General features: G+C 46.9%; 2 protein-coding genes across 8 annotated transcripts in view; both read right to left on the bottom strand.

The window, feature by feature from the left end:
* METAP1D (methionyl aminopeptidase type 1D, mitochondrial) overlaps nt 1-64017 on the bottom strand; it is a 1748106-nt gene extending 1684089 nt beyond the window's left edge. For 3 of the 4 annotated variants that reach the window (XM_069616212.1, XM_069616213.1, XM_069616214.1), the window contains exon 1: nt 63731-63999. In XM_069616212.1, coding sequence (XP_069472313.1) covers nt 63731-63817 — 87 coding nt within the window. In that variant the 5' untranslated portion in view covers nt 63818-63999. Of the gene's footprint in view, nt 1-63730 lie in introns of all 4 variants that reach the window. The other variant, XM_069616211.1, reaches the window with a different exon arrangement.
* Nucleotides 64018-180286: 116269 nt separating this feature from the next.
* Nucleotides 180287-1007598, bottom strand: HAT1 (histone acetyltransferase 1). Of its 4 annotated transcripts, none has more exons than XM_069616207.1 (12): nt 1007366-1007411; nt 850626-850695; nt 794280-794351; nt 731444-731516; nt 645114-645234; nt 498329-498508; nt 497914-498035; nt 497307-497411; nt 496832-496938; nt 337910-338061; nt 259332-259448; nt 180287-180563 (listed from the first exon to the last, which is right to left on the bottom strand). In XM_069616207.1, the coding sequence occupies exons 2-12, from the start codon at nt 850660-850662 to the stop codon at nt 180396-180398; spliced, it is 1254 nt and encodes a 417-aa protein (XP_069472308.1). In that variant the 5' UTR covers nt 850663-850695; nt 1007366-1007411; the 3' UTR covers nt 180287-180395. The 4 variants fall into 4 exon arrangements, with proteins under 4 accessions (XP_069472308.1, XP_069472309.1, XP_069472310.1 ...); XM_069616208.1 differs by lacking the exon at nt 1007366-1007411 and adding an exon at nt 1007302-1007363; XM_069616209.1 differs by lacking the exon at nt 850626-850695 and having other exon boundaries at nt 1007366-1007598.
* Nucleotides 1007599-1153433: the final 145835 nt, after the last annotated feature.

Below are 1153433 nucleotides of genomic sequence, written 5' to 3'. Positions count from 1 at the left end.
GAGCTCTGTCTCAACGGTGGTAAAACTGAAATACTCATCATCGGCAGCCAATCTAAACTGAATAAATTACATCAACCATATAAATCCTTCAATATAGATGGAAACATCATCACGGTAGATAAGGAGGTAAAAACCTTAGGTGTATACATTGACTCCTCACTCGCCCTAACCAGGCAAGTCAATGCCATAGCCTCCTCAGCAGCCTACACTTCCAAACTGATCAGTGCTAGCAGACCCTTTGTCCATGGACAACTGCATCACCCTTGCCAGAGCACTTATCGTATGAAGGGTCGATTACTGCAGCACCCTCTTTGCTGGATCCAGCGCTCGAAACATTAACAAATTACAAATAGTACAAAACAATGCTAGCAGAGCAGACCTCAACATCCCCAAACATGAGCACATCTCCATAGCCAGATGCAACATCCACTGGCTTCCCGTCTGAGATCGGATTAAATTCAAAACCCTCTCACTTACGCAAAAATGCCTCACTAACAGCGCACCAGCTTACCTTGCAAGCAAAGTCTCGAAAATTCAATCCATCAGACCCACCCGCTCAACTAACGCTCCCCATATCACCATCCCTAGGTTCAAATGAAAAAAAGCGGGCGGCTCTAGCTTCCCAGTGATTGCGGGCAAACATTGGAACTCCATGCCTGTGGCCTTGAGGACAGACCCATCAGTATGGTCTTTTTCGGAGAGGCCTCAAACCTGGCTCTTCACCTAAGACCTCAACTAACTCTTGGCCGGTTGTAACACTGACAGCTAACAACTATTACCCTTGCAAGTCTGACCGCATTCTCTGCAACCTACTACTTACGCTATGTGTGGAAGTTATTACAGAGGCTAATGACTTGTAACCCATGTAAGATAATGCTGTATCCTGTAACTGTTACCCCTGTGACCCAAACATATTATATATGTAACTTATGCAAGTAACGACTGTAACCAATATCTTAGGCAAAAGCGCCTAGATGCCTCTGTGTTATCTGCGCTATAAAATTGACAAAATAAATACAAGTAGTAGCACAGAGTGCAGGAAGTTACCCGGAGGTAACGGGATAGCTAAAGGCCAAGAACTCTGATTGCTAATCAGAATCGCATGAGGAAACAGACTAGAGGCAAGAAAGAAAAAACATAGACCAAGCCAATAGCGTTGGCTGATGTATAGGCATGGGTATTGTATGCTCAGGTACCCACACAATCTCCAGGTGTCATCAAAAGAAATTTAGAATAATGCATGTGAACCATGATGCTTCCATGAAAATGAATATTAACGATAACCTGAATATTGGGGAAATTGACTTGGCTTAGTCATCATGAAGAAAGAGTAATTATTTTGATTTATAAATGCGTTTAATATTTGTTATCAGAAGCCGTGATACTCGCGCCATTGCAATCTAATGTCCATGTAGGTTCACATTCTTTTTAAAGATATGCTCAGTTGGCCTAGTAGTGCCGGGTTGCACATCCTCAATTAGGACAGCAGTGCCATTTCTATTATGCCCATCTACCACAGTACATTCAGAACCTTTTATGGCAGTTTATTATAAACCCCAGGCAGTACAGGCACACAAGATTCCATTACCCAAATAAAACAGTATCAATCTCCATTACTCTAACCTAGCACAGTAAGGACAGATACAATTTTTCCAAGTTAGCACACGAGTTCCAGATACCATACTGCCTACTCAGTTAAGGAAGGAACATTACTATTATGGCTAGTTAGCACAACTTGTCTAGATTCTATCATGCCTAATGCCTGCAGTGTTAGATACCATTATGACCTGTTTACACACACACAAAATGTCCAGATTCCATATGGCCCACAACAGGGCAAATGTCATAGTGCCAGCCGAGCACAGTTTGCTAGTTATATTATGCCAAATTAGCACATAATGTCCATGTTTTTCAAAGGTGAATAACTAAGAAGAAACACAGGTGTGGAAAAAAGAAGAGCAATACTGAGTGAAGCAAGCAAGCTGTTTGCACACTTGCAGAAAGTCATCATTGAACCTTTTAGGCTGTACATATACACCACATCATGGTACAACTCTTGGGTCTTATTTGCAAACAGGCAGTCATTTCTAATTCCAGATATTTTGAGAGTGCACACACAAAGGTATTGCCTTGTTGCACATGTTTGCTGTTGCTGCACAAAGTCAGGGAACCCCCACCCATTCTCAATCGCCATCTGCTGGACAAGGCATTATCATTGGCACCCTCCACTCCCCTTTGATACATTGCCATAATTCGGATCATATTTTATGACAAGACAGGAGGCTCGCATTATGCTTTACTTTCTTTATTTGCTGCCACACCAGCACTTTAAAACTTAACTTCAATACTGTACATTTATGTTCTTACAAAACCACAGTTATGGAAAACGAAAATGGACCAGTTTAAACGTTTGTTTCACATCTGCATGTGATCACTGTAATCACACGGGAACTACTAGTCCCATGATACTCAGTCTCTGGTAGTCCAATCCTCCCAGCTCTGCACCTATCAGAGGGCAGCCTCCTGTATAAGAACCCTTGTGCCCAGGTCCTTTCCTCTTTCTTTTTGCTGCCATAAGATAAGTGACATTTTTCTCTATCTTTGCTTATAGAAGGATTGTTAGTCACGTATATATTTCTATAATGTATGTAATATGTGTATATCAGTATGGCATTACATCGTAGCGCGCATGGAATTAGTTTCCTTCTCCTCAAAAGAGTTTACCTGAACGCGTAGCGCGAGCATTGCGCAGCGTATTACATTCAGTAAGCGCGCATTATACTTCTTTCACGAAAGTTCGAGTGTTGTGAAGAGGGAGCGCGGGCCGGAGCCGCGAGCAATTCCACTCGCTTCAGGCTGCCGAGCCCCGCGCTCTGTAATAATCGGCGCCGGCGACCAATAGGACCTGTGAGAGCAGAAACCCCCTCAGGTTTTTCCCAGCTTCCCCAGGGATTCTAGCTTCCGCTCACATTGCGCTTGCAGTCGTGTACGAGGGAAGTAGTAAACCAGAGCTCCAGATTTATTTCGAAAAAAAAATACATAATATATATATTTATATCTTTTGATTACGTTATAAAACGCAAGAAGCGGTTTACAGGCACACACTACATTACTCCTCAGAAACGTGTGTAGAGCCTGAAGAGCCTTCATCTGCTGACTTCCACGCAGTTGGCCCTGCCAACACCTCGATTATGGCTCAGTTTGTCACCCCCACAAACACCCCTTCCACTTCTCCGGAGTGGAGTCAAGAAGAGTGGGAAGAGGATCCTTCCCAGCAAGAATCAGACTTGACACAGAGTTTTATGAAGGTACTCGGAGACTCCTTGCAGCAGGCGGTCTCTGAAGGGGTGCAGCCCATTACGAAGCGATTGGAGAATCTGGAAATGATAATGGCTGAACAACAGAAAGAGATCACAGCCAGGAAAAGACGGGCTAGTAGCCCTGATGAAGGAACGTCAGCAGGACCCCCCCAAAAAGGGGTTGAGAAGAAGGGGTGTAAAGTAGCCCGGAAGAGCAAGCACTCTTTGACCCCCCCCGGACATCACTGAAAGGGTTAACACTGTTCCCCAATTGACAGGCGACCCTGTCGCCAGGCTTAAAGAAGCCTTCCTGGAAAAGAACAGAGATGGCCAGGATAGACCCTCTACCCCAGGGGTGTACAATTTAGGGGACGATGACGAGGGCTATTCGCCCGATGATGAAGGGGGCGAGGAAGAAGAAGATATCAGTAAAGGTGTGGAAGAGCCCCAAACCATAGAAGATACGGCAGATATGTTCGACCCCGAAGCCATCCGACACCCTAAGTCCTCAGAATGGGTACCTTCCCCTAGAGTGGCACTGTACATGGCTCAGCATATCAGAAAACCTCTAGAAAGAGAGATAAGATCGAGAATGAGATCTGAGTGTCCTCGACCAGAGCTGCCGAATAAACTAACAGAAACCCCTAACTTAGACCCTAAGATGGTTACGTTTGTGACCAAAACAGCTAGAGACGTCAGGAAAGGCGTGGACCAAGCCTGGAAAGGATGTCAGGATAAGCTCCTGGACATTTCGGGTCCATTAGCAAAAATGATGGACCTCGCTGAGAAGTGAAAAGATACAGGTACGCCAATAGACGCAACCGTCCTGGACAACTGGGCGCAAAGAGCAGTATGCCTATTGGGCAACGCCAATTGTGCCTTATCTTCGGAAAGAAGAAGAGGAATATTATTGAAGATTGACAACAAGTTGAGCGACCTGGCCACCTATGAAGAGGGCGAAGGCGCCAAAGGTCTGTTGTTCGGCGAGGCGTTCGCCAAAGAAATGGCGCAGTTCGTAGGAACTTATTCCGCTTTAGAGAAGGCCCAGACTTCAATCCGAAAAATCTTTCCAGGGCGGATTTTTGCCGGGACCGGACGACATAGGGGTCGCTATAACTCCCAACAAAGGCCCTACTATCAGCGCGCCCAGTACTGGGACTCCAGACAACAAGACTCCTTCTTCCCGGCTAGATCGAGGTTCCCTAGAGGCCGCAGGGGAAGAGGATCTTACAGACAACCAGGGGCAGCAGCCTCCACTTCCTGCGTGAATGGCAAGCATTATCAAGCGATGCATGGGTGCTACAGGCAGTAATAGGCCTACAGATAGAGTTTATAGGTATGCCAGTGCAGAGAACAGAACCCCACCCCGTAGTTATGGCGCAAGAGGAAGCAGCGCTCCTGCACAGCAAGCTCAGAAAACTAGAATGCAAAAATGCGATAGAGCGCGAACTCCAGAGACATCCCGGTTTCCTCAGCAACATGTTCCTAGTTCACAGAGGGGACAAAATAAGACCAGTAATCAATCTGAAAGATTTGAACGAATGGGTGTTATACAACCATTTCAAGATGGAGGGGATTCATCTTCTCCGAGACCTTATGCGCTCCGGAGACTGGCTAGCTCGTCTAGATCTCAAAGATGCATACCTAACGATTTCGATAGCAACTTCTTATCGGAAATATTTGCGCTTCCGATGGAAGGGAGAAGTATGGCGATTCACGTGTCTCCTGTTCGGTCTGTCCTCCGCTCCTTGGGCCTTCACCAAGCTCATGAAACCGGTGGCAGCAGCCATCAGAGAGAGAGAGGCATACGCATCATCATCTATCTAGATGACATTCTCGTCTGCGGATCAGAGAAAGCTACTCTAGCAAAGAACGTTCAATGGGTATTCTCTCTCCTCACCTCGCTAGGATTCCTAGTGAACCTAGATAAATCCCAACTACGTCCGGTCCAGAGGATAGACTTTCTAGGCTTCACAAAAGACTCAGTGAAAGCCTCCCTCGAGCTCCCGGGTCACAACGTGAGAGCGATCAAGAAAGAACTCAGAGCAGTTCTAGCGAAAGGGACTATTTCCCTTCGCAAACTAGCCAGAGTAGTAGGTCTTCTAGCAGCCTCCATTCAGGCGATATTTGCAAAGGCTCAAAATAAAACATCTCCAAGGAGGTCTGCGATATCATCAATTAGTGACTTTGGACCGCGAAGCCCTCACAGAGCTCAACTGGTGGCTAGAAAATATGGAGGCCTGGAACGGCTGCGCAAATGGCGACGCCCCAGAACTAGTAATAGAATCAGATGCAAGCAGCTCAGGCTGGGGAGCCAGATGTGAACATGTGCAGACAGGAGGGAAGTGGTCAGAGGAAGAGCTACAACTCCATATAAATTGTCTCGAGTTATTAGCGGGCTCTTTCGCAGTGCGCGCTTTTACGAAAGACAAGGTGAAATGTTGCGTACTGCTCAAGATGGACAACATCTCCGCAGTGCGATACATAAACAAATTGGGAGGCACAAAATCTAAAATGCTAGCCGAGTTAGCGAAGAATTTCTGGCATTACTGTCTTCAAAACAGAATCTCCTTATCAGCGGAAAACTTACCAGGCAAGCAGAACGAAGTAGCAGACTAGAATTCACGTTATCTTATGGACTCAAGCGATTGGAAACCACACCCCCCCCCAAGTCTTCCAGCGATTGCAGAATCTATGGGGGCCCCTACAAATAGATCTGTTCGCGTCCAGACTGAACGCCCAGACATCAAGGTACTCCAGCTGGAGGATAGACCCGGATGCGCCGGGCACAGATGCCTTCCTGCAACCCTGGACAGGGGCAGTAAATTATGCCTTCCCGCCATTCATTATGATCACGAGAGCTCTAGCGAAAGTTCGCAGAGACGAAGCAGAATAGTGATGTTGCTCCCCCTATGGAAGGCACAACCTTGGTTTCCAGTAGCGATGGAACTTTCTACGGATTGTCCGAGGATAGTGCCTCAGCTGCCGGACCTTCTTCTCGACCCATCCGGCCATCCTCACCCGCTAGTGATCACGGGCTCGCTACATTTGATAGCATGCAGGGTTTCAGGAAAAGATGGGACCTGCCAGGAATTTCACAACTCGTTGCAGATTGTATCAGAGACTCCTGGGCGCCTTCCACCCTTCGGAGCTATAGTGCAGCATGGAATGGGTGGTCCAGGTGGTGCTCGGAGTACGAGTTGGATCCCATTTCAGCCCCTTTAGTACAAGTCCTCAACTTCCTAGCTTTCAAATTTCAAGAAGGCGGCGCCTTCAGAACGGTGGGAGTGTATAGGTCAGCCATTTCAGCAGGCCACCATGAGATTGACGGTACCGCGGTAGGTGAGCACCCAGCAGTTGTACGTCTACTCAGGGGAATGAATCTCAAAAGACCACCTATGCCCAAGTACGCCTCTTTCTTAAATGGCCAGATAACGAGAACTTGTCCCCATCTCAGTCATCGGGAAAGCTAGCCATGCTGCTTTGCCTTACAGCCTGTAGGCGAGTTTCTGATGTCAAAGCTCTGGAAATCGATAGGAAAATATTCTATCCGGACGGCATATCTTTTACCATTACTAAAAGGACTAAGACAGATTCGAGAGTGATTGACTACCCGTACTTCACTAGTAATAAAAAGCTTTGCGTAGCGCAATGTATCAAAGATTATGAGAAGGCAACAGCGCATATTAGGCCACAGGGAGTGACCCAGCTACTCATTGCGTGCAGGAAGCCCTATCATGCAGTAGCATCAGCGACCATTGCTAGATGGGTGAGAGAAATAATGCACGGGGCAGGGATTGACTCGTCTCTTTTTGGCGTGCATTCAGCCAGGGGGGGCGATGGCTTCAAAAGCTTTTACTACAGGGGTGTCGCTGCAAGACATTATGAAATCAGCAGATTGGTCCTCTGAGTCGACCTTCAAGACATTCTATTTTAAGCCTGTATCGGAAATACCTAATAGGGTGGTGAACAGCGTTGAACAAGCATAATGCGAGCCTCCTGTCTTGTCATAGAATTAAGATTGTCCACGCTATCAGCTCAGGAAGTCTTCATTCTATTAAAGACAAGGAGGCGAGCATTATTTCCCACCCAGAATAGTAACATATCAGTTGCATTGGCATGTGGTTAGCTTTGTATCACTGTTGCTCATTCCCACCCTCATAATGACTCTCCATTCCTTTTAGGAGATGACCAGAAAACTACAGGATGAAGAAACTCGCGAAATTGAGTAATGTTTCTTTCAAGTTGGTCGCGTTTGACCTTAAAGCCTTCAGTTCCGAGGATTGTTAACAGTTCATCCCGAGAGGATCGCTCCGTTGGCGAAGAGACTATTGAGTTTGAGGGCCAGACACAAAGAAAGAGGAAAGGACCTGGGCACAAGGGTTCTTTTACAGGAGGCTGCCCTCTGATAGGTGCAGAGCTGGGAGGATTGGACTACCAGAGACTATGAGTATCATGGGACTAGTAGTTCCCGGGTGATTACAGTGATCAAATGCAGATGTGAAACAAACGTTTAAACTGGTCCATTTTCGTTTTCCATAACTGTGGTTTTTTAAGAACATAAATGTACAGTATTGAAGTTAAGTTTTAAAGTGCTGGTGTGGCAGCAAATAAAGAAAGTAAAGCATAATGCTCGCCTCCTTGTCTTTAATAGAATGAAGACTTCCTGGGCTGATAGCGTGGGCAATCTTTATTAAATCTGAAACTTTCTGGCATAGATGCTTAGTTGGAGCACATTTGTCTTTGACTATTGCATGGAGTAGAATTTGGGATATTGTTAGTAAGAGGATTGGAATGGCCTGTAATTGGAAATATGAAGTCATAATGGTGAGCCAATAGTAATGAAATGTGTGTAATATAATGATCTATTGCACGTATATACGATTTTAATTAGTGATTATGAAGATCTTGAAATACGTTTGAATGTATTAGATGTATAAATGGTTTGAAATATGTTTGAAATAGTATAGTATGTGTACTTCAATCAGATATTCATTTTTTCCCTTTTAAATAGAACATATGTGCATTACTATTTTAACCCTTTAAGTGCCATGGGTATTTCCCCCCAGTGCCAGGGCCTTTTTTGGTGAGTTCGGTATGTGGCCATTCAATGTCTTGTAACTTTTGTGTTACATGAGATATCTCAGCCAAATTTGGCTCCTTTTTTTCCCACATGTAGGCGGTCGTAACGCCATCCAGGAATCCTAGGTTGCTGTAGGGGGGTGAGAGACAATAAGCAAAAAGGGTGAAAAATTTTGGTTTTTCAAAAAATGGCAATAAAATGATGTACAAAGAAGCCTGTGGTTTTTTCTTGTAAGAGCTAGATACAAATGATTTGCTGTGCTGAGTTCCCCAATTTGCTGGCTTTCAAGAACAGGTTGAGTGGAAACGAAAATAAAATATTTTGATGTGGTTATCAACTGTTTTGTGAGAGGTAGGCCATTTTGGCCATTTTTGCCAATTGGACATGCATGGACGGAATGAAAGAAAAGGGTAGGAAAGCCGAATTGGAGGACAGAAGGGCATATATTTCTGAGAAGTAGACAGAATTCCAAGTTTAGGAAGGGGTGATTTGCATAGGTCAGGCAACAACTAGGTAGGGGAAAATGCCATAGATTGGGGGGAAAAGCGGGAAAATGACGGAAAAAAAGGTATGTGTTGGACATGGTTGGCTTGGTACAGCAACGGCTTCTATGAATTTTGAGAAAAGCAATGCTCCGCTACATTCCCCCGACTCTTGCAGTTAGGAAAGCACACATTTTTTGTAGTGTTTTACAAAACAAGCATTACCACAAGCCAAACACTGAGCCATGGTACACAGGAGTTTTATGCTCATGGCCTGAACAGACTCACTTAGCGTGTGTAAATAGGGAAAACCAATGTGGTGAGGAACGGCAAGCATCCATTTTTGAAAGAGCACAGGCAGACCTTTTCAAGGGTAGGTGACTTGTGCAGGTTACAAAAGTGTAAGGTGCTTAAAGCAGCGACTAAATGTAGGTCACATTTGGGAAATGAAAGGGTTGTGGGACAAAGGGCACCAGCAAATGGATCAAAACGTTATGGAAACCACACAAACACAACAAATGTTATACCTTCCTGCATTCCCACAGGTGTCACGATGTAAAAGGTACCTCACATGTGTGGGTGCACCTACCTGGGCGCCAAGGGGAAAGCCTAAAACACAGGTAACCCCAAGTCGGTTTCGACACCTGAATTTGACACTTTCTCCAGACAAGCACAACATACAGATATGGGCCTCAGGTGTCCAAGCCCCCAACGAAAACAGGGAACCCCATGCATTTCTAAAAGAGGACACCCGTGGGCATCTGCAGAGGTATGATTTGCGCAAATCGGCCCAGAATTTATTACCCAGACACCCCCGCAAAGTCCGAAATGTGGGGAAAAAACACATTTACCGCACATTTCACTCTGCTCACCCATCGAAACACGCCGCCAACAACACATGGCCTTCTGTCCCGCGTTCCGACAGGTTTCCCTATGAAAATGGTACCTCACATGTGTGGGTTCACCTACCTGGGCGCCAAGGGGAAAGCCTAAAACACAGGTAACCCCCAAGTCTGTTTCGACACCTGAATTTAACACTTTCTCCAGACAAGCACAACATACAGATATGGGCCTCGGGTGTCCAAGCCACGAAGGATAACAGGGAACCCCATGCATTTCCGAAAAGAGGACACCCGTGGGAATGCGCAGAGGTATGATTTGCGCAAATCGGCCCATAATTTATTACCCAGAAGCCCCGGCAAAGTCCTTAATGTGCCAAAAAAAAACACATTTTTCACTTTGTCGAGGGTTCTGGGTAAAACATTCTAGTCCGCTTTGCGCAAGTTGGACCTCTGTGGATTCCTACTGGTGCCCTTTTTTCAGAAATGCATTTGGTTCCCAGTTTTCCTTGATGGCTTGGATACCCTATGCCCAAATCTGTAGGTTATCCCCCAAACCCTTTTGTGGTTACCAGTGGGTTAGCCGTTTCCCTTTGCAGCTAGATTGGTGAGCCCACACATGTGAGGTACCGTTTTCGTTGGGACACCTGTGGGAACGCGGGAAGGTATGACATCTGTTGTTGGCGGTGTGTTTCGGTGGTTGAGCAGAGTGAAATGTCTGGAAATTGTGTTTTTTACCCCCGAATTTGGAATTTGCCGGAGATTCTGGATAGTAGATACTGGGCCGATTTGCACAAGGCAGACCTCTGTGGATTCCCACGGGTGTCCTCTTTTGGGAAATGCATGGCATTCCCTGTTTTCCTTGCTGGCTTCGACACCCTAGGCACAAATCTGTGGGTTGCCCACATGAACAAAATGGGCTGTGGCGAAAGGCTTGGGGTTACCAGCGGATTACCCTTTTCCTTTTGCGCCCCCGGTAGGTGCACCCACACATGTGAGGTACCTCTCAGGGTACGCTTAAGAAGTGAGTGTCTACGCAGAAGGGGGTAGATAAGACCCGGAAGAGCCCTCCCTCTTCTACCCCCCCCCGGTCAAGCATTAGGGGTGCAGATGAAGCCCCGGGAGGTTGCCGATCCATTTGACAAGCTGAAAGCAGCTTTCTTGGAGAAGACGGCAATGCCGAAGTTCAGACCCCCGAACCCAGGGGTGCTAAATACAGGGGCAGCCGATGAAGGCGGTGATTCCTCACAGGAGGAAGAGGAAGAGACTGAAGAAGGTCTCGGAGTGCAGGACAGAGTGGACAGTGAGGGCAGAGTACCGCAAGACACGGAAGATGTCGAGGACATGTTCAACCCGGACAATATAATACATCCTAGGTCCGCAAAGTGGCTCCCCTGCCCCAGAGTAGGCCAATATATGGCCAACAGGATTCGTAAACCCCTGAAGAGGGAAGTGCGATTCCGCATGAGGGCCAAGTGTCCGAGGCCGGATCTTCCAAGTAAGATTACAGAGACGCCTGAGTTGGATGCGAAGATGGTTACATCACAAAGGCTACAAAAGATGTCAGGAGCGGAGGTGCTGTCAGGACAAGGTATTGGATATGGCAGGTCCTTTGGCAAAGATTATGAACTTGGCCGAAATGGCCAGAGACACCAGAGTTCCGGTGGACCCCTTTACGCTTGCCAGATGGGTGCAGAGGGCAGTCTGTTTCCTAGGAAATGCCAGCTGTGCTCTTTCAGCAGAGAGACAACGGAGTCTGCTTTTGAAAATTGACATCAAGCTAGGAGACCTCACCAACTACGAGGCAGGTCAAGCAGCTAAAGGGTTATTGTTTGGCGAAGCATTTGTCAAAGAGATGTCCCGCTTCATAGGAACATACACAGCGCAATCCTCGATCCGCAAGAACTTTCCGTGGGCTAGTTTTTGCTGCGACTGGTCACCACAGGGGCCGCGCAGCCGGTCGTGCCTTCTCAACACGGCCTCAAGGACCCAGGACACAGTACTGGGAGAGCAGGTAACATGACGCTTTCTTCCCGGTTAGAGAGAGAGGGTTTCGCGGAAGAAGAGGCACAGGAGGTTTCCGACAGCAGAGCCCTGCCGGAGGTGAGTGCGCAAAGCAAAAGCTATCCCAGAGTAGGGGGGCGCACAGCGTTATGTATAGACAATCGGCGCGCAATATCAGGCGATGCTTGGGTTTTGCAAGCCGTAGTAGGGCTGCGATTAGAGTTTATGAGTACTCCATATCAGACCCGAGTCCCTCGCAGTATGAAGATGTCGAGGGAAGAGGAGTTGCTTCTAGAGAGGGAACTGCTTGTGCTAGCGGAAAAAAGGAGTGATAGAAAGGTGCGCCGACGAGAGCTTTGGTTTTTACAGCAATATGTTCCTAGTTCACAGGAAGGAGAAGGCGAGGCCGGTGATCATTCTGAAGGAGTTGAACGCGTGGTTGGTTTACAGGCATTTCAAGATGGAGGGTATCCATCTTTTGACAGATCTGCTCTGCAAGAGAGATTGGCTGGCAAGATTAGATTTGAAGGACACATATCTCACCTTTCCAGTGGAGCAAGGATTCAGAGATTATCTCAGGTTCTTCTGGAAGAAGCGCAGCTGGCGCTTTGCGTGCCTTCCTTTCGGACTGGCCTCGGCCCCATGGGCTTTCACAAAGGTGATGAGACCAGTAGCGGAGGCCATCAGGAGCAGAGGGATCAGTATTATTATCTACTTAGATGATATCCTGATACTAGCTGAGAGCAAGGGAGTTCTGATGGAGCAAGTTCGTTGGGTCAGCACTCTATTGTCTTCCCTGGGATTCCTGATCAATCGGGAGAAATCAGAGCTGAATCCGAAGCAGAGGATGGAGTTCCTGTGATTCGTAGTGGACACCAGGAAGGCCACGTTAGCGTTACCTCAGCAGAAGATGAGGAGTATAAAGAAGGAGTTAAGAGTAGCACTAGGGAAGACAGTTATTTCCTTACGGAGTTTAGCTCGCATAGTGGGACTCCTAGCGGCCTCCATACAGCCAATTTTCCCGGGGCCTCTACACTACAGAGTGCTTCAGAGGTTGAAGATCAAGCACCTCAGAGAGGGGGTGAGGTATCACCAGTTGGTCCCGTTGGACGAGGAAGGGAGAATGGAGTTGCAGTGGTGGCTTCAGAATATGGAGGCCTGAAATGGCAGAGCCATATTTGGGGATGTGCCCGAGATAGTCATAGAATCAGATGCGAACAGAGGTGGTTGGGGCGCCACGTGTGGTCAGCTGCAGACAGGAAGAAGCTGGTCAGAAGAAGAGTTGAGACTACATATAAATTGTCTAGAGTTGTTAGCAGGTTCATTCGCTGTGCAGGTGTTTGCAAAAGTCAAAGAAAATTGTTGCATTCTCTTAAGGATAGACACTATATCAGCGGTACGCTATATAAACAAGTTGGGAGGTACAAAGTCAAAGATGTTGGCAGAGATAGCGAAGGACTTCTGGCATTATTGCCTAAAGAAAAGATTAGTGATAACGGCAGAGTATCTCCCAGGGGCTTGGATATGGTAGCGGACTGGAATTCCAGATATCTGCTGGACTCCAGCGATTGGATGTTGCACAGGAAGGTGTTCGAGCGGTTACAGAGTCTGTGGGGACCGCTGGTGATAGATCCTTACACCTCCAGATTGAACGCACAGGTGAAGAAGTTCTACAGCTGGAGGATAGATCCCAGGGCTTTAGGGACATATGCATTCCTTCACAATCGGGGGGGGGGGGTCTAGGGGCTCTGTTTTATGCGTTTCCCCCATTCATAATGATAATGAGGACCCTGGCGAAGGTAGGTCGAGAGCGTGCGGAGGTAGTGATAGTGACACCGCTGTGGAGGTCTCAGGCTTGGTTTTCGACTCTGATGGAACTTTCTACGGATTTTCCGAGACTGATCCATGGGAGGCGGACCTGCTTTGTGACCCGGTGGGGCAGAGGCACCCATTGATTCGAGCGGGAACTCTGCAATTGTTAGCCTGCAGGATTTCAGGAGACAGTTGGATTTGCCAGGCCTTTTGAGAGAGGCTGCAGATTGTATCAGGGATTCATGGGCCCCCTCTACTCTTAGGAGCTATGACGCCACTTGGGAGAAGTGGGCAGGATGGTGTAGTCAAAAATGTGTTCATCCCGTTTCAGCATCTGTAGTACATGTGCTAAATTTTCTGGCAGAAATGTCAGCGAGCAGGAGAGCTTTTCGTACTCTAGGAGTATATAGATCAGCGATATCGGCTGGTCACGAAAGGTGTGATGGCCGGCCTATTGGGGAACATCCGGCAGTAGTTTTAAGAGGTGTGAAATTGCAGAAACCGCCAATTCCTAAATATTCAGTGATACGGGATGTTGAGAAGGTTTTCCGTCTCTTTAAGCAGTGGCCAGATAACGATAATTTGTCTCCTCAGCATTTGTCAGGCAAATTAGCGATGTTGTTGTACTTAGTGTTGAGTAAAAGGGTTTCGGATGTGAAAGCCTTGGAAGTGGACAGGAACATCTATCCAGAGGGAGCAGCTGTTCAGATTGCTTTTCAGATTGCGCAGAGAACTAAGAGCGCGTCCACAGTTATTTTATATCCGTACTTTCCAGACGAACCCAAGCTGTGTGTGGTGCGCTGCATTAAAGAGTATGAGAAGGTGACCGAGAGTGTGAGACCGTCAGGTGTACAACAACTGCTCATTGCGCGCAGGAAGCCCTTTCACGCCGTGGCTACAGCCACCATTTCTAGAAGGTTATGTGCTGGGCAGGTATTGACTTAGGTATGTTTGGAGCGCATTCTGTGAGAGGAGCTATGGCTTCTAAGGTATTTGCTACAGGGGTCTCTTTATCTTTACATGATATTTTAAAAGCAGCAGATTGGTCTCAGAATCTACTTTTAAGACTTTCTATTTCAAACCAGTGGATTCTTTGGCTAAGATGGTGCTGGAAAGATTTGAACAAGCATAATGCTCGCCTTCGGTCTTGTCATAGAATGAATATTACCTAGGCAGTTAGCGCAGGTAGTCTTGATTCTATTACAGACACAGAGGCAAGCATTATTTCCACCCTCGTACACGGGGGGGCGGAGAATGGATGATGATGCGAGATGGTCATTTAGATGATAAATGTTAATGGTACATATGGAAGGAGACATGTATTATGTGCATATATATATATGGGTTGAGAGTTCCCTGTATAATTTTTCTCGTTAGGTTTGTGTTTTTGGGGAATGCGTACTCCCGTCCTAATATTGTAATTTTGATTTGGTTTCTAGGGGAAGAGATCAAGAACAGTTGAAGAAGGCGCATCACTTGGAAGTGTCAGGAAGTTACATCTGGTTGTACTCGGTTCCAGTTTAAGTTGAAGACGTTCTCGGTTATGGTTGTCGAATCATCAAAGAAAGAGGAAGGAGTTTGGCCAGGAAGGAATGTATGGACTGGGCTCGACGTGGATTGGTGTAGTAGTGGAGGTGAAGACTACAAGGACCTTGAGAATTTCTGGGGATTTGTAGTCCCAGTTGGAGAGTCTGGTTGACTGTTTTCTTTCTATGTTTGTCTCTTTGATGGAAAAAGAAAAGAAGTTTGATTTTGTTTGAGGTTTTAAAAACGGCTGCTATGGGAAGTAGCAATAAAAGAGAGAAGCATAATGCTCGCCTCTGTGTCTTTAATAGAATCAAGACTACCTGCGCTAACCGCCTTGGTAATCTTCATTGTATAGTTATATTTATAGGATCAATGTGCTAAAAGTTCAATTGAACTGTAATGCCCTAATAATAAATACAAAATAAATGTTGCCAAGCAATCTGCTGAACGAATATGAGGGGCGTATGTTGATAGTATCATGTTACACCGATTATGCCATATTGGAAAGATGAAAGAGAAAGTAAAAGCATAAAAGGGAGAAGCGTGCATGGACAGGGAGGCTGCCTTAAAATGAGTATAAAAAATGAAAAAAATAGAAGCAGACACTTGAGAATGTAAGGGAAGTGAGCAAACACCTCCAACAGTTTGAGGTTATACACAAACAGCTGTGTCAGGAATACTTCAACCTAAGCAGGGATTCGCAGGTTGCACGAATTCGGGGATCATAACAAGCATAGCTGCCAAGTGGTCTCAGGTCATGCGTGTTGCCTTCAGCGAGTCCTAGTTTAACACATTCCATGCTGGGACTTTGAGTCTCACATATATGCAATGGAAACATTTAATAAAATCCTGGCATACAATGTGCAAAACCAGAATTGGCATAAGGCATTGTATGAGACCATTTGGCAACTATGAGCACAGCACAAAAGGTTGTGTGTAGCATTAGTGGGAACAATCAGTGCAGCCTCTGATATCACAGACAAAAACATCCTTTTGGAATGTCAAACCTCCCAAATAAAGAAAACAAAGTTTCTCTGTAGAGTAGCCTCTAAATAAAGCAAAAACTGTGTGGAAGGTGCACTTTGTTCCAGAAGGCAAGCCCGATTCATGCTGGACTTCCAATGTTGTGGTGTCCTATTACTTGCGCAATTCACAATTAAATGTTTAACAGAAAAGGTACCTTCTTTCGTGCTTTTTGACATGCCCTTCTAATATGTCTGTTATGAATTTTACTTCCAGCCCCAGTACACGTTACAATTCATAGAAACTTGAGAATAAGAAACCAGCACAGTGCACAAGCCACCGGCTGGCTGGAGCTGGCAAAGAAGGAGAGTCGCAATTCAAAAGAATGAAACATTGTGTGCATCAGAGGGGAAGGGAGGCGGACAGCGAGAGAGAGGAGGGTGACAGAGGTTGAGAGGAGCCGAGAAGCAGATTACTTTGTAGGAATTCGGACTTTCCGTCATTGGTTTGGTAGGTAAAGGAGGGACAAGAAGTGGGGGGTAGAAATTAAATGACTGAAGTATTTATTCAATCAGTATAGTCCTGAAGCTGCCATGTTAAGGTCAGACATATCCTGCTTGCATTGATGTTCTACAGAAAGAAAGCAGACAGCACAGGTCTATATCCATACATTAATCCTAAATCTCACATTGCATCAATATTTGGCCCACAAACGGCTCTGCCACCCTTCCATCCAAAACTAAAAAGACTTCAAGGAGCACTAGACATGGCTGCTATTATTTGAGAGTACCCCTAACGTTCATGTGCACAGGCCTGAAATTGAATTTCAACCACTAACGGAAGTCCACTGGTCACCATCTTGATATGTCACTGGGGTCAGAACTAAAACCATGGGCTGGCAGCCTATGTGACAAAACTGTGCCACAAACGCACACTCTGGAGGCATGCCACCGGACACACCCTATGTTAAACGGTACACTGGTGGATTCCCCTGACCGTGAAAACCACACCACCACTAAGTGCACCTCCGAATATACTGTCGCCAATAAGCTGCTAAAGAACACGCTGCAGCGTATTGATGGTAACCAGAAAGTGCGATCTGCCGCTGCTGTATTTCTCTTCTTCTGCTCTTAAATCTTTTTAGTCCAACTGCAGGGGGTAAACAGAGATACCAGAGAGTTGGAAAAAATCTATCTTAATTCCCATCTACAAAAAAGGAATGCACTCTCGTCCCTCTAACTACAGATTGCTATGTCCGACACGTGCTGTGAGATCTTTAGCACGTTATCATTGAGAACTATTAATACATGAATAAGGGAGAATAATATTACCCCTTACCAACAAACTGGATTTAAGTCAGGCTATAGCACACCTACCCCTATCTTGGTATACCTATTGTGAATCACCCCTCGATTTTGCTGTACGAGAACACATTATCGCGCAAAATGACGAATCGATGGAATGGCATTAGAAGATATATTGCAAGGAAAGGTGGATATTTCATTGAGTGGTTTATTGAAATATATTAATATAGTATTATGCCAGGTGCTCTCTATGCATTGGAGACCTTGGAGGAGCAATATGTTAATTGGCTCGACACATTGAAGGTAGGCTGCAGAGACCTGTTCTGAAGCTTCCTACTGCTGTCCCAGTTCAAGCCATCAGATGCGAGTTGGGTCTTGTTTCGGTATCCATTATTTGAGGAAAATACGTTGTACTAAGCTGTATAATAATATAATGCGAGCAGCAGACCAAGAGAGTCGTTTTGGAATTATAGCTAACACCACACGCCTGGGATGTAAGAATGCTTTGATGGGGAAACTGCAATGTACTGTCAATTCTTTTCTTCAGATCATCAATCTATATGCTCCTGTTCATAATAATATGGATCCTAAACATACAAATGGCAAAGAAAGCTTCTGAATGCGATATGATTACCTCATTGGAATACCCCAGTACTAAAAAAAGATATGCACTTTACATTATGCAAAGTTTTAACACAGGTAAACCGAGTATTTATTGAAATATAGGAATTATGATTTTAAAAGGTTCATGATGTTTCTTTGTTTTAATATTTTACCTTGTACTGAGTATATTGGGGGATGGAGAAACATTCTGTATGAAAGTAGGACATGTTGCTACGGTGAGCACGAGGTTGAAACAGCAAGACATTTACTTACCATGTTCCCTAATTTAATTGTTTTTTTAATAGTGGCTACAATCAATTGGTTAGCAACCTAGATATGATTGTTGCAGATAATTTTGGGCAGCAATTTTTGCGGCACACCCCCGGTTTACATTGGTGCTGCTTATTACATATGGAAAATCATTCTTAAATGATTTTTTATGATTATGAATGGATATATGATTTTAATTGCATTGCATTGTAAAATAGCTTGAATTGTTAAAGGATATTTATACCGTGCACTATCACCACCGGACTGGTCCCCTGGCACTCTTGTAGTTTGTTTAGTTTTCTTTTCTACGTGTTTTAAATGCTGTAATAATACTGTGCATAAGGTTTTAACTGTAACATTTAAAATTGTATATCTTGGAGGCTATGGCCCCTGCTATTGCAGCCATCGCAGGTGTAATGTGTGCGCATGATTTCAAATGCGCTTGTGGCATGCTCGCGGCAGACATGGGATGTGCTTGATGTGCAGCAACCTCTACCATCTCTTTGTGAGCGTGAAACCTGAGACACCGGAGCAAAACATTTTGGAGAGGATATGAGGTCCTGTAGTACACAGCAGCATGAAAAACACAGCAAAATGGGTGCAACTTTACACAAAGGCCCACCAGCCATTACAAATTGGATAAGAATACATTTCAAGCTCTTGTTTAGGATATGTGGTGTACCCGTCCAGAAAACCACTATTTAAAGTGCTTAGCTCTGCCTCTTTGCATCACAGCATTTCTTCCTACGTTCCATGTTGAGCCATTTAGTTCATTGCACTTTTGTCACTTTCTACTTTTGTCACTTTCTCATTGTCAATTTTATTTCCTGTACTGCTCCTGACTGATGGCAGATCCTGCTCTATGGTAACATGAAGAGAAAAGAAGGGTGGGCAGACAAACCCTAACGTCAGTGCACCATCGAGCATATAGAATGTTCTTTGATTAGACCTATGTGTCTCAAAAGCGAGAGGAAGGGTGGGGACAACTCTTACCTGTCACGCTGTGGAATACTGCTTTTAGGCTTGTTATGTTTTCTAGAGATAACAACAAAATGTGCATGTCGTCAAGCAGTTAAAAAGTAGGTCATAATAAAGGACAGAGGAAGTTCTAACTGTTCCTACCTCTATGAGGTCCTATCCCTAGTCGGTGCTGGTGGGCCGACTGTCTAATAGTGGATAATAGAATACGTAAGTAATTTGCTCAAACTTTTAAACTCGTTTTTTCTTTCGTTCAACAATGGCTTGATAGACTCACTGCCCAGACATTGTTGTATTCAGAACTATACATGTTGTGGGAAAGACAGGTAGCGTTGGTCAATCAAACAATTGCGTATCGTTGGTCAATCGAACCATTCCTACAGTTGAAAGTTAAAAATTAGGGGGTACAAACAGTTACCAAACGGTATTAGGGCAAAATAGTAATTATATTGGCCATTACTGAAGGTAACTGAACCCTGGTTAAAAACTTTTGTCACTGAGTACAGGACTAAAAATAGATTATCTAATTGTGAAGACTTTGCCTGGGGAGTTGGTGCTAGAGGTTCTTCCTCTCCCACTGGTTTGGGCGTGCCTTGCGGCAGCACTCTTACTGCCATCTCCAAATTTGATAATCTATTTTTAGTCCTATACTCAGTGACAAAAGCTTTTAACCAGGGTTCATTTACCTTCCGTAATGGCCAACAAAATTACCATTTTGCTCTAATACTCTTTGGTAACTGTTTGTACCCCCTAATTTTTAACATTCAACTAAAGCTATGGCTCGATTGACCAATGCTTCCTGTCTTTTTCCACACCATGTATACCATGCCTGCCCACCCTTCTTTTCTCTTCGTGTTACCAGATAACGCTTAGGCATAACCCTTTCACTTGTTGCTAAGCATACCAAAAAATTGAGATCCTGCTCTATGCCAATTGCCACAGACCGCACAGAAATTACACCAAACCCCTCTCCCATCATGTCATGACCCTTCTCCCTAACTCTCCCTACAATAAAGATTAGTGTCCTCATGGGAATAACTATAGTGCCTTGCACTTACTGTATTGCATTCAGGCTAGTTCAATCCCGTCCACTCTCACCTTTTCTACTCTTCCTACCATCCCTCTCCACTTACTCCTCGCGCCAACCTTCAGTCCCTCCGATGTTTCACTCCTATTCCTCGCTCCCACCTTTTGATGGTACTTCTTCCCCCACTCTTTTTTTACTACTACTCCTCTCCGCTTCTGCTCTCCTCCTACACCACTAATCAGACACCCTCTTAACCCATCTTCACAATCTAGTCTCACTAATCATTTGCCACACAAACACGCACACTCACTCTGCAGAACCACTTTCCCTCCTAAACTAATACCTCACCTGTTACGCAAAATCTCCTCCATAAACCACTGCTACCTCCTGCTGATCTCTTGAATCTCTTCAACCTCCATGTCTAACCTAAACCGAAAAACCTGCACTTCCCGTTTCCTGTCCCGGCTTAAATCTCCCCCCACCCCCGTGAAAATTGGACAGCTTTCCCAGGCAAATCTGGCCCTGTCCTTTCCACCTGGGGGGTGTATGTACAAGGTAATGTCCTGAAGAAGGGGGCTAAACCCTGCTTACTTTCTCCATGTGGACCTGCCTTGTACCAGTGATGGCAGAAAAAGCAGCCTAGTGTTCCAGTTGGTGTTCCAGCTCCCCATGTGGTGGAGGTCGCTGGTAATTCTTACTAGGGATGGTGGATTTAGCCCTCTTTCTGTGCCCAGGTTGTCCAAGGAGCTTTTGTGCTGGCCCGCTACGGCAACTCCACAAGACCTCTCATATGGCTGCAAATGTCTCTGGGCTCTCTCTCTCTCTCTCTCTATTGCACACTACCAGTGCTTCCAGCGTTCTTATGGGTTCACGTTTTGCTTCTGGTCTGTGGATCTCTCTCGCTCCTGGACACATGCTGTCCAATTGATGGCACAAACTTGTCTTCTGTTGGGGCTGTTGGTGGGTTTTCTACACATAATAGAAATACACTGGCGAGTATCTATTCCTCTAGACAAGGCTAGAGATAAGGGTCTGCAAGCAGGCATGTTGGCACAAGGGGGTGGTCTTTTCAACCGGCTTTTCCCAATGGGAAAGACTGGTTCCAGATTTCACCTTACATCTTTCACCACCCGCAGAGAGGGGTTTCCAACACTTTCTGACAAGGTCTGGGACTTGACCTTGTCACACAATCGTGTTGTTCCTTGTCCTTCCTAGTCATTAGAACAAACACCCTCCTGAAATTTGGCTGCACAATTTTTCTGCTATCAAGTTTTGCTTTTATAGCTGGTGTTCTTGCTTCTTGTTACCATTTCACCTTCAGCCTATTGATCTGTGAGTGGTTGCGGATGGGAAAGTTTGCCCTTTCCCTCTAAGGATTGGTTTCAAAGATAAGGTAAGTTATGCTGGCAGTCTCTGGGAATCCCTTTTACTTGTGATGTGTGTACCCACTCACTCCATGGCATCCGAGAGTTCTGAACTACTAACCTATTTTCCTGCTGCATATGTGCACAGCCCTCCAATGCGGTCCCTTAGAGTGCCAGAGTTTATGCCAGGTAGATGGACCTTTAAGTAAATTTTATGGGTGGGAATTCTGATGTCCCACTGTTCTTTGTACAGATTAAAATATGGCGCATTCACCTGTGTCAAAATCATCCATACCCATTAACCTCTGCCATAATCTGTATGAGTGACTGCCTTATTTTGCTCTGCATTTATATAAACTGACAAACCTACATGCTTAACACTCCACAACGCAAAATCTGTGTGGTGCTATAGTCTTGTTTCGCTTTCTGTTTATTGGTATTCATGGGCCGATATGTTTTTAAATCTGCTTTGTATGCTCCTGCAGAAGAGCTTTGACTGCTTCTTTGGCTTCACTTCAGCATAACTCCTGGAATGCTTTGTTACTGTGATTGGCCATTGCTGTTTGGTTGTGTTCTCAAAAAGGAGGGCGTTAGAGCCTTTTGCATCCTCTTGCCACTAGCTCAAGGACTGCTGTACCTTTGTGCCAGCAGGATATCCTCTTCACCAGCACTGTGTGCCATTTCTTCTGGATCTTTGTACGCTTCCCTGTGGTTCCATAAACCTCTCTGGGTTAGTTTAGTTTCTTTCTTCCTTCTTAGTTGTAATATAGATGTTATAATGGACTCATAAGTAGTAATGTGATGATTGTGATCGCTCTCCATCTTAATACTGTTTTATATGATTCCTCCCATAATGTACAATGGCTGTTTACCAAACCATTCCTTAATCTTTAATAGTCTATGGTTTCAGAGTCTAATTCGACTCAGATTTCTGGATCCCCCCACCCCCAAGTAATATGCATTGTGCCTCCATATTCCCTTGCTTTTCCCAGTTGTCCTGTGCATCGTGATAGGCAGGGGGGCCGGGGGGAGAGAGGGTGATATGAAATCTCCTTTTACAAATAGGCTGCTTCTTTAATTCAGTGGGTTATTGTGCAGGGATGTATTAAGTAATACAGTCTTGAAAGTGAGGCATGTACACCAGAATAAAATGAAAAGCCCTTTTTGTTGGGCGCAGGTCTTACCAGATATCTCTCAGACCATATGCATGGGCGAATATAGATAGGATCGTGTGATGGTTTCCTGCATGGCTTGATAGTATAGACCTATCTTTTCTAAGGTCCATGACCTCATTTAAGTCTTGATCTATCACTGTCAGTTTTGAGATGGTCTTGCAAGTAGTGTTTGTAATGTTTGTAGGGGTTCCTTATTTGCATAAACACTTAATAGAGTTCTCTTTTCCTCTCTTAGAGAATAGGTAATCATGATGAATCTCCCTTTGTCATCTCTAAGCACTTGGGATACCTGTAGGGGCAGTGTACATTTTACCAGAATTGCTAACCCGCGCCCGTAACTCTTTATAAAAACCGGCGTGTTCCACTATGTTGTATTGGCCTCTACAATGACTTTACAAAGGGACGCTATCGGGTCGGTTTCTTGGCATAGGACTGTGTGAAGTTTGTGTTTGTCCAGGAATTTCATCACATGCCCATGTTTGATTTTGACATTCAGACCAGTCACATTCCAGATTATGCAATTAAGTGGGGATCTGGTATTACTTTGTTTTAAGGCCATTACTGTTATTTCTGGAATGTAACGTTTCCTCCATCTCATCTCTCATTGGGCATCTGCAGTGGTTTGCTCCATCTACGAGGGATTGCTGGACCTGAATAACACCCAAAAATTCCCCCAACCTATACTTCTCCCAATTTAGAAACATCTGTCGACCCATTAACCTTAGTAACTTAATTCATCTCTCTGGTGTAGAAAGCTCAAGGGGATTGGGGGGAGGGGAGGAGGGGTACGGCCTGATCCCTTCCACTCTTTACTTGTGTATGCATCCCAAATGCCAGTGTATGCCCTTGCTCAATATTTCAATTGGTTTATATTTAGTATATTCTGTTTTTGTGATTATTCCCAGCTTCACAAAAAGTGTTCAGCGTGGACCATCTACTCGTCACAGTTCTGCTAGTGAAGATCCTTTTCTTTCGCTGTTTCCTCGTTAAGTCTAATGTTTCTTTCATTTTGCTTCTTTTTTTGGTACAAGAACCTCAAGTTCAGTCCCATGTTTCCTGTGGGTTTTTAAAAAATTGTCCGCTATTCTCTTTCATTATTTTGGAGGACAGCTGGGCACATCATAGTATGTTTCATGTCTAAGGAGCACAGTTCTTTCTTAAAGTCAAAAGATTGGCAAACGTTCTGGGCTGTTTGCGTGAAGTCTGGGAAGATTCTCCTCTTTCTCACTGCAGTATTGTGCCCAAATTACAAAAACCAAGCATCCATGATATGGCCGGTCTAGGTTTTCCCCGGGTTGGGGTTTCTTTGCAGGCATTCTGTGGCCTCTCTCAACTGAAAAGAAAATATATACACCTACCAGGCACGCCATCAGGTCCTCAGTTCAATGGAGGTTCACTCTTGCTTCTTAGGGAGGCTGATAGAGCGCAAGTTATAGTGTCTATCCCCTTCCCTCAGCGTCTTCTATCCTTTCTTCTAAGTGCTGTTTTTTTCAGCCAGTGCCTGTATTGTTTGTTGCATGGGTTTAATGCTCCTTTCATGCAAGAGATTTGAGTTTCAGCTTCCCCTATTCTTGTTGATAATTTGAGTAAATCATGTCGCAGCAGTCCTCCATCTAGGCTCACGGCGTCAATCTTCTTCTCAAGTGTACTTTTCTGAGTCTTTTATGGCTTGGAGGATTTCTTGCATTGATGGTGTAGTCATTACATCTGGGTTACTCTGTGTGTTATGTGTGTCTAAATTGTCCACTGTTATGTTAGACATAAAATGGTAGGTAGCATACGAATATATTTTGGCATATTGACCGGCTTTTTAATGTTTTCCTTTGGACATTTGTGGCCTATCTTGTTCGAGGATCCAAAGAGATCTTGTTGCCTACGTGGAGAGCTGTATTGCAGGCTAGTTGTTCTAAGCGCTTCGTTGAGAGTTTGTATCAGTAATGTGTTTTTGTATGGGTATCACCGTTTCGGCCTGTAAAGGATGTTTCTGTCTTTAATCCCCCATCCAGGAAATTATGAGAAGTGGCTTCTTTATGGAATATCTTTTGCTTCCAGTTTAATGCAGGGAGTGTGTCAGATCCAGCGATCCTTCCGTGCTTTACCGGCCTCACCGACCATTTCCTGAGTGTGTCCCATGGGAAGCGCCCTGTTGTGGCCGTATGTTAGTGGTAAGCCAGGGGGGTAAGAGAAGAGAGGCGTCCCTGGTTCAGGCGTGAGGGGGAGAGGGTTGTCTCTCAGTTTGTCCAACCCGCATGTCCCTTCCCCATCCAGTGTTGCCTATTTTATGTTTCCACTGCAAGTTGCTTCCTATCAATCTTACCGGGTTTCGATGATTTCTTCGCCAGAGGTGCACCAGCTGGGAAGAGCTTCTCCGGCTTTGACGATGCATTGGCCGGTGCTCTCTGTCTGGTTCTGCCATGGGATTGTGTGTGCGTGCTACACACCTCTGCTCCCAGGTCTCAATCCCCCGAGCTCTATTGAGCACTCCTCGTTTTGATCAGGAAATAAATGGTGAATGATGATATTGAGCAGAAAAGGGCAGAAAGTACAACTATGATGAGCATGTTTGTGTCCCACTTGGAGTATACCAATAGTCACAGGGTTCCCCACAATGTCAGGGGAGCTGAGCAGGTTGCGATTTCTTTTATTGTATATTGTTAAACAAATATTAACCTTTAACAATAGAACTCACAATATTCATTACATTTAAAATGAAAAGAAGAAAGTCCAAAAGAGAAAAGAAAAAGGAAAAAGAACAAGATTAGAACAATTCCATATAAATCCAACATTCACAATTTAGATCAAATTCATTCAGCATTTAAAAATGTAAGATTCACAAGAAAGCAAGTACAGATATGGTAGTTGATACCCGTTTAACAATATGCGTTGCCATTAATTTTCCACATCCAATACTAGTTGTTTAAAAGTGCAAGTCTTGCTGCATAATCTATAAGGCAGTCGCCCTCAAGTCACCCAGCTACCTCGCAGAGAAACTCAGCATCTCCGTCAGACAGCACACCACCAGAAGTCAGGACACGTGCAGACTTGAAATTCACCACTGCAAAGAGGATAGGACCAGAAAACATACCTTCTCTGCCTAGGTCCCAAGACTATGCAACCTCCTCCCCGTCAGCATCAGACTCTCCCCATCGTTCCTACAATTCAGAAAAGAACAAGACCCACCTCTTCAAGGAGTCTCTCCCCAACGCCTAGGCCATCATGTCGCCCGTCGCGGCACACGACTCACTAGATGCCGCACATCCTTATCCTCGCCGGCACCCAGTACAGCTGTATCCCTCCTCTGTGCCTCTGTGTATCCTACCCCCCGCTGTATATCTGTTCTGTTGTCACCTCTGAAAAGCACTCTGTTATACATCTGTACTGTTGTACACCTCTGTAAAGTGCTCCATTGCTTCTCAAAGCTAGGTCCATGCTCATTAAATACCAGAATAATAATAAAAGATTCATAATGAAAGTAGAGCTGGGCATTTCATAACCAGATGTTTGAGATTCTCTATCTCAGTCTCGTTATTACAGAAACGGCAATAGGACAGCTCCTTAGGCAGCTGGCTACTGACATATGATATTTGGTAGGCAATTAGTTCAATCTGAACCTCATGATGTTTCCACGCCATTGGGCTTTAGGAAACTTCCTACAGTAAGGCGCCAGAACTCCAAACTTTTTATGTCATGTTATTAGGACGCTTATGTGAGCAGCTCGGCCGGTTTGTCATGGGATATAGCTGCATATTATTAGAAAGATGAGGTGTTCATGGGGTAATGTTCGTATGTGAGCAGCTAGGCTGAAATTGATTGAGGGGTGTAGCTGTACTCTAACTGTGTGTTGGTGTAGAGTAGAGAGTAAGCATAGTGATATGGGAGGTGAGTGTTTGGGTGGAGTTATGATCTAAGGAGTTCGCTATTTCGGATTTCGAGGGTGTGTTTGCTTGATAGTGACTTATAAGTGTATTCAGAGGTGCATTGCTTGGGATCTCATTGAGCATTTGTCATTGGTTGCAAAGACTCAGTCGCCTCAGATGGTTGTGGTCAGCCTTACGGAAAGAGCCATGTTTTTTTAGAGCTTTGCAGAAGGTCATATGGTCCTGGGTATGTCGAATATATGGAGGGAGTGAGTTCCACAGAGTTGCAAGGTTGAGAAGGCAGATCCTCCGACCCTGACAGAGTTAGAGGTTGGAATCACTAGAAGCAGGGCAGTGCTTGATCTTAGGGTGCGGGATAAGAGGTAGGGTTTTATCTTTTCTTGTAGGTACATTGGGCCAGTCTTGTGCACTGCTCGGTGGGTGATGCATAGGGTCTTGAAGGTGGCCCTTCATCCGACTGGGAGCCAGTGAAGGATTCAGAGAGCTGGCGAGATGTGGTTTCTGTGGCCCAGGGCAAAGAGTAGTTTTGCAGCAGAGTTTTGGGTTCTTTGTAGTTTGAGTTGGTATGCCAGAGCTCCTAGGTATAAGGAATTGGCATAGTCCAGTCTCAACATCACAATAGACATAACTGCTGCAAGTCTGTTCAGGTAGGAGAGGTAGGGAAAATGTGTCTGAGAAGTTTAAGGTGGTAGTGACAGCACTTAGACACTTTGTTCATCTGATGGGAGAGGGTCAGGCCTGAGTCCATAGTGCAGCCTAGGTTCTTCACTATATCAGGGGGGTGGGGAAGAGGGACGGGGGCCATGGGAGAGTATGTGGCAGAAGGGCAGTATTGCCACACACCACGACTTCAGTTTTATCAGGGTTCAAAAGGAGGTGGTTTGTTGTCATCCATCGATCAATATCGCAGAGACAAGCTTCAAGGTTTGGAATGGGGTTGGTGCCTGTTAGGCAGAAACCTGTGCAGTTCCCTCTGGGACCACTGCAAAAGATTTAAGACTACAGGTGTTTGGAAGTAAACCCACTTGGTAGTAGTCTGTACCACACAGATTCACTTGGTAGCTGTGGCTGAGCAGTCGGACTTCCCTCAAGAAGAGTTAGGCAGTATACAGAGTATTCACAATAGGTCAAATGAACATAGTAGAACAAGCAAACACTGACCAGAGCTTCGTGTAAAAGAGATATAATTATTTATTTAAAACCATATCAAATAAAACACACAGGCACTAATAATTAAGCAGTTCAAAAACACGGTCACTAAAAGATATACACTCCCTTAAAAGAATATTAGGCAAGTCTTAAGTAAAGCCCCACTTATTTTCAGACAGCGGTGAGCGCTTAACGCAGATGGCACTCTAATAATTCGTTTTAAAAGGGAGAGAAAAGCAGAGTATAAATTGAAACAGATCCCAACACTTTCACAAGAACACAACAAGAGAGGAAGGCAGAGTCAAACCGTGAAGTTAGAGTTCAGAAGGCCGGATCCACTTTAAGAGGATCAGAACGAAATGTGTCCAAGGTCACACCGTTGAAAAGTGCACAAAAGTCTCGGAAAGGTTCAGAAAGAGTTGGACCAAAAGAAAGGGACCAGTTAGATGGTCAAGGCGGCCAGCCCAGTCCAGAAGGTTAAGGGATTATTATTACCTTGTAGCAATCTTTAGAAAAGGAGACCTGGTGGACACGGTACCTTAAAGTGGTGAGAATACTCCAGCGGGGGCAGTTGTTCCTGGCAGCGGATGCAAGTCGGTGCTTCGTCCGGGGGAAGAGAGGATCTCGTCGGGGAGGAAGACAGGAGTCCGTTGCACTGCCAGGGAAGAAACCAGCCACGGAGTTCCCAGTTAAAAGGAGCGGTCCTTTAGTTTGTGGTCCAGTGTTAAGTGGCTATCCGGTTGCCAGGGTGCTTGGCACGGGCAATTCGACCACAAGACGTCCTGGGATGCGAGAAAAAGAAGGTAAACTGGTTATGCCCACCAGTCAGGGGAAGAAGACTCTCCAGCAGGGAGATCTTCTCTGTCGTCGGGAAGCGGTGAGTCGGTTCCGCAGGGCTCCACCAGTGGTGTCGTCGTAGCAGGTCGGCACAGCTTCTCCCTCGTCGGATTCTCAGGTCCTGTGGCGACTTCTGAAGTTCCAGTCCCCAAAGCCCTGCTTTTATGCAGCACACCCCCATTCACTCAGCCTAGCTGTCAATCAAACATGCTAAGTGGTGAGCCGGCCGGCTCACCACTTGGGCCAATCACACCAGAGTGCGACTTGAGTTACTAAGGTAACTCAGTCCAGGGTGCCTAAACCCCCTCCCACACCCTCTGTGGTACCCAGACAAAGTGGCACCACTTTTGGAGGCTTCTGTGGAGAAGCCCCCCAAAAGTGGAACAAAGGGCTCGACTTGGGTTGGAGTCGAGTCACAGAAGAGAACACAAACGCCATTTTAGAATCGAGTCCTGGCAAAAAATACCAACCGACGAATTAATATTAAATAAATAAACCGGCGGTATGTTCGAGGCTATGAGAATTAAATAATTAAAGTTGGTAGCCTCGAACAATGGGAAAATCCCATAGGGATATATTTGCGGTCGAATATAAAAAGTAGTATCCACTGCCACCAGCCAAAACTCGATCAGGGGGGACGGAGACGTGCCCCGTCGACTAACAGACCCCGGGGCAATCGAATTGCCCCGACCAGTACGTCCACAATATGATGGTTTGTACTGGTTTCTGTTCATAATTTGGGACTAGTAAAGCCAATGGTGACTTTACATGCCCTGGGAGACAGTAGTCAGTGCCAGGGTATGGAGTCTATGGTGGGGTGTCACTATGACATACATAGTAAAAACACATGAGACCCTATGGAGTAAAGGACCCCATAGCCCATAAAACACATTAGCTGTCAAAGGAACACCATAAATCATGTCCATGAGTGGGAGAAAAAGAGTCTCACTCTTGGCAGGAGAAAAAAACAATCTCCAGAAATCCAGCAAAGCTGCTGGGGGACTCACTAGGTTAGGAAATTCAGCCTAAACAGAGAATTCTCCCTAACAGTGCCTGACTTCGGAATTCTTAGGATAAATTGGGTATGGTCAGCGTAGTTGTAATAGGAGATGTTTTGCGTGTGGATGATTCCTGGTAGAGTGGTCATATAGAGGTTGAACAGGAGAGCAGATAGGCAAGCGCCTTGGGATTCTCCATTTTTCACTGAGACAAAAGTTGAGACAAAAGGGGAGAGGAGGGTTGTTTCCTGTTGCTGAGGAAGGAGGCAATCTATTTGATAGCAGTGCCACAGATTCCTATGGAGTGAAGGCGGTCAAGGAGGATTGAGTGGTTAACCGTGTCAAAGGCTGCAGAGAGATCGAGAAGAATCAGAGCTGCGCAACCTTCAGAGTCTACATGACCTTGAGATCATCCCAGATCGAGATCAGAGTGGTTTTTGTTCCATGTCGTAGGTTTAAGCCTGATTGTGAGGGGTCGAGGAGACAGTTGGATTCTACGAAGGAGTTGAGCTGCGAGTATGCTGTCCGGTCAATTAGTTTCACAAGAAATCTGGTGTTGGAGATCGGTCTGTAATTTTTTGGGTCAAGGGATGCCTTTTTTTAGAAGTGGTTTGACGTGCGCTATTTTGAAGGCATCAGGAAAGATGCCAGTGTTATGCTCACCTGGCTCCCACAGAGGCGTCGATCTGAACTGGACAGCTGCGGACTCCACCAATGTGACTCGTAGGTTGAGAGGACGGACTGGACTGGCCCACCTAGCTTCGTTTGCTTGGCCCGTAGGAATATTCTTCTGCAAATGGAGAAAGGGGATTAACCACCCGTGGAGTGGAGCGTAAATTCCCCCACCCCCGTTGTTCTCTCCACAGATCACCTTTGATGTCCCCTCTTATAGTCTCGCCTGAAGGTTTGAAAAGATGAGCTCTCCATCCTGCATTGAGCGCAGGGGCGTGTTGATAACCAGTTGCTTCACTGGCTCGAAGGAATTGGTGAGTTCCAGAACAATATTGACTCCGAGAAGTTTGTAGTTCGTAAGAGTTCACATGTCTGACTTTCACTCTTGTCCGATTCCTTGCAGTTTGCAGCTTAACCCCATCGAAGAGTTCCTCGTGGTAGCTGACGAAGTTCAGGTAAGGATTTGGTTTATCCTACACAGTTCAATAAAATAAGGCCAGAATGTAACCAGTTTCTTGCTCCCTTATTCAGATGTGGAGAGAAAATATGAAGTTCGGGGAATAATGCCTCCGGCGGTAAAATTAGGTAAGTCTATTGTGGTGAGAAGAGTCCCCCTTGTTTGTCCCTTTGTCTCACCTTGTTGTCCTTTTGTTCCCCTTAGGGGCTGGGTTACGGCGAGGATGCAATGGAGACTGCGCCGACCCGTGAAGAGGAATAGTACCCCCGGCGGTAATCAGGTAAGTCTATAGGGGTAGTTACTATTGCCTCTGTTTATTCCCTTGGCTCACCTTTGCTGTTCTTGTGTTCCCCTTTGGTGCCAGAGTGCGGCGGGAACGTGCAGAAGGATGCAGTGGATCGGGAGGATGCTGCGAAGGCCGGTGAGTTCAGCATGGCGCTGCAGCAGGCGAGGCGGCGCGCGTAAAATGCTTCTTTCTTCCAGCTCGAAGGCACGGTGGATCCGGAATTCAGGTAAGGATCGAAGGTTTTGCTCTTATTCAAACCTCTTCTCCTTCAGTTCCTCCCCGTTTTCTAGGAGCTGCAGACTCGAGGCGGGCGTGGCAGAAGACTGGAGGCAGGCTTGCAGACACGGTGAGCGTTACGCTGCTGGATGCAGAATAACGCGAAGCGTGTGCTGCTCTTCGGGCGTGGTTTAAATAGCCTCCAAAGTAGTCCCAGGTAAGTATTCCTCCCCAGCCCCACCGCAGTAAAAAAAATAGTCCCAAGGTAAAATAGTCCCTTCCAAGCCTCATTTGGCTTGGAGCTCTGCAGCATAGTCTGCATCAGGTAAGCTTGCAGCATGGTCTGCATCAGTTAAGTTCTACTCTATGAGCCTGGCTCCTATGGCGCCAGGACTGACACTCCATATGAGCCTGGCGCCATAGCCATAGGTGCCAGGACCGCACCCAAACAGCCCCTAGCAGGGGTTTTTGGGCTTGCTCAAAATAACTTGATGCCTGCTTCCGGGGTTGCTGGACCTGGTCTGGTGCCCCGGGGGTAGGCATCATGACAGCCAGGGTTCTCGCATACTCTTCTGCGCGGGTAGATGAGAATACTTTTTTCAGGACAGAGGCGGGGCAGGGGTCGAGAGATGACCCGGAGGTTTTGCTGGCTGATAGTAGGTCAAGGAACCCGTCTTGGAGATGGGTCTTAAGGCGTCGAATGTAGGGGAGTTGTGCGTCGGGGCAATGGGATCAGGAGGGGTCGGTGATGGGAAGGGAGAGAGGAGTGACAGTTTGGTGTTCAGGGTTGCCGTCCTGTCAAGTGCAGTGTTGAAGAAATGTAGAGACGGAGTCGCAGAGTGATTGTGTGGTGGTGGATTGGGTCTTGGTGCACGTGGGTTTCACAAATTCTGATATGATCATGTGGGGTTCTTTGCTGTGGTTGCCACAGTTGAGAATTCGTTTATTGGAATAGGCTTTTTGAATTTCGGATTTGTAGTTCCTGTGGTGCAGGGCGAACTTGGATCTGCCGAGATTGGTTTTAGATGCTTGCCATATGCGTTCAAGAGAGTTATCTTGTTTTTTCCCATTCCTCCGGTGGGGCGTAAACCATTTGGGGGAACGGTCCATTGCGTGAGGTTGCGAGGCACGAGGGGGTGCAAGGAATTAGTGAGTCATTAAGCCAGGAGTCGATGGTTAAGGGTCGATCAGAGGGCAGCGTTGCAGGGGGACGAAGACGCAGTGCTTCGGCAAGGTCGGGAAGGATCTTGACATTGTTCCAGCATTTGAGATCAGGGGTGGAGGCCGGGGGTGCTGTAGAAGGAGGGGCAGGTGTGTGGATAGAGAAAGGGATTGCAAAGTGGTCAGTCCAGATGAGTGGTGTGGAATGGGGTAAATAAACCAGGTCATGGGAGCTGAAAATGTCATCAAGGGTGTGCCCACCTGATTGGGTTGGACCAGTGGTATGAATGGAGAGGTTGAGCGCATCGAGACTGTCAACCAGCGGATGAGTCATGGGGTTGTTGGCAATATCAAACCAGATATTGAAGTCTCCCAAGAGTGTAAGAGAAGGATGATTTACTTGAATGGTAGCTATTGAGTCACAGATGTTATTTGCGAAATGTCTGTCGTATCCCAGGGGTCTGTAGATGAGTAGGAAGCTGTGGGAGAAGGTTGGTGGTAGCGAGAGTGCATGTCTGGGATTCGACGACTGAGACAGAGAAAAGGGGATTGAAGAGGACTGCCACCCTGCCACCTCTGGAGGGTCTGTTGTGGGTGATGAGCGAGTAGCTAGTGGGGAAGGCTTCATGTGCTACTGGGGCACAGTCATCGGAAAACCAGGTTTCGGTGATAAAAACGAGGTTGGGCTTGTCAGAGGATAGGAGGTCAAAGATGCTGTGCCTGTTTCTTGCTACGAGGCGACCATTGAAAAGGATGCATGTGTCTTCTTTTTTTGTGATGTTCATCGCAGTGGGAGCTTGGCAGTCATGGGTGTCCGGGGGGGGGGTGGTGGGTGTGGTAGGAACATTGAGGGCAGATGAGACCGGATAATGTGGGGTGCGGCAGGGGCTGGGTGCCTGTGGACTTTGAGTGTCATTGAGAGGGTTATGTCGCTCGGGGGGCGGGAAGAGGCAGGTATGTGAGAGACAAGGGGTAGGTCAAGGGGGTTGGGAGGGTTGTGAATGGATCGTTTTTGGTGCACGGGTTTAGGTGGGTTGATTTTGTAATGAGTCTGGAGGGTGGTTAGGGGTTTAGGTGAATGCGGTGAGAAGTCAAGAGAAAGGAGGAGGAAATTGGGAGAGGGGAGAGAAAGGGTGTAGGGGAGGGAGAGGATGGGCTGAAGTAGAAGTGGTGAGAAGAGGAGGGTCGAGGGAGAGGACCAGTCACATTTTCTACATTTTGTGAGTTTTGGTGTCATAGGGGTGTGACAGAGGGTGGGGGTGTCAGAGGGGGGAAATGAGGCTACCGTTCTAACAAAGGCGAGACGAGCCACTTTCAGAGAGGGGAAGGGAGATGAAGGGGGAGGTCTGTTGGCGGGGGGGTCGCATAAGGGTTAAGGGGGGAGGACGGGAAGGGAGGTAGTTCGAGAGGGTGGCGAGTTCCGTGGTGGGCTAAGGGGGAGGGTGGTATGGGAGGTCGGATGAGAGAGAGGGGAGTTCCTCAGAGGGCACAAGTATGGTGTGGAAGAGGAGGAGGATTTGCACTGTTTGGAGCGTCAGAGTGCTCCCCTGGTTTGGAGTTCGATAATGGGCGTGGTGTATCAGGAAGTTATCAATAGATGTCAGAGGAGGGGGTGGAGTCGATGTGTTAGGGTGGGATGGGGAAATGGGGATGAGCGCTTGAGGCAGTAGGTGTTTGGCGCGCCAGAGTGCTCTTCTGATCTTAGAGTTGGACATGGAATGATGGAAGGAGAGTGGGCGGGGGTCGTCCGGGTGTATTGATGTACAGGGGTGGGGTCATGGTTTGCGATCGGGTGTGGGAGGAGAAGGGGGGGTTCGTGAAGTTGGGTGCTAGAGCACCGGCCCTGCGCCTCAAGGGGTGAGCCATGTGAGAGGGGTATGGTATGGTGCAGGGAGGCACCTGGAGATTGAAGTCTACTACTAACAGTAGATGTAGTGGCTCTAGATGTACAACCTGCGTCTAGATTCAGGACACCAGGGCAGTGGGAGAGCGCCAAGGAGGGTAACAATAGGGCGGAAGTCTAGATGTAGTAGCAGCGCCTAAGACATAGGCTAGTAATTCACAATACTATCTCAAATGGCATTTTCCAGTCATGAATCAAACCAGCAAGAGCAATTCTAATTGTGCAGCACAGGCAAGTAAATCACAGTGCCATCTCAGAGGGTAGTTCAAGATGTGAATCGATGTAGCTTTCTAGGTGTGAATCTATCCAACAAGAATAACTTCTAAGAGTGTGGGACAGGCAAATAAATCACAGTACCATCACAGCGGGCACCTTCCAGGTTTTAGTCTATATAACGAGACAAATTCTAAGTAAGCGGCACAGGCAGGTAAATGACAGTACTAACACAGTGTGTACCCTCTAGATGTGAAACAATCTAACAAGAGCAATTTCACAGTGTGCGGCACAGGTAAACAAATCACTGTGTGATCTCGGTGGGCAAATTATAATTAATTGGTACAGGCAGGTAAATCACAGTACTATCACAGTGGGCTTAGCCAAGTAAATTACAGTACTATCTCAGTGTGTACTTTCTAGGTGAAAATCAATGCAACTTTCTAGGTGTGACTCAGTCCAACACAGACAATTTCTAAGCCACAATGGGCGCCTTCTAGATGTGAATTAAGTTAACTAGAAAGGTTTCTATGTGTGTGGGCTCTGTTAATAAATTACAGTATTACCACAGTGGGTTCCTTCTAGATGTGAATCAGTGCAACAATGCAACAGCTTGTAAGTGTGACTGGCGCAGATAGGTAAATCACAGAAATGGTGCAGCGCCTTCAAGATGTCAATCAGGTTAACTAGAAGGTTTCTACGTGTGTGGCGTAGGTAAATAGATTTCAGTATTACCGCAGTGGGCACCTTCTAGAGGTGAGTCAATGGAACAAGAAAAATGTTCTAAGTGTGCAACTCAAAGTAGAGCACAGTGTTATTACAGTGGGCACCTCTAGATGTGAATCAGGCTAGCAAAAGTAAATTCTAAGTGACCAGGAGGCAAAGTAAATTACAGCAATGACACAAAGGACACTTGCTCGATGTGAATAAAGCTAACAAGAGCAAGTTCTAAGTGAGCGATACAAGATATAAATTACGGGGCTAACTCAGAGGGCACTTTCTAGATGCGAGTCATTGCAGCAAGAACAATTTTCTAAGTGTGTGGCACAGATAAATCACAGTATTATCACAGTAGGAACTTTCTAGGTGAGAGTCAGTCAAACAACAGTTCTAAATCACAGTGGGCACTTCTAGATGAGAATCAATGTAACAAGAATAATTCTCTATGTGTGCAGCACAAATAAATCACAGTAATATCTTAGTGGGCACTTTCTAGATGTGAATCAAGCTAGTAGGAACATGTCTAGGTCACAGTGGGCACTTTGTATATGTGAATCAAGCTAGTAGGAACAATTCTAGGTCACAGTGGTTATTTTCTAGATGCTCTTTCTTCCTGTATCAATCTAGTCTTTACAATTAACTGTTACTTTCACACCACTGGGATTCTGTAGCAACAGGTCACAAGAGACTTCCACATCCCGAAGTAGGTTGCTATTACAGTGCTTCACTCTGAATTCTCATGGAAATGAGCAAGAGTCCAGCAGATGCTGAACAGTGGCTGCCTCCTGAAACAGGAACCAGTATACAGCTAAATATGCCACAAGGCACAATGCTGGCACAAAACAAAGGAAAGGGACAGACATTGCCAGCTAGAGAACTCAGCAGTCAAACTATGGACAAAAGAAATACAATAGCACAAGTGAGGACAGGAACAGTAATGGAAACCTACACAGAAATATTCTGGGAAGTCGAAGTAAACCAGGTTCAAGACAGAGAACAGGGAGTGGGAGCATAAGGAACAAGGAAACTCTGGACTACAATAACAAGAGTTAATTGTATACTGGTAACAAGGAAACTAGGAACTGAAACTCTGGACTGGAATAAAAAGGACGGAACTGCAGACTGGCAACTTGGACTTTCTAGACTGGAAAAAAGGACACTACCGGCAGATAATAAGGACTAGTGGCACAGAGCAAGGAACTGCAGGCAGGAAGCAAGAGAACTGGTGGCAGAGAGCAAGAGGCTGCAAGCAGAGAACAGAGGACGGCAGGCATGGGAGTGAATATAAGAGCACTTGTATTTGCTTAAATGACAGGTGTGAACTTTCAGATCCGATTGGTTCTAATAGCGGTTTAAAGCAAGGGGTGTGTTCTGGCACCCCTGCTTCTTAACCTCTACATGGCAGATTTATAGAGCGCTCTCAGGGATGCTCTAAGATTTCCCCGGAAAGTTAAAAAACATGCATATTCACCGGCTTGGATAGGTGGATGATATTGTCATCTTGAACCACACTGGTATTGGCCTACAAAAGGTCATTAAAAGCTTGATCTGATTTTTCTACATTTAATCAACTTCAGATCAACCAGACAAAAACCAAAGTCATGTGAGTAGAAACAGCAACAGAAATATCTGGAGGATCAAGGAATTAGACCAGACATTATTGAGAGCATGGTCTACATTGTAGTTTTAATCACCCGTGATAATAACTGTAGGGAACTAAAAAAATGATATATCAACTACAGTGAAAAATACATTTCATAGTATCAAGTGTTTTATGCTAAAAGCAGGCAGCCTTTCGATATTGGGCATCACAAAGTTAAACGAAACTTGATTCATTCCAAGTGTATTATTTGGAATCGAAATTTACACAGCAAAATATATTGGCTGTCTTAAGGTATTTGAAAGTAAATTATGGCATGCTACCCTCGGTTTACGGAAGGGTACTTTCATCCAGGCAATCCGCTTAGAACTTGGACTTATCTCCTTAATGGCCTTATACAAGATCAAGCGCAGCCACATCTTGTTAATCAAAATGCTGACTGACAGCGAGTATACCATTAACTATTTTTGGAAATGATATCAAAGACAATACGTTTCAAGACTTTTGGCTTATGCATGAATATGTCAACCCAAGACAAAACTTTCATAAAGAGATTGATTGGATTGACGGGATGGAAGTCAACTATTGGTGTGCCAAAATGAGATCACTGATGAGACCTATAAATGGGATTGCATTGCAAACATCAAATATTTATCTCAATTTAGTAATTAAAGAGAATACTCTCAACGTTTTCCTTATTTTAAGCTGGCCAATTACTTAACTGTCACCATTAATAGACAACTACGAAGAGTCATTCTCCTATTGCGGCTTAATGTGTTGCCTTCCCTGATGATCACGGGAGCTTGGAGAAAAATTGCCAAGAATGCGAGAAAATGGCTTTTAGTTCACAATGAATTAAAGTACACACGACATCTACTGACTCAATGCCCTATGTTTGCTAGATTCTATCATGAATTTTATCGGAAAGAAGGTGATGGTATGAATATTATTGATTCTGGTGAATTTTGACCCTGCTTAATCTCTGGTAGATCATTTTCTCCAATATAGTTTATGAACTATGGATGTTGATTTTAACTATGTTACCTCCAGGTTAATTTAACATGTGACAGTTAAGACCATCACTGCTGCAATTTGTTCATACTATAGGTACTGCAATGAAACTTGCTTTTTGTAATTGTTATGCAACACATTTTATTATCTTTTGAATGTTAGGCTTAACTGTAATCAGTGTACCATTTTTGTATATGTATTCATTTAAATGATTATGCTTTTATTTTTATTTACGTTTTTTAAGGCCAAATTGCTTTAGGTATATAACATCAGATAAAAAAACAAATGTAAAAAGACAGTCAATGGAACCACAGACAGAGTACACAGGTTTGCAATGGAGAGGGCACTATGCTGCAGACAGAGAACACAGGGCTACAGGCAGATAACTGCCGATTACAGGACGATAAGCAGGACAGTGTGCACAGGGCCGCAGACAGAGAAGTAGGGTTGTAGGTTAGAGAGCACAGGCCACTGGAACAGAAGTGGGTTCTCGAAACAGCAGCAACAGAAAAACAAAGTTCAAAGCGAAAGGGTCTGGACACAACTCAAAGCAAGAACTAAGTGCTCCTGTGCGCAGCTACATAACCACTGACACAACCTGGGTGGAAGCAGGCTTGTTAGCAGCACCTGGAGACAGCCCTCCTGATAAGGGGTCTATCAGCCACCTTTACTCCCTAATAATTGGCAAATACACCGCAAAAATAGAAATAGAGAGTAGAAAATACTCCCAATAAAAAAAATGGGATAAAGACATGTAGAATCTTCGCCCCTGCTTTCACCGTTACAGCTCCGTGGATTTGTTTGGAGCAGCAGTATACGTAGTACCACAGGAAGAAACGACTATTTTAACTGCCTGATCGGAAGAAGTAAACATGTATCTTTAAATGTGCATGAATAACTAGGTGCAAATAAATAATTACAAAAACACTGCTGCTTTTCCGTCAAAACATATTTTTACTTGCTTATAAACTACTCTCTTTGGGAATTGGCCTCACATTTTTACTGCCTAAAAAATCATTTTACTCCCCACTTTAAAAAATAGGGAGTAAAATACTCCCAAATCTTATCTGGAGCACTGCCTGGAGATAATAGGTCTCCTCCCTATCGGGACCTGGGAAAGTGTAAGCAGAGCATGCCTATTGGGCTTCTTGGGATTGCAGTTCTCAGACTCACAATGAAATAGCCAGACTCCACAAACTGCCAAAAGGTGCATTATGTGACATGTAGTTAGTGCATGCAATGCAAAAGGAAGTGCCAATGCCTTCCAAAGGCAATGTTAAGCCAAATGTATGAATGAAAGTAAGTCAGGATGGATAATGACAATGAATTGCAAGCCTCAGACAGTCCAATGAGGGCTCTGCCAATTGTTCAAGTGGAGGGAATGTGACAGTGTTGGTGATACATCCACTCCAGGTCATAACCAATAAAGGTGAGGTGTGGGAGAATCTCGACACGACTCTGCATAGCTAACAAGACGGGAGCATAATCTTCTTCATTTTGTGCACTGTGCAGGTTCTGAAAGGCATTATGGGAATGTGGTTGAGCGAGATATAATTGTTATTACTGTTGATGACATTGAGTGTGTTATTAACAAACTTAAACCCTCCAAGGCCCAAGGCCTGATGGCCTCGCAATTATTTTAAGAATACTCTCAAGCTGGGCTTTTATTCTGTACAAGGTTTTCTCCTGTATTTTGGCGACTGGGAACATTCCATCTAGTTGGAGGACATCCATATTAATTCCAATTTTCTTTTTTTTTTCCAACATTGTTTTTTTATTATTTTGGCATAACAGGTCATGCAGATTCTTTGATTGTTACATACTTTGCAAACTTTTTAAAACATTTAATGGAAGATAACAAAGACTGTTAAATCATAACTGAAGAGGGGGGGGGGGAAGTGGAATGGGGGACAAGGAGCTGTGCACACGTTAGGGGTGTCTGTTTTCAACAAAGGAATAGTTTCAAGGGTTTGGTGCGTCTCTATGGCTGGATTTAGGGTGAATTCCTCGACACAGGCCCCTCAAGGTTGAGGAGCCTGAATTGATGGTTCATGGCGGCACAGGATTGTAGAGGAGCTCAGTCGCGTTTCTGGCCTGGTTTCTGCTTAGTTCATTTCAGTCTTGAGTTTCCATCCAGCGTAGGGATGGGGGCTGTCTCGCCACTCTGGGGAATTGCTGCACATAGTCCAAAAAGGGGGCCCATATGCGATCGAATTGGGTTTATTGCCTAGTCTGAGGGCTGTGACTTTCTCGGCTGCAACAATTTCCCAGCATTTGGACCACCACATCTGCGTGGACGGACCCTCCGGATTTTTCCAGAGTCTGGCGATAGTGATTTTGGCCGCTGTAAGAAGATGGGAGCAGATGTCCGCCAGACAGCCTGTTAAGGGGAATTGGCCGTCTCCTGTCGCCCCTAGCAGCACAATTCCTGGGTCCCAGGGGATGGTGAGTCATTAATTCCAATTTTCAAAAAAGGATCTCGAAAGTTCCAGGGAGCTATCGACTTCTCATCATGCTACATTGCACTGCCAATAAATGTTGTACTTTTTTGTTAGAAAATGGTGAATACGAGGATGACTTTAAGATACTCCATAACCAACAAACTGGTTTTAGAAAAGGTGTTGGTACTCTTGTTAATTTATGCATCTTAACGTATCTTATTTGAGACACTTTACTGACTAAAGCTGCATCTTTATAAATTTGTTTCGTGGACTATGCTGGCGTATTTGACACTGTTAAATGTCTAGCAATTTGGGCAAAATTGGAGCGCTTGGGTTTTCTTCCATTGATTTTATATTTTATTAGATCATTATATTCTGACACCACAGTGCAGCTAAGATTAAATCTGGAAGAATTACTCAGCACAGTTATTGAAACTAATTATGGTTTGAAACAAGGCTGTACCCTTGCTCCAGTTTTATTTAATTTAGATGTTGCTGACCTGGAAGAAGATTTAAGTAAATATATTAATTTCCCTCCTCGTGTGGGTTCACAACCGACTGCATGGTTGTCCTATGCAGACGATACCATTATTTTAGACCGCACGCCAATTGGGCTTCAGCAGAGTCTATCTGCACTACATCAACATGAAGTCAGGGGCAATCTTACAATTAATGTTAAGAAAACAAAAAAAAAAATGACGATTGGTAAGGCCGGTAATAATTAGTGTGCAAATTTTGTATGGCAGATAAACAATGAATTGATTGACGTTGTTGAGAAATACACTTATTTCTTGAGTTCTCATCACAGATTCTCTTAACAAAGTAATGGGAAAGGTGCAAAGGACATTTAATGCCTTAAATGGACTTAAAAACCACTGTGGTGGTTATTCGACTCAAGGCTTGCTGCAAATTTATAAATCGAATATTGTACCTTGTGCCCTTTATGGAATGGAAATATTTACCAAGAAACTCTATGGCTCAGGGAGTTGCAGGATAAATTGTAGCATCCCACATTGGATCTATCTAATTCCACCCCAATTGAGGCTATTCGCAGCAAATTAGAATTAACCTTGCAGCTTACTTCGAAAAAAGTGGAATTCTATTTCTAGAAATCCTTTCAGAGAAAACCAAGGCCATATCTATCTATGTATTCCAACTTTTTTGGGATGTTGAATTTTGGGTTGTCGCACAAACCATACAGAGGCCGATTCATGGAATTAATGTGCACTGAAAATTCCAGCGCAAGCGTGCGAAAGCGTGCGAATCGCAGCGCAAGTGCGAAAATCGCAGCGAAACCCGCGCACAGCGATTCATGGAAGTCCGTGCGCGTGTAAGTCCATGGATGTGCGCTAAAATCCTGTGTGGTGCACGCTGGCGCACACGTCTTCAAGCAGCGTGCGGTATGCGCACAGCGAAAGCGCACATAGCGAAGCGCACACAACAAAAGTAGGAATAACACGGGGCGTAACACACGGAATATGGAACGTGTGTCAAGCTGATTGGCCCGAGAGGACCGCGTACCTGTAGTCTTGGTGGTTGGTCTCGCAGAGGTCGCCAGTCTGGAGTCCAGGAACTGATGAGATAGCGGCACGAGGAATCAGCCTCTCCACCACCCAAATGAGGAACTGGGTGAAGGATGGACCAACCCCCAATGTCACAAAGGCACTCTCCCAGGTAAGCGTGACAAGAGGATGTAGGCTCAGATGGAGGGAACCATAGTCCAGGTAGAGCTTGTTGTCCGAATCTTCCAAGAACCTCAGTGCAGCGACAGTTGATAGATAGACCAGTGTAGCAGAAAGGTATTCGTAGTAGGCAAAGGAGCTTGGCTGGTGCAGATAGTTCCAATGGTACACAGGATGAGATTCGGAGTCAGGCAAGACAGGAAAGAGTGAGGACAGTTGGAACTAGTTGTCTGGCCAATTAGAGAACTGTAGGAACGTGCCCAAGATGGAACAGGGGGAATGCAGGCTAGTGTGGGATAAGTCCCCTCTACACAATGATGACTCAGGACAGAACTCCGGAATGGGCTGAGGGAAGACTGACCCAGGGCAAAACCTAGGTAGTAGCTAGAGGCTGGCTGGCCCAGGACAGGACCCGGATAAGAACTGGAGTCAGGCTGGCCCAGGGCAGGCCACAGGTAAGGACTGGAGGCAGGCAGGCCCAGGACAGGCCACAGGTAAGGCTGGAGGCAGGCAGGCCCAGGACAGGCCACAGGTAAGGCTGGAGGCAGGCAGGCCCAGGACAGGCCACAGGTAAGGCTGGAGGCAAGCAGGTAGGCCCAGGACAGGCCACAGGTAAGGCTGGAGGCAGGTAGGCCCAGGACAGGCCACAGGTAAGGCTGGAGGCAGGTAGGCCCAGGACAGGCCACAGGTAAGGCTGGAGGCAGGTAGGTCCAGGACAGGCCACAGGTAAGGCTGGAGGCAGGTAGGCCCAGGACAGGCCACAGGTAAGGCTGGAGGCAGGTAGGCCCAGGACAGGCCACAGGTAAAGCTGGGCAGGAACAACGAGGAAAGCGAAGCAAACCGCGTTGAGACGCGGGCAGCTTTGACTAGCGGCCTCTTTTATGGGCCGCCGGCGCCCGAGAGGCCTGGAACGCAAACCGTTCCGTTTCCGGGCGCCGGCGAACCCAGAACGAGGCTTGGAAGGCAAGCCCCCACGGCGCATGCGCGGAACCGAGAGAGAGGACCTCCGCGCATGCGCCGAAGGCCGCCGGCCCTGTAATCCGTTGCTCCCCTCCCGGCGAGTCCCCAGACGCGAACGCGCGGGTAGACTCGCCAGGAGGAAATGGGAGCGGCAGACCCCAGTCTCCCGCGTGACATGACAACGTGTGTAAATGTGTGCGTCACGGGGGAAGTACAGGAGGCAAATGCGCGGAACGCCCACACGCGCACCTACAACACATATTCATGGAATCGAACGGGGCTAACGTGTGCTCCAAAAAAGACGTGCTAATCCGGAAACACGTACACCAGCAGGAAGCAGGCGTACGTGGACCTACGGAGCATAAATGTGCGCGCAAACAACAAACAAGCTCAGACGCCAACATGAATATACCGTTCATTGCAGCAGTGGTCGTGGGATACCGGAGGAGGAGGAGGATAGTCAGGGCCAGAATTTTTATACCCAGAACCAGTTTTTTTGGGATGCCTGATGACTAGGTGTATGGGAGGTACAGGTTTCCACCTCACATAATACTCGACCTGGTGAGTGAGTGGGAGGATGACCTCACATCACCCACCCTGTGCTCCCAAGCACTGAGCCCCTTGGAAAAGGTGCTCAATGTACTGCACTTCTTGGCCACTGGTTAATTTCAGCGGACAAGTGCCATAGTGGGGGGGGGTCTCACAGGCCACGCAGTCACGCTGCCTGCACCAGGTGTTGGCCATCATGACTGCACGCCCATCAGTCTGCAGGCACATATACCTGCCCAGAACACCTGCAGAAAGGCAGGCTGTTGTCCAGGATTTTTACGGGGTGGCACACTTCCCCAAAGTGCTAGGTGCTACTGACTGCACCCATGTGGCTCTACGTACACCCAGGGCAACTGAGCACATCTACAGAAACCGCAAGCACTGGCATTCCATCAACGTGCAGGTAGTATGTGATGCCAAGGGAATCATCACCTCAGTATATGCCAACTATCCAGGGTCCACCCATGACAGTTTCATTTACAGAATGTCAACCCTAAACTGGGACCTAGAAGCTGGGCGGCATGGCGATACATGGCTGCTTGGTGAGTATAAATGCCCCTGCACATGCATGCATGTCAGATACCGAGTAATGTCAAAACCCCACTAATGATACCCATCATCACCTCCCCAGGGAACAGTGCCTACCCACTGAGCACCCACATGATGACGCCAATTCGGAACCCCACCACACCACCCGAGGTAAGATACAACACAGCCCATATTGCAACCCAGGGCATAGTGGAGGGCACATTCGGAGTGCTCAAGTCACACTTTTGCTCCCTTGACCGCTCTGGTGGGAAGCTGCTATACGCGCCCCCAGTAGTGTGCAGGATCATAGTGGCAGCATTTGTCCTGCACAACGTTGCAACACGCCAGGGCCTGGCAATGTGAAAGCAAACAAAGCAATGCACAAGACCTGACACAAGTGTCACAAAGTGTACTGTCCCAAATGGAAACTGCCCACAGACAATATGCTCCCGGTAATCAATAACAAACAGCACACATGAACAAATACTTACCACCAACACACCACCCAGGAGGTTCGAGGACAGGGTGCACACCAACACCTACCTGCGTGGATGTTGTGAAAAAAAAAATACCTCCATGGGCTCATGGCCTGCACAGCTATGCCATTGTGGGAGAACTGCTGTCGCTCTCTTCACCCTCTGCTGTTGCATTAGGAGGTGGTGGCACTATGGGAGGCAGCCCACGCAAACCCCTGGTATGGTCCTCCATGGCAGCAAGCATGCGGGTCTGGAAGGTCTGATTCTGGAGGATTAAAGTGCGGAGATCCCCATGCAGCACGTCACGGGTTGCCTGCACTTCTGCACGCATGGCCTCGCGGGATGCCCGGATCTCCTCACTTGTTGCCTGCAGCTCAGCTGAGAGCGAACGTGAGCTGCTCCAGCTGCTGTTCTGCCCTAACATTTCGGGAAGCCTCAAGTTCAAGCAGACTCTACCTGAGGTTATGGAGTTCCACCCTCAGGGCTTCCCTGTGGCCATGTGACTCTATTGATATGGATTCGCGCAGAGTCTCCAGTGCCGCCTGTTGGTCCCTGTTGGACGCCAACATGTCTTCCCTGTGTGATTGGCAAATGGAGTCTGTTGCCTGCTGTTGTTGCTCCATCTGCCTTTCAGGGGGGGGGTAATGGAAGTGGCCACCCTCTCCATTGCCTGAGCCATCATTTCTACTGATGCTGCCTGTTGGGTTGCTATACCGTACATGGAGTTTTCCCATACAGTATTGCCTGGTGGCGCACGGCCACCGCGTCGGCAGGCACCACACCTGTTCGGGGCAAGGCGATCTGCACCTTGCTGTTCTGACACTACCTGAGGCTGCAGGACTGCATTCCCCCTCTGATCTGCTGGCCCAGGATCAGGATTAGACGCTGTGGAGTGTGACCCTGCATCCGTAACCGCCAAAGGCAGACCTACCAACACTGACATCCCCATAGAGGGTTCTACCCCTGGTGCAGGTGGGTTGGACAGAACAGAATCCCTGCCAGAAGCACTGACCTGCGACAGCACATAAGTCTCATCATCCGACTCAGCACCTGAATAGAGGTCTGGGGAGCTGCACCCAGAGACACCCCTCGACAGTATGGTCTGCAGTACCAAAGTGTTTTCACCCACCACCACACCACGTCCCCCACTGGTGCCTGGTCGTGGCTGAGAATCCTCCTGGGTCTGCACCATCTCCTGAACCTCACCGGCATCAAGTGCGTCGTCACCTGCAAAAACATGAAATACAAGAAATGGAAACAGGCACGAGCACCATAGCACACACATAGGCCTGACAAGACAGAGATCCTGTACATGGTTTACACATGTCCCACATGACTATAACCCTGGCATGCATGCACTGCCAATGAGTTTGAAGGGGAGCCAAAAAGGCAGACAATGAGGACACCAAGATTGAAAAGCAACACATTTGCAGCATGTCGTGTAGCACTGGCATCACACATCAGCCTGTGAGTGCTATGTCCAATACACATGCATGACACATGCCAGCACACAGATGTCATGTAGCATAGCTATGGTAAATTAGACAACTACAACGATATGTCAGTGAATGAGTACTGTCACACATCCATGTCACATGGACATGATGAGAAGATTAATGCAGAATAGTGTTGCAAAATATGCATGTGCCACACACTGCAACACATCCAGTGTACAATAAGATGTAGGCAGATGTACACATCAATGGTTGTGCACTTCAACATGACAGGAAACAACTATCATGTTCCACATGCAAACAGGCCCTAAAAATAAATTTCAGCAGGCCAATACTCCCCCGCCCTGAATGGTCTAATGATTCACATAACCAGGTACCTAAAGTGGCACAATGTGGGGTACAAACAATGACAGAAGCATGTCACATATGTGGCATTAGGGATGAAAAATGCATATGAAAAATGGGATAATCTAAACAATCAGCCTGAACGAACACAGAAAAAAATCAGAACAATGTTGTTGCAAGATGATAGTTCAATTGCAACAGCAGTAATGTGGGGCTAATTGGCTACTGTGGGCAGAAGGGATACTGTCATACCCAAATCAAAGGCACGTGAATGTATTGGAGAAAGCACATGGGTGACCCATAACACTCAGGGGTACACACCCTCACCTGGCACTCAATCAGAACCCGTCACCCAAACAACATACACATGGATTACACACACATGCATGGGGACTCACCGGACAATGCGTCGTAATCAGATAGCTCTCCCACGCCTTGGATCTGTTCCTTTGTGACGAAGGTCCCAGCAACAAACTCATGTTCTGTAAGTTCGCTGTCCTCTGGTGGAGACCCACCGGCAGTCACCAGAGTAGCGGCATGAGTTGAGGCCAGCTTGTTCTTTGCTCTGCGTTTCAGGGCATTCCACCGCTTGTAGCAATCATCAGCTGTGCGCCTCACAAATCCAAGGGCACTTATGCGGTCCGCGATGGTCTGCCAGTGTGCCCTACGTTGACCAGGTGTGGCTTGCACCCTGCAGTCACCACCATTTCGCGGCTATGTGCCGACACATAGGTCACAAGTGCATCAAGTTCGGCGTCATTAAAGCTAGGCTTCCTTGACGTGCCGGACTGTGTAGCCATATCTGGGGTCTCAGCCTGTAGTGCCAGAGCACCCTTCTTCCTCTTTTTCATAGGTGGAGCAGAGCCTGAGTGGCTTTGCGCCGCTCTGGTCAGTAGGGGCAGAAGCGCAGGTGGACTGGGTACTGGGAGTGTGCGAAGGCACAATGACCATAGGTCTTGGTGCAGGCATTGGCTGAAGTGTGATGTTGGCAGGGGCAACGTCAGTTTGATGGACCGGACCGATACTGTCCCGGCTGGGAGACTCAGAGCTGGGGTGGATAGAGCTGCAGCTGCCCCTGCAGCCTCCCCACCCTGCCTACTTGGGGCAGCAGATGACATTGCTGCCCCAGATCCACGTGGCCTGGTGACACCAACTTGCATCGGCACACGTGGCTTAGACTTGCTGACCAGGAAGTCATCCTGTGCCGGGTCAGGTGCCACAATGGGCTGGTCCAACAAGGGCTGAGCTGGGATGGTGTCAGCCACGTTTCCCTCAACCATGGGGGGGGGGAGGGAGAGCATGGGTGTCCCTGATTGGTCCTCCACACATGGGAGTCTAGGGGCACCCTGCAAATCCTGGCCACGTCCCCTACCACGCCCACCACGCCCACCTTTTGGAGGTCGGCCACCTTTGCCTCCCTTACCGCTTGGTCGCCTCCCAACCATGGCACTGATGTTGTTGTCCGTAAACAATTGAAAGGGGTAGGGTACTAGATGGAATTTGTACCTTAGTGCTCTAGCAAGGCTGTCTGTGACCACTGGGGGAAGATGACGGGTCACGCAACGCACAGGCACCCCGAAAACAAAAAGTAACGTGCACGCAACCCCTCGTAGACCACGTGCGAGGAAAAATGAACCCGCACTACGCTGTGGCACCCAGAAACACAAAAATAAGCGTACGCGTGTTACACGCAGCCTGCAATGACCTCTGAAGGGGTACGCGACACACGGGGCAAGCACAGTTGGTAAATGCGTGCGCGACTCACCGTCTGCCTGGAAAAAGAATGTGAAAAAAAAGGCCCCGTCCAAAAGAAGAATTGAACGCTGTCTGCGGAGACAGGACAAAAGAAGAAGTGAACGCTGTTTGAGGAAACAGGCCCAACAAAAAAAAATGAACGCTGTCAGAGGTAACAGGGAGTACGAACTTGAAACGTTGTGAAGTAATCGCGTGTGAACCGACAAGAAGTACAGAATTCACCCAAACGCTGTCCACGAAGAGCACGTACAAGGAAATGGGGTCCTACACGTACCTTTTAAAGCGGCCCACACGTACAGCGTCACTTACGCGTGTGCGCGCTAAGGCCCTTTCCTCCAATTACACGAGCTGACACTCGGACGTGCAGTTTTTGGACGTATACGATGAAATGCACCCGTGTTGATAGAAACGCCCGCGCGCATCACGTCACTTACGCGCGCAGGCCCTTTCCTCGGATTACACGCATTCACACGCGGACGTGCAGTTTTTTCACGCGTGCTGAACCACTATGCCCCCGTCACGAGGGAAACGCCCGCGGGCGTAACGTCACAGAAGCGCTTACGCGCTAAGGGCCTTTGGTCCAATGAAATCGCGTACGTGTGCTGACGCGCTCACGCGCTAAGGGCCTTTCCTCCAATTACACGCTGACGTGCAATTTTTTCATGTGCCAAATCACTCTGTATCAAGCTGGCCATGCAACAACACACGGAAGAAAACGCTCCTGCTGCCCCCCAGTGCCCCGAGCACGCTCCCACCTGCCATCTGCTGCTGCCTGACTGCCTGCTGCCCACGTGCCCTGATATTTGCTGCCTGCACGTCAGCCAGGGGTGCAGTTGCTGTGACCACCCCTGCTGGAACCGAAGACTCCCGACTCGGATACATCGCTCCACAGCCCAGCCCCAGGACCCAGTTGCCCACCCACTCCTGCCTCTGGGGTTGCCATGTCAGCACAACACCATCTGGCACCACTGGCAACCTCCAGCCAGAGAGGCAGAGGGCCACCAGCTTCACTGCCAGGGAAGTTGGTGTCCTGGTGGATCAAGTCCTGGGGCAGTATGACGCCCTCTTTGGAGGTTTGCGTGCCATCAACGCGGAGGGGGTGGCAGTCCGCGGCTTACAACATGTCAAGAAGCGCTGGGAGGACTTCAGGTCCAGGACCCTCAACAAGGCCCGGCGCCTCTTGAAGGCAGCGGATGCCAAGGGGCGCCGGGGCCACCTGTCCGACCACCAAATGAGGATCCTGGAACGCATACGCCCAGCGCTCCACGTCCAGGTCCGTGAGAGGCAGACCAGTCTGGAGTCGAGCGGTAAGTGTACATGCATACTGACTGGACACTGTGCATGTCGTGGTGTGCCAGTAGTGTGCAGGTTGCACATGTGCTTTTGTAGGGCCATGTAGGGATGTGTATGTACAGGGGCGTGAGGCTGACACGTGAGTCCTCTCAGGTGTGAGACACATTGGTGGTGTATGTGTTGGTAAGCATGCAGGCCAAATGCAGATGTGGGAGCACACATGTTTGAATTTCTGTGTATGTACGTTGGCATGGTTGTGGTGTCACACATGGATGGTGGTTCCAGCTGCATGTATCTGCACTGTGCACATGTACATGTGTGTGTATTTGACAAGTGTGCAACTGTGATGCAACATGGATGCATGTGGCACTGATATGTAGAAAGCTGAATGCCAGATGTGACATGGATGGCGATCTCATCACTGCGACAGTTGGTGAAGATGTACACATGTATGTAAGTGTGGTGGCGTGTGTGCATGTCTTGTGCACTCCCCGTGTTTCATGTGATGTAAGGCTCACCTTCGGCTGCTCATGCTGTTGTATGTGTATGGATGGTGCTGCCTGGTGCAATATTGCTGTGGAATTGCTCATGTGTGTGAGTTGAAATGACGTGTGTTGGGGATTGTGATACCCTATCTGAAGTGTGACACTGCCACTCATGTGCAACTGTCATGTGTATATCAGTCCATTGTACAGTGCCCTGATGCTTGTGTCCTATCTCTCCCTGTCTGCAGCGTCAACTGATGAAGATGGCGGAGAGGGTGCTGTGGAGCAAGGCGGCAGGGATCGCACCGCCAGCCGGAGACGCAAGGCCCGGCTCCCCTCCCAGGTTGTCATCTCGTCAGGGAGTGAGGAGTCCGGTGCCGCGTCCCAGGCCGCAGCTGCCGAGGGTAGGTCCAAAAGGCGAAGGTTGGAGTTGGACTCCTCGGCAGCAGAAGGGGCAGCTGAGACCCAACAGGGTGCGACAGAGGAAGATGGCACGGAGTCATCCAGGTTGGTGGGGGTTTTGGTGGAGGAGGCGGCCGTGGAAGGGACAGACACGGGGTCTGGAGGTGGGGATTCCACTGGTGCTAGTGGTGCAGTGCAGGGGCAAGGACAGGAGGCAGCACAGACTGCCGCTGAGGTGCCTGTGTGTAATCCTGTCCCCGATCCCGTGACTGCATCATCCTGCACCAGCAGGGATGCCTACGTCCAGACCCGTTTTCAGGGAGGGGATCCGCTTACAACAACTGGCCTTCCTCTCCCTGCGGACGTGGCTATCCGGGACCGGATTGAGCCTGTCCTAAGTGGGATGGCGTTGCGTCAACGGGGCATGCGAGGTGACCTGCAGTGTTTTCGTGAGGACACTGAACGTCATCTTGAATGCCTCATTGACCGCGTTGACCTACTGGGACGGGTCACCAGGGCCGGATTCCTCCGTTTGCTGGACCTTGTTCCGACCCCCTCCTCACCTGAACCCCCTATGCGCCAGTCGTCCTCCATGCCATCTTCCCACCCATCTATCACCTGGGTACACTGTGGAGCTGCCTCTGACCCTGTGGCCAGGCTGGTGGAGGACACATCCCTGCCACAGTCGGGAGTCGGACGTCCAGCAGGGGTGGCCACCTCAACAACTGCACCCCAGCCAGAGGAGGACGTGCAGGCATCAGGAGCCAGGGCACAGGCACAGCAGCAGGCTCAGGGTGGGAGCCATGATGGCTCGGGGACATCAACATCGGAGGGGCAGGCATCAGCCAGAGGGCAGGTGGACCCAGGATTGGAAGTGTCTTCCGTGTGGCAGCGGTTGGGCCACGCCATAGATGAGGAGCGGCAGCGGGTGGAAGAGGCTCACGATCGTCAGGGCGGAGAACTCCATGCGGAGGGCACTGCGGCGGGCCGAGTGCCTCGAGGCAATTCCCAGGGAGTTGGAGGTGAACATGTCATCGTCCCTGCGAACCCTCGGGGCCTTCGAAGAGGACCGCCTCCAGGACATTGAGCGGGAGTTCGATGATGCCCTGGCCCGGGATATCGAAAAGTGAGCCGTCGGACTAGCCCACTGCCATTGTAAATAGTTTTTAGAGTTAGGTTTCCTTTTCCTTTGATTTGTAGTGAATGGACTATGCCACACACATTTGTATATATTTTTTTTATTAGGTAGGTTTAATTTCTTACGTTGGGCTCATGGACCCTTGACAATGGATTGTACATAGTTGGACAATGGATTTATTTGAACTTTTTATTTGATTTTGAACATGGATTAATGATTTTTCTTTTTACGTTTCCTTTGGATTTGCGTTGGAGGAGGGAGAGTTTTGACTATTTTTCCTTAGGATTACTTTGGATTGGTTGTACTTTTCATTTGCTCATCTTTTGCACATGCTTTTCATTTCATGTTTGCTATTTTGTTATCCTTTCATTGCTTTATTTTTCTACATAATACATTTTCATATTTTAGTTCCATGTGTGGGATTCGCTCATTGGGTTAATGTATGTGAAAATGTGGGTTTACACAATCAATGACAACCAGTGTGTGTGTGATGGACATGTGTTGATGTACATAGATGCCATTTGGGTTGTTTCATGTAATGGGCATTTGAATGAGGGGTGTATGTTATGCTTGGTTATTTGGGCAGGGGTGGCGTGCCGTGGGATTTTGGTGGCCATGAGGGCCATGATTGTGGGTCATGTTGACATGTTGGGGGGGGGGGGGAATGAGTGGGGGGCCTGCTGGCAGGTGCTCCTCACTGATGGGGGGTGCGGGTGTTGGGGGACATGAGTGGGGGCCTGCTGGCAGGTGCCCCTCACTGATGGGGGGTGGGGGTGCTGGGGGACATGAGTGGGGGCCTGCTGGCAGGTGCCACCCACTGATGGGGGGTGGGGGTGCTGGGGGACATGAGTGGGGGCCTGCTGGCAGGTGTCCCTCACTGCTGGGGGGTGGGGGTGCTGGGGGGATATGAGTGGGGGCCTGCTGGCAGGTGTCCCTCACTGCTGGGGAGTGGGGGTGCTGGGGGACATGGGTTGGTGATCACTAGTGCAACGTGACACGTGGCCTGGCTGGGGGGCATGGCCATGGTGGACGGGCTGCCTGCGGGAAATGTCCAGGGGTGCAGGGTAGTCCCCTGTGGTGTGGGCTGCCTGCAGGGGCTGTGGAGGGGGTAGAGGGGACACCTGGGAGGACCCACACTGCTAATTCAATTCACGTGTAGGACTCCCCGCGCACCACACTGGATACACGTAACCCGCTGACAGCAAAACCGCGTGTGAAACCTCCCGCGCACCCCAGTAATACACGTACCCAGCTCGCACAGGGCCAATCGCGTGTGAAACCTCCCACGCACCAACTTTGCTAACTTGACAACAACTCCTGAAAAGGTGTAAGAGACCACACACAGACAAAAGTTGGCAGTCGTTCCAAACGGGCTAAATCGTTTAAACTTGGCATTATGATTTCTTTTTTTTGTGTCTTTTTACAGTATAATTAAATGGGACATTAATAGGAAAACCTTGTTTCACGTAGGTAGCAAATGAAGACTTCTCAGACGAATTTGTAATATTATTATATATGTCCCAGACTAGGGCTTTCTGTTGAATTTCTTTAAATGGTAAACTCGGATTAATTGGATAGACAATAATGAATCCAATAGTCCACTGGATGTTTTCTGACATGGGTTCTTCCTCTGCCCAGAGTCAAAAAAACTTTGATAAGGATCGCAGCATGGCAATGTTTTCTGGCTGCTTCCACTCTCTAATGATCTTTTTAATATGTGAAATAACAGGCAGCCCGCTTTTTGTTGTATACTTGAAGTGCTTGGTCTTTGGGTCCCCATTCAGCCCTGAGGAGTCTATGGCACTGAAAGCCATGCTTTCTTCCGGTTTCTCTAGGACCCCTGCCATAGTGTCTCGGTTTAAAGATTTCCCCTTTAGGTCTTGTCAGTGTGATAAATGATTTACTTCTTTTGCTTTCCTTTTTCTTCCCGTAAACTGTGATTCATAAAGTTGTGATTCGCGATCTCCTTCAACTAGAATAAGGACAGTTAGATTTTTAAGGCTTTTTGGACACTCTGCTCCTTTTTCTATGAGGAGAGGAGGATTTACAGGAAGAGCAGACTACCTGCATCACAATGCGTTTCTCTTTCGCTCTAGCCTTCCTACCAGAAGAGCCCGTCCTCAACCATTGGAAGCTTCACTGTCACAACACTGAGAAGACAACTGTCACCTAGAAGATGTTTAAAAAACTACTGACGGAAAAAAGGAGAGGTAGTCCATAGACCGAAGGAGACTGCCCAGACATGTATACTGAGAGCCCTAGTTGCAGTGCATAGTCCAGGCATGCTAGGCCATTATCTAGAAGAAAGAAATCATGGGTGACACAAAGAATAAAAGGTCCCATAGGCACAAGGAAAAACAAAAGTCATAGCAAAGTCCAAAAAGCAGAATGTCACTACCAAAGCGCTAAGCCACAGCCAGTTTCGAAATACATGTTATCAAGGGTTCAAACATGATCAAAAGTACAAATGCTGAAGAATACTGGAGACAGACATCACTCACTGCTTTGGGAAAACAGTTGAGAAGCACAGAATGTTCATCTGTGTCTGCTTTACATCCTGGCCATTGGGGACTTGGCTTTGAGACAGGTTGATTGGCCACATCTGGCCACATCGGACACATTCAGTATGGCCTTCATGGATGTATTGCCGTGCTAGTGCAGGATTATGGGTATGGTAGTTTGGATTGGATCAAAGGTCCTGTAAAAGCCACAGCAGCTTCCACACACAGCCCATATTCACCCTAGCAGATCTATCATCAGAATGTGACAATTTATCCCATAACCCAATGTGACCAACATGTTTTTCATAATGACGCTGCTCAGGGAAAATAACATACAAAATTAGTATATCTTCCCTTTGTGCATCCAAAGCTGAATGTATATTATCTGCCCCCCCCTTTACAATAGCCCTATGAGCCGGGTGAAAATCTGCCTACACCAGGCAAAAGCTTCCCTCCCCGTTTATGCCTTTAGTCCCATCTAGCAGACCCATCAACACAGCCTCCATCTCAGACCTGGGCTCCGGCAGCATGGATCCACTGTGAGAGGAAGACATACAAACTGCTGAGCGCTCAAACCAGATTTCCCCATTTCTGCTGCCGCTAATTGTAGTATTATTATGAAACCAAGCAGAGGAAGATCAGCAATTTTTATCACATGCCACAGATCAGAGTTTTTAAGATCCGTAATTTTCTGGAAGTCCACAGGATAGTGGATTTCTCTGACATGACTTTACAAGACGTATGACCCCATCAGCGTCTGGGCCTATTCTCTAGACCTTTGATGACCCGGTTTCTTACTAGTAATCTTCATTACTCCTAGTCCTACTTTTCCTTGTCATAGTACTTACCAGCGAGGTCCCGACCTCCATCCCAGGAATGCATTCCATCTTTTAACTAACACTGATACCTGGCACAACCCTCCAGAGTACAATACTCCCCGCCCCCACAAAATGTTAGCTTCAATAACCCCTAACATATCATGGACGTTTTTTCACGCCATACCATGACGGGCGATGAGGTTAGTAAGTACTGCAACAAGGAAGACTAGGACTAGGAGTAATGAAGATTACCAGCAAGTATCCAGGTTATTACCTCTACATCCCTCTTCCTCGTTCCAGTACTTATTTGTAAGGCATACCAAAGATGATAGTGAAAAATTGATCCATGGACACAAAAACAGACCAAGCAGTGCAAAACCCAATCACCAACTTTATTTCCAGACACCATAACAAATCACCCCGAGTCGCTGATCCGCCACTCATCAGCCCCTCCCCAAATGATGAAGACCCTTGCATGTGCAACTGAGGTGATAGTGTCCAGTAAATGTATGTGGGTTGGCCCAGGAAGCCCAGCCGCCCTGCAGATCTCCTGAATCGGCCTACCTCTGCCCAAGATGCTGACATTCCTCTTGTAGGGAGACCCTGAACGGAAGCCAAAAAAAGAGATCTGCGCCCCAAAATTGGCTAAGACAATAGCCTGCCTAATTGAACTGATAATCATAGGCACTGAAGCCTTCAGGGCAGGCTTCGACCCCCAAATGTCACAAACAGACTGTTAGACTGTCAAAATGATGCCAACTTAAATACACATGGCAATAAACCTCCCCCTCCCAGCCCCATAATACTGACCTTGAACAAGAAGGACAAAAGAAAAAAACAAAGGGACGAAGGTGAGAGTCAACAGCTTCCACGCGTATGCATGAGAGAGGTCCAACGCCCTCATGGGTAACACTCCTGGTAGATAATAAATAGGCCACATAGGGTCCCCAAATGTCCTTTGCCTTTGTCACTAGGTGCATAGCGGCTCCCATTTCAGTCTGAATGTCATGCCAGTACAAAATGTCAGTCTTCCATTCCTCGAATTCAGGAGGACGTCCCCTCCCCCACAACATGGCCCCCCTCCTCTTTGCCAACAACAGTAATAGCTCTAGAAGCCGCCTACCGTGCCCAGGCAGATCCTTCATGTAACCCAGTAAAGCCCCCCCCACTGTGTCAAAAACGTGTGACCAGAATGATTGTATGAGCAGACAGAGCAAAGCTAAGTGTAAGAATGTAGGCGGAGAGCCACCACTCCTCTGACAGACAGCTGGTGCCTCCGGGAAGAACCTGTTTATATCCACTGGAGTCATAGTGCTGATGAAGGAATTTGTAATTTATTAACCTAAAATTACGATTGAAAACAATCTTTCCGTGTCTGTGACCAGCAATAATGCAAAGCCTCATCTGTAACGGGAGTGCCCAAACTGCCTTCCCATTTCCCTCGAGAATCCCCTGACCACCCTGCCTTCTTGTATATGATGCTGGCATTTAACCTAGAGACCAGTTTGGCACGACTCCCCGAGTTGAGCATGACATGCAGGAGAGAACGCAACAGGGGGATCCACGGGAAAGTCAACAAGCCTAGATTTCAAATCAGTGCACAGCCTGAAGTATATAAATATGTCAAGCGCTGATACCTCACCTCTCGTCTTAAATTCCTCCAGAGACATGAATTGTCCTCCCGGGAAGAGGTCCACCAGCAAGAGAGTCCTGATTTTTCCATAAATTGTGGGAAAGCCCTCTCTACCGTCAAAGGGATCCCTGGCATAAATTTGATGGAAGCAGTGGGCTTGCCCCTTGTCTTCCACTTGATGCGCTGCCACGCCTCGCAGGTGAGCTCAACCATATTGCGGGCTTTCCCTACATATTGTGATGAGGTGAGGATCACCGCCTCAGAAGTAATGGCGCTACCATCGCCCCTCTCGATCTGGACGAGTGCCCGATCGGGGATTGGGTCATACCAGGTCAGGGAGTGCAAGGCCCCCCTCTGTCTAGCAGAGCCACCAGCTTATTCCATCGCACTCGTGGGTGCTTCCCTTGCTACAAGAACTGTGTTATAACAGCCTTCAGCATTTTAAAGAAAACGGAGGGGACCACCATGGGCACATTGTGAAAAGTGTATAGAAATCTGGGAAGTATAACCATTTTGATTAGTGCTATCCTACCATATAGGGACAGTGGCAGGCTTGTCCATCTCCCAAGGGCCCTCCCCGTTTGGTCCAATTTTGGGCCATAGTTTTCCCGAAAGAGCACCTCAGGAGACCGTGCCAGATTTTCCCCTAGGTACTGGGTAATATCTTTACTTTATGCCATTGGAAATTGAATTCATCAGGGAACTTATCAGTACTATCAGTTAATGGAAACATAACTGATTTTGATTGACTGATTGGGCTCTTCTCGGGGCTCAACATCAAACTCCAAGATATCGTCCATGACCGGTGCTAGATTTGTCTTGGGGTCCCTTATGAACAAAATCAGATTGTCGCCATAGAGCGAGATCACACAATTGCACCCCTCCATCAATGTTCTTCATTCAGACTAGCTCCGCAAGGAGCTCCATTACCAGCACAGACAGAAGGGGAGAAAACAGACACCCTTGCCGTGTACCCCTACCCATCTCAATAGGATCGGACACCCTACCGTTTACCCGCAGACGTGCCACAGGGCCCTCATACAGCAGAAACACCAGACTTCTGAACCTCTCCCCCATCCCCATGCCCCTCAAGACAGCAAAAAGGAAGGCCACTCAATCGAATCAAAAGCCTTCTCTGCGTTGAGGAGGGCCATTGCCACTGGGGTCCATTGCTCCAAGACCGAGAGAAGAGCAAATACTCTGAGAAGCCCGTATGACATGGATCTACTGGGCATAAATCCTGACTGATCCACTAGAACACACCATGGTATAACTGGAGCTAGTCTATTAGCGAGCGCCCTTGCAAGGATTTTGTTGTCTAGATTTATCAGGGAAATCGGTCGATATGATGCACAACTCTCAGCGTTCTACCCTGGCTTCAATAACAGTAACCACTGCTTGAGCATATGGGGGACCAGGATTAATGCGTATGCCTTCTAAAAGTTGGTGGGGAGCCAGTTCCCACATGAAGTGTTTTAATTCCAGCTCTGTGATTGAACAAGACTAAACTTTGTAACATCCAGTAGACCAACCGCTCACACCCAAAATTGAGAACAAGGGCTCACTGCCCACTGGGCCCGTAGAGAGGACACATCCAGACCCAAGTCTCAGCCACCCTGCAGAAACTGCTCAATCAAGGTATGATACAGTCCAGAGCCCTCACGGACTTCCTAGTGCAGTAGTTTGCGAAGTTCTTCCAATGTGCCTCATGCACCTTCAACGTTGAGGGACGCCTAGACTTCTGAATCGCCATTGACAACTGCGGAGTCAAGCCCGGTCTGCACAAACCCTACCTCTCAACTTCCAAACCCCTCACCCCCCAATTCAAAATCTGAGAGACAGAAGGACCCAGCCCCATCCAGAGCGGGCAAAGGAACAAGGGTGGGAACCATCCAGGAGCCACAGCCAGGTCAAGAAGAAGAGGGTACCAAGAGCACCTTGGCCACACCAGCGCCACCAGAACCACCTCTGACCAGACTCCCAAATCTTCAGCAGCACCTTGAGAAGCAGCGGGATTGGAGGAAAACCATAGAGAAGCCGTTGCGGCCAGCCCAGTGTCAAGGCATCCACTCCCCAAGACCCCAGAAATGGAAAGCTTGAGCAAAACTGGGGCAGTTGAGCACCCATTGGCAACGCAAACAGGTCCAGTACAAGCAACTTGAACTTCTGATCGATCAGGTGAAACACAGACCTGCGCAAGATCCAATCGGACGATAGGAAAATCCTGCTCAGGCAATCGGCCTGGACCCTGTCCACCCCCGACATGAACTTCATACCACCCTGTCGATTGACATACACCAATGCCGACATATTGCCCGTCCAGACCAGAACAGCCGACCTCTGGATGGAAAGGTAAAATGCTTTGAGAGCCAGGAAGATCGCCTCCAGCTTCCTCCGACTGAGTGATTGTAAAGCCTGCCTTGGCGTCCAGAGCCCCTGAGCACTCTGGGCTCCAAACAACTCCCACCCCCGCCCAAGGCCACTTGCATCGTTGGTAACAATGTTTGTTAAGGGAGGAATCAACGAAAACCCCTGTAACAGATTGTCCATGCCCGTCCACCACTGGAGCTGAACCCTCAGATCCAGGCGAATGGCAATCCGCACTTTGTACATTTGGGAATCCATCCTCCAAGAGCGGTGCAAATGTGACACCAGCGGGTGCATGTGAAGCAGTGCCCATTAAACCACAAAGACACACGCTGCCATGTGACTCTGCACCCTGAGAACTTCCACTTCCCTGGCAGTAACCCAGTCCTTGCTCAGCTGAAACCCCAAAAGACTCTGCAGGCCGACTGCCCAGTGCAGCGGCAGTAGAAACCGCCCCTTTGTGGTCCAAAAACTGACCCCTATATACGGTATATCCTGAGAAGGTTCCAAACAAGATTTGTCCCATTTGACTAGGAACCCCAGATATTTCAATACTCCACAGACAATGGCCACATGCTCCATCAGCTGCCGCCTGAAGGAAGCCTTGATCCACCAGTCGTCCAGATAAAGAAACACCTGTATCCCACTGACATGAAGGAGCACCGTCACTGGACCCAGCACCTTTGGGAATGCTCTGGGAGCCTTCTTCAGGCTTAAAGGAAGGGCACAGAACTGGAAATGCGTTCCCAGGAAGAGAAATCGCAGATACTTCCGATGCAACCTCTGAATGGGCATGTGCAGTACGCGTCCTAAATATCCAAAGACGCTAAAAGTCAAAATTCTCGATCAATGGGATGATCCTCTGAAGACTCTCCATCGCTGCACAAACTTATTCAGCCTCTTGAGGCCCATGATCAGATTAAACTTGCCATTGGGTTTGCGCACCAGAAATATAACACAGTAGAACCCCAGGGCCCGCTCCTTCCTTGGAACCTCCTGCATTGTCCCCTTCTCCATTAGTTCCAGGACACTCAGGGTCATGGCCAGAGCCCACACTACATTCCTGGCCCCCGAGCACGGAGGAGTTGAGACAAATTTGAACCGGTATCCCCACCGAACAATCCTGTTCGCCCACAGATCGTCATTGATGGCCCTCCGAGCAGGCCAGAATCAGTGGAGCCGTGCCACAACACATTTGGAGTCAGGACTTTTGTGAATGCCTCTGTAAAGCGCTCTGTTGCTTCTCGAAGCTAGGTCCACGCTCAATGACTATCATAATAGAAAATAATGAAAGGTCTCCAAATAAAGGGTCTGCCAGATTTCTGCAGCCCTTTCGACCGACTTCCACCAGGAGGCTTCCCCCTGGATACAGAATGACCCTGAAACTTCTTGTGGCCACCATAAGCTGCAACTCTGGGCTACATCTCAGAACGCAGACGAAGCTGGTTAGCGTGCTTATCCACATTGGGGACACAATGCAGGCTGTCCTCTAGAGAAGCACCAACAACATCTTGCCCTCAAATGCAATCTTCAAAGCCACCCCGAGCATCCCCCATGGCCACTGCTGCAACACGAACCCCATCACATGCCAAACCCGCCAGGAGCTCCACTTCCACCTGTGACTGCATAGCCTGCAGCAGGGGAGCACAGCCCGCCCCTTCCTGCACAAGCTGAGCCAACTTATGAAACACCAAAAGTAGTCTCAGCTGTATAGGTGGTATAGGTGGTGTATGCTGCAGCCCCGAAGAGCCATGTGCGCCCCAGCACAAGACTTTTTTTAAGGCCAAATCCACCTTTTTGTCCAGAGGATCCTGGATGGCCACCTCCTCAGCCACCAATCAATGAGTGACCCACCAGGCTTGACACAATGGTATCCACCTGAAGGCCCTGCGGATGCGCACCCTCCTCTCCATGTAAAGCATAAAAAGCAAGGAATTGCCACCTTTTCAGATTCCTGACAATGCTTCAGAACTTCCTCCCAAATCTCAGGAAGCAACGGTAGTCCCGCCCTGATTGTATGGAGGCCTGGAACCGGATGACACACTAGGTACTTGGAGCGGATGATGAAACCCCATGCATTCTGCCACCTGCACCTCTTTATCCAGATACTTCCCTTTAGGCTCCTCAGCATCGGCTGACGACAACACCAGAGTCTTGAAACGCCTGGACTTTTTCCACATATCCTCCCTCCTTACGGTTTGCCATCAAATGCGGCCCAACAACTTATCCGAGAGTGCAGTTGCCCCCTTACGTTTGGAGAAGATACACTGGTCAGAGACCGTAGAGGAAAACAGTTTACACCATATTTTCCCAGGAGCTATGGCAGCCAAGCACAACAGGAAGAACACTTCAGGTAAGCAACAGAACAAACCTCTTTAAGTCCACAGCAGAGAGCAACAAAAACTGCAGCAGGACCCTCTTTAAGAGCAGAGCACCAGGCACCAGCACAGCAAAACACCAGAAGCGAAAAGAACTGAAGTAGAACCCCTTAAAAGAAGGCAGCAAGAACAACCAGATGCAACCTACTCCAATTAAGCCAGCCCATGCAGCGGCCGCCCCTCCTTTCACCAGGTACAACCAGAACAAGTCTGGCAGCCGTGAGCATCAGTGTAATTTTAGGGGGGGACAGGGGTGTTTGTCCCCCCCCCAACTTTCATGGCACACCATTTTGTCCCCATTCATTTGGCTGGGGCACCTTATCTTCAGATGTCATGTCCCCCCCAACTTTTTCAGCAAAGTTACTCCACTGGCCGTGAGGCGTTCAAGCGCCTGCCAGAAAGAAGCACAGCAAGATCGACCGATGTTGTACCAGCCACAGCCAAGCGCACAATTATTTATTTTTCTTAATTTTGTCTCAAAAAGCAGGGACCTCACGAAGACACCAGGCCATGGCTGTATCCCCGTGAGGTCCACAAATAATGTGACTGCCTGTAGTGGTGGACGCGGGCACCAGAGCTCCGTCCCAGTCTCCGCTCAACTAATAGAAGCATCGGAGATGGGTAATGGAGCAACCTGGCAGCTCCAGAAGAGGGAGCATCAAGCCCCTCCCACAATACCTCGCCCGACACAAAGAACCCCGTCCCTGCCCCCACTCACCAATGGCCAAGCTCTGAGCGACTCTCCGACCGGGGCAGATGAAAACGGGGCATTCCTCGCTGGACCACCCAGCAGGGCCCACAGAACAGGTGCCAGCTCAACCAAACCCCCTGCACAGCAAGACTAACTTCCCAAGTACCCCGAAGCCGAGAAGGGAGGGTAGGGCACAAGGGAGCATACAGGTGCCCCTCCAAGCCCAGCAGGGAGAGGAAACAGCGCAGCATCAGGTGGCGCAGCCACACACCCAAGATCCTGACAGGTAGGCAGGAAACAAAAAACATGTTGCTGGGGGTGGGGAAACTATTATACTCTCTGCAGGGGTGGAGCGAGTATGGGTGTTAGTTAAAAGATTAAATGGATTCCTGGGATGGAGGTCGGGACCTCACTCTGGGACAATCATGAGGGATTTGGAGTTAATCTGTCCTGTTTCCTCCTGACGTCCACGTTCCACAGGCTCCCAGATTGAGCGATGTTTCCTTGCAGCTTCTTGTTGCCCCTTTAGCCTGCTATAAGGAGCAGCCACTTATCTGGAAGACAGGATATGTTTTAAACAAGCATTGGCAATGCCAACAGTTTTGACTTTTGTGTAGATATGGGAAGGGTATTTGCCAGGCATTGGCAATGCCAACAGTTTTGACTTTTGTGTAGATATGGGAAGGGTATTTGCCAGGCATTGCCATAATGGAACTAACTGGCCATTAATGGTATCAGTTTCAAAATGGTACAGATACTGGTGCATACCATAGCAGTGCCTGGAAAATGCCCAGCTAACACCTATACACAAGCCAAAACCGTTGGCTCTGCCAATGCTTTTTTTTTTAACAGGACTTCAGTGAAGGAAACTCATATTGCTTATAAATCAAGCCGCGGAAGCAAGACCTGGTTAAGACATCTTTATTACATCAGTAGCACGTTTACATCACCAATTAAACCATTACCTCTGAAAAGACAACTTTGAAAAAACCATGGCAGGCACTTAGAGTGCAAAGTTTGATATTAAAACTTGATGAAGTTAGTTCAAAGAGATCCCAGGAAGCTGTGTTTTGGCATGGGCAGGAAGCATCCATGCCAACCCTCCCGATTTTTCTGTGAAAAATAAGGCTATTTTTCACATTCTCCCGCCTAAAATAAATCTTTGGCCAATGCATTCCTATTGGAAAATCTTTGGCTCCCGATTTTTCCGACGTAATCTCCCGCAAAGGTGGTTTGAAATGTTGCCATGCATGAGAAGTGGGTGGGAATAGCCATAGGGATTAGCAAGGACATGGGAAGTCAATGGGTGGGTAAATAACCAAACAACACCTACGCGCATCGTGTCCCTCCTTAGATGCCATCACTCCCTACCTGTACTCCAATGCATTTGTTTCGGCTTATAGGTGGCGAAAGCACAACTTTAAAGCCAAAACTAAAAAGGGATTGTGGCCATGATTTATATACCTCCAGGAGAGGGGAACACAGAAAAGTTGACATATGGCTCCTGTGAATGGGCCTGCAAACCTTAAAAGGAAGAACTGTACCGAGAAAGGAAGAGGGATGTAGAGGTAATGCAGGTTTACCTTCAAATCATACATAGTGCAGATTATGTACGGACCACCCAGTGCCACAAATGTTGAGAATGATAATGTAGATCTGCACATGATACATTCTCACCACCAAAAGATTTAACATCATTAGAAGACAAACTAATTATGGTGAAGTTGTTAATGATGAAGCCATAGAAAAAGGATTGGGTGTTCAGTAACATTTTTAAAAGTTACAACATATTGTCTCTTAAATACATACCAAAATGCCCCATTGTAACGTGGGGCCGCTTGCCCAGCATTCCTAATTTTCTTTGCATTCTGACTAGCACGTGTTGACTGCAAGCCCAAGAATGCACAGAAAAAAAAGCAGGACCGGTCAATCACCCATTTTAACATGTATGCACCTGAGAAATTGGTGGTTTACTTTGGCTTTGCAGACATTGTGTCACTTACTTTCTGCCTCAGATTAGAGGCGTGCTGCCACAAGAATACTTTGATGAGAGAGGGGGAGTGGCGCAGTGGACACAGAGGCAGCTGCATCTCTGTGATAAGTACAGCCTTCAGCACAAGTAGAACCCGCCTCAGGTGCAGCGTGCTGGGAGGTGTTTGGGAGCTAAGAGGCTGGATCTTTTGAAGAGACAGCACCAGAGCGCCCACCCCACTTGGTTGAGTTACTAGTCGCAAATGTGTCCCAACTCAGAGAAACAGCATTGACTGGTTTCTGTTAGAGGAACGGACCTATCAACGCGTACTCGACCCTGTTTAACCCACGTTACGTTGCATGCAATATGCGTCGTCCAGTGTCTCATGATTTAATCTCGTCTCTTCTTCTTTACGCTCCACACAGCCTAGACTCTTGCAACAAGCTCCCTACATTTAAGATTATCATACATGCCAAGCCTCCCGATTTTCCAGTCACAAACCTTGCCATTTTTTACTTTCTCCCACCTAAAATATTTAATTTCCCAATACAGTCCTATGGCAAAATTCCTCTCTCCCGATTTCTGTGGCAAGATCTCCCTCCCAGCTGCCTGAGAATGTTGGCATGTATAGATTATACATATGTACGGGCGTTCTTCTGCGAGCTATGGAAACCTAGCTTGTTCCTTGTGATGATTTCTTATGGATTTACGGGGTTACCCACGTTTAGTCTGTACTCTTAGTGGCGGTGTTCTGTAATATTTGGTATCCCATACCGATCCGGTATCTCCTGACTTCGGCTGTTTTGTAGATCGCAGACCAAAGTAGGAGAGTTCCGAGCCTCGGTATGGGGTACTAAATGTTTCACAACACCGTCATAACGTCCGAGTTCCATATTGTCCAGTCAGCTAGGGGAGTATTCAGCATTGCCAGGGAGGCTGGGGGGACAACGACGTGAAACTCCTGCTACTTTCCCCTCAACTGCAGTGCAGCAATTCCAGGTTGTCTCATTCGCGCCCACAAACCGCCCACCCCTGCACCAATCTATTTTTTCAGTAACATTACGAGTGGCATCTCGCATTTTAACACAACAAAAAAACGGCAGAATCATTACAAATGCAGGGAACTCATCTATTAGAGATCTGTCCAGGCGCTCTGGGGCAAAATACGTGCACATTAACTAATGTGCATATGGATTACATCAACGTACATTAATTCACAGAAAGCACATTGCAAGGAGCATCATCAGTCTTTGATACTTGGAGGCATAATGCAAGTGACTTTAGAATAAGTTGTCATAAGTAAGCCAAGTGGCAAATAATTTTGTGGTGCAAAATACCGTAATTGAAGTGTTATATATGGAGCAAGTCAGGCTTTTTTTTTTAAATAACAGCATCATATATTAACACATAAGCTTTGAAGTGAATCACTTACAGAGCTGCAGATAAGACACAGTCTGATTTCATGATCTGCCCAGGATCACACACTTTGGTTAATAGTGAAACCGGGATGGAGACAATTTAAGCAACTGAGCACGTCTTCATAGTTTTAGTTTATTTAGATATTTATTAAGGTTTCCCTTTGCATTTCATGTGCTTAAATAATACTTTATTTATATCAATGCCTTGGAAGCAAAGCACAGTACATAACAAACTTCCCTTTCATTATTAACTTTAGACTATACATCATTATAGAAATATGTTGAGCAATAAGAGGATGGATTTGGTTTTATTCTCCCCATCCTGCATGCGAAGTCACAATAGCATCATGCAGATTAATGTGAGCCTAACAAATCCCCCTTGGGTAAAGCCATAGTCATTATTTCATAAAGCCTGCAGCATTATGCAACCTTCTAACACCTGATCACTCCCAGCCATGCACATTTCTAAAAGGACAAAAGTCCCTGCTAATAGTACCCCCTCCCTCTCAATAGTGCCTAATGGCTCACATTGAAATGTCTGTTGACACAGAGCAACTTGCAAGCCCCTGTGGTGCTGCCCTGAGCTCCTTGGAACATTGTCCTGCCAAAGGTTTCGGAAAGGGTAAGGTGTCCTGCTGCCAGGACAATTACTGTGCTGAGCAGGAATTACTGAGCACTCATTGTCCTGCCAGTGGGACACCTTTCTCGCTGGGCACCCTCATTGAGGTGCCGAACGGGAAGGGTGGCCCACTAACGAAAGTCCCGGTCAAGCTCTAAAAAGAGCCTGTGGGGTGGCAGCGTGCCCCCCCTAACCCCTGGCTCGGTACGCCACTGTTAGTTGATCAGTCAGCTGAACTGCATTGAATTAAATGAAACTTAGTTGGTTATATGGTTATTTGTAGCTTAAAAAAATTGCAGCTGCCAATACTTGTTGGGTTATTTGGTTATTAGTAGCTGAATAAATCACAGCTGCCAAAAGTGATGGAAATGGGTACACAAACTACGCTTGGAAATTGAAAAAATACTCCGGAATACTACGTTCTTAGGGAAATTGACCCGATAGATGGGTTCACTGTAGAGGGTGTTGTGTAGCGGTGCAGTCATCATGGCAGGCACGTAAAACACATACAAATAATATTTCATTTTACAGGGTTGACATGAAACGCAGATAAATCACACAATAAACGAGACTGACAATATATATATTACACATCTCATAGCATAGTGGGAGTATTTGTGGTGTTTCCCTTTTAAGAACATGTATTGCCCCTCTAAGGATGTCAAGAGAGGATTAGAGTCAAAACCTACCCTTGTTCTAGGCCTTTGACTCTAATCCTCTCTTGACATTCCTCTCTACACCCTCTAGAGTCAGGCCCCCCTCACAAAAAAGAGGGTCTTGCACCATTTTTCTCACACCCTCTACGGATCTGTCATGACAGCCTCATACCTGACTGGAAGAATCAGCCTCCACATGCACGTGCAATACCACGGTGGTAGACTAAATGTAATGGCACTCTGTCTCTCTGTCTCACTGTGTAGGGCCTGCAGGCCTACCCCTTGTGATCACAGGCCTGTGGCCCTGCTAGTCTGGGTGCGGTCTGGGTGCCCCAGACCAGCATGTGTAATGGGGTGCCTCAAGGCCACTGGCCCTCTGTGTGATCACAGAGCAGCTACTTGCCCGGGAGCCCACGGCAGCTGCGGTCTTGTTGTGTGACCACGACGATCAGGGTGATCCCTGCCACATTAATTTTGTGTTGGTGCCCCGAGCACCTGTTGGGCTGGCCCAGAGTCACAGTGCACAGAAATTATGTACTCCCCTCCCCAATTCAAGGGATAGTTCAAGCAGAGCATTGTTAAATGTTACCCCTCAAAAATAAGGGGATACCAAATATTACAACCCTATATTAGCCATTATATTCGGTATCCCCTTCAGAAAAAGGATGGGATGGCTTCCAGAAGCAGCTGTCACAGTGAAGGATTATAATGTATTCCCCTCCCCAATGCAATGGATAGTTCAAGCAGATCGTTGTAAAATATTACTCCTCAAAATCCAAGGGGATACCAAATATTACAACACTATATTAGCTGTAATATTTGGCATCCCCTTAAAAAAAATGATGAGATGGCTTCCAGAAGCTGTCACAGTGTAGGCTTATGATGTAATCCCCTCCCCAAAGCAAAGGATAGGTCAAGCAGTGTGTTGTTAAATGTTACTCCTCAAAATCAAGGGGATAACAAATATTACAACATTATATTAGCTGTAATATTTGGTATCCTCTTAAAAAAAAGGATGGGATGGCTTCCAGAAGCTGTCACAGTGAAGGCTTATGATGTGCTCCCCTCCCCAATGCAAGGGATAGTTCAAGCAGTGCGTTGTTAAATGATACCCCTCAAAATCAAGAGGATACCAAATATTACAACCCTATATTAGCCATTATATTTGGTATCCCCTTCATAAAAAGGATGGGATGGCTTCCAGAAGCTGTCACAGTCTAGGCTTATGATGTACTGCCCTCCCCAATGCAAGAGATAGTTCAAGCAGTGCGTTGTTAAATGTTACCCCTCAACATCAAGGGGATACCAAATATTACAGCACTATATTAGCTGTAATATTTGGTATCCCTTTCAAAAAAAGGATGAGAAGGCTTCCAGAAGCTGTTGCAGTGTAGGCTTATGATGTACTGCCCTCCCCAATGCAAGGGATAGTTTAAGCAGTGCTTTGTTAAATGTTGCCCCTCAATATCAAGGGGATACCAAATATTACAACCCTATATTAGCCATTATATTTGGTATCCCCTTCAAAAAAAGAATGGGATGGCTTCCAGAAGCTGTCACAGTGTAGGCATATGATGTACTGCCCTCCCCAATGCAAGAGATAGTTCAAGCAGTGCGTTGTTAAATGTTACCCCTCAACATCAAGGGGATACCAAATATTACAGCACTATATTAGCTGTAATATTTGGTATCCCTTTCAAAAAAAAGGATGAGATGGCTTCCAGAAGCTGTTGCAGTGTAGGCTTATGATGTACTGCCCTCCCCAATGCAAGGGATAGTTTAAGCAGTGCTTTGTTAAATGTTGCCCCTCAACATCAAGGGGATACCAAATATTACAACCCTATATTAGCCATTATATTTGGTATCCCCTTCAAAAAAAGAATGGGATGGCTTCCAGAAGCTGTCACAGTGCAGGCTTATGATGTACTGCCCTCCCCAATGCAAGAGATAGTTCAAGCAGTGCGTTGTTAAATGTTACCCCTCAACATCAAGGGGATACCAAATATTACAGCACTATATTAGCTGTAATATTTGGTATCCCTTTCAAAAAAAGGATGGGATGGCTTCCAGAAGCTGTCACAGTGTAGGCTTATGATGTACTGCCCTCCCCAATGCAAGAGATAGTTCAAGCAGTGCGTTGTTAAATTTTACCCCTCAACATCAAGGGGATATCAAATATTACAGCACTATATTAGCTGTAATATTTGGTATCCCCTTCAAAAAAAGGATGAGATGGCTTCCAGAAGCTGTCACAGTGTAGGCTTCTAATGTACTCCTCTCCCCAATGCAAGAGATAGTTCAAGCAGTGCGTTGTTAAATGTTACCCCTCAACATCAAGGGGATACCAAATATTACAGCACTATATTAGCTGTAATATTTGGTATCCCCTTCAAAAAAAGGATGAGATGGCTTCCAGAAGCTGTCGCAGTGTAGGCTTATGATGTACTCCCCTCCCGAATGCAAGGGATAGTTGAAGCAGTGCTTTGTGAAATGTTACCCCTCAACATCAAGGGGATACCAAATATTACAACCCTATATTAGCCATTATATTTGGTATCCCCTTCAAAAAAAGGATGGGATGGCTTCCAGAAGCTGTCACATTGAAGGCTTATGATGTGCTTCCCTCCCCAATGCAAGGGATAGTTCAAACAGTGCGTTGTTAAATGTTACCCCTCAAAATCAAGGGGATAACAAATATTACAACACTATATTAGCTGTAATATTTGGTATCCCCTTCAAAAAAGGATGAGATGGCTTCCAGAAGCTGTCACAGTGTAGGCTTATGATGTACTCCCCTCCCCAATGCAAGGGATAGTTCAAGCAGTGCTTTGTTAAATGTTACCCCTCAAAATCCAGGGGATACCAAATATTACAACACTATATTAGCTGTAATATTTGGTATCCCCTTCAAAAAAGGATGAGATGGCTTCCATAAACTGTCCAAGTGTAGGCTTATGATGTACTGCCCTCCCCAATGCAAGGGATAGTTCAAGCAGTGTTTTGTTAAATGTTGCCCCTCAACATCAAGGGGATACCAAATATTACAACCCTATATTACCCATTATATTTGGTATCCCCTTCAAAAAAAGAATGGGATGGCTTCCAGAAGCTGTCACAGTGAAGGCTTATGATGTACTCGCCTCCCCAATGCAAGGGATAGTTCAAGCAGTGCGTTGTTAAATGTTACCCCTCAACATCAAGGGGATACCAAATATTACAACACTATATTAGCTGTAATATTTGGTATCCCCTTAAAAAAAGGATGAGATGGCTTCCAGAAGCTGCCACAGCGTAGGCTTATGATGTACTCCCCTTCCCAATGCAAGAGATAGTTCAAGCAGTGCGTTGTTAAATGTTACCCCTCAACATCAAGGGGATACCAAATATTACAGCACTATAGTAGCTGTAATATTTGGTATCCCCTCCAAAAAAAGGATGAGATGGCTTCCAGAAGCTGTTGCAGTGTAGGCTTATGATGGACTCCCCTCCCCAATGCAAGGGATAGTTGAAGCAGTGCTTTGTGAAAATCACCGCTGGGGTAGCCTCAAACAGTGTCCGAGATTGTATATAAATATCCAATCCTCTGCCTGCATCCAGCAGCAGACGTCAGCACGCACGTTCGATCAGCTGACCATCACGTTTTGCAGGTTCCGGACCGCTTTGCCCTGCATTCAATTCGTGGCTCTTCCAAAGGCGATAAAAGCGCTGCTCCGTATGTGCTTGGTATATGCGGCGCCCACATCATCTACAAGATACCGTCTGTGACTAATGCAAAATGGCCAGCTGCCACACCGCTCAAGTGGATCCACGAGCAGATCCTTTTAAAGATTTGTACAACACCCAATCTTCCTGGGATGATACCTCCAGACTAATATAAAACGACACTGTTTGAGGCTACCCCAGCGGTTATTATATTGATTATAGGCGCCCTTTATCGATACACCTTCAGTGATTAAGACACCTGCCCGCGTCAAAACTCCGTGCAGCGAACCATAACCTTCGTGTGTCGTATATAGTGGGTTCGTGTTAAAGAACACGGCGACTAAGAAGTACTCAGCACTACCAAAATTAACTACACTGTGCTTCTCCTCTTGTCCTGAAGACGGCTATACTTGCATCAACAGACAATGTGTTTGTGCTTTGCCTGATTGTTTTTGATGCCATTAGCCGAAACATATGTCGACTCTCACAAAACCTTAAAAACCAATTAGGTTTTCTTGTTCATTTGATAGAGCGGGTTCAATTACACAATGCTCTACATGTAAGAGTTGGTTGTTTTACATCAAGTGTTTACACTATCTCTTGTCTCCTTATGCACTAACCCCACTTTAAAAACCATTTATGATATAATTAATCTATACAATGTGTCTTTGTTTTTTCTTTTTAATAGAAAAAATTCTTTTAGATTGATTTTAACTTACTAAAATAAAAATCAATTTTTTGTTATGATTCAGTGGTTTACTTCTAATATTTCTTTACGAATGTTTTTGTAAGTGAAATTTTATGTTTCTTGCTACTTTTTAGTTCATCTTCTAACAAGTGTCCTGGAGCTGATTTTCCCCCAACAATAGGCACACCATTGACCTGACTGAGGTTTCAAGGGTACAGGGTCACCTCCTCCTCCTGTTGCTCTCTTTTTCTGATATATGATCCCTGAGAGTGGTGTTCCCAGAAATTGGATCTCTTCCTAGTGTTACTTTAGCTGGACCTATCTAAGCCACCATCAAGTACTAAATTAAAATCCCCTCCCATTACTAGCTCCCGTTAATGAAATTGTGCTATTTGAGGAAACAAGTTGGTATAGAACTGGGCTTGATGTTGATTGGGGCCGTACACTGATACCACTGTGAGGTCTCTCCCTGCTATGCGCAAAATAACCCCTATGTATCTACCCATGGCGTCTCTTACCACTTTCACTTGTTCAAAATGTAGAGATTTAACTATTAAGATAGCTACCCCGGCTTTCATAGCTGCTGAGGAAGTGAAGAACTGATGCGGGAACTAACGTGATCTAATTCTTATTTGGTCTCGTTTCAACAGAGGAGTCTCCTGAAGCAGGGAAATGTCTGTCATGAGCTCTATTAATTTGGAGAGGGGACCTTTCTTTTTCCTTGGGGAGTTTAGCCCCTGGGCATTTATGGAAACAATTTTTATATCAGCCATGGTCTAGAATAATCTCTGGTTCTTCTAGCAATCTGTTTTACCACCTAAGATTTTCTCGCTCAGACAAAAAATAATGTATTCCTATGGGCCCGCTATACCTGCTCACCTCTTTAGGATGTTGTATAATATTCCAACTCTTGGTCAAGTAATACTTCATACTACTTTTCTGGATGTATAGCCACACAACAAAAAGAAAAAAGAAAAACAAAAGTAGGATAACCCTGTGTGGGTTCAACATCAAGCAATCTGCTTGAATAAGGGCACCTACTCCTATTGCCCCCATAATTATAAATAGTTGTAAAAATAATCAGCTTGCTGACGCCATTACAATTATTTCCATTGGTATTTAGCTACTTAGTATCATAGTTTCAGAGTGTTCGAACACCCAAGGTCTCTGCGGAGCTCCTGAGGGAGCTAAATTGAATTAGATCACTAAGCTCGGCATACAGTCTGGTGCCTCTGCGTCTCTGCTCCTTTCTGTTTTGTCCATTGAAAGTCTCCTACATTCTCGGTGTCTGCACTTCCTCGACTTTGATTGTGACCATTGAGTTGCTGAGGCTCTGGGGCCTGATCTTCTGGTTGGTCTGGGATCTGCAGGGTATCTACTGTGCCTTGAGTGATGTAAATTGATGTTGGGACCCATCCATTTGGAACATGATCCGAAACGGTTAGCCCCATTGGTAGTGGATCCCTTTTTCCGAGAGCCAAGTGGTCAGTAGCCTCATTTGCCTGCAGATTTGTATTGTTCCTTGGAAGAGGTCTTGAAAACAGCTGCAAAGCCGATCCCTGGAATAGTAGGTCACCCATCGCTCTAGCCTTTTGGAAGATGAGGTCTTAAGTTTTGAAAAAATGGACCTGTACTTCTGGGAGGAGATTTTGTCTCGTCTGAAAGTTGGAGAACACCCTATGTGTGCGGTCCAGTGTAAAATCGGCCGTTTCATCCTAGAGTATCTCCTGGAATAGAGCTCGAACTTACCCTTCCACATCGGGGTCTTGGATAGCTCTTGGTACTCCTCTGATGCATACGTTGTTACTGCAAGAGCGATTTTCGGCATCTTCTTGCTTTTCTTCTGCTATACGCTGGTAGGATTCCAATGCTGCCACCCTTTGCTCGAGTTGGTCATGTGATTGTGTTTGTTTGCAGAAGGCAGTTTCCAAGTCATCTAGTTTAGATTAATTTTGCTGTACGATGTGAGACAGTTTTTGAAAGGAGCTTTTTAGGTATTTTGCTGTTGAAGATATCTCTTTTTGCAGGGACTGGCACAGGCGCAGGATGTCACCTTAAGTGGAGGGCTGGGCTTCCTCCTCTAGTGCTGGCGATAACTCTGGTGGTGGCTTTGGGTGTTGGAGCATGTCTCTGATGCAAGCCCCTGTTTTCTGCTTATTTTTGCCTGACTTCATCCTGCCTATAAATGAGTTTTCTTCGCAGGGGGTGTACCAAGCTCTATCTGGCTGAGGTGGGGTGGAAAGCTTCACTATTGATGTTAGCTCTGATTATGCGGTTTTCAAGCTTACCATTGGGGGGAGCGTTCAAGGTAATTTCTCAATGTGCCATGTGGTCCCTGGGTGAGTAGGATGGAGCAGAATTCGGGGAGAATTGAGACGCCAAGGGGCCTCAGATGTCAGTCACAACAGGGCAATAACTTCTGATGCAATATTCTTTTTAGAGTGGTTCTTCACGGTTGCTTAACAGGCATGCAGCAAGCTGATAAGCGATGCAGGGCTGCAGAGCCTTGAGTTAGACCTCCATTAGACCCAAGCCAGGCCACGCCCCTCCCCCTTTTCTGTTTTTAATCCACCCTGTGTCCCTGCCAGTTCCAGGGGGATATAACCACCAAACTGGCCTCAGTTATTTAATGTCCTGCCTCTAATAGCGACTCACCTGCCGATGGATCCTTTTCTAGCCTAGCTGGAGGGGGGGATGATGCATAGTCCCGGCCTCGGTCCATTCTGGTGCTGACACCTGGGGCTCCTGCAGAGCGAGGGGACCGAGTTTAACAGGGCTTCTGCTGCATCCCTGCTGAGCTCGACACAGGCTCACCTTGGAGGAAGCGACAGCCTGGTGGATGGACCTACGCAGCTCTGTCTGCATCCGTGGACGGGTAAGGCGCTGGGAGTGGCTGGGCCTCTTCTTGCTTGGCTTTTTCTCTGCTTTGCAGGCGGATGCTGCTACACAAAAACAAAACTGCAATTAAACTGAAGAATACCCTTCTGGCACATCTACTGAGTGTCTTCTACGCGCTGAACGGGTCGGTGGCGCCTGCTCAGCCCAATGCAGGTCTTGCTTACTGGAGCAGCTTCTGGTTGGTTGGTTTGCGTGCTCTTGTGGTATTTGTGGACCTTGTTCAGTGAGTTCTATTTTTTTGATTGCTGTGGTCCTGCTGCAGGCATGAGGAAGCACCCTGAGAAGCAGAAGCATGTGCAGCCTAGCTCCCCATGTTCCTTTTCACCTGAAGGCAGCGGAAGAAGCTGGCCAGGTTTTCTGAGAAGTCTCTATTGCAGGTTTTCCAGAGGGCAATTCGGGAGGAAATGGGGAGGTCTTGCGCCAAGTTTAAGTCTTCTCTCATCTCCACGGAGTCATCCTCCTCTTCTCCTTGTTCCTCTGACTGATTGGATTCCCTGGGCCCCCGGGATGTGGACCAGAGAGGAAAGTATCTGGACATCATCATGTGGGGTTTGCACAAACAGATCCCTTGCCTGTGGATGCCTCCTGTAGGGTCCCACCCCTAACTTAAGAGGACACAAAGCTGGATTGCCGCTCTTGATTGAGGTGAAGGACAAATTCCTTTACGAGTGGCAGGAGCCAGATAGGGTTGTGGTTCCCTGCTTCTTGGTCAAGTTGTATCCCTTGCAAGGGTAGGAGAAGCTGCTGCCTCAGTCCGTCCAGGTTGATGCTATTCTTCAAAGTCTGGTGGGTCGTTCCTCTATGGCTCCTGAGGAGGCGACCAAGGATGTCACTGACAAGTAGTCAGATGGGTCCTTGAGAAAGGTTTATGGGTTCTATGTGATATCATCGACACCTGTTTTTGACTGGTTTTTTCCCGAACAATTTTTTATATGCCCTTTCCGACCCCCCCAACCCCCAAAAAAAGTTATGCATTTTTTCTACACAAATTGTGAGGAAAAACACCAGTCAAAAAAACGGATGTCGATGATAGGACATCGTACCGGTTTATGATGGTGCCCATTTATCCATTTTAAAAAAAACTTTTTATTGGCATTTCTTAACATAACTGGCACATTGTGCCAACTTCAACCCATAACCCCCAAACAGTGGTTCATCTACAGTGCATTAATTCAGAGCTTGTTGTTTTAGAGACAGTGCAGTATGACTTTACAGTTGCTTGTCTGTTGAGTTATCATCATTAAGTATTGACTGCGCATCATGGGGGCAACATGCATACATCTCATTTCACATTTGTCCCTGGAGTATCATGCAGCATCAGTTCGTATGTCGGCAGCGTACCCCGAGTCATCAGGGATCTGCTGTGAGCTACTTTCTGATTCTTGTGCTAGCGCAATCACGTTCCATATGTCGCTGGGGCTAGCCCGATGATTCAATCATTTACTGCATTCCACCTCCATGTCATTGCAGTACAGGATATCATTGTGCGATTGGGTCATCGTTGGAAATTGTGTCCCTTCCCACGTCATCGCCACCTGTCTCTTGGCTCAGAGCAGTAGCAGACCCACCAATTTCTGCATACCTCCCGGGATTAGTCAAGTATGAACCAGTAGTGCTGTGAAAGGGTCCGGGTTTAGCTTCTCCCCTATTATCTTACTGAGTGCCTCGAATACCTGTCTGCAGAAAGCAGAGATCTGTGAGCATTCCCATGCCAAGTGCAGAAAGGCAGCCGGTGCATGTTGGCATCTATCTGAGTTTTGTCAGGGAAAAGGCAATGCATTCGGGCCGGTGCATGATAGAACTAGTGCAGATATTTAAAGTGTATCAGTTTATATCTAGCATTGAGGGCCACTTTTCTCATACCTTCACAACAATACCTGCAGATCTCCTGTGTGATTGTGCACCTAAATGTTGTTTCTCAATTCTCCCGTTGAGATTTTGCAGTCTCGCGTTTTCTATCTAGGCACACAGCGTACATTGTCGAAACCACTCTTTCCTTGAAACCACTCTTAAGTACTTTATCAAGTATAGGGGCTATTTCAGGCTGCTCTGGAAAGGGCAGGTACAACTGTTTTATGGAATTGCACAGTCTGAACTACAAGAACACATCTGGGGCCAGGAGCTCCCCTCTACCTCATAGTTCTGCCAGTGTTATGAATTTTGTCCATTTGGAAACAAGTCACGAAAGCACGTTAACTCTAAGCATTTCATAAGGGTGATATATCTCACTAGTGAGGGGCACCCTCCCTACCTCTCCACCCTCCTCTCTTTCTATACTCCCTCTCGTCCTCTCTGTTCTGCTGACCTATTCCTCCTCTCTGTTCTTCCACCACCCCCTACATTGGAACACCCTACCTCTCCATATCCGTTCTATCTCCTCCTACCCCTCCTTCCGCTCCTCCTTAAAATCTCATCTTCTTCATCCTCCTTCCTGACCCTCATTTCACTCCATTCTTACTTTCCTTCATTTCTCTCATTTCTTGTCCTCAGCTAATTGTTGTGCATAATGTTAATGATTGTTTTGATTCTAGTTTGCTATTCATGCTTCTATTGTAATTTTGTTGTAATGTAAAGTGCTTTGGTGTAAAGCGCTATATAAAAATTTATAAATACAATACAATAATTGGCAACTCTGGGGAATAGATGGTTTCACCCCCTGATTTATGTTCAATTCAGGCCCATGCTTTTATTTATTCATTTAGAATTCTTATAAAGGGCTATTTGCCCGCAGGCCTCAAAGCGCAACAAAGAAAACATGACTTACAAACAGACATGCATAAAAACAACAAAAAGCGAAAAGGACATGAGGGCAATGGGAAAAACAACAAGTAGTGAGTCCAATATAACAGTAATTCAGAAATTCAGGCAACAATTCGAGATCAAACTACAAGACCAAGATTTGAAGAGCCCATGGGCAGGTATTCACACAATCTCAAGAAATGGGGAAGTGTACTGGTTCCACACCCTACCAAAATACAGTCCCTGTTCCTCCGGGCATACCAATCAAGTTCTATTCTGTGCATTCAGAGCATCGAACAACCCCCCAGCCCAGATCTTGCACAAAGCCAAGCGAGAACTTTATTTCAAAGGGCGTCTCTCAGTTCTCTCTAGGAGGGCTTCATAACGTTAGTAATAATAAAGTTACTCTGATCCAAAACCGGTTCTCGAATTGGTTCATCCTTCACCATTGTCATGGGAGATTTTTTCATTGCAGACTTTGGCTGGTTTTCATCTGGGGTTCATGGACTTGTGAAAGCGATCAGGCAGTAATTGAGCGGAAACAACAGTAGGCACAAGGGAAACCGGATTCTGTGGTTGCTTATTATCTAAAAAGGAAAGAGAAAATGGTGCAACTTTCAGTAATGACGTGGACTCAGGGCTCAACTCAGCTCGAGAGACCCCTATAGTTTGTGAGGGGTTATCTACTTCCTTAGACGGTAAGTCTGTTTGAGAAGAGCAGTTAACCTTATTGTTGGTCAGGTGTATCATAGGTAGAACATGCAAAGCTGTTTGATGATCTTTACCAATATCTTGGGAGTGAGGTTTATTGACAAATATATCTACAGAGTCCACGCATACATCAAAATCATGAGGAGGATCACAGCAATTCAACTCTTTAATGAGTGTGGCCTTAGCATGCCTCCAGGACTCCAACGTGATATTTCCCTCAGAGCCTGCCAAAGAATATACAGGAGGCGCAATATTAGATTTAAAGGCCCCTTCCTCACGAGGAGACGACGCCAGGGGAATAGATGTTCCCAGATGCTTTCAACAAGATGTTCACGTCTGTCAGCCACAAGGGCTGTTGGTGTTTTATCTGTTTGAGCCTTGCTTATTGAGCTTGTTGATTGTTGAGCCAGTTCAATGCATTTTATCATAGTCAATGTAGCCTTGTAAAAGGTATCACTGGGGACAGAAGGCAGCTCGGCTTTCTTGGCGCCTCCTGAGAGAACTTAGTGCCAGAACTTCAGACAGTCTACAATATTGTTTGCTCTAAATACTGTCGCAATAGGTATGGTGATGCTATTGCTCTCTCCCACGCCACATGCTCTCTGTCCCCCCTGGATCCCAAACCAATATAGGAGGAACACTGCTTGGGCCACGTTCTAAAACATTTCAAAGTTGGGTAGTGCCAGTCCCCCCGATGCAGCGGCGCCACCAGCTTGTCGCATGAGACCCTGGCCTATCTCCCTGCCCATATCAGTGTCAGTATTGCAGATCTTAGGACCTTGAAGTATTCTCTAAGTATTGCTAGCAGGACATTTAGGGACACGTACAAAAACTGAGGCAGCAATATCATTTTAACCAAAGAAATTCAACCATAGAGATTGAGGGGCAGACTCATCCAGCTGTCCACTGCAGTTTTGGCCTGCTCCAATACTTTTTGATAATTGTGTTTGTATAGAACCTCTGGGTTTTGAGCTATATTAACCCTCAGGGTTCTTGTGTAGTCCATATGCCACTGAAACCACCACCATCTTCATGTTGTACCACGTTTTCTGCCATTGGGAAGAGGCCTGATTTCGTCACATTGATGGTGAGCCCTGAACAATCTCCAAACTTCAGCACATCCCGCACAATTGGGTCAAGATTTTGCCTGGGATCAGACATAAAAAGTACCATGTCGTCCGCCTATAGAGATATCACCACCCTGTGTTTACACAGCTGAACTCCACTGTGCAAATGGCTCTCCCTGAACACTTGCACCAGAGGTTCAATTGCCAGTGCAAACAGCAGTGGTGACAGGGGGCACCCCTGTCAGGTGCCTCTTCCCAACTTTATGTCAGGGGCAAGCGGTTCATTCACATTAATGTTAGCCCTAGTTTGTGTACAGCAATGACACTAACGAGATGAACTGCGTCCCCACACCCATTTTACGTAAGACCGCAAACAGGAAGGGCTACTGCATCAAGTCAAAAGCCTTTGTGGCATCCAATAGTGCCACCATCAGTGACCCATCCTATTGCACCGCGGACATCAATCCAAACATTCCACAAAGGCCATGGGATGTGGACCGGCCAGGTATAAACCCAGATTGGTCTGCTTTTCCCATTCTCTGAATTAGGGGTGCCAGTCTGGATGCTAGTATTTTGGCATCTAAGTTGATGAGGGATATGGGACGATAATAGGAGCACTTGTTTGGGGCTTTCTCTGCCTTGAGCAGCACTACCACCACTGCCTCCCTCAGTGATTCCGGCAGATGGCTGTCCCTCAGGCTTTGATGGAGCATCTGCAGTAAATAGGGGGCTAATTTCCCAGCATATTGTTTGTAAAACTGTGCTGTGTACCCGTCTGGCCCAGGAGACTTCCCAGATGGGAGAGATCCAATAGCCCCAAGCACTTCCTCCAAGGTCAGTGGGCGACCCAGCCACCCCTTTTGTCATCCATACACCAGTGTATGGCCCCCCACCCCATATATTCCCCCACTGCACCCTGAGGGACCCAGACCCGAGAGGAGTATAGTTGCCTGTAAAACTGACAGAATTTTTGGATTATCTCCTGGTTTTCAAAACACTCGACTCCCTTTTGATCTTTTATGGACAGCACACGATCCCTGGGGCTGTCAAGCTTGTCCACTCTGGCCAGTAATTTACCTGGTCTTTGTCCCTCCCCATAGAGTCATATGGCAGTTTTCCCCAGAGGAACTTAACCTCTCTGTGCACTAGCTCGTTAAACTGGTGCAAGTGTCTCCAAATTTCAGCTTGTTCCGAGGGAGTTGGTGTGGGTGTTTCTGCCTGTAATCCTTGGATCTGAGCTTCAACATCCAACATTTCCCTTCTAATTTTCTTTAATACCCCTGATTCTCTTGAGATACATTCCCCTCTAACTACACACTTAAAGTTCTCCTATAGGGTTGCTGCTGACTCCACCGATCCAGTATGGGTTTTAAAACGTGTCTATCACCCTTGCAACGTCCTCCCTAAAGATTCTGTCAGTTAGCCCCTCACTTTTAAACACCTAGGGTGCTCTTTCTGTCACCCAGCCCATCAGTTTGTATACCTAATAGCACTGGGGTATGGTCCGACAGTGTACAAGCCAGGATAGATGCCTCTGTTACTCTTCCCAGTAACATTTGGGAGATCGGGAAGTAGTCCAGCCTAGACACTGAGCTATGCACAGAGGATTGATGTGTATTTCAATGCGTCCTGGTTCCTATTTCTCCAGACATCGGCAGTCGAGCACATGTTCTGTAATTTATCGGTTGTCTTGGGTATTGGGCGGTGGGTCTCCCCTGTATGAGCTCGACCCAGCTCCATGATCATATTAAAATCTCTCGCCCAAACTATCTCCCCAGGTATCAACTTCCCTAGTTGAGGGTTGATCCATTGCAGTGATTCTACCGTGTCTTGGTTAGGACCATAGTAGTTGACCAAGGTGTACAATAGACCCTGTATAATCCCCTGCACCACCAAACCCCTACCCTCTTGATCTTTGACCATTGTGGTTAGGGGGAACCCCACAGAGTTGTGGATGGAGGATGCACACCTCTCTTGAGTATGATATGTATGAGGAGAAATACCAGTGGCAACCCCAACTCTTCCCAAATTTCGCTTCTGTATCTCATGTCAAATGTGTCTCCTGTAGAAACGCAATACCCACTTGGTGTCTCTGCATATATAATAACCCTGCGACCTTTGGATGGGCAGTTCAGGCCCCTCACGTTCCAAGTGATTCAGCCATTGCATGCCCACTTCAATATTTCCACCGTACATTGGTCCTTCTGCACTATATATATTAGCATGATGTCACATAGTACAATAAAGTCGATAGTCTTCCAGTCACTTGTTCCCCTGCTCCAAAGCAGACTTTATAATGAACTGATCTGGGTTTGGCCCCCACTACGTGAATCACTTAGAAACCACAACTGTGACCTCCGTCCCTCCCCCACCAGCAATCCCAACCTGCCAGTTCCCTCCCTCCCACTCCTCCCTGATAACACATATTCTCACGCTTGGGGGGTATGCCAGGGCCCAGTCATCCCGGCAACCCAGTCCATGGGTAGTGTCTCAGCCCTCTTATGATGTGGTGTGTTACTCTGCTTCTTGTTTAACCGTACACCATGTGATTTGGGTCTCGTCCCACCGCCACGCCTGGGTTTATTAGCAGGGGCACCTGTGGCAGCCTCTTATTCAGGGCCCACAGTAGGGGGTCACTTCCCTCCCCCAGGTCTGCTCCTCAGCTGTGGATCACCTTGGTCTTGGGGACCTATGGGGTTACATAGGCATCAGATTCCCAGGCTGTTCTTGTCCGGCGACACTGCGTGGATGGCAAAGCTAAAGTCCACAGATCTACGGTTATCCGGGAGAATGTATTCTCCCTTTAGGTCCTTGTGCGCAATGCGGTTGTTGTGGCAGTGGGTCACCGCACAGATGGTCCACCAGAGGTGCCCATGTGTATTCACCTCCCCAGCCCAGGGTATATCCGACAGCCAGAAGCAGAATCCCTCTGTTCAGGCAAGTTCTGGCATCAAATACCTGCGGTGCTCGCCCCCGGAGGTTTGCAGTGTTTTTTGTGTTTGTGTGCTGCATTTCTCCCTCCTCTCCACTACCTCTCACCAGCACATAGTACAGGGGCTCATCTTCTCTCCCACACAGGCAGGTCGGCATCCCACTGAGTTTCAAGGTTGGGCCAAGCGCACCCTCAAGACTCTCCTGTTCACAGGAGTATGGTGATGGTGCAGGCGAGCGCGGCCATGGATCCCCGGCGTTCCCAAGTGCAATGCTTAACTGTATCATCCAGGTCGCTGGGCCGGTTACTATCGTCCCTCAGAGCGAGTTTTGTTGCAGCGACTGCGTTACTTTCTTTAGGATACCCACACTGTTATGGGCAGCCTCAGCGGAGGAAGCCAGTATCGCATGTCCGTTGGATTTGAGAGTGTGGCTCTCAGCTCACGCTGCCCACATTAGCAGCAGGGGAGGGGGGTCAAACATCTAGTCCGCACTTTACGACCGGCTCCTGCAATCACACTCTCGACTGCTCCCTGGGCCCACTGTCTTTCTTATCGGCTCTCCGTCACATCTTCTATCTTCATTCCTTGACATTTTCACAGAATGTGCAGCAGGTATTCACACCGCTGTAGTTTGTTCCGTGGCTCTACTTAATTCGTCTGGGACAGGATATAGACCAGAGTGCAGGGTTGGTCGGTTGGTCGTGAGCTCATGGGCTCACAGCCATTTTTCGCTGGGCTCTCTAGCGCCCACCCTGCCCATTTATCCATGAGGGCGTTGTCGTATTCCTCCTGCACTGCCGAGATTGTTCTTGGAGGTCTGCGGGCTGATTTGAGGGCCATGCACGAGGGTTTGGATCTGACCCCTCTTCTGTGGACTGTTAAGACTCAGTTTGAATGCCACTCGGATTGAAGGTGACGAACGGGTGAGCGAAGAGAATGGAGGAGGCACCCCGATAACCGGGGCAGGGGCCTTCCTCCTTCCGCTCTCTCGTCCCTCCCCCCACAGGGGCAGGGGAGAGGGCGGCAAGGTGAACAGAGGAAAGGGCGCCAAAAGCCCGCAAAAGCCCGCGAAGGGTAACAAAGGAAGAAGGAGGAGCTTGGGCTACATAAGCGGCGGGCACCCGGCACAGGAGCACTTGCAGCTCTTCCAGCAGCCGGGCGCCCGCCAAAATCGGAGGATTTCGTTTTCGTTCCTACACGCCATGGAAGAAGGATTTTGTTTCGGAGTGCAAGTGCCGTTAGTTTTCCTGTTCCTTGTTCGGGGGTTATGGAGAGAGAAGCGGTCCGGTTGGAGTGGCGGCAGAAATTCCAGCACAGGAAGGAATCCAGTTGCTCACGAGGCGGAAAGAGCAGGGCGTCTATTCGGGAGTTCGTCAGCTTTACATAAGGTAGGGTGTGGAGTTGATGGGTGGCGCTAGGCGCCACCCTTGCCGCGAGGCCAGGGGTCCGCAGGCATTTCCTCCGCTGGACTTGAGTTGGGGGAGTTTATGGCACGTGCGGGGCAGGCAAGAGATAACGCGAGCGGGGGCTGGTTTTTTCAGGATGTTGGCAGGGCTTATCTGAAACGGCTCACCCGGTTTTTAAATGGGCTGGGCTGGAAAATAAATAGTCCCCGAGCCTGGGCTTCATCGCCTCATATTTACAGACTTTTGTACTGGGGTTCTGCAAAATGTCCGAGGCCTCCGTCCAGCCAGTCAGGTGGCACAGCGAGCAGAGCGCTCGCTTTGGACATCTGTGCAGAACATGCTGACGCAGGTTCGAAACCCGGCGGGGCCGAACTCTTTCTTTCATCCGTCCGAGGTCGATAAATGAGCACCGCACACGTAGGTAAAAATTCGTAGCGCTATAAAAATGCACACTGTGCTAAGCCTGTTAGGAGGCTCTGTTGCGCAATGGATAGCACGTTGGACTTCTAAGGATGCTGTGAAGCAATTCAAAGAAGGTGTTCACAATTACGATCGCCTACATTACTGTCATGGGGCATTAACCAGCATGGTGGCCAGACGATGTCTTTCACCACGTTTGGAACGGATGCGCATAGCAGGTTTCCTAAAGATGGGATTAATGTGGCCATGGGGGAGTTATGACCGTAAAGACCGCAGGTTCAGTAGGTTTCACGTGGCGGTTGAGGGTCTGGCGAAGGGGTTAATCATGGCCTCCTCAAGGGAGTCACGCGCGAGCAGGGCCGTTGCACAGGGATAGGTGGGCTAATTACGGGCACCTGCAATCAGTAATTGTGGTACAAATTGCGCGGGGGCGGCGGGTGAATGAGGGCTGGCCTTGCGATGCTCAGGGAGAGCCGACTGCATCGCAAGTTGCGGTACGGAGTCACGTTCTTTCGCGGGAGGCCAGCATCAAGTAGAGCTGCATGACAGGAGGGAGCCCTCACTTTGACATCTGGGCTGAACCTGGGGACACAGGTTCGATTCCCAGCAGGGCCAAACTCAGCTGTTCGGTAAGAATAAGCAGCGCACAGATACCTGAGGGTTCATAGCGCTATATAAATGCAGAAGTAGTTTCATCCCGCTTGGGAGCAGGACGACACTAACCAGACCGGAGTCCAGCACCTGGTCCGCCCGGATAAAATGCTGGCCATTAAGCATATTGTATGATGTTAGCAGAGAGGCGGCTCCGCGTCAGGGACTTCTTGTGGGCCCCCGGGTCGAGATTTTAATGTGTTCACCATGGTTTGTATTTGAAATGAAGATGCGTGCCGATTAACATGACCTGACCAGGTACGGCTTAGGCAGCCTTTACAACGGACTAGGAGACAGGTATTGCAGTTGGTAGGAAGGCATCGGGTGTGCATTAACTGGCTGAAGTCTGTGACAGGATTAGCAAAGGAGGACCCATTGGCAAGGTACAGGCACGAACAGTTTCGAGTTTTGATATTAGGGGACTTTTTGGTGGCATATGATCTGGCCGTAGGACCAGGGGTACATGCATATTTTATGTTCGGTTCCCAAAGTCGTTCAACCTACCAGCGCCTTCAGACCATACCGATGGGTTTTAAGGCGCTATATAAATGCAAAATAACATATCATAACATAATATGTCAGATACATAGTCTCCATAACAGACAAGAACGACCTTGGGATTACACGGTACGGCAGCCAGGTTGCTTGATGCTAGGGGCCTGTGGGTTGAATTAAAAATGCTCAAGTGAAACAAGGGGGGAGCGTTCTTGGGTCGGGAAAAATGTTATCGCAAAATTTATATTGCTAAAAGTGGGGCGCTAACGGTAAGCGAATTGGTGCCAGCCAACAAGAAGGGGTAAAGGTTTGAGTTTCCTGAGGAGCTGTGACATAGGGGTACAAGGAGAGCGGGTATACATGTTGCTGAGGAGATCCAAGACGGATCAAACAGGGAAAGGCAGAAGCACCATGTTAGGAGGTACCCGGGACAGCCCGGTTTGTCCAGTAGGATGCGTAAGCGCGTATTTGAGGTTGAGGATTCGCACGGGGGAGGAGGAGCCTGTTTTGGTGCATAGCGATGGTTCAGTTTCTAGGCCTTTATCATTTTAAATAGGTAATGGGCATGGCACTGGTGGAAGCAGGGTTCTCGATGGGGGTCTACGGGACACATTCCTTCGGGATAGGGGCAGCCACGTCAGCAGCAGGGATGGGCCTGGGAGCAGAAGCAATCAAGCTGATTGGGGGCTGGAAGTCCGGTTGTTTTAAGCGATAGGTCAGGCCCGGCAAAATGTAAGATTAACGGTTCCCCCCCACTCCTCTTATCTCCTCTCAGTAGCATCGACGAAAGGAAGGCGACGGTCCGCCTGGGTGGTGGGCCTTTCGTTTGTGTCAAGCCAAGCAAGAGGAGTTGACCGCCGGGGAATACCGGGTGCAATGGCATGGAGTGCCAGATATGGAGTGGGCACAGCTGCGGGGGCACGTGCGCAGACTCCTGAGGGAACATTGGAGGCCCGATGTTCTGGTGGTGCACCTCGGTGGCAATGACTTGGCTGGTCTGGGGAGGGGGATCTTGCTCAGGGAAATGATGTCTTCATTTCAGGAGTTATCGGCGGAAATGGGGGAGACCGAAATCGTGTGGTCAGAAATCATCTCGAGGCACGAATGGAGGGCCGCTGAGAGTCAGGCGGCCGGGGAGAATTCAAGAAGGAAGTTGAATTGGGCCATGGTTAAGTTTTGCAAAGGGAGAGGCTTTCGGCATATCAGACATGGTTTGATCAACCTGAAAAACAGGGAGTACTACTTGAAAGACGGAGTGCATTTGTCGGAGCAAGGAATGGATTGTTTTTCTGGAATATCTGCACAAAATTACTGGAGTTATAAGCCCGGAAAGGGGGGAGCCACGGTGGGCGGTAACCCACCTTTGGCGTGGCGGGTTGTGGCAACCTATGATAAGACAAAGACAAAGACAAAGACAAAGACTCCGAATGAGCCATTGCTGAACCGGAAGGGGCTTTGCCCATTCTAGACAGCGCCTCCTGGGAGCCTAAACGCCCCCAACAAACGGCGCTCCCCCAGTCCGCAAAGACCTGCAGGGGCAGGCAGTTTCTCAGGCTCGAAGGCCTTGGGGGAGTTGTGCCTGCAATTCAACATGGAGGTAAAGGGGGGAAGCAGGACGAGGAGCAGTCGCCACACCTTTTGGATCTAATTTTTAATACCTGTTTGCAGTGGTTATGTATTTGTAAAAATAAATCTGCGGCCTTGTTATGCCAAAACAAAAGAAATGTCTCATGAAGCACCTTACTGGAGGGGAAAGGAAAGGGGCTTGCAAAATGAGAAATGTTTGATACAAATGGCATAGCTAATGGACAAATGCCCAGGTTATGAAGGTGACGAACGGGCGAGCGAAGAGAATGGAGGAGGCACCCCGATAACCGGGGCAGGGGCCTTCCTCCTTCCGCTCTCTCGTCCCTCCCCCCACAGGGGCAGGGGAGAGGGCGGCAAGGTGAACAGAGGAAAGGGCGCCAAAAGCCCGCAAAAGCCCGCGAAGGGTAACAAAGGAAGAAGGAGGAGCTTGGGCTACATAAGCGGCGGGCACCCGGCACAGGAGCACTTGCAGCTCTTCCAGCAGCCGGGCGCCCGCCAAAATCGGAGGATTTCGTTTTCCCACCCTCCCACCCTACAGTTATGATGAAACCTGGACGTCGTTGTCGCAGGATGACCAGGCGGGTTGTGGCAACCTATGATAAGACAAAGACTCTGAATGAGCCATTGCTGAACCGGAAGGGGCTTTGCCCATTCTAGACAGCGCCTCCTGGGAGCCTAAACGGCGGGGGTGTCTGGCGGTAGCAATTGGGGCTCAACTTCCCCCCCAACAAACGGCGCTCCCCCAGTCCGCAAAGACCTGCAGGGGCAGGCAGTTTCTCAGGCTCGAAGGCCTTGGGGGAGTTGTGCCTGCAATTCAACATGGAGGTAAAGGGGGGAAGCAGGACGAGGAGCAGTCACCACACCTTTTGGATCTAATTTTTAATACCTGTTTGCAGTGGTTATGTATATGTAAAAATAAATCTGCGGCCTTGTTATGCCAAAACAAAAGAAATGTCTCATGAAGCACCTTACTGGAGGGGAAAGGAAAGGGGCTTGCAAAATGAGAAATGTTTGATACAAATGGCATAGCTAATGGACAAATGCCCAGGTTATTGGCTTACGACAGTGTCAAGGCTTATACCATGGCCATGGGTTCCATCATTGCAGGCAGGTGCCATCTTCACCTCAAGGATTGGCACACGGACTCCAGAAAGCTGTTGCTCTGAAAATTAAGTTTGAGGGGCTGTTAGGCAGAATTATATGCAGTACCCTTTGGGAACATCACACACAATTAAGACTACAAGTGATGGTACAAATTCACCTTTGGTACAAGCCCGTACTACACAGTTAAAGTGGTAGAGATGGCTGAGCAGCCAGACTTATCTCAAGAGTAAGTGAGCAGTATCAGATAGTTACACAAAGGACAGCAATTACTATGATTCAGTCAAACACTGACTCAAGGTTTTCAAGTAAAAGGATATACATTTATTTTACTCTTCAGTTGTATAACATTACACTATTATAATCAGTTTAAAAATCACACTCTTAATACACCACTCCCAATAAGTTCAAGACAAGTTAAGCTCACAAAATGAAGTGGGAGCAAAATGGCACTCCAGCAATTTAAAAGGGAGGGAAAGACTAAGTCAATCGAAATTGAACCACACCAGCAGGTAAGTACTCAGGGCAATTGAGCAAGAGGAACTACACTGATAGAATCAGGTAGAAAAGGCTTAGGGCCAAAGTCAATGGGTCAAAAGTCTTTTGCTCAAGATCACACGGTTCAGGGTAGTTCGCGGTAAAGTTCGTGCCACGGATTCCGGACAAGGTTGGTTGGTAGAAAAGTTAGTTCAAAGAGAAGAGAAGGACAAGCCCTCGGATTGGAGAAAGATTTCAAACACTTTCACTGCGGCTGAACGAAACGAACAACCGGATTTGCACAGTACCTTAAAACAGAGAAGCAGCTGTAGCTGCGGCGGACGTTGTTGAGTTCCTGCAGGCTCATGGTTCCTGAAGCGACTGTCGGACTGACAAGAAGTAGGAAGACTGGAGAGTCCTGCACTACCCAGGGAAAAAAACAGCAGCAGAGCAAAGCAACAAATAAAAGGTGCACTCCTTAAAACCCAAGCAAGGTCCGACCTTCCTGGCTACCCGGCCCACTGTAGCTCTGTACAGCGAATTCGAGCAGAGGAGGGGTCCTGGCTTGCAGTTTGGGCAAACTGGTTAGTCCCACCAGCTCAAGGGAAGAAGTTTCCTGGAGGATCTTCTCTGTCGTTGGATTCTGAAGATTCGGACCCACAGCAGGGCTTCACCGGGCGGTTCAGTGGTTGTAGGGGACCTCTTCCATCAGCTCCTCGTTGGTTCTTTCGTTCCAGTGGCGACTCTGCCTTTCCAGTCCCAGAGACCTACTTTTTATGCAGTTTTCCCCACATTCACACAGCCTGGCTGTCAATCACACATCAGGGTGGCTGCCCTGGCAAGGACAGTCACCCAGCCAATCAAACAGGAGTGCAACCTGGGTTACCAAGGGAACCCATGGCAGGGGTCCTAAGACCCCTCCCTCACATCCTGCCCACCCAGACTTTCAGGCACCTTAAGGAGGGCTTCTGTGCAGAAGCCCACGAAAAGACAGCAAACAAAGGAATCAACCCCGGTTTGGCGCACAGAGTAAAACACGAGAAAGACTTTAACAAAAAGAAATGGCAAATAAACCCAGCCGGAGCCAAAATAAAATGTATTTTGTCAAGCGGGTTTATGTTCGAGGCTAATATAATAGCCTAAAACAATACCATGGTTATATAAGATAACCGCAGTAGAAAAAATAGGGTAGTTACCGCTGCCACCAGCCAAGTCTTGATGAAAAGGGGGCGAAACAGTGCTCCAAGAGGAACAGACAAAAAGGGATAGGAATTAACCCTTTCAAATACTCCATGTAAGATGGGTTGTACTGTCACTTGTAGTATTGTGTGTGGTGTTCCCAAAGGGTACTGCATACAATTATGCCTAACAGGGTCATACCCTGTTTGGCAATGCTCAGATAGACAAGGCGTTCCGTGTCGACTAGGGGCAGGTCTTCCTGCTTTGGGGCTTCAGCTCTTCGGCCTGGGAGAGGCAGGCCCACTGGGTTCCTAGGAATAGGTGCCCGCCTCTCCTCACAAACCTCAGAAGTTCTGATGCCAGGCGGGTTGGGGGTTGCCTTCGGGGTCTCTGGAAAGTTTTTCTTTGCGAGTACCTGGACCGGTGGGCAAATCGGACTGCCTGGTGGGGCTATTGCATCAACTTCAGTTCCTTTCCAGTCCCCTCTGGAGATGTTCAGACTCCTCTGTCCTGGCACTCAGCCAAGAAGCTGGCTATGCACCAGGCTGTGGGGGCCCTGGCTCCAGATGAAGTCTTTCCGGTCGGTCCCAGCTCTGGAACAGGGACTGGAGGTATACTCGATTGTTTTTCTAGTGTCCCATCCAGAGGGAAAGTTCGGACTGATCATCGACCTGAAAGCCCTGAACTTCTATGTTGTTTCCCACCACTTCAAGATGGAATGCCTGCAGAGTGTTATTCCGCTGATCCGAGAGGGGGATTTCCTGACCTCTCTGGATTTACAGAATGCATATTACCACGTCGCTTTGTGGCGGGGTTACCTGCAATTCCTGCGGCGGGGGACATTACCAGTTCCCAGCCCTCCTGTTCATCTTGGGGCCAGTGGTGGCTCGTCTTCACCTTCTGGGCATCCAGGTTCTCCCCTACGTGGACGACTGGTTGCTGGCGGCTTCCTTTGAGGACCTGTTGTCCCGTCATGTTCAACGGACTTGCAATTTCCTGAGGGAGATGGGTCTCCTGGTGAATTGGTGCAAGTCCCACTTGGCTCCGTTTTAGGATCTTCAGTTCATCGGTGCTGGGTTCTGAACTCGGAGGAGGTTGGTCCTTTTCCCGGCTGTGAGGGCTCTCAACCTTCAGGTGATACTTTGGTCTCTCCTGTCCTCTTCTTGGGTACAGACACAGGAGTTTCTCCGGTCTCTGGGTCATATGGCTGCTTGCGTGTTCCTGATGCCTTGGGCTCGCTCCACTTGTGGCCGGTGTTGTACATTCATCGATTCTGGAGGGAGGACAGTTGGGACTTCGCTTGTCGGATTCCGGCTTCCCTGAGGAGGGCTTTGCATTGGTGGCTCCATCTACCCAATTTGCTGAAGGGGTTTCTGCTCAGCCTTGTCCGACCACTATTACCACTGATGCCAGCATGAGGGCCTGTGGTTGCTCACGGAGACGGCAAGGTCTTCCAATTGGAGAGAGTTGGCAGCAGGCTATCATGTCCTTCTGGCATTTGCCCCTGCTCTGAGAGGGAAGGCAGTGGTACTGTGGACGGACACCACTACAGTGGCCTACATCAACAGGAAGGGGGGGCTCGCTGTCCAGGGCCCTGGGCCTGGTAGGGGCAGACTTGAGATCTTAGGCGGAATAGAACTTGTTGTCGCTCAGAACTGTTCACATCAGTGTATAGCGTATCTCTTTCCTTCTCAGGATGTTTTTCACCTTCTGAAAGATCTTTCTTTGATCCTGGACTTGCTGACTGAAATCGGGGAAGAGGCGAATGGTTGCAAATTCCTACTGTAAAACCTTTTCTCTGCCAGCTTGAGGAAGGATGTCTCTGTCCCAGTAATTAAAAATCTGTGCTATGATAGCTCTTTTTGGGGTGCGTTCTATCATAAACATGTTTGTGAGCAGTGGGTTCTCCAGTACATCCATAAGCAGTTTCTGCACAAATAGTTCCATGTTGTCTATAGGTGTGGACTCCACCACGCCAGTTATCCAGATATTTCTTCTAGACCTCCCTTCGAGGTCATCATTCTTGGCCACCACTTTCTTAATTGTTTGCTGCAGGGTGGCAACCTTGCGTTGTAACACTGACACTTTGTCCTCCCACTCACCGATCCTCTGTTTCCGCCTCTGACATACAGCCACAAAGCCCGTCAATTTGGATCGCCGACACATCCACCTTACATGTCAGGGCGTCTATTTTGGCACCCAGACTATCTGAACTGTTCTTCAGTGCTACTAGTGTCTGATCCAGGGCAGAAACGTTGAGGTGAGAGGGACCTGGTATTTCCTCTGGTATGGGAGGGTTTTGGTCAGATTTGGTGAATTGATCCACGTTTGCTTGCTTCTTGGGGTTACCCATATTGAAGTGGTGAGTATTGGTTGTACCAAGGGCACCTGAGGGTCCTTTTCGTTGTTTGCTTTGATTTGTCCCTTGCACCACCCCTACCACTTTTTACTTTCCCTCCCTTCTCACCCACCAGTGGTTTGATGGTGTCGGGAACTGCTACGCCGTGTACAACACCACTCGCTAGCAAGAAGTTGGCTCACTGTGCAGACCACTGTGAGGGAGTGGCAGGTCGATCTCAGAGCCGCAATGGATGCATCCCACTCCCACCAGATGTTTGGCACAGTCCAAGGTTCACACGCCCCCCGCAGGGAGGCAGGCACAGGCGGGTGTAGTGTGTTCCCCCGGGTCAGGGATGTAGTAGGGGCCAGGCCACAATTTGCACTACACAGCATGCTGGGGACCCCAGTTGGCCCTGCAGACACACAGCACCGGGGGCCACAGTGAAGCTCAGCAGATGTTCTCTGGGACCCCCCAGTCCGAAAGTGGTTTGAGGTGGCCTTGCGATGTTAAAGAACTCGATGCTTCACCTCCGGCATCAAACTTGTGAGCAAAAGCAAGATAAATACAGCAGGATGTTGCCGCCTCCGTAGGAACCCTCTCGGGCAGCACCCCTCCTCCCCCCGCAGCCTAGTCACTCTTTAGGAGACCATCTGGGTGAATTGACATGCAAGAGGTTCCCTAGTGAGCACATTGCTGAATTTGGCCCAGCGGGCCAAAGACATCTGCTCATCGTACTTCTAATGATAAATGTGTATGAAGGATTACAAGGGAATCACTTTAAACATTTATAACAACATTAAGATAAACTTTTGACAGCTTAAAACAGATGGACCGAGAATGTCGTAGAGTCAGAGCCCAGAGTCTTAAAAACAAACTTTTGAATACGATATCATCAGAGGTAACACACATTAGCAAATAACCATGCAATACTTACACAAGACCCTACATGTTGTGTTTGATAAGAGTGAAAATATCAGGATATAAACCGCTCCATTTAAGGTAATGACAGCGCTAGCATCAGGTAGCTCTTGAACCTCTTAACGTGGTCTGCAGTTTATAGCACGCTTTCTTGTGTATCTCACTGAACCGTCTAACTGTGGCAAAAGGTATTTTAGAAAAATATTTTAGAAACAGCACACAGTATGCTGCCTCACCTACTAACCTACTTAGTATGGATATATTTATGTTGGCAAAAGATGGATTTCAAATTTACACCAGGTAGTATTGTGTGACCTAATGGGCGAGGCTTGCAATAACCAAGAGATTGAAAAGGTGTTCACACAATATGTGCACTATAGAAACATGCACATATTGTACATGTCCCCAAATTTATTTCAGAAGTGACATTGCTCTATATAAAATAAATAAATCCAATGTAGGAGATGTTACGGTTTTATTTATTTTTATTGGCATTTCGTATACACCTAACAAATCTTTGCATTACAATGTCACCTTTCCCAACTTTAACCCCCCCGCCTATTCCTCCCCCACTTCTTCATTGTTTGTAGTACTTGGGGATGTGAACCTTCTGCAATCTATCGTCACATACGCTTCAGGCATCATAGTATGTCTAGTATTTACAAGTTCTGAGGGCACCATTGCATCATATAATCTCCCCTCATGTAATTCAGTATTAACCCCCAGTCTCGACGAAATGTGTCTTCCTATCCTTGTATTTTATAGGTGATGCATTCCATAGCAAGTATCTCCCATACCTTACATAGCCATTCAGTGTTAGTGGGGGGTTCTGTTTCCATTTCCTTGCCAGCCCAGCACTAGCCATTCAGCTATCAGTAACATTACATATGCTTTGCGTTGGGAATTTAATGGGATTTGTAACTCTGAATTGAAGAGGCCGCACATCGCTTACCTCTTTGAGTAAGATGGGGTCCTTGCACCATGTCCTGGATCTGTGATTTGACCTCCCCCCAGAATTTCTGCAGACCTGGACAATCCCACCAGATGGGTCTCCAATCTCCCCTCCCTGAGCATCCCCTCCAGCACTCTTGAGATACTCCTGTGTACATGGCGTGTAGTCTTTGTGGGGTGTAATGCCACAGTATTACCATCTTGTACCATGCTTCCCTAGTTTGTATTGATCAAGTGAGTTTGGGGATCTGTGCCAATAGACATTAGCATTGCTTTAACAGTATCTCTTCACCTAATGTGTTCTGCCATTTCAACATGTATGGCGAAACATGTTCTAGCCCTTCACCTTGTATAATTGCATATAGGTTCAATACCAGTTCTTTGTCTCCCGTGTGTGCTGCTATACATTTTTCAAACACTGTGAGGCCTCTCTGTGTTGACGGTCGCAAGATTGGTTGCTTCAGCCAGTGTCTTAATAGCTAATATTCCAATCTGTATTTTTCTGATAACCCCAGTTGCTGTTTAAATTCCTCAAAAGAACGCAATTCCCCCTGATTCATGATGTCCCCTACTTTCTCACATCCCATTGCTCTCCAGACTAAAAACGAAGTATGGCTCATTCCTGGAGAGAATTGAGGGTTACTGAAGAGGGGGGTGAACGGGGATGGAATCGTGGATAAATGCCTTTTCTTTATCAGTTTATCCCAAATATTGCACACCACCAACAGAATGTGGCTCAATCTTACATTATTAGGCCTATCTAATTTGTCTAACCACAACATCCCAGAAAGAGGGACCCCTGCAACCGCCTTATTCATTCTAGCCCATGGCTTAGTACTCTCCTTGGAGATCCATTCTCAGAGGACCCTCAACTGGGCTGCTGTCTAGTAGTTCGTGAAATTCGCAAAGGTCAAAACCCCCCTTCTTTCCACGGGCCATCAGTGTGGACATCGCTATTCTCAGGGTTTTCCTCTGCCATATATATTGTGAGATCACTTTATTCAGGGTCTTAAAAAATGTTTGTGGTATCTTGATTGGAAGTGTCTGGGACAGGTATAACAATTTAGGGAGAACTACCATCTTTATTGAAGCTATCCTGCCTAGCCAGGATATTCACATTGGTGTCCATCTACTTAGGTTGATTCTTACTGTGGCGAGAACGTCCGGGAAGTTTGCCCCATACATTGTTGATATTGAATTTGTTCATTTCACTCCGAGATAAGGGATTGAGTGTTTAGAGATTTTAAACTGAGAAACCTTCTGCAGTGTCGCCAGTTGGTCTCCAGTGAGTCGTAGGTTCAAGATTTTGATTTGGCCTTCTTGACCTTTAACCCAGAGACAGTCTCCATTCCGGCCAATTCCTGTATTAATGCTGGAAAGATGTATTCAGCTGTGATGAACAATAGGGACACCACTTTTTTCTTTCTTTCTTATTAATGTATAAATTAATATCTTAGGTACATTGGTTATTTGGTCCTGTCGCCAGATTCCTCCCCTTTTCCATGATGGAATGGTTCAAAATATTGACAAAAGTGAGTCTGGGTTGGGTAACCAAGACAACCGGAAGGACCTGTGTGGTAATCCACCATTTGCTTTTTACGCTCCACTTCAATTTTTCATGCTAATTTCTTAATGATACTCCAGAAACTTGTATGAATTTTTCAACAGTTGTCTTTATTTGTAAAAGGCTATCTTTTGGTAGGGCTGTTGCAACAACTATTCTTTGTCCAATGCATTTCGGTCTATATTGACCTTCCTCGGGGACTTTGCTTTATGGCCACTTTCTTATATTCATTGTATTGAATGGTAATTCCAATTGTTAATCCACTCCAAGTCCGATACCCTTTATATCTTTTCCAATGTGTCAGATTAATTCTCCTCTGGTCTTGTGCACCAGATGACCTGTTTCAAGTGTAATTTTGAGCAGCAGGGCACCAGGCTCGTGTGGATCTCCATTTCAGCCAATTCCTGAATTAATGCCGGAATTGATTTATTCGGCTGCAATAAAGTAATCAGCATGTCGTCTGCAAAGGCTGGCACTTTGAGTTCCTCCATGCCAAAGTGATTCCCTGTACAGCTGGATTTTGTCTAATGGACCTAAGGAATGGTTCCAGGTATAAGGCATATAATAGGGGTGACAATGGGCACCCCTGTCTTTTTCCTCAGGATATTTGCATCGAGTCGGATAGGCACACATTTATTGATAATGTGATGGGATTATTGTAGACTGCCATCATCATTTTTATGAATCTCAGGCCCAAATCCAGGACCATAAGAGTTTCCATTAGGAATGGCCATTCGACTTGGTTGAATGCCCTTTCTGCGTTGAGCACGATTAGAACTGCAGGCACCGACCGGTGCTCAGCCTTCTCTATCAGATGGGACACCCTTCTAGTGTTGTCCCATGTGTGCCTACCGCTTATAAAGCCAGCCTCGTTTGTTCCCACCAACCTTGGTAAGAGGTGCCAAACATGCTGCCAGTACTCCTGTGTATATGTTAGCGTCTAAGTTCAGCAGCACTATTGAGTGATAGGATTCACATATCATCGGGTCCTTATTAGGTTTACTTAATAGAATAACGTTGGCTTCTGACCTTGAAGGGGCCACTCCACCTTTATGAGCAAATGGGTTGTAAAGTTTTGCAAGAATAGGGTTTAGCTTTGCTCAAATTCTTTGGAAGAAAGCTGCCAGGTAACCATCAGTACCCGGGATTTATTTCTTGGCAGCCCTCTAATCACAGCTTCTACCTCGTCCACCAGGAGGGCCCTATCCTGTTCTGCCACCTGAGGCCTCGAGACACACCTTATATACTGTTTCACTACTTCTTGGTCGGGATGATCAGATTTATGTAGGGCACCGTAATACGATTCAAAGGCATTGAATTTTTTCTCTGTTCCCCTAGACAACGTTCCGTCATTTATCTTCAGGGCTGTTATGGTTCGCTCTGCCTCCTCTTGTCTTAACTGCCTAGACAGCAGTCTATGAGCTTTATTAGCATTGACGTAGTAACGTTATCTAGTGTACAGTAGGAACCTCTCAGCTTTGCGAGAACGGATCAGTTCCAGATGTGAGTTAAGATCTTCGATTTTTGTCTTTTGCTAGAGATTGCATGCTCTCCTGTATCTGGGCCACTAAGTCTTATCCCACCACTTCTCCGTCTCCTTTTTTGAGACTGAATTTCAATCATTTACCCCTAATAACCACCTTAAAGACCTCCCAAACCACTTCCAAGGAGACCCCACAGTTTTCATTATCTGCAAATTATTCACTTCTTCTTACTATGGCGAATCGGTTGGTTTCTTAGATGACCGCAATCCTCAACTGCATGGATATGTCACAACATAAGAAGCTGTACCTTTATAATGCCATCTACACAAGTATCTAGCCTATGTATGCCAAGGTGAGCAGATTTGAAGTACCTTCACTTATCAATCCTGAGCCTGAAGTAGCCCAGCTAACAGCCTTGCCCACAATCATCGAAGTGCATGTTCGAGAAGTGCAGGATAATATTAACCCTTGTTATAAGAAATATGCATGATTTGTCAAAGTTGGGGATAGCTAAAGATGTGGTTTCAAAGACTGACAAACGGGAGCTTGCGTACAGAGAACAAACTGTACACAGTTCCTTCCTGCTCGATTTAGTATGGGGCCTGACAGTGTCGCACCTTAATTAGACAGATGTCACTTGGAGATTGGGATTTGTTCATGAGGGTGGTATCAGAACTGAATGTACCCTCCACAGTAGTGGGTAATACCACAAACACCTGGATGACCTAGAGTTGCACTCTTTAGATCCACATACACAGAAAACTGCATCAAACCAACGTGCCATTCAGTATATAATAATGAACTAACAACACAAATTGACGTTTAAAGTTTAAAAGATGTCAGGCTGCAATAAAAATGTGTTTGCACCACACATCCCAATTGGTACATATACTTTCAAATACTTTCTTTTACAGGTGATTGCCTCGTTCAAATAAACAAAGGGATTAGCACCTGTGACTAATTACATTTAAAAACGTTCCTTTCGTTTGAGAAGTGACCATCAGTGTGTAATACAGAATGGTCAATACTGCTGTCTGCTTAAATCTAAGGTGTTAGTGTTTAATAAAATATCTTTTTAACACGCGTTACACTGTGTATATAAAAGGAAGCAACACGTTATTTATCTGTAATTCCTCTTCAAATTCTTATGAATATTCCCAGCCATCAGGCTGATAACCCTCAGTAATATTAAAGTAGTTTTGCCTTAAAGCTTAAAAAACTGCTTGCCTCTTTTAAAACCCGTTGGTATCACTTTGGGTCATACCGCCCAAACCAATTACTTTCGTCGCCCTGGTAGTGATCTTCAGATTTAAAGTACACAATATTGTGGCAGTAGGAGCCAATGAGGAGCCATAGATGGGTAGGGGGTGGCTTCCATGTGAATCCATGTTAGGTGCCAATGCTGCAGAACAGGAGTTGCATGTAAGTAACTTGTTCCTTCTCCAGCATTGGATTTTACATGGGTTCACATGCTTATGAATACAATTAAATAGCAGTACAAACCAACCCAACCATGGGAGGTGGTACAGCTCAAACAGAAGCAATGATAACTCACCTCTGGAACAATCACCTTAAGCAAAAAGATTGCGCAGCACCGCCTGTCTGACACACGACTGCTCCCTGGAATGTCTGTCGAGCAGTAGACTCTTGTTAAGTTGTGGATAGAAATCCATGAACCAGCCCAGCAGATGTCTAGCAGGGGAACACCAGACAGGAACGCTGAACGAGCTCCACACCTCTGGTGAAATGTGCCCTTGGTCTGCCCAGCAAAGGCCTCTTCGCAAGCCGGTGACAATGAGAAATGCAGCCAGATAGCCACCTGTAGATTGAAGCCTTAGACAAAGCTTTCCCTTGATCAGCAGTCCCAAAAACAACAGAGTTGCAAATTGTTGAAAAGTCTTACGAAAGTCTTTTGTGCACGCAACATAAACCATCAACGCACGAGCAAAACCAGCGAATGCAACACCCTCTCTGCCAGAGAGATGGGAGATTGAAAGAACATTGGAAGATTGATGGGTTTGTTATGATGAAATACTGAAGAAACCATTGGCATGAACGAAGGCATAGTGCACAGCGCTACCCTAGATTGGTGAAAAGTCAAATATGGTGGTTTGAAGAAAAAGCTTGTAGTTCTCCAACACGCCTGGTTGATGTAATAGCAACCAGGAACGTAATCTTCCAAGAGAGAAACTTCAGAGAGAATATAGTGAGAGTTATGTTGCTGAGATTGACACCAAATGGAAAACTCTTCCACTTATGCTTGTAGCAGGAGAGTGTTGACTGAGCGCCTTGGACAGAATCTTACGGCATTCTAAGGGTACCTGGAACTGTCCAAATTCCAGTTCTGCAGGAGCCAGGCCATCAACTTCAGGGATGCTGGTTTTTGATGCAGGACAGTGCCTCCTTCCCAGGACAGCAGGTTTGGAAGAGGAGGAAGCTTGATGCACGGTGCTACTGACAGATTGAGTAGGTCGGAGTACCAGGTTTGCCGTGGCCCCGCGGGAGCAATCATAATCCGTAACCGGCTCAGTTTGAGTGCCTAGAGTACTCGTAGAATGAACAGAATAGGTGCAAATGCGTATAGGAACCAAACCTCCCAAGAGATGGAGAAAGTGTCCCCTAGACTTCACTTTTGAGGATACCTGCTGGCAAACTGGTGGCACTGATGTTGCTTGCCAGGGTGAATAAGTCGATCTGAGGCTGACCCCATCTTGAGAACGGTAGAAGAACTCGGTCCTGATGGCGCTCTCACATGTCACAAGACCACAGTTCCCTGCTGAGGGAATCTGCGATCGTGTTGTGGATCCTGGCCAGATGAAAAGGAATGAGGAACATTCCTTGCATGATCGCCCAGTGCCATAGTGATTGCGCCACCTTGGAAAGGATGGGAGAGTGGGCTTTTGGGTTACATTGACCCACTGAACAGAATTTCACTGAAACCAAGCTGCATTTGTGCAGAAACCGCAAAATGGTTGCTCTGGCTCCTTTGAGCACCATGGCCTTAAAAATGCGTTTCACAGCAACAAATAAAATGGCTGCACCATCTTGCCAAGCACACATTGGGCAGGATGGAACAATGGAACACACTGAGGGAGCGTGCCAGTGTGTTCTGATATATACAAATGGAACAGAGTGGAAAAGCAGCGTCGTCTTGCTGCCAGCCCAAAATCTCCATTAAAAAGAAAACTTTTTCACCTTTAAAATAATGCTGCTGATGCCATTTCCATTTGTTCTTCCTTAAACCACTGTGATTAATAAGGCCCTGCCATGCCCACTATATCTCATTGTGCTTCAGCAAAACCAGGCATGATTTCTGAATGACAGGCCCTGTCAAACCAACTCTGAGAAAAATCAACAAGGAACTCCACTTTTACCTACACGGGAAAACGCATTCATTTTCTTTACAAAGTATCAAAGCTCAGTAGTTGAAAGAAACTCCAGCTATCTGAGTCATGTCTATTGTTTGTTTGTTTATTTATTTCTAATGCGCACCAGACCTGAAGGTATCAGGGTGCAGCAACAAGACAATGCAAAGCTTACAGAGTTACAGGGTATGGTCAGGGTAAGACATGTATACAAATTGTTAACAGGTAGGATACATAAGTGCAGCAAACAGGTATTACGATATGATTTGATGGAATATATAGATGCATCCTAGGTATGAGTAATACAGCAATCAATCCTAGGAATCAGTGGATTTGAGCAGGTTGATGTAATTACATCTAAAGTTCAAGTAAGGTTGATCTTCTCTAAGTGGGTGTGGCAGTGAGTTCCAGAGTTTGGCTGCTTTCACGGGAAAGCTGCTGCCGCCAGCCTTAGTGAGTCTGGATCTTGGTACAGTGAGGCAATTGACGTTATTGGCTCTCACAGGTCTGATGGATGTTCTTATGTGTAGTATATCTGCGAGATAGCTGGGGGCAGCATTTATTAGTGCTTTGTGGGTAAGGGATGCCATTTTTAGAAGGATTTTATAATGAGTCGAGAGCCAAGTGTTTTGGCGTCTAGTCACAGAGATATGTACTCTTCTGTTCACACCTTGTGCGGCCCTTAATGCATTATTTTGGAGGATTTGTATCCTCTGGATAATGGCTTTATTGGCACCGATGTAAAGGGCATTGCAGTAATCTAGCCTAGAAAGTATAAGAGCTCTGGCCAGGATCATGCAACTGTCATTCAATAGGAAAGGTTTGCCGGTCCTAATGAGCTTGCACGTGTAAGCAGTGGTGGAGGCCCTGGATTTCACTTGTTTGTCAAAGGAAAGGGTAGAGGTCAAGGTAGAAGCTAAGGGTTGCTACCTCTTTGGCTACCTAGATGAGGTTCCCATCAATGGAGAATGATGAATATTCCTGGCCTCATTTCTTCTTTTTTATCACTTTATTTCAATTTTAATGAAACATACAAAAAACGAAAGCAAAACATAAGTGCAAAATCAGTACATTGTATAGATCGTAAAATGTAGAACATTAACAATAGCCATAAAACATACATAACAATTCATGAAAACCGATAAATCAAGCAAATCATAAAATACTATTTTACAACCTAACCAGTTAACAATTTCCGGACACACAACCATTAAGACAAGACCACATGAAAAAGCTCAACAAACAATGATGTATAAATCATTCAATCCAACCCCCCGACCAATGTACACTAACAATCATATATAAAACTTAGGAAACCTAGACATACAATTCATTAAAGGACCCCCACAATCATGAATAACAATCTTCTCTTCCCTGTTTCAAAAACATAACCTTTTCATAATTGGACAGAGTTTTCACATCCAGCAACCAATCCTCCACCTTTGGTTTCTTTCTTGACTTCCAAACCCGCAGTATCTGCTTAGTTGTCAACACCAAAACTCTATTTATCCAATCAGCTTTGTCCTTTGCCCTCTATCCCCTTCCCCTGTTTGACAACAGAAAAGTGGAGAAAAAGGTACACGGAAGCTGTTCCTCCACCACAATGGCCAATTTATCCAACACCTCAGACCAAAAAACAGACTCTCGAACATACCCACAACATATGCATTAAAGTACCCCCTCCACATCCACCACCCCAACAGGAATCATTTTCTAAAAGACCCAACCTAGACGGCGTCCTATACAATCTGTAAAGGATCCGCTGCCTAATGTAACATAGCCCCAAATCCAATTTTGATTGCACCCCTACACGGAGAAAATACTCCCATTCCTTTACAGGTATATCAATATCAAGGTCCTCTATCCACGCCTGGTGAAGCTTATCCCACGCTACCACCTCCCGATCATCCATTGGCATCAATTTTATATATGTGGATACAGTACACTGGCAGGAGCAAACAATCTTGCACACTGATGGTCTCTCTGTCATAGCACCATTCAGCATACCAGTCTGTTCAATCAAAAGAGCTTTCAAAGACCTATAATGCTCCCGTTCCCTACCCCCAATCACGAAAGACACCCTCAGTTGATCAAAGGAATCATACGTATATTGTGCCATACATCGCAAATTTTGAGTATACCCTTATTAATCCAACTTTTCCAGCACAAAGGCCTGTTCGCTAATTGCAGTCCCATATTATGCCACAGAGAAGCATCATAATGCATCCAAACATCATCACCACTATTTATCACAAAGTTTTGCAATGCCTCCCTAGTAGCACCCATAGTTGGTAGTTTCACTCCCGAGGTTGGCAGCTTTGACATAGAGTAGACAGTACCTGAGAGTTTTCAATGACATGCCAATTAGGTACATAGCTGCTCGCTTCAGAGAGATAAAAAGTAGATTTTTTCAGGACAAAACCAATACAGTATTTTCTCAGATTCGGGTACCCAAACCCTCCTTTTACAGGACGCTGCAATATAGATTTAGGCACTTTCGGTCTATTGCCGTCTCCCCAGAGGAAGGACTGCAAAACTTTATCAATAGACCCAAGGACGTTCGTAGTGAATTTTCAAAGGGATGGACTGTATAATATATAGAATTTTGGGTAAAAGATCCATTTTTACTGTATTCACCCTAGCCCATAACCCCAATTTCAATTTCTGGCCTAATTTCTTAAGGTTGAGGTGGGTGCCCAGGATGATGAGCTCCATCTGGTCATCATTCAGGCATAGACTGTGGGTGGCAATCCATGCCTGGATGATATGAGATGCACTCTATTCACCAGTGCCAAATGCTTGTCGTAATCCCCAGAAAGTGGGAGGAGAATCCGAGTATCATCTGCATAGTTAGTGTAGGTAATACCCAGAAGGTCCAGATCATCGAATAGGGGCTTGGTAAATATATTATATAATGTAGGGGGAGACACAAGAACCCTGTAGAACACCACACGTGATAGGGGCAGCCACTGCCGAGGGGGCTAAGACCCTCATGGTTCTATCACTCAAAAATGATTCTATCCATCTAATAGCATCTGTAGAAAAGTGGGCTGCCGAGTCCAGGTGGCCGCATAAGACCTTGTGATCCACCAGGTCGAATGCGGCTAAGAGGTCTAACAGAAAGAGGAGGGCTGTTTCACAACTCATCGACCTAAGTTTTTAGGTCGATGAGGGCAGTTTCTGTCCCATGTAGGGGGCAGAATCCAGATTTTCTTGCTAACAGAAGCTTATGGAGTTCCAGGTATTTTTGGATCTGGGTTAAGCAACCTTATCGAGTATTTTGAGCAAGAATGATACCGTCATGATAGGAAGGTAATTGGTAGGAATAAGTGGGTCTAGGGTTTGCTTCTTTAACAGTGGGAGTACCCAAGATTGCTTCAAGTTGGTGGAATGGTGCCAGATCTCTTGCAGCATCTTTTATAATCTAAGCTGGGCAAAGTTCGCCTTGGCAATTGGAAGGCTTTAGTGAAAGAATGACTTTTTCTACCTTGAGTATGGAAGTTTTAGTAAAATGGAATCTGGCGGGACGGTCAGATGGTATTTCGCTGGGGGGGGGGGTTTAGGCTGTTTAATTGTGGTGGCAAATTAAGGGTATCTTTTTTTAGGGCTATTTTGTTCTGGACGGTGACTATTTTGTTGGATAGTGCCTGTTGAATATATGAACACCATGTTCTGTTTTAGTACAAATATCAGGTGTCGGAATGGGAGACTAATACTTTTAGTATGGTGAATAATTCCTTCATACTGGAATTAGCGTTAGAGATACGTTAGTTAGCATAATTTTATTATACTCGTGGACCAACGTACCTGGATCTAGGTTGTCAGCCAGTGAGTTGAGGGTGTGGAGAATGGCAGTGATCACTTTGTCCACTGTATTATTCTTTTTGTTCCTTGTTAAACAAGGTGGGGCTGTAGGTGAGACCATCGGGAGTGGTTTAGTAGTGGATAGTGTGAAAGACACAAGGAAATGGTCACAATTGCGGGGAGATGGAGGTAATGGTGACAGTGCAATTATAGTCAGCAACCCAGTCTAGGGTTCTTTTATTGTGGGTAGGTTTGTTGATTTTTTGGGAGAGGCCTAATTCTGATAGGATGTTGGCTACGTTGGAGGCATGCTTATCTGCTGGGTCATTGAATCCTAGATTAAAGTCGCCTAGTAGTAATAGTTGGGTGGTAGTTTTAAGGTTTTTGGATAATAGGGTGTAGATGTCCTCCTCAAATGTCCCAAGTGGACCAGGCGGTCTGTAGATTAAATGGATAGTAAGTGTGTGGGAGTTAATTAGAGGGAGTTTAAATGGTATGAAGTCAGCTATCTTAGGTTTATGCACAGTCTGCTGCTTAGAGATGGCAAAATGGTGAGGCGAGAGAGTGACAAGGTTGGAATTATTGAACTTCTCGCAGGTAGGGAGGTTTGTTTTCTTGTTTATCCGAGGTAGTGATCTCGTGAGTGGTTCATAAAGTTTGGTTAGTCAAAGTCATCTGTGCTTCAAAACAAAACTCCTCCATACAAGAAATAACTATAGCTGCAAGACAGTGTGGGAATCCAGAGGGAGATGCAAAACCAAATTTAAAAAGAAAGCCAGCTCTTCACCACACATGTAAAATGGGCTTTGCAAAACAAAGAGAGAAAGGCTCGGTTTAAAAGTAAACTATTGAATGAAAGCCTGCCATTATCTAGCAATGTGAAGGGGTCTGTTGCTGGGGAAAATACACTCATGGGTGATTTTATTCAACTGACTTGTTTAATTCAGCACCAAACATAAGAAAGTAAAACTGTTAAACTATATTGGCTGGATTTTGCAAGTTTGAAAAGGAAAATAGGTTTCTGCTTGGGGGGATGCTACCAACAGAAGGGCCTCTCTCAGCAGATACTCACACCCCAGTGATAATTATTAGTTTGGAAAGAATCTAGTCTAGGCTGAATCCACCGACAATGAAACGACAAGGAAGTGATAAGTGGGGGGGCAATAAACCTTCAATCAAGCTGTAACCCCCACCTTGCCCGGGAGGAAATGACAGTTGGTGGCAGCTGAAGAAATAAAAAAATGGTCCAGTGACACACAAAGGACTGCCATTTGCTTCCAAAGACTATTTATGAATAAAAATGTAAAGATTTATCTCTGCAGTAAGACTTTATAAAAATGTAAGAATTTTGCAGTTTAAAAGTGAGTTCATGGGCTTTTATTGAAGACAAGGTAGAATTCACTGATCCATTGGGACTAGAAAAGGCAAAGAATCAGGGACTACAATGAAAGTATCCGTGATGTCAATGCGAATTTTGATACTTGCATCCCTTATGTTAATCCACACATGTGTATAAAGTTATGGAATTTTAGACCGAATCGTTCATACTCAAAATTACCAAAAAGTATTAAAAGGGTGAAACAATGTCTCAAGGATTGCACAGTTGGAGTGCTATGCTCTACATAGAAAATGGTATACACAGGTTACATATTTTAAGAGATTTCAATTGTATAAATGAACAGTTTGTGGCAAAAACGGTTTTTGGCTAAAATAACTGTGGGAGGTTTTTGAACATTGTAAACGCACATCATAAATCTGACATCATTCTGTTGAAATCCAACCAGCTTAGAGCGAGGCGCGAACTAGCACCCCGACCAATCCAGTAGTTTAGAGGCGTACTTAGTTAAACCTGCGTAGCCATATACTTTGGTGATGTCACTAGGCATTAGAAATAAGAGTCCCTGACAAGACACTACACAATCATCCTGAAGTTCCTGCACTGCGTTCCTGATCTGCTCCATCCAGATTCCAGACCCCACTACCATGCCAAAGCATTGCTGACCCTACTCCAGAACCCACTTCAAAATCCAAGTAGTGCTGATCCTATTCCCAGCAAGGCCTCAATTCTGAAATCCCACTAAAATCCCCAAATAACCAAAGGGGAAAGCTGTGGTCTTCTTTTGGGAAGCATCCTGAACCTGCCTGGCTTGCTGCCCACTAACTGCTGCACCCTAACTGCATCCAGAGATACTTGTGCCATTCAGTGACCAGAATTACTATCCGGTGACCCAACCTGCCCAGCTGTCTTTGCCAGGTGCGCTGCCGTGTTGTGACCAGAACCATTGACGATCCAAAATCTCAAACTAAAAGTGGACTGGAAGTATAATCCCTACCCCAGAGAAATCCATAGCCTATCTTGTCTTGCATTTGTCCTTATCCCACTCTCTAAACCATCCTAGCCTTATAACTTGTTAAAAACGGTTAGAATTATCTGTGCAACCTGTCTGTGACTTTCTAAAATGCTAGCGCCATTTCTTTTCAATTTTGTCTTGTGTAATCCTAAGCCATTAGTCCTATTTCGAGTGATCGGACTGGTTTCTGCCACGGTTGGGCGCGGGGTGACAGGGTTGAAATTGCAAATCAACCCTGGATCTTGCTGTGTCCATCTTTGGTGGTCTAGTCTGAATACTCTAGTTTAGAGTAAAACTGTTCTTGTCACAACTGATTTCTTTTCCTATTTCACGGCTTCATTTTAACTCAATGCGCGCCTCTTTAGATCTTGAATAACTCATCCAGTTTCATAGCTAAAGACCTAATTTCAACTCTAGAGTGTCCCTGCGATATATATCTATCCCCCGGCCCTAATACCGCAATCAGAGTATTTCACCCGTTTTTATTAAAAACTGTTTGGGTAATTTAAAAACGGGAATTAAGAAAATGCAACTTTTACACTTGTCATTTTGCTGCAATCTGTTTTAAACTTTCCCCTTGTTTTACAATTGTAGGCTCTTTGTATGCTCTTGGTAATCAATTGCTTGTGATTGTTAGGGTCTATGCATTGTTGCTTTAGTGAGAAATTGTATTTACCTTAGAGTTTTAACCGCACATTAATTGTCCATTCTCCAAGTGCCATTTCATAACATTGCAAGGGGTTTAAAATCCGTTTTCCACTCTTATTTGGGGAGGGAATGTTGGATTTCGATTCTGTTTTCTGCCTCTTAGTCCCGATTACCTGCTGTGTCTTTCTATCCATTCAGAATTCAATTATTTGTGGGTTGAGGGAACATTGCAGGGGGAAATCCTAACTTGGATGCTATTTTTCCTAAATCAAAAAGTGCTCCTATTCCCTGGTGTTTTGTATATGTTCCACTAGAAGGTTAAACCAAGTGTATTGCTTACATCCTCATTGTAATTATCACCACATTGGTGATTGCTGCCCCATATTAAAAGTGTATGATTTCTTTTGAATTTTAAAATGAATAAATATTGCATTTTACCAACCAGCCTGGTTCATGGTCCATTGTGACACAGGGTATTTGAAAAGGGGGTGTGATACAAGTGGTGTCCAATCTCAAATTGAATATGCATACAATAAGGAGAAAAGCATCTCAGTTGTGCGCTACATACTAGGCCGAGACCAAAGTGTGTGTCGCCTGATTGAAATCCTTAACAAATTTGGGGGCTCGAGTCTGGGATTGAGTTTGGTTACCACCCGTACAGTCTAGCACAGCAGACTAACCTGCAGGGTAGTGATACTTTGTGTGGTTGGAATACTGTGTTACACTGTACAAGCGCCTCCCAAAAACAAATACTCTAAGTACCAGGCCTGTGTCTAAAAGTAAAACTAAAATCAACCCCAAAATAGACAGAAAAGCAGTAGAATACAGGTTACCCTTACATAAATAAAGAACATGTCCGAAATGACCGTAATAGAAATCAATATGGCTAGGGAGCACCCTCTGCGCAAGCTATTTGTCAGAGGTGAGTGGCCAGAACAGGATGAAAAAGTCTGGCTACAAGAAATAACACAACGGGTCACTGCCATGAACCTGGACCCGTGGCAGGACGGTGGCCTATTACACCAAGCTTTGAGTGAGCTATATATGACCCCAAAAATTAAAGAGGAGCAAATCAAAATTGTTAGAATTGCGGCCTACATGTATCTCCACATGGGAGTGATGCGGGAAAGGCATGAGGAAAACAACTCTTGCGCAGAATCAAATTGAACTATTAAATAAAATCCAGACTGATCTAAGTTTAAACAAACAGAAATTACAGAAGAGCCAAGAGTTGGAGGTATAATCTGGAAATGTCATAAAATTAAAAGAGGATTTGGCTCTCCAACAGCGGAATAATGCAGATCAAGAGACCCAATTGGAGGCATTGAAAGAGGAGTGTAAGGAAAGGGTTGATTCTCTGTAAGAGAGTGAACAGAAGTTAAACAAATACATTTTAATAGAGCCTGTGCAGAGCAGATAGTTATGCTACAAGATCAGATAGAGAAATTGAAAGAGGAAAATAATAAATTATTTATGAGAGACCTCCACTCTCAAGCAGAATTTGATCAAGAGCACCAGAAATCTAATACCATCAAGAAATAAAGGGATGACCTGGCTGAACAGAGGGGCACCCTAAATCAGTAGAAAGACACCCTGGGCCAGGAAATAAGCAAGTTAATAAACGAAACTACAGGGAAGTGAGTTAGCACTCCAGAAACTGAAATTAACTCAAAACACAGTATGGGAATCTACTGGAGCACGCCAGACGGGTAGAAGGTGCTCTGGAAGAGAACACCCAAACAAAAGATGCACAAACTCAGGAGGTGAGTCTCCTGCAACAGAAATTGTCTCATTATTCTCAAACCATACAGGAATCGCAGAGAGACAATGAGGCCCTCTGTGAAAAGAATGATGAGCTCCACAAACAAGTGACAGCACAAGAGCGGGTCATAGAGGCCAGTAAAGCCTTGATAGCTGAGCAAAAGGCTAAGATCTTTGCTTATTATCAAGAAGTAGGGGCTAGCAAGGTTGGAGAAAGAGGGTGCTAGATTTAATTCTAACTGGAGGGACCCTGAACAGGTAGAGAGGGACAGGGAAACCCCTAATCATAGAATAAGGACCTCTGTACTAAGGGACTCAAACCCATTTAACACTCTGTACACTGCTGACTTCATGGCTGCCGGTTCACATGAGCCGGAAGCCATGAGGCCATCAGAATGTAATAGGTCAAGCATGATGGAATTGACAGGTCAGCGTGCCCCAGAAAGTGATGGATGGGCGTCCCTGTATAGATACCCAAACATTAAGGCTGATGTCTCTGACAAGGAAGTCTCCTATGAGGGGAGAGTCAGGGAATTAGATCCACAGAAATACTACTTTCCAAGGGACCAGTCGGTTCAATTTGATGAAAAACCAAATGAAATGAGGCCCAAAAAGAGCACCCGGAAAATCTCTACCCAATTAGGGCAGTGGGGGTGGGGGGGAACTCTGCCGACCCATGGAACAGGGAAGAATCAGAAGACAACTCTCCTGAGCAGCACAGGAATAGAGAAACTATGCCCCTCCATTCTGGAAGCCCCCCTCAAGCTCACAGAATCAGGGAGTGCTTAGATGGTCATGAGCGGACCTCAAGTAATAGCACCTCTGAGTCAGAGGGCGAGTGGACTCGGGTGACTTAGCCAAAGAAGTCAAACAAACTCAAGAGAGTTATGACAAAAGACCCCATTAGGCAGATTAAGGCCATTAGGGGTTTCCATACCATAAAAACACAAAATATTCTGTTTGGGAACAATCTGAACTCTATGAGCAGGTGATGGGCACTTTTGATCTGAAAGACAACCAGAACTGCATAGAGTATGTAAAATTGACCTTCTCCCATGAGTACTCCAGCTTCTTTGCTGGTCTGGAGGACCAGAACCATTCAAGATGGTCCACCTACAGGGCGGCCATCTTGAAACACTTTTCCGCCCACAGAAACCCCCAAGAGGCTCTCAAAGCGGCCTACAGTCTGGAGTGCGGGGAAGATCAGGCCCCACAAGAATTTGTGTAGGAGCTCAAATGCGCCTTTGTACAAACCACTAGGAGGGTGTGCACGGATAGCAGGGAGTTTGTAACCACCTTCTTTCATGCACTCCCCGAAGTATATCATGACCCAGCTGGTGAGGGATTTCCATGACAAAAGATCTCTTCTGGACTGGGTCATAGAACAGGCGACCCACATTTATGAGGTCCAAAAACCTGCTGAAAATAAACATTTGGCCAAGAACCCCAAGCCAGCCAACACCCCTGCTGCTAAGGTGGCGGCGGTGTAGATTGCCCCCATTTAAGACCTAGAGATGGGGGAGCCTAGAAATGTATCTACACAAAACCAGAGACCCAGAAGGCTTTTAGGCCAGTCACAAACAGGTGGCAGTCAGGGAGGTAATGGTGTCCGGTTAAAGGTTCGAATACAAAAGGTTTTAATGCAATAGGGTTGAGTCAATAGGACCAAAAACAAAAGGTTTGAATGTTTTTTTTTAAATTATATTTTTTTCCAACCTTTTGTTTTGACCCTTTTGATTCAAACCTTTGACCTATAACCGAGGTAATCCCACTAATGGGACCCCAAACTCCCCTGATTATATCAGTTCCCGATATAAGGGCACCCAACCAATCTTGGGGTATGTATGGACTGCCCTAGTTCTGGGGGGGATCCAATCAGGTAAGTACCGCCCCGGGAAACTTCCCTCCTAATTTCCACCAGGAGGGCAGAAATTCCCCAAATGCTGGGTTAAGTTTCTTCCCTCGATACTCACAAAACCCCAACCTGCAGGACAACCCTCCTTTCATGCCATGATTTCAGGAACCCAGACAACCCAATCCGGGAGAGGGAAGGCCAAGGGTGGAGGGTTACCAAAATTCACCATATCAAGGGTACTAGGGGAGAAGGGATAGTTACCCTTCCCATGATCCACCTAGAGTTGACCAGAGACCCCGTACCAGCCGGAACGGGTGTACCAACTGGAGCACCAGGTCCAGAACCTAATCCAGGATCTGGGTCGCATGTTGAGGGCTCAACAGAACCCTCAGATGAACATGGCGGCTCAGAACCCCACAAACCAAGGGTCTGGTACCCCAGAACAATGACGGGCGAGAACCCTGACAACTCACCAGTTCCAGAGGAGGGGGCACGGGGGGAAGGGAGGTGTAAAGCCCTAGAGGAAGCTTCCTTCCTTACTCGTGAAAAGCCCCTGGAGACCCAGGAACCAGAACAAAAATCTCCTGCCCCCGAAAATCTGCAACCCAGGGAACATAGGGTGGGTAGGAGAAATAAAGAACTCAAAAATGCCCATTTCGTGGAGGAAGTTAGTGTTCAACAATTTTAAGGGGACGAATCCTTAAAGGATTCTGGGGAAAAGACCTTCTCCTTCAGGGATGGGAGAAAAATGAGTCCCAAGAAATCTAAATGAAGACTGGGTGGATGTGGGGACGGATTCAGAATCGCCCATCTTTGAACCCCAAAATGAGCATCAAGAAAACCCAATAGTAACAAAAGGATCCCAAACCTCACAAATCAATTCTGTTGACTGTCTCAAAAAGGGGGGGGCAGCCCAGAATCAGAAAAAGGGGAGCCCAAAAATCCCCAAATAGTAGCATGTACACATTTTATTCCAGATCCCCAAACTCCAACACAGAATTATGCCCAAACTACCCGTGTTGGAGTCAAAAATAAGGAAATTGACCACCCAGCTTGCCCAAAATGCACATTACCTTTGCCCATTGGAGGAGAAAGAGGGTAGATTTTATGCTCCGGTCCAAGTGCAAGGGCAATGTACATTTCCAGCGCTGGTGGACACTGGATCCCAAGTCACTCTTCTGTCAAAAAGGTCCTTTGATAAGCTAAATTCACGAAGGGGGAGACATACCAGATCCCTCTCACCCATCTTCCTCGACCACTCCAGAACTTCGATGGGAATGAAATTCCTGTCGAGGGGACTGAGGATTTGGAAATAAAAATTGAGCGACATAAGGTGAAACACCCGGTCATAGTTGTGACTCCAGAGGGCACACCCTGTCTACTAGGGAATGACATCCTGCGCAGGTTGTCCCCCCTAATAGACTGTGTGAACAAGGTCCTCTGGACTCAGACTAACCGGCCAATAAAATTGAAACAGAGTGTCAACCATGTTAGTTTAAATGGCACATGCCACATGGTTGAACAAAAACCTGATCATATTGAGTTTCATTTCCAGAACAATCAAATACCTGACATGACAGTAATTGCTGTAGGACAACAAACTGGTGATGGGAACTCCTCTCCATTCCTGAAAATCAACCTTCCTTTTATACCAATTCACAATCTGAAAATCCCAATTCTATAGTCAAAAAATTGATGAGAAAACAGCTCAAAGTTTAGCTGACATTGAGAAAATTAGAGAACAGTTATTCATCCCTATTCAGTTAAATGAGGGGAAGGTATCTGTTCTTGCCCGAGTGTGCGTGAACAATGGTAAGAGCTTCATCAGCAAAGCCATGTTCTGAAAGCTCCTAAAAGATCCAGCCATTCCCACATTTAAATTGATCGGTAAATTGGAAATGGGCCTGGAAACTCCAAAGTCCAAACATCTCCTGCATAGCAGGTGTATGCTCGAAATTTCTATAGGAAACAAAATCATAGTACATAACTGTTGGGTCCTGCGAGATGTCCCTCAGGCATTCTATTTAGGAAGTGACATTCTCAATTGTTTGCCCATTAATTTGGACCTGATCAATTACAAAGCCTGGTTCCGACTAGGGGCTAATCTCATGGACTTTGACGATTCCGAAAAAGCATTTCGGTCAGCCCAATTGCTGCTGTATACAGTTGAAGTTCGAATTGGAGAGGAGGTCACCATCCCAGGATGGACACGACTATTCCCACTTGAATTCAAAATTAAAAGAGGGCAGAATCTGAAAAATCCTGATGCATACGTACACCTCAACACCCATCTCCAACTGCAGGGGTTGGGGTTAAACACCATTAGTCAATGTAGAACACAACACCATTCCAATATTGATGGATAACAGCGACCCTAGGAGTATCACTCTGGGCGCAGGCACCATTATTGGAATGGCGGTTGATGAGACTTTTTTCCATGGATCTAGGTAATGAACTGGTAGGACCAATCCCCAATGATTGCTTTGACAGCGATAGTGACAATGACTTACCACCAGACAGGATCTTCACCCAGCAAGGGGGGAATTTCCTGGTGTAATCTTGCTGCCCTTACGGTGAGGAAGAGGTGACCTATGACATCAGGCAGGATGAGGTGATCTTCCAGGTCCACAACTACAGCCACTCCTACCTGAAACCCTCTGTCCAGGTCAATACTCTAACCATGGACCTCTCCACCCAGCTGGAGGAGGCCACTGAGACAGCAAAACCAGAAGTCTTTCCAGGCTTCAGGCAAATGGTTGAAGAGCGAGTCAACCTAACTGATGCTTGTGAGACTCCGGAGCAAAAGCAAAAGTTGAAACAGGTGTTCTTAGATTTTCAAGATTTTCATTTTCAAGATCTCTTTGCGGTGGAAATCCATACAACAACAATTCACACGGACCCTGGAATGACTCCAGTGTTTGTGAAGCAATACTGCTTGCCTCTCGCATCCATGCATTCCCTGACGGAAATAATAAAAAACCTTTAGTCCCGTGGAATAATTTGTCCAGTCCACAGCACCTTTAATAATCCAGTGCTGGGGATTTTAAAACTGAACGGCTGTGGAGACTCTGTGCTGACCTGAGGGAGCTGAATAAACGGGTCCACATGTCCAGATGGCCTCTCCCCTACATTGACCAGAGGCTGCCCCAGATCCAGGGGTCAAAGGTATACACTGCCATTGACCTGACCAGTGGGTACTGGACCGTGCCTGTCAGTAGGGAGGACCAATACAAGCTGGCCATTACCTTCGGGGGGCAGCAGTACACGTGGACCCGGACTCCCTTTGGATACATCAACTCCAGCAACAAATTCAACATCTTCCTACATAAGGCCATGCCCAACTTGGGTGAAATGGGTAACCTGGCCTATGTGGATGATGTCCTGATAAAAAGCTCAACTGTGGAGGAACACAGCGGAAATCCGGTATGTTCTGACACAGTTGATTGTTGCCGGAGCAAAACTGTCCTTGCAAAAGGCGCAATGGTGCAGAACCCGTGTCAACTTCTTCGGGCATGAAATAACTTCTGAGGGTCTCTGTCCCCAGGAGAAGAAAGTGGAAGCACTCCTAAAACTGAAAGACCCCACAACTCTGCGTGAGCCAAGAAGCCTCCTTGGACTGACTAATTACAGTAGGCAGTTCATTGAGGATTACGCAGAGATCACAAGACCCCTAATCCATCTGTTGAAGGGGGGGTCGAGTGGGGTCCAGAACAAGCTGTGGCAGTAAAGCAACTCAAACGAAGCCTCTCACAAGCGCCTTTGTCTAGCTTACCATGTCAAAAACATGGAGACCGGGTTTTCGATAACCTGCTTGACAGCAGCATTATATCAAAAGCATGACAAGGTAAATAAAGTAATCTCCTATGCAAGCAAGACTTTATCCTCTGTGGAGGAAAAAATCAACGATTGTGAGAAGGCACTCCTGGCAATGGTGTGGGCATTGAAAAATTACCGCCCGTTCATCCAGGGGGAACACATCATAGTGGAGACTCCACAGCAGCCTTTGCAATACCTCCAAAGTGACAGAATCCGGGCCGTAAATGTGAGTAATTCCAGAATTACTTCCTGGATTCTGTCAATGCAAGGCTTTTCTGTGGAGGTCAGATATGGCCAAAACAAGAAGAATCCCCTCGCGCAAGGTCTGGCTGATTTGCATGATTGTGCCAGAGAAAACTGTCTTGAGGATGAAAGTCGTAAAATCTACGACAACGTGGAGGCGTACCTGAATTCCCCGCACAAAGTCTATGAAGAAAACAAGTGCGAGGGAATGCCCACAGTTTATGTGGACGGGTGCTCCTACCATGTTGACAACAACGGGGAAAAGGAACTGGTGGCCGGCGTTGGGAACGCCTGGGTAAATGATGCCCCGCAACCCTCCGCCTGGTACAAAATCGATCCCCCTAGTAGTCAGGTGGCAGAGTTGATGGCAGTTCATCAAGCCATCCTCACTGCCGTCCAACACCAACTCCACAAACTAGTCATAATCACGGATTCAGATTATGTCAAGAAAGGGTTCGTGGAGCACCTGGTAAATTGGAAAACCAGAGGCATGCTATGTGTTAACAACAAACCGCTTAAACATGGTAAGCTAATCCAACATATAGATGATCTGGTCACTTCTAGTGAGATGACCATCTTTTGGAAGAGGATCAGGGGTCATACCAGACTAGAGGGACCAGACAAAGCTGGAAATGACCTAGCGGATCAATACCTAGAAACTTCTGTGGATTAACACTCGAGTCTGTGCGCTATTCACCAACCTATTGAGTTAATTAGCAAAATCAGCACAAGTTCAACATCAGCAGCGGGAGTCTCGCAATCTGAGAACCCTCCACATGGTTTCACACTGGAGTGAAAATAAATCAGATATTGCAATGCTTTCTCCGCACTTGACACTAATATTCACAAGCTACTTGTTCACACTGTATAAACCAATATGCAGTCAGCACAAATGATTATAGTCCACACTCTGTGTTCAATCTGATATTGTCTTTATATTGAAATTATATGGTTCGTGAACTTAATCACCAATAGCCGACACGTGTTTCCACCGTTATGGTCGTTCTCAAGGCTATATTGGTCCAATTCGCCCCATTCAAATGCACATAAACACATTGACATTACCGTTTTAAACAGAATTTGTATGCACATGATTCGCAATGAAAATAAACAAAACATTATATTTCATGTTACCAAGTAAAAAAATGTTTTAAATAAAAACATACCACACAGGTTGAAGTAGGTTTCGAGAGATGCAAGCATCAATGGAGATGTAAAATAAAGGAAAGAACCAAATACTTAATTTACAATCTAATACACATTATCATGCCTAATGGATAATATGGTGAATTAAGAGCCAAGTGCATTTGTGATCTGTTTGCAATGCCATGTGACCACGCCAGTTGACCATCCGTTACTCTCCTTCCTTAAATTATCCAAACATTCACCCATGTGAAAAGTCCCACTACTATTCCACCCAATTGTGCTCCCGTGGTCAGGTGTCTAAAAGTATTGAATAGGCTTACCCTTATCGCATATTACTTTGACATCTATATAAATAAATGTGATCATAATGTGCAATGGTTAAATAGACCATTTGATTGCCCAATATGTATGTACACTATATGGATAAATGCCCACCTTGTAGTACTGCAAGGAAAACAAAACAAAATTCGTAATATCTTCTTCTGAGCCTCACTGGGATAGTTCCCTGTAACCTAAGAAGTTTGACAGGACACTTAAGTAAAGCTATTAAATGATGCTTGTACATATTATGGGAATTATATTATTTGATCCTACCTTTTCCTGGGTTCAATCCCTCGTTCCTCTACCTCTTGATATGTTATGCTGCATTTCGCGGCAATTCCGCGGCTGCGACGTCCGTTCGGCGTGATGACGTCACGCGCATAATAACGCATGACATCACCACGCCCCAAACGCAGCGCCACGCGAACAAGCCGCCATGTTGGGTCCAGACTAGGACCCTTAAAAAATCTTCCCAGGGAATACCTCCCTACACCAATATACACCAATTTGCCTATGTCAAAATAGCATGCAGATAAAATTATATTACATGTTTTGCCATTGTTGGAATTATTAAATTAAATAAAGACTTCATTGAATTAATCCTAAACTATGAAGCATATACTAATCCAGTGTGTTTCATACCACTATGCTGTTAACCCATTATATGAATGCATCCTATTGTACTGAAAAGAAAGTTTAACTATTATACCTCATGCACTTAACAGGTGATCAACATAGCATGTCACAGGCCATTGAGCTAATTATATATACCTAGATAAATCAAAAATTCTTAATGAAATTACAAGAAAACATACATCTCATGGTCTGAATTTAAACCATGTTCCGTGGACCTCAAAAGACAAATTGTTTTGGCTTCCATTCTGCTTAGTGCCAATTGGGTGTTCCCACCCCTCTTTCCCTATTTGACTGATCATCAGCCCCAAAAATCTTACATCCTGTACATTATCCATTTGGTGTTCTGTTTGCCAATGTATGGCCAAAGGTGTTTTTGGTTCTATGTTCCTTAAACTTAACAAGTGTTCTCTAATGCATATCCTTAGCTGCCTGATAGTGCTCCCCACATAGTATTTACCACAAACACATTTGATTAAATAAACAACATAGCATGTTTTGCAATTGATGTGGACATCTATATTAATTGTATTGCCAAACTGATCCTTGAAAATTTTGCATTTGTCCCAGGCATATTTACATTGATTACAATGCCCACACTTGTAAAAGCCACCATCACTCTTATGCCATCTTGAACCTTCTGGTTTAGGGGTAACATCCAAAAAGAATGGACACAATTTCTTCCTGATGGTGGGTGTCTTGGTAAAGGTAAATTTAGGCCTGTCTGCAAGAAAAGGTAGCAAGTCTTTATCAAGTATGAGAATGTCCCAATGCTGACTTGCCAAACGATACAATGCACTGCTGTCTCCAGTGAATTGTGTGATAATGGCAATGGGCTGTGTTTGAAAATTATCTTTCCTCTTGTTGTAAACCAAATCTCTTTGTTTGGTGTGCATGTATTTGTTAGCTGCTTGATTAACGCATGTATGACTATATCCCCTTTCAAGGAACCTTCTCTTAAGTAAAACACATTCTTGCTCAAAATCACAATCTCTGCTACAGTTTCTACAAGCTCTGTAAAATTCACCTACGGGAATGTTATTTATGGTGCCTCGCTGATGGCAGTTGTCTGAGTACAAAACTGAAGTCACCTCAGTGGGTTTACGATAAGTAGAAATATGTATTCGATCATCAAAAATGAATATGTGCAGATCAAGAAAATCAATCTGTGATGGACTGGCATGTCCCGTAAATTGAATTCCAAATTCATTGTTATTAGCATGTCTCACAAAATCTTCAAAAGAATTTAGTGTACCATCCCACACTACTAGGATGTCGTCTATGAATCTCTTCCATCCAATAATGTTGTTTATAACGCCATTCTGTCTATATATATGTTGTTCTTCATATTGCGCCATGAAGAGATTTGCCAATGAGGGCGCAAATTTTGCGCCCATTGCTACTCCTCTCTCCTGCACAAAGTACTGATCATTATATAAACATACATTATTCTTTAGCGTGAATAGCAGGAATTCTTTCAACATATCAACATGCTTCCAATAAGAAGCTGAACAATTCCTAAAAGTAAATTCTAACGTATTTAATGCCCGATCATGTCCAATACTGGTGTATAGTGCCGTCACATCTAAAGTTGCAAGTAAATATTGTGATTGCCATTCCACAGAGTCTAGAAACTGCAACACATGTGTGCTATCTCTAATATAAGACTTGATTTCTGTCACAAAAGGTTTCAAAGCCTCATCTAAATATTGGGATAGGCCCTCTGTGGCCCATCCTATGCCACTCATAATGGGTCTCACTTCTGGCAGCAATTCGTACGATTTATGTATTTTCGGTAGAAAATATATAGTCGCATTGTTGGATTGGTAATAGTAAGAAACTTTTTCTCCTCATCCGTTAAGAGTCCCATAGAATGCCATTTTGAAATTAGATTGCCCAATTCCGTGACTATATTTTTGGTAGGATTGGTTTTTAGGATTTTGTAACATTGTGGTGTGTTAAGATGTGTCATAACCATTTGGATATAGTCCTTCGTATTAAGTACTACCACATTTCCCCCTTTATCGGCTTCCTTAGTGGTAATCAATTGATTCTTCGTCAGGGAATCCAGAGCTTTGAATTGTCTTTGGTAAGATTGTGTGTCACTTTGTTGAATTTCTTGGAGATACCCTTTGAAAACTTGTATTTATCCATTGTACTATGAATGTCTCTAATCATAGATTTGTGAAAAATATCAATCACATTTTCAGTAGCAAAATGAAGTGTAAATTTAGATCAATTTTTTAGTTCCCGAATTTCCAAATTCCTAGAATGCACTCATAAGTCTGCATAGATCGAATCCAGGTCTGAATTCCCTTCAATATTGAGCGACATTAGAATCTCAATGTTCTTGAGGTCTGACAAAGTCAGGTTACTCAGTGGTTCTTGTGTTTCAGATGGTATGAACAAACATACTTGTGTTGCGAAGTATTTTTTTAATTTCAATTTTCGCACAAATTTGAACAAATCAACTTGAAACTCTACATAGTTGGTGTGAATTGCAGGTGCAAAGGAAAGACCCTTATTCAGTACAGAAATCTCTTCTCTAGTCAAATTATGATCTGATAAGTTGACTACTAGGTCTGATGCTGTTGTTGCGCTAATCTCTTCTTGACTGTTGATCTCGTCAAAATTCCTGGGCAACCCGAGTCTTCGTCTGAACTTCCACTTCCGCTTGCATTTCCCACCCCCGCCGGCCCCTAGTGTGGTGTTGGCTGTTGGATAATATACAGGATGTAAGATTTTTGGGGCTGATGAAAATCAAAAAGGGAAAGAGGGGTGGGGACACCCAATTGGCACTACGCAGAATGGAAGCCAAAACAATTTGTCTTTTGAGGTCCACGGAACATGGTTTAAATTCAGACCATGAGATGTATGTTTTCTTTTAAATTCATTAAGAATTTTTGATTTATCTAGGTATATATAATAAGCTCAATGGCCTGTGACATGCCATGTTGATCACCTGTTAAGTGCATGAGGTATAATAGTTAAACATTCTTTTCAGTACAATAGGATGCATTCATATAATGGGTTAACAGCATAGTGGTATGAAACGCACTGGATTAGTATATGCTTCATAGTTTAGGATTAATTCAATGAAGTCTTTATTTAATTTCATAATTCCAACAATGGCAAAACATGTAATATAATTTTATCTGCATGCTATTTTGACATAGGCAAATTGGTGTTTATTGGCGTAAGAAGGTATTCCCTGGGAAGATTTTTTAAGGGTCCTAGCCTGGACCCAACATGGCGGCTTGTTCATGTGGCGCTGCGTTTGGGGTGTGGTGACGTCACGCGTTATTATGCGCGTGACGTCATCACGCCGAACAGACATCGCGGCCGCGGAATTGCCACGAAATGCAGCATAACATAACATTGCGTCTAGCGCAAGCAGACACAATCAAGAGGTAGAGGAACGAGGGATTGAACCCAGGAAAAGGTAGGATCAAATAATATAATTCCCATAATATGTACAAGTATAATTTAATAGATTTACTTAAAAGTGTCCTGTCAAACTTCTTAGGTTACAGGGAACTATCCCAGTGAGGCTCAGAAGAAGATATTACAAATTTTGTTTCGTTTTCCTGGCAGTACTACAAGGTGGGCATTTACCCATATAGTGTACATACATATTGGGCAATCAAATGGTCTATTTAACCATTGCACATTATGATCACATTTATTTATATAGATGTCAAGAACGTAATACGCGATAAGGGTAAGCCTATTCAATACTTTTAGACACCTGACCACGGGAGCACAATTGGGTGGAATAGTAGCGGGACTTTTCACATGGGTGAATGTTTGGATAATTTAAGGAAGGAGAGTAACGTGTGGTCAACTGGCGTTGTCACATGGTATTGCAAACAGATCAAAAATGCACTTGCCTCTTAATTCACCATATTATCCATTAGGCATGATAATGTGTATTAGATTGTAAATTAAGTATTTGGTTCTTTCCTTTATTTTAAATCTCCATGGATGCTTGCATCTCTCGAAACCTACTTCAACCTGTGTGGTATGTTTTTATTTAAAACATTTTTTTACTTGGTAACATGAAATATAATGTTTTGTTTATTTTCATTGCGAATCATGTGCATACAAATTCTGTTTAAAACGGTAATGTCAATGCGTTTATGTGCATTTGAATGTGGCGAATTGGACCAATATAGCCTTGAGAATGGCCATAACGGTCGAAACACGTGTCGGCTATTGGTGATTAAGTTCACGAACCGTATAATTTCAACATAAAGACAATATCAGATTGAACACACAGTGTGGACTATAATCATTTGTGCTGACTGCATATTGATTTGTACAGTGTGAACAAGTAGCTTGTGAATATTAGTATCAAGTGCAGAGAAAGCATTGCAATATCTGATTTATTTTGACCTAGCGGATCAGTTGGCCAAAACCGGAGCCATCCAGGGGGATCTCCTTGAGATCAAGTCCCTGTTGGGGGAAATCCAGGTCACTGCTATCACTAGGTCCCAGACAAATGCTCACAATGAACTCTCAACTGCCCAGTGGAGTAAGGAGACCCCAGATGCTGATTTAATCACAGCACAAAAAGGGGATACGATTATTGGTACATTTTAATCAACACATTGAGGACCCTGAGAACTTTCCCCTGACGGATACCGATTACAATGGGAAAGAGGACCTTAGAGTGTTGATGAAATGTCCAAATATGTTCCAAATCCAAGACGGTTTGTTGGTAAGAAGATCCATATCCGGCTGTGACCAGTGGGTGGTCTCTACCTCATTCCGAAGCCTGATGCTAAGTCACACCCATGATGCAGCCACAGCCGGTCATCAGAGGATTCACACTGCTTTAGAAATCTTGCAAGAGGTTGCATACTGGCCACACATGGGGCAGGACCTCGACCAATACTTGAAGGGGTGTCTTGTGTGTGCACAATTTCAACCATCACCACTCACATACCGAGCTCCCCTCCAGAAGAGGGGGATGACCCTGCCTTGGTCAGATTTACAAGTAGATTTCATCAGGCCCATGATTCGCTCCTCTAGGGGGAACAAGTATATTTTAACAGTAACATGCTTGTTTACCAAATGGGTGGAATGTCTCCCGGCCCCAAATTGCAAGGCAGAAACAACAGCTGCCCTGATGATCAACCACATCTTCTCGTGCTTTGGCCTACCCCAAAGGATTGAGTCAGACCGAGGTAGTCACTTCACCAGCGAAGTGATGACAAAGATGTGGGAGATACTTGGGGTAAAAGGAAACTTTACATTGCATACCGCTGTCCTCTAGTGGTGGAGTTGAGAGGTACAATAAAACCATTGTGAGCATTCTAAAAAAGTTTGTGGCAGACTCTGGGCCACGTTGGGACATTGATTACTGCATGCCCTGATGGCCATCAGAGCTACACCTTCTTTCGTCTACAACATGTCTCCATTTGAGCTGATGACTGGACGAAGGATGATGTTACCTCAGCATTTGCTCTATAGAGCACAGGAGGAGACACAAACGCCTCCACAACTCATGAGTATGTTAAGAATCTAAGTCAACACCTTCAACATGCTTTTGTGTACACTCAGCGGAATCTAGAAACATCTGCAGAGGGCATGAAGACTCAATATGATCTAAAATCAACCAAAAAAGAATACCATGTAGGAGATAGGGTCTAATTGTACAATTTCCAAAGGAATCAGACCAAAGAGCGCACATTTTTGCCCAGTTGGTGCGGTCCTTTTGAAATTAGATAACATTTCACCTGTCACCTACAAAATCCGCATCCCCAAAGGCGAATTGACAGAAGTGAAATGGGTCAATATTAATCAGCTAGAGAGTTGTCACCCTAGGCACACTTTGCAACAAATTGAGGAGCCCAGAGAGAATTAAAGAGTAGACATCTGAAACATGAGAATAAGAAAAAGAAGAACCAGAAGGGAACAGATAGTCTTCTGGGTATAATTATGTAACAGGGAGTATTTTTCTTCATTATCAATTGCCATAATTGAATGCATGCGTATCCCACTGCTGATTGATGGGCAGTTACTGGGAAATGCTAGTAACCGGTTTGTGTTCTCTTCCAGAGATTTGTACTGGTTGCACCTTCACTACCAAGGAGGACCTTCTCGGGGACCTGGAAAGGAGAAACCCAAAGAAATCTGGGGGTGTTGCTGAACACCATACAGGAAGATACAAGAGAAAACTTGGGGTGGTGTTCCATGCTCCAACAAGAGACAGCGAGAGGATTCGGGCTTTCCGCTCTTTGATGGAAGGACTCCTGACTGATGAAGCCCACCTTGCCCTACTCTCCCTCAACAAGGATCTCAGAAGCACCATCTTACCAAGCACACATTGGGTGGGCAGAATGGAACAAGGGAACACACTGAGGGAGCATGCCACTGTGTTCTGATATAGACAAATGGAATAGAGTGGAAAAGCAGCATTGTCTTGCTGCCAGCCCAAAATCTCCATTAAAAAGGAAACCTTTTCACCTTTAAAATAATGCTGCTGATGCTATTTCCATTTGTTCTTCCTTAAACCACTGATTAATAAGGCCCCGCCATGCCCAGTATATCTCATTGTGCTTCAGCAAACCAGGCATGATTTCTGAATGACTGGCCCTGTCAAACCAACTCTGAGAAAAATCAACAAGGAACTCCACTTTTATCCACACAGGAAAACACATTCATTTTCTTTACAAAGTATCAAAGCTCAGTAGTTCAAAGAAACTCCAGCTATTTCAGTCATGTCTATTTCAAGGTATCTGTGCTTCAAAACAAAACTCCTGCATACAAGAAATAATTCTAGCTGCAACAGTGTGTGGGAATCCAGAGGGCGATGCAAAACCGAATTTAGAAAGAAATGTCAGCTTTTCACCACATATGCAAAATGGGCTTTGCAAACTCAAGGAGAGAAAGGCCCGGTTTAAAAGTAAACTATTGAATGAAAGCCTGCCATTATCTAACAATGTGAAGGGGTTTGTTGCTGGGGAAAATACACACATGGGTTATTTTATTCAACTGGCTTGTTTAATTCAGGACCAAATATAAGAAAGTAAAACTGTTAAACTATATTGGCTGGATTTTGCAAGTTTCAAAAGGAAAATAGGTTTCTGCTTGTGGGGGGATGTTACCAACAGAAGGGCCTCTCTCAGCAGATACTCACACCCCAGTGATAATTATTAGGTTGGAAAGAATCTAGTCTAGGCTGAATCCACTGATGATGAAACTCCCAGGACAAGGAAGTGATAAGTGGGGAGGGGGAAATAAACCTTCAATCAAGCTGTAACCCCCACCTTGCTCTGGAGGAAATGATAGTTGGTGGCAGCTGAAGAAACAAAGAAATGGTCCAGTGACAGACAAAGGACTGCCATTTGCTTCCAAAGACTATTTATGAATAAAAATGTAAAGACTTATCTCTGCAGTAAGACTTTGTAAAAATGTAAAAATATCGCAGTTTAAAAGTGATTTTATGGGCTTTCATTAAAGACATGGTAGAATTCACTGACCCATTGGGAATAGAAATGGCAAGGAATCAGGGATTACAAGGAAAGTATCCGTGATGCCACTGCGAATTTTGATACATCCCTTATGTTAATCCACACATGTGTATAAAGTTATGGAATTTTAGGCCGAGTCGTTCATACTCAAAATTACCACAAAGCATTAAAAGGGAGAAACAATGCCTCACAGATTGCAGAGTTGGAGTGCTATGCTCTACATAAAATATGTAACCTGTGTACATAATTTGCTAAGAGATTTCAACTGTATAAATATACTGTTTGTGGCAAAATCGTATTTTGGCTAAAATAACTGTGGGAGGTTTTTGAACATTGTAAACTCGCATCATAAATCTGACATTCTCTTGAAATCCAACTAGCTTAGAGCGAGGTGGAAACTAGCACCGCTGACCAATCCAGTAGTTTAGAGGCGTGCTTAGTTAAACCTGCCCAGCCATATACTTTGGTGATGTCACTAGGCATTATAAATAAGAGTCCCTGACAAGACTCTACACAAACTCTTCCTGAAGTTCCTGCGCTGTGTTCCCTATCTGCTACATCCAGATTCCAGACCCCCACTACCAGTCTAAAGCATTGCTGACCCTACTCCAGAGCCCACTGCAAAACCCAAGCAGTGCTGATCCTATTCCCAGGAAAGCCTCAATTCTAAAATCCCACTAAAATCCCCAAATAACCAAAGGGGAAAACTGTGGCATTCTTTTGGGAAGCATCCTGAACTAGCCTGGCTAGCTGCCCCCTAACTGCATCCAGAGACACCTGTGCCATCCGGTGAACCGACCTGCCCAGCTGTCTTCTGCCCAGCTGTCTTTGCCAGGCGCGCTGCCGTGTTGTGACCAGAACCATTGATGGTCCAAAAACCCAAACTAAAAGTGGACTGCAAGTATAATCCCTACCCCAAAGAAATTCATAGCCTATCTTGTCTTGCATTTGTCCTTATCCCACTCTCCAAACCATCCTATACTTATCCTGATAACTTGTTAAAAACGGTTAGAATTATCTGTGCACCCTGCCTGTGACTTTCTAAAGTGCTAGCGCTATTTCTTTTCAATTTTGTCTTGTGTAATCCTAAACCATTAGTCTCATTTCAAGTGATTGGACTGGTTTCCGCCAGGGTTGGGCGCTAGAGTGACAGGGTTGAAATCGCGAATCAACCCTGGATCTTGCTGTGTCCATCTTTGGTGGTCTAGTCTGAATACTCTAGTTTAGAGTAAAACTGTTTTTGTCACAACTGCTTTCTTTTCCAATTTCACAGCTTAATTTTACTGAAAGCGCACCTTTTTATATCTTGCATAACTCATCCAGTTTCATAGCTAGATACCCAATTTCAACTCTAGAGTGTCCCTGTGATATATATCTATGCCCCAGCCCAAAATCCCTAAATCAGAGTATTTCACCCGTTTTTATTAAAAACCGTTTGGGTAATTTAAAATGGGAATTAGGAGTCATTTTGCTGCAATCTGTTTTGAACTTTCCACTTGTTTCTCAAATGTATGCTCTTGGTAATCCATTGCTTGTGATTATTAGGGTCTATGCATTGTTGCTTTAGTGAGAAATTGTATTTACCTTAGAGTTTTAACCGCACATTAATTATTTGTCTATTCCCGAGTGTCATTTCATAACATTGCAAGGGGTTTAAAATACATTTTCCACTCTTATTTGGGGAGGGAATGTCGGATTTTGATTCTGTTTTCTGCCTCTTATGCCTGATTTCATGCTGCGTCTTTCTATCCATTCAGAATTCTATTATTTGTGGGTTGTGGGGACATTGCAGGGGGACATCCTAACTTGGGTGCTATCTTTCCTAAATCAAAACGTGCTCCTATGCCCTGGTGTTTTGTATATGTTGCACTAGAAGGTTAAACCAAGTGTATTGCTTACATCCTCATTGTAATTATCACCCCATTGGTGATTGCTGCCCCATATTAAAAGTGTATGATTTCTTTTGAATTTTTAAAATAAATAAATATTGCATTTTACCAACCAGCCTGGTTCATGGTCCATTGTGACCCGGGGTATTTGAAAAGTGGGTGTGATATGAGTGGTGTACCATCTCAAATTGAATCTGCATAAAATAAGGAGAAAAGCATCTCAGTTGTGCGCTACATAATAGGCCGAGACCAGTGTGTGTCGCCTGATTGAAATCCTTAACATGTCCTCCACGCCCCCCTTGCTTCCTGATATAAAACATGGTGGTCATATTGTCTGTGAAGATGCAGACCACCTACCCCTGCAGTTGGGGTTGAAAAGACCCGAGAGCCCAGAACACTGCCCAAAGCTCTCACAAATTGATGTGAAGTTTCTTGACCTCCGGTAGCCAAAGGCCTCTGGCAAGGAGTTGACCTGTGTGTGCCCCCCCAACCCTCCAGAGGCGTGTTCGAAGTCACAGTGGCTTGATGGGCCGGCAGACGAAAGGGGTCACCCTGAGTCACGTGCAGGGTTGAGTACAACCTTGTCATTTCAGGAGCCTAATATTTCTTTCCACCTGGCATCGAGTAACTCCTGGAGCGGTTTCATGTGCAGCCTGCACTGAGGAAATAGGGAGGTGCAGGAGGACATCATCCCTAGAAGGGACTTAAGTGTAATGTGGTGTTATGCTCACCCGATATTCACGGGGACGCCACACGATGCTAGATGGGAGGCTGTGCGTCGTCCTGGACCCCTCTCTGCTGGTTTGTGTGTTGGCTGGAGGGCAGGTTCTATATATGGAGAGTGGAGGTTTAGATGCTGAGCCTGTGATGGGGTTTCCCACCTCCCACTGACCAAGTCCCTTCCCTTAGGGCTATGCCTCGCCTTATTTTCTTGTGCATAAAGCTCTCTGTCCTGCGTCTCAGTGCAGGGGCGCGTGTTAGTTGAGGGCGTTCTGAAGGCCTAGTTCCTTCACTGGTCTTCTGCCCGTGCGTCGGGTCCAGTCCAGCTGTGACACCGACTTGTTTAAAGTGCGCAGGTGAGTGTCTTTTAGTCTTTCGTTCCCTGTGCTTTTCGGCGTTTTCTCCCTTTCTTGGCTCTTAATTCCTATTTCTGCCTTTCACAGCAATTGTTGATGTTGTGGAGCCGTAACGCCGGATGATTAAGGCCCAGGTAAGTAATTTAGCACGAAGCGCAGCGCTGCACAACATAGGCCAGTTTGCTAACCTGTATTCCTTTCTCTCCTTCACGCAGGAGACCGTGAGCTGACCATCCGGAATGCAGGTCGTTCGGTGGCCGGGTATGCAGGTAAGTGATTATAGGGTTTTACGTTTCTTTCCATCGCAGCTTAGCTTAGCGCAATGTCAAAACCTGCTGCTAATGTTGTCTTTTATCTTGCAGGTCAATGAGCACTTCGGAGATGGCGGAGCCACCGAGCGCAAATGGAGGAAGAGGCTGTTACTCACAGGTATGTTTTCCCCGCTAATGCTGTTCTTGCAGGTTGCAGAGCGCTCCGGAGACGGGTGAACCACCGAGCGCGGACAGATGAGCAGATGGAAGTTGGAGCCACCACTCACAGGTAAGCGTTCTTGATAATGTTGTCCTTTCAGGTTGCCGGTGGATTCCCGGAGCGATGCTGCAGAACAGGTCAACGGGAGAAGCAGATGAGCTGGAGCTGGACACAGTGAGTGTTACGCTGCAGGAGTGCAGAATAACGCGAAGCGTGAATCCCAGTTCGGGCGTGGTTTATATAGCCAGCCACACCTGAAGATTCGACCACACCCAAAAGACTAGTCTGCATGCTTCAGTTCATGGAACTGAGCTACAGATAGTGCCTCCATGTTGTATTTAGGCCCAGAATGGGCTTTGCCTTATTCTGGATAATGAGCCTGGCGCCAAAGGCATTTTGGGCCCTTGGAGTCACAGTGGGGGGCTGCAACCTGACTGCTGCCAGGGGGCTGTTGCAACTGAGGGGTCAGGGATAGGAATCATGACAGCACTCCCCCCTAAGGCCCCTCTCACGGTGTCTCTTCCGACTGGTCCGGATTTGGTTGGATGGTTCCGATGAAAACGTTTAACCAAGCATGGTGCATGGAGATGCTCGCTTGGTTCCCATGACCTGTCCTGAGGGCCGTACCCTTTCCAGTCCACTAAATAATATAATTTGGACTTTTGAGTCTAGAATGTCTTTAACTTCGAATTCAGGTTCTCCATTAACCAATACCGGATTTGGTGGTGTCTTAATCCGGGTCCCAGGTTGAACAGGCTTTAGAAGTGAGACTTGAAATACAGGATGGGTCTGCATGTTTGATGGCAAAGCTAGTTTTACTGCCATGGGATTTAGGATAGCCTTGATGGTATAAGGACCAAGGTACCTGGGACGAAATGTTCGAGATCCTCTTATGGGTACGTGTCGAGATGAGATGCTAACCAGACCTCATCTCCAACTTGATAGGTTGGGGCTCTCCGTCGGTGTTGGTCTACAAACCTTTTCTGCCTTTCTTTGGCTTGAATCGGCTGTTCTGCCGCTTTCTTGAAGGTTTGAATGATAGTTTTATGTAAGGTTTTTTACCACTGGCATTTCCAAGGTCGTAGGGACGTCCAGTTCTGATATGATAGTTTATTTATATAGCGCCTATACACAATGTGTTTCAAAACGCTTCAAGGCAAGGAAGGGAACTAGGGAAAATACAACATTCTTACAGGCCATGAAAAGTAAGGTTGTGAAATTAACTATCGTACTCAGCCTGACGACATTTCAGATAGTGCAAGTGCTAAGACATGGATAAGGAAGGGAGGGAGAGAGTGGGAAGGAAATGGAAACAGACAGGCGACTACCGTACTAGGCCTGATGACATTTCTGGTAGAGCCGGAGGAAAACAAAAGGTGAGGGAGAGGGGTGCAGAAAGGGAGGGCAGGAACAAACAAGTGACTATCGTACTAGGCCTGACAACTTTTCAGATAGTGCTGGAGGGAGAGGGGGCAACAGTAAATGGATAGGGGAGCAACAGACGAGATTCCTATCATAGTAGGTCCAGGGACAAAGCTGATATAGTAATTGCATAGAAGAAAGTAAGGGGAGGAGATAGGAAAAGGGAGAGGAGGGGGGAGGGGAGGAGGGAACAGAGAGTAAGCAGCCAAAAAGAGTGGAGAAGCAAGAGAGAAGAGCGAATACATAGGCAGAAGTCAGTAGTAGTAACACATAATGTTGCAAGTCAGGATTCAAGATGAAGATGGAACAGCATGATTCAGGGCCACCATGAGTACAAGATGAAAAGGAAGTCCAGCATGAGAGTTGAGAAAGGGTGACGCGCCGTGAATCAATGAAGTCCATAAAAGTAAAATCCAGCATTGGCCACAAGACGGTGATGGTGAAACCAGAATGTATCAGGACAGACTCCTGTGTGCAGGAAGCGGGGTGCACAAGGGAACACCACGGGGGGACCAGAGAGGGTGGGGATGGCCTGTTGGGACAGAGGGTGTAAACACATGTTGGTGCATGCTTACCTGCTGTCTTAGCTGGCGGTCGGACCGTGGATCCTCCTGGTCTGAACAGGTCCAAACAGCAATAGCCCTTTTCTTTGACTGCTCTTCACTTCGGATGCCCGGGCGAGAGACGCCCTTCATCTAAGAGTTAAGAGCAGGAAGGAAGAGGCAGGGCTAAGAAGGTGGGCGGGGCTTAGGCCAGGTGACCTAGATCCACTTACACCTGCTCCCCAGCTGCAAAGGAAAAGAGGCTGGAGGGCTCCTTAAGTAGGCAAAAGACCGGCAAGCAGGAAGGCACCAGGTGGGTGGGGCTTGCTAAGTGGTGAAAAGGAGTGGCAAGCAGGAAGGCACCAGGTGGACGGGGCTTGCTAAGTGGTGAAAAGGAGCGGCAACCAGGAAGGCACCAGGTGGGCGGGGCTTAGGCCAGGTGACCTAGATCCACTTACACCTGCTCCCCAGCTACAAAGGAAAAGAGGCTGGAGGGCTCCTTAAGTAGGGAAAATACCGGCAAGCAGGAAGGCACCAGGTGGGCGGGGCTTGCTAAGTGGTGAAAAGGAGTGGCAAGCAGGTAGGCCCCCAGGTGGACGGGGCTTGCTAAGTGGTGATAAGGAGTGGCAAGCAGGAAGGCACCAGGTGGGCAGGGCTTGCTAAGTGGTGAAAAGGAGCGGCAAGCCGGAAGGCAGCAGGTGGTCGGAGCTTGCTAAGTAGTGAAAAGGAGCAGCAAGCAGGAAGGCACCAGGTGGTCAGGGCTTGCTAAGTGGTGAAAAGGAGTGGCAACCAGGAAGGCACCAGGTGGGCGGGGCATAGGCCGCCCACCTGGATATATACATGGATTTCTCCCATATATGGTGTAGAACGGACTTTGTCCTGGGCTGGAGTGTAAAATTGTTGTATGCATATTCAGCTATCGATAGCACATCCTTCCAACCTTCTTCAACCTGATGTAACATGCACCTTAGGTACTGCTCTAATGTCGGATTCGTCCGTTCGGTTTGACCATCAGTTTGTGGATGGTGACTGGTGGACAGACTGACATCAATTTGGGCCATTGCACAACTCTGCTTCCAAAAATTAGACACAAATTGACTGCCTCGGTCTGAAATCAGGATGGAAGGAAATCTGTGTAGGCGTACGATTTGTTCCAAAAATACCTTCGACAGACTGGATGCATTTGGTAGACCCTTAAGTGGTATACAATGGGCCATTTTTGAAAAGAGGTCCACTACCACTTGGATAGTGTTGAATCCTTGGCAGGGTGGAAGGTCAGTGATGAGTGAGTGTGACAGAGAGAGAGAGGCTGAAGAAGGCCCAGGGGTTTTTGCGCTAGGGATTTATTCTGTGCACAAATGCCACATGATAGGATGAATTTTATGATGTTCTTTCACCAGGTTGGCCACCAATAATGTCTTTTCACTTTGTCTAAAGTTTTGGCTATCCCAGGATGCCCTTCCATCAGAGAGTCATGATAACCTGAGATGACTTGTTCCTGTAAGGCCTTATTTGGTAGATATAAACGTCCCCTAAAATATGGGAGTTGATCCTTGATTGTGCGATGTTCACCTTGAGTGGCTCAGTCCTGTAATGCCTCGGCGTTCATTAGGAGCTGAATTTCCTTATGAAGTTCGTCCAAAGACAATGTGGCAGTGAGACCAAGTAATCTGTCGCCTGGTATGATGGCTACAGGGTTTGGGGTTGAGTAAGCATGTTCAACAACTCCCACGCGAGATAAGGCGTCTGCCTTACCATTCTGAACTCCGGGTCCGTAGGTGATTATGTAATCGTACTCTGCAAAAAATAAAGCCCACCTAAATTGGCGAGATGATTGAGCCTTGGCCGACTTGAGGTATTGAAGGTTCTGATGGTCAGGGATTACAGTGATGGTGTGCCTGTCGCCCAAGAGGTAATGTTGCCAGGCCTTAAAGGCTGCTTCAATTGCTAGGACTTCTTTGTCCGTTATTGCGTACTTTAGTTCTGGTGTGGAGAATTTACGCGACCAAAAGGTCACAGGGTGCAATTGGCCGGTTCCGGGATCTCTTTGGGAAAGAACTGCCCCCATCGCCATACTGGAGGCATCTGTTTCTACTATATACAGGAGGTCTGGGCGAGGGTGTCGTAAAACTGGGGCTGAGGTAAACCTCCTCTTAAGTTCCTGAAAGGCATTCTCTGCCTCTTCGGTCCATTGGAAATGCTTGTTTTTCTTTCATAACAAGGAAGTGATCGGGTGTACTATCTGTGAGAAACCCGGAATTAATCGGTGGTAAAAGTTCGCAAAACCGAGCATACTCTGGACACCTTTCACTGAAGACAGGGACGGCCAATTAAGAATGGCATCTACCTTGTGCACATCCATACGACGCCTCTAGGAGTGAGGATGAAACCTAAAACTCGACTTCGGTGATATGGAAGGAGCATTTCTCAAGTTTAGAGTATAGTTGGTGCTGACAGAGTTTTGCAAGGACAGAGCGTACATGTCCAACATGATCTTGTTTGGAAGAGGAATGCACCAAAATGTTGTCAATGTACACTAGGGCACATACGTCAATCAGTTCTCGTAGTACATCGTTCATGAAGTACTGAAATGCGGCGGGCGCGTTGCAAAGCCTGAAGGGGATCACCTGATATTCGTACAGCCCATACTTGGTACGAAAGGCGGTCTTCCATTCATCCCCTTTCTTTACCCTTACGAGATGGTATGCCCCCCTGAGGTCCAATTTGGTGTAAATTTGGGCATCTTTGACTTGGTCCAGCAGTTCTGGGATCAGAGGTAGAGGGTAGCGGTTTTTTACTGTTACTTGATTTAGTGCGCAGTAATTAATGCACGTTCTCAAGTCTCCTTCCTTCTTGGGTACGAAGAATAGGGGTGAGGCTGCTGGGGATTTAGATGGGCGGATGAAACCATTTGCCAGATATTGATCCAGGTAGGAGTTCAGATGGAGGTTTTCTGGTTCCGTGAGTGCATAGATGTGACTACATGGAATTTGCGCCCCAGGTACAAGGTAGATCTGAGAGTCATAAGGCCGGAGAGGGGGTAAGGTATTAGCCTGCTCCTTCTGGAAGACATCTTGGAAGTCCTTATATTCGCTTGGTAGCATACTTGTTACACCTAGAACCACTGCCTTTTTACCTTGGGCTGGTGTTAACGGATCGGTCATTGGCACATCCACCTGGTAGCAGGCATGAATACAGTCTTCGGAGAAGGTTACTTTCTTTGCACGCCAGTCAATACTAGGATTGTGAGCGACCAACCACGGCATCCCCAAAATCACCCGAAAGCCATCTCTGTGCCGTCGACTGTGGTGACCTTCTCAGTTGTCGTTTTTTGACAGCAGGGAAGCCCCATCTTAGTTGCCAGGCCTTGGTCTATGTAGTTACCAACGGCTCCGCTGTCTATATAGGCCTCCACAGCGTGCATCCAAGACGGTTGTTGGTGACTGATTAGAATCACAGGCAGGGCAAGGTGCGAGGTCTGTGGCTCTTCCTTCTCGCTCGACAAATGGACCTCTACGCTTGCTGGGCCAGGAAGTTTTACGACTCAGGTTCTCTTCCTTCTTTTTCAGTAGCACCGACCATTCCCCTACAAGGCTTCACTGGGCAATCCTCGGGGGCTGGAGACACACATTGCGGGACGTGAGACCCAGTTGGCCAACTGCGACTATTTGCTTTGCAATAAACCACAGCTCTTGGGAATTGAACCTTGTGTCTGGCATATCAGTTTGTGTGTGGTGATTGTGCCTTGTTTCCATACATGAGGGTACTCTAGGGGCCCCATCAATGTATGTCAATAAATCCTGGCTGCCCTGGCGAAGAGGCAAAAGTTTGTTATCCAAAGCTTGGCCCTGGGTGTGTCTGGCGAACAGCTTTTCCATTTCCTGTTGGAAGCCTCCAAAATCTCGCAGGAGTGGATCGTCCTGATTCACCAACGGTACAGACCAATCTGCGGCGCTGCCACTCAGATATGACAGAACAAAGGCAACCCGTGACTGATCCTTTGAAAAGGCTCCGGGTCTGTAGAGGAAATGGAGGCGGCACTGGTTCATGAACACTGCATATCTCTTTGGGTCCCCGGTGAAACATACTGGTGGGCCCAAAGGAACCGCCCCAGGGAGAATTACTTGCACTGGATTGGCAGATGCGGCAGAAACTGGCAGAATATTTCTTGGCAATGGGACCTGACCGGCCTGAGGCTGGAACAACTGTCTGGCTAAATCATCGGTACGCTATTTGGCGAGTATCCATTCCCTTCTAAGAGCGTTAGTTTCCTGCCGGGGAGAGTGCACTTCAGCCCGTAGTTCCCCCAGTAACTGGGCTAATTGATCAGTCTCAGATGTTTCCATGATGCCCAGGTGGATGTTTGATGGAGGCTTTGCGTTCTGTTACGCTCACCTAATATCCACAGGGACGCCACACGATGCTGGATGGGAGGCTATGTGCCGACCTGGCCCCCTCTCTGCTGGTTTGTGTGTTGAATGGAGGGCAGGTTCTATAACAGGAGAGTGGAGGTTTAGATGCTGAGCCTGTGATGGGGGTTCCCACCTCCCACTGACCAAGTCCCTTCCCTTAGGGCTATGCCTCACCTTATTTTCTTGTGCATGAAGCTGTTTGTCCTGCGTCTCAGTGCAGGGGCGCGTGTTAGTTGAGGGTGATCTGGAGGCCTAGTTACTTCACTGGTCCTCTGGCCATGCATCAGGTCCAGTCCGGCTGTGACACCGACTTGTTTAAAGTGCGCAGGCGAGTGTCTTTTAGTCTTTCGTTCCCTGTGCTTTTCAGTGTTTTTGCCCTTTCTTGGTTCCCAATGTCTCTTTCTGCCTTTCACAGTAATTGTTGCTGTTGTGGAGCCGTAACGCCGGATGATTAAGGCTGAGGTAAGTAATTTAGCGTGAAGTGCGGCGCTGCACAACATAGGCCAGTTTGCTAAGCTGTATTCCTTTCTCTCCTTCACCCAGGAGACTCAAGGGTGCTCCTCCTGAAGTGCTGAAGTGGGGGCACAGACGCTGATCAGGCCAGATTAGAAGTCTGGGTGCAGGTGGTGGGTCCCCAGCGTGCCTCTCGTTATCCCTGTACACTTGCGATCTACCACGGTAGGCCTCCTGTGAGGGGGTGGGAGACGGTTGCTGATATGACAGCTGGAGGTTCTGGAGAGTCATCCCTTACCAGAACGAAAGGGCTGCTGCTGGAGGGTACACCTAAGGAGCAAGCAGGGACCATGTCAGTTTTAATCACTTGGAGGGTTTCGTCAACCTTCTTACCGAAGAGGTCGCCACTGTCGAATGGCATGTCAATGATGTTTGATTGTACATTGGGGCAGAAATTGGTGGCTTTCAACCAGCCTCTACACTGTAGGATAGCCTGGCTCCCCATATAGCAGAAACCTGTGTCCGCAACATCCAGTGCCACAGTGATTGCATGGCCAGACGCTGTCTCCCCTGCACGCAGCAAGGCCAATGCCTCCTCCCTCCCGTCAGGTAGGAAATCTAGGAGGGGCCCCATTTTGTACCATGGCTCTCTATCATACCCGGAGAGAATGGCAAAGGAATTTGCGGCCTTGATAGTGCTAGTTGTTGTGGTAATAATGCATTTTACGAATGCATTCAGCTGCTTTCCATCTTCGTCTGGCAGAACCAGAGACTGTGAGAAAGGGTTAGCCAATCTCTTTCTGGCTGTTGGTGAAACCACTGAATCAGGTGATGGTTTTGAACACACTTGGGTGCGCCCTCTTAATCTCTATTTCTTTTCCAGGCAGTCCTTTGGTGGTGCTGAAAACTGGTTCCGCATTACCACAAGACCATCCTCCAATATGTCGTCCAACAGAGGAATGGACACCACTGATTTCCTGGAGGCTTCCCAACTTTGGAACGGGAACCCCTCCTTCTGTTCCTCAGAAATGAGGCTAAAAAGCTTCACAGCACACATCAACAAGGCATGAAAAGACCCAATCTCATTGAGGGTGAACTTGTGGAGGGTAGATCTGCATCAAGTCGAAACCATCGGTAGCCTGGGTACCTTGAGATGTGTCCATGTATGGGCCACATCTGCAAAGGCAACTAGGTGCAAGAACTCCTCTGCCGGCAGCTGAGGAACCTCATGTGGCCTGGTTGGCCAGGAGGGACTATCCCTAGGGGCACCTTGAGGGGCTGGCAGAGGTAGTCGCTGCTGCAATTCTGTCACCAGAAATTGCAAAGTGGACAAAATGTCTTGCAAAAAATCCCTCTGTGCAGAAGGTCCAGGGACTGAAGACTCTACTAAAACCGGAAATAGATGGTCTAGGGACCGAAGCTGTACAGGTGGTTGAGGAGCCGGTGGAATGGGGTCAGGATCCCCTTCTATCTTCCCTGTTTTAATAACATCTTTTAATAAGCTTGAACCAGACATGATGTGAAAGATTAATCTATGAAGTACAAGTGTGATTATCCCTGAGAAGTGTTATTCATTTATTTTGATCTGTTGAATTTTTTTTTTATTGTGAGATGGTGAATTTTCGGCAAACACTTTGCTTTAAATGTGTAATGTGACAAATGTAATTCGATAAAATTATCTTGAAAGGGTGAGTTTGCTACTCAGCCAAATCAATAATAATAAAGAAAAATGGCCTGGGACAGATGACGCTCAAGACCGATTTGGGTAAAAACCATGGCTGCACCATCAATTAAACGTTCTCTTTGAACAAAACTGAGAAATGACGGCCCGCATGACAGGGCCTGCAGCTCACTGACCTGTCTGGGTCATGTTATTGCCACCAAAAAAGCAGTCATTAAGGTGAGCAACCAAATAGAGCAAGAGTGCAAAGGCTCAAAGGCAGCTGCTATGAGGTAAGCGAGAACCAAGTTAAAGTCCCAGTCTGGAACAACAAAACGAATATGTAGAAACGTATTCACAAGGCCATTCAGGAATTAGGCCATAACCGGGATCGTAAAGAAAGACTTGATCTGGAGAAACTCTGAACACAAAGCTGCCAAGTATCCTTTGACTCTGGTGACCTGAAGGCCTGACGAGGACAGTGCCTGAAGGTACTCCATAACCATAGTGGTGGGGTAAAAGATAGGGTCCATCTCATGCTCCCTGCGCTACGCCTTGAATCTTCTCCACCTCCACGCGTATATTGATCTTGTTGACTGTCTACGTGCAGCCAATAGCATCTCAAGTACTTCTTCTGAGTGGTCCCAGTCGTCATACCTCATCCTCTCAAGAGCCACGCATGTAGGTTGAGGGATTCCGGGTGGAGTACCCAACCTTCTGACTGAGATAGGAGATCCAGTTGTTGAAGCAACCGGGGAGTGGGCAGATGGTCAAATCCATGAGGTCCGAGTACCAAGTTCTCCTCGCCTAATCCAGGGCAATCAAGATCACCATTGTTTGGAACCTCCTGAAAAGCTACAGAATGACAGGCATTGGAGGGAAGTCATAGTGGAGATCAAGGGTCCACTCCACCAGAAACACATCCTTCAGAGCGCCTCTCACCATGAATAACCTCAAGCAAAACTGTCTGCATTTCCTGTCGGGCTCCATGGCAAACATCCACTGCTGGGGTACCCCATTGAGAGACCTTCTCTAGGACTTCCTGGCCCATTTGCCACTCGTGTGAGACCGTGCTCAGAGTATCTGCCAATCCTTTCTCTGTACCTGCCATGTGGAGTGCTGAGACTGAGATCGGATTCTCTAAAGGCCAGAATCCCAGCTGGATCGCCTCTCTGCAAAGGGGAGGTGAGCACACACCACCTTGCTTGTTCAGGTAGTGCATGGCCACCATATTGTCCACCATAACAAGGACGTGTTTCCCTTTTAGAGAGGGTGCGTACACCTTCAGGGCTAACCTGATCACTCTCAGTTCCAGCCAGTTGATGTGCGATTGAGCTTCCATTGCTGACCAAAGACCGCTCACCTGCAATTCCTTGCAGTGAGCACCGCAACCTTTCAGTGACTCATCCATGACCACCCTGATCTGGGACCACATGGCCAGAAAGGCTCCCCTGCCACCATGTCGCTGTTGGCCCACTGAGAGGGAATGGTGGCCACCGACCTAGAGACTTTTACAATGTCTTTGAAGTGCGAAATACTGGGAACATTAACCCCGCATCAGCAGTCTGGCCTCTGGCACTAGAAAAATGCAGGAGGCGAAGGAATGAAGCCGCTGGTAAGGTGTTGTGGCACTAGAATAGTTGAACCTTCTGTCTAACACTAGCAACTCTCTCGTCAGAGGGGCAGGGGAGGACTTCCCCACCTGAGTGCCCAGGACTGCTCCGATGAACTGGAGCCTCTGCATTGGTGTTGTGTGGGACTTCTGTAAGTTCAGGGAGAATCCCAGCCTGTGGAGTAATGAGCAGGTGTCCCTGCCTGGGCTGCGGGAGCTGAGCCTTCCAGCCAAAGGGGATGTAATCCCTGTAACCTCTTCCTTAAAAGGCAGGTTTTGCTGGCTGCTGGACAGCTAGGCCTAGTAACTTGGTGACCAGCTTGGAGTCCTTAAATGTCTCTAGGAACTCATCAGCTACTGGGCCAAAGAGGCTCTTGCAGTCAAAGGTGATATCCAGTAACTTGTTCTGAACATTGGGCAAGAACCCAGATGTATGAAGGTAAGCCAGCCTCCTCAAGACAATTGCTGATCCCATGGACCTCCTGGCAGAGTCTGCAACGTCCAGGCCGTCTGCAACAACTGCCGGCCCAACTCTTTACCATCATCCACCAGTCTCTGGAAGCACTCCATCATCTCCCCTTCGGAAATGTACTGGGTGGCCTCCCCGATAGCAGACCACAATCCAAACAAATACTCGGCGAACGCACAAGATGCATTAACCGCTTTAAGGGCATACTACTCTAAGAGAACACCTTTTGGACTAAGATGTCAACCTTTTCCCTCACTATCCTTTGAAAGGATGTGGCTGATCTGGTATTAACAGTGGCCACCTGCACCACCAACCCCTCTGGTGCTGGGTGAGTGGAGAGATAAGCTGGGTCTCCCCTTGCTGGCCTGTACTTTTTCACGAAGTCGGAGTTCACCGGAGAAATGGTGCATGGTCTTTGCCACAAGGTCAGCAGTAGCCAAATTAAATGGCATGGCCCTCTCAGTAGAAGGTCCTTCCTCCAGGATGTCAGTGAGCTCATAGCCCGGCAAGGGCTTGGCTGGAGCACTCCAGCCTATGGCATCTACCACCCTATACACCAAGGCACAATACTTCGCATTAGTATGCCCATAGAGCTAAGCTGTTGTGTCTCCAAGTCATAAGAGGTGTCCAGGCCACTGGCTTTGTGAAGGCCCTCAGCCAAAGCATTTAAATCTGCCTGGCCAGCAAAGTAATCTCTGCCTCCAGTACCTGCATAAGCAGGGTCGAGGCCACACAACACCAGGTAGTCATCGAAAACTGTGGTAACTGTGTTGAAGAACTCAGACCTCGACTTAGGGACATATGACCACTCAGCATCAGGCACCAACAGCAATGGTCTGGCACTGAAAGGCACATTTACGTCCGAGGTGCACTGGCCAGGATCAGTGCCGAAGGCGCACTAATGAGTACCGGTGCAGAGGCTGAACCGACCTTACTCAGCGCTGAGGCCAATGGAGTCTTCAACAACAATGTCATAGTCAGCTTGGGGCCGGGGTCACCAGGCGCCACTGAGACCTGCTGCATCGAGGGATCACCCGTACCCGCAGCTGCCTTTCGGAACATGTCAAGCATCTGCTCCTTAAAGGCCTCCCACTCGGCCCTGTATGTAGGCCCTGCCAGCGAGTACTTACAAGGGGTCATCAAATGAATGACTCATGCCTAACTGATGATGCCGCTTCTTCTAAGGAAGAGAGCGACTCCGAGAGTGCAACCTCTTTTTGTTTTTCTTACGATACCCTTCTTCCTTCTTAGGAGTAGGACATTCCATCTAAGGTTCTGATGACTGGGTGGTCGACCGCAGCAGAGACTTCGGTGGGGGCCAGCCTATCGCAAATTTCACTGCCTTCCTCCGCAATGATTTTGGATTCATTTTCCTACAAGAACCACAGTCCCCGGTAGCATGGCCGACACCGAAGCACCACACAGATGTCGTGCGGGTCCGTAATGGACATCTTTGAACTGCAGAGTTTGAAGCTGGACACATTGGGAGCAGACATGACTGAAATCATGAATAATGATGAATTTGCGGATTGGAAAGTTATTTCATGAGAGAGTTGTTGCTCGAGCAGTGTGCTGATAATGCGGAAAAAAGAAACTGAGGTACAGGGGCGTAGTGACGTCGTATATGTACGACGACCCACATGGGGAATCGATGAACACAGCATCGAGGCAAGACAAAATCGACAAACAAGTCGAGGTGCACTACGCCCCCATCAAAAAAATTCCAAGCAGCTGATGCTGGAATGGATATCAATCTGATCAGGAATCTGCAGGAGAAAGGCAATCCACTGAAAGCCAAATGTTGCAGGCTTGTGCCCTGTAGACTGACAACTGGTACAGCATAGGTGGTGCCTACAGAAAACCAAATGAGCCACACAAGGTTTAAAGAACACCCAAGAGTGTAGCGTCTACTGGAAACCTTATGCCACAGCCTGTCTGGAACCATTCCTTTGAGTGGACAAGCTGAAGGTTAACCTGCTGTGTGCTCCATCCTAGACACTGGTGGTAGCTGCAAAGCAAATAAGTGGCAAAATTAAGTTCAGCATCCTTGGTTGCGGGGTCGAAATTACTGCAACCTGACAAATACTTGAAGGGAAAGGTGAAGGGAATACATTCCTACCCAGAAAACCCCTTACGGAAAGAGGAAAAGCCCACAGGATCACAGAGAAGCAATCAGTGTTGGGAGTGTCTATGAAAGACAAACGTGTGCTGGGGCACCTACAACTACCAGAGACTGATTTTGAATGATACCATCCCAAGTGCAGAAGCCACAGGAGCTTGTGATTTGTTTTAGGGTCCTGAACACTAGGTGCTCTTGAAAGAGGCCTTTCACTGGACTTTAACCTGCCACACAGACTTTTTCCTACAGGAGTCTCCCAATTCTATTACCTCTTACACTCACTTGGCCCCGTCAGAGTTTGCAACACCCTGACCCAGGGGCGTTGCTAGGGGGGGGCTAAGGGGGCTATAGCCCCTGATCTTTTGGTTGTAGCCCCGGATAGAATCTCAGGAGCTACAGCCAAAAGACTAGCTAGCCCCCAGTCCCAACAGTTGTGACATCAGCTTAGCCCCGGGTCTTTTCCAGATCTAGCAACTCCCCTGCCCTGACCCCAGCACTTGAATGGGAGAAGGAAGAGATTTATAGGATATTCACCCATAGTAAGAAAGGCTCCATGAAGGAGACCGGAAGAGAGAGGCAATTGGTAACCCATAACGTAGATATCGTGCCTTATATAGCCTATATAGGGTAGCATTTTGGTTTATAGAATCTCCCTTTTGATGGGCGAGATCTTCAGCCCTACAAAATGGGCCCCTTCTGTTCCTTTCACTGCTCCATCTTGTGATATTTTCCTTCAGAATTAAACCCATTTAGCCTCATATTTTGTACTAGTGTTCTGTTCCTCCTTCCTTGTGACACACTGTTCGCAATTCATACTTCCTGTTCTTGTTCAGGTTGATCTGTGGCATTCCCTATTTGTCAAATAACGTGCTCACAACCTCCCACTGCTGAAACTCATGAGATCACCTCCTGAAAACCAAGGGCAAGCACAAGCCAATTTTCCTTCCCCACCAAATGGGCAACAGAGGAGGTATTGCAGAAGTAGATATTTTGAGCCTCCTTGCAAAGGGAACTACCTCCCCACCCCCACATACAGCACCCAACTTGTTCAGATAGTAACAAACCTATCAAAATGATATGCATTTAATTTTTTTTTTTTTTTTTAAAGAGGAATGTACAGGGCCCTACTGGGAGGACCTAGTGAATGTGTTTCGCTTCAGCAGAGCTTTGCCAAGAATGCAAATAATGTGTTCAGTTAGTGTACTGTAGTAGTGTGAATATGAAGATTTGGATAAGCCTCCCCTTGATGGAAAGGAGAGGTTGCCACTAGCTGCAAGAGATAAATGCCAGCTCAGGTCACTAATATCCCAGTTGCAACTCTGCAAGGTAACCCTCTCTGCATGTAAAGGGATGCTTTTCTGTGAGCAGGGTCTAGGATTGACTAAAAAGGCTTCCCCTTCAGCAGGTTGTGATACACGTTCCACCACAAGAGGTCCCAGTGAATGTGTGCAGGATCCTCCGATAAATCTTGTATTTAACCTCAAAATTGGGATAATTGAACCTGGAGGGCCGAACTCAGAGGCCACCATTCCAATCAGGCAGAGAAGCACCATCACTGAGTGCAATTGGAAAGGGGAGAGTGATTAATATTGCTTTAGCCAAGACCAGAAACACTCTCCCAGCTTGAGCGTACAGTTCAGCTCGGATAGAAAAGGTGACCTCCACGCTCAAGATTTGAGGTGCCTTCACCTTCTGAAAAGGTTGTCTGACCAGTTCTGGGGATCTTTCCCATACATATGACTGGCTGCTGAAGGCAATCATGAACAAGTTCTGAATTTGTTTCAGAATTCATACTTTGTCCACAGTGACTCGAAATATATAAACTGACCAAGGAATAATATGAAAATGTTCATGCAGGTGCAATTGTTTGAATGAGTTCAAAATTGGACACCCCCCAAACTCAAATGAGAGCTACAAGTTGACCCCATTGATTTTTCACAATTACAATATGTGTAGCTAAATCCCCCAAAACCACACTCTCTACATCAGACCCTCAATCAAAGAATCAGTAAATAAATATAGTTCCCAAAACAATCTAAAGGACCACCCAACCAAGACATAGTGAAGACGCGCAAACTCACTCTCTGTTAAGAATGACCTCTCAAAATGTACCAATCTTCAGAAACTGCTACCAAATCAGCAAGGAAAAACATTACGAACATGTGATATTGAATCCTGGCAGACACCTATTGCAACCTGAATTCCAGGGTCTGGACCAGCCTCATATGTACACAAAAGCTGGAGATGTGGCAAATAAAAAGCTAATTCTATTTGACAGTAAATAACATAAGGACAATTATTCCTTTCTTACTTTCCCCAGACCTTTCAAGGAAAGAACCTTAACTTTTCCATGCAGTTGTATGGGTGGCCTTCCTTGCCCCACCATCACCCTTTGCTTGTTCCTATTCTTGAAATCCGCACAAGTAATTTCTGGGGAAACCAAGGTATGATACACAAGACAGGGGGTTCCTCTGACCCAAGTAACCGGACATGTGCCCCAGTGTTGGGTCTCCATCAGCACAGGTACACTTCATCTTATCTACTATACAAAACAAAGCCAGCAAGACAAGGTGACCCACCTGCAGCACACAGGGTCTTTGCACCGATCCTTCTCAAATGGCAGCCCTCAGGACCGCCCTTCACAGGAGGGATCACAAGAGAAGCAAAATACAGCATTGGGATAGGTGCACTAAAATAGCATCGGATCATTCATGGTCCCTACCCATTTGGAAGCCTCTGCCAATCAGCAGCTGCGCCAACCTGCAGCCAATGAATCAAGGGACACGTATACTTTCTGAATCCACAAATTACCATAGGGTCAAGGGGGTTTAAGGTCTTGCCCAAGATGCTGCACACGCTTGTCACCTCATTCATTTATAGCTGAAGACCCTTTCACAGGCTGTCACCAGATTCAGGACAAGCCAACAACCCACCCATGACAAGACGCTAAGCATCGTGAAAGACGTATGTAGGGGCAGTCCACTACCATGATATAAACCATTTTGCGAACCTTGAAAACCTTTGTAGGCATGTCTTTCCGCCACCCAGCATTTGACTATCTGAAGACATTGAGCCCCACCAATTATTCACGACGAAAAAAGACATGAACGACAGATCTAACCTCCCCCCCCCCAACAAACCAGTTACAATCACTATAAGACTAACAAAACTGATCAGCATCCATAAATTCTGGAAAACCTTAAAAGCCCCACTTTAGCCCTTCCCCCAAACAGGAGATAGAGAGGAGAGAACATCTCTGAACTAAACTGGTTATATTGATCTCATGCAAAAAAAGAAACCCCAAACTGGAATTAAAAAAAGAACAGATTAAGTGATAAAGTTCTAGCTATTCTAAAAATACAACAACCTTACAATTCACAACTGGTTACACCAGGTCACTATTGACAGGAAGAAAGCTTTTTAGAATAATGGGAAAATACATTTAAAAAACTAAATGCTGAAGTTTTTAAACACTTTGTGCGTAACCAACGACCCCATACTAGGCAGAAAACCTTGAAAACATCTTAAAAAAATCCAACAAAATATCAAAACACAAACCATATCTACCATTCCCATAGAACCAGAACCCGAAAAGAACATTCTGCAACCTGATAAACATCAAGGAAATGACTACAAATAATCAAGCTCTACTTTCATCATCAAAACACTGCTAGCCATGCTAGGCTGGTAACAAAGAAAATAGGACAGAAATGCTGAATATTTTTTTTAAAAAAATCTATTAACCACATCCTAATGGAAAGCAATTACAACAAATCCATCTTAGTAAACGTCCACCCAAACTACATAGTGAAAACCAGGACAAACCTTAACAGCCAATCTTTCTGGATTCTGACCCAACTGAACCACAGAATATTACTCTACTCTTCATACAAGCGGAACTTATTAAGAACCTCATTAAATCATAGGGCAATAACTCACAAGCTATCCTAATACTATCAAACCTTCCAACCTCAAACTCAACTCCCTACTAAACAATGTATTAGTAGAGCGCTCTGATGCATTTTGCCTTGTTTGCACTTTAGAAAAACTGTGAATTGAAAGCCAAAGCTTGAATATCTTATCTTCACATTGGATAAATCCTCCCACTTGAGACGGGACAGTTGTATCAAAAGCATTCACCAACGTGGAGTTCCAAGTTTCAGGACTTTCACTTTGACTATTCAATTCCTGCATCAAACCACTAGGAGACATTATTGAACCTTTTACTCCATCATTCCAAAGGTATGTAAAGGAGACCCAAATCGAAATCAGAATGGAACACAATTCCACAGACCACCCTAGCAAATTGGCTATCTAGCATAAAAGACAGGATGACAGGAACAATAAATCAATGCCTAAATGCCAGAAAATAAATCATTTGATTCCCCTCACCCTTTTCATACACTTTCAAATGACATGCCACCAAAGGAAAATCTCTTACTTTGGACAAGGAGCACTGGAATTTAAATGTCATATTTGACATGAAATCCTTAGGAGAATGATCCCCCTTTTTTTTAAAATGTGTTTATTTATCGACACACAGGAGAGATTATACAAAGACATTACATATAGTATCTCAGGTCATGTAACCCAGAGTCCCCGTCACCCACCCCGTACGTTCCCCGGCAAGCATAGTTCTCGGCCTTAGTCAGACTGGCTCGGCGGCACTGGCGGGTCCTCCATAGCGTGAAGGGCCCTTGCGATCAGGGGCGGTTTGGTGGGTCCTCCATAGCGTGAAGGGCCCTTGCGATCAGGGGCGGTTTGTAGGTCAGGGCCGGATACTTCCGGTTATAGTCTAGCACTGGTTCCCAGATATCCCGAAAACGATGAAGCAGTCCCGCCCTGGCTGCCGTGACTTTTTCAGCTATTAAAATATCCCAAAGTTTGACCTAGCAAAGGGCCATCAAGGGTCCGTCCGCGGACGTCCAGGTGCGGGCTACCGTGATCTTGGTCGCTAATAGGAACTGGGATATCAGGGCCGCTCTTCTCCCCGACCGCGGGTATGAGCCTGACAATGGAATCCCTAAAAGGACCTGTTCGGGCATGAGCGGAATGATCGCCTGGGTGACATCTTTAATGGTGGCTAGACAGAGAGACCAAAACTCCTGCACCCGGGGGCAGGTCCACCACATGTGGAAGTAGGATCCTGGGGGGCCGCAAAGTCGCCAACAGAGAGGGTTTAGTGCTGGTTGAAAGTGATGAAGGCATAGAGGGGGGTAATACCAGCGCAGGAGTAGTCTATGGGCACACTCCCTGTTGGTTATACTGCGGGAAGACGTCTGCATTCTTGTCCAAATGTCTACCCATGTATGGTCCTCAATGGCGTGTCTGTGGTCCGTTTCCCATTGGGACATATAGGAAGGCCTGGACCAGAGGGGGTCCTCCTGTAGCAGCCTATACAGGGTCGATATTTTCCCCCGGACCGGTAGGTCCGTCACAGTCAGTTCCAGTGAGGTAAGGGGTCTTGTGGCCGGCGCTCGGGTCTGTGGGTGAGAGCACCAGTGTCTGAGCTGAGCGTAGGAGTACCTATCCTTTTCCGCTAACTGAAAATTCATCTTGCAGCGTTCAAAGGTTAGGGGGGGGGCGGAGTCCCCTTCAAAAAGTTGTCCTATGGTGGCGAGGCCCCCTGCGACCCAGTTTCTGAAGTTTTGGGGACAGGCCCCGGGGGAGAAAGCTGGGTTGAGGAAGATTGGGAGAGTGCACTCAAGTCTCCTGGGACACCCGGGTGTCTGCGAGCCCACTCCCAGGCCCTAATTGTTAGTTTTGTAGCTGTGAGAGTGCCCAGCCAGCTGCGGCGTAAAGCTGTGGGTAAGAACGGGAGGAAGCGAAGGGGAAGAGAGAGGCAGGATTGTTCGATCACCCATTTCGGTCGACCCGTAGCAAGTCCCCATGCTTGGAGGTGGGCAGGCTCTGCCGCCATATGGCATTTGCGGAGGTCGGGGACCCCCAGACCTCCCAATCTCGTGCTGGCCACCATTGTTCTCCGCGGGATGCGCGGATTCTTCCCTTTCCAAATAAAATCCACCATCTTCCTTTGGAGCCGCTGCAAGGGGAAGCGGAATGGTGATCGGGAGGGCGGCACAGGCATAGAGTAAGCGCAGGAGTAAGTTCATTTTGCACAGCGTGATCCGGCCTAGGAGGGAAATCTCTTGGGGTTGCCAGCGGGTCAGATCCTTTTCCAGTTCCTCGAAGAGTGGCGGGAAGTTAGCTCGGTAAACTTCCGTTGGGCGTGCAGGGATATAAACTCCCAAGTAGGGGATCGATTTGATGCTCCATTGAAACGGACCTCTCTTCACCAGGGCCTCCCGTTCAGCTGGCGTCATGCCCACTCCCAGCACCGCTGACTTTTGATAGTTAATCGCGAATCCCGAGACCATCCCAAAGTTGTGGATATCAGTTAAGGCCTCGCTCATGGATCTCTCAATGTTTGTGATGGTAAGCAAAACATCATCCGCGTAGAGGGCCACTTTATGTTGCGCAGAGCCGGTGCACAGGCCACTGATTCGGGGGTTCTTCCTGACTCGTTGAGCCAGCGGCTCCATGGCCAAAGCGAAAAGCAGAGGGGATAGAGGACATCCCTGCCTCGTTCCACACGCGAGGGAGATTGGGTCCGACAAGCGGCCGTTGACTCTCAGCCTCGTCCTGGGGGACTGGTAGTTGGCCAGGATCATCTTCTGAAAGGTCGGACCGAAGCCAAAGGCCCCCAGAGTGAGGCGCAGATAAGACCAGTCCACCTTGTCGAACGCTTTTGTTGCGTCCAATGCCAATAGGGCTAGCTGTTGAGAGTCCCGAGTGGCGATTTCAATGAGATCCAGGGCCCTGCGGATGTTGTCTTTCGTTGACCTGTGGTTTATAAAGCCTGTTTGATCCGGGTCTATGATATTAGGGAGGATAGGTGCCAGACGGTTGGCCAAGACTTTAGAGTATATGTTAGCGTCCAAATTTAGCAACACAACGGGTCTATATGAGCCAATATCGTGAGGGTCTTTCCTGGACTTGGGGATAAGGACTGTAATAGACTCTTGCATCGTTGGGGTGACGGTGCCAGTGGCTACGAATGAATTGAAGAGGCGGGCCGCTAGTTGGGGCCGGAAGATTTTGTAGAAGTGAGTGGAAAATCCATCCGGGCCCGGGGCTCTGGGTTTTAAGCTCTTAATGGCCGCCTCCACCTCCTCGATTGTAATCGGGGCCTCCAGGTCTTCCCTGGCCGTCTGGGTTAGGTGTGGTAGGGTCGCCTCTTGGATGTATGAGTGCTGCTTAATTGGATCTCTCGGGGCTGCCGTCATTATTTCCAGGTGGTGGGCTGTTGCCAAGCGTATTTTCTCATGGTCAGCGTAGTGGATCACCCCCTGCGGATCACGGAGGCCTAAGATAGTATTTCTGCTCTTCGCCTTTGCCAGTTTGCTAACCAGAAGCTTGTTGGCCTTGTTGTTGTGAGCGTAGTACCATTGCTTAGACTTGGTTAGCAGATTCGCCGTAGCCTCAGCGTAGTGGGCTTCCAGCCGTTTCCTGGCCATTTGCAGGATCCTGTAGGATTTAGGGGCCCAGCCCTTCCTTTTATGTGTAGCTTCAGCCTCTCGGACTGCTGCTCCAAAGCGTCGCGTGACTCCCTCTTCCTTTTGTGGTATGCGGCTCCCTGCGCAATCAGCTCGCCTCTGAGGACCGCCTTCATGGAGTCCCAGGTGTTAGCCGGGGAAGTGTCCTCGTCCCGGTCTTCAACGAAAAAGTTCCTAATGGAGTTGGCGATTGAGTCCCTCACTGCCATATCTCCCAGGATAGGGTCATAGAGGCACCACCGGCGGCGCGGAGGGGGGTCTGGGTCATGAGACCGCAGGGTCAGAGTAACTGGAGCATGGTCCGAAAGGATCCGGGGGCCAATTATCACATCATCAGTGAAGGACAGGAGCTGTGGGGAGGTCAGGATTAGGTCAATTCTGGAGAATGGACGATGCACATATGAATAGAAGGTAAAGTCCTGTTCGTCCGGGGACAGAACCCTCCAAGAGTCCACAATGTTTAGTGTGCGAAACAGGTGAAGCAAGCCAGCGGCCAACTTCAAATCTCTAGAAGACGGGGGGTGAGATCTGTCCTTGAGAGGGTCCGGAGCCCCGTTAAAGTCCCCTCCCATGACGACATACCCCTCGATGAATGGGAGGAGAGAGACCTCCAGATCCTGGTAGAAGCTCTCCTGATATTCATTTGGGGCGTACACCGAAATGAGGGTGTAGAGCTGGCCATGGATGGAGCATTTGACTGCAATAAAGCGACCCTCCTCGCACTGTAGCGAGTCAAGGATCTGAGGCTTCAGGTCTTTTGCAAATAAAATAGCGGTGCCCCCCTTCTTAGTGCCGTTAGAGGCGAGGAATTGTAGCGGGAAGAGAGTGCTTCGCAGTCGTGAAAAGTCAGCCGGGATCAGGTGCGTCTCTTGCAAAAAAGCGATCGACGACCCGTTGTCTTGTAGCCTCTGTAGGATCGATTTCCTCATTCGACAGCACCAACATGTTCGAAAGTCTCTCCAAGGGTAAGGTGGTGTCATCCGCATTGGAGGGGGTTATGGATCGCGTCAAATCCGCGGCAAGATGTAAAGCCTAGGGTCGTACCAGCGTCATGGTTGCAGTGCAGGCGTTAAGGCGTGTCATTTGGGTTTGCGATTTCTCTGCACTCTGGACCATGGGGTCCGTTTCGGTTTTGCTTCTGAGGCTGGGCTTGATCGGCCCGGAGCAGAGAGGTTCAAGGACTCTGGGGAGTCCAGGCGGAGGATTGACGTCGCATCATCGAGGTGGCTGATGGTGCGCTGAGTGCCCTTGTACGTAAAATGTAGGGCCGTAGGAAAGAGCCATCGATAACGGATCTGCTGATCCCGAAGAAAGAGTGACAGAGGCCGGAGCATTCTGCGCTTTTGAAGAGTCAGCGGGGAGCGGTCCTGGAAGATCTGTATCGGGATTCCCTGAAATGAGAGCTCGTCCTTAGAGCGGCCAATCGCTGCTATGGCCTCCTTAGTGGTGTAGAAGTGGACCCTAGTGATCACGTCCGGGGGGGTCCGTATCGGCCCCTCGGCGAGAGCGCAGTCTGTGGGTCCGATCCAGCAGCAATTGAGTCTCGTTCAGGTCTGGCAGGAGGGACTGGAAGAAGGTGCCAACATATTCCGGGTGTCAGGGATGGCACTCTATTAAGAGTGGCACAGGACACCCAGAAAGGGTTTGGGTGGTTGTGCCAAATAAAGTGGACAGACAAGAACACACACAGCGGAAAGGAAAGCGAACGAAGAGTAGGCAAGATTAGCAAGGGAAAGATACAGAATGAATACCCTCTTGGGGTGTATGCAGATATAGGAAAAGAGTATTCCACGAACCTTGGAAATACTCTAGCCTTCTGCACAGTTTGCTATAACAGAGGCCCACGCTGTTTGCTCATGACTTGGAACAGCAGCTATGGGTGTCTGTAATGTAGAAACGAGACAAGGGAAGGGGCAGAGGTTGACTGATGGGAACCAACAGTCAAGCTCTGTACAAAAGGGTCTACAAACAGTACAAGAGAAGATACTACAGACAAATCCAGGGAAGGAGGTGATAGCAAACTAGCAGAAGGAAATGAAGGGAAAGTCGTGTAACAGGATAGGATAGCAGAGAACAGTAAGGAACAAGGTTGAGAGCTCAGAGGAGCAGGAAAGCAATGAGTAAGCCCACAGGAGCGGGACTGTAAGGTAGAAAGCCCAGAGGACAAGGGCTGAGACTGGAAGGCAGCAGAGCGTGATCAGCTGCAATGTAGAGAGCCCGCAGGGCAAGGGCGGAGGCTGGAAGGCAGCAGAGCGTGATCGGCTGCAATGTGGAGAGCCCGGCAGGGCAAGGGCGGAGGCTGGAAGGCAGCAGAGCGTGATCGGCTGCAATGTGGAGAGCCCGGCAGGGCAAGGGCGGAGGCTGGAAGGCAGCAGAGCGTGATCGGCTGCAATGTGGAGAGCCCGGCAGGGCAAGGGCGGGGGCTGGAAGGCAGCAGAGCGTGATCAGCTGCAGTGTGGGGAGCCGAGAGGAGCAGGGCTGTGAGGCAGGGAGCCTGGAAGGCTATGGCTGGAGGCAGCAACAAGGCAGGGTCCCAGCAGGAGTGAAGGTAAACAGCATACAAGATCCGTAGGAAGACGCAAAAGGTGGAGGAAGGACTCTCAGATGCAAGAGGCTGAGCCACTGCAGGCAGCAGCCTTTATACTGCCTAGCCCAGCACAGAGGCAGGCTAATTGGTTGCACCTGGCTAAGCACACCTGCAGGCAATCGGCCACCTCCCTTTCTGTTCCTGGGCTGGTGGAAGCAGGGCAAGTCTCTAGGGCTTCTGGGGGGTGTAGTTCCTTTGATAACCAATATGAACAGCCAGGAATCGATACTTGTAGCCAGGTGCATTATGGTATGCGTAGTTTGTTGGAAATAATAATAAAGCACCAAAGTCTCGCAAATGGGAAATAAAGTACCCAAAGTAAATATAGATGGATCCAAGAGTCTGTTGTAAGTAAATGATAAATATATAGTCCAAATTGAGCGTAAATGGATGCGCCCATGGCGCAGGCATGACAGTATGCCCCTCTCCAGGCTCCCTGAAGACCGACCTATAGGAAGAATGTCTGTCACACCGTACAAGAGTCTTACTCAAAAAAGGCACATCATGAAGCACCAGAAACGGGTTGCAAGGTGAGAGTCTTGAATGGCTGTAGCAACTGGGTGTGTGGGTGTCATGAGAGAGCCAGCGGGCTGGTACGCACCTAAGACTGGTAGAGTAGAGTCTGGCAGTCTTAGTGCTATAGATACACCAGCAGGAACAACTGGGGCAGTAGTCTTGACAGGGAAACCCTTCGCTGACTTTGCGACAGTTAGCATGGTGGATGTAGGATCAGGAAGAGAAGGTGCTGCGGGATCAGATTGAGTAGCAGAGGATTCTGCTGCAGCGAGCACAGCTGCGAAGGAAGTAGAAATCTGGGCATCGGGAGCATCAGAATTAGCAGTAGCTTCAGGAATCACAGTAGCTATAGCAACCTCAAGATTTGCAGCAGAGACTTGAGGAGTCTCAAATGTGGCAGGGAGTTTAGGAACCAGAGCAGCAGGAAGATCATGAATTGCAGTTGGAGGTTCGGGTGCTGTAGCAGCTACAGACAGTTCAGGTGTTGCAACTACTGGCAGATCGGGTACCACAACCACTGGCGATTCAGGGGGTATCGAAGAAACTGAAGATGTTGATTGCTCGAGTGTTGTCTGATAGCACAGCCACACTTTGGCAAGCCCCGCTTGCCACTTCAGCATGCTCGGTGTGAACTGCGCCAGTCTCTTCAGCTGCCATTGTCATTTCAGAAGAGGTTGTAAGTGTGAGTACTGGACAATAGGCAAGGGTGAGGGCGGAACCATCCTTTGACTCAGAGGGATTTCTAATCAGAAGACCACCCTTGTTTTGTGGTGTAATGGCTGTGTGCGTGATTTGACCCACCGGAGGAGTTAATTCTTTTCTGTCAGTACAACAAACTGAGTTTCTGTGGCTGGAAGGTGAAAGAGCTGTTGTGTCAGTCTTTAGAAGGGATACATATGCTATATTTAGGTCTTCCATCTGCTTGGTATAATTCTGTATACCTTTCTGTATGGCAATTCCAGGCCTTATCATGTCGATCTCTAAAGATAAGATGTCAGGTGTTGGACATAGTGTCAGATGGTCTGGTGACTTGTGTCCCTTCATAAGATTCTTATAATACAAATAAACAAAGTCATCATAGAGGTCTTCGGTCTTTCTTTTAAGGCGTAGGAGTTGTTCGTGTAGCAGGTAAGTATCATTAGTTTGATCTAAAGCTTCAGAAGCTGGTGTGGCAGAGAAATCGGTTGTAGCAATGGGAAGACTGACCTTAGGGTTATTGTGGTTAGTAGATACAGTGGAAGCATTAAGACAACCAATGGTTAGTATAGGTCTTTTGTACCCAGGACCAGATACACAAACCTCAGTATAATGACTGCCTTGTCCTGTCAAATAAGGGTTTCCAGCATTCTGGGGAGCTTGCCAAGCCGATCTTGCGCATATCACTCTGGCAACAGCGTATTCTGGTTTAGAGTCTCCCACAATGAGTGCTATATCCTTGGCTGTTGCGGTGTTAGAAGGCTTGTCAGAAGATGCAGGAGTGTTTTTCACCGTTTGGTTTAACAAGATCTGTAAGAATTCATTATCTTGCTGTAGCTCTGCAACAGATAAGGACTGCGGGTCATAGTCGCAAATGTCATAATAATTGTACATGGAAGAAGGGTCAGCTAGCCAGTGAGTATAGTACCGTGCTTGTAAATCTTTGTTTACTGAGGCGAGACTGTCCTTTAGACTAAGGTTCTTGTTTGCTGTCTTTAGGGAAACCATAGGTTTATGCAAAGGTTTCTTAACCCGAAAGGAAAGCATCTTTGTTCTGTGTGTGCCTTTCCGGCCTATGGAACAAGACATTTTTGGCTCTTGCATTCTGTCAGGGATGGCACTCTATTAAGAGTGGCACAGGACACCCAGAAAGGGTTTGGGTGGTTGTGCCAAATAAAGTGGACAGACAAGAACACACACAGCGGAAAGGAAAGCGAACGAAGAGTAGGCAAGAGTAGCAAGGGAAAGATACAGAATGAATACCCTCTTGGGGTGTATGCAGATATAGGAAAAGAGTATTCCACGAACCTTGGAAATACTCTAGCCTTCTGCACAGTTTGCTATAACAGAGGCCCACGCTGTTTGCTCATGACTTGGAACAGCAGCTATGGGTGTCTGTAATGTAGAAACGAGACAAGGGAAGGGGCAGAGGTTGACTGATGGGAACCAACAGTCAAGCTCTGTACAAAAGGGTCTACAAAAACTACAAGAGAAGATACTACAGACAGATCCAGGGAAGGAGGTGATAGCAAACTAGCAGAAGGAAATGAAGGGAAAGTCGTGTAACAGGATAGGATAGCAGAGAACAGTAAGGAACAAGGTTGAGAGCTCAGAGGAGCAGGAAAGCAATGAGTAAGCCCACAGGAGCGGGACTGTAAGGTAGAAAGCCCAGAGGACAAGGGCTGAGACTGGAAGGCAGCAGAGCGTGATCAGCTGCAATGTAGAGAGCCCGCAGGGCAACGGCGGAGGCTGGAAGGCAGCAGAGCGTGATCGGCTGCAATGTAGAGAGCCCGGCAGGGCAAGGGCGGAGGCTGGAAGGCAGCAGAGCGTGATCAGCTGCAATGTGGAGAGCCCGGCAGGGCAAGGGCGGAGGCTGGAAGGCAGCAGAGCGTGATCGGCTGCAATGTGGAGAGCCCGGCAGGGCAAGGGCGGAGGCTGGAAGGCAGCAGAGCGTGATCAGCTGCAGTGTGGGGAGCCCGGCAGGGCAAGGGCAGAGGCTGTAAGGCAGCAGAGCGTGATCAGCTGCAATGTGGAGAGCCCGGCAGGGCAAGGGCGGAGGCTGGAAGGCAGCAGAGCGTGATCAGCTGCAGCGTGGAGAGCCCAGAGGAGCAGGGCTGTGAGACAGGGAGCCTGGAAGGCTATGGCTGGAGGCAGCAGGGTGGAGCAAGCAACAAGGCAGGGTCCCAGCAGGAGTGAAGGTAAACAGCATACAAGATCCGTAGGAAGACGCAAAAGGTGGAGGAAGGACTCTCAGATGCAAGAGGCTGAGCCACTGCAGGCAGCAGCCTTTATACTGCCTAGCCCAGCACAGAGGCAGGCTAATTGGTTGCACCTGGCTAAGCACACCTGCAGGCAATCGGCCACCTCCCTTTCTGTTCCTGGGCTGGTGGAAGCAGGGCAAGTCTCTAGGGCTTCTGGGGGGTGTAGTTCCTTTGATAACCAATAGGAACAGCCAGGAATCGATACTTGTAGCCAGGTGCATTATGGTATGCGTAGTTTGTTGGAAATAATAATAAAGCACCAAAGTCTCGCAAATGGGAAATAAAGTTCCCAAAGTAAATATAGATGGATCCAAGAGTCTGTTGTAAGTAAATGATAAATATATAGTCCAAATTGAGCGTAAATGGATGCGGCCATGGCGCAGGCATGACACCGGGAGCTCCCGATCAGAGATCGAGGCGGGCACCCCGCGAAGACGTAGGTTGTTGCGGCGGGAGCGGTTCTCCAAGTCCTCCTGTTTATGTTCGAGGATTTCGGTTCTTGCCACCAGCGATTGGACGGTGCGTGGAATTTCCGTCAGTGAAGCGGAGTGGTCCGTGGTCAGGTCCTCGACCTCGCCAACCCTCAGTTCGATGCCAGCGACTCTTTGTTCGGTCTGTTCCAATTTGGCGGCGAGATCCGACATGCAGGCTCTGAATTCAGATTTAATATCGCTTATGAAAGCTCGAAGATCCTCCTTAGTTGCGAGTGTTCTGCCGCCCTCAGATGTTTTCTGGGGGGTGAGTTTGAGGGGGTCCGTCTTCCCACCGTTCCCCGAGGCCTGCAGCATAGCAGAGATGTCGGCTGATTTAGGAGGCTTTAGTGCTTTGGCCATCGTTCCGCGGGGAGGGAAGGTGGCGGTCGGCACCTCCAACCGGTGGTGAGCAGACGTGGGCAGGGGTGCCCCAGGAAGTTGCAGTGGGGGGTGGGGGGAGGGGGGAACACTCCGTGTGGGGTTGGAGTAGGTAGAGCTCGAGGGCCCTCCCGGCGGGGATATTAGGCGCCCGGAGGGGGTGTTGTGGTAGGCCTCAGGGTAACCCCCAGGGGGGGGGGGCAGCGAGCAGGTAGCAGAGGGGCCAGAAGACCCGAAGTCGTCCCAGGGCAGTGTGCGTTGCTCAAATCGGGGCCACGCTGTAGCTGGAGGGCCTCCGGAGTGAAGGCCGGCCGGGGGTGGTTGCCGGGACAGGGCTGAGGGGCAGCACACCTCACCTGTGCGTGGCCGACCCCCGAGCCGGGGCCACGCTGTAACAGGTAGGCCTTCGATGGTAGCCGGGGGAGGCAGGGCCCCACCCTGAGAGCAGCAGGCCGAAGATGGGCAGGGGCACCCCAGGAATGAGGTGGAGCTGAGGGGCCGCCAATCTCAGCCAGGCGACGTGTGTGGCTCTCACTCGAGCTGGGATCACGGGGGGGGGGGCCTCCGGTGGTAGCCGGGAGAGGCAGCAGGCAGAAGGTGGGCAGGGGCGCCCCAGGAAGACTAGGGTGGAGGGTCCGCAGAGAGAGCAATCCCAGCGAGGTGTGATCACAGGGGCCCTGGCGGCGGGCCTCGCCCCGTCGAGGACCAGGCACAGGGGGGGGGGGGGGAGGGGCTCCGGTGCAGGGTCAGGGCGTCGGGCGGGATAAGCCTCATACGCGTCTCATGGGCAGACGATGGCAGCCAGCCGCCAGCCAAGAGCGGGTCGCGAGGATGCGGCAGCCATTTTAGGTTGTGTTACGGGAGCAGGCCTTCACGCTCCCCGTCGCGTTTTCGCCGTTAGCGAAGGCGTTATGCCTTCAAAACGCTGCCATCCACTGCCCAGGACCAGAGCAGGTGAAAGCTCCCCATCACGACCAACGAACTTAGCTGGAAACAGGTAAAATTAACGCTGAGCCGCGGATCTGAGCAGAGGCCATCAGAGGAGCTGCCTCATCGCTGGCGCTCCAGGGCACGCCGAATGATCCCCCTTTTAAACATGAACCAAAGTACAGATCAAAAGAGCCTTAGTTATCTCTCACAGCAACTACTGCAACTGCCCATATGTGGGAATTCCCAAGAAAGCAAACCATTAAGCACAAGCAAGGTAGTCAGACTGATACTAAAAATGAGAGCCCCATATTGTCAAGCCTAAAGTCCACACAGCGACTACCAGTTAACCAGACTGCCTTCAAAATACTCTGCATGACACAAAAAAGGACCAATAGACGCACCAAAAGATTGATAACCCATTCCAGAAACTTCAAGTGCAAAACAGACTGTAAGGCTGAATTCAAGTGCATACAAAACAGCAGACAATCTAGAGCAGTCGTTGAACCCCAGCAAATGGAACAACTTACTGCTACCCTAAGAACGGGGGAGAAGCAAGGAAAACTAAACTGCACTTAGGTCAGCATTTGAAGACCAGGGATTGTCCGCTCAGAACTGTCTTGGCTACACACATCATCCACATTCACCAATACTCATGACACATCTCTACCTCAAGATAGCCTTAATCGAAGACATCCACAGTCTCAAGGTTTGCTTCACACGCATCCAGTCCCAGATGGCCAATCCTTAACAGAAGCTCAACCCCACCAAGACTGAAATTCCTATAGCTGAACCACAAGGGCCCAGCTGACCAACTGCACCAAAGTCCTTTTATTTCGACATCGGGCACCTTTCCTTCAAGATGAACATAGCAAGGAAGACGCAAACCGCTAGGTACTAACTTTCCCAGCTGGAAAACATTGATCTCTTCACCCCAGCAAACTTTAGAATTGTTATCCAAGTCTTGGTCTTCTCCCACATGAATGGTAAGTAGCAGTGTCTTCCTGGCAGGTCCTTCGGCAACCACCATAGCATCCCCTGAGATGTGTCCTACATGCTGTAGCACGAATAAGGACTCTGCAAATTCAACCACATCACCCCATCAAATGCCCACTGGAAGCATCCATCACCATCAAATCCTGTTGCATCATCTATAAGTATGCCGCCATAAAGTCCCCAAGCTACCTCACTGAGAAGCTCAGCCTCTCTTGAGGCCTAACATCTGCCAGATGAAAGGATGTGTGCAGACTCATACTCTGCTGGTGCAGGAAGGAAAGAACCAGAAGGCAGGCCTTCTCGGTCTATGTCCCAAGACTCTGGTATCTCCTCCCAATCAACAGCAGTCTCCATCCCTGGGCTCTACAGTTCAAGGAGCTCAAGACCCTCCTCCTTAAGGAATGGATCCTCCCTCCTAGGTCCACACCCTCCACAATTCACTTGATACTTGGCAAGCTGCTCTCCCCTGGTTGGGTGTACATCCCTTGCTGCCAAATCGACCCTCCCAATTAGCCTCCTGTGTACTTGTATTGCTTCCCTTGCCATGATCTTCCACTTAGGTGTTGCAAAGCGCTCCACTGCTTCCTGAAGCTAGGACCATGCTCAATAAGTACTATAACAACAATAATGTAAAATTCCCAAATTCCCTCCAGTACTAGTATGACCTCTATGGCCAGCAAAACCCTAACCTTGAAGGATAACCTACTTTGACCATAGACACCTGAAATGACCTAATCTCTTATCCCACCCCCTTTGTATTGATTCAATATGTAATGTAGCTAATGTAATGTATATATAAAATGATTGACCTGAAAAAATTATACAAAACTGTCACCTCCACTTGCTTGAAATGCAAATTATTCCTGTAACGTAAATGGCTGGCCGCTCTACTACATCTACCCTACTGCACTGACCCCTAATCTGGGTTTAACCATCTCCCTTCCAAATCCTTCCCCAGCCATTCAAAGAAGCAGCTTACTGCAATGGGCGGTATGGCGGCACATGGCTCGCCTCGCAGCATCCATGCCCAATCACCTCCAGCTAACTTGAATAGGTAGATGTGTCCGGAATTCAAAATGATTCTGCGCATTTGAAAGGTTAGCTCCATAAGTGGTTATGACCACCCATTTATCTAGCCTTCACGATGGTGTGATAAAACGCATGGGCGCTTCTCCACAGCTCCAGTTGACATCAAAATCTGTGTTTGCCCAACACAATTCAACAGCCACAACAATCCCCTTTTTAAAATGTCATTTATTTATGAAGCCACATCACACTCTTTTTGCTTAATGTTTTCTATGAGGAGTTAAATGGGACAGGTTTGTTTATTATATATTTTATCAACCAGAGTCGAGAAGATATGTGGTTAGTCAGGGGCTTAAATTACAAACTAAGCACAAAGTTCAGTTTCACTACTTGTGGGACCATTGGCAAATCATTTTCTCTCATTTTGTAGAGGTGATTCTGTGAGGAAATGCCATCTGATGAGGGTGTGAAAGCCCTAGCATTTTTTAAAGGGTCATCTGCTAAACATACCCAATCCCCCTTTCAGAAAGCTCCTTGCCAAAAGTACAGTGCACACCTGTGTCCTGCTGCATTAGTCCTCTGATCTGGAGATACTGCTTTTCAGTGGCAGAGCGCAAACTCTAAGTTTGCAAGTGTTATGACTAATCCAGGGTATTTGTCCCCTCTCCCCAAGAAGGTGCCAACACCTTTTGTACTAGGGAGGTGAGCATGCCAAGATCAACCTCTAGGAACAGGATCCCACTGGGGTATCCCCCATTCTGGGTATAGGAGATTCCCCTTATAAGAATATCACCGACTATCCCTATTCTCAAAGTCCAAATACTTTTATTGGCTACATGGGCTTGAATTTGTGTAATGACTCGACACTTCCTTCTGAACTAGCTGGTATGGTTTCTGACCCACCTTGGGAAGCAGACTCGCCTGGAGCAGCCCACCCTCTTGCACCGAGAAAGATAGAGGCAATCCACATTGAAGCGGGAAAGTGCACGCAGAACTAGAAAAGGGCAGGACTCCCCTCCTGGGAGGTGTGGCCAGAAGAGGCGCATACGCCAGGTGTGGCCAGGAGAGCCACGGCACAGCCAACAGAACAGACCAGCAGCCGGAGACGCTCAATGCAAAGGAGCAACGTGACTGCGAGAGAAGCAGAGAACCAGCAAATGGAGACACCAAACCCAGGGCCCAACTGGAGGCCCAACAGAGATAAGGGGAAGAACCACCCGGTATGTTAAGATTGGAGCAGACCGACAAGGGCGTACCGCAGGGCCCAACTCGCAGACTCCTGGCGAGCACAGACACAGGCACAGAGGTACGGTGTAGCTGTAGGGTTCTGGCCCAACAAGACCCCAAGGCAGTGCGAGAGACCTAAGACACCAATGTGGGTTAGAAGAAACAAAACCCCAAGGTGGTGAGAGACAACCGAGCACCCGTTTTACATTTTTTTAATTTAATTAATAAAATAGGGCCAAGCACCTTAGCAATGGAGACAGCCTAGGTTTCTGGTGACAATGAAGAAAAGTTTGAAATCCATGGTAACTTGCCCATCTCCTGGATCTAATCTAACTGAGTGCCCTGTTTGACAGCTGCTGTGACAGCAAAGTCATTGCAGGCAGAGGTTGCCGCCACCACCACCATGAGCTTGGTGAAAACCCTCGGGGCGGAGGTCAATCCGAACGGCAGGACCCGAAACTGAAAGTGCGAGTCGCCAACCGCGAACCTCCGGTACTTCTTATGCTTGGGATGGATCGGCACATGAAATTAAGCGTCCTTGAGGTCGAGAGACACCAACCAGTCCTGCAGTTGAAGGGCCTGAAGGATCTGAGAAAGAGTAACCATCTTGAACTTGTCCTTCCTGAGTAGCTTGTTCAATACCGCGCAGGTCCATGATGGGTCCCAATCCCGTCCTCCTTAGAAATCAAAAAATAAGTCGAATACCATCCCTTGTTCCTCTCCGCTACAGGCACCAGTTCTATGGCGCCTTTCTCCAGCAGGGATTGTACTTCCTGTGCAAGGAGCGGATCCGGACTCTTCAAAGAGAGATTCCCTGGTGGTTTGTCATGAGGCCTCTGCCGGAAAGGAAGACAGTAGCCGTGGGCTATGATCTCCAGAACCCACACGTCTGAAGTAATAGCACGCCATTCCACAAGATGCTGCGCCAGCCTCCCCCCAACCGGCGAACCATGGGACATGGCCTCATGACTGAGCTGAAGCGGCTGCAGCATTGCCTGAGGGTAAAGGTTGCCCAACTGGCCGAGCGACCTTGGCACCTCGAGTACCTTGTTTTCCACCTCTGGTACCCTGATAGTTGCCCATTTGACTTCCAGCTCCCCTCGATCTACCAAAAGATGAGTAACATCGAAAGGAACCTCCCCTCCATTGTTGTCCTCTAGGACGAAAAGGCAGAGGTTGGCGAACTGCAGCACTCAACGACTTTGCTGCAGCTTTGGAGGTCTGCAACCTCTCAAGGCCCTCGTCAGCCTTGCTGCCAAAAAGATGTTCACCATCAAAGGGCATGTTGAGGAGCAGGGCTTGTACATGAGGAGCAAACCCGGACTTCCCCAACCACGCAAATCTGCGCATTACGGTGCTCGCCTCCATGGACCGGCTGACGCAATCTGCCACGTCCAGACCCGACCGAACGGATTCACACAAGGCATCCTTGCCATCCCGAACAAGAGCAAGAAAGCAATCCCGTTCCTCCCCTTCGGGAATGTGTTCGGCCGCCAACGAGACAATTCCACAGAGTATGAGTGAAACCTGCTAAGGCACACACGGAGTTGGCTGCCTGTAAAGGCATACCCCCTGAAGAAAACACTTTCTTCGCCCATCAAAACGTTTGTCGTCCCTATCAGGAGGGATGGTAGGGGACTACGCCTGTTTTGCCAGGGCTGTAGCCGCCTGCACCACCAAACCCTCCGGAGTGGGGTGCGCAGTCAAGTAGCTGGGGTCGCTACTGACTGGACGATATTTCTTCAGCAAAGACTTGCTCACTGTCGGAAGACTCCAGAGCAGTCCAAGCCGCTGCCACCCTTCTCTGCAAGGCCATATGGAATGGCAGTACCGGGTCAGTTGGTGGACCTTGGTCAAGGATATCCGTCAGGTCATCCTGCAGAAAATCCACTGGTGGCGCAGACCACCCCCAAGTATTCCGTTACCCTCGACATAAGGCGCCGGTACGAGGACTCGGCGTGGGTGTCAGGCTCAGGCCTAATGAACTCCACCTCCGGAGAGGTGTCCAAACCACTGGCGTTGTGCAACGACTGACACGTCTTCAAGCTGGCTATGACCAGACAAAACCTCGTCAGGTATCTCAAGAGGAACCAAACCTTCCTCACACCCTTCTTCCACCTCAGAAATATAATCCAGAGGCCGGAATGGGGGCACAGAAAAAGGGACAAAGACATTTTTAGACTTGGCCAGAGCCTTTCTAGGGGGTTCCACCTCCCATGGGGTACCTCCGACAAAGCAGCCTCGAAAGGCGTTGAGGGCGTCGAGCGTGGCACCGACGGCTTCGACACAGTCCTCGAGGGTGGAGCCCCAAGCATGTTGTTCGACCACCTGGGTGCCGATGGCGTCGACGGCTTCCTCGGAGGCGAAGCCTTGAGAGTGTCCCTCGACGACCTCTGCGCTGATGTCTTCTGCGAAGACCTCACAGGCTCCGACGGTCTCGAGGGCGTCGAGGACCGGGACCTGCAGCAGGCATGTCTAGAGCGATCCACCTTGTCCGATCGAGACCTTTAAGGTGCTCAATGATCGCACCGTCCACCCGAGCCTGAAGGCGTGCGAGTGGTGGCTCTAGCACGGTCACGGCCGGCGTCTTTTGACAGCACGGACGGAACAGAGCCCTGTGACTGAAAAATCACCATCATCTCCTGTCGAAATTAATCCCATTCCGCAGGAGTGGAATGCTTGTTGGGACAAGCAACCCGCCAATGGGCGGAGCCCTCGGACGAGGAAGGCGACCGATGACGGCGCTTCCGTGAGTGCCTCGAAGAGGCAGAGGAATGGCAGGACCTGCTCCGGGACCAAGACCCCCCGGACCTTCGACGACGATGATGCAGAGTCGCCCCTCGAATCGTCAGTCGAAAGCACCGTGGATCTTGACTACCGAGGCTTGGCCACCTTACTGACAGAAACTTTTTCTTACGCTCCCGCAAGGCCTTTGACGTAAGCGACTGGTGCAGTCAACACAATCATCCGTGTCGTGGCCCTCACCAAGGAACCAGAGGCAGGCGCCGTGCGAGTCCGTCAACGACATCTTGGACCTGCAGTCCCGACACTTCTTAAAACCCGGCCGCGGGGTGGAAGAAGCCGAAGACATCATGGATAATCTTCACAACTAACATGTCCGAAGAACCGAGGCGTGCCGATATCTCCGAAGCGAACATGTTCGCGGAAAAAACACAACTGAGGCTACGGGCGTCCTACTTATAACATCCGGTGACATCGGCTCGACGGAGGCCCTCGAGGACAGAGTATCGACGTCGACGACGCAGGAAGATTTTTCCGAAGCAGCACAGCTGTGGTGATTACCTGTCATAGATATGGAATACGTCGGAGGACCCAATCCCTCCGAATGATACACTGCAAAAACCTAAGGTGGGATGGGATTGGTTAGTATGGTAGGTTACATATGGAAAATCTATAGGGTTAGTTTTTTCATTGGATAAGCAGCGTCTGGTGGCTCCTCCTGTGACCACCTCCTAAATGTTGCAACTACAGGCACGTCAGGTCAGTGCATTACTATTGGGTCTTGCAACAAAGTATAAAGTAGCGTGGAAGGTGAGTAGGGATTGGTTAGGAAGGGTCTTAGCCTCCGTGCTTTGTAAGGTTACCAGCCCATGAGCAACTATTGAAGGTGGTGGGAACAGCCCCAAAGGTGCTGTCTGTACCCAACAAGGTTACCATCTCCAATCCTCTAGGTCTTGAGACAGAACATTAAGCTTTCAAGTTTACATTACTTTTATATCATCTGTCTTCAGTGGGATGGGGACAGTGGTCTGTCTGGTTCAAATGAATAGGCTCTGTACCTCCATTTCAGATCACTTATGTAGGGACCACAAACCTAATTTTCCTGTTCACAATTAGGATCTGTAGCTTTTACACATGCAGGTGTCCCATCTCTTCTGCTAATGTGAAACTTGCTCTCCCTCAGCATCCTTGACAGAAATATGTACACTGATGCAGAGACAACCTGGTCTGCGATTCTCTGCGAAATCAGTGTGTCCGGCTTCTCTCTGTATTCAAGCCTTTTTAGTGCCTTCCATTTATTTCAATGAGGCCGTGGCTTCATCTCGATTTACGTGGCCACTCATGTGGCTGCGTTCAGTGTCAGCAAGCAGTTGACATGTATTCTTGTGCAACTTGCGGTTACTGCATAGCAAGTGTATACATCCTCTAAGTGGGTCAAAAACATGTTCATGTCTAGGCATGGTTTAATCCAAGTGTCAGTGAAACTTCATGCAGGAATGTGAATTGTACGAATAGACCACATCCAAAGGTTTGCATGGACAAAAAGTCCTAAAAATGCTACCACCAAAGGTTCGAACCACCAAAAGTTTGAACCTTTGGTGGTAGCATTATACAAGTATAAAAAAAATGCGGGGGGCGTCCCCCGCAACACCCCACTCACTGTGTGGTATAGTGAGTCGGGGTGTTGTGGGGGAATCCCCTGCAAAAAAAAAAAAAAAAAAAAAAAGACCCTGCGGCGCCAGTTCCCAATCACAGAAGTGAAAGGGAACTGGCGCTGCAGGGACTCAGCGTGAAGAAAAAGGTAAGTAGGGTATGTTTATGGTGTGGGTGGGGGTTATGGGCATGTAGGTGTTGTGTACGTGTGTTCGCATGGGAAATGTGCAAACCTTTGGTGGTTCGCACATTTCTCATGCAAACTTTCCAGCTGCGGTAAAATCAGCCTCGGTCGGATCACGCAGATCCCAGGAATGCATATGTACTTCATCTCTAAATTCATCTATGTTGTGTCTCAGTCGCAACATTATCAGCTCTTGCACCGTCACATTAAGTCTATGTGCTCTGTCGGCTGCAAACATAGCTCTTCAACGTCGTTGTCAGGATAGGGGCTAAATGGCTGAGTGAATAACTTTTCTCACATCTGCAGTACATCGGCGATGGGGAGGAGAGGGCCAGGAACGATGTACACGATGTACACCTTTCATTTCTGCGAGGTCAACTGGTGCAACCAGGGACACATTCATTTCTCCCTCTCCACCCCGCAAATAATTAAAAAGCAGCATTTCAATACCAGGATTTTAAAGCTTTTTGAAATTTCAGATATTCACTTATCGAGCAAATTTGAAATGGAAAAGCATTCTAACTGGCAACAGGCAGTACCAGAAAAAGCTCTTTTCAACAAAGATGAACGTTTAACCTGGTGAGTTTGAGGATCACTAGAGATCTCTAAAGTCTCCAGAAGAATAAGTTATTTACCCCGGGTAACGTCCTTTCGACTGTATGTCCCCCCCCCCACATATTCCTCGTTTTTGATATTCAAGTCTGCTTGCAGCTTTTCGGAATGGTTTTTCATAGGGTTGAGCGTCATGCAACGTCGCATCTTGGTCCGACTGTCTCCGTAGCATCCTTTGTGACATCGCTATTATATTGGCATGCGCGCTGACCGTTACCTCAGTTCTTAGTTTTTTTCCCTCCTTAAGTAGGATGATGTGTTCCAGGATGAGATAGTCTTGACGTTGCAAGAAAGGAAGGTGTAAGACATGGAAATTCTAGGCAAGCGGGGATGTATGGGTGGGCGATGAGGAATACGTCGAACGAACGTTACCAGGGGCAAGTAACTTGTTCTCCGAATGGCTTGTGTCCTCCCATGTATTCCTCATCTTTGATAGACTCCCAAAGCAGTTTGAGTTTCGCAGAGGGTGCTAAGAATTTACTTTAAGGTTATGGAGGACAGCTTTGCCAATTTGGCTTCCTCTCCTGAAAAAGAATCTACACAATAGAATTTACTAAATGTATGCAGGGACTTCCATGTTGCCACTCTGCAAATGCTCCTCACTGGTACACCTATTTCTAAAACCGATGAAGCATCCACTCCTCTAGTATAAGGCGCTCTTCGAGACCTTCAGGTGAATTCTTGCCAGCCAATGAGTAACACTCAGTTATGTACATCTATCTAGAGATGGTTTGTTTCATGGCCACTATTCCTAATCTATGACAAGCATAACCAATAAAAAGCTCATCATTTTGGCAAATATTTGCAGTCCTTGTGATATAGAAATTTAGAACCCTCTTTGGGTCTAATGGATTAAGTCTTCCTTAGTGCAATACATTGCGCCAATTAAAATTCAGACACAACCTTAGGCAAGAAAGAGGATTGAACTCTTATCCTTGGAGAAGGTCGTGAAAGGTTGTTTGGAAGATAGAGCCTGTAGCTCACTAACCCTATGGGCAGATGTGATAGCCAGATGTGATGGCCACTAAAAAGGCAGTTTTTTTACAGTGAGCATCCTTAGAGGGCACAAATGTAAGGGTTCAAATGGAGCTCCCATAAGACCTGCAGTACCAGGTTTAGATCCCATGATGGCAGGATTAAGGGAGTATGAAATGGTGTCGCAATTGGTACTTTGAAATATGATCCCTCATCCAGAGATCTTATAAAATTGAAAGGGCCACTAAATAGCCCTTTACCGTGGCTACTTGCAACCCGGAATGGGTCAAGTGAAGTAGGAAAGATAAAACCTGGGGAAGTTTACATGAGAAAGGATCTAGTTTCTTTTCCCTGTACCAGCTGTGAAATCTGTTCCAACGGCAGTGGTACAGGAATTTAGTTGCTGGTCTTCTCGCCGAAAGCAACACTTGCATTACATCTTCCGGAAAGCCCCAAGCCTTATATCTAAACTGTTCAGATACCAGGCGTGAAGGTTGAGAGTCCTGATCTCTGGGTGAAGAATGTGACCTCCCTCTCGCGAGAGTGGTTCTCCCTTTGGGGGGAAGACGTATTGGAGGGCAGATGGCCATTTCCGAAAAGTCAGGGTACCACGTTATCCTGGCCCAATCCGGGGCAAGGACCACCATGGCTTTCCCGAACCGAAATTAATCAACCTCCATTTTATGCGAGGAATGACGGGCACTGGCGGAAAAGCATACAGAAGTGGAAAGTCCCAGTACACTACGAACGCATCTCCTAGAACTGCTCTTTGGGGAAATTGCCTAGAGCAGAACAGCTTGCATTTACGGTTGACACTGGTCGCAAACAGATCCACTTGAGGGGTTCCCCAAAGGCCAAAGATCTCTTGAAGGATTTCCTGAGCTAGTTCCCACTCGTGGGAGTTCGTGCTCTGCCTGCTCAGAGTATCTGCCACTGTGTTCTTTTCTTTCGGCTAGATGAACTGTCATAAGAGTTAGTCCTTCTCTTAGTGCCCAGCACCAGAGCTGCATTGCCTCTCTGCATAGGGGCAGTGACCCCACAGTGTTGTCCGCCATTATCAGGACACTTTCCCACTTTATCTAGGGCAGAAAGTCCATCAGGGCTAGTCCGATTGCCCTCAGCTACAAAACGTCTATATGGAGTCTGGACTGAGACCAATGTCTGCTTATTGAAAGCTCTCTAATGTGCGCTCCCCATCCTGAGAAGGAGTCATCTGTCACAACTTGTCTCCGGCCATGGTTGCCAAAATGGTTCTCATCACATTCTGTCGGCTGGCCCACCACAGGAGATCCTGAGCGACCTTTGTTGGGATCTGGAGAACGTCCATCATTCTGCCAGAGAATTGATACCACTGATATCCGAGAGCCTACTGAAGGGATCTCATTCTCAGACTTACGCTCACCTGGTCTCTGCGGGGGCGTTGGGGCACAGTTGGAGTCCTCCCTCGACTTGGCTCCCCTGGATAGACCCTCTCCCCCAGCTGCTGCTGAGCCTGCTGTTCTGGATGCTGGTATTGCCCCTGAGAGAAGATGAGAGGCAATGAGAATGGCGTGGCGTTGTCGCGAATTCCCTCAACCCTCTCGTGCCTAAATGAAGGGCGCAAGCGTTTCCCCAAGCAAGCTCACCTGTGGTTTTGTAATGTTGAGCTCTCCGTCCTGCTTCTTGTAGCAGGGGCGTGTAGAGTGGACCTAGCTGCTTCACTAGTCTGTGGAAGTGGCGATCCAGACTGGCTGCGACCAATCCACTTAGAAGGTAAGCCTTTTGGTTATGATTAAGGTTTGCTATATTATAATGTCTTTTGCCTTGATTATTAATAGTAATTCTTGCAATGTCTTATCTCTTCCCAATAGGTGTGAAGATGGTAGATCACAGTCGTGGAGTGAGTCCAGAGATTCCCTGAGGATGATGGAGCTCCCGAATTAGCTGGTAAGTTGGCCTTTATAATGGAACTCTAGACTCACCTGTGGTGCGGCCAAGCGTTCGTTATTTATATGGCTTCTAACCTGTGTTTTTTTTTCCCTTGCAGGAGAAGAGTGGCGGCGTAGAGCGGAGTCTGGATGTTCGGGAGCAGCTCCACGGCTGCAGGATGAAGGTACTGCGAAGATGAAGAAATGAAGTGGAGCTCCCGCGTTGCTGGACGCCAGGTGAGGAAAGGCTCTGACTCCGATAGCGATGGGATGCAGGTAAGATGTGCGCACAGCGATGGAGCAGCTGGAATCAAGTGGATGCATGACGAGATGAACAGGTAAGGACAGCGGTAAGCATTGCGCTGCTGAAAGCAGAATAACGCGAAGCTGAGCCATGTGGGTTGGCCTTAAATAGGCTGGCCCGGGCCCCTCCCTTTTGCCCCACCTTGTGGCTCCACCTAGCCTCTCCCAGGGACTCTTGCACGTGCCTTCCAATGATGTTCTATGGCCTAGCCCTGATGCACGTGCCCTAGGCACAGAGTGTGCAAAGCACATTTTTCCATGAGCCTGGCGCCAGAGACTGGGTCCATTTGGACTCTGGGGGTGAGGTAGGCCTGGACCCTTGTCCAATGGCCATGACACAGACAGGCTTCTGGCACCAGAATGATGCAGGATGCCATGAGGCCGAGCAACCTTAGGAAGTCGTAGGCCGGTAGACACTGAAATTTTTGGACCATCTGCAAAAGATGTTGAGCCCTTAACTCTGGTGGCCAAGCTTTTCCCTAGGCTGAATCCAGGACAGCTCCAAGAAATTGAAGCTTCTGAGAGGGTGTCAAATGGGACTTCTTCAAGTTCAGGGAGAAGTCCAGCTCGTGCAGGAGGCAGCAGGTCCGACAGATGATCCACACACTGTTCTGGAGAAACCGCTCTGATCAGCCAGTTGTCCAGTAGGGGTAGATGTGAATCCCTCCCCTCAGACTTGCTGCCACCACTGCCATAAGCTTGGTGAAAACCCTTGGGGCGGAGGTGAGCCTGAATGGCAGAACTCGAAACTGATAAGAACTGCCAACAGCGACCCTCAGGTACTTTGGGCTTCTGATGCATCGACACATGAACGTAAGTAACCTGGAGGTCCAATGACACCAACCAATCTGGGGGTCGAAGGGCCTAAAGGATCTGCAAAAGAGTTACCATTTTGAACTTCCTGAGGAACTTGTTGAAGCATCTCAAGCCTAAGATGGGTCGCACTCCACCTTCCTTCTTTGGGATTAGAAGGAAAGGACAGTACCAATCTTGGTTCTTCTCTGCTAAAGGAACCAATTCTATCACACCGTTCTCCAAAATGGTAAACATTTCCTGTTGGAGGAGCAGATCTAGAACCAAGGTTGATTTTGTTCTTGGGGGGGCAATCGGGAGGTCTTTTCAGGAATGGTAGGCAGTATCAGGCATCCGAAGATATGCCTCTCCAACTCTGGACATGTTAAGACAGTCTGCCCCATACCACAGTCTTGCGGTTGGAGTCATTTTTCTGTTCCACCTGCAGCGGAGGGTAACTCTGCAGGTGCTGAACAGGGAGTTATTCCTCCTCCTACCACAATAGCGTCTTCTTTGGCCTGTTTGTGAACACTGACCTTCCTCTAGATATGGAGGAATAGAAACAAAGACTTCTCCATCCTTGACCTATAGATTGAGGCTGTCTTATCGCCGCCCCTAAAGATTTTGCTGCAGCTCTAGAAGCTTGCAGTTTTTCTAGACTGCTATCAGCCTTCTCCCCAAAAAGAGACGTACCATGAAACGGCATGTCTAGCAATCCACATTTTCTTAACCAAGACACAGGTCTAAGTACTGTGCTGGCAGCCATGGCTCTACTGGAGAGTCCACTGTATCTAAACTAGATTGAAGAGATTGCCTCATGGCATCCTTGCCATCTTGCATCAGGCTTAAAAACCCTTTGCACTTTTCTCCCTCTGGTATGTGCTCTGCTGCTAAAGCATCTACACCCCAAAGGGTATGTGTATTTCTCTAAAGCACTGGTAGCATTGGCAGATTGTAATGCCATACTTCCTGAAATAAATACTCTTTTAGCTATAGAGTCAATCCTCCTATCTTCCTTGTCTGCTGGGGCAGGATAGGCTGAAGCCTTTGAAGATGCTGTTGCTGCTTGAATCACTAAGCTTTCAGGCGTTGGGTGTCTGTTCAGAAACTGAGGATCTACAGAAGCAGTCTTGTATTTCTTTGTTCATAACTTATTAACAGATGGAATAGAATCCTGTTTCAACCAGTTCTCCGTTACCCTTACTCTCAGGACTGCATGGAATGGTAATACAGCTTCCCTAATTGGTTCACGGTCTAAGATGTCAGTAGGACCATCAGTTTCTACAGTGGCTGCAGGTCTGGACCATCCTAGATATTCAGCTACTTTACCAATAACAATCCTGTAAGAAGGATCAGTATAACCAGCTATCTCTGCGTTACCAAATTCGGTTTCTGGCGAGGTTTCCCCACTACTGATTTCCTTTAATTTGTCCACAAAATTCTGCATCTTGGACTTATCTGAAATTAATTCTTCTGGAACATTTGGAATTCCATATTCAGACCCAAAAGGGGGCTGATCCTCCTCCTCATCTTCCAAGATAGAACCCATCTGCCTAAAGAAATCAGGTCTTGGAATGGGATGGACCAATTTAGGCTCTGGAATAGATTTTACAATCTTCGAGAAGGAACAAGTTACCTGTAACTGTTGTTCTCCAGCATGGGTCTGGCATGGATTCACATGCTCATGAATATTCCCCGTCGTCAGGCTGGGAATCCTCGGTAAAGAAAAAACAGTATCAGTTTTGTTTCTGATCTGTCTTTCGTAGTAGTAACCAATCACAGATCTCTGCGTCATACTGACCACAGCCAATGACTGCCCTCTAACCAAGCCCCGCCTCTGGCAGCCATCTTCAGATTTGGTAGCACGTGAAGTGGCAGTATGACCAAGTGAAGAGCCGCAGAGGGGTAGGCGGGAGGGTTAGCATGTGAATCCATGCCAGACCCATGCTGGAGAACAACAGTTACAGGTAAGTAACTTGTTCCTTCTCCAGCATGGGGTCTGGCATGGATTCACATGCTCATGAACAAAGAATACATAGCAGTACACACATGCACAACCACGGGAGGTGGCAAAGGCTCAACATTAAGCATTACATCAAACTCAACATTAAGCAAATCTTACCTCCTCACCAGGCTCACCTTAGGCGAACAGGTTGCGCAGCACTGCTTGGCCGACCCTGGACTCCTCCCTGGAATCCCGATCGACGCAGTAGAATTTCGTGAAGGTGTGCGTCGACCTCCACGTAGCAGCCCTGCAGATGTCCAGCAAGGGCACACCAGATAGGAACGCCGTGGTAGCTGCGATCTCTCTGGTGGAATGGGCTCTCGGACGGCTAGGCAGCGGTCGGTTTGCCAACCGATGACAGTACATGATACAGCCGGAGAGCCATCTGGAAAGGGAAGCCTTTGAGAGAGCCTTCCCCTGATTGACAGGTCACAAGTTCACAAAGAGTTGTGACGTCTTCCGAAAACACTTCGTGCGGTCCACGTAGAACTTCAGCGCTCTAGCCACATCCAGTGAGTGCAAAGTCCTTTCAGCCGGCGACGAAGGCGACGGGAAGAAACAGGCACCTTGGGCATGAAGGAGGGGTGCGTCCTGAGCACTACTCTTGTGTCGTGAAAAGTCAAGTACGGGGGCTTGCAGGAAAGGGCCTGGATCTCTCCCACCCGTCGTGCGGAGGTGATGGCCACAAGAAACGCTGTTTTCCACGACAAGAACTTCAACGGAGCCGAGTGCAGAGGCTCGAACGGAGGTCCCATGAGCTTGGTCAGCACCACGTTGAGCTCCCACGCCGGGGCCGGAGCCTTCACCGGCGGGAGCGATCTGAACAGTCCCTTCATGAACTCTTTCACCAGACGATGAGACCACAAAGACGTCCGTCCCGTGGTTATGGTGTATCGGGAGATCGCGGCAAGATGAATCTTGATGGACGCGTGCGCCAGTCCAGCTTTGGCCAGCGTCCGTAGGTACGGCAGTACTTGGGGAGCCGTAATCCGTAGAGGGTTAATCTTCTGTGCGTGGCACCAGACAGAGAACCTCTTCCATTTGTGTCCGTAGCATTTAAGAGTTGAGGACGCCCTGGCCTTTGCAAGAACCTCTCTGCAGTCGGCCGGTATGTTGTATCCTCCAAACTCTAACGCTGCAGGAGCCAGGCCTGCAAGTTCAGCGACTTTGGGTCGTGATGGAGGATGGCGCCTCCTTCCCTGGAGAGAAGATCCGCGTCCACTGGCAGCTTGATTGACGGGGACGCTGACAAGTCTAGAAGGTCCGGGAACCATATCTGCCTCGGCCACGCAGGTGCGACGAGGATCATCCTGCACCGTGACCTCTTGAGCTGGTTGATGAGCCGGATCAGCAATGGCAATGGAGGGAACGCGTATAGAAACAGGCCCTCCCAGGGGAACGAGAAAGCATCGCCCATGCTCCTCGGCTGGGGAAACCTGCTGGCGAACCTCCGGCACTTGGAGTTTGTCGCCGTCGCGAACAGATCGATCTGGGGTGTGCCCCACCGTCGGAAGAGGCGGTCCACTAGATCCTGTCATAGTTCCCACTCGTGGTACGAGCGCAGCTCCCTGCTGAGTGAGTCGGCGATGGTGTTTTTTATCCCTGCCAGATGAAACGGCACCAGAAACATCCCTTGGGCGACGGCCCAATGCCACAGATCCTGTGCCTCCCTGGACAGCGCTGGGGACCTGGTTCCGCCCTGTTTCCTGATGTAGAACATGGTGGTGGTGTTGTCGGTGAAGATCCTCATCACCTTGCCCTTGAGGGACGGAAGGAAGGACCTGAGGGCCCAAAACACTGCATGGAGCTCCAGGACGTTGATATGGAGGGACTTCTCCGTCGGGAGCCAAAGGCCTCTCGAGTGCAGATTTTCGGTGTGCGCTCCCCACCCTTCCAGGGAGGCATCCGTGGTCACTGTCTCCTGGTGGCCGGGGGTCTGGAAGTCCATGCCCGCCATCACATGCGCGCGGGTGCCCCACCACCGGATCGCTCGTCGGAAACTCTCGTCGAGTGTGATCCTCTCCTCAAAGCTGCCCGTCGTCTGGATCCAGCGTGCGTCCAGGAACTCCTGCAACGGGCGCATCCGGAGCCTGCACAGGGGGATGAGGTAAATGCAAGAAGACATCATTCCGAGGAGGGACTTGATGGACCTCACTCTGGCCGCGTCCGCAACCAGCATCCGCTGCACCATGCCCAAAATGGCCCTCGTCCTTTCCTCCGACGGAGAGGCCAGAAGCGACACTTTGTCGAGCTTCGCTCCCAGAAACAGTGCGTCTTGCGCGGGCACCAGGTGGGACTTGACGTAGTTTATGGAGAATCCCAGGTCCGTGAGAAGTTGGACGGTCCTTGCCGTGTGTTCCACGGCGAGCTCCTTCGTCTTCGCTCGGATGAGCCAGTCGTCCAGGTAGGGGTAGACGTGGATCCCCTCTCGGCGCAGCTGCGCCGCCACCGGTGCGAGGCACTTGGTGAACACCCTGGGAGCCGACCTCAGTCCGAAGGGAAGGGCTCTGAACTGATAGTGACGCCCTTGGACCACAAACCTGAGAAACTTTCGGTGTCCCTTTAGGATGGGAATATGGAAGTAGGCATCCTCCAAATCCAACGACGACAGGAAATCGCCCTCCTCCAGCTGACCCAGGACGTGTTGGAGGGTGACCATCTGGAACTTCTGTGCCTTGATGAATTTGTTCAGTCGTCGTAGGTCCAGGATGGGACGCCATCCTCCCGTCTTCTTCTTCATGAGGAAGTAGCTTGAGTAAACTCCGGAGCCCCGAAGCCTCTTTGGGACGAGCTCGATGGCGCCCTTCTTGAGCATCACCTTTACCTCCAAGAGAAGTTGAGGGACGTGATGTTCTTTCCTGGCCACAGGGGGGACGCGCGGGCACCTCTTTAGAAACTCGAGCGTGTGACCCTGGGCTAGGGCGTCCAGCACCCAATGGTCGGTGGAGATGGACTCCCACACGCTGACGAAGCTCGTCAGCCGGCCCCCCACTGGGGTGCTTCGGTGGGGGCCCCGACCTGTTCAGTCCTGCTTCGACGAGGCTTTGCCGCCTTGACCTCCTTGGCGACGACAGCGGGGTCCGCCTGACTTGCCTCGTCCCCTGTAAGCTTCCTGCGACGACAAACGGGCCGCTTGACGGTAGGTGGAAAACCCGCCGCCGGAACCTTTGGAGGCACCCTGTTTGCCTCTGCCGCTCCGAAAGGGCGGCCGCCGTTGCTGGAGAACCCCAAGAGCCCGGGCCGTCTTTGTGTCTGCCTTGATGGCTTGAAGGGAATCATCCACTGTTTTCCCAAACAGGTTGTTTCCGTCGAACGGCATGTCCAAGACTCTGGTCTGCACGTCCTGACGGAAGTCAGTAGCCTTGAGCCATCCACGCCGCCTAAGGCACACGCCGTTGCCCAACTGGCGAAATCCAGTGTCCGCGATGTCCGTCGCAATCGTAATGGCGTGGTCCGACGCCACCTCTCCTTCCTGCAAGATCTCTAGGGCATCCGCCCTCTTGTCCGGTAGGAAGTCCAGCAGGGGGGCCAGTTTGTACCACAACTCCCTGTCGTAGCGGGCTACGATAGCCAAGGCGTTGGCCGCTTTAATCGTCGTCACTGCAGACGAGATGACCCTGCGTCCCATCGTATCCAATTTCTTTCCCTCGCCGTCCGGCGGGGAGGTCGACGTAGAGACCGCGCCCCCCCCCCCGCTTTCTTCCTGGCCGCAGCGGAGACGACCGAGTCCGGGATCGGCTATGCCCGAAGGCACAAGGGGGCCGCGTCCGGGACCCGGTACTTCTTCTCGTACCGATCCCTTCTAGCCGGCGTCGTGGATGGGTTCTTGAGGAGGGCGATGCCCTCATCCCAAATGTCGTCCAGTAGAGGTACGGAGAGGTCCGTCTTCCTCTTGGCCTCGCGCCGTTGATAAAGGAAACCTTCCTTCTTCTCTTCCGTGCAGAGCTGGAAAAGCTCGGATGCCCTGGCGATCATGGAGTGAAACGATCCAATCTCGTTGGGCGGGGAAGCCCGGGTGGGAGGTGACGTCAGATCCTCGTCGTAAACCTCGTCGTCCGTACCCGTCGCGGCCGTGTCAGTCCCTGTATCATCCCCACGAGTCGTGGACAGGGAGGAGGGCTGAACAGGGCGCGAGGGCTGAAAAGGATGTGGAGGTTGAATCCTTCTCTTAGGGGGGAGGGCTCCCAGAAGGGCCTGGCTCCGGGTCCCCCGTCGGGAGCGGTTCCTCCGCTGGCGGTAACGGCAGTCCCGTCCTTATCTCCGAGCATAAGGACTGTATAGCCAACAAAATGGCCGCCGAGTTGTCTTGCGGCACTGGTTGAGGGGAGTCCGACGGGCGGTCAGGGGCCCCGTCGGCACCCTCGACGTTATCGTCTCCTACGTCGGGGTCCCTCCCGACGGGCTGGTCTTCTTCCATGCCCACGCCGTGGCTTAAGACTTCGATTAGCTCTTCCTCAAAGGTTGAGGCCGAATCCACGACGACCTCCTGCCCCCCCCTTTTTCTTCTCCGTCGGAGGTTTCACGGGGGTCCTGTCGATGGGCATAAAAGAGGACTCCCTCCGCGATGGCAGGGAGACTCTGAGCCCCGAGGTCGCCACCACTGGTGTAGCCTCCACAGGCTGAGCCAGGGCCGCCGCGACTGTCTCGATAGAGGCCTTGGCCGGATGGATTAAGGCTTTCACCACCTTAGGTGCGCTCACCGCCTTCTCCTTGGGGGGAGGGTCACTGCCTCGCTCTCTCTCCGATGGGGCCTTCGAGCTCGACCGGGGCCTCTCCAGGAGCTTCGCCGGGTGCTCGGCCTTCCTCTTACCCGAACCAGAGCGTTGGCTCGTGGTTGATGGTGCCGGGGAGGATGCGCCCTGCCTGGCGCCCGTAGAGCCCGACCGTTCGGCGCTCCCGGTGCCAGCGGACTCGCAGTGCTTGGCCTTCTGTTGGACCCCCGTCGCCGGGGTGTCCTCAAAGGTCTTAGAAGGCCGCTCAGATTTCTTCTTCTTCTTCTCGCCTGACGGGCTCTTCCCTTCCAGCCAGTTGGCGAGACGTTGATGGCGGTCCCTCATGGTCTGCTCCGACATATTGCCGCAAAACGCACAGTCCTTCTCCACGTGCGTCTTGTCCTCATGTAGGCAGTAAAGACAAAAGGAGTGTTTGTCCTCAAAGACATTCTGAAGCTGGCATCCAGTGCAGACCCTGAACAGCTTTCCGGGCGTCGAGCTTCCCTTCTCCTGGGCCATGTCCGAAATGGGCCTGAGAAACTTCTGGAGTCCTCCAAAAGCGTGGCTCGATGAAATCTTCACCCTTGAGGGGCGTAGACGAATCCAACACGGGTCCCCATTGATCGGATGAAGAAACGGTGGAGCTTGAGGCTCTTTTGACCGAAAAAAAAAATCGAAGTTTTTGAGAAAAAAAACTTGAAAAAATAGCACTAACGCTCGAGAGCAATAGCACGAGGATCCCAACACATGAACGTGTGGTAAAAATCTGAAGATGGCTGCCAGAGGCGGGGCTTAGGTAGACGGCAGTCATTGGCTGTGGTCAGTATGACGCAGAGATCAGTGATTGGTTACTACTACGAAAGACAGATCAGAAACGAAACTGATACTGGTTTTTTCTTTACCGAGGATTCCCAGCCTGACGACGGGGAATATTCATGAGCATGTGAATCCATGTCAGACCCCATGCTGGAGAAGGAAGCATGCTCTGAGGTCGAAGGCGTTGAAGGTTTCAAAGGTGTATTCGTAACTGTCGACGAATGCATCAACACCTTATGCTGCTTCCAAGGTTCAATATGAATTATATGACTCAAGGTTCGGGTGACAAACATGAACGTTTCGATTCCTTCGAAGAAGGCTTCGATGCCGTTCGTGACTGTTTAGAGGTAACAGATACTGGCTTTTCTTTGTGCGTTGAGGAAGATTCCTTCGATTTATGCCGAGGAACCGCTCTTCTCGTGTTTACTCGCACGTGCAGGGGACACATGGGACTCAATACCGGTCTCAATAGACACAGAGCAGTGGCAGCTTTTCTCAGACTCCTTTAGAGGAACACTCAGAGGAGCGCGTCTTAAATAACATTTTTAAGTGGCATTTTTCCAACTCCGCTGGAGTCTAGTTCTTTAAACAGATTCTTTTAGAAGTGGAACTTGAAGACGACGAGGACCTTCAACAACGTTTCTTAGCCTTTTTATGGGAAGAGGATGACTACCGCCACGAACCGGGACTCAAACGTCTATGTTTTGAACGTTTCTTTAACAGGAGCGACATCTCGAATCAGAGGAAGATTTCCTCTTCTTAGGGGTATGGGCTGGGGATTTACAATTACCTGTATCGGGTTCCCCCTTTCTTTCCAGCAAGGCCTTAACCGTCATCGACTGACATGAGCCACAGTCATCGACCTTGTGGCCCGATCCCAAGCACCACAGACAAACAGTGCAGGTATGTAATCGACATCTTGGCCCCCACAGTCCAAACACTGCCTGAAGCCCGTCTTCGGTGTGGAGGCCATTCTCGAATTAAAAGTAGTTTAATTGCTGAAAATTGAACCGAGGTAACGGTTAGCATGCGTGCCAATATATATCAGCACTGACGTCACGAAGGACGCTTCGGAGACAGTCGAGGACCAAGATTAGACGCTGCACGACGCTCTATCATATGAGAAAAAAATTCTGGTACAAGCAGACTTGAATATCAAAGATGAGGAATACGTGGGAGGACAAAATCCATTCGAAATCTTTAGTTTGTCAGCCAAACAAGGAGCCTGACGGTTGATGTCTTGATAAACAATACAGATTAATTTAAAATAACTCTAAACTCAAGGGGAAGCCAATGAAGACTTCTAAAATGAAAGTGATCTGCTCAAATGTTCTACCTGTATTTGGTAAACAAGAAAACGCATGGAAAAAGGCTTTGAGTGGGACCTGTTAAGATTGAGGCTGGCTTACTAAACGAGTTCCCAAAATCAATTTGTCATAACACTAGGGATTGTACAATAAAGTGCACAACAGAAAAAAAGTTTCATAACTCAAAGAAAAAAAGATTAGCAGATTTAGCCATTGCATTTGTATGAGGAATTAGTGATAGCTGAGCATCCAAAATATAACCCAGAGACTGCAGAACAGGAACATTCCAACGAGCTCCTGGAATGTTTGCTGAGTCTCCAAAAGATAGCATTTCAACAAATGAGAAGCCATCCAAACTTCAACATCCTGCAAATAGCCACGAAGACCATCTCATGTCACCTTGAGATGAGATTTTAATATAAAGCCGAGTCTCATCAGCATATTGGTCCATGCAAACATGTTTCCCTGCCAAGCCCCCTAACAGTTCCTCATACACATTCAAAAGAAAGAGTGATAGTACTAGCACCGGAGGTACTTCAAATGGTACAGTGAAGTAATCAGACCGCACCGGACCCATGGTGACTGTCAGGAAAGAACCACAGTCTAAAACTAGTCCTCCGATTCCCCCATCCACTGTGATAATGTCTCAATAAGTACATTGTATCAAATGCCATAAATCAACAAAGAACCACCAGCAAACAAAAGCCACCCTAATCCTAAACATTTCACCTAAAATGTGCAATGTGGCAGTTTCTGCACTGCAACCAGGACAGGTTCTGGACTGAAATGTGGCTAATAGGCTATGTCTAGTTATCCAGCCATTCAGTTGGAATGCTACCACCTTTTCTAACAATGTGCCCAAAAAGGGCAAATAGGTAACTGGAGGAAAATTAGAAACACATTCCACTTCTAAAGTAGTTTATTTTATTTTTTACAGTGGGAGCACATGGCCTGTTTTAAGAGACTCAGGAAAACAGCCCTGAAAGATGTACGAACTTGAGAACAAAAGGGGTAAAAAAAAAAAAAAACCTTAGAATTCAAAGATGGGCTTGGTTTGGTCCGACATCAAAGATCCTGTTTTATCCACATCAGGAAGACAAAAGGGAATCCATAAGTCAATTTGCATAAGTAGGGCAGACTTTTATTCGGGGCATGAGGAATTTCTTCCTAAATCTGTAGGATCTTATTAGAAGTAAAAAGAACGGTGCAAAATGTTGGCATTTCATTTCTGACAATGAAGATTGGTTAAGCACCAGAGGATTTTTCATTACTTTTAGCAATGACAAAATTGCCTTGGGTTGATTACAGGCAGATTCAATGGCTGAGGTATAAGACTGGTTGGCCTTAGATGTATTGGACAACAGGAAAGCTGTTCCTCTTTGATCCTTCTGTTGGGTAACACCTCTTAAGCCCAGAAAACCCAGTACGAGGACTCCATACCTATAACAAAAATGCCAGCCTCACACAAGGGCGCTGTATACCAAAGGGCCTTTGAAGCTGCAGGCTTGGGTGGGGTTATAATAGTCAGAGCAGAAAGATTGGAGGAAGAGAATGGAGTGTAGAGTACTGGGCAGGGTTATAGAAAGGTTTCATGATAAGGCAACACCCTTCTTTTTCATATTTACTATTTTGGAAATTTCCTTCTGTTCCGTTATTTGATCCATCTTCATATTTTAATTTTCAGATTGTCCTTCTAGTTAGATTGGTGCCCTCAGTTTTCCTCGTAGTAAATCAGGTCTTCATTAGAAGAGCCTGTGTTGGAGTAAACCGGTCATAGATTAAGCGCTATAGTAGGGCCTTTATCAATGAGGTCTATTTGTAGAGTAAGCTTACTAGTGGACTAGGGTCCCTTGTAGACAAGGCCCCCTCGCAGACTAAGTTCAATCCTAGAGTAGCATTTTCATTGACTGGCCTGTTACAGCTTAGGGGCACATATGGACCAAGCACCCTTGTAGACAGCTCTTAGTTGACAAGCCTGCCATTGAATAGCCCTTTCCGTACATGAAGTTCCCACGTAGATGAGGCTTATTTTGTTTTTACTATACTTGGTTGATGAGGCTTTCTAGTAGATAAACTGGCTCATTGACTAGCCTGGTTTCTTGATGAGCCTCCCTCGTAAACTGTCTGAAAGACACCTCTTTACGTACACAAGCTCTTTCGTAGATAATGCTCATTGGTAGTTCGGTTCTTTCGCAGCTGAGGCGCCCGCGTAGACACTGCAGTCGTTTAAGAATCCTTCTCATTTGAGGACAATTCTCGTAGACAATGCTTTACCACTGGCGAGGCTCTCAGACTAGTATTGCTGACAAACCTCACATATATCGTTGATGGCCCTTCTTGTTGACCAGGCTTGCTCGTAGACCAGCCTGTTGACAAGGCCTTGCATTGACAGATCTTGAAAACTAGCTTGCTGTTGACCAGACTCAATCGTGGACAAGCCTTTCTAGTAGACTAGGTCATTGTTGAGGAGTATTTCTTCTTTATGGATAAGGTTCTCTCGTAGAAAAGGCTTTTTGTAGCCAAATCCCTGTGGCACCCGAGGCTTCCCTTTGATTATTGCTTACTGCAAGTAAATAAGCCACACCCTTCATAATCGCTCTGAAATAAAATGAATAGCAAAGTAGGCAAACATCACTTTAAGCAGGGGTTTCAGACACCATCCGAATTCGGTGTACAACCCCCTTTACTGTGGGGAAAATGTGGGCTGAGCAAAAATGCAGTAAAGACTTCTCTTTTGCCTATATTCTGCAGATGTACAGTAAAAAAAAACTAAAGCAGGTTTGGAAAGGCTCTTTAAGATCAGTCATGGTGAGGAGATGAAGGTACACTTAAATGGACTCTGCAAAATGTGCCCCACCCCAGGGGAGTACCAAGAGTGTAAAAGCTCCCAAACCTCACAATAGTAAGGTACTTATCTTTAGCTTTCAGAAGATGTAAAGTTGAAGTTGTAGGCTGACATTTTCTTGAAGAAAACATTGAGTAAAATGAGAGCTTTGGAGAGAACTCCCAACACTGATTGTGTGGTAAAGAATCTAAAGCTGGCCTATAGGAGTAGAGCTATATGAGGCAACACTTATGTGATGCAATTCTTTCTTCATTTCAAATTAAATTGCTTTCATGTTACCGAGGATTCCCACTCTGACGACTGGGAATATTCAAACAAGCATGTGAATCTATGAAAGATTCAATGCTGGAGAAGGTTGATTTCCACTGCAGTGGGTTTTGCTTGACTAACATTTTCTTTTCTGGGTCGATTTTTAATGAGTTTGCATCAGTACAGTTTTTGATAGTAGTGAAACACATATTTTATAGGACCAAGTGCTGTTGGTTAAATTGAAGTCTAGTACAATTTGGGTATCTGTGTAATTATAAAAAGTCAATCCATAACTACTGATTAAGGTCATTAAAGGGCAAAGGTACAAAATTAAAAGAAGTGGGGAGCTGAAACCAGAGAGACACTGCAATCCAAAGTGTATAGTTGATTTCAATGGATCCCAGATGAACTTACTGTGATCGTTTTTTCAGAAAAGAGCCTAAGCAGGCCTTTACTGTTCCTTGTTTGCCAAATCCCTTGGATACCAAATCCCTCCAATCTTAGTATTTGGTGGTCAATGGTATCAAAGGAGGACGAAAAGTCTAGAAGAATCAGAGTTACTGTGCTTTTCTGCTCCAGAACCCAAATTCATTTTTTTATATTCACTGGTGTTATCCAGTAAAAAGGGGTGCCAGGACAATGGTATCACTCCCTTTAGATACCATCCCTTTTTCAGGGGTAAGATATACAGGTGTCTCATTATCCGGCACCATGTACCAAACGAAGCTGGTACTGATTCAACACAAACTGTGCATGCGCCGTCTCTGTGTGGATTGAAGCCTGAAAGATTCAGGTGACCTGCAGAAAAAAGTAAAGTCACATCAGACACAGAAAGGCTTAGGTTACGTCACTTCTGCGCAGACACTGAGTCAGAGCAGTGCTACTGCGACACCCAGTGGTGGCTGTGAAAAGCCTTTCATATCAACTCTGTGCCTGAATACATTTAAAAGAAAATGAGGAATGTGTGGGAGGGAGGCAACTCAATCATGCGCAAAATATGCACACAGTCACTTATACGATGAGCCAGAAAAAAATCATTGCATGAGTAATCAATTTTCTAAATAAATTACTTGTGTGATTCGATGGGTGACTAATCAAAAAATATTATGAATTTCGGGAGGATCCCTTGCTGGAAAGATTCAATTCCACAAAAAGAAACTGACAATAGTCCATCCCCTCTTGTGCCAGACCAAAGGCACTGCTATGTTCTCCCATATTTCTACATGGATTCCATTGGAATCAATTCAGTCCTTTTAGCATAGGATTAAGGACATACAGCAAGGACCAGGAAGCCAGCAAAGAAACATTTTTAATAGGAATAAAAGTTCATATTAAATCCTAAGCAGCAAATTGTATGGACACATTACATATGCAAGGTTTCTGTACACAAAAGTAGATTTTTATGCTTGTGCAAGCCGCTCCAAGACTCTTCTGTAATCTGAGACAAGTTGCTGGTAACTTGCTTCCAATTGTTCGTGTTGTAGGTTTAGGTCGATTTGGTTCATCTGGTTTGTTAGCTCTTCAGGTTTTAGACATTTCCTCATCTTGGCCATCTCCCTTTGGTTTTTCTAAAGAAAACAGTTACTTCAGATTAGATCGTTTATTGGTAGACTGTTTACAGTAAAATATAAATTTAGCAAATAAATTGAGCTGCAGAATAATCGCCACTGTGCACTCATCTATAAAAGTCCACTATGGAGCAGCTGCTTGCAAAAAGAATCAGTCGAATGAAAAAACAAATTTACTTACCCATGCTAATGTTCCTCGACTGGCTGTTGCTCCCATGTATTCCTGATCATTGATATTTCCCAATATCCAGCTTGCTGCCTTGGAATTCTTTTCCAGTATAGGGTGCTGTGTGTCGATGTTCCTCGGAGGCCTGGCTTGACGTCGACGTCACTGCAGGTATAAATAAGTAGCACACCCAGCGCCGTTGGCCTCAGTTCCATTTTGACGAGTGGAATACTGTCTTGTGCTAGACGGTTACTGCCTTTGAGAGAGCATAGACTGCAACCGCAAGAGAAGTTTTACTGTGGGGTAGGTTGGGAGGGGCGATAAGGAATACTTAGGAGGATCATTAAGTTGAAAGAACGTTACCATGGGTAAGTAACCTGTTCTTTGAATGGATTGTGTCCTCCCACATATTCCTCATCTTTGAAACACTCCCAAAGCAGTTTACATAATTTGGACGAGGGAGTAAAATTTAATGTGATCATGTATGCACAGAGTGCAATACAGCTTTTCCAAAAGCAGAATCTTGGTTTGTAGAGGAGTCTAGACTGTAGTATTTAGTAAAGGTGTGCACAGACTACCATGTAGCAGCTGAACATATATCCTTCATCAGAACTCCCCTCTGCAAAGCAGATGAAGTTCCAACACCCCTGGTCGAATGAGCTCTTAAATATTCTATAGGGTCTTTACCGACCGGTCTAACATTCAGATATAGTTAAAAAAAAAAAAAAGCCACCTGGAGATAGTTTGTTTGGTGATGGCTAGACCCAATTGGTGACCTGAATAGCCCACAAATAACTGGTCATTCTGCCGCCGTTTGAAATGTAAAAAACCCAGTGCACGTCTAGGGTTGAGTCTGAAGTCTTTCTTACTCTTTCCCCAGATGTGGTGGAGGATAAAAAGATGGTAATGTTATTTTCTGATTAATATGAAACTCAGAAACAACCTTGGGGAGAAAGGTAGGCTTCACCTTTAGTACAACTCTGTCTTTATGGAAAGCAGTATGAGGAGGCTCGCAGGATAAAGCCTGTAGCTCACTCACCCTTCGGGCTGATGTTATTGCCACTAAGAAAACAGTTTTCAAAGTAAGAAGTCTTAATGGACAAGAATGTAGAGGCTCGAGGAGCACCATCAGAAAGTTTAAAACAAAGTTGAGATCCCACAGTGGGACTTGAAAGGGGGTTGGAAGGCAAACAATAGTGAATCCTTTTGAGAATTGTATTACCCGAGGAATCTTAAAGTAGAAGACTTCCTCTAAAGTGCGTTTAAAAATATAAGGCGCTGGGGAGGTGGCTCAAGGGGGAGGGGGACTTACTGGTGGGGGTCTTGGCCAGCCGAGGACACTGGTGGATGTCTCTTCGGTGGGCTCTGGGACTCCTTCCCCGTTCTGGAGCCCCCAAAACCCTCTATTTAGCTTGAATGACACTGGAACACAGCTTCACGTGTGCCTGAACTGCTGGGGAACACTGTCTCAGGGTGAAATGCAGTAAAGCCGCCTTGAAGGAGATTTGGGCGAAAAGGCAGGAGCTCAACGGCTTTAACCAAAATGGCAGACGCAACACGTGTGGACACTCGGAGGACTGCCAGTCTGCCTCCAGCACCGTAGTGAGCTTAGCAGCAGTTGGCCCGCCGTAGCCCCGTCACCAGGAGAAGCGGACTATCGGGCACGGTTGGTGTGAGTGCTGCCCAACTTCATGACGGGAGCCGGCGTGCCCCGTTGGGTAGCCCTCCCACCATCCTCACCTGCGGAGGGGCTCTGAAGGCGGGTGCCCGAGAAGAAGCGGGTAAGGTGGCTCAGGGGGCGGCAGAGACAGACATGCAAGCCACAGGAGCTCTGCCTGCTGGATTGCGCCCCAGAAACGGCCCGTGCACCCACATAACTCAGGAATGCGCAAGGCAGAGCGGGCAGCGTAATATGCCCTTGCGCTCCGCTGCGGGCCATAGCGGAGTGGAGCCCGGGCTTGTGGATGCGGCGGAGCGAGGACAGCTGCTCGTGCCGGAGAAAAAGACCTTCTCACCTGGCAAGGGATACACAGGCTGACATTTTCCAGCAAGTGGTAATGCAAAGGCAGAAATTCACAGTAGACTGTGGGAACCTTGGGTGCTCCCCGGGAGCCAACATGGAAGGAAGTGGTAGCAAGTTCTCAGAACGCTCAAGGAGCACCCCTAAACAGGCAACACGTATGTGAAGTGGTCTAGGAGGAGGAACGACCACTGGAAATTGAAGCAGGACCATACTAGGCAGCTGAAGGGATAGAAGCAGTCAGTGGACACAATGAAGGACGCCTGTGTGGGCGTGTTCCCCACAGCAGTAGACAGCCACTGGGGCAGAGGAGGCAAACACTAACCCCCACTGGAGCAACATGAGGGAACCCCCCCACAACCAGCAACTACACAACAGCCTGACAAGGCCCACGAAAGAGGGCAGAGCCACGGGGCGCAGTGGGATATGCAGTCGATGGGCCCAACACTGGCAGGGAGCTCCTAGTCACGCAGGGGAACAAAGATACAACAAGGAGTGCCCCTGGGAGAAAAACAGCTAAAAGGTCAGCCTTGTGACATTAAGAAATTAGCAAAATAAGCGCTGCCACTGTCGGAACAGCCCGTGAGGGGATAGGAGGCCCTGTGGAACTACTCTGGAGCCAGACGAGAGGTTAGTGGAGATTGGGTGGGTCCCAGCCACCGTGGGATTGCTTGGGTTGATTCTCAAGAGGTTACACAGCTTAAGAGCAACTCTAACATGAATCAATAAGGTGCCTTAATCAAGACACAGCAGTGGGATCTCTGGGTGGTCTGAACACCACCTGCACGGAGAAAGCGAGAAAAGAGCGGCACTCCGTAACGGGGCAGAAGGCGGGAGTGGCTCTTCCCCCGCTGGCACTGGCAAAATGTCCAAGTAAACGGCGAAATCTAAAAGCAGAGACATGAAGACCCTGATGCAATCCGCTGAGAAGCAGAAACGCAGCCAACTACAAGCATTGGCCCAGATCCACTCCGCTCCTCCGGAGGACTTAGGAGAACCCGCTGTCCAGCCAATCCGAAAATCAGACTGGCTAGCAATGCTGCAGGAGCTGAAAAAGGACATCAAAGATAGTGCAGCAGACTTAGCCAATTCCATCGAAGATCTCAACAAAGGCCTGGTGGCGATAGAGAGAAGGGTCGATGAGATGGAGACCATGGTTGCCAAACAGGGTCAAGAGCAAGAGGAGCTAACAAAAAGTGTGCAGGAACTAACAAATGGAGTGGGTTCAGGATAGACAGGAGGATGCCGAGAACAGAGCCAGGCGGAATATACAAATCTGGGGGATTCCAAAATCAGTGGCAGACGCCGATCTGCAACAATATGTGATAGATCTGTTCCGGCAAATCCTGGGCTCGGAGGACGACAGGGACATTGTTTTAGACCGGACGCATAGGGTTTACTCCACGTTTCAGCTCAATAAAAACATCATTCCAGATGTATTGACCCGGATACATTTATTCTAACTGAAAGAAGCCATTAAGCAAGCCGCCCGGGAAAAAGAACCCATAAGCTTTCGAACCACACCCATCCATCTATATAAAGATCTGGTTCAAGCTACTCTGCACAAGAGGAAATGGCTGAGGGTCATCACAGACTGGCTGAGAACTAGGAAGGTGTGCTATCGGTGGGCGCTCCAGACTGGTCTATGCTTTGAATGGACGGGTCAGAGGTACACGATCACAAGAGAGGAGGACATGGAGGAACTTATGAGGTAGGAAGACGACAGTGAAGGCAAAGATAAAAGAGAGGTCCCCATGCAAGGAAAGGGAAGACAGAACTGAGAAGGAGCAATGGAAATCTGTGTGCCCCCGGCCAAGGGGTCACAACAAGGAACTTAAGAATGTGGATCCTGTGTGAATGGTTGCTGCGACGGTAAAAGCTAGGTTCAACTGACGAAATCAGAGGCCTAGGTATTGAAAGGGCTTTTCACCCCTAATGTGTAGCCCATTGGGATGCGGGGCAGGTGTATAGCAGCTTTAAAGGCATGAATGGGGGTGGGGGAGACCAGACCCTAAACTTCCCGGGGGATAATAAACCCAGTGATTCCTTGTGGCTCTGCCATGGGGACTGTTTATGTTGAAGTTCAATGGGGTATTAGAAGTTGGGGGTGGGTGAGATGACATGTTATTTGGGTGGAGGCTATATACGGCACATATGAGATACCTATATGGGCGGATGGGCTGGAAAGCATCAAGATGGCACAGTGTTACTGTACAATAATGGCTGAGAGATATGCAGGCCTCGGTGGTATGGATGCAGGAAATACTTGCTTCCGGAGGATGAACATAGGCTAAGTCATAGGGCCTTCCCCATGCAATATTTTGCCTCTAGTAGGATAACAATAAAAACAGTGAGTGGGCATCCCACTCGCTAAGAGGATCAATTTTGAGAAGCAATTTATAAAGAAGGACTCAGAGGGCCGCTATCTGGTGCTGGGAGGGATACTGATGGGTCAGAAAGTTACGTTGGTGGCGATCTATGCCCCCAACGAAAAAACAGGATCGTTTTTTACTGAGTTTGTTGCCCAAAATTGTAAAGTTGGGAGTAGGGTAGATCTTGATTGAGGGCGATTTTAAAGGTGTAATAGACGCTGTGATGGATAAAACCCTTCCTGCTACTTCTAGCGACTATATGTTCAGACAGGCCCTGGCAAGATTCATCAGGGAATTACACTTAATAGAAACATGGCGATTTTTCTGCCTGCAGGAAAAAGCATACACTCATTACTCAGCAGTGCACAGGGGCCATTCCCAGATTGATATGGTGCTCATTTCAGACACTCTGGTCCCACAAATCATGGGATTAGAAATCGGGGTGCGGTGTCTATCGGATAACGCTCTGGTCTACGGCAGCAGACCCGTAAACCATGGCGTCTGAATGAAGTGATTCTGAAAGACCTAGCCCTTAGAGCAGGCATAGAGCAGGCCTTGAGGAATTACTTCCAAGAAAATGTCACACAGGGGGGTCGACTTGACCACCATCTGGGATGCTAGTAAAGCGGTAGTACGGGGCGAGTTCATTGTGCACACAGCGAATTACGTTAAGACAAGAGAGAAGGTGAAGCTGGACCTGGAGGCCAAAGCAACAAAAGCAGAGGCGGAGTATAAAGGCACGGGCTCACAAAATGCATGGCAGGAATTTTAAAAAGTTAGGGTGGCCCTAGAGACGCATCTGGCTGACGAAGCTGCACAACTACTTCTGCAAACAAAACAGTCTTATTACATAAATGGGGACAAGGCCAATCGATTCCTTGCAGCCAAATAGAGACAGCAGAAGCATCGGAATCGCATAGTCCAACCTAAAAGTTGGGGAGGGGACCTGGTGATGGGGGAGATGGAAATAGAGGAAGTAATGTACTCATACTATACCGATAACCTGAAAGGGGAAGATCTGGAGAGAAAAGCGCAGGTAGAATTCCTAGGCCGGGTGACCCTGCTGTTAATCAGCAAATTGGACAGACAAATGCTGTAAGCGCCTATAACTGAGGAAGAGGTGGGTGAGGTCATAGGGGCATTGAAGGGACAAATCCCAAGTCCGGGTGAGCTAAGTAATGCGTATTATAAAACATTTAGGGCTATCCTAGTGGGCCCCTTAACAAAATTATTCAACCACATTCGGGACAAGGGGCGAACCTCCGGAGACATGGGCCTGGCGACTGCAGTATTACTACTAAAACCGGACAGGGATCTGTTAGACTGTTCTAGTTATTGCCCTATCTCGTTATTAAATGGGGATGCAATAATCTACTGCACAGTCCTGGGCCGAAGGCTGGCAAGGGTCCTCCCGAAGATAATTCACCCAGAACAGGCGGGTTTTGTGAAAGGGCGGCAAACCGGCAATATTCGTAGAGCCATAGACACGATAGCGTGGGGACAAAGAACAGGGCAGCGTTTCTTGGTGCTGGCGTTGGACGCCTCCAGAGCCTTTAACAGCCTACATTGGGGATTTCTACAACTGACACTTGAAGTTTGGGTACAGGTCAATTTCTACCCGCAGGTGATGGCCAATTTCATGAATCCATCTACACGGCCAGTGATAAATGGGCGGCTCACAGATAGTATCGCCATCCGAAAGGGCACGAGGCAGGGGTGCCCATTGTCACCACTGATTTTCACTATGGCCATGGAGCCATTGGCGCAGAGGGTCTGAGACGATCCAGGAATCCAAGGGGTGGAGGTGGGCGCTAGTGGGTCCCAGAAGGGAACTCTCTATATGGGCGATGTCCTCATGTTCCTGAAGGACACGATACACACACTCCCGAAGGCCATAGAGCTGCTAGACAGGTTTGCGAGGGTCTCTGGGTTCCATATCAATTACCCTAAATCCAAAGCACTTAACATCACCGAGGTGATAGAGCAAGTGTCAGAATGGGAAAGCCGGTATCCTTTGAAATGGGAACAGAAATCGGTGAAATATTTGGGAGTTCATTCAACCTCTACTTATGAGAGACTATATGCGGCTATTATCCCGGATCTATTGAAATCATTGGCAGGATATCTTAAACTATGGGACATGCAGGAGCCATCATGGCTTGTCAGCAAAAATAGGCCGAGAACCCTCTTTTTTGGTAACGGGGGGCCTGGCTAGTGAGGGTGTAACAGGAATATAGAAAAAAGATGAGTCAAAGCTACCGCACCTTTAGGGCGCTGTGGTAAATGTTCACACACACAGTAATCAGGAAAGTTAACTTAGCATAATTAGACTACACTAATATAAGCACACTTGAAGTTAACAAAGTTTATTCTAAAACAGAAAGTAAAAAATGGTGACAGCAAGCATAATATCAACAAAATAGTGTATGCATAAGCATTAACAGTTCAAGTTGAGAGTCACAGTATTTAATACAGAATATAGATAGGGGACCATGGTTTAGTAGCATAGCCCGTCTCACAAGGAGAACTGTCGACACTGATGTGTTTCTAGTTCGGAAAAAGGTGTCTAATCTCGGATGCAGTCAGTTAATGTCGTGAATCGCCCAGAAGTTCCGAACTGTCATCAGGACTCGTCACAGTAGATCGATATCGAGGTGTGGAGACATGAAGCAAATGCTTCATCAATCAACCATTACTCTAAAAACAATATAAAAATAGAACAACAAATGAGGAGGTGTGCTGAAGTAGTGAAAATGCTGTAAAAAGTCAGCTCATAACTAGGAATGAGTGTCAACATACCAGAAAATAATGCGTGGAGGGTGCCTTTGGGCTGAACAACCAGCGATCGTGCCGGGTAGGTCATGTTGTGGGGAGTTTCAGTATAATTTTCTGATTTCAACCTGCAAAAAGTCAGATAACCATTTAATGGTTTAAATGCCGGTAGGGTCAGCATGATATGTGCGAGAATGCTGGACAGGAATCACAAAAAGGTCCTGTAGTTACGCATCCACAAAGGTCATGGGTTCGAGGGGGCTTGTGTGGAGAGACGCAGAGTCGTTTGAGAAAGCCTCTGGTGAAAGACAGCGGGGTATATTATAAAATTGCTCCTTACTGGACACAGTGAGACACGTGTGTATAGGATATTATAGTCACAAGAATTAGTTGCACTTACCCTAAGCGGAGTATCTAGTGCATCAGGAGTAAACGAGATATGTACTAGTAATGCGGGCAGTGGCGTGTCAAGACTTGTCACCGGGGACCGTGTATAGAAATGATGGATTTCTGCACATGTGAGTGCGTCCGCGATTTTGTTCCTAGTCAAAGAAATATATAAGGAACAAGTTACTTACCTGTAACTGTTGTTCTCCAGCATGGGTCTGGCATGGATTCACATGCTCATGAATATTCCCCGTCGTCAGGCTGGGAATCCTCGGTAAAGAAAAAACCAGTATCAGTTTCGTTTCTGATCTGTCTTTCGTAGTAATAACCAATCACTGATCTCTGCGTCATACTGACCACAGCCAATGACTGCCCCCTACCTAAGCCCCGCCTCTGGCAGCCATCTTCAGATTTGGAAGCACGTGAAGTGGCAGTATGACCAAGTGAAGAGCGGCAGAGGGGTAGGCGGGAGGGTTCGCATGTGAATCCATGCCAGACCCATGCTGGAGAACAACAGTTACAGGTAAGTAACTTGTTCCTTCTCCAGCATGGGGTCTGGCATGGATTCACATGCTCATGAATAAAGAATACATAGCAGTACACATGCACAACCACGGGAGGTGGCAAAGGCTCAACATTAAGCATTACATCAAACTCAACATTAAGCATCTTACCTCCTCACCAGGCTCACCTCAGGCGAACAGGTTGCGCAGCACTGCTTGGCCGACCCTGGACTCCTCCCTGGAATCCCCGTCGACGCAGTAGAATTTCGTGAAGGTGTGCGTCGACCTCCACATAGCAGCCCTGCATATGTCCAGCAGGGGCACACCAGATAGGAACGCCGTGGTAGCTGCGATCGCTCTGGTGGAATGGGCTCTCGGACGGCCAGGCAGCGGTCGGTTTGCCAACCGGTGACAGTACATGATACAGCCGGAGAGCCATCTGGAAATGGAAGCCTTCGAGAGAGCCTTCCCCTGATTGACAGGTCCAAAGTTCACAAAGAGTTGTGACGTCTTCCGAAAACACTTTGTGCGGTCTACGTAGAACTTCAGCGCTCTAGCCACATCCAGCGAGTGCAAAGTCCTCTCAGCCGGCGACGAAGGCGACGGGAAGAACACAGGCAACACCAAGGGTTTGTTGAAATGGAAGTCCGACAGTACCTTGGGCATGAAGGAGGGGTGCGTCCTGAGCACTACCCTCGTGTCGTGAAAAGTCGAGTACGGGGCCTTGCAGGAAAGGGCCTGGAACTCTCCCACTCGTCGTGCGGAGGTGATGGCCACAAGAAACGCTGTTTTCCACGACAGAAATTTCAACGGAGCCAAGTGCAGAGGCTCGAACGGAGGTCCCATGAGCTTGGTCAGCACCACGTTGAGCTCCCACGCCGGGGCCGGAGCCTTCACCGGCGGGAACGATCTGAACAGTCCCTTCATTAACTCGACCACAAGGACGTCCGCCCCGTGGTTCTGGTGTATCGGGAGATCGCACCAAGATGAATCTTGATGGACGCGTGTGCCAGTCCAGCTTTGGCCAGCGTCAGCAGGTACGGCAGTACTTGGGGAGCCGTAATCCGTAGAGGGTTAATCTTCTGTGCGTGGCACCAGACAGAGAACCTCTTCCATTTGTGTCCGTAGCATTTAAGAGTCGAGGACGCCCTGGCCGTTGCAAGAACCACTCTGCAGTCGGCCGGTATGTCGTATCCTCCAAACTCTAGCGCTGCAGGAGCCAGGCCTGCAAGTTCAGCGATTTCAGGTCGTGGTGGAGGATGGCGCCTCCTTCCCTGGAGAGTAGATCCGCGTCCACCGGCAGCTTGATTGGCGGGGACGCTGACAAGTCCAGAAGGTCCAGGAACCATATCTGCCTCGGCCACGCAGGTGCGAAGAGGATCATCCTGCACCGTGACCTCTTGAGCTGGTTGACGAGCCGGATTAGCAGTGGCAAAGGAGGGAAGGCGTAGAGGAACAGGCCCTCCCAGGGGAACGAGAAAGCATCGCCCATGCTCCTCGCCTGGGGAAACCTGCTGTCGAACCTCCGGCACTTGGAGTTCGTCGCCGTCGCGAACAGGTCGATCTGGGGTGTGCCCCACCGTCGGAAGAGGCGATCCACTAGATCCTGCCGTAGCTCCCACTCGTGGCACGAGCGCAGCTCCCTGCTGAGTGAGTCGGCGATGGTGTTTTTTATCCCTGCCAGATGAAACGGCACCAGAAATATCCTTTGGGCGACGGCCCAATGCCACGGTTCCTGCGGCTCCTTGGACAGTGCTGGGGACCTGGTTCCGCCCTGTTTCCTGATGTAAAACATGGTGGTGGTGTTGTCGGTGAAGATCCTCACCACCTTGCCCTTGAGGGACGGAAGGAAGGACCTGAGGGCCCAAAACACTGCACAGAGCTCCAGGACGTTGATATGTAGGGATTTCTCCGTCGGGAGCCAAAGGCCTCTTGCGTGCAGATTTTCGGTATGCGCTCCCCACCCTTCCAGGGAGGCATCCGTGGTCACTGTCTCCTGGTGGGCTGGGGTCTGGAAGTCCATGCCCGCCGTCAGATGCGCGCGGGTGCCCCACCACCGGATCTCTCGTCGGAAACTCTCGTCGCGTGTGATCCTTTCCTCGAAGCTGCCCGTCGTTTGGATCCAGCGCGCGTCCAGGAACTCCTGCAACGGGCGCATCCGGAGCCTGCACATGGGAATGAGGTAGATGCAGGAAGACATCATTCCGAGGAGGGACTTGATGGACCTCACTTTGGCCGCGTCGGCCACCAACATCCGCTGCACCTTGCCCAGGATGGTCCTGGTCCTCTCCTCCGACGGGGAGGCCAGAAGGGACACTGTGTTGAGCCTCGCTCCCAGAAACAGAGCGTCTTGCGCGGGTACAGGGTGGGATTTGGCGTAGTTCACGGAGAATCCCAGGTCCGTGAGAAGTTGGACGGTCCTTGCCGTGTGAACCACGGCGAGCTCCCTCGTCTTGGCTCGGATGAGCCAGTCGTCCAGGTAGGGGTAGACGTGGATCCCCTCGCGGCGCAGCTGCGCCGCCACCGGTGCGAGGCACTTGGTGAACACCCTGGGTGCCGACCGTAGTCCGAAGGGGAGGGCTTTGAACTGGTAATGACGCCCTTGGACCACAAACCTGAGGAATTTTCGGTGCCCCTTTAGGATGGGAATATGGAAGTAGGCACCCTCCAAATCCAACGACGACAGGAAGTCTCCTTCCTCCAGCTGACCCAGGACGTGCTGGAGGGTGACCATCCGGAACTTCTGCGCCTTGTTGAACTTGTTCAGACGTCGCAGGTCCAGGATGGGGCGCCATCCCCCCGTCTTCTTCTTCACGAGGAAGTATCTCGAGTAAACTCCGGAGCCCCGAAGCCTCTTTGGGACGAATTCGATGGCACCCTTCCTGAGCATCGCCTTTACCTCCAGGAGAAGTTGAGGGACGTGAAGTTCTTTCCTGGCCACGGGGGGGACGCGCAGACACCTTCTTTGAAACTCTAGCGCGTGGCCCCGGGCCAAGGCGTCCAGCACCCAACGGTCGGTGGAGATGGACTCCCACACGCTGACGAAGCTCGCCAGCCGGCCTCCCACCGGGGTGCTTCGGTGGGGGCCCGACCCCACGGCCGGTTAAATCCTGCTTCGACAAGGCTTTGCCGCCTTGACCTCCTTGGCGACGACGGCGGGGTCCGCCAGACTTGCCTTGTCCTCTGTAGGCCTCCTGAGACGACGAGCGGGCCGCTTGACGGTAGGTGGAGAAACCGCCGCCGGAACCTTTGGAGGCGCCCTTGCCTCCGCTGCTCCGAAAGGGCGTCCGTCGTTGTTGCAGAACTCCAAGGGCTCGGGCCGTCTCGGTGTCCGCTTTAATGGCCTGAAGGGAATCGTCCACTGTTTTCCCAAACAGGTTGTTCCCATCGAAGGGCATGTCCAGGACTCTGGTCTGAACGTCTTGACGGAAGTCCGTAGCCTTGAGCCATCCAGGCCGCCTAAGGCAAACGCCGTTGCCCAACTGGCGGAACCCAGTGTCGGCGATGTCCGTCGCAATGGTAATGGCGTGGTCCGAAGCCACCTCACCTTCCTGCAGGATCTCCAGGGCCTCTGCCCTCTTGTCGTCCGGCAAGAAGTCCAGCAGGGGAGCCAGTTTGTACCAGAGCTCCCTGTCGTAGCGGGCCACGATAGCCAAGGCGTTGGCCGCTTTAATCGTCGTCGCTGCAGACGAGATGACTCTGCGTCCCATAGCGTCCAATTTCTTTCCCTCGCCGTCCGGTGGGGAAGTCGATGTGGAGGCCGTACCCCCCCCCACTTTCTTCCTGGCCGCCGCGGAGACGACGGAGTCCGGGGTAGGCTGCGCCCGGAGGCACAGGGGGGCCGTGTCCGGGACCCGGTACTTCTTCTCGTACCGGTCTCTTCTAGCTGGCGTCGTGGAAGGGTTCTTGAGGAGGGTGAGGCCCTCATCCCAAATGTCGTCCAAAAGAGGCACTGCGAGGACCGTCTTCCTCTTGGCCTCGCGCCGCTGATAAAGGAAACCTTCCTTCTTCTTCTCCTCAGGGCAGAGTTGGAAAAGCTCGGATGCCCTGGTGATCATGGAGTGGAACGATCCAATCTCGTCAGGCGGAGAAGCCCTGGTGGGAGGCGACGACGGTACATCCTTGTCGTATACCTCGTCGTCCGTACCCGTCGCTGCCGTGTCAGTCCCCGTATCATCCCCTCGGGTGGACGGGGAGGAGGGCTGGAAGGGGCGCGACGGCTGAAAAGGAGGTGGAGGGTGGATCCTTCTTTTCTTGGTAGGGGGAACACCAGAAGGTCCCGGTTCTGGGTCCCCCGACGGGAGAGGTTCCGTCGGCAACGGTAGTCTCGTCCTTATCTCTGAGCATAAGGACTGTATAGCCAACAAAATGGCCGCCGAGTTGTCTCGCGGCGCTGGCAGAGGGGAATCCGACGGCCGATCAGGGGCCCCGTCGGTACCCTCGACGATGTCGTCACCTGCGTCGGGATCCATCCCGACGGGCCGGTCTTCTTCCACGCCGAGGCCGTGGCTTAAGACCTCGACCAGCTCCTCCTCCGAGGTTGAGGCCAAATCTACGACAACGCCCTGCCCCCCCTTTTTCTTCCCCACGGGGGATTTCACGGGGGTCCTATCGATGGGCACAAAAGAGGACTCCCTCCGAGGTGGCAGGGAGACTGAGCCCCGAGGTCGCCACCACTGGTGTAGCCTCCACAGGCTGAGCCAGGGCCGCCGCGACAGTTTCGATAGAGGGCTTGGCCGGATGGATTAAGGCCTTCACCACCTTAGGTGCGCTCACCGCCTTATCCTTGAGGGGGGGGACACTGCCTCGCTCCCCCTCCGCCTTCGAGCTCGACCGGGGCCTCTCCAGGAGCGTCGCCGGGTGCTCGACCTTCCTCTTACCCGACCCAGAGCGTTGGCTCGTGGTTGATGGTGCCGGGGAGGGTGCGCCCTGCCTGGCGCCCGTAGAGCCCGACAGTTCAGCGCTCCCGGTGCCAGCGGACTCGCGGTGCTTGGCCTTATGTTGGACCCCCGTCGCCGGGGCGTCCTCAAAGGTCTTAGAAGACCGCTCGGATTTCTTCCTCTTCTTCTCGCCGGACGGGCTCTTCCCTTCTAGCCAGTTGGCGAGACGTTGATGGCGTTCCTTCATGGTCCGCTCCGACATGTTGCCGCAAAACGCACAGTCCTTCTCCACGTGCGTCTTGTCCTCATGTAGGCAGTAATGACAAAAAGAGTGTTCGTCCTCCTTCAAGACGTTCTGCAGCTGGCATCCAGGGCAGACCCTGAACAGCTTTCCGGGCGTCGAGCTTCCCTTCTCCTGGGCCATGACCGGGCCTGAGAAACTGCTGGAGTCCTCCAAAAGCGTAGCTCGACGAAATCTTCACCCTTGGGGGGCGCAGACGAATCCGACACGGGTCCCCGTTGATCGGATGGAGAGTCGGTGGAGCTTGAGGCTCTTTTGACCGAAAAAACGAAGTTTTTGAGAAAAAACGTGAAAAAAATTAGCACTAACGCTCGAGAGCAATAGCACGAGGATCCCAACGCATGAACGTGCGGTAAAAATCTGAAGATGGCTGCCAGAGGCGGGGCTTAGGTAGAGGGCAGTCATTGGCTGTGGTCAGTATGACGCAGAGATCAGTGATTGGTTATTACTACGAAAGACAGATCAGAAACGAAACTGATACTGGTTTTTTCTTTACTGAGGATTCCCAGCCTGACGACGGGGAATATTCATGAGCATGTGAATCCATGCCAGACCCCATGCTGGAGAAATGTGTTTATATCTGAATGATAACTCAAGCGTGCATTAGTCAGACCGGCTTATGCTTGTATGTACACTCAATAAATATGTCTCAATTGGGCATATGTTCGCGGTCCATAAACCGTCATGGGCGGCTTGTGCATGGAAAGCCGATATTAGCGCTGATCACACGAGAGCGACCTCTCAGTACATGGCCGTCGTGTGTTTGCGCCCGGGTAACCGAAAACCGCCTATATGGTGTCGGAATGACAGGGCAAGGAAAGGACTTACTTTGAAAATGATGTTGCCGCCGGAGAACTCTAGAGAGGTGTCTGTTCAGCACGCATGCATGTTGGATCGCGCAGTGACAACACTTACTATGGTAACAGACGCGTTAAATGGAGTAAAGTGTTTAGTGTTGGCGCATGTGTAATGCGGGGCCGCCGTCTTGCTGTGGGTGGATCGAGTATTAAAATTGTTTTGAAACATACTAGAGGGGACGAAAAACAGCTCCTAAACATAACACATTGGAGGTTAAAAATGAACTGTTTAGAAAGCTATTTGAAAGGTAGTGTAAAACACATTGTGGGACATACAGACGATGTTTTTCATGGTTCAGTGCTTCATGGCTACTGCGTCTCTTATGCGCTTAGTGTAGACAAGTCAAAATACCAAGCAGTGTAGGGTGCGCATTCACAGTGTAGAAGAGACAGAAAATATAGCAGGAATTTCATTTCATCCAGACATCTGATGATTCTGGTGTATTTGTCCATTTAAATAGCGCTAGATCTCAAGACATATGTAAGACAAATGCGTATGGCATCTATGTGGCTGATTTACAATTATGGGCGTATCTGGTGTTTATCATTCCAAAAGATTAAGCCACAAAATTGTAATCAGACAGTAGAATGGCAAAACATTGGTGCTGGGTTTCAAAAACAAGGTTTCTTGTTGAATATTACGAAAAAACATTTGACAATGTAGCAAGGATTATATAGAAGCAGTAGAATGGTTGCTACTTGATTCACAAGCCACAAGAGGCGATCCACAATTTATAATGCAACTTCTAAATTTGATACTCAATAACAACTACTTTAGGTTTCAAGGCACATTTTACCTCCAAGCAACTGGGACATCAATGGGGTCAGCAATGGCCCCAGTCTATGCTAACACCTTTATGTACAAGTTTGAGCGGACCCATGTATTAGACATACCAGAATGGTCGAGTAAGATCATCATGTGGAAGCGATTCATAGAGGACATCGTTGGGATATGGTGTGGTACATCAGAGGATGTGTATATTCCTTCAAAGGTTATTTTTTCAAAGTATTTTTTTCAAAACGCAAAATGTATTTTTCCAAATGTACTATTTCAAATTGTATATTTTTTCAAATAGCCTTTCAAAACAGTTCATTTTCAATCTCCGGTGCGTTATGTTAAGGAGCTGTTTTTCGACCCCTCTAGTATGTTTCAAAACTATCTTAATGCTTAACCCGCCCACAGCAATACAGCGGCCCCGCATTATGCATGCGCCAACACTGAACACTTTACTCCATTTAACGTGTCTGTTACCATAGTAACAGTGCTGTCACTGCGTGATCCAACAAGCATGCACGCGGAACAGAGACTTCTCTTGAGTTCTCTGGTGGTGACATCATTTTCGAGAAGTCCTTTCCTTGCCCTGCCATTCTGACACCATATATGCGGTTTTTCAGTTACCCGGGCGCAAACACACGACGGCCATGTACGCAGAGGTCGCTCTCGTGTGATCAGCGCTAGTATCAACTTTCCATGCACAAGCTGCCCATGACGGTTTATGGACCGCGAACATATGCCAAATTGAGACATATTTATTATTATTGAGTGTACATACAAGCATAAGCCGGTCTGACTAATGCAAGCTTGATTTATCATTCAGATATAAACACACATTTATATATTTCTCTGACTAGGAACAACATTGCAAAATCTGTCATTGCTATACACGTCCCAGGTGACAAGTTTGACACGCCACTGCCCGCATTACTAGTGCTTATCTCGTTTACTCCTGATGCACTAGATACTCGACCTAAAGTAAGTGCAACTAATTCTTGTCACTAATATCCTATACACACACGTCTCACTATTTCCAGTAAGGAGCACTTTTATAATATACCCCGTTGTCTTTCACAGAGGCTCTCTCGAACGTCTCTGCGCCTCTTCACAGAAGCCCCCTCGAACCCATGATCTTTGTGGATACGTAACTACAGGTACCCTTTGTGATTCCTGTCCAGCATTCTCACACATCATGCAGACCCTACCGGCATTTAAACCATTAAATGGTTACTTGACTTTTTGCAGGTTGAAATCAGAAAATTATAATAAAACTCCCCACAAAGTGACCTACCCGTCACTATCGCTGGTTGTTCAGCCGAAAGGTGCCCTCCACGCACTATTTTCTGGTATGTGGACACTCATTCCTAGTTATGAGCTGACTTTTTACAGCATTTTCACTACTTCAGCACACCTCCTCATTTGTTCTATTTTGTTTTTAGAGTAATGGTTGATTGGTGAAGCATTCACCTCATGTCTGCACACCACGATATCAATCTACTGTGACCAGTCTTGATGACAGTTCGGAACTTCTGGGCGATTCACGACATTGACTGCATCCCAGATTAGACACCTTTTTCCGAACTAGAAACACAACACAGTGTTGACAGTTCTCCTTGTGAGATGGGCTATGCTACTAAATCATGGTCCCCTAAGTTCTCTATTAAATACTGTGACTCAAAACTTGAACTGTTAATGCTTATGCATACACTATTTTATTGATATTATGCTTGCTGTCACCATTTTTTACTTTGTTTTAGAATAAACTTTGTTTTAACTTCATGTGTGCTTATATTAGTGTAGTCTAATTATGCTACATTAACTTTCCTGATTAGTGTGTCAACATTTACCATAGCGCCCTAAGGGTGGGGTAGCTTGGACTCATCTTTTTTATATATATTTTTTCAGATCACAGCAGTTAAAATGACCCTGCTCCCCAGGTTCTTGTACGTGACAGGCGCTCTCCCAATACGCATCCCAGGCCCAGCAATTAAACAACTACAGAGTGAGTAATGTCCTTCATTTGGAGGGGGAAGAAACCAAGGTTCCCCCCCCCCCAAGGCGGTTTTATTTAGACCACAAGCGCTGGGGGTGCCAGAACTTTGCAGGTATTTATGGGCAGCACAGGTAGCACCTATGTTGCAATGGTCACCCAGAGAAATCCAGAATCGATGGGCAGCCCTTGAAAGGGAAGCAACTAAGACACCCCTGGAAAGCCTTGGTTTTATCGCAGCGCGGCATAGAGGCAAAGGAGGCATATTCCTGGAGACAATCAAGGCCACTCTATGGTATTGGGACAAAGCATTAAGGGGGAGAAGGGTAAAGGTGGGGGGGGGGGGGGGGGTCCTCTCGCACCGGTTGCCCATAACCCAGACTTCACAATCGGGATGCAGCCTGACTTTTGGGCACATTGGGGAGGAGGGGAGCAAGCCATAGTATTGGGAGAACTCTACAATGAAGGGTCACCCCTAACCTTTGAAGGCTGAAACACCAAATTTGACATACCGGAGAGCGAATGCTTCCATTATATCCAACTTAGACATTGGATCACTAACACAAAAGTCCAGGAGGGAGCAACTCGGGACCCAATAGGGCTGGCGCTCACGGTACAAGAGGGTCAGCCTGACAAAGGGGTGTCGACAGCCTGACAAAGGGGTGTCGAGACTATCATCTGATGGGGGTGGCGGACCCGGAAGAAACTCTTACGTACATGCAAAGATGGGAAGTAGATGTGGGAAAACCAATCTCCGGGGAGACATGGGGTCACATATGGCATAGAGCCGCCAAAAGCTCCAAATGCGCTTGAAAGAGGCGGCGTACAAACTGTCTGCGGTGGTATATGATGCCACTACATATGCATTCCATCAATACAGACTACCCCATGTCATGCTGGAGGGACTGTGGACAACCCGGGGATCTAATCCACATGTGGTGGACCTGCCCAATGGCAGAGACTTACTGGAAAGAGATCTTGAGCCATATTAAGGAGATAACAGGGATACAACTGCCTTTTGACCCGGCGGTAGTTTTACTGGGTGAGGCAGTCAAAGGGAGTTATGCAAACTCTGGAATTAGAGCTAGCCTCATTAGCCACATGCTGAGCGCAGCTAGAATTACCTCGGCGCAAGCATGGAAGAACAAACAAGGGCCGGGCCGGTAGTAGCCATGTGGTGGGTGCAATAGTTAAAACTCATGGGCAAATGGAACTTAAAGACTGGGGCGAATAAGGGGGAAGACCTGGATAATGCTATTGTTTACTGCTCCCTAATGCATGTATGCTTGTAATTTATGGTCCTAAGAAATTAAATAAAGTTGGTAAAAATAAAAGAAATAGAAAGTGCTGGCAGGTATACCTTGATGGTACCAATATGGAGGCCTGATTTTTACAGATGTAATAGAAAAGATAACACCATCAGTGTATTACATGAGAAAGGGTCAACATTCTTATCTCTGCACCAGCTGCAGAACTTATTCCAGCGGCATAAAGATTTGGTTGCTGGCCTTATGACCGAAAGCAAAACCTCCATTACGTCATCCGGGCGGTACCAATCCTTGTATCTCAGCCTCTCAGAAAACATGCGTGAAGGCTGAGAGTCCCGATATCCAGATGTAGAACCCGACCCTCCTCTCGTAAGAGAAATTCTTTTTGTGGAAGACAAATCGGAGGGCAGATGGACATGTCCAGAAGGCCCAGGTACCACGTCCTCCTGGCCCAGACGGGGGCAATTAGGATCATGGATTTCCTGAACCTTAACCTCCGGATTATATAAGGGACTGGAGGAAACGCATACAGGAGTGGGAATTCCCAGTTCACCACAAAACGTGTCTCCTAAAACTCCTCTTGGGGGAAATTTGTGCTTTCTGTTGGCACTGGTCGCAAACAGATCCACTTGAGGGGTCCCCCAAAGGGTGAAGATCTCTTGAAGGACTGCCTGAGCTAGTTCCCACTCGTGGTAGACTGTGCTCTACCTGCTCAGAGCATCCGCCGTTGAGTTCTTCTCTCCGGCTAGGTGAACTGCTGACATGAGTTCTTGTATTGCCCAGAACCAGAGCTGCATTGCCTCTCTGCAGTGGTAGTGACCCTACACCACCTCGTTTGTTGAGGTAGTACATGGCCACTGTTCTCTGCCATTATCAGGACATTCTTTCCCCGTACAGATGGCAGGAAGGCCTTCAGCACTAGCCTGATTGCCCTCCGCTCTAAAAGGTGGATATGTAGTTTGGACTCCGATGGAGACGAACGACTGCTGATGGTCAAATCGTTGGTATGGGCTCCCCCCATCCCGTGAATGAGGCGTTCCGTCACTACTGATATTTCTGGCCATGGTTGCCAAAAAGGTTCTCCTTTCCGAATTTTCTCCCGAAAGGCCCACCAATGAAGATCCAATGAGACAGTTTGGGATTTACAGAAGATCGGACATCCTTCCTGAGAACTGTGACTACTGGATCCTGACAGATCTCATTCTCTGGTGAGCCTCTGGCACCAGAAATATGCAGGATGCCATGAGACCGAGCAACCTCAGAAAACATAAGGCCAGTAGATGTTGGGCATATTGGAATTCCGTAACCATCTTCAAAATGTCTTGAGCCCTCACCTCTGTGGGGAGACTTTTCCCAGGGATGCATCCAGGACAGCTCCAATGAATTGGAGTATTTGCGATGGTATCATGTGGGACTGCTTGAAGTTGAGGGAGATGCCCAGCACGTGAAGGGAGTGACGGGTGTAGCAGAGAGGTTCCAGGGCATCTTCTGGGGAACTGGCCCTGATCAGCCAACCGTCCAGGTAGGGGTAGACGTGAATCTCCCCCTCTCCTGGGACTCGCTGCCACAACCGCCATTAGCTTGGTGAAAACCCTCGGGTGGAGGTCACTCCAAATGGCAGAACCCAAAACTGATGATAACCGCCAACGGCGAACCTCAGGTACTGTCTGTGCTTGTGATGAAATTGGCACATGAAAGTAAACACCCTAGAGATCCAATGATACCATCCAATCCTGAAGCTGGAGGGCCTGAAGGATCTGAGACGGGTTATCATCTTCAACTTGTCCTTCCCTGAGGAACTTGTTCAAGTCTCTAAAGTCCAAGATGGGTCTCAATCCTCCGTCCTTCTTGGGGATTAGAAAATATGGGGAGTACCAACCCTTGTTCCTCTCCGCTACAGGTACTGGTTCTATCGCACCTTTCTCTAGCAGGGTTAATGGAGTGGATCTGGAACTTTTAAAGAGTTGTTCCCTGGTGGATGACTGAGGTTTATGCAGGAAAGGTAGGCAGTAACCTTGGGCAATTGTTTCCAATGCCCCCAAGTATCTTAAGTAATAGCCTGCCATTCGGTCAGATGCTGACACAACCTGCCTCCAACTGCAGTCTTGTGTTCGAAGACCTCCGAGGTTTTGGAGCGGCTGACGCAGTGGCGAAAGGTAAGGCAGTCGCTGCTGTTGCGGTCTTAGTAATTCTCCCCCGTCCACCACAGGGGAATCTTTTGTGTCCTCTTAGAGCTGGCTGTCCTCTGCCCCTTCCGAATGCAGAACAGCAGCAAAAGGACCTACCCCTCCAGGGCGGTTTGGCGTTTGCTCTATTGCAGCTCCAAGGAATTTGGCCACCGCCTTGGAAGTTTGCAGCTTTTCCAAACTCTTAGTTTAATTTCCAAAATAGATGTGTGCCGTCAAAGGGCATGTTGAGAAGTCTAGATTGTATGTCTGGGGCAAATCCTGACTTCCGCAACCATGCAAATCTGCAGATCACTGTATTAGCCGTTTGAAAAAAAGATAGCAGGCGCCCCTCTCCAGAAAGAACAGGTCATGATAATCTGTTCTGTGTTTCCCCCCCCCCACTTTGAGAGTTTGCAGCCATCGCTTTTTGCTGACTGTAACTTTCACTTTACTAGCCGACATAGCTCTGCTGATGCTGTCAACAGTCGAGACCAATCTGGAGGGATTCACACATAGCGTCTTTCCCATCCTTGACAATGTTAAGGAAACTGTATCGTTCCTCCCCTTCAGGGATATGGTCAGCCACCATAGAAACGCATTCCCAAAGGGTGTGGGTAAATCTCGCTAGCGTGCACGTAGCATTGACAGATTTTAAAGCCATACTGCCGGCAGAGAAAACCTTCTTGAACATGGCGTCATAGCATTTATCATCCTTATCCTGCGGTATCATGGCATAGGCATTTTGTCTACCTGTCGAAGTGGCTGCCTGCACTACCAGGCTTTCTGGTGTAGGATGTTTTGAGAGATACAGAGGGTCAGAACTAGAATCTCTATTTGGCTGTTAGTTTTTGTATTTACGGCCGGGACAACCTTGGGTGTTTCCCAATTGGAAGTCACTCTCCTCTGCAAAGCCTGATGGAAAGGGACAATTGGGTCCTATTGTGGTCCCTTGACTATATGTTAAATCTTCCTGTTCAAAAACAGGTGTGGGTCTGGACCATCCCATATACTCCATGACACTTGTCATGTGCTGTCTGTATGTTACTTCAGCTTGGTACCCAGGATCTGCCTTTACAAAATCCATTTCAGGAGAAGTATCAATACCACTAGCTTCATGAAGACAATCTTGCAAATTCTTCATGCGAGATTCTTTGGATATAAGTTCATCCGGCACAGATGGTGTCCCATATATCAACCCAAAGGGTCGTTCGTCCTCAGAGGACAGCTCTGCATCTTTAATACATTGAAGATAGTGTTTTAAAGTACTCTCTACATGGATGTGGTGTATATGTTTTTTTTCAAATGAAGTCGGTATTATGGTCATAACAGGAGCCAAAATCGTCGAAATCGATGTCTACTGCCTCGACGATGGCGTTGATGTTTCCATCGTTATCGTCGATGTATTCAACGAATGTGTGGAAGGGATCGACACATGTGGCGCCGGGGAGGTCGACACTCGAGGCGTTGATGGCTTCTCCACTGCTACCGGCGCTGACGACGCACTCTTCGGACATGGTGTATAGATTTCCTCCAGCGTTGAGGACGTCGATTTTTTATGTTTTGAGGAGGCTTTCTCTCAACTCGAGGGATGAGATCACTCTCTAGGATGTTAAACAGGATGTTAAACGGCCGGGTCCGAAGACGCACAGCGCTTGTGCTTCCGAGGTCTTTCGACTGGAGCATCTCCTCTAGGTGTTGTCGAAAGGGGCAAGGGCGTGTTCTTGAACACCATCACACGGAGCCTAAACTCCTCCCACTGAGCCGGGGTACTAGATTTCGAAGGGCGAACGACCTGTTCGGGTGAACTAGATGACAAAGTGGACGGGGACCTATAGCGCCTCTTCTTGCCATGCCTCAAAAACCACTTCTCGAATGGGAGCATTTAGACCTCTTAGGACAAGGAGAGGTTGTCTCGACTTGTCTGATGATTTACGTTTAGAACGGGTAGAAGGGTATTTTTGAGGCTTACCGCTCGCCAACTTCCCGCTGCGCTCTCTCAAGGCCTTGACCTCAAACAAGCATTCCTCACACTCTAAACGGATGGGTTGACTCTAAACACCACAGGCAGATCCTGTGCAGGTCCGTTACAGACATTTTAGCACTGCAGTCCCGGCACTTCTTAAATCCAGACCGAGGAATGGACGGCACTGATGATGAAGTCATATCGCGTCAAAAAACTTGAATAATATTTCTAACTAGGAACTAGACGCTACGTTACCGAAGCTGTGAAGCGCAGAAAAACAGAATTGAGGCCAACAGGCACTGCGCGTGCTACTTATTTATACCTATGATGACATCGACGGCAAGACAGAGGCCTCCGAAGGACATCGACGCACAGCACCCTCTACTGAAAAAATGTTTCAGAGACAGCAAGCTGGCTATTGGGAAAAATCAAAGATAAGGAATACGTGGGAGGACACAATCCATTTGGAGAAAAAAAAACTTTCAATAGGAATTATACTATTAATCCTGTATTGATCAAACACAGTTGGCTATTTGCATAGCTACTCCTACTTCGTCAGTTTGATGCACCCACCGGTTTAAGATGATTTGACAGTAATGGTAGGCAATGGAATAAGCCCCAAATGTCAGTGTATGTGGAAATGTGAAGCCACAGTTTTAATTTTGTTTTTTTAAGGAAAACATTTTAGAAATTATTGTGCAAGGAGCCAGCCAGCAGACAGGCAAACCAACTACTCTACTTTCAAGTACCCCTCTCAGCACACATGCCAACATTCAATCATTTATAAGTCCTTAGCTTAGTGGTCCTCCACTCACAACTAAAACCCTTAAATTCAATAGGGTAAATTGCTGTCCGTCTCTGCTCAATAATCAATCTCATTCGTGGAGTCAAGAGTTCCCTCTTCCTTGGTTCAAACCATTCAACTCCTCTAGGTTCATTCGCCATCTTCAGTTGTGCAAATCAATGTATTTGAACCCATTAGCAAAGGCTTATGTTTGTGGAGTGTTGCAAGTACTTCCCTAATTTTACCAGTAGGCTGACCCCTATTGGAGACCGTGCTCCCCAGCTCTTGCTTTAGGGATCAGGAAACACGGAAGGCCAAAGATGGGACCACATGTATCAGTCACATCTAGCCTGTAGGAATTTTCACATCGGGTTGTGTGAGCATATTTAACCCTGAAGAACGTCCAATCATTGACAGCAATAAAAGATTAATTAACTTAAAGGCCATTACATGGTTTGAGAAAGATAAGGTGGGTGCCGCCAGGAATCCGGTCAATTAAACGGTGATTAACCGTTCTGAATGTATATGTTTTAGCAGTTAGTCTGGAGGAGCAATATGCTAGGTTCTAATAGACATTTGCTATACTAAATAGCATTATAAGTTTTATGGTATGAAATGGGTCTTAAATGACTAGATAGATGATTGCACGCACACACACAAGGAGTTCTCAATGGATGAAAAGGAGTCCGAAATTAGTAGAAAGTATTTATTATATGGCAATGGTCATCACCTCAGAGTTGAGGTGAAACATATGATCCATTGAATTTGTGAAAATAATATTTCTATGGAGGTTTGACGTATCTGTATGAAATTTTCCAAAGAATTCTCTGGCCCGGGCCCCCCAAAATTGGATAGTCTTCTGCAAAGTCATCCAACTGTTTCAAAAGTATAAAGAGCTAAAAAAGGTGTTGTGTTTTACCCTTTGCATTTGTTTTCCCATATGTTAAAGTGTTCATCCAATGAACAGGCGCCCCAAATTCGAATTAAGTGGAGTACAAAGTGGTGCTGATGTGCCTTTTGGTGGTTTGATGAAAATCAGTCCAGCAGGGTTTCTAATAGTGTGGCAGAGAACAAGGTGTCCACTGCACCAACAATCCTTTATCTAACTCTCATGGTGGATTGTAGCAAATGGGACTTTTAATAAATGCCACAATTTCTTTCTGCCCAAAGCAAGACATTATTGTGAGCATTCTGGAATAATGAAAACAAAGCTCACTCAAAATGATATTGTTGGGAGTGGGGGGTGGGCAGGAATGTTTGCCATCAGGGTGGAAGTGGGGAGCTCAAAAAAGGAGGAGAGTATATTTGAAGCTGGGGGGTGGCATGAGGTCTGGGAAGAATCTTCTGCATTTTCGATTTTTTGGGAGAAAACAAACAAAAGCAGTTGTATCTGCCAGAATAATTCTTGTGAAAATCTATTATGTGAAAATCTCGCTGGAATGAAAGTAGGAAAAGAAAACGCTCACTGAGACATGGTCATATACACTAATTGTTGCAAAGTAGAGACTGGCCATGGCCAATGGTCTACCATCTCACTATACACAGGCATTATAAAACCTTTGAAATTCAGTGAAAAAACCCAGTTACCGGACAGTTACGTTGGAAATTTAAATGTCACAAAACCCACACAATGTGTGTTGAAAGCGACGTGACCTTCCTTTTGAATCCCACTGTTGCATATCCCACAATAGCACATAACATATCTATGACATCAATGAAAAGTTTAGATAAGACATTGAAGGGAGTGCGAGGGCTGGGACGACTCAAAGTTAAGGTTGTGTTGCCTTCAACAGTGAATTTCAGATTTTTTGTGTTGTATTCTTTCAACTTAACTATCTCTTAGCTCTTTTTTTCACTGATATGCATAACAATACACATCCAGCATCCATATAAAGACAAAGGACATTTCGGATCTGAGCATAATACAAAACAAGATAGTAAATACAAGCCGTTATTGTGGCTGATGGTGTATATGTGTTGCAGAGAAAAAGAAGGGGAACTTGAAATTAGAGCATATTAGTCTTAAAAATTGAGCTGTATGTCAAACTACCTAAATGTGGACCACATGGGATTTTAGCACAATATGGTTACATGGAAAGGAAATTAATTTAAATGCAGATTTAAAATGTTATGAACCCAGGAATTTTACATATCAATCTAGGGCTAAAAGGAAACAAGAAGTAAGAAGTATGCTTCCTAAAGCCGCAATGCCACCTAGCTGCATTTTGTTTTATTGCTTACTATAGTGGCAGAGTCAGTAACCATGAATTGGTTTTTAAATTGCTCATGGTCAGCATGATCTTTACAAGTAACTGCTGGAGTTACAAACAGCACGATATACAATATGGTAGCATGATGTTCCTTTCAGCAATAGGCACCTTGACTGCAGCAAGAGGACAAGGTTTTTTGGTAAACTTCACAAAAATTATCTTTACTGGATGCAGATCCTGACACCCACCTAGTTCAGCAAAGTGGGTTCAAGCGCGTCTCAAAGTTTTATTCTCCCTTTATCAGCGGTCATAACCAATCCATAGAACGATATGCTGCCGATTATAGTAGTGAGGCCAATAAGTTTACACAAAATGGTATTTGTTATCTAACTTAGCATGACCCCCTTACCTCCTTTCACCATGAGAAAGAATGCCTCCATGTTAGGTAGAATCCTGTGCAGTGAACTTAGGGACAACTACACACAATTAAGACCACAGGTGGCAATACAAGTTTTACCTTTGGTACACGCCTGTACTACTATAGAGTGGTAGCAGTGGCGGAGCAGCCAGGCTTATCTCAAGAGTATATGAAGAGTAGCAGAGATTACACAAAGGGACCACAATTACTGTGACTCAAGCAAACACTGACTCAAGGTTTCAGGTAAAAAATATAAGTACATTTATTTTTAAACCATTCGTTATAAACACAACACTTCTATTAAACTTAAATAAAAACCACCCATTAAATATACAACTAACCAATTCACTTTGTACAGTAAGTCTCAATGTAAGTACCCTGTGTTTGAATGAACTGGTTTTACGAACAAAACATGTTACCGCAAATACGATTGCGATCACTTTTTGACAATTCGGTCTACTAAATAAACGCGTATCCGTGACATGAAATGCTACCGGGGCAAAAACACACTTCACACCTGAGATACCCAGAGGGAGTTGGAGGCAAAAATCACAGGCAATATTTTGGTTAGGCAGGCAGAATCAAGAAACACTCAGAGACAGGAGTTCAAAAGTCAAAGGGCCGGAGCCAGGGTCGAAAGACACCGAGGCCAGTTGCCGAAGATCACACAGTCAGACAGTTCACGATTCAACGTAGCCAAAAGTACTTCAATATGGTCAATGTTCGGAAGCAAAAGTTATAAGAAGGAGGGAAAACAAGGGAAAGCCTTGCCCTTGTTTCCTCAAGTAGAACACAGTACCTTGTTCCAATGGTGCAGCTGGTGCCCTGGCAGTTGTTCCTGTTGGTTTCACGCAGACCCACGATTCCTGGAGCTTTGTTGTGAAGGAGGATCTCTGAAGGGGGTTTGCACCACACAGGGATGAAGCCGGCAGCAGAGACGAAGAAGAAAAGGTGTGCTCCTTAAAAACAGGAGAGGCTCTTCAGGTGGCTATCCGGACCACTACTGCAGCGTCCAGCGATTCTGACCAAGGAAGAGGATCCTCTGACTGTAGACGATGAACTGGTTATCCCCACCAAGCTCAAGGGAAGACGGCTCCGGACTGGATCTTCTCCATGTCGTTGAAGGGAAGAGAGCTCAGGACTGCAGCAGGGCTTCACCGGGACAGGGTAGTTGTAGCAGCCGTCGTTCTCTCTGCTTCTCTTTGGTTCGATGTAGTTCCAATGGCGACTCTCTGACTTATAGCCCAAGAGACCTGCCTTTTATGCGAAAAACCCCCAGTCACACAGCCTGGCTGTCAATCACCCAGCAGGGGGGTTGTCCAGCCCGGACAACCACCTAGGCCAATCATGACAAGGTGAGACTTTGGTTTCCTAGGATACCCTGTGCAGGGGGTGACTACACCCCTCCCTCACATTCAGCCCACCTAGACACCCAGGCGCCTTGAGGAGGGCTTCTGAGCAGAAGCCCGCCAAAAGACAGTGAACAAAGAAGGCAAACCTAGTTTGCCGCACAAAGTAAGACTAACAAAAAGAAATGGCGCATAAACCCAACCGGAGCCAAAAGAAAGACGATTTAGTCAAGCGGGTTTATGTTCGAGGCTAATATAATAGCCAAGAACAGTACCACATTTATCTAATATGATCACGGTAGAAAAGTTAGGATTGATACCACTGCCACCAGCCAAGTCTAAATGTTAAAAGAGGGAACCAATGCTCTAGGAGGTACAGATAAAAAGGGATACAAATTAACCCTTTCCAGTACTCCATGGAAGATGGGGTGTACTGGATCTGTGGTAGATTGACTAAGTAAAGTTAATGGTAACTTACCCTTTTCTGGGGGACGGTAGTCGCCTCAGAAATGGAGTCAAGGGAAGTCTCAAAGACAACCCTGTGTCACGGCACTGAAGGTGCTGTGTGACACAAAAAGAAGGGGGCTACTGAAGTGGTGTACTTCAGAGTCCACAATCACAAAAACAGGTAGAAACACATAGCAAAACACATGTAAGAGTGGGGGAAAAGCTCTCACTCTCACCAAGTGGAAAAAAATAAACCCCAGAAGTCCAGCAAAGCTGCTGGGGGACTCACTAGGTGAGGGAAATTAGCCATAAATGAGAATTCTCCCTAACAGTCCACCACATATATGCCAAAAAGGCGCTGGCGGAAGGGAGGCAACAAGAGACATTACAAGATGCTGCCTTTGCATGTTGCTATCCCCTCATAGGATGATTAAGCCTGAAAAATAAGGACCACTGATCCCTGAGGTTTCAATCCATGTGACTTTAGAATGGATCTCAATTGCGGAGCTGTGATAAAGAGTTTCGAAGACGCAAAATTGAACAGACCTATTTTTCTTTATGCTCAACGATATTCGTAGCAAAGGTATGTGCCATCAATTTGAATGACACAAATATTTTGAATATGGTATTAGGTGAGAAATTACAAGTCACAAGACTTCTGTGGGAAAACAGAACCCATATCTTAAGCCACCCACCAGCACTGCCAAGGTAAGTTTTAATAATGCGAGGGCACCTCTAACCTATTCCGGACAGCTACTTTCAAAATTGCGTGTTATGCCTCGGTTAGTCCTTAGCCTTCTTACAGGCATACATCCTTTTTTCTCCTTAAGGTGGTAGAGACGGAAGGGCTTACTTACCCTGTAACTGACTGCACTGGCCATCAGCAACCTTTGCACGAGATGATCCAATATTGGATCACCTCATGCCAGTCTACTTGCATATTCCATCCATTCACATGCTAATTAGGGACACCTCAAGTACTAAATCTTCACAAGTAGGTCAGGAACATCAACGATGGACAAATAACTACATTTGCTTTCTAAAAGAAAATGTCTGAAAGACAGTAAGTTATGTAATTTGACACAACAATGGGTTAAATGGTGTCCCACCCTACGCCAGATCAGTCATAAATAGGAGTAGATACTTTAACTTGTGTCCTGGGGGACTTGTATAAATACACAGCCCGGCTTGGACTGACCTGCCAAACAATTTAACTTTTCCTGTTGGACTCGGACGCTGGCAGATACACAGCCTCGTTCCGGGCCCCTCCCTCCTCTCCCTTCCCTTTGATCAAAGAAACATGGACATTTGTAATTTGTATCAAAAAGATTTTGAAAAGTTCAAATTCTAGGCTGTAAATTGATGTACAAACAATACACCACACATTTCATAGGAAATTGAACTAAACAAAAAGCAACTGAAAACACAGTGGTTTACAATTACTCCCATATCAATCATTGCTAGTCCTACTAGAACCCCCACACATCTGGCAATCCCACGCATCAAGAAGAAAAATGGCATACCAATATATGATCATAGCACACCAGACCCGCCTTACTACTACCACATCACCAGGCGTTCATTCCAGCATCTTCGACATCCCTTATATTCAAGCATAACAAACCTGACCCACATCTCAACCTACCGAAAAACCATTCCTTCATGCTGCCGGTTTGGGAGAATCCTAGCCCTCTCCACTAAATCAATGTTCTTCTGTGGACTCAATTTGAGACATTGTAGGCGTGGGCCAAATACACACTTTGGCTATGCACCAGTTTACAGAAAACATTGTAGTGGTGACTGCCACAGAACTAATGACTATTTAGTTACCCATTTAAAACCAAACCAGACAGACAAAGGGACAACTGGCAAATGCACTGTTTAAACTAAAATGAATTTAGTTCCACCCGAAAATGGAGCAAGGATTTAGCCAGAATTAGAGAATGAGTCCCCAAACTTGGGAGCAGCTATGGAAAATGTTTAGGGTTCTAGGATTTGCCACTGAAAATATACAATGTTTAAACCTGCATGTTTGAAAACTGCTGTGAAATTGACAGCGGGGCACGTGAAGTGGTGCGTCCTTCAGAAACAAACAAAAGGGTGATGGTGGTGGCGTGATCATGGAGATCCCGTGGTGAAACGGCAGCTACCCAAACACCACTAGACATCTCTGACCGACCACCTACCAGCGAGGCTTCCATTCTACTAGGTGAAATGATATGAATCTTGAAACATCAGACCCAAGCATGCAAAGGCCCTGGGGATGTCATCTCAGTCAAGTCCAGGTAACAGGGAGAACGGGAGCCCTAAGGGGAGCTGGTATGGAACTGCTCATACCCGTCCCAGTCACATATATGACAAAGTAAGAGAATGGAATAAGGATGACAAGAGAAGCCAGAAAGATTAAGAGTGAGAGAATAACGTCTGAAGAGAGGCAAAGTGGATTATCTCTTCAAAAACAGAGAACGTAAGAAAAGCAAAGTGCTTAATAAGGGAACTACCAATGTAATTCAAATTGACATTAAGAGTGAGATAACACCTGAAGAAAAGGGCAAAGTGAGCTATCCTTTAAAAGCCCAAGAAACAGAAGAGAAGGAATATGATCGACTAAAAGAGAATATGAACCAAAGAGAAAAAGAGTTGTAGATATATACCTTGGGAAAGCCACCCTATACAATTATAATAGTTGTTCAAGATTCAAGAAACCCATACCCGAGAAGGAGCAGAGACTTAGGAAGCCTTTAAGGAATAAAAGGAACGGGGTAAAGAATTCACAAGACTATTTGAAAATATCATTAAGAGGAGTACAAAAGAAACTTGCCCGAAGAAAGATCTAGATGAAGGGAGTCATTCTCCTGCACTTAGTTCTTAGAATAAGTGGTAGGATCAGTGGCGGTTAGTTTGGACTGTGGACACTTTTCCTTTCGGACATTCACAGACTGCCGACAAGCACCTTAGTTTTGTAGATCGGGAATACCATAGAAATTGGGAGTGATAGGCATTATATTTTTGTTCTTCAATACAACATCCTTGAAATGTCCATAAAGAATCAGTGTTGTCCTTCTGATCCGCAGCACCGTGAATAGTGTTTAACAGCTCCATGGGTACTAACTACACTGCTGAAAGGACACAGATGAGATGTAAAATAGAATTTAAACTGGAAATAGCAATCTGAACCTGGGAGGAGCATCCCAAAGCTCTTTTATGTTGAAAGTGAGGAGCTAAGATTAGGCATTTGCTCTTGGAGAAAAGGTTTTTGGAAAATTGTACAATTATAGCTTATCTCGAAGGTAGTTCGATACAGGACAATTCAAGGCTTTTTGAGCCTTGAAGGGGATATAGGCTCTAATATGCAGCCAGTGTTGTCATTTTCAGACTGACGAGATGCAAGTTCATCAAAGGTAATTGGTGACTATCCTGACAGCTATATTTCGTAGGACCTCAAGACTATGTAAAAGGCTCTTGTTGGTACCAAGAAAGAACATTAGAACACCAAGAAAGAAAACAACAGTAATCAAGTTTGCTCCCAATAACAACACAAGTAGAATCGTATAGAAAAGGGTGGATTTGTTGCAGCAGCATTGGATAAAAACCTTGCAAGCTGATGATGTCATTAACTTGAGAGGGCAAAGCGGAGTCACAAATTACTCTAAACGATTTACATTTGCTTGAGTGTTTATTTTAAAATGGGAATATGGGCATAGAAGGTTTTCATGTCGACCTTCAAATATTCAGAAAGTAAAAGGCATCCAGTCTATTATTGGTTTAAGATAAACCAGGTGCCCCTCATCCAGGCCTAGATGAGATTTAGGTTCCCAATTGGACTTTGTGAGTTTGAAGAATATATGTGCATTATTGCTTAGGTAGACCCTTCCTGACTAAAAGGTCATGGATGTGTTAAACATGAACATTAAAGTACAAGAGACTAGCACGATCTTTAGGAACTGCATTCCAGAAGCATGACACATGACTCAAATGGGCCATGATTCACAAAGGATAGTAGTCTTCCGAAGAAAAAGCATTGGAACCAGTCCCTGACTTTTTAAAATCGCTTTCTTTAACCTATCCAGTAATGCTTGATGACCAACCGTACTGAATGTGGTGTACAGATCCCACAACATTAGGATGCCAGTTACATCAAACCTCTAAGAGCCGAAGCAGACTTCCACAGACATCTATAAAGACCAGAATACTACAGTGCATGTAAGGTCGCTGCATGGCAGTGGAGGCAAAAATGTATCTGATAGTGAGGAAGACCCAGCAAATAGCACCAACGGCTATTGGCAATAGCTATCCAAAGCTTTCGGAGTACATTTCGCGAATCCCTCATGTTGAAATCATCTGTTATCTTGGAATACTAGAAGATGCAGTCACTTAATTGTTGAGAATGGACCCTTAAAACATAGAACATTTTGGTATTGTTGCACTACTGGAAACCTGGATGTGTGACATATGGAATAGACGGCAGAATTAACACCCAAATACATGCACTAAAAGGCCCAATTGGCCACCCCAAGGGGTAGGGGGGGGTTACTGATACCAGTTTGGCACCCATGGCGCATTAAAGCCATCCTAACTGCCACCCCCAAGATACTTGCTGCCATGATTACCACTGATCCATCTGGCAGATAGGAAATGGCCATCATAAACATAATTTACCGTACTCCAAGTAACAGAAACACAACATCCTGATAGTTGCTAAAACCATCGATCAACTTGCTCCAAACATTTCCATGTAGATTGTAGGCAATTTTAACACCAACATCGGAACTCATGTAGTACCAACTACATCTCCCTACGAGTTTAGGTCCAATTGATACTCAAAACACACAAGGAAAGGCATGGGCGAGATGTTGCATCAACAACATCTTTTCATGCTGAACGGCTACTTTGCTGGGGATGCAGATATTTTGTATTTTAAAATGTTTTTATTGGCATTTGTAAAATCACAGTTGATCAATAGCTTACATTTTGCCATTTTCAAAATGCACAACTCAAATTTAGTAACTAGCAACAAACAAAACAATAACCAACATTAACTGCCTTCATTTGTTTTTCCATTATCACAGTTCGTCACAATATTGTGGGGATATGGTTTGCAATGAGCAACTTTCTATTGTGGGATAGCTGGGTGGGTGAACCCTTACTCTTCTCCGTATTCCACAATGTTACTATAATTGTACTAGCTGAAACTTATATTTCAAGGGGGTTTGTCGTTGGGGGGATGAAACATGTCCCAGACCAGCGTTTTCCATGCATCAAACGTTACGCTCACCTCCTCCTCCAGTCTGGAGACTACCGCACCCCATGTCGTGGTCTCTGCCTCTGCCCAGCGTTCCGATTCCCTATACCACATTGCATATTGTGGGCCCCCTGTCGATTTCCATGCCATTGCAATAGCTCTTAGCCAATATGCATAACATTTCCATACATGTCACAACATGTTTGAACTTGCTTAACCTAGGGTATATGCATTTGCTGGGGATGCAGATAAAGCATACACACGCCTAGGTGGAAAAAGTGCCTCCACCATAGATTTCGGGTTAACCACACTGCACTCAAACTGGTAGCGAATATGTCTATTAATCCGTGAGGAGAGTGATCATCGACCACTTTGTGTACGACTGAACACCAGTAACTCTAGTTGTGACCATGACCTAAACGTTAACATTTTTAAATAAAAGGAGCAAATCGCATATGATGGAACCCAAACAACTAAGCAAATGTAACTGCCCTCACAGAGTCTGAAATAGGACCATACTGTACTAGTTCCATAAACGTAGTTGCAAACGAGGGTCTGCTATCCATTGAGATATTCTCACTGATAACAGAGCGTATTAAAGAAACTATTCATAGGAACCGTACATACAAGAGTGTGGTAGAACGCTGGAATCGCACGTAAAAATCCTAAGTACGACCATAAAATACAGGAGGCTGAAAGGGGTCTGCGGAAATCACTGTGATTCTATCAGGCATACAAGATACTTGAACATCTGAAGCTATAACACTACTGATTAAAGCTGCAACATTAAACTATCGCCATTTGCTGAAGGGACACAAGATAAATAGCGAGACGAGCAAATTGCGGGGAATAAGGCATCTGGAATGCTGTGAGGAGTAGTTGCAAAACCGATCTCTCAATAATCAGTGTACCGGAGGAAACCTGGCGTGCCCACATTACAAGCACACTACAAGCCCCGGAAGCTGAAAATGCGCCAGTAGGAAAAATACCTGCTACTTGGGAATGTAAAGTCTCAATCAATGAAATAGTAGCCATAATCTTGAAATGAAATACCTCTAGAACGGCTGGCCCCGATGGCACTTGCAACACACTACTGAAAGCCCCCCCCCCCATCCACCTGGGTTGCAGCTCTCCACATTTTTTTTGTGAATACAGGTATACATGACAAAGTACCTACTACCGGGCAGGAAAAGTAATATTCTTCCAATCCATAAAAAGGGTTGTTTGAAAAACCCCAGAAACTACTGGTTGTTAACAATGCTCGACACCCCTGGACAAATATTTGTAAGGTTACTACTAAACGAATTAAAGAACTGGATCACTACTAACATATTACCTCCTCCTGCCCCCAATCAAACCGGATTGGGGTGAGGAATGCTTGTGGGGAGAGAAAGAATAAAATCAGGGACCCTAGAAAACATCATTATGTTGATATCAGTGGTAGAGTATGCTTGGCATAGACGTCAACTGTCGGCTGGTATATGCAGCTTATATAGACTTTAGTGCTGCCTTTGATACCATACTGCGTAATCATTTATGGCAGAAATTGATTTATCATATTCAGTAAACCGATAGGGATATGCCAAAGTTATTACATCAGGACATAAGTGTCAGTTCGTCTGGATGGACAAGGAAGTCTGTCCAACCAGATTAACACCTATCCGGAGTCAAAGAAGGATGCATCCTTGCAGACACGCTCTTCAATCTTTACCTAGCCGATCTGGTTTATAGTGTTCGCTTACCCGATGGCCGCCCCGTACAATTCTGAGAACTTTCATGAAAATGACTGGGCTATGCAGATCTGCTACTCCTAGACCATACTCCGAAGGGACTTCAATGTCTGCTCGATGCATTGGGAAGCTTTGCCATTGAAAATGGGCTCAAGATAAACCGAGCAAAACTAAAATAATGTTATTTCGAAAAGTAAAACGCACACCTCAAATTTTTGTGGAAAAAATCAATCGGGAGCAAATTTATATAGTCGGAAACTATAAATACCTTGGTGTGTAGATAGATAATCTTACATGGAAGCACGATGGGGATACAAAAGTATTAAACTGCCTGAGAATCACCTATTCTATAAGCGCATTTATTGGTAGGAAAGTGGCCTGGTCAATCTATACAATATTTTTGTTCTAAAGGACAAAAATCGTAAAATCGTACCTGTTATATAAAGCTCTGTTGCTTTATATTTTGTTATTACTGTTGCTATGTGTATTTGCCATTGCTATGTTCTTACAGGTAAGATATCTGTAATTCCAGAATGCATCCCTGGCATCTGTGCCACTCTGGAATGTCATCAATATGTTTATTCTTGATTTGATTTGAGTTAGTTGTACCTTGGATGCTGACTGTGTTGGGGTCTTTTGAATATGGCTTATGATTAAGTAAATAAACTGCTTTCTACCTACCTTGACTAGCAGCTTTACTACAGTACCTTGTATGTTATATGTTGAAGCATGGGGTGTGAACTTCTTGACACGCTTAAACTTGAATCAAAAATACTAAAGCTGCTGTTTAGAATGACGCACAACCTGTCTATTGAATATCTCAGACTAGAATTTGAACAGAAAGGTATAGTCATTGATTACAGCTACATGATGGCTATGTGCCATGAGAAAATAAGCCTCAATAATGCAACCATTATGGTCAATGTCTTCAAAGCCTATACGAAGCAAAATAATACAGACTATCTTGGAACTTTGAGTAATCTAAAACAAGTGAATACAACCTGGTTACTCAGCCATGACCATCAGGCCACCAGAAATAGTTCTTTAGCCATTACATCAAGGTTGAAATATGCATATAGGCATGAGGTTGACCTCATACAGCTAGCAACCAAGGTTAATAGTGGCCCCTTTATCCAGTACCTGATGGACAACGAGCAGGGCCCTAGCTACACAATAGCCTATCCTGATAGTTTTGTGGTGCAACAATACCTGCTGCTGAAATTCAATATTAGCCCTCCTACTTGAAATGAGGGGATCCAAAACTGGTCTTAACAGAAGTGCAAATGGGTCGCCTATGTGGCTGTAAAGAAGTTGAATCCAACATTAATTGTATATATCACATGGTTACATTTAACCTTAAATGTTTAGAAATTCTAGAACCATTGCCACTAGGTCTATTTTAACTCTGATCAACTTTTTTTCTGATGGAATTCAACAGTCACTGTGTTATACTTTATTGTATATATGTTTATTACTTGCTGTTTTTAAGGAATTTGATTAGCTGTTTATTGTGTATATATAAAGCTGGTTCAGCTAAATGTATATTAATAATAATATGAAAATGAAATAAAGGCCATTTCAATTTTTTTGCTCTCAAGTCTGAAAGTTGAAGCCTGAATGTTTACCCCAAAGTTATGATCTCTCAACCGCCAGTATTTCTTGGGCGCATCTTCATCCGTTAATCTTTACCATTGGGGGGATAAAAAAGGCAACATTTTGCCCCAAAAATGTAACAAGGATCTGGGCCAGACAAGCTACCAGAAGAACTTTTTAAAACAAAAGCTACTGTATGGCTACCATTTCTCCAACTATTGATCAATGCAGCAGCAGCTCTTTCCGCTGTGTCTAAATCACGGACGATGGCAGTGCCAACAATTTCAGGTTTTGCGTAGGCAGGGGGCATGCATAGTGGTATTAACTGGCCATCAATAGTAGAAACTGTAAAATGAAGCCAGTACTTGGGCATATAATAGCAGTGCTTCTAAATTGAGTGGCTGGCTCCTAGATTGCACACCTAGTTGAGACACTTATTACACCAGTAGCACGTTTACAGCTGCAATTAAGTCATTAACGCTCAGAAGACTTCTTTGAAAAAAACACTGTCAGGCACTTCGAACATAACGTTTTATGGTAAGGCTTGATAACGCCAGCTCAAAGACATTCCAAGATGATGTGTTTTGGGAGGGGCAGGATGAGGGTGGGAATGGTTATAGGGATTAGCATGGACATGGTCAGTAAAAAGGGTGGGTAAACAAACCAACACCTAAATGCTTTGTGTCCCTCATCATATGCCAAATCTACCTAGCTGTACTTTAATGCAATCACTTAGCGCTTCAGGCAGAAAACAAGTACAATGGATCGGTTTCAGATTATTTATGCTGATCCAGAAATATGTTTCAAGAAAAATGAAGTGTTAAGTCTTGTTTATTGATTTACAAACAGCGTTTGTTGCAGTCCGAGTGAAGCTATGGGAGGTTTTGAAGATGCTTCAGCTATCCCTGCCTTTTGCTCTTTGCTAAGAGGGTATTTTACACTAATGAGGAAGTAGAAGAGTAACACGGTTATCTGGCTTAGGAAGCGTCTTGAGGATATGGGGTCCTGGATGACGACAAATTGGCTGAATTAAATGGCAGTAAGACTGAGGTGCTGTTCGTTGGGACTACTTCCCCCTCGTCTGTTTTTGGACTGCTGACTTTTGGCCTACAACTCTTGGCCCTCTACCCACACCTGTTCTGTCCGTTAGGAATTTAGGTTTTAAGATCTCTGCCTTTCTTTCCATGGACGAGCAGATTGCGGTGGTCTGCAAAACAGGACATTTTAAGCATTGTATTCTTCGGAAGGTCCTTGCTTTTATTCCTGTAAAGTGGCAGCACTGGTCCAGAGTGTGCTGGATTATTGCAATCTACTTTATCTGGCACAGCCCCGCTATCTGATCAATAGGCTCCAGATTCTTCAGAACACTGCCGCTAGAGCCAGTCTTCACCTCCCGTTTGGAGTCCATGTGTCTCCACTTCTAAGGCAGCTTCATTGGTTCCCCATTGAAAATTGGATCCTTTTTAAGTCCTTATGTATTGTTCATCGTGCCTTTTATGGCCAAGGGGCAGAATACTTGCAGGTGAAATTTCTGCACTATGTGCCTACTCGCTCTCTCTGCTCTTCTTGTAGTGTTCCCTCGGATCAGACTATTGCGGATGGGTGGGTGATCTTTTTCGGTGGCGGCTGCAAAAGACTAGAATGCCCTCACTTTTGTTCTTCGGGGGACTGCTGATCACCTCACTTTCTGCCGGCTACTGAAAACCTTATTATTCTAGACTATCCTGATATCTTATTAACATTTCTTTTCATGCGCTCAGCGCCATGCCGCCTTTGGGCGTACGTGCGCTTAATAAAGTCAACTAACATAACAGAACGTGGTTAGAAGCGGCTCTGCTGGAGAAGTGACCATGTTCTTCAAGGCGCTGACGAGTGTGCACCAGGCATGCGCCTTAGCCCATTGCTTTTTCTGCATAAACAGAAATGGGGTGGTTGATAATGTGATGGCTACACAGATTGACACCCCTATGCTTGGACTAGACAAGTGTCCCTTGCTTTTGTTTGCTGATGATGTGGTCCTAATATCCCCCACCCCATTAGGATTGAAAAACAGCTCAAATTTCATGAATTCTGTATATATACGGGCTTACAATTAATGAGAGAAAAACAAAAGCAATGGTCATCTCAATGTTTATCAAGGTATCGAATGATACTAAAACATTAGGCGTCTACCTTGACTCTGCCTTATCACTCTCGAGACAAACTAATGCTGTGGTTTCAGCTTCTGCATACTCTTGCAAACTGATTACCGCTTGTCCACCTTTCATCAACACATCTAACTGCATTATTCTTGCGAGAGCACTAATCATGTCTAAGATAGACTACTGTAACGCCCTCTATCTTGGAACAAGTCACTGCAACCTTACTACGCTCCAGGTAATCCAAAACAAAAAAAAAACGCCATCAGGACTGCGATGAACTTCCCTAGGAACCAACATATATCGACACCCGACGTAACCTGCGCTGGCTTTCTGTTTCTCAAAGAGTTGCCCTCAAATCTTTGGCCCTCACTCACAAATGCTTGACTAACAATGCACCTCCTTACATTACCACTCGATTCTCGAGGCAAACATCTAGCCAACCACAAAGTAAGCCCAAACCCACTGCTTATCTATACCTAGATTTAAACTTCAGAAGTCAGGAGGGGCTAGTTTCCCGGTTCTTGCCGCAAAACTCTGGAACTCCATGCCCCTTTCGCTCAGACAGAACCTTCCTTCTTAGCCTTTAAGAATAAAGCTAAATCATGGTTAATTGACCAAGACGTACATAACTTACCTCTTTATTGCCAATGAAGCATTGACTGACACCAGCACTGTAAATGCCTCTGTCATGTAATTACTTATTTGTACCTTTGACATGCCTGTATTAACCTATGGTAATAGTCTTTGTATATGTTTGATTTTCTGTAACCTCAAGAAATGTGCCCAGATGCCATGGGCCTGATGCGCTATATAAAGAATTACAAATACCACTCGGGGGAGGTAGGGGGGGGGGGTCGGTTGGGGGGTCAGCTAAGACTTCAATAGCCAGCTGGAGAAAGCAAATATCGTAATAGCCATTTATGCTACTGCAATAAAACTGCTTCTAGAGAACATGGCCAACGCATGCTCAGACCTGCGTTACAAATATATGAGCTTCAAGCCATGCCAGCAGCAATTTATGGTGCCGAACTTTGGGGCTATCGTCAATGCATTACTTTCTCAGTAACTGAGAACAAAAAAAAAATGTAAGATTACCAAAGAGCACTTCAAAGCTGATGCTGCAATTGGACCTGAACTTGTAGGCATTGATCGGCTCATTGCCGTAAAGCCATTAATGTGCAGTGTATGTACATGGGGCACCTCTCTTCGGAAGTATAGAGCTGCTTTGCAAGATGTTATGGCCCAGGACCGTGACATGTCCATTTCCTGGTGTAAAGGTGTGAAAAAGATAGCTTCATTTATTGGTCACGCAGAGTTATGGCTCAACCAGGCTCAAACTGAAGGAAAAAAAATAAACAAATGAAATTGTGAAATTTGGTTGAGTCGAAGGTGGAAAAACGCATTCTTATTGTAGCCAATTCGGTGCACCTTACTTCCTAATGGGAATTGAAAATCAAATGGGGATAAACTATATATGGAGTATGTGATGCCAGCTTATGCACGTTCGCTTTACATCAAAATTAGGTTTGATATATTGACCTTGGCAAGTCTTCTCAATTTTTGGGATGTATCCAAGTCAGTCTCCTGCTGCTTTTGTTGCACTGTCAAAGAATCAATTTGCCCTTTTATGCTCATATGCCCGGTATACGACAGTTTTAGGAGATTATGCTCAATAAAAATAGGCCTTCAGTATAATGCACTCAAGCTATGCAAAAGGACTGAGGATCCGGGATTAGTCTCCACCGTTGGCAAGTTTGTACATAGTCTGGATAGCTAGGAAGAACGTTTCAGACACATGCCCTTGAAAGTATTGCATATTATGACATTGCTTGCCAGATATTACCCCATTATTTTTTTAAATATGATCAGGCATAAAATGTCAGCATAAAATGGATTTTTTTAATGTTTATGTATAAGATTTAGTCAACACATTGCATTTATAATAATGTTGCGTACCTAATGATTTTGAATTGAAAAGATTACTTACAAGTTATGACTTTCAATAGAGGCTTGCAGCTGTAATGAGGCTGTTTTTCCAACATCTTCAGTCGAAAGGATGTTGGAAATCTGTTTATAATTAGCACATTTTGACGGATACATCAAAAGGTTAAAGAAAAAGAGCGTAGCATGACCCATGTATTTAATAAATCTGGGATATATCCTTCGCCCCTGCCCCACCTCACTGAAAGACAGATTATTTAAGAGATTAGCAGGGCTAAAAGAGCACTCAAATACAGAAAGAATTATCTAAAAAAAAAGTCAGATTAATGTTATAGTCTCACAGACATCAATTTGACCAACTGGATGAAAAGAAAACTCGAGAGGATAAATGCAGATGGTGATCAGTTGTGAATTCCCTAAAGTTGGCCAAGCAACCAAAAGGTTGCAGTGGTTTGAGACTATGGACCTGCAAATGTTAGCAATCTTATGGTGCAACAAGCTGCAATCTCCATTTGTGGATTTCGTCGAAGAAAATGGGCATGCTATTCTTGGACCCAGCTGAGCTAGTAGCTTTAAAAAATAGTTTAGTCTATCTGGGAACTGTTTTAAGTTTAGTTTCTGGAACAGTTTGTATTCAATATGTAACGATTTTAGAGATTCTACACAACAATGTGTGGGACGTTTCTTTTATTTTTTTTCTCTGTAAATCTCACTTTGGATCTGAGCTTGCTGAGATCCCCTGAGCACCATCTAGGTTTTCTAAAGCATTAGTGGCACGCTTTGTTTTTAAAGTGGCCAAAGAGTCAATATCTGAAGTCAAGGAAGTGAAGCATTATAAGACGCAATAAAATCTGCGAAGCTTGAATTAGGGTTAATATTCTTTAAGGTCTAGAGTAAAACAGGTACTACCCGTCTATATGCAGACTCAGATTATCGCGATAGAGAGATTTTAACAGCCCCTCTAAATTATTTCTAATTTGTGCACCATTAGCCTTTAAGAACACAGCAGAGTGGTCAGTCCATCAGGACAATGTAACTCGAAGGGTATTGGTTTATGTTGAAACCAAGTCCAGTATACGACTTTTCATATGCTGGGTATGATTCAGTTTGTTGAAAACCAAGCTTTTTTATAGAATGCCAAAGATCTAGAGACATGAATCTGCAGGACCATTGAAGCCTAAATTAAAGTCACTTAGTAATAACATTTTGTTTTTTACTTTCATCATTTGTAGAATAACGTGTAGTATACCTGCTGTAAAATTGGTTCTCAACTCTGGAGGCTGATAGACCACTATTATATGAATTAATTATCCGAAGTAAGCAATTTAACCCTTACAATATCATACCCATTCATAGGCATACAGGGACAACTATGAAGCTTCAAGAAAAATGTTAATCATAAAAACACCAATTAACAACCCACTGGCCTATCTATCCATAACGTATCGAGTATCCTTCAGGGAAGGGGCAAACAGAGGTACAAAGTGTGGTTTCATTCAGGTTTCAGTTACTGTCAGCATCGAAAGACCATTGTCCATGATGAGATGGAACAAGTTACTTACCTGTAACTGTTGTTCTCCAGCATGGGTCTGGCATGGATTCACATGCTCATGAATATTCCCCGTCAGGCTGGGAATCCTCGGTAAAGAAAAATCAGTATCAGTTTCGTTTCTGATCTGTCTTTCGTAGTAGTAACCAATCACTGATCTCTGCGTCCTACTGACCACAGCCAATGACTGCAATCTCCCTAAGCCCCGCCTCTGGCAGCCATCTTCAGATTTGGTAGCACGTGAAGAGGCAGTATGACCAAGTGAAGAGCCGCAGAGGGGTAGGCGGGAGGGTTCGCATGTGAATCCATGCCAGACCCATGCTGGAGAACAACAGTTACAGGTAAGTTACTTGTTCCTTCTCCAGCATGGGGTCTGGCATGGATTCACATGCTCATGAATAAAAGAATACATAGCAGTACACACATGCACAACCACGGGAGGTGGCAAAGGCTCAACATTAAGCATTACATCAAAACTCAACATTAAGCAATTCTTACCTCCTCACCAGGCTCACCTTAGGCGAACAGGTTGCGCAGCACTGCTTGGCCGACCCTGGACTCCTCCCTGGAATCCCGATCGACGCAGTAGAATTTCGTGAAGGTGTGCGTCGACCTCCACGTAGCAGCCCTGCAGATGTCCAGCAAGGGCACACCAGATAGGAACGCCGTGGTAGCTGCGATCGCTCTGGTGGAATGGGCTCTCGGACGGCCAGGCAGCGGTCGGTTTGCCAACCGATGGCAGTACATGATACAGCCGGAGAGCCATCTGGAAATGGAAGCCTTTGAGAGAGCCTTCCCCTGATTGACAGGTCCAAAGTTCACAAAAAGTTGTGACGTCTTCCGAAAACACTTTGTGCGGTCCACGTAGAACTTCAGCGCTCTAGCCACATCCAGCGAGTGCAAAGTCCTTTCAGCCGGCGACGAAGGCGATGGGAAGAAAACAGGCAACACCAAGGGTTCGTTGAGGTGGAAGTCCGACAGCACCTTGGGCATGAAGGAGGGGTGCGTCCTGAGCACTACCCTCATGTCGAGAAAAGTCAAGTACGGGGGCTTGCAGGAAAGGGCCTGGATCTCTCCCACCCGTCGTGCGGAGGCGATGGCCACAAGAAACGCTGTTTTCCACGACAAGAACTTCAACGGAGCCGAGTGCAGAGGCTCGAACGGAGGTCCCATGAGCTTGGTCAGCACCACGTTGAGCTCCCACGCCGGGGCAGGGGCCTTCACCGGCGGGAACGATCTGAACAGTCCCTTCATGAATTCTTTCACCAGACGATGAGACCACAAAGACGACCGTCCAGTGGTTCTGGTGTATCGGGAGATCGCAGCAAGATGAATCTTGATGGAAGCGTGCGCCAGTCCAGCCTTGGCCAGCAGGTACGGCAGTACTTGGGGAGCCGTAATCCGTAGAGGGTTAATCTTCTGTGCGTGGCACCAGACAAGAACCTCTTCCATTTGTGTCCATAGCATTTAAGAGTTGAGGACGCCCCGGCCTTTGCAAGAACCTCTCTGCAGTCGGCCAGTATGTCGTAACCTCCAAACTCTAACGCTGCAGGAGCCAGGCCTGCAAGTTCAGCGACTTCGGGTCGCTGAATGGAGGATGGCGCCTCCTTCCCTGGAGAGAAGATCCGCGTCCACTGGCAGTTTGATTGACGGGGACACTGACAAGTCCAGAAGGTCCGGGAACCATATCTGCCTCGGCTATGCAGGTGCGACGAGGATCATCCTGCACTGTGACCTCTTGAGCTGGTTGATGAGCCGGATCAGCAGCGGCAATGGAGGGAACGCATATAGGAACAGGCCCTCCCAGGGCAACGAGAAGCATCGCCCATGCTCCTCGGCTGGGGAAACCTGCTGGCGAACCTCCGGCACTTGGAGTTCGTCGCCGTCGCGAACAGATCGATCTGGGGTGTGCCCCACGGTCGGAAGAGGCGGTCCACTAGATCCTGTCGTAGTTCCCACTCGTGGCACGAGCGCAGCTCTCTGCTGAGCGAGTCGGCGATGGTGTTTTTTATTCCTGCCAGATGAAACGGCACCAGAAACATCCCTTGGGCGACGGCCCAATGCCACAGATCCTGTGCCTCCTTGGACAGGGCTGGGGATCTGGTACTGCCCTGCTTCCTGATGTAGAACATGGTGGTGGTGTTGTCGGTGAAGATCCTCACCACCTTGCCCTTGAGGGACGGAAGAAAAGACCTGAGGGCCCAAAACACTGCACGGAGTTCCAGGACGTTGATATGGAGGGACCTCTCCGCCGGCAGCCAAAGACCCCTCGTGTGCAGGTTTTCGGTGTGCGCTCCCCACCCCTCCAGGGAGGCATCCGTGTTCACCTTCTTCTGGTGGCCCGGGGTCTGGAAGTCCATGCCCGCCGTCAGATGCGCGCGGGTGCCCCACCACCGGATCGCTCGTCGGAAACTCTCGTCGAGTGTGATCCTCTCCTCGAAGCTGCCCGTCGTCTGGATCCAGCGCGCGTCCATGAACTCCTGCAACAGGCGCATCCGGAGCCTGCACAGGCGGATGAGATAAATGCAAGAAGACATCATTCCGAGGAGGGACTTGATGGACCTCACCCTGGCCGCGTCCGCAACCAGCATCCGCTGCACCTTGCCCAAGATGGCCCTCGTCCTTTCCTCCGACGGAGAGGCCAGAAGCAATACTGTGTCGAGCTTCGCTCCCAGAAACAGTGCGTCTTGCGCGGGCACCAGGTGGGACTTGGCGTAGTTTATGGAGAATCCCAGGTCCGTGAGTAGTTGGACGGTCCTTGCCGTGTGCTCCACGGCGAGCTCCTTCGTCTTTGCTCGGATGAGCCAGTCGTCCAGGTAGGGGTAGACGTGGATCCCCCTCTAGGCGCAGCCGCGCCGCCACCGGTGCGAGGCACTTGGTGAACACCCTGGGTGCCGACCTCAATCCGAAGGGAAGGGCTCTGAACTGGCAGTGACGCCCTTGGACCACGAATCTGAGAAATTTTCGGTGTCCCTTTAGGATGGGGATATGGAAGTAGGCATCCTCCAAATCCAACGACGACAGGAAATCGCCCTCCTCCAGTTGACCCAGGACGTGTTGGAGGGTGACCATCCGGAACTTCCGTGCCTGGATGAATTTGTTCAGTCGTCGTAGGTCCAGGATGGGACGCCATCCTCACGTATTCTTCTTCACGAGGAAGTATCTCGAGTAAACTCCGGAGCCCCGAAGCCTCTTTGGGACGAGCTCGATGGCGCCCTTCCTGAGCATCGCCTTTACCTCCAAGAGAAGTTGAGGGACGTGATGTTCCTTCCTGGCCACAGGGGGGACGCGGGGGCACCTCTTTAGAAACTCGAGCGTGTGACCCGGAGCCAGGGCGTCTAGCACCCAACGGTCGGTGGAGATGGACTCCCACACGCTGACTAAGCTCGCCAGCCGGCCTCCCACCGGGGTGCTTTGGTGGGGGCCCGACCCCACGGCCGGTTCAGTCCTGCTTCGACGAGGCTTTGCCGCCTTGTCCTCCTTGGCGACGACGGCGGGGTCCGCCCAACTTGCCTCGTCCCCTGTAGGCTTCCTGTGACGACGAACGGGCCGCTTGACGATAGGTGGAAAATCCGCCGCTGGAACCATTGGAGGCACCCTGTTTGCCTCTGCCACTCCGAAAAGGCGGCCGTCGTTGCTGGAGAACACCAAGAGCCCGGGCCGTCTCCGTGTCCGCCTTGATGGCTTGTAGGGAATCGTCCACTGTTTTCCCAAATAGGTTGCTCCCGTCGAATGGCATGTCCAAGACTCTGGTCTGCACGTCCTGACGGAAGTCAGTAGCCTTGAGCCATCCACGCCGCCTAAGGCACACGCCGTTGCCCAACTGGCGAAATCCAGTGTTAGCGATGTCCGTCGCTATCGTAATGGCGTGGTCCGAGGCCACTTCTCCTTCCTGCAAGATCTCTAGGGCCTCCGCCCTCTTGTCTGGTAGGAAGTCCAGCAGGGGGGCGAGTTTGTACCACAACTCCCTGTCGTAGCGGGCTACGATAGCCAAGGTGTTGGCAACCTTAATCGTCGTCACTGCCGATGAGATGACTCTACGTCCCCCGCACCCCCCCGCTTTCTTCCTGGCTGCCGGGGAGACGACCGAGTCCGGGGTCGGCTGTGCCCGAAGGCACAAGGGGGCCGCGTCCGGGACCCGGTACTTCTTCTCGTACCGATCCCTTCTAGCTGGCGTTGTGGATAGGTTCTTGAGGAGGGAGAGACCCTCATCCCAGATATCGTTCAGTAGAGGTACAGCGAGGACCGTCTTCCTCTTGGTCTCGCGCCGTTGATAAAGGAAACCTTCCTTCTTCTCTTCCGGGCAGAGCTGGAAAAGCTCAGAAGCCCTGGCGATCATGGCGTGAAACGATCCAATCTCGTCGGGCGGGGAAGCCCGGGTGGGAGGTGACGACGGGAGATCCTCGTAAACCTCGTCGTCTGTACCAGTCGCGGCCGTTTCAGTCCCCGTATCATCCCCACGTGTCGTGGACGGGGAGGAGGGCTGAGCAGGGCGCGATGGTTGAAAAGGAGGTGGTGGATGAATCCTTCTCTTAAGAGGAGGGCTCCCAGAAGGGCCTGGCTCCGGGTCCCCCGTCGGGAGCGGTTCCTCCGTTGGTGGTAACGGCAGTCTCGTCCTTATCTCCGAGCATAAGGACTGTATAGCCAACAAAATGGCCGCCGAGTTGTCTTGCGGCACTGGTTGAGGGAGTTCCGACGGGCGATCAGGAGCCCCGTCGGCACCCTCGATGTTCTCGTCGTCTCCCACGTCAGGGTCCCTCCCAACAGGATGGTCTTCCACGCCAGCGCCGTGGCCCAAGACTTCGATCAGCTCCTCCTCAGAGGTTGAGGCCGAATCCACGACGACCTCCTGCCCCCCCTTTTTTTTCTCCGTCGGAGGTTTCACAGGGGTCCTGCCGATGGGCATGAAAGAGGACCCTCTCCGCAGTGGCAGGGAGATTCTGGGCCCCGAGGTCGCCACCACTGGTGTAGCCTCCACAGGCTGAGCCAGGGCCGCCGCGACTGTCTCGATAGAAGCCTTGGCCGGATGGATCAAGGCTTTCACCACCTTAGGTGCGCTCACCGCCTTCTCCTTGGGGGGAGGGTCACCACCTCGCTCCCCCTCCGATGGGGCCTTCGAGCATGACCGGGGTCTCTCCAGGAGCTTCGCCTTCCTCTTACCCGAGCCAGAGCGTTGGCTCGTGGTTGATGGCGCCGGGGAGGATGCGCCCTGCCTGGCGCCCGTAGAGCCCGACCGTTCGGCGCTCCCGGTGCCAGTGGACTCGCAGTGCTTGGCCTTCTGTTGGACCCCCGTCGCCGGGGCGCCCTCAAAGGACTTAGAAGTCCGCTCGGACTTCTTCTTCTTCTCGCCTGACGGGCTCTTTCCTTCCAGCTAGTTGGCGAGACGCTGATGGCGGTCCTTCATGGTCCGCTCCGACATATTGCCGCAAAACGCACAGTCCTTCTCCACGTGCGTCTTCATGCAGGCAGTAAAGGCAAAGGGAGTGTTCGTCCTCCTTAAAGACATTCTGAAGCTGGCATCCAGGGCAGACCCTGAACAGCTTTCCGGGCATCGAGCTTCCCTTCTCCTGGGCCATGCTCGAGAAGGGCCTGAGAAACTTCTGGAGTCCTCCAAAAGCGTGGCTCGACGATATCTCCACCCTTGAGGGGCGTAGAAGAATCCGACACGGGTCCCCGTTGATCAGATAAAGAAACGGTGGAGCTTGAGGCTCTTTTGACCGAAAAAGCGAACATTTTCCTAAGAAAAAGCGCGAAAAAAGCACTAACGCTCGAAAGCAATAGCACGAGGATCCCAACATTTGAACGTGCAGTAAAAATCTGAAGATGGCTGCCAGAGGCGGGGCTTAGGGAGATGGCAGTCGTTGGCTGTGGTCAGTATGACGCAGAGATCAGTGATTGGTTACTACTACGAAAGACAGATCAGAAACGAAACTGATACTGATTTTTCTTTACCGAGGATTCCCGGCCTGACGGGGAATATTCATGAGCATGTGAATCCATGCCAGACCCCATGCTGGAGAAAGAAGATTTCCAAAGCATGACAACTATTTGGAATGTGCACAATGAAACATGATCACTGGTGTTGCATACAGATGGTGGCTCATTTTGGCTTTGCTTAGTAGGGGGATGCCACGAACGAGGATTGAGCCAAGTGAGGATGTTGCAAGAAGTTCAAGTCCCAGGATCCCTGAGAATGGCGTTAGGAATTTCAAATGAAATCTGTATATACTTTATTTTTTTTTTTATAGAAGTAGAGTAATGTGTCTTCAAACAACTATCTATTAAGACGGCTATTTCACCCTTTCTCACTTTTCTACACAGAACACTCAACATTATGTCACTTGTCATGTCAAGACTACACTATGCCAACAGCATCTACCTTGGCATGCACCTCACCACTAAAATATAGCCAGAATCCTAAGAGTCAACAAGAGGGAATACATCACGCCAGCAATATTGAGCACTACACTGGCTACCAGTTAAGAAAAGGATCCGTTTCAAAACGTTCCGTATTCTCTCCAGAGTCATTCCAAGGTGCAGAATTTCTGCATGAAAAAATCCCCACCTACAGACCAAACAGGAACCCTGAGGTCTAGCAATGTCAAAGACCTTGATGGAAATATTATTCGAAAACGAAATATGATGAATCAGCATTTTCAAGCATCTACACGAAACTCTGGCATTCCATCCCTAAAGGGTAATGCAAAATAGAGGAACACTGGATGTTCAAGAAAGCAGCAAACACATGGCTGTTTAATATTGTCACTCCTAATTGTGCAGTTTACCATCTGCAGCACAGACTCTGCTGCCCTTCTGCTTCCATCTGCTGCCTATGCTCCTGCTCCCCATGCTCTGAAGGTCTCCTTCCTGGCCGTTTCACTGCCGCAGCCATTTGGTTCATTGCCTGGCCCTGCGTCCCCTGGCTGGACTAAGCGGTCACGTGACTGCTACATAGTACCTCTAGGGTGTCCTGATCCCTAGGCGTCCCATTTGAAGGGTGACCCTCTAAGGGCTTTTACTATTTGTTTGCTCCTGATCATGCACTGACTAGCCACTTATTCATTTAACTAGCTTCTTTTCATAATCTGTCTTCATGCCCCGTCCTATTCCATCTAGGATAACTCACCATACTTTTCCTTAGTTATCCTCTGCTTGCGCACGCAGTCATTCTAATCTTTACTGTCCTCTACTCACTTCTGAAGCTCTCCCAGAGTATAATTTGTCTTTTGAATGCTCAGTTTGTAACACATTTCATTCCATCTTAGATCATTTTTTTTGTTGTAATTTACATTTTCTCTGCTTAACCAAAACCTTGGTTACCCCCTGACAATTATTTCATTCCAACCTCTTTTCACACTGCTTCTACTTCGTTCTCCCACAGTCCTTGCCCATGTACGCGTGGTGGGGGCACTGAAATGCTCCAATTCTTCCTGGACACTTCTACCTCTCCCGTCAAGCCTCCTAATCTGTACGTCCTTTGAGTACCATTTTTCCGTCTTTTCTAATCCTTTCCCTATTTCACTTCTTGTTGTCTATTGTCCTCCTGCTCTAGCTACGGCTTATCTTGAACATCTCAATCTCCTATCCCACCTTCTTCATATTCCACACCTCTCTTTCTTCTTGGGGACTTCAATATGCCCTCCTCCAAGTCGTCTTTTTCCTTGCTGCTTTCACTTACTGATTCTTAGCACCTGTATTTTCTTCCCTCCCCTCCTTCTTATCAATCTGGTTCTTGCCCCTTTTCTCCTTTGTCTTTTTGCCCGTTCTATGCCTCTGATCATTTACAACTTAGCTATTCTAGCTCTCCTCCCATTCTGCTGATTTCTTCATCCTCAACTATCTTTTCTTGTCGCAATCTTTTTTGACTACATGTTTTCTTTCTTCTATATACTCAGCTCTACGATCAATTTCTATCTTCTCTTCCTTTTCTCCTGATACGGCTGCTAATACTCTGCATTCCGCTGTACTATCCTTGCTTGACTTAGTCTCTACTCTGCGTTCCTTTTCTCCTACTCTTAAAACATCTCAGCCCTGGCTCTCTCTCTCTCTCCCAACCTTGTTTCCCTTTGCTGCATCTTGCGTAAATCCAAACAGCAATGGAAAAACTCCCGACTTGCTTGCACTTTCATCTTTGCACTCTTCATTTGACTCTGCAAAAAAATCTTATTTTTCAGAACGTATGCTTTCTCTATCCCATCACCCTCATCTTTATCAACTTCTCCACAACATTTGGTCTCCTAAAGCACCCGAAACATGTGCTTTCTCGTCTCTCCTCCTCTAACTTTGCAAATTACTTTACATCTAAGTGGCAAATTTCTGCTCTGCTTTTACTCCCTCCTCTGCTTCCTTCCTGATTGTACCTTCATGTTCTTTTTCTTCATTCTCTCCTCTTGCTGATTCGGATACTTCTGCCAGTCTGGCTCATGCTCATCCTACTGCTTCTCCTGAGCCTCTTGTCTTATCCTTCAGGTCTATCCTTGCCTCCTTCCTCATCTTACTTCTCTTATTAACTCTTCCTTTGCAAACTCTTGCTTTCCGACCACTTAAGCATGCACTTGTTTTTCTTATTCTAAAAGAAACCTACTCTTGACTTCTCTAAGCTCTCCTCTATTCTTATTCTGCTTGACTGGTCTGTAGCGTTTGATACTGTTGATCACTCTTTTCTTAAATCATCTCTTTCCACCTTGGGCATCTGTTCTTGAATGGTTCTCCTCCCATCTTTCTCAACGGTCCTACTCTGTAACTTGGGGCAGACGCACATCTTCATTTGCTCGCTTATATGGCGTTCCCCAAAGCTCCGTACTTGGTCCTCTTTTCTCTCTTTATGCTGCTCCCCTTTCTGCATGTATCTCTTCATTCAATCATTCTTTTCATCTTTATAAAGATACTCAGATCTTTTTCATCCTTTGACTGCTTTGCACTCTACTTTTTCAAACTGTCTCTCTGCTGTTCAAAACTGGATGTCTTCTCATTTTCTCCACCTCAACCTATCTAAATCAGAAGTTCTATTCTTCCCAGCCTCAACTATTCCCCCCATTTTACCTCCTCAGCCTTTCTTTCTCCATTTTCTCTTCCTTTTTGATCTGCACGTAACTTGGGCGTTACTTTTGATGCTTCTCTTTCGTTCTCACATCACATCTCTTCTATTGCTCGTTCTTGCCGTTATGCACTTTTCAACATCCGTCTCTTTTCATGCTACAAAACTTATTTTTTCACTTGTCTTTTCTCGCATGGATTACTGCTCATCTCTGTTGCTTTGACTCCCCGCCTCACATTTCCTTCCCCTTTGGTCCGTTTATAACTCAATTTGTCTCCTTTTTTTCTTATCCGCTCAGCCTTCTATTACATCATCTTTGCTTTCTATTTCACTGTTTCCTTTTCAATCACGTCTTTACCACTTCCTCTCAATTGACTTCAAATGTACCCATGGTCCTGACTTCCCCTGTTCTTTCTTTATAAGTCTCATTCTATGTTCCTTCTCGCTCTTTCAGATCACAGAATGAAATTCTGTTGACGGTCCTCAAAGCCCTCTGTGCCTCATCTCATTTGTTTCTTTGTTCTTCTAGCTCCTACACTTTGGAACTCTCTTCCCCTCTCACTTTGCTACATCTCTTCATATTTTTCAATCAAATCTAAAAAAATCATCTCATTCATTCTTGCCAGTTAATTCCCTCTTCTGTTTCACCCATGTTTACATGTTCTTGTGATTGTACTGTTTTTTTTATATATTCTGTTTAGTGCCTTTCGCGAAAGGCGCTCTATAAATTCAATAAAATGAAATCTGCAGAGCTAACTCGCAAGCAATAAGCTATTTTCAAAGAAACCAAACATAGCTGACCACTGGGTTTCAGTAACAAGCTACCTGTACGACTGGGTAACCCGAAGCCATGAGGATGGCATTCTTCCCCTCACTAATCCATACCCAAACCCTCCATACTCCTGCAAACATACCACACGCAAACCTACACACACCATCTATTATCCTCCGAGCACAATGACACCAAACAGCAGGCATCGTGACATTGCAAGTGACTAGGCTTTTGGGCTGCCGTGCTGTTTGCCTCGGCCTTCCTGCTTCCAACGTTCTGCCTTCCTACTCCTGGACATGCGACATTGCTGAGTCGCTAAGAAGCCGTGCTTCCCGCAACGTGGACAAAGCTTGTGCTCCATTCTAAAAACCTGCGTGAGGCCACGCTGTTGCCACTCCTCTGGCTACTCCCACTGACACGCCCCAAACCCAAACTAGAAACAAGCCTAAAATACTCTGTGTACGCGCATCACACGTGACATTGCAAGTGACTAGGCTGTTGGGGTGATAGGTGAGTGGTGGGTTCTTCCCTAAATTATCTATGTGTAGAGTATCAATCCTATTGGGGGAATACGTGAGCCTTTTCTGTAAGCACCTCTCCTTACTATGTACGCGGCAATAATGGCTTCCGGTTTACGTAGTGGTCGCCTAACAGAGCCGCCTGCGTTAGACATATTAAATGTTGATGCTTTGATGGGCTCTGGTAACCCTATTCTGATCCCACAGAGATCCTGTTACATCCTAAATCAAACACAGAGAATACTAATGATAATATAAAGGAATGTATACCTCCTGTCAATTTTGCTCCTTTCAACATGACACAGGAGGACCTTTTTCATGTCGGTAAAAAAACTAAACTGAATAACATCAATATTCCGAAATGTATTTCAACAGCAAACTTCCTCAACTTAGAAGAGTGTTCTTCCGAAAAGGTAATTGATTATGGTAAATCTTGTGAGACGAAGGCTGTGTCTTCTGATGTTCCTAAATCAATGACCGCACCTATTTTAGTAAGTGGCACTGATAATCAAACATCTGGAGTCAGGTCTATATCAATTTTCAAATTGAATAAGCGTATTACTGATTCGATCAGAGTACTGACCGCCTTGGTCAACCGTAAATTCCATTTTGACCAACCTACCTCCTCACAGTTTGGTGAGACTGCATCCCATTGAATTTCCACTCAAGGTATCTGACCTTAAATCCTCAATTAATTTAAATAATACACAGAGTGAAGGGTGGATTAATTCACAAACACCATTTGGGGATCTCTCAAGGATTAACGCTTCAAATAAAACCTTTGAATATGAAGGGCAGCAAGGGGGGCTCTGTGTAATGAACCACTCCAAACTTCTAATCCATCCAGCCCTTACACATTCCTTGTTATCAGGATTCTGGATTTACTTGATAAAGGACATGAATTTACGCACAGCGAAATGTAGGAAGGAAAATATGAACTCAGGAAATAACTCCACCAAACTCACCCCTGTGCTTAAAGGGGAAAACACTGACCTCGAGGAGAAGAAGTCTGACTCACCTCTGCAGGATGATGACGTAATTGATGTTGAGAAATTATCAGGAGAGTTGTGCGCTCCTACTACCTAATCAATCTTCCCAAAAAGACAAAAATGTCTCCCTTAATGTTGCAAATAAAGGAAAACGTGTTTAACACACTCCTCCTTCTAATATAGAGTACTTTAGGTACTAAGAGTAAGGTTCTGCATTCAGGAGGTCTGGCCGAACGGCTTCAATCTCCAACTAACGAGAGTCAAACTACAGAGGAATATGACAAACTATTTCCCTAGTGCAGGTGTTAAGTGTACCACCAAACAGGCTAATGTGGGTGAGAACTTGGCATCCACCAATGAGGATGTGCTTTGTAATGATTCTAGGGTGGGCGTTGCTTCTGAAAATCTGAGTGCAAGTGCGGGTGCTTATTATGCCAAAGTATGGAGCCTTGCACACTGATCATCTAAACGAACTCAGCCACTCACTAAAAATGACTATGTTGTTAGTAGCAGCCCTGGACAATCCAGAGCACTTCCCTGTGTGGAAGTAACAGATTCCATTCCAAGGGAGAAAAAGGCTTTAATTGCCCCAGTGGATAATAGAGTTATTGTGGATAAGCACAAAAGTACATCAATTGCATCCCCTATTGATCAATCTTTATAGGATACCAATTTATGTAGAGCTCCTCATGGTTCCACTCCCAACAATAATGTAAGTAGATCTTTGACCAATCCTCCTAGTTATGCAAATATTATACATTCTTTAAAAACAGCGATTTACTATCACCACAAACACTCGCAGAAAAATTGAACTTCATTGGGGAGAAACAGTGCAAAATCTATGATGGGGTGGCAACGGATTCACATCCTTCACCTAGTGTTCCCTCTGACGGTGTGATGAAATCAAGCGAATATGCCCCCGTACTCCTTGAGCAGTGATCGTCATCAAAATCTGAGAGATGCATTGAAGATGCAATTGCTAATTCTGGTTCTTCAACTTCTTTCGTGCATCCTTCAAACCTGATGCATCAGGCTGCACAGTCCGAACCTATAAGTAGGGAAACGGGGAGAACAACTCAAGAGTATAACCCTGATATCTTACGTGGCGAACAGATCAATCCTAGATACTTTATGGATATAATCGCATGTATACCCCGACTACGTATCCTTGCGAGCGGGGACTTCGACAGGATTTCCCTTGCATGTGTTAATAACTAGTGAATGTTGTGTTATGTGTCTAGTGCAAATGTCTTAAAATACATTTGGGGATTTAGATCCGACTTAAAGGAGATGGGCTTCTGCTTATACACCTTTAACTGCGAATTTGCAGCTAATGAGTTTTTGCAAAAGCCCACGTTGAGGACGGAGGAGCCTTCCTCACATGGAGCACTAGATGGAACATCGGCAGAGCAAAAATGTATATCACAGTTGCTTGCAATGGCGGCAGGCAAGCATGATTTGGCCTGGGTGGAACCACTGCTGCGCTCAATCTCCAACTTTAGAAATGTCAATAATTCGACTTAGCAAGTAAGGAAACTGGATCTTGATATTGTTTCATGGAACTCCTGTGGCTATCTGTCGCTCCATGGGTGGTTGGTTTGTTCTCTCAACAAATTTAACTTGGATATCATTTTATTGCAAGAAACCATGAGTATACATGGAATTATGCTTGAAGGCTTCAATACATATTGCAATCATGCAATCAAGGGTAAAGTTGACCGCCCGATGGGCGGACTTGCAATTGCGATTAGTAATAACATTAAATGCAAATCTGGGATCATGTATTCATCATCAAATGTTCTAGCAGTTGAAATAGGGGTCTATGAAAAATTAGAAGACCCTACAATTGTGTTAACATTATATTGGAAACCATTAAAAATATCATTGGAGGGCATGTTTGACGATTAAGACCTATGCCTGGAGACCATTGTTATTCAAAGGCCAACGTGTAAAATTATTATTGCGGGGGATTTTAATTCGATGCATCTTCTTACTAATAGTGACACGAATTCTGAACCATTTGCTGGAAGGCTTCTAGCGCAGACCCGAGGTAGCAAATGGATTTCATATTTTGATAGCTGGGAGATATCATTTGTGAATTGCTCAGCAATAACTCAGAATCATACATGGAGTCGAGTGAATTCGGTCAAAATGATTGATTTCTTTGCTATTTCGAACACCTTGATGCATTTAGCGGAACCAGTATTGATTCACCAGATTACATCGGGTGATCATGCTCCAATCTATTTACATATGGAAATGCCTCACTTCTGCCACAATGTAAATAATGTACTCCCACTAACTGAAATTGACCGTCCTAATATCTAAATCAAGTGGAACCCCATTTTATGTCAGAAAATATCAGATAAGGTACGCAGTGAATTCGATAAGTTATCGGGTATACTTAACCATCACCCCTCCACTTGTTATCTAAACGAACAAAATAAATAAGTGATATTGTTGCGTATGCTATACAATCTATACGGGCTAAACCTGCAGTTAAACGCATGTCACCATCTCTGCAATATGATGCTGAAATTCACATGCTAAAAACGCAAGAAAAATAAAGAACTCTGTGATATTAAAAATCGAACAAGCAAATTGCAGCAGTACTTGTATTTAAAAAAATTGTACGCTTCAAATATAAAAGAATAAATTGACTTTTCTACGAATCACCAAACAAAATAATCTCAACCGCGAGATTAGAAAATTATGTAAACACGACTCAAAGGCTATATGGTCTATAATACGCAACTCACATTCACCACTGTCAGCAATTAATGAGAACAGTATACCCGCACAGACATGGGTTAAATACATATCTGAAACATGTTCCAGTCCTGTGCGCTTTGTGGGTATTGAAATACTTTTGGAATCATCTTTGAAATGGGAATTTCAGTTGGACCGAGCATGATATTTTTGGGCAATAAAAAAAACGGAAAAAAACGTTCCCACTCCAAAGCCCCTGGCCCAGATAGGACCCCCCCCCCGGTGTATACAAAGCAGATCCCTCCCTATGGGTCTCCATTCTTAAGATCAAATTTGATCTAATATTAAGGGTAGGGAATACCCCATAACAATAGGGAACATCTATAATTGTTCCAATATATAAATAAAAAAATCAAAATGATCCTCAGAATTATAGACCGATATCCTTAATTGACACGAGTGCCAAGATATTTGTGAGCTTATATGACCTTGACAAATGTATAGCACAGAATAACATCCTCTCTAAAGCACAGATTGCATTTAGGAAGGACATGGGGACTACATTGAACGCAACCTTGATGTCGCATACACTGGCTAATACCAAAAAGAAAGCAGCATGCCCTGTATATATTGCAAGCATAGATATGTCCTCTGCGTTCTAGTCTGTGGTGAGAACTGCTTTGGCGTAAAATGTTACATACAAGCATACCATCTGGACTCGTTTTTTGGATATGAGGCTATACTCCTATACCGCATACAAGGTCAGAATCACTAGAGAGGGAGCAACTACCGAGTCCATTAAAACATCTATTGGACTGAAGCAAGGATGGAACCTCGCACCGGCTCACTTTAACTTATACTTATGTGATCTGGAGAAGTTATGGAGTGAGATGGGAGTGTACCCGGTAAGACTAGGCAATCTTAGATTGCACTGGCTTGCATTTGCCGATGAATCATCAGGGATGCCACACCGGCAGGGTTGCAAGCTAAACTTCATGTATTTAAACAATACGCCTATGATTTGAATCTAGCTCCGAATGTAGGTAAAACAAGTATTTTGGTTTTTCATGCAGGAAGGAAATTGAAAACATTCAAAATGGAAAATTGGTTAGCTTGTGGTTCAGCAACTAACTGAGATATGCTACCTAGTGTATCAATTGAGCAGTAATGTGTCTGTCACTGTGGAAAGAAAGGCCGAACCAGAAAGCACGCCCTTTAGTGAGTTAATTGAAATTAATCTTCCTAAAATATTGTTGCTTCTCACTAATTCCGTTACATGACTTTTTAGTAAATGAAAGTCCAGGCAGTCTTAATTTAGATTCTTGATATATGCCTGTTAGATTCAAGTATATATCTTGACTCCCTTCAGGGGCGCCTGCTCAAAGAAGCTATGCATTCAGCATTATCTAGACCTAATTGCATAATCAGGTATGAGTTTGGACTTCTATCACTCTCGTGCAGGATTCTATGGCGCTCATTAAGCAATTATGCAAGAATGTTGAACCCTTCGAGCAATTGTTTATATAAAGATCTGCAATGCCTGATTGAAGCAAAAACGTTTGATTCTATTAACGTGCATCAAAGACGAATGCAAGAAATATTGAATCAATTTCGAACTAAAGAACAGTGTAGACATTGGGCTGACATACCACTGACCATGCAATCAACGAATTGCAGGTTTCCGGATTGTAATGAGCCATGCGAAACCTTAAAACACTTGGTGCTTGAATGTCCTCAGTTCAAATTACCCCACGCCAGATTTCTCATGAAATTTGTTAACCCTGAGTATCCAGACTGCTGTATTTTTATGGGATAGACTCATGAATGGGACCCATAAAACATTTTTTTTGCACTAGGTCACCTCTCATGGGTTATAGAAAAATATCTTGCATTGTATGAATAATTATGATGAAATCAGAAAATGATCAATTAGGAATATTAAAATTCTTTAATGCTGTTTTTTCTGTTGTGACGTTTTAAAGAAAATATTGTAATATGTTATTGGTATATTGCATATGTGGATAATTTTATGTATATGCACCTTTTATATGGGATACATTACTCACCGTAATCGTATTTCTGATGCTTGTATCTGCTTAGATTCACATGCTGTGCACAGGCCTAAGCTGCGGAGTATTAGTTTGTTTTTCGAAACTCGAAAATGGGCGTCGACACAGGGCGTGCCAGTAATACTATCCCTAGTGTGACGTCCACTGTACCCATGATCCCTCACGCGTCTAGGACCCTCAGATTGTATTTTTTCTGACATGTGGTAGCATGAGTACAGATGATCCAAGCAGATAGAAGATAGATAAGATAAGACTACAAGTATCCATGCGCCTTCTCTCAGAGGGGAGGAAGGGTGGGTCGCATGTGAATCTAAGCAGATACAAGCATCAGAAATACAATTACGGTGAGTAATGTATCCCTTCGGAGGCTTGTGGAATCTGCTTAGATCACATGCTGTGCATAGATTAGCGAGCAGTGTTAGAAGGAGGTGGGATTTGAGAAGAGTCATGAGCAAATAAATGTCTTAGAACCGCTTGTCCCACTTGAGTATCTGTCTTGGAATGGGTGTCAATGCAGTAGTGTTGAGTAAAAGTGTGAGTAGAGCTCCAAGTAGCTGCTTTGCAAATGGTGTCAAGGGGAACATTCGCAATGAAAGCCAGAGTGGCCCCAATGCCTCTTGTCGAGTGGGCTCTGGGCGTAAAAGGCAAAGTTTAGTCAGAAAGAGTAATACAACTGGATACAGTTGACAATCCACTTGGAGATGGCACCCTTCGAGACGCAATCTCCCTCTTTGCCTGTGGCTACGGAGACAAACAGTTGATCTGTTTTCCTAAGCGGTCTGGTCTTGTTTACGTAGTAAAGGACTGCCCTACGCACATCTAGGCTGCGTAGTTTGACCTCAGCCGAGCTTTGTGGGTTTTGGAAGAAAGCCGGAAGCTCGATGGACTGGTTTACATGGAATTTAGAAATAAACTTAGGTGAGAACCTAGGGTGTGTCCGTAAAACCAGCTTATCCTTATGAATAGTAAAGACAGGATCCTGCACTGGCAGAGCCGGAATTTCACTGACCCTTCTTATGAATGTAATGGCTACGAAGAAGGCAGTCTTATAGGTCAGGTGTTTGAGACTTGTCTTATGCATGGGCTCGAAAGGGGGGCCCATGAGTTTAGATAGCACCACGTTCAGGTCCCATCCTGGTGGTGGGTTAGATATAGGAGGATGAAGTCTCTTTACTCCCTCCATGAAGGCTTTAACCACGGGTACCTTCCATCACAACACTTTGCTATGTGAGGTGGTGTACGCTGACAGTGCTGCCAGGTGTACCTTTAGTGAGTTGAAAACCAACCCTGCGTCCAGCAGGTGGAGCATGTATGTCACGATTGTGGAATGAGTGCAATCAACTGGGTTGATTTGTTTATTCTGGCACCAGATAACGAATCTCTTCCATTTGTCGAAGTAGCAATGCCTCGTGTTTGGTTTCCTAGACTCTTTTAGGATGTCCATACACCTCTGTGGTAAATTGAGATGTCCAAACTCTATGACCACAGGAGCCATGCTGCTAGGTTCATGGAGTTGGGTAGAGGATGCACCTTCTGACCTTGGTGCTGGGACAAAAGATTGTACCAGCCCGGGAGTTTGATGGGATCGCACACCAAAAGTCTGCTTAGGTGTGGAAACCACGGTTGCCTTGCCCACATGGGAGCAACTAGGACGAGCGTCATCGACTCTGTTCATCTTGTTCACCACCTTCTTGATGAGGAGTTGGTGGAAAAGCGTACGCAAACATCCCTGACCAGTTCATCCACAGGGCGTTCCCCAGGGAGTCTGGTTGGGGAAACCTGGATGCGAATCCTGGGCACTGTCTGTTTTCCCTTGTGGCGAATAGGTCTATAGTGGGGAAGTCTTAGTTACTTACCTGTAGCTGTATTTCTCCAGCATTGGTATCTTTCATAGATTCACATGCTTGAATATTCCCCGTCGTCAGACTGGGAATCCTCGGTGATAAATTTAACACTTTTTTTTTTTTTTTTTAAATATATACACATTGCTACCTAGCAGTGCATGTACATAGCCCATTATGGCCTATGAGCCATTTCATTGTGTAGTCCCTCCACCTCACTTTGGTCCTTTATGGCCCCAGCCAATGAGGTGGCAGGGCTTAAGCTCCGCCCCCGGCAGCCATCTTTAGATTTTGAACCGTAGAGATTACAGTATGATGGATGCAGAGCCTAGAAGCAGCCTCTCAGGGGAGGCGGGCGCATGTGAATCTATGAAAGATACCAATGCTGGAGAAATACAGCTACAGGTAAGTAACTAAGATTTCTCCAGCATTGGATCTTTCATAGATTCAGATGCTTGAATAGAATACCAAGCAGTTAAGACATGCCACATATATATATATATATATATATATATATATATGCATAAATACAGAAAAAACATATTTCTGATCAAACCTTTACCATGCAGCAACACAACGGTTACATACTTCGGGAAAGGTGGGAAAAGAGGCTGGTCCTACCTTATACAAAGAGATGGCGGAGCACTGCCTGTCCAACTGCAGCTTCTTTGCTGGTATCTTCAGCCAGGCAGTAGTGTTTGGCGAAAGTATGCAGAGTGCTCCACGTGGCGGCTCTGCATATCTCCTTCAATGCCACCCCTGCGTGTAATGCTGTTGACGCCGCCCTTCCTCTGGTGGAGTGCGCAGACGGCGGTCTAGTTAAAGGGTCGCCTTTCAACTGATGGCAGTGGGTGATGCAGGACGATACCCAGCGTGCCAGACTTTGTTTAGATATATGCTGACCCTTGGTACGGCCAGAGAAAGAAATGAATAGCCGGTCTGAGGAGCAGAACTCCTTGGTTCTTTGCAAGTAAAACTTCAACACTCTAGCAACGTCTAGAGAATGTAATGTTCTTTCCGCTTCAGAAGCGTGATTCTGGAAGAAGGTTGGTAAAACAATGCGCTCAGTGAACGACATCTCCGAAAGTACCTTGGGGAGGAACTTCGGGTGAGGCCTTAAGATGACGCGGTCCTTCTGGAACAAAGTAAACGGGGGTTCAGAAGACAAAGCTTGTAACTCACTGATCCTTCTGGCTGATGTGATGGCTATCAGGAAAGATGTCTTCCAGGACAAGAATTTCATTTCGCATCTGTGAATGGGTTCGAAGGGAGGTTGCATGAGGGCTGTTAAGACGGTGTTGAGGCTCCATTCCGGAACTGGTGTAGGCGGATAAGTACGCATCAGTCCTTTCAGGAAGATTTTAACCGCTGGTAAGGAAAGTAAGGTTTGCGTCTCCGCGGTTACTGTGTAAGCCGCTTTGGCTGACAGATGGACCTTGATAGAGGACACCGAGAGCCCTGACTTAGCCAGGTGCAACAAGTAGGGCAGAATCTGATTAACCGAGGCCGTGAGGGGATCGATTGCAGAGGTCTCGCACCATTTGGAAAACCTGGTCCATTTCCTGGTGTAGGTGACTTGCATGGACGGGGCTCTAGCGGCCCTGATGATATCCCAGCATTCCGATGGTAACTTTAGGTGCATCAGTTTGCGCTGCTCAGGAACCATGCTTTTAGAGACAGGCTCCTCGGGTCGTGGTGGAGGACCTTGCGGTTCTGTTGCGTCAGTAGATATTGATGCGTCTTGAGACGAATCAGGGGTTGACAGGATAGGTGCCTCAGCGTCGGGTACCAGACTTGCCGTGCCCAATCCGGTGCAATTAGAATCAAAGAACAATCCTGTTCTTTTACCCTGCGAAGTACCCTCGACATGAGGGGAATGGGTGGGAAGGCATAGAGGAACTTCCCCGACCAATTCACTGAGAACGCGTCTCCCAGTGATTGGTGCTCTGGATATCTTGAAGCAAATCTCTTGCATTTTTTGTTGTTCCTGGTGGCAAAAAAGTCGATCTGCGGATGGCCCCATAAGGCAAATATCCGTTGGGTTTCTTTTTCGTCCAGCTCCCACTCGTGGGACGCTGAGTATTCTCTGCTTAGCCTGTCCGCTAGGACATTGTCCACTCCTGGAAGATGCTCTGCCCTGATCTGCACCCCGTAGTGCAAGGCCCATGCCCAAAGCTGTTGGGCTTCTTGCGACAGGATCTGTGACCTCGTGCCTCCCTGCTTGTTTGTATAGTGCATGGAGGTTGTGTTGTCTGTCTGGACTGTAAGAACTTGGCCAGCTATAACCGGTAGGAAGGCTTTCAGCGCCAACCTTACGGCCCTGAGCTCTAACACGTTGATGTGGAGCTGGGACTCTTGTGTCGACCAAGAGCCCTTGGTTTGGAGGCCCGCAAGATGAGCGCCCCAACCTGATAAGGAAGCGTCCGTACTCAGCAGAAGGGTCGATGTCGGTGCTTGAAACGGCATCCCCTGCAGAAGATTCCTTGGAACATTCCACCATCGAAGGGCCTTGTGCAACGTCGATGGAATCTGGACAATGTCTTCCCAGCCTCCGAAAGCTTGTTTCCATTGGTGGTCCAGAGCTTCCTGCACAGGTCTCATGCGAAGCCTGCAGTTCGGTATGAGGAATATGCATGATGACATCATGCCCAATAGGGATTTGTAAGAGCGTACGGATGTTGTCTCTTTCTGTAGGAAGTTTGAAGTTGAGCGTAGAATCGCTGCTATTCTTTCTGCGGATGGCCTCACTCTGGGAATGCTGGTATCGAGTTCGGCTCCCAGGAAGAGAGCTACCTTGCTGGGAATAGGGCAGGATTTTGTCTGGTTTATGGAAAAACCTAACTCTTTTAGGAGGTTGACAGTCCTCGACACTGCCGAGCGAGCCTTTGCAGCAGAACTTGCCTTTATCAGCCAATCGTCCAGGTATGGAAAAACGTCCGTTCCTGCCCTCCTGAGACTTGCTGCTACCGGCGCCAAGCATTTTGTGAAAACTCTCGGAGCCGATTTTAGCCCGAACGGGAGCACTCGAAACTGAAAGTGAAGCTCTCCCACCGTGAACCTGAGGAACTGCCTGTGCGCTGGATGGATCGGTATATGGAAGTATGCGTCCTCCAAGTCTAAAGTGGTTAAGAAGTCGTGCTTGTTTAACCAAGGTAGCACCCCTTGTAAAGCTACCATCTTGAATGTTATGCGCTTGATAAATTTGTTGAGTGCCCTCAGGTCCAAGATGGGTCTCCATTGACCGTTTTTCTTTCTGACGAGGAAGAATCGGGAGTAGAAACCTTTTCCCCTCTGAGAATAAGGGACTGGTTCTACTGCTGCCTTCTGGAGCAGTTTTTGCACTTCGGACATGACCTGTGTTAGCATATGCACTCTGCGAGATGTTGGAGGCAGGGAAGGAGGTTGGTCCAGAAATTCTAAGGTGTGACCCTTTTGGATCACCTGTAACACCCATTTGTCCGATGTAATTGATTGCCAGCGCTGGAATAACTGGCTCACCCTTTCCCCCACCGGGGTGTGGTGAAGAGGGGAAAAAACATTGGTCGTCAGTTTTGTTTGCCTTGTGACTTCCCTTGGGCGGAGCCACGTCTGCCTCTATGGGCGTATCTGTTGGATGACTGATATTTATTGTCTTGGTACGTGCCGCCTTGTGCTTTTTGACCATACGAGGAACGACCGTATCCTCTGAACTTGGAAGATGAGCCTCTAAAGGGACGGAAAGACCGATGGTCCTTACTTTTGTCCTTTAAAGAACTGATGTCTCTGGCTGTGTCCGTGTCTGTCTTGATTCCCTTCAGATGATCGTCTATCTTCTTTCCAAAGAGATCTTGTCCATCAAAAGGCATGTCTAATATCTGCGCCTGTACTTCAGGTCTAAAGTTAGTAGCCTTCATCCAGGCTTGCCTTCTGAGCACTGTGCCGTGCGCCATCTGCCTGAAGCCTGATTCGGCCACATCAACCGATGCGTCGATCATGTGATCCGATGTTGCTTCACCATCCGCGATTATCGATTTTGCCTCCTCCTGGAGCTCTGGTGGTAATTGTGTCGCCAATTTAGACATGCAGAGCCAAAGCTCGCGATCGAACCTTGCGGTCATGGCCAGCGCATTGCCCGCTCTGATTGTAAGCGATGCAGCAGATGATACTTTCCTGCCCATAGCTTCCAGTTTACGCCCGTCCTTATCCGGTGGTGCCGACAACGGTGAGGAGGGGTTGGCGAGTTTCTTTCTGGCCGCCACTGTGATAACCGAGTCTGGTTTCGTATGACCTCTCAAACAAAGAGGTGCTGAATCCGGAGCTTTATATTTCTTTTCTGGCCTGGACACCAGCGCCGGAGTCGATAAGGGTGTGGATAGGATCTTGGATCCGGAATCCCAGATGGTATCGAGGGGAGGAATTGTGGTAACTGTCCTCCTTCGTTTGTCCCTGTGCTCATAGAGCACTGATTTCCTTTCCTCAGAAGAAACCTGAATTTTAAACAATTCTGCGGCTTTACCTATAATGGTGTGGAAAGAGACGAGATCATCCGGCGGTGAGGCCTTGCCCGGCGAGTCTCTCCTCCTTGGCTTCTCGACTACGTAGTCATCCCACTCACTGGATGCGTCTGGCTCCTGTGTTATTTCTCCTTCTTCTGGTTCAGAGAATTCTCTAAGAGGATCCGCCTGCCAGTCTGATACCGAAGTGGTGGACGGTACCCTAGTGGGGTCCACATCCGGAGATCGCGGTCTGCGCGATGACTGTGACGACGGGACTCTTATAGGTGAAACACTGTGGGTGCTGCTCCTTGGTCTTCGAGCAGGTTCCGGTGATCCCATCCGTTTTTGCGGTCTACTCCTGTGAGGAGAACAACCAGATGTGCCTGGAATCGGAGAAGACTCTCTAGGAATAATTCCTGATTCTATGGGATTAATCGGAATTTGCTTCTCCTTTTGCCGCCTGTAAAATTCTTCTACAATCCTCTGCACGGATAACATGAGTATCGGGTCATGAGGGTATTCGGATTCTCCCGTGGACGGTTGCCAAGGAGGGCTGTATGGTTTAGGTAAGGGACCGGTGGACTCTTCCATCACTTCCGCATCAGAGAATTCTTCCTGAAGAATTACATCCGGAAGTTCTGTCATGTGACCCAAAGGTGAAAATTGCTGTACCAGTGGTTCAGTTTCAGTATTCTTCTCAATGACATTGCTTTCAATGACAGGAGTTTCAAATGTGGAAGGCCGCAATTCCTCCGTAATTTGCGGTGCTATCTTCGTCAACAAACATCCCGTATGAGATTTCGTCGACGACTGAGATTTTCCCGTCGACGAGGGCTTCGCCGGCGACGGCTGAGATTTTCCCGTCGACGAGGGCTTCCCCGTCGACGACTGAGCTTTTCCCGTCGACGAGGGCTTTGCCATCGACGACTGAGGGTTTGCCGTCGACGAGAGCTTCTTTGACGAATGTGGAATGCGTTTCGTGGACGACTGCGTCATGGATGAATGCTTCGTGGACGAGTGGTGTTTGCTCGTCGACGATTGCTTCGCGGTCGACGTGTCCGATGACGATGATCTTATTGTCGACGATGTCTTAAGCGTGGTCGTCGTCGTTGCTGGTTTCGTCGACAGTATGGCCGATGACGGGCCTTTACCTTTCCCTTCATTCGTGGGCGGTTTCCCCGCCGACGACTCCCCCCCCCCCCCCCCGTTTTTTGCAAACTCCTCCTTACCTCTGGAGGCAGATTTTGCAGACTTCTTCTGGCTTGGTAAGTCAACTGGAGGCAGAAAGGGTATCAATTCCAGCTTCCTCTTTTTGTAGTTGGGAGAGGAACTCCTTTCCACTGAAGAGGCCCTTCTCTTAGAAGTTTGTCTCTCAGATGGAGTGCTGGATTGGACAGGAGCTGTTCTAACAGACTCTTCGTCCGAAGATTGATCCCTGGATTCCAGGTAAGAAAGGAGTCTTCTATGCCTGTCATGAAGGGTCTTGGTGGAAAAAGTTCTACAAATCTCGCATTTTTAAATGTCATATGGGTACAGACAATAAATGCAATGCTCGTGGGGGTCTTTGTTGTAAACCAATTTCTTTTTGCACCTCGTGCAGTCCCTGAACAGGGAAGGCTTCCTGACAGCCTGAGGTGCCTCCATTTCTGAAGAGAAGTTCAGTCGACGATTTTGAGAGGAAAACAACAAGTTTTGTCTCCCAGGTTAATTGGAAACAAAGCCCCTGAGAAGGGGAACAAAATGGAATATATTTACTAAATATATTCCACACAAAAGTAGAAAGAATTTGAAAAAGCTCAGAGAGCTTGAGGATTCCCTGTGTCTGTTAGACTGCGGTGAAAAATCTAAAGATGGCTGCCGGGTGCGGAGCTTAAGCCCTGTCACCTCATTGGCTGGGGCCATAAAGGACCAAAGTGAGGTGGAGGGACTACACAATGAAATGGCTCATGGGCCATAATGGGCTATGTACATGCACTGCTAGGTAGCAATGTGTATATATTTAAAATAAAAAATAAAAAAATGTATTATTAAATTTATCACCAAGGATTCCCAGTCTGACGACGGGGAATATTCAAGCATCTGAATCTATGAAAGATCCAATGCTGGAGAAACCCCACTGAGAGAAGAGCTCTTCTATGATTTCTCTGTGTAGACACCATTCGTGTTCCTCCGGAAGGGGATCTCTGCTCAAAGCGTCCGCTAGAGAATTGAGATCCCCCTGGAACATGTTGAGATGACAGAAAGATGTTCCGTCTGAGTGCCCATATCCAAATTTTCTGGGAAAGTCTGGACAGATTTGGCGAACGAGTCCCTCCTTGCTTTTTCGGGTAGAACATGGCTGTCGTGCTGTCTGTACGGATCTGCACCGACAGGTTCAGTAGGTGGGGCTCGAACGCTTGAAGTGCTCTGAAAACTGCCAGAAGCTCTAGCCGGTTGATTCTTGGCCACTGTGTGAGACCAGAGACCCTGAGCTGTGTGGTGGAGATGGTGAGCTCCCCATCCTGTCAGGCATGCGTCCGTCGTGACTTCCGCCTGTATCTCATGATCGTAAAAGGGTTTCCTCTTGGATAGATTGTCTCTTGTCCACCAGTGGAGGCTTTGTACAAGTGTTGGCGAAACGACCACTAGACCTGAGACCACTGACCTGAGACCACAGTTTCGCCAACCATTCTTGCATGGGACACATGCGCAGGCGCGCGTGGGGGACCAGGTAAATACATGACGCCATCATGCCCAGCAAACACATTGCTTTGCGTACTGTTATCTGGCGACGGGTTTGATTTTGCGGAATTTGCAGTAGTTTATTCTGAATTCTTTCCTCTGAAGGAAAAGCCAACCCCTCTTGAGTGTTTAGAACAGCTCCTCGGAACTGCTTGGAGGTGCTGGGCACCAGACTTGATTTTTTCTCGTTTATGGAGAAGCCCAATTCGAAGAGGTCGATAGTTCTTTGAATGTTTGTCCTGCAAATTACTGGGGTCTCCCCCGTGATGAGCCAGTCGTCCAGATAAGGGTACACTGGGATTGCCTCCCTGCATAGGTGTGCCGCCCCCACCGCCAGTACCTTGGTGAATACCCTTGGAACCGAGGCTATCCCGAAGGGCAGTACATTGAACTGGTAGTGCTGACTGTCCACCTTGAAGTGCAGATATTTTCTGTGCGCTGGGAACATGGAAATATGAAAATAGGCATCTTTCATATCCAATGTTGCCATGTAATCTCCCTTTTTTAGGAGGGGAATTACCTCTTGGAGAGTAGTCATGCGAAATTTTTGGGGCTTGACATACTTGTTTGCAGGCCGTAAATCCAATACTGGGCGCATTGTCAAATCTTTTTTTGGCACAAGGAAGTAAGTTGAATAAATACCCTTGTTTACCTGGTGTCCCGGGACGAGTTCTATCGCGTACTTTGCGGGAAGATTTTCGATCTCTTCGAGTAGGATCTTCTGGTGGTCTAAGGAGTGTATTCTTTGTCGTGAGGTGGTTTCGGGGACGATCTAGGAGTTCTATGCAGTATCCTGCGGACACTGGACAGCACCCATCTGTCTGATGTGATCCCTTCCCAAGCTTGGGTGAAGATGGAAATGCGTCCCCCTACTGGGGATGCGTGAGAAGGGACCCTGAACGGAGCGTCACTGTTTTGGTGGAGGCGTGCTCCCTCCTTTATTGGGACTGCCTCTACCACGACCTCTTTTGTTACCCCTGCCATAATTCTGGGCAGACTGCTGGTTAGTGTTCCATGGAGTACCCTGGCCTTGGGAATAGTTTGAGCCTCTTTGGGAGTTTTGTCCGCAAGGCCGACGAAAATTGCCATTCCCTCTCTGGTTAGGGGGCTTGTTGGTTAGTTGCCCTAGGGACTTGAGTGTCTCGTACTTGTCCTTGGCATTCTTCAGCACGACCTCGACCGCCTTTACAAACAATAGCTCCATCTCCACCGGCTTATGTATCAATGATGCTTGAGCCTCGGCCTTGAAACCAGACTGCCATAGCCAAGCGTGCCTCTTGATGACCGTGCTCTCAGCAATTAATCTGCCGGCGTAATCCGCAGCATCAAAGGTTGATTTTAAAATGCAACCTGACACGGCTCTCCCCTCTGCCGAAACTCGTGCCAATTGGCTTTTTAAGGGTTCTGGGGCAGAGTCTATGAGAGCCGCAACTTCTTCCCACTGGTGGCAGTTGTAACTAGCCAGCAGGGTGGTGGAGTTGGCAATCCTTGCCTGGTAGGCGGAAGTGGAGGCTACTTTCCTGCCCAAGCCATAAATCTTCTTGCTCTCCTTGTCGGGGGGAGCGTCGGACGATGAAAAGGGTGTTCCCGCCCTCTGACGGGTGTTTGTAACAACCAGGGAGTCTGGTTTGAGATGTCCCCTTATGTTGTTTAGTTTAGTTTGTTTATTTATAAAGCACGTCCGAACCCTCAGGTAGCTGGGCGCATAATCCTGTGCACAGCAGAGTTACATATTGTTGCACGAACATCATAATACAACAGTCAGAGCATACATTGGTCCAGGCTCTGAATGTTTACATACAAAGTAGAATATACCAGGAAGATTATGTACAGAGCATAGGCACAAAATAGTTACAGTGGCGAGTGAGGACCGGGTTACAGGTTGGTCCTGAACAGGCTGTAGATAGAATAAACATTACTAGTTGCAATGCAATTATATTGCAGGTAGAGAGCGGCGGCTGGCCAGTCGTGTCAGTGAGAGTCTAGATGTCTAGGCTAGTAGCCAAGATTTTACCATGGCTCTGAATGGCCAGAACGCGGTTTCCGATCCAATTGTAGGAGGGAGGGTGTTCCAACATTGTGCTGCGAGCACTGGGAAACTGGAGCCTCCTGCTGTTTTTAGGTTGTAGTTAGGGATCTTTAGTTTGTGCAGGTAAGGGGTTCTGGTGGGTCTAATGGGGCAGTGTCTAGAGAATTTGTCTGAAAGGTAACGTGGGGCAGTACGTGACAGGCACTTGTGGGTGATGACCAGGGTTCTTAGCTTAATTCTGTCGGGGATCGGGAGCCAGTGGACTTCTTTGCTAACCGTGGATATGTGCGCCTTGCGCGGGAGGTTGAGGGCACATCTTAGTGCATTATTTTGCAGGATCTGGAGCCTGTTCAAGTTTTTTGTGGTAGTGCCTAAGTAGAGTGTGTTGCAATAGTCTAATTTGGACAATATCAGCGCTCTAGATAGGGTGAGGCAACTAGAAGTGGAGAGAAAAGGCCTGCAGGCATTGATCAGTTTATTGGTGTATGAGGTAGTTGAGATGGTAGAGTTTGTTTCTTTAGTGATAAGGTAGAGTTGAGGTATACACCTAGTGTTTTGACCTCTTTGGATACTTTTATGATGTTGCCATCAATGGTAAAGGATTGGTACCTTTGGTCCAATTTGTTGAGGCGAGCCTGGGAGCTGTACAGTGGGTCAGATTGGGCTGCCCTGAAAAGCTTTTCAAGTCTGGGGTTTACTGCCCTAGTGAGATTGGGGTTAACAAGGGAAGGGTCTATCCTCCTTTGTATTGATTTAAGGATAGGGATGGCCTGGCAACAGGTCTCCTTTCTCTCACCAGTTTCTCTGCAAAGTCCCTCTCTTCCTGAGCCCCTTGGGTGTCCATGTGGAAGGACTGTGCCGCTCTGGACAGGACCTCATTCAGGAGAGGCTGGTTGTCGACAAGGGAGTCGGTAACCGCGGGCTCTTTCTCTACCGGGGAATCTACCCTGTATGTATCTGGGTCGTCGTCCTCCTCTTGGTCCTCATCATCCCCATAATAGCCTGTCCCAGTTTGTTCTTCGAACATGCCCACGTCTGGATCCTCACCAAAGGATGGATCTTCCTGATACTGAGAATAGGGCTGTATATAGAAGGGGTCTGAAGAGTGAGTTGGTGCTTCACCCCGGGACTTCTTACTTGGGGGTATTGGATCCTTAGAGCCTGAGGGAGTTGACCCTTCTGGGGTATAAGAGAGAACGTGTTCCGGGTTTTTGCCGTAGAAATCGGCCAATGATGACATCCTTGACATTACTCTGTCATCACTGGACCATTCCCTTGAACTGGGAATAACTCTTTCCTGGAGTGCTTTCCCTGCTTTATCCTGACTAGACCTACTGGCCTGAACAGGGGCCTTAGGGACAAGAGACTGAGACTTGTCCGTCTGTTTAGGTGGAGAAGAATGTAGTTTAGGAGTGGAAGTAGGCTGGGACTGCTTACTTCGTTGTTTCCCCCCTTTTTGGACCCTATCAGAGCTTTTCGATGCCTGGCGCCGAAATTCGGGGGTAGAGTCCCCGTCTCTGGAGAGTGTAAGGGATTCGGTAGCAGCCTTCGCACTGCCTGCAGACGCCAACTGCTCGAGTGCGGCCTGGGGGTAGGGGTCGGCGTCGTCCTCCGACAACCGAACCTCAGTGACTAAGGGGAGCAAGGCACTCTTAGCAACAGTGGAGGGTTGCTTGGTGTCATGAGGTGATCTCGAACGCGAACGCTCAGAGGACACTGACTCGGTGGACCGTTCTCTACGTGCCTCTTTCCAAGAACTCGACGTGCGCGTCGAGTCTCGGTTGGAACTTTGTTTGCTGCAAGTGGTGTGGGTAGCCCTCGTGTCGCTGGGGGTCTTCCCCATAACTGCCCTGGCGGACAACCTTCCGAGGTCGGGGACTTGCGCTTGGCTGTCCATCGACGCCACATTGCCCTCACCGTCCGAAAGTACAGCGTCACTGCCATCGCTGAAGGCACCCTTCCGCGGCCATGGCCTCTTGTCGCCTGGCGTGGTGGGCCCAACGCTTTGTCGAACGGTCTTTAAGGGTCTTCGGTTTAAACCGACTGCACGCTCTGCAATTCGCCTCGGGGTGGTCCCTCAGCAAGCAGAGGTTACACGTGGCGTGTGTCAACCCAAGGATACTTGCGGTTGCACTTGGGGCAAAATTGAAAAGGGGTACCCTCCATACGCACCCTGTGGCAGCGGGCTGGGAGTGTAGGAATATAAGTAATGTACCTATATTAATCAGAGTGTAGGATATGTGCCACCCCCCACTCTCCCTACTTGCAGGGCCGAGTCCAGAGGACTTCCGAGGCCCAAATCCGTCGCTGTAGTCCGACGGTTGAATTTTCTCCGATCCGGCGTCGAGTGTCTATGTTCGGAGACTCGACGTAGAGGTGGAATAAACAGGGAAATATATAACAATATTAGCAAAATCTGACTAAGTCATGGAACTCCGCTCAGTGCTTCCAACCAGCATGGCGGAAAAAAACAATCTGAGGGTCCTAGACGCTTGAGGGTACAGTGGACGTCACACTAGGGATAGTATTACTGGCGCGCCCTGTGTCGACGCCCATTTTTGAGTTTCAAAAAACAAACTAATACTCCGCAGCTTCCACTAGATGTCGGCCTATGCACAGCATGTGATCTAAGCAGATTCCACAAGCCTCAGAAACTTGTATACAATACGTTTTTGTAAAGGTTTGAATAACCAAATACAAATAATAAAAATTAAAAACAAATTTTAAAAAAAACAGCAGACCACCACACCTCCACCAACAACTCACAATCTCAACACGGTCAATGAACCCTTTACCCATGGATACTGTAAGGTTGCAGAAGGAGATTGACACATAGGTGGCATAACGATTGCTATAGACTTTTATTCAGTATAAAAATAAAGAGAAAACCTATATTTCCCAAAATATAGGAGGGATTTCCCCTGCCTCAACTACAGTACTAATGAGTTTGTCAGGATGTCCTAGTAACTTAAATAGTCCACTGTCCTGTGTCAAAACGTCCCCATTACACTTATAACTAAACTAAAGGTTGTGCCAATGTTCTTGGTCTAGGAGAATGACTCCCTCATTCTGGAATGGGAGTACAGTTCTGGTAGCAAGTTCTTCACCAGGGGGAACGACTCCCTTTCCCTGGCTTGGTTATCAGGAAAATGACTCTCTTGCCCTGGCCTTTCTCGACTTTAAGGGTCCCAGACCCTGGCCTCTTCCGACTTAGGCAGACCTGCTTCACTCTCCTGCCAAATACTGCCACGAGGAAGATGGTTTCCATTCCTCCCTTTTAGGTGTGGGTCCCAGACCCTGGTTTCTCTAAGATTTGGTTCTGGCAAACCTGGTTCACTCTCTTGCCAGGTACTGCCACTAAGAAGATGGCTTATATTAGGTATTAGCACACTTAATCAAAAAACATTCTACCTTTTCAATTTGACCGAATTATTTGGATCAGTTTAGGGAATAGGTTAAGGTGGGGGCTCTGAAAATAAAATGAAATGATGTGCTTGTCACCCTTAGGAAAGTGTGCACCAAGATCTTTATGGCTTCCCTGAGATGCACTGTTATCATTGCCAGGCATTTTGAGAAGACTTGTGGGGACAACTTAAGCCTGAAAGGTAATAAGACTTTTCACTGACAGGGTTTGCCTTTTACGAGAAGATTGTGATGTTTATCTGCTATTGAAACAGGAATGTACGCACCAGATAGATCCAGTGTACAAATCCAATTTTCTTTGGCAAAGTGTGGAAAAATAGTTCAGAGGCTAGCATCCAGAATCGTACCCTTCTCACCCATTTAAGAATTCCAAGTGCAGAATTAGTTTTAAACTCACTTGCTGAGATGGAAAGGAGAGTTTATTGTCATAATGTCGACAGTCAAAATGTCGAAAAAAAGTCGAAAAAAAAATGTCGACTTTTTTTTCAATGCATTTTTTTTTATATGGGGGGTTCCCCCCCCCAACCCCCCTTTTTAAATTTTTTTTTTAATTTTTCCCTTTTTTTAACTCCCAAACCCCTAAAATAAATATATAATTTAAAAAAAGAGAAAGTCGACATTTTTTTTGTCGACATTATGACCGTCCACCGGAAAGAAGACCCTCTATATTACGTTATTTGCTAGTAGCAAGCCCACCACATGGGCCAGTTGGTCCAAATAAAGATTTCAACTTCTGCAGTGGATTGGTAGGCGAAGAGCTGTTCAATCTGATTAGGTAGCCATGCAGAACAATATTGAGCAATCATTGTTCTCCTCTGTTTTTTTTGTCAGATTGGAAAATGCCTTGCTATGCTGCCACCTACCTTGCAGCTCTAATCAGAACATCAAGTTGGAATAATTGTTTCAGGGCAAGGAGATCGGTTGCTTTTGCTTTCTGCTGCCAAGAGTTGCTCTCTTGCTCTGTTAATTCATTCGTTGGCATGTGGACCTTTGGGCTTGGTGGTATTGTGGTCTATGGTGCTACAACACACTGGTAAAAACCCATAACTACATCATGAACCAAGGAATAGCCATTGTCTTTCCTTCTTTGCTCTAAAGCCACATACATAAGTGTTGGGCTAGCTACATTTCATTTACCTGCTTGCTCTCAGGGTGCATACAAGAGTGATGGGTACTCCTTGAAGACTGCAGATGCCACCAACACATGAAACCGCACAAATTAGTAAATCAAAAAGTTTAAAACAAATGTAATCAGAGTGTAGAACTCCTTGAGCTCCAAGAGTGGAAAATTAACTGTCAGATAATGTATGATGGGATACTGGAGAAGCTTCGCTACCTTTTATTTTAGTGATTACTTGCAATGTGCCTGTCAAATTAAACTGATTAGTGCATGCTTGCGTGTTTCCTGGTTGATTTTTCACTTCATGGTAAAGTTCGATGTAAATAAGCATGAGGGTCATTGGAAGACCAGTGGTCTTTAAATTAAAACAAAAACTGACAGCACTAAGATCCCACATTGAGACCTCCATTAACAATTTGTTTAAAGAAAATGACAATGGGGAAACAGGCTGGGGAGTGATATGGGATGCGGGGAAGGCAGTGATCAGGGGAGAATTTATGTCACAGGCGGCGACATACTAAAGGGAAAGGGCATTGGTAACGCACCAGCTGGAAAAGGAGGTAAAGGAAGCTGAAGCTCAACACAGATCCAGACGCTCAAATGAATCACTGAGCGCTTTGGAAAATCAGAGCCCAACTCGAGAGCCACACTGCAGACCGGATTGCCCAGTCACTGCTCAACACAAAACAGTCCTACTACATCCATGGGGGCAAGGTGAATAGATTCCTGGCTGCAAAATTGAGAATTACATAGCCCAACTGAATGACGAGCAAGGAAAACCACACACGGCTGAGCTAGAGAAAATGGACATAATGAAGCGCTTCCATGAGGAAACCTTAAGTAGCGAGAACCTTGAACCAGCACTGCAACTCTTTTATTCGCTCTCTCCCCTTGCCCCAGAACAAGAAAGAATAAGTCTCGGGGGCATGATCTCAGCACAGGAGGTCAGCGACGCCATCTCAGCACTGCCGACAAATAAGGTACCAGGTCCAGGAGGCCTTGGTAACTGCTACTACAAGACATTCCGCACACAGTTACTAGGTCCGCTGACGAGGCTGTATAACACAATTAGAGAAGGGAGGGTAATGCCCGATATGGGGCGGTCCACAACCATATTGCCCTTGAAACCGGAAAAGGACCCCACAACTGTTCCAGCTACCGCCCCACAGCGTTGCTGAACTCCCGGCGTCAAAATGTGTGTGAAAATCCTCGCCACTTGACTGATTAAAGTCCTCCCAGACATAATACGCAATGACCAGGTGGGGTTCATCACAGGCCAGCACACACAAGACAATGTACGGAGAGTAATAGACGAGAAATACGCGGGCCGACGAACACGACAATCGCTTGCAGTGACCGCCCTTGATGCTTCGCGGGCATTCGATAGCATGGACTGGCGATACCTGAAACTAATCTTGGAACACTTCGGTTGTGGCTCTGAGTTCACAAAGATGGTGCTAGCCAACTACCAAATCCTGGCTACAAGCTTTACGATCAACGGTCGAGGCACAGAGTTCGTCAAGATAAGAAGAAGAGGCACGCGACAGGGGTGTCCACTCTCCGCCCTGTTCTTAGCGATGGCAAAGGAACCATGCTCAATGCAGTTCAGACAAGATACCAGCAAGGGAGTGACGTATGGCCAAGAGACCCATAAAATCACGCTGTACGCTGACATCGTGCTCTTCATGGGAGATCCAGAAACCACGATGCCCAGAGCAATGACACAGCTGCAGGAATTCAGACAGGTCTCGGGATTCTCCATTAACATTTCTAAATCAAAAGCCATGAATATCACAGAGGAGGGAAGTGATCAAAACATTGGAGAAGGCATTCCCGGTGATCTGGGTGGAGGAATCACTGGAATATCTGGGGATCCGTCTCACAAGAGATCTAAATAAGCTATACCAGACAAATAGAATGCCCCTATGGAAACAACTACAGGAAGACATGCTCAGATGGGAGTCCCAGGAGCTATTGTGGTTTGCCCGTATCACAGCAGTCAAAATGACCATCCTCCCCCATCTTTTGTATGTGATAGGATCAATTCCGGTCCCCATCCCTCCAGACAAGACCAAAGAGTTGCAAAATGCAATATTCAAATCCATATGGCAAGGTAAGAAACATAGGATCCAAAAACATATTCTAACGCACCCCCCACTCCTTGAAGGCCTGGGAGTTCCTGAGATGGACAGATATATCTTAGCGCAGCTAGCACCAATGCTGAGATGGGCAAGACCTGAAAATCACAAAGGATGGTGTCGGATGGAACAGATAGCTAAATCAACCCCCCTAATAACCCTGCTGGGCCTGAAAGCGGAAAATCGGATGGGGGGGGCACTACTGGAATCGACTAAATGGTCACTGCAAAGCTGGGACGAGGGCTGAAAGAAGAAGCGCATCGTGCGAGTTCTGGGCCCCCTGCACACCACTGATGCACAACCCAGATTTCACCCCGGGCCTTCAGAGAAAGTACTGGGAGGGTTGGTCAGGTGCCGAGGCCCTGAGAGACATGTACAATGACTTCTCCCCCCTACTCTTCACAGACTGCCAGCAGAAATTCGGCACAGGGGAAAAGGAGCGCTATAGATACGCAAAAATAAGGCACTGATAACCCACCCAACGGTGAAACGGGCGGGCACAAGGTCGCCATCAGGTCTCGAGCTGACCCTGCAGGAGGGTCAAACAACGAAGGGGGTTACCAGACTATAGACTGCTCTCTAACGCACAACCGACGGAAAATCTCCCATAAAGAGCGAACTGGGAAAGAGACATACAGGAGACTCTAACAGAGGAAGAATGGAACAAAATATGGGCACAGGCGCATGGCATCTCCAGATGCACCACAATCAAAGAATCATCTTACAAATTGTGTCTTTGATGGTATATGTCCCCATACCGCATACATAGGATCGCAAAGACTTACTCACCAAATTGCTGGAGGAACTGCGGCAAGAGGGGAGACCTGTATGATATGTGGTGGACTTGTCCCAAAGCTGTGTCATACTGAAAGGAAATACTAGGCTACATTAAAGACATCACTGGCGCTGACCTACCAATGTCCCCGAAAACAATCCTATTAGGTGTCCCCATAGAGGGAATATATGCAATGTCGGGAGCGAAAGCCACCCTTATCACTCACCTGTTATCAGCGGTGAGAATGACCCTTGCGCAGAATTGGAAAAACAAATCAGGTCTGTTGTCAGCCTGGTGGTGGGTCATGATTTGGGGAGTGATGGCCATGGAGAAAATATGCGCACTCAGTACTGGGAAATAGCAAAAATGTTTCACAATCTGGAGCCCCTTCTATGACCTGGTGCAGGACAGAGAAGCCCAATTCTTCAAACCTCGTTTACTTAGAAACACGCATGTCATATGAGCCCCAATGTGCAAAGATGAACTGGACATAACCCTTGGCGAAAGACACCCGTTCGAACTCCAGATCCCAAAGTTGTGGCTAAAGGTGTGTGGGGGGTGGAGGGGGTAAAAAGGGAGAGGGTGGGGGGTAAAAATGAACTTTCGAAGGCAAAGGAAAGCTCATTGAACTGAAAAGTCAGAGCGCAAGAAAGGTACAGAACATTTTAAGTGTTACATCTTGTTGAACCTATATGCCTTCGATTCAAAAATAATGTTTAAAAAAGAAATTAAAACAAAAACTAAGAAAATAAAGTCAGAGAAACATTTATTGCCTAAGCTGAAAAAGACATTTATATTAAGCAATAGTTTTGAGATCCTGCACACAAGTGAAGCTTTTCAAAAATGATGAATAGTAATTGCAATCCTATGATGCAAATATGGACTGGTATTACTATGACTCAACACACGAAAGCTCATTTAAAAATCACTTGAGACATTACTGTTCACACCTGCACAAGAATTCCCAAATTTAAGAGCCCAGACCTTGAAACATCACTGGCAATGTTGTCTCTAAAACTGGGAAGTGTGCAATTGATGTGTGATAGGAAGCAAAGAACACTCCCACCCCCAAAAAAGAGCATTTCAAACGCGCCATCTAGCTCATGAAGAGTCATAATACACATCCAAGGCAAAGCAAACTTAAGTGAACAATTAACCAGATTGGGCATATACACTACCAACCTTGTCACAACTACGCCATATGCAGGAGTTCCATAGTTCTACACAGAGTACTGAACCCTGAAAATGGTATATGGATCCCTGATTAAAATCATCCTGGTGCGGTAAGAGGCATAACTTCTGCATTTGCTGGTTAGAAAAGCAGGGAATAGTTTTTGCAGAGGTTTTCATAAAGCTGTCAAAACCACTCTCTTCAGAGATCCTCTCAATTTACACTTGATGGCACTATGGGATGAGAAGCCACAGAGATCTAGTAATCTGGAGGCCTCCCCAATGCCAAAAACATGTAGCCGGGAAGAGAAGGTTGGTTAAAATGTTCACCTTGGCAACAGGACTATGCCATCCAACATGGGTTTGATTTCTGGTCGAGCACTGAAAAGATCAAGGAGTCTGGTATGAAGAAGCGCTGCATAAAATCTCCAATAACAATGACATTAGAAATGTCAGCAAGTTCACAAGGAGACGAACGACCAACCTGTTTGCATACAAAAGCAGAATCAGATGGCACCCGCCATTTGGTGCACATCAGATTGAAAATGAAACTGTTGAGGAAAGCAACATGCTCTGGTCCTCTAAACTGCCACTCCCTAACAGTGTGTAGGAAGGAGCCTGATGCAGCAACACATACTTAATGTGCCACCAAAGCCTTGTTCCAAACACCAGAAGTCTATGAACGGCTTATCTTAATGTATCCCTTTGCCTTGACCAGAACCGCAGATTGTGCAGCCAGAACAATCCAGCAAAGAAATAGCATATGTAGTCTTTCTACTTAGTCGCCTACGACATCCCCCATAGAGGCCTCAACCACCTGTATTTCTTTCTGGAGTTTTATCTATTTGTTACAAATGCAAAATGTGAATAAAGTATTCTGAACTTCCAAATGCTAAAAGTTTGGAGTTATATAAAAACAATTGTTCGCTATATCATGGAACGTTATAAAACAAATGGCAAGATATATCATTAGCAATATTACTTTAACTGAAATAATAACTTTTGAAATATTAAAATATAACACATTTTGGTCGAAACCAATCTCCCTCTGCATCCACCAATTACAAAAGACCAAAATGTTAATGTTTTACATATAAATATTATTCATCATATGTACATTTTATTTTCTACATTTGTGAATGAAGTGTGATCATACCTTGAAGGGGCCAACCAATCTTCTCTTGATTTCCAATCTGTAAGCTCTGGCTTTTTCTGCATTGCTCATGTCTGTTTCACGTAAACGAAGAATTTCGTAAACACGCCTCGAATGTTGCTAGAAAAATAGAGGAACGGTTACACCTTTGTAGGCACTCTCGCCATCCCATAGCCTCCCTCATTAACATCCATTGAATAGTTTAGGCCACTAAAACACAACCAAACTATCAAAGAACCAATGGACGCAGATGGTCTTGGTGCATCACCCCTTACTTTATAAATCCAGTAGAAAGTACTTATATGATTTTATCAGTGCCGTAGGCAATTTTTGTAACAGAAGCCATAGTAAAGAGGCAGTACCAAATAACTATTACTTGCCATTACATTCAGCTCTCTCACATTCCGAACCATTGGGAATAGACAAATCAAGAAGAGACTATGGCAAGGATGAAAGTTCTCCTCTCAGAACACATCCAGAGACGACTGCCTTGCCAAATCTAAAATGTTAATGCATCAAAGCACAACAAAAGCAATTTTTTTCAATATCTCTGCAGACTAGTACTTACAGAATGGAGTCCTACATTCCGAAAAGGCTACAATGTAGATCTTAAACAAAGTTTTTTGGGAAATTCAGGTATTGTCTTATATAATGTTAGTGTTTTATAGTACTATTACCCAGAAGTCACCTCAATTGCACAAGATCACAAAGGAAAGGAAACTACTTACTTGAAATCCATCATGGGTACCTTAGTTATAAACAATGAAAATAGCAATCTACTTGCAGACAAATTAACACACGCTCAAAATATCGCTCATGAAGGTGATCTACAGGTCTGCTATATCTCAGACAAGAGGGCTCGGGTGATCAAATACTGTGTTTTGGTATTTAATCACTGAAAAGCACTACTCTCAGAGTGCAGAAACGTTCATGTGCAGTAAAAGAGATAGCATTGAATAGGCTTCTGCTATTGTGTCGAGGGAGTGCAACTCAGTTGCTCTGCTTAAAACCAGTTTTTCGCACCTTCCAGGCATCTAATTAAAAGGCAGCTACAGGCTGATAGCATTGAGTAGGCTGGTCACGTGACCATGCCCGGATACTCAGTTGCTCCACCCACCACTTATATTAGCAGTTCTCCTTCAGTTGTTTGTGCCTGTTCGAGCTTGATAGGGCCAATAGACCGAACTGCCATCCTGTATTTCACATATAAAGCAGTCATTAATACTACCAGCAGCAAAAATCACAATGTGTCTCCTCCCTCTGTAGCCCATCCCCATTATAACTAGGGTTTGAATGGCCAAGCACCCCGGGCAGCCCCAGAAAGCTTCCCGATAGTACCTCATTGATATCACCCTTGCCACCATCCAACACCCACAGACCTCACGCAGCAGAGATCGCCAACCTCATCTTGTACATCAACCATGATGCCCTGCTCATCACTGAAACATGCTTCACCTCATCCCCCAGCCCCCATGTTTTCAACATCCTTTTACCCCAAGGCTCCTGCATCAAACATGCCGACTGGCCAGGAAGGGCAGGAGGTGGAGTGTCAATCATCATCACGAGCGATAAGCCATGCTCCATCATCGCCTCTCCCAGAACAAGCTTGTTTGAATCATTCGCCAAACTGTTCCCTTTATCACATAAAGAATCCAGCACCTTCCACTTCATCTACAGACCACCTCATAGCAATGGCTCTTTCATTGCCGACATCTCCTACTTACTCTGGTCTGCCAAAATAGTGCACACTAATAAGGACTTTCTCAGAGATTTTAACGTCCAAGTCATAGGCCGAGAACCACACTTAAAGCACGCTTTTCATACCGAATAGTTCCATGTATCGTAAGCATATAGTGCGCTCCTTCAAGTACAACAAAGGCAACATACTAGACTTCGTCTTAACATCATCCCCCCTCATCACTTGCACAGACCCAATCCCACTCGACTGGTCTGACCACGGTGCCATCCCACAATCAGTCACTACCAGTCTACGGCCCACAAAGGTCAGGTTAAACGCGGCCTCACTGAATGCCACTCATTGAAAGCCTTCGCAGTCAAAGAGCTAGAAACAAACTTTGCATAATTCCACACCATAGGAACTGCCTCGGGCCTCCAAGAATTATTCAACAACTCTGCTATGAAACTGGTGGACACTCATGTCCCCGTAAAACCAGCTGTACTATGACCAAACCATCCGCCCCTTGTACAGACCTGAGCTCACCTCCAACAAACCTTCAATTGCAGTCCTAGCGAAAAGGTTGCACAGAAACCATATGCCTGGAGAACTCACCAACCTCAAATCTCTTAAGCGCCAACCGTAGGATTCTGATTAGAGAGGCCAACCCTGCATACTACTGCGCCACCATTCTGGCAGCCTCTAACAGGAGCAAATATCTATTTGAAATAGTAAAGCATTGTACCAAACCCTCAACTGATCCAGAGGTACTGCATCAAACTAAGCCTTATTTATGCATTAAAAATCGATCCCTAGTGGCCGCCCCCCTAATCAACTCTAGGCTCGATTACTGAAAGAGTTTGCTTATTGGCACCTCACAATCTAATCTTGCCCACCTGCAAACTATACAAAACGGAGTTGTTAGGGCTATATATGGTTTGGCCAAGAATGACCGTGTATCAACTTTTAGAAAAAAGTTACATTAGCTTCCTGTCAGACAGAATTAGACAAAAGTTGTTCTCTCTTACCTACAAATGCCAAAATGCTGCTGCTCCACTCCAACTAGAAAAAATAATTGTGTGTATTTGGTGTCCTTATTTCAGCCTCGTTTTACCTAAAAAAAAGTTTGGAGGCACTTGTTTTGAAGTCTCTGTGTCTCAGGAGTGGAATATTCTTCCTCAGGGTTGTAAACTTTCTACTTCACTTTTGACCTTCAAAAAGGCCATCAAAACACTCTTCCAACTCTTCTGATTAATACTTTCTCTCTCTTATGCCCGACCGTCCCCTCTGATCTACCTGACCTTTTGCTTTTGTTTGTGCTCTGAGGTCTATGGACGTGTGAAAAATTACAAATAAATAAATATCACCAACTTGGGAAAATTGCGATGGAATTATATATATATATATATATATATATATATATATATTTATATATATATATATATAGAGAGACAAAACCCGAGAGCCCATAGAATCAACCTTGCACAGCAGTAACACCAACTGCACACCAGCACACACACTGCCCCTCTGGACCGAATCATCTCCTCCATCCCCCCCACCTGATCTAAAAACGATTGCCTCCCCGAAACCTACTGACGATATAACCCTGGCTTCCAATTTACAGGCCAGTGTGCAACACGCTCTTCATTGTCATTATTGCCTCGCTCAACGAAAAGGGCCAATTGCGTTCTGACTGACTCCAGGTCCCCCACTGAGTCACTCAAGGCCCCATAAAGCACGCAGGATATCATTCATTTCGGCAATTACCTAGTCAACATACAATCCTGGATGTCGACAGCCTACCTCAAACTACAACCATCGAAGACTGAATTTTGATTTGGATTTATTTTTATTGCGCACGGGACGAACTTAATCCTGTTTAGGCGCAAATGGATCAGGTAGTAACCATAGAGAACCAGAAATACTAACATACAGAGCGGGCAACAAGAAGAGTCCTAAGAATTCAACCCCCCCCCCCACCGCCTCCCCCCAACTCAAAGATGGATTCATTCGAATTAATGGGTTTTAAATGCTTTTCGGAATTGAAACAATTTCACTGCCCAGATTTCCAGGGGTAGCCTGTTCCATAATTTGGGTGCGTCGACAGCAAATCTTTGATCGCCCCTAGAAATACAGGAAGATGGTGGAATTCTCAGTAACTGTTCATCCTCTGACCTGAGCTGGAATACCTGCAACAGGCTATTCCAGAGGTCCAAGTGGGAGTTAACCAAGACTCAGACTGCTGCTGCCTGATTTTCTGATGGCACATAGGGCAATGCTTGCCGCAGGAGATGATTGCACCTTAGCACTCACCTGGCCCTCACTACTCAGATTCTCCTGGCAAATGCAGCCCAGATGTTCTATCTTGGCAGCAAAAAGCAAATACGCTCCCAAAAAGTGGGGTAATTTAGGGCGATTGCCAGGTTGAAGAAGGTGTTTAGGGCCAAACAACGCTGCTTCAGTTTTGTTAGCATTGAGCTGCAGCCAGTTTAATGACATCCAGCTGCTAACCTCATCCAGGCAATGCTCGACTCGGAGGAAAGACTCCTCTACATTACTTATTTTGACATACAGCTGAAAGTTTACTTCATGTTTCCTCAAGATGTCCATCAAAGGATGGAGGTTTAAGTTCAATAGTAGGGGAGATGATGAAGATTCCTGTGGCCCACCACAATTTTGGGCCAAGGAGTCAGACACCCAGCCTCGCAATTTGACTTGTTGCTGTCGTCCTGATAAAAATGATTTGAACCATGGAATGGCTTGTGCAGATGTTTCCAATCGTACTGAGCCAGTTAAGATAGTGATCCACTGTAGCAAAAGCAAATGAGGTCCAGCATAAACAAAAAGGGATAAATACCACTGGTCTGCCCCCTTTAGGAGGTCGTCCCACACCGACAGTAAGGCAATCTCGGTTCCGGACTTTGGACGAAAACCTGATTGTAGAGGGTCTAACAACCGCTCTGTTTCCATCTACTCCTGTAGCTGTGAAGTAACAACTTTCTAGAGCACTTTATCCGGCCATGGAAGACCCGCTACTGGCTGGTAATTTTGAAAGTTCAAGGGTTCAGATTGGATTTCTTAAAGAGCGGTGTGACAATGGATTTTTATCAACTCTACAGGTACTACACCAGAAAATAGTGATGGGTTCGCAAACTGCGTTTTGAGTGGTGAAATTTCAACAGCTATGCGCTTTGCCACCCGCGTTGGAAGGGGGTGAAAAGTGTTGCTTCGTCCGCTTCAGCCGATGCTAAAAGGGACTGAATGTTCTCCTCGGACACTGGTGAGAATTCAAACGGGGGGCTTGATTGGAATTGCACGCCTCCCCCATGCTAAAGGCACAATGGTAGCACTTCTTATCGCCAGTTATCTGCAATTGGTTTACAAATATTTGTCCTGGATAAGTTAGATTTTACTTTTAAAAAATGTTAAAAGCATTAGTTTGTGCCAAAGAAGAATCAGACAGAAGGGAGGCACAGGTTGGGTGACAAAAAATAGAATTGATGGAGAACAATTCTCTAGATAGACTGGCAACCAAATCTTTTCTTTGTAAGAAGTCAGATTCAGTTTGAAAATTGCCACTTTATAATCTTTTAGGGTGACTTTAACCTTTGTGGCCATAGGAGTTCAATGTGTTCCCATTTTTGTTCAATAGCTCAACTGTTTACGTAAGGTGATTAGGCTCTGGGAATACCAGGGCTTTGATGATTTAATATGCCTGCTGGATTTAAAGGGGGATGCACTAGAGCAAATATTTCCCATAGCCTCTGCTCCCTTCACAAAGTGTTGTAGTTCACTGATGAATCGATATGATCCAATGCGCCTTTCAATTCAACTGGTGAATTGGTCTAGATCTTTAGTGCTGCGATAAGTGAGGGTGGGGAGGCCACAGGGGGCCATTTCCCTATATTATGTTGGCTAAATAGAAATATACTTATGAAATGATAGGACCAGGAGATGGGCAGTGTATTCGTCAAGGAGGTACATAAACCCCTTAATAAAAGTAGATGCAAGCAGTGCCCCTGAATATGCTATGGGAATACCCAGTGCTCCAGATAAAATTTGGAAGTGGTAGTATTTTACTCCCTATTTCTTAAAGTTGGAAGTAAAATGATTTTTCAAGGAGTACAAATGTAAGTTCAATTCCCAATAAGATCATTTAATAAGGGAGTAAAAATAGGTTTTCATTGAAAGGCGGAAATGCTTTGGTAATAATTATTCTTTGCACCTAGTTACTCATGCACATTCAAATGTACATGTCTACTTCCTTCAATCAGGCATTTCAAATAGTAGTCTCTTCCTGTGGTACTACTGGTCCAAACATATCCCTGGAGCTGTGAGGGAGAAAGCGGGGGCGCAAGATTCTACATGTCGTTTTCCTGTTTTTTGTTGGGAGTATTTTTAATCCCTATTTTTAGTGAGTAAAAGTGGCCGATACACCCCTTATCTGTAGGGCTGGGGATACCCAGAGCGGTTTCAGGTCATGGTTCCCCTGAAATCACTGAATTCATAGTCATCGTTCTGCCTACTAAACAACTTGTCCAATGGCTCAATGAGATGAGCCTAGAAGGATCTGATCCACAACTCTTGGGACTCAAAAACCCTTAGGCTTCATCATTGACAGCAGTCTGTCCTTCCAGAAACGCAGACAAGACGTCCCAAGCAACCTGGGGCTATGTTATCCATTGCAAATCAAACCCTTTAACCTGCTGCAGGACTTCCAGGCCATAGTGCAGGCACTTGTGGTGTCACACAGTGTCCCACTGGACTTCACAGGAGGCCATAGTCTGGATCCAATCTTTTTTTAGCAATAGGACTAAGTCTTCTCACCAGCAGCTGCGGCAGACTCCTTTCCTATTACTTGTGGAGTGCCACAGGGCTCCTGTGTCTCACCCACAATGTATAACATATTTATTAAGCCCCTTTTCAATTATCTGGACCTTCTTGGCATCACCTACACTAACTAAGCAGATGATACCCAGATTCTCATACCACTTACAGGGGATTATGACAAGGATTTGGCCTTCGTAAATAGAATCTCTCTCATCATCCAGGCATGGATGCTGTCCACGGTCTATGCCTGAATGATGACAAAAAACTCATTTTGGGAACGGCTTCCAACCTCAATAAACTAGGTCATATTTACACCTCCTTTAATATTGATGTCAATACTATTAAAGTTACCAAAGAGGTAAAAACTTTAGGCTTTTACTTAGATGCCACCCTCACCTTTGTCAAACAGGTTAACTCCATGGCCTCTGCCTCTGCATACACTGTTAGCAACTTCAATTCAACACTAGAGCTAAGTCAATGCCTAGTCTGGGATGCTGATGGAAACCCTTAGATATATTTTTATGTCCAGTTTGTTTACTCTGGATGACAACCCTTATACAACACCCCTCTCTTAGAATCCCCCTGACCCCACCATTGAGCCAAGAAGTAGGTTTGTTTTGCAAATTAAAAGGTTTATTTGAAAAATTAAACAATATCTATATATCACACTTTTATGAACAAATTGACAATTGATAGCACACTTGTGAAGATGATAGTGATCAATGATAATATTACACTAACACACTTTTTAATTACTTAGGAGTTGATATAGAGAGGATAAAGTAGCTGAGAATGCTTTTATGGTTTCAAGGAAATGCAATGATGGAAAAGAATGCAGCACAGCAATACATTGATATGGTTTCCACAAGAGATAATGTGATCACTTTCTTTTGACAATTCATTCCCCCCCCCCTATGCAATAGAAGGAGATGGAAGGAGAGCACACCATTTTCAGGAATACAAACAAAATGCAATACAAAGTTCCAGTTCCCCCCAGTGAGCTTCGAGGAAAACAGGTATGATTTTTTTTATTATTTTTTTAAAACCTTTATTTTTGGTTTTTATGTTATTCTATAAAGACATAAGAACAAATACACACCCACATTAGGGTGGACTTAACTCTGCGCCGTGTCCCACCACCCATCCTCCCCCTCCCCCTCTCCCCCCCCACCCCCGGTTCGGCCCATAGTTCAACAGTTTGTGCCGACCTGATTCCAAGTCGATATAGAGTGGAACTGGTGCTGTTAATTCTGTGCCTTCACTGTGACTTTTCTTCTGTGTCTGAGGCATCTGGTTGGCTGGTCGACTCCTCTTCTGATTCTTTTAGCAAAAATGATATCAGCGGACCCCAGATGTCTGGAGGCCGGGCATGTAGGGGAAGTTGTTTGACAAAGTCTGTTTCTACATCCTAGCAATAAAGGATGTCTTTGCACCAGGCGATAAACGATGGGGGGGGGGGCCTCGGCCCCAGGACATGGCCACTCTCCTCCGGGCCAGTGTCAGCAGAAGACCCGTCAGTTTCCTTGTCGGGGCAGAGAGCCGCCTAGTCATGCCCAACAAGGCCGCTGTCTGGCTTGGTTGTATCGCCTCTCCCACTATTGCTGCCGTTGTCTCCAAGAAACGGTTCCAGAACGGTGTTATTTCGGGGCAATCCCATGCCAAATGGACGAAGTCTGCTGAATGTTCTCCACATCTTTCACATTTAGCAGCTGTTTCAGGGCGGTGCTTGTTTGCTTTTGCTGGTGTGTAATAGGTCTGGTGTAGATAGTTAAAATGGATTAGTTTAAAGCGTGAGTTGAGGGCGATTTTTTGAGTCTGCTTCAGGATGCAGGTCCAGTCCTCCTTGGATATTGTACTATGCAGGGACCTTTCCCATCTGATCTTTGCTTGGAAGAGTTTAGGTGATGTATCAGTGACAATAGCTCTGTAGATTTGTGACACCAGCTTGCCTTCACCTTGTGCTTGAATGGCGTTGTGTAGTAATTGCCAGGTCTGTGGCTGACGAGGGAAGTCTGGTAGGAGCGCTTGAAACGTGTATCGGGTCCTGAAATAGAGGAATACATCGAGTGCTGTGTTACCGCCTTTTGATTTTGCTTGTTGCGGCGTTATAAAGCCGTCCTCTGTGAAGAGATCCCCCAGAGTCACAATTTTCAGTTTATCGGCCCACTGATGAAATACTTTTTCCGACGTGAGCGGAACTCCTGGAATGAATTTAACAGGCAACAGGGGAGAGTATCTCGTTTTTACCCCGTACCTTTGGGCCAATCTCAGCCAAACTCTATATGTTGACAGCATTACGTTCATGGTGGAGTTGGGGACGGGAATTTGGCTGAAGATGACTGCGGTTAACAGGTTCGGTGTTGCTAGCGCCCTTTCCACCTGAACGTGGGGTCTGATTATGTGGGAGGCATACCAGTGACTGAGAAATTGCGCTTGCGCTGCCCAAAAGTACTTTTCCAGGTCTGGGAGGGCGAGGCCACCGCTCGCCACTGGAAGTGTTAGTGTTGCATACGCCACTCTGGCCGGTTTGTCTGCCCATAGTAGTTCGAGGACCATGCTTTTTAGTCTCTTCAGATAAGATTGAGGAAGGAATATTGGAATGTTGGTGAACAGGCAGAGTAATTTTGGTAGGATCACCATCTTGACCAGGGAAACTCTTCCCCAGAGCGTTAGTGGTAGGGTCTTCCATCTTGTCACTTTATCCTGGAGGGCTTTGGTCACCTCTTCGTATTTGTCGCGGAACACCTCGTGGTAGCTCAGAGACATTTGGATTCCCAGGTATCGGAAATTAGACGTTTTCCATGTGAAATGGAAGTCATCTTCGAAGGGTTTGGTGGCTGGGGTCAGCGGGAATATGATGGACTTTGATTGATTTTTAGACCGAAGGCAGTCCCAAATTTGATTACTTCCCTCATGACTGGGTTCAGGTTCTCTTCGGGATCTCGAACGAACAGGACCACGTCGTCCGCGTAGAGGGATATGATGAGCTTGTGTGGTCCAATAACGAGTCCTCTTCGTTGTCGATGTTCTCTTAGGATGGAGGCCAGCGGTTCCATCACCAAGGCGAAGATCAATGCTGAGAGTGGGCAGCCTTGTCTGGTGCCCCGCTGGAGTATCACTGGAGCCGATTTTGCCGTACCTATGATGATGTTGGAGCGCGGCTCGCTGTACAATAACGATACTAGTTTGATAAAACGGGCTCCTAGGCCATTCGCTGCACTCACTCTGGCGAGTGCAGCGAACATAAACGGCCATTCCACCGAGTCGAATGCCTTTTCGGCGTCGAGGAGGACCGCTATTGCTTGAGTTGAGGGATCTAGTGCTTCAATAACGCTGAACAGCCTCCTGATGCCGAAGGTCGTGTTGCGGCCTGGGATGAAGCCTGCCTGATCAGCCAGGACGAGGGTGGGCATCAATGGTAGTAGCCTGTTGGTAAGCACCTTTGCAAGTATTTTGTTGTCGAGATTGAGGAGGGAAATGGGCCTGTACGATGCACAGTCCTCCGGTGGCTTGCCTGGTTTGTGTAGCAGGATGACATTGGCTTCACGAGAGGAGTGGGGAAGTATCGCTTTTTCTAGTGCCTCGGCATACAACGCCGCCAGAAGGGGGTCAAGGGTGGTGGCGAAGGCTTTGTAAAATTCCCCTGTTAGGCCGTCTGGGCCAGGAGCTTTTGAGCTAAGGAGGGTTTTGATGGCTTCTGTGATCTCCTCTTGAGTGATTAGGTCGTTCATTGGTTCCCGCAGGGAGTGCTCGACCCAGTACAACTCTGCATCTTCGAGGTACTCCAACGCGACTTGTGGGTCGCTGTTGTGACTGTTGCTGTATAGGTCCTGATAGAAGAGCCTGAATTCCTCCTCTATGTCTTCATCGGTGTGGACGAAGTGTCCCTGCCTGGCCCAAATCCTTTCTATTGGCGATTGATTGTTGTGTGCCTTGACCAGGTTTGCCAGGAGGGCGCCTGGTCTTTGATCTTCGCCGTATTGTCTGACTAGTCTGTTGCGATTTAAAAATTTCACTTCCCGCTCCGGTGCGTTACTGAATTTCTGCAGCTCTTCCCTCAGGGCGACTGGTATGTTCGGGTTGGTTGTGTTGGAGCGCTGGAGTTCAAGTTGTTTTAGTTTCTCTTCACAAGTTGTTAGCTCCCGTCGTATGAGTTTCAGTATGCCATTTTCTTTGGCGTGGCAGACCCCTCTGACAAAACACTTTAGGGTTTCCCACAGTGTGCTGGGTGAGGCCACTGATCCAGTGTTGACTTTGAGGAACAACGCAATCTCTTCTCTTAGTTCGGCAGCGAATACCTCATCCCGCATTGAGCCGGTTTTGAAACGCCACCTTTGTAGGGGGGGTTTGGGGTGTGCTGGGTTTAGAACGAGAGTTACCGGGGAGTGGTCTGAGAGAGTTCTTGGATGGATATCGCATAGGCCGCTGGTCCATGGGCCGTTCACGGAGGTGAACAGATAGTCGATCCTGGAACTCGAGTTGTGTACGGCGGAGTGGAAAGTGTATTCACGCAGCTCCCCTTTAGACGTTCTCCAGGCATCCATCAGATTGAATGCCTTGCCGATTTCTTTTATTTGGAGGCTGGCTTTGGATGGTGGTTGTGGGGTTGCTCTTGATCTGTCTCTCACCGGGTCCAGCACTGTGTTCATGTCTCCGCCCCAGATTATGGTTGCAGGTTCTTGGGATGATAGACGGGATAGTACCCAGCTGAAGCTGTCGGGGCCGTCTATGTTTGGTGCATACGAGTTAACAAAGGTGATTTTCTGGCCTGCTATAATGCCGCTCACAAGGAGAGTTCTCCCTTCGTTGTCTTTTGTGGTGTGGACAAGCCGGAAGCTGGTCTTCTTGTGTATTAAAATCGCGACTCCTCTGGAGTAAGAGGAGTACGAGGAGAAGTATCTATGGCAACCCCAGCTCTTGGCCCACTGATGATCCTTCCCTGGGAGTAAGCGAGTTTCTTGAAGCATGGCCACATCGACTTCGTGTCTTCTAAGGTACTGGAGGATTTTCCTGGTTTTAGATGGGATGTTGCCTCCTCTTATGTTCCAGGTTATGATTCTGAATGGAACGTTTCAGGGTCTATATTGATTTGTTTTTTGTTCTCTATGGTCTTGCCAGGAGGATTGTTGGATGGACGGGGAGGTAGAGGTGGTGGCGAGCGAAGGGGATGCAGGGTCGGAGGACGGCGTGGAACTGGTGGCGGATAACTTGGCCGCTCCTCACGGCTAAACGAAGGTGAGGATGCGCACCTCAACTGGAGGTGGTGTGGCAACTGACTTCCCTCCCACGCGCGGGCAACCCCCAACTGACCCGCGAGGTTCCCTCTTCATAACTAAACTATAAGGGTTGCTGTGCTTGGGGCACTTGTGCCTCCCGAGAGGGGCGGGTGGCTCTCCAACGCACTGGGAGTGAGTCGCTGCGGTATTAGGTTTATGCATAGGTGCCGGGGGTATGAATCCTGTTCCCTTAGGAGCCTGGGTCGAACCTTATGGTGGATCTCTGCGTCATTGGTGTTCACGCTGCGGTCTGGGGTCATTAGCGGCGGATCTGCAGCCGGCGTGATCAAGGTAGTCACTGGCTTCCTCGGGTGTGTGGAAGAAGAGGGCTTTCCCCTTCATGTTGAATGCGAAGCTTTGCTGGGTAGAGCATTGAGTAAAGTATCTGGTTGTCTTGCAGTCTTCTCTTAACTGTCGTGAAGGAGCGCCTCAGTGTTTGAACGGTAGGGGAGAAATCTGGGAAGAACTGGATTGGGTCTCCGTCGTATTGCAGTTTCCCTTTTTCTCTGGCAGCCGTAAGTATCGCATCTCTATCTTTATAGTTTAATAGTTTTGCAATGATCGGTTGTGGAGTTGCGCCTGGGATTGGTCTGGTGTTCGGAATTCTGTGGGCTCGTTCAACTACAAACAATTTGGAGAGAAGTTCTTTCCCGAAGAGATCTATGCAGATCTGTTCGACATGGTCCTCCATTTTCGTTCGGAGTTGTTGTTCTCTGACTCCGATGATTCGGATGTTATTCCTTCGTGAGCAACCCTCTAAGTCTTCATTCTTGGCGCAGACTGCTTTCATCTGGGACTCGAGGGCGGTGACTCTTGTGTTAAGGCCTGTTGCGCCGTCGTCCAGGTCGGATACTCGTTGCTCGACTGTGTCTAACCTATCGGCGTGTTTGTCTAGGCGATGTTGGAGCAGGTCTACTTTAGATAAATTGTCGAGTTTACTGCCTAAGTGGCCAATTCCAGCTTTGATCAGAATTTCCCTGATGTCGAAACTAGGAAATTGTTCTTCTGGCCGGGACATAGTGTGTGTTGGTGACGTTGCTCCGCTCGCTTCAGTTTGCGGTTTGCTGGTGGAGCCAGACTCAAAGTTCAGTTTCTTTTGGGATTTGTCTGGTTTCCCCATTTTGAACCATCTTCTGCTTCCTCTGAGGTTCTCCGACGGGGTCGTTGCGCTCCCCAGGCTGCAGGTATTCTGGTTATGAGCTGCCGGGTTTTTTCCGGGCCCCGGAGTGAGGGGATGTGTCGCCGGTCGGCGGGACCCGTATGGTCTTGTGTCGTAGCCCAGACCCCTAGACGTGGTACTGTTTCTCGGCGGATTGGCAGTGAAGGCCTCGGCCAAATGGGCTGATCACTGTGGCTTTCGCTGTGGTTGTGGGGAATGATCGTGATATCCCCCTGTCGCTGGGTGTTCCGCTCCGCCTTGGGGGGGCCTTGGTGTTCTCGCAGTTCAAGGAAGCCCGGAGTGGGTCGGGTGCCGCCCTCGTACGGAGGGGAGACAGCTGGTTGAGCGTTGGGGACGGTTGCTGGTGTGGAGTTTCCTGCTGCGCCCCCCTCGTCCACCGATGATTGTGACGGAAGCGCAGGTCGTCCGTAGACCGACGGATCGGGGAAGCAGCTTGCGCACGCTGGGGGGAGCTCCTACCTGGGTGCTCGGCGAGAGCACCGCTGCTCGTCGCACTTCTTGAGCTTCGGCCGGGCTGTTGCAGGGACGGAGACTGTGTGTCTCTTGGCGCCACCGCCGCGCACGTCTACCCGCTGTTTGACGTGGTCCAGCCCTGCACTCCCACGGGTCTCCGCTGGCTCTGGGTGTCGGGAGTTACTCCGATGCCGCCGCTCGAGCTTTGATGGGGAGCTCTTGCACACCTCTCTCTCTCTCGATCCCCTCCTCCGCTCGAGGCTCACTGCCGGCGTGAGCGGCAGGCCTTGCTGGCCAGGCCGGGACTCGGCCGTTGGTCTGCCGCCAAAGACGATTTTGGGCTCAAAATGTTCGTCGGCGCCTCCTGAATGCACCTGGCCGTAGTTGTGGGAGAAACGGACACCGCAGAGGGGAGGATGTCGCAGGATTAATGGAGAGCCACACGGAGCTCTCTAGGAGGCAGCCATCTTGGATGGCACTCTAGCGCCCTCTCTACCAGGTATGATTTTAAAGCAGGCAAATCCTTTTAAATGTGGTGGCAATGAAGTAAAAATATGCTAAAAATGCTTTGAATTCCCAATAGGAGGTTCAGGGTAGGTGATAGCTACTTTGAATTAGTTAAGGTCAGCACTATCAATGATTCAGGGATGGTTTTCAGGTTGAAAACGGAATTCAATAACGGAAACAAAAGACAGATATTTTTACATGTGGTTGAAATGAAGCAAAATGAAAAAAGTGCTGCAAATTGACAAGTGCGTCGATCGCGATTACAAAGAAAGTATAAGGAGTAAGTCGGTTTAGAGCGTGTCGGAAAGCTGGGGATCTTAGCTTTAAAATGAAAGTTAAATCTCGTTCCTAGGACACGTGGTTCAAAAGATACGGACAATTTAGTGGAGGTAGATTTTGGGAAATGAAGTAAGATTCAAATGACAAATGACACTTTTGCAGGTTTGAGATCACAGAATGGACACCCGATTTCTATGCAATTCTAAATAGGTGGAAATGGATGGTATGAGATTATTTTAGACTAAGATTGGTTCTGCACAGTTCTAGCTGGGTACTCGCACTATAAATTTGAAATAGGCCGTCAAGATCTGGTCAGGTTTAGACTGGACTTCCCTCGCCACGGGACGGTCAGGCACCGGTTCTGCTCACAGCGATCTGGTCTGGGTCTGGTCTGCGGATCTGGATCTCTGGTTCTGGTCTCGGCACTGCACAGCGGTCTGGTCTGGGTCTCTTGAATTGGATCTGACGGTTCTGGATACACAGGATACTTAGCAAGCAGCAAACCGCACAGCCCGGCGGTTGAATAGTTTGCAAAGGATTTTGAGGCCTGCTGAAGAGAACTCAGCTTGTGGGTTAGGCCTTTGCTTTAAGTTCTGGAGTCTGAGTTCTAAGTTCTGGTCTCTGTCTGGATTTGAAGTCTAAGTGCTGGATCTGGTGTCTTCTGGCAAAGTGCTCCGCAAGAAATCAGCTTGAAGTGGGAAGTGAATGTCCCTGTCTGGCTTTCAGTTGCTCTTTTTAGGTCCTTTGAAAGTGGGTGAGTCAGCTCATTCTGCATGCCCAACCCTCTCATGATTCGATAGGTCAAGGATTCTCTGTGACCTGATTTGATAAGGGATAGTGTGTCAGAGTGAGTCATCATTTTACAATCTATTGAAGAATCGCCCCTTTGTGTCTGTGCAACATTTTTTTTTTTGTTCATAAAAACCACATTTGCAATATACCCCACTTGTTAATATTACCTAAATTGCATGACGGATTGCTTAAGGTATATTCTTGCCTAACCATGATCTTCCTAAGAGCTAGGGTTCAAAAATGCCAACTTTTTTTGTTTTTTGGTTGGTTTACCAATATTGGATTTTTACCAAAAATTACACAGATGTACACCGCCTCTACACATATTCCAGTAAATTTTCATTTTTCTAGCATAAACCCAGTGTCTGCAATCTCCATAATTGATGGGGTTTTGCCTCAGAACCTGGTACAGAGAGGAGTCTAGTCTCAAATTGTGGGTACATTTCTCAGATTAAGGATCTCCAAATTGTACATTTCTGTAAGCGTAATACAATATTTCAGAAGCATTTAACTTAAACATATATTTGCTGCAATATGAATCCACAATCCAGTCTGGGACGCCCACAGAAACGAGAGTCAGATCACAGGCCTCTCCTTCCTCCAGAAGACTGTTTACAGTCCACACCCAAAATCAGCCTACCCCATTCAATTGAAAGGGTCTATTGTCTCTCTCCTCCAGGCTGCAGGGGAAAACTCCTCCCTCTCAGTCAAAAAGGCCATGTGATATCCTGGGCTGTTGTGTGGGTCTTTGAGGTGTTAAGAGTTCTCAGCAAAAGCAACCCCTTTGAGGTTTTTAACTGAAATAAGACCACCTTCTTTGCACTGCACAGTTCTGCAAGACAGCTCTCCCGTCAAGATTTACAGAGCGCCAGTCAGTGGCTTGCAATGGTACTGCACCCATTTTTGGGAGCTGTCTTGAATTAATACATTTCAGATTTTGAACAGCACCATATTTCTTTGCACTGGTTTTTGCTGTGTGTGTAGCCAAGGATAGGGCCTGGCCATGGTCTCTTGTATTAACATTAACAGAGGCAAAAATGGATGGCAACCTATTTTTCATGTTTTCCCTGTGCACTTTCTGGGGAGTCCTGGCCATCATGATGTTTTCAATGCCAGTAATGCACAGTTTTGTGGTAGGGCTTGGATGCATGGGTAAAAACATCCCACAACACTTGCAAGCTATTTAGAGCTGGTAAACCATTCCTTTCCAAGAATAGCTGTACCATTCTGACCAGAGCTCTAATATTGTCTAAATGGGACTATTCTAACTCACTATACCTTGGAGCCAATAAATAGATTGTCAACAAAACTCAGATTCTCCAGCATAATGCCCTTAGAGCAGCCCTTGGTATAGCGAGGAAAGAGCACATATCAGAAGTAAGGAGACTGAATAACTGGCTTTCGACCAGTGACAAAATCCCCCTGAAAACCGCCACGCTAACATTCAAGTGCCTAAATAACGCTGCACCCCGCTATCTCAGAGATTCAACAGAAAAACCTCCAGCCGACCCACTAGAACTACCAACACAAACTGCCTGATTGTACCAAGATTCAGATTGACTAAAGCTGGGGGTGGGGGGGGGCGAGTAGCTTGCTTCCCAGTCAAAGCTGCTCAGCTTTGGAACTCCCTAACCCCCCCCCCTCCCTGAGGGTGGACCAAACCTACCTAAACTTTAGACACACCACCATTAATTGGTTTTAAGAAAATGACCACTAATGCATACCAGTTACTGCCCTCTTGTCTCAACTCTGACTCGCACTGTAAATAGATATTATGCCCCGTTATGTTGAACCTTATCATATCATGTAATGATGTATTGTTTATGCCTAATGTATATACCCTCTAACAACTACTTACCAAATCATTCTGTATATGTTTGTCAACTGAGTAACCCTAAGCTGAAAGTATTCATGTATCCCCTGCACCCTGAAACCCTCGGGTCGGGCGCAAATTACATATAAACAAAACAAAAAAAAACATTGATGGGGGAAAATAACCTCCTGATGAGGCTACCAGCTCCCCACTTAGCTCCCCATAAAGCAGTCCACCACGCTGCAGCACGTCTTACTGTGGGTGCACGGAAAATTGACCGAATCACCCCTGTCCTATGCAAACTACATTGGCTTCCTCTCCAGGCCGGGATACTGTTCAAGACTGCATGCATCATCTACAAAGTAGTCACGAGTAGCACACCATATGTACCTCATGCAGCAAATCGGCCAGTTGGGTTCAATCACAACTAATCCGTTAAGAGGATCCATGAAAAACCCTTTTGTCATGCACCCACCCACCCTCTGGACTTGATCACGGTGTCGGTGCAGAATGCCCCCACAACTCTATGATTTCGCAAATCTCTCAAACCTTGGCCTTTTCAGCAACACCTGATCAAGGACTAACTCCAATGGACGCACAGACCGTTTCCCACAGTACTGTGCTACTGTTAAAAGATGGCAGCCCAAATGCTGGCTACCTACACACACTCTGTACTGCGCTCCACTGCTCTTGTGCTAGGTCCGCGCTTTAAACAATGAATTAAAGAAACTGGGTAATTGCAAGGCATTGATGTACTACATCCACATACTAAAGTAACAAACTAGGTAATGTGTGCTGATGGCCACATCCTATTTTTTTTTTTATTCGCTTCATTGCATTTTCAGTAAAAGAAAAAACAATGGCAGTGTTTTCCGAATACAAAGGACCAACGACAGGTAAGCAGGTTAGCAGAGACATGCCCACTCCAGATATACAAGAAACATCTCACAGTGCCACCCTCCTTTGCGCTAAGTAAAATGGCTCCACATCCACTCTCAAACCGCTCCTTCTCCCATGTGAACCATTAGGGGAGTCTGACAATCTGGTGAGCAGGTCATTGCGGTATGGGCCCCAAAAATCCCAAGGTTGGGCCTTTGTTGGCAGGGCACTCCTATAATTCGTTTCCATTTCATGACAATATGCAATGTCCCTCAACCAACTGTCCAAACGTGGCAGAGGGCTCCTTCCCCATACCATTGCAACCTCTGGCTTAGCTAGGGCCAGCAGCAACCCAGTAAGGTGCCTCAGATATCTTGGCACTTATCTGATATAGTCCAAGAGTGCAAGCCGGGGCAGTATATCAATCGGCTCTCCCAGTATCTCATGTATCATCTGAAAAATCTCCACCCAAAAGCTCACTACCGAACCACATTCCCAAGATAGATGCAAGAAGGTTGACGGTGGCTGCGCACATTGTTCACATTTATCCACGAAGTCCAAGTAAAATGTATTGAGGGTCGCAGGAATAGAATATATTTGGTGCAAGCATTAGAAGTACAGCAGTTTAAATCGACTGTCGAATGAGACGCATTTGGTTTACTTACACCAGTATTCGTCTCGGGAGGATAGGTCAGGGGCAACGCGCTTGTCTTGGAAGCAAGACGATGCAGAGACACACAGGTTCGATCCCCGGGGCCGCACTTCGCAACCTGTTATAAATAACCAATTACAATTTACAGACCTCAGAGATTGGCTGGCCCAGAGACGACTGCCATCTGCGGTGCACGTATTCCGCCCACGCACGACTTTCTAAATTATTTTAACATGTATGCACAATGTCAGTCTGCCTTAACCTTCCGCTTCTATATTCTAATGTAGCAAGTTTGTGACCCTTGGTTGGACTGGGAATGTATCAAACAGCCTTTTTATCACATTATGAGTTCTAAAGTAAATTAATAGATCTAGTGCTGAGACACTCCACAACTCCTTGAACTCGTCAACAGATATACATGGACCCTTAAGGAATAAATCCTGAAATGTGGACAGACCCAATTTGCACATGCACCTCAAATATGCTCCCCCCCCCCCCCCCCCCGAGTGAGGGGCACCCCCCCGGAAATATGTGTAATGGGGAGAGTAGGGAGTCCTTCGGCCATCTTAAGCACTATTTTTGACCATGCTCAACATGTAACCTGCACTATGTTCATCCCCATAGTGGACCAAGCCGGACTTCCAAGGATAGCTGCCCTTAGATGTGACGGGATCAATAAAGTCCTATCTATCGGGGCATGAGGTCTATCCGAAATTAGGAGTACCACTACGATAAGAATTGAGACTGTTCTGGTAAGTAAAAGGTCTCAAAATCCAGCACAGATAACCCCCCCATCCCCTATCAAGTGGGGAAACCAATTTCTCAAAGCTTATCCGTGGCCGTTTGTTTGCCCATATAATGCATGTGATTGGGCTTTTAAAAAAAAAGCCCCCCGGTTCCGCCAGAGTAACATTACAGAATAGGTACAGGAATCGGGCCAGCTGACCATTTCTACAAGTGATATCCTACCATACATCCAATGACTTGCTGCTTCTTCCACCTTGGCTAATGCCTTACCATAAGTCTTCCTCCATAATAGTGTTAAGACATCTGGCAAACACCACCCCCCGATATTACACAATAGTGGTATGCCATTGGAATCCGAGTCCATCAGGGAATTCTAACACTCGCTCTGTGAAGGGGAAGATGACTTTGTAGCATTGATTTTAAGCCCAGAGTAACAACCAAAATGCTGGCTATCAGCCATAATGGGTGCTAGGTTCGTCGCTGCATTTGTAATATTGAGAATCATGTCATCCGCCTATAGCGAGACAACCAATTTATGCCTGTAAAGCTGTATCCCCCCTATACATACGACAGGTCTTGTGTGACTCCACTACAAGCTCTACCGCCAGCACGAAATGTAAAGGGGAAAGAGGACACCCCTGCCTTTTTCCTCTGCCCACTGTGATTGGCTCAGATAACTGCTGATTAACAAGAATACCATTTTGCAAAATAAACCACTCAAACAGTTATGTCCTACATTAGACATAAAAGGCCTGATTCATAGATCGATTTCCAACGGGATTGCACCATTATAAAACACTTCTGTGAATCAGGCCCTCAATGTTTACTAACCACATTTCATAGCTATTAACACAGAAATACTTGTGCCTTTTCACATGAAACCTTGTTCTCACAAACATTTAAACCTTGACCTTGTTTATTTAAATAGACATAAGACCCTGACCTCAAAAAAATATTTAAGCCTTAGGCGTCAAGTGATTCAACCCCCACTGGGTCCATCTCATGGCTATACAATGGCAAGTATAATATTACACAAATGGTCAACAACAAAAAAATACCCCCTATAGCTCAGAAATTGTTTGTAACGGGAAAATAGAAATAAAAAATAACCAACAACAAAAAGAGAAAGAAAAGAAAACACTTGGGAGTAAATACCACAGAACACTTCATTCCAAAGAAATGCATGCAAAACTCCTTAAAATCTTTGAAGTCAAAAAAGTGCAATTGTTACTTCTTAGTATCACCCAATTTGAATTGCCTTCCTCACATGTTCCCAAACAGTGCAATACTCTCAACACCACAACCGCCCATTGTTTCGGATACAATACATTCAATTCCCATAAGCAGTCAAGTGACTATACCCATGTGCGGATAGTGCATTTACAAAACTGTATGTAAAACCAAAGTGGTAGTTTGCCATGCCAAAATGTGATGCGTCTATTCTAAATGTGGCAAAACAAAAGAGGTGATGGCTGGAAGGTTTTGAATTAATCCCAACCTCTGGCATTGTTCAGACCAATGCTCTTAGCCTGCCAAGCCATTACAAACGGGAAAGACCATGACTGTATACAACTGATTTGCATATGACTGGACCCCATTTGCAAATGGTGCAGACTGGCTAAAGAACAGTGGTGTGGAAGGTTGCCCAGAGCATTGCCAGTGGTTCAGATTCATTCAAACCCTTCCACCCATCCCTTTTTTGGTTGAATTCTTAATTTGGCGACACCAGTATTTAAAAATTGGTCAGCAAAGCCTTGTGCACTAACTTTATTCTTATGCGTGATACCAGTATGATTGGTTGTTTGCATTACCACATATAGGCCTGGTATAGAAATATCTATTACGAGAAAAGAAGACAGTTAATTAGCGAGGTTATAATGGGAGGTAGTGGGTGTTTAATAACTATCTCCATTCACCTAAGACCGGGTACTACAGTTGCTGCGAGTTTAGTAATATTCAGCTGAAAGAGTCTTCTGCTACCACCAAAGAAAGTTTTGGGAAATAAGAATATGGCCTTAGAAGAAGGCAAAGGGGCTAGGCAAGTGCTAAGGGGAGGGCAAGTGCCAGGGTTTGCATGGGGCGAACGTCTGCATGCTAAGTATGAGGATGGGTTGGACAGTTTAGGGCCATGTAGAACTCAGAGGGAACCAGGTAGCTGGTCACTTCGGCAGATGGGGCTGTTAGCAGGGGAGAGGTAAGGAAGAAGAGAAAAGGAGGGACGTGAAGAGCTTTTCTAACTTAAGGAGATCCAGCCTGACAGGGGCTTGAGCCAGATAATTACTATATGTAATTAAACATGCTGCCTTTGCAAATAAATGTATGTCTGATTATAGATAGCATTGTGTCTGAATCTTTACCTCTGTTGGAATAGGGCACAATTATTTCTCCTCCATGTTATTAGAATAAATGTAATATATCACACTACAATATAAAGGTTGTTAAGCATTGCACTGGATAAGAGCGTCCCGAACGCCACTGACAAATTAACATCCACATTAGTTTCAATGAATGCTACTTTTGCTTCATTGTTACACATTCATAAACTTAACACAATACAATAACCCTGCTAATTAACTGTGTGCTTATCTCGTAATAGATCTTTCTGTACCAGGCCTATATGTGGTAATGAAAACAAACATTCATACGGATATCATTCATAAGTTTAGGGTGAGAGCACAAGGCTTTGCGGACCAATTTTTAAATACCCCTGTCACCACATTAAGAACAGACATTTTGGCATGGCAAACTGCCACTTTGGTTTTACATAAATCTTTGTAAATACACTATCCGCTCATGGGTATGGACACTTCACTGCATATAGGAATTTGATATATTGCACTCGAAACAATGAGCGTTTGTGTTGTTGCGAGTATTGCTCAGAGTATTCCCTGTTTGGGAACGTATAAGGAAGCCATTTCAAATTTGGTGATACTAGAGGAGTAATACTTGTACTTTAAGATTTTAAGGAGTTTTGCATGTATTGCATTGGAATAAACAAAGTGTTTGTGAAATTTACCCCCAATGTTTTCATTTCTCTTTCTGTTGTTCTTGGTTGTTTTTATTTTCTATTTTCCCTTACCTCTATAGCCTAGAAATGGATAGTATTTTTTGTTGACAGTCTGTGGAATATTAGACTTGCCATTGTATAGCCATGAGGAGGGCCCACAGGGGGTTGAAACACGTGTCGGCTAAGGGTTTAATGTTTGGTCAAGGTTTAAATTTTTGTGAGAGCAAGGTCTTGTGTAATAGGCACGAGCATTTCTGTGTTAATATCTATGAAATTTTGTTAATAAACATTGAATGTCTAATACCTTACCTCCTCTCTGAGTGGGCAGACCTCTCATCCTCCCCTCCTGGCATTGACCACTCAACAACTCCTCCTTGGAGACTTCAACATCCAGCTGGACGATTCCTGTACCTCCTCTGGACTCTGCAGAACACGACCTCTGCAACTCTATCAATTCTTCCCTCTGGCCGGACTCACTCTGCAGGGCACACTATGTTCTGATCTCCTCTGACCCTGCCCCTCTCTAACCCTCTCACCACTCCTCTCTCCTGGAGTCATCACTTTCTCCTTTCCTCCCATCGCTCCCTCTCTACCCCTCAGGCCAAACCAACTCCAGCACTGCTACCTACCTTCTCGGCCATCCGGCCCATGAAGCGTGTATCTGTTGAGGCTTTCGCTGCCACTTTCTCTTCTCCCCTCTCCTCCACCTCAGGCTGACTCACATCCTGACACAGCCCTTTCCATGCTCCACTCTTCTATCTGATACTCTTGATGTTCTTTCCCCTGTCATGAGGATCTGCTTGAAGCCCAAAGCCAAGTGTAACTCTTTGTACGACTCTGACCATGTCACCCTTAAATGCGAGTGTAGGGTGGCTGAGGGGAAATGGCTGGCATCTTGTTCATTCTCTGACAAACTGGCCTGCCGCCTACTCCAAAGGCAAGACCGGCTCTCTGTCCACACTAAGAAGAGAGCTCACATCCAAACACGCTTCTCTGCGGCATCCAACAACTTGGTCTAACTCTTTCAAATCTGCAAGCAGCTGGCCTGTCCTGCTGCAGTCTCTACTTCTTCCGTCCCCTCCCAGACCCTCTGCACGGCCCTGGTTTCTCATTTCATCTCTAAAACCCAGGAGATCCTGCCCACCCTCTTGTCCTCTCCTTACTCTACTCTCCCCTCTTCCTTACCTCTGTTCTCTCAAGAGGAGGTTTCTAGACTAGTCTGATCTATGAAAGTCTAGTCAAAACAGGTTCTTCCCTTTTCTTCAAAAACCATCAAGGACCACATTAACACCCTCGCTCCAGCCCTGGCTGACTTCTGCAATCTCTTTGGTCTCAAGAATCATCCCCTTCCCCCTGAAGCACTCTTGTGCACCCTCGTCTCAAGAAACCCTCAGCCAACCCCTCCCTTCCGGCAAACTATCACTCGATCTCTATCACTCCCTTCCTGGGCAAACTCATGGAAAAGATGGCCATCTCCCAGCTTAATCTTCACACGGATTCTGTTGGTTGTCTCCATGACCATCAGTCTGGCTTCAGAGCTGCCGGAAGCACAGAAACTGCTCTCCTGAACATCTGTGAAGACACTCTCTAACCTGGACTCCAATCTCCCCTCTGTCCTCATCTTACTCTATCCCTCCTCTGCCTTTGACATGGTCAACCATGCCACCCTGCTCAACCGTCTCCGTGATAACCTGTGTATCACGGATCAGGCCCTAGCCTGGCTGACCTCTTTCCTCTCCAACCGACCCTCCCAGATCCAACTTGGTCTTTCCTTTCCTCTCTCTCACTCTCTACATGTGGTGCTCCCTAAGGGTCTAACCTCTCTCCCTGGCTTTTCACACAATACCTGGCACCTCTCACCCACCACACTGCCGCTCTCTGTTCTAACTTTCAGTGCTATGCGGATGACACTCAGGCCACCTCTTCTCCATTTCTCATCGTCGACTGCATGTCTGCAATCCAGGAATGGTGTGCCACCAATGATCTCTGTCTTAATGCCAGTAAGCTGGAGATACTTATCGGCACACCTGCACCTTCCTGTCACTCTCTGGCAGGCCTCCCTTGGCCCTCTTCCTGTTCCCACCTGTGAGGTGAAGAACCTCAGGGTCATCTCCAACTCCTTTTCTCCTCATATTGCAGACGTCTCTAAGAAGTCAAACTTCCAACTGCACCTCCTCAGAGGTATTCTTCCTTTCCTTACCTCCCCCAGAAGCTCATCGTCACTAGAGCTCTGGTTCTCTCTAGGCTGGACTACTGCAAGAGCCTTTCTAAATCTGCCTGCTTCTACTCTCCGCCCTCTGCAACTCATCCAGAACAGGACTGCAAGACTGGTCCAGGGATCGTATCTGTCTAGCCCTGAAATCTCTTCATTGGCTCCCAGTGGCTGCGAAGATCAAGTTCAAGACCCTCTGCATTGTCCACAAGGCCTGCTGGGGCCTGTGTCCTCAATACCTCCAACTCTCTCTTCGGAAATCTCTTCCTACTCAAGCTCTTCGCTCCTCCACCTCCAATCCCTCAGGGTCAGTCGCTTCTCCAAGCAACGAGTTGGTGGTAGATCTTTCTTTGGCTGGGGCCTCCCTCTGGAACAGCCTCCCTGCCTCTCTGAAACTTGAGCAGAACCATCTTCAGTTCTGGAAGCACCTCAAGACCTTCCTCTTTGCTTCTGTCTTCTCTCTTCCTCTCCCCTGCTGATCTCGTATCTGATACTGCACTGGTCACATGGCTTCTTCCTGAATTCGGCCCAGGTCTCTGCCCACCAGTTGCACACCCGCACTGCCTCCTGGCAACCCTTGCACTTGCGTCTGTATCTGCAACCCTACAGTCCCCTAACCTGCACTTATGGACACCCGCTGTCTGCACTTACCCTTGCACTTGCCACCTGCTGACTGCACTACTTATTGTTTGTTTGATCCCGTGTACGGCACTTTTCCCCTACCCTCTTCCCTGCACTTGCGCAATCTCAATGTCACGTGGCCAGTAAGATTGTGGTCTTTGTCCTACCTCTATCCCCCCTCCCTTTGCCTCGTCGCTCCTTGAAACACTTGTGTATAGGTGCTTTATAAATGCCATATCATGTCAATACAGGACGTGCAGTTTGAATCGTGTATTTTGCAAAATAGTGTGCTTAGCCTGAGGTCTGGGCTTAACCTTGCACACAACTTCACACGTAGCAGTCCATTAATACAATACTTCACTTAATCCAATTAACCTTTTTTCCAATTTAAGGTTAACCTCACTGAGGCGCACTATCCTATCTGGTCTGCACACTTATGTTATACTTCCCATTAACAAGAATCCTGGCAGTAGGTTAATTGTAGAGTATCGACACCAATGAGACAAACAGTTCACAGCCCTAGCTTTCGGAGGACGGCGAAAAGGAATGGCCAATCAATAGAACTCAAGGCTTTCTCCACTACTGGCATGTCTGCACCCACTGCACTCAAGTCAAAGACTCTTCGGATGGCCCACAAGAGGTGGACCTACCCAGAAATAAACCCTGACTGATCCGCCCTCACATATGGATACCAAAGGTGCTAGCCTATTGGCCAGAATTGTATCGTCTGTATTTATAAAGGGAAATCATCTGATGGGTCGAGCAGTCCATGGTATCCTTTGCTGACTTAAGGAGCAGGGTGAGCACAGCCTCTCGCATTGGCTCTCGGAGCACCCCCCTCCTTTCTAGAGCTTGTTCATAAACCAGTAATAGGCACAGGGCTAGCCAAATAGCATACGCCTTATATAAACTGGAACTCCTTGCCTCTCTCTATCCGCTCTTCTCCTACTCTTTCCACACCTCCCTCAAATCTCTCCTTCTCCATTCCCTGTCATGACAGTTCCCCCTACTCTCACACCTCCCTCTCCTACCCCCTTTCCCCCCCCCCCCCCTTATCCTCTCCCACCTGTGCTAGTCCTGCTTTTGCCAGAGACAGGAGATCTGGCGAGACTGACGCAGCTTTGATTTGAAGAGGATTTAGATATTGCAATTGACACCAAATGGTAAAAGGTTTCCACTTGTGCTTGTAGCATGATGATGTAGAAGGTACCCTAGCCTTTGCAAGAATATTTCTTCATTCTAGAGGTAATGCAAAGCATCCTAATTCTTGGGCTGCAGGAGCCAAGCATTCAACATTGGTGAAGCGGGATCGTGACGCAGAACTGATCCTTCGTCTCTGGAGAGGAAGTCTGACAGAGGTGGCAGCTTGATGCAAGGAGTGACCGACAGGTGAAGGTGGTCAGAGTACCAAATTAGACGTGGCCATGCTGGGGCGATTAAGATAATCTTGCAGTGGCTCGGTTTAGTAAACGCAGTAGAAGTGGAAGCAGAGGAAATGCATAGAGGAACCAACTTTCCCACAGAATGGAGAAGGCGTCCCCCAGACTCCCCTTTTGCAGATACTGGCTGGCAAATTGGGGGCACTTGGAGTTCTAAGCTGTGGTGAACAAGTCGATGTTGGGCTGACCCCACCAGGAGAAAACTGGTTCTGGTGGAGATCCCATTCATGACATGATCGTAGCCCCCTGCTGATGGAATCCGCAATGCTGTTGTGGATCCCTGGCAGATGGTAGGGGAGGAGAAACATGCTGTGCAATATTGCCCAGTTCCATAGTGTTCGAGCTTCCTTGGACAGTACTGGAGAATGGGTACTGCCCTGCTTCTGGGATGTAAAACATGGTGGTCGTGTTGTCGGTGAAGATGCGAACCACCATATTCTGGAGTTGCGGTTCAAACGATTTCAGGGCCCAAAACACAACTCTGAGCTCCAGGACATTTATGTGTAGGGCTTTGTCTTCGGGTTGCCTGTGGTGTGGTGTTAGCCCATGTGGGCTCCCTATCCCTCCAGGGAAGCATCAGTGGCGGCTGTGGCCTGATGAATTGGGAGGCAAAAAGGAGTGCCCTGGTGAGGTGCTCGTGATGATTCCACCACTGGAGAGTTTGGCAGAAAGATGACGCAAGGACAATCTGGTCGTTCCAAGAACCCGACACATGCTGCCATCTAGAAACGAGGACCTCTTGGAGAGGCCTCATGTGAAGCTGGCAGTGTGGAACGAACGGGATGCAAGAGGACATCATCCCTACCAGAGATTTGATGGAGCAGACCGTTGCCACCTGCAATGTGGATAGTGGGTGAATCTTGGGGAGTATGGCTTTGACATGTCTTGGCACCCCCTTGGAGGAGAGGGTCAGAGTTGAGCTGTGAACCCAGAAACGGAGCGTTCTGCGATTGTGAATCACATGACTTTGGAAAGTTGATGGAGAATCCCAGAGAAGTCTGTGTGTTGCAAGGCTAGCGGCCAGGCGGGGGCATGTATTAGTCATCCAGGTAGGGGTATATGTAAATGCCTGCTCGTCAGAGAAGTGCCGCAAATGGGGCTAAGAATTTTGTGAAGACTTGAGCCGATTTGAAGCCGAAAGGCAGAGCCGTGAATTGATAAGGCTTGACTTGCACTACAAATCGAAGGAAACGTGTCTGCCTGCAATGTATGGGAATCCGGAAATAGGCATTCTCCAAGTCCAGAGAGGAGAGAAAATGTACCTGTTCTAGTTGGTCTAGAATGTGCTTATGCATGATCATGCACAACTTGTGCGATTTCAGCAACTTGTTGAGCTGTCTGAGATCTAGGATAAGTCTCCACCCACCGGTACAGCTTCTATACCTCTCCTTTAAAAGGGACTTTACCTCTTGTAGGAGCAGTGATACATGTAGCTCTTTTCTTTACAGGAGGGATGCAGGGGCATTTGCCCAGAAACCCAAGGTTATGTCCCTGTTGAATGATGTTGAGCACCCCGCTTCCCACTGGGTTGCTTAAGTGGGGGCGCGGGTCCTGGCGGTGGCCAGGCCTGCTTGGGAGTTTGCATTCTTGAGGACACTCCCTGTCATTGCAGAGTACCTCTGTATGTTTACGACCTGCCCCTGTACGCCTTTTGTGAGCTGGTGCGAGACAGCTGGTGATAAGAGCGCCTGTTTTCCCTGTAGGTCCTAGAGAAACTACCTTTACCAGAACAAAAGGAGAGCTTTTGCTGCTGCAGGGTGCCTAGGGAGTGTGCAGTGTCACCCTTGTGTCGGCCTTGATGGCTTGGATGGTCTCCTCCACCTTCTTTGCAAAGTGGCCCACTCCATCATGGGCATAGCCACCACCTTGTACTGCACCCACAGATGAAATTTGGTGGCCCTTAGCCATCCTGGTCTCATGACTATTCTGTTACTCATATGGCGGAAGCCTGTGTCTGCTAGGTCTAGAGCGACAGTAATGGCTTGATCGGAAGCAACCTCCCCTTTGTACAACAGAGCCTCGCCCCCCCTTATCAGAGAGAAATTATAACTTACTCACCATAGTGACTAACACACTCTTAGTCCATAGTCCCCTTTCCTCCATACTGTATGGGCATCCTTACCAAGGGACGGGAGACGGAACCTTTTTCACCAGAAAAAAAATATCTTGCTCTTTAAATTTGGAGTTGCGTGGCCCAGGGAGCAGGCGCTGCTCTGACTCCGCCCTACGGCACCACACCACAGTCCCCATTGACGCGTCGACAATAGATTTAACATTGCCTAATGACACCAGTATTATTAGGGGGGCGGTTGCTGGGACGTATGGAGGAAACGGGACTAAGAGTATGTTAGTCACTACGGTGAGTAACTTATAATTACTCTTACGTCCCGTCCCCTTTTCTCCATACTGTATGGGCGATTACAACTGATTGTAGCCCCAGGGTGGAGAGGAGACCCTCCTTAAGAAAATAGGTTCCTGAGAACCGCCTGTCCGAAAGCCGCATCAGATCTAGAGACGACATCCAAACAGTAATGCTTGCAAAAAGCCGAGGGAGTGGCCCAAGTGGCCGCCCTGCTTATGACCTGCCAAGGGACATGGCGCTGGAATGTGATGACTGCGTGGGCATGCATGTTGGCCGGGAGCGGCTTGTGCTGGCCCTCGTACACTAACTTGATGGCAGAGACCATCCAGCGGGATATGGATGCCTTTGAGGCCTGACCGCCGAACGTGACCAACAGGGCATCCGACTTTCGGAAGCCCTTGGATCTGTCCAAGTAGAATTTCAGGGCCCACCTGACATCCAGGCAGTGCAGCATTCTCTGTGCTTCGTCCTTGGGATCGGTAAAGAACGTCAGAAGAACTATTTCCTCGTTCAAGTGAAATGCAGATGGAACCTTGGGCAGAAATGGTATATGGTTCTGCAGCGACCAGTGCCTGAATCTCGCCGACTCTGCAAGCTGAGGTATGGCCGACTAGTAAGGCCGTCTTGATGGTGACCAGCCTAATGTCCACGGACGCCATTGGCTCGAATGGTTTGTGTGCCAGGGCGCCCAAGACGATTTTCAGGTCCCACACTGGGTGCAGTCTCTTGACAGGCGGGTAGAGCCTTGCAAGACAGGTCAGGTGTTTCTTGATGATGGGGTTGGAGGAGGAAAAAATGCCGTCCTCCGAGTTCATGTAAGCCCGAATGGCTGCAAGGTATTTATGGCAGGTGTCTAGCTGTACGCCTGAATGAGCGAGGTGCGCCGAAAAAGAGCACGTCATCCAGATTGTAGGCCAGAGGGTCAATTCCCTTGGAGTCTGCCCAGCGGCAGAACCTGGTCCATTTGCTTTTGTACTGGGCCCTGGTGGCTTTGCTCCTGGCGCCCTGTATGATCTCCAGATTGGCCTGTGAGAGGCTAAGGTGCCTGCTCATGTACCACGCTGTGAGGGCTTGTTTCCCTGGCGCGGGGTGGATAATCCTGCCCCCATGCTGCGCCAGATGATCCTGCCCCCCTGCTGCGCTGGGACCATCGGGAGGTGTATCGGGGGCACCTCCAAGAGGCCGAGGAGCTCTGAAAACCATGATCTGGCTGGCCACAATGGAGCTATCGGAATGAGGAGTCAGTGAGATTCCTTGATCTTGCAAATTACTCTGCATCAGAGGAGTGGGCGGAAAGGCATAGGCTGTCATGCTGGTCCAGTGTAGGTGAAATGCGTCGCCCAGTGAGCCGGGACCCTGCCCTTGCCAGGATGCGAACTGGGGACACTTTTTGTTGTGTCAGGTGGCAAAGAGATCCATGTGGGGATGACCCCACCGGTTGAAGATCTCCTGCGTAACAAGGTCATTTAACTGCCACTCGTAATGGTCTGCTCCCAGCCTGCTGAGTCTGTCCGCCTCCAGGTTGAATTCCCCCCCCAGAGGTGGACTGCTGAGAGGTAAATGTCAATTTCCAAGGCCCACTCCCACATGCTGATCGCCAATCTGCACAGGAGGAGGAGATCTGGTGCCTCCCTGCTTGTTGACGTACTACATGCTGGTCGAGTTGTCTGTCTGGATGAGGACAACCTTGCCCTTGAGAAGTGGCAGGAATGCTCTGAGCGCTAGCCATATGGCGTTCAGCTCCAACCAACTGATGTGGTATTCCTGCTCCGGTCGAGTCCAGGTGCTGTGGACCGAGAGATCGTCCAGGGTGGCTCCCCAGCCCTCGAGTGAGGAGTCTGTGGTGATGGTGGCCTGCGGAGAAGGTCACCAGAAGGGCTTGCCCATCCGTAGGTTGCAGTCCCTGGACCACCAAGTTAGGTCCGGGTGGAGAGATGGATGAACATTGATCATTTCAGATTGAGAACCCCGCTCCTGACTCCACGAGGCCGCGAAGTGCAGCTGAATCCTTCTAATCCTTAGTCTCGTGTGCGGAACGGCTAGCAGAACCGCCACTTGTAGACCAGGGGATGTTGATACTACCAAGCCGACGTCACTTCTTTGCTGAGGAAGTGGACTGTGGCCCCCTTGATGGCCGAGATCTTGTCTTCCGACGGGAAAACCTTCTCGGATCACGTGTCCCAAATGAGTCCCAGGAATTTCAGAGTCTGCGTGGGGAGCAGCTGTGATTTGTTTAGGTTGACCCAGAAGCCCAGGTCGTGCAGTGTGTTCATAAGGGCATGGGAGGAGTGGTGAACCGCCTCCAGAGATGTAGCCCCGACGAGCCAGTTGTCGAGGTATGGATAGATGTGGAGGCCCTGTTCCCTGAGGAGGGCCGCCACCGCATTCATGAGTTTGGTAAAGACCCTTGGGCAGAGTTGAGGCCAAACGGGAGGACCTTGTATTGGAAATGGTAGCCCATGATCCTGAACTGCAGGAAAGAACAATGGGGCTGCCAAATCGGGAGGTATAAGTACGCGTCCTTCAGGTCTAGGGAGCACACCCAGTCTCCCTTATCCAATCTCTCCGCTATGAAAGCTGGCGTAACCATCTTGAATTTTTGCAGGGGTAAGGCGAGGTTGAGGGTGGAAAGGTCGAGCACAACTCTCTGGCCCGCCTGGTGGTTCGTCTGAATTGTGAAAATCCTGGAGTAGAAGCCAAAGCCTTGCGGGAAGGCTGGAACTTCCCCACTGCCTGGCTCTCTACGAGCAACCGGATCTCTGCCAAAAGAGTTGCTGACCCAACCTGTGGGAGTGGAGGGGAGGGGGTAGGAGAGGCTGGGATGGGTAGGCAGTACCCTGTGGATACTAAGGACAGGATCCAGGGGTTCCCGAAATTCTGGCGCCAGAAATGTGCATGGCGAGCAAGCCTGCCCCCCACCGGAGACACATGGACCCGAAGGGGCGCGTCATGCCTTCTTTCCCTCGGAGGCTGAGGAGGGGGACTGGAAAAAGCCCTTAGTCCCCCCCTCTTTTTTGTTGTTTGCACCGGTTCCGAGACAGCAAGCGGTCCGGCTGCTTGGATCTGTGTTCCTGGAAGTCGCAGAACCCTCCATATGTACAACCCCTTCTCTGAGAGCTGCTGAGATTGGGTGTAAGATTTGGGCGTGGTCTTTGTAAGCATGGACAAGGACTTTGCAGTTTGTGAGCTGTTCTTTTTGTCCAGCTCTTCATCCGTAGAGGAGTGGAAGAGGGCCCCCCCCCCTCGAATGGCAGATCTAGTATGTGCTCCTGGACACCCGGGTTGAATTTCGTCGCTCGGAGCCAGGCTGTGCACCTCATGTCCGTGGCAATGCAGATGGCACGGCCCGAAGTATCGATATGTGTCACTGCGGATTCCATGAGGTCATGCACCACGAGCTTGGCCTCTGCTAGCCCCGCCTTAAGGCGTGACTGGCATTGGGAGGGGAGTTCCGGGAGGCAGTCTGCAATTTCCCGCCACAGCCAGCATGGCATCTGCGTTGGCATGACGTAGGTGCAAGGAGGCGTTAGAGTAGATCTTGCCGTGAGCCCCCCCAAGATCTTCTCCTTGCCTAGCAGCGCCGCATGAGGAGGCGGCTGAGGACGACTGAGGCTTGAAATAAATTGATGCTGCAGCGATCAGAGGAGTGTAGCTGATGATAGGCCGAGAGCAAGAGTGTGTCCCCCTCCATCTGCCTGTACTTGGCGTCCAGGCATCAGTTTACCGGCTGGGCTGAGTGGGGCTTGAGCCAACCCTTTTTGGCTAGGGAGACTACATCGGTTTGCAGTGGAATCCCTGTGTTGGCAGAGGGGTGTCTTGTGAGGAATTCAGCCAGAACCCCCCTCTGCCGGCTGTTCGACCTCGGGCTGAGGGAGGCCTAGGTACTCCGCCAGGCCAGCAAAACGTTCATGGAAGGCCCTGGCTGAGGATGGCGTGTCTGGATCCTCCTCCTCGTCTGTGTCCTCAGGATCTTGTGGAGGAGGAGGGGTAGATGGCGCTGGAGGCTGGGATACAGAAACCGCAGCCAGAGGCTGAAGAAGCGGCAGAGGTTGGGGAGTTGGCTGTGGAGCTGGAGGAGGCGGCTGCACCGGGGTCAGGAAGCCCGATGGAGGCGTCTATGGTGCCGCTAGCATGGTGGGGAGGACTTGCCCGACTGCGTCCTTGATGATAACCCCCATCTGAGGAGACCTCATGAGGCCGAGGAATTTGTCGAAGAGTACCTCTTCACTGGCCGAACAGGTGGCAGGGGGTACCGACAGGGTAGCGGGGGACTGCTGGAGCCGCTGCGTTCCCAGTCAGTATGGAGGCATGGGAAAGCTGCCATGCGCATATGAGGAGTAGACTGTAGACTACGTACCTGGTTGCGACCAGTCCCACCTTGACATTCGTTCTTCACTGAATTTGTGGAATGGAGTTCGAAGGGTGTTCCTGTCTGGCGCGGCGGCCATTTTGTTGAGCTGTCTGCCATGTGCCTGTGACGTGTTACCCACCACTTTATTTCTGGTTGTGCTGTAGTTCAATGAAGTGGGAAACAAGTGGGGCAGTGTGGCTTTTACACCCGATTCTCGAGCGGTGTTCAATTATCCGTTTATGCACAGGTCTAGTAGTTTGCCCTACATAACGAAGAGCGCAGGGACATTCAATGATATAAATTACGTTGGTACTCTTACAGTTGGAGAAATGTCGAAGTGACTACACTCTGCCTGATGTATCAAATTTCTTGATGTTGCCTAAAAATTTGCATACGAAACAAGTATTGCATGGGTGGTGACCCGAAAAGGTCCCTTAAATTCCAGAGAGTATTTCTTGGTTTTCTTAGTCAGTCTGGCATGTGTCAGATACTCTGAGGTTTTTTGAGCGCGTCAGGGCCATGCAGGGATAGGGTTAATCCGCAATTTTAAGATGAACGTGTGGCGAACATTTTTTGATGATTTTTTAAAATCAATGTATCATCTGAGCAAAAGGTGGTCACGCATGTTATGGTGCCCCGATCTTCGTTCCTAATTCTAGGTTGTTGGAGGAGGGTTTCCCTCGGAGTACTAAGTGCTCTTTTGAAGTTGTTTTATCATCATTTTTGTATATCCTCAGTTTTGTAATCTCCTTTCCAACTACTGTGCATGCTGGCGAAATTCGGATTTTTCGGTGCAGTTGCATCTTGGCCGCTAAAATTGGCGTAATGGAAGATTGTGCCGCAGGTTTTTAGGATGGCTGCTTTTATAGTGGAGCAGAGTGTTTCTATCTGTGTCCTTTTCGAATAAAGTGCAAACTAGTCGATCATCTTTTGCTTGGATTGTAAGATCAAGGAAGTTAATTGAATTGGTATCTGCTTCCAAAGTGAATGTTACAGACTCATTACAAGAATTGACCCAGAAATGAAATCTCTCTAGTGTGGTGCGATCCCCTTGCCAGATGAAGATCACATCATCTATGTACTGCCTCCAATTAGTAATGCTGTTCAAAAATGAGTTTCTCTCGCACAAATGTTTTCAAATTCAGCCACGTATAGAATTGCCAGACTTGGGGCAAAGGCTGCCCCCATTGCAGTGCTGCTGGTTTGTAAATAGAAGCATTCATCAATGGAGAATAAGTTCTTTGTCAGGACTAGTTCCAGGAGTTCAATTATGAAATTGGTGGGTACCCTCCTTTGCGGTATATGGTGCGTTAGGTATGCTCCGACACATTCAAGGCCTTCATTCTGAGGAATACTCGTATAAAGAGATTTTAAATCCATAGTGATCAGAAGTTTGGTAGAGACATCGTACGCAAGATCTTCAAAGATTTGGATTGTGGCCATAGTGTCTTGCAAGTATGTTGGTGTCTGTTGGCTCAGTGGCTTCAAGAATGATCTATAAATGTACATACAGGCTCCAGGATTGATCCACAGCCGGACACTATGGGTCTGCCCGGGGGTTTTTGTGCATCCTTGTGGATTTTGGGCAGGGCGTAAAAAGCACGTATTCTTCCTTCTGATGTGTTAAGGAAAGCTTCCTCCTTTTTGGTGATCAATTGGTATTCTAAACCAAATGTAGTTATTACTTGCATCGGTCTGATCTTTGGTGTTGGATCATTTGTCAGTCTCACGATATCTCCACCTGCTGTCTTGATTACGATATCTTTGTTCTCTGCAGGTGATTTGAGGGCCCTGCGTTAGTCAAAGGACAAGTTGTGTCTCTGGTTCTTGGTTGGAGTTTGTGGACTTCTCTCAGCACACACTTCTCAAAAGGTGGGGACAGCCAGAGAGGTTTTGTTGTCGCCGGTGCAGAATGTTGATTTAGTTCTGAAACCCGTGCGTCTCTTGAGCTTCATCCTCAAGGTCTTGAAAAAATGATTTCACAGAAGAAACTCTTCAATTCTGTATCTATGCTAAACCAGTTTGTCTGGTTAGTGGGAACGAAGGGCAGGGCCTTTGAGAGGACTCTGATGTCATCCAGTCTCAGTGTGTGACTAGAGAGGTTGAAGATCAGCATCTCCTTGTTCTCTAAATGTCTGTTGTGTCCACCGTCTCCCTCTCTGCTACCTCCATCCTGGGAATCCAAACAATTGCATTAGGGTGGGACCCCAGTGTGTTTACCTGGTGTCCCCTCGCCCTAAAAAAAGGCGGTTGTTGATGGTACCATCTTGAGTATGTGTGCGCCCCATATGTTGTGTATTGGTCGTCTTGGCCACAGTCAAAGCTCGAAGTGTCTGAAAAAGAGACCCATTCTTTCTTTTATCTTTCAGATGCTCCTTCATTTTGGAGTTATTTTTTCTTCTTTGTTCTCTTTATATTCTGCAGCAAGATTCGGGGACACACTCTCAATGTGTCTTTGGCCAGTTTTTTGTGCTTCTTTTCAGGAGCATCTGTAATAAACTGGTCCATAGTTTTAATTTCTTTCAATTTTTCCTGTGCATTTTCCAGGGCAGTGTTAATGATTTTTCCTTCCTCTTGGCCAAGTCTTGCTTGATTTTCAGATGTATCCTCTGGGCCGTGGATGGTTAGGACAGGGGAGGGCAGAGCGAAAAGACACTAAGAATCCATATCTGGCACCTTGTATTTTTTTCTCCAGGCAATTTTTTTTGGAGGAGCGGATAAGGGGTTCCTTTCTCACCAATAGACCACCCACTCAGATGTGATCCAGCATAGGGATTGCAACGACTGATTTTCTGAAGGCCTCGCGCCTTTGAAACAGGAAGCCTTCTTTCCTCCATTCTTCAGGAACCATATCGAACAGCTTCACTGCATGTGTTAAGAGTGCATGGAAAGAGCCCATCTCGTCTTGTGGACAATCGCGCAAAGGTACGTCTAGGAGTTTCCCAGTCAGTGGGAACCAGATCATCATACTCTGTTGTATGGGTGTCTGGGGACATGCCTGTCAGGGCCAGTATCCGTGTCTGTGAGGGTAGCCACCGAAATAGACAACTGAGGAACTGGTGGAGGTTGATGGGGTGGAACTAAATCCCTGTGTGAAGGAAAAGCCGAAGGAATCCTATTAGGTGCACCTTGAGGAGCTGGAGGTGGGAAGATTATACTGCAGTTCAGTGACCAAGGTTTGCAATGTAGACAGTGCTGGTGGTGTTCCTAAGGGAAGAATTGGGTCCGGTTCTTCCTGGACTTCATGTTCTGAGAATAAAGCCTTCTGAAATCTTGTCCTCTAGCAGCAGCTGAGCAGGTAGTGTCGCAACAGATGACACAGCAGGCACCAAGGTTAAGAGTGGCTTGGGCCATCTGGAACGTGGTAGAAAAGATAGTGCTGGGGGGCATCTCTGTCCGCACTTGCACCCCTGGGAAATGAAGCAAGCAATGGTGCTTGCAGTGCTGTCAACGGTGCTGTGGCCAGTCTGGGAGGCAAAGCAATTCTGGAAACGGCAGGTGTAATAGTTGCTGAAGTTGTCGAGGAAGTGATCGCAACTGTGTAACCGTCAAAGAAGGGGTGGCCGATTTCAGTCTGTGGGCCGTGAACTGTCTCATCGATGCTGCCGAGTTCAACGCTGTTGTTGGCGTTGATGACTACTTATGCCTGTGGCTCATCGGCTGAGTGTGGTACGTCGACCGTCATCGCCTTTTCCAAAAAATGAAGCTGGTGGTCTAGCAGTAGACATGGGCGTAGATGAAGTGGTCGTGGATGGAAACGTGGACGGCACTAGAGTAATCGACAATGCAGTTGACGAGGAATAGTTGAAGCGTGTGACTTGTGTCCCCCCCACCCCCTTTTAGGTTGCTTCCCCAGGGAAGGGTGGTTATGCAACCTCAACCTCTTGGAAGACATGGTAGACATATGACTACGAACCGAGGCAGAGACCCTGGCAACCTCCTCCAGTCGAGCCACCAACCTTTAACCACAATCCTTTCAAGTCTTGGACGAGAAGGACTGACAAATGCGACAGTTGTCCACATCATGGTCAAGATGCAAGCAAAATAACCATTTATCATGCTGGTCGTCCACAAACACGTTCTTGAGGCAACACTTGGAACAGGCATGGGAAAGGCCCTTCTTTGGGGTGTCCGCCATAGCAGCGGGTTGAAGGCCTCAACTCCAAAGAGTTGATCAAAAGAGGACCTCACACAGTAAGAAGATCTGTCGATTGTCTAGATCTAGTAGATCTAGATATACACCAGCAACGGGTCCCAGTTACCGTTTGTTTAAAGTGACTGATGTTGAAGAAAACAAAGGGAAAGTACCTCAAAAATAGGACAAAACTCATATTTTGAAAGTCGAGGACTCCCAACACAAAGATGCAGTAAAAATAAGAAGATGGCCACCAGGGGTGGAGCTAAGGCGGACTAATGTCATTGGCTGGGACAGTATTTTCTAAAGTGACAGCAATAAGCTATATAAGTGACAAGCAGTTTTAAGCTTTAAATACTTCGACAGGGAATATTCATAAGCATGTGAATCCACGAAAGATCCAATGTTGGAGAACACTGAATATGTCAGGAGCAGGCAGGACAGGAAATGAGAAAACTGCCAAACAGAGAATTAGATAACCAAGATATAAAAATGAGTTAAGGGAACAAGAATGATACCATATGATCCAACAGAGATGATTTAGCCGATCTGGCTGAAAGACAGAAAATGCAACTTAAAAAGTGCTTTTTAAAGATCCACATTTATGCCAAAGATTATGGGAATACCCCAGGACCCCTAGGTAGATGGGGAAATATGGATTCTGAGCGACACCATTCATTTAAAAATACAAAATAAAAATCACAGGGAAAGCAATACATTTCTGGCACAAAAACGCTTACAAAATGTACTATTTTTAACAGAGCGGAGAGGCCATTGTTCCTTTACAATGCAGTGAGAGAATGTGACTCGAAGACCAGATGTTGCAGGGAAGGTGTAAATAGAAACCAGGGACCAGGACAGTATGCCATAGGGATGGGATGGTGGAGGAAGTGCTTAATTAAGGATGGAGAAGTGATGGAAAAGTGCTGTAGGGTTGGCTGTGAAGGGCAGGGAAAGTAGAGCCATACAGTGCTAGGAAACAGGTTTTTCAGAAAGGAAGGCTTTGAGGTTGGATTTCAACAGTTGTAGAGATGGCATAAAACAGAGGAAGAGCATTCCAGAGTAGGGTAGCAAGGAGAGAGAGCGGAAATGAGAGCGAGCAAAGGGGGCTCGAGTGGTGGCAAGTACGATTGTAATGAGCAAAGGAGGAGAGTAGGAAGTGAGATGAGCAGATAGGTAGCGTGAAGTGAGTCCATGGATAGTTTTGTTGATAAAGTTTATACTTGACCCTTTGTTTCACAGGTAGTCAGCCAATCTGGTGACATGCAGAGGAGGTACAAGTAAAGCGGGAAAGGTTGAAAAGTGCGCAACTGCAAAGTTGAGGACTTTATCTTGAGGTGAAAAAGCATAGTTGGAAAGGCCATAGAGGAGACTACCACTACCCTATCAAGTATAGTTGCATTACGGGTCTTGTGTTTGCCACCCAAAAATCTGTTGTGCTATGCCAAAATAGAAAAAAACGTTGCCCTCTTAAAATCCTTGACAGATTACTGCGGTCAATGGATTTGATGCCTTGATAATTGTTTCACTTCCTGCCAAAGTGAGATGAGAAAGGCTCTAGTAAGTCATAGAAACAATAGTACAGATTGTTTGGTATATGGACCCAAAGAGGGAGTGTGTAGCTCTCCCTCTGAAAACTTGTGCCTGGGGAACTTAACCCATCATTGGCATCCAACTAGCCTCAGGATGCCCTCATGGGTCTATGGTTGCGAGCTGAAGCTGGGGCACACCTCTGCAGTACCTTCCACTTCCTTATGTTTCAACAAGTTGGTTTGAAACAGTAGCTTTTTTACCTTCTGGAATTACTTGCCTGCACATGTGCCCAGGATGAGACTTCCCAAACCGGGTGGTTGGGGGCCCCAAAACCTGTGTGGCGTCCCCTGCATTATCACCACAGACAACTGCTGGCGCCAGTATTGTACAGATACTGAATCTGCCTTACCTAGGTCCCTTTATCTTAGAACCTATCATCAAGTAGACACTGGTAGCAGTACCAGACCCAAACTGAATATTGATTAAAGAGTCCACAATGACCTTTGTATGATCTTTTTACAGAACATTCAGGTGCCCAACAAAAACAAGTTCCAGAGGCAACGTACACAGGTTTGGTGTGGGTTAGCAGCTGAGGAGCAGTGGTGGCCCCAACAAATGTATTTCTTGATACCAGTCAAGTATGACATGTGTCAGAGGAATTTCCAGATGAAAACAGTCGGATAATGGGCACACACAGGAACATGGTGCAGCAGATGGTGATGCTATTACGTATGTGTTGATACTCGGATGGTAGAGGTTAGTATAGTTGTCGACTAGTTTCCCCTACATAATAGCCCAGCTGGGGCATTTCATGCACCTAATCAGGGTATACAATTTTGATGGATGCAAATGTAAAACGCCCCATTATTTTGTAGTCCATCCCTGTGTGGGGTATCTTGATTGTATCTGAAATGTTGATATGTGGACAAGGTGGTAGGTCAGAAAGAGGAGACAGACCAATGAGTACAATTTTCAAAAGGTTTGGTGCAAAATAATCAAGAAAATGCCTAACTTTTCCCATCCTAAGGGTTTCCCTACCTAACACAACTAAACTAGGACGCTTGTCTGGAATGAAGTCCAAAATCAAAAGTCTGTCCTCTGTCTGAAACTAACCTAGGCTGATTCTACCACTGTTAATACAGAATACAAGACTAGACAAATTACTCCCTTCTCCTGGATTTCTTTTCAGAAAAGTTGTTCTCAATATGGGAGCTTGAAATAGTCTCTTGCTACTAATTATTTCAGTTCTTTCAAGGGGCATTCCCATGACCTTTTATATTTATTCCCTGGATTCCTGACTCCTTTCTGTGATTTCTCTGGTTCTTGGATTAGTCTGAGCATGCGATGTGCTTCACAACCCTGCTTTCTTCCTTAGGATACAAACACAGATTCTCAGTTCAATCCTCTTTCCTTTGGTATTCATCTTCTCACTGAGATATGTTGATAGCGTCTCTGTATGATCTTGCCATTCACTGGACCAAGTACGAGGAGTCGCTAAATGATTCTCACTAACTCTTGGTACTCACTTCCTGGTTCTCTTGGTCCTACTCTTTATTACGCTCTGCTGAGGCTTCCTCAGCTTCTCATGAAAGTCCTTCCTTTGTGTTAGGGCCATGTTCATCATAACTATACTTTTGGCTTCGTCTCAGTGCTTGACATACAGGCATTCTTTTTGTTTTTACTCTTCACAGTACCAGGCTGATACATTTCTTCTATCATTATATCACAGTAACACTTGCAAGAGGAGTCTATAGTTGTCCGTCAATAGGTGTGTACTGGGTTTTTGAGTATAATGAGACTGGAATTGTTCCTCATTGGAAAGGGAGTCTTTAGACCTCTCCCTACGAGGTCCTGCTTAAAGCCACCCCTAGAGGGAATGCTGCATAGTGGGCTCACCGAAGGGGCTCGCTCCTTAGGGTAAGTGACTGAATCGCTCGATTCATCACAGCAGGCATTTTTTGTTTTTGCATGGTATGTTTCCATTTTCGGTGCTAGTTGTATGTAGTTTGCCTCTTCAGATTGGCTGCTCGTCTGAAACCAAACTTTGTCATCTCAGGGCCCAGACCAAGAAAGCTTGCAAATAAACGACTGTTAGCCTAATAAAGGTATTCTAATCTTTTGGAGTCACATTATATTATATCCCTGGCTAACATCGTAACATACAAACTGAAATGTATAATTGGAGGCTGCAAAGAACTAAATTGCACAATGTTTTTTCCATTTTAAAATCCTTTGCACTATATTTCCTCTGGACCTGATCAGCCGAAAGGTTAAAAGAAACAGGTTTATAATTCTAATGGTAAAGAAGCGATATACAAAATACATTATGAATAAGGCATTATGTCAAATAGTACCATCAGGGGCAGATGGCTTTGTTATTATGTCATCAAGGCCCACCAATGGCATTTTGGGACCATTCAACAGTTGCCATATATCAAAAACACGCCACTGGACTGCATTTATTTTATGAGGCACAACGAATGGGTGAGTGTGCTTAAAAATGGTTGCATTTAAAACCACATTGTATAGTGTATGGTTGGTAGATAAAATCATGTTGGCAATGTCCCCGATAGAGAAACAGCATAATCCTTTTCTGGTAATAACACAAAAGTAGGAGGAACTATATGTCACACACTGTGTATGTGTACAGTTATTCTTATATGGAGATCAGGACTAAAACTTCTTTTGTTTTTTTTAATAGGGAATAGCAGGGGTTGCCTCCTTACTGGACCTGGTTTTGCATTTACTCAATTCAGACTCAAAGTATGTGGTAGTTGCCAAATGTACTGAAATGCCTGACAATAGTCAAAACAAATTATGCACCGACAAAACAGCTAACACTAATGATTTGAGTTTAATATGGTGTTCATCCCCGTGGGATGAAAGCCATTAGCAGTCAGGTTGCCAAAGCGGTAACCAGAGTGCTAAAAAAAGAAAAGAAAAAAAAAGATTCTTCATGACACGCGTGGCATCCAGCTGTCGGAAGGAAAATCCTTTCCCAAGATGGCCGCCATGGAAAGGGAATGCAGGGCTCCGTCTTCCCCTTCGAGGACGGCCATTGGGAGGCGAAGAAAAGGCGCGGATGCGGCGGCACAAGTCGCTGCCGAGATGAGTTAAGTAGGGTGGCGAGGAGGGAGAAAAATAGATAAATGGGACTGAGGGTTGGGAGAAGATGGCGGAGGGGGAAGCTGGCCACCAGGCGGCTTGGAACGCAGGCATGTACCGGCGGTTCAAGCCTGTGTTCCTAGCCATCTGAATGTCTGGCTCCCCCCGCCCGGGAGCTAATAGTTTATAATACATGGCAGCCTGCAATATCTGTATAAAAGCCTGGAAATAAAGTTCTTATTACAAGCTAGTTGCGACATCGCAACTGACCTGTATTCAGTTATTATGCTTTAGTTGTGATATCAACACCTCCTGCTTGAGCCAGCAGAGAGAATTTCAGCTGTCACTGCAGCACTTAATTAAAGCCGTGAAAAGCTTTTCAAATTCCTTGCTTGCAGAGTAATTTACTATGACACATTGCAGACGGTAATTGACGAGAAACTGTTTATGGTAGATTGTTTAATTTGTGCACTGCTTGAGTTTAACTCATGTGAGCAAGAATCCGCATGTTCTTGTTTTAAAGCACACAATGCACATTTGTTTCAATACACTTGATTAAACTGCTTGAATTATTTGCAAAAAATTAAGAGCTGCATTTTTGCTTTTTTAAATCTAAACAGATTCTACATTGATGTGGATCAGCAAATGGAAGATCTTACATTCTATTAAGAGATGAGATTAGATTAAAAAGGTAATGATAGTGTAAGGCCATGTATTATAAGGAATAATGCCCTCTACCATACAAAAAAGATATTCATCTGGAGTACCATGACCCTCGAGGAACAAGGCCGAAGGCCAAGTTCCCTTATGTTTGGTCACAAAACTCTTCAATGGTTTGCAATAACCTTATAATGTATGGTACGGATGTACATTACCCCATATATAGTGCAATACTTTATATGTAGTGAACTGAACTATGTATATCTGCAGGAAATGGAAACAGATGATAGCCTGCAGCATTTTCAAATACAAAAATAAATTAGAACGCATGTCATCTCTTATTGAAAGCTGGACCAGATGACCTATCTTGTAAAGGTGAAGGGTTTAAACATTTGTTTCCAGGTTACACAGGGGCAGGGCCGTGGACGTTTTTTCACAATGATCACTTATCCATTAAATTTGAAGCATGCAAGGGTGTGCTGGAGCATGCCTGCCTATACAGACTCTACCCACTAGCTTTGCCAGCCAGTCCTTTGTCCACTCATGGGTTACCTGTAGCTAACCGATTTACAGGGAACAAAAAGGTGGGGTTGTATGGCGGAAAGGAGACTATGGACTAGAAGCACACTAGTCACTACACAGAGTAACTTTCTTACTCCCAACATCCTGTCCCCTTTCCTCCATTCTGATGGGAGATGTCATCCAATAGAGAACTCAGGGTAGGGCTGTTCCCCAGTGATCCGAGGAGAGGTTGTTCTGGAGGACAGCTTGTCCAAACCTACCATCAGCGCTGGAGCTGGAGTCTAAGCACTAGTCTTTGCAGAAGACTGATGGAGGGCACTATGTGGCCGCCTTATTGAACACATTCCGCAGGACTAGACATTTTGCTCAAAGGTCACAGCAGTAGCATTAGCTTTAGGATTATTACCGGAGGCTAGTCACCTAGCTATGGTCGCCTTGGATGCTTGAGTACCTGGATTTTGTCCACCAAAAGCAACAAATAAGGCTTCAGATTTCCTGAATGGTTTTGTCCCATCTATGTAAAATGTTGGTGACCACCTAACCTTGAAGCAATGTAGAAAAGCTTCAAGAGGAGAATGAGGATTGGGGAAAAAGGTGGGAAGGACCACCTCCTCAATGTGAAAAGAGGAAACCACCTTAGGATGGAAGGCCGGGTGAGTTCCCAGGGTTACGTTATCCTTGTGAAAACCATGTAAAAAGGTGCAGAAGCAGAAAGACCTGTATTTTTCCAACTCTCGGCTGAAGTAAGGGCTACCAAATGGGTCGCTGTCCAGGAGAGGAGCTTCAAGTCTGAGGAAGCCATTGGTTTAAAAAGTTTACAATCAAGAGCCGATAGAACAATAATGGAGTGAGGTCTTTAACAGGAGGACAAAGCCTCACCAGTCCCACAAATGCTACCAAACCACTAGGCTAGAGAAATCGAAGGATAATTCTGGTGTGTTGCGGTATGCTCCGATAGCTGCCAAATAGGGATGACATGATTCAACTGAAGTGCCCAACTTTTAATTGGGAAGTGAAGGAGCATACAACATTCAAAGAACAGGTCTGGGGTTGATGCAATTATCCAGAATCTAATCCATTTGCTCATATACTGCTACCAGGTGGATTGCTTTCTAGATGCACTGATGATGGCTCTATTATCTGGAGGTATGCTCATTTTCACATAGTCCGATCTTCAGGAACCGGACAGCCAAGTTCAACAATCCTGGGGAGGTATTTAGGACTTGCCCTGCTGTTGATGAAGGAGGTCATGACAATCCGGCAGAAAATGGGCCCCTTCAAGCAAAGCCTCATGAGTCCCGAGATTAAAAACCGGACTGGCCAGATTAGGGCTATTAGTATGAGAGTGGAATTCCTAGACTCCACAAACTTTGCAAAGACTCCGGGCAGCTGAGGAACTGGTTGTACCAGTGTAACGAATTCATCCCCCAAAGAGATCAGCCGAAGCCACTGCAGGGGCAAAGAGGGGACATGCAGTTGTGCCATGGGCGTTATGGGGGTTGGGGTTTAGACCCGGGGGTGAGTCGGTAACGCATCCATGGACGGCTGATCCTAGCAAAGGAAAATCTGAAGAAGCACAGAAAGTCTAAGGACTGACCTTTCCTGAAGTATCAGTAGTCCGTAAGAGAGTATTAAAAATGACTTGTAAGTCCAGGACATGGATGTGTAGCATAATATGCTAAAGTGACCAATGGACATGAACCTTCAGGTCCATCAAGGTGGCTCACTACTAGATAAGTGACAAATCCATGATGATGCACTCTACATGGTAAAGCTCCTGAAATGGAACCACTGATAGAGGCAGGTTTTGCACATCGATCCACCAGTCAAGGTCTTGCAATACAAAATTGGGGATTTGAATGCTGTTGGCTTGTCTCCCTTTAGACTAATTCCAGGAGCTTGCTGTATACATCTCAACTTCATGCAGGCCCGTGGAAAAAACAGAACACAGGCACTCCCCAAGTCCAATAAGCCTCTGGAAATACTATACGGGGGTGGCTTGTTTGCCCCGAAAGTGTGCTTCCACAAGACCAATAGCCTAGATTTGCACCGGAGACTGACAAATCCCTGAGCCTTTGAGTCTAGACAAACCCCACAAACAGTAGCATCGGAGTGGGCACAAAAGTGGCATTCTTGAAGTTGATGGAAAGCCTGAGATTGAGCAGAGGATGCACCAGCATTTGGGCTGAAGTAAGAGTCGCTGCAGGAGATGTTCTCACTAGCCTATGATCTAAGTAAGGATTCACATGGATATCTTTTAGATGTACAAAACTGGCCAATACATTCATGAGTATGGCACAACTCCCAGTGCCGCACTGAGCTAAGACATTAGCACCCTGTATTGGAAATGGCATTTCCTGGTGGAATGCATCCTCGTGGTCCCTTGCACTGAATCAGTCATCGCCCTACGCAGCTCTCAAGATGATCACACCGGTTCAAATCTTGGATTGTTCGGTGGGAAGTAAAACATTGAAAGGGAGAGGTCTATAATTGCCCATGGGGCTGGCTGGTGGTTCTTGGGCAGCAAGAAAAGTCTTGAAAAAAACCTTTGACCCCTATGGCTGGGGGACCTAGCTCGATTGTCTGCATAAGAAGACTGTTGACTTACTCCAGGCATGGAGAAAAGCCAAACTAGACCAGAGCAGCAGCAGAAGAAATGAGAAGCGGAATGGAGAGGCAACAGTCCCTGGCTACCACCAAGGTAATACAAAGATCCTGGAAAACAGCCTGCCAGCGTTCTAGGTGGAAAGACAATGTGCTGCTGATTGACGAGTTCATCAGATTTCCCCAGTCATTGTTTTTCCAGGTTCTTTAGAAGTTGTGGGGGAAGCTCTCTTAAAGCAACCTTTAGGGGGGCTGGCATGTTTCCTTCTGTGGGTGCTGGGAGAATGACTGCGGTCTCTGGACTTTGTCCTGACTGTCTTGAAATCCCATGAAAGCCCTTTGTCTCGAGTCTCTGGAATCAGAGTGCTGATGAAGTCTCTGAACCTAATTTTGCTTGTACTGCTAAAGATTTGGCAGTCTGAGTCAATGTTTTCTGTTACTGTGCTCATTGAGGGCTGGGGGTGGAATGGTTCAAGGCTGAAAGTCCCTCAACACACTATAATTTATCATTTCCATCGGCCAAAAGAAGTCCAACTTGGCCTGTCTAAGATTGTGCGCAGCATTAGCCTAGATCTTTCGGCAATAAGATTCTAGAAGATTATCTTCTCTGCTGAGGATGGCAGAGAAGGAAGGAGCACACGATTCAGAGAGTTTGGCATACAGGGAGGAAGAAGTCACCAGAGCCGGCGCCGGGCATAAATTGCCAGAAGGCAGAGTCCTGTATAAAGTATCAATACTTTCATTTGTAGGCTCTAGGGAGTGCAATATGAGCTAGAGCTTGGTGGCTTCAGCCAGTACGTCCTTTTGGATTGAAAAGTCAGATCCAAGTGAAGCCTGCAGAGCGAAAACAATGGATGGAACAGCAGATTCCTACTGAGGCTCCTCAAGAGCAGGAACTCCGCCAAGGTCACCGTTCTGACAAGGAATGCCCACATGGAATGAGGGCCCTCACCTTGTGTCTCACTGAAGGAGCCCTTGTCAGGATCTTGTAGATTGTCACCTGATCCTGAGGTGCAGCTTGGTCCAAAACCTTATTAGGAGCATCGGGGAGCAAGTCGAAACCGGAATGAGCCAAGGACCCATAGGTGGAGCATTTGGTTCTAATGGAGCCACCGGATTAGAGAGCAGTGCTGTAGAAGGTTTAGGCATCAACTGAGGCGTGGAAACTGGAATTGGCACAGGATCAGTAGGAGCCTGTGGCATAAGCTCTCGTGGTTTTGGACCTCATCAAGGACAAACCGGTCACAAACCTGTATTCCTGTGCCACCTGAGATTGACACGTGTTAGTGGAGGCTCTGGTTATCAATAAAACAATAGCTGAACTGTGAAATATAGCAGCAGTCCAAAAGGTAGTAGCTGGGACAGAACACAGTTGCCTATGCTGATGAGTCCACAAGGGCGATGGGACAGAGGATCAATTCAAGATGTTTAGGAAAGCCTTGCGAGGGATCCTTGGAGGTAAAGACACCAGATCCTTAAGGTTGTCGGGGACAGTTCCTGTTTTGAAGGATGCGTTGATGAAGGATGTGATAAATGGGGCCAGGTCGTGGGCGGATTCCTTAATAATTGGGGAAGGGCAGGGGTCGCCCTGGCAGTTGGACGGTTTGATCCTCAGGATAATGTTTTCTACCTCTGCAATGGTGAGCGGTGAAAAGGCAAATCGTTTGCAGTTGGGGACGTCAGGAGGGAGGGCCCCTGCTGGGATGAGAGGGCGATTGTCCAGTTTCAGGCTAGCATGTTTGGCTGTGATTTTAGATTGAAGCATGGTGATTTTATTCAGTAACGCTGCCTGAATGTTGGCACACCATTTGCTGTCTTTAATGCAGGTGTCAGGGGGAGTAAAGGGGGTTTCAAGATCTTTTAAAATCTTAAATAGTTCCTTGGAGTTGGAATCAGCTTGCAGAATGCGATTGTTGAGGGATTCTTTTTTTGCCTCTATAATGGCTGCTCTGTAAGTGAGCGAGGCCAGGAAGAAGCCGTCTTTATGCACGTCAGAAGGGTGGCTTTTCCATCGGTTTTTCGGCGCAGCGTTTGGTTTTACGGAGTATTCTTAGCTGTGGGGTGAACCAAGAGTTCAGGTGAGCACGTGGTTTGGCCTTCCTCAGTTTGATGGGGGCCAAAGAATCTATAGCTGTCAGCATGCTGCAGTTATAGATGTCGGCTAAGGCAGTCGGGTCGTTACAGGAATCAGTAGCTGCTTGTGCAACATCATTAATTAAATAAGCTTGAAAGGGTGCATAAGTGACCACTGCCCTTCCCATCCCGGCACAGGAGCCGTCTTACGCAATTGCTTGTTCCAAACTTCCAGCCCTTTTAGCAGCAAGTAGTTCTTGGTCTTATTAGCGAGTATGATGATAGGGCCACATAGAGGACAAGGAACTATGGAATGGTACAAGTGTCCGCAACCGGTGGCTTGCCATATATTTTTTTACTATGATGGCTAGGGCCCATGGCTGATGTAATACGAAGCATCTGGAGAACCAAAGGTTTGAACCCACGGACTTAGTCACTAAGGTAACTTTCACTTAAGCCAATGTCATATCCCCTTTCCTCTATACTTCCTGGAGAGTCAAAGTAACTGTATAATGTGGGATGCTGGCCAAGAAATTAACAATGCTGAAAACTGCTATTTACCAGAAATCTTGAGAGTACTGCCCGAACTGGGCATCCTCAGTGGCGCCACATTCCCAAAAGGTAATGTTTGCAGAACACATGTTGGCTGGCCCACTTTGCAAATATATTGGGACATTTTGTTATGTTACAGATACAGTTAGAGGGGAAATCCTTCTCTGCTTTTGGGATTCTACTACGCAGGAACAACAACTCTTTCTATTGTTATGAGAGGACTTTGTACCAGGAGAAGAGAATGTGGGAATCAAATGTTTCTTCAAGATAAAATGTGAACGATCACCCAAATCCAGACAAAAAAAGTAAAATTGGAGAAATGTATCCTGGCTCAAGTTAAACTCTGTAAATACCTTTGGTGAAAAGGAAGGTTGGGCATGGCAGACTACCTAGTGTTTCAGAAAAATAAGTAAGGCCTCATCAGGGAACAGGGTTTTCATCTTTTAGTCTGCCTTGTGCGTTTTAGGGCTCCAACATTATTTTAAGCATACTTGCATTCCTTTCCTCATATTGCTTTTAACCACATGCTTAAAAACAAAAGGAAAAATAAAAAAAGTTTCCTGGGCAATAGGGGGGATTGATCGGGTTCTGTGGTGTATGTCCATTTATGTTTAATGTAATGCTTGCTTTTTCTTAGGGGGTTGTACATGGCTTCCATTTCTAGAAGCTCCTTAACTTCCCCCACCATATCAGATAAAAGCTGTTAAAGAACTGGGGGCTGTGTCAAAAGGCAGGATAACAGGAAGGACAAAGAACCGGAGATGATATACCCTCTGCCCAGAGTTGAATGAGATTAGCTCTCAGGAAGAGAGGCAGTTGGGTTTTTCGAACCTTCAGCAAGTAGGCAGACATTGACACTGACAAAATGGACCTTCTTCGAGGTCCTTTGTCTAGTCCCAGGTTGGATGCCTATTGGCTTGCACCTAGCCTGGAAGCTTACAAACCTTTCAAAGGAGTGACCCCAGGTGTCCAGAGAGGTTGTTTGTTCTGTCATTGCTGGATGCTTTAAGATTATGTCCTCAGTCTTAAGGGTGCGACAGCTGAAGCCGCCCTTCAACAAGGAGGGCTCTCAATTTGCCATGGGCTTCCTGATAGGTCATCCAGCCATCCCATCACATGACCCATCACTTCATCATGCATGTAGCGGGACAGTTAGAATCTGAAATCCATGAAAGGAAATGTTCCTTCTGCTTCTGAGAAAAATCTGCAAAAATCAGAGAGGAGCCTCCTCTGGCTGAATTGCTTATGCGTTCTCTTGACTTCCAATTGAATAGCTCACCAATGTCACAGATGGCTCAAGAAATACTTCCAGAGGCAGTTCAAGGGTTTTTACTGAACATATTACGGGGCCTACGACAGTACCTCCCTCTCTCATCTAGAGTGGAACCTCCACCCAAACCCAGGGGACCGTCCCTCCAGCTTAGTATTTACAGACGATTGCCGTCCTCCCCCCACCCCTCTGTGCCTAGGCTCTATGCTCCGCTCTCTAGACTCCCTGTGTGACGTCCTAACTCTCCCTATACTATCCAATGTTTAATTTTCTAATGGGGAGTTGGGCAATACCCTTGTTGATTCAGATCCTTTCCTACCACACTCACTCCATCTGTCCCTTTTCTATTCTTTCCTATTCATTCACAGCTCCTAGCTTCCCAATAATCCAATCTTCTGACCCTTCGATGTTCTCAATCCTCCTGTCCTACATCCACCCTTACATGCCACTACTCCCCTTGGCCAAACTACTGCTTGCCCCTCCACAATACTCACTCCAACTCAAACACCCTCCCGTCACCCAGTAACATCAGCTTCACAAGCCCTTCTTACACCAACCTTTCCACACAATTGCCACATAAATACGCACGCTTACACCGCAGTATCACTTCTACTCTAGTCAATAACTCATCTGCTCCACAATCCACGGCTCCTTCCTTCCTCCTGCTGGTCTCTTGGTCATCCTCCACATTCATCTCTTACCTTACCTGCAAAACCTATATTTCCTGTTTATATTCCTCTACCTTGTCCCCTTGCCTTGGTTGGATTTCTTTCCCTGGCCAATCTGGCCTGCTCTCACCCACCCAGGGCAGGTGTGCAACATGAAGACATAAGTAGTGGGCTAGGTCCCACCCACTTCTTTCGTGCGGGCTCGCCGCATATCAGCAATGGTGGCCCAGGAAAGCCAGTGTTCATACCAGTGTCTTGGGACCCAGCTTTAGGGTCTCCTGGTAAGTCACTTTGTCCCTGTTGTTAAGGGGGCCTCTGGGTTGTATTGCAGGCTTGCCTGCTCCATTCAGCAATTCTGCGAGGACTTCTGTGAGACACTTTGGCGTCTCTTTCTCCCTTCGCAGCTGATCCTCGTAGCGGTCCAGTGATTTTTCTCATCTCTTCTGGTTGACAATTCTTTTACATAGAATTCTGAGGTGGGATCTCTGAATTTAACAGACTATGGCAAGTATCTGGCAAGGCTGGAGGGAACAGTGGGTTGCATAAAAACATGCTGGCACAAAGGGGGAAGAGGACAGGAATTGGGGGCCTCCTGACTGCCACAGTCTTTATGCTGAGGACTGGTTCTGAAGTTTCCCTAATCATTCCACCTTCGCTTGTAACAGAGTTTCAACCTTGTTGAACGAGGCCATGGTATTGACACTAATCTATATTCTTGCCTAAGGAATCTAATGCCTTCTCTTCCTTTACCGAGGGTGGAACCAAGTTGAAGACAATGTAGCTCAAGGGCCACTGCCCTGAGCAAGTGGGTTGGGTTGGAAAAATGCATTTCATTTCTCCACTGGAGATTTTAACTTTGTGTCCTACCACTTGGTCATAGGTGTCCCTGAATGAGGATGGGCCCTAAATATTTCTGACTTTCCACAGCACGTCAGGCTACAGAGAAATGCCCTGCATTTACAGTCTTTCTGAAAGGATCCTGGTGCAAAACCCGGTTTCCTTTAGAGGGGATTGAGGAGTTGGCAACTCCAGAAACTGACATACCCATTGGAACCACTCCTGGTTGTCCTTAATGGATCATGAGATATTCCCCATGCTCTTCTCTGAAAGGAGACGCCCCTACAGGGGAATTTTCCTAAGTAGGCGGTTTATTTCCGGAAAAAAGCAGAATCAGATTGCTATAGGGTGGAAGTGGTCGTATCCTGGTGCGTAGGAGAAGGTGCAAGTAGCACAGGAGAAGCCAACTGGGAAGCATGGGATATAACCTCCAGAATAATGTCATTTAAACAATACCTCTTCATCAGAGCAGTTATAAAGTTCCAAAAATTGGTGGAGTGGAACAAAGCATTATTACTGGTCTCTCACTCAGGCTCACTGGAGGGGGAGACTTTGAGCAGGGACAAGCTCCGGGACTGCACATGGATCTCTGGGGTTGGCAGCTGTGATCCCTAGCACGAGATTCTGGGGCGAAGCTGTGCCTGGACGTCCTAGGTTGGTGAAGAGGACCCTTCCTTCTTGGAGCACAGGAATCGCTGCCACCACCTCCATTCCGGCAAAATACCGCCCTATTTCCATCACTCCTTTCCTGGGCAAACCCCTGGAGAAGTTGGCCATCTCTCAGCTGACCCTCCATACTGAATCTATTGGTTGCTTCCATGACCATTGGTCAGAGCATCCAGAGGCACGGAAATTGCTCTTCTGAACCCCTTGAAGACCTGATCTCAAATCTTGACACTAACAATCCCTCTGTCCTCATTCTCCTTGACCTCTCCCCCGCCTTTGACATGGTTAACCACAACATCCCGATTGCACGTCTTCGCGACACCCTGGGACTCACAGGTCAGGTTCTGGCGTGGTTATCCTCCTTTTTCTCCGACTGCCCATCCCCGATGGAACTCTGAGCCTTTCTCTCAACTATAGCTCTCTCAACCTGTGGCATCCCCTAGGCATCTAATCTATCCCCCAGGTTCTTTAACGTCTATATGGCTGCCCTGGCACGTGTGATTTCCACTTTCACCACTAACTTCCAGTGTTACACGGATGACACGCAACTATCTTTCAGGATACACTCATCGCCTCCTCCTCCTCCTCACTCAGACTGTCTGTCCGCTATTCATACATGGTGTGCTGCAAACAACCTCTGCCTAAACGCCAGTAAGACTAACATTGTTCACATTGGGACCCCTGCTCCGGCTTTCCCACTTTCACTCTGGCAGGCCTCCGTTGGCCCTGCGCCCGCACACTCCTGCAAGGCAAGAAACCTTGGGGTCATATTCGACTCCACTCTCCTCCTCCGCTCACATTTCGGACATCTTTAAAAAGTTGAACTATCGGCTACACCTCCTCAGAGGTACTCTACCTTTTCTCACTTTCCCCCAGAGGCTCACTGTCTCCAAAGCCCTGGTTCTCTCTAGGCCGGACTATTGCAATCTCCTCTTCCTCAACCTCCCTTCTTCTGCCCTGAGCCCTCGGCAACTCATCCAGAACAGAACCACAAGACTTATCCTTGGCCTCAAGCCCAGGAACCACATCTCTCTGGTGCTGAAATCCCTTCACTGGCTCCCACTGCCTGCAAGGATCAAGTCCAAGACCCTCTGCATTGTTCACAAGGCTTTCTGGGGCCTACCTACCTGCAACGCTGCCTACCTAAATACTGTCCCTCACAAGCCCTCTGTTCATCCACCTCCAACCCCAGCACCCCTGCCAGGCCTCTTTCGCGCTTGCTTCAGGGTCCTACACCCCCCCACACTTAATGCACTTGAGAAATCACCCATGAGAGTGGCTCTCTCTGCATTTACCCCAGTCTCCACCGACCAGGTGCACTTGGACTCCCCCCCATCCCCCTTTCCGTGACCGGCTGTGCACTTGCACGATCCGTATGCACCGTGCCTGAAGATAGTCTCTGTTCTCCCTGGTCTTCACTCCTAATTGCACTGGTAAAACTGCAGAATCGCTGTCAGGCCTATTTGCTGTACCTCAAACCGTTAAATGTATTCTACGCACTTACTCTGCCTGTGCAGACTATTATCGTCTCAGAATTTCAAGGGCTCTGAGCGACTTTTTTCCCACCCTACCTGAGCACTTTGCAACACTTGCCTGTGTATAGGTGCTTTAAAAATAAACAATATCATTCCTCTCAACAATGCCTTGGCTTTGCCTTCCTTGCACTCTCCATGCCTTATTCCTGGGCTCGGGAGGAAGAGTTTAAATATAACTACCCTCTATGGATGACTATTCTCTTTCATCCTTTGTCCAGTTCAGACATCGCACAGCTACCAAGACCGTGGTAAAACCAGCTACTAACAGGTGTGAGGAGAGTAGACCCTTCGGAATTAAGTACGCAAGGGACCCGGTTCAGGGAACACAATAGCACACTCTTAGATCCTTGGGGTTGCCCCTCTGTTCAGGTACCTTCCTTTGCACCATCTTCATGACATGCATGTGCAATGCATTTGAAGTGTGGTGACTACTAGGAACACAAAGTAAGCACCAGAAATAGTCAATCTAGGGACCTTCTTTGATGCCCAACTGAACAAGTTGGTATGAGAACACATGGTAATATGCCTCAAAAAGGTGGGGCACGTGTCCACCTGCCATGACCCCAGTTTGAGTCGCTACTGTGGTGACTCCATATTAAGTGGAGGTTTGGAGACACAAAGAACGGAAGGATTATTACCGGTGGAGGTACTAATGGAGGAGCTCTTCCCAGTGCCTACATGCTGACTGAATGGCACTGTAGGAAAGGGTGGTTAACACGCCATACTAAGGCCAAAACGATGATCAGGCCAGAGACAGACGGCACATCACATGTAGATCAGAGCAGGGGAAATGCCAGATAGCTACAGTATTTACACAGCATCTAAACCCACACGATGGGGGCCTAGTTTTGAAAAGGCACTTCAGGTCTCCAAGCACACAGATTATGATGGATGTTCTGTAAACATAGATGCAGAATCGACCCCAGAGTGCAGCCAGATGTGGGGAATACCCCTTATGCAACCAATACGCATCAAGTATACAGTTGTATATCAATGATCCCACTCAGCATAAGCTACCACTGTGGGCCAAGCCCTCCATGACCTGAACTCGTCACAACCTGTCTCTTCCTTACCCACATGAAAGGATACACCCTCAACTGGATACTTACAACTAAGTCAGCCATAGACATATGACATCAGCCCAGTCCCATGATCTGAACTCCATCTCAATCTCATTGAATTTAATGATAAAAAAAACTCAGATAAAAGACAGCGCCAAATCCAGTTGTGCAAATAGACAGTTTTAATTGGTCTGATTCCCCTTCTGTGACGACACGTTTCGGCTATATCCACTAGCCTTTTTCAAGTCCGGGCCTTATCGCTGCATAATTTAAAGTTTGTTATCTCAAATCAGGTTCTCAAATAGATGGGTTCAATCCCTGCTCTCATACATCAGTGCGCTCTCGCGCTCGGTCAGGTCTACGAGGTGCCGAATGGCGTCTGTATATATACACTACTTGGAATTTAATAATCTTTTTTTGAATAATTGTACCCGTAACTTACATCTGTCGCCTTGACAGACTGTGCCTACAAAGCCACAATTTGAATGTACTCATTGAATTTAACCCCAACGGTGCCCCCCCACACCAGTGCCCGTATTTTGGTGATTTCTGTATGTCGCCATTCAATACCTTGTAACTTTGTTATATGAGATATCTCTGCCAAATTTGGCCCCTTCTTCCCACATGTAGGTGGTCATAACGCCACCAAGGAATCCTAGTTTGCTGTAGGCGGGTGAGAGAAAACCAAAAGGAGTAAATGTTGGTTTTTCAGAAAATGCTAATAACATGATGTACAAAGAAGCCTGTATTTTTTTTCCTTGTAAGAGCTAGGAACAAAGGGTTTGCTTTGCTGAATTCACCATTTTCCAGGCTTTCAAGAACAGGTTGAGTGGAAACCAAATAAAATATTTTGATATGGTTACCAGTCGTTTTGCGAGGTGGGCGATTTTGGCCTTTTTCCCCCCAATAGGACTTGTGGACGCAATGGAAGAGGAGGGTAGGAGACCTGAATGGTCTGAAAAGTAGACAACATTCCAAGTTTAGGAAGGGGTGATTTGCGCAGGTCAGGCAACCACCATTTAGCGAAATTGTCCAGTTTGGGGAACTATCGAAAACATAAATAAAAAAAAAAGGTATGTGGTGGACATGACTGGCCCGGTAAAACAATGGCTTCTGTTAATTTTGAGAAAAGCAATGCTCCGCTACATTGCCCCGACTCTTCCAGTTAAGAAATCAGACATTTTTCGTGATGTTTCACAAAATAAGCAATACCACAAGCCAAAAACCGAGCCATGGTTCACAGGATTTTTGTGCTTATGGCCTAAAGAGAATTACTTAGCATGTGTAAATGGTTCTACATTATTTAATCGCGGGACTTTTCATCGCAGGGTTTTTTACCGCAAATTTTTTTTTCCGAAAAAAAAAACCATCAAATTTTTTTTGTTGTTGAGGGGGTAGCCCCCGAAACTCCCTGTTGACTTTAATTTTTTATTCCCTTACACAAATTTTTGTAATTTTTTAACCCCCCCCAAAAAAAACGATGAGTTTTTTGTTTGAAAATAAATTTGCAGTAAAAAACCCTGCGATGAAAAGTTCCGCGATCAAAGGACGGTATACTCTGTAAATAAGGAAAACAAAATGCGTTGAGTAAGGGCAAGCATACCTTTTTTGAAAGAGCACAGGCAGACCTTTTGAAGGGTAGGTGACTTGTGCACGTTTCAAAAGTGCAGCAATTGTGTCCAGATGTTATGAAAACCAAGCAAACAAGTGTCCTACCTTCCCGCGTTTCCAAAGGTGTCCCGACGAAAACTGTACCTCACATGTGTGGGTGCACCTACCTGGGCGCAAAGGGAAAATGCTAAACCACTGGTAACCCCAAGTCTTTCGGCAGAGCAGATTTTGCTCATGTGGACAACCTACAGATGTGGGCCTAGGGTGTCGAAGCCACCAAGGAAAACCAGGAACCCCATGCATTTCAGACACAAGACCACCTGTGAGAATCCACAGAGGTCTGACTTCCGTGAATCGGCCCAGAATGTATTACCCACAAGCCCCGGTAAAGTCCCAAATTTAGGAAAAAAAACCCCAATTCCAGACATTTCCCACCTGCAAACTACTGAAAGACGCCACCAACAACACATCCTACCTTCCCACATTTCCACAGGTGTCCGGATGGAACCAGTACCTCATGTGTGGTTGCACCGACCTGGGCGGAAAAGAAAAAAGTGTCGACCGTCCACAAGTCCAGCGGCAGTCCCAGGGAGCCCCAGCAGGGTCCCCATCCCTTGCCCGAGGGAAATTCTGTAACGCAGCCAAGCTAGAGCTCTAGGATATGTCGGGGTGATGTTCCTGGCCTTGGGTGGCTGTCTCGCATGTGGGTCGACCGTCCCCAAGTCCAGTGGCATTCCCGGCAGGGTCCCCATTCTTCTTCGGAGGGAAAGGCTGTAAACGCAGTCCAGCCAGAGCTCCAGGCTGGGCTTGGGGATGGTCGACCCACATGGGAGAAGGGTGCCCAAGGCAAGGGACATCACCCCCGACGACCATCCTGGAGGTCTGGCTGGGATGCGTTACAGAATTTACCTCCGGGAAGGGAGGGGGGGGGGGGGACACTGCCAGGGCTCCCTGGGACTGGCCCTGCACTTGGGGATGGTCAACCCACATGGGAGACGGGTGCCCAAGGCCATGTACATGATTCCCCAACCATCCTGGTATTCTGGCTGGCATGCATTACAGCTCGGGGGTGATGTCCCTGGCCTTGGACACCCTTTTGTGTCTGAAATCTGCCCCCCAGGAAGGGCTACATGTGGTGCCCCCATCCACTTGGGGGGCGGGGGGAAGAGGGCCACCCCCCTTTTCATTATATATGATCACTGGTGGTTTAGTGTCTCCCTCCCCCCGCAACCCCCTACATCTTTTTTTTCTAATTGTTTTGCCCCATCCCTAGGGGAAGATGAAAACATGTCTGCCCCAGGGGGAGGGGCAAAACATACTGTCCCAGGCTTGGGGGGCCTGTGCCAATATTTCCGGTGGCCTCTCCCCCCAGCCAAAATGGATGGGGGGCATCTCATGTACCCCTTCCTAGGGGCAGAAATCTGCCCCCAGGAAGGGCTACATTAGGTTCCCCCCCATCCACCTTTCAGGGGGTCCAATACATGTGGCCTCATGTTCTGGGGATCAGGGGGGAGAGGAGAGCTTACATAGTAAGCAACCCCCTCTCCCTCCCACTTCACAAACAGATCCCTGGTTGTCTAGTGGCATTGCTGGGCGCGGATTGTGTGCTCTGCGCGCGATACGCGCCCAGCAATACTTCAAAATAGTTGTCATTGGAAAGTGCCACAGATCGAGGGAGAGGAAGGTGAAAATGGCTGCCGCAGTGAAAATGACTGTTTTATGTCAGCGCGCATATGCGTGCTGACATGAAACAAAGAAATCCAACCCCCCGGGCCTTGAGGAGGAACATCCTCCACACATAGCAGGGAAGTGCCAAAAAGGGCAAGCTATCTTGTCCTTGGCACTTAAGGGGTTCAACTACATCACTCGAACCCCCCCGAACAACACCACCTGGCCACCAACCATACAAATGCTAGGGAGAAGCACTTGGAAGCTCACTCATGAAACTCTTAAACCCACCCTGGCCACTCACTGAAACGCAACCTCCCAACTGCAAGAGCCCCGCGGCTCTCGCCAGCCACTACCACGACAGCCTCCAAGCCATAGCGGATGAACGTGCTCCCTTCAAAAACGAATCTCTGAGAACTTGCAAACCCACAAACATCTGGTTCATAGATGAACTAGTTCTGCTCTGCAGAGAAAAGAGTCATTGAGCATCTACATAAGAAATGCCCCACCCGCAAGAATGCCTCCCTAGTCGCCACCACTTCCAAGACCTACAAGGCTTCTATTTTTGCGTCTAAAGCGGACTTCTAACAGAATTCGGACAGCAAGCTTCAACACCAAGGAACTCTTGGCCATCTTGCGCAAATTGGAAAACCATTGTGCACAAACCTCCTTAGTTCAGCATGACAAAGCGTGGTGCAGCACTACTGCTCTAACTACCAAAATTTGTACCAAAATAAGGAGTAAGAAAGCCCTACTTGCTGCCAAACCTACGCACCAGTCTATCATACCGCCCAAAACTATGCACCCCACCAGAGCCAGTCCCTAGCGTCTCCTTTCAACCTGTATCCCAAGTGTCTGTTATGAATACCATCCAGGCCCTCAAACGCTCCAACTGCAAAGGAGATACCTGCCCTGCCATCATAAAGCTCTGCGCCCCCAGCCTTACCTCAATCAATCAATACAGAATTTGTTTGTTTTGCCTCATTCAATTCATGCGAATTGAATGAGGCAAAACACTACTACTGTTAAAGCAGTAAAGCAGCCTGGGTCACCACCTACGGACGAAGAAAGAAAAAAAAAAAAAAACACCTCACAGTACCCATCAACTACAGGCCCATTACCACAGTACCCTTCCTGCTCAAAAACCTAGACCGGATTGCTTACTTTCGATGCCAGCTATTCATAGAAAAATGCTCTCTCCTTGGCATCAGACAATCTGGTTTCCGACTGAAACAGTCCTCATCGATCTAAAAATGCAACTTGACAGCATTAGAGATGCTGCCGATGCCATCATCCTACTCTTCCTAGACATCTTTGCTGCATTTTCTCTCGTAGAACATGACCTACTCTGCCAAAACCTTTCAGGGATCTTCCACTTCTCACCCGAGGCAGTCAGATGGATCAAATCCTTCTTAAGTGACTGTGTCTATTCATTGGCATCCACTTACCCGACCCCATCCCCGTCCCTCTTGGTGTCCCACAAGGTTCTCGTCTTTCCAACCCTCTACAACACCTACACAAATCCCCTATTTGATATACTTAACACCCTAGGCACCACCTACACACCAACTTTGCGGACAACACAGAAATGATCATTCCTCTTTCCAGCAAATACACTAATGACTAAAGAGTTCATATTTGAATGTAATTTTCCCTCCATGTGGCAACCCCCCAAACGTTCTGCTGCTGTTTTACACCCTGATCTAACCTTTGCCAAAGAAGCGCCGCTCTCAACTGGGCTTTCGCTCAATTCTTATGGGGAAACTGACATGCCCTTAAGACAGTCAGTACTGGGAGACTGTTTCCCTTAGTCCTTTCCTCATGTTGCAGCTTTTGTGCAACTTGTAACAAGAGTGCAATGTAACTTACTTTACCGCACTCTTGGGTCTCTAGTCATTCCAAAGGCCCTAGAAAAACTTGCTGGACTTCTGAACTGTGCAGGTGTGTCACAGACAGGACCGGTGGCAGCTATCGTTTATATTATGTTTTGAACCCTTTTTTGCCATGTTATCCGCGCTTACCGCGTTTGGCACAAATAGGTGGCCTGGCTCCAAAATGGCCATGCCACGCGGTTCTTTGTCCACTCCTTTGGCCATCTTGCCCCTTCACCTTCCCCAGGTTGAGCCGACCCGGGTCAGTCCTTAATTGGTCATGCACTTTCCTGCGAAACCCAAAGCTTTTGCAAGCTTCTGCATGCCTTGTGTGTGTGCCTCCAGGATGTGGGCTGGGATGTCTGTTCCCAATACACATCCTGGGTGCCAGAGTGTCTGGAGTGTCCTGAATGCCTGGGACCACCATGGTCCATGATTGGTCCACGTATGGAGGGAGTGTTTGTGAGCAGATCTCCCATTGGGTCCTCTCCGTTTTGGCACAAAGGGAACTTTGGATAAGAGGAGGCCGATAACACCACTACCATGTTGACCTCCTGAGTTCACACCGAACAAGGGATAAGGAGCAAAGTATCCTGCAACAAGAAGCCGAGTCGAGGAACCGCTGGGGACCCGCTGGAAAGTTTGGCACCCTGAGCCCGCTGTCGTCCTGCGAGACCCCTCTGCATCTGATCGTCCTAGAAGGTCTGCGAAGGCGCTTCGACCTATTGGAATAGTGGGACCAACTATTCTCGGCACCTTCATCAAACCCTGCAAGTAAGCCTCTTCGAAAGTGTTCCTGGGTCAACCAGTGGGCTGACCAGCTTACACGGGACGTTTGCTCTGTCATCGCCGCCGTTTCGGGGGAAGCCCTCGAAACTTGGCGTACTGCTAGCTCTGTGTCCATGGCACACTCACACCGAATTTCGTACACTTGCCATTCCCTGGTCTGAAGTGAGACGAGTGCGCCCGAACCAGAGTAAACTCGGTTGCCGTGTTGTGCTGCTGTGGTAACAACCTGTGCACGTTCGATGCATTTGTGACCCCCTCGACCCTGAATCCTGCTACTGTGGAATCTACACGGTGTCGAGACGTTCCGATTGTCGCATCCAAACCTGCCAGGAACGTGAACTGACGAAGTCTGGGTCTGCCTGCGTCGGGGACCGGTGAGTAGTCCATACCCCAACCGGTGGCCCCTAGCGCAGGAACCCATTTCTTTTCTACCGCTGTTGCGAAATAGCGGATCCATCCTGCACTCTCACCCTGCCTCTGCCCGCAAGTGGAGGTCTTGCTTGAGTAGTGGGGACTTGTTCTTCATCGCCTCATCCACCTTCATGAACTGTCAGAGACCCTTGAAGAGACCCTATTTTGTCCATTAGCACAGGCGCGTGCATGTACTATTGAGCATAAGGCTCCTCTCTTTGTAGGGCTTTGGCTGCCTCCTAGTTAGGTGTCTGGAATAATTTGTAAGCGTCCTTGCTTTGTGTGCTCATTGAGGTCTTTCATTCACCCTCACCCCTCTTGAGACTCAGTTTTGACCTCCGCCATCGCTACCCTGATTGGTCTGGCTTGTCAAGAGGTTACCCTGTTCCAAGAAACTAGGCTGGCCTTCTGAACCTCTGCCGCTCCAGGTCAGAGTTCAGAAATCCATCTTAACACTAACATCATTAACAAAGTCTTCTGCATCATTCAGTCTTGGATGTCTACCCATAACCTTTGCCAGAGTTACTCATTGTAGGCTCACCCGCTCGCCTCAAAGCTCTCAACCCCTCTTATGCCTTCTTCACTATTGATGGCTCTACCATTCAGGTCCTCGAACATGCTTAGGTTCTGGGGGTTTACCTCGATGTGTAATTAACCATGACGAAGCATGTCAATGCTCTGGCATCCTCAACCTCCCACACCGCTAAATTTCTCATTAAGCCAACAAGTGCCTCACGCTCTTCAGAGCCATTATCCTGAGCAAACTTGACTACTGTAATGCCCTATTCAAGGGCACAACCACTTCCAATCTAGCTAAACTACAGCTGCTCCAAAACCAAGCCCTCCGGGCATCTCTGGACCTCTGCAAATCGGACCACATTTCTGCAATTCGGAAGTCCATTGGCTACCAATAAAAGCACGGATTGAATTCAAAACCTTGATTATAGCGTGTTAGGGAGAATTCTAGGTTTAGGCTGAATTTCCTAACCTAGCAAGTCCCCCAGCAGCTTTGCTGGATTTTTGCGGTTTATTTTTTTCTCCTGCCAAGAGTGAGACTCTTTTACCCTCACTCTTGGACATGATTTGAGTGTGTTCCTTTGACTCTAGATGTGTTTCATGGGCTATGGGGTCTTTTACTCCATAGGGCTTCATGTGTTTTTGTGATGTGTGTTACACAGCACCCTCAGTGCAGTAACACAGGGGTGTTATAGTGACCCCCCAGTATAGACTCCATACCTTGGGACTGACTACTGTCTCCCAGGGCATGTAAAGTCACCATTGACTTTACTAGTCTTGAATTCTGAAAAGAACCAGTACAAACCATCATATTGTGGACATACTGCCCGGGGCAATTCGATTGCCCCGGAGTCTGTTAGTCGAGGGGGCACGTCTCCATCCCCCCTGATCGAGTTTTGGCTGGTGGCAGTGGATACTACTTTTTATATTCAACCGCGAATATTTCTCTATGGGATTTTCCCATTGTTCGAGGCTACTATCTTTATTTAATTACGATAGCCTCAAACATACCGCCGGTTTATTTATTAATTCTCCGGTTGGTAATTTTTGCCAAAACTCTGTTCTAAATTGGCGTTTGTGTTCTCTTCTGTGACTCCAACCAAAGTCGAGCCCTTTGTTCCACTTTTTGGCGGGCTTCTCCACAGAAGCCCAACAAAGTGGTGCCACTCTGACTGGGGTACTTAGGAGCGGTGGAGGGGGATTTAGGCACCCTGGACTGAGTTGCCTAGGCAACTCAAGTTGCACTCCGTCCTGATTGGCCCAAGTGGTGAGCCGGCCGGCTCACCACTTAGCATGTTTGAGTGACAGCTAGACTGAGTGAATGGGGGTTCTCTGCATAAAAGCAGGGCTTTGGGAACTGGAACTTCAGAAGTCGCCACAGGACCTAAGAATCCGACGAGGGAGAAGCTGAGCCGACCTGCCACGACGACACCACCGGTGGAGCCCTGCTGGACCGTCTCACCACTTTTCCCAACAACAGAGGAGATCTCCCGCCGGAGAGTCTTCTTCCTTTAACTGGTGGGGATAACCAGTTTCACCGTCTTTTCGCCTTCCCGATGCATCTCGTGGCCGCCTTGCCTGTGCCAAGCACCCCGGCAACCGGTAGGAACAAGTTACTTACCTGTAACTGTTGTTCTCTAGCATGGGTCTGGCATGGATTCACATGCTCATTCTCCGTCAGGCCGGGAATCCTCGGTATAGAAAAAATCAGTATCAGTTTCGTTTCTGATCTGTCTTTCTCAGTAGTAACCAATCACTGGTCTCTGGGTCATACTGTCCCCAGCCAATGACTGCCCTCTCCATAAGCCCCGCCCCTGGCAGCCATCCTCAGATTTAGTAGCACGTGAAGTAGCAGTATGACCAAGTGAAGAGCCGCAGAGGGGTAGGCGGGAGGGCTCGCATGTGAATCCATGCCAGACCCATGCTGGAGAACAACAGTTACAGGTAAGTAACTTGTTCCTTCTCCAGCATGGGGTCTGGCATGGATTCACAGGCTCATAAATATAAGAATACATAGCAGTATACACATGCAAAACCACTGGAGGTGGCAAAAGGCTCAATATCAAGCAATACAACAACTTAACACTAAGCAACTCTTACCTCCTCATCAGGCTCACCTCAGGCGAACATGCTCCTCGGTTGGGGAAACCTGCTGGCGAACCTCCGGCACTTGGAGTTCGCCGCCGTCGCGAAGAGATCGATCTGGGGTTTGCCCTATCGTCGGAAAAGTCGGTCCACTTGATCCTGGCGCAGTTCCCACTCGTGGCACGAGCGCAGCTCTCTGCTGATTGAGTCGGCGATGGTGTTTTTTATCCCTGCCAGATGAAAGGGTAGCAGAAACATCCCTTGGGCGACGGCCCAATGCCACAGATCCTGGGCTTCCTTGGATAGGGCAGGGGATCTGGTTCCGCCCTGCTTCCGAATGTAAAACATTGTGGTGGTGTTGTCGGTGAAGATCCTCACCACCTTGCCCTTGAGGGACTGAAGGGAGGACCTGAGGGCCCAGAACACTGCATGGAGCTCCAAGATGTTGATGTGGAGAGTCTTCTCCTCTGGGAGCCAAAGGCCTCTTGCGTGGAGACCCCCGGTGTGCGCTCCCCAACCTTCCAGGGAGGCATTCGTCGTCACCATCACCTGGTGGGCCGGGGCTAGGAAACCTGTCCCCGCCGTCAGATGAGAGCAGACACCCCACTATCGTATCGCCTGACGGAACGCTTCGTCAAGCGGGTTCCTGTCCTCGAAGTTGCCAGTCGTCTGGATCCAGTGGGCGTCGAGGAATTCTTGCAAGGGCCGCATCCGAAGTCTGCAGTGGCGCACCAGATAAATGCAGGAGGACATCATTCCGAGGAGGGACTTGATAGACCTCACTCTGGCCACGTCCGTGGCCAGCAGGCGTTGCACCTTTCCTAGGATGGTCCTTATCCTTTCCTCCGACGGTGAGGCCCGCCGCGCCACTGTGTCCAGCTGTGCTCCCAGAAACAGAGCGACTTGCGACGGGACCAGGTGGGATTTTGGAAATAGGATAGGGATGTGGAAGTATGCATCCTCCAAGTCCAACGACGACAGGAAATCGCCCTCCTCCAGCTGTCCCAGTACGTGCTGGAGGGTGACCATCCGGAACTTCTGTGCCTTCATGTATCTGTTTAGTCGTCGCAGGTCCAGGATGGGACACCATCCTCCTGTCTTCTTCTTTACGAGGAAGTATCTTGAGTAAACTCCGGAACCCCGAAGCCTCTTCGGGACAAGCTCAATGGCACCTTTCCTGAGCATCGCCCTTACTTCCAACAGCAGTTGAGGGACGTGATGTTCCTTCCTGGCCACGGGAGGAATGCGGGGGCACCTCTTCTGGAACTGGAGGGCGTGCCCCAGGGCCAGGGCGTCCAGCACCCAACGGTCGGTGGAGATGGACTCCCACACGCCGACGAACTTCGTCAGCCGGCCTCCCACCGGGGTGCTTCGGCAGGGGCCCGACCTGACGGTCGGTTCAATCTTGCTTGGAGGCCGCTTTGCCTCCTTGACCACCTTGGCGACGACAGCGGGATCCACCTGACTTGCTGCATCCCCTGTAGGCCTCCTGCGACGAAGATCTTGCCGCTTGACGGTACGTAGAGGAGCTGCTGCCAGCTCCCTTGGAGGCACCCTGTCTGCCTCCGGAGCTCCAAAAGGACAGCCGTCGCTGTTGGAGCACACCCAGTGCACGGGCCGTCTCCGTCTTGATCGCCTGAAGGGACTCATCAACCGCCTTGCCAAAAAGGTTGTTCCCATCGAAAGGCATGTCCAAAACCTTGGTCTGTATGTCCTGGCGGAAATCCGTCGCCTTGAGCCATCCTCGTCGTCTCAGGCAAACGCCGTTGCCCAACTGACGGAAACCAGTATCGGCGATGTCCGTAGCCACCGTAATGGCGTGGTCCGAGGCAATCTCACCTTCCTGTAAGATTTCCAGGGCCTCAGCCCTCTTGGCATCCGGAAGGAAGTCCAACAGAGGGGCGATCTTGAACCACAACTACCTGTCGTAGCGGGCTACGATGGCCAGGGCGTTGGCCGCCTTGATGGTCGTAGCTGCAGGTGAGATGACCCGCCGTTCCATCGCATCCAGCTTCCTACCCTCGCCGTCCGGCAGGGAGTTTGATGTCGAGGCTGATGCCCCCCACCCGCTTTCTTCTTGGCCGCCGCCGAAACAACCGAATCCGGGGTAGGTTGCGCCCTAAGACACAAGGGGGCAATGTCGGGGACCCGGTAAAACTTCTCGTACCAGTCCCTCTTCGCAGGAGCCGTGGCAGGGTTCTTGAGGAGGGCGAGCCCCTCATCCCAGATGTCATCAAGAAGCGGTCCGGCGAGGACCGTCTTCCTTTTAGCCTCACGCTGTTGGTAAAGGAACCCTTCCTTCTTTTCTTCGGGGCAGAGCTGGAAGAGCTCGGATGCCCTGGAAATCATAGCATGGAAGGATCCAATCTCGTCGGGCGGGGACGCCCGGGCAGGGGGCGACGGGGGACACGTCCCGTCGTCACCTCAGTCGTCATCCGTACCCGGCGTAGTTGTGTCCATGCCTGTATCATCCACGTGGGTAGTGGACCGGGGGGAAGGCAGAGAAGGCCGCAGAGGCGTCCTCCTTAAGTGGTGGGCTCTCCCAAGGTCCTGGCTCTGGTTCCCCCGTCGGGTCTGGCTCAGGTATCTCCGTCCGGGGAAGGGGCAACCTAGTCCTCATCTCTGAGCATAAGGACTGGATGGCTGACAAAATGGCCGCCGAGGTGTCCTGCGGCGCCGGAAACGACGGGAGCGAGGGCTCTTGAGGAGCCTCGTCTGCGACACCGTCGCCCTCGTCGGGATCCCTCCCGATGGGCTGGGCCTCCTCCACCACTTGGATGAGCTCCTCTTCAGAGGTCGTGTCCGTATCCACGAGGGCCACCAGCCCCTCCCCCATCCTTTCCAACGAGGACTTCGTGGGGGTCTTCTCGATGGGCCTGAAAGACGACTCCTTCCGCGGTGGCAGGGAGAGACTGGTACCTGAGGGCGCCTCCACTGGTGTAGCCTCCACAGGCTGAGCCAGGGCGACATCCTCAATCGAGGTCCTATCAGGGTGAATTAAGGCCAACGTCACCTTCTGTATGCCTGGGGCCTTCACCTTGGGGGGGTGGGAGGGTCCGAGCCTCGCTCCCCCTTTGCCGGAATCTTCGAGATTGACCGGGGCCTCTCCAGAAGCTTCGCCGCGTTCTCGGACTAGGGAGAGGGCAGTCATTGGCTGGGGGCAGTATGACCCAGAGACCAGTGATTGGTTACTACTGAGAAAGAGATCAGAAACGAAACTGATACTGATTTTTTCTATACTGAGGATTCCCGGCCCGACGACGGGGAATGAGCATGTGAATCCATGCCAGACCCCATGCTGGAGAATACCACGTTTTACCACGACCGCGAAATAAAGGGTAGTACCTTTAACCGGAAAACTCTTCGGCTGGTTTCATCCCTGGCAGTGCAACAACCTTCATCTTTCCTCCAAGTCGAGATCTTCTCTTCCCCTGGACGACGCCGAGACTTGCACCCGCTGCCAGGAACAACTGCCACCGCTGGAGGATCCTTCCCACTTAAGGTACCGTGTTCTGCCTGGCTTCCCTTGCCACCGACTGTACGGGGTAGATTTAGCCCCCGGCTTCCGAACCTGGGTTAGCCTGGGACACCCTGGCTAAACTTTTCTGAGCCTCTCTAAACTCTTTTCGAACTCTCTGCAAGACTTTCAAAGCCTAATGTAACTGCGTGATCTTGGGCGCATTTGTGCTCTGCTCTCTCTAAGAGTGGGCCCAGCCTATGGACTTTGGGTCACAAGTGACTTTTGCTCTTCTGCCTTGCTAAGCGTTCCTAAATCTTAGAGTGGTGTATCTTCACACATTCTGCCTTTTTCCCTCCCTTTTTCATGAACTTATTGGAGTGTCATCTATAGTTAAGCGCTCACCTCTGTCTGGAAATAAGTGGTGTTAACGAAGACTTGTCTGATAAGGAATAAGGGTTGTATATATTATAATAGTAACTGTGTTTAGAGTGTTTTACAATAAGAGTGATGGAGTGTTTCAAACAGTGCGTGTTTAAATAATTATATACTTTGATACCAAAGCTCTGGTCAGTGTTTGCTTGTGTTATTGTGTCTGAGTGGCTATTGTGTATACTTTGCATACTGCCCAACTCTTCTTGAGGGAAGTCTGACTGCTCAGCCACAGCTACCAGGTAAATCTGGGTGGTACAGACTGCTACCAAGTGGGTTTACTGCTGACACCTGTAGTCCTAAATCTTTTGCAGTGTTCCCAAAGGGAACTGCACAGGTTTCTGCCTAACATAGCGCACTGATGCATCTACAACGAAGCCCCCCCCCCCCCACCCATGTACTTGAACCATTGCATCACAAAGAAACAGCACGGTCGCTTACTCCGCTCCTCTGACTAGCTCACCCTAGCTGTTCCACGCTTAAAACTAACCAGAGTAGGAGGGGTTAGTTTCAGCACCAGCCATGTGGAACTCCTCACTGCCACATTTAAGAAATTAGACTTCTTACCCAGCATTCGAGCGACTTTTGAAAACCTGGCTGTTCAATAAGTGTGACTAACACGTTTAGCACGAACTGTCTCCTACTTTGCCCATACTACTTACTAACTCAATGATCTGATAAGTTTTTACTCTACAAACGCAGCGATACCTGTGGGTCTGGGCGTTATACAAATGTTAAAATAAAATCAATGAATAAACCAGTTCTATTTTCTGAAGAGCAGGTGTTTCTGGCTAAGCTCTCAGGTTGGGTATGAGAGTCTTATGAAGAATAGACCAGAGTATTCCCAATGATCTGTGTGAGGAACCTGAGGGCATCCTCACTTTCATTTCCCCAGCATCCTCTGCTCCGGTGGCCATGGAAAGGCCATCACTTTTGGATCCCGACCCTGGGGGTGGATATGCGAGGGAGAATCACATGGGTGGAGAAGATTTGGTGAGTGGGGCGAGGACGTCCTTGGGTGAGACATGGTATTCCCCATTCCTTTCTCATGATGAACCTTCAATGACAGCAGCTTTTGTAGGCTATTGTCATCTTTTCCACTTTTCTTCCTTTGCAGATGACCCTAGGAAATGCCATCAGTATACTAGCACTAGGAAGAGGTTAAATTGGAGGATATTTCCTAAATCAGGGAGGGTAAACCCATTCAACCCCCTAGTAGAGAGAAATATCAGGCAAAAATAGGGAAGAAACAATTGGGAGTGGTGCATACTTCCGCACAGTCTCACCACCCTAGTACCTGGACAAGGACGATGTGTGAAGGCATCATGAAGCAAGACACAGACAACAGATTCAAAGTTCAAAACAAAATAGTTTATTAAATCAAATGTCAGGATGGTTGAAGGCCTAACCTGCCCTATGCTAAGGCGGGACTTCCCTACCTGAACAAAACTAAGGGAAGTCTGAGTCAGAAAGTTCAACTTTAAAGTCTGTGTCCAAAACCTATCCCTGCTCTCACAACTACAGCTAAACGTGTAGGGATGTCAATAATAAAAGAAGCTTCTTCCAGCTCTTAGCTTCCTTTTCAACTCCCCTTCCCCAAGTTCAATGAAGTTCTACAAATCCTTGGGGTTCCCTTCCCCAAGCGCAATGCAATACAGTTCCACACAAAAGGGTCTTGAGGCCTCCATCCTCAAAACAGCATTGCAGTTCATCAAGCCTCAGGGTTCCCTTCCCAAGACTCCAACGTATCAATGTATACTTGGTTTCTAGCTTCCAATGTTCAACAGCACTCCATGTCAACTTGACACTCATGTGTTGCATTAACAGTTCACATAAAGTGTTCCTTCTCGGTTGGTTTCACAATGTCTGTTCTTCACAATTGAGGGTTCCCTGGTCTAGGTGCAGTTGACAGACCACACGGTCCACCCATCACAGGTCATGCAACCAGGAACCCTATGCTCTTCAGCCCATACAGGTATTCCTGCATTTGCCCCTGTGCACAGATTCACATTCACTTGGCTTCTCCTGATCGGCCTCTTGGCTTTATGAATAGGTTCACACACTCTTGGCTTCTCTTTGGCTTTGCCACAATGTGTCGCACAACCTCTGCCAGTCGTTGGTCTTGTCTCCTTGTATTCGTTCTTAAAGTTCACTTAGAAAGGTGGGGAATCAATAAGACCACCACAGTCATGCTCTTTTGAAGACAGGGAGCACCACAGAGTGTGTTGTGTGGAAAAACCCAGTGTGGCAAAGCTAAAAAACTGGCAAAGAGTCTGACATGAATGGACACTCATGACACGGGTGCAGAGAGAGAAAGCCTGCGTTAGTAAGAACACAAAGATTGCAGTATGGAAAACACAAAGCCAATAGATTGCCAAGGAGAATCAGAATGGGGTGTAAACCCCGGACACAGGTACAGAGAAGAGCTAGCTGTGTTAGCGTTAAAACCCAAAGGCTACAGAATAATAAGAGAATGGCAAATGTTATCAGTTGCACGACCTGTGATGGGTAGACCGTATGGCTTGACAACGGCACCTAGACAAAGGGTTATTGGTTGCGTGACCTATAATGGGTGGACTGGGTGGTCAGACAACGCCTAGACCGAGTGAACCCCATTTAGAAACACCAAGAGAAGTACAAAGTTGAATTAGAAGTGTTTAGTCTTCTCGAGGAAGGGGACACTGGGGTTTTCTTTTTTTAAACTGTTTTGAAGTTGGGGAAGAGGAGCTGGAAAGTAAACCAAGAGCTGGAAGATGCTCAGAATATTATTCAGAACACTATTTTGTTGCTGACATCCCTACATATTGTTTAGCTTTAGTTATGAGGGTAGTTAGCGGTTTTGGACACAGATACTTCATCAGAATTTACTGACTCAGACTATTCTTAGTTTCTTTAGGCAGGGAAACCCCACCTTAGCATAGGGCAAGTTAGGCCTTACACCATCCTGGCATTTAAGTAAATATAAGTGCTTTATATAAAACATCCATTATCTGTCACCATGATATGTCGTCAGTTAGTGGAGCTGTTTGGAACTACGTGACCCTAGTACTCTAGACTGGATGTTTTCAGTTTATTTTCCGGAGGCATCTTGGGCCTTTTCCCAGGGTTGCTGTGTGCATGAAATGTAGGATTTTAAACTATCATTTCGTCCCCTAAATGCCAATGTAGGGCTTTGTGGGCCTGTTTTATATGAACTCTTTCAATAACTTAAGCATAGCCTGGTTCTGTATTCACTGAAGTCTCTCTTTGGGTTTTTTTGGGAGGTTCAGAGTAGAATACATAAGCAATAATCCAGGCAAGATATCACTAGGGATCTTGTCCGCTCCACTCAGTGTTTGGGAGAATTTAAATGAGAATGGAAAGCTGGACCTATGAGCTCCTAAGCACCGCGTTGATCTGTAGAGCACACACAATATCTACATTGAGGGTGACTTTATATAGCGGGGGTTAAGAGAGTGAGTTCCACAAAATCAGTGGAACTTGAGCTCTGTGCACACTGTAGCAATAATCCATGCTAAATCAATTCCAATGTAGTTAAAAATACAATATTTTAATGGTGTCAAAATTGGATAAGGTGAAAGTCAATCAGGTAACTTAATAAATTCACACAATGAAAATGTAAAGTAAATTGAATACCAGTTCTCCGTATGTTTGTTACAGTGTTTCTGATTTCACAAGAGGTAACAAATATGATCTAACCAATCAAATATACATTCATAATTCAAACAATTTGTTATTTCAAATAAGAACAAAGTAATTCCAAGTTCATTAGTGAGATGCCTTCTGATTACGACGCCTTCTGGGCTACTGTGCCCTTCATCAGGTATGGACAATTCAATAGTTCAAGGGGTTCCTAGGAATTAAATATAAAATACAGATTGTCAGTGCTGTTTTTAAATGCAATATTGAGTCTACAATTTTAACTCTGACTTTGTATTGAAACCAACTAACCTTAGCGTGCTGGCTGTATGGCCTTGCTAATGATAGCAAAACATTGTGTGTCGGCTTATGTTCCAATCTCCTCTGGCTCTGAGTTAGATCTTTGGGTAAATAAAACTATCCTTCATGAGTATGGTCATGAAGGATGCGCTCGAACTGGGACCAGTCGCTAAGTCATAGCACTGTGTCCCAGTTCCGAGCCCTGCATTTATGTGTTGCACAAATGCTTTTTGAAGAAAAATTGCTCACCTCGTCGTGTATACACTGTGTATCAGAATAGTTACTGGAGTCAAACTCTGCTAGCCATCTGTGAGTCAGCAATGTTCTAGTTTCTTATATTTGTGCAGTAGAGCTCAGATTTCTGAAGGTAAAAACTGTTTGAGTTTTACCTAACTGCAATATTGAAATCATTCTGGATTGAAATAAGAGTGAAATTGTATCTTCTCCTTGATATTAGGTGGGGGGTATCTAAGACATACTGGCCATTTGATCAGAGACCATTTTGGTGGGAGTCGACCTAACATTAGCATTCCATTGTTTTTACCATTTATACAGATTACTATCCACTGCTGCAGGCTACTGGCGCCGGGCCTGGGCTTGATTGAACACAGCTGCCTGAGACTGCAATCAGATCCATCCTGTTGGGCCGTGGGCTTGGAGTGCCTTTCTAAGCTCATTTTAACAGAAGCAGTTCTGTCAACTGCTTCCACTGGGAGTTCATGCTTCTATGACCAGTTTTCGAACCTTTTCTGAATATCCTGATTTTTACTTGGGAATCCTGTTTGTTGTTGCTTCCTTGCAGCTTCTTTTCCAGTCTGCTGTTGCAGCCTGCCTGTTCCTTATTTTTTTCTTGAAATCCTGCTTTTGACTTCTGAACCATGTCGGCCTTGGTCTGTGTTGTAAACCCTGTCCTGTTTTGCTTTTAAGGAAATCCAGTTATATACACCGGTATCTTTGCTGCCTTTCTGCAAAAACCCTGTTTTCTATAAGCATTTCTGCATCACTGACGTGTCCGGTTTATGCCCAAACTATTTTTTCTCTTTCTCTCTGCTATCACAGTTTCTTGCTTTTCTGTCCTTTGTTCCCGTTATTCAGTGCCACGAATTTGCTGAGTTAGTAGCTTCTTCCAGTATTTAGCTTTCATGTTTGTTCCTTGCTTGCCTAATTACTAGACTCCAGTCCATAGCTCAAGTGCCTGTTTTTTTTTTTTAAAGAAATGTTATTTATTCAGATGCAATCCTATTCAGACACTGCAGTGGCACGAAGCCTAAATAACTTTGACACCTACCATTAGCTGTGGCTACATACCATCATTTAGATTTACAGTTATTGATTGCACATTTTTATGAGCTTTGGACTAACTACAACCATTCAACAATCCTTCCCCTGTTCCCCTCTGCCCTTCCCCTCCCGGTTCCCTTATGGCATGGAGCAGTCCTTCTGCCCTCCGATGAGATCGTTGCATTCTGTTAAGTTAACTTATGCACTGGATCAAGGTTCCTGTTCTTTGTTTATCGGCTCTCAGTTTTGGATAGCTCTCAACAAGTCCGGCCTAAAAAAGTGTGCTTCTCTGTTAAGGAAGGGTTCCCAAATTGGCCGGAACTTTAGATACTTGCCGTCCCTCAGGGCCCCCACCTTCTACATGGCTATTACTACGTTCCAAATTTTTAACCACCAGCATGCTTTTATTGGGCCCTCTGGGTTTTTCCAGCCTTGGGCAAGGGTCATCTTTGCTGCCATTAACAGGTGGGTGCTGCATTGTTGCCAGTTGCTGCATAAATGTCCTTGACCACTGTTCCCAAGAGTATACCTTTAGGCAACGCTGGTTTCCCTGTGATTTCTTTTATATGCCCCAGGACTTCCTTCCAATACAGAGCCACCTTTGGATAGAACCACCACACGTCGTATAAGTCTCCCTTGCCTCTGCAGTTTCTCCAGCATCTAGGCGGGTAGTTCGGGTTAATTTTGTGCAACCTATGGGGGGTCAAATACCACCTAAAGCAAATCTTGTGTGCAGTCTCTAATGGCTGTGCATTTGGATTATTTCTGTGCTCTTCTCCATATTTGGGGCCATTCCTCCTCAGTGATGGGAGCTCCTATATCTCTTGCCCAATTGTCCATATATGGGAGGATGTCGCCCTCTTGTACTCTGTCAAATAGCCTGTACATTTTAGAAACAGCCGTTGCCTCATCCCCTTCGTGTAGCGTTAGTTCCAGGCCCACCAGCGCCCTTGTGGCTGCTTTTTTAACTTCCTTATGTGTTATCCAGTGCCGGATCGGAATGTACGTGTATCTGTCTCTTTCCCCTATGCCACATATCTGTTCGCTTTCTTCGAACATTAATGGGTTTCCCCCTGAAAGAAGTCCCTCAAGTAGAAGGTTTGCTCATGCCCCCAATTTTTCCAAAAATGAGCCGGTTTGCCCGGTGTAAAGTTTTGGTTATGCGCCATCAGGGTAAAGGGGCCCAAACCCGGGATTATGTTCCGCCTTTTCAAGGCTCGGTCCCATCCTTTCAGTGAGGTCTTGGTTGACTCCAACAAGTGACCCTCTGATTCCCTGGCCCCCACTTTCAGCCCGTGTATTGTTCTCAGTGGGATTGCGGTCACTCCTTGCTAGATTCCCACCCATCCCTTTGACATGTCCTCCCTCTTCCAGTTTAACATTGGTGCCATTTGTGCAGCCAGGACATACCTCTCCGCATCAGGGACCCCCAGGCCTCCCAGGCAGTTAGAATTCTCTTTTGTATTCTGGGTTTACCCTTGTGCCATATGAAGATGGTCAAGTCACCCTGAAGTGCTTTGGATATTGGAGGGGGTGGGGGGGGGAGGGGAACCGCTATTGGAAGTGATCTTACCGTGTATAACAGACAGGGCAACAGGGTCATTTTGAGTGCCGTTATGCGCGCGAACCAGGCTAGTTCCTGGGTGTCCCCATCTATGTAGGTCCTCCCTCAGTTGCTTCACCAGGGGTGTTTGCTCCGTACAGCTTTTTATAATCCTTTGTTAATTGGATCCCTAAGTATACTATTGACTCTCTTTCCCAGGTTAGTGGGTATCGTGACCTCAGCGCCTCGATCTCCTCCCTTTCTGTAATATTCAGAGCCTTAGATTTAGTGAAGTTTATGGTAAACCCTGATTTCCTAGCAAAGTCCTGTAGACTATCGAGTGCTTTTGGTAGAGTGTTCTTATATTCCCCAAGGAACAGCATAATGTTGTCTGCGTACAGTGCTATTTTATGTAAATTCCTGCCACATTTGACCCCTCATATATTTCTGGATCCTGCCTTATTTCCGCTATGGGTTCCATTGCCATTACGGGCGAGAGTGGGCAGCCCAGTATTGTCCCTCTGCGTATTTTAATTTTTGCCGTGGATTTCCCGTTAAACATAAAGGACGTGCTCGGGACACAAAAGTTCACCAGGACCATTCTGATGAAGTTGGGGTCACATCCAAATTTCTCTAGTACCAGTTTCAGATACGTCCAGTCTAGACTGTCCAACGCTCTCCTTGCATCTAAAGAGGCTATGGAGAACCTTTGTCCCGTTCTAATTCCCAGATCTAATATATCCACAGCTCACCTGATGTCATCTTGGGTGTGTCTCCCCTTTATGAAGCCAGCTTGGTCAGTGTGAATTATTTTGGGCAGAAACCCTGCAGGCCTCGTTGCGAGAACTTTAGTATAAAGCTTGGTTTCGGTATTAAGCAGGAAAATCAGCCGGTAGCTAGTGCAGTCTGTGGGGTCTTTACCTGGTTTGAGAATTAGGATTGTGGTGGAGTTTCCCATGTCGGGTGTGACCGTGCCACTATCCCTTATATGGTTGAATAGATTTGTTAAAGGGCCCTGTAGTCCGCTTCCCAGTCCATCCAGTCCTGGGGTTTTGTTAGGGGGTAATGCTGTTATGGCATCACTAATCTCCTGTGCCGATATGGGGGTTTGCAAGGCATTGTTATCTTCCTTTATAATCTGAGTAAGGGAGATCCTTGACATATAATCTTTTTGTGCCCGAGGGTGTAGATGTTCACATTTTAACAGTCCCTGATGGAATCTTACCATTATCTTGAGTTTCCCCTCCTTTATAGCACATAGCTCCCCTTTTTCGGTTTTAAGTTGAACAATATAGTTACAGGATTTTTGTTTGTGGAGTTTGGCCGCTAAGAATTTGTTTGCTTTGCCACCCTGGACATAGTATGTTTGTTTAGTGTTAAGTAGTGATTGTGCCGTGTGGTCTGCTACGTGTGATTCTAACTGGGCTCTTGCTTTCCGGACCAGTTTGAGTGTTTTTTGGGATTGCCTAGTTTTGTGTTGTGTTTCTGCGTCACTTAATACTGTTTCCAGTTTATTTTTTAATGAGTCCTCTTTCCCTCATATATGCTGTTTGAGACATGAATTCCCCCGGGACCACTGCTTTCCCGGCATCCCAGATTACCTCCCAGTTTGTTTCCCTGTCATCGTTTTCTTGGAAGTAATTATGAATCGTCTCTTCTATGTGCACCCTAAGAGCCAAATCCTTCAAAATCATTTTGTTCAGTCTCCAGGGCTTATGGCCCTTATGGACGCTTTGGCCAGGACTGGGGCATGATCCGACAAGTATTGGACCCCTATTTCCACCTTACTAATGCGAGGAATCAGGGTGGCCGAGACCAGCACCATGTCAATTCTCGAGTACCCTTTGTGAACAGCTGAGTAATGGGTGACTAGTGCCTGTTCCTAGTGCTCATGACCTCCTTGTTTTTGCTGTGTTGGCAGCGACCTGTCTTCTGAACCCATTGCTTTGTGTGTGCTGATAATTCCATTCCAGCTTTGTACTTTGTTTCTCTACCTGTCCTGTACCCGATTATTTCTGTAAAAGCTGTTTTCCGTCTGCATAACATCTTGGTCTACTGTTGTGCCTCCGCTTTGTATCCGCTTACAGTGTGATTCTGGGTTGGTCTCCATTCAGATCAGATAAGGGAAAGGCTTCTTGCCTTTTTCTAGTCTTTTGGAGCTTTGCTTGTCTCAGTATACGGTCTCTATTTTCTCCCTTACGCCAGTCTCTTCTGCCCTTCTAACTCATGACGATGCTGTATGACAGTTAATAGTAATCTGCTGATACCTATCCCAAAGGTGTTCCCTATTCCCTGGAGACCCCCTTCTCATATTCCAGTACACTCTTTATTCTGATCAATCCGTGTTTTAACTTGCTTTTGCTTTCTCTGCGTCTCTTTGCTTACAGACAGCTCCTGTAGTTCCTGTGAATACCTGTTACAACTCCGATCAGCTTGGTATGTACCCTGTTTATGTTTTATGCTAGCATTACCTCCGGCATCTCCTCAAATCTACAATACATACTCTGCAGTATAGCGTTTGCCCTGTGCCTGTCGGCAAGACTCCCGACAGGGACATAGTCTAGCCACATTGAATTTGTCGGATACATTTTCGATGCAGAAAACAAAACATTTGAACAACTCAAAATAACCAAGGCAGAGCTCTAAAGGTATAGCGCTTGAAATAGAATTCTAAATGTGAACTAGCAGAAAGTGCAAATCCAAAATCACAGTCCTCTTGGGAGTAAAACAGCATTGTCTTTCAAGGTGGATGGTTCAAAAAACAAGTATGTGTGTTTGCATTTTGCAATTAATTCCATAAGAAAATAGATGTGTTGTTACATGAATGAATACAATTTGCTAGTGCACTTTATCTCAATATAACAGTTAAACATATGAAACAAAAAGTCCATGAAAATGGCAGCTAGTTTAGTTCCATTGCCCTCAAACAGCACGCACATATGGCATGAGCTTTCTTGACAGCAGAATATATGCTGGAAAATAGCTTCTACAAAGGCATCATTTAAGTAGCCAAAAGAAATTTACCAACTGCCACTGATGTTCAGCGACTGCTGAGCTTACTTATAGTGGAATCTATGGGTCTTATGAGGGGCTTGTCTTTCCGTCTATGGTCCCAAACTGTAGCCATATTCTGCTATCAGGGCAGCATGAATTAGCCATTTAGCTTTTAAACACCATGAAATAGTGTTAAAAAGAAGGAAAATATGAGTGAAAACACTGTCTGTAAAAGGTAATATTTGCAAAATAACACAAGAAAGGGACTGGGATAACAGGAGCCAGCAGGTATACAGGGACGGATACTGGTCACCCGGAGCAATTTGTTTATGTTTTGCAAAACCTATTCATGTGCCCAGGGCTAACAACCTGGAAGACCCACAAGACTAAGTCGAATTGTATGCAACAAGACCCAATACTTTATTTCAACTTGTGATGGTCTTTATTGAAAGAGGGGAGGCAGCACAACAAAAGCAACTGGGTATGTATCCTGTTTTAATGTTCCCAATTATAGGTGAGGGTGCTAATGCAACGAGCATCCCTGAGAACTTTAAAATTTCAGTGGAGTACTAATTTATAACAAAGGAAGCCTGCATGATGCAATGAAGACAAAAGATGTGCAGATTCCAACATGCATTCATTTCAGCAGCTGCAAGGATTAACGAATAGAGCTTGGGAAACATGTTGAACAACTTGTCTACGCCATGTATTCAGGGGAAATCCAAAAATGTAATTCATAAATTGGTTGCAGAAAAAATAAATAGAACAAGTTTAAAAATTCCTTACAATTAAGATTTAATTTCATAGCCTTTGTAATCACTGGAGAATGGGCATAACAAACATAATTTAGGTATGATAATGAATTTAACAAATGTAACTGAATTACACCCCTTACTTCCCAATGAGCTTTTACCATCCAATGATGTGCAATACTTTTTCAATAGCATAACAATCTGTCCCTGTATAGTTGTTGAAAATGAGTTTTGATGAAATAGGCTCGCTTTAAAACTTAAAATTGCATCTTCTAAAGCACAGCACTGTGTGAAGTAGAACATGCACTATATTTTGCATGAACTTAGTTTTCAATGTTATTTTTTAATTTTTTATATGTTTCTAATTATTCAATAACAAAATTGAATAGACATGGGTAGTCCAATGTTTATTTTTTAAACAAAACTCCCACCATGCAAACAAATATTTTCAATTAAACAAGTTATTAAAATACACAAACATTACATTAAAATCTTTCAATCATATTAAAGATTGGAAAGTCCTATGGACAGGGCGGAATGCACCCACAGTTAAAACTGATGAAGCATCCCAATCACTAGACTCAGTGAAATGATGTGCAATTATTGCAGCAATTGTTGTAGAACTATTTGTTCACTTAGCGTTAACACAAGCTACAACTTCTAGAATAACTTAGTTTGTTAAATAAATCACAGAACTGCATCCGTTTCCACCGACATGGAATCTGGTCACCATCAATAGAACTTAATTAACTCCAGTTTAGTGTAGTAAATTGCACATTTTAACTAAATATTTTAGTAGCTAAGAAATGTAACCTTTTAGAATACCATGCATTATGGGTACGAAAGTGACTGCCGGGAAGGCAAGTACTGGCAAAAGTTAAGCAACTAAGTTCAAAAAATGTAAATTTGTGCGACTGCCAGCTTGGAAGTAAATACCTTATTAATTTTGAGTTTTTGTTGCGGATCAATCTTCATTTCCTTACTGAATCCTTGAAACAGCTTATCAGTCGAAAAGCAAGGTAGACCCTGGCAAAGCTTAGCAAGTACAAAGTCTCTTAATTTCACAAAGTTTTCAGAAGGGTCTTCAGCTGCAGAACAGAATTGAGACCATGAATACAACACATCACTGGAGCATTTGCGCTAGTTTTACCTGTCACTTTTAAAATGTATATATTTTATTATTAAAGGTGCTACAGCTTGAAATTCAAACATTTAACCTTAAAACCATTAACAGTACAAAATCATAAAACATCCTACACCAAAACAAATTATCTCAATCTAAAAAACACATCACTGCCAAATTCATTATACTCTTATAGAGAATTACTTGTTGACATTCTCTTAAATATCCACATTAAAAATCTAGTAGTTGCTAAAACATTGATGAAATATTGTTGCCAAATCTAATTCTTTTCCAAAATTCAAATTCTGTAATCAAATTTATATTGTGAAAGAAATTCCTGAAAGAAAGAAGGGGTTTAACAGATAACATTTAACATTCCACATATATGTGTTACAAGGTTTCCACATACCTCTTTCAGTTTATTACTTCGAGCACCTAGTATTTCATCGGTGGACAATAGGTTTAACCTAAATCTCAGAAACCATCCCTGTGCCATCTATCTGGGAACTTCCTAATATAAGGAGGAACGGAATTCAATCACTTTTCAGTATTTAGAAAGTGATCATATAGTTAATAGCTTCCAATCTTATTTCTCGTCGCAATCCAGTGAAACGTCCAAAGTTTTTTCTTAACCTCCAAAAGGGTCATTAAAAGTGCTTCTACTTGGAATCCCACCCTTCAAGTAACCAATTTCCCTTAGCCACCCAGGGGTTTAATTCCACATCGGTTCCCCTCGTCAAAGCTTGATTTAGGACCCCAAATAATGAGTCTACAGTAGGAAGTAAGGAACAAGTTACTTACCTGCAACTCTTGTTCTCCAGCATAGGTCTTGCATGGATTCACGTGCTCATGAATATTCCCCATAGTCTGGCTGGGAATCCTTGGTAAAAAGAAAGCAGTTTAGCTTTAAACCTTAAACTGCTTGTCTCCTTTATAGCCCATCAATGTCCTTTGGGACATACTGCCCCGCGCCAATGACACTCGTCCTAAACTCCACCCCTGGTGGCCATCTTCAGATTTGGTAGCACACGTAAAGTGGAAGTATGAACCAAGAAGAGCCAGAGATGGGAAGGAGGGAGGGTTTGTATGAGAATCCATGCATGCTGGCGAACAAGAGTTACAGTTAAGTAACTCTTACAGGTAAGCAAGGCTCACAGAAGCAATACACTTACCCCTGCAACAGTTGCATGCACCTCAAACAAACAGGTTGCGTAGCACCGCTTGGCCGACCTGGACTCCTCCCTGGAATCCTTATTGACACAGTAGAATTTTGTGATGTGTGGGTCGACATCAACGTAGCCCTGCAGATGCCAAGCAAGGGAACACCAGAGAGAAACGCTGTCGTTGGTGCGATGTCTCTGGTGGAGTGGGCTCTTGACCGGCCTGGAAGCATTCTGTGGGCCAGACTATGGCAATGCATGATACAACTGGAGATGGAAGCCTTAGACCTGGCCTTCCATGTGCCACAGGTCCAAAACTGATTAAATGGTGAGACATCTTTTCCGAAATCCTTTCTTGCGTGCCACATAGAACTTCAGGGCACGACCAACATCCAGCGAATGCACCGCCCTTTCAGCTGGCGAAGAAAGGTTTGCGAAGAAAACTGGTAGAACCAAAGGCTCCTTGATGAAAGCCCAACGAACCAAAGGTATGAAGGTAGGATGAGTTTGCAGAATCATTTTAGTGGAATGGAAGGGCAAATATGGTTGCTTACAGGAGAGGGCTTTTATCTCCCCGACTCGCCTGACTGGGGTGCGAGCCACCACAAAGGCGGTCTTCCAAGGCAGGAACTTCTAAGGGACACGATGCATTGGGTCAAACGGAGGCCCCATGAGCTTAAACAGGACCACATTCAGTTCCCAAGCCAAGTCCTAAAGATAACCCTGAGGAACTCCTTCACGAGCCTGAGCAACCACAGCCCGAGTTTGCCCACAGCCGTGTGTAGCAGGATATGGTGGCCAGGTGGACCTTGATCGATGCAAGAGCAAGACCAGGCTTGGCCAGCGAGAGCAGGTACAAGGGGAGCTGCAGAGCAGTGGCACAATCTTCTGGGCCCGGCACCACACTGCAAATCGCTTTCACTTGCGGCTGTAGCAAGTCAACAGAGGGATCCCTGGCCCTGGCCAGGATCTTCTTGCATTCCAAGGGCAGTGAATAGTGTGTGAATTCAAAGGCTGCAGGAGCCAGGCCATGAGGCTCAGTGACACCAGGTCGTAGTGCAGGATTGATCTTTCTTCTCTTGAGAGGACAGGAAGTGGCAGGGAAGTGGCAGCAGTTGGATGCCCGGAACCACTGACAGATGGAGATGGTCCGAGTACCAGATCTGCCTTGGCCACGCCAGCATGATGAGAATCATCCTGCAGTGGCAACATTGGATTGTGTTGATCATACATAGCAGAAGCGGAATTGGAGGGAAGGCATACAGGAAGAGCCCCTCGCAGGGGAACATGAAGGCATCCCCCAGACTCCTTGGCTGAGGATATCTGCTGGCAAATTTCTGACTCTGGGGTTGGCAGCTGTTGAAGTCGATCTGAAGAAGACCCCACTCACTGAAGAGGTGGGACACCTGAGCTTGCGGAAGCTCTTCATGGCAGGACCATAACTCCCTGCTGAAGGAGTCCACGATGGCGTTGTTCACGCCTGCCAGGTAAAATGAGACGAGAAACATGTGTTGAAGAATGGACTAGTGCCATAGAGACTGGGCTTCCAGGGAGAGAGCGGGGAGCACGTCCCACCCAGTTTACTCATGTGAAACAAGGTTTCGGTATTCCTGAAGATCCGCACCACCTTCGTGCAGCCAAGGCTGGAAGGACCCGAAGGCCCCAAAGACCGCCCGCCGTTGCACGCAATTTTGTGCAACTCCGTTTTCCTGCGGAAGCCAGAGTCCTCTGGGGTGAGAATGTCCTATATGGGCTCCCCAAACCTCTAGGGAGGAATCAGTTGTGACTGTAGCCTGGTACGGAGGGATCTGGAAGGGATCTTGTGTGGGGTGTGGCCAAATAGCCCACCATTGGAGAGCTTGACGGAATGCCAGATTGAGGGAGATTTTATCTGCACATCTGACAGTGAATGCATGGAAGACATCATCCCCAGCAGGGATTTGACGGACCAGACTGTTGTAACAGACTTTGTTGAAAGCCGCTGGAGCTTTGTTTTTTTATTTTTTATACATTTTTATTGATTTTTACAACATATGAAACACAACACACCCGACATTTCCGGTTAATTGCTGCATAGCATTCATTTACATGTTATTTGTTACTGTCACCCCCCCTCCCTCCCCTTTAACTCTAGCTTCCACCTGAGTTCCGCAGGTTTCCATTCTCTGGGGGCTAATCCCCTTCTCCGTTCACAGACGTGTCGCATTCGCTGGATTCAACAAGGGAAGATCCTCACAGTGTGGCTACCATTTGTCTCCATGCCATTAGAGGTCCCACTTCATCTTCTCCCCCTCTACTAGCTGCCTCATACCATGCTATGGTCTCGGCATCTGCCCATTTCAGGAGATCATTCCACCATACCTCTAATCTGGGTCTGTGAGCTGCTTTCCATCCCATGGCTATTCTCCTTTTGGCCAGGTCCTTGAGTTTACTAACATGTAGTAAGTTGCATGGTCTGGTAAATCCCCACCATCATGCACGCTCAGAGATTCCACATCTAGCTTAATTCCCTTCTCAGATAGTCGTAGCTTGACTCCCCCCCCCACCCAAAATGTTCCCACCTCCGGGCAAGCCCAGAACATATGGATCATTCTGGCATCCACCTCCCCACACTTGGGGCATTTTTGTACATCTGTACTCCCGAACCTGGCGATCCTTAGGGGGTCATGTATGCCCTGTGGGTGACATAGCTGCATCTGCTGCAGTCTGGCATTCCTGGACACCTTTTTATGATATCTCTGGGCTCTTTCCCACTGTTCATCTTGAATGGGTTCTCCCGCTTCCTCCTCCCACTCTTCTCAATTGGAGCAACTCCTTACTCACTCTGGACATCACTAGTTCGTAGATCCAGGATATTTCGTGCCCTCCCTCCAAGATATCATACATCATTTCTATGGCAGCATCAGGTTGTTCTGCTAGTACTGCCTCGGACCACGTCTCCTTTACCCGTTTGATTATTCTAGTATACGTAATGTATTGCCCACTATGTACCCCAGTATCATCCACTAACGTTTGAATGTCCAGTGCCTTCCCCTCTAGCCATATATCACCCAGGGTCGCCAGGCCTACCGGATCCCAGTATTTGCGGATCACTTTCCTCAGTTGCTCATCCACCCCGCATAGCGCCACAAGCGGCGCCTGCGGGGAGCTTGGAGCCAGGTTTCCCATAGCCCGGCACGCTTGCGCCATGTCTTCCAGCCTAGTACCAGCAATCCCGAACGCCCCTACAGCTCTGGTTTGGGTAGTCATATCAGTTCTTTTAAGAAATAAGGATCGCATTCACCCCTCAGTAATCTAGATTCTGCTGTCTCGTCTTCACAGCCACCTAGCGACATATTGTAGCAGCCCTGCCAAGTGGTATATCTTAAAGTTCGGCAGATTTATGCCCCCCCTGTCATACGTATTCTGCAATTTCCATAGGGCTATTCTGTTTCTGGAGTTGTGCCATTGGAAACCCCTACATAGGCTCTGGAGTTTAATAAAGAAGCGTTTGGGCAACATGTACGGGATGTTCGCAAAGAATTGTAGTAGCCTAGGCAGGACTACCATCGTGAGCAGGGCTGCCCCCGCCCCCCCCCCCCCAACCATGGTTAGGGCGAGCTTTGCCCAGAACTCCATGCTGCTTCGGATACCTTCCACTGCCCTCTCTGTGTTGTATTTGTGCTAGTCTGCGATCAAGTGGTATATATTAATCCCCAGTTCGTTTTTTTATTATTTATTAGCATTTGGGTTAAATTATATTTCAAACTTTTGCCATACACACAAAACAAAAAAATGAAAGAAAACAGGAAACATATCCACATAGTTAATCAATTCTTAAATTATTATTTCTTTTTTAAACCAAGCAATTTGAACAAGTTTCTCAAGGGGATTAACGATTTACAGAATAAATAGATGTGCTGCAAGGTTTCCATTTCATTTCGGTTATTACAATATCTACAATAAGCATCTTCCCTTAAAATAAAACCTCTACATAACTGAATCTGTCTAGTAAGATGTATATTGAATCTAAACCACATGTAATCATTCCTTGCCTTAACAATTGGTTAAAGATTCAAATAAGGTGTTACAATTCCCATTAACTTACATTCAGGATTTAAGTGTTCAAAAGAGGGATAGCTATGCATATATTCCAGAGTCTCTATCCAGTCCTGTTGATACAATCAGTGTTTCAAATTGGACGGCTGAGCCAATAAGTTTACCTCTGTCAATCCCAATTTGGTAAGCAGTTTATTACAGGTTGTCACCAAGGTGTTTACACAGTGAACGCTCTTATCCATAAAGGGGAGGAAGGATAGCTCAGGGGCAATGCAATGGTCTTGGAAGCAACGCAACACAGGTTCAAATCCTGATCCCATGCTTAGAACAAGTTACTTACCCCTGGTAACATTTTTGTTTTCGATTAGCTGTTCCTCCCATGTATTCCTCATCTTTTGATAATTATCCTTCGAGCTTCAGCAAAAAATGTTCTCAACATAGGGCACTGTGCTGTGGCGAGGACTCACCTGCCGACCTTCAACGTCATCGGCAGAAGATGAAGAACGCGCAGCGCCCATTTGCTTCAGTTCTGTTTTTCCACGATTAGAGCCATTACTAGTACCTCCTTGGAAGACTCAGAGTATAGAGTGTAAAAACACGTAAACTCTGCAGTGGGGTAGGTTGGGAGTGGCGATTAGTAATACGTGGGAGAAACAACCAATGGAAAGACCGTTACTAGGGCTAAGTAACTTGTTCTTTGAATGGATTGCGTCCTCCCACGCATTCATCATCTTTTGATAACCTCCCAAAGTAGTAACAGTCTTGGAGGTGGGAAAAGAATTTAGATTTAGCCTTAGCAGTCATGGACAGAGAGCAAGACTGCTTTCGCAAAAGCTCCCTCTTGAGTAGAAGACGTGTCCAGGGAGTAATGTTTTACAAAGGTGTGTATGGTAGACCAAGTGGTTGCCGCACAAATGTCTAATTGGTACTCTCTGAAGAGCGGAAGTAGCAGCCATACCCCTGGTTGAGTGAGCTTTTAGACCCTCTGGGGATCTTTACCAGCCAATTTATAGCCTTCTTGGATAGCCAGAATAATCCATCTGGATAGAATCTGTTTTGTTATTGCTAAACCCAATTTATGACCTGTGTATCCGATAAATAGTCATCCTGGCAAATTTTTGACATTCGCGAGATCTGAAAGCCCTCTTAGTGTCAGGTCTATGTAACCTATCCTCGTCCCTTACAGGATGAGGAGGTGGACAGAAAGTTGGTAAAACTATCTTTTGGGACAAATGGAAGTCAGGCTATTTTTGGAAGAAAGAATCACCTTATCCTTATAGAAGGCTGATCATGGAGGTTTACAAGACAGTGCTTGCAATTCGCTCACCCTGCAGGCTGATGTGTTTGCGACTAGCAAAACAGTTTTTAGTGTTAAAAGTCTTAATGGACATGATGCATGGGTTCAAAAGGGATGCATGTTAAGAATGTTAATAGAAGATTTAAATCTGAAACAGAGACCTGAAAGGGAGTAGGAGGAAACACAGTGAGTCCTTTAAAAAACAGAATGATTAAAGGGATTTAAAAGTATGAGGTTTCTTCCGGTGAGCACTTTAAAATTGAAAGCTCTGCCAGATAACCCTTTATTGTTGTGACCTGGAACCCCAGATTTGCTAAGTGAAGTAGAAAAGATAACACTTTAGGTGAATTGCACTGAAACACATCCACATTCTTATCTCTACACCAGCTGTTGAACTTGTTCCAATGACAGTGATAAGGATTTTATTTCTGGCCTTCTGGCTGAAAGCAAACTCTCCATTACATCATCCAGAAGGTCCCAATCGGTGTAACTCAGCCTCTCACAAACCATGCGTGAAGGCTGAGCGTTTTGACCTCTGGATGGAGAACCTGACCCTCCTACCGCTAGAGAAGGTCCACTTTGTGGAAGACGTATTGGAGGGCAGATGGACATGTCCAGAAGGTCCAGTTATCCCGTCCTCTTGGCCCAATCCGGGGCAATTGGGATCATGGATTTCCCGAACTTTCTCAACCGCTTGATCATGTGAGGAATCAGGGATCAGAAGCAAACGCATATAGGAGTGGAAACCTCCCAGTCCACCACAAACACGTCTCCTAGAGCTACTCTTGGGGGAAATTCCCAGGAACAGAACTGTTTGCACTTCTGGTTGACACTGGTCACGAACAGATCCACTTGAGGGTTCCCCAAAGGGTGAAGATATCTTGAAGGACCTCCTGGACTAGTTCCCACTTGTGGGAGACTGCTCTGCCTGCTCAGAGCATCTACCACCATGTTCTCCTCTCTGGCTAGGTGAACTGCTGATAAGAGATTCCTTCTTGTATTGCCCAGAACCAGAGCTGCGATGCCTCTCTGCACAGTGGTAGTGACCCTACACCACCTCTCTTGTTGAGGTAGTACATGGCCCATGTGTTGTCTGTCATAATCAGTACATTCCTTCCGCATACAGAGGGCAGAAAAGCCTTCAGCGCAAGTCTAATTGCTCTCAGCTGCAAACGATTGATGTGTAGTTTGGACTCTGATGGAGACCAACGACTGCTGATCGTCAGATCGTTGGCATGTGCTCCCCACCCCATGAGTGAGGCATCAGTCACTACCATTATCTCCGGCCATGGATCTCATTCTAAAACAAGCCTCTGGCACCAGAAAAATGCAGGATGTCATGAGGCCAAGCAACCTCAAAAAAAAATATCAAAGGCTGGGAGACGATGGGCAATCTGAAGTTTGGTGACCATCTGCAGAATGTGATGAGCCCTCACCTCAGGTGGCAAGACACTTCCCAGAGGAGGCATCCAGGACTGCTCTGATAAATTGGGGTTTTTGAGATGGTATCATATTGGACTTCTTGTAATTAATGAGAAGCTCAGTTTGTGGAGAAAGTGGCAATTCACGCTGAGATGTTCCAGGGTCTATTCAGGAGAACAGGCCCTGATCAGTCAGTCAGATAGGAGTAGATGTGAATCCCCCTTGCCAGAGACTCGCTGCCACCACCACCATCAACTTGGTGAATACCCTCGGGCGGAGGTCAGCCCAAATGGCAGAATTCAAAACTGATCAGGAGAACCGCCAACTGCGAACCTCCGGTACCTCCGGTACTTGTGGTGGATAGGAACATGAAAGTACGCATCCTGAAGATCCAATGACACCATCCAGTCTTGGAGTTGGAGGGTCTGAAGGATCTGAGAAAGGGATACCATCTTGAACTTGCATCCTGAGGAACTTGTTCAAGTTTTTTTAAGTCCAAGATGGGTCTCAATCCTCCATCCTTTTTGGGGATTAGAAAATACGGGGAGTACCAACCCTTGTTCCTCTCCGTTGGAGGTACTGGTTCTATTGCACCTTTCTCTAGCAGAGTAAAAATGTCCTGCATAAGGGGCAGATCTGGAATATTTAATGAGCTGTTCCCCGGTGGATGATCCTGAGGCCTTATTACAAAAGGAAGGTAGTAACCCTGGGCTACCGTTTCCAGTGCCCAAGCATCTGAAGTAATTTCTAGCCATTCTTTCAGATGCTTTGAGAGCCTGCCTTCCACTGGGGTCTTGTGGATTAAGGCCTTGGAGGTTCTGAGGCGGCTGAGGGCAACTCTGCAGCTGCTTGGGCTGATTTAGCACCTCTCCCTCGTCCACCACGAGGGAATCTTCTTTGTCCTCTTACTGGCTTGTCCTCTCCCTCTTCCAACTGAGGAATAGAAACGAAAGGACATACCCCTCCAAGATGATGCACCGGAGTAGGAATGTTGAGTCTGTCTAATGGCTGCACCAAGATTTAGCCGCCGCTTTTGAGGTCTGTAGCCTTTCCAGATTTTCATCAGCCTTGCTACCAAACAGCCCTGAGCCGTCAAAAGGCATGTGTAGTAATTTAGATTGCACGTCCAGTGCAAATCCAGACTTCCCAACCATACAAATCTGCGTAGCACAGTACTAGTCACCATGGATCTAATACTATCTGCAGGATCCAAACCTGACTGGAGACAATCACACACTGCCTCCTTACTATCCTTGATGATAGCCAGGAAGCCGTCTCGCTCTTCCCCTTCAGGGAAGTGGTCATCCGCCATTGCTGCACAATCCCACAGGATGAACAAAAATGTAGACAAGGCACAAGTGGTATTTGCTGATTTTAAAGCCATGCTACCGCCAGTAAATACTTTCAGCGCCCAAGCGTCCTCTAATTTATCATCCCTGCCTGTAGGAATGGTAGGGTAAGCAGATTGGTAATCCAGGCAGCCACGTCCACAAAACAATCTTTCTGGAGTCGGGCGCTTGGTTAAATCTGGGTCACAGCTGGATGGCCTATATTTTTTGGGAAAGTTCTTATTAATCGCAGAAATATAATCCGGGGTTTCCCAATTTGTTGTAATCCTTTTTTGTAAAACAATATTGAAGACCAAAACAGGATCCCTCGGTGGACCTTGGTCTAATATGTCTGTTGTCATCTTGTTGAAAAGGAGGAGCAGGTCTACTCCAACCCAAATATTCCACTACTTTGGTCTTTAATTGTCTGTATGAGCCATCAGCGTGATCTGCAGGATCTGGCTTCCCAAATTCCAGCTCAGGAGATGCATCTACCCCACTGGCTGATTGTAGCTTTTCATACAGATCTTTAAGCCTAGATTCATTTGAAATAAATTCATCTGGCACATTTGGAGTGCCATATTGTAGGCCAAAAGGTGTTTGATCATCGTCCGATGGTACATGTTCATTAATTAAAGAAAGATTTGAAAAAATCTTTTTGTGGCAGATGTTTATAAGATTCCTCTTATGTTGCCTTCAATGGCTCAGAGAAAGTCAGAATAGGCTTTGAGGCCAATGGCGTCGAAGGCTTTGACTTAGGCGTTGATTGCTTTGATATGGGTGTCGAAGGTTCCGGCGCAAGGGCGTCGATGGAACTGATCCTATTTTTGTTAAAGTTGTCTTCGATAAAGCCCTCGAAGGACTAGTTTCTCGATGTCCGACACTCTTGAGGCCTCGAAGTTTCTCGATGGTAAGACTTGCGTCCCAGACTCAAGGGTGCACGTTTTTTCTTCGTTTTATTGGTATTTCACTAACAGAAGAAAACAAAACACTTCACAGCATCCATATGCCAACATTATCTATCCCCAACATATTCCACTCATCAAATTTGGCCCGCATCTGTCAGGCAGTCCATGTGTGTAACAAATAACCAGTAAGTTCTTCATAATATTACTTGCAGAAAGTAGGGCATGTTCTTATACCGATGTCAATCCATATATGGTAGCGGGTCCTGGGGTATTTCCTGGTGTATTCTGCAAGCAGTTCTCCCTGCGTTTCAACCCTCAACTTTCCAAGTGCTGTATAGGGCCTCAATATCCCAAGTGCTCCATTTATCGTTAATGATTCATCAGATAGTGAACATACGTTTACCACATGACGCCCCCCCCGTACGGTGTAATGACATCCCACTGTACCCCATCTCTACATCAGTACAGTACCCGACATCCGAATGCCAGTCCTCTATTTTTGGAAGTATCGGACCCTTCCACATTTCTACCTGCCTCTTGGCTAACAGCAGTAGCAACGCAGTTAGTCGCTGTCTGCTGCGAGGAATCAATTTGGTGTATCCCAGAAGTGCAGTCATCGGGTTTGGATCCAGTCTCTGCCCAATAACTTCCCCAATGGTTTGGAACACTTCTTCCCAGAATGCGGAAATTGAGGGACATTCCCAGGCCACATTTGTAAAGTCAGCTGTCTCAGTTCCACATCTGGTGCAGCTACTGGGTGTCCCCCGGAAGTAATCATGGAGTTGGGTGGAGGTGCAATGGAACTGGTGCAAGTACGTCCGATGAATTAATTTAAATCTAGCATTTAACACAACCTTTCTCTTCCCTTCGCAGCAGTACCTCCATTCTTCCCTGGATATCTCATGTCCCAATGAAAGTACCAATTTCTCCCTAGGGGGTGCTTTCTCTGCTCTGGAATTGAGGCACATAGCTCATATGACCCTCCTGTTATGCCCCCCCGCGGATTATTTTGTCCAGTATGGGGGCTATATAGGGTTGCTCTGGTAATTACGAGAACATCTGTTGCAACAACGTCCTAAGTCTGTAACACAAACACCTCCAGAGCATTCAGGCACCTCCTGGTTTTCAGCTCTTCCAGTGTTATGAATCTCCGATTAGGGAACAAATTGCGGTAACAATTCACCTCTAGTCTTTTCATGAGATTAATATAGCCTACTTCGGAAGTGAGAGGGAACCCTGGTGTGAATACAACTGGCAATGACGGGGAGTAAAGGACATCCCCTCTCGATTTATGTATAACGCAAGCCCATGCTTTGTAGGTAGTTCAACCATATTCCCTGCTTAAAAAGCCCTGCCGGGTGCCGTGAATAGGATGGACCGCAGAAGGAACAGTGCCGCCAATGCTCTTTCCACCTCTACATGCCTCCTGTCCCCCTGAACCAATGAAGAATGAACCCGGCTTGGGCTACATTGTAGTAAGTTTCAAAATCGGATAGTGCCAGCCCTCCTTTGTGTGTGAAAGCAGTCAGTTTATCCCAGGACACCCTTGCTTGCTTACCCACCTAGACAAACTGTGTCATGATTAAGGTTACTCACCATAGTGACTACCTTACTCCTAGTCCACAGTCTCCTTTCATCCATACTTATGGGACATTACTCCGTCCTGTGGGATGGGACCGGAGCACATTGTAAAAAGCATCAATTTTTTCAAAAAATGTGTCCTTCCTCTCTTTTTACGAAGGGTACCGCACGTGGCCGTAACCCCACCCTCCTTAGCTCCACCCAGCGTATCGCCCATCAGTCCTTTTTTATCGCCATGTCTATGACCTTTAAGCAATAACAGAGGAAACTTTTTGAGGGGACGGCGGGCGGGTGTATGGAGGAAAGGGGACTATGGACTAGGAGTAAGGTAGTCACTATGGTGAGTAACTTTATTATACTCCTACGTCCCGTCACCCTTCCTCCATACTTATGGGAGATTCCCAAGCACTCCTCACAGGAATTACGGGTGGAAGGAAGGGAATAGTTTCTTACCTGTGACTCCATTTCTCCAGCATTGGTATCTTTCATGGATTCACATGCTTAGAATATTCCCCGTCGTCAGGCTGGGAATCCTCAGTAAATTATATAGACCTTTTCCATAGGAACATTTCGACACGTTTGTGTCCCATCTACGTCGTTTTGGGCTGCGTACGCCTGCGCCACTAGGACGTAGAGGTATAAGTAGCCCTGCCCCCACGGCTCCCTCAGATTTCGACCCCCAAAGTAGTATGGGGGGGGGGGGACATCTGGTTTGCATGCCAGGGGAGGCTGGCGGGCGCATGTGAATCCATGAAAGATACCAATGCTGGAGAAATGGAGTTACAGGTAAGAAACTATTCCCTTCTCCAGCATTGGATCTTTCATGGATTCACATGCTTAGAACAGATTGTATAGCAGTATCCCCCCAACATTGGAGGTGTGTATGCAAACCAATATCACAATAACCATAAGGCATATTTATCATGGCAAAACATCACACTATAGTATGTTAACAGTGAAAACACCACACTTAAAAGTACATTAGCCGAAGGATGTGACCCCTTAATTGGGGCTTACCTTATTGAAACAGGTGCCGTAGGACTGCACGACCCATCTGTGTATCCTCAGCATGTTGCTGCTCAAGGCATTAATGCCGGGTAAACGTGTGTGGTACCGACCAGGAAGCCGCCTGACATATCTCCCAGCGGAATTCCGGACCACAATGCCGTCGACGAAGTGGATCTCGTCGAATGGGCCCTTGGACGCTTCTCCAGCGGTTTCCCGGCTTTTGAGTGACAAAAGGAAATAGCAGACACCCATCGGGCTAGTCCTTGTTTTGAGATCGGTTTACCTTTAGCCGAAGGGCCATAAACCACAAATAGTTGTTTCGTGTCTCTGAAGCTTTGAGTGAGATGGAGGTAAAAATGTAAAGCTCTTTTCACGTCCAATGTATGGAGAGTTTTCTCCGCAACCGACGAAGGTGTTGGAAAAAACATTGGCAGCACTAAAGAAGAGTGCTTATGGAACATGGTAGGCACTTTAGGAATGAAATGAAGATTATTAGCCAACACAACGTTATTATTGAAAAACCTTAAGTACGGTGGATCGGTCACTAAAGCTTGTATTTCTGACAGTCGACGAGCCAAAGTAAAAGAATTTCCACGACAAAAATTTCAATGATGACATCGGCTCAAAAGGGGCCTTCATCAGCGCTGCCAGGACCATGTTAAGACTCCAGATTGGAGGAAACTTTTGTCGTGGGAGGAAAGGTTCGGAACAATCCTTTAAGGAAATGTTAAATCAGCCGGTCACTAAATAACGGAGTTGAATGTCTCTTCCGAGTAAATCTCGAAATGGCAGCCAGATGCACTTTTATGGATGAAACAGACAAGCCTTTTTGAGCTAGCAGTAGCAAGTATGGTAGAGGTTGTTCCGGTGTGACATTAAGCGGGACCAAACCTGGTTGACCTGCGCACCATATGCAGAATCTCTTCCATTTGTATGAATATGAAGCGTTCGTGGACGGCGCCCTCGCCGCTTGCAAAATGCGACGACAGTCCGCTGGAATCTCTAACGTACCAAACTCGGAGAAATCAGGAGCTAGGCTGTTAGACTAAGGCTGTCCGGGTCGTGATGCCAAACAACCCCTTCCTCTTGAGACAGAAGGTTTGGGATTTTCCGGAACCTCATTGGTTCTGCCGCTGAAAGATGGAGTATATAGGAGAACCACACTTGTCTGGCCCAGTACGGGGCCACCAGGATCACCCGACATGGATATGTGTGGATCCATTGCAGCGTCTGACGTATGAGCGGAAACGGGGGAAAGGCATACAGAAACTTGTCCGTCCACGGGAAAGAGAACGCTTCCCCTATTGAGCCTTGCCGTGGCCACCTGCTAGCGTATTGTGGGCATTTCCTGTTGTCTCATCGCAAAGAGATTGAGGGCCGGATGACCCCATTTCTCGAAGACACAGTGTAGTTGTTGGTCGTTCAGTTCCCATTTGTGTAGTCGATTCATCTCCCTGCTGAGAGTCTGCTTGCACGTTTTTGACTCCTTGCAAGTGGAACGCCAATAGATATATCTTCTGCTGAAGGGCCCAATGCCAGATCTCCTGGGACTCGGGTCGACAGAGTTCTGGAGCGAGTTCCTCCCCGTTTCCTTAGATAAAACATTGTTGTTGTGTTGTCTGTCATAATCCGTACCACTGATCCCTTTATCCGTGGAGGAAAAGATTTCAGGGCCCAACGCACCGCCCTTAACTCCAGCACATTGATATGAAGACCGGATTCCTCCGATGACCAACGACCCTGAACACGTAGGGAATCCAGATGAGCACCCCATCCAGTTAGAGAAGCATCCGTCACCACTGTCATCTGGAACACCGGTTCCAGCAAGGGCATTCCCTTTGTCAGATTTATGGGAACTCTCCACCATTGAAGCGCCTGTACGAGTGTGCTGTTGATGGTCAATTTGTCCGACCAACATCCTTGACTCTGTGGCCATCGATCTGCCAAGAATTCCTGAATCGGCCTCATGAAGAGACAATTGTTGATTAAGGGTATGCAGGACGACATGGTCCCCAGTAGGGACATGTACCTTTGCACTGACACTCTGGTGTCGACTTTCCAATCCGATGCTTTTTGCTGTAGTTTCAGAACCCTTTCGACGGATGGCTTTACCATCCTGACTGCGTCTGGAACTCTGCCCCCAGAAAGACCAAGGTCCTTTATGGCGATAAGGAGGACTTTTCGAAGTTTATTGCAAAGCCCAAACGTTGTAGGAGGCACATGGTGGCATTCAGACTTTCCTGTGCCCTTTCCGGAGACAATCCCCTCACTAGCCAATCGTCCAGATAAGGGTACACATGATGACCTCCTTTCCTTAACCAGGCTGCTTCTGGAGCCAGACATTTCGTGATCGTCCTGGGAGACGATTTCAGTCCGAACGGGAGGACCTTGAACTGATAGTGGGTTCGTCCGACGACGAACCGTAGAAATCTTTTGTGTCGTCGACGCATTGGGATATGGAAGTATGCGTCCTGAAGGTCTAGCGACAACAAATAATTTCCCGGTTGTATCGAACGGATCACCTCTTGGAGTGTAAGCATCTTGAATTTTAGATTCTTGAGCAGTTTGTTGAGAGCTCGTAGATCTAGAATGGGACGCCATATTCCATTGGGTTTCTTGACGACAAAGTAACAGGAGTACACTCCGTCCTCTTTCTGCCACCGGGACCAGTTCTATAGCCCCTTTCTGCAGCATAAGCGCCACCTCTTGCATTAGTATTTGAAGGTGGAGCTGCGTCGAGAACACCGGTGGAATGCGTGGTGGCTTGCCCTTGAACTGTAGAGAATGGCCCAGATGTATCGTGTCCAAAACCCATTGGTCTGTTATGCGCGCCCACTCGTCGACGTGACGAGACACTCTGACCCCGAGGACGTCCTGTAAATTGTCATTGCTGGCTTTTGGCCTGTTTATCCTTTGTCGACGAGGAGTATGCGCCTCGTCGTCTGGAGGTTTGGTAATCTCTGCCTTTACGAGTAGCTTGGGCTACACGTCTGTAGCCTTGGGAAGAGTAGGAGGGTCTGCTGAAACCTCTGTCTCTAGATGATCCAAACCGGGAGTTACCCGATGTTCCTCTGAAAGCACGAAAGGAACGAAAATTCCTACCACTCTGGAGGGCTCCAAGGGAATGAGCCGTGACAGAATCTTCTTTCATGCCCTTCAAGGCCTCATCCACTTTCTCCCCAAACAGGTGTTCTCCTTCGCACGGCATATCCATTACCTTATATTGTAACTCTGGTCTGAACGTCGTGCACTTAAGCCAGGCTTGCCTTCGTAACACTACGCCATTGTTGATTTGCTTAAAGCCCGATTCCGCCAGGTCGACAGCAATGTTAATGGAATGATTGGAAGCCTCTTCGCCCTCCCGTACGAGCAGCATGGCAGCTTTCCTATGTTCTTCCGGCAGATGGTCCAATATAGGAGCCAGCCGATGCCACATCTCCCCATCATACCTGGCCATAATAGCCAGGGAGTTGGCTGCTTTAACTGTAGTCGCTCCAACCGATGGCACTTTCTTCTCAAAAGCATCCGCTTAAATATAGATGGCACTCCATTAAGTTAACGAAAAAGGGAGGGAAAAAGGCAGAATGTAGGAAAATACACCACACTAATACCTAGGAACTTTTTTTTTAAACTTTGTTTATTTTAAATCAATCAAGGCAGGATGACAATTATACAACAGTTTATATAACATCATTGCAGCATTTTGAGCATGTTAACCTCCACCCCCCCCCCCAACCGCCGGCCAGGGCTCCATCCAGCTCAGCCGTCTGTCCCGCACCCCAGTCTTTATGTGTCTCTTTCGGGGTTTCCCCGATCCCTGAGGGTCCAACGGGCGTTAATCGGTTTATAGGTTAGGGCCGGGAATCGGTCGTATTCTAGGACCGGGGCCCAGACGTTCTGAAATCTGTGGAGGGTTCCCGCCGTGACCTTTTCCACTACCAGAATGTCCCAGAGCTTCGTCCACCACTGGGCCAAGCAGGGGCCCTTCCAGGCGCCGGCCAGGAACATTATCGCGGCTAGTAGGCATTGGGTCAGCAGTTTTGCTCTGTTGCCAGCCCGTGGGTAGATCGTGGGGATCGGGACTCCCAACAGGACAGGCTCCGGTTCTAGCGGGATAGCTGACCCAGTGATTCGTGCAATCGTCTCTAGGCATGTCTTCCAAAATTGCTGAATCCGTGGACAAGTCCACCACATGTGCAAAAAGGAGCCCGGATGGCCGCACCCCCTCCAGCAATGGTAATCCACTTGGGGTGCATGTGATGCAGTCGGATAGGTGGATAGTACCACCGTAGCATGACTTTGTAGGCGCTTTCCCTGTTAGTGATGCAGATAGAAGAGGTGTGCGTCCGAGTCCAGATGTCCACCCAGGTCTGGTCTTCTATCGGGTGACCTAGGTCCGCTTCCCACTGGGCCATGCAGCGTGTCCTTGTGTTCAGGAAGTCCCCTAAAATTCGCCTGTACAGGGTGGATATTCTCCCGCGCGCCGGGAGGTCCCTAAGCGTTAGTTCCAGGGCAGTAGGGGGCCGTGTAGCTGCCCGCTGAGTTTGGGGGTGTGTACACCAATGACGTAATTGAATACAAGTGTACCTGTCCCGTTCCTGGAGTTGAAATTTTTCATTTTACATTGTTCGAATGTTAGGGGTGTCCCCTCTCCGTATAGCTGGTCTATAGTTTCAAGGCCGCCATTTATCCAATTTTGGAAGTTACGGGGGCTCGCGCCAGGTGAGAAGGCCGGGTTAAATAAGATCGGGGATGGAGGGCTCAGGCCCCTTGGAATCCCTTTCCGCTTCAGCGCCCAGTCTCAGGACCTCAGAGTGTGATTAGTTGCCAGGAGGTGCGCGGAGAGGGGGTGGGATGTGTGGTAAGAAGCACAGTGGTAGTGGTGTTCGTGACTGCTCCAGCTCCACCCATCTGGGACGGTTTGTAATTATCTGCCATGTGTGGATCTGTGCTAATTGGGCTGCCACCCTGTAGGCCTGCAGGTCCGGGACTCCCAGGTCTCCCAATTTCGAGCCCCCTAAAAGCGTTTTCAGTGGAATTCTCGCCTTCTTACCTCTCCAGATAAATTTCAACATCTTCCTCTGTAGGTTCCGGGTGGCTGGGGCGGGGATTGCCACGGGGAGGGAGGCACAGGCATAAAGGAACCTCGGAAGGAGATTCATCTTGCACGCTGTGATGCGCCCTAGAAGCGAGATCTCTTGTGATGTCCAGCGTTCCAGGTCCCCTTCCAATTCCCCGAATTTCCAGGGGAAGTTTGCCTTGTAAGTGTCTTTCGAGTCTGATGGTATATAGATCCCCAGATAAGGGATCGCCCTTCTTTCCCATGTGATTGGGCACATTGCAGCCAATGGTTCCCGTTCTCCTGGGGTGAGGCCAATGCTTAGAGCCGCAGATTTAGTGAAGTTCACTGAGAAGCTGGAGACCTCTCCATAGTTAGTTATTTCTTCCAGTACGTGTCGCAGGGATGAGCTGGCTTCCGAAAGCATGAGCAAGACATCATCAGCGTACAGAGCTATTTTATGTTGCAGAGAGCCGACCATCAGGCCTTTGATCAGACCATTCAGCCTGATTCTTTGGGCAAAGGACTCCATGGTCAGGGCAAAAAGCAGTGGGGACAATGGGCAGCCCTGCCTAGTCCCACAGGTCAGGGGGATCGGGGCCAAGGTGTGTCCATTGATTCTTAGAAATGTCTTCGGGCCTGCATAGTTAGCTAGTACCATGGACTGAAATATTGAGCCAAAGCCGAAGGCCACCAAGGTGTTTTTCATAAATGTCCAGTCCACCCTGTCAAAGGCCTTGGTCGCATCCAGAGCCATTAGGACCAATTTCTGGGAGTTTCGGGTGGCAAGGTCCACCAGGTTAAGAGTTCTCCGAATATTATTCCCAGCTGCCCGGTGTAAAATGAAACCAGCCTGGTCTGGCTGGATGATCTCAGGTAGGATGGGACCCAGGCGGTTCGCCAGGATTTTAGAGTATAGGTTTGCATCAATGTTCAGTAGTGCAATCGGCCTGTATGAGGCCAAGTCCCTTGGAACTTTCCCCAGTTTATGTAGGAGGATGGTGGTCGATTCCTGCATCGAGGGCGTCACAGATCCAGTATCTCTGAAGGAGTTGAAGAGCGTGGCCGGGGGGGGGGAAACCAGTTGGGGCCTAAATAGTTTATAGAACCTAGCCGATAAACCATCTGGGCCCGGGGCTCGTGATTTGAGAGTCTTGATGGCTTCCCCAATCTCTTCTTCTGTAATGGGAGCCTCCAGCTTCTCCCTTATCGTGTCAGAGAGTCGGGGCAGCGCAACTTTATCTAGGTATTCCATTTGTTGTGGTTGGTTTCGTGGGTTGGCTGTCATGATCTTGGTGAGGTAGTCCACCGCCAATTGTTGCTTTTTGGCCTCCAAGAAATGGATGACTCTGTTGTGGTCACGTAGGCCCGCGATAGTGTTCGTTCGCCTTAGTTTGGCTAATTTGGCCACCAGGAATTTATTTGCCTTGTTATTCGACGCGTAATGTTTGTTTGGCCCCAGCCATGAGAAGGGCGGTCTGTTTCCGCGTGATGGGCTTCCAATTTCTTTCTGGAAATCCGCAAGACTTTCTGTGCCCTAGAGGACCAGCCCTTCATTTTGAGGGCTTGTTCTGCGGCCCTTAGATCTTCTTCCAGGGCTATCCGGGTTTGTCGCCTATTCCGGTGTTAGGCCGCATGTTGGGCGATCAGGGTGCCTCTGATCACCGCTTTCATGGCATCCCAAGTGTTCGCTACCGAGGTGTCAGAGGCAGGGTTCTCTTCAAAGAAAGTCTTGATGGATTTTCGCGATCTTGTCTCTAGTTGCCATCTCATTGAGGATCATGTTGTATAAAGTCCATCTGGGTGGGCAGTCAGCTTTTGGGTTCTGGACCCGGATTTCCAAGATTACTGGGGCATGGTCTGATGGGGCCTTTGCCCCGATGGTTACCTCCTTGAGAAACGCTAGAGTCTGAGGGGAAGTTAGGAGGAGGTAATCCTTGAGAAGGATCGGTGGACGCGTGAATAAAAGGAGCAGTCCCTTTCGGTGGGGTGAAGTACCCGCCAGGCGTCAACCACATCTAATGACCGAAACATCCTGAGGAGGCTCAGTGCCTGAGAAAAGTCGCTCGGGATCAGGGGGTGCAATCCATCCTTTGTGGGGTCCGGAACGCCGTTAAAGTCTCCTCCAATTATCGATTGGCCTTCTATGAAGGGTGAGAGGGAGGACCCCAGTGAGTCATAGAAATGTGATTGCCCAGCGTTGGGGGCGTACACCGAAATAAAAGTATATAGGTCTCCCAGCAAAAGACCTTTGACTGCTATATAGCAGCCCTTTTTTGTCTCCATGATCTGCGGTTCTAGGTCCTTCTGAAAAAGGATTGCAGTGCCCCCTTCTTTAGTTCCTCCGGAAGTGAAGAACTGGAGGGGGTAGCCACGGGAGCGGAGCCGAGCAACGTCTGAAGACAGCAGGTGCGTCTCCTGGAGCATGGCTACCGCTGCCTCTTCATCCTGAAGTTTTCGTAGGATTGACTTCCTTTTAGCAGGAGAGTTCAGCCCATTGACATTTAAGGAGAGAAGTTTCAAGGTTTGGTGGTCTGGCAGCGGGTCTGGTGCTGTGAATCGAGCAGTGGGGGGGAGGGGGAGAAGCCGAGCAGGGATGGGTCAACTGCCATTCCTGATGCAAGTTAGAAGTGTGTCATCCTGCACTTGGGGTTTTAACATGCGCCCCCAACTGGGGGGCGTAATCATAACTAGCGGGTGGGCCGACATTGTGTGTGTGGGCGCCCCCTCGGCCAACTGGGCCAATAAAGGAAACAAGGTTGGTTTCCAAGGATTCAGTGTTGGACCTATCCTCGGAGTGGGTATGAGCCGTGGTTGTGGCCCGCCGCCACCCTCGAAGAGCTCCATTTATTCGAAAGTGAGCTGGTGGTTCCAAAGTGGGTGTAGGTGATCAAGTTGTGGGCAATGTAGCTTAGATCTCTGAAGAGAGCTCCATCCCAAGTTATCTCCTTCTGTTTCGCTGGATCTTTGACCAAGAAGATCGCTTGGGCTTTGGGGAGGGGGGGAGGTTCAGAGTCCCCGGGTTTTTCACGATTCGGTGAGGGGGTATCCGTAGGTGAGGTTGGGTGCATGATTCTATTTGCGTCTTCCAAATGGCTGATGCGTCGAACAGAGCCTTGGTAAGAGAACTGTAGCGCTGTTGGGAATAACCATCTGTACCGTATCTTTTGGTCTTGGAGAAAGAGTGCTAAGGGGCGGAGCGCCCTCCGTTTCTGTAGAGTGAGCAATCAAAGGTCTTGGTAGATCTGCAGGGAGTGGCCTTGGAACGAGAGGTCATCTCCCGTATGGCTAATCGCTGAAATATCCTCCTTAGTTGTGAAGAAGGGAACCCTCGTGATCACATCTGGGGGAGGGTCGGAGTCTGAACCCACCGACTGCGTCCACGTCGGGGAGTAATCTAACAGCAGTTGGGATTTGTCCAAATCCGGGAGCAGGGCTTGATAGAAATCCCCCACGTATTCCGCTAGCTTGTTGTCGGGGACCGAGGATGGGACCCCTCGGATCCGAAGATTATTGCGACGTGCCCTGTTTTCGAGGTCCTCTTGTTTGAACTCTAGGATCTCATATTTGCCCTGTAGGACACTGATGGATTGCTGGATTTCTCCGAGGGAGGCAGTGTGGGCTTGTGAGCGGTCCTCGATCTCCCCCAGCCTCTGCTCATCCTCCTTTATCCTCTGGTCAGTCTGCTCTACTTTGGATGTGAGTTTGGATAGGTAGGAGCGTAATTCCGACTTAATGTCTGCCATGAAGGCCACCAGGTCCCCTCTGGTAGCCAGGGCGTCTTTTTCCTCTGTCTGTTTTTGTGGGGTCAGTTTGAGAGGGTCCAGTTTCTTACCTTTGTCCGCCCCTGCGAATATAGTGGGAATGTCTGTGGCTTTACCGCCCTTCGTTTGCCTGGACATGGTAGCTGTATAGGGGGGATTGCGTCGAGACGATCCTGGTGGCAGCCTGGGGGGGGCCCAAAAGCGTGAAGGAGGCCTTGTCGGGGAACCCTCTTGGCGGTCCCTTCCAGAGATCGAATCCTGCAAATGCTTGTGGGTTGACTGACTGACTGCGTGTGTCCAGTAGTGGCTGCCGTGAGGAGCCCGAGGTTCGTAGCTTCGTTACAGGTTGGGTCAGTGAGCTGGTCAAAAACGTGGCCCGGGGCGCCCCAGGACGATTTCGGGGGGTAGGAGTTTGCATCAGGTTAGGGCTTAGCCCAGGGCGAACTAGCGTGCTGTGTGTTGGAGCAAGCCAGGCTGGCGTCGATGTGCTCCGTGCCTTAGGAGGGGAGGAGCCCCCACTCGGGTGCGTTGTAGTCCTTGGTGAGCGGCTCCGGGGCCCGCTCTGTTAAGCGCCGGCGCCTCTCATCGGCGGGGGAGCACCTCAAATGCCGGCCGCCCTCGTCGGAACTCCGGGTGTGGGAGGGCTCCAGAAGGCTGCGTAGCGGTGAATGCCGCAGCGGCACTCACTCGCGGGCGGCTCAGCCTTCTCCTGGTCCCAGGCAGGTTGCTGGCAGCGGATCCGCGGCTGCTCGCGTTCTCGGGCGTCAGTGGATCCAACCTCTCGGCTCTCCGGCAGCTCCTCCCAGCTTGGGCTGTTCTCTACGCTGAGCTTCGCGGGCGTCCGCTATCTTGAATTTCGCGGCCAGCATTGGGTGCAGGGTTTGAGAGTCGAATTCAGGCATAACGCGCGCGCGTTATTCAGTCAGCCTGGGCCATGTTGTGCCCAAATGGTTCCGGTCACCTCAGATGGCACTGGCGGTCTCAGAGCTAGAGTGGAACCACATAATATTCGCGGCAGCGGGTCATCCACAGGAGGCTTTAATGGAGCGACCGCATCAGTGGCGCTCCACTTGGGCCAATCAGGACGGAGTGCGACTTGAGTTGCCTAAGCAACTCAGTCCAGGGTGCCTAAATCCCCCTCCACGCCTCCTAAGTACCCCAGACAGAGTGGCACCACTTTGGAGGGTTTCTGTGGAGAAGCCCGCAAAAAAGTGGAACAAAGCTCAACTTGGGTTGGAGTCACAGAAGCAAACACAAACGCCATTTTAGAACCGAGTTCTGGCAAAAAATACCAACCAGAGAATTAATATTAAATAAACCGGCGGTATGTTCGAAGCTATAGGAATTAAATAATTAAAGTTGGTAGCCTCGAACAATGGGAAATCCCATAGGGATATATTCGCAGTCGAATATAAAGTAGTATCCACTGCACCAGCCAAAACTCGATCAGGGGGGACGGAGACGTGCCCCCTCGACTAACAGACCCCGGGGCAATCGAATTGCCTCGGCTAGTACATCCACAATATGATGGTTTGTACTGGTTCTGTTCAGAATTTGAGACTAGTAAAGTCAATGGTGACTTTACATGCCCTGGGAGACAGTAGTAAGTCCCAAGGTATGGAGTCTATACTGGGGGGTCACTATGACACCCCTGTTTTACTGCACTGAGGGTGCTGTGTAACATCACAAAAACACATGAAGCCCTATGGAGTAAAAGGCCACATAGCCCATTAAACACATCTGGAGTCAAAGAGTCACTCAAATCATGTCCAAGAGTGAGGGTAAAAGAGTCTCACTCTTGGCAGGAGAAAAAAATAAACCCCATAAAATCCAGCAAAGCTGCTGGGGGACTCACTAGGTTAGGAAATTCAGCCTAAACAGAGAATTCTCCCTAACAGATGGCTGCGCCTGACTCTTTGGAGTTTCCATCTCCGCTTCAGAGTCCCATGTAGGGTCCCTTGAGGGGGGTAACGAGATGTCTGAACCAGATCCTTCACGTAACAATTCTTCCTGTGGACGAGAACGATCTTCCTCAACCGGGTAAGCGGTAGGGATTCTGGATGGAGGGCGAAGGAATCTGGCCTGGCTCGTCGACGACTGGCGAAACCTGTAACACTGTCGGGACATTAAGCTGAGGTAACCGTGTGTCCAACCGCTCCAACAGCTTATGTAATGTGTTCAACACCTCCAGGGACAGAACTGCCTGGGGATTCAGTAAGGAAGAGTTAACTGGAATGGCACTTCCACTCGAGAACGACACCGAACCAGTTGGTTGTAATCCCAGATCGGTTGGATGTGCGACCGGACCCCGGTCATCCTCCGCTGACGAGATTGAGAAAGCCGCTTGCCATCCCACTGACGGGGCCACCGTGGACGATGACATCTTTTCCATAGGCGCCGTTTGACCTGACGAAATAGCCGTAGCCGAAGACAAAGCAGGTGTCGACAATCGGACCGTCGTCGATGAAGTCTGTGGCGCAGGGCCTTGAGGCGTTACCTCCGTTTTTGAACTCGACTTGTGGGACGAGGACTCTCGACTCGAAGTAGACTTAAGACAGTCTCCTGAGGAGGATTTCGATGAGTCTTTTCTCTCCTTTTTTAGATGAGGAGGAAGAAGACGAAGCCTTATGTGAAGAGGAGGACCTCGCAGGATGTTTCTCCGAGGGGCGTTTTTCAGATGAACGTGATTTCTTCACGGGAGGCTCCGCCGACAGTGAGCGACGAGGGGGCACAGGAGACTTGGATCTCAAGGCTGTAGAGCCTACCTCTGATGCCGGGTACGCACCCGCTCCGTCATAGAGCCAAGTAACTAGGCGTCTGTTGCGGTCTTTTAGGGTCTTTTGTGAGAAGCCCTGACAGATCTCACACGTGTCCGCCGTATGAGGGTGAAGACAGTAAATACAGTCCATATGCCCGTCTCCTTCATACACTTTCTTAAAACCGCATGTAGCAGACGGACGAAATAACGCCTTTCCAGACATTCTTCGAAAAGAAACAGTCGAAGAAGAACGCAGAACCTAATAAAATAGTAGATACTCCAGGTAATCCCACTAGTTTGGAAGACGGTTGAAATCTGAGGGAGCTACTTATACCTCTACGTCCTAGTGGCGCAGGCGTACGCGGCCCAAAACGACAGATAGGACACAAAAGGGTCGAAATTTTCCTATGGAAAAGGTCTATATAATTTACTGAGGATTCCCAGCCTGACGGGGAATATTCTAAGCATGTGAATCCATGAAAGATCCAATGCTGGAGAAACTCTTTACTGAAACAGGTTCCTAAGCACAGCTTAACCAAACTGAGCATCAGCCCTGGAGCTCAGGTCCAGGCAGTAATGCTTACAAAAAGCCGATGGGGAGGCCCATGTAGCCGCTTACACGATGGTCTCCAAGGGAACATTTTTGGAAGGCAACGGCAGCCGCCTCGCCCCGCACAAGATGAGCACGAATTCCCTTTGGGGCCTGAATGGTATACGCCTCAGAAATACAGGCAGCGATCCATCTGGAGATGGTTGCTTTCGAGGCGGGATTTCCGAAGGTCACAAAAAGCTGCGAAGAGTTCTTAAGCTCAGATGTTCTGTCCAGTTAGAACAGAAGGGCTCTTCTAACGTCCAGGCAGTGCAGAACCCTTTCGGCCTCTGAGGCCGGATCTGGGAAGACGACAGGCAATGAAATTGACTGATTCAAATGAAAATCCGAGACCACCTTCGGAAGAAAGGCGGGATTCGTTCGCAGGACAACCTTATATCCTTATGAAAATTAAGGAATGGATGCTCCACGACAAGGCCTGAAACTCATTTACATGCCTTGCTGAAGTCACAGCAATCAAAAAGGACACTTTCCACAAAAGGTACTTAAAATCGACAGTAGCCATGGGCTCAAAAGGCTTATGACAATGCCGTAAGAACCACATTCAAATCCCACCTTGGATGCAGGTTGCGAACAGGTGGATAAAGATGCAACAGGCCCGCAAAGTGTCTTTTAATGACTGGATTTGACTGTGAAAACGAGCACTAGTCAGTGGACAAATAAGCGGCAACAGCCGATAAATAAGTCCTGCAGGACAAGACATGGATGCCAGACTCTGCCAGATACGAAACAAAAGACAGGACCATGTCGATAGTAGCCTCCGTGGGGCCCAGTTGCTTAGCCAAACACCAGTGGCAGAAAAAGCCATTTACGTCTATACTGAGATCTTGTAGACTGTTTCCCTGGCCGCCTGAATGATGCGCATGTTATCCGCGGACAAATTGAAATGCTCTAAAGGTCTGAACTCAGGCACCAGGCCGCCAAGATAAACTATTGTGGGGAGGGGTGCCACAGCTGCTGATCGCCCTCATGAAGTATATATCGGGGACCAGCGGAAGCTTGAACGGCAGGCACACAGATGCTGAAGGTCCAAAAACCAAAACCTGGCCGGCCACCAAGGGGCTATGAACAGCAGGGAGCAATTCACTGTGTTCCTCAGCTTGCAAAGTGCCCGATGGATCAGAGGAAGGGGCGGAAAAGCGTTGTGCCGTGAAATCTCAAGAGCATCCCCCAGTGAGGAGACTGAGCCCGTTCCTGGAGCCATACAGTGGAAGCTTCCCGTTTGTAGATGTTGCAAAGAGGTCCACTTCTGGAGTGCCCCAACAGCGAAAAATTTTCAAGAGGATCTCTGTGTTTAGTTCCCACTTGTAGCTGACAATTGCTCGTCGGCTGAGGGCATCTGCAGTGATATTCAGCTGGCCCGAGTTGTGTAATGCTACCAGCCAGATACCATGCTGAATGGCCCATTCCCAAATCTGAATGGCAAGATTCATAAGAGGAGGAGACCTGGTACCCCCCCCTGCTTGTTGATACAGAACAGGGACACTGCATTGTCCATGCAGACACAGATGACCTTGTTGACAAATGCCTGGTTTGAATGCTTTCAGTGCCAGGAATATCGCCAAGAGCTCCAGATAATTTATATGAAGCAGTCTATCCTTTGGAGACCAAAGACCGAAAACCTGAAGATTATCCAGTGTCGCACCCCAACCCAGAAGGGAGGAATCCGTCGTGACAGTCAATAGTGGTCAAGGGTCCCGGAAAGGAGCACCCACCGACAGATTGCTGAGATACTACCACCACAAGAGGTCCGTCCTCATGAAAGGTGGAACCAGTATCATTTTGGAATCTGGATCCACTGCTTGAAGCCAGCAGCTCCGAAGAGCCATCTGCGTCGGCTTCATTTTGAGACGAGCAAGAGGAAGAGCCAGCACGCACAAAGTCATGAGGCCCAGAAGCCCCTGGAACCACCACGCCAAGATGCTCTCCGACAGCATAAACACCCGACACGTGGCCAACAGATCTGCCATTCTGCAATCGATCAAGTTCCAATGAAAACCCAGGAAGATCAAGTCCTGAGAGACCACCATGGAGGATTTCCTCCAGTTCACTGACAGCCCAAGGTGGAACAGGAGATGGAGGAGAAGAACAAGTTACTTTCTTACCTGGTAACGTTCTTTCGATGGGATGGTCCGACGACGTAGTCCATATCTATGACAGGTAATGTCCACAGCTGTGCTGCTTCGGAAAATCTTTGGCGTCCTGCGTCGATTACGTTGATGCGCCGTCCCCGAGGACTTCCTCCGACGGCACCTGATGTGATAAGTAGGACGCACGACGCCCATAGCCTCAGTTATAGTTTTTTCCCAGAACGTGTGCCACCAGTTTTCTGCCAGTCAGACACACAAGGCCTTGCGGAACGCAAGCTGCAATCACAAAAGAAATTCTGCAGCGGGGGAAGGCAGGGAGGGAGCGATATGGAATACATCGTCGGACCATCCCATCGAAAGAACGTTACCAGGTAAGAAAGTAACTTGTTCTTCGAGGGGATTGGGACTTCCAAAGCAGTACCAAGCAAGGAGGTGGGAAAGAATTTAGAATACAAATTTAGCATGCCCAATCAAATTGCGGAATAGAGTACTGCCTTGCCAAAGGCCAGATCTTGCCCTCTGATGGAATCGAGGGAGTAGTGACGTACAAAAGTATGTACTGAAGCCCAGGTGGCTGCATCACAGATGTGACGAATAGGAACTCCCCTCTGCAGAGCAGTAGACGCAGCCACTCCTCTGGTAGAATGGGCCCGCAAGTAAACCGGAGGGTCCTTACCCGCCAAGCGGTAACACTCGGAGATAGCTAAAATAATCCAACGAGACAGTCTGTTTCGTCACAGCTTGTCCCAAACGCTTTCCAGCGTAACCAATGAAAAGTTGATCGTCCACTCTGACCCGGGACATTCGTGAAATATAAAAGCTCAACACTCTGAGGATCAAGCCTATGGAGCCTCTTCTCTTCCTTACCAGGATGTGGAGGAGGATAGAACGCCGGAAGAACAACCTTCTGGCTCAAATGAAATTCCGAAACCACCTTCGGAAGAAAAGAAGGACGAACTCTAAGGACAACCCTGTCCTTATGAAACAGAGTGAAGGGTGGCTTAACTGAAAGTGCCTGTAACTCGCTCTGCGAGCGGAAGTAACCGCAACCAAAAACACAGTTTTCAGAGTCAACAGCCTCAAAGGGCAAGAATGTAAAGGCGCAAACGGAGCACCCATAAGCAACTTAAGAACATGGTTAAAATCCCAACCTGGCACCAAAAAAGGTGACGGAGGGAACACATTAATGAGCCCTTTCAAAAACAGCGAAATTAAAAGGAATCTTAAAATAGGAACACTCTTCAGACGAGCGCCGCCAGGTAACCTTTAATGGTCCCCACTTGCAAGCCCCTGTGGGCCAAAGAAAGCAAAAAAGACAAAACTATGGGAATGTCGCATTCAAAAGGATCCACATTCTGAACTCTGCACCAGTCGCAGAACTTTCTCCAACGGCAACGGTACAGAGACTTTGTTGCCGGCCGCCTGGCCGAGAGCAACACCTCCATCACAACTTCAGGGAGGTCCCAATCCTTATACCTCAACCTTTCAGAAGCCAAGCGTGAAGATTGAGGGATCTGACCTCTGGATGGAGAACCTGACCCCCCTCCCGTGAGAGCAGATCGTCTCGGTAGGGAAGACGACGTGGAGGGCAGATGGACAAGTCTAGAAGGTCCGGGTACCACGTCCTCCGGGCCCAAGCTAGAGCAATGAGGATCATCCGGGAACCGAACCTCCGCAGCACTTGCAGGATGACGGGGACTAGAGGAAACGCGTACAGCAGTGGGAACGACCACTCCACCACAAACGTGTCTCCTAAGGCTCCTTTCGGAGGAAATTCCTGGGAGCAAAACCTTTCGCACTTCCAATTGACACTGGAGGCGAAGAGATCCACTTGAGGGGTCCCCCAAAAGGCGAAGATATCCAGGAGAATCTCCTGAGCCAGCTCCCACTCGTGAGAGATCGTGCTATGCCTGCTCAGAGCGTCCGCCGTCTCGTTGTCGTCTCCGGCCAGATGAACCACCGAGATCGAAACTTCCTGCTGGATGGCCCAGAACTCGAGCTGCATCGCCTCCCTGCACAGCGGAAGTGACCCTGCCCCCCCTTTTTGTTGAGGTAGTGCATGGCCAACGTGTTGTCCGTTAGAATCAGGACACTCTTTCCACGCACAGTCGGCAGAAAAGCCTTCAGGGCTAGCCTGACGGCCCTCAGCTCCAACAGATTGATATGGAGTCTGGACTCCGACGGAGACCAACGACCGCTGACTGTCCACTTGTTGGCATGAGCTCCCCATCCCGTGAGGGATGCGTCCGTCACGATCGTCACCTCCGGCCAGGGCAGCCAAAATGGAGCCCCCTTCATTAGATTGCCCTAGACGGCCCACCACAGAAGGTCCCGGGCTACGAGGACGGCACCTGAACAGGGTCCGACAGCCTGCCGGAGGACTGAGACCACTGGAGCTTGAGTGCCCACTGCAAAGATCTCATCCGCAGATGAGCCTCTGGCACCAGAAGAATGCAGGATGCCATGAGGCCGAGCAGTCTCAAGAACTCGGACGCTGGGAGATTCTGGGCAAACTGAAACTTGTGCACCATCTGCTGAATGTGAAGAGCCCTCACCTGAGGAGGAAAACAGGGACGTGTCGAGCACTGCTCCAATGTACTGGAGCCGCTGCGTTGGTGTCAAATGGGACTTCTTTAAATTGAGAAGCCCAGCCTGTGAAGGGAGTAGCAGGTGACGGACAGATGATCCAGGGCTTGCTCGGGAGAGCTCCCCCTGATCAACCAATCGTCCAGGTAGGGGTAGACGTGAATCCCCCCTTTCCTGAGATGCGCTGCCACCACCACCATGAGCTTGGTGAAAACCCTCGGGCGGAGGTCAATCCGAATGGCAGGACCCGAAACTGAAAGTGCGAGTCGCCAACAGCGAACCTCAGGTGGTACTTGTGCTTGGGATGGATCGGCACATGGAAGTAAGCATCCTTGAGGTCGAGAGACACCAACCAGTCCTGAAGTTGAAGGGCCTGGAGGACTTGAGAAAGAGTCACCACCTTGAACTTGTCCTTCCTGAGCAGTTTGTTCAAACCGTGCAAGTCCATGATGGGTCTCAATCCCCCATCTCTCTTTGAAATCAAAAAATAAGGGGAATACCATCCCCTGTTCCTGTCCGTGACAGGCACCAGTTCTATGGCGCCTTTCTCCAGCAGGGCTTGAATTTCCTGCGCAAGGAGCGGAACCGGACACTTCAAAGAGAGGTTTCCTGGTGGATTGTCGTGAGGCCTCTGCCGAAAAGGAAGACAGTAGCCGTGGGTTATGATCTCCAGAACCCACACATCCGAAGTAATGGCTTGCCACTCTACAAGATGCCGGCCAGTCTTCCCTCAACTGGCGAACCATGGGACCGGGCCTCATGACTGAGTGGTAGCGGCTGCGGCGTTGCCTGAGGGTAAAGAGGCAACTGCCCAAGCGGCCTTGGCACCTCGAGTACCTTTATTTCCACCTCTGGCACTCTTACGATGGCCTCTTTGACTGCTAGCTCCCCTCGCTTTACCGAAGGACGAGTAATAGCGAAAGGAACCACCCCTCCATTGCTGTCCCCTAGGACGAAAAGGCGGAGGTTGGCGAACTGCAGCGCCCAACGACTTCGCTGCAGCTTTGGAGGTCTGCAACCTCTCAAGGCTCTCGTCAGCCTTGCTGCCAAAAAGGTGTTCACCGTCAAAGGGCATGTTGAGGAGCCGGGACTGCACATCAGGAGCGAACCCAGACTTCCGCAACCACGCAAACCTGCGCATTACGGTGCTCGCCGCCATGGACCGGCTGACACAATCCGCCAAGTCCAAACCCACTGAACGGCCTCACACATAGCATCCTTGCCATCCTGAGCCACAGCAAGGAAACCGTCCAGTTCATCCCCTTCGGGAATACGTTCAGCCACTAATGCAACACAGTTCCACAGAGTGTGTGTGAAACGAGACAAGGCACATATGGAGTTGGCCGCCTGAAGCGCCATACCCCCAGAAGAAAACACTTTCTTTGCCCAGCCATCAAAACGTTTGTCATCCCTATCCGGAGGGATGGTAGGATACGACGCCTGCTTTGCCGGGGCCGTAGCCGCCTGCACCACCAAACTCTCCGGAGTGGGGTGCCTAGACAAGTAGCAGGGGTCGCTACTGGCTGGACGGTATTTTCGTGACAAAGACTTGCCCACTGCCGGGAGACTCTCCGGAGCAGTCCAAGCCGCCGCCACCCTTCTCTGCAGAGCCATATGAAAAGGCAAAACCGGGTCAGTGGGGGGACCGAGATCAAGGATGTCCGTGAGATCATCCTGAATGAACTCCCCTGGGGGAGCTGACGAACCCAAGTACTCGGTGATCCGAGACATAAGGAGCCGATATGAAGAATCGGCATGAGTGCCCGGCTCCTGCCTACAAAACTCCACCCCGGAGAGGTGTCCAGTCCACTGGCATCATGCAGCGACTGCCGCAGATCATCAAACTGGCTATGGCCCGAGATAAGGTCATCTGGAACCGTAACCGGAACCAAGCCCCCATCAGAGCCTTCATCACCCTCTGAAATGTACTCCAGGCGGGGAGAGGAAGACCTCTGTGGACCAAAGCACTGCCGGACCTTAGCCATAGCCTTTCTAGGGGCAAACCCCGTGCCACGGGGGCCCCCTCCGACACCACCGCCTCGAAAGGCGTCGAGGGCGGCGAACAAGTCGGCGCCGGCGTCGACACAAAAGGCGTCGACATCGAGAATCAGCGTTGATGTCAGCTGCAGCGCCGCCAGCATCAGCGGCGTCGACACAGGCCTTGAAGCCGGAGCTCCGAGCGTGTCTCTCGACGACCAAGGCGCCGACGACCCCCTCGGAGGCAGAGCCTCGAGAGAAATCGTCGACGACCTCGGCACCACAGGCGTCGACGTCTTCTTCGAAGACGGCACAGGACCACGCGGTCTCGAGCGCGTCGAGGACCGGGACCTGGAACGGGCATGGCGAGAACGGCTACCCTTGTCCGAGCGGGACCTCTCCCATGAGCCGTGCCGACCACCCGAGCCTGAAGGCCTACGGGCAGTGTCTCTTGACCGGTGCTGACCAACCCCACTCGGGGGCGCGGACGGACCGGTGTCTTGCGATTCAGGAATCGCTAGCATCTGCTTCCCGAAGGAAGCCCATCCCTCCGGTGTCGCTTGCATGGAGGGATAAGCGACCTGCCGACGGGCGGAGTCCTCTGAAGAGGACGGGGAAGGCGACCTATGCCGGCGCTTCCGGGAATGCCTCGAAGAGGCGGAGGACTGGCGAGACCGACTCCTGGAAGGAGACCCACTGGACTTCCGACGACGCGGAGAGTCGTCCTGCCCCCCCCCCACACCCCTCCCCCGAGTCATCCATCGAAAGCCCCGCAGACCTCGACTTCCGGGGCTTAGACACCCGGCCTACCGACATCTTCTTCTTGCGTTCCCGCAAGGCCTTTGCCGTGAGCGATTGGCAGTCGACACAGTCGTCCGTATCGTGGGGCTCCCCGAGGCACCAGAGGCAGGCGTCGTGCGAGTCCGTGACTGACATCTTGGACCCACAGTCCCGCAGTTTTTGAAGCCCGGACGCGGGGTTGAAGATGAGAAAGACATCGCCACGAACAGGTCTTCACACAAACCGAACAGGTTCAACGAACCGAGAATTGAAAACAGCAACCTCCAACGAGTCGAGGCGTACCGAGATTCACGAAGCGAACACGTTCGCAGAAAAAACTGGACTGAGGCTATGGGCGTCGTGCGTCCTACTTATCACATCGGTTGACGTCGGCCGTCGGAGGAGGTCCTCGGGCACGGCGCATCGACGCAGGAGCCAAAGCTTTTCCGAAGCAGCAGAGCTGTGGACATTACCTGTCATAGATATGGAATACGTTGGAGGACCCAATCCCCTCGAAACTGAAGATTGCTCAAGGCTTACAGCGGAATACAGATACACATGGATACCCTGTAGCCGAAGATAAACTGCAATAACCAACATCTTCGTAAAGACACGCGACGTCGAGCTGAGACCAAATGGTAGCACACAAAACTGGAAATGCTCCTCCCCCATGGAAAACCGTAGCTATTTCCAGTGCAGGCTCCAAATGAGGCTATGCATATAAGCATCATGAAGTTTCATCACGCTGAGCCAGTCTACCTTCTGTAGAGAGGACTTTATCTGACGGGGTGATCATCTTGAATTTCTCCTGGGGCAGAGAAAGGTTGAACTGGGAAAGGTCTAGAATGGTGCGCAGGCCAGCCTGGTTGGGTTTGGGCACTGTAAACAGACGGGAGTAGAAGCCCTCCACTCGCTCCCCTAGAGGAACAGGTTCCACCGCCTTGAGATCCAGAAGCTTCTGGACTTCGGCTCTGAGGGAGGGCGTCCCCGACTGCTGGAAGGGAGGACTGAAGGGTGGGGTAGGGGGAAGGGGCAAGCGGAAGCCTGCCGAGCAACGGACAAGCCCCACCGATCAACGGACAAGCCCCACCGATCCTCAGTGATGGTCCGTCACGCCTCCCAGTGAGACGCAATGCGCCCTCCCACCGGGGTCTCGTGCGAGTGCCCAGAAAAACCTCATTTAGCGGGTTTCTCGGTGGCGAGACCCCCAGATCCTGAGGAGGTGGCAGAGGACTGAGATAAAAATCGGCCTTGCTGCTGACGCCGATGGGAGTTTCCAGCTGGAGGATTGACTCTACGTGTCTTTCGATCCAGAAACCCCCGAAAACCAGAGGAGGACCAAGGCTGCATGGGCGTTCTCTGAGCCCTGAAAGGAGGTTTCACCAGAACAGACAGGGACTTGGCTGTCTGGGTGCTGTCCGTAATCTTAGTCCGCTCTACATCAGTTGACGAATGGAACAGTTCTTTGCCGTCAAAAGGCAGGTCCAGAACTTTATCCTGCACCTCCTTGGAAAACTTCATGGCATGAAGCCAAGCCTGACGAGAGGTGTCCATGCCAAGCATAAGGGCCCGAGCCGAGGTGTCAACATGATACGCTGCAGCCTCAAGCATATCCTGCGCCAGGACACTGGCATCTGACAAGCCAAGCCAGCCTTAAAATCGTCCAGCTTGTCAGCAGGAATGAACTCCTCAAATTCCGTCAGACCTTTCCACATTTTCATATTCGCCCCCGCTAATATGAGTTCGGCGTTCGCCTGGCGCAACTGCAGGGTTGAATTAGCAAAGATCTTCCTCCCCAAAGAGTCAAGGAGCTTGTCCTCTTTGGCCAGAACCTGAGCCGCCGCTGTAGACGACGCTGAAGCCGGTCTGGATTGTAGCTTGGCTACCTCCTCCGAAGTATGAAGCCTATAACGAGCGTCAATCTTTTTGTTAACGTGCAGTCCAGAGTGTGGCTTATCTCAGACCTTGCGGACCTCAGTCAAAAGGTCCTTCTGGAAGAACAAGCCATTGCGCTCCGGAGGAGACAAGGTGAACGCCCCAGAAAGCACCCCTTCCAGCGAAGGAGATGGCTCAGGTACTGGAACATCCAGAAGAGCCATGTCCAGTACCTGGTTATGGAACGCCATAATAGAGCGGGGCTGGTCATCGCCATCCTGATCCCCTAGCGTGCCATCCAACGCGTCCGGATCGACCTGCGTCACATCTGGCTCCGCTGAAGACTGGTCTATTGAAGACAAGGGAAGCAGGGGCTGAAGGGCTGGAGGTGGGCCAACTGGTAGAGGTGGAACAGCTGCTGGAATAACCAAGGCTACGAAAGGAACCGTCGGCACAGGATTCGGCACTGGAGGGCAGATTTCCTTAAAAAGACTTGACACCATGAAGGAGTATTTCAGGGTGCATGGGCTTCTGAAATTTTCCGAAAAAGGAATCCTCTGCCGAAGGCTTAGACACGGGGGCGGGCGGAGGCCTCATGAGAGGAGTAGCTCCAGGGCTGCAAAGGAGAGGCCTGCCAAGAAGGGCCCTCTCCAGCCGGATTGACATAGATGAATGGCGGAGATGATGTAGGAAGCGAGACCGTGTGCGGTAATGGCATCCGAGCGTTCCAGTCAAACTGGACGAAACGGCACACAAGGAAAACGATGTTGACCTGACAAAATGCTCCCAGCACCCAACGCCGATAGCGTAGGTGTAAGGGAAGAGTCCAAAATGGCCGCCGTAGTTCGCGCGGGTGCCATTTTGTCAGCACCTGATGAGAATTGCGTCACATGTTTGAGTGAGGCAGGGGTCTTGACTTTAGCCTTGCCACAAGGAACCTTGGCAGAGCCAGTACTGTGTGGCCTAGGATGTTTGAGACATACTATCAGCCAAATTAGCCTCTAAAAGAGGAACCTCGGCCACGCCAGTAACAGAGGAATTGCAGTCAGCGACCTCACTGTGCCCCCTCGACAGAACTGGTATCACCACCAGGGCGGGAACGATTAGGTATCCACCTCCCCGACAAGACCTTGACAGGCCTCTCAGCTCTGTCAGTCACCTTAGCCTCTCACCTTAGCCTCAGACAGAGGAACCTCGGACCCGAGTCCGTTAACCGCTCCCTTACAAGGGGCCTCAAACCTTGGTTCAGTACAGAAAGCCTATACCGAGGCCTCGGGGCATGCCCCGGTGTCTGTATGGGAAGCTCCAGACAAGGAGACCTCGAAGCAAGCTCTGGTACCCACTGCCTCAGTACACCGTTTAATAGCTTGCACAGAAGGGGCCTCAGATTGCAATCCGGTGTGATCAGTCTCCTTACGGAGGCCCTCGGAGAAAACACCATTACTTTTCTTAGGCCTTTATGGCACCTCAGGGGAAGCCCCGTTAACAGCTTTTGAAGCTCCTCCCGTCCCGGGAAGGAGTCCCCCAGTCGGGTGCCCTAAAAACTAAAGAACTTACCGGGCGTCTCTTCTTCTCGTTGATGTGGAAGAGGAACGCGCTGAAACACTGCCTCCCACTGCTCCAGATGACGTTGAAGTGCCCGGACCGAAAGGGAATCACAGTAGAAGCACGAGTTCCCACCGGTGATCCGGACACAAACACTAAAAAAAAAAAAAAAAAAAAAGAAGAGGATGGGGATCCGCCCTAGCGAAGCAACGTTCGCAGGAAGAACAAGAAGGAAAATCTAACCGAAACGGCATATACGGACTATCACGCGACCGCTAAGCCGGAGCAGAAGCAAAGGACACTGGAAGGAAAAAAATCTTCCGAAGATGCAAGTGCATCCAGTCCCGAACGTGCAGAGAAAAGGACTGATGGGCGATGCGCTGGGCGGAGCTAAGGAGGGCGCTGTTACAGCCGTGTGCGGTACCCCGCGTGAAAAGAGAGGAAGGACAAAATTTGATGCTTTTTACAAAGTGCTCCGGTCCCGTACCACAGGACTGAGGAATGTCCCATAAGTATGGAGAGGAAAGGGGACAGGACGTAGGAGTACATAGATTTCAACTCTCATAAGTATTCTGCCGGTATTATGATTGGGACATTAAGAAATATGTACAAAAACCGAGGTAAAAGCACCATCTTAAGCAGAGATTCCACTGTAGAGATTTAGGGGCAAATGCCTCCTTCTGGTCATAGCCTCTCCAGCTTGTTCCAGTACTTTTTGATAATTGCTTTTATATACAGTGTTTACATTTTAGGCTTTTAATGACTAGTACCATATAATCGGCATAAAGCAAGATCACCACACAATGTTTAAAAAGCTGGATCCCTCTGTGTAGGTGGGCCCAACACATCCTTTCTGCGAACAGTAATGGTGAGAGGGGACATCCCTGTCGAGTGCCCATACCCAGCTCTATCCTTGGTGTAACCTGGACATTCACCTGTATCTTAGCAACCAGCAGCATATGGAACACCACCATGGCTATAAAATGCTCTCCCATTCTCATCCTGCGCATGACTTAACAAGAAGGACCATTCTACCAAGTCGAATGCCTCAGTAGCATCCAGCAAGGTCGCAACTACCTGCTGGTCCTGCTCCACCGCGGATATCAACCCAAACATTCTCCGTATCTTCAAGGAAGTGGAACGTCCCGGGATAAAGCTTGCCTGATCAGCCCTCACCAGTGTACACATCAGGGGTGCCAACCTAGGAGCTAATATTTTTGCTAGTATTTTATTATCTACATTAATGAGAGGGATCGGTCTGTACGATGAGCAGTCATTTGACAGCTTGCCCGGTTCCGGCAGTTCCATGACCAACGCCACTCTCAAGGAATCAGGGAGTCTGCCCTCCCGGATACTCTGATGGTACATTTGCAGCAGGTAGGGTGCGACCTTCGTGGCGTAGTGTTGAAAAGAATTCTGCCATGAAGCCATCCAGCCCCAGAGACTTCCCAGAGGGAAGAGACCCGGTAGCCGTTAGGACCTCCTCCAGCAATAAAGGGCGACTCAGTCCCTCCATTTCTTCATCAGTGCACCATTGGCCGTCAGGTCCAACTATATCCAACTCCACCTGGATAGTATGTGTGTGGGAGGAGTATAATTTCCTGTAGAATCAGCAGAACTCTTGCGTTATTCTCGGGTCATCAATTCCCGCCTCACCCTGTGCATCAGTTATAGACGAGACCTGATCCCAGTGATTATCCAGCCTTGCAACCCTCGCTAGAGGTCTACCAGGTTTCTGTCCCTCCCCATATTGCTGCACTGCCACTTTCCACCCAATCAATTTAGCCTCTCTGTGCACCATTGTTTTAAACTGTTGCAGGTATTGCATTAATTCTGCGTGTTGCTTTGGTATTGCTGTGGACTCAGTGGCCTGTAGTGCACCCATGCGCATCTCTGTCGTTCAGTTCCCTCCTGTTTCAACATGGCCACTTCTCTCGAAATACACTCCCCCTCTTATCACGCATTGAAACTCTCCCAAAGTATCCCAGTTAAGTCCACCGATCCAACATTAGTGTCAAAGAAGGTGTCTATTTATCCTGTTAGGCCTTCATGGAACAATATGTCCGTCAGGGCATCACACTTAAACCCCTAGGGCTTCCTCTCCCTCCCTCGGGCCGACAGGTCCATGCTCAACAGTACCAGGGCATGGTCAGTGTGCGAGCCATTATTGCCACCTCTATGATTGCTCCCATCAATGCCTGGGAGATCAGAAAGAAATCCAGGCTAGATGCAAAGTTATGGACTGAGGAGTAGAAAGCATATTGCAATGCCCCTTGATTCTTAAGCCTTCAAGCATCCTCTAACTCCCATGAGTGACATGCCCCTCAACTCATTAGTCCCCTTGGTTGGTAAATGTAGGGGGCCTGGTAGAGGATTGGATCTAGTACCACGTTAAAATCCACAGCCCAGATAATGTCTCCCAGTGAGGAGCCCCCCCAGTTGAAGGTCTAGCCACTACAAGGTCGTCATGATATCTTGGTTCGGACCATAGTAATTAATGAAGGTGTACAATCGGCCTTGGATCCTTCCCCGTACTATCAAATCTGTCCCCTCTCAGTCTTTAATTGTGGTGATCAGACTGAACCCTACGGTGATATTAATGAGAATGCATACCCCTCTCGCATATGAGTGAGAAGAAAAAGATCGATGGCATCCCCAGTTCTTCCCAAATTTTGACTCAGTTTCTGATGTCAGATGCGTCTCCTGCAACAACGCCATTCCTACACAGTGGTGTTGTAGATGGAGTTGGACCCAACGACACTTAGACGGGCAATTCAGCCCTCTAACATTCCACGTTATACATTTAATCGAGCCCATCATACTTTAGATATGATAATACAGGTTCTGAACACCCCCCTTTACCTCCCCCTCCTGCCCGCTCCATTCTCCAGCCTCTCGGTATGTCCCAATTGTGCGGACCTTGCCTGTTCAAGGATCCTTCAAAGCACCCCGGACCCCGCTCTCCCCTCGCCCACCGACAACCCCAACCTGTCAGTAATACAAATACCCACCACCTCCTCTAGCCGACCACATCAATCCAGCATCCCCCGGTTATAAACTGTTGCTTCCGCTTCAGCGGCAACTAGAAGCCCAACCATGCCCAGCACCTGCTATGGGAAGGTCCATTCCACGACCTATTTCGGTGCGGTTCCATTCCGCACGATTAGGCCACGTCATTGACGGGTCCACTTGTTCCAGTTGCAGTGTCACTCAATTGTTTCCTCTGGGTCTTGGGTTCTGTGGTAGTAGTTCAAGGAATGCATTAGCCTCCTCCAGGTTATGAAAGAACAGCGTGCCCTCCCCGTGTCCCACTCGTAATTTGACTGGGAACATCATGGCATAGCGAATCCCTTTCTCCTGCATCCCTTTCTTCACGTCTATGTAGGTTTTCCGTGATGCTTGAATCTTGTCAGAGAAGTCTGGAAAGAGTTTAATAGTATCCCCCTGTCAAAGTTCCCTTTTCTCGCTCCTTCCGGAGGGCCAGGTCTCTATCCCAGTAATTTAACATTCTTGCTATGATCGGTCGTGGGGGGTTTCCGGGTATCGGTTTTCTGCCACTAGGTACTCTGTGTGCTCTTTCCACAATTATGATAACCGAGAAAACGTCTGCCCCCAGTGAGTCTCTCAGGATCTCTTCCACTAAGGGTTTCATGATTCTATAGTCTTCTGCTTCGGGAACGCCAATTATCCTCGGGGTGTTTCTCCTGGATCTTGATTCCAAATCAACCTGTTTCTCAGCGAGTTCTTTTATTGCCCTTTTCACTTGTAGCATATCCCTGAACGTCAAAGTTGATTCCTCCGCAATCGCCGAGATCCTTCCCTCTGCTTCATCTAATCTCTCTCGGCGTTTGTCAAGGCGGACCTGCATGTGGTCCACCTTGCATGGAATTGCATCTTCCCATCAAGGGACTGAATGCTGTTTTGTAGCTAACTGAACATCTCCTTTATGTCACGGAACGCAATTGAGGTATCTTGAGTCATAGGTACGGTACACCCATCTTGGGAGTCTGCAGCTTCGCTATGTTTGGGCTGGATAGGGGTTTCTAAGTTTGGTTTGCTGCTTCCCTCCTTATTTGTCTTGGCCATCTTGTGACTGTTTTCCCCCCCTCACGTGGTTTTGCTTCTCTGTTAAGACCCAATTCCCTGTGCAGCCTTTTTGCCTCCCGATATCAACCGCTGTCCTGTCTCCTCACAAGGAGTAGTGCCTAAAGCCATAGTTCCGTCCTGTCGATTGCAAGCCGCCCTCATCCTCCAAGCACTATGCAATGCCTCCCTTGGTTGTCTGGTAGGCTCCAGCTGGCTATCGGTGTGTCAGGGTAATCGCTCAACGACCTGCTTTGTCCCCGCAGGGGAGGAGAAGCTCAGCAGCCACCCTTGATGGAGAGGATGGGAGTTCAGGGGGGAAGACAGCCCAGGGTGTCGCCGTTTCGGGTCTCGACCCTCAGGGGTGTGGTGATGTTCTGCTGTATTTTTTTAATAACACATTTTATTGTATTTTGTTATTCCAATACGAACAGCATACAAACATATGTATACATTCAAACATTAGGATAAGACACAGTTCTTAGTTAAAGTGCATCAGCACATGGCGTAGCAGTCTTTTGGCTAGATAATTTCCGTATTGTGGGATTGTTACATATTGTGGTCACTTAATTTTGCTCATTCCTTACATGGAATGCTCCCATTTCTGCCATATTTTATCGACTTTCCTAGGGCAACCTCTGGATTGATAGACTCGGCATTCCATTGTTATACAGGTGTCCACGTCAGCTACCCATTGGTTATATTGAGCAGCATTGCTGATCCCCATAGTTATGCGATATTCCTCTTGGCCAGTCCTATGGTCATTGAGACCAGGATTTTTTTGAAGCAGGACATTTCTCTCTCTTCTTCAATCCCTAGTAGGAGTTTTGGTTCATTTGGGATTGGTCGACACATGACCCTTGACAGTCTGTCACAGCATTTTTGCCAGAAGTGCTGTAAATGTGCGCATTGCCATAGGATGTGGCAGAAGGTACCTTCTCTTCCTGTTTGCAGCGTAGGCATTTGGCATCTGTGATCTTGCCCCATCGGTATAGTGCTACTCGGGGATAGTATATTCCGTGTAGCACTTTTAATTGTATAAGTCGGATTCTGGCCGATATTGCTATCTCCCTTGGGTACATTAAGGTAGTCATCCATTCCTCAGGTAACAGTGGGCCCACATCCCTCTCCCATTTTGCCTTTAGGCTGCATAGTTCTTTCGTTGCAAAGGACAAGATTGCTTTATAAATGACATCTGTAACTTTGGCATTTACGCTATCTAGGACAATATTCCTCTCCATCGGTGTACACTCTGGTAGTTCGGTGAGGTTTGATATTTGTTTGGTTAGAGCATGGGTGCACAACATACGGCCCGCGGGCCAAGTGCGGCCCGTGATGCTGCTGGATGCGGCCCGGCAGGGTTGAAGACTTTCCTAATGGAAGGCAGCCCGCAAGCAGCAAAGGTCGCCCTCCATTAAGAAAGTCTTTGTTTTCCTTGCCAGGCCGTGAGTCACAGTCACGCAGTGTGTGTGTGTATGCTGGGGCTCAGTGACCTAATCTGCCCTGGCAGGGGTGCAGAGTGGGGGGGGGGGGGTGCGGGGCCCTCCCCCCCACCCCCAACAGAATGAAGTCGGGGCTGAGCAATCCCCCACCCCCCCACGGGCCGCACAGAAGAGGGGCAGTATGGATGGCCCTTTGTTCCATCCATACTGTCTCTCTCTGGCGGCCCGGGTAAAAGCCGGAGGAAAAAAAGATGTTTAAAAATGGGACGACGGATGCAAAGCAAGAGGCTCTTGTTTTGCATCTGTCCCTCCATTTCTAAAAATCGTTTTGGGTTGGGTATACTTCTACATCTGTGCACCGGGGTGCACAGATGTAGAGGTACACCCAACCCAAAACGATTTGGGCAGTGCCAGAAGCCTCGCCAGCGTTCCAGGACGTCTGGGTAAGTACATGGTGGGGGGGCTGTATGTTTGTGTGTGTGTCTGTTTCGGCTCCGTCCTGTGTTTTTTGTTTTTGTATGTATGTTGAGATGCGGAGGTGGGGGTGTGTGTCGGGTGTGTATGGGTGTGTTTGTATTTGTATGTCTGCATTGTATGTTGAGATGCGGAGGTGGGGGGGGTGTCGGGTGTCTATGGGTGTGTTTGTATTTGTATGTCTGCAGTGTATGTTGAGATGCGGGGGTGGGGTGTGTCGGGTCTGCCTGAATGTGTTTGTGTGCAAGTGCAGTGTATGTTGAGATGCGGGGGTGTGGTGTGTGTCGGGTCTGCCTGAATTTGTTTGTGTGCAAGCTCAGTGTATGTTGAGATGCGGGGGTGGGGTGTGTGTCGGGTCTGCCTGAATATGTTTGTGTGCAAGTGCAGTGTGTGTTGAGAAGCGGGTGTGGGGTGTGTGTCGGGTCTGCCTGGATGTGTTTGTGGGCAAGTGCAGTGTATGTTGAGATGCTGGGAGGGTGGGGGGGCTGGGGTCGGGTCTGCCTGAATGTTTGTTGTTGTTTTGTGCACGTTCAGTGTGTGTTGAGATGTGGGGGGTCCGAGTCTGTATGCGTGCATGCTTGCGAGTTTGTGTGCTGAGTTGGGGGGGCTCGAGTTTGTATGGGTGCATGGTGTATGCTTGTGGGTTTGTGTGCTGGGGTGGGGGGTTCGGGTCTGTATGGGTGCATGGTGTATGCTTGTGGGTTTGTGTGCTGAGTTGGGGGGTGGGGGATCGGGTCTGTATGGGTGCATGGTGTATACTTGTTAGTTTGTATGCAGGGGGGGTTGGGGTCTGTATGAGTATGGGCATAGTGTTTGCTTGAGCGTTGGGTGTCTTGGGGCATAGTGTATCCATGAGGGGTGGGTGTCTTGGGGCATAGTGTTTGCATGAGGGGTGGGGGGGCATAGTGTTTGCATGAGGGGTGGGGGCCATGGGGCATAGTGTTTGCATGAGGGGTGGGAGCCATGGGGCATAGTGTTTGCATGAGGGGTGGGTGTCATGGGGCATAGTGTTTGCATGAGGGGTGGGTGTCATGGGTCATAGTGTTTGGGGGTGGGAGCCATGGGGCATAGTGTTTGCTTGAGGGGTGGGGGCTATGGGGCATAGTGTTTAATAAAAATAGGGGGTCGAAAAAGCCTCCTGCCACACCACGTCCCACCGCGCCTACCGCCCTACCCACATTTACTTTTTGGCCCACTATAGCCATCATGTAAGGTACTTTCGGCCCATTGTCAAAATCAGTTGTGCACCCCTGGGTTAGAGCATGGGACAATTGTGTGTGGTGGTAGTTTTCGGTGGATGGGAGGCCGTGAGTGGCCGATAGTTCAGCTGTAACGCTCACCTGACTCCCACGGAGGCGCTGGCCTGGTTCGCACTGCTGTGACCTCTTCTAAGGTGATGCGCAGGGTTCGGAAGACGGACTGGACCGGGCCCCCAAATCTGGCTTGTCTGGCTCGCAGAAGTATCCTTCTGTAGGCGAAAATAGGGGATTAACTGTCTGCGGGGTAATGCAATCTGCCTCCCACTTTCCCCTCTCACCCTCCTCGAAACCCTTCTGTGATTCCTCATAGCGTCTCACCTTAGGGTCTGGGAGGACGAGCTCTCCATCCTGCTTCTGATGCAGGGGCGCGTTGGTATCCAGTTACTTCACTGGATTTTCGGATTGGTGAGAACCAAACTTGCTTGGCTTCCAGGTAAGTTTTTTGATAAGAAGTTCCCCTTGTGTCCATGCATTAATGTACTAATGCTAGTGTCTTTTTCCCCATAGGGGCCGGGGTACGGAATGCCGGGGAACAGGCACCGACCCGAGATGAGAGGTGAAATCCTTGTAGAAATCAGGTAAGTCTTTAATGAGCGTTTTTTGGTAATGTCTTTTCATTCGCTCATTAACACTGATGTCTTTTTTTCCCCTTAGGGGCCGGGGTCCGGAAATGCCAGGATGCGGCACGGACCCGAAATGAAGAGTGAATGAATCAACTGGTAAGTCTTAACATGGAGATTTAGCTATCCTTATTCCCTTCTCTCTCTCACCTTTTGTTCTGGTCTTTTTCTCCCTAGGCGCTGGGGCGTGACTGCGAATCCGGATGATCGCTGCTGAACATGGAGGCGCCCTGAAAAGGTGAGTGGAATGCGGCGCTGCAGCGATCGACGCGATGAGCTTTTAAAATAAAGTCTTCCTTTTCAGGATTGTCGGCGAGATGTCTCCGGGATGCGGATTTAGCAGGTAAGGACTTTTCCTTCTTCTGTTCTCTTCTTCTCTTCCTTTGCAGGTGATCCAGGATGCTGGCAGGCGTGGCATAAGTCAGGATGCAGGAGCAGACACAGTGAGTGTCCAGCTGCTAGATGCAGCAGAACAACGCGAAGCACGTGTGGCTGTTCGGGTGGGGTTTAAATAGCCTTGGAAGAAGTTCCAGGTTTGTATCCTTCCTCCAATCAGGTATGTATCCTTCCCCGACCACACCCGGATGGTAAATTAGTCCCACAGGTAAAGTAGTTCCTTTCAGGCCTCAAGGAGGCCGGGATCCTGCAGCATGGTCTGCATCAGGTAAGTGCACCGAAGCACTCCCATAATGAGCCTGGCGCCTATGGCGCCAGGACTGATGTCTTTTATGAGCCTGGCGCCATAGGCGCCAGGACACTGTCCAAAGGGCCCCTATATGGGGTTGCTGGGTCCTTCCTTGGGGACTGGATGTCCGCTTTCGGGGACGCAGGGCTTGAACCGGCTCCCCGGGAGCGGGCATCATGACATCAGCAAAGGGGATGATTTTGCCTTCATGGATCACTTGTTGTATTGTTAATACTCCCACCATTTCCCAGTTTGGCCATTTGGGTAGTTTGTGAAGTTCTGTGTGGCTCCATCCAGATTTGGGTCGTATGGGCTGTTCTTGTGCGGCGGGTGGATGGGGAGGGGGGCGGCTCACTGGATTGTACAAGCTCTCGATTGGGGGCGTGCCGTCTCTCATCGCTTTTTCTGCTCGTGTGTGCGATAGTTCTGGGTCCCCATGTAGTATATCATTTACAGCCGCCATCTGACTCACCCAGTAATATATTTGGATTTTTGGGAGCCCAATCCCTCCAACCCACAGAGTGTTGGAGGGTTTGCAGTGCTATCCTCGGGTGTTTCCCTCCCCATAATAGTTTCCGTAGCGTCTTGTCCATCTTGCGGAATTCTGTTGTGAGGATGTGTAGTGGGGCATTTTGTACTATATATAAGAAGCGGGGCAAGGCTAGCATTTTAAAGAGTGCCGCTCTTCCTAGCAGGGTCAGTGGCAGTGATACCCAGTGGCTCACATCTTGTGCAAAGCCCTTAACAATTGGGTGTAGGTTTTGTGTCACAAAGTCTTCCAGTCTGTTCGAGATCAGAATGCCCAAGTATCGGAATTGTATCAATTTGATTTTATATGGGGAGCCCTCAGGAGGTATACAGTCTACTCTCTTAACCGGGAAGAATATTGACTTGCTCCAGTTTACTCTCAGAACACTGAATGCACAATATGTTATCAGTATTTGTGTGACTATTGGACAGGAAATTGCCGGATCTCCCAGTTAAATCAGTAAGTCTGCGTAGAGAGACCTTGTCCTCACAAATTGGGTTCCATCGGAAACCCGACCAGGTTGGTGTGTTTCTCAGGATTATTTCAAGGGGCTCAACGATCAGCGCAAATAGCATGGCTGGAAGTGGGCAGCCTTCTCTGGTACCTTTGCCCAGTCGGATGTTGCGGGAGGGCCAGCCATTCACTCTCACTTCTGCTATGGGGGCATTATATAGGAGCTGAACCCATTTTATGAATTGTTCCCCAAATCCCATTTTCCTCACAATTGTCCATAGTGCCTCCCAGTGGACCGAGTCAAAGGCCTTCTCGAAGTCGATGGCTCGTAATGCCAGCGACTGTTGTAGGGTTGGGGCTCTTTCAAGTGCTAAGTGCAGTCTACGAATATTCATTCTCGTGGATCTCTGCGCCATAAAGCCACATTGGTCTGGATGGATCAGGGCCGCAATTACTTTTTGGAGTCTGTTGGCTAGTACCTTTGCCAGTATCTTGGCTTTGCTGTTTATTAGGGAAATGGGCCTATAGGAGCTGCATTCGTCTGGGGATTTGCCTTCTTTTGGTATTACTATTATGGTGGCTTTGCGCAAGTCTATAGGGAGTATCCCTTCTCTTCTTGAGTGTTCGAACATATTGAGCAGGTGTGATACTATGCCTGTATGGCCTAGTTTCTTCCAAATATCAATTGGAAAGCCATTTGGGCCTGGGGTTTTGCCTGTTTGGAGTTGGGAAATGGCTGTTGATATTTCTTCCTCCGTTATTTTACTGTCGAGTGCGTCTACCTGCTCTGTATTGAGTGAGGGTAGGTCAATTTCGTTTAGTGTAGTGTCCACCATTGGTGTATTCGGTGGACTATAGACTTTTTCATAGTATTTTGCAAAGCATTCTGCTATTTCTTTAGCCGTTGAGACCGGCTCTCCATTTATCTCTTTAATATTTCTAATTTGTCGATTCCCCTCATCACGTTTCTCTAACCATGCTAACAGTTTGCCTGCTTTCTCCCCCGTTTCATATAGACGTGCTCTCATGGCTCTTTGTGCCTTTTGTGCACAGTCTAGCGATAGATTATGCAGTTTCTTCTGGGCCAGCATCCAAGCTCTATTTGTCTCGGGTGTGCTACTTTCTATTTGCTGTTTTTCTTTGTTTGCCACTTCCTCTTCGGCGTCTAGGACCTTTTCCCGATGTGTCTTTTTTTGTGCTGCCGTCCATGAGAGGATTTCTCCTCTCAGTAACGGCTTATAAGCTTCCCATAGTGTTGCAGGGTTATCAACAGAACCTGTATTTAGTTCAAAATAATTTGAGGTAGTAGTGCTTATTCTTTCTTGTAAATCTGGGAATCCGAGGTAATAGTTATTGAATAGACAGTTGGGCAGAGGGCATGGTCTTTCCGTCTTGAGTTCTATCGTTAGTGGGGAGTGATCAGATATGCCGCATGGAAGTAGGGACGCTCTATGTACCATATGGATATTCTGGGTTGGTAGGAAGATGTAGTCTATCCTAGATAGTGAGACATGCACACCTGAGTGGAAGGAGTATTTGCGTGCGTCTTTGTGGAGGTAGCGCCATACATCCCTCAAACCCAGTACGGAGGCAAAGGTAGCTAGTTCAGTGCTAGTTGTGGGGTTCCTCCCGCTTATGTGTGTGCGCGATCTAATGTTTTATCCATGACCTCGTTAAAATTGCCACCTAAAATCCAGATGTCTGCTATGTTTGCGGCAAGGATGGGTGCAATTTCTGCCAGCAGTGTGGTTAGGAGTGCCGGCAGGGAGTATATTGCCATAATCAATAGATTTTGGTTCTATAATGTAGCGTTTATATGTACATATCTTCCCCCCCAGTATCATGAGTCACCTACGATCTCATTAGCAGCAGCCTCTTATTGTCAGGTTTCGTGGGATTTGGTTGAATGTGGTGGAATGAGGATATGATTAACATAAAGTATGGTTGGGGCCTTAACTTTCTGTGCAGAGTGTGGAGAGCTTCCCAAGCCAAAATGGAGACTTCCAAAAGGATCAGTGATTGGTCAGAAGTAAAAGAAAGGCATTGTTGGAACATTCTAAACCGCCTTTCATTGTCAGAAGCCCAGCTGGAAGGTCTTATGTTTGAAGCTCTTAAGATTTAGAAAACTTTAGTTAGGCCCTTGTGCCTAAAATTGTTTATTTGGATCAGGAAAGTGTTGGAGAATTAAGAAGAAACTTAGGAAACGTTCCAGTGAAAGAAAGAAGCAAGCTAAGTGAATTCTTTATATTTTACGGAACTTTGTGATATTCAAGCAGGAGTTAAATATCAATACCATTAATTAACTTGTTCCTGTTTTCTTAGTTTTTGTTTAATTAATAGTTCATTTCGTTCTTTCAAGAATTTATTTTAGAACTTCTAGAACTGTATTTAAATTTATTGAACTGCGTCACATTTTTTGCACCTGGCAAGTTGGAGTGTGGAGGTCTGTTTATTATTTTAGCGTCGTGTGTTTTTTCGGCCGTATAAAAGATTGAGTATTGTTCCATTTTACGGTAACAGTGCTTTTCTTAACATCGGACTAGCGTTAGAAATCTTACACTGTCTGCGCAAGTGACAGTGTGGTAGCCACGCGACTCCGAGGCGTTATGTTTTATTTACTAACATTCTAACCTGGCGCGTTATCACTGGGCTGCCTCTTCAAGGATTAGTGTCAGGAACTGAGGAATTCCTTCTTTCCAGTTTGAACAATTCACATTAAGAAGAGTGGAATACTATTCCATTACGCATGCGCCCAAGCCAGTTTCATTTTTGAACTCTATTCCTTGTTCATGAGAGCATCCATTTTAGAAGGAGAAAACAATATCTTCACGTATGCGCATACTCTGGTTAAAAGAACGCTTGTTTTATGAGCGATCTTCTTTGCAAGCAGAAGATCCAATTAATGAACACTTTATATATTCAGGAAACAAACAATTTTAAATTGAATAGCCAGTGTGTCATTTTTGGAATTTGTGTTGAAGCTAGAAATTAATACGAACAACAGGTATAATATTTCCAGCGGGTTGTTTGGGTAAACGACATCTGAACTGCTAGAAGATTAACTCATTAAACAGAGAGATTAGCAGTTTTTCAATACCGAATTGAAGAAATTAGTAAGAGCATCTGAGGCTCTATTTTTCTGTTTTCTTCAGTAGAATTCACACACGTCCTCTACGTTATTCACAGAGGATAATCAGGTATGGTGGCGTGTTTATTTACTTAAATTGATAAAGAGAAGTCAGAGCCAAGGAATTCAAAGGTTAGTGACTAAAGTGAATTTGTTGTTATTTTTACCAACAGGTTGACAGATAAAGAAGCTGAGCAAAACCTGAAGTTTATTATTTTGTCCCATTTTCCCCCTTTCCCTTGGGGGTGCTCTCAACTGAACTGTTTGATACCAGTTAAGAGGTTAGCATCCAAAGGGGACTGCGGGGGTTCAGCAGCTTCCGGGGACAACATCAGATTTGATAAAGCCTGACACTTATGGACCAGGATCAGCAACCACCCCCCCCCCCACACCCCCCCCCCCCCTCAGCTCCCATGGAGAAGCCTGCATGTATCGCAGTGCGATAGTTGGATCATTTAAAGCTAGATGTGTTTCGGTTAGGAGTACTACATCTGGTGCATGTCTGTTCATGTATTGCAACACCAGGCGTCTCTTAATGCTGGATCCTAGTCCGTTGACATTCCATGTCATAAGAGTCAGGTGTTTCTTAGTTGTCACAGGATGTCTGGAATTTGTGGTATCTTTTTCTAAACCTTTTATTGGCATGAGGCAAGGTCAGGTATGCAAAAGAAGCATGGTATGCAAAACCTATAGTGTTACAAATAACTGAAAGGCACTACATCGAGAGGGTAACATAAGGAGACTAGCAGGATTTTGCACATTTCATAAACACTTCAAGGAATAACGGAAGCTATGAGTCTGATGGGGGAGAGGAGAGTAGCTCGATATCTTTACTGTTCAAATAGCTACAAAAAAGTCAGATATTTTTAGGGCGGGAGGCCATGGGAAGTGTGTTGATATAGTCCTCTTCACACATTTGAGTCCAGGTGAGGGCCTTCAACCACATTTCGAACGGGGGGTGGAGGGAGCTGCGCTTCCAGCGCTGTAATATGCATTTTTTGTAACTACAATAACACCAATATTCAAAAATATTGACACCGTCCTCAGCGCAGGCCCATCCCATAGACCGAACAAAACAGCAAGTGGGTCAGGTGCAATGTGGACCCCAGTAATTTCAGCGAGAGCATCCAAAACGGCTTTCCAATAGGGCCCCAGTGCATCACAAGACCAGAATATGTGCATGTTGTCTGCTGCCATGGAGTTACATCTCGGACAAGTGTGGGCTTGGCTATGTGCAAATTTCCCCACTTTGTGCGGAGTGTAGTATAGGCGGTTCAGAGACTTGTATTGAATGCACCGGTATCTTGCGTTTATTGAGACCCGATGTGTGTACATGCACATCCTCCCCCACATGCCATCAGTGATAGCCAGACTCCGGTCATTACCCCATGACGCGCGCGATGATTTAGGGGTAACACTCCCCTTTTCACATAACATTTTGTATAGAGGAAATTATGCCCCTAACCCCAGCTGAGTTGGCTATGAAGTGGATTTCAGGAGAATCGAGGGGTTCATTGGGGAAGGAGGACCACATAGCACGGAACGCCGCCCTCAATTTGAAATATTGTAGTAGTTCCAGCGCCGAGCCAGAGTGGCCAGGGTGCCATGTCTGCGGGGTAATACATTTCCTGTCGGGATATAGGTCGGTCAGCACATGGTAGCCTAGGCCATGCCAGTGCCGCATCAGAAGTTTGTCGTGGGTGGGGCTGAAGCCCGGGACCTGCCATATGGGGAGCAGCTTATGGTATGGGCGGGAGTCAGACTGGGTTTGCAGCAGCCGTCTCCATGCCATGATTGTGGCAGCCACAGGGTCCGCCGGGGCATCAGCGCGGTATGTATGGTGAAGGACAAGGGACAGAGTGTTGACCTCTTAGCTTGCTAATTTCTCCAGTTTGACGTGTGGGGGGGGGGGTCTGAAATTGCTTACCAATGCATATCGTGTTGTGCTTGTGCAGCTATCCAGTATCGAGCAAAGTCAGGGGCTGCAAACCCCCCTTTCTCATACGGAAGAGCCAAGTGTTGCCACTTTATACGAACTGCACCGGAATGCCACAAAAATTGGGCGCATGCTGCATGCAAGTTCTTAAAGTATTGCTTCCCCGGCCAGATCGGGACATTGCGAAGGTGTAAAGAAGCTTGGGGACAATTATTTTGATTAGGGATAGTCTGCCAGATAAGGAAAGGAAGAGGCTGTGCCATCTGTGCATTCTATACTCCGCCTGCTGCGCCACGGCTGTGTAGTTTTCGGCTAGTAGCGAAGGTATGGGGAGCAATATGTGAACCCCGAGATATTTAATTCCACCTGGCGACCAGCGGAGGGGGAATTCGCATGTTGGCTGGGGGGTTGCAGCAGTGAGCGAGAATATTTCAGACTTAGTGTAATTTATAACAAAGCCCGAGAATGTGCCTATTCTAGTGACGTCCCGAATGATCGGGTCGAGGCGGGCTGATGGGTCCCTAATGTAAAGAAGCACGTCGTCAGCATACAACGAGATTATCTCCGGAGTGTCACGCAGCCGTATGCCCATCCAGCCGTGCGTGTTAGGAACGTAATCGGCCATGGGCTCAATGACGAGCACAAAGAGTATTAGAGAAAAGGGGCAGCCCTGGCGCGTGCCCCTATGGAGTGTGAAAGGAGGCGAGCCTTGGGAAATAATCAGAACCCTAGCCAGCGGGTTTGTGTACAGTAGCTTGATGTATGAAATTATGCGGGGGCCAACACCCATTTTATGCAGCACCGCCCACATATACAGCCAAGACACCATATCAAATGCCTTATGGGCATCGATGATGACCGCTACTGCCCTGGAATCTGGATCTATTCTAGACATGACATTGACGAATGTTGAGGGCCATCGCCCGGCCAGGGACAAAGCCACCCTGGTCAGGGTGGACCAGGCAAGTCATTACATTATGGGAAGGAATCTGTTTGCGATGATCTTGGCGAAGATTCTTGTATCTGTGTTAAAGATAGGGGTCTGTAGGTCCCGCATTCGTCGAGTGGTTTACCCGGCTTGGGGAGGACGGTTATGAGGGCTTCACGCAAGGACTGGGGCAGGGTGGCCAGTCTGAGCGACTCATTCCAAACTTCGAGGATCCTGGGCACCAGGATTGCAACGTACTCCAGATAGAATTCTGAGGTGAGCCCATCTGGGCCGGGGACTTTACCCTTCGGGAGGCCCAAGATGGCGGCTATAATTTCGTCCAGGGTGATCAGGGTGTCAACCTGATCGCGGGTGGCACGGGAGAGGAGGGTCATGGGAATTTGATCCAGAAGGAGGTCAATGTCCTGTGCGCTGTGCTCCTGCTGGGGGGGGGCATACAAAGTTGTGTAAAATTCCGTAAATACCTCGAGGATGCATTGGTCGGACCAGTGCTCGGTGCCCTTAGCATCCCCGATACAGTCTACGTGGGTTCTCCCCCCTTCCATGCGGACCAGTCTGGACAGAGTTCTCCCCGGCATCTCACCCTCACCGTACTTCCGCGCTGCTAAGGGACGGGCGTAGTATTGTACCTCACTATGGGCGTGGGTCTCAAAGGACTCCAATTCCGACCTTATCTGCGCCAGTTTGGACGGGGAGGGGGCGATGATGTGCTCCCTCAAGATCCTTGAGTTTTGCCTCAGAGCGCTGCAGACTATTTACAATGTTTAAGGACCCCAGCCTCCCTGGAGATGCACATCCGAAAACCTTGAACGCCTCCTACCGAACCCCATCAGAGGTGTCATGCCTTATGTTGCATTTGAAAAAGGTGTTAATGTCGGACAGGATATCAGCTTTGAAAGCGATATCCCTCAGGGCCTCAGACTTGAAGCGCCAAGCAGATCAGGGAGGCCGGCCCTGTCCCAGCGCAATCCGCAGCGTTACTGGGGAATGATCTGAAAGTGTGCGCTGTAGTAGCTGCGTGTCTGTTGTCCTACCCACCATCTCGCTTGATATGAGAAATAAGTCAATTCTTGATAGGCTATCGTGCGCTGTCGAATAAAAGGAATACTCTGAGGTCTGGTTGAAAGGCCCTCCACACACCAAAGAGGTCCAGTGTCGCAGCATGAGTATGAAGAGTGTTGGCCGCGCGTGAAGTGGCTCTGCGGGAGGTGCCAGATCTGTCTAGTTCGCTGTTCAAAATTAGTTTCATGTCCCCACCCCATAGGCTTGGAAAAAATTAGGTTCATGTTCCCACCCCATAGGCTTGGAATACCAATAGATCTCAGGAGTATGGTAACGATTTCATCAAAGAATTCTGGGGAGTCAAAGTTCAGAGCATGTGTGTTCACGAGAAGGCATTCCATGTTTTCAAGAAAGCAGTGAAGGATCACCTATCAAACCCCCCAGGACCAAATGACTAGTGCGCAAAGAAAATTGATCTGTTTTATGGACCAAGGTGAGCACCCACCTAGACTGAGTTGAATATTTTGTGTAGAACCTATTTGCGCCCCAAGTCGGAGCTAAACATGTTGCTAGGCGTCCCATATTGTGTGTTTCTTGAAGGAGTAGTTTCTTGATTCCATGAAGCTCGGCATAAGCAGTTATCTTTTGGGTTTTAGTGAAATTGCTCAGCCCGCGAACGTTTCATGTCATCAGACTAAGGGACATGCTGCCATGTCAATGAACATCCCTGTACCAATATCCAATACCATTCAGTATCCTGCGTGAGGCCTCAGTGGAATCCATCCATTGCAACCATTACCCCCACTCTATTGCCATTTCCAATTAAACAACCCACAACTTGACCAACACCCCTCACGGCCCACACTCTAGCAGCAGTGTAGAATTCCCCACCCAGAACAGAGGTGCAGGAGTGCCCTGTCAAACCTGGCAGCTCCAGCCCCATTGCCCAACAGGGGAGAAACTGAGAACAAACCCTAACAGACATTGCAATTGCAGCGGGGGTCGCCACTGCCGTGAACCCAAGTTAGCAAGTAGTGCAGCGCGAAAAGCGCCTCCAAGGCGGCATTGACATTTCAACACAGTATATCCCCATGAAGGTAGAATGACGGATAGTAGCAGGTGAAGAGGGAGATGATTGCTTTTAGTATTTCAGAAGCGTAGGACATCTCAATCATCGCCCAACGGGATGTCCGCAGGCGCCCTCATCGGAATCTGTGATTCAATACATTTCACTGCTTCATCCGGAACCGTGAAGAAGTAGAGTTTATTGTTATAGGTGAATTTCAGGCTAGCTGGGAATAACATTGCGTATTAAATTTTCCTTTCACAAAGCATTTTCTTCACCCCGTTGAACTGCCTATGCTCCGCCTGGACTCCCACAGAGAAGTCTGGGAAGATCCTGATAGGACTGCCCCTCCCCTGGCAGTCCATCCTCAGTTCACCCTTCTCGCGTGCCAGGCGCAATATATGGTCTCTGTCTCTATAGCTGAGGGCTTTTGATATTATTGGCCGGGGGAAGTCACCCGGCTTGGGGTGAGGGGCTAGTGAGAGGTGCGCTCGCTCAAATGCGAAGAATGGTGAGAGCGGAGGGTCACTGAGGAGATCTTTGAGGAGGATCTCCACCGCAAGTTCCATGTGACCCTTAAGTGCGGACTCAGGAACCCCCACAATGCGGATGTTATTTCTTTGCGATCTCGATTCAAGTTCAATGCACTTGACCCTGACATTCTTCATGTCACGCACCAGCTCAGTCACGGTGTTTGAGGGAAAGTACGCTATCCTCATTTGCCCCAATTCTGGTTTCAGCCTCAGTGATCCTGGCACCATGCTGGTCTAGCTGCGACTTAAGCGAGGCCACGTTCACGTTAATATCATCCAGCTTCTCGTGAAAGGAGGGGAAGTTTTTGGCCATAGTCTCCATTATTACCATAAGGTCGGGCTGGGTGGGTTCCGGTGGCGTCTCCATGTTTGCGTTGGTTGTGGAGGCGGCGCCCTGCTCCGCCCTAGCGTCGGTTTGGTGAACTTGTCTATAGCCCCAGCCCTGGCGGCACCCTGAGGCTTGTTGGGCATCCCGGGGGTGGATAATGTTGCGAGCCGATGTAGGTAGGCGCTGTTTGTGCAGGCCAGAGAGCAGAGCTGGTGGGACACCAAGGCAGCGGCGTGAAATGGCGCGACAAGCAGTTCCAGCCGAGGCAGATGAGCGCCGTCCCCTCCGCTGGAGGAACTTCACACAGAACGGCACGACAGGGACTCCCACCAGAAAGCCGCAAGATCGGGAGCAGGCCCCCCCACCAGGCACCCTAGCACAGCAGGAGACCGTGGGGGCCCACCGCTACCCAATGAAGCAGCAGGAGAGCACAGGAGCAGTACGAGCTTAAAAGGAGGGCAGGGCGGCCCCAGGCACCAAATGCAATCAGGCGGATGTCCACGGGACAAGGTGCTAGAGGGCCACCCAGACAGTCATGCAGAGCAGATATGGTGATTCGTTTTGGCTGGGGAGCGAGGTGCGGGGCAGAATCCCCACCTGGGCAGCAGTCTAATGGGAACTGGAAGTTAATGCGCACACGCAGCCCGAGGCAGCACCAGAGGGAAGAGCTCCACAAGTAGTCGGTCATGTGTCAGGTGGCCCTGTGTGAAGTCGGAGCTGGGATACCGGCACTGATGCCCGCCGTATATGCCGCCAGTGCAGGGCCAACGTAGTGACGCCGGCAGGCAGGCGTGGGAGCTGGGGGCTGTATGTATGTAGATACGCTGTATTCCAGCGGCCCCCCAGCCCCTCACCGGCTGTTCCAGTATGTGGAAGAGCTCCTCAGCAGGGCGCGAGTGCACGCCCGGGGACGCCGGACCAGCCCCTCCGGTGGCGCAGACCCAGCGCAGCCACTGCCGACAGCAGCAGAACGATCCCAATGACAGGTCGGGGAGCGGCATCAGGCAGGGGAGCACCCACGATGGCCAGGATCGGCGGAGCGCGAGCCCAGCACCCCGCCGTCGGATGGTTACGCCCCCAGCGGGCCACGGCAGCACCAGAGGGAGAGAGGAGGGTCCACCGCAGGCAGCAGGGCACGGCGTGGATGGGGGCAGAGAGCGCCCAGCGACCAGATGGGAGCGCGATCCAGCACTGGCCCATGGCCCAGGAGTCAGGTCGACACAGCACAGCCCCCGCCGTCCGTTTTCCGAAACCAGGTAAGGATGTAGCCCAGGACTAGCGCCACTCTTCACAGGTTTTCCCGCTACAGGATTCAGTGTATAGCCGCCGATGTGATCAGATGTTGGATTGCTGGGCACGGAGCTTAACAGCTACGCAGCCATCTTGTGGGCTGCACCACAGCACCCCTGGAATTTGTGGTATCTGCTTGTGTCTTGCAGGAGACTTCGGTTTTGCGGGCGTCAGAATGTGTGGTGTCGTACTTGTATTTGGTGTGCTCGTAGTAGCTGTGTATGCAAACCAGTGAATAAAAAAGTCATACCCAACTTCCCCCTCCCTATACTCCACCCCCAACTGAAGCATCTGTCACCCCATTACAAACTTAATAACTATTAAGGAACAAGTTACCTACCTGTAACTGTTGTTCTCCAGCATGGGTCTGGCATGGATTCACATGCTCATGAATATTCCCCGTCAGGCCGGGAATACTCAGTAAAGAAAAAAACAGTATCAGTTTCGTTTCTGCCCCCAGCCAATGACTGCCCTCTACCTAAGCCCTTCCCCTGGCAGCCATACTCAGATTTGGTAGCACGTAAAGTGGCAGTATGACCAAGTGAAGAGCCGCAGAGGGGAAGGAGGGAGGGTTTGCATGTGAATCCATGCCAGACCCATGTTGGAGAACAACAGTTACAGGTAAGTAACTTGTTCCTTCTCCAGCATGGGGTCTGGCATGGATTCACATGCTCATGAATATAAGAATACATAGCAGTATACACATGCACAACCACGGGAGGTGGCAACAGGCTCAACATTAAGCAATACAACAATTCAACATTAAGCATCTCTTACCTCCTCACCAGGCTCACCTTAAGCGAACAGGTTGCGCAGCACTGCTTGGCCGACCCTGGACTCCTCCCTGGAGTCCCGATCGATGCAGTAGAATCTTGTGAAGGTGTGCGTCGACCTCCACGTAGCAGCCCTGCAGATGTCCAGCAGGGGCACACCAGACAGGAACGCCGTGGTAGCAGCGATCGCTCTGGACGAATCTGAGGAACTTTGTGTCCTTTTAGAATGGGGATGTGGAAGTAAGCATCCTCCAGGTCCAGTGACGATACGAAGTCGCCCTCCTCCAGCTGTCCCAGCACGTGCTTGAGGGTGACCATCCTGAATTTGTGTGCCTTGATGTACCTGTTCAACTGACGCAGGTCCAGGATGGGGCACCAACCGCCTGTCTTCTTTCTGACGAGGAGGTATCTTGAGTATACTCCGGAGCCCCGGTGCCTCTTGGGGACGAGCTCGATGGCACCCTTACCTCCAACAGCAGTTGAGGGACGCGATTCTCATTCCTGGCCACGGGAGGAATGCAAGGACACTTCTTTTGAAATTCCAGGGAGTGTCCGCGGGTCAGGGTGTCCAGCACCCAACGGTCGGTGGAGATGGACCCCCACACGCTGACGAACTTCTCAGCCGGCCTCCCCCCGGGCTTGCTTCGGTGGGGGCCCGATGCTACGGCCGGTTCAGTCCCGCTTGGAAGAGGCCTTGCCGCCTCGGCCTCCTTTCCTACGGGCAGCGAGACCCTCCTTGCTTGCCGCGGCCTCTGTAGGCCTCCTGGGACGAGGAGCGGGCCGCCTGGCGGTAAGTAGAAGAGCCGCCGCTGGATCCCTTGGAGGCTCCCTGTCTGCCTCCAGAGCTCCGAAAGGGCCACCGTTGCTGAAGGACTCCAAGGGCTCGGGCTGTTTCCTTGTCTGTCTTGATGGCCTGGAGGGACTCATCCACCGTCTTTCCAAACAGGTTGTTGCCGTCGAACGGCATGTCCAACACTCTGGTCGGGACGTCCTGGCAAAAGTCTGTCGCCTTGAGCCATCCTCGTCGTCAGAGGCAAACCCTGTTGCCCAGTTGGCGAAATTCAGTATCAGCAATGTCCGTTGCCACCGTTATGGTGTGACCCGATGCCACCTCCCCTTCCTGCAGAATCTGTAGGGCCTCTGCACTCTTGTCGTCCGGTAGGAAGTCTAGCAGAGGAGCTATCTTGAACCAAAGCTCCCTGTCGTAACGGGCCACAATCGCTAAGGCATTGGCCGCCTTAATCGTCGTCGCCGCCTACGAGATGACTCGTCCCATGGAGTCCAACTTCTTGCCCTCGCTGTCCGGCGGGGAAGTGGAAATTGAAGCCGCCGCACCTGCTGCTTTCTTCTTGGCCGCAGCCGAGACGATATAGTCCGGCGTGGGCTGGGCCGTGAGGCACAAAGGGGCGGCATCGGGGACCCGGTACTACTTCTCGTAACTGTCCCTCTTGGCGGGTGTCGTGGAAGGGTTCTGGAGGATAGCCAGCCCCTCGGCCCAGATGTCATCAAGCAACGGCACCGCGAGGACCGTCTTTCTCTTGGCCTCTCGTCGTTGGTAAAGAAAACCTTCCCTTTTCTGTTCCTCAGGACAGAGCTGGAAGAGCTCGGATGCCCTGGCTATCATGGCGTGAAAAGAGCCAATTTTCGCGGGCGGAGAGTGATGACGGGATGCCCGTTGTGTCATCGCCGCCGTCATCGTCCGACGAGGGGTCCACAGGCCTCGCGGGCACAAAGGGTGGAGCGCACTCTCCTCTGCTTGTTCGGAGGGCTTCCCAACGGGCCTGGTTCTGGATCCTCCGTCGGGGTCCGTGGTAACCTCATCCTTATCTCAGTACATAAGGATTGGATCGCCAACAAAATGGCCGCCGAGCTATCCTGGGGCTCGGGTAATGGCTGCGACGGACGGGATGGCTGCTCCACTGGGCCCTCGTCGTCTCCATCTTCGCTCACATTAGCGGGAACCTTCCCCTGGGATCGAACCTTCTCGAACCTCTCGTTGAGGCCTTTCACGGTTTCCACCGGATCCTCCTCAGAGGCTGAATCCGAGTCCATAATGGCCACCACCCCCCCCCTCTTTTTCTGCCGGGGTCTTCACGGGGGTCTTAACGATGGTCTGGAAAGAGGATTCCCTCCGTGGCGGCAAGGAAACTCTGGGACCCGAGGCCGCCTCCACTGGTGTAGCCTCTGCCGGCTTCGCCAGGGACGCTGCGACAACCTTGATAGAGGCCTTTGCCGGGTGGATCAAGGCACTCACCACCTTAGGTGCGTCCTGGGCCTTCGCTTTGGGGGAGGGTCATCGCCTCGCTCCCCCTCGGCTCCCTTTGAGATCGACCGGGGCCTCTCCAGAAGCTTACCCGGGTTCTCGGTTTTCCTCTTCCCCGAACCAGAGCGCTGGCTCGTGGTTGATCGTGCCAGGGAAGTCACGCCCTGCCTGGCAGCCGAGGAGCCCGACCTTTCGGTGCTCCCTGTGCCCACAGACTCGGGGTGCTTCTTCTGTTGGGCCCCCGTCGCCGGGGTGCCCTCACAGGACTTAGAAGACCGCTCAGACTTTTTCTTCGCCTTCTCACCTGCTGTGCCCTTCTCCAGCCAGTCGGCGAGGGGGGAACGACGATCTTGCTTGTTCCGACAGGTTCTTGCAGAACGCGCAGTCCTTCTCCACGTGCATCTTGTCCTCATGAAGGCAGTAGAGACATCTCGAATGCTCGTCCTTGAAAACATTTTGCAATCCGCATCCTGGGCAGCTCCTGAACAGCTTGGATCTGGGCGTCAAGGTTCCCTTGTCCTGGGCTATGTCCGTTGAGGTAGGCCACAGATCTTCTGCAATCCTCCAAGAAGCGTAACTCGACGAAAACTTCACCCTTGAGCGGCGTAGAAGAATTCTGAAACAGGTCCCCGTTATCGGAAGTAGAAACGGTGGAGCTTGAGGCTCGATTAACCAAAAAAATTAGAAAAATCTGAAAGCGCAAAAATACAGTAAAAGCTTGAGAGCTAAAACACGAGGACTCCCAACTCTTGAACGTGCGGTAAAAATCTGAGTATGGCTGCCAGGAGAGGGGCTTAGGTAGAGGGCAGTCATTGGCTGTGGGCAGTATGACCCAGAGATCAGTGATTGGTTACTAAGAAAGACGGATCAGAAACGAAACTGATACCGATTTTTTCTTTACCGAGGATTCCCGGCCTGACGGGGAATATTCATGAGCATGTGAATCCATGCCAGACCCCATGCTGGAGAAATCTCAACACTCATGTATTAACTCACAACAAGTCAAGTCTCTCGACCAGTGATTTGGTCGGTGTGTCACCAACTCACTCACAGCTGACATTGCCTTCACACTTCCACATCTGGCGGCGGCTCGGGTTGGTCCGCCAGCTGTCGTTCGTTGAAAAGGATTTCATTTCAAATAGGTCTGCAAGCCATTGTTCAAGGAATAATTGCATGCTTGCTCCTTCAGTTTGTTCAGGGAGGCCAAGGATGCGGATATTATGGCGTTTTGATCTCCCTTTGCTTTCGTCCACTCTCCCTTCCAGGACTTTCATGCTTTCCAGCATGCTCGACATTTGTTGGTTGACACCCTGCAGTGTGTCAACAGTCTGAGATGCGGGCCTCGGCTGCCCCGGTACGGGAGGCGAGTTTTTGTAGATCATGCTATAGAAGGGATACTTCAGCCCCTATACGATCCATTTTTTCTCCATTGAAGACCTGGAGCTGGCTATAGCACCCATCACATTCCTGAGGGAGATGTCTTCGTTGTTCTCCGGTTCCACCGTTGCAGCTCGCTCCAGTGAGTGGGTCATTGGACGGTTGTGTATTGTTCCATTCAGCTCTGTGTGGAGGACTTCCTGGATTTATCCTTCCCCCATGTTGCAGATTTTAGGCACTGTGCAATGGGGGGGGGGGCTGTTTCGTTTGGTGCCAGGGCCGATCCGCATATGGTGTTGGTGTTCGGTTGCTTCAGTAGTCTGGAGCGCAATTCGCGAGGCCGTGGGTCATGGTGTTATGCCAGGAGGCACCGGGTCAGATCTGCGATACAATGGGTGCTTGCTTGTTTGTGCACAAGGTTCGCATGTAAATTTAGGTCTTTCCACTGCTTTTATGTTTAGTGATTTGCATGTCCCTTTTGCGAGTCAGGTTTGTTGTGGCCTCTCTGGGGTCTGACAGTAAGAATTGTATGTTGGTGGTATTCTGTAGTTGTGCTAGTTCAGTTTCGCAGGCAGACATGGTTAGCTTGGGCCAACACGGATGTGTAAAGTGTTGTGGTGTATTTGCTCCTCCAGCCTCAGCCGCCCTGGGGTATCTGTGTGGGCATATGTGCCAATTGTCGTTTTCTCTTTACTCAGTGCCCTTCTTCCCCCTCCGTTGTCTCCCAACATGCGCACCTGAAGGGGCACATGGGATCGAGTCTACGGCGGGGAGCTGGCCTCGCAGCCGATGCCTTTGCCGCAAGCTCCACCCAGATCATGTAGCTCGTATTGGATCTCGTCCAGTTCTCTATTCTGTGCCCACCTTTCACTGGTTCTGATCCCCAGAGTTCCTGGGAGGCAAGCAGGGAAGTTGCACAGGTCTTGAGTGGCACGTTATATGACTTATAGTTTACGTTGTAGTGGGAGCTCTGTTTGGGTGTCGGGCTCTTTGATTTGTCTAGTAACCTTCGGGTGTGTTTCGGTGAGCAGGGTATTAAGTGAAAAGCGTGCTTCCGGTGCAGGTCCGTGCCCACGTATCTTCTGGCTGCGTCTGCAAGCCGCCACCATTACACCCCCAGTAGCGTTTCAGATCCCCTACTCCGGGGCAGGCCAAGACGCCCGGTAGTCCGCGCCGTGCAGGACAGGTCAGTGCATTGCCGCGCCAATCGCGGCGTCCCTCCCCAGGCTCCAATCAGTGCCTCCCCCTCGGGCTCCACCAGACGCACTGTAGGGAGGTCCGGTGGGCCGGGCCCTCAGTGCCACGCAGCTTGAATGTTTATTTGTTCGTGTCCCCGAGGTACGGCCCACCCCCGGCAGCTAATGGCCACTCCGCGCGTCCCAGAGGTCCCGCTCACCTCGGCTCCAGTGTGTTCATCTGGCGCTACGACGGCACCAGTAGCTGTCTCTCCCGCTCCGCTGCCGGGTGTTGCCAAGCACCCCTTCCCTTTGCGGCCAAATTGTCGCTTCGAGCACAGTCACAGCAAGTCCCCACACGGCCCACCAGGGGCACAGGTCAGCACCAGCGGCGGTCTCCAGAGGCGCAGTCTGGGCCCAGGGCTCTGCGCGAGGGGCCCCTGTGCTCTCCTTCGCTGTTTCTCAACGATGTGCACTCCCGTAGCGCAGCCCGGATGGGTGCCACCGCCTGCCCTTACTATTTGTTTCCAGCCGATGGAAGAGCTCGGCATGGAGGAAGCATTGCTACACCACTACAACGCCGCCAGATCTTCCTTACTCTGCAGTTGTGGTGGCCATTTTGATTTTGGCGCGGCATCTGGTACGCTCACTCTTCGCAGCCGATATCTTCACTTCAGCGTACCCATTTTGCTCTGCAAGTCAGACAGTTGTTGCCGGTGATATTGCCTGCTGGAGTGTGGTTTTTTGGGTCTATCGGAATGGTATTTCCAGGATTCTTTTTCAGGATATGGCTGGTTGCCCCGGAGCACTGAGGAATCCTGTCCTCATTCCGTGCTGGCTAGCCACGCCCCCCCCGCTGGCAGCTTGTCCGACTGTTTGAAATGAGAGGAGTCCACACTGGGCGGTTCTTCTCAGTGAGCGGTCTGAAGGATACTGGGACACTGTCATCCCCTCTATTTGATTTTGCAGTACTCTCCTGACTGCGCAGGGCATAATGATCGCCCCTGGCTGTTTGCATGTACGATGGTTTCTGTTGCTTGGTCTTCACCTTTCACCAACTGGCCATCTCTCAGCTTAACATTCATTCTAATTCTGTTGGCCGTCTCCACGACCACCAGTCTGGCTTCAGAGCTCGAAGAAGCACGGAAACTGCTCTCCAACCTTGACTCAAACATTCCCTCTGTCCTCATACTTGATCTCTCTTCTGCCTTCGACACAGTCAACCATACCATCCCACTCAACCGTCTACGTGATAACCTGGGTATCACCGATCTGGCTCTGGCCTGGCTGACCACTTTCCTCTCCGATTGACCCTTACCAGGTCCAACTTGGGTCCTTCCTATCATCTCCCTCCCTCTCTACCTGTGGTGTTCCCAAGGGGTCAAACGTCTCACCCTGGCTTTTCAACCAATACCTGGCAACTCTCGCCCACCGCATTGCTATTTCCTGCTCCAATTTCCAGTGCTATGCCGATGACAACTCATCTTCAGGCTGCCCTCTGGCACCTCTTCTCCGTCTCTCATCTGTGATTGCCTAACTGCCATTCAAGATTGGTGTGTCGCCAACGATCTTTGACTGAATTCCAGCAAGAAAGAGTTCATCCTCATCGGCACACCTTCACCCTCCTTTCCCCCTCACTCTCTGGCCGGCCTCCCTTGGCCCCCCCTCCTACCCCCACCTGCCAGGCTAAGAACCTCAGGGTCCTCTTTGACTCCATACTTTCCTTCCCGCCCACAAATCTGATGTTTCTAAAAAGTCAAAATTCCTACTGCACCTCCTCAAAGGTACTCTGCCCTTCCTCTCCTTCCCCCAGAAGCTCACTGTCCATCAAGCTCTGGTTCTCTCTAGGTTGGACTATTGTAACAGCCTCTTTCGAAATCTACCTGCCTCTATTCTACGCCCTCTGCAACTAATCCAGAACAAGACTGCAAGACTTGTCCTTGGCGTCAAGCCCCATCTCTCCAGCTCTGAAATCTCTCCATTGGCTCCCAGTGGATGGAAGGATTCAATTCAAAAGCCTCTGCATCGCCCACAAGGCTTTCTGGGGCCTGGGTCCAAAATACATTCAGCTATCCCTCCGAATAAATATCCCCTCCCAAGCTCTTCGCTCTTCTACCTCCAACTCCCTCAGGGTCAGTCGTTTCACAAAGAAAAAAGCTGGGGGTAGATCTCTGTCTTTGGCTGGGGCCTCCCTCTGCAACAGCCTCCCTGCCACTGAAAATTGAGGCGAACCATCTACGGTTCCAAACACCTCAAGACCTTCCTCTTTGCTTCTGCTTTGCCCCCCTCCCTTGCTGCCTCCCTCTCTCGGGACCGTGCACCTGGCCCACCCTCTGTCTTCCAGGCCCAAGTATATGCTCACCCTCCCGCACTGCCTCTGGGCCACCCCTTGCACTGGGGTCTGTATCTGTACCCATACAGCACCCCCCTTTTTTCCTTCTGCACTTACCAGACCCTGAATCTGCACTGTTGCTGCCTTAAACCCTGCACTTGCCGGCTGCACTACCACAGTTTGTTGCCTTCATTATTTATTATTAATTTGTTTCTCCTTTGACCCCCCCTCCCATGCAATTTTCCCCTCTCCCTCCCCCATGCACTTGCGCATTCTCAAGGTCACTGGGCCTAGTAAGATTGTTGTTTTGTTCTCCCGTTCCCCTCCCTTACCGTGTCGCGCTCTTAACCCTTGTGTACAAGCGCAATATAAATAAAATTGTTTTTCGTGACTTTTTTGAATGCCATATTTTCGAAGTGCCATTTTGTCGGCACAAAATTTGTGAAAAACAATGTTTTTGCTTTTTTTAATTTTTGAAATGGGGAGGGGGGATCCCCCTCCAGCCCCCCTTTGTTTACTTACGAAAAAAAATGTTTTTAAAAAATACATTAGAAAAAAACCCCAGCAAATTGACAAAATGTTATCTCGATAATATGTTTGAGAATTTAACCGGATACCAAATAAAATATCAATCAATCATCAACCACCAGAATCAGACGGGAACGGGGGTGGAGGGACCAGCCAGTCCCCACTTATTGTCCCAATCTATTGCCGTGAGCATGTCATGGTATTCCCCCACTCCGCGCCAGAGTGCCGCTTGTCTGCTAGATGCCACACTATGATCCAGTTACTGTGTTTGGAACTGCAGACCCTCTCTCCTTGTCGTCACCACCAGGAGTTCTGTAATGTACACCTCCAGTGTGCATCCCCCCCGATGCAGGTGGGGAACCTTCACTCCTTGGGGCCAGGAGTCTTGCGCCCCGCTGCCTCTGGGTGTCCCCCCCCCCCCCGTATGCCAGCCCGCTCGTGCAAGGGGGGCTGCGAAGTGGTTTAGCCCCCCCTCCAGGGTCTTCCAGTCGATGGGGATAGTTGGGTGAGGGGCTTGGAGCACATACCTCCTTGTGTTGCACATGGTCGGGTGTCCCGGGAGGAGCACCCCCACTCGCCACGCTCTCACCCGTTGTTTACGATAGGGTTTGCGCTCATCGTCAGGAGGTATCCGATGGTTACTGGATCTGCATGTGCCACGCGGTCAGCCTCCTGCTGCCCACTTCTTCGCTGTGCGCAGGCTGGTCCAGGTTCCACTAGGGCTACCACAATTCAGTTAGGCCAGGCAGGCTTCTCCCAGGCTGCTGTTGCAGTCACAGCCACCCTACCAGTGATCGGGAGGGCCTCCAGTGCCCTGTGCTGTCCTTCTTGAGGTCCTCTCATGTCACTGGTTATCTAACCAATGCTCCAGTGTGGCATTCAGCATCCCCCACTCAACCTCGCGCCGAAGTGAATTCTTTCCAATTGCTTGCATCTGTATGCGTGGAGCCAGCTCTCACTCCGGGGAGCCTATTTTCTGCATTATCCAGCCATACACTGATGCCCTGGGCAAGGGGGAGGTATCTCAGCCACGCCACGTGGCTCTCCAGTTCCCTGGGTCTAACAGTCCCCACCGTTCATCCTGATATGCGGGGGACCATCCCCAATCTTGCAGCTCCATTTACTCGTGCTAATTGGTCCATGAAATGGCAAGATCTTTTCCAAATATTTAATTGGTGCTGGGAGCTCACTGGCTCGTGGCCATCTTAGTCGGGCTCTTTAGCATCCCCCTCACCCCCAGGGGTGCATGGGGTTTTGCCTTAGACTTCCCCTTGTCTTTTTTTTAGTGACCAGGGCATGGCCCTGCTTTGTTCTTTCGAGAGAGTAGGGGCTTCTCTCTCGAAGATTATCATTTCCCTATCAAACTCTTTCCTATTTAGCTGGGGAGTCTGATTTTGTTGGACAAGTGATTCACTTGGGTGAGGAGTCACTCGAGGTAGGAGACCTACGACATCTTTTCTGCGACTTCTTGGTGGAAGAGGAAAAGTGACGTAAACTACTTCTCGATTGAGATTTCTTTGATCTTTTTCGACAAGGCAAATCTCTAGACTCATCAGAAGTACGTTTTTTGGAACAGCAGGGGACTTCGGAATTCTACCCACCACCAATGTACCTCTATGCTCTCTCAGAGCCTGGTCAGTCATCGCCTGGCAGGAATTACACTCCTTCGTATGGTGCCCAAGCACCACAGGCAAACAGAGTTGGGGGTCAGTGATGGACATCTTCGTCACAATTCTGACATTTCTTAAAACCCTGCCTTGGGCGTTGATTGAGTCGACGGTGAAGACATGATGTTTTCTTAAAAGAACCGAAGTGCCCAATAAATGTACTTGAAGCGAAAATCTGGATCGGAAAAATGGATCCGAAGTCCATGCCCACTGCGCGTGCTACATATACTGAGGATGACTCACAGACGAAGGCCCCCGAGGCACATTGAGTCATCAACACTACCGCACAGCGCCCTCTATCGAGAACTTTTCTTTTTGCGAAGCAGCTGTAGCTGAAAGGATAATTATGAAAAGATGAATACGTGGGAGGACACAATCCATTTGAAACCACTCGCTGGGATAAAGTGTGTTATAAATGACCAATAAAATAAAAAATAAAAAATGAAGTGATTAAAATCCTCAGAGAGAATCTTTGGGAGGATCGAGTATTCTGCAATAAAGTGCAAGCACTCGCCGTTCCATAAGAACCTTTAATTACTTGAAACCCAGTTCATACCCAATACGGGATATGAGAATGCCATTCGGTAGGCGCAGAACCTTCCTCCATATCAGTTTCCCACTGTTCTAGGTTACTACACACCCAGATGGTGCAGGGTCTTGGAGAGAAGGTCAGAACATACCTTATGTCATAAAAGACCCTCCAACCAGAAGAAGCACCAAAAGATAATATGGTCGCTGATCATATGAGCGCACATCAATTCCCACTGCTCCTACGATGGACAACTACCACGAAAGATAGCCTCTCAGCAGGCCATACAACCCTGCAGCAGAACGAACGCTACCCAGAGTGGACAAACATACACAAGAAGGAGCTGGAAACAGCTACATGGACAGAATAGACTAAAGACCTAGAAGCCATACCTCAAGTCGTCATGACATAGCTACCTCAGACATGAAGCACACATGCCATCCGCACTTCTGGGACACTCCCAACTACACGAAGAACACATGTGTACAGGTCTATGAGTTAGAGGACAGTGACGTATACATACTGTCGGCAGGTTTATTATTTTGCCATTAGGCTTGCCGCAGAAACGCAAGAAGCAAGAAGGGCTTGTGTAAATGCTTGCAGATGCTTCCATGCAAATCACCCCATGGTATGGATACTATGGAAGACTCATACAGTAGAAGCCAGACCATGGTTCAGGGAAACCTGGTAGGCCATGATCATTTTAGAGAAAGCTGAAGCCACATAAATGCTGTGCAAGCAGAACCACTGCAGTGGGAACAAAGCCACTGCCAAGGTCGTAATGTTGTAAATGACATTCCTCACCCTGAACCGAAGTAACACTGGATGCAGGAGGGGCATGCTCTCTGACAAATTCAGAATAATTTAGAGCTCCTGTGCTCCCAAACGTGGTCTCCAAGCACATGATTCGGCCGAGTTGATGAGGAGCCAAGAATTGGCGACTGGGAAGAGCAACCTGTCTCACGGACCAGGCAATGTTTACAACAAATTTGTTACACTCCAGCTACAGTTGTGCGCTGGGAAAGGAACACGCTGATGGTTTCAGGGATAGTCCAAGCCTAAAACCTGACGCAGCCTTGTCCAATTAAATAACTTCTATATGGGCTCCGATATGGGAACTACCACTCAGCAACCTATCCAGAGTTCAGTTAGGTTTTTGGAGAAGGGCCCAGAATATGGCACAAGTCGTGACGCCACTCGTCACCAAAAAGGGCATGCGAGCCTGAAAGCGGCAAGATGTGCCTGGACTTCTCTGCGCGCATGTAACGCTTGGTTTGTTGGCTGTAATAAATCTCAGTTACACATTGCTACTTGTGTGGACCTCGAGTCCTTTTGGGCAGAGGAAGGAGTTAAGCCTTACGTGAATTCAGTGTCTGTGGACTCCTAGCATGGCTCTGCCTGCGTGTTCAGCCTAACAGTTTCCAGTCCATATAAAACAGTTTAGGCAGCCCTTTGCCCTTGTAGAATCTTATCAGTGCTTTTAATGTACTTTTTAAAAAAAAATACTTATTTCTCATGGAATAAGTGTGGGAGTCTACATTTGAATACATTTTTACGTATGTATTCCACCAATACCCTCCCTTGCATATATTTATTTCAGGAAACCATGATTGTCGATCACCTGAGTATAGAGGGCTTCCACACCTTCTCTCATCCTGCCTCAACGGGTATGGCGGGACGAACTAGTGGGGGCTTGACCATAGCCGTAGATTGTAATTTGAGGTTTAATTTGTGAGTGGTTTGTACTATGCTACACAAAATTGACCTTCTCCAAAAGAAAATCAAAGACCATTGCAAAGCACTACCTAAACAGACAAGTACCAAGCCTTCTAACGCCTCACCCTCCCCGTCCAAGCCCACCATACCTGACTTCTCCTTCAGGGACATCATTGAAACAGAAGTTATCAATCTACTAAAAAATCTCAAACCCTCCCCCTGCAAAGGCGATATCTGCCCACCAAAACTTGTCAAAGACTGCACAGATTGCTTTGCACCACTCTTTACGGCTTTCATCAATGAGCCTTTTAAAACAGGCATTATCCCTGCTAGCCTCAAAGAGCCGTGGGTCCGGCCCCTCCTAAAAAAAACTACACTAGACTCCCTACAGCCCAACAACTACAGACCAATAACCACAGTGCCATTCCTCCTGAAACTACTGGACAAAGCTGCACATTGCAAAATCCAGCACTTTCTGGAAACCCACTCCATCCTTGGAACTAGGCAATCGGGCTTCCGGAAAGGACATGGCACAGAAACAGCCCTGGTGGACCTAAAAAAATCAGATCACTCAAATCATGGACAAGGGCAAGCCAGCTCTATTGCTCCTCCTATATCTCTCGGCCGCTTTTGATCTAGTCGATCACAAGACCCTCACCTCACACACTCTGCCAACTTCTCTAAAGAATCAGCTCTATGGGTCACCTCCTTCCTAGAGGGTAGAGCCATGAAAGTCTTCTCGGGCATCGCCAACGCCACTCCTATAACAATCCACTGCGGAGTCCCTCAAGGGTCCTGCACGGCTCCCGCACTCTACAACCTGTTCACTAAACCACTTTTTTACAAACTCGACTCCTACGGCATTACATACACGAACGACACACAAGTACTTCTACCCCTCTCAGGTTCATACCACGACGACGCAAAGGCACTCCACTCGATCTACGCCATCATCCAGGCTTGGATGGCAGTAAACGGCCTCTGCCTAAATGGAGACAAGACGGAAATCATGATATTGGGTCAACAGAGCACTCTAGACAAACTGGACATACTGTAGGCTAACTTCTCCATTGACAACTCCATCATCCCGTCTCAACAGCGGTAAAAACTCTGGGAGTATACATAGACTCCTCTCTATCTATGAACAGACAAGTCGGCGCTATCGCCTCCTCATCCGCCCATACCACTAAACTCAAACGCCATCAAGCCTTACCTCTTCAAACCCAACTGCCTCTCCATAGCCAGAGCAACCATTGGAGCCAAACTGGACTATTGCAATGCCCTCCTAGCGGGCACATCAGCAAAAAACCTAAACAGACTCCAAGTCACACAGAATAATGCGCTCAGAGCCGCTCTCAGCATCCCAAGAAGAGAGCATATCTCCTATGTTAGACATTCAGCCCAATGGCTCCCGGTTAAAGAACGGATCACACTCAAAATCCTCACCCACACCCACAAATGCCTCTCTCTCTCCGCCCCGTCCTATCTATCGGAGACCATCTCCAAACCCTCCTCCACCCAGCCAACCAGGACGCAATACACCAACCTACTCTGCATCCCAAGCATCAAAAAAGCCAAAGCTGGTGGCCTAAGCTTCCCCTACATTGCCGCCAAGACCTGGAACGTTCTCCCTGCAGACATTCGAGAGGAAAACTCCCTCCCAATCTTTCGTTGGAAACTGAAGACCTCTTTCCCTGCACAATGTGACCCCTGCGAATCCATGTAAATATACTGCTTTGCTACTGTACAAATACCATTTCCCACTGTAAATAATGTACTCCTTGTTAATATTGCTTTATTTGTATTGTATTTTTTGTAACCAAGATATGTCTGTAACAAGCGCCACGATGCCCCTGGGCTGACGTGCGCTCTACAAATCTGAATAAATAAATAGGGACTGGCTCTTGGGCATTGCTTTGGATATAGAGGAAGTTTTGGAGCCTATATTGTTGAATCTTTATTGGAATCCCCTGAAAGTGTCATTTGATATGGCGGAGGAGACCCTCGGTGAGATTCTGGGGGAATGGTGTGAGAAGGAACAAGTTACTTACCTGTAACTGTTGTTCTCCAACATGGGTCTGGCATGGATTCACATGCTCATGAATATTCCCAGTCGTCAGGCTGGGAATCCTCGGTAAAGAAAAAACCAGTATCAGTTTCGTTTCTGATCTGTCTTTCGTAGTAGTAACCAATCACTGGTCTCTGCGTCATACTGATCACAGCCAATGACTGCCCTCTACCTAAGCATCGCCTCTGGCAGCCATCTTCAGATTTGGAAGCACGTTAAGTGGCAGTATGACCAAGTGAAGAGCCGCAGAGGGGTAGGCGGGAGGGTTCGCATGTGAATCCATGCCAGACCCATGCTGGAGAACAACAGTTACAGGTAAGTAACTTGTTCCTTCTCCAGCATGGGGTCTGGCATGGATTCACATGCTCATGAATAAAGAATACATAGCAGTACACACATGCACAACCACGGGAGGTGGCAAAGGCTCAACATTAAGCATTGCATCAAACTCAACATTAAGCATCTTACCTCCTCACCAGGCTCACCTCAGGCGAACAGGTTGCGCAGCACTGCTTGGCCGACCCTGGACTCCTCCCTGGAATCCCGATCGACGCAGTAGAACTTCGTGAAGGTGTGCGTCGACCTCCACGTAGCAGCCCTGCATATGTCCAGCAGGGGCACACCAGAAAGGAACGCCGTGGTAGCTGCGATCGCTCTGGTGGAATGGGCTCTCGGACGGCCAGGCAGCGGTCGGTTTGCCAACCGATGACAGTACATGATACAGCCGGAGAGCCATCTGGAAATGGAAGCCTTCGAGAGAGCCTTCCCCTGATTGACAGGTCCAAAGTTCACAAAGAGTTGTGACGTCTTCCGAAAACACTTTGTGCGGTCCACGTAGAACTTCAGCGCTCTAGCCACATCCAGCGAGTGCAAAGTCCTCTCAGCCGGCGACGAAGGCGACGGGAAGAATACAGGCAACACCAAGGGTTCGTTGAGGTGGAAGTCCGACGGTACCTTGGGCATGAAGGAGGGGTGCGTCCTGAGCACTACCCTCGTGTCGTGAAAAGTCAAGTACGGGGCCTTGCAGGAAAGGGCCTGGATCTCTCCCACCCGTCGTGCGGAGGTGATGGCCACAAGAAACGCTGTTTTCCACGACAGAAACTTCAACGGGGCCGAGTGCAGAGGCTCGAACGGAGGTCCCATGAGCTTGGTCAGCACCACGTTGAGCTCCCACGCCGGGACCGGAGCCTTCACCGGCGGGAACGATCTGAACAGTCCCTTCATGAACTCTTTCACCAGACGATGAGACCACAAGGACGTCCGCCCCGTGGTTCTGGTGTATCGGGAGATCGCAGCAAGATGAATCTTGATGGACGCGTGTGCCAGTCCAGCTTTGGCCAGCGTCAGCAGGTACGGCAGTACTTGGGGAGCCGTAATCCGTAGAGGGTTAATCTTCTGTGCGTGGCACCAGACAGAGAACCTCTTCCATTTGTGTCCGTAGCATTTAAGAGTCGAGGACGCCCTGGCCTTTGCAAGAACCTCTCTGCAGTCGGCCGGTATGTCGTATCCTCCAAACTCTAGCGGTGCAGGAGCCAGGCCTGCAAGTCCAGCGATTTCGGGTCGTGGTGGAGGATGGCGCCTCCTTCCTTGGAGAGCAGATCCGCGTCCACCGGCAGCTTGATTGGCAGGGACGCTGACAAGTCCAGAAGGTCCGGGAACCATATCTGCCTCGGCCACGCAGGTGCGACGAGGATCATCATGCACTGTGACCTCTTGAGCTGGTTGACGAGCCGGATTAGCAGTGGCAAAGGAGGGAACGCGTAGAGGAACAGGCCCTCCCAGGGGAACGAGAAAGCATCGCCCATGCTCCTCGCCTGGGGAAACCTGCTGGCGAACCTCCGGCACTTGGAGTTCGTCGCCGCGAACAGGTCGATCTGGGGTGTGCCCCACCGTCGGAAGAGGCGATCCACTAGATCCTGCCGTAGTTCCCACTCGTGGCACGAGCGCAGCTCCCTGCTGAGTGAGTCGGCGATGATGTTTTTTATCCCTGCCAGATGAAACGGCACCAGAAACATCCCTTGGGCGACTGCCCAATGCCACAGGTCCTGCGCCTCCTTGGACAGTGCTGGGGACCTGGTTCCGCCCTGTTTCCTGATGTAAAACATGGTGGTGGTGTTGTCGGTGAAGATCCTCACCACCTTGCCCTTGAGGGACGGAAGGAAGGACCTGAGGGCCCAAAACACTGCACGGAGCTCCAGGACGTTGATATGTAGGGATTTCTCCGTCGGGAGCCAAAGGCCTCTTGCGTGCAGATTTTCGGTGTGCGCTCCCCACCCTTCCAGGGAGGCATCCGTGGTCACTGTCTCCTGGTGGGCTGGGGTCTGGAAGTCCATGCCCGCCGTCAGATGCGCGCGGGTGCCCCACCACCGGATCGCTTGTCGGAAACTCTCATCGAGTGTGATCCTTTCCTCGAAGCTGCCCGTCGTTTGGATCCAGCGCGCGTCCAGGAACTCCTGCAACGGGCGCATCCGGAGCCTGCACATGGGAATGAGGTAGATGCAGGAAGACATCATTCCGAGGAGGGACTTGATGGACCTCACCTTGGCCGCGTCGGCCACCAACATCCGCTGCACCTTGCCCAGGAAGGTCCTGGTCCTCTCCTCCGACGGGGAGGCCAGAAGGGACACTGTGTTGAGCCTCGCTCCCAGAAACGGAGCGTCTTGCGCGGGCACCAGGTGGGATTTGGCGTAGTTCACGGAGAATCCCAGGTCCGTGAGAAGTTGGACGGTCCTTGCCGTGTGAAACACGGCGAGCTCCCTTGTCTTGGCTCGGATGAGCCAGTCGTCCAGGTAGGGGTAGACGTGGATCCCTTCGCGGCACAGCTGAGCCGCCACCGGTGCGAGGCACTTTGTGAACACCCTGGGTGCCGACCGTAGACCGAAGGGGAGGGCTTTGAACTGGTAATGACGCCCTTGGACCACAAACCTGAGGAATTTTCGGTGCCCCTTCAAGATGGGAATATGGAAGTAGGCATCCTCCAAATCCAACGACGACAGGAAGTCTCCTTCCTCCAGCTGACCCAGGACGTGCTGGAGGGTGACCATCCGGAACTTTTGCGCCTTGATGAACTTGTTCAGACGTCGCAGGTCCAGGATGGGGCGCCATCCCCCCGTCTTCTTCTTCACGAGGAAGTATCTCGAGTAGACTCCGGAGCCCCGAAGCCTCTTTGGGACGAGTTTGATGGCGCCCTTCTTGAGCATCGCCTTCACCTCCAGGAGAAGTTGAGGGACGTGAAGTTCTTTCTTGGCCACGGGGGGGACGCGCGGACACTTTCTTTGAAACTCGAGCGCGTGGCCCCGGGCCAAGGCGTCCAGCACCCAACCGTCGGTGGAGATGGACTCCCACAAGCTGACGAAGCTCGCCAGCCGGCCTCCCACCGGGGTGCTTCGGTGGGGGCCCGACCCCCCGGCCGGTTCAATCCTGCTTCGACGAGGCTTTTGCGCCTTTTTCTTCGGCGACGACGGTGGGGTCCGCCAGACTTGCCTCGTCCTCTGTAGGCCTCCTGAGACGACGAGCGGGCTGCTTGACGGTAGGAGGAGAAACCGCTGCCGGAACCTTTGGAGGCGCCCTTGCCTCCGCTGCTCCGAAAGGGCGTCCGTCGTTGTTGCAGAACTCCAAGGGCCTGGGCCGTCTCGGTGTCCGCTTTAATGGCTTGAAGGGAATCGTCCACTGTTTTCCCAAACAGGTTGTTCCCATCGAAGGGCATGTCCAGGACTCTGGTCTGAACGTCTTGACGGAAGTCCGTAGCCTTGAGCCATCCACGCCGCCTAAGGCAAACGCCGTTGCCCAACTGGCGGAACCCAGTGTCGGCGATGTCCGTCGCAACGGTAATGGCGTGGTCCGAAGCCACCTCACCTTCCTGCAGGATCTCTAGGGCCTCTGCCCTCTTGTCGTCCGGCAAGAAGTCCAGCAGGGGAGCCAGTTTGTACCAGAGCTCCCTGTCGTATCGGGCCACGATAGCCAAGGCGTTGGCAGCTTTAATCGTCGTCGCTGCAGACGAGATGACTCTGCGTCCCATAGCGTCCAATTTCTTTCCCTCGCCGTCCGGTGGGGAAGTCGATGTGGAGGCCGCACCCCCCCCGCTTTTTTCCTGGGCGCCGCGGAGACGACGGAGTCCGGGGTAGGCTGCGCCCGGAGGCACAGGGGGGCCGTGTCCGGGACCCAGTACTTTTTCTCGTACCGGTCTTTTCTAGCTAGCGTCGTGGAAGGGTTCTTGAGGAGGGTGAGGCCCTCATCCCAAATGTCGTCCAATAGAGGCACCGCGAGGACCGTTTTCCTCTTGGCCTTGCGCCGCTGATAAAGGAAACCTTCCTTCTCCTCAGGGCAGAGTTGGAAAAGCTCGGATGCCCTGGCGATCATAGAGTGGAACGATCCAATCTCGTCGGGCGGAGAAGCCCTGGTGGGAGGCGACGACGGTACATCCTCGTCGTAAACCTCGTCGTCCGTACCCGTCGCTGCCGTGTCAGTCCCCGTATCATCCCCTCGGGTGGACGGGGAGGAGGGCTGGAAGGGGCGCGACGGCTGAAAAGGAGGTGGAGGGTGGATCCTTCTTTTCTTGGTAGGGGGAACACCAGAAGGTCCCGGTTCTGGGTCCCCCGACGGGAGAGGTTCCGTCGGCAACGGTAGTCTCGTCCTTATCTCTGAGCATAAGGACTGTATAGCCAACAAAATGGCTGCCGAGTTGTCTCGTGGCGCTGGCAGAGGGGAATCCGACGGGCGATCAGGGGCCCCGTCGGTACCCTCGACGATGTCGTCGTCCCCTGCGTCGGGATCCATCCCGACGGGCCGGTCTTCTTCCACGCCGAGGCCGTGGCTTAAGACCTCGACCAGCTCCTCCTCCGAGGTTGAGGCCGAATCTACGACGACGCCCTGCCCCCCCTTTTTCTTCCCCACGGGGGATTTCACGGGGGTCCTATCGATGGGCACAAAAGAGGACTCCCTCCGAGGTGGCAGGGAGACTCTGAGCCCCGAGGTCGCCACCACTGGTGTAGCCTCCACAGGCTGAGCCAGGGCCGCTGCGACAGTTTCGATAGAGGGCTTGGCAGGATGGACTAAGGCCTTCACCACCTTAGGTGCGCTCACCGCCTTATCCTTGAGGGGGGGGACACTGCCTCGCTCTCCCTCCGCCTTCAAGCTCGACCGGGGCCTCTCCAGGAGCTTCGCCGGGTGCTCGGCCTTCCTCTTACCCGACCCAGAGCGTTGGCTCGTGGTTGATGGTGCCGGGGAGGGTGCGCCCTGCCTGGCGCCCGTAGAGCCCGACCGTTCGGCGCTCCCGGTGCCAGCGGACTCGCGGTGCTTGGCCTTATGTTGGACCCCCGTCGCCGGGGCGTCCTCAAAGGTCTTAGAAGACCGCTCGGATTTCTTCCTCTTCTTCTCGCCGAACGGGCTCTTCCCTTCTAGCCAGTTGGCGAGACGTTGATGGCGGTCCTTCATGGTCCGCTCCGACATGTTGCCGCAAAACGCACAGTCCTTCTCCACGTGCGTCTTGTCCTCATGTAGGCAGTAAAGACAAAAAGAGTGTTCGTCCTCCTTGAAGACGTTCTGCAGCTGGCATCCAGGGCAGACCCTGAACAGCTTTCCAGGCGACGAGCTTCCCTTCTCCTGGGCCATGACCGGGCCTGAGAAACTTCTGGAGTCCTCCAAAAGCGTAGCTCGACGACATCTTCACCCTTGAGGGGCGCAGACGAATCCGAAACGGGTCCCCGTTGATCGGATGGAGAGTCGGTGGAGCTTGAGGCTCTTTTGACCGAAAAAACAAAGTTTTTGAGAAAAAACGTGAAAAAATAGCACTAACGCTCGAGAGCAATAGCACGAGGATCCCAACACATGAACGTGCGGTAAAAATCTGAAGATGGCTGCCAGAGGCGGTGCTTAGGTAGAGGGCAGTCATTGGCTGTGGTCAGTATGACGCAGAGACCAGTGATTGGTTACTACTACGAAAGACAGATCAGAAACGAAACTGATACTGGTTTTTTCTTTACCGAGGATTCCCAGCCTGACGACGGGGAATATTCATGAGCATGTAAATCCATGCCAGACCCCATGCTGGAGAAGGGGCTTGAGAAACGTATTGTGATGGGAGGAGACTAACTCTCTCTGCTGAAGGTACCCAGTGGAATGAGAGGGGTGGGGGCTATTCCTAAGATCTTTTACTTCAACCTTTGTAGAGGGCCGCAGTGGGATACTTTTCTGGAGGGCTGGGATCTGGGGCTGTTGGACCACCCTTGTAATTCGGGCTTACCCAAGCATACATGGAAGAGAGGCTCTAATAGCTCCAGGATTGATTTCTTCTATGTGGCTAATGGATGGAAACAAGCATGTGGGAACCTGGCTCATTTAGACATTGACCTTAGACTTCACTTTGACCCTTCCGGGTATCAAAATAAGACCTGAGTCTATGGGCCTTTCAGTGGTGAAACAAGGGCGATCGGTCAACTGTAATACTAATACAATTAGGAGATTTAATATCCATCTCACAGAACACTTAATGCAGGCAGCCCAACCTGATTCGGGGGATAGTTTCCACTTACGAGGGGGGAATCTGTATAACATTATGCTGACCTGTGCCTATAAAATTAGCAAAGTGGGAGGTAACCTCTTCAATAAATCTAACAGCTTTAGATGGGATACTAGAATTTATAATTCTAAAATTAACAAAGGTAGGGACTTGGTACCTCTTAAAAAACAGTCCTCATCGTTAAAGGAGTTCTTGGTTCTAAAGATAATTCTTAAGACACAAAAAATTTGGTAAAATCACCTAGGATGGATAACTATCTGAATTCCCACCAGAATATGATGGAAAGTCTCTCTAAGGGTATGGATGGCAAATTCTAGGCAACTGTCAATAGGACATTAGTTCTTTCCAAGGGCAGTCTAGAGTGTCCTATCCAAGCTGCAGCCTGGTTCACCTATTATACGAACAAATTTGCACTTCCCCCTAAATATATTATAGGGCCAGGTACTGACTTGGGATCTCCTGTTTCTGGAGGATGTACAGGGGATCACAAGGACATTATATGGGCAATTCATAAACTTAAGCCGTCCAGAGCCCCTGGCACAGATGGCATACCGCCTTTTGTTATCAAGGCTGCCCCTGAGCTGTGGGCCAACCTCCTGAAACCAGGGTTTAATTACATCTTTGAGACCCACAATGCCCCGGAATCTTGGGTTCAATCCATCATTGTGCCAATATATAAAGGGTGACATTCTAAAACCTACTAATTACAGACCTATAGCGCTTATTGATGCGGCTAGTAAGGTTTTTGCCATCCTGCTCTTAAGAGACCTTAAAGTGTTCAGGAACAATTTGCTTCTTAGCAAATTTCAAATTGGCTTCAGGGAAGAGCTGGGAACCAACCTGAATGCGACAGTTCTGGCACATTTAAGAGATTCGGTACATCAGTCCAATATAGGAGATGTGTTTATAGCATCATTGGACCTCTCTAACGCATTTGATGGAGTAATCGGATCGAGACTGTGGTCCAAGATCCTGGCTATGAAGATTCTGTGTAAGTTTGTTCAGCTCCTTGCTTTACTTCATACGAACATAACCATTAGGGTTTGTTTGTCTAAGGAGGGTACTCTGTCCAGAGAAATTGCTACTTATATGGGGGGTCAAGCAGGCTGCTCACTGGCTCCCATTCTCTTCAACCTGTCCGTGTGCGATGCGGAGGGAGTGCGGCAGGGACCTTCCATCGCACCGGCCAGGTTGGGGAAGACGGCGGGCGAGTGGATGGCATTTGCAGATGACTTTATTCTCTTGGACCATACCCCTTGTGGCCTTAGGAGAAAAATGTATCTTTTTTACCTTTATGCAGTTGCCAACAATCTTGCCCAAACGCAGCTAAATCTCGGATTTTGGTCTTTTCTAAAAAAGGATTCAGAATTATAAGTGGATCATGGGTGGAGAACCAGTGGATCAGGTTCAGGCCATTACATATTTGGGGTACAACCTTACAAATAGGGTCAGTGTGAAATTATGGAAACAGAGCCTTCACGAGACGGCCTGCAAACTCAAATACCAAATGACATTTTTGAGAGTGAAGGTTTGCAGATTTTCTCTGATCCTGATCAGGCGATACCATCTTGCCAAACATGAGCCCATTTTACTTTATTGCCTTGATATCTGCACCCATGATAGAGTCTTACCCTAAACACCATCCAGGTAAAGTTGTGGAAAGAGCTACTGGGTTTATCTATTGCAGTGCCAATGCAGTTATCTGCCATGAGCTCTGCCTTATATCCCTCAAAACTAGGTACATTTGGAAACAACTTTCCCTGTTTAGGAAAATAAGTGACCCTCCGATAAACAGTCTATACGAAACCTTAAGAGAGGTTGCAAGATCTGAATCAGTTTTATCCATGGGAAGGATTTGTGCAAAAATGAATTTAATTTTACTTTCCCTTGGTTTAAATATAGAAGATCGTGTGCAACGCCCAGGAATAGTGAAGACGTTTTTATTTAGGGCAGATTGGGTGGAAACTGTGGACTGTCAATTCTTACTCCACCTATAAAGAATATTCCAATTTTGGCCACGCTCGGGAATGTCTGCCTCTTTACCTTCAGAGGTTCCCGTGCGATAGGGGAAGAACCAGTTACATGCGTTTTAGGCTCAATCAGGTACCGACTCGAGAGGACACGGCACTGGGGCAAAAAAGAGGCGCCAGGCTCTAGCCCTCTTGACTTTCGGTTCTGTTTGTGTGGAGATATCAACTCCCAAGAGACACTAAAGCATTTGGTGTTCACCTGTCCTTATTTTGAGCCTACGCGTGTTGATTTTTAAAGACAGGTTTGACAAAGATTCAGAGCTCAGTGAACCTTTTCTGGATTTAGATGTATGTGGGGGCAAAATATATCCTCAATTGTGGCTTTGAACGCTTTCCTGCAGGGTGTAACTAAGGAACTAGAAAAAATGAATTTGGTCATGCAATGCTAATCAAGGATGTTGGAGCCTCTGTTCTGAATGAACTCTTAATTTAATTCCATTTATGTTGCTATACTCTGATGAATTTGATGTGACAGTCTAATGTGATGTAGTATGGATTTTAAGGGTTATGTATTTTATAAGATGTGTTTTCTTTATATGTTGTGTAAGGTTTTTTGTAAGCTAAACAACAAAAAAAATATCTTTTTTTTTTTTAAAAAGGGAGTACTTTCCATATTTGATTTTAATTTTGTACATCTGACCTGAGTGCAGAGGCCTTACTCTGCACAAAAGCCATCACATAGGCTTTATTTGGCTTATCCAAGATTAGAAAAACCAAGCAAATTTCGTCTTGTCTACTGGACTTGGTCAATCTCAGAATCTTTTTTTTTTTTAGTTAATACCAAGGGCATTCTCGAGCATACTCTGAAAAGGAGGCAATTAATCTCTATAGACAGATGGGTGTACAATCTAGCAAGACTAAGTCATCGACTAACAGTGCAGGTGTATATTAGGTTTGCCAGTTTAGGTGGTGCAAATGTGTCCCTGGTCAAAAACTCCTCTGCATGGAGGGCGCTGTTGCGCACAACGCCGAATGCTGCCTTGTGTGTGAGCTCCGGTGGAGATGCAAGGTATAGGGCATGAAACTAGCTGCATAATTCCCGATTCTCGACCGCGTCAAGCATAAAAGCATATGTAGTGCCAGTGAGTGCGGTGCCCGAATATCGTGAAGATCGGTTCGGGGAAACCGTAGTTAGAGGCAGTTTCCCCCATGACATGAAGAGACTGCAGACAGGCGCGCGCTGGGCCCACGCAGGGCCCTCGCACGCTCCTCTTGCCAGGAGGCAGAGAGTAATCTTATGGCGTGAAGTGAAACCCGTCATACTCAACCGCCCTGCATCCAAGAGCGTGACCGCCCGCTGGGTCAGGGCAGGAGTCCGACTACACAGTGCGGGGCACAGATCGCAGGAGTTACCGGACCACAGGGTGAGGAGAGCGTAAAACTGAGCATCAGCGTGCCTTGTCCATACACTATCTGTCCGCAATATGCTCATCAAACCACCACACAAAAGCGGGGCCGGAATCGAGCATCAGACAAGAGACAGTGACCGAGAGTCGCTGAATGAGCTCCCCACACTAGCAGTTACATCCGAAGCATAAGGGAGCGACGCAACCTAACGGTGCAACACGCAGGCAATCGCAAGCCCACACCACACATTCACCGGACCCCCGGTGACGGGGGCGAGGAGGAGGAGGAGGTGCGACACCACGCCGAAACACTACACACACGGCGAGTGAAATCCGAAGAACCACCAGCGCTGATACTGGCCCAGAACAGACATGCCGACAGGCTTTCTCCCCCCCCCCCACCCCCCGCCAGCTGCCAACGGTCCCTTCCATTGAGAGGTAGAGCGAATCTCCCGCCAACAGAGGCCCCATACATCCCGAACGGGCGGCGTCACCCAACACGAAGGGGGGGGGGGGGGGCGGGGGGACACAGAGCTTACAATTAAGTTAATATACCCTGGTGCCGATTGTGCCCCGAGGGGTGATGTTATAGTTACATTTTTGGGACAGGCAGCACAGGGATACAAAACCACGTACTGCCCTCAGTCCAGAAGCGGACAATACAAACAGTGAAAATACATGCTTTTGCCGCGTAGATCAGACCACGGAGCATGCCGAATACCTGCTGGTCCGATAGGCAAGTGTGCTAAAATGCAAGTGGGAACGTATAATAAACCAAAGCTCAAACACCACTTGCCCCACTCATTTCGCCACTCAGGTCGCAGATTAGACCCAGATAGTGTGTGTAACATTAGAAACCAGCTGGGCACAACGAAGGATCACAGAGCAAATCTCCAGGAGATTAGCTGTGGTGTGCGACCACTAATTCAAATTGGAATTGCCTGCGACACAACAGCGCACCAAATTCTTTCACCATGGAGCTACAGTACTAAACCCATATGTGAGCCTGACTACGCTGATAACCGGGCAATGAATGTTCACGCTGCGCAGGTTGGACTGCAGAACACATGGCCATGACAAAAGTTGAATCTAACAGTATCCCTGCGGCCTAATCTCCAACTTCCTCCCCCAGATCCACAGACAAAAGCCTGACACCGTATAACCTAACAGGAAGCAGGACCAAGGACTGTGGGCGGCTCAGGTGGGTGTGCTGTGGCGTACAACTCTGTGCACAGCCTGGCTTTACCCATCAACCCTCCCGCCGAACCAGGAATACCCAACTTCATCGCCCATAACAGTGTCCAGAGAAAGGTCGCGAAAGACCCCTTGAGACGGGAGAAAACATATGGACCGCAGGCACCTGCTGTGTGCCATACCATAGCCACATCCACCACGGCATGAGTGGGTCACCCTGGCCAAACACGGAAGCAAGCGGGTCTCATTGAGCTGTTGGGGTACTACACCGACTGATGACTAAGGTGCAGCAAACGAGACGGACAGGCCTCCTGGCAGCTAAGGACTAGACACCCAAGGTACGAAGGCAACCATTAAGTGTGGTAATTAGGCTAAACACAGACCCCCCTTCGGTCACGATCTGCATAACAGCAATATAACCCAGACATCAAGAATAGAAGACAGTCCTGAAGCCAAGCCACTGCACATGGAACCTATGACCAGCACACTGTAGCATGCCTAAAGGATCACACTCGAAAAAGAAAAGGAGCTATGGATATGTTTACGAAATGAACCCCTAGAGGGGCCACAGGTGGAGAAAAAGATGCAGCCAGCTCAGAAGAACCACGACAAACCCGCCCCATTGACTTACGGGGGGGGGGTCTTTAACACTATGCAACAAGGCTTCGCAGCCATCAACGACAAACTCAATGTCATCACCACCAATGTTACAACCGTTCGCAATCAACTGGAGAAAGCCACAAAACGAATAACAGAGGCGGAAACGAGAATCAGCACGACCAAAGACACCCTCGAGGCACTACAGGCCACTGTCAATAACATGGCCAAGGATCTGGGCACGGTCAAACTTAAAAATGTGAAGATTTGCAAGCCAGACCGCGCCGCAATAATATACGTATCGTTGGTGTGCCTGAAGACGCCCTGAAGGGACCAATGGAACTCGCAGTGGAACTACTGAATGAACTGCTAGGAGAACCGGGCTGGTCAGCAATATTTGTGGTCCAATGGGTGCACAGATCACTGGCCCCACGCCCTAAACCCGGTGCTTATCCTTGTCCAATCATTGCAAGAGTCATGAACTACAGGGACCTAGCACTGAGGGCAGCAAGAGAAACAGGAACTGAAGGATCCAGGGCCATACGACTATTTCCTGACTACACCATGGCAGTACAACAGGAACGGAGAACATTCACAAATGTTCAAAAGATGTTAAGAGAAGGAAATGTAACATGTGGTCGAGAACAGGGTTCCGATAAGACACTGGCTTGTCGCCTGGACCACCACTGAAGCCACCCCCCCCAATGCGAGTGCATAGTTTAGTAAATGGGGTTAGGGAGGGGGGAGTGGAGTGTAATGTTGGGACAAGCATAGTTGCAGTTCGGGGACCTATGAGGGTGGGGGGGTGAGGTGGGGTGGATATTGGGGAGCGAACATTAAAACATTGCACAGACAAGCTATAAGTCACTTAACGGCTGATAAGGGAACTTGGCATATAGAAGGGATGCATGGGAACCTGGTAAACGATGGCTGACGGAAAGGTAGCCGAGATAAAATTACTGAGCTGGAATGTCAGAGGGCTGGGCATACCATGAAGATGAGGAAAATAATGGCATACGTCAACAGGCATGGGGCTCAGATCCTGTTCCTGCAAAAAACGCACCTATTAGAACAACAAACACGCAGATTTGCGCCGAGATTGGGGGGTGGACCGTTATTATACATCCTATTCCACCAGAGCTCGGGGAGTGCTGATATTGATAAATGTATCACTACCATTCACCCATTATAGTACAGAGAGCGACCCGGATGGCAGATAGGTGGCGGTACAGGGCATGCTGGGAAGTGCAGAAATTCTTTTACTCAATATATACGGCCCAGAATATTATCACAAGTCTTCCAGAAACGTGCCAGATATCCGACCGCTCAAATCATATGTGAGGGTAACTAACACCATACTGGATGTGGGCTTGGACAGGTCCTCCGACACTCCCAGATCCCTAACTGGAGCCGCACACACAATACATACGCACATTGTGGATCTGGGACTGATGGACCCCTGGCGAACATTACATGGATCACAAAGGGCATATAACTACTTCTGCACAGTGCACAATATGCATTCTAGGATAATAATAATTTCACATTTATATAGCGCTACGAACCCTCAGGTATCTGAGCACTGCTTATTATTACCCACGGTGTGTGGTGCTCATTTATCGACCTCGGAAGGATGAAAGGCTGGGTTTGACCCTGCCGGGATTCGAACCTGCGTTAGCAAGCTCTGCACGGATGTCAAAGCGAGCGCTCTACTCGCTGTGCCACGTGACCGGCTGGACTTCTGGCTGATCTCCCAGAAGGCACTAGGGTGGACCACAAAGACCACAATACTCCCCAGGACCTTAGCGGATCATTCACCGATAACACTGATCCTGGAACTCCCAGAGAGAAACCCACGGAATGCCCCATGGGGATTTAAAGCAGCATCCCTGGCAGACCCATTATTCAGTACCAGCATGGCTAAACATGTAACCAAGTTCTTCGAGAGTAATGATGGGTCGGTGTCCAAACAAGCAACGCTATGGCAGGCATTCAAGGTATATATCAGGGGTGTAGCTATGTCCACAGAATTTGGGGTACCCTGGGATGTTAGACGCAAATTGAGGAATGACGAGGCCACAATAGCCAATTTACAGATGTAATACCCAACCAACCCCACGGCACAGACAGCGCCAGACATTAAAACACACTTAGACAAATTCCAGGGGACAGTGGGCAGGGAACTACGCTACTTCCATAGGCCAGCTGCAGCACAGAGGTTACAGAGAACAAGAAAGGCTCGGGAAACTGTTAGCACACATGGTACGGGGGGGAGTGGGGCGGGCAACACAAATATCCAATTTATAACCAAGGAAGATAGGACAGTGGTCACTAAGCGGGAAAAGATTACCGAGGTGTTCTTTGGGTTCTATGTTCAACTATATTCCCCCCAAAGCACAGCTATGAACCAAGAGATCGATGATCATCTAAAAAAAGATACCCACCAATCTTTTATCCAACAAGGCTTGCGGTACCCTAGATACCCCACTGACGATGGTGGAGATAAAAACAGCCATAATGGCCTTGCCATGGGGGAAAGCTCTGGGCTCGGATGGGTTGGACACGGAATTCTATAAAGAGTTTGTAGAGATACTCGCTCCCCGTCTCCACTCAATTTGTACCGAAGCATTAGAAACTGGTGAACTCCTGCAGGCCACTCGTGAAGCAGTAATAACTTTGCTCCTCAAACCCGGGAAACCACCCGAGGATTGTGGCTCCTACCGCCCTCTGTCGCTTAGAAACATGGACGCAAAAATATTCGCAAAAAATACTTGCCATCCGATTGAATCCATTAATGCCCTACATGGTACATTAGGACCATGCCGGATTTGTACTTGGTAGATCCACAGAATCTAACATTAGACAGTGTTACAACATAATAGCTAAAATCCCGAGAGAAACCAAAGATCCAGCAGTCACTCTAGATAGGCAAAAAGCGTTCGACAGAGTATACGGGCCCTTTCTATTTAGAGTGCTGCACAATTACGGGTTCGGCCCAAACTTCATTAAATGGGTTCACATACTCTACACTCTACACTCTACCATATGCCAGAGTATGCATCAATGGGATATTATCACAGGTCCTAGAACTGGCGGGAGGAAAAAGACAGGCTGCCCTCTGTCCCCAATGTGGTTTGCTCTAGTAATGGAGCCCTTGGCAGATCTACTGAGGGCCGGTATTAAAATAGCAGGCAGGACAGAGTTGATTACACTGTACGCTGACGATACTATGTTATATGTTCAAGATCCCGAGCGCTGTCTGCGAAAGGTAATAAACGCGATTCACAGGTTCGGCGACTTCTCCGGTCTGAGGATTAACATGGCCAAATCCGAGATATTCCTGTTGACGGCAGCAATCGTGAAGCCCGCAGAGCTATATGGGCTCCAGTGAGCACCGAAAGTCAAATACCTAGGGGTAGAAATAACACATACAGCACAGCAGGTACATGCCCTCAACTACGGGGAATTAATAGAAGCACTCCGCGCTAAACTGCATCGATGGAACCAACTCCCAATCTCTCTAATGGGTCGGCTGGCCAAAATGATAATACTTCCTAAGTTTTATTTCTTTAGTACAGTGCCAGTGTGTCCAGGAAGAGCCAACCTTACAAAAATACAGGGAGCGTGCTCAACGTTCGTATGGAAGGGACAAGTGCGAGCCAGTAGGAAACGCCAAACTATGCCATTCGAGCTGTCGGACCCCGACTTTGAACTGTATTATTGGTCAGCCCAGGCCTACTACGACATATACTGGGTGGACGTACCCTCTGATTCAGCACATGTGGCACGAGACACAGGAAGGACCCAGCGTGTCTCCTACACAGACTAACGGACGGGGAAGTTGCTGGCTATAACAATATAGACCCCACCCCGGTCACGTGAATAGCACAGACAAGGTTGATGGACCAACCCAGCAACACTGATGTATGACCCAAATATGCCTATATGGGATGCACCCTACTTGTCTCCAATGCAAGATATAGCTTTGGCTGTACACTGGAGGGACGAGGGAGTACACCAGTTCAGGGACTTATACCAAGACCATACTTTTGTGAGATTGGAAGACATCAAGGTAACTGTCTGTGATACCACGCTGCAGAAGTTCCAATACTTGAGACTGTGTTCGGCAATGGCAGCAGTGTGCGAGGGTTTCCCGGAAGAACTCCCTAAACACCCATCCTTGGGATATATACTAACGCATAACGGAACAAGGAAGTCAGCCTCCAGACTATACAAAATCTCACTATCCACCAGGGAAGTTAAAACACCTGATGTAAAAAAAGAATGGGAGGAGGACCTGGGCGAGGCCCATACAGACACGCACTGGGCACAAATATGCAAGCCATTGAAACAAATATCTTGCAACTCAAGATATCGCCTCATACACTACAAAATAATAAACAGTACACCTCACTCCGGCCCATCTCAAAAATATATATAGCACAGGGACAGGGAAATGCCCCAGACGTGATAGTGAAGAGGCAGGAATACTACATATGTTGTGGTCATGCCGAAAGCTTCCGAATATTGGTCAGATGGGTGCACATCCCTGGAAGAAATAATAGGACAGCCAATAGACTGGAACCCTAGGATGCGAGTACTGGGCTTTGTGGACAAGATTAACCTAATTAAGCACAGACTGCTAAAGTGGGCATTATTGCTGCACTGGAAAAGTAAAAACCCACCTGTGATAAATGTATGGATGGAAGCCATGATTTGGGCCAGCGATAATGATGAGTTCTATACCAGCCTGCTACCAGTAACAACTAGACCAAAAGATATCTGGGACAGTTTCAGGCAATATCCATTTGTGAAAAGTGCTAATGAGAACGACCAAGAGGAAATATTGTAAAGTATGTATGATAAAAGGTAAACTATATGCCTATATGTACAACTATATTAATAAGTAATGTGACTAATTAACAAAGTGTAATATCTGTGTAAGTTAAAATAAAGTTTTTTTTAAAAAAAACTCCTCTGCATCTGAAACATACACATTAAAGAGACAAGGGGCTAATATGCATCCTTGTCTCAGACTCGATGTAATTATCTTCCGAGATAATCTCCCCCCCCCCCCCCCTGTCCCCCTCCATGTTTAGTCAGACTTGGATGTTCGAGTGGTTATCTAAACCCAACAGTATTTTTAAAAAAAACTAATACTGACATTTTCGCATCAGAGGAAGAACATATTTCGAACAGAGCCTTATAGCGTACATACATAATCAAGCGTAGTTTGATACTGGTTATACTAGATATAAAGAGTGGGGGAAGAGGGGAAGCGAGGGGATGAAGGAGTCCAGGCACAGCGTGCCATTCAGAGGACATTGCAGGGTTCAAAGTTTATGTTTCTTCTTCCTCAGCCAGCAGATATGACCTGAGCGGGGCCCATATATACTTGGGTCTCCAGATGGATTGAATCCCTCGAACGTATGTCTCTTCACATTCTTGTGCGTTAAGTCTCTTAACCAGCTTTTGTGTGTGGGGGATCATTTGATTTCCATTTTTTAAGAATGTTCTGTTTGGCCACGGCTCCCCGTACTGCGAATAGTCTACGGGTTTTGACGGATGCCTTTCCAATATCTCCCAGCAAGTATTTCAGCGGTGTGACCGGGATATTTGTGTTTAATATAGCATCCATTGTGTTTGTGGCTTCATTCCAGTATTGCTTAATTGGTGGGAATTCCCAGTACATGTGGATGGCAGTTGCATTGAGTGTGCAGCATTTGGGGCATGGCTGTGGCTTGGAGGGATCGAATTTGGAGATTTGTTTGGTTCTAATATGCAGTTGGTTCAGGATTTTGAATTGGATGAGCCTGGGGTTTGTGCATAGGGATATGGTGTTTGTCTATTTGCAGAAGTTTGTCCAATGTTGTTCATCTATCTGGATATTCAAGTCTTTTTCCCCCATTTATATTTCAAATCGTTCTTGGATGGTGTATTAGATTGAGTAATACTGTATAAAGTAGATACGCTGCCCACAAAGCCCGCTCCGGTCAGGATCTCTTAAGAATGTGTGTCGGCGGTGCGTCGGGGAAGGATGGCAATTTTTTCTTGCTTTCTTGCATGAGTCCTTCAGCCGTTGATGAAGAGTTGTGGTTAGACTTTTCCCTGTTCTGGATCTCCCTCGTTGTGAGAAATCTACCTTCTGGGAAGAGGTCTCCGACCTTGGCATATTTTTCGGGGTACTACAGTGTTTGTATAGTGCGATCATTTGTGGGTTCCAGACCTGGGTATTGCCATAGAGGAAGGTGCAGCCAGTATGGTGTTTCGCATTTCACTCTCGTGAGGATCTGTGAACATGCTCTGTCGATTCCATGGGGTCGGCCAGCATTGTTTCTCTGGGTACCTTGGCGAATATCATGCTCTTGAGGTTCAGCTGGGAAGCTGCACATTTTTCTGCGTGTAAATGCGCATATTGTTCTGTGGTGTTAGCCCAGTATTTTGCAAAGTGTGCTTGTGCTGAGGGGTAGTATAGCTGGAAATCTTGGGCTGCTAGGCCTCCTGTATCGTAGTTCTCGCATAGTTTGGGCCAGCTCAGTCTAGGCAACTGTCCTCCCCATACAAAATGCGTGGCAAGCTTTTGCAGAGTGTCAAAGAATTTCATGCCCGGCCAGATCGGGATGCCATTAAATAGGTACAGCAGTTTTGGTACTAACATTTTCAACTGGGATATTCGACCATACAAAGACAATGGTAGCTTGGTCCAGGCGTTGAGTTTGCATTCAAGTTGTGTTGGGTATGGAGCGTAGTTGTTGGCAAACAGTGTTCTTTTGTCTGGTGCCATTATGATGCCCAGGTATCTTGAGGTGGGGGACCATCGTAGGTCTTCCATAACTGCGGTCTGGTTTGTGGCCTCGGTAAGGTGAATTACTTCGGACTTGGTTCGGTTGATTTTGTATCCAGAGTATCTGGTGAATTCGGCAATGTCTCGTAGCACCGGCGGTAGGTGGATGTCTGGGTTCCTAATGTACAACATCGTATCATCTGCGTATAGGGAGATAAATTGTGGGAGTCCCATTATCCGGATCCCCCTCCAGGCATGGTTGTGTCGTAGGCATGCTGCCATTCCCACTATTGTTAGTGCAAATATTAACAGAGAGTGGGCAGCCTTGTCTAGTGCCTCTCTGTATTTTGAAGACAGCTGACAGGGTTTTGTTGGTCTGTACTCTGGCCGTAGGGTCGTGGTACAGTAGTTTTAGAAATCTGAGAAATCCTGGTCCGAACCCCATTTCCCCCATGATTCCGTACATGAATTTCCACGAGATGGAGTCAAACACTTTTTCCACGTCTAATGAAACTGCCACCATCTGTATCCGGTGGTCCAGTTGGGATGTGATGGTGAAGAAGCGTCTAAGGTTCAGGGCAGTGGAACGGCCTGGTATAAAACCTGTCTGGTCCGGGTGCACCAGTTTGGTCATGTAGGGGTTCAGTTTGTTGGTTATGGCCTCAGCAAAAATTTCGGTGTCAACGTTGATGAGGGACAACGGTCGTACGAGGATGGGGAGTGTGCGGGTTTATGCGGCTTCAGCAGCACTGTGACGATGGCTTCTCTCATAGTCGGGAGTGTTCCGATTTCCAGGGCTTCGTCCCATACCTCCAACAGCCGTGGGGCAAGTTTGTATAGGTCTGTTGGTAGGCCATCCGACCCTGGTGCCCTGCCCGCCTTAAGGTCTTTGATTGCTTGTTTTATTTCTTCTAGGGTGAGGGGCAAATCTATGTTACCACTTTCTTCTGGAGTGAGTTTGAGGTGTGGGAAGGAGTCCAGATACCCTTGTAGTTCTTCTGTTGATACTTGGTCCGCATTTGTGTACAGCCTACTGTAGAAGTCTTGAAACACCTCATTCATTTCAGAGTGGTCCACATCGGTCAGGCCTTGGTCATCCACAACGCTGGTGATTTGTCTGTGCCCTTGTTCGGTCTTAATAAGGTTAGACAACATCTTGCTGGACTTCTTGCCCTCGCCATATTTCCTGGCTCCGATTTGTTGACGTATACCACACCTACTGTTCTGCCAATATCTTGAATTTAGCTAGCGCTTCGTTCAAAGTGGATAATGTTGCGGGTTTAGGTGCTCTAGTATATGCAGTCTCTGCCCCTTTGATGTGGGTTTCGGTTAGGGCCAGTTGGGCACGTATGTCTTTGAGTGTGCAGTGAACCTTGGAGATAAGATGTCCTTTAAGCCACACCTTAAAGTCTTCCCAGATTGTGTGGTTTGATTCCAATGAGTCTTTGTTGCAGTCGAAGAAGTCCTGCACTTCTATTCGGAGTGGTTCGTGTAATGAGGCGTCTCGAAGGAGATCTGGGGGCATTCTCCGTAAGCGGTGCTCAGGATTGGGTGTACCGATCTGAATTTCGAGGACCACTGGAGAGTGGTCTGAGGAGTGTCCTGGGTAGTATGGTGCATTCCTTCTGGTCCGCAGTGCAGTTTGTCGAGCAGTGCCAGTAGTCGATCCTAGAACTCGACCCGTGGACGTATGAATGAAATGTGTGGTCTCTGGGGTAGGGTGCATTTCCCTCCAGGCATCCGCCAGTGGTAGGGTGGTCATGGCTTGTTTTATGGTAAGTGCTGCTTTAGTGTTTGCCCACTGGCCCGTGGCTGTCCTGTCGAGAATTGGATCAAGAATAGTATTAAAGTCTCCTCCCCATATTATTATTGTTGTTTCTTACAATCTGTTGATAGAATTCCGGTGTGTCGATGTTGGGGCCATATGTATTTATAAGTATTAGTTCTTGGCCTTGTAGCGTGCTCCAAACTATTACAAATCTGCCATTTGCGCCTATATTGGTGTTATGAACTTGGAGTCCCAGAGTCCCAGTCTGCAGTGAATTAGAGTCAGGACCCCTCATGATTGTGATGAGTAGTTTGTCGTGAATACCTGCTGTCCCCAAGAACAACCAATTGAGTTGGACATTTGTTCCGTGGTGTGGGTCTCTTGTAATAGTAGGACGTCTATTCTGTGTCTGTTGGCGTATGCTATTACTTTCCTGGTCTTGATTGGATTCTGGAGTCCCCTCACGTTCCAGGATAGAAGTATAGTGCTTCTGGTTACTTGTTGAGATGCCATTCATTACACTTCTGCGGTGTGTGCAACAATGCTGCTGTATTACGAAGGTCCTCCTCCTCTTGCGACAATGCCAGGTTTTTTGTGTTATTGTGCCAACTGTCTTTAACCAAACCAACTTTTAGGAGATGCAGTTTTTAATAACTTCCGCACCCCGTCGTTATGACCAGGCAACGGGCCTGTTTGTCCCCCCACCCCCACCATGCCCACAAACGGCGGTGTATCCCAAAAAACCATTTGCAACTTTGCAGTAGAACTAAGGGGAGAGAGGGGGCAGCCTCCTCTCCGGGACTGTAGTTTAGTGTTCATGTGGATTGGCGCGCTGCTGCCTTGTCTGCTGTCCAAGGTGTATGCATTGGTTACTTGTCAGGTCCGGTAGGTGAGAGTGCGCTGATCAGGTCCCTGTGGGTATCTCTGGGATGTGGGTTTCTATGCATGTCGTGGCTTCATCCGGTGAGTTGAAGAATTGTGTCTTGCCCGCATGTTGGATATGGAGCCTGGCTGGGAACATCATGGCATATATTATTTTCCGGTCTCTCAATGTTCTTTTCACTGGGTCGAAGGATCTATGGGCAGTCTGCACCCACATTGAGAAATCTTCAAAGGAGAGGGGGCCTTGCTCGTGTGCCAGTTGGAGCACCAGGTCTCGATCTCGGTAGTTAAGCATCCTTGCTATTGGTTTTGGTGGTGCCCCTGGTTTGTGGGGGGGGAGGGGAAAGGTCAGTGCTCTGTGTGCTCACGACCAGAAATTATTTGGAGAACTGTGCGTCCGGAAATAGGGAATGGAGCATGTCCCCGAGGAATAGTTCCATTGGGATGTTAGGCTTGCGCTCCACCACCCCGATGTTATTACATCTCGAGCGGGATTCAAAGTCTTCACACTTGTTCTGTAGTGCCTTAACAGCTTTTTGGATTTTATCCATAGTTGTGCCCTGTATGGTAGTTGTGTCTTCCAGCGTAGAAACCCGGTTTTCTGCTTCTGTGACCCTGGAATTAACTTTCTTTATATCAGCCTGGATGGAGGCTATGTTTTCCCCTATATCATCCAGCTTGGTGCTGATTGCCACAAACCCTCTCTCCATAGCGGCCATTTCTTGTGGGGGCGGGGGGTCAGGACTAGGGGTTTTAGAGGATTCTGCGGATTCTCGGTCCGGTTCTTGGCTGGAGGAGTTGGCAAAGGCGTCCATGGGGCCCCTCTGTCTATTTTTGGCACCTACGGCCATGTTTGTGGGGGGTGGCAGGCCAAACTGAAAATCTGCTGTGTGTCTGATCAGTACCCCACATATCAGGTTGCAGTGGGGTATTTGGTGCGGCTCACCTGTTCAGCCGGTGTGTAGCTAGGCAGTGAGGGGAAGAGGAAAATGTGTTGCGCCTTGCTGCTGGAGTCGTTCCCTCGCCCCGCGGCTTGTTCAATGCTGGGTGGATGGGCTGACAATTATGCGTGGGGCTGTTGGTATATGGAGAATTGTCAATCCAGGGTCCAGATGGGGGTTTTGTCAGTGAGTTCGACTGATGGGAAGCAGGTCCCTGCCGGGCATGAGCAGTTGTGAGGCCGTGAGGGGCGTAGGGCTGGTCCAAGGGAGCCCAGTGTCACAGCCGGTGCACACGTACCTCTTTGTTTGCGTGTGGTTCCAGCCGTACAGTTGGTGTCCTTTCCGGTACCGGGGAGCGGGCAAGGCCGGGGCTGGGTTCCGGGCCGCCTAGACCAGTGGGTCCGCTCCAACCCGGCACCAGGATGCGTGAGCCGGCTGCGGGTGTCTATGCCAGGTGTCAGCAAGGCGGTCCGGGGGTGCTGCGCAGGAAGGGGGGCGCTCCCGCACCGAGGCTTCTCTGGCGCCGGGGAGCGGGACAACCCGGGCCTGGGTTCTAGGCTGCGTAGCCCCGCTCCTTCCCAGCACCAGGATGAATGTGCAGGCTGCTGGTGTCTGTGTCCGGAGTCAGCAGGTAGGTCCGGAGCCCGGCACAGAAAAAGGGGAGGGCGCTGCACGGAGGCCTCTTTGGCGCTGGGAAGTGGGATAACCCGGCCTTGGTTTCGGGTTATGCAGATTTGTGCGCCTGCTTCCACCCGGCATTAGGGTATGTGCAGAGGCTTTTGTTGTCTGTGCCCGGGGTTAGCAGGAGGGGTGCAGGTGCCGCGCAGCAGAGGGGACGGCTCCACTCTGTGTTTCGCTCCGAAGTGAGTGTTTCTTGTGGCGACCCGGGTCTCTGTTTATGGCGCGAAGTCGCCAAGCCGTTGGGCGGGGCGCCCCCTCTCAGCAGCAACATCTCTCCGCAGTGGGCAGGCGGCCTCCCCTCAAACCCGTTCCGGACTTAAAGGGGGGGGGGGGGTTCAGACACCCTCTCAGTCTCTCGGCGCATGCAGCAGCACGGTATATCCGCAGGATTTTGTTAAAAGGAGCTTGTTAGTCACGGACCTCTGAGGTCAGGTGGCCATCTTGTTTGGCGCGTCACAGCAGGGGGGGGGATAGCCCATGAGCTGAGTTTTGACCACCACATGTGACGGTGAATTGTGTCAAATGCTGCTTTAAGATCTATTGATGGTACATAGAATGGTTTGTGCCCATTTAGGCTTCGGACCAAAAGCCCATTAAGCAAGGTACTCCTTACGAAAGTCAGTTTTAAACTTTGAGACTTCCCACGCTCTTGGGCCAGTATTAAGTGTATCAAGATGATGGACGCAAACATTTTAATTTCTGTGTCCAGCACCATGACGGGGAGAGGGGGGTCATTTTTAGGGTCCGCTCTTGGATCGTGCTTATGGATTGGCATCACAAATGAAGTCTCCCACGATGACAGGCAACACCGAGTCATTGGGACGTCATTGAATAAGTGGCACACAATTGAAGCCCAGCTTTCTGAATCCAATTTTAATACTAATTGTTCATCTGTTGGGCCACCCAGCTCCAGAGCAGCTTGCTTCTTTAATACGGACCAGAATGTCATCTCGTTTGATTGTACAAAACCAGGTTTTAGAATCCACCCGTCACACTACCGATTCAAAGCCAGCTGTCTTATCCTCCTCTGTTCCAGCATAAATCGAGAGAAAATATTCCACCCATTTAGAATTCCAAGATGGGATTTATATGTAGAACGACTTACCCAATGAATTGATGAGACCGGAATCTCACAGGATCCTTTGTTACTAAGATGTACAAAATCAATTCTTCCTCCCCTTGATTTTGCGAGGCTCTACGGTTCCTAATTCAGTTCTTATAGGACTGCTTTGGCCTTATGAATTTCAAGTCGCACCGTCAGGGGAGAGTAATGAAACCTTTTCTTAACTGTCTAGATTTGAGTTTTCAGCAAATACTCTCTTCCCTTGATTTTAAGGATAAAAAGGATGATGATGCGACTTTATACGATTTTTTTCGTCCCAACAATCTCCCTGAGTGATAGAAAAGTCTATCAATAGTTTTAACCCAAGAGCGGATGAAATTCATCAACCGAAAGTGTCTTTCCTCCATTCTGAAGTACTCCAGAATTTGTATGAAGTCATCATTCCGTTTCCTTAGATTTTGTGAGTTCCACTTAATCCTGTTCCCTCACGGATTAGTTGCCAAATGTATTGGCCCATGCCAAGGTGCTTCAGCACATGCCGTTTCAAAATCTGCCGCTAGGATTCCATGATCACTAGTCGGGGCTGCACCAACCTTGAAGCTCGGATAAGTATACCATAACATAACGGACGTATTTGTAAAGCGCACCTTCAACCCCAGAGGGGCAACTTGGTGCTAATAACAGATGTTTATTGTTACCCAATGTAATGGTACTCAATTTATCATACTCGGAAGGATGAAGGGCTGAGTGGACCGGCTGGGATTCAAACCTGTGACCATGAGGTCAAACACAACCCCCTGTAGTGGATGTATTAGTCCACTGAGCCACAGACCAGGCTGTAAAAGTATAAACAAGCGACAACATGCATATAAATCCAGAACTGCTTCCGAATCACCTCTTACCCAAGTAGAACGCAGATTTTCATCCCCCTTAAAGTTACCATTGGAAGCAACCAAGGGAAGCAGCCCACTGCTCCCCATTTCTCACCATGATGGATGATCCAAAAGAAATGACCGGGGTACTGAACTTTTCATTCAAGTCCTCTGAAGCTGGACAATAATTAAAACCTCCCGCCATCACATCAGGATCCTGCCCGTTTCTGAGATTTCTTTCCAATTTACTATGTAATCACAGAGTGTCTCAAGAAACCTATAAAGGAGTCCCCCACCCTCATGCCAGCATTTGCAAACTACCAGAACAGAAAAAAACAGGAATCAATTTGCAGCATTAATACAGAGGCCAAAGCCCCAGTCTGTATTTCCGAGCTGCATCATCATATTAAATGTGTTGCAGACTTATCTGCTGTCAAAAGCTAACCATAGGGCCTCCCCCTAGTGTTCATTTTCGCCTGCTGATGGTCAATCTTAAAACCATCTAATACAGCAGGGTATAATAGCTAGGTCTCTTGGAACATCAGTATGCCAAAGCTTTGTAGGTCCCCCACCAATTTAGTGTTAGTTAAAAATACCCTATGCCCTGTATTTCAAGATGCGACCCTAAAATGCTGCCCCTGGCTAAAGTTTGCCAGGGTGAGGGTCTGAGGTTCTAGATGATTAGTTCAGAGCGCTTGCCAACCTTGACCAGTTACAATACCCAAATCTAGATTCTGATGTGTACGATACCTTCCTCATCTTGTTACTATCCAGATCCTCCACGTTCACATGGATGTTTAAGTCCCGACAGACTGGATTCAGCTCTAAGTCATTCGTGTTTTTTTTACTTGGTCTTTCTACGGACCTATATGATTGGATATCAAAGTCCATAGTGCGAAATAGAGTGGCCTTGTTCAATATTGCCTCGAATACAATTCTAGAAACTATGTCCAGAACAGTCCGTCCTCAATTCATCAATAAATTCTAGCAGCGCTATGTGCTTTGAATTTATTGCACGAAGTGAAGGGATCTCGGCAAAAAGTGATCAAACATTAGCTCTATTGAGCAATAAGGACCTCCCTTCACTAAAAACACACTCCAATGAAAGACTTTGGAAACAATGACTGGCTTAGGCAGGACATCCCTCCTGGCTCTGTCCCCCCCTCATTCTTCCATTTTGCCAAGATCCTTGTGGGTCTACTAAATTACTAGGGCCTCAGCTATTGGCCCCTTTATGGTTGGTTAAATTACCCCAGAATTCGACTTTATGGCCACCAGGGCTCTTTCATTCCTGACTCTGTAAGCCAGTTCCACGTAACACGGTGTAAACCTCTGGAGTTTCCCTTCTGCCTTGTCGATCATGTTGGAGGTTGGTCCGAAGTCTTTCGCATTGGGCCAGTCCAATTTATTGTGCCTTCGGTGGAAGCCATTTCTTTCCTTGGGATACAGTCGGCTAGATCATTACTACCAAGGACAAGTTGAACCATATTCATTTCATCATCAATACTGGTTATGGGCGCAGTTGTGTCATGTTCGGCATGAACGTATTCCACATCTCACCCGTTTGTGATTGAGTACACAGTAATCGGCTCCATCTGTAATTTATTGGTTTTTCATACCACCCTCCCCTCCCCCAATCAAAAATGGAGAGGTTTGCATTACTCAGGAATTTCCTTGAAGATTTTTCTTCTTCTTCGGGGCCCTTCAGTTGTTAGTTTTCTTCATCTGCTGCTTTGTCCCACCCTTATTGAGGTTAACGTTTTCCACTCCAGGTGGGACGACTAATCTCTGCCATGACTGGGGCGGTTACCATTGCAGCCACTGTTAGGGAGTCAGTGATTTTAGGATAATTGTACGGTATTAGTCAGTGAATGTATTGCATTGGACATATTTTGAGATGCCGTGGAAGAGGGAGCAATGTCAATGACTGTGTTCCCTATAGGGTCTTCAGGGGCCAGAGAAAGGGTTATTTTACCTGAATCAATGGAGAAGGGTGTACACCTCCCCCCTAATTAAGCTGAGGATCAATCACAGTCAGCCGCCTCCTTGCTGTTCCCACCCCTTAAGGTGTAAAGAATTAACTATTATATCTTGACTTCTCCAAGTTGTAGAGCTTTATTTTTTGTACCTTCAAGGTGGACCGAGATGATTTTTAATTTGTTCTTTATATTTTCATAGAGGGACACCATTGATTTAATTACGCTGTTTAATGCAAGTATAGCTGGATGATTGGCGTCCACTTTTTGCGACTGGTGTAATAGCGAGGTAAAGCTAGAAGGGCTGGGAGAATCAGAATAAGAACTATCGTCCAAGGACATATTTTTGAATAATGGCGGGGTTTCCAAGCGTGAGACATTCCCCACCTCAGATCCAGGTGTCAAGCGATCTTCCCGATTAATTTCCACAGTCACAGGGCTGTCAGAGAGGCCAGTTGGTTAACAGCAGTCATTGGCATGTTGCTGGAAGTCGAACACATCACAGTGGGACCTACGTTATTTTTAGCTGCTGAGAAATATGTGATTTTTGCCAGACTTCTAATAGGGGCAACCCCTTCATCAGTTATAGTGACCTGAGCACAAGAGACAAGTACCTGTGAGTCATGAAAGGGGAAGAGCACAAGCTATTTCCAAAAGTTCTTTCAATCAAGATTCCCATTCATCCTCCAGCTACGCAAGTCGTACATAAAATTGCAAAGAAATATTGTACAGACCCACCACCCATCGACAAAGGGCAAAAGTCAATGATTAAAGCAACTGAACACATCCTTGAAATGAAAGCTTTCAGCTGACCAGCAGTGCATTCTTGATCAAGAGTTCGCTGCCGCCACCGACCTAACCGCCCAACTGCGTTAACTGCCATAAGACTTAGCAAGCGCGCGCTTTGCACGGTTTTCGATATTTAAATGTCTGCTGGAGACATACTTTGGTCGCCAAGCCTCCCAGGCAAAACCAATCCACACTTATTTCACCAAACAGCAGTAAAGTATTTCCCAAAGAGACTAGCGTAACTGCTAGAACACTTGCAGCACTTCGTCCGCTCACGATCCGGCTGTCGACAGCCACTGGACCTCTGTCAGATTGGCCTTTAACCTCTCTGGTGACTGAGTCGCCAGACAATACTGTCTTGAGCCGGGAGCCCAGGAACAGTGCGTTCTGAGATGGCACTACGCAAGACTTTGGATAGTTGATCGAGAACCCTAGAGAAGACAGGAGTTGAACGGCCTCTGCTGTGTGCTGGGTTGCCAACTCGTGGGAGTGGGACCGGAAGAGGCAATCATACAGTTAAGGGTATACGTGGATTCCACTGCTGCGTAGATGCACTGCTATTGGGGCCAATCATTTGTTAAATGCCCTCGGAGCTGATTCCAGGCTGAAGGGATGGGCCTTGAATTGGTAATGCTGCCGCCTGGGCGTCAAAACGCAGGAACGTCTTGTGTTTGCGATTAATGGGGATGTGGAAGTAAGTGTCCGCCAGGTCGAGAGTGTCCAGAAAATCCCCTTCATCCAGCTGTCAGAGCATGTGCTGCAATGTGACCATCCTGAACTTTGGGGATTTTAGGAACTTGGTGAGACGTTGCAAGTCTAGGATTGGACGTCACTCTCCTTACTTTTTCCTCACCATTAAGTATCTGGAGTACACTGCAGAGTCCCAGAGGTGCTGAGGGACTGGTTCAATTTCTCCTTTGCGTAGCATGACCTGAACCTTCTTCAGCAGGTGGGCCATGTGTAGTTCTTATCGTGCGTCAGGAGGAATGCTGGGGCACCTGCCTTGAAATTCCAAAGCGTGTCCCTCCTGATGAATGTCCAGCACCCATTTGTCTCTGGAGATCTTTTGCAACTGATCGACAAAGTTTGATAGTCAGCCTCCCACTTGGGTGGGAAAGTGGGGACGTGGGTCCTGGGCCAGTTCATGCCGGCTTGAGGGGTGGTATTGAAACAAAAAGGTGTGGCGTCCTACCACAAAGATTTTTGTTACTTTACATATAGATTTCGTGTAAAGATTATAACATTTTGCATGCTTAGTATCTGTAGAGCTATGCACTAGCTCATTTGCATGAATTGAAAGGAGAGCAAAAAACACATTTTGAGTGAGCTTTAGCTTTTTAATTTAGCCACTATCAGCAAGTTGTGGGCTCAATTCCGCATTATATTTTTATTTCCCTGTTCAAGTGGTTCCTATATCAGGGAAACAGGATCTGCATATCATTGACAAACATTTTATGAACAAAAAGAAAAGAAAAATGCAGCACAGGTGTATTCAAAACACTAGTAAATAAACATTGACATAAAAATATAAACAAACACGTGCTAGGCAGTTATTGAACAGTGAAAAACTGTAAAGGTTGGCCTCTAATGTACAACACATTTAAATACTTCAAATGTTTTATATGGCAACAAATAATTAATATTGTAACAAATTGTAGAGAACTAGTTCAAAGAATCGTCACTAGTACATCCTTCTATTTTTGAGGTGTACCGAGTGTTGGGGAGTGACCCATTTTGTTTGAGCTTTAGCTTTTTAATTTAGCAAATATCAGAAAGGTGCAGGCTCAATTCCGCATTATATGGAGGGGTGGTGACTATGCTGGGTGCCACTAGCATAGGGGGTGGTGTACCTCTTTGACGATCTGGAGACTCGCCCCTTTGGGGGACCAAATGACGTTCTTCTCTGTTGCAGGGTCCCCAGTGAGTGTGCCGTCTTTTTGTCGGTCTTGATGGCATGGAGGGTGTCATCTAGCGCCTTCCCAAACAGGTTGTCCCCATCGAACAGCATGTTGCTGACTTTGGTCTGCAGAAATTAGTGGCCTTTAGGCAACCTTGGCGCATGAGGGCCACACCATTCTGCATCTGGGGGAAGCCCGAGTCCGCTATGTCAAACGTGACAGTAATGGCGTGATCCAAAGCTACTTTTCCTTCCTGGAATAGGGCTAAGGCTTCGGCCCTCTTGTCATAAGGAAGGAACTGAAGGATGAGGCCCAGGTTGTACCACAGCTCCCCGTCATACCTGGACAGGATGGCGACTGCGTTGGCGGCTTTGATGGTGGAGGCTGTTGTGGTAATGATGTGCTTGCCAGCAGCATCAAGCTTCTTGACTTCGTTGTCCGGGGCACCAAGGATGATGAAGATGGGTTGGATGACCTCTTCCTGGTGGCGGCTGAAACCACTGTGGCTGGAGAAGGCGGAGACCTGAGGCACCTGGGAGCCAAATCTGGAACCCAGTATTTCTTATCCAGCCAGTCACGCTTTGCAGACATGGTATTTGAAGCCTTCCTGACTGCCAAGCCATCCTCCCATATGTCGTCCAACAAAGGGACCAATACAAAGGTCTTCTTAACAGATTCCTACCACTGAAAAAGGAATCCAGCCCCCACCCCCTTCTCTTCTGACACCAGGTTGAAGAGTTTGGCAGCTCTTGATAAGAGTGAAAGGAGAAGATGGCGGGAGAAGCCCTGGCGGGCTCATCAACATCCAGGCCCCCCCCCCAGCCGCAGGAACGTTGTCAAATTCATCAGTGCGAGTGCTGGGTGTGTTGGTGCCTGCGCCAGTGTCAATGTGAACTGGCTCTTCCGCCACAGGGAACAAGGCCCCTCTCCGTCCCCCCCCATCACTGGCTGAGGGGTAGCAGGTGCCTTATGAGGCGGTGTCTGCTGATGCCGAGGAGACCTTGAAGGACTCTTGGCTGGGCCAAACACAGGGGCAGCAGGCCGAATCTCTGCCACCAACTTATGCAGTGTGGTTAGGATGTCCAGAGACATGTTCCTTGGTGCAGGAGGTGCGAGGTCCGGGCTTAAGCCCCTTGGAGGGCTAAGCGGCCAGGAAGGCCTACGGGTCGGTGAACCCGAGTGAGGCATAGGCATAATGGGGTAAATTCCTCATGGTCCCCTTCATCATCCAAATAAATGTCTTCTGGCTGATCCTCCTCAGAACTAGTGTAGATGGTTTGGGGCCTTCTGGGGGACCCCATAGGAGCCAGGGTAAAGAGCAGCACTGATTTTGCAGACCTGGGCAGTAAATCCAGAGCCAGAGGCATGCCTCTCACCCGGTCAGAACCCTTCGGAAAAGAAGCTTCGACCAGAGCCTGCAAATCCAGAATAGTAGCCGTCCTTGACAGGCTCGTTGTCTGGACCATTGACGAGGGTCTGGGAGGCAACAAACGTGTTGCTGCTGACAGACTTGATTTTAACTTCGTCGATGGGGCGCTCGACAACGGGGCAACAGTCCTCAGGGATTAAGTGGTCATGGACGGGGCCCCCTTGATGATGGTCGCCGATAACCGAGTCAGTGACTGGTCCTTAGAAGATCTGTTCTTCAACAATCTGTGCTTGGACGGCGTCTGCGATTTCCTGGCAGATGTAGGTAACCCAGCAGCCGGTAGGCTAACTGTTGAGTGAGCCGGAGACAGTGACTGACCCTTTCCAGAACCTGGTCATGCAGCTGCAGGGACCGTTGACGAGGATGGCAACGGAGAGCGGCATTTCGCCTTCTGTTGGATCTTCGCAGAGGAAGCATCCTCAAAGGACCTCAACCTCTTTTTACTAGAGTGAGTACGTTCATGGGACCTGCCAGTCCTGTAAGAGATAGCACGGCACCCGGGGGCTGCGTCAGCAGGCTTCCCTTCCTCAATCCAAGCCACTAACCTTTGGTGGCGATCCTTCTTGGTCTTCGACGAAAAAATTGGCAGATGGAGCATCCGTCCGCGTCGCGGTGAAGACAAAAAGGCACTTGAGATGCGCTGCATGACTGTTAATGAAGAAGAGATTGAAGATTTCTTCAAAAAAAAAAAAGAAGGAAAAAACCTACCAATTTCAAGGAGCAAAGCACAAGGACTCCCAATACCGGAAACGTGCTTGAAATTCAGAAGATGGAGCTTTGGACGATGAGTGTCATTGGCTGCGGGCAGTATGACCCAAAGGACACAGATAGGATATAGAAGAAACAAGCCAAACTGCTTTCTTTTTAGCAAGGATTCCCAGCAGGACCACAGGGAATATTCATGAGCATGTGAATCTATGTAAAACACCATGCTGGAGAATATTTTCCTATAAAGTGCAAGATATTGCCACATGATTCCAGCCTTAAGAGATGGTAATCCCAGTCTGAATCGGACCACGCTACCGGGACACAATTTGGCACAGTAAATTCAGCACACGTCACCAGAAGAGACCTTCAAGGCTGCGCCAAATACCATCGTAAATAGGGTTTGATAACTCGGCAACATACTTAAGAATACGTACAACCTTGGTCTTGAAAAACCTAAGAACCGGGATTATCCAAAAAACAAATTATTTGGCCTGCCCGGTCAGGACCATACATTTTTTACGAAGCTCAGAGTAGCGGAGCTCTGACATCTTTGTATATTTCTGGAAGCCCAAGTAGGTCAAACTTGAGGCTCTCTCTAATGAAGTTTTTTTTTTAAACAGTTAAAACTCTTGTGGTTACGGGCAAAAGTAAGGACCTTTGTTTTTTGATGAGTTAATGGTCAAGCCATTAGTTGCATCCAAAGCATTCAGATGATGCGGAAGCACGATTGGCATTTGATCCAACAAGACCAGTTTGTCAGAATAAACAAACCATTTGACCTTGTTAACAAATCTGGGCGGGAAAGATCTTATCCGATTCAAATAGTCCCCGACATCAGTTATAAAGACATTCATTAAAAATAGGGCTAACTCCAGACTCAACAGAAAGGGAATTGCCGATATTAGAGTTCCCTTAATTATCCCAGACCTCAAATGTAACCATACTGCATCATTTATATACTCGTTCAAAAATTCCATTTGAGATAAAGCACCAGAGTCTATTGACCTCAGGCTCTGGATTAGTTTAATGAAATTGAACACAGTCGGATTCAATATTGCTTCGTCTGCTGAATTCTAATAGGTGAAAACCTGGTCCCAGTCGACGGTTTTTAGATTGATAAGGCGTTGACTGGTTGTGGATTTGGTTTAGTAGTGACCCTTTTAAAACTATCTTTTTGTTCCATCTCTCTTCCAAAGTCATAAATGGAGGTGACCTGCCAGATTGTTTACCAGAATCCTTGGTAATCATTGTTGTCATTTTGAATGTCCCCTGAGCACTGAGGTTCATTTGAATAAATAGACATGTTCAGTAGAGGCATCATATAATCAGGAATTTTGTTCAACGACTGAGATCTCCAAAGTTTGTTTCGCCTTTGGTTCTTTGTTTTCTTATACAACTCAATATCAGATTGGCTGTGCTGCTTGCTTTTTTCTTGGATTTCTTTTAACCTTACAATCCTTGGGGGGGGACACCCATTTCCAAAGGAAGCTTTGCCGAGTTCACCAAGGATCAAAGGAACTTTTGTAACTTATGTTTTTGTCTTTTTTTCCCTGACATTTATTTTGAGAGGTCTTCTCGTTTTCCTTTGGTAAATGATGACCTAATTTTCTACATCCTAGCAGCGAGAAGTTCAACGGACTGGTTTGGCAAAGGATCATTTAATTCAGCTGTGATATTTACGGCAGAATCAGATGCTACTGATGACATAGGGAGCAGTGCACCATCGTCCTCTAGGATGATTGGCTCGATCATATTGCCAGTCTCATCACCCATAATGCCCGACTGCCTCGAATTATGAAAATCGAATCGTCTAAGTTGAGGGTCAATAAATGGGCGTAATGATATTATCCCGAGTGCTGATTCTATCCCTCACCTTGGATTGAGAATTGAGATTTCTTTATGGAAGAAAATGATCTATTCTCTAGCAAGATGTAGCCATCAATGAAAGAGCTTTGCATTCATCAAGAGCAATAGGCCATTTTTTCCGTTTGATGGTCAATGATATTCTCACACAATTGCACCAAAGAATTTAGAACAAAATTAAGTGCAGTCAATGAGGAAGGGCCCAAAGACGCTTGGTGAGAGGATCCATCCATTAGATGCGGTGAGAACAGCGGCATGTAAGAGGTAGAGCAGTCACTCCGGGTGTCTCCATGCAACTGTAGAGGCTCTGATTGGACCCCACTAATCTGGTTGTAGACAACTCTGGGTCCGGTCAACTTCAGAGAAGGCACAGACGCAGCCCTCCAGATATGCAAGTTGATTTACGGCATATTCTATAATATATCTAGCATCATTGCCTCATCCTCGATATCTAGTGAAGCAGAAAGGGAATTCTTGTTTGTGAGAGGGGAGTGAGGGGAGGGCTCGCTTAAAATGGTAATATATACTCTCTCGCAGGATGAATCGGCTGGCTCGTAGGACTGGTTAGTGTTTTCCTCCTCTCGCCCTTTCTCTCAAGATTGCCCAGGTGGCTATCCATGGGGCAATCATGGATATGAGAGGGCGTGATCTCAAGATTGGTGAAAAAAGCAGTTATCTATGACTCCCGCCACTGGGACAAGCAGTCCTTTATCCAATGCCCTGGACTGTAGAAACTGGGGATATAAAACAACAGGCGCTGCTTGACCCGTTTAACAGGGGCGGGTTTGCATAGTCTTTCGTAGTAGCACTAATTGCTGCATGCGTTTCTTCCTGCTGACTCAGGGATTACCTTACAGACTTGCTTCTTCGTGCATCCATGTCTAAGGGCTTACAGGACCTTAGAAACTTAATTTTTCCAAAGCTTTGTAGTAAGCTAGATCAAAATAACATTCAGGAGTCTACGGGAGAAAAAGGATAGAGGAATCACCACCGCAAGGCAGGAGCACAATGCTGGAATGAGTAATTACAGTGTCAACGCTCACCTTCAGCACCCGAGCATAAGGCAAGCTCACTTGGACTACTGCACCTCTCCCACCGGCTATTCCAGATGACTGCACTTCTACGGCGCTTCACACTGAAGCGTTTTTATCCGCTCGCTACTCTACTCCCTCATGCACTGGCCACCAATCCAGCCTTCAGGGAGCCTCGAAAGCAAAGTAGGTGATAAATAGGTGCAGATTACTGCAATTATGCCACACTTCCCCGTCATTTCATAGTGTTTCCCGAATCAATGTAATAAATGCCGATTCCAGCAATCATTGCATTTTCCCCACATTATTTCCATTTTTAATTGCATCATTTTAGCTTTTGCACACTGTTCTCTTTTTATGTCGAAGCTCTTTCGGGAGGTGAATGAAAGTTCTTCAAACCGGAAAATAGAAAACCACATACATAAAGGCAGACTTTCAAAAATAAAAATACTTATAGAAAAACTTTGCAGGAATTTCATGTTTACATTTTAATTGCTGTCTCAATTTGTTTGTGGAAGTAAATATTGCAGACATAAAATTATTTGTATTAAATAAGTCGTCCACTTTAAAGGAACTATGATACAACCTATAACCAACACTGCATCAGAAACATTTATTTTACGGTTTAAAAAACAGTTGGACACATTGTGAATAGATTGCATCGACAAATTGCTGTCACTTAATGTGTTTTTTTTGTTGCTACGATATCTTTGCAAGCATTATCTGAAGAAGAGAGGATTGAACTGCAGAAATCTGTCAATTATGTATCCCACAAATATTTGATGCATGCCTCTTTCAATGTATCTAATCACCTATTATGCAGCATCTTTACACATTTAAATATCAAGCACATACTTAAGTAGCACTTAAAATGTACATAAAAATACCTCATGCATGTTAATCATTTCAAAAACGCTAGCTTTGAAACAAAAGGGGGCCCATGGCTTCCACGACATTACTGCCTTATCACATTTTTGAATCATTTTCTATTTTCAGCTGTGGAACAGAGGTGTTAAGAGTGTGGTTACACCTCACGATGAATAGGATAATGCATTTTTCTACAATAATGTTTTTTAAGCTATGGATGAAACATTAGCAAATCTGCTGGGATTATGGAAGCCACAAAAGAAAGGAGGACGAAGCTCTGTACTGCAGGTGGTGAGGAGACATTTACAGTGATCTTAATCCCAATGAAAGGGGTTTGGTACACTTGTTTTACAAGTCACTCAAATGAGACTCAATGTGTAGCATGTCTGTGGTAGAAGGGGTGCACCATCATGTAGCAATACACATTCACAATGTATGCGAATGGGTGGAAGTGTTCCACCAACACCATCAGAGAATAGAATATTGAAGAATGGCCATGACAGAAAACTGGTTGCCTGCTTTTGCCCTAGGCCCCACCATGCACAGGACAAGACAGACATGCATTACTTACCATAAAAGTATTTCTGATTATTGTATCTGCTTAGATTCACATGCTGTGCATATGGTCCGACATCCAGTGGTAACCGCAGAGTATTGCATCTTGTCTTTCGGGGACCGAAAGGGGACGTCGGCATAGGCATGTCTGAAACACTATCCCTAGCGTGACGTGTGTAGTACCCAAAATCCCTCATGCGCCGGTGTCCCTCCGATTGTATTTTTTCTCCCATAAGGGAGCCCAAGGCTATAGTGAGTGAGTACATGAACAGAGAAAGTAGTAAGAAGTCTATGTTCCTTCCACCCCGAGCGGGGAGGTTGGGAGGGCGCATGTGAATCTAAGCAGATGCAATCATCAGAAATGCTTTTACGGTAAGTAATGCATGTCTTCTGATGCTGGTTAATCTGCTTAGAATCACATGCTGTGCATAGACTAGCGAGCAGTACCCAGAGTTGGAGGCGGGTTGTCAGAAGGAACAGTAGAAAAAAGATGTCTTAGTACTGCTTATCCCAACTGAGAATCAGACCTAGAATGAGTGTCTAGGCAATAGTGTTTTGTAAAGGTGTGTACAGAACTCCAGGTTGCCGCTTTGCAAATGGACCCTAGGGGAACATTTGCAATGAATGCTATGGATGCCCCAGTGCCTAGAGTAGAATGTGCTCTAGGCTTGAAGGGCAGTTCTCTCTTTGCAAGAGTGTAACATAGTGTGATGCATTTGACAATCCACCTTGATATTGCTGATTTAGAGACAGGGTCCCCTTCTCTACCAGCTGCCACTGAAAAAAGAATTGGTTAGTTTTCCTCAGTGGTTTAGTTCTATCCATGTAGAACATGACTGCCCTGCGCACATCTAGTGTGTGAAGGCTTCTTTCGGCCATGTTAGTAGGTCTCTGGAAGAACGTGGGTAATTCGATTGACTGGTTCACATGGAACTTTGAAATAAATTTGGGATGTGTGCGCAGAACTACCTTATCTTTGTGGACTGTAACAAAGGGGTCCAAAACCGAGAGGGCCTGTAGTTCGCCAACTCTTCTGATAGAAGTGATAGCTACTAGAAAGGCTGTCTTGTAAGTCAGGTCTTTCAGAGTAGCTTTATGCATAGGCTCAAAAGGGGGTCCCATGAGCCTAGTTAAAGCCACATTTAGATCCCCACCCAGGGGCTGGGTGAGTGATGGGGGGGGGGATAACTTCTTTTAACCCCTTCCATAAAGGCTTTAATCACAGGTATCTTCCACCACAACACCTTCTGCTGTGACGTGGTGTAGGCTGACAACGCCGCTAGGTGAACCTTTAAAGGAATTGAAGACTAACCCAGAGTCCAACAGATGGGTTAGATATAACACAATGTGTGAAGGCGAGCAATCGGTGGGATTGACCCCTTTGGAACTGCACCAGATGACAAAATGTTTCCATTTGCTGGCATAACAATAACGTGGGTTAGGCTTTCTTGCCTCCCTCAGTATGTCCATCTTTGAGGGAGTTGCAGATGTCCAAACTCTATGACCTCAGGAGCCAGGCTGCTAAGTTCAGAGTTTGTGGGCATGGGTGCAGAGTCTCCCCCTGTCCTGAGACAACCTGTTGTACGGGCAGGGCAGCTTGACTGGTGGGGAGAGGGACATTTCCATCAGGTGCGCGAACCAAGGTTGGCGGGCCCACATGAGAGCCACCAGAATCATGGTGACTGGTTCCTGGTGCATCTTGTGTACTATCTTGTTCAGAAGGGGAGTAGGGGGGGGGGGTGGGGGGGGGCCGGGGAGAGGGAGCGTAGACAAATTTCCCCGACCAAGTTATCCAGAGACCGTTCCCCTTGGATCGGTTCTGGGGGTACCTGGAGGCGTAATCTTGGCATTGGGCGTTCTCCTGAGTAGCGAACAGGTCGATCTCTGGAAACCCTAATTCTGCGAAGACGGATACAATGTCTTCGTGCAGTCGCCATTCGTACTCTTCTGGCAGAGGAAAATCTCTGCTGAGTACGTCTGCCAGAAGATCGAGTTCCCCTGGAACATGTTGGGATATCAGGAACATCTTGTGTTTGAGAGCCCATATCCAGATGTTTTAGGACAGCTTGGATAGCCCTGGAGAGTGAGTGCCCCCCTGTTTGTTCAGGTAATACATTGCTGTTGTGCTGTCGGTTAGGACCAGCACTGTCTTCCCTTGCAGTTGCTCCTGAAAGGCTTTCAATGCTTTGAACACTGCTAGTAGCTCCAGTAGGTTTATATGGCTGGACGCTACCCGAAGGGACCACACTCCGTGCGCTGTCTGTTGAAGCAGGTGAACCCCCGACCCCGTGAGATGCGTCTGTCGTGAGAGTGGCTTCCACTGCAGGGGTGGTGAAGGTTTTCCCCTGCAAGAGGTTCTTCTTTGACCACCACTGCAGAGAGAGAACGATGGCTGGCGAGACAACCAACAGATCTTCCCATTGTCCGCTGGCCTGACACCACTGGCTGTTGAGCCACTCTTGCATGGGACGCATGCGCAGCCGCGCGTGGGGAACCAAGTATATGCATGACGCCATAATTCCTAGCAAATGCATAGCTTTGCGTACAGTCACCTCTCGACTGGCTACATACGGAGGAACCTGAGAGAGCATGTTCTGAACCCTCTCGCTGGAAGAGAAGACTAGATAGTCTTCTGTACGAATTAGAGCCCCCAGGAACTGTTTTACTTGGCTGGGGACTAAGCTGGATTTCTTTTCGTTGATAGAAAATCCCAGGCTGAACAGTAGGTCTACTGTTTTTTGGGTGTTCGAAAAACAAACGTCGATCGAGTCCACCGTGACGAGCCAATCGTCGAGGTAAGGGTAAACTGGAACTGAAAGTCTGCGCAGGTGTGCCGCTGCCACTGCCAGGACCTTGGTAAACACCCTTGGCGCCGAGGATATGCCGAAGGGGAGTACCTTGAACTGGTAGTGTTTGTCCTGAATCACGAACCTTAGGAATTTGAAAGTATGCATCTTTCAAATCCAATGTTGTCATGAAGTCCCCCTGTTTTAGCAATGGGATCACCTCTTGCAGTGTTACCATGCAAAACTTCTGGGGCTTTATGAACTTGTTCGCTGGGCGCAGGTCTAGAACAGGACGCATGGTGAGATCCTTTTGTTTACCCGAAGAATCGGGACGGCTTCTATAGCGTCCTTTCCCAGCAGCGCTTACACCTCTTGGATCAGGATCTGCAGATATTCCGGTGAAAGGTGTTGATGTTTCAGCGTCTGAACTGTGGAGGTCGGGCGAATTCCACGCAGTAACCGTGGGCGACCGTCTTTAAGACCCACTGGTCGGAAGTTATCCAGTCCCATGCCTTGAGGAAAGATGTTAATCGCCCCCCAACCGGGGAGACATGGGAGGGGACCTAGACTTGGTGGTCATTTCTGACCCAAAGTTGACGCTCCTCTGGAATTGGACCCTCTATTCTTTCCGCGCTTCTGACCCCTCTGGGGGTAGTAAGTGGGGCTTGCAGCAGTTTGACTTGAGTTGAAGTTGCCCGTGCCGAAATTGTTTTGAGCAGCGCGGGCTTGTCCTCGAAAGGACCGCCGAGAATGAATGCCCCTCTCTGAAGAGGGTTTCTGGGAAATTTGGTGCAGCGACTTAATAGTCTCGTGCTCCTTCTTGGCTGTCTCCAACGCATCGTCTGCTGCCTTCCCAAAGAGGTTGGCCTCTTCGATGGGTTTGTTGATAATTGATGCCTGGGTCTCAGGCCTGAAGCCCGACGTGCACAGCCACGAGTGCCTCTTTAGGAGAGTGCCCTGTGCGAGAGACCTGCCTGCTGCCTCTGCGGTATCCAGGGTATTTCTTTACCACATTCTGATTGGCAAGTTTGCCCTCCGAGACAATGGCGAGAAGCTTGGCTCTGGTTGGTTTCGGAACCTCTTGAAGGCCTTCCAGGAGTAGGTTCCTTTGGGCGTCGACGTAGCTTGCTAGTAACATCGTGTTATTGGCAATCCGGACGATATAGGCCGCCGCCGACATAACCCGTTTGCCTAAGGCATACAACCTTTTGGACTCCTTGTCCGGGGGTGACTCTCCCGTGGCAAGGGGAACCCCTGCTCTCTTGCGAGTGTTGGTCACCACCAGCGAGTCTGGGATTGCGTGTCCTTCGATATAAAGTGGGTCAGTGGGGGAGGGTCGGAAAAGTTTTTCGACCCTTGGGTTCACAGCCCTAGTCTGAGCGGGTGTGAGTAAGGAAGGGGCCAGCCGTCTCTTTACAGAGCTCAAGAGAGGGATAGACTGGCTTGCCGGAGGCTTTTCATTAATAATGTCCTCCACGAAATCTTGTTCGGGCAAGGCTTCAAGCGTGGCAATTTTAAAGAATTCCTCAGCTTTTTTCAACATGTTGTTGAAAACCATTTGATCATCCACCGGGGAAGCTTGTCGAATCGGGGTGGATGGGGAGAGTCGAGGCAAACAATAGAGTTGTGATCGTCCTGCTGGGTGTCCTGCCGAGTGTCCTCCCAGTTGTCCGTTGCTCCTTCATCTTCCCCATAGTTGTCCAGAAAAGAGGCCGCCTCTTCTTCTGTATAGATGCCTCTAAACGTGTCCATCTGGACATCATCTTCATAGTCAACTTGGCGTTGGACATCTTGTGTTTGAGGGTTAGGGTCTACCAGAGCTTTTTTCGGTGGAGGTTGATCAGAAGCCCTGAAAAACTGCTCCAGCCGATCCATACACCCCTTGAATTGCTCCGTGGTCCACTTGGATGACCCAAATGGACCTAGCTGAGTAGGAACCTTGTTCTCCGCTCTAATGCGTTGAGAGGATCTCCTCAGGGTGCTTGAGAGGGGTACCTGGCTTTCTTCGTATGAGTCTTCGGGATAGTCTTCCAAATCCGTGGAAAACTTTTCGGCGGATTGGCCCATAACTGTGGGCGGAACCGGTACTAGGCCCACGGATAGTCACCGAATCTTCGGGAGACAACGCCTCCGATGATGTGTCAGCAGTAGAAGTGTCTTCTGCGGCTCCAGAAGGGCCAGCGGATGGCTTCTCAGGTAGAGGCCTACTCGTAGTTCTCGGGCCTGTACGGGCCTCGGAAACCTTGGAATGCGTCGAAGTTTCTTGTTCTGAAACTTCGGCGCGTGCAGTTTGGGGAGTAGTGCCCTTGTTACATTTGCTATGCTCAGTCATGCGCTGCTGCGGATGCGAGGAAGGCTTCGGACCTGACCGATCCATGGTTACCGCCAAAATTTCCGGCGGGCCTGTTGGCGCCTTCGCCTTCCTCAACGATGTCGTCGAGGATGGCGTTTGGGTTGTGTGCTTGGTGCGGTGCGATTGTACGCCCCTGTCGCCGGGTGTGTTCCCTGTAGCAAGACCGGAGTCGAGCCTGGAAGGGTCGGGGACGGGCGTGGCGGCCCTAGAAGTGTCCGCCTCAAGGTCTATAACGTCCGCATTGGACGTTTGGTCATCCGACGTGCCCCCGTCACTTTCGGCTGGTGTTGCGGCAGGGGAAGGAGGCTCCACGCCTGACATGCCATACGCGGCCCACCGCTTTAACCAGCGATCCCCAAGGGTCTTGGGTTTAAGGAGTTTACACGCCGAACACTGCCTTTCGTCGTGCTCTACGGGGAGACAAGCGTTACACGAGGTGTGCTCGTCTTTCCATGGATATCTAACCCTGCACACAGGGCAGAATCTAAATGGAGTCCTTTCCATAGCAAAAGGGAAGGGTGACCAGACCAAAAGGGAAAACAGTGGAAAAAAAGGAAAGACATAACGGTATGGCAAACCCCAAGCCCACTCTCCCTACTGTGTAGGTCGGCTGGAAGGCCCAACCACGTGGAAGTCTGAACGCCGAATCTTAGGTGTCGGAACCCACAGCCGTAGACGATTCCCCTGTAGTCTTCGTCAATGTTCTTGATGGGCGAAGTGACTTAACGGGGCTAAACCAACAATTCGGTAAGATAAACAATGTCTCATGAAGAGCTCCGCTATAGGGCGACCAGTGATCTGGGCGGAAAAAAACAATCTGAGGGACCTCGGCGCGTGAGGGATTTTGGGTACTACACACGTCACGATAGGGATAGTGTTTCAGACACACCTATGCCGACGTCGCCTTTCGGTCCCCGAAAGACAAGATGCAATACTCTGCGGTTACCACTGGATGTCGGACCATATGCACAGCATGTGATTCTAAGCAGATTAAAAAGCATCAGAAATTTGTGTTCACCATCTTTTTGTATTGTATCTATCAGAGGGGACATGGTGCTTTGCTTAAAAAAGCTGATTTGTACAAATAAAATCCAGGGTGAGTGCCAAAGAATAGACCTGTGCAAGGAAAAATGAAACCGGTGATGCTAGGGGTGAGTTGGATCATCGACTGAGGACAGTACAAACACAGGACATGCAAGGAATGAAAACAGGGCATGTCAGTAAATCTTGGGGGTGATTCTGTTCCAGCATAACAGGGGGTCAATTCAGCATGAAGCAGATGGAGCTGGAGGGCCATACTGATTTCATGAATGTTGGTGAGCGAGGAGAGAACAGCAACGGAATGGAGTGTGTGTGCAGGCGGAATTGAGCAAAATTACACTGAGAAGGGTATGGGTATATGGGTATGCGGTGAGGAATAGCAGGTGATAAAATCAGCCAGTCTGGGGGTGAGGTGTGGCTAGCCGACAAATGGATTTGAGGACCAGCAGGGGAAATGTGAAGACAGACCAGTTGTGCATTGACGGCCATCCTATAGGCGAAGGGGAGGGGAATAGATTGCGGAGGGTTCGAGTTGCAACGTTGCCTTGTCGGTAAGAGAGACACAGGTGATGGGTCAATAGTCGTCCAGGCACAAAGGGCGAGCAGACCGATACTGGAGAATTGCTAGAACAGTGGCTACCTTGAGACAGGCAGGAATGATTCCAGACCGATAGAGGGAGAGAGCTGGAAGAGAGGAGCAGGTAACAGCACCATAGGTTTGATGGTTTATGGCAAAAAAAGGTAAACTGGAGCACACGACTGGTTGAATGTCCAAAAATGAGGACCAGCCTGGAGGAAAAGAGCGGAGTAAGGAGAATACGCAGGATAGAATTGGGGTGAGTTGGTACAGAGATGGTGGTATACCATAGCAGCGAGGGTGTTCTGGTTATTCAAATTTGATGAGCAGTAGGGGGCAAAGTCATTGGGAAGGGAAGAGGACAGATTAGGGGTGATGGGGCAGCAAGGTTTGGGGAGGGGAGAGTTTAAGGGGGTGAGTGCAGAGAGGAAACCGGTCAATTAAATTGCTGGACCTGGTTGTGTCTAAAGCCTTATGGAATGCCAAGAGGGCATCCACGTAGGAAATGAGGATTTGAGGGGTGTTACATTTCCATTGGTGGAGGTTTAGGTGCCATTATGGTCTTAAGCTGCTGAATCTCAGTAGTAATCTCGTCTGTGGGAATAAGCAGGCAGGTAGGGAAATGCTGTTAAGCTGGATAGCTCACAGCCAGGTTAAAATACTTAAAAGCCTGCTCGAGTGAGGAGGCCTGGGGTGGAAAAAGCTCAATGAGGGAGGATTGGACATCGGCTAGGCTGGTAGCAAAGGGGTGAGAATTAAATGTACGTTTAGCAATAAAGGCGGTGGGGGAAGGGATACAGGACTGCCACAGATGCATTGAGGAGGAGTATTGATCGATCAGAAAGGTAAAATGCTACTTGGCTGGCTAGTAGAAGGGAGGATGACTGGGAGTGCGACCATTAATATAGAGCACACCAAGGTTCCAACTGCCTCTTGGCACTGTTGTTCACAGGCATGGAAACAGGCTGGCTGATTAAGCAATGAAGTTGCAGTTTTGAACAAATCACTGAACTGCAGGTGGTTAAGTTGAGAGCCATGCTTGCAATAGGTTAGTGAGTTCCACTGTTGAGGACGGGAACGCTGAGGCAAATAATGCACCGAGTGGGCAATTTAAATTTAGGGATGGGCAGGAGAAAGGCATCACTTCACCCAAACGTCCTAGTGGTCTCACAAGTTTGAATTCTATTAGAGATTTTTTTTTATTTGTTTAGTTGAAAAACACAACTTTTCAAATATCACACAAGTAAAAATTACAACTAATTCATTCAATTCAAACTATTAGAGATATAGGAAGTGGCATCTTTTAAAGCCTTTTCTTAATTAAACCATGTTTTAAAAAGTACAGTACTCTAATACTGGAAGTCAATATAAATCAGCCGTGCCGCAGAGATGCAAACCCTTTTGGAGATGGTAGATACAAATACTGTCCAAACCACTATCTTTTGAATGACTAAGTTTGCTTATCGAAGTGGCAGGGAGACCTGCAAAAAGAGGTGCTATAATCTGAGTGAAAAACGGCATCAAGCACTATGAAGATCTTATGTGTTAAGCGGCATAATGAATTTCAGTTTTCGATGTTGAAAATAGAAGGCTTTTTGGCTTGTGTGTGGAACCAGAGCCATAAGCAGGTTCATTCACAACCACAAGTCCTGGACTTGGATCTGAGGAGTGACAACGATGTCAAAGAATTTGAAGGGAGGCCCAAAATAAAAGTAAAAAAACTTTCAGGTTGGTCATGGTTGATTTGCAACACATTACTTGCTGTCTAGTTTTTAAGGCAAGAAGGCCATTTTCTAGAATGGTAAATTGGCAAGAAAGCTTCACAATCGCTATAAGATATATTGTGAACTTTGATGGTGTTGAATACAGGGCCAAGGTGGCAGAGATGAAGAATGAATAATAGAAGAGAATGGAACCTCGTGGGATGCACCACAGGTGATCAGGTAAGGAAGTGAATGACCAGAGCTGAACATAGTGTGATCTATTGGCAAGGACAGATTGTACCCAGGTTAGGGCTCTCAGTAGCCAGGAGTGCAAATATTCAGACATTTAAAAAGGAAGTTATGGTCCAAGGTGACAGAATCTGTAGACTGATCCAACAAAATCTGTAGACGGATTATTAACAATGCTCCTGTCCGCCCAGTTAAAAATATCCGGAGGGAAAGAAGCACTAATTCATTAGTGTGATTTTGCCTAAAACTTGATTTAAAATATTCCAAAAAGGAACATTCGAGAATGTGGGTTTGAAGTAATGGGCAGGCAGCAAAGGTTTCCAAAATGTTAGAATCTTGAAGTAAAATGGAAATGCCTCTGCAGTTAAATGGCAGCTGAGGGCCCCAGGATGGCTTCTTGCTAATAGGCAAATAATAGCAAGTTTAAAAAGGTTGAGTGTCAAAAGACGTGTTAAAGATGTTTTGCAGAAAAGGAGCAAAAACACAACCAGCGAGGGCTCCTACTTCTGATTAAGGAATAGGTCAGAAGCAGAGGCAGAGTTTGCTAATGGCATGAGCATGGCTAACTGGATGGAAGGGGACCAAAAGGCAAATCTGGGTGCCTTGAGTAAAGCCTGATAGCTGACACTATGGGAAAGCTGCTCCGTGTCAGAGTTGCAGCAAAGGCTGCCTTTATATTGAAAAGCAGAGCCCAAATAAAATATATATTTAAAAAACGAAGTCACCTGCTGAAAACCAAGTGTTGGAGGATACAGGTGGTGTACTTGGATCGTAAGAGGAACCTATTGTTGTGTTGACCACTAAGTTTGTCCACGATGAGGGATTTCTTAGTAGAATAGATGCATGTGTGGTAAATGTTGAGACTGGCTTTATACATGGTCTGCCACAAATTGTTTTTTACCATTTGGTTGCAAGGGATATGGTTTTAGTTTAAATTAGAATAAATTATTTGTTAAGTAAGAGTGTTGTAATATTCAGTTTTGCAGAATTTCTTTTAAGAAGCATGGTGGTTACATGGAGGCCATCAATGAGTGTTTTTACTGATTCCACTAGTGTATTCTAGGAGTCAGGTGGTCTGAAGAAGAAACATGGAGTTAATACGGCTTCTGAGGATGCCCTTTCTGGGTAAAAAAGCCTGACAAAAGTTAGGGCAGCGGAATAATACTATTTCATAGGCATTGTTTAAATGGATTTCCAAAATCAGCCTAGTGGGTGTGAAGGGGGGCACATTGTGGGAGGCCCCACAAATTATAGTGAACAGGAAAGACACAGAGGTTAACCAAACTAATTAAGATAGCCGAGTGGCAAGGCTTAATCTCAGTTAGGGTGTGAGTGATCAAGGGCTACAATGAGTCCACACAGAGCAACACCACTAATTCTACTTACACAGTTAAGTATAAACATGTACAATAGTTCATTAGGCCTTTAAAATACATACTGAGCAAGTCAAATGTCGCTACACCAACAGTAATAAAACAGATGAACAAGTTGCTTACCAAATGTAACGTTCTTTCGATTGGCTGTTCCTCCCACATATTCCTCATCTTAGATATATCCTTACCTTCAGCTTTGCTGCTTTAGAAAAACATTTCTCTCTCCACTTGAGGCTGCGGCATCGATGTCCCTCGGCGGCATCCGTCAAGCGCCGACGTCATCCTGTTGTATAAATGCCTGGAGCTGCGCCCGTTGGCCTCAGTTGTTTTTTCGTATATTGTAGCCAATGGATTGTAGTTAATGGCACGCCTCTTTTGACCCAAGCCATAAAGGAATTTTGAGTGTAAACCACGTAAACCGTACTGTGGAGTATGCTGGGAGGGTCGATGAGGAATATGTGGGAGGAACATCCAATTGGAAGAACGTTAATTGTTAAGTAACTTGTTCTTCGAATGGATTGTGTCCTCCCACGTATTCCTCATCTTAGATAGACTCCAAAAGCAGTTTTGTATTCGAGGCAGGAGCACAGAGATAGTCATGTATAGAATGAAGTACTGATTTAGCAAAGAGTCCTCCCTGTGAAGAAGTCGAATCTAGAGCATAGTTTTTTTTATAAACGTGTGTATGGATGACCAGGTGGCTGCTGCACAAATATCTTGCACTGGGACACCACTTTGAAGTGCTGTTGAAGTCTCCATGCCCCTGGTTGAATGAGCTCTCAGCCCATCTGGAGGATCTTTCCCAGCCAATCTAACATTCAGTTCTAGCCAGAATTATTCATCTAGATAATATTGGCTTAAGTCACTGCCAGCCCTAATTTACAGCCAGTGTATCCCACAAAGAGATGGTCACACTGACGTAATCTTGCCAATCTTCAAATATAGAAACTAAGAGCCCTCCTAGTGTTTAATCTATGTAGCCTTTACTCTTCCTTACTTGCGTGAGGGTAAAAAGCAGGCAGCTTTATTTTCTGTGACGGGTGAAAATCAGACAATTTTTGGCAAAAAAAGAGCGTTTGACCCTAAGAACAACCTTATCTTTATAAAAGATGGTGCGAGGAGGCCCGCTAGAAAGTGCCTGCAACTCACTTATCCTGCGGGCTGATGTAATTGCCACTAGAAGTATGGTTTTTAAAGTAAGAAACCTTAACGGACAAGAATGTAAAGGCTCAAATGGGAGGCTAAGTACTAAGTTTAAGTCCCACACAGGTACTTCAAAAAGGGATTGGAGAAAACACATTATTAAGACCTTTTAAGAATTGTGTAATCAAAAGGTATTTTTAAGTAAGACTCATCCTCGGAGGAGTGCTTAAAAACCCTTTTTTGTGCCAACCTGCAGCCCCAGAGTAGCCAAGCATAGCTGAAAAGACAGTATTGTGGGAATATTACACTGAAAAGGGTCCACATTCTTGTTCCAAAGACACCGGTACACAGATTTAGTTGCTGGCCTTCTGGCCGAAAGCAAAATCTCCATGACTTCATCCGGAAGGTACCAATCCTTGTATCTCAGCCTCTCAGAAGCCATGCGTGAAGGTTGAGTGTCTTGACCTCTGGATGGAGAACGTGACCTTCCTCTTGCGAGAGAAGATCCTCTCTTTGTGGAAGACCTATTGGAGGGCATATGGACATGTCCAGAAGTTCCGGGTACCACGTTCTCCTGGCCCAATCGGGGGCAATTAGGATCATGGTTTTGCTGAACTTACTTAGCCTCCTGATTACTTGAGGGATCACAGGGACTGGAGGAAATGCGTACAGGAGTGGAAATTCCCAGTCCACCACGAACGCGTCTACTAGAGCTCCTCTCGGAGGAAATTCCCTTGAGCAGTACAATTTGCACTTCCTGTTGACACTGGTCGCGAACAGATCCACTTGAGGGGTTCCCCAAGGGGCGAACATATCTTGAAGGACTTCTTGCGCTAGTTCCCACTCGTGGGAGACGGCTCTACATGCTCAGAGCGTCCGCCACTGTGTTTTGCTCTCCGGCTAGAGGAACTGCCGATAGAGATCCCTTCAGAGCTAGTCTGATTGCGCTCAGCTCTAATAGGTTATGTGTAGTTTGGACTCCGATGGAGACCAGCGGCCGTTGATTGTCAACTCGTTGGTGTGGGCTCCCCACCCTGTGAGTGAGGCGTCCGTCACTACCATTATCTCCAGCCATGGTTGCCAAACAGATTCTCCCCTGAGGATATGTTCTCTGCAATCCCATCATCGAATATCCTGTGCTCACCAACCCACTGAGGAGTTCCACTGAGAAGTTCCCCTGACACCCACGCTACCTTCTGATTGGCTGCAGCGCTCTACTACAGGCCGAGGCCCGGAGGCGGAAGCCGGCCGCACACCCTAAGGGCCGCGTCCACAAGGGCCTGTCTGCGGCAGGGCCACGAGCGGTACACATTGAGACCATCCACTTGAACTCTGACTATTTCATTGATCATAGTAGGCGGCACATTACAGACGAACTGTGAGTAAAGCAGAAGTCTGTGAGCCCAGTCTATGTGTGGTGCATTATGACAAGTTCCAATGTGTACCTAACAGTGATTAATCTAAGAACTGACTAACAAGCCTAGAGCACTAGATGACTAGTAGGATTGTGCATTATGCAATTGATAGCATCACCAGAGCATAAGATTGATTGAATAACCTTCATAATCATAATGTGTACGTTATCACTACTGGAAAATTACACTTCCCTGCCTTTGCCTTCTACATATGTACGAGCCAGTTATACCAAGAACTGTATGCATGCAATAGTAAAAGTGTTTAACAGTATTGTAGTTAAGAAAACTCACCTATGTTAACTTACTATATCGCCTAATAACTAATACCATAGTATCAACTAAACACCAATCATCTGCAAGGTTAGCCTGGATTTCCCTAATAATCATGTTTCCCTACTGTATTGTACCACTAGACTTGCCATGCATGGGAGCCCACTTCTTCCCTCACTTAAATGGCCTCAGCAAACCTACATGCCCTAAACACCACCCTATCCCATGTCCTACCCCTTTCCTACCCTACCTAGTACTACACCATTTCCCACTAATCATGAGCTGATTCACCTAGTGGAGGATCCATATAGCCATCAAACACTAAGAACATCCACTGCACAATTTAGGACTACCAAAAGTAACGTCTCCTCACGTCTAGATGTGCAGAGATGCGACCAACCCAAAGTACTGACGCACTTCAACCCTGTGTGTGTCAACAATATAGACAGTACAAAAAAAAAGAACAGTGCAAATTGAGCACTACTCAACTCACCATGAGAAATGAACGACTTAGGTCAAGAATGCCTAAATGCCCAATCGGTGTAGACACTACACATCTCAAAACCCTTCCCACAATACCCAGTGTGGAAGGATCCCAAACCTCACTAAATAAGACTATCAGAAATCACCAAACCAACCTGAATAAGATTAAGATCTCCCGCCCAATACTTACACCACTGACTCAACCCATCTCAGAACTTAAACTAGCACTTATTAACAAACGATCCATAGCAGCCCATGCCCCAGAAATACAAGACTATATAACTGACCAGGAATTACATATGCTCATAGTGACCGAAGCCTGACTCCACCAAGCCTCGGGGCCCAGTCTAGTTAGCCATTCCACCTATCTACACCATCCTTAGAACAGAGAACTACATCTATGGGGGGTGGGGAGGGGTGGATAGCTATTATTGCTAAAACATACCTCAAGCTAAGAGCATGCACCATAGAAAATCCACAGGGATACGAAATTCTACTCACTAAACTGCCACCGGCCACAAAACTACCATTAACTTAGTAACAATCTACAGAGCACCTAATAAGAACTCGCAGCCAGACTTAAACATACCGTTACTATTGACCCCATTGATCAAACCCAAAACCAAAATGTATTGTATTGGGTGACCTGATCCTTGGATTCAACGATAGCCAGGATCACAAAGCAGAAGCCTTACTAACACCCTCAAAGACATGCTATTCACGCAACTTGTGAATGTTCCTACCCATATTAACGGCAGAACATTGGACTGGGTACTATCCCTTAATACTCCAGTCTCCATGGATACAATCACCCCGCTACCTTGGACAGATCACCACAGCATTAAATTCTCCATCTCGTGCATAGAACCTGTTCTACCAAAGTCGACTATACGAGAATCCTACATAACTAGAAATATCCACAACCTCACAGCTGAAAACCTCAACCCTATTCTAAAAAGAAACCATGCAGACAAGAAGATTACAGATGACAATCACTGCAACCTTGCAGACACCTACCTGAATTTCCTCACCAATACAATAGACACCCTAGCACCCTGTGTCACTAAAACTAGACACCCTAACAAAAAAAACATTTTGGTTTGATGAGGAACTAGTAGCGCTGAGGCGCACCAAACGCGCATGCAAACATTGATTTACTAAAGCCCAAACTTCAGAAACTATGGAAGCCTTCAACTTAGCCAACAAAATTTACAAATCAGCCATCATTGCCCACAAAGCAAATGCAATTAAGACCAGAATTAGGAATGCCTCATCAGACTCCAAAGAGTTGTTCTCTATCCTCAAAGAGTTAGAAAACCCCATTCCAGTTATCAACCCTGTCCAACCAAGTAAAGAAGGTGCACCACTATTCAAGACGCCCTAGCCTCTAAAATCCAACTATTACAAAACAAAATCATCATTAAAAATAAAATTCTAGGATTCCAAGATGGCCGTCGGAGCGAGGAGACGCGCGTGAGTCTCGCTCCCGCCAGGCCACTCAGTAGCACCATAGAAGCTGCGAACCTGAGGGCGGCCGTTCCGCACACATAGCTCCGAGCTCGGCTCACGACACTGGCCGCAGGAGGAAGACGCTTCGGCCCCCTACCGCGCCGAGGAGCGGTGTTCCCCCTCCCCCATCGAGACGAGGCGCGGCCCTCGCACTGCGAAAGTGCGACACAGGCTCCCCCAGAGACGCGAAGTGGAGGCCGTCGGCGCGGGAGGCGTGGATCAGGGAGGCGCCCCTGACCGGAACCCCAGCATAGCGGCGCCCGGGGGCCGAGCTGTCATCGGGCGGCGTCAAGGGATGTGATCGGCGCCCCCCCGGCAGCAGCGGATCCCGCAGGAGGAGCGGGAGGGAGCCGGACGCAGTACTCAAACAGCCGCCCCGAGGCGTCTGACTCCAACAGCGGCCCCCAGTCCGGTGGACTATAAGGTGAGGCGCCCTCCCTGGTGCACCCCGCGCCCCCCCCCTGGAGCCCCGCGAAATTGGAGGGCTTGCCCCCCCCCCACTCTGGCGGCAGGAATCGCACGAAGGCCCAACCCAGCAGAGGCGGAGAGGGACCACCCCCCCACACCCCACATCTGAGGGGTACGTAGAGGCGGCCTAAAACCGGAGCACCGCAGCCAGGCCCTCCCTGAGACACAGAGTAGGTGGACGGCGCAATAACCGAGGGCAGCACTATCCGGAGCCCCAACACTGCAGCGCACGTGGGGACTATCCAGCAGGCGACACAGCTAAGAGGGTTATACACCCTCCTTCCTTCCTTCCCAGTAGCCCCCCGAAGCCACCCCCTACAACCACCAGCAACTCAAGAAGGGACACGAAACCAGCAGCAGGACACGCCAAGGCCTACCCTTTCAAGAGGCACCTCCCCGGCCATAGAAGCAGGAGAGGGGACAGGCTCGTCTGAGGGGATACCAAGGCAAGAACTCTTAGAGGAAGACATGTCTAAAGCGAAGGGGAGGGGGGGATCCCTACAGATACAGCAGCCCCCCAAACAAGACTCCAGCCTGATACAAATGTGGGCAGTGGACACCCCAGTGACAACTAGGAGCAGAACTCAGGAGGACTCTTCACTGCAGACCGCAAACTCGTCCGAGGCGAGGGACATGGCCTCTGGCTCCCAACCCCCGACAAAAGACGACATGCACTCCTGGTTTAAAGAACTACAAGACAAACTAATGTCAACTGTCCAGGACCAGTTCGCAGCAATCAAGCAGGATATGCAACAGGCAATTCAAGGAGTTCAACAGGACATTACCAACCTAGAGGAAAGGACGAACACCCTAGAAAAGATAGTACAAAACGCAGAAGAAGAGGCCCTGCAGAACGCCGAAACACAAGAACACCTGGTGCGCCTGACTCATAATCTGGAAATACAGTGCGAAGACCTAGAGAACAGGTCCCGCAGATCGAATATTCGGATCAAAAATATGCCAGAAACGGTCCTGGACAGGGATCTAAAGAAGGCGGTACAGGAGGTCTTTGGGGATATCATCGATGCTCAGGACCCGGAGGCAGTGGGGATCGATCGCATACATAGAGCAGGCCCAAGACGCACGGGGGCACCGGGAGAGAGACCCAGAGACGTCCTGGCGGCTTTGTCCTCCTATCCACAAAAAGAGCTTATTCTACGAAGAGCAAGGCAGATGGATCAAATCAGGATGAACGGGGCAGACATTCAGCTGTTTCAGGACTGATCAGCCGTTACACTCCTAAAGAGAAGAGAGATGGCCCCACTCACGAGGGAACTGGTCACAAGAGAGAAAATATAAATGGACATTCCCTTTCGGGCTGCTCTTCGACTGGGAAGGGAAACAAAGAAGGGTGACCTCCATGGAAGAGGGGCTAACCATATTGGACATCCAGTCAGGGGAGTCCTCGACCAGAAAAGTCAGAAAGAAGGGGGAACTACAAAACAGACCGGGGGGATGGGAATTGGTCCGACAGAAAAGAAAACGGCGCGGAGGGGGAAGGGATGGGTCAAGCGTAATAAATTAGTGGAGGCAAATATAAAAGAACATAAGACCTGGGGCTCAATAACTGAAGGCAGCATATGGAACGGTACCCAATGATGGAATTTGCAAACGACAGACTTAGTTGGCCCCGCATGGACCCGGAACAACCCACATTAAGGCCAAGGAATGATGCAGGGTTTAGGACTCCCCACCAAGTTAACCTCGAGCCTACAGAGGGCTGGGAGCGACAGGCGGAACGCCAGAGATACCTTAGGTACCCGGGCCCTCCTCGGGTGTAAAGGTGGAACAAAGTTTATGGTTGAGGGACTTATTTACAGTTTGGGAGGGGAGGGAAGATCTTCCGGAAGAGAGAAGGGGAAACATAACTCGGGCTTAACACTTGTACAACCAGACTTTCTGAAATGGGGAAGATACGATTCGTAACATTAAATGTAAGGGGTCTGAACTCCCCGGTGAAGCGGAAAAAAGTGGAGATCATGCTAAGAAGAGAAAAGGCGGATGTGCTATTGTTCCAGGAGACCCACATTAAAGCTCTAGATAGGGCGAAAATTCGCCTGAGAGGCTACGAGATAATTGCACAATCCAATGCAGCGGAAAAAAAGGCGGGAGTGTTGATTGCTGTGAAAGGGAATATAGAAGTAAAGGTGATCGACAAAACCTCAGACAAGGATGGGAGGTATGTCTTTGCCAATATCAAACTACACAACACCCTTCTGACACTAGCATCCATTTATGCCCCAAACTCGGGCCAAGATGGCTTTCTGAGGGACACGATGGGGAGGCTGGAGGGGTACGCGAAGGGGGAAATGATAATAGGAGGAGACCTTAATATGGCCTGGCACCCCCACTTAGACCGTAGCGCGAGCGGACCCCTCCACCAGAGCGCCCCCTCTCAGCGTCTGAGAAAGCAGATGGAAGGTATGGCCCTGTGGGACACATGGAGGGAACATAAAGGCCAATCCAAGGGATACACCTACTTTTCACACGTTCACAACACAATGTCTAGAATAGACTACTTTTGGGTGTCAGTGGGGATCCTGGGTAAAATAGAGGATCTGGAACTGGGCCCCATTTCTCTGTCGGACCATGCACCTCTCTGGATGGATCTGTCGACTCCGAGGAACGAAAAGAGTATTTGGAGGTGGACACTCCCACAAGAAATACTATCTGACCCAGTGATGGGAGAATCCATAAGGGAAAAAATAGAAGAATTCTTTGATCATAACGACACGGGGGAGGTCTCCTTGAGCACCATATGGGAGACGTGCAAGGCTGTAATTAGGGGCCACCTAATAGCCCTCAAAGCGACAAGGGATAAACAAACACGGCAGTGGGAATCAGAACTGGAAAAGAAGCTGTCAGATATCCGGGAAGAATTATTGGCAAACCCCACAAGAGACTTAAAACAGACACTCAAACACACAGAGGGTCAACTCGAACATCTCCGTAGCAAACAAGCCCAGAGATCTCTCCTATACCTCAAACAGAAATACTACATAAAAGCCAACAAGGCAGACCGGCTTCTCGCCCGATTGCTCTCGTCGAAGCGGAACGTAGCGACCATCAGGAAAATCAAGAATGCACACGGAGATTCGCTAACGAACTCCGAGGATATAGGGAACACATTCAGGGAATTCTATCAGAACCTGTACTCCACAGAGAACCCAAATGAAGCTGACCAAAACAGATTCCTGGCATCGATCCCCTTTCAGAAAATATCAGCAGAAGCCAGAACAGACCTGGAGGCCCAGATAACCGAAAGTGAAGTGAAGAAGGCGATAATGAGCCTCCCACTCAACAAAGCACCCGGCCCGGACGGCTTCACAGCCCCATTCTACAAAAAATATGTGGATATCCTCGCCCCATTTCTCACTAGACTACTAAACACCTTCAAAGATAGTGAGAATGTCACCCCGTCTATGAACGAGGCAAAAATTTTGGTTTTTCATAAACAAGGGAAGGATCCCTCCCTCCCGGGCTCATACAGACCTATCGCCCTAATTAACCTAGACTCAAAACTCTACACCAAAATCCTGGCGGCCAGGCTCTCCCCACTGCTCCCCTCCCTAATCAACCCAGATCAAATCGGGTTTCATTCCGGGAAGACAGACACATGACAACACCAGAAGGCTAGCCCACCTTATAGAGAAAATTAAATTCTCCCGCACCCCAGCAGTACTACTTTCTTTAGATGCCGAAAAGGCGTTCGACCGTGTAGAATGGTCAATGCTCTTTAAAACCCTGGCGCACATGGGATTTGGGAACCAATACATTAACATGATCAAAGCCAATTACTCCTCCCCCTCCGCCAGGATAGCGGTAAATGGAGAGATAACGGAGAGGGTTGAAATCTCCAGGGGAACGAAACAGGGCTGCCCGCTTTCACCACTCTTGTATGCGCTATTCCTAGAACCCCTACTTATTAAAATTAGGGAAACAGACCAAATCAGGGGGATTGAGATGGCGGGGAGACAACATAAGGTTATAGCCTATGCGGATGACATGCTATTGGCACTGGAGGACCCAACCCACTCTGCCCCAGCGGCGTTCCACCTACTAGAGCAATTTGGGAACATTTCTGGCTTAAGAATAAATAAAAAAAAAATCAGAAATGCTTATATTAGCCGGGAGCACTGCAACACTGGGTAGGGAGGCAGACCACCTGGACATAAAGGTCGCGGAAGAGGGCATAAAATACTTGGGCATAACACTTACTCACAAGGTAGAGACTTTGTATAAAAAGAATTACGCCCCACTCCTTGCCAAGATTCAAAAAGATCTAGAGAGGTGGAATCCCCTAAATATTTCTTGGTGGGGGAGAATTCAATCGATAAAAATTAACATTCTCCCTCAAGCGCTGTATTACTTCCAATCCCTGCCGGTCCCTGACTCCTTTTTCAGAGCCCTAGCCAAGTCGGTCTCATCCTTCATATGGAACAGGAAACCCCCCCAGAGTATCCAGAACTATCCTCACCTCCAACACCAGGGAACGAGGCCTGGCACTCGCACACTTTAAGAACTATTACCAAGCGGCCCAGCTCAGGATCCTGAGAGAATGGCTAGGGGATAATCAACGAACGATATGGGTGACGCAGGACAGGGCAGTCGCCAGAACGCCACTGGAAGACCTATTATGGATACCAAAGCAGTACAGGCATCCGAATCTGCGCATCAGCGAGATCATGAGGACCACGCTGAACGCATGGGACGAGCAGACACGGAGGGAGAACACCACCACGGCTACTGCCCCGTTCACCCCAATCTGTAGAAACCGGCAGTTCCCTCCGGGGACAGAGCAAGGGGCTTATGGGAACTGGGAGGAAGCTGGCTGCAGGAAAATAGGGGAGATGTTCGTAGACGGGGAGATGAGATCTTTTGCCGACTGCAAATCACTTTGGAACCTCACAAATGCAGACAGGTACAAATATGAGCAGCTCAGACACTGGCTGGCCACGCCTGAAATCACCCGAGCTGCGACAAGAGAGCTCACCGCCTTTGAAAAGTTTCTCCTCACCAACTCAGGAGACAGAAAACTAGTCTCCAATCTCTATAGGTTCATGAATACCCAGGGAGAAGACATCAAGTGGGCATACATGAAAAGATGGGAAAAAACGCTGGGGATAGGCATCACCTCACAGCAGTGGCAGTCGCTATGGGCCGATATCCACAAACTGACCAGAGCAGTTCAAACCAAAGAAATGTGGATTAAGATCGTCACGCAATGGCACTACACCCCGGAGAGGCTAAATAGCATGTACCCACATACCCCTAATCGCTGCTGGAGAGGCTGTACAGATGCAGGCACGTGGAGACACATCTGGTGGGACTGCCCTAAGGTCAAACTCTTCTGGACAGAAGTAATAGCCGAACTGAAGAAGATCTTCCCAGACATGGATCGCTACACAGAGAAAACCTGGCTCTGTGGATTCACAGAGCACTATGACAACACACTCACCAAGGCGCAGCGAAAAAGCTTCATGAGCCTACTCATAGCGGCCTGGGCAACAATCGCACAGGGATGGAAAAAGAGAGACCCACCGATGCTGTTCACATGGCTACACAAGGTCTGGTCCCAAATGACCATGGAAAAAATCACACACAATCTCCACGGAACACTTGGCTCCTTCATAAAAGAATGGGGAGGAGTGCTAGAATATCTCCAGTCAGACTACATGGCACAGTGGTGCCCGCACTCCATAAAAATAACGGACTTTTTCGCCTCTTAAACGGCCACGAGTACTTTGGAACAATGACTATACTTCCGGAAGAGGGTGGGTGGGGGAGGCGGGACGGGGAGTTGAGGGATTGTTTACCTGTTGTATCACTTATAAAACAATAAAAATATGTTTAAAAAAAAAAAATTCTAGTAGAAAAGGCGACACCAGCAATTTCTAACTCCAACCTCACAGCGTCTAACACCCCAGTCTTCCATTTCGCACCAGTTTCCCAAGAAACAGTGCTTAAAACTATAGACAAACTTAAGGCATTTAATTGTAAAAGGGAAAACTTCCCATCACACTTAGTCAAACTATGTGCCCCTACTCTCACACTGCTCATTACTAATTTTGTCAACTCATCCTTCAGCTCCAATCTTGTACCAACCAGTATCAAAAAAGCTTGGGTTACACCTCTACTAAAAAAAAACATCTAATTACAATGGTCCCATTCCTTCTTAAAATTATAGATGAAATAGCTTTCATCCAAATACAAACCCACCTCGAACAGAACACCCTCCTAGGAGCGAGACAATCAGGGTTTAGACCAGACCATAGCACTGAAACCGCTCTCAAAACACACAAAGACTCCATCAAAGATTCAGGAAAAATTGCTATTTTGCTACTGCTGGACCTCTCAGCAGCGTTTGACCTGGTTGACCATGACAAACTGACACATTAACCAAAGGCTTCAGTTCATCAATAGAGGCCACCCTATGGATCAAATCTTTCCTTGCTGTTCGAACCTCTAGAGTTGCCATTGGGAAAGAAGCAGCTGATCCCATAGGAGTACCCCAAGAATCATGACTCTCCCCTACCCTGTACAATGCCTATACCAAACTTCTTTTCCCAGCCCTAGACAATATGGGTATCGTCTACACAAATTTTGCAGATGACACCCAGATACTCATCCCCATCACTGGGGACTACATACAAGACACCCAAACTATTAATAAAATGTACGCCATTATTCAAAATTGGATGGCACCGAATAGTCTGTCTTAATGACGAGAAAACAGATCCTCATCGTTGGCTCCCAATCTAGAATAGGCTCCCTCCACACAGACTACACACACACACACACACATCAATATTATAGACGTCGATACCAGTTCTAAAGCACGTAAAAACGCTTGCCGTCTACCTAGATGCTAACCTCACCATGTGCAAACACATATCGGCACTCTCATCCTCAACAGCATATACTGCTGAAACTCATTGCGCTTAGCCACCAATACCTCACACCCACAAACTGTATAACCCTAGCCAGAGCACCGATTCTTACAAAGTTAGACTATTGTAACATTATTTTTCTAGGAACTTCTAACACCAACATAAGTAAATGTCTGTTGCAGAATAAAGCTCTTAGAGCGGCTCTTGGCATAAAGAAATCAGAGCACATTTCCACTATAAGAGAAAATCACTGGTTGCCTATCAAAGCCAGAATCATGTTCAAATCACTATGCGTTGTTTATAAATGTATCACCAACGAAACCCCCCCCATCTACCTTAGGAACACCATAAAGAAAAAAGCTACTAATAGAACACGCAGATCCAATAACAATTCTTTATTGGAAATACTGTGTCACAAAAGTACTAAAGCATGGGGGAACAGCTTTAGAGTCTTGGCCCCCACCACCTGGAACTCCTTACCACTCAGAATAAAAAAGGGAGAAACCATGGCCAACTTCAACAAAAAAAGAATCACTGAAAACATGGCTATTCAACAAATATTGATGGCACAGACCTCTCGTTACCATTACCCAACATAACTCCACCGACCTATCACTTCACCAATGTACTCTGTTATATGCACCTGTGTACCTTTGTGTTTGCTCTTTTTTGTTATTGTGTACAAGAATCTTATAAGCGGTTTGTAACCTCACCGTGATACCCAAGGGTCTGGGCATGTAACAAATGAAATAAATAAGTAAATACTCTGGCTGGAACATGCAAAAGATCAGACTTTTCCCCTGAAAATTGGGACCATTGAGTCCTGAGGGCCCATTGAAGGGATCTCATCCTCAATCTGGCTTTTGGTACCAGAAAAATGCAGGATGCCAAAAGACCGAGCAACCTGAGGAAATCTAAGGCCGGAAGATGCTGGGAATTCTGGAATTTTTTTACCATCTGCAGAATGTGTTGAGCTCTCTCTTCGGGAGGCGAGGCTTTGCCCGAGCAAGTATCCAGGACTGCTCCAATAAACTTGAGTTTGTGATGATATCATGTTTGACTTTAAGTTCAGAGAAAAGCCTAGCCTGTGAAGGAAGTGGCAGATCTTGGATAGATGCTCCTGGGCTTGTTCAGGAGAACATGCCCTGATCATCCAATCGTCCAGGTAAGGGTAGACGTGAATTCCCCCTCTCCTGAGACTCGCTGCCACCACCGCCATCAACTTGGTGAAAACTCTCGGGCGGAGGTCAACCCGAAAGGCAGAACTCGAAAGTGATAGTGTGAATTGCCAACTGCGAACCTCCGGTACTTCCTGTGTTTGAGATGTATTGGCACATGAAAGTAAGCATCCTGAAGGTCCAATGATACCAAACAATCTGCTCCACCCCATCAATTCAGTTACCCTGTTCATCAACTTTCTGTATCCTGCATCAGCATGCTCAGCCAGGTCAGGCTTTTCAAATTCATATTCTGGAGCTGTGTCCAGACCACTTGCTGACTGCAAGTCTGCCATCTTAGATTGAGGGTCAATCAACTCCTCATGGACTTGTTTTGTACCAAATTTCACACCAGCAGGTGAAACATCTTCTCCTGATGAACCTCCCTCATAAATGGAGGATATGGTTCTAAAGAAATCTTGTCTACTTTCAGGATCAAATAAATTTCTCAGGTGGGATAGACTTCGACACAGATTTTGTAACAGGAATGAACGAAGAGGTCGACAAAAAAGTCTATGGCGTCGGCTTTGTAGTCATCACCTTGAATATCGTTGAGGTAATCTTTGACACCTTTGAAGGCATGGTCGACACAGTCGAGGGAGCCCTCGACACCGTTGACTGTGCACTTGACGTAACCTTTTTGGGTTGGTTTATCAACACACCCTGTGCTCGACCGCCTTCGATAGAGGCTTCAAGGAAGTTTTAGACAATGGTTTTGATGGTGTATGAGTGATGCCAATTTTTTTAGTACTACCCCCAATTTTTCCGTTGTAGGCATTTATGAGGCGTCGGGGAAGATTCCCTTGACGACACCCTCTGCGATTTTTTTGTTGGATTTTCTGGTCTTAGATCTTCCCCTGTCACTTTTTATATGAGCTGGGGCAGGGGTCTTCGCTAGACTTTGAGGGGGTCTGGGCTGCATTTTCAAAAATCTTCAGCATAGATGTTCTGAAGGCTTCCCACTTTCTTGGGGAATCATGTTTCAATGGACATGTAATCACTTCCTCAGACAACGTCGAGGAAGAGGGGGAGACCAGTGTCATCTTTTCTTTGCCTTTTTTGAGGAAGAAGAGGACTTCCTGGATCGGTTTTGTACGATCGGACTGAAAAAAAAGGCCTGACCATACAAAACATCCGAAAAATGCTACCACCGAAGGTTCGAACACCAAAAGTTCAAACCTTTGGTAGTGGCAATTGCAGGTAAGTAAAAAAAAATAAAAATTCAAACATTTTATGAAAAAAAATAAAACTGCAGGGGTGTCCCCCGCAGCACACCCCACCCAAAAAAAAAAAAAAGAAAAAAATACATGGGAAGCAGGGGTGTCGCAACACCACGCTCACTATACTTTATAGCATAGTGAGCGGGGGTTGCAGGAGAAACCCCTGCAGCCCCCATAGTATGGAAGTGTGTTTGCATGAGAAAGGTGCAAACTTTTGGTAGTTCGCACCTTTCTCATGCGAACATTCCAACCGCGGCAAAATTAGCTGCGGTCTGATCACTTAGAATCCCTGGATCTACTCCTCGATCTAGATTTTTTTTCAGCCAAGTCTTTTCTCCCCCTCGAAGAAACCACCCTCCACCCCCCACAGCAGTTTACCTCTCTGTTCCTTTAAGGCCTTATGGGTCACCGATTGACAGGAATCGCACTTGTCTATACGGTGGTCGGAACTGAGGCACCAGAGGCAGTTCTTATGGGGATCAGTCAGCGACATCTTTCTCCCACATTTCTGGCATTTTTGAAATCCAGGCGTGGAAGGATTAGATGAAGATAACATTTCTACGAAGTGAAACACCATTTTTTCGATCCGAAGTGAAGCTAACGGAAAAATGGAACTGAGGTCAACGGGCGCGGCTGGAGGCATTTATACAGCAGGATGTCGTCGGCGCTCGACGGAAACCGCTGAGGGACATCGATACTGAAGCCTTGAGTGGAGCACCCGTTGGTGGAGAGAGAAAAAAAAATTCCAAAGCAGCAAAGCTGAAGGTAAGGATAGATCCAAGATGAGGAATACGTGGGAGGACACTATCTATTTGAAATATACATTTACCCTTAGGAGAAATAGAATAGCATTTCATTCTATCACCAGTGAAACACAGGTAAGTACTCTGATGAATTAGAAATAGAAGTAACTCTTCAGGATAGCCATACAACAGCTTTCCTTTCTCTTATAATGTCCAACCCTAACATGGTTTGGGGCCATGTGCCCAAAAGGCACTAGTTCTTAAGTATATACTTCACAGATTTATAAAGTGATTGCCAATGGTTAGGATTAATAAGAGTCAAAAAGGTTGATTAAGTACAGGTAAGTAAATTCACTGAATCCCATTCCTTGGGGTAGTCCTATCTAAGATGTGTAGAGGTGACAAATATTCTGGCTGCACAGGAATCCCACACAAAACCCAGGAAGGTCAGTTGGAAGAAGCAAGATATCTTGATGGAGAACACGTATCCACCAACAAGCAGGTTGCCGCTAGGGTTTCCTGAGCAGAGCTTGCTTTAACCAGTCAATCCTCCTGGTAGGGATATACGTGGATCCCCTGAAATGAAGTACACTGGCCACCACAGTCACTGGCTTGGTGAACACCCTTAGTGCAGCATTCAGTCTAATCAGTAGTGCCTGGTATTGATAATGGTATCTCCCGATGGGGAACCAGAGGAATTTCCAATGAGGTTCCCAGATAGGGGATGTAGGTAGGTATTTCTGGTCGTTGGGTAGAAAGAGGCTGAAGAATCAAAAAGTAACTGAGGATTACCAGCCTGACGGGGATGTGAATCTATGAAAGTACCAATGCTGGAGAAAGAGGTCCAGAATTGCCCCCAGGCCTGCCTGGTTCTTCTTGGGCACCGAGATGAGACTAGTAAAATCCTTGAACCTCTCCTTAGATAATGCTCATAGAATCCAAGGGTGCCGAGAGATAGCCTGCCAGTGGTTTAGATGGAGAGTGAGTCTGGTGCACCTGCATTTCCCAGTCGTTGCTTCTTTGTGTGCTAAATAGTGGATGGAACGGATCCAGTGAAGAATCCTTTTGAGGAAGATCTTGCAGGTTTCCTCCTGTGGGAGAGTTCAGGGTTTATGGCCTTTCTGACCTGGTAAACATGAAACTGGCTAGATGTTCTCTGGCTTGAGTCTCTGGAGAAAGTGGGCGAGTGAAAGGGCTTTGGGCCGGGGTTGGCCAAAACTGATAGGGATTTTGCAGTTTGTGTGGAAGTCTTGTGTTAGTTAAGCTCCTCATCAGTGGAGTAGTGAAAATAAATACTGTCTGTCCAATGGGAGAGCCATAATGTGGTCCTGTACTTCCTATCCGACTTCTGTTGCGTGAATCCATGTCACTGCCATCTGCTCTGGGAGCCATTCCTCTGCTGGCCATATCGATGTGGTGCACCAATGCCTCAACTGAAGAAGATTTTGAGCTGTGATCCTTGCTTCTGCAAGACTAAATTTTAAAGCTGGTTTGTCTGAAGGCAAAATAGCTTGGAAATCACCCAGCTCTCTCCACAATTTCTGGTTTACAACAGCCAACAGTGAGTTTGCATTGGATTGCCTGAAGTGGAGGGAGATGTTGGCATGAACATTGCGGCCATAGGCTTCTAACAACTTGACTTCTTGGTTGACTAGAGCCATTGAGGAGGTGTAGTATTGGATCCCAAAGGCTTAGTATATAATTATGCCAACATCACCACAGTTGAGTGCAGTTGTGGGTGGAAGGTCAGGCAAAGCTTTACCGATGTCAAAAGGCCTTTATATCTGGCATCCAGCTACGTGATGGTAAGTTGCAGTCAAATGTGGCTTCTCCCACAGTTTTGTAGCCTCCATCTTTCTGCATTGAAAATCCAGATCTGTTTTGAGGCAAGCAGTGCCAGTACTTCAAAGAGGACTCTGGACTCTTCTTTAAAAATATAATTTCTTAAGTCGGTGGTACAAACAAACAATTGTAACTGGCATTGCAGTAAAAGAAAAAGAAAGGAAAACAAAGCATAGTAATGATATACATCCGTAACAAGTGGAAGTTGTGGTGCTCGAAAGCCCATTAGGCAGCATAGGTCAAACAGTAAATGCAACGTGGCGGTCTTCGATTTACTGGAATTAAGTTGCTGCTGCTTTCACCAACTTATCCAAATTTTATCCAACTGCTTCCGTTTCCAAACTTAAGACCCTTGCAATAGGATGAGATGTGATATCCAACTCCTTTCCATTCCAAACCGGAGACCCTTCCCAGAGCATGAGATGTGGTATCATCTCCTTCCCATTACAAACCTGAGACCCTTCCTATAGCATGAGATGCGATATCCAACTCCCCCCCCCATTCCAATCCTGAGACCCTTCCCATAGCATGAGATGTGGTATCATCTCCTTCCCATTACAAACCTGAGACCCTTCCTGTAGCATGAGATGTGATATGACACCTTCCCATTCCTAACCTGAGATCTATCATGCACCATGAGATGTTATATCTCAATGCTGCTAATACCAAACCTGAGACCCTTCCTGTAGCATGAGATGTGATATGACACCTTCCCATTCCTAACCTGAGATCCATCATGCACCATGAGATGTTATATCTCAATGCTGCTAATACCAAACCTGAGACCCTTCCTATAGCATGAGATGTGATCTCAGTGCTTCTAATACCAAACCCGAGACCATTCCTATATCATGATATGTGATCTCACTCCTTCCAATACCAAACCTAAGACCATTCCCATAGCCTGAGATGCGAAATCTCACTCCGTTCTTTTCCTATCCTGAGACCCTTCCTATAGGATGGGATTTGATATCCAACTCCTTCCCATTCCAATCATTAGACCCTTAATATAGGATAGGATGTGATTTCCAAATCCTTCCAATACCAAACCTGAGATCCTTCAAATAGGATATTTGTTATCTTACTCTTTCTAATACCAAACTTGAGACCCTTCCTAGAGGATGAGATGTGACATCTCAATACTTCTGATACCAAACCCAAGAACCTCCCAATGGGATGAGATTCGATATCTCACTCATTCCAATACTAAAATCTGAGACCCTTCCTATAGGATGAGATGTGATCTCAATGCTTCTAATACCAAACCCAAGACACATCCAATATGAGATGTGATATCCAACTCCTTCCCATTCCAATCCAGAGGACATTCTTATAGCATGAGATGTGATATCCACCTCCTTCCCATTCCAATCCTGAGACCCTTCCTACAGCATGAGATGTGATATCTTAATGTTTCTAATACCAAGCATGAGACCATTCCTATATCATGAGATGTGATATCTCACTCCTTCCAATACCAAACCCAAGACCATTCCCATAGCCTGAGATGGAAAATGTCACTCCGTCATATTCCAATGTTGAGACCCTTGTTTGTTTTTGTTTCATGGATGTCAAAGCGAGCGCTCTACTCGCTGACCGGTGTCCCGATCCCTTCCTATAGGATGGATTTGATATCCAACTCCTTCCCATTCCAATCATGAGACCCTTACTATAGGATGGGATGTGATGCATGTGTTAACAATCAGGCCCGCACTTACCTGGCAAACCGCTTTATCCTTCACTCTTCAACACGCCCTCTAAGATCTGCCCAAACATATAGTCTCTACGTACCTAGATACAAACTTCAAAAAGTGGGTGGGGTGAGTTTCCCTGTCTCGCCGCTAAATTATGGAACTCACTGCCCAACCCCATTAGGAATGAGCCATCTTTCCACTCTTCTAAAAACAAAGCCAAGACATGTTTAATTTCCCAAGATGCCTAAAGTCGTTCTGCTGTACACTCACTTTTTTTGTAAAAACGTATAACTGTACACATGCGCTTTTTTTTGTAAATGTGTAACTGTACCTTTGTCACATGTAACTAACTTAAGATATGCACCCAGATGCCTTTGGGCCAGGCGCGTTCTACAAATAAAACAAATACAAATACACCGCTAGTAGAGTAATTGATTGAGGGTTATCCTGAAGTAATTTTGACTGAATTCAATTCTCAATTCAAGTCAAAGGAAATTGGAGAATACCTTAAAGAGAGCCATTGTTCACAACACTAGTGCCATATATCATCCGTAAGCAAATGGGTTTGTGGAGAGATCTAACTGGGTGATCAAAAAAGGCCATTAGATGGGTGTGGTCTAATGGGAGAGAATGGAGGGAGGCTGTGAAGAGAATGGTTGTGGCCCATTGATTCACAGCACAACTGGAGTTTCTCCTTTTGAACATAGAACGAGAAAGCTCCAAAACTATTTCCAGGTTGGATGGGTGATGTGACTGGTATGGAAGTGGTGAAGGGTAACATCAGAGAAAGACAAACAAAACGTTGCAAGACACTTCAAGGAATTCAAGTTATCACAAGTGGGAGGCCGGGTCAGGATCAAATTGCCTGCGATGTTGAGAGGAGATGGTGGTCAGTGGTCTAGACCAATTGAAGTGATAGAAGGAAAATGGAAAGGTATGGAACTGGAGAGAGCGATGATTGAGAAGCTGAGGCATAATGATGTCATGAGTGGAAGGAAGGTTGCAATTTTCCTTGTCAGATGCGACAGTCATTTCATCGGCGACAAAGATTTCTAAGAGGCTACAGGAGACCTAGATATCTGGATCACTATACGCAATCGTGAAAGTCTGAAGGAGAGCTATTGATATTTTATTTCTATATTGCTCGTACACCAGTGTTTCAGAGCGTGACAAGGCAAGGGAGGGGAGGGGAACAGGGGCGAACAAAACAGCAATCTTACTAGGCCCAGTGACTTTGAGAACACGCAAGTGCATGGGAGATGGGGAGGGGAAAAGTGCATGGAAGGGGGGAGAAGTGGAAGGTGCAAAGCAGAGGAAAAAAAGATAAATAAACAATAAAGGCAACAAACAGTGGTAATGCAGCCAGCAATTTGCAAGTGCTAGGTTTAAGGCAGCAGACAGAGTATGTCTGATAAGTGCAGGAAGAAAAGGGGGGGCTGTATGGGTACAGATACAGACCCCAGTGCAAGGGGTGGCCAGGAGGCAGTGCAGGAGGGTGGCAGGGTGAGCAGGTACCTGGGCCCGGAGGACAGGGGATGGCCCGGTGCACAGTGACGAGAGAACAGATCAGCAGGGTAGAGGGGGAGCGAAGGCAGAAGAAAAGAGGAAGGTCTTGAGGTGCTTCCGGAACCAGAGATGGTTCTCCAAGTTTTAGAGTGGCAGGGAGGCTGTTCCAGAGGGAGGCCCCAGCTGATGACAGACCTACCCCCAGCTCGTTTCCTTGAAAAACGACTGACCCTGAGGGAGTTGGAGGTAGAGGAGCGAAGAGCTCGAGAGGGGAGGTATTTGCGGAGGGATAGCTGACGGTATTTTGGTTCCGGGCCCCAGAAATCCTTGCGGACAATGCAGAGGGTTTTGAATTTAATCCTCGCATCCATTGGGAGCCAATGGAGAGATTTCAGGGCTGGAGAGATACGATCCCAGGGCTTGAGGCCAAGGACAGGTCTCGCAGTCCTGTTCAGGATTAGTTGCAGAGGGCAGAGAGTCCAACCTAGAGAGAACCAGAGCTTGGGATACCATGAGCTTCTGGGGAAAGGAGAGGAAGAGTACCTCCGAGGAGGTGCAGTAGGAAATTTGACTTTTTAAAGACCTCAGAGATGTGGGCGGAGAAGGAAAGGGTAGAGTCAAAGATGACCCCAAGGTTTCTAGCCTCGCAAGTGGGGGTAGGAGGAGGGCCAAGGGAGGCCGGCCAGAGAGTGAGGGGAAAGGATGGTGAAGGTGTGCCAATGAGGAGTATCTCCGTCTTGCTGGCATTCAGACAAAGATCATTGGCGGCACACCAATCTTGAATGGCAGTTAGGCAATCGGAGATGAGAGAGGTGGTGGCAGAGGGCAGCCTGAAAATGCGTTGAGTGCCGTCAGCGTAGCACTGGAAATGTGAGCAGAAAGTGGCAATGCAGTGGGCGAGAGTTGCCAGGTATTGGTTAAAAAGCCAGGGCGAGAGGTTAGTCCCCTGGGGAACACCACAGGTAGAGAGGAAGATGGATGAAAGGAAGGACCCAAGTTGGACCTGGGAGGGTCTATCTGAGAGGAAAGAGGTCAGCCAGGCCAGAGCCTGATCAGTGATGCCCAGGTTTTCACGGAGACGGTTAAGCAGGATGGTATGGTTGACCGTGTCGAAGGCAGAAGAGAGATCGAGTAGAATGAGGACAGAGGGAATGTTAGAGTCAAGGTTGGAGAGCAGATGTTCACGGATGTTCAGGAGAGCAGTTTCCGTGCTTCTGGCAGCTCTGAAGCCAGACTGGTGGTCATAGAGACAGCCAACAGAATTGGAATGAAGGTTATGCTGAGAGATGGCCAACTTTTCCAGAAGTTTGCCCAGAAAGGGAGTAATGGAAATTGGGCGATAGTTAGCTGGACAAGAAGGATCAGCTGTGGTTTTCTTGAGAAGAGGATGCACAAATGAGTGCTTCAGAGGGGAGGGGAAGGATCCAGATGCAAAGGAGTGGTTGCAAAAATCAGCAAGGTCTGGAGCGAGGGTGTCAATGTGTTCCTTGATGGTTTTAGAGGAACAGGGATGAACCCGTTTAGACAAGGCTTTCATAGATTGGACTTGTCGAGCGACCTAGTCAGGGGAGAAAAGAGGAAAGGACGAGAAGGATGGTGGGGGTGGCTGAAGGAGGGTCAGCAAGCACAGATGGAGAGAGGAGGGGCGTGGGTGGAGAGGGTGGACAGGATGTCCTGGGTTTTTTAAATGAAGTGAGAGGCAAGGAGATTGCAAAGAGCCTGGGAGGCAACAGGAGGGGTAGAGACTGCAGCAGGGTTGGCCAGCTCCTTGCAGATTTGAAAGAGTTTGGCCGAGTTGTTAGATGCTGCAGAGACACAAGCTTGAATGTGGACTCTCTTCTTGGTGAAGACAGAGGTATTGCCTTTGTAGCAGGCGACAAGCCAGTTTGTCAGAGGATGAACAGGAAGTCCTCCATTTCCTCTCAGCCACCCTACACTTACGTTTAAGTGTAGCTAGGTCAGAGTCACACCAGGAATTACACTTGGCTTTGGACTTCAAACTCATGACAGGGGCAAGAGCATCAATCGTGTCAGAAATTGAAGAGTAGAGCAGAGACAGGGCTGTGTCAGGATGTGAGACAGCCAAAGGTTGGAGGGTGAGGGGGGGCTAGAAAGTGGCGGCAAAAGCCTCAACTGACACACGCTTCATGGGCCGGATGTCCGAGAAGGTAGGTGGCAGTGTTGGGGTAGGCTTGGCTTGGGGGGGAAGAGAGGGAGAGATGAGAGGAGAGGAGGGAGTGATCGCTCCAGGATCCAGGAGGAAGGAGTGGTCAGAGGGATAGAGAGGGGGAGGTCAGAGGAGATCAAGACATTGAGTGTGTGCCCTGCAGAGTGAGTCGGGCCAGAGGGGAAGAGGGAGAGGGAGTCGCAGAGGTCACGGAAGAGTACAGAGGAGCAAGGAGAGTCTAAATGTATATTGAGGTCTTCGAGGAAGAGGAGTTGAGTGGTAGAGGGCCAGGAGGGAGGAGAGGTCTGCCCACTCAGAGAGAAATAAGGTGATCTGACCAGGAGGCCGGTAGATGGTAACCACCGTAAGAGAATGGGTAGGCGACAGAGAAAGCCTACCGAGAAGGCATTGAACGGAGGAGTAGGTCTGATAGAGGCAGGAATCCACTCAGGAAAGATCAGGGCTACCTCTCCCCCCCCCCCCCCAACGGGACCAGGAGGATCTGGGATCAGGGAGGAGAGTGTCAAAGCTCGTGATAGAGCTGTCCTTGAACCATGTCTCAGTAAGACAAAGGACATCAAGGTCTAGTTCTTCAAGGATGTCAGAGGAGTGTGACAGCAGAGCGAGAGTTGAGAGTGGCAATATGAAGGTTGCCAGCCTTAAAGACCTTCCGGGGAGGGGTACAGATCAGAGGTACACCCTGCGGAGGAGAAAGAGCCCTAGGAGGGGCAGAGGAGGAGAGAGAGGGCAAGGTAGCCAAGGGGGGAAGAGGAGGGGACAGCAGGATATGAGAGGAAATAGATGAGGCGAGGGAAGCGCCTATCAAAGAGGAGGAGATTGGCCTGAGGGCCTTGGACCATGACAGTGCCATTTAGGTAGACATTAATGCTGACTTTAGAGTCGAAGGAAGCCATGAACTTCCCAGCGAGTGCCACCATTAATGGGGGGAGGAGGAGATAGGGCAGAGTACAGGGGCCATATGAGGAGTCCATAGATCTGGCAAAGGAACGACAAAGAGGATGTCGGTGAGGGTCTGTCTGGCGGAAGCATTGGAGTAGGTGTCGGCGATAGGAAGACCAGGGTTAGAGGCCAAGATATCCTTTTTGAACTTCTTCCTACCAGACTTAGTGAGAAGGGAAGGATATAGTCAGTGGAGAAGCAGTTGGAAAAGATAGGAGAAACAAACAGCTATTGGGGTGGAAGCGAGGAGAGGATGGAGATACTGGGGGGGGGCTAAAGCAGGTAGGTGTGGGACAAAATAGCGTTGAAGTCACTGTGCTGGCAAGTTACAGGGAAGCAACAGTATACAAGCAAAATACAGATAATTTCGCAAGGGGCAGCAAGATTTGACTTTTTAGCACAAAGCAAAAACAGCAAGATTTGACTTTTCAATCTTGGAATCGGATGTTCGTAAAGTGTTTTAGGAAGTACTGCGCATCAGGATGACAACTAGGGAGTAACAAGCAGAAAGAACAGCATTAGTCAAAGGCGGTAGGAGTGAGTCCATAAGGAGGGAACTAACCCATAGTTCTGGAGGAGGCAATGTCAAGGCAGTCCAGATTTCTTAGAGGATTGAGGTGGTAGCATCATTGTGGTTAAGGTGCAGGGAGGACCCCAATTAGCGTTCCAAATGCGGACAGGGAGCAGACAGGGGCCTTAGAAGTGGGCCTTTGTTGTGAGGACCGGCTGAAGCCTGCCGGTCCCTGTTTGGATGGAAGAAAACACTCAGCAACCAATGGGAGTGCAGCACAGGGAGAGGTGGTTCAGCACAGCCTGCCTACACAACAAAGAAAACCACGGTGGCCATCTTGGAAGGGCCAAAAAAACAGTCAAATAAGTAGGCAATAGTGGGAAAAAACATGTGCTTTCAAACTAGCAAGGCAGCTCCAGGTATTAAAAAGCTAAAAAAAACGGCAGCACAATGAAAATGCCAAATAAAACAGTCCTTTCCAACATTTTTTTATTTTTTTCTTCTTTTCTTCTCTTTTTTTCCAATTTCGATTTTTCAGGTTCTACAATTCCCCTGGAGGTGCAGTAATGCACAGAAAGTGCACCTACCTAATGGAATGGTCTGCAGCCAGGCACAAACTCCACATGTGCTGGAAAACAGATGACCAGGAGGGTGGAAACAGGACCTCACTCTCAGTGTAAGCGGATGAAGGAAACTAGTTCCAGCCAGTGGGTCTTGCCAAGAGTTCTGGCTGAAGCCTGCTAGTCCCCGATTGGATGGAAGAAAACACTCAGCAACCAATGGGAGTGCAGCACAGGGAGAGGTGGTTCAAGCACAGCCTGCCTACACAGCAAAAAAAACAATGGAAAACCACTTGTGAAAGAAGGGGGATGTGTGGCAGTGTGCCTGCAGAATGCAGTGACACAATGGAACTCTAGAACAGGGAGATGGTGAGGAGAGCAAGTAAGAAGGAACGATTGGAGCCAGGACGGAGGAAGCAGGGCTCGCATTTAGATTCCACTCTACTTTTATCTATTAACAAATAAACCTTTCCCCATTTATACTATGTGTCCGTGTACCCTTGAATTACGAGACACTACAATAATAGAAAAGACCAATATGTATTTGGTGCCTAATTCTGAAGGTTCCTGGGACCCACAATGTCCATCGACCTATGCAAAAATGGCACCTCAATAATTGGTAAAGGTTGTAAAGTGCTCAGGGTATCTGGGGGGATAACGTTTTCTGGCAGATGACATGTAGCCACATAGCATTTTACATCAGCATATACCCCGGTGCCCAGCCAACAGAGGAGAATGGGACAACTCCATAACTAGTTGTTGGCGACTACAGGGTATTCGCAACTGTGTCTTCCAGCTCCCATCTTTCACCTTCTATAATCTTTGTAACAACCTATTTTTCCTAAAGAAAAAACACCCCTCATGATCCCAGGCCCGTTTTTCTAGGATAACCAGTCCAAAAGCTAGTTCTGGTAGGGTAATGCCATCTTCCCCTTCAAGTATAGAGGAAGTGGTAAACTCAGTTGGTTTCGTTGAATTCCAGGGAGACTATCAGTGGTGGAAAGGGCGTTTCCTTGCTGTATCACGGGACTCTAAAATTGTTCTAGAACACCCTACACCCTGTGCAATGGGCTTGCCTACGCGAGGACTGTGTATGCCTGTGGACCCTAGTTGTGTAATACTATGTGGATCTCCCCCCTCTAGTCAGATCAACTACGCCAGCAGGTACATCAAGGGAATATTGCCAGGCTAATCCTGATTTTGCTGCTAGCCTGAGAACTTCTGTGAAGAGGGGCGACACTAAACCCTGTAGGGGATCAGTCAGTGTTTCCAAATAGGAATGTCAACCTATATTGGAGGATCCCAAGTAGACAGCTTTTGTGCGCACACTAAATTGTTAATTGTAGTGATTTGACTGCCAATTAGTGGGCGATTCAATTGAAACAGTTACTGCACATGTTTTACAGATACAATTTAGACATACATTGCTAAGATAAAACACCATAAAGACAGCAGACAATTGTCCTTGCAGTGATGGTGGATGCATTTCCTGAAACATATTCACAAATCCCAACTTCATTGATGGCAGTCAAACATGTATGCAGTTTGACCATCAATTATGTTGTTGAACTGGGAAGGCTTCAAGCCAGGAGGGTGGTATCGCCCCTCCCGCAATTGTGATTGAGCAGAGACTTTTTAAAACAAAAAAATAATAATACATCTAAGCAAAGCCAGCACTGTGAAACTGTTGAAGAACCCCTTGTTTGCCAAGCACTCCATAGATCAGTAAACGGACTACAGAGGGTGTAGGTAGAGGAAATAGAGTCTGGATTCAGCCCAGGTCACGGAACTGAATCAGCTTTCCTCGATCTAAAGATACAAATGGATGAACTAAGATAAAGGCAAACTTGCCATCCTCCTCCTACTTGACCTCTCTGCTGCCTTCCATCTGGTTGATCAGAAGATACTTTGCAATCACTTAGCATCAGCAGCACATTTTTCTCCTAAAGCAATAATATGGATAGAATCTTTATGGTCCAACAGTACAATGAGAGTCTTCACACCATTAGCCTCAGCACTACCCGCTCCAGTCTCGTATGGCGTCCCCCAAGTCTCCTGCGTCTCACCAACGCTATACAACATTTTCACAAAGCCTCTTTTTTGACCTAATCGACTCTTTGGGTATCCTCTACACCAACTTTGCAGACTATACACAAATTCACATTGCCATCACTGGCAACTACAATATGGATACAAGCTCCCTGAACTTAATCTACCAAAGTATCCAGACCTGGATGGCTGCACACTTGAGCCTCAACTATGAAAAGTGTTATTACTCGCAGGATCCCACATCTCCCTAACAAACTAGACAAGTCCAATGCTTCTTTCACCATAGATGGCAACTCTATCCCAATTTCCAAAGTAATAGCTTTAGGAGTATACTTGGATGCCTCCCTCACACTAACTTGACAGGTGAATGTGATGGCTTCATCCTCAGCTATACCACTAAACAGATCAATGCAAGTAGGCACTTCCCATCTGCTGACAGTTGCCTCCCGCTAGTGAGAGCCCTCATTCTGTCAAGACTAGAATACTGCAACCCCCTCTTTGCTGGTACTTCAAGCAACCTAAAAAACTGCAAGTAATTCAAAATAACGCACTGAGGGCGGCATTGCATATCCCGAAAAAAAAAACCTCTGCCGCACGAAAGATTCACTGGCTCCCCATCCGCGAGCGAATTCACCTCAAAACCCTGCCACCAACACACAAATGCCAAGCAAAAAGTGCCTTAATACCATGTCAATAAAATCATTAAAAAAATCTAGCAGACCCAACAAGAGTTTTGCAAGCTAACCTGCTCTCAACACCTAAATTTAAACTGCAAATAGCTGGTGGACGCAGCTTCCCTCTAGTCTCAGCAAAATAATGGAATTCCCTAGCCTCTCAGAAGGGCCGAAACCTCCCACTGGTCCTTCTCCTAAAATCTCAAAACCTGGCTTTTTTCACAGGATGTTTAATGCCTTTGTATGTGTCCTACCCGCAACGCTGATACTACATACAACATGAAATTGTACTTGCATTATGCTCTACATTACTGCACTTCCAGTAACCAGAACCCTGGTGCCTACAGGTTGGGCGCGCGATCCAAACAAATCACAACTTTGGTCAAGGGTGGCTAATACACAGTTCAAAAGGATACAACTGTGAGTGTAGACCAACTTGTCTTTCGACTGTGCATAGAGGGGCCGTGCGCTCAAAATAAATTATGCCAAAATGTCCACCAGATGAGATCCTAAAGGTCACTCCTGGGGTCAAGGGACTGGGGTCAAGGGATATTTCAGAGTGCAAGCAGAGTCTCCTCTGTTATTAAATATGTTAGCAAAGGGCATCAACTGACAAGCTGCTCATTCAGCTTGTGAACGTCCTCTTCGATCACCAGCCTATGAAAGTGGTTGTAAATCCGGGCATTTTTACCTGGAAAGCAGTTCGAAGAGTTAAGGAGTGAACATGTCCTACAATGCATACAGGAGTGCCAAAAGGATTGTTGGGCTATACTGGGGCACTGACCTGGGGCTAGTGAAGCTGGTCTGATTCAGCACATTTTCTAGAAGTTGATTTTTGTGACGCTCTTGAGGTTGAGCTGAAGTGTGCTAAGGAATGGCTGACCTGAGAGCCCACATATGGGGTCAAAATTGGTTGTGGGGAATTGGGGTTCGGCATAGCCATCACGTTTAGTGTAGGGCTAAAACATCCCTTGATCTTTTTGCCACTGCACAGTTAGGTGATTAACTGCATTCTTCAGGGGGTACTGCTGGAGCCTCTTTCAGAAAATGAGATCTGTCAGGATCTAGAACCAGGATTGCCAGATTTAAATTCCAAGAGCCTTGCTTTTCACTCCCTGACAGTTCAGTAAGGTATGTCAGTTGCTTTACATGTCGTTTTTTCAAAGAGACAAACTGAACACATGTCCATCCTGCTTTCTCACCATACTACCACATTTGGCACAGAAATTGTAGGGCAGTCATCAGTCTCACAGGAAAAAACTGTTTATAAAGATTTATCAAATCAAAAAGCCATGTACACAGAAAGAAATTATTTTCAGGGAAACAGTGGAAAAATAATTTTGAAAAAATAGCTAAAGAGCATTCTGCATTCTAGGATACACTAGGGATCAGGGGGAAAATGAAACAAAGTTGTAGCCGACTGAGGGGCAGCATGGGGAGCAAGCTGAAACGATGTGCACCTTTTTCACAGCACTCTTTAGGAGTGTGCTTTGCGAAAGAAAAAATGAAAGGCATTTAATTGTGCAGTTTGAAATGTTAGGAGTAAAGTGGGTATATTCTAAAATAACACTAATACATAGGTTAAGGATGTGGCAGGACATGGGGGGAGCGAAATCCATCATGCTGTGGAAGGACCAGCCAGACGAGTAGATTGTCATACAGGACCAGAGAAGGGAGTGCGGGCAGATGGAGAGTAGGGATAGAGGATCAGCTGGGAGACAGGGGAGCGTGTGTTTATCCAGAAACAGCCAGGGATTGACTAGATGGGATCTGTCGGGACTAGCCAGGAGAGGAGAGGGGTCAGCATGCATGACCCATCAGAATGAGGCTAATTTACCAAAGGAGGCAGAATGGCTACATTTTGCAAGAGGTTCTGAGCGAGTTGGTGAAAAAGCCAACAGGCGATGACCTTTCAAATGCACCCTTTGCCAAGTCCCCTGGGCAAGGTCAACCTGCTTAAATTGTACATAAAGGAGCAGGTAGCAACAAATCCAGTGCCACTTGGTAGTCGTGGTGGATAGCCTGGTGGATGTTTGGGAATTACTTGTATGATAAAAAAGGCCAGCTGCTAGCTAGCTAGCTAAATTGGTAGGGTGGCTAGCAGCAGTGCGGCATGGTCTATTGCTTTTGACAGCAACCATCATGATGTGCCACCAGTGGCACAGGAAGCTGAGTGAGTGCACACCAAAGGATGACCAGTTAGCCTCATCAGGCCGTGCCCAGCCTGGCACGAGGGGCAAGCAGAAGTCAATCTTGCATGTAGCAGTCCAACTGATTAAAGGGATACATTCCTCAATCTTAGAAGGCTTTTGCGCAAACGACCAGAGACACTTGATAATCACTTCTTTCTTTGAGAAGATATAAAATCGGCATGGCAGAGCTCTTCATTCTAGGCCAACCTCCCACCTAGTATTCCTGGCAACTCTCACGGAGGCCAGAATCTCCAACAATAGTCTCATATTGATCAAAATTACCCACTGCATACAGACCAGTGGGATTTCTGACAGGAGGATAGCACCAAGTCATCACTGGTGGATATCGAAGAACCTATGTTAGTAGCCAAGCTGTTCTGCTACATTGCTAATGCTAAATTTCTAGAATGCATTTTGTATGGTGGTCCATCAAGTGCAGATTAGCAGGCCACTCCATCTTGAGGTATGGGTGAATCATGAATGATAACCATTAACACCAACATACATCCTATGTTAGCTTCCCATAAGCAAGTGGGTGGTTCAAATCCTACGGCGGGGTGACTCAGCCTTTCATCCTTCATCTGTCAATAGAATATAATTTGAGTAATTACACCAACAGCTACTGCAGAGCTTTGAAGCAGGAGAAAATTGCTGTTAAACTCGGCATAATGTCACAGATGGCCACAATCCAACAACAAATGACGATTTGGTTTTAACAGAATTTTTGTGAATGAACGCAAGCTGCTTGGGAAGTTGAGGCAGTCTTTGCTCCACCTTTCTGTGGGCTCCCTCCACCATAACCCAGGCTTTCCTATTCCCCACAACCTCCCGTGGCAGGAATCTAAAGCATGATAATCCCTACTGCCTAGGTCTAATCTGGTCTAGGCGATGGCATGGTGTCATAAAGGCCTTGGCCTTCTCCATCTCTCCCCTCAGGGGATTTTCTAATGAAAATTCTTCTAGGTAGTTCTTGGTATTCCAAACAGATTTTAAAAAAATCTCAATTCCTCTCTTTCTCACAAATATCACTCCTCTGTCGCCCTTCTCTTTCACTGCCTCGCTCACACCTTCTCCTCTTCCCTCTTGTTCTCAATCTATTCTCTTCCCCTCTGATCTTATTAGGCTCCCCCCTCCCTTTGCTCGTCCTGCTCTCCCCTTCCACCGGCCCTCTTTTTCTCTCTGCTACTACCCAGGAGTTCTTGCTCTCCTATGATTACTCTTTATTCTCAAGCCTTCTTTCTCCTTCCTCTGTTAATACTCTACACCCCCCCCTCTTCCAATTACTCCCATCTCATCTTCTCGACCACCCTCCGGTCTCGCTCTCGCTTCCACCATCTTACACACTTCTAACTTCTGCCCCTTCCCTCCTACTCTCACATTCCACGTTCTATCACTGTGACCCTGTCTATCACCCTCGCTCTCAATTTCCACACTACTTTAGTTCCACACTACTTTAGTTTCTCACACACACACACACACACACACACACACACACACACACACACACACACACCTTACCTGTGACATGGTCCACCTGCTCTGCTCCTGACCTCACCCAAACACCTTTCAGCCTGTCTATCTGGGCTTTTACAGGTCACCGGGTCCTTGTTCAGTCCTCTCCCTGGTTACCTATGGCTTCTGCAGTCACTCGTCTCTAGGGGCTGTTAGGGAGAATGCTCAGAAATGTGCCAATTCCTCTCTATCTTAGAGACCGCCAGCTCTTTTTGCTGGACTCTAGGACTTTTTTTTATTTATTTTTGTTTTTTTAGCTCAAATGATCTTTTACAACATTACAAATAAACACATACACCAAAGGAAAAGGAAATCCCTATAAAAACAAGAAGAAAAGAAGATTCCTACCTACATTATCCAAGATGTCGATCAATATTACTTTTTTCATCATGAACCTTAATCCTAATACATCATATCATACTAAATAAATAACTCACTCATTCTATACATATTAAAATCTCAATTTGTATTTACAGCAAGATATTGAATAACTGCAGCATATTTAAATCATTGTATATCACTCAAGTGTTCGCCATTTCTTTTCACAATTTGTTTACATTGAATCTACTATCTCAACTGTTGTCTGCAAGTGTCAATGATGTAATAACTGGAGGTTGGAGCATTACAGACGCCGCAGTCCAGATATTATATAAAGCGATAGTCAAAGTTTCGGAAAGAGTATTTAAACATAAGTTCCAAAAATGTACAGTTTGACAGGCTAAAAATGATAACAGTTGTAGCAGCACCTATATAATGTCTCTAGTTTGGCACACCCTGTTAAAATATGTCTCAGTTTCTAAATTATTTTCAACTCCACACATGCGGTACATTCGTTGGTCAAATGCTAATTTCCACTGTGACCCAAAGGTGGCTCTTACTGGCAATTGATTGAGACGTGTTAGCTGCAGACTTTAGGGCATGGGCATCTCACGACAGAGATTAGCTGAAATTATCCACCCAATCTTTTTTCCGAGATTTGCTTTTATAGGCCCTTTAATTGACTTTAGATTTTCCACAGGTAGAACGAGCAATTGACCAATTTAGTGCAGCATAAAATGTCTTGCACAAGGCATCATGTGTGTACAGGAGTCCGATTTGTTTTCACGTCAATGATATTTTTCCCAATAATGAAGAGCAATTGGCTGACAGGGTGATACGTGGCTTTTAAAGGCAAAAGATCTTTGATACTGGATCACAGCTTTTATGGAAGTCAAACCGAGCTCAACTAATTGAATAGGGCGCGAAACAGGCAAATGCAATACTGTCCGCCAAAAGTACCCTTCAATCTTGTCTATGCAAGAGAGGTTTTAAAGGGATAGGGCTTCAAGACCGTAGGTTAATACTGGAATAAACCACTGCATATACAGTAGCATAATCCTCTTTAATGTGTATCCAGCATATTGAGAGATATTTCCGCGTAAACAAGGTGATTTGTTTGGCTCGTTTTGTACGATTGCCAATCAATGACATAGCCTGACCTACAGTCCAAAACCATACCAAGATACTTGTATGAATCTGTGTATTCAATTGTACCCCAACTTAACTTCATGGCAGAGCGGTTTACTTTTCTAGGATGATATAAGCATTGTCTTGTTCTTTTTAAGGTTGTCCGTCATGTCCTGACTCACATCTACCCAGTTCTTCAAGGATAGATTTAATTCCTATGATAGTTTGATCGACCACCACCAAGTCGTCGGCATAGAGTAGTGTCAGGACTTTTAATCTCTAACCTGAAGCGAGTGAGACCCTGGTTCCCCCCCCCTCTCATATGCATTTTTCCGTAATGTGCACTCTGTGACTTAACTCCATAGGCATCTTCACATTGTGTCACACAGCACCTTCAGTGCAGTGGCACAGGGAAGTCTTACATTTCCCAATACCTTCTCTTGGTGAAACTACTGTTTCCAAGAGCAGTGAAGTGAAATTGACTTCACTTACATTTTGTAACTTTCTAGACCCAGCACACACTAATTTACCACATGGTGCTGGAGGGGTTACTTAGTATCCCCTCTGTCTAGTTTATCATGTAACATTTTTATGTTACCCTTTCTATGATTAATGGCTGGTGGCAGTGGTTTAGTTTTTACTACCATTGCGTGTTTTAACGCGGGCTGCAATTGCAGCTACGGTAAGACACCCACAGATGCCCATTTCGTCAAAATGGCCCTGGTCGTCATTTTGCCATTTCTTGTAGGAGAGGTCCTTCTTGAGATTTACTCTGCGCACCAAACCAGGTTTGGTCCATACGTTTGTTTGGTCTTTGGTGGGATTAACGAGTGAAGCCCACCCCTGGCTCCAGTATGTCTGCCAGAGGCAGGAAGTGAGGGAGGTGCCAGAAACTCCCTGTGCTTAATCCCCTTGGTTACAGGAATGCACCCAAATGTGATTGGCCGGCTGGCTGTCCTCGGAGGACAGACACCCTTCTGTGCGAGTGACAGCTAAGCTTGCATGAATGGGAAAAACCTGCATACAAGGCAAGGATTTTGGCTTGGAGGGCCGAGTCCACCACTGGACGAAGGAATGCGAAGAAGAACTTGGAAGAGACGCCTGCTGCAACTCCTGGACCGGTGGTTTGCCCGGTGAAGCCCTGCTGCTGTGTTGAACCTCCCAATTCATTTCAACTAGAGAAACCCTGCAAGAACGACTCCTCCCCTTGAGTTGGTGGGACCAATCAATTCCAAAGTGAACTTGTTTGGACATCCTCTTGGATCTGGCTGTACTTCCACTGCTGCTGCTGCAACCGAAGTGCCAGGGAGAGGAACACCAAATCGAGTGGATCGCTTTTAAGTTGGACCCGAGCACCAGGAAGATTCTCCGAACTTCCCTGAAGCAGGACTGACCAAGCCTGAGCCACCTTAACAGAGTGCTGGACCCCAGATGCGAGGAAAGTCTGAAGTGGTATCCGAGAACCAGTGTTGCTATTTGCTGTCAGACGCAAGGAGTGCTGCGGAATTGAAGTTAGCCCATTGCTGCCGCCGACCTTCCCATTGCAGGAGTCCCCAGACGTTCTCCCTCTTGTCCCCCACAACTGAGGCACATGAAGGAACAAGTTACTTACCTGGAACTGTTCTCCAGCATGGGTCTGGCATGGATTCACATGCTCATGAAAATTCCCTGTCGTCAGGCTGGGAATCCTCAGTAAAGAAAAAAAAATCAGTATCAGTTTCGTTTCTGATCTGTTTTTCTTAGTAGTAACCCATCACTGGTCTCTGGGTCATACTGCCCCCAGCCAATGACTGCCCTCTCCCTAAGCCCCTCCCCTGGCAGCCATCCTCAGATTTGGTAGCACGTAAAGTGGCAGTATGACCAAGTGAAGAGCCGCAGAGGGGTAGGAGGGAGGGTTCGCATGTGAATCCATGCCAGACCCATGCTGGAGAACAACAGTTACAGGTAAGTAACTTGTTCCTTCTCCAGCATGTTGTCTGGCATGGATTCACATGCTCATGAATATAAGGATACATAGCAGTACACACATGGGAGGTGGCAAGGCTCAACATTAAGCATTACATAAATTCAACATTAAGCAACTCTTACCTCCTCACCAGGCCCACCTTCAGGCGAATAGGTTGCGCAGCACTGCTTGGCCGACTCTGGACACCGCCCTGGAATCCCGGTCGACGCAGTAGAATCTCGTGAAGGTGGCGTCGACCTCCACGTAGCAGCCCTGCAGATGTCCAGCAGGGGCACATCAGACAAGAACGCAGTGGTAGCAGCGATTGCTCTGGTCGAATGGGCTCTCAGAGGGCCGGGCAACGGTTTATTTGCCAACCTATGACAGTGCATGATGCAGCCGGAAAGCCATCCGGAAATGGATGCCTCCGAGAGGGCCTTCCCTTGATTCACAGGTCCAAAGTTCACAAAAAGCTGTGATGTCTTCCGAAAACTCTGTGCGGTCCACGTAGAACTTAAGCACTCTAGCTACATCCAGCAAGTGCAAAGTCCTCTCGGAAGGTGACGGGAAGAAAACTGGCAACACCAAGGGCTCGTTGAGGTGGAAGTCCGACGGCACCTTGGGCATGAATGAGGGGTGTGTCCTCAGCACCACCCTTGTCTCGTGGCAAGTCAAGTATGGAGGCTTGCAGGATAGGGCCTGGATCTCTCCCACTCGTCGTGCAGAGGTGATGGCCACAAGGAACGCTGTTTTCCACGACAGAAATTTCAACGGTGCCGAATGCAGAGGCTCGAATGGCGGCCCCATGAGCCTGGTCAGCACCACGTTGAGCTCCCACGCCGGGGCCGGAGCCTTCACCGGCGGGAACGATCGGAAGAGTCCCTTCATAAATTCCTTCAACAGGCGATGAGACCACAGGGATGACCGCCCCGAAGTTCTGCTGTAACGGGAAATTGTTGCAAGATGGATCTTGATGGAAGCGTGAGCTAGTCCCACCTTGGCCAGCGATAGCAGGTACGGCAGCACTTGAGGGGCCGTGATTCGCAGAGGGTTGAGGACGCCCTGGCCTTTGCGAGCTCCTCCTTGCAGTCCGCTAGGATATTGTATCCTCCAAACTCTAGTGCTGCAGGAGCCAGGCCTGCAAGTTCAGCGACTCTGGGTCGTGATGGAGGATGGCGCCTCCTTCTCTGGAGAGAAGATCTGCGTCCGTCAACAGTGTGACTGAGGGGTAGGGGGGACGCTGACAAGTCCAGAAGGTCGGGGAACCAGATTTGTCTCGGCCACGCCGGTGCAACGAGGGTCATCCTGCACTGGGACCTCTTCAGTTGGTTGATGAATCGGAGCAGCAACGGCAACGGAGGGAACGCATACAGGAACAGGTTTTCCCAGGGGAATGAGAAAGCATTGCCCATGCTCCTCGGCTGGGGAAACCTGCTGGCGAACCTCTGGCACTTAGAGTTCGTCGCCGTCGCAAACAGGTCGACCTGGGGTTTGCCCCATCGTTGGAAAAGTCGATCCACTTGATCCTGACGCAGCTTCCACTCGTGGCACGAGCGCAGCTCCCTGCTGAGTGAGTCGGCGATGACTTTCTTTGTTCCAGCGAGATGGAAGGGCACCAGAAACATCTCCTGGGCGACGGCCCAGTGCCACAGATCCTGAGCTTCCTTTGACAGGGCTGGGGATCTGGTGCCTCCCTGCTTCCGGATGTAGAACATCATGGTGGTGTTGTCGGTGAAGATCCTCACCACCTTGCCCTTGAGGGACGGGAGACACGACCTGAGGGCCCAGAACACTGCTCGGAGTTTCAGGATGTTGATGTGGAGTGACCTCTCCTCCGGGAGCCAAAGGCCTCTCGCGTGCAGATCTCCGGTGTGCGCTCCCCATCCCTCCAGGGAGGCGTCCGTCGTCACCTTCTCCTGATGTACCGGGGTCTGAAAGTCCTTGCCCGCCGCGAGATGCGCGCGGGTGCCCCACCATCGAATCGCTTGGCGGAAAACCTCATTGAGCGGGATCCTGTCTTCGAAGCTGCCCGTCGCTTGTATCCAACGGGTGTCGAGGAACTCTTGTAGAGGACGCATCCGTAGCCTGCACAGGCGCACCAGGTAGCTGCATGAGGACATCATTCCGGGCAGGGACTTGATGGATCTCACCCTGGCCACGCCCATAGGCAGCAGGTGCTGCACCTTGCCCAAGATGGCCTTCGTCCTCTCCTCAGACGGCGAGGCCAATTGCGCCACTGTATCGAGCTTAGCTCCCAGAAACAGTGCGACCTGCGACGGGACCAGGTGGGATTTCGAGTAGTTAATTGAGAAGCCCAGATCCGTGAGAAGTTGGACGGTCTCTGCTGTGTGTTCAACGGCGAGTTCCCTTGTCCTTGCACGGATGAGCCAATCGTCCAGGTAGGAGTAGATGTGGCTCCCCCGCAAGCACAGCTCTGCCGTCACTGGTGCGAGGCACATGGTAAACACCCTGGGTGCCGACTTCAGCCTGAATGGCAGGGCCTTGAATTGGTAGTGCCGCCCTTGGACAACAAATCTGAGAAACGTTCGGTGTCCTTTTAGTATGGGGATGTGGAAGTAAGCATCCTCCAAGTCCAGCGACGATAGGAAGTCGCCCTCCTCCAGCTGTCCCAGCACGTGCTGGAGGGTGACCATCCTGAACTTTTGTGCCTTGATGTATTTGTTTAGCCGCCGCAGGCCCAGGATGGGGCGCCAACCGCCTGTATTCTTTCTGACGAGGAAGTACCTTGAGTATACTCCAGAGCCCCGGAGCCTCTTCGGGACGAGCTTGATGGCACCCTTCTTGAGCATCGCCCTTACTTCTAACAGCAGTTGATTGATGTGATTTTCCTTACTGGCCAAGGGAGGAATGCCGGGGCCCTTTCTTTGAAATTCGAGAGTGTGCCCGTGGGCCAGGGCATCCAGCACCAAACGGTCGGTGGAGACGGACTCCCACACACTGACGAACTTCGCCAGCCGGCCTCCCACTGGAGTACTCCGGTGGGGGCCCGACGCTACGGCCGGTTAAGCCCTGCTTGGAGGCGGCCTTGCCGCCTTGGCCTCCTTGGCGACGACAAGATCCTCCTGACTTGCCATGTCCTCTGTAGGCCTCCTGCGACGAGGAGCGGGCCGCCTGGTGGTACCTCGAGGAGCCGCTGCTGGATCTCTTGGAGGCACCCTGTCTGCCTCCGGCATTCCGAAAGGGCGGCCGTTGCTGCTGCAACACTGCCAAGGCCCGCCACTTTTTCCAAACAGGTTGTTCCCGTCGAAGGGCATGTCCAAAATTGTGGTTTGCAAGTCCTGGCGGAAATCAGTTGCCTTGAGCCATCCCCGCCGTCGAAGGCAAACATCGTTGCCCAACTTACGGAGTCTGGTGTCAGCAATATCCGTGGGCACTGTTATGGTGTGGTCCATTGCCACCTCACCTTCCCGTAGGATCTCCAGGGCCTCCGACATCTTGTCGTCCGGTAGGAAGTCCAGCAGGGGAGCGATCTTGTACCACAGCTCCCTGTCGTAGCGGGCCACAATTGATAGGGCGTTGGCCGCCTTAATTTGCGTCGCCGCAGACAAGATGACTCGTCGTCCCATGGCGTCCAGCTTTTTTCCCTCGCCGTCGGGTGGGGAGGTCGAAGTTGAGGATGATGCTCCCGTCGCCTACTTCTTGGCTGCCGCCGAGACAACCGATTCCAGGGTTGCTGTGCCCTAAGGCACAAAGGGGCGGAATCGGGGACCCGGTACTACTTCTCGTACCGATCCCTCTTGGCAGGTGTCATGGACGGGTTCTTCAGGAGAGCAAGTCCCTCTCCTCCCAGATAGCGTCAATCAATGGTACCGCGAGGACCGTCTTCCTCTTGGCCTCGCGCCGCTGATAGTGGAAACCTTCCTTCTTCTGTTCCTCAGGGCAGAGCTGAAAAGGCTTGGATGCCCTGGCAATCATGGCGTGGAAGGAGCCAATTTCGTCGGGCGGGGAGGCCCAAGGGTGTGGTGATGGAAGGCCCGTCCCGTCGTCACCACCGTCATCCGTTCCCATCATGGCCGTATCCGTTCCCCTGATCCTAGGGATGACACAGGAAGGAGATGAAGGCTGAGTGGGCCGCAAGGGCTGGAAAGGCGGGGGATGAACTCTCCTCCGCTTGTTTGGAGGGCTTCCCGACGGGCCCGGTTCTGCTGGGTCGTCCGTTGGAGTGAGGGGAAATCTTGTCCTCATCTCTGTGCATAAGGTTTGGATTGCCATCAAAATGACCACTGAGTTGTCCTGAGGCACAGGCGATGGTTGCTGCTCCTCCATGGGAGTCTCGTCGACGCCACTCTTTGTCCGCCTCCTCAGGGTTCCCCCTGTGGGATCGGACCTCCTCGAACCTCTTGTTGAGGCCTTTCACGACTTCAACCAGCTCCTCCTCAGAGGCTGTATAAGTGTCCGTAAGGCCACCACCTCCCCCACACCCCTCTTTTTCCACCGGGGTCTTCACGGGGGTCTTATCGATGGGCTGAAAAGAGGATTCCCTCTGTGGTGGCAGGGAAACTCTGGGCCGCCGCAACTCCCTCGATAGAGGCCTTTGCCGGGTGAATCAAGGCCTTCACCACCTTGGGTGCGCTTGAGGCCTTCACCTTGGGGGGAGGGTCACCGCCTCACTCCCCCTAGGCTGTCTTCGAGATCGGCCGGGGCTTCTCCAGAAGCTTACCCGGGTTCTCGGATTTTCTCCTCCCCGAGCCAGAGCGTTGGCTCGTGGTTGATGGCGAACAGTGAAATCGCGCCCTGCCTGGCAGCCGAGGAGCCCGACCCTTCGGCGCCCCCCTTGCCAGGAGCACCCTCAAAGGACTTAGAAGACCGCTCGGACCTCTTCTTCTTATCTGCTGGGCTCTTTCCTTACAGCCAGTTGGCGAGGCGGATACGCCGATCCTTCATGGTCCCTTCCGACATGTTCTTGCAAAACGCACAGTCCTTCTCCACGTGCGTTTTGTCTTCATGAAGGCAGTAGAGGCATCTCGAATGCTCGTCCTCCTTGAAAACATTCTGTAATCCGCATCCAGGGCAGTTCCGGAAAAGCTTGGATCCGGGTGTCGAGCTTCCCTTGTCCTGGGCCATGTCTGCGAGGTAGGCCTAAGATCTTCTAGAATCCTCCAAGATGCGTAGCTCGACGAAACTTCACCATTGAGGGGTGTAGAAAATTCTGAAACGGGTCCCCGTTGATCGGAAGTAGAAACGGTGGAGCTTGAGGCTCGATTGACCGAAAAAAAATTAGATTAAACTCTTTGAAAAATCGCAAAACGCAGTAAAAGCTCGAGAGCTAAAGCACAAGGACTCCCAACACTTGAACGTGCGGTAAAAATCTGACGATGGCTGCCAGGGGAGGGGCTTAGGGAGAGGGCAGTCATTGGCTGGGGGCAGTATGACGCAGAGACCAGTGATTGGTTACTACTAAGAAAGATCAGAAACGAAACCGATACTGATTTTCTCTTTACAGAGGATCCCCAGCCTGACGACGGGGAATATTCATGAGCATGTAAATCCATGCCAGACCCCATGCTGGAGAACACAAGGAACTGCAGCGCTGTACAGGAAAAGAAGCCAGCTGCAACCATTTCTTCTAACCAAAAGGCACTGTAATGTCTAAGAGGACTTACGTCTTGTGGTGTAGCCTTACTTGTTCTCAGTTGAGACTCGTCTTGGTTAACCTTGCAGAGTTGCTTGCAACTTTGCCCCTCACAAGCCTCCCAGCTTGTGGCCCTTCAAGTGATCTTATTTCTATAAACTTTTATAAAAACATTGTGTAAGACTTTTACTTACCTGCACAGAACATCTTCAGCTCCCCTAGACATCGCTCAACTAACATTGGCTGCCCTGGCTCCCCGAGAGACACCTCTTACCTTAGTGTCTTTACCCTTCCCCCAAGAAATGCTTTACATTGGAAGTTTGAAAAACTACTTACCAGTTTTATGAAGTATTTGTTAACGTTTGTTTTATTCCCTTATCCAACCTTTGCACCAAACTCAGTATTGCTCTAAATGTACCAGTGATAAATCAATGTCCACAGTGTCCTAGCTATTTAAGTCATCTGATGATGTAGGAAGTGTGTGTGCCATCCCCAATGGTTATCATCGGATTTAGAGAAACAGTGTGTTTGGCAGTGTATTTTCAAGTGTTACATGTTTTGCTCCCTTCTGAAAAAGGCTTATATAACAGACTGTTACAATAATTGTTTAATCAAGAAGCCTTGAATGTAAGTTTATTTGAATACTTGTCACTGAATCTGTGTAGCCACTCTACTGTTCGCATTGACCCCGCTCAAGATAAGCCTGGCTGCTCAGCCACACTACTAACTTGTGTAGTACAGACATATACCAAAAGGTTGGGTTCCTATTGCCAGGAGGCCATGGTTACTGTAGTCTCCCAAAGGGTACTGCACACAATCTTGCCTACCAGGGGCCAAGCTAATCCTGCCCTTTTCCCCGTGGAGTGCAATTTTCACAGTACAGCTTTTAAAAATGCTGTGAAGCTCTGAACATCTTTTCGGTTCTCACTGTGGTCTCCAAGTGGGAAGGGAACAGTTAGTTCTTGATGTGTAGGCTTTCCCCACGGTTCAGTTTATCAAAGATTTTCTTCCTTTTGCTTCTAGTGCGATATGGGTGGGAAGGAAGCCTCTGAATCACTAGATTAAGATTGTAGTGTGCTCTGTGCGGTGTACAATTTTTCTCATACGACTCCGGTCGGGATTTTCTCTGCAGCCATCTGGGGTCTCTTGGGACGGTTGGTCATGGAAAGGAAAAAAGAGGCTTGGCCAGAAAGGAGGTTGCAGAACATTGTGGTGCAGACAATGGTGTTACACCTCACATTCACAAGGGATCCAGGGAGTGGGCCACCTCCCCAAGCACCCCCCACCCCCAAAGGGTTTTGAGCACAAGCATTCCCATGAGGCAGCACGTAGCCTGATTATTAGTAAGCATAGAGCTAGCTTGGGGGAGAGCTCAAACCACCCGGTTAGCATGTGGTTCAAGGTCCCAGAGATTTTCTGGAAATAAAGTGTTCATTTGTCGGGAACTGTAAGGGGAGCAAGACCATAGGGTGTGGGCCACTTATGGGTAGGTTTGTCCCCCACCCAAACATGATCCTCAATTATTTGTGGGCCATTTTTGGGGAGGATTCAAGCAGCATTAATTTTCAGAACAATTGTATTAAGACAATGTGCTGGATGCATCAAGCAGCATTAAAATGGGCTTGTTTCTATGGACCAAATTGATGATATATACTGGCTAAATGATGCAGATAAAACTAAAATATATATAAACTTTCATTTCTAACTTTTCTACTCATAAAGACCACAAAAGGTTAGGCAAAAGTCTGAAAACTATTTTATCTCTGCAAGCTTATGGTATTGCAAAATAGAAAACTGCAAGCCACATTTAATTTTTCCTTGGGATCATTGACGTTAAAAGGTTAACTTCCACTTGTAAATAACATTTGGAGTACTATATACCAATTTTTGACATAACTAAATAATCAGACCGTTTTTAAAATCATGATACTAACAGTAAAGTTGTGCTTTATTGCCTAACAAAGGATGCTTTGTTAGTCCCACCTACACCCAACATCACATTGCTGCATTTGGGCTATTGATTTCTTTGCAGCATATTTTTAGATCAACCCATAATCTTTCGCTATAATCAAGGTCTTTGAAAAAGGATGCATACCTTAATTCCAGGCAGGATATGGCTCATAGCTCCTTAACATATTCCTTGTGGCAAGGTGCATGGTTTTACAACTTGCTTGATTTAGGATGCAATGGGACACTTTTCAAGCTAAGAGCCTGAGGCTCTTGACCATTTCCCAGAGATTTTCCTCATGGAGGTTGGGACAGAATGACGGCTTCAGTAATGTGATCTTGAGAGGGTACACGTGTTGTCCCTTCAACCAACAGGACCCAAAAGCAGCAGCTCTGTGTAGTGATATCAGTATGTGTGATATGTAGTGATATTAATTTGTGTACCCCATAAGGCGGTAAAGATAATTTTGCAGCAAACCTGTGGCTATACATCCAATTAGATGTCTCCAGAGAAGTGCACAGAGGACTGGAGCAAAGTAGTGAAGGGGAGCACATTTAGGTCACAATCGGCTAGTCATAACTATACTTTGACTGTTCCTAGCCATTGTGTTCTTTTGTTCAAAGGGATGTACAAACAATCATGAACATGACAGTGACACTTCCCCAGATTAATCATCCTACGGACTGAAGTCTACGGTGTAAAATATGGTGGACAAAATGGCAGACCATTTTAAAAGGGCCTGAAGTTGTAAATGGTATAAGCTTACAGTAAAACAATATTTTTATTACACTCGTAACTATAAAATCTGCAAGATCAACAAACTGGTCTTCAAAAATAAGGACCTGTACTGAAAATATAGAGCACGGTTACAAGTTGAAAATAAAATGCACGCTTCAAATGAAGTCAATTTGGTACCTGTAACATCGAGCACATTGGGGCATGACATGTAGTATCTGTGAACCGTCTCCAAAAGTTGAGCTCCATGCCCTTCTCCTTGGAATGGTGGCAAAACGAGTGTCTGGCTGTACAGGAAAGAAATGCCTGGCTTATTTTCGGAACAAAGCAGAGCAGTGATAAAATAAAAAAAATCCTGGAAAGTTATGGACTCTTGTTACTTTGGTAGCAATTGCTATAAATCAAAAACAAGCGAGTTGGTTTATTTAAAAAAAATATATATGTAGAAAAACTGAGCCCGCAAACTTAAAGCAAATGTCAACTTTTTTCCTGGCCGCTATAAAGCCTTTACAAAATAATTAAATGAATGATGGTGCATAACTTTCCAATTCATGAAGATGTTTGAACAACTGAAAACCATTAAAACAAGAACTGGGAACTTCAGCCATTCTTTTTCGCGAATAAAAGAAAGGGCACGTGCTGCACTGCCAATTACCTTACACGTGGCCGGGTTTTGTCTGGGTATACGTAGTAATTATAGACTGACATGTAGCCTACGGTCGCAAAGAGCGTAGCTCCATCCTTATTATACTTCTCAAATCTGCAGATAAAACAGAAAGCCAAGCAGGTCAATTACAGTCGCGCTCCCATGCAGTGTCCATTTTCTTTTCCATTCTCAGAGTGAATTTTCAGTGTCAGCAAGCTACTCTGTGAGGGCCCAATGGGTACACCTGCTACGTCCTGAATGTACAATTCACTTAATTGGTGTGCAGCAACTTGGATAAATCAGGCCTCTTTACATCACTTCAGCGCACTCGCCTATTGTAAAGATGAATAGGTGGCAAGTAAAAGAAAACACAGGCAAAGCTCATTTCACTGTTTAAGCCTACATTCAGGGGTCTAGCAGACAACAGCGTTTAATTCAGCTCTATTCTGAAGGTCTCCCAAGGCATAATGAAGGCAACCTCAGAGGCTGCTAAACAAGTGGGGGTTCTATCCTGAGAAAAGAACATTATACTGTCCGAAATAATTGGCAAGCTACAATTAAAACTCAGGCTTTGTTGGGGTAATAGGGCCTACTTCTGCTTTAGAACTGTACTTACACAAGAAAGTAGTCCCATCTTTCATCATCCACGTCAATAAAGCTCGCAGACTCAATGAACCACATCAAGAAGGTCTGAAACCTTTCATGGAATTCTTGAAAGCCTGGACAGGTCATGTCCGCCTAGGGAAAAAGCCACAAAAAGTCAGGTGAAACTCATCACTGAGCTGTCTGAAGGACACACTTGGGAGACTCTTCAGAGGGCAAGTACCACCCGTGAATCCTATAGTTAAACGCAGAGTGCAGGCAGAAAGCAGCAACACGCTTTAAACACCCATTTCTTATTTTGAATCCCACAGCTGGAAACATTACAAAACAAAAAGACGTAAACAAGATCACAGCATCTGGAAAATATTCATCTGCAGTAAATTGCACGGCCTTTGCTTTACTTCAATTATTTTGTTTATGTATTTTACCTTGCAAATCTGATACGTAATGTCTTCTCCCGCGTCCTCATTATGGACTGAATATGTGTGAAGTATGGTTCCAAAGGGCCGGAAATTGACTTCTTTATCCAGCAAAGAAATGAAATCATCTGTGTTGGTGCAAAAACCAGCGGGGACGATTTCTCGGATCTTACTTTCAATATCATCTGCCTGAACAAAAAACATGAATGTACCAATGAGATGGAAGAACGAGCAAACCATGCTTTTGGTGCGATTGGGTTTAGAGTTCCTGAAAAAGTCTTACATATTCTACAGGGTAACCTCAATGTGCTGTGCATTCGAAAAGTAATAAATAAGCCTTTACAATATATATATTGCTTCTTGGGCAGATGCTTTTCTCGGTGCATTTGCAGTCGAGCACCAGTTGCATACTTTCTCACAACCAACAGACAGCAGCATCCTGATCCCCCACTATAGCTCAATCATCTGACCTAGCGTGTTCTTTTGAAGTCCTTAGCAGAGACAGAACAAGGCGACTACTAAAGAGGGCAGGTGCAGTGCAGACAGGCTAGCCAGCAGTAATCAACTAAATGGTTGTACATCATAGGACAGGGAGACTCAAAAAGTAACAAGACCAAAAAGCATGGGCCTGAAATGCTGAGCTGTTGTAGAGCATCAAAATGGTATGAATCTGAACCAGAGCTCCATGGCACAGCTTGCAATAATGCACACTTGTCAACAAGGGAAGGGGAAATCCTGTCTGCCAATTCATACTCCACAGTTGGGATTAAGGTTGTTAAACAAGCGCTGTGTCTGTTCTGGCTGTCAGCTGAGCAGACTCCATATTCCTTTCAAACCCCAGCACGACCACTTGATTGAATACATTTGCCACTTATCGTTAACCATGAATATTTGATGAAGTTCCACAATAACGTATTACTGCTTCTCACCAGGCAATAAAAACTTAATGAATTGGTCTCAACTGAACAAAACCCGGCCTCAATACAGTCCCTAAAAGCCCGACAATACATTCAACAAAATGAGTTTGCCGTCTATTGAAAGGGGCTTTTTTAACAGGACAATGAGCCCAGGTTTTAGTTTGCCGTGAGTTCAGCTGTAATGTTTGTATTGTATCCATTTCCACAAGGACTGACACAAGAACACTTTGTGTTAACTTGCTAAGAAGCTCTTTCACACGTTTACACGCATGATGGGTATTAGTTCTGAACCAAGCCCCTTGCTACTTAGCATTCAAAATAGGGAAATTAAGATGCTTAGGACAAAATATACTACAAAAGGCTAATACACCATGCTACTAATTCCTGTCCTTTCAGCCGTCGTAGCCGAGCAGAAGCAATGCACCTGCACATGAATAGAAGCTGCTCTGCCTACTCAGTGACATTTTGGGTGCGAGACCACTGGCGTTCCGTCCAAACAAATATTTTATTCCCTTTGCTTCTCCGCCACCAACATTTACGGTTACTCACGGGTTTTTAACAGAGGCGTTAACCCAGTAGTCTTTAAAAACCGAGGGCCACATTTAAAGTCTTGACAATTATGTTTTCTCTGAAACAAACGCAAGAGCGGTTATCATCGGAAACCATTTCAGGCTGTTCGTCAACACCTTTGCTTTACATGCCCACTGGAAAAACATACATTGCCGGAGAAAACTGTTCAGCGCAAATTCTCAATGGTTCTTTGCAAAACTGATGCTCTCGAATGTCAACAATTCTTACCTAAAATGTGTGTGCTTTATAAATGCGGGTCATAACGGTTGCATTTTACAAAGGCAACATTTGAGCATTTTTAGGAGATCTAAATCCACACATCATTTTCACTTAAAAAAACAAACCTAGAGGGCCAAGGAGTGTCACTGCACCTAGTAGGCAGATTTAGCTCTGAGCTAGCAAGCCAACGTACTGTAGGGATAGCATATAAACGAAGAGCACGTGAAGTGAAAACTATTGCACGATTCAACAGACTTCCGATTACGAGAACAAATATTCACAGGCCAAAAGAAAAAGAACCTCAGAACATCGGTCAAACACACTGTAAGCTGATAGTGTACAGCATAAATGTGTCCTTTCGAACACCCATTGGAGACGCTCAGCCTGCACACATGACCCTAGTCTAGATTTAGAGTGGATCTCTCAGCACGCAATGCCAAGGAATCATTCCAAGTAGCATTAGCAATAACAGACAAACATTGCAAAATATAAAAACTGCTCCCTTACATTTTTCAGTCGAAAGTTCTGATCGCAAAATCATTTTCAGAAACAGACGCAAATTTATCTGGATAACAAATATGGACCTACACTTGATGCTGTGGTTAAGTCCAAAGTAGAAACTGCTACACTACATATTCCTATTAAGCCAGGGCTGGGGGGCTTGTACTGTTCTAGTCCAAATGATTTGAGGCTAGGGCCCGTTCTTGCGGTCTGCCCCCTACACGAGGCTGGAAAAATAGTATCCAGAAATGATTTAGTAAGACCTATCAAAAGCCTCGAGGGCTGCACCACCCCCTTTCAGGATTCAAACAGGTCTTTCACCCACGGATTTGAGGTGCAGCTTTAATTTCCTAACTTATGTTACATACTATTGCAGAGCATTCAACCACCCATTACGTTCTTGGCATTAAAGACAGTAGTATAGGGGCTTTGAGGGACCTCTTTGGAGAAAAAACATGCTATAATTTGTACATGGTAAAATTGTATTTAATCAGACAAATTGGCTTGGGCAAGACAAGTTATGGCTTGTGCAGAAAAGAAACTAGTAACTTTTTTGTTTTTTAAATGACCCCATGAAGGCAGTTGTATCTAGACCCACAGTGTGTTGAAATCAGGTCATGATAAATGAAGCCCCAATCTCCTTTATGGACATGTGACAAACTCAGCAGCTTAAAATGGAGATCGAATAACAAGAAGCAAAAGTAGCCATAACGGTGAAATGTATGCATAACCGTGTTACAGCAATTAAACAAGCAGCTCTGTTCTGAAGAAGCTGAAGTGGATTCATAATTACTCAAGTCCGCATGATCTACAGTGGAACCAATATGTCGCAGATTTTGGGCTGTAGAAGACGCCAGAAGTACACTACAAAGAACCCAGATATAGAAAAGACAATCTCATGACTGCATCACTTAACCAACTGAATCCGTACTTTACCATCATGATACAGGGAAATGGCACAGGACTCCAAAATATCTGGGGGCGGAGGGAAATTCTACACAAATCAGCCAATTCACTTCAGTTGTTTCTCCATTTAACTAGAGGCAGTTGTCAGCACCCAAACTGCAACGCAAGTTTACTGCACTTACCGAAAACATGTCTGATCCTAAAATAAATTAATGCATCATGTGCTGATGTGCTATACTGGAGGGGGCGAATAAGGAAGTCCACCAGTCTCACAAAAGTTAAAAAGCATAGGATCTAAAGAGCACTCTAGGACCGAACAGGAGAGGGGTCGACATTCTAAAGTAAAAGGAGGGGAGGTGTGACTCCACACTACTACTAAACAAGCATTGATCTCAATCCAAGGTGAAACAGGCACAGCATGAACGGTATGCCTCTTAAGGCAGGATGGGCTGTAAGCCAGCAAGGAAGCGTCCAAAAGAGCTGTTCTACTGTCATACCAAAATAAATGTCCAATCAACCTTGTATACAAATATGAACGTTTAATTACACTAAAAGGAAAAATGGACTTTTAAAAACACTAGCAAACCATCCCTGTAAATAAATACAAAAAGAGCAGACTTTTGAAGAAAGGGGTAATCTGGGGAGTGAAAAAGGTTTTAGCAGCAAGTTCAAGGACACATCTCTAGACACTTTTCCCATTTGAGGTAAAGGTTGGGGGCTTAAACTGAGGCGACTGGTCCAAAAAGGGCGATCGGTTGTTGACCCACCACCGTTGCCCATTAAGGACGAACTAAGGCCAGCCAAGTAAAAGCTTTCCCAAGCACTGGACTGGCTTTAAGTTCCCAGTGCGCATTCCCAATGTGCCATGTAAAGCTGGGGGCATTTTGCTTCCTCAATCTCGGACAGCACCTTTGGGATGCAGCCTGGGGAACAGCAGGCCTAAATGCGCCTCCCTGCACATTTAAGTTTCCCTGTGCAGTATTCAGGAGGTTCTGATAGGAACCAGGACGCTCTCTGCTTGCTGTTGATTGCTGCACAGCAGCCAGAATGCCTTTGTAAAATGGAGGCATCGGGACCAAGCCTGCAGGAAAGGTTACGGTTTTATTTTATGTATGTATTCATGCAAGTGCATGCAAGTGTGCATGGATACGAGTGAGACCAACTGTTGTATGTGAAAGCGAGAAATGGATGGGCGAATGCACTTGTGAAATTAATGAATGTATGAATGTGTGCCAAGGAGCAGGGCTGCCTCTGGTTGTCCGCCGAGGAGGGTATCAATCAGAACAAGCCATGTTTTAATGGGCTTCAAGAGTAATCTAAAACTTGGCAAGTTATTACGTGACTAGACTGGCGTAGTGGCTTACTTTGAATAGGTTTTATGAAGTGGCATTGCGTTTTTTACTGACATGAAGTGTTAAGGCAGTATGAGGAGTGTTCTTCTGTGGCTAGACTGGCCTATAGAGATGTAGCCAGTCTTAGCAGGTTTTCTTATTGTGGCAAGGCATTTTTACTAGCAAAGCCAGCAGGAGTCTCTTATGTAGGGATACTGGCATTTATTATTTTGGGGGCGGGGGGGCAGGGGTTTGGCGGGGGGATTGGAGGAGGTTGTGGAACGGGGCATAAACAATCGAAGACCCCCCTTGGGTTGTTCCGGCTCCGTTGCTTTCGTATATCTGTGGGAAACAAACGCTAATTTAAAAATTCACCAGCTGCCACTGGCTTTAAATGCTAACAGGGCCCATAGAGCAAGGCCCTGCGGACAGAACTGTTTTATACATTGAATCGTCTTTCTGAGGCTCGACAGCCTCAAAGCTGGCCTTCTGGGCACTTTCCACTGGGTCGAGCCGGATTAGAGTCAGTCAAGCTGTTTTGATAAGATGCAGCAACTTGCACATCTGCATAAGAAAATGCTCAAAGAAGCTCGAGACAAGATGCAATGCCCAGATCCACAGGTTGAAAGCTTCACAGTGGCTTGATTGAGGAAATGTAGAGATTCAACTTCAGCAGTGAACTGGCTTAATTGGGTCCAATGATTCAATGAGGTTATGCGGCAGTATACGGCTCAAAGAAGCTGAGCAACAGGCAGGCAATGTTGAGCCAGAAGCTCGAAGATGCTCAAAGCGTTTCGAAGAGCATAGTATGTCAAAAGGAGCTCCTTGTGGTCCTTGCAGCAGCTCAAAGGGAATCGAGGCACACACACCAACTTGCAGTAGGTCAAAGATAGAGGGACATTCCTAGAGTGCTGCAAGGCCCTGTCCAGGGTGTTTTGAGGAAAGGGAAGTGCTTCTGCCCTTCCTACCAAGCAACGTTGCCAGGAACAGTTGCCACTTTAGCAGGCAGAGTGTGGGGTAAAATACAGCCCCTGAATGTCGGAAATAAAAAGACCAGGCCCGGCCAGTATTTAAGAGTGAAGTCGACTGGTGCTACCCATTGGAAAATGCAGGTCAGTCGCAAAACAATTCTGTTTCTGACTTAAGGCCTAGGACATGAACAGCAGTGGGCCTCTTTCAACTTTACCAAAAGGAACAGGCACCTGAGTGAAGGAAAACATGCCTGAAAACTTAGTGCTGGATGCATGGCAAAATACATGTGTGGCTGAAAATGCTTGAAAGCTACACTTTCTACTTAAAGAGACAGATAGCAGCGTGTACATATTTTCAATGCAGCACAATACTGTGATCCAGAAATATAAAGTGAAGCCAAGCACTGTGCATTTGTCACAAATAAAAAACACTTTTCAACATTAAAATGACAACTTAAAAGGAGAGGCCTACTTGTGGTAGAAGTGAATACTGGTGCTCTCTTTTAACCAGTCTATTTGGGGGAAATTCTGAATGTACCTCAGGGTTAATATTGTGGAAGCAAAAACTGTTATGAACAGGTTTATATGTAATTTACTATGCAACTGGTTAAACAATGCCATGCAAAATGTCAAAAGGTAAAAACATTTGGCTGATCTAAAGCTGTACTTTGAGAAGCATGGATGCAGAGGGGCATTCCCACTGAAAAGAAACTGACCCATAACCTGCTGGTTGGGGCTCTCTAGGAGAAAGATGTCTGGTTGTCAATTAGTATTTTATTTGTATTTTATTGAATTTATATAGCCCTTTAATCCAAAGTGTTTTACATAAGAACAAGCAAAAATACAAGCAGCATAAAATGACAATTGAATCACAACTCGAAAACAGTATAAGGAACAAGTTACAATATTGGTGAGGAGGGAGTAGGGAGGGGCATAGGTGTGCGAGGGAATGGTAGGTATTAGTGGAGGTAAGAACAGAAGTAAGAGGGAAGGCAAGAAGGTGTGAGGAAGAAGAGGAAAGAGACTAGATGAGAGCAGGGGTGGGGAAGAAGGAGGTAGAGAGGATGGAGAGGGGAAGGAAGAGCAGGAGTAAGAGGTGAGCAATGAGGGGGTGGGAGAAGGAGACAAAGCGAAGGTTGTTAGGGGAGTGAAAAAGATAAGATTTTAGAGAAGAGCGAAAGGAAGGGTAGGAGGGAGAAGAGCAGATGAGGAGGGGGAGGCGGTTCCAGTAGAAGGGAGCGAGGAGTTGGAAAGAGCGGAAGCAGGAGGGGGCGCAGGGTTGTGGAGGAGAGAGCAGGAAAAGATTAGCAGAGAGAATGAGAAGGGGTATAGAAAGTAAGAAGGGAGGAGAGGTAGGGGGGGCAAGACCATAGAGGGATTTGAAAACAAGACAGAGGAACTTGAATTTGAGCTGGGAGTGAAAAGAGAGCCAACCTAGAGAGGTGAGAGAAGAGGAGATGGAATCAAGGGGTGAGAGAAGGCAGAGTGAGCGGATGGCAGAGTGGTAGACAGATTTGAGTGGGGAGAGATGAGGTGGGTCCAAAGAGAAGGGAGGAACAGAAGAGTCTGGAGAAGATGAGGGGGGAGATTAAGAGTTTATTAGCGTGAAAGGTAAGGAGGGGTCGAATTTCACGAATGTTGTAGAGGTGAAAGCGACAAGACTTGGTAGTTGCTGATAATAGGTCCTGAAGAAGAAACCTTGAGGTAAAGCTTCCCATAAAAACTGTACATTAAGCAATGAGCAAGGCCTTTGAAGCCAAGCAGAAGAAAATGTTAAGATAAATACAGAGAAACCAGATGGCTGGTCACATGTTTTCAGGAAAATGGAAACCTACCTACTGAGGCCATGTTCTGCTTTGCCATTGATTAAACAGTGAATACAGTTTTTCCTTAATAAGAGGAGCAGCGCGTGTCCGATAAGAGCCCACCCCGGGTTCAAATGAAACAGGAGAAAAAGTGTGAAAACACATCCATTTTGTATTACTTTTTGTTAGCCTAAGCATACACAGTGAACTGTGGTCCCCAAGACTTCATCTTGGCTATTTTGCTCACTTGGTAGGTTTTCAAATCCGCATGCAGAATGTGGTCACTGCCTGAAGGGCTGGTAAGCGTGTCTCTGCACAGAAATGCGAGGAATGCTAAGCACATTATTTTGACTTAGTTCCAGGCCTTGAATAGCTGGCACGAACATAAATAATATGTGTTTTACGAGCCGTCCTGAGTCCTGACTTTCCAAGGCTAATTGTGCAACTAAAGATTAAGAGAAGCACAATTCCTGCCATGTGCATTTCTTCAAGCCTGAAACTACCGAGCCGAAATACAAAATGACCTTTTAGTGAAAGTTAACATATAGATAATGAAGCGCAAGGAATGTTCCCTTGTGCTGAGAACAGGATGAACTCTGCTGTGCTCTAAGACAGTAAATTGTCTGGAGAATTACGCTGAGCAATGCACCACATGTAACAATGGCAAATGCCTGCATTACACAGGTCATAACTATATTTTGTTGAAGAGCAAAAGCAGTTTTGAAATGCATTTAAGACTGCCCGTCCCCCATGTGCTTTGCTCCAATCCTCTAACTGTGCACAACAGGCACAGATGAACTTGGGTCCGCTTCAAGTGATAAACACATGTCATATTTCGGGACTGGTGGGTTCTTCATTGATTCGCAGTAACCCATATTTGGAACCAACAAATGACGCCCGGAACGCGAGGCCTCTACCGACGATGACCCATCGCATTACGAGGACGAAGTGGACGGACAAGGACCAGGGAGTACCAGGGCCCCCTGCACAGAGAGACTGTTTCTCACAGTCTGGTACTTTTGATCTCCGTTCGTGCTGCTTCGCTCAGAGGTCGTCATTGCTTCTTGTGAAGACCACCAGCCACGACAGGGCAATCTTATAGATTTGATGGGGGATTTAATTTTTAAAATCGGGCGAGTTTGATTGAAAGGGTTTGGATATTTTGTTTGGAAATATTCTGCGCAAAATATTGCCCGGGTAATCATCGTTTCTCTAAGTATGCCTGGTTTCAGTAAGTTGTCATCTTGTTGGACAACACTTTGTTGCAGGAGAAGACAACCAAATGGTTTAGAACAGTCAACTGGCGCCGCCGGAAGGGTCACCCACTTATGATATGTATCTCAAATTTGGATTAGGAGCTATAGTTTTTAACAGGACATGAACAGCAGTTGGACATGAATGGCATTGTCAGACAGAGTCTGTGTAATTAAGAAAAATATTTGATGGAGTTAGGGACTGGCGTGAAGAAGCCACCCAATGCTTCAAAAGTAGAGAGAAATTTGCACACAGACACATTACCCAAGCTGGAAAGGCTTTAGTGCATGACCAACAAAAACAAGAGGAAGCTAATAGGAGCATGGATAGGGGGTTCCAATTAGAAGTACAGAAAATATACCCTTCAAAAGAAGGGCATGCATCTGATGAATAAATAAATTATTGAGTGAAAGGCGAACTCCTCCTACCGCACCACCTCCAAATGTTTCACCACCTACACTAGCACAGCCACATTTACCAGCACTAGACACACGTTCAGGCGATTGGCCTCCACCCCCTAACGCACAGGATTTACTCCTATCTTTGCTACCTACTACTTCTGCCACTCCTCTTTTGGCACCTATGAATATCCCTGGCGACCAGAGAACTAACATGTAGTGCAGTACCTCCTGCATGAAAAAAAAAAAAAGGAGTTGCAGAAATGGGCAGAGACCTATATAGAGGAGGGCGATAAAGCACCCGATCCAGGCTCTCCGACAGATCATGATCTGATTATTTACATAGTGCCTACACAAAATGTGTTTCAAAGCACTCCACAGCAAGGTAGGGAACAAGGGAAAAATACATTGACATTCTTACAGGCCAAACAACACGAATGTGAAATTAACTATCGTATTCAGCCTGGCGACATTTCAGATAGAGCAAGTGCAAAGACACAGATAGGAAGGAATGGGAAACCAACAGGTGACTACCGTACTAGGCCAGACGACATTTCTGGTAGAGCCGGAATTCTACAAGAGGAGAGGGAGAAGGGATGAGCAGGAGGGAGGGGAACAAAACAAGCAACTATCGTACTAGACCTGACAACATTGCAGATAGTGCTGGAAGGGGGCAGATGGAGAACAAGTATGGGAGGGGTGGGGGAGGAGACAAACATTGTTGCGATCATACTAGGTCAAAGGACAATTCTGATAAAATAAGTGCATAGAACATCGGTACACTGCAGGCATTCACAATCGTTAGGTACTGCATGTACTGTCATGACCCTTGCCCCTGGCCCTCACTGGCAAATCAGCCTTCTAGTTAGGGCCAGGTCAAAGGCCTTAAAAACTCATCCAAGACTCCCTTGGAGTCAGTCCTCATAACCATCATGAAGACCAACATTAGAATGGGACCATTTACTTGGGACTATTAACTTGGGGGGGTTCAGCCAACATGGAGGCCCACACATAGCTCAGTTACAAGGAACTGAGCTATGCAGTCTAGTCTTTTGGGTGTGGCAGGCCTGTGTCTATTTTACCTGGACTACTTTACCTGAGACGATTTAAACCACAACGAAACAGCAGAACATGCTTTGCATTATTCCGCTGTGGGCAGTGTAACGCTCACTGTGTCCAGTTCTTTGATGCCAGCTTACCTGAAACCAAGGACCTGCAGAGAGAGAAAGAACACTACGAAACTTATCTGGAACAGTATCCTGTCTTCAATCCATCGCTGACTTCAGTTCCACTCACCTGAAGGTACGAACTCCATCATCCGGCACCGCATGCATCCTGGAATACCATAACCTGGAAAGAGGAGAAAGATAGACCGCATTAGTAAGCGTTTACTCACTTTTTCTCCCGAGTGAAGAAAGCGACGCAAGTCTTCTCCTGGTCAGTATCATTGCTGGAACATTACGGCACACGGCGAGGAACATTGCAACCTGCAAGGAGAGAAAAGACACAGGTTCGCAATATAAAAGGCAAAACAGCGCCGCGCATTACTCACCAGACAGCATCGCGCACACCACGCTTTCGCCTACCTGCCTTTGCTCATCTTCAAACTGCATGACAACACTAAAATACCTTTCCAAACCTAAAAGGAAAGAAACAAGACATTATTATTCGAACTAAGAGGAACATAAGAACTGCATATAAAGACTGTAAAACAGCAAACCTACGGAGTCGCAGCAGACCCGGATTCCCACAGGGGTGCTTGCACCAGTGAAGTAACTTGGTCGCTGCTCGCCCCCGACATCTACGCGCCCCTGCCACGAGGAGCAGGATGGAGAATCCACCTTTTACAATATTAAGACCCATCTTTAACCAGAGGCCTTACCAAAGGACTGGGAGAGGGTTCGAGAGTGCAAATCATCCAAACAGGGCTGGGTGGCATCCCTGTGGATACCAGGTGAGCGTAACATGTACAAATAAATTATGAACAATTTTCCAAAAAAAAGGCACAACACAGGCCATGGAAGTTATTTCGCACCAGGCAGAATTCCGTCTCCCAGTTTTTGGTTATAACAAATTATGGGCGTTGATGGAACCATGGTCATCACGGCAGTGAAGGATCTCTTTTTTGGTAAGGCCGTCTTGTCTGAGAAACTGGACATCCTTTATAGTCTTCAGGCAATGCACATTCTTTCCCCAAGCGATGCTTTTGAAGGAAGGCAGGTATTTCAGAGTATCTTTCGTCAAGGACATTACATTTGTGCTGGAAAAATTAAGCTCTTGCATAGAGTTCAAACCAAAGCAAACTTCAGCATTCAAAGATTTCAAGTTGGGATTGTTCGATAGGTCCAGAATCTGGAGAGTGGACAGCTCTTTGAAGCTAAAAGGTGTAATCTCAGTTAATTGATGTAGATTGACAGATGGATTAGCCCCTTCAGCCCCATGAAATCCTGCTTCCCAATTTTGGCAATTGGGTTTGCATTTAGGCAAAGATACCAGAGTGGAATTCCGTGACGATTGGGCACATAATGCAGTAGATTTCCAGCGAGCGTCAAGCTCTGGATATAGGGAAGTTTTTGCTCATTGCTTTTCAACACACTAGAAATGTGGTTATTTGAAAGGTCTATATTCATCTGTTTTCTCTGCCCCCTTGATGTAAACACTTCCATCTTTATCTCCACCAGCTTGTTGTTGCTCAAGTCTACTTCCCCCCCAAGGCGGAATTAGAAAAGGTTTTGTCAGGCAGGACTTCCAAAGAGTTGTGACTCATATGCAAAGACTCCAGATACCGGAGCCTTGAAAAAGTCGTTGAGGAGATTTTTGTGATCTGATTGTAGCTGAGGTCCAAGTTGACCAAAGTGGTGTAGCCACAGCCAGAAAGCATGCTTTCGTTAATCTTACTCAGCCTGTTTGAAGATAAACCCAGGTAGGAGGTATCCAACGGAATAGACACTGGAAGAATGTGGGGCCCAACTCTACTGCAATCCACTTTGGTCAAACTAAAGCTGACAAAAAGGCCAATGGGGTATCCCTGAACAAGAGGTATTACTAGAACAAATGGGATTATACCTAGCTGAGATTTGGGGCGATCTAACTCACTCTGCTATTCCACAGGAAATGCAGGATTTCAATTTCTTGTCCTGTACTAGAGACACCTCATTGAAAGTGTGCGAAAACTTGTCAACATTATTTTTCTTTAAACTAGAACTAGACCGCCTACACCAAATAGAATTATACAAAAGGTACACAACAAACATTGTATGTGCAGAAAAGATTTTTAACCGCACCAAAAACCGTTAGTGAAGAAATGCGCATATGAACGAGAGACGCTCTTAGATGGATTTCATCTATTGATATTCACGACACATTTAGCCAATATTCTCACACTTCAAATGGCATGAAGGTCAAAAACTACCCTTAGGTGCTGGTGTCCCCTTTCCAATGTTGTGTTGTTGACAGATCATACAGTTCTGAACTAGGCGTTCTGCAATTTTGCGAACTGGGTCTAGATGTTTACAAATACCCTTGGCACTAATGTGAGCTGGCCCATGTGCCATAGTAACTACAGCTGTTACATAAGTGTTAGTCAGCATTCATCTCTGTTTTTTATGATCAACCCAACAACCCTCATTATCCAACCCTGCTGGCCAGGAACCCCATTTTTTCAATCTCCTCGGCTGTGGCTTCGGCCTTAATTTCCTTCACACTACTAATGCCCTCTTCCTTCATCCTAGTCTCTGCAACCCACCTAGCAGACTCTAACACATACATTCTTGATTGTGTGTCTGGCAGTTTGTTTGGCTATCTTGTCTGCGAATGCGTTCCCGCTCCCAATATAGTCCGTCACTCTCTGATGTGCTCCGCATTTCGTTATGGCTAATTTTCTAGGCAGAGCCAATACTGATAGTACAATTATAAAAGGACCATGTTGAATCTTACTACCATGAGATTTTCAAAATCCCCTCTCGGCCCGTAGTCTCCCAAAGTTGTCAGCAACTTCAAAGGTGTACTGACTGTCCGCATATACATTTACTCCGAGCCCCTGGTATATCTCACATGCTCTAGTCAAAACAATTATCACTGCTGCCTGAGCAAAGTTGCACAGAATTCTGCTGCTTTCGATAATTGTGTCTAAGGAAGTAATAGCATAAACAGTGGTAGAAGTACTGTCTGGTTGTTTAAAACATGAACCATCTCAAAATATTTCCCCATCAGGGGATGGCAAGGGTGTGTCGCTCAAGTCTTTTTTTCCTTTGGTGTCTTGTTCAGTGACCTAAAGACAATCGTGGGTCGGGTCATTAGTACTGCCCTAATATTAGCTTGTATCTCGTGAGCCAGGCAAATGTAAGATGCTGAGTCTGCGTTCTATTCAGTAGTACATCTACCTAGTGAGGCACCATCGTGGTTAAGGAGTGACCTAAAACCATACCTTTACTCTGTTTAACTGAGGCAGCAGCCGCAGTCCTGAGACATTTCCGCAAAGTGCATGCAACAAGGCCTAACGTGGAGGAGAAATGATCGCATGGCCTCTTCCTCCCTCCATGTTCCTGTCAGTTTCGTTATTGATCTTCGAGCGATTAACAGTGCACAACAGTTTACCATTGTTCCTGACATCACCACAATTCTGACTATTATTCCTGCAACTGCAACGCATTTCTCAGTCATTTACTTGAAGAAAGCATTTTTTAGCATCCCCATTCACCCAGATAGCAGGTACTTGTTTGTGCTCTCCCTTGGAGGACGCTGCTTTACATTCACATGAGTACTGCAATGATACAATGAGTCCTAGCATTTACAGCAGGGCCCCTCAAGAAACAACTAGACATGTTGGAATTACCTTCCACGACATTGAAACATGAACCATCTCAAAATATTTCCCCATCAGGGGATGGCAAGGGTGTGTCGCTCAAGTCTTTTTTTCCTTTGGTGTCTTGTTCAGTGACCTAAAGACAATTGTGGGTCGGGTCATTAGTACTGTCCTAATATGGGTTGAGGCTTTTCCTTTGAAAGACAACACTGCCATGTCCACCACAAATGTCATGCTAAAAGAATACTTTCCTAGATTTGGGTTACCTAGAGGAATATGGTCCAATAATGCACCGTCATACTACAGGTATGTGAGGGGCTACAGATTAAGAAGTGTTTCCATTCCACAAGACATCCACAAAGTGCTGGGTTAATTGAACGCCATAACTGCACCCTTAAGAATAAATTAGCAAGGGTCTGTGCACATAGCAAACTGAAATGGCCCAATGCCCTACCACTGTTGTCCATGGGAATCACTGCCCAAGCAAGAACGGGACTTTCTCCCTATGAAATAGTAATGGGGAGACCTGCAGGTATATGGAACGCACCCAGACCTAGAACACGGTCAGATGTCGAGTATCCACTATTGTCCGATTATTGTGATCAATTGACTCAAAATCTGCATTTGAGTCACCAACAGGTTCGTGCATCATTGTCCGATAAATAGGAGGGTCCCGGTCACCGCATTCGACCTGGTGACTTTGTCCTAGTGAAAGACTGAGCGAAAATAGTGTCTTGCTGCTTGCTGGACAGGTCCCTATCTTGTACTACTGGCTACTCGACAGCAATTCGAGTGGAGGGGAAGAAGCACTGGATTCATGCAGCACACCTGAAGCGAGTGCCTTTGCCCTATGACAAAATGGGAGAAGGAGGAGGGTAAAGATCTTGAAACTAAAGAAGTGTGACTTTTAGTGACGGCCCCTGTCCTGATCCTGAGACCAAGCAATCTGATTGTTCAACACTTTCATCACTATCCTTTGTTCACGGATCACTACCAGGTACACCCTTCGATCGCGGAATTAGCTAGAGGGTGACATTTTGTAGTTAGGAAAGTGTGGTAAGAATACTGCACCCACAAGAAACCAACGGTTGGTCCCTCTATTTCCCCCCGCCCCAAAAGACGCAAAACAATGATTTAACTACAAGAAGACTACAAGCAAGATTGGCCGCGTGGTCAGGTGCCACCCACGGATGAACTTATAGAGCCTGTTCAGTGAGGCTTCTTAACGGACACTGAAAAACTATGCCACTGTTTGGGGCACGTGTAAATGAGGACATGGAAAATATTGTCACTGGAAAATATAAGTCTATGGTCCACGAGGGACAAATGCATAATCATAGTCATTATTGCATCTATTATGATCGGTTATTTATAACGTGCTTAATACCCAGAGGTTTCCAAGCGCGGACCCGGGGACCGAACATGTGTTGCTCCGTGTCGTCTTGCTTCCAAGGCAGAGCTATCCTCCCAAGAGATCATATTGATACCCGTGTTATGGTTTTTGGAAAGCTCACACCCTCTCAGCATACTGTTATCTATGGGTAGCCCCACTACTTTGTCTCCTCTCTATATACACTCACATACTCTTCGTCCCCTTGAACTCGAACACAGGGAGGGGTATCTCAACACCCTCATCCATATTATGAATGATACACATGCTATCCTGAACAGAACAAATAGCTGGGTATGTTCTCACCTCCACACCATGGTGAGAAAGGTTTAGGTTGGTACATCTATCCACTCCCATTATCAACTGCTTGTTATGCTTCTTTTAGAGCTCTATTCTTTGGCAAGTGGCATTAAAGTACCACTGGTAATTTTGATAGGACAAACATCAATGAATTTGATCAACAAGTATTGCTGCCTCTAGGATGCTCTGTCTTTTCTAATAAAAGTAAAACCAATGTTGCCTCTACCAAATATGCAGATAAAAGATCCTGACCCTACCAATCAATGATATAATTCAGAATATCACCAGTAGGAAATCGGAAAGCAACTCCACCATCCTACATCATTAACCATGATCCTAATACGGTACCATTCTGTTTAAAGAAAGAAGGTTCTCGATATATGGGTACATATGACAAATGTATACACACTGCGGTTTTGGTAAATGAGACAAGGCCCTTATACATTGGGGGGGTCCATCTATTTTGTCTGTGGGAAACAAGCGTACCCACGGTTACCCAATGATTGGCAGGGACATGTTACTTGGGGATACTGTTCCCAAGGGTTTACATAACTTCCACTGCAGATATATTGAAACATTGCCCTAGGAGGAGGATTGATTATGACACCTCTACAGATACTAGGGGATGTAGCAAAATCCATGGTTCCCTTTTGGGGACAAACAATAAAAACTCTAGAGATATTAGAAAACAGGCCAGAGTATTGGAGAAAACTATCAATGAAACTACTGACAATGTTTAATGAGACACTGGAACAAAGAGCCATTAGGTTAGTTGCTCTTCAGAATAGGATGGTCTTAGATGTAATTTTAGCTGAGCTTGGAGGAGTTTGGAAAATGGTCGGATCAGCATGTTGCGTTTACATATCCAACTCCACCCCTACTGTGTTTCAGGCTATCAAAAGATTGCATACATTAAGTTCTGAAATCCATGTCAATGAAGGCCATTGGGACATGGGCTTGGGAACTGCTTAGAAGCTGGGGTTGGAGGATATTCATTGCCTTTGCCATCATCATTGGGGTGATCTTGTTGTGCTGCTGTTGTATACAATGTCTACCAGCTTTAGGTTCTCGACTAGGTAACTGCTGCTCTAGAGCTCTGGGTAAGTTGAAACATGTGCCTTCTTCCTCCATTGACAAAACAAATGCCATGATCATACAAGATGTAGAGATTGGACAATTTATGGCTATCAATATATGTGATAATTATGTATGACTTCAAAGTGTTAGCCTAGGCTAAAAGCAGGGTTTGTGAAAATGTATCCATTTTTTATTATTTTTAGTTAGCCTAAGCGCGCACAGTGAACTGTGGTCGCCAAGACTTCATCTTGGCTATTTTGCTCACTTGCTAGGTTTTCAAATCCGCCTGTAGAATGTGGTCACTGTCTGAAGGGCTAGTAAGCGTGTCTCTGCACAGAAATGCTGAGCACATTATTTTGACTTAGTTTCGGGCCTTGAATAGCAGGCACGAACGTAGATAATCTGCGTTTTACGAACCTTTCCGTCTTCCAGACTCCCGACTTTCTGATGCTAACCGTGCAACAAAAGATTAAGAGGAACCCAATTCCCGACATGTGTATTTCTTCAAGCCTGAAACTACTGAGCCGAAATACAGAATGACCTTTTAGTGAAAGTCAACATATAGGTAATGTAGCGCGAGGAAGGCTACCTTGTGCTGAGAACAGGATGAACTCTGCGGTGCCCTGAGACAGTAAATTGTCTGGAGTATGACAGAGCAATGCAGCACATGGAACCATGACAAACGCCCGTATTACACAGGTCATAACAATGTATTTTGTTCAGCAGCCGAAACAGTTTTGAAATGCATATAAGGCTGCCCGTCCCCCATGTGCTTTCTCAAATCCTCTAACTGAACACAGCAGACACAGAATAACTTGGGTCCACTTCAGCGATAATAAACACTTGTGATAAATTTGTTTCGTGACTGGTGTGTTCTGCATTGATTCGCAGTAACCCATATTTGGAACTAACAAAAGCCCATGTGTGTGTGATAAACATAACAGAAGTTAAGAACATTTTTATTTGAGCCTTCCCATGATTCAGAGATATTTGAAAGTTGGTAGGAGGGTGAAGGACAAAATTAACAGGTGTATGATGAAGTGTCATATTTTTCACTTCATAGTATGGTCTATGAGGAAATCAAGAAAAACAACTCTTCTCAGGAAGGGTGTGCCGAGGTAAAATTAGTATGGTATGATACGCCGTAAAATATAGAACTCATACATGTTTATCATCATGGTGTTATTTGAAAGACCCAGGGAGTTATTACAGTATGAGATTGTTCATAACAAAAGATGCAGGAATCCTTGTCAATTTGAAACAATGCATCTATTCCCCTCCATCAGTCTACATCATACATATCTCCCAAATTCTGGTCCTATCATCAGCCAGTGGGCGTTTTGGTGGGAGGTGAAGGGAATATACTAGACAATCCTGACCGCCAGAATCATGACAAGGTTGCTGGGTCACTAGCCATATAAAAGGACCAGTTTGTATCAGAAGAACAAGTTACTTACCAACTGGAACGTTCTTTCGATTGGATGTTCCTCCCACGTATTCCTCATCTTAGATATATCCTTACCTTCAGCTTTGCTGCTTCGGACATTTTTTCTCTCTCTCCACCAGAGGGCGTTCCCCTCGAGGCTGCGATGTCCCTCGGCCGCATCCGTCTAGCACCAACGTCATCCGCTGTAGAAATGCCTCGAATGCACCCGTTGTGTTGAGTTCTGTTTTTTCGTATATTGTAGCCAATGTATTGTAGTTAATGGCGTGCCTCTTTTGACCCAAGCCTTAAAAGAATTTAGAGTGTAAATCACCTAAAATGTACTGTGGGGTTGGCTGGGAGGGTCGATGAGTACTACGTGGGAGGAACATCCAATCAAAAGAAAGTTACAGTTGGTAAGTAACTTGTTCTTTGAATTTATTGTGTCCTCCCACGTATTCCTCATCTTAGATAGACTCACAAAGCAGTTTTGTTTTGGAGGTTGGAGTACAGAATTTTTCTAGTCATGTACAGAATGGAGTACAAATTTAGCAAACAGACTTCCTTGAGAAGAAGTCGAGTGTAGAGCATGTTTTATAAACGTATGCATGGATGACCATGTAGCTGCTGCACAAATATCTTGTACAGGGACACTCCTTTTTAGTGCTGTTGATTGATTGATATTTTATTTCTATTGCGCTCGTACAGAAGTGTTTCAGAGCGCAGCAAGGGAGGGGGAACAGGGGAGAACAAAACAGCGATCCTACTAGGCCCAGTTACATTGAGAACGCACAAGTGCATGTGAGAGGGGGAGGGGAAAAGTGCATTGAAGTGGGGGAGGTGGAAAGTGCGACGCAGAGAAACAGATAAATAACAATAAATAAATAATAAAGGCAACAAAACGGTGGTAATGCAGCCAGCAATTTTCAAGTGCTAGGTTTAAGGCAGCAGACAGGGTAGGTCTGATAAGTGCAGAAAGAAAAAGGTGGGTCTGTATGGGTACAGATACAGACCCCAGTGCAAGGGGTGGCCCGGAGGCAGTGCGGGAGGGTGGCAGGATGAGCAGGTACCTGGGCCCAAAAGACAGAGGGTGGCCAGGTGCACGGTGCCAAGAGAGAACAGATCAGCAGGGGAGAGGGGGACCGAAGGCAGAAGAAAAGAGGAAGGCCTTGAGGTGCTTCCGGAACCGGAGATGGTTCTCCTCAAGTTTTAGAGTGGCAGGGAGGCTGTTTCAGAGGGAGGTCCCAGCCGAAGACCGATCTACCCCCAGCTCGTTTCTTAGAAAAACGACTGACCCTGAGTGAGTTGGAGGTAGAGGAGCGAAGAGCTCGAGAGGGGAGGTATTTGCGGATGCGGAGGGATAGCTGAAGGCATTTTGGACCCAGGCCCCAGAAAGTCTTGTGGACAATGCAGAGGGTTTTGAATTTAATCCTTGCATCCACTGGGAGCCAGTGGAGAGATTTCAGAGCTGGAAAGATACGATCCCAGGGCTTGAGGCCAAGGACAAGTCTCGCAGTCCTGTTCTGGATTAGTTGGAGGGCGGAGAGTAGAGGCAGGTAGATTTAGAAAGCGGCTGTTACAATAGTCCAAGCTAAAGAGAACCAGAGCTTGAGATACCATGAGCTTCTGGGGGAAGGAGAGGAAAGGCAGAGTACCTCTGAGGAGGTGCAGTCGGAAATTTGACTTTTTATAGACCTCAGAGATGTGGGCGGAGAAGGAAAGGGTGGAGTCAAAGATGACTCTGAGGTTTTTAGCCTCGCAGTTGGGGGTAGGAGGAGGGCCAAGGGAGGGCGGCCAGAGAGTGAGGGGGGAAAGGATGGTGAAGGTGTGCCGATGAGGAGGATCTCCATCTTGCTGCCAGACAAAGATCATTGGCGGCACACCAATCTTGAATGGCAGTTAGGCAATCAGAGATGGGAGAGGAGGTGGCAGAGAGCAGCTTGAAAATGAGTTGTGTCGTCAGCGTAGCAATGGAAATTTGAGCAGAAAATGGCAATGCAGTGGCGAGAGTTGCCAGGTACTGGTTGAAAAGTCAGGGCGAGAGGTTAGACCCCTGGGGAACACCACAGGTAGAGAGGATGATAGATGAGAGGAAGGACCCAAGTTGGACCTGGTAGGGTCGATCTGAGAGGAAAGAGGTCAGCCAGGCCAGAGCCTAATCAGTGATACCCAGGTTTTCATGGAGACGGTTGAGCAGGATGGTATGGTTGACCGTGTCGAAGGCAGAAGATCGAGGAGGAGGAGGACAACAGATGGAATGTTAGAGTCAAGGTTGGTGAGCAGATCTTCACGGATGTTTAGGAGAGCAGTTTCCGTGCTTCTGGCAGCTCCGAAGCCAGACTGTGGTCATGAAGACAGCCAACCAAATTGGAATGAAGTGTAATCTGAGAGATGGCCAACTTTTCCAGGAGTTTGCCAACAAAGGGAGTAATGGAAATTGGGGAGAGACAAAGTGGCGGCAAAAGCCTCAACCGACACACGCTTCATGGGCCGGATGTCCGAGAAGGTAGGTGGCAGTGTTGGGGTAGGCTTGGCTTGGGGGGGGGGGAGAGAGGGAGAGATGAGATGTGAGGTGGGAGTGATCGCTCCAGGAGAGAGGAGTGGTCAGAGGGATGGAGAGGGGGAGGTCAGAGGAGATCAAGACATCGAGTGCGTGCCCTGCAGAGTGAGTCGGGCCAGAGGGGAGGATGGACAGGGAGAGGGAGTCGCAGAGGTCACGGAAGAGTACAGAAGAGGAGCAAGAAGAGTCTAAATGTAAGTTTAGGTCACCGAGGAGGAGGAGGAGTTGATTGGTAGAGGCCAGGAGGGAGGAGAGGTATGCCCACTCAGAGCAATGAGGTGATTTGACCAGGATGCCGGTAGATGGCACCCACAGTAAGAGAATGGGTAGGCGAAAGAGAAAGCCTACAGACAAGGCATTCAAAAGAGAAGTAGGTGTGAGTGGGAATGATCGAGGCAGGAATCCAATCAGGAAAGATCAGGGCTACCCCCGCACCGGACCGGGAGGATCTGGGTGCTGAGAGGATCTTGTAGCCATCAGGGAGGAGAGTGTCAAAGCTCGTGACTGAGCTGGCCGTGAACCATGTCTCAGTAAGACCAAGGACATCAAGGTCCAGTTCTTCAAGCAGGTGGCAGATGTCAGAGGATTGTTTGACGGAAGAGCGAGAGTTGAGAGTGGCAATATGAAGAAGGTTGCCAGCCTTAAAGACCTTCCGGGGAGGGGTACAGATCAGAGGTACGACCTGTGGAGGAGAAAGAGCCCTCGGAGGGGCAGAGGAGGAGGAGAGCGAGGGCAAGGTAGCCAAGGGGGGGAAGAGGAGGGGACAGCAGGAGATTAAAGGAAATTGATGAGGCGAGGGAAGCGCCTATCAAAGAGGAGGAGATTGCCTGAGGGCCTTGGACCATGACAGTGCCATTTAGGTAGACATTAATGATGACTTTAGAAGAGTCGAAGGAAGCCATGAGAACGTCCCAGCGAGTGCCACCATTAATGGGAGAGGAGATAGGGCAGAGCACAGAGACCATATGAGGAGTCCATAGATCTGGCGAAGGAATGACAAAGAGGATGTCGGTAAGGGTCTGTCTGGCGGAAGTTGCCATGCCCCTGGTCGAATTAGCTCTCAGCCCATCTGGTGGTTCTTTCCCAGCCAATCTATAACATTTTGTTATAGCCAAAATTATTCATTTAGATAATGTTTGTTTAGTTACAGCAAGTCCTAATTTGCAGCCAGTGTACTCCACAAAAAGTTGATCACACTGATGTATTTTTGCCAATCTTGAAATATAGAAGCTAAGAGCTCTTCTGGGAGCTAGTCTATGTAGCCGTTCCTCTTCCTTACTTTCGTGAGGAGGGTAAAAAGTAGGCAATGTTATTTTTTGTGACAGGTGAAAATCTGAAACAATTATTGGCAAAAATGATGGTTTAACTCTAAGTACTACTTGGTCTTTATAAAAGATGGTGTGAGGAGGACCGCTAGAAAGCGCCTGTACTCACCCTGCGGGCGGATGTCAATGCTACAAGTATTGTTTTCAAAGTAAGGAGCCTTAGCGGACAAGAGTGTAAAGGCTCAAATGGAATGCACGTGAGGAATTTCAGAACTAAGTTCAAATCCCACACAGGAACTTCAAAAAGTTATTGGTGGAAACACATTTAGACCTTTTAAAAATTGAATTATTAAAAGGTTTCTTAAAGTAAGATTCTTCCTCCGAGGAGCGCTTGAAAATGGACAGCGCTGCCAAGTATCCCTTTATCGTACCAATCTGGAACCCCAGATTAGCTAAATGTAATAGAAAAGATAAAATTGTGGGAATATTAAATTGAAACGGGTCCACATTCTTTTCCCAGCACCAGTTACTGAACTTGTTCGAACGACACCAATAGAGATTTGGTTGCCAGTCTTCTGGCCGAAAGCAAAATCTCCATCACGTCATCTGGAAGATCCCAATCCTTATATCTCAACCTCTCAGAAGCCATGCGTGAAGGTTGAGTGTTGACCTCCAGATGGAGAACATGACCTTCCTCTGGCGAGAGAAGATACTCTCTTTTTGGAAGACGTATTGGAGGGCAGATGGACATGTCCAGAAGGTCCGGGTACCGTGTTCTCCTGGCCCAATCTGGGGCAATTAGGATCATGGTTTTCCTGAACTTTCTCAACCTCCTTATTACTGGAGGGATCACAGGGACTGGAGGGAATGCGTACAGAAGGGGAAACTCCCAATCCACCACAAACGTGTCCCCTGGAGCTCCTCTCGTGGGAAAGTCCCTTGAGCGATACAGTTCGCACTTCTGGTTGGTACCGGTCGTGAACAGATCCACTTGAGGGGTTCCCAAAGGGTGAAGATCTCTTGAATGACTTCCTGAGCTGTGCTCTGCCTGCTCAGAGTGCCCACCGCTGTGTTTTGCTCTCCGGCTAGATGAACTGCCGATAGAGATCCCCTCTTGTATTGCCCAGAACCAGAGCTGCATCGCCTCTCTGCACAGTGGTAGGGACCCCACTCCTCTCTTGTTGAGATAGTACATGGCCACCGTGTTGTCAGTCATTATCAGGACATTCTTTCCTCGTACAGAAGGCAGGAAGGCACGAAGGCCTTCAGCGCTAGTCTGATTGCCCCCAGCTCCAAAAGGTTGATGTGTCGTTTGGACTCCAATGGAGAACAGCGACCACCAATTGTCAAACCGCTGGTGTGAGCTCCCCACCCGTGAGTGAGGCGTCCGTTACTACGGTTATCTCCGGCCATGGTTGCCAAAAAGATTCTCCTCTGAGGATAGGATGTCTGCAGGCCCACCACTGTAGATCCTGTCCTACTTTGGCTGGAACCTGCAACAGATCTGACATTTCCCCTGAGAATTGGGACCATTGAGTCCTGAGAGCCCATTGAAGGGATCTCATTCTCAATCTGGCTTCTGGCACCAGAAAAATGGCCGGAAGATACTGGACATTCTGGAATTTTTTTACCATCTGCAGAATGTGGTGAGCTCTCTCTTCGGGAGGCGACGCTTTGCCCGAGCGAGTATCCAGGACTGCTCCAATAAACTGGAGTTTCTGTGATGGTATCATGTTTGACTTTTTTTAATTCAGAGAAAACCCTAGTTTGTGAAGGAAGTGACAAGTCTTGGACAGATGATCCTGGGCTTGTTCTGGAGAACGTGCCCTGATCATCCAATATTCCAGGTAGGGGTAGACATGAATCATTCCACCCCCCTCTCCCGAGACTCGCTGCCACTACCACCATCAACTTGGTGAAAACTCTTGAGGCGGAGGTTAACCCGAATGGCAGAACTCGAAACGGATAGTGAGAATTGCCAATTGCAAACCTCAGGTACTTTCTGTGTTTGAGATGGATTGGCATATGAAAGTAAGCATCCTGAAGGTCCAATGATACCAACCAATCCTGGAGTTGGAGAGCCTGAAGGATCTGAGAAAGTGTGACCATTTTGAACTTGTCCTTCCTTAGGAACTTGTTTAAGTTTCTCAAGTCCAAGATGGGTCTCAGTCCTTCGTCTCTTTGGGATGAGGAAATATGGGGGAAACCAACCCTTTCCCCTCTCCACTACAGGTACATGTTCTATTGCACCTTTCTGTAGCACAGTTAAGACTTCCTGCAACAGGAGCGGATCCGGATGTTTGTGCGCCACCTTGCTTGGTGGGGAAAGGAATTCCCCGAGTTTAGTGTGACTGCATAATAAACCGCAACACAAGTCATGGGTACCATTATCCGAGCAGCAAGCAGGCCTTGTCCGACAGCATATCACAACAAATATTACCAAGAAGCGGTTAGGAAGAAGGCCTGCACACTGTTTGGAAATCCTTACCTTCACCCAAACTGTTTGGGACTTTGGCCAGTCTTTACCCCAGAAAGGTTCCAATGAGATCTTTAGAGAGGATTCTTCCAAATGTTTCCTCAAGATGCCATTAAGGGGAGGTGTCTCACCCCGACCCCTCTTTATGAAGCCATTTTCCCAAGTGGATTGGTCCATTCCAAGACTTCTACAAGGGCCAATCCTTGCTGCTGTAACAATGGTCTTGCCATCCGATGCCAGCTCCTAGAGTGCTCTGTCTGCTGGATGTTAAGAAGGGTCACTGAATGGAAGGGCCCTTCTCCTGCGTTTAGCTACTCTAGTAGGCTACAATTTTACTCCTCCCTTCTTCTGTCTGCTCAAGATCAAAAAGCCAAGCGATTATCTCCTAGTGACTTCATGTTCGCAGAGCTCAGTTTAAAGCACTAGTTCCCACCCTTCCCTTGGGGGTATGTCCTGTTCCTCTGGGAAGGTGTCAAGCATTCACAGGAGAGAACTAAAAGGCAATCCATGACTGGATCCAACATTTGTTGTGGGTGAATCCCTGAGCCGCAGACTCCAATACCTAGAAGAAAAATAAATGACATTGGATGAGTTGTTTATAATTACCTCCTCATAGATGACTTTATCAAATTAGATAAAGCGGTATATTTATATTTTACCCAATTAATGCACTAGGTCTTGAGGAAACACAATTTTATATAATTTGAATAAGGGGGGCCCAATGTTAAAGACAGGCCGGGGCTGTTTTCAAGAATGCACATGTTACTCGGTAGTGGACATGTTACAAAAATCACATTGGAGCTGCTGCTGTCAGTAGACAGGGCCCAGCAAATGAACAGGTGTGCTCTAGGCTTTTTTCTTTTTCCCACATGGAACATTAGAAAGTGATGCCCAGGTTAACAGAGCTCACTTTCTGGGAGAGAAAGCCAGCATCATTTATCACAGCAAATATGATACAAGTGCATAGTCGCACACACCCGCAGATGTCATTCCGTCACAGGAGGGGTCTTTTCAAGCAGTCCAATAAAGATTAAATTCATTAGAAGGCGACTCCATGTGCCCATGTTCTGCCCGGTGACAGAGCAATATATTTTAATTCATGGTTTCCAAAGCCAATGAAAGATCTAATAAGGACAGCAGAGAAAAAGTTTCTAATCCATCCTGAATAAACCAAGCACACAATCCTCTGCTGGAGTTGCCCAATTACTACCTTTTCAAGCAGTTTGGATCAGTTGGGAAGATTCAAAATGAACTAGGAACTACCAGGGTTCAATGAATCTTTTACAGTAGGGTACCACTCTAGGTTATATTCCGAATAGAGGGGAGTTAATGAGCAGTCATAGCATATAGCCATGGCATCGGGAGAATGGTTTCATGATGTAATTGGGAGGAGACTGGCAACTGGCTACATGTTACAATCTATTCCTTGAAGTTGGTGATCCACTTGGAGGAAATGTCAAAGCTGTAGGGATGGACACAAAAGTGTTTGTATGTGCATGACCATAAGCAATTGAGATACGCTCCGAGATTGAGTTTTAGTCTGTCTCCGATTTTCAGGATTTTCGAATAATAGTGCTGCCTTTCCTTGTCACATGGGACCTGAGAATCAGCTGTTATTGAAGTAGCTTGAAGACTAAATCTTGCCTTGCATATTTAGAAAGCTTCTTTAGTGGGTCCGACAAGTTTAATATCTTGTTAGAATAACAGGTTATTTTTGCTTCAAAGAAAAATCATTTATATTGCCTACCTTATAACAGTAGGGCCTTGTGATCACCAGATTTGTAATAATGCCTCCAAATCTCCAGCTCAGTTTTCGTTTCTTTGAAAAGCTAAGATGTCAACCATGGATTGAGTTTTGGGATGGATCAAATGATTTGGGATTTTGTTTTGAGCTGTATTAATGAAAGGTGGTTGAATGGGACAGTCATCAAAATCAGAAAGCTCCCTGGGTCATCCTGCATAGGAGTAGTGTTCACGGGAGATACAAACATTGGAGCTTGAATGCAATATTAGCAGGACAAAGACCCGGATCGACACTGGTTGCATTCCCTACGTGGGTCAGACTACATAAGTAATGCAAGAGCAAAAAAGGGAATGGACCAAAAGTTAATGCTGGAACAAAACATTTAAAAACTACCATGGGGGCGTGGCTAGGAGCCTCATCGGAAAATATTGCTTCCCAAGAGCCTCTGATGAAGTGAGGGTGAAAGCTGCCGAATGCTCCTTGTCCTGGAGGCGCCTGCTGAGAACCTGCTCCACAGCTGGGTGTCTTTTTGGACCGGATGGGGCAGTCCGAAGATCAGACTGGATGGCTGGCGGGTGCGCTCTGGATTAAAGCGCTCTATAAATTTAATACATACAAATACAAATGAAGGCGCTTCCCATCTCACCCAATTGGGCAGCAGGCCCCTCACAGGTTAAGTGCTTGTGGTGGCAAGCAGCAGCGGTGAGGAGGCGGCCCCGTGGGGACTGCCGTCGCGGATACCGGAGAGGTTGATCACAACAGTGGAGGTGGAGTCAGCGCTTCGTGTGCTTGGCAGTCCCCTGGTGTGGTGCTGATCCAGGGCAGAAGGATGAACAAGCAGCTGGGCCTCTCCGCTATACCCCGAGCTGGTGGGATCAGTGCAGGAGGACAGACCGCAAAAACTGGTGGAGCTCTGGCGGCGGTATCTGCTGACGGTGTGGTGCAGGACGGTCGTGGTGATGTTCCCAGGCTGTCGGACACCGTGCCCCATCACCGGGGAGCCGCGTTAGAGGAGCAGCACACGCTCGGGGGACTGGCTCCGTGGCATCTCCCATCTGGTTGGTGCTGCGCGATGCCCTGTGCGGTCGCGGCCTGCAGTCCTGGAGTCGGAGCAGAGGGGAGGTTGCCCACTGGGGGAGGAGAACCTGTCGGAACGGTCGCTCTACTTTGACTGCCTCACACGTGAAGGTGAGACACAGAGTCAGGGTCTGGCTGGATGGCTTCACTGCCCCTTTCTATAAAATATTATGTGCTCTCTTGGCTCCCTTTCTGGTTGATCTCTTAAATTCATTTCGCACAGTGGGTAAGGTGGCCCCTACCATATGTATCTTAACAACGGTTACAATTCCCAATTCCCGAAGGATCCAACGTTATGCACATCATACAGACCCATTACCCTTAATAATATAGACTCTAAGCTCTTCTCCAAGATCCTGTCCTGCCACATGGAGGTTCTCCCCAGAATTATAGGTAGGGACCTAACAGGGTGAGTGATTGCGATTAAGAGAAGGAAGAACATTAGGGATGGTTTAGTACATAACTATAAAGAAAAGACCAAGGAATCAGGTGAGCAAGGTTAAGGAATGCATTAAAAGCTACAGGACATACACCATGCGGTAGCTGCTCAGTCTGTCACTATACCAAATGGAATATGGAATATATATATATATATATATAAATATAATGGCAGAAACCATGGGAACAGAGAACATTGATGAACTTTAACACCACAAATGTGGTGTACCTTAACTGCCCGTGCGTCAAAAGATACATTGCAATGACGAGAGCGGTAAAAACGCAAATATGCGAACATAGGTCGATCATCGTAACCAAACGGACCACAGCCCCGTTAGTTGAACACTTCATGCAGAAAAACACTCCGAAAATGATATAGCATGGACAGTCCAGGAGAAAGTAGTATTGCCCAAGAGAGGTGGAAATGTAGCAGCGTTGCTACTAACAAGAGAACAAATGTGGATTTTTAGACTTAATAGTCACAAGGAAGGCCTCAAAGAAGAGATCTGCTGGCAAACTTTAAAGTCCTGTGAACCCAGTATGTTAACACCTGAACTGGCACAATAATAGATAGCCAGTTAAACAGTAAGACACAGACAGCCCACACTGAATGGGAACCTCATAAGACATACCCAGGACCGGGGTCGAATGTTGGACTCTAGTTTATGTGAAACTGGGACTCTCAGTATACTATCCTAATGAAAGAGAACCGGCAAGAGAAAATGGGACTTTAAATATATGGTTTCCGAGTATGTCCAGACCTAAATCAGCAGACACAATGGTACCCATGAATATTCTTAGGAAAGTCCAAGGCAGAGAATTGAGTGCCTAATTACAAGAAATATATTTCCCAGCAAGAAACGGATTTGTATGCAGCCCACACCATGTGACAATTTAGCTACAAGACAGAAGTATGAAATATCCACAAGAATATTTAGAGAGGAAATCCAATGGCGCAAGTAGAACATAGACAATGACCATGTGCGCCTGACAGCGGAATATGGAGCAACGGAGTGGGAGTAATTACGAGTCCCATCAACAACGGGACATGTGTAATCCGTGGAGCAACATCTAAAAGTACAAGTAGTCTTATGCTGAGTATCAAGAGCCTAATGAATAAAACTACATTTCCCAGAATTCAATGGCTTTGCCTGCAGAGCATACCATTAACTGTGTAGCTGTGAGACACAATCATGAAATATCCACAAGAGTAATCATAGACAGGGCATCCACTGCGCTAATAGAACAAAGTCAATAATTATGTGAGCTCTGCAGCGGAACAAGTAGCAACGGAGTGGGTGAGACTACAAGTCCCATGAACACTGGGACATGCATAGTCCGTTGAGTAACAGTTAAAAGTAAGGAAGTAGATGGCTGGAAATCTAACTATGTATATTAGATATTAAATTCAATAGTGGAAGGGGATGAGTAATAGCAGATGATCCCCCTGTATTCTACGAACACTCGATTACAACTCACGTGCACCCGATCACATGACCAAGGTGCATATAAATACCGGTTGATCAAAATGGCGACCGCAATACAGACATCGATGCTGAGCACAGAACAGGGAAGTCAGGTAAGATACTCGCAGTTGCCTTGATCACATCTCAGGAAGCCGAAATGAGGCATTTAAAACACAATTAGCTAGCATATAACTGCAAGCTGTCGCTAGTTTCTGTAAAAACAGAGGTCGACCGAATTTAATGCAGTATGGATACAGAGTAAAGTGGCAGCCTTGACATTAGGTTGTATGTATAAAACGCTGGATTTAAGCACATTTATTACTTTCTGTTCCAATATAGGCCAATACCAGGAGAACGGAAGAGCTACCACCCATTAAAGTCCCTGTTACTGAAAAACAGAATATCTGGACACCATAGAGGTTGGGTCGCACAAGTAACAATTTGTAGAGACAGCAAAGTGCCTATAATTGTCAAGTATTGTTATTCAGCCGCACAGAGCATGGAGTAACAGGATATATGCATTATTGGCTCATAAACGTCTGAACATGTATCATCCCCGATCGGGGACACGCATCTATGTGAAGGATAGATCCTCATAATACACTGAGATCAAACCACGACATGAGAAGAAAGGTGAGAGAATGATGACTTTCCCTTCTTTTTAGAAAGCCTAATAGAGAAGATTATTGCAAACAGGAGACTGATGGTACCCCTTCTCCATTTCCCGCATAGGGCACGTGACCAGGAAGCCACGGCCATCAAAAACCTGGAGAAATCCTTCACAATCCACCAATGTGGACACATAGGACAACAATGCAAAGCTGTCCTGCTCCTTCGTTTTTCTTTTCAAATAATATAATGTGCTATGCCATTATATGTCCTGAAGAAAGCGGGAATTTAGGAGATACCGCTGAAACAGGTTGACAAACAGAGGTTTGGGAGTGATGACCCAAAAACTGAGACCCACTAGAAGAGACCAGCGGTCTCGGTTTAGATCCATCATAGTTTATTATATATAGTAAAAAAGGAATCACAGCTGTTTCGGGTTTTTATAATTATTTGATCATATGTATCAAATATTTGTGAGAAATAAGAAACACAGACTTAAGGCGGTAATAATAAAGTATAGGATCGACCTTGAAGAAGTGTGCACATATTTTTTAGATGCAGGAAAGTAGTGAGTGAGGATAGGGTTAGGTCCCCGTTTTCCTCCCCTCCTTTGTAAGGCTGAAAATCAGCGTACCCTAGGGCAAGCTTTATTACTCCAGAGGGAGGGTGAGTGATTGTGTAGAGGGACATTCAATTAACTATAGGGACTCAGACTACAGGATTAACTTGTATAAATAATTGGTTCTGTTTATATGGTGTTACAGATAGCTGGGCAAAGACAGGATGGTATAGCCTTAAGACTCCATTTGGTATATTTATACCATTGGCTACATTGCCATTTCTGCCTTCCCCTAAAAGTAATTTCTCCCATAACATCTTTCAATCGTGCTTGCCTTGGACTACACCCCTAGGCCTTAATGTCCTGCGTCAGCGCAATGTCCTCCCGACACTCCGACAAGTTTTACTGACTGAGGATTAATACAATCAACAGTAACGTTATCTTCTGACTATTTCGATTCCACTATTTTTAAATATACTGATCTTAAAACTAATTTTAACCATTGGATTGTACGGAATGAATGGCTCTCAAATCTTTCTTAAACTACCTTTGTTTTAACATCATTTTTCATTTTTTAAATGGATAGGTTGTATCTTATTAGTTGCGTTCTGGCCTGTAGGCTAACTGCCATTTCTCCCTTCTCTTTAGGCACAGACCCTTTCTGGGAAAACTATATATCCCAAAACGCCTTGCAACCACACTCTGAGCAAGCCTTAATTGGCCTGTGCCAGTCTGTTTAGGCCTGTTCAGGACGTGAGGGACGAAAGAGCCATTGCGCTGCTTGTTTTGGAGCTTTAGATTTCTTCACCTGCCACGTTTATAAACAGCTACTTTTCAGACTACATGACCTATTTTCTCTTTTCTTTTATGATCCCTTGGCTAGTTAAAGATATTTTGTTAACTTGTGGCAGCTATTTTGCTGCTTTATTACTACTATGATGCAGGCTACTTAAAATATAATATTAGTACGCAAACACACTCGCACCAGTCTTTATGTATTGCCAGTCTGTCACCCAAGCACATCCTGCAACCTTGACCAAACGCATCACACATTTCGTAAATGTACCCATTACCAGGGGATTGTCCCTTTGGGCTTAAATCTACCACCATCACGCCCCTGATCAAGGAACCCTCTCTTGATCCCGCAGAATTTCTGAATTATTGTCCCATAGCTGCCCTCCCCTGTATTGCAAAGATCTCCAAGAAGGTGCTGCAAGTACAATTGAGGGACTTTCTGGAACGCAATTCCATTCTGGATGAAATCCAAACAAGTTTTCAGCCCAAACATAGGACAAACTGCTTTGATCTCTCACCAAGGGCCACCTGTCTTTGCTGGTCAGGTCAGATCTGTCTGCCGCATTCGATATGGTGGACCATTCTACTCTTTTGCAGCTGAAAGATACAATAGGGGTCTCTGGTCCTACCCTGGAATAGTTTCATAGTTTTCTTTCTCCGAGAAAGCAAATAGTGAAAACTGATCATTTTATTTCTACGCCCTGTCGTGTAACTTGCGGTGTACCATAGGGCTCTTCCTGGTCACCTCTTTTTAATGTATAAATCTTGCCTCATCTCTCATTCAAATGTTGAACAATGGGTTCAATCACACGCAGACTACATAAAGTATCTAGTCCCCAAAAGACCTGTGAACAACTCTAGCTGTGTCTGACGTAGGCCACATTTTGGTTGACTATAGCCTTCAAATAAATACCACATAAACCAAACTCATGCTCCTAGTCCCAAAATACCTATTAAACGATTCACTAAGTTATCCCTCCAACTCCTTTGCAGTTTGATCTTCCGACAACGTTTTCCAAGATAAAAATTCTTGGTACCACCTAGGAGCCTGAAGTGAGATGGAATACAAATAGAATGAGGTGGTTGAATCTGTATTTTTCTGCCACGGCGCACCCTTATCGCTCAAACTCTGCTCATGCAACAGTGGTGGGGACTCGTGAATTTGTGCCTCGATTACACAAACATACTATACACAGGTCTTCCTAATTACCTTCTACACAGACTTCAAATTCCTCAAAATGTGTCCATTTGCCTTCAATTTCATATACCCACATTCTCTCCTTTATCGCATTTCCTTTAAAGGCAATTGATATTTAAATGTACCTATGGTTTTGCGCCTCAATACCGAATTGATCAAACTCTCACCAATCAACCATTGATGCACCTTTTAATAATCCCACTGACCCGCTGTACCACCAAAGGAGATTGTCGATTCTCAGTGATTGAACCTAGACTTCGGAACAACGTTCCAGCCTATCTTCGATCAATGACTTCACTACCGATTTTTAAATGTTTAAAATCTCTCCTTACCCAGCCCAACTGGTAACTTTCTCTGTAAATGATCATCTTTTTTATTGTCCTCAAACCTCCCCTGTCATTATCTGTGCCCAAATGCAGCAAACTCTGCCCGGTACTGTGGCGGGTCAAAAGACACACTAGAGTTTGTCATTTTAACTTGACTTTTATTGCATAAGAAAACTGCCTAACTTTCCCTATGCTATGGATTTTCTTACCTAACAAAACTAACTAGGGTTCTCAGTCAGTTGAGGTCCAAAGGAACAGTCTGTCTGCCGTAAAAAAAACTAATATACTCTGACCCTATCACTCATACAAAACAACTAATGTCCAGGAGAACGACACCCCTCTCCTGGAGCTGCATCCTCAGCAAGTTTAAAACATAATCTTTAAATATTTCTTGGTTATTACTTGTATCAGTTTGTTCAATTCACTTAGGGGACTTTTCTCTTCCCTTGATCTCGCTTTTCTTCATCTTTTCAAGCTCCTCGTCAAAGGGGTTCCCTTTTCCTCAAAGGTCTTTCACTCTGGGTTTATTAAATAAACAAGTCTATCTTTACCCGACCTCCAACTTGTATCCTAAATAACATTAGCATTCTTGTTCCCATCAGTGTTCTCATTCCTCATCAGTATGCCTTACACTGGGACGAGTATAAGGGACCAATTGATGATCCTTGCTCTTCTTACTTTGTGTGTCACTGGGACAAGCAGGAATGCCACAATAATGGTTATCACTTTCCCTGAATAATACTGTGAGTAGGAGTATAGTATTCATGTTTACACGCTAGCCTCCACCGGTCACCCACTCTTCCAGTTAAATTCATGGTACTGGGATTGCGTCACCGGTTGATAGTTTGCCTCTTGGATTCTTCTTCATATGTCAAGACGGCAACTCCAGTTGTCTCTTCCCCTCTCTATGACACAAGCTGCTGTGCCCACTTGTACGTGGCTTTGCTGCTTAGGAACCGATCCTAATAGTCTCTCTTCGCTCGCCAGGTCTGGGTGGGTCTCTCCGGAGACCTGTACTCACTTGCTCGGCTCTCCAAAGCTTTGTTTTTTCTTGCTGTGACTCAGGGAGTTCTGTACACAAGCTTCCTCCACGCGTAGGAAGTCTTAGTTACTTACCTGTAGCTGTATTTCTCCAGCATTGGTATCTTTCATAGATTCACATGCTTGAATATTCCCCGTCGTCAGACTGGGAATCCTCGGTGATAAATTTAATAATAATTTTTTTTTTCTTTTTTTTTTTTAAATATATACACATTGCTACCTAGCAGTGCATGTACATAGCCCATTATGGCCTATGAGCCATTTCATTGTGTAGTCCCTCCACCTCACTTTGGTCCTTTATGGCCCCAGCCAATGAGGTGGCAGGGCTTAAGCTCCGCCCCCGGCAGCCATCTTTAGATTTTGAACCGTAGAGATTACAGTATGATGGATGCCGAGCCTAGAAGCAGCCTCTCAGGGGAGGCGGGCGGGCGCATGTGAATCTATGAAAGATACCAATGCTGGAGAAATACAGCTACAGGTAAGTAACTAAGACTTCTCCAGCATTGGATCTTTCATAGATTCAGATGCTTGAATAGAATACCAAGCAGTTAAAACATGCCACCATTATATATATATATATGCATAAATACAGAAAAAACATATTTCTGATCAAACCTTTACCATGCAGCAACACAACGGTTACATACTTCGGGAAAGGTGGGAAAAGAGGCTGGTCCTACCTTATACAAAAAGAGATGGCGGAGCACTACCTGTCCAACTGCAGCTTCTTTGCTGGTATCTTCAGCCAGGCAGTAGTGTTTGGCGAAAGTATGCAGAGTGCTCCACGTGGCGGCTCTGCATATGTCCTTCAATGCCACCCCTGCGTGGAATGCTGTTGACGCCGCCCTTCCTCTGGTGGAGTGCGCAGACGGCGGTCTAGTTAAAGGGTCGCCTTTCAACTGATGGCAGTGGGTGATGCAGGACGATACCCAGCGTGCCAGACTTTGTTTAGATATATGCTGACCCTTGGTACGGCCAGAGAAAGAAATGAATAGCCGGTTTGAGGAGCGGAACTCCTTGGTTCTTTGCAAGTAAAACTTCAACACTCTAGCAACGTCTAGAGAATGTAATGTTCTTTCCGCTTCAGAAGCGTGATTCTGGAAGAAGGTTGGTAAAACAATGCGCTCAGTGAACGACATCTCCGGAAGTACCTTGGGGAGGAACTTCGGGTGAGGCCTTAAGATGACGCGGTCCTTCTGGAACAAAGTAAACGGGGGTTCAGAAGACAAAGCTTGTAACTCACTGATCCTTCTGGCTGATGTGATGGCTATCAGGAAAGATGTCTTCCAGGACAAGAATTTCATTTCGCATCTGTGAATGGGTTCGAAGGGAGGTTGCATGAGGGCTGTTAAGACGGTGTTGAGGCTCCATTCCGGAACTGGTGTAGGTGTAGGCGGATAAGTACGCATCAGTCCTTTCAGGAAGATTTTAACCGCTGGTAAGGAAAGTAAGGTTTGCGTCTCCGCGGTTACTGTGTAAGCCGCTATGGCTGACAGATGGACCTTGATAGAGGACACTGAGGGACCTGACTTAGCCAGGTGCAACAAGTAGGGCAGAATCTGATTAACCGAGGCCGTGAGGGGATCGATTGCAGAGGTCTCGCACCATTTGGAAAACCTGGTCCATTTCCTGGTGTAGGTGACTTGCGTGGACGGGGCTCTAGCGGCCCTGATGATATCCCAGCATTCCGATGGTAACTTTAGGTGCATCAGTTTGCGCTGCTCAGGAACCATGCTTTGAGAGACAGGCTCCTCTGGTCGTGGTGGAGGACCTTGCGGTTCTGTTGCGTCAGTAGATATTGATGCGTCTTGAGACGAATCGGGGGTTGACAGGATAGGTGCCTCAGCGTCCGGTACCAGACCTGCCGTGCCCAATCCGGTGCAATTAGAATCAAAGAACAATCCTGTTCTTTTACCCTACGAAGTACCCTCGACATGAGGGGAATGGGTGGGAAGGCATAGAGGAACTTCCCCGACCAATTCACTGAGAACACGTCTCCCAGTGATTGGTGCTCCGGGTATCTTGAAGCAAATCTCTTGCATTTTTTGTTGTTCCTGGTGGCAAAAAGGTCGATCTGCGGATGGCCCCATAAGGCAAATATCCGTTGGGTTTCTTTTTCGTCCAGCTCCCACTCGTGGGACGCTGAGTATTCTCTGCTTAGCCTGTCCGCTAGGACATGGTCCACTCCTGGAAGATGCTCTGCCCTGATCTGCACCCCGTAGTGCAAGGCCCATGCCCAAAGCTGTTGGGCTTCTTGCGACAGGATCTGTGACCTCGTGCCTCCCTGCTTGTTTGTATAGTGCATGGAGGTCGTGTTGTCTGTCTGGACTAAGAACTTGGCCAACTATAACCGGTAGGAAGGCTTTCAGCGCCAACCTTACGGCCCAGAGCTGTAACACGTTGATGTGGAGCTGGGACTCTTGTGTCGACCAAGAGCCCTTGGTTTGGAGGCCCGCAAGATGAGCGCCCCAACCTGATAAGGAAGCGTCCGTCCTCAGCAGAAGGGTCGATGTCGGTGCTTGAAACGGCATCCCCTGCAGAAGATTCCTTGGAACATTCCACCATCGAAGGGCCTTGTGCAACGTCGATGGAATCTGGACAATGTCTTCCCAGCCTCCGAAAGCTTGTTTCCATTGGTGGTCCAGAGCTTCCTGCACAGGTCTCATGCGAAGCCTGCAGTTCGGTATGAGGAATATGCATGATGACATCATGCCCAATAGGGATTTGTAAGAGCGTACGGATGTTGTCTCTTTCTGTAGGAAGTTTGAAGTTGAGCGTAGAATCGCCGCTATTCTTTCTGCGGATGGCCTCACTCTGGGAATGCTGGTATCGAGTTCGGCTCCCAGGAAGAGAGCTACCTTGCTGGGAATAGGGCAGGATTTTGTCTGGTTTATGGAGAAACCTAACTCTTTTAGGAGGTCGACAGTCCTAGACACTGCCGAGCGAGCCTTTGCAGCAGAACTTGCCTTTATCAGCCAATCGTCCAGGTATGGAAAAACGTCCTTTCCTGCCCTCCTGAGACTTGCTGCTACCGGCGCCAAGCATTTTGTGAAAACTCTCGGAGCCGATTTTAGCCCGAACGGGAGCACTCGAAACTGAAAGTGAAGCTCTCCCACCGTGAACCTGAGGAACTGCCTGTGCGCTGGATGGATCGGTATATGGAAGTATGCGTCCTCCAAGTCTAAAGTGGCTAAGAAGTCGTGCTTGTTTAACCAAGGTAGCACCCCTTGTAAAGCTACCATCTTGAATGTTATGCGCTTGATAAATTTGTTGAGTGCCCTCAGGTCCAAGATGGGTCTCCATTGACCGTTTTTCTTTCCGACGAGGAAGAATCGGGAGTAGAAACCTTTTCCCCTCTGAGAATAAGGGACTGGTTCTACTGCTGCCTTCTGGAGCAGTTTTTGCACTTCGGACATGACCTGTGTTAGCATATGCACTCTGCGAGATGTTGGAGGCAGGGAAGGAGGTTGGTCCAGAAATTCCAAGGTGTGACCCTTTTGGATCACCTGTAACACCCATTTGTCCGATGTAATTGATTGCCAGCGCTGGAATAACTGGCTCACCCTTCCCCCCACCGGGGTGTGGTGAAGAGGGGAAAAAACATTGGTCGTCAGTTTTGTTTGCCTTGTGACTTCCCTTGGGCGGAGCCACGTCTGCCTCTATGGGCGTATCTGTTGGATGACTGATATTTATTGTCTTGGTACGTGCCGCCTTGTGCTTTTTGACCATATGAGGAACGACCGTATCCTCTAAACTTGGAAGATGAGCCTCTAAAGGGACGAAAAGACCGATGGTCCTTACTGTTGTCCTTTAAAGAACTGATGGCTCTGGCTGTGTCCGTGTCTGTCTTGATTCCCTTCAGATGATCGTCTATCTTCTTTCCAAAGAGATCTTGTCCATCAAACGGCATGTCTAATATCTGCGCCTGTACTTCAGGTCTAAAGTTAGTAGCCTTCATCCAGGCTTGCCTTCTGAGCACTGCCGTGCGCCATCTGCCTGAAGCCTGATTCGGCCACATCAACCGCTGCGTCGATCATGTGATCCGATGTTGCTTCACCATCCGCGATTATCGATTTTGCCTCCTCCTGGAGCTCTGGTGGCAATTGTGTCGCCAATTTAGACATGCGGAGCCAAAGCTCGCGATCGAACCTTGCGGTCATGGCCAGCGCATTGCCCGCTCTGATTGTAAGCGATGCAGAAGATGATACTTTCCTGCCCATGGCTTCCAGTTTACGTCCGTCCTTATCCGGTGGTGCCGACAACGGTGAGGAGGGGTTGGCGAGTTTCTTTCTGGCCGCCACTGTGATAACCGAGTCTGGTTTCGTATGACCTCTCAAACAAAGAGGTGCCGAATCCGGAGCTTTATATTTCTTTTCTGGCCTGGACACCAGCGCCGGAGTCAATAAGGGTGTGGATAGGATCTTGGATCCGGAATCCCAGATGGTATCGAGGAGAGGAATTGTGGTAACTGTCCTCCTTCGTTTGTCCCTGTGCTCATAGAGCACTGATTTCCTTTCCTCAGAAGAAACCTGAATTTTAAACAATTCTGCGGCTTTACCTATAATGGTGTGGAAAGAGACGAGATCATCCGGCGGTGAGGCCTTGCCCGGCGAGTCTCTCCTCCTTGGCTTCTCGACTACGTAGTCATCCCACTCACTGGATGCGTCTGGCTCCTGTGTTATTTCTCCTTCTTCTGGTTCCGAGAATTCTCTAAAAGGATCCTCCTGCCAGTCTTATACCGAAGTGGTGGACGGTACCATAGTGGGGTCCACATCCGGAGATCGCGGTCTGCGCGATGACTGTGGCGACGGGACTCTTGTAGGTGAAGCATTGTGGGTGCTGCTCCTTGGTCTTCGAGCAGGTTCCGGTGATCCCATCCGTTTTTGCGGTCTACTCCTGTGAGGAGAACAACCAGATGTGCCTGGAATCGGAGAAGACTCTCTAGGAATAATTCCTGATTCAATGGGATCAATCTGAATTTGCTTCTCCTTTTGCCGCCTGTAAAATTCTTCTACAATCCTCTGCACGGATAACATGAGTATCGGGTCATGAGGGTATTCGGATTCTCCCGTGGACGGTTGCCAAGGAGGGCTGTATTGTTGAGGTAAGGGACCGGTGGACTCTTCCATCACTTCCGCATCAGAGAATTCTTCCTGAAGAATTACATCCGGAAGTTCTGTCATGTGACCCAAAGGTGAAAATTGCTGTACCAGTGGTTCAGTTTCAGTATTCTTCTCAATGACATTGCTTTCAATGACAGGAGTTTCAAATGTGGAAGGCCGCAATTCCTCCGTAATTTGCGGTGCTATCTTCGTCAACAAACATCCCGTATGAGATTTCGTCGACTACTGAGATTTTCCCGTCGACGAGGGCTTCGCCGGCGACGGCTGAGATTTTCCCGTCGACGAGGGCTTCGCCGTCGACGACTGAGCTTTTCCCGTCGACGAGGGCTTCGCCGTCGACGACTGAGGGTTTGCCGTCGACGAGAGCTTCGTTGACGAATGTGGAATGCGTTTCGTGGACGACTGCGTCATGGATGAATGCTTCGTGGACGAGTGGTGTTTGCTCGTCGACGATTGCTTCGCGGTCGACGTGTCCGATGACGATGATCTTATTGTCGACGATGTCTTAAGCGTGGTCGTCGTCGTTGCTGGTTTCGTCGACGGTATGGCCGATGACGGGCCTTTACCTTTCCCTTCATTCGTGGGCGGTTTCCCCACCGACGACTGCCCCCCCCCCCCCCCCGTTTTTTGCAAACTCCTCCTTACCTCTGGAGGCAGATTTTGCAGACTTCTTCTGGCTTGGTAAGTCAACTGGAGGCAGAAAGGGTATCAATTCCAGCTTCCTCTTTTTGTACTTGGGAGAGGAACTCCTTTCCACTGAAGAGGCCCTTCTCTTAGAAGTTTGTCTCTCAGATGGAGTGCTGGATTGGACAGGAGCTGTTCTGACAGACTCTTCGTCCGAAGATTGATCCCTGGATTCCAGGTAAGAAAGGAGTCTTCTATGCCTGTCATGAAGGGTCTTGTTGGAAAAGGTTCTACAAATCTCGCATTTTTTAATGTCATGTGGGTACAGACAATAAATGCAATGCTCGTAGGGGTCTTTGTTGTAAACCAATTTCTTTTTGCACCTCGTGCAGTCCCTGAACAGGGAAGGCTTCCTGACAGCCTGAGGTGCCTCCATTTCTGAAGAGAAGTTCAGTCGACGATTTTGAGAGGAAAACAACAAGTTTTGTCTCCCAGGTTAATTGGAAACAAAGCCCCTGAGAAGGGGAACAAAATGGAATATATTTCCTAAATATATTCCACACAAAAGTAGAAAGAATTTGAAAAAGCTCAGAGAGCTTGAGGATTCCCTGTGTCTGTTAGACTGCGGTGAAAAATCTAAAGATGGCTGCCGGTGGCGGAGCTTAAGCCCTGCCACCTCATTGGCTGGGGCCATAAAGGACCAAAGTGAGGTGGAGGGACTACACAATTAAATGGCTCATAGGCCATAATGGGCTATGTGCATGCACTGCTAGGTAGCAATGTGTATATATTTAAAATAAAAAATAAAAAAATGTATTATTAAATTCATCACCGAGGATTCCCAGTCTGACGACGGGGAATATTCAAGCATCTGAATCTATGAAAGATCCAATGCTGGAGAAGCCTGTTCTCCTCCTCTCTCGTTTTGCTGCCACAGAAGCTTTGCTCCACTGCCACAGCAGCTTTGAACTTGTCGGGTTTCTCTGTTGTCTCCTCCTCCAACACTTATGAAGCTGCGATGGCATGTGTAACATTCTAGTCTGTATTTTGTGTTGGACTGGTACCCATTGTTCCATTGGTTTTCTTTGTCACAGTGCCAGACAGGTACTGTCTTTCAGGTGGAATATCAGAGTAGCAAATGTGTAGTGATTTGTTCGGTTTTCTTCCAGAAGTTTCATTAAATTTGCTTGTTGAAAGAATCGGGCACGGAGTCCCTGATCGGAATAGGAATCCTTGCCCCAAGGGGGGAGTCTCTCCTGGTGAGGTCCCACTTACCTCTACCCCTGGGGAGGGTATCAAATAGTAGGCTCACTTCGCTAGCCTCAAAGGGAAAGGCTCTCCCCTGAGAGGTGACAGAATCCCACGATACGTCACAGTACACTAATTGGGTTATGCGGCCTACAAATTAATTCAAATCAAAACAACTTGTCAGCATACATCAGAGGCCACAATATAAAAATAAAGTTCAGACTTGTGTAAAACAATGCACACAAAGAAAACCACAATCCAAGCTATGTCATGGAAATGATGACCGCATATGCACAAAATCCTATGTTGGTGTGATGGTATTCAAGAAAAACAGATGGATGATTGCCTATTGATGGCCAGATTTGTTCTTTCAAGACTCTCCAGTAATATTCTGTACACATTTCAGTATAGACCACAGTTTTGTCTCAACTCTTGAAAGATGCTATGTTTCACCATACTGTAAAGCAAACTCTCTGCAAGAAAAACAGAATAGACAAGCAGACCTCTAAAGAAAGATTCTTTCCAAATCATATTTCACAAGGAAATGCAATAGTGACTAGGAAAAACAATCTCAGCACCTATGAAGCTCTGCAAGAAGGCGGCGAATGATCACTGTTGAATGTGATTAGGAAATAAATCCATGAACATGCCAAAGAACAAGTTACTTACCACTAGTAACGTTCTTTCGACTAGATGTTCCTCCCACGTATTCCTCATCTTGGATATCTTCCTCTCCAGCTGCTTCGGAAAAACTTTTTTGGAAGAGGGCACTGTGCGTCGCTATCGATGTCCCTTCAGGGCCTCGGTCTCAAGGTTCACGTCATCACTGGTGCATATAGCACGCAAAGCATCCGTTAGCTGCAGTTCTGTTTTTACGCCACCTTTTAACAGAATTACCACCGTTAGTGTGTCCAAGGCAGTATAAGAGCGTAAAGTGTAATGCACAGAAATTCCATCTACTGCAGGGTAGGTTGGGAGGGTCGATTAGGAACATCCAGTCGAAAAAATGAGTAAGTGACTTGTTTTTCGAATGGATTGTGTCCTCCCACATATTCCTCATCTTAAATAGACTGCCAAACCAGTGTCAGTTTTGGGGGAGGGAGGAAGAATTTTAGATGTGCTCTTTAAAATGGTTATGGACAGAATGCAAGACTGCCTTTCCAAAACCTCCTTCATGACCCGAGGATGAATCCAGACAGTAATATCTTGTAAATGGAAGACCATTTGGCAGCCACACAGATATCCTGTATCAGCACCCCTCTTTGTAAAGCAGAGGACATTGCCATGCACCTTGTGGCAAGGGCCCTAAAGCCTACTGGGGGATCTTTCCCAGCCAATCTGAAGCATTCTGTAATGCCCAACATGATCCAGTTTTGGGACTGATAGTCCCAACTTGTGACCCGCGCACCCAACAAAAGGTTGGTCATCGTGACATAACTTAGCCATTCTAGAGATGTAAAAGCTAAGTGCTTGTCTTGGATCAAGTCTATGCAGCCTTTCCTCGTCCTTGGAGGCGGATAAAATGAGGGTAGCACAATTTGCTCGGATATATGAAAGTTTGATACGATTTTCGGAAGAAAATGCAGTTGTCCATAACCGGTCAAGTGGCACAGCGAGTAGAGCGCTCGCTTTGACATCCTGCAGAGCCTGCTAACGCAGGTATGAATCCCGGCAGGGCCAAACTCAGCCTTTCATCCTTCCGAGGTCGATAAATGAGCACCACACCCCGTGGGTAATAATAAGCAGCGCTCAGATACCTGAGGTTTCGTAGCGCTATATAAATGCGAAATTATTATTTTTTATTTTAAAGGTTGGCTTCATTTTAAGAAGTACCCTATCCTTAAAGAAGGTAGTATATGGAGGTTTACTAGATAAAACCTGCTGCTCGCTCACCCTATTAACGCAACTAATAGAATGGTTTTTAAATTCAGCAATCTTAATGGACACTAATGTAGTGGCTCAAAAGGAGCGCACACAAGGGATTCTAGTACAAGATTAAGGTCCCAAATTGTAACTTGAGAAGGAGGGAACACATTAGCGAGCCCCATAGAAATTGTATAACTAATGGCATCTTGAAGTAGATTACCTCTTGACGTGCAATTGAAGGCGCCTCCAAGTATCCTTTTAATGGTCCCAATCTGGAGTCTGCGATTTGCCAAATGTAACCAGAAAGACAACACCATAGGTGTACTGCATAGAAAGGGATCCACATTACTATCCCTGCACTGCTACCGAATGTATTCTAACAGCAGTGTTACAAGTTCTTTTTTGCTGGCCCTTCTGGCTGAAAGCAAAATCCCAATTACGTCATCCAGGGGGTCTCGATCCTCATATCTCAACCTCTTAGAAACCATGTGTCAAGGTTGAGCGTCTAGACCTCTGGATGGAGAGTTTGGCCATCTTTTCGCGAGAGAAGGTCCTCTTTGCGGAAGATGCATTGGAGGGCAGATGGACATCGTCCAGAAGGTCCGGGTACCACGTCCTCCTGGCCCAATCCGGAGCAATTAAGATCATGGATTTCCCGAACGTTCTCACCCAGCTGATCACGTGAGGAAATACAGGGATTGGAGTTAATGTATACAGGAGTGGAAACTCCCAGTCCGCTACAAGCGTGTCCCCTAGTGCTCCTCTTGGGGGAAATTCCCTGGAGCAGAACAGTTTGCACTTCTCAGCTGACACTGGTCGCGAACAGATCCACTTGAGGGGTTCCCCAAAGCGTTAAGATCTCTTGAAGGACTTCCTGAGATAGTTCCAACTAATGGGAGACTGCTCTGCCTGTTCAGAGTGTCCGCAACCATGTTCTTTTCTCTGGATAGGTGAACTGCCAATCTGGAGATTCCTTCTTTAATTGCACAGAATCAGAGCTGTGTTGCCTCTCTGCACAGTGGTAGTGACCACCGACACCACCTCTTTTTGAGGTAGTAGATGGCCATAATCGGGACATTCTTTCCCCAGAGGGCAGAAAGGCCTTTGGCGCTAGTCCGATTACCCTTGGCTCCAAAATATTGATGTTTAGTTTGGACTCTGATGATGAGCTGCCAACCCAATGAGTGAGGAGTCTATGGAAACTTATCTCCGGCCACAGTGACCAAAAAGGTTCTCCCTTCAGAATATTGTCCTTGCAGGACCACCACAGGAGATCGTGTGCTATCATGCTTAGAACCTGAAGTAGGTCCGACATCTTGCCCGAGAGGCGAGACCACTCTGTCCTGAGAGCCCATTGAAGGGATCTCCTTCTCAGGCGACCCTCCGGCACCAGAAAAATGCAGGATGCCATGAGGCCGAGCAACCTCCAAAAAGTCGAAGGCCGGAAGACTTGGGCACTCTGGAATTTGGTGACCATCTGTAGAATGGGTTGAGCCTTCACCTCGGGTGGCAAGGCTTTTCCCAAGAATGCATCCAGTACTGCTCCAATGAACTGGAGTTTGAGATGGAATCATGTGGGACTTCTTGTCATTGAGGGAGAAGCCCAGTCTCTGGAGAGAGTGCCAGGTTATGCTGAGATGTTCCAGGACCTGTTTGGGAGAACGAGTCCTGATCATCCAATCGTCTAGGTAAGGGCAGTGGTAAATTCCCACTCTCCTGAGACTCTGCCACCATCGCCATCAACATGGTGAAAACCTTAGGGGCGGAGGTCAGCCCGTACTTTCTGTGCTTGCGATGGATTGGCACATGAAATTAGTATCCTGAAGTTCCAATGACATCCAGTCCTGGAGCTGGAGGGCCTGAAGAATATGAGACAGTGGGACCATCTTCAACTTGTCCTTCTTGAGGAACTTCAAGCATCTCAAGTCCAAGATGGGTTGCAAGCCTCCTTCCTTCTTGGGGATTAGGAAATGGGAAGAGTACGCCCCCTTGTTCCTCTGAGTTACAGTACTGGTTCTATAGCACCTCTCTAGCAGGCTCTCAATCCCCTGCACAAGTAACGGATCCAGAACTTTGAACAAGTGGATCCCTCTTAAGTGGAGGCCTACTTAAAAAGGGGAGGCAATAACCCAGGGCCACGATTTCCATCGCCCACGCATCTGAAGCAACACCGGACCATTCTTGCAGATGCTGTGAGTCTGCCTCCCTCCTGTGTCTTGTGGTTTAAGGCCTCAGAGAGGTTTTGAGGCAGCAGAAGCAGTGGCTGATGGTAAAGTGGCCGTTGCTTGGGCGTACTTAGCACCCCCTCCCTCATCCACCACGAGGGAATCTTCTTTGGCCCCTTTGATTAGTCAGTACTTTCGCTCGTCCAACTGAGTAGACACAAAAGGAACTACCCCTCCAAGATGATCCAATAGGGTGAGATGGTTGTGGCTGTCTGATAGCGGTACCAAAGGATTTGGCTGTTGCTTTGAGGCCTGCAGCTTCTCTAGGCTTTCGTCAGCCTTGCTTCCAAACAGAGGAGTGCCGTCAAAGGGCATGTTGAGGAGCCTAGACTGCATGTCCAGTGCAAATCCAGACTTCAACAATGCAAACCTGCGCATCACAGTGCTCGCCGCCATGGCTCTGCTGATGCAGTCAGCAGAATCCAGTCCTGATTTAAGATACTCAGACAGCCTCCTTTCCATCTCTTACAATATTCAGGAAGACGTCTCTTCCCCTTCGGGAATATGCTCAGCTGCCAGGGCTATACAGTTTCACAGGATAAACGTAGATTTTGCTAAAAGCGCAAGTGGCATTTGCAGATTTACAAGCCATGCTCCCGACAGAAAACACTTTCTTCGCCCAAGCTTCAAACCGCTTGTTGTCCCTGTCTGGACGAATTGTTGGATAAGCCGCTTGTTTGGAAGTAGATGCCACTGCCTGAATTATAAGGCTCTCTGGTGTAGGACGTTTTGACAAATAGTCAGGATCGCTACTCTAAGGGCTGTACTTTTTGGTGAGGTTTTTATTCACCGCTGGACTTGTTTCAGGTGCCTCCAAATTTGCCTTACCCTTTTATGCAGGGTGATATGGAAAGTAACTACAGGACCCTTCCGAGGACCCTTATCAAGTATGTCTGTCAGGTCATCTTGTTCGAATGGAGGAGCAGGCTTGCCCATCCTAAAAAGACTATTACCCTAGACATAAAATGTCTTAATGAGGCATCTGTGGGCTCTGCCGGGTCCGGTTTGCCAAACTCAAGCGACATGTCTATACCACTTTCCGACTGAAGGTTTTCATACACGTCCTTTAATCTGGACTCTTCAGAGATAAGGGTCTCTGGGAAGTTGGGTGCGCCAAGTGCCAAACTCCAAACCAAATGGAGGTGTATCTTGGTCTGATGGTTCGTGTTTTGAAGAAATGGAAGACAAACTTTCAAAGAAATACTTCCTAAGTAAAGGTTTATATGATTTTTCAACCTCCTTAGAGACTGCAGCAGATTTAGTGGGAAAAGGAGTCAAAGGCTCGCCACCAATGGCGTTGATGGCTTTGATACTTATGGTGTCGATGTTTAGACGACTTTGGCGTCGACTGAGCCCTTGACGGGCTCGACCCCTGACTCGATAAGAGTCGACGATTTTTCGTCGAGTGGAGACCTCAAAGGTTCTCGTGGGGTTTTTGGCCCGAGTCCCGGGCTTGAAGGCATGCAGGATTTCGCCTTAGTCCTTGCCTTGTCGGCTTGTAACGGCACGACAGCAGCACAGCTTTTAGTTCTCTTTTGAGGGGGTCCTATGCTCCACAGCAAGGCACCACGGACACACTCGATGAGGATCCCTGAAAGACAACTTGGCACCACAATCCTGGAATTTTTTTTGACCCGGTCTGCTGGGTTGAAGGTATCGATGCCGAGGCCATTGTTTTTTCGCGTATGTTGCAGTTTTCAAGAAAACTGAAGCGCACCGTAATTCTCTAAGCGTTAGCTGTGGGGGTAGTTTCTTACCTGTAACTCCATTTCTACAGCGTTGGTATCTTTCATGGATTCACATGCGCCCGCCGGCCTCCCCTGAATGCACTAAGTGAGCGAAGCGCGAGTGAGTTAAGGACGACAGTCTGCGAGGACTGTTTGGCTGTGCTGCGTTGGAAATTGCAGCTGATGAGTTAATCTTTCTTTTTTTACTATTTATTTTTCTTCATTCCATTCAACTCGTTCAACCCACGCACCAGAACAGAGGGGGAGCGTGTGCAGTGTGTGCAGGACTACGTCTGTGAGGATCGAGAAGGACTGAGAAGGCATTGCACCTTTAACATCAAGCCCCCTGTGAGCCCCCGCCCCTGCCCAGAGGAAGTGAAGTGAGGCATAAAGGGAGAAGGTCGGCGCAATCGCGGCGTGAAGCCCGAGTGAGTTAAGGGCGAGTGACAGTGTGCGAGGACTGTTTGGCCGTTTGCTGCTTTGCTGGGTGCTGGTGGTAAAACAGCATACTTAATAAGAACGACAAAGGGTGGATGTAACTACCGCTACTGGACTACTGGAATGTTGGGTTAGAGCGTGCGCATATTCAATTGGAAAACATCGTGCCAAACAGAGAAGAGATGGTAAGCACTTGCGAAAAACAAAACTATAGGTGCTTTAAAAGGAGCGGGAGATAGTCGGAAACGCCACATCAATTGCGTCCGGGAGTGGGGGGGCCGGGGGCGGTTCATGAGGGAATCACAACCAAAAGTATATTTGAAAATCACATTGCCCTTTACAAAAAGGGAAGATGATACCACAGGAAAGGCGGCATACTGTATGAGAACATTACTAAATCCATAATAAGCTCTGTAAGTGCCCAGTGTACGCGGGAGAAAGCTCCTTTGCTCCTGTTCACTCCATAAATCAAAATAGAACACATCACTAATGGTTTAAACCCTCTTCGGGGAAACAGCCACCTAAGATAGAGACTCGGAGTGCCCAAGGATCTGCAAATCCAAAAAAACTGCAGGAGAATAAAACAGTGTGGGGTTCACAGGTATCAGTTCTACAAAATCAAAAAGGGACACTGAACAAAAGCCCACATTAAAAAAAAGCCTTTAAATTGAACTAGAGTGTGGACGTAAAGACTCAAAATGAAATTGCTTAGTACTAAGGATCTAGAGGTAGAAGGGGACGGCTCATACCTTGCTGGAAGCCAAGAAATAGATACTCTTTCTAACCTACAACATCAGGGAAATATAAACCTTCACACTCCCCAGCAAATCCAGGCTCATATACATGCAGAGGAATTACCCGAATACCCGTTAGATGGCCATAAAGAGAAGAACTTAAGTACTGCAATCATACATAAATGGAAACTGGGTTTAGAATATACAACAAAAAGAATTCAACAAAAAATAGAAAATCACTTTGGGAAAAAAAACGTCAAAAGCCATAGTGACGTGGATAGAGAATCATTAATCCTATGGGAGAACCCGAGGCAACCACAAACCCCATCCTCCAGTACGGAAATCCCCTCTTCACCAGCAAGATTGGGGAATCAAATTGATCCAACAAGGGAGGAGGGAAGTGTAGTAACACCGGTTTTCCAAGATATTGTAACGCTCACCTGATTCCCGTAGAGGCGCCGGTCTTGACTGGGCGTATACCGTATCTTCAAAGGTGATGTGTAACACACGGCTGGCTCTTTGGGCTGGACCTCTGTGCACTGTATGTCTGACTCGAAGGGTAAGATGTCTTAGGTAAGTGAACGCCGTGCTCTCCATCTGCCTCGGGGCAGGGTGCTGTAACCAGTTTCTTCACTGGATAAGGGGAGCAGGCCTCTTGACTTCAGAGGACTGCTGTCCGTCGTTTACTGCACGAACGGTAAGTTTCGAGTAATTCTAATGTCTTTAAAGTCTTTAGTAATGATGTTTCTTGTTTTGCAGGGTTCCGGCGATGGCGGATGACGGGCTGAAGTGAGTTGAAGATGGAGCCCGTGTAATGAATAGAAGCGCCTGGAAGCACGTAAGTAAGCGCTTGTTGCCTGCTTCACGATGCGCTCTGTCTTTTTATTTTGCAGGTACAAGTTCGGAGCGGCTGCAGGGTGCCGGAATACCCACTGGGTTAGATGTGGAAAGGAGTAATGGCACGTGAGTATTAAAGTTCCCCAATGTCTTTAAACGCACCTTGTTTTGTCTTTCAGATGCGGGATGCAGCGCCGAAGGCCTCCGGAGCGTGCGAAGAGTTGGTAAGCTTTTGTCTTCCAGATGCCGGAATGCAGTGTGAAGACCTCCGGAGCGCACGAAGAGTAGGTAAGCCTTTGTCTTTCAGATGCCGGAATGCAGCGCGAGGCGTTGGTGACAGCCGATGGACCAGGTAAGTGAAGAGCTGTCACTGAAGACCGTAATGCTAACCTGTTCTTTCTTGTCTTTATAGGTGTTGCTGAAGACTGGATTCAAGATGGGAAGCCTTTTTCCTTAGGCACAGGATCAGATGCAGAAGACACGATGAGCGTTCTGCTGCAGAGGATGCAGAATAACGCAAAGCAAGATTCATCCATCGAGTGTGGTTTAAATAGCCTCCTGTAGTGCTTAGGTGTCTCCTTCCACAGCCACGCCTAGGTAAGAAAAGAGTTCCTGCTTTCCAGAAGAGTTCCAGTGTTCTGAATCTAGGGAGTGGCTGCTGCCCCACCCAACAGGAAAAGTAGTTCCAAACAGAAGAGGATCAGAGGCTCAACTGGCAGGCAAGTAAGCAGCATGGTCTGCTGCAGGTAAGTCCACCCAAGCATTATCAGCCCGGCGCTTCCAGCGCTGGGACTGGGCATATTTATGAGCCTGGTGCCACTGGCGCCAGGACTGGGTCCAAAAGGTCCCAATTGGGACTGGTTGGCACTCGGAACCTGGGTTATGGATCTGCTTCCAAGGGAGTTGGGAAAACCCTGACCTTTTGGAAGCAGAGATCATGACAGATATACAGTTATCTGAAAATATAGGATACGATCTAGAAGGAAAAAATGACACTGTCCATCAGGAAGAACATAAGTCGAAATCAGAGCTCAATCCACACACATTGAAAGCCTTAAACTTTGTCTTGAGTTCATTGGTTTCAGTCTTCAAAATGGAGGTACAAGCACAAAATGGGACCCTCTTGGAGATGTCAAAGGAAATGGCATTGTGTGATTCATCTCTAGTTGGGTTGATCAATGCAGCCAATACCAATATGACTTTACCTCTCAGGGAACTAAACCTGGAAATGGTAAAACAAGGACTAGACATTTCCTCCATACAGCAAAGTCTGAAAGAAAAAACGCTTATGGAGAAACAAAATAACGAACTGCTAGGTGAAGTTTTCTCAATATTGATAGGAAATAGGAAAATACACCAACAAGAAGCTACCACAGAAAATAATCGAGAATACTCAGTAGATGATACACCATTATCGGACTAAATGCTGGAAGAATTCCGAAGACTTGCCAATACAGTTGGAGGAGAAATGGAGATTGCATTATCTGATTGCGTTTTTTGCGCCTCTTCTTTAAAGGAGAAACAAATAGAGAAAACTCAAGACTGGCAACATGCCTGCAACCAGACATCAAGAGGCAGGAGAAAAACGTGGAAACGCCTTGCACGAATAGAGATCAAAGACAGTTCACCCGAAAAAAAATAAAAATCAAAAGAAAAAACGGAAAGAAAACAAGAATGATGGAAAGAAAGTAGAAAAAATTATCACACCATTCACTCCAAAAATCCCAAGTGATAGTGAGGAACAGGATATACCAACAAACAATGTTGTAGGTCAACATTCACTTGTGGGGAAAAATAGGAAAAGTCAAGAGAAGGAAAATCAGAAACAAACTAAAAGTAACTCTGGGAAAAATAAAACCGGAAACTGCAAAAAATCTGAAGGAACCATAGCAATTACAAAGGTAAGCATTGATCTGCAAACCGAGAACAAGGTAGAGGAAAGTGGAGCGCCTCAAACAAAAATTGCAGTTGAATGGGCTCCAATCTTCTTGAAAAAAGGACTTCATCTTGGTAAAAAGAGTACTTGTCCGGTGAATACCGCAATGGCAAAAGGCGATTGTAATATAAAAATCGCTTCCATCTTCGAAATGAAAAAATGAAGATCGGTAAGGAATCGAGTGCTTCCCCGTTAAATGCGAATATCCCTACATCTTCTAATGAAATAAAAACAAATCTTTTATTAGAAAACAACATTCGAAATGGGGAGGGAAAGTCGGTTAAATTGAACTGCTCAGACTGCTCAGAAAAGCAAGATGATTCCCGTTTCATACCACAGACCCCTTTGAACACCAGCGAATGTTTGAAGCAAAACAACTCGAAAAATCATACCATCCAAAGAGTCTGGCTGAGACTACGTACTAATACAGGGCTTCATAAATCATTGAGCAGGGCAGTAATCCTGAGCTCGATGAAGAAAGTGAAAAACCTTCATTGTCCATCATCAGAAGACATAGAAAGTGTCAAATTTCCAATGTCACAAGATCGCTTCTTGGTGGAACTGGCATTTACCTCAGAGAATGCAAACAAAAATGTTACAAGAATCAGTGGATCTAGAATCCTACGGATTGGAAGTTTCATGTAATGACTCGGAAAAAACTATTACCAGCCAACAATAGAACGCCTCATCATCAATAAACAAGGGAAGAGATATCTGAAATGAACAGAACTTGATGAAAGAGGGAAACAACAAGATGGAAATAAAAACAAAAGAAAATACCCTCACACTTCTACCAGAAATCCTTACCCAAGTACTGCAGAAGCTAGGACTGGGAACACAGCAACTTTAGAAAAGATGACTTAAATGTGTTCAGTTGCAACTCGCGGGGCTCCAGTGCAATAAGAACAAAAGAGATGAGGGCACATCTTTTTAATTTGGGAGACGCTGTTCTATTACAAGAAACCTGGTTGGTGAACCCATTGAATATCGAAGGATATACAGTTCTCTGCCTACCAGCATCACAAAAATCATTAGGGTGACCATCGGGGGGGTTTGCTCATAGCATTGAAAAATCAGATATTCAAAAATATAGTAGAAATTGGGAAAAATACCTTGGGTTTTCAAGCATGTAGATCAAACGTAAACCTACAAGGGAAACCCACAACTTGGGTTTTGATAAACATCTACTGGAACCCGCTAGTTCAAAACTGGACATCTTCTTGGGAAGTTTGGGTCTACGATTGGAAGCAGTGAAGGTGGACTCAGTCTCCAGCAATATCATCTTGGCAGGATACTTTAATACAAATTGCCTGGATTTACAAAAATGTGAGGGAACACAATCAAAGGCTGGGATGACAAGTAGGGGTAGATTGTGGCAGGAATTTATGGAATGCTGGGACCTTAGAATGGTGAATTGCTCGCAAGAGAACGAGCTAGGAACATATATAACATGGCATAGAGGGAAGTCATCTTCTGCTTTAGATTTCATTTTTGTCTTTTTTTTATTCAAAATTGGTTTAGTTTCAATATTTACATCAAGATTATTTCATCTTTTTACATGGTCGAATGCAGAAAGTCATCTGATTTGAAACAATAAGCAATCCAACATAAGCAGTGAAAATCCCAGAGAGACAAGAGGTTACTTGTGATATGTTACATTATCAGAGGATCCCCACCATTACATATTAGAACTTTTATATTACTTTCCCAGTAGATTCAAGGCATTCAGATATTGAACTGTAGCTATAATTAAAGAAACATTTGTTGTGTTAAATATTTCATACCACAGTTGTTCTTTTGTGAGTAACATTTTATGTTTAAAGAACTTGAAGAAATGTTTTATTCAAGGAGAGAAGAACATTCCGATATTAGATGACATGTACATTCTTCTTTCCTAGGGTTTTTACAGAATCTACAAGTAGTGTTTAGCATTGTAGTTTTAGAGAATTTTGCCAGTTTGACCTTGGTTGGCACTAGGTCCAATCTGAAGCGCAAATAAGAATCTGCATATGATCTATCAGGGAAGGATGAGATGTATTTCGGAATATCGTTCAATGCTTTTATCATGAAAGGGCCTGCTTTGAAGGCTGAATAATGTAGGCATAGTTCCCTAGTTGAGATCCAGTCAAATCTAAGGAGCTTAGTTTTTGCCTTATCCGGGAAAAGAGCAAGGTCATTGAAGGAAATATCAGCTCTATCTAGAGTCTTTTTACAGTCCTCGACCCAAGGGGAGATCGAATTGTTGGTTGAGGATTTCATCCAGTCTTTTACCGCTGGAAATGCATTTTTAGCATTATCTGGTGTAAGGAGAGCTTTCCGATAGAGTGCTAGCCTTGCCCAAGTGACTGCCACAGCTAGAGAGGATAGCCAAAGTTCATATTGAATTATGGCTATTGGGAAACTTTGGGGGACCGGCAATATTGTTTTCCAATATAGACCTTCAATGTAGTCCCAGTTTATTTGTTTATTCATAATCTTGGTGTGACTTCCATATTTTATGATGGGAACTGCTTTTTGTAAATAGACCATACGAGCAGGTATTAAAGAGAACCGCCCGTATTTCCTTTGTAGGGCTTTCGCTTGGGTTGCCAAGAGTTTCATTCTGTTAGAAATCTCTTCTTTGTATGGAGTATCAGCTAAGCTTGTGTTGATGTTGACTCCTAGGTATTTATACTGATATATTATGTCAAGGGGGGGGTTGGAGATGTACTACTTGAATTTAGTTGTGGATTTTTTTGAGGACGTTTGAACAGTTACGGTTTTCGTTTTCTTGATATTAATTTCCAATTTGTTTGTTTCTGCATATTTTGATAGTGCACCTAGTTTCCTCTGTAGTCCTATGGGTGTTTTATCGAACAGGACCAAATCATCTGCATATAATATGTAGGGAATTGTTAGCGTGCCTATCCGCGGTGAGAACGACCGAACTGTCAGCATTTGTTTTAAAAAAAATCGCCAATATAAAAGTTAAAAAGAATAGCAGCAAACAGACATCCCTGTTTTAAACCTGTATTTGTTCTTATTGTATCGGATAGGAGTCCGTCAGTAGTGAGTTTGACTCTTACACTCGTGTTCGAGTAGAATAATAAAATTAAGTTAAAAATGTAGGCAGGGCAATTAGCAGCATCAAGTTTCTCCCATAGCAAAGAGCGAGAGATAGAGTCGAAGGCTTGTTTAAAGTCGACTAAGGCAATATATAATGGTTGTTTTAGCCGAATGGCTTCAGCTTTCAGTATGGCAATAATAATTAAATTTAGTGAGGTGCCTATGCGCGGGACAAAGCCAGATTGGTAATGATCCATTAGATCCTGATCGCAGAGCCATTTTGTTAAATCTCGGAGTACAAGTCTTGCTAAAATTTTCCCTGGCACATCTAGGAGTGCTATGGGGCGATAGTTCAAGGGGGAAGATCTGTCTCCAGATTTAAAAATGGGTATTATAATTGCCGTTTGCCATGAAGGTGGAAATTTATTTTGGTTTATAACATTTTTAAAAATCAGGGATAAAACCTCTGCCCAAGCTTCAGGGTTTTCTTTTAGAACGACATTTGTAATCCTGCCCGGGCCCGGAGCACAAGAGTTTAGTTTTTTGATAATAATGACTATATCCAGATGGTCAAAGTCCAAAGCTTTAGTTTATAGGAGCATTCACTTCTTGCTGTTTAAATAGAAGATTTTCATAGTGTTTTACCCATGCCTTTTGATCAATGCAATTTAAAAGTATAGATTTTTCGGCTGATTTATCTGATCCGTTTATCATCTCCCATATTTCACCCGCTTTTTTCGATAAAATTGCTTTTAGCATAGCCTCTGCGTTGCTTTGTTTTGCAGACGCTATTATTTGCTTAATTTGATTTCTGTATTTATTTTTCAGTTTTTGTTTTAGTGCTATGTTGTTTACAGCCACATGTGATCGTAAATTTAGCCTTAATTTAGCCTTGAGTGCAGTTATAGCCGGGCTCCATTTGTGTTTATGGTTAAAGGTCGGCTTAATGTATTTATTACTCGATTCCTGTATAATTTGAATCAGGTCATTATAATGAGTGTGGTTCGTGGGCTCTTGTTTTTGGTGTAAGAGTTGAGATAGATAGTTTATACGAAATGGAGTCCACCGGAGTCTTGTTCTTGCTTTATTAACTGCGAGCGGTACTTTATAGTAATCCGTGTTTAATTTGGGAAGCGGTCTCCAAGAGGTTACCACCAAATTGTGATCGCTTGAAGTAGTTTCCAAGATTTGGAAGTTAGTTATTGATTTCGTTGAATTATTAGAAATGAAAACGTAGTCTAAGGTTGATTGGAGATTACCTCTTTTCCACGTTGCTCTCGGGGGGACATCCATAGGGAATGTACCATTTTTTTTTTTTAAACTCTTTTTATTAGTGGTCGAGAAAAACACAAAACACAGTTCGAGCTTCATCATACAGATCACAATCATCATGGTACAGTAATGCAGAGGAACACAGTACATATAGTATATATTTTCCCAAAGCGGCGAGTCTAAGTATCGCTGTCACCATCAGAAATCATATCACAGAGAAACATTCTAAGGGGACCCCAAATATCCTTAGGTCTGCAGGCCGAAAGGCGTGTGAGAACAAATTGCTCCTCAGCCTCATTCACATAGACCAGCTCTCGGAGGAACTGCTGTACAGTGGGTGGTGACGGATTTTTCCAATGTAGCAGAATACATTTTTTGGCCACTGCACATGTAACATTGAACAGTCTTCTGGTTTTTTCGGAGCATTTTCCGATGTCCCCGAATAAATATTTCTGTGGAGACAGCGTCGGGGGGGATTTGTGTGATCTCATCTAGTATATTCGCCACCTCCCTCCAGAACCCAGCCACCACCGGGCAGCTCCAGTACACGTGGAACGAGCCAGCGTAGTCTGCTTTGCACTTTGGGCATTGACTCGGAGTGTTTGAGACAAACTTGGCTATCTTGGCCGGGGTGTAGTGCAATCTATTGAGAATTTTAAATTGGATTACTCGTAGCCCAGCATTCAGGGAAACCTTTTTGGTAAGTGAACAATACCTATCCCAAGTCTTGTCATCAATAGGGATTTGGAGATCTTTTTCCCATTTATCTCTGCTAAGACCAGGCGTGGGCGAGTGTGCTTGCACCATGGCATATAGGCTGGACACACTCAAGCGGCCTCCGGAAGTGATCATCTGAACGCGCGGGTGTGTAGGGGGTTCATCGGGGAAGGACGCCCAGTATTTCTGGAAGGCCGATCTCATACGATACTATTGCAGCACCCTAAGCGGGCCCCTGCCCAAAGCCCCAGTTATCTGCTGAAGGGTCACAAACCTTGCATCTATATACATGTCACCCAGGCACATCTCGTCATCAGGATCCCAGGCTGACCGCAGGGAGGCATCCTATGTTGGGGGGATACCAGGGTATCTCCAGAGGGAGACCTCCGGATTATATAAGCACGACAGTCCCAGCTTCTTGAATATTGCCCGCCAGGCAGCGACCGTGCTACTGACAGGGTTAAAATCACATGTATCCCTGTAACGATCATCAAAAATGACAGACTGTATGTTCGTGGGTACCGTGGTGAGTTCTTCTACATCTACATGCGGGGGGCCCCCATCCCTGGAATACCAATATTTAGAGAACTGGGCCTGGGACACATGATAATAAAGCTCAAAGTCAGGGACCGCCAGCCCACCCGCAGAGTATGGTTTAGTTATCCTTTCCCACCCTATTCTTGGAGTCTGCCCATGCCAAAGGAAGGTCGTGGCCATAGACCTAAGCTTAGTAAAAAAAGAGTCTTCCCGGCCAAATCGGTATGTTCACAAACAGGTACAGTCATTTGGGGAGAATTACCATTTTAAGGACTGCTACCCTGCCATGCAATGATAACGGAAGGCGGTCCCACAGTAACAATTTAGTCTTCAAGGCCTGTAACGTGGCATCGTGATTGTCAGTGTATAATCTATTTTTCCCATGTGAGACAAGTATACCCAAATATCTGATGGACTCGCTGGACCATCTCAGCCCGCCCAGAGAGACAGGGCAGTCTGTTGCCGGTGTAAGAGGAAAAACCTCTGACTTATCCTTGTTTATGGTGTAGCCAGAGTATGTAGTGAATTCTTGAATCTCTGCCATTATGGGAGGTAGGTTATTTTCTGGTTCACGAATATATAAGAGTGTATCATCAGCGTATAGAGATATTAGCTGTGTGGCTCCCTTCAGGTTAATGCCCTTATTGGAGTGTCGAAGCCTTATCGCGATTGCCATTGGTTCTATTGTCAGGGCAAATAGTATAGGTGAAAATGGGCAGCCCTGCCTAGTGCCTCGTCCCAACAGAAACATATCCGAAATTGTTTGGTTTGTTAGCACCCGGGCACCGGGTTTCGTGTAAAGCAATTGCACGTACCTAATAAAGTTCGGGCCCATCCCAAATGCCTCCAATACTGCCAGCAAGTAGGCCCAGGAAACGGAGTCGAAGGCCTTCTCAGCGTCCAATGATACGGCCACAGCGTTCCTGCCTGGGTCAATTTGGGCCAGTATTCCAAAGAGCCTACGTAGGTTAAGTGCCGTAGATCTAGCGGGGATAAACCCATTCTGGTCCGGGTGGACCAATGTGGGGACCGCCGGCAAAAGCCTGTTGGCCAGTACTTTGGCGAATATTTTGGCGTCTGTATTAATGAGACACAGTGGCCTGTAGGACGACATATCCTGGGGAGGGCGGCGCGGTTTAGGGAGAACAGTTATTAACGCCTCTCTCATGGATGGAGGTAGTATGTTACATTGAAGGGATTCTTCCCAGACCCGCAACAACACTGGAGCAAGCTCTGCACTAAATTCTTTGTAGAACTCAGCCCCATGGCCGTCTAAACCTGGAGCTTTATTGGACGATAAATCTTTAATCGCCTCAGCAAACTCATCTGTAATAAGAGGCTGGTCCAGTGCAAGGCGGCTCTCCTCATGGAGTTTTGGCATCGTCAGTGCCGCAAGGTATGTCCCTATCTCGGTGGCCGATTTAGTATCTCTATTACTATATAATCGTTCATAGAACCCCACAAACTCAGCATTTATTTCGTCTTCATTCACTACAACTGTACACCCAGGCGTCTGTAAGCTGGTAATACGATTTGGGTGCCTGTCTTGTTTGAGTAAGTTGGAAAGTGACCTGCCCGCTTTATTGCCTTCGCCATATCTGCGGGCTCGGATCGGGGATACCATGTACTGCACTTCCCTAGAGGCCAGTTTACTGAATTCCTGAAGCTGTGTCTGTATGTCCGCCAATATGTTCTTGTCATGGGTGCGAGAATAAGTGTCTTCCAGTAATTTCAGCTTGCCTTCAGTCAGGGTCAGTTCAGCCCTGACTACCTTAAGAAGACCAACAGATTTAGACAGTAGCGCACCCCTGACCCAGACCTTAAAGGATTCCCAAACCGTGGAGTATTTATCGACTGAGTCCATGTTGATTTCAAGGAATTCAGCGATTTCAGTTTGAAGCCCCTCCACCGTCCCGGGGTCCCGCAGCAAACCCTCAGGCATCCTCCATCTCCTAGGGGGTCTAGGGCAATTGTGAAAAGTGACCTCAAGTGTTATGGGGGCATGGTCAGATAGTGTGCGGGCTAGTATTTCACATGCCTTTGTACCAGCAATTAGAGAGGGGGAGACAAACCAATAATCGATTCTGGATTCGGAATCATGTACCGATGAGTAGTACGTGTAACTCCTCGTAGTCGGGTGTAGAACACGCCAGACACCCTCAAGAAGAAGCTGAGACAGAACATTTTGTATAGTAAGAGAAGCCCTGCTAGGTGCTCTTACAATTGTGCTGGATCTATCAAGCACCGGGTCTATAGTAATATTGAAGTCTCCTCCCCAAATAATGGTAGGGATATTGACAGCAGCGATCAATTGGTATACATCAGCATAAAAGGTGGGATCATCAATATTAGGCCCATATGTGTTGATCAACAATATCCGCTGGCCCAATATCGAGCCCCAGACAAGAGCGTATCTACCCAGAGGGTCCAGTTTATGGCCATCGAGCCGGAACATAAGATTCGGGTGTATAAGAATGGCAACCCCCCTGGACTGGGATGAATAGTTGGTATAGAACCTGGACTTGCCCCAACCGGGCATGATGACCTCATTATCATTTCCCATAGTATGGGTTTCCTGTAGCATAATGATTTGGGCACCATGTCTGATGATGTAATTTGCCACTTTTTTGGCTTTCGAGCGATTGTTCAGTCCCCTCACATTCCATGAGATAAGTTTAACCCTCAGAGCATGAACAGAGCTTTACAGTAAATATAATATACGGGTAATAACCAGAGTGTGAGGAGGGCTTTACAAAAGGATTGTGTGGGTAGTAACGGACGACCTCCAGATATAGCATCATGCATCTCAGACCGTGTCAGTGAGCTCCAGACCACTAGTATCAACAGTAACCAACAAGAACTTCCCAAAAAAACCTTCTCAGAGCAAAGACCCATGTAGAGGGGGAGCATACTCACTTTGCAACATGGTGTTCGAAACAAACAGTCCCAACCTTTCCCCCCCCCAGCCCACCCGCCACCCTCACCGTCTCCCCCAACTCGACAGTGTGCGACCCCAAACTTATGGAATACTCCCGGGGTAGCCATGTTGCCTCACATGGCCGCCATCCCAGGCCTCCAACGCCACCACTCACAGAAGATGGCTGACTGCAATCTCAGAACAAAAGGGCCCATGCCATGGGGCCAACAATCACTCAATGTCAAACATGAAAGTATGCACTTCCTAGTCTGCTGGTCGAGGTCCATTGTTCGGGGCCGGTCGTACCCCTCTTGGAGGGAGGGGTATAGAGGATTCAATATATGAAAGGGCTTTGGAAGGGTTCTCAAAGAAGTGCGACCTACCAGCGTGTTGAATTCTCATTTTGGCCGGAAACATTAAGGCATATGTGATCTGTCGTTCTCTGAGGAGCTTCTTGACCGGTTCATACGAGCGTCTGCTAGCCTGAACAGAGGCGGATAAATCAGGGTAGATATGTATACGATTGCCCTCATAGTGCAGCGTGCCCGTCTCTCTGGCCAAACGAAGGATTGTATCTCTGTCTCTGTAATTTAGTAGACGAGCAATTATGGTTCGCGGTGGTGCCCCCGGTTTGGGAGCCGGTGCTAGGGTGCGGTGTGCTCTCTCGACAAGGAAGTGTTCGGACAGCGTATCGGGCCCAAATAAGGACTTAAAAAGTTCCTCCATATGTTTCTCCATTTGGCCCTTGCCGAAAGATTCGGCCAAACCTACCACTCGGACATTGTTCCTTCTGGACCTAGATTCAAGATCTTCGCACTTATTCTGCAGCTTGTTCATAGTGTCTTTAATATGAGCTATATCACGACTGTGTTGATCAACAGTATCCTCGGTAGCACTTATCCTGCCCTCTGCATCAGTTACACGTGCACTCTCCTTATCGATTCTGGCCTTCAGAGAACCTATGGTAGCGACTATCTCATCCAGTTTGGTATTTACAGCCAGAAATCCGTTTTGAACTAGCATGGCCAATTTATCCTCTCTATCCAGCACCTCATGCTCGCCCTGCTCACCCTCATTCTGCTGGGTGTCAATTGGCTCAGAGTGACTGACCGCATTGGTAAATGTGTCCATAGGGCCCTTCTTCCTGCCACCAGGAGTCTTAGGGGCTCTGTTGGATCTGCCGGGCTCCCCCATGATCGTAGCAACTCTATTCGTATATTGGATCTGAGACTGGTTCTCCGCAGGGTCGAGGCCACTACCGCAGGCAGCGGAAACGAGGGGACCTTAACTAAATGCGAAATAAGGATGGATTGTATCCTCCCGTGGCAATAATGTCAAGCACACCTGCGGGATATCCAGTATAACGGCCCCCAGAGGTACACACCAGCAGGCAGCAGAACGGCCACGCATCCGATGCAGCGAAGTACCAGCAGTAGTAACAGGGATCAGTCACAGCAAAACGAAGGGTGGATTGCAGCCCAATCAGCAGATAAACTGTGAGTCTAGAGAGGCAGGTAAAGAGCGGGAGGCCCGCAGCTCTGAATCAGGAGTTCTGGAGATAAACCCTGACTCCCCCTGCATCGGACGCCCCCTCACCTAGCGAGCGGAATATTCCAGATGCCCCAGGCGTCCGGCCCGGCTGGAAGCGGCCACACGCGGGGCACCAAGCACTCAACAGCCCGGACGCACCTGAGTCACGCCGCCTTCAGAAGCCCCAGAGGGGGGCAGGCGGAAAAAGCAGGGGGTCACACGCCCGCCAGCGGGACCAGGTCTCAAGAGGGAGCGGCGTCTGCGGCACCACCGGCAGCCCGTCCGGCTTGGGGGGCTATGCAGCAACTGGATCGTGAACCGGCAGCAGCCGTAAGAATCAGGGCGAGGGGAGGAGATCCAAACAGCAGCGACGGGTTAGTAATGGGCCGGGACACAGTCCGACCATCCGGCGCAGCACCGGGCCCTCAAGTCCTCTCCGTCTAATGTCAGGATCTGGCTCCAAGGAGGGGAAGCTCCGCCCAGCACAGGCCCCCAACAAACAGCAGCCACGGCACTCGGGTAGATTCCTCCAGAGCCGGGAGCCGACCAGGGAGCGCCGCTCGTGTCGGAGGATCTTCGCGGGGGCAAATCTCGGAGACGCAGCACTATTCCGGGCCCAAACATCCACCGACCGTGCAGGAGCCCGGTTGCAACAGATCAGCCAAATTGCAGCAACTCAGTCAGCCAGAATACGGATTTATAAGCTCAGGATGTAGAGGCAGCGCGGGAGCCCCTGGTTTAAGCAGCCATTTTCGTCATGCGCAACAGCGCCCCCCCCCGGGAATGTACCATTTAATAGTGTGAAATTTCTGGTTTTCATTAAAGATAACCATTTATTTGGTCTAATGTTGGTTATTTTTTCCAAGGGGAGTAACAGATTCATATTAAAGTCGGCAGCAATTATTGTATTGGTTATGTCATTTTCGAGAAGAATTTGATAGAGGATAAACTATTTTCTCCGCAAATTGTAGTGCATTTGCCGCAAGCGGATTCCAATAGATATTGATAACCATGGTTTTCGGGTAGAAAGGATGGTTTTTGTTCTCTGTCGTGAGTAGGGCTGGTTGGATCCCAGGGTCTGGACTTTCCCATGAAGATATAGTTAATTGCGAATCAATTCTTACTGCAATAAGCATACTCGCTATGGGTCTCCCTTTAGTTGGTTTAGAAGCATTAATTGCTAAGAGTTGGTGATCTGGCCATAGCGGGGTGCTGGACATCCATGTCTCTTGTAGTAGAATAACATCATAGTTATTGAGTAATAGAGACTTGGAGTTCAGTAAGTGGGAAAACCCCCAAGTATTCCAGGATATGAGTGTAAGTTGGTGAAGGGAAGGCCTAGTTTGCTAGTGCTTATTACTCTCTGGCAGGGGAAAACCCAGGCCCATTTAGATTGTGGCACAGGGGGTTGGGTTTTGATTGCAGGATTACACTTGGTACATGAGGAGATTGGAGAAGGTTGGAACGGAATTTGATTTTTTGAGCTCAGTAGTTTGAGGGTCAGGGGTCGGAGGGACTATAGGTTCCAAGAGGAGGCCTTTTTCAAAGAGTAATTGGCGTTGGTCCCAAATATAGTTTTTTAACAATTAAAGATCGAATTTTGAGGTCCAGTGTCTTGAGTTAATATGTTTTAACTGAGGTAGGGAATGGAATATTGTAAGTATAGTAGATCTGTTTGGAAAAGGATCTGAGCCTAGTCTATCATGATAGGTCTGAGTGTTTCATTTGATCGGGTCCTAGGCAGCCATTCAGCTTATTGGTAATCAGTTGCATCATAGAGGCTATGGTCAGTCTGCTCAACCGGAAGGGGTGCATTACTAGGATCATATACAATTAGAATTTCAACAGGGGGGGCCTGAGGAACATCTTTCTGGACAGTATGTTCTCGTATTCTCACTGGAGAGTCTTTGGGAAAAGGGGCTCTTTTCACCAGTTTTCTTCTTTTTTGTTCCAGGGTCATGAAGGGATTTGCTTCATGATCTAGTACTATGCAGAACATTGGATCTCGAAGTTTGTTTCTATCACTATTGTGATGGAGGCTTTGGTGTACTGTTTCCATGATAGATATATTGTTTGGGTAAACTGATTAATTAGATCCTCATTTGTCATATCCTTGGGTAAGGAATCTGTATCACAGGGTGTTAATGCAGGTACAATACATGCAGAAGTAGAAACAGGCTCCTTACCTGCGAGAGGCATCACACCATCAGAGGGCATAGCGGGATTCAAGGAGGGCTCTTTAAGAGAAAGAGCAGATATCACTTTATCCCCAGTCACCCCAGGCTGGACGTTTTGTTCAGGCGGTAGGGAAATATTTTCTACAAACCTTTTAGGTTTAGAAGTAGGTAGTTTGTTTTTTTTGGTCAAGGGTTGATTCTTAGTTTTTCTTTTTGTTGTTGTATTTGTTTGCGAAGTTTCTATTGTCAGGACTGCAGTGTCATTCAGACTTTGGTGAAGTGTTGATTTGTTATGTTTTTTGCATTTACGTCTCTTGTTCTGTGAGCGCCGCTTGAATCTCTCATATATTGGGCTTTGGACTGGTGGAGGAGAGGGAGGAGATACGGACTCCGAGCACAAATCAACCACAGGAACGAGCAATGTCCCAGGGAGGTCTGAAATCGGAGGGGTTGTTCTTTGAGCTGGCAGCTCTTTTGGCTCCTCGGCAGGTGTGCTGTCTCTCACAGGGGTAAAGGTTGAGCATAGAGTGTTTAACTCAGTTTTCAAAAATCCTGGAAAGTTTGTTGCCATCCAGTAAATTTTTCCAAGTAGGCTATTTAACAGAGCATCCTGGAGCCTACGCGGGAGTCTAAAAGTTCGAAAAGTTTTGTGAGTGCTAGTATCGAAGTGTTTATGGCCATAAGGGCTGGTTCTGTATTGAAGTTGGGGAGTGAAGGGAAACCAAAAGATGGTCGAGGGGTTGGTTTCACAAATGATGGAACATCGGTGTTACCTGATGAAACAGACTCCGGTGAAGAAATAAGATCGTTGGGGCAGTCTGTTGGGAACAATTCCGGGGAATTGGAAAGCCTTGAGTCAGCAAAGTCGTTCAAGGTTACCTTTTTGCTTGGTAGAGCAGTAACGGCAGCATTTGTTGGTACGTTGTGTTGAGTGTGCAATTGGGTAGTTACAGGGGGGGGGGGCTCCGAGTTGTTATTTTTCATATTTTTTTTTTCATTATTATTTTTTGCTCTTGCCGCATTCAAATCAACTTTCTCAGCAGCAGAGGAGTGGGGTCCGTTCTTTGACCCACTCACTACCTCTGCATAGACAGGGGGCTGGTAGGGATTTGAGTCATGAGCCGGGATAAGTAGGGATTGGGTGTCATGACATGAGTTGTAAAAAGCGCGTTCATCGAAAGCAGAGGGGTGGTTCTCATAACACTCTTGGATAGTTTTGTCAGACATACAAATTGCTGGGGGGGGGTATCAATTAGATATTCAGGAAGAGTTATGAAAGGTTTAGCGGTATCCTCTAAAGGAGCGGTCAAAGCAGGGGCAGCTTCAAGCGCTTTTGCAAGGCCATGGGTCAAAGAACCACTTGTCATTTTAGAAACTGGAGGGCCCGGGCATAAATGGACGAAAAATCGCGGGGCATGACATGTGGGAGGCGGGGGCATACCCGTTGTTAATCTAAACATGTTGGGCGAGGCACTGCTCACTAGCTGAGTTCCTCAATGTTTGGCTAGCAAGCGCCACGCTGTAAATCAATTACTATTTTCAGTTTCTATCTCAGGGAATTAGGAGAGTGACGCTGTTTGATTTTCTTCAGCACCTCGCCTCCTCACGGACAGACGTCCGGTATTCGCCTAGTGATCGCTGGATACCGCTAGGGTCGGGTGGCGATTTCTCCGCTACGTGACTTCCTAGAAAAAGCTAATACAATTGGGTGTCTATCGTATCAGACTGTGGGGCACGGGTTTGTCAATAGAAGAGCAGTTTACAAGCTGCATATGAAAATTGTAAAGACGGCAACACAGCAGCCGTATGGGCTGGGCCAGGAAGAGGACTTGTTTGCCCCGCTTAGCTGTTACTGGGTTAGTTTACATAGAAGGTAACGCGTTTTATATACAGGCCTACATATGGTGGCAGCTCCGAGAAAGAGAAATTAAGGAGGGAAGGATTGAGTAAAGGGATAAAGAAGTATAAAGTTAGGGCAGAGTGCAATAGCAATCGCAATACCGCGGCACAGCGGACAGCCGACGGTACTTGATTGGTACTTGCAGTGGTGCGGGTGCGCGCGCGCGCGCGCGCTGGTGCGCGCAGCCGGCACGTTTTCAAGGCACACAGGGTTGGGGGCGTGTCTGGTGCTGCAGATAGAGAAACGGACAGGATTAGAAGTTATAGGCACGTTTAGAGTCCATATTGAAGTCCGTGAGTGTCAGCACATGCAAGGTATATGTATATATACCCGGGACACAGTTTTTAATGTTTTCCAATGCAGCAGGGATGAATAATCCGTTCAGAGCTGTTCAGGGCAGCAGCGACAGCAGGACCCGCCGTTCAGCCGACAGTACTTGATTGGTACTTGTGGTGGTGCGCGCACGCGCGCTGGTGTGCGCAGCGGCACGTTTTCAAGGCACACAGGGTTGGGGGCGTGTCTGGTGCCGGGACACAGTCTTTCATGTTTTCCAATGCAGCACGGATGAATAATCCGTTCAGAGCTGCTCAGGGCAGCAGCGACAGCAGGACCCGCCGTTCAGCCGACAGTACTTGATTGGTATACAGATATACCTTCCTCCAAATCCAAATGGTCATTGTGCAAAAACTTAATTTTGTGATCCACATACGTGGAATCCAATGAATCGTTTTCAAGTTCAAAAAAAATCTTCGTAGCCGTTGTGCTCTGCATTCATTATGTTATCAGAAGTGCAGCGCTCACTCTGAAGTCTTTTGTTTACACCCGTGCACTCCATTCAGAATCATCAAGTCAGTGTCTCTAAAAACTTACATGTCCTACCCTCCGTCCTTACTTTAAAACAGGATGGGGGCAGTGACCATACCAGACTTGAGTTAACATTCCAAAACATTCTAGGAATAAGAACAGAAAGAGAAACTCAGAATTTAGAAGGAAAAATCAGAGCCAGGAAATACAAAAGTGGGGGATCCAAGCTTAACAAGCGATTAAAAGAGATCCGAGTTTATCTGGGAACCTGAATGTAATCCGAATAGGTTTAATACATTTATATGGGCAACATTAGCACCTGAAGACTCAGCAGGCAGATGCAAGCAAAAACATCTTCATGCCTTTGATGAAATAAAACAAAGGAGAAAAAGAGAGCATAGGAAAGCATTGCGAGAAATTAAAAAAGTAGGGTATTCAGTAGAGCAACTACAAATAGAATTAAAAAAAGAAAAAACTAATTATAAATTCATGGTCAGTCTCTCAAACGGAAATTTGGATGCAAATAGACGGGGAACATGTCCTTAAAATAATGAGAGAAAATAACAGCAAAAACTTTTGGGACGCATTATGTCAATTTGAGGGGGAAACAGGTAACTCCCTTTGTAACTTGGTTTCAGAAAAAAACTGGGTCGATTACTTCACAGAGACCTACAAGAGTCAGAGCACCTGCCTCTTTTTGACAACACCAAATACTCCCTGGAAATTGAATATTAAAGAGGAAGACATTTATGAAATTATAATCCACATCTAAGGCCTCAGGATTAAACGGCTTGACCTATCAAACACTTGGAGGAGAACCGAAACTATGGTAAAAAATATTATCATGTCTCTTCAGGGAAATCCTCAAAAAACGGACATTTCCAATTTCTTGGAAAACAGCACTGATAATACCCTTCTTTAAAAAAGGCGATTGTCGGGCAGCTGCAAATTACAGGCCAATAGCACTGCTCGACATCGAAAGTAAAATATTTATGAGACTTCTATTAAACCATGTCTCGAAATGGGTAGAAGATTTTGAGATCCTATCACGATTTCAAACGGGATTTCGGAAGGGACACTCGCCATCAGTTAATGGTCTAATCTTAAACATCTTGAATTAACAAAAAGGGAGTAAAAACGTGCCTCCACTGTATGAAGCATGGATCGACTTATCAAGTGCATTTGACCAGGTAGAACAAGCACTACTTTGGCATAAACTGCAAAAGTGGGGAATGCCAGAAACATTATCAATCTTGGTGGAACTGCATAGATGAAATGGGACATCTGTCACAACTTATAGATGTAAACAGGGGAGTTAGACAAGGGTGCCTAGGAGCACCCCTGTTCTTTAATTTGTTTTTGGCAGATATGGGAATGTTTCTAGAATCATCTGCATTGGTCAGTCCGACTTTAAATGGGAGAAAGATCTGTTGGCTGGCCTACGCAGATGACAGTGCTTCTCGACAGAACAGCAATTGGTTTGCAACGGCTGTTAAGACTCCGTGAGTATGTTGAAATAAATAGATTAACAATAAACCCCGCCAAATCAAATATTCTAATCTTCAAAGATCCAACAAAAACCATATGGAAGAACTGGAAACTGGGGGGCAAAGGCATCAGCGTTGTTGAAGTGATAAAATATTTGAGGGTACAACATACATGCTTATCCAGCGCAATATAAGACACACTCTGAGGTTATGGACAAGGTAACTCAAGCTGGTTCCCAAATGGTCAAATTGAACTATAAATTCTGTAAATTTTCAATCCTACCATTGGTAAAATACTATCTGGCAAAGGTAGTACCAGTGTTACTCTATGGACTGGAAGCCAAACCAGGTCTCTGGGTAACAAATTGGGAAATGTTTGAGGGCCGACTTTGGAGAAGAGCATTGAGCCTCCCAAATTGTACATCTATAAAAAGCCCGAGATTCGAACTGGGCTTAAAGTCATTGAAGTGTATGGCAGATTGGAAACTGATTTCCCTGTTTCGAGAGAGAATCATGGGGAAAAAAACCTCCCTCTATGGAGATCTCAGGGTATTACAATCACAGGGTACATCATCACTCTTGAACCTGCTTGGGGAAAAAGTTATGAAAGCTTTGGAAAAAATACACGTTGAAGTAGAAACCTTGATTCAAAATCCACTCCATATAAAAAAAAAACTGGAATTGTTGGACTGGATTGAAACAATAGAAACCGTTAGATTGGACCCAGTACAAAGTGCCCTTTTGAGAGGGGGAGAGGGGAGAGAAGAAACTAGGGTGTTTATCAGGCTATTTACTGAAATCCCCTGATAGAAAGTCTTGTATAAATTTCCTTAGAATGAGATTAAATTTAATCCACTGTCGGGCAATTCTAGAGATACGAAATCAAGGGGATAAAGCCAAGAAATGGTGTTCTGTCTGCATAAACCCTGCCAAGCAGACACTAAAACATCCGCTTATGGATTGTGAAGGCTCTTGGATATTTAGGAACTTTGTGCGCAGAGAAGATACAGACTTTTTGTGGGCAAGACTTATTTCTGGTACAAATGCTGCATTATCTTCGGCTGCTATACAGGTGTTAATCAACTGTGATGTAGTTATTTAAACTGGTTTATTTTGGGAAAAAGGACCAAAATAATTTAGTTCATCGAGGTTACATCTGAAAATGGCAGGGTTTTGAAAAGAAAATAATTTACTTTTGAAAGAAATATGTAAATTTTGGAATGTTTGTCGTCCGTTAATTGTTTATTTATTTTTTTGTAAAGGCTTTTTTAGCCAAATCTAATAACCAAAAAAAAAGTGCTGACAGTACTAGATTGAGACTCCAGTTTGGTGGAAACTTTTTAGCTGGCAGGTAAGAAAGTCCGAAACAGTCCTTTCAGGAAATGTTTTACCAGTCGATCGCTGAAAAGATGCATTGAATGTCTTTTTCGAGTAAATCTCGAGATGGCCGCCAAATGAACTTTAATGGAGGAAAAAGCCAATCCTTGCTCCGCCAAGTGTAAAAAATATCTGTTCTGCTCCGACGTTTAAGGGGTCTATCCCCTGATGATCCCTGCACCACACAGAACCTTTTCCATTTACTTGCATATGAAGCGTTCGTGGACGGAGCTTGTGCCGCCTGTAAAATTCGTCGACACTCTGAGGGAATGTTCAAATCCCCAAACTCTGAGAAGTCAGGAGCGAAGCAGTCAGGTTTAGGGAGTCTGGATCGTGATGCCAAACTGCTCCTTTGTCTTGAGATAGAAGGTTCGGAATCTTCTGGAACCTCACTGGCTCCGCTATCGATAGTTGTAGTAGGTCTGAGAACCACGACTGTCTCGCCCAGTAGGGAGCCACCACAGTTACCCGACATGGGTACTTGTAAATCCATTGGAGTGTCCGCCGGATGAGTGGAAACGCGTAAGCGAACTTGTTCGTCCATGGGAAGGAGAACGCCTCCCCCATCGATCCGGGCTGTGGCCACCTGCTCGCGAACCTCGCACACTTCTTGTTCTCTCAGGTTGCAAACAGATCCAGGGATGGATGACCCCCCTGATGAGCAAGTCTGCTTGTGTATTCTTTACCCCTGGAAGATGGTAAGCCATTATGCTCATATTGTGTTCGAGGGCCCAATGCCATATTTCTTGAGCTTGGCTCGAGAGCGCCCTGGAGCGTGTGCCCCCTTGCGTCCCGAGATAGAACATCGTTGTTGTATTGTCTTTTAGTATTCTGAAGACCGATGCTCAAATGCACAGCAGAAAGGACTTCAGAGCCCAACGTACCACCCTTAACTCCAGCATGTTTATGTGAAGAGTAGACTCCGCTGGAGACCATTGACCTAGATGGGCTCCCATCCTTTCAACGATGCATCCGTCACCACCGTTGCCTGAAAATCCGGTTCTTGCAGGAGCATTCCCCCTCGTCAGATTGTCCGAGAGCTGCCACCACAGAAGTGCCCGCAAAAGTGTGTTGTTGATGCTCAACTTGTCTGACCATAAACCTCGACTCTGGGACCATCGGTCTGCCAGAAACTCATGTACCGGTCTCGAAGTGACAGCAATTGTTCACCAATGGAATACATGACGCCAAGCCCCCTAGCAGTGACATGTATTTTCTGACTGACGCCCTGGTGCCCACTTTACATTCTTTTGCCTTTTGAGTTAGTTTCTGAATTCTTTCCACTGGGGGCTTCACTAGCTCTGATTGAGTTTGAAACTCCGCGCCCAGAAACACCAATTTCTTGAGGGCGTTAACAAGGATTTCTCGAAGTTGATTGCAAACCCCAAGTGTTTCAGAAGTTGAATGGTGGCCTTTAGGCTTGCCTGTGTTCTGCTCGGCGACGAGCCCCTTATCAGCCAATCGTCCAGGTAAGGGTAAACACTGACCTTTTCTTCGCAGCCACGCTGCCACTGGAGCCAAACACTTTGTGAACGTCCTGGGAGACGACTTTAGTCCGAAAGGAAGTACTTTGAACTGGTAATGGCTCCGACCGACTACGAACCTCAAACGTTGTGTCGTCGACGCACCGGTATTTGAAAATATGCGTCTTGTAGGTCTAACAACGCCAGAAAATCTCCCAGCTGTAAGGATCGGATGACCTCCTGAAGCGTAAGCATTTTGAACTTTATACTTTTTAGGGTGTTAAGAGCCCATAGGTCCAGAATGGGTCGCCACTTGCCATTGGGTTTTTTGACCACGAAGTAATGAGTAAATTCCCTGGTCCTTCTCGGCCACCGGGACAAATTCTATAGCCCCTTTTTGCAGCATAAGCTCCGCCTCCTTTTGTAATATACAAAGATGGGGTTGCGCCGAGTACACAGGTGGAATTTGTGATGGGGTTTCCTTGAACTGCAGAGAGTGGCCTAGTTTTATTGTGTCCAATACCCATAGGTCTGTTATACTTTCCCCACTCGTTGACGCGATGGGCCACTCTTCCTCCCAGGACGTCCTGAAACTTGTCATTGTTGGGACTTTGACTGCCTGTCTTTTGCTGACGAGGAATATCCCTTCTCCTCAAAGCCTGGTAGTTTCGGCATCTTCGCGTTGCCCGGACCGCACGCCTATAACCTTGGGAGGAGTATGAAGGCCTGCTGAAGTTTCAATCTCTAGATGCAGTAAAGCGGGTATTTCCTGATGCTCCACGGAAGGGACGAAAGGATCGAAAAGCTCTTCCCCTTTGCAGGGCTCCTAACGACCTGGCCGTGTCCGTATCCTCGTTCATACCTTTCCTGGCCTCGTCCACCTTCTCTCCGAACAGTTGTTCCCCCTGACACGGCATATCGAGCACCTTATACTGGACCTCCGGTCTAAAGGTAGTACATTTCAGCCAGCCTTGCCTTCTTAAAACCACTCCATTGTTTATTTGCTTGAACCCGGATTCCGCCAAGTCCACGGCGATGTTAATTGAGTGGTTCGATGCCTCTTCTCCCTCATGGACCAGCAACATGGCCGACTTTCTATGCTCCTCAGGAAGGTGTTCTACGATAGGGGCCAAACAATGCCACATCTCTGTCGTACCTTGCCAGAATTGCCAGCGAGTTGGTTGCTTTAACCGTCGTCGCTCCTACGGATAGAACCTTCTTGCCAAACGCATTCTGTCTTCTAGCCTCATTATCCGTAGGGGTAGAACACTTGTGTTGCAATCTGGCCTTCTTAGCTGCTGCCGCCGACACTACCGACTCTGGAGACGGTTGAGCGGTCAAGCATTTAGGCGTAGAGTCTGGAGCTTTGAATTTCTTCGCCAACCTGCCCTTTATTGCTGGTTCTGAAAATGGATGGTGCATGGTCCTCAACACTTCTTGCCAGACGTGGTCTAGAATGGGAACTGAAAAGACTGACTTCCTTCTTTTCCCCATATGGTCGAACAAGAAGCACTCCTTTTCTTCTTCAGGGCTCAGACCAAACTCAATACAGGCTTTGCCGATCATCGCATGAAAAGTGCCGATGACGTCCGGCGGTGACGGTTGAGCCGGGCTCTTAGGTGCTTCCATTTCCGCTTCGACTCCCATGTAGGATCCCTCGAAGGGGATAAGGAAACCTCTGAAAAAGAGTCTCTAGGCTCTGACTCTGAATCTTGTAACTCCCCTTCCTCCGGGTATGAGCGTGGTGGTTCCTCACTCACCAGACGGAAGGTTAGATTCTCCATGACCCGCGTGGAAGGACCCGGTTCGTCATCGGCAGGCCTCGCCGGGATCCCCAAAGGTGCCCCTACGAGGGGTAACCTCTCATCCAACTGCTTCAGAAGAGACTGTAGCGTGGACAACACTTGCAAGGATAATACAAATTGAGGGTTCAATAACGACGACGAAACGGTGATACTTTGCCCACCCGCAATCGTCGACGAACCAATCGCTTGCAATCCCAGATCTGCTGGACCAACGATCTGCTCTCGATCCTCCTCCATGGATGATATTGAGAAGGTCGCCTCCGGCTGTAGTAAGGATTCTGGCAGAACCGCATCATACACCTCCGGCTGCCACGCCCTTGAAGGCTCCACTGTCGACGATGTCAATGTGGTGACGTCTATTGTCGCTGTCATTCACCGGGGGAACCGATCTCGCTTTTGGATCTTCTCCCACCTGTTTGGAGGGTATAGTACATAGTGGTGTTTATACCAAGATTACATACATTGACAGCCAGATGATCAGCTCTCAATTTCAGCATCTTTACAAGGTAGGATTTTCCTTTTGCAAGCAATGTTACGTTGTGGTAATTGATCTAAGCATACACCCTTCCATTCATCCATCGATGCATTTGTCACCAGCGCTTGTTGCAGAGATGGTATCTAAAAAGGAACGCCAAGTAAAAGGTCCTTTACTCAGAACCAGCAATATATGGACAATGCCGCTGTGTAGGCTAGATTAGGTTTCAAGATTAAAAAATCTCATTTCTGCGAACACTGACACTGGAGAGGTCTTGTATGCATGTGTTAAAGAGGCAATATGAAAATGTAAGCTTCTGCCAACACACCTAGTAGAGAGTACTATCTGGCTGCTGCTCACAGACAAATACATTAGACACAGAGAACTCTCTTCTCCAAAAGGATACCACTCTCCAAAATAGCATCTCCTGAACAGGTTGAATTGCGGATTTGCCACATTTTCTGTGTAGCACCAGCTGGAGAATAAACTGATGAGGCTTGAAAATCATGCTGGGACTTCTGAAAGGGGTGGGTTTTATTAACCTCTTTGTTAGGCAAAGCACAAAGACTTCATTTCCCATACACTGTGACAACCACAAAACACTTATAAAAAAAAAAAAACTTGTGGTGTAGACTTCAGATCACAGGTAAGGCGCTTGCACTTTTCACCCCATACACAATGTGTGTCAGAAGTGGCAAAGTACTGTTAGGTCACATTCCCCCATGTGGGACGGTCAGTCTGTCCTTATCCAATTACTGCAATTTTTGCAGTTCAACCAAGTGAATGTACATTTTCCAGTGCACAGCGGGTGGAGTTGGCTGTGGGTGAATTTTCAGCTCCGCAAATCTTTCAGGTTTTGTCTCCATCAAAAAGGTTTTTCATAATCAACTTCTGGGTTTTTTGGTGAAATTGCTCAATTTCCCATGTTTTTATTAGGATTAAAGGCATCCGGTTTTACAGTATTTATCTTTCCGTCATTTTCGTCTGTATTTAGCCATATTTCTTTTTTGGCTATTTTCTCAGTATTTATTTGCTTTTATTAATTGCATTGTCAAAAGAATTTGCAACCAGTACTTTTCCTGCATGTAGAAAATAATGTATTTATTAAAACGCACATGCACACAAAGGCCACAAATTGAACTTTGGTTATTCCACAAAAATGTTTGCTCCATTTTGACCATAACAAATAGCTGCTCCTGTTACTGTCCTAAACAAATCTCTTGTCAGCAATTTTAAGTACTTTAAAACTATTTTTCACACAGGTTATGTACTCCATGCTGCCAGCATGCAAGGCATGACTGACAGCATGTGGAACCAGGCAGAGGAACTGCTTTTCTGTTTTTTTTTTTATTTTAACAAATAAACGGATTAAAACCAGATTGAAATCAATCTGTATGTATGTACTACAATCATTAAAAAATGAAAGCGGGGAGCCTTAGTTAGGATATGTCATGTACTGTACTTCGGACGAAAAAAAATGTAGTTAACTTTTGAACAAGTTTTGTCATGGGTTGCAGTAATTCATCTTGACCTTATGATCATCCAGGATCCTCCGTTTCACATCCTGATGGACCGAAAACATCACATTCTTCACGCTTGCGCGAATCCCTTGACAGCTCTGGACCAATATTCGGAGTCACACCTGTGGTTATAACACTCCCTGTTCTTCTGAGGGCCATATTACTGCCAGGAAGATTGGCAATGCACACAGTATGGAAGTTATTCCCAGGCATTTTATGACCAAAGGGGGCTGTGGTAAATCGGACATAAGAGGGGGACAAAAAGATTATGGTTCAACAAATTGTATTCAACACATTTTTATTAAAGAAAAGGAAACCTCAACTAACCCTATAGCCAAGATGACGGATCCCAAAGAAAATAATAAACTGATGCTTGTTCACAATAATCTGTGCAACACATTCAATCCTATGCTCACCATACCACTAGAACTAAACAATGTAACGTGACCGAAGTAAGTTGACTCTCACTTTACTTGGCCTCAGGTAGTTGGTGACTTTCATTCTCTCTCTCTCACTCAGTCCCCAGCCTGCTGATATAGATGGGTCTTGTCGGTCTTTCTCGCCTCCTGGAGAACATTACTCGGGACCGCCATGCAGCCGGTCTCAAACGTTCCTTTCTACATAAGAGTGGCCAGTGCTCTTGACCTTTCCTTGCTTGATAATCAAGTCTCTTGTTCACCCCGGTCGGATCTGGTACAGCCTGTAACTCTGGTTGCTCAAGTTGAGCTCTCTGGCCCTCCAGGCCGTTGTTTTCTTTTGTATGCTTTCACCCCCTTAGGAGGTATTCTCAGTGTCAGCCCCTCGTGGGCTTGCCAGCCTCTCAAGCCTTTGGATTCTTGGGTTGTGTTCACAATGTCATGGGGTATTTTCAGTGCCAGCCCCTCGTATGCTTGCCGGCCTCTCAGACCTTCGACTGCTGGGGTTGCGGTCACCCCCTCAGTGACAGGCCCTTGTGGACTTCTCCGGATCTTCTCTGCCCTCCTCCCGCTTCCTCCGACTGGCAACATATCAGCTTTCACTTGGCTGTGTGCATTGGGGAAGGTGTCTCCGGGTGCTGTGGAAACAGATGGCCATGTTTTCCTCCTCAGTTACTCCTGTCGGCAACCAACAGGATTTTGGCATCAGTATTGCGTGATGCCAGTGGGGAACTTCAGCAGCAGTTTGGTCTCCCTTCGGTCAGGTGGTTCTGGACTTGCTGCATTTTTCATGAGCTCAGCAGCATTCAGCAGGCTCTCCGCACACCAGGCCTTCAACAAGGTCGTGCCACAAGAGTCCTGAAAGGGAGACAGCTCCTCATCTGCATTAGAGCACAGGTTGCTGGGGTACACTGACCAGCTGGTTCTCTCCCTATTTGCATGGGCATAGAGTCTTTAAGTTCCTTTCTGAAACGGAGAGGAGACCCCCATTGGTCCTAGGGGCATCAACAGACCAAAGTCAGAAACCGGGCCAGTCCCCTTTAAAGGGCCCCTGCACATTAGGAGACTGCTCAATTGCCATATATCGAACAAATACTTCTGAGTCTTAATAAGGAAGTATGGTAGCAGCTCTGTTTGGGGATGCTTTGCCACCTAAAGGGGGTGATCACCCCCAGTGGGATCCCGCTCGCCCTGTCCGTTAGAAAGTGTCTTGCTTAGCAGGCTCACCTCCCCAGTCCCAAAGGGGGTGGCTCCCTCTTGCGGAGAAGGGACGATTTCCTGGATCCATCATAGGGCATATATCAGTGGTGGTTTAGTGACTGGGGAGAAGCGGAAGGAAATAAGCTGTAAAGTGAACAAGTTGTTTCAAAAAGGGAAGGGACAATGTAAGGCAAGGGACAATGTAAAACAGTAAATGTAGCTTTGAAGCATAAAGCATATGGACATTCATTTTGAGGAAGCTGTATTAAGCTGGCCTCAATGCCTTTCAAAGAAAATTGGGACGAGTGTGCCCACACACAACACCCAACCTCACCCCAATGGTAGACACACGTTTAAGGTACACTATCATAGTTATTAACTATCTAATCAAGTGGTCCTTTTTCAGTACAGAGGGTATGAACAAATGTGCAAGGGTATTGGTATGCTTTTTGAAGTAACAATGCATGCAAATTAGTTTAAAAATAAAATAGCAGAAAAGCTCAATGACCACATATTTGTACATGACATGAAGAGAGTGTGTGCCCGAAGTGTTTCATGATGCTGCATGAATGCAAAAATGAAAAGTTTATAAATATTAAAGATACCATGATAGAGCAAGTGATTTCCAGTGAATCCATAAAATAAAGGGCTGATGCAAAGAAAGAGCATGGGTTGAGTTGACACAAATAGAAATAGCACTAGTCTGTCACTTTTAGAAACCAAAGCATCAAGACATTTATCAACGTTCTTTTATTTTTATAGAAACTAATATGACATGCATTACTTACCGTAATAGCATTTCTGATGATTGTAGCTGCTTAGATTCACATGCTATGCATATAGTCCGACATCTAGTGGTAATCGCAGAGCATTGCATCTTGTCTTTTGAGGATCGAAAGGGGACGTCGACATGGGCGTGCCTGTAACACTATCCCTAACGTGACGTGTAGTGTACCCAAAATCCCTCACGCGTCTTGGTCCCTCTGACTATTTTTCTTTCTGCCGTGAGGGAGCCTATGACTATTGTGAGTGCATAAAGAGAAGTAGTAGAAAGATGTCCATGCTCCTTCCATCCAAGCGGGGAAGGAAGGGAATCTAAGCAGATACAATCATCAGAAACGCTGTTACGGTAAATAATGCAAGTCTGCTGATACTTGTCAATTAGCTTAGAATCACATGCTGTGCATAGACTAGCAAGCAGTACCTGGAGTTGGTGGTGGGAGGTGAGAAGTAACAGTAGTGAAAAGATGTCTTAGTAGTGCTTGTCCCACCTGAGAATCAGACCTAGGGTGAGTCTAGGCAATAGTGTTTTGTAAAGGTGTGTACAGAACTCCAGGTTGCCACTTTGCAGACGGACTCGAGAGGAACATTTGCAATTAATGCTATGGAAGACCCAGTGCCCAGAGTAGTGTGTGCTCTAGGCTTGAAGGGCAGATTTCTCTTGGCAAGAGTGTAGCAGAGTGTGATGCAATTGACAATCCACCTTGGGATGGCTGATTTATAAACAGGGTCCTCTTCTCTACCAGCTGCCACTGAAACAAAGAACTGGTTTGTCTTCCTTAGTGGTTTAGTTCTTTCCAGATAATGCATGACTGCCCTATGCACATCAAGTGTGTGTGAGCTTCTTTCTGCCACGTTAGTGGGGGTTCTGAAAGAACGTGGGTAGTTCTATAGATTGGTTCACATGGAACTTTGAAATATATTTGGACGCAAACCATGGGTGAGTGCGCAGAACCACCTTATCTCTGAATTGTAACAAAAAATAATAAAACAAACGGGTCTAGAACTGAATGGGACTGAAGTTCGCTGACTCTCCTTATTGAAGTGACTGCCATTAGGAAGGCGGTCTTGTAAGTGAGTGCTTTAAGGCTAGCCTTATGCATAGGTTCAAAGGGATATCCCATTACTCTAGTTAATACCATGTTTAGGTCCCATCCGGGAGCTGGGTTTGAAATAGGGGGAGGAAGTCTAAGTCTTTAAATCCCTTCCATGAAAGCTTTCATTACTGGGATCTTCCACCACAACAACTTCCTCTGTGACGTGGTATAGTCTGAAAGTACAGCCAGGTGGACCTTCAGGGAATTAAAAACTATCCCTGAGTGCAATAGGTGAATCAGGTATAGCACAATGCGAGTAGGTGAGCAGTCTATGGGATCAATGCTCTTTGAATTGCACCAGATAACGAGGCGCTTCAACTCATTGGAGTAGCAATGTCTGGCATTAGTCTTTCTTGCCTCTCTCATTATGTCCATGCATCTGAGGCAGTTCGAGGTGCCCGAACTCTAGGATTTCAGGAGCCATGCCGCTAAGTTGAGAGTTTGCGGGCACGGATGGATTGTTTCCCCCTTGTCCTGCGACAGCATGTTGTAAGGGCAGGCTAGTTTCATCAGAGGCGAGATTGACATCTCAATTAGATCGGAGAGCCATGGTTGGCGGGCCCACATCAGGGCCACCAGAATCATTGTGACTGGTTCCTGTTGCATCTTGTGCACTCTTGTTGAGTAGGGGATACAGGGAGCAAAGGCACAGACATTTCGCCGACAAGGTTATCCAGAGACCGCTCCCCTTGGAGCGTTTCTGAGTGTACCACCTGGAGGCGTAATCTGGGCATTGCGAGTTCTGTAGAGTTCCGAACAAGTCGATCTCTGGGAAACCCCATTCTGCGAAAACATTGGAAACGATGTCTTTGTGTAATCACCATTCGTACTCTGTGGGTAGTGGGAAGTCTCTGCGGAGTACACCAGAAGATTGAGTTCCCCTGGAACATGTTGAGACAGGAACATTTTGTGTTTGAGAGCCCACTTCCATATGTTCTGGGAAAGTATGGATAACTCTGGAGAGTTTGTGCCCCTCGGTTTGTTCAGGTAATACATGGACGTGCTACTGTCTGGGAGGACTAGTATTGTCTTCCCCCTGCAACTGTGTCTGAGAGGCCTGTTTTCCTCTGCAACTGTGTCTGAGAGGGATGGGAGGGTACCCAAATCTGTGAGTAATTTCTGATTGGAGGCCGGGGAGCCTCTCGGGGTGGTACTTCGACCCCTTCCCTTGCCACAGCGCAGTCCTCTGGGCTGATACTGATTTGAGGCAGCTGACCCCTGTCCAGAGGACCATGCGTTGCCCGTTCCATACTGGTTGTGGGGTTGTAGGGTGACGCAGGTAAGATTGTCAGCGAAAGGAGAGCCCACATCTCGCTGCTGAAATGGCCTTTGAGTGATCTGGTTTAAAAGATTTCAGTCTTGTGTTCTTTTTTCGCAGTCTCCAGCGCCTCACCCACAGCTTTACCAAACAGGTTGGATGTGGTTCTAAGCAGATTAACAGACATCAGAAATTATGATTCATCTGTCTCCCCACTGACAACTTCCAGCAGGCGTGACCGTGTATGTTCAGGCCTTCCTGGAGCAGATTCCACTAAACATCGCTGTAGCTGGCCAACAATGTAGTATTGTTGGCAATTCTGGTGGAATAAGCTGCCGCAGTAGTGACACGGTTCCCTAGGGCATACAACCTTTTGCAGTCCTTGTCCGATGGTGCGTCACCCGTGGACAAGGGTACCCCTGCTCTTTTCCTGGTTGTAGTCACCACTAGGGAATCTGGAATGGCATGTCTCCAAATGTAGAGATGATCTGTAGGTGATGGGCAAAAAGCTTCTCAACCTGTTGGTTCACCACCCGGGTCTGCGATGGTGTCAGCAGAGAAGGGGCAATATACGCAGATTAATGCAGGTGTCTTCTCCTTCAGAATATCCTCCACAAACTCAGTGTCTTGCACTGCTTCTTGTGTAGCAATCTGAAAATGTTCTGCAGCCTTTTTCAGAATGGCATTAAATGCCATCTGGTCATCTATGGGAGATGCTTGCCTAATGGGAGGAAATGCGGGAGGATCCATGCATATTGTGTCTGGATCAGGGGTATTAGTAGGTGACCGCCATGGTGGATGAACCACTGGCTGTTCCTCACCCCAATCTGGTGCCTAGTCAGTAGGGTCCTCAAAGGGATAATCTTCCTGTAAATACGGGTCCTAAGGAACCTCTTCTGGTTCCATCAGGTCAAACACCTCCTCATTAAGAGGGCAGGAGGTCCTCTGAAATTTAGACACAGGCTTAGGTCTTCCTCACTGTGCCTTTTAGGAGTGGTAAACCTTTCTGAGAATTCTATGCATTTTGAAAGCCTATTCATACACCCCTCAAACTTATCTCTGGTCCATAAGGATGACCCAGAGGGATCTGGAGGATGGGGTGGGGGAATGGGGAGGGGACTCCTCTTGGGGATCCGAGTGTCTAGACCGTCGAGATTTATCAGAGAGGGTCTTAACCAGGGGCTGGGGGCCTTCAGAATAGTCTTCCTGCCTTTCTCGGCGTGTGGCTGCGTCTTGACTTTTCTTGGGCTTACTAGCCGCGAAACGATCTTCGTGAAGCTCTCGCGGATGTTCGTGTCTGGGAAGGGTTTTGGCTGTTCCAGCAGCTTCGCCGTAGTTAGACGTTGCCAGGACTTTCTGCGCCGGCGCACTCTTAGGAGGCGGCTCGACACCCTTATGAATCTTGCTGCTGAGGCCTTTTATGCTCACCTGGTCTCTGCAGAGGCGTTGGGGCACGGTTGCAGCCCTCCCTGAACTTGAATCACACCCTTCAGGCCTCTCCCTCAGTAGAAAAGCTGTGAGCGATAGTACATGGTGAGATTGCTCCTGCGTGGAGATAAGAGTGTGAGTGCGCCAATCTCTGATTGTTGTACCTCTCGAACCCTTCACCCCAAAGTACAGTTTCTGTGAGCATACGCCGGCCCATTAAGCTCACCTGTGAATTATGGAAGATAAGCTCTCCATCCTGCTACTTATGGCAGGGGCGCATCGAATGGGATCTAGTTCCTTAACTGATCCCGGATAAGGATTAGCCCAGTCCAGTCCAGTTGCGACTATGCTTCTCCTTATGATTGGTAAGTCTTTCTTGAGCTCTTGTGATGCTGTTCTTTCTGTTTAATGTCTTTATATGTTGCTCCTATTTATGCCTGCAATAAGTTCTCTTCTATTTTCTTCTCTTAGATGGAAATGCGACCTCAATGCAGCTGTGAGACGCGGCCGGATGGAAGATGGATGCTACCACAATGTTCGACAGCAGGTAAGTGATGGTTTAAGGAAAAGCACGAAGTATGGCAAAGCGCAACCTTAAACTGATTTTTTCTTCGATGTCTAACCTTGTCTTTGGTTTTTCCTTGCAGGCCCTGCTGTCGATGATGGAGCGTGTCGTCCTGTGGTGCCAAGATGAAGATATCGGATTTCCGGAAAGTGTAAAGATGAATACTTGGTTCGCCGAAGAGATGTACAGGTAAGAACAGCTTCCCCCAGTTGGTAAGTATGCTGGCAGGAAGCAGGATCTTCAAAGGTAAGTCTGACCTCAGGCAATGGTGAGCGTTACGCTGTTTGCAAGTGCAGAATAACGAAGCGTCTGTCTTGAGGATCGGGGCAGCTTATATAGCTGAGATCGCGGGCACGCCAATTAGGGCCGGCTTACCTGCCACTCCGAGAGAGTGAGCACATGCGAAGGAAGTCCATTAGCAGCCACACCCAAGAATACACTTGGGGCTGCTTAATGGATGGAATGTTCAAGGTTAATGCATCTTGCTTAATGGTTGGAATGTTCAAGGTTAATAATCTGAAGTGTTATGTCCATAATAAAAGCTTTTTGCTGTTAAATGGATGTTCTTTTTTACTTTTGTTCATGAGCGTGGCGCCAACGGCGCCAGGACAGGATGCACCAAGGTCTCCTGTGCATGCGACCCCTGCATGCCTGTGCCCCTGACTTCATGACCAGGACAGGATAGGCCCTGGTCAGTGGATTGCCCAGAATCATGCCGCTTATGCAGTTGCAGGGAGCGCTGCCGACCTTGTGGGTCGGCGGGTTCTGCCAAAGAAATCGGCGTACCCGTTGGCATCTTTGATCGTCCCAACGAGTCCATCGAGGCGGTCAGGGGGGTTGTGTGTGCGTCTGTCACTGGGGTGTACACTCCCCATAGCAGAACTGATGGCCTGCCTGCCGGGGCCGGACACTGCGAACTGAGCCGCTCCGCAAATAGGTCAATGGGAGCCATGGCTGTCGCTCAACTCCTCGTCACTCTCGGCGCCTGCGGTGGGGGAGCTACCCTCGGCCTGCATCATGGCGTAGGCTGCCCACCATTTAACTCGCCGTTTTTAATCGTCTTCGGACGCAAGAGCTGGCAAGACCTACAGGACGCTTCATGGTGATCGAGGGAGACACTTATTGCACCTGCGCTGCATGTCCTTCCAGGGCTAATTGCCTTTACAAGAAGGGCAAAAATGTAAAAAGGTGTCTTGTACATAGCTCAGGTTTATAGCGACAGCAAAACCAGAAGGAAAAATAGAGGGGAGAGGGAAATGCATTCTTGAAAAGAAAGCGCCCCGGGCCCCACTCTCCCTACTGTGTAGGTCTGGCCTGAAGGCCAAGGCCATGCGGTCGACATAGTCGACCGGAGCACCAGCCTTCAAAGTCTGCAGTTGTCTTCCGCGATCTTCGGCTTTGGTAGGTAGATAGTTGTCGATGAACGGGACAAATATATAAAAACTAACGGAGGTAGTGGACAGATATTAGTAAGCAATTTAACGAGCTCCGCATAAGACGACCAGCTAGCTGGGCAAAAAAAACAATCTGAGGGATATCGACGCATGAGGGATTTCGGGTACACTACACATCACGTTAGGGATAGTGTTACAGGCACGCCCATGTCAACGTCCGGTTTCGATCCTCGAAAGACCAGATGCAATACTCCACGATTACCACTAGATGTCAGACTATATGCACAGTATGTGATTCTAAGCAGATTCACAAGCATCAGAAACTATGGTTTTTGGATCGAAATCAATTTAAATGCATAACAGTACCATTCCAATGCATTTGAACAGCAAAAACAAGCCTTAAGCAGCCACCTGTGTCATACTTATACTCCTACTCATACTTACTCATAATTTTAAACAAGGAGTAGACTCCTGGGGAACAGCAATGGGTAAGGAAGCCAGTGGGTGGAGATTTGAGTGGGGAAAAACGGTTTGGTATGGAGGGAAAAGTCTAGTGCTGGTTACTGTTCATGGCTACCTTTAGTGGAAGGTAAGGGAAAACTGGTTTATGCCTAGCAAAGATCTACTCCATTTCCATGTCCTTTCGCATCCACACTATTCCAAAGTCTTTCCATCATATTGTAGTTTTGTTTGCCTTTTATTTATAGGGTGCAATGGATTGTGACAGTGTGGAAATGACCGCTCAGCGGGGACTCTTAATGATAACAACTGACTTGCAACTCCTTCATGGCACAGCATGGAATCCTCTCCCTATTTAAGCCAGGCACACCAAAGGAAAAAGAAATAAGAGAAAGCAAGTTACTACATGTGCCTTCACACATGTAACTTAAATTAATTGTGACATCAGGCAGGGGTGGAAATTGCTCGGTGGCATTCAGATCCCGCTTGTACCCTAAAAGCCCTTATTACTCGACAACAGGTACCAGGACTTAACTCTGACCCTCCCCCAGCCCTCCACGTCCAACCAACTCATGAAATACAAATAGGAATACATGCATGTGACATTAACATTTGTTTGTAAATGCACACAAATGAGCATTAGGACACATCAAAAAAAAAGACAACAAAATCATAATGCGTCGTATATAAGGACAACACTATAGGGTGCTTCGATTGTGGAAGTCATACTTCAGGCAGTTTATGTAGAAGCTTCGTGTTCCCTGAAGTTAGCCATTGCTTGTTTTGTGATTGCATATTACTTTTAGCTCTAGATAATCAAATTGTTTTATGACTCCCGGAGCAAGTTTTCACTTCCTTACGATTTAGCTGGACAAGAGCAAAGATACACAATTTTCCATACTAACAATGTGGCAGTGAACAGTCCCCTCAAACAAAGATTATTTTCCTGGAAAGTTTTTTATGACAGCCACTCGGTGCAATTTCTTCAATTCGATATATCAGGGTCAAAATGGCACGTTGCAAGCGAGTAGACGGGCATAAAAGTTATTTGCACCACGTCATGATTGCCTGTTCTCCACAGGCCCACATCGCACCATTTCTTACTCACCAATAATAAAGTATCACTCGCAAATGGCTAGAGGAGAGAGCACATTTTGTGGCTTGATGTGCATAAGCTGTTGTGACAGATGGAGAGCCACTGTGACAGAGTGCGTGAGAACGTTCAGCCCTAACTTCGAGTCAAATTTATTTAACTGTTGGCAGCCCTGGCCGCTCTGATTCAAGTCTGCTTTCGTGGGATTACAGGTGGGGGGTGACGGAGATATAATTTTATGGCAGGAATGTGTCACAGCATTAGGTACGCCCCATTCTCTTAAACCTATCCAGCACCATAGTGCTTCCTCAGAATGGCTTGGCGAGTTCTGCAGCCTTCTACAAAAATCACAGCTGAATTCATCATAAATTGGTTAAGCTCAAGCTTTTGAAGATATAAAGTTTAAGTACAATCTTTCATGTAATGAAATAGAGAACATACCATCAATTTATCAATAACGAAAAACTCTTGAAGCAAGGGGGACATATACGAAGTATCTCTCGAACTCTTTCATGTCCCTTTAAGGACTCATTCTTGGTTGCCCTCATCATTTGTACTAGTTTTTCACTCGATGTACAGCTAGATAAAAAGGTGTCTCACACACCCACTAATTTCTTGCTCATCAAGAAAATACCAAACAATGATACGAAACAGCGTCACATGTTAAACCTGTGTTTGACTTGAAATTGATTGCCTTTGCCCTTACCTGCTGTGCTTCTCAGAGGAAAGGCACCACTCGATTTTATGGTAGTAATAATAATAATACAAAAAGATGGTCAATAACACAAAAGTGAGACTTGTAGGCTCAGGGAGAACTTCTGGTCCTGAGAGAAAGACTAGACAACAGTGGTTCTATTTGCGTTCAAATGTTTCCATAGGAAACAACGAAATTCGTTTTAAAAGAACACATTTCAATTATCCTCAAACGCTTTTGAAATAGCAATGAAAAGGAGATTTGGAAGCAGTCTACTTTCAGGCACAAACGCATGTTAAATGAAAAAATGATTACATTATACAGTTGTCATTACATTTTGTTTACATTTAATGATATTTACCAGTCACATGAAAAGAAAAATACAACTCTGTAAACAGTGCATTTGCTTCAGACATACACATCAGTTACCATCTGGTATTTGTAACAACCGACACAAACAGCGCACATGAACAGGAACAAGGATGCCTATGAATGCCAGAATAGAGGCACATGAATAGTCACACTATTATAGTATTGCTAAATTACCCGGAGTGCTAAAATCAGAATCCTGGTAGCCATAACTGTGTTAGGGCCGGATGTATTAAGCGGGTCGGGTACAAGAAAGGCAGCGATGGAAATCTTCAGATGCCTGCATCATTAACTGAAGAAGTGGTCCTCAATTGTAAAGATGGTTATCTTTTAACAGTTACACTTTCTGTACGAAGCAAACGGCTACACCATTGGCAAGGTTACTCAGTCGATTTACTGTACAAGAGATCGTAACCAGAACCTATTTTATATACTAATCTACACATAAAACCTACATTAGTCTGCCACTGAACAAAGTAAAAAGAAACAACTCGGGTCAAGAAATTAAAAGGTTTAGCATAAATGATAACCAAAAACTAGGAAAACAGCTGTGGATTGCATTTTTTCCATTCTAAACTCGCTACGACTCAATAGCTCATAGGTTTGTCAGGGACCAGGTACATTTTAAGTGCCATTTTTGTAATTTAAAACAGGCAGCACTTTGCAAGTACAATTCTAAGCCAATGGAACTCGTGCTTGCCTGCACGATTAAAGCTGAAACTCACATCGCAGCAACACACTATAAGTTGCTACTGCTATCCAGACGGGCAGGGAGAATGAGCGTGGTTTGTTGTAAAGTTGGGCCACATGAAGCATCAAAGGCACAGAGCAGAGCCGCCCATCAGCCTGTATAGCCAGTTGTGTTGTTCATTTTGACTGGACAGCCGGAAGCAGCTCTGGCATTCCGGTGCGATTCCAAATACAGTAATAAAATAGATTGCAACATGAGCCAAACTTGGGAGTGTGCCAACTAATGCAAGAATGTGGCACTTTTTGTATCTCACAGTATTGCTCAGTATCGGGCTGGGCAGCGATTGCCTTTGCACTCAGGTTAGCAACTTAACCAGTCATATTTCTACAGTGACATATTGTTTGACCTCAATATACAGAAAGTAGCACATTAATACACTTTTCGATTTGGAACTAGACATGACGATTAAGGACACTTTACAGAAGGAAGTTGAGTGACAAGAGGCATGGCTTCAATCTGAATTTCAGATGCTACAGGAAGGAAAGGAACCCTTTTGGACCCATCTTCACAGGCAGTAGAGTTATAATTCTGCATCTTTCCAGAAGGACTGGAGCGCATCAGTAATTGTAGCTCTTTGGCAGACATGCTTTCACGTTTCAAGTAGACACCTTTTCAAACTACAATTTCCTTCTCTTTGGTTCAGCGGTTTCTGTGGTCCCAAATATCCATTAAATAAGCCTTTCGAGGTGGGTAAACCTAAATTATACACTTTTGATTTCAGCTAATGAAGTGCGTTTATGGCCGACTTATCCTTCTCCCGCGGATTACCTATCTACTAGCAGTGGCAGTGATCACGGATGAACCAGACTCCATCGCCATCAAAATCTTCACATCCGCACAAGGGAATGTCCAGTGGAAGCGGGAAGAAATCCTGCAGTGATTATATGGATCCCCATTTCATTTCTAAACAATAGCTTGGATCTGTGATAAACTGGGGGCCTTTGGTCCATGTGATGGACTGACACGCAATCCCTCCCAAATCCCTCACCTTCAAGAAACACTATGTGCCAAGATTTCCCATATCCACAAGGTTACGTCGCCCAGGACAGAAAATAAAGCCCTTCCACCAAAGTAAAAAAAAAACACAAAGTATCATTTTACTTGGCATTATAAACTAGAAATGTTCCCAGTGCAGGGCATTCAGGGCAAAACAGAGGCTTCTTGGAGTCCAGCCAATCAGCGATGAAAATACTAATTTGCTAAACCAGAGGCAATACCAGTAATACAATCACCAACTCTGTGCTCTTTAGCACCTGCAAGGCTTTAGGATGGCGCCATGAAGTAGACACAAGAAACAGGGTAGTTAGTACGGATGCCTTCGAACGAGCTGCAGCTGGGCTGCAGGACAGTGACTTGTATAAAACGTGCATAAAGGGTTGCTAGTTACACTGTAGGCCCCATCTCGCCAATAACCTTTACAGAGTGTGGCCAATTCAGGGCATTTCTAGCCACTCCCGAAGGGGGGGGGGGGGGCACCCCCTTTGGGACTATGCAGGTTAATACCTCCCTTGATAGACAGGGCAAGCGAGATCCCACTCGGGATATCTCCCCCTTTGAGGACAGGCGGCCCCTGAACAGGAATAAGTTTGTCGTATTTTGATTTGTTTTTGCTTTTTTTACCATGTGAAATTATGAGATTTATACAAAATCATAGTGTAAAGCTTCAATGCAACCTGAAAACACTTTCTTAAATACATTTTAAAAAATAAACAGGGATGTGTTATTCTCCCTTGTCTCAAGAATCTGATACGTTTGTTAGTTAGATGGTATCTGACTAGTGTAATAAGTTACCACTTCAAAGATCAATGGCTGGCACTGTCCTCCACCTGGAACAGAATGGGATAATATAAAATGGGAGAGACGCCAACCCTCACTTTGCATGAAAGGAGGAGAGAAGTCTGTAGAGCTACACAGGAAAAAGCTCTTCCTCGGAGGTGCGGCCTATATAGACGAGTATACGCCCAGTTTGGTGCTTCAAACCCATGGGGGAACCAGCAGAGATTTCGGCAAGCCTGCCAAAGTGTATAACAGAAAGGGATGGCGTACGAGAGGCTACTGCTGGGGAGGACGGTGCAGCAGCAGTCTGGTGTCAGCATGTGCTTAAGGCAAGGAACATTCTGGAGAAACCTAGTGGGCCATGCAATCCATCAGGCATGGCAGTGGACCAATAAAAGAAATAGGCTGTACCAGCAGCTACCTACGGATCTGAACTCTGGAGCTATGCTATTACGCGGAAAACTGGTCACCTTTGAGCAGAAGTTTCTGAAACAACTTGTTTTTTTCCCCCCAATAGCGCTCCTTTTTCATAAATATAATTAGAGCTTAACATCATTCCATTCAGTGACCAGGTTGCATCCAAGCCTGCCCTATACGGGGAACGACTATGGAAAACAGGGCCTGGAGGTCATTCGTGAAGGGTCACAGTCGAAACAACATTTTTGCAATAGCCAACCATAGAAGGGCCCAAGAGATTTGAATTATAACTTGGGTGTAAAACTGCGAGGCTGTGAGTATGGCTCTCCTCGCAAAAGGGATTCTGGCACGATTAACTATAGGGATTCGTCCCGTTTTTCAGACTGCAATACCTTTCAGTTAAGTTTGTTTTGAGCAATCAATTGTGGTTATTTGATTCTTTTAGCTCAAACCCAATGATTGCCATCTGGGTTTTTATACAGGTTTACCCTTGAAAATATTTACGTTCAATGTATTATGGATTAAGTTTATAGCGTATGCTTTAAATTTGCGTACTAAATGTCCTGGTATGTATTTGACATTTATTTGTTTTACTTAAAGGTTATATGCTGAATACACGTTTGTTTGACTGACTGGCTTCAGCTGTGGAGGACTGCAACAGCAGAGTCATGGGGAGACGTGGAACTGCTCCCGAAGCAACGTAAAAGGTAGGAGGGAAGAGCACCCCAGCAGATGTGGACGAAGCTGACTGGAGAAGACCATCAGCACATCACAACGCCTGACCAGAGGAGCACTGCATGAAGAGAAAAAAGGTCCACGGTCGCCCAGGGAAGCCAGCAGGAGGGCAGAAAAACCAAGCAGAGAGACCCAAATACAGGGCAGAATAACCAGGCCCTAGGCTGGGGTGAAGGAAACCAAAACCCAAAGTGGGGTTGCGGGACCCCAGTGAGGGGTACCTAACTGGGGGTAATGAGTGGATAAAGGGGGAGAGCAAAGGGGTGAAGAGAGAGACGGGTAAGAAAGAGGGCGGAGAGAGAGAGTGGGGAGAAAAAGAGGGGAGATAGAGGGGGAAACAGAGCATGAGAGAGCGAGAGAGGCTAACTCATGAAATCTAAGTAGGGGAACGTGGAAAAGATTTTGAGTGCCGTTTTTCTTGAACTTTGCAGCAGGGCCAGGAATCCCCTTTTTTAAATACAGAACACTAACGGTGGGGTCAGAAACCAGCCACCATCCTCTCGTTTGGGCAAAAGGCCCTTATTGTATTTTTCTTTAAGTTAGGTTCTTTTCTGTTAATTATACTAGCTATATTCAGAATTTGTGCCATTAAAGCATATTACATCACAAACAACATTGCATATAAAATCTAATTAAAAGTATAAAAGCCACGGCTTAATTCAGTGATCACAAACTGAAAATATACATAAAATATAAAAAATAGCATAAAACATTTATACAATATGTTCCCCTCTGATGCGAACAGACAACCTTCTCAGCCATGCCCTGTGCAAGCCCATTGCATCTGAAGCCCTAATGCTTTTCAATCTAAAAATTGCCTTAAAAAAGGTACTTGACTCAAAGGTCATTGTAGCTGGCATAACAGTAAAAAAAATGAAGAGCAGACTCTCAAACGTTTAGGTTTATAGTGGTAGGGAGACGAATCGGGGTCGACTAGATGTCAGACTAAATTTGTTTTGCGACATACTGATAATTCTTTCATTGGAGATAGGGCCAAATAACATAGGGGCAGTTGGGTTGTTTTGGTGTTCAAATAAAGAACCACATTATCCAGAATACCACTGTGTCCGTCTCCTACTTCTGACTTACCAGAAGCGTGAAACACATTGCATCAGTCGCAAACTCATTTCATTTAGATATGCAGGCACAGTATCAATTCACAAACAGGTGCACGATATATATTTGTTCCCGATGTAGAACATTGTTGTAGTGTCTGTTCAAGGACAACACTACCTTTCCCCAGCTGAAGTAGGTAGGATGTGTTGGTCCATACACCGTCAGCTATAAAATTGATATGCAGTGCCTACTCATTTGTCAGCCACAAGCTACTGGTTTTGCGATTTCCAATGTAGGCTCCCTAGTCCTCCATGTAAGCATCCATTGTTGGTTACTTCATGACAGGGGGACGTGACGGGCATCCATAGCTGCGGTTGTTGTGGTCTTTAAACCAAATAAGAGTGCAATGGAAAGCAGTCAGTCCGATTTTGTCGCCTCAGTGTCCGAAGACTTGGTTTGAACTAGCATCCAGAAACTCCTGCCGGGGCACATAAAAAGCCTGTAGGTTTGGATCAGAGGAATGCATGACTATAGCATACCAAAGAGGGACATGATCATCTGAACTTGGGCAACGGATGTCAGAGAAATTTGGCAATTAACAGCCCAACGATGTTGCAGTATTCATGGCCGCTCCCAGGAACACCACACATTGTGATGATGTAATTTATCAAGCCCACTGATGTCCAACTGTTCTCTGGGGCTTTCAATTGGAGCAGGCCTTGGTCGAGGGTGGGCACCACAACCAATCGTCCAAATATGGTTAGACTTGGATTCGGGTTCTTCTCAGAAGTGCCACAGCAGGGGTAAGGCATTTCTTAAAGACCCTTAGGGCGGACTTGAGCCGATTGGGAGGACCCTGAATTGAAAGTGGTGGCCTGCCACCGTGAAGCACAATGTGTGGTGTCAGCGGTGAATGGGGACGTGGAAAGAGTCGTCTTAAATGCCTAGAGAAGATAGGAAATGCCCTTTGTGAAGTCGACAGAGGATTTTCTGCAGGGTAACTTTTGGGAACCACTGGGAGTGGAGGAACTTGTTGAGGTAGAAGAGGTCGAGAATGGGTTGAGAATGGGTCTCCATCCGCCCAACTTTTTTTGAAACCAGAAAGAGGGAGTAGACACCCTGATTCTTTTGAGAATGAGGGACTCGCTCAATGGCCTTTGGGACAGCAGCACTTGCCTTTCCGTTCCGTTTGTAGTGCATCGGGATGTTTCTCTAGCCTGCCAGCCAGAGGTGCTATAGGTTGTCTGACAAATTCCAAGGTGTGGCCGTGTGCCACTATGGAAAGCACCCATTTGTCTGATGCTATTTTCTGATATTGGTGCACTGGGGTGCTGAAACGGGAGGGCAGTGATGACAGGAGTCAAGCCTGTTTTCTGGGTTGGCCCTTGTGTTGAGAAGAGCCACGTTATGAAAGGCCACTTCGGGTGGATTATAATCGAGCCTTGTACAGATCACCTAAGGTATACCTGGCTCTTCTATAGGACAGATATGATGAGCGATCTCTAGCAGACCACAAGAAGCACAGTTTGGAATGAAAGGACTGGAAAGTAAGTGGTTGCTATTAAGTATATACAGATCGGACCAAGTCGGTCTCTTGATCCCAGCAAAATGTCAACCTTTTTCCCAAAAATGTTCTATCCCTTGAACAATACGTCAACCACTTTCATCGGTACACCTGGTCTTAAATGCATGGAATTTAGCCACCCTTGGCATCAAAGAACTGCACAGTTTTCCATTCGGCAGAAACTTGTGACTGCAATATTGACAGTCACAGAGATGGCGTTGGACAGAAGCGGGCTCTCCTTACATAAGCAGTGCAAAGGCCTCCCGCTTCTGGAATGAAACCCAGAATGGGACCCATTTTAAACCAGAGCTCCCCATGGTATTTCGCCAGGATAGCTAGAGAACTCTGTTTTAATAGTGGTTGCAAATGTGGAGATCACCCTCTTAACGAAAGAATACAGCTGCCTGCCCTCCTTGGCTGAAAAAAAGGCACATGGCGAAGGATTAGCAGAACTCTTTTCTGCAGCCGCTGAGACCATGGAATCAAGGGCCCTATATTTGTCATCAAATCTATCCTTTGTGCTTGTGCAGTGAAAGGATTCTTCATGGCAACCAGCCCATCTTCCCAAATGTCGTCCAATATCAGAATGGGCAATTGTTTCCTGTGACTTGCTTAACTGCTGGTAAAGAATGCCCCCCTTCCTTTTCTCTGTAGGCAGAAAGTCAAAAAAAATTCAGCCTTTGTCAGGAGGTATGGAATGCTCTGATCTCGCCTGGTGGCAAATGTCTTGCCAGAAGTTCTTCAGGTTCCCCTTCAGCTGGCACTAAGTCATCGAGTGGACAAGCAGTGTGTGAAGGCCGCATCCTGACGTATGCCATTCTGAGAACAGAATTCTGAGACATCGTTGATAAGGCGGTGCAGTGCTAGCTGCTCTTCCATTGAAAGTAGTATGGCATGAGCGCAGGGGTAAAGTCCAAGGCTGGGGCCGAGATGGCGTAGCATAGGTCTTGGGGATGGTTGGAATCCTTCTTTGAATATAGAGTACCAAAGTTTGAAAGGTGCTTTAAATGGCAATGCACAGGTACTGCACTTTGGACATTGGCATCAGCCTTGAGGTCATGGCAGTGCATTTGAGGCAAGGAAGGTAGAGGGTGTGATGGTTGTATCCCTGATAACACCTCCTTGGAGAAACACCCCTTGCCCTCCGGACTTTCAAAACCAGTGTCAGTGCTTTCCAGGATATCCACTGAAGGAACATTACAAGAATTGCAAAAGTGGGCCAAACATTTGGCTGCACTATGAAAAAGGGTTGCTATTGTCTCCTTGGAGACCAGAGTAGGGAAGTCTCTGTAGGCAGATGTGTCCATGACTTTCATGGACGAGGTAGTCGAAGAAATAATTGGTTGACGGGAGGTGGGGGGAGTCGCTGCCAGCAATTAGGAAAGAGGAAACACCTGAAGCAGAGTGGGGAGGAGAAGGAGGAGGGACAAAACTCGGTCTAACGAGGGACAGTGTGTGTTCTTTTCCCGGTTTGCCTGCAGAGCAGTGAGTGGATCGAGGACACGGCATGTTACGAGTGGGCATATTAAAACCAGACGCAGCCATATCCGCGACCTGCCAATTTCCAGTGTGGAACAACGAGAGCAGAAAACGGACTATTTTGAACATTATTTTCGTTTTGTTTGACTCAACGGGGAAAGCAACAGAACGTGTCGGCCAGCGGACTGCTGGACAGAGGAAGCCGTGGTTCCAATTCCTACTGGGTGTGTATTGGAAGACCAGAGGGGTTTCCCTCATTTGTTTTTTTTTACTCCCTTGGTTTTTTCAATAGGAACTTGGACTGGAGAGCGGGAGGAGCCCTTGCAAGTTGGTTCGCTCGCGCTTAACCACAAAAGGCAGAAAAGAATCGTATTAAAGTGGTTGTGTCTAGCTAGCGTTTAACAGAAATAAAAGCGATTTGTGTTTAATAACCAACTGTATCCCGACTCCTATTTAACATGGTACAAGGTTGACAGGTTGGACTGGGAATAAATGTGTGCCGTAGCCAGTGATAAAGCAGCGGTTCAGGTTCACAGTGTCATAGAAGGTTTGTGTTGACAGTCTTGGACGAATCCTTTGTTGATTAAATGGACAGTTTATGCGGTTTCCCGACTAGGAGGAAGAGGCAGGTTTCTCATGCCTGCAGACCTCATCCAGACCTTTATGTGCCTAGGTGGAATCATCCATCTCCACCAGTTTTCCTGCGGGGGGGGGGGGGGGGCTGCAAGGACGCATTGAAGCACAGCTTCTAACTGAAGTAGAGCCTGAGGCCACAGCACAATTTTCAAGCTAGACAACCATTCTTGTGTGCTTACCTTTCAAAGTCTTTGGAAAAAGACAGTCAAATGTAATCAAAATTGTGGTCAAGTATAGTAAAGGCACTCTTTATGCTGGTCTCCCACAAGGTTTCTTTAATCTGCAAGTAGAGCAGGTTTTAAAAAGGCTCTTCCTAGGCTTACAATTAGTCCTGCTGGGCAAAGGGAAGGAACAACTCAATGGGCTCTACCCTGAAGGAACACAGTAAAACTACGCTCCCCTTAGGGGGGGGTCTTTAGTGTAGGAAGTCTGAAACTCCATGAGTGAATGGTAATCATCGTTACCTTTTGAATGATCAATCTTTTTTCATAAAAATCTTCAATCTACAGTTAGACATCTTTTAAGTGAGAACTTTGGAGAGTAATGCACTCTGAACGTGCAGTAAAGAATCTGAAGATGGCCTCAGGTGTCAAGGTGAGGTACTGCCTATGAGCCAAGGATAAAGGAGCCAGGAATCCATAATACAACACTAAAGTGAGTGCAGTTTTTAAAATTTCATTGAAACTGCTTTATTGTTTGTGGATTCCCAGCCTGAATCTATGAAACATCCAATGCTGGAAAATGGAGAATTACTTAACCCATGAGCCAAACCTACTTGGTGTAACCGTTGAAATTCATTAAAAAGTTATTAGCCAGTTGAGGTAGTGCGGCTGGGTGGAGTGAGGCGGTTCACCACAGCGACTGGGGCCGAGTGCTACCTGCACCTCATATTTTCGCTCCCCAGGACTGTTTCCGGGCATGGCCTTTCTACCCCAGGCGCCGGGTCAGGCTGTAGTAGAGCTTAAGAAGCTCACCTGTGTGAAATCAGAGTTTGGTGGTGGGCTCAGCAGGATGGCCTGTAGCTGTAGTCAATCCCTTGAAGAGTGGCTCATTTTCCAGGGGGGGGGGGGGGGGGGGGGGGGGGGGGGGTTTAGTGTTTGGCTTGGGGACTTATCTAGCCCTTGGCAATAACCCAGAACCTGCTGGTGAGCAAAAGTAAAGGAGACGTTTTTGAATAGGAATGAACTTGGAGCTTCAATGCTCATATATATGAATTGGCCTCATCTCCCCACTTCATAGAGACCCTACCGAATCTCCAACATCCCAATTAGGTATTGGCACAGCGTGCACTGTATTGCAGGCCTATCTGAACCGTTCGCATTTCCATAACTATAGTTACACTGTGTATTGGGTATCCTTCCTAACTGGTTCCACACAATCATGGGCAAAAATTATACATCACAGATGTGTATATTTTGAGAAAGGTGCCTGTCCAAACCACCATGAAGCCACCAGATGTTGCAATAGCAGATGTCAAAGATGTTCACAGAATCGAAAGTGGGAATGGAGGGTCGGGGCCCAACGATGGATTGTTTATGTTATTTTATGTAATGTTATATGGCATTTGTATAGCGTCTAATGCCATTGGTATGGCCTCAAAGCGCTGTGGGATGAACACCCTTGGAGGACCGAAGTTCAATGTATGAGCATTGCAAGGAGGATTTTTAGAATGCATGTGTGCATTTTAGCCAGCACAAAGGTAAGGAGGGGCAGCTAAGTCCCTGCCAGTGACACATGGAGATCTGGTTAGTAGATGGGTGCTGTGATAGACTGTCAAGAAAGTAGAGTCAAGGAGACCGATTATGTACCCAGATGGACTGAATTTGTTTTTGTGGATCTCCGCTGCATTCTAATGGCAGAGGTGATGTGCACTATGGAGTTGAGTCATGAATTGTTGCAGATGTATGTGGGTGGGTGGCCGTGCCCCGGGAGGGATATGGCTATGTTCCATTGAGATGGAGTGCTATACGTACCAGACAATCAGGGCTGATATCTAGTTGTGATGAGGGTATGCAGACTGTATCATGCCGGTCGACCAGAAACCATTCAGTGCGGGCTAGGTACTGCCTCGTCTCATCAAGTGATTTGTTGGTACCTCCGCCTACCTGTCTCGAGGGGATGGTTCACACATACGGTGGACTATGTCCGTCAAAATGAAGGGAAGGGCCAAGTCTTGAGTGCCTTCCGGAAAGCTAGGAGATCCTCTATGCAGCAGATACTAAATGTAATAGAGTCTCAGATGCTGGGAGCATGTAAGGAGAAAGTGGATCCCCTTATTCTAGTCGAATTTGCGACTGGGGTGACAAGGAAGCGAGCTCTGCCGGATCTAAGGTTTCTGGTGGGCCTGTAGGATATGAGCTTGTGTTGAAGGTAGTCTGGTCTTGTGCAGAGCTTGGTGGGTTGACGTGCATTGCTTTGAAGGTGGCTCATAGCCCTATGTAGAAGAGGTCCCAAATACAACCTGCACTCCAACCGTCCATTTTGAAGTACCACAAACGTTCACACCGAGATATGCAACGTATGATGAGCAAATAAACCAGCAGAGAGCCGCATTGGGGCTCTGTCCAGTACCCATCAGAAGAACGGCACCTATTAAAGTACCAGTACCAAGGAAATCATGGACAGTAAGGTATCCATTGAGGAAGCCATATCAACCAATAAAACAAAATGAAGATAGTCCAAATACAGTCCCTGAAGAAACCAAAAGGTCTTAATGGAAGACGAATGGTGACGTCACAAGAACCTGGACTGACTCACATATGAAATGACCAGAGAATGATAAAAGGAGACGAAACGCCATAAATAAAGGATATCATGAACCTAAAGTAAAAGGATGATGTCAAATGCACGAAGCTTAAGCCATGAGCAAAATGAAGATATCCAACCAGTTTACACGTGTACATATGCTTGGAACCACAAGAAAGCTAAGAAAATCGTGCGGCTTGCTATGCTTAGTCGAAAGATAGTGCGGCAAGCGCCACTATACATAATCTACCTCAAAGAAGCACGTTATAGAAGTATACTTCCACTTTACACAAGAAGCAGAATCAACCAAAAGGTTACTAAAAGGCCACACAAGAAGAGTTTCATATGTAGCGAAACCAAGGATAGAACGGCAGAAAACGAAATTCAGGAGAGGCAACCTGTGCCTGGAGAACAAAGGTCATATCTGTCGAGATGGACGAACAGTGGCTACAATTCATTGAAGCAAAGAACAGAATACACTGCTCTGAAGGATCAAGATAAGAAGCCGGAGGCAGGAGGTGGGTGAAACGAAAGTCAAACACACAAATTGTACGAAGAGGCCAATTCACGGTGTCCGAACCACGTGAGCAGCATAGCGAGCAGAAGTAAGCCTCTCACACCTACGCATGGAGCCTTATCGTACCCATCCTCAAACTTTCTCAGACCAAGAGGCAGACTCATGGCCAACTACAAGGCAGTAATTGACACACGGCCACCAAGGTGATGAATGGTTGTAACATAAATTGAAGGAAAACTGGGGTACAGGCTTACTCCCTGTACCTGGCATCATTATTCTGCATGCTGCTAAGTGAAGTGGAAAAGTACTCGTGGGGTTGGTGCCAACCCAATCACAAGGGACCAAGTAATCTAGGGTCATATAGTTAGTAGAACCAATGAGACATCATACTTTTAGTGATGTCTACAGTAGCCAGTTTGAAGGTAGGGCTTAGATGCCCCACCTGACAACGTTTACCCAATCCCCGTACTCCGTTACGATATACAGATATAGTACCTATAGTAAAGTTACCTTTCCTGAACCAATAGAATTGAATGCCAACTTTTAAGTGTTAAACATCAATGATGATGAATTTTCAGTATAAATGTTATGATTTTTATGTAGTTCGTTGGAGTTGTGAAGCGAGAAGGAACATCACGCATCCGCCGAGTTTCACGAGACGCCCCCTTTTTTGTACTCGTCATTAAACGGACTCCCTTTGACAAACCGTCAAGTTGTCATTATTGAGTTGGTGTTAGAGTATTAAATCTGCACTCCCATCAATCTCATGGAAGCTGCTATCTTGTCTTAAAGTGCTTCTGGGCAAAACCCGGACTATGGGCCAGTTGGGGGTCTCAGAGCACACTTGATAGCAGAGATTGGATGGTTATCGATTATCGAATAACTAAGACACCCAATGACCGTCGACATAAACTCACTCTAGGTCCTTGGTAATATCACAAGTCCTTTGCCATCCAGCTGAGTAGACCATGAAGCTCCCCGTAGACAGTGGTAGAGCAAAAGTAAAATCTGCAGACAGAGGTCTGAAGGGACCTGTGCGTCCCCAAATAACCCCTTCCCACTCCTACGGGCAGTTAAGCGGGTGAATGGTCGGAGAAGGCAGTGACCCTGAGCATTCTGAGAGGAAACATGCAAACGGTGAGTGAAAAAGACTAAATGCTTTGGCAAAAAGTATATACCTTAGAAAAAGTAACAGAAAGGTAACAAACCCAGAGTTCCAAATAAAGGGGAACAAATAGGTCACCACAGTGTTTAAAGACGCCTTGTGAAAGGGATGGGTTTAAACTCCATGTCGGGGTAAATTATTAGAGGCAGGGGTCTGTGTAACCAGCTGGTGTTCGTCTAGTCTGTTAACGTTTGTCCTATGTGTTTGTTGTGACGTCATAGGACGGAAAGTTTCCCTTCAAGGAACCAGCATAAAAACTGCGCGATTGGATATTTGGCATGTTGTAGAAGGTAACCTGATGTTTATTGCGTAAAATATAAGATAACATTTTGTGGGAAAAACGGATTGGAGCTTGGGACGAGTGGTGCTCGCTCATATTGTTGGAATTGTCTAAATGAAACACAACAATGGTTGTATAAAGAGAAAGTTAACAGATTTAAGCATAGAAGACATAACTCCATTAGTACACCTGTGCAAGCAATTGCCAAAACACACACCTAAACTGAAAAAGTACAGTGCAGAATGGGTTAAAGGAACCACACACAAAATGTTTATGCCTTGGCCCCAGGGTGGCTCCTCATGTAAAACAGTCTTGCAACACAGGACGACATACTTGCACGCCACATACACCGGCAACAAGTTAGACAAGCGCCTAGCTAGTCTAGAGTTGTGGAAAATGTATCAACAGGACAAGGAAGAACCACCACCATTAGACTGGATACTTAACGTATGCACAGAGGGGGGGTGAGACGCCCTCAGCCCCACCCGCCCCATCTGAAACGAAAATTGAAAACGATAACGATGAAGGGTTATACCCGCTCAGGGAACTTAAAGCAGCCATAGGGTATAGCAACCCAGCATATGAGTCACCTACGCAAAGTAGTGACGAAAATCTTGACAAAATTAGAGAGCGAGAGATAACACCTCCAAAGTCCTGAGGGACAAGGAGAGACGCGAGAAAGAGAGGAAAGACCAGACACAAGCAAGTACATCTCTCGCTACAGAGAGGGAAGGCAAAAGATAGAAAGGGAATGAGGATAGAACTGATGAGATAGCACTCACACAGAACGAATTTATAGGAGGTCAGATTTTATTGATACTCTACGGTAAAGGCATTGATGACGCAAAACAAAAGGAGAAGCTAGATGATGCACAGAGAGGGGAGAAGGAGAAAGAAAAAGGATTGAGAGACGAAAGAGTAAGGAAGAAAGAGACTAGAACAGTCATTTCGCGAAGAGCAAGAAAGGCAACACAATCTTAAGTAGAAAGCAGCAACTGAGCAAAACAGACAGGAACAGCGAAGGATAGAGGAAGAACAAAGGATACGAGAGAAAAGAGGCGAAGGTATAAAGAAATCCGATGGGCAAATTAACAGATGCAAAGAGTTTGATGACTATGTAGAACGCAAGCGAAGACAGAGCATGCGATCTTGAATATCTGGAAAGGGAGGTCAAAAAACCTGAGCCAGTAGTAGACTGGGAAGATATAGAAGAATTCTTTCCTGAGTACGATCCAGTACCAGGCACGTCTAGGGCAGATAGAGGATGACTTCGACACCAGAAGCATCGGAGAGCCAATTGATAGAATATATGATGAAATGAGGCTAGAACAAGTACCCCAAGGGGAGGGGAAGACGAGTGCCTGGAGAGCACTCAGATTCATGACACGGAGGACGTCTCCCGAAGTAGTAGGAATAGAGAACTGTCCCTAGATAGATTGGAAATAAGTAGGAACAAAGATGATGCAAGAAGTTGCACGAGTTGGGCGCAGACAATGTCTGATGCTGAAAGAGAGGAGCAAGAAGAAAAGGAGAAGGCGTGGAAAACGAGTCCCAGGAGGAAAAGGAATAAGTTGGTGAAACTCTAGGGGGTCTGCATCAAGGGCATTAGAAGCAGCCACACAGTCAGACCGACACAAATAAGTATCTCACGGTCAGAGGGCGGTGTTGTCACCACCCTATGTGAAGCGACAAAGGTCATTGCCCGGTAGGCGGCGATGCAGATATAGTACTCCTGCAGTAGACAGGAGAACAATGAGAGAAGAAAGCTATGCGTCCAAAATTCCGTTACTCGAGAAAGGTGGAGCAAGACCACAGTATATTCTATGGCCACACATGGATCGGGAAAACCTGAAAAATAAGCTTCCAATGCTGATATTAGGAGCCGGAAAATGGATACACGAGCTAGAAAAAAATGACAGGAGGGAACACATTAGCCACAGGGTATATCAAGGGTCTTTTAATCGCCATACTTGGTGACAGAGCCGACGATGTGTGGACACAGGCAGGTTACCCTGGAGTGACCACAGTCAATACCGCGCATGACGGAACTCCATTTAACAATTGCAGTGCCACGGTATGGAAAGCGTTACGGTTATTATATCCGGATACTTTCGACATGGGAGCTATAATGACACGTAAAAAGAATGATTCAGAAGACCCGTTGATTTACATTCAGAATTTCCAAGGAGCGTGGGTACTCGAGACGCGGGAAATCTATACCCGCGTTCTACCATATATCATGCCAAGGACTGCCAGAGCCGGTACAGAAACAGCTCAAGAAATTGGTAGGAATCGAGGCCAAGCCGTGGTGCAGTTGACCATCGCGCACTATTGCAGGCTGCTGCAAGAAAATAAAATCGCAAAAAAAAAGCTGCACGAAAGGGCGAAGAGGCAAAATTAGTACAGAAAAAAATGGTCAAAATATGCCCTAGAAGGAGCAATGATAACTAGCGCAGATGGATCGAGCACTCAAATTAATAATCCACAGTAGAATAATCAGGGCAATACAGGGTTTTACCCCAGGGGAAGAGGATTTATAGGGAGAGGATGTCAGAGCAATCAGGGAGGTTTTCAGAATAATCAGGGAGGTTTTTAAAAACATGCAAAATGGCAACCAAGATGTGTCAAATGGGCAAATGATCAGACCACCGCCAGTATGTTGGTTGTGTGGGATGACAGGGCAATTAGCACGCACATGCAGAAATGAAGGCATGATGCAACACGGCCAAGGAACAGGAGCAGGTATGGTGAACCCACCTGTATTTCTACAGCAGGGAGGAAATGGAGTTGCACAGAATCACACGGTGCAACAGCATACGCCAGGAGCACAGCAAGGATCACAACCTCAGAATTCGATGAACTTCCCACAAGGACAGTCTCAACCGTCACTGATGCAACTGTCACAGGAAGTAAGTCCAGGATGGGCCACGAATCCTGGAATGAGGAATAACACTGGTGATGGGGGAAGTCCATTCACACAGGGTGGGACAAAATTATATATGGACTAGGACAACTCACTGGGAACCCTGATGTGTTCTATCCTATCAGTGATACCAGACCCTTACCAGGAACCAAGGATGGATGTTTTTATAGGGGATAAAGAATATTCCTTCCTAGTTGACACGGGTGCAACACGTTAGTGTATATGTGAAGGCAAATTTTCCTTGTCCGGCGATGCTATAAATACTCAGTTTCACAGGAGCTACTAGTCCCGTTCCTTTTACAAACGCACTTCCAGTCTCTGTAGGAGAATGCGATATGAATGTACCGCTATTATATTCGCGACAAACCCCAGTAAACATCTTCGGTCGAGATCTAATGACGAAGTTGAACATGACAGTCTCGTTCACGGAGGATGGCATAGTATGCTCCACTCCAGGAATGCATTATTTGAACGTATATGAAATGATTAGAGCATACACAGGACACCCAGCTATGAGGGCTGTACCATTAGAGCCCAAAATATTTGCGTATGGAATACGTGTGCAAATGGCAGGGCTGCCAGGCCTACCTGCGAGAACAATGAGAACCCCAGATGAATTTCTCTTTAGGCCAAGAATACCTATTCACAAAGAAAAGGGACGAGTATTTCCCATGGTGATACACAGCCGCAATACAAGGGAAAATGGCTCTGATCGATGGTTGTGATGATGAAAGCAGACAATGGTGCACAGTAATCGCCATTGAAGGAGGATACAGATTGACTGACGTCACTGATGACGATCTGTTCGATGAGCATGCAGATGAGGGAGAAACAGCAGTTGAGGTGAACCTCACATTTTGGGTGAGAATGATCAAAAGAGAAGTGCCTCAGAGAATGATGCTGGCACAGAACTGTCCTGAATATTTTGAGGACGACATGGCCCAGGTGACTGTCTCAGTGTGGACCACATGCCCCATGACATAGGATTATTGAAAGAAGTCGGAGAAGTGAAAATTAAACTGAAGCCAGGAGCAATTCTACCAAAAGCACAGAAATACCCCATGTCCAGGGAGGCCTTGAAGGAATTTTGAAGACAATTTCTGCCATGATGGATCAAGGCATCTTAGGAACGTCAGAGTCGTCATGCAATACTGCAGTTTACCTCGTCAAGTAATCAAAGGGAGGGTCTTGGAGGCTAGTACAGATCTGAGGGCGATAAATGATATTGTTGAAGCAGAGTTCCCTTTAGTCCCGAACCCAGCTACGATCCTATGTAATATACCTGTTGAGGCGAAATTCTTCACAGTGATTGACTTGAAAAAGGAATTTTTCTCAATCCCATTGCACAAAGACTCACAAGAATTGACATCATTTACGTTCATACAGATGCATCTGAAAAGCACGAGGCTACCCCAGGGGTACTGCGAGTCTCCTATCTTTAATAGAGTCCTGCAGATGGACCTAAGCAATATTGCATTAGAGAGTGTTGTCTTGCAATATGTGGACGACATTTTAATTTGCAGCACGACAGAGGAGAAATGCAGACAAGATTCTGTTCAGCTACTAACTATATTAGCTGAAAAAGGATAGAAGGTTGACAAAGAGAAGTTTCAATACTGTCGACAAGAAGTGCTATACATAGGTCAGCTCATCTCATGAGGGGAAAAGTTACCCCTGAAAGGGCAGAAGCCATACTAAACGCAGCCAAGCCACATACGGTAAAGCGGATGCAGAGTTTCTTAGGCCTTTGCAATTATGTCAGAGCATGGGCTTTCGACTACAGCTCGTACACCAAGCTTTTGCTTCAGGCCCCAAAGAAGGCACAAGTGACGAAAGGAAAGATTGAATGGCCCGAGACCATCGAGGAAGGATTTGCTGATCTTAAAAGAGCCATTTGCACAGCACCAGTTTTAGGGATTCCCAATTATGCAGAGGAATTCTCCCTGTTCTCTCACACAAATGGCAGCGTTATGACGGCAGTGCTCACACAGAGAACCACATTGGGGTAAAACCCCTGGCATATTATAGTGGACATTTGGACCCAGTGATGAGGGGCCATTTCCTGTGCGAACAATGTTTAGCTGCTGCAGCGTTCGCCATCGAGAAGGCTACTACCATTGTCATGGGATGCTCAATGACGTACGTCGAGCACTCGCTATTTGCTATTCTAGAGAATAGCTAATGGCACACTGACATCTCAGAGCTTCCGACTATGAAGCGATCATATCAAATCCATCGATTAAAATAGTCCGATGCAAAATAGTGAACCCAGCTATGTTCATAGCTGAGCCAGTCACTGAAGGAGAGCCAATACATGACTCTGCAAATTATGAAGAATTCTATGAGATTCCCAGAGTGAAAGAAAATGCATTGGCAGCAGGAGAAATGGTCTTAATTGACGGTTCTTCGAGAATCGATCAAAATGATGGGCAAAGATACAGGCGTCGCTGTGATGAAGCACACAGCGAATGGCGAATTTCGAGTTCTTCTTAGTGCACGAATACCATCTCATTATTCAGCGCAAGCTGCAGAATTAGCAGCGTTGATACTCGCGGTTGAGAATCACAGACCAGTAAGTAAACGTGTACAGTGACTCTGCATATGTGGCATCAACAGGGCACGCACGCTTTAGCGCACTGGAAAAGGAGGGGCTACCTCCCAGCGGATGGCACGCCAGTACAGCACGCAGCCCTATTGGATAGACTGATTAAGGCACTACAGCTCCCAGTGGGCATAGAGGTCGCGAAATGCGCCGCCCACACGAAAGGGAAAGATTTTATCTCACAAGGAAACCAAGCAGCAGACAGATGCCAAGCGTATGGCATCCAAGAACGAGACAATCATGGATGTGGAAGTCGTTTACACAAATGAGAAAATGATTGTCGCACAAAGTGAACCCGAAAGTTATAATATGGGACAAACGCAGTTAATGGAACTCCAAGGGGAGGCACGACAGGAAGAGAACATATGGAAATGGCAAGAGTGTTCTTTAAACCCCTCCAAAAGCTTGTGGCGACAAGACAGCACTGGTAAACCAGTAATGCCTATAGCCCTGTTAGAAATAGCGCTGGAACAGTTACACTATTCAGCACACATGACAAAGGAGAATCTAGCGACAACGCTCGCTGAAGACTGGTGCATACCGAACTTAGCAGAGCATGTTGCATTTTTTATGGTGAATTGTATAATTTGCCAACTGTTCACAACTGGGCACACACTAAAAGTAATTGGAGAAGTTATCCCAAGGCCCAATAGACCTTTTCAGCACTTGCATGTCGATTATGTCGTTATGATTCAAGTATGTAACGGGTACAAGTACCTAATTGTTGTGGTGTGTCCATTCTCTAGATGGATAGAAGCAGGTCCATGTACACACACAGACTCTACCTGTGCAGCCAAATTGCTAGTGAGAGGTATTTCCCAGGTGGGGGGTATGTGAAGTCATGATATCAGATAATGGGACTCACTTTGTAAACAAGGTTTTTGAGCAGATTGGCTTGTTGCTTGGTATAAAGCACAAGTTCTCGTTGGCGTATCATCTGCAAGGTAACGGGATCTGTGAGAAGCTCAACTGCTTATTAAAGGAAAGGATAACCAAGTTGAAGCTTACTCTAAGAAAGGGATGTTACACTGCCTTCCCTTGGCACTGTACACACTCAGGACCCAGCACGGTTCTGGCCACCATCTTACGCCGCACAAAATAGCCACAGGTAGAAGAATGCGCGCTCTGACACCCAGAGACACAGCTAGTTGTGATGCCCAGTCGACAGGAGAAATCTTAGGGTCTGAAATGCAAGAGTACTTGAATTGCACGACATCTTGCCTTACTGTAATTTCAGGCCAGCTGCAGAGACGACAAAAAGGGTGCAGGGCAGAATGGAACACAGAAGGAGACTACTGCCGACACAGCTCAAGGATTACGTGTACCATCCATCTTCCCTGCAGATACAGTCCTGGTAAAGACCCACACAAGGAAAAAGTGGGACGAGCCAAGGTTTAACAGACCCTTTACAGTGGAAGACTGCACTCCCTCTGCAGTGAAGTTACAAGGAAGAAGGGCTTGGATCTTTTTGGGTGACATCAAGTCATACATCAGAGAAGACACCCTGCCTGCATACCAGCGCGAAAAACTACAGATGGGGAAGAACCACAGCACGTGCAGACGAGGTCCATGACGAGGAAGGAGGACGCATGAGCCACAGCAAAGCAAGGACAGAACTTTTGTGCAATAGCTGTAGCTTCATTTTGGACATTCCTCCGAGCAAAAAAGGGGATAAGGACATAAAAACGGACTGTGTATCCTAGCTGCAGGGTGAAGGAAAGTGCGCGTGGAAGCCACAACATAGTCTATTGACTTTGAAATTTGGACTGAGGCACACTGAAGCCTTGATTAGAAAAGGATATGCCAAATTTTGATCAAGGACACATAAATTGGAAGAAAATGCAGTATCCAGATTCCTTCCACATAGAGACTTTGTTTGGACTCACTCATGGTGTCCCACAGTAGTGACATCACTAAGGACATTTTGAGATATTTCGAGCTAGTACTGAGATCATACCTGTCAGTGGTGGGGAGGCGCACCAGTGTCACTGATTTTCTTCAAGATCCTGAAAACGAAAAGACTAAAAAGGAGGCTACTTACTGTAATTGCCGAGCAGTTCCTCCTACTTCTGGAATAAAGCAAGGTAAAAGCAAATCTCCCAAGCGGAAGAAGAAGCGAACACACTAATCAATGTGATATTTTTTCGTCTAATTGAAGAGCATCCAACCTTTGTCGGAAGGCACACTGATGTATTATCATTTCTTCGAGATTCAGCAAACACAGAATGCTTGAGCATAATTGTGAACGGCATAATAATCCAGGTCACTCTCCACATCAACCTAGGTCGTAGTAGCCACTCCCAGTGAGTACCAAACTGTTTCGAATCTCAGCAAGGGCAGACAAATGTCCCTGTCACCAGAAGATAGACTGGCGAACAACCCCTTCTTTCACCTTGTTGAGGACTTTCCAGAGCTTGTGGGAAGACCGGTCACGTTCAGAGATCCAGCAAAGTATAACTAGCTAAGCATGCTCCTGCATGGTATTGTAGCACACATTAAACTCTCCAATCTCCATCGGAGTCTCCAGAGGAGACATTGAAGCTTTCCGCCGAGGGACATATCGCAAGTGTAACACCAGAAGGTTTATTTCATTTTTTTTTTGGCAAAGACGCAGCATGACTTCGGGAATGAAGCAGATTACAGACAGAGTGGGAACAAATATATTTTGAGCATGCACAGTAAAGAGACTTACTGAATTATCACCTGATGTTGACACTTCCCATAGCCAACAAGAGAATTGTGTCCAGAAATAATAGACAATCCGGTGTTCAAACAAAGACAATTGTATAGTACCCACAGCCCACAAAGAAAATCCATGGATAATATTGCTTAGAAGGTATATATTAAAAAATTATTATTTCTCAACAAATGATCGAGATGGGGATTCAGAGCAGCAATCTCGTCCTCCCCCAGGTGGAGAGACGTCTGCCCCTTTCTGGAAGTAAATGCTACCGATGGACTTACAAGGGGATATTGTATCTATGTATTATATTTATCATTATTTTGCTGTCGCTGACCATCAGAACTGCATTTTTTATTGGTGTACAAAGCGTTCCAATCCCAGTACACCCACCTGATGCTGCATACATGAGACCTACGAAGGCACTCAGATCTTATATAGTCCATTCCTGTCCCTAGAAGATCTGATAATGGAGTGAGTGAACTTGAGATGGATGCGATTAGCAATGACACACACACATTTGTGGTAAACAAATCGAAAAGCCGGAGACAGGGTCGGCAGAGTGTGAATGTAGAAAGGTCACTGACAACCACACGCATGCAAACATTGCATGCACACACACACACACACACCAGGCCTAGTGTCCATAACTGCAGATTCACAATCTGAAGCATGGGAGAAGAAGAGACTGCCCACTTTGAGAAGTTCCACTACAAATGAAGTGAAAAGACAGAAAAATATGCTCCTGAAGAGACAAGAGGAGCCGGAGAATAAACCACCAGAGACAACATTATCAAGCACACATGTTCCAGTGGAGGGGACAAACAAGTTCTACAATGCAGCTCTATACTAGCCCAGTGACAGAGTGGATAGGGACACACTCGACCAAAAGAGAAGTAATGCAAGAGAAGTTAGAGAAGAAACCAACCGAAATAACATTAATGAACACCCCTAATGCGACACCGATGGTGGAGGAAAAGAGCTCAAGGGAAATTTCACGAGCACAGCTGATAGCAGAATCGATTTTACCGACATTAGCCAGAGCCAGGAAGAGGCAGGAGGAAATAGAAAGGATCAGCCTTTCCTCCACTCGACTATCACAAATGAAGATACCTGCACCATGGACCAGGATACCCAAGAATCCGCCAGACAGGAGGAGCCATACAGATGTATTCAGGGAAGTAGTTATAGCAAACTACATGAAAACCCTAAGGATCAAGAGAAGCATACACGGAGATGACAGTGAACTAAACGATAACTTGGACAGCACAGCACATTTGGGAAATAACATCTGGTACCAACACATGAAAGAAGTGGGAAGACTGAGTTCAGAAGGGGAATGCTTTGTTTGTGCACTCCTACCTTATAGCATGGGGAAGTCCAAGATCTTCGTAGCTGTAGAAGTTGATGTCCAGGCAGAACACTGTCTCTCGCACATAATGTGTAAGACCAGAGGCCAGTTCACGGGAAATGATGCCTCATTGAAATGGGCAACCGAAGCAACTGATCCTGATGAAGATGATTATGTCCAGGACATAAAGACAAGAAACAGAGCTCATACTAAGAACCATGTGATCAGCGAAGTATAGGGGGCGTGGCTTGGCGGCCATGCAAGCGTGAGCTAACTCTGCGAGGCTCCCACTCGATCCGGCCAATGATCCTGAAAAACGGCGGAAATACACACCAGAAGACCGAACGAACGCAAGGAAAAGGCATCGGAAGGCTCAGGGCACATACGGGAGAAGACCCGAGAAAAATCGGAAGTTGGTACGAGCGTAAACGGAGAGGGAGAGATGTGCGGCGCCACCAACAAAATGGCGGGCGCGTAACACTGAGACCACGACCCGCGTCCTGTGACACGAAGGAGGACACGAAGGAGGACCGGAGGTGAAGGGAGAGACCGGAGGTGAAGGGAGAGACAGCCGACCAACACCCAGCTCAGGCAGAACCGAAATACTTCGAGCGGCGTAGGCGCGAAGCACCAACTGCACCAGGCGGGAGAAGGAGCCCGCAACGGCACTGCAAGCAGTCGCCCTGCATGGAACTGGAACGGGCAGAGTCGCCGCGAGAAATGAGAGGCGGCTCACGGATCGGACCGAAGAAGAGCCTTCCCCTGCCGACGCGGAGGTGAGCAACTGCAACTGAGACCCGGTAGGGGAGAGAGGCGTGGCAGCGACCGGGACGTCAAAGCCCGGACCCGGATAGAGGACTGTGCGGAGCCTGCGAGGGGAGCTGCGGCCGAACTGGGATGGCGCAGGAACGAAAGGCGGCCATGAGCATAACGCAAAGGGGATACACACGGATGCAGACCCCGGCCCAGCCGGCTGCCTCAGGACAAGTAAGAGGGAAATAACCCACGAGGCGGCACCTCAAAAGAAGCTACCAGCTACGAATTCAGCTGGTGAGACTGGCCACCCGCCATAACGCCAGGACAGGGGCAGTGACCAGGGGAAGAACCGCCCCACGGAAAATAGACCGCAAGCACCCACGGGTGTGCGAGAAGACAATACCGCAGAGAGACACGGTGGAAGGGCAAATAAAGAGAGACAGAGGGAGGAAGTTCTTTAGAGGCCAACACACGCAGGAAGTGCGTGAGTGAGGGCGAAGACTGCGCAGAAACCCACAGACGCAGACCCCGACCAAGCAGGACCCACTGCAGGCCGAGACGAGCAGGTATCAACATGCCAGACAAGCCAAAGAGCGGCAGAGGGAGACAGACAGTCATGGAGACATTCGCCCGCAAGAGCGATGACCAGCAGCCCGAGGCGGAAGAGAAAGACACGCCAGAGCCGTATGTCACGCAAGGAGAGATCAGGCAAGTGGAAAGCAGCATATTGGAAGCCATAGGGGCGCTAAAGACGTCAATAGAAGGCAAGCTGGATGCAGTGATGGTGGATGTGGGACTCCTCAGACAAGACACGAGGAAGCTGGCGGAGAGGATGACAACAGTAGAACAACAAGTGCACAGCAATTCAGCGGAAGCAACCACCTCGCGTACACAAATGTCAGAAGCAACAGAGAGAATCAATATACTAGAACGTAGAGCTGAAGACGCAGAAAGCAGGGCCCGGCGTAACAACGTACGCATAGTAGGGCTGCCGGAGGGGGAGGAAGGCAGAGACCCCACGAATTACATAGAGAACCTCCTGATCCAAGAAGTAGGAGCTGGGACCCTGTCCCAGGGCTTTGCAGTGGAGAGGGCACAGCGGGCGCTAACCAGGAAACCGCGCCCAGGAGCACCACCGAGACCAATGATTGCAAAGATCATGAACTTTAAGGACAGGGAAAAAATCCTGACTTTCTCAAGAGAAGGAGGGAACATAACAAGAAATGGGGCCAAGATAACGATGTATCCAGACTACACGGTCCTTGTGCAAAGACAGAGAGCCCAGTTCTGGCAGACCAAAGCGCGCCTTCGAGCGGCAGGGGTGAAATTCATGCTGCTGTACCCAGCTAAACTTAAAGTACTGCATAACGGGAAGACACAGATCTTCGAGACAACGGCCGACGCTCAGGAGTGGATGGACCAACAAGGGATTCCGCAGCTGGCAGAGGGAGGCGAGCGAAACAGAAACTCCCCCCGGCGAAACAGAGTGAAACCGAGCGCGATATGCGTATCCAACGCCACAGCAACAGGACAGTAGAGACACCCTGCCGTGAAATATCGGAATAGGGTGACCGACGGCCTCCAAGTTGAAAAGCCTGCAGTAAAAGAGAATTGCAAGGGGAGCAAAAAACTCAGGGAAGCGGAACCGCCAAGACCCACAGCGGAACCCCAGTTAGGACAATGTTCATAGTGTCAGTTTCGAGACACTACGCCGTGACAGGCAGGCCCGAGGAGAGGAAGACGGCACCTGGAGAGCGGTGGGGCCCGAGCAGGGGGAGGGAGGCTGGGCGTTTGTTGATGTTCTTTTGGTTAATAGTTATAGCAGTTGGAGAGTTAAGGCTAAGCCCGCAAGGAAAAGAGAAAAGCAGAAGGAGAAATAACAGTTGTCATACACAAAGAATCAGTATGGAAGACAAACACAGGGAGCAGCACCCACAAGCAGAGAGCTGGCGGAAAATACGAAGAGAGACTCAACAACGGAATACAGCGAACAGTAGGAGAACCGACCCGAGATGGCAGACGCATAGACCATTTAAAATTCAACCGGCAGAAGAAGGGGAACAAATCCCTGGCAGGAGCGAATCGAGAGAATAAGACACTGAGCAGGCCCATGGGAAAAAATAGGCCACTAGCGCGAGTCTCCACAAGGACCGAGATGACCTGAGGATTGTCACGTGGAACGTCAGAGGGATGAACGCATATGTCAAGAGGCTGAGGATATATACCTGGTTGAACAAAAAAAGGACCCACATTGCAATGCTACAGGAGACACACCTGACGGCCGCAAAACAAGCCAAGATAGAGAAAACATGGGGAGGTCAGATATATAGCGCAACATACTCCAATTACGCAAGGGGAGTAATGACCTGGGTCGCTCCTGGAATCCCATTCCAGCTCATCAACCAAGAAAAAGACGCGGAAGGCAGGGTCCTAATGGTCCACGGGATGCTGGAAAACCGGGAGATATGCCTGGTGAACACCTATGCCCCCAACCATGACGCGACGGCCTTCTTCAGGACACTCCCGCCCCGGCTGGCCCCGTACAGGAATGCTACGATGATCTGGGCGGGCGATCACAATTGCACATTGGACCCCCGGCTAGACAGGTCGGACAATAAGCACAAGAGAGCGGCGCCACCAGCGAGAGTACTACGACAGATGCTAGACCAACTCGAGCTCGAAGACATCTGGAGGAAGGTACATGGGGAAGGGAGGGGATACACGCATTACAGTGCCCCACATGGGACATTTACACGGATAGACTACCTTTTCACGGGCAAGGAGACACTAGGGGAATTTACTGAGGCCCATATACACGCGCGAACCCTATCTGACCACGCCCCCCTGAGAATCACATGGGAGCACACACACAGGAGAGCCCCTATACCCACGGGGAGATTAAGGGCAGAAGCATTATTAGACGGAGGTTTCCAAGAATACATCCAAAACGTAATAGACTATTATTTCAAGCATAACGCGGGTAGTGTGAAAAGCACGGGTATGGGAGGCCTTTAAGGTGGTGGTCAGAGGTGAGGCGATGGGGAAGACGGGAGGTCTTAGGCGAGAAACCCTAGCGCAACTAGATGAGCTGGAAGGGGAAATCGAGAAGGCCGAAGAGCAGGCGGGGGAGAGGGGAGTGGTACAGGGGGACCTCACCACCCTGCGACAACAGTGTGTAGAGACCTGGGAAAGACTGGGGCGCCTCGACTATGGGAAATATATACAGAAATTACACGCCGAAGGGGACAAGCCTAGCAGACTCCTGGCCTGGCTAACCACACAGGAAACTAAGCGGGAACCGATCAATGCAATCCAAAATAGACAGGGGGAGGTGATAAGATCCCAGGACGGTATAAATGAGGTGTTCTCGCAATTTTACGAGGATTTATACTCCAGGGTCCAGGAAGCGGAAGAGGGGGACCTGGAGGAAGCCCTCGCGGAAATCAGCCTCCCACAATTGACGGAGGAACAGGCCCAAATGTTAGATGCCCCTCTCACGGTAGAGGAACTAACAGAAGTGATCACCCAGCTACCGACAGGGAAATCTCCGGGGCCAGACGGGTTGCCAGGCGAATTTTATAAACAATACAAAAACGACATAGCCCCGAGACTGCTGGAAACATTAGAGGAAGCATATGAGAAAGGAAGACTCCCGAGTAGCATGTCAGAATCGATAATAGTCCCCATCCTTAAACCGGGAAAGCCACCTCTCGAATGCGGCTCCTACAGACCGATCTCCCTGATAAACCAGGACTCCAAGATCCTGACGGCGACATTGGCTAACCGCCTTAAAAGAGTGCTACCCACCCTGATCTCCACAGATCAGACAGGGTATGTACCGGAACGAAACACGTCCTGGAATCTACGCAGACTCCATTATGTCATAGAAAGGACAAACCAAGAGGGAGGGGAGAGGGCTGTAGCTTCACTGGATGCAATCAAAGCATTTGATTCGGTGGGGTGGGACTGGCTCCTGGGAACGCTCGCCCACTACGGGATTGGACAAGGGTTCATACAATGGATAGAATTATTATACAAAGATCCGAGAGCTAGGGTCAAGACAGGTAGACAAGTTTCTAAGGAATGGGGCATAGAGCGAGGCACAAAACAGGGATGCCCCCTGTCTCCAATGTTATATATTCTGGCCCTGGAGCCATTCGCAGTATTCCTAAGAACGGATTACAAGGACACGGGCATAGAGATAGATGGGGGAAACACACCAGATCTCCATATAGGTGGACGATATACTCCTCTACATACAGAACCCACGCACCCACCTGCAGGACTTGCTGGAGGCACTGAGCGCGTTCGGTAGGTTATCCGGAATAGTGGTCAACAAAGAAAAATCCTCACTATTTCCCCTAGCTGGCCTACGCGCAATACCGACAGATCAATTGCCGCACCTAGGTATCGCATGGACCCCGAACACCTTCAAATACCTGGGAGTAGACATTTACCACGACACCACGGAAACACATGCAGGTAATACACAAGCAGTCCTAAACAAAATCGAAAACGCCATGAAATTCTGGCAGACCTTACCGTTGGGCATGATAGGCCCAACGGCGCTGCTAAAGATGACGGTCCTGCCCCGACTTTTATATTACTTTACAAACATCCCATATAACATACCAAGGTCCTTCTTTAAACGCCTACATACCATGGCGAGAACCTTCCTGTGGGGAGAGGGGAGAAACAGGGTGGCACTAAATACACTACAAAGGAGCTACGAGTGGGGGGGCATCAAACTCCCAGATTTTGAGTATTACTACTTGGCAGCACAACTCCAATTTGTGGTGCGATGGCTAGGGGGAAGAGATCTCCATAGACGCAATACTTTTTGGGCCAACACTCCGGAGATACTACCTGAGAGCCACCCAAGCCAAAGACCTTGCCAACATAGTCCAGCTAGGCCGAACACTATGGAAGAGAGCCTGGAAATCACAAGGCACATGAGACCCCTGCTCAAGACATATTCCACTAGCGGGGCTAGTGGACACCCGAGTGGCCAGTTTGGCCACGTACAGAACACAATGGGAAGACAAAGGAGTAGCCCAAATAGGGGACCTGTGGCGAGAAGGACAATGGGTCGAATTCCAAACCCTGGTGGACGAACAGGGCATGCACAGGGGCCAATTCATCCTGCATAATAGCTTAGTTTGCGCAATAAAGAAAAGGTGGAACACCATGCCAGAGCCCGAGGACACCGAAGGAGCATTGGACGCATGGTATGATGTTTCCGAAGGGGGACACACCGTATCCAGACTCTATGAGCAATTGCTGGGAATCGCCAACAAAAAGACACTAAGAGCACGTATGAAATGGGAAGGGGAACTTCAACAACCCTTTGAAGAAGAGGAATGGAACAAAGTCCTCTGGTACACGAAAAGGGTCTCCAGGAACGCCAGGTTCAGGCAGCTGCAACTCTACATAGTGCATAGAGCACATCTGACTCCCAAGAGAATGTCGAGGATGGGTGATGGACAGGCCCGGTGCTGCCCGCGTTGCGGAGTCGAACAAGCCGACATGGTGCACATGTTCTGGTCGTGCCCGCAGATAACAGACTTCTGGAACATGGTGAAAGAGAAGGCGCTGACAGCAGACATACACATGCCAGCGGGATCGCCAGCATCATACTTATTGGGCCTGTTCCCAAGGGGGCACCGGCAGATGTCACATCTGGCAAAAATGAAAGACTTAATGACAATATTGGCGAAGCGCCGCATAGCGATGGCATGGAACAAGAGCGAAGGCCCCTCGAAGGAGGGCTGGTGGGCCGACCTACAAAAATGGACAATTGCAGAGACGGCAGTCTGGGCGAGAGCCATTCAAAGGGGGGAGAGTAACAGTGGGGCCAGACTATTGGCATTGAACTCTCTGGTACAAGACCTGCTAGGTAACAAAAGTGGGGATGACACGAGTGACCCGGGCAACTCAGGAAATGAGGAAACTAGCCCGCCCACGCCGGAAGGCACCACATGACTCAGACAGGAAAGTACTGGGTGGAAAGAGGCCTGGCCGTGGCCTGCGCAGACACTGAACAGTGTAAATCCTACTTGGAAAGGCCAACATATACACGCATAGACGAGAGCAGGGGACACTCCCAGTGAAAGGAGGGAGGCTGCTGAGAGATCGGTCCCTCCGCTATACACGCGACAACTGTTAGAGCCAAGTCCGAGGAGGCGACGGACTACGAACATACCGCGGCAGCCTTTGGGAGAGGGAGGAGGGAGGGGGGAGGGGGGAGGGGGGGGGGAAGGGGAAATGGGGAATGCGTACTTTTTTGGTTTGTTCTTTTCCTTTATGTTGTAAAACAATAAAAAGAAGTTAAAAAAAAAAACCATGTGATCAGCTACAAGAAACCTGGAGTGAAAGGAGCTGAAATAAGATGGGAAGTGAACAAGAAGCTAAATGTCCAAGGGAAAACTCAAGAAGAGGCTCGCGGATGGAAGAACAGAGGCCAAATGCAAGTCTGAGGAATAGTACTTTCACCAGATGGATGGGAAAAAGGGGTAGTGATTTGCAGGGCATGGATGGTCCTCGGAGCCTGCAAGGAAGCAATTAAAAATTCACAAAGGTGGGGATTCCAAGATGGCCGCCGGCACAGCGAGACGTGTGAGAGACTCGCTCCCGCCGGGCCTTTCAGCAGCACCGTAAATAGCTACGTTCCAGAGGGTGGCCGACCCCTTACTCGGCACCGACTACCGTCCATAGACACAGGACGCATACGGTGGAAGTCTCCCCGATCCCCGTCTTCCTGGGACGACACGGAGAGGGATCCACCCCTCCCCCCACCGCGCCTACGAACCATCCAACGCGGCCCGGGGTAGGCCCGGAGCGCAACGAGGGAACGGAGTGAGGTGGTTTACCGCGCAGCACAGTGGAAGCTGGTGATACGGACAGCCCGGGTGGGAGAGAACCCCAACACAGCAGAATCGACGCCACCAGACACGGAAGGGATTGCGCGGGGAGAAACAAACAACTCAACCCGAAGCCAAGAGCCGAGGGACGCCAGCAATAGTCCTCCGGACCGGTGGACTGGAAGGTGAGGCCCCCCCCCCCACCAACGCTCAGCTCTCCCCCCCCGCGCGGACCCCGAAACCGCTAGGGGGAACCCCGCATACCACCCCCCCTCCACAAGGCAAGATCGGGTGGGAACTATAGGGCACCCTGCCCACGCAGTGCAAAAGGGAGACGAAATCCCCCCCCCCCCCGAATCACCATCGGCTCAACTCGACGCACGCAGCAGGCCCATTTTAACGCCGGGCACCACCCATCGAAGAAGGACAGTCACGGACAGTTTTGCGGGTACTATGTCAAGAGCTAAAGTGAAGGGAGGGGGATCTCAACTGAACCAGCAAACCGCTAGGCAGGACTCCAACCTGGTGCAGATGTGGGCGGTGGATACCCCGGTTTCGACGAGAAGCAGGCCTCCGGAGGCCACCCCGTCATTGCCCGCGACGGAAGCGGCCCACAACGCCTCCAGCGGTCTACCCCCAACTAAAGAAGACATGCACTCCTGGTTTAAAGAATTGCAAGACAAGCTCATGTCGACAGTCCAGGACCAATTCGCTGCAATCAAACACGACATGCAGCAGGCTATCCATGATGTTAAACAAGACATTGCGAACCTGGAAGAAAGGACAGATACCTTGGAAAAAATACTGCAGAACGCAGAAGAGGAGGCACTGCAAAACAGCGAAACCCAGGAACACCTTGTCCGCTTGACCCACAACCTGGAAATACAGTGCGAGGACCTCGAAAACAGGTCCCGCAGGTCGAATATTCGCATAAAAAATATGCCAGAATCGGTCTCGATCAAGGATCTACGGAAAGCGGTGCAGGAAGTCTTCAGAGACGTCATAGATGCACAAGACTCAGACAGTGGGGATAGACCGCATTCATAGAGTGGGCCCAAGGCGCACTGGAGCTCCAGGGGAGAGACCCAGAGACGTGTTGGCAGCTATATCCTCCTACACGCAAAAAGAACTTATACTACGGAGAGCAAGGCAGCTGGAGCAAATCCGGATGAACGGGGTGGAAATCCAGCTGTTTCAAGACTTATCTGCCACAACACTCCAGAAAAGAAGAGAAATTAACCCACTCACTCGAGAATTGGTCAAGAAAGAGATAAAATACAAATGGACTTTCCCTTTTGGCCTTCTGTTTGACTGGGAGGGTAAGCTAAGGAGGGTGACCACCATGGAAGAGGGGCTGAGCATCCTGAACCTCCAGACAGACGAACCACCGACCCATTACGAAAATAAAAGGGGGGGAACGGCAGAGCAGACCAGGGGGATGGGAAAGGGTCCGCCAGAAAAGGAAACGACAAGGAAGAGGAAACGAAGCACCAAACAAAACAACCGAGTAGACGTAAATCCATAGCGAATGATACTCGGTGCCCAACGGCGGAAAACTCAAGGCGGAACAACACCCGATGATGGAACATGGACAGAGCAATTAATAGGCCCGGTGTGGTACCGGAACGACTAACATCAAGGTCAAGGGATGACATGGGGTTTAGGATTCCCCGCACAGTTAGCCCCGAGCCAAAAGAGGGCAGGGAGCGACAGGCGGAACGCCAGAGCTACCTTAGGTACCCGGGCCCTCCTCGGGAGCACAAGTTGGACTACAGTTAAAGTTTGGGGACATGTTAACAGTTCGGGGTGGGAGGGACGTACCCGTTCCGGAAGAGAGAGGGGAATGGTCAACTCGGGCGAAAGGAGCACCCACAAAGGGCATATAAAATGGGGAAGATAAGATTCGTGACCTTAAATGTTAGGGGTCTGAACTCTCCAGTGAAACGGAAAAAAGTGGAGAACATGTTACGGAAGGATAAGGCCGAAGTGCTACTACTCCAGGAGACACATATCAAAGTACAGGATAGGGGGAAAATTCGCCTCAGAGGCTACGAAATACTGGCACAATCCAACGCAGCGGAGAAGAGAGCGGGAGTGATGATAGCAATTAAGGAGGGTCTGGAAGCAAGCCTGATTGACAAACTATCCGACAAAGATGGCCGGTTCGTCTTTGCCAATATCAAGCTCCACAACGCCACACTGACACTGGCCTCAGTATATGCCCCAAACACAGGTCAAGACGGCTTCCTGAGAGACACGATGGGAGGCTGGAGGTGTACGCGAAGGGTGAAATAATCATAGGAGGGGACTTTAATATGGCCTGGCATCCTCAGACTGACAGAAGCACGGGTGGGCCCCACCACCAAGGCGCCCCGTCGGATCGACTTAAACGACGGATGGAGGGTATGGCGTTGTGCGATGCTTGGAGAGAACATAAGGGCCAAACCAATGGATACACGTATTACTCACGCGTCCACAACACAATGTCAAGAATCTACTACTTCTGGGTGTCAGTGGGGAAATTGGGCAAAATTCAAAACATGGAACTGGGTACCATTTCACTGTCAGACCACGCACCCCTTTGGATGGACCTGTCGACCGCAAAGAAAGAGAATGGAATCTGGAGGTGGCAACTTCCTCGGGAGATACTTTCGGACCCAGTGATGGGAGAATCCATTAGGGACAAAATCACAGAGTTCTTTGAAAATAACGACACAGGGGAGACAGCCCTCAGTACGGTGTGGGAGGCGTTCAAGGCGGTGATCAGGGGCCACTTAATAGCCCTCAAATCAGCGAAGGATAAACAAGCACAACAGTGGGAAACTGATCTGGAAGAGAAGCTGTCAAAAATCCGCAGAGAACTACTGGCGAACCCCACCAGGAGCTTAAAAAGATCACTTAAACACACAGAGGGGCAACTGGACCTCCTCCGCAGTAGGAGGGCCCAGAGATCCCTCCTATACCTCAAACAGAGATACTATATAAAAGCTAACAAGGCTGACCGATACCTAGCCCGGTTACTCTCCTCAAAGCGGAAAACAATGACCATTCGGTGCATTAAAAATACACAAGGAGAACAGCTGACACACACCGAAGATATAGGAGACACATTCAGGAAGTTCTACCAGGACCCATATGAAACTAAACACCCAGACGAGGCGGACCAAAACGGATTCCTGACTTCGGTCCCCTTTCAAAAACTATCAGAAAAAGCTAGAAAGGACCTGGAGGCCCAAATAACGGAAAGCGTAGTGAAGAAAGCAATAAAAGATCTCCCGCTCAACAAGGCGCCAGGCCCGGACGGCTTTACTGCCCCATTCTATAAAAAATATCAAGACCTCCTCACCCCCTTCCTCACTAGACTGCTAAACACCTTCAGAGATAGTGGGAACATTAACCCTTCCATGAATGAAGCTAAAATACTGGTATTCCACAAACAAGGGAAAGATCCCTCCCTCCCGGCTCATACAGACCGATCGCCCTGATCAATTTAGATTCAAAAATATACACAAAAGTCCTGGCAGCCAGACTATCCCCACTGCTTCCCTCCCTAATAAACCCAGATCAATCGGGATTCATACCAGGGAGACAGACGCACGACAACACACGAAGGCTAGTCCATCTAATAGAAAAAACCAACATAACCCGCACCCCTGCTGTCCTACTATCTTTAGATGCAGAAAAAGCATTCGACCGGGTTGAATGGTCAATGCTCTTCAAAACTATGGCACACATGGGATTCGGGACCCAATATATAAATATGATAAAGGCCAACTACTCCTCCCCATCAGCTAGAATAGCGGTAAACGGGATGGTCACGGAGAGGGTGGGAATCTCTAGAGGAACAAAGCAAGGCTGCCCTCTATCACCGCTCCTCTATGCGCTGTTCCTAGAACCATTACTAATTAAAATTAGGGAATTGGACCAAATCATGGGAATCAAGATGGCGGGGAAACAACATAAGGTAATAGCCTACGCAGATGACATGTTACTGGCTCTCGAATGTCCAGCCCAATCCATCCCTGCGGCACTCCACCTAATAGAAACATTCGGAGACATATCCGGTCTAAAAATAAACAAAAACAAATCAGAAATCTTACCCCTAGCCGGGAACATGGAGAAACACAATAGAATTGCAGGGCAGTTTGGACTAAAAGTCGCAGAGGAAGGCATAAAATATCTGGGTATAACCCTCACACGGAAGGTAGAGGCACTATATAAAAGCAACTACCCCTATCTCCTGGCAAGAATACAAAGGGACCTAGAACGGTGGTGCCCCCTAAATATCTCCTGGTGGGGAAGAATCCAATCGATCAAAATGAACATCCTCCCGAAACTACTGTACCACTTCCAATCCCTCCCGATCGCAATCCCCGATTCCTTCTTCAAGACACTGAACAAAGCAGTCTCCCTTTTTATCTGGAATAGAAAACCCCCTAGAGTAGCCAAATCAGTTCTCACGTCCCACACTAAGGATGGGGGCCTGGCACTCCCACACTTCAAAAACTATTATCGAGCGGCACAACTATGGATCATGAAAGAATGGCTGGGAGACAATCAGCGAACGATCTGGGTGACCCTGGACAGGGCGGTCGCAAGAACACCTCTGGAGGACCTATTGTGGAAATCAAAACAGCACAGACACCCGAACCTGCGTATCAGCGAGGTCATGAAGGCCACATTGAATGCCTGGGACGAGCATACACGGAAAGGGCACATTACTACCGCTCCTGCCCCGTTGACACCAATCTGCAGGAATCCGCAATTCCCTCCAGGAACAGAACACGGCGCCTATGAGAACTGGGAGGAAGCAGGCTGCAGAAAAATTGGGGAAATGTTCGTAGACAAGGAACTGAGATCCTTCGCCGACTGCAAAACACAATGGAACCTCACTAATGCGGACAGATACAAATATGAACAACTCAGACACTGGCTATCCACACCCGAAATAACACAAGCAGCGACGAGGGAGCTAACCACCTTTGAAAAATTTCTCCTCACCAACTCAGGAGACAAAAAGCTAGTTTCCACTCTCTATAAATTCATAAACACACTGGAGGAAGACATAAAATGGGCGTATATCAAAAAATGGGAAAAAGCTCTGGGTGAGGACATCACACCACAACAATGGCAGCTGCTGTGGGCCGATGTCCCCAGACTAACCCGGGCTGCCCAAACCAGAGAAATGTGGACAAAAATCATTACACAATGGCACTACACCCCAGAGAGGCTGCACAGCATGTTCCCACAGTCCTCTAACCAATGCTGGAGGGGCTGCTCAGAAATAGGCACATATGGTGGGACTGCCCAAAGGTCAAAGGCTTCTGGACAGAAGTAATCTCAGAACTAAAGAAAATATTTCCGCAAGCTGAACATTTTCCTGAAAAACTGTGGCTCTGCGGACTAAAAGGGCAACACGCCAATACACTCACTAAAGCACAATGGAGGAGTCTTATGGGCCTGGTCATCGCGGCCTGGGCCACGATCGCACAGGGATGAAGAAGAAAGATCCACCACTACTATACACGTGGATATATAAAGTCTGGTCCCAAATGACCATGGAAAAGATAACACACAATATCCAAGGAACACAAGGCACCTTCACAAAAGAATGGGGAGGAGCACTAGAATATCTTCAAACAGACTATATGGCACAGTGGTGCCCGCACTACATAAAAATAACAGATTTTTTCACTTCTTAATCGACACCGAGAACAATTGACCATGAACTTCTCATCCGGACGGGAGGGGCGAGTGGCATGGGAAAGTTTGGGAATATTCACTTTCTGTACTACCTATGAAAACAATAAAAATATGTTTTAAAAAAAAAAATTCACAAAGGTTAGGCAAGCCATTATGGCCAAAGCTTGCAAAACTATTGACATGGGTCGAAGACAGAGGGGGTCCCTTGCAGATAGTGCCATTGGAGAATCTGAAACTGTGCTTCAGGACTAAGGGCACAAGGAAGATGAGAGAATCGGAACTGTGGACACATTTTTGATGCTAAAGGGATGGTGCATGGACGTGCAGTAATAATGGATCATTATTGGGCATGTGGATCAAATGCATAAATCAGACTGCCGAAAAACTGGGGGGGTATATGCACATTAGTGAATGTCAACGTTCCAGCGTTGGTGATCCCAAAGAGTGGCCTGAGCATTGACAATTTCCCAAAAGCAGATGCTCACCTGAGGAAGAAAAGATCTGTGGAACTGCTGAATAGAATGAAGCGAGAAAATTACTTTTGGCCAAATCAGAAGAAGCTTTTCATGCAATCCCATATGAGAACAGGCTGTTCAGCCTCACCTCATCAGCGTTCACAACAATCTTCATGCCAAGTTTCCAAGTTGGAGCAAACACTAAATGGAATGGTTGGAGATAACCAGATGGAGTTACTGCAGACCATCAACACGACCATAAAACGATTCAACGCCATAAAGGAAGAGTTAAGGGCAGTTCGACTAATGACTCTCCAGAATAGATAGGTCCATGACATGATCACAGCTATGGATGGAGGGTTTGTGCAAAAATCAGAGAATCATGTTGCACATTTATACTTTCTCACGACGAACAAAATGGAACCATAACAGAAGCCATAGGTATGCTGATGAAGCTACAGAATCAGATGATTGATGAAACTGACAAAGTTGATGATGACAGCTGGTTTGGATCACTATTCTCATGAGTTCCACAATGGATGGCAGATGTATTCAAGTTCCTAGGAGCCCTGTTAGTGATGATATTGCCAGGAGTCTCTGTCATCAAGATAATAATCTCTCAATGCCAGAAAACTGTGAAAAAAGCTATAGGAATGAAGATCATGATTGATGTCAAGCCAGGTTGGAAGCCCAAAGACTTGACCGACGAAGAAATAAAAGACTTTGTGAAAGCCAGCATTCACACACAAGAAGGCACAAAGTTTCAATATCCCAAGAAGCATAGAAACTATGTGGGAAGATGGGTTTATTGCGGCCCAAATGGGCAGTGTCAACTAATGACTTGGAACAAAGACGAGCTGTGAGAACAGCAGGAGGCTTGAAAGGTGTAATAAAGATGGACCCCAAAGAGACATTTCTTTAAACCATCATGTGTAGACCCAGAAGATGAAGAGAGAATGGACTCAACCAATGAAGCAAAAGAGAAACTGGAAGAACTGAAGAAAGAAGGGAAAGTGGTCGATGAATCGCCCAGAGGAGGGGGGCAGGGAGGAGGTGAGTGTAGAGGAGGTCCCAAATACACCCCGCACTCTCACCGTCCATTTTGAAGTACCAGGAACGTTCACACCGAGATATGCGATGTATGATGAGCAAATAAACCAGCAGAGATCCGCAGTGGGGCTCTGTCCAGTACCTAACAGAAGAACAGCATCTATTGCAGTACCAGTTCCAAGGAAATCATGGACAGTAAGTAAGGTATCCATTGAGGAAGCCATATCAACAAATAAAACGAAATGAAGATCGTCTAAATACAGTCCCTGAAGAAACAAAAGGTCATGATGGAGGACGAATGGGGACGTCACAAGAACCTGGACTGACTCACATATATAAGAAATGATGTCCAGAGAATGATAAAAGGAGATGAAACGCCATGAATAAAGGTCATTGTGAACCTAAAGTGAAAAGACGATGTCAAATGCACGAAGCTTAAGCCATGAGCAAACTGAAGATATCCAACCAGTTTACACTTGTACATATGCTTGGAACCACAAGAAAGCTAAGAAAATCGTGCCACTTGCTATGCTTAGTAGAAAGATAGTGTGACAAGCGCCACTATACATAATCTACCTCAAAGAAGTACGTTATACAAGTATACTTCCACTTTACACAAGAGGCAGAATCAGCCAAATGGTTACTAAAAGGCCACACGAGGACAGTTTCATATGTAGCGAAACCAAGGACAGAATGGAAGAAGCGAAACTCAGCAGAGGCAACTTGTACCCGGAGAACCAAGGTTGTATCTGTAAAGATGGACGAACAGTGGCTACAATTCATTGAAGCAAAGAACAGAATACACTGCTCTGAAGGATCAAGATAAGAAGCCGGAGGCAGGTGAAACGAAAGTCAAACACAATTTGTACGAAGAGGCGAATTCACGGTGTCCGAACCACGTGAGCAGCAGAGCGAGCAGAAGTAAGCCTCTCACCTACGCATGGAGCCTTATCGTACCCATCCTCAAACTTTCTCAGACCAAGAGGCAGACTCAAGGCCAACTACAAGGCAGTAATTGACACACGGCCACCAATGTGATGAATGGCTGTAATAAATTGAAGGAAAGCTGGGGTACAGGCTTACTCCCTGCACCTGGCCTCATTATTTTGCGTGCTGCTAAGTGAAGTGGAACAGTACGGATGGGGTTGGTGCCAACCCAATGACAAGGGATCAAGTAATCTATGGTCCTATAGTTAGTAGAACCAATGAGACGTCGTACTTTCAGTGACGTCTACAGTAGCCAGTTTGAAAGTAGGGCTTAGATGCCCCACCTGACAGTGTTTACCCAATCCCCTTACTCCGTTACCATATACAGATATAGATATAGTACCTATAGTAAAGTTACCTTTCCTGAACCAATAGTATTATTGTATGCCAACTTTTAAGCGTTACATGTCAATGATGACGAGTTTTCAGTATAAATGTTATAAAGTTTGTGTGCGTTGTGAAGCAAGAAGGAAGATCACGCATCCGCTGATGTTCATGAGACTCCCCGTTTTTTGTACTTGTCATTAAACTGACTCCCTTTGCCAAACCGTCGGGTTGTCATTATTGAGTTGGTGTTAGAGTATTAAATCTGCACCCCCACCCATCTGACAGGTGCTGCTAACTTGCCTTAAAGTGCTTCTGGGTAAAGCCCTGACTATGGGCCGGCTGGGGGTCGCAGAGCACACCCATCATCAGCCAGTAAAGGACACAGAGGGCAAGTATGATGTGGTCTCTGGGTCAAGAAGCAGCCTTGCTGCTGTGTTTTGTACCCTTTGGAGTTTTTAACGTTGTGATGCAGGGGCGCCAAGGTATAGGGAGTTAGCGTAGTCTAGGCGTGAGAGGATGATAGCTGTGACTGCGGCAACTCTGTGGGGGAAGGAAGGTAGGGGAATACGCAGAGGATGCGTAGGTGTAGATGCACGATTTTGACACCGAGTTGACATGATGTGATATTGTCAGGTCCGAGTCCATCATGCATCCAAGGTTTTTTTTTACTGTGTTGGAGGTAGAAGGGTGTGTGTCTAGAGATACCTGCCAATGGGGTGGATAGGGGGTAAGAGGATGGCCTTCCCACAGATCAGGATTTCAGATTCTCCGGGGTTGAGAAGGAGTGGGTTAGCAGTCATCTAGTGATCAATTTCTGAGAGGCGTGATGCAAAGTCGGGTGGAGTTGGAGGGCACCTTTGTAATTTTGAAGCAGATTTGGGTGTCCTTTGCATAGTTGTAGCAAGACAGCCTGTGTGGGCAGATGTAGGTGGTGAGGGGGCTCAATAGAGGTTGCAGAAGGAAGGGGAGAAGGGCCCTGTGGTACTATGAGAAACCGGGCTGGGAGTCTGGGAAGGAAAGCATGTGTATTTGGGATATGTTAAAGCAGAAGGAGGAGATCCAATTCAAGGCTGCATCTCCAATGTTGAGAGAGTGGCGTCTGTCCGTGAGGGTGAGGTGATCAATGGAGTGTCGAAAGCCACAGAGGCCGAGAAGGATTAGTGCGGCACAGCTTTCAGAGGCTGAGGTTCCTTTGAGATCACCTCAGATGGAAGCTAGGCACGATTCAGTTCCTCATAAGGGTCTGAAGCCAGATTAGGCAGGGTCGAGGATGAGGTTGGTTTATGTGAAAAGGCATAGCTGGGTGTACGCTGTTCAGTTAATTGGTTTAGCTATGAAATGGTTGTTTTCAGATGGGACTGTAGTTGGCCAGTAGAAATGGGTCAAGGCAGGGTTTTCTGAGCAGGTGTTTGATATACAAGGTCTTGAAAACTGCTGGTAAAGTCCCTGAAGTGAGAGATGAGTTAATTATCGATCTAGCAATGTTGCCGGCAAATTTACTTACTGTAGGGCCAGTTTCAGGGTGCCCATCTTTCCGATGAGGAGACATTGGTGTCAGACCTTGAGGATAAGCAGAACACAATATCTCCTGCATTAAACCACTTGGAAGCCACTCTAAAGAACGAGGGACCTTAGGGTTACTTCAGATGCGCTGATATCAGAATTTTCGGAGTGGCAGTATCCAAAAGGTGTGTCCTGTGACAAATCCCAAGATGTTGTCACTTCTCCCCCGGGGAGCCCCTTCCCATGAGGCCAGGGAAGTGAGGCCGCTATGCGATAGTCCCCCTGAGGGTGGTACTCAGCGGGCGGATCTAATGGAGAGAAATGCCCCCTCTGGTGATCAGGGAGAACATTTTGGGAGACCCCTGGTGAACTGTGAAAGTAAAAGCCAAGGAAGGTCACAGGAATGGAGTAATTCCCCTGGCATTGGGAATATAGTAAAACCCAAGTGAAGAGAAAATCCAGGGAAAGTCAGTCATTAGCCCTGGCTTTGTGTGGGGAAAACGCTGAAAGCCAGACACCTGGGGAAGGGAAGCATTCTCTAGGAACCAAATCATAAATAACTAACTATGGGCAATAAGGAATGTTGATGTTTGAATTGGAACTTTACTGCTTTTTGGCATTACAACCTGGAACTTTGTTTTAGGTCTTGAAAAGGGATTGAGAACTGGGGAAGGGAGTCATTCCTGGAGGTAAAGATCCCATCTAATAACTGGAACCGTGATCCACTGCCCAGTAGAAGGGAGTCATTCTTCTGGACCAAGAAAACCCACTGCTTCTTTAATTTAGTTATAAGTGTGAGGAACAGAAATAGGTTTTAGACACAGGATGGTAGATTGATTTACACAGACAGCTTGACAAATCCATTAGCCCTTTTAGTTGAGGTCGGGAAATAATTCCTAGAAAAGTTAGGTTTTCTCTTCCTGTTAAGATTTTATGCCAACAACCATGCCACCCGTGTGTCAGTCTCCTTCTGCGCCCTTAAAAGGTGGTGTCCTTGACTGTCAACCTCTTTGGAAAACAAGATTTGTCACTTTCTTGTGGTAGAATGGGCACATCATTCCTTTGGCCCTCAACCAGTCCCCATGGGTGTGGGTCACCCTATAACAGCAAAGATCCTAAACTATCAGGACAGTGACTCCAATTTACGCATGGCCAGGGAAAAAGGGAACTGCTACAATATGAAGGTGCAACAATCTCATTTTGTCATGATTTCACCCCAGAGGTCCAAACTTTCTGGCGTTCTTTTAATGGTATACGTAAGATTCTCAGTAACAGTATTCTGTTTTATCCAGAACAGCTGCGGATCTCACTGGATAGTAAAGCCCACTTCTTTATGTCCCCACAAAACCCTCATGACTTTCCTGCACATGCACGATCTGGTTCATCACTGCTCGCCCACTTTATCTGTGGCAGTGTGTCTCCCTGCATCGGCATCGCCTGGTGTTGGGGGCTGAATGCCAGCAGCAACCAGGTGGGTCGCTTGTCTGGCCTATAGGGTGATCTTTGGTCATCCAGAAGTGTTATACTGTTTTGCTTTTCAGCTGACAGATCATTGGTTCATTATGACGATTATATTCTTCCATTTACACTGTTTGAACATACTACGGTACAATTACAATGTTAGTGCTTTTCAATTCCTGTAAGGTGAGCTCTCAATAGACTACCTGTATCTCCTACCTATGGTATTGACCGTGTTAATATTCTTTGATGTTGGTATTGGGGTCACAGTCCTTTGTCTTGTGTCAGTGGGGGACGATGAGTGGGCAATTAAGGGGAGGTGGGCTGGTTTTAGGTGGCATTAGGGTAATGTTCCTAACAATATCAGGTAGTCACAAGCCTAGCATTTTGGGGTTCTAGGTCCTATTGTCTACATCAGGGCATGATCTGAGGAGGAGTTCATTATTGTGAGGTTCATTCTTCTATCATGCCATTAAAACCAGAAAGGTGATGTCCTTTATATATTACAGAATACAGTGAATATTTTTTTTCCTCAAGGGACCCATCTGTTCCAGACTGCACAGAAGTCCTTCGCTTGCTTTTCTGGCAATTCTTGTGCGGTGGCTATTTTGATTCGCTACATGCTAGGGTTTAAGTTGTTTAGAATTGTATCTGACCAAGAAGGTAGATTTGTCCTGGTCGCAGACACCGTAGGCCATGTAGAGATACTGTTAGACAATATATACTGTCCAATTATTGGTAAACTAGTGTTTTCTAACCACATACTGCACATGCAAGGGTGGAGGGAGACCAATTTGGCCCTGGATCTAGTTATAGATAGGTCATCAGCCAGACCTAGTTGTAGGTCAACAGATGAGGTGGTTTTGCAGGCTCTGAAGCTCCTGGACCTGCAAGCCATGTGGTGCACCCTAGACATTGTAAATTCTCCTTTTATTAATCTGCTCACTGGTACTTTTCAGGATAGACTTGCTCTTCTTGTCAATCAATGGAACTCATTGTATCTAGACATACGATAATCTTCAGCAAACACTTTTAGATCATTCGCCATTACCAAATTAAATTCTTACTAAATCATTTGCCCTGGAGAAGAGCCTGGCAGGATTGTCCCCTCTCACCACTATGTTTGCAAGGGGAATAGAACCCTTTGCAATAATCCTTCGGGATTATCACTCAGATAAATATCTAACAATCCACAATTATAGGCCTGATGATGACATCCTTTTACAAGTCAAGGATTCGGCTTCTTAAGAGACATTTGCTATTGAAGTCAAAACGTTTGGTTATTTCCAAGGCCTACTCAATAAATAAAATATTTGAAGCAAATCTGCTTACAGATCAATGATGTCACCCCCCCCCCTTCTGATTCACTAGTCGCTTTGTGCGCCAATCGACTACATATTTAGGTGTCTAAATGGGTTGGGCTAAAGGATAGTAGTTTCATGAAATAACTTTGCAGAGGCCCTTGAAAGGCTGCAAGCACAAGTGCAACACGTGTGTAGGCTCCCTACAATGCCCGATTCTCTCTAACATGGCGACGCTGTCTATCTTTTTCTCAACATTCCTATCTATACTGTGAAACATTTTTTTGAACTTTGGTGGCATGCTGTTTTGACTCAGTGGCTTCCGAGAAAAACATTGAAGTAGGTGTGGCAGGAAAAACCAACAAAAAAAAAAAAGAAAACCAGGATCGTCAATCGCTTCTCCAAAGAACTCAACACCACTGTCACAACCATCAACCGCAATGCCCTATTGAAAACGAACCTCAAGACTAAATATTCCCCAGCCTGGTACATAAGAACTACATTTCAATAAAAACCATCAGAAAACAAGAAAACATTTGGCGAAAACCCTGCAGCGCGTCATTTTTCGCCTTGCTCAAGGAACTTTCTGCTACCTGAAGATGACTGATCACCACTGTCAAGGCCAACTACGAACAAAGCACCCTAGCCAAGGCAGACAACGAAAGCAGAGCCGTCTTCAAAGCCATCAAGCATTGCATCAACCCTCCGACCCACCTGTAAAGCACACCATCAAAGATTCTGGAGCCATTAACTTAACATATCAGCATGATCCGCTAGCACAGACACAGGCCACAACTGACAGCGCACTGCACATCTTATTTCTCAGAAAACCACCACAAACTGGACAATTTTCAAGACACTCAATATGGAAAACCTCACTGCCACTGTAGCATCCCTCAAGACCACATTGTACGTGGAAGACATCCTCCACACTCAAGACTCTTCCGGCTGAATCACTCCTCCCTTACATGAGAATAATCAACAGCTGCCTCGTTCAAGGCTCCTTCCCCTTGAAGATTGGACAAATCCTGCTGCTTACCAAGAAAGCCCGTCTACTTCAGCAACTACCGCCCCATCACCGATCTTCTCTTCTTAGGTACGTTCCTTGAAGAATTTGAAAACTAGTTGCCTTGCCGACAGTAGCATGGAAACTCAGGCCAACAATCTCCTTCAATCCTACCTCTCTGGCTTCAGAGCCAGATGCAGCATGGAAACAGCTACCATTAATGTGATTGTGGATGCCCTTAACATCCTAGATGATGGCGCTATGTGCCTCCAGGTTCACCTCGACCTCTCAGCAACATTCGACACAGCAGACAACCAGACACTCCCTGACATCTGAGACTTCTGTTGAAGACTGCTGCGACGGACCCGGGCCTTGGAAGGCCGCCTCAGGCCTCAGTCCAGTCAGTAGGGAGAGTGGAGGTGGGGGGGAGGATATATATTTTCCCCTTTTTTCCTACATATATTCGCCCCGCTGCTATATTTGACCTTATGGAGAGTACTCCGTTTACATTCTGCCCCAAGTGTAACAAGAAGTTTCCCTGGGTAGATAAACATACGGTTTGCAATTTGTGTCTCGGAACCACTTTGGAGGAATTTTTTCAAGCCCAAAACACTAAAAGACCGCTCCTCGAAGCGCTGGGCCCACTACGCCAGGCAGCTTGAGGCCACGGGGCGGCTTTGGCTACCCATGCGCAGACCCCCGACCCCGTAGGACTGGCCGGCGGCCATGTTGTGGGGACCACACCCGGCAGCAAAAGCGCAACACGAACATCCACCATCAAGCACACTAGCCCCAGCCGAGACTCGACACGCGTGTCGAGTGATCGGCAACGGTCGGCATCTAGAGTGTGGTCCACCGAGTCCTTGTCCTCTGGGTGGTCCCGATCGCAGTCGCCGCATGACGAGGCCCACCCGTCCTCAGACAAAAAAAGGTGTCATCCATCAAACCACTACCAACACCCGGTCGTCCGATGACGACAGTGTCTCAACCCACTAACGAAACTAGACGCGCCGCATCTAACCCTACACCCAAGACACTCGTAAGATCACGCCGCTAATGCGTTGGACCAAGCGGAAAACCACAAGTCGTCTAGTAAAACTCTTCTAGCCATGGGGGGGGGGGTAAATCCCTCCATTAATCACCCAAAGATACCCACACTTCTAAAGAGAAGCATAGGGAGGACAAGGCTGCTAAGGAATCAAAACATCCATCAGCCCCCAAACCAAAGTTATACCTCCCACAGATGAGAACATGGCCCTTAACACTCAGTCTGTGATTATACCAAGCTCCAAGGAATGGAGCTCTCAGGACAGACAGGGTCATGAAAGGATGACCTTTGTGGCACATTTTTATGAAAAAGATCCTATTTTCACAGTAAGAATACCCCTCCCACCTGAGCTCCTTCTGGTTCCAGGGCCACTCCTGTGTCTCCTCAACCACCTCCTAAGAGGGCTCGCGCTGATACTCCCTTTCAGGGCCTAGTAATAGACCCCTTTGTGGTGGAGCCTTATGACCCAAGCGCTTATGAAGAACCTGACCCTCAATTCAAGGAGGGACAAGCTGCAGACCGTTATGTCGGGGATGAGGACCAGGAGGCTGAAGCTTACACTATGGACTCCCCCCAATTCCTAAAGACCCTCCTGTTAATGATTCACCAGTCGATAACCAGCCTCTCCTTAATGAGGTGTTGGCTAAGGCTGCTGAACACTTCCAAATAGATACACAGGAAGTTCAAGAGGACAGGGATTTCGTAGAACAAATCCTGGGAGACAAAAGAGCAGTACCACAGTCCATCCCCTTACTAAAATCAGTTCAGCGCAGAATTCTACCTTCCTTGCAAACACCTAACCTCACACGTGAAATAAATCCACAGGTTGAGAAGTTATTTTGTGCTGCCTCTGACCCTTTATACATCAGGGGACAATTAAAGCCAGATTTCCTAGTCCTTACCACCACTAGAAAGAGGGCGGGAACCCCACTTGCTTCCTCTGAGGTTCCTCCAGATAAATTAAGCAAAAAGATCTATGGTCTAGGGAGGAAAGTTGCCTCATCTGCGGCTTATCAGGCTAGGATAGGAATTTTGCGAATTATTCATATTTAGGAATGTAGCTTGTCTTGCAATTGAGTTTGGGAGAAAGCGGTTTGTGATTCTGAAATGTCAATTGAGAGGAAGGGGGAAATGTTTCTTTGCAATTATTAAGTAGAAATATTTGAAAAGGTATGGATGTTAGGATATAATTTGGTTTCCTATAAAATGACTATTTTATCCCGAGCCCTCATGCAGTTTTTAATGCATGGTGGATGCGATCTCAGGATAAATCAAAATGTGCATATGGTGATGTGTGCATTCCAAAAGTCCACATTCATGGAAACGTAGCAAAGAATAGTGATGTGACCAGAGTATTGATCATTCTTCATTGAAGGTGGAATTTCAAAGATGCATAATTTGTTTATATTTAAATTAATTAAATTACTTATATTTCATTAATAAATCATCTGCTGTACAAACCTGTGTGTTTCTGGTCACAAAAGGGGAGGGCGGTCGCAGGAAATCAATGTAAAAAAAGAAACAAGTTACTTACCTGTAACTTGTTCCTTCTCCAGCATGGGGTCTGGCATGGATTCACATGCTCATGAATAAAAGAATACATAGCAGTACACACATGCACAACCACGGGAGGTGGCAAAGGCTCAACATTAAGCATTACATCCAAAACTCAACATTAAGCAATTCTTACCTCCTCACCAGGCTCACCTTAGGCGAACAGGTTGCGCAGCACTGCTTGGCCGACCCTGGAGTCCCGATCGACGCAGTAGAATCTTGTGAAGGTGTGCGTCGACCTCCACGTAGCAGCCCTGCAGATGTCCAGCAGGGGCACACCAGACAGGAACGCCGTGGTATAGCAGCGATTGCTCTGGTCGAATGGGCTCTCGGACGGCCGGGCAGCGGTCGGTTTTCCAACCGGTGACGGTGCATGATGCAGCCGGAGAGCCATCTGGAAATGGAAGTCTTCGAGAGAGCCTTCCCTTGATTCACAGATCCAAAGTTCACAAACAGCTGCGACGTCTTCCGAAAACTCTTCGTGCGGTCCACGTAGAACTTCAGTGCTCTAGCTACATCCAGCGAGTGCAAAGTCCTCTCGGCCGGCGTCGAAGGCGACGGGAAGAAAACTGGTAGCACCAAGGGCTCGTTGAGGTGGAAGTCCGACAGCACCTTGGGCATGAAGGAGGGGTGCGTCCTCAGCACCACCCTCGTGTCATGAAAAGTCATGAAAAGTCAAGTATGAAGGCTTGCAAGATAGGGCCTGGATCTCTCCCACTCGTTGTGCGGAGGTGATGGCCACGAGGAACGCTGTCTTCGAGGAACTTCAAAGGCGCCGAATGCATAGGCTCGAATGGGGCCCCCCCATGAGCCTGGTCAGCACCACATTAAGCTCGCACGCCGGGGCAGAAGCCTTCACCGATGGGAACGACCGGAATAGCCCCTTCATAAAATTCCTTCACCAGGCGATGAGACCACAAGGATGCCCGTCCCGTAGTCCTGGTATATCGGGAGATGGCAGCCAGATGTATTTTGATGGAGGCGTGAGCCAGTCCAGCTTTGGCCAGCGACAGTAGGTACGGCAGTACTTGAGGGGCAGTAATCCGCGGCGGGTTAATCTTCTGTGCAAGGCACCAGACAGAGAACCTCTTCCATTTAGGACCATAACACTTGAGAGTTGAGGACGCCCTGGCCTTTGCAAGACCCTCTCTGCAATCAGCCGGTATATCGTACCCTCCAAACTCTAGTGCCGCAGGAGCCAGGCCTGCAAGTTCAGCGACTGTGGGTCGTGATGGAGAATGGTGCCTCCTTCTCTGGAGAGAAGATCCGCGTCCGCCAGCAGCTTGACTGGTGGGGACGTTGACAAGTCCAAAAGGTCCGGGAACCAGATCTGCCTCGGCCACGCCGGTGAGACGAGGATCATCCTGCACCTGGACTTCTTGAGCTGGTTGATGAGGCGGAGCAGCAACAGAGGGAACGCGTATAGAAATAGGCTGCCCCAAGGGAACGAGAAAGCATCGCCTATGCTCCTCGGCTGTGGGAACCTGCTGGCGAACCTCTGGCACTTGGAGTTCGTCGCCATCAAAAACAGGTCGATCTGGGGTTTGCCCCATCGTTGGAAGAGCCGATCCACTTGATCATGGCGCCGTTCCCACTCGTGGCACGAGCGCAGCTCCCTGCTGAGTGAGTCGGCAATGGTGTTTTTTATTCCTGCCAAGTGGAAGAGAACCAGAAACATCCCCTGGGCGACGGCCCACTGCCACAGATCCTGGGGCTCCTTGGATAGGGCTGGGGATCTGGTGCCCCCCTGCTTCCTTATGTAGAACATTGTGGTGCTTTTGTCGGTGAAGATCCTCACCACTTTGTCATTGAGGGACGGAAGAAACGACTTGAGCGCCCAGAACACTGCTCGGAGCTCCAGGATGTTGATGTGGAGAGACCTCTCCTCTGGGAGCCAAAAGGCCTCTTGCGTGGAGATCTCCGGTGTGGGCCCCCCAACCCTCCAGAGAGGCGTCCGTCATCACCGTCTCCTGAAACGCCGGGGTTTGAAAGTCCGTGCCTGTAGTGCGGTGAGCCCGGGTGCCCCACCATAGGATCGCCCGACGGAACTCCTCGTGGAGGGGGATCCTGTCCTCAAAGCAGCCTGTCACCTGAAACCAGCGGGAGTCGAGGAACTCCTGTAGCGGACGCATCCAAAGTCTGCAAAGGGGTACAAGGTCGATGCATGAGAACATCATCCTGAGAAGGGACTTGATGGACCTCACCCTGGCCACGTCCGTGGCCAACAGGCGCCGGAGCTTGCCCAGGATGGTTTTGGTCCTCTCCTCTGAAGGGGAGGCCAATTGCCTCACTGTATCGAGCTTCGCTCCCAGAAACAGTGCTACTTGCGATGGAACCAGGTGGGATTTGGGGTAGTTGATGGCGAACCCCAGTTCCATGAATAACCGGACGGTCCTCGCCGTATGTTCAACGGCGAATTCCCTTGTCCTTGCCCGTATTAGCCAGTCATCCAGGTAGGGGTAAACTTGGATACCCTGCAGGCGCAGCTGCGCCGCCACTGGTGTCAGGCACTTGGTGAAAACCCTGGGTGCCGACTTTAATCCGAACGGTAGGGCTCTGAATTGGTAGTGGCGTCCCTGAACCACGAACCTGAGGAACTTCCTGTGCCTTTTTAGAATGGGGATGTGGAAGTAAGCATCCTCCAGGTCCAACGACGATAGGAAGTCGCCTTCCTCCAGCTGTCCCAGCACGTGCTGGAGGGTGACATCCTGAATTTCTGCGCCTTGATGTATTTGTTTAACCGACGCAGGTCCAGGATGGGGCGCCAACCGCCTGTCTTCTTTCTGACAAGGAAGTACCTTGAGTACACTCCGGAGCCCCGGAGCCTCCTGGGGACGAGCTCGATGGCACCTTTCTTGAGCATCGCCTTTACCTCCAACAGCAGTTGAGGGACGCGATTCTCCTTCCTGGACACGGGAGGAATGCGAGGGCATTTCTTTTGGAATTCCAGCGAGTGCCCGTTGGCCAGGGTGTCCAGCACCCAACGATCGGTGGAGATGGACTCCCACACGCTGACGAACTTCGTCAGCCGGCCTCCCACCGGGGTGCTTCGGTGGGGGCCCGACAACCCGGCTCAGTCTTGCTTGGAGGCAGCCTTTCCGCCTTGGCCTCCTTGGCGATGACGGCGGGATCCCCTTGCTTGCCGCGACATCTGTAGGCCTCCTGGGAAGAGTAGCGGGCCGCCAGGCGGTAAGTGGAGGAGCCACCGCTGGATCCTTTGGAGGCACCCCGTCTGCCTCCGGAGCTCCGAAAGGGCCGTCGCTATTGAAGCACCCCAAGGGCCCGGGCCGTCTCCGAGTCGGTCTTGATGGCCTGTAGAGACTCGTCCACGGTTTTACCAAAAAGGTTGTTGCCGTTGAACGGCATGTCCAACACTCTGGTCTGGACGTCCTGGCGAAAGTCTGTCACCTTGAGCCATCCTCGTCGTCGGAGGCAAACTCCGTTGCCCAGTTGGCGAAATCCGGTATCGGCAATGTCCGTTGCCACCGTTATCGCGTTATCCGACGCCACCTCGCCTTCCTGCGGAATTTCTAGGGCCTCCGCCCTTTTGTCATCAGGCAGGAAGTCTAGCAGGGGAGCTATCTTGAACCAGAGCTCCCTGTCATAGCGGGCTATGATTGCTAAGGCATTGGCCGCCTTAATTGTCGTTGCCGCCGACGAGATGACTCGTTGTCCCATGGAGTCCAACTTCTTGCCCTCGCTGTCCGGCGGGGAAGTGGAAGTTGAAGCCGCCACGCCCGCTGCCTTCTTCTTAGCCGCTGCCGAGACGACCGAGTCCGGCGTGGGTTGGGCCCTGAGGCACAAGGGGCGGCATCGGGGACTCCGTACTTCTTCTCGTACCTGTCCCTCTTGGCGGGTGTCGTGGAAGGGTTCTTGAGGACAGCAAGCCCCTCGTCCCAGATGTCGTCGAGTAAAGGCAACGCGAGGACCGTCTTCCTCTTGGCCTCTCGTCGTTGGTACAGAAACCCCTCCTTTTTCTGTTCTTCAGGGTAGAGCTGGAAGAGCTCGGATGCCCTTGTTATCATGGCGTGGAAAGAGCCAACCTCGTCGGCTGGAGACGCCTGCGGGGGGGGAGGGGGGGGTGATGACGAGATGTCCGCTGTGTCATCGCCGCCGTCATCGTCCGTCCCCGTCGCTGTATCAGTCGCCGTATCCTCTCTAGGGTCCGGTGAGGGGGATGAGGGGTCCACCGGTCTCGCAGGTACGAAGGGCGGAGCGGGGTGGACTCTCCTCCGCTTGTTCGGAGGGCTTCTCGACGGCCTGGTTCTGGCTCCTCCGTCGGGGTGCGTGGTAATCTCGTCCTTATCTCGGTACATAAGGATTGGATTGCCAACAAAACGGCCGCCGAGCTATCCTGGGGCTCGGGCAATGGCTGCGACGGACAGGATGGCCGCTCCACTGGGCTCTGTTCGTCGTCATCGTCGCTATCTTCGATCACGTCAGCAGGAACCGTCCCCTGGGATCGAACCTTCTCAAACCTCTCGTTGAGGTCTATGGACCTTTTGTTGAGGCCCTTCTCTGTTTCCCCAGTACCACCTCAGAGGCTGATTCCGAGTCTGCAATGGCCACCAGCTCTCCCCCCCCCCCTCTTTTTCAGCCGGGGGCTTCACGGGGGTCTTAGCGATGGGTTGGAAAGAGGATTCCCTCCGCGGTGGCAGGGATACTCTCGGCCCAGAGGCCATTTCCACTGGCGTAGTCTCAGCCGGCTTCGCCAGGGTCGCAGCGACCACTTCGGTAGAGGCCTTAGCCGGGTGGATCAAAGCCCTCACCCCTTAGGTGCGTCCTGGGCCTTCGCCTTGGGGGGAGGGGGGGTCAGCGCCTCGCTCCCCCTTCGAGATCGACCGGGTCCGCTCCAGCGGCCTACCCAGGTTCTCTGACTTCCTCTTCCCCGAACCAGAGCGCTGGCTCGTGGTCGAACGTGCCGGGGAAGTAGCACCCTGCTTGGCAACCGAAGAGCCCGACCTTTCGGTGCTCCCGGTGCCCGCGGACTCACTTCGCCTTTTCACCTGATGTGCCCTTCTCCAGCCGGGTGGCGAGGCGGGAACGACGATCTCGTTTGGTCCTTTCCGAAAGGTTCTTGCAGAACGCACAGTCTTTCTCCACGTGCGTCTTGTCCTCATGAAGGCAGTAGAGACATCGCGAATGCTCGTCCTCCTTGAAAATGTTACATAATCCGCATCCAGGGCACTTCCTGAACAGCTTGGATCCGGGCGTCCAGCTTCCCTTGTCCTAGGCCATGTCCGTTGAGGTAGGCCGCAGATCTTCCGGAATCCTCCAAGAAGTGTAAACTCGACGAAAATTCACCCTTGAGGGGCGTAGAAGAATTCCGAAACGGGTCTCCGTTATCGCAAGTAGAAACGGTGGAGCTTGAGGCTCGATTAAACCAAAAAAATGTGAAAATCTCCTGAAAAAACGTGAAAACGCAGTAAAAAACTTGAGCTAAACACGAGGACTCCCAACACTTGAGCGTACGGTAAAAATCTGAGGATGGCTGCCAGAGGCGGGGCTTAGGGAGAGGGCAGTCATTGGCTGGGGGCAGTATGACCCAGAGATCAGCGATTGGTTACTCCTAAGAAAGACAGCTCAGAAACAAAACTGATACTGATTTTTTTTCTTTACCGAGGATTCCCAGCCTGACGACGGGGAATATTCATGAGCATGTGAATCCATGCCAGACCCTATACTGGAGAAATAACTTTTACAATAAATAAAAAATTGTGCACCCCCGATTTGGGGTGGGTGGACAGTTCCTGAATAAGTCACCCGATTAAAATCCTTTAATGAAGATTCAGCGAGAAGCTCCCAAAAATGACAACTTGGAAAAACCACAAAGTGTGCTATGTTTACTGTAAAATGCTCTCTGCATTGGAAAATAAGGCGGCTGCTGGGCCAGACTAGCAAAGTATTTAGGTACCAGGCGAGAGTATGGACACATCTTTACCTAAGCAATTAGCACAATGATGTGCACGAGTAACTCCTAGGAGTTGGAAGTTGGCTATTATTCCTTTATTAAAAAAGGGATACAAGGCAGACCTGGTTATCGTCCTATCTCCCTCACTGACACCACAGACCAATAGTTTTGAAGGGCACAATATGGGAAGATAATGGACTGGTTCATGAGTAACAGCATAATACAATTCTCAGGATGGATTTCACAAGGGCATGGGGCACAGTGGATCAGATGCTAAACCCAAGAATCTTTGATGAGTATGTGGTGGGATCTAAGAGTATGATTTTTCTTGTGTTCATGGAGCTCTCTTCTGTGTCCAATTGTGTAAATCGTTTCAAACTATGGATTATCTGTAGGGCTCTATGGATGCACCATCCACTGATATTCTGGTTGAGATGCAACAAGGTTGATCAGCCAGAGTTCAATATTGTTTGTTTTGGCAAATTGACACCCAACTTTCCATCTACCTGAGGAGTAAGGCAGGGATGCCCCCTCATTTTCAAATTGTATGTAAATTCCCACCCCCACTATAACTAAATAGGCTGAGAACAGACTCACGATGGGGTGTGGGGAGGGTCACAGAAAATCTGCATCTTCGCATACGCCAATGACGGTGTTGGTGGCAAGAGCACAAAGCATTACAAATATTACTTAAAGGTTATATGGACTAGTGAAAGGGATTTAAAATTAAACGACAAAAAAAAAAAAATCAAATGTCATATGCATGGTGTATGGAAGGAAGGGTCTTCAAGGCCCCCGCCCCTGCATTCTCACAAATGTGCAGGCTATAACTCGTCCAGCAGCCACCCATGCACATGTGGCCACGGATGCAGGATGGCTGCGGGTCGACACATGGCTGCAACACTGCCCACAGCACGATACCAGACTATTTTGTAGCATGCGTAGACTCAATTTTTTAACATAACTTCGGCCTCACAAACACAGGCAGTCTGCAGGGCTGCAGCTCTCCCCTCATGACCACGCACAGCGCTACCCTCGCCCTCCTCCCCTCAGCGTCCCCGCTGCAGGCCTGCTCTCAAGGGAGACTAGGCACGAAGTTACATGACAAACACCATCTTTCACCTTCTGAAGTTCATCATTGACGTACAGATGACTGGGCCGAATCTGGGGTTTGAGAAAAGCAAGCTATCTTCATAAAACTTGTCCTGTCCCCTCGCAGACCCCACATTTATTACAAATGCCGTTGATAACCACCAACCCCATGAGGTAGCACGAGGAGTAGCAGGAGTACAGATAATCCAAGCAGATAGAAAGATAAGACTACAAGCATCCATGCGCCTTCTCTCAGAGGGGAGGAAGGGTGGGGCGTATGTGAATCTAAGCAAATACAAGCATCAGAAATACGATTACGGTGAGTAACGTATCCCTTCTGAGGCTTGTGGAATCTGCTTAGATCACATGCTGTGCATAGATTAGAGAGCAGTGTTAAAAGAAGGAGGCGGGATGTGAGAAGGGTCATGAGCAAATAAATGTCTTAGAACCGCTTGTCCCACTTGAGTATCTGTCTTGGAATGGGTGTCAATGCAGTAGTGCTGAGTAAAAGTGTGAATAGAGCTCCAAGTAGCTGCTTTGCAAATGGGGTCAAGGGGTACATTTGCAATGAAAGCCAGTGGCCCCAATGCCTCTTGTAGAGTGGGCTCTTGGCGTGAAAGGCAGAGTTTTTTCAGAAAGGGAGTAACACAGCTGGATACAGTTAACAATCCACTTAGAGATGGCACATTTAGAGAGGCGATCTCCCTGTCTGCCTGTAGCTACAGAGACAAACAGTTGGTCTGTTTTCCTTAGCGGTCTGGTTTTGTTTACATAGTATAGGACCGCCCTACGCACATCTAGGGTGTTTAGTTTCACCTGAGCCAAGCTTTGTGGGTCTTGGATAAAAGCCGGAAGCTCGATGGACTGGTTCACATGGAATTTAGAAATAAACTTCGGTGAGAACCTAGGGTGTGTACGTAAAACCAGTTTATCTTTATGAACTGTAAAGAAAGGATCCTGCACTGACAGAGCCTGAACTTCACTGACCCTTCTTATAGATGTAATTGCTACTAAGAAGGCCGTTTTATAAGTCAGGTGTTTGAGACTGCTTTTATGCATGGGCTCGAATGGGGGCCCCATGAGTTTAGATAGCACCACTTTAAGGTCCCATCCCGGTGATGGGTTTGAAATTGTAGGGTGAAGTCTCTTTACTCCTTCCATGAAGGCTTTAACCACTGGTACTTTCCACCACAACACCTTGCTATGGGAGGTGGTGTATGCTGACAGAGCTGCCAGGTGTACCTTCAGCGAGTTAAAAACCAACCCTGCGTCTAGCAGGTGCAGCATGTATGTGAATTGTGGAAGGAGTGCAATCAACCGGGTTGATTTGCTTATTCTGGCACCAGATAACGAATCTTTTCCATCTGTCAAAGTAGCAGTGCCTCGTGTTTGGCTTCCTAGATTCTTTTAGGATGTCCATACATCTCGGTGGTAAACTGAGATGTCCACACTCTAGGACCTCAGGAGCCATGCTGCCAGGTTCATTGAGTGGGGTTGAGGATGCACTCTGTGACCCTGGTGCTGGGACAGTAGGTTGTAACAGCCCGGGAGTTTGATGGGTTCGCACACCGCTAGTCTGCGTAAGTGTGGGAACCACGGTTGTCTCGCCCACATGGGAGCAACTAGAACGAGTGTCATCGATTCTCTGTTCATATTGTTGACCATCTTCCTGATGAGGTGTTGGTGGGAAAGCGTACGCAAACATCCCCGACCAGTTCATCCACAGGGCGTTCCAGTGGGAGTCTGGTTGTGGGAACCTGGATGCGAATCCGGGGCACTGTGTTTTCGCTTGTGGCGAATAGGTCTATAGTGGGGAAACCCCACAGAGACGAGATCTTCAACAACCTCTGTGTAGACACCATACGTGTTCCTCTGGGAGGGGATCTCTGCTCAAAGCATCCGCCAGAGAATAGAGATCCCCTGGAACATGTTGAGATGACAGGAAGATGGTCTGTCTGAGTGCCCATATCCAAATTTTCTGGGCAAGCTTGGACAGATTTGGCGAACGAGTCCCTCCTTGTTTGTTCAGGTAAAACATGGCTGTAGTGCTGTCCGTCAGGATCTGCACTGACAGGTTCACCAGATGGGGGCTCTAACGCTTGAAGCGCTCTGAATACTGCCAGAAGCTCTAGCAGGTTGATATGATTCTAGGCCACCGAGTGAGACCAGAGACCCTGAGCTGTGTGGTGGAGATGGTGTGCTCCCCACCCTGTCAGGCATGCGTCTGTTGTGACTACCGCCTGTATCTCAGGATCGTAAAAGTGTTTCCCCTTGGACAGATTCTCTCTTGTCCACCAGTGAAGGCTTTGTACAAGTGTCGGCGAAACGACCACTAGATCGTCCCACTGACCACTTGCCCGAGACCACTGTTTCGCAAACCATTCTTGCATGGGACACATGCGCAGGCACGCGTGGGGGACCAGGTAAATACATGACTCCATCATGCCCAGCAAGCGCATTGCTTTGCGTACTGTTATCTGGCGACCGGCCTGATATTGCGGAATTTGCAGCAGTATATTCCGAATTCTTTCCTCTGATGGAAAGGCCAACCCCTCTTAAGTGTTTAGAACAGCTCCTAGGAACTGTTTGGAGGTGCTTGGCACCAGACTTTTTCTCGTTTATGGAGAAACCTAATTCGAAGAGGAGGTTGACTGACGCCACCACTACCAGTACCTTGGTGAATACCCTTGGAGCCGAGGCTATCCCGAAGGGCAGTACCTTGAAATGGAAGTGCCGACTGTCCACCTTGAAGCGCAAGTACTGTGCGCTGGGAACATGGAAATATGAAAATAAGCATCTTTCATGTCCAATGTTGCCATATAATCCTCCTTTCTTAGGAGGGGGAGTACCTCTTGGAGAGTAGTTCATGTGAAATTTTTTGGGCTTGACATACTTGTTTGCAGGCCGTAAGTCCAATACTGGGCGCATTGTCAAATCTTTTGTTGGCACAAGGAAGTAAGTTGAATAAATACCATTGTTTACCTGTTGTCCCGGGACGGGTTTTATCGCGTCCTTTGCTAGAAGATTGACGATCTCTTCGAGGAGGATCTTCTGGTGGTCCAATGAATGTATTTTTTGTCGTGGAGGGTGGTTTTGGGGACGCTCTAACAGTTCTATGCAGTATCCTGCAGACACTGTGGACAGCACCCATCTGTCTGATGTGATCCCTTCCCAAGCTTGGGTGAAGTCAGAAATGCGCCCCCCTACTGGGGATGCGTGAGAAGGGACCCTGAACGGAACATCACTTTTGGTGGAGGTGTGCCGCCACCTCGTCTGGGGCTGCCTCTACCTTTACCACGTCCTCTTATTACCCCCTGCCATAACCCTGGGTAGACTGCTGGTTGTTCCATGGTTTACCCTGCCCCTGGGAATAGTTAGAGCCTCTCTGGGAATTATGTCCGCGTGGGCGACGAAAATTGACATTCCTCTTTGATTCGGGGGTTCGTTGGTTAATTGGCCCAGGGATTTGAGAGTCTCGTACTCATCCTTGGCATTTTTCAGCATGTCCTCTACCGCCTTTCAAAACAATAGATCCGGCTCATCCGGTTTATCTATTAACGATGCATGGGTCTCGGGTTTGAACCCAGATTGCCGTAACCAAGCATGTCTTTTGATAACAGTGCTTTCTGCTATCAATCTGCCGGCGTTATCCGCGGCATCAAAGGTTGCTTTTAAGATGCAACCGGACACGGCTCTTCCCTCCGACGCAACTCGTGCCAATTGGCTCTTTAAGGGTTCTGGGGCGGAGTCTATGAGTGCCGCGACTTCTTCCCACTGGTGGCAGTTGTAACTCGCCAGGAGGGTGGTGGAGTTGGCAAGCCTTGCCTGGTAGGCAGAAGTGGAGGCTACCTTCCTACCCAAGCCATAAATCTTCTTGCTCTCCTTGTCGGGCGGAGCCTCGGGCGATGACAGGGGTGTTCCCGCCCTCTTTCGGGTGTTCGTAAATACCATGGAGTCCGGTTTCAGATGCCCCCTTATGTACAGCGGGTCTGACTGGGCTGCCCTGAAAAGCTTTTCGATCCTAGGGTTTACTGCCCTGGTGAGGTTGGGATTTACAAGTGAAGGGTCTATCCTCCTTTGTATTGATTTAAGGATAGGGATGGCCTGGGCAACAGGTCTCCTTTCTCCCACTAACTCCTCGGCAAAGTCCCTCTCTTCTTGTGCTCCCTGGGTGTCAATGTGGAAGTGTTCTGCCGCTCTGGACAAAACTTCATTCAAGAGAGGTTGGTTGTTGACAGGGAAGTCAGTAACCGGGGGATCTTTGTCTACTGTGGAATCTACCCTGTAGGTTCCTGGGTCGTCCTCTTCCTCCTCTTGGTCCTCGTCATCCCCATAGTAGCCAGTCCCAGTTTGGTCTTCCAACATGCCCAAATCAGGATCCTCACTAAAAGGTGGATCTTCATGATATTGAGTGTAGGGCTGTATACAGAAAGGGTCCGAAGACCATGTTGGTGCTTCAAACCGGGACTTCTTACTTGGGGGTATTGGGTCCCTAGAGCCTGAGGGTGATGCCCAGTCGGGGGTATATGAGAGGAAGTCTCATATTCTTGGCATAGAAGTCTGCCAATGACATCCTTGACATAACTCTGTCTATGTCGTCACTAGACCATTCTCTTGAGCTGGGAATGACTCTCTCCTGGGAGTTTCCCCGTTTTGTCCTGATTGGACCTATTGGTTTGTGCAGGGGTCTTTAGGATGACAGAAGACTGAGACTTGTCCGTTTATTTTTGTGGAGTAGTAGACTGTGACCTGTCTGACTGCTTCTGAGGTGTGGAAGAAGGCAGAGACTGCTTCTTTTGCTGTTTTCCCCCCTGTCCATGGGTGGAAGATTGTTTTCCCTGGTTTTTGGTCCCTTCTGAGCTTTCCGACATCTGGCGTCGAGGTTCGGGGGTAGTGTCCCTATCTCTCAAGTGTGGTCCCTCGGCAAGCAGAGGTTGCACGTGGCGTGTCTGTCAACCCAACGGTACTTGCGGTTGCTCTTGGGGCAAAATTGGTAAGGGGTACCCTCCATACGCACCCTGTGGCAGCTGGCTAATGAGTGTAGGAATATATAAGAATGTACCTATATATTTAAGAGCGTAGGGTATGTAGCATCCCACACTCTCCCTACTTTCAGGGCCGAAGCCAGAGGCCTTCCGAGGTCCAAGTCCGTCGTGCAGCTCTCGACGGTCGATTTCTTCTCTGGGCCGTTGTCGAGTGTGGAAGTTCGGTGACTCGACGTTGGGGTGGAGAAATGGGGAAATAGAACGATATTTTTGTATAATTATGGCTAAGGCCAGGGTACTCCGCGGGATGCTTCCGACCAGTATGGCGGAAAAAAACAATCTGGAGGGTCCTAGACACGTGAGGGATCATGGGTACAGTGGACGTCACACTAGGGATAGTATTACTGGCACGCCCTGTGTCGATGCCCATTTTCAAAGTTTCAAAAAACAAACTAATACTCCGCAGCTTCCACTAGATGTCGGCCTATGCACAGCATGTGATCTAAGCAGATTCCACAAGCCTCAGATAGATTATATATATATATGAGAGAGAGAAATAAGATGACCCTCGCCCATCCCAGATTGCACGCAGAACCATGAAGTGGTTGTTTAAGCCTTTGATCATTAAGCAAGGATTATTGGTTGCAACAGAATAAATGAAGCAATGTATGATATCAATATATACTCAATTTTCTAAGAATGTACGATTTCAAATGTATTTAAATCAACTATCACAATAAGTATGGTTTAATGTGATGTGTGCCGACTGTATAATAGAGTGTCCTTTGTAGCATACGTGTCACCTCTGAGCATTGAATCATACGCTTCATATTGTAAGCAGAACATTGCACATCTTTTAATGTACCAATGCACACACTAACCTATTTCTACCTCATTTGAATGCATGCTTTATGTGTGCCCCCCACAACATAGACAATGTACGGCCCAACATGCTACAGGGCCTTTTCTCCCCTCATGTACCACCGCGGGCATCGCCCCCACCTTCCCACCCCCTCTGGCCAGGCTGAGATGTGAAGCCCAGGCCCTGTGAATGATGTGATGCTACAATTGTAACCCCTCGCCCTTCCCTTGTGCCTGCATCCAGCGACCACCCTCCAAAGCCCCCAGACTGAAAGAAATATGGTTGACAAGCCTCCCATCCCACCTCCTCCTGAGGTACCGGATGAATGCTTCGTGACCTGTTAGTATCCCAGTTCACCCTAACCCCAACTGACCATAAAGGCCATATATTTTCTCTTGTACTAACATACTACAAAGGTATCCCTCAATAGTTCTAACAAGGAGGAATCAGATGTATCCTTGCCTGTGCCCCCTCATCAGCCACCTAAGCCCATGAAAGCTGTTCACCTAGTGCTCACCCCTTGTATAGTATTCTTCAAAATAATTAACGACTCACACCCAGAGATGTGTTGTCTCTTGTGATGTTAGAATAATGGTTTGAAGGATTTACTTGGCATCATGAATTACAATTAACAAAGAAGGAGTATGAGAGGCCACAAGGGCAAATGTTAGCATAGTCAAAGATGTACCAACCATCATCTGACCAGAGCTCCACCCTGATGAGTTCAGCTGCCCTGCAAGCATCACAATGACACCTCAAGGAGCCTCACCCCTATAGATTTATACGTACCATTTCCTCATTGCCCAATCTCACTGATGCATGTATCCCTTAGCCCCCACATTATAGGTGACGTGGATTTGTAGCAAAATGTGAATGTTTGCTGCCGATTGGCAGAGCGCTCCGAGTATGCAGAGTTCTCTGCTTGCCCTATATTGGTTTGGATAAACTTTTCCCTTTTGACTTCACCCGCACTTGGTCTTGGTCTCATTGCCATCAGGGGTGCATCCATCATTGACTCTTTTGGGGAGTTTCAAATGCCATGTGGGGGACGCTCACTTTCAGTTGGCAGGTCTAAAGGAACCCTGGGCCCAGTAATGGCTATGGGTGTGTGGGGGAGGTCTAGAAATGAATTGGGACACTACTGTTAGGTATTTAGGTGCGACCAGTCTCCAGATCAAAGCTGGCTCCCACACCTTAATATCCAGGCTATCAACGTAGCACAGGTAATATGGAGCTCTGCTGAGATTTGGGGAAATAATTGTGTGGCCTTCCGTGGGGTATGCATTTTACATTAATATGGCTGAATTCCTCTGTGGCAACTTATCAATCAGATTTTTGGAACTACTGTAAGTCCAAGAAAATACAGGTCAAAGAAAATCAATTATTGTGTGGAATAATGTATCTTCCTCAGAGCTTTCCAGCCTATCCACTGCCTTGTGAATGCAGCCAAATGGGACTAGAAAAGTGAATTGTAGATAGATCTTAGAAAGGTTTTTTCACTTAGTGCCCATCAGAGTCCGAGGAGGTGAGGAAGCCGGGTGTACAATATTACCTTGCCCATAAGGTATTGTAAGTTATCCGAAATGGGTCATCAATCCCAGACAGCCAGCCCTTTTGCTGCGTATGAAGATTAACATGCTCCTCCTATCGGGGGCAGTGTGCAGCTGGGACAGAAATATTTTAATGGTAAGCAGATATTTCTGTGATGGCTCAACAGTAGAGGATCTGAAACTGTTATTGTTTTGTCCTGCTTATCAAATCTGAAAAGAAAATACCTTGCTTCGATATTTCAATGTTGGGATGATCAGTCACGTTTGTGTAGCTCGACTTCATATCCTACCCACCCATGAAAAGCACTCTGCACTTTCAAACTTATTTTATTGAGTGCTCCTTGGTGATTAGATATATTTATTTTCAGAAATATTTTACGTCTGGATGAGGTTCCAATTGTTTGCATTGAAGTTGAGTCAAAATGTATAAAAACAGGCCCGACAATAGAGTGGTCACAAACTTCATCTCAGTCTTTTTTTATACAATCATGTATTTGTAAAGTGGATGTTTTTAGGATGATCAATGTATTTTTCTGTTTAACAGTGCTATATAGTAATTCTTTTGTTTTTTGTATTGTGTGATGCTTTTAGTCTTTTATGCAAATGAAATAAAGAATATTAAGAACAACATGTATGTACCAGATGTTGTATACCTGTACTATACAGATGATACATTTTAACTGGTCAACAAAAGAATTGAGAAGCTGTGTGATCATTTTAATTTTCAAGCTTTGCATTTCACCATTTCATTCTTAAATGGGAGTATTTACCACTGCAAAACCTATTTTGGATTTTGGTACCAATGAATCTACTAAAAACATATTCCATAAATGATCATGGACAAAGTTTGGTTTCTTCTCTAAAGCCAAGAACAATTTAAAACTAGAGTATGAACATTGCAAGATAACGTTTGAATTTGGCATGTTCTGGCGGCTTATGGAGCACTTCTCCCCAATAAACAAATGCAGACGCAGCTTGGCAAAATAACAGTTAACATCATTTGTAATTTCTTTTTAAAAGCATTTGTTAGTCTAGGTTGCTCAAACGGACATGTTTTTTGTACGCTGATGCAATATAGACTTAGGACATGTATGCAATCATTGGCTCTGTAATGCGGGCACGTTGAAGTTCAGTACATTATCATTCATCAGCAGTGCTGCATGCTCTGGAAGCAATAGACTTCACTTCTGCTGCTAGAGCGAGTTCAGAAGTACAGCTCCAAGCATCCACCCCCAGCAAGGGAGGTGATGTTTGGGTGCTGAACCTTACTCTGCAAACAGCCAAAAGGAACGGACTTTGTCAGGAGGCAGATATGGACTATGAGGCGCACTGCAATGCAAATTAGGGAACGTAACATCAGTGTGCCGCATTAGTATTTTGACCTAACTCTATAAAGGGATGAGCAAACCAGAAGAGGGGAGGAAAAAAAATATAATCGCTATGTGGTTGTTGAGTCTGTAACAACTTCATGTATTGAACGGACTAGGTTTAAAATCCACCAATGCCTCAAATTAACACCTGTTGAACATCAAAGGCTTTCTTCTACGATTGGGGTTGCTGTGGGATGGGGAGATGAGTGGCAAATGGATCCAGCAAGGTGTGTGAAGGGTTTCTTTGCAGGAGATCCCTTCCACATGAGTTCTGCTCAGACAAAATTGCAGATTACTTTGCTTAATATAAAAACAATGCAGGCTTCCAGAGTTTATAAATTGTCTCAAAAGTATGTTTATTTTTTTACAAAAAATGCGTTACCTCCACGCAGTCAAAGCTGTCATCAACCTTCGATGTGTACTGGATACGGTACAACGTTGACAAACTCCCAGCGCTATAATACAGTATAATCTGCAGCCCTTTGTATCCGAAAGCAATCTCGCTGGTGGAAAAAAAAACAAGAAATTGCAATCACCTCTTACACTGCAACAGATTTTGCTTTTTCTTGCCTGAAAACATTTGTCAATTAAAACACTGTCCCAGCACTCCATCATACAAGACTTTCATTCAGTTAGACCAAACTGGCAACTTCCTTGTAACGGGACTTCTCAATCGCTCTTAACGGTCTACAAGGGAAATTTACTTACCTAGCATCAAAAGGTTGGTGGAGAAATCAAACACGTTTCTATTTTGAAAAAAATATATATTCTTTCTATAAGCTTACCTTTCTTTGCACGTCAGGGGTACTTTAAGGAAAACAGAATCTGCACTACTGAGGGGAAGGGGTGAGGAGGAGGGGTGGGTGTGTGTGATTGTGTGTGTCGAGAGAGGGCAGAGAGAAGGGGGTCCAGATAGGTATTGGAATCTTGCATCAGTGTTGTATCCCCGTGCTTTGTCAATGTCCGTTAAGTCATTTGCAGCATACTTACTTGGCTGAGGAACGTCGATGTCTGTCATGTAGCTATACTCTCCCACTGCCCTCTGTCTTACTGCCTGATGTTCTTATGCTTGCTAATAAAGTTATCTACCTTGGAAGAGCTGCCTTCTGTCCTCCTTGGCAACCATCTGCAATTGTAACACTGGGGACAATGGGCAAAACGTCCCACGCTCCTAGAAATTGTAACGTTCAAAACAGCACAATGCTCCAGCAGCGTCAAGGAATCCTTGCCCGCTACTTTCTTTCACACAGCAAATTCTTTCCTCCCACCTGTTCCTCCATGTGGAACATACCCATGTGCAATGCAAACATAACAAAAGGTCCTTTCCTCAAATTGGGCACCAGACCATGTATCCGTTACATGCATCCCTTCAGCCCGTAGGATGCCAAAAGGCATCCCTTCTCTAAACGGATGAAATGTGCAACTTCCTCGACCTTAGACTACAGCAGCCCATCGGTCTCCGACACCAGGCCTACCTCATTGTGACATCAGCCAGTTGTCGTTCAGGGACATGCTTCAGCAGTGCCTGTACAAGGGCCTACATTCACTAGTATTGATTCATGAATAATCAGTACTTCCGTTCTGCACCACAAAGTGATGAACAGAGGAGAGCACAGGGTAACACGCTGGTCTTGGAAGCAAGACCACGCAGAGCAACAGTGGTTAGAATCCTAGATCTGCGCTTAGAAACCGAACCCAGGTATGGTATTAGGCGCGTTATATAACAAAATAATTAAATAAGTGTTTTATATAGCTATGACTCACCGATGTTCATCATGGTCATCGCAGGGCAACACAGTCTGACAGGGTTGCACTAAGCTTTAATGCTCTGGCTGCATAGACCGGAGCCAGCGCCCCTGCTGGTGAGAAAGCTGCCACCAGAGCACATTGGATTGTGAATGCATTTACCAATCATTTGTAATCATGGAAATACAGAAGACCCTTCACCTGCTTTCCAAAATCAACACAGCCTTTACACATTTTTAAGCTATTATCCAAATGTGTGTCTCGTCATTTGTTAATTACTTAAAACTTATTTTAAGGTTTACCAAATCATCTTCTACATCATGGTGAAACATGCTCTAACATCAGCTGCATCAGTAAGTGTTCAACATTATTTTACAAATGCAGCATGTAATTTTCAGAGAAATGCATGTACGTATCAGTAGATAACGGTTTTAATACTTTTCAACAATGATGAAAGGATGTTGAGTGGTCGCGTGTGCATTCATAATATCGCTGGCTAATTTTTTTTTACATTGTGATGAAACAAGTTTTATTAAGGTTTACTAGTTCCAAACATATCCCTCAACTTGTTAGTCAAACAATTTCATCACCATTACCTCATTTATAGTGAATTCTACAAATACTTTTTTTTTTTTTTAAACTTTAGAGCCAATACATGTGTTCTCTATTCTAGGCTTCTGGGATAGTATTGCATCTCTCAGGGACGCCCTCCCCCAATCCATAAGGACCCTCCACCTAGGTGATCCTCCCTCACTTCTCCAACCGCTAGGGTCCGGATCTAAAAGCGTTGGCCTTCCTCTGGCCACCTGAGAAGAGGATCCAAGGGGAGTAGATGCGAGGATGCCCTCCGTTTTCTCAAAGAGCTATGAAGGCATGCCTGGCATGGATAATCAAAAGGTCTTAGCAGAAATATTTTTAAAACGTACATTCAAGCATCGAACATTGTATATCTATCAATTAAACATTTTACAATCTCTCTACAGATAGAGAATACCTTGTATAAATATCAATTGTTAATACATTTCTACACCAAGTGTGGAATGAAAGGGAGTTCTTTATGGCATGCACTTTAAACATCAATTCCTCAGACAAGCACACATACTGTTCATTTGGCCCATTTTTATTCCTGTTCTACTGCTAAATAGAACATACTGCTAGGGTGTGATCATTTTTGGGATATTTGGTGTACATTATTTTATTTGAGTAGATTTTAGCTCAGTGTGAAATATTGGCAACTGACTCTTGGCTCATGAAGTGCACGCATATGCCACCAGATTAGCGGTTTCATTTCCAACTACTCACTTTATACATGTTTTATCTTGAAGTCGTGTTTTATAAAAGGGGTGTAACAGCCACTTTTACTCTCTAAACAAAAAGGCAAACATTCCCAAAAAAATAAATAAAATGGGGAGTAAAAATACTACCAACAAATAATTGAAAGAACAGTGCCGTTCCTCCTGCAACACACCTCACACCTCCGTGGATATGTTTGGAACGTAGCACAAGTGGTACCACAGGAAGAAAATATTACTGCCTGATCTGAAGAGGTAAAAATGTATCTTTCAGCATGAATAACTACGTACAAAGAATTTATTACAAACTTTATTTTTTCCACTTACATTTTTATTCGCTTATAAAATACTGTCCTTTTGGAATGAGACCTACTGTTTTACTCCCCAAAAAATCATTTTACTGTAAACTTTGAAAAATATTGAGTAAAATACTCCCATTTCGAAATCTTATATGGAGCACTTGATTACCCTCAGACACTTTGCACTTGTCACGGTTTTGCTTTATTAGTGCTAATGTGTTTTAGTGGGTTGCAACGGAGAGCAGACATGTCACTAATACTTGTCATGGTAGGGTCCAAACCAATCAGAAAGTAAGATTTGGGTTGTTTGACCATGGTAGAATTGTTTGCGGTGGAATGGACTAGTCAATTTTGCCGCCAATATGATTTTACTGCGGCCAAACACACCAAACCATTACAGTACATACCTCCCACCCCCCTACTTACTTGTTCTCCGTCCGTGCCTCTTCTGACCCTGCAGCATCAGTTCAGACCCTCTAACGCGAGTCGGATCCGACGCCGCAGGGTCCCCTTTTCTTTTTTGTGTGCCCTGCCTCCAATGTTCAGGAGGTCCAGGACACCCCCACAACCCCCAAGGTCAAATACCGCAAATGGCGAGCGGGTGACACCCCCGCTCCACATGTTCAGTATTCTTTTTTTGTTGTTGATATAATCGATCAATGGTACTGGCCAGATTTGGTCAAAGGTAACCTTTCGATCGATTATATTCAATCAATTTGGGTAATACCCAGAAAGTATGACCCCCATCACATTTGCTTGCGTCATACCTGTGCCTTTTGCTCTTGGACCTTTTAGTTTCTTTAACATAGGAGACTGAGTTTTCACAACACCCTCCAATGCGTCTTTGAATGTCTCGTCTGCAAGCTTAGCGTCCCTTCTACCCTCTTGCTCACTCTTGCTACAATCTGGAGGACTCATGGACAGATCTCCCCCCTTCCTCTAAGAGTGCGCCAACCTTGCCTCCTCTCTTCTGACCTCTTCCTCTAAGCTTCTCTTCCTTGGAGACTTTAATATCCATCTGGATTCTCCTGATGCAGCCACTCTTTCGCAACCTCTGCAACTCTCTTACTCACCATCCTTCCCTCTGGCCCCACCCACTCCGCCAGGCACACCCTGGATGCGCTCATCTCAGCCGATATCCCCTTCTTTCACCCTCTCACTACTCCCTTCTCCTGGTCTGACCATTCCCTACTCTCCTCCCATCAGGAGCTCTCGGGTCCCCCAGCTAAGCCCCCGCCCGCAATGCCAGTCTCCTCCTTCGTCATTCAACCTATGAAGCATGCGTCAGTAGCCGCTTTTGCCGCCTCCTCCACCCCCCTCATACTATTCACTCTCACACCGACTCAGCTCTTGCTAACCTTCACCTTCCATCTCCCTCGCCATCTGCCTTGACATCCTTGCCCCTGCCATGAGAATCCGCATGAAGCCGGCTTCCAAGTGCAAAAGTCTGTATGATTCCGACTTAGCCTCGATGAAACGCAAGTGCAAAGTTGCAGAACGGAAATGGCTAGCTTCTAGCACAACCTACGACAACTGGCCTGCCGCCTGCTCCAAAGGCAATACAGACTATCCGCTCCAAGAAACGGTCCCATATCCAATCATGCATCTCTGGAGCCACAAACAGCTGAATTTTTCAAAATCTGCAAGAAACTAGCCAATCCTACTGCAGTCTCCTCTTCCTTCTCTGGTCCTCTGCACGGCGTTGGCCAACTATTTCACAACCAAGACTCAGGACATCTGTCCTCTCTCTCTGCTACAGCCATCCCTCCCCCGCCTGCATGCAGGCCTCCCCCTGAATCCTCTCTCCCATTCTCCTCCTCTCCTCCTCACCCATAGCACTGGATTAATCTTCCAAGACTGTGCTCCATGAAAGTCTCCTCCAAACAGGTGCTACACTGCTAATCTAGAACCATCATGGACTTGCCGCTCGCTTCCTCCTTGGCGGAGTTATGCAACTACTCCTTTGCCACTGGGGTCTTCCCTTCATCCCTCGAGCACTCCTTTGTACTACCCGTTCTAAAAAAAGCTCTCTGCGGACCCTTCCTGTCCGGCTACCTACCGCCCTGTCTCCACTACCCCATTCGTGGGCAAACTCCTGGAGAAGTTGGTAGTCATCTCCCAACTAATTCATCACGCTGAATCTGTTGGCTGCCTACGTGACCACCAGTCTGGCTTCAGAGCAGCTAGAGGCATGTAAACCGCTCTCCAGAACACCTGTGATGACCTGGTATCAAATCTCGATTCAAACTGTCCTTCTGCCCTTATTCGCCTCCATCTGTCCTCTGCGTTTGACACGGTCAATCATTCCATCCTCATAAATAGGCTCTGAGACCATGGGCATCACAGACCAGGCACTGGATTAGTTAACCTCTTTCCTCTCAAATTGGCCCTCAAGTTCAACTGGGCCCGTTCCTCTCCTCTACCTCACTCGCCCTGCGGCGTCCCTCAGGGCTCTGTCCTCTTGCCGTGGCTTTTCAACATTCACCTTGCCCACTTGATCTTCACCTTCTCTCCTCATTTCCAGTGTTATGCTGACACAGCTCTTCCTCCTCTCCCATTCTTGACTGACTGCTATTCATGCATGGTGTGCTAATGATCTCTTGAAAGAACAGGAACCACGTGTGTCCACCCAGTGATGCCCAATGCTCTCATGTTGCTTGAGACCGAGTGATTCAATTGTGATGATTCTTGTAGTAAGGTTTCTTTTCTGTGATTCAATTCTTTAGTTTTATAGTTATTTGTGTCACCCTTCCATTCCAAAAGTCATTGACACAATTGTGAAAATGTACTTTAATCCAACATTAACCAATAATGTAATTGGCTTCTATGAGGCAGAACAATTCAATATGGCTCAAAACGATATATTTCGGAGTCTAGCTCCATCTTATAGGGCTTATACCGTGAGCCTTGTCACTTAAGAAGTGCAATTTCAGTCTTGGGAATAATTCCGTAAACGAGCTGCTTGAGCCTTTTCTTTAACGCTGCAGCCCACCATCAGCTTTGCATCCTCCGAGGCATTCTCCCTTTCTTCACCTTCCCCCAGAAACCCATCTCTGGTTCTCTCGAGGTTGATTATTGCAAAAGCCTCTTTCTTAATCTGCCCCTCTCCTCACTCCGCCCTCTCCAACTAATCCAGACTAGGACTGAGACTTATCTATGGCCTCAATCTCTCCACTGGCTCCCGGTTGTTGCAAGGATCAAATTCAAGACCCTCTGCATCATTTACAAGGCTTTTTGGGGACTCGCTACATTCAACTGTCTCTACCCAAATACCTCCTTGCTAGAGTCCTTCAGTCCTCTAGCTTCAACTCTCTGCAGATCGGACGTTTCTCCAAGCAGAGAGTTGGGGGAAGATCTCTCTTTGGCAGGAGCCTCCCTCTGGAACGGCCTCCATGCCCCGCTCAGTCATGAACCCGATCTTAAGTTCCGAAAGCGCCTGAAGACCTTCCTTTCCTCCTCCTCTCTCCCCCCTCCCCTGCTGGTCTCCTCCTGCTGCTACGACTGGATGCCTATGTCCCATATGAGTCTCCGGGGTCAGGTCATCCTTCTTCCAGTCTCCCCCTCTGACCCCTTCCTACCAGCACTTGCCGTCTGGCTCACTTTCCTGACTAGCCTTCTGAGGCTGGTCCTCCCCTTCCTTCGCACTATTACCCTACCCCTGGCACTAACCCACCTGGGCACCCTTAAGCACTTGCACACTTCCCTGGGCCCCCTCCCTCCAGCACTTCTCCCCTTCTCCTATCCCATTCCTTTCATTGACCTACTACCCCTGCACTTCTTGATAGTGCACTACCAAATTTTAAAATGCCTAGTAGGACTGTTATTGTTTTCTCCTATGTCCCCACCTCCCTATTTTGTCTTGTGGCACCTAGAAACACTTCTGCTGTATAGGCGCCATACAAATGTTCAATAAATAAATCTCATGGAGCGCAGGTATGCCACTCGGGGTTGATTTGTGAAGTAGGGACGTCCAACTCTGGAGGTACAATTGTGAGGAGGTTTATGCTGCACACGATGTATTGAAGACTGGGGGGGGGGGGTGTACGGCAAACCGAGTGTGATGTTGCATATATAGAGACAGATCGAGTGCAGTTAATTGTGGATGGGATATGTTACTTTTTAGTGTTACTTTTTGTTTAGAACCAATACATATTAGCTTGCACGTGTGCAGAAAGATAAAATGTTAAAACCACCAAATGTAACGAACACTATTGACACATGGGGTGCTTTGAAGTACATGGAATGGTGTAGTTTAATTTTAACTCCATTTCTCCAGCATTGGCATCCTTCATGGATTCACATGCTGTGAATATTCCCCGTCAGGCTGGGAATCCCTGGTTACTTTTATTTAGTACTTTTCCTATGGAAAAACAGACTCCTAGAGTGTCCCATTGACGCCGTGGGTGCCTTTAGTCCCCACCAATAGGACGTCGAGAGTTTAGCTCTGCCCCAGCAGCTTCTCCTTAGATTGTAACCACTGAAGCTGGATGGACAACCCCCTGTAGAGGATGTTTGCCTGGAGGGCGCATGTGAATCCATGAAAGATACCAACGCTGGAGAAATGGAGTTAAGAAACTACTCCCTTCGCCAGCATTGGATCTTTTATGGATTCACATGCTGTAAATATATTTTATAGCAGTATGCATGTCTGGAGGAGAGATTTGAAATCTTTGCATTTTTACGCTCATGCCAGAAGTATACATACGCAATTAGAAAAACCCTGGAAGCTGTGGGGCTTACCTTACTGGAACAGACTGCTCGTCCCATTTGCACTTCTTCCACGTGCTGTTGTTGCAGGCAGTAGAGCCTAGTGAATGTGTGAGGCACTGCCCATGTTGCCGCCTGGCAAATGTCTGATGGCCACTCCCGAGCAGAGGGCTGCAGAGGCCGCTGTGGCTCTGGTAGAATGCGCGGCAGAAGGAAATCGCAGATGATATCTACCTGGCAATGCCCAGTTTTGTGATGGCTTTCCCTTTGTTCGAGGGCCAAAAAGTGTCTTGATGCGCTAAAGGATTTTGCCCGGTCCAGGTAGTATTGTAACACCCTTTTTATGTTTAGGGAGTGTAATGCTCTCTCCGCTGGGGAGGTGGCGTTCTGGAAGAATGTGGAGGTAAGTTAATAGTTGCATTCTTGTGGAATTCAGATGGCGCTTTCAGGATAGGAGGATTGGTAGAGAGGATTACTTTGTCCTTTGCAAATCGGAGGCACGGAGGGTCCACCACTAAGGCCTGTAGTTCAGAGACTCGGACATAATGGAGATCAGGAACACCACTTTCCAGGTTACAAACTTGATGTGCACCGAAGAGAGGTTCAAAGAGGGGGTTTCATGAGGCCGGCTAGGACAAGATTCAAGCTCCACAACTGTGGAAATCTTTTTTTCTGTGGAAAACTGCAAATAAAAGCCCCTTTAGAAAGTGCTTAAGCAGCCTGTTGCTGTAGAGAGGTGGTTTTCCTCTTTCTGGTGAACCTGGATATTGCTGCCAGGTGTACTTTTATGGAGGAGATCTCAAGACCTTCATCTTCCTTTGCCAGCTTCAGTAGATAGAGAAGAACCAGTTGTGGTCATATGGTCAGGCTGAAGGTTGGACTGCTGCGAACATCAAGCGTAGAACCTTTTGTAATTCCGGTTGTAGAAGTTGTTAGTGGAAGGTTCCCTAGTTGCCGCTAGTATGCACTGGCATTCCTGCAGGATGTCCAGGTAGCCGAATTCGGCGTGATCAGAAGTCACGCTGTCAGCTTGAGGGAACGTAGGTCATGATGCAGAATTGCACAGTTCTGTGACAGGAGGTCAGCGTGAGACCCCATATGTATTAGGTTGTCCGCTAATAGCTGAAGGAGATCTAATAAGTTTGTCTGGGCCAATGCAGTGCCACCAGGATTATCTTGCAATGGTATCTGTGGATCATCTGGATTGTCTTCCTGATCATTGGGAATGGACGAAACGCATATGTGAAGATGCCGCTCCATGGGAATGAGAATGCATCGCCTTGTGAGTTCGGGTGTGGTAACCTGCTTGTGAATTCTTTGCGTTGTCTGTTGCACATTGTGGTCCAGAGGAAGCAGGCCCCACGCTGAGAAGATCTTGTTTATTTGGTTGTCGTAAAGGCACCATTTGTGGCACTGCATAGAGTCCCTACTGAGGGTGTCTGCCTGTTGGTTGTGTATCCCCAGAAGGTGGAATGCTTGCAAAGCGATGCTGTTGTGAATGGACCAGTTCCAAATAGTTTGAGCTTCATGAGACAAGGTGTTCGACTTTGTTCCTCCCTGCTTGCGCAGGTAAAACATTGTGGTGGTATTGTCTGTGAGGATCCACACTACTGAATTTTTGATCAGTGGAAGGAAAGACTTTAGGGCACAATGGACCATTCGTAGCTCCAGGACATTTATGTGCAGGGTCGATTCTTCTGCAGTCTACAGGCCTTTGATCTGGTGTTTGCCTAGGTGAGCTCCCCAACCCGCCAAGAAGGCATTGGTCAAGATTGTGAGTTGGCGAGTCAGTTCTACTAGTGGCATCCCTTTCGAGATGTTGTCGAGGACCGCCCAACATTTCAGTGTCAGAGTGCAGGGGTGATGGCTATCTAGTCTCCCCATGAACCTTGTGTCTGGGACCATCTGGTAGCTAGACATCACTGTACCGGTCACATGCGTAGCCTACACTTGGTTATTAGTGGAATGCAGGACGACATGGTCCCTAGTAGAGCCATGTATTTGCGCACCATGATTTGTTTTTGGGATGAAAGAGCGTGCCAGAGTTATTCATTTTTGCACTCTGTCGGCTGAGGGTCTAACGAGGCCCTGGAACAGCAAGCTTTTCAATGGCACTATGCAAGATTTGGCATAGTTGATTGCAAGTCCCAATTGTTGGAGCAGAGTTTGTCTCAGCAAAGTCGCTGTTTCTTGATGTGTTGGGCCCCAGACCAACCAGTTGTCTAGGTATGGGTAGACGTGGTGTCCCGGTTTTCTGACGAAAGCTGCCACTGATGCTAAGCATGTGTTAAAGTCCTGAGGGCTGATTTGAGGCCCAATGGAAGGACTCTGATCTGGTAATAACTTTCGCCAACCTTGAATCTGAGATACTGTCGGTGTCTCCGATGTATTGGGATGTGAAAGTATGCGTCTTTCAAGTCTAAAGCCGCTAGATGTTCATGAAGCTAAACAGCCTTTATGACGTCTTGTAGTGTGACCATTTTCTACTTTTGTTTCTTGATGTTTGTGTTTAATTTTCTTAAGTCCAGGATTGGACACCACTTCCTGTCCGGTTTCTTTACTACAAAGTATCTTGATTATACCCCTTTTCCCGTCGACGGTGGAACTTTATTTCCATTTTTTTTTTAACATTTGAAGCACATCTTGTTGGAGAATTCAAAGGTGCAGATGTGACACTGTTATGGGAGTTAAGGGTTTCTGTGTGCGTTTGAATTCCAACAGATGGCCGTGTTGGATGGTATCTAGAACCCATCTATCTTTTGTAATTGCTCACCACCTGTCGAAATGAAACGCCACATTTCCTCCCACTCGTGTGCCTTTGAGGCAGTCATTGCTGGACTTTGTTCTGCCTACCTCTCTAAGTGGTCGATCGACGTTTGTGTTGTGCTTGGCGGTAATCCCTGCTGCGTTTGGAGGACTGTTAGTTCCTTCTACATCTCTTGGAGTAGTAGCCGGATCTTAGTTCTTGGTGTCCCTTGCGGAAGACAATCTGGTTTGATCATAGGCTCCCCGAAAGGGAAGAAAAGACCTTCTGCCCTGTGAGGCAGTTAACGATCTAGCAGTATCAGTCTGCCTTATTGCCTTAAGGGCCTCTTCGATTTTATCACCAAAAACATTCTCTCCCTCAAATGGCATGTCAACAACCTTATATTGCACCTTCTGTCTAAAGTCGGTACAGCATAGCCATCCTGGTCTTCTGAGGGCTACCCCATTACCAATTTGCTTGAATCCCATCTCTGCTAGAGCCACTACAATGTTGATAATGTGGCTTGAGGCCTCCTCGCCCTCACATACAAGTGTCATGGCCTCCTTTCCCTGTTGCTCTGGCAAATGCTTGAATATGGGAGCCAACCGGTGCCACATTTCGTGTTCATAGCGAGCCACTATCGCCAGGGCGTTAGCCGCTTTAACTGTCGTTGCCCAGATGGTTAGTACTTTCTTGCCGAAAGCATCGATTTTTCAGCCCTTATTCTCCAGAGGTGTAGTGCATTTGTGTTGTGCATGAGCTTTCCAACTTGCTGCCGCTGACACTAGCGACTCCGGAGAGATTTGAGAGGTTATACATTTTGGGGTCATGTCCGGTGCCTTGAATTTCTGGTCTAGTCTTCCTTTTATTGCAGGTTCCGAGAAAGGATGTTTCAAAGTCCACAACCCCTCTTGCCAAACATGATCTAGGATGGTATTGCAAATAGGAGCCTTTCTGCGCTTACCTATGTGATCAAAAAGAAAGCAGCCTTGCTTTTCTCTGCCGGAGTTAGTCCAAATTCTTGGCACACCTTTCATAACATGGCATGGAAACTACCAATGTTGTCTGGTGGAGAGGGTTGTGCCGACTACCTTGTGATTCCTGGTCTCGGCCATCTGTATCCCACGTATCATCTTGGTGAGGAGTTGGAAGAGCTGGTGTCCCTTGGACCCATGTCCTCATCTGTATCCACTAGCTCCCCATCTTCTTGCTTATTAGCAGGCTATCTCTTCGTGAAGGCATGGGTGGAGATTGCAACCTGTGTGCCAAACATGAACGTTTGGCATGGTTCCTGGATGAGTGCCCCTAATCTCTTCCTTGTACTGCTTGCCGACCTGGTGTTACCTGGTTTTTCCTGCATTGGTGGATTCCCCTAAGGCTGAGGAGGTGGTAGCCTAGCATTGAGTTGCCCTGGTAGATTTCGCAGAGTGGAAAGTACTTCCAAAGATAGAGCTTGTGGATTTAAAAGGGGGTATATTGATGTCATAACTCCTGTTCCTGATGGTGTAGAGGGGAAACACGAGGGGTACACTCTGTAGTCTTACTGGTGTTCCTTCCCCTCGATTGGAGCGGAATGGAAGATCTGTTCTGTGCGTGGAGTTGGATCATGTATTCTTCGGAATCCAAATCCATGACCCCTGAGCACTCCTCCCTAGGGGTTCAAAGTCAGATTGTTATCTCATGTTATAGGATTTCACTAGGCATGATTTCGGTGTATTTTATGGTTGACACACCTAGAGGGAGTTGCCGGGGCTCTGTTGGGTCCTCCGCTGGAGTTCTCAGTATTCCTTTATTAAAGGATCGTTTTTTAAAAGTTTTTTTATTTTAGTTTATTACAAACTTTTTAAAAATCAAGACATCACATAACTCTGAGAAAAGAAAAACAAAAAGTAATCATACAGACTCTTACAATACCTTAAAAATGTATCTGCCTATAGTCATATGAATACCAGAATCACTTTTGAACAGTTACTTGTTTGATGTATTTACAAGTAAATCATTCAGTTGTGCTAGGTAGAAGGTAAGAGCAAATGTCAATTTTTTATCACTGCCTTCGGCTAGCAAAATCCACCAATCTTATCCGTCAAGTAGCAGTCTTTTTACAATTTCCCTGCCAAGATACTTTTTCTTGAATCTTTTAATTCTGAACAATAGATTGTAAGATGCTTTAGAGTTTCCTTAGCAGTACTGCAGAACCTACAGTTTCAATTAAAGCTTAAACTGTTAGATCTTGACTTTTGATTTTCTCTTGCGTCATACAAGTTTAAGCGGAATCTCATAAAAAGTTGCCTACAATTTTTATTAGGGAACTTTATCAAGTAGTTCTGCAAGATGTTATACGCATTGGCCTCTGGAGCAGCCAATTTCATACACTTATCTTTTGTCCATAGTCTGAATCCAATCTAACTGCCATAGCTTTTTCTTCACCCAATTCGGATTCCCTTGTAGCACAAGCTTATCAGAGTTCAGTTGTATTAACTCCTCACATCGATTTACCCAATCGTCAAGGATAGTCTTTACTGCCTCTCTCGCCTTTCTTTAAGATGTCAAATTGAGGTGGGGTATCTGAACATGAAAAAACAAAAGATATGTCCAGAGAAAAATATATTTGAAATAATGTATCAAAATTTAATTAGAAATGATACAAACAATTTGCAAAGTGGTGAATAAATCACAAATAATTAAACACTGGTCACTTTAATATAGCAAAACAGCAGCAGCGATATGCCTAGAATCGGCTAAAACATCGTCACACATACTTGCCATTCATGGTGCAATCATTCAAACACAACTCTTCATACCTTGACATACATCCAACATACTAAAAAACAAAGGAATCATGCTAAAAACCTATGGGGAAAAGGAATTCATGACCAATCCCCACAACAACAGACATTATTATGTTCACAAACAATAGAATTAATTCACAATCTATTGTCAGGGTGGATCGGAAGGAAAAGTGCAAAAGATGACATCCCTGTAGGGTTGATCTCTCGACCGGTTTCGACGTGTAGTGGTAGTTAACAACGTCTTCCTCAGGATGTAGATGTTACCATTCTGGAGAATACCAAGTAGCCGTAACGACCATAGCGATGTAGTCAGTCACACTGGAGATTTCAAAACTGAATCCTGACCTGGAGGGCCCTATAAAATTATTTAGAGGGATCCAGAGCTGCACGAGTTGGAAAATAAAGAAGCAGCACGACTTAGCCTGACAGGTCAACGCATCTGCACATTACTGCATCAAACAATTGCTGTAATTGTTGGTTGGCAAGCGCAGAACGGGAAAGGTGGCTGTCTCTTTGCCCCGAAATAGATTTGAAATCGAAACCCTACGCATGCGTGTAGGAAGCCTATACAAAAAAGGGGGCTGGCTACCATCTGAACCTACCAGTTTCCGGTACAAGCCAAGTGTGTTCCATATTACCCTTGCATTTATAGATATGAGTCCAAGTTCATATCTTATACATGCCGTTGGCGTACCTTGAGGTAAGAATAAGATTTTACGTCAGAACACATTTTCGCATCTAGCCCAGATTGTGTTTGGGCAGCCAAGAGCTGCTTCCGCGGCGTAAAAAACGCTGGTACGGCATTCATTTTTATAAAAATCAATAACCGGTTTTAAGGAAAACTTTCCATATTTTTTATTAATCAACATGCCTTGTGCTGATAGTTGTCTGCATTTGTGCAAGACTTTGTGTGAAGGGCAAGTCGTTGATGTTGGAATTGATGATCAGGTCTAGATATTGTGTCTGAGTCACACATTTTAAAGTTTTGTTTTGCAATTTCCACTGGTAGTTCTTTTTGCGTGCTGCACGTTTACCATTGAGGTCCTGTAATACAAGTACTTCAGATTTTGCCGGGTTGATTGTTAGGCCGTTTGCACTTCTATATTTTTCAAGGGCTACTCATTTTCGCTGAAGACCAATAGGGGTAACGTCTAAGAACAATGTCATCAGCGTATAGAAGCCAATTTACGGGTTTGCCATTGATCTTAGAAGCAAACGCATGAACATCTCGTATCCCCAATATTGGAAATAGGTTGAATATAATGGAAGCCAAAAGGGCACCCCTGCTTAACTCCCCTCTCAGTTTGTATCGGGACAGATGGGGTTCCTCTCTGGTCAAGCTGAATTTGCATTTTCAGTTTCAGAGTGTAGCTCTTTTATAGCCACGATGAGACTCACAGGGCACTTCCACTCAAGCATCTTGGTCCACAGCAATTCTCGCTCACGCCTCCAATGGCCTGGATCGTGGTCAATGAAGGCCAAATAGATTTTAGTTCTATGTTTAATTACCTCCATCTTTAGCAAGTTGATAATCAGCAAATTTAACTCACAGCTCACACCCTTGACAAACCCAGTTTGACGAAGATGGTGTTTGCCTGACGTTTTTATCCACGACAATAACTGGCGTAACTGTTGCAAATATCTTGCTTACCACGTCTAACAACACAATTGGTTTAGTTCTTAGGGTCTGTGCTTCTGCCCTTTTTAAAGACTACTACAATGGCTCTTTTCCAGGTTACAGGGATTGCTTGTTTTTTTTTTAGATGTTCTTGTACAAAATGTAACAAAGCTTTGCCCATTCCGCCAGCCAGATGTTTCAGAATTTTATTAGTGAGCCCGTCAGGGACAGGGGCCAGGGATGCACTAATTGTCATGATGTTACTCAGGATGGCCTCTTCACTGATTTCAATGTCCCACTGTTGTAACTTTGGAAATTCCAAATCTTTGATGTCATCATGTTTCTTGACTAAGTTGATATAATGCAAGGACCAATCTGATTCTGATACCATGTTACAAATTGCTTGTTGTGGTGCCTCCATGTTGTGTTGCCCAAAAGTCTTGCGAGTTTTTAAGTGCATTAGACTCCATGATTGATTCTGCATCACGTTGCTCCATTATCGTTTTGTGAAAAATTATTACATTTTTATATTTCATTTTGGTGAGGTGTTTTTCAGCAAAGCGGTTTGGGCAACTAGTGTTTGAGCATTCAGATGGTTTTTCGAAGCTCTTGCTTTCTTTGATGATTTCCACATCAAAAGCATGTTTATGCTTAGAACCCAGGTTCTTTTAAGCCTTGATAATTTTCGATGTGAAGTGCCAACATGGGGCAGTACTCAATGTTATCAGCATCAGATTGCGATTTAGAGTCCAGTATTTGCGAGATGTTATTGATCATGTTCGCGTGGAGTTTGTCTTACGGCCTGGAACCACGCTGATGACAATGCATTACTTACCATAAAAGCATTTCTGATGGTTGCATCTGCTTAGATTCACATGCTGTGCATAGTCTGACCTCCAGTGGTCACTGCGGAGTATTGCATTTTGTTTTTCGTAGTCGAAAAGGAGACGTCGACAAGGCGTGACTGTAACACTATCCCTATTGTGACGTGCAGTGTACCCACAACCCCTCACGCGTCGAGGTCCCTCTGTATTCTTTCTGCCCTGAGGGAGCCTTCTATACGTGAGTACAGAAAAGCGCGAGATGTAGAAAGATGTCCATGTTCCTTCCATCCGAGCGGGGAGGAAGGGTGGGCGCATGTGAATCTAAGCAAATACAACCATCAGAAATGCTTTTACGAAGGAGGCCACCAGGGGGCGCGCATAGGTAATGACTGCCTAGTGCCAAGCTCCCGCCAGGACTGGGCCTTTTAAGAGGATTGAGCCCCCCTAAACCCCCAGGCGTAATCGCTGTGCTGCCATTCACCGGCGACCCATACCCCCCCCGCCTCCCGAGATTCTCCTGCAAGAAAGAGCGGACCTCGTGGCCCCCGGGAAACCGGAGTTCGGGCCGCGACAGAGCCGCGGCCTAGAGAAAAGACTCGTCGGAACGCCCAGGGACAAGGAGAGGCATGCAGACGCGAGGAGCCCGGCTGGTGAGCCCGCCCTCTTGCCGGGTTGCGGCGCTTTGGTGGGCGACGCGGCTCGCCGAGGCTGACGGGGCCAGGACTCGGCCTATAACGCTCCACGGAGGAGAGAGGGGGGCCTCCCCCAACAGGTCCCGGCTGACGGAACAAGGAAGCGGCCCGCTAAGGTGAGGCCCTAGACGGTCGGGTACGCCCCCCCCGCCGCCATCATTCCCCCCCCCCGCCGGCCTCAACTCAAACAGTATCCCCCGAACAGGGAGTTAAGCCTCCGGCTCCACCTCCCCAGGCCCGGGGACTGGGCATCCCCCCCAAACCCCTCCCAACCCCCCCCCCCCCCGCCTCTGTCTGGGAGGCACAGACGAGTGGTCCCGAACCCAGCACCCGGGGCCTGGAAACGGTGACGCCGGTCCCGAACAGTTCCTGGATTCAAGCATAAGGAAGAAGGAGCGTACCTGGGAACAACAGCCGCTGCGGCCTACTACGCAGCACCCACCGGCCTGCCGCGGCTGTGGCTCACCCCACCCCCAGCAACATGGGCCCACTGAGGCTCCAACAGAACCGCCGAACCCAGCGCGAACACGCTGGGGTGACAGGATTGTGCCTACCCACCCACCGAGGAACCCTGCGAGCTCAGAGGCTCAGGGGGGAAAAACCCACTTCTGCTCAAACAGGTGGTGGCCCCTGGGGCCATCCCCAGGGCGTGTGCCCGCCTGCCACCCTCTCCGGGGCGGAGAATTCTGACAGCCAACAGGGGTGGGAATACGACGCTGCCAGCCCCATCTGCCCCACGAGACCACACCGAGATGAGGAGAGACCCAGGTGAGAGGCCTCCGCCCTGAACAGGTGCGGCGAGTGCCCGCCTGGGGGTCTCCCTGGGGAAACCCCGCCCCCCCCAAAGCTCCTGGCGAACGACAGACCCCGTGGGGGACACAGCGGAGGATTGCATGAACTGGCTAGAGTCCCTGCAGGCATTTCGGTACAGGGAGACGGGGAACCCCAGCAACAGCTATACGGGCACCAATGGCTCGACCCACCCAGGAATCATGATGGAATCCACGTCGGCAATGGAAAGGGCCTTTGCCTCCATCCTACAGGAAATCAGGGAAATGCGATCAGACATCGCCCAGAAGTTCGAAAAAATGGACCAGAGGGTGGACCAAGTGGAGGACAGGCTCCTACAAGTAGAAACCAACCAGTCCTCGTCAACAGCACAGGAAGTCCAATTTGACATGAGGCTTTCGGCCCTGGAGAAGAGGGACGAGGAGAGAGCCAGACAGTTGGACGACTTTGAAAACAGGGAAAGGAGGAATAATCTAAGATTTTTTGGGATTCCGGAAACGGAGGGGGAGACAGAGAGATTTAACCCGAGTTGTGAGAGACATTATTACCCTTCTATTCGCTGAGGAGATGACCACGGAACGCCCGTTCGACCGGGTGCACAGAGCAGGAGGCAAGGCGGGGAATCCCCGTTAGGTCCTAACCCGATTCCACTCCTCACGGAAAAGACCAAGGTCCTGGAGTAAGCGAGGAAGGCAGGGGTGATCACTTATAACACCCAGATCACCATTTTCCAGGACCTCTCCGCCTACACCTTGGCAAAGCGCAGAATGTGCCGCCCCCTGACGCAGCTACTCAAGGAGAAGGGGGTGTGCTACAGGTGGGGGTATCCTTTCTCCCTGACTTTCGAATACATGGGCCAACGCACATTGTTGGTCACTGAAGAGGACATTAGAGGGGCCATACGTGACTATGTGGTGGACCAGACTCCCCGAAGAAGCCCGATCGGCCCGGAAGCATTGGCCAGGGGCGGCCCAGATCAGTCGGGAGCCAGGAGAAGGACCGCCTCGCGAAAATACAAAAAATTGAATACCCCACCGCCCCTCCAGGAAGGAGAGCATATGGATTCGGAGGGCTGACGGCGGGAGAGCCCCGACTAGCTGCGGGACAGGTTTGGAAGTTTGTGAGGTCCCAACGAGTACAGTGTTCCTCTGAACAGCAAGTATGGAGAGGGCAAATGACGGGACAAAGCGGGGGGGGAGGGGGGAGGCTCAAGGAGATAAGCATTGTACCGTGTGCCTGGCCAAGGAGGGCAGGCTGGTGGTCCGGCCAAATGCCAGCAATGGCGGAACTTACTGGCTGGATGCCGGGTAGGGGGGGAGGGGGGTAATTTCAAGTTGGCAGGGGTTGTTCTTTTAGGGAGGGGGTGGGGGGATGTTGGGGGCTAGTTTTAGGGCCCCTCGGGAGGGAGGAAGGGGAATCCAAGCAATCCAGATGCGAGACAAAAGAAGCACGATGGGAGTTTCGGCATGATGTGGGTGGCCAACCGGGAGAGTTGTATAGACCATGGCTGATGGTCTGCCGGCCCTGGGGGTGGGCACCTTGAATGTGCGAGGTCTAAACACCCCCACAACGAGATCTCTAGTCTGCAGGGAGGTTAGAAGAGCCAGGCTAGACTTGCTTTTCTTACAGGAGACACACTGGGCCCGGGGGAAGGAACCCAAGATGAGGGGAGGAGGAATCGGTGAGATGTTCTGTGCGTCACACAGGTCTACGAAGAGGGGAGTGGCTATCATATTAGCGAGGGGCGTAGGCTTTGAGCTGGAAGCAACTCTGAGGGACCCCAAAGGTCGCTACCTACTGGTAAGGGGCTCACTACAAGGGGCCCCCCTAACTCTTGCAGTTGTATACGGCCCAAACGAAGGCCAGGCCCAGTTCTGGGAGGAAGTAAGGGACAGGCTTAAATTCTTTGTGCACGGTAGGATGGTGGTGGGGGAGACTTTACCATGGTCCTGGACCAGTCCTCCGATAGAAAGCGAATGGGCCCTCCAAACTTTAGACCTGCGGACGAGGCCATGGCACGCAGCTTCCAGAGAGTCAACGCCGAACTGGGTCTGGTAGACACAATCCCATCCCCTAGGTCCGACATCCCCTCGTTCACGTACTACTCGGCCATACACACTTCATTCTCCAGAATTGATTATATTTTGGTGGACGAGACCCTTTGCCCATACATCTCGGGCTACAGAGTTGACTCGATCCCCTGGACGGCCCATGATATGGCCCGTATCACCATAGCTGAGGGTTGGCACACGGAGCGCAGAGGCTGCTGGAAATGCAATGACGCCCTATTGAAAGACGAGGTCCTCGCACAGGAAGTGCTAGATGCCATAACGGAATTCTTTGAGTTGAATGATAATGGGGAAGTCGGCATACACACACTGTGGGACGCCTTCAAGGCGACCCTGCGATGGGTACTTATCAAAATAGGAGCCCAGAAGAAAAGGGAAAGGGAGGCCTGGGAAAATACCCTAAGGGAAAAGATAACCCGACTCCAACCTTGTGGCTCTGCGGCACGGCCGCTCGAGCGCGACCAGGTCACTGCACTGGAGGACTACAGACTCCAACTGAAGGACCTCCTCCTGCACAAAACGGAGAGAAGCCTCCAAATGGTGAAACAAAAATATTATGATAAGGCGGAGGGTATCCTAGCCTGGAAGCTGAGGGAAGTCCAACGCAGCAAAATGGTGAAGGCGGTGAAGGACACTCAGGGGACCATAGGTTACAACTCTCCCCACATAGGGGAGGCTTTCCGCCATTACTATGAAAAATTGTACACTTCAGAATATGACGAGGGTGACGCTCAGATAGAGGGCTTCCTGGAGTCCATTCAAGTCCCAGCCTTAACAGAAGAAATGTCGGAGGGGCTGCAGGGTCCGGTCACCGAGGATGAGATAGATAAGGTGATTAGCAGGATGAAGGTGGGAACCTCCCCGGGGGAGGATGGTTTTACGGTGTACTTTTACAAGAGGTTCCGCTCCACCCTGGCCCCGCATCTGGCGAGGGTTTTCATTCAATTCTGTGCTGGAAGGGGGCATCCTCCCCGATTCCATGATGGGTAACTTCATAGCAGTACTCCCCAAGGAGGGTAAGGACCCCGCAGAGTGCTCCTCTTACCGCCCAATATCATTATTAACACGGACGTCAAGATCCTGGCCAAGGTGGTGGGGAGGCGGATGGAGGGGATAATGCAGAGACTGGTCCACGGGGACCAAGTGGGTTTCATAAGAGGGAGGCAGGGGTCGGACAATATCCGCCAAACAATAGACCTGTTCCACTTCGCACAGGAATCGGATCTGGACGCATGTGTCCTCTCCCAAGACTCCGACAGGGTGGCGTGGAGATACATGGAACTCCTTCACCAAAAACTGGGCTTCGGGCCATGCATTAGGATCTGGGTAGCTGCACTCTATACAGCCCCCACAGCGAGGGTCCATGTGAACGGGAGGCTGTCCGAGTCCTTCGCTCTCTCGCGGGGGACCAGGCAGGGTTGTCCCCTCTCCCCTTTGATATACGTCCTCACGATGGAACCATTAGCCATAGCGATCAGAGCACATGCGGGCATCAGGATGAATAGCAGAGGCGAAGTGGAATTTAAACTATCTCTGTTTGCGGATGACATCCTTGCCTATGTGGTGAACCCGGCTGCCTCGTCCCCCCCCCCCCCCTTCTGTCCCTGATGACTACATTTGGCCGCTTCTCTGGACTGAAAATTAATACAACAAAATCATTCCTGCTCCCAATGAAGCTGGACAGGTTCGAGGGGATTACAGTGGGAAAGACCTCCATACGATACCTGGCCGTCCTGCTTACTAGGGACCTGACCAAACTAGCCTCCACCAGCTACGACCCTATATTGGCAGGGACCACGTCAGATTTGAGGAGATGGGGCAAGATGATCCTGTCCTGGTATGGCCGGATGACAGCGGTTAAGATGAATGTCTTACCAAGACTTCTGTACCTGTTCACAGCGCTCCCCACCATCGTCCCGGAGCAGACCTTTAGGATCCTACAAAAAGCAGTCCAAGAATTCATATGGTAAGGTAAAACCCTGAGGACCGGGAGAGCGACCCTGGCACTGCCGAGGGAAGAGGGGGGGGTTCGGGCTTCCTGATTTCCGCCTTTACTTCCGAGCCGCACAGTTGAGGGTCCTCCTGGAACACATGAAAGAAGGGATGGGGACATACTGGTCATACTTAGAGGACATGGACACCCACCCCCTGAAGGTTAGGGACCTCCTATGGGCCCCACGCAAATCTATCCCAGGAAAGTTAAGAAGCCACCCGACTATGGGAGTCCTCTGGGAAACTTGGAAGGAGGGCCCACAGACAGCCTATCTCACTTCATGGCCATCTCCGATGTCCTCCCTTTGGGGTCTCCCCCTCAACCTAGGCAAGAGGGGGTTTCGAAACTCCCAGATCTGGTCTGACTTGGGGATGGAATGGGCAGGGCAGATGTTTAGGGAGGGAGAATTCCTAGCATACGAGGATCTGAAGGAGGCACTTGGCTAAGGGTCCCTAACCATTTTTAAGTACCTCCGCCTCAAGGGCATATTGTGTGACCAATCATGGGGCCAAAACTTGAGGAGGCAGCTGATTCCCTTTGAAAAGTTCCTGGACACAGCAACCTCAAGAAAGGGCGTGGTATCGAACATGTATAAAATTTTGAACACCATTAACCTCCCCGAAAGACGGGGTTTCCGCTCATTCTGGAACGATTTGGCGGGGTAGGTCATCTCTGAAGACGCTTGGTCAAGGATTTTCAAAATCGCCTTCCACGGGAACTTATTCACTGCGGATATGGAGCATAATTTCAAGATATTGCAGGGGAGGCATAGGGACCCAGTGAAACTGTCCAAAATGTTTCCAGGTGTATCACCGATGTGCCCGAGGAGATGTGGCCAGAGGGGATCCAGAAAACACATGTGGTGGCTTTGTCCAAAAGTTCAGGACTTCTGGGGAAGGGTTCGGGCCTGGATAGCGGAGGTGTCGGACGAGCCTCGCCCCCAGGACCCTTTGTCGATGTTGTTGGGCCTTCCCCCGGAAGACATGGAAATATATAGATATCCAAGGATGACGGAAACAATGTTGCGGGCGGGGAGGGTGGCCCTGGCACAGAAGTGGAAGAGCCCGGAACCCCCCTCCAAGGAGGAATGGCTGGGAACGGTAAAGAATATGTTCTTGATGGACAAACTCACAGCAATGGTGAACAATGACGTAGGCTCTTTCCAGGCAAAATGGTATGGTGTGCAACAGTCTTGGGGATGGGACGTCCACTGATGCGAAACTCTCGCCCATGCCAGGAAGGGGGGGGAGAATCCGGAGTCAAGCTGGGTCCGCCCTGAGTGCCCACGACCCGGGGAACGGCAATCTTTACCTCAGCCGGCAAAATATGGTCACCTGACACATCTTCTCCTGAGTACAAGATATGAAAAGGACGCTTAATGTCTCACATGTCCGAAGCTTCAGTAGGCTTGCAAGGGGGCGGGGGCACTGTTGTGGAGGGGGTAGAGGGAAGGGGTGTGATAAAGGGTCGAACGGGTCAGCTAATCACATCATGTGTATTTTTGTTTACTTTGCCCGGTTTGTTACAATAAGAAAATGCTAATAAAACCAAAGTTAAAAAAAAAGAAACAAAAAAAAAGAAATGCATTTACGGTAAGTAATGCATTGTCTTTTGATGTTTGTTAATCTGCTTAGAATCACATGCTGTGCATAGACTAGTGAGCAGTACCCGGAGGTGGGTTGTGAGAAGGAACAGTAGAGAAAATATGTCTTAATACTGCTTGTCCCACCTGGGAATCAGATCTAGAGTGAGCATCTAGACAGTGTTTTGTAAAGGTGTGTACAGAACTCCAGGTTGCCGCTTTGCAAATGGACTCAAGGGGAACGTTTGCAATGAATGCTATGGATGCCCCAGTGCCTCGAGTAGTGTGCTCTCGGCTTGAAGGGTAGTTCTCTCTTAGCAAGAGAGAAACAGAGAGTGAAGCATTGAACAATCCATCTAGATATAGTGGACTTTGAGACTGCATCTCCTTCTCTTCCTGCTGCCACCGAGACAAAGAACTGATTAGTCTTTCTCAGTGGCCTAGTTCTTTCCATATAAAACATGACAGCTCTGCGCACATCGAGTGTATGCAGGCTCTTTTCTCCCAAATTGGAAGGGTTTTGAAAGAACGTTGGTAGTTCTATTGACTGGTTGACATGGAATTTCGATATGAATTTCGGTGCAAACCTTGGGTGTGTGCGTAGAACCACCTTATCTTTGTGAACTGTTACGAAGGGGTCTAGAATAGAAGGAGCCTGTAGTTCACTTACTCTCCTAATGGAGGTGATAGCTATTAGGAAAGCAGTCTTAAGAGTGAGATCCTTAAGAGTTGCCTTGTGCATGGGTTCAAAGGGTGAGCCCATGAGCCTGGTAAGTACCACATTAAGGACCCAGCCGGGAGCTGGGTTTGCCATCAGAGGGTGTATTCTCTTTAACCCCTCCATGAAGGCTTTGATAACTGGGACTTTCCACCATGACACCTTAAGTTGAGAGGTGGTGTATGCAGAAAGTGCTGCTAGATGGACTTTAATAGAATTGAACACTAGGCCCGAGTCCAGCAAATGGGTCAGGTAAAGGACAATTTGTGTGGGAGAGCAGTGGACTGGGTTGATGCTCTTACCTCTACCCCAGATGACGAATCTCTTCCACTTGCTAGAATAGCAGTGGCGAGTGTTGGGTTTTCTAGCTTCTCTGAGAATGTCCATGCATCTCTGAGGGAGTTTTAAATGGCCAAATTCTATGACCTCAGGAGCCAGGCTGCTAAGTTCATGTTCTGTGGGCATGAGTGTAGTGTCTTGCCCTTGTCCTGTGACAGCAAGTTGTACGGGCAGGGCAGTTTCACTGGTGGGGACAGGGACATCTCCATCAGGTGCGCAAACCATGGTTGGCGGGCCCACATCAGGGCCATCAGTATCATGGTGGCTGGTTCTTGGTGCATCCTGTGCACCATCTTGTTCAGCAGAGGAGTCGGGGGTGGGGGGGGAGCGTAAACAAATTTCCCTGACCATGGTATCCAGAGACAGTTCCCCTTGGAGCGGTTCTGTGGGTAACTGGAGGCGTAATCTAGGCATTATGAGTTCTCCAGAGTTGCGAACAGGTCTATTTCTGGGAAGCCCCATTGTGTGAAGACGTCGAAGACGATGTCTTCGTGTAACCGCCATTCGCACTCCGAGGGCAGAGGGAAGTCTCTGCTGAGTTCGTCTGCTAGCAGATTGAGTTCCCCTGGTACATGTTGTGACAATAGGAACATGTGTCTGAGAGCCCACTTCCAGATGTTCTGGGACAGCTTGGACAGTCCTGGAGAGTGAGTGCCCCCTTGCTTGTTGAGGTAGTACATGGCTGTGGTGCTGTCCGTGAGGACCATCACTGTCTTCCCTTGTAGGTGTGTCTGGAACACTCGGATTCCAAACTCCGTGAGCAGTCTGATGAAATAGGTGAGCCCCCCATCCTGTGAGGGATGAGTCTGTGGTTAGAGTGGCTTCCACTGCGGGGGTGGCAAATGGTTTCCCTATTACCAGGTTTTCCTTCGACCACCACCGTAGCGAGAGAACCAAGGCCTGAGAGACCACCACTAGATCGTCCCATTGTCCGCTAGCCTGACACCACTGGCTGTTGAGCCACTCTTGCATTAGGCGCATGCGCAGGCGCGCGTGAGGTACCAAATAAATACAGGACGCCATCATTGCTTTGAGTACCGTCACCTCTACCGGCCACATATTGAGGCATCTGAAACAGCATATTTTGGACCCTCTCGTTGGAGGGGAAGACGAGGCCGTCCTTTGTTCGAATTAGAGCCCCTAGGAATTGTTTGATTTGGCTGGGGTCTAAGCTGGACTTCTTCTCGTTGATGGAGAAGCCCAGTTGGAACAAAAGGTCTACTGTCTTCTGGGTGTTTGAGAAGCATGTCTCGTAGGACTCCCCTGTTATGAGCCAATCGTCGAGGTAAGGGTATACCGGTATGGACAACCTGCGCAGGTGGGCCTCTGCCACTACCTTCGTGAATACCCTTGGTGCAGACGCTATGCTGAAGGGTAGCACTCTGAACTGGTAGCGTTTACCCTCTATCATGAACCTGAGGTATTTTCTGTGGGCTGGCAACATCAAAATATGAAAGTATGCATCTTTCATGTCTAGTGTTGTCATGTAGTCCCCCTGAGATAGCAGGGGGAATTACCTCCTGTAAAGTTACTATACGAAATGTTTGTGGTTTTACAAATTTGTTCGCTGGGCGCAGATCTAGTACAGGGCGCATGGTTCGGCCCTTTTTGGGTACAAGGAAGTACACTGAATAAATACCTTCCATTACCTAGGGGCACAACCTCTATTGCTCCTTTCTGTAGCAGCTGTTCTACTTCTTGCAGGAGGATGACGAGATGTTCTGGTGACAGGCGTCGTCCCCCTGGAGGTCTCTATACAGTACCCGTGGGCTACGGTTGACAGTACCCACCGGTCTGATGTTATTCCCTCCCATGCTGATAGGAACGATGTTATCCGGCCCCCAACCGGAGACGCATGGGAGGGGACCCGAACCTTCGGGTCATTTGGTGTTAATTGCCGGGTTGCCTCTGGGGCTGGAGCCTCGGCCTCTGCCCTTGCCACGGCGTTGTCCTCTTTGGTTATACTGGTTACCGGTACCCTGATTAGAGGGCCAGTTGCCCGCAGTGTAATGCTGCTGTTGCTGCTGCTGTTGGCGTTGGCCACGAAAAAAAGCGCTTGTTCCCAAATCCCCGCCTGTTAGGAGGCTTTGAGATTTGGTCTAAGGTCTTTATGGTGTCAAATTCTTTCTTCGCATTTTCCAGTGCGTCGTCCACTGCCCTTCCAAAGAGATTTGACTCTTCTATTGGCTTATTAATGAACGACGCCTGCGTTTCTGCCTTGAAACCGGAATTGCGAAGCCAGACGTGACGCTTCAGCAGAATTCCCTGCACCAAAGAACGGCCAGCAGTTTCTGCCACATCAAGAGTGTTCTTAATGATGCGCTGGTTGACCAGAGCTCCTTCTGTAATTGTAGCCAATAAGCGAGTTCTTAGAGGTTCAGGGGCTTCTTCGATGTCCTGCTTAAGCTTTCCCCATTGAGCATCAGCATAGCTTGCCAACAATGGATTATTATTGGCAATCCTAATTGAAAACTCTGCCGAGGTGGAAATTCTTTTGCCCAAGGCAAAAAGCTTTTTCCCTTCTTTATCTGGGGGTGCCTCGCTGGTTGACGGTGGAACCCTAGCCCCCTTCCTTGTGTTAGTCACCACTAAGGAGTCCGGGACTGAGTGACCCCTGATATATAATGGGTCTGACTGAGAGGGTGAGCACAATTTCTCGATTCTTGAATTGACCCCTCTTACCAGCGCGGGGGTGGACAGCGATGGGGTGAGTCGTCTCTTAACCGAGGCGAGGATAGGAATAGTTTGACTAGTGGGAGGTTTTTATTTAATAATCCTTTTGACAAAATCAGCATCTGGGGTGACCTCCCCAGTTTCAACTTCAAAATGCGCTGCTGCCTTCCTCAGTAGCGCATTGAAGGTGGGCTGATCGTCTACTGGAGATGGGTTCCTGACCGGTGTGGTCTGAGGAGAAGAAATGTCTATAATGTCGGGGTCTGTAGACCCTGATGGCGACTGCCAGGGCCGTGAGCCACCTTCACCTGGGTCCTCCTCGTAGCCCTCCTCACCTATGTTAGTGTCATCATGAAAACCTTCTTCTTGTTGGTCTTCATTATTCACAAACTCATCCTCTACCTGGAAGTGAGAGTCCTCTTCAGTGAGGTCGTAAGAGTTCATGTCTTTCTGTAGGGGGTTAAAGAGCTTCGGGTATTTAGCCCATGGCCCCTCCTGGAGTACCTCCCTTGGCCTCTTGGGTGTCCTATTTTCTGGGATGGCCATGAAACGGTCTAGCTTGTCCATACATGACTGGAACCTCTACAGTCCAGTAAGGTAGGCCAGAGCGGTCTGGGAGTGAAAAGGGAGTTTCCTCTCCCTGTAGTTGCTTATTTCTGTCCCTTAGCGTTGAAGATAGAGTCCCTTCGCCTTCCGAGAAACCTCCTCGCTGGCTAGGGTCTTCTGTCGATGGTGGGAGCTGTCCCAACTTACCCTCCGGCATCCTCAGCGTTTCTTTGGCCTTGTGAGCGGTTTTCAACGTGTCACCCGCCGTCCGTCTCTGGCCATCTTTAGAAGCTATACGCGCGAGGCTTTCGGCGATCAGCTTCTCCGTCGAGGGATCGCTTGCCGCCGCGCTAGGCAGTGCCGAGTCTTTACTGGCAACATATGCACTCTTGCGAGGCACATCGCCTGAGGATTTGTGGTTAGCGCCCTTATCTACAGAAAGCCCGGTCGCGGAAGCGGTGGCGGGGAGGGCTTGCGACCCTTACGGTCGACGGAAGACGCCGGTGGACCCGACGCCTCCGTTGAAGCTATGGCTGCCTTTGTCTTAGACAAATGCGTGCCATGGGGTATGTGTTTATGTGTTTTTCTGTGTGCGTCCTTGTCGCCGGGGTGTTCATCCCCATAAGCGGGTCGTGAGCCGGGCTTGTCGGGGCCGGGGACGGAGGAGGAGGAGGAGGAGGAGGAGTGGGAACGCTCCTTCGAGAGGTCTACAACCTCCGTTGCAGAGGCCGTGTAATCACTGTTCTTATCACATGCGGCGGCGGCAGCTGGCAAGGAGTCAGGCCTAGACATTGCATAGGCTGCCCACCTTTTGACCCTGCGGTCCTTTAAAGTTTTGGTTTAAGTAACTTACAGGCCGCACAGCCGTCCTCTTTGTGATCGAGGGGCAAGCAACGGTTACACCGTTTGTGCTTGTCCTTCCAGGTAAACTTGCCCTTGCAACGCGGGCAAAACCTAAAGGGCGTCCTCTCCATAGCTGCGGGCATGAAATGTGATTACGACCTCGAAAGAGAGGGAGGGGAAAGAGAAAGACATTCTCAGAGTAAAACAAAGAAATGACCAACAACCCCACTCTCCCTACTGTGTTAGGCAGGCAAGGCCAGGCCACGTGTTAGGCCAGCGAGGCCAGGCCACGTGTTCGGCAGCGCCCAAGGATCTCCTCCGCTCGTCCCTCCGTCGAAGATCTTGCTCGGCGGAGAACAGCTAGGCAACTACGTCGAGGGAGGGATCTATGCGTTAGTTAATAATAAACGACCAAGGGTCGAGGAAATGATTTCGCAATGTCTTGCGAGGAGCTCCGCATGAAGACGACCAGTAACTGGGCGGAAAAAAACAATCTGAGGGACCTTGACGCATGAGGGGTTGTGGGTACACTGCACGTCACTATAGGGTTAGTGTTACAGTCACGCCTTGTTCACGTCCCCTTTTCGACTACGAAAAACAAAATGCAATACTCCGCAGTGACCACTGGATGTCGGACTATGCACAGCATGTGATTCTAAGCAGATTAACAAACATCAGAAACTTTGTTTACAGCTAACAGCAGCAGCACATATGTAGCCTTGATATTTTAACTCAACAAGATTGTGGTCACTGTAGCGTGTCAACTATATGCAACCCAATGACTTTTTGGGCCTTGTTCTCAGACAAGAAAAAGTAATCGAGAATAGATTGAAAGGTTCCACAGCTCCAAGTCGGCCGAGCCGGAATATCTCCCGGTAGATTTCCATTAATTATGTATAAAGGAGCGACTTTCCATCTCTTGCATCCAAGTGATTTTAGTTAGGAGGATTTTATTTCTTACTTGTTTTTTTTTTTACTGAATCTAACGCAACACATTCCATATGATACTCAAATGCAACTCGTTAGACATTATGTCATCAATGTCGTCACAAATTTGTTTACCAAAGGTCACACCACGCACATCAGGATGTTGCCAATACATGTTGATAATATGCAATGTTCCACACGCATTACTGGTGCAGGTTGAAAATTCAATAGCGGAAACTTGTATGTAAGGAGTGTAATTCTTCGAATATAAGATCCAACATCCGCTTTGTATATTAATGAATGTTAATAGGCCAGCCATTGGACAGCCCTTTTGTTGCTTAATGGCAGTATTGATTTTAATTTCATAGCCCTGACACATGGCAGCGTGAACAACCATGATTCTTGTAAGCACAAGATATCAATAGACAACATAGAGTTTCCCATTTTTGTTGTTGCAAGCAAACGTGATTTTAATTTGTTTTTGTTTGTTTACAGGGCTTTCCTGCAAGGTAGAAAGTCCAATTTCTTTAGATGATGTCTCATCATTTTCCTTGGTAGATCCAAAGGCAGGGGCGTGCTGGATGGAGACCGCTTTTGCTGCAGCCCTTTTTTTGCTGTGCTGCTTTTTCTCCTGCCAGGCAGGTTTCTCATATTTGGCTTTTTTTTGGGTACATAAACCAGAAGGACATCAAATCCCATGTAGTTTATTTCACATTCGGCATTAAGAATTGTATCTCACACATCATTTGATTGAATGTGCAGAAGAACCCGATCACACGTTCGGTCGTTGACAAATTCCACCGTATTTATATCAGTGGAAGAAATCCATCTTAAATGTGGAAAATAGTGTATTAAGAGCAGCACGTTTTTTCTGTTGAGAATTAACCCATCGTGCACTATGGTTGTACGCTCTAACAGACTCTAATTTGTGTCCAATTTATGCTGACAGTTTGTGCTGCGAACGCTCATGGGCAAAAGTTTGCGTTTGTCGATCCTCCATTCCTCTTCATTGGTCTCTACTTACAACCACCTGCTCTTCATTTGTGGATTGAGAATACAGTTTGGAGGTCTGACATTTACCTGTTGAAGAAACTGACACTAATGATCCTCCCTTTGGTTTTGCAACAAGGATTTCCAACAGGTTATTTTCTTAGATTCACTTATGTCTCTTTGGTCAATAGTACGAAAGATGTAAGGGGAAGGAAGTTCACTAGATACCCCACTCTTTTTTACTACTGTGGCCTCAGGAGTTTGGATAATAGTACAAATTCTCTTTTACGACACTGGCACAGCGCTAATTGAAGGGATTTTGTCTAACTGGTCAATTTCATCCTCTGATGCGATGCATATGATTTTCCTTTTGTTTTGACTCAGTCGTCTACAAGATCATCTGATTCAGTGTCATAAGTGGACAGGTTTAACATTTGAGCCAGCATTTCAGCTTCACTCTGTGCAGGATCGCTAGTGGGCAGCGTTCCAATGTTTTTAACTGTCTCAGTTGGTTTATCAGTTACTGGTAAAGCAACAGCGGTTGCCTGTTTTGATGGAATTTGTAAAGTGGATGATTGAATTGTCACATTTAAGGATTTTATATTTCTCAGACATTTCGGAGAGTGGTTACTTTTCTGGCACTCTGGTCTGGATAAACATTTTTTGTCTTCCTTTTATCTTGCTTAGGTTTTTCCTTGCTTATGTATGAAGTACTTTTAAATATCGCGCACATGTTAGCGCTGTCGTTTATACCTCAGCCTTTGGTGGCGCCTTCATTAGGCAAAGGATTGCCAATAAGGCCCGCAGCGTTGGCAGAGGTAGAAGGTTGGGAATCCAACTCTTGTGTCTCAATGTTTGTCGTCATGTTAGCTTTTTTCCTGCGTTTTCTAGGACTGCGATAGCCTACCTGTGTGCTGCAGGGCTTATTCAAAGGCTCTTACTCAGACACAAGTGTTATAACATCGACACTTGTGACATTTTGCTGCACAGTTGGATCAGTGTCGTGGTGCTTCTTGGGAGATTCATGTTGCGAGGCCACATGTGTATTTGGAAGCTAGGAGGTATAATTGGTCTGGCCTCAACCGCCTTTGCACAACAAAACTTTGGCTTCTCTAGCTACTGCAGCTAGGAGTCTTGTCCTCACTATTATTCCTTAGTTCTCTTTGCAGGTTGGCAGCCATTGTGTTTTTTATTGTCATTGACCATCTGAGTTTTCAAGTCATTTAGCCCAGACTCGATGCTTATCATTTTGGAGTTCATAAGGGTTAGTAATGTATTATGATCACTAGCGTTGTCATGTATTTGTTCGTACATCTTTATGAACGGTGTAACAGAAATGGTCATAGCTGACATTTTTGAATCAATCTCTTGATAAAGCTTATCAGCCATTTCTTTTATGACGTTGTGTGTGAAAAGAACTCAGAAATGGAGCAGTTCTTGATTTGGGAAAAGGACGTTCAATAAAAGAGGAATCTGATAAAGTCATCGGAAGACTCAAGCCTAGCAGAATGTTAAGTTGTGGTTTTAGGATCGGCATCATTTTTGTTCTCGTTTGCGGTGTCTGCTAAATTATAAGTTACTCACCGTAGTGACCAATGTACTCTTAGTCCATAGTCCCCTTTCCTCCATACTGTATGGGCGTCCCTTCCTAGGGACGGGAGACAGAACCTTTTTCACCAGAAAAAACCTCCTTCCCCTTTAAATTTAGACGCACGTGGGGCGCGGGCCAGGGAGCATGCGCTGGCCTGACTCCGCCCTCTGGCGCCACACCTCAGTCCCCTTTGACGCGTCAATAGATTTAACATTGCCTAATGACACCGGTATTATTAAGGGGGAGGTTGGTGGGACGTATGGAGAAAAGGGGGACTATGGACTAAGACTACGTTAGTCACTACACAGAGTAATTTATAATTACTCTTATGTCCCATCCCCTTTCCTCCATACTGTATGGGCGATTACAACTGATTGTAGCCCCAGGGTGGAGAGGAGACCCTCCTTAAACAAATGGGTTCCTGAAAACCGCCTGTTCAAAAGCGGCATCAGATCTAGAGCCGGCATCCAACAGTAATGCTTGCAGAAAGCAGAGGGAGAAGACCAAGTGGCTGCCCTGCTTATGACTTGCCAAGGGACATGGCGTTGGAATGAGATGGCCGTTGCCATAGCCCCCCACTGCGTGGGCATGCATGGTGGCCGGGGGCGGCTTGTGCTGACACTCCTACGCTACTTTGATGGCAGAGATCATCCAGCAGGATATGGAAGCCTTAGAGGCTTGATATCCTGGCACTGAGCCGCCGAACGTGACTAACGGGGCGTCCGACTTGCAGAAGCCCTTGGTCCTGTCCAAGTAGAATGTTAGGGCATGCCTGACATCCGGGCAGTGCAGCACCACTCTGTGCTTCGTCCTTGGGGTTGGGAAAGAACATAGGAAGGACTACTTCCTCGTTCAAGTGAATTGCAGATGGAACCTTGGCCAGAAAAGCCGGGTGTGTCTGCATGACTACCTTGTCCTTGCGAAAGGTGGTATATGGTTCAGAGGCGACCAGCAACTGAATCTCGCTGGCTCTGCGAGCCGAGATAAGACCGACTAGTAAGGCCATCTTGATGGTGACCAGCCCAATGTCCACGGACGCCATTGGCTCAAATGGTTTGTGTGACAGGGCGCCCAAGACTATATTAAGGTCCCACACAGGGTGCGTGCACTTGTCGGGTGGGTAGAGCCTAGCGAGACCAGTCAGATGTTTCTTAACGATAGGGTTGGAGGAGGAAAAAATGCCTTCCGAGTTCCTGTAGGCCCCAATGGCTGCAAGGTATGTACGGCAGGTGTCAACCTGTACTCCCGAATGAGCGAGGCGTGCCGAAAAGGAGAGCACGTCGTCCAAATTGCAGGCCAAGGGGTCAATTCCCTTGGAGTCTGCCCAGTGGCAGAATCTGGTCCATTTGCTCTTGTACTGGGCCCTGGTGGCTTTGCTCCTGGTGACCTATATGATCTCCAGATTGGCCTGTGAGAGGCTAAGGTGCCGAAGCATTACCTGCTCAGGTACCACGCTGAGAGAGCTTGTTTCCCTGGCGCGGGGTGGATGATTCTGTCCCCCTGCTGTGCCAGAAGATGTGCTGGGCCTGTCGGAAGTTGTATAGGTGGCACCTACGAGAGGCTGAGGAGCTCCGAAAATCATGGCCTGGCTGGCCACCATGGAGCTATCAGAATGATGAGGAGTCGGTGAGATTCCTTGATCTTGCAAATTACTCTATCAGAGGAGTGGGCGGAAAGGCGTAGGCTGTCATGCTGGTCCACTGTAGGCTAAATGCGTCCCCCAGTGGGCCAGGACCCTGCCACTGCCAGGATGCGAACTGGGGACACTTGTTGTGCCAGGTGGCAAAGAGATCCACCTGGGGATGACCCCACCTGTTGAAGATCTCCTGTGTAACAAGGTTGTTTAGCTGCCACTCGCAGCTAAACGACCTCCCAGTTTAGCTGCACATGTACAGCTCCAGGTTGGATTCCCCCTGGAGGTGGACTGCCGAGAGGTAAATGTCATTTTCCAAGGTCCACTCCCACATGCTGATCACCAATCTGCACGGAGGAGGGGATCTGGTGCCTCCCTGCTTGTTGACGTAGTACATGCTTGTCGAGTTGTTTGTCTAGAGGAGGACAACCTTGCCCCTGAGAAGTGGGAGAAATGCTCTAAGCGCTAGCCACATGGCGTTCAGTTCCAACCAAATGATGTGGTATTCCTGCTCCTGTCGAGTCCAGGTGCCGTGGACTCAGAGGTCGTCCAGGGTGGCTCTCCAGCCCTCAAGAGAGAAGTCTGTGGTGATGGTGGCCTGCGGAGAGGGTGGCAGAAAGGGCTTGCCTGTCTATAGGTTGTAGTCCATAGACCGCCAAGTTAGGTCCGAAGGGAGAGATGAAGGAACTTTGATAGTCTCAGATTGCGAGCCCGCTCCCGATTCCATGAGGCCGTGAAGTGCAGCTGAATCCTTCTCATCCTTAGTCTCGTCTGCGGCACGGCTAACGGAACCGCCGCTATTAGACCCAAGAGATGTTGGTACCACCATGCTGAGGTCACCTCTCTGCTGAGGAAGTGTGCGGTGGCCCTCTTGATGGCAGAGATCTTGTCCTCCGATGGGAAGACCCTCTCGGAGCACGTGTCCAAAATTAGTCCCAGGAATGTCAGAGTCTGGGTAGGGAGCAGCTGCGAGTTCTTTAGGTTGAGCGAGAAGCCCAGGTTGTGCAGTGTGTTCATAAGGGCCTGGGAAGAGTGGTGAACCGCTTCCGGGGATGTAGCCCCGACAAGCCAGTCGTCGAGGTATGGGTAGATGTGAAGGCCCTGCTCTCTGAGGAGGGCTGCTACAGCATTCATGAGTCTGGTAAAGACCGTGGGAGCCGAGTTGAGGCCAAACGGAAGGACTTTGTATTGAAAATGGTAGCCCATGATCCTAAACCGCAGGAAAGAACAATGGGGCTGCCAAATAAAGAAGTGTAGGTACGCGTCCTTCAGGTCCAGGGAGAACATCCAGTCTCCCTTGTCCAATGTCTCCATTATAAAAGCTGGCATAACCATCTTGAATTTTTGCAGGGGTAAGGAGAGGTTGAGGGTGGAAAGGTCCCCCCTTTTTGTTGTTTGCACTGGCTCTGAGACAGCGAGCGGTCCGGCTGCCTGGATCTGCGCTCCTGGAAGTCGCGGAACTCTCCATATGTATGGCCCTTCGCTGAGCACTGCTGAGATTGGGTGTAAGATTTGGGCGTGGTCATTGTAAGAATAGACAAGGACTTTGCCGTTTTGTGAGCTGTTCTCATTGTTCAGCTCTTCATCCGTAGAGGAGTGGAAGAGGTCTCCCCCTGCGCCCCACCCTCAAACGGCAGATCTAGTATGCACTCCTGGACGTCCGGGTTGAATTTCGTCAACAGGAGCCAGGCTGTGCACCTTATGTCCGTGGCAATGCAGGTGGCACGGCCCAAAGTATCGATATGCGCCACAGAGGCTTCCATGAGGTCATGCACCACTAGCTTGGCCTCCGCTATCCCCGCTTTAATGCACGATTGGCAATGGGAGGGGAGTTCCGGGAGGAAGTCTGCAATTTCCCGCCATAACCGTTGGTTGGCGACAGCCAGCATGGCATCTGCGTTGGCCTGACGCAGGTGCAAGGAGGCGTTGGAGTAGATCTTCGTGCCGTAAGCCTCCAAAATCTTCTCCTTGCCTAGCAGCGCCGCAGAGGAGGCGGTAGAGGATGACTGAGGCGTGGAGTAAAGTGATGCAGCAGCGATCACCGAGGAGTGTGACTGAGGATGGGTCAAGAGCAAGAGAGTGTCCCCCTCCATCTGCCTGTACTTTGCGTCCAGGCATCGAATGACCGGCTGGACTGAGTGGGGCTTGAGCCAACCCTTCTTGGCCAGGGAGACTAAATCGGTTTGCAGTGCAATCCCTGTGTTGGCAGAGGGGTGTCTTGTGAGGACTTCAGTCAGAACCCCCGCTGCCGGCTGTTAGACCTCGAGTTGAGGGAAGCCTAGGTACTCCGTCAGGCCAGCAAGACATTCATGGAAAGCCCTGGCTGAGGATGGAGGATCATCCTCCTCGTCTGTGTCCTGCGGATCTGGAGGATCCTGTGGAGGAGGGGTAGATGGTGCCGGATGCTGGGGTACAGAGATCGCAGCCAGAGGCTGAGGAGGCAGGGGAAGGTTGCGGAGTTGGCTGTGGAGCCAGAGGAGGCGGCTGCACCGGGATCAGGAAGCCCGATGGAGGAGTCTGTGGTGCCGCTAGCATGGCAGGCAGGGAGGACTTCCCCCAACTGCGCCCTTGATAACCCCCCATCTGAGGAGACCTCATGAAGCCGAGGAATTTGTCGAAGAGCACCTCCTCACTGGCCGAAGAGGTGGCAGGGGGTACTGACGGGGTAGCGGGGGGACTGCTGGAGCCGCTGCGTACCCAGTCCGTATGGACGCATGGGAAAGCTTCCCTGCGCATATGAAGGGTAGACTGTAGGCCACGTACCAGGTTGCGACCAGTCCCACCTTGACACTCGTTCTTTGCCGAATTTGTGGAATGCCGTCAGAAGGGGGTTCCTGTCTGGTGGCCATCTTTTAGAGCTGCCTGCATCGTGTTGCCCAGCCCGCTGGGCCCGGCCTCGTCCAAGACTCTTGCGTGTGGATCACAATGCCTACCCTGCTCCTCAGGTCTCGGCCGGTAGGTGTGGCACCCTCGACCCGTGGGTCGGTAGAGCTGCGTTTAGGCGCCCCCTCTGACGTATTGCTGATATTAGGGCATAGCCCCTCTCGCGCAGAGAGTACCTGGAAAGGAGACTCCCTTGCAGGGTGCGCTGGAAAATATCAGCCCTACCTTGGACCTGGCACATTGCTTCACAAAGTTCTTGAGATCCTCTGGAGGTGACTTCTGGAAGAGATCCCTCCACCTGGCTAGTCTGTTCTTCAGCGCCTTCGAGGACAGCGAGTCCCACGGCGAACATGATTGCCAACCGTGGTCTGGGCCAAGGCAACGTAGGCGGAGAGCATGGGTGTCTGACGTTGGGAAGAGCCCGTTGCTGGATGGACACCTGCTGAACCCGGTAGAAGTCGGCATGTGCCGGGGAGGAGCGTGACGCCAGAGGACCGAGTACCTGAATGATAGAAAAGACAAAAAGACAGAAGAAGTATCCGTGCGTGGAATTACATGGCCGAAGCCAAACCCAGGAGCGCTGGTGAATTCGGCCCGTTCCAGTCGACGCGGAAAAGGGGATTGGGTTGTGGCGCTGGAGGGCAGAGTCAGGGCAGTGCATGATTGATTCCTGGGCCGCTCCCCCGCGCTCTGCTAAATTTAAAAAGGGGAAGGTGTTTTTTTTCTGGTGAAAAAGGTTCCGTCTCCCGTCCCTAGGAAGGGACGCCCATACATTATGGAGGAAAGGGGACGGAACGTAAGAGTATGACGGCATATGGGACCGGCTCAGAACAAGATATTTCAGAGGCAGCACTAGTCAATTCTCCTTCGCTTATGGGGAAGCTTCCCCGGATGATAGTTGTAGGTGTTCCTTCTTGAAGTGAAGAATCTTCCAAATCTTTTAGTAAAATACTGTCTCTGCTTTCAAGTGAGCTGGGCATGTTGATTTTTTGGTTCATCAGGGTCACGTCTTTTAGAAGTTTGTCTGCTACAGCGAAGGAATTGGGTAGTTTTTTAGGACTCACATTGGCATTAGATGTTTAAGGTTCTTTGCCCTTATCGTTGTTTCTATCAGCCGTTTTGACCGTCCCCAAGTACACTGATGTGTCAGATATCAGCTAGTGCTCTCAGATCAAATGGATCTTGCAGGCTGGTATTATATGGCACTTTTTCAGTGCAATTCTCAGAGGAAATGCAGACAGTTCTCGACATAGGCAAATTAGAGGCAGGCTTATGAAGACCCCTTGCGAGCTTGAGAAACTGCGTCATACAACTTGCCGTGCACATTTACATCCTGCCCTACAATGCAGCATTCCATAGACCCTGGATCGCTAGCTTGAATGTCGTTGAGCTGGTTTCATTCGACAATACGCCATGCCAGAACGTGCAATTGTGAAGGGACTTTGGTACGCAAGACAGAACCTATTTGGGGCGCGATCTTGTTAGATTCACACCACGAGCCAAGGTTAATCTCCCTGTTATTTGCATGAACTTGCGTTGCTGAACTTCCTGGTTCACTTACGTCACTTGTACCAGCAAGTAGCATTACATTTACACCAGTCAAATTGTTAGTTGCATTGTTTACACATTGACTGTTAAAAGAGGTTGTGCAGCCTGGTATACAACCGCAGTTTAGCAGGAACGCATCATTCTCATTGTAGTCACATTTGCAAACCTAATGTACCGTCGGCGATTTCGTCATCTAAGGATGTTTCGCGGACTACTCTTATCCAGAGGAGGAGTTATGCCATTCTCTATAAGTACGAGACTGACAAGTGGCATTTCTTTGTCGACGAAGGTTGAGTCTTCGTGGACGATTTGGTCTTCTACGTCGGAGAGGATGTTCTTGACGATTGGGAGATGGACTTTGTTGACGGAGTGAGCCGACTTATCTGACTTTTGACAATGGTGCTTTCGTTGACTGGATTTTCGACGACTGTTTAGATGTGGACCGGGAGCCTTCGCTGTTTCTTTTTTTTTAGAAGGAGACTTGGGTTGTGAGGCAGTCTTATCCTGGCTCGTCAACGATTTAGGCTCACCTGGTTTGTTTTTTCGTAGGTCGTTCTTCTGACCTGGACCTGTGGCTTGATGGCGAACGCCTATCAGCCTCCCACCAGGAGGTTCACTCGCTCTCCCACTCCTTGACAAGCCCTTGACTGGTATGCCCCTTCACTTAGCCAACAAATTTAGTTTATGCTTCCTGTCAGGGTTTTTCTGAGAGAGATCCTGACAGATTTCACATTGTTCAGTGGAATTGTTAGGGTATGGCAGTCTATGCAGTCTACATGCAGGTCACCTTCATAGACGTTTTTTAGGCCACACGTCCCACGGGGCCTGAACAAGGATTTTGTAGGTCCAATTGTCTCCAAGTTCATAGCGGACATCATAGAAGAGTTGTCAGTTGCTCTGGATTAAATGTAGGGTGGAAAAATATATTTTGTGCGTGTTAAGATATTTCTTCATGAAGAGAAAAACTCCAGCTAGAAAGACGGTTGAAATCTAAGAGGAAGCTGCTGGGGCGGAGCTATACACTCAACGCCCTATTTGTGGGGACCAAAAACACCCACGACTAAGTTTATGGGACACAAGGGGTCAACAATTTTCCATAGGAAAAGTACTAAATCAAAGTAACCGGGGATTCCCAGCCTGATAACAGGGAATATTCCCTGTTAAGACGGTGAAGGGTTTTAATGTACATGCAAGGAAGAGGACTGGGTATAGAAAACATATTAAACATGCACGCACATGTATACAAACACATGGGGAATTCAAGAATCTCAATATAGTGGGCTTTTTACAAATTAATCAAAACACTGTATTCTGGGCTGTTTTCAAAGTGAACTTTGACTTGAGAAACTTAGAGGTTTCGGAGGCCAAGGGACGGTTGAAGAAGTAACTTTACACATTAGTGGTCAGCTCAGCTGGAGAAACTGGCCATGAGTTTTATGGTCTAATAAATATCACAGAGGGAGCGTGACAGAAGGGGTTTCACGATTTGTTTTTGCTAGCAGCAAAACACGGGTTCAGTCAATGCCCAAGGCAAACTTAATGGGAAACCAGGAGGTTCAATTGTATGATTAGATGTACTATGTGCGATGAAGGGGCATTTATTTAGATTTGAATGTTCCAATGAAACCAGTAACCTGGGGAATGAGATAGTATTGCTAACTCAAAGAGAACTTATTTACCCAGACTTCTTCATATCGCTTAAATATTTATGTGAACCATGTGCAATTAAAAGTTAAGGCTAGAGGGATTAGGTATTACGCTCATCTGGTATCCACGGGGACGCCACTCAGCCCGGGTTGGTTTCCAGAATCTTCTCCCCAGTTTCCCTGGATGTTGTCTACGGAGGATGTTCAGCCTGAAAACACAGGAGGGCTGGGTTCAAGACTGGCCAACTGAGGTAAGTATCCTCCCACCACCCCTTTTGGCTTCTGCCCTTCTGGGCCCTCTCCTCACCTTGTTGTGGAATTAGGCATGCTCTCCGTCCTGCCTTTTTAGCAGGGGCGCGTTGTCTTCAGTGGGCGTGGGTGACTAAGTTACTTCACTGGCGCATGCCCGTTCAAGGTCTCTAAGGTAGGTCTTATTGCAGGTTCTGTGCAGCACGGTTATCCTTGCATGCCTTTCTTGTGGTTAATAATGTCTTTCTTTCTCCCTAGGTGTGCGGAGCTTCAGCGTGGCAAACTGGTCAAGTTGGGCCTCGCCGATAAATGATGGCTCGTGATGAGCGCTGTAATGCGGTAAGTAAGCGCTATGCGCGGCGCTGCTTTGTCTTGCCTTGCCTTTGCTAACCTGTGTTCTTTCTTTCTTGCAGGTCGCGGTGCTTCTCCAGCGTGTGTGGAACCCCGGAGCGACCCTGTCCGGGAGCCGACCAGCCAGGTAAGTTTCTTGTGCTGTTCGCAACGTAGCAATGCCAGAGTCTGCCTTTTCTAATATGGTCTTCTCCTTTTCTCTTTCAGGTGTTTTCGATCCGGAAGATATGCGATGTCCAGAGGAAGCCGTTCACTGGAGCTGGGAGCAGAGGACAGGATGGAGATTGCAGGTAAGATGTGCTAACTATGTCCCTTTTGTCTCCTCTGCAGGTTCTCTTCTCTGAGGCTCGTGGGTATCACAGGACACGGTGAGCGTCACGTTGCAGTCTGCAAAGTAACGCGAAGCGTGCTTTGTTGCTTGGGTGTGGTTTAAATAGCCTCAACAAAGTAGTCCAGGTAAAGTAGTCCCAGGCCACCACACCCAAAACACTATACCGCTTAGCTTGGTTCCTTGGAATCAAGCTATGTGGGTGCCTCCATGTCAGCTGCAGGCCCAAATAAAAAAGTAGTCCCCTTTGAGCCTGGCGCCAGAGGCACCTGGACTGTCTCCAGGAGGGCCTTGGGAGTGGGTGCCAGGCCTTTATGGAGCCCCGAGCCCTGATCCTTGAATTGCCATTGGGGGTCTGGGGTAAGGGTTGTGGCATTAGGCCAGTTAATGCTACTAATAAATTATGTTTGAATACAAAATGTTTAACTGAATAGTGATGTCATGACCTAACCGAGGTGGAGGTGTGTTCTACACAGGAGCTGAAAATGGTAGTTTAAAAGCTGCCAATGAGAATGTATGTATTAGAGAAAGATGGGATTTATTTTAAGAGATTTCTGTCCAATCACATGCGGGGGTGAATTGTAATGAAGTATCTGGGAATATTTGAACTGTTACAAAAACATATGTAAGATGTCAACTGATGTGGTTTGTTGAGACTTGGGTTAGTTTGGTCCTAGAGTACCATCCAACTGCTCCCTTGGATAATTGTACAATAAACATGCTTTATGTACAAAACATGCACTCATTCTTAAGTGGTGGGCCCGCTTGGGTTGAGGCTATTAAGGGGCCCACCCTTACATATGTCATTAGGATCGATCTGCATAGTGTCTATGGCCTATTGAAATGCATTGCATCTCCTTGTGTCAGATGTGTGGCTATGTCGCATGGCTAATTTAACTTCTTGTCCTCAGGAAAAGTGTGACAGTCAGTGTTCTCACAGGACCATCAGCCGCATTGCTCAGAATGAAAATATGCCACTGAAGGTTGCTTTATGCATTTGCGATAATGTTCGCATAAATAAAAGGACAAACTAAGTATTTTGAATCTGTAATAGTTCTAGTAACTGTCATCCAACAAATGTGGAATCCAGATCGGTGGATCTGGAGTATGTTCAGTGTAGATGAAAACAAAAACGGCTAGTTATGCTACAGATATTTGTTTAATTTTTAATTATTGTACTTTGATTGTTTAAGCCCGAGACTGCCACATGCATGAATTAATTTGTTCAGGCCCATCACCCCTAAGAAACAACTGCAAGTACCAAAGAAACAGCACTGGAATTGTTTTAAATGACTTCTTACTAAATCCATGCTCCATTCAACATGCTCACACTGTCTATTTACTGGTTTACCACTTTTTGGCAAGTATTTATATGCAAAACAAAGGGGGTCTGGGAGTCTCTCTGCCAGCATGAACACAGCCCATTGAACTGTTCGTGGGTGGATGGCCCCTGGGAGAGTCTCAACCAAGTCTTTAGCTCACTGTCCCTTTCATAGAGGAGAAATATCTGAACAAGAGTACCAACAGCAACCCCAGACACGGTACCATCTCATAGAACAGGCCATTTTGCGGTTTTCGTTCACATAGGGGCGCCCATGACTAATTTTTTTATTTTATCAAGGGCCTTAGGTTTAGTCACCCAGACGTGGACCCCTTGCTCACTGTGATCAGAGGCACAGCTCCACCTCACTGATGATGCCCAAAAAGGCTCAAACATGTGTATGGGGTTGCTTTTGATACTCTTGTTCATCAGGGAATTGCCATAGCATTTTGGTGCTGGACTGCCCATGTGAGCCGGCCAAAGACTGATAGGCAAATTGATATTTCCCATCTGTGAAAGGTACAGTGAGCCAAAATGTGGCTGCAGACTCTAGAGTGGGTGCCATCCCATAGAACAGGCAATTTTTGCCATGTTAGTTCACATAGAGGGGAGCCCATGACTAATTTAAAAAAAACATTTTGAAGTAGAAATACTAGGTTTAAAAACAAAATATATTTTAAAATGTTCAAAAAGGTATTACACACCCATTTACAATGTTTCATTGTATCACTTTCAAATCGAGGTGTAGAAAAAAAGACAGGAAACCCCACACCACAAACATGTGATGGAGGCTGTTAAACAAGGGTGATTTGGGAAAATGTATGTTAGACTACACTGGACCTAGTGTAGAAAACAATTGATTTTAAGAAAACATTTAATTGCAACCAACAGACAATTCAAGGTACCTGTAAGCATGAGCACTAGTCTTTCGGGGGCCCCCCAACCATTCCTTCAAAATGGTGCAGGGTGCAAAAGGCCAAGTTCATGTGTACTTTTGTTTAGAGGTTAGACAGTTTAGTCCAAAACAGCTACAAAGTAGCAATGTTTTATAGTTCATGTCAAAGAAGTAATGAGAAAATAACTCCCCTGCCATAGATGAGGCATGGGCACAAAAGCAGGCAGCACTAGACTATGCTCTTGCAGGAGAGCGGTGGGTGATGTCAGTGTGATAGTCCTGGATTTAGTACAAAGCAATCAACTAATATGCAGGACTTGTGCACTGTCAGGGTCCCTCAGTGCATGGTCAGGACCCCTCATTACAATATACACCTCAAAGACTCATTTATGCTTCCACACTGCAGCATTTTACTTAAACATTTTAAATGGAGGTGTAGGAGTTATGATCAGTAATCTTCTTGAGTCTGATTTGGGAATTGGGTTCTAGTTTTGAATGATCATAGATTTGGCTTTTGAGATAATTTTCCTTAATGAGACCTTCAGGAAGCTTTTGTTTCCCTAGGCCAAGATGGAGGTCAGGCTCAGCAGCAGTGATTGCCTATGTTGGATTGTGAGGTAGTTTGGAATGCTGCAAAGAGTTCTAAACTGCCTTTTAGTCTAGTTGCTCATGGAGCAGGTTGCAGTTTTCTAGCTCTGTAAATAAGTTATATATTTTCCCAAGAAAATCCAGCTCTTCGTTGAAACTAAAGAGAAACCACATAGGAACTCTCAGAAGAGTGCTAGTTAGAGGAACCAGTAGCAGCGACCACAGAAGAAGAAAGCCAAGTCCTTTGTTTAGAACAGTTATTAAGTGTTGGACAAGTAAACTGTCAGCGCGACATTTAAAATGATGTAAAATTGAGTCAAGCAGCGAACTGTCAGCTGGCGTATGCACGCGCAAGCGTGAGAGAGACTGATTCGCTCTGCAGCACCGTGTTTAATTAGACTAACCACTTACGCGATCCGCGGTCCTAGCGATTCTGTGATTGTACCTTAGTATTAACCTTAGGTGTTACTAATCTTGTTGCCGTAAACTGATGAATAAGTCCTCACATGTGTTCCGTCGGACAGCATAGAGGAAAGGACCCAAAGGCGTAACGTGCGTGCCGCGTGGGTCGAGTCCTTTCGGAGAAACGTAATACCCGAAAGCAGCTGTGCATCCTGAGAGGAGACTACGCAGTTTAAGAGTTTAAAGTTTGAGAATTTCTGCACGGCACTTCGTTCGCAACCAGAGTGAAACGTGACAAGTAAGGAGATACCGGCAGATATTTGGGAAGTAGCTGAAGCTGTGTCAGCACAAAGATCTCAATTTAAGAGATCCTTTAATAGACTATTTCAATAAAAGAAAAACGAAGAAACCTGTTTACCGATCTCAAGCAGCAGCAGAATAGTAAAGTAACTAAAGAAATAAATAGAAGGCGAATAGTACGTGGAGACAGTCAGATCTTTAGATACTGGTTTGAACTCTTGTGGAGTAACTAGTAATTCAAAAAGATGTAAGGAGATCACCACACGACTGACTAGAAATCTCCAGGTTTTGCAGCAGCAGATTACAAGAGCCTATGAGCTAATAAGCATAGGCAGCAGGTATAGAGGCAAGAGGTGGTAGATGTATGGGAAGATTAGGGAAATAAAGCAGTGCAGATAGTAACCAGCTGTTATTCTTGTAGATCCTCTCAGACATCACCGTCTTCCAGTCCAGTTGTGAGGGTGTCAGATGTGCCACTGAAGATCTGCATTTTCTTATTTTCTCCATTTCCCTTTTCCCCTTGGGTTTGCCAGATAGATAGTTGTATCAATCTTGAGGCTGTTTGGCAGGCAGAATTGGGGCGTCTGGTGGGCCAGCTTCACTCCTGCAGGAAGACGTAACTGGACCGGACATGCACTAAACAAATGTTTAAAGGAGAGGCCACTGCTGGCGTGGATAAAATGGCGGCCTGACCTAAAAGCTCTGCACACCCCAGAAGAATTGTCCGTCCCCAAGACAGAATGAGCATGGGGTGAAGGTGCACGAGATGAAACACAATTACATGTGACCACTCTCCACCAACCCCCGGCGGCTGAAGTGAACCCATGTGGTCACAACGCAGCATGCAGAAAAGGTAAAATTGAGAAGCACGAGACCCAACGCACGAGTAAAGCTGGGAGTAGCCAGCTGTTACACAGAGTAAAAGCAGCCCCGGGGAACTGACCTGAAGTGAGAGGTAGTGAGCAGTGTTCCCTGCTTGAACTGGCCTCTGGCTCAGCGATTAGTAGGCAACACAGAGTATAGGCAAGGACTCAAGGCGCCAAAGGCTTGCTCGCCTCACCATGGGCATGCCTGCAGCGGCGGCGGAGGCCCAGAGTAGAGGAGGTCTGAGGAGCTGGGTGTCAGAAAACAGCCTGGTTAAAAGAGAGGCCTAGATGATTCGATTAGGAGGCTATTCCCCCCCACTCCCCCACAGATATTTGCTGAAATAAGGAGATATCAATAAGAGAAGAAAGTTACTTACCAACATTCTTTCGACTGGATGTTCCTCCAACGTATTCCACATCCTGGACATTACATGTCAAAGATGTGTAATACGTTGGAGGACACAATCCATTCGAACTGAGTAGTACATTTATAGCACCTGGAATGAGTGCAAAAGGTATTAGGTAGGAAGTCCAAAAAAAGGAGGTGACAGTAGACCTGGGAATTCTAATTAGACGCTGTTGGTATGGGCATAAGAGGTGGCAGGCGTTACTTTGAGAGAATGCTGCTGCTCCCAGACTCCTTCACGCCTCTGGAAGGAAAAGGAAAGCAGAGAAAGCCAATCTTTCTTAGTGGCTTAAGGAGCCCATGGGTCCTTCACAGTGAACCATCAACATAAAGTAGCATCTTTGAGGGGCACGGTGCTACACTAAGTGGGTTAAATGAAGGAGTGCAAGACACCTAGGAAACAGACATTCTCCAGAAATGGCCACCTGAAAGACAAGTGCGGAGGGAAACGACAGTGGCAGACGTGGCAACCAAGAGAGATATAGCTGACACCATGAAAGAAATTAAAGAGCTCTGCTCGGATATAGAGATATCAGTATCTGAGAAGAGGAAGATTGGTGAAAGCGAAGGACAGGAATGAAGCGAGTGAGTAATTAGCTGTCCATAGACCTAAGAACGTGCTATCAGGCATGACTTCTGGATCAGGGAGAGGCAGTCAAGGACACGGAAATCAAGGTGAATGAGATCAGCGGCCTAGGGAGAAGAGAACAGAAAGGATGTCCTTATGAAATGGGGAAATCTGTAGTGGGGGCAAAGCTAAAGGCCAGCAAAATGTCATTTTCAATAAAGAAAATGACAAAAAACAAGGCATCATTGACTTATGGAGAACAGGTCCTGAAATGATTTATCAGCACTCACACCCAGTAAGAGGAGAGAAAGCAATCCCGAACATAAGGGTTAATGGAGCATGGTGTGCGTTATCAAAGGAGTTCCCAGTTTTCAGTTTTGATTCTTGAGAACTCCTTTGATAACGCACACCATGACATAGTAGTTCCATCTGATTATTTGGCATACAACGTCAGTAACTGGCAAATGGTTAACACCTATGCAAAATCCCTAAGTGTTGGCTCTGCCAATGCTTGTATTTAACCAGGCATTGTGCGCAAAGAACGGATGCAAGGATACAAATAGTCATAAATCAAGTGTCTTATGGCACACTTGTTAAGATGACATATTACTTACCAGTAATCATCTTTTTGAAGCTTGTATCTGCTTAGAATCACATATTATATTGCTTAGTAACAAACATTTTGCTATTTGGGGGGGCCAGATGGGCTATCATTTTTAATCAGTCTCCTGAAACGTAATGGCCTAATTGCAGCTTTAAATCAATTCCATAGTGTAATAACATTTGTGCAGCTTGTAAATTGCCTTAAATTTACATGCTTGCATCGTCCGCCATCTAGTGGAAGTCAAAAAAGGGGGGCCTTGCTGCCACACCATCCCGGTCCTATGTGTGCAGGAAACCATGATCGCTCAGGCATCGAAATCTTCAGAATGTTTCCTTTTCTGGCCTATCACTTGTGAAGGTTGTGTGTGCAATGCAGTTTTAAAAAATGCATTTACTGTCCTGTTCTCCCATGGGGAGGCAGGGCAAGTAGCATGTGATTCTAAGCGGATACAAGCTTCAGAAAGACTATTAATAGTAAGTAATGTTGGTCTTCTGGATCTTATTAATCTGCTTAGATTCACATGCTTTGCATAGATTAGCAAGCAGTACCTGAGGTGGGTAATTTGGGACCGTTGAAAAAACGTGTTTGGGTACTGCCTGTCCCACCTAGGAGTCTGACCTCTCTTGCGTTTCCACACAATAGTGGTGTCTGAAGGTGTGAACTGAACTCCAAGTGCAGTGGTAAATTGGCTAATAAAGCCATGGGAGCTCCTGTTACGCATGGAGCATGCCTTAGGTTTGAAGGGTAGTGTTTTATCTGTTAGTGAATAGTAAAGCTGTATACTTGACAATTCATCTAGAGATGGTGGCCTTTGTAATTAATCACCCTACCTTGGAGTAGCAAAAGACACAAAGAATCGACTTGATTTGCTCAACTCCTAGATCTTCTGCAGATAGAACATGACTGTTTCTTACAACTAGTGTGTTTAGTGCTTTTCCCCTTCCGTTTTGTGGATTCATGAAAAGAGAAAAGTTCTATATACAGGTTAACATGACATTTTACTATGAGCGTTGGTGGAAAACATGGTTGTATGCAAACCACTACTTTTTTTGTGCATGGTGACAGCTTTTGTATATAAATAGTGTCTTTAGTTCGCCAACTCTTCTTAAAAATGAAACTAGTATAAGGAAAGCCACCTTGTAAGATCTCTTAATGTGGCTTTGTGCATAGGCTGAAAAAGTGCTCTCATGAATCTTTGGAGCGCAATGTCCCAACCCAGGAGTGGTGAAGAGGAGGATGTAAACTCCTTCCATGAAGGCATCAACCCACAGGCACTTTCTGCCAGGATACCTTCTGTTGTGAAGTGGTATAAGCTACAAGTGCAGCTATGCTCATCTTTACTGAGCTGTAAACTAGAGAGACTAGAAAGTAAAGTAGATTGTTCAAAATGTGTGTAGGTGTGTATTCAATTTGGTTAACATTGTCCTGCTTGAACCACAATACAAAGCCCTTCCACTTATTGTAATAACAGTGTTTTGTGTTTGGTTTTCGTGCATTCCCGATTATTTCCATACACGTTGGAGGTAATTTAATTGATTGGACTCTAGGACTTCAGAAGCCATGCTGCTAAGGTCAATGCTTGAGGGCAGGGATGAGTTAACATGCTTTGTTGCTGTGCGAGTAAGATGTGAGACAGGGTTTAGCTTGAAGGGCGGCTAACTGGCCATACTTAGAAGGGGAGGGTACCGGGCTTGTCTGGCCCACATTGGTGCAATTAGTATTACTGTTGCACTCTTGTATAATAGTTTATGAATCACTTTGCCTAGTAACGTGTTCACGGGTTTGGGGGACAGCGTAAGCAAATATCCCCGACTAAATCATCCATAAGGCATTTTCCCTTCTGCAGGTACCTGGAGGCGGAGCTTTGAAATGTTTTGGGTTGTTAGGATCAGGCCCCCTGTTGGTAAGCCCCACACCTTGAAGATCTGTTTGAGTGTGTATGTGTGTTTACTACAGACTTGAGGTTTTTCTGAAAAACGCTGCTTAGACTGTGCCAGGTGATTGTCCTACACTGGGGCATGTTGGGATTGTATATGAATTCCATTCCTGAAGCGCTACTGCCATATCTTCTGCACTAGAGTTGACAGTGGTTGAGAATGTGTTCATCCTAGTTTGTGCATTTATGCCATAGCTGTGGTGTGGTCTGTGTTGATCAATACGCTCTTGTTGAGTAGTCTTGTCTGGAAAGATACCAGAGCCATCTTTATCGACAAGAGCTATAGGATGTTTATGTGCTGTGTAATTCGTATAAGTGTCCAATGCTTTATGCTGCAAGTTCCTGACAAAGGGCCATCCAGCCTACCATCGAGGCATTTGTTCTCATTGCCAGAATTGTTGGTTTTTTGGAGAGCATACCTTTTAAGAGGTTTTCTCTTGTGTACTACTGCAGATCAATTACTACCACCTTTAAAACAACCACTAGATCATCCCATTGGGCCGAAACTTGGCACTGTTTTCTTGATAGCCATTGCTGTATCTTCCTCCTGTCTGGACGTGCATTTGGTACACTGTGAAGCCATCATACCAACCACCTTCATGATCTTTCTTACTGTTGCTGGGCCCCTGTTAAACCCTACACCCTTTCTGGGGGTGGGAAAGCGATAACTTGTTTTGAGTCTATAATTGCTCCCTGGAATAGTTTCTTCTGGGATGGTATCGGACTTGACCGTTTCATTTATGATGAACCCTAACTTGAAAAGAAAGTTTGTTTTTTGTGTGTTCGCCAGGCATCCAGCCTGGGACACCCCGGTTAGGAGCCAGTCATTCAGGTAAAGGCAGAATGGGATGTTTTCACAGCATAGGTGAGCTACCACCACTGTTGATGCGATTAGAAAAGATAGTAGCTTTAACTGGTATTGAAATATGAAAGTATGCATCTTTCATGTCTGGCATGGTCCCAACTATTCCCTTTTTATAAGAGGGAGGACATAACGTACCATTGTGATCTTGAACCTTTGAGACTTTACGTATTTGTTTGCTGGCGTTGGGTCTAATAGTAGTCTGTTTTGTCTTTCTTTGGTAATGGGAAATAAAGGGAATCAATGCCCTGGTTTAACCTGGCTGCCTTGACTATGTCATATTATTGAAGAGACTACTTCCTTTTCTAGGAGCTCACGTTACAGCTTTAATTTGCGTGTGGCTTTTAAAAAAAAAAAAAATGTTTTAGCTTGATAAACTACATCCTCTCTACTGTGCCTAGCATTCAATGATCAGATTTAATCCCCTCCCATGCATGGGCGAATGAGGTTATGCAACACCCCCACATGGGTTGCATGAGAGGGGATGTGGATGTTGGAGTCAATATTTTGAGACAGAAGACTTGCTTCTAGAGGCCTGTCCTCTTCCCCGGGGTTACCTCTCTGCTGCTTCCTAGAGGTGGATGGGTTAGAGTGTTGCAACTGATTTCGTGAAAAGCAGCTTGCACCGATTGTGTGAATGGACCTTGTGGCTATGCAAAGGTTTCGGGATGAAAGGACCAGCGGGTTGCTTGTCCCCCTTTAGTTTGGAAAGACCTGCCAGACATTTTACCCCAGTGTCTTAAGTGTGTCATGGTCCTCCTTTGCTCTCTCAAGTCTCATCAACTTGTTTACCATAAAGGATGGACTCCTCTATGGGCTTGTCTAGTAAAATAGCCTGAGTCTCTGGTTTAAACCCTGAGCCTCCAAGCCAAGCCCGATGCTTTTTTTAACCGTTGCCCCTGACATTTGGCATTCTACTATGCCCACTGCATCAAGGGTGTCCTTGATTATAGCATTTGCTGGTTTCTTCCCTTCTGCAATTGCTTTCCTGAAAGTAGCCTGCACATCTGTGAGAACATGCTTAAGCAGGTCCTCCATGTCATCCCACAGTGCCCTGTTATAGCTGGACTTTAGGTCGCTTGCATTAGCTATTGTAAGGCTGCATTCAGCAATGTTTGGTGCCTTTCTGCCAAAGCAATATATCCGCCTACTCTCATTGTCTAGGGGTTTTCTGTATTGGTCATTGGTGTTTAGTTCGCCTTCTAGTGGTAATCTCCGACAGATTGGGTCAGAGTTGTAAGATTTAGGTTTCTTCCCCACCCTTGGGTTAACAGGTTAAATGGAAGCCGGTTTCATGAATGATGGGTTCCCTCTCTTTTTAATGGCTAGTAAAAGCAATGGCCCACCATCTTTTTCCCCTCCAATATATCCTCTATGAAGCCCTTATCTTCATTAGGTTTCTCTGAATATACCAACACATTCAGCAGATCTTTGTGAAAGGTCCGAATATTGGACATTGTGCTCTGTTGGTGAAGAGGAGATTGGTTGTCTACCTGGTCAGGGAACTGCATTAAGTACTCCCCTGGAACTCCTAATGTGTCTTCAAATTCTGTAAAGAATTGTGTGTCACCTTGGGCATAAGTCCTCGATTTCTTCTAGGGTAGTTCACCCCCTGACAGTCAACTTTATCTTGCAGTGTGACTCGTGTCTTTCCATCATCTTAGACATAGTGGCCCTCATTACAACCCAGGCTTTAAGGGGTTAACGGCGCTGTAAAAGGTGACGGCGCCGTTAAACCCTTAACGCCTGATTACGAGGTCCCTTTGCGGGTTGGAGACTTTAACGCCTGCTTTTTGCAGGCGTTAAAAACCAACCCGCAAAGGGACCTTGGTGCCAATTACGGTGCCGCAATTTGCGGCACCGTACTTAGCGCCTTCCCCATTCCCATTGAGCCCTATGGGGCAAAAATGGGAATGGGGAAGGGCCATGGCGGCATGGGGAATTACCGCCCCGCCAACCTCGGAATGGGGCGGTAATTCCCCATTCTGTCATGGCGGAGTCGGTAAGTTACCGGCATGGACCATGGTGCTGTTAGCACCATGGTCCAACGCCAGGGTCGTAATGAGGGCCAGTGTCTTTGATCTCCTACATTGACCATTCTTTTTGTGGCTTCGGTATCGGTTCTGAGGTGCTGCAACTCTGGCTCGGTGTTGATCCAAAAATGGCGGCCTCGACGTCATGGATAGCAGCCATATTTTCATCTTCTTCCCACTACGAGAGTTTTCCACTTAAATGACTCAGCAAGCCTTTGTTCCTTGGGTGGCTCCGATCCTCAACATGGACCTAATGGGTAGGGTCATTGGTTGTCAGCCCCTTTTATAATGCTGTGTTTGGGAAGCAATTGCATTGCACTCAAACATTTGTCAGTGTGTGCAGAACCTTGTTTTACACGATGTTGAAGACTCACTTTTGCTTCGCTCGTGTCTGCATAGGGACTCTCCCCCCCCCCCCCACCCTCTCCATAACGTGCCCTGAGGGCCAGCCAGAGATGGGTATCTGCTGCAGTACTTTCCTGGGAAGGGTCTCTGTTTGGCTGTTGGGGGTCAGTTTCGACCACTGCGTCTGAAGCCACGACCTCGAGTTCCGATACATGTGTGCCATACTCTGGCATCTCCAAAACCATGTGCATGGCCTTGTGGAAATAACGCTATGTTAAGCGATGCAAGTGGTAGTATTTTAGATTCACATGCTTTGCATAGGCAGACATCTAGTGGTAGGTGCATAAGTACGAAAAGGGACACTGACTGGGTGTGTTTGTAATATTATCCCTAGTGCGACTTCTACTGGACCCATGATCCCGCTTGCGTCGAGGTCCCTCAGATTGTTTTGTCTGAGACATGAGGGAGCATGGCGTGTACGCGTGGATAATAGGTACGTTTTGATGAGGTTTAAAACTCATGATTTGCCCAAGAACTTTCCACTCCAAAAGGGGAGGAAGGATGGGCACATGTGAATCTAAGCAGATACAAGCATCAGAAATACAATTAAGGTAAGTAGCGTATGCCTTGTGGATCTGCTTAGAATCACATGCCTAGCATAGATTAGTGAGCAGGACTTGGAGAAGGCAGTGGGTTGTTTGAAGGCAGGGCAGCAATAATATGTTTTAACACTGCCTGACCCACTTGTGCGTCACCTTTAGAACGTGCAACTAAACAGTAGCGTTGTGTGAAGGTATGAACAGAGCTCCAAGTGGCAGCTTTGCAAATGGCATCTAAGGGGACATTTGCAATGAAAAGTTAGAGTAGCCCCTGTGCCCAGAGTACAGTACTCTGGGCCTGAAGGGTAATGTTCTCTTGGCAAGAGAATAACAAAGTTGGATGCATCTGCCAATCTATTTTGAGATAGCCGATAGGATTCTCCTCTCTTGCCCTGCAGCTAGAAATACAAACAAACTGTTTTCTGAGCGGTTTAGTCTTGTAAAGGTAATACATGACAGCCCTTCTGACATCTAAGGTATATAGAGTTCTCTGCTGCATTCCTTGCGTTTTGGAAGAAAGCAGGAAGTTCTATGGATTGATTTACATCGAGATGAATTTTGGAGAAAAACATGGATGTGTGCGTAGTACCACCTTGTCCTACTGAACAATGCCAAGGATATTACACTAAAAGGGCTTGTAATTCACTTACTCTCCTTATTGATGTGATCGCAACAAGGAACACAGTCTTATATGTTAGATGTTTAAGACTGGCTTTGTGCATTGGCTCAAAAGGACTCCTCTGCCCCATGAGCCTGGTTAGCACAACATTCAATTGCAAGCCGGGCGCTGGATTTGAAACGGATGGGTATAATTCTTTAACACCCTCCATTAATGCTTTTACCACAGGCACTTTCCACCAGAAAACTTTTCTTTGTGTATGCGGAGAGCTGATGGGTGCACTCGTAGGTAATTGAAGACTATTCCTGAGTCTAAGAGATATAGTAAACAGTGTACTATATGTGAAGGCGTCTGACATGTTGTATGGGCATAGCGGTTTCATTGGAGGACAAAGACATTTTCAGTAGGTGTGAAAACTAGGTTTGTCGCGCCCCCATTAGGAGCGATCAGGATTAATGTTACCCGTTCGTGGTGTAGCTTGAGGACCATCCGGTTGAGAAGTGGTGTGGGGGGAAAAGCATACGCAAATCTCCAATACCAGTTCATTAACAGAGCTTTCCCTTTGAATTTTGTCTGGGGAAACCTGGATGCATATGCGTTCTCTTGTGTAACAAAGAGCTCTATGTCTGGAAAACCCCAGTTTGTGAAGACTTTGTGTAGGATGTTGGTATTCAACTGCCACTCTTGTTCTAATAGGAGCTGTGCCCTTCTGCTTACTATGTCTGCTAAAGAACTCTGTTCCCCTGGAACACGTTGCTTTAGAGAAGGAGCCAAGTACCCCCACCTCAACCACTTGGGCCATCTTGCCTATATGTTGGGAAACCAGAGTGTGAGACAGACACGTGCAGTACCAGTGAAAATACAGATACCAAGGAGAATCCTGGAAGCAAGGTTCTCATTGAGAAAGCCATACCTGCATACGAGACAGTATGATGGCCATTTGAATGAAATCCCAGAAGAAGCCGATCAAAGGAATGGAAGAGAAGAATGGTGACGTTATTACCATCAGTCACTCACAAAGCAAGCGGACATACATAGAAGAGATGCAGAGACAAGAGAACGAAGATTCTATAACGCATCAAGAAAGTATCAAAGATGGGCGACATCTTGGGATCAAGATGAAGAAAAGTATGCTACAGAAATGTTACTTTACATGTGTACAGATGCAAAGAAACACAAGCAGATTAAGTATTCTTGAGGCTAGCTTTATAGTGAATAGATTGTGGCATGCACCAACATATACATATATCAAAGTGAGTAAAGAATGAATGTTTCCACTACGTATTATAGCAGAGCTGGACTAAAAAAAGGGAGGCCTCTTTTCCAGTGTGTCGCAGTTAAAAACAATTGAACGAATTAACCTGAGTGAAACTCAGAAAGGCAAGGCTAGACGAGCCCCACGAAGCCAAGGCTGTATCAGGCTGGGGTGAGCAGACATTGGATACAAATTGTGTGAAAGAATGAAACTCCTTTTCAGAAGATATTGACAAAAACAAGGAAGACGTCAGAGGTCTATTAGAAAATATTTTAAATGCACTAGAGCTTGGTTTTGTGGTCTTCAGTCACGTGGAAGGATGAAGCTGGACGAACATGACTACCACACCTATGCCTGAGGGCAGAGCAAGCCTTCACTCCTCTGAATTCTCCAGAGCAAATAACACTCCTAAGGACAAGTTCAAAGCCTTAATTGACAGCAGACCACTGAGGTGATAAATGAATATGCTAATTGGTGCGAAGCTATGGTTAAGACTAGCTCACCAGCACCTGGAAGACCAGCCTGCGTGCTGCTAACGTAGGTGGAAAGCACTGACGGCGGTTAGAGTGCCAACCAATGGTAGGAGGGCGCGTGATTAAGCGTCCTATAGTTTGTGTAACCAATGGGACGTAGTGTATTTAGTGACGTTCATAGTGACCCGTTTAAGGGGAGGGCTTAGTTGCCCCAGCCGATGTTAAGAAACCTATCACTTTTCTTCACTCTCAGACTAGTATGGATTGTATACTTCGATGTTCCTTAAGAACCTATCACAATATCCACTAGGTTTTTGTAGTTTGTCACGTAGGATGACGATATAGTAAATACTTAAGTTGACATCAATGATGATTTTTGCTATAAAAATGTTTCTTTTAAGATGCATTGAGAAACCATGCGCTGAGATGTCCGTTGATGTCCGTTGCACTCCCCGTTTAAGATAATTGATATTAAAACAGTTATCTTTTTCCAACTACCCGAGTTGTATCAATTGATTTGAGTAACTTCTGCATCCCCCCATCCATCTCAAGGGTATTGCTACTTCATCTTAAAGGGATGGGGGTCAACCAGTTCACGTGGTAGCGGAGAGGAGGATTAAAAATCCATCGAGATAGTAGGCTTTGGGGTCCCGGAAAGATCGCACGACCTCTGCCATCCGACTGAAAGGACGTGAAACTCCCAGTAGATAGCGGAAATATTTTTCATCATCACACTTGCAAGCTAGATGAGACGGGTCCCTTGTTTTCAGGCAGAATCCCCTTCCGGCGTCTACAGGAAGCTGAACGAAGGGAAAGTTGATGTGGCTGATAGAGGCGGACAATCCTGAGAGTCGTAAGTCGAAAAAGCGCATGGTGAGTAAAAACTGAGTGAGGTGGCAAAATTGTGAATGGGCAAAGTGGAGAAAGTGATGAGGGGAAAACAAGTAACAGAGGGAGGTTGGGGAAAAGTAACTTGAGAACGATGAGTGTTGAATATTCAGTAATTGACTTGAGAGGCCAAGCAATTAAAAGGTATTGTGAGGGAAGGTGCCACGATAAAGAGTACGCCCAGTTTCCTGCGTCGTAAAGACTTAACAAAAGGAATTGCTTCTAGAGCCCCATTTACAGGTGACGTAGGCTACAAACTTGGGTAAAGACAAGTTTAAAGAGAATGATTAACAGCCCAATCGGGGTATTTTTTTAGGGGTAGGATGCATCTTGAAGAGAAGACAAATATATATGGCTGGTGAGTCTGTCCATTTGTCTGTTCGTTTTATGTGACTGAAAAGGATGAAAAAACAAGAGAGGAATTGATAGATTTGAAAAGAAAAACACGAGATTTGAGAATTATTGATTTAGTGGTAATTGAATTGGTGTTTAGTGAAAAAGTCGATTAAAGTATAAAACATGATAGAGGGTATGGAGCCTGCGACGATTGATGCACGCTCATGGTTTCGTTTTTCTGAACATACTTTTGAAATCTGCAAAGTGTAAGGGTGAGTATGGACAGTCAAGTGTGACGTGTCAGAATGGAGGATATTACTCCACTTATACACCTCTGCAAACAGTTGTGGAAACACACACCCAAACTTAAGCAATACAATGCAAAATGGGTTAAAGGAATGGCAGATCTAATGTTCATGCCATGGCCACAAGAGGGATCTTTATCGTAGGCAGTTTTGCAGCATATGATGACATATTTGCATGCAGCATATACAGGGCAAAAATTAGATAAATGATTAGCGAGCTTAGAGCTCTGGAAAATGTACCAGGAGGAAAGATAAGAGCCACCTCCCGAAGGCTGGATATTGAATATATGCAAAGAGGGGGTGAGGAGCCTTCTGTCCCCTCGCCGCGCCTGAAGCTGACGACGATAGTAAGAAAGAGGATGGGTTATACCCATTAAGAGCTTAAGGCAGCAACAGGTTACAGCAACCCAATATACAAGTCGCCTGCGCATAGCAGCGACGAGGGAACAGAGAACATTTGAGAAATATGTAAACTGTAAGGTCCCGAGGGATAAGGAGAGAAGTGATCGACCAAATACATCCTTAGATATAGGACGAGAAATAAAAAGATGGAAAGGAGAAAAAGAAAAGGCTGATGAGTTAGCACTTATACCGAACAAATGGATGGGTGGTCAGGTTTTGTTGAAACTCGATGGTAAGAGCATCGAGGACGTAAGGCAAAGGGAAGATCAAGAACGAACAGGATGAAAAGGATAGAGAGAAAAGATTGAAAGAAGATGGAGTGAAAAAGAAGGATAGACAAAGACAGGAACAGTTGCATCAAGATGAGCAACTGAAAAAGCAGGAAAGAGCAGAGGAGCAGAGAAAATATGACAATAAACCAGGCAATCGAAGAACGAGAAAAGCGAGAGAGGAACAGAAATTAAGGTATAAAAGAATACAAAGACGAAAAGATACAAAGGGCAAATGAGAGGAGAGATGAAAAGGAAAGAGGAAGCAAGAGTTAGAGAAGAAGCAAGGTAACGAAGAGAGTTTGATGATGAACTAGAACGAAAGAGGAGGCAGAAAGCACGCGATTTTTAACGTGAGGAAGAGGAATAGATCCTAATTAGTGGCATGGGAACACAGAAGAGTTCTACCGGGCACACAAACCCATAGCAGGTCCGTCTAGAGCAAATCTAGAGGATGAGTTTGCCTCTAGAAGCATTGGGGGCGCCATCGATAAAGTCTATCATGATATGAGGACTAAAAGTGCTTTAGGGCAAGGGTAAAAACGAATGACTCAACAGTACGCCGTTATACGATAAAGAGGGAGCCTCATGTAGTTTTGAGCCAAAGGAGCTGTCTTTAGACAGACCGACTCTGTACAGAGATGAAGAGAGAACTCACACGTTGGGGACAGGATATGTCAGACTAGGACAGGGATACCTTCCATGGAGAGGAGGAAGGCAATGCATGTGGCCCTGAAGGGTGTTTTCAATAGATAAGGAAGTAAGATGGTCGGATCTAGACCTACCCAAATCTCGGGCATCAGAATCATTGACGCAGCGAGATCCACCTAGAGGGCAATCCCATGGTGAGAGGGGGGACTCGCCAACTTATGTGAGCAGGTTAAGGTCACTGCCAGGTAGAAGGCGGTGCAGAACCATTGTCCCTGCTATGGATAGACGATGGGAGACGCATGTTGAGTTTGGGATCTCGGAGTTACCTTTGTTGGAAAAAGGTGGATCTAGGCCACAGGATACACCTTGCCCACAGATGGATAAGGATAATTTAAGGTGTAAACTCCAGTTTAACTTCAGGCCCTGGGACATGAGTTAGAGAAAATGACAGGACGAAACACATTAGCTATAGGCGACATTAAAGGTCTCCTGATTGCCATCCTTGGCAAGGGGAGGGATGGCGGGGGAGGGCAGGGGTGGAGGGCTGATGACGTTTGGTCAAGAGCAGGGTATTCTACTGTTACCACGGTAAACACTGCTCATGATGGAGCACCATTCAATGTAGGGCGGCGGTCTGGAAAGCGCTTAGAGTACTGTATCCAGACATTTCAGATATGGGAGCTGTAATGGCAAAGAAGATGCAGGAAGGGGATGATCCTCTTGTTTACATTCAGAATTTCCAAGAGCAGTGGGCTTTGGAGACACGCGAGGCTGGGGAGAAATCAATACCTGTATTTTATCATATATTGTGCCAAGGGCTACCAGAAGCAGTACAAAAGCAGCTCAAGAAATTGGTGGGCATAGAAGCAAAGCCATGGTTAGAATTACAGCTGACCATCACGCATTACTGTAGGCTGTTGCAAGAGAAGAATCGAAAGAAAGACTAGGTTAGGAAAGGTGAAAAGGCAAAGTTAGTGCACAAAAATAAAAAAACTATCAAAGTACACCATTGAAGGGGCGATGTTAACTAGTGGAGACTGATCGGGTTCGCAGCAAGCATGCAGCAGGTGAATAACCAAAGACAGTTCGATCAAAGTAATAATGGATTTGTACCACGACGAAGGGGATGCTTTCGAGGTAGAGGTTTCCAGAATAATTAGGGAAACTTCCAGAATAATCAAAGTGGATTTCAAAACACGCAGAACGATAGTCGAGGCATTCAGGAGGGGCAAGTTAGGAAACCTACTCCTATATGTTGGACATGCGGTATGTCAGGGCACTTTGCTTGCACATGTAGAAATAAAGGATTTGTGCAAAATGGAGAATTTTCAAGAGGGGGGACCACAAACCCACCTGCATATTCGCAGCAGAATGGAGATGGGGTTGCTCAGAATCAGTGCAGCAAACAAGCGCTGAGAATACAAGATTTTCAAACACAGCAGGTAACAATAAATCCGCCACAAGGGCCGTCACAGCAGTCAGCCATGCAGATAGAGCAATGGACAAGCACGGGACAGTTCATGACTCCTAGAATAGGGGGTGTTACTCTTGATGAAGAGAGTCCATTCACAGGTACAGGGATGAGAATGCATCGACAATAGGACAGCTCACTGGGAGACTTGATGTGTTCGATACCATCAGTGACGCCCAATCCTCAGGGTTGACATCAATATAGGAGGCAAACCTTTCTTTTTCAGTGGACACGGGTGCAACACGCTCATGTATAAGAGGGGACATTTTGATGTCTGGTAATGCCATGAACACTCAGGCTTTCACAGGAGCTACAAGTGGAGTTCCTTTTACTGAAGAATTGCCAGTCTCTATAGGAGAGTGTGACATGTTTGTGCCATTGTTATATTCAAGGCAGACACCTGTCAATATATTAGGTTGAGATTGAATGACCAAATTGAACAGGACTATTTTGTTCACTGATAAAAGGCATAGTTTGTTCAACACCAGGAATAAATTATTTGAACGTGAGTGAATTTATTATGGCATTTGCTGTATAAATGGCCATATGAGGAGTACCGTTAGAACCAGAAGTTTTTCACTATGGGGTACGCATCCTGTTAACATGGCTGCCAGATTTAGTGGGCAGAAGGAACAAGTTACTTACCTGTAACTGTTGTTCTCCAGCATGGGTCTGGCATGGATTCACATGCTCATGAATATTCCCCGTCGTCAGGCTGGGAATCCTCGGTAAAGAAAAAACCAGTATCAGTTTCGTTTCTGATCTGTCTTTCGTAGTAATAACCAATCACTGGTCTCTGCGTCATACTGACCACAGCCAATGACTGCCCTCTACCTAAGCACCGCCTCTGGCAGCCATCTTCAGATTTGGAAGCACGTGAAGTGGCAGTATGACCAAGTGAAGAGCCGCAGAGGGGTAGGCGGGAGGGTTCGCATGTGAATCCATGCCAGACCCATGCTGGAGAACAACAGTTACAGGTAAGTAACTTGTTCCTTCTCCAGCATGGGGTCTGGCATGGATTCACATGCTCATGAATAAAGAATACCTAGCAGTACACACATGCACAACCACGGGAGGTGGCAAAGGCTCAACATTAAGCATCACATCAACTCAACATTAAGCATCTTACCTCCTCACCAGGCTCACCTCAGGCGAACAGGTTGCCCAGCACTGCTTGGCCGACCCTGGACTCCTCCCTGGAATCCCGGTCGACGCAGTAGAATTTCGTGAAGGTGTGCGTCGACCTCCACGTAGCAGCCCTGCATATGTCCAGCAGGGGCACACCAGATAGGAACGCCGTGGTAGCTGCGATCGCTCTGGTGGAATGGGCTCTCGGACGGCCAGGCAGCGGTCGGTTTGCCAACCGGTGACAGTACATGATACAGCCGGAGAGCCATCTGGAGATGGAAGCCTTCGAGAGAGCCTTCCCCTGATTGACAGGTCCAAAGTTCACAAAGAGTTGTGACGTCTTCCGAAAACCTTTCGTGCGGTCCACGTAGAACTTCAGCGCTCTAGCTACATCCAGCGAGTGCAAAGTCCTCTCAGCCGGCGACGAAGGCGACGGGAAGAACACAGGTAACACCAAGGGTTCGTTGAGATGAAAGTCCGACGGTACCTTGGGCATGAAGGAGGGGTGCGTCCTGAGCACTACCCTCGTGTCGTGGAAAGTCAGGTACGGGGCCTTGCAGGAAAGGGCCTGGATCTCTCCCACTCGTCGTGCGGAGGTGATGGCCACGAGAAAAGCTGTTTTCCACGATAGAAACTTCAACGGGGCCGAGTGCAGAGGCTCGAACGGAGGTCCCATGAGTTTGGTCAGCACCACGTTGAGCTCCCACGCCGGGGCCGGAGCCTTCACCGGCGGGAACGATCTGAACAGTCCCTTCATGAACTCTTTCACCAGACGATGAGACCACAAGGACGTCCGGCCCGTGGTTCTGGTGTATCGGGAGATCGCAGCAAGATGAATCTTGATGGACGCGTGTGCCAGACCAGCTTTGGCCAGCGTCAGCAGGTACGGCAGCACTTGGGGAGCCGTAATCCGTAGAGGGTTAATCTTCTGTGCGTAGCACCAGACAGAGAACCTCTTCCATTTGTGTCCGTAGCATTTAAGAGTCGAGGACGCCCTGGCCTTTGCAAGAACCTCTCTGCAATCGGCCGGTATGTCGTATCCTCCAAACTCTAGCGCTGCAGGAGCCAGGCCTGCAAGTTCAGCGACTTCGGGTCGTGGTGGAGGATGGCGCCTCCTTCCCTGGAGAGTAGATCCGCGTCCGCCGGCAGCTTGATTGGCGGGGACGCCGACAAGTCCAGAAGGTCCGGGAACCATATCTGCCTCGGCCACGCAGGTGCGACGAGGATCATCCTGCACCGTGACCTCTTGAGCTGGTTGACGAGCCGGATTAGCAGAGGCAAGGGAGGGAACGCGTAGAGGAACAGGCCCTCCCAGGGGAACGAGAAAGCATCGCCCATGCTCCTCGTCTGGGGAAACCTGCTGGCGAACCTCCGGCACTTGGTGTTCGTCGCCGTCGCGAACAGGTCGATCTGGGGTGTGCCCCACCGTCGGAAGAGGCGATCCACCAGATCCTGCCGTAGTTCCCACTCGTGGCACGAGCGCAGCTCCCTGCTGAGTGAGTCGGCGATGGTGTTTTTTATCCCTGCCAGATGAAACGGCACCAGAAGAATCCCTTGGGCGACGGCCCAATGCCACAGGTCCTGCGCCTCCTTGGACAGCGCTGGGGACCTGGTTCCGCCCTGTTTCCTGATGTAAAACATGGTGGTGGTGTTGTCGGTGAAGATCCTCACCACCTTGCCCTTGAGGGACGGAAGGAAGGACCTGAGGGCCCAAAACACTGCACGGAGCTCCAGGACGTTGATATGCAGGGACTTCTCCGTCGGGAGCCAGAGTCCCCTTGCGTGCAGATTTTCGGTGTGCGCTCCCCACCCTTCTAGGGAGGCATCCGTGGTCACAGTCACCTGGTGGGCTGGGGTCTGGAAGTCCATGCCCGCCGTCAGATGCGCGCGGGTGCCCCACCACCGTATCGCTCGTCGGAAACTCTCGTCGAGCTTGATCCTTTCCTCGAAGCTGCCCGTCGTCTGGATCCAGCGCGCATCCAGGAACTCTTGCAACGGGCGCATCCGGAGCCTGCACATGGGAATGAGGTAGATGCAGGAAGACATCATCCCGAGGAGGGACTTGATGGACCTCACCTTGGCCGCGTCGGCCACCAACATCCGTTGCACCTTGCCCAAGATGGTCCTGGTCCTCTCCTCCGACGGGGAGGCCAGAAGGGACACTGTGTCGAGCCTCGCTCCCAGAAACAGTGCGACTTGCGCGGGCACCAGGTGGGATTTGGCGTAGTTCACGGAGAATCCCAGGTCCGTGAGGAGTTGGACGGTCCTTGCCGTGTGGACCACGGCGAGCTCTCTCGTCTTGGCGCGGATGAGCCAGTCGTCCAGGTAGGGGTAGACGTGAATCCCCTCGCGGCGCAGCTGCGCCGCCACCGGTGCGAGGCACTTGGTGAAAACCCTGGGTGCCGACCGCAGTCCGAAGGGAAGGGCTTTGAACTGGTAATGACGCCCTTGGACCACGAATCTGAGGAATTTTCGGTGCCCCTTTAGGATGGGAATGTGGAAGTAGGCATCCTCCAAATCCAACGACGATAGGAAGTCTCCTTCCTCCAGCTGACCCAGGACGTGCTGGAGGGTGACCATCCGGAACTTCTGCGCCTTGATGAACTTGTTCAGGCGTCGCAGGTCCAGGATGGGGCGCCATCCTCCCGTCTTCTTCTTCACGAGGAAGTAACGCGAGTAGACTCCGGAGCCCCGAAGCCTCTTTGGGACGAGTTCGATGGCGCCCTTTCTGAGCATCGCCTTTACCTCCAGGAGAAGTTGAGGGACGTGAAGTTCTTTCCTGGCCACGGGGGGGACGCGCGGGCACCTTCTTTGAAACTCGCCAGAGTTCCCTGTCGTAGCGGGCCACGATAGCCAAGGCGTTGGCCGCTTTAATCGTCGTCGCCGCCGACGAGATGACTCTGCGTCCCATGGCATCCAATTTCTTTCCCTCGCCGTCCGGCGGGGAAGTCGACGTGGAGGCCGCACCCCCCCCCGCTTTCTTCCTGGCTGCCGCGGAGACGACGGAGTCCGGGGTAGGCTGCGCCCGGAGGCATAGGGGGGCCGAGTCCGGGACCCGGTACTTTTTCTCGTACCGGTCTCTTTTCGCTGGCGTCGTGGAAGGGTTCTTGAGGAGGGAAAGGCCCTCATCCCAAATGTCGTCCAACAGGGGCACTGCGAGGACCGTCTTCCTCTTGGTCTCGCGCCGTTGGTAAAGGAAGCCTTCCTTTTTCTTCTCCTCAGGGCAGAGTTGGAAAAGCTCGGATGCCCTGGCGATCATTGAGTGGAACGATCCAATCTCGTCGGGCGGAGAAGCCCTGGTGGGAGGCGACGACGGAAAATCCTCGTCGTATGCCTCGTCGTCCGTACCCGTCGCTGCCGTGTCAGTCCCCGTATCATCCCCTCGGGTGGACGGGGAGGAGGGCTGGACGGGGCGCGACGGTTGAAAAGGAGGCGGTGGATGGATCCTTCTTTTCTTGGTAGGGGGAACACCAGAAGGTCCCGGTTCTGGATCCCCCGACGGGAGAGGTTCCTCCGTCGGTAACGGTAGTCTCGTCCTTATCTCGGAGCATAAGGACTGTATAGCCAACAAAATGGCCGCTGAGTTGTCTTGCGGCGCTGGCAGAGGGGAATCCGACGGGCGAGCAGGGGCCCCGTCGGTATCCTCGACGATGTCGTCGTCGTCACCTGCGTCGGGGCCCATTCCGACGGGCTGGTCTTGTTCCACGCCTAGGCCGTGGCTTAAGACCTCGATCCGTTCCTCTTCTGAGGTTGAGGCCGAATCTACGACGACGCCCTGCCCCCCCTTCTTCCCCACGGAGGGTTTCACGGGGGTCCTATCGATGGGCACGAAAGAAGACTCCCTCCGAGGAGGCAGGGAGATTCTGGGCCCCGAGGCCGCCACCACTGGTGCAGCCTCCACAGGCTGGGCCAGGGCCGCCGCGACCGTTTCGATAGAGGGCTTGGTCGAATGGATCAAGGCCTTCACCACCTTAGGTGCGCTCACCGCCTTATCCTTGAGGGAGGGGGCACTGCCACGCTCCTCCTCTGCCTTAGAGCTCGACCGGGGTCTCTCCAGGAGCTTCGCCGGGTGCTCGGCCTTCCTCTTACCCGACCCAGAGCGTTGGCTCGTGGTTGATGGTGCCGGGGAGGGTGCGCCCTGCCTGGCGCCCGTAGAGCCCGACCGTTCGGCGCTCCCGGTGCCAGCGGACTCGCGGTGCTTGGCCTTATGTTGGGCCCCCGTCGCCGGGGCGCCCTCAAAGGTCTTAGAAGACCGCTCAGATTTCTTCTTCTTCTCGCCAGACGGGCTCTTACCCTCCAGCCAGCTGGCGAGACGTTGATGGCGGTCCTTCATGGTCCGTTCCGACATGTTGCCGCAAAACGCACAGTCCTTCTCCACGTGCGTCTTGTCCCCATGAAGGCAGTAAAGGCAGAAAGAGTGTTCGTCCTCCTTGAAGACGTTCTGCAGCTGGCATCCAGGGCAGGCCCTGAACAGCTTTCCGGGCGTCGAGCTTCCCTTCTCCTGGGCCATCTCCGAGACCGGGCCTGAGAAGCTTCTGGAGTCCTCCGAAGTGTAGCTCGACGAAATCTTCACCCTTGAGGGGCACAGAAGAATCCGACACGGGTCCCCGTTGATCGGATGTAGGATCGGTGGAGCTTGAGGCTCTTTTGACCGAAAGAATCGAAGTTTTTGTGAAAAAGCGCGAAAAAATAGCACTAACGCTCGAGAGCAATAGCACGAGGATCCCAACACATGAACGTGCGGTAAAAATCTGAAGATGGCTGCCAGAGGCGGTGCTTAGGTAGAGGGCAGTCATTGGCTGTGGTCAGTATGACGCAGAGACCAGTGATTGGTTATTACTACGAAAGACAGATCAGAAACAAAACTGATACTGGTTTTTTCTTTACCGAGGATTCCCAGCCTGACGACGGGGAATATTCATGAGCATGTGAATCCATGCCAGACCCCATGCTGGAGAACTATGAGAATACCTGATGAATTTTATTCATGCCAAAGATACATATGGATGAAGAGGAAGGGCAAGTCTTTCCTTTAGAATTACAAGCAGCCATAGTGGGAGGGGGAAATGGCTTTGCTTGATGGAAATGATTATGAAGGATGGTGCACAGTGATTGCCATTGGGGAAGGTTACAGATTCACTGACGTCACTGATGAGGATATGTTTAGAGATCAACCATCAGATGACGAAGGGAGTAGTTTGTTACCTGTAACTCCATTTCTCCAGTGTTGGTATCTTTCATGGATTCATATGCTTAGTATATTCCCTGTCGTCATGCTGGGAACCTCGGTATATTTATTAAAAAAACGTTTTCCATTGGAAAAAAAACCCACACTTTTGTGTCCTATCTATGTCCTTCAGGGAGGCTTACGCATGACCCAATAGGGTGTAAGGTATAAATAGCCCCGCCCCCCCCCCTTCAGATTTTAACCCCCAAAGTAGAGGCAATACTACGTTTGCATTCAGAGAAGGCCGGCGGGCGCATGTGAATCCATGAAAGATACCAACGCTGGAGAAATGGAGTTATAGGTAAGAAACTACTCCCTTCTCCAGCATTGGATCTTTCATGGATTCACATGCTTAGACTAGATTACATAGCAGTATCCTTATACCTGGAGGTGTGTAATGAAAACCAATACTACAGGAACGCAACATGCAATCAGCAAGAAAGGCCGGGGGCTTACCTTACTGAAACAGGTGGTGCAGGACTGCCTGTCCCATCTGCACATCTGCTGCATGCTGCATGCAGCACCGACCAGGAGGCCGCTTGACAGTTGTCCACCAGCGGGATTCCGGACCACAATGCTGCCGATGGCGCGGTGGATCTTGTCGAGTGAGCCTTTGGACGCCTTTCCCGAGTGGCAGAACGCAATAGTTGACGAAACCCAGCAGGCTAGTCCTTGTTTGGAGATTGGTCTTCCCTTTACAGAGGGTCCATAAGATACAAACTGTTGTCTTGTACGCCTGAATTCTTGAGTACGACTCAGATAAAACTTCAATGCTCTCGACGTCCAACGTATGGAGAGCTTTCTCTGCGAAAGAAGAAGCCGCTGCGAAGAATGCTGGTAGCACATTCGAAGAGCGCTTGTGGAATGTAGTTAGAACCTTCAGGGAAAAAAAAGGTTAGTTGCCAACACCACCTTGTCCTTGAAGAAGCGTAAGTATGGGAGATCAATCACCAGCGCTTGCAGCTCCGACAGTCTTGTTGCTGAAGTAATGGCTACCAAAAAGGCCATTTTCCACGACAAAAATTTGAGGGGCGACAGTGACATAGGCTCGAAGGGAGCCTTCATTAGCACTGATGGTACCAGATTGAGACACCAACTAGGAGGGAACTTTTTGGCCGGAGGAAAAGTCCGAAATAACCCTCTCAGAAAATGCCTGACTAGTCGATCACTGACCAACGGAGTCAAATGCCTTTTTCAAGTAAATCTTGAAATGGCTGCCAAGTGAACCATTATGGAGGAGAAAGACAAACCTTTTTTCGCCAAGTGTAGTAAATGAGGCAGAATTTGCTCCGATGAAATGTTTAATGGGTCCACCTCCGGTGGATCCTTACACCACACAGAATCTCTTCCACTTACATGCATACGTAATATTCGTGGACGGAGCCCTCGCCGCCTCTACAATTCGGCGACAATCTGAAGAAATGTTCAGGGCCCCAAACTTTGAGAAGTCAGGAGCCAAGCCATCAGGCTGAGGGAGCCTGGGTCGTGATGCCAAATTGCTCCCTTGTCTTGGAATAGATGGTCCAGCGTCACTTGAAACCTCACTGGCTCTGCCACGGACAGTTGGAGCAGGTCCGAAACACACGGCTGCCTCGCCCAGTGAGGGGCAATTAGAATCACACGGCATGGATATTTGTGAATCCACTGGAGGGTCAGTCAAATGAGCGGAAACTGAGGGAATGCGTACGCGAACCTGCCCGTCCACGGGAAGGAGAACGCATCCCCCAGCAAATTGGGCTGTGGCCATCTGCTGGCGAATTGCTTGCACTTTTTGTTCACCCGGGTTGCGAAGAGATCCAGAGAAGGCGACCCCATTTCCTGAAGATGCTCAACACTTGTTGATCGTTCAGCTCCCACTCATGGAGTTGGTTCATCTCTCTGCTGAGAGTGTCTGCCTGTACATTGTTCACCCTGGTAGGTGGTACGCCACTATGCTTATTTCTTGTTCAAGGGCCCAATGCCATAGTTCCTTAGCCTAGCTCGAGAGTGTTCTGGAATGAGTGCCCCCTTGTTTCCCGAGGTAGAACATCATGGTCGTATTGTCCGTTAATATTGTCACTACTGATCCTCGTATGCGCGACAAAAATGATTTCAGTGCCCAACGTACCGCTCATAGTACCAGCACATTGATGTGAAGCATCGATTCTCCTGGGGACCATCGACCTTGAACTTGTAGGGATCCGAGATGGGCTCCCCATCCTGTCTGAGATGCATCAGTCACAATTGTCGATTGAAATTCCGGTTCTAGCAGAGGCATCCCTTTTGTCAGGTTGTCTTTTCACCACCGAAGCTCTTCTAGAAGCTCGCTGCTGATCATCAACTTGTCGGACCACAATCTGCGACTTTGAGACCATCGGTCCACCAGAAATTCCTATATCTGTCTCATGAAGAGACGATAGTTCTTCACTAGCGGGATACATGACGTCATGGCTCCCAGAAGCGACATGTATCTTCTGACTGACACTGGTTCCAACTCTCCACTCCTCAGCTTTTTGTTTGAGTTTTTGAATTCTCTCTAAAGGTTTCACCAGTCTTGACTGAGTCTGGAAATCTGCGCCCAAAAACACCAAGCTCCTTGAGGGAGCCAGAAAGGATTTTTCGAAGGGGATTGCAAAGCCCAACAGTTGTAGTAGCTGCATGGTAACGTCTAGGCTTGCTTGCACCACTGCCGGCGACGAGCCCCTTATTAGCCAGTCGTCCAGGTAAGGGTAGACGTGATGACCTTTTCTTCGTAGCCATGCTGCCACCGGAGCTAAACATTTCGTAAACGTCCTGGGAGACGATTTCAGGCCTAATGGAAGCACTTTGAACTGGTAATGACTGACCCACCACGAACCTCAGGAATTTTCTGTGTGGTCGACGCATGGGTATGTGGAAATATGCATCTTGTAAGCCCAACGATGCCAGAAAATCCCCCGACTGCATTGACCGGATAACCTCCTGAAGCGTAAGCATTTTGAACTTCAGGCGTTGCAGAGTCTTGTTGAGAGCTCGAAGGTCCAGAATGGGTCACCACGAAGTAACAGGAGTAAACGCCTAGGCCTCTCTCTGCCACCGGAACAAAATTCTATAGCACCTTTTTGCAGCATAAGCACAACCTCCTGCTGTAATACGTGAAGATGGGGGTTGTGCCGAATACACAGGTGGAATGGGAGATTGCATGATCATGAACTGCAAAGAGTGGCCTAGTTTCACCGTGTCCAACACCCAATGGTCTGATGTTATTCTTTCCCATTCGTCGAAACGATTGGACACTGCCTTCCAGGACGTCCTGAAGATTGTCATTGCTGAGACTTTGATTGCTTACTTTTGGTAGACGAAGACCGTCCTCCTCTCCTTCTAGAAGTCTGGAAATCTTGGCTTCTTCATGTCGCCTGGACAGCTCACCTGTATCCTTGGGAGGAGTATGTTGATCTATTGAAATTCCGATCCCTGGATGCTGTGAATTGGGAATTCCCCAAAACTCTGCGGAAGGAGCAAAAAGGCCGAAATGCTCATCCACTTTGTAATGCCCCCAGTGATCTTGCAGTATCTGAATCTTCCTTCATGCCTTTAAGGGCGTCCACCTTTTCCCCAAATAACTTTTCACCTTCACATGGCATGTCTAGCCCATTATACTGGACTTCCGGCCTAAAGTCTGTACATTTTAACGAGGCCCGTCTTCTTAGCACCACTCCCTTTTTATTTATTTGAATCTCAACTCCGCCGAATCCACAGCAATGTTGATAGAGTGGTTTGACGCCTCCTCCCCCTCACGCACTAGTAACATGGCTGTCTTCCTGTGCTCCTCGGGCAGGTGTTCCAAGATGGGGGCCAAGCAATGCCACATTTCACGGTCGTATCGTGCCAGGATAGCCAACGAGTTAGCCGCCTTGACCGTCGTTGCTCCCACTGCCAAGACTTTATTACCAAAGGCATCCTGCTTTCTAGCTTCACTGTCCGGAGGTGGTGTGCACTTGTGTTGCGATCTAGCTTTTCTGCTAGCCGCCGCAGACACTACTGATCCCGGGGAGGGCTGTGCGGTCAAACACTTAGGTGTAGAGTCTGGGGCTTTAAATTTCTTTTCTTACCTGCCCTTGATTGCAGGCTCCGAAAATGGATGGCGCATGGTACGTAAGACTTCCTACCAAACGTGGTCCAGAATCGGAACAGAGAACATTGACTCTTCCCCATATGGTCAAATAAGAAGCATTCCTTCCGTTCTTCCTCTGGGGTCAGACCAAATTCGATACAGGCTTTCGCCATCATCGCATGAAAGGCCCCGATGTCATAGGGAGGCGACTGTTGTGCCGGGCTTCTAGGAGTTTCTACTTCTCCATCCGATTCCCACATAGGGTCCCTCGATGGCGACGATCAAATGTCCGAGAAGGCGTCTCTAGGACCTTGATCTGACTCAGAGTCCTGTAATTCACCTTCCTCTGGGTGTGAGCGCGGGGGTTCTTCAATGACCGGACGGGAGACTGGCAACCCAGCTGTTGACCGTGGAGCGGGACCTCCCGCGTTGTCGACCGGTATCACTGGAGGTTTACCCATGGGAGTCAACCTTGCATCCAACTGGCTTAAGGATTGCAGCGTAGACAAAACTTGTAAAGACAACATCGACTGCGGATTTAGCAGGGAAGATTTAGAGCGGGCATTTTGAATCCCTGAGGTAGTCGACGGGCCAACGCCCTGTAAGCCGAGATCTGTTGGATGAACAACCTGTTCCCGCTCCTCCTCCATCGACGATACAGAGAAAGCCGATTCCTGCTGTAATAGGGTGTCTGGCAGAACTGTATCATACACCGCTGGTTGCCAAACCTTTGGAGGATCCACCATCGACAATGGAAACCTAGGTGTTTCCACTTCCCCCTTGTCGATCATCGCCGCCGGGGCCGACGAGGCCACTGCAGGTATCGACTGCGCTGGCGGTAGTGAAGCAGTCGACGATGGGACTCCCGTTGACGGCAGTGGTGGTTGTGGCGCAGACTCTTTAGGCGATCCCGCCTTCTTGGAGTCTCTAGACCGGTGCTTTGCAGAGTCTCTACTTGAGGAAGACCTATGATGGTCTTCTGAGGAGGAGCGCTTTAAAGGGTCTTTCCTATCCTTTTTTGAGGTAGATGAGGAGGAAGATTTTTCTTGCTTATGGTCCTGGTCCACATGACCATGTTTCGACGATGAAGGGGCGTCTTTTGCCAGATGTTTCCCCAAAGAGGAGCGATTCTTCTCCGTAGGCCGTGGCTTCTTTGCCGGAGGCTCCGCCGACACCGAGCGGCGAGGAACTACAGGGGACTTAAGCCTGTTCGATGCCAGACTGTGCACTGATCCTACCTCAGATGGAGGGTAGGCCCCTTCGTTCAGCCACGTTATTAGACGCCGATTACGGTCCTTCAACGTCTTTTGCAAGAACCCCTTGCAGATTTCACAGTTGTCCGCAGAGTGATGAGGGTAAAGACAATAAAGGCAATCCATGTGCCCATCCCCTTCATAAACATGTGGCACACGAGCGGAACAACGCTTTCCCCGACATTGGGAAAGAGTACAACCTAACAAAGTGTAGAGACACTAGGTGATCCCGACGGTTGAAATCTAAAGGGAGCCGCGGGGCTATTTATACCTTACGCCCTATTGGGTCATGCGCAAGTGTCCCAAAAGGACATTGATAGGACACAAAAATGTCAAGTTTTTTTCCAATGGAAAACGTTTTTAATAAATATACCAAGGTTCCCGGCCTGACGACGGGGAATATTCCAAGCATGTGAATCCATGAAAGATCCAATGCTGGAGAAGTAGTATTTGAGATGAGCATTACTCATTGGGTAAGAGCAATTAAACGTGAGGTTCCTCAGAAAATGATAGCACAGAAACGCCCCAAGTATTTTGATGAAGACATGGCGAAAGTGACAGTTTCATTATGGACAATAGGCCCCTATGACGTAGGCCTATTGAAGGGGGTTGGAGAAGTGAAGATTAAATTGAAACTAGGAGCAATTTTACCTTGAGCACGATAGTATCCTATGTCTCGAGAGGCAGATCAAGGTATTTTTAAGACAATGGGCCTCATTACAAGTTTGGAGGTAGTCATGGTGATATTAGCGCCATGGCTGCCTTCAAACTCGGGTCCGGGTTCCTTGAATGAGGAATTACCGGGTCATTCCAACCTTGGAGGACCCGGTAATTCCTCATTCAAAAAACCCATCCCTATTCGAGCCCCCATAGGGCACAATGGGAATGGTGATGAGCTAATAACATGCCCGTTGTTAGCTCCCTGGTCCCCTTGCGGGACCCACAAAGGACGTCTGGTCTGACCAGACGTTCTGAGCGGGTCCCGCAAGGGAACCTTGTAATCGGGCGGAATGGGTTTAACGGCACTATTACCGGCGCTGTTAAACCCATTCCGCCCACCTCGTAATGAGGCCCAATATCTGCTATGATGGAACAGGCCATCCTAGTGTGTAATACTTTGATTTATCCTGTGAAAAAGGGAGGAGGGGGTCATGGCATCTAGTGCAAGACCTTTGCCCGATTAACCAGATTGTAGAGGCAGAGTTCCCTCTAGTTCCTAATCCTGCGATGATCTTATGTAATATTCCTGTTAAGGCACGATATTTCACTGTGATTGACTTGAAAAATGTGTTTCTCAATCCCACTGCATAAAGACTCGCAAGATCTGACGTCATTTATGTTCAGACAAACTCATCTGAAAAGTACTCGCCTGCCCCAGGGGTACTGTGAGTCTGTCGATTTTCAATAGAGTCCTGCAGATGGACTTAAGCAATATTGATTTGAAAAGTGTTGTGTTGCAATACGTGGATGACATATTGGTCTGTTGCACCTCAGAGGAAGAGTGCAGACGCGATTCAGTTCAACTGAGGATTATTCTTGCCGACAAAGGATATAAAGTAGACAAGGAGAAATTGTATTGTCAAGAAGAAGCACTGTATATAGGCAAGTTAATTTCGCATGAGGGAAAGAAAGTTAATCCCGAGAGGGCTGAGGCTATTTTGAAAACAGTAAAGTCACTCACCATAAAGCACATGCAAAGATTTTTGGGACTGTGCAACAATGTAAGAGCACGGGTCTTTATTACAGTTCATACATAAGGCCCTTGTTGCAAGCACTGAAGAAAGCACAAGCAAATCATGAGAAAATAGTTTGGACTGAAGAGATGAAAGAAGGGTTTGATGAGTTGAAAAAGGCAATTTGCACAGCTCCCATTATGCGGAGGAATTGTTTTTGTTCTCACACAAGAATGGCACTGTTATGACAGCTGTGCTTATGCAGAGAACCAGGTTGGGTACAAACCCCATGCATATTAGTGTGATTCTAGACACAGTAATGAGGGGTCACTTCCTGTGCGAACAATCTTTGACAGCCGCTGTGTTCGCCATTGAGAAGGCTGCTAGCATAGTAATGGGGTGTTCCACGACGTTATTTGTTGAACATGCATTGTTTGCTATTTTGGGAAAACCTAAAAGCACGTTGACTTCTCAAAGAGCTTCTGCCTACGAGGTAGTCATTTCGAATCCGGCGATTCAAATTTTCTGATGCAAAATAGTGACTCCTGCCATGTTTGTAGCAGAACCACTGGCAGAGGGCTAGCATGCACATGACTGCTCGAACTATGAGGAACTCTATGATGAACTCCCGAGGTTGAAGAAAAATGCGTTGGCAGCTGGGTAGATTTTTTATTGACGGTTCTTCAAGAATCGATCAGAATGATGGACAAGGCTGTAGAATTAGTGGAGGTGATTATCGCGCTTGAGAGACACACAGACCAGACCAGGAAGTAACAGTGTACAGCGACTGCCTATGTAACGTCAATAGTGCACGCAGGATTAGCACGTTGGAAAAGGAGGGGCTACCTCCGAGCGCACAGCACTGCAGTGCAGCACGCAGCCTTAAAGCACTACAACTCCCAGTAGCCATCACAGTAGTTAAATGTGCAGCACACACTAAAAGAGCAGACCCTCATGTGAAAATCAAAAGGCATATGAGGAAGCAAACCAAGTTGCATGTTAAGATATTAAATTTGATATGCCTGAAGTGAATGAAAGCATGGTGGTGATGAGGGTGTCTGAATGTTATAACTTGTCTAGGACTCAGTTGGTAGAGATTCAAGGGGAAGCACCTCAAGATGAGAAAGGCTTGTAGACGCAGAGAGGGTGTTCTTTAAACCCCTCTGAAGCATTGTGGCGACAAGACAGCACTGGTAAACTGGTGATGCCTGTAGCCTTAAGGGTGGCGTTGGAACAGCTACACTACCCTGCGCACGTTACTAGAGAGCCTCACCGCAACTATTGATTGGTTTGTTCCAAATATAGTAGACCATGTTGTATTTTATGTAGTAAATTGCATCATGTGTCAAAAGTTTACTGCTGGGCACACACTGCGCACAATTAGAGGAGTTATTCCAAGACCTAATGGTCCTTTTCAGCATTTGCATATTGACTACCTTGACATGCTGCAAGTATGTAATGGATACAGATATAGGATTGTAGTGGTATGTCCCTTTTCGAGGTGGATTGAGGCTGAACCGTGTTCACATCCAGACTCCACCTGTGCAGCAACATTTTTAGTACGAGAAGTATTTCCTAGATGGGGAATATGGGAAATATTAAGAGCAGATAATGGCCCTCATTTTGTTAATGAAGTCTGAGCAAATAAGCTTGTTGCTTAGCATAGAGCTAGGTTTTCATGGGTGTAACACCCGCAAGCGAACAGGGTCTGTGAGACTCAACGGCTTGCTTAAAGAGAATAGCCAAATTGAAGCTTACCTTGGAGAAAGGATGGTTGCATTGTCTAACACTGGCATTGTATGCATTAAGAAATCAACCAGGTTCATCAGACCACCATTTTAACCCCCATGAAATAGTGACAGGCAGGCGAATAAGGACACCTCTCACACCTGTGTCTAGAACTAGAAGTGATGCCCAGACAACAGCAGAATTGTTAGGAAAGGAGTTACGCGATTACTTCACATGCATGACCTCAAGTATCTCATTTCAGATCAGCTCAAGCGGAAGGGGTGTGGGGCAGCTCAGAACGCAGAAGAAGATGCTACAACAATCAGAGTTGAAAAACGATGTCTTCCCAAACTTTTCCCCGGTGATTCAATCCTAATCCGCAATTTTACAAGGAAGTGGCACGAGCTGCTTTTTAACGCCCCCTTCATAGTGGAAGACGTGACACCGTCTGCAGTCAAGGTGCAAGGCAGACACGCTTGGATATTTCTCGGAGACGTGACAATCTATGCTGGAGAACCCCTTTCATACCCACCCCTGTCGGAAGAAAGCATGGGGGAAGAAACAGCACGTGCAGACTAGGGGCCTCATTACACGGTAGGCGGTAAACCATGGTGCTATTAGCACTATGGTTGCCGCCGGTACCATACCAGTACCACCATGGAGGAAAGGGGAATTACCACCCCATTCCAAGGTTGGCGGGGCGGTAATTCCCCCTTCCTCCATGGCCCTTCCCCATTCACATTTTTGCCCCATAGGGCATAATGGGAATGGGGAAGGAGCTAATTACGGTACCGCAAATTGTAGTACCGTAATTAGCACCAAAGTCCCTTTGCGGGTCCCAACTTTAACGGCTGGTCTACACCAGCAGTTAAGGCCGGTTCCCGCAATGGGACCTCGTAGTAAGGGGGTAAGGGTTAACTGTCACCGGTACCCTTACCGGTCACCGTTAACTCTTACCGCCTTCCGTGTAATGAGGCCCTAGGTCTTTGAAGAGGAAGAAGGGGACAAGCTGTCAAATAAGAAGACAAAATATATTGGACTGTGGCTTATTGTCGGGACACCCTTTTCAGTCACTATAAAAGGAGTTAAGGGAAGCTATTTGTTCTTGAGCCACATGAGTTTGTTGACATTGGACTGAGACATGTTTGTCTTGATCATAAGGGAGAGCATGCCAGATTTGGAGTTCCTTTTCGACAACTGGAAGAGGGAACAGTTCCCAGATTCCTTTCTCACTGAAATTCTTTTCAGAGGTGCCATTGGTGGTGCCCAATGACAACGTTTCACGGATTGTTCTTGCAGTTTTCCTGTTTATTCTGCGCGCATACCCAGTGCTTGTGGGGAGAAGTACTAGCGGTCATCTGTTCCTGCAAGATCCTAAGAATGGTCCAATCGGGAGGAGATTATTCACAGCTATCATTGAACAAATCCTTCAACTTCCAGAGTACATTGGGGAAAACAAATGCCCCCATCAGCGAATAATGTGCACAGACTGGTCGGCTTGGTATTCCATCTGATTGAGGAATGCCTGCATCTCGTTGGGAGACAAACTGATGTCCTAACGTTCCTGACGTATTCGAGGAATAATGTTGCAATTAAAGAAATACTAAGACATAATAGCACTGGTGACCCTTTATTCTGAGAGAACACTGAGAACTGAATGAGACTTGAGGGAAGTGATCCGAGAGTCGGTGGATTAAAGTACTTTGTTTAATGCTGAAGGAGAATCTTCATGTCTACTGGTAAAAGGCCAATTTGTGGTCTTCACTGGGGACTTTTGTTCATCATTGTATAGTCAGCCAGCTGAAATTGATCGAGGGAAATTGGAGCAGACTCAGCAGCTTCCAGTGTATTACATTATGTTGCCGATTAAAGTTTATTTTTTCCGTCCTTAAAAAAAAATGGCCAGCATCAATAGTAATATCATTATGGCAGATCCTGAGAGACGTCCACGATGTGCAAGAAACTATTGTTGTAAATGGTCTTGTGTGATTTACACTTGCATTTTGTTCATAGTGATACTACTCTCATTTACAGTACACACTGTTTACTATTTAGATCCAAATAGAATAAAGATTCCTGTGTATCCTCCTATGCAGGAGGAGGGTACAGATGTGGCGACTACTAAGCAACCGAGACCCTATGTAATCAGCCCTATTCCAGTAGGCCATGTAAAATTGTCTAGGTGTATGACGAATGTTACCAGACATTTTTCTTTAAAAAAAAAATGTTGTGGAGATAGTTCTTGAGCACAAGAAACAGGCTCTAAAGGAGAGACAAAGGGAGATATTGTCTAGGCGTGAAACTACACAGGTAGCACATGTAAAAAAAAAATCCACTGATCAATGTTTCAGTGATTGGTCCAGTAAGGAAGAGCTATGCCGACATGTTTCATGAGATAATTATAGAGGCTAATAAGAAAAGACCCAAGAGAAATGCTAGGGAGGATGATCATGAGCTAAATTATTACCTTGATAGTACAGCACACTTGGGGAACATATGGTATCAGCATATGAAAAAAGTGGGAAGAACCTCAAAGGAGGAATGCGTTGTGTGTGCACTCCTGCCTTATAGCATGGGGAAGTCTAAGATCTTCATAGCAATTGAAATAGATGTCCTGACTGACCACTGCATATCACAACTGACATTCTGTCATACAAGAGGCCAGTTCATGGGTCGAACAGCCTATCTCAAATGGGCAACTGAATGGATAGATCCAGACGAAGACGACTATGTCCAAGATACAAAGACAAGGCAAAGAGATCATACTAAGAATCACGTGATTTGAGAGTCCAGGAAAATCTGAGGAAGACATTTGTAAATGGAAAAACAGAGGTCAGATGCAGATTTGGGGAACAGTGTTATCATCAGATGGTTGGGAAGAAGGTGTAGTGATCTGTAGAGACTGGATAATAATGGGTCACTGTCATCCAACTATTGAGAATGCACAACTGCTCTGTAAGCCTTTATGGTCGAAACTTGCTAAACTACTGACCTGGGTCGAAGACAGAGGAGGACCCTTGCAGATAGTGCCTTTGGAGAGTGCAAAGCTGCGCTTCAGAAACAATGGCACAAGAAAAGTTGGAGAGAATCAGAACTGTGGTTGAATCTTTGATCACTACTGGGCTTGTGGATCTAGAGCATATATGAAGGATTGGGGTGGAGTATGCACACTAGTGAAAGTTCGTGTTCCAGCGTTGGCGATTCCTAAAAGTGATTTGAACCTTGACAGTTTCCCGAAAGCAGATGCTCACCTGAGGAAGAAAAGGAGATCTATGTTGTTGATTAATCAAATGAAGAGGGAGAACTATTTCTCTGCCAAGTCAATAGAAGCTTTTGACTCCATTGCATACGAGCACAGACTGTCCAGCTAGATTTCGTCGGTATTCACATTGATCTTCATGCCGAGAATCCAGGTTGGAGCAAATACCAAATGGCTACAGATTACCAGATGGGAATTGCTGCAATCAACACTACCATAAAGGGTTTCAATGCTATCAGAGAAGAGATGAGAGCCATATGACTGATGACTCTTCAGAATAGATACGTCCTGGACAGGATTACAGCTTTGGATGGAGAAGTTTGTGGAAAAATTGTAGAATCATGTTGCACGTTCATACCTTCTCATGACAAGAATGGCACCTTGACAGAGGCCATAGAAATGCTGACGAAACTACAAGTCCAGATGATAGACTAAGTAAAAGACATTGCTGATGACAGCTGGTTTGGATCACTCTTTTGCAGGGTTCCACAATGGATAGCAGACATATTCAAGTTCCTTGGAGCCCTGATCGTTTTGGTATTGCTTTGATTTTATGTGATCAGAATAATACGGTCACAATGCAAGAAAACTGCAAAGAATGCCATAGGGATGAAAATCATGATTGATGTTGAGTCAGGATGGAAGGCCAGAGACTTGACAGACGAAGAAATCAGACTTTGTAAAGGCCAGCATCCATGCACCCGAGGGAACAAAGTTCCTGTATCCAAAGAACCATAAGTAGTACATGAGAAAGTGGATCTACTGTAGCCAACGTGGACACTGCATGCCCATGACTTGGATCAAGGATGAGCATGTCAAATCAGCTGGATGCATGAGGGAAGTCAAAGATATGGATCCCAAAGAAGCATTTCTTCCAACAAGGATGTCTAGATATGAAGGATGATGGGAGAGTGGTTGATGAATCGCCCAGATGAGAGCGTGTAGAGAAGGAGCCAAGTACCCCCATCTCAACCACTTTGCCCATATTGCCTATATGTTGGGAACCAGAGTGTGAGAGACGTGCGGTACCAGTGAAAATACTGATACCGAGGAGAATCCTGGAAGCAAGGTTCCCATTGAGACAGCCATAGCTGCATACAAGACAGTATGCAGGCCATTTGAATGAAATCCAAGAAGTAGCAGAGCAAATGAATGGAAGAAAAGAATGGTGGCGTCATTACCATCACCATCACTCACGAAGCAAGCCGATATACATAGAAAAGAACAAAGATATTCTATAAGGCATCAAGAAAGTATCAAAGGTAAGTGACATCTTGGGATCAGGATGAAGAAACTTATGCTACAGAAATGAAGATCAAGTTATTTTACACATGTACAGATGCAAACAAACGCAAGTAGACAAAGTATTCTTGAGGCTAGCTTTATAGTGAATAGATTGCGGCATGCGCCAACATATACATATATCAAAGTGAGTAAAGAATGGATGTTTCCACTAAGTATTATAGCAGAGCTGGATTAAAAAAAAAAAGTCCTCTTTTCCAGTGCGTCACAGTTAAAAACAATTGAACAAATTAACAGGAGTGAAACTCAGAAAGGCAAGGCTGGACGAGCCCCACGAAGCCAAGGCCGTATCAGGCTGGGGTGAGCAGACATTGGATACAAATCATGTGAAAGAATGAAACTGCTGTTCAGAAGGCATGGACAAAAATGAGGCAGACGTCAGAGGTCTACTAGAAAATAATATTTTTAATGCACTAGAGCTCGATTTTGTGGTCTTCCGTCTCATGGAAGGATGAAGTTGGACGAACAGGACTACCACACCTACGCACGAGGGTAGAGCGTGCCTTCACTCCCCTAAATTCTCCAGAGCAAAAGAACACTCCCAAGGACAAGTTCAAAGCCTTAATTGACAGCAGACCACTGAGGTGATGATTGATGAATATGCTAATTGTCTGGAAGCTATGGTTAAGACTAGCTCACCAGCACATGGAAGAACAGCCTGCGTGCTGCCAAAGTAGGTGGAAAAGTACTGACAGAGATTAGGGGTGCCAACCAATGGTAGGAGGCCGCGTGATTAAGGGTCCTATAGTTTGTGTAACCAATGGGACGTTGTGCATTTAGTGACATTCATAGTGACCCGTTTAAGGGGGCTGGCTTAGTTGCCCCACCCGATGTTAAGAAACCCATCACTTTTCTTCACTCTCAGACTTATATGGATCGTATACTTGGATGTTCCTTAAGAACCCATCACAATAGCCACTAGGTTTTTGTAGTTTGCTACGTAGGATGACGATGGGTGGACATCATAAATGATGATTATTTGCTATAAAAGAAAGCTTTTTTTTTAAGATGTATTGAGAAACCATGCACAGAGACATCCGTTAATGTCCGTTGTACTCCCTGCTTTAGATAATTGATATTAAAACAGTTTGTTTTTGCCAACTACCTCAGTCGTTTTGATTATTGATGTCTGCATAACTTCTGCATCCCCATCCATCTCAAGGGTATTGCTACCTCAGCTTAAAGGGCTGGTGTCAACCAGTTCATTGCACTAGGAGGAACATGTGTTTTTAGTGCCCACAGCCAAATGTTCTGGGCTAGTTTGGACACCCCCCTGGAGGAGTGTGCTCCTCCCTCCTTTCTGTAGAACATGGCTGTGGTGCTGTCTGTTAGAATAAACACTGTTTACCATCTGTTTGAATGCTTGTAGGGCTTTATGTACTGCTAGCAGTTCTAGAAGGTGATATGCTTTTTGGTTAACTGGTGTCCACACCCTGTGCACAGTCTGATAGAGAAAATGTTCTCCCCACCCTGTTAGCAATGTGTTTGCAGCGAGTGTGGCCTCAATTGCGGAAACGTCCAAAAAGTCTGGAGAAAAAAAAATATTCGACCAAATCCACCATTCAGTGGCAAGGGCTGCGGGGGGGGGGGGCGTCTCCTGCACCCTTGTTCACTATATTGTGAGTGGCAGTTGTGGGTGTGTACACCGCAGCCGGTCCCGTGAAAAGTAAAACATTTTTAAAAAAGGAACAGACCCTTCAGCGCCGGTTCCCAATCACGGAAGTGAAAGGAACAGGCGGTGCGGGGACACAGCGAGTCGGCGGCACACAACAAAGTGTGACCCTGCAAGGTAAGTAGGGGACTGCAGGTGCTGGCAATGGCAAAGGCTGAAACCTTCAGGGGTGAGAAGAAAGTTATTTTCTGAACAATTACTTTCCGTCTTTTCTCCCTCGAACATTTCAGCCGCAGGCTTCCAACCCCAATCTCGCAATTGCTGGGGTGATTTACGGCTTGCCCTTTAAAAGGTTTCCCTTTGTCCACCACTGCAGAGATAGAACGAGAGGATGCAAAACCACCATTAAATCATCCCAAAAACTGCTTGCTAGCGACCATTGTTTCGGTAGCCATTCTTGCATTGGACGCATGCGCAACTGGGCATGCAGTAAAAGGTAAATGCAAGAAGCCATCATTCCCAGAAGGCACATGGCCTTTCACAATGTTAGCCGACGACCGACTTTGTATTGAGGGATTTGAAACAGCATGTTTTGTACCCTATCTTTGGAGAGGAAGACTAGGCAATCTTTTGTTAGAATTAGTGCCCCCAGAAATACTAGACTTCACTTTCCTTCATTGATGGAGAAGTCCAATTGCAACAGCAGATTGACTCTTTGCGGCGTATTTTGCAGACACGACTGAGGTGTGTCTCCTGTTATTAGCCAGACGACTTAAGGGGTAACACTGGAATGGTCCGCCTCCGTAAGTGTGCGGCCACTACCGCCAGGACCTTTGTAAACACTTGTGGTGTCAAAGGGTAGCATTTTGCATTAGTAGTGCTCGTTTCCTATGTTGCCATGAAATTCCTGGAATCCTGCAACGTTGTCATCCTGAATTTTTGTGGCTTGATATACGTGTTTGCAGGGTGCAGGTCTAAGCCTGGGCGCATTGTTGAAACAAGGAAGCACAATGAATACATACTTTGTTTTCTGCAGAGGTGGAACCAGCTCTATTGCATTCGTTTGTAGTTGTGTTAAAACTTTGTAAAATCAAGTGATGTTCTGACAACATTGTTCTTAATCGAGGAGGATGGTGGTGAAGTGTTTCTAGGAATTCTATCCAATAACCTCTTGTCATGGTTAACACCCAGCGATCGGATTTTATCCCCTCCCATGTGTGAGTGAACAATGTTACGCGGCCCCCTTACTGGGAAAGCATTGGAGGGTACCTGGATTGGAGCGTCTTGCTGGCGGGGGCAGCAGAGCCTCTAGGGGCTGAAACTCTGCCCAGACCTTCACCTGTCCGCCGATTGGTTTGAAAAGATGCGGATTGGTTTTGGGGATTGTGCCAAGAAGATGCGGAGGCTCCAAAGCCAGACTGAGGTTCTTGAGAAACCTTGGCTCTGAAAAGAACGCTGTGTGTATTAAAGGTGCCCCGATGGATAAAGGGTTTATTAGAAATTTGCCCAAGTGTTTTTGGGGTCCAATACTACTCCTTGATGGTTTCTAATGGTCTACTGCTTTCCCAAAGAGTCCAAATCTTCAATAGGCATGCTTACTAAGGTTGCATGAGTCACGGGTTTGAACCCTGAATCCCAAAGCCACGCATGGCGTTTAAGCAAGGTGCCCTCAACTACCACTTTTTCTGGGCTACCCGTTTCCCTTCCATAGAAATTTTGAGTAGGTGGGACCCAACCGGTTCGGGGACAAAATCCAGCTGTTTGTGTATTTCTTCCCACGGAGTATTATAGCTAGCAAGCAAAGTGGTACTGTTTTCTATGCGTGTTAAATAAGCCCAAGCAGTGGTCACTTTTGCCCAGGGCATATAACAATTTGCATTCTTTATTGGGTGGTGCTTCAGCACTGGGCAGTGTTTCACACACCCTTTTCCTAGTGGTGGTGACAACTAGTGAATCAGGTTTTACATGGCCTTTAATGCTATGGGGGTCAAAAGGTGATTGCTTAAAAAACATCTCTATCCGGGGGTTGACTGCACATGTAAGTGAAGGTGTAGTTAGAGATGGGGCAATTCTTTTCTTTATAGACGGCAAAAGAGGAATAGCCTGACTGATGGCCTTCCTCACTTAAAATATCTACAAAATCAGTGTCTTCACGGTCCCCCCCTCCCCCCGAATCTAAATATTAAAATGGTTTGCAGCCCTTTTTGAACAAGTCATTCAATAGGTGATCCACAATGGAGGAAATGCGGCCCCCCTCAGGAGTAATATCTTTTTCCTCCTCTATCCTGATAAGTCCTGAGAGGCTTGCGTGTCAATAAGCGGTTGCTCAGAAATATCCCCAATAGTATGCGTGGGAGAAGGCGGACACCTTGGGGATTTAGCTAAAGGCTGCCCCATTTCTAAGTGTAAGGTTTTTTGCTTAGTTGTATAACGTTCCATGAATGTAACAAAAGAGGAAACCTGGTCCATTGTGTCCTCAAAACATTCTCTAGATCAGGTCCCCGTCTTGGGTGTGTCAGGCAGAGGGAGCACAACAGCCTCAGTGTATTCTCTAGGCCTCTTATTTTGCAGAGATGGAGATAAACGGGAGGTAGCCCCAGTATATTCTGGCCCGTTCTGTGAGAAATACGTTCTTGGGACTCTTTACTATGTTTGTCTTTGCTAAAGTGAGTCTAGTGCGATTTTGGGGCGTTTCAGCGTTTGCGATACACCAGTCGAGGGACTCTGATGGATGCCCACTTGCGTGCCGGTTTGGTATCCCTTTGCACTAGACGTGGGTGCAGAAGCGCAGTGGGCTTATGGTCGGTAAGTCGCGAGGTGCCTTTGTCCGGCAGGCGTCCTTTCGACACATCCGTCGAAGAACGGCTCATGGTTGTGTGCTTTTTATGAGTGTGTGTGTGTCTGTCACCACATTTCCACACAGCAGCGCACTGCAACTACCTTTTGGGATGGGGACGGACACAAGGGAGCCCGGAAGGTTCCCTTGGAATGTCTTGGGCCTCCAAAACCGAGCCCTCTCTGCTTTGGTCTTCCAGGTCCGACTCAAGTGCCAGTCGGGGACTCACTTGGCAATCATGGTATGGCCCACCCACCGTTTGGTGAGTCGTTCCTTAAGAGTTTTTGGTCTAAACAACTTGCACAACACCTCCCTGGGTGGTCTCAGGGAAGACAGTGGTTGCACACTCGATGGGTGTGAAGAGCCAGGAATGGAACGCGGACACAGAAGACACATGGCTTTTGCCATAAACATTTGTCAAATAATAAATGGGTTGGAAAATACCTCACTTTCCCTAATCTAGGCGATATTTCCCTACCTCAACCAAAACAAAGGCCTTTCGTGCATCAAGAGGTCCAAAGCAAAAATGTCCTGTGTCCGAAATCCTATCCTAACCCTCACACTCAAAAGGTTAACTCTAAAAGGTGCTAAAGGTAGGGTCTCAGACATGCAAAGTGCGCAAATGTTCAAGTTCAACAAAAAGGCGCAAATCCAACAAAAAGTTCCACAAATTCCACAGTGCCAGGGAATGACTCGCTTCCCCAGGTTTCTCTCCATCAAAACAAAAGTTCAAAAGAATAACCAAGTTCTTTGTAGCTCAAGAGAATAACTCCCCTCTTGATGTTGCAAATTATTCCAGGGGAAATGTCTCCCTTCCCGGAGTCCTTCACACATTGTGTAATTCACAAATCCTAAGGGCATGAATCTTCCTTGGGATTCTCTAACTCGCAACACCTGGTGTGCTCCCCTGCAAGGTTCTAACTTATAGTTTGATACAACTGGGGTGTGGATCCCACACTTGCCACAAACACCAGGTATACTCTCCTGCCAGGTTCCTTCTCTTTACACATTCACTGTAGTTCAGAATCATTGGGGCATTTGTCTTCCTTGGCATTCCTTAACTCATAAATCCCTCATATACTCACCCTGCCAGGTTCCTTTTCACATGCATTACATTTCAGACTTTTCTGCCACACTGTTTTTCTCCCACGTGTTTTATAATGAGGCTATGGGTCCCAGGCCCTTTTTGATGGATTTATCTTGAAATCAAATGTCCCAGGGGTCTTATTATATTGTTAAGGCCTCTTCCCCTCGCTCTCACACAGTTTCCTCTTGGGTATGCAGTACACCCTTCAAAGCACTCGGCATCCCGGTCCCTCTCAGCGGGCTCGCCGGTTCTCAGCAGCAGCTTCAGGGTCCTTTGCATTTCCTGCATCAGTCTGCAGCTTTTCGTCGGGTCTGCAGAGCACTTAATTCACTCTTGCTGCTCTGACCTGCAATGGAAGCAGGGAATCTTCTGTGCCGCCAGCCGCCATACTCCCAATCTCTCTCCCTGGATGTCCTCACCACAGCTGGGCCAGGAAACAAACTCTTTGCTTCTTTTCCCAGCATAGTTTGAAACCATGTTGGACCAATTGCATATTTCCAGCTATTACACTGCTGGCGTTGGTTCTCATTAGGCGTAATCATTGCTCCTCATCTCAGTTTTTGTTCCTTTATTTGCTTTCTGATATTGAGGAATACTGTCAGTAAAATTGTCAAGTTATTGAAGGGGATGATGGCAATATGCCATTAGGGCACGAGTGATTGAGGAAATCTCTAGAAAGCAAAGAGGAATATTGTGCCTCACCTGACAATGTCATGTCATCTCCCTGTGGGGTGCCTACCCCTCCACCCCCCCACCCCACCACGTGGTCCTCCCTCAAATATCCACCCCCATGGTCGGGATCAGGTAGCGGCTGCCATCCCCTGGCCACATGGGGAGAGGCTACCTCTGGGAAAGGAGTGATGACATCAGATTCATATAGTAGTTTCTGTTGCAAGATGGACATAATTTAAAAAGGAGTTCTCTCCATTGCTATATTTTAGTGAAAAGGCAGCTAAACAAAAATAGTATACATGGGAAGTGGAAGTATGCATTCTGTAATAATAGGTACTAAGTCCCCCCCCACTCTCTCTAATACAAGGCTGAAGCCTGGTGTAGGCCGAAGCCTATCACCGAATCAGAGGACTTGTCAGATTTAGCAATCGGGTCTTCTTGATGTTCATCGAAACATGCGTCAAATTGCGACCCTCGAAAGAAGTTAGTTATAATTAATAACTCTGAAAAGTAGCAGCGCTACAGACTGTTTTTTTCCGCCATCTTGGTAAGACTTGTTACAATCTGAGGGACCGCGACACTTGATGGATCATGGGTACAGTAGGCATCATACTAGGGATAATATTATAAACGCGCCCAGTCGCCGTCCCTTTTCGAACATCAAAAACATATGCAATACTCTGCACCTACCACTAGATGTCGGCCTAGGCAAAGCATTCTAAGCAGATCCACAAGCCTCAAAAATATATCTATAGTTAACACCAACACTCCCTTACTGTACGCCTTGTCGGATCATGGTTCTGTCGAATTGAAGAAATTTCACGTCCAACTTGAGGTCAGCAATCCGTGCACAATGACGTCACTGTTTTTCTCTGCTACAAGTTTCGCTGCAGACGCATGAGGGATCATGGGTACCTGTACATTTAGGACAGGTATAGCGCGACAGGATCACCCCCCAGTCAGTGTCCCCTTTTTTTCTGACTTCGAAAAATCAAATGTTATACTCAGAGCCAACCTCTAGGTGGCAGACTATGCAAAGCACATGAATTTAAACAGATTTACAACTCCAGATATGTCATTACACTATTGAACTGATTTACAGCTGCAATTCAGCCATTAGCTTTCAAAAGACTGCTTAGAAATAATGACAGCCCCCCTGGCCTCCAGCAGCACAACGTTTGATGTTAATATGCGATATAGCTAGTTCAAACGGACCCCATTATGGTGTGTTTTGGAGGAGGGGCAGGTAATTGGCTCAAATGATCACAGGGATTAGCAATGTCAGGGGGGTGTCAATGGGTGGTTATAAAGAGACCTCTCCAAACACACAGGCTGCTTGCCCCTCCTGACAAGCTATTTTCTGACCTTTACTTCTATGGCAATAGTTTTGGCTTATAAGTGATGCCACAGCGATTATTTCTAAAGCAAAAATCAGGGGGGCTGTGGGGAGAGACACTGTACAGGTTACATGCAGGATGAGAATACTACCACTGCTCAGTACATTCAGCAAAAGTGGGGGCTATAATTGAGACCATTTTGAAAAAAATCTCCATGCACACCATCTGGGCAATGTGCTTTTCAGAACATTTCTGGGCAAGAATATTCTTGATTTCAGTTACACACAATTTAATATCAATGGTGCCCAAACTTCAAAGATGCTAGGTTAGTACAACTCAAGATAACCCCATCGCAACCATACACAACAATGGAGCGCTGCAATATCGACTATCATTGTGTCATCTACTGAACGGACTCAGAACCATCATCAATCATACTCCAGAATACTTCTCATGGACAAAAGTATAGCAAGCACTATAGGTACAGTCTGTGTCAGTGATAATACAGAAAAAAATACAAGGGTAAACTGCAAAGACAAATAGCAGATGAACCAGTGCCAGCAGTATCACAGGAATACGTCATGCATCCAAAACACTTTGCATGACCCAAACAGGTGGCTTACTGAACAATGTGTCATTGCATTCAAATGTAAGCCCTTAGCAGCTAGTGACAGCGCCAAACATTTTCCTATTGCATCCTTAACATTCATTCAGTACTTACTCGTCAAACACCTGGTGAGTGAACTCTGGATTAAAAGTAGTATTCTCATCCTCCAGGTCCTCAGGAAATCGCACTATGAAAGTTTTAAAAAGTAATAATTACGCTATCAATCACAATCAACAAAATGTTTTTGAAAAAGTAAAAGTCAATACATTGGCAAACTCAATTCGTAAATCGAGCATCAACACTTTTATAAAAGGCAAAGAATAACTCATACAGTCAGAAGTCTGGACACTTTAAAGAATATTTATTTATGTTACTGTATATGAATACGGTTCACCTTTCCCTCCAACCATTCTTTCTAAGCCCTCATTGAGTAGCTAGCCCTAGTTTTCAGTGATACACCGCTTATCTAGGGTGAGGGGACAGGAGAAGAAGCTTGCCCTAACTAGTAGGAATAAAATGAGACAAAAAGTGCCAAAATAGCTAATGTTAAAAGCACCTCCAAGGCGTTACTTGGCCTGATATGTGTTGGAAGTCATATGTGGTTGTGATTGCTTTTAATAACCTAGTTTAGCGACTTGCCACATTGTTAAAAACAAAGACTAAAAACAAGGCGACTTAATTACGGAGCGGTATGTACCATGTGCTGTACCTAAGGGTTCTTATAGTGTGGGCTCCTTAAATATTAGGGGGCCACTAAGACCCTTACCCTTAGGCTGACTGGTTTCATTGGTTTATGTCGTTAAGTACCACTTTCTTCTAGGCCACGGTCCCTCACTGGGCACCGTGAACGGGTTGAGACCACAATCAGTTCCTAGTCCTGTAGAAGGGTGAAGCGGTGCAGGGGTTGGGGGATGGAGAGAACAAGATCTTAGTTGTGTTCCTTGCAAGGCAAATGTTCAAAACTTCAGCCTTAATGTGCTGTGCCACACTATCTCAAACCCCTTCACTCATAATCGCCTCTTCGAATTCGGACTGTTAAGTAGTCCTGGTTGCTTGAATGCATGAATGGGAGTAGTTTCTTACCTGTAACTCCATTTCTCCAGTGTTGGCATCTTTTATTGATTCACATGCTTAGAACATTCCCCGTCGTCAGGCCGGGAACCACAGTATATTTATTAAAACGTGGAGAAAAAAACCCCACACTTTTGTATCCTATCGACATCCTTTTGGGACGCTTCCGCATGACCCAATAGGACGCAAGGTATAAATAGCCCCAACCCCGCAGCTCCCTTCAGATTTTAACCTCCAAAGAAGGGGCAATACCAAGTTTGCATTCAGGGGAGGCCAGCGGGCGCTTGTAAATCCATGAAAGATACCAATGCTGGAGAAATGGAGTTACAGGTAAGAAAATACTCCCTTCTCCAGCATTGGATCTTTCATGGATTCACATGCTTAGAATAGATCACATAGCAGTATTCTTATACCTGGAGGTGTGCAATGCAAACCAATACTACAGAAACGCAACATGCAGTTAGCAAGAAAGGCCAACAACCATGGTGCATTGAAAGGAGGGTACCTCCCACCCCTCTGTGGGGGCTTAACAGGTGTTGCAGGACTGCCCGTCCCATCTGCACATCTGCTGCATGCTGTTGCTACAGGCAATAATGCTGAGTAAATGTATTCGGCACCGACCAGGAGACCGCCCGACAGATGTCCACTAGCGAGATTCCGGACCACAATGCTGCCGATGAGGCGGTGGATCTTGTCGAGTGAGCCTTCGGACGCCTTTCCAGAGGCTTCCCCACTTTAGAGTGGCAGAAGGCAATAGTTGATGAAACCCAGTGGGCTAGTCCTTGTTTGGAGATTGGTCTTCCCTTTACAGAGGGTCCATAAGCTACAAACAGTTGTCTTGTACGCCTGAATTCTTGAGTACAACTCAGATAAAACTTCAATGCTCTTTTGACGTCCAATGTATGGAGAGCTTTCTCTGCGACAGAAGAAGCCGCAGCGAAGAATGCTGGTAGCACAATCGAAGAGTCCTTGTGGAATGTAGTTGGAACCTTTGGTATAAAATGAGGGTTAGTTGCTAACACCACCTTGTCCTTGAAGAAACGCAAATATGGGGGTCAATCACCAGCGCTTGCAGCTCCCACTGTTTGTTTTGTTAATTTATAATGCGCGATTGTACCCGGGGGTATCAGGGCGCAGCATATAAGAAATTTCAAAGCTTGGTTACAATACACAGAGAAGATACATGATACACAAATAGGTACATACAGTTATATACAGATCAGCAGACATATTATAGGACTGTAAAAAACAAGTGAGCAGGAAGGCACACGTGGTTACAATGTGTGCTGGTAGCGCTAGGCATTACATTATCTTAGTGGGGCCCTAGTTTCAGCCCGGAGACAACCTTAGATCGGAAGTTCTGGTAGGGTATGTCAGCGAGTTCCAAAGCTTGGCAGCTCTTACCGGGAAACTGTTACCCCCTATGGTGGCCCGTGTGTAGTGGGGAACAGATAGGCAATCTTTGTATATAGATCTGACAGGTCTTAAGGAGGATTGTTTATGGAATCTATTGATCAGGTAGATTGGGGCAGCATTGTTAAGGGACTTGTGGGTAAGAGATGCCGTTTTTAGGAGAATTTTATCTCTAGTGGAGAGCCAGTTGTTCTGTTGGCTGAATCCCGTAATATGCTCTCTTCTGGAAATGCCCAGTGCTGCTCTGAGAGCATTGTTCTGGAGGGTTTGCAATTTACTGGTGGTGACCTTGGGGGACCCCAAGTACATACCATTGCAATAGTCAAGGCGAGACAGTACAAGGGCTCTGGCAAGTGTCAGGCAGCTAGGATTCGACAGGAAGGGTCTGGCTGCGTGGATTAATTTACACGTATAGGCTGTAGTGGATGCAAGAGAACTCACTTGTCTTTTGAGGGAAAGGTAGAGTCTAGGTAGAAGCCCAGTGTTTTGACCTCCTGTCCGACTCTTTGTTGTTCCCGTCAATCATGAAGGAGTTATGGGCGGGGCTAAGTTTCTTTATACTAAGTGTAGTACCTAAGATGATGAGCTCAGTTTTATCATCATTCAGGCATAGTCCATGAATGGCCATCCATGCCTGGATGATGATGTACACCCTATTTAGCAAGGTCAAATCCTTTTCATAATCTCCTGAAAGCGGAAGGAGGATCGGAGTATCATCTGCATAATTAGTGTAGGCGATACCAAACTGATCCAAATCATCGAAAAGGGGCTTGGTAAATATGTTGTATAGTGTGGGGGAGACACAGGAGCCCTGGGGAACAAACACCACAGGTGATGGGTATAGGGTCAGCTGCCGCTGTGGGAGAGAAGACCCTCATGGTCCTACCGTTAAGGAAGGATGTAATCCAGGTGATGGCTTCAGTGGAAAAGTGAGCTGAGATGTGGAGGTGTGCGCATAGGATAGAGTGATCGACCAGATCAAAAGCTGCAGATAGGTCGAGGAGGAGGAGTAGAGCCGCTTGTCCATTATCTCTAAGCAGATCGATCTGTGCTTTCAGGTCAATGAGAGCAGTTTCGGTCCCATGTTGGGGCCGGAATGCAGATTGTCTAGATCCTAGGAGGTTGTGTTCTTCCAAGTGCTTCTGTATTTGTACATAGGCAACCTTGTCCAGAATTTTTAGTAAAAAGGGAACAGTTGTTATAGGGCGGTAATTTGTTGGTATGGCTGGGTCGAGTGTAGGATTTTTCAGTAGTGGGAGTACCCAGGATTGTTTTAGGTTAGTTGGGATGGATCCAGTAGCGAAGGAAGCATTTATCATTTTTGGGATGAAAGGAAAGGAGAGAGATCACGGGCAGCATCTTTAATGAGCTGTGCAGAACACAGATCGCCCTGGCAGTTAGACGGTTTCAGGGACAAGATCATTTTTTCAACTTCCAGTATGTTGACTTTAGAGAACTGGAAGCGAGTGGAGTCTGTGGGCCCTTGCCCATCCGGGGTTTTTGAGTTCAGGGTGTCATTAAGGGTGGCTCTTTTGCTGGAGATTTTACTTTGAAGAGTTACGATCTTGTTCGCTAGGGCGCTTTGCATTTCTGAGCACCAGTTTTTATCTTTGATGCACGTGTCAGGGGGTGCTATGGGGGTTTCAATTTCTTTAAGGATGGAAAAAAGTTCTTTTGTGTTGGATTTAGCTTGGGATATAAGAGAGTCGAAGGAAGCTTGTTTGGCTAAGTAGATTTCTTTTTTGTAGAGTGCAGCTAGTTTGGAGAATTTGGTTTTGTTAGGGATAGATGGGGATTTTTTCCAAATGGCCCCGCAATTTCCTTTTTGCTGGCTTAGATTTTTGAGGAAAGGTGTGTACCATTTGTTGAGGTGCATTTTAGGTTTGCTAGATCTGATTTATGGGGAGCGATGCGGTCCAATGATGTGGCCATAATTTTATTGTATTCTTCAATCAGGGACTCGGGATCCAAGTTGTCAGGAAGTGTGTTAAGTACGGGAAGTAGGTTAGGGATAAGTCTTTCTACTGTCATGTTCTTATTTCTAGTGAGAGTGGGTGGGGCCTTGGAGATGGGTGTGGGTGGTGGTCTGTCGGTAGAGAGCATGAATGATACCAGGTGGTCGTCAGTCCAGGCTAAGGGTGAGGTATTTGTGATATTCACTAGGCAGTTGTGGTCAGCCACCCAGTCGAGTGTTCTGCCTTTTGCGGGCGTAGGTGTCAAACATCTTTGCACGAAGCCTAGTTCCGTAAGAATGTTAGCTGTGGAGCTGGCGAGATGATCATTCGGGTCATTGTACCCCAGGTTGAAGTCCCCTAATGTAAGCGCCTGGGCAGAACTTTTGAGGTTGTTAGATAGTATAGAGTTGAGGTCTTCCTCAAAGGTGCCAATAGGGCCTGGTGGGAGGTAGATAAGGTAGATGTTCAGAGTTTGGGTGTTAGTGAGTGGTAGTTTAACTGCTAGTGTTTCACAAGAGGGCATCAGTAGAGGTAGCTGGTCTCATGGCGAGACTGCACTTATGGATGATGGCAACGCCACCTCCTCTGGAATTGGGGCGTCTTGTCTTAGGATAGAGTAATTATCTGGGACTGCCAGCATAAGCATAGGACCCGCTGCTGGGTGTAACCAGGTCTCAATTATGGCCAGGAAGTCGAGGTCTTCAGTGAGGATTAAGTCTGCAATTTCTAAAGCATGAGCTACTAGCGATCTTGCGTTGATTAAGGCTCCCTTAATTTTAGGGCAGGCTAGGTTTTTTGTAGTAGCGACTGAGTTTTTTGGAGTGGTAGAATGGCGCTTGTCCTGTGTAGGTTTAGGAGTGCCCGGGATAAGAGAGTTATGGATGCGTGTATGGTGGCAGTTTTGAGAAGGGTTACTAGTTAGTGTAGAGGGATTAGGTCTGAGAAGTGACGTTCTGGAGTTTTGTGTGAAGGGCAAAGAACAGGCAGGAGGCTCATGGATTTTTGCTAGTCTGGCTCTGAGTCCAAGGTTCCTTTCTATGGTCATGCGTGGGTGACTAGGTAGAAGCAGTGCCTGAGGGTTGTTTTGGTCAGGGTAAGGTATTTGGATGAAAGACCTGGATGTGGCTGTCAAGTTGGGTAGATATGGAGCCATCTTGGTTGGTAATGCAAGCTTGAGGATGATCAGGAAGTGGGCAACCAAATGAATGGTGAGTAAATACATACTCGATGGTGAGGTCAGCATACATTAGGTAGTGCTCAAATTGGGCCGAGTGGAATGGGCGTTGTAACTAGGTGAACAACTAACTTTGGGTGTGGGAGTTTAGTTAAGATGCAAGAGGTGAACAGCTAGGTTCAAAATTCCACAATTTGGCTAAAGTACATGGACAAACCGCTAAGTTCAGTATGACGCAGTAATGCTAAGATGCAAACGTGAACCGCTAGATTTGAGATGCATTAAATTGGCAAATATACATGAACAAAGCGCTAAGTTCAATATGAGGCGGTAATGCTAAGATGCAACAGGTGAACCACTAGGTTCAAAATTCCACAATTTGGCTAAAATATATGAACAAACCGCTAAGTTCAGTATGAGACCGTAATGCTGAGATGCAACAGGTGAACCACTAGGTTCAAAATTCCACAATTTGGCTAAAATACATGGATAACCACTGGATTCAGTGGGAGGCAGTCTAGCTAAAGTGCAATGAGAGAGCAGCTAACGGAGTATGGCAGTTTGCCTAATGTGCATGGGTAAATAGTTGAAAGTTGACCAAAATTTCAGGCACTCTGAATGCTGTTTTGTCAAGTAAGGTTAAGACTAGCATATTCACACAAGATGACAAAGCATTACGTCAGTGCAGGTCAGGTTCGAGTGTCAGGGTATTTGCACGGTGGTCGGTCAAAATACCGAAAATAAAATCTCGAACTGCAAAAATCTCGAATACAAAATCCCGAAAAAATATATCGAATTATTTATTTATTTATTTATGTGTGTTTTTGGGGTCAGGTAAGTAAAAAAAAGGGTTAAAATAAAAAAAAAATAGAAAAAAGGGGGGTTGGGGGAACCCCCCCATTTCGAGAAAAAAACGTCAAAAAAATTCGATTTTTTTTTTCGGCCTTTTGTTTGAGATTTTTGTTTTCGAGATTTTTGTTTTCGGTATTATCACTATAAACCATTTGCACACGCAACATATCACAGGTGAATGATGTGAGACATTGTGGCATCATAGCATTGGAACGGGCGACTAGAGGTATGGCAGTGGTGAATATTGGTCCATGACATATGTGGAGACAGTGAGACAGTATATCGAGGGGCTGCAGGTGTTACCTTGTGGTGGGGTGAGATGAAACGGCAAGGGGGTCATGCAGAAGGCAGACACGGCAGTAAACAGGCAGTGAAACAGGAATCGTCCTTGTTCAGTGGTCCTTGGTGCTGGTGGGCCGGCTTCGCCTGCCGGTGACCAATGGGTGCCTTAGATGTAGCGGCGGCCAATCAGGGGGTCGAATGCTGAAGAATTGGCCTTGTTAGGCTTTGGTGGAGGGCATCAGAGAGCTGGCGGCCATCATGGAAAGTTTAAGATACCGCATGCATCTTAATGGCGTTACTCGACTTGCCTCGGTCAATCACCTGAGTACAGGTCGTAAGGCAGTCTGCTTCACCTTCCGAGATGACGGGGAGGTGGGTAGAGCGGATGTCGATATTTCAGAGTGATTTTTCTTTTTTTTTTTTTTAAGATTAAAGCGCATCGAATTCAGCGCTTACCTGAATTCCGCAGTAGGCTTTGTGCGGGATGCCCGCTGCTCTTCAGTCTTCTTGCTTAGGTAATGGCTACCAAAAAGGCCATTTTCCACGACAAAAACTTGAGGGGCGACAACGACATAGGCTCGAGAAGAGCCTTCATTAGCCCTGATAGCACCAGATTGAGACTAACTAGGAGGGAACTTTTTGGCGGGAGGAAAAGTCCGAAATAACCCTCTCAGGAAATGCCTGACTAGCCGAGCACTGAACAACGAAGTTGAGTGCCTTTTTTGAGTAAATCTTGAAATGGCTGTCAAGTGAACCTTTATGGAGGAGAAAGACAAAACCTTTTTTGCCAAGTGTAGCAAATAAGGCAGAATTTGCTCCGATGAAATGTTTAATGGGTCCACCTCCGGTTGATCCTTACACCACACAGAATCTTTTCCACTTACATGCATATGAAATATTCGTGGACAGAGCCCTTGCTGCCTCTAAAACTCAATGACAATCTGAAGAAATGTTCAGGGCCCCAAACTCGGAGAAGTCAGAAGCCAAGCCAGCGGGCTGAGGGAGCCCGGGTCGTGATGCCAAATCGCTCCCTTGTCTTGGAATAGAAGGTCCGGCGTCACTTGAAACCTCACTGGCTCTGCCACAGACAGTTGGAGCAGGTCCGAAAACCACAGCTGTCTCGCCCAGTGAGGGGCAATTAGAATAACACGGCATGGATATTTGTGAATCCACTGGAGGGTCCGTCGAATTACCGGAAACTGAGGGAACGAGTACACGAACCTGCCCGTCCACGGGAAGGTGAACACATCCCCCAGCGAATTGGGCTGTGGCAATCTGCTGGCGAATTGCTTGCACTTTGTTCTCCCAGGTTGCGAAGAGATCCAGAGAAGGACGACCCCATTTCCTGAAGATGCTCAACACTTGTTGATCGTTCAGCTCCCACTCATGGAGTTGGTTCATCTCTCTGCTGAGAGAGTCTGCCTATACATTGTTCACCCCTGGTAGGTGGTACGCCACTATGCTTATTTCTTGTTCAAGGGCCCAATGCCATAGTTCCTGAGCCTCGCTCGAGAGCGTTCTGGAATGAGTGCGACTTGTTTCCTGAGGTAGAACATTGTGGTAGTTTTGTCCGTTAATATTCTCACCACTGATCCTAGTATGCGCGGCAAAAATGACTTCAGTGCCCAACGTATCGCTCTTAGTTCCAGCACATTGATGAAGGGTCGATTCTCCTGGGGACCATGGGCCTTTAACTTGTAGGGATCCCAGATGGGCTTCCCCATCCTGTTTGAGATGCATCCGTCACTATTGTCGATTGAAATTCCGGTTCTAGCAGAGGCATCCCTCTTGTCAGATTGTCAGAGTTGCCACCACCGAAGCGCTTCTAGAAGCTCGCTGCTGATCCTGAACTTGTGGGTTAACAATCTACGACTGAGACCATCGGTCTGCCAGAAATTCCTGTATCGTCTCATGAAGAGACGACCGTTCTTCACTAGCGGAATACATGACGCCATGGCTCCCAGAAGCGACATGTATCTTCTGATTGACACTCTGGTTCCAGTTCTCCACTCCTCTGCTTTTTGTTTGAGTTTTTGAACTCTCGCTAACGACGGTTTCACCAGTCCTGACTGAGTCTGGAACTCTGCGCCCAAAAACACAGCTCCTTGAGGGAGCCAGAAAGGATTTTTCGAAGTTGATTGCAAAGCTCAACCGTCTTAGTAGCTGCATGGTAACATCTAAGCTTGCTTGCGCCACTGCCAGCGACGAGCCCCTTATTAGCCAGTCGTGATGACCTTTTCTTCGTAGCCATGCTGCCACCGGAGCTAAACATTTCGTAAACGTCCTGAGAGACTATTTCAGGCCGAATGGAAGCACCTTGAACTGGTAATGACACTGACCCACCACAAACCTCAGGAATTTTCTGTGTCATCGACGCATGGGTATTTGGAAATATGCGTCTTGCAATTCCAACTATGCCAGAAAATCCCCCGGCTGTATCGACCGGATGACCTCCTGAAGCGTAAGCATTTTGAACTTCATGCGTCGCAGTCTTGTTGAGAGAATGAAGGTCCACAATGGGTCGCCACTTGCCGTTGGGTTTTTTGACCATGAAGTAACGGGAGTAAACCCCTAGACCTCTCGGCCACCAGAACAAATTCTATAGCCCCTTTTTTGCAGCATAAACACAACCTCCTGCTGTAATATGTGAAGATGGGGTTGCGCCGAGTGCACAGGTGGAATGCAAGATGGCCTGATCTTGAACTGCAAAGAATGGCCTAGTTTCACCGTGTCCAACACCCAACGGTCCGATGTTATTCTTTCCCATTCGGCGACGCGACACTCTGCCTCCCAGGACGTCCTGAAGATTGTCATTGCTGAGACTTTGATTGCTTACTTTTGGTAGACGAAGACTGTCCTAATCTCCTTCTAGAAGTTTGGAAATCCCAGCTTCTTCATGTCACCTGGACAGCTCACCTGTATCCTTGGGAGGAGTAGGTTGATCTATTGAAATTCCGATCCCTGGATGCGGAGAATCGGGAATTCCCCAAAGCCCCGCGGAGGTGGCGGAAGGGCCGAAATCCTCGTCCACTTTGTAACGCCCCCAGTGACCTTGCCGTATCTGAATCTTCCTTCATGCCTTTAAGGGCATCGTCCACCTTTTCCCCGAATAACTGTTCACCTTTACATGGCATGTCTAGCACTTTATACTGGACTTCCGGCCTAAAGTTTGTACATTTTAAGCATGCATGCCTTCTTAGCACCACTCCATTATTTGTTTGAATCCCAACTCCGCCAAATCCACAGCGATGTTGATGGAGTGGTTTGATGCCTCCTCTCCCTCATGCACCAGTAACATGGCTGTCTTCCTGTGCTCTTCCGGCAAGTGTTCCAAGATGGGGGCCAAGCAATGCCACATTTCACGGTCGTATCGTGCCATAATATCCAACGAGTTAGCCGCCTTGACCGTCGTCGCTCCCACTGCCAAGACTTTCTTACCAAAGGCATCCTGCCTTCTAGCTTCACTGTCCGGAGGTGTTGTGCACTTGTGTTGGGATCTAGCTTTTCTGCTAGCTGCCGCTGACACTATGGATTCCGGGGAGGGCTGCGCGGTCAGGTGTAGAGTCCGGGGCTTTACATTTCTTTTCTAACCTGCCCTTGATTGCAGGCTCTGAAAATTGATGGCGCATGGTATGTAAGCCTTCCTGTCAAACGTGGTCCAGAATCAGAACCAAGAAGATTGACTTTCTTCTCTTCCCCATATGGTCAAATAAGAGGCATTCCTTCCATTCTTCCTCTGGGGTCAGACCAAATTCGATACAGGCTTTCGCAATCATCGCATGAAAGGACCCGATGTCATCTGGAGGTGACGGTTGTGCTGTGCTTCTAGGACTTTCTATTTCTGCATCCAATTCCCACGTAGGGTTCCTCGATGAAATGTCTGAGAAAGTCTGTAGGACCTTGATCTGACTCAGTTTTGTAATTCACCTTCCTCTGGGTGGGGGGGGGGGGGGGGGGCTGGGGTTCTTCGCTGACCGGATGGGAGACCGGCAACCAAGCCGTTGACGTTGACCGTGGAGCGGGACCTGCCAGGTCGTCGACAGGTATCACTGGAGGTGTACCCATGGAAGGCAATCTTGCATCTAACTGGCTTAAGAGGGATTGCAGCATAGACAAAACTTGTCAAGACAACACCGACTGCGGATTTAGCAGAGATGTAGAGGGGGCATTTTGAATCTCTGAGGTCGTCAACAGGCCAACGCCCTGTAAACCGAGATCTGTTGGATGAACAACCTGCTCCCGATCCTCCATCAAAGATACAGAGAAAGCCGGTTCCTGCTGTAATAGGGTGTCCGGCAGAACTGTATCATACGCCGCTGGTTGCCAAACCTCTGGAGGATCCACCATTGACGATGGAAACCTAGGCGTTTCCCCTTAGATTGTCGCCGCCGGGGTCTACGAGGCAACTGTGGGTTTTCACTGCGCGGGCAGTAGAGAAGCAGACGACGGGACTCCCGTTGACGGCAGTGGTAGTTGCGGCGCAGACTCTTTAGGCGATCCCGCCTTCTTGGAGTCTCTAGACCGGTGCTTTGCAGAGCCTCTACTTGAGGAAGAGCCATGATTGTCTCCTGAGGAGGAGCTCTTTAAAGGGTCTTTCTTATCCTTTTTTGAGGTAGATGAAGAGGAAGATTTATCTTGTTTACGGTCTTGGTCCACATGACCATGCTTTGATGAAGGGGAGTCTTTCCCCAGATGTTTCCCGAAAGAGGAGCGACACTTTTACGTAGGCCGTGGCTTCTTTGCCGGAGGCTCTGCCGACACAAAGCGGCAAGGAATTACAGGGGACTTAGGCCTGTTCGATGCCAGACTGTGCACTGATCCTACCTCAGATGGAGGGTAGGCCCCTTCGTTCAGCCACGTCATTAGACGCCGATTACGGTCCTTCAACGTCTTTTGAGAGAACCCCTTGCAGATATCACAGTTGTCCGCAGAGTGAGGGTAAAGACAATAAGGGCAATCCATGTGCACATCCCCTTCATAAACTTTCTTCATTCCACATGTGGCACACGGGCGGAACAACGCTTTCCCCGACATTGGGAAAAAAAATAAATAATACAACCTGACAAAGTGCAGAAACACGAGGTGATCCCAACTACTTTGAAGACGGTTGAAAACTGAAGGGAGCCGCGGGGGCAGGGCCATTTATACTTTACGTCCTATTGGGTCATGCGTAAGCGTCCCAAAAGGACGTCAATATGACACAAAAGTGTGGGTTTTTTCTCCCAATGGAAAATGTTTTAATAAATATACTGAGGTTCCCAGCCTGATGACAGGGAATATTCTAAGCATGTGAATCCATGAAAGATCCAATGCTGGAGAAACATTGTAATGTCATCTTCAAGTGTAATGGTATCGAGGGAATTTTTACTTTGTTCATTATTTGTATTTCTATATTGCTCAGTGCTAGAGCGACACTGGATTGCAAATGCAAACCACGCCGTACCTATTGCATCTTAGTTCCAGTTGCCCATTCAAAATGCGACTGACTGGTGGTCCCAATTGATTAAGTACATATTGATAGCAGGTTTAACTGAAAAAAATAAAGTGCTCTCACCTTGTGGGATACATGCGCGCGCTGCACTGTGGTTGTGAATGGCAGCGTGCTTTCAGGCTACTTATGGCAATCACTGTGCCCTTTCAAGTACAGGGCAGACTTGGAGATTCTGGGTGACTCGTGGGAACCTGCATTTCTTACCTCTGATATAGTGTTAAGTATCGCTCCGGCAGTGGTGTCCTTGGGAGGTCCAGGATGTGAGCCACAGAATGTCAATTACTTCTAGTTTGTGATGTATGCCCCGTAGTGCGCACCGGGCCTGCCTCCTCATTATGGTGATGTGCATACAAGTCCGCAGAGAATACAAAGGTGGCATAGTTTATTTTGTAGCAGCTACTCAGATTGCTATCAAGCACGCAACCAGCATCCTACCGGGTGGCTCTCCAGGCGCTCCACTCCCAACAAGGATCACTACCTATTTCTGCCTTTATAAAGACTATGGTCGAAACGCGCGTCAGCTTTTGTTTCACCATCACCCAGCATATTTTGCTAGACCTGTGATCCATGTTTGTTACCATATTAAAACCAGTATCGATGCTAACAAATTAGGAGTCGCTTCTTCACTAACTATACAAGTGCTTAAAATCCCAGGAATGGAAGACCACAACCTTGGTTAATAACCAACAGCGAGCGCCACCACTAAAACAAGGTTTGTCACACCCTTCAGGACGTTACTATGTATTCAGGTAACCACAACTACTTAACAGTCCGAATTCGAAGAGGCGATTATGAGTCAAGGGGTTTGACATAGTGTGGCACAGCGCATTAAGGGTGAGAATATTACAGCAGCCGCCAGGCTACAGTTGTGACCACCTTTGCCTTGCAAGTAACAACTAAGATCTTGTTCTCTCCTTCCCCCACCCCTTGCCCCGCTTCACCCCTCTACAGGCGCAGGAAACTGATGGTGGTCTCAACCCATTCACGGGGCCCAGTTAGGGACCGTGGCCCAGAAGAAAGTGGTACTAAACAGCATAAACCACTGAAACTGGTGGGCCTAAGGATCGGGGTCTTAGTGGCACCCTAATATTTAAGGAGCCGGCACTAGAAGAACCCTAGTTCACAGCAATCTGTGCACACTACTCCTTAATTAAGGAGCCTTGTTTTAAGTCTCATTTGTTTTTAACAATGCGGCAAGTCACTAAACTAGGTTATTAAAAGCAAATCACAACCACGTATGAATTCCAACACCTATCAGGCCAAGTAATGCCTTCGAGGTGCTTTTAACATTAGCCATTTTGGCACTTTGTCTCATTTTGCTCCTATTAATTGGGGCATGTTTTTTCCCCTGTCCCCTCATCCTAGATATGCGGCGCATCATTGCAAACTAGGGCTAACTACTCAATGAGGGCTTAGAAAGAATGGTTGGAGGGAAAGATCAACTGTATTCATATACAGTAACAAAAAGAAATATAAATATTTAACCGGTTTGAACAGTGTGTTAAGGTATAAGGGTTAGTTAGAGGTTCGCTTCCCACCCCAAGTCCCTATATGGGTTTTCTTTCCACGTTCAAGAAGAAAGTGCCTCTAGCTTCCCTAATGGCTTGCTGAAAAAACAACATCTAAAAGAAAACTATAAAAACCTTTTTAAAAAATCAAGTTACTCCAAACTCCCCAAAATAGGGAACACAATCTCACATGCTTATCTGGAGCCCTACTGACGTAGGATCCAACCAGCATTCAGTAATGTGCCCTTCTGTCCCCAAAGTGCCTTCAGAGAACAGGAGGCAGATACCCCACATTTATGAGGTGTTAGGCGGGGGATGGTGCTGCATCCAGCAATTTTGGTTGCACTTCCCCAAAATGTGTATGGCTTGGTTGGTTGCCAGATTCAAACACTGAAGGCTTCTTCCCAGACATTTGCTCCAATGTAAATTGAGGTATGAGTGCCGACATCATTTACTATCCAATTTATTTTTCGGAAATCTTTGCGCTCCATGAAACATTTACATACACAGAAATGCAAAACAGTAAATTTCCAATTTAACTGGTTATTCTATAAAATGTGAAAAAAGGCATATTTGTAAGTTTAAATTCTGTATCAAAATGTAGACAGAAGAGAATACAGACCGGTATCAATGCAAATTCAATGCCCTAAAACACTAATTTGAAGTATCTAAAGGTGCATCTTATTTTTTCAACTGTAGCTACTCATTACTGCTTGCACTGATAAATGGGCTTTGATTCACTGGGCGGGGCAGCTCATTGCATGGCAGACTGAAGATATTAGTCTGCTGGGTGAGGTCTCTGGTTTTTAACTGTTGAAATCTGTCTAGGAGACTCTCCACAGTCTCTTGCCTACTTGCAAAACCTTTTCTTAACTTGAGACTCTGGTTAAGGGTATAATACTATCTTTGTTTTTGTTATGGTGTGGGTTGTTCCAATTGCAGTATTTCTTTTTGGGTTATTGCCTTAGTTCATCTCCAGGTCACTAACTTCCTACACTGAAACAAAGAACTTTCCGAGTGCAGAGGAAAAACTATTTAGATATACACCGAACTTTCATTCAAGCTTGTGATGTTTAATTTAAGCAGAGAAGATGCAGATGTGACTTGTTCATCAGACTTGACTCATTTATTGGGGCAGGTTAACGCCAGGCTCCAGTTGAAGAAACTCCCCATTCAATATTTTGCATCGGCAAAGGGAAAAAAGGAGGAGTAGGTATTCCCTTTGGCAGAGAATCACTTTTTTTTAAAAATCATACAAGTAGGATAGTTTTCTTTTAATTAATTGTGAGCCGGATTAACAGGTTTTTACATTTAGCCAATGTGTATGCCTCAGGTAGGGAGTGGGACCTATTCGATGAGCGTATTCTATTGTAAGCGGCTGAATTTCCCCAACGCCCTATAATTCTCACGGTGGATTTCATGTAGTGGTGGACACTGCTAAAGATAGTTCTCTGTACTCCCATCACACTTCTAAACAAGCCTGAAAAGATGGTTCTCATAGATGCCGAACTCACGGCATTAAAGATTGTATACGTTTCTCATACCCATAGATCAGACTCAAAAATGTAACATGTTATGCTAGACTATAACCACCATTGGGAATATCACAATTTCTGACCATTCCCCAGGATCTGGCCATCTTGATTGTCTCTCTGCTGAGCAAAGACCTAGGTACTGGAAACGGAATCCATCCCCACATAGGGACCCGGTCTTTCTTAAAGAAACTGAAGTAGCAATAAAAGATGATTTCTACCTAAGAACAACGTGCCACTGGCCAAAATAAACACTAAAGGATGATCCTTTTAAAGCTACTACCTGGAGCTCTTTAATATAGAAGGCTAGCAGGCTCTGCCAGCTAAGAACAAAAAGGAACTGGAGAAGCTCACTGCTCAAGTGATTTTCCTATAGCAGACGTACAAGAAATGTGATTCCTGTAAAACCTTTCAGCAGTTATAGCTGGTCAATATGCAGCACAATACAGTTGCAACCAATAAAGCAGAACTAACTTTAAACTGAATCAAAGCTGTAATTCGTTGTGCAACAAAGGTCATGGCTTGCTTGCCAAAAGATTTAAAGCTCAAATTAAGGCTCGGCAAATTCATAGGCGTGATCAATCACTCGCTTTTCAAGAATGGGATACACTTGTAGAGTTCAGAAAGTTCTTTTTACACTTGGGTGGGAGAGCAGGACCTTATAAAGCTCTCCCTTCTATTTCTGAGGCTGAAAGTGCACTGTCAGAGGAACCCATCGCCAAAGAAGAAATTATAAAGGCATTAAACTCCACTACAACAAATCCCTGGGACATGATGGCGGGTTCCAGTGATTTTTTTTTGTATAAGACATCTGCAAAGGTCCTCCTGAAACCCAAACAAGCACTTTTTAACCAGGTCAAAGATCGAGGCCGTCCTCCCATAACATGGGGAGGCATTGATTTCAATAATACACACACCAGGGAAAGACCCTGCGCTGTTTCCCTCTTACCAGCCTATCATTTTGCTTAGTACAGATGTGAAGCTATACGCAAGGATATTGGCAAATAAGTTTTACCGAAACTAATCAGCACATATCGGAAAGACTTCAAGCAGGCAGAAAGGACCTAGATAAAACTAGGAAAGTGGTAAACCCAATTGTTCACAATGGGAACAAATCTGGAAGTCAGCTAAGGAACAAGTTACTTACCTGTAACTGTTGTTCTCCAGCATGGGTCTGGCATGGATTCACATGCTCATGGATATGCCCCGTCGTCGGGCTGGGAATCCTCGGTAAAGAAAAATCGTTTCTGATCTGTCTTTCGTAGTAGTAACCAATCACTGATCTCTGCGTCATACTGACCACAGCCAATGACTACCCTCTACCTAAGCCCCGCCTCTGGCAGCCATCTTCAGATTTGGTAGCACGTGAAGTGGCAGTATGACCAAGTGAAGAGCCGCAGAGGGGTAGGCGGGAGGGTTCGCATGTGAATCCATGCCAAACCCATGCTGGAGAACAACAGTTATAGGGAAGTAACTTGTTCCTTCTCCAGCATGGGGTCTGGCATGGATTCACATGCTCATGAATATAAGAATACATAGCAGTACACACATGCACAACCACAGGAGGTGGCAAAAGGCTCAACATTAAGCAATACAACAACTCAACATTAAGCATCTCTTACCTCCTCACCAGGCTCACCTTAAGCGAACAGGTTGCGCAGCACTGCTTGGCCGACCCTGGACTCCTCCCTGGAATCCCGATCGACGCAGTAGAATCTCGTGAAGGTGTGCGTCGACCTCCACGTAGCAGCCCTGCAGATGTCCAGCAGGGGCACACCAGATAAGAACGCTGTAGTAGCAGCAATCGCTCTGGTCAAATGGGCTCTCGGACGGCCTGGCAGCGGTCGGTTAGCCAACCGGTGGCAGTGCATGATGCAGCCGGAGAGCCATCTGGAAATAGAAGACTTCGAGAGAGCCTTCCCTTGATTCACCGGTCCAAAGTTCACAAACAGCTGTGATGTCCTCCGAAAACTCTTTGTGCGGTCCACGTAGAACTTCAGCGCTCTAGCCACATCCAGCGAGTGCAAAGTCCTCTCGGCCAGCGACGAAGGAGACGGGAAGAAAACAGGCAACACCAGGGGCTCATTAAGATGGAAGTCTGACGGCACCTTGGGCATAAAGTAGAGGTGTGTCCTAAGCACCACCCTCGAGGCATGGAAAGTCAAGTACGGTGCTTTGCAGGATAGGGCCTTGATCTCTCCCACTCGTCGTGCGGAGGTAATGGCCACCAGGAATACAGTCTTCCACGACACAAACTTAATCGGTGCGGAGTGCATCAGCTCGAATGGGGGCCCCATGAGCGTGGTCAGCACCACGTTAAGTTCCCACGCCGGGCCGGGGCCTTCACCGGCGGGAACGACCGGAACAGTCCTTTCATAAACTCTTTTCAGTCGATGGGACCACAGGGACGTCCGTCCTGTGGTTCTGGTATATCTGGAGATCGCCGTCAGATCTTAATGGAGGCATGGGCTAGCCCAGCCTTTGCCAGCGATACAGGTACGGCAGCACTTGAGGGGCCGTAATCCGTAGGGGGTTGATCTTGTGTGCTCGGCACCAGATAGAGAACCTCTTCCACTTGTGACCGCAGCATTTGAGAGTCGAGGACGCCCTGGCCTTTGCAAGAACCTCTCTGCAGTTGGCCGGTATATCGTACCCTCCAAACTCTAGCGCTGCAGGAGCCAAGCCTGCAGGTTCAGCAACGCCGGGTAGTGGTGGAAGATGGCGCCTCTGGAGAGAAGATCCGCGTCCGACAGCTTGATGGATGGGGACGTTGACAAGTCCAGAAGGTCCGGGAATCAGATCTGCCTTTCGGCCAAGGATCATCCTGCACCGGGACCTCTTGAGCTGGTTGATGAGTCGAAGCAGCAACGGCAACGGAGGGAATGCATACAGGTATAGGCCGTCCCAGGGGAACGAGAACGCATCGCCCATGCTTCTCAGCTGGGGCAACCTGCTGGCGAACCTCTGGCACTTCGAGTTCGTCGCTGTTGCGAACAGGTCGATTTGGGGTTTGCCCCATCGTCGGAAGAGTTGATCCACCTGATCCTGGCGCAGCTCCCACTCGTGACACTCGCGCCGCTCCCTGCTGAGCGAGTCAGCGATGGCGTTTCTTTCTCCTGCCAGGTGGAAGGGAACCAGGAACATCCCCTGGGCCTACCGCCCAGTGCCACAGATCCTGTGCTCCTTGGATAGGGCTGGGGATCTGGTGCCTCCCTGCTTCCGTATGTAAAACATTGTTGTGGTTTTATCCGTGAAGATCCGCACCACCTTGCCCTTGAGCGACGGGAGGAACGATTTGAGAGCCCAGAACACGGCTCGGAGTTCCAGGATGTTGATGTGCAGGAGCTTCTGCTCCGGGAGCCAGAGGCCTCTTGCGTAGAGATCTCCGGTGTGGGCGCCCCAACCTTCCAGGGAAGCGTCCGTTGTCACCGTCTCCTGGTACGCCCGCGTCTGAAAGTCCTTGGCCGCCGTGAGGTGCGCTCGAACACCCCACCACTGAATAGCCCGCCGGAACACCTCGTTGAGGGGGACCCTGTCTTCGAAGGTGCCTGTCGCCTGCATCCAACGGGCGTCGAGAAATTCTTGAAGAGGGCGCATCCGTAGTCTGCAGAGGCGCACCAGGTAGATGCAAGAGGACATCATCCCCAGGAGGCACTTGATGGACCTCACCCTGGCCACGTCCGTGGCTAGCAGGCGCTGCACTTTGCCCACAATGGTCTTCATCCATTCTTCCGACGCCAGGTGCCTCACTGTATCGAGCTTCGCTCCCAGAAACAGGGCCACCTGCGACGGCACCAGGTGGAAGTTTGGGTAATTTATGGCGAATCCCAGGTCTGTGAGTAGCTGGACGGTCCTCGCAGTGTGTTCGACGGCGAGTTCCCTCGTCCTTGAGCGGATGAGCCAGTCGTCCAGGTAGGGGTAGACGTGAATCCCTTGCAGGCGCAGCCGCGCCGCCACAGGTGCTAGGCACTTGGTAAAGTCCGTGGGGGACGACTTCAATCCGAACGGCAGTGCTCTGAATTGGTAGTGGCGTCCCTGGACGACAAACCTGAGGAACTTTGTGACTTTTGAGGATGGGAATGTGGAAGTATGCATCCTCCAGGTCCAGCGACGATAGAAAGTCGCCTTCCTCCAGCTGTCCCAGCATGTGCTGGAGGGTGACCATCCTGAACTTTTGTGACCTGATGTATTTGTTCAAACGACGAAGGTCCATGATGGGGCGCCAGCCGCCCGTCTTCTTCCTGACGAGGAAGTACCTTGAGTACACCCCGGAGCCTCTTCGGGACGAGCTCGATGGCGCCTTTCCTGAGCATCGCCCATACTTCCAACAGCAGTTGCGGGACATGATTTTCCTTCCTGGCCACAGGTGGCACGTGAGGGCACTTCTTCAGGAATTCGATAGTGTCCTCTTGCCAGGGTATCCAGCACCCAACGGTCGGTGGAGATGGACTTCCACACGCCGACGAACTTTGTCAGCTGGCCTCCCACTGGGGTGCTTCGGTGGGGCTCCCGAGGCCACGGCCGGTTCAGTCCTGCTTGGAGGTGGTGGCCTTGCCGCCCTGGCCACCTTGCCGACGGCGGCGTGGCGCTCCCTGCTTGCCGCGACCCCTGTAGGCCTCCTGAGACGAGGAGCGTGCCGCCTGGCGGTAGGACGAGCCACCGCTGGATCCCTTGGAGGTCCCCTGTCTGCCTCCGGAGCTCCGGAAGGGCCGTCGTTGCTGAAGGGCTACTAGGGTCCGTCTTTATGGCTTGGAGGGATTCGTCCACCGCCTTCCCGAACAAGTTGCTGCCGTCGAACGGCATGTCCAACACCCTGGTCTGGACGTCCTGACGGAAGTCGGTCACCCGGAGCCAACCCCGTCGTCGTAGGCAAACTCTGTTGCCCAGCTGGCGGAACCCGGTATCGGCAATATCGGTTGCCACCGTTATGGCGTGGTCCGACGCCACCTCGCCTTCTTGAAGTATTTCAAGGGCCTCGGACCTCTTGTCGTCCGGTAGGAAGTCCAATTATGGGGGCCAGCTTAAACCAGAGCCTGTCGTAACGGGCCACGATCGCCAGGGCGTGGGCCGCTTTGATCGTCGTCGCCGCCGACGAAATGACCCGTCGCCCCATGGCGTCCAACTTCTTTCCCTCGCCGTCCGGAGGGGAATTCGACGTTGAGGCTCCTGACCCCGCCGCTTTCTTCTTCGCCGCTGCCGAGATGACCGAGTCTGGCGTTGGCTGGGCCCTGAGGCACAGGGGAGCGGTCTCGGGGACCCGGTACTTCTTCTCGTACCGGTCCCGTTTGGCTGATGCAGTGGAGGGGTTCTTGAGTACGGACAGGCCCTCCTCCCAGATCGTTTAGAGGCACCGCGATGAGAGTCTTCCTCTTGGCCTCCCGGCGCTGATAGAGGAAACCTTCCTTTTTCTGCTCTTCCGGGCAGAGCTGGAACAATTCGGACACCCTGGCGATCATGGCGTGGAATGAGCCAATCTCGTCGGGCTGAGAGGCCCGTGCGACGGGCGACCCGTTCCGTCGTCGCACTCAGAACACATCGTCGAGCCCACCACACCGTCATCTCCCGACTCGTGGAAGGATGAGGGGGGAACTGCAGGCCTTACGGGGGCGAGCGGAGTAGAGGGTTGGGTCCTCCGTTGTTTGTTCTGAGGACTTCCCGACGGGCCAGGTTGCGGGTCCTCCGGCCTGGGCCGTGGTAATCTCGTCCTTATCTCAGAGCAGAAGGACTGGATCGCAAACAAAATGGCCGCCGAGCTATCCTGAGGCCTAGGTTCCGGCTGCGCCGGAAGGGAAGGCTGCTCCTCCTCGCCATCGTCGTCTTCTTCGGTTATCTCCCGAGGATCTTCGTTGCGGGATCGAACCTTCTCGAATTGGACTTCGAGATTCCTCATGACCTCGGTCAGTTCCCCCTCCGAGGCGGACTCCGAGCTCGAGGAGGCTACCGTGCCCCCCACGCCCATTTTCCCCTCGCTCCCCCTCTCCCGAGATCGGACGGGGCTTCTCCCGAAGACTTCGTCTTCCCCGAACCGGAGCGCTGGCTCGTGGTTGACTGTGCCGGGGAAGGTGCGCCCTGCCTGGCGACCGAAGAGCCCGACCTTTCGGCGCTCCCGGAGCCAGCGGACTCGCGGCGCTTGGCCTGGTGTTGGGCCCCCGTCGCCGGGGCGCCCGCACAGGACTTAGAAGCCCGCTCGGACCCTTTCTTCTTCTTCTCACCCGTTGAGCCCTTCTCCAACCAGCTGGCGAGACGGGATCGACGGTCCCTCATGGTCCGCTCCGACAAGTTCTTGCAGAACTGGCAGTCCTTCTCTACATGAGTCTTGTCCCCATGAAGACAGTAGAGGCATCGCGAATGTTCATCCTCAAACACATTCTGCAGCCCGCATCCAGGGCAGCTGCGAAACAGCTTGGGTCCGGGTGACGAACTCGCGTCCTGGGCCATCTCGAAGTAGGCCGCAAATCTTCTGGAATCCTCCAAGAGGTTGATTCAACGAAATCTTCACCCTTGAGGGGCGTAGGAAAATCCCGCAACGGGTACCCGTTAACGGGAGTAGAAACGGTGGAGCTTGAGGCTCGATTAACCGAAAAAAAGTGAAAATTCACCTGAAAAAGCGCGAAACACGTACCAAAAGCTCGAGAGCTAAACACGAGGACTCCCAACACTTGAACGTGCGGTAAAAATCTGAAGATGGCTGCCAGAGGTAGGGCTTAGGGAGATGGCAGTCATTGGCTGTGGTCAGTATGACACAGAAATCAGTGATTGGTTACTACTACGAAAGACAGATCAGAAACGAAACTGATACTGATTTTTCTTTACCGAGGATTCCCAGCCTGACGACGGGGAATATTCATGAGCATGTGAATCCATGCCAGACCCCATGCTGGAGAAACTTGTATCTATAAGCGCCCAAAATGCAGCGAACATTTAATTCGCTGATCAAGATGGTATCTTGTGCCTGAATGAACCAGGCCATTTTCTGTAGATGCTTCCCTGAACTATACATGCTAGGATATTTTCCAAACAATCTACTTCATCTTGAGGCGAAGAACAAAAAGAGCTGTTGAATAAAGGATTCCTACTGAATAGACTGGAAAAAGCCCCCACGCTAGAAGTCAACCCTTAACCAGACAGTTACCGAGTGTTATACCAGGTTTGGAACATGCCAACATGTGAAAAGAAGAGACCGATTGCTCATGTGAACCTTCCTCAAATTTGTTCTACATGGTGTTTATTTCTCAAGCAGTTTAAAAGAACACCAACAAGGGTTTTACCTGCCCACCTAATCCCCTCACAGATCTTGGCATCATGAACTTCACGCGAGGAAACAGAGGTTAATCTCTCTGCCTTTATGCATGGGGTAGTAGGATTCTTGACCTGACAGGGGTTGGGGAGGCAGAAGTGGGGTTCTTTTAAAAAGAAATATTTTTTTGAATACATTGATTTTTAAATGTTTTATTTGAAGAGGACAGGCTATCCAAAACATTGCAATGAACGTACAAGAACAGTGTTAATAAATAGAAAATAATGAGGTTTGCAGAACAAACAAGTGGTTTTTCCCAGTGCTACACTCACTGCAAGGTAATATTTCAGACACACCCTAATTTAGCCCAGGGTGCGTATCAACCACTGATCAAATTGGAGTCTGGTAGGAGGAGACCTCTTAAACAGACAGGACTGTACTTGGACCTACTTCTGTCTTTTCAGGTGACATTTCAGATATCACAGCAACTGAATGATAAGCTATAAAATGAATAACTCAAAACGCTGTTTCTCCATGTTAATGGTTCATGAAATTGATGACATTGTAGCACTGGCCAATACAGACGATGCCTGCATCAGTAATAAAATACTGCGTTTCCATTTCTAGGTGACATGGGGCTTATTTTGCATAATCTGTTGTCATGGCAATGCTTTCCCCCACTGCGACATTTAAATTCAGTTACAGAACCATCTCTTCAGGAATCACAGACAGCAGTTTCTCATATAAACTACCTCCATTTCCAACCTATTTGTTACTTCACACATACTGAATATCAACTGCTTGACCAAAACAACCTTGCAAACTACTGCAAGATTAACGAGTCCAAGGTACAGATGTTTAAGAGGTAATATTTTCTTAAACCAGGATTTGAATGATTAGTGCAGGTTGACATAAAAAAGGAGAATACAAGGCAACTATCATTACAAGGCACAAGGCTCCTGTACCAGAGGCTAGTCTAAATCTGTCCCAAGCCCAGGTCTCATTGTCCTGGCCTGTGATAATGGAGCCATGTGTTCCAGCGGCTCCATACCACAATGCTCCCGGACTCACTTCTTCTCTGGCCTGTCCATAAGTTCAACCTTTTTTTGTTACAGATGTAGGTGCCGCATGGAGAAACGGGCAGATTAAAAGGAATTGACATTTGACATCATTGACTGTTGTAAATCAATAACTAGACGGTGTAGTTCACCAAATGGAATGGGTCCTCCTTGCACCGTGGAGCAAACCACATAATAAATTCATTCTGGCTGTACACAAAACCACTGCATTGAACAGTTTGGTCTCACAGCAAGCCTATCTGACAAGAATTGTAGCGCTGTGTCTAGGATGGAGGAGATCGCATCAAAACGAGTTGGGAAGACGGGGCAAAGTTGGAACCAGATTTTCAGAAACTGTAGACCAAATTATGGGAAATGAACAGCATATTTCATGGACGTCAAGCCTATAATAAGAGTAGGGCAATGTTGAGGCTTCATTGGGCACATATAGGCACTGCTCGAGACAGTTAAGAAGCCTGGTAGTCAGATGGTGCAATGGAATAAAGTTTACAAACTGAACGAGGCAAGATCAATCAGACCAAATTTGGTGGGCGAGTTATACATGCTGTGGAGGAAATTCCACCACAGATTTAAACTGGAACTTAGGTTAAACGAACTGCTGAGGACTCAGATGAGACAAGAAAAGAATTTGACGCAAATTGTTCCTGAAGCAAAGTCAGGCAATCAATGAGGACTATTTCTACACCAGGTGAGTGCTATGTTAAGGACTTGGCAAGATCCTAAGAAGTGGAGAATAATGGCAAAGACGAGTAAAAGACTGGAAAAGGCAAAGATAATAAGGACGACAAAACAAAGGAGTATCGCGCTCTTGCATTTAACTTCCTGCATTTCAAATCAGACTAATGAAGCGCTGAAGTTAAGCGCCAGATATGCAAGGCATAGACTTTCTTGTGTAACTCCACTAAGAAACCGTTCAATACCATGTGATTCTTTTTTTGCAATAACACTTTAACTGCTGCCTCAATTTCTTCTTTCAGAGTAATTCTGGTTTCGTAATGGATGAATTGTTTTTTTTACAACACTTCCTAGGTTTCATTTCACTTTCCACCGTTTTACAACTTCTGTTCCCTTTTTAAGTACTTTGAAATTTTTCAGGGGCTGTTTAGGTTGTCCTCAGTTTGGTTTCCATATTGTTACCATCAGGTGGAGGGTGGAGACACTCCTTCACACCCCAGTAAACCTCAGTTTCCAAAATGGACTTCATTTGTATTAAGATTCTTCAGGCACAAATTGTTCCCTCAAACAGCAGGATTAGAAATATTTGTTTCCATGTAAGTCAACATTCAAAAGGGTTAAAAAAATTTTTTTAAAAAAAACTACAAATACCACGGTTTTGATCTTCAAAAATGACTATTGCAAAGAAAGTTAAAAGGTAGTGTAAATTGCACATGGAGACTTTCCAGCAAATTGCTTACATTTGCAGGTCCCTCAGAAGCCTCTGCCTCGATGTCGACGTCACTGCAGGTCTATGTAGCACGCACAGCCCCCTTTGGCCTCAGTTCCATTTTTGCAAGTGGAGCTTTACCTTTTATTTGACGGTTACTAACCCTGAGAGAGAGCGTACAGTGCAACCGCAAGGGAACTTCTACTGCGGGGTAGGTTGGCAGGTGTGATAAGGAATACGTGCGAGGAACATCCAGTCGAAAGAACGTTACCATGGGTAAGTAACTTTTCCTTCAAATGGATCCCATGTATTCCTCATCTTTGATACACTCCCAAAGCAGTTCACATAATTTGGAGGAGGGAGTAGAAATGAATGTGGTTATGCATGCACAGAGTGCAACACTACTTTTCCAAAAGCAGAATCTTGGCCAGTGGGAGTCTAAACTGTAGTTTTAGTAAAGGTGTGCATCGACAACCATGTGGCAGCTGCACATATATCCTTTAACAGAACTCCCCTCTGCAACGCAGACAAAGATGCAACACCCCTTGTTGAATGAACTCTTGCGCAGGAAATTCAAGCCCTGCTGGAGAAAGACGCCATAGAACTGGTGCCTGTAGCGGAGAGGAACAAGGGATGGTATTCCCCTTATTTTTTGATTTCAAAGAAAGACTGGGGATTGAGACCCATCATGGACTTGCGTGGTTTGAACAAACTCCTCAGGAAGGACAAGTTCAAGATGGTGACTCTTTCTCAAGTCCTCCAGGCCCTTCAACTTCAGGACTGGTTGGTGTCTCTCGACCTCAAGGATGCTTACTTCCATGTGCCGATCCATCCCAAACACAAGTACCTGAGGTTTGCGGTTTGCGTCTCGCACTTTCAGTTGTGGGTCCTGGAGTTCGGATTGACCTCCGCCCCGAGGGTTTTCACCAAGCTCATGGTGGTGGTGGCAGCACATCTCAGGAAAGGGGGGGATTCACGTCTACCCCTACCTGGACGATTGGTTGATCAGGGGAAGCTCTCCCGAGCAAGTCCTGGATCATCTGTCCGTCACCTGCCACTCCCTTCACAGGCTGGGCTTCTCCCTCAATTTAAAGAAGTCCCATTTGACACCAACGCAACGGCTCCAGTACATCGGAGCAGTGCTCGACACGTCCCTGGAGTAGTGTTTTCCTCCTCAGGTGAGGGCTCTTCACATTCAGCAGATGGTGCACAAGTTTGTTTGCCCAGAATCTCCCAGCGTCCGAGTTCTTGAGACTGCTCGGCCTCATGGCACCCTGCATTCTTCTGGTGCCAGAGGCTCGTCTGCGGATGAGATCTTTGCAGTGGGCACTCAAGCTCCAGTGGTCTCAGTCCTCCGGCAGGCTGTTGGACCCTGTTCAGGTGCCGCCCTCCGTAACCCGGGACCTTCTGTGGTGGGCCATCGAGGGCAATCTGATGAAGGGGGCCCCATTTTGGCTGCCCTGGCCGGAGGTGACGATCGTGATGGACGCATCCCTCACGGGATGGGGAGCTCATGCCAACGAGTTGACAGTCAGCGGTCGTTGGTCTTCGTCGGAGTCCAGACTCCATATCAGTCTGTTGGAGCTGAGGGCCGTCAGGCTAGCCCTGAAGGCTTTTCTGCCGACTATGCGCGGGAAGAGTGTCCCGATTCTGACGGACAACACGGTGGCCATGCACTACCTCAACAAAAAAGGTGGGGCAGGGTCACTTCCGCTGTGCAGGGTGGCGATGCAGCTCGAGTTCTGGGCCATCCAGCAGGAAGTTTCGATCTCGGCGGTTCATCTGGCCGGAGACAACGAGACGGCGGACGCTCTGAGCAGGCAGAGCACGATCGCCCACGAGTGGGAGCTGACTCAGGAGATTTTCCTGGAGATCTTCGCCCTTTGGGGGACCCCTCAAGTGGATCTCTTCGCCTCCCGTGTCAACCGGAAGTGCGAAAGGTTTTGCTTGCGGGAATTTCCTCCAAAAGGAGCCTTAGGAGACGCGTTTGTGGTGGAGTGGTCATTCCCACTGCTGTATGCGTTTCCTCCAGTCCCCGTCATCCCGCAAGTGCTGTGGAGGTTACGTAGGTTCCCGGATGATCCTCATTGCTCCGGCATGGGCCCGGAGGACGTGGTACCCGGACCTTCTAGACTTGTCTATCTGCCCTCCGCGTCGTCTTCCCTATCGAGACGATCTGCTCTCACGGGAGGGGGGTCAGGTTCTCCATCCAGAGGTCAGATCCCTCAATCTTCACGCTTGGCTTCTGAAAGGTTGAGGTAGAAGGATTGGGACCTCCCTGAAGACGTGATGATGGTGTTGCTCTCGGCCAGGCGGCAGGCAACAAAGTTTCTTTGCCGTTGGAGAAAGTTCTGCGACTAGTGCAGAGTTCAGAATGTGGATCCTTTTGAATGCGACATTCCCATGGTTTTGTCTTTTTTGCTTTCTTTGGCCCACAGGGGCTTGCAAGTGGGGACCATTAAAGGTTACCTGGCGGCGCTGTCCATATTTAAGCGCTCTTCTGAAGAGTGTTCCTATTTTAAGATTTCTTTAATTTCGCAGTTTTTGAAAGGGCTCACTAATGTGTTCCTTCTGTCAACCTTTTTGGTGCCAGGTTGGGATTTGAACCTTGTTCCCAAGTTTCTTATGGGTGCTCCGTTTGAGTCTTTACATTCTTGCCCTTTGAGGCTGTTGACTCTGAAAACTGTTTTTGGTTGCGGTTACTTCCGCTCGCAGAGTGAGTGAGTGAGTGAGTGAGTTACAGGCACTTTCAGTTAAGCCACCCTTCACTGTGTTTCACAAGGACAGGGTTGTCCTTAGAGTTCGTCGTCCTTTTCTTCCAAAGGTGGTTTCGGATTTTCATTTGAGCCAGAAGGTTGTTCTTCCGGCGTTCTATCCTCCTCCACATCCTGGTAAGGAAGAGGAGAGGCTCCATAGGCTTGATCCTCGGAGAGCGTTGAGCTTTTATATTTCGCGCATGTCCCGGGTCAGAGTGGACGATCAACTTTTCATTGGTTACGCTGGAAAGCGCTTGGGACAAGCTGTGACGAAACAGACTTTGTCTCGTTGGATTATTTTGGCTTGGCATTACCGCTTGGCGGGTAAGGACCCTCCGGCTGGCTTGCGGGCCCATTCTACCAGAGGAGTGGCTGCGTCTACTGCCCTGCAGAGGGGAGTTACTATTCGTCACATCTGTGATGCAGCCACCTGGGCTTCAGTACATACTTTTGTACGTCACTATTCCCTCGAGTCCATCAGAGAGCAAGATCTGGCCTTTGGCAAGGCAGTTCTCTATTCCGCAATTTGATTGGGCATGCTAAATTTGTATTCTAAATTCTTTACCACCTCCTTGCTTGGTACTGCTTTGGGAGTCTGTCATAGATATGTAATACGTCGGAGGACCCAATCCCCTCGAAAAACAAGGTACTTTCTTACCTGGTAACGTTCTTTCGATGGGATGGTCCGACAAAGTATTCCATATCGCTCCCTCCCTGCCTTCCCCGCTGCAGAATTTCTTTTGCGATTGCAGCTTGCGTTCCACAAGGCCTTACGAGTCTGAATGGCAGAAAACTGGTGGCACACGTTCTGGGAAAAAACTATAACTGAGGCTATGGGCGTCGTGCGTCCTACTTATCACATCGGGTGCCGTCGGAGGAGGTCCTCAGGGACGGCTCATCGACGCAGGACGCAGACGCCAAAGATTTTCCGAAGCAGCACAGCTGTGGACATTACCTGTCATAGATCTGGAATATGTCGTCGGACCATCCCATCGAAAGAACTTTACCAGGTAAGAAAGCAACTTGTTCTTCTAATTGCCCCGGACTGGGCCACTAGGACGTGGTACCCGGACCTTCTAGACATGTCCCTCTGACCCCATGATTAGTTTTCCACAAAGAGAGGACCTTCTCTCGCTAGAGGAGGGTCGGGTTCTCCATCCGGCTATCAGGACTCTCGGCCTTCACGCATGGATTCTGAGAGGCTGAGCTACAAGGATTGGGACCTCTGAGACAGCGTAATGGAGTTTTTGCTTTCGGCCAGAAGGCCAGCAACCTGATCTTTATACCGCTGCCGATGGAATAAGTTCTGCTGCTGTGTAGAAATAAGAATGTTGACTCATTCTCATGTAACACACCTCTGGCGTTATTGCATCTAGCCAGTCTGGGGCTCCAGATTGGTACCATCAAGGGATTCCTGGCCGTGCTTACTATTTTTAAGCGCACGTCAGACGAAGTCTCCTACTTTCAAACTCCTCTAGTAGTACAATTTTAAAATGGACTAACTAATGTTTACCCTCCAACCCTGTTTCAACTCCCCCTATTGGATCTCAACTTGGTGTTAAACTACTTGATGGGAGCTCCTTTCGAACCTCTACATTCTTTTCCATTAAGACTTCAAACTCTGGAAACTGTATTCTTAGTGGCAATTGCATCAGCCCGAAGGGTGAGTGATCTACAGCTTTATCCTAAAAGCCTCCTCATACTGTCTTTCATAAAGACCGAGTGTGCTAAAGGTGAAGCAGCCTTTTCTCTCAAATTGTTTCAGAGTTTCATATTACTCCAGAAAATAACATTAACATTTTTATCCACCACATCCGGGAAGGAGGAAGAAAGACTTCAGACTTGACCCTAGACGTGTATTGAGCTTTTACCAGATTGGCAAACTTGTGGCAGAAGGACCAGTTATTTGTGGGCTATTCAGATCACAAATTAAGACTGGCCATCACCAAGCAAACTATCTCCAGATTAATTATATTAACTATATCGGAATGTTAGACTGGTGAGTAAAGACCCTCCAGAACATCTAAGAGCTCATTCAACAAGGAAATGACTGAGTGGTAGCAGCTGCGGCGTTGCCTGAGGGCAAAGAGGCAACTGCCCGAACAGCCTTGGCACCTCGAGTACCTTTGTTTCCACCTCTGGCACTCTTACGATGGCCTCTTTGACTGCTAGGTACTCTCGCTTTACTGAAGGACGAGTAATAGCGAAAAGGAACCGCCCCTCCATTGCAGTCCCCTAGGACGAAAAGGCGGAGGTTGGCGAACTGCAGCACCCAACGATTTTGCTGCAGCTTTGGAGGTCTGCAACCTCTCAAGGCTCTCGTCAGCCTTGCTGCCAAAAAGATGTTCACCGTCAAAAGGCATGTTGAGGAGCCGGGAATGCACATCAGGAGTGAAGTCCGACTTCCGCAACCACGCAAACCTGCGCATTACGGTGCTCGCCGCCATGGACCGGCTGACACAATCCGCCAAGTCCAAACCCGACTGAACGGCCTCACACACACAGCATCCTTGCCATCCTGAACCATAGCAAGGAAACCATCCCGTTCGTCCCCTTCGGGAATATGATCAGCCGCTAATGCAACACAGAGTGTGTGTGAAACGAGACCAGGCACATATGGAGTTGGCCGCCTGAAGCGTCATACCCCCCGAAGAAAACACTTTCTTCGCCCAGCCGTCAAAACGTTTGTCGTCCCTATCCGGACGGATGGTAGGATACGACGCCTGCTTTGCCGGGGCCGTAGCCGCTTGCACCACCAAACTCTCCGGGGTGGGGTGCCTAGACAAGTATCAGGGGTCGCTACTGGCTGGACGGTATTTTCGCGACAAAGACTTGCCCACTGCCGGGAGACTCTCCGGAGCAGTCCAAGCCGCCGCCACCCTTCTCTGCAGAGCCATATGAAAAGGCAAAACCGGGTCAGTGAGTGGACCGAGATCAAGGATGTCTGTGAGATCATCCTGAACGAACTCCCCTGGGGGACCTGACCAACCCAAGTACTCGGTAAACCGAGACATAAGGCGCCGATATGAAGAATCGGCATGAGTGCCAGGCTCCGGCCGACAAAACTCCACCTCCGGAGAGGTGTCCAGTCCACTGGCATCATGCAGCGACTGCCACAGGTTATCAAATTGGCTATGGCCCGAGATAAGCTCATCTGGAACCGTAACCGGAACCAGGCCGCCATCAGAGCCTTCATCACCCTCTGAAATGTACTCCAGGCGGGGAGAGGAAGACCTCTGCGGACCAAAGCAGTGCCGGACCTTAGCCATAGCCTTTCTAGGGGCAAACCCCGTTCCACGGAGCCCCACCGACACCACCGCCTCGAAAGGCGCTGGCGTTGACAGAAAAGGCGTTGAGGGCGCCGAACGAGTCGGCGCCGGCGTCGACAGAAAAGGCGTCTAGCGAATCGGCGTCAACGACAGCTGCAGCGCCGCCAGCATCAGCGGCGTCGACACAGTCCTCGATGCCGGAGCACCGAGCGTGTCTCGACAACCTGGGCGCCGACGGCGTCAACGACCCCCTCGGAGACGGAACCTCGAGAGAAATAGTAGACGACCTCGCACAGGCGTCGACGTCTTCTTTGAAGACGGCACAGGATCACGCGGTCTCGAGCGCGTCGAGGACTGGGACTTGGAACGGGCATGGCGAGAAAGTCTACCCTTGTCCGAGCGGGACCGCTCCCGCGAGCCGTGCCGACCACCCGAGCCCAAAGGCGTACGGGCGGTGTCTCTCGACCGGTGCCGACCTGCCCCACTCAGAGGCGCAGACGGATTCCAGAATCGTTAGCATCTGCTTCCCGAAGGAAGCCCATTCCTCCGGTGTCGCTTGCATGGAGGGATAAGCGACCCGCCGACGGCCGGAGTCCTCGGAAGAGGACTTGGAAGGTGACCTATGCCGCCGCTTCCTGGAATGCCTAGAAGAGGCAGAGGAGTGGCGAGACCGACTCCTGGAAGGAGACCCACCGGACTTCCAACGATGACGCGGAGCGTCACCCCTCGAGTCATCAGTCGAAAGCCCCGCAGACCTAGACTTCCGGGGCTTAGACACCCGGCCTACTGACAGCTTCTTCTTGCATTCCCGCAAGGCCTTTGCAGTGAAGACTGGCAGTCGACACAGTCATCCGTATCGTGGGCCTCCCCGAGGCACCAGAGGCAGACATCGTGCGAGTCCATGACGACATCTTGGACCCACAGTCCCTGCAGCTCTTGAAGCCCGGACGCGGGGTTGAAGATGAGAAAGACATCGCCACGAACAGGTCTTCACAACCAACCGAACAGGTTCAACGAATCGAGAATAGAAAACAGCCAACTCCAACGAGTCGAGGCGTACTGAGATTCACGAAGCGAACACGTTCGCGGAAAACACAGAACTGAGGCTATGGGTGTCGTGCGTCCTACTTATCACATCGGGAGATGTCGGCCGTCGGAGGAGGTCCTCGGGGACGGCGCATCGACGTCATCGATGCAGGACGCAGACGCCAAAGATTTTCCGAAGCAGCACAGCTGTGGACATTACCTGTCATAGATATGGAATACGTTGGAGGACCCAATCCCCTCGAATCATGGATTTCTTGAACCTTCTCAACTTTCTGATTACGTGAGGAATCACAGGGACTGGGAGAACTCATACAGTGAACATTCCCAGTCCACCACGAACGCATCTCCTAGAGCTCCTCTTGGGGGAAATTCCCTTGAGCAGTACAGTTTGCACTTCCTGTTGGCCCTGGTCGCGAACAGATCCACCTGCGGGGTTCCCCAAAGGGTGAAGATCTCCTGAAGGACTCTGAGCTAGCTCCCACTAGTGGGAGACACTGCTCTGCCTGCTCAGAGCGTCCGCCGTCGAGTTCTTCTAGCTCTCCGCCTTGGTGAACTGCCGACAGATTCCTTCTTGTATTGCCCAGAGCTGCATTGCCTCGCTGCACAGTGGTAGTGACCCGACACCACCTCTCATTGAGGTAGTACATGGCCACTGTGTTGTCAGTCATTATCAGGGCATTCTTTCCCCATACAGAAGGCAAAAAGGCCTTTAGCGCTAGTCCAATTGCCCTCAGCTCTAAAAGGTTGATGGGTAGTTTGGACACTGATGGAGTCCAACCACCGCTGATGGTCAAATCGTTGGTTATGGGTTCCCCACCCTGTGAGTGAGGCGTCCGTCACTACTGTCATCTCCGGCCATAGTGGCCAAAAAGTTTCTCCTTTCAAGATGTTCCCCCCGACAGGCCCACCACTGAAGGTTCAACAAGACTCATTTTGGGATTTGTTGGAGATTGACATCCTTCCTGAGAACTGAGACCACTGGGTCCCCGAGAGCCCATTGGAGAGATCTCATTCTCAGGCGAGCCTCTGGCACCAGAAAAATGCAGGATTCCATGAGGCCGAGCAACCTCAGAAAAACGAAAGCCGGTAGGTGTTGGGCATTCTGGAATTTGGTCACCATCTGCAGAGTGTCTTGAGCCCTCACCTCTATTGGCAAGACTTTTCCCAGGGATAAATCCAGGCTTGCTCCGATGAACTGGAGTCTTTGTGATGGTATCATGCGAGACTGTTTGAAGTTGAGGGAGAAGCCCAGCCTGTGGATGGAGTGACGGGTGGAGCTGAGCTGTTCCAGGGCCTGGCCTGTTCTGGGGAACTGGCCCCGATTAGCCAATCGTCTGGTAGGGGTAGACGTGAATGCCCCCCACCACCCTCTCCTGAGACTCGCTGCCACAACCCCCATTTGCTTGGTGAAAACCCTCAAGGCGGAGTTCAGACCAAATGGCAGAACCCAAAACTGATGAGAACCCCCAACGGCGAACCTCAGGTACTGCCTGTGCTTGTGATGGATCGGCACATGAAATTAAGCATCCTGAAGGTCCAATGATACCATCCAATCCTGTAGCTGGAGGGCCTGAAGGATCCGGGAAAGAGTTACCATCTTGAATTGTCAACCTGAGGAACTTGCTTTAAGTCCAAGATGGGTCTCAATCCTCCGTCCTCCTTTGGAATCCGAAAATATAGGGAGTACCAACCCTTGTTCCTTTCCGCTAAAGGTTCTATAGCATCTTTCTCCAGCAAGGTTAAAATCTTCTGCATAAGGAGCGACTCTGAAATCTTCAAAGAGTTGTTCCACGGTTGATGACTGAGGTTTTTGCAGGAAAGGTAGGCAGTAACCTTGGGCAACTGTTTCCAATACCCAAGCATCTGAAGTAATAGCCTGCCATTCTGTCAGATGCTGCGACAACCTGCCTCCTACTGCAGTCTTTTGTACGAAGACCTCAGAGATTTGGGAGCTGCTGACGCAGTGGCTGAAGGTAAGGCAGCCGCTGCTCTTGCAGTCTTAGTATCTCTCCCCCGTATACCACGGGAGAATCTTCTATGTCCTCTTTGAGCTTGCTTTCCTCTGCCCCTTCCGAATGCAGAATAAAAGCGAAAGGAGCTACCCCTCCAGGGTGTACCTCTGGGGCGGTTTGGAGTTTTTCTTATTGCTTCTCCAATGGATTTGATCGCCACCTTGGAAATTTCCAGCTTCTCCAAACTCTCCTCAGCTTTATTTCTGGGGAAAATCCCGACTTTCTCAACCAAGAAAATCTGAATCACTGTACTACCCACCATGGCTCTGCTGATACTGTCAACAGAGTCGGGACCAGTCTGGAGGGATTCGCACATAGCGTCTTTCCCATCCTTGACAATGTTAAGGAAACGGTCTCATTCCTCCCCCTCGGGGATATGGTCAGCCACCATAGAAATGTATTCCCAAAGGGTGTGGGTAAATCTCACTAGCGTGCAAGTAGCATTGGTAGATTTTAAGGCCATACTGCCAGCCGAGAAAACCTTCTTGGCCACGTCGTCATAACGTTCATCAACTATCCTACGGTATCGTAGGATAGGCATTTTGTCTACCTGAGGAAGTGGCTGCTTGCACTACCAGACTTTCTGGTGTATGGTGCTTAGAGAGGTAAAAAGGGTCAGAACTAGAGTCTCTGTATTTGGCTGTTAGTTTTTTTATTCGCAACTGGAATAACCCCTTGTGTTTCCCAATTGGAAGCCACTCTCATTTGCAAAGCCTTATGGAAAAGGACAATTGGGTCCTCTTGTGGCCCTTTTGTCTAATAGATCTGTGACATCGTCCTGTTCAAAAACAGGTGTGGGTCTCGACCATCCCATATATTCCATGACCCTTGTCATTAGCTGTTTGCATGTTACTTCAGCAAAACAAAAGAGGTGATGGCTGGAAGGTTTAGAATAAATCTTAACCTCTGGCATTGCTCTGGGCAACCCTCCAGACCATCGTTCTTCGCCTGCCAAGCCATTACAAAAGGAGAAAGACCATATGCAAATCAGGCTTGGTCCCACCCCCAGAGGGGTAATCCAGCCCGAACTGCTAGGTCACATCCCTTCTGCATGAGACCACAAGCATCCCCAGACAGGTTTCAACCTTGTTGGGCGTCATCAGTGAGGAGTAGAGCCAGAGGTTAAGATTCATTCTAAACCTTTCAGCCATCAGCTCTTTGTTTTTGCTATGTCGCCCCGAGTGATACGGGTATGCCCAGACGCAGGTCCCGTACCTGCTGGGCCTAGAGACCCAAGCTACTCCTCACTGATGAGGCCCAACAAGGCCGAAACATGTTTGGGGATGCGTGTGGTCGCGTGCAGAAGGGATGTGACCTAGCAGTTTCGGGCTGGACTACCCCTTTTAGGGTGGGGCCAAACCTGATTGCATATGGTCTTTTCCCCTTCTGTAATGGCTTGGCAGGCGAAGAAGATGGACTGGAGGGTTGCCCAGAGCAATACCAGAGGTTAAGATTCATTCTAAACCTTCCAGCCATCACCTCTTTGTTTTTGCATGTTCTCCAGGGTCTGCCTTTCCAAAATCAATCTCAGGAGAGGTATCAATGCCACTAGCTTCATGTTCCGCTCACCTGGTCTCTGCAGAAGCCTTGGGGCACGGTTGCAGCCCTCCCGGGGGTGAGGTCGCTCTGGCCCGACATCGCTCTCTGCGCTTATGTGGTAATAAGTGATGCTGCTCGGGACTGCTCCTGCATGGAGAATAGGGGGCGTGAGTATGCCAGCTTGTGCGCCTGATCCCCTTCCAGACCCTCCGTCCTGCTGCTTCTGGCAGGGGCGCTTGTATGATCTGGACCGAGTCCTTCACTGGTCCCTTGCATGTGGTAGTTCAGTCCTGCTGCAACTAAGCCACTATACTTCAGGTAAGTGTTCCTGTTTGCCTTCGTCTTTCCTCGTCTGTTTTTGTTGTATTGTAAAGTTCGTTGTCTTGTATTGCTGTCCGTTCCACTTTTGATTTTTGATCTTTTGCTTTCTTCCCTTGCAGGTGATGTTGCCGGCCGGGCAGAAGCTGCAGAGCTCGAGGCGGCAGTCGGAGGGAATGAGGAACGAAGCTGCAGCGGTACAGTAGCTGGTAAATTAACAAAGCGGCGCGCAGGGTTAAAATGCAGTGCGGCCCTGGGACATATGTTCCAACCTTGTCTTTCTTCTTCACTGGGTCCGAGTTCGTTGATGCGGAGTGCGGTGCTGCGGCATCAAGATCACTGGATTTCAGGAAATGAGTCTTCAGATGAAGCGCTGAAGCACCGGTTTACTGGAGGCGGGTATGCAGGAGAACGCCTAGTTTCAAAGGTAAGTAAACTGCTCCAAGCGGCAGTGAGCGTTGCGTTGCACGCGAGTGCACACTAACACGAAGCACTGGCCTGCAGGATGAAGCCGCTTATATAACTGAACTTCTGAAGCCACGGCCACCAGGTTCAACCTGTGTGCCACACCCGATGAGTCAGCACATGAGGATGTTCTCTGGAATAAAGGCTTTCAGCTCCTGGAAAGTTCTTGTAAAATAAAAGCACTCCTGCACTGAAATAAAGTGTTCCTGCTCACATCTCTATATGAGCCTGGTGCCAAAGGCGCCAGCACTGAGTCCAGCCAGGGCCCCTGTGTTTATGGGTCCCAAAGGGACATAAGTGAGTCAAGTGACCCATTGCCCCCATCACTAGACGGTGTGGTTTTTGTGTTCTGGTGCCTGTGGCCATGAAACGAAGACATTCTTGTAAATTCTTCATGCCAGAGTCCTATGATGTAAGTTCATCAGGCACTGATGGTGTCCCATATTGCAACCCAAAGGGTCTGTCTTCCTCTGCGTCTTCATAAATTGAAGAGAGTGATTTAAAGTAATGTGCTTGTGGTAGAGGTGTATATGTATTTTCAACTGAAGCAGGCATTATGGTAGTCATCACAGGAGCCGAAAACGTCGAACATTGTCACCTTCGATGGCCTCGACAAAAGCGTTGATGGCTTCAATGATTGTGTCGAAGGGATTGACTCATGTGGCGCCGTGGAGGTCGACACTCGAGACGTTGATGGCTTCTCCATCGGTATCGGCAGCGACGACTATGTACTTTTTGGACCTGTATTAGAGGTTTCCTTCAACATCGATGACAGCCGTTTGTTTTTGAGGACTTTCTCTCGACTCGAGGGATGAAATGTTTCTGGAGGAGACTCAGCGGCCGGGTCCGAAGACGCATGGCTCTTGTGCTTCCGAGGTCTCTCTGTTGGAACATTGTCTCCAGGGGTTGTTGAGGGGGGGAGGGGAGGGGCGGGCAAGGCAACGTCCTCTAACACCTACCACACAGTGCCTAAACTCATCCCACTGTGCTGTGTACTATATTTGGAAGGATAAACAACCTGTTCAGGTCAACTGGATGACTAGGTGGATGGTGACCTACAGCGCCTTTTTACATGCCTCGAAGTCAAGGAGTTGTGCAAACCACGTCTCGAATGGGAACGTTTAGACCTCTTCCGACAAGGAGCAGTTGTTCGACTCGTCTGATGTCTTTCGCTTAGATGGAGTAGAGGGGGATTTTTGAGGCTCACCCGTTGCCAACTTCCCTCTATGCTCTCTCAAGGCTTTGGCTGTCATCGACAGGCAGTCCTACGAACACGGATGATTTGATCCCAAACACCACAGGCAGATCCTGTGCGGCTCCATCACGGACATCTTTGCACCGCAGTCACAGCACTTCTTGAAGCTGGATCAAGGAGTGGACGACGCCGATGAGGAAGCCATTTTGCGTCGAAACTCGAAGTAATAATGATGAATTTTCAAAGAAAACTCGAAAGAAGATTTTCGAAAGTATTCCCGTCAGGAACTAGGCGTTACGGATCCGAAGCTGTGAAGCGCGGACAAACGGAACTTAAGGCAACGGGCGCTGCGTGTGCAACATATACCTGCGCTGACGACATCGAGACCGAGGCCTCTGAGGGACATTGAGTCGACAAGCATCGACGCACAGCGTCCCCTGCTGAAAATACTGGGAAATATCAAAGATAAAGAATACGTGGAAGGACAATCCATTTGAAAGAAGGTTAAAAAAAAGAACGCTCTAAAAAGCCATTCCTCGTCATAAACATGCCATGGGACATTAGGTCAAATTGTCTGGTACACTTCATCAGGCAAGCACATCTTGTATGCAAATAAGACAATTAACCTTACAAAGAAGTTTGAAGTTTTTCTACTGCTGGTCGAACGGTGCCTGCGGAAAAGAGGCAGCAGAGAAACATAACAACAAACTATAAAGAAGAAGTGTGGGAGGATGGTCGTAAGATCCATCGGCAAATGGACCCAGTGCCGAGAACGGGATGTGGCTATATGGACAAGAGGAGGCATGGCAAAAATAGAGCAGGAATAGCCATTGTTTTGTAAGTTTGTTAGATATTTCACTGGGGCAGACTTAACTGTATATGTACTGAGAAAAGACTTGGGTGTTGGGGATCCACTGGGTCCTCCTCCCCAGGTAACACTGCTCTCAGACATCATCCTTCACACCATTGGTGAAAATATCAGCTTGATGGCCTTTAACCATCATGAAAAGGATTAGTTCGAGGAAGACATGGAAAGTATTCTAAAAGACAGACATTTGTTCATACCAAATCAAAAAAGGTCACTGGATTATGGTCATTGGATTCTTCCCATTTCCCTAATACACTCCCCAAACTGGTGAAATATAGGAACTTGTAACCGCTTATTTTAATGGAATGTTACTGTTAGAGGGGAAAATGTATCAGTAACTTCAGAAACAGATAGCCGGTCAGTGCAGAACTGATTGCAGGAGCCACCTGCTGGCATCATCGAAAAGAATGTACTGTCTGGATTTGGATCAGGCAGCAAAGGAAAAATAAGATGAATGTATTATCAAGTTACATTTGCTAGAATGATTTAAGACCCTCAGGTGTGGCCAGATACTACTGCAAATGATCTGAGGTGGTCCGTTAGTAAATTGTGGTCCATATTCACAAACAAACGCCACAAATGCAAAATAGCAACTCCACATCATTCAGATCTTCATATATTACACAGATAAAGATAGCACCTGTATGTTTCTGTCTTAGTAAAAACACTTCCCCAGAAAATACACTTGGATTCTTTCTCAAGGAGAGACAGAACTGCATGTCTGCCTTTCTATTTCCTTTGCAACTCTCATGGAAAATTCAGGGTTTGGAAATCTGTCAGCGGAATCCTTCAGGGCAACATCCTCAATGGGCATAAAAACCTTTGCTTTGGCTGCTTCACTCTAAACACAGTACAGTAATTGTGCATGTGTGCGTGAGATAAAGAATATAGGCTCATGTTAAGCTCAATTATTTCAGAAGGGCAGGGGTCCCCTATACAAAAAGGAACTGGAGGATTCACAGGTAATACATAGAAGATTGTTCCTGTTGGACAATAGTTAAATTACATTTCATTGCTAGTCAAATGCCAAAATAAATATGCAAGTGCATGGCAACCTGTGGTAATAAATAGTTTAGGAAAAAGCTCCATGAAATGAACAGGATTTAAATCTCAATTACCTTTTATTACACAGATAATATACAAAAGAAATTGGATGAAAGAACAACATCTCAATTCATGTATATGTTACATAGACAACATAACCAAAAGAACATTAAATGACATCACACGAAAAGCAAAATTAGAACAACTGTTAAAAAACAGATTCCCATCTGATCTTCAAGCAACGATTGATTGACAAACACAATTGTGATATTACGGAGATAATTCAGTGACATATTTTGATTTGTTATGCCCGTGTCCCCAGCCAGTGGGCTTTGATTCAGAGCTGTTATGAGTTCATATGGATAAAATCGAATAGTGTCCATAGCAAATAATTATTTAAGCCACAATCATCTGGAGACGGGGCAAACGTTTAGATGACAAAAAAATATTCTGGTGGAACATGCGTTTTCAGAAGCCAATAGTAAGACTTACTTTCTGACAATAGGGTAGCTTAAATGGTTGGCCTATATGGGGAAAGAAAGGTTCACCAAACCTATATCCCCGGTGTTGGGTTTCTGAAAAGACTATTTTCACTCATGTGTCCATTCCTATATTATTCGACATAAGATCTATTGAGGGTGCAATGTAACAGAGCTTCACTGTTGGCATGCTCAAGTTTTATATGGGATACATCACTCACCATAATCATATTTCTGAAGCTTGTATCTGCTTAGATTCACAAGCTGTGCATAGGCCAACATGTAGTGGAAGCTGCGGAGTATTACAGTTGCTTTCGAAACTCAAAAAGGGACGTCGATAGGGCGTGCCAGTAATACTATCCCTAGTGCGACGTCCACTGTACCCATGATCCCTCATGCGTCGAGGTCCCTCAGATTGTTATTTTTCTGACATGAGGTGTAGCGTGAGTACAGTTGTATCCAAGCATAATACGCATCAGACAAGCTAATAAGCATCCATGCGCCTTCTCTCCGAGTGGAGGAAGTGTGGGTCGCATGTGAATCCAAGCAGATACAAGCATCAGAAATATGATTACAGTGAGTAATGTATCACTTCTGAGGCTTGTGGAATCTGCTTAGATCACATGCTGTGCATAGATTAGCGAGCAGTGGAAGAAGGAGGTGGTGGTATGTGAGAAGGTTCATGAGCGAATAAATGTCTTAGAACCGCTCGTCCCACTGGTGCATCTGTCTTGGAATGGGTGTCAATGCAGTAGTACTGAGTGAAACTATGTACAGAGCTCCATGTAGCTGCCTTGCTAATACTGTCTAAGGGGACATTTGCAACGAAAGCCATAGTGGCTTCAGTACTTCTTGTGGAGTGCAGGGAATAGCACAGTTGGATACATCCGACTATCTACCTAGAGATGGCCTTCTTAGAGATGCGGTCACCTTCTCTGCCTGGCGCTATGGAGACAAACAATTGATCTGTTTTTCTTAGCAGTCTGGTCTTGTCTACATAGTAGAGGACAACTCTCCTCACATCTAGTGTGTGGTGTTTTACCTCAGCTGAGCTGCTGGGTTATTGGAAGAAAGCCGGTAGCTAAATTGACTGATTTACATGAATTTTGGAGATGAATTTAGGGGAGAACCTAGGGCGAGTATGTAAAACCAGCTTGTCTTTGTTTACAACAAAGAAAGGATCCTGCACTGACAATGCTTGAATTTCACTAACTCTTCTTATGGAAGTGATAGCCACCAAGACTAGACTTGTGCATAGGCACGAAAGGGGGTCCCCATGAGCTTAGCGAGTACCACATTGAGGTCCCAGGTTGGGACCTGGTGGCGGGTTAGAAATTGGAGGGTGGAGTCTCTCCATGCCTTCCATAAATGCCTTGATGACCGGTACTTTCCACCATGAGACCTTATTATGAGAGGTCGTATAGGCGGACAAAGCCGCCCAGTGTACCTTTAGGGAGTTGAATACTAACCCTGCATCTAGCAAACGGAGCATAGAAGTTAGAATGTGGGATGGAGTACATTCTATGGGGTTGATGTGCTTAGACTGACAAATGAAGATTCGTAATTTGGTGCCAAAGTAATAGTGCCTACTGTTTGGTTTTCTTGATTCTTTTAAGATATCCATGCATCTCTGTGGCAGGTTAAGATGTCCGAACTCTATGACCTCTGGAGCCATGCTGCCAAGTTCACTGAGTGTGGTTGCGGGTGCACAGTTAGTCCCTCGTTCTGGGTGTGTAGATTGTACTGGCACGGAAGTTTGATGGGAATCGCACATCGCCAGTTTGCACAGATATGGATACTATGGTTGTCTTGCCCACATAGGAGCAACTAGGATAAGTCATCTGTTCCTTGTGTATCTTGTTCACCACCTTCCTCATGACAGTTGTTAGGGGGGGAAAGCGTAAGCAAATCTCACTTACCAGTTCATCCATAGGGCGTTCCCCTTGGAGCCTGGCTGGGGGAACCTGGACGTGAAGTCTGTGCATTGACCGTTTTCACTTGTGGTGAATAAGTCTATAGCTGGGAAACCCCATTGAGAGAAGGTGTTCTACGACTCCTTCGTGTAGACGCCACTCGTGTTCCTCTGGTAGGCGATCTCCGCACAATGAGTCTGCTAGAGAGTGGAGTTCCAGAGAGTGGAGTTCCCCTGGAACATGTGACAACAGGAACATCTTCCGTTTGAGTGCCCATTTCCAAATTTGCTGCGCAGGTTTGGACAGATGTGGAGAACGTGTACCCACGTTTGTTGATATAAAGCATTGCTGTAGTGATGTCTGTTAGGATCTGCACAGATAGGTTTGTTAAATGGGGTATGAATGCCTGGGGGGCTTTGAATACTGTTAGAAGTTCCAGCAGATGAAAGTGGTTCTGAGCTACAGTGAGAAAACACAGACCCTGAGCTGTATGGTGAAGGTAGTGAGCCCCCGACCCCGCCAGTGAGGCGTCCGTCGTGACAACCGCCTGTACCTTTGGATTGTAGAAAGGTTTTCCTTTCGTTAGATTTTCTCTTGTTCACCAGCAGAGATTTTGTACAAGTGTTGGCGAAACGACCACTAGATCGTCCCACTGACCACTTGCCTGAGATCACCGTTTCGCCAACCACTCCTGCATGGGTCGCATGCACAGGCGCGTGTTAGGAACCAGGTAAATGCAAGATGCCATCATGCATAGGGAACAAGTTACTTACCTGTAACTGTTGTTCTCCAGCATGGGTCTGGCATGGATTCACATGCTCATGAATATTCCCCGTCAGGCCGGGAATCCTCGGTATAGAAAAAAAATCAGTATCAGTTTCGTTTCTGATCTGTCTTTCTCAGTAGTAACTGGTCTCTGGGTCATACTGCCCCCAGCCAATGACTGCCCTCTCCCTAAGCCCCGCCCCTGGCAGCCATCCTCAGATTTGGTAGCACGTGAAGTGGCAGTATGACCAAGTGAAGAGCCGCAGAGGGGTAGGCGGGAGGGTTCGCATGTGAATCCATGCCAGACCCATGCTGGAGAACAACAGTTACAGGTAAGTAACTTGTTCCTTCTCCAGCATGGGGTCTGGCATGGATTCACACGCTCATGAATATAAGAATACATAGCAGTATACACATGCACAACCACGGGAGGTGGCAAAAGGCTCAATATCAAGCAATACAACAACTCAACATTAAGCAACTCTTACGTCCTCACCAGGCTCACCTTAGGCGAACAGGTTGCGCAGCACTGCCTGGCCAACTCTGGACTCCTCCCTGGAATCCTGGTAGACGCAGTAGAATCTCGTGAAGGTGTGCGTCGAACTCCACGTAGCAGCCCTGCAGATGTCGAGCAGGGGCACACCAGACAGGAACGCCGTAGTAGCAGCGATCGCTCTGGTCGAATGGGCCCTCGGACGGCCTGGCAACGGTCGGTTTGCCAACCGGTGACAGTGCATGATGCAGCCGGAGAGCCATCTGGAAATGCAAGTCCTCGAGAGAGCTTTCCCTTGATTCACAGGTCCAAAGTTCACAAACAGCTGTGATGTCTTCCGAAAACTCTTTGTGCGGTCCACGTAGAACTTCAGCGCTCTAGCTACATCCAGCGAGGGCAGAGTCCTCTCAGCCGGCGACGAAGGCGACGGGAAGAAAACTGGCAACACCAAGGGCTCGTTGAGGTGGAAGTCCGACGGCACCTTGGGCATGAAGGAGGGGTGCGTCCTCTTCACGACACAAGGGTGGTGCTAAGTCAAGTATGGAGGATTGCAAGACAGGGCCTCGATCTCTCCCACTCGTCGTGCAGAGGTGATGGCCACGAGGGACGCTGTCTTCCACGACAGCAACCTCAACAGCACTGAATGCATAGGCTCGAATGGGGCCCCCCCATGAGCCTAGTTAGCACCACGTTGAGCTCCCACGCTGGGGCGGGGGCCTTCACTGGCAGGAATGATCGGAACAGTCCTTTCATAAATTCCTTCACCAGTCAATGAGACGACAAGGACGCCCGTCTTGTAGTTCTGGTGTAACGTGAGACGGCAGCCAGATGTACCTTGATGGAAGCGTGAGATAGGCCAGCCTTGGCCAAAGACAGTAGGTACGGAAATACTTGAGGAGCCGTAATCCGCAGTGGGTTAATCTCCTGTGCACGGCACCAGACAAAGAACCTCTTCCATTTATTTCCGTAGCACTTGAGAGTTGAGGATGCCCTGGCCTTTGCAAGAACCTCTCTGCAGTCGGCCAGGATGTCGTATCCTCCAAACTCTAGTGCTGCAGGAGCTAGGCCTGCAAGTTCAGCGACTCTGGTTCGTGATGAAGAATGGCACCTCCTTCTCTGGAGAGAAGATCCCCGTCCGTCGGCAGCTTGACTGGTGTGGACGCTGACAAGTCCAGAAGGTCCGGGAACCAGATCTGCCTCGGCCACGCCGGTGCGACGAGGATCATCCTGCACCGGGACCTCTTGAGCTGGTTGACGAGCCGGAGTAGCAACGGCAACGGCGGGAACGCATAAAGGAACAGGCCGTCCCAGGGGAACGAGAAAGCATCGCCCATGCTCCTCGGTTGGGGAAACCTGCTGGCGAACCTCTGGCACTTGGAGTTCGCCGCCGTCGCGAAGAGATCGATCTGGCGTTCGCCCTATCGTCGGAAGAGTCGGTCAACTTGATCCTGGCGCAGTTCCCACTCGTGGCACGAGCGCAGCTCTCTGCTGAGTGAGTCGGCGATGGTGTTTATCCCTGCCAGATGAAAGGGTACCAGAAACATCCCTTGGGCGACGGCCCAATGCCACAGATCCTGGGCTTCCTTGGATAGGGCAGGGGATCTGGTTCCACCCTGCTTCCGAATGTAAAACATCGTGGTGGTGCTGTCGGTGAAGATCCTCACCACCTTGCCCTTGAGGGACGGAAGGAAGGACCTGAGGGCCCAGAACACTGCACGGAGCTCCAAGATATTGATGTGGAGTGTCTTCTCCTCCGGGAGCCAAAGGCCTCTCGCGTGGAGACCCCCGGTCTACTACCCACGGGGATGATACAGGCATGGACACGACTACGACGGGTACGGATGACGACGGAAGCGACGACGGGACGTGTCCCCCGTCACCCCCTGCCCGGGCGTCCCCGCCAGACGAGATTGGATCCTTCCACGCCAGGATTTCCAGGGCATCCGAGCTCTTCCAGCTCTGCCCCGAAGAAAAGAAGAAGGAAGGATTCCTTTACCAACGGCGCGAGGCTAAAAGGAAGACGGTCCTCGCCGTACCGCTTCTTGATGACATCTGGGATGAGGGGCTCGCCCTCCTCAAGAACGCTGCCACGGCTCTTGCAAAGAGGGACCGGTACGAGAAGAGGTACTGGGTCCCCGACGCTGCCCCCTTGTGCCTTAGGTCGCAACCTACCCCGGGTTCGGTCGTTTCGGCGGCGGCCAAGAAGAAAGCGGGGGGGCGGGGCATCGGCCTCGACTTCAACCTCCCCACCGGACGGCGAGGGTAGGAAGCTGGAGGCGATGGGACGACGGGTCATCTCATCTGCAGCGACGACCATCAAGGCGGCCAACGCCCTGGCCATCGTAGCCCGCTAGGACAGGGAGTTGTGGTTCAAGATCGCCCCTCTGTTGGACTTCCTTCCGGACGCCAAGAGGGCTGAGGCCCTGGAAATCTTACAGGAAGGTGAGATTGCCTCGGACCACGCCATTACCATTGCCTCGGACCAACTTGAGTAAAGCCGACATTTCTTCCCACTTGAGCCAGTTGTAACTGGCCAAAAGTGTTGCATTGTTTGCTATTCTGGTTTGATAAACTGCAGAGGAAGCACGCTTTCTACCCATAGCGTAAATCTTTTTGCTCTCCTTATCGGGTGGAGTCTCGGAGGAAGCAAGGGGTGTGCCCTCACTTTTTCTAGTTCAACTAACAAGTCTTGTTTCAGTTGCACTCTAAAATATATAATGGGTCTGAAGTTGCGGGACTAAATTGCTCTACACCTGGCTTTACAGCCCGTGTGAGATTTGGGGCCCGGGTGGCAATCTGAAAGTGCTCAGCCGCCTTGGTTAGTACCTCATTGAGGAGGGGTCGATTATCAATAGAAGAATCGACAACTGGAGTGTCTTTGTTAAGAGGGGAGTAGATGGAGTACATATTGGCTTCCTGGTTAGCCTCTTAGTCCTCGCCATCCCCATAATAGGGGTCTGCTGTATCCTCATCACCAAATTGAGGGTCAGTTGCCTTTACAAAAGAGATCTTCGTGGTCTGATTCTGGGTCATAGATATCTATGAATGTACTCTGTAAAAGAACATTAGTACATTACCTCTTAGAAGTGGGTGGAGTAGGTAGAGCAGAGGCTTGTGAACCAGAGGGAGCTGAGGTGGGGGAGTGGAGTGGAAACTCTGCAAATAATCAGGGTTCTTCTCGTAAACATTGGCCATGAACGTCATTCTTCTCATCGCTCTGTCTATGTCTTGAGAAAAACATTCTTTGGAACTAGGGATAACCACAGGTTGAGGGGAAAGTCCCAAGTCCTCATCTGTGGGAGGTACTACCTTAGATTTGTCCTTGTGAGTTACAGGCCTAGATTCTCAAAGTTTCTCTATGGATTCTCTAGAATTTTTCCTTCTAATGCGTTTTATCCCTAAGAGGGCTCTTGTCCCTATGAGGTGCTTGTCACGATCCATGCCCCTGACCCACTCGGGTATAACAGCCCCCTGGCAGCAGTGGGGCTAAAGCCCTTCACACTGGCCCAAAGGGCCTTAAAACTCCACCAGAAACATACATGGAGTCAGTCCCGGCGCCTTTGGCGCCAGGCTCATTATCAGGAAAAATGCAATACCAGTTTTGGACCTTAATCCAACATGGAAGCCTATTACACAGCTCAGTTCTTTAGAACCAAGCCATCCGGTCTAGTGTTTTGGGTGTGGCTGGGCCTGGAACTACTTTACCTGGGCTATTTAAACCACACCCAAACAGCAGAACACGCTTTGCATTATTCTGCAGTCCTACAGCGTAATGCTCACCGTGTCCAGCTCATCTGCTTCTCCGGCGGCCCGATCCTGAAGCCCTAGATCTGCATTCCATTGATAACCTGGAACAACAAGAACAGCATTAGCGAGCAAGAACACTGAAGAAACCGGTCTTGAATCCATCCTGCGCTTCGCTTTCTTCGCCCATCTTCGGAGTTCGCCGTAACCTGCAAAGAAACAAGGACAGCATTAATAACAATTCTTACCTGGGCAAGCAGCAAGTCCTGGCAGCACCCTGAGCTTCTCTTACCTCGCCCATCTCCGGGTTTCACCACAACCTGCAAGAGAGAAGGAACAAGGTCAGCATTGAAGCACTTACCTGGGCAAGCAGCGCTTCGATCGCTCATCACTCCGGAACATCACTGCAACCTGTACAAAAGGGAAGAGAACACAGGTTCGCAACACTAATAAACAGCGCAGCGCTCTGCGCATCAATAACTCACCGTGGTCTTCGTCATCGGCACGCAACTCCCAGAGGTTTAACCGCCTTCATGGGGCCTACTACTATATCTGACACAGAGCGTCGATTTCCGGATGCAGGCAGGGCCAAGGCTTCAGAGGGAGTTTTACAAGCGACACCCTTGCTGTCTTTTGACAGTTGGTCCCTGTCGTGTGGCGATCGAGCGAGATTGCCCAGAGGACCGGGACTCAGCTGACCTTTCCCAGGGTGTTGAACGCTGTCGATCACTCAACCCATGTGTCGAGTCTCGACCTGGGCGTATGTGCTTAGTGGTGTGCATCTTTGTAGCACTCCCACCACCGGGTGTAGTCACCACAACATGCCTGCCGGCCTGCCCTACAGGGTCGGGAGCCTGCGCTTGGGTAGCTGTAGTTACCCCGTCGCCCTCCGAAAGTGCCGCGTCACTGCCATCGCTAAAGGCACCTTCTACCTCCACGGCCTCGAGCTGCCTGGGGTAGTGGGACCAGCTTTTTGAGGAGCAGTCCTTTAACGTCTTTGGCCTGAAGAGCCTGCACGCTCGACAAGAAGTTTCGACATGGTCTCTTGGGAGACACAAATTACAAACTAAATGTTTGTCTACCCACAGGAATGTGCGATTACACTTGGGGCAGAATTTAAAAAGGGTATTTTCCATAATTACAGGTTATGGCAGCTGGGCAAACAAATGTAGGAAGGGGGTATATACATCCTAAAAGGACCTCCGCCCTCTCTCCCTACTGTCCGGGCCAAGGCCCAGTGTGGCCTTCCACGGTCTGTCGCGGTAGTCTTTCGACGGGCAGTTACTCAGTCTTCACCGGCGTGAAGTTTCGGAGGTCGGTGAAAGGATAGAAAGAAATACTATCGATAATTGAAAATAGTCAATGGCTTTACGCCGAAAGAGGAACTCCGCTATACGCGTCCATCTAGAATGGTAGAAAAACACAATCTGAGGGACCTCGACGTGTGAGGGATCAGGGGTACAGTGGATCTCACTAGGGATAGTATTACTAGCACGCCCTGTCGACATTCCTTTTCGAGTTTCGAAAACTGTAATTCTCTGCGGCTTCCAGTAGATGTCGGCCTATGCACAGCATGTGATCTAAGCAGATTCCACAAGCCTCAGAAATTGTGATCAAACCACCTTCTTGTACATACCTTCCCCGATATTGTGTTAGATGGCAATTGGTAAGAAGTTCAAACATGGACCGCATTTGTGATCATCAAATCAATGAGAAAAGGGAGAGAAGGTAGAATTTTGTTAATTCTCTGTCTTCCATATCCAAGTTGTCATATGCAAAAACATTTTAGGAAACAGTCTTAGCTCAGTTTGTAGCATCATGGATACAGCAAAATGGCTGCTGTGGGAGGCCAAACTGGCACATTGCAGGAATTAATAGCTACTTTTGTTTGCCACTGAGAATTCACTATCGCTCATTTGTGGGATGATGCCATTACCATATGTCCCCATCGCATCCAGGCACAATTTTAATACTTAATGCCCAAATGTCATAGCATCATTATAGACAAAGGGGACATTTTGTGTAGAACACAATTCATGAATTAATACAGTGTTGCAATGTACAAGAGACCAAGTGTTTCAGAGAATGCCTTATGTGCCTATGTTTTAGAATTGGTAGGTAAAAATTAGGTATCAAGGTGAAATACTTAAAGGCATGGTCCAGTAAAAAATGTTATTGTCCCTACGGGTCGGCCATGTTTTTTTAAGCCTAAGTGGCTCGATTTTAGAAAACTTTCCTATGGACCTTACCCGAGTTTTCGTCCATTAAACGCACGCGAAAACAGAAACCAGGGAGCCGCCATTTTGTGATAATCCTATCACTTGCCGCATCGCCCTGGCTGACCTGCTTCTGCGGCGCTAAATCAATTCCCCCGCCCCTGAGCCTGACATTATCCAAACATTCATATTCCCCGCCTCTCTCCGTGACGTTACTGTGCTGCGTAGGCAAACGAGCCCAGTCATCTTCTACGCGACTCCACACAGAACCCGGAAACCAACACAGACCATCTCAACACAGCGCGCCACAATTCGGAATATGAAACTGTACTTTAAAATCAAACAGCAACACGGTACATTTGGTAAAGTACATTTGACATTAAATGTTTAGAGAATATTCAGCAATTGCCATATGAACTCCGAAAGCCATTTATTTTCTTTTATCTGTATCCGCAATGGTACACAGGGTGTTGCTTTTCGTTAAAAGAAGCACTTTGGAAGCACAGTGAACCGCAAGGCTGTTCCATCAACTAGGTACTAGTCCATCGATCGTAAAGGTTGATATGTTGCTTCGAGCCACTAGTACAGCGTAAGGGCATGTGGGCTCTTGGCGATCGTCCCATAAAATTGTCAGTGTGCTCCAGTTGTTAACACAAAGCTGCAGGTGTCTCACGAAGAATCCGTCTGCCGGTGTCTCAAACCGATGACAGTAGCAGAAGGGGAGCAAATACCTGTTATGAAAACAAAAAAATTATAATTAGTCTCGCCAGCCGATCTTCATTAATATTACTCATTTTATTTATTAAGGCCGATCAGAAACTATTTGCTTGCAAGGATAGTTCAATGGAGTATGTTCGGCTATAAAATCAATGCGAAAAAGTAACGAAATAAATCGAGGCCAACACACAATGATAAACGACAGTCTACATGCGTGTGGAATGATATGATATGGCATTTATAACGCGCCTATACACAAGTGTTTCAAGGCGCGACGAGGCAGGGGGGGGTCAAGGGCAGACAGACAACGATCCTACTAGGCCAGGTGTCTTTCAGATTGCGCATGGGGAAGGGGAGAGGGGGTTAAAAGTGCTGTACATGGTTAGTCGAATACAAGATAAATAGGGCCAGCTGGTGGCAAGTGCAAGGTAAATGCGGGGAGAAGGGGCTGAAGGATACAGAGACAGTCCCGTAGTGCAGGTAGGCAGTGCAGGGAAAAGTGGCTGTGCCAAGGACCGAGATCGGTGAGACCAGTGGACCTGCATGCCCGTGTGCCCACTACGAACACGTTTTCCTTGCTTTTCCTAGCTCTTCATTCATTCATTTATTCATGCATCCATTCATTAATTCTTCATTCTGGTATAAAAGCGTCTGAAGATTTACTCACGTTATATTTGAAATTTCCATTGTGTCTCTTCGTAATGCAGTCTGTAAAACGGACCGTGCTCTTGACAACGATTTTTCGTATATTTCTGAATTTTCTGCCTTATTGTCTTACGTTATTGCGCACCCCCTTCAAATGTAGTTCTTTCGGCATGGTCCCTGTCTCAAGGTCAAAAAAAACAATAGACCCTTATACTTCCAGTGCGACTTGTGGGCCTCTTCTGGGCGTGAGCTGAAAATCTAAGCCGCTGTCCTTCGCATTCTTTATTTGCAACATCACGTAGTAAAGGCATCTGTGAGAACTTGAAGTTTAGAATCCCTCTATGTAGTGCGCCTCAATGTGCAAATGCGAACTGGCTTCTCTCCCAAATGCCACGGCCCTCTTGGGGCGTTCTAAGGCCCCCAATTTTGTCCCCGTTGTCTGCGAGCTTTGCAGCCCCAAGAAATCATAACTATGGACACATTTAATTTTTGGCGGAAGGTCAGGGAAAGTATAAAGTACCACAAGAGTTGAGTTAAAAGTGAGATTTATTGTTTGTTTTATTATTTGCAATACGCAAGCCTCCCCTCCGTTAACAGTGCGCAGCATTTACATGAGAGGAGACATGAGAAAAATATATAGATACACATATATGAGGTGAATATAGAGAATTCAAAGATGACACCCAGCTTGTTCGCCACCCATGATGGTGAAGGTAGGGGTTAGGGTTACAGGTACACTGTACAATAACATTTATTTACAAAAAGACAATCGTATTGCAATTATTTAAACCGGGATTTGTACTTCACAACCAGCTGTGCTTCGGGTGGGCATGGCACAGTCGCAATGTTCGGTGGCAATGGATCACTGCTCTGCATAGAAACGTCCAAAATTCCATATCTGTGCTTCTCTAACACAGCAACAATAAGGCCTTTCACAAAGTCGAACTGCATTTCACCATAGACTGGTTTGGTCACCCATTGCTTACTTCGTTTTGAAAACACCTTAGTGTAGCGAGGCATCCTTACTTTACCCCTAGTCCTAGATTGTTCACGTCCAACATTGCTGTTATGTGCCAAGACCGCTAGTAGAGTGCGATGTTTCATGCCCCGAAAGCTAAAATGCAAGCGCTTTGGCCTGTACTTTAGGCACATATTGTGGAACACCTCCAAATCTCCTGTGTGACAGAATTCTATCAGTCCTCTCAAATCTCTTGATAGAGTTTTGTCGAAAACAATCTTCTCAATGGCTTTGTGTGTCGGTGAAGATGGAATCAACCACTTCTTCCGTGCCTCCTCTGGGGACAAAGGGCCATGTTCACATTGCTGGAAATGTTGATTTTCTGTCCAGCGGTGAATGTTGGTACAGTGGTGCATCAGTGACCGCCATTTTTCAAGTAGTATTTCCACTGACACTTCACAAGTTCTTGAGCTCCACCAAAGATGGTTGTTGATAGAATCGGACCACTGCAAAATACTTTGAAAACCTTTTTTTTTCCTGCAGCCAAGATTTTCTTACTGATTGATTTAGCAAGATGCCATACGTCAAATTGATGATTAATATGCGGGAACTGCTCTCTCATTGTCTTGGCAATTGAAATGTGTCTATCCATGGCTATGAGGTCGATGTGCATTCCCCTTGATTGTAGATATTCCACCGATTTTATAAATCCTAGTTTCTCCATGGCCACTGAGGATGTACATTGTGTTACCTGCACGACCACCAAACTCACAATTTTCTTACTATCCATGTCCTGAAAGTGGTAGGTGCAGTACTTGGCAGAAAATCTAGGGCTGTCGCACTGTCCATCGCCGGCTAGCCTGAAACGTTTCCCTTTGAATGTACTTACTAGAGATAATTGTTCAATTTTCCAAGCATCACTAATGGCCGGAAACAGATAATCACGTTGGTATATGTAGTACAGCGATTTAGAAATGAAATGGACTCCCACAAACTGAAAGAAAGCCTCTACCTTTCTAAAACTGGAGCCACTAAAAAGTGATGCAGCTGCGCACAGTAGATTGCCTGCTGGCATTTTCCCCAGCATAGTTTGTGCAGACCATGAGAACCCACATACTTTCCCTCTAACGGAATGCACACATTTCAGCATACTCATAATTTCCATCAAACAACTGTCGAATACAATGTATTTGCTCTCTTTCATTAGACTGTCATCCTGCGTCAACGTTGTTTCGGCCTGTGACGTTGCAGAGATTTCAACACATTGGAAAGTAATATCGCTGATATCAAGTTCTGATGAGTCTATGGATGCTGCGGCTGGTTCATTCTCTGTCATTTCGACATCTATTACTTCAACATTGATGGGAGAACACAACAATGTCGACATGTTTTTGGGTGGCAAATTTTTGGCGGGTGTAGATTGTGTGAATTGATCTGCAACTACTTCAGAGCTATCTTCAATACATTCAATATCATCTTCTTGTGGTGGTGCGGACGCACTGTAGCAATGGTCCAATGCAACTTTGCTGTATTCTCCAAACAGTTAATTCATGTTCTGGCCATTGGACATGAGCATCTCGAGCCTGAACATGCTTCGCCTCAATCCATAGTTCCTCCATAGTGTACATGGTCTGGCAAGCAACATCTCTCATTCGCTTCACTGTCTGTGTGTGTATAGTTCTGAAATCCACAGGTAACTAGAGGAGAGATTGGAAAAGGGATGTTCAGTATAAAACACAAGATAAAGTGTAGTCCAATTGACTGGAAAAAAATCATAAACTAGTCCCCAGCACAAACATTTTTTTAAAGTTATGAACTGTTTGTAACTAACATTTTTTGTTTTTTTTTCTTTGCAACTTTTTTGACTCGACCTTCAACATCTGCACGCTGTAGCTCCGATTCGTTTCCGCATGTCCTCCCTTCCTCTTGCGCTGCAACGACTATATTTTCTGTATCTGCATAGACAGCACGGAATGAGGCTCCATCGTCTCCCTGAAACATAGTACTTTCTTTACTATGTATCAAAATATTGTTAGCATAAAGCACACGTGAGGACGAACACACAGGTACATCTCAATAGCCAAACACGATTTAAACATTGTGTGCAACTATCAAACGACAAGTATTCGACCAGTGATTATCTATTTCGATGGAGCTGTCAGTATCCATACCTCTGGGTCTGCATGGACTCCCATGAATGATTGTATTGAAGAGGAGGCATCAGCATCTCCCTGAAACACAGTACTTGCATTAGTATGGTTTTCAATATTGGAAACATAACACACACTTGAGGTCGACGACACAGGTACATATAAAGAGATAACCACAAATGATGCATTGTCTAAAACAATCAAGGAAAATATAAATATGCAGATTTCATCGACTTATTTCTCCGATTCCTTTACATCTGCATCATCACACTGGGATGTTGTGATTGTAGTGGAAGCTCTGTCGTCTCCCTGAAACACAGCACTTGCGTTAATAGGGAAGAAAGTATAGCAAATGGAATCACGTTATATGATCACGCATGATGGAGCTGTCAGTAGGTTTACCTCCTGCTGGTGAAGAACATCTAGAAATGTTGTAGATGTGGCGGACGCTTCAGCATCTCCCTGAAAGACAGTACTTGCATTAGTATGGATAACACTAATTATAACTGAAAACAAACACCAGTGGACGATAACTAAGGTGTATATCAATTGGAAAGCACTAACCAAACATTCGGTAAAATAATTACACGATAGAATAAAACTATTACTTGACATGCATAAAACAAGTCTGTAGCGGATTAGCCTAGTAAGTTTACCTGATACGCGCTAGAAGTGGTTGATAACTGCGACCACGTCAAGGATGTAGAATGTTCTTGCTTCAGATTCAAGGGATAGTCGAGAAGTTGTAAAGGTAAATTAATTATTGATAATGAAATGCCAATATTAAAAATAGCCATGTAAGGCGACGGAATACTAGAAAAATGCTCAATACAGCACAGTTCCCTGTTCCCATATATATACACATTTCGTTTGTGGGTTATGAAATCGAAAAAGAATATATTGATAAATATCATTATTCAAAAAGCTATACACTCATATCAATATCGAAATTATTACAAGGGATAGAACACCTACAATATCAATTAATCCATTCGGCTACCTACACACTACCGCAAGGCCTAAAGCTAAATCCGGACACTTGACTCACCGGTGGCGGAATGTGGACGAATAGAGTGGGAATAGCGTTTTCGATCAATTTCCGTGTCGTTCGCCGTTCATTCTTCTTTGTTACCCAAGATGTTGTGTACATGTCCAAGGAAAAGTGCCGGCTGCAGATGCGGTATCGATCACCCCTCTTGTCCTGTAAGACTTGTTGGACTCTACTTTCCAGCTCATCCAGTGGATATCCGCAATGTCTGACCCATTCTCTTATTCGATCAACAGTTTTCGGGAATACGTGCATTGTAGTGCCTTCAGATTTCGCATGGGTCTTCGAAGGACAACCGCTAATCGAACAGGCAGGCATTGTTGGTAAATCTGAAAAGTAAATATCGACATTATTATACTATCTTCATGAATAAAGATTTGATACAAAAGTAAATGAATCATACAATGATCAATGCAAGGTTTGTTTTGGTCGCAGGAACTATACCAGTTCATTATGTGCGGCTAAGTATTTGCATAAATTGCAGAAATGTATAAATGATGTGACTAAAATCTGAACATGTGACTCGTCTTGCACGAGAAGGAAACATGCTTACATTATAGACTGGACCCCCGAAGGATGCAATTCGATGACAATAGACAAAGATGAAAATAAATAGATCTGTTGATAGTATAGCAATGGAAACTCAAGTCAAAAGCAATGAGACCAATGAACATAGCACTATTGTGTACTCTACTCGCAAATAGATAGAAACTTAAAAATCTGCGAAATATGACTAGGATACATGGCCTTACCTTGACCAACAAACAGTTGGATTCAGCAAGCAGAGCAGTATGTGGCAGGAGAATAGGTGGGTGGCCACAGGTAGCACACTGATGGGTTTGCACTAAGCGGTCACAGAAGTTCACGGATAGCACGACGACGAGCAGATTAGCGTAGATCTCAGTGGTTGCCAGGTAGCACGTTCAGGAGTTGACTTGCAAAGCACAAAGATGTTCTCATGAGACATATCAAGTAGTTTATAAAGTATTAGAAACAGGGGTGTGTTTGTGAATGAATGACGTATGTATGTCGTGGTATTAGGGGGGCGGCCTGCTTCAAGGGGAGGCCTGGCTGGAGACATGGGGTCTGAGGAGACCATGTGACCGATGGCCCCTTGGCGTGGGATACCTTTTGAACTGTACATGGAGTTTGGCACCTTGGCCTTTCGTGCCCCTGACAGCGCGCATCCCCGGGTGCGAACCGCCTTTGATAGAGGGGATGGGATGGATGGGCTTGGGGCGTGCAGATAAGGCACAGGAATACTGCTGAATGGAGACACACTTACGTGGATAGCAGGGGGGGGGCGGCCTGCTTCAAGGGGAGGCCTGGCTGGAGACACGGGGTCTAAGGAGACCATGTGACCGATGGCCCCTTGGCGTGGGATACCTTTTCTGCTGCTGTGTGTTGTGAAACGGTCTGTTTATACTTATTGAGGAAAGAGGCGTCCTGCCATTTCCATGGTGACACGTCATTAGCTAAAGCGCAGCGAATGTTGACACAAGGCGTGCTTTGGCGTTGGGAAATGGGCGGTACGGGTCTGCTGATGACAGGCTCAGGGGCGGGGGAATTGATTTAGTGCCGCAGAAGCAGGTCAGCCAGAGCTATGCGGCAAGTGATAGGATTATCACAAAATGGCGGCTCCCTGGTGCCTGTTTTCGCGTGCGTTTAATGGACGAAAACTCGGGTAAGGTCCATAGGAAAGTTTTCTAAAATCGAGCCACTTAGGCTTAAAAAAACCTGACCGACCCGTAGGGACAATAAAAAATGTTACTGGACCATGCCTTTAAGGGAGTGGGATGGGGGGAAATCAGTGTTTATGCCACAGATGCGAGTCTACATACAGTGTATCCACTTAGCCTCCTTGTACAGTAGGAGTTGTTCCGTGTTGGAGTTCATGGTCACTATATACACCAGAGGCTATCAGCTGCATGGTCTCAGTCCATAAAACGTTGGACCAATGGTACATTCCAAGATTTACAACATATTCTGGAACAATGCTTTCAATGCTTACAAGTAGTGCTTGCATGGTTTGTTCGCTAAACCTTGTTACAGGGGCACTGAATGCAATAAACGACTTTACTGCTTTTGCAGTTAGTCATTTGTTGTAAGAACCACTCTATCTCAGACTTTGAAGCGTTCAATTTTCTTGGTAAATTTGCAAACTAGGTTACCACATGGAAAGTGGCCCACTAGAGGTCCAAATTCCACATATTTATAAGGGTTTAGAATGGACAAGTTTGTCCTGTAAATGTTGATCTTTTAAGGGCAAAGATAGGTAACTCCTTGTTTGGAAGATGCAGCTTAACAAGGCATACATCATTGGCATCAGCCTCGCGTCGGGGGTCCTCACTAATGAGGCACTGCTCCATCTCACTGATAAGGCCCAACAAAGCTCAAACATGTGTCTGGGGATGCTGTTGGTACTCTTTTTCAAAAGAGGTTTGCCTGCCAGTTCGGTGCCGGACTGCCCTTGTGGGCGGGACAGACTGATATGCAAATGGATATTCCTCCTTTGTGAAAAGTACAGCGAGCGAAAAGCGATGGCTGCACTCTCTCAATGTGTGAGGAAAAAAAAACAGAGCAGGTTATGCCATGTTCTTTGGGGAGAGGGGCGCCTGCTACCTTTTTTGTATGCATTTAAATAGGTTGCCATTCACTTACACATTTGTGACAACTAGTAATGAAATATAGTTAAACTATTGTCCAATGGGAACAATCGTATATGTATTACCTGGAAATCACCCGCTCAAGCAGATCACAGCATCACCCATACAGATGAAAGAATGAGATAGTTTAAGAATCCCAGCTCCATTGCCTCTTAACAACTCTCCCAACAACCAGACTATTAAGGTCTGGCTGAGCGTGTTTTGATAGCCCAGAGAGAAGATTTGTGAGAAAATCCAGCCAACTCTCAGAGAACTAGGAGCAAAACGTGTATTTGAAACAAAGCAGGAGGCTCATTTTAGAAAGCAACTCCCCGAGGAAAATATGACTATTCATAAATGTATGCCAAGAGAAATTGCAGCTACAGTCCATCCAGCAGTGCATCCTGGTGGCGAAACAACTATGGGAAAGGGAAATCTTAAGTGCTGCATTACGAGTGGAAGTCCCAGGCTATACACGGTACACAGCAAGTCTGATAAAGATGTATACCATACTATACTTACGACTGAAGGGACATCAAGTCCTAGAGAAATAAATCCTGAGTGGTGAAGAAACCATATAGAGCACATTACAATGAAAGCTTACACTTGCAATGCAACAATCAGGCGAAAGGCCAGGTTTCCCTTTTCCAAGTCAGCATGCAAAAGGTTTACACTGAACAAAGGCCTTGAAACATCAGAGCCAGTCCAGAGTATGGTGGCTAGGGTCTTCTGTACTGGAGGATAGCTTAAGAAGCAGCGAAGGTCCACCTTCTGCTTCAAAGCAAGGAATTTCGAAAACACTTGAGGCTGAACCCTGAACGTGTTATTGCAACCAGCTCTTGTGTGAGAAAAAGAAACTTAAAAAAACAATGTCCTCAATAATATTATCCTTGAGGAATTAATTGATACGGATATTAATAAACTAACGGACGATTTTACTAACATTTCATTGTTGTCGAACTTGTTGCTAAGTATCCAAGTCGGAAAATAACCCTTCTGAGAAATAACAGTATTGCAAAATGAATGAAAGGGTAACTGGTTTGGAGGGCTCTCTTGTTTTAAGTTGCAGGTGGGAAATGTACTCGTTTTGTGAAAAGCCCCATGTGGATTTTCTCATCTTTTAATATTGAGTCAATGAGAAATGTTTGTCTAGTCTTGGGGGGAGGTGTTCTAATTTTTATTTTGGCAATACGTGGGTCGTGTGTTTGTTTTGTACGAAGAATTCAGACCATGGATGAAAAAAGGAGAAGGGCGGTCTTGTAGGTAGGTTATTGTGCATCACATTCATGATCCTGGATTTATTTTAACAGTTACTTTACGCTAGGAATTAATAATGGAAGTGAAGCAGTCTCGTGCTGATTTCTCAGTACTTATTGTAGAAATACTGCACCAGAAAAGCACTTGAGCAAATTAACACAAACAAGTGCTAGGGGGCATAGCCTAAGCCATGCCACAAAATCTCACCTCACCACTAGCAACTGGCTAGTAATAAGTGACACTCGGCGGGTAGGAAATGGTGTTCTGTTTGCATATGGAGAATTGAGGAGCTTGAACAGACAGCACTGGCGGAGCACTGAATGGGGAAGTAAAAAGGCTGAGCTTGGCTATCCTGCTCTCCTCCTGCAGACACTAGTCTGAAGACCAATTACTTTAATGTAGCGTATATGTTTGTGGAACAAGCTCCTCCTTCTACATGAAACTACTAACAAAATGCTTACAGAAAGTCCAGTCCTCATAATATGCCACACCCATAGGTGATGCCATGTTTTGTTTTAAAGGAGTAGCCAGTGATTTACATGCAGAATATACAACCCACGCATTTTAAGCACGGAACACTCATTGGCAGGAAACTCACCTAATATAGATGAAAGAAAAAACAAACAGTTTGGGAAAGGGGCTTATGCGTTTATAGAAGTGGGAAATGTACGATTAACATTTGGGGCGATAAATGTGAGGCTGAAAACACATGTAACTGTTAAAAGTAGGTTTATTATTATACAACTATTCAGGCACACAGAGTACCTATATGCTCCTGCTTAAAGAAAAGGGCTAAATTGTATTTTATTACCCCCAGAGTTCTGTTCAAGAGATGGCTCCATACTCTGATGAAGCTGCCCTATCTTAACCAGAGATTCAATGTAGTACAGCTGGCTGCAATTATCCGTGTAGAGCCTGGGTTGCTCTATAGACAATTACTCCTGGTAAAATTAACGTGGGTGGGTGTCTCTGGGAGGTGCCCTAAATGAGTTGGATAGAAGGCGTTATTCCTTCCTTTACAGGGTGAGATTTTAGCTTGATCACAAATACATTCTACAGCATCTGTTACTATTTTTAATGATGAATAGTTTTAGTTGCATAATGCTTTTTTAATGTTGGCATCACAAAGAGGATTATGATTGTGCCATGATCCGTTTGCTTTCCACCAAGAAGGACTGCGCCTGTTTGGGTAACCCCAGAGAAAGACGGGGCTTACACCCAACAGCATCCGTCACTGTAAACAAACGGGTGTGTGCTTCATGTTTGAGGCAGCGGGCTGCGTTCATCTCGAATGCTGCAGAAGTGAATAGCACCACTCCAGTTATGCCCCTCAGGTAAAGCTTTTAAATATCTGAGTTCCATTCATTATGTTACTATTGTATGAAACGTGTGTATAAGAACCAGGTTGCAAAACAATGGTGTGACCAGAATAAAGGACCAGCTAAGAATATTTCCTAACAAGACACTACAGTTGTATTGATTATTGAACAGGAATGTCCTTCAGTGCCAGGAAACGCACGAATCGCACAAACACTCAATATGTGGAGTACTTGCTCATTACATGGCTGAACGTCTTACTTCCAGAGGCAGATCCAAAAGCTAAAGGGCAGTTTCAGAAACATTATTATGGGGCCTTTGGAAACCAACAAAGATACGAGACTTGTTGCAAGCACTATCTAAGTGTTTCCCCTCACTTCCCTGGACAGACTTAATTTATCTTCAATTGTAGCTCGGTAGGGCCCAGAAAATTAACATATTTGACAGGCTCAAGTCCCAGGTTTCCAAACGTGGCGCCTATGTGTTGTGCTAGCTGTGGGCGAGTGTCCATGGTGGAGTTTCCCTTGGGCACCATAGCCCCTTGAATGCGCAGTGCCTAGATTTTAAATAGCACATGAAGTGGTACATGGGCACACATGGGCACCGCATTAAATGATTGCAACTCTATACATAATCAATAGCAGAAGAAATGTCAGCACTTCTGCTGTTCCTGCGTGTGACACCAGGCTGCAAGGGCTGATATTGTCAGGCAGGACTCCAGATCTCTAAAGCGGATTTCAAGATCAAGGACATAATCAAAGGGCTACAAGGAATGGCATGGTTCTAGTAGATTAGTATTAGGCAATATTCATTATCTAATTATTTACTCTGCATGAAAGTTAGCTAATATACAGTTAATACTTGCAAGCGATATTTAGGAGTCTCAGTTGTAAGAACACAAAACGTGCACCAGCAGGTGGTAGGCGTTGGCTTTATTTCACTTGTGGCTGCTCAAGTCCCCCCCGCCCCGACTGTCATAGTAAATGAAGGGCCCCTTTGTTATGAAACTAATTTCTAGAAGAATAAAATGTCGCTGGCAATGAACTGCAAGGCTAGGGGTTAAGTGCTAGAGTATGCACAGCCCCTTAGCATAACGAATGGAAAATTACATGTTAGTGTAAAAAATATTTCCTGTGGCTATTCGGTCCATCCTGTAACCGTGCATTTTACATTTTTATAGAAAACCTAAAACCACCATTACATAAAAAATGTTTTAAAATATAAGTTATATCTGGAAGGTGTTATAGGTGTTATAGGTTTGCATCCAATCGAGTAGCCTAGGAGAAATTGTTTAATCGAGAACAGTGGAAATTAAAGAGCAAACATTATTAAAACAGTAGTTTCATTTATGCTGTTAGATATATTTGTATCCATATCGGCGGTTGTCTAGTAAAAACAAAGGAGATGGCTGGAAGGTTTAGAATTCATTCTTCGCCTGCCAAGCCTTTACAGAAAGGGGAAAGACCAAATGCATATCAGGCTTGATCCCACCCCCAAAGGGGCAGTCCAGGCCGAACTGCTAGGTCACATCCCTTCCACAAAAGACCACAAGCATCCCCAAAGATGTTTCGGCGTCAGCGAGAAGTAACTTGGGTCTCTAGGCCCAGCAGGCACAGGACACAGGTCTGGGCATACACGTCCCACTCGGGATGACACAATAAAAACAAAAAGGTGATTCCTGGAAGGTTTAGAATCAATTTGAAATCTGTGGCAATTGCTCTGGGCAACCCTCCAGACCATCAGCCTTAGCAGTTCGGAGTGGACTGCCCCTTTTGGTGTGAGATCAAGCCCGATTTACACATGGTCTTTCCGCTTGTGTAATGGCTTGGCATGCAAAGAACAATTGTCTGGAGGGTTGCACAGAGCAATGCCAGGGGTTAAGATGAATTCCAAGCCTTCCAGCCATCACCTCTTGTGTTTGGCGGTTTTCCAGTAAGGTTCGTTCTACTTGTCATGAAGGCTAGTGCAGAAAAATGTTTAGGTTGGGCCCCAAAGCTATTATGGGCCCACGTGGGCCAGGCTTCTCTAGATTACTTCAACACAGCAAAAGAAGGTCATTTGTGTGCAAGAAGAACAGCATAAGTGATAGTGAAATGTTCCTATGTTTATGGAATACACCAGGATTATTCAAGTTCATCTGTATCCTCCTTTCCACGGGGCTCTGCATTTAGGATCCCTTTTCAGAATATTATTTATCCTCATAAACCCAACGAATATGCTGCAATTAAAGCCAAGCACCATTACAGGGTCCCAACAGAATGAGGTTTTATTTACTCAATTCCTGTACAACATTTTCCATCATACATTTTGACCTAATAACCCCAAAATATTCACACTCATGTAGAAAGTCAATTCCGAAGTGTATAATTACATGGAGAACTTCTTCAATGGGGTACAAACACACAGCAGGGTTGAAAGAGAAAACTAGTCTCTTAAACCACCCTCCACAATCTGGTTAAGTACCAACAACAATCATCCCCCACCAACCACACAAACATACACACAGCCATCCGATTGTAAAAGGAAAACACTCATGAAAGCTCAAGGAGAAGGAAGCCATTTACTAAGACCTGAACATCTCTTTAAAAATGCCACAAGGCTTACCATTCATTACAAGCAGAATGAAAGGGCCGTTGAAGCCCAGAGACGCAGGTGGTAGTCTGCAGTGAACGGTTCTGAAGTTGCACCAACATGTCCTGGACCTCCCAGTACATGTAGCATGACTAGTTCGTGTTGTATATGTGGTGACCAGAAATGACATTCTGCAGTGTGCTTGAAGGGAGGGGGCTTTGGAGCTGGAGCAAGCCTGGTCCTGTGGCCAACTTTGACCCACAAGTGGTTACCTCCTGGAGACGCAAGCACTATGGCACTTGGTCAAATGAAGGTTAGCAGCGATTAGTAATCCAATTTGATGTGAATTTTCTAAGATACACTATCTAGATTTAAAAAGGGATTTTCTCATAAGAGCTACACTAGATGCACCGGATATTTTTCTTTACAAAAGTTCAAATTATTTAAATGTCCTTTAGCTAGGCAGTACCAACACTACAGTAAATTCAATTGCCACTGCTGCCTCTATATCAAAGACATGAATAATCCACAAAAATCGTACCCAATTTCAATTTTACTGCATCATTTGCGTGACATTTGTATTCTGCCAACGTCTTCTCCATAGCATTGATTCCTGGGGGGATAAAAAGGATCTGTTTAAATGTAAAATACTTAATGTGCTAAAGTTTTAATACACTGCTCACAATTCGCTGAACACAAAACAAAGTTCAAAATATGTTGAAAACATTCTTCGCAATAAAACATGCCATTTAGATAACAGGATAAGGTTTACATTGCATCAATTACGATCAGTGAGTAGAGGCTGCATCATTGTATGAGAGAAAAAAAATCTAGTCACATCATTCAAGGAGACAAAAAAAAATACTTGGGTCTCAAACAATTTCAAGGAAATCATACCCTGGCCTAGTGTATAACTGACATGTAAGCAAACTAAAGTCATCACGTCTGCCTCATTGCACTTTTAAAATACTATGTAACACCAGGAATGGAATTACAACTCCTAGCAATTAATGGGCTTCCCTACAGCATTAAACAGTCTCCTATAGACCCAGCAACACCACAAATTATCCTTACGGGAAATAACTACACAACGGAAAAAAGGCACCTGTAGAGGTTTGTGCTGGTTTAACTAAGACTAATAGTACCGATGATGATCATCGAAGAGGAAATTTAACACTTGCAATGGAATGAAGTTCAAAGCTTAAGACTAAACGAAACGTCTCAAGGGCAGCAGTGCTCTCAAACTTCCACTAGCGGAACAGGTGAACAAACCACAATCTTCTCAAGAATATCCTGCAGACAGCAACAGACAAAGGGAAGATGTAGGAGGGGTCTATGCTCTCAGTATACCCGGACTATCCCAAAGAGGTTGTGGAGAAAATAAGAGCCTTCAAGGAAGCAAAAACTATAGCCAGGAAGAAAAGGATACAAGCTATTTTGGTAAAGTCACCCACAGAGGTTTTTTAAACAACGACATAAGGAGCACCGAAAATCCACAATAGGCCATGCAGTGGCTCAAGTGGGTGCCTTTCAGGATTGATTCAGATTAGAAGCACGTTGTCCCTACTGCTGATGTTTGATGTTTATTGCTAATATTTAAACTAATATTGCTGTTTTTTCAATTTGTTTCATGATAATGTTTATTCAAATATTTTTTTTGTAATGATTCATTTACAACAGTAGCAAGTTGAATTTCCCAAAACACTTATTTGACGGTTTCTGAGGCGTTGTGCTCCTCAAGCCCTGCTGCCTCGTGCTGTGGTGCAGGTCCCCTTTCTAGCCAGTGTGCTGAAAGCGGAACTCAGCAGGTAGGAGTGTAGGCTGGGGAGGTAGGTCCTTTCCTCTGAAAGGAAGTGGTTGGGTGTGGTACATCGAGTAGTTTGTCTTTTAGTCAGTCGAGCAGTGCCGCAAAATCTAAGCGCCTCAGTGTGACACAAGCGTTATCACATGTATGGCGAGGGATTCCCTCTGGAGGATGACGGGGAATGGCATGTGTTAGCCACCGCACATGCCTATAATATGGGCTGATACAATCTACAGGACAATGTTGGTGCGACCGATGGCGCCTCACTCGGGCAGGCGGCTGTTTTGGGTCAGACCGCAGTTTATTTGCTGAACCTCTCTCAGGTATCAGAGCAGGGCATTGAGTGATCTCTGTGGAGGGTGATGGAGTTGTGCACAGCGTTTTGATGGTAGTCTGCAGTGAACAAAAGCAATGACCCTTGAATAAACATTTTTGTATTTAATCAATACAAGGATATGGTGCATGAAGTATGAAGAGGATGATTGAGTAGATGGCTTTTTAGAATTTTTTTACTATATTGTGTATTGTACTGTATGCATCAAGTTATACGACGCATTGCAAGGCACAAAGCACTTTAGTTTTTTCTTCGTGTAATACGGTCATGTACATTTCCCTTCTGTACGTGCTTCAGATACATTTAAATCAAATTAAAATATATTTTTGCACACTAACAGATTGAGTGCTTTCGCAAAATTGTTGTAACAATTTAATTAAGACAGGCATAACCCTTACCCAAGCATCTGAAACAACCCGACCCAGTGACATATTTGTTAGTTTAGGGTTAACCTGTAGATGGGTTGTTAAAGACTAGAGGGAATATATCACTCCCAGTTTGTGTCTTGAACCATTTCATAACAATGCATTAATCAATGTACAATACATGAAAACAACGGTGCAAACCCTTCTACTATGCACCAATTCAGAACAAATTTAAGGAAAGTAACAATGAAATAAATCAAAACCACGAGCACATATATATATAAATGCACAAAACCCTTTGACCAATTTACTCTCCAACAACAACTGCTTACATACCTCGCCCTCTTCTCAATCACATCCTCACTATTATGCAGTGGCCATATTAAGAGGTTCCTAAGATTCACCATAGATCTATCAAAGGTGAGGCAGGTAGGAAAGCATAGGAAATACTGTGAGACATGTTCTCCTGCCGCTCTTCTTTACGAATCGGTCCACTGAGTATGCCTCAGTATGAGATGGAATTTCTGTATCACATAATATACTAATGATAAGAATTAAGAAGCGTGGTGCAGAGACCAACAGATTCCGATCCTTAGTCGGGGGAATGACAGTTGATGCTGTACATATTGTATGCAGCATTGTACAGTCTTAGTGGGGATGGAATTCTGCATGTCTAGGAGGCTATTTAAACCAGTATATCCAGGGCGAAAGGGCTGGATTCACCAATACTCTTGTATTATGTGCTGCAATACGCATAATATACAAGAGAGCAGCATAATCTACACCACATTACTCATGTTCACAATTTTATCTCCGAGCCGGCAGTGACTGCGCTGCGCTCCTTTACTGTACCAGACATGAACTCCAATATGGCCCGTTTCAGCATGTAACACGTGACTGCGTATGGTAACGCATTTCTTGGCTGATTTACATAGTTTAATAGCTCGTCTGTCTAGGAATGTTGAATGAACTAGATGCTGGGATCTTGTTTTGAGAGGTCTTGCTGGGGGCATAGATGTCGAACAGTGTTCCACAACTGCATATGCACCGAACTTCGGCTTCGAGTAAGTATTCAGCCTCCGGCCGAATAGTTTCTTTGACATTCTCATTTGAATACAATGCAACATGAACTCAGAAAGACAAATATAGACTTCAGTTTGCAAAACTGAATAGAATTAGGACAGACAAATTGCTATCACACAGCTGAAAAATCTCTTATATTTTAATCTGCTCTTTACGGTGTGTTTTGCTACAGATTCTTAGACAAAAGGTGCTCATCTTTTATACTTAGCCTGCAACAATACAGGAACTTTTTTATTTGGCGTATGTTTATATGCAATGTGCACTTTTTTCAGTTGGAAAAAACAAACAAAGAAATGTGCATAGATATTTTCAGTTCCTGTCATGTCACTTCCCATTGTGTACGTCATAGTCCCCCCTTTTCTTTTTTTAAGGACTTGAGTCCTGAGTTTAACATTATCTGATATTTTATCAGGAACGTAAGTTGCATAGGTTTGTGTGTTGGCGAGAAAGAGTGGCTAGGATAAGTGAGCAGAATTTGTTTGGGTGTGGTGAATAGATTTCCTCTTGACTTGTGTCCTGCATGAGCCGACATGAACCATTTTATACATTTCTATGTGAGCTGCAAAGAAGTTTCGAAACTCGACCGCATCGACTTTGCAACTGGATAGAGAATGCAATGCATTTGATTCACAAAGGTAGTCCTTTTGCATTTGTGAAGCCTCCTACTTTAACTGACAATGAATGTGCAACAATCTTCTGTACATTAGGTCCCTTCATTTTGGTTAGATCTGCTTTATTTCTGGTTTTTATACTTTAAATAAAGATGTTACATTAATTACAAAGAAGAGAAATAAAAGTAGAGAATCCATTTAAAATGGTGCTTTATTTGTTTTTTAATAAGTATTTTTTTAAAGTTTGAAACCTGATTTATTAGATAAAGCAACTATTCGGTATTTGGCCGAATACTAAACATGCTATTCGGTACAGCCCTGATATGGAGGGGTGTTTAACGGATGGTGCAAAATGTTGAGCTTGCAAGTCATCTACTAATGGCAACGCAAGTTGAGAACAGGGATACTTCAATTATACATTCAGTATGTTTAATGGCTTTTTAGGAGCCGGGTTATCAGGGAGGGGATGGGGTTAGGGGTAATCAGAGCGCAATCAAGGCTGCGGAGCCTTCTGTAGCCTGGTGTTTGCAGGTATTTTAGTGGTTCTTGTTTGTCTATCATGGTCTTTGTCTGGTTAAGTGTTTGGCTGGGGAAACAGCACATTAAAAATGTCCGTTTGCATTAAGCAAAGTTTGAAGGTAATTTCCTGGAACATAAATGGAACAAATAACACCAACAAAAGAAGAACAAGTTACTTACCCATGGTAACGTTCTTTCGACTGGGTGTTCCTCATTTTATGATCTTACCATATCCAGCTTGAGCACATTTTCTTTTCTAGCAGAGGGCGCTGCGTGTCGATGCCCGTTGACTCGATGTCCTTCGGAGGTCTACGTCTAGATGTCGACGTCATTGATGGTATAAAGCGCACGCAGAGACGGTTGGCTTCAGTTCTGTTTTTAAAGCATGTATAGGATATCCTACACCCAACAGTTATTCCTCCTGAAAAAGCAAAGACTGGGATCACATGGAAAATTCTACTGCACGGCAGGCTGGGATGGGCATTGAGGAATACATGGGAGGAACATCCAGTCGAAAGAACGTTACCATGGGTAAGTAACTTAATTCTTCAAATGGATTGTGTCCTTCCACGTATTGCTCATTTTAGGATTAACTCCCAAAGCAGGGAATGTATTCCTGGAAGAAGGAGTCAGAATTTTCAGACTCCTAATAATTTAGGGGATCCTTCATAGGTCTGTCTGCACAGAATGTAGCACTGCCTTTCCAAATAAACTTTCCCGGCTTGAGGAAGTGTCCAGATTATAGTGTTTGGTAAAAGTGTGCAAGGACGGCCATGTGGCTGCCGCACAAATCTTTAATTGGGACACCCCTCTGTAATGCAGAGGAGGTAGCCATTCCCCTGGTTGAATGAGTTCTAAGACCGTCCAGGGGATCCTTTTTCGCTAATCTGTAGCATTCGGATATTCCTAAAATTATCCATCTTGACAACGTTTGTTTAGAAATTGCCATACCCAACTTGTGGCCCGTGTAACCTACAAATAGTTGGTCATTGCGTCTTATTTTGGACATCCTGGAGATGTAAAATGTCAGTGCATGGCGTGGATCAAGCCGGTGTAACTTCTCTTCCTTTTATTGGGGAGGAGGTGGTCCAATTCCACCGCACTCACCATTCCCGAATTAATATACCTTGTAGGCGTGCAATGCGATATAACAGACATAGGCACGTATAACAAAATCCATAGACTTGTTTTAAGACTCCATTTTGTACCGCAGTCGACACCATCTTTTACTAGGCCCATAAATCACCGCCCTGCGGAAAGCAGCCCTCCCAGCACCTGCACAGAGCCCAGAACACTAACCCCTTCCACCCGCCAGCTCCGCACAAGACTTGTTCCCACAGAAGCCTGGCGATTCATTTGTTGCAAACAGTTCAACATCACATCCTCAAAGTGTCCATTCCGCAGAACGTGATATCAGAGCAGGCCTCAGTGCCAGAGCCCAACCATCTCCATTAAACTGCCCGTGCCCCCTCGACCCCCACCCAGTCGGACCAGAACCCACTAGTGCTGACCTCAACTCCTTTCATATAGATACCCATCTGACCTGGCATCACCCCAACGACACCAGAACCTCCAACGTACTAATCCTGCACCGCAACATATTGTCTAGAATCAACACTTGCCCACAGATACCAGAACGATAGACTGTAGATCATATCTTGGGGTGGGCACCTTTGTGTGGGGGATAAAAGCATCAAAAGCATTGCAGAGAATAAAGGTTGAAATGTCACTAAATTAGTTCATTTGACATAAGCACCCCTATTCATACAAGATTTTATGTAAACCATTATTCTCGCATTATCAGTTCCTGTTATATTTAGTTAGATAGATTTGTGTCTTGTTTTGCCCCGACCTTCACCGCGAAGATGAGCCCAGCTGACCCACGTGTCACCGGAGCGACACCAGAGCAGCAGCCAATCCAACAGGGCCATATTGTATAGAATCAACTATCATTCTGTTTCTCCAATTATCCAGATTTTTGTACCTATATCCCCTCGTCAAAAATGACGTGTTTTGTCCTTGTAATGTGCTGCCCATGTATTGTTTGGGAGAGCGATCTCTTGCAGCAGAGTTCTTTGCTTGCATTATATAAAGTTTGTTATACTTGTAATTTATCTCTGAGCTTCATTCCCCTGATGGGGCGCATCCTCATTATTTGATCTATTGAATATTACGTGTTACACCGAGTGTGTGCCTTCATTTGGTGACCCCTTTGACGTGATATTCCTCGAGACCCCTGTACCTGCGGGGAGATCCAGGGCCTCTACTGTAAGCCCACCCCCACCTATGGCTGACCAGTCCCCAAAAAACACATAAAAAGAGCTAAAGCTAAAAAGAGAAGGTTTTTACATGGGTTACGGCTTTACGAATACCCCGCTGCTCGTCTGAGCTGGGTGCGGCAAGAAGGGGGAGGCCCAGAGATTTTGTATAGACCGTGAACAGAGGCTCTTGGAAAAAAACGGGCATGCAAGTATAAATTGCAATCGAACACAAACTAAGGGGGAATATAGAGCAGTGAGAGAGGAACACGCAATGGCTGAATATGAATGACTTTCTTTGAACAAAGCGCTTTCTTTTTATGGCCATTAGGTTTTGGAGGTTAAAGAAGTAAAAGAAGTGATGTAGACGAGACACGGGAACCTAGCTCCAAAAAGGGAGTGGAAGACGGCACCGTAATGCACTGTCCCGCCCAGTGCGGGTAAAGAAGTGGAAATAAAAAAAGTAGGAGCCTGTATAAGTAGACGGCTCGGCAACCAATAGTGGTTATTTTAGTTCATTATCTTTTTTTTAAAACTTATTTTTGACAGTGACAGCAGAGGTTTACAGTAGGCACATACATGAAGGCAACAAATATGTATAACAGGTATATTGTAGAGCAACACATTGTTCACAATACATTCGACATAGCAAGGTCATCAAATCGTCACATGGGAGGAGGGAGATAAAAGGTTCATGACGTAGGGGTTGTGCCTGGTGGGGCAGGGGACACTCCGGACCACTGTCACTTTGTTAAGATACGTATTAAATTCAACCCAGATGTTCTTAGGGGGGGAGGGGGTGGGGGTGGGGGTGGGGGTTATGGTCAGGTATTCTTCCTCACAGTTTCGTGACCAAGTGAGCAATCGCAGCCATTTCTGAAAGACCGGTGGGGGGAGGAGCTTCTCCAACTCTGGAGTATACATTTCTTGGCAATCATACAACTTATGTTCAGAAATTTAGCCAGACGTCTAGTGTCATCCGTTCTCCAAGCTCCAAACAAAACTGCTAAAGGATCAGCATCAACCGCAGTCTCAGTAATTACAGTGAGTGTTTCTAAAATGCTATCCCAAAATTCAGACAGTCTATTACAGGTCCAGAACATGTGTAAGTGATCAGCATGTTCCGCTCTGCAACGGGGGCAGGGGTGCACAGTGGTGTGGGAGAACCTCGAAGTCCTATATGGAGTATAATACAACCTATTCAGAAGTTTGCATTGCATGGCGCGGTGACGGAAATTGAGGAGACTTTTTTTGTGTGTAGGCACATTTCCCCCAAGAGACCATCTGATATTTCTAGGCCCAGTTCGGTTGCCCATTCATCGCGTGCCCCGAGAGCTTGAGTCGGGATAGTGTCCTGCAGGATCTTATATAGTGAGGACACGACACCTCGGGCGCCACCAGAGTTAGCAATATATGCAATCGTCGGATCATCTGGGGGCTCATCTGGGAATGAGGGCCATTTAGTGCAAAACGCGGCCTGATGTCTATAGTATTGGAGGGTCTCTAAGGCAGATCTGGTGTGCCCTTATTTCCATGTTTGGGGGGTCAATGAACCTGCCCTCGGGGAAGAAGTCAGACAGCGCCTGGTATCCCAGCGCCCCCCAGTGTCAGGCCAGATCAGTGTCATGCGTGGGTTCCAGGCCTGGGAAGACCCCCACCGGGAGCCATTTATAGTATGGGGAGGACTCCGATGTCGAATATAGCAGGCGTGCCCAAGCATGAATGGTCGCGTTGATTGGATCTATAGGAGAGTCAGGTGTGTAATGCTAATGCAGTATGAGGGACATTATGTTGATGCCAGCGGCTGCCAGTTGCTCCAGTTTGACATGCGGACCCGCTGGAGAGCCAGGGTACCAGTGCGTAGCGTGTTGGGCCTGGGCCGCAGTCCAATACAGTATGAGATCCGGAGCCGCGAGTCCCCCCATTTGTATGGAAGCGTCATGTCTGTCCACTTCTTGCGCACAGCGCCAGAGTGCCAAAGGAACTGTGTACATAGTGTGTGTAGTTTGGTAAAGTACTCCCTCCCGGGCCATATTGGTACGTTACTGAAAGTGTAAAGCAGCTTGAAAGTAGGATCATTTTAATAAGAGAAAGCCGACCTGCAATGGATAATGGAAGAGTGCGCCGCCGTGAGATTTTAGTCTCGACTGTTTGAGCTACCGCCAAATAATTATCGGCAAGCAAGGTGGATTTGGTTAGGGATATCTGGACACCCAAATATCTGACAACGTCCGGGGACCAGCGAAGGGGGTATTCGGTGGTGGGTTGTTGGGTAGATTTAGTAAGTGGGAAGATCTCAAACTTTGAATAGTTAATTGTAAATCCAGAGTGGGTGCCGATACGAATGATCTCTCTCAGAATGGGGTCAAGATGGGATGTGGGATCGCTGATGTACAGTAGGACATTGTCCGCATAGAAGGATATAATTTCGGGGTTATCTTTCATTCTTATTCCCTTGCGGGCATGGTGTGCTCGGACATAGTCCACCATCGGCTCTATTGCTAGAGCAAAAAGGATCGGGGAGAAGGGCATCACTGTCGAGTACCCCTGAAGAGTGTAAAGAGATCAGATGTCAGTATTAGCTCTTACTTGCGCCACAGGGGAAGTGTATAGTAGTTTGATGAACCCAATCATGTTTGGGCTGATGCCCATTGTCTCAAGCACCAGCCACATATAGCTCCAAGAGACCATGTCAAAGGCCTTCTGAGCATCCAGCGTGAATGCCACACTTGCACGTCCTGGTCTAAATGGGACATAACATTAAACAGTCTTCTGATATTGTGGGAGGTGGATATCCGAGGGACGAAGCCTGATTGGTCTTCATGGACCAGATACGGCATGATGGGCAGAAAACGATTTGCTATGATTTTTAGCAAAGATCTTTGTATTAAGTTTCATAAGGGAGAGAGGTCTATACAACCCACACTAGTCGTCAGGTTTACCAGGCTTGAGCAGTACCGTGATGACAGCTTCACGCATGGAAGGGGGAGGATAAAAACACAGTGATTTGTCCCATACTTCAAGCAGCCTAGGGGCCAATATGGTGACGTGCTCTTGGTAAAATATGGTGTGAGCCAGTCAGGGCCCGGTGCCTTACCTTTGGGTAAGTCTGAAATGGCTGTTACTATCTCGTCCAATGTGATTGGGGAGTCCAACTGGTCCCGGGTAGGGGAGATCTCTGTAGTGGGGATCTGGTCAAGAAGCTCACGCATGTGTTCGGTATGTTCGGCAGGCTGGGAATAGAGGAACCTGTAGAATTCGGCAAACGTATCTAAAATGTGTTGGTCAGCCCACTGTGCGTTGCCATGCTCATCTTTGATGGAAGTAATTTGAGTTCGGCCAGATTCCCTTCTTATTAGTGCCGCTAATGTTTTCCCCGGTTTGTCCCCCTCACCATATTTCCTGGCGGCCTGTGGGCGGCTAAAGTATTGGACTTAGTCAGTGGCAAGTGCATTATATGACTGGAGTTCATCGCTGATTCAGGAGAGTATGGCAGGGTCAGCACCAGTGGAGCACTGCAGCTCTAACTGCTTCAGTTTGGCTTCAGAGCGACCGAGGGCGGCTGATAGCTTTCAGTACCCCGGCCTCCCGGGAGATGGACATTCCCCTAATATACACTTTGAAGGCATCCCTCCTAACCGCAGCTGACGTGCCCTGAAGAGAGTTGTGCTCAAAGAAAGATTCAATGTCAGCCAGTATTTCAGCCTTGAACACAATGTCTTTGAGGTCCTCAGATTTAAAAACGCCAGGCGCTGAATGTCGGGATAGGTATTCCCAGCCCCACAGATAATGTAATTGGAGCATGGTCTGACAATGCGCGAGGCAGGATCAGGGACCCCTCCACTCTGCCCATTATTTCCCTTGACACCAAGAACAGGTCTATCCTGGACGAGCTGTCGTGAACAGACGAGTAGTAGGTATATTCCCGCTGCTGGGGGTGCAGTGTCCTCCAGACATCGCAGATGTTAAGTGTCTTAATATGGCCATGTAACCTGCGTGCAGCACTGGACAGGGCTCGGGGAACAGTACCCGTTCTGTCCAGAACATTATCCAGGATAAGATTCAGGTCTTCCCCCGCCATATAATCTGAATTCCTACCTAGCCCAGATGTATGGTAGTTCTAGAGTCAAAGAACTCCGGAGAGTCTACGTTGGGGCAGTAGGTGTGAACAAGTAAATATTCTTTGTTAACCAGTGTACAGTGGAGTATAACATAGCGTCCTTCAGGGTCTGTGTAGCTTTTATGTAATATAAATTTAAGTGACTTGTGAATCATCGTTCGCACACCCCTGGCTTGGGTGGAATAGGAAGTGAAGAATCTAGTGGAGCCCCATGCCGGGGCTATGGTCCTTGAGATGTGGCCATTGGAGTGTGTCTCTTGTTGAAATAGTACCTTACAACTATGCATATTGGCATAGGCCACGATTTTACGGGCCTTGGTATGATTGCTTAATCCCCGGATGTTCCAGGACATTGTCACTGAAATGTCTACCGTCATAGACATGTAATCCTGTAATACATGTTTTAGTGGACATCCCAGACCCAGCAATGATGTGCGCTTCCAAAGTTGGAGTTGAAGATGCGGTCATGGCCCTTCAATGCGCTTGCCTTGCAACCTCGTGTGCCTTTTTTAAATAACACCCCATTCCCACCCACCTCCCTCACCACTAACCCGAGATTAGCAGTGTGAACATCACCCACCCTCAACAGACAGCTGAGCATTCCCCCAACTTGGCCCAACGCGTCCGAGAGCCCAACTGGGGCTAACCCACAATAGAGGTGTATCCAAGAACAGTGCAATTGCAGTGGGGTGCGCCGTTGCCGTGCACTAGCACGCTTGGAACCGAATGGTTCCGTTACAAAAAGAACAGAGTTAGCGGTCGTGTAGTACATGCCCCTGCATCTTTAGATGGGAGACTGGGTCCTGTCGATGAAATATTAGAACATTGCGTTTTAGGCAACAATAAACAGTGATTGTGAAATGATAAACAGATCAGTATTACATTAGTTCAGTAGTGTGCATCAACAGGATGCTAGGCGAGATGTGGTCAGCGGAGCAGTGTAGCAGGGCAAGAAAGAAAGCGGGGTAAACTGTAGTTAAGACCAGTGACTGGTAATATTCTTGGTTCACATATAGGTATTACATGTAGAGGATACGTGCAAGCTTAGCGTTCAATCATGGCCCATGAGGTTGCCAGCGGGAAGTTGTATGGGGACGTGTGCTTCTATGAATTTCTCCACTTCAGATGGCACCGTAAAGAAATACGGTTTGTTGTTGAATGTGAACTTCAAGCGTGCGGGGAACAATATGGCGTAGGGGATGTTCCTCTCTGAGGAGTTTTTTTTAACTCCGAGAAATTGGCGACGCTTCTGCTGCACTCCGGTTGAGAAATTGGGAAAAATTCTGATCACTTGCAATTCCATTCTGAGTTCTCCCTTTTCACGTGCGAGACGGAGAATCTGGTCACGGTCTTTAAAGCTTAGAACCTTCGCAATAATAGGCCTTGGGAAGTCTCCTGGTTTGGGGCGCGGTGACAGCACTCTATGGGCCCTTTCAATGGTAAAGAAGGGGGACATGTCCAGATTGCCCAGTAGTTCTTTTAAAAGGTTAACAGCCAGTTCGAGCCGGCCCTTCAGTGCATTCTCCGGGACCCCAACAATATGTATATTATTTCTCTGCGATCTAGATCACCACATTTGGCCTTGACTGATTTCATATCGGTGACCAGAGAGGACACAGTGCACTGCAGTGCAGCAATATTGTCCTCGTTAGTTCCGACCCTGCTTTCAGCTTCCGTGATTCTCGTTCCCTGCTGGTCTAGTTTGGCCCCGAGAGATGCCACATTAGCTTTGATGTCCAGCTTTTCATGGAAGGCTGCAAAGTTCCTAGCCATTGATTCCATCATAACCGTCAGGTCTGTGGCCGGTGCCTCAGCGGGGGGCGTGTCGTCCACCTGATCTCCCTATGTATGGGCCGAGTCAGACCTTGGGGTAACTTTAGCGAATTTGTCCATGGCTCCAGATTTGTTAGTGTTCCTGGATCTGTTGGACATCATGGAGGTTGGTAACTGAGCGCACAGTGCTCAGGGAGGGGTCACAGGTGGGTATATTTAACCAGGAGGCCGTGTGACGAAGAGGGAGGGAGGAAGTTCAATCACAAGCACCTCAGTTGGGGAGACGAGGGTTGATGAAGCAGCTCAGTGGTCTCAGCATTTGCGTGGACAACCTTGGGCAGGGGCGGTAAGGCCGCAGGTGTCAGGGAGGTGCGGCTATAATGCCAAAACCGTACCACTGCAGTGAATGTAGCTAGGCCACAGGCAGGTCACAGATTCAAAGCCTCAAAAAGGATGGGCAATACGAGCGCAAGGTCAGAGAAGCTTGTACTGGGAGCAGCAGTTTCCTCTTTTTAATAGTTAATGCGAACAATGCCAAGTGGTCTCACCCGGCCACTCCAGTGCAAAGATACCAAGCCAACAGGCGAATACAAAGGCCGGGGGAGGACTTTGAAGTGGTAGGCTCCTGTTGTTTGGAGTAGCACACCAGACAATTATTCATCAACAGGGCACAGTTCTGTAAGGCGAGAGCCTACGTTGCCAGGGGGCAGGGACCTGAGAAGGCAGTACTAGAGAGGTGAATGGAGGACAAGTGGAGCTTTGCACACCAATGACACAACCAGACTGCAAATGTGGTGACTGGGGCGAAGTTATTGTGTGTTGTTGATGTGTCAGAGCCTCAGAGTCACAGAGATCAGCTGCCGCTAGGGGATGGTGGTCAGCAGGTAGGCTAGAGGGGGATCAGTGGGGGTTGACGTGCAGCCGCCCCCCCCCCAGCTCCTCACCTGAAGCGCGGCCTGCGATTTAGGCCGTGAGTAGCCAGATCCTCAAGTGGCCCACGGGAGCCACCTGCTGTGAGCGTGCAGTGCACCCAGGCCTGCGAATGCGGCCGCACGGCTCGGAGGGCCAGGGGACGCGCCGCACCAACAGCAGCACTGAGGCGCGGATGTGGGATAATTGGGTCCCCTTCACGACACCAGGCTCAGCCGGAGGAAGGGCCAGTTCTATTGCTGCCGGGCGGCCTCAGTGGAAGCGAGGGGGCAAGGGCCAGTGCAGGCCAGGACAGCCAGCAGCTCCAGAATCCAAACGTAGGCTTCGTGAGGAGGCAGCACCGCCCGCGGCAGCTCCAGATCAAAAGGCACAACACGCGTATCACACGCGACGCTGGTCCCCAGGCAGTCGCAGCAGACAGCTCGAGCAGGCGGCCGCCGCAAGCCTCGATGGCGAGCGGGTCCAGGCAGACTTATGTGCCGCTCGGGGCTGCCGCGCATCTCCACACCCTCGAGGGCCGGCTCAGCACAGGGGCAGGCCAGACGAGCAGTTCGTTGGCTTCCGAGGTCCGATTTGTACCCAAATTTCGCCGGCACGTAGCCCCAGATATCAGCCAGGCAGGGGGGCAGGAATGAAGACGTGGAAGAATAGCAGACCGCAGATTTATTCGGATCAAAAGCAGCCGTGCTCGGAGCTAAAGAGCTAGGCAGCCATCTTGACGGCTGCTCAACAGCGCCCCCATTTTAGTTAATTATCTTAGCATCTTTTCTTACAATTGTGGAGGTAGGCCCAGGAATGGCAAAGTGACGTGAGTGTTGGGAGAGTGAATGTGACTAGGCTCTGACAGAAGAGGGAGTGCGGGGGGGAGTATGTTTCATGTTTTTCTGTTCCTAGTATTGTCAGGAATAGATCAATGCATATTGTGTTATGTTTGCTATCGTACAATGCATTTGTGTTGCAACGTTTAGGAGGGAGAATCTGAGGTTCTATTCACTATCTTTAGAGGAAAGGTCCAAATACAGCAAGAAGGGCGAGGAGTAGCCAGATCGCTTGCTAGTAGTGAAGAGATAGTTATAAGCAGGGAGAGACATCTAGAATGATGGGGCCTGACACTCCCCTGTCCCGCATTTGTAAGCAGCTCCCCTTGTATAGTGAACACATTAAAGAGTATCATGAACAGTGGGTGAATGAAACCCAGGGGGATGTGCGGGGGTGGGGGGACTATCTCACGCTTGGGCGGAAGAGGGGTCTTTTGATAAGGGGACACTAGAACACCTATCCACTTATCTGGCTGTAGAATACAAGGGAGGGCAACTCCAAAGCAGGAGGGAGATATTGGACTTATGGAAAATGTTTAAGGAAATGCCCATCACAAGTAAAAAGGAAGGTAAGGGAGTAGAGGATACATGAGCAGGGGAGGAAAAAGAACAGTCAAAATAACAGGAGAAAGGAGAAGAACCCAAAGATATACCCACTGCTCACAAGGGCCGCAGAAGGGTATGTAGACCCAATATATCAACCAGGAAGCACCACACCAAGTGCTCCAGGCACAGCCCTACCCCCTCCCTATAACCGGTCTACTACAGCCACTCCAGCTAACACAGGACTGAGTACACAGGATCTAGAATGCCACACAAACAGAATTGACCCGATTGCAAGCAATGTGTGAAGGGGCATGAGTAGTAGAAGGAGGGCCCCAGATCATGGGAAGAACATCACCCGTCCCCAGAAAGGAATGGAAGGCAGGAGATTTCCTATTTCGAATAGATAATACACCCATACGAGCAGTACAAGTGGAAAGTGAGCGGGAGGACAACAGCGGAGGGTATGACACAGTGGCTTCAGTGAGGGACGAGGAATAGTGGAGTGACTGACAGACGAGGAGGAGTAGTGGGAGAGATACAGCAGGTGCAATGGGCCTGCCCTAGAAGGAGCGAGACATGGGAATGGAAGCTCAGAAATAGAATGGGGAGGATTGCCTTGGCGAAGAAGAAAGCAGTCAAAGGGAGTACAGGGAAGACCAAATCAAAATTACAAATGCCTTTCATACACAAAGGAGCAGGGAGACCCCATTATGTGCCCTGGGCGCAGATGGACAAAAAGTAACCTTCTCAAATCCCTCCTCCTGCTCACAGCGGGCACGAGGGAATGGATTTATGCCTTCGAAAAGAACACTGCTGTTATGCCCTTGGCTATAGGAAAAGCCTTCTAGTATCTGCAGTAGGAGATCAAGCAGACTGTCTGGGCGAAGGCGGGTTCCCCAGGAGTAACAATTGGGAATGACACATGATGGGGCATCATTTAACAATGTCAGGACAAGAGTATGGGATGCCCTGTGAAGGACCTTCCCCAACACCCCCGATTTACATTCTATAATGCAGTGCACTATGGGGTACAAGGAAAAGGCTGTGCAGTACATTCTTCGGGTGCAGGAGATGTGGAGGGCGGAAACGGGCACAGAGTGGGATGAAAATACATCCCTATTTTACTTGATAATTAAACAAGGCATCCTAAAGGAAGTGCAGAAGGCCATTGACAAAATAGCTGGGATAGAAGCCAAGGGCTGGCCTGAAATACAGAGCATTATAAATACATCATTGCAGGAGGATCAATAAAGGAAGAAATAAACTAAACAGAGAACATTAGCTGAAGAACCAAAACTAGTACAGAGTGAACTGGTGAAGATTGCTGCAGTAAAAGCGCAGTACTGCCCTCAGATCCAACAGGGGAGGAGGGAGGCATCTCTGTGGCTACACAAGCTAGAATGGCCACAATAAACGGGCAGGAGCAGTAGGGAGGAGAATACATGGGACCCCAATGGCAAGGAAGACCGGCAAGAGGACGAGGTGGGTTTCGGGGGACAGAGGAGGGGGGTATGGAGGGCAAGGACCAAAGGGGCGGGGGGAGGGCCCGGACAGTGTTAGTCATGCAGGAGGTGGGGCCATTTCTCGAGGGAATGCCGCAACAGGCAAGGGGGCAATTATCAATACACCCATGGATACAACAATCAATCACATTGCGGGCACACACACCCGGGTAGCCCATATGGCCTTCCCCAAGGAAATTACGAACAAGACGACCAGTCAATTAGACCAATACCACGATATAACACCCTCCGAAACCCCCCACATGCCATGCAATCACAGCCAACCCGCCCTAACTAAATGGCCCATCGGCATAACAACCCTTTCGCCACCACCCCAAACAGAGTGTCGGCACCCTACCAAGGGGCCTGTGTACTCAATGACAATATTTTCTCTTGCCCAGGAAAAGACACCCACCCCGACTAGGACAGCCCACAGGGAACACTTGGCAGTCATCAGTGTGCCACGTTCCTACTTACACAGATATGCAACAAGTGCCCCCTCACTTATGGACCACTAACCCACATGCTCTAGAGCTTTTGAGAGGAGTGACCCCTATATAAATCACGCTGAAAACGGTGGCAATACTCCCCAGAGTGAAGCAATACCCATCGTCTCGAGAAGCAGAGGAGGGGATTCAAGAAACAATACAAGCTCTCTTACAACAAGGCATAATTGTCGCCTCCAATTCGCCATGAAATATGGCGTTGTACCCAATTAAGAAATCAATGCGGGTTTAGGGGGGGGGGTCGTGGCGTATGGTCCAGGACCTTCGCCGACTTAACGACATATGCAAAAAGAGTCCCCACTTGTCCCTAATCCTGCGTCCATTTTGTGTAGCATCCCAAAGCATGCCACCCATTTCACAGTAATGGATCTTAAGAACCCCTTTTTCTCGGTGCCCCTTCACCCAGATTCACAATAGCACACTGCCTACACACTATGGGGGGGAGGAGATACGAACACCGCAGACTGCCTGAGGGCTACTGTCAGGGAGAATTCTCTGTTTAGCCTGAATTTCTTAACCTAGTGAGTACCCTAGCAGCTTTGCTGGATTTCTGGAGTTTGTTTTTTTTCTCCTGCCAAGAATGAGACTTTTTCTCTCACTCTTAGGCATGATTTATGGTGTTCCTTTGAATGTTAATGTGTTTCATGGGCTATGGGGTCTTTTACTCCATAGGGTCTCATGTTTTTCTTATGTGTGTTACACAGCACCCTCCGTGCAGTAACACAAGGGCGTCATAGTGACCCCCCCCAACATAGACTCCATACCCTGGGACTGACTACTGTCTCCCAGGGCATGTAAAGTCACCATTGGCTTTGCTAGTCCCAAATTATGAACAGAAACCAGTACAAACCATCATATTGTGGACGTACTGGTCGGGGCAATTCGATTGCCCCGGGGTCTGTTGTTCGAGGGGGCACGTCTCCATCCGCCTGATCGAGTTTTGGCTGGTGGCAGTGGATACTACATTTTATATTCGACTGCAAATATATCTCTATGGGATTTTCCCATTGTTCGAGGCTACCAACTTTAATTATTTAATTCTTATAGCCTCGAACATACCGCCGGTTTATTTATTTAATATGAATTCACTGGTTGGTATTTTCTGCCAGAACTCGGTTTTCAAATGGCGTTTATGTTCGCCTCTGTAACTCCAAACCAAAGGTTGAGCCCTTTGTTCCACTTTTTGTTGGGCTTCTCCACAGAAGCCTCCAAAAGTGGTGCCACTTTGTCTGGGTACCACAGGGGATGTGGGAGGGGGTTTAGGCACCCTGGACTGAGTTACCTTGGTAACTCAAGGCGCACTCTGGTGTGATTGGCCCAAGTGGTGAGCCGGCCGGCTCACCACTTAGCATGTTTGATTGACAGCTAGGCTGAGTGAATGGGGGTGTGCTGCATAAAAGCAGGGCTTTTGGGTCTGGAACTTCAGACGTCACCACAGGACCTGAAAATCCGACGAGGGAGAAGCTGAGCCATCCTGCTACGACGACACCACCGGTGGAGCCCTGCTGAACCGACTCACCACTTCCCAACGACAGAGAAGATCTCCCGGCTGGAGTCTTCTTCCCCTGACTGGTGGGCACAACCAGTTTACCTTCTTTTTCTCACATCCCAGGACGTCTTGTGGTCGAATTGCCCGTGCCAAGCACCCCGGCAACCTGATAGCCACTTACCACTGGACCGCGGCTGGTTTCTTCCCTGGCAGTGCAACGGACTCCTGCTTTCCTCCCCGATGAGATCCTCTCCCCCCCCGGACGAAGCACCAACTTGCACCCGCTGCCAGGAACAACTGCCCCCGCTGGAGTATTCTCACCATTTTAAGGTACCGTGTCCGCCAGGCCTCCCTTTCTAAAGATTGCTACAAGTTAATAATAATCCCTTAACCTTCTGGACTGGGCTGGCCGCCTTGACCATCTAACTGGTCCCTTTCTTTTTGGTCCAACTCTTTCTGAACTTATTGCGAGACTTTTGGGCACTTTGAACCGTGTGACCTTGGACACATTTCGACCGGAGCCTCTTAAAGTGGGTCTGGCCTTGTAACTTTGATTTTACGGTTTTAACCTGCCTTCTTCTCCTACTGTGTTCTTCCGAAAGTGTTGGGATCTGTTTCCATCTTTGCTCTGCCTTTCTCTCCCTTTTAAACTGATTGATTAGAGTGCCATCTTCGTTAAGCGCTCACCGCTGTCTGAAAATAAGTGTAGCTTTACTTAAGATTTGTCTAACTAATCGTTGAAGGGAGTGTATATCTTTTAGTGACCGTGTTTTTGAACTGCTTGATATTAGTGCCAGTGTGTTTTATTAGATGTGTTTATAAATAAATAATTATATCTCTTACACCAAGCTCTGGTCAGTGTTTGCTTGTACTACTGTGTTCTTTTGACCTATTGCGAATACTCTGTATACTGCCTAACTCTTCTTGAGGGAAGTCTGATTGCTCAGCCACAGCTACCAAGTGAATCTGTGTGGTACAGACTGCTACCAAGTGGGTTTACTGCCAAACACCTGTAGTTTTAAATCTTTTGCAGTGGTCCGAGAGGGAACTGCACAGGTTTCTGCCTAACAGCTACTGCGACAGTCCCAGCATATTCAACAGGATTTTACACTAAGGCCTCTGCAATATTTAAGTCCCGAGCACCATCATTCAATACGTAGGTGACCTACTGGTTTGCAGTGACAGTGAAGAGAGCTGCCAAAGGGACTCAATAACTTTGTTATAGCTACTTGCCCACAAGGGGTACAAGGTGGACAAGAAAAAGCTACAGTATTGTTTAACTGAGATCCTGTACTTGGGCCAATTGATTTCCAAATATGGTAAAAGAGTAATACCTGACAGGGTAGCCGCAATTTGTGCCTCAGCAAGACCCCATACTGTGAGGGATATGCAAAAATTCCTCGGAATCTAATTATTGTAGAGCCTGGCTACTTGATTATGCGGCCTATTCCAAGCCGCTCTTAGAAGGACTCAAAGTAGCACAAAAAGCAGAAAATACACAGAGTAGACAACAGAAATGCAAACAGCTTTTGAAAATCTCAAATAACTGATCAGCACCGCACCAGTTTTGGCCACACCAGACTATGATCGGGAGTTCTACTTGTGTTCACACTCCAACGGAACACTAATGACAGCAGTGCTAACACAAAAGACATCCCTGGCCCACAAACCACTTGCATATTACAGCTGTACCCTCGATTCAGTGATGCAGGGCCATTTCGCTTGGTGGGAACAAGCTCTTGCAGCCGCCGCCTTTGCTATTGTAAAAAGCTCCACAATTGTCATGGGTCATACGTTAAGCACTCCCTGTTTGCCATTTGAGATCAAAATCCACACTAACCACCCAATGAGCATCAGCATATGAAATAATCATATCCAGCCCCAATGTCCATGTGGTGCATTGCAAAACTATAAATTCAGCAACCTTTATTACTGAACCATGCACTGCACAAGATACGCAAGAACATAACTGCACCACATACAAGGGGGAAGGAGATGACATTCCAAAAGCAAGGGAAAATGCATTAGAGGACGTAGAGGTGTACTTTGTAGATGGATCGGCCTCCATCTGTCCAGAAACAGGAGAAAAACATGTCAGGCAGCAGTGGCGAGATTAGAAGATGGGGAATATGAGGTACTAGTGAAGAAACGATTGCCCATGAATTTCTCTGCCCAAGCCGCAGAGCTAGTGGCACTGACCGAAGCACGCCACGCAGCAAAAGGATGTGCAGTAACAATTTATTCTAACTCAGTTTACGCAACCACCACAGTACATGCTGGGTTATCGAGATGGAGAAGGGGGTTTAGAAGAGCTGATGGGTCTCCGGTACAATACGTGGAGTTATTAAATAAATTGATCTAAGCCCTTGCAGAACCCTCTGTAGTAGCCCTGGTAAAATGCCAAGCGCACACTCATAACAAGGACGAAACATTAGGAAACGCAGCAGCAGACATCCACCAAATAAGCAGTTTATCTAGAGTTACCAACCACCACCGAATGCATACGAATAAACAAGAACCATCCAAAGGGGAAGGTTGCAGTGCATTACCCATAGCCGAAATGATTGAGATACAAAACAAAGCACCGCCTGCAGAGCAAGATCTTTGGACCAAACGAGGTTGCACACAGTCCAACAGATTTGCTCTGGAGACAAAATAACAGGAGAAGTTGTAATGCTTTTGAACATCTGTAGCATTCCAACAATTACATTTCCCAGCACATACTTCCAAACAACGTATTGTTGATCTCCAGGAGGATTTGTTTATTCCAAACCTACAGGAGCATTTTAACAAAATTGTCACAGAATGCAGGACATGTCAGACTCACAATTCAGGAATGACTGACAACACTCAGAGGAACACTGCCTCGCCCTGTAGGGCCCTTCCGTGAACTGCACATTGACTATGCAGACATGGAAGAGAGATGCAATGGAGCAAGATATCTAATAGTGGTAGTGTGTCCCTTTTCATGATTGGTAGCAGCAGGACCCTGTGCCCACCCAGATGCAAAGTGTGTGGCCAAATTCCTTGTCGGGGAAGTTTTTCCCAGTTGGGGAATATGCAACGTGTTACGTTCCAACAATGGAACGCACTTTGCAAACGTTTTATTCAAAGAAGTGACTATACCATTGGACATAAAACACAAAATGTGTTGCATTTACCACATGCAAGTGAACGTGGTGGTCTAGAAAATCAATGGCTTACTTAAGAGTAGATTATCTAAACTGTCACTCACTAAAGAAGAATTGATCTACTGCTTACCTTTGGCCCTGTCCCAACTCTGACCACAACCAAGTAAGGACCACCATCTGTCCCCCACAAGATAGTAACTGGTCGACTCATGCAAACACCGTCGTCACCAGTGCAGAGAATGTCAGATGCGTACAGAACAGCAACAGTATCAGGAGAGTAGTTTCAAGACTACCTTACTCAGTTAACACAAGCTGTCAGGAGCATAGCAAAACAAATGGAACCCCCTTTTCACCAGAGAAAATGAAACGGACAACCACTCCCGCGGCAGACAGCCCAAAACAACCACTGATGCCTGGCCAATTATTGTACGCAAGAAGTTTCGTATGCAAATGGAACTCTCCAAGGTTCTATCCATGGCCCATACGAAGTGATCTATTGTACCCACTCAGTGGTAAAACGTCAAGGGACTACTGTTCTGTATTCACCCATCAGATATAAGAAAGGCACACAACAACGTCGCGCATGGGCGCAACAGCGCTTTTCCTGGCACGGAGGACATTTTCTGTACTCAAATTCCAGTAATGCAACCTTGTACAAAATAGTAAGACAACGCAAGGAGATCCCACTACTTTGGAGACGGTTGAAATCTGAAGGGGAGCCGCGGGGGCGGGCCTCTTATACTGGGACGGCCTACGGAGCATGCGTAGACGGGTCCTAAAAGGACGTAGATAGGACACAAAAGTGTCGGAAGTTTTCCTATTGAAAAAGGCTATATATGTGAACCGAGGAGTCCCAGTCTGACGACGGGGAATATTCTAAGCATGTGAATCCATGAAAGATCCAATGCTGGAGAAACAAAGAAACACTGCAGTACCCTAAAATAAACAGCGAAGTAGTAACAGTGTAAATAAAACAAAAAAAATGGACTGCATACAATAATTGAAAAAAAATTATATATTATATATTATAGTTCTCGCGTTCAATATTGTTCTTCTTCCACACTGTCCTATCATCTCTCGCTCTTCCAAAGACTGATAAAGATAACGAAAGGAGAGTAGATAACATGTAAATAAGGCGATTAACTGGATAGCATAGTAGTCCCCGCTCCATCTGTTCATCACATTTTAGCGCCGACTTTACCTCACTCAAGTTTACTATACTTCCGACTTGTCCCATCTGCGTATATATTAACCCCCATTCCGCTTTTTATTCAACTCTTAACTGCCATGATGATGCCAAACACAGCAAATGCAGATCATAAGTCAGTTAGCAATAGGAATAGAAATGCTTTCATTTAGCTTCCAGTGTGCACTTAATGTCATTGCTAGGTTGTTCACTTTGACGATTTTAATATTGGGAGTGTATTGGATGGCATCTTTCATCTGGGGTTCCCATATACAATGAGTGGACGGGGGGGCAATTTGGAGAAATGGTAACAAACCATCCCACTATCTAACAACGCTGCACAAAAATGTTATAGTCGAGCATGTTACCTGAATGGTCTACGAACAATGACAGCCAATGGCAAGAGACAAACGCCATACGGCCAACCGTGTTTATGTTTACAACTTCACTAGATTTCCCACAACCCGCTATTGAAACAACCTCATCCTCTAGTGAACTTCGAGTATGTACCCCAAACCCCTCTGTGGAATACAAGACCTTCCTACTATATTACCCCAGAAATGTACCAACAAGAAGCAACAGAGTGTAATACCGATGCAAATGTTGAAATAATTCCCATGTATAGTGAACTACCTGCAAATATCCAAGGGTCACTCTGTAGTATTAATGATATGTGTAAAGTTTTCACGAAAGAAAAACAATCTCTTTTACATTACCGAAGAAGGAGAAGAGAGGCAAATAAACAATGGTATTACGCCCATCATGGTTAGGACTAAATACTATTGATGATCTTCGCCACCTCGGCCAATCTAATTCTGGTACTCTGACATGAATTCAACTAGTAAAAAAACAACAAATGGTAGCCATTATGTGTGTTCCTTGATTCCCCATACTTCTGGTACACCAAAGGTTTTGGTACCCCAGGATGTCCCTCTAGTTGAAGCCCAATGTCACCTTCATCTGGCACTATGTCACATTAAGAGTTTATTCCAGGCACGCACAGTAAAATTACAACTCCAGCCGCCGGACAAAAAAAATGGGCAAAAATCCAGACGGTAGTCCTGGCAACTGAAGGCACAAGTTTTGCTGACAAGAGACTGCAGTCAACTTACATGTGCAAGACGAAAGCATTACAAGGATGCTCAGATCATCAATTAAACTGGATGGATCAAAACATGTGCTCAAACATGGGCAAATCATGTATTGAAGCTAACATGGGTTACAGCTTTCGAAAAACCCATCAAGGTCCGACAAGAGGACAATTATGGACTGTTTCTATGCAGAAGACAAGACACATGGGGTCCAACAGACATTGCAACAAGACCTTTGCCATTCCAGATCTTCTAAAAGGCACAGCTGCTCGAATGGACTTTTACTGGGTGTGTGGCAATCAGGCATATATGCATCTCCCGCCATCATGGCGAGGCTATTGTACCCTGACAACACTACATTCTGCACTACTGGTGATACCGGAAGAGCATGTAAAGGGGGGAGCGGTGCATCAAAATCAACCACAGGCACCACAACCAACAGAAGACAACCCCCCATATACCAAATATTCTCAGAAGAAGTGCAACCTGGTAACTTACATCGGAAAAAGAGACATTTAAATGACATAATCACAAGAATCGTCTGACCTCCTTGCACAAATACCGGATCAATACAAACTCTTTAGCTCAGCAGAGAACTTTTTCGCATTACTTGTGCCCAGCATCCAGAGAAGAGCAAATGCCAAATGGCTCCAGATCATAAGGGGGGAGCTCATCCAGCTGTCAAAACGACACTGAAGAAGGGTTCAATGTCAAAGTAGAACTACGAGCTCTCAAGCTAATGACAATTCAGAACGGGCATGTTCTGTACCTTCTAACTTCAGTGGAAGGTGGTGTTTGCAAGAAAATAGGAAGTTCCTGATGTACATTCGTACCTCCCGACGCTGAAAACAGGACCTTATCACACGTGATAGCAGCAGTACATGAGTTAGGAGTAAAGAGGAAGAAAGAAGGTGGTATCGAGGATAACAGCTGGTGCACCATGGCATTGAGCTGGGTACCATTGTGGCTTGGAATGCCTGTCAAGATGCTGGTACCCATTATCATCTTCTTCACGTTTTTCTGTGTGTGCCAATTAGGGTTGAGGTGTTGCACAAAAGCAGTACCTAACCGTGCAATGATAATGGTGACAATCGGCAAACAGAATAGCGCTAACAAAAAATCCAGACACCAAGAGGCACAGGTGCAAACTGGTGAAAGCAACTAGCTCAAATACCGCATGGTTGCAATTTATAGCACAGCAGATGAAGTAGATCATTTTTATCACTCGACAATTTAGAAATCATTAGACCTTGAAAATTATAGGGAGGTGTGGGGAGATATGGATGGGATAGGGATTGCATTTATATGACCTGTACCCCTGAGGAATATGCCGGACATAGAGAAAGTGAGAAATGTATGTAGAGCATGGATGCCCATAAAAGGTACTCCCACTTGGGATGAAGCAGTAAAAAGGGCAGATGAACACAGGCGTACTACTGGAGGAGGGTATTCGTTACTGTAGGTGTAACGAAAGGGGGGGAATGTTGGAGAGGAGGTGGTCCAATTCCACCCCCTCACAATTCCCGCATTAATATACCTTGTAGGCGTGCCCTGCAATGCGATATAACAGACATATGCACGTATAACACAACCCATAGACTTGTTTTAAGACTCAATTCTTTTACTGTGGTAGACACCATCTTTTACTAAACCCAGAAATCATCCCCCTGCGGAAAAGCAGCTCCCCCCATCCCCAGTGCCTTGACAGACAGCACAGAACACCACCACCCACTCCTGCCAGCTCTGCACAGGCCTTGTTCCCACGGAAGCCCAATTCATTTGTTGCAAACAGTTTAACATCACATCCTCACAGCGTCCATTTGCAGAGTGCAATATCAGAGCAGGCTGCTGTGCCAGAGCCCATCCAAGTCCACTAAAATGCATGTGCCCCCTCAACCGCCACCCAGTCAGACCACATCCCACTAGATACCCATCTGACTTTGCCTCACCCCGAACACACCAGAACCTCCATCAACGTACTTATCCCACACCGCAATACATTGTCTAGAATCAACACTTGCCCACAGATACCAGTATGATACACTGTAGATCATACCTTGGGATGGGCACCCGAGTGCAGGGCATGTGAGCAGCAAAACCATTGCAGAGAGTAAAGGTTGGAATGTCACTAAATTAGCTCATTTGACCCAAGCATCGCTATTCATACAAGATTTTCTGTACACAGTTATTCTCGCATTATCAGTTCCTGTTTAGACAGATGTGGGTCTTGTTACGCCCTGAACTTCACCGCAAGGATGAGCCCAGCTGACACATGGCACCGGAGCGACACCAGAGCAGTAGCCAATCCAACGGGGCCATATCGTATAGAATAAACTTTCATTCCGTTTCTCCAATTATTATCCAGATTTTTGTGCCTATAGCCCCTCGTCACAAAATTACGTGTTTTGTCCTTATAATGTGCTGCCCGTGTATTGTTTGGCAGAGCGCTCTCTGGCAGCATAGTTATTTGCTTGCGTTACAATTTTATATAAAGTTTGTTATACTTCAATTTATCTCAGAGCTTCATTCCCCCGAGGGAGCGCGTCCTCATTTGTTCTATTCTTCCGGGAGGTCCCAATCCAGAGGCGTGAGAGAGCGGGAAAATAAGAGAAAGAGGGAAAATAAGAGAAAGAGGGAAAGAGGGAAAATGAGAGAAAGAGGGAAAATGAGAGAAAGAGGGAAAATGAGAGAAAGAGGGAAAATGAGAGAAAAAGGGAAAATGAGAGAAAAAGGGAAAATGAGAGAAAGAGGGAAAATAAGAGAAAGAGGGAAAATAAGAGAAAGAGGGAAAATAAGAGAAAGAGGGAAAATAAGAGAAAGAGGGAAAATAAGAGAAAGAGGGAAAATAAGGGAAAGAGGGAAAATAAGGGAAAGAGGGAAAATAAGGGAAAGAGGGAAAATAAGGGAAAGAGGGAAACTCTTTGCATAAGACGTATCGGAGGGCAGATGGACATGTCTAGAAGGTCTGGATACCACGTTCTCTTGGCCCAATCTGGAGCAATCATGGATTTCCTGGACCTCCTCAGCCTCCTGATAACTTGAGGAATGACTGGTATTGAAGGAAACACGTACAGGAGTGGAAACTCCCAGCCCACTACGAACGCAACTCCTAGGGGAAATTCCCTTGAGCAGTACCGATCGCACTTCCAGTTGACACCGGTCGCGAACAGATCCACTTGGGGGGGTTCCCCAAAGGGTGAAGATCTCGAAGGATGTCCTGAGCCAGTTCCCACTTGTGGGAGACTGCTCTGCCGGCTCAGAGCGTCCACCGCCACATCCTTCACTCCGGCTAGGTGAACTGCCAATATGGACATTCCTTCTTGAATTGCCCAGGACCAGAGCTGCATTGCTTCTCTGCACAGTGGTAGTGACCCTACACCATCTCTCTTGTTGAGGTAGTACATGGGCACTGTGTTGTCCATCATTATCAGGGCATTCTTTACCTGCACAGAGGACAGAAAGGCCTTCAGCCCTCATCTGATAGCACTCCGCTCCAAAAGGTTGATATGTAGTTTGGACTCTGATGGAGACCAACAGCCGCTGATTGTCAGGTCATTGATATGTGCTTCCCACCCTGTGAGTGAGGCATCAGTTACTACCTTTATCTCCGGCCATGGCAGCCAAAAAGGTTCACCCTTCAGAATGTTGTCCTCGCAGGCCCACTACAGGAGATACTGAGTGACTGTTTGGAACCTGAAGGAGCTCCGACATCCTGCCCGAGAAGCGAGAACATTGAGTCCTGAGAGCCCACTGGAGGGATCTCATTCTCAGACGCGTGCCTCTGGTACGAGAAAAATGCAGGATGCCATGAGGCCGAGCAACCTCAGAAAATCAAAGGCCGCGAGACGCTGGGCACTCTGGAATTTGGTGACCATCTGCAGAATGTCTTGAGACCTCACCTCTGGTGGCAAGGCTTTTCCCAGGGATGCATCCAGGACTGCTCCAATGAATCGGAACTTTTGAGATGGTATCATGTGGGACTTTTGTGAAGTCGGACAAGAAGCCCAGTCTGTAAAGGGAGTGACAGGTGGAGCAGAGAAGTTCCAGGGCTGCTCGGGGGAACTGGCCCTGACCAGCCAATCGTCCCGGTAGGAGTAGACGTGAAGCCCCGCCTCACCAGAGACTCGCTGCCACCACCGCCATCAACTTAGTGAAAATCCTCGGGGTGGAAGTCAGCGCAAATGTCAGAACTAGAAACCGATATAGGTCTCTTAAGTCCGAAATGGGTCTCAATCCTCCGTCGTTTTTTGGAATTAGGAAGTACAGGGAGTACCAACCCTTGTTCCTCTCCACTAAAGGTACTGGTTCTATAGCACCTTTCTAAAGCACAGTAAATTTTTCTTGCATAAGGAGCAGATCTGGAACTTTTAAATAGTTGTTCCAAGGTGGATGACTGAGGCTTTTTTAGAAAGGGAAGGCAGTAAACTTGGGCATCTGTTTCCAATGCCCATGCATCTGAAGTAATGTTAAAAGGGGTGCTCAGGCGGATCTGCAAACAAGAAGGCGGGTGGTGGGGGGGGGGGGGTTAATCGGGTGAGGAGGGAGTAGCAAAGTGAGAAAAGTGATATCCTGTTGCCAGCTTCAGTTCCGTTTTCACGGTGTGCCGAGCTTGGGTGTGAATATCTGATCGATGCGAGTCCTTGTGTGCTGTTGGTGCGAGTTATGTGCCGTTTGTTGTTGCGGTGTGAATAGGTGGTGATCTCTTGTAAGTTACGTATGTTCTTTGGAAGCCGTTCCAGGTTTTTAGGGCAAGAGGAGAAAGAATCCTCAGAATTTTCTTGTTATATGGATTTAGTTCCAATCAGATGTCGCTGCTGGATCCAAGTGGCCTTGTAGGTTTATTTTTTCTCTTAGGAACTCTGCGCCTTGGCCGTGGATTGCTCTGTGCATTATGCACATTGATTTGAACTTGATTCGCTGTTTTATTGGTAGCCAGTGTATGGGTTGGAGTTTTCTTAGAAGTCGTTCTGGCATGCCAAGATATAGGCTATTCACGTATTCTACTCTGGACATGACGAGAGAGAGGACAGTGTTTTGTTGGCGAATGACAAATGGTAGGATTATTTTTACCTGCTCGCAGAAGAAGCATTTCTTGATCCGAGCGTTTACTTGTGGCTCTAGAGTAAGTTTGTTGTCCATCAGGATCGACGATGGAGCTGGGCTGTACCACGTTCTGTTGGTCAGGGCATGTAGTGGTCGTCTCCTTTTTTGTGGTGATCATTATTTCTGTTTTGCCTGGATTGAGTTTGAGATAGTTCGAGTTCATCCAGTTGTAGATTTTTTTTTTTAAACCTTTATTTTTGGTATTTCAACACACCATACAAATACACACCCACATTAGGGTGGATTTTAACTTTACGCCGTCAACTAAAGCCCAAACCACCCCCCCCTCCGAGTCCCTCCCCTAACCTGCGCGCTCCTCCATATCGTCCCTATTGTGCATCATTTCAGCCCCCCTGCAACCCTGTAGCGAGTAATGTCGGCCTGAGTTAAGACTGCATCAGGGTGTGTTCCCAGCGTCCAATGGTCCCTCTGAGGTGTCTGCCTCACTTATCAGGAAGGATATCAGCGGGGCCCATATGTCGGGCGGGCACGCGTGAAGAGGGAGGAGTTTTATGAAATCTGCTTCTATGTCCTGATAGTAGAGTAAGTCTTTCCACCAAGCGGTGTAGGAAGGAGGGGGGCCGTGGCCCCATGCCATGGCAACTCTCCTGCGAGCTAGTGTCAGTAGGACTCCGGTCAGTCTCCTCGACGGCATGGATAGCAATCTTGTCATTCCCAACAAAGCTGCCGTGCATCTCGGTTGTATTACTTCTCCCACGATTGCGGTTGTCGTGTCTAGCACTCGGTTCCAGAATGGGGCTACTTCAGGGCATTCCCATGCCATGTTAATGAAGCTCGCTGATAGTGTCCCACATCTCTTGCATTCGGCCTGGGTGTCGGGATGGTGTTTGTTAGCTTTTTCAGGTGTATAATAGGTTTGATGGATAAGTTTGAGCCGGGAGTTAAGTGCAATTTTCTGAGTCTGATTCAGAATGTAACCCCAATCATCCTCTGATATACTTGCATTTAGCGCTCGTTCCCATCTTGTTTTCGCTCCAATGTTGACTGGGGGTGTTCCGGTGGTCAATGCTTTGTAAATTTGCGACACTAGCCTGCCTTCCCCCTGTGCTTGAATGACGTCATGCAGTAACTGCCAGGTCGGTGGCTGGCTCGGGAAACCAGGCAGGTGGGTCTGCATAGTGTATCGAGTTCGGAAGTAGAGGAACACGTCCAGAGCTTTGGTGCCCCCTTTCTGTTTGGCTTGGTCAGGAAGCCTTCCTCTGTGAATAGGTCTCCTAGGGATTGTATGTGTAGCTTGTCGACCCACTGATGAAACACTTTCTCTGACGTTAGGGAGATTCCAGGAATAAACTTGACCGGGGAGAGTACCTTATCTGCACTCCCAGTTTATTAGCTAGCGACTTCCAGACCTTGTATTTTGTGAGCATCACGTTCATTGTGCGGTTGGGAACGGGAAGTTGGCTGAAAACCACAGCAGTCAGGAAGTTGGGAGTTGCCAAGGCCCTCTCGACCTGTACATGAGGGCGAATCGTTTGCGTTGCATACCAGTGGCTGGAGGTAGTGTGCTTGAGCTGCCCAGAAATATTTTTCCATGTCGGGGAGGGCTAGACCACCGTTGGACACGGGAAGCGTCAGTATTGTGTACGCCACTCTGGCTGGTCTGCCAGCCCACAGTCGATCCAGAACCAAGCTTTTCAGCCTTTTCAAGAAGAATTGTGGTAGTAGCAGCGGCCTGTTGAAGAGATGAACAAGTTACTTCTTACCTTGTAACGTTCTTTTGATGGGATGTTCCTCCGACGTATTCCCTATCTATGATATCTGTATCTCCAGCTTGCTGGCCTTGGAAAAAAAAAAATTCAGTAGAGGGCGCTGTGCGTCGACGTCCGTCGAGTAGGTGCTCCTCGACGGCCACCGTATCGAAGCCGATGTCATCATGCCTATAAATGGCCAAGCGCAGCGTCTGTTGCTCAGTTCCGTTTTGTAGAGTAAAGTAGTTATTGTATGAATGGTTACTACCCTTGAAGGAGCGTAAGCTGCAACCACAAGGGAAATGTTACTGTGGGGATGGATGGGAGGGGCGATAAGGAATACGTCGGAGGAACATCCCATCGAAAGAACGTTACAAGGTAAGAAGTAACTTGTTCTTCGAAGGGATTGTGTCCTCCGACGTATTACTCATCTTTGATAGACTCCCATAGCAGTGGTATATGATTGGAGGCAGGAGTAAGAGATGCCATATTACCCTTTAAGAATGAACAGAGTGTAACACAGCTTTGCCAAATCTAGTCTCATGACTAGGAGGAAGAATCCAGGCTATAAAATTTGGTAAAGGTATATGCGGACGACCATGTGGCAGCCGCACATATGTCTCTAATTGGTACCCCTCTTTGAAGAGCTGAGGATGCTGCGATACCCCTGGTCGAATGAGCCCTTAGATTTTGAGGGGGCTCTTTCCCTGCCAGTTTGTAGCATTCCAGAATGGCTAAAATAATCCATCTGGAGATGGTTTGTTTGGTTATTGGTAATCCTAACTTATGTCCTGCGTAACCTACAAAGAGTTGGTCTGCTTGTCTAATTTTAGCAAGTCTACTGATATAAAAACTCAAGGCTCGCTTAGGGTCCAGCCTGTGTAGTCTCTCTTCCTCTTTCCCCGGGTGGGGAGGAGGATAGAATGAAGGTAAAGTAATCTTCTGAGTAATGTGAAATTTCCGAAACTACCTTTGGGAGGAAGTTAGGCTTCACCTGTAGCACTACTTTGTCCTTGTGAAAAGTTGTATGAGGAGGTTTACAAGACAGGGCTTTTATCTCGCTAACCCTTCTAGCAGACGTTAATGCTACCAATAAAACAGTTTTGAGGGTGAGAAACTTCAATGAACAAGAGTGGAGTGGTTCAAAGGGAGCACCCTTTAGGAAGTTTAAAACTAGATTTAAGTGCCATAAGGGAACTTGGAATGGTCTTGGAGGGTAAACATTAGTTAGACCTTTCAGGTATTGTATAACCAATGGAATTTTGAAATACGATGGCTCCTCCGCAGTGCGCTTAAAGATCGATAGCGCTGCGAGATAGCCCTTAATAGTGCCAATTTGAAGGCCCGAATTTGCCAAATAAAGTAAGAAGGATAACACCGCAGGTGTACCACATGAAAAGGGTTCGATATTCTTTTCTCTGCACCAGCTGCAAAATGTATTCCAACGGCAGCGGTATAGAGTCTTAGTTGCTGGTCTTCTGGCCGAAAGCAACACCTCCATGACATCATCTGGAAGGTCCCAATCCTTGTACCTCAACCTTTCAGATACCAAGCATGAAGGTTGAGGGTCTTGATGGCTGGATGGAGAACCTGACCTCCCTTCTGCGAGAGAAGATCCTCTCTGTACGGTAGACGAATTGGAGGACAGATGGACCTGTCCAGAAGGTCCGGGTACCACATTCTCCTGGCCCAATCCGGGGCAATTAGGATCATGGTCTTCCGAAACCTTCTCAACCTCCTGATCATTTGAGGAATGACGGGGACCGGAGGAAACGCGTACAGAAGTGGGAACTCCCAGTCCACTACGAACGCGTCTCCTAAAGCTCCTCTCGGGGGAAATTCCCTTGAGCAAAATCTGTCGCACTTCCTGTTGATACTGGTGGCGAACAGATCCACTTGAGGGGTTCCCCAAAGGGCGAAGATCTCTTGAAGGACTTCCTGAGCTATCTCCCATTCGTGGGAGACTGTTCTGCCTGCTCACAGCGTCCGCTGTCAAGTTCTTCTCTCCGGCTAGGTGAATTGCCGATAGAGAGATTCCTTCCTGAATTGCCCAAAACCAGAGCTGCATCGCCTCTCTGCACAGTGGCAGTGACCCTACGCCTCCTCTTTTGTGGAGGTAGTGCATGGCCACTGTTTTGTCCGTCATTATCAGGACGTTTCTCCCCTGTACAGACGGCAGAAAAGCCTTCAGTGCCAGTCTGATGGCGCTCAGCTCCAACAGGTTGATGTGTAGTCTGGACTCCGATGGAGACCAACGACCGCTGATGGTCAAGTCGTTGGCATGGGCTCCCCACCCCGTGAGTGAGGCGTCTGTGACTACTGTTATCTCCGGCCATGGTTGCCAAAACAGTTCTCCTTTCAAGATGTTCTCTGGAGAGGCCCACCATTGAAGGTCGTGGGCTACCTTGTCCGGAATCCGGAGGAGATCTGTCATCCTCCCTGAGAATTGTGACCACCGAGTCCTCAGTGCCCACTGAAGGGAGCTCATTCACAGGCGAGCCTCTGGCACAAGGGATATGCAGGATGCCATGAGGCCTAGCAACCTCAAAAAGTCGTAGGCTGGGAGACGTTGGGCATTTTGAAACCTGGTGACCATCTGCAGAATATCTTGAGCCCTCACATCTAGTGGCAAGGCTTTTCCCAGGGACGTGTCCAGGACTGCTCCAATGAACTGGAATCTCTGTGATGGTATCATCTGTGACTTCTTTAAATTGAGGGAGAAGCCCAGCCTGTGAAGGGAGTGGCAGACAATCTAGTTGGATCCGAGCTGGTTCCGAAGAAACTGCTCTGATCAACCAATCGTCCAGGTAGGGGTAGACGTGAATCCCTTCCCTCCTTAGACTTGCAGCCACAACCGACATTAGCTTGGTGAAGACCCTCGGGCGGAGGTCAGCCCAAATGGCAGAACTCGAAATTGATAATGAGAGTTGCCAATTGCGAACCTCAGGTACTTCCTGTGCTTGGGATGGATTGGCACATGGAAATAAGCATCCTGAAGGTCCAGAGATACCAACCAGTCCTGAACTGGAGGGCCTGAAGGATCTGAGAGAAAGTTACCATCCTGAACTTGTCCTTCCTGAGGAACTTGTTCAATTCTCGTAAGTCCAGGATGGGTCTCAGTCCTCCGTCTTTCTTTGGTATGAGAAAGTAAGGTGGGGGAGGGGGGGGGTCGGGGGGGGGGGGCTTGAGGCGGGGGGGGGGTTCCAGCCCTTGTTCCGGTCCGCTACAGGTACCGGTTCTATGGCACCTTTCTCTAGCAGGTCTACAACTTCCTGCAAGAGGAGCGGATCCGGCACTTTCAGAGAGCTGTTCCCCAGTGGATGTCTCTGAGGGATGCGTAGAAAAGGCAGGCAGTAACCTTGGGCAACTGTCTCCAATGCCCAAGCATCTGACGTAATAGCCTGCCATTCCGTCAGATGGTGAGTTAACCTGCCCCCTACAGGTGTCTTGTAATGGGAGACACCAGAGTGGTTTGGGAGCGGCTGATGCAGTTGCCGAAGGTAAAGCGGCTCCTGCTGATGCGGCTTTCTTTCCTTTACCCCATCCACCACGGGTACATTTTCCTTGGCCTCTTTGAGTCGGTCGTCATCTGCCTCTTCCATATGAGGAATAATAGCGAAAGGACCTTCCTCTCCAAGAGGATCCTGAGGGACGAAAATTAGTTTGTCGGATTGCAGCTCCTAGTGACTTGGCTGCTGCTTTAGATGTTTGCAGTTTTTCCAAACTGTCATCTGCCTTTTTACCAAATAGGGAAGAACCGTCAAAGGGCATATTTAAAAGTCTGGCCTGTATGTCACAAGCAAAGCCGGACTTTCTCAACCACGCATGCCTGCGGATTGTGGTACTTGCCGCCATGGCCCTGCTGATACCGTCAGCAGAATCAATGCCAGTTTGAAGGGACTCACACATTGCATCTTTACCATCTCTGATATTTAAAAATGCGTCCCTTTCTTCTCCTTCCGGTATGCAGTCAGCCGCCGATGAAGCACACTTCCAAAGAGTGTGGCTGAACCTAGCGAGCGTACAAGTTGCATTAATAGATTTTAAAGCCATGCTACAGGCTGAGAAGACTTTCTTAGCCATGGCATCATATTTTTTATCATCCCTATCCTGAGGAGCAGTGGGGTAAGCAGAAGTACTGCCTGATGAAGTTGCAGCCTGCACCACAAGACTCTCTGGAGTAGGGTGCTTAGATAGGTATTCAGGGTCAGCAGCAGATACCCTATATTTCGCTGACAACTTCTTGCTAACCGCAGGGACAACTTCAGGAGTTTCCCAGTTAAAATCTTTCTTTGTAAAGCCGAATGAAAGGGAACCACAGGATCCTCCTGTGGACCTTTATACAGAATATCTGTGAGATCATCCTGTTGAAAAACAGGTGAAGGCGCAGACCAACCCATGAACTCCATAATTCTTGACATTAGGGTTCTGTAAGGGGTATCAGCATGTTCCCCTGGGTCTGGTGTGACAAATTCCACTTCTGGGGAAGTGTCTAGGCCACTTGCTTCCTGTAATCATCCTGAAGGTCTTTCAACCTTCTTTCCTCAGAGGCAAAAGTCTCTGGTTCAGGTAATGTGGTCCTCTGCAGCCCAAAAGGCATTTCTTGATCAGAATCTTCCCTTTCTTCAAAAATTGAAGTTAAGGGGGGGATGCTCTGGTTTGTGAAATGGTATAAAACCCATCTTTAAGGCAGAGGGAGCCATCATCAGTGGCCTTGAAAAGGTTGATGTCGCCGATGTAAAAATCCTCGAAGGCGCCGACAAAGGCGTCGAGAAAACTGGGAGAGGCCTCGAAGAACTCGAGAGGATCGGAATCCTGCTCGAGGATGTCGACGACGTTCTGGACGTCATGTCGGAGGCTCTCGGTGTAACCGTTGTCTGTGGAGTAGCCGTGGGTTTTCTTTTATCGGCGTATGTCAGCGTCGAGGCCGGCGTCGACTCGATTGACGGATGCGTCGAAGAAACCTTCGATAACGGAGTCGATGGCGCCGATCTATGCTTCGAAGGGGCTTTCGACGATGGCGTCGAAGATGCTTTACTTCCCGATGGCTCATGGCGCTTTCGGGTCGACTCTTTCGCCGGGTGCTTCGACTCGCGGCGTTTAGATTTTTTGGGCTTTACACCCGGGGTATCACCCTCAGCTGACTTCGAGGGGGACAAGGCCGCTTTCTCGAAGACGCTTATCTTTTTTCTGAATTCCTCCCACTCAGCTTGAGAGCTGTGTTTTTTGGGGCAATTTACTCTTTCAGGGGAACTAGAAGACGACGATAAAAGGGATCTTCTTTGTCTTTTTTTCGAGTGTCTAGACCTCGACGAGTGGTGGGAGCCACTTCGAGACCTAGACCGAGAATGCTTTCGACGGTGAGGAGACGAATGTCTCGACTCTAGCGCGGAAACTTTCGAGGAAGTTAAAATTGACTTACCTGTCTCGATCTTCCCCTTACGCTCCTTCAAGGCTTTCGCCGTCATGGATAGGCATTCCTCACACTCCGAACACTGGTGTTCAATTCCCAGACACCACAAACAGATCCTGTGAGGATCCGTCAACGACATTTTCTTCCCACAGTCTCAGCATTTTTTGAAACCGGACCGAGGAGTCGTCGGGTCGGAGGAGGAAGCCATCGAGTACGAGTCGGTTTTCTCGAGGAAATATGAATATACATCGACTGATGAACTGAGCAACGGTATTCCGAGGCACACGAAGCACGGAAAAACAAAATTGAGCAAAGGACGCTGTGCGTGGCCATTTATAGGCATGACGACGTCGGCGTCGATACGGTGGACGTCGAGGAGCACCTACTCGACGGACGTCGACGCACAGCGCCCTCTACTGAAAAAAAATTTCGGAGGCCAGCAAGCTGGAGATACAAATATAGATAGGGAATACGTTGGAGGACACAATCCCTTCGAAACAGTAATTTTGGCAACATTACCATTTTGACTAAGGAGGTTCTGCCCCAGAGTGTCAGTGGGAGCGTCTTCCAGCGTGTGACCTTGTCCTGTAGGGACTCAAACACCTCATAATTGTCCTGGAATACCTCTTGTGGGTCCAGCGACAGCTGGATTCCAAGATAGCGGACCCCAGAGGTTCTCCACTTGAGACCGAAGTCGTCGGCGAATTGTTTCGTGTCTCGGGTCAATGGGAAGACGACTGATTTTGAGTAATTGGTTTTCAATCCGGCGGCCGCCCCGAATCTGATGACTTCCCGCATGACCGGGTTCAGATTGACTTCTGGGTCCCTTATGAATCGTGCCACGTCGTCGGCGTATAAAGAAACGATGAGTTTGTGTGGGCCGATGGCGAGTCCCATTTGTTGGCGTAGTTCCCGCAGGTTGGAGGCCAGTGGCTCCATTACCAGAGCGAATATTAGTGCTGACAGGGGTCATCCTTGTCTCGTACCACGCTGCAGGTTTATTGATGCTGATTTTGCCTTGCCCACTATATTAGCTTGTGGATTGGTGTACAGGAGAGAGACAAGTTTGATAAAGCGGGCCCCCAGCCCCATTCTGGTGAGAACCATGAACATGAACGGCCACTCCACTGAATCAAATGCTTTTTCTGCATCAAGCAGGACCGCGATTGCCTGGCCGGTAGGGTCTAAAGCCTCGATGATTCCGAACATTCTCCGGATGCCGAAGGTCGTATTGCGGCCAGGTATGAAACCTGTCTGGTCTGCTAGCACCAGGGCAGGCATCAGGGGCATCAATCTATTCGCCAGGATTTTAGCAAGAATTTTATTGTCCAGATTGAGCAGGGAGATCGGGCGATAAGAGGCGCATTCGTCTGGTGGTTTTCCTGATGTGTAAAAGAATGACATTGGCCTCACGAGAAGAGTGAGGGAGGGTCCCAAGCTCTAGCACTTCCTCATACACCGCTGCCAGCAACGGAGCCAGAGGTTCTGCAAAGGCCTTATAAAATTCTCCTGTTAGGCCGTCAGGGCCTGGTGCTTTGGAAGGTGGTAGGGTCTTTATGGCTGCTTTAATCTCTTCCTGTGAGATTAGTTCGTTCAGAGGTTCACGCAGTTGATGTTCGACCCAGTAGAGTTCTGTGTCTTCCAAATATTCCAGGGGGAGGTGCAAGTCCTTCGGTAGCTTGGCACTGTAAAGATCTTGATAGAATAAACTGAATTCCTCCGCTATCTTTGCGTCAGTGTGGACCTCTTCCCCTTGCCTAGTTCTGATCCTTTCGATTAGGGACTGTTTATTGTCGGCTTTAATTAGATTTGCCAGTAAAGCTCCTGGCTTCTGGCCCTCACCGTATTGGCGGATTTGGCTGGTGCGGTGTAGAAATTTAACCTCACGTTCCGCTGCATCGTTGAATTTCTGCAATTCCGTCTTCAACACTGCTGCAGATTCCGGGTTGTCTTTGTTCGCGTTCTGAGTTTCGAGCTGTTTTAATTTATTTTCACTGTTTGCAAGCTCGCCCCTAATGAGCTTGAGAATGCCATTTTCTTTGGCGAGGCAGACTCCTCTGATAAAACATTTAAAGGATACCCAAATTATGCTTGCCGAGGGGACCGATCCCAAATTGGCTTCTAAGAACACGTCAATCTCCTCTCTTAATTCGGAGGCAAAGACCTCGTCCCCCAGTGATCCCTGTTTGAAGCGCCAACGTTGTAGCGGCGGAGTGAGGCTAGCTGGCTTGAGCTTAAGGAAGATTGGCGAGTGGTCCGAGAGTGTTCTCGGGTGGATGTGGCACCGGCCACACGCAAGGGGGCTGTTTGTTGAGGTAAAAAAGTAGTCGATTCGGGAGCTTGTATTATGGACTGCAGAATGAAAGGCGTACTTTCGCTTTTCCCCATTGGAGACTCTCCAACTGTCCTGTAAATCAAACGCTTTGCAGATTTCTTTTATCTGGAGACCAGCTTTGGAGGTTGGCTGTTGTACGGCCGATGATCTATCTCTCGTTGGGTCCATAACCGTGTTCATGTCACCGCCCCAGACAACCGTGGCCGGGCCGAGCGCGGAGAGTTGCGTCAACACCCAGCCGAAGTTGTCAGGGCCATCCACATTCGGAGCATATGAATTGACAAAGGTCAACTTCTGACCTGCGACGATGCCACTCACCAGTAGTGCTCTGCCTTCCTCGTCTTTAGCCGTGTGCAGTAGCCGGAAACTGAGACGCCTGTGTATGAGGATCGCGACTTCTCTCGAGTACGTGGAGTAGGATGAAAAGCATCTGTGGCAGCCCCAGCTTTTGGCCCACTGGTGGTCTCTCCCCGGAATAAAGTGCGTCTCTTGAATCAGGGCCACATCTACATCGTGACGTCCGAGATTGTGCAGAATGTTTCTAGATTTAGCCGGGATGTTACCGCCTCTTATATTCCATGTTAAAACATTGAACGGGGCAACTTTGCTTTTATTTCGGACCACATTTCTGATTCAGCGGGCGGCCATGGTCTGGTTGAGCCAGAGCTGCTGACTGGGTCTGTATGTGAGGGATGGGAGCCTCGATGCGATGATGTGTATGGCAGCGGGTAGGGAGCAGGCGGCGAGCGGGACATTCGGGATCTGGTGGCGTTGAACTTTCCCATTAACTTTGTAATAATCAAACTTCGGGCAATCCCCAACAGGCCCAAGACGTACCTCTCCCGAGGGTGGGCAACCCTGAACATGCTCACCGGAAGGTTCCGACATTCCCAACCCCAAACCAAAAAGGCCCTTGGAGTCGCCATGCTGAGACGTGAGGTCCAGACCTCGTCGGACAGACTCAACTTAGGCTAACAGTAACTTAACAGTAGCTGTGCTGGGGGCACCAGGTGTCTCCCAAGTGTCCCAGCCCCGACTTGTGCTGCTGTAAATGATCTGGCCCACTCAGTGCTGCTGTGCCGGGTCTTGTGTCCAGCCATGTCGAACCGTTTAAGGAGGGTTCCTGGGGATTCTGTCTCTTTGCGGTCTGGGGCGAGCCTGATTCTGATCCGGGAGACCCAGACGGTCTTAGAACAAATTTGCTTCATCTGGGGTTTGGAAAAACTGGACCTTACCCTCGTGTTGGACTCTTAAGCGTGCTGGATAGAGCATGGAATACGGTAGTTGGCTGTTGCGGAGTCTGTTTGACGCTAGCAAAAGTTTTCCTTTGTGACTGTACTGCCGGGGAGAAATAGGGTAAAAATGGATTTTGTCTCCGTCGTGGCTCAGTTCGCCTTTTTCTCTGGCGAGGCGGAGCAAGGAGTCACAATCTCTGTAGTTCAGCAGTCTCGCTATTATGGGCCTAGGGGGAGCTCCTGGAGCAGGTCTTGTCGCGGGAATCCTGTGGGCTCTCTCGATTATGAATAGGTGGGATAGGGCTTCGCGGACGTATAGAGTGGTGCACAAGGCTTCTACGAAGTCTTCCATTTTCTCCTGCGTTTGAAGTTCTCTCATACAAACTATCCGTAGATTATTCCTCCTCGACCGACCTTCGAGGTCCTCGCACTTGGCAGCGGTTAGTTTCATTTGTGATTCCAGCTGCAAAACCCTATTAGTTAGAGTTGCCGAACTGTCATCGAGATTTGACACCCTCTGCTCCATCTCATTTAGGCGTTCGGCCTTGGAGTCCATACAGTGTTGCAGGAGATCAACTTTGGACGCGAGACCGTCCATTTTGTTACTCAGGCTGCCAATACCTGCTTTTAAGTCAAGAAGGATTTCTTTGATTTCAAAGGGGTTCTCAGCCACTTCATCCTGGTGAGAGCATTCGACGAAGCTTGGTCTTCTGGGTGGTGAGGGGCTCTGGGGGTCGGGCTACTCTCAAAGTTTAGCTTCCTCTGAGATTTATTGTTTTTCCCCATCGTGGCTGTGAGAATAAAAGCGTCGAAAATGGGTTGCAGGTGGTCCAGTTGTGCCTCGAACCCCCTCGGGAACCACCCCCGGCCCGGGGTGGCCGTGGCTGGTTGTATGGGGGGCTTGCTCAGAAATGCGGGGCAGTGGGGGCGGTTTTCGTCGTGCGCCGAGCTCTCCACTGTTAGCGCAGCCCCCTTGGTGGGTTTCAGTGAAAGGCCGGCGTAGGAAGGATGTTGCCCGCTATGTGAGCTTCTTAGTGACAGGGGTTGACTGTTGAGGAGCTTCGTTGGCACGTGTCAAAGATGTTTACATAGGATTTCTGCCAGCTATTACTACTTCAGAAGGCGAAGTGTTGGTCAAATCCTTGTGCCCCTGTTTTGTAGTACAGGGCCGGGTGTTGGTCTGCGGCAGGGAGGATGCTCTTCCCAATGTGGCGGGGTTCAGGTCGTCCAGGTGCTCCGTGTGTGCGGATGCCGCACCAAACTCGGCCCGGCGGGTTGCAGGAGTGAATGGTTTGCAGGGGGGGGGGCACTGTGCTGCTCGCTTGCTCTTGCCACTGCGGGTGAGGCCGCTGCCGAGACCCGAGGGGGGAAGGGGGGGGGGGAGATCAACCCCGCCTGGGGAACAGCACCGTCTCCCCACCACTCCCTACCTCCCGGCACCCCCGGAACGACCCCTCCGGGTGCCCGCTGGCCCCGTGAACGTGGGTGCCTATAGGGGGGCCTCCCGCTCACCTGCCGCGTCGCTGCAGCTCCGCGATCGCTCGCCGCCTGAGTGGGTGTGGGGATTCTTGCTGGGCCGCTGGCCATCGTCCGGGGTCCGTCGCTCCACGGCCCTCGGCTGGGAAGCCGGATGCCAGAGCCGCAGGAGCAGTTTCAGGGAGTGGGGGAGGCCCTGGCGTCTCACGGCCGTCTCCTCCAGACTGATGATGGCTCCAGGCAGGGGGGAGGGAGGCGGCCAAGATCTTCCGCCGGCCCTCCGCTGTTCAGCGAGTGCTCCCTGGACCGCTGCCGTCTCCCCGCCAAGATACTGGGCCCCCGTCTTGTGGGTGGCACGGGGGGCACGTCGGGCTCCGCAGTGAAGGAGCTCAGCTCTGGATGCGCTGAGCCGAGTGGCCGACCCCGCGAGTCTCGGCAACTGGGCCCCCCGGGCCGAATCTCGGGCTGGGAGCTCCGATTTTACACGAAACTTCGGGATGGCATAGCTGGGGACATCAGCAGTTCATACACAGGCAGACTGGGGCACAGCAACGCCAGGATCCGCAGGATTTGCCAGGATTGATGCAGGGCTACGAGGGAGCTCTGACCTAAGCGGCCATCTTGGATGGCCCTCTAGCGCCCACTATCCAGCTGTAGATTTCACAAAGGCAGCTCTCTAATGTTGGGTTTTCTTCTTTTGTTTCTTGTATTTTGTAGACTATTTGTGTGCCATCAGCATAGTTGTAACAGGTGAGGCCGTGTCTTAATGATCTTGATTAGTTGAGACAGGCAGATGTTGAATAATAGCGAGGAGAAGGATGCTCCTCGTACTACGCATGAGGATTCTCTTGGGTTGGATTTGAAAGGTTTGATCCATATGGTTTCTGTTCTGTTAGTTAGGAAGGATTTGATCCATAGTAAGCCTCAGTCAGCGATTCCAATTTCTTCCAATCTCATGAGGATATTGTGGTTAACTGTCGAATGCCGCAGAGAGGTCTAGAAGTATCAAAGCTGTACTATTGTCTGAGTTTGCCTTTAGATCATCCCTGATTGAGAGAAGTGCTATTTCCGTTGCTCTCATTGGTCTGAAGCCTACTTGAGCCTGGTCTAATAGGCGATGGTCTTCTATGAATTCTTAGGTTGAATATATATATATATATATATATATATATATATATATATATATATATATAGCCATATCTATATATCTATATCTATCTATCTCTATCTATATTATCTATATTTCCAGCCGTTTAGCTGGGTACTGTATGTTGGAGGTAGGTCTGTAATTGGAGAGGTCCTCCACGTTTCCTGCTGTATCCCTGAGGAGCGGCTTGATGTATGCTCATTTGAAGGATCGTGGCACTGTCCCTGTTGAGATAGATTGGTTGAAGACGTTTCTGTCGTAGTCCATGGGTGTGTGTTACGTTGTGAAAGGATTGATTTGTAGGCGTCTCAGGGGCAGGGTCCGTGGGGGAACCCGTTTTGTTGCTTTTGTTTACCAGTTTGACGAATGTCTCCACTGATATTTGGTGTGTACTTGGTATCAGAGTAAAAGCAAAAAGGACCCACCCCTCCAAGGTGTACCAGTGGGGTCGTGGTTTTGTGTCTAACAGAAGCTTCAAGGGATTTAGCTGCTGCTTTGGAGGTCCGTTTCTCCAGGCTCTCGTCAGCCTTTCTACCAGAAAAATGTGTGCCATCAAAGGGCAAGTTAAGCAGTCTGGATTGCACATCTGGAGCAGGCAAATCTGCGCATTAGTGTACTACCCGCCATGGACCTGCTGATACTGTGAGCAGTGTCAAGACCTGTTTGGAGGGATTTTCACATTGCGTCTTTCCCATCCTTGACTAGATTTAAAAATGTAGTCTCTTTCTTCCCCTTCGGGGATATGATCAGCCACCACTGCTGAATAGTACGAGTGAATCTGTACAACGTGCAATTTGCATTAACTTCCTGCAGAGAAATTGTTCATCGTAACGCTTGTCATCTCTGTCTGGGGGAAGAGTCGGGTATGCGTTTTGTTTTGAGGTGGCTGTGGAAGTACTACCAAACTGTCAGGAGTGAGATGTTTTGTCAGGTAACTGGGGTCACTAATGGACGCCCTGTAGTTGGATGGTAGTTTCTTATTCACTGCCGGAAATTAATTCTGTCATTTCCCAATTTGTATTTACTCTCCTTTGCAATGCCACATGAAAAGGGAGAATAGGATCCTTCTGGGGTCCTTTAGCTAGGATGTCAGCAAGATCATCTTGTTCATATATTTGTGTGGGTCTTTTCCACCCCATATATTCCACCACCCTGGACATTAATTGGTGAGTAGTGTCAGGTCTCCCATACTCTAATGCTGGGGATGTATCTAGTCTGCATTTTGCAAGGACTCCTGTACATTTTTTAACCTGGATTCCTCTGGGATCAAGGGTTCAGTGACCCCAGGTGTTCCATACTGATGACCAAAAGTTTGCGAGTCATCAGAAGAATGTTCTGCTTCCTTATAAAATCAAAGAAGGGGACTCAAAGAAATCCCTTCTTGGTAGTGGGGTGCACACCTTTTCTGGAATCCTCAATGGTGTTGATGGCGACGCCGAAATCTTCGACAGTCTACATCGAGGGCTTCGACGCTTCTGGCGACGAGTACCTGTCACGGTCCGAAGAGTCTTTCTGCATCGATGGCGTCAAGGACTTCTCCCCCGAGAAAGATTTGTATCAACAGATCCTTCGAACACTCTAGAGGAGATTTCTTTGCCTGCCGGGCCTGAGGGTGCACGGGTTTTGCCCTCATCTTTTTTCTTGTTGAGTTTTTCGACCTGGGCATGGGCTTCCATAAGTCTTCGAGGGAGTCAAGGCCGCATTCTCGAATACTAGCATCGTTTTAACTCTGAACTTCTCCCACTCAGCTGGAGAGGCAGATTTCGGACATTTTGTCCGTTCTGGGGAGGAACTCGACGAAGACATCGACCTATGGTGCCTTTTCTTAGAAAGTTGTGAAGATGACGAGTGGTGAGAACCACTGCGTGATCTTGACCTTTTACATCGAGAAGAAATATTTTTCGACTTGTCCGAAGACTGTCTTCTCAACAGGGTTGTCGAAGGGGATTTTGGCCTACCTGCCGCTAATTTTCCTCTTCGCTCTTTCAGGGCTTTCGCCGTCATCAATAGGCAGGCCTTACAGTCGAAGGAAGTGTGAGAGGAACCAAGGCACCACAGATGCACACAATGGGGGTCTGTAAGGGACATCTTCACCCCACAATCCTGGCACTTCGTAAACCCCGATCTCAAGAGTCGAAGACGCTGATGCAATTTTTAAGACTTACTTGAAGATTCTCGATAGGGAACCGACGCGCACCGTATCCGAAGCGATAGCTTTTGTGGAAAAACAGAACTGAAGCCAACAGTCGCTGTGCACGCTTTATACCGTTGATGTCGACATCGAGACAGCGGAGTCAACAGGCATCGTCATGCAGTGACCTCTGCTGAAAAAATGAAATTCTGAAGCAGCCAGATATGGAAATATCAAAAGATGAGGAATACGTGGGAGGACACAATCCAATATAAGAATAATTCTGGACCTTTTGAATGACTTAAAAGCAGATGTGGCCCTACTGCAAATGAGCGCTAATAAAGACCAACTGTGAGGAGGTTGGTACAGTTTTCTCCTACTACTGTTCAAATTCAAGCGGGTCTGTATTTTGATTAGGAAAGGTTTACCTTAGTCTAGTATTTAGAATAGCAAAGAAGTGGCTAGGGCTGTTTTTCAAGTCATTTGCACAATTCCTCAAATGAATGGGCCAAAACAATGTGCAGTTGGGAGGTGATTTTAACAAGACGGTGGATCCGTTCTTAAAAAGGAGTAGTAGGTCTCATCACTGTCGGAATGGTGGAAACCACAGATCCTTGCATGATCTGCTAAACGATTCAGTTTATGGATGTGTGGATGTTTACTCACGCATATATATGCTCTTAATTACTGGTTAATGCACAGAGAATTAGCTTCTCGTGGAAATTGATACTATACGAATATCTGATCATGCACTGGTCTCGATCGAGATCATTCTCATTCCCCAAGTCAAACTATTGGAAAATGAATACAGCATTGTTGGATGAGAGCACATTTGCGAAAGAAGCTGCATTTTTAGAACTACAAACTGGTTCCAGGAAGTGAGTGTGGGGTCTGAGTGGGAATTGTTTAAGTGCTATATGCGTGGCCTGTTGATCGGGCTCTATAGCAAAAGAAACAAAGCCAGGCAGAGGGATGCGAGATCAATGAAAGGAGATTCAAAAGCTGGAAAGTGACTACCACCGTCAAGAAAGACTCTGGTCTGCAAAAACGTACCTTACAAGCTGTTCATTAGGAGGGCGGACAGACTCCTTTTTTGGACAAGATCTCATTACTACGGGGAGATGTGGGGGCGGGTGGGTGATGTGACAGACTATTGGGACACAGTCTTTCAAAAAAGCAAAAGAACCATAAGTGTGACATAAACCTGCTGAGATTAACAGGGAGTTCCGGAATTATTACGCAAAGTTATATTCATCGGAGGGGAAGCCAGAGAAGGAGGACAGAGACATTTTAGAGGCTGTGGTCTACACCAGATTTGACGAGGACTAGCTTGGAGTCGGTGCTCTCAGTGGATGACTTGAAGAGTTGTTGTTGGAAGTATTGCAAGCGTCAAGACCACTTGGGGCGCTCCCACAATTGATGAGCCACGCTTCTATATCTCTTCTGTTGAAAAAAGACAAACCACCAACCGCCATGACAAGCTACAGACCAGTCACTCTTATAAACACTGATAAGATATTTGCCAAAGCGCTATCAATGTGCATAGAATATACTTTGATGCAACTCGTAAATCCGAACCAGTCTAGATCTGTAAAGGGGAGGAACCCCTCTACCAATATGCAAAAACTGATCAGGAGTCAGGTGTTGCTGCTCTTTCTCTTGATGCCGAAAAAAAAAGCATTTGATCCGATAGAATGGGACTTCCTCTTTGCTGTATTGGAATGCCTTGAATTTGGGCCAGAGATGAGAAAGTGGATATCACTACTGCCGGTAGCGGCGATATACACAAATGGCATGTGTTCCAAAACCTTTGAACTGGAGAGGGGTGCAAGACGGGGCTGCCAACTATCACCTTTGCCATTTATACAGGCGATGGAACCACTCGCCAGGAGGATAGATCGGACACAGAAATACAGGGAGTTCAATTTAACAAAGCCTTACAGAAAGTGGGGTTCTATGCCGATGACATGCACCTTGTGATACGGGTACTAAATTCTTCACTGCCGGCTTTGGATACAAAATCAACTGGGCCAAGTGGGCTTCTCCTTCATGTGATGGCACATGTATAGCCAAGTTTGGATTCCTCTGGTGCACAGAAAGGATGAGGTATCTAGGAGTGTGGTTGGACTGATGGTGGATAAAAACGTGAGGCACCTGATCTCAAACCTAAAAATGGATCTGGCAAAGTGGTCAAAGTTGAAATTGTCCCTTTGGGGGGGGGGGAGGGGGATGGGTCAATGCTATAAAGAGGACTACAGCACCTTGAATCACCTACATTCGGAGGAGGTTACCCCCTTCATGTGAAAAATAAGTTTATTGGACAGAGAGCCGGTTAGAGTTTGTTTATGGGAGCAGAAGCAGCCAAGCCTGAAGCAATGGCAATTCCAACTAATTATGATGGGGGAGGGGTGGATTTGGGGATGCCAGGCTTTGCCCTGTATCATCTTGCTTTCTCTGAAATTCATCTGATCTCATTCCTTGAGTAATCACCCGATGTTTGGGCTCGAGCAGGTCTGTGGTGGTTGCTCCCAAGGCACTCTTCACAACTAGGAACGTCAGAAGTACTGTTTCCTTTCCAGTGACTGAATTTCTGAGGAGTTCTTGGAGCAGGCTGGAGGAATTGGTCAATGGGGAAAACCACATATCCATCTAAAGCGTCAATTTCTGACCGCACTGGTTTTTAGTTGGTGTACAATGGATTGGAGAGTTATTCATGGATAAATAATGGATCCCCTTCACAACGCCATCTACAACGAAAGACCTCCATGGATGCACCTATAGAAAATACAGGAAAATGAGAATAGTGACTGGTGGTGCGGAAGTGGATGGGCAAGATGTCCTGAAAGAACTGCTGTTGAACTTAAAAGGAAACTGTGCACAAGCTCTTAATCCAGAGCAGGAAAGCCAATGAAACCCTACTCTGGTCCTGGTCAAATTCAATTGGCACAGAAATAACAGAAAGGATATGGGAGAACCTGTGTAAGAATGTGGCCTCGGCCTTGCTGAATCTTGGGGCGAGTGCGGCAGATACAAATTCTCAGCAATGTCTACTGGACACCTATCAAATTGCATGCAAAGGGTATGATTGACTCGGATGCCTGTTGGGGTTGTGGTTAGAGATCTGGTTCCTTCGAGTACATGATTTGGGAATGTGATAAAGTAAAAACATTCCGTCTCAGTTTTTTTAGGGCCTCACCATCTGCAAAAAAAAAAAATATATATATATATATATATATATATATATATATATACACACATACATACATATAGGACTACATATATACAACACGGTTAATCTGCAGAGATAAATGCAGAGATAAAACCTAACAGCAGACAACTTTAGGAATTCCAGAGCCATAGTGAAATATCCGAATATACTCTAGTAGCAGTAGTAGACCCCCCCTCTCCCACTCCAGGGTATGTCAGCAGGATGCCATCTTGGTTAAGAAGTTATAAACATGATATTTCCTTGTCTCGCCGGGCGCTGGGTGGACAAAATGATTACGATGGGAATGATTCCACTTGCATGTATGGTACTTTCTATTTTATGATGGCCTCTGACGCCCACTCTGGCATTTGTCGACAGCTTCGCTCCTATAGTAAGAGCTTTTACTTCATCATTGCCTCTTAGAGAGGCTCAGCTTCACCTCACTGATGATGCCCAGCAAGGCTGAAACACCTGTCTGGGGTTGCTGATGGTACTCTTGTTCAGAGAGGAATTGCCATAGCATTTCAGTGCTGGACTGCCCTTGTGGGCGGGACAGACTGATATGCAAATGGATATTTCCCATCTGTGAAGGTACAGTGAGCAAAAAGAAATGGCTGCAAACTCTCAATGTGGTTAATAACCACTGAACACGTTATCATGCTTTGTTCTTTCGAGAGAGGGGCGCCTGCTACTTTTTTTGCATCATTGCATCTTAGCCTGCATGATTTTCAGGTTTTATTTTATTAATATGTTATGTTGGAGAATGTGATATTCCTTTCCCAAATTGCTGACTGTGTTCTTCCTTGTGACTATGTGCTGATTTTTAACATTGATATTTTATAAGTGCTGCATCTACGTGCAGTCTTTATTCACTGGCTGCGCCTTTGTGGGACAAGGCGATGCTCGCGCTGCCATTTAGGTGCAATCAGAGCAGCCAGCACAGCTGGTTCGCCAGATGCACGCCAAAGGCGCGTAAAAATCAAGCCTGTCTGGGCCCGTCCGGGTACCGGGTGGCTTGTGGGATACCAGACCATCTAATTCTGGCAATGTTTCTTTGTTGCCCTCATGCCCTCTGCCCCGCGACTCAATGCTACATTTAGCCCCTCCTAATACTCGTTGACCTGTGAATTTTAGCGCAGGACCATTGGATTATCAGAGTCATCCATCAACTACATTTAGCGAACTGAAATGCATGCTTTTGTCTCTGGTGGCTCATGCTGCCAATTGTATTGATCTGCTGCTAGATTTTCAGCCTGACTGCTTGTGAAAGAGTCTTGGCTATCTGATTCTGCTGGTACGGCTGTGGTCGCAATGCTCCTTGAGGGGTATAAATACTTCGCTCCGATTGCATTTCAAAATAACCCTGGAGGTGGTGTTGCATTTATATTGAAGTCCGGCTTCCTGGCTAGTGCCATCACCCTTTCTATGAGCACCAGTATGGAAGTTTTATTAATTTGCAGGACTATTTCTGCCTCGAAGTCTGTCCATTTTCTGACTGGTTATCGCCCCCCTAGTTCAGATTCTGCTTTTGTGGATTACTGTGCCGACTTGGTGGCTGGTCTGCAGTTAATATGCTGATCTGTGTGCGGTTGGCGATTTCAACTATAAATGCAATAATCCTGCCAATCATCCTGCTTCTAATTTTATTGATGCAATGGGTGATTTGTCTTTGATTCAGCTAGTGATGGAGCCTACTGCGAGAGACCTGATGGTCACACCCGCTATCCCCAGGGGGTGGGGGGGGGATCTGTCATCCAGGTGGCCAGGACACGGACATCGCTTTTGGATCCAGTTCCTGAGGGTGGACCAGTGCGGGAGGATCACCTGGATGAGGGCTCATCGGGAAGTGGGAGACCAGATGGCGAAGACGCGGTATCCCCTTCCCTGTAACACCTTTACCTCATCCTACCAGGTAGGATACTTAGGAACTCAACCCACCCCCACACCCCTTCACAACACAAACACTTTCACATGGACAGCTCGCTATGAGAGAAAACGGACCAACACCTGAGCCGTATAGCCGACATGTCCCAATACAATGGCCAGGCAATTATTGCCCATTACACACACCTGACTTCCATTACACTTCCCCACACAGATAAAAGGTGGCGCACGAGAGCACACTCTGAGCGAGGCAAAACAGGAGGAAACAGCAGTTACAAGATGGCAGTTTAACACAAGGAGAAAGACGGCGAAACAGAAGGGGAAATCGCAAGGAGGGAAGTTCCCTTGACCTTTTCGACAAGAAATCGTTACTTTCACGAACCCTCGAGAATAGAAACTGTAAGACCAAGAGACAAGGCTGAAGAATTCTGCATTGTGTCGGAGGTACCCGGGGCCCTCCTGTGTCGATAATCAAGGCGGTAAGAATAGTCTGCTGCCATGGTACTTTCCTTGGTTCCTACAACAAAGCAGCGCCAGTGAAATCAACAGAGCCAGTGAGTTCGGTAGACCGATACCAGACGGGTCTGTCTTGAAGCCAAGGTTGCAAGCAGCAACATTGCATGGTGAGCGCTGAAGCGAACATTGTATGAAACGCATGTGGTAACTAACGCAAGTGAAAACGAAACAGAAGATGAGTGATTGAACTTTGAAACCAAGATACAATACCTTTGACAGAGTAATTCGGCACCGCATGCATGCTCTTTCCAAAGTCTCTGTAAGGTATCCAACTGAGAGTTGACAAAGGTGAAAGAGTGGCAAAAAGCTGCAACAAAGTGGTCCTTCGGTGGGTCAAGCAAAATCCTGTGCACAATCGAAAGTCTTTGATGTTGATACTGCCAAGCAAGTTGATGACAAAGTAGATAAGGTTGGTCCAAGCCCGAACGAGTAAGATCAATAGAAAGCTTTTGGTTAAAGCAAGTTTGTGTTAGATTTTGAACAACATCGTCTATGCTATTTTATTGTACTATTGACCATCCTCTAAAGCACTTAGGTAAAAAGCGCTATATAAAAGATAATCAAATACAAAATAGAGTGAATTAAATTGGTCAGAGCCTGGCAGAGGGAGACTGGCTGAACATTGTGTTAAAACTGATCTGAGCCTGGCTGAGGGGTATCCGAGGTGAATAGTCAATCACCTGAGAAATTGAGTATGTGTGAAATCCTGAGATGAACAGAACATATTATTCGCATCAGGTCCTCTGATGGAAGAGACTTTGAAAAGCAAAGAGACTTGGGCACACTAGGCCCTGATGCTAGTGTTTGAACTGTATCCTCGTGCTAGAGAAGCCACAGACAGTGCTAAGCTCTAGTGTGCCGCCTTGTCCTGTGATTAAAACATGGGGAAGAGACCCACGGCCTGAATATCCTGACATATTTCTTGAACACCTCTTTCTTCTTTATAAAACATGGTTTCACACACTATTTGTATTTAGAGGTAAGGATTGGCAATAGGTTTTTTAGTATAGGCCCTTTTGTTTTGACAAGACACCACTAGGCCTGCATTATTATTTGATGGTCGTAGCTTGCTCCCATCTTTAGGATTAGATAGGCATTTTCCTACTCTTTTTTTAAGTTCAATTAACACCCTTGAACTGTGGTCATTTGTGCCTGTCTGTCGATACCATGCCTTCCTTACACTACGCACAAACTGGGGAATCGGCTTCATCAGATTTCCTCGAAAGCTATAGGTACTAGGGTAGCTCCAGCCCACTGGGTTGCATGGCCTGGCAACGTTATACCCTTTGCTCGAGTTTAATGATGTGGTATTGGTATCCCGTAATCATAATATATTGAAGCCAATTGGCGCTTAGTTGAGTCTATCTCAATCTCCTCCAATATTAATGATTTGTGCGCGAGCCCCCTCGATTCTTGACCTCTCCTCAATGTCTAAGAGCTTCTCTATGACAGCAGTTTTGCTAGCTCCTCAAAAATATCAAAATTTGTGGCCGGGTGTGGGAGCCCTGGTTCAATGAATATCTTAATTACGTCTTAAACTTAGGCAAGCTGCACGGAAGTGGCGCTCTTCCTACTCTCTTAAGGATAGGGTACTTATCATAGGGCCATTAGCGATGCCAAGTGGAATTACCAGTCGGATTGAAAATGACATTAATCAACCAAAATAATTGTTTAATGTGATGCGTTCCTGGTCCCCTACCTCTGCTCTGCTTCATTAGTCGCCTCCTTCTCAAGAATTGTGTGATTCTGTGGCAAACATTTTTGTCCAAAAGATTGTGGATTTTCAGGAAGATAATTGTTCAGAATGGGCTGAGGACCAACCAGCCGGCTACTCCTCTGCCTTCTGCTAATTCTGGAGTGTCGTCACTGTTCTCGACCGACCCTCCCTAATCCTAGTCGTCCTTCCCCTCTTTCTTCAATGGAAATTTTTCTGCTCTGAGCAATATGAAATCCTCATCTTCTGCAAATACCATCCCTTTGCATATTTAAAAAAAGTTGATATGCTTTGTGACGGGGGTTTAGGCACTGTCAGAAGAAGGAGGGATCGGGAGGAGATCTAGAAAGACTACGATGCAAGGTAAGAGGGATGATGCCATGAAAGCATTTAAAAAACAAAGACAAAATGTAAAAGCTGCCGAGACTTAAAAAAAAAAAGCCTAGAAATGAAGAGATGAGGAAATTGAAGTACGAGGGGAAAGAAAAGAGAATATGGATGGAGCAGTTAAAGAAAGAAGAGAGGGGCAGTCAATAGGCAGGCAGTCCAATCAGCGGGGCAGTTTAGTAGTTGAAGCAAGATAAAACCTGAGAATTGCCAAGGCATGAAAGGTGAGAAAAGGACAGGCTTCACGAACATTGAAAATTTGGTGACAGCTGACAGTTGCAGTGTTGTAATGTGGACAGCGAAAGTAAGAGGCGGCAAAGGAGACATCAAGCAGGGTGCAAAATTTGCACTAGCCATTGGCTAGTGACATTTGACTTGGTGAATAACAAATGGTCTGCTGTGTGTATGTATAGAATTGAGGTGGAGTGGGACTTTTCTATGGCTGGCTAGTAGTTTGCAACCTGAATGTTTGCCCCTGGCACCAAGGTTGTGGGCAGATGGGGAACAAAAATGAGGTGGCGGTGGGGGCGAGTGGACGAGATTGCAGGAGAAGTATAAGGGATGGAGGAAAGAAAAAACAGAATTTCAGTCTTAGCTGAATTTAGATGATGGAAACAAGAATGCATCCTAGACTAGACAGCGAGAAAGCGAGAAGGCCAAAAGAGCTAGTAGAATGAATAGTGTCCAAGAAGGAAGACAATTATATGATTGGGAGTCATCAGCGTAGAATAACATTGACGCCCAAACAAGGTAATATTGGTAAGAGAGGAAGTGTAGAGGGTTGAAGAGAAGGGGGCCAAGAACAGAGCTCTGCGGACACCATTCTGCAGAGGAAAGGAGTCCGAGAGATTTCCAGCACAAGAGAACCTGTAGGAGAGATTGGAGAGTAGAATTGGAACCAGGAGAGAACACAGCCAGAAAAGCCAATTGAAGACAGGGAGGAAAGAAAAAAAGGTGGTGATCCATGGTGTTGAAGGCAGCAGAAAGATTGAGTAAGGAATTGGTGACGCTCAGAATAGCAATTTCGGTGGAGTGATAAAGGCAAAATAAAGAGTGGAGAGGCGAAAAGTAAAGAAAAATGATCAAGGAAACTAGAGTATAGACGATGCGTTCAATAATTTTGGAACAATAGGGAAGCAGCGAGATTGGACAGAAATGAGATGGCATAGATTTTTTTTTTTTTTTTTTAAGTATAATCGAGAATCATTGCATGTTTAAAGGAAGAATCAACGCAAGCAGAAGAGATGGAAACATTCGGAAAAGGAATGAGCATGGGAATACATACCTTAGGTATAAGAAAAGAGGGGATAGGGTCAAGAGGTGATGCAGTAGGGCGACCACAAGCTATGCAGGGTACAGTCAGAATAGATAAGTAAAACAGAGGAGAGTCTGCGGAGGGAGAAGTGTCTAGTAACGGCTTAGAGGAAGCAGATGTACCTTGGAGTGTAGAAGCCAAACCTTATCAGTAAAGACTTCAGCAAAATCTGTAAGATGAGCGCAAAGGGTCAGGAGGAGGGGGAATAGAACACAGTTTGAAACTTTAAATAGATGATGGATGAGTTGAGAGGAAAGCAAAGAAATGCAGGTCACAATAGTATTGCTTTTTGGCAGGGAGTAAGAAGAATCATAGGTAGAGCATAGGGAAGAGAGGCTGAAGATCAGACAAATTCGACTGTTTCCAGTACCTCAGCTCCAAAGAGAAGAGCGGAAGGACAAGAGATGAGGAAACCAGAATTAAGAAAGGATAATGCAGCCTCGGCAGAGGTGAAAAAATAATAAAAAATAAAAAAATAAATAAAAAAAAATAATAAAAAATAAAAAAAAAAATCAGAAAATGGGTCCCCCGTTGGTTAAACGAAGTAAATTCATTTGTGGTCATTTACCTTGTTGCAAACACTTTGAATAACTTCAAAATATGCATATGTTCAACTGGGGTTTGGGGTAGGATTGAAGAGGAACGGGTCTGGGGGAGCAACCCCACCCTAAATAAATGTACACAAAAAAAAAACATCGGAGTGATTGCAACAAAGTGGATTGCCACAAAGTAATTTACTTTATTGTAATAACATAGTACCAGAAAAAGATGGAAGGGAGTTCGAGAGCGTAGCAGCAATGTGGTCCGTGTTGAAATGACGAAGATTATGACGAAAGAATGTGGTAGAAGAGGGTGGAGGAGAGAAGGAGAAAGAAAAGAGGAAGTGATCGGAGGAAAAGGACTGTGGGACCGATATAGTAGAATGGGTGGGATGCAAAGAAAATAAGATCCCGACATGAACCAGAAACATAAGGAGTATGATATTGAAAAAAGTTATTGAATTGAGTAAGCGAAAAGAAGAATCAAAGGATAAGATTGGAGGTATCAGAGTCACTATCTTCACAGAAAGAAGAGATGACAAGGTGCCGATTAATAATAATAGGAGGACGGAGTATAATTTCTGCTCTAGTATCAGGCCATTCTCAAAGGAAGTGATGGGGAGAAAGCAGACTGAGAAAGCAGAATGGAAGAGTAGACCAGTGCTGGCTCCAATGCTGGTAGTGCAATGGGTATGAACAAACTTACTACTGGAAGAGGTAAGGGAGGCGGGAGTAACTGAGTGAGAATATTGAAGCAGGGTTTGTGTTACACAGAGAAATTGAAGATTTAGAACGATAGAGAAGGTGTGACTTTTTACAAATAGAGCAAGCATTAAGTAATCTAATTGAGATGGTAAAAGGGGATGTGGTAGAAGGCACCTGCATAAGATTGTGAGAGCGTTAAGGGGGAAAATGAGAATAAGTATGATAAAAGTAGTCGGTAGAAATAAGAGCAGGAATGAGTCAGAAAGGTTAAATCATTTAGAATGAGGAAAAACTGTCTTTACCAATACTATGCACAGATAGAGGGGGGCTGCAATGATGGCAGTGCTAGAACCAAGGTTCGAAATTGACTGGAGCTGGGAGCTATTTAGCTCCTGCTTGTAACCTAGAAGAGCCTGGTTAACTTGACATCAACACCTACTAGGAGCTACTTTTGGCTCCCTAGGCCAACTGATGCTGAACACACACAGCAATGTGAACTTGATGCTCTGAATTTATAATAATCTATAAATAAACATTAGGACACATGTATATGAGTAAGGGGTCATAAATAAATGGACAAAATTATAAGTTTACATGTTATGTGAAAGTTTTATTTGAGGAACGCTATGCACTAGCTCCTTGTTACCAAGTGGTAGATCATGGTCACTGGTTAATTCAGGATAGCCAGGAGATGCTTTTAGCTCCTGCTTACCCAATCTCAATATACCTGCAGAAATTAGGATAAACTGCAGCACATGTGGCTGGACTTTGACATACTAAACCATGAAATGACTTGTCGTACAACTAAGTAAGAGCATTGTGGGGGAGGATGGTCCATCTTCAAGTATAGTGCCCATTAATCTGCAAAGATCGAGATTTCCTCCCCAAACTCAGTAGCTTTTGCTTCTCCCATCATTTATAGCCCAATAGTACTGAACTAATGGATGCTAGATGAGGCACAATGGATTTAGCTGCCTATTTAACACCTCACCACAAACTCTGAAGGCAAACATTCAATGCTGGGCCAAAAGCAACCGGGAAAACAATCATTCCATCTAACGACACCCACTTAACATCACCTCACCCCACCATCAAGTCTCGAATGCGTGATGAATAAATAACCATGCCACCTTCACTCCCTTGTTCACAAAGCGGCACAATGTGGCTACGAAGGGGCACAAGTCAGATATAGTTAGGACAGAACACTGAGGGTTCACATGGGATCCACATTACCTAGATTTAGGAAGAATAATCAGGGCCATTAAATGCAATTATTTCTTAGCACCAGAGTCCTTTCTAAAACAGCTTTCAGCATATTCAAATTCAAAGGCCTATATGAATATGGTGCGATCAGAAGCTACATGTTGAAAATACATTCATGTACCCATCGAGGAAGAAAACCTCTTTGCTGTTAGCAAGAAACAAAGCTACAAGCCAGAGTTCTTTAAAAGATCGGCCCTGAGACCAAGTAGGACAATGTGCTAAGTGGCCTGCCTTTTACCACAGGCAGATCGGAGTGGAGTAATATGGTAGTAAATTGTAGTGGAGATTGACTTCAAAAGGAGGTCACACAAAAAGGGGAGATGATCAGAGTGCCATGAAATGGGCAAGTAGCTATGAAAAGGGATTGCTTTCCTTTGGGACCCAAAGAGATCTTAAAAAGGTGCATTACTTCGTTCTTCCCATGCAATTCATTATACATCTGAAGTTAGAAATAGATCATTTAAATTGGTTTATACATGTATAAAGCAAATGTAGCCCAACATTAAATACCTTCACGAACAGGTCTACTTCTTGAAGAACAAAACCTAACCTTGGATGCTACGGTACCTTTTTCGAAATGTTGTGCATGTATCTAAAGTGCCATAGCAAAAGTTAATGGATGGTGAAATGGTGGCATCCCAAGCTTGATTCTACAAAAAGAAGCTTGCTTTTGGATTCAATATGCACCAGAAAAACAACCCTCATCCCCAGTAAGAAGGTATGGCCCGTTATAAAACTTACCGCGATACCTTCTAGGAACCAAATATAGACGCAACATGGCTTCTTCTGGGAGGGCAATGACGTTTCAGTCCTTTTTAATGGATGGAGAAGTGAAAAAAATTGGAAAACAAATGAACACCGCATATGACAAAGGGTTTAAAATAAGAATTGCTGGCAAATGAGGGCGCTTTTCAAGTTAATCTAATCAACTGCTGAAGAAATAGTGATCTAAAGTACAATTGCACAATTGTCTACCAGGAGTTTGTATGGTACATTAAGTTTTTACTAGGCGAATAGGACATCAAATAGCACAATATAAGAATGTTGGCCAAATGTTGGTAATTGGCCATACACAACCCTTCTACGTTAACAGAAGTCAACCTTCATATTAAAATCTTGTCCTCTATAGGATTTCTTTTTGGTTCTTAAAGGAGAATCCGGTTGAAAGGGACCAGACATTAAACAAAAAATGACATTTGGAATCCTTATTGTGGGTGAAGTCGTGGGCAAGGTCTAGCAGAAGTAGTTCTGCCTTGGTGGATTCATTGCTGGCAACATTTGTATCAAGGAGGCTGAATTTTGACTGACTCGGAGCATTTCAATCTTCATTCCTTCAGCCTGGGAGTGTTTGTCACCTACCCTGCAGGATAGGTGCTCAGTTACTTTCTACTGCTTTACAAAAATCTGTCCGCAGCGTGAAGCGCACGCGCAAAGTAACAGGCAAAGACTAGCAGAAGCAGTTCCGCAGGTTCTCGGTCTCGGCATGGCTCACCAGAAGGACCTTCGACTTCTAACATGTCTTATGAGGCGGTAGGTCAATTACACTAGGTGTGAAAGCAGCATGTACAATTCCTGAGACATTAGATTATTAAGGTTGCACCTTGCTGGTGACTGGTTATCATCACTTTGGACCTATATTTAGTCTAGAATTTTTTTAAGCTGCAATGTTTTTTTTAGCAGTAGTAAAAAAGTAATAAAATATGGGAGGTCAGATGGCCAATTTAAAAAAAATCCATTCATGATCTGAGGAGTGGGGCAAAAACAGGATTCTGCTGCTACACAATTGGATGCGCCAGCTGCAATGTCTCTTGCCAGGGAATTGCCACTGCCTGTATCCCTGGTTGCGGTCCCTTCCCACGACTCCCATGAATGCTCTGTCGCTCAACTTTTTGCAGGCCAGGTTAGGAGGGTCAGACTCTGTTGTGTCCAAGAGAAAAAAACATGGTATCCAAATCAATTGCCTCCTATTTCTCTACAATGCAAAAGATTAAAGAGACAGACCCTCAAGATCAGGGATGACAGGGAAGCTAATCGCTGTGGACTCTCTCCAGTCTGTGCAATCTCAGACAGACTGGGTCCGTTTGGTGATATAGGAGGTTGAGGAGTCAGGGACAGAAAATGTGTTCTTGAATAGACCACCTATGTTTTCAGAGGCAGCAGATACGGATTCAGACTTCTATTACTTCTTACTCCTCAACCCCGGCACCTGTCATCAATAATTAAGAATATCGACCAAACAGCGGTGGGGGTTACAGATCCAATTGTTAGAATTGAATTAGGTTCTGAGCTCATTAATGGCACTATTTGAGAATCTACATCCTGACAATCTCACGCCTTGTTGCTGCATCCAATATGGGGAAAACAAACATATGGGCGTAAGCGCAGAGTATTACTGCTGAGTCGACAAAATAGTTTATTGTGGTGTCTGAGTCCGTAGTAGAGAATGGGCTACTTAAGTCTGATCAACTTTTGTCTAGGGGAGATGTCTGAGGTTGAAGAATGGAGAATGTGTTTATAGTGGAGTGGGGTTAGGTGGCGGAGGGGGTGGGGTGTCCTCTACCTTCCCCCCACCCCACCAAATGATTGGGAAAACCAAAGTCAAACAGCAACAAAAACAAAATAATCTAAAAACGTCAAACAGTCCTCCAACTGGATTTTTTTGATTTTTTGTCAATCCCAGTAAAGAACGTACAAGCTCCAAAGCCTATGATGATACAGGAGGTTGTTGGGTTTTCTGCTGAGGGTCAAGTTAGGGAGACATTATTATTGCTTCCTGAGGTTGGACTTTTTCTTTGAATGAAAAATAAACGCATTGCGACTTGGGCCTCTCCGTTTTTACTTGGGAGGGAGGTGAGAAAACCTCTCGCGGGGAGTTGGGGGGAGCCCCGAAGACAACAAGGTCTGATAATCTTGCCCCTTGATAAGGTTCTCAAGGCGTGGGTAAGGGTAAAGAGAGCTGGTACACGAGGCAGAAGGTGGCCTCGTAAGAAAGACCTATGCAAATGGAACTTTTGGGGCTTCCGACTTCCCCTATGGAGGCTTCACATCACCCCTGGTCTTTTGGGGATTGTCCACATAATGCTGGGAGAAAAGGATACGCTTCATCCAGCATCCTGCATAATGCCAATCGTTTGGAGGGGAGGATACAGGAGAAAAGAAGGTCCTCAGCACAAATGGCATGAAGTTAGGAAAAAAAAAAGACCAATTGGCCATATTAATAATAAACCGAAGGGCTGGAAGCTTAAAATTTTATGTGTATCCCATGAAAATTGGCACATGCTGCTAAATCGCTCCGGCATTCTGAGGTTGCTTTCTGAGATTCCTTGTTTAAGTGCTATAACTACGAAAGATCTTGAAAGAGTTTATTTCCCTTATGCAAATAGAACAGAGGTAGCAACAGTTGCTGTTCTATCAAAGATCGTTTTTGACCTCCTATTGAGTGAAATAACATCTCTCCGCCAACTGATAGGATCCTCCTCAAAACTGTGTCACTAACCTTCAAATGCCTAAACAACGCAGCCCCACCTTATCTAACGGAAAGAATAACTCGTAGAATGTCCACCCGTCCCTCCAGAGCGGCAAACTCCTGCCTCCAAGTACCTTGATTCAAGCAAAAAAAACACAACTGGTGGGAACAGTTTCCCTGTAAAAGCTGCCCAGTACTGGAATGTACTCCCTCTTGAGCTTAGAACAGATCAGCCCCGCTATAGCTTCAGACTTAACACCCTCAATTGGCTACGATTCAACGACCACTATGACTAATCTGACTTGCTTTGGACTAGATTGTCTCTGCTACGTACTTTCGTTCAGACTGTGATTGTATGTATATATCTGTATATATTTTTACTGTGCTTTAATGTATATAAGCCTTATTTGACTGTATCCTGTAACTAAGCTATAAGTATCCTTGTATCCTGCTGCGCCCGGTTACCTAAGGGTTTGGTGCGCCCAACAAATTCAATAAACTGGGTTTCAATCTTTTTCAGATCGATCCCCAGTTGCGGCACAATACCATGGGAGAGTGGGGGTAGTGAGGCGAGATCGGTGATGTCAAACAAAGTGGACGGGATAGAATGGAGAGCTGTAGCTAGGTTTGAAAATATGGGTTTTAGTACTGGCCAGGAACAAAGGGCGGATTGATTTAGGAGACCCAGTGAGAGGAAGGATTGGTCCTGGGCGTCCGATGGGATTAATGAATATCCACAATCGAGGCAGAGGGAAAGAAGTTGGTAAACTTTCAGTCTCATCTGGGAACAGTTGTGGTCATAATCATTTATTTGGCAATTTGTATAGCGCATCTAACCCGGAGGTATCTAGGCGGTGTTCTTACAGAAGAAAACCGGCCAAACAAAGGTTTCATAGTTACACATAAACATGACAGTCTAAGTAGGAGTGATATTTCTGTTGCTAGGATTTGAAGTGCTGAACGTGAATTAGTTGCATAGATCCTGGGTGAAGAGCCAGGTTTCGAGTTATTTTCAAAAGGTACAGAAAGAGTACTCTGACCCAAGTTTAACTGTTAGAGTGTTCCAGTGTCTACCCGCTACTACAGGGAAGCTGCCACCACCGGCTTTCTGCAGTTTCAATCTTGGTGTGGATAGCAGGTGTAGGTGTGCTGAGCGCATGGGCCTGTTAGCTTGGGATCTAGTAATTTTGTCTACAAGGTACGTCAGGGCTGACTATTTACAAATCGGACTTTAGGGAAGTTCCTACAACAATATGTCATTTTTGTTGATGGGTACGTCATTTTTCTGCCTGGCAGAAAAGGGGCCCTGGGGAAGAACCTCTGGCGGCTAGGTAACATTAATAAAAGAAGGGGCGGGATTGGGGTAGACCACCAAATTATGGGAAACAATGGTATGCTTGCCGTCCAAATAGGTATAAAGATCAGCAGAGTTAAAAAGAGGATGTTACTAGTGAACATTTACTGGCACACTATTGTGTAAACTGGATGCCATCTTGAATTAAGTGTCAGGTTGCATAGTGAGCTGGCCATCTATTTGGGTGGACGGTTTGATAGTTCTAGCTGGTGACTTGAAGTCATATTTTGGGTTTTTTTTAAGCAAATTTGTGGCAGATCCCCTCTATGGGAAAAGTGAAACATGGCAAGAGATGGTTGGAAAGTTTGGAATATTTTGGTCTGCATCGGGTGAATGGTACAGCTGAGGGTGACCTACCAAGTCAGATCACTTGGCCTTGGGGGACAGACAGTCAATTCTGGATTATAGGTTTGTTGATGGTCTGTTCCATATTTGTGCACATTTAAACGTGATTCCATATGAGCGGAGTGATCATGACATGATTGTCGCAGAGTTTGAAATTCCCCTTTGTAAGGGGATAAGTCATACTCTACCTCCAGTCATGGTCAATCATGGGACCAAAAGAATAACATGGAACACCCACAAGGTTTCACTTAATAGGGTGGCAGGGGTATTGGCCTCTACTACCTTGGATTGGAAGATGGAGTTTTACTCTAACCACATTGACTACTTTGTTGGGGAACTACCAACAAAAGCTGAAGCCAAGTAAACATCAGGGCCCACTAAACACAGTCACCAGTTTGATCTTACTGTGTGGGGTTAAAAAAGAAAAAAAAAAGAAAAAGAAAACAATAAAAGGGCCAGAGAGGAAAAATCAAGGTAAATGAAAATAAATATTGAGGTGATTCTCCGACCCAAGCGAAGGAGGTGAAGTTAGCCAAACAAGCATGTCGTAATTGGTCCAGATGACAAGGTACAGCTCATTCAAAGCAATGCTGAATTAATACTGGAATCCTAGATATTCTAATATAGAGTTAAGAAAGGTAGTGAGGTGCAGAGGAGAGGGACACAACCCTGACACTAGGTTGTGATTGTCACAACCCTGACACTAGGTTGTGATTGTCACAAGAACAAAAGAAAGGGTGTCCACGGGTTGTGGATCACTCGAGTCTTCTGCACACGGAAAGTACTTTCAAAAGATAAACAATAGTGAATTAGTATATTTCATGAATACTTCTCACAGAAATTTCACAAAAGTTTTAAATTCCCATTGATTATAAGAGCGGACCCACTGCTCCTGTTTAGTGTTATTCTCGTAAATAATTGGATCTGTTTCTTTAAAAAAATTATGATACGGTTTCCACAACTTTAAAAATATACACAATTTGTACAAGTTTCTTCATGCTAAAATCAACCTACATTTAGTTAATCTATTACAGAAATATTACATGCATATTGTGTTATACAGCTATTCTCTGTATGTTATAGTTTTCAGTTCAAATACAAACGCTCAACGCGTTTCGGGGCTCTGGTTCCCTTCCTCAGGAGCAAAAACAAATACTTATACAGTGTTCATAGATTCAAATATTCTTCTAAGATCTTCAGAGAAATCCGTGTAGCATAAAGATAATAAAACGTGATTGTGTTTTAGTGTTATTGTACTAGAGGAAAAGTCATTTGTATCAATAGAGATTAATTCCTCACTGTTTGAGATGGCCCTACCTCTCACTGGTGCCCCATGAGGCGGAGAAGAAAAAACAGTCATTCCCCATCCCGGAGTAGCCTAAAAACAATTGGGTAGATTTGAGTGATTTATCCCTGATCATTCGCTGCTTGGGCATATATTTCAAGAAGTTCAAGTGATCTTTCCATCATCAGGACCTACCTCCTTGTGTGGTTATAGCCACACGATGTGGTTTATCTTTAAGTGGTCAGCTCTTCAATGGCTCTTTATTGTATGTCTCCGATAGACCCTCCAAGCTCCAGCGGGTATTTAGCTCCAACTCTCCATCTATATAACCATGGAGGGGAACCTATTGCATCTCTTCTGTAATTTCAAATAATCCTAATCTGTTGCTAGTGATAAGAAACTAGCCCATTATCTATGTACCTTATTTGGATGCTCATATAACCCGTAGTGGACGTTTGTGAACTCTAGTGGCAGCTGCCTCAATTGAATGGATTGTGATCCTGAATCGAAAAAAATATTGCGGGGCTCACTATGCTGTCCTTAACGAAAATGCAATGTAGAGTGTTAAGAAACCTCTAACGCTTACCCTACAAGGTAGGTCTTCTATTGTAATCGGGTCCTATGGTTCTGGATAAACGGGAGGGCCGTATCCCATTCAAATGCACTGGCGCCAAAACGCCGTGGGGAAACCTGAAGGTAAATAAACGTCTGTCAGTGCAGTATTTTACTATCACAGATGCACATCAAGTGGTGCGCGGGTGCTACGATTCAGTTTTACAGTAGTGTATTGCAGTAGTGTTTGGAATTCAATTGAAAGTTACTGTGACGTGTAATCGTGTATGCATGATGACATCATATGTCAACAAAGGACGTCAACACGTTACGAGTGTGTCACTCACTACGATATTGCATGAAAGTGAAATTGACATGCTTTCTTTAGCCTGGGGCACCTCTGCTCACAATCTACATTCAGATTATTCTAGCCATAGTATATTTTTTGGGATTTTCATTAAATACTTGTCATTGTTTTTTGAGAACACTTCCTTCATTCCATTAGTAACAATTTAGAACATCTGGCACTGGATTATGTTGCATGACATCATACCATGTGACTTCTATTTCATGTATAGATCACTTTATTCCATTGATAACATTTTTACATTTATTAATGTTGTATTGTTGCCATTAGTCCATCTCATATTCATGGGTTAAAAATGTCAATCAAGAGAAGCTCTGTCTATATACCAACGTTGACTCTCACACATCACACTATACTGTAGCACATGTGTGGAGAACCTCTCCTTTCTCTCATTCATTATGTGCTCTACACAGGGTATAATTTTGCAGAAGGGACAGATGATGATAAAAAGCCTATTAGTGCAAGGAACAGCTTATGGTTGTCTATTCCCAACCCAAAAAGGAAAAGATCAGTGGGATCATAATATATACTTCAGTTAGAGTGATTTTTTGGTAATATTTTAGGATTGGTTTAAGAGCCAAATTGATCATGATTTTTCATTTTTTTTTTTAATATATTAGGATTAAGGTTTTAAGAGCCAACTTGATACGACGAATGATTTTTTAGGAAATGTGTATTGAATTGGGTTTGTTTAATCTGTTTTAGTCACATAAATTAAGATTCTTTTTTAATGTTTTGCTGGCGCAGGAGTCCAGACTAACCCCAGTATCCTGTGTGAGCAGCCGACCCGTGTTTTCCTTCAGTGCTTTTCAGCACTAGGAATCACTGTTTCTTTAAGCGGAAGGACTTCCATTAAAAACTCAGCACAGGCGTGTAGCGCCGTGCGTATTGACCGGGCAGGAGTCCAGTCTAACAGTCTAACCCCAGTCTTGACCCAGGACTGACCGGAATGGCTGGTGTACCAGAGATCATTGAGGTGGCGGCAATCCCCATACGCCCAAGTACAAACCCGCGTACAGGCGCTGTGGAGGAGTCAGAACAGGCTGACGCAAACCTAAGGAAGCAAAAACCAAAACCAGGTCAGAAAACAGACAAAGTAAGCGCAGGTGTAAACATGAGAGTATGAAAGGTGAAAATGGCTTCGCAAGTACGAGCGGGGGAGCGAACTTCAAAGAAACGCCTGCAAGTATCACATGACTCCTATCTCACTCAAGTGCTCATGTGAGAAATGTTACTGAGCTAAATTACAGGGCAGACGTTACCGTTGCAGAGCTGCTGGAAGTAGAGTCCTTCGGTGAGCAAGACGCACATAGCCAAACAAACTAATGAGAACAGAGTAATTACTACTGAGAATAGCCCTAACAAAGGACGAGATATGGGCGAGGAAGAAAACTGAGACGAAGGGTGCCTCGAACTCGGTAGTGAACAGGAAACCGAAAAAATGCATGCAAGGACAGAGGCAGTTAAGAAAACTGGTGCGAAAACGCATACGGTAAACGTGTTGTCAAATCGATTAAATTCAGGTGCCTTGAACGGTCATAAGACGCTGAGCTTGCGGGAGGAAAACGGTAGCGAATACGAACACGTCTGCTTTAGACAATGTTTCAGACAATGAAACGGAATCCGACAACTTGATTGTAACTGAGAACCAGCAAAGTGAAACTACCAAATGTGAAGATGCTCATTTGAACAAAGCACTTGCCACAAATGCTGCAACTGAATGGGACCACGAAGACTATGAAGCGGAAAGAGGAGAGAGTGGAAACGGGTGTGACATAAGTGGCGCAGGTGACGAGTGCATGAACACATCGCACAGAGCCATTTGCAAAAACAGGCAAAATGTGTAACCAACAAGGAAACAACGGCGATAAGGATGATATGAGAGATAATGAGGTGGTCTTTGAAGACAATGATGAAAACCTAAGCACAATTAACAAAAAACAACCCAGAATTCAAAGACCCAGAGGAATCCATGAGAAAAGACTACATGAGAGAGATAGCGATATAGAGATAGATATATAGTACACCGCCACGGTAGTGGCCATGTAGTTATGGTCAAGTTGCCGATTCCATAGGAAGAGCACTTGGAGCGGCTTATAACTTCGCTCCCCCTGGACGAATCCTCACCAAACTTTGCAAAAGTAGTATATGGGCCATTCTGAATTGTTTTGCCAAGTTTGGTGAGGATTCGTCCAGGGGGGGCCCCAAAACTTCTGTTTTTCCCATAGACTGAATGGAGGCCAAACCCCTGGACGGATTTTCACAAAATTTGTGGCAGGAGGAGCGGCTTGGTCCCGAAAGCGTGCTTTTGTAAATTTGGTGACTTTCCATGTAGTACTTTTTTTTAAAATGACCAAAAAGTAGGTATTAAAAAATTAGTGATATCTATGTCCGCTCCGCGGTCACACTTCCCTGTTCGCTCCACGAACAAGACACCGATTGGCTAAGGGACTGGCGTCATGACCGCAGACACACGTCTCTGCCGATTGGCTGCAGCGAGACGTGTTCAGCGTCAGATTGTTTGGATGCGCCCGACATCTTGGCTCCGCCGACCGCGGAGCAGGTACCAGCGGCAACAAGCTATTTCGAAACCTATTTTGCTGCGTCAAAGTGCTTGGGGAGTTTTAGACAGTAAGAGATGGGTGAAAAACTGCTTATGTTCTGGCGGTAGGTGTTCCTGATGTACTTTCTATGGACGCCTTGTTCGGGATGTTTGTACGTACAGAGAATGAGGGGTCTAATAAGGGTAGTATTTCAGTCCGTGTTGTGTACAGGGAACTTGAAACTGTTCTAAGGACACGCGTGCTGTTAGCGAACATTGAAATTGAGTACCTGCCGTATTTACATTACTTTTTCCAATGCGTACGCCATTCATTCGAACGCCGCCATGGGTGTGACATGCTGCGGTGGGTGTGGCCAGGGCCTAGAGTCTTGGATGCATGGCCGTAGGCCGACGGCCATACTTCCAAGACTCTAGGCCCTGACCACATCCACCACAGCATGTCACGCCCATGGCTACACCTGTAGTATTGTTTATGGATTAGCGCATTGTGGGGCATATGTACAGTCTTGGCCTTTGCCCATGCACCCAAGAACACAGTTATAAGCACTGGAGGTCTAAGCCACTGCACAGCCATAACTTCCATTATCTATGCACATACAGCTAGGAGTCCAGCCTCTGGCCAGAAGCACTGAAGCATACCACACCTATAGATACACCTGTATCTCCGTCACATCACGGACGTGGTTGTGGGGAGGACCTGCAGTCTTCGGTGCATGGCCAAAAGGCCATGCACCCAACAACAAAGTTATAAGCTATAACTTTATAAGCCAACATAGATTTTATATAGTGCAGTGGTTGTGGGCAGGACGTACCCTTTTGGGTGCATGGCTGAAGGCTGTAGGCCACACACTGAAGAGTGTAGACCGTGCCCACAAGCACTGCAGGACATCACTTTCATACATCACAGCCATACATTCAATTATGTATCTGGTAGGTGTGACCAGGGCCTAGAGTCCTGAGTACGAATTGAGTACATGGTCCACTTACAATGTTTCATTGGATGGGTGTGTTAATGATGTATAAGCGACCATGGATGTAATATGCTCTGCTGGTTGTGGCCAGGGCCTAGAGTCTCGGGTGCATGGCGTAGGTCATACTTCCAAGACTCTAGGCCCTGGACACAACCACCACTGCATGTCGCAGCAATGGATACACCTGTAGTATTGCTTATGGATTAGGTGGTTGTGGAGAGTGTGTAGAGAGTTGGGGGCATGGCCGAAGGCCATGCTCCCAAACCCAACTTTATACGTAGTGAAGTTAGAAGCCACAATGTGTGCGATATGCTGTGGTGGTTATTCCCAGGACCCACAATCTTGGGTGCATAGCCAAAGGCCATGCACCCAAGACTGAAGTCAAAAGCAGTGAGGTTATAAGTGAACATGGGTGTGGTGTGGTGCGGTAATTGTGTGCACGTCATAGCATCTTGGGTGCATAGTCTGCAGCCATGCACCCAAGAGTAAACTTATAAGTAATCAAATTACAAGCAGCATGGTTTTGATATGCAGCAATGGTTGCGGCTAGGACCCATCGTCTTGGTTGCTTAGCCGTAGGTTATACAACGAAGATGCTAGGGCCAGCCTACAGCCACTGCAGCATATTAGTGCCAGAGATTAGACGTGTAGATTTGCATATGTATGAGATGACTAATTATACTTACTGTTTACTTTGTTCACAATCCATATATGTCTTACATGACTTTAGTACTTGGCGGAGCGATACTTTTTCAATTTCTGTGATAAAAGAAAAAAGCATATTAGTGTTTGCATTTTAAGAAGACTTATTACACTGTATAATAAACAGTTTAGCTTTTTTCTTTTTACCCTCATATTTAGTTTACAAACCAGTGTACTGTGCATTATGCTCAGTTTCTGTGTTTGTTTTTCAAATCCTTGGGTCTGGGAGGAAAAAAATCCTTGTCGGATTAAAAAAAAAAAAAATCTTTATTTGCTATGCTACACACTATTTCTTTCTTTCTTTGACCGTTTCCTTCTTTCTGATTAATGTTATCTTTGTTGCCTTGCTGCCGATTTTTAACAAGAGTTAGATACCTGTTGGCGTAGTCTAACTGTGCATTTGTGGTGACGGATCTGTGATATTCATTTATCTGTGTCGTTGTAATACACTCTTGGGCAGTTAGACTACAGTTCGAATACGCCAACAGGTATCTTTCACTTTATTTTTTGGGGGTAATGTTGAAGTACACATTAGTTATAATATTTTGGCTTTAAGAAGATTAAATACGCATTTGTAAGATTAGCTGGCAATCTCTGCTTTACAGTAATGGTGCTATCATTACATTCCAACCATCCACATTTCTTTTTAATGTATGCAGTGTAGTGACCTGCATTGGTTGTAGCTCCTGCATGGTAGATTATACAATACGGTATGGATACGTACACAAATTGATCATTTGGGATTTGTTCCTGTATCACATTGCTACAGAGAGTGCATGTAGGTTTCCACATGTATGAAATCTGCAAGATTTCATTTATAGGTATGCTTTTGTTTTCCAGTACTTGTAGTAAGTACATTAGAAATTCTTGTGGATCGTCTTGTGTGTTTATAGTGAATCTCCTAATTCCAGCACAGTAGTTCAATTCTTGTCTTATTCCGTGAACACTGTACGTGTTGTCAGGGTAGTTTGTTGCGTTTCTATGCAGGACTAACATTTGCAAATACAATTGGTCTGTACTGTGTAAGTAAATATTGTTAACAATTGGTGGCAATTGAATTAGAATATTTGTTGCTACATTTGCACAGCAACTTACGCCAGTTTCATTTGAAAATTTGAATGGATCAGCTAGTTCTGTATCCGAGTGCACTTTTCGACCTTTCTGTTCTTTGTTTGAAGAAGTACCTGGTTTACTTTCCCTAATAGGTTCTTCTTTGCTTGTGGTAATTGATGAAGCTTTAGCTTCTTTTGTTTTCTTTGAAGGATTTACTGTCAGATTCTATTGCATTTCTGTTTTAGTTTTCTTTTACCACGTTTTACTTTTTCTGGAACACGATATTGTTTCAGATGTGGGGTGTACATTGAATGGAGTCTATTGTATTCTAAAATTCAAGGAATATCAGCGTTCACTTTACTTGCAAAGTTCATTAGAATTAGACCGTCAAGTGTACGTAAGCGTGATAGCGCTACGTAGCTCATGCCTTCTTTAAAGACTGTTTCCTATATCTATTAATGCTTTGTCTAGGGTAAGACCTTGGGATTTATGAATGGTGACTGCATAGGCAAGAGTTAGAGAAAATTGTTCTCTACGTACATACATGTCTTTGAAGAGAGGGAATCGAGCAGTTGAGCGCCCTATCCTTTTCACTTCTGAAAGTTTGACAAAGCGAATATTGACAAACTGAATGTTTTCATCACGTGGGTATGATTGAAAGCCAACAACTGTACCCAGTGCCCCATTAACTAGCCCTTGCTCCACGTCAAGGTTACATTTAAGCATTACTCTACAATTTAAGGATAATTTTCATATTTTTTCCAACCCTGCTGTGTTGGAGATTGATTTTTCTAAGCTATGTAGTCTTGCTGTAGCCTGCTCACACATGGGTAGCGTCATACCATATAAGTCTAGTTTGTCTGTGGCGCTAATTTCTATAATTGGTTGCATTTCTTTGTTTAACATTGTTTAATTGAATTTGAAACAACTTGCAAGAGTTGGCATACAGGCCATACAATTGACATTTTTGTGCGCCAATTGTTCCATAACATCAGTAGCACATGTATTATCGCCATAAAGTGCACAAATGTGCCTTTTTTCAATATGGCTTTTGCTTCTTGCAAAAGTACACCAACTCTAATACTTTAAGATATTGGCATAAGTGAGATCTGCAGATTGCCGCATGTTTTCCGTTCATGCTCTGTATTGGAAATGTTGCCAAAAGGTTGACAATTCCTATACTGCCCACAGTTTTACGGCAAAGTTTGTGTCCTAATGTTTTAAAGATAGGTTCACCTTTCGCTGGTGTCAATTGTAGAAGATCTCCGAAAACGATAATGTGTTTTCCTGCAAAGAGTTCTTTGTAGTTTGTTTTAAGTACTTCTTGCAATCTGAGGTGAATCAAGGCCAACATTAGGTAGGAGACCATACTCACTTCATCTATTTGTAGCATTTTCATTTGTTTTAATTCTCTGCGTAGTTCCATTGCAGCTTCTGCAGAAAGTTTGTAATAGTCTAATTTGTTTTGGTTCTCTACTGGAAGGAGTAGTAATCGGTGTAAAGTAACACCACCTATGTTGTATGCAACTAAACCTGTGGGGGCAGTTACAACAGCTGACAGTTTGTTGTTCGTCAATTGAAGGAACTTGCTGATGATTTTGATTAAGAATGTTTTTCCTGACCCAGCTTCACCACCGACGTACGGCAGTATAGGTTTGTAATTTTGGCACGTACATTCTTTATTTTCGTGTTGCACAACATGTACAATTTGTTTTGTTACGTCTTCAAAAATGGCGCGTTGATCTTTAAGTTTTGCTTGTTGTACAGTTAGGTCTTCGATATCTTCTTGATAGTGACACATGGTGTTTTCCACTTCTGTCATAGCTAATTCTGCCTCATTTGCTATTAGTGGCTGTCCTAGTGGTTCTTGTCTTCCTGTTACAGAAGGTTGACTACTGTCGGAAGAGTCCTTATCTAGTTGGGACTGAAGTTTTTTGTGTTACTGCTCATTGTGTAACATTTTTTTGTACTGCGTAAAGTTCACATCGGTGATATCGCTTTCATTTGCTTTGAAAGCATCTTCATAGCAGTCACAGTTATCTATTTTCTCTTCTCTTTTCTCCACAGTTTAAAAAGTTGTAGCAGAGACATGAAACATAGTTCTTTTTGTTGAGGAGTTTTTAATGATAATTTACCATGATTAATTAAGCTTCGTTAGGTAAGTTTCACTAAGCTGCCTTCACAATCGGTTACTCAATATCTACCTTTGCTTTCAGCGGGTTTTACACTATTTTTGTATGCAGAGTTTTGAGCTATGAGGTATAGACACATGCTTTCCAAAGTGCTACTCCTGTTCAGATAGTATGAGTCCAGTAAATTGTTTTTTAAAAGGTCTTGGCTGTTGGGATCATTTCTGGCAATTTTTTCTATGTCCTCATATTATATCAGAACCCTTTTTCTAGCTTTAGCAGGACCAAGACTTAGCCATACTATGTTGTCTGATTTTCCATACAAAGCAGTACCAGTTAAACGATCTGCTGCTTCATAGGCACCACATTCTCTAGGAGAGAGCATTTGTATGCCTAGGCTGTACAATTTCCGTGATAGTGTTTTGTCTGATGCTAGGTCATCCCAGAGGTCTTGAAGCTCTGTTTTTTCTGCTTTTGTTACGTAGGCTGTAACATATCGTGCAACAGCAGTAGAACTGTCTGCAATGTACTGCACATCTATGTTTGCATTGTAATCATTGATATATTTTGATTCTTCTGTTCTTTTTATGTAATACATGTTCTTAGGTGATTTACCTTTAACACTATGTCGAACAGAAGACATGAAGTTATTCACTTCACCTGTTTCTGTAACTGGTCTTGGGAAACCAAAGCGGCATGTGGCGTAGTATTTACCTTTGTTTTTGTATTTGCGATGCCAATATTTGCCACATTTGTGTCTTTGAAATTGTAAAATCTGCCCATGCAGGTCACTGTGTCCGTTGTGACGGGATTTCACAATTGACATATTTTTGGATGAACTGCAAAACAGTGGCATCACTGTCGTGCCCAAATTTAGGTGCACCTTTGATCCATAAAAGCATGTGAATATGTGGTGCTCTTCTCGCTTGATATTCTTTTCTCCAAAATAAGTGTTGCACTTCTCAGAGGGGAGGAACAGTTTTATTACAATTAAAGTGTAGCATAGCAATGAAACGATGATGGAAATATCTTGACACATTAACTGGATCTAGAGAGCAAAATTCTACAGGTGTTAACGTATCTATGTTGGTTTTTTTGTTGTTTGCTATGCGTAGGAACTCATGTAAATCTTCCCATGTATATTCTGCACAACTTAGTGTCGCAAACCAAGTCGGTGGTCCAAGGTTTCTGATCATACAACGTATGTCTCCGTGCCGTCGGAACCAGTACTCTTTTGTACCATGCATGTTTGCAAACAAATTTGTTATACTTGATTGTAAAACCTCATCTTTTTCCTGTACTTTTTGTATTAATTGCGTAGCTGACATATTTTGAAAGTGGGTTCCAGATTTCAAAATGTGTGCAACTCCGTAACATAGCGTTGCTAGTTCACTGTCAAAGAGTAGGTGGAATATGTATTCCACATTTTGTCTAAATCTGAGATCGTGCGAATACATTCGTAATGAGCGGCATTCGGATGCCGTAATCCGAGTGGGTCTATCATCGTACCTTCCACCTTTGCCAGTAGGAAATAGCAGTGGAAAAGCACGTGCTTCTATACTTTCTTCCCATATACTCATTGGTGAATCTCTGGTTAGTCGCATTTGGTAAGTTTCTAGTGCATCATCTATGCTTTCATTGGAATGCAATGGATGAATTGTGTACTGGTCCAAAAGAGTGCATACTGCAGCAGGATCCAGAACTTAGAGTTGTCCAGTTTCTGATGGCTCTTGAATTATTTCAGTTGCTTCCCTTAAGTTTTCTTCAATATTTATTTCCTTGTAGTACTCGTTATTGTCTTTCAGATATTGCAAGGCTTGTCTAACTTTATGCAAGTCTACCAGTTGTTGCCAATTTTTTTTATCCTTTGTTGGTACACCATTTACCAAGACAATTGAAGAATGCTCTATTGATCGTTGCACTCCTAGAGTGTGTACATTTTCGGTTAGATCTAATGGCAAATAAACTACTTTGCCACAAATGCCTTTCACCAATTCAGAGGGAGGTCATTTTGCTGTTTTTGGGTGAAGGCATATAATCGCTTGAAAAGGGTGAACTGTTTGAATTATGATGCTCTTATACAAATTGAGTTGTTGCAGGGTTTTTGGTAGTGGGAACAATTCCAAATTGTTTGTGATAGCACTTGAAGGAGTTTGGTTGTGGTCTAGTTTTGTTGTGCAGTAACTGCAACATAATAGGGGTTCTCTTATTTCATATTTGTTTTCTGCTAAAAGGTAGAGAGCTAATTGAAACCATTTGGAATCTTCATTGTCTTCTATTTTGTATGCTATGTCTACATTTTTTGTATTCCTTTTGTAAAACGTTCTGTGGCAACACACACACATGGTTTGGTACTTCAGCCAATGCACTTTTAAATGTTAGTATTTCTTTTTTGTATGGGTGTAATAGAAGGTTGCTATGCAGCATTGTTGGTAGTCTTATTGCATTTTGTAAGTGGCTTTCACTTCCAAAATATTTTCTCTGGATACGGTCAATTTCTTCTTGTAGGTATTTGGGTGTACCATGCAGAAGAGTGTTATTTAAATTGGCTAATTCTGAAGCTGGACTTTTAGCATAGTATATTTTATACACTAGATTTCTTACATTTGAATAATGTATTGATACCCTTTTGATATCATGGAAGGTGCTTTTGCAAATAGGTCCAGAAATGCAGGCTAATGAAGGTCCTTGCAGTCCTGTGTATTTGCACCCTGGACAGAAATCCACATTTTGCAGCATTTTCATTTTGTCTTTACCTTTTACATACTGATTGAGGAACTGACGTAAAGATTTGAAAGATTTGTTAGGAATGGCACACATTGATGTGCACGGCCATTTGTATACCGACGGTCTGGTTCAATCAAATCGAGAGGTAATTCTGAGTTTTCAGGGGATACTTTTCCAAGCACAGTTTCTTGTTCCATGATGGTATTATTGATTTTTTCATACCTCGTCCACTGCTACGGATGGCAATTGTGTTTATTTGATTTTGTTTGTATGCTTCTTCATTAAAATATGGTTCTGTGGTTGTCGTGTGACTCCATTCACCTCCACAAATATGTAAGAAGTTATTTTTGTTCACATTCAATTTATTGATAAGTTTCTTTTGTAGTTTGGTACTTAGTTTTGTTAGTGATTTCATCCTATTTAACACTAATATGAACAGCTTCCTTTTGAAAAGGATTGCACTGTCCACGAGAGCTTGTAGGATTAATTTTCTACGGTAGGTTTTATGGGTCGAGGAGGATTTCGGTCCTGTTATTATATTCTGAAGGACTCTGGAGAAACATTTTTGCTAAAATACTTTTTTTTTACTATGGGTTCTTGTTACTACATCAGGATTAATAGGAGAATTGTTAGCAGTACTGGCAGACGATTTTTTGTGAAGAGTTTTGCGTTTCATGCTACATTTTGATGGAGGTAAAGTTTCGGTAGTTGAAGCTTCCTTTGTTTTCCGAAACGACTATATTAGCTGTTTTGTTCCAAAGTTCTCTACAAACTCTGCTACAGTTGGATGCTTAGGTTGGACACTTATTTTTATTTGCTCTACTTCTGCGTTCCTTTCTACGGACTTGCTTTTTGGTAGGCATTCTTTGGGGCCTGTTGAAAAAAAGAAGGCACGGTTTGGTCTGTTGTACAATGTACGTGTGCTGTGTGATGGGGAAACTCTTTGTGGTCGTGTGTCAATGTGCATTGGCCTCTTACAATGATTTGGGAAGGCTATTTCTGTTTTTATACTATTACAATGTGCTTGAGTACAAAGTGGCTTACTGGTGAGGAGAAGCACTAACAGTAAACGGAATGGCATAAAATTAAAACAGCTATTTGTTTTCTAGTACTAACATTTTAAGGATTGTGTATGGTATTTGCGTTCCAAACACACAGGGATTTGTGAGCCATTCTGCCCGTTATTCTTAATTTAATAAATGGGGATCTGTGGGTAGAACGGTTCAGAAATCAATGTGTGCCTTGGTGCACAAATTAAATTAATAACCCACACAGTCCGAGTAATAGTTAGAATATAAAGGTTGTACTGTACTTTTTTTTGCAGAATGACCAGGTTTTTTCGGATGTGTCATTTGCAGTGTAGATGCTGTGGATTTTCAGAAGAGTAGTTTTCACTGTGATTGTAAAAAAGAAATAAAAAAAATTAAAAAAAATTAACTGTGTGCTTAAAGCAGTGATGTTACTATACACGTTACTTTTGCATCTTTTATCAGAGTATTCTTCTTTCATATTTCGACAGTGCATGTGCACATTTCACTTCACTATGTGCTACCTCTGTTATTTGCAGCATCTTAGTTGCACGTGCTTCAGAAATGAGTACAATTTTTAGGTTATTAAAATGCCTTGTTTTTTTAAAGCTGTATTATCTATAGCAGAGAGGTTTGTAAGCGAAAGGTCATTATAGTAGATGGGAAAAATTCCTCTACTTTCATATTACAAGTACGATTCCAAAAAATCGGGAGACCCTCAGCGGGGGATGTCACCACAGTAATCGGGAGCGTTTATTTTTCTCATACGATCGCATTGCAAGTAGCATTAATGTAGGTGGTACACGTTACAAAATTCAGACATTTTCTAATGGACAATAGAGTTTCGCGCTCAATAGGGATAGTTGTGACATGTACAGGTTATGTGGGAGACAGTAAAAAGTAGTGCGGTTTGTCAATGAAGAACAAAAAAAACGAATATCTTGCACATAAAGGGGGGAGCATTGGCATGTATTTCCTATGCAGATTTATTGGCATTAATTTGTTTAAATGCAATCATAAGGGTTGCAGATGTTCTCTGCTTAAAATATGCATACCCGTACTTTATACTTATGCATGTGCGCATGCATGGAAATGTACGTAGAAATCCGCGACATTTGCACAGTAGTTTTTGAAGTAGGTGCTTTGCAATGATATGCGACCCCTTCAGAGTCATCGATAGTACATTTGAAGTGCAAAATGTTGATGACGGAGTTAGATTTAGCGATGTTGGTTGCGATTGGTGGATGGCTGTGTGACTGCTTAGTTCGGTCGGATTTGCGACCGATGTGGAAAGGGTAGAAGAACTGGGTAAGAGTTACATGCCGCACGTAGACAATGCTTGTCCGCGGGTAGGGCGTGTCACATACAGGTTTCTACAGCAAATCCACCATGGAAAGATGACTGTAGGCATCAGCCAATCAGATGTTCACATTGCTCTTTATTGTCGAAAGACGGTGCGTATACTGAAGATGGCAGATGTGCAGAGGGTCAGGGTTTTGGTGCTTGGAGATATTTTTGTCCATGGTTTACAGCACTATGCCAAGAGTAGGCATGTGGCACACCATTTCGATGTGAGTGGAGGTGGTGTGGTGCGCTGAGAGTGATCGCAATGTTGAGGCAACTGTGGAAGTTTGCCGACACATGCGTACGATGACCACTCCTCATGTAGTACTTTTGCACTACGGTGCTTGCCATTTGGGCTACATGACTTCTCGTACTTTGTTGAAAGATTTGGAACAGTTGGTTCAAGCTGTCATGAACATCTTTCCAACTACGAATGGTTTACTCCCTAGAGGAAAATGGGACAACAGTTCTGTTTTCTGTCCTGAACAAAATATTGGGAGGTGTATCATCAATCGCGGCATGCGTACATTCATGTTACAAGCTGGTATGTTTTTCTGCAGCCATGATAACATTGTTCCCAGTAATGCAGATTATTCTGAAGCAGATGGTGTTGCGTTATCTTCTTTGGGAAATGCGATATTCTTTTGGAATGTAAAGCTTGCTTTAGAGAAGGTTCTATAATGGTTGTAGGAGTAAAGCAAGAACATTTAAAAAAAAAAAAAAAACTCACAGGTGTCTAAGGCATCTGCCCAAAAACAACAACAACAAAAAACGGCTCTTTCCAGAGCCCACCTTAAAGGGGAATAATACTTAAATGTACAGTTGTTACGCTCCGATCCTGTACGTGTCCGCAAACATGGCGGTTGTTTGCAGGCGGCGCATGTTAACATGGGAAATTCTGGGGTGGAGACACATGCAAATGGGAATGAGAGGAGCTAGGGATTGGTCAGTAAAGTTCAGTGGGTGTGTTCTGAATGGAGAGATTTAATGACACGGTCTTCTCCCCGACAGGAGACCAGACAGCCATGGCTCTGTGTGCGCACAAACAGATTATCTGGATTTAGGGAGACTCCTGGATACATTGGTTGAAGGTGAATGCAGAAAGTTGCGGTCTATCTGCAGATCTTGGATTAACTCATGTGGAAGTGCACTGGCATGGCGTGTGTGGAATGAGGTGGCTCAACTTGGTACCTCGCTGTGCTACTTTACAGAAAGAGCGTCCTGATATAATTCTCATTCTTTGTGGAGGAAACAGTTTAGGCCATGTCTCTGGAATTTCTGTGCAATTTGCAATGAAGGAAGGACTTGCGAAGGTCATGGACATGTTTCCAAATTGCCAAATACTTTTTTCCCGTATTGCACAAAGACAAATATGGCTGCGGTCCTCTGCATTTGGTCCACAAATGGAGAAAGCGAGGCACAATGTAAATAAGGCGGTTTGTGCCTTTCTAAGAGATGTTGGCATGTCCTCATTCCACAATGAAAACATTTTGTTTCGCAGCACTTTCATTTTTCGCAGAGATGGAGTCCATCTCACATATGCTGGCAATCAGATTTTTCTTCGTAAAGTACAATCTGCATTGCAACCTTTTTTGGATTCACTGTAACCCATCTGACAATCCGTTTTTTCAAATGTACAATTTTTGAAGCACACAAAACATCACCACTTACTCCCAAGCGTACAGTCCATTGGTTTTGCTCCGCTTGCACCCTCCATTTTTGTGTGTCCTACGACTGTCCGCAGACTTTCAAAAATGCGCAGAGGCCTACAACGGTCACTTGATAGTTCTATTGTTCAACTAAGAAACGCGGCTCTGAAAAGAGCCCTTTTTTAAAAATGTTTGTAGTTTTCCACTTCACTGCTTTTGGGCACACAACATACTAGGAGAGCAAAGGAGGGTAAGGAAAGGACACAAACCACGGGGATAAGAAGGGGCATGTGGAGAAAGATATAGGGTGAGCTTTACTTGGATAGGAGGCACTTCTTCTGGTGCTCTTTGACCGTAGCCTCAAAATCACTTCGAAAACTCTCCCCCCTGCAGAGTACTGCATCGCAATACACACACAATATTGTCACCTTCAAAAGGTAAGGGTCAACAGCATCGCGAATGGCTTGTGAGGCAGCTAGAGGGATGTGCTCCCCCACAGGAGTGTCTCTTGTGGTGAGAGGATCGGACACGGAGGATGCTGTGGAGGAACTCAACCTACTAAGTTCTTCACATGGCACCACCTTGCGAATGTCCGCACTGTGGAACAAAGTTAAATGTCGCTTCATGGTTGTCGTACCAAAGCTGTACGCACCAGGTCTCCCGCGAATCAGCACCAACTGGCACTGGTTACACCTCACCAGGTTCGAGCATGCTTTTGGTACGTTCCCATAAACGGAAAACAACTGCCACACCCATGACTCCCGGTGAGTGCTTGGAGTGCGGAGTTCCTCCACCTCATTCTCTTCTTCCTCTTCCTCCTCCTCCTCCTCGATCTCTACATCCTCACCCGTATATCCCTCTGCAGGCCCTCGGGGAGGTGGTGGCGGTAGAGTGTTTGGGGGTGGTGCTGAGGCTAATGAAGCAACAGTACCCATGGATGCCATAACGATTACTTTCCTATTGGTCGCTACAGCAGTAAAGGCAACAAAACTCAATGTGCTATAGCCAGAGGCACAATGAAGATGCACTCGGGGGTGTGGCCATTTATAGGGTTAGAGGGGTACGGCTTACGACCATCTTCATCACTCAAAAGCGTTCCAAAAACTTTGAACAATACGTGCACAGGTACAGCTATTGTATGGCAAATGTGAAATGATGATTTTATACTGTGAAATAATTTCCCTTTCTGTATATAACTTCTTTTGTAATGTTGCGGAAGCACACAAACTGCGCAAATTAGTCCACACGCTCAGCGTGGGTGCGGTCACATGATGACGTCCTGAACACATCCTCAAGGGAAATGAGTGCCCGCTGGACAGAAAATACAGAGTTACAAACGTGCGTATGCACGCAAATGTCCTGCGGACAGTGTTTGGGTCCTGCACCGAATTAAAAGTGCGACACGAGTGAGACGGACAGTTAGGGACAGGCGCAATGTTCGCTGTACTTATGAGTGTACTGCGCATGTGCAAGCATTATCTCATGACTGTACAGACCGGTCCAGTGTCCTTAGGACACCTCCATTTTCTTTGACTACAAGCATACCGACAACCGCCCCTGCTCTACGGACGTTTCCATCTTGGATGCGGACAATACGGACATGTATAGGGTCCTTAAGACACTCCCATTTTGCTCATTTACTGACATCCCGGACACCTGGTGTGTTCTAAGAACATGTTTTCTCGTTTAGGAGCGGTACAGAGAGCTATAATGTCCTTAGGACGCCCCATTCTGTTTATTTACGCACAACTTGCACAGATGGTGCGTTCTAAGATCAGTTCCATCTTGGTTGCCATTGCTACAGGTAGGTGTATTGCCTGTTCGCAGACATTTAACGTTGTTAAAAAAAAAAGTTCCCTCAACTCTTCATGAACAACTAATCTACAAAAACTTTCAAAATGCACACACTTCAATCAACAGAAACACAGGGGGAAGCATATACTGACATGAATATAGGGGAATTAGGGTTCAATACAGGCTGGTTGTGAGGGGAAGATTTGTGCGGGAAGAAGGGATGGATGTTTCATCAAAACGTCTATTTTCCCCTTGAAGGTTTGGGGACATTTCACTAGGGAATGGAGAAGGGGGGCAGGTACAGGTGGGACAGTGATAACATACTTTTCCTCTCACAAACTCCTCCACAAATTCCCTTAAATTTTTAAAATTATAATTTAATGTGTCCATTTTCAGTTCTATCCTTTTCAGCCTGTCTTCCTCTGTTTCGTTTGTTGGCCTTTCATCTTTTTTTTCCTCGTCTGTTAAAAAAAAGATACATATGTTAAATGCCCATACAATACTGACCATTATTTCGCTTATGCAGAGCAGTGTGTACCATTCTTATCGCCATCTTCGGACATTTCCCCATGCGGAAAATTCTCCTCCAACCACTCTAAAGTACTGCACATTTCTGAATCAAAACAGAAATACATTATTTTTTCTGCATCTCATACAAAAAAGTGCACACATAAGAAAAATGAAGTTCACTTACTATTTTCTTGTAAATTGTCTTTGTTGTGCTGTGTGCGTCTGTCGCTTCTGGCTGCACAGTTTCTGTGAGGTAATTGCGATGGAGGCATATCTTACTTTGTTATGGTATAATCCATTTCATTCTACATGGTAATTAAATGCATGGGTAATGTCTGAGACGTGGAGGTTCAATTGGTTAGTTATTAGTACTTACAATGTGTTTGTGTTCTTTTTAAAACTTGTGCATTTCTAAAATGGCACAATAGTACAATTTCAGATACCCCCTTACTGTTTGGGTAGTGTTGATCTCGTCCGCGCCCGTCCGCAGACAGGCACTCAGTCCGTGCCTTTCAAATATCATTAGCGAGGGGGTTCAGTATGTTCCATCTTACATGTATATAAAGTAAGGGAATTATAGTACATATCTCCCAAATTCACATGATGAAAGTGTACATTCAGTAAAAAAACTTTGTTAACGGGATGTTATGAGTAAGTTGCCCTACTAAAAAACTATGAAATTCACTAACAAAAAAAAAAAAACCTTTGTAAATGTGACATTATGGTTGAAAGTAAAACCGAAAAACCCCTGAAATTCGCCAGTTATGGTAGGCTAAGCAACCATAACTGCCCGCACCACTGTGCACTGCTAATACTAACACCAAGGACAAAGATGACATCACAAATGCCATTGACATCACTGATGACATCACATGTGTAGCCCCTTCGTTTTTGTTCATTGCCACATCTAGGCCAGGTGGCTTTATTTACTGACAGTCAGAAACTTAACTTTCAAAAGGTATTACATTTATAGATATTGCTATTGTCACATGTTCTTACAATACTTTCCATAGAATTTAATCGCATCTTATGATGTGCATATATAGGGGAAGAAGCAGGCCTGAAACACAGGAATCATTTTAGTGTGTGTGAATACAATCATGTAGATTATACACAGTTACTAATGATACTGCCTCTTGTATGCTTACTTTACTCTCCATATATAAGCCCCATCTTTGTATGCATTGTAGTCTATTTATGTTTTGTGTGTATTACTAGAAATATGTAGTAAGTAATGCATTTTTAGCAACTTAGTACATGTTTCACAGACCACAAAAGTGTGATAGAAACATTCACCTTTTTATTATACAACTTTGGAATGTACAAACATAGAACCTCTGCGGTGTATGCTGCATCCAATACCTACATTTCTCTATGAGTAGGTTCCTGTACTAGAACAAAACACTGCAATGGAATTTTCTTTAGAACACTACATTGGTGACGAAGTATGTACTTTATTACACATGTCCCGATAATCCCTGATACATTTTTGCTACAATTACATTCACAACCCCTCGTCTGAAAAGTAATTGCCATGTGATGTCATCAATGACATTTGTGATGTCATCTTTGATGTCCTGGGTGTTAGTATTAGCAGTGCACAGTGGGTGGTGCGAGCAGTTATGGTTGCTTAGCCTACCATAACTGGTGAATTTCAGGTGGTTTTCCATCTTTGGCTGATGAAATAAGAGAAAATGAGAGACGAAGTTCCATTGAAAAGATGAAAGGAGGGGATGCATGGACTCCAAAAAAACCATGTGTATGAAAACACAAAAAAATACAGGAAGATGGAGAAAAACGCCCGGATGATCAAATTCAACATGAAAAAGGCAACCAAAAAGCAGCTGAGGAAGAGGGAACACAGACGAACAAAGTTCTCACCCTAAAATAGACGAACAAAGTTCTCACCCTAAAATAAACGAACTAGGAAAAGGAAACTACAGACATGTGAAAACCGAGACATACAGGGAAAACAAAATAACAAAACTACAATAAGAGGAGAACAGGAGGAAGCAATAATAGGTCGACAGTGACGACCAGTTAGTGGATTCAGTCACACAGTCAACGTCGGCAAAACCAAATGAGACAAGAACACCAAAAGATGCAAAACCAGTACCTATGGCAAAATCCCAACTATCAACAGCAGCAGAGATACAGATCTATAAAATCGTGATGGCAGCAATGACCATCTCATTGGCACCATATACAAAACTATGAAGCAATTAATGAAAATGTTAAAGACAACAAATATGCTAGCCACTATACTAAATAAGTTAATACAAATGGAGGTATTCACATCCAAAACTGCTGAGCGGATGAATCAAGAAGCAGAAGCCTCAGCATCGTGGCAAAAGGAGATTATGGGATCTGGCAATGAACGAGCAAGGTGAAAGAAACCAAATAATGGCAGATATGATGGACACAATTAAATGGATGAGAAACACAATAGAACAAAAGGATAAAGGAGGCGAGTACGTCTCAAAGCCTTAGAACACAAACTTCAAAAGGGAAATGCAAATGATAAAATAACAAAGTATAAAAAAGTGACAACTCGAGGATATGGAAGTGAAAGGATACCAAGTCGGTACAAAAATACTAGAATTTGGGGAGAGAATCAATCAAAAAAGTAAACAAGGAAAAGAGCTTGGAAAGTTAATAAAAATTGAAATATCGGAACACAGACGTAATACGACTCAAATAATGAGCCGAAATCACACAAAAAAATTGAGAAACTTCAAACAAAAAAAAAGAACAGAAGGTGGTTCAACAGCAACAAAAGAAAACAGAAGTAATTCTAGATAATGGAAAGAAATCTGGAAAAAGTACAAAGAAGAGCGAAAGAGAAAGTACAACAGACTGGACGAAATATACTGTGTTCCATGTAAACAAAAATCTGTTGAAAAGACCTAAAGAAACAGAAAACAGACTATGTCAAACTCAAATAAGCAAAGGAAACAAAGATGATAAAAGAAAAAAAAAAACAGAACATAAACATACCGAAGAAAAAAAGGAAGCAGATCGCAAGCATTTTTACAAAACATTCAAAACTCCACAAAGGGGAGAAACCGTCCAACTAACTGAAAGTAAAAGTAAAATACAAACAATAAATGTAAAGTCTGTAGAAGGAGACAGTGACATAGATCAAGTTGAAGATGAGATGGAAGAGACGGGTGATCTAATTAAATCATTCTATATAGAAATAAACTAGTCATGGTCAGAAAAAGACAAGGTTGAAGAAGAAAGTGAAGAGACAGAAGATCAAAAGGAACAAAGATGACTCTAATCACATTCAAATGAAATCTTTGAAAATGATGCTCAGGAACATGGTTAATCAAGCGAGGAAGTGCAATTTCGAACATTAGCGCAAAAAAGGAAAACATTTGACCTAATAAGAACAGAGTCTCAAACAAATAGGGTAAAAACAAACCAGGAGACGCATCAAGATTGGAATCCAAGTGGCCCCGCTAGAAGACCAAAAGATAAAAGGTCTGAAAACAAGATCCAACATAAAAATGGATGGAAAACAAGAGAGAAATACAAGTTGAATTGGAAAGTATACTACAAGAAAATAGAGACATACTAATTTAAACAGGAATAACATTGTGGACCTGCTAAAGGAAATCCCGGCTTTAAAGAACATTTCATCCAACGATATTGCAATTGTTGAATAAATTGATGAAAAACAAAATGATCAAGTGATATTACACACACACTCGCAGAAAGTGAAAGCGCAACTTCTGAAGTAAAATCACGACCTGGAAAGGGCAGGGTACAGGATGAGCGACTATGTATCACCAAAAAGGGAGATCACAAGGGAAGGCACAAATATAGAAGTAAACAGAAAAGAAGAGAACAAGAAGACCTGGAAAGATAACATACACTGAGGGGCATATGAGAAGAAATCCAATGAAGGTTACAGTTTATAACCGAATGAAGAGTGAAAAGGAGAATGGCAAGCTGAGGGAAAAAGAAACGAAAACTGCAAACAAGATGAACGATTGGAATGGCTAGCTAAGGCTCTAGCAAATTCGAATAAAGAACAACTGGAGAGGAGGAAGGAAAAGATCTACCGATATCCTGGAACACAAGAGGATAGTGTCATCTATTAAACAAACCAGATCATCCTATGAAAAAATGCAACAATAGTAGGCCTACAGGAAACGGGGCTACAAGAAACGCCAACAAGTGAGAGCCATGAAGTTCCAACCAACCCGGGAATTAAAGGGGAGAAAGGAAGACCCTATTCAGGGCAGATCTTGGTAAAACATGTAAAAATAAATCGAATCCAAACTCGTTTGTACAATGGGCCCCTAGTACAATCAACCAACAAAATCCTTATGATAATAAACATCTACTGGAATCCAGTGAAAATAAGGACTAACTAACAAACATAATAATGGAATTCATAAGAGGCACACCAACAGAAGCAAAGACCAATAATCATTTGTGGAGATTTGAACATCAAATGCCTCGACACACAAGGCATGCTGTGTCTTGATCAAATAAGAGACGGCGAAAAAAACTATTCAAGATGGGTACAGATGGTTGAAGCACACAATTTATATTAAACGGCCAGACAATGGGAGATATTCCCGGAAAAGAAATCTGGCAAAACAATCTACAATAGATCACACGTGGATTTCGAAAAACCATCTAGACCAGGTTAAACGTCTCTCACAACAGGACAGTGACCATAACATCGTAAGCCTGACATGGAACAGTAAAAAAAGAACGTGAAAATGGAAATAACGAAATCCTTGAAATAAACCAGGGTTGCAATCGAGTGAGATTAAACAAAACGGCCATAACCGCAATGACAAACAAATATAGAGAACAAACAAGAGGGCCGGGAGAGGACGACACATGACTGGCTGGTGACAAGAAAACCAGGTATGAACTTACTGTTATTGGAACCGGAAGAGTCATATAGCAAATTTGTGGTGGCAAGAAAAAAGCTGAAACGGGAAATTGCAGAAATAAAGAAAAATGTTAACTCTCCAGCAAGAGCAAAAGACCGCATTATAAAAACTGGCTAACAGGATTTAAGAAAAAGTGAGCACAAGAGAAGGGGAACTAATGTTGAAAGCAACAAGAGACCTTTGGGCACCGTTAAATTACCAGACTTTAACCAGCAAAGTAGGCTAAATAACGTTGAAACAGAAGCGGACTGGATGGTTCATTATTCTAAAGTGTTTGGTAGAAATGATCCAGATCAAAGCAAAATGGAAAAAACAGGTAGTGAGCAACGGACATTAGAAATTGATGACAACATTGAAAAGGCAATAAAAAGTCTAAAATATGTGTCTGCAGCCGCGCTAACAAATTTGGAACTAAAAAAAGGATCCTAAAGGCTGGGCGAAGTTTATTTTAATAACCTTCAAACAGATAGAAGAATGCAAGAACATTCCAACTTCATGGACTACAAGCACCATAGTTCCAGTTTTCAAAAATGGACAACGAGAAGGTCTGTCAAACTAGGCCAATAAAACACTATGATGTGATTGGAAAGCTATATGCCTCATTTGTACAGAAAAACGCAGACTGGGCAAAAACAACCAAATGTATTGACACAAGACAAACAGGCATGACAAAAAGCGAGAGGTACAGAACTTAAATTATTCATACTATCCATAATGAAATTAAATGCGTTGAAAGCAAAAAAGAGAAACTACGTCTAGCCATTGTAGATTTAAGGCAAGCTTTTGACTGATGCAATCACCAGAAGCTCTGTCAAAAATGTAAAAAGTGGAATTGTCTTCAAGAAATATTACAACCGATTATGGCACTACATAGGAACACAACAACAAGAGTACGAACAAACAAATGTGCATTATCGGAAGCGATAAAAACAAAAAGAGGAGTCTAGCAGGGGTGCCCTCTAGCAGCAACCCTCTTTAAGCTAGATATCGCCGACCTCCCAGATCTACTGAAAGACACAAAACACCATCCTCCAAAAATGAACAATTTCGAGATAACAATATGTTATGCTGACGATTTAGTTTTGGTAAATCAAACAGAAATAGGATTACAGCACCTATTGGAGAAACTCTAAATTTATATGGAGAACAACGATCTTGTAATACCAAAAAGTCAAAGATTTTGATGATTGACGGAAACAGAAGATCAACCGCGAAAATATTTAAATGGAGGATTGGGCCTGAGAATCTTGAATCAGTGAAAGAAATTCAGTATTTGGGCATATTATTCGACAAATCAATTGCTGAAGAAAATTGGGAAAAAGATATTATGATAAAAGCGAAGATGCTATGCTTTAAGGGAAAATCATAAACAGACAATATGGTAAATTCTCAATGACACCGCTAAGAGCATTCTATGTACAGAAAGTTCTACATATATTAACATACGGAGGGGAAGCGGGTCTGAATTTATCGTGGAGGACGTGGGAAAAACTTGAAAGCAGATTTTGGAAACTGGTCCTAAATCTGCCAAGATGCCTTCCAATCTCGGCTATAGGAGCTGAGCTAGGCCTGCAATCTCTATATTCGGTTGGATGTTGGAAATCAGTTGCTCTACTGAGAAAATTAATCCAAGACGAGCCAGTAACAGGATATTAAATCCTTGCAACCAACGGAACAGGAAAAAGTGCAACACTACTAAACCTGTGGAAAGATAAATGGTGTAACTACCTCACACAGATCGACTTGAATATAACAGAGCTAATAGAGAATCCTGAAAGAGTAAAATGAAAATTGAAAAGCCTGGATTGGATAAAGACGAGAGAAATTAAACTATCGTACGAATCAGAAAGGAATGTTGAAAACGCACATGGAAAGAGACAATGCCATATTATCGGACGTAACTCCTGAGTAAATTCCACAGAGATAAGCTTCTACAAATAAGGAGGGGCGCAATTCTTACAAATGGATTCCTACATACAAGAGGGTGTCGAGGGGTTAACGAGGGGGATTGCAAACTAACATAAAAGATACTGTAAACAGTGAAACATTTACTGCTGGAACGTAAAGCAATAACTAAGGAGAGAGATGAAGTGTTAAGTACTTAAGACAATACACTAAAACAAAAGGAAGACTGGTGGAGAGAATTTCTACATGGGAAAAATACAAGATTAACCTGTGCAGGAATACATTTGATAGAAAAAAAATGACTAACCGGGGATAAGAACGACAGATTAACCTGAAATATACAAGCAACTAGAAACTGGACATTGACGAGTTTTAATTATAGAGATAGATAATGGGATTTGTGGAAAAAGTTTTATTTTATTAAGCTAATTCACAATAAAAAATGTATTGCTGTTATGTGAACTGTGCATGAATATATTGTTAAAGGTTGCTTGTCAGCTGTATAACAAATACAATTTAAAAAAAAGTATTGTGGGTGAACATTGATTTTTTTTTTTTTACACAATATGTTCTGTCATTGTTCTAATATTTTGCTAAATGCCATGATATCAAAATCGCATTGTATTATGACCACTACCACAAATGTTACACAAAATGGGTTTTAGGCTCTGTAGCTGAAGATTACCAGTACAGACTATTTGCTGGTTCTTACTTCAACAGTAAGCTACGATATTCAGCAGAAAATTCATATATATTGTGAATAAGCATGTCTATTTTAAACTGTACTCCGAGTACACAGTGTTGCATGTAGAGATGAAACAGTAAATGGACAGTTTAAAAAAGACAAGCGAGAATCTCTTCTCAGACCCTTGTTCATGGCAGAAGGCTAAAACGACCCGCAGGTTTCATTGAGGTGATATTAGCCCTGTCTTCATAGAGGAAAGTCATTTTGTGAAATTCAAAACGCACATACCTTCAGACTACTGGTTATAACATTTAATTTTAAGAAGGTGTTGGAACCGCCCAACCAAGGAAATGTTCCCAACAGGCTTTGCATGAATGACATCATGAAGAGGGAAGTCTCCAGAGCAGCGCCAACATTTTAACAGAATGGATTCTCGAAGCAGGATCACAATGCGATAGGATGGTGATCATCCCAAGTAAAGACAGACTACATCACTTGCATATGCGTCTTTACGAGCATAAGCCAACCTGCAACAAGGATGGGCACTGCGCACAGTCCTCTGCTCCCTGTTTTTTTACACAAATACACTTCTCACTGCACTCCTGCATCATTCCCGGGTAGTAGGGATACATACAGTGCATGTGGCCTGAGCAAATTGTTGCAGTTGGGTTAGGGTTGGCACTTTCCGGGGTAGAGGCCGTTTTTCTGAAGTCCACTTATTCAACGTGCGTTCATGACCTTGGATGGTGCACACCAGGACATGGGCCCATTTGTCATGAATAAGCCATACATGGCTTACTGGCTGCTAGCCACATATTTGACTGGGATTCTTCTGACCAAGACAGTCCTCAATCAGGGCTACCCCCATACATACTTGATTCAAACTGTCTACTAGCATCACGTTTTTCATGCCTAGAAACACTTGTGTACAGGCACGTTACAAATTAATCTTATCATATACCTTTGTCGGTTCTGTGTCAAATGGTTCTGCCTCACCTACCATCACATACTCGGACTCGCTGTTCCAAATTTTCACCAGCTCCTCCTCGTAAGTTGTCTCCTGCATCTCTAAATGGGCAAATGCACAGAGTGGCTTTTGCATGCCGACTATTTAGCCCATCCTGGCACATGAGGTGAGAAGACTTCCCAGTTTTGGACAACAAGGTAAACCTGTGCATTCAAGTTATCTGCTGTGGAGTAGAGGGATGACCTGAAGGGCGTGTCTCCCATTAGAAAGCCACCACTATTTGACATGACAAGTTTATGATCCGCACTAGACCACTGCATAAACCCAAAAATGAACCATCTACGAACTAAGCAAGAACACCTGGACTTAGGATTCCACATCATTCAAAAACTTTCTCTTGGACTGCTCTCAAATGTATTATCCATTCTTTTATTTACCAATTACACTACCAATACCTCTCTTTGGTGTCAAGATCTGCCCTCAACCATTATTTTATATTGCAGGTCTAATCCAGGGGACAATGGGAGATATTCAGAGTCTGTAACATGTAAAGAGATGGGAGTATTTGTGCTTTTCCACTTTCGATAAATTGTGGGAAAAATGCGATGGCAAGTTTAATTTTAGTGGTAAATTGCATGGATTCGATCAGTAGGTTATTTCATACAGGAATTCAACAAACATTGTATTTCATAAAACAACCAAGAAAAACCATAAACAAGCATCAAAATGTGAACCAGACAGTAGCATTTGGCTAGCGATTTGCAAGTAAGAAATGGTGTGTGTGGAGACGTTATGCCTAGCTAGTAGAATGCAACTTGAAATGTTTACCCGACTTAAGTCTTCCTTGCAAAACCAATAAAATAGGCAACTAAAGGATGACATCAATGTAACTGAACTACAGATAAGCAGTGTACCGGACACTGTTAACCTCCAAAAAGAGGCAAATACTCCCAAAAAAAGACAATAGCAAGAAAAAAAGAAGCATTTGCAAAGCCAACAGAATTTGGCTATGACTTTGACAAAAGAAACAAAATGATATGGGCCTTCAGATCTCACATGAGTGACTTTTCTCCCTAACAGGATAAAGCGTTATAAAAACAAACTTTTATGACTGATCGCAGTGAGGGGTCATGATGCCCATGCCATGTGGTTCCAAAATAATGCAGGTCGAGGCCGATTTTCAAAGCAATGACCTGTGACTGAGCAGCAAGCTCATTGTTCAAAATGTGAGTTTTAACACTTCCACTAATCACTCTTTCATTCAAGGTGATCAACGAGTGTGCGCCATGAAAGACCAAATCTGCAGCCGTCTTAGATTCCTGGAGGATCAGCTAAAATGTGCAGAGACAAGTTTCAAAAGGATGACAATGTATGACCTTTAAGAAAATATTTGTTAAGATTAGTGAACTCCACCTGCTATACCGCGATAACCATGATATACCGTCATTTGGCAAGCAGCTCATCATACCGCCATAAAACCAATAACGTGACACCCCTAAAAGCCATGTGTATTTATTTGTTCGGATAAGACAGAGCATGCATGCCACAACAGCATGCCAGGTGAAACCATTTCGGGAATTCCCAACAAGTGAAGGTATTGTTCATTCAGATTTCTCTGTAGGTCTTCAACGTGTGGCTGAAGGCAGGCCTGAAAAGAAGTGTTTACAACAGTGATGGATGGCAAACAATTTTAGTCTGTGTTTTTCGTGGAGCATATACTTTAAGCAGTCTTGTTCAGCATACTGTCACAGTATAAAAACCAAGCTGACATTCGTGCAAATGCGCGCCGGAGAGCTGATGACGATTGGCCCCGCTCTACTTGTATGTGCGAGGAGGCACAGGAGCTCCTCCCTCGCACATACACACATGCAGTTCCTCAGCCACCATCCCCAATGGGCCATGCAAGGTTGGGCAAGCAAAACCCCCTGGCTTTGCATGGCTCATTGTATATGCGAGGCTGAGGAACAGAACTGTCAAACTGAAACCGCGTTTCCTTTGGCAGTTCAAACCAGCCAAGGAGTGCTCCCTCAGCTGCAAAAAGCAGCAGAGTGCGTGCTCAGTGTTTACACTGGGCTGGCTGCTCCTTTATGAGCAAGGGTTCCAGTGGGTCAGTGCCCCCTCAACCATTATGGAGAAGCCGCCAAACATACACTGTCAATGTATGCACAGGGTCAGTGTGGCTAGAGATAAAATACTGTGGATTTTGAAGTCATGTACATGGACAGCACTGTTGGAAATGCAGTGATTTTGAACATATTAAGGAATCCATAGACATGCCCTACAGCAGAATGCTACCAGGGTAGCCCAGCAGGTGGAGTGCTAAAATATTATATCATTAAAACTGGCTATAAAACGTTTTACAATCCCTTAGAAAAAAAAACAAGTGCTATATATGTGCTCGACCGAGGGATGGGTTTGGCTTGTAGCGCTCATATATTCAGACCAGGGGGTTAGGGGTTAAGGCGCAATTTACGGCCACCATAGTGAAAATAAATAGTTGACACCCATGGACCCACCCTTTAATTTCCCAATAACTGCTGTCAGCACAATAGAAGCATTTATTTGTGATTGAACAGTTTGGTAAGCATGCACCTTCTTCAGAACTATATCCTGTGATAAAACACAAAGTAAGGGGCACAGAAATCACAGGGTATTTGTGTGGCAGTCCGACAAAAAAATGATCACATTTTAAAGAAAACTAGTGAATGTTCAAGACAGCATGTTTCAGTTTGGAAAGGTGTCTTTTCTAGACAAATGTAAGCTGCACATTTGGAAAACAATACTGTGCCCAGCATGTATGTAGCCTGCTTTTAACAGGGGTGTCACCCACCCAAGTGATATTCATGGCCCACTGATTCCTGTGGTGTCCTTTTCAGGCCACAAGAAAGAACACAGGCCAAGGATACAAAGCTTGCAAAACTCGCAAATAACGGCTGGTCAAAGGTGCACCTTTAAGGCTTCTGGAAAGTGTTATTTACCAGAAATGGGGTGGGCATACCATCAATGGGGCGGCAGGGGAGGGGGTTTAAGCAACCAATAGGGGGAGTAATTGGCCCCTTTGTCCCCGCCTAGAGACAAAGATGTATAAGGATGTGGCTAAAGCCGAAACGCAACTAAAAGGAAGCTATATGGTATTTTTAAATGTAGATTAGCAATGTGCTACAAGATGTGTTGCATTTGCCTACTGGCGTGGATTATAAACTTGTGGAAGTTATATTGGATAACAAGAAAGCATAAAACTGAATTGAGAATTATCAACATGTTGCCCTAGAACGGCTTACCCACCCGTTCTTATAGGGGAACCAGATGCATTAGTCTAGAAAAAGCACCCCAGTAATGTCACACGTAAAATGCCTCCTCTAAGCAGAGTCAGCATGTCTGCATGCAGAGCACAGCTTTCATTGTGTTGCACATCTACCACTGAAAGTTACATACACGCAAACACAGCAGATTCGTTGAATCCTATGAAATACCCTTCACAGTTAACACACCCTACAGCCACACGCTCTCACCATGTTGCGGTCTATACCTGTGACCCGTGCTCGGATCCAGTGATTTCTCCAGTGAAGTCAGCTCAAGAACTACCCTGATCATGAAGTGATATAACCCATGGAGCGGGGCCTGGGAGGGATTACCGGACAGGTACTGACCCCAGGGCCATAGTTTGACAAGTTTAACGAAGCCCTGGGGGCATTACCAGACCGTTAATGCCCCTCGTCTAAGGGTTATATTGCCAATAGTACCCCGGCCCGTTAGGACAGAGTACAAATGGTGTATTTTTTTCGATTGCAAGAAGCTTCATTCGCAACCGAAAAAAGAAATGCTCCCCACCAACTGGGAAACGTAGTCAGTTCTCCCTTTCTGTGGCAGCCACGGTAAACAAAGAAAATGCCCACCATAGAACGGCAGAAGGGACTACACCTAGTCCCTTCTCCCTTTTCCTTGGCAGCCATTAAAACCAATGAAAAAAAGTAAAGAAAAACAAATGGTCACCATGGAACAGGGAGAAGGCACTACGATGCTGGGGACCGGCACGCGGAAGACACAGAAAGCCAGTGGGATTACCAGCAGGTAAGGCTTGAAAACGCGCGTTGGTTTCATGCTCATTTTGGCAAGCCGGACACTAATGAGTTAAACAAGCGAACGATATCCCTTACAAACACCAGGATAGAGATACTTCCCCACAACAATTATGAACGGTTCTCTGTTCTTCGTTAGTAGATAGTGACCTGGAGCATAGATTGGCTTGGAAACGTAACCTTTATTTTTACAAGCAAATGATTACTGGCACTTTATCAGAAGGCATTGCAAAACATAAAAAAAAAAAACCCATCTCCTCGCAAGTCCTACAGGTAGATTTACTTTGTTTTCATACTGGATGTAAGAAATCTACTCTTGCCCCATGATTAGTGGTGACAAAAAATGTAATGCGACAGGTATCAGGAAGAAGCACTCTACAGGAACATTATTATTATGTGGTAGTTCAAGTAGCCTCGTCATATCACCAAAAGTAACCACATATATTTCTAGCTCTTTGCTATAGCAGTTTTATACTGGTTGACAGACTACATGGTGCGGTGATGCTCTATTGAAGGTCACCATCTTGCAACAAAAGACGTAATTCGGTTCTCTCACTCCTAAAACTCGACAGTTACAATAAAAAAAAAAGTGTCATACTATAAACTTGGGTAAGAGACAAATTGTGTCTGTTGACTAATCTGCGTCATCCATCATGTGCCCCACGCAGGTGACTTAAGTGTGTACTCCTTAACATAATAAGCAAAATGGTAGCTTGTGTATACCTTCTTGCTGTCGTGGATAATGAACAGCGAGCCCGATATGACAGTTGGTCACACATCAGCAAGAGGCTACTAATGTTCATTGAATACAAGGCACACACTACTACATAATGCAAGGGCTGGTGACGAAGGACAAAAGCAGACACTTGCTTCAGATAATATAAGTTCCTTGAATAAATAACGGACGTGTTCCTAGCAAAGAACACACATAACTTGCTGCTTGGCTTTAGTGAAAGGCGATGAAATTATAGCTTACCCCTCCAGCAGAGGCCTACCCCAACGGCATGTAGCAAGGTCAAGGTTTTTTTTTTTTTACACCATTTAGATCTGATACGCAATCAAAGTGCAGGAAACACCAATAGACCGTCCTCGCCAAGAAGCTGATGACAGGCTTTAGTCCAGTGCTGAAACAAAAGCCATTGAATGCAATGGAATAGCCATTGAACAACAGATGCGAAATGTCTTTAGAGTGTACATATCTAATACTGTATGTTCAAGCAAAGCAAAAAAATACTCTTAAGCGTTAGAGCCTTAACCTTCCAGGTAGCGGAAATGAAGCACACGTTAGTCAGACTAAGTCCCGTCTTAGATATTAAGCGCAAACTGACAGAAGGAAGGGGCAGAAGTTCACACAGCAATCAGCAGACTCAAGTCCTGGGGGCTGGGAAGAGATCGGTCATCACAGAGCCAAGAGCAGAGGCAGAGAGAGAGATAAGCAGGTACCTCTAAACAGGAAGCTGTGGTTGGAACGTATGCCGCACATCTTGGCCTAAAGCGCGAGTTAAAATGTGGAAGTCTTGCTGGGTGCATTTTGAGACTAAAAAGGTGTTTGATGTGTTACACCACTCCATAGCATAGCTGAACATAGTATAAATCCCAGGTCACTTAAGCGGCTAAACTAAAATGATCACTTGTCCTTTTCTGAATAAATGTAAAACATGCTCTTCGCTTACAAAGCAGTCTTTTTCATATGTACGGTAACGTGCTATTACGCAGTTGCTTTTGTCATAGCGTGTGCAATGCAAATTAGAGCTTGTAGAAGATCGATGTGATATAAAAAAAAATATATGAACCTATTATCATCATTGTCAATTGCATTTTTCTGAGTAATGTTTCATAATGGTGTCTCCGAGTACAAAAGAACTTTACAGATTTCCTGGCTGTTTTTTGTTAAATTATGCTAATGGGCACAAACACTCGGGAAGGTTGTCCTAAGCGCTAGGTCAACTCCTGGGGTACCTATTATAAAACATGACTTATCATGCCATGTCCACTTCCCACAGCATCGACTGAAGTGGAGGGAAGGGGCTGGAATTGCGCTTGACCACAGGTAATGAAGTCATTGCTAAAGGAAACAATCATCAAGTATACCAGTATTTATAAACCTGTTTGACAGCTTGAGATGAGAGGCTGCAGTTCAATCACGGTTCCAGTAGTAAGGCCAAGACTCGCCCACCTAGGACCCAGAAGAAAAAGAGCACAAGACAGAAAACGGGGTACTGCAACTGCAAGCTCTCAGTTGACAGCTGCGCGTGCACCATAAGAGGCTCAACTGCATTCTACTGGGCGTTGCATTTCCTGTAGGCTGCCCAGGCACTCATTCATGAGCCGTGTGTATTGCAAACGGTAATAGAAGTCCACTCATCTCCCACTCCCGTGCATCATCACTGCTACCACTCTTCATGCTGGGCCTTTTCTTTTTCCCTGCTGTTCCACAAGGAGGTTTACTGCGGCCACTTTTGGCAAAACCCCACAATCAGTAGAAAGCAAAGAGAAAAAAGACCAGAAGGGAGATCGACTGATTCAGATGGAATTCGGTCACTACCTTCGGTAGGAAAACCGGGGTTGTCCGAAGGACTTCCTTGTCCTTGTGAAAGACCAAGAAAGGATGCCCCACCGACAATGCCTGGCGCTCGCTCACTCACTCTCCGTGCTGATGTAACAGCGACCAGAAAGGACACTTTCCAAGACAAGTACTTGAGCTCTACCGTAGCTATTGGTTCAAAGGGTTTATGGCACAGCGCCGTCAGGACTACATTTAGGTCCCATGGCAGGTGCGGATTACGAACCGGAGGGTAGAGGCGTGTCAAGCCAGCAAAATGCCTCTTCACCACTGGGTTACTCAGAGAATAAGAGCATTGGTCTGTAGTAAGATGAGCGGAAACCGCTGAAAGTAAGTTCTGCATGACAGAACATGAACACCCGACTCTGCTAGGGAGGTCACGAAGGACAGCACCGTGTCAATCGTAGCCACCCTTGGATCCCACTGCTTTTCCAAACACCAACGACAGAACCTGAGCCATTTACTCCTGTATTGGGATCTGGTCGAGGGTTTCCTGGCTGCCTGGATAATACGCATGTTATCCGGAGACAAGTTAAGATGCTCTAAAGACTTGAACTCAGGCACCATGCCGCCAAGCTGAGCGATTGTGGGGAGGGGTGCCATATCTGCTGTTCCCCTTGATGAAGAAGATCTGGGGTTACTGTTAACCTGATCAGCGGAAACACCGACAGGTGTTGAAGTTCTGAGAACCAAAACATGGCCGGCCACCACGGGGCCATGAGCAGAAGGGAACAGTTCACAGAGTTCTTCAGCTTCCAAATTGCCCGATGAACTAGAGGCAGAGGCGGGAAGGCGCAAGCTCTCATGTTGTGCCATGGAATCTCAAGAGCATCCCCCAGAGAGGAGGCTCTCAGCCCCCCTCTGGAGGCATACTGAGGAAGCTTCTCGTTTACCGCCATAGCGAAGAGGTCCACCTCTGGTGTGCCCCAACGCGAGAAAATCCATGAGAGGACCTTCGCCTTCAACTCCCAATCGTAGCTGACCACTGTCAGCCGGCTGAGGGCATCCGCTGAGACATTCAGCTGGCCCGGGATGTGCACCGCAAGCAGCCAGACACCATGAAGCATGGCCCACTCCCATATCTGGATGGACAGATCAACCAAAGGTGCCCACACCGCAGGCAACAAAACATTGTGCGGAAGGGGCATTGGGGGGTTCCGGTCATTAACTGACCGATCAGGATGCGCACAAAGCTCAGAACCCAGCCCTACACCCGAGGCCGATGGTGCAGTTGTAGGGGTAGCATTCAAAATGGCCACCGCGGTCGTGGCGGGAACGGGCGCCATTTTGTCATCACCTGAGAGGAACTGCAGCACGTGAGGCAGGGGTCCCTGTCGATGGATCAGGGGTCTTAACTTTAGCCTTAACATAAGAAACCTCGGCAGAGCCGGTACTATGAGGCCTGGAATGTTTCTGCGACATACCAACCGCCAAATTAACCTTCTCAGGAAGGACCTCGGCGCTGCTGGTAAAAGAAGAATTTTCCTTCTTTGCCCCCTCAACAGATCTGGTGTCACCACAAGAGCAGGAAACAGTGCACTTTCACCGACAAAGCCTGGACCGGCCTCTCAACGGTTGGTAGCTTTAGCCTCTGTACGAGGGACCTCAGACCCAGGCCCGATAACAGCCTTTTCTGTGTGGGCCTCGAACATCCGTCCGGTAACTACAAGCCCAGCCAAGGCCTCGGGGCGCACCCCGGTTTTGTTTTTGAGGGAAGCCGACAGGGGCCTCGGAGCGAACTCTGGTGTTCACAGGCCCCTTACGGAGACCCTCAGAGAAAACGGTAGAATTATTAGGCCAACGGGCACCTCAGGGCGAACCCCGGTAACAGAGCGATCAACGCCCCTCCCGGACCGAGAGGAACCCGGGAAGGTATCCCCCGGTCGGGGTGCTCTGAAAAGTAAACAACTTACCGGGCGTTTTTTCTTCTCGTCGATGAATGCCTGAAAATGCGAAGGAGGAGTTTGTCGGAACACCTCCTCCCACCGCTCCAACCGACGTTGAAGTGCCTGGACAGAAAGGGAGTTGCAGTAAAAACAGTCCCAACTGTGTTCCGGACCCAAACACTCTAAACAAAGAGGATGGGGATCCGCCCTCGCGAAGCGACGGTGACACGATGAACAATCTGAAAAGTCTAATTTGAAAGACAGACTAGTAAACGAACGCCAGCGAGAGCCAGAGAGGAAAAAAGGGAAGAAAATCTTCTGAGGATGAAAGTGCGTCCGGCCCCGATCGAGCGGAGAAAAGGACTGATGGGCGATGCGTGGGGCGGAGCCAAGGTGGGCGGGGCTACGGGCACGTGCCGGGCCCCGCGCAGCAAAGAGAGGAGGGACACATTTTTGAAAAGAAATGTGTATGCTTTTTACAAAGTGCTCCGGTCCCATCCCACAGGACGGAGAGATGTCCTACAAGTATGGAGGAAAGGGGACGGGACGTAGGAGTACTGAGCGGATGCTCCTGCAGGCCCCACCACCGTACTGGACAAAACTAATAGGCAATGGAGAAAGACACTCTTAGTAAGAGCGTGCACCTTGTCCGTCCTTGCCATCCACAGTATCCAGGCTTGTGAGACATGGAAACAGATATAGCCTAACTTGGCCCCAAAAAAAGCCCAACTGTAGCCCAATGATGTGCAGTGTAGATAGCTTTGCCGGTAGAATCAGGTCTGCTGTCGTTGCACATCTTTCCAGGCACCACACAGTACATTTCATGTGTTCAAACTAGTCAGAACTATTTCCATAAATGAACAAGTTACTTACCAACTGGTAACGTTCTTTCAATTGGATGTTCCTCCAACATATTACTCATCTTAGATGTATTCCATCCAGCTTTGCTGCTATTCGGAAATTTTTTCGGCAGAGGGCGCCGTGCGTCAATGTCGTTGAGCTGATGGTCCCTCAAAGGCCTCCGTCGAGGGTGACGTCATCGGGTGTATAAGTAGCATGTGCGGCGCCCGTTGGCCTCAGTTCTGTTTTTCCCCCTTTTTTTGACTGTGATCTTGTACTGTGTAGATTGTGTCGGCAGACAGGTATCAGCATTGCGAGATTTGAGATGGAAATAAACCGGAAAAATCTACAGAGCGGTAGGTTGGGAGGGCGATGGGGAATACGTTGGAGGAACAGCCAATCGAAAGAATGTTACCAGTTGGTAAGTAACTTGTTCGAGTCGATTGTGTCCTCCAATGTATTCCTCATCTTTAGATAGACTCCCAAAGCAGTATTTTGTTTCTTTCTCTGGAGGAGGAGTCAGATTTTTTTTTTTAAATGCCTTTAGATGGCGGAATAAAGCACTGCTTTTCCAAAAGTCAGCTCCCTAGACTGGGAAGCATCCAGGTTATAGAATTTCGAGAAGGTGTGCAGTGAAGACCAAGTTGCTGCTTCGCAAATGGACCTTATTGGAACACCTCTTTGAAGGACCGTGGAAGAGGCGATACCCCTGGTGGAATGCGCCCTTAACCCTTCTGGTGGGTCTTTTTGTGCTAGTCTGTAGCATTCTGAAAGGCAAAGTACGATCCAGCGTGAAATTGTCTGTTTTGTTACCGATTGACCCAGTTTCCTTCCTGTGCAGCCTATAAACAACTGGTTGTCCACTCTAAGTCTAGAAAGTCTAGAGATGTAAAAGCTTAAAGCTCTTTTTGGAACCAGTCTGTGTAATCTTTCCTCCTCCTTAGAAGGAGGAGGTGGAGGATAGAATGTGGGTAAAACAATTTTCTGACAAATGAAATTCAGATATTACTTTTGGTAAAAATGATGGTTTAACCCTCAATACAACTCTGTCTTATGGAAGACAGTATAGGGTGGCCCAGAAGACAGTGCCGTTTTCCACGTTAGTAATCTTAATGGACACGTGTGCATAGGCTAAAAAGAAGCACACATTAAGAATTTTAGGACTAAATTGAGATCCCAAAAATCGGTACTTGAAATGGGTGAGGAGGAAACACATTAGTGAGACCTTTTAAGAATTGTGTTATCAAAGGAATTTTGAAGTAGGAGCATTCTTCCGATGAGCGCTTGAAAATGGAAAGCGCCGCAAAGTAACCTTTTATTGTTCAGATATTTAGACCTCTATGTGCTAGGGTCAGAAGGAAAGATAGTACTTCCGGAATTGAACATAGAAAAGGATCGACATTCTTTTCCCTGCACCAGTTGCAAAACTTTACATTGGCAACGGAATAGAGACTTTGTTGCTGGCCTCCTTGCTGAAAGCAACACCTCCATATCATCATCTGGAAGGTTGCAATCCCTGTATCTCAGCCTTTCAGATACCAAGCATGAAGGTTGAGTGTTCTGACCTCTGGATGGAGAACCTGACCTTCCATTTGAGAGAGAAGGTTCTCTCTCTGAGGAAGACGTACTGGAGGACAGATGGACCTATCTAGAAGGTCCGGGTACCACGTTCTCCTGGCCCAATCCGGGGCAATTAGGATCATGCGGTTCCCGAAGCGTCTCAGCCTCCTGATGACCTGAGGGATGATGGGAATCGGAGGGAACGCGTACAATAGTGGAAAATTCCACTCCACCACGAACGCGTCCCCGAGGGCTCCTCTCAGGGGAAATTCTCTTGAGCAATACCTTTCGCATTTTCGGTTGGTACTGGTGGCGAATAGGTCTACCTGAGGGGTTCCCCAAAGGGCGGAGATCTCTTGAATGACTTCCTGAGCCAGTTCCCATTCGTGGGACACCGTGCTCTGCCTGCTCAGAGCATCTGCCATCATATTCTCTTCCCCGGCTAGATGAATTGCTGTTAAACAGATTCCCTCCTGAATCGCCCAATACCAGAGCTGCATTGCCTCTCTGCACAGAGGTATTGACCCCACACCTCCTCTTTTGTTTAGGTAGTGCATGGCCACTCTGTTGTCCGTCATTATCAGGACATTCTTTCCCCTGACAGATGGCAGGAAGGTCTTCAGCGCTAGTCTGATTGCCCTCTGCTCTAAAAGATTGATATGTAGTTTGGACTCCGATGGAGACCAACGACCGTTGATTGTCAAATCATTGGCATGAGCTCCCCACCCCAGGAGTGAGGCGTCTGTCACTACTGTGATCTCCGGCCATTGTTGCCAAAAAGATTCTCTTTTCAGGATGTTTTCTGTACAGGTCCACCATAAAAGGTCTCGTCTGACCTTGTCCGGAATCTGAAGATCCGTCATTTGACCCGAGAACTGGGACCACTGAGTCTTTAGAGCCCATTGAAGGGATCTCATCCTCAAGCGTGCCTCTGGCACCAGGAAGATGCAGGATGTCATGAGGCCGAGCAACCTTAAAAAATCATAAGCCTGGAGATTTTGGGCATTTTGGAATTTGGAAACCATCTGAAGAATGTCTTCAGCCCTCGTCTTGGGAGGTGAGCTCTTTCCCCAAGGATGTGTCTAGTACAGCTCCTATATACTGAAGCTGTTGGGAAGGTTTCATCTGTGACTTCTTGAAATTGAGGGAGAAGCCCAGTTTGCGGAGGAAGTGGCAGGTGACTTTCAGATGATCCAGTGCTTGCTCGGCAGAACGCGCTCTGATCAACCAATTGTCCAGGTAGGGGTAGACGTGAATCCCCCCCCTCTCCTGAGGTTCGCTGCCACCACTACCATTAACTTGGTGAAGACCCTCGGGCAGAGGTCAACCCGAATGGCAGGACTCGAAACTGATAGTGTGAGTCGCTAACTACGAACCTCAGGTATTTTCTGAGTTTGAGATGAATCGGCACATGAAAATAAGCATCCTGGAGGGCCAATGACACCAACCAGTCCTGAAGTTGAAGGGCCTGAAGGATCTGAGAAAGGGTAACCATCTTGAACTTGTCCTTCCTGAGGAACTTGTTCAAGTTTCTTAAGTCCAAGATGGGTCCATTTACTGGCCATTCCTCTCGCCTTTCCATAGGAGGTGTAATAACGATAGGATCGTCCCCTCCATGACTTCCCTTACGCACGAAAAGGCTGAGGTTGCCTAATAACAGCGCCTAAAGATTTGGCAGTTGCTTTTGAGGTCTGCAACCTCTCAAGGCTCTCGTCAGCCTTGTTGCCAAAAAGGTGAGACCCGTCAAAAGGCATGTTCAGAAGGCGGTTCTGTAAGTCCGGTGCAAAACCCGACTTCCATAACCACGCAAACCTGCGCATTACCGTGCTAGTGCCCATGGAACTGCTTACACTATCTGCAGTGTCCAATCCAGATTGAAGGGATTCCTGCATGGCTTCCTTTCCATCTCCAACGATGCTAGGAACCCTTCCCCTTCTTCCCTTTCTGGTATGTGCTCCGCCGCCATTGCGAAGCACTCCCACAGAATGTACGAAAATTTGCCAAGGCACATGGAGTTGGCAGATTTTAAATGCCATACTCCCGCTGAAAATACCTTCTGTGCCCAACCATCCACACGCTTATTGTCCCTGTCTGGAGGGATAGACGGGTACGCAAGTTTGTTGGAAGCTGTGGCTGCCTGTATGACCAGACTCTCGGGAGCTGGATGTTTTGACAGATAGCCGGGGTCGCTAGTTGCTGGGCTGTATTTTGATGCGAGGGATTTATTTACCGGAGGAATAGAATCTGGAGTTTCCCCAATTCTTGGCCACCCCGTTTTGTAAGGCTTCATGACAAGGTAGTACTAGGTCTTCAGTGGGACCATGGTCCAATATGTCTGTTAAATCATACTGGACGAATTGGGCTGGTGGTCTAGCCCATCCCAAGTAATCTACCACCTTGGTCATTAACTGGCGGTAAGATGGACTGGCATGCTCTCCTGGATCTGGTCTACCAAAGTCATTCTCAGGAGAAGTGTCAATGCCACTTGCATTGTGTAAAGACTCCACCAAATCCCTCATTCTGCTTTCCTCTTGGATCAAGCATTCTGGGACATTTGGGGTGCCATATTCCAATCCAAAAGGTACATTTTCCTCCTCGGATCTCTCCTGTTCCTCAAAAATTGAGGTCAAGGATTTGAAAAACTCCTTCCTAGGGAAAGGCTTGAAAACCTTCTCTGGGAGAGGAGGAGGAAGAGGTGTAGTACCAGGCTCTGAGGAAATTACAGGTTTTGTAACCTTCTCTTTTTCTGGCTTCCCTGGATTGGCTGGAGCCTTTGGTGACGAGGGTTTTGGCGTCGACGTCGAGAAAGGCGTCACCGACATAGTGGTCGTCGACAGGATCTGCTTCCAGGGCGTCGAGGCGGTCTTCGACGATTTTCCCTTCGAGGTGTGATAGGTCTCGGACGGCATCGGTGACCTCGAGCGGTCGACTCTAGCGTTTCTCGCTCGGCGTCCTGGAAGGTTCCCTATCCTTCCTTTTACGATCACCCGGGCTCGAGGGCGCGCGAGTGTTGGAGCGATGACGCTCCCGGCTGGCTTCCGAAGATGGCGCGGACCGAGGCTTCGCCTTCTCAAACACCTCCATCATTTTGACCCTGAATGCTTCCCACTCTTCGGGAGTCTAATGTTTCGTGGGGCATTTCATACTTTTCGGCGACTCGTCCGACGATGAGGTGGAGGGAGACATGTGGCGTAGTTTCTTCGATTTTTTTGACAAAGACTACGAACGATGAGAATCGCTTCGGGATCTAGATCGATGCCTTTCGCGTCGAGGAGATATCTCCTGGTGGGGTCTCAACTCGATGCTAGAGGCTTTTTCGACCTACCTGTAGTTTTCCTCTCCTTTCTCGCAAGGCCTTCCCCGTCATCGCCTGACACTTCGAACAGGCCTCCATGGCGTGGCCTTCTCCGATGCACCACAAACACTCACAGTGCGGGTCCGTGATCGACATTTGAACCGCACGACTTGCACTTTTTGAATCCCGATCTCGGGGTTGTGGTCGGCCTCGAAGACGAGGACATATTTCTTCTTTATATTATATTTCTTCACAGAACTCGAGGTGCGCCGAATGTCCAAAGTAATGTAAACTGCGGAAAAACGGAACCGAGGCCAACGGGTCGCCGCGTGTGCTACTTCTACATCCGATGACGTCACCCTCGACGGAGGCCTTCGAGGGACCATCGACACCGACACACGGCGCCCTCTGCCGAAAAAATTTCCATGGGGCAGCAAAGCTGGATGGAATACATCTAAGATGAGTAATACTTTGTGTCCTCCAATAAACTGAACAGTTTGCAAAAGTTTGCCCCCACCAAATTAAGTGGGAAAAGCCAGTAACAACAATAAATTTAAAAAAGTAATCAAGTTGAACAGAGAAAACAAACAGGCTTCCATTTCCCCAAAAAAATGTCTACCTTGTAGAAACACCAACAGACTCCAGAGCCAATCTAATCATACTGACATCGCCAACACTCTGCACATCCAAGCAAGTACGACTCACATCACAAAACACTACACCAACACCTACAGGTAACTACATGACATTTTAGTTCAAAACATAAGTATACTGCTTTTTATTAAGTTGTTCAAAGCAGAAAACAAAAAATAGCTTTTTACAAACATTAACATATAGCGATCGACCATTTTGGAAGTAAAAATGGTTGTCAACTTCAGCACACTATACAAATGCAAGTAAAGAGTATAAGAGGGGTTTGGTTGTGGGTGGGAATGGGTGGAAAATCACAGATTTCACTTACTAACGGGCAACACCTACAGCCTATGCATCCATCCTCATCTTCACTTTGAAGCCCTTATTTGCATGATAATATTTTTGTCTTAAAGGTAGCGCTTTCAGTGCCACCTAATAGCCAAAAGTAAAAATGTGCATCAAGAAAATAAATCACAAAAAAGTAAGAGAAGCCTGCTCCACTGGTTACAATCACTAAGCTCTATGGAGATGTTCACATGAACGGTACCAGCAGTGCCACAGGGAGAATCTGAGACGACTGCCTTATCAGAGGAGGACGTTTACAACTGCATCTTTCATTTGAATTACTAGGTGCAAAGTAATACAAAAAGTATGTGCATTAGAATGTAAACCTTTGATCCACCTTACATTTTCTTTTTTTTTTTTTTTTAAACACACTAAAACACACATGCGTGGTAATAGGAATTACTTAATTACTCCATAAAAATCATTTTCACTGTTGACAAAAGCAAAAGCAAGGTAAATAAGACCATATTAAAAAGCAAGTGATTTTTGAGAGGTCAGCAAAACAGAATAGATCGATCTAAGATGGAGTGGCAAAGAATTCCAAGGTTTTGGGGCTATGAGAAAGATCGAAAGCAAAAAATGGGCACAGGATGGCCTAGGGAGTGTTGGCAAAAACAGACTGAAGAGAACAGGGGGGGGCACATTTAAAAAAAAAAAAAAAAAAAAAAAATGAGAGCAAGGATGGGGTGGAGCAAGCCCATCAAGACATTGGAAAGCAATGCAAAGAAAGCGAATAGTAGATAGGAATAGCCAGCAGAGTGAGTGGAGTGAAGATGTAATCAAAGCATAAGGAGAAAGTCCACAAAGTATGAATGGCAGAACAAAAGCCAGAACAAAAGGGGGCCAAGATGAGACGCAGGAAGACCAACAAGGAGAGAGGAATAGTCAAGATGAGAAAAAACTAAAAAGGTACTAATAAGGGTTACCAGTCATTTGGTCGAAAACCAAAGGATCGAATGCCATTTGATCGACAGTCAAATGGTCGAAAAAAATGGTGGATTTTTTTTTTTTTTTAATGGGGGGATGCCCCTTGACCCCCGTTTTCTTTATTAAAAATATTTTTTAACCAACCAAAACTAAAAAAAAAATATATGAATAAAAAATTCAACTTTTTTCCGACCGTTTGACTGTCGATCAAATGGTCATTCGATCTTTTATTTTCGACCATTTGACTGGACACCACTAATAAGAAGTTTAGTCGCATGCAAAGTAAGGAAGGGCGGACTTCACAGATGTAGAGTTTGAAACAGCAGGAACGGGCAGTGTTACAGATGTGTGAGGCGAAAGACGAATCAAAGAGGATGCCCATATTGAGTGGCTGTTGAGAAAGAAGAGAGGTAGGTGGGAAAATAATGGAAGGAGAGATAGGCGTTGGGATGATAGAAGGATTTCAGTTTTAGGAATTCAGATGTAAAAAGTGGGAGCTCATCCAGGATTGGATGGCAGGAACAGTCAGATAGTAGTTTGAAGGGTATCGGAAAAGGAGAAGGAAACAGTTGAGAATCAACCACCTAGCAATGGGAAGTACAAAGGAAGAAACGATGGAAGAAAGGACGGAGGGGGTTGGAACGGTGGGCACGGAGGGGGAGGCAGAGTGTAAAGGGAGAAGAGGAAAGGGCCCAAAACCAAGCATTGGGGAACACAGAGGTAACGTAGGGGACTTTATGCCACCCCAGAAGACAGAAAAGGAGCGATCAGACAAAACTGAAGAACAGTACTTGGAAAGCCCAAGGAGTGTAAAGTAGACAGAAGAGTAGCATGATGAATAGGTGAGAACTAGTGCAAGCGCAGCATGGCAGTGGGCTTCCAGGCACCAGAATAGAGGGACTACGGTGTCAACTTGCGAAAGGGGGGGGAAATAAGAATAGAGATAAAAGGATGGCCGCAAGGGCAGGAAGAGAGGCAGAGCAAGAGATATGATTGACGGGCAAACAGAGGTCGTCATTAAAGTGTGCTGAAAATCGACCACGATTGTTTGCCTGACACACTTGTATTCATATCCTAGATTAACTTTTGACACTATGAATTGTTGGCCCAGTTTTGATTACTTGCCTTTGTTGGGCTGTTTCCCACTGTGTGGGCTGTTTGCCCTGATTTGTTTTAGCTCCTTGGCGCTGTGTGGCTTCTGTGAGGAACTCATGGTGGCAACAGTAAAGACAGACAAGTGATTACAATTCAAGAATGTTTATTAAACTGTAAATGCAGTTTAAACCTAAATCTAAGATATGATATGATATAGGATATGGCATTTATAACGCGCCTATACATACACACGTGTTTAAAGGCGTGGCGAGGCAAGGGAGGGGGAACAGAGGGAAGACAGACAGCGATCTTACTAGGCCAGGTGTCATTCAGATCACTCAAGTGCAAGGGAAAAAAGTGAGGGGGCAGGGGGATGGGAAACTGCAATACATGGGATAATAAAATAAACGAGATATATAAAAAACGGCCGGCTGGTGGCAGGTGCGGGTGAGTGCAGACATAAGCGCTAGTGGGTGGACCGTAGGGATACAGAAAACAGTCCCCAGGTGCAGGGGTTGCCAGGGAGGCAGTGCAGGCATGCAACTGGCAGGGCTTGGGCCCGAGAACAGAAGGGTGGCCAGGTAACCAGTGCAGTCTCAGTCTCAGCCAGGAATTCAGCAGGGGAGAGGGGGAGAGAAAGCAGAAGCAAAGAGGAAGGTTTTAAGGTGCTTCCAGAACCGAAGATGGTTTTCCTCAAGTTTCAGGGAGGTTGTTCCAGAGGGAGGTCCCAGCCGAAGAGAGAGATCTACCACCAACTTGTTGCTTGGAGAAGCGACTGAGCCTGAGGGAGTTGGAGGCGAATGAGCGAAGAGCTCGAGAAGGAAGATATTTAGGAAGAGAGATGAAGGTATTGAGGCCCCAGGGGGCCTTGTGGACGATGCAGAGTGTTTTGAACTTAAACCTCGCAGTCACTGGGAGCCAGTACAGAGATTTCAGTCCTGGAGAGATACAATCCCTGGGCTTGAGGCCAAGGACAAGTCTCGCAGTCCTGTTCTGGATGTGTTGGAGAGGGCGGAGAGTAGAAGCAGGCAGATTTAGAATGAGGCTGTCGCAATAGTCCAGCCTAGAGACAACCAGAGCTCTGGAGACAGTGAGCTTCTGGAGGAAGGAGAGGAAAGGAAGAATACCTCTGATGAGGTGCAGCTGGTAGTGTGACTTTAGAGACGTCAGAAATGTGAGGAAAGAAAGAGTGTGGAGTCGAAGAGGACCCCGAGGTTTTTAGCCATGCAGATGGGAGCCGGAAGAGGGCCAAGAGAGGCCGGCCAGAGAGCTACAGGAAAGGAGGGAGTGGGTGTGCCCATGAGGAGAATCTCAGTATTACTGGCATTAAGGTAGAAGTCATTGGCGGCACACCACTCCTGGATAATAGACAGACAGAGATGAGGGACGGAGAAGAGGTGGCTGAAGGTAGCCTGAAAATGAGCCGAGTGTCATCCACATAGCAATGAAAGAGTGGGCAGAGAGCAGCAATCAATGCGGTGGGAAAAGAGTGCCATGTATTGGTTGAACAGCCAGGGAGAGAGGTTAGACCGCTGGGGGACACTACAGGTAGAGAAAAAGATGGAGAGGAAGGACCTAAGTTGGACCTGCGAGGGTCAGAGAGGAAGGAAGTCAGCCACGCCAGGGCCTGACCGGTGATGCCCAGGTTATCACAGACAATTTAGCAGGATGGCATGGTTGACAGGGTCAAAGGCAGAAGAAAGATCAAGCTAGAGGACACAGGGGGTGTTAGAGTCAAGGTTGGAGAGCAGGTCTTCACGGATGTTCAGGAGAGCAGTTTCCATGCTTCTGGCAGCTCTGAAGCCAGACTGATGGTCATGAAGACAACCAACAGATTCAGTGTGGAGATTGAGCTGGGCAGTTTCTCCAGGAGCTTGCCCAGGAAGGAAGGGATGGAGATAGTTAGCCAGACAGGAGGGATCGGCAGAGGGTTTCTTAAGAAGAGGGTGCACAAAAGAGTGCTTCAGGGGGGGATGAGAAAACTCCAGTGACGAAGGAGTGGTTGCAGAAGTCATCCAGGTCAGGAGCCAGGGTGTCAATATGGTCCTTGATGGTTTTGGAGGAACAAGGGTGAACCTGTTTTGACGAGACTTTCATAGATCAGACTTGTCTAGAAACCTTGTCTGCGGAGAACGGGGAAAGGCAGGGAAGGAGGGAGGAGAGGTGGCTGCAGAAGGGCCAGAGGAAGAGCAGGAAGATGGGAGCAAGAGTTGACCATTAAATGAAAAATAAGGCAGTCCTTGTGGCGTTGGGTCAAAATAAAAAGGCCTATGCTAAAAAAAAAATAATAAAAAGAACATATTGCCAAATCCTTACAACTAATTAAAGAAAGTGTAGGATAGGGTTTCAAAATAAAGAAAGAGGTGTACATAAATAATAAGTCAGGATGCCATTGCCAGGGTTCTCCCTACCCCACGTTTTGACCACGGGACAAGGCAGATCTCCTGAGCACAGCACACTCGAGCTTTCCAAGCACGAGCCAACAGTTCTCCACCTGCTATCAGGTTCTTCGATGGCTGAGTCTTTTCCCCAAAATCTCTTGCCTTTGAGGGCCTGATGCTTTCAACAAACACACACATTTTGGTTCCAAGTATTCTTTAGGTGATGACTGCACCCCTGGGTCCCCTCTTCTGGGCGCAGACCAGCCACATGTCGCATTCAACAGATCAATTCCTTTCTTAATGAACTTTGCATGATGACTTTCCAACCCTGGATCTCCCTCGGCACGGCTCAGACCCCAAATGACAAGGAGAACAGTTCACTTCTCCTTGCCTTGGAATACTTGTATTCACAAATCTTAATGTTAGGGTTCACTGTGTCCAACCTTTGCAGCACACTGTTCATGCGCTTACTTAACCAAGCAGGATTAATTTCCCTTAGCTTCCTAATAATCTGTCAGTCAAAAACTCGACGGTACAGAGGATTTTTACAAGACCCCTGTATGACCACTTAGATCTCTTCTCGCCTTTTCCCAAGGCCTTCTTGGTTATGGTAGTTTCTACCATCTGGCAATAGCCCAGATGGTGCAAACCTTCTGTTGCTGGTTTTCCCTCTCCTTCATAGCAAATGTCTTTCAACTTCTCAAAAGTTCAAATTAGCCATTAGCTATTTATCTTTCAACACAGTTCGGTTGCTTATCGATATTCCCCCTCGGCTCACCAGCTGTGGTGAACCGATTTCCTTTGTTTTCCTTCAAGTCAAGGTTGGTACCACAGACACCAGCATCTCTCCCCGGCTTGGTTATCAGCAGAGGAGGGTCTCCTGTACCGCAAACACCTGCTGCAAAACACGTTGGCCATTGTTCACGGTCTTAAGTTTCCATCTGCAAAGGTTTCACAGGCCTTGGTCGGAAAGGGCTAGGTTGCTTCTTTCCTTGCCACCCCCCAGTAAGCACAGTATTTCGCCCCCCTCCTTCAGAACTGCGGTGCTGAGTTAGCTCTCATGTTGTGTGGTCTGCCTTGCTGCTCCTGTGCTTTAGTGCTCTGCCTTTTATCCCTGTTGGGAAGGAAAGGGCTGTCAGGGGTGTGTGAGTCTGGTCAATTGCCTGACCCTTGTATTGGGATATGTCAGATAAATGGCTCTGGTGTTAGTCTGTTGTCTTTCATATTGTGCAAAAGTGTTTGTGCAGGAAAACAGGGTGGATGGCAGTGTTTTGGAACACCTTATGTGGTAGGATGAGAAAAAAGGTGTCAAAAGAAGGGGGGTACCACTTCTCACCGGTCGGTGTCCGATTCCTCCTCCCCAACGACCGCCCGTCCAGGTGATCCTCACTTACTGGTCTACCCCCAGGAACTGGATCTAATAGCGAAGACTATGTCCTGGCCACCTGGATTACAGATGCCTGGGTACTAGCTAGGGAGACACGTTCAAGTTTCTCACACTTCTTTGTCCTGGTGGAGTGGTTTGATTTAGTGTGGTTGTTGCCTCAGTAGATTTTGCTTCCTAGCAACCTAGATTGTTTGCCCAAACAATCTTTTTCCACACCAAAACACACAATATGCAGACCAACTTCTATGCCACTGGCATACAGCAATTTAAAATCCTTTCAGATAGACAAAACAGAATTCTACACTGCTACAACCAACTTAAAAACCACCGACACAGCCAACACTCCCTAACAGCAGGGTCCCACCCACCACAAATACCTGTATGCCCTCAACCATACCACTTAGAAACAAGCCCACAAACAGAACCTGGGTACCAGATCCACCAAAGGGCCGGGAGACCATGCAAATGGCGGCCATGTACTGTATAAATCCCAGCCGCCTAATAAAATATTCATCTGCCATTCATTTGATTAAGACGCTTCTAATCCCACCGACCAACTACCTTGTTTTCTGAGCGCCCCCTCTTTCTCTCGATCTTCAAGTTTTACTTTTCAAAAAAGCATTCAGGCGTTTCAGCCCCAACTGCATTTCTGCTGCTCTCAAATATTAGTTGGGTCAAAGGAAAAAGCAAAGTTTCAATTGAGAGAAAAAATGCATGTACGAAAGCCCAACTAGAAGCAATGACAGTATCAGTCATACACTGTGTAGGGGCAGATATCTGGTCAAATGCAATTCTGCACGAGTGTGCCATACACGAGCACCCACCATCCAACCCGCTTCAGAGAGGTCGGAAAGTGGAGCACAAGGACAGCAAAGTCCCTAGAAACTGAATGTGAAGCAGAAACTAGGATAGAAGTTCTGTACATGGTAGAACTTCAGGGACTAGTGGTTTGAAGAATTGGGGCAGAGAAAGTGTTTTACCTTCATATTATTTGGCCGGGAGGATAGCTCAGGGCAAAGTGTTTGTCTTGGAAGCACAGCAACACAGGTTTGATTAACAGTGCCACGCTTAGAGACTGGTCTCGGGTATTAAACACTTAATAAAAGATAAATTACAACTAAAGCAGTATGTTGCTTTCCTGTAGCTCCTGTTCACCAGCATTAGTAGCTTTTATGGATCCACATGCTTTGAATATTCCAGGCCAACAGGCGAGGAATCTGCTGCAATATTTTATTATAGCTTATAATAGAACTTTTAGACTCACTTTAGTAGCCCATTCATGTCCTTTTGGGTGTATTCTGCCTCAGCCAATGGGACGTTGAGTGACTAGCCCCACCCAGGAGGCCCTCTTTACATTCTGAACCCAGCGGGATTAGAGTTGGCGTAATGTAGCCTTGAACCCGTAGGGATGGTAGGTGGACACATGTTAATCCATGAAAGATACCAATGTTAGAGAACAGGAGTTACAGGTAAGCAACATACTCTTTCTCTAGCATTGGATCCTTCATGGATTCATATGCTTTGAATAGATTGCCACAACAGTTAACATTTCGTAACAAGGAGGCGTAAAGGTAGAAAGCATACCTTATTGAAACAAGCATTGTAGGATGGCTCATCAGAGCTTGCTTCAGCTTCTCCTTGTCCATCCATGCAGTAATGCTTGACAAAGGTGTGCAGAACGGCTCAGGAATGAGCATGAATGGTTCCTTTTAGTGGGCCCCTGGCCTGGGGTGTGCTGTGGAAATTGAGGTGGAAACCCACCTTGCTTTGAAATCGGCTACCCTTTGTTAGGAGGGCAGAAAGCAACAAACAGTCGAGATGTACGTCTAAGGTTTTTGGTTCTGTCTACATAGAACTTCAGGACCCTCTGAAGGTCGAGCAAATGTAAAGCTTGTTCTGCTGGTGTGGACAGATGTGCGAAGAAAACCGGTAGGGTTACTTCAGTCTACAGATGGAATTTGGACAACACCTTGAGAACAAAATAGGGTTTGTTTTCAAGATGGCCTGGTTCTTTTCAAACCGTAGATGAGGAGGTTTAACTGATGGTGCCTGTAGTTCTTAGACCTGTCTGAAGGACGTGATTGCTACTAGAAAAAAAGTCTTCCGGGACACAAACATTACGTCTGCAATCGCCATGGGCTCGAACAGCGGCCTCATTACGGCTGACAGCATGGTGCTTCAGATCTAATGAAGTAGAACCTTCTTTTTTTAAAAAGGTGGTTAAGTGCAGAATAGACCCCTCATGAAGTGCTTAACGATACAGGCTACGAAAACGGGAGCTTTTCCTTGCTTCCTGGAGCATTTAGAAATTGTTGCTAAATGCACTTTTGACGAGTGAGACAAACCACCTTTTCTAATAGGAATGGTAGGATTTGGTGAGGTTCCACGTTTAACAGATCCAACTGTTGTTGGGAGCACCAAATGCAAAACAAAATTTAACTTGTACACATTTGACTTGTTCATGGACTCCGCTCTGGCAGGCTTTATGATCTTTTTGCACTCCTGCGTGAGTGGGACATGTCCAAACTCATTGAAATCAGGAGCCAAGTCTTTACGTGGAGCACTCCTGGGTTGTGGTGTCGCCCTGTTGGTTGCACATGGTCATCAGGTCAGGGTCTTTACCCAGAGAGACTGGACAGTTCTGGGAGAGGTGAAGATGTTCTGAGAACTACGGTTGTCTCGCCTATGTTGGGGCTATGAGAATGACTGTGCACTTGTATGTCGCAATCATTCGCAGGACTTTGCGCATTACTGGTGTTGAGGGGAACGCATAGGTGAACATTCCTTCCCATGAGATGGCGAACACGTCTCCTAGCGATTGCTGGTGCGGCCATCTGCTCGCGAATAGTGCCCATTTCTTGTTCTGCAATGTGGCAAACAGATCGATGGTCGACGTTCACTTGTACAAGATTTGTCAGATCTTCCTGTCCGCCAGTTGCCATCCGTGTGACTGGTCGTTGGCTCTGCCGAGTTGATCTGCAGTTTCAGTTTCATTTTCCTTCCCCGTAAGGTGACATGCTTGCAGTTGCATGTGGTTTGTGATGGCCCACAGTGCCACAACTGTTGGGCTTCCCTTGGAGAGCGCCCTTGGACTCGTGACCCCGTTTTCACACGTAATACATTGTGGTTGCGTTGTCTTTGAACACTCGTACCACTTTTCCTTTGAGCACTGGTTGGAATGAGCAAAGGGTGTGTGCTACTGCCTGGAGCTCCAGCATGTTGATGGAGTTGTGTCTCAGGTGAGGACTGACAGCCTTTTAGGATTACTGGTTTGCGTGCATGCCCCCTCTTGTAAGTGAGGAGGCTGATTAAGGTTTCCTGGAATGGGGGGGATCCCTGAATGGGACTTCTTTGGTGATGTGAGCGGAGCCGCCACCACCACCACAAACCACCATCTGAGTGACTGTTACTGTTAGCTTGTCATTCCATGTTCCCGTTAGTTGGGACCACCGGTTCGCTAGGAATTCTTGTAGCGACCTCATTCGAAATCTGCAGTGCTGTACTGAGGGAATGCAGGATGGCATGGTGCCTAAGAGTTACATGACGGCCCTGACTGTGATCCTGGCGCTTGGGACACATTTCATGACTAGACGGGGTATGGATGCTGCCCTCTCTAAAGACGGGCGCACCCGGCCCTCATGGTAATGAACTGTGCCCCTAGAAATACTAGCTTGTTCGATGGCTTAAAGCAGGATTTGCTTGAATTTATTGTGAAGCCGTAGCTTGAGAGGGTGTTGGACACCTGCTGGATTGCTATTTCCACTGCCTGGTGCGACGGTTCTCATACTAACTAATCGTCGAGATATGGATACACGCAATATCCCCTTCTCCTGAACGACGTGGCTAGGCATTTTCTGAATGTTCTTGGGCCCGAGCCAAGACCAAACGGGAGTACTTTGAATTGATAGCGATTTGTGCATAGAACAAACCTTATGAATTTTCTGTTGCTTTTACGAAATGGAATGTGAAAATATGCGTATTTGAGGTCTAGTGACCCCGGGTAGACGCCCTGCTCTTTTGCTTTCTAGGACTTCTGCCAAGGTGACCATTTTGAACTTTTGTTTCTTGGCATATTTGTTCAGACTTCTTAGGTCCAGAATTGGTCTCCATGAGTCATTTTTTTTACCACAAGAATCGTGAATAGGTGCCTCTTCTCTCTCTCTATGATGCTTTGCAACTTTTTAGATTGCGTTTTGAGAGAGTAGTTTTTCCACTTCTCACTTAAATAAAAGTGCGGCTGGTGTTGAAATATTGGCGGCAGAGGAGGGATTCTCTGGAATTCAATTATGTGCCCTCTTTGTATGATGTCCAACACCCATCTGTCAGTGGTTACCTTTTGGCACTGCTGTAAATGGTATTGTAGGTTGCCCACCCCCTTGCTGCAGTTGGAACGAGGGTGCAACTGGTTGTTGGAAGTCAGGCTTGTTTTTGCTGCCTGCCCCTAGAGGCAGATGTTTGTCGCATTCAAGGAGCTTGCTTGTAATCTTTTTCTTTGTATGGGTACGTCTGGCAATACTCCTGGTAGTAGGTTTGTGAATATGAGGTTCCCCCCCTCTGGAAACCCTTTCCGCCTCAGTTTGTTGCGTGGAACCACCAGAGGCTTCTCTGAAGGACCAAAAAGTGCATCTCACTGGATCTGTGTCCACTTTTATCGCTTTAAGGCCATCATCAATTTTGGGACCAAACAATAAGTCTCCTTCAAAAGGCATGTCTAATACCTTTGACTGAACATCTGCCCTGAAATATGTGCACTTTAACCATGCCTGTCTCTGTAGCGCGATGCCATTATTGATTTTTTTAAAAACCTGTTTCCACAATATCGACTGCTTTGTTGATTGCATGAGTCTTCCCCGTCTCGCAGGTTGTCTAGAGCCGGCTTTCTTTTATCTTCTGGCAAGTGCTTTAATAGCTGAGCCATCCAGTTGCACATCTCGCGGTCGCAGCTTGAGTGTATCACCAGTGAATTTGCCGCTTTAAACGGTCGTTGCTCCTATGGCTAAAACATTCTTACCAAATTCGTCTGGTTTCCTAGTGTCGTCAGGTGGAACTGCGCATTTCTGACTTGGGCATTAGATTTTAGGCATGCTGCTGCTGAAACCACCAAGTCAGGGGTTGGTTGGGATTTAAGGCATTTCGGGCACACCTCTGGCGTTTACATTTTTCTCTCAACAGCCTTTGAATGCCAGTTTTGAGAAGGGTTTCTTCATGAGCAACAGCCCTTCTTCCCAAACATGGTCTAGGATGGGAGTGGACAATACCGCCTTTCTGCGCTTGTCCATTAAATCGAACAGGAAACAATCTTTTTTCTGCAATGATGGAACTAGGCCAAATTGTTCACAAGCCTTTTGAACTGTATTGTGGAATGCTGTTAGGTTATCAGGTGGAGACTGACGTGACGGTTCTTTAGCGTCTTGGTTTAGACCCAAGTCTGTGTCGTCCTAGTTGTCTAGCTGTGGTGATTTTGAGGTAGAGGTGTCAGTGTCCCTGTTCGTCCTGTCCATGGACTATGGGGAGAGGAGTTCTCCTTCTTGACATTATGTTTTGACTCTAGTGTTCTAGTGGAGCTGCCGGTCCTGTGTAGTCACGTGCGCCTCATAAGCTTGAGAGGCAGCCCGTGCAGTGAGGTTGTAGGCCTGGTGGATCACCTCTTGGCTCATTAAGTTGGCTCATCGCTGTTGTGTCAGACCTACGTGGCACCCCCGTAGGGCCTGGTGCATCATCTGTTGCCTGCGGGTGTGGTTGACTCACTGGTAGCTTAGTATCCAGTCGCTGAAGTAGAGACAGGAGAGTAGATAAAACTTGTATTGATAACAGGGACTGTGGGTCAAGTAAAGGTTCAGCTGGCCTTGAAGGGGCGGTGGCAGCCGCCAGTGCTGGTTCCGTTAACTCTTGCCTTGGTTCCACAGTTTCTTCCCCTGGCGAATATTGGTTTTCCTCAGATAACTGGTGCAACTACCCCTGTTCAAATTCTGCAAATGCAATTGGTGCTCTAGTATCTGGTCTGGAAGAATTGACGAGGTTGGAGAAAGGGCTGGGCCTTTGGGCGCTATTGGGTGATCAGTATCTCCCACTGGTGTTCGAAGCAAAGATGGGTTCCCGCTATTATGGCCTGGTTGTCTATGATATTGGGCGAGTGCCAGGACATAGCAGGTATTTTAAGGACTGTTGGGCTTGGTTGTACAGGGACAGAGTTTCATATTGGCTCTTGTTCCTGTCTTTTTGGTATGCATGTGCCTCCAGACCTGTGTTTGTGCCTCATCATTCCCAATTTCCATTCAGCTTTTGATATTTTCTGTATCCCCTGAGGACGCTTCAATGTCCTTTGCCATGCCACCCCCACCCCCACTCGCACTCGCACTCCCCCTGTTAACGGCGCAGACAGGAAAGATGTTGGTGGCATTCCATGCATCGTTGATGCTGCCGTCAACGTCGCTTGTGGAAAACAAAATGGGGGCTCCAACCACATAACAATTAGTTGACGCTCCTATCCAATTCGAGTATCTACTGTGCGGCATCAGTTGTTACTGTGTATTAATGCATCAAAAGTAAGCCAAGTATCCCATAGTAGGGTCGTTTTACTCTGGATTCTGGTCCATGCACATACTTTGAGACATCAATATTATGCTCAGAAAAAAAGCTGCTTTTATTTAGCAGATCGTGTCCTCTGACCAGATTTGTATCAGTCATATTGTCTGTTTCAGCAGATGAACAGAGTATAGATAGTGTAATGTTTATAACAGTACTTAATCACAGTGCAAAGTTTGAATCAATGGTGTGTTAGTACTGTTTGTGAGGTAAATATTACATCATATTTAAACCTTTATAAAAAAACAACAGAAGGCAAAGTAATAGTGTTGAGACATAGAAATGCAATAGTCTGCGCAACTCATACTATATATATATATATATATATATATATATATATATATATATATATATATATATATATATATATATATATATATATATATATTCCCTCGTACCGATTCAAAACAGGGATGTGCTCATACACTTTGTCTGAAGGAAGACAGATGACAGATGGTAGTCTAATTGTTCTAGGCTAGCTACAGATCTGGGGCTAGTTAAAGTAGCCAGCTCTGGGGTGGGTTAAAATATTCCCACAGAGGACCAAACCGCTGATCTACGCCAGGGGAGGCACCCCTAAGTAGTTCAGGTGTATTGATTAGCAAAGTATTATGCTTGAACCACAGGCATTTTGGCTCCTTGGTGAAAAGCCTTCATCTGGGGCTCTGGGTTTGTCTCTCTGTTAAAGATCCTAGGGGTAGGGCTGAGGCTATGGATGCCCTTCGGTTGTGGTAGTGGTACTCAGGGGCATGGTAGTGCCGATTCCGGGTGAGTTGGTTCTTGCCGTCCTCTCGTGTAGGAAGACCCAGGAATGGATGGTGGAGCTTGTGGATTCTGGGGGGCAGATGCCGTAAATTTGAAGGTTGACAGAATGAAGCAAGGGCTACTGAGGACTTTGGAAGCCAGTGGCTCTGGCGTGTTCCAGAGTGCAGGTCTTGCTGGCTGCATAGAGAAAAAGGGGGGGGGGGGGCAGGGGTTAAGGGGAAAGAGGGGTAAAGTTACTGTCCTGGAATAGCATGCAAGTCCAGGGGTGAATGGAACTCGTGGTGCCCTGGTGCTTGGCCTTGCGTGGACAGTACTGTCGTCAATGAAGCAGTTTATGCTGCCGACAAGGCCTTTGAGGTCATGGTTGACGACGTTTTAACAGCCGTCGACGATAAGTGGGTTGTGGGCGATCGTGGCCCTGCCATCAATGGTCATTTTTGGGCAGCGGCGGGGATCGTCGTACTTGTTGATGGAGCGCTTCCTGTGGATTCAGTCATAGCTTTAGTCCTCGACAGGTCTCTTGTCTGCGAGGCAGTCGACGGATGGGGGATCTTTCCGTTTTTCCTTCCCTTTTTAAAACTAGCAGAAGACATTCTTTCCTCTAACCTAGCCCTTTTATGGGTTTTTGGTCTGTCAGATTTGTCCTCCACCAAACTCAAACTTCTAGAAGATGCAGCCTTTGTGGGGGGAGGGAGGGATGTACCAGCCCTCATTTAGCATAAGGGGTTTTCTATCCTTGAAGGTTTTTGTGCAAAAAGTGGCAAAAATGTCACAATCCTCCTGGATGCGATTTGGATATAGACAATAAATGCATTCAGAATGCTCGTCTCCCTCATACATTTTTAATGCCACATGACTGGCATGCTTTAAAGAGAGCTTTCCACTTTTTCTTCCATATTTGAAAGGTAAAAACACATCTGTTTTTGAAGAAATATTTTGAGTTTTGAAGAAAATATATTGGTTTCTCCAGGAGAAAAGCCTTGAGGACTCCTCAGCACGATGTGCGGTTAGAATCTGATGAGGGCCTTCTGGGTGGGGCTGGTCAATTGACGTCCCATTGGCTGAGGCAGAATACACCCAAAAAGGACTACTCAAGACAGCCTAAATGTGTTCCATTATAAGCTTGATTTAAATGTTAAAGGATTCCCAGCCTGTCGGCGGGGAATATTCAAAGCATGTGAATCCATGTAAGATCCAATGTTTGAAAACCAGACCATACTCCCTGGATGGCTCACATTGCACAACACCATACTTTGTCTCACATCCTCCTCCATAGCAATTCTAAGTCCAGAATGCCAACAGCACTTTACTTAGAGATCTGGCCAACTCCCTGAGTAATATTCATCCATGTTTTGCACTGCCCTCTTTCATATGATGCCAACAAATCTTGGGCTGTGCCATATCCCTAACAAACTGCAAGTAACAAGATCTCTAAACATGACAGAAAATAAAACATGTAATGAAAAAAGGCAACCAAAGTATTAACAAAGACAAAATAAAGATGAAATGGATAGCTGCACGATCAAAAGCACCATCATGGACTGTCTAAAGATTGGGGGGCCTTTGCAGTAGCTATGCACATAAAAAGCATCAAGGCAATGACAGACAACTGATAAACTGGCACAAACTACTTTAAAATCTGCCAGTAGGAGAAGAGAGGGGGTGGTGAATGGTTAAATTTGCACCCGTTATGTTGGAAACAGCCGAGCAGAAACCATAAGCTTTCATACAGTCCAGAGACTGCACGACCACAACAAGCATCAAAGTGGTTTCCTCTTCTACTTTCAGTTAAGCTGCAAAGTAAGATCCCATAGGGGAATATCTTAACCCGGAAAATCCACATTCCTCCCCAAACTAAATGCCCTAATCCATGATAAAAGAAGCTTTATCATCACAAATTTGGTGAAACCATCTCCAAGAGAGCCAAGGAATGCCCTGAAGAATAACGTTGTTACAGGTCTGATGAGCCCACGGGATCTTAAAACTATGAACACCCAAACAAAATATAATTGCTAACCTGCTCAATGAGGAAACTTCCTTTTTGAAGTTTTCTGTGATTAAAGGGTGACGGTGCTCCAGATAAGATTTGGAAGTATTTTACGCCCCATTTTTTAAAGTTAGCAGTAAAATGATTTTTTAGGGTGTTCTCAATGAGAGTAGTTTATAAGTGAGTAAAATTATATTAACTGAAAAACGGAAATGTGTTTGTAGTTAATTTGTTGCACCTAGTTATTCATGAACATTAAAAAGATGCATGTTTGCTCCTTCCAATCCGGCAGTTAAAAATAGTACAGTACTCACAAAATGTACTAGCCCACTAGCATTGACGAGTAGTTTTTATGAAGGGCAAGTACCATTTGCATGATACACTACCTTACTAGTAAGTATGGGGATGTTAGAAACATTTTTCATTTACTGCAAATACACTTTGCAGTAAATAGCAAATACAAGTTTCACTGTGCGTACTTGACAGCATTGCACCAGATTATGGCGACATGAACCATTTTACAAAAAGCACTGGTAAATATTTTGTCACCAGTCACCTTAGGGCAAGAACATTTCTCTTAGGTCGAGTATGTAAACTAAGGAACTCGCCCTGCAGGTCTAGTGGGATAAGAAGAATTTGCAAGGCCTGGAGTAGTTTCATCCTGAGGTACTACTTGCAATACTGGTCCAAAAATATCCATGGGGCTGTGAGGGTGCAAGCAGGGGCGCAAGATTTTTTCCAATTTTTGGTCAAGAGTATTTTCACTCCCTACTTTTCTTTTTCGGGTATATGTAGCAATTTGTAGGGCGTAAAAGTGGTCGATTCACCCCTTATCTGCAGGTTGGGATGATAAAAAGCAATAGTCCCTCCACCTGTTCCTCGTCACTACTTGACCGAGATAAAATAGGAGAAAAGCTAGTTTCCTGATCAATTGACTGCTCATCCTCATTTTCTTCTCCCGACACTGACCTTCAAATAGTCCTTTTGTTTTGGATCTTTTTAGAAGCATTGAAACATCACAGGCATTTATACACAAGCAGGTTTCGTGTTCACCTTTGGGGTATTTGTTGATCTTATTTCTTCAACTGTTTTAAATGCACCAACGCAGTGCAACACTAAGGGCTGCTGGCTACCTGTTATCTGCACCAGAGACTTATTTCTCACTGACGAGAGATACGAATTTTGGGATCATTTTGTAATAATTCTGACAAAGGCAACTTGGCCACGCAACCTCCTGCAAAAACCTCTTAAATCATGCGACCGTGCACACACAACTGAGTGCTATTGGGTGGCTGGGTGGAAGTGGCGAGAGGGTCAATCACATTCTACAAATAGGTATTTCCTGTTAAAATTCAGGCTTTAGGATTACTTTGTAGTACAGGAGAACGGTCTTCAAGACTGACCAATCGAGGTAAGTATCCTCCCTCCACCCCGTATGATTTCAGCCCCTCTGGGGCTTCTCCTCACCTTGTGGTAGAATTAGGTGTGCTCTCGTCCTGCCTTCTTTGCAGGGGCGCGTTGTTTTTCATGGGCGTGTGCGGTCTAGTTACTACACTGACGCCGGCCCGGTTGATGTCTTTCAGGTAGGTCCTATTGCGGTTCTTTCGTATTGTTGTCATTCCTGCATGCCTTTGTTTAATAATGTCTCTTTTCTCCCTTGGATATGTGGAGCTTCAGCGCGGCGAACTGGCTTTGTTGAGCCTCGCTGGTAAATGATGGCGCGTAATGAGCGCTATGATGCGGTAAGTAAGCGCTATGTAGGTCGTGGTGTTCTCCCAGCGCGTGTGGAATTTCCAGAGTGATGCCAGCCGAGAGGCGACCAGCCAGGTAAGCCTTTTGAGCAGTTTGTAATTTTCAATGTCTCTAATGCCTTCTTTAATGTTGTCTCTACCTTCCTCTTTCAGGTCGTTCGGTCCGGGAGGCGTGCAGATTCAAGGAAGCGGTTCACAAGAGCTGAGAGAAGATAAAGGTGAAGATTGCAGGTAAGAGGCTGCTGCCAACGGTGTTCCTTTTGTCTCCTTGCAGGTTCTGCTTCTCCGAGTCTCGTGGGTATAGCTGGACACTGAGCATCACGTTGCAAACTGCAAAGTAACGCAAAGCGTGTCGTCTTGCTCGGGTGTGGTTTAAATAGCCCCAACAAAGTAGTCTCGGTAAAATAGTCCTTAGGCCACCACACCCAAGACACTATACCGCATAGCTTGGTTCCTAGGAACCAAGCTATGTGGATGCCTCCATGTTGGCTGAAAGCCTCAAAGTAGTTCCCTGAACTCATGCCCTTCATGGTGTATGAGCCTGGCACCATAGGCGCCAGGACTGGCCCCAAGAGGGCTTTTGAAGTGGATGCCAGGCCCTAGAGACCAGAGTCCTGATCCCACCTGGCCGATGCGCTTGCCAGTGGGGATTCGGGGCGAGGGTCGTGACAGCACTCCCACGGTGTTCCCTCTGTCTGGCCCAGGTTTAGTTGGGTAGTTCCGATGAAATTTCCTGATTAGACGTGGTGCGTGGATTTTCTCACTGGGCTCCCAGGATATATCTTTCGGTCCGAATCCTTTCCAATCGACAAGATGATATAACTTGGACCTAGAGTATTTAGAGTCCAGGATATCTTTGACTTCGAATTCTGGTTCTCCGTCAGTAAGTATGGGCTTTGGTGGTATCCCAATCCACGTACCGGGTTGCATTGGTTTCAAAAGGGACACATGAAATACCAGGTGGATTTGTAGATTAGGTGGTAAATCCAGTTTAACGGCTGCTGGGTTGATAATTGCCTTGACTGTATAGGGGCCCAAGTATCGGGGTTGAAAGGTCCGGGTTCCCTTGATGGGTACAAATTTAGCGGCCAACCAAACCTTGTTTCCTTGTCTCCTACTTGATAGTCGGGGGCTTTTTTTTGGGATTTTTTTATTTCTGGTGTTGGTCGACGAATTTCTTTTGTTTTTCCTTGGCATGAATAAGATGTTCCTTCACCTTTTTGAAAGCCTGAGTGATGGTTGTGTGTAGTCTTTACCGCTGGCATTTCCAAGCTGGCTGGCAGGTCTAGTTCAGAGGTACGTGGATGTCTGCCATAAAGGGTATAGAAAGGCGTTTGTCCAGCGCTTGAATGCAAGGAATTGTTATATGCATATTCGGCTATCCATAGTAAGTCTTTCAAATTCCTTTGTTCCGTGTTGCAGCATGCACCATAAATATAGCTCAAGCGTCTGGTCCTCTCGGTTTGACCGTCCGTTTGGGGATGGTGACTGGTAGATAACCGAACGTCAATCTGGGCCATAGAACAACATTTTCTCCAGAAATTGGATACAAACTGGCTGCCTCGACCAGAACTGATGGGAAGCCATGTAGCTTAACAATGCCCTCCAGGAACACTTTTGCTAAAGTGGATGCGTCTGGGAGGCCTTTGAGAGGAATAAAGTGTGCCATCTTTGAGAATAAGTCCACGACTACAAGGATGGTGTTGAACCCTTGGCTGGGAGGTAGATCAGTGATGAAGTCGAGGGAAAGAGTGCCATGGAACAGGAGGAATGTCCAATGGTTGTAGGAGACCAGATGGTTATTGTGATTTATTTTGTGCGCAGACACCGCAGGACTGAATGATGTCCTTACGCCAGCAAAAGTTCTATTTCACCTTAGCTAGGGTTTTGGCGATCCCAGGGTGCCCTTCGATCAGTGAATCATGATAACCTGAAATAATATATGTTGTAATTCCTTCTTGGGTACATATAGACGATCCCTAAAAAAGGATAAATGGTCCTTGATGGAATATTGTTCTCCTTGAGTTTGCCATGCAAGGAAAGCATCAGGATTCATTGTCCGTTGAATTTCTTTTCGTAGTTCTGCTTGTGCTAAGGCTGTTGGGATACCCAATAGTTTATCTTCAGGTATAATTAGGTACTGGGTCTGGAGTTATATATACCAGTTCATCAATGCCCTTACGAGATAAGGCATCAGCCTTTGCATTCCTGACCCCTGGTCGAAACGCGATTACATAATCATATTCGGCGGAGAAAAGGGCCCACCGCAATTGGCACAAGGAATGGGCTTTGGCTGTTTTGAGATATTGCAGGTTTAGGTGGTCCGTGCTTACTAATGGTGTCTGGCCCCCAGAAGGTAGTGCCGCCAGGCTTTAAAAGCAGATTTGATGGCCAGGAGTTCTTCGTCAGTGATGGCATAATTTATCTCTGGAGGTGATTACATCCTGTGTCCTTCTGGTCAAAAAAGTTGTTGGCTGGTTTCTGGGTCTCTCTGTGAAAGAACAGCCCCCATTGCCATACTGGAAGCATCAGTTTCAACGACATAAGGGAGGTCTGGACGAGGATGTTGCAGGATTGGAGCAGAGGTAAACCTTTGTTTAAGTTCCTGGAAAGCTTTTTTGGCTTCTTCGGTCCAAGCGAACCTATTGTTTTTTCGTAATAATACTGTGATTATGTGCACAACCTGAGAGAAGTCTGGAATAAACCGGCGGTAGACAGTCGCTCAGCCCAGCATGCTTTGAACCCCTTTCAGAGACGTCGGTGATGGCCATTTCAAAATGGCGTCTACCTTGTGCATGTCCATTCTGATGCCTCCTGGAGTAAGGATAAAACCAAGAAACTATTTCGGTGACGTGAAAAAAAGCATTTTTCAAGCTTTGCATATAAGCGATGTTGAAAGAGCTTGGTGAGGACTGAACGAACGTGCCTGATATGATCTTGTTTCGAGGACGAGTACACCAAGATGCCGTCTATGTACACTAAAGCGCAAACGTCAATTAATTGTCTCAAGACGTCATTCATGAAGTATTGAAACGCTGCAGGAGTGTTGCATAACCCGAAGGGTTATGACTTGATATTCATACAAGCCGTATTTAGTATGGGCAGCGGTTTTCCAGTCATTTCCTTTTCTGACTCGGACCAGTTGGTACGCTTCTCGAAGGTCCAATTTGGTATAAATCTGGGCATCTTTGACTTGCTCTAGCATCTCAGGGATAAGTGGCAAAGGGTAACGGCTCTTCACAGTGATCTGGTTCAATGAGCAGTAGTCAATACAGGTCCTCAAGGCCCCTTCCTTCTTCGTTACGAAGAACAAAGGACTGGCTGCTGCGGACTTCGATGGACGGATAAATCTGTTTGCAAGGTACTGGTCTAAATAGGATTTCAAATGAAGGTTTTCTGGTTCTGTGAGCGCGTAGATCCTGCCACAAGGGATTTGTGCACCAGGAACGAGGTCTATCTGACAGTCATAGGGCCTGTGCGGCAGCAATGTATTTGCTTGGTCCTTTCGGAATACATCCTGGAAATCGTGGTATTCACTTGGCAAGGTATTAGTTACTCCCAGGGTTGATACTGTCGCTCCGGGAGTCATGGGGATACAGACTTCTGGTTTCTGCTCTTGATAATAGCAGCCAGGGGAGCAGTCACCGGGGAAGGTTAATTTTCGTGCCCGCCAGTCTATCAAAGGGTTGTGAGCAACCAACCATGGCATCCCTAGTATTAGCTGGAACCGAGGTGCCTTGATGAGATCGAACGAAATAGACTCCCGATGTCCATCCTGGCACAGCAAGGTTACCCCAGCTGTGCACTGGGTTACTGGTCCGGAAGCGATTTCTGTCCCATCCACGGTGGTTACCTTGTCCATAGTCAGCTTGGAACATAAAGAAAGCCCCATCTCTGCTGCCAGTTCTTGATCGATATAATTTCCAACTGCTCCGCTGTCGATGTATGCTTCAACAGCATGCATCCTTGACGACCTTTGGTGGTTAATTAAGATCACTGGTATTGCAAAGTGCGAGGTCAGCAACTCCTTCTCACTCGAGAAACTGACCTCTACGTTTGCCGAGCTTGTTAGTTTTCCGATTCCTTAGCTTCATCCTTTTCTGTGGCCCAGACTATTCTCCTTGGGGGTTTTACCAGGCAGTTCTTCAGGAAATGTCCTGGTTTCCCACAATACAAACATAGTTGTGGTCTTCTTTTAACCAGCTCTTGTTTTGTTAATGGAGGTCGTATCCTCTGATCTGCATGGGTTCTACAGCGTTTTCTGGTACACGTGATGTGTTGTCCCTTGGTCGAAAATGCACAGCCTGAGGGTCTGTTTTAGACCGGTCTGCTTTTCGGTCCTGCAACCGGTGGTCTAGCTGCACGACCAAATTTATGAATACGGTACAGTCTCAGGGTGGGGGTGGGATTGGGATAAACCACCTGGGTTAAGACGTCCTTTAATTCGCCTCTTAAGCCTCGATGGAATAACGTGGTTCTTTTGTTTTCTGGCCACCTAACTTCGGCAACCAGTCTATTGAAGGTGGAAATGTACGTTAACAAGTCCCGATTCCCCTGTCGGAGGGATAGGAGTTTGTTGTCTACTGCTTGTTCCTGGGTATGGCGAGCAAAAAGTTTCCATTTCTCTCTGGAACCCCCCCAAAGTCATGTAACAGAGGATCATCATAGGTCACCAACGGCACCAACCAATCTGCTGCACTACCACTCAAGTATGACAAGACAAAAGCTACCCGAGCTTGGTCGTTTGTAAATGCTCCAGGCCTACAAAGAAAGTGAAGGCGACACTGATTTATGAATGCTGCACACTTCCGTGGGTCGCCCGAGAACCTTTCTGGTGGTGCCAGTGGAACTGTTCCAGGTAACGTGATCTGTACTGGAGTGGGGGTAATGGATGGTAAGGTGGGGTTTTGCATCAGTGGATTGATCCCAGGCAGAGTAGTCTGTCCTGCCTGTGATTGCAAGAACTGTCTGCCGATCTTCTCAGTACGATCGTTGGTCACTAGTAGGTCTGTCCAGAGAGCATTAGTCTCTTGTCGGGCAGAATGAACCTCAGCACTAAGTTCCCCTAACAATTGGGTCAATTGGTCCATTTCTGATGGCTCCATGGCGCCCAGGTGGAATCGTTATGGTAGGCTTCGCGTTCTGTTACGCTCACCTGGTATCCACGGGGACGCCAGCAGGCCGGGCTGCTCGCTGGTATACTTCTCAGTGGTTCCCATATGTGATCTGCGGGGAAGGTTCTGCCTGAAAGTACAGGCGGACTGTGTACAAGACTGACCGATCGAGGTAAGTATCCTCTCTCCACCCCGTATGATTTCAGCCCCTCTGGGCCCTCTCCTCACCTTGTGGTAGAATTAGGTGTGCTCTCCGTCCTGCCTTCTTTGCAGGGGCGCGTTGTCTTTCATGGGCGTGTGCGGTCTAGTTACTTCACTGACGCCGGCCCGGTTGATGTCTGTCTGCTAGGTCCTATTGCTGTTCTTTCGTATTGTTGTTATTCCTGCAGCCTTTCTTTGTTTAATGTCTCTTTTCTCCCTTAGATATGCGGAGCTTCAGCGCGGCGAACTGGCTTTGTTGAGCCTCGCTGGTAAATGATGGCGCGTAATGAGCGCTATGATGTGGTAAGTAAGCGCTATGCGCAGCGCTGCGATGTCTTGCCTTTGCTAACCTGTTTTCCTTCTTTTCTCTTAGGTCGTGGTGTTCTCCCAGCGCGTGTGGAATTTCCGGAGTGATGCCAGCCGAGAGGCGACTAGCCAGGTAAGCCTTTTGAGCAGTTCGTAATTTGCAATGTCTCAAATGCCTTCTTTAATGTTGTCTCTACCTTCCTCTTTCAGGTCGTTCGGTCCGGGAGGCATGCGGATTCAAGGAAGCGGTTCACAGGAGCTGCGAGAAGATAAAGATTGCAGGTAAGATGCTGGTGCCAACGGTGTTCCTTTTGTCTCCTTGCAGGTTCTGCTTCTCCGAGGCTCGTGGGTATAGCTGGACACGGTGAGCGTCACGTTGCAAACTGCAAAGTAACGCAAAGCGTGTCGTCTTCCTCGGGTGTGGTTTAAATAGCCCCAACAAAGTAGTCCCGGTAAAATAGTCCCTAGGCCACCACACCCAAGACACTATACCGCATATCTTGGTTCCTAGGAACCAAGCTATGTGAATGCCTCCATGTTGGCTGAAAGCCTCAATAAAGTAGGTCCCTGAACACATGTCCTTCATGCTGTATGAGCCTGGCGCCATAGGCGCCAGGACTGGCCTCAAGAGGGCTTTTGAAGTGGATGCCAGGCCCTAGAGACCAGAGTCCTGATCCCACCTGGCCGATGGGCTTGCCAGGGGGGGATTCGAGGCGAGGGTCGTGACAGGTATTCCACATTTTTCTTTCCCTGTTCGAGATGCTGTTACCTACTAGTTTCTATGGACTAATAATATTTATAAATTCTTTCCTTGTAGTAACTATCCCACTTTACATTCTTAATTTATTTTCAAAATCTTATGGAAAGTGCACACCTTTTCCTCAAATGTGGGCATGCTAGTGGTAAGGCCATGTTCTATTGTTTCAAGTAATATGCAAAGCTACTCTGAAAATCTTCTCATTAACGATCTTGTTTTACAAAGTATTAAGGCATGTGCACACCCTTTCCTCAAATATGGGCGTGCTAATGGGAAGGCTGTGTGCTATTATTTCAAGTGAAGTGAAAAGCTACAATAGAGAATCTTTTACCTTAGTATTGGAGATGCGTTTGTCTCCTCCACCGCCGATCCGCGATCTGATTCCTTGTAGAGTTTGGCGCCCTTTTAACCACGGGCACAATGACGTCATTGCGTTATTCTGCGTGATAACGTCATTACGTATTGCGTGCCGCAGTAATATTTTTTTTCCTTGCTTCTTCAGACTTAAGTCAAAGCGAAAAAGCAAATTTAATGAAACTGATATGTTTTATACATCTGGCTTTCCATTTTGACATATTTATTGGAAAACTATTTGTTGATTTGGGGCTTTATCCGGATACTCATTATCTATTCCATTTTATTTCCATTCCATTTTCACAGAATTGAAAATGCTTTTGTTGTACTTATGTGCCATGGCCCGAGTTAAATTTGGGCATACTTGTTCTTTTTCCAAAAAGTTCCCACCTTAGATTCAACAAATGTTTTATCAAACAAATCAATGTTTCTATAAAGTTTTTCCCACTGTTAAAGGATTTTGATGCAGTTAAACTGTATATTTCACTTTTTTAGAAAGACCAGAATATTTCTGGACTTAGTGTACAGTGGAGATTTTTCCAATTGGTATAACTTGCCAGAAATCTTATTTGTCAAGTCACAACCAATACGACATTTCATTGTCCGAACGGAGACCTGTAGCGCAGGTATCCATAAGGCAGATCCATTTTGCTTCCTTTCTGCTCAGAAGTAGCTCCCTATTTCCACCTCTTGATGGTGCCTTTACACCTTTTACAATCCAAAGAACCCGATACGGTCTCTCTCACTTTCATTATGCTCAGTGCAACAATGTGTTGCCATGGGATATCTTTTTATTGCTCTCAAATGTTCTAGTAGTCTTAATTGTAGGACTCTAATCGTACTCCCGATGTATAATCTGATGCAGACACATCTTATTCACTTACACCACAAACGTACTGTTATAGTTGATGTACTGTGCAATTATTTTGGTCTTTCCATTTGGTAGATCAAAGCTCTTCATCCCATTTGCAATTTTCAGACACATTTTACAATTTCCACATCTGTGGACTCCAATCGGTATTTGTAAATTCAAAAGACTACAAAGATGTTTGGGTTGCTCCGTTTTGAGGAAGCTTGGACTGATCTGTTCTTTTTTTAGTAGGTGCTTTCCGAAAAGTAATTGTAGGTTTATCAGTCAAATATTTCTTCAAATGTTCATCGGTTTTACGAATATTACAGTGTTTTCTCAGGATTACTTTGATCATTCTCGCATCACTACTATATGTAGTTAAAGTTTACTTTTGACATATGACTTTTTGATTTGCCTGTTAACAAATAATTCCTTCCGATTTTGGTTGTATTTTCTACTGCTCTGGCCAGAGCTTTAGGTTGGTATCCTCTTTGTCTAAACTTTGTTTTTATTGTTTCCATACATTTTTGAAATGATTCAGATGTACTACACTTTTTTTTTACCCTTAGTATTTCTGCCCAGGGTATGTTTTTAATTATATGGTGCAGATGGTTACTCTTCGCATGCAGAATGCTGTTGGCTTTGTGTGACGATCTGTATAAATTGTGTCTCCAAGTGAAGTTCCAAATCTAGGAATTCCACTCTTTCCCGACTCTTTCATGGTAAATTTAATGTTGTAACTGTTTCATTCAAGTAATTAACAGTCTAATAGGCTGGTCCTTTCTCCATTCCAGATCATTAAGACATCAATATAGAGTACCCAATAGATCACATTTTCATCTTCATTGAATGCTTTAGGTTTCCAAGCATGATTAAGTTCATAATACCCCATAAACAGGTTTGCATATATGGTGCAAATTTCGAGCCCATGGCCGTCCCGTGGAGCGGACGATAAATTTGTTGGTCAAAAGTAAAGATATTATTACTGAATGCAAATTTCTAAGATCATAGTGTTCTGATTTTTGTACAAAAATCGATCTTGATATTAGAAAATACTATGCGCAAAAAAACAAATTTTGAGAAGATAAAGTTTAAAAAGCAACATAGAGAGGATGTCTATGTGGAAGAGTGGGGACCGGTTAATGCATTTTATGACTGAAGATTAGACAGAGTGTATGAGAATTTGCTGAGGTCATCTGGTAGGGTGGGTGGTTGTATTGTGTGTATGCGTCTGGTCACGCCCCATGTGTTTTTTTTATTTTATTTTTCTCATCTGTTATTTGGAAAGCCACTGTTAGATGTTAGTGATTTGGATTCATTTTTTGCTTCAAATGTGCCATTGCTTTTTATTCCGATTGTTATATACTTATAAGGATCGTTTTATTCTGCTGAATTGCATATGTTACTTGTGTGTTTATTTGGTTGTTGTTACCTTTTAAAAAAATGTAAAAGATTTTAAAAATACTCAGCGCTTTTACACCCCCTTATGTTCAATGCTAGTGTATAAGGATACTACATCCAATGTGAAATCTATAATTTTCCTCCAATGGGATTAGTTCTAACTGCTGAATGACGTGTTTTGTATCTCTTAAAAAAGATGCCAGAGGTTGCCAGTAAATGTCTATTTTTTGAGATATTCGTTAAAGACCCAAAACTTTTCATAATTGGACAGCTATGTTGGAAAGATGGTATACTCTGTAGTTTTGGCAAAAAATATATAAGTAGCCATAATTGGGTGTGCTATATTCACACAGAAATTCCGCTTCTGTCGATAGTCCATTTTGCCAGGACTTGCTTTTGTCTTGCCATTCTTTTTGCACTGGTAATGGGTTATTTGCACATTTTTGATAGTGTTCATTATTGAGGTGACTTTCCTTCCTTTACATAGTCCGATCTGTTCATGAGAATAATATTCCCCCCCCACCCATTATTGGCCATTTTTATGATTTCCTTATTGTTTTCCAGTTTCTCCATTTCTTGTTTTTCTTTTAGGGATAAGTTAAACCAGACTTTTACATGTTTGTTTGTAAGGTAATTCTGTCTTAGTTCTTCACATATGGCTTTCTGAAATATGTCTACGACATTGTTCTCTGGAAGTGTTGGCACAAACTTTGACTGTGGCCTTAATGTTGCTTCTTCTGCCAGGTAAGTGTTAATATCTTGTTCATCTGTGAATCTTTGTAAGGTGAATACCTCTTCATTGAAATTCAATATATTTACTGTATTTTCCGCCATTTCCGAGACATCTTGCGTTATTGTTTATTCCTGTTTTTTATGGAGTCTCCTCAAAGATTTTTTTTAATTTAAGCCGACTGCGGAATTTAAAGATATCCACTTGTGTTTGAAAAAAGAACTGGATCCATCCGGTAGTCTGATAAGTTAAATACTACATTTATCTGTTCCCCCCTCAGTTGTGATCTGGTTTACATTCCTTGAAACTGTCATCCTTGGTATCTTGGATCCTCCCCACTTACCCCTCCTTTGGGTATATGCATATTTGAAATATTTAGGTTTAGGAGATGTTCTTTGTCCTGTATTTGTTGCATCTGGCTGCTAAAGATTTTGCAGTGTACTCGTCTTGTGCCTTCTCAGTTCCTCTAAAAAAGGACATTCAAAATTTTCTGTCAATGTGCTGAGTATTTATTTGCCCTTTCTCGCCATCACTATTAGTATCTAGGTTTTTTTTTCTAAAGTTAATTTACTGTTGCTCCTTGTGGCATCATATTTCCTTTGGTAAGTATAGACTGATACTTGTAGTCATGTTCATCTCAGATGAAAATCCTGTTTTTTTGTTTTCAATTCCTTGGTGTAATTTCAGGTACTCATCCATATGATAATTTTTGAAAGTTAGTTCTGAAGGTTTAATTTTTTTATCTTTGCTTTCCATTTCTTTTACAGTTTTCTCATGTATTAAGGCTGTCCCGATTATTCTAATCCTCATTTCTTTGGATGTTTTCCTCATTAACTCTTCCCAATCATTTAGAGCCGAGATATCTTCTTCAATACGGGATGATGTCATTGCACCCACGTTTAAAAGACTGGCAAAAGCTAGAAAGAATGAGATTGCGGATCGGCGGTGGAGGAGACAAATGCATCTCCAATGCTAAGGTAAAAAAGTATGTTTTGATTAATGATCCCGTTTTACAGAGTAGCTTTGCACTTCACTTGAAACAATAGCACACATCCTTCCCATTAGCACACCCATATTTGAGGAAAGGGTGTGCACATGCCTTAATACTTTGAACATCATCTCATTAATGATCTTGTTTTACAGAGTAGCTTTGCATATTACTTGAATCAATAGCACATGGCTATACCACTAGCATGACCACATTTGAGGAAATGGTGTGCACTTGCCATAAGATTTTGAAAATAAACTAAGTATGTAAAGTAGGATAGTTACTATAAGGAAATACTTTACAAATATTAGTCCATAGAAACTAGTAGGTAAAAGCATCTCTTGCAGGTAAAGAAAAATGAAGTATGGAATACCAGACAAAAGTAAATTAGAAAGGGACAATTATATAGGATAATTAATGAATCATGACGGATAAGAAATTATTACTTTACTTGACAAAAATGTAATTGATTACTTTAAGGATCACAATCTGCTGTGCAAATTAACAGCAAGGAGAAAGATACTAACATCAGACAAACGAGCCACCTGGGACAAAAATCAGCATAGAATCAAAAACAGGGCGAGTAACTACAAAATATCTAGAGTAAGGAATCTTTAGCTTAAAAGAAAGGGAGGAAGAAAGAAAAGAAAGAAAAAAAAAAAAAAGAGGGTGATGAACCTTATAAAAATGTTAATTTTGTGGTCATGTACGATGTTGTTCAGATTCTCTCCTTTAAATCCATGTTAAATACATGGTGAAACGTGTTTAGAGAAAAAAATGTAGTGATGTGTACTGATTAACAAAACAAGGCAAAGAAAAATATGTCAGCTCATGTCTGCACAATAACAGGCTAAATGATCAACTGAATAGGGGGGAGGTTCAAATACATTGTATAGGCTGGTTAATCCTATAGAAGAAAAAAAAACACTCCGACAGTAGCTGGGGAAACTCAATCTGTAGCTTTGTTAACTAGCAAGTTGATGGCAGGTATAGTAACAGAGGAAAACCAAACCTCCACACCAGTTTTCCCCGATCCCGCTTAATCTCTCTCTCAATCACCTATAAAGCCTAAAAATCTAAAACCCCCCCTAATAAAATCAGTAGCATTCGGTTCTAGATCCTTCTTGTGCTCATTGTCCACGTCAATAAACAAAAAAACAAGTACATTTTAGGGGGGAAAAATAAAACCTCCAGCAGGATGATTAAAAAAAAAAAGTCAAGGGTGATTATATTGGCAAATGATAACAACCCCCCCCCCCTCCCCTCGGAACCAATCCTTCCTGTCCAGAAGAACATGAGGGAATAGATGAATTACTGCAAGAAGCAGAATCATTGAATTGGATGGTGCACACAGCTCAACAGGACTAGTGTATAGACATTGAGGCCTCTACACTTAATCAGACTCTGGATAATGAAGGGTCAGAAGGGCAAATGTCGGAACGTAACAAGGGGTCTAGCCCCAATAGAAATTCTCCAAGAGGGGAATTCCTAACACTAGAACACAGAAGTCTGCATTTATTAAACAGCAACCTGCCAAAAAGGACTCAATCAACCGTTACACCAAGGCATGAATACAACCAGTATATAGAGAAACAATAATGCTCAGGGGAAAACCCAAAGTCAAATGAGAGGGGAAACTATAGGGGTCATAGGAAATTAAGATATGAATCAGGAACCGCTGGTAGGTGGGGGTGAGGGGGGAAAACACCCATTATTCATATCCCTATTCTGAAACTGGTATTAATAAGCAATATACTTTTACATTAGAATGTATGAAAGAATCCTACCCCCAGTATCTCATGAATAGGACAAGTATTTTGAATCTCCTACTGGACACCCCAGTCCTAGAGGATATTCAATCTGCTGATATTGCCCAGGTGGAATTTTTAAGTGACCATAACCTGGCTAAGCTGAGGTTGTTCTCCTCTCAGCTGGTTGCTAACGTACTATGGCAAGCTAGACATTGCCTATATAAGCAAGAATTTGATCTAAAGGAGGAGATGAATTCCCAATTATTAAACATTAGGAAGAGGGATTTTACCCCAGATCATTACAAGGAAGAAGTCCTTAAGGATCTCCTGCACCCAGGGAGATCCCATTGCCTCACGTCAGGTAAGGTGGCTAATATTGCTGCAAAATAAGAAAGATCACAATGGATTGGTCCTGCGGGCGTATTACGCAGTAAGCAGTGTGTCCAGGATTAGATACCAAAGAAAAGTCTAACCCAGGGGGTGGCATCCTAGAACACTAGGGGATTCAAACATCTCCTGGTTAAAGATCAAACATGCTGCAAGGCCTGGACATAGTTGCACTTCAGGAGACTTTGCCCGTAAAATCTGGAATGGTTATGCTTTGTTGGTGGTCAAGAAAAAAAAAAATAAATTAAAAGAGGTAGACCTGCGGTAGGTTTTCTACATGCTTGCAAAAATGATCTATGGTTGACTTGGAAACCTGGGCTTCACCAAACTCTTTCACCCAACTTTCAAAGATGGTTTCGTCAAAGGGGTATTTTGCACTATTAAATCTAAACTGAAACCACATGGCAATTTCTGAAGATCCATTTTTGGGGGGGGATGGAACAGATGTTGGATTTAATCTGCCAAGAGAATTGTCACACTCACCTGTGTCTCTGCAGGAGCGATGGATGAGCCTCCCTTGACCCAGAGTTCTCACTTCCCCCGTTTCACCCGGAGGGATACCAGTCAAATACAAGGTGTACACTCAGACCTGAATTCACCCGATTCCCCTGGGCCCTTCCCTTCTCTTCACGGTTTGCTGTGATGTCCCCTAAGGGCTTACCTTGATCTTTAGTAGGGTGTGCACTCCATCCTGCATTCGCAGGGGCGCAATTCGCTCATGTGATTAATGCCAAGGTCTGTAGACGAGTTCAGATGCCACACGCTGTTTTATGCCTTCACAGCGAGGCCGAGTGTTCAAGGGGCCAGTTTCTTCACTGGCTAGAAAGTCCTTCCCACAAGTGAACGTTGCACAGAGAATGGAGTGTCCACAATGTCTGTTTTGTCTTTGTTTGCCGGTATCTTTGTGGGCGAGTAGCGATGCGTGTAGAAGCTAGCTGCTGGTAGGTATGCGCAGCGCCTTCAATTCGAGCGCGCCTGGTAAGGTCTCCCCCTTTCCCTTGCAGGAGAAGTTATGTGGTATTAGCCCCTCGAGTCTGGGTTCAGCGCTACTGAAGACTTGGTGGTTTGGTAAGTATGCACGGAGGCTTTGGTAAATATAAACTGCATTGAGAGAGAGCGCAGTGAAATAAGTGTCTGCGTTATAGGGGCGAGCGCAATGAATAAGGTCTCTTCTTTCTTTTTTGCAGGGTTTGTGCGCTCGTACAACTGACCTGGATTCCAGCGTCGCGGGACGATTCGCGAGTATGCGCAGCGTTACTGATGTGCGCATGTTAACACAGTTCTTCTTTGTTCTTACAGGTGCCGGTGTAGAAGTCGCCTCTTGACTGGAGAGAGCTGCGGCGTGAAGTAAGAATGGAGGTTCCGCAGAAGCAGAATGATCTGGAGCTGGTAAGCAGAAGCAGTATGATCCAGAGCACGGCAAGTGTGTTGCTGATACAGCTCACAGTAAGCAACACGAAGCACTGGAAGAATCTTGGGTGTGGCTTATATAGCCAGCCACACCCAAACACTAGAGAGCTCATGAATTGTCATGCACTTCCTGTTTGGCAACAGGAAGTGGTAACCAGGAAGTTACTACAAACCCTAGGAAGGAACTAAAGGAGGGATTTGCTATCGGTTCTTTGTGTGCCTATGCCAGGCCTGCCAAGCCTCCACCCAGCTTGCCCCAACTACCTGCCTGATACCATGACAATAATAAGGTTCTCTCAACATTAATTGTGGGTGACCTAAATATTCAATGTGCCCAACCAGTTGAGGGTTTAATTACCAGGTCTGTAAACCGGGGGTCAGGCTTAATGGAAAATCATGATTTTGTAATGCTGAATGGGGCACTAAAGGGTGGTATTCCAATGAGATCAACTTGGACACGGAAGCAACAGACTTCCATAATTGATTATGTGTATGTAGAAAGAAATACCTTTATGACCGTTTCAAGTGATCCCTCAAAATCAAAGTGATCACATTCTACTGTTTGACGTGGGACCTACCTATTTGCTCGCCCCCCCCACCAAGCGACCCCTTATGGTGTTAATGTGGAGATCACAGGGGGAGGATTAGGTTCAGATAAACATCGTCAGCTTTATAGGATTTGAATGTCTTTGTAAATAGTAACCATACACCTCTGGATTGCCAATTAATGGGGGTGGAGGATCGTTACGTGGCAGCTCCAAGTCTGTTTACAGAGATAAATCTCAGACGCTCTAGGCCGGTATTTAAACACAAGCATGTCTTCAATATTGATATAATTTGTTTTTTTTTTTTTTTTTTTTTAAACAAGAGAATTGAGAGAGAGCCTTGGAGCATTGTCTAAATTAGACAAAACCCAGAGAATATCTATGACTCAAATATTCCAGCTTCAACATAAAAATTGGCTGAAGACACGCTGAGCCTATATCTACCAGCAAGATAGGGAATTAATGCTACACACAATAGCAACAAAAAACAGTGCCCAGATTTGGGCCCTATTGAACCTGGGTACCAATGATGCCCAACTACCGCTGCAAACTAACCCCATTCAAGAGAAAGTTTGGGTAGAAAACTTTCAACAATTATATGCCTACCGATTAATACCACATGACAATAACTATAAATGGCATGCAGCGGACAATCTAATTTTTTACCAGGATGACATTCCTACAGATACAAAGATTAAGCGCATCAAGAGCCCCGGTGGCCAGATAGCCTTACTAATTTCATATTAAAGGTTCACCCAGAGGAATGGACAATGGTTCTCTTCTCCATCTTAACTCAGATTGTCCAGTTCAAAAAAGATAGATATTTTATTTCTATTGCGCTAATACACAGGTGTTTCAGAGCGTGACGAGGCAAGGGAGGGGGAACAGGGGAGACCATCTTACTAGGCCCAGTGACATTCAGAAGACGCAAGTGCATAGGGGAGGGGAAATGTGCGAGGAAGGGGGAGTAATGGAAAATGCAAAGCAAAAGGAGAACAGAATAAATAATAAAAGCAACAAAAAAAAAAAATGGTAGTGCAGCCAGCAACTGCTGAGTTTAAGAAAGCAGACAGGGTACGTCAGAAATGTGCACAAAGAAAAAAAGGGGGGGCTGCATGCATGGGTACCGATACAGACCCCAGTGTAAGGAGTGGACAGGAGGCAGTGCAGGAGGGTGGCATGGTGAGCCGCAACCTGGGCCCGGAGGACAGAGGGTGACCAGGTGCACAGTGCCAAGAGAGAACAGATCAGCAGGGGAGAGGGGGGCAAAGGCAGAGGCAAAAGGGAAGGTCTTGAGGTGCTTCCGGAACCGCAGATGGTTCTCCTCAACTTTTAGAGTGGCAGGGAGGCTGTTCAAGAGGGAGGCCCCAGCCGAAGACAAATCTACCCCCAGCTCGTTTCTTTGAAAAACGACTGACCCTGAGGAGTTAGCGGTAGAGGAGCTAAGAGCTCGAGAGGGGAGGTATTTGCAGGGGGATAGCTGAAGGTATTTTGGACCCATGCCCCAGAAAGCCTTGTGGATAATGCAGAGGGTTTTGAACTTAATCCTTGCATCCACTGGGACCAAATGGAGAGATTTCAGAGCTGGAGAGATACAATCCCAGGGCTTGAGGCCAAGGACAGGTCTCCCAGTCCTGTTCTGGATTAGTTGCAGAGGGCGGAGAGTAGAGGCAGGTAGGTTTAGAACGAGGCTGTTACAATAGTCCAACCTAAAGAGAACCAGAGAAGGAGAGGAAGGGCAGAGTACCTCTGAGGAGGTGCAATAGGAAGTTTTACTTTTGAGAGACAGAGATGTGGGCGGAGAAGGAATGTGTAGAATCAAGGATGACCCAGAGGTTCTTAGCCTCGCAGGTGGGGGTAGGAGGAGAGCCAAGGGAGGTCGGCCAGAGAGTGAGGGGAAAGGATGGAGAGCCGATGAGGAGGATCTCAGTCTTGCTAGCATTCAGACAAAGATCATTGGCGGAACACCAATCTTAAGTGGCAGTAAGCCAATCAGAGATGAGAGAGGGAGAGGAGGTGGCCGAGGGCAGCCTGTTGAGTGTCATCAGCGTAGCACTGGAAATTTGAGCAGGAAATGGCAATGCAGTGGGTGAGAGCTGCAAGGTATTGGTTGAAAAACCATGGCGAGAGTTTAGACCCTTGGGGAACCATGCCGGAGTCGTGGAAGCAGTCTATTATCCCCATATTTAAGAAGGGCGATCAGGAATTTCTGCTAAACTACCGGCCACTCTTCTTGATTCTCTGGGAAAGATTTTTGCTTGCTTGCTCCTCAGAGACTGAACGTGCCGGATTCAGTGCATGTCTCTGGTGGACAGGCAACAATTAAGCTTTGTACCAGGTTTAGGAACCTCAGTAAACATGCTGTCATTAACTTTGGTTAAGAAAAGAGTTGTCCAGTTAGGAAAAGTCAGTCTATATGACCTTCGATTCAGTTCCCAGATAGCTTTTGCCCGGCACACATTTTTTCTTAGGTCTCTGAACTCTATACCAACACCTCCATACAAATCAGACTGAATAAGAATAGCCTCTTGACGCAAGCAATCCCAACGTTCAGAGGTCTAAAACAAGGATGTATATTAGCACCAGCAATTTCCAAATTTCTTTATTGCAGATATTGTGCCGCAATTGAAAAAGCATCACTGGATATCCACCAACATTGGGAAATAATCCTTCACAGTGGCTCCTGTATGCAAATGGCTTGGTTTTCTTGGATAAACCCCGGTCGGCCTGCAAAGATCATTAACAGCCTTGGAGCTGTATGTAAAGAAGAATAATTTAAGCATTAATGTGGATAAAACGAATATCTTGATTTTAACTGCAAAAAAGTAATCAAGGAGGTCGTGACAAAATGGTTTTATATAAAAAGCCATGGGCTATACTGAATGAATATCGTTATTTGGCAACGAATACAAACAATAATACTCAGGAGATACCATACATCCTGGAGATTAGCAACAAAGTACTAGCAGCAGCGGCTCAGGCTGCTGATATACACAGAAAGTATGGGAAATTCTCCTAAAAGCCTTTAGTTATTTTTTATAAGCAGAAGTTGGTTCCCATTATAATATATGGAGCAGAGACCGAGATAACAGAATGTGTGCCTTTGTGGAATCAAACTGAGGGTTTGTTTGGGAGGAAAGTGCTGTCTCTTCCAAAATGTTTGCCAATTCAATGATTTTTAGCTCGGGTAGGATTTGAGCTCAGGTTGCTATCACTTATTATATACAAGTGGTAAATTATGAAGTTGCACAGGAAATGTATTTTGTGTACTTCCAACCTGAATTAAATATTGCCGTTGATAGCTCTATTATTGGAACCAACAGAGGATTGCTCACTGCAGGCATGGAAAACATCCTGTGTCGATATAATGAGTGAAGCTGACACCCAGTTAGATCTCCTGATGGTTAATCCAGATGAGTGCTACTGTTGAGCTATGGCACTATGACTGGAGACTCACTTGGGAAGAATGTAATAAATATGAGACTTTTAGGGGCCGTGGCTTGGGGGCCATGCGAGCGTGAGCAAGTCTCCAAGAGCTCCCGTGAGATCAGTCTATTGATCTTGGGAACTGGTCAATAGACTGCAGCAAGAATCGTATAAAAAGACTGAGGAGGTGTCCGAAGAACTGCTCTCCAGACTTCAAAACCCAAATTAAATCGGAGTGAATTGAGGCAAGAACAGAGACTGAAGCAAGCGAGAGACCACCACACAAAATGGCGGGGTCGACTCACTGAGTGAATAGCTGAGCTACGATGGAACGGAGGCACAGCCAGGGGTGCAGAAAGGCCAAGCCTTGGGGGCGCGGTCTGCTGGTGTGGAAGAGAGGAGCAGCGGACACCAGATCTCCCGCCGGGGACCAGAGGCGGCGACCGGGGTGGCCCGCCCCACCGAAGGCAGTAGACAAGGACGTGCTCCGCTGCGGCTGTGCGACATCTGACAGGGGCGCTGGCGGCCACGGCAAAGGACAGCCGAGGAGAACAGTAGAGGTGCAGCGGTCCCGGTCGGGGACCCGCACCGCCAGAATAAAGACTAAATCAAGAGGATCCGGTGAGTGAGATCTCTCCCCGACCCCTCGGATGCGGACGGCACCAGGCCTGTGTCGAGGGCACAGCAGTCTCCTAGAGGCAGGGGGTAGCAAGGAGACCACGAGCTGACACCCAATCAGCATACATGAAGGCAGGCATTGTATCAAGGGCAAGGCTGGGCGGCTGAGGATAAAATACATTTTTTAATGAGGACCCAGATCTGGCAGGCAAAGGGCAGAGAAGGGAGACCCCGCAAGGACGGCAGTGAAAGAATCCAGGGAGACGGACGACACGGGACACAGCAGGGGAGCCCGGCCCCATACCAAGGGCCACTACGGAGCATAGCCCGACAAGCACTAGAAGGGAACAGCCTAGTGCTAAGTTACCGAACAGGTGGGAGGACACAGCCCACCCAAGCAGAGCAGGATCTGAGGGCACAAAAGAGACTACCGGCTCTGGCACCAGAGGGTGAAGCACGGAAGAGGGGACCCACAGAGAGCCATAACATAGCTGAGTCACCACTAAATAGAGGCTCACGTTGAAAGTAAGGGGACCCTCGGTCCGCACCACCAGAACAGAGTACATGCGAGGGCTATAGCTACTCAAACAGACACTGGCCAGGAGGGGAAAAGGACACAAGCCAGCAGAGGAGAAGCACCCAGGTGCCACTAAACATCAGAGGGCCATCTAGAGAGCCGGGGAGGGAAAGGTGGCAAAACCACAGTTCAAGAGAAGCCCGGAAAAGCCCAATAAGCTGGCCTCCAGAGCCCAATAAGCTAGCCTCCACATCAGGGACAGGAGACCGCAGAGCCAGCATACAAAAAGACCCTGTCGGGCGCCGCCAGACTGCCTGAATGTTGGGGGGGGTGGCCTCGGGACCCTCACAGGACAAGGCAAGGGGCACCACCGGCCCAGAGGCACAGCAAAACGCAAAAGGCGCTAACTAACCCACAAAGAGTGTGCAGGGAGGGCATTCTCCCTTGCGGCAAACACTGACAATAGCTGGAACACAACAATGAGAGTGTCGCCATCAGGGTACAGGGCGAAATAAGAGTAAGGCCGCATCGAAGGAAGCTAGCATACGTGGGAGACCATAACCCACTCGAAAGACTGCAAAGTGAACACATTGGAGAGGGCACTGACCCCACAAACGCTAGACTCAAGGAAGGCGCCCAGAAGCAGCAGGGACAGCCGGGCTTCGAGGTGGGCAGCGCTGGGACTAAAACAGCTTGTTAGGAGAAGAGGGTCCCGGCTCCAAAGGGGGGCAGCCCAGAGACATAGCAGCCGCACCGAAGCACAGCGACATAAGACCGAGGAAGCAAACATGCCTGACAAACAGAAAGGAGGCAGAGGGAGACAACCCAGCATGGAGACATTTGCTCGCAAGAATCAAGAAGCGCAGCCTGGGACAACAGAGGCGGCCGCGGCCACACCAAAACCCACACAGGGAGAGATCAGACAAGTAGAAGGCAGCATCAATAGAGGGGAAGCTAGATGCCGTGATCGCAGATGTGAGGCTCCTTAGACAGGACAAAAGAAACCTAGCAGAGAGGGTGACAACGGTGGAACAGGTGCAGAGCAACACAGCGAATGTGACCACCTCCCAAACCCAAATGTCAGAGGTACTGGATAGGATCCGTACGCTGGAACGCATAGCCCAAGATGCACAAGGGAGGGCTTGACACAATAGTGTGCGCATAGTGGGGCTCCCGGAGCGGGAGGAAGGCAGAGACCCCACGGACTACAAAGAGAGCCTACTGATCCAAGAAGTGGGAGCAGGGAACTTGTCCCAGGGCTTCGAAGTGGAGAGGGCGCATAGAGCTCTAACCAGGAGACCCCGCCCGGCAGCACCCCCAAGACCTATGATCGCAAAGATCATGAACTTCAAAAGACAGGGAGAAGATCTTGGCATTCTCACGTGAGGGCAGGGTAATAACGAGAAATGGCGCCAGAGTAACCATCTACCCAGACTACACAGCGCTCGTACAAAGATAACAGGTGCAGTTCTGGCTGAACAAGGAGCGCCTCGGGCAGAGGGTGTGAAATTCATGTCGTTATACCCGTCTAAGCTAAAAGTGTTGCACAATGGGAGGACACATTTTTGAGATCACAGCTGGCACCCAAGAGTGGATGGACCAGCAAGGGATCCCACAACCAAGAGAAAGGAACAGGAGAAATAGAGACACACCTCAGTAAGGCATGGAGCAAAAACAACGAACAGGCACACACTACAGAAGTATAGACCAATAGTCTGACGGAGGGAAGCTTGGAACAATACTTGAGCAGACCGCTGGATGCCACAAGACCTTACTAGCACAATGGAACTGGGGACATACCCCGACGAAACAAGAAGCAAACAAATAGCAGAGCAGCTGTATAGAGACCTAAACCAGTAAATTGAAAATGGGAGCTCACAGCTTCTGAGAGCGGACCGCCAAGACCCACAGATGGAACCCAAAGGGAAGACAGTTTGCAGTGGAGGTCGAAAAGGAGGGCGGCACCTGGAATGCGGCAGAACCCGAGCAGGGGATGGATGGCTGGTTGGTTTTTTAAAGTTGCAGTAGTTGTGTGTTTAGGTTTGTTAAGGGAAGGCATGAGAGGAGGAAGACCTATTAAACGACAAAGGCACAGCAGAGGCAAAGAAGAACAACAAGCATGGCTGTACCCAAATACAGGAAGTCAGCGAGGAGCACCACGAAAGGGGGCCAGCAAAGACCTGAGACTGGAGGCCGAGGGGTCAGTTGGGTCAGGAGAGGGCACAAGAAGAGGAAAAAGCGGCGACCGACAAAAGCACGCAGGGGAATGGAGAGAGACTTCCCGGAGGCACCATACACTAGAGGAAATACAGCATACGAGCCCATGGGAACAACTGGGCTGCCGGATTCAGCAAACACATGGGCCAGGAAGCACTAAATGTGGTCACATGGAATGTTAGAGGACTAAACGCCTACGTCAAGAGGCTGAGGGTCTATGCTTGGTTGAACAGGACAAGGTTCCACATTGCAATGCTACAGGAGACACACCTGATGGCCAAAAAGCAAGCCAAGACACTTATGCTCCGGCTGGCCCCATACAGGAATGCAACAATAATCTGGGCCGGCTATTTCAACTGTACAGTGGATCCCCGACTGGACGGGTCGGACAACAAGCATAAGAAACCAGCGTCACTGGCCAGAGCACTACAGAAGATACTGGATCTGGAGAAAGGTACACAAGGGCAAAAGGGGATACAGACACTACAGTGCCCCACACGGGACATTTACCCGAATAGAGTACCTGTTCACGGGCAAAGAGACAATCGTTGAATTCACCAGGGCACACATTCACAGACGAACACTGTCCGATCACGCCCCGCTGGGAGTAGCCTGAGCACACACATACAGGAGAGCCCCCTCCCCCATACCCACATGGAGACTGAGGGCAAAAGCACTGTTGGATGGGGAATTCCAGGAGTATATCGAGAGCACGATAGACTACTATTTTGAGCAGAATACAGGGTGCGTGGATAGCACCGGAACGATCTGGCAGGCCCTTAAGGTGGTAGTCAGGGGAGCAGCGATGGGGAAGACGGGAGGGCTCATGGGGGCGATTTTGGCTGAACTATAGCGAGTGGAAAAGGAGATTGAAAGGGCAGAAGCAGGCGAGATGGGAGGAGAACTGGGAGAGCTCACAGTCCTGAGACAACAGTGTATGCCAATCTGGGAGAGGCTGGGGAAGCTGGATTATGAGAAGTATATACAGAGGCTAGATGCAGAGGGAGACAAGCCCAGCAGGTTCCTAGCCTGCCTAACTAAACAGGAGAGCAAGCGGGAACCGATAAACGCAATCATGGACAAGCAGAGCAAAGTGATAAGGACCCAGGAAGGTATAAATATGGTTCTCACAATCCTATGAGAAACTATACACCCGGGTTCAGGAGGAAGGAGGAGACATAGCCGATGCTTTACCGGAAATCAAGCTCCCGCAACTGACAGAGGAGCAAGCCTAAATGTTAGAGATGCCACTCACCGTAGAGGAGCTGGCGGAAGTCATAACCCAGCTACCGACGGGGAAAGTCCCCGGGCCCAACTGGTTACCAGGGGAATTCTACAAGAAATATAGGGACAGCCTGGCCCGAGACTACTGGAGACGTTAGAAGAGGCATATGAGAGAGGTTGGCTCCCGAGTAGCATGTCAGAATCAATAATAGTACCAAAACTAAAACCAGGGAAATCACCTCTAGAGTGCGGGTCCTATAGACCAATCTCCCTGATAAACCAAGACTCCAGAATCCTCACAGCGGCCCTAGCCTACCGGTTCAAAAGAGTGATACCCACGCTGGTGCATCCGAACCAAACAGGGTAAGTACCGGAATGGACGCTCCAGAGACTCCATCACGTCAGACATGACGAATCAGGAAGAGGGAGAAAGCGGAGTATCATCACTGAATGCCATAAAGGCTTTCGGCTCGGTGAACTGGCTTCTGGGAGTGCTCGTCCACTTTGGGCTAGGGGAAGGGTTCCTAGGTTGGATAAAGCTTTTATACAGGGATCCGAGGGCGAGGGTAAAAACGGGGAGACATGTTTCAGAGGGGTGGAGCATAGCGCGGGGCACAAGGCAGGGGTTCCAGCTTTCCCTGATTTTATATATCCTGGCCCTAGAACCATTTGCGGCCTTCCTAAGAGCGCAGCACAGGGATGCCGGAATAGTGATAGATGGGTAAGCACACCAGATATCAATTTACGCAGACAACATGCTGCACTATGTCCAGAATCCACAGAACCACTTGCCGGACTTGCTGGAGGCCCTAGAGGCATTTGGGAGGCTATCGAGAATCACTATCAATAAGGAAAAGTCCTCACTGTTCCCCTTGGCCGGCCGGAGAGGAATGACATCAGACCAGCTGCCGGATTTAGGCCTCACGTGGACCCCGCTCACCTTTAGATATCTGGGAGTGGCTATATAACATGACACCAATGAGACACAAACAATACACAGGCAGCCCTGGATAAAATTGGGAAGGCCATGCAGCTTTGGAGGACGCTGCCGTTGGGGACAATGGGAAGGACGGCCCTATTGAAGATGACGGTCCTACTCTGATTACTATACTATTTCACTAATATCCCTTAGAACATCCCAGGGTCATTCTTCAAACAGCTACACACCATGGCAAGGGACTTCCTGTGGGGAGGAGGGAGAACAGAGTAGCATTGAACACACTACAAAGGGGCTACGAGTGGAGGGGCATCAGGCTCCCGGACTTCGAATGATATTACCTGGCAGCTCAACTCCAATTTGTGGTGCAGTGGTTGGGTGAGGACACTTCTATAGATGCAATACTTTTTCAACAGCCGCTCCAGCAATATTACTTGAGAACTCCTGTGGATGGACAAAGCTTCAGCGAAAGCACTCCCCAATATGGTTCAGCTGGGATGAGCTTTATGGAAAAGAGTGTGGAAAGCCCAGGACATGAAGGATCCCTGCTCCAGCTAAATCACCCTAGCGGGACTATTGGACACCCGCATTGCAAGTCTGGCAACGTTCAGAACACAGTGGGAAGACAAGGGAGTAGCTGAAATAGGAGATCTCTGGCAAGGACGACACTGGGTAGACTTCCAGAACCTGGTGGAGGAACAGGACATACACAAGGGCCAATTTATATTGTACAACAGCATGGTTAAAACAATAAGGAGGAGGTGGGAGACCCTACCGGAAGCAGAAGACACAGGGTGTGGGGGGGGACTAAACACATGGCACAATGTTTGAGGGGACACACACCATGTCCAGGCTTTAAGAATAATTATTAGGAACTAGGAATGAAAGAGTACTATACACGAGGGCCAAATGGGAAGAAGAGCTTCAGAAACCCTTCAAGGATGAGGAATGGAACAGGGCCCCCCAGTATGCAAAGAAAGTCTCCAGGAACACAAGGTTCAGGCAGATGCAGCTCTAGCTCATACACAGAGCATATCCAACGCCTAAAAGAATATCAAACATGGGGAATAGACTTGAAGCTGCCCACGCAGCGAAGCAGAGTTAGCGGACATGGCGCATATGTTTGGTCATGCCAAGAATAATGATCTTTTGGGACACAATCAAGGAGAGAGCGCTGAAGGCGGGAATCCAAATGCAAGTCTGGTCGCCAGCATCTTATCTACTGGGCTTCCCAAGAGGAGACAAGCAGAGAGCACACTTGGCAAAGATGAAAGACCTGATGACAATATTGGCTGCATCGCAATGGCGTGGAACACAAGCACGGGACTCTTGATAGAGGGCTGGTGGGCGGACCTGCAAAAATTGACAAAAGCCGAAACATCAGTCTGGACAAGAGCGACGCAAAGGGGAGAAGGCAATAGTGGGGCCAGGATAGTGGCATGGAACACCCTTTCGCAGGACCTGTTCGGAAGCAATGAAAGAGACAGCAGACGCGAACCAGACTACCTGGTGGAGGACTAGTCGCGTGACAAGAGCAAGCTGGGGGATTACAGGCCAAAATGACTCGAGAAGAGAGCCGGCCCATCCGCACCCAGGTGCAACACAGAACAGAGTACGGACAGTATGGATGGGAGAAAGGAGGTCTAGCCGCGAGCCGAGCAGATAAAGAATATGGACTCGAACTCGAAGGTGCCAATAGAAATGTGTTGCGAGTTGTTGTTTATGTGGTTTTAATGCAAATAAAAAGACAAAAAAAAAAGAAGACTTTTAAGCAAGACCATTTTAACTTGAAACCTTTGAACAAAATACAAAATGCTAGCTTATCTGTTGAAGTTTCCATCGCCAAAATTTAGAACACTTTTTAATATTGCGTTTAAATTTATGGCCGACCAGAGAAGTTCTAGGAGTCAGATCAAGGGTATTATTGAGGAAAGATGATTTTGCAAAAATGTTGTTGATCCTGAAACTTTGAAACATCTGATGGTGCTATGTCCAAAACTGCTCACAGAGAAAATTGTTTCTGCAATATCTCAAAGATTACAGAGATTTAACAGCAGATGCACTATGGGAAAAGATGTGTATGGGTCGACAAACACAGATTTTAGAAGCAATAAAATATGTATTTTATTTAACATTTTAGGCTACGAATAATGGGATGTTTAAAAGAAGTTTGTTTTTATGAACTGTGCATACATATAGTGCTGCTTGATGAAATAATTGCTGAGGCCCTTGATTTTCAAATTGAAAATTAATTTGAATTTTAGTTTTTCTTTTTAACTATGTGTATAATTGTATTGAAAGGTTGAATTGTTTATTAAACTATAACAGTACATTTTAAAAAGAAATAAAAAATGTATATGCTCTATATTCATTGAAGTTTAGTCGAAATGTGTTTGAAATAAATATTGTAACGGTTCAAAATTTGCACTCGCCTCTAGCTAGAGAAATGTGACTCTCTGCAAGTAAATTATATGGTGTGTGTATGCATAGAATGGAGGGAAGGAGTGACTTATGGCTGGCTAGTTCACGGTTGTATAATACTTATCAGGCAACTACGGGCACCTCATGTGAATCTTGGAGATGCTCAAATCGTGCATCGCCACCTACACTGGATAACACACACTGTCCAGCAATCCCTGCAACAGGACTTGTTGCTGCTGCCCAGACGATCTCACTGTGCTCAAACACTTCAGATACCCAAAGGAAACCATCTACTAAGGGAGAATCCAGAATGTTCTGCTTGTCAATTGGACTAGTAAAAACACATGCCTAGAATGACCTCCCTCAACCTCACCGGTCCAGCAACAAGGACCTATACACCATGACCAAGACTAAGATACATCAAGGGAGTCTTAGTGATGGTTTCATCGTAAAACAGGAAAACCCAAGGAGGCTATTCTGCCGTTATGGCCACTAACATCTGGAGTGGTAAACCCAGACAAATGCATACCAGATAACCATCCTTTCTGAAAAGACCCTAGTTTATCCAGAAACTGTAGATAACTAAAATTAAATAAACAAGTAGGGCATGTGGCACTGCTTAGTCAGCTGGGCCATCCAAAACACGCACCAGCAGATGTGCGGGATAATATCTCTCAACCTCAACAATCCAGTCTCATCCCTGTAAATTACGGTGACAATCACTGAAAACAGAAGCTAGCAGGAATGCCTTGTGGTACTGCTGATTGAAATGGACCAACCACAGCGCCCTGTTACAAAGTCAAACTCCTGACCCCATCCCAAGCTGTGCAGGGGAATCTACGGATATGGAAAAATAGCCTACCTGGGTGTTTAGGTCAAAGTTATGAACGGGAGGTGGACTAGGATGGGTTTTGCAAAGTCGCCTACCCAGTCCATTAACCTCCTCAGTCAGATAGCCTATCCCAGGAAGATTCTTGGTATAAATCCACTCATTCTCCCCTCTCCTTCAATCCAGTACCTCTAGGTGTGAGTCGGAGGCACAGACTCCTGTGTTGTAGAGAGGAAAACGAGGATTAAGAAAAATGCACTGTCAAGTATCATTTTTCAGTGTCGGATCCAACATTGGACGCAGCCCTACAGATAAGGGGTGTAACTGTCACTTTTACTCATTAAAAATAGGCAAATATCCGCCCTCCTAAAAAAAAAATAAATGTGGAGTATAAATACTGCCAGCAAAAACATGTAAACAGACACAGACCCATGTGCCCCTGTTTTCACTTGCGCAATGCCATCGATATGTTCGGACTAGTAAGTGCCTGATCTAAAGAAGTACCTGTGTATCTTTTAATGGGCATGAATAACTAGGTGCAATGAAATTACTACAAAAACATTTCCGTTTTCCATTTAACACATCTGTATACGCTTATAAAAAAATACTTCCATTGGGAATTAGACAGATTTCCACTAACTAAAAAAATCATTTTACTCCCAACTTTAAAATACAAGGAGTATAATACTCCCACTTCCAAATCTCATCTGGAGCACCGATTGGACGTTGGCAAATACTCACTAATATGAACGCAGAATGCTGCTGAAAACAAATGAAGCTTACCATCCTCTGCATCAGGAACCTGCATTCCAAATTATACCTGCAGGGAGACTTACTAAAATAAGAAAAAAAAGCAAGCACTCTGGATGAAGCTAATGGAGCGAACCAACGGCCCATGCAGGATCCTTTATGCTACAGGGGGGGCCCTCCCTGAAACATAATCGGGATACCAGGAAGAACAAGGGTGCCAGAACAGCCAAGGCTGAGGGAGCAGCTCAAGTCATTGAGAAGCGGAGAGGAGCAAAAGCAAGAAGACCCAGAGCAGAAGGCAGGACTTCAACCAGATCCCCATAATGCTGCTAGAGCTTAAAGCTTTGGTGGGATGAAGAGGAACCAAAAAGGTATGATTCTGCAAGACCCTGGGGTTGGGCATTGCTATACACAAATTGAAATCAAATAAAAATAAGGTGATATTAATGACATTGTGAAATCCTGAAGCCTAACAGCAAAGCGGAGGAAGAACAGCCCGACCAATAGCAAGCCCACGACATAGGCCGGTGAGGCAAATAGGCCTACAAAAAAAGAATTTAAAAATAAATAAATCGGCATCAAGATAGCAGTCAAGAGGGGAGGAAGAAACCAGGACTGTAAACACACGGACCAGAGAATGCAGCAGGGTTAACCTTGGCCAGTTACACACCTTGCATGCCTGAGGTAGCAACTGAGAGGCCTAGACATAGGAGTGCTACAAAAGAGCTGCACCCTACATCCCTGAACATCTTACGAATAGAGATCAGAGCACTATATCCCAGAGATGGACTGGTAGCAAACTAGTGCTATAGCCATGTGATTAGAACTTGGATCATGGACCCAGAGAGAGCAATATCCCCATTAGACAGGATACCTCGTATGCACTATAATTTGATCCCCTCCTATAGACTGTTCAGAAATAGGAAAAGCATTTGTGGATAAATCCCTAAAACCCATGAATGTTAATCCAATTCCCCATCCAAACATAAAAAGGTTGTTGAACCCGTGTCTGGTGTTCTACTGGTCCATCCCCAATGCACAAACGGTGCCTCCAATAAATGAACCATCCCACCCACTAACCAACCTCATCTTACTTCCTTACTTACCGGGTTCGAAATCGATGGCAGCTTTGAGCTATTTATCTCCAGGTTATAGCCTACAAGATTTCACAGAAAGGCAGGGATCCAAGTCTTCCAAACTCAGGGAACAATAATTGTGATATCCCAAAAAAATATTTTTATAGGGGATACAAACAGATTGCAACTACTCACAATTCACCACATTCAATCCATGTACACTCAATATTACTGTGTACAAAAATATTACAACATCAGGGAAAATTGTACATAAAACAAAGCCAAAGGAAAACTATTTAGAAACAATGTATGATTTGAAATGTAGACAGGCGAGGACTGGAATGGCACAATTTTGCCAATGTTGGCTTCCTGATACAAAAATAGCACCAACCGGTTTCAACGTTGTCAAAATGATTCAGCAGGTCTTCATTAGGGAAATTAAAGGATCTAAAAACAAACGTACACATTTTCAAATCAATATACAGCAAAACTGCCTACATTTGCATCCAAACATACAGTCTAGAATAAAAACTAAATTTACTCCAGTCTAGGTTGTCTAATTCACGTACAACTAAATGAAGCAATCGGCACCAATGGCGAATTTGGAAGCCTGTGCAGGAGGAACAAAAGGGTCATGAACTCCGGGTGTCACCAATTGGTGGAACCCCACCAATCAGTGACAGACACGCTAACAAGCCAGCCAAACACAACCAGTACTTCACTGTGAGACTGAGTGCCAGGCAGTGGCACATCATCACCAATGTCAGCGTTGCAAACAACTCATGTGACAACGAAACACTTTGAAACTAACCTCCCTTTTTGAACACTGCCATAGCCTACGAGGGCCTGGTAGGTTTGACACCAAAAGCTATCAGGAGCTACCTTTGAGTCATCTGGTGTCTCTCTCTCTCACACACGTTTGAAATTAACTTTTTTAAAAACGCCTATAATTGGGCACTGGGGTACATTTAGAAGTCATTTAAAGCATAAGGGGTCATATATAGATAAAAGTTAGGGTTTGCATCTCATGTGGAAGTTGCAGCACGCTATGTATTAGCTACTTGTTCCCCAGAGGCAGCTCTTGCCGACATGATGCGAGATACCCTCAGGAGCTGGTTGTAGCTCCTACTCCTTACATCATTATTAAGATTCCAGCTGACCTACATTACTTGAATCAACGAAACATGCACACGACAGCAGTCCACCGCTGAAACAGCGCCCTAATGCACAGTCACCACTTTTCTATGGATCGCAACAAAGAGGATTAACAGGAAGAAAAAGCAGCTACTCGGTGTCTGGTATTATCCAATTTAACTTCCAAGTGAGATTGTAATGTACAAAACCTTGGCCATTGTAGATTACCCGTTACGACATGCAGGTCTAATGCTCCTTTATACACATTCTGAACCATCTCACATAGGCATACATGCATGGCACTAGATGGCCTAGGATGTCAAATGAAGGTATTGGCATCAGGCCAATGATTCTCTCCTGGGCTATGAACAGGGATCAACACTACCCAGCTTTCAGCAATAACAGTCCACGTGTCTTCACTTTCCATATAGATCCCACCACTGTACAATGCCTGGCTCCTCTCCCATGCTCGCATGTGAAAACATCTTGGCATACAACAGAGCACTGGAGCTCTCATACGGCAACACAAAACCCACCTGCCCTAACATAACCCACATAGAACCACACTACCAGGTTCTTGCATCGCCATGCATTAGATTGTATGCCTTGCCATTCCCTCTGTTCCCACTAATCCAAGCACCCGCCCAATATGCCTTCCAGAAATAAGCACCAAATGGCAGAAGCCATGCTATTTAAGATCCAGTGCATTACCTATCACTATTCATTCTTAAGTGAGATGCAAGACATATGGCTCTCAGTTGCCAGACTATTTCTCACTCTAAAAACTGAAGTGCACAGCAAACTTTTAATTATTTTGCCCATCTCTGATTGGTAAAGAATTATCCAAATACAAATATCCACACAGGCTATTATTTTTTGACAGTCGTGAGAATGTATTCATATTTTATTTAATATATATGCACACTAAGTAAAATGTTGCAAAGAACATTGCCGACTGAGACTGATCATTATGGAGACAGATAATGTTCATCTTCCGTGTAACGAATGCATGAGAAATTAAGTGTGCCATATCACTTCAAGGCATAAAATAAGCAGTGTTGCATATCAATTTGCTAATTAAATTGGCACTTGTGTAGCAAAGGTAGCTATTACAATGAAAACTCAAGCTTGCACTCCATTCCTCTGTTCTGGCGGGAGAGAGAGAAGGGAAGCGAGCGCAAGAGAAAGGGCAGCGAGCGCAAGAGAAAGGGAAGCGAGCGCAAGAGAAGAGAGGAGAGAGAGAGAAATCTTGAGAAAAAACTTAGGGTAACACATCAAGATACACTTGCACACCAATTTTTAAATGGTAATTCAATGAAAAAATAAACAAAGTGAATTACTGAAGTGTAATGTAAGAGTTCAAGGTGCAGGGGAGAGAGACTCGGCCTTGGTATCTAGGACGGAATATATAAAGGGACAAAGAAATCCAGACTATGGAAAACTGCGTCCCCCTGCACACTTTCTAAAAGGCAGTAAGCCTAAATGGTTTTAGTCACAAGTTTGTTTGCTATACAATTACTGTTGTAACTTAAATACAACAGTAATTGTACAGCGATCTACCTAAGCATCATTAGGTTTCTAGTGGCACTTGAGACAGTGTCCATCTCCACAAATTATTGTGATTACTAACAAATAATTGGGACAATCGACAAAAGTCTTGGTTTAATTATGTTAATTGTTTTTTTAAATTACCATACGGGTACATTTCAGATTAATTTTTGTTCTTTGTAGATACTTGTGAAAATGTATGTTGAAATCTATGCCCCTGATGAAGAGTCTATGAATCTCGAAACGCGTTGGGCCAACTTGAAAATAAAAATGTAGAAGACACTCTTCTCTAATGAAAAAGAGTTACTTGAATTTTTTTTGGATGAACCTCTTTGTACTGAGTTACAAGAGTAACTAATTTTATATCAAAAAAACTTGTGACTAATATAATTTAGGCTTACTGCCTTTTAGAAAGTGTGCAGGGGACACAGTTTTCCATAATTTGGATTTCTTTGTTCCTGAAAAATGTAGGGGTATCATGAGCAGAATGGAGAATGACTCTAGTAGCAACATAAGGGGCATAAGGGACAAATTGAACTTTTACAATCTAACAAAGCAAAAAAGGTGCTCCTAAACTTACAGCAGAGATACTACATGAAAGCCAATAAGCCGGACAGATTGCTGGCGAGACAGCTCAGGGAAAAAGACAACAGCACAGACCATACAAAAACTTAAAAACCGAGAAGGGAAGGACGGCCAGCAAGGATATAACAGAGCAATTTGAAAGCTTTTACTCAAACCTTTATAAGTCCCATCTCTCAGCCTCATCTACATAAGATGAATATTTGCAATCGACCTCGCTTCAGAAGCTCACAACATGGAGAGGAAGCAACTAGAGGCAGAAATAACACCGGAAGAAGTCTTGTGTGTAATGCAACAGTTACGCTTTAACAAAGCCCTGGATGAGGATGGGTACCTAGCAGCATTTAATAAGGGTTATCGGACGTACCTGGCACCCAAGCTAGCCACAGTATTTAAATGTAATGCCTTTAGCACATCAGGGAGAATATCCCCCCCCCCCCACGTTGGAGGAAGCCAAGTTAGTCCTCTTCCCCAAACCGCATAAAGCAATTGGGGTTCATAAAAAACAGAAAAACATTCAAGAACACCTGTCGGGAATGCTACCTAGTGGCGAAGGTAGATAAGAAGGAACTCCCAGCCCTCCTGCTCTCATTGGATGCTGAAAATTAATTCGACTTCATTCCCATTTCGTACAATGGAAAAAAATGAGGTTCAGATCTCAGTTCCTACAAAGCTTTCAGGAGAACTATATCTGTGTAGGGAGGATAGCGCAGTGGCAGACCACACTTAAAAAACAAAACAAAAAAACAAGAAAAACACAAAAACCAACATTGGATATTAAGCGGGTTATAAATACCTGCACTTGCATGGTCCGAATGTAGAAGGCTGAGTAGGATCGTACCGCCCTCCCCCGCACCCCATGCCTTGTTGCGCCTTGACACACCACACGTGTATAGGCACAATACAAAATAACAAAATAAAAATAAATAAAATAAAAATAAGCCAACGATTTGACTGCAGATAAATGGGAAGTTATCCCAATGTATTTCAATCATAAAAGGGACGAAACAAGGGTGCCTGTCCACTCTCCCAACAGTTATTCGCAATATATCTGGGACCATTCCTTAACTGGGTCACAGTAAATAAACATATCAAGGGCATCCCATTTGAAGGGGAGGAGGAGGAACATAAGATAATGGCATTCGCAGATGACATGCTGGTGGCGGTAACCAATCTGGTCAGATCACTACCGACCATCGTTTGAGAAATGGGTGACTTTGGAACAGTGGCTGGGCTGAAAATGTATCTAAAAATAAGAAATTCTGAACTTATCAATTGAGGGAGAGCTATTAACAGTCAATGCCTGGCATTTAGATGGCCAACAGGTGGGATAAAACTGAGGACCAATGACCATCTCATGGCTGGGTTGGATAAATACTATTAAGGTGGTGATTCTGCCTAGAGTCCTGTACTATTTCCAGCCATTCCTAATAGCCATACCCAGAACATTTTTCACATTATCCAAAATGATTTCCAAATGTATATGGCTAAACAAAACACAGAGGGGAGCAATGAAAACACAAATAGTTTCCGAGAGTAGGGGTGGGGTAGCCCTACCAAGCTTTATGCAGAGGTGCAGATCAGGGCGATTAGAGAATGGCTGACGAGGGACTCGAAAAAAGATTTGGGCTAGGATGGACAAAGCGATAGCAGATACAACCCTGGATGAGGTCCTATTGCTGAAGACCACCAATAGACCACAGAACATAATAAAAAAGCTAAATAACAGCATTAGTAGTAGATATATCGGACAGATTAGCAGAAAGATGCAGGCGCACACCTTTCCCTTCTCAGTTGACACCTCGGTTTCAATATCCTCAATTTGGTCCAGTAAGAGAACAAGGGGCAAACTGGGGGATATGTACCAAAACCAAGGGGTAATTTCCTTGAGGATTGTAAAAAACAATTGGGCGAGACTGGAGTACAACCAGATGCAACACTGGCTTAAAGAACCAACAAACATAACAGCAGCTACTAGACCACCTACACCATTTGAGAAACATAGCACTACACAGTAAGGCAACAGTAAATGGATTTCAGCATTGCATAAAATGATATCAGAGAGAACCCCACAGATCAAAAGGGCATACATGAGCAAGTGGGAAATGGTGGTGGGGCATGAAATTCCACAAGACACCCGAGATAGGGTCTGGAGGAATATCCCTAAATTAACGAGGACAGTGCAAACAATAGAAATGTGGTACAAAGTAATGGTGCAATGGAACTCCAGAGAGGCTCCACAAATTCAGGTTGGGGGGGGGGGGGAGGTCTCCCTGAAAATGCTGCAGAGGGTGCAAAAGCAAGGAGACTGGGAACATATTTGGTGGATTCATCCGCGGGTCTTGTCATTCTGAGTCATAGTAAATAGTATGAAAGATGTTCGGATCGCCAATTAAAAGAGACAAGGTGGAATGTCTTTTGGGACTATATGATGAGGATGCAAGCTCATGGTGCAATGCAAGGCGTTTGCAATACTAAACCTAGCGCCCCTGTTACTTACTAAACAGAGATAGAGACAAAGGACCTCCAGTGGAACATGATTGGATATTGAAGATTGAGAACATTATGTCCCTAGAGTGGGTAACGTTCTCAATACAAAGGATCTGTTTATTTGTATTGCGCACCAGACCCTGAGGAATCAGGGCGCAGAGGATACAAGAAGTCTTTCAGCATAGGTTACACATGGCCTATATACAAGTCAAAAATACAGATGCAAGTAGGAAAATATATACAGGTCGAGATAGACAAAAATGCAGAAGCACATGAAAGAATACAAGGAGAGAGAGTACTATACAGGCAGCATAATAAAAAGGCACTCCGATAGCCGTATATGATACGATGAAGTGGTATTCTTGGTCACTGTCTTTGAGCCAGTTGATGAAATTCTTTCTGAAGTTCATATATGATCGGTCTACTCGTAAGGATGGAGGCATAGTGTTCCAAAGCTGGGCAGCTTTAACTGGAAAGCTACTACTCCCAACCTTAGAGAGTTTGAATCTTGGGATTGTAAAACAGTTATTAGCTGTTCTCAAGGGCATGGTCGAAGATTTTTTAGACAGTCTCTCCGTAAGGTAGTGGGGTGCAGCATTGTTTAGACATTTGTAGGTGATTGAGGCAGTTTTCAGCCTAATTTTGTCATAGGTAGAAAGACAGTTATTTTGTCTCCTAATCTCGGAAATGTGCTCTTTCCTTGCTATGCCGGGGGCAGCTCTAAGGGCATTATTTTGGAGTGGTTGAATTTTACTGGTGATACATTTATTAGCTCCGATGCAGAGGGCGTTACAGTAGTCCAATTCGGACAGAATGAGAGCTCTGGCAAGGATAAGACAATTATTCTTAGATAAGAATGGTTTGCCCGCTCTGATTAGTTTGCATGTGTAGGCAGTGGTGGACGCCATAGCGTTCACTTGTTTAGTGAACGTGCAAGTGAAATCGAGGTAAAAACCTAAGGTCACTATTATAGGGTTACCGTCTATATTAAAAGGAGTGTATTTAGGGCCTAGTTTTTTTTTTTAGGTTGGAGGTGGTGCCTATGATGATAAGCTCGATTTTGTCATCATTCAGGTATAGACCGTGAGCCACCATCCATGCCTGGATGATGAGATGGACTCTATTCATCAAGGCCAAATCCTTATCTTAATCCCCAGTAAGTGGTAAGAGAATATGGGTATCATCTGCATAATTAGTGTAGGTGATACCAAGAGGTTCCAGATCATCGAAAAGGGGCTGGGTGAAAATGTTATACAGAGTAGGTGAGACAAGATCCCTGAGGCACTCTGCAGGTGATAGGGGTAGGGGTAGGGTCCGCCGCTGCAGTCGTTAAGACTCTCATGGTCCTATTACTTAAGAATGATTCCATCCAGATGATAGCCTCCTTGGAGAAATGTGCCGCTGAGTCAAGGTGCTTACATAAAACCTTGTGGTGAACAAGGTCAAATGCAGCCGAAAGGTCGAGGAGGAGCAGTAAAGTTGATTTTCCCTTGTCTCTGAGCTCATCAATTTGAGCCTTGAGGTCAATTAGAGCCGGTTCCGTTCCATGTTGTGGCCGGAAGCCAGATTGGCGAGCTCCTAAAAGGTGGTCGAGTTCCAAGTACTTCTGGATCTGTATGTAGGCAACCTTGTCTAGAATTTTGAGGAGGAATGGCACTGTAGTGATGGGCTGGTAGTTAGTTGGAATGGCTGGGGTTAGGGTCTGTTTTTTTTATGGAGTTGGAGTACCCAGGACTCCAAGGTTGCTTGGAATGGTTCCTGTTTTGAATGAGGCATTGATAAGCTTCGAGATGAAGGGTGCCAAATCTCTCGCTGCATCCTTAATGAGTTGAGCTGGGCATTGGTCCCCTTGGCACTTCTCAACCTCAAGAATGGATATTTTAGAGAAACTGAAGCAGGTTGTAGGATTGAGAGGGCAAATTTGTCTTGAATGGTGGTGACTTTATTGGCTAAAGCATGCTGAATATTAGAACACCAGGTTTTGTCCTTAGTGCAGGTATCTGGCACTGGTATAGGTGTTTCTAATTCTTTTAAAATTACAAATAATTCCTTCATGCTCGAATTGGCTTGTGAGATTCAGTTATAGGATTCTCGTTTGGCTAAAATTATTTGCTTCTTATAATGAGATGATATGTTGCTAAGGTTAGTTCCATTTTCTTCTCATGGTAATAGACTCCAAGAAGCCTCACATCTTTTTTTCCAATCGTAAGGTTTTCAGCTCTGGGGTGAACCATGAGTTGAGGTGGGCTTTGGGTTTGCTTGGTCTCATTTTAATAGGGGCAATGGAGTCCAGTGTAGCTGTCATGATTTTATTATACTCATCGACTAGCAAGTTGTGGTCCAAAGAGTCAGGTAGAGAGTTGAGGGTAGGGAGGATAAGGGGAATAGGTTTATCAGCCATGATATTCTTTTTATTTCTTGTTAGACTAGGGGGAGCAGATGGGGTATGTTGAGAAGTAGGCTTTTTTGTGGCCAGAGTAAATGACAGAAGTTGGCGGTCTGTCCAGGCTTGCGGGGTTATAGCAATGATGGAGGCGTTGAAATTATAGTCTGCCACCCAATCGAGTGTTCTGCCTTTATTGCGAGTAGGAAGGTTCACTCTCTGGGTGAGAGATTTCTGACAAGATGTTGGCTATGCTAGATGCTGGTTTATCATTGGGGTCATTGAAACCTAAGTTAAGTTCTCCAAGCATTAGTATTTGTGCTATGCTTTTTCAAATTGGATTGGGGTCTAGCCATTTCCATCCTTAAAAATGACTATAGCTAACCAATGTGTCCTCAGAGATTTCAGATTCTGGGAACCGAGCAACTTTAGGGCAATAGGTGGTTCGCCGACAGTGAAGAATATGTGGGGTCTAGTGGGGGCAGGAGGAGGGAGAGGCGGGGACATTGGGCATGGGTTGGAAAGTTAGTGTTGTCTACTATAAAAATCCAATAAGAATAATATTTAAAAAATAAATAAAAGAAGGGCGTTCACTCCAGGGACAGGAAACCCAGGGTGACTAAAATCTTGATAGTTTCCATGCAACCCCACCCACAAGGAACTATTTTAATGGTTAGAATCCTGGCATTATCTTGTATGGTCTTTTGCACTTCGATACATTTGATCACCAATTATTTATTACCTTGGGATTTCCACACAAGTATGACATTTTCTGCATGATGTCCAAGTCAATATTGAACGGCATAATTTCAGTTTTATCTGTGGTTAATTGTAACCAGACACCGAGTATTCGGAGACGTGTTTTAGGAAGGCAGTTGGGAGGCAAGCAGGTCCTCTAGCAATACCAGTATTAATACGAATATGTGGCTAGTTTCATTTGGAGAGACTACATGACCACTCCCTTGATCAATGAATTCATTCAAAGCCATCGCAGAAATGGTTCTAATGATATGAATAAAAGCGGGAACAGAGGGCAGCCCTGGGAAAATATGCCATTAATGAAGACCGAGGCTCTGGGGTGACTGTACAGTGTGCATTTAAAAGGCAAGAATATAATGATCCAGCCCATGCCCAAGGAATCCATTCTGCCCAGTCTAAGGCCTTCTCAGCATCCAGGGCGATTGCTGCCCATGTTGTAGAGGAAATCTTATCTCTAACTAACCCAGTTTGGTGCTTGTATATCCATATCCGAAAGTAGTGGTTCAAGGCACTTTGCCAGTGTCTTGGCATAGATATTTGATTCAGCATTTATCAACGAGATTGGTCTATAGTTCTTTACTGGTAAGTGGTCCTTCCCGGGCTTAGGAACACGGATCATGGTGTTGTAAAAGGTGCAGGATGTAAAGGAGTCTAGTCATTTGTGGGAAAGGAGGTCTGTGAAAGTTCAAAAGAAATCTACTGAAAGCCCACCCAGCCTCGGTGCATTCCCCAGTTTCAATTCAATTTCAATATGGCCAACTTAATTTTAGCCGATGTAATCTTCCCACCTGGAGCTGTAACTTCTGTTCCCCGATTTGACTGGACTCAAGGGTAAGGGATAGATTGCAGATATGTGTCATTTTGGCTAGGGTTCTGGTGTGCTTCACATATATAGGAGGGAGTGGTAGTATTTTTCAAAAAGGAGCTCTCTGTCCTCCTCTTTAACAACTATTTTGGTATCCTTCCTGAGAGCAGCCATCTTATCGTTCTGATTTTTAGTTCTTAGGAATTAGGCAAGTAGTGCTCCCTAGACCCTACAGAAAAATGTTGAGTGATGTTTTAGAAAATACACGCTCTGTAGGCAGTTTTTTAAATTATATACCTTAACAGTTGTGAGGGCCAGTCTTGTCTAGTGTGGGTTGTTGCATGTTCCATGGTTCTATGGTTCTATTCATTCTGAGGGATCTCATTGTTTCCTGTTTCGCTACTTTGTTTTTCCATGCCACATGCTCAATGATGTGGCCCAGAGAAGCTGGTTTATAGGCATGCTATACCTGAACCAGAGACAACTTCAGAGTTATCATTCAGCGGAAAAAACAAACGTGCAAATATTTCAATCGAGTGTGTCAATTATGTGGATACTAGCAAGTTAATGTTGAACAGTCACTTACTTTTTTTGTTCGATACCACCTCACAGTGTAGGAACAATTTGGCAGGGGCATGACCTGAAATAAAGAAGGGTGACATTTCCACCCTATGAATCTTTTCCAGCAGGCTCTTACTCAGTAGGAAAAAGTCTAGAGTGAAATTCAGGGATAATGCGGGGGTTGGTGGGTTGAACTCCATTGCGTCAGGTTTATAAAAGCTTCCAGGCGAGAGCCAACAAGCTGGTTACCCTGAATTAACTGTACCCTGGTGCACTTTTGATAGGAATTATCTACAGCAACACGTCCTCAGATATTGGGTCCAACAGCAGATTGCAATTAAGGTCTTTCCCAAAACTGGATTCAGCTTGGTTCGGTCTGTAAAGGTTCAGAAATATAATGGGTTTCTTCTCAGTCATGGTCCATCTACCTGCGCTACGGGCACTTGTTTCAAGGATGTGTGGGTAATTTAGCAATAGTATGGCCATCACCCTTTCAGACCTGACTCATCAGAACTACACATTTGACCCATACGCAAAGTTCACACCCTCACAAACTCCCTCTCAGACCGGAGAGGTGAGTTTCTTGGATAAGGGCAATCTGGGCATCCAACTTACTCAGGTGGGTCAAAGCCTTTTGACCGCCGATCTTAACACATTTAACATTACTTGTTATATTAACCATTGACTAATCTGTCACAAGCGTGAATGATGACCGACAAACCTGAGGAGGCTTGTTCTGATGCAAATGCACCACCTCACCCTTATAGTAATTTACCCTACACTTGGACATGTTAGCTACAGCACTGTGAGGATTTCCCGGGAAAGAAAAGGAAGGGGAAAGAAGAGAAACCAAAGAGAGTTGGAACAGCGCATTACAGAATACTTCAGCCTAAAACACAAAATGTGTCCTTACACTGGGCACTTAAGGGAGGAGATGTGCAAACCACAAAATATCTTCCAATGTCTGTACCAAATGTGCCACAAGGCCGTTCCAGTGGGAGAAGCTTAGGGGTGTCTCAGAAATCATTTAGGCCCTAAATTAAGCCAATATGCTAGATAATAACTACTTATTAGCATGCGTTTCAGTGAGGGCCCCAGCATTCATGCAAGTAGTGAACAGCACCCATGATCAGTCTGGGATATTTGACTGCAGTTGTCGAGTGAGCAGCAGATTGCTTTTAGCAGGGATCAAAATGTATGCCTTTCTTGGTTTAACCTGTTTGGTGCAGTAGCCATGTCCAAGGAATCCGATCTATGCCTGTGGTGTGAGATTTGGCGGCATCGGAATCGTGTTAAGTCTGCTGTCCAGGCTTGAAGTTGTCTCTATATCCTTCCAATCTGCACAAGAAAGCTAGGTTACAGTACTCTGGACGGATGCTATGGTGATGTGGTTTCCATGTCTTCATCAGCAAGTGAGCGTATATACCTTTAGAGGTCAGCGGGATCATAGAAAATTGTGGATATGCAGTTAGCGTCGGCAGATATTCGCACAAATCCCCCCTATCCCCTCCCAAATTTCCTAGGGTGTATTCGTACTTGGGAAATGATGGAACAGCCTGTGTTCATGCATCAAGTGAAGGGCTTTTTTTGAAGACATCCTATTGGGAAGGTTCATTTAACCCCAGTTAATATCAGAAGGAAAACGATTCTATGACCAAGCGTTGCCAGGTATAATGCCCAAAAGGGTTTTCCCAGTACGGTGCTACGAGAACTGTTTGAGAAACACACATGGTTGGAATGTTCCAATATGACTTTCAAGTTATGCATAGGAGGATAAAAATGCAGAAATCGCGGAGCCACTTTCCCAGTTTTTCACTACCCTCCAAGCCATGTGTGTAGCCAGGTTCTCACTGTCTTGGAGCCTCCCAGGTCCACTCTTTACTGACCAGACCTCAGACCCGAATTGACACCCCCATCCCGGTTCCATGTCTTAAAAATCGTGGCAAAAATGGCTGTGAATACAAAATATTGCAGCAAAAAAGCTGTGGTTTTGCCGCCACAATCACGTAAAGAATGCAGGGGACACCCCCGAACCATTATACTCTTTAAGTGGAGCTGGGGACACCCTGCAATCCCCGCTCCCCTTAAATGGTATAATGGGGTACACCTTTACTAGGTCAAACCACAGCATTTTTGCTGCGATTTATTTTTCCAGCGACATGTATGACACAATTTTATTACCCGATACCGCCATCCCCAGCAGAGACCCTGCTATTCTTGGCGAGCACCACCTCTGAATGAGGTTGCAGCGGTCATGAAATACTGCATCTGCACAACAGCCACCCGGCCCAATCCAGCCTGGGCGTACTCTCGCCAAATCCAGCCAAGCTGCAAGCACACCTACCTGTTCACTCCGAACTGCTCAACTTTTGCACAGGTAAGGTGAAGGTCATTTGTTGCTTCATTTGCTGCAACAATTTGTTACTGTGGAACACAGAGCTCCCGATTCAAACTGCCATCTTGTGGGCTGCCAGCCACACCGGCCAGTTACAAGATTTGACCATTAATGTTAATGTCAAGACCCTGCCAAGCCCGCTCTATTCTGCCTTCCATGGTCGCTTGACTTTTCTCACCTTTCAGTGATCTGTATATACAGTTGCATGCATTAAATGTAATTCACAAAAAACAAAATAGAATATGTAGATCTGTGCAGAAGTTAAACATGCACTCTGCCTAGTCTTTACATGTAAGAACGGCCATGCACCGGCCTATATGTCTAAAAAGGTGGTACAATACCAGCTGAATTGCTCTTTGTTCCTCTAAGGAGTTATTGGTCATCGCTTCTTCTCGGTTTGTCCAGAGGTGATAGACGCTTTTCCATAAAGGGTCCCTGGTTATGGGACTCTTCTATTTCTATACAAAGCCCGAAGTCACCGACTGCCATCCGGAAAGGCTTTAAAACCCCACCTCTCCATCTAATAGAAGTGTGGCTCTGGGTGAAATTTCTATAGGTCAATAGATGGACATTGGTACTTTTCTTTCCCTGTAACACTCTGCGTTTAGATGCCGTTAATCCGGTTTGGAGCACAATAGAAACACATCAAATACAGTGCACTGTATTATAGTTTAACCCTTTCAGTGCCTTATGGCAGTATACACAGAAACTGAAAAAGAATGGGCCATTTATAGTCTAAACTAATTAGAAAACAGGGTGCGAAGAAGGTTAAAAAGCTACGTGAAGAAGGCTCCATTACTGGGCAACACAACTAGCCATAGAAAATGGATGGGCGTACCTGAAAGTATGAGACACCTTGGTAGAGACAGATTGGGACTGATGGGAGGGGCTCCTGTATGAAAAAACCCAAAAGACGGGGGCCTGCCAATTATAACTGCCGTGGGACTGGCTTGGGTGCACACCCATAGACAACTAGAATGGGGGAAAAAATCTGTGATCACTGCGCTGCCCGTAACTGCACGGAGGAAAATGTCGACGCCATTTACGGTGTGGCAGTGATCATATAGCTCACTTTGCCCGCATCCCCCCCGACCCGCATTCCCCTTCCCGAACCCCTCGCAACCCTACTTACCTTTGCAGCGTCACCACTGTGTGCCGCCTACACTCCTCTATCCCTGCAGCCTCAGTTCTTCCCACAAACGTGGGTCAGAGCTCACGCCGCAGGGTGCTTTTCTTTAATTTTGTCCCCTGCTTACCACAACGGTAAGCGGGGGACACCCCTGCAGCCTGGGGGAGGGTCTAGGGGAAACAGACTCATCAAGGGAATCCAACATCTGAGATGGGAAGGCGAGTGGAAGGACAAAGGGATTAGGATGGTGGGAGATATAGTGACAACCGAAGGGGTCAGGTCCTTCCAGGAGTTCAGGGAAAGTTGGGGGGAGGGGGATTTGAGAAGACAAAAACATTACAGATACTTGCAAGTAAGGCATGCCCTGGGGCAACATATACGCCGAGGGGCACAGATCCCTCAGGCCCCACCCCCCAATAGAGCAGAAAGTACTGGATGGGGCGATTAAAGAAAAGCAGATGAGCATTAACTCGACAACACAACTAGACAATTTGCAGGGGCGAGAGGTGAAGGATCTGGGTGAAAAAGACAAGGAAGGAGGGAGACTTTACTATATGCACTAGGGAAGTAGCAATCTCAGCTCGACTGATACAGGTCAAATATTTATATAGAGCCGACTACTCTAGAGAGAGAGTTTAAGGCAGAGGGGAGGATGACACTTGCCCAAAATGCAAGATCCTTCCTTCGTCCATATGGTATGGCAATGTTCAAAGCCACAGAGATATTGGGGAAGGTTGCATCAAGAGGCGGAAGGGGTCTGGGACAGAATTTTTCTGGGACCCCCAAGGGACGTTGCTTGTTATCTGGGGGCAGGCGGAGGTGGACAGATTTGACAAATGCTTCTTGCATACCGCCTGCATAGTGGCAAAGTACTACTGCAGAGCAGTGTATGAGCCCAGACGCCCCTACAACTCCAGTGTGGAGAAGAGGGATGGATAGAGGCGTGACCAGGTGGTGTACAAAAACAGGGTAGGCTCTCAGAAATATGAGAAGATTTGGGGGGAAATGGAGCGGCATATGGGGGGTGTCCTGGGGTTGGCAGGATGGTGGAGGCAAGAGAGGGAGAGATGATCCCCGGAGGAGCAAATAACGGAAGGTACTGAAGGTGAAGGTAATTTGTTGCTTCATTCGCTGCAAGAGGCAGACGAGAGACGTTTGTCAATGCTTTAATGTTGAAATGACTATGGCAGTGTTTGATAAAGCCATGTCTGAAAATACCAATAAAAATGTTTTAAAAATAATAAATAAATTTAAAAAAGCTATGTGAAATCCTACCCAAAGTACCCAGGCGTTGAAGCAAAGATTTGATGATCTAGAAACCATTCCCAGTTACAAGATATCAACTAAGCTGTACCTAGAACGCCACCACTGCAAGATTCCAATGAGGTGTATGCTTCTATTATACATGATTAGCCTTTAAAGGTCTTCACAAAAAGCCCACTTTAGAGAAAAGAAACTGAAAAGAGCACCAATGACAGAATTTGCAGCTTGTGAATATGGTTAAACTGTATTTTATTGCAGATATACATTTACATCAAATTGCACATTTGTGCAAGTCATTTAAAAGAAATCCCTTCCATACTCCATGTGATCATTTCCCCACAAAAATTGCGACATACAAAAATGGCGCCTTTTTTTGCGGCAACATCATATGGAACATGTGAGGGACACCCCCGCTCCCATTTACCCCATATATTGTCCCCATAAATAAATGTCGCCTATGCAGTTTCCCGGCAACTATATGCATGGAGTCTTTCTTTATGGAGACAATATCACCCGATACCAATCAGACCACAAAGTGTGCACTGGCCACTAGCCAAGTGGTGCTTCACTCCTGACTGTTTATGTCTGGCTAGAAGCTTGCAACGTAACATGTTTTACTGTGATCTGATCAAAAGCCTTCCAAGCATTAATGAAGAGCTTTTAAGGTTCAGCCAAACTGTTATTGAGTAGTGGTGTACCACTAGTATTAACATCTAAATGTCTTATAGATAACCCTGCCTTGGCGGACAGGTCTTAATTGCGGGATAGGTTGCATGCGATACAATGTTGCATAGGTGTCCAAAAATGTCCGACATCCAAAATCAAAATAGCATTTTGTCCTAAGACTCATGTCAGGCGAACCTATGACGAACACGAAGATACTGTGATCCTAGAAGCAGTCACTACTACAAAAAAAGCAACCAATCGCAGCACAGCACACGGCCCAATTCATTAAAGACAGAAGGCTCATACAGTTTACAGATCCAATTGCTGTAACAGTGATGGAGAGAATCTAATGAAGGCAAGGCTATTTTTGCTGGATTGGGGCAGCCACAACATTTTCCAAGGAGCCGCCAGGCCCTGGTGGCTCTCAACATAAGTCACTGTGCTGAAGAACCCAGTAGCGCAGTTACAATACTTGTGTTATCTCTCGGAGGGTGCCAGTGTGGGCGCAGCCCGACAGACTACGGATACACTAAAATGGTCTACAATGTACTGTACTCCGGTCGGAGGAACCAAAAGGTGGCAGCGCCACTAGGCCACTTAAGCTGTGGTGGCAAACAGTTACCCCGCACAGTAACTGCGTGTGCGGAGGTGGTGGTGTGACCGAGTTTTCACTTTTATGGTTAAGGGGTGGGAAGGGACGGGGAGAGCCGGTATGTTTGCGTTTCTGACGCGGGTGGAGGGGAATTTATGTGCCATGGTTGAAGGTTAAGCAGCGTTCCTGGTTGTTCTGCATGATGAGGAGGAGGAGGATGATCCTATATGGAGTGGAGTGGTGAGAGGGCCTATTCACCCTGGCCCGATATGGATTGGATGGAATACCAGTCGTATACCATGGGGTATGCACTACATTGATAATGGGTGAGAAGATCATGTTGATGTGAAATATTAGGGGCTTTACAAATAGTAATAAGTTTTGACTCATTGTGAACACAGCCGACAGACATCAGGCCAAGATCCTGCAAGAGACCCATCTGGATAAAGAAGGGAGGTTGCCTTTGGCTAGCAGCTGGGGGATTCACAGATCTGACTTCCTTTGCAACGCACTCACTTGGTGAGTGTTTCGGGATGAGGATTCTCTTGATTTGTACGTGTCTAATGTTAACTCACTGCAGTTCTTCTTAACCTGCGTGACTCACATCCATAAATGCACAGGGTACAACATTCTTTCAATGTAGCCTCCTTGGAGCTTGGTCCATCTTTCACAACTCAATTCAGGTTTGCGAAAGCGGTAGCCGCACAGAATGACATAGCTGCAGCCTATGGTTTGGTAGACACGTGGCGGTTTCGGCTTACTGGGAAGCGCGACTATACCTTCTACTCAGGAGTGCACAATAGTGTCTCTAGCAATGACTGTCATGTTGCCATATAACTTAGCTAGATTGCTGGTGGAGGCGAAGATCCTTCCACAAACGTAATCAGATTACTCCCCTGTAATGACCACCTTTGCTATACCATAGCACTCCCCCAAATTGCTCCGATGGAGATTGAAAAAGAGGCCCTTGAATTACCCGGTGTTCAGGGATGATCAAGCAAGATGTCACCCAGTCCTTCCAGAATAATGCTGATTTGGTCCCAGACCCGGGGGTGGTATGTGAAACCTTTCAACTTTATATTAAGCAGTGCCGTCTTTCCAGAGAGGGTGGGGTAGTGAAAGTTATCTGGGGATCTATGGCTCTGCTGGTGGATGAAATCAAACAGTTGGAGGGGTGCTAGGCTGAGCGAGGGGCCCTGGAGGTTGGGGATAGATTGCAGCAAACCAGGGGTGAATATGCTGCCCGTGTGTTGCGGGAGGCGTGCTTTCTGGGCGAACCGGTGGCTGCTGTGGCGTATGGGCAAGGCTCCAGGCCAAGTGGGACACTGGCGTGGGTAGTTCACCAGGGGAGTCACGATGTGGGCATTGTGGAGGTGGAGCGAGATGACAGGAGGTTAAGGACAGTCAGGGAATTAATGGCGTCTTCCGGGACTATTCCGATCGTCTATATGCCACACAAACTAAAGCAGATATGCAAGACATATGGGAATATCTCGAGAAGGGCCCTTGGGTGGTTGGATCCAGGCCAGGCTGTGCTATTGAATGAGACGCTGTTGGACAAAGACATCAGGAGGGTGATTGACTCTTGCCAAATTGTAAAGCAACAGGTTTAAAAGAGTATAACCGCAGACTTTTATAAAGAGCGCTGTGATAGTCGCTCCCCACCTGAGGTCCAGGTACGAAGCAACTCTTGCTGCTGGTAGACTCCCTGAATCCACTAGGACAGCGCTGGCAACAGTACTCCAGGAGCCCAATAAAGATCCTGTACGTTGCGCCTGCTACAGGCCCCAGTCCCCGATTAACACGGACAACAAAATTATTGCTCGGCTGCAGGCAGATCAGACTGCTGCAGCACTGGTCCTACCTGATCAGGCAAGATGCATCTCTGGAAGGTCCATGCAAAACAAAAAATAAATATTTAAAAGATTTGAAATAAATAGGAGGCAACTCTTTTGCCGAGAAAGTCTGAGACTGCGGAGTGGTGCTTTCTGTTTGAAGTATTGAGCAGGGAAGAGCTGGGGAGACTTCTTGCAGTGGGCAAGGCTGCTATATACGGCCCCTAAAGCGAGTTGGTTTGACAAGAACCCAAGGGTAATATCCAATTCTCTGTTACAAGAATTGTGGATGTGTCTTCAGGAGGCTGGGACCCCAGGTTCTAAATGTTTGAAAGGCCAAAAACAGGATGTTTTATCATATATTGACCTGGAAAGTAGGTTTGCTGTTAGGAGTCCCTTTCCATTACTGAGCCTTAAATGTATTACATCCAAGGACTTAGCTCGGAAAGAATTCATTGACAATGGTAGAGTTCATCTTGTTGGATTGGGTTTCTATTCCGAGTTGGTAAAGAGCTTAGTTATGAGAGACTCATTAAGCCTGAAACAGCATGGCTATTCAAAAACTAATAATGAATTCTAATATGGCCTCTGCACGGTGAAGACGTGCATGCGAGCGCTCCGTCTGCAATTAACCTTCAAGCTTTTCATAGATTGAGTGGTGGAAGACCGTGATCATGCGTTCCGGGCTGATTCAGGGATGGGTGTGGCTAGCCGTTTGGAGAACCGCAGTGAGTACTCCTGAGCCAGGTTTGCCGGGATAAAAACAGACAGCATCCCTCATGGGCTTTATGTCGTGATGGAAGGATCTCCGTGCTGCAGGGGCGGCCCGGGAGGAGCCCGGCGAACAGTAAGATAAGAGTGGTAAGCTCGGGAGTGGTGCCTTCGGGGACGCTCGCCTGAAGCATCGAATGCCGTGTGGGTAGTTCCCAGGGCTAGATGAGCCAGGAGTGGGCGGCGGTGTACATTCTCGCATCTCTCTCCCGGGGACTATTTGGTTCCTGGTGAGCTGGGAGACAAGTGCCATCATGTGAACTTAACACTCACCCTGAAGGAGCTTTGTCCTACAGCTGATCTTGGCCCAGAGGGCGTTTAGAACCTGCTAGTCTGCAGAAGTCGCTGTGAACCCAGGATAAAAACCAGTACACATCATTCCCTGCAGCTTGCTGATAAAGCACCTCAGTGGTGTCTCGCAAATGCACAGGGGTGGTCGTGAACAACACATACCCTTATCCTCTCCTAAGAAGTAACCCCTTCTCACTTCGGAATAGCGGCGCAAGCCAACGGTATGCATACCCCTCCCCTTGTTGGTATTGGCAGCACAAGGGGCTTTTAAGACATGTAGCCACCAATAGGAATTTGAAGCGATAGGCTACAGAGAACTTTGCAGTACCTTGCCTATGCAGATATTTTGATCCGGAACCTGGTCTCCCCGGTTAGTATATAGAAGCTGTAAACCAGGCGCTTCACTGTTAGTCACAGTGACGTATACACTATTTAAGGCTTCAGGCACATGCCAGGAGGCAGAAGGAAACCACCCAGGCTGGGCACACAGCATTATCCACAGCCAAACCCTCTGGAAAGGTTTTTGGCAAGGCTCTTGGAAACAACATTGCCTAGAGATCCACCAGAGTTACAGCCCTCTTTGGTCCCTTCCACTAAAGATTTAAATATGGCAGCATACAAAGAACAGGAAATATATGAAGAACTGGACTGACTACCTCTCTTTGGTCCCTTTAGTGAAAACCTTCTGGTAATCTTATTTATCTGTTTATCTATTGAAACAGATCAATCAGCGCATCATCAAAGTACTTTTTTTACAAAACATTTTTTATTTCATTATCATCATCAAGCATTAAATTGCATGTGATCACTTATCAAAAAACACAATATCAAAAACATCAAACATTATTAGTTCATTGTCACAAAGTAACATATTTCAGAAGTTATTTATACAGCACTTCGGTTTTAAATTATATGGAAGAAATTGAAAGCCTTATGAAACATGCTCTTCAGAAAGGGTGAATCGATGAATATGAGCAAGCTTTCTTAGTGAATCAACATCCCATCACTCCGGCGTTTTACATTCTCCCCAAAATTCATAAAAGCCTTACTGCACCTCCAGGAAGACCAATAGTAGCAGCTATTCATTTTATTCTAGAACCTTTCTCAGTTTATGTAGATTGCATTTTTTACTACAAAAGGTCTGAGAAACCAGTCATATATAAAAGACACCACTAGCATGATTATCACCATGAAAATGCTACAGACAAAACAGGAAGACATGTTGGTTACCTTAGATGTAGTTTCCCTCTACACAAGTATTCCCCAACAACATTGTATAGAGTTGATATCTATAAAATATAAATAAATGAACAACTACGCTGACCAAAGTCCCAAATGCATTCATTTTAGAATCCATTTGTTTGGCACCAACGGAAAATGTCTTCCTATATGATAACATGTTTAACAAACTGCAGGGAACCAGTATGGGTGCAACTTTTGCCCCAGATCTGGCCAACCTGTCTATGGATCATTTTGAAAATGACTATCATGTAGACAATCCATTCTGTCATAACATCAAAGCATGGTATCGATATATAGACGACGTTTGCATTGTCTGGAGAGGCTTGACTGATCAACTGTCCTCGTTTTACAGTTGGCTTAATGCTCAGAATCCATAAATTCAATTTACTATTGAACGAAACAAGCAGAAAGTGTCATTCTTAGACCTAGAAATAAGAAAAACCAATCTAGGAGCCTTAGAAACGGTCCTATATCGAAAACCAACTGATCAAAATATGGTGCTAGACTATACAAGTTTTCATCCTCAAAATCTGAAAGAAGGGCTTTCATTTGGAAGGTTTCTGCGCATTCGCAGAACTGCACACAGATACAGGATTACAAAACACATGGGAAAATTCTTTAAAACCAGGCTCAAGGACCGCGGTTACCCTAAACATACAGTACAACGTGCTTACAAGAGAGCACAGCATATAAATTGGGAAAACTGTCTTAATCCTTTAAAAAAAGGAGACTTTAGAAAGAAAATAACCTGTGTTAACACATTCAGTACAATAAGCAATTCCATAAGGAAAGCTGGTATAGGATTAAAACAGAGGAATTCAACCCTCTTAAACCACGTTTTGCTTTCAAAAGACAAAAGAACCTAAAAGAAACATTGGTGCACACGTATCCTGTACACAATACCGTTAGAATCAGTTAAGCTACATTGTGGGGACTTCCACCAGTAGTTGGCCATCATAGATGCGGGAGATGTTCGGTTTGTCTGCAAACCAAAGATTTGAAAACTATTACTCTAAGAAATAGAGTTATACAATTAACATCCTTCACCAACTGCACAACAGAATGGGCGGTGTATGCGATCATCTGTCCCTGCAAGTTGGTGTACATAAGAAAAACAAGAAGACAAATAAAAAACAGGATATGCAAACACAAATCATGCATTAGAAATAAAGTGGACAATAAACCACTTGTAGCGCACTATATACAAAAACAAACCCACAGACATGCTTTGGTGTGAATTACAGGTCATTAGATCTTCACCTAGAAGTGGAAATAAGGGCCTCACACTACAACAATGCAAACAGAAATGGATATATGACATAGGCACTGTAAACACGATTTGAATATTTCAATAGAGTGGAATGTGTTCCTTTAATCTTGCAATGCAGTGGAAGGATTAACTACAAGAAAGCTCCAAAGACCCTTCCATGCAGCCTTCCTGTAATATCTCACCCGATAAAAGATAAAATAGATAAAATAGCACATATCAGCAAGCTAAAACATTGTAGTGAATATCAACCTGGAAGACAGACCATAGGCAAATACAAGATAACACTTAAGATGTTGCTAACATTTAGCATTAGTTGGGAGTGATAGCTCCCTGAACCCTCAAAAGATCATGGTGGGCTAACGAAACACGATGTGACGGTTGCAGAGTGTAAAACCCATGTAGTAAGAACAACACGAATTGTCCATCTGCACATCACACATTTCCCATTTTCTAGTCGATATACGGTAACTGTGTTGATGCGACATGGCAGCGTCTTCGAAAAAGATGTAGTGCGTAACTGAGATTCACGTGATCTTTTGAGGGTTCGGGAGCTAACGAAACACGATGTGACGGTTGCAGAGTGTAAAACCCATGTAGTAAGAACACCACAAATTTTCCATTTGCTCAACACACAGTTCCCGTTTTCCAGTCGATATACGGTAACTGTGTTGATGCGACACAGCAGCGTCTTCGAAAAACATGTAGTGCGTAACTTAGATTCACGTGATCAAGGACAGTCTACACAAAGAGAGGCGATTAACGCACCAGAAGCTTCATACGCATTTGTGATGTAATTGCAGATGACGGAGTACTTGCAGCACCCAGGTAAGAGAGCATCCTCATAATAACTAACAAATAATAATGAAAAAAGCCTTGCACAAATGGGAGGCAAAGTTGTCCATCAACATGCGGAATTAACGAGCCGCGCCCACATGTAAAGAGGCATGTTTATACCATAAAGTGCCCAGTGTTTAGCAATAGACAGCGGCACCAGAGAGGTCTTGATGCACTTTGGAGCCTCGACTGTCAAAGAAAAAGAGCCTAACATGAAAAGTAAGGCTGTATTTAATATACATAGCCGGTCAGCATGAAAATGCGCCAGATCCGACACTACAAGTATTGACACAGTGCAGTAAATAAGGGAGATGAGAGACTATGGGCCTTATTCTGAGATTGGAGGTAGTCATGGTGCTATTTGCCTCCAAATCTAAAGTCCTGGTGAGGAATCCCTTGAAAAAAAACTTAAGTGGGGGAATCTTTCAATTGGTTCTTGTCTAATCAGGAATTGGGTGTTGTGCGCACATCTGGATGTTAGATTTGCCAATAGGGAATCTCAACAGAATTGTTTAGCCCATAACCAAGTTATTTCCCTAAGTGCTGCAGCACAACTGAAATTACTTGACAAACGTTATGGGCGTTTCTCAGTGTCTCGAGTGGTGACCATATACAACCAGAAGACAATACCTAGGTTAATACATGATGCAGAGACAATGGAGGAAGGCTGGGACTGGGCAAAATCAGAAACAAGGATTTGGAAGAGAGTTCTGGGCCCCTCCGAGTACACCACTAGCAGCGATTTGCCATGAACTCAGGCTAATTTCTATAGAGACACGGATTGATTGGGGCTGCCTTCAGTTACTAAGAGCGATTTTGCAACCTTCAGAGAATACCCTTCGTTATCCTTAATGATCTTTGGGGCTATAGCACCAGTAAAGTGTTAACTACTTGGGTGAAACCATGCCTTAACATACTTACCAAAATTAGGTCCATTGAGGCAGAGTTACTATGCAATCCACATACGGTGAAAAGAAAAAAAAAAAGAACTCTTAGAAAATGATAGGATATCAAACAGAAATCAGACAACTAAAGTTTATGATCATTTTTACAGAGATGTAAAATCTTTCAAGACGCTCAAACCGTTTTTGCAAAAGACATTTCTAAGACTTACAGAACTGTTTTGTTGAGAGTTTACGAACTGAAATGTAATCTGACTAATGAGAATATCAGGGCAAGAGTGGGACTTGCTTGAAAGGAGCAAGTATGTTGCTTTTGACGTTCGGATATTGAGTCACAAACTACTACATTGATAAGCTGTGATGAAGTATTTGGTAGCTATATGACAAATATGGAGTCTGGTCTTGGGAGTGTATGTGGCACCGTTTGCTAATAAATCCAGGGGATATGTTGTCCGTAGCCGTAATTAGACGTTTATAATTTTCAGGGCTATTTAACCCCCCTGCTTTATAGATTTGGTGGCGCTCCAAGAGACGCATATATGCCTGTCGGATAAGCACAAACTGTCTTTGTCGGTACCCATTGGTGTTACAGGCAAATGCAAAGGCAAAGTGGCTGGTGTTTTGTTGGCATTGAAATCTGGTTCCCAGTGCAAAGTACTGAAAACGCTTATTCATAAAGGACATTATGTATATATTATTTTGGAAATAGGCCCCAAAAAAGGTAACTGTGGCGTCGATATATGCGCCTAATACGGGCCAAGAGAGCTTTTTGAAATCTGTTACTACTCAGGTAGAAAGGTTTTGTGAGGGGGACAGTATATTACTAGGTGACCTCACTAAAGCGTGGGGCCCCTTGTGAGACCAGAATGTGATTAGCTCCTCGGTGCATTCTGCACCTTCGAACCTGTTCAAACAAAAAAAGTTTCCTTATTCGGCTTTGGTGAATGTGTGGCCAGCCCTTACGAGTGAAACAAAACAATATACTTTTTACTCGCACGTCCATCACTGGTTTTCCCGTATTGATTACGCCTGGGTCTCGAAAACTCTTGTGGGCGGGGTCCAGTCTATGATTTGTCATCCAATTGCGCTCGCCGATCATGCTCCACTAACTGTACAGATAGACATAGAAGGGATGATTCAAAGGGCGTGGACGTGGCGATATCCATCAGGAGTAGTTCAGGATAAAGTGGTTAGGGGGAATACTGGGGCATAGATAGTGGAATTTGTTGACATTAATACGACTCCTGATTTCTCTGCCAATTTGGAGTGGGACGCATTTAAGGCCTCAATCCGTGTGAGGCTTATAGTAGAGGCGGCAAATAAACAGAGATTGAGGATTGCGCTGGTAGAAAGACTGGAAGCCGAATGAAAATGTAAGAGCCAAATTAAATTTGTAAATGACCAAAAAAAGCAGAGAAATCTCTGCTGTACCTGCACCAGTCATATTGTTGGCGAGACAATTACGTCAGAAGATCGCTGCACAGACCATCCTAACAAGAAAGCTGCCAGAAGATGGGAGTAGCGCTACTGAATCCTCTCAAATAATATCACAATTTCATTCATTTATTCACACCTTTACCATACCAAGGAATCAGATGAACGATCCCAGATATTATACCTGCAGACAGTCAGGCTTCCTCAGATTCAGTGGCTTGAACAGTATGTCCTGGAAAAAGAAATTACTATTGAAGTAGTAATTAATAATATTAAATAGCTACCCCTTAATAAATCTCCCGGACCAGATGGGTTTTCTGCTCCTTTCTTTAAGACATTCTGCAGAGTGCTAGTTCCAAGGTTAACGCAGCTTTAGAATTCATTTCCAAGCATAGAGCTAGAGAGAAATGGAAGGTGGCACTGAGAGGGGTGCTCTCGGATCATTATTGGAAGGTTGCGTGCATGCAGGTGTGGTGGATATCGATTAACACGTACTGACTGATCCGGTTTAAATACCATGGACCAAATCTATTACACTCCATAACAAGTGCAAACATATTACCCAGAGAGGTCAGCAAAATGTATTAGATGGCCACAAGACCGGCCGGATTCATGCACGTGGTCTGGTAATACAATCACATATGCCATTTCTGGGACCAGGTAATCTGGGTGACATGGGCATACCACAACGACCGGTGACCCTGCAAGCATGGCAGCTAGCTAGGTTTGATGTGGACGGGAGGTGTACCAAACGGCAGCTGGGTATGGCCTCCATTGTAGCACACTCTCTGATCGCAAGGGCTTGGAGGGGAAAAAATAAATAAATAAATAAATAAAGAGGGCCTCTGAATTCCGCCAGTAGCTAAAGTGCACGAGTGATTTGAGAGAACCCCAGTATGCGCATTGACCTTGCCGACAAGGAGACGACCGCTGGACATATGTGCTTCATTAAGGAAGGACATGCATAGCAATGGACAGGGAGGCATCCAAGCATGATGCATATGCAGCAGACAATACTACTGGAGCTTTTGAAAAACCTGACAGTGTTCTCAGTCCTACTCCCTGGATCCTCGGCACAGGCTACCAGGGAAAAGCCATTGCTCTTGGATCCTGACAATGGGGGTGGTGAAGTGAGGGAGGATCACCTCGGTCGAGGGTCCATGAGGATTGGGAGTGGGGTGCCCTTGGGCGAGACATTGTATCCCCCTTCCCCTATTGACACCACCCTAACCCTCCCCCAACCTTTGTGGGCTATTGTAAACCAGTTCGCCTCAAATCTTCACATGTAACACTCGACGGAACGGAGACGAAGAAGAGGCAACTAAGAGTGATGATGACTAGACCTTTACACCTTTTTTGGTACTGGGAAGATGCCTGCAAGGAACTGCGAGGGTCAGGCATGTCCCTTTAATTGTGGTCAGGCAGGGCTAATCAGACTTCCACACCTGCAGCCTGTCAAGGGGCTGCAGGTCTATAAAGGGAGACCAGTCCAGCAGGGCAAGGCGCGACAGGTGAAGCCACAGGGAGACCTGGGTGTGGAGGAGCAGCAGGAGACCGGTGAAAGGAGGCAGCCATGGTGGCCCTGGAGAAAGAACCAGGATGCAGGCAGAGTTCCCAGACGACTTGTGGGCCTGATGTAAGTGGGTTCCGTATTCACCACAAGCATGGGAGCCTCCAAACTTCAGCGTGTGCTGAAGAGCCAAGAATGCTGAAGGCAATGCGTCCTGAGACAAGCGTCAGAGGTGCTGGTGTGAAGAAGAGAGCATATGCCGAAAGAGCAGAGCTAGCCACAGTGGGTTTCCCAGACTCCAGGAGGGAAATGAAGTTGCGGGAACCACCGGGTGGACGCAGAGAAGACAGGCGAGTGTCCGGGAGGTGCTCCGGTACTGGGGAGCGCATAACGGACCACAAGTCAGTAATGGTCCATGAGAGTAAACAATTAAGTGTGCATTGAATATTGAACTAAATAGAAATTAAGCATTGGTAATAAATTCAGCGCATACTGAATACCGAAGGAAATAGCAATGTTACATTAAAGCGAACAAGTATACATTGAACTTAATTGAGCAATATAAGAGTATTGAACTCTGAGCTGAAAGTGAACTTCAAATAGATGTGGCACAGCGAAATAAGCCAAACCTTGAAGCCCAATAAATTAAAGGCTGAGGGAAGGCAAACACTGATCTTTAAGGAGTGAAAGCAGTGTGGCAAGGCTGCAGGTTGACAAGTGTGTGATACATGATGCCATAGTCATGAGGCGACCAAGGAGAAGCCAGAGTAGCACAAGAATACACCCTAAGCAAACTGACCCATAGAAGTAATCAAGTGACAGTAACTTTGTGCACAGGAATAAATACCAAGTAACCAGTGTAAGGGCTGAGAAGCCCAGGGGTCCTGGTTGCACGACCTGTGATGGGTGGTCTGTGGTCCACAATACCAGAGAGTTCTGAATGGTGAAAGTTAACAGTGAAACAAGCCCACCGAAACCATTGCAAAGGAGCTGGCAAGGCAAGCCAGAACGAGGGTCAGGTTGACCTGGTGTTTTGTTGCAGACTTTTAACAAAGACAAGTTTAATTAAAAGGCATTGACGTCTTGAGGAAGGGGATCCGGAGACCTAAAAGGACTAAACTTTGTTGTGGATTGTGTTACTTGAAACTTGGGGTAGCAAACCCCAATGATTGGTTCTGAACTGTATCTCCTTGAACTGGAGAAAGGTAAACTTTTTCATGGAACTGTCTAATGCTTGGGGAAGAGGAAATCAACGAATGTTCTGACCTCCTTCCAGCTCACAACTTTTTTCGTTAAACACTTAATTGTAGCGGTGAGGGTGAGAATAGGTTTTGGACACAGACAGACTTAAGTTGAACTCTTTGACTCCGACTTTCCAGACTTTCAATATTTTATTAGCATAGGGCGACTAAGGCTTTCAACCAACCATCATGACATTTAAGTTAATAAATATCTTTTGTTTGAACTTGAAGTGTGTTATCGGTGTCGTACTTCAAGATATCTTCACAAGCTACAATTCGGGGGGTGGGGCGGATAACGGCTGTTGTAGAGCATCTTGGCTACGCTATCGGGCTTTATGGTAGACAGGCTAGAAGGGTTGTAAGCTGATGGTGGGTGATTTAGTGGATAGTTTGGACATGTAAACGATATGAACACCGTTTTCTTTGTTATACGTAATCTGTATGTGGTTGGAAAACGAAACCTTAATAAAAAACATGTAAAAAGCGTAGAGGGCTAAAAACCAGATAAAATAATAGCGTACGCATGCAAGCAAACTTTATTTCAACACTAAACAAATCAGAGCTTCACCCCTACTCCCCACTCTGCTTAAGCAGTGTACAACACCGGTCACAGGTTATGAATTTATAACAACCTCCACAAAGCCTTGCTGGAAGAAAGGATAAGGGAACCACGATGATCTGATAAAGCAAAGTTCAACTCCAAAATAAAATGAGGATAAATTCTTATTAAAGGCTATATTTACCCAGTATGTGTTAAAGTAAACAGAATCTGTGGAGAGAAACCTGAGAACTATAAGTCAACATTGCCCAATGAGCCTATGTAAAGAGGCTCCCGCCAAAATAATGAACGGAAGGGGTCCAGCAAGATTAAGTCTTAGTATAACGGTTCTTTAGCATTTCTTACCCGCTTACAATCTTATGGGGGTACCACGGACTACATCCATAGATTGAATTGCATATTTTGTTGCCTCCTAAATGGTGAAATGTATTGAAACCGACCCGGGCGACATTAGTTCGGTCATGCGACACCACGCCATGACAAAGTTTTTGTAGCATTCAAAACTAATAGCTCGACTGCAAACCGTATTACAGACATATCTGAATATGCAGTGGTGTCGTGCGATGTCAAGTGTCATTGCACATATTGTGCGGGACAACTAAACCATTGATCGCAGTGTGAGCGTTGCAAAGTGTATTAAAAAAGTGAAATGGGAACTTCTATATTTTAAGTGTAGTGTACACTATTCACTGTATAATGTACATCAGTTACCTGGCAAGTCTGGTCATAATACAACTAACATTTCAGGATCAAAGTCCGATGGAATAAAAAAAATCGTCATTGGTTAAAATTGTCACACAGTGTTAGATGTAACAAGATCAAATTTAAGTATCCACATTTATTTATTTTTGCATTTGTTGCAGTGCACTGAACCCTTATCTAGGCGCTAGTTACATTGTGAGACAAAAAACACAAATACAGCGGATATAAGAAACAGACGTTGATACACACCGGGGCTGGAGGGGTGTCAATGGGTCTTAAAGTCTTGGTTCGGGGGGTGGAGGGAGATAATGGGGAGACAGGTAGCAGATTGTCTTAGGCTGTTGTCTCGCTTTAAAGGCAAAAAGACAAGTTTTTAGATTTTTTTTTTTTAAAGAAAGTCCAGTAGGAGGGCTCCTTTCACAAGGTGATGGTGAGATTGTCCCAGTACTTGGTGGCCATGACAGGAAAGTTATGTCCTCATGTGGTCTATCTGGTGAAGGGGGGCACACAGAGGAGATGGCTGTCTGTGGATCTTGGGTGGTTGGGGGGGGGTGTATTTCTCCACCCAGCATGATAGGTAGACCGAGGCAGTGTTCATGGTGCACCTGTGTGTGGTAGAGATGGTCTTTAATTTAATCCGTTCACAAATTGGGAGCCAGTGGGCATGTCTTTCATAGCCTTTGTGACATGGTCGTGCTTGGACAAGCCTAGACCTGCTCAGAGGTCATTGTTTTGGAATGTTTTCAGCTTTCACAGGTTACGTTCAGCAGTTCCTGCAAAGTGAATGTTACAGTAATCCAGCTCTGGAGATGGCTCTAGCTATGGTGAGGCGGTTGGTTGTGGTACGGAATGGCTTTGCTGGCGTTCAGTAGTTTTGCGGTGTAGGCAGCGGACGAGGCAATGGCATTGACCTAACGCAAGTGGTCAAGGATGGAGTCTAGTTATACCCAGGGTTTTGGCTGCAGAAGATGGTTGGGTCCGGTTGCCGTCAACGTAAAATGATCTGTAGGCTGAGCCCATGATGCAGAGGGTGGAGTGAGAGCAACTGGTGGGTTGTCATCCAGTTTTGGACAATGTCATAAACTGAGCTGATGGCTGCAGCGTCAATGTGGTAGGTGCCTGAGAGAGGGAGGATGATTTGGGTGTCGTCAGCATAGTTTGTGCAGGATATGCAGAGGGCAACTAGATCAAAAAGGGGTTTAGTATAAATGTTATACAGGGTTGGGGAGATGCAGAAACCTTGAGGGACTCTAAAAAAGTAGTGTATAATATTTGCGGTCTAATATCCATCAAGAGTTAAGAGAAAAAAAAGACAATGAATCATGTTGGTGTTAACACGAGGCAATTATAACATGTCACAGTCAAACAGATCAAATGTTAGATATTCATGAAGGACATCATGCACAATTCTTCGAGTGTCTACTGTGCCAGTCAACTGTTGCTGGTGGTGAACACATTCTGGAGTAAATAAGAATAGCAGATGTTCATATCAAACATTGTATTGGATTGTACATCATTTAAAGAGGCATTAATCAGTTAGTACAAGGTATATGATACTGCAAATATGGTCGATCACAGTTTTCAATAAATGACAAACATCAGATCATAAATATGCAAGTCAATTTGTAAAGTAGTTCATCAAGTACAAAGAGCATACTTTTTGGGCCAATTGTGTCAAGGTAATCGATCCAAAAAGCTTTACGCTGTGATGAAACCTTGCCATAGATGGCGCCACATTTGCGGACGACCTCCAATTTACAAAAATGAAGTTGGGTTTATTCTCAATAAAGGGTCTGGCAAAAGGGGAATTCAGATTGTTCAAGCGAATTGAAGAGTGAGGCTCATTCCATCTAGCTTTAGCTTCACGGCCGGTCTTCCTACAGAAAATGCACCACAGAGGCATTTCACAAGACAAATGACTCCCTGCAAATCTCAGGTAGCAAAATGTAGGCAGGTCTTATGGCCCTTTGAGGGATGGTGTATGCAAGGACCCTTCATGATGGAAGTGCAGTTTATACAGGTGGGGAGAAAATACCAGTTGGCGATCAAGATCACTGCATTCTGCGATAACCAGATGACGTAGATTACTCTGTACGACATGGTAGGAGCTTCAGGGAAAAGACGTTGTATGGTATGGTCCCACGTAATGATTTTCCAATGATCTATTACCGATCTCTGATGGTAATATGTGGAGACGTAAATGAGATCTGGATTAGATTTTGCTCCAATAATGCGTGCCTCTCTTTAAGCACAGCTTTTTGGAGGGCAGTTGCCTTCAGTTCTGTAGCTCCAACTCTGCTGATCAGACGTTTCTCCAAGAAGAGAATGGAGGGGGTGGGTAGATCTCTCTCTTCGGCAGGTACCTCCCTCCGGAACTGCCTCCCTGCCCCTTGAACTGGACCTCAAGTACCGGAAGCTTCTTAAAACCCTTCTCTTCTCTACCTCCTTCCCCCTGCCTTGCTAATTGACACCCTCCCACGCCCTGGTGCTTGACCGGCAGTCTAGTTTGCTCATGAGCCATACAGAGCACCTTGTGGCACCTAGAAACGCTTTTCGCTGCACAGTGCCATGCCTTCTAAATAATCAATGAAAATAAAATTGTGGTCGACATATATGTTCAGTAAAATTATTTGTCATTATGTAACTGTTCAATGAGTTTTCAACAGAAAGAACTCTTTTAAACCTCACACTTTGCGAAAAAGTAAGGTGCTGTATGACTGTGGTGAATGATTACTATCGCCCCAGTACGCTGTTGCTATCTGTAGGCTTAAAGGAGATGTTGGAAAAAAATAAACGCTGCTCAAAACAATTCTGATCATATAGATACCTTAGTTTGACATCAAGAAAAAGGATGTTGGGGTCAGCAATGTTCATGGTAAATTGTGCCCTCTTGTCAATGCTATTCAGGTATTCAAAGCAATCCATGAGTTTGTCTGTCAAGCCTATCCAGACTCCAAAAACGTAACTGATATAACAAAGCCATTTGTGGATATGAGAATTCTACTGACAGTTGGTTAATACGTTGAGAGTCTCCAATTGGTACATAAAAATATTCGCAGAGTGAGGGCTGCAGATGAGCCCATGGATAAAACAGCCACTTGTAAATAAGTTCTTGTTAATTGTGAAAAAGTTGTTATAGAGGATGATCTTCAAGAATTCCAATACACGAATGTTATTGGCTCGCACGTGGTCAAGTTGTAAAACAAAACCTGAAAAGGGAGAAACACTAGGGAAAAAATGGACAATGGTGCAGTGATATCAGCAAAAATGAAAATCAATGTTTTCAGACATATCACAACCAACATATAAAAGCACTTTAACATCACACATCAGGAATAAAAACAAAGTACAGAACATAAATGAGAACAGAGGGCAAGTAAAAAAATACAAACCAATGATTAGGTAAAACTGAACTAGCGCAACCTTCTCACACCACATATATCGGTTTTCACATCCAAATCAAAACTGTTTTAGGAATGCAAAACTAACATCTTCAATCAATACCCCAATCGTATTGTCCCGACTTGTACAAGAAGCCATTCAACCGCATGGATTCCGTCTATGTGAAGAATCGAAGTGTACAGACTTACTATATTCATCATGAACAGGAGGCAAGTGTTGAGAAGCTTATCGAGTAAAGCAGGTCTTAAAAAATTGCCTGTATCTTGAGGAAAGTAGTTTTCTGAATAAGATGTCGGAGTATTGAGTCAATGTATTGGGCCAAAGGATGTAATACTCCCAGTGCCGGAAACAATGAGGCATAGCGGGGGATTAATTCGGTCTTTGTGGATTTTAGAAAGCCCATAAAAGGCAGGCATGAAGGGATGTTTATTTATACAAAAGTAAATCAACAGTTTTGGTGGAGATTAGCTCGTTTTCATGTGCCTTAGCCAATGTGTTTGTGATTAGGGTGCCTCGATGCAGTCTCCACCAAGGAGAAGATGAGACAAAATGTCACCCAATTGCTGTTGTAAGCTTGCTGAATATTTAACGGAATCCATGATAACTGTAGAGGTGCCTTTATCCTTTATCAGCAGGCTTAATCGGGATTATATGATTTTTAAAACAAGTTATCCATAGAGATGACTTGTTTTTCGTTGCGTAATAATTGGATTGTTTCTTGCATCGATAATACAGGGTACTGAGGACTGCCGATTCAAAGGGATCGATAGAATTAATTAGAATGTTGGGGCAAAAACTGTTTTTGCGTTTGAATTCTTTAAACTCCAGCGGTGAAGATGGCTCTGTGTCACCAGTCATGTCATGAAAAGTCTCAACTTGAGGACAATCTTCTCTGTTAAAAAAGATTCTAACTGGGAATAAAGGAAATTCCTCTCCGTAAAGTCTTATGTTCAAAGCTAGTCAGGTGCTAGATGGAGATATTGTGAACTAAGGGTTCTGGACTGTAAAATGGGATCGAAATGGTCTTTTAGTTTAAAGCGTCTCAGCGGCCATTTCCTAAAAAAGGAACTGCATTGGCACTATGACTAGTCGTTTGCGTTACCCCAATTTGTATGCCACAATTTCAGTCTTTCACACTCGAGCCAGTTGCTCCGATTCCCTCCCTCTGCAAACCTTCACCCATGCCCTGCACACTCTTAACAATATGTTGCAATAACCTGTGAAAGTACCGTGTGTTCAGCTCCTTTCAATACATACAAATAGAAAATGCACAAGGACCTCTTACTGCAACTATGGAGCAAATGGCCGCAGGACTACTTTTAATTTTAAAACTCTGTTCTGTGGATCATTACCTAATCAAAGAAGGGGGATGCAATAACTGTACTGAGAAATCCAATCAGCACACGATTTTTTTTTTTTTTAAAGATAAACACGCGCCTTTTAGCATAAAGGCTCAACTCATGTACACCCGAGACCTTATTCAATAATAAGTTCTGGAGTAGGATCTATTAAGTAAAGCATACATCACAATTTCCCTTTGAACCATGGTTTGAGCTGCTATGCTCCCAGCTCTATATAAAAATGCTTGCACTGAAAAATGATGGGGAGTCAAGAATGATGCAACCGGTTCATAACATTTACAAAAGATGCAAATAAAGTTCAATGGCTCTGCATAACGAACAAACAAAATTACTTGGTTAGGTTTCCTCGTCAAGAGAAAGGGAATCTCAAGCACGTTTCACAATTTTTGGTGCAGATTAGGTGAGTTGCATAATTGTTGTTCCCTTCTTCAATGGCACAGATTGGCTTAAAAAAGCAGCTCAAGTATTTGCATCAAAATAAAATTTGACACTAAAACAGAAATATTATTGGAATTCATATTTATTTGCACCTAGTTATTCATGCTGCATTAAAAGGATAGGTTTACCTCTTCAGATCAGGCACTAAATAGTAGTTTCTTCCTCCATCACTGTGTGTACAACTTGTCCAAATATACCCATGGAGCTGTGTCGTTGAAACCAGGAGGACTGCCATTTTAGGTGTCTGTTTTCCATTTTTTAGTTGGGAGTATTTCTACTCCACATTTTTCTTTTTTTGGGAGTATTTGCCTATTTTTAAAGGAGTAAAAGTTGCTAATACACCCCTTATCTGTAGGGCTGTGTGCAACTCCGACAAATAAAGCGAGCAAAATATTTTACTTCAATATTACAGAAAATGGATTGAATAAGAATCATGAATTACATACATCACTTTAGATCTTTGTAGAAAAGTAACTGGATGAACGTTAAAGAGTTAATATGGTACACATTTAAAGGATCATGGGCTAGCTACCATTGCAATGTAAAGTAGATAAGAACGATACACTATTAAGGGCATGAAACAGATAATTCATTAGAAGTATAGTATGCTTATATGAGGAGATTGCGAGTAGTATCTTTATAAATGTAAACCTTTCAACTTTTATAGATTAAAAATAAGACAACCCCCATTACAGAACCCATGTGTACTCTAGGTCCCCTTGCAAAGACAAAGCAATCCCAGCCATGTTTCACCCTTGTTGGTAAGTTAGTTGATGGTTTGTAACTTTCAGTGATGCCACAGCTTTGATTAAAAAATAAAAAGTAGCTCAGGCATTTGCATCAAACAGTCACCCTCTGCTGCATTCTATGATCAGCAGTAAACAAGACGGACATGATCTGCATTAAACACGAGGTCAATGTGCACAACACTCGACTTATGCCCATTTAACCAAAATCAACAAACCACAATTCAGTAGACTTGTTCAAAGGTTGATCTTTATTAAAAGGCGTATATATGTCAACCAATAACATTTTCATCTCAAAATTGAAGAAGTAATTCCAAATATAGTCAATTTAAAAAACGCATTAACAAAAACGGACTGTTCCATTCGATCAAACACCCCATGGCCATCATAATCTGCTACAATAGGCATTACTATAGTTATCCAACTACAATCAAAATGTGAAAAAATGAGGCCATATTGTTTTTAAAGTAGGTTATATACACGGAGTGGTGGTGAAAGAGAATGCCATAGCGCAATGCCACTGAATCTTTTACTTTAAAATGCAGTCTTTGAATGGCTATTTGGTGCTGCTATGCAATTAAAACCAACGCATCGTTAGCATGTGGGTAGGGTTCGTGAAGGATGTTCAATAAGCATTACTTGTCATACATGAGTAAACTGAAGGTGTATTCCAGCTGCAACTTCCTATACTCTGTGTGAACAGGATAAGACACTTCGCACTTTTCCTCCATTTTAAAGTTGTATAACGTGGGCAAGATGGACTATTCCGAAGTAACAAAAATGGTATTATATAGACGGTTCAAACAAACCACGCGACTAAATGAACAGCAGATCAGAGCCTAAAGAAATGTGTGAGTGTTGTAAAATATCGGAACCAAGGTTTCAATTTGGAGTTACGTCTTCCAATTTGGTTTTACTTCAGCTTCACAAACCCAACTTCAACATCTTTTGGCATGCCAAATTCGGTGTAATGCGTGTGTATATGTAGAGCCGATGCAACGTGTGTGCAGTACAATATGGTATTGCCACATGGATACAGTTCTCCCGGTGTCCAAAGGGCCCACTGCTATATTCATGATATCCGACCGTGGTGCTCAATTTCAATTAGGAGTCAGTAACTTCCCATTAAGGGTCTACTCGCCACATCCATAGGTAAAGCGGGTGCCCATGCTGAGAAGCAAAAGTTCACAGTCAGGTAAAACGAGGACAGGAGAACACAAACGTCCCGACATACCACATTAGGGAACTTCAGGGACAGAGGAAGCAAACCTGGGGCACATGGACGATGTACACTGAAATATTGTGGGCGAGTGGTGGTCTTACATTGAAAAGTGGCTATGCAGCATGGTCATGACTTCCAGACCATGTTTTAACATATACACCTAAACATTCTGGGGATATATCCACACGAGTGGCAGTGTGTGGGGTGAGGGGAGACATCAAAGGCAGGCACGCTATTGGGCAATTTGACACCCCCGAAATTCTGGGCCATCTTTCTAAGGTCATCATGCCAATGATAAACAGTGTCCCGAGAGGCCGGAAATTACAAGTGCCTGGCAACTACTTGTTGAACACATTTCTTTGCAATGAACAACGAAAGACATTAAACAAACGTGCTGGCCAGGGCAGGTTTGCCTTTTCTTGTGCGTGCTGTGGCTGAATGGAAGTGTTTGTATACTCTTTAAGCTTACTGTGCCGCTCCCTATTCCATGCATATGTTGTTTACATTGTAATGCGGTGTGAACTCTTGCTGTGCACCAAAACTTGCCTGCAAAGGAGAGAATATCTGCAATGCTGTAATGTGTACTGCCACATGAATTGTTGTGTAATTATTTAAACGCACGGCAACGCAATGTGCCATTTCCATTCTCCCATGTACGTACAATAATGCAACTATCAGTAGGTTCTTTAAGCTTATTGTGCTGCCCCACTATTCCATGCTTATATGGTTTACATTGCAATGCTGTATGAACTCTAGCTGTGCACCACAACTTGCCCGCTAACGCGATTTGTTGTCATGTTGATATGTTATCGCATAGGCCAATTTGGAATGTATTGTGCGAACTTGACCCCACATATAGTCCGACTGTGCTACGTAACACTTTTACTTAACATACCCATACTTGCCTCACATTGCCTAACCTGCACTGCGCGCCGCAATGATTAAATAAGTAGCAGAATATTTTGTTGAGATTCCCCCTTACCTCTGCCCGAAACAGGATGTCTAGTCTAGATTAATTTCTATTCCTACTCTTTCATAGAGTATTCCCGCTTTGATCCAGGCAGCTGATGTTAAGGTGTAGGCTACAGTACTACTCGAGCCACCGTCTCACCGAGAAAATAGTCATGCTAGGCATGTTATTTACCACCATGTTTCCATTTTGCATTGTACAAGACTGCCCATCTTGTTCAGGTAGCTCTTACATCACCTATGGAAACGGCCTCTCCCGAATAGCCAGTTACCGGCATCCTCCCATCCCATGTCCAACACCTTTTCTACCCAACATACCTCCATTTTTGCCTAGCCAAGACTACCTCAATTCCCTAAGCACTGCTAAAAGCTTGAAGAATTTAGCAGCTACTAAGTTTACATTGTAGATCTGGAATACACCATAAATAATACGGTTGAATCAACTACCTATCCGATTCAGGGTACCACTAGACTACATCGCCTTAGATCACGTACCAATGCAACCCCCATTAATTATAATTCAGCCTGTGTTCTACCCAAACAGTCTAAGCCCAATCCCTTGCCTAGTAACAAACATAAGACGCCCTCTGGAGTCACTGCCAAACATCTCGCCAGTGCTATTGATGATCAGATGCCAATCTTCACCCTAGAGCCTCCAATAGAGCTATCATGGAACATTGAAGGTGCCATTATTAATGCCTGATCACTAGGAGCCCACGCCATTGAAATCCATGACCTCATTATCGAACAACAACTGGACCGGCTAGTAGTTACAGAAACCTGGCTGCACCAAGTTTCTGGACCCCTAATAGCTCTGGCCATCCCACCAGATTACAATATTATCAGGATTTACCAATATAATGCACAAGGAGGTGGTGTGGCCATAATAGCCAAATCCAATCTGCAAGTCAGATGCTGCCCCATCAAAGAAATTGTAGGTTAAGAACTCCTCTTAGCCAATTTTGCTACTGACCAAAAAAACACTTTCAACTTCTTGGTCATTTACAGATCACCCAACAGCAATACCCATCCAGCCCTAGACATACTTTGCTGCTAGCTCCCCATATGAAACCTAATACCAAATGTATCATCCTAGGCGATATCAATCTAGGTTTCAATGACGAGGACACCAAAGCAGAAGTCCTACATACTGCACTCAGGATATGAACTTCACGCAGCTGGTGAATGCCCCCACCCATATCAAAAGGTCGAACTCTGGATTGGATATACACTTAATTCCAAAATATCTATTGAATAGATTGTACACCTTGATTGGACCGACCACCCAGTGCTCCAGATAAGATTTGGGAGGTGGGAGTATTTTACTCCCCCATTTTTAAAGTTTGAGAGTAAATGTGATTTTAAGAGTAAAAATAACCTCTCCTTTGCAAGAGAAAAATGTATGCGACATCCAGCCGACGTGTGAAAAAACTGCCTGGAAATCATTACTATAGGTCAGCTTTCTGCATTGTGACAGAATACACCTTTCATTATTTCTCTAAGGTCTGGCCACTTGATCTCTCCTGTATGCATTTAAATGTTGAAATCGCAAAAACCTAGCCAATTACATACTAAAGCAAACAAATTGTATTGTGTGTTTTGGAGGTTTGATAGCAGAATTGTCTTTTGATGTTTAATGAAAGTACTCATTTCCTGGAGCAATTACTACCTAATGCTATGCCATTGTTATTATACAACAGTGCAGAGAGTCAAGGACTCTGTGCTAAATTCTATATCTAATCTAATGGACAAATGGTTATTTATATAACGCTTTTGGCAAAACGCTGTACTTAGAACATATTTATCACCAAGCCAAAGTCGGTACTCCTTTATCGACCTCAAAAGGATGAACGGCTGAGTTGGCCATGCTGAGATTCGAACCTACAACCTACAGATCACGCACAGATTGCAGCAATGAGTGTTCAACCGGCTGAGCCATCTTATTGGCTAACATCCTTCAAAGGTCAGTAAACTGGGGTATAATAATCACAGTACCTAGATGTTGGACGAACCATTTATGAAGCACTACATAAAAGTGAAATGGCTAGCTGGATTATAACTGACAGGTTTTGCCGAGTTTCTATTTCAATTACCAATTTGTTTGATTTTGAAAAGCGCTTGCACTTCCTGGAAAGTCAGGTTTTGGATGTTTTAATTGTAGTCTTGAGGATTTGAGAGGGTAGAACACCTGTGATTGGTGGAATGACAATCACTTACCCTTGAGCAAAGACTCTGCTGCCACTGACCATTTATAGTAATGTACCCCATTGACTGCAAGGTTGAATGGATGCAAACTAAACTGTGCAGAGTCATAATTGTACACACTGTTTATATAATTAGAGTGTAATTTAAATTATAAGTGTATAAATGATGTGCTTCCGCATGATTACGCACACAGCACCGGAACTCTGAAAAATACAATTGTGTAATACTGGTTTGCTTTCATTGGAAAAAAAAGCATAATTTGTTACAAAATATTAATTCTCAATTGCAACTTAGTTTTCCATCTTATTAATTATACAATCCTAAAAAGATAAATATGCACATTGCTTCCGTTTGCTCCATCAGCATCCACACTGCAGAATCTGAATGGAAAGAAACCATTCCTTTTATCACAGTGTGCAGTTTCTTTTTTTGAAAGGCTTCTGAAACAGAAAGCATTTCTCCAAGGTGGCACACCCGTGTAGATAAAAATCAAAATAAGCCTTCTGGCTTCCGTCAAGTAACCTGACCTTTTGCACTGCCCTCTGCTCCAAAAGTGTACAAGGAAAATAAAGCTGTCCTATTTACAAGATTTTCATGTGGCCTGGTACGCACCAGAGGCCTGTGACTACCATCACATCAATTGTTCCTTTACTAGACAGGAGATAAGCCCTTTAATGACCAAGGCAACGGATACTTGCGAAACAAGAAATATTCGTAAGCTAACAGCTGAGAATCTAGCCCCCCCGCCCCCATTATAACCAATGCACTGTCCTCCAACATAGTCACTAGCAACACCACCGGTCTCCTGGCAGAGACCTACCAAAAGTGCCTTAACGCCACTATTGACACGTTAGCACCACTAACAACCAAAACACAACATGCTGACAAACAAACGAGTTTCTGGTTTAATGAGGAAATAGTTTTGCCAAGACAAACCAAAAGATTGCTTGAACATAAACAAAAAATCCCCTACAACAGACTCCACCAACGCCTTCAGAGCTGCTAACATAATCTACAAAGCTGCAAATATAACCCACAAAGCTAAGGCATATAACATGCGTATCAGCAGTGCCACCTCAAAATCTAAAAAGCTCTTCTCCATTCTTAAAGAACTGGAAAACCCAATCACAGTTACTACACCTGCTAACTCAAGTAAGGAATGGTGCACTACCATGCAAAATGCAATTGAGCAACTCCAAAAGAAAATCCTCACAAAAAGAAAAATCCTAGCCAAAAACAAATGTGTTGAATACCAATCTCCATGTAACAAAGGAAAATGTGAACCTGTGATTCCAATTTACCCCAGTGACCCAAGACACAGTGGCAGACACCATTTCCAAACTTAGAGCCTCAAATTGCAAAGGGGACAAGTTCCCAGCCCACCTAGTGTGCCCCTTTACTTTTATAAATGTATAATGCGTAGCAATGGACCGGGAGGCATGATGGCGCAAACAACAAAAAAAGACAACAACAACAAAAAGTCTCTAGAGTGACAGTCCGAGGGATCAAGGTAAGGGAGGCTAGCTTTATCAAACAGCCGGGTTTTAAGCTTTTTCTTAAAAGTTTCTATATTAGATTCCAGCCTCAGATCCAGCGGCAGACTATTCCAGGCTGCTGGTGCTGCCATTGCAAAAGATGCTTTAGCCACCCTTTTGGATTTGGTTGTAGGAATCACCAGCATTTTGGATTGATTGGATCTCAGTGATCTCGAAGAGGTCTTGATCGTAATGAAATCGTTCAGATAGCCGGGCATTTTTCTCAGTAGACTTTTAAATGTGATCAACAAAAGGTAGTACCGAATTCTCACCTCCACATGGAGCCAGTGCAGAGTTCTTCGTGCAGGCGTCACATGGTCGCGTCTGGCCAGACCCAAAACTACCCTTACGGCCCCATTTTGAATCACCTGGAGGCAATTTATTTCAGTTTTGCTTATAACTATCAGGAGGCTGCAACAGTAATCCATTTTTGCTCCCACGATGGCCCATGCCAGTGTTTCCGCATTACTCTGGGAAATCAGAGTGCACAAATACGCAAAAAGTCTTAGATAGTATGCTGCTCCTGAAACCACGCTCCCCACATGGGCCTTCATGGAGAGGTGCTGGTCTAGCATAACCTCCAACGACTGTGTTAATATTGACATCACCGAGTTGAACGTTTTTATACATGGAATCCATTTTCGAAAGCGTGTTGGTGACCCCACGATCTACCGAGGTTGCTTCTGCTGTTTGAGCATACAGAGCTTACCCTGTTCTGGAGAAAGGAGGCTACCCAAGAGGGAAGCCTCTGTGTAAAATGCAGCCACTTTTTCGAGCGTGGTGACCAACAGCTGGTGGTCAGCCATGTCGAACACGGTGGAAAGATCTAACAGCATAAGCAGGGAGGCTTGTCCTTTTGTCCAGGTTAGTTAAGAGCCTAGATTTAAGTTAGAGAAGGGCATTATCTGTGCTGTGCCCGGCTCTAATGCCCGATTGCCGGCAGTTGAGAATGGGAAAGCTTTCCAGGTGATTGGGAGAGCCAATCAAGTATTTTCAACAGAAATGCAGAGTTAGTAATGGGCCTATAATTCAGAGGGTCCTCTTTGGCAAGACCTACTTTTTTTTAGCAGAGGAGTCACCCATGACCATGACAATTTAAGATTATCAGGCACAGTGTTCTCTCTGAAAGACACATTAACAAACTGGAGGATAGCTTCCAACAGAATAGGGGGGCATGTCTTTATGATAATAGCAGAGAAAGGGTCACCTTTACAGCTGGTAGTTTTGAAGCGATTCACAACCTCTGTCAACTCAGCTAGTGTGATGGCGGCAAATGATAATTCAGGGATAGTCTGATGTTGTGGAGGGTCATCGTAGTTTAACGAGATATCCTCATTAGAATCCCTAGCTTTTTTAATAAGGATGCTAGACTTAATGCCCTGGAGTTTGACGTCCATGGCATCCTGTATTGACTGATACCAGGCACTATCTTGAGGCACATCATCCACTTCCGAGGCCACAGTGGACTCTTGTTCTCCTCACCCCCATTGCCAACTTTGTGGACGCCTCATTCAACACAAATGCTGTCCCAGCAAGTAAAAAAGAAGCGTAGGTGACCCCACTGCTGAAAAAAAAAAAAACATCTCTTGATGCAACAGTACCCACCAACTACCAACCAATAACCACTGTACCGTATTTTGCTCAAGATTATTGACAAAATAGCTTACAACCAAATTCAAGCCCATCTTGAACAAAACCGGCTCCTTGGAGCTGGACAATCTGTATTCAGGCCCAACCACAGCACAGACGCGGCTCTCCTGGGTCTGAAAATCCAGATAGTATACAGAATTTACCTGAGTGGTGTCTATTGCTGTTAGACTTTTCTGCAGCATTCGACTTAGTGGACCATGATAAACTATGTGCTAATTTAGCCGATGATTCCTGCTTCTCTAAAGATGCCACCCTCAAGGTAAAATCCTTTCTAGCTGAACGCACATCGAGTGTAAGCATTGGTAAAGAGGCTGCCGATCCCATACCAGTCCCCATAGGAGTACCCAAAGGGTCCTGTCTCTCGCCCACTAAGCTTCTCACCTCGGCATTGGACGCCATGGGTGTCATCTACACCAACTACGCAGAGGACACCCAGATCCTCATACCGATCTCAGGGGATTATGTCCAGGGCACGATAATTATTAACAAACATATTCCAAACTGGATGGCTCTGAACAGCCTCTGCCTTAACAATGAGAAAACAGATTCTCATCATGGGCTCCCAAACCAAAATCAGCGCCCTCCATTCAGACTATTCAGCTATCAACATTGATGGTTCTCTGATCCCAGAATCGAAACAGGTCAAAACCCTAGAAGTGTATTTAGATGCCAATTTAACAATGACCAGACATGTAAGCGCTTAATCTGCGTCTACATCCTACACTTTCTAATTGATCGGCCTGAGTCGCCAGTTCCTCACTTATACAAACTGCATCACTCTAGCCAGAGCATTAATACTTTCCAAGTTGGACTATTGCAACGTACTCCTATTAGGGACCTCCAACACCAACATAGGGAAACTACAATTAATGCAAAACAAAGCACTACGAGCAGCACTAGGAATCAAGAAGTCCAACCAGATCTCCAACATTAGGAGGTAGACTCATAGGCTACGCATCAAGGCGAAAATCATCTTTAAATCACTGTGTTACCCACAAATAACTTACCAATAAATCTCACATCTACTTAAATAACCCAATAAGCAAAAAAGAATCCAACAGGATGCTCAGATCCAATAAAAGGTCACTCCTTGCTGCCCCTCGGTTCAAAAGCTCCACAGCAGGAGGCAGCAGCTTCCAAGTCACCACCTCAAAACTCTGAAACAAGCTCCCACTAAATATTACAAATGAAGACTCCTTTCAATATTTCAAAAAACGATTTAAAAAAAAACCTGGTTATTCAACCAATACTAGTTAACCTTACATTATCTTAAATATCCACTCTCCGTAGGCTCCGATAGATGCCTCCCCAGGGTAGACTATTAGCAGAGTCCGTAAATAGTGAAAGTGACCATATAATGCATTAACCTTTGTACATTTTTGTACATTTGTTTTATTGGATGCATTTGTAATACTATTGAATGCTATTGTAAGATGTCTGCAACAACGCCGTGATACCCGAGGGTTTGGGCGTTTAACAAATGCAATAAATACTTCAACAGAAAGCTTGCACACAGATCCAGTGTACTTTCAAATGCGTGCCTTCTTCAAAGACAAACCAGCCAAATGAGTCACAAAATTGAACTCTTTTAAAGCATATTTTCTACCCATGATATCTGCTAAAAATGTCATAACATCATGCATAACCAGGGTTCGAAATTGCTGGGAGCTACTTAACTCCTGGATGTAGCCTTGAACAGCCTGGTTTGCTTGATATCAACACCACCAGGAGCTGCTTTAGGCTCCCTAAGCCAACTAGCGTCATCCAAACATTCTGATATTCTCAGTCTCCCGTGCAATTTGCACAAAGGCGCTTTAGGAAACCTCTGGAAGGCTTAAAGCATGGTGATCATATGTACTGGACACAGTTTCAATGTTCAGCTCATGTGGAATTTCCACCAAGCTATGCATTAGTTACTGATTCTGCAGCAGACACAGGCAGCATCTCACAAAGGGAGATTGCAGCAGAGATCAAAATCGTGTGGCAGTAAAGGGACAGCAACGGCCATCAATGCAGTGACAGTAATAGATTTCGTGACAGTTATGGATGCAGTGGCAAATACAGCTAATCACTAAATTGAGAGTCAGCAGCAAGACAGAGGAACTGAAAGACAGATCAACTTAGTGGAGCGAAGAGGGGGTTTACGCTGTGTGTATTTTTGGGTGCATGTCACAGTTTGAGGAGAAAAAAGCAAGTTGCGTCATCGTTTAGGCACCTCAGAGTGGCTATTGGGACAAGTGTGCATCTCTCAATGTTCACTATACAAAAGTAGAGGTTTTTTTCACAATTGCAGTTTTTCCTATAATCTTCTGCTGCACATTTTATTAAGTCATCCTTTAAACAAACTGTTCTGATAACGTATTCATGAGACTTTATATAGCTCCTGGGTGCTTATGAGTAACTACTGGTCAGAGAAAAATCCCAGTGCCTGGAAACTACTTCCAGCTTCTACTCAAAGGATTCCAATTTCAACCCCTACATAACAAGCTAGAAGTTTGTGCCAAACAGATGGCCATGTCTCGCAATCTTTCACTGAGCTTTGGGTGTTAAAAAAAGTATAGTGTAAAACGGAGGAGAATTGTCAGGCTCACGTTACTTTGCATTATGGAAATTGTAAGCTGCAATGATACTCCGTGGACTGAAGAGGTTTCCATAAGGATTTATAGCTTCAGTAGAATATCACTTGATTTTACAGGTTATGTATCTCCGCAGACAGAGAGGACAAAAGGATTAATGTATGGGTGACCACACCAAAGCCATCCTTGATTTCCCCCTTTGTTGACAGTCACCAGATTTGCTTTAGCAAGGCTGAGTTCTGCCCCACAAGAGCGAGTTAAAATCTTTGCCATGCCCTGATATGCAATTAAATTTTTTATTGGATTGCAGGGTGAGTTTGCATTGTTGAAATGTGCAGAACTGAAATGGTAGGGGCAGAGCATGGTGTGCAAATTTTAAGATATTTTGCCAGTTTGCTAGCACAGTAGGTAATATGTGCTCTTGATTGGGAATGTGAAGTAATGTGTGCGTGTGCTCAGCTGGTGACATCAAAGGTTCTTGCAGCTAGAACGTTAGTGTGCTCGGATTCAGAAAAACTGTTGGGCAGTTAGAGTGAGAGCAGCTGGCTGGATGGGTCTGGAGGACCAGTGTTTGCCATACATATGTTCCCCATCTTCCTGTGTACTTCTAAACCCGGCGTGTTCGCTGACCAATGGACAATAACGCGGTAAAGTAACTTAACACAATCTCCCCCAACCCCGTTATTTCACTGGTGACGAGGATTTCCAAGGGGAAGGTCAGGAGCTGCTGAGGGGGTTGCAGCAAGCGGCAAACACTGCCCCCGGTAAGATCTTATTCCCCCCACACCCAAAAGGGCAGGCGTAAGCACGGGCCACCGACTGATCAGGCGTGCCTCCAGTCAGCCAGCCGTTATCATGGCAGAGCTAGAGTTTGTGCGTGCACAGCCTGGAAAAGGTGCTTATCACGTTTGCTCCACCTCTGTACACGGTGCCAGTACGGAGCAGGATGGCGGCACACCCAGCATCCCAGGACAAACAGTTGCAGGTTTGGAATGCCCTCCAGTTCATCAACGATGGCAGCATGATATAAAAGTTTGGCTAAGCCGCCACATTTGGGTCCCACTGGTCAGCACCTGCAGCCTGGAGGAATATTGGCCCTGGGGCATTTGTGGCGTCCCTCTCCTCCTTCATGGGGCGTTTCAGCACATCAAGGAAAATAATTATTGAGGACGGTCTGACAGGTTTGAAGATAACGGGACGTCCTTCTCCGAACGCCAATGAGGGCAAAATGGTGATGTCAGGAGAACAAGGAAGAGTGTGCCCTGCCTGCACGTCAGGGCGTTGATGTGCGTGTGTGTAGTAATCTGGTTTACAGATTAGCTTTGAGTGTGAGGTCATCTGTAGTGGAATGTTTGCGTGGAATGTTTGTGTGGAGGTGTTCTGCTGGTGACAGTTATAGAGGAGAGTGAAGCTGTGAGCTGAGAAGATGGGTGTGGGTGTGAGCCCGGTGTTTCCCGTGTCATCTCGTGTCCCCTACCATCCCTGTGTCTTGTGGAGGAGTTCAGGACATGGACAATAAAGAACCCGAGAACTTACCTTGATGTACTAGCGGTCCATCATTGTTACAGTGTGGCCGTTGACCCACACACGTCATGCTGCAAGTGCAAGGGTTCCTTTCTCTGTGAGCCAAAGAGATAATGCCAGCGAGTTTGTTCGCGATGGGTAAGCAGCGATAGCAGTAGCAGTGGAGATTGGTGTGCCCCGGAGGCTGTGAATCGAAGTCTGGGCATTTCTGCGAAAGGGAAGCAGTAGGACTTATTTATGGAGACATTTTATGGGCCTGGTCAGGTTGGGCTGGGGCTAGCCGCAGTGATAAATGGGCAATATCGTGTGGGTCGGTTTCATATTTGTCTATGTGGGATGTCTGTATGTGGTGGCTCATATGTAGAGGGTGAAATTAGTTCCTGTGGTGGTATGGATTAATTGTGTTTGAGGCCGTCGTTTGTGCTCCCATCCTAGTTTCCTTTGGGTATTAACGTTAGGTCCGAATTTTAACACATTTGTGCGTGTGTTTCAAGAGGTTCCGTTACCAGATGCGTAAACATAATTTGTACAATTCTGCAAGCGTTTTCTTACAGGTGACTGTTCAGAGCTTTAGTGCATGTTTCTGTGCATCATTTATTTAGTGAGGATGGTGTTTTGAGGTGATTAACACAAATGTGTCCAAATTGCTTTTGTCAAAGTACAAGCAAAGTGCACAAGTTTTGATTGCGGACATGAGGGTGAAGTTTCACTGAGGGGGTTAACTTTGTAATGCTGCGCTCGAAATGTACATAAATGATTTTATGCTATGCAGCTTGACAAGAGTGTTTTGAACATGCAGTACACATTTGTTACATACTGACATTGGTATGAATTTCACAAAATGTTCGAATGGGTCCATTTGGCGTTAGGTGTGGCGAGTATTGGCATTTGCAGCGTTGTGTTCCGTTGAGGTGTGCATGTGTGTGTGTGTGTGTGTGTGTGGAGATAAAATACATGGTTTTGCATTAGCAATGAGGCGTATATTTGGTGTAGGGATAAGGGAAATGGTTTCGTTCACCAGATCAAGGAGGGGTGTATTGTAAAGGGTCAAGCACGAGACTCAGTTTTATTTTTCTCTTGATCGTGGAAGGTGTATTGCGAGTAGGGTCAAGGATAAGACCCGTTTCCCAGTTTTGTTTTCCTGTTCAAGGAAGGATATATTGTACGTTCTGGCGTTAGTATTGGGGGTTTTGGTTCTCCCGACCAAGGAGGGGTATAGTGTCAGTGTACACCACTGTGTGATCTATGTGGTTATGCAGGAGGTGTGTTGAGGCACAGGAGTTTAGTATGGTGTTAAGGAGTATGTTTAAGGGTTATGGGGGCGTGGTCGGGGCCCATGTAGTCCAGACGGGTCCTGCTGCAGCTCCTGCAGAGATGCTGATACTGCAGACAGACGATGGGTGCACGGTACCCGAGACAACAAACTGGTGAAGTTTGGAAGAGAAATGTTGCCCAGAGAGCATGCACCACCAAACAAGATCAGAGAAGGACAAGCCAAAATGGTGGGCTGTGTGCGCATTGGCAGGGCTCAGCTGATGTGGATGTGGGCGGAGGAGTTGCTGTGAGGTTGAAGGATACCGCTTAGTCGCCCGGGGGAGAGAAATTGCTGAGCCAACAGCTGTGCAACCCCCACAGTGCTGATCAAGTTTGGCAGGCAGAGACCAGACGTCTGATGGCCGCATGTGAGTGGTGCCGCAGAGTGGTGCCCGACAGTGGTGAGAAACTGGACGTGGGAGTGAGGGATAGCAAGAGAGTGGAGATGGGAGGCAGTGGATAACTGGGGAGCATGAAAATGGAACCGAGGAGACAGCTTGACGCATGGAGCACGGCTTTTAAAGCTGCTAGCAGATTGAGTACCGAGCACGGCCAGCGCCAATGCTGCTCTCGACAAACCAGTGAAAGTTGATACAGTAGGGCTGCTGACAAATCAATCGTGGTTAGGAGAGGGCTGATGCTTCAATTCAATGTCAGCGCAGCAGGGATACTGCACCAGTGGCGCACTGCAGGAGGCACCTACTGGAGAGGAAGGGAGGGGGGGGGTGCCTGGAGAAGGGGGTGCTAAACTTGCTGGAATCACACTTAGGACTCCCATAGGAGGCAGTGTCTTAAGTGTAGAATTTAGCACTAAAAGCATTGTGAATTGAAAGATGGACTAGAAGGCGGAGGCATAGGCATTTGCCCCATAATTGAAACCTGCGGAAACGCAGCTGAAGAGAGAAACCATAGTGGGACCCGAGTGGCGAAATATATAGGTCTTGGCAAAACATAGGGAGAGTGAATAGCAGCGATGTCCCCCCAAAGAACAAACCAAAGGGGTAAATTATGGACTCCTTCACGATGCAGGTGAAGGCCAGGTATGCTGTGTCCGCGACGGGGGTGACATCCAAAGAAGAGGGCGAACCACGAGAAGACCCACAGGAGTCAAAGATACTAGCTGCAATACCGGACCTGAAAACGTCCTTGAGGGTAAAAATCAAGGCAGTGGACTTTGATGTACAACTCCTCCAACGGGATGTCCGTTTGCTGGCAGAAAGGGTGATTACAACGGAGCCAACCCTGAAGGAATTAGCCCCTGTGGTGGAGGATCACAAGGCGAAACTACAGAAATCGGAAATTAAAAATGCCTCACTTGAAGCTAGGATTGAGGAAGCAGATGGGAGTTAATCAATAAACAACGTTAGGCTACTGGGGCCACCGGAGGGAATCGAGGGCCGAGACATGTGGAAACATTATTGCTGCAAGAAAGTGGACCTGAAAAGCTGGCAAAGGGCTTTGCAGGGGAGAGGGCGTGTAGGTCCCTACAATGGAAACCCCCACAAGGTTCGCACCCTCAGCCGGTAATAGTGAGAATATTAAAAAAACTTAAGGGATCGGGAAGTAGTGCTGCGCTATTCCAAAGAAAACTGAACCATAAAGAGAGGAGACGCAACAGTTACCATATGTCCAGATTATACACTGTTGGTGCAGCAAACGCAGAATTCCTTTATCGCTGTAAAGGCGCAACTCAGGAGGCGTCAAATATTATGCTGATGTTTCCGGCTAGGCTGAAGATCCTCTATGGGGGAAAGATGCACTTTCTTGAAAGCCCAGCTGTGGCAAACATATGGCTAGACCACAACAATGCGGGAGATAAAAGAGAGGAGGGCATTCCCGGCGTAATGGACAACACTAAAAAATGAAAGGCGGATGCTGGCAAGGGCAACCCGGACGGCGTAAGGAACTTGATAGATAGGCTGACTCCAGGAATGATCAGCCGCTGGAAGATGGTGCGATGCAGCAAGGCCTGAAACTGCAGATTAACGCTATATAAATTGACACAAGTCTGCAGTTGTGAATGTGTTTTTGTAGCAGGGGAGGGCAATGACACCACTAGATGGTGTTAAGATAACCCCCAAACAGGCGTTTGGCTAGGTCAACTGGTTGCTGGCTTAGAACCCAGTACCCGATGGCTGGGTGTAACCCAGGAAGTACGGATGTGCTCAGAAGGGACATTGCTGTTGAGCATTTCTTACCCTTGACATTTGAGGGGTTGTTTTTGTTGGTGTTGGCTCTCAGCTATAGATAATTAGAGACTGGGGTGTGCATGGGGTGGCGATATTAGGACGTTGTAGAGGATTTGCAAATTGTAGGGTAAAGGAATGGATGGGGAGTACAGAGTGGTCCACGCCTAACTGAGGACAGGGGAGGCGGCTATCACAAGTTAGCATTCTCTAATGTGTGTTATGTGGATATTCACTTTAAACATGCAAAAGGAAGGTAAACAAAGTGACATCAGAAAGACCTCCACATCATTGGGCTAACTCCCCAAATGTCATTCCTTGTTCAAAGAAATACAACTTTATCAAATCAATCACAAAATCAAAATTGTGGTGGGTGCAAACAGAAAAGAAGAAATTAGAGCCATATCATGTAAGGAGTCTGTACTCCTTTGGGAAATTGCAACTTGTTGAAGGGTGGCTCCTTGATGTGCAGATTCTTTCAAAATATGAGAAAATAATGTTTTGTAGGCAGCATAAGGTGGTGATGTATGAGGCATTGTGGGGACCTTTTAAGGAACTCTATGGGTGATGATAGATGGAGTGTCGAGTGTGAAATGTAGAAATATAGTATAGGGAGGGTTTAGGGGGGGGTGTATATCTGTTCTGTCTTATGTGTTTGTCATGTGTGGTGTGGTGTCATGCTTTTTGTTATACACTGGATTTGGGTTTTAGTTGTTGGGTGACTCAAGTTCTGTTGCATATGTTAGACTATATTTTTAAAATACTGAAATTGTTGATTATCTAAAAACTATCTCCGTTTTTGTAATGTTTTGAGGATTTGTTGAAAAATGAAAATAGTTTTTAAAAAAGACATTAAAGTTAATGTATAAAACACAAGTACATACAAACATGTAAACAATTGATCCAAAGTGCAGCAAACAATCCATGTACAGTCTTTACACTAGATTCCTCTTACTAAAGTGTACTGTTAGTGCTATTACTCTTAGCATTGTAAGCCCTCTAAACCCAACTTGTACAAGTTTCTGTCCCAAAGATGCACTTTAATGCTTGACATTCATTAGGGGCAACATTTCCACTTGTGTGTGTGAAGACCTGGCGATGTGTTGCAATATGTTCTCTCTCTCCTAGTCTATGTCAAGCCCTGTTGAATAAGGACACTTTTAGTATAGGATTATAACCTTATAATTCGATTTCTACTGTCGCTGTTGCCTTGGAATGAAGATAAAATACCATATAGGCAACTTGGGGACAATGTTCCCTCTAAGCTGTGTGCATGTGCGCTTGCCCAGCTTCCTTCTGGGTGCTGCTCAGAAGATTTTTTAGCAGCGCACACAGACCATTCTCACCTATTCAAAAAGATTTAATAAGGCACAAGTTACAGCAATTACCTGAAATGTTCTCTCTTAAAATAAGCAACTAGTCTTGATATTCTGCTAATTTGCATTACACTACTATGCACCTAACATCTCTAACAGCAAAATACAACACAAGAGGTTGAATACTAATATAAAAAACTGGCTCAATGAACAGAAGAGTCTAACCAAGATATGCCTGCACACATTCACCAAACATTTTCCCTCCCCACCCATGACTCTTAAACCTGGCTCTACCACACATTTACCATATGACTCTTACTTCTGCCCCAGATAACATTAAAATACTACCGGACAACCTTGACTCTTGGCTCTGCGATAGGTTAGCAAACGTGTACCTAATTCTACTTGTTTTATGTTTGTTATAACATGAATAACGTTCACGCGCCAGAATTTCTGTCACTCATTGTGCCTTACCAAAAGCGTCTGAGTGACTATATAATCGAACTACCAGCTCAAATATTGAATACTGGCTATAAGTAAGCAGGCTACTTGGATGTGTAACCAAATCCCATATTTCCTCTTCTTTGTACATATGTCATGCAAGTGCTTTGAAGCGGCCACCTTGTAAATTAACGCATTATAAATCTGAAATATTATTTGGCCAATAAAGATTTTGAAAAGACAAATGTGATGCTCAGCGTCTCCTACTTTAGCATTAGTAACATTACCCTATAATTAGAGGGCAACATTGCAACATCATTTACTTAGCCTACAAGTGATAATGGGTATGGCCTATGCCTGGGATTACTCGTCCATAGTATCAGAGCACCGGATATTCAGACAGGAGAATGCTTTTCACACAATCTGCATCATTTCCAAGTGTGCAGAGTTCCTTGGGGCATAGACCTTCACACATTGGGTCTCATTACGAGTTTGCCGGTCCGGTAACAACGGTGCCGGTAAGCTACTGGCACTGTTGTTACCGGACCGGCAAACTACTAGTTGTGTTTGTGGGTGCCTTTCTGCCCGCAAGGTTTGACCTGGCGGGCAGACCAGCACCCGCGAGCACAACTCAACGGATGCACCGGCACCATTCATGAATGGTGCCGGTGCATCCAACCTCCCCATTCCCATTTGAGTACTATGGGGCTCAAATGGGAATGGGGAGTGATGAGTACTGGTACCCAGCAATGGGTAATTACTGGGTCTGCTGGGGTCGGAATACCCTGGTAATTGCCCATTGCCGGGTGCCGGTAATTTAACGAGTTTGGCGGCAGCCGTGCTGGTAAAACTGGCACGGCTACCGCCAAACTCGTAATGAGGCCCATTATATGGTAACTCGCTTATATACATAAACAGTTTCACTGAGCACTTGTGTAATCCTACACAATGATATAAGGGTGGAGTATGTTGCAAACAATCTTGTATGCACTGCAAAAGAATTGCGCACATGCAGAGTCATGACATTTTTAAAATGCACATCATATGTTGAGGCATTTACATATGCCTTCCGTGCAAAGAATTGTGGGTCTGCAAATATCCCAGTGAGTGTTTCCTGCTACAATCCCTCACTTTTTACAGTGCTCAGTCAACTAGTATTGGAGGCAAGCACGGGTGCCAGGGAAGGGTATGGGTGGAAGAATCCCTCCTTGCGGGTGATTAACAAAGCAGCAAATTTAAAAGACCAAGTCAGACATTTCGGCAGTACACTGCAGGAAATGTGTTGCGTGTTTGCTAAAGGATAGGAAATTCTAGTACCCATCTAGACAACAGCACCTTCTTTTTCTTTCTATGCTCAACTGCTGAGGGCTTTTAAATATAACCATGTGTTCTGTGTGTGCAGTCTCTAGCATCTCCCTGCATCTTATTAAACTGATGAAAGAATTTCAGAAGAGGGATCCCTAGTTACAAAAGAAGGCACTCAATCAGTTGTATCTGATGAATTGCTGCAATTCACTTAAAAGGCTAATCAGATTTTGCTCCCTACTTGGAGTCAAATTATTTTTCAGGGAGTAAAAAAGTAATTAGCTTTGCCAATAAGGATACTTTATGCTTATGTTCTTTCCCCATAAAATTCCGTTTGAGATTCGGCATTGATATTATTAGAGTTCCTTCCTTCCTATGTCACTGATCTACTGGTCACTAATTCAAAAACATATCAGTGGAGCTTTGTGGATTGAAGCAATGATATGTTAATTGTTTCTCATTTTTGTGAAACAAATTTTAGGGACTAAAAATGCATGGTGCACATGTCTCTTAGCTCTAAGGCTGGTGTTATCACTACTCACAGGAGAAAGTAATGTGGATTGTAAACTGAGGCACAGGAATTTTGGATCATCCTATTCTAAGGTGCAGTTATTCTGATGCAGTTATCATCCTTACACAAATGATCAGAAACATGTTTTCCTGGCCCTTGAATTACTTCATTAAAGTGTCACTTGAACTCCTTTACGCATGTTTTTGGCACATTGCTTTTAATTTCCATTAATCCATCTGCAAATGTATTCTGTCTGAGTTTCTCGACAGCTACATCAGTTATGACAAAAGATATTGGTGTTTTGTTATATAAATTCCAGTGGCATATACAGGGCCTCATTACGACTTGGGGCCGTATCCCAGCGTAAATCCACCAGAATGCCAGCCAAACGAATTACTGTTACTGCCACTTGGTCTGAAGGAATTTCCGCCCAATTACAACTGGTGGTGAGGTGTAATTCCCCATTCATATTGAGTCCATTGCACTCAATGTGCCCTTTTTGGCGGAAATACCCCAGCAGAAATTCCAACGATTTCGGCGTTGAGTTTGAGGATTTATTGCCAGGATTTTCCTGGAGGCAAATCCTCCACTCCAGGCCCGAAATCGTAATTTGGCATAGGGGTAAAGTTGGCAGTAATTGAGTTACTGCCAACTTTACCACTTAACGCCAAACTCGTAATGAGGCCGACCTTTTTCTCTGTGCCAAAGTAGGTTTGCAAGGTAATGTGGCAGATATTGAAGTCTTGGACTGGTTGATGAGTTTTCTGTATAATCACATATGCCATATTTAATTTTAGTTTATGGGAATCATTACACAGTCGGAGGTAACCATGGCGCAATTAGCGCCATGGCTACCCCTACTGCCTTCTGGGTCCAGGTAGGCAGTATGGGGACTTACCGGGTCATTCCGACCCTGGAGGACCCGGTAAGTCCCCATGCCAATTACCATTCCCCATTCGAGCCCCTGTAGGGCTCAATGGGAATGAGGAAGGATCTAATAACGGTACCGCTATTAGCGGTACTGTTATTAGCTCTGAAGTACCTCAGCGGGTCCCGTCCGTAACGTGTGGTCTGACCACACGTTAAGGATGGGACCAGCTGAGAGACCTCGTAGTAGGGCGATAAGGGATTACCGGCACCGGTGCCCTTACCGGTGCCGGTAATCCCATACCGCCTACCGTGTATTGAGGCCCTATGTGTTCGGAAAAAGTGTTTTAAGATTTTTGAAGAATTGCAGTGGGTGGGACGAGGTAATTCCTTTCCAAACTCTCTTCTGAGACCGTAGCTCACAACGTAGCTTACCTCATTAGTCAGTTGCGCACATGGAAAATAATGTGCGCACAACAGCCAACCAGTTCCGCACAGAGAACAATAATTAGAGGGAACATTGCTTGGGGAATATATCCACTGCCTCCGGGAAACCTTTACTCGTTGCTATAACTGGCTTCCTTGATATAGGACTGTCCGTATTCTTCCTCTCCCTCACCTAGAAAAAATATACAACCCACACTAAATTAAAAAAGTTCTATAAGGCCATTAGAAAAACACTTGCAAAATCGAAGTGTCCCCAATGTCTTATCTAAGACCGGTATAGCCTCGAGTTCTCTGGCTGTTTCTTTAGGGCCAATAACTAACCTAATGAGCCAATAAATTCTGTTATTCCAGCAAGCATGAGGTATTGATTTACAGGAGCTTGAGACACAATGATTACAATGGCGTAACTCCCTAATACTGGCAACATCACAGTCCCCATGGATTGGTGTAATGATATTAGGTAGATGGACATGCCACTTACTTGGAGGTTACTTTATGTATTTTTAAAGATGTCAGGGGCAATGCTGGGGACAAAGATGAGAACTTATCTGCTCATCCACCAATCTGTAAAATCAGACATACCATGCTTGATAAAAAAGCAATGGGCCTCATTACGAGTTTGCCCGTCTGGATTTAACGGTGCCGGTAAAACCGTACCTGTACTGTATACTGGACCGGCTAATTCCGACCTGCAATCCCGGAAACACCATCACCTCGAAGCCACCCCTGCGATGACAATGCACCCGGAATTTGTGTCGGTGGAAACAGCGCGACGACTCACTGACGCACCCCCAGTCACTGGCAATGCGTAACACTGTGGCCATTACGAGTAGCACGGACACAAACTCTGCCCTAAAAATGGCAGAAACACTGTGCCCATCGTGGCAGCACCGCCGAGATGGCATTAAACAGTGCCAGGTGAGCTGAATCAGGCCACAGGTGCACAAAATGAGGCCAGTTGCCCCATGTACTCAACAGGGAGCATACAAAAGGGCCACAACCAGGTCACCTTCTGACACAACCATGCTAGCAGTTGCAGTAGCAGCATTCGGTCTAGTTAACCTACAGGCTGCAGTGCATATTGTGGCAGCAGTGGGGAGGAGGAGGCGGCAAATTGTGAACCCAGTACCCATACCAAACATACATTTGCAGCCAGCACAGCCCCGCAGGCAGCCTGCAATACCCCACATCGGGGCCTCAGCCTGGAACCTGACCCCAGGGCAGATCCACACATTATACCGGCTTGACCGTCCAACAATCATGTCAATCGTCACCCTGATCGAGGAGGACATCAGCAACCGCATTGGCATCCGGACTGCAATCCACCCCTGCTGAAGGTTGTCTCGGTAATGCATTTCCTTGGAACCGGAACATATCAGCACACTGTTGGTGAGCTGCACGGGCTGTCATAAACCTGTTTTTTCTAGAATACTTGACCAGGTACTGGAGGAGCAGCTGACCCACGCGGCAGAGTACATTGCCGTACCCCATGCCCAAGTCATTGCCACCAAGTTGGCCTTCCATTCCATCGCAGGCATGCCGAATTGCATAGGTGCATTAGACTGCACCCACGTTGAGTTGACAGTTACACATGCAATGGAGGCGGTGTACCGCAACAGGGAACAATTCCACTCATTGAAAGTCCAGATAGTATGCAATGCTGGATAAGTGATCACCCTTTGCTGTGCACGTTTCCCTGGGTCAACACATGACTCCATGGTCTTGCGGAATTCGACATTGACACGCTACATGGAATGCTATGCAGGACAAAGCACATGGCTATTGGGTAAGTACAACTGCCAATGCATGACCCCTGCCCAATGGCATGGACAGCCACCACACCCCACACATTGCAACACTTCACATTACAAATTGCCACAGTGTGCAACTACCTGCCCTGCTAATGCCCAGGCACACCCTAGACATGTTGTGGCACCACAAGCAAGGTCGACATGAGTATGCAAGTCCCTCGCCCGCCCAATGCTGTGTGCTCCCATGATTCACACGATGTGCGCTTACCTGGCAGTGTGCATTGCTCACATAATCAGTGACCAGTGTCTGACTGCTGCAGGTGTGTCCATCACGGCACAATGCCATAGTCACCGACCACATATGAACTCATGGGCATCGACCTGTGTGCAACAAGTCGTTGCCCAATTCCAATTCACTGATGTGATCATCAATGTCCCCTGCATGGTTTGTCCACCAAGTATAATCATAAGATAACCCATATAACAGATTCACAAACAGGCCATAATTGTACTGCATCTGATTTAGACAGTAGAACCACAAACACTAACATGTGCCCTTGCTTTCACTCCCATGCAATGCAGGTGATGAACTCACACCATGGCTGATGACTCCCATACGAAGGCCAAGAACTTGCATGAGGAGGCCTACAACAGGGCACACGTGGCATGATAGAGCGTGCCTTTGGATTACTCAAGGCCAGGTTCCGCTGCTTGAGCCGATCTGGAGGCTGATTACTGTACAGCCCAGTCAAGACGGGGGAAAATAGTGCTGGCATGTGCCATGTTGCACAATCTGTGCATACGCAGGTTCAACCGCACCCGGACACAGAGTATGAAGATGATGGGGATGGGTGCACTCCCTGGCAGGGGTGCCCAGGATGGACAACATGCACAGGCAGCACACAGAGTTTTTTCTGAAAGACAACACATCATGTACCGCATGTTTTTGCACAACATTGAATCGTCTGAATGCACATGAAATTAAGGATGTCCACTTGTCACTTGCATTTCCAAAATAGTTTATTCACAACAAAACAGGGGTGTGGGGAATTGGATGGAAAAGAAGTAAACCAGTGCCCACCCCCCAACCAGGCCCCAACCGATTAACCCCACTAAGGACCACCCCCACCTCACCAACGTACCCACCATCATACAACAACCCTATCCCAACTGTGCGGACGACAGTCCAATGTTCATCACACTATTTGCGACCGCGCTTGTGGGTGTATGAGTTCTTCCTGGAGGATTCGGTCAGCCTGAGTACCGCCTCCGCAAGCTGCTTGCCACCAAACTTGAGGGGGTGCTGCTTGTAGATGGCACTGGTGGTGTTGCAGCTGGCACATTGCCCATGAATGCCTGTTGGGCAACTTACAGAGACTGCGCTATGGTCGACATTACATTATTACCCTCCCTCACCCGCTGTGACAGGACCAGGTTAGTGGTTGTGAATCTGTCTATCGCCCGAGACAGCCTACGCACAGAGGTGGCAGTGAATCTGCATCCTGGCCACCTCGCGCTGCAGCCTCGATTCCTGGAGTTGTTGCTCTACTAGCTGTGTGAAGCTGGCCTGGTGTTGCTCAATGCGCAGGAGGCGGGCGCCGAGTTTAGTGATTGAGGGGGTGGGTGAGCACATCGGGTGTGGAGTCCTGTCGGACTGAATACTAAGTCCTGTAAGGGAGTGATGTCTCCCCCGTCATCTTGATCCTGTGGTGCGTCAGCACACTGTTCAACCGGTGCACTATTGCCGCTACATGCATCCTCAGTAGTTTCTGGACAGGCACTGATGGGTGCGACAGATGTGGCTGCAGGTGTTGCATCTGTGGCAACATGCTGCTCTAGGGGGGCAGCGGGGATGGGGGTTTCTGTAGCCACCGCTGGCGGTGCTGATAGTTGTGTTGCAGAGGTGCTGGCAGTGGCATCCTGCGATGGACGGGTACGCTGGCTCCGTGCGGTGGTACGTGGTGTGGCCTGTTGCACTGAATCACTGTTGCTTGATGTGCCTATGGAGACACGCAGGGCATGCTGTTGTGTGGCAGGTTGTGGATGGGTCCATCACATGTAACGCAGTCCTCATACTTTGTCCACTTGCATGTATGCACATTTGATGGGTGATGCACTCTTTTGCATCTCAGCTTGCACGCTGTCTGTCTGTCCTGGGGGGCATGTCTCATGTGCGTGTGGGTCATTGGTGGATGTGTTAGGTCATTCTGGGCCTGGCAGGGGGTGGGGGGCAACATTCACACTCATGGTTTTCATCTCTGTTTACTTACCAGCATCGCCAGGTGGGCTGACTCCGGCCTCTGCTTCACCTCCGCCCTGGATCCCTTCAAGGTGTAGGATACTACTGCACCTCTCCTCCCATGTCTGAAGCTTCAGGGGTGATGCAGGCCCTCTGGCATGTGCTGGTGCTGTGTTAGCGGTGTACTGCCATTAGGTTGCGCACACGCAGCCAGAGATCATCCCACCGCTTGTGGCAGTCTTTGACTGTGCGCGCAGTCACACCTACTGCAGTGCACTTCTGTGCAGCTGCCGCCCAGATCTCCTTGCGGCGCTGCTGAGTGCCTTTGATCGGCACTAAACAGCATAAGGGCGTTTTCTACAATGTGCTCCACCAGCACTGTCAATTCAGGCTCACCGTCAATTCAGGCTCACTGAAGCGTGGCTGGGATGCGCAATGCCATCTTCCTTGTGGTGTGTAGCAAGTCCCAGTGGAACTTGGCCCTGTGGTTGCAGAGGATGGCAGTGGATTGTGGTTTAAGTAATGGCCGCTGCTCTCTTTCCGTGATAACTGTTTCCGGAACCAGTATTTCTGTATCCGCGACGGCAGAGGTGGATATAGATGTACCTCTGCCATGTTTCATGGTGCTTCCGTGTCCGTTTGCACCCCGGCGATGACACAGTTTCCGTGTTCGTCTGGTGCGCGTGACCGACAACCCGTAATCGCACCTTATTTCCGCATGCCTGAGGAGGGGGTAATGGTGTCACCGCCATCACGAAAACAACCGATTCCGGACCGGCAAACTCGTAATGAGGCCCAATGCCTCCAAACTTAACCATTTTAGTACTGGGACAGGGATTGGCAACCCCTCTTACCTCGTGTAAGACTGCATTCAGCTCCCAAGAGAATCAGACAATTTGCGGATCTCGCAGTATTCCAAAAAAGCTATTTACGAGCAAAGCGCAATTATGTCATCAAGTTCAGCGTGATGACACCATGCATGACCCACCTCGATGGTCCCCTCTTTCTTACTTAGTTCAATACTAGAGTAGTATAGGCTTGTACATATTGCAAAAAAAGGGCATCATTAGGTACTCATTATTTCCATGGTGCACCTCTTTATCCTTCCCTACCGAAACTGGTCAGTGCAATGTGTGTAGTTCTATATATTGCCACCAGTCAGCCAGTAGGCCTGATGTCAGTAAATAGCTTGTTGTGAAACTAGCCTCATAATGACAAACATGCCCAAATAAAACAGCTGTGTTCATTAATTAGCACAATCACTGTTGTCACTCCATAGTAATTATTCTAAAAGGTCATAGTGCATCACATTGGTTATCAATGTGAACATGCCCCAAAACATACACTCCCATAGAGGTCTCTTAACATGCATAGCTTCTGTAGGAAGAATCACACAAGTGTAAAGATGCGATGCGTGGGTTGTATCATATTTTTTCTAGTTGAGAGAGAGGAAGAATACCGACGAGTAAAGGTTGCCCGGGGGCCGTGGATATATCCCCAAGTTGCCTATAAGGTATTTTATCTTAGTCCCAAGGAAACAGGGGCAGTACAAATCTAATTAGAAGATTAAATTCCTATACTAAAAAGTGTCCTTATGCAACAGGGCTTGACAGAGAGAGAAAAAATATTGCAACACATTGCAGGGTCTTATATACAGCACACACAAGTGGCAATATTCCCCCCGATGAATGTCCAGCATTAAAGTGCATGTTTAGGACAGAAACTTTTACAAGTTAGGCTTAGAATGCTAAAAGAGCAATAGCACGAACAGTACACTTTAGTAAGAGGAATCCAGTGTAAAGAGTATACACTGATTGCTGCACTTGGGATCAATTGTTTACATGTTGATATGTACTCACGGTTTTATACATTAATTGTAACGTTTTAAAACGATTTTGTGATTGTGTGTTTGATGATTAATAAAGTTGTATTTTTTTTAAACCAGTAATGAGATTGTGAGTTGGTGAGCCCAATGATGTGTAGGTCTTTGTCTTTTAAGAGTGATGACACATTGTTTACCTTCCTTTTGTATATTTAAAGGGTATGCAGTGATAAAATTGCAGCAAAAATGTTGTGGTTTGCCTCATTAAAGGTTTATTCCATTACACCATTTAAGGTGAGCAGGGGTTGCAGGGGTGTCCTCCAATCCCCTTAAATGGTATAATGGGTCCAGGGGTTGCAGAGGTGTCCCATGCATCCTTAACATGGATTGCAGTGGCAAAACCACTGCTCTTTTGCTGCAATATTTTGTGTTCACAGCCATTTTTGCCGCAATTTTAACACATGGAACCGTTTAAAGTGAATACCTACGAGGTAGGAAGGCTGCGTTTCCCCAACGTGGGGCTATCCATTTTGAGACTAGTGTTAGTATGTGGAACCAGGCTTTTTCCGACAGCTGGAGGGGATTCTGAGTTCTTGTGGGGAGACGGTCGGTGTAGGATAGCTATGAATACGTTATACTCACTGTACCAAGAAGGGGAGCACAATTACCACAACTCGAATGGTACTATTTGGCATTGCAGCTAAGATTTGTGGCACTGTGGTTCACGGATGAGACAACTGCAGAAACAGGCTTGCTAAGGCAGGTGGTGTGGCGAAGTAGGCTTAAGGAAAGTATGTGGGCTCCAGCGAAATGCATGAGGTCCCAATGGCGGCTGCTGCTGCAACTAGGCAGGCTGGTAATAGGACACTCAAGATTACAAGGTTGTCGTGCCCATTTGCTAGGCAAGCTCCAGTGGTGGCATATGCCAGTACTAACCCTGCAGAACTGGGGGAAGCTAGAGTCTGGGAAAGACATGGGGTATACACATGGGGAGATGTATTTACTAATGGGCAGTTTAAAGAGCGGGATGATCTAGTAAAGGAAGATGGGTTACTGGGAGGACAATTCTTGTGCTATATGAGAGTTTGTAGAATAGCAAAGCAAAACGGGGCTACCAGAGGAAGCTATATTAATTAAGCCGACCACTTGCATATATGAATGCATTAGAGGGGTGAACAAAAATATGCATGACAAATTGAAGGGCAAGTGGGAGGTAGATGTAGGGGAACAGATTACTGCTGTACAATGGGAGCAAGCCCTGTCTTTTGTCAAATATGTATCACGCAACGAGAGGATTCGCTTAATACAACTTAATGTACTACATAGGACATAGAGGGACCCCTGCAGAGTGGCTAGGTTTGGAAGAGGGGTATCCGCGGTCTACCCATGGTGTAACTCGGAAGAAACAGACCTAAAGCGAAGGCTATGGATCGAAATGCACTAAAGTGCAAATTTTTTGGGACCAAATAGAGCAGACCTGCAGAGGCGTTTGAGTTATTAGATTTGAGTGGACTCCTTTAGAATGTCTCCTGGATGTATATTCCAGACCTACCAAATTCAAGCATGTATTTAAATTTATAGAAGTGCAAACAAGGACCTGTGTATAAATAATGGATGAGGGATTTTGGACACTGGAACCTAGCAGAGGCAAGGGCATGGGCAGGCTCTAGTAGAGGGGTAGACGATGGTCAGTCAGATCAGCTTGCTGCATGGGAGATCCTGCTGCTAGCAGTATTTCTGCAATCGGATGACGGGCCGCCCTGAACACAACACAGTATTATGACATGATATATGTATAACTGCAGTTTGGGAGATGGTTGCCCCACCCTAGAAAATGGACACTGACCGCCAAGGCATAGACTTTGTGCACATGCGCCCCAAACATTGGTACATGAACTGAAATTCTAGTGTCTGAGCTCTAGTGTGAAGTAGTTATGTTGAAGCCAAGCAGAGAATTGAGGATACATGAACATGCAATCTATAAAATATGACAATGATTGTAACTGCTGTGATTGGAACAGAGGAACGCGTAGTAATTTGTGATGTTTTGTATCTTGAATAATATGAAAACAATTTTTAAAAAATGTACAACAAAAACAAACAAAAAAGTGTGGAAGGGGGGGGGGCAATGTTCGCCATACATACGTTTCTGTCTTGTGTTCCCTACCTTCTGACCTGGTGGCGTTTTGCTGACCAATGGACAATAAAACTTGAAAGTAACTTAACAACGATCTCTTCCACCTCTGTTATTTCAGAATGGTTTCAATGGTTGTCTGGTGGTGTTTAAGGTGGTCACAGAGTTGTGACGGTGCATCTATGGTGGGCTACCGTGGCGTTTAACGGAATTTAGAATAGACATGTCTTTTGGAGTGGCAGTGTACATTCCGTTATGTTAAACTCTGCGGTAGGTGTGTGTCAAAACGGGTTGTTAGTTAAGATGAGTTTGAGCAGGTTATGGTTGCCAAAACTATAGCGACCCAATAACTGCAGGCTTAAAGAACAACATGACTGGACATTCCCCACGTGCTAGCAACTGACAAAGCCACCCACTCCCGCCACATAGCATTCGCAATGTTACCATACAAACAAAATTAACGTGCGATTTGTCCTAAAATCCCATCACGTTTTAGTTCCTCTAAACATTCCTTTTCGGGGAAACCTGAATTGAGCCACTGCAAGAAAGTACGATCTGCCCTGCTGCTGCCCACACAAAGCAATCTAAGGTAGAAAGCAATCTAAGGTAGAACCCAATACCACTCATAGCCTTTCCCACAGAGTTCCTGAGTAGTTGCGGCCCTGATACAAAGTTGGCGGGTGGGAGGAGTCGCATCACATTATCTGGAAGAGCCAACCAACGCAACAGAGGGGAGGAGCATCCATAAGTGTGACAGTTCGTGTGTTATGCCTTGGTTGCCCCAAGAGTAACAGGGGCGAAGATATGAAGCCATGCTGGTATTCGTATGATTTCCCCATGCGAGTGAAGTACTAGGAGGAACAATATGCGTGGGCCGGTGGGGGAAGGGCGGGTGGATGAAGAACCTCGAGACAGTGGTGTAGGGCTTGGCGACAGGCAGTGGAGAAGGTGGCGAGTGTGCATTTCTTCACTCGGGAGAGAACAGCCAAACAGTTGGAGGGACGTTGAAACTACATGGCGGGTGATGGTGCTCGTGTGAGTTACTATTTTGGAAAAACAGCAACTTGCACGGTTTTGATCACGCCGATACCAGACATTGCGTACACTGCAGAGCCATACGAACAATACAGAACTACAGGAAAATCTGTGCAGCCCCGGGCATGGAGTTGGGGGGCGGCTATACGATATTTCGAGAGCACCAGGAAAAGCACTGGAGGAAGGGGAGGGAGTAGGTTCGCGCGCTACCCGGGGCGGCGCTGTCAGATGTTTGTAGCCTACTCACGACCTCTGCTCTCCACCACCCCTCCCACAAACCCATTGCTGCTGCGAATGCGATCAGAACTGTGACACCAAACCTCCCAAGCGCCTTTGCTCACCGCACCGCGCACTCAATCTCAACTTCCCGTAATAGTAACTTACCCGCCATTTGAGCTCCTTTACAGCTACCAAGCTCGGGCCAGTCACAGCGAATCAGCCGCGCACGCTCCGCTTCCGTGCACTGTGTGACGTGCTTCCGGTAGCAGGAACAACAACAACGAGCATGTCAAGCATGGACAAATCGGTGACAGACCACGGTCAGCTGAGAACTCAGGGAGAGGCAACGCACTTCAGAACCCGAAGGCTCCCGCTTGCGAACTATACAGTGCCACGTTACAGTATCAACGTAATTCTGTACATTTATTGAGCAAATATGAGGGTGGGATTTCATCTGTATATATATTATGCCTTAGCGCTAGGTTACGAAGAAGACTACAATAACTTTCGAACGCTTGTATGAAACAAGCATTGATAATGCCAATATCCAAACATTAGTAATGCCATTAGTTTTGGCTTTTGGGTATTTTCCTAAATTGATTAAATACGCTACAGGAATAATGTTGTCCTTTTTTTAATAAGAGGAAATGTAATAATGTATTTTCCAAACACTGCACTTCAGAATTAAACTCGTTTGTATTGAGAAAAAAATCACCTCAGTCAGGTAAGGCACCCTTTAATGAAGCTGTAGCAAAGTCCACACTGTCCCAGACCGTGAAACCATCCCTGACGCTCACATACTTTGCACTGGGCTTGCACATATCTGGATCCCTCCCATACTGTGCGCTGACTCTCACTTACCTTTCACTGGCACAACCCAGATCTGGACCCCCCTATACTCTGCACTGGCCACGCCCAGATCTTGACCCCTCACATTCTGTGCATTGATGCTCACATACTTTGCACTGGCTCAGCCCAAATATGGACCCCTCACATACTGTGCACTGGCTCTCACATACGTTGCACTGGCCCAGATCAGGACAGTGCATATAACCCTAAATAGAGCTTGGTTGACCGCTGAAAAAGGTCCAATATCCAACTGCGGCCAATCTCATGCAATGTACATTATTTAAAACGCCCTCGATTAAATGTTCCTTCTCTATTAATAAACTATATACAGGGACTTGTTTTTGCAATGTAAAGAGTTTGTCGAGAAGGAACCTTTTGATATAACAGCACAATGGATAACAATAATATAATTTGCATTATTCATGAACTGAAACACGCTCTACCCTCTAAAAACTAAAGTCTGCTTTTGAAAATGCGAAAAGCCAGAGGGTGTTTCAAAGCCAAGTCCCCGGGAATCCCGTTCTCAAGTGGCCAGGGAAGGGCCATCGCTTTTGAATCTCGACCCTGGCCGTGGACAAGCGAGGGAGGATCACATGGGTTGGGGGTCCTTGAGGAGTAGGGGAGAAGCACCCGATGAGGCATGGTATCCCCCTTTTTCCACAACCCCTTTAACCTCTATCCCTGCTTATTTTATGGGAAACTACAGCTCCCATAATTCCTCCCCACGTTACAATGTCGACACTACTGAGCCGAGGAAGATGAGGAATGAAGTCAGACAGATTACTCCTACTGATTTGCAATGGCTCTGTCCCTGTAATAAGGCCAGGCAGAGTCAGGAACGTAATCCTAATTATGTACACCTGCCACTTGTTAACTTGCCCGTTCAGGTGAATGAAAGGTGGCACACAAAGGCAGGCGGTGAGCGAGGTTGAGCACGAGAAGGAATAGCTCTTTCAGGCTGATGCGAGCCAGGCCATAGAAGTTGGAAGGTGAAGGCAAGCGTCCCCAGCCAGCACGATCCTCCCCGCAATGAGAGACAATGACGGACTCTCCCAAGTCGGGAATAAAGCCAAGACAGAGTGCGGGTGAGCTTAAATGGGAGTTTATCAATCAGAATAGGGCATGCAAAGAACTCTGCAAACTCCGAGAGCGCTCTGTCTGACAATAGCAAAGACAGGCGTATATATTTACAAAAACGTCATCAGTACCTACATACTATAAGGGGCACAAGTTCAATGGGATTGGGTGGCGATGACTAACTATAGGTGCTGCTGCGATGTGGTTGGCCTTGGCTGGAGGACGTCACTGGTCAGCCTCGTGGTTTGGGCTGGGCCTGGCAGGTCAGCTGAGTTCATCCGGGCGGTGTTGTTGGGCCATTGTGGCCAGTGTCAGAGATGAATGTCTTTTCCTGACTTATTTGCCCTATGCCATGCACACCGCAGTCATTCAGTCATTGCAATGTTATCTTCTTTAGTAAATATATCAATAGGTTATTCTACAGGTTAATGCAACACAGGAGGAATGCACCTTGTGAGGGGTTTGATGGTGATTTATCCGTGCATGGTTACCAGTGTCCTGTTTGACCGGTACCATAGGTCGTGGGGCTAAGTCTCCGGGCATGGGACGGGCGGTACATGTCCTTCTGTCTCGTTAGAAGTTATTATGAATGGGCTGTTGTGTGTTGCCACAGTATTGGGTGTCTTCGTTGCACCGGGTCATAAGTCTGAGGTGTTCCGGGGGGTTGTGGGGTTTACGAGGGGGCGCCTTGGATTTGTGTATTCAAGCGGAGGTTTACTACTGGGCTGTAAATAATGCAGGTGGCAGGCCGTGGCCTTGGGTGCTGTAGCGGGGACTACAAATCTTTGAAGCGGCTCCAGCCTAGTTGGGGGAGGTGGAGCAGCGTGGCGCAGGCCTTAGCTCTCTTATTTGGCAGACTTTGCAGGGTGGGGGGGGGAATGGCCTTGCACATATTCACAAAGGTATTTTTCTCGTGTGTTGCCGACTTTTGGTGAGAACATCATAAACATTTGAACATTCTTATAATACTCATTTGGATCATTTGAAAACATACATTTCAACTCACTACATGTCTCTCGAATATAGCCAGTCTGAGCACCTTACTAGTACATTATGTTTTAACAACTACAGCATTTAGTAATATCCATATATGTTTGCGTTACGTGAGGTAGTAGTGTGGTTGGTGGAGCATAGAGAACGAGACCCGCCATTGTACGTGGCGGTAATGGCATATAAGGGCTGTAGATATGTACACATGACTGGCGCATTTGCCCGCGTCTTTTCACACAAGCCTTATGTATAGTTACATTCGTCCTCCCCTGCACTCTAGCAGCATTAGTTCAGTTATGGCGCGGGACCGCGGGGTGTACGGTTTTCAATGATACATATAGAGAATAATCCCCCGGAATGCTTTTTATCATTTGCACCCCCCTGCAGGGGTGTGGGTCCTTCATTGCTGGTGTCATGTAAACATGTGTTTCTTACAATAATTACACAATTTTACAGGTTTCTTTAGTAGAAGTAGTTTTATGGAAAGGATACACGTATTACAAGTAGTTTTGACATTTGTATTTGGGTATCTTTCTGCTTTCATCGGATGACCATTCTACAGTTCTCCCCATCACCCAGGCCTCGCTGACCGGGTAATGCTGGGAGCAGTGATACACTGTGGACGATGAAATGTTACAGTGTTAGTATCTTATGCTAGCTCATGTCCGTCTTGTTCGTGGGAACGGGCTCACAGCGGATCTGCCAGGGAGCTGCGGCCACAGGGATAATTGAAACTCTCTGAGGGTGGGGGCCGCGCTACAGTGCGCTGAGCTCACACCATCTTTGATAGACAAAATGGTTTCTGGGCCTAGCTAAATTCAATACGTGTGGGCAATGTCTTCAGCAGGTGAACCCTCCACCACCTTGGCCCGAGTGGTCTGAGGGGACGCCCAATGAGTCATGGCCCTCACCTGGAGAGGGGATGTAGGCAAGGGGGGGACTTTTGGACCACTCCTCCCCTACATTTCCCCCCTTTCGTTACTTAAGTAACGAATTCTTTAACTCATTCAATCTCCTACACTCTTCTTCGTCCATAATTGCCTCATCCCATGCTGGTGTGCCTTTTATCGGCATCCAGGCTCTGCACACCCCCCTTAAGCTCTCACCCCTCCTAGCATATTCATCTGGGGTACAGGTTAGGTATATACATCCGCTCTCTCCTTCCAAGTCTACCCACACCTCCTGATACCATTCTAGTATACGGGGCTCTCTGATGGTGGTGTGCCATAATTTGTCTATGATATCCTTGTCATGATACCTAGGCACTAGTTGATACCTTGGTGTATCATCAGTTCCTGTTTGTACCTGCACTTCCTGCATAGTTTGCATTGTCCCACGGGTGTTGCCCATTGTCACCATCATCATTGCACCATTAGGTACTGCGTTAGCACAACATCGAAGACCCACCTGGCACATGCACAAAATTAAAAGGAGGAACACCACAGCTGGCATCAAAAATTTCACAGTCGTTCCAAGCCATGAGGGGACCCAGGAGAAAATGTTATCGAACCACGTACTATCTTCTGCTCCACCTTCCATTTTCATTTTTTCTCCTAGGTTGTGTACTGCTTCGATCACATGGGACAGGGAGCCGTTTTCTGCGTCTTCGGAAGGTACGAAAGTGCAGCAGGCACTTCCAATATTTCGGCAAACACCTCCATCCATCGCCGTCAACAGGTCCAAGACATACCTGTTTTGCATTGTCATCAGCCGTAAAGCCATTAGTTCCACTTTTATTACGTTGAACCCTTCTTCAGTGTCATTTGCCAGCTGAATCAATTCCCAGCGTGTTATCTGGAGCCATTTTGCGTTTGCCCTTGCTTGGACACTTGAGATGAGGGAGGCAAAGAATGTTTCTGCTGAGCTGAATAATCGATATCTGTCTGGGATCTGAGCCAACAGTTCTGATGATGCCTTTGATATATAGTTTGATGCTCGTCTGTTACGGGTCAGCACCTCTCCCTTGCTCCCGGAAGACAGGACATACATTTGTGACTCCGCAGTCGGCTGGGCTGCACTCTGTTGTATGCGTTCCTGTGTCTTTTTGCTCCCATCGATGTGGCTTTCTGGTATTACCATTTTGGCTGAGTGCAGAGTGGCCATTGAGCAGCTGCCACTCCATGACGGGGGAACGTGCAGGTATGCCTGGTTGCCGCATACCCAGTACGTTTCCATCAGGGCCGCTGTCCCTTTTCTCAGATCTGGGATGGTGAGGGTCTTGTTACAGTTCTTGTTTGTCCCCATGGAGGTTTTCCCCTCTCCTTCTTTTTTTTTTTTTTTTTTTTTTTTTTATTTATTTATTAGTTGTTTTTCGATACGAGTATCTTTACAACATTTTCTTAATATTAATTCATTAGTTACAAAACTTAGAATAAGGCATTGATATTATACATTACAATGCAGTGTACCTAAAAGTTACAAAGTAAAAACTCTAAAACATTGTCATAACTTTGATATTTAAAGCCGACATGACAAAGCAGCACCTATTCACAATCGAAACACGTAAATATAACATTATGATAACTCAATACCACCAGATTTTAATTTAAAATACCTTAAGAGCCTCAGTTAAACACAATTATTTACCTCATTACACACTTCTCCTTTTAAAAAGATAGCCAACTATTGTATGCCCTAATCATAATTTGGCTGGAAAATCACGAAACTCAATCCCCACTCCAAATTCACATGAGTTTTTGAGTACTAAACTCTTCTCAATTATAAACAACAACTGTGTTAAGTCAATAATCATTGACATACGATAGCCCCACATACATTGCGACCACAGCAATTCACTTTGGTATTCAGATATTAGACTTTGATTTTTTAACAAGCTATTTTGTCGTGTTTTTTCAAAATACACGCACTGCAAGACAAGATGCTTCAGCGTTTCTTTTTGCGAATTAACGCAAAATCTGCAACCCCTATTTACCAAGGCAGCACAAATTAACCAATTCTTAATGCGCTCTAATGTCGGAATTAGATTAAATTTGAATCTCATGTACATAGTGCGCATCTTGTGGCTAGGACACAATTTCAGATATATAGGTAAACATGACTGTTTGTGCCGATATTTTGCATACTCCCTATATAAAAGATATTCCCCAATTTTATCTGAATTGACTGCCCAATCAAATTGTATGAGCTTGGACTTTACAATCTGAGGACGATTTATAAGGTCGTCCCTTACCATTTCTATTTTTTCAAGCTCTTTGTCACACCTTATACCTTCAGTCGCCACTGACACAGGCTTGCCCTTTTTTAGCATGTTTAGAAGATCTTCATATAGTGAATTCGGTAAGGGCTCCAAGATTTTAACATAGGACGTAAGCTTTCTCCATAGGTGTTTAGTAGCCAAGGAAGATAGACCTAGTTCATGAATAATGATAGAGTTTGGAAATGACATAGGCAACTGTAGGACCTTCTTCCAAATGTTTCCTTGTATTTTATTTAATATTGGGCCAATTTCCGCAAAGCACAAGTCTAAGCCATATAAAATAATTGCTTCAACTTTGAGCTTATAGAAATCTAATAATGGAATTATGGAGAAATTACAGATTCTTAGATAGATTAGTTTCATTTGTGCGATCAAAGGCATTACTTTAATAGAAATTTCTCTATTCCATTTGTCACATGAGTCGGAATTATTCAAATTATAGCCCAAATAAATCATACCTAAGGCACGTGGAATCAAAGAGCCATTTATTTTCCACTGGTATCTTACCAGTTTTCTTTTATTTGAAAATACCAGGATGTGAGATTTGTTCGGGTTTAATTGTAAATTACGCTTCTCACAGAAATCGACAAGACACTCTAATTTATGTTGAAGCCCAAAGGGAGTAGAATCAAACATTACCAAGTCGTCAGCGAACGCTAACCAATCTAAGCAAAGGTCCCCTATTTTAAGCGCAAAAGAGTTACACGTCGACCATATTGAAGCTATTTCAGACAAATATAGGTTAAACAGGGTTGCAGCGAGGTTACAACCCTGCTTCACCCCTATATATGTACTGATTGGTGGCGTCAAAGAACCTTCTTTGTCCAGCTTGATCCTATAGCTTGTGTTAGTATGAAGCAAGATGATCAGTGCTATCAGGTGCAACGGAATTTGCATATCCTGCATCCTTTGCCACAACACTTGTCTAATCACAGAGTCAAAAGCTCCTGATATATCTACTAATGCCATATACACTGGGCCATGATCCTTCACCCTAGAGATTTTCAATATGTGAGCTAACAGGGTTGCATTTAGCTGTGTACCCATACCTTTTCGAAAACCAGTCTGACACCTCGAAAAAATTTTCTGTTTCGAGATAAACTCATTTAGGTCCTTCAAAATTAAGGCTGAGAAGATTTTTGCAAAGGTGTCAATGAGGGCTATGGGTCTAAAGTTAGCTGGGTCATTTAAAGGACTTTTTTTATGTAATGGAATAACGATCGCAGATATCCATGACTCTGGAATTTTCTTTATTTTAAATACACAATCCAACCTCTTTAGAATGATTTTTGCCCATAAATTGGGGTCGTCCTTGATAACGCATGGAGGAATACCATCAGGACCAGCAGCTTTAGAAGGTTTTAATTTTGCAATTATAGCAATGATATCGCTCAAACCCCAAGGACATATAGAGGGAATATTGCTAGCCAGATCAGGGGATCTTAAGCTACAGAATTTCGCAGGCATGGCATATTTTGCTTCATAAATCTTACACCAGACCTCTCCACTTACTGCGGAACACAGATCTGGTTTGCCTTGCAGTAAGGGATCCTTCAAAGTAGCCCAAATTTCCCTCGAGTTCTTGCCAACCAGATTTTGGATCATCCTTTGATTAGTTTCAATAGAGGCATGAATTTTAATATATTTAACATCATTTCTATAATTAACCAGAATTCTCTTTTTCTCAATCGTATAATCCACTGTATTAACAGATTCTTTCAGCAATTTGCGAAGTTCGCTATTCTTTTGTGTTTTCCTTAATGCAATTTCGACATTAAATCTTTTCATATGGTCATATTTACTAGCTGCTGTACGATTTTTTGCTAAGGTATTAAGGTGGCCACGTATCATTCTGACATTTTTCCTTTCCCAAATCAGTAGATCGTTATTAGACAAAGATTCAACATTAGCCTTTATCAAATCTCTGTTAACTAAATAATTTAGCTTCCTGTATAAATTAACATTCCACCTGATAGAAAGTGCCTTACGATCAATCTCCAATACTCCCAATGCTGGCATAGTTTCATACATTGGGGTGCTTCTCACTAACAGACACTCCAAAATACAATGATCACTTAGATGTGTTTCAATGATCTTACAACTTGAAGTCGATTCAGCCAAGGAATTTGAGATTACTAAGTAATCTATTGCAGTACATTTTGTGCCACGTGCCCAGGTATGTACTTCAGTTTTTTGTTCAAAAGGAACAACCTGCAGATCCCATTCTGATATATATTTGCGCCAAAGTATCCCTCTTTCAAATGCCAGTATTTCATATGATGAGACTATGTCAAATTTGAACATTGTTTCATTAAGATTTGAGTTAAAGTCCCCACCTAGGATGATCTGTGCATGTGGAGCGTCTGTTGCCACTAATAACAAAACATGATTAACTTTTACAATAATTTCCTCTAATGATGATGACGCAGGGTTCCAATATAACGACACTATTATCAACTGAATTGGCACACAAGAAGGTAATGTCACTTCAACCACTAAAATCTCCGGGGAGGAATAGATTTGAAACAATTTCAATTGATATCTATGTCTCACTAAGATCGCAAGCCCACCAGATGGACGGCCTTGGTTCCCCTTTAACGCGTGAGAACAAAAGGCTACATATCCCTCCAAATAGATCTCTTTAATTGCCATAGTTTCCTGCAAGATAATAATTGCTGACAGTTCAACTCCCAATTTTTTTGAAAACCAATTCACAAAGTTGTTGAAGCCACAACAATTCCATGAGTTAATGACCACAGTGTCATGCTATTGTTTTTCTATACCTGGCATACTGCTTATTATATTTTGCATCAATGGTTCAAGCCGTGATAGACTAGACGCAATCTTAGCAACAGATTCCGATTGCATTCTGATTTTTTCGTGTAATGTAGCAAACTGCTTGTCATGTCCCTCCATATGAGTATTGTTTTCGGGCATAGATGGTTGGTAATCTACAAATAATGTGGCATTTTCAATTGATTTAAACATAGATAAGTCATAGCCTAGCAATTGAAAGTCCTGTAAGTGTTTCCAGATTAGTGCAGAAATGATTGTATTCTGAAATTTACATAACATTCTGCCATTAGAGATGTATGGTAAACGGACCCAATCTATATCATTCGATACTAAGTTCCGCAATGCAGGGATTTGATGAAATACTTTCATGAGAGAGGTACGGTTTAAATTTGGTTTATCAACCTTTGCGGGATCCAGAGTCCATCCCATTACCAATTTCATTTCAGACCCTAAAGAATGATAGAGCAACCATTTATCCCCACATTCTCCCTCAGGCATAGAAAGGGAAGTTATGGGCTGATGGTTTATCCGAGTATCAGAGGTTTCATTCATAAACTGTGGCCTCAAAATATCGGGATCTTGAATGTCGCCAGCCTCGATCGCAACCTGGGCATTTGCATTGTGGTTACTACTATCAGGAATAGAGCCCACAACATGACATTCTGAACTGCTCTCAACAATGTTTTGAGGCTTTTGTGCCAAGTCGGAAATTTTTTTGTCAATTCTTTCAAAAAAGCGTTGTAACTGAGTCCGTATCAGAATAGGTGATAAAGGCATATTTTCGTCACTTTTGATATCAGCGCTAAATTTAGGGTTTAATTTAATCTCGGCTGGTGTAATCGCAGTAGTAGCCACCTCAATGCTCATGGACTCTGTTTTAAGTGTCCCATAATCAGATGAACCCAGAACGGCCTGACTTTCACTGTTTGATTGTGTAATATCGATGTTATTTTCACCCATACTAACGCAATTATTATGTCTTTGTTGCAAATTGAGCTTTTTTTTACTCTGTTCTTCCAATAATACGGAGTTTTTATTTTTAGTTTTTGCTTTATTATTTTGCTTCAACTTCAAAACGCCTTGAGGTATTAGATCTTGAGAATTTGCATTTTTTTGTTTTTTTAAGGCTTTATTATATAGTTTTTTTTGCTTTTCTAGACATGAAGAATGTACTATGATTACCATTTGCGTCTTCATCCAATTCACCAATACATTCATGGCCACACTGCGTGGTCTCCAAATTCAAGTCTGTCAACACAGAGGGACTATCAGGATGATCTATAGCTACGGATGATGAAAGTTCATCCTTTTCGTTCGGTACAGCTAACACCCTTTCTGGCGATAATAAGTTTGCCTCAAGGACAATCTTTTCTAATGCCAGTATCCTTTCATGCTGTGCTTTTGCGATTTCCACATATGGCGGAGTCAAATTTTCTGGCACAGTTTTTAATATGGTTACTGAATTTGCATTCAATGCGTTTTTCCAATCTACAAACTCAGTTTGGGTAGCTATAGAAATTCTATCGAGTGTTTTCCCAGCCTTAATCTCATCTGCTATGGTTTCCATCTTTTGAGCTTGCAGACGTTTTTCACTCATATGTTGCTCGGCCCAGAACACATGACATTTTTCCTGAGCAAACAGGTAGCCCTCTATTTTACTCATTCTTGAGTTGATTTCTGCAGTTGCTAGACTCAGGGCACCAATAGCTCCATGCGTATACTCGTGTCCCTTGTCCAGCAAATTTAGTATTCTAGTCAAGACTGGAAAATTCTGTAATTCTTGAGAATTTAGGTCTACCAAAGTCTCCTCTAATGGAAAAAGTGGAAGAGAGGAATTCGGCAAACGCGATTTCCCCAAGTTATTTTCCAAAGACTTAGGCTCACAGCTCAATACTGGAGAATGAAGATCTTTAGTATCAGAAGGAATATATAGGTCCTCATGGGAGGGTGAGCTGGCAGAGTGTAACAAATCTCGGGCCCCCCAACCTCCTTTATATTTATGTGTTTCTTTCAATTGATTTAAATTTTTTACTATAGCCGCGTGAAAATGAACTTGTTCCCTAAGGCCCATTGATTCGGCAGCAGGAGTAGATGGCCCATTCGATAGTCATGTTCTACTATGCAGTTCCGCTAACACAGCCGGCGCAACCAACGAAACATCAATGGCAGGCATGCTCTCCTCATCGTTTACAGCCCCCAATATTGAGCTATCAGTGATAGGGACATTCTGGATTAACTTTTTAGTTTGATTATTATTACCATGTACTTCACTATGCAATTGGGCCACTACATTTGTCTCCTTTATAGTCATCACATTAGAGTCTTGTGCAGAATCTGACATTGATTGGTTCACCATATTAAAGTTTGGAGATATCATCACATGCTGGTTATGGCCCAATTTTTCGTTTAGGCCCTTGCCCTCCTTCTTGAATTGATTAACTATGTCCTGTTTTGGCTCTTCGTCTGACCTATTACCGTCAGAGACTGTTGCAGGAGAGCCGTTTAGGCATCTCTTTCCATTATGTAGTTTCTTGACCATCTTTAAGCAAGAAAGCCACTGGTTTCCACCTAAGCAATCAAAAACCTACCTCGGATTTTACCGCCACAACACCCTAATCCCAGAAGCAGAGCAACAACGCGACTCGCGCCGCGCACCGCGAACAGCAAACAGTACTTGTCCGGTACTTGGCGGTGCGCGGCGCAGGTGCGCGAGACCAGCAGTACTTCAAGTCGCAGGGCGTGTGGCTCATCAGAGGGAGGCGTGGCTACCTAAGCAGGAAGAGCCTAAACAGGAAAAGTAGGTAAATATGCAAGCTTCATAAGGTTAAGTTCCCTACTTCCAAGCGCTTATGCGCGTAAGCAAAGAGCAACACACACAAGCCGAAGGGCGGCAGTGTGTGCAACACACAAGATGTGTAACACCAATGCCACAACACACGAATAGCACAATTTAACCCCTTGCAAGACGTGAAGCACACACACCAAACGCCACAAAGGATGGAAAGTGCAATCACCTCAAGGTCAGGCACAAAGGTGCACCCGAAAAGTACGTCCACCAGCTGAAATTGCGAAAGTCCCGGCAAATCGACAAGTCCGAGGAAATACAGAAGTAAATCCAAATTTAGACAAAAGCGCCACCTAGCAAGGCAGCACGACGTTCCAGCAACAGCAAACAGTACTTGTCCGGTACTTGGCGGTGCGCGGCGCAGGTGCGCGAGACCAGCAGTACTTCAAGTCGCAGGGCGTGTGGCTCGTCAGAGGGAGGCGTGGCTACCTAAGCAGGAAGAGCCTCAAGGTCAGGCACAAAGGTGCACCCGAAAAGTACGTCCTCCAGCTGAAATTGTGAAAGTCCCGGCAAATCGACAAGTCCGAGGAAATACAGAAGTAAATCCAAATTTAGACAAAAGCGCCACCTAGCAAGGCAGCACGACGTTCCAGCAACAGCAAACAGTACTTGTCCGGTACTTGGCTCCCCTCTCCTTTAAAACATAGTTCATAGTCTATTTCGTTCTGTAGTTTGAACGGTTTTTCAATGGCGGTTACCCAAGTTAGTTTTGAAATGTGTTCCTTCCATACTGGTGTGCATGTTTCTTCTATCCATCGCAATTTCTCTGGTGCCACACCTCTCAGTGCTTCAGCTTTACACATTACTTCTTCATCCTTCCACTTGTTGTCCGAAAAAAGTGTCCCTTGTATTACAAAAAATGGTTCCTCCAGACATACCACCCCTGCCGTCTTTGGATAGCAAGTTTTCTCGTTCTGCAGCATTCTAAAAGTAACTCCATGTGCCTGGAAGGTGTTCTTAATCCTGCATAACGTAAGATGAAGGAGACATTGGGCATCTATAATTGGCAACTCTTTGGGTAGCAATACTTTGGGTGTACCTGAAGCATGGGGAATGAGGGAGCAGACATAGCAGCTCTCCTTTGTTGTTTGCTTAGCAGTTGCACTCATATCCGCATACCATTTATTCGTCTGGTGGGGGTGTCGTGGGTCTTCCATTCTATCTAATCCTAACCCATAGTACTCATCATACTTCCTCCTTTCCGCTCCCCTTTTTCTTCTGTTATTTCTTTTCCTAATGTACTTCCCGGCTTCAAGGGTGATGGACACAGTAGACCCCCCTTTCTCCTTCCCGCCCCCTTCACCCAATCATCATATAATATTTCATGTGTTGCTTTCATTCTTCCATTTTATTCCATTCTATTATTTGACAATGTGTCTATAGCTATGGGGGCAGGTTGGCTGGTAGGGGTGTTATACAACCAGGATATGGCGGAGGGGTTTCGGTCGTTTAGACTGTGAGCATTGTAATTAGATATCTTTGGCGGGGACACTGTGTTATTTTGCATTTCACCCTGTAGCTCTTCGTTTTTTATCATGACAGCATTGGATGGTGTTGTATAATAACCCCATACAAGTTTCGTCCCGTCCCATACCAAGAAGTCACCTTCCTTAGTATTTACACTCGTGGTTGCATTACTTACAGTAGTGCTGTTAGTCCCTCCCCCCTCGTTTATCTCGATAGAGATGAATGCTATTAACCAGTATGTGACCAGGCCAAACATTAGTGTAAAAAACAATGTAATACACACTGATAGTCCACATTCATACAATATCTGCATTTCTCAGTTAACCACTCTCTAACTCTAGTAAATGTATCTGTTGCAGGCTGCCCGTTAGATGCCATGGTAGTTCCTCTTCGAGATATAAAAGTGCATTAAGTGCATGAATGTAAACATTTTGTGGGCACTACCAGTGCCAGTTATATATTGACGGGGAATGGAAGCGGGTAGGGTTGCAGGGAAGGGTATTCACAGACAAGGGTGTAAACACGTCATAATTTGATCATTTAATTAATTACATATAAGTCCACAAGATAAAAGAAAAAAACTTTTTTTTCTTTTTTCTTTTGAGCCTAAAAAGAATGCAAGTATACTTGTCAGTCATTTTCCCATTCAGGTCCATTACTGTCACACATACACAAGTTCATATTCAGACATTCTGCTCAGCTGCATCGTTTGCTGTTGTCTGTGCCTCCTCATCTACCTCCTCCTGCACATTACTATATGCTTTTCGTACATCTGTCAAGTGTACCCAGTATTTTAGGCCCTTTACTTTTACTGCCGTGGGCGTGCAGAACACTACCTCGTATGGGCCATGGAACCGTGGTGCATTCCATCGACGCACAAAACTCCTGACATAAATGAATTCGCCCGGCATCAGCTGTAGCTGTTGCTCAGGCTCCGGGACAGACCCTGTTATGTTTCCCTCCTCTCTCGTGAAGGGTGGAGAGAGCTGTTTTGATATTGCGCGCGCTGCCCTTGTCAATTTCTTCAAATAGTCTGTGAACTCTTCTCCCAATATCGCGGCGCTCCTGTGTGCATCTGAGTGTTCACGCAGTGGAGAGTGTGCTGTGTACATTCGTCTCCCAGTCACGATCTCGTGCGGGGACAAATGGTGGTCTTTGCTTGGCTGATTTCTGAGCTCAAATAGCGCAAGGGGCAGACAGTAAATCCAATTCTTTTTCAATGAAAAGCATAGTTTTGATAACCTGCCTTTTAACAGTCCGTACATCTTTTCCACTACGCCATTACTTTGAGGATGATAAATCGAACACAATTTATGTTTTATTCCCAATAATGTAGTAACTTACTTGAAAAGCTCATTTACAAAGTGAGTGCCATTATCTGAGCGAATAACGTCACAAATTCCCCAGCGCGGGAACACTTCCCTCACTAGGAACTTTGCAGCGCCTTTGGCATCAGGTTGTGCACATGGTCCTGCTTCTACCCACCTTGATAATGGGCATACAAACACGATCATGTACCGTGCTCGATTACACCTTTCCCCCATGTCCGCGTAATCAATATGTAGCTCTCTGAATGGGCCAATGGGTTTTGGAATTGTTCCCCGGAGCGTGCGTAATGTCATTCCTGAATTGTATATTTGACATGTTGTGCATTCCATCGCTAATCGAGATACATGCTCCTGGAGACAGGGCACGAACCATTCTTCCTGTATTTCTGCTGCGATGTGCTGTTTGGTATTGTGTGCAGGGAAGTGTAGTTGTTGAAACGCAATTTCCAATAACTTGATTGGCATTACCACTTTCCCTGAGTTGTTTTGCCGCCACAGTAAGTCTGCCGCCGACTTGCTGCACCCTCGTTTTGTCCACATTAATTTTTCGTCTGCACTAGCTCCTTCCTGTAATTCTAGTATTTGTGATACAGGCATCATGTTGTACCCTTCTGGGAGCTCTTAGTTTGTCTTGTGCTGCAGCATGTACTCACCTGCTTCATGTTTCTGAAAATAGGAAGCCTCCTTGGCGGCAGCGTCCGCTGCCGCGTTTCCCAAGGACACAACGTCTGTGTTGGATGTATGGCATTTCACTATTGCTACCGCAGTAGGGTTTTGTAGGGCCTCAATTAACTCTTTCAACAATTCTGCATGCTGCACTGGTGTTCCGTCTGCCCGTCGAAATCCCCTCCGCCCCCATCTCGCTAGACCTCCATGTACTGTCGTCGTCATGTAAGCTGAGTCTGCATATATTGTTACTGCGCAACCCTTTGCTGCATGTAGTGCTTCTATGAGCGCAATCAGTTCTGCTGCTTGTGCGGAGTAATGTGATGGGAGGCGGTACTGTACTAGTGTTTCATACTCACCGTCTTCTAACCTCACCACTGCCATACCAACATATTTTTCTCCCGTGTCCACATTAATCGATGCAGACCCATCCACGAAGTACACTTCCCCCTCGCTCAGAGCATTCTCACACACCACTGTGTCCTCCCCTCGTTCTCCTGTGTAGGTTGCACAATCGTGATCCTGCATGTCCTCTAGTGTGCATGCTTCTGTAATGAATGTTTCGGGGTTCACTGTCTTGCATCTCACCACATGGATATTGGCGCTAGACAATATGATCTCATAGGCTGTTGCCCGCTGTGTCGTCAGTGTGCTTTTTGACCTCTCAAGTATTGCAAATAGTGAATGTTCCACAAACAATGTCACAGGGCATCCCATCACTATTGTGGCACTTTTCTCAATCGCGAACGCGGCTGCAGCGAGTGATTGCTCGCACGCGAAATGGCCTTGCATCACGGCATCTAAAGTACCACTATAGTAAGCCAAAGGCTTGTGACCTAGGGACGTCTTTTGTGTCAGAACAGCTGTCATGAGTGTTCCCTTGCAGTGTGAGAATAGGTAAAATTTGCGTCCATAATCAGGATTTGCTAGCACTGGAGCGCTTGAAATTAACTCTTTTAATGATTTGAATGACGCGCTCATTTCTTCTGACCATTCTATTTTTTTATTTTCCTGTTGTGCTTCTTTGAGTGCTTGTAGTAGGGGTCTCGTGTATGCCGCATAGTCTAATATCCATGCTCGGCAATAGTTGCACATTCCCAAGAACCTCTGCATGTTTTTCACTGTTGTGAGTTCTCCTACTGATCTTATCGCTTCTACCCTGTCGGGGATTATTCTTTTTCCATCTTTTGATATCAGCTGTCCCAAGTATAAGACCTCTGTCAGGCAGTACTGTAGCTTTTCCTTGTCTACCTTGTACCCCTTATTGGCCAATAGAGTCAGGAGCGTTGTTGAATCCTTTCTACATGTTTCTTCGTCTTGTGCACACACTAGTAAATCGTCTACGTACTGAATGATCGTACTCTCAACTGATAGGTTTCCCAAGTCTTCATGCAATATGCAGTTGAATATGCTTGGGCTCTCACAGTATCCCTGCGGTAATCTGCAGTGTTCATATCTCTTTCCCCCCAGTGTGAATGCTGTCAGGTATCTACTCTCTTCAGCCAGGGGGATTGAGAAAAATGCGTTTTTCAAGTCAACTACTGTGAAGTGTGATGCCGTTTTTGGGATGCTGCATAATATTGATGCAGGGTTCGGGACAAAAGGGAACTCTTTCTGAATTACATCATTTAGGGGGCGTAAATCCTGTATCATTCTCCAAGACCCTCCCTTTGCTTTTTTGATTGGATAAATACATGTGTTACATGGGGAATTTGAAGGCACTATTATCCCTTGTACTAGTAGTGCATCTACTGTCTCTTTTATCCCTTGTTCAGCTTCACGGGACAATGGATACTGTTTCACTCGGGGTAGAATTGCTCCTTGCTTTAGTTTTATTATCACAGGTTGTACTCCATGCAACAGCCCTACATCATGGGGGCCTGTTGTCCACAAATTATTTGGTGCGAGTCTCATGTCATCATCAAAGAATGACGGCGGTGCTCCTACCACTGCCATCAGTTGAGCGGGGATTTCCCTAGCTTGAATCAAAATGTCACAGGGCATCGCTATTTCCATTACAATTTCACCATCCCCCTCTGCATCTGAAAAGAGATCCTCATCTGTTAAGTCTCTTAGGGCGATGTTGGCATTCGTGCACAGTACTGTACGCCACTCACATCCTTCCATATCTATTCCAATCACCGCAATCCTTTTCGCTGATACCTGTACAGCGTGCAAGTCTAATGATACCACTGACCCTGGTGCTGTGTCGGGGCACACTATGGGGCGGAAGAGGAACTCCGCTGGAATCCTCCAATCCATCTTCCTCAGCTCTGGAATTATGAGGGCCAATGTCTTTATCCCTTCAATAAACATTTCCTTGTTTTCCGGCAAACCTCGTACTTCTTGTGTGCTCGTGTGGGCTTGTACTACCAACATTGCACGCAATGGGCATATTCCGGGTGTTGAACACACTATACCTCTTTCAGTGAATGATATGGTCATGTTGAGTTTACTCAGGAGATCCCTCCCTAATAAATTTATTGGTGAGTGTTCATAATACAGTAAGGGTGTCTTTACAGTCTTACCCCCACTGTTACGTCCAATGCTTCGTGTAAGGAACTTCAATTACAGCCCCAGAGAACCCCTGCGTCTCTAACTTCCGGTTAGATAACGGGAACCGGCCCTCCCTGATACATGATTTCTCCGCTCCCGAATCCACCATGAATATGAACTGCTTGTCTCCTATCTGCGCCCCTACCAATGGTTCCTCTGCTGCATCGTAGGTGGTAGATAGAACTGGACACGCAAGTGTTCTCTGTGGGCTGTCCTATGCGGGGTGTCTCATCGCCCCCCTTCATTAAAGACACTTCCTGAAACTACTGACACGCCGTTGTAAGGTGCTGGTGCGGGGGCCCCGTTTGCTGTTGTCGCAAAAGTGTTGCCTGGCGTGTACTGCATGTTGTCATTGTTTTGTGGGTGGTTCTGTGTTCTATACTGGTGCCCCTGTTGTTGCTCATTATTACCTTGGCCTGGGTTTCTCGGTTGTTGTTGTCCCATTGGAAGACCATATGGGCTCCCCGGGTGGGGATGGCCATACTGTTCTACCTCTTGGAACCCGTTGTTGGGTCTGGCTCTGCACTCCCTAGAGTAATGCCCCCATCTTCCGCAGTTCCAGCAACTCCCTTGTGCACCTGTAGGGCCCTGCCATCCATTTCCTCCCATTCCCCCGTACCCCGGTCCACCTCCTCTTCGGCCCCTGTACCCACCTCGTCCCCCTCGAGGGGTCCACTCTTGCCACTGCAGACCTCCGCCTTGTTCCTGCTCGTTCCACTGCCGCTGTCCTGCTCCAGCCCAATTAGTTGCCATCCTACCTTATATTGCTACCAGCCCCTCCTCCTCCTCATCTCCCTCCCTGCTGTGGGGGAGTGCGGCTACAGCCGCTGCGACCTTCACCAACTTTGTCTGCACTAGTTTTGCTTCGTCTGCCAATCTCTTCTGCGCCACCTCCTTCTCCCTTTCCTTTATTCGCTTACAATTGTGTACTATTATGCTCTGAATATCAGGCCATCCCTTCGCTTCAATACCTGCTATCTTGTCGAGCGCCCTTTGCACTTCCTTTGGGAGCCCTCTTTTTATAATGAAGTAAAATAAAGATGTCGATTGATACCAGGGCGTGCCCGTTTCTGCTCTCCACATCTCTTGGACCCGAAAAATGTAATCCATAGCCTCCTCCCCGTCATTCATTGTACACTGCATTACTGACTGTAAATCTGGCGTATCTGGAAATGTTTCTCGCAAGGCATCCCACACCCTTCCACGCACTGTGTTAAAGGAGGCCCCGTCATGGCGGTCGCAGTCTAATGTTACTCCCGGGAAACCGGCCTTGACCCATACTCTATCAGCCTGATCCCCCACTGCTGATACAAGCAAGCTCTTCACATCTCCTATTGCTAGGGGTACCCCAGCAGTGTGTTTCTCAAAGGCGTATATCCACTTACTTGCCCCTCCCGATAACGGGGGCAATAGCTTTAATAAATTGGCTTTATCCATCTGAGCCCATGGGATATAATTCGGCCTCCCTCCTCCCCTATGTATCAATGGGAGCTGCAGCCTTCCTTTTGTCGTTGCATCTACACCTGTTTTGGCTGCTGAGGTTCCCAGTGATGCCATTTTCCCCACCCTGTTCCTTAATCGCCCCGTCCACTCATCATCCAGTGTTCTCATTGAACATGTACCATCCACCCCTTCACTTCCCCCTCCCATTGCCATGCTCAACCTGTCGCTTTCTTCTAAATCGTCCCTTATATCACATAGTAGTTCCTCTCTGTCCCCTATAGGCCTTTCTTCATTATCAATACCTCCCTCTCGTGTCCCTACTTCGATTATTCGTGTCGGTTCTTCCTCAATTCTGAACAGTATCTCACCTTTTTTCCCCCGTCTTCAAGTGTTCTATTCTCACTCGGCGCTCTAGATGTGCGCCCTGAGCTCACATATGTCTTTTATCCTTGCGAGCTCATCTTTCGCTATTGAGAGTCTTGATTGTAAATCATCTGTTAGCTTTTCTATGTCCACCCTTTGTGTACATGCCTGGGCTCGCTCCCATGTACTTTCATATGGCGGGGGTGCCGTTGGCCGGTGGGGTGTAGTAGTTGTCAGGGGAGGGACATAAGTGGGGTCACTGTACCCTTCTGCGGGCACAGACTTGTTTAATATCGGGTACAAGCTTATTATCTCTATTTGTGGCTCTACATTTGACGATTCTTTAGCATCTTTCTGTATCATCAGTGGATTGTCAGTGGTGGATGGTAGGTCAGGATTTGATGCTGGTGCTTTAGGCGGTGGTATCTCTTCAAATAACCTCCAGAGATCTAATATTTCCCTCCTATTGTGCAACTGCTTCCCCTTGTATTTCAAACAAATGCATGTGGCCACCATATCCAGAACACTTTTATCAAATGACCCCCCCTCGGGCCATATCTGGGGTAACCCCTCTCCTTTCAGCTCTGTTATCCATTGGTCATGATATTTCTTAATTCGCTCCGCGTACCCTGGTAGGTTCTTACAGATATGTGATAAGGGTGTTTCGGCCCCCATCTTTGTGTTTTCCTAGTACTTGTGTGTCTCTGTGTGTCCACAATTACAATGTAAACCTATTACCAATATGGGTTTCGTCTTCTACTTCACATTCAATAATGGGCTCCTTTGTGCTCTTCCCCCTGCCTGCGCAATACAAAACTGGCTGTACACAGTCTCTATTCTATTCTCTTTGGGGGGGGCACATACAAGAGCTAACCATCAGTGATTTTGACAATATTAACCCGGAAATCAAAAAGGTACACACTCACTTCACCTTGTCATTTTTGTCTTCAAGAAGCTTTATCCGGCCACACTTACCATGACCATTCAATTACTATACATTTATAACCATTTTACACACCCACAGCACCAAATTGTCTTCTGACGCATACGAGGTGCACACACCTCTCTGTAACACTCTATTCACAATTCAAGCTGCCCTCCCTTTCCTCCCTAGCCGGCTGTCCCTGTCCGTCTTATTCAGATATTTGGATGCGCATATATATATATATTGGTCTGCTCTTCCCTCTTCTAGTAGGACTCTCTCTCTCTTACTTTCTCCCTAACGTTTTGTACTGATCTCACTTTTATTTTCCCCCCCAACCCTAAAGAAAAGAATATAAAGAAGAAATAGCAGTCACTAATATATTCTCCGTGTCCCCCTTTGCCAGACACTTTTATCTTATTATCCACTTCTTCATATATTCCCAGTACTAGTCAAGATAGCACTATGCGGCGCCGCCTTCCACCCCCTTTCGGAGCTAGGTTCCCGTCACTTTTATCTCTTATTCACCTCTTAATCCTAATGGCCATATGCAAAGAAAGTTTAGGATGATCCTTAGTAGATCTGCGTACCCCCCCCTTTTCTACCCCTCTTCGTTCTCTGTCCTAAATTTCTTCCTCCACTCCCTTTACGATCGCTCGCACTCAATACTCACGTGCCCGTCTTGAACCGATAGTCTCCGAAACTGGGTCCGTCCAGGCAGTGTTGCCGTCCGCTCAACAGTCAGCCCTGGCTCCGGCGAGCGGTACTCAAAGGGGATTTTTCAACCGGGATCCCGTACCCTCTCTCTATTGAGTGCGCACTTCTTAGTGTACCGGTCGCCGTTGGCGGGCAGCCTCCCGGAGCCGGCGCACCGTGCGTATCCCTTTTCGACCGGAGATTCTCGTGCCAAAAGGGGACGGTAATGTTAGGTCGGGAAAAAATAATAATAATAATAATCACGCTTTCGGGGTCACCACTGAAGGCAAGCGTCCCCAGCTAGCACGATCCTCCCCGCAATGAGAGACAATGACGGACTCTCCCAAGTCGGGAATAAAGCCAAGACAGAGTGCGGGTGAGCTTAAATGGGAGTTTATCAATCAGAATAGGGCATGCAAAGAACTCTGCAAACTCCGAGAGCGCTCTGTCTGACAATAGCAAAGACAGGCGTATATATTTACAAAAAACGTCATCAGTACCTACATACTATAAGGGGCACAAGTTCAATGGGATTGGGTGGCGATGACTAACTATAGGTGCTGCTGCGATGTGGTTGGCCTTGGCTGGAGGACGTCACTGGTCAGCCTCGTGGTTTGGGCTGGGCCTGGCAGGTCAGCTGAGTTCATCCGGGCGGTGTTGTTGTGCCATTGTGGCCAGTGTCAGAGATGAATGTCTTTTCCTGATTTATTTGCCCTATGCCATGCACACCGCAGTCATTCAGTCATTGCAATGTTATCTTCTTTAGTAAATCTATCAATAGGTTATTCTACAGGTTAATGCAACACAGGAGGAATGCACCTTGTGAGGGGTTTGATGGTGATTTATCCGTGCATGGTTACCAGTGTCCTGTTTGACCGGTACCATAGGTCGTGGGGCTAAGTCTCCGGGCATGGGATGGGCGGTACATGTCTTTCTGTCTCGTTAGAAGTTATTATGAATGGGCTGTTGTGTGTTGCCACAGTATTGGGTGTCTTCGTTGCACCGGGTCAAAAGTCTGAGGTGTTCCGGGGGGTTGTGGGGTTTACGAGGGGGCGCCTTGGATTTGTGTATTCAAGTGGAGGTTTACTGCTGGGCTGTAAATAATGCAGGTGGCAGGCCGTGGCCTTGGGTGCTGTAGCGGGGAATACAAATCTTTGAAGCGGCTCCAGCCTAGTCGGGGGAGGTGGAGCAGCGTGGTGCAGGCCTTAGCTCTCTTATTTGGCAGACTTTGCAGGGTGGGGGGGGAGGAAATGGCCTTGCACATATTCACAAAGGTATTTTTCTCGTGTGTTGCCGACCTTTGGTGAGAACATCATAAATATTTGAACATTCTTATAATACTCATTTGGATCATTTGAAAACATACATTTCAACTCACTACATGTCTCTCGAATATAGCCAGTCTGAGCACCTTACTAGTACATTATGTTTTAACAACTACAGCATTTAGTAATATGCATATATGTTTGCGTTACGTGAGGTAGTAGTGTGGTTGGTCGAGCATAGAGAACGAGACCCACCATTGTACGCGGCGGTAATGGCATATAAGGGCTGTAGATATGTACACATGACTGGCGCATTTGCCCGCGTCTTTTCACACAAGCCTTATGTATAGTTACATTCGTCCTCCCCTGCACTCTAGCAGCATTAGTTCAGTTATGGCGCGGGACCGCGGGGTGTACGGTTTTCAATGATACATATAGAGAATAATCCCCTGGAATGCTTTTTATCATTTGCACCCCCCTGCAGGGGTGTGGGTCCTTCATTGCCGGTGTCATGTAAACATGCGTTTCTTACAATAATTACACAATTTTACAGGTTTCTTTAGTAGAAGTAGTTTTATGGAAAGGATATACGTATTACAAGTAGTTTTGACATTCGTATTTGGGTATTTGTCTGCTTTCATCGGATGACCATTCTACAGTTCTCCCCATCACCCAGGCCTCGCTGACCGGGTCATGCTGGGAGCAGTGATACAATGTGGACGATGAAATGTTACAGTGTTAGTATCTTATGCTAGCTCATGTCCGTCTTGTTCGTGGGAACGGGCTCACAGCGGATCTGCCAGGGAGCTGCGGCCACAGGGATAATTGAAACTCTCCGAGGGTGGGGGCCGCGCTACAGTGCGCTGAGCTCACACCATCTTTGATAGACAAAATGGTTTCTGGGCCTAGCTAAATTCAATACGTGTGGGCAATGTCTTCAGCAGGTGAACCCTCCACCACCTGGGCCCGGGTGGTCTGAGGGGACGCCCAATGAGTCATGGCCCTCACCTGGGGAGGGGATGTAGGCAAGGGGGGGGTCTTTTGGACCACTCCTCCCCTACAAAGGCCAAGAGGCTGCTCTGCAGTTATAAAGATTGAGAGAAAGCCAGGCAAGAATCCGACACTTTCGAGAAGCCGTAAGCATTCGAAAACGGAATCCGAGTGAGCAGAAGAAGAAAACCTTCAAGGTACTGGAAAGTAGCCCACGACCCTCCCAGGTGAATGACAGAGGTGGGGAGGAGCAGAGGAGGAGTTCAAAACGGCTTTGACTGCTGTATGAAGAGCGTTGATGAAAGAAGACTGATTAACACAACCAGTGAGTTATCGAAGGCAACAAAAGTCTGGTTTGTGTTAAAAGCCAAAAGTAACTGTAGCTTAAAAGTTGACGGTTGGGCGTGTGCCGATAAAATGCATAATAAAAAAGACAATTACTGAATTGTAAAAGGAATGGATACAAAGTAACAGAGTGGTTCTGTGAGGTGAAATCGCACATTTAAAAGTCTGTGAAATGTTCTGAGTTGAACAGGAACCTAAGGCAAGAAAGTAACCATGATCCCGAAAGAAAGGTGAATTAATGAAAAGCAAAGTATGTGAACTCTGAATATGCCAAGAGAGCAACATTTATGAACTATGAAAGAGGCCAAGAAGGCAAACCGAAGAGATTAAGGAACTACAAGTGCCAAGAGGCATGGGTGTTGTAAGAGGAGGAAGATTGTGGATTGTAGAATTAATGAAAGAGAGGTTGAGGTCTATGTAAAATCCTTGCAGTTTCAAAAGTCTTCGACAGTGAAAAGTCACCTAAGACAAAACATGGGGAAGGGAAAGACAGGTTTGAGCCCAGTAGAGGGAAGCCTGTACAGAACTATGTGATAAATGAAGAAAGTAAATGTGACAGGAGAGGCAGGTTCAAGCCCGGCAGAGGCAAGTCTGCATTGGATTGTAGGAAAGTAAAGATCCAAAGTGGAACTGTATATTTGTGACAGAGCGGACGAAGCCTAAGGAAGTGATTGAACTACCAGAAGCTTGAAGCTCAAGCCTGAACTGTTAATTGGAACCAGTAAGCCAAAGTGTGCAAGACTGAAAGAACTGTGCATCCACCTATATGTTTTTGGAAAGTCTGTAGACCCTGTGGTGCTGAAAGTGTGGAAGGCGGTTGTTATTTAAGCCGTTCTGACATTTCTTTTGAGAAACTATTTTCCTTTTACATTCCCTTAACACATTTGTCATTTTGAGAAGGAGAGCAAAGTTAGTTTTTTTAGTATAGGTCTTTTTATTTTGAGTAGACTGACTTGGACTGTTTTGTTATTTATTTAATGGTCGAGATTACCCCCATTCTAGATTTAGGGCCAGTTAGGAATTCTACCAACCCAACCAAAATGCCAAATATAGGTTTTCAAAACTTATATCCATTGCTTATGTGTCTACTATTGATATCATGCCTTCCTTATATAAGGTGTTAGGAGTGGGATGCAACTCAATTGAAACAAATTGGGGAACCCCAAAATTTCAAAAACGAAGTGGTCGAGCCTCAAACTGCTGTAGCTACAAAAGGGTCTATCAGATTTGACATCTGCAGTAGTAGGGAAGCATCCATCCCTCCAGGGAAAAGGAGTATGATTCCTACTGACATAGTTCTAATACCTCCCCCTGGATGCTATATCAGACTAGCCCCCAAATCTGGTTTAGCCTGGAAGTTCGGAATAGGTGTACTTGTAGGAGTTATTGACCCGGGAGATGTGAAAGTACTTTTACACAATCATGGGGAAACATCATTTGACATACGTCCCGCGGATAGATAGCACAAGGCATTCTTGAAAGGACTTCCCCAGTTAAAAGAAGAGACAGAACAGGAGGTGACAGAGGGATGAGATCTATGGTTCGGAGAGGCTGATGAGATCTAACGTCAATACTAGCCATGAGGATGAGCCAGCTGTCCTTCCAGATTTGGCTTTTGCTCAGAGAACCGATCCATTATTAGCAGAGGCTTTCTTGCAAGTAATCCCAGAGCCTGAAGGCAATGGTAAAGGAGATCCCTTCTTCTTTTTAAAACAGAGAATGTTATATCGAAGGGAAACTTCAGGGGAAGGAACATGTAAACCCAATTGGTAATACCAAAGCCCATTGGAAAATAGTTCTGAGAATCGCCCACTCACATTTAACAAGGGGACATCTATGACAAGTTAAAACCCAAGCCAATATCAGTGGAAAGTTTTATTGGCCGGGAATATATGCTAACAGTAAAACCTTTGTGCAGATAACCTTTGTGCAGATATGTGAAAAGACCAGCACAAATATTCCTCCACCTGCCCCTTTAACTACACTAACTATAATAGAGGTCCCATTCTCCCAAATCGGGATGGGCATCATTGGACCCCTCGAAACCTCTAAACTGGGAAATACATTTGTATTAGCGATTGTTGATTATGCTACCTGGTATCCTGACGTCTTCCCCATGAGAAATAGTACCACCCAGTAGACCCAGTAGATATTAAAACATCTTGAAGAGGACAGGCCGAAATCTACTCCTGCCCCTGTTCCCCCAGACACATGAACAGGAAGAAGAGCAGAAAGAATAATGAGCGCACTCACCAATTTACACCAGTCCCAAGTGTGCCCATGGGTGACAAATATGCTGAAAGATGCCCACTTCACCAAGACTGCAACCTAAAAGCAACACAAACCATGCCCAGAGTGGATGAAGAGCTTCTGGGTGCTAGCAGAGGCACTTCAATTGACAGTATTGACTAAAAGCGCTAAGAAGACATGCTACACCAGTCTCAATGCAGCAATACTGCCATGCAGAATCTGCAAAACACAGGAGTTCCTGTTTAAAGGTTTGCAGATGCTTACCTGAATCAACCCTATAGAAAAGCAAAAGTATTTGGACCACCTAACGGCGCTATAACTCATTAATTCTTGCAGTGTAACATGGCACAGTGGAAGCCATGACTAGCTTAGGAAAATTACAGCAAAGTACACTTGTCTCAGTGACTTTAGTTGGTGACGTCACCTTAAGGTTGGTGCATAGGACGCAGAGTTTTGGTGGTGAGGAGCTAGTGTGAATTTGGAAGAGGCAGAAGAGGTGAACCAGTGGCACTGTGCGTAAGGCACATGCACAAGATTGTGGGGGTGTGCCGAGAAGGCAATGATGTGGTAAAGAGGGGCTGTATGTGGAGTACACTAGCTAAGGTGCAGAGCCAAGAAGGCTCATAGAAATTGAAAAGTATTAAAGTATCTTCTAACTTTTGCTCCCTGAATAGCGGATTATCGAAATCCTCAATTTGAGGTCAGCGAAACGGTGCTACATAATGCATTTAGGCATAGCGGGGGAATGACTCCCCTTCAACTATTATGTAGGACGCAGCCTCCATGCAAAGATAAGTTGGTCAAACACAGTTTACAATGGTCCAAAAGCAGTGAAGGCAAATCAATAAGACCATGGCCGCCCACAGGCAGATTCTCCAGAGGCGTGCAGTAATTGCTACTGACACACATACAGAGCACTTACAAGGGAAAGAAGCTGAACAAGCGCCTGGCTATATTTGCACTGTGGCACGTGTTCCAGGAAGGGGAAGTGGAGAGGCGTCAGTAGATGCTGAATCAGCATGAGGTGAGGGAAGTGGGGTCTCACCCTTCCACACCTCCCCCTCCACCCTCCCCCCCGAGTGTAATATCTCATGACACAGATGATGAGTAAGCAATATATCCCATGAGAGAACTAAAGGCAGCAGAGGATATTCAAACTTCACATACAAACCACCACCATACACTAAAGAGAACAAACAGGAAGGTGCAGAACAACCCACTAGCAGAACAGGAGCGGACAAGGAAGGGCTGCAGAGCATGAAAGCAGAGTTTGAAGGCATAAGTGCAGAGGAATGGATAGCAGCAAAAATACTTTTGAAAATTAAGGGGAATACAACGGGGGAGGTGCACGGAGGAGTGACCACAGCAATCGAGAATTGGGAGAAGGAGCACAAAAAGCTTGACTGGGCAGAACAAATGGAGGAAGAAGAGAGAAGGGAGTGAGAGATGGACCGGGAAATGAAATTGCAGCGCAAGGAGAGGGTCAGGAGGGGAGTGGAGGAACTGGTACAGGAGGACAGGGGACAGAGAAGGAAGGAAGAGTGGGAAGTCCTGGGACAGGAGCGTGAAGAAAGGATAGAAAGGGAACTGAAGGAAGGGAAGAGGGTAGAGAGGGGGTTGAGAGAGAAGAGGGAAAGGGAGCTAGAGGAGGAATAGCGGAGGAGAGAGATAACAAAGTAAGAAAGACACAAGCTAGTCGAAAGGGAACAGAGGAATTTGCAACTAAAAAGACTGGCACAGGAATGGGCACAAAAGCAGGAGGAGGAGCAAGCCATAACTGCGGTCAGTGAGTGGGTTGCACTGGAATGAGAAAGGAAGAGACGACAGGAGGAGAGAAGGACAGAACCAGACAGCACAGAAAGACATGAAAGTGGTTCAGTAGAGAGTGGTGCAGAATGTATGAGGTTATGGAAGGGAGGCAAGTATAGCTTGGTAGACATCGACCGTGTGTATTGTAGATTGTGGCAGAAGAAGGTTAAATAAACGGCAGAGAAGAGAAAGGCAGATGAGGCCAAGTTGGTACAAAATAAATTATTAAAGCATACAATGGAAGGGGCAGTAAAAACCAGCCCTAACTCACAAGCACTAGCACCACAACAGCAGTATCAACAACCACCACAATACACACCACCCATGTGGGGAGGATACATGGGGCAGGGTGGGTTCCACCAGGGGTTCAAAGGAAGGGGAGGACTGCAAAGAGGGCACGGCTCTGGACCACAGATGTACCGCAATCAGGGAGGATTTCAGGGATATAGTAAGCGGGGACCACAGAATGCAGTAGACTTTTCAGGGGGTTTTCCGGGACAGGGGAGAGAGCCACCACAGTGCTGGACCTGCGGGCAGTTAGGACATGTTTCAAGAACCTGTCAATTTGGGGGAACACAGCAAAATTGGGGGGGATCAGGGACAACAAAGGTATACATGAGCACAGGGAGATTATTATACCCAGGGCCAGCACAACAAGGGCAGATACAGGGCTCATATCAGCAGACACCACAAGCACAAACACAGGCACCGTCATCACTACAGGTACAGATACCACAAATGACAGCACCACTACCCCCAGTACTTACAAGCATCACAACCCAGAGGGACTGCACAACAGTTAGCACAAATACACAACACTGACACAATGGAGCACATGGACACGATGGCAACGGTACCGGTTAGATGGCTGGGAGGGGTTACCATGGTGATGAACAACCCTTTCACAGGAAATTGTCATTTTACCCTTAATAGGACAGCCCACAGATAAACTCGATGTGTCTCATCCTGTCAGTCACACTCAATCCTGCGGAGCAACCTCGCATAGGGGGTGGCGATAGGTGACAAACCTTTTCCTTTCTGGTTGACAGTGGGGCGACTAGGTCATGCATCAGGGAAGGGACATTTGTGACATCATGAGTAGAATGAACATGACCATTTCATTCACAGACAAAGCCATAATTTGCTCAACACCAGGCATACATATGTTAAATGTAAGACAGATTGTTGAGACATACTGGGAAAGCACAGGACAGAGGGGGGTGCCTAAAGATAGTGCATTGCAAGACAGTTAACTCAGCTACATTCTTAGCAGACGTCCTTCAGCAAGGAGACTGGGCTCATGAGTACACAAATAACATAGAACAATTCAGTGAGACACGCAAGGTGGGGGAGGAGTGCCTTACATTGACGGTTCACCAAACATTGATCAGACTGAGGGGGTCAGGAGGATAGAAACTCCTGTAGTGAGACTGAGGGAAGACGGGACAAGTGAGGAGCTTGTGGGTGCACGATTGCCATTTCATTATTAAACACACAAAGCAGAACTAGTGGCTCTCACACTGGCACTAGAACACAGTGTGGACAACTGAATGAGAGACACATTGGCCCGGGAGGAGTGAGGAACATGGTGATGGGAGGAGGGTACAACGGTCCACCAGAGAAACAAATAATGGAATTGCAGAGAGCTGCACCACATGAGGAGAGAGTACTTTGGGTAAAGAGAGGATGTTCCATGTCCCCAACAGACACCCTTTGGCGACAGGATAACACAGGGAAAGTAGTCATGCCACTAGTGCTTTTGAGCACAGCACTGGCACAAATGCATTAGCCAACAGACACAAGGAAAGTGGTCATTGCTGCACTAATTGGAGAATCATGGTTCTGTCCAGAATTTGAACGAAACTGTAGCAAGTTTCCTTAGTAGCTGTTTAGCATGGCTGAAGTTCATTGCTGAGCACACTCTGAGAGTTGTGAAATGAGCCATACAAAGACCCGAAGGCCCATTTCTACACCTTCATCTAAATTAAGTGCGTATGATCCAAATGTGTTGAGGATACAGCTACAGTGGTTGTCTGCCCATTTTCCGGGTGGATTTTGAATAGTGCAATAAGCTAGGGTCTGACCACCATTTAATGCCCCACAAGGTGGTAACAGGACAGTGCATGCATTTACCCTTGGCTCCTCCCACCAGGGCACTCAAAGATTATGAGAATAGCGCAGAGAAGTTAGGTCAGGAAATTGAAGAATATGTCAATTCTGAGTTCTCAAGCGCTTCTTTTCCATCTCTCGCAAGATACAAAGGACCTAGGGCAGGCCTGAAGACAACAAACAAATAAATTAAAATATCTAAGAACTAGAGACTGCTCCCAAAGCCTTAGTGCAAGTGGGACTGTGAGGTGGAAGCAGTGGCAGCCGCCCTGGATACTGGGAGAAAGGAGGGGGTTGCGGAAGGGGCCCGTCAAGTGCTGGCCATCAATGAAAAGAGACAGACTACAGATCCCAGAATGCCCCACGAAATACTGCATCAGGGGGGGAGGCACACCGATGGGTAAAGAAAGGAAAAAGAGGAAAGGGAGAACTGTGTTTCCTTATGTTAAAACCGCCTGAACACAAGCAAAGTACGGGGTTAACCCACAGTGGACGGAGCAGGGAGGAGGTGGGGAATCTGAATCAGGTGTGTTAAAACCGTTGCTGAGAACACATGGGGCTGATTACAGGGGAGGGGCCGGACAGGGGTTAAATGCAACTCCAAGAGACTCAGGAGGCGTCTTATCTTGCAGGAGCAGCGCGTGGCGAGAGACGCCGCACCCGAGTGGAGTGAGACCAGCCAAGAATACGAGTGGGCTTACTAGTAGTAAGCGGAAAGCCCACAGATTGATGCCGTACCTGGTCCAAGGCTCAAGACATTCCAGTGGAATCCTTCTTCTTCGGCGGCCGTTTCTCTCCACGGCGTCAATCTGTGGGCTTTCCGCTTACTACTAGTAGGCCCACTCGTATTCTTGGCTGGTCTCACTCCACTCGGGTGCGGCATCTCTCGTACCTGGTCCAAGGCTCAAGACATTCCAGTGGAGAGAAACGGCCGCTGAAGAAGAAGGATTCGGAGGGGTGAAGTGTGTACTATTGCCATTTGTTATTTTCGTTTTCATGGCCGGCGGACAGGTTTGAAGGGTGAAAGCCTGTAATCGCCTGGCTGTTATTTTTGAACTAATTAAGCCCAGCAGCGGAAGGTGCAAGTAAAGCAAGGCACAAAGCCTGTGCCTATGAGGTGAAAGGAACCGTCATCAGTTGGCTGAAGTTATTGATCTGTGACCAGTATTGGTTGTGCAATAAACCGCTGTGAAAGAAAAACCTCGTTTGTCTCCAGCTGACTACTTAACAGGGACATTTTGCCATCCTGATAGACTTTGTTAGATCCCTAAGACGTCATGCCCTACAAAGCAGTGGCCACCCTGGCAACAAAGGAGCAACAATTGACAGGGCCAACACAACAGATTTTGATGAACTACAAAAAGCTCACAGACATTCCTGAGTTAGGTAAACTTGGCCATCCTATGGTCCAACGCTCCCAAGCAGCTAGAATAGAGACCGATACCCCCGTGTGCATAGTATGCTGAAACACATTTAACGTGACTTAACTCTTTTTTTTGCACAGACAGGTGGTGAAACAGAAAATAATATGTTATGCACCCGACAGCTGTAACACTGTTTTGTTCTCTCTCTCTTTTCCTCGCACATGCAGGTTGTTGTGTATGTATGCTGTTAGAATTGTGTAGGGAATTTCCTTGCTATTACCTCCCATTAATCACCCCAGAGCATTTTCCAACCAGTTGTCCAATTTATCAGAAGACCTAGGCGCTTTAGAGCACGATTCCCTGAAGTGTATTTCCTTGCTTTCATTGAATACCTAGCACAAACCTTTTCCCAACTTGAATACAGTACATTCCCCATCCTATCTACATTGAGAGTAAAGGAGAGAGGAAGAGAAAATGGGTGCTGGGAAAGACCACAGATATTGATCTATGGACATGTACAGGCTAATGATGGCTGGGAAGATGGAGTGGTAGGAAGCAAAGCACTGATCTAGCAATGCACCAGTGAGCAAGATGCAAGAAGAAAATGACAAGTGTCTAAAGGAGTGGGACACGAGTGCGACGTTAGTGACCTCGGTGGAGAATTAAGCTGGACCTATGCCAATAATTCCTCTGAAGATACCCGCCTTATGTTACCAGCACAACGGTGATGAAGAAGTTGGCAAAAATGTAGTATGCAAGACGGTTGAGATCATTCCAGCAATGGGAGCAGCAACAGCAGTGCTCATGGACCACTATTGGGCGTGTGGATCTAAAGGTTATGAGGAACTGCCACCGAATTGGGGAGGAGAATGTTCAGTGGTGCACATCAACATGCCTTCATTGGTGGTGCCCAAGAAAGACATGAAGCTTGACGAATTCCCCAAGATGGAAAACAACAGAAGGAAGAAGAGATCACTGAATATAGCGCCAACAGCCCAAAACAAAGGAAGAAGAGAAACAGACGGACGAGTAAACAGAGGGGGGGACTACTTCTCAGGCAAATAAGAAGCTGCCTTGGATGAAGTACCAGCACAATATATACTGTTTAGCAGTAGACAGATGTTCTCTGCATTGCAAGATGCAAGGAAGCAGCAGAAGAAGCAATTGGAATGCAAATACTGATGGATGTGAGCATAGGATGAACAATGGATAACCTGGTGAAAGGAAGAGATGGACTAAGGGAGAAGATAGCGATATGTGACCTGGTGCCAGCAGTAATAAAGGTGGACAATCCCTGTGATCCAAGGAAGTACGAAGGGAAGTGAGTGTGGGGCAACACATAAGAAGCATACATGCCTACATGTACTGGTCCTTGACAATCATGTAAACCATTCTGGACTCCTCAGAGGAGTGACAAACATTTTCAGACCGAAAGAAGATGAATGTTGTTTGGTGGTGTGGTCGACAAGTCGACCATAGGGGGGACTGAAGAGGGGAGGCCGAAATCTACTCCTGCCCCCCTTCCTCCAGACACATGAACAGGATGAAGAGCAGAAAGAATAATGAGCGCACTCACCATTTTGCACAAGTCCCCAGTGCGCCCAGGGGTGACAAATATGCTGAAAGATGCCCACTTCACCAACACTGCAACCTAAAAGCAACACAAACCTTGCCCAGAGTGGATAAAGAGCTTCTGGGTGCTAGCAGAGGCACTTCAATTGACAGTATTGACTAAAAGCGCTACGAAGACATGCTACACTAGTCTCAATGCAGCAATACCGCTATGCAGAATCTACAAAACACAAGAGTTCCTGTTTAAAAGTTTGCAGATGCTTACATGAATCAACCCTATAAAAAAACAAAGGTATTTGGACCACCTAACAGCGCTATAACTCATTAATTCTTGCAGTGTAAAATAGCACAGTGGAAGCCATGACTAGCTTAGGAAAATTACAGCAAAGTACGCTTGTCTCAGTGAAGTCCAGCAGCGTTGGGATCCATGCGGACAACAGGAATGAACCTCGCAAATCCAGGCTCTCAGCCAAGATCAAATTCCCTCTCTGGACGACAGTGAACTCAAGAGCATTAATAATTCTTATAAAATACAGCTAATTCCGAGCTGGAAAAAACAAGAGTATGGAGACGGGACACGTGACTCATTGGGCCTGACAGCAAGCCAAGGACCTGTCTTGAGAACGAAACACAATTTCGCAAAGCCCAGACATCATTTGCAACACTGTGTAACAAGAACACCTGCATGTTGCATTTGAAAGCGAGCACACTCAAAATGCAGTGTTGATTCACACATAATTATGAAGCAGAAAGAAAACAGTCACCATTACTTGAGGAGATACATTCGGGCTGGGAGGGAATTATGTTTCAATTCTGGGGCATCAGCTAAACCGATGGGAAAACCTTCACAATGCAATATCTTCGAATTAGGTGATGGGAAAACAGCCAGGCCAGCCCTCTGACAACATAGGTCCAATTAGAGCAATTTCTATAAGGGAGCTATATGTGGCCAATCACTCACCACCCAATCAGAGGGTGAGGCACGTTCTGGGAACTGACCCAAGCTGTGATGTCAGCAGGGCACTGTGTCTTAGAAAACAGCTTACAGACAGGCTGTGAGTGAGATAGCGTTTGGATTTGTTTCCCTGCGCAGATCCAAGTGTGTTTTCTGGCCAGAATAAAACCACAGTTTGAACTTGCTGTTTGCTTGGACTCCTGCTGCATTCATTTTGGCAAGAAGGGAGCTGTTGGGCCTCCCATGAGTCCTGGATCCAGGGACTCACAGAAGCCCTACCCTTCCTGGGGGTCCGCTCCCACCCAACAAGTTGGTGCCTTCTGTGAGGCACTTGGTGGAGTGAGGGCACTGCCTGTGCAAGCTCTGCATTAAACTGGCCCCTTCACCGCCTACCCAAAGAAGCTGTAGGACCCTTGCATGCACCTCAAGATCACCAGAAAAACGCGTAACCGAATACAGGTATCGGGACCCACTTGTAAATCATCCCACTTGAGGGCACGTGAGAGCCCTGCAAAAGAAGGGGACCTTGACGGGGGGGGGGGTCCAGTAGCCGAGCAAGTGTCAGCGCAGCACAGGAATGTAAGTACGGATCCAAACAACGAGCAACATGGGCTTTGAGGGAGGGTATGAATTTTCATGGGGTAACAGTGGGCAAATGTTGAAGTATTAGGAAGTACTGTTCATCAGTATGTTGTAGAACTGTTAAGTTGTATTGTCTAAATAGAGACTGGAGCTGAGGTAGAAATCCTTTTTCTGTGTCTACGGAGCGTTCTGTCTTTGAGGTAAAAGGTTCTGGTGAACAACTAGGACTATAGACTTGACAGGCTTGGACTTCAGAAGTAGGTAAATAGAGGCATTCCTGTGAGTTGGGTGTTGTAGCTCGAGTCATGGATGAGGTATTCCCGTAGTGGTTGGTTAGCTGGAGCTATCCTAGATTGTGGAAGGTGTTTGTCTGATTAAGTCTTCCTGGAGCGAGGTGTTTGAACCGTCAGGCGACGCGTCGATTGCAGCAACCACAAGAAATAAAAAGAGAATACGCCACCCTTGGAGAGGTGGGAAGACAGCTGTGGGGCTTTCTATTGGGATCTTTGTGGCGTTTGTGTGGGATTGGGAGCAATGGGATATTGTTCTGTGTATGCGCCTTTGTCTGTTCATTTGCACTGTGACTTTAGTTGGTGATGTCACCTTAAGGTTGGTGCATAGGACACAGAGTTGTGGTGGTGAGGAGCTAGTGTGAATTTGGGAGAGGCAGAAGAGGTGAACCAGTGGCGCTGTGCGTAAGGCACATGCGCAAGATTGTGGGGGGGTGCCAGAGAAGGCGATGATATGGTAAAGAGGGGCTGTACATGGAGTACACTAGCTAAGGTGCAGAGCCAAGAAGGCTCATAGAAATTGAAAAGTATTAAAGTATCTTCTAACTTTTTCTCCCTGAACAGCGGATTATCGAAATCCTCAATTTTAGGTCAGGGAAAAGGTCCTACATAAGGCCATATAGGCATAGTGGGGGAATGACTCCCCTTCAACTGTTATGTAGGACACAGCCTCCATGCAAAGATAAGTTAGTCAAACACAGTTTACAATGGTTCAAAAGCAGTGAAGGCAAATCAATAAGACCATTGCCGCCCACAGGCAGATTCTCCAGAGGTGTGCAGTAATTACTACTGGCACACATACAGAGTACTTACAAGGGAAAGAAGCTGAACAAGCACCTGGCTATATTTGAACTGTGACACGTATTCCAGGAGGGGGAAGGGGAAGTGGAGAGGCGGCAATGGATGCTGAACCAGCATGAGGTGAGGGAAGGGGTTCTCACCCTTCCACACCTCCCCCTGTCCCCCCCACCCACTGAGTGTAATATCTGATGACACAGATGATGAGTAAGGAATGTATCCCATGAGAGAACTGAAGGTAGCAGAAGATATTCAAACTTCACATACAAACCACCACCATACACTAAAGAGAACAAACAGAAAGGTGCAGAAGAACCCACTAGCAGCACAGGAGCGGGCAAGGAAGGGCTGCAGAGCATAAAAGCAGAGTTTGAAGGCATAAGTACAGAGGAATGGATAGCAGCACACGTCCTTTTGAAAATTAAGGGGAAGACAACGGGGGAGGTGGACGGAGTGACCACAGCAATAGAGAATTGGGAGAAGGAGCACAAAAAGCTTGACTTGGCAGAACAAATGGAGGAAGAAGAGAGAAGGGAGAGGGACCGGGAAATGAAAGTGCAGCGCAAGAAGAGGGACAGGAGTGGAGTGGAGGAACTGGTACAAGAGGACAGGGAACGGAGGAGGAAGGAAGAATGGGAACTCATGGGAAAGGAGCACGAAGAAAGGATAGAAAGTTAACTGAAGGAAGGGAAGAGGGTAGAGAGGGAGCTAAGAGAGAATGGGAACTAGAGGAGGAAGAGCAGAGGAGAGAGATAGCAGAGCAAGAAAGACACAAGCTAGTCGAAAGGGAATAGAGGAAGTTGCAACTAAAAAGTCTGGCAAGGTAATGGGTACAAAGGCAGGAGGATGAGCAAGCCATAAATGCAGTCAGTGAGTGGGCTGCACTGGAATGGGAAAGAAAGTGACGGCAGGAGGAGTGAAGGACAGAACCATACAGCACAGACAGACATGAAAGACGTTCAGTAGAGAGTGGTGCAGCATGTACAGGGTAATGGAAGGAAGGCAAGTATAGGTTGGTAGACATCGACCGTGTGTATTGTAGATTGTGGCAGAAGAAGGTTAAAGAAAAGGCAGAGAAGAGAAAGGCAGATGAGGCCAAGTTGGTACAAAATAAACTATTAAAGCATACAATGGAAGGGGCAGTAAAAACCAGCCCTAACTCACAAGCACCAGCACCACAACAGCAGTATCAACAACCACCACAATATACACAACCCATGTGGGGAGGATACATGGAGAATGGCGGGTTCCATCAAGGGTTCAAAGGAAGGGGAGGACTGCAAAGAGGGCGCGGCTTTTGACCACAGATGCACCGCAATCAGGGAGGATTTCCGGGATATAGTAAGCGGGGAACACAGAATGCAGTAGACTTTTCAGGGGGTTTTCCAGGACAGGGGAGGGAGCCACCACAGTGCTGGACCTGCGGGCAGTTAGGACATGTTTCAAGAACCTGTCATTTTGGGGGAACACAGCAAAATTGGGGGGGGGGGAGTCAGGAACAACAACAGTATACAGGAGCACAGGGAGATTATTATGCCCAGGTCCAGCACAACAAGGGCAGATACAGGGCTCATACCAGCAGACACCACAAGCACAAACACAGGGACCATCATCACTACAGGTACAGACACAGACACCACAAATGACAGCACCACTACCCCAGTACCTACAAGCATCACAACCCAGAGGGACTGCACAACTGTTAGCACAAATACACAACACTGACACAAAGGAGCACATGGACACCATGGCAACGGTACCGGTTAGACGTCTGGGAGGGGTTACAATGGTGAGGAACAACCCTTTCACAGGAAATTGATTGTCATTTTACCCTTAATAGGACAGCCCACTGACAAACCTGATGTGTCCCATCCTGTCAGTCACACCCAACCCTGCGAAGCAACCTTGCATAGTAGGTGGTGATAGGTGACAAACCCTTTCCTTTCTGGTTGACAGTGGGGCGACTAGGGCATGCATCAGGGAAGGGACATTTGTGAAATCATGAGTAGAATGAACATGACCATTTCATTCACAGACAAAGCCATAATTTGCTCAACACCAGGCATACGTATGTTGAATGTAACACAGATTGTTGAGACATATTGGGGAAGCACAGCACAGAGGGGGGTGCCTAAAGATAGTGCATTGCAAGACAGTAAGTTCAGCTACATTCTTAGCAGACGTCCTTCAGCAAGGAGACTGGGCTCATGAGTACACAAATAACATAGAACAATTCAGTGATACACGCAAGGCGGAGGAAGGTGCACTTGAGGGGGAGGTGTGCCTTACATTGACGGTTCACCAAACATTGACTGAGGGGGTCAGGAGGATAGAAACTCCTGTAGTGAGACTGAGGGAAGACGGGACAAGTGAGGAGGTTGTGGGTGCACGATTGCCATTTCATTATTAAACACACAAAGCAGAACTAGTGGCTGTCACACTGGCACTAGAACACAGTGTGGACAACTGAATGAGAGACACATTGCTCCGGGAGGAGTGAGGAACATGGTGATGGGAGGAGGGTACAACAATCCACCAGAGAAACAAATAATGGAATTGCAGAGAGCTGCACCACAGGAGGAGAGGGTAATTTGGGTAAAGAGAGGATGTTCCATGTCCCCAACAGACACCCTTTGGCGACAGAATAACACAGGGAAAGTAGTCATGCCACTAGTGCTTTTGAGCACAGCACTGGCACAAATGCATTAGCCAACAGACACAAGGAAAGTGGTCATTGCTGCACTAATTGGAGAATCATGGTTCTGTCCAGAATTTGAACGAAACTGTAGCAAGTTTCCTTTGTACCTGTTTAGCATGGCTGCAGTTCATTACTGAGCACACCCTGCATATGATCCAAATGTGTTGAGGATACAGCTACAGTGGTTGTCTGCCCATTTTCCAGGTGGATTTTGAATAGTGCAACAAGCTAGGGTCTGACCACCATTTAATGCCCACAAGGTGGTGACATGATGGTGCATGCATTTACCCTTGGCTCCTCCCACTAGGGCACTCAAAGATAATGAGAACAGCGCAGAGAAGTTAGGTCTGGAAATTGAAGAGTATGTCAATTCTGAGGTCTCAAGCGCTCCTTTTCCATCTCTCGCCAGATACAAAGAACCTAGGGCAGGCCTGAAGACAACAAACAAATAACTTTTAATTTCTAAGAACTAGACACTGCACCCAAAGCTTTAATTCAAGTGGGACATTTTGCCATCCTGACAGACTTTGTTAGATCCCTAAAACGTCATGCCCTACAAAGCGGTGGCCACCCTGGCAAACGAGGGAGCAAGAATCGACAGGGCCAACGCAAAAGATTTTGATGAACTACAAAAAGCTCACAAACATTCCTGAGTTAGGGAAACTTGGCCATCCTATGGTCCAACGCTCCAAGCAGCTAGAATAGAGACAGATACCCCCGTGTGCATAGTATGCTGAAACACATTTTACGTGACTTAACTGTATTTTTGAACACGCAGCTGGTGAAGCAGAAAATATGTTGTGCACCTGACAGCTGTAACACTGCTTTGTTCTCTCTCTCTTTTCCTCGCACATGCAGGTTGTTGTGTATGTATGCTGTTAGAATTGAGTAGGGAATGTCCTTGATATTACCTCCCATTAATCACTCCAGAGCATTTTCCAACCAGTTGTTCAATTTATCAGAATACCTAGGCGCTTTAGAGCATGATTCTCTGAAGGAAATGTCCTTGCTTTCATTGAATACCTAGCACAAACCTTTCCCCAACTTGAATACAGTGCATTCCCCATCCTACCCATATTGAGAGACCCCTCAATTAGAAAGGTCTGGGAGGAGATCTTTATTTCTGCCATTAGTGATCATTTAGTTCGCCGAGCTTGAGGGTACTAACAAGAACTAACCTATTAACGCCTTTCTTGCAATTTTCAGGCGGGCAACTTTATCATCTCATCAGCTGCAATGATCCAGCAGCGTAAGTGGTTATTGTTGGGTTAATAAAAACTATAATAATCGTGGGTGAATTATTAATACTCAGTGGAATAATAGGGGTGGTTGTTTGGACATTTTTTGTAATAATGAGCATTACCACTGTACCCCCTACTAACATTTCCCTGACCCAAGCAGGAAGGCCTACTGTGTCAGAGGGAAGGGAAGACACTGCTGCCAAGCCAAGGTAAGCGCAGTGTTGATGCAGACACGAAAGGAGTAAACATACACCTCACACACGCAGCATGGGTAACCAACAACATGTGGTATACACACATGTACAAGGTTGGTAGGGACACCACCTGGGAGAGCTGTCCTGCCTGCTCTTGAATCCCTTGTGCCTTGAGTGCCTCGAGAGAATTAATTGCCACTAAAATACCTACAGCAAAAGCACAATGCTGATGTATCTCGCAATGTACCAAACGCAAGGAAGATTCCAAGGGAAGACAACAACATTGATCTTAAAAAGGGACAGTCCCCTATGAAGACAATTACATCAAGACATTTGGACAATTACTGGCAGCTCAGTGAGAGGTTGCAATACATAACAGAGGTGCCAGATACAGAAGAAACAAAGACTATCATAACCGACATGCCCATGGACAAGAGTAAAGGAGAGAGGAGGAGAAATGGGTGCTGGGAAAGACCACAGATATTGTAACGCTCACCTGGTATCCACGGGGACATCACTCAGCCTGTTCTGACCTCTTACGACCTCAAACCCTTCCCTGGAGGCTATTCAACTGGAGACTGGGCCTTGTTTTCTTGGATAGTGTGCTCTCCGTCCTGCCTTCAGCGCAGGGGCACGTTGATTGATGGAGGCCCGTTGCTGCGTAGTTACTTGACTGGCAAGAGTCCGACAGGTGAGTATAATGAGTCTTTTGAACAGTTCTCTAACTTCGTTCCTTTCCTTCCTTAGATGATGGCCGGCATCCGGGGACGGCAGCGTGCTGCTGAGATGAGTAGTGCTGAAGGTGAGTGAGAGCGCGTTGCGCGATGCGCCCCTTTCGTATTTGCATTGAACTGAGTTCTTTTTCTGTGTCTTTTAGGTGCCGCAACGTTTTCAGCGTGGATGCCGGTTATGAAGAACAAATGCGGTGGGTAAGCGCGGTATGCAACGTCTCTAGATGTTTCCACGCTAACCTGGAGGGTCTTGTCCCTCTTGCAGATGGATGAGAAGTTCCGGAGACAGAGTTCCCCGAGAGTGGCTGGGATTCAGGTAAGCGTTTGAAGCTCATACAGTATTTAAAAATAAACGACGATTTGCAGAATGCTTACTAATGCCTTTTTTCTGTTCTTTTCCCTTTTCCTTAGGAAGTCCTGGTATTCACTTGGTAGGGTGCTGATTGCCACAGTCGCAAGCGTGGAGGTTCTGGTGTCTATTGGTTGTTTCTCTTGGCGATAACATGTGTGGGCGCAAGTCTCGGGAAAGGCCAATTCTTTTGCTCGCCAATCGATTCGAGGATTGTGAGCTACCAACCATGGCATTCCCAAAATCAACCGGAACTGTGGTGCCTTAATGAGGTCGAAAATGATAGATTCTTGGTGTCCATCCTGGCACAGAAGGGTTAAAGCTGCAGTGCATAGGGATACTGGTCCAGAAGCTATTTCGTGCCGTCGACTGTGGTAACAGGGTCGGTGGTTGATTTAGGATGTAACGGAAGCACCATCCTTGCCGCAAGATCCTGGTCGATGCAATTCCCAACGGCTCCACTGTCTATGTACGCTCTTACTGCGTGCATCCGAGATGGTTGTTGGTGATTGATCAAGACCACAGTGCAAAATGGGAGGTCTGTAGTTCACTTTCTTCGCTCGACAAGTGGACCCCTACACTTGCCGGGCTGGGGAGTTTTCCGATTCCTTGATGGTATCTTCCTTGTCCGTGGCCCCTACTGTCCTCCTCGTTGGCTTCACATGGCACTCTTTAAGGAAATGACCTGACCTTCCACAGTACAGACATAACTGCTGCTGTCTCCTTTTATCCGTTTCCGCTTTAATCAAGGGGGATCTGATCCCCCCCCCGATTTGAATTGGTTCTCCTGAACCTTCCGTTGTTCGGACAGTATTGTCCTTTGAACGCACATACATAGGGCGAGGGTCCGGTCTGGTTCGATCTGCTCTTCGGTCCTGCAACCTTGATCCAGTTGAACAACAAGGTCAATGAATTCTGAGCAGTCTTTCGGGGGGTTCACTACTTGTGCCAGAACATCCTTGAGCTCCCCCCGCAACCCCTGATTAAATAACGTGGTTCTCTTTTCCACTGGCCATTCTGCTTCAACTACGAGTCTATTGAACATGGCTATGTTTGTTAATAGGTCTTGATACCCTTGGCGTAGGGACAGAAGTTTGTTGTCTAATGCCTTCCCATGAGTACGACGGGCGAACAGCTTTTCCATCTCCTGCTGAAAGCCCCTGAAGTCATGCAGCAAAGGATCGTCTTGGGCCACAAAGGGTACAGACCAGTCCGCGTCGCTACCACTCAGGTAGGATAGCACAAAAGCGCCCTGTGATTGGTCATTCGGAAAGACCCCTGGCCTACAAAGGAAGTGCAGGCGGCACTGGTTCATGACCGTTGCAAACCTCTTGGGATCCCCCGTAAATCGTTTGGGCGGGGCCATGGGAACTGCCCCAGGAAGGGTTATCTGAACGGGATTGGCTAATGGCGCTGGCATCGAGGGCACGCTTCCCGGCAATGGTGCATGCCCTGCTTGTGACTGGAGAAGTTGCCGGCTTAAATCATCAGTGCGTTCTTTGGCTACTATCAGCTCTCTCCTCAGGGTGTTGGTCTCCTGCCTGGCTGCATGTACTTCGGAACGTAGCTGCCCCAACATGTGGGCCAACTGGTCGGTTTCTGACGTTTCCATGACGCCCAGGTGGATTTTGATGTGAGGCTTTGAAATCTGTAACGCTCACCTGGTATCCACGGGGATATCACTCAGCCTGTTCTAACCTCTTACGACCTCAAACCCTTCACTGGAGGCTCTTCGACTGGAGACTGGGCCTTGTTTTCTTGGATAGTGTGCTCTCCATCCTGCCTTCAGCGCAGGGGCACGTTGATTGATGCAGGCTCGTTGCTGCCTAGTAACTTCACTGGCAAGAGTCCGACAGGTAAGTATAATGAGTCTTTTTAACAGTTCTCTAACTTCGTTCTTTTCCTTCCTTAGATGATGGCCGGCGTCCGGGGATGGCGGCGTGCTGCGGAGATGAGTAGCGCTGAAGGTGAGTGAGAGCGCGATGCACCCCTTTCGTATTTGCATTGAACTGAGTTCTTTTTCTGTGTCTTTTAGGTGGCGCGATGTTTTCAGCGTGGATGCCGGTTATGAAGAACAAATGCGGTGGGTAAGCGCGGTATGCGGCGCCTCTAGATGTTTCCACGCTAACCTGGAGTGTCTTTTCCCTCTTGCAGATGGATGAGAAGTTCCGGAGATAGAGTTCCCCCAGAGTGGCTGGGATTCAGGTAAGCGTTTGAAGCTCATACAGTATTTAAAAATAAACGACGATTTGCAGAATGCTTACTAATGCCTTTTTTCTGTTCTTTTCCCTTTTCCTTAGGAAGTCCTGGTATTCACTTGGTAGGGTGCTGATTGCCACAGTCGCAAGCGTGGAGGTTCTGGTGTCTATTGGTTGTTTCTCTTGGCGATAACATGTGTGGGCGCAAGTCTCGGGAAAGGCCAATTCTTTTGCTCGCCAATCGATTCGAGGATTGTGAGCTACCAACCATGGCATTCCCAAAATCAACCGGAACTGTGGTGCCTTAATGAGGTCGAAAATGATAGATTCTTGGTGTCCATCCTGGCACAGAAGGGTTAAAGCTGCAGTGCATAGGGATACTGGTCCAGAAGCTATTTCGTGCCGTCGACTGTGGTAACAGGGTCGGTGGTTGATTTAGGATGTAACGGAAGCACCATCCTTGCCGCAAGATCCTGGTCGATGCAATTCCCAACGGCTCCACTGTCTATGTACGCTCTTACTGCGTGCATCCGAGATGGTTGTTGGTGATTGATCAAGACCACAGTGCAAAATGGGAGGTCTGTAGTTCACTTTCTTCGCTCGACAAGTGGACCCCTACACTTGCCGGGCTGGGGATTTTTCCGATTCCTTGATGGTATCTTCCTTGTCCGTGGCCCCTACTGTCCTCCTCGTTGGCTTCACATGGCACTCTTTAAGGAAATGACCTGACCTTCCACAGTACAGACATAACTGCTGCTGTCTCCTTTTATCCGTTTCCGCTTTAATCAAGGGGGATCTGATCCCCCCCGATTTGAATTGGTTCTCCTGAACCTTCCGTTGTTCGGACAGTATTGTCCTTTGAACGCACATACATAGGGCGAGGGTCCGGTCTGGTTCGATCTGCTCTTCGGTCCTGCAACCTTGATCCAGTTGAACAACAAGGTCAATGAATTCTGAGCAGTCTTTCGGGGGGTTCACTACTTGTGCCAGAACATCCTTGAGCTCCCCCCGCAACCCCTGATTAAATAACGTGGTTCTCTTTTCCACTGGCCATTCTGCTTCAACTACGAGTCTATTGAACATGGCTATGTTTGTTAATAGGTCTTGATACCCTTGGCGTAGGGACAGAAGTTTGTTGTCTAATGCCTTCCCATGAGTACGACGGGCGAACAGCTTTTCCATCTCCTGCTGAAAGCCCCTGAAGTCATGCAGCGAAGGATCGTCTTGGGCCACAAAGGGTACAGACCAGTCCGCGTCGCTACCACTCAGGTAGGATAGCACAAAAGCGCCCTGTGATTGGTCATTCGGAAAGACCCCTGGCCTACAAAGGAAGTGCAGGCGGCACTGGTTCATGACCGTTGCAAACCTCTTGGGATCCCCCGTAAATCGTTTGGGCGGGGCCATGGGAACTGCCCCAGGAAGGGTTATCTGAACGGGATTGGCTAATGGCGCTGGCATCGAGGGCACGCTTCCCGGCAATGGTGCATGCCCTGCTTGTGACTGGAGAAGTTGCCGGCTTAAATCATCAGTGCGTTCTTTGGCTACTATCAGCTCTCTCCTCAGGGTGTTGGTCTCCTGCCTGGCTGCATGTACTTCGGAACGTAGCTGCCCCAACATGTGGGCCAACTGGTCGGTTTCTGACGTTTCCATGACGCCCAGGTGGATTTTGATGTGAGGCTTTGAAATCTGTAACGCTCACCTGGTATCCACGGGGATATCACTCAGCCTGTTCTAACCTCTTACGACCTCAAACCCTTCACTGGAGGCTATTCGACTGGAGACTGGGCCTTGTTTTCTTGGATAGTGTGCTCTCCATCCTGCCTTCAGCGCAGGGGCACGTTGATTGATGCAGGCTCGTTGCTGCCTAGTAACTTCACTGGCAAGAGTCCGACAGGTAAGTATAATGAGTCTTTTTAACAGTTCTCTAACTTCGTTCTTTTCCTTCCTTAGATGATGGCCGGCGTCCGGGGATGGCGGCGTGCTGCGGAGATGAGTAGCGCTGAAGATGAGTGAGAGCGCGATGCACCCCTTTCGTATTTGCATTGAACTGAGTTCTTTTTCTGTGTCTTTTAGGTGCCGCGATGTTTTCAGCGTGGATGCCGGTTATGAAGAACAAATGCGGTGGGTAAGCGCGGTATGCGGCGCCTCTAGATGTTTCCACGCTAACCTGGAGTGTCTTTTCCCTCTTGCAGATGGATGAGAAGTTCCGGAGACAGAGTTCCCCCAGAGTGGCTGGGAATCAGGTAAGCGTTTGAAGCTCGTACAGTATTTTAAAATAAGTGAAGATTTGCAGAATGCTTACTAATGCCTTTTTTCTGTTCTTTTCCCTTTTCCTTAGGAAGCGGCGTGCCGGGATGGGAATGACACCGCCGAAGATGCCCGCAGAACAGAAGGAGCAATGACTGATGGCCAGAAGCGCCCCAAGGTAAGGCCTTTCCTAACGGTGTTCTTGTTCTTGCAGGAGCTGAGCGCATAAGAAAGATGCAGGCCTACTGGAGACCGATCAGAACACGGTGAGTGTCACGCTGCAGGTGCAGAAAACGCAAAGCATGTTTCTCAGCCTGGGTGTGGCTTAAATAGTCTCTGGGTATCCCAGGTGCCTCTGGGCTTAACCACACCCAAAAGACTAGACCGCACATGCAGTTCTGGGAACCGAAATATGTGGGGGCATCCATCTTGTCCCCATCAATGCACTACAAGTCCAATCCCCAATGTTATCCTAAGGAAGTGAGTGAGTCTGGTGCCACAAGCGCCAAGTCTGACTCCAAGTGGGTCTTTGGAGGGATGGAGAGGCCCTTAAGGGCCATGTAGGTGATCGTGGCCTGGCTCCAGCCTGACATCTTGGAGGGCTGGGGACATGAGGGGCAGGAATCATGACAGATATTGATATATGGACATGTATAAGCTAATGATGGCTGGGAAGATGGAGTGGTAAGAAGCAAAGCACTGATCCTAGCAATGCACCAGTGAGCAAGATGCAAGAAGAAAATGACAAGTGCCTAAAGGAGTGGGACAGGAGTGCGTAGTTAATGACCTGGGTGGAGAATGAAGCTGGACCTATGCCAAAAAATTCCTCTGAAGTCACCCGCCTTATGTTACCAGCACAACAGTGGTGAATTAGTTGGCAAAAATGCAGGCTGCAAGATGGTTGAGATCATTCCAGCAATGGGAGCAGCAACAGCAGTGCTCATGGACCACTATTGGGCATGTGGATCTAAAGCTTATGAGAAACTGCCACCGAATTGGGGAGGAGAATGTTCAGTGGTGCACATTAACATGCCTTCATTGGTGGTGCCCAAGAAAGACATGAAGCTCGACGACTTCCCCAAGATGGAAAACAACAGAAGGAAGAAGAGATCACTGAATATAGTGCCAACAGCCCAAACAAAGGAAGAAGAGAAACAGACAGACGAGTGAACAGAGGGGGGAACTACTTCTCAGACAAATAAGAAGCTGCCTTGGATGAAGTACCAGCACACCATAGACTGTTTAGCAGTAGACTGATGTTCTCTGCACTGCAAGATCCAAGGAAGCAGCATAAGAAGCGATTGGAATGCAAATACTGATTGATGTGAGCATTGGAGGAACAATGGATGACATGGCGAAACATAGAGATGGACTAAGGGAGAAGATAGCGATGTGTGACCTGGTGCCAGCAGTAATAAAGGTGGACAATCCCTGTGATCCAAGCAAGTACGAAGGGAAGTAAGTGTGGTGCAACACGTAAGAAGCATATGCCGACCACTCCGGTGGTGATAGTGCACGGTACAAATGTACTTTAACATTAACATACATGTACTGGTCCTTGACAATCATGTGCCCATTCTGGACCCCTTAGAGGAGTGACAAAAATATGTAGACCTGTGGGATGTTTTTACCCATGCATCCGAGCCCTACCACAAAAACTGTGCCTTACTGGCATGGAAAACATCATGATGGCCAGAACACCCCAGAGAGTGCACAGGGAAAACATGAAGAATAGGCTGCCACCCATTTTTGCCTATGTTGTGAGCACAGGAGGGCACTGCCTAAAACCACCAGTGGGCTACACACACAGTAGCCTGAAACCATTGGGAATGGCAATGCTGATTGCCAAAAAAGCAACTCAGAACTGTGGGGAATTCATTTTCTTAATCCCAAAAATGGTTGCATTACCAGTACTCACCACTATCAGAAAGCCGGCGTTTTAAAACCACCAGACTTTTGTGGAAAACTGAACAAATGAAACAAAACCAGACCAAGGAAAGACTTGCTAAGAGGTGGATACAATGTAAAACTATATTCTGAAATGACTTGAAGGAAGTAATTATTTAATGTATATGTAAAAATTGTCAGTTTGATTTGAATGTAGAAAACTGGGAACAAAAAGTGACATTTAGCTGAAACCTGGCTTAATGAAACTGAATTCTGCCTGACAACTACCCCCGACAGGAGTTGAAACCTGCTCAGCCACTCCCCATGCCAAAAGGAGTTGTCACCTCTCTGATTAGATTAGGGGTGGAGCAGCTGGGGACTACAGGGAGTTGAACAAAGGCCTTTCCTGGACTCAGACAAATGTTATATTGGGGGCCGTAAAGTGGCTTCCTCTTAGGGGAAACTGGGTGGGGCAATGCCTCTGCTAGCAGCTCAGCTTGGGGGAAGTGGATAAACCAGTTATTCCACCCTGCGATGTGGGAAGCCACACCCCTTTTTGACCAGGGCATAATTTTAAAAAGATAGATAACTCATAGTGCAGACTTGTCAGAATTATATAAGTAATATCATTATTTGTGTGATTTTTCTGTGAACATTTTGAGAGGCGTTAGGACCCTGTGGTGTATTCTGGGGGGTTGCTAGCGGAAAATAGGGTCTCACTCCAAATGTCTGCATGTTAAAAATCTGACACTTCATCAATGAATGTCCGTACTCCTTGCGCACATGTGTATAATTTTGGTAAATGTCTGATATTGCAAAACCAGTTAAAAAGCGCAAAATGTTGTCATTTTGGAATGCAAGCCCCCAGGAAGATCAGAGGCGGACAAGCATGGACCATAAGGAATATATAATGTGCACATGTAATTTCAACAAATTGTATATCTGGGAAGGATGTATTTGAATCAAATACAGATTTGTGGGCAAACTGACCAGGGGAGAATCCTCTGACCCATAAACAGACTTCATCATGCTGACAATCCATTTCCTTCCCCCAATCATGGGAGAGGGGAGAATTGGGCCAATGACAAGTAGAGAGGGGCAGGCTTAGCTAGGCCCAGGCACACACCCATTTTCAAAACACATAAAAAGAGACTGCTGGGACAGGTAGAGACATTCAATTCCATTTGCTGCGGAGCATGCTGACCGACGACTTCACATCCATAGATCCAGACTTCAAATCCATCAATCTCCAAAGACCAGAACTTTACTTCAGAACTTAAAGCAAGGGCCTAAATCCACAAACTGAGAACTCTTCTCAGCAGGCCTCAGCAACCTTAAAATCATTTGCGAACTATTCCACAGCCGGGCGAGCTGTTTGAATTCTTTTGCCAAGAACAATTGCCAGAGATCAGACCAGAGATCCAGAGTGACCCAGACCGCTGTGAGCAGAACCAGAGAGCTGACCCAGATCACTGTGAAGTGCCGAGACCAGGACCTGAGTCCAGTCCAAAACCTGACCAGATCCGTGGCGAGGCCCATTTCAAATTTATATTGTGAGTATCTAGCAGAACTGTGCAGAACCAATCTCTTAGTTAAAATAATCTAATCCAAACTATTTTAACCTAAGTAGAACTGCCTCCTAGAAATCGTGTCATCTGTCATTTTTAAAGCTGCACAACTGTCACCTGTCAATTCTGCAGCTGCAAGCTGTCACCTGTCATTTTGAGTTTACTTTAAATCCGAAAAACTACCTTTATTTAATCGTCCGTATCTCTGGAACCGTTTGGGCTAGAAACGAAATTTAACTTTCCTCTGAAAACCTAGAATCTAAGCTTTCCAACAAGCCTAAAACCGACTTCCTACTCATACTTGTTCCGCAATTACGATTCACGCACTCGCGAATTTACTGCAATTTGCAATTTTGGCTCAATTTCTCCACTTGTCAAAATAGCAGCTCCATTCTTTCTTTTGTTAAAATCCGTTTGCAACTTGGTAATAACTCATAGAGCATTGCTAAAGTGAGCCTGAACTAATACCCACACTCATCTCCCACTCACCCTGAATCTCTAGAGGGAATTAAAATCAGTTGGCACATTTTCCCATCCATTGCCATCACATTTAAAAGCATTTTGGGCCTGTGTTTCAAACTCCTACCTGTTTCCTCTAAGCTTGCTGGGGGGGGACTGAATTTCGTTTTGTATTTGATTGCATTCCTGAGAACTGTGTGCCTCTCTTTCCATCTCCTTCCATTTCTTACATTGCATAGGGGATGGGGGTGAATTGCCAGAGAAAAAGTGATTATCTTATCTTTTGCTAAAATCATATCAAGTATTTCTGTACTGCATTTTATTCCTCATTGCTTTTCCCTTGAAATCATAAAAATATTTTTGCTACTTTATCCATCCTATACTAACTCCTCATTGATTGTAAAGAAGTGTGCTAGTGCCAGATTACCCATTGTTGATCCACATCATATGTCTAAGTGTACTATCAGATATTAATTTATTATAAAGTGTGATATATATATATTGTTTCAATTTCTCAAATAAACCTTTTAAACTTGCAAAACAGAACTACTTCTTGGCTCAGTGGGGTCAGGAGGATTCTACGAGAGGGGTGTTATATAGGGGTAGTCATCCAGAACTCATGAACTGGACATAAAGATATATCAATAAGGGTTTCCATTCAGTATCCCAGACTAGGCATTGACTTAGCTGTACTGTTGAATTGAATCCTCTTACAAAGTGGGGGCTCGAGCCGGGATATTCTGGGTTAGATTTATCGCTTGTGCAGATTAATACAGTGTGCTAACTGACAGGAGACATACATCCGGTCGGATCACCACGCTGTGTTACGCTGTAAAGCACTCCTCAAAGGAACGCTCTAAGGAAACGGTCTGTTTTGCAAAATAAAATACAAACTTCTGTAAGTCAGGAAGGAACTCAAATTCCAGAATGACGACCGTGGTAGACATGAAAATAGCGAGGGAGCACCTCTTACATAAGCTATTTGTGAGAGGTGAGTGGACTCATCAGGATCAAACGGTCTGGTTGCAGGCAATCGCGCATCAGGTCACTGAAACAGGGTCAGATAAATGGGGAGATCAGGGTCCCCTACATGTGGCCCTGAGTGAACTATATATGGCCCCTAAAGCCAAAGAGGAACATAATAAGATTGCCAGGATAGCAGCATATTTGTGTCTATATATGGGAGCCATGCAGGACAAATGTGCTGAAGGCCAAGGTCTGGCAAATAGGCAACAGATGGTGTTAGAGAAGGCCCAATATGACCTGGTCTCTTCTGAGCAGAGGCTGCAGAGGAGCCAGGAGTCAGAAAATGATAGCAGACAGTACATCACTAAAATAAAGGAGGATATGGATATGCTGCAACAGGAAAAGGCTGACCAGGATACCAGATTTCTGGCCTTGCAGAAGGAGTACCAAGAAGGTTTGGACTCCCTACTGCAGAGCCAGAAAAAGCTGGAGCAACAATTAGATTTCAATAGGGCATGTGCCGAGCAGGTAGTCACCCTGCAAAGCCACCTAGATAGGGAGAAGGCAGAGAGCAATACACTGAATTTGAAAGCTCTTAGTCAGGAAAGGGATATCTTAGGCCAGGAAGTCTGCCACTTAAAAAGGAAAATGGAAGAAAATCACCTGGCCCTCCAGGGACTGGGTGACCTCCAAAAAGAACACCAGAACTTGTCAGAGCACACCAGGAGGGTGGAGGATGCTCTGGCAAGAAAGGAGCAGGCCAATAGGGACACAGCTCAGGAGGTAACCCTCCTGCAGCAGAGACTGGCCCAGTACTCCAGGACCAATCAGGAGGCACAGAGAGAAAATGAGGCTCTCTGTCAGCACAATGATAGGCTCCAGCAACAGGTAGCAATGCAGGAGAGACTGATATAGTCTAGTAAGGCCTTAACTGAGGAACTGAAAGCGCAGGCTCTTGCATTGCAACAGGAAGCAGGGGCGGATAGAGATGAGGTTCGCTGGGAAAGAGAAACTCCTGAGCATAACCTCAGGAGCCCTAGTACCGGAGGCCTTCATCTCTCCCAGTCCCTGGACTATGCCACCCCCATGTCCCCTCGCGCACATGAGCCCAGGGCCACGGGGATGGCAGATTACTATCCAGCTAGAAGTATGGGGCTCATAGGCCAGTACCTCCCAGGAATGGATGGATGGGCGGGCATCCGGGTATGGGCACCCAAGCACAGTGCAATTTAGTGGGGAACCCCAGGAGAGTAGGCCCATTAAGGGCATCCTGAAAACCTCTGCCCAGTTAGGTCAGTGGGGGGGTACCCAGCAAATCCTGGCAGCAAGGAGGGGTCTGAAGACTCCTCTGAGCATTACAGGACACAGGAGACCAGGTACCCACATTCTGCCAGCCATTCCCAGGCTCGCAGAATCCGGGAAAACCTGGAAGATCAGACGGGCACCTCTGGGAGCAGTGCTTCTGAGTCGGAGGATGAATGGATCAGGGTTACCCGAACCAAAAAGGCCAATAAGGCAAAAAGGGCCTTGCTTAAGGACCCCTTAAAGCAGATCAAGGCAATCAGGAGTGTCATCACTCCTTATCATAAGAACGCCAAGTATTGCATTTGGGAACACTTGGAGCTCTATGAGCAAATGATGGAGACTTTCCATTTGAAGGACAGCAGTAGCTGCATCCAGTACGTCAAATGGACATTCTCCCCAGAATACTCCAGTTTCTTTGCGGGGCTAGAGGACCAAAATCATTTAAGATGGTCCACCTATAAGGCGGCCATCTTGAAACATTTTTCTGTTCACAGAAATCCTCAAGAGGCTTGCAAGGCAGCCTACAATTTGCAATGTGGGGAGGATCAGGCCCCACAAGAGTTTGTGCAAGAATTAAAGCGTGCTTTTGCGCAGACCACCAGAAGGGTGCGCACGGATAGCTTAGAATTTATCAATAAGTTTTTCCATGCCTTACCCAAATACATAATGACCCAGCTCGTGAGAGATTTTCATGAGAAAAGATCTTTAGACTGGGTCATTGAACAGGCTACCTGGATCTATGAGGTACGGAAGCCCATCGAAAATAAAAAGAATGTGCCGAAAAACCCCAAAACCAACAGCACCCCTGCTGCTGCCAAGGTGGCAGAGGTAAAGGTTTCCCCCGTTTTAGATTTGGAGATGGGGGGGCCTAAAAACCTGCCTGCACCAAATAATTCACAGCCCAGAAGGCCCTCGGGCCAGTCACAGACAGGGAGTCGAGGAGGTAGTCCCACAAATGGGGTCCCCCGCTCCACTGACTATGTAAGTCCCCGCTACAAGGGAAACCGACCAATCCTGGGTTATGTGTGGACTCCTCCCGCCCAAGGGGGGGATCCAGCCAAGCACCTAACCCAGGGAACTTCCCTCCTAACTTCCCCCAGGAGGGCATACATTCTCCAAATCCTGGGCAGAACTTTTTCCCCAGGTATCCACCCAATTTCCCGCCCCAAAATCATCCATCCTTCTTTCCCCAATTCCCTGAGCCCAGACAACCTAATCCGGGAGAGGGGAGGCCAAGGGTGGAGGGGTACCAAAATCTTCCCAACCAGGGGTACTACCAGAGAAGGGATAGCTACCCTTCCCGGGATCAGCCCAGGGTAGAAAATAGAGCCCCGTATCAGCCTGAGCGGGTTTCCCAGTTAGAGCGCCAGGTCCAAAATATGGCACGGGATCTGGGTCACATACTGAGGGCTCAACAGAACCCTCAGATGAGCATGCCACCGCAGAATGCCCCAAACTCTGGACCTGGTGCTCCGGAACAATGACGGGGGCAGCACCCCGATAACACACCGGTTCCCAGGGAGGAGGCACAAGGGGAAGGGGGGTGTAAAGCCTTGGAGGAAGCTTCCTTCCCAACTTGTAAACAGCCCTGGAAAACCAGGAACCAGAAACAAAATCTCCTACCCCTGAAAGTCTGCCACCCAAGGAGCAGAGAGGAGGTAGGATAAACAAAGTACCCAAACAGACCCAGTTTGTGGAGGAGGTACAGATCTTCCAATTTGAGGGAGAGAGATCCTCAGAGGATCCTGGGGAAAGGATCTTCTCCTTTAGAGATGGGGAACTCCTCCCAAGGAAAAATGGGTCCCAAGGGACGCCAATTCAGACTGGGGAGATGCGGAGACAGATCTACCGCCGCCCATCATCTCATCCCAGAACCGACAATACCAAAATCCCCTGGTTCAAACCCATCCTGGCGACTGCCTCCAAAAAGGGGGGTGCGGCCCAGAACCGGAACCAGGGGAACCCACAATGGCTCTGATCTCCAGTTGCCAACTTTTTCTTTCAGATTCCCAAGACTCTCCACAGAATTCTGCCCAAATCTCTTCTCTCGCCATGTCCAAAACCAGAAAGTTATGCCACCAGTTGTCCAAAAATGTGCATTATCTGTGCCCCCTTGAGGAGAAGGAGGGAAGATACTATGCCCCGGTACAAGAATAGGGGCAGGGTACAATTTTGGCACTGGTGGACACTGGATCCCAAGCAACGCTTCTGTCCAAAAGGGCCTTTGAGGAACTAAATGCAGGAAGGGGGGAGAATTACCGAATTCCTCTCACCTCTCTTCCTGGACAACTGCAGAACTTTGACGGGAAGGAAATTCCCGTTGAGGGGACTGCAGACCTGGACATTAAAATTGGGCGACACAAGGTGAAACACCCGGTCATAGTAGTGACTCCAGAGGGCACCCCTTGTTTACTAGGGAATGACCTCCTGAGAAGGTTGTCACCCCTAATAGATTGTGTAAACAAGGTCCTCTGGACCCAGAGTAGCCGACCAATAAAATTAAAACACAGTGTCAACCATGTTAGTTTAAACGGCACCTGCCACATGGTTGAACAAAAATCTGACCAAGTAGAATTTCACTTCCAGAACAACCAAACTCCAGACGTGACAGCAATAGCAGTAGGACAACAGACTGGTGATGGGGGGTCCTCTCTATTTCTGAAAATCAACCTTCCTTCCAGTTTAAGGTGGTATTCCACACTGGAAGGAAACACCCTGAAATTCTTTACTAATCCACAATCAGAAACTCTCACTCCTATAGTCCAGAAAGATGTGAAATCAGCTCAGAGCCTGGCTGATATTCAGCAAATTGGAGATCAGTTGTTCATCCCTGTTCAGTTAAATGATGGGAAGGACTCTGTTCTCGCTCGAGTGTGTGTGAACAACGGTAAGAGCTTCATCATGTTCCGCCAACTCCCAAAAGATCCAGCCATTCCCACATTCAAACTGATAGACAAATGGGAAATGGACCTGGAAGCACCTAATTCCAAACATCTCCTGCCAAGCAGGTGTATGCTCAAAATCTCCATTGGCAACAAGAGCATAGTCCATAATTGTTGGGTCGTGCGAGACGTCACTGCCGCCTTTTACTTAGGCAGTGACATTCTCAATCGCTTTGCCATTAGTTTGGACCTAATAAACTTCAAAGCTTGGTCCCGATTAGTGGATAATCCCATGGGCTTTGATGATCCAGAAAAAGCATTTAGGTCAGCTCAATTCTCCCTGGAAGTGAAAGTTAAAAGAGGACAAAAATTGCAAAACCCTGATGCTTATATCCATCTAAATGCTTCTCTCCAACAGCAAGGGTTAGGGGTAAACCCAACACCATTAGTCAACATAGATCATGACACCATTCCAATAGAGGTGGATAACAGCGACTTAAAGAGTATTACTCTAGCCGCAGGCACCATTATTGGAATGGCGATTGATGACCGACATTTCTCCATTGATTTAGGAAATGAACTGTTAGGACCAATCCCCAAGGACTGTTTTGACAGTGACAGTGAGGACAATCCAATACCAGACAGGATTTTCACCCGGCAGGGGGGGAACTTCCTGGTGTACACTTCTTGCCCTTATGGTAAGGAAGATGTGACTTGTGACTTCAGGAGGGATGAGGTGATTTTCCAGGTCCATTAGGGCTGCCTTTCCCACCTGAAGCCTCCAGTCCAAATCAGCACCCTGACCAGGGACTTCACCCAGCTGGAGGAGGCCGCTGAGATAGCCAAACCAGAAGTCTTTCCAGGCTTCAGGCAGATGGTGGAAGAGAGAGTCAACCTAGCTGATGCCTGTGTGACTCTGGAACAGAAGCAAAAGTTGAAACAAGTTTTCTTGGATTTCCAAGATCTCTTTGCGGTAGACTCATATGACTGTGGTCGCACCGACATCCACACGACAACAATTCCCACGGACCCTGGAATGACTCCAGTGTTTGTGAAGCAATATAGTTTGCCTCTCGCATCCATGGAGTCCCTTACTGAAATAATTAAGAACCTTGAGTCCCGGGGAATAATACGTCCAGTACACAGCACCTTCAATAATCCGGTGCTGGGAATATTGAAGGCAAATGGCCAGTGAAGACTCTGCGCCTACCTTAGGGAGCTCAACAAACTGGTCCATACTTCCCGATGGCCTCTGCCCTACATTGACCAAGGGCTGGCCCAGATTCAAGGGTCACAAGTATTCACTGCAATAGACCTGACCAATGGATACTGGACCGTGCCTGTCAGTAGGGAGGACCAATACAAACTGGCTTTTACCGTTGGGGGCCAGCAGTACACCTGGACCCGGACTCCCTTCGGATACCTCAACTCCGGCAATGAATTCAACATTTTCCTACATAAGGCCATGCCCGACCTGGGTGCGAGGGGTAACCTGGCTTATGTAGATGATGTCCTCATCAAAAGTTCATCTGTGGAGGAACACATAGCGGAGATCCGTTATGTTCTGACACAGTTGAGGGCCGCCGGAGCAAAACTTTCCTTTCAGAAAGCACAGTGGTGTAGAACCCGTGTTAATTTCTTGGGGCATGAGATTACTCCTCAGGGTCTCTGTCCCCAAGAAAAGAAAGTGGAAGCACTCTAGAAACTGAAAGACCCCACAACTCTGCGGGAACTAAGGAGTCTCCTTGGACTGACTAATTACAGCAGAAGGTTCATTGAAGGCTACGCAGAGATCACTGGACCCCTGATTCATCTCTTGAAGGGGGGGGTCAAGTGGGAATGGGGTCCAGAACAATCCGAGGTGGTAAGACAACTCAAAAGAAGCCTCTCACAAGCGCCTTGCCTAGCTTGCCCTGTCAGAAACAAGGAGTTCTTCCTGGAGACGGGGTTCTCTAATACGTGCTTGACGGCAGTATTATACCAAAAGCATGACAAGGTCAATAAAGTAATCTCCTATGCGAGCAAAACTTTATCCTCTGTGGAGGAAAAATTCAACGATTGTGAGAAGGCACTCCTGGCAACGGTGTGGGCATTGAAGAATTACCGCCCGTTTGAACACATCATAGTGGAGACTCCACACCAGCCTCTGCAATATCTCCAAAGTGACAGAATCCGGGCCGGAAATGTGAGTAATTCCCGAATTACTTCCTGGATTCTGTCAATGCAAGGCTTTCCTGTGGAGGTCAGATATGGCCAAAACAAGAAGAGTCCCCTCGCGCAAGGTCTGGCTGACTTGCATGATTGTGCCAGAGAAAACTGTCTCGAGGACGAAAGTCTAAAAATCAAGGACAACATGGAGGCATACCTTAATTCCCCACACAAGTCTTTGAAGAAGACAAGTGTGAGGGAATGCCCACTGTCTATGTGGATGGATGCTCTTACCATGTTGACAACGACGGGGAGAAAGAACTGGTGGCTGGCGTAGGGAATGCATGGGTGAAGGAGTTCCCAGAACCCTCCGCTGGATACCAAATTGGTCCCCGAAGTAGTCAGGTGGCAGAATTGATGGCTGTGCATCAGGCCATCCTCACTGCTGCCCAACATCAACTCCACAAACTGGTCATAATCACAGATTCGGATTATGTACGGAACGGTTTCATGGAGCACCTGGTTAATTGGAAAACCAGAGGCATGTTATGTGCTAATAGCAAACTCTTGAAACATGGGAAGTTAATCCAAAACATTGATGATCTGGTCACATCGAATGGGATGACCATCTACTGGAAAAAGATCAAGGGTCATTCCAAAGTAGAGGGACCAGACAAAACTGGAAATGACTTAGCTGATCAGCTGGCCAAAACCGGGGCCATCCAAGGGGATCTAATAGAAATATAGTCCCTGTTGGGGGAAATCCAGGTCACCGCTATCACTAGGTCCCAGACAAATGCTCACAATGATCTTTCAACTGCACAATGGAGTAAGGAGACCCCTGATGCTGATTTCATTACAGCTCAGAAGGGGGATCCAATTATTGGTAAGTTTTACCAACACCTTGAGGACCCTGAGAACTTTCCCCTGACGGATACCGATTACATTGGGAAAGAGGACCTAAGAGTGTTGATGAAATGTCCAAAAATGTTCTGAATCTGTCATGATCTCTGCTTCCAAAAGGTCAGGGTTTTCCCAACTCCCTTGGAAGCAGATCCATAACCCAGGTTCCGAGTGCCAACCAGTCCCAATTGGGACCTTTTGGACCCAGTCCTGGCGCCAGTGGCACCAGGCTCATAAATATGCCCAGTCCCAGCGCTGGAAGCGCCGGGCTCATAATGCTTGGGTGGACTTACCTGCAGCAGACCATGCTGCTTACTTGCCTGCCAGTTGAGCCTCTGATCCTCTTCTGTTTGGAACTACTTTTCCTGTTGGGTGGGGCAGGAGCCACTACCTAGATTCAGAACACTGGAACTCTTCTGGAAAGCAGGAACTCTTTTCTTACCAAGGCGTGGCTGTGGAAGGAGACACCTAAGCACTACAGGAGGCTATTTAAACCACACCCGATGGATGAATCTTGCTTTGCGTTATTCTGCATCCTCTGCAGCAGAACGCTCATCGTGTCTTCTGCATCTGATCCTGGGCCTAAGGAAAAAGGGTTACCATCCTGAATCCAGTCTTCAGCAACACCTATAAAGACAAGAAAGAACAGGTTAGCATTACGGTCTTCAGCGACAGCTCTTCACTTACCTGGTCCATCGGCTGTCACCAACGCCTCGCGCTGCATTCCGGCATCTGAAAGACAAAGGCTTACCTACTCTTCGTGCGCTCCGGAGGTCTTCACACTGCATTCCGGCATCTGAAAGACAAAAGCTTACCAACTCTTCGCACGCTCCGGAGGCCTTCGGCGCTGCATCCCGCATCTGAAAGACAAAACAAGGTGCGTTTAAAGACATAGGGTAACTTTAATACTCACGTGCCATTACTCCTTTCCACATCTAACCCAGTGGGTATTCCGGCACCCTGCAGCCGCTCCGAACTTGTACCTGCAAAATAAAAAGACAGTTAGAGCGCATTGTGAAGCAGGCAACAAGCGCTTACTTACGTGCTTCCAGGCGCTTCGATTCATCACATGGGCTCCATCTTCAACTCACTTCAGCCCGTCATCCGCCATCGCCGGAACCCTGCAAAACAAGAAACATCATTACTAAAGACTTTAAAGACATTAGAATTACTCGAAACTTACCGTTCGTGCAGTAAACGACGGACAGCAGTCCTCTGAAGTCAAGAGGCCTGCTCCCCTGATCCAGTGAAGAAACTGGTTACAGCACCCTGCCCCGAGGCAGATGGAGAGCACGGCGTTCACTTACCTAAGGTGAGAGCGTTAACCTTTGGGGTTCTACAGGAGAAGAGAAAGGGAAGAAGAGAGAGACATTCAATAACCCAGTTCCTTAATCCCATATTTTCTATCTGCAGACATATTACCCTTCAAGTCAGACATACAGTCCACAGAGGTCCAGCCCAAAGAGCCAGCCGTGTGTTACACATCACCTTTGCAGATACGGTATACGCCCAGTCAAGACCGGCGCCTCTACGGGAATCAGGTGAGCGTTACAGAACCAAAGCCTACCACAAAACTCCCGTCCAGGCGCTATGGAAACCTCGGATACCGACCAGCTAGCCCAGTTACTTGGGGAACTAAGGGCAGAAGTGCATGCAGCCCGTCAGGAAACGAACGCTCTAAGAAGGGAACTGATTATTTCCAAGGAGCGAACAGATGATCTCGCTAGACAATTGCTACAGTCACAAGCCGGACAGACCCCGTTACCCGCATCTGGGGGAAATCTTCCTTCTACATCCTCTATGAATCCAGTGCAGATCAACCTACCTGGGAATGTACCTCTGGCTCCGCCCGAACGATTTTCTGGTGACCAAAAGAGGTTTGCAGTATGTATCAATCAGTGCCGGTTGCATTTCTTATGCCGGCCAGCAGCCTTTCCAACTGATCAAGCTAAAGTAGCTTTCGTGCTTTCGTACCTTAGTGGCAATGCGGCAGAGTGGTCGATCCCTCTAGTAAATCAAGATGATCTGGTCCTCCATGATTTTCAAGCTTTTCAGCTCAGTATGGAAAAACTGTTCGCAAGACATTCACAGGGGCAGGCCTTGGACAATGAGCTTCTTTCGTTGCGACAAGGTAATCAAGACCTTTTGGCTTATATTGCGTCTTTCAACAGACTGATAGTGGAAACTCAATGGCCTGAGGACAAAAGGATTATGCTGTTTTATAGAGGTCTACGTGGAGAGCTCAAAGATGTGTTAGCCCAAGTAGTGAATCCCCCACAAGATTGTTCGGACTATATATAGACTTAGTCGTTCAAATAGATCACAGACTGCAGAACAGGAAGGCCGATCGTTCCAAGTTTGATGCTCGAGTATTTTCCAAACCGCCAACTCCTTCCAAAGGAGTAGACCCCGGGGAACCCATGCAAATAGGGGGTCTGAAAGGTCCTCTAACACAAAAGGAGCGGGAAAGGAGAAAACAGTTGCAATTATGCCTCTATTGCGGAAACTCAGGGCACTTTCTTCGAGACTGTCCGGTGAAACCTGCCAAGAAGGCAGTAGGAGCTGCAGTTACCAAAGTTACAAACTCTGAGCAGGGAAACGACCTCGCCCGACAAGAATAGAGGTCCTCTTGCCGAGCGTGAAAACCAGTTCCGTGACCTCGCATTTCGTGATACCTATGGTCCTCATTAGCCCTGATAATCCGGATCGATTACATGCAATTGAAGCTTACGTCGACAGCGGTGCCATCGGCAATTATGTGGATCATGAAATGGTTTTGAGGATGAATCTAACTCTTTGTCCCAAGGCTGTAAAGGACGTCATTACTACGGTGGATGGTACGGAGATAGCCTCCGGGCCAGTAACGCATACCACTCAAGAGGTGACGCTAGTAAGTCAAGATGGACACCATGAGAAGATCGTGTTCGATGTGATCAAGGCCCCTCAGTTTCAGATTATTCTAGGAATACCTTGGTTAGAGAAACACAATCCTCTGATCGATTGGCGAGCAAGAACGGTCCAGTTTCCAGAATGTGTCTCTACTTGCCACCCTCCACCTGGTGTTGCACTGGCAGCAATTTCTTCAGAGACTCCCCAGTTACCTCCCGAATACCTAGAATACCAAGATGTTTTCCGGAAGGATCAGGCTAACTCTCTACCTCCTCATAGGTCTTATGACTGCCAGATAGACCTGATACCTGGATCTACTCCTCCTTGTAGTAGAATTTATGCCCTCACCGAGCCTGAGAACCTTCACCTTCGACAATACCTGGATCAATACCTAGCAAATGGGTTTATTCGTCCTTCCAAGTCCCCTGCTTCTTCAGCTTTGTTCTTCGTTCCAAAAAAGGAAGGAGACCTTAGAACTTGTATAGATTATCGCTCCCTGAACCAGATCACCGTTAAGAATAGATATCCGTTACCTTTGATCCCTGAACTCCTGGACCAAGTCAGAAAAGCATGCATATATACAAAGCTGGATCTTAGAGGAGCTTACCACTTGGTACGAGTAAAAGAGGGCGATGAATGGAAGACGGCCTTCCGCACCAAGTATGGACTATTTGAATATCAGGTCATGCCCTTCGGACTTTGCAATGCCCCGGCCGCCTTTCAATATTTTATGAACGATGTCCTCAGAGAGCTCATAGATGTGTGTGTTGTTGTTTACATTGACGACATCCTCGTTTATTCTTCATCGGAATCTGAACATCGGAAACACGTGGAAATGGTCCTCGAAAGATTGCGTCAACACAAACTTTTCGCTAAGTTGGAAAAATGTGTTTTCAACGTAACTGAAGTTGAATTCTTGGGATTCATATTATCACCTGGCGGAGTGTGTATGGATTCAAAGAAGGTCGATGCAGTTCTCAAATGGCCATCACCATCCTCCGTAAAAGGTGTGCAAAGCATGTTAGGCTTTGCTAACTTTTACCGCAGGTTTATCCCCGAATTCTCTCGAATAGTCCAGCCCATCACTGCCTTGTTAAAGAAAAACAAACGTTTTGAATGGTCTACCGAGGCGGAACAAGTTTTCCAGGATTTGAAGACTAAATTTATCTCTGCACCAATCTTAAAACACCCTCGCCCCGAACTCCCCTACATCGTGGAAACTGATGCTTCAAGCCTTGCCATGGGGGCAGTTCTATCACAAAAGGACCCGGTAACCAATCAGTTGCATCCCGTGGCATTTTGGTCCCGCAAATTCTCGCCTCCTGAAATCAATTACACGATTTCTGACAAGGAACTTCTGGCTATCAAGTCTGCCTTTAAGGCTTGGCGGCCTTATCTGCTGGGGGCCCGACACACCGTTACTGTGATTACGGATCACCGAAACCTGCAATATTTGAAAACCGCAAAAGCCCAATCCTCTAGACAACTCCGTTGGGCATTATTCTTTGCCGAGTTTGACTTCATAATTACCTATCGACCTGGTACAAAGAACGGTAAAGCTGATGCCCTTTCTCGGATGGGAGTGGAAGAACACTTGATCAACCCTAAACCTGTACCAATCATTCCCGAACAAAGAATTCTGGGTGTAATCGCCACAGAATCCATAGAGGAAGTTAAGGATAAGGCCAGGCAACTTGTAACTCCAGCAGACATACAGAATTGGCATCTGCAGGGAAAGGACTTTGCAGTAAAGGACAACTTATTGTATTTCCAAGAACGATTATACCTACCCAGCACAGATTTACAGAAAAAAGTAATCTCTTGTTATCACGATTCTTTAATGGAAGGACATCCCGGTATGGCCAAGACCTCAGAAAAGATCAAGCGCTACTTTTGGTGGCCGTCTTGGAAAAAAGATATCAGAGACTTTATAATGTCCTGTGGAGTATGCGCCCAAAACAAGAGTCAAAAGGAAAGACCAGCAGGCCTCTTACGCCCTATTGACATCCCACCTCGCCCTTGGCATACGCTTTCTATGGACTTCATCACCGATCTACCTCCATGCTCCGGATACAATACGATTCTAGTAATCGTGGACTTATTCTCCAAGATGGCGCATTTCATTCCGCTCAAAGGCTTGCCAACAGCAGCAACTCCGGCCCGAGAATTTCTCGAAAACATCGTCCGACTGCACGGTTTTCCTTCGGTTCTAATTTCGGATCGAGGTAGTCAATTTATTTCTCATTTTTGGCAAAGTTGCTGTCGGTCGGCTCAAATTGATGTGAGACTATCGACCAGTCACCACCCTCAGACCAACGGACAAACCGAGAGGACCAATCAAACTCTGGAACAGTATTTACGCTGCATGCTGCAACAAACTGAAAAAACTTGGAAAGACATCCTTTGGATAGCCGAATATGCCTACAATAACTCTGTCCATTCGGGAACTGGGAAAACCCCGTTTTTTTCTTTTGTACGGCAGTCACCCTCGAACCTCGGAGTTGGATCCCCTCCAAGATCTTGAAACACCAGCAGTAGACTACCTGCATTCTACAATCACCCAAGCCTTTAAGGAAGCTGTTTCTCACCTTCAAATGGATAAAGAACAATACAAGAAAGGAGCAGATCAACATCGGAAGGAAGCCCCTCAATATCAAGTAGGGGATCAAGTCTGGTTATCCACCAAATATCTACCTCTAAAAGGGCCACGCACATTCAACCCAAGATACCTTGGTCCCTATTCCATCACTACCATAGTAAACCCAGTAGCGGTCAAGTTGGACTTGCCCCCGCACATGAAGATACATCCGGTCTTCCACGTCTCTCTATTAAAACCCGTGCAACCTCAAACCCGACAAACTAAATCTCCAAAACCTATCCAAGTTGATGGAGAACTCGAGTTTGAAGTCAAAAGCATTCTGGACTCCAAGATCTCCAAATCTAAACTATTTTACCTAATTGACTGGAAAGGCTACGGCCCCCAAGAGAGATCCTGGGAACCTGCTGAATATGTCCACGCTCCTCGCCTAATCAAAAGATTTCACCGAACATTTCCTGACAAGCCAAAACCCCCGGAGAAGCCCGGTTTGGGAGGGGCCTTGAGGGGGGGTTCTGTCATGATCTCTGCTTCCAAAAGGTCAGGGTTTTCCCAACTCCCTTGGAAGCAGATCCATAACCCAGGTTCCGAGTGCCAACCAGTCCCAATTGGGACCTTTTGGACCCAGTCCTGGCGCCAGTGGCACCAGGCTCATAAATATGCCCAGTCCCAGCGCTGGAAGCGCCGGGCTCATAATGCTTGGGTGGACTTACCTGCAGCAGACCATGCTGCTTACTTGCCTGCCAGTTGAGCCTCTGATCCTCTTCTGTTTGGAACTACTTTTCCTGTTGGGTGGGGCAGGAGCCACTCCCTAGATTCAGAACACTGGAACTCTTCTGGAAAGCAGGAACTCTTTTCTTACCTAGGCGTGGCTGTGGAAGGAGACACCTAAGCACTACAGGAGGCTATTTAAACCACACCCGATGGATGAATCTTGCTTTGCGTTATTCTGCATCCTCTGCAGCAGAACGCTCATCGTGTCTTCTGCATCTGATCCTGGGCCTAAGGAAAAAGGCTTACCATCCTGAATCCAGTCATCAGCAACACCTATAAAGACAAGAAAGAACAGGTTAGCATTACGGTCTTCAGCGACAGCTCTTCACTTACCTGGTCCATCGGCTGTCACCAACGCCTCGCGCTGCATTCCGGCATCTGAAAGACAAAGGCTTACCTACTCTTCGTGCGCTCCGGAGGTCTTCACACTGCATTCCGGCATCTGAAAGACAAAAGCTTACCAACTCTTCGCACGCTCCGGAGGCCTTCGGCGCTGCATCCCGCATCTGAAAGACAAAACAAGGTGCGTTTAAAGACATAGGGTAACTTTAATACTCACGTGCCATTACTCCTTTCCACATCTAACCCAGTGGGTATTCCGGCACCCTGCAGCAGCTCCGAACTTGTACCTGCAAAATAAAAAGACAGTTAGAGCGCATCGTGAAGCAGGCAACAAGCGCTTACTTACGTGCTTCCAGGCGCTTCTATTCATCACACGGGCTCCATCTTCAACTCACTTCAGCCCGTCATCCGCCATCGCCGGAACCCTGCAAAACAAGAAACATCATTACTAAAGACTTTAAAGACATTAGAATTACTCGAAACTTACCGTTCGTGCAGTAAACGACGGACAGCAGTCCTCTGAAGTCAAGAGGCCTGCTCCCCTTATCCAGAGAAGAAACTGGTTACAGCACCCTGCCCCGAGGCAGATGGAGAGCACGGCGTTCACTTACCTAAGGTGAGAGCTTTAACCTTTGGGGTTCTACAGGAGAAGAGAAAGGGAAGAAGAGAGAGACATTCAGTAACCCAGTTTCTTAATCCCATATTTTCTATCTGCAGACATCTTACCCTTCAAGTCAGACATACAGTGCACAGAGGTCCAGCCCAAAGAGCCAGCCGTGTGTTACATATCACCTTTGCAGGTACGGTATACGCCCAGTCAAGACCGGCGCATCTACGGGAATCAGGTGAGCGTTACAGAATCCAAGACGGTTTGTTGGTCAGGAAATCCCAAGCTGGCCATGATCAGTGGGTGGTTCCTACCTCATTCCGAAGCCTGATGTTAAGTCACGCCCATGATGCGGCCACCGCCGGTCATAGGGGGTTTCACACAACACTGGAAATCTTAAGAGAGGTTGCATACTGGCCACATATGGGGCAGGACCTCGACCAATACTTGAAGGGGTGTCTTGTATGTGCACAATTTCAGCCATCATCCCTCACACACCGTGCGCCTCTCCAAAAGAGGGGGATGACACTGCCATGGTCAGATTTGCAAATCGACTTTGTAGGCCCTGTGATTCGCTCGTCTAGAAGAAACAAGTACATGTTGACCGTTACATGCTTGTTTACCAAGTGGGTGGAATGTCTCCCAGCCCCAAACTGCAAGGCAGAAACAGCAGCTGCCCTGATGATTAACCACATCTTTTCCCGTTTTGGTCTACCTCAAAGGATTGAGTCAGACAGGGGTAGCCACTTCACCAGTGAAGTAATGACAAAGATGTGGGAGATACTGGGGGTTAAAAGGAAGCTACACATTGCTTACAGGCCAGCTTCTTCTGGAGCAGTGGAGAGATATAACCGAACCATTGTGAGCATCTTAAAAAAGTTTGTGGCAGATTCTGGGCCAAGTTGGGATATCCGATTACCTCTGGTCCTAATGGCCATCAGATCTATCCCTTCATCTGCAACCAAAATGTCACCATTTGAGTTGATGACTGGACGCAAGATGGTGCTTCCCCAGCATTTGCTCTACAGGACTCAAGAGCAGACACTGATAAATGCCTCCACAACTCATGAGTATGTGGAGAATTTAAGGAAACACCTTCAACATGCTTTTGCTTATGCTCCGCGGAATCTAGAAAGATCAGCCGAGAGCATGAAGACCCACTATGATTTAAAAACTACCCGAAAGGAATATAAGGTGGGTGATCGGGCCTATCTATACACTTTCCAAAGGAACCAGGCCAAACAGCGAAAATTCTTGCCTACATGGAAGGGACCGTTTGAAATTATAGAAAAGATCTCCCCTGTTGCCTATAAGATCTGCATCCCCAAAGGCAGTCTGGCAGAAGGGGAAGACAAGTGGGTCCATATTAACCAGCTAAAGTGTTACCATCCCAGGCACACTTTGCAGCAACTGGAGGAGTCCTCCTCAATACCAGAGGGGACCGCTCCAACCCTAAAATATCCCACATATAGTCTCTAAAATATTATACTCTTATAAGCCACTGTCTTTGAATGATAACTTGTATCTCAAAAGTAAAATGTTAGTTATGTTAAAGTATAAAATGTATATGTCTGCCACACCATTAGTAGTGATGGAAAAATGTCTACGAATAGGTATTGCCGCTTTTCCTTTGTCGTCCTAGGAGAAAGAAAACCTGGAGACTGGCCAAGGAGGACGATCCGGAGACCAGGAGCGGAGACCCAAGGGGCCCGGGGTACCGCCCAATCCTCCCATCAGGACCAGCAAGGAGAACTGATTGATCGACTGGAGGGAGGAAAAGATGCTGAACTGTGCCATCCATGGAATTGGAAGAAGAGGAGGCGAACATCCCAGATCTTGCGAGTTCCATCAGCGAAAGGACAGAATGGCCATCGCAAGAGGGGGGGCTTGTGGGATGTTTTTACCCATGCATCCAAGCCCTACCACAAAAACTGTGCCTTACTGGCATGGAAAACATCATGATGGCAGGAACTCCCCAGAGAGTGCACAGGGAAAACATGAAGAATAGACTGCCACCCATTTTTGCCTATGTTGTGAGCACATGAGGGCACTGCCTAAAACCACCAGTGGGCTACACACACAGTAGCCTGAAACCATTGGGAATGGCAATGCTTATTGCCAAAAAAGCAACTCAGAACTGTGGGGAATTAATTTTCTTAATCCCAAAAATGGTTACATTACCAGTACTCACCACTATCAGAAAGCCGGCGTTTTAAAACCACCAGACATTTGTGGAAAACTGAACAAATGAAACAAAACCAGACCAAGGAAAGACTTGGTAAGAGGTGGATACAATGTAAAACTATATTCTGAAATGACTTGAAGGAAGTAATTATTTAATGTATATGTAAAAATTGTCAGTTTGATTTGAATGTAGAAAACTGGGAACAAAAAGTGACATTTAGCTGAAACCTGGCTTAATGAAACTGGATTCTGCCTGACAACTAGCCCCGACAGGAGTTGAAACCTGCTCACCCACTCCCCTTGCCAAAAGGAGTTGTCACCTCTCTGATTAGATTAGGGGTGGAGCAGTTGGGGACTACAGGGAGTTGAACAAAGGCCTGTCCTGGACTCAGCCAAATGTTATATTGGGGGGCCGTAAAGTGGCTTCCTCTTAGGGGAAACTGGGAGGGGCAGTGCCTCTGCTAGCAGCTGAGCTTGGGGGAAGTGGATAAACCAGTTATTCCACCCTGTGATGTGGAAAGCCACATCCCTTTTTGACCAGGGCATAATTTTAAAAAGATAGATAACTCATAGTGCGGACTTGTCAGAATTATATAAGTAATATCATTATTTTTGTGATTTTTCTGTGAACATTTTGAGAGGCGTTAGGATCCTGTGGTGTATTCTGGGGGGTTGCTAGCGGAAAATAGGGTCTCACTCCAAATGTCTGCATGTTAAAAATCTGACACTTCATCAATTAATGTCCGTACTCCTTGCGCACATGTGTGTAATTTTGGGTAAATGTCCGATATTGCAAAAACAGTTAAAAAGCGCAAAATGTTGTCATTTTGGAATGCAAGCCCCCATGAAGATCAGAGGCGGAAAAGCATGGACCATAAGGAATATATAATGTGCACATGTAATTTCAACAAATTGTATATCTGGGAAGGATGTATTTGAGTCAAATATAGATTTGTGGGCAAACTGACCAGGGGAGGATCCTCTGACCCATAAACAGACTTCATCATGCTGACAATCCATTTCCTTCCCCCAATCATGGGAGAGGGGAGAATTGGGCCAATGACAAGTAGAGAGGGGCAGGCTTAGCTAGGCCCAGGCACACACCCATTTTCAAAACACATAAAAAGAGACTGCTGGGACAGGTAGAGACATTCAATTCCATTTGCTGCGGAGCATGCTGACCGACGACTTCACATCCAGAGATCCAGACTTCAAATCCATCAATCTCCAAAGACCAGAACTTTACTTCAGAACTTGAAGCAAGGGCCTAAACCCACAAACTGAGAACTCTTCTCAGCAGGCCTCAGCAACCTTAAAATCATTTGCGAACTATTCCACAGCCGGGCGAGCTGTTTGAATTCTTTTGCCAAGAACAATTGCCAGAGATCAGACCAGAGATCCAGAGTGACCCAGACCGCTGTGAGCAGAACCAGAGAGCTGACCCAGATCACTGTGAAGTGCCGAGACCAGAACCGGAGTCCAGTCCAAAACCTGACCAGATCCGTGGCGAGGCCTATTTCAAATTTATATTGTGAGTACCTAGCAGAACTGTGCAGAACCAATCTCTTAGTTAAAATAATCTAATCCAAACTATTTTAACCTAAGTAGAACTGCCTCCTAGAAATCGTGTCATCTGTCATTTTTAAAGCTGCACAAGTGTCACCTGTCAATTCTGCAGCTGCAAGCTGTCACCTGTCATTTTGAGTTTACTTTAAATCCGAAAAACGACCTTTATTTAATCGCCCGTATCTCTGGAACCGTTTGGGCTAGGAACGAATCTAAGCTTTCCAACAAGCCTAGAACCGACTTCCTACTCCTTATACTTTTTCCGCGATTACGATTCACGCACTCGCGAATTTACCGCGATTTGCGATTTTGGCTCAATTTCTCCACTTGTCAAAATAGCAGCTCCATTCTTTCTTTTGTTAAAATCCGTTTGCAACTTTGTAATAACTCATAGAGCATTGCTAAAGTGAGCCTGAACTAATACCAACACGCATCTCCCACTCACCCTGAATCTCTAGAGGGAATTAAAATCAGTTGCCACATTTTCCCATCCATTGCCATCACATTTAAAAGCATTTTGGGCCTGTGTTTCAAACTCCTACCTGTTTCCTCTAAGCTTGCTGGGGGGGGGGAGACTGAATTTCGTATTGTATTTGATTGCATTCCTGAGAACTGTGTGCCCCTCTTTCCATCTCCTTCCATTTCTTACATTGCATAGGGGAGGGGCTGAATTGCCAGAGAAAAAAGTGATTATCTTATCTTTTGCTAAAATCATATCAAGTATTTCTGTACTGCATTTTATTCCTCATTGCTTTTCCCTTGAAATCATAAAAGTATTTTTGCTACTTTATCCATCCTATACTAACTCCTCATTGATTGTAAAGAAGTGTCCTAGTGCCAGATTACCCATTGTTGATCCACATCATATGTCTAAGTGTACTATCAGATATTAATTTATTATAAAGTGTGATATATATATATATTGTTTAAATTTCTCAAATAAACCTTTTAAACTTGAAAAACAGAACTACTTCTTGGCTCAGTGGGGTCAGGGGGATTCTAAGAGAGGGGTGTTATATAGGGGTAGTCATCCAGAACTCATGAACTGGACATAAAGGTATATCAATAAGGGTTTCCATTCAGTATCCCAGACTAGGCATTGACTTAGCTGTAGTGTTGAATTGAATCCTCTTACAGACCGAAAGAAGAAGAATGTTGTTTGCTGGTGTGGTCAACAAGTTGACCAGAGCGGGGACTGAAGAGGGGAGGCCGAAATCTACTCCTGCCCCCCTTCCCCAGACACATGAAGAGGAAGAAGAGCAGAAAGAATAATGAGCGCACTCACCATTTTGCACCAGTCCCCAGTGTGCCCATGGGTGACAAATATGCTGAAAGATGCCCACTTCACCAACACTGCAACCTATAAGCAACGCAAACCTTGCCCAGAGTGGATAAAGAGCTTCTGGGTGCTAGCAGAGACACTTCAATTGACAGTATTGACTAAAAGCGCTAAGAAGACATATGTCGTGTGATGGGGTGCAAGCACAATTTTGGGACCCACCCACTTACCAAAACACACCCCACACTCCCCACCCCTAGGTTCGACTTTGCGCTACGGCCATGAACTCACGACTGGAGAGATAACACTTTCAGCATAAAACATTTATTTGACAGAAAGACAAAAATAAAAGACTGATTTTAGCAGCAATGTGGGAAGGAAATGCAAGTTATAAAATCACAAATATTTAGAACACAGTCTCACATTCCTTGTATCCAACGCTGGGGGACCCTGCTCATCTTAAACTAACTGCTACTCGTCACCAGGTGTCTCTCCTCATATTCTTCAGCCAGTTCTTAAGTGAGAGCGTAACAAGGAAGTCGGAGGGGCAGACCAAACTCCGGGCACTTTCTCGATAATGAGTCCACCGAAGAATCCCCCAGCAAAATCATTGCAGACAGGAACTTCCAGTTCAAAAGAGGCACTTTTTGTCAACATATTCAACTCAATGTAATTTCTGCAAAGCGTCCTTAGCCTGTTGAAAAGCAGTTTACTGATCAATGCCCCATTCAAAAGCATATTTCTTCCTGGTTACTTTGTAGTTTGGCTTCACAATCAGACTCCGATGTAGTATGTGATCTCTCCAAAGAACCCTCAACTCAATGAATCTTTGCGCTTCCTTATTATACACAGGTTTTTTTATCTGTTGTACCATGGCAACAATAGCCTCAGTCATTTTCTTTACAATCCACATTGCACTCAAACATTTCACCTTTTGTGCTGATCCCTGCACTTTCTCTGTATGAATTGCCCACCCTCTGTTCAGAACAATAAGTTTTTCAGCAGCTTTTTCAACATGTGTTTTCTCTTTTCCAGTTAACATTATAGCAACAATGGGCCTCATTACACGGTAGGCGGTAAGTAACGGTCCTTACTGCCATGGCGCTAATAACGTGTCCGTGTAGTAAGCAGCCCGCTTATTGCGTGGCATTACGAGTACGCGGGCACGAGCTTTGCGCCATGCCCTTAAGGACATTACCACCGTGCCGTAAAAAAAGGACCCAAAAAGTCCCTTAGCGGCACCAAGGAAAGCGCTAATAGTGGTTACCGTAAATAAGCGAAACCAGAAGTACCGTCTTCGCACAGGAACAGGAAAGAGCACGGCGGGCATCTTCAAAAACACAATCCATTGCCATCCTCTGCCCCCAGCACCTGCAGCAACACTAAAGCTGGCTAAACTTATCCCTACAACACCTGAGAATGCCCAAGGCCGTAAAAAAAGGTGCAGCGCGGCAGCGCAAGGAACGCTTCTCCAATGAGGAACTCACAATGTTAGCAGACACACTTGCTGCTAACGCAGAGGTTGTTTTTGCAAACGGCATGCAGCGTCCTGCACTGATAAAGAAAAAGGAGATCTGGGCAGGGGTGACCCGGAAAGTCAGTACGGTGGGCTCCACCGCACTGTAAAGGACGTACGCAAGCGGTGGGACGATCTGCGCCTCCGTGTACGGAGTATACTAGCAGCCAACAGGAGCCTGGCCATGGGTACAGGAGGCGGAGCAGGATCCCCAATCAAGCTGCAAGAGTGGGAAGAGACATGTGCCAGCACCATTGGCGTCGAATCCATTGAGGGAGGGGGTGAAATGGAGCCCGGTGTGCCGTCATCGTCAGATGGAGGTGAGTGTCCACACAAAACACTGCAATGCAAAGCATGAGGTACTCCCCCAAATGTGACCTGGAAATTAGCTCATGGATGGGGCCATCACACATACATTTACACAACCCTGCCCATATGCTGTGCACATCCCCACACAACCACATGCATGCAGCACCTCAGACACATGTCACCCAGACTCATGCCTGTATGACCCACCCATCTGTCTAACAACCTGTATGGCCAAACTTGAAGTCCAAATGCATAGAACTGCAGCAACAACAACATCTGCATGATGCACGTTGACCCATCACTGATGCTATCCCTCTCTTTGTCCCCCACAGGCTCACAATCTGACAGTGAGGAGCAGGACTCTGCGACGCAGGCCCCACCACCAGAGAAACAGGCCAAGGGCATGGAAGTAGGCACCAGGCCCAGCATATCGAGGGGCACTGGGAAATCTGCACTGCCTCAAAGGGCCAAAGCCACACATTCACCCACGTCACCAAGGCGTGAAAGGCCGTCAGACAATGTGGTAGCACCCACTCCAGCCATTCCCACCACGCAGGATCCACTTGCGGAAAGATCACTGTCCGCCGCAAACAGCTCCATTGGCGAGGTAGCTGCCACGGCACCCATGTCAGATGTGGAGGAAACGTGCATTTCACCCATGGAACACCACATACCCAGCCCGCAGCAGTCAGCCCAACAGAGCCCACGCCTCACATCAAATGCCAGCAGCCATGAGCTGTCTGGTGATGAGTTTGTGGCAGGGAGCTGGAGTCCCATGGTGACAACACCTGATGGTGGACACATGCCACAAGCTGCGTCAGGTACCAACAAACGCAGGCACAGAGGCCATGACATGAGCATCATATGACAGTGCCAGGAAGACCTAACTGCGCTGGTTGTCCAGCATGTGGGCGAGGGTGCCCTGGTGAGGGAGGAGTGCAGGGAACATGCCAAGGGCTTTAAACAAGCCATTGAAGCCAGCACCAACCGCATTTGCGAAGAATTATCAGCTTTGAGGCAGGTCCAAACACGCATCGCAGATGCTATGGAGAGGCAGAACCCTGCCCAGGGTCCGGACCAACCGAGCACCTCCTCCACTGCCAGCTCAAGGCAGACCAGCCACCTGCACAGGTCCATGCGGGCTATGCGGCGCACAAACTTGCAACCACCCAATGCTGGCAGAAGAGGTGGGAAGTACGGGCAGCCTGATATTGGTGACTCGTGTACACTAATGCTGCACTCACTAATGTGCAAACCATGTTTGGGGGAGTTGTGGGGGGAGGGGGGAAGGGTGTTTGGGGGAGTTGTGGGGGAGGGGGGGAAAGGGTGTTTGGGGGCGTTGTGGGGGAGGGGGGAAGGGTGTTTGGGGGAGTTGTGGGGGGAGGGGGAAAGGGTGTTTGGGGGAGTTGTGGGGGAGGGGGAAAAGGGTGTTTGTGGTGGAGGGTCCATGCACTTCATATTCTTACAAAAGGTAATAATACACACTTGTGTCATGACAAATCACATGAGTGGACATTTTTCATTGTGTATGTGTGCTTTATTGCCGGACAGTGCACAGTGTTCATTTCCCCACAACACCCAATGCCCTGATACCCACATCCATTGCACCCTCTTCATCCATGTGTATTAGAAATATTGGTCTATCAGATGCTGGCGCACAGCACGTTCCTCCTGTGCATTGCCACCTGCATAACGTGCAGCCCCATCTTCTCCCTCCTCATCATCATCCTCACCAGGTGGTTGCATTTCAATGTCAGGGGGCAGAGGCACATTCCGTCTGATGCACATATTGTATAGCATGACACATGCCATGGTGATCTTGGCCACCTTCTCATGCTCGTACAGGAGTGCCCCACCCGACCTGCTGAGGCACCGAAACCGTGTCTTCAAAAGGCCAAATGTATGCTCAATTACCACACGAGTACGGGTATGTGCACGATTGTAGTCCTCTTCGTGCATGTTCTGTGGGTTCCAGACAGGGGTAAGGAGCCACCTCTTCAAGGGATAGCTAGCATCACCTGCATGGGTGCAACAATGGATTTGTGTAAGTGATTACATCAAATGGAACCAGTACCTATCACACACGAGTCAACTTTGATTTGTGGATGACATCCACATATCCCTACATGCATGGAGGTAATCATAGTAACTGCAATGTGGGAAGGTGATCTAGTCCCTGCAAGTGTTCATGCACTGTGCATGCCTACAGCAGTAGTTGCCACGTACTAGGTGATGTTTAGTCATTCGTATCCTTTGGTCCTGTCACCGTTTCAACCAGACTCCTAGTGATCTGTCATTCCAAACTTGATGTCCCCATGCTGGCATGCAGCACTTCTGTTGTGGTGTACGGGTGAGATTCAGTATAATAGCTACAGGTGATCCCTTTGTATGCACTCAAGGTCGCATTTCTGTTGTGATGCTGTTCAGCGGACATTTCCATTGTCCATATTGGCAGCATGTTACTGCATTGTGTTGTAGAGGGTACGGTCTGATGATGTGCAGTGTGCATGTGGATGGATATGGCATGGTTGCGGTAATGGCTTAATGTCATTGTTGTGCAGCTTACGTCTTGCATGTAGTTTTCATGTATCAGGTTCAGTCTGGCCTGCCTTGGGGGACAGTGGTGTATTTCTGTATGGGCATTGTTTATTCTGTCAATTGATCTCAACCAGTTGGAGTATGCATCTCCCCTGCCCCCCCCCAATCACACCCAGTTGGAGTATGCATCTCCCCCCCACCCAATCACACCCAGTTGGAGTATGCATCTCCCCCCCAATCTACTCCCCACATCATACTGCCATGTGCTTGCCATGCTACTCACCGAGTAGCCACGAACGTTGTCCGGCATGTCGCTCCATGTAGCGTGGTGTCATTGAGTTCCGCAGGACCATTGAATCATGGGTTGATCCGGGATATCGGGCACAACAATGTGTGATGATCTTGTTAGAGTCACATACTATTTGGACGTTGATGGAGTGGTATTGCTTTCTGTTTTGGTACACTGCCTCCATGGCATGTGGGACCACCAATTCCACATGGGTGCAGTCGAGGGCCCTGATGCAACTTGGGATGCCTGCCAGTGAATGGAAGCCAACTTTGGTGTTGGAGATCTCCTGGGCAGTCCGTGGCAGGGATATGTGTTCACTTGTGTGCTTCAGGAGGACATCGAGCACCTGGTTCAGTGTGCGTGAGAATACTGGTTGTGATATACCATGCATCTGCCCTACCGTGTGCTGGTTGTTACCTGTGGCCAGGAAGTGGAGCACAGAGACCACCTTCAGTAGAGGGGGGATGGCAGTACGGATGTTTATGAGGCTGACAATGTCGTTGTGTATCATGTCCACGATGGTGTTGATGGTATCCCGGTCCAGACGGTACAGGGTGTGTATCTGCTCAGGGGTTAGGTTGAATGGACTGGCTCTGATTCTGGGGATTGGTGGCTGCCTCTGTGGCACAACTACCTGCACTGGTGGGGCTTGCTGTGCCTGTCTCGCCTTCCTCCTCCTGCGTCTCCTCTGTGCTGCCTGCTGCTGTTGCTGTTGCAAGGCAATCATGTCCTCCAGCCCCAGTAATGCTACTAGTATTGGAATCATTTTGGTGTGTGAATGGGTGTGGGAAGCAGTGTGTGGTGTGCTCCTTTTGTGCTGGCCCAGTCTCTCCATTGCCTCCACCTGTGCTGACTGTGTGCAACTGTGGCAGTTGGGAACACTGCACATGGCCCTTTACAGTGGTTCGCTATGGCGGTATTTCCGCCATGCCGGTATACACTTTTTGGGCCTGCTTCATGCCGCTATTTGCATGTCCGCCTGACTTGTGATGTACTCCTATTTCCGCCATGCCGCTATTGCCACCATGAGGGGCCACGCACCCGCGTATGTGCCGCTATTAGAGGCAATGTTCTTAGCAGTGCCGCTAATAGCGGGTGAGCGGGTCGTAATAGACAGGAGCGATTAGCAATGCTGGTAATCCTATAGCGGCATCGTTTTTCCCTTACTGCCTACCGTGTAATGAGGCCCAATGTCTTGGTCAATGCATACATCACTCAATTGCAACATTTGCATGTTTTGAGCAACCAATCCATGGCACAGAATGGGAATGTTTAAATACCCTTTGGGCAATTTAATACATTTAAATTGTCTGTCCCCCCAAATCACTGCAAACTGATCCTGCAATTCCAAATCAATGCACAAATCAATAATCACAAGCCATTCACCCACTTCTTTAGTGAGTTTCTCACCCAATGTAACCACATCTGGCACAGCAAAATGCGAGCAAGCCCGTTTAGCATGTCCAATTAAAGCAGAATTTGCCACTTTCACATGGATTTTGCAGTTGCCAAAAACAAAGTCTCTCAACACAGATGTTATTCTTTTTACCAGCAACCTGACCATTCCTAAAATGTATTCAGGAATGTCAACAATTAAAACATCAGTTTCAAAAGGCGAACCATCGCCAGTCAACATTTCAGCCCCCCATTCTCATTCACTAGTACACAGGGGCCAAATAACTTGTTTGGATTACCATTCACAATTTTAATTTCAAATGCTTTTGCAACTGTTTCTGCCACTTTGCTAAATAGGGCTAAACCTGCGTTTCACTTTGCAAAAATATAAAGCTTTTATAAGGGAAACCACATTAAATTCTTTCCTAATCTGTGCAATAAATCCTTCTTCACACATTCCTAGGAGCGCTCGCGAACAGAGCCATTCCCCACTCTATGCACAGCCTTCTGTTCCCTGGCTTTATTCCCAAGCAGTAAACCAGACAAGCATTTACTGATTACTGAAAGGGAAATCTTTACTACACAAGTTATCGGCGTGACAAAACCGACACATAAGTACTGCCATTTGTTGTCTCAGAGCTGCAGTAAGGACAACATGAAATGTGACAGTATACCACTCGATCTGCCCTGTGTTCTCTTACAACAGTCATCATTTCTCCAGCATGGCATGGCTTTGCACAATCCTGCCGACTACGCCAAATGTAGTATGAAGGGTAGATGCATTAGCGCAGGTGCATTGATCTGCTGAGCTAACCATGTTGCATATTAGGTCCATAGATTGCTGCATTAACAGCTAAGACTATTAGCTTATTTAAAGTGTGTACTAAAGGCTGAAACCGAACTTTCGAGATGGCTTAGTAATGCTTTAGTAGCACCTAGATATCAAGCATAGTGAGCTACATTGAACGTGTAGCCCTCTAAGGGGTGGAATGCTACGTTGTGCACAAGTGCATAGTTTGCAAAGGCAGGGCAGAGGACCGAGTTTAGTAGCTAATAGAGACATGTGTTTGTTTGAGTGCTTAAAGCATTATAGTGCCTAGATGGCCAGTCTTGTAATATTGTGACACTAGCTAGCAGAGTGCAGGGCCGGTAAAGCTTGCTCTCTAGGGGTTAATTGCAATTGGCCTGCTTCAGCTTCTCCTGGAATACTGTGGCTATGCTATCCTTCGTAAACAAACCCTCTTTCGCATGAAAAATTGCTGCCTCGACCCAGCCATTACTGATAAGAGACATTCCTGAGATTTTGCAGATGGGCTCCGAGTTGGGAGGGTTGGAGAATTACCGAGTGGGTTTTTTCCACCAGTAAACATGTTTTGCACTGAGAAAGTTCTAGAATATTGCCTCACACTGATTGACAGTACAAGAGTACAAGAGTGCATGCACACATGACTCAGGGGGGATTCTTCCGTGGACTCGTATCGATCAAGTGCCCGGAGTTTGGTCTGCCCCTGCGACTTCCTTGTGACACTCTCACTTAAGAACTGGCTGAAGGATATGAGGGGAAACACCTGATGACGGCTGTGCATTTAAGATGAGCAGGGTCCCCAGCGTTAGATACAAGGAACGCGAGACTGTGTTCTAAATATTTGTGATTTTATAACTTGCATTTCCTTCCCATATTGCTACTAAAATTGCTGTCTTTTTATTTTTTCTTTATGTCAAATAAATTATAAGTTTTATGCTGAAAGTGTTATCTCTCCAGTCGTGAGTTCATGGCCGTTGCGCAAAGTCAAACCTGGGAGTGTGGGGTGTGTTATTGGTAAGTAGGTTGGCCCCAAAATTGTGCTTGCACCCCATCACACAACAACATGCTACACTAGTCTCAATGCAGCAATACCGCCATTCAGAATCTACAAAACACAAGCGTTCCTGTTTAAAGGTTTGCAGATGCTTACATGAATAAACCCTATAGAAAAGCAAAAGTATTTGGACCACCTAACAGCGCTATAACTCATTATATCTTGCAGTGTAACATGGCACAGTGGAAGCCATGACTAGCTTAGGAAAATTACAGCAAAGTACACTTGTCTCAGTGAAGTCCAACAGCTTTGGGATCCGTGCAGACAACAGGAATAAACCTTGCAAATCCAGGCTCTCAGCCAAGGTCGTGGAACAGATCAAATTCCTTCTCTGGACGACAGTGAACTCAAGAGCATTCATAATTCTTATAAAATACAGCTAATTCCGAGCTGAATAAAACAAGAGTATGCAGACAGGACATGTGACTCAGTGGGCCTGACAGCAAGCCAAGGACCTGTCTTGAGAACGAAAGACAATTTTGCAAAGCCCAGACATAATTTGCAACACTGTGTAACAAGAACACCTGCATGTTGCATTTGAAAGCGAACGCCCTCATAATGCAGTGTTGATTCACACATAATTATGACGCAGAAAGAAAACAGTTACTCCAAGGACCTGTCTTATTTATTTATTTATTTGGTGCCAGAAGCCCGCAGGCATCAGGGCACTACAAAAAGAGAATCAGGAGCTAGCATGTTTTACGTAATGGAAGAGAAACTTGGCAGGCCGACAAAGATGGGCAATTACTATGCTAGAGTCCTAGTTTCATTTGAACAGGAATGTTTTCAATGTCTTTCTGAATTTGAGGTGATTGGGTTCTAGTCTCAAGCTCAGCGGCAGTTTATTTCAACTGATAGCAATCCGGTCGGGGAAGGTTCTGCCTAGACCATTAGCTTTTTTGTATGGGTTCACTACAATGAGCCCTTGAGACTCAGATCTTAATGTACGGGTAGGTGTGTAGCCAACAATTTTGGACTTAAGGTAAGCCGGGGCCTTTCCATAAAGACAGTTATGGGTGAGTGACAAGGACTTAAACATGACACGATCTTCAACCTAAGCCAGTGTAGCTCTCTTCTAGCATCACTGATGTGGTTTGATCTCGCTTTTTGCTTGATTATTCGTACTGCATGGTTATGGATACATTGGTATTTTATCAGGCATTGTTTGCTTGCACCCAGTAACAGTGCATTACCATAATCCAGGCGAGCTCTGGCTATTGTGGCACAGTTGGTTTAGTTAATTAGAGGTCTAATAGCTTTCAACAGCCTCAAGTAATATGAACAGAGGCTTGAGCATCTGAGCTCATGGAAGCTTCTAAGGTCATGCCCATTGTTTTGACCCTGCCTACTACTTTGATGAGGGAGTCTTTTATCAGGAATGATTTGTATTCAGATGGTAATTTCGCCCTAGCTTGGTTGGAGCCAAAGACCATCAACTCAGTCTTTTTTCCGTTCAAGCACATCCAGTTTTGATCCATCCACAGTTCGATGATATTTTAGAGATCATTAATGGATCTATTGGCCCTCATTACGACCCTGGCGGAAAGCGACTGACCGGAGCGCCACAGCGTAAATAGCGTTTCCGCCATTGCACGAAGGAGCAAAGTGCGGCCCATTCCGACCCATCGGGCACGAGCACCACGGCATGGCGGAAGTGCAAAGTCCGCGATGGCGGAAATGACCCCAAAACGGCCCACACCGCCGCCGTACGGCGCCCTAGGTGCAATACCGCCACCCCTCTTAGCGGTCACCGCAGTGTGCGCCTACCGGAAAGTACGGTGGCCGGAAATATACGGAAACGGAAGTTAAAACATGGGCCCGGAACGGGAAACATCCCGGCGTACACCTATAAATACACTAAAACCACACAACCACTAAAATCACTACCCTGAAACACACCCCAACCCGTCAACCACCCTAGCGAAACCAAGAAAAATGGGAAAAGTAGCGAAGAAAGCGTGCGACCGCAAGCGGCAGGTCCACTTCTCCCGTGAGGAACTCACCGTGCTAACAGAGACCCTCCAGGAGAATGCTGCCGTCGTCTTCTCCACGCAAATGACCAGAACGGCACTTGCAAACAAGAAGGCCATATGGGCTCTGGTGGCACAGCGGGTAAGTGCGGTGGGGACCGCACCCCGCACCCCACAGCAATGCCGCAAGCGATGGGACGACCTGCGGATACGCGTCCGCAGCATACTCTCTGCCAACCGCAACATTGCCACAGCCACCGGGGGAGGTCCTGAATCACCCATCAAGTTGACCCCCTGGGAAGAAATCTGTGCCTCCACCATCGGAATGGAGAGTATAGAGGGAGTCGGAGGGATGGAGAAAGGAGTGCAGACATCCGAAGATTCATGTAGGTGGGCCAGATAAAACAATGCCAAATCCACACAGTCCATCCATGTGAAGTACCATGCGTCCACATAGTGCAACAGAAACACATGTCCAGGAGAACGTCCACACACATCGGCCTGCAAGCGCACGTTAAAACCCACAATAAATACATAAATAATTAAAAACCCCTAATACACGCACTACACGTGCAGCAGGCACACCCTAACTGCAGGCTGCCAGACAACTGCACCCTCACTCCACACACAAATCAAAGCACCTCCAAGGCCCCGACCCAAATCACCCTCAGGTACCACCCCAATGCATGTGATACAATGCCATTCCAATTCCCACAGACCCATCAATAACCCTCGCCCTCCTTTACTCCACCACAGGGTCCGATCCAAACGACGAGCTACAGGACACCCCTACCAGCACACCTGCAAAGAGGGCCAAGACCAACGGCCAGAGACCCTCCACCTCAGCTGCACGCATCAAGACACGGCAGCAGCACAAATCAGGTGGCAGCACAGAGGAGGGAACATCAACAGGCACCCCAGCAGCCAGCATGCCCACAACACCACCACCACAGGTCCCCCCAATGGATGCCACAGAAGGCACTGCCTCTGGTGGCAGCAGCACCATAGGTGACACCCCATTGATGGCAGCATGCTCGGACACAGAAAACGGGGATGCCGAAGTCAGATCCATCCATGACCTGTCCCAATCCCCCTGTCTGTTCCATCCCGTACAACATGAGGATACCACGCAGGGGCACCCACCAGACGACGACTGGCCATCCCCCACAAGCCCTGTGGCAAGGCAACATGAGGACAACAGCCCCTCTGTGACACCCCCGCAAATGGCCATGGCCCAGCAGAGGCAACAGTCCCTCGACCAGTTGATCGAACAACAGCAGCAACTGGCCACACTCCTCAAGGACCATGCCGATGAATGTGGGGGCACTAAGGCAGACATAGAAACATCAACTGAGACACTTAGGGCAGAAATGGAGAGAGGTACAGAGACGCTAAGGGCACAAATTGAGAGAAGCACCGAGAGCCTGAGGGGGGAACTGCATGCGACGTCCAAAGACGTATGTGCCGAACTTGCCGCAGTGCGCCGTGTGCTCACTGAGCTCTCGCAAACCCTTAGGGACATGCATGGACGTGAGCAGGCAGACACATCATCCGTTGCAAGTTCCGTCCAGGGCAGCCCCCAACGTAGATCTGGGAGGAACCTGCGCTCCACAGGCAGGGGTGCCCCTGATACCCGCAGAGGGGGCATGCAATAGCGACAGCCCACTTACAATGAGCATCTTTGGACACTGGTGTTCGGGGGGGAGGTAGGAGGGTGGAGGGGGTGTGTTGGGCTCACTTGGGTGGCGGGTCGATAGGGTGTTCAACATGATATCACATATGCCATAAAAAGTGCACGATCAACCAATGAGAAGTGTGGACATTGATCTTTGTGTACTAGGCCATCATAGGCGTACAGTCCATATTGTGCATGTCCCAGACACACGCAGTGCCACGAGTCCCGTGTCCATGTATCAGCCACCAGGCATGAGTGCTAGAAGCATACATCAATGAGATGCTGACGAATGTCACGGGCCTCCGGTGCCTCGCAGACTCCATGAGGTGCTGCCACATCCCCACCCTCATCATGACCATCATCAGGTGCTTGCAGTTCTGCGTCAGGGGGCATGGGCACATTTCTACGTACGCACATGTTGTGGAGCATGACACATGCCATCACCATCTTTGCAACCTTCTCATGGCGGTACAGGAGTGCCCCGCCAGACCTGCTGAGGCAGCGGAAACGGGTCTTCAGTAGGCCGAATGCCTGTTCAATGACTACACGGGTACGTGAGTGGGCATGGTTGTAGTCCTCCTCATGCTGGTCCCGTGGGTTCCGGACTGGTGTGAGGAGCCATCTCTTCAGTGGATATCCAGCATCACCTGTATGTGGACGAGAAACGTATGATGTGGAATGCCATTGATACGTACGCACACACCCCCCCCCCTTCCTGGCAGGTCAATGCCAATTCACATACCCCACATCATCATGCATGTAATGAGACTCACCGAGTAGCCAGGATCTGTTCCCTGCGTGTCGCTCCATGTAGCGTGGTATTGTAGAGTTCCTCAAGACCATCGAATCATGGGTTGATCCAGGGAATCGGGCACAACAATGTGTAATGATCCTGTTGGAGTCACACACCATCTGTACATTCAGGGAATGAAATTGTTTTCGGTTGCGGTACTGGGCCTCCATGGCATGTGGGACGACCAATTCAACATGGGTGCAGTCGATGGCACCAATGCAACCCGGTATGCCGGCAAGTGCATGGAATCCCACTTTTGTGTTGGTTATTTCCTGCTCCGAGCGTGGTAGAGAGATGTAGTCGTCTGCGTGCTTCAGGAGGGCATCGAGCACTTGCAATAGTGTCTGTGAGAACAGTGGCTGAGAAATGCCATGCAACTGTCCGACTGTGTGCTGGTAGGTGCCTGTGGCCAGGAAGTGGAGTACAGACACCACCTTCAGTAGGGGTGGGATGGCGGTTGGGCTATCTATCATGCTGACAAGGTCAGCCTGTGTCATGTCCACAATGGCGGTTATGGTGTCCCGGTCCAGACGGTAGAGGGTGTGGATCTGCTCATCAGTGAGGTTGAACGGATGTGCTCGGAGGCGTGGGATTGCGGGCTGCCTGCGTGGTGGTAGTGGCTGTGCTGGCAGCCCTTGCTGGCCCTGCCTTGGCCTCCTCCTCCTCCTGCGTCTCCTCCGTGCGGCTGGTTGTAGTTGGTGTTCGTCTTCTTCTTGGAGTCGGAGCGCTTGCAGTGCTATCAGGTCCCCCAGGGCCAACATCGCGAGTCCTGCCGGTAGCATTTCGGTGTGGTTGTGGGAGGAGACTGGATGTGCAATTTATGTGTTTTCAGGCTGTATGGCCTCCACCTGTGGTGATTGATTCCACCTGTGCAAACTGCTCTCCCCTTTGGCCGAGCACGTCCCGCGCACAACGCTGCAATTCGGGGAATTGTATCTTGCTATTGCAATCATGTATTTGTACCCGATGGCCGTGTAAGATTGGTTGATATGTTCATTCTGCTGTGGTCCCATTGTTTCACATACTATCTGTGCAGTCGCGAACTGACTTGTGAGGGGTCAGTGGAACGTAGTACTCGAGTAACGGTGGACCCTCATGCATCACTGCACCGAGGTTCAACGACGGGCGGGGCGTCCCATTCGTGGGTGAAGGCAGTTGCCATTTTCACACACAGCCGCACTCGATGGAATAATTAGTGATTTCAAACGGCCACAGATGGCTTTTCGACGTGATGTTGCAAATGAGGAATTCGAGGGGCGGCGCTTTCGGTTTCCAGCTAGCGGCGAGGAGATGCCCACAGGTCTGACTGCAAATGTAACGTTCTATTGTTCTATGTCCTTGAGACAGGGCCCATGGCGAGGGAGCAATGATTGATATGAATAGTTTGGGATGCGCAATAGCTACGTGGGCGATGAGGCCGTCCGTTCCCAAAAACATGTTACTTCACAACACTGGAATTACGGGCTGGGGCACTGTGGATTTAGCAGGCTGCATAACGCACGGACTCAATGGATGTTTCTAATGTTATGTGAGTAATTATTCAGGCATTTTGATCCCGGGATGAGGGAATGATGGATGGATGCATGGGCAGGTGATTTGATACAGAGTTTGCCATGTACAGGGCTTCTTGGGATCTATCTGCCTCCCCTACGCTATGTGATGCAGGGCTGCTATTGTGGGACCATCGTCCATCTGGCCTTGTTGAGCCCTCCCTGTCTCGAGGCGCCCTCAGACACTTGTGTCCATGCACGTTAACATTCCCATCTGATGGAATCTGTTTTGACAGACGCATGCACAGGTACACTCGTTTGTGATGGTGTTTGCACCTCGATATAGATGGTTATGAGTCGCAAGTGGTTTTGGGGTGGTGATGATCCTTTTGGTTGGGCTAGCATGCATATGGCTGTGGATTTCGTGTGATCATTGAAGTGAGTAGTTGGAATGTAGTTCTGATGGCCATTCTGTTCTTTTTCTTTTCTTTTGGTTGACAGGTATCTCCTCCCCTTTTGCCACTGCCATCTGTATGCCACTCCTGCAGATGGATTTTACTCCCGACACCTGCTGCTTCGTGTTAATCAGTGGAGCAGCATTATGATCTTATGGGACGATCGCCAATGGGCCACATGCCCTTACGCAGTACTGGTGGCTCGGAGCAACATTTCGGCCTTTCAGCTGGACTAGTGCCTCCCCATTGGGACGGGCCTGCGGTTCTGTGCGCTTCCATGTTGCCTTTTCGTACGTGATTGTGGCTCTGTGTACCATGGGGGAACAGGGCGACACACAGGTAGTGGCTGGTCATTTCTTGCGGAAGCAGCCCACAATGGTGATTGGTGTTTTGGAGTTCATGGCCTGATGGCTGTATGGGCTTGGTGATTTTGATGTGCATTAAATTTCTATTCGGATTTGGCCCGTGTAGCGTTTTTCTTTGCAAGTGATGTGGCATATGCCAATTTGGGGGGCGATGTATTGTGAGGAGATCTGCATCGGGTTCCGGCTTCGGGGTTTAGTTGCGTGGTACTGTACTGGCCGCGTTTGCCTACGAAGCCCAGTGAGGTCAGGGATGGGGGCTGCCAATATGACAGTTTGAATGTTGTCATGCTCAGGGGCGGGGGATTGGGTTTTGTGTAACAGATGCCGGTCAGCCAGGTGGACTGGTGGAATGATGTGATTTTCGGAATATTGCTGGTCACAGGTGCCTGTGTTTGCGTGCGTTTCTTGGTGGGGGACTGTGGTCATGTCCATTGGGATGGCTTCTGTATTCGTGCCATCTGTGCCCTGCAGCTCCCATTGGCCCCTGTTGTGTTTCTTTTGTTCGTTGGCATGCATGGGTGACTTGTACATTTCAATGGTTGCATTGTGGCTTCATTGCACCTACGGGGAGTTGTACTTTGTGGGCAGGGAGCGGTGTACAGGCACTCAGTGGGGCCGTTTACGGTTGATTCGCGATGCCGTACTTCTCGCCATGGCGGAATGGTACATTACGCCATGCCTGATGGCGTTAGGTGCATGTCCGCTAGGGTCGGAATTGGCGTACCGTTGCACCATGGTGGTGTTTGCGGTTTGGCATGGCGCGCGCGCGCGTGCTTGGTGCAGTTAGCGTTGGCGTTCACTACGGTGTCGCTAATGGCTTCGTACTTTGCGGTGACGGGTCATAGTCGCACCGAGCGCTATTCGATGGCGGTATTGCATTTCCGCCATCGTTTTTCAATTTCCGCCAGGGTCGTAATGAGGGCCATTGTCTTTCACATATTCCCTGCTTAATTCCACCAGTGTCGTCAGCATAGTTGGTGAAAAAAGCATTAATATTGTGCAATGCCTCACAAAGGAGGCGTAGGTAAAGATTAAACAGGACTGGTGAAAGGCTAGCTCCCTTGAGGACGCCTCATAAGATTTTGGACTCTTGTGAGAATTTATCACCCCAATGTACTCTGGATATTCTATCCGCCAGGAATGATGTTAACCAGCCAATGGCCTCCTTGGAGCAGTTCGCATTTTTCTCCAAAGCCTGCTGCAGTAACTGATGGTCTAGCACGTCAAAATCTGCTCTAAGGTCAAGTAGGATTAGCATACCAGTCTTGCCTTTGTCAATAATACCCAACATTTTGGTATGCAAATCCAGCATAGCTGTTTCCGTGCTGTGTGCAGCACGAAAACCTGACTGTTGGTAGTGCAGTATCTCGTTAGTCTCTACATGAGCTTGTAGTTGTGCTGTGGCGATCTTGTCCATTACTTTCAAGGTCAAATTACAATTGGTAATAGGTCTTAAATTCCCTGGTTCTCGTTGGTTTAGATTGTTTTTTTTTACCAGAGGGGTAATGGTCACCCTTTTGATGTTCTTGGGGACCATTTGGTCCCGGAAAGTGGAATTGACCATTCTCGTGAGTAATGGTGCAAAAATGTCAGCATTCTCGAGTATTATTTTAGGGGGAAGTTTATTCTCTGCACAAGAGGACGGTTCATTGATGCCAATGTAGTTAGCATGTCCTCCGTCTTGATCTCATGCAAGCGGAATTTGTCTGAATATTCTGTTGGCTTACTCAGGGGTGGTTGGTGATGTTCAGTTTTGTTCAGTTGGGCACTGGATATTTGCGCTCTTGCTTTATTGATTTTGTTAGTGAAAGCAGCCTGGGTGTTTTCACATTCTGCATGGGATGGAACAAAAACGGTGGTCAGCGAGTAAGGCTTATCGATAGATTAAAGAATCTCAAAGAGTTTGACAGAGGCATTTGAAGCCTGCTGAATTTGGGTATTAAAGTAGTTCTTCTTTGCCTCCAAAATGTTCTTTGTATAGGACCTCTCGATTTCCTTCCAGCTATTCTTGTTATTGGGCGTGGGTTTCTTCACCCATCGAGCTTCTCGCTGTCTTTTTTATTCTTTTAACATAGATAGGTCTGATGTGTACCATTTCTGATGGTTGTTGTTAGGTCTAACTAGTTTAGAGCGGAGGGGGGCTATCTGATCGATTAGAGATGTGATGTGTTGGTCATATTTAAATATGATATTCAAACATGTGTCCTCCTCATTAAGGTCTGCCAGAATTTTATTAGTACAATGTATTAGATGGGATCTTTCAATTTTCAGAATGGTTGCGCTGGTTCTGTTGAGCACTATTGCCTTGCATTAAAACTGCGCTTTGCAGTCTCCAAAATGATGGCTGCGCCATCTTACCAGCCACACATGGGGCCAGATGAAACACAGAACACCCCGAGAATTGCTGCCAGTATTTTCTTCAATTGCACCAAAGAATAGAATTCAAAGGCAGCACTGCTATGCTGCAAGATCAAAACTTTTTCACTGAGAAAGAAAACATTCTGCCTTTTAAAATGATGGCACCCTGATGCTGTTTTTCATCTGTTCAACAGTACACAATTCTGATCCAGTGGGCCTCAGCTAGGTCCCTCCATATTCAGGTGGTGCTCCAACAAAAGGGGGCATTTCTCGTCGAATGACAGGCTGTGTCAGGCAAGATCTGTGAAATAACAAAGAACTTCACTCCAAGCCATACGGAAAAACGCTTGACTTTTTGCACAAAATATCACAGCTAAACTCTTCACAAGAAGCCCTATCTCTGTGTGCTTATGATAGTTTCAGTGGACCCTTGCCTTGAACAGATTTCTGTGTATGAGAAATTGACTAGGGCTACAAATAATGTTTAGAATCTAGATGTAATAGAAAACCGCATTGTGAAGTGACAGCAAAGGAAAATTAACCACATGTAAAATTGTGCTTTTTACATCTAGATGTAAGAGAAAACCGCATTGTGAAGTGACAGCAAAGGAAAATTAACCATGTGTAAAATTGTGCTTTTTACAAACAAGGAAATGTCTGCTTAAAAGTAAATTGTTGAATTAAGGCCCTGTCATTGCATAGAAAGGTAAGGGGGGAGGGTTATGTAGGATATTTAGTTCCAACAGTTTTGCTTTCTGGTTCAGGAAAGAAACATTTTTTTATATATAAATTTGCTGAAGCCACAGAACAGGTTTTTTCCTGGCCTGGTTTCAAAGGACTTTGTTTCCTGGGAACAAGATCTGCCTCCCTTCAAGTGGACTAGCCCCCGGGGCATATGAATAGGCAAGGGTGGTGCATCCGCACCCTTGTCACACTCTGTGGCAGTGGTACAACTGATTTCTGGGACACATAGGTCTGACTTTTTAGCAGCACCTCCCCTCAACTCAAACTGGGTAGCTTCAAAGGCCACTCCATTGCAGCATTGGACTCAGGCTGGTTAAAGCCAGACATTTGATTGGGGGTTGGGAAGTATGCCCTTATTTGGAAGACAATGCTGGACCATTTGGGGGCAAAAAACTGTTCTGAATTAATATACTTTAAGACTTTTATTTTTACAACCGGAAAACGCAGTCATATGACAGTTTAACCGTTTAAATGTAATTTTGGTGGCATTAAAACAAGACATTATAGCTTTCCCTGGCATGTGGGGGACGCAAACGGCAGAAAAATGTAAATCATGGGAAAAGTATACATGGTATAACTTTGAAATTTAATGCAAACATGCTTTGCGATAATAGGTACACATATCTAAAATTGTAGAATTGTAGGTGAAGCGGTTCCCACTAGAAATGGCGAAAGATTATTAGAACGGTGAAACAATATCGTACAAATGTGGGAATTGGAATTACATGTTCAGTGTAAAATCTGGAATCTGCCTATGTGATTTTCAAAAGTGCTATAACTAAAAATGTGCAATTTCTGTCATAACTGATTTTGGCTAAAAGAACTGTGGGAGGGCCATGGGCCTTGTAGGCACACCCCATAAAATGGATGTCATGTCCCTGAAGTCCAACCGGCTGACAGGAAGGCTGTAACAGTAAACCCTGACCAATCCAGTTGTTAGTGGCATGTGAAGCCAAAGGTCTGCCGCCATAGTAAATCCTGTGATGTCATCCGCCTTATGAAAGGTGGAAGCTCACAGAGACAAAGGACACTCTCTTCTGAATTTTCCAGCTCCTGTGTATCCAGATATTCCATATTCATCCTGCAAGATTCCAGATTCCACTGCCAGGCCAGAGCATAGCTGACCCTATCCAGGTAGGATCATTGATCCAAGAAAACCCCACAAAAAAATCCCAATAACTCAGAGAGAAAGGGGAAAGGTGGCTGAATCCTCATTGGGATTATCCAGTACTACCTGCTTGCCCTGCTGCCCGCTTTATCCAGCTGAGGTGCTGCTGTGCCGTGACAAGACCTTTTCCCAGCTGTTTTCTTCTAGGAGAGCACACCGTTGTGACCAGTGACCACATATTGCCTCACTGTCCAGAAACTCGGTCCGCTGTCCAAAAAACCCCATTCAAGTGCTTGTTGTGAGTATTTCTCTTTCCCAACAACCACAAACTGCATCCTTGCTCTGTTAGCTTGTGTTAGGTCCAATCCCATAGAAATCCCATAACTGCCTTAGCAGGAATCCTTTCAACTATCAGAAACCTCTGTGTATCCTGTTCATTGATTTCCAAGTGTTAGTGCCATTCTTCCACTCATTTCTGTCCTGGTGTAAGTCCTTAGTACTATTTTGATGAAATACATTAATTCTCCCTAAAAGAGGCACACAGCGTAAAGGGTTTAAAACTGTAGCTTAACCTTTCTATTCACAGGTGGCGTTTCTCTTTTCTAGCCACTAAAGTTTAGTTTAAGTGAAACTTGTCCTTTCCTTTCCAAACCGATTTTCTCTGTCATCTGTTATTATTTTTTAAAACCGAATTTCCTTTCCCATTGAGAATCTCATCCTGTCATTAATTTAGAGTCACTCTTTCACTTTCATATTATCCCTGTGATGTGCATCTGTCACTCAGCATAAAAACTGCATTCCGATTTTGTCTATTCAACCAGTTTTTCAAACAGTTTTGACATTTAAACCTGTGTAAATTAGCAAATGCAATTTCTACGTGTGTGATTTGGCTGCACTGTATTTTTCACTTTCAAGTTGATTTTCTGAATTGTATGCCCGTTGGTAGGACATTGCTTGTAGTATGCTAGTGTTCTTACATCCTTGATACTGCTATAATTCATATTTACCTCACTCATTCACCCGCACATATAAATCAAATCTTTACTAACTCCGAGTGCTATTTTGTTAAATTGCAAAGGGTTTTAAATCTCCTTGGTACTCCTTTCTATCCACCCAAAATTCAGTTAATCAGGGTTTGAGGGAACCTTGCAGGGGGAAATCTTAACTGGGGTGCTATCTACCCAAAAAGTAAAATTGCTCCCATTCATTTGTGCTTTGTGTATGTTATGGTAGAAGGTCAAACTAAGTGTATTCTATCATTTTACAGTGTGATTATCACCCCACTGGTGATTGCTGCCCAATATAAAACTTGTGGATTTTCAAAATAAATAAATATCGTATTACCACCCACCGGCCTGGTTCATGGTCCATTGTGGCCAGGGGTATTTGTAAAAGGGGGTGCGAAACAGGTTGGGTGCCATCTCAATTTGAATTCTTAGTAAAATAAAGTAAACGTGTTTTAATTGTGCTCTGCAGCCTAGGCCAGTATCAAGAGTCCTGGTCTGGTGTGTGACGCCCCATTAGAATCCTAAGAGAGGGAAGCCTGTGTTTGATTGTGGGAAAGTAAAGATCCAAAGTGGAACTGTATATTTGTTACAAGGCGGATGAAGCCTAAGGAAGTGATTGAACTACCAGAAGCTTAAAGCTTAAGCCTGAACTGTTAATTTATACCAGTAAGCCAAAGTGTGCAAGACTGAAAGTACTGTGCCATCCACCTATACTTTTTAGGAAACTCTCTAGACCCTGTGGTGCTGAACGTGGGGAATGGAGTTATCATTTAAGCCATTCTGGCATTTCTTTTGAGACACTATTTTCCTTTTGCATCCCCTTGACACATTTGTCATTTTGAGAAGGAGGGCAAGGATCGTTTTTTTGTATGGGCCTTTTTATTTTGACTATACTGACTTGGACTGTTTTGTTATTTATTTAATTGTCGAGATTACTCCCATTCTAGAGTTAGGGCCAGTTAGGAATTCTACCAACCCAACCAAAATACCAAATAAAGGTTTTCAAAACTTGTATCCATTGCATCTACTATTGATACCATGCCTTCCTTACGTGGGTTTGTCCCCAGATACGGGTGTTTTGGGGTGAAGTGGTAGCCCAGATAGAGGAAACATGTGGATTAGAGCTGTAAATTGACCCTCTGGTCTTGCTCTTGGTTAAAAGAGGGCTCGCAGGGACATTACAAATTGGGAACTAGAAGCTCTAGAGTGATTACCCATTTTCTAATGGCAGCGTGATTGGTGATAGGAAACAATTGGAAGTCCCAGGCAGTGCCTGGCATGACAGAGTGGGGGGCGCATGTGTTTTGTGCCCACCGTGAGCAACATTAATGGGGCACTGCATGATGTGATGATGCAGTTTTTAACCAACTGGAGCCCACTAATTGTGGTTGTAAACAACCATGATCACCCAAATATCCATCATAAACCCCACAAGATGAATTCTATAAGTGATGCTCGCACCTGCATGGCACAATGTACTTTGCACCTTGATTGGATATTGTTTTGGTTACATTTTGATATGTATGATTCGAGTTTTATTCTGGTAAATTGGTTAAATGTTTCATACTTAAGGATTGTACCAACCGGTCTAAAGAGGATTTGGCATCAACAGTATGGAAGTAAGGATGTGTCGCCTTTTCTTGAGTTTGAACACATGCAATGTAATTGTTTTTGGTAAAGTGATGACTGTGCTTTAATAAAGTTTAAATGGCAAAAAAAATAAAAATAAAGTGTGATATTTACAAGGTTTTAATGCACAGAAAAGTCTGATAGGACCCTTATATAGAGGCCTGGGTGTTGGTGTTGCTTTAACGCCTCTTTTTTTATAAATCCTTCTGGCCTGCTAGTGGTCTGTCCGTTGGGCCTCTGCAGATTCTACTGAGGCAGGCCCTTTGGTTTCTGGCGGAGAATGGTCCTCTCTTTGGGCTTCGGTTCTCCAGGTAATCTCCAGCAATCTGGGGTGTGATAACCTCAACGTGTTCTGCCTCTCTTAGGGGTTCTCAGCCATCTCGAAGAACTGTGGAATGGCCTCCTCTTCCTCTTCTCGATCCACAACCTGCTCCACCTCCTGGACCAAGATCCTCTCCCACATGGGTGTTGTTCCCCATGTTGAAGAGGCCGATCTACACTTTCAATGGATAGTCCCCACCGCTGACTCCACCTCCCACGTTTAGAAAGCGCTTGTGAGCCAGACCAGACCATGGGGCAATTCTTCCATGTGTGCCTACTGGAACCTCTATGTGGAGACCTGTCTTGACAAACACCTTCACTCTCGGCAGTACTGTCACCTTCTCATCACTGTACGGGTCCCAGCCTGGGTGTGGCTCAGGTCAGCAAACTTGCAGTCCTAGTTGTTAGCTTTCTGTATGAGCCCCAGGCTGCCCCGTGACAATCACACACACCTGCATTAACGAATACTCAGACACGTCTTGACTCTCTGGGGTCCCGGCGGCAAACTGCCCGCACACACTCCCGTTTATTCCAAAACGCAAGCGCGGGCCACAACGAGGCTCGCGCATGCGCGTTACACGGCGTGTTGCGCTGTAACATTCCTCCTTTTCTTTAAAAAACAAAGAATAACAATCAACATGATATAGCATGGCCCAACATGGGCTGACATTGTGGTGCAAGACATACTTGTAAACAACAGACCCAACGTGGGTCATACTGGTCGTACTTGAGGCTCAGGGACCTGTGTCCAATATGAAGTCTTGGAACCGTGCTGGACACCTGCGCACTTCCCTGCTCAGGTACCTGCGACTGGCACCCTGGGCTGGACTTGAAGAGTCCATGGGTGGTGGGTCCTCACTGCTCTCGCTGGCATCAGCTGCTGAACTGGCCTCCGTGTTCCTTGGCCCATTGTCCATTTGGTCATCCTCAGCCGAGCGAGTCTCCATTTTCTTGAAGTACGGCACGTTCCGTGTCACCGTCCCTCTTTCATCAGCGGCAGTCACCATGGACCCTTTTATGTGTTTCACACCCATGGGATTTGGATCATATGTGAGGGACAAACTTCCCCTCTGGGTGGCGGTTGCGCACCAGCACAGTGTCCCCCACTGATATAGTGGGATGTCAGAGATTTCTCCGGTCACTCTCCTGCTCATTGCGTATTTGCTGCTCCTCTCAGACTCTTTCGTTGTCTATGCTTCCCTGCTCTCTTCCCTCAACCTCAGGAATGAGGCCTCTGGGGCACAGCTTAAACAGTGCTTCAGCAGGTGCCACTCCTGTGGATTGATGGTGGGTCGCTCAGTACTCGCGGAGGAACTGAAACAGATTTCTTCGTACCTCTCCCCCTTCATTCAGCGATATCCTGAACACCTTATTCAAGGTTCGCATGAATCCTTCGGCCTCACCATTTGCCCTTGGTCAGAGAGGGCTTACCTTGCGATGTTTTATCCCGCACTCCTCCATGTATCCTGCAAACTGTTGTCCTTGAAAAGGAGGTCCATTATCCGAACACAGTTCAACGGGGAACCCATGAGTTGCGAAGATTCTCTCCAGGGCCTGGATAGTGTGGTCACTAGTTGTAGACTCCACACGATCTATTTTAGGATACCGGGACCACTGATCAATCACATCCAAGAAGTATGTGCCCCTCCCCATGGATCCAAAATCCGCGTGTACTGTGCCCCATGGTTGTTCACTCCTATTCATGGATTGGATGTGGGGTTCATTGGCTGCTGGGCTGGCTGCTTGGTACGAAATGCACTGACGAAAATATTCATCTACCTTACGATCCATGTCCGTGAACCACACCTTGGCTCGTAGGCGGGCCTTGGTTTTGGCCATGCCTTGGTGTCCCTTATGAGCCAACTCCAATACTTTACTCACCAGTGTTCGTGGTACCACCATTTGGCGCCCTTTCAACCTTAATCCTTCACTTGTTGAGAAACACTTATGTACGAGCACGATAGAAATAAAATATCAATGCTTCATCTGAGATCGACAGATCATTTCGGGCTCGCCACAGCGCTTGCACGTCCTGCTGGGCTCCTCTCTCCCTCTGGTTGTTGTTGGCCAGCATCTCTTTGCAGTCACCACTTTCCATGGCAGCCTTAACAAGTTGTATTATCTTATCTGCTCAGGATGCATCCGCCAGCTCTGGGATTATCAATGCTATAGGCATGGCAGCCGCTACTACGTGACGGACAACCTCGGCGCATTTATCTTCATCCGTTCTTTCCTGCATGTTGCCGGAGCCAGGGTGTCGGAATAAATAGTCTGCTGGGTTATTAGTTCCTGGTCTTTATTGAAGTTTTACCCCATACTCAATCAGGGAGAGCATTCACCGCTCAATCCGGGGTGGAGGCTTTGATGACCAACCAGCCATGATGGGGATTAATGGTTTGTGGTCCGTAGTTACTGACACAGCTTGCCCAAAATGTACAAAAGAAAATGCTTACAGCCCCATAAGATTGGAGCACCTCCCTCTCGATCTGAGAGTATCGCTTTTCGGTGTCAGTCAGGGCCTTCCTGGCATATGCTTTCGGATGCATCTGGCCCTGTGCATCAGGCTGTAGCAGTACTGCCCCTAGTTCTACAGGACTAGCATCTACCACTAGTTCTGATTCCCTTTTGGGATCAAAATAGGCCATGATTTCATCTCCCATTAGGGCTGCTTTGATAGTGTCAAACGCCTTCTGTTCCCGGGCGGACCATTCCTACACAGCATCACTCCTTGTGAGAGCCCTTAAAGGCTCGGAGAGCGAGGCTAGGTCTCGGATGAATCGACCACAATAATTCACCATCCCCAGAAAACTTCTAATGTCTGAAGGAGATCCTGGGGGTGTTGGTTCTCTGATGTCACGTACCTTTTCTGGGTCCGGGGATATGCCTTCTGCATGGAACACAAACCCAAAAAATTCTATTCTGTCTGTGAAGAATTCATTTTCCTTTGTGTATAGTCAGGCCCAATTCACATATTCTGTCAAGAGTTCTCTCCAGCCTCTTCATATGCTCTTCTTTGGATGAAGCGAACACGAGAATGTCATCGCTTAGGTTTATTACCCCTTTTAGTCTTGCGGGTGCCCCTCGGATTACATTCTGAAGATATACCAAAGCTTAACCTCTTGAATTGGTATAGGCCCTCCTCTGTTGTGAACGTTGTGATATAACACGACTCAGGATGCAGCTCCAGATGATGGTACCCAGAGCGGAGATAAAGCTTGGAAAACACTGTGGCACTCTGAAGTTCTCCAACTATGTTGTCCAGGGTTGGTGTTAGGTGCCGCTCTCGACGGATCGCCATGTTGGGCAGCCTCATATCTACGCAGATGCACACTGCAACCGGTTGTTTGGGCTTGGCCGCCACAACGATTGGGGATACCCAAGGAATGGGGCCCTCAACCCTCTCAATTATGTCGATAAGCGCCTGAAGCTCATGCTCGACTTGCGCTCTCAGGTGGAAAGGAATTGTCCAATGTTTCAATGCTGTGGGCCTCACTGACTCGTCAATATGAAGGCGTATTGGGTTGCCCTTGCGTTTGCCAACCCCTTGGAATATGTCTGCATACCGGGTGATGTTCTGTATGTCCGCCAGATACACAGAAATGGCTAAATGCACAATGTTCAGAGCTTCTGATGCCGCACAGCTCAACAACGAGTGCCGACTCACCTCTGTCACAAAAAATCTTGCCTTTATGGTGTGTTGTCCATGAGTGACCGGTGCTACAAACGCCCCTCTCAACGGCAAAGGCGTGTCACCCCCAACCATATAAATTCTTGCTTTAGTCCTTCAAGCGCTGGCAGACCCTGTAGTGCTTCGTAGTGCCCTGCAGCCAGGACACACACCGATGCCCCAGTATTGATCAGCACAGGTGTTGGAGTTTCCCCGATGTTGACCGCACATGTGAGTTGACATCTCTTCCGGGAGCCAGATGCAATGTTGGAGATGAAAAATACTTCATCCTCATCTTCCTCTTCTTCGGCGATGTCATGTTCCTGCATTCCCTGCTCAACTGCAATGACACTCAACGGCTTTCTCTAGCTGCTGCTGCTGAATCTCGCGGGGCCCCTTAATGCAGCTACTGGCACGGCTGCCCTCTAAACCCTTGCATAGTGTCCTGACACCCCACAGTGACAACACACTCTCATCTTTGCCGGACATTCACCAGAATGGGGAAGATCGTATCCACAATACTGGCAGGGTTGTGCTTGTTCAGGTTTTTTAAAAGACTTCTGCCATCTTGTAGTCCATCGCGGCTTTTGAGCTGCATTCATCGCTGAGCGTCCCACAGCAAAAGCTTCCTCACCCTTCCCCGGGCGAACTGCCACGTCCATCCGGGCACCTCTACTTTCTGCCAGCTCATAGGCTCTTCCCATGTCCAAAATCTGTGCCAGCGTCAGGCCAGGTTCGCGAAGCACCTGCCGTCTCAGCTTTCCTGAGATACACCCTTGGAGGAGTTAGTTCCGCACCATGCCCTCTTCATTTTCCCACCTGCATGTGCTGGCCAACTGTCTAAGCCCCCCACAGAACTGATCCAACGTCTCCTCCCCCGACTGTCTTTCTGCACACATGACAAACCTGTCGAAGTCCTGGTTCACCAAGGGTAGAAAGTGTTCCTTGAGAGCATTCTTAACTTCATCGTAGGTCGTAGCCTGTGTGTTTGACAACTCAAAAATACGATGCACCTGCGAGCCTGCCAAATATAGCATGGTCGCCACCTTGGCATCATCTTCAGTTTCACCAGTGGCTCTGAAGAATATCTCGAGCTTCTTAACCCACAAGAGCCACTTGGGACCCAATATGGACGGGGGTCCTGACAGGTCAAATTCAGGCATGGTCGCCAAAGTTCCTTGCTGTCTGCGTGGGGGTTGTCCATGGGCAGCGGCATCAACTGGGTCACCCATTCTCTCAGACCGCACACGCACCTCACCTTGACAACGAGGCCGCAAGTCTGTTGCCCTGTTGAGGGATGCTGGTAGTTACGGTGTGCAGTCAGCCGTAGGCCAGCACTCGGCACAGACACCACAGGCGAGAATGTTGTGGAGAGAGTCATATGTCCTCCAGAATGTTGGTAGAAAACCGTGTGGCAGCTCATCAGATCTATGTGGCCACAGCCATCTTGTGAGGGATGGCTGTGGAAGTTCCCAAAATTTTCCAATGAAATAGCACGAATGGCGCACGAGCACCCGTCAGGGCCGCAACTGTTGTGTATTCTGTGAAAGCAAAATGGCAGCCGCGAGTGCCGCGTATGATTCGGCGACTAGCGGGTGTCGTGGAAAGTAATCTCGATGAGATGGATTGCCTTCCCCCCACTCAGGGCCTCCTCCTTGCCAATGTTAGCTTTCTGTATGAGCCCCAGGCTGCCCCGTGACAATCACACGCACCAGCATTAAAGAATACTCGGACACGTCTTGACTCTCTGTGGTCCCTGCGGCAACTGCCCGCACGGACTCCTGTTTATTCCAAAACACATGCGCGGCCCAGAACGAAACTCGTGCATGCGCGTTACACAGCGTGTTGCGCCGTACCACTAGTGATACGGATTACCTTGACATCTTCCTGAGTATTGGGCGGCCTCTATTTAGGGGTCCGGATAATCCCACAATGACACCACATGCCACAGATGACCTTTGTAATCCACATAAACTGGAAGATAGTTCAAGTGCTTTTATTTGCAAAAACAGCTTGAAATGAGCTGACTTTCAAGAGTATGACGCATGAATTGTTCAATATCCCACACTAGGCGGCTCTAAAGGGGGGGCAGGGATATACTATTGGGCGTCCCTTTCCCATCTCCTGTGGGCTTTGGCCTCCCTAGCCAGACGTCCCTAAATCCCAGGTTCCTCAACACCTACTCGGTAACACCTACTATCTAAGGCTAACTTGGGTGAGGGACTAAGGGCCACAGCCTTCTATATCTGGCTGTCTCCGGGTTCTTCAAAATGTTCCTGTTCCCAGTCTTTTAAACAGTAATGATGGTTTCCTTTTGCCAATTGTAGACACTCTACTAATTTCTCACACTCACATGCTCCTCTTTCTCTAATTTCCCTTGATCTTACTACCCCTCTTACTTCCCTCTCCTGCACTACTCGAATGTACCCCCTTCTCGCCTTCTGCCCTTGTCACCTGTCCCTCAGATGTTCCACACTCTATCTCCTGCAAGTTCTCCTCGCACACCTCCTTGCTCCATTACTCTTACCCCCTCCTTGCTCCTCTACTCTCACCCCTCCACAATCTGCTAATCTCACCCTTTCTCATTGTGCTACTCTCACACCTTCTTACTCTGCTCAGAGATATGGTGCCCTACTCACTAACCCACACCCAGGGATTTAGTGGACTACTCGCTCTCCTCTACTAATCTCTCTCTCCTAAAAGGCCTACTACACTCACTCTCATGATTCTCACACACCCCTTACATCTCTCCTGTAGCATTCTCCTTGCACCTCTCTACCATCCTCAAACTCTCCCAGCATCCATACCCTCTCCCCCTGTACATAAAACCCTTACATATAACCCTAACTCCCCAGCCTCCCATTCTACACTCACTACTGACCCCACTCTGATAAATACCATCTCACTCACTGCTTTATTCTCACAAACTGGTACCACTATCCCTCAGAAATACTCCACATGCACACTGTCTGTAACAGTCAATCTGTTGCTACCTTTTCCACAGGGGCTGGGATACACAGCTGAAAAGCCCTCTAACCCCCTCACCCGCCCTTTTCCAGTACAGTTTTTGTAAGTCTCTGATGGCTTCTCGAAAGTTTGTTTTTCTGTTGATTAAAGGAGTTTCTTTGCTTTTGTGGGATACTGGCCACTGGCTGGTTGTGGTGTCAGTTCACAATTGGTATTAGCTACAGTATTTCAGGTTTTCTGCTTGTTTGATCCCGATCCGGGTATTCTTGATTACTCCCAGGTGTCTTCTGGGAGTTGTGGTTCTGAAAAAGAAGAAAGAGAACACTGGCCAGAAAAAGTGTTGGGAGATACCATGTGATAACGAGTGGTAACATTAGTGACATTATTGGCACACAACTTGTGGGAGGGATCCACGTTACCATCTAATTCTGTCCCGCTTTGCTTTTATTTATTTAACACTGTTTATATAGCACTTTTATCAAAAGCGCTGAACAAATCTCAAATTAACGGTATATTAGAGGCGAGCAATGAAAGAAAACAAGCATGCTCTAGAATAATAGCTCACATGACAATTCTACATAAAGCAGATTATAGCAAATTCATTTTGAGGCGTTCTTTTACACTGAGTTAAAGAAGGACAGGAGTGAATGTCAAGGTGTAAAGAGATCCATAGTTCAGGAGCAAGAATTTAAATAAACGTAAGTGGGAAAAAGTATAAGATGTGCGAGGAACAGACAGAAGAAATTGTGAAGCTGCACTAAGATTTCTAGTAGCATGTGTGGCATGCTGGAGTAAGGATTTGTATAAAGGGGTGGCATGTTTATAACAATCTTCATTTAAATAATAATGGAAAAGGTCTATCTTCCCCTATCTCTAAAGGGTTTACCCTACCTAACTAAATAATAACGTGGGTGCTCGTCGTTGGGTTGGTTGTCCAACTCAAAATCTCCATCCTCACTCCAAACTAACCTACTCTAGTGTTAAAGGTAGGTGGCAAGATACAAATGAATACGTTACCAAGATTAAGCTGTAGTTATTTATTTATTCAAACAGAAGGGTTTTTGGCAGCGGCCGCCTACAGCACAACTCACCCAGCCAACTGACAACTCTTGGAACCTCCACTTCAATCCAGACCCCGCCAGAGGTTCCAGGTTCTATGTTCTGAATACAAATGAGCACAAGGGCAACTTTGTAATATGATATACATAATATATGAACATGCAACTCAGACAGATATGTACATGCAGTGCATCCCTAGCACCTCCCTTCCTTCTGCTAAACACCAGACACACCCCTTTTGCAGATCACTGCTGCTGAAACGTGTTTACCTATTAATGGTAATTGCCCATAAACAGAACTAGGGGTCTCTTGGCACCAAATTAATACTTTCCCAACACACACACACTTGTCTGTGCCAAGAAAAAGTTTACTAAATATGTTATTTACAACAGATATCTAGCAAACCTGGACAGATAAAAACAGAAAGCAAATACTTGTTAATAGGATGAGGTAAAAGGCTAATAAGTACCAGCATGAATACTTGGTCATACATTTGGTAGTGTGTATTAAAGCTGCATAAAACGTTTAAGCAGATATTTCTACCAGTCTCTGTTTCCCCACCTCCTTTTCTCATCTGTGAATGGGGAAGCACTGGTCAACTTTAAATTAAAATGAGAAAAATATGGAACACTCAGTGGTATAGTGAGAAAATTACCCCAAACCATAAATACTTTGAGGAAAGATATATATAATCACTCTGATGTTTAGTGTGAGGGGTTAGAAATAAGAGGCGGACACAAAGTGGTAGTGTTTACAACATCAGACATTCTTTTAGTAAAAGAAAAGGGTTGGATTACGACATATCTGTCCCTATGCTATAAAGAGTTTCCTGTAGATAGACAACTAAAACTAAAGATCCGTCTGTCTCGTCGTCAAAATTATAAACACTATCCTTGTGTCCAAAATATTAATCTGACCCTCACACTAGATAAAACAACCATGAGTGTAAGGAAACGTGTCTCACATATAAACTTAGTGAGAAAAGCATTCAAAGAAAGTGAACAGATGAGTTCAACAAACCAATCCCTCGATTTAAATGGGGATTTTTCCCTTCCCCTAAATGGCTCTTGCAAAATGGCAAAAGTGTTCCTTTCAAATGAGAGCTCCTCAATGACGGCACAGTTTCTCTTTCCCACAACCACTTCTTAAGAATGTCCACCCATAGTAGCATGTCAATCTCTTCTTAAGGATGGCAAAATGTCTCTCTCAAATATTGGAACTTTAAAGTTAACAATAATGTCCTTTTCACACAACCACCTTTCAAGGATGACAAAGGTGTTCCTTTTCAACAACCACTTCTTAAGGTTGGATAAAGTGTCCTTTTAAAGCTTCTGCTTCCTTAAACATGTTTCCTTAGAAAACTGAAGTATGGATTGAGCCAGGATGTGCTTTTAAATAAAGATATATTCGTCTGTCTTCAATACACCCACCAGCAGCACAGTGTGCCTCAATACAGTAGGCTCTCTCTGTAATCTAACCACCTTCCATTCTAGAACCTTCATCTCATATCATTCCCCACTGTACATCATTAACCCTGTATATGCTGGATACTACACACCTCCATCCTATTTATACAATGTTAATACAATATAACATATTTGAACTTTCAGGCGTATTAACTGACCTGCATGGTATGTCACACCATGCTTCAAACCATGGTCACTCATGGAACTCTCTCTCCTCTCCACCCACTCATTCACAACTTCACACTTCTCCCTGCCTCCCCACCTGCACTCCTTGTTACTTTTACCACTCTATTCATGTTCCAAAATCTACCATCATCTGCCATCACTGACTTGTGTTGAACCATCAAAACCTTAAATGGTGAGGACCATTTCATTGGACCCTGCCTCAATGGACCAAGCAATTTAATCCTGACATAATCACCTTGTTTTACCTCATTTTCTCTTACCGATTGTCTCACATCATACCTTCATTTGTTTCTCAATTGTTTCTTCCTTATTCTCTCTCTCATCTGCTGCACACTCTCCCACATCGATTTCACTCGCCCCATCCATGGAGGACACAATTTATAATGGGCTTTCTCCCTCTATACAACTTCTATGGTGATACACCAGTCGTAGTATAGGGGAAAAATTTGTGTGCCACCTTCCTGCTCATTACAAACTTCTCCCAATCTTCTCCATTCACCCAGGCCCATCTAATGCAATCTTTGATTACTTTGTTAAAGGGTACAGCTATGCCACTGGTCTAGGGATGATACATTGCAGTCAGTTTATGTTCGATAGCATTCCTCCTAACACATTCACACTTCTCTTTTGATTTAAATTGGATACCATTGTCCATCAACAGTTCCATTGGGTAATCTTTTCTCCAGAATACTGACTCCATAAAAACAATAAAATCTCTTGTTGTAATGGACCTCGTAACTTTCACTTCCACACATTTGGATAATATGTCAATCAACACAATACAGTACTTGTCAACACCCTTGCAAAACATGGGTCCAAAGATGTCCATGCCTACTCTTTCCACGCCATCTGACACAAGATTTTTTCACTCAGACAGCATGGAATACAGTCTGTTACGATCCTCTCCACTTCCAAGTCACAGCCAGACCCCCAGAATTCAGCTCTCAACACTTGTTTAGTTTTTGTGATGCCTTGGTGTCCCTGATGGACTGTTTAAATTATTAATGTTCTCATTCCTGTAGGTGGGATAACTCTATCCGCTCTCATCACATATCCTCTCTTCACATGTAGCTCTTCACTTACATTGTAAATTCCTTCTAAATTTGAACCACTAACCAGTTCTTTCCTCAACACGCCATCCTCTTCCAAAATGTCGTTCACTCTCTTGAGAACACTGTCTTTTTTAGCACTTCTTTCCCATTCATCACTTCTTATCATCTTTTGCTCAGCATACATCATGCACCCTTACACTCCCATGTGCTCTTTATCACCCTCTGCTTCTACACCCAGTCGAGATAAACAATCCGTTGGGGTATTTGTTTTCCTGGTATATAGTCCACATCAAAATGATATTCTTGTAACGCAATCACTCATCTTCTTATGCTTATGTGTGAAGATACGCCATCTAGTCCTTTATTTTGTAAAGCCTCTCTCAACAGCTTGCGATCCGTGCATATTAGGAATTCAGTTCCCCATAGGAATGTTCTAAATTCCTCAATTGCCCATTTGACTGCAAAAAGTTATTTTTCAATGGTGGAGTAGTTCACTTCAGCCTCTCTTAAAAGTCGTGATGCAAATGCAATAACAAACTCTTTCCTTCCACCTGTGTGAATACAGCTTCTAATCCTGTGTTGATCGCATCCGTTGATATTATTCACTTTCTGGTTAGTTTGAAGTCCTTGAGTGAGGGCGTGCACTCTAATGCAGCTTTGATTGAGGCAAATTCCTAAGCACATTCTGCATCCCAAATAAATTGTGAGTGATTTTTCAGGAGCATCCTCATGTTCACATTCGGGCTAGTAAAGTTGGGAATTAATCTTGAGTAGTATTCCACCATGCCTAAGAATGTACGCACTCCATCCTTGTTTTTTTGGTTCTGCTGCATTCTTTATGTTGTTGTCAAGCTTTTCTTTTACATTCACTCCTTCAGCTGTAACTGTGTGACCCAAATACTCAATCTTAGTTTGATTGAATTTTACAATTTTCTTTGCATAATGTTAGGCTTCTCCCACTCAGCATTTTCATCATTCTGTCCAGTCTCATGTCATGCGTTTGTTGATCTGGTCCAAATATTAAGAAGTCATCCTAAAAACATCACACCTTCAACATCCTTGAATATTTTGTACATGATTCATTTAAATACAGAGGCGGCTGATACAAGACTGAAAGGCATTCTCACAAATTGAAACAGACCTTCTGGTGTTATGAATGCTGTTAGTTGTTTATACTGTGCAATGCAGTTTAGCCTGATGACACGATGCTGTTAGAGGTAAAGATGAAAATATTTTCGGACCGTTCATGGTTGACTAAGTTTCCAATATGTTAGGGAGAGGATGGCTGTCTGGTATTACACTCTTGTTCAATGCATGGAGATCTACACACAGCCTCAACTTTCCGTTTGCTTTGGCAACGTTGGCTAGGGGTGAAACCCACCTTGATGACTCTATCCTTTCGGTTATGCCACTTTCTTCCAGTTTCTTCAATTAATTATTTACTTCTTCTCTTAAAGCTGAAGCAATTGTTCTTACTGTTTGGATAAGTTTGGAATACAGTATCAAGCAAATCTTGTGGACGAATCCTTTAAGACATCCTGGCTTCTCATTAAAAATCTGATTTTGTAATCCCAACCTATCGACTTGCAACACACATTCCTCCTCATTGGGATTTAGTCTGATTGTAATCTTTTCTGTTGCAACAGGCTCAGAAGAGGCATTGATCCCTTTTCTGTCACATACACTTTTCCTGAAGCTGTTCTTCCTTTAAACTCTGATCAGATCTATTCTTTCACCACCATATGCATCGTGGTCTGATATCAACTTCTAACAATTCCTTCCCTGGAAATGTCTTTTCAAATGTTCTTCTTGGAAGCAAGTTATACTGCGCTCCAGAATCTATCATCATCTCTACTTTGTTGCCATCTATGATCACCCAATTGTTTGCACCATCCAAATCCTTCTCTTCTTCATCACCAACAGCAAACACTGCTTCCTCAGAATTGTAATACCAGTCATCGACCATATTGACATTGCCAAATTGACAGCACTTTGTGAGATGTCCTTTTCTCTTGCATTTCTGGCATTTCGCATCTAGTGCTGGACACGTGGCACTATTGGCCAGATGGCCACATGCTCCACATCTGAAACACCTTCTTGAGGCTTTTGAGTGGGTTTAGAGCTTGAATTAGATTTGTTCACAATGTTCATTTTAGGTTTGGTTGATGAAGTCACCTTGTTACCAGAAACAGCAGCTGTCATCTCAGACGTATTACTACTACTTTTCTCCTCAGACAATTTAATTTGTTGAACCTTTGTCTCAAGCGTTTTCACACACTTGTGTGTGTGTTCTACTTCTTTCGCTATTCTCAGGACCTCTTCAAGAGGTGGGTCTCCCTTGGACCACAGTTGTTCTCTAATTTTGCCATTATTGCACTCCAACATGAACTGGTCTCTTAATCGCTCATCTGTCTTTTGACTGCAATTGCAGGTTCTCGGCAACCCCCTCAGAGCTGTGAAGAATACCTCCACTGTTTCTCCTTTGATCTGGGTTCTCTTACAAATTTAGATCTCTCTAAGATCATGCTCACTTTGCACTCGTACTATTTATCGAGTTCTGCTATGCATTTCTCATATTCATTAAGATTTTGGGATTCATGTGCCGGCAGGTCATATCATTGTTCTTGTCCTGGGGTGCCCAAGCAATGCATCAGCAATGATTTTTTTTCACTCAATGCCATAACTCTTTACACACACTGCCGAGGCGTAGTGTTCAAAAGATTTCTTCCAGCATGTCCACAGAATTGGTGGGTCACCTGGGCTAGGCACATGACTAAGGGTGGCAAGTGCCAATCACCAGAAGCAATTTTGTTAATTAGAGAATTTTCTTCTTAGTGGTATCCTGTTTACATTGTTAAACTTGCATTGGTTCAAGTGTAACTTTTGTGCGTTGCCATTGTAAATCACTTTTTATCTGTTCATTTGTTGTGTATACAGGTATTCTGAGAACACAAATTCTCTCCATTTATATGTGTACACCGGTATTCGTAGAACACTTTTTTCCTTTACGTGGCTTGCTTCCTTTAGGGCGAGCAGATTTTTCAATATAAATGTATTGCCTGTTTCACTTTTCTTCCCCAGACTCTCCATGAACATGCAAAAATGCTGTTAGTTTCTCCACGTTCCGGCATTTCGTTTCGCTCCGTGTACATCCAGAACGTGATCTGTTGCCGGGGATTCCCGGGAGTTGCAGGCATCACCTCTTGCTAGGCAGAACGGTGTAGCGAGATATGCAAGGCGTCACACAGCGTTGTTGCTGGATAGGATTCAGATAGCTGCTGGCATCACCTGTTGCTAGGCAGAATGATGTAGCATCAAATGCGAGGCGTGGCACGGCGGCACAGAGAGCTTTCCTTTGAGCAGCGGTTGTGCAAGCAGTAATGGATGCTCACATGCACCGGGGAAAATGCAGATAAATATATTTCTTTTGCAATCCCAAATGAAAATGTTGTGCAGCTCATGTCAAAGTACGTAGGGCAGGCATCATATGGCACAACACAAGGATTTCAAGGGGAATACTGCACCCTTACCGTACACTCTGGGGATCGGAGGCTGACTCACTGGGCAAGAGTCACTCTTGGCACCCATGGTGGCTGGTGGGTGGTTCATCGACAAATTGAAGTATTGATTGAGCCAAGTCAGGATGTGTTTTTAAATAGATGTATTCTTCTGAGTGTCTTCAATATACCCACTAGCAGCACAGCGCCCCTCAATACAGTAGGCTCTCTCTATAATCTAACCAACTTCCATTCAAGAGCCTTCATCTCATAACATTCCCCATTGTATATCATAAACCCTGTGTATGCTGGATACTACAAACACCTAGTTACGTAATGTGATACTTTTCAAAACAACCAATTCTTTATTAAAAAAAAAACTCCTGGTATATTCCCCTGCCAAGAAGTCTCTTTTAAACCAATAATTTCTTTTTAGAAAGGCTCTTGGTGTACTCTCCTGCTAGTAAACCTCTGTGCCTTTAGTGTGTGTATCCTGGTATACCCCATTGCCAGCAATACCTTTCCCGAGTCTATATTTCACCTGGTATACATTCCTGTCAGGTATCTTCTCCCCAACTACTTCTTGCCTGATGCACTGTTTCACCTTCTTTAACATTCCCAATGTCCTTTAGTGTAGCACAGTTGGATCGCTTCATTGGATACACCTTCCATCCTTAAGGTATTACTTGTCCCAACTTTCCCCACATTGACATCTCAAATTTGGAGACTTGTTCATGTTTAGACCTTTTTACTCCTTCAATTATATTAATTTGCTTTGGTAATACTTGCTCCAACTCTCCCCACATTGATACCTCATAAATGGTGATTTGTTCAAGTTCTATCCTTCTCTTCCTTAATTAATGTCCATGAACGTGTGGCAACACTTGCTCTAAACTTCCCTGCATTGACATTTCACATATGAGGACTTAGGCAAAGGTCTTTGTTCTCTGTTTGTTATGTATTCAAAATGAGTCTTTAGAGCTTCATTTACTGGCCAGAATATCTTGGAGCCCCCAACTTCCATGGGCGGACTCACTGCTATCTGGCACTGTCTTCGATCAGCATCAAGTTGCTGCTGTGAAGATGTCACCCCAGGATGGCGTCTTCCGTGATGCAGACCTCCTTCCGTGCAGTCAGCGTTCATCTGCCGGTATGCCTGCTGTCACACTGCACGACCTCATAGCAGACAGCTTGCTTGCTGAGGTTGCTTTACTTGCAGTCCGCTGTCACTGCTTACAGCATCACCCGTGTCCCAGCATCTCTCCGGTGAACGTTGCCTGCACACAGCAACTTGGGAACACCAGTTCTCTGCAGCATGACTCGTTCTCACGCCTCTGCCCTCTCCCGTGGCTTTGCTTCCTTCTGCCTTTGTTCGGCTTTTGTCTTCACAGTGAACACAGACATCCTTTTTAAATGTCCCGCATAGTTGAGCCTCTGCATAACAGCTAGTCTAGCACATTCAGTTTAGTGGTTCTCCTGTTCTACATTGACTCCTCTCTCCTCTTCTTCGTCCCAGTACCATAGGTTTTTTGGTAGTTGGAGTCCATAGAACCTATCGGACTTTTGAGGTGATTTTCAAAACCATCAGTGATTAAAAGTGTTGTGTATGTATGTACATGTGAGGTATGAATGTTCTCCTGCCTAGAATGTTTGGCAAGATAGGTTTTATAACTTGTTGGATTTGTGAAATGACAACATGCCATTAGGAATCTAGGAACTATAGGATCCTCTTCACATGGAAGGGTAGAATATGGGTCACCACATCCCCCCCGACAGCCATCTCCTCCAATGTGATCATCCCCCATATTACCACCCCCAGGGTCAGGATCAAGTAGGGACTGCCTTCCCCTGGCCACATGGGAGGAGATTCCAGGCTGGGGTTCAGTGATGACTCCATAGGATTCTTCACATTAGATAACTGTTGTTTGGTTCATTCGTCAAAGAGGAAAACAAATGACGTGTCAATAAACCAAATATCCGGGGGCACTGTTGCGCAATGCAAGAGTGAGGACGTGTTTGTCGGCAACTCCGTAGGAGCCGCAATTATCCTTGTTATTATCCTGTTTTATGCCTATCAGTCAATGCATAGCCCTTCTGTTTGGTGTAGCGGCATCCAGCGGGAAGCAGAACGGTGCATCCCCTGCCGAGATCGGAGACTGAGAGCCTCCTTTTCGCAATACAGCAGTTGGCCCGCACGGACTGCCATTTTTTAGCCAGCCCGTAGGACTGCTCGGGGGACCGACTGACGGGTCACCACGAACCGCCTCCTGTGGCGGAGTGGGTGGCACAACACAACCCGTGCTTGGAAACCCGGGCCACTATAGAACACAGCCCAGAACCCTAGAGAGTATACTAGCCTTGGCGGCTGTGTGTGCCGCCGGTCCGACGAGAGAGAACATAAGGCCGGGTTGCTGTCGGAAAGGAAGCTGCGACGACCCGGTAAGGCCTTCTGCTGCGCTGAGGCCGTTGGCTCATCAGAACCAGAGTAATGTATCCTGCTGGGAGGGAGGGTGATCCCACGAGCAGCACTATATTGAGACCTTCTCTCAATAAGTTTGTGCAATCCTCTGTATCTGAAAGCTTATAACAAGTGGACCACATACTGGCGCACTGAGGAACCGTGGCAGTTTGTGCAGCAATGCATTGTGTGCCCGGGGACACTAGCAGAAATCAGCCCCACAGCTAAATCTGCTTTATTCGGACAGCAAAGTAAAGCCCCTGCCCTGGAGCTGCTGTGTGACGTGAGATCCCCAGCAATACCCTCTATCATACCCAGACTCTTGTGAATCACGATAGTCGTGGATGCATCAAGAGACGCTGGACTGACAATTGAGTGCAGCCGTTGGTTCGCCGTTGGCGGTGAAGCTGCGCCAGACTGGTAAGGACTGCCCCTGAGCTCCAGTGGGGGGCTCATCAGGATCAGATTGCTCTGTCACGCTGGGAGGGAGTCTGGCCAGCTGGGAATCTACACCAGGAACTTGCCGCACTACGCACAGACAGCGTTCTGAACCTGGCGGCCTATAACACGCGGTCGATACACATGCACAGTGTGATACCAAGATAGTACAGGCTGCGAGGCATTTCTGGACCTGTGACGCGGGCCGAAATCAATTCTGCAGCTATACTTGTCTTATCCTGACAGCAGAAAAAGTGCCCCCTGTCCTGAGCTGCCGGGTGACCACGGGGTCCCTAGCAAACAACTCTTGATCAGATCAATAGAAAATGCAGAACGAGTTACACAGCCCGCCACCCTAACAAAGGCCATAACAATTGCTGATAAATATACCTGATGCACCATGAGTGACTAACTGTTTCAATGACCGCTGAGGTCCTTGCACTACCTCCGTGAATCCAACACTAGCCCTGCTCCTCCTCAGTACTATACGGACCATAGTCAAGGATAAACTCAAGAAGGCCTCCACCCATAGCAGAATGGAACGGTATGCAGCGACTGTCACTGCTGTTCCCACGGATCAACCACTGCCATGCGACACAGTGGCAATGGAAGAAAACCTCCCCCTAAAGGATTTGATGAACACCATAGCTAATTGCGGCACCTCCATGGAAAAATGGATGGCATTAGTGCGGATGTATCGCTTCTGGGCCATGACCTCCAAAAACTATCCTCCCGTACAGGAGAGGCAGAACATTGCATTTCCGAGGCTGAGGGCAGGCTCCACACAGTGGAACAACAGATGTCAAGGATGATGGCGCGTCTGAAGACAATGGAGGAACGTGTTGATGAGGGAGAGGGCAGATTATGGCGCAATAAGGTGCGCATCCTAGGATTGCCTGAGAAAGCAGAGGCACAGAATATGGAGCGCTTTCTTGAACAATAGCTGGTGGATATGTGTGCATCCAAAACATTCTTGAAATTCTTTTCCATTGAAAGGGCTAACTGCATGCCATCGGGGCAACCTATTCCAGGTGCACCACCATGCATGGTTATCGCCAGATTACTAAACTACAGGGATTGCGACGCATTACTGAAAATGGCCCGTGCAAAGGGGTCAATTACCTACAATGGGTCCTGGATTGTTTTCTTCCCAGACTACACCAGGGAGATGCAACGCACCAGACAATCCTTTGACCAACTTAAAAGACGTTTATATTCCATGAATATCAAATATGGCCTGTTGTTCCCGGAGCAATTAAAGATATACCATAAGGGCACTATAGTACACTTTACGGATCCCTGGGAGGCTTGGAAATCATCCGAACAACATCTGGAGGGCGACTGAAGGCCAGAAAGAAACAAGGCGAATAACAAACCTAGGTCCCACCCCGTGCGACCCCCTCTGGAAACAGCTGCCGGATGCACAAGAACCAGACCTAGCTTCATTCACAGACAACACGTAAAGGAAGAAAACTGGAGGAAGACTGAGATAGAAATGACACATTATGTTGATAAAGGCCTGACTGATGGCCAGACAAATCCCTGTGCTCTGAAATGGATGGGCAGTGGAGCTGCCAAGGCTCGAACAATTGCTGTGCAATTCAGCCACCCCCCCCAAGTTTGATTGGTTGGGTTACCACAGTTTACCTGTTTGCCACAGAATACACTGCAGAGTATTTTCTGCATGGAATATGTTCTAGTTTCGATGCTGATGGCCGGTTGTTTTGGCTATCAACAAATGTTCGGGTGACAGATGCTTTTGGTTGGGACAGTGTATGGGGTCGGAGGGAGAGAGTTGTGCTGTTTTTGTTCTTGTTCTTATATTAACCTGTGTGAATCAACCATACATTCACTTGCCTGAACCACTGTGTATACAAATACGACTCCCTGCATGTCATCTGACAATCAGGTACACCATATGTTGCCGGGTTCTGAATGGCCAAGGATAGCAAGAGATCTTTGAGGCTCCTCACATGGAACGTTAATGGCCTGGGTTCAGGGATTAAGCGGCATCTGGTTACTCAATTTCTCAATAGACATTCCCCTGACTTTCGCACTGCAGTTCATGCAGGTTTTTCTATGGGCTCTAGGGGAGTCTTGATTTTACTTCACAAACGGTTTCCTTTAGCTCTATCCTTGGTCGACCAATACCCCAGAGGCAGGTTTGCATTGCTACAAGGTGCAATTTGGGGAGAAACTATAGCAATACTCGCAATATATGCCCCCCCACCACTCACCGTAGAACTACTTGATGACAGAATACCTATACTTACAACCCATCTATCAGACCTATGGGTCCTCAGTGGTGACTTCAATGATGTCATGGATGTGACACTAGATCGCACACATATGTGTGGGAGGAATCCCAAAGCACGCAGCAAACTGGCGGCCTTTGCCTCTGCACTTGGTCTAAGTGATGTGTGGCGAGAACTCCACCCACTAGATCGCAGCTAGTCCGATCATTTCGGGGTCCATGCCTCCTTCTCAAGGCTGGACTATTTTTTTCTCCCAACATTAGATGCACACAGAGCGCTCACTGGAAACCTGCTTCTTCAGGGAATCTCTGATCACTAACCCCTAATGTTAGAACTAAAGATGAATAGACACACTCCACCCCCTCATGGCGATTAAATAACTACTACCATGGCTTTCCAGAGTTTATTGACCATATCCGGGATAAGACGGCTGCTTATTTTGAAATTAGTAACAACACTGTAGACAGCCCAGAAGTGATGTGGGAAGTGTGTAAGGCGGTGCTCCGAGGCGAGATGCTCTCCTGGATATCCGCCAATAAAAAGGTGCAAAAAGTGACGGAGGCAGAAAAGGATGTAATTGAATGGGAGGCAAAATATATACTTATAGGGTCGCCTGAAATGCATTGGTCCCTCCTGACGGCCAGAGAATGCCTCTACGCAGATGCACACTGCACCCGGTTGTTTGGGCTTGGCCACCACAACGATTGGGGATACCCAAGGAGTGGGGCCCTCAACCCTCTCAATTATGTCGATAAGCACCTGAAGCTCATGCTCGACCTGCGCTCTCAGGTGGAAAGGAATTGTCCAATGTTTCAATGCTGTGGGCCTCACTGACTCGTCAATATGAAGGCGCATTGGGTTGCCCTTGAGTTTGCCAACCCCTTGGAATATGTCTACATACTGGGTGATGTTCTGTATGTTCGCCAGATACACAGACATGGCAAAATGCACAATGTTCAGAGCTTCTGATGCCGCACAGCTCAACAACGAGTGCCGACTCACCTCTGTCACAAAAAATCTTGCCTTTATGGAGTGTTGTCCATGAGTGACCGGTGCTACAAACGCCCCTCTCAACGGCAAAGGCGTGTCACCCACAACCATATAAATTCTTGCTTTAGTCCTTCAAGTGCTGGCAGACCCGGTTGTGCTTCGTAGTGCCCTGCAGCCAGGACACACACCGATGCCCCAGTATTGATCAGCACAGGTGTTGGAGTTTCCCCGATGTTGAACACACATGTGTGTTTAGATCTCTTCTGGGAGCCAGATGCAATGTTGGAGATGAAAAATACTTCATCCTCATCTTCCTCTTCTTCGGCGATGTCAAGTTCCTGCATTCCCTGCTCAACTGCAGCGTCACTCTTCGGCTTTCTCTGGCCGCTGCTGCTGCATCTCGCGGGGCCCCTTAATGCAGCTACTGGCATTGCTACTGGCCTTGCATAGTGTCCTGACACCCCACAGTGACCACACACTCTCATCTTTGCCGGACATTCACCAGCATGGGGAAGATCGTATCCACAATACTGACAGGGTTGTGCCTGTTCAGGTTTTTTAATAGACTTCTGCCATCTTGTAGTCCATCGCGGCTTTTGAGCTGCATTCATCGCTGAGCGTCCCACAGCAAAAGCTTCCTCACCCTTCCCCGGGCGAACTGCCGCGTCCATTCGGGCACCTCTACTTTCTGCCAGCTCATAGGCTCTTCCCATGTCTAAATTCTGTGCCAGCGTCAGGCCAGGTTCGCGAAGCACCTGCCGTCTGAGCTTTCCTGAGCTACACCCTTGGAGGAGTTAGTTCCGCACCATGCCCTCTTCATTTTCCCACCTGCACGTGCTGGCCAACTGTCTTAGCCCCCCACAGAACTGATCCAACGTCTCCTCCCCCGACTGTCTTTCTGCACACATGACAAACCTGTCGAAGTCTTGGTTCGCCAAGGGTAGAAAGTGTACCTTGAGAGCATTCTTAACTTCATCGTGGGTCGTAGCCTGTGTGTTTAGCAACTCAAAAATACTATGGGCCTCATTACGACCCAGGCGGTAAGTTACCGCCTGGGCCGTGACTTTACCACCATGGCGTAAACTACGTTTACGCCATGGTGGTTGGCGGACTTACCGCCCCATTCCGACCTTGGCGGGGCGGTAAGTCCCCAATCCCCATTTACCCTTCCCCATTCCCATTTTTGCCCCATAGGGCATAATGGGAGTGGGGAAGGCGTTAATTACGCCACCGTAAATTACGGTGGCGTAATTAACTCCATGGTCCCTTAGCGCCATGGATTTTAACACCTGCTAAAAGCAGGTGTTAAATCCGCCATGGCGCTAAGGGACCTCGTACTCAGGCGGTAAGGGTCGGCGCTGTTTACGCTGCCGTAAACCCCTTACCGCCTGGGTCGTAATGAGGGCCTATGTACCTCCGAGCCTGCCAAATATAGCATGGTCGCCACCTTGGCATCATCTTCAGTTTCACCAGTGGCTCTGAAGAATATCTCGAGCTTCTTGACCCACAAGAGCCACTTGGGACCCAATTTGGACGGGGGTCCTGACAGGTCAAATTCAGGCATGGTAGCCAAAGTTCCTTGCTGTCTGCGTGGGGGTTGTGCATGGGCAGCGGCATCAACTGGGTCAACCATTATCTCAGACCGCAGACGCACCTCACCTTGACAACGAGGCCGCAAGTCTGTTGCCCTGTTGAGGGATGCTGGTAGTTAGGGTGTGCAGTCAGCCGTAGGCCAGCACTCGGCACAGACACCACAGTCGAGAATGTTGTGGAGAGAGTCATATGTCCTCCAGAATGTTGGTAGAAAACCGTGTGGCAGCTCAGCAGATCTATGTGGCCACAGCCATCTTGTGAGGGATGGCTGTGGAAGTTCCCAAAATGTTCCAATGAAATAGCACGAATGGCGCACAAGCACCCGTCAGGGCCGCAACTGTTGTGTATTCTGTGAAAGCAAAAAGGCGGCCGCGAGTGCCGCGTATGATTCGGCGACTAGCGGGCGTCGTGCAAAGTAATCTCGATGAGATAGATTGCCTTCCCCCCCCACTCAGGGCCTCCTTGTCGCCAATGTTAGCTTTCTGTATGAGCCCGTGACAATCACACGCACCAGCATTAGAGAATACTCGGACACGCCTTGACTCTCTGTGGTCCCTGCGGCAACTGCCCGCACGGACTCCTGTTTATTCCAAAATGCATGCGCGGCCCAGAACGAGGTTCGTGCACGCGCGTTACACGGCGTGTTGCGCCGTAACACTAGTGATACGGATTACCTTGACATCTTCCTGAGTATTGGGCGGCCTCTATTTAGGGGCCCGGATAGTCCCACAATGACACCACATGCCACAGATGGCCTTTATAAACCACATAAACTGGAAGATAGTTCAAGTGCTTTTATTTGCAAAAACAGCTTGAAATGAGCTGGCTTTCAAGAGTATGACGCATGAATTGTTCAATATCCCACACTAGGCTCTAAAGGGGGGGCATGGATATACTATTGGGCGTCCCTTTCCCATCTCCTGTGGGCTTTGGCCTCCCTAGCCAGACGTCCCTAAATCCCAGGTTCCTCAACACCTACTCAGTAACACCTACTATCTAAGGCTAACTTGGGTGAGGGACTAAGGGCCACAGCCTTCTATATCTGGCTGCCTCCGGGTTCTTCAAAATGTTCCTGTTCCCAGTCTTTTAAACAGTAATGATGGTTTCCTTTTGCCAATTGTAGACACTCTACTAATTTCTCACACTCACATGCTCCTCTTTCTCTAATTTCCCTTGATCTTACTACCCCTCTTACTTCCCTCTCCTGCACTTCTCGCCTTCTGCCCCTCTCACCTATCCCTCAGATGTTCCACACTCTATCTGCTGCAAGTTCTCCTTGCACACCTCCTTGCTCCATTACTCTTACCCCCTCCCTGCTCCTCTACTCTCACCCCTCCACAATCTGCTAATCTCACCCTTTCTCATTGTGCTACTCTCACACCTTCTTACTCTGCTCAGAGATATGGTGCCCTACTCACTAACCCACACCCAGGGATTTAGTGGACTACTCGCTCTCCTCTACTAATCTCTCTCTCCTAAAAGGCCTACTACACTCACTGTCATGATTCTCACACACCCCTTACTTCTCTCCTGTAGCATTCTCCTTGCACCTCTCTACCATCCTCACACTCTCCCAGCATCCATACCCTCTCCCCCTGTACATAAAACCCTTACATATAACCCTAACTCCCCAGCCTCCCATTCTACACTCACTACTGACCCCACTCTGATAAATACCATCTCACTCACTGCTTTATTCTCACAAACTGGTACCACTCTCCCTCAGACATACTCCACATGCGCACTGTCTCTAACAGTCAATCTGTTGCTACCTTTTCCACAGGGGCTGGCATACACAGCTGAAAAGCCCTCTAACCCCCTCTAACCCCCTCACCCGCCTTTTCCAGTACAGTTTTTGTAAGTCTCTGATGGCTTCTCTGCGGGGGTCTGAAAGTTTGTTTTTCTGTTGATTCAAGGAGTTCTTTGCTTTTGTGGGATACTGGCCACTGGCTGGTTGTGGTGTCAGTTCACAATTGGTATTAGTTACAGTATTTCTGGTTTTCTGCTTGTTTGATCCCGATCCGGGTATTCTTGATTACTCCCAGGTGCATTCTGGGAGTTGTGGTTCTGAAAAAGAAGAAAGAGAACACTGGCCAGAAAAAGTGTTGGGAGATACCATGTGATAACGAGTGGTAACATTAGTGACATTATTGGCACACAACTTGTGGGAGGGATCCACGTTACCATCTAATTCTGTCCCGCTTTGCTTTTATTTATTTAACACTGTTTATATAGCACTTTTATCAAAAGCGCTGAACAAATCTCAAATTAACGGTACATTAGAGGCGAGCAATGAAAGAAAACAAGCATGCTCTTGAATAATAGCTCACATGACAATTCTACATAAAGCAGATTATAGCAAATTCATTTTGAGGCGTTCTTTTACACTGAGTTAAAGAAGGACAGGAGCGAATGTCAAGGTGTAAAGAGATCCATAGTTCAGGAGCAAGAATTTAAATAAACGTAAGTGGGAAAAAGTATAAGATGTGCGAGGAACAGACAAAAGAAATTGTGAAGCTGCACTAAGATTTCTAGTAGCATGTGTGGCATGCTGGAGTAAGGATTTGTATAAAGGGATGGCATGTTTATAACAATCTTCATTTAAATAATAATGGAAAAGGCCTATCTTCCCCTATCTCTAAAGGGTTTACCCTACCTAACTAAATAATAATGTGGGTGCTCGTCGTTGGGTTGGTTGTCCAACTCAAAATCTCCATCCTCACTCCAAACTAACCTACTCTAGTGTTAAAGGTAGGTGGCAAGATACAAATGAATACGTTACCAAGATTAAGCTGTAGTCATTTATTTATTCAAAAAGAAGGGTTTTTGGCAGCGGCCGCCTACAGCACAACTCACCCAGCCAACTGACAACTCTTGGAACCTCCACTTCAATCCAGACCCCCCCAGATGTTCCAGGTTCTATGTTCTGAATACAAATGAGCACAAGGGCAACTTTGTAATATGATATACATAACATATGAACATGCAACTCAGACAGATATGTACATGCAGTGCATCACTAGCACCTCCCTTCCTTCTGTTAAACACCAGACACACCCCTTTTGCAGATCACTGCTGCTGAAACGTGTTTACCTATTAATGGTACTTACCCATAAACAGAACTAAGGGTCTCCTGGCACCAAATTAGTACTTTCCCAACACACACACACTTGTCTGTGCCAAGAAAAGGTTTACTAAATATGTTATTTACAACAGATATCTAGCAAACTTGGACAGATAAAAACAGAAAGCAAATACTTGTTAATAGGATGAGGTAAAAGGCTAATAAGTACCAGCATGAATACTTGGTCATACATTTGGTAGTGTGCATTAAAGCTGCATAAAACGTTTAAGCAGATATTTCTTCCAGTCTCTGTTTCCCCACCTCCTTTTCTCATCTGTGAATGGGGAAGCACTGGTCAACTTTAAATTAAAATGAGAAAAATATGGAACACTCAGTGGTATAGTGAGAAAATTACCCCAAACCATAAATACTTTGAGGAAAGATATATATAATCACTCTGATGTTTAGTGTGAGGGGTTAGAAATGAGAGGCGGACACAAAGTGGTAGTGTTTTCAACATCAGACATTCTTTTAGTAAAAGAAAAGGGTTGGATTACGACCTATCTGTCCCTATGCTATAAAGAGTTTCCTTACCTAGAAAACTAAAACTAAAGATCCGTCTGTCTCGTCGTCAAAATTATAAACACTATCCTTGTGTCCAAAATATTAATCTGACCCTCACACTAGATAAAAGAACCATGAGTGTAAGGAAAAGTGTCTCATATATAAACTTAGTGAGAAAAGCATTCAAAGAAAGTGATCAGATGAGTTCAACAAACCAATCCCTCGATTTAAATGGGAATTTTTCCCTTCCCCTAAATGGCTCTTGCAAAATGGCAAAAGTGTTCCTTTCAAATGAGAGCTCCTCAATGACGGCACAGTGTCTCTTTCCCACAACCACTTCTTAAGGATGTCCACCCATAGTAGCATGTCAATTGCTTCTTAATGATGGCAAAATGTCTCTCTCAAATATTGGAACTTTAAAGTTAACAATAATGTTCTTTTCACACAACCACTTTTCAAGGATGACAAAGGTGTTCCTTTTAAACAACCACTTCTTAAGGTTGGATAAAGTGTCCTTTTAAAGCTTCTGCTTCCTTAAACATGTTTCCTTAGAAAACTGAAGTATGGTTTGAGCCAGGATGTGCTTTTAAATAAAGATATATTCTTCTGTCTTCAATACACCCACCAGCAGCACAGTGCCCCTCAATACAGTAGGCTCTCTCTGTAATCTAACCACCTTCCATTCTAGAACCTTCATCTCATATCATTCCCCACTGTACATCATTAACCCTGTATATGCTGGATACTACATACCTCCCTCCTATTAATACAATGTTAATACAATATAAAATATTTGAAGTTTCAGGCGTATTAACTGACCTGCATGGTATGTCACACCATGCTTCAAACCATGGTCACACATGGAGCTCTCTCTCCTCTCCACCCACTCATTCACAACTTCACACTTCTCCCTGCCTCCCCACCTGCACTCCTTGTTACTTTTAACACTCTATTCATGTTCCAAAATCTACCATCATCTGCCATCACTGACTTATGTTGAACCATCAAAACCTTGCCTCAATGGACCAGGCAATTTAATCTTGACATAATCACCTTGTTTTACTTAATTTTCTCTTACCAATTTTCTCACATCATACCTTCATTTGTTTCTCAATTGTTTCTTCCTTATTCTCTCTCTCATCTGCTGCACACTCTCCCACATCGATTTCACTCGCCCCATCCATGGAGGACACAATTTATAATGGGCTTTCTCCCTCTATACAACTTCTATGGTGATGCACCAGTCGTAGTATGGGGGAAAAATATGTGTGCCGCCTTCCTGCTCATTACAAACTTCTCCCAATCTTCTCCATTCACCCAGGCCCATCTAATGCAATCTTTGATTACTTTGTTAAAGCGTACAGCTATGCCACTGGTCTAGGGATGATACATTGCAGTCAGTTTATGTTCGATAGCATTCATCGTTATACATTCACACATCTCTTTTGATTTAAATTGGAAACCATTGTCCATCAACAGTTCCATTGGGTAACCTTTTCTCCAGAATACTTAATCCATAAAAACAATAAAATCTCTTGTTGTAATGGACCTCGTAAATTTCACTTCCACACATTTGGATAATATGTCAATCAACACAATACAGTACTTGTCAACACCCTTGCAATACATGGGTCCAACGATGTCCATGCCTATTCTTTCCACGCCATCTGGGGAACTCGTACCAGTGACATTGGACTTTCTCTTGACACAAGATTTTTTTCACTCAGACAACATGGAATACAGTCTGTTACGATCCTCTCCACTTCCAAGTCACAGCCAGACCCCCAGAATTCAGCTCTCAACACTTGTTTAGTTTTTGTGATGTCTTGGTGTCCCTGATGGACTGTTTCAATTATTAATTTTCTCATTCCTGTAGGTGCGATAACTCTATCCGCTCTCATCACATATCCTCTCTTCACATGTAGCTCTTCACTTACATTGTAAATTCCTTCTAAATTTGAACCACTAACCAGTTCTTTCCTCAACACGCCATCCTCTTCCAAAATGTCGTTCACTCTCTTGAGAACACTGTCTTTTTTAGCACTTCTTTCCCATTCATCACTTGTTATCATCTTTTGCTCAACATACATCATGCACTCTTACACTCCCATGTGCTCTTTAGCACCCTCTGCTTCTACACCCAATCGAGATAAACAATCCGTTGGGGTATTTGTTTTCATGGCACAAAGTCCACATCAAAATTATATTCTTGTAACGCAATCACCCATCTTCTTATGCGTGAAGATAAGCCATCTAGTCCTTTATTTTGTAAAGTCTCTCTCAACAGCTTGTGATCCGTGCATATTAGGAATTCAGTTCCCCATAGGAATGTTCTAAATTCCTCAATTGCCCATTTGACTGCAAAAAGTTATTTTTCAATGGTGGAGTAGTTCACTTCAGCCCCTCTTAAAAGTCGTGATGCAAATGCAATAACAAACTCTTTCTTTCCTTCCACCTGTGTGAATACAGCTTCTAATCCTGTGTTGATCGCATCCGTTGATATTATTCACTTTCTGGTTAGTTTGAAGTCCTTGAGTGAGGGCGTGCACTCTAATGCAGCCTTGATTTAGGCAAATTTCTAAGCACATTCTGCATCCCAAATAAATTGTGAGTGATTTTTCAGGAGAATCCTCATGTTCACATTAGTGCTAGCAAAGTTGGGAATTAATCTTGAGTAGTATTCCACCATGCCTAAGAATGTACGCACTGCATCCTTGTTTCTTTTGGTTCTGCTGCATTCTTTATGTTGTTGTCAAACTTTTCTTTTACATTCACTCCTTCAGCTGTATCTGTGTGACCTAAATACTCAATCTTAGTTTGATTGAATTTTACAATTTTCTTTGCATAATGTTAGGCTTCTCCTACTCAGCATTTTCATCACTCTGTCTAATCTCATGTGATGCGTTTGTTGATCTGGTCCAAATATTAAGATGTCATCCTAAAAAAATCACTCCTTCAACATCCTTGAATATTTTGTACATGATTCATTTAAATACAGAGGCGGCTGATACAAGACTGAAAGGCATTCTCACAAATTGAAACAGACCTTCTGGTGTTTTGAATGCTGTTAGTTGTTTATACTGTGCAATGCAGTTTAGCCTGATGACACGATGCTGTTAGAGGTAAAGACAAAATATTTTCGGACCGTGCATGGTTGACAAAGTTTCCAATATGTTAGGGAGAGGATGGCTGTCTGGTATCACACTCTTGTTCAATACATGGAGATCTACACACAGCCTCAACTTTCCGTTTGGTTTGGCAACGTTGCCCAGGGGTGAAACCCACCTTGATGACTCTATCCTTTCGGTTATGCCACTTTCTTCCAGTTTCTTCAATTAATTATTTACTTCTTCTCTTAAAGCTAAAGCAGTTGTTCTTACTGTTTGGATAAGTTTGGAATACAGTATCAAGCGAATCTTGTGGACGAATCCTTTAAGACATCCTGGCTTCTCATTAAAAATCTGATTTTGTAATCCCAACCTATCGACTTGCAACACACATTCCTCCTCATTGGGATTTAGTCTGATTGTAAGTCTTTTCTATTGCAACAGGCTCAGAAGAAGCATTGATCCCTTTTCTGTCACATACACCTTTCCTGAAGCTGTTCTTCCTTTAAACTCCATCATGGCCTCAAACCATCTGATCAGATCTATTCTTTCACCACCATATGCCCGTGGTTTGATATCAACTTCTAACAATTCCTTCCCTGGAAATGTCTTTTCAAATGTTCTTCTTGGAAGCAAGGTATACTGCGCTCCAGAATCTATCATCATCTCTACTTTGTTGCCATCTATGATCACCCAATTGTTTGCACCATCCAAATCCTTCTCTTCTTCATCACCAATAGCAAACACTGCTTCCTCAGAATTGTAATACCAGTCATCGACCATATTGACATTGCCAAATTAACAGCACTTTGTGAGATGTCCTTTTCTCTTGCATTTCTGGCATTTCGCATCTAGTGCTGGACACGTGGCACTATTGGCCAGATGGCCACTTGCTCCACATCTGAAACACCTTCTTGAGGCTTTTGAGTGGGTTTAGACCTTGAATTAGATTTGTTCACAATGTTCATTTTAGTTCTGGTTGATGAAGTCACCTTGTTACCAGAAACAGCAGCTGTCATCTCAGACGTATTACTACTACCTCAGACAATTTAATTTGTTGAACCTTTGTCTCAAGCGTTTTCACACACTTGTGTGTGTGTTCTACTTCTTTCGCTATTCTCAGGACCTCTTCAAGAGGTGGGTCTCCCTTGGACCACAGTTGTTCTCTAATTTTCCCATTATTACACTCCAACATGAACTGCTCTCTTAATCGCTCATCTGTCTTTTGACTGCAATTGCAGGTTCTCGGCAACCCCCTCAGAGCTGTGAAGAATGCCTCCACTGTTTCTCCTTTGATCTGGGTTCTCTTGCCAAATTTAGATCTCTCTAAGATCATGCTCACTTTGCACCCATACTATTTATTGAGTTCTGCTATGCATTTCTCATATTCATTAAGATTTTGGGATTCTTGTGCCGGCAGGTCATATCATTGTTCTTGTCCTGGGGTGCCCAAACAAATCATCAGCAATGATTTTTTCACTCAATGCCATAACTCTTTACACACACTGCCGAGGCGTAGTGTTCAAAAGATTTCTTCCAGCATGTCCACAGAATTGGTGGGTCTCCTGGGCTAGGCACATGACTAAGGGTGGCAAGTGCCAATCACCAGGACCAATTTTGTTAATTAGAGAATGTTCTTCTTAGTGGTATCCTGTTTACATTGTTAAACTTGCATTGGTTCAAGTGTAACTTTTGTGCGTTGCCATTGTAAATCACTTTTTATCTGTTCATTTGTTGTGTATACAGGTATTCTGAGAACACAAATTCTCCCCGTTTATATGTGTACACCGGTATTCGTAGAACACTTTTTTCCTTTACGTGGCTTGCTTCCTTTAGGGCGAGCAGATTCTTCAATATAAATGTATTGCCTGTTTCACTTTTCTTCCCCAGACTCTCCATGAACATGCAAAAATGCTGTTAGTTTCTCCACGTTCCGGCATTTCGTTTCGCTCTGTGTACATCCAGAGCGTGATCTGTTGCCGGGTAGGATTCCCGGGAGTTGCAGGCATCACCTCTTGCTAGGCAGAACGGTGTAGGGAGATATGCAAGGCGTCACACAGCGTTGTTGCTGGATAGGATTCAGATAGCTGCTGGCATCACCTGTTGCTAGGCAGAATGATGTAGCATCAAATGCGAGGCGTTGCACGGCGGCACAGAGAGCTTTCCTTTGAGCAGCGGTTGTGCAAGCAGTAATGGATGATCACGTACACCTGGGAAAATGCAGATAAATATATTTCTTTTGCAATCCCAAATGAAAATGTTGCGCAGCTTATGTCAAAGTACATATATTGCACCCTTACCGTACACTCTGGGGATCTGAGGCTGACTCACTGGGCAAGAGTCACTCTTGGCACACATGGTGGCTGGTGGGTGGTTCATCGACAAATTGAAGTATGGATTGAGCCAAGTCAGGATGTGTTTTTAAATAGATGTATTCTTCTGAGTGTCTTCAATATACCCACCAGCAGCACAGCGTCCCTCAATACAGTAGGCTCTCTCTATAATCTAACCAACTTCCATTCAAGAGCCTTCATCTCATAACATTCCCCATTGTATATCATAAACCCTGTGTATGCTGGATACTACAAACACCTAGTTACTTAATGTGATACTTTTCAAAACAACCAATTCTTTATTAAAAAAAAAACTCCTGGTATACTCCCCTGCCAAGAAGTCTCTTTTAAAACCAATCATTTCTTTTTAGAAAGGCTCTTGGTGTACTCTCCTGCTAGTAAACCTCTATGCCTTTAGTGTGTATATCCTGGTATACCCCATTGCCAGGAATACCTTTCCTGAGTCTATATTTCACCTGGTATACATTCCTGTCAGGTATCTTCTCCCCAACTACTTCTTGCCTGATGCACTGTTTCACCAGGACTTCTTCTTTAACATTCCCAATGTCCTTTAGTGTAGCACAGTTGGATCGCTTCATTGGATACACCTTCCATCCTTAAGGTATTACTTGTCCCAACTTTCCCCACATTGACATCTCAAATTTGGAGACTTGTTCATGTTTAGACCTTTTTACTCCTTCAATTATATTCATTTGCTTTGGTAATACTTGCTCCAACTCTCCCCACATTGATACCTCATAAATAGTGATTTGTTCAAATTCTATCCTTCTCTTCCTTAATTAACATCCATGAACGTGTGGCAAAACTTGCTCTAAACTTCCCTGCATTGACATTTCACATATGAGGACTTGGGCAAAGGTCTTTGTTCTCTGTTTGTTCTGTATTCAAAATGAGTCTTTAGAGTTTCATTTACTGGCCAGAATACCTTGGAGCCCCCAACTTCCATGGGCGGACTCACTGGTATCTGGCACTGTCTTCGATCAGCATCAAGTTGCTGCTGTGAAGATGTCACCCCAGGATGGCGTCTTCCGTGATGCAGACCTCCTTCCGTGCAGTCAGCGTTCATCTCCCGGTATGCCTGCTGTCTCTCTGCACGACCTCATAGCAGACAGCTTGCTTGCTGTGGTTGCTTTACTTGCGGTCCGCTATCACTACTTACAGCATTACCTGTGTCCCAGCATCTCTCCGGTGAACGTTGCCTGCACACAGCAACTTGGGAACACCAGTTCTCTGCAGCATGACTCGTTCTCACGCCTCTGCCCTCTCCCGTGGCTTTGCTTCCTTCTGCCTTTGTTCGGCTTTTGTCTTCACAGTGAACACAGACATCCTTTTTAAATGTCCTGCATAGTTGAGCCTCTGCATAACAGCTAGTCTAGCACATTCGGTTTAGTGGTTCTCCTGTTCCACATTGGCTCCTCTCTCCTCTTCTTCGTCCCAGTACCGTAGGTTTTTTGGTAGTTGGAGTCCATAGAACCTATAGGACTTTTGAGGTGATTTTCAAAACCACCAGTGATTAAAAGTGTTGTGTATGTATGTACATGTGAGGTTTGAATGTTCTCCTGCCTAGAATGCTTGGCAAGATAGGTTTTATAACTTGATGGATTTGTGAAATGACAACATGCCATTAGGAATCTAGGAACTATAGGATCCTCTTCACATGGAAGGGGAGAATATGGGTCACCACATCCCCCCGATAGCCATCTCCTCCCATGTGATCATCCCCCATATTACCACCCCCAGGGTCAGGATCAAGTAGGGACTGCCTTCCCCTGGCCACATGGGAGGAGATTTCAGGCTGGGGTTCAGTGATGACTTCATAGGATTCTTCACATTAGATAACTGTTGTTTGGTTCATTCGTCAGAGGAAAACAAATGACGTGTCAATAAACCAAATATCCGGGGGTGCTGTTGTGCAATGCAAGAGTGAGGACGTGTTTGTCGGCAACTCGTAGGAGCCACAATTATCCTTGTTATTATCCTGTTTTATGCCTATCAGTCAATGCATAGCCCTTCTGTTTGGTGGAGCGGCATCGAGGGAAGCAGAACGGTGCATCCCCTGCTGAGATCGGAAACTGAGAACCTCCTTTTCGTAATACAGCAGTTGGCCCGCACGGAACGCCATTTTGTAGCCAGCCCGCAGGACTGCTCGGGGGACCGACTGACGGGACACCACAAACCGCCTCCTGTGGCGGAGTGGGTGGCACAACACAACCCGTGCTTGGAAACCCGGGCCACTATACAACGCAGCCCGGAACCCTAGAGAGTATACTAGCCTTGGCGGCTGTGAGTGCCGCCGGTCCGACGAGAGAGAACATAAGGCCGGGTTGATGTCGGAAAGGAAGCTGCAACGACCCGGTAAGGCCTTCTGCTGCGCTGAGGCCGGTGGCTCATCAGGACCAGAGTACTGTATCCTGCTGGGAGGGAGGGTGATCCCACGAGCAGCACTATATTGAGACCTTCTCTCAATACGTTTGTGCAATCCTCTGTATCTGAAAGCTTATAACAAGTGGACCACATACTGGCGCACTGAGGAACCGTGGCAGTTTGTGCAGCAATGCATTCTGTGCCCGGGGACAGCAGAAATCAGCCCCACAGCTAAATCTGCTTTATTCGGACAGCAAAGTAAAGCCCCTGCCCTGGAGCTGCTGTGTGATGTGAGATCCCCAGCAATACCCTCTATCATACCCAGACTCTTGTGAATAACGATAGTCGTGGATGCATCAAGAGACGCTGGACTGACAATTGAGTGCAGCCGTTGGTTCGCCGTTGGCAGGGAAGCTGCGCCAGACTGGTAAGGACTGCCCCTGAGCTCCAGTGGGGGGCTCATCAGGATAAGATTGCTCTGTCACGCTGGGAGGGAGTCTGGCCAGCTGGGAATCTACACCAGGAACTTACCGCACTACGCACAGACAGTGTTCTGAACCTGGCGGCCTATAACACGCGGTCGATACACATGCACAGTGCGATACCAAGATAGTACAGGCTGTGAGGCATTTCTGGACCTGTGACGCGGCCGGACTCAATTCTGCAGCTATACTTGTCTTATCCTGACAGCAGAAAAAGTGCCCCCTGCACACATATCCACCAGCTGATGTTCAAGAAAGCGCTCCATATTCTGTGCCTCTGCTTTCTCAGGCAATCCTAGGATGCGCACCTTATTGCGCCATGATCTGCCCTCTCCCTCATCAACACGTTCCTCCATTGTCTTCAGACGCGCCATCACCCTTGACATCTGTTGTTCCACTGTGTGGAGCCCGCCCTCAGCCTGAGAAATGCAATGTTCTGCCTCTCCTGTACGGGAGGATAGTTTTTGGAGGTCATGGCGCAGAAGCGATACATCCGCACTAATGCCATCCATTTTTCCATGGAGGTGCAGCAATTAGCTATGGCGTTCATCACGTCCTTTAGGGAGAGGTTTTCTTCCATTGCCACTGTGTCGCATGGCAGTGGTTGATCCGTGGGAACAGCAGTGACAGTCGCTGCATACCGTTCCATTCTGCTATGGGTGGAGGCCTTCTTGAGTTTATCCTTGACTATGGTCCGTATAGTACTGATGAGAGGCAGGGCTAGTGTTGGATTCACAGAGGTAGCGCAAGGACCTCAGCTGTCATTGAAACAGTTAGTCACTAATGGTGCATAAGGTATATTTATCAGCAATTGTTATGGCCTTTGTTCGGGTGGCGGGCTGTGTAACTCGTTCTGCATTTTCCATTGATCTAATCAAGAGTTGTTTGCTAGGGACCCCATGGTCACCCGGCAGCTCAGGACCAAAACACTCTTGAAATTCTTTTCCATTGAAAGGGCTAACTGCATGCCATCTGGGCAACCTATTCCAGGCGCACCACCATGCATGGTTATCGCCAGATTACTCAACTACAGGGATTGCGACGCATTACTGAAAATGGCCCGTCTAAAGGGGTCAATAACCTACAATGGGTCCTGGATTGTTTTCTTCCCAGACTACACCAGGGAGATGCAACGCACCAGACAATCCTTTGACCAACTTAAAAGACTTTTATATTTCATGAATATCAAATATGGCCTGTTATTCCCGGAGCAATTAAAGATATATCATAAGGGCACTATAGTACACTTTACGGATCCCTGGGAGGCTTGGAAATCATCTGAACAACATCTGGAGGGTGACTGAAGGCCAGAAAGAAACAAGGCGAATAACAAACCTAGGTCCCACCCCGTGCGACGCCCTCTGGAAACAGCTGCCGGGTGCACAAGAACCAGACCTAGCTTCATCCACAGACAACACCTAAAGGAAGAAAACTGGAGGAAGACTGAGATAGAAATGAGACAGTATGTTGATAAAGGCCTGACTGATGGGCAGACAAATCCCTGTGCTCTGAAATGGATGGGCAGTGGAGCTGCCAAGGCTCGAACAATTGCTGTGCATTTCAGCGCCTGCCCCCCAAGTTTGATTGGTTGGGTTACCACAGTTTACCTGTTTTGCCACAGAATACACCACAGAGTATTTTCTGCATGGAATATGTTCTAGTTTCGATGCTGATGGCCGGTTGTTTTGGCTATCAACAAATGTTCGGGTGACAGATGCTTTGGGTTGGGGCAGTGTATGGGGTCGGGGGGAGAGAGTTGTGCTGTTTTTGTTCTTGTTCTTATATTAACCTGTCTGAATCAACCATACATTCACTTGACTGAACCACTGTGTATACAAATACGATACTCCCTGCATCTCATCTGACAATCAGGTACACCATCTGTTGCCGGGTTCTGAATGGCCAAGGATAGCAAGAGATCTTTGAGGCTCCTCACATGGAACGTTAATGGCCTGGGTTCAGGGATTAAGCGGCGCCTGGTTACTCAATTTCTCAATAGACATTCCCCTGACTTTCACACTGCAGTTCATGCAGGTTTTTCTATGGGCTCTAGGGGAGTCTTGATTTTACTTCACAAACGGTTTCCTTTAGCTCTATCCTTGGTCGACCAATACCCCAGAGGCAGGTTTGCATTGCTACAAGGTGCAATTTGGGGAGAAACTATAGCAATACTCGCAATATATGCCCCCCCACCACTCACCGTAGAACTACTTGATGACAGAATACCTATACTTACAACCCATCTATCAGACCTATGGGTCCTCAGTGGTGACTTCAATGATGTCATGGATGTGACACTAGATCGCACACATATGTGTGGGAGGAATCCCAAAGCACGCAGGAAACTGGCGGCCTTTGCCTCTTCACTTGGTCTAAGTGATGTGTGGCGAGAACTCCACCCACTAGATCGCAGCTAGTCCGATCATTTCGGGGTCCATGCCTCCTTCTCAAGGCTGGACTATTTTTTTCTCCCAACATTAGATGCACACAGAGCGCTCACTGGAAACCTGCTTCCTCAGGGAATCTCTGATCACTCACCCTTAATGTTAGAACTAAAGATGAATAGACACACTCCACCCCCTCATGGCGATTAAATAACTACTACCATGGCTTTCCAGAGTTTATTGACCATATCCGGGATAAGACGGCTGCTTATTTTGAAATTAGTAACAACACTGTAGACAGCCCAGAAGTGATGTGGGAAGTGTGTAAGGCGGTGCTCCGAGGCGAGATGCTCTCCTGGATATCCGCCAATAAAAAGGTGCAAAAAGTGACGGAGGCAGAAAAGGATGTAATTGAATGGGAGGCAAAATATATACTTATAGGGTCGCCTGAAATGCATTGGTCCCTCCTGACGGCCAGAGAATGCCTCTACGCAGATGCACACTGCACCCGGTTGTTTGGGCTTGGCCACCACAACGATTGGGGATACCCAAGGGGTGGGGCCCTCAACCCTCTCAATTATGTCGATAAGCACCTGAAGCTCATGCTCGACCTGCGCTCTCAGGTGGAAAGGAATTGTCCAATGTTTCAATGCTGTGGGCCTCACTGACTCGTCAATATGAAGGCGCATTGGGTTGCCCTTGAGTTTGCCAACCCCTTGGAATATGTCTACATACTGGGTGATGTTCTGTATGTTCGCCAGATACACAGACATGGCAAAATGCACAATGTTCAGAGCTTCTGATGCCGCACAGCTCAACAACGAGTGCCGACTCACCTCTGTCACAAAAAATCTTGCCTTTATGGAGTGTTGTCCATGAGTGACCGGTGCTACAAACGCCCCTCTCAACGGCAAAGGCGTGTCACCCACAACCATATAAATTCTTGCTTTAGTCCTTCAAGTGCTGGCAGACCCGGTAGTGCTCCGTAGTGCCCTGCAGCCAGGACACACACCGATGCCCCAGTATTGATCAGCACAGGTGTTGGAGTTTCCCCGATGTTGAACACACATGTGTGTTTAGATCTCTTCTGGGAGCCAGATGCAATGTTGGAGATGAAAAATACTTCATCCTCATCTTCCTCTTCTTCGGCGATGTCAAGTTCCTGCATACCCTGCTCAACTGCAGCGTCACTCTTCGGCTTTCTCTGGCCACTGCTGCTGCATCTCGCGTGGCCCCTTAATGCAGCTACTGGCATTGCTACTGGCCTTGCATAGTGTCCTGACACCCCACAGTGACCACACACTCTCATCTTTGCCGGACATTCACCAGCATGGGGAAGATCGTATCCACAATACTGACAGGGTTGTGCCTGTTCAGGTTTTTTAATAGACTTCTGCCATCTTGTAGTCCATCGCGGCTTTTGAGCTGCATTCATCGCTGAGCGTCCCACAGCAAAAGCTTCCTCACCCTTCCCCGGGTGAACTGCAGCGTCCATTTGGGCACCTCTACTTTCTGCCAGCTCATAGGCTCTTCCCATGTCCAAAATCTGTGCCAGCGTCAGGCCAGGTTCGCGAAGCACCTGCCGTCTGAGCTTTCCTGAGCTACACCCTTGGAGGAGTTAGTTCCGCACCATGCCCTCTTCATTTTCCCACCTGCACGTGCTGGCCAACTGTCTTAGCCCCCCACAGAACTGATCCAACGTCTCCTCCCCCGACTGTCTTTCTGCACACATGACAAACCTGTCGAAGTCTTGGTTCGCCAAGGGTAGAAAGTGTACCTTGAGAGCATTCTTAACTTCATCGTTGGTCGTAGCCTGTGTGTTTAGCAACTCAAAAATACTATGGGCCTCATTACGACCCAGGCGGTAAGTTACCGCCTGGGCTGTGACTTTACCACCATGGCGTAAACTACGTTTACGCCATGGTGGTTGGCGGACTTACCGCCCCATTCCGACCTTGGCGGGGCGGTAAGTCCCCAATCCCCATTTACCCTTCCCCATTCCCATTTTTGCCCCATAGGGCATAATGGGAGTGGGGAAGGCGTTAATTACGCCACCGTAAATTACGGTGGCGTAATTAACTCCATGGTCCCTTAGCGCCATGGATTTTAACACCTGCTAAAAGCAGGTGTTAAATCCGCCATGGCGCTAAGGGACCTCGTACTCAGGCGGTAAGGGTCGGCGCTGTTTACGCTGCCGTAACCCCTTACCGCCTGGGTCGTAATGAGGGCCTATGTACCTCCGAGCCTGCCAAATATAGCATGGTCGCCACCTTGGCATCATCTTCAGTTTCACCAGTGGCTCTGAAGAATATCTCGAGCTTCTTGACCCACAAGAGCCACTTGGGACCCAATTTGGACGGGGGTCCTGACAGGTCAAATTCAGGCATGGTAGCCAAAGTTCCTTGCTGTCTGCGTGGGGGTTGTGCATGGGCAGCAGCATCAACTGGGTCAACCATTATCTCAGACCGCAGACGCACCTCACCTTGACAACGAGGCCGCAAGTCTGTTGCCCTGTTGAGGGATGCTGGTAGTTAGGGTGTGCAGTCAGCCGTAGGCCAGCACTCGGCACAGACACCACAGTCGAGAATGTTGTGGAGAGAGTCATATGTCCTCCAGAATGTTGGTAGAAAACCGTGTGGCAGCTCAGCAGATCTATGTGGCCACAGCCATCTTGTGAGGGATGGCTGTGGAAGTTCCCAAAATGTTCCAATGAAATAGCACGAATGGCGCACGAGCACCCGTCAGGGCCGCAACTGTTGTGTATTCTGTGAAAGCAAAATGGCGGCCGCGAGTGCCGCGTATGATTCGGCGACTAGCGGGCGTCGTGGAAAGTAATCTCGATGAGATAGATTGCCTCCCCCCCCCACTCAGGGCCTCCTTGTCGCCAATGTTAGCTTTCTGTATGAGCCCCAGGCTGCCCCGTGACAATCACACGCACCAGCATTAGAGAATACTCGGACACGCCTTGACTCTCTGTGGTCCCTGCGGCAACTGCCCGCACGGACTCCTGTTTATTCCAAAATGCATGCGCGGCCCAGAACGAGGTTCGTGCACGCGCGTTACACGGCGTGTTGCGCCGTAACACTAGTGATACGGATTACCTTGACATCTTCCTGAGTATTGGGCGGCCTCTATTTAGGGGCCCGGATAGTCCCACAATGACACCACATGCCACAGATGGCCTTTATAAACCACATAAACTGGAAGATAGTTCAAGTGCTTTTATTTGCAAAAACAGCTTGAAATGAGCTGGCTTTCAAGAGTATGACGCATGAATTGTTCAATATCCCACACTAGGCTCTAAAGGGGGGGCATGGATATACTATTGGGCGTCCCTTTCCCATCTCCTGTGGGCTTTGGCCTCCCTAGCCAGACGTCCCTAAATCCCAGGTTCCTCAACACCTACTCAGTAACACCTACTATCTAAGGCTAACTTGGGTGAGGGACTAAGGGCCACAGCCTTCTATATCTGGCTGCCTCCGGGTTCTTCAAAATGTTCCTGTTCCCAGTCTTTTAAACAGTAATGATGGTTTCCTTTTGCCAATTGTAGACACTCTACTAATTTCTCACACTCACATGCTCCTCTTTCTCTAATTTCCCTTGATCTTACTACCCCTCTTACTTCCCTCTCCTGCACTTCTCGCCTTCTGCCCCTCTCACCTATCCCTCAGATGTTCCACACTCTATCTGCTGCAAGTTCTCCTTGCACACCTCCTTGCTCCATTACTCTTACCCCCTCCCTGCTCCTCTACTCTCACCCCTCCACAATCTGCTAATCTCACCCTTTCTCATTGTGCTACTCTCACACCTTCTTACTCTGCTCAGAGATATGGTGCCCTACTCACTAACCCACACCCAGGGATTTAGTGGACTACTCGCTCTCCTCTACTAATCTCTCTCTCCTAAAAGGCCTACTACACTCACTGTCATGATTCTCACACACCCCTTACTTCTCTCCTGTAGCATTCTCCTTGCACCTCTCTACCATCCTCACACTCTCCCAGCATCCATACCCTCTCCCCCTGTACATAAAACCCTTACATATAACCCTAACTCCCCAGCCTCCCATTCTACACGCACTACTGACCCCACTCTGATAAATACCATCTCACTCACTGCTTTATTCTCACAAACTGGTACCACTCTCCCTCAGACATACTCCACATGCGCACTGTCTCTAACAGTCAATCTGTTGCTACCTTTTCCACAGGGGCTGGCATACACAGCTGAAAAGCCCTCTAACCCCCTCACCCGCCCTTTTCCAGTACAGTTTTTGTAAGTCTCTGATGGCTTCTCTGCGGGGGTCTGAAAGTTTGTTTTTCTGTTGATTCAAGGAGTTCTTTGCTTTTGTGGGATACTGGCCACTGGCTGGTTGTGGTGTCAGTTCACAATTGGTATTAGTTACAGTATTTCTGGTTTTCTGCTTGTTTGATCCCGATCCGGGTATTCTTGATTACTCCCAGGTGCATTCTGGGAGTTGTGGTTCTGAAAAAGAAGAAAGAGAACACTGGCCAGAAAAAGTGTTGGGAGATACCATGTGATAACGAGTGGTAACATTAGTGACATTATTGGCACACAACTTGTGGGAGGGATCCACGTTACCATCTAATTCTGTCCCGCTTTGCTTTTATTTATTTAACACTGTTTATATAGCACTTTTATCAAAAGCGCTGAACAAATCTCAAATTAACGGTACATTAGAGGTGAGCAATGAAAGAAAACAAGCATGCTCTTGAATAATAGCTCACATGACAATTCTACATAAAGCAGATTATAGCAAATTCATTTTGAGGCGTTCTTTTACACTGAGTTAAAGAAGGACAGGAGCGAATGTCAAGATGCAAAGAGATCCATAGTTCAGGAGCAAGAATTTAAATAAACGTAAGTGGGAAAAAGTATAAGATGTGCGAGGAACAGACAAAAGAAATTGTGAAGCTGCACTAAGATTTCTAGTAGCATGTGTGGCATGCTGGAGTAAGGATTTGTATAAAGGGATGACATGTTTATAACAATCTTCATTTAAATAATAATGGAAAAGGCCTATCTTCCCCTATCTCTAAAGGGTTTACCCTACCTAACTAAATAATAATGTGGGTGCTCGTCGTTGCGTTGGTTGTCCAACTCAAAATCTCCATCCTCACTCCAAACTAACCTACTCTAGTGTTAAAGGTAGGTGGCAAGATACAAATGAATACGTTACCAAGATTAAGCTGTAGTCATTAATTTATTCAAACAGAAGGGTTTTTGGCAGCGGCCGCCTACAGCACAACTCACCCAGCCAACTGACAACTCTTGGAACCTCAACTTCAATCCAGACCCCCCCAGATGTTCCAGGTTCTATGTTCTGAATACAAATGAGCACAAGGGCAACTTTGTAATATGATATACATAACATATGAACATGCAACTCAGACAGATATGTACATGCAGTGCATCACTAGCACCTCCCTTCCTTCTGTTAAACACCAGACACACCCCTTTTGCAGATCACTGCTGCTGAAACGTGTTTACCTATTAATGGTACTTACCATAAACTGAACTAAGGGTCTCCTGGCACCAAATTAGTACTTTCCCAACACACACACACTTGTCTGTGCCAAGAAATAGTTTACTAAATATGTTATTTACAACAGATATCTAGCAAACTTGGACAGATAAAAACAGAAAGCAAATACTTGTTAATAGGATGAGGTAAAAGGCTAATAAGTACCAGCATGAATACTTGGTCATACATTTGGTAGTGTGTATTAAAGCTGCATAAAACGTTTAAGCAGATATTTCTTCCAGTCTCTGTTTCCCCACCTCCTTTTCTCATCTGTGAATGGGGAAGCACTGGTCAACTTTAAATTAAAATGAGAAAAATATGGAACACTCAGTGGTATAGTGAGAAAATTACCCCAAACCATAAATACTTTGAGGAAAGATATATATAATCACTCTGATGTTTAGTGTGAGGGGTTAGAAATGAGAGGCGGACACAAAGTGGTAGTGTTTTCAACATCAGACATTCTTTTAGTAAAAGAAAAGGGTTGGATTACGACCTATCTGTCCCTATGCTATAAAGAGTTTCCTTACCTAGAAAACTAAAACTAAAGATCCGTCTGTCTCGTCGTCAAAATTATAAACACTATCCTTGTGTCCAAAATATTAATCTGACCCTCACACTAGATAAAAGAACCATGAGTGTAAGGAAAAGTGTCTCATATATAAACTTAGTGAGAAAAGCATTCAAAGAAAGTGATCAGATGAGTTCAACAAACCAATCCCTCGATTTAAATGGGAATTTTTCCCTTCCCCTAAATGGCTCTTGCAAAATGGCAAAAGTGTTCCTTTCAAATGAGAGCTCCTCAATGACGGCACAGTGTCTCTTTCCCACAACCACTTCTTAAGGATGTCCACCCATAGTAGCATGTCAATTGCTTCTTAATGATGGCAAAATGTCTCTCTCAAATATTGGAACTTTAAAGTTAACAATAATGTTCTTTTCACACAACCACTTTTCAAGGATGACAAAGGTGTTCCTTTTAAACAACCACTTCTTAAGGTTGGATAAAGTGTCCTTTTAAAGCTTCTGCTTCCTTAAACATGTTTCCTTAGAAAACTGAAGTATGGTTTGAGCCAGGATGTGCTTTTAAATAAAGATATATTCTTCTGTCTTCAATACACCCACCAGCAGCACAGTGCCCCTCAATACAGTAGGCTCTCTCTGTAATCTAACCACCTTCCATTCTAGAACCTTCATCTCATATCATTCCCCACTGTACATCATTAACACTGTATATGCTGGATACTACATACCTCCCTCCTATTAATACAATGTTAATACAATATAAAATATTTGAAGTTTCAGGCGTATTAACTGACCTGCATGGTATGTCACACCATGCTTCAAACCATGGTCACACATGGAGCTCTCTCTCCTCTCCACCCACTCATTCACAACTTCACACTTCTCCCTGCCTCCCCACCTGCACTCCTTGTTACTTTTAACACTCTATTCATGTTCCAAAATCTACCATCATCTGCCATCACTGACTTATGTTGAACCATCAAAACCTTGCCTCAATGGACCAGGCAATTTAATCTTGACATAATCACCTTGTTTTACTTAATTTTCTCTTACCAATTCTCTCACATCATACCTTCATTTGTTTCTCAATTGTTTCTTCCTTATTCTCTCTCTCATCTGCTGCACACTCTCCCACATCGATTTCACTCGCCCCATCCATGGAGGACACAATTTATAATGGGCTTTCTCCCTCTATACAACTTCTATGGTGATGCACCAGTCGTAGTATGGGGGAAAAATATGTGTGCCGCCTTCCTGCTCATTACAAACTTCTCCCAATCTTCTCCATTCACCCAGGCCCATCTAATGCAATCTTTGATTACTTTGTTAAAGCGTACAGCTATGCCACTGGTCTAGGGATGATACATTGCAGTCAGTTTATGTTCGATAGCATTCATCGTTATACATTCACACATCTCTTTTGATTTAAATTGGAAACCATTGTCCATCAACAGTTCCATTGGGTAACCTTTTCTCCAGAATACTTAATCCATAAAAACAATAAAATCTCTTGTTGTAATGGACCTCGTAAATTTCACTTCCACACATTTGGATAATATGTCAATCAACACATTACAGTACTTGTCAACACCCTTGCAATACATGGGTCCAACGATGTCCATGCCTATTCTTTCCACGCCATCTGGGGAACTCGTACCAGTGACATTGGACTTTCTCTTGACACAAGATTTTTTTCACTCAGACAACATGGAATACAGTCTGTTACGATCCTCTCCACTTCCAAGTCACAGCCAGACCCCCAGAATTCAGCTCTCAACACTTGTTTAGTTTTTGTGATGTCTTGGTGTCCCTGATGGACTGTTTCAATTATTAATTTTCTCATTCCTGTAGGTGGGATAACTCTATCCGCTCTCATCACATATCCTCTCTTCACATGTAGCTCTTCACTTACATTGTAAATTCCTTCTAAATTTGAACCACTAACCAGTTCTTTCCTCAACACGCCATCCTCTTCCAAAATGTTGTTCACTCTCTTGAGAACACTGTCTTTTTTAGCACTTCTTTCCCATTCATCACTTGTTATCATCTTTTGCTCAACATACATCATGCACTCTTACACTCCCATGTGCTCTTTAGCACCCTCTGCTTCTACACCCAATCGAGATAAACAATCCGTTGGGGTATTTGTTTTCATGGCACAAAGTCCACATCAAAATTATATTCTTGTAACGCAATCACCCATATTCTTATGCGTGAAGATAAGCCATCTAGTCCTTTATTTTGTAAAGTCTCTCTCAACAGCTTGTGATCCGTGCATATTAGGAATTCAGTTCCCCATAGGAATGTTCTAAATTCCTCAATTGCCCATTTGACTGCAAAAAGTTATTTTTCAATGGTGGAGTAGTTCACTTCAGCCCCTCTTAAAAGTCGTGATGCAAATGCAATAACAAACTCTTTCTTTCCTTCCACCTGTGTGAATACAGCTTCTAATCCTGTGTTGATCGCATCCGTTGATATTATTCACTTTCTGGTTAGTTTGAAGTCCTTGAGTGAGGGCGTGCACTCTAATGCAGCCTTGATTTAGGCAAATTCCTAAGCACATTCTGCATCCCAAATAAATTGTGAGTGATTTTTCAGGAGCATCCTCATGTTCACATTCGTGCTAGCAAAGTTGGGAATTAATCTTGAGTAGTATTCCACCATGCCTAAGAATGTACGCACTGCATCCTTGTTTCTTTTGGTTCTGCTGCATTCTTTATGTTGTTGTCAAACTTTTCTTTTACATTCACTCCTTCAGCTGTATCTGTGTGACCTAAATACTCAATCTTAGTTTGATTGAATTTTACAATTTTCTTTGCATAATGTTAGGCTTCTCCTACTCAGCATTTTCATCACTCTGTCCAATCTCATGTGATGCGTTTGTTGATCTGGTCCAAATATTAAGATGTCATCCTAAAAAAATCACTCCTTCAACATCCTTGAATATTTTGTACATGATTCATTTAAATACAGAGGCGGCTGATACAAGACTGAAAGGCATTCTCACAAATTGAAACAGACCTTCTGGTGTTTTGAATGCTGTTAGTTGTTTATACTGTGCAATGCAGTTTAGCCTGATGACACGATGCTGTTAGAGGTAAAGACAAAATATTTTCGGACCGTGCATGGTTGACAAAGTTTCCAATATGTTAGGGAGAGGATGGCTGTCTGGTATTACACTCTTGTTCAATGCATGGAGATCTACACACAGCCTCAACTTTCCGTTTGGTTTGGCAACGTTGCCCAGGGGTGAAACCCACCTTGATGACTCTATCCTTTCGGTTATGCCACTTTCTTCCAGTTTCTTCAATTAATTATTTACTTCTTCTCTTAAAGCAAAAGCAGTTGTTCTTACTGTTTGGATAAGTTTGGAATACAGTATCAAGCGAATCTTGTGGACGAATCCTTTAAGACATCCTGGCTTCTCATTAAAAATCTGATTTTGTAATCCCAACCTATCGACTTGCAACACACATTCCTCCTCATTGGGATTTAGTCTGATTGTAAGTCTTTTCTATTGCAACAGGCTCAGAAGAAGCATTGATCCCTTTTCTGTCACATACACTTTTCCTGAAGCTGTTCTTCCTTTAAACTCCATCATGGCCTCAAACCATCTGATCAGATCTATTCTTTCACCACCATATGCCCGTGGTTTGATATCAACTTCTAACAATTCCTTCCCTGGAAATGTCTTTTCAAATGTTCTTCTTGGAAGCAAGGTATACTGCGCTCCAGAATCTATCATCATCTCTACTTTGTTGCCATCTATGATCACCCAATTGTTTGCACCATCCAAATCCTTCTCTTCTTCATCACCAATAGCAAACACTGCTTCCTCAGAATTGTAATACCAGTCATCGACCATATTGACATTGCCAAATTAACAGCACTTTGTGAGATGTCCTTTTCTCTTGCATTTCTGGCATTTCGCATCTAGTGCTGGACACGTGGCACTATTGGCCAGATGGCCACTTGCTCCACATCTGAAACACCTTCTTGAGGCTTTTGAGTGGGTTTAGACCTTGAATTAGATTTGTTCACAATGTTCATCTTAGTTCTGGTTGATGAAGTCACCTTGTTACCAGAAACAGCAGCTGTCATCTCAGACGTATTACTACTACTTTTCTCCTCAGACAATTTAATTTGTTGAACCTTTGTCTCAAGCGTTTTCACACACTTGTGTGTGTGTTCTACTTCTTTCGCTATTCTCAGGACCTCTTCAAGAGGTGGGTCTCCCTTGGACCACAGTTGTTCTCTAATTTTCCCATTATTGCACTCCAACATGAACTGCTCTCTTAATCGCTCATCTGTCTTTTGACTGCAATTGCAGGTTCTCGGCAACCCCCTCAGAGCTGTGAAGAATGCCTCCACTGTTTCTCCTTTGATCTGGGTTCTCTTGCCAAATTTAGATCTCTCTAAGATCATGCTCACTTTGCACCCATACTATTTATTGAGTTCTGCTATGCATTTCACATATTCATTAAGATTTTGGGATTCATGTGCCGGCAGGTCATATCATTGTTCTTGTCCTGGGGTGCCCAAACAAATCATCAGCAATGATTTTTTTCACTCAATGCCATAACTCTTTACACACACTGCCGAGGCGTAGTGTTCAAAAGATTTCTTCCAGCATGTCCACAGAATTGGTGGGTCACCTGGGCTAGGCACATGACTAAGGGTGGCAAGTGCCAATCACCAGGACCAATTTTGTTAATTAGAGAATGTTCTTCTTAGTGGTATCCTGTTTACATTGTTAAACTTGCATTGGTTCAAGTGTAACTTTTGTGCGTTGCCATTGTAAATCACTTTTTATCTGTTCATTTGTTGTGTATACAGGTATTCTGAGAACACAAATTCTCCCCGTTTATATGTGTACACCGGTATTCGTAGAACACTTTTTTCCTTTACGTGGCTTGCTTCCTTTAGGGCGAGCAGATTCTTCAATATAAATGTATTGCCTGTTTCACTTTTCTTCCCCAGACTCTCCATGAACATGCAAAAATGCTGTTAGTTTCTCCACGTTCCGGCATTTCGTTTCGCTCTGTGTACATCCAGAGCGTGATCTGTTGCCGGGTAGGATTCCCGGGAGTTGCAGGCATCACCTCTTGCTAGGCAGAACGGTGTAGGGAGATATGCAAGGCGTCACACAGCGTTGTTGCTGGATAGGATTCAGATAGCTGCTGGCATCACCTGTTGCTAGGCAGAATGATGTAGCATCAAATGCGAGGCGTTGCACGGCGGCACAGAGAGCTTTCCTTTGAGCAGCGGTTGTGCAAGCAGTAATGGATGCTCACGTACACCGGGGAAAATGCAGATAAATATATTTCTTTTGCAATCCCAAATGAAAATGTTGCGCAGCTTATGTCAAAGTACATATATTGCACCCTTACCGTACACTCTGGGGATCGGAGGCTGACTCACTGGGCAAGAGTCACTCTTGGCACACATGGTGGCTGGTGGGTGGTTCATCGACAAATTGAAGTATGGATTGAGCCAAGTCAGGATGTGTTTTTAAATAGATGTATTCTTCTGAGTGTCTTCAATATACCCACCAGCAGCACAGCGTCCCTCAATACAGTAGGCTCTCTCTATAATCTAACCAACTTCCATTCAAGAGCCTTCATCTCATAACATTCCCCATTGTATATCATAAACCCTGTGTATGCTGGATACTACAAACACCTAGTTACTTAATGTGATACTTTTCAAAACAACGAATTCTTTATTAAAAAAAAAACTCCTGGTATACTCCCCTGCCAAGAAGTCTCTTTTAAAACCAATCATTTCTTTTTAGAAAGGCTCTTGGTGTACTCTCCTGCTAGTAAACCTCTATGCCTTTAGTGTGTATATCCTGGTATACCCCATTGCCAGGAATACCTTTCCTGAGTCTATATTTCACCTGGCATACATTCCTGTCAGGTATCTTCTCCCCAACTACTTCTTGCCTGATGCACTGTTTCACCAGGACTTCTTCTTTAACATTCCCAATGTCCTTTAGTGTAGCACAGTTGGATCGCTTCATTGGATACACCTTCCATCCTTAAGGTATTACTTGTCCCAACTTTCCCCACATTGACATCTCAAATTTGGAGACTTGTTCATGTTTAGACCTTTTTACTCCTTCAATTATATTCATTTGCTTTGGTAATACTTGCTTCAACTCTCCCCACATTGATACCTCATAAATAGTGATTTGTTCAAATTCTATCCTTCTCTTCCTTAATTAACATCCATGAACGTGTGGCAACACTTGCTCTAAACTTCCCTGCATTGACATTTCACATATGAGGACTTGGGCAAAGGTCTTTGTTCTCTGTTTGTTCTGTATTCAAAATGAGTCTTTAGAGTTTCATTTACTGGCCAGAATACCTTGGAGCCCCCAACTTCCATGGGCGGACTCACTGGTATCTGGCACTGTCTTCGATCAGCATCAAGTTGCTGCTGTGAAGATGTCACCCCAGGATGGCGTCTTCCGTGATGCAGACCTCCTTCCGTGCAGTCAGCGTTCATCTCCCGGTATGCCTGCTGTCTCTCTGCACGACCTCATAGCAGACAGCTTGCTTGCTGTGGTTGCTTTACTTGCGGTCCGCTATCACTACTTAAAGCATTACCTGTGTCCCAGCATCTCTCCGGTGAACGTTGCCTGCACAAAGCAACTTGGGAACACCAGTTCTTTGCAGCATGACTCGTTCTCACGCCTCTGCCCTCTCCCGTGGCTTTGCTTCCTTCTGCCTTTGTTCGGCTTTTGTCTTCACAGTGAACACAGACATCCTTTTTAAATGTCCTGCATAGTTGAGCCTCTGCATAACAGCTAGTCTAGCACATTCGGTTTAGTGGTTCTCCTGTTCCACATTGGCTCCTCTCTCCTCTTCTTCGTCCCAGTACCGTAGGTTTTTTGGTAGTTGGAGTCCATAGAACCTATAGGACTTTTGAGGTGATTTTCAAAACCATCAGTGATTAAAAGTGTTGTGTATGTATGTACATGTGAGGTTTGAATGTTCTCCTGCCTAGAATGTTTGGCAAGATAGGTTTTATAACTTGATGGATTTGTGAAATGACAACATGCCATTAGGAATCTAGGAACTATAGGATCCTCTTCACATGGAAGGGGAGAATATGGGTCACCACATCCCCCCGATAGCCATCTCCTCCCATGTGATCATCCCCCATATTACCACCCCCAGGGTCAGGATCAAGTAGGGACTGCCTTCCCCTGGCCACATGGGAGGAGATTTCAGGCTGGGGTTCAGTGATGACTTCATAGGATTCTTCACATTAGATAACTGTTGTTTGGTTCATTCGTCAGAGGAAAACAAATGACGTGTCAATAAACCAAATATCCGGGGGTGCTGTTGCGCAATGCAAGAGTGAGGACGTGTTTGTCGGCAACTCGTAGGAGCCACAATTATCCTTGTTATTATCCTGTTTTATGCCTATCAGTCAATGCATAGCCCTTCTGTTTGGTGGAGCGGCATCGAGGGAAGCAGAACGGTGCATCCCCTGCTGAGATCGGAAACTGAGAACCTCCTTTTCGCAATACAGCAGTTGGCCCGCACGGAACGCCATTTTGTAGCCAGCCCGCAGGACTGCTCGGGGGACCGACTGACGGGACACCACAAACCGCCTCCTGTGGCGGAGTGGGTGGCACAACACAACCCGTGCTTGGAAACCCGGGCCACTATACAACGCAGCCCGGAACCCTAGAGAGTATACTAGCCTTGGCGGCTGTGAGTGCCGCCGGTCCGACGAGAGAGAACATAAGGCCGGGTTGATGTCGGAAAGGAAGCTGCAACGACCCGGTAAGGCCTTCTGCTGCGCTGAGGCCGGTGGCTCATCAGGACCAGAGTACTGTATCCTGCTGGGAGGGAGGGTGATCCCACGAGCAGCACTATATTGAGACCTTCTCTCAATACGTTTGTGCAATCCTCTGTATCTGAAAGCTTATAACAAGTGGACCACATACTGGCGCACTGAGGAACCGTGGCAGTTTGTGCAGCAATGCATTCTGTGCCCGGGGACACTAGCAGAAATCAGCCCCACAGCTAAATCTGCTTTATTCGGACAGCAAAGTAAAGCCCCTGCCCTGGAGCTGCTGTGTGATGTGAGATCCCCAGCAATACCCTCTATCATACCCAGACTCTTGTGAATAACGATAGTCGTGGATGCATCAAGAGACGCTGGACTGACAATTGAGTGCAGCCGTTGGTTCGCCGTTGGCAGGGAAGCTGCGCCAGACTGGTAAGGACTGCCCCTGAGCTCCAGTGGGGGGCTCATCAGGATAAGATTGCTCTGTCACGCTGGGAGGGAGTCTGGCCAGCTGGGAATCTACACCAGGAACTTACCGCACTACGCACAGACAGTGTTCTGAACCTGGCGGCCTATAACACGCGGTCGATACACATGCACAGTGCGATACCAAGATAGTACAGGCTGTGAGGCATTTCTGGACCTGTGACGCGGCCGGACTCAATTCTGCAGCTATACTTGTCTTATCCTGACAGCAGAAAAAGTGCCCCCTGCACACATATCCACCAGCTATTGTTCAAGAAAGCGCTCCATATTCTGTGCCTCTGCTTTCTCAGGCAATCCTAGGATGCGCACCTTATTGCGCCATGATCTGCCCTCTCCCTCATCAACACGTTCCTCCATTGTCTTCAGACGCGCCATCACCCTTGACATCTGTTGTTCCACTGTGTGGAGCCCGCCCTCAGCCTGAGAAATGCAATGTTCTGCCTCTCCTGTACGGGAGGATAGTTTTTGGAGGTCATGGCGCAGAAGCGATACATCCGCACTAATGCCATCCATTTTTCCATGGAGGTGCAGCAATTAGCTATGGAGTTCATCACGTCCTTTAGGGAGAGGTTTTCTTCCATTGCCACTGTGTCGCATGGCAGTGGTTGATCCGTGGGAACAGCAGTGACAGTCGCTGCATACCGTTCCATTCTGCTATGGGTGGAGGCCTTCTTGAGTTTATCCTTGACTATGGTCCGTATAGTACTGATGAGAGGCAGGGCTAGTGTTGGATTCACAGAGGTAGCGCAAGGACCTCAGCTGTCATTGAAACAGTTAGTCACTAATGGTGCATAAGGTATATTTATCAGCAATTGTTATGGCCTTTGTTCGGGTGGCGGGCTGTGTAACTCGTTCTGCATTTTCCATTGATCTAATCAAGAGTTGTTTGCTAGGGACCCCATGGTCACCCGGCAGCTCAGGACCAAAACACTCTTGAAATTCTTTTCCATTGAAAGGGCTAACTGCATGCCATCTGGGCAACCTATTCTAGGCGCACCACCATGCATGGTTATCGCCAGATTACTCAACTACAGGGATTGCGACGCATTACTGAAAATGGCCCGTCTAAAGGGGTCAATAACCTACAATGGGTCCTGGATTGTTTTCTTCCCAGACTACACCAGGGAGATGCAACGCACCAGACAATCCTTTGACCAACTTAAAAGACTTTTATATTTCATGAATATCAAATATGGCCTGTTATTCCCGGAGCAATTAAAGATATATCATAAGGGCACTATAGTACACTTTACGGATCCCTGGGAGGCTTGGAAATCATCTGAACAACATCTGGAGGGTGACTGAAGGCCAGAAAGAAACAAGGCGAATAACAAACCTAGGTCCCACCCCGTGCGACGCCCTCTGGAAACAGCTGCCGGGTGCACAAGAACCAGACCTAGCTTCATCCACAGACAACACCTAAAGGAAGAAAACTGGAGGAAGACTGAGATAGAAATGAGACAGTATGTTGATAAAGGCCTGACTGATGGGCAGACAAATCCCTGTGCTCTGAAATGGATGGGCAGTGGAGCTGCCAAGGCTCGAACAATTGCTGTGCAGTTCAGCGCCTGCCCCCCAAGTTTGATTGGTTGGGTTACCACAGTTTACCTGTTTTGCCACAGAATACACCACAGAGTATTTTCTGCATGGAATATGTTCTAGTTTCGATGCTGATGGCCGGTTGTTTTGGCTATCAACAAATGTTCGGGTGACAGATGCTTTGGGTTGGGGCAGTGTATGGGGTCGGGGGGAGAGAGTTGTGCTGTTTTTGTTCTTGTTCTTATATTAACCTGTCTGAATCAACCATACATTCACTTGCCTGAACCACTGTGTATACAAATACGATACTCCCTGCATCTCATCTGACAATCAGGTACCCCATCTGTTGCCGGGTTCTGAATGGCCAAGGATAGCAAGAGATCTTTGAGGCTCCTCACATGGAACGTTAATGGCCTGGGTTAAGGGATTAAGCGGCGCCTGGTTACTCAATTTCTCAATAGACATTCCCCTGACATTGCTCTCCTCACCGAAACACACTTGGCTGGTACAACATGCACCCTCTTTTGAAGAACGAACTTTTGCACTGCAGTTCATGCAGGTTTTTCTATGGGCTCTAGGGGAGTCTTGATTTTACTTCACAAATGGTTTCCTTTCGCTCTATCCTTGGTCGACCAATACCCCAGAGGCAGGTTTGCATTGCTACAAGGTGCAATTTGGGGAGAAACTATAGCAATACTCGCAATATATGCCCCCCCACCACTCACCGTAGAACTACTTGATGACAGAATACCTATATTTACAACCCATCTATCAGACCTATGGGTCCTCAGTGGTGACTTCAATGATGTCATGGATGTGACACTAGATCGCACACATATTTTTGGGAGGAATCCCAAAGCACGCAGGAAACTGGCGGCCTTTGCCTCTGCACTTGGTCTAAATGATGTGTGGCGAGAACTGCACCCACTAGATCGCAGCTAGTCCTTTCATTTCGGGGTCCATGCCTCCTTCTGAAGGCTCGACTATTTTTTTCTCCCAACATTAGATGCAAACCTGCTTCCTCAGGGAATCTCTGATCACTCACCCCTAATGTTAGAACTAAAGATGAATAGACAGACTCCACCCCCTCATGGTGATTAAATAACTACTACCATGGCTTTCCAGAGTTTATTGACCATATCCGGGATAAGACGGCTGCTTATTTTGAAATCAGTAACAACACTGTAGACAGCCCAGAAGTGATGTGGGAAGTGTATAAGGCGGTGCTCCGAGGCGAGATGCTCTCCTGGATATCCGCCAATAAAAAGGTACACCTGCAAAAAGTGACGGAGGCAGAAAAGGATGTAATTGAATGGGAGGCAAAATATATACTAATAGGGTCGCCTGAAATGCATCGGTCCCTCCTGACGGCCAGAGAATGCCTCTGAAATGTTGCCCTATAAAATGCCAAGCAGGCCCATTCGGAAATGCAAACATGTATTTATGAAACTGGGAAAAGGCTTGCAAAATACTGGCCTGGCTTGAACAAAGGGATGAAGGCCACTGCCATGTTAGGGAGATTAGGACCGTACAAACTGGGCTGGTGCAAACAGACCGTTAAATCGCTTATGTTTTCGCAATTACTATCCCACACTGTACAGGAGCCCGACCGCACCAATACATAGTACTGTGCTTGATAGCCTCACACCTCCCTGTCTATCCGAGACTCATAAAACACAGCTAGATAAAGACATGACAGAAACTGAAATTGTGACAGCCATTTTACAGTTACACTGTGGCAAGATGCCGAGTCCCAACGGTTTCCCCATTGAAACCTGGAAAAAACTGGGAGGGGATAAAATGGCTAGTCCCCTACATAAAATGTTCCTCCATTGTAGGGAACTGGGAATCCTATCCCCTGAGCTATGTAAAGCTAATATTGTAGTTATTGTCAAACCGGGAAAGCCTCCTGAACCTTGTATCTCCTATAGACCAATTTCATTGATTAAAGGAATAGTGCGCTCAAAAATGTTATTGCCCCGAGCGTTTGGGCATGTGGTTTTAGGCAAACTGTGTTCGATCGTAAAAACATTTCCTATGCACCTACCTTAGTTTTCTGCACTTTTACACATGCAAAATCAACTAGCAGGGCGCAGCCATCTTATGCTAATCTTATCTGTGGATCGATTGCCCTAAGTTCAAGTGCCCCAGCGCCACTAAATTATATCACCCGCCCCTGAAGCTGACATCACTATTCCTAGCGATATTCTCCACCTGTTTTCATGATGTTAGTGGGCAGCGTAGCCAAACGTGCCCAGTCATCACCTACATCTTAACGTCAGAACCCGGAATATCAACACGCACATCCTCTCACAGTACAGCGCATCCCAAATCGGAATAGAAAACACTATTTTTAAAGGAAACATCAATACTCTGCAATTTACAATGTGCTTTTATTTCACAAAAACGCTATGAGAACATCCAGTGATTTCAATTTACCACCAATTATTGAAAGTCCTTGGGTTATAGTATCAAAACTTTATTATGAGGCACACAGTGTTCCTTTCAGGAGAAGATGCACATTCGACGCACCTTGAATTGCAATGCTTTGGCACAGCTTCTTGCTAGACCACCGTAAACGATGACAGGTTGCTCCTTGTCGATGGTACCGCCAAAGGGCATATTGGTCCCGGGCGATTGTCCCACATCAGCGTAATGGAAATCCATCCATTTAGGTGAATTTACCACTGCTGGCTTAAGAAACCATCTGTCGGTATCTGGAAGTGATGGCATTCGCAGAACGGCAAAATGTAGCTCTGTAGAAAACATAATCAAAATATATTTTAGTAGGTAGCCATTCTTTATTCAAATGTATCCATTTACCCTGTAATTGTGCACCGGGTGAAACCTATTAACGAACACAAACCACAAACAATGGAAACACACAGGGCCTCATTACGACCCAGGCGGTAAGTTACCGCCTGGGTCGTACCCTTACCACCATGGTGTAAACTATGTTTACACCATGGTGGATGGCGGATTTGCCGCCCCATTCCAAGGTGAGTGG

The sequence above is a fragment of the Ambystoma mexicanum genome, chromosome 9, assembly GCF_040938575.1.
Source record: "Ambystoma mexicanum isolate Mex_15411 chromosome 9, UKY_AmexF1_1, whole genome shotgun sequence".
Classification (NCBI taxonomy): Eukaryota; Metazoa; Chordata; class Amphibia; order Caudata; family Ambystomatidae; genus Ambystoma; species Ambystoma mexicanum.
Note: the sequence above shows the minus strand (reverse complement) of the source record. Positions and strands in the feature narration are given on the sequence as shown.

Excerpts from the sequence above, each read along its gene's own strand:
- HAT1 (XM_069616207.1), bottom strand. The coding sequence starts at position 850,662 with ATGTTGCGTCTATATTTGGTTCCTAGAAGGTATCGCG. Across the intron at positions 645,235-731,443 it reads ACTCACCAGGTGTTTGACGA|CGAGATTGCTTTCGGATACA; the intron begins GTAAGTACTGAA and ends TTTTTCCACCAG. Across the intron at positions 338,062-496,831 it reads CAATGTGCTCGATGTTACAG|CTGAAGACCCTTCTGAAAAC; the intron begins GTACCAAATTGA and ends TCTGTTCTGCAG.